A 1,148,891-nucleotide genomic window follows, 5' to 3' on the forward strand; every position below is an offset into this window, starting at 1 on the left:
TTAGAAATACCAACTGTGGGAAAAATATTGATCAGTTTAGAGGAAGCCACTGGAAAGGTGAGTTGGAATAATGATTTGGACCTCAGACATCTAGCAAAGCACAGGTATTTTTACTAAACACAATGAACTTAGTATGTTGATACCAGAAGAGAAATAGCCCCATACTGCCGAGGCAGGGTAGCCTCTGGGGTGGGATTCAGCAGGCCAGAGAGATGGCAGGGAGGGTGGAGCAGAATACCCCGGGGCTTCCGGGAGCGAAATCCCCCAGCGCCACCGGGTGGGCGCTCCAGCCCTCCCTGGGCAGGTGCTAGGGCCAACTGCGTCCAGTGTGCACAGCTTGGCCTTCAGGAAGAAGCTGCTCCTATCTGGTTGTGCCCTAGTCTTGCTGCTCCTGGGAAGAATGGGAGGGGCTTAGTGAGTGGAGGAGGGGCCCTGAGGTGGCGGCCCTGGGAAGCCTTCAGCAGTTGGCCAGCAGCTTGCTCACCACCTTGTGGTAAGATAAGGCCCTGCTTGTTCTTGCAGCTTGAGCAGCAGATGGAGGTCTAGGCAGAGCTGCTTTGGGGTAAGTGAGGTGCCAATCCCTGGGTCTGGCTGAATTATGGTGCCTGGAAAAAAATTACAGCAGAACTTGGTGAAGAGTTTCTGAGTAACTGTTGACTCATAAAAGCAAATAAGGTCAGGTTCTGGCCTAGTGAACCTCATGCGGATCCCAGAACAGATCATTAAAATGATTTGTGAGTTCTTAGGAAAGGAAGCAGAGATAACAAGTGTTATCATCTTGGGTTCTTGGAAAACAAGGCATATGAGACGTGCCTTATTAAATTCCTATAGTTACTAGCCTCGTAGGCAAGGACAGTGCCATGGGTATAATAGAGCCGTCCATCGGCGATGCCCTTGGCACAGGCCTCATGGGATTGGTGAGGACAAGGTGAATGTGAGCCAGATGACAGGGAGGCTGGGCAGGTTTTTACTTGTCACGTGACGGCACCTTGACTCACGCTGTGCTGCCAGGCTCCCTGGCTTTCTTGCAGAGAACATTTCTTTCACAGCCGGGGGCAGATTGGAGGGGTGCCATGCAAGTGGATGAGACGGTGAACACGGGGTGGCAGAGGCGGCTCAGCAGGAGAGCCTGTAGGAAGAGTTAGAGGTTTGACCGACTGTGACCACCATGTGAATCGACCGTGTGATGTGGCCACTCAAGAGCAGATGGAAGGTGTGAGACCCAAGGTAGGGCCCTTGGGGCTACTTGATGGAGTGCCTACCAGCCCCCATCTAGGTTTTGTTTCACTGCTTTATGTCTGAAGGACACCGACGGAGAACAGTGCTACAGACAGAGTGATTACAAGGTAATTTGAAATCCCATTTTGGTGAAGAACCTAAGGGCGCTTGCCCTGTAATCAGTGAGACTTTAGGGGGGCGCGTGGTCTTGGGCATTTAAAGGTTGCTCCTGTATAAGAGGTTTGTTCTATTTTGCCTTGGAAGCTTGCTGTAAAAGCGAAGAATAATAGTGAGAGTTGTCCAAAACCAGAATGGACTTTCTAGAGGGGCCAGGCGCCCCTTTCACTGGGTGTTGGTGGAGAAGGGGTGCTCAGGAAAGGAATGTCCTGGGGCTTCAGGCAGCTGATGTGGTTGGTAGACTGGACCACGTCTGAAGGCTTTTCCAGGCCTGTCCCTGGTCCGGGAAATGCAGCTGGGCTGGCAGAGCCTGAGTCCTCCTGCGTGATTCTCTCCTCTTCCCTGGGAGGCAGAATTCCTTCCTACCAGCACTATCTCTTCCTGGGGCACAGTGGTGATTGTTGCACTTCGCACAGAATGAGCGTCAACGAGTATTTGCCCAAATGACTTCACAGGTATCCAGATGCTTGAGAAGATGAATTTTCTCAGAAACCCGGCAGTCTAATTTTTGAAGCTGCATAAATTAGAAAATACTGAGGACAAAGAAATCGCTCCACTGTATCTACATAATTAGGTAGCAATAATATTTTCTTAAAGGATAAGAGGTTAGAGAACCACTCTTTTTAGGAACATTTTTCTTGCAAAAAAAAACCAGTTTTTTAACAAATATTGACTAAAACAGGTGTTGCTAGCAATAAAAAGATGATAGGGATTTAGTCTTTGAAGTGAGATTATCAGATGGTTTGAAGACCAGCTCCATCATCAGCTGGAGGATGGTCTTAGACATCTAGTTGCTTTACCTCTCTAGATGTTTCCCTGTGTTTTGCATGTGTAAAGTGGGGATGAAAATATTACCCACCACATAATAATGGAAGATTTAATGAATGAATGTATGTCAGGTCCTGAACAGTCCCTGGCATAGCATAAGTAGTCAATGAAAGTGTAGCGACTGCAAAGCTCAGAGGATGTAATCGGAAGACAGCTGCATTAGTTCTCCTGCTATGCAGAATCTGGGACAACGTCCTCCCCTGCCTTCTCACCCTGAGTACTGGCTTGCCCTTTTAACATGACCTGTATCATTTGATTGCTGGATTTCTTTATCAAGTAATTTATTTTCTAGAAGAGCTCATAGTCTGTGGCTCACATTGAATTTTACCTGCCCAGCAGCCCGCACTGCCTGCTTCCATGTAGAGTCCCGCTTTCAGGTAGAGTTCTGATTTAGTTCTCTTCTCTACCTCTCTCTCTTAAATGCAGGTAAATCCTGATTTCTCTGATATAATGGTGGTGGTCACATCTGCCAGGTGGTCTCTCTCAAGATATCTCAGAGCGAAGATGTAATGTCTAGGGCTGCTGCAGACATTTTATGTCCATGAAGGAAGTCATCCAACATGACATGTTATCCTAAGGATAACAGCTCCAAAAGATGGAAAGACCATTAAAGATTGATGATGTCAACTGAGCCACTGAAATAATCAGTGCAAAATTGTCTCGCCTCTATTCGTATTGCTAAGGGAGATTATAAACCCTCTTATTGTTTAAGCCATTGGTCATTGAGTTTTCTATTACTTGAATTTGAAAACATGCCAATTCTTTCATATTTGGGAATATTAACTTCAGTGAGTAGATATATCTCAGTTCACATTTTTTCCCCAGGAACTTTGTAAATACTGCTACTTTTTCATCTGACATTGAGCGGTGTGGTAGAGAAATCTGAGGCCAGCCAGATTCTCCCCTACCACTTCTCTCTGAAGCTCAATAACATACCAAGATATCTTTGGTGGTGTTTGTTCTATATCAGTTTTTTCTGGAACAGAGTGAGAACTTTTGATCTGCAGATTTAGCTTTTATTTCAGAAACATTTTTTTATCTTTAAAAAAATTAATATTAGAGTTCTCTTTTTCAGGAGTATCAACTAACCCTTTTCTAAATGCTTAAATGTCTCAGTCTTTTTCCCCTACATTCACTGTAATTGATTCAAGCTTTTCCTCTTAAGGCAGTAATTGAGATGAATTGTGCCCAGTCTATTTCTTGGTTTTTCTAATATGGTTTCTATATTGGACTATTTCTGAATTTCATTTGGTTTTCTTAGCTATATAATTTTTGTCCCTTCTCATTAATTTATATTCTCTCAGCTTATTCTATAAAAGTTCGTATTAACTTATTCCAGAACATAGAATACATGTAAAGAATTTTCCATTTGTCTACATTTCTTCCAGAGTGAGTTCTTCACCTGCCTCACCCACGCTATAATCCTCTCTTCCCCTTTTACTGAAGCATGGCACTTGGATAGTGGATATGCTGCTGCTTTCTACCTTATTCATATTTAATATGGACTGCTCTTTGCAATTCCTCTATTTGCTCAAATATAATGTGAACAAAATCTCCTCGATGGTTTCTCACTTTGCTGAATGAGCCTGAGAGCTGGAAGATGGCATTTTTATCTACATTTCTACAGCCTGTACATACAGGGAGGATAAGAGCTGATCTCGTGAATCTATGCAAGGTCTGGGCTCTGTCTTCTCTTCTGAGATGTTGATAAACTCTTACCACTATCCCCCACCCTTGTTAGGAGTATATCCTATTCCTGTAACAAAATGCCCTTCCACTTAGCATCTTGCCTCAATTCACTACAAAGTCCTAGAAAATGGAAGGTCCTAGTGACTTTCCCAGCTCTGGTCAGGTTTTGTGGGTGGTAAACTGGTTGCACCCACGAGAGTGTTATCTCCCTAAGATTCCCCCGGTGGGCTTGCTTACTCACCCTTTTGCCTTCCTTCTCAGGTTCGTGTCTTCTCTGTCCCAGAAAGTGTTAGTGGGAATTCTTAGTATTTTCTCTACTTGATTTCTTTCCCTAGTAGGGATTTCTGGGGAGTGGGGATGAGATTAGATGCCAGCCTCCTCTGCAGGCTTCTATTTCACTGGGAAGTTTTTGAACTTTATGACATGAAGTTGTACTTAATTTTTTTGTTTCTAACCTTTTTGTGTGTGGGAGAGGTTCTGTAATAGATTTATTCTGGCATTTTTACGTGGATATCTTCTCCATGTTCTTTGACTATTAGTTCTGAGTATATTCCTGGAGGACTGCAGATTATAAAATTTGCAAATAAATCTCAACAGTTAGTAAAAGTGAAGAAGGACAATAAAAGAAGTCAGAGCGACCTAATAACGAATGTCCACATAGCAGTTTACACTTACATCGCATTAGCGCCTTATTTCTTTTTCATTAAGCCTCAGAAGAGCGGCGTCTGCATCTGTCCTGTATCCCCAGAACCTAAGTTTGTGCCTGGCCCAGAGTAGATGCCCAGTAAAGTTTTGACTAAACGAATGGCTGTTGTCCCGTTTACAGATGGGAAGACCGAGGCTACGATCATTACGGATCTAGTCCAAGGCCACATATCTGCAGGTAGATGGACATGGGGCAGACAGGAAAGCGGCGGCCCGGAGAGCGCTGGCCAGGCGTGTCCACGGGCCGGAGTCCACAGGGTGCAGTCTGCGGCGTGGGGTCCGCTCCTCACGGCGCTTCCCTCGCAGCGGCTGCTCCCACCAGCTCGTTCACCCGCAGGGAGTCGCGTGCACGCCCCAGCGTCCCGCGCGGTTGCCACGGAAACGGACGACGGCCGCGCAGGCGCGCGGCGCGCAGAGGGGCTGGGAGCGGACCTTCCCGGGAGCGGACCGGCAGTGCGCAGGCGTCGCGTGTCCGTTGCTAGGTTCCGCCCCGCGTCTCGCCGAGGGGCCACAGCAAGGTTTCGGAGCCCCGGGTCGGGCGAGAACGTTGGAATCCCTTGCCCCGAGCCTGCGCGCCCCCCGGCTGGGGCCTTTCTCTGGCCAAGCGAGAGGATACGCAGATCGCCGCCCCCCTCCCTCCAGAAGGACCTCCCCCTGGGCGCCCCGTGCTGTCCGCACCGCTGCTGCGGCTGTCCGGGAAAGCAGCGGTAGAGCTCCCCGGCGGGCGAGGGAAAGTAGCCAGACATGTCGAACGCGTAAGTGGTGGGCTGGCAGGCCACAGCCATAGCGTGGGCGTCTCCAAGCCAAAATGCCTTGTTCTGCTTTTATTTTTTTCTTTTTACACGCGCCCCTCTCCCTTTTTACATTTTAGCCAAAAAACATACACCTGAGGACAGCGTATCAGCTTCTTGTGGACCAGGAATCTCATACACTTAGGTACCCTTCCTCCCCCGTGAAGATGCGCTCCTCCAGGCCCATTTCCCATGTCTGCTAAGCCCTTGTGGATGTATTTTTGAGGACGTAGTACCTTCAGTACATTGCCTGCTTTTTTGTTAATCTTTAACAGTATTATATGGATTGCTTTGTGAAAACACCTAGGTCCTGTATTAACTCAAGAAAGATTTTGTGAAGGTTCATTGTGCCAGTTTGCTCTGCACCAAGGAACAGCAGTCAGGTGATAGTGGTACTGAAGAGTCTTTACCTAGCGCTGTGCTGTTTACACAGCACCTGCACAGAGGTTACTTCATTTGGTCCTCATAATGATCATTTCAAATATGTATTATGGTACTGACTCTGTGGGCACTAAGTGCTTATAATAATAACTTTTAATCTTCACAACACCCCTGTAATGTAGGAGCTGTTAACATTATTATTTCCATTTTAGGCACCAAGAATCTAAGTAGTTCATATACGGCAGGTAGATGGTGTCAATACAGGCACTGGAGCTCCAGCCGGCCTTCATACTATTATTAACCCTATTTTCTAGGTGAGAAAATAAAAGCAAAGAGGTTGAGGGCTTGCTGGGATTTTGCAGGTGGGAGGAATTCAGATTTGCAGGGGTTCAGTTTTGCATGTGTTGTGTTTAAAACGCCTATTGGACATCAAGTGGAGATCGGGTAAGCAGTTGAATATTCAAGTCTTGAGTTCAGGAGAGAGGACTATGTATGAGGTATAAACTTGATCGCTGTTGGTGTAAAGGGTCTTTATGAGACATGGAAGGAGTGTAGACAAAGAGAGAAAGGGCCCAAGGACTAAGCCTTGGATTCTGCAGTGGTAAGACACGAGGAAGGAGAAACCAGCAAAGGGATCAAGGTGTGATCAGTGAGGAACAGTGATTGTAGTGGCCTGGAAGCCGGGTTAGAAACATCATAATGTTTCTGAGAGGACAGAGTGGCCGCCTCTGCCCAAGGCTGCCCAGACTAGGTAGGAGAGAACTGAGAATGGCCCATCAGTTTAGCAATGTGGAGTCCAGTGGGACCTTGGCCTTTGTGGGAGTGATGGAACAGGAAGATTGACTAGAGTGAGCGTAGGAGAGGCTAGGAAAACTTGTAGACAGTGAGCATGACTAATGTTTTAAAGTTTTGCTGTCTCTGGTGGCTGGGGAAATGGAGTCTGGAGATAGATTTTTTTTTTTTTAGTGGGCAACAATAGCATGTTTGTTTGCTAAAGGGAAGGGCCTAGTGGTAAAGGAAACAGGATGATATGGGAGGACAGAGAGGTGGAGTGATGTGCTTGCCAGTGAGGACACAGGCCCCAGTGGGCAGGTTGAGTTCTTCGCTTCAGGGAGAGGAACTGAGGTCATTTATCATAGGAAGTGAGAAGGCAGTGTATCATCTGTCAGTAGACGTTACTCAGTGAGTAGATGTCCTGAGGGGACCTGGAAGATGATTGCAGATGGCAGACATGGCAGCAGGGAGGGACGGTGGTGATGCCGTTTGATGACAAGGGGAGGCAGGAGGAACGGTCTGGAAGCGGTGATGAGCGGTAAGGACCCTGGCCCTGCTCCGCACCAGTGGCCGGAGGAGTCTGGCAGAAAGGGAGCCTCTCCTGAGAGGACTGCAGGGGAAGCTGTGCCCTCAGGGGGCGGCCATGCCACTCGTGGAGCAAGGAGGCCAAGGGAGTATCCCGGAAAGAGGATGAACTGCTAGTTAGGAATGCAAGAGTTTGAAGTTACCCTGTGTAAAATATCTAGAGGGAGAATTCCTGTTTTGCAAGATTTCTATTTTCTATCCAAGTAGATGGTATGTCTGAATATTCAAGCCTTTCCCTGCCCACCCGCCCCACGCCCGCCCGCTTACAGGAAAACTGCCAAGCCACAGAGAGGACAGTCTGGTCTTTGTCAGCTGTCACACTCAGCCTCCTCCATCCAGTCCTCCTGACTTCAAAATCTGTAGCATTTCTAGGTCATACGCCCAAGTCTGAAACCAATCAAGCACTTAAAAAAAAAATTCTACGTAGTCTCATGGATAAAATATTACCTTCTCTTTACAAGGCACATTTTAAAATTTCAAGAACACTTTCACATCTGTTACCCCATCCCAGAATAATCCTTTGGGGTGTCCAGAACAGGCCTCATTATCCCAGTGTGCCACTTGAGGAAGCAAAGGCAGAGGAGGTTAAGTGACCTGCCTGAGATCAGCTACCTCAGGAGGCAGGTTCTGATTTTAAACTTACAGCCCTTTTACCTCTAAAAACCTTACCATCCTCAAGAGATGAAAACACACTCCCACATGAAAACGTGCACAGGAATGCTCATAGCAGCAGCGTTCACAGTAGCCAAAAGGCAGAAATAACCCACATGCCCATCAGCTGATGGCTGGGTAAACGCAGTGTGGGTGTGCCTGCAATGGGACATTTGAAAAGAAACAGGGTGCTGCCACACGCTGCGGCGTGACGGACTGAAAACACTGTGCTGGGGGAAGGAGCCGGTCACCAAGGCCGCCTAGTCTGTGACTCCATTTGTGTGAAAAGCTCACAATAGGCAGATAAATTAGATGCGTGGTCGCAGGGACTGGGAGGAAGGAGAGAAGGGAGTGGCCGCTGATGGGAGTGGGCTTTCCTCTCGGAGTAATGGAAGTGCTCTGAAATTCGACAGAGGTGATAGCTGCGAACACTGAATATGCTAAAAACCACTGGTTTGTACACTTTCCAAGGGTGAATTTATGGAATGTGAATTATATCTCAATAATGCTTTTAAATTTAAAAATCCTCCCGCCAGGTCCCTTGTCTCACACTTTGTTCATAAGCACTGACTCAGAGAAGAGGCCGAGACCTCGGGGCAGCGAGGCACGGCGCTCAAGCTGGAACTGAGATGCCAGGGAATGGGGGCTCCCCGACCTGGCCTGGCCAAGGCGCAGTGCCCCTGCCAGTCCGGAGTGTGGTGGGGCTGTGGGCAGAGGACACGTGGAGGGGCAGCAGGACACTGGAAAGCACAGAAGCCTGTCTCCAGGGAAAAGGGCATCGGTGATGCGGGGTCAGCAGGCTCCCGTCCCTGTATTCCCCAGCAGCCAGCAAGCTTTGCCCAGTCTCTCGAGCAAGGGTCACCAGAAGGCAGCTGAGAAAGAACGAGGCTGCAGCCCAAACGGTGGACTTAGAAGGTGCAAGGCGCCAGGGTGGTCTTTGGCCAAAACTTCCTGTCAGCAGTCAGCCCTGCCGTGGCCCTGGTGGGATCCTGATCCTCTGACATGGATGGGTGCCACCGAGTGCGCTGAACAGGTTCAACAGGCCTCCGCCTGCTGGGTCTGTCCCTGAGCAGAGTCTGGGCCTTCCTAGATTCTGGGTGTGTTTTCCATTAATTTGGCTATTGTTTCCCCTGGGAGAAGCCTCCTCTTCCTGAGATCCCTTGCAAACGGTGGGTTTGGGTCTATGTGGGATCCAGGTCGCCCCACCTGCACCCACGGGCGCTGCCTCTGTGCGGTATTGCACAGCCTTAATGCATACTGGTGGCCAAATGCTTTGAAGTCTGATAAGGGCCCTTTATCTTTTACTATTGACTCCAGTCCCACATTTAGAAATTATGACTAGATTTATTTATAGTCTCCAGGATATTATTTCCAAATTCTTGGCAATATTAAATCTGCATGTCGGTCTCAAGAGTCTGCCTTCTTTTTATTTTATGTCTCCAGGCACGAGCAGATATTGTCTCTGCAGCTAGCATTCTAGAATTTTCTTCAGCTACACCGTGTGACTCCCACCATATTCATCTTGAATGTTTAATGTTCTTTATCAGTACTGTGAATTAGGTTTTCATTTTGCATATTTTTCTCTGCATTTAGTTTCTGTGGCTTTTATTTCTTACAACTTTGCTATACTAGTTGACTTCTTACATTTCGTTACTGATTTCCTTGAATTTTGTAAAAGTGTCACATATAAGCTGGTTTTTAAATCCTTTATGTTAATCTCCTTTCTGTCTGCTTCATCCTTTTTCACTCCTAATTTTTAGATTTACAGTGTTTCTCTACAGAAAATATTTTTGGTCTCTAGTTTTCAACATTTCAAAGAGGCCACCATCGTCTGTTCTTTGGGGTATGTGGACAGTATCCTTAATCAGGCATATGCCATAAATTAAATTTTTTGGTCATTCTCTTGGCGTCTGTGGATGTAGTTCGTGGTTTTTACTGTTCTGCTTCTGTGTTTAGTTCAGCTTGACTTTATGTCTAACTCTCCTGAATTCCTGGGTGACCCCTCCTTGGTCAGAGGGAGCAATTCTTTTGATCTGGCACTGTGTTCTGTTTGCTAAGTGGAATTTCAGGTCCAAGTTCTAAACAAAGTTGGCCTGTAATTTTCTTCTGAGATGTTGTCGTGACAGGTTTAAGCCCCAAATCCTATTTAATCCACAGAACGAACCAAGCAGTTTTTCTGTTTTATGTGAACATTCTTTGAGCCTGCTGGTATGTGCAGCCGTGACCCCATCAGGTAAGTGAGTGCCTTGGGTCTGTGGCCCCCTTTCAGATTCTAGAAGTCTGGTTTTTGGTAAACGAGGAACGTGCTCAACTTCTTGGTACGTCTGAGAATGTCCTGTTCCCCAGGCTGACATGTGGTAAGCCATGTTGGCTGCTGGAGGTAGTACCCTTGGCCCTTTCTGCTTCCTATCCCCCCTCCTGTTTTTAGGGCCTGGCAAGCGGGGTCGCCAACACATCCTGACACCTCAAACAGGGACATGTGGCTTTTGTTACTGTTCTTGTATGGGGTTGTTCTAATAAACAGTCATGGATTATGCAAGGAGAGAAATGCCCCGTTCTGAATGGAATTCTACCTAAAAGCATGCTCTTTTATAATGAAGTTGTCTAGCAGAGTGCTCTTTCACACGCAGTATTTTTAAAATATTGCTGAGTTGTGAGAAATCTGGTCCCGGCACCCAGGATGGAGTGCCAGAGGCAGTGTCCACTGTCCAGGCCGGGGGCGCTGAGGGAGAGGCCAAGTGTATGTTTAATTATAACTCCTTGTTTTCTTGGGGTGCTCATCCCATCTGTGCCACATGTTTGTCACCCCTCATCTGCTTACACCCTGATGACAGGAGGCAATAAGGTTGCGTGGTTCAGAGCATGAACTCTGGAGCCAGGCTGCAGGGGTGCAGTCCTGCCTTGAGGTCATACCACTCTGGGCAACGACTGCTCAGTGCCTCAGTTTCCTCCTCTGTAAACAGAGAAATAATGATCCCGACTTTTAGGGTTGTTGAGGATTCTGGGAGTTAATACATGTAAAGCGCTTAGAACGGTGACAGGGCTGTTGCCATCATCATCACCATCGGAACCCAAAAGACTTTTCTCACCAAGGGGGAGTTTTAGCTTTTAGCCAGAAAGGTGAAAAATCTCCCATCTCTGCTCCAATCACATAAAAATAATAGATGTATTTTTTAAGTATTTAATAAATTTTTAATTGTTTCAAAATTTTATTTTGGAAAATTTCTTTTAAATCTGTATTAGTTTATAATATTATGCTAGTATTATGTGTTCATATATTTAATAGTGTGATATTAATTATCAAATAAAAATATTTCAAGTTGAAAAATTAAAACCTTGGATTTTTAAAAATCCAACTGAAAAATCTCTGCACCAGGAGCAGAGTGGAACTCTGGGCTGTGAGCAGCCCAAACCAGGGGGCCTGGCCAGGTCCTGGGACGGCAAGAGGCCGTGTGTCCTGGGCTTGCAGCCCTGTGGGGCCTGGAGCCACACCCACCAGGAGAACAGGCTGTGGACCCCAGGTGATTCCCAGGGGGGACACTTCCCAGCTGGGACAGGGGCAGAGGGAAAGTGCCCACAGCCCACCCTGGGTCATGATGAGAAGCCAGGGAACACACAGACGCCCAGAATATACAGGGAACCCCCCACCAATTGACAGAAAAACAAAAAAACAATGCAGAACAAACAGGTTGTGTTTGAGGCAGATCCCTGCAGATGACCAGCGAGCAGGTGGGAAGGTCCCCGGGCTCACTGGCAAGCAGACGACAGGATGTTACCATGGCAAATTTCTATTTCTCATCCATCATCTTGGCAAAAACTGCTTTTGTGCATCTGGGGTTTGCCTGGGGGCGGGGCTGGTTCTCTTACTTTTGGTAGAGGTAGGGGGGATGCTGCCACGTCGGACGGTGGTCTGAGCTTAGAGTCACTAGACCTGGGTTCCAATGCCGACCTTGCGACTTAGGACTAAGCCACCTCCTTCCCTCTCGGTGGGCGTAGTAGGAGCTACGCTTCACGGGAGATTGTGAGCGTCAGAGTGTGGTGCGCACTCGGGGTTCAGTAAGCAATGTTCACGATTTTTTACTCACAGAAAGCACGGAGCATGGGTAAGGAAGGAAGGGCAGAGAGTGGACCAGATGCAGATCACCTGGGTGGGTGCCTGGTATTGACCAGAGGAAGGTCAACCAGGGACCCCCAGCTCAACAAGGGAGATGGATTGAACAAGCATATTTACCTCCACCTCCCAGGAGTCACCTCCAAAATGTCAATAAAGAATTTAAAATACTGTAAACACCCATGGGCCAAGAGACTGTTTGCACATTTGACAAGAGATACAAGAAAATATAGAGGAGGAAGGATAGCAGATGTGGATTTGAGGGGAAATGCAGGCCAGGGGAGGGGAGTGGCAGAGAGCCAGCAGCTCTGGCAGAGCCCCAGGAAGAGGAGGCGAGGTCGGGCCCTTCTGAGGGGGGCTGCATGTGGGAGGGTGGGTTGCAGACCTGCAGGAGGGGCACTCCAAGCCCAGAGAGCAGGGCTAAGCTGCTCCCATCCTGGTAGAAGAGGGACCTGCAGGCAGCCTGGCCTGGTGCTCCAGGCCCAGGTGAGCGTGGGAAGCAAGGCCCAGGCTGACAGCCAAGAGGGTGCGGGAGCCCTGGCCCCTGGCCCCGCTGCTTCTCGGGCAGAGATTGGAGCCGCCTTGGCGAGCACAGGAAAGACCTGACAGACAGACCTGACATGCACGGGCTTCCCCATATGCTGGGGAAAGGGACAGGATCCTGCCCACCCCCTGTGCCCCTGATCAGCCTCTTCCCAGACACACTGAATTTCCAGTTAGCTTTTCAGGTCTGGTTCTGGGATATATAAAAGAGCCAAAAATCACCCCCCCCCAAAAAAAATATATATTTTTCAAAATCTGCCATGAATGCATTGGCAGGAAAAGGAAGGCTACTCAGCAAGGGGCTAACAAAGGGACTTGTGACAAAGGTGTGAACGGACCCTAGGGAAACCAGCAAGAGACAGTGTGGCATCCCAGTGCAGGCAATGGCAGAACCATCACCACCTTAAGCCCTGGGCAGAAACGGACTCCAACCATTTGCAGACCCCCCGGGAAGGCAGCGGGGAGGACATGCCAACACCTCACTCTCCCTGACTCCCCAGCGCCCCCCACTCATATGCTGCAGCCCGTGGAGGTTGGCCTTCCAAGCCAGTCTGCAGCACACTCCATGTACTGCATTGTGGTTCTAAAGCTCATAGTTGTTGCTTATAGCTGTGATTCATTTTTCATGGCTATGTAATAGTCTGTGGGTGGAGATACACAGTTTATCCACTCTCTTACTCATGGGCATTTGGGTTATCCCCCCGCTTTTGTTATTTTAAAGAAATGCTACTGCAATCATTCTTGATGGAAACTTATGAGAGTTTCTCTAGGTTATAATTACTCACTCACAGGGTCTACTTATGTTCAACTTTATAGGATAATGCTGGGTTACTTTCCAAAGTGGGGGTTCTGATTTCTACTCCACCAGCTGTGTATGTGGATGAATCAGCTAGCTATTCTGGTTATCAACTTCTTCATCTTTTAAATGGTACAATAATATGGGCTTTATGATTTTAATGAGGAATCACTTTATATCATTTAAGTCAAAGGCTTTTTAAATTGTTTATTTGATGATAACAGCAGCTGTCATATCCAAAAATCACATGCATATCAAAACAGGACATGGTCTAACAAGCCTTGTAACCACATGTGGTATTCTTAGCTCCCATTTGATGATGTGTTATATTTTGTTGCACCACAAGCCCATGTGTATGGCTTACAAAGGAATTTGTACTCACTGTATCGTCTAAACTTTCTGTCTTCCCTCAGAATGTATAATAAGATGTGGCATCAAACCCAAGAAGCCCTCAATTCTTTACTTGAAGAAGAGTCTCAGAAGATGATAGAACCACAGAAAAATCAAGTTTTCATCTTCCAAATGTTAGCCACCTTCTACATAAAATATGTGCAGATCTTTAGAAACCTGGAAAACGTCTATGACCAGATTGTCCATCCTCAGAAACGAATACTGATCCGAAAAATACTGGATGGAGTGATGGGTCGCATCCTGGAGCTGAAGAATGAAATGGTTGAATTGGAATTAACCGAGTTTCATTATTTTGATGATATCTTACAAGATCTAAAATTGACTCCCGTAAGTACTCAGATTTTTTCTTACTAGTTTCTTTTTGTTATTTAAATAAGATATACAGACCAGTAACCGACATCCTCCAGGCTTTCTCGGCATATTCACTAGCGGTCCCTGTAGTAGAAGCTGAAGCACAGCCCTCAGTTGGGCCGTGCCGCGTGGGCGAGGACCATGCTCCTTCCCTCTGGGGCTCAGATGGGCGTTTGCACAGTCCGTGGGTCTGTTGGACACCGAGCATGACGTGGCCTCACTTGTCACCATGCTGTTGGCCCAGGCCTGTTGGAATGGAGCAGGCCAACCCTCTCACCAATATCCTGTGGCACAAACCCTCCCAATTTCCAGTAGCAGTGTCCCTACTTCTGTTTCCAAAGGAAATCTCCCTCTGGGCTTTGTCTCCCATCCTCTCCTGGACAAGAGCCTGCTGGTTCCTGGCAGCTCTTCCCAGGTGGATGCATCTCCGCCTTTGCTTTGGGTCCCTGATGCCTCGGGGGTTTTCAGCACGGGCCTTGGAGCTCCAGACGGGAAAGCGGGGCTCCCTCCCTGTGTCCTTAATGCCCTGCACGTCCTCCTGTGAGCCCTCTGCCCACTGCTGCCCTCTGACCTTCGCCAGACACCCTGTGTCTCTTCTGCCTCCATCTGGCCGAGCTGGCCGGGAGCCTGTGGGCACCTCCCTTCAATGTCACGGCCCTATGAGCTCAGTCCTCCTTTTGAAAGGAGCAGTTCCCTAAAATAAGAGCGAAAGGAGACAGTGTCTTAATTTTCTCCATAGTGTTTAATGTTTCTTCCTTTTGAAAATACTTGGGATTCTATAAATTCCATAAAGGTTATGTTTCTTTCTGGAATGGACCTTCCTAGCATTATTAGTGTATTTTATCGGAACAAGAATAACTGAAATGAAGGAAAATGCTGAGGATCATTCCAAAACTTGTGTTTGTTGAGTTCAGTTCTGGGAGCATATGGGTCGAAGCACCAGCTTCTTTAGGTCATGTGTACTGTGCTTACACGTGTGAAAATATCAAGAACAAGTGAGGACAAATGTGAAATAGTCATTAAATCAAACTCCTAAAATGATTAATAAAGGAAAGTTAAATGTATTAATTTAATCCCAAGAATATTAAGTAATATTCCTGAATTTTAGGAGTAAGAAGTTTATGAAATATATGATGGGCTCCTTCAGTTTTTCCCCTGCTTTTCATACTACTCTAGTCAGCCCATCTGCTTCAGCTAGTTATCTTCTTGAAGGCCATGAGTACTGAGTGGGATGGTGGAGCCACTGAGCACTGAGTGGGGTGATGGAGCCACTGGGTGTTCGGTGGGGTGATGATTGAGTGACATCATCAGAAGCCTTCGTGATAGGAGGCTATCAACTGAGTTCTCCCAGGGCTGGAGGGTGCAGATGGACAACACAGAGCTCCAGCTGACTAGAGGTCCATCCCACAGCAGCAGCATGGGCTCTAGGAACAGTGCCCTGGCCAGGGAGACCCCCGTGCACCCACCTCTAGGAACTCCCAGTTCTGCATTTCAGGGTGAAAGCTGACCAGTCAGCACCCTCTGTGCCTGGGCTTCTGTTGTCATCACCCACATAGCCCACAGCTCCTGTCTTGTTGGGCCAGCACCCAGCTACTGTACAGGATGACCCACCCCCCCTGACCACAGCTGATTGGTTCAGGGATGGGCACCTTGGGGTCTGCATTAGCCAGTCCTTCCCTGAGAGATTTTGAAACGAAGACAGAAACAGTGAGAGACCTGTTTCTATCTCGGAGTCTGAACTGTAGTCTCTCAAATTTGTGAGCCTTTATTCATCAGATGTTCACAAGAAGAGAGGAAGCTGCTCTTCAGAGAAGGAACAGAACAGACTCACCAAGAGGAGCAGAAATAAGTGGCAGCGTCCTGAAGGCATCTTTTACCCCTGACACATCCCCACTGCTGATGGACTCTCAGCTCTGTTCCTGCCCTGATCACACGAGGTCCCAAATCCTACCCGTGTCCCCTTTTGGCTGAACTAGCCAGAAGACACTTTCTGCAACCTGCCACATAAGGAGCCCTAGATCCTAATAGGTCCCTAATATAGAGAAACATCCTGGGGAGAGAGTGGGTTTCTCTGCCATGAGAAGTGTCCTTGATTCCAGCCCACAGAGAGTGGGAAGCCACGGGGTGTCTGGGTGGACCCCGGAGGTCCATGGCTGGGCACCCTGCGTCTCTTCCTCTCTTCCATTCTCAGTAGCTCCATTTCCTCAGCTTCTGAATCCTAACTCTAATTTTACGGTCCTGAATGGACCAGATGGAGCCATGTCAATAAAGTTTTGCTTTAAAAGTTAGAAAAGTATAACACCTGATGATGCTTATTAACAAATAAAATCACAGCATTAAATCAATGTATAAGCATTCTCCTCTGACTGCCCCTCATCCCCAGGCCACCCATTGGACTTTGGAAACTCACTTTCTATCCACCCCAAAATTCTGTTAGTCTAAGAAAGCTTGGGTTTTCAAAATAATTACGACCTTCCAGAAATCCTGGGGTACCATCCCACCAAGTCCTAAAAAAAGATACCCCTTTATGCTGTGATTGCATGCAGGGAGTTAGGGAGAGGGTGTGGAGGGCCACACCAGGATGGGAAAAGGGGGGCTGACCCTGAGGACCAGAACCTTAGCTTCCCTCAGTTAACCAGTTGACCAGAAGTCACCAGGATTGTTTTAAAGAGTATCTAGGACAGTGTTCCTCCGTGGGCCTGGCCAAGAGCCACCCATATCCTTGCATAACATGTCTGCACTCCTGGTTATTGAACTTGGACTAGTAAATATTCATTTGGCCTCCATTAATTTGAAATATTTGGTAATATGCACAAGTGAAGAAGAGAAGTTTATATTATATAAAACACAAGTTCCCTAATAAAGCAGATTAATTTTGCACATTTTGTAATGGCGCAGTGTAGATAAAAATCAAATTATTAGAGAACATTGTGACCATTTATATACAAATAGTTGATGGTGTTAATGATTAGTTATTAGATTAATTCAAATATCTCTACAGCTCAGTAATTTGCTATGCTGATTTGCATTATTATTTTAGGTAGGTTGAAATGCTATTTCTTTGAAGAGATGTTAGGTTATCATTGGTTAATTGTGGCCTAACCGATATGAATTACTGAAGTTTTGCTGTAACGACTAAAACAAGGATGTGGTCATGATTTTCCCTTACGACTCTATTTGTGTCTTCTCGGCGGTAATGAATTCGCTCCACTCCGCTGATCTCAGCTCTGAATGAGCAGGAGAAGTCAAGTGGACCTCTTTGCTGCATGCATCCTTACTGTTACTATAGTGAATTACTGTTATCATGAATTTCAGTCCTGGAATTGTGACAAAAGTGCTCTTTCGCTTCCTCTTTCCCTCTCTAGCAACAATTAGACATTCCGATTCCCAAGTATTTCTTGAAGGAGAAGTTGGAAGTAATAAAGGGAAGAGAGAAAATTCTTGCTCAAATATTAGCCGACACTGAACTAGATACACCTAGCAAGGTTAGTATATCATTTTAACCAACATTATTCCATTATCTATGAAACCTCCTTTTTCTGCAACTCCTAATTGAGAAACAAATTCTCTTCAGTGCGAGGAGAGCTGCACACTTGTAATTAAGTATGCAAGATGTCTGGGGTGTGTTGCTGAGGATTCATAACCATTATTTTTTCAGAACTTAGAAGTGGAGATCAAAATACATTCCTTGTTCCCCGGAAGATGACTGGTTAGCCAGAGACGGGTAAGATTCGTCAAGGGAGGAACAACCTAAGACAGGCACAGTCGCAGGGGGGCCATCAGGAGAGAAATTGGGGATCAACAGAGGGGAGGCTTAGAACCTCACCCCCCCTGTTTTGAGAGAAATCTTCTGCATCCGTGGATGTTTTGTTGCCCTTGTCTAGCTTGGATTAATACTTAGTCTATAGGCACAGACCTGATCATCTATATTTGCCCTCTTACAGCACTAAACTATGTTTTCTACCTTTATCTTGCATCTGCCTACCACTTCAGCATTTTATTAAAAAAATAATAATAATAAGGGAGAAATGTGGGATTCACATATAAATCATGTATAAAAATCAAACGAATAATCATATCTGACCTGATTGTTTATAGTTCATGATGTGTGATCAAAACTGAAAGTTTCTGTGATATGACTGCCCTTGCACCGTTTACCATGTAAGAACTTATCACTATGTAAGACCTTGTTCACCATGTAAGAACTTGTTCGTTGTGCTTCAGAAGATTGGAGACTGTTGAGAATTAGGCTTGGGGTTGATTAATGATTGTGCATTGAGTCCCCTATACAGAATTTTATTGTTGTTAACAACCATTTGATCAATAAATATGAGAGATGCCCTCTCAAAAAAAAAAAAAATATATATATATATATATATATATATTCCATGTTGGTTAAATAGGTACCACTAAGATTGAGTAGATGGCCAATTCAGTGTAATTTTTCATCTCAGATTCATGTAATGGGAAGTCAGAAGCTGAGTGTTGTTCGTGTAAGTGCTGCGATAACTTACTAGAAACTCAAAAATTGCTACACTTCCTAAAAATGTTGATTGACCTTTTATAAGTTCAAGTTACGTGACACCTGGGTCACGTCACATGGACTGGCTGTGGGGAAAGGGAGAGAAGTCCCTAAAGACCCCCCTGGGAAGCAAGAGTAGAAGCCAGCCCCAATTCTAGGCCCGTCCCTCCTTCACCCCGAGATTTGCACAGCTGCGCCTTCATCCTTCCCCGCCCACTTAGCTCCAGCCCCCAGGCTCCTGCAGTCATCTCCCATTTGACCTCCCAGTGGGCAGCAACGTTTTTCCAGTCCTTTCCACTTGGCACTGCCATATCGCCTTTCTGGAAGGGCTGCTTATGCCTTTCGGAGACCCTTGTCTCTGATTGGTCTTGGGTGCCCCAGCAGCAAGGCGGCACCTGACTGTGCAAACTGAGACGGCCAGAGGGAAAACTACGCCAGGCCTGTAGGTGTGGACATGGCACACAGCTAAGTCGGCACCCGGGGTCTGCCTACAGGTAGCCCCGCGCATATGTCCGCTTGGGTCACTGGGCTGAGGAAGAGCCCGGGTGCATCCAGAAGGGCAGTGGGGAGGGAGAAGGATGTGCCCTGTCTGCCAGCCGTAGTGAAGCACGGGCCCTGTATGAGCCAGCCCCACGCTCTCCTGTTTTGCGTAGGCTTCATGCTGCCTGGAGGGCCTGCTCTTCTCGAAGCATCCCAGCTGCCAGAACAGTGAATTAGGATTCAGCAGAGCCTGACTTGATTCAGCACTCCTCAAGAATCTGCTGACCCACCTTACTCAGGGCTGTCCCTGCACCCTATGTCTCTCCTCTGTGACCAACCCCTCTTATATATTATACATTCCTGGAAGTGCATTCCAAGGCCAGCTGGCCTGGGGGTCATCTCAGCATCCTGTCCCCTGTGTCCGTGCCTTCAGCCCAGCATCGGTCAGTGCAAAGCGCTCAGCACTTTGTTTAGTTTCCCAGAAGGAGCCCCTGGCACGAGGCCTTGATGGTTGGTGCAGAATTCACGGAAGACTTTACAGGGGAAATGGAGCAGACTACACTGTACATGCTGCAGTAAAATCCTGAAGATTCCTCTGGGCTATTTCCCCTCCCCACGCCTCTCCGTTTGTGCGGGGTCAGCAGTGGGGAAGTCTCTGTCCATTCCCTCACCTGGCATCCAGCCCTGGCTGCTCTGCCTGCTCGGTTAGGTAGAGCCCGTTTCAGAAGGGCTGAATGCCCAGCAAAGCATGGGCTTCTGGGCTGCAGCCTCGGCCTCTCTGTGACTTTCCCATGCCTGTCATGTCTCACTGGACCCCTACTCTCACTTTAAGCTGCTTATTCTTGAAGGTATATGCAGTGTGTACCCAAGAAAAATTTTGATGAGTGAATATTGTCTACTCCTACCTGAGTACTGCTTACCCTTTACTCCTGGGGCCTCCATAGATATTCAAAAATCTTTGTCATATTGAGTAGACCACTCCAACCCGTTAAAGTTTTCAGTAGGGGCTGTAATTAAGTTTAGAATGAAAGTGTGTTATCTAAAGGCGATAATCACTAACGTTTTCTGGGCACCTGCCATATGCTTAAGTTCTTTTACGTACAGCATCTGATTTAATACCAGAACAATACTAATTTTATTCTGTGTGCAAAGTACATTATTGAAAATGTGTGCTCACTGCCAATTTGAAGGGATGAGATCTCCCTGAGGACAAAAATGAGGAATGGTTATGTGAAAGGACTTGGTCAGAACGCACCTAGGCGCCCCGCTGAGGAAGGAGGGTCGGTCTCCCTCACGCGGGCTCCACCCTGATAACCCTGGGGGTGGATGTGAGTCAGTCTACTTCCTTCAGCCTCTGCCTTCCTAGATATGGGAGGTCACAGCACTGCCTGCCTCGGAGGCTGGGTTGTGAGTTTGATGAGAAACTTACGGCATCCGTAGGTCTCTGGGCATGTCCCTCCCTCCTCCCCGGTCCCTCCTGGGCAGCCCCTCACCCCACCCCATCAAACAGAAGAGTGATCGTCCTGGGAAACAGTGGCCCTGGGGACCAACCGTAGCCCCGTGTCTTGCACCATATCCTTATAGGGTGGCCATCACTGCCCTCAGGACCTGGCAAAGGATTAGGCCTGTGATTGGGTTGTTGTTTTTTTCATTCAACTGCCCTCTCCCTCTGCCTCTGTCCATGCTTGAGGCTCCACCCAAGCCAGGCCACTGCCCAGCTTCTTGGTTACAGGACGATAGGGCCTGGGGCCTGAGCGCACTTGGCCTCTGGACACCCCAGCAGCTTGCTGGTGACCCTCCCTCCCTGGGAGACGGCACAGCCCCTCCCCTGACTAACCCCTCCGCCGCCCCATATCCGTACCCACACCTGAGATCTCCGAAGACTTTCTACTGCGCGAGCCCTGATTCCTCCCAGTCTTACTGGAACCCACCACATTTGGATGTTTTAAAATGCAAACGTGTAGGAACTGGAAGACATTTCATTTGTAAAGTTAATTCTCCTAGAATGATTTTAATGTTAGTCATAATCCCTAGATCATTCTGTAATTGATTTTAAAGTCATCCTTCTACTTCATGTGTATTTAGCATTTTAAGTTCTTGTATTTGGGATGTGTTTTTGATTTATATGTTTCTACTGTTATTAAAACATTGATTCCCAGTATTTTTTATTGGTATTCCTAGTATAGTTTGCTGCCAACTGAAAATATGGTGAAACTAATTAGCATTTTATTCATAAGCATGCTTATGGGATCCTTAAACACGGGACCACAGCATAAGCATGGCATATTATCAAAGTACACATAGTTTGTGGGAAAAATTATTAGTGTTGAGTAGATATAACACTTTATCAGCAATTGGGGGACTTTTAGAAGGTTGTATTAGAAGTGAGCGTGTGATGTTTCTGTGATCAATTGATGTAATGAGCATGTTGAAGCATTGATTTATCTCAAATGTTTTTTGTAGAAATACCCTATAAAGGCCATCCCCCTGGAAGAGGCTGTTAGATTAATCCAGGTCTCTGAGAGAGCACGTCAAGGCCGCCTAAGGGCGATGTTCATGAAGCAGATCTTCCTTCAAGAATGCAGAGCAAAGCAGGCCAGGCTCCTCGGGGACAGAGGAGCAGATCCCAGCACTGCCGCCCTGTGTATCCAGAAGGTGAGGGCGTGGGCTCTCGGTGTCGGGGGACGAGGTGTCTTGGCTCAGGTCAGGGGTGAGCTCTGAAACTCGGAATTCCGAAATCCTACCTTTTGTGGAACTGGGTGAAATTCCAGAAAGACCGATTATCTTACCCAGGGGACACTTTGAACTAAGGTTTGTCATATTTTTTTCATTTTACCATAACTAAGTACAAAACATGGGGCATTTTATTCACATATCTTTAAAGATCATCGATAAGTGTTGGAAAGAATGTTGCCAAGAATTCAGTGATCATACTCTGTGCTGAATTTTTAAAAATACATTTACCCCCAGACATAGGATTACAGAAAGGAGCAGGGTTCACACCTGCTAGCTTGAAGATGCGTGTGCCATCCTCAGACCTCCCGGCAACCAGCACCCGGAGGGCCTGTCCCTTGGCGCTGCACCCTGGGGTTTCCTTCCCCATCAGAGGAGCCAAGTGCTGTTGATTTCTTCGCCACCTTTTTTCAAATGGGGACTAAGGTTGCTTACGGGGAAGTGCAGAGAGGCGAGGTGACACCAATCAGAATGTTAGAATAAGGACATAACATAGAGCTGGAAGATCAGGACACTTGTCCCTGATTTTCTGAATGGGGGAGGAGTGGGAGGGACAGACGGATAGGAGACCATTGTCTTCCAAGTCTCTGTGGGCTTAGGAAGTTTTAAACTGAGTTCAGTGCTGAGTTGTGCACTTCTTGGATGTTATTGTGTTACATTTTGCCACATTACAGTGGAAATTTTTCTTTTAAAACCATGAAGTGCCACCTCCTGCAATCTAGAACTTTCTCTTGAAGAAACCTAGGTAGGGGAATCTCACAGCAAGAATTATAGGCCATTTCTTTTTCCCCCAGCTTTATTGAGATACATTTGACATACAGCAATGTGTACTTTTAAGATGTATACCATCATGACTTGATTTACATGTATATTGCAAAGTGATTACCACGCTAAGGTTAATTACCGCATCCATCACCTCACATAATTAGTGTTTTTTCCTAAAGTGAGAACATTTAAGATGAACTCTTTGCACAGGGTCACTAACTAGTCACCATGCGATATGTTAGGTCCCCAGGACTGTTCATCTTACACCTGGGAGTTGTGCTGCCTGACCGTCTCGCCCATTTCCCTCACCCTGACCTCTGGCAACTACAAATTTGCTCCATGCTTCTATGATTTGATATTTTAGAGTCCCTGTATACACAGTGGGTAGCATTTTTGTAGCCTTCTAGCCATCAACAGATATATAGTGTTTTTCCGAGTCTTGGCTCTTACGAGTAGTGCTGCAGTGAACCTGAGGGTGCAGAAACCTCCCTGAGGTGCAGTTTCATTTTCTTCTGATATATCCCCAGAAGGGGAATTGCTGGATAACGTGGTAGGTCTATTCTTAATTTTTCGAGGAATCTCTGTGCTGTTTTCCATGGTGGCTGCACCAGTTCACATTCCCAACAGTGCCCAAGGGCTCCCTTTCTCCACATCCTCGCCAGCACTTCTTATCTTTCTCTTCTTGATACTAGCCGCTCCGACCGGCGTGAGGCTGTTGCTGGGCAGCAGTGCGGCTGTGTTGGCAGGTTCGCTTCCTGGGTCTTCAGCGACTGTGGGTCCTGCCTGGCCCCTGGGTGCCAGGCACTGCTTCCAGTACACCTTGCTCTGTAGGGTGGCTCTGGGACAGGGGGCTGCTCCAGGGGCTGCGGCTGGGTCCTCGGGCAGTGGTATAGGCCCCTTCTGTGATTTTTCTTCTTTCTAATTTCTGCCTGTTATCACAGAAGGAAAAATATTCCAGTGACACACACGTGTACAACCTTGACATAAATAATTTGCAACGTTCAGTTTCTATGGAAGGGACAGGAAGACAATGTTTTCTTTTATGTATTAAACAAGTAACCATTTGTTTGTTTTTAGGTTTGGCGAGGTTTCCATCAAAGTAAGAAAACTGAAAGAGAGAGAGAAAAGGAGATGATATTCCTGGGTATGGTAAGTTTTTTTTTTTTTTTTTTTTTAATTTTTTATTAAGGTATGATTGATAGACACTCTTATGAAGGTTTCACATGAAAAAACAATGCGGTTGCTACATTTACCCATATTATCAAGTCCCCACCCACACCCCAACACAGTCACTGTCCATCGGTGTAGTAAGATGCCACAGATCCACTTTTTGCCTTCTCTGTGATACACTGTTCTCCCCGTGATCCCCCCACACCATGTGTACTAAACATAACACCCCTCAATCCCCTTCTCTCTTGCTCCCCACCCACCTCCCCCACCCCTCTCCCACCCCTCCCCTTTGGTAACCACTAGTTCATTCTTGGAGTCTCTGAGTCTGCTGCCATTTTGTTCCTTCAGTTTTGCCTCATTGTTATACTTCACAAATGAGGGAAATCATTTGGCATTTGTCTTTCTCCACCTGGCTTATTTCACTTATGGTAAGTTTTCTTACAGACAAAATGTGTATATGATATTCTTGCAGATAGTAGAGTCTGTAAGACTTGTCTTCCTTAGGAAGTTCTTGAAGGAAGAAAGGACAGAAACATAAATGGCCAGTGACTTAACAGAGCAGAATCACCTGTGTTATGCAGAACCCTGCCCAGGGCATGTGGAGGGACCCGGGTTATGTCCATTTGCACATTTCTGGCAGGATACGTGGGCTGCTCCAGATGTGGAAACAAGCTAGGGTTGCTCACAATATGCTGTTTCTGTTGGGGGTCAGTCCCTCTATTTTATTAAATTTGTGGTCATGGGACTGGGCCGGCATGGATGGAGCTCACTTTTTGTGGGGGATCTCCATGGTGATTGCTGAATCAGAGCTGACAGCATGCGCATTAGTTATCTGTCGCTGTGTGACAACATTACCACAAACTTAGCAGCTCAAACAGCACATATCTGTTATCTCAGTTTCTGAGGGTCAGGAATCTGGGCCCAGCAGCGTCTTCTGCTCAGGGTCTCATAAGGCTGTGATTGGGGTGTGGGCCAGGGCTGGGGTCTCATCTGAGACTCCCTGGGGAACGATCCACTTCTGAGCTTGTGGTTGTCAGGATTCAGTTCCTTGTGGGCTGTCAGACTGAAGGCCCTGAGATTTTTGCCCATTGTCAGCGGGAGGCAGCCCCCAGCCCCTTGCTGTGTGGGCCTCCGCATGCAGCAACTGGCTTCATCAAAGCTAGCCAAGGAGAGGGGGGATGATTACGGCCTCGTGCAAATGACCGCAGAAGTGACATGCATCCCCTTTGCCCTCTTCAGCTCTGTCAGAAGCATGCTTGGGTTGGCCTGTGCTCTAGCAGGGGGATGACATGAGGATGTGCGCACTGGGAGGCAGGACACTCTGTGTGGAGGAGTTTTCTGTGTCATCAAGTCAAAGGCCTCTAAGGAACCTGGCTTGTCCTCTGCCTGAGCCCCTCCTGAGGGGGAACCCCTGCCTCTGCTCCCAGGGCAGCCCAGTTTGCCTCTTATGGATGCTTTTTCTTTTCATTAAACTGAAATCTGCCTCCCTACAGGCCCACAGCTTGGGGATGGTTCTGTCCACAATGAGGACTCGAATGGACCTGTCCCCCCATTCACATGACAGCCCTTCATGGTTTGAAGGCAATTCTGAGACACCCCCACACACACACAAACCAGAGAGGCTGAACATTGCTGGTGGGAACTTGTTGGTTGACCTTAGTTTTCATTAAAGGATTTTGAAAAAAAGAAAAGAAAGCCTGTGGAACCTGTTACAGCTTTGAGTTAAGGTGTGCTGGAGTGAGCTACACTGCCTAGTGCCCCACATTTAATGCCAGGGTAAGAATATCAAATCACTAACCCTCATAAATATAATGATGGGCATCTCTGAAAATACTAATCACATACAAAGCTCTGGTGAGACTACTCAGGAAAAGAAGAAATGCAAGTACACTGTATGCAGCCACAGGTACTGATGAGTAAAAAACTGTTAGAGAATATCTATGAATAACCAGGGTAGTAAATTAGAAAAGATTGAAAGTGATGATTATCTGGGGAAGTATAAATATCAAAACTGACCAAAGAGGTAAAATACTTAAGTAAACCAATCACTATACCAAATGCTGGAAAGACTTCAAAGTTCCTGTGTTAGTTCAGGTCCTGTGAGAAGCAGATGCTAAGATGGAATTAGGCATACAGGAGATTGACCAGAAAACGTGTGTAAGAAGAAAGGGAGGGTCCGCCGGGCAGGGCGAACCTTCCAGCCACGTGGCAGATCTGACAGCTGTGATGGAAGGGGGACAGGAGGGCGTAGAGGGAAGGGTCCAGGGCTGCAGTGCAGCCCCAGAAAGAAGTCAAGGCTGTTTTAAAAATGTGTACTAATGAAAGGAAAGAGGACCAATAATTGATGATGCCCCATTGGGGCCAGGACCCAGGGACAAGTATTGTCTCGGCGACTGCCAAACAGGGCTTAATTGCCCACCCAACCTTTCTGAAGCCAGTTTGTCTCGTTACAAACATTAAAAACACATACATGGCCTTTTGCCTGGTAATCCCAACTGTTGGAATTTCTTTGCTAAGAAAAAATAATAATGATGATAATGTGAGCAAAGTTTAAGCATAAAATATTCATATCAGTGTAGTTTTCTAATTACATAGGATAGAGGTGCAGCAGCAGTTAATACAGGTGCGATAACCCATTGCATATCTCTAGAAGGGATCTGTTAGCATCTCCCTGTATATTGCAAAATGTAAACTATGAACACCATGATTCTTATTCTTTTGCTTATTCTCACACCTTTCTACAATAAATATACATTTTATGTCTAAAAAATTACAAAAAAATACATGATCAAAATTGTATCAGAAGGGAGAAGGTGTGAATCATGGTTTAAGCAGTCTGTAGCTTTTTTAACTGAAACTTTAAAGTTGAATAATGTCAATTCATAATACATTTTCCCAATTCTGTGTACTGATTATCAAATGTATATCTCAGTTGGACAAAAATCAGGATTTATTATTTTTCCTTCTCTATTTGTATAGAAAATATGCTCAAAGGATAATGTAAGAAGTGAAAACATAAGTGTAATTTTTGTTTTTGTACCAATCCAGGAATGTGTTTTTCTCTATATCATTCATTTCTTTTTATGATTTAATTTCTAATCTGCATTCCTTCTTCTTACCTTAGAGGAGGGAAGTCAAGTGGTCACCAGTATGTGGTTGACAAGAGAGCAGAGAGGGAAACACTAGACCCCTTTGTTCTGTGATCAGCCACAAACATGTCCATTTAAGCCACATTTTCATTAGGTCTTCTCTTTTTTTTTTATTATGGTATCATTAAAATACAATCACATGAGCAACATTGTGGTTACTAGATTCCCCCCATTATCAAGTCCCCACCACATACCCCATTACAGTCCATCAGCGTAGTAAGATGCTATAGAGTCACTAATTGTCTTCTTTGTGTTGTACAGCCCTCCCCATGCACCCCGCCTATATTATGTGTGCTAATCACAATGTTCCTTAATCCCCTTATCCCTCCCTTCTCCCCAACCCTCCCCAGTCCCTTTCCCTTTGGTAAGTGTTAGTCCTTTCTTGGGTTCTGTGAGTCTGCTGCTGTTTTGTTCCTTCAGTTTTTGCTTTATTGTTACACTCCACAGATGAGTGAAATCATTTGAAACTTGTCTTTCTCCACCTGGCTTATTTCACTGAGCATAATACCCTCCAGCTCCATCCATGTTGTTACAAATGGTAGGATTTGTTTTCTTCTTATGGCTGAATAATATTCCATTGTGTATATGTACCACATCTTCTTTATCCATTCATCTACTGATGGACACTTAGGTTGCTTCCATGTCTTGGCTATTGTAAGCAGTGCTGCGATAAACATAGGGGTGCATATGTCTGTTTCAAACTGGGCTTCTGCATTCTTAGGGTAAATTCCTAGGAGTGGAATTCCTGGGTCAAATGGTATTTCTGTTTTTAGTGTTTTGAGGAACTTCCATACTGCTTTCCACAATGGTTGAATTAATTTACATTCCCACCAGCAGTGCAGGAGGGTTCCCCTTTCTCCACAACCTCACCAACATTGGTTGTTGTTTGTCTTTTGGATGGTGGCCATCCTTAGTGGTGTGAGGTGATATCTCATTGTGGTTTTAATTTGCATTTCTCTGGTGACTAGCGATGTGGAGCATCTTTTCATGTATCTGTTGGCCATCTGAATTTCTTCTTTGGAGAACTGTCTGTTTGGCTCCTCTAACCATTTTTTTTAATTGGGTTATTTGCTTTATGTTTGTTGAGGTGTGTGAGCTCTGTATATATTTTTGGATGTCAACCCTTTATCGGATCTGTCATTTCTGAATATATTCTCCCATACTGTAGGGTGCCTTTTTGTTCTATTGGTGGTGTCCTTTGCTGCACAGAAGCTTTTCAGCTTGATATAGTCCCATATATTCATTTTTGCTTTTGTTTCCCTTGCCCAGGGAGATATGTTCATGAAGAAGTTGCTCATGTTTATGTCCAAGAGATTTTTGCCTGTGTTTTTTTCTAAGAGTTTTATGGTTTCATGAATTATGTTTGGGTCTTTGATCCATTTCTAATTTACTTTTGTGTATGGGGTTAGACAATGAGCCAGTTTCATTCTCTTACATGTAGCTGTCCAGTTTTGCCAGCACCATCTGTTGAAGAGACTGTCATTTTCCCATTGTATGTCCATGGCTCCTTTATAATATATTAATTGACTATATATGTTTGGGTTAATATCTGGACTCTATTCTGTTCCACTGGTCTGTGGGTCTGTTCTTGTGTCAGTACCAAATTGTCTTGATTACTGTGACTTTGTAGTAGAGCTTGAAGTTGGGAAGTGAGATCCCCCCTGCTTTATTCTTCCTTTTCAGGATTGCTTTGGCTATTCAGGGTCTCTTGTGGTTCCATACGAATTTTAGAACTATTTGTTCCAGTTTGTTGAAGAATGCTGTTGGTGTTTTGATAGGCATTGCATTGAATCTGTAGATTGCTTTAGGCAGGATGGCCATTTTGACAATATTAATTCTTCCTAGCCAAGAGCATGGGATGAGTTTCCGTTTGTTAGTGTCCCCTTTAATTTCTCTTAAGAGTGTCTTGTAGTTTTCAGGGTGTAGGTCTTTCACTTCCTTGGTTAGGTTTACTCCTAGGTATTTTATTCTTTTTGATGCAATTGTGAATGGAATTGTTTTCCTGATTCTCTTTCTACTAGTTCATCATTAGTGTGTAGGAATGCAACAGATTTCTGTGTATTAATTTTGTATCCTGCAACTTTGCCAAATTCCAATATTAGTTCTAGTTGTTTTGGAGTGGAGTCTTTAGGGTTTTTTATGTACAATATCATGTCATCTGCAAATAGTGACAGTTTGACTTCTTCTTTACCAATCTGGATGCCTTTTATTTCTTTGTGTTGTCTGATTGCCATGGCTAGGACCTCCAGTACTATGTTGAATAACAGTAAGGAGAGTGGGCATCCCTGTCTAGTTCCCGATCTTAGAGGAAAAGCTTTCAGCTTCTCACTTTTAAGTATGATGTTGCCTGTGGGTTTGTCTTATATGGCCTTTATTATATTGAGGTACTTGCCCTCTATACCCATTTTGTTGAGAATTTTTTTCATGAATGGATGTTGAATTTTGTCAAATGCTTTTTCAGCATCTATGGAGATGATCATGTGGTTTTTGCCTTTCTTTTTGTTGATGTGGTGGATGATGTTGATGGATTTTCTAATGTTGTACCATCCTTGCATCCCTGGGATGAATCCCACTTGGTCATGATGTATGATCCTCTGGATGTATTTTTTAATTCGGTGTGCTAATATTTTGTTGAGTATTTTTGCACCTATGTTCATCAGGGATATTGGTCTGTAATTTTCTTTTTTGGTGGGGTCTTTGCCTGATTTTGGTATTAGAGTGATGCTGGCTTCATAGAATGAATTTGGAAGCATTCCCTCCTCTTCTATTTTTTGGAAAACTTTAAGGATAATGGGTATTATGTCTTCTCTATATGTCTGATAACATTCCGAGGTAAATCTATCTGGCATGGGGGTTTTGTTCTTGGGTAGATTTTTGATTACCGATTCAATTTCGTTGCTGGTAATTGGTCTGTTTAGATGTTCTGTTTCTTCCTTGGTCAGTCTTGGAAGGTTGTATTTTTCTAGGAAGTTGTCCATTTCTTCTAGGTTTTCCAGCTTTTTAGCATATAGATTCTCATAGTAATCTCTAATAGTTCTTTGTATTTCTGTGGGGTCTGTCGTGATTTTTCCTTTCCCATTTCTGATTCTGTTTATGTGTATAGATTCTCTTTTTCTCTTAATAAGTCTGGCTAGGGGCTTATCTATTTTGTTTATTTTCTCAAAGAACCAGCTCTTGGTTTCATTCCTTTTTTTTTCTGTTGTTTTATTCTTCTCAATTTTATTTATTTCTTCTCTGATCTTTATTATGTCCCTCCTTCTTCTGACTTTAGGCCTCATTTGTTCTTCTTTTTCCAGTTTTAATAATTGTGACTTTAGGCCATTCATTTGGGACTGTTCTTCCTTCTTTAAATAGGCCTGGATTGCTATATACTTTCCTCTTAGAACTGCCTTTGCTGTATCCCACAGAAGTTGGGGCTTTGTGCTGTTGTTTTCATTTGTCTCCATATATTGCTTGATCTCCATTTTGATTTGGTCATTGATCCACTGATTATTTAGGAGCATGGTGTTAAGCGTCCATGTGTTTGTGAGCCTTTTTGCTTTCTTTGTAGAATTTATTTCTAGTTTTATACCTTTGTGGTCTGAGAAGTTGGTTGGTAGAATTTCAATCTTTTTGAATTTACTGAGGCTCTTTTTGTGGCCTAGTATGTGGTCTATTCTGGAAAATGTTCCATGTACACTTGATAAAAATGTGTATCCTGCTGCTTTTGGGTGTAGGGTTCTGTAGATGTCTATTAGGTCCATCTGTTCTAGTGTGTTGTTCAGTGCCTTTGTGTTCTTACTTATTTTCTGTCTGGTGGATCTGTCCTTTGGAGTGAGTAGTGTGTTGAAGTCTCCTAAAACGAATGGATTGCATTCTATTTCTTCCTTTAATTCTATTAGTATTTGTTTCACATATGTTGGTACTCCTATATTGGGTGCATATATATTTATAATGGTAATATCCTCTTGTTGGACTGACCCCTTTATCATTATGTAATGTCCTCCTTTATCTCTTGTTACTTTCTTTGTTTTGAAGTCTATTTTGTCTAATACAAGTACTGCAACACATGCTTTTTTCTCCCTATTGTTTGCATGAAATATCTTTTTCCATTCCTTGATTTTTAGTCTATGTATATCTTTGGGTTTGAGGTGAGTCTCTTGTAAGCAGCATATAGATGGGTCTTGCTTTTTTATCCATTCTATTATTCTGTGTCTTTTGATTGGTGCATTCAGTCCATTTACATTTAGGGTAATTATTAAAAGATATGTACTTATTGCCATTGTAGACTTTAGATTCATGGTTACCAAAGGTTCAAGGGTAGCTTTTTTACTATTTTACCATCTAACTTAGCTCACTTATTGAGCTATTATAAACACAGTTGGATGATTCTTTATTTCTCTCCCTTCTTATTTCTCCTCCTCCATTATTTATATGTTAGGTGTTTTATTCTGTACTCTTTTCTGTTTCCTTGACTAATTTTGTGAATAGTTGATTTTATTTTTTGCCTTTAGTTAGTATTTGGTTGGTCTGCTTGCTTTGGTGTGATTTTATTTTCTCTGGTTACATCTATTTAGCCACAGGAGTGCTCCCATCTAGAGCAGTCCCTTTAAAATATCCTGTAGAGGTGGTGTGTGGGCGGCAAATTCCCTTAACTTTTGCTTGTCTGGGAATTGTTTAATCCCTCCTTCATATTTAAATGATAATCGTGCTGGATACAGTATTCTTGGTTCAAGGCCCTTCTGTTTCATTGCATTAAATACATCATGCCATTCTCTTCTGGCCTATAAGGTTTCTGTTGAGAAGTCTGATGATAGCCTGATGGGTTTTCCTTTGTAGGTGACCTTTTTTCTCTCTCTGGCTGCCTTTAATACCCTGTCCTTGTCTTTGATCTTTGCCGTTTTAATTATTATATGTCTTGGTGTTGTCCTCCTTGGGTCCCTTCTGTTGGGAGATCTGTGGGCTTCCATGGTCTAAGAGACTATTTCCTCCCCCATTTTGGGGAAGTTTTCAGCAATTATTTTTCAAAGACACTTTCTATCCCTTTTTCTCTCTCTTCTTCTTCTGGTACCCCTATAATGCAAATATTGTTCCATTTGGATTGGTCACACAGTTCTCTTAATATTCTTTCATTCCTGGAGGTCCTTTTATCTCTCTCTGCCTCAGCTTCTCTGTATTCCTGTTCTCTGATTTCTATTCCGTTAATGGCCTCTTGCACCTCATCCAGTCTGCTCTTAAGTCCTTCCAGAGATTGTTTTCTTTATTCTCCCTCCTGACTTGACCTCTTAGCTCTTACATATTTCTCTGCAGGTCCATCAGCATGGTTATGACCTTTATTTTGAATTCTTTTTCAGGAAGATTGGTTATATCTATCTCCCCAGGCCCTCTCTTGGGGGTTGTCTGCGTAATTCTGGACTGGACCAAATTCTTCTGCCTTTTCATGGCAATAGAGGTAGTTGCAGGCAGGTGGCATGTGTGTCAGCTGGGAGAACAAAGTATCTTCCTGCTTGCTGGTCACCTTGCCGTTCTCCACTGCCTGTGCTGGTTACCTGCACACTGGGAGCAGCCTCCGGGTTACTCCCATGAGCTGCCGCGGACGGGGCAGCCATCGGGGCAGCCCAGAGCCCTGCGGGGAGAGACAGGTGTGCCGCATGTGCTCTCCTGTGAGAACGGCGCCCCTTTGTGCCTTGCCCTAGCCTCCTCTGTGCCGGGCAGCTGCATGCCGGTGGCGGCCTCTGGGTCTGGCCTGGGCAGCTGCATACCAAGAGAAGACTCTGGGCAGCTGCTGTGGGCATGGCCGCTCTCTGGCTGCTCAGCCACTGTGGCAGGACCACGCCAGCCAGGGGAACAAATGGCAGGCTGCTTATCACGTGAGGGGCTTCAGGGCTGTGTTGCCACCCAGGGGCCTGGGGAACCTGAAGTTCTTCAGGATCCCCTGCCTGCTGGGCTAAGTGTGCTGGGACAATTCTGTCCATCTGTGAGGCCCCTGTCCCTTTAAGACTTTCACAAAGCACCTGCTTTTCTTTTGTCCCAGGGGCGCTGGCTGTGGGGACCCACTCACAGATTTTACCTTTCCATTTCCCTAATATCCAGCACACCATGCAATGTGTGTCTGCTCTCCCAGTGCGGTTTACTAGGGCTGGGTGTTCAGCAGTCCTGGGCTCCCTCCCCCTCCCGCTCTGACTCCTTTCCTCCCACCAGGGAGCTGGGGTTGGGGAGCGCTTGGGTCCCGCTGGGCCGTGGCTTGTATCTTACCCCCTTCACGAGGCACTGAGTTCTTGCAGATGTAGATGTAGCCTGGCTGTTGTACTGTATCCTCTGGTCTCTCTTTTAGGAGTAGTTGTATTTGTTATATTTTCAAAAATATATATGGTTTTGGGAGGAGATTTCTGCTGCTCTACTCACACCGCCATCTTGGCTCCTCTCTCATTAGGTCTTCTTATACAAAAATATTGAATTTTCTTTTTTGAGATTTTAGGATTTAAGATAATAGATCCTATCAGATATTACTAAGTATAAAAAATATAATTTAGTCTAGTCCCACATGCAGGATATTGCTATATAATTTTCATCACATTTATAATGGCACATTCTAAGGGACAAATGACATAGTAAATACATTTCATGTAGAATAGCTTGCGTTTTCCTTCAGCCCCCTCATCCTGGACTGTTCCACTTGCAGTTACAGCCTCATCAGCACAGAACTGAAAATGTGAATTATTTTGCTTGAGGAAGGAATTTAACTCCATGTTCCCTGACACGGGAAAGAGAATCATTTCCAAGTGAAGGGGTCATGATTTCACTGCATGTGTTTACAAAGTCCCTGTTGTGACATCCAGGCTTTATTGTCTTAAAAAATATGGCAAATCATAACTGAGTTACACATATGATTTAAGAAATACCTTGATTCTTATCACTTACATCTTTGATTTCCCTTTGACCTTTGAGTTTCAAAAATAAGTCAGCTTTATTTTTGAAATTGAAAGCCCCTTGGGCCCCAACCCATCTTTCCCTCTTCAGTTGTTGCTGCATGAGAGCCACATGGGTGATGGCGTGAGAGCCACACAGGTGAGCAGTTCTGCCAGTTGTCACAGATTTTAAAGATTTTTTTTTTAAACTCACTGGATGGAACATTATTCAGTCATTAAAAAGAAAAATCCTGTCATATGCTACAATGTGGACAAACTTTGAGGACATTATGCTAAGTGAAATAAACTGGTCACAAAAAGACAAAAATGGCATGAATCCATTTTTATGAGGTATCTGAAGTAATCAAACTCTCAGGGACAGAAAGCAGAGTGGTGGGTACCCAGGGCTGGGAGAGGAGGAATGGGGAGTGGTCAATAGGTATAGAGTTACAATTTTGCTAAGTGAAAGTATTCTACAGACCTGTTGTGCAACAATGTGAATATACTTAACACTGCTGATCTGTAGCCTTACAAATGGCTAAGGTGATAAATTTTTTATTATGTGTGTTTTTATCACAGTTTAAATTTTTTTTAACTCACTGGGACATTGAAATGAATACTGAAATGGCTCTATACAAATCATGACTATTCGCTTGTAATAAAAAAATTTAAAATTTAAAATTAAAAGAAATACTGTATTTCAGTGAATCTAATAAATTATTGATTGTAAGATGCATTATGATTTGTATGTGCCTCTAGAGAAAAAAAATGCTGTCAGGTAAACAAAAACATCCTTGATTATAATACACATTCATCTCTAATTTCACATGTGTTAAACTGTGAAAAATATACATCTTAGAATTGGTGAAATAGGATAAGGTGTATCTATCTGTCTTGTTAGCAAAAAAAAAAGTTCTTTCAAGTTATAATTATTGATGAGAATCCATAAGATGCTCATTCTCATACAGGATGAGTTAGATTGATTCACCTTTCTGAAAGACTGTTAGCAAGATGCAACAAGCTCATGAACATATATATCTTTTCCCCTCCAAATTCTATTTCCATCTTAAGGAAATCATCAGAAGTAGCTTTGTGCAAGGAAATTGCCTACTGTGTTCTTCTTAATAATCAAAATTGGAAATAACCAATTATAGAGTAGGGATATAGCTAAATAATTTATGGTCTGGACCTACATTGATGTCACAATATGCCACTATTATAAGTATGTTTATTACTAATTTCTGATGACATGAAATAGCTCAAAGTGAAAATTGAGGTTTTAGAATTATACATGTTTCTTCAGCTAGATGTAAACATCCATACACACACCAAAGAAAGAAAGCAAATATACCAAGTTTATTGCTCACTTTTTAATGTGGGGACTTCAGAAGATGCTTTTTGTCTATAATTGTATTTTTCAAAATATTTACATTTTACTTCATTAATTGCAACAAAGTACACATTTAAAGTAAGAGAAAGTGGGCATAGAATATTATCAATTTTTCTAAGATCTCCAAATTATTTAGTGTATATGGATAGGTAAATAGATGACACAAATTGTTTCTCTGTTCCATCCTTAAGAGGACACAAGTATAAGTAATGATAAAAACAGTGGTTGTCTCCAGTTTTTCTACCTTAAAAATCAAACTAGTGGTCAGAGGACTGAATCTCAGATAATCTCTGTTTAACATGAACTATTGTGTTAGCAGCAGTTTTAACTCAATTTCCATTTCATTTAATTCAGCCTAGCTTTCCTGAACATCTCCTGTGTGTAACACGCCAGGAACTTGTAATGGCCAAAAACTATTTTTTCATCTTGAAGTCTTAATACCTTATACTGCCGACACATAAAGATAGAATTACATGTTTTGTAGTGTAATTTTTCTATTTTACTTTGTAGTTTATATCTGCTCAGCTCAAATAAAAGAAGTCTGTATTAATTTTTCCAGCAGGTCAGAGTTTGGATAGTATAAAGAGAACAACTAGTCTGTTTTGTATTAAATGTTGCTTTCTCCAATTGGCTTTCCTTTTCCAAGTATGTCTTCTCTTGGTATTACGTGTTCTATTGAAATTGTACACCACTGAGAAATATATGGATTCAATTTTTAAAAGAATGGTATCTCCTGTTCTCTGGCTGATAACCATAAAAATCCATTTACCCCAAATCCAAGAAATGTTTTCAGTTGAATATATTTTCCACTCTATCACTAATTAAGATACTGTCTACTCATTTAAAATTTTTGCTTTTCCATTATTTCATTTTACATCATGCCAGTGTATAAAGCATTGACTTATCTGATCAAAACAGTATTTGTCCCTTTATGGAAAGCTTGGCATGTCTCCAGGGGTGGCTATTTAGTAACTGAAACCAGAATTAAGAGCCAGAGACATCATTATGCCTTCAATTCCTGACCAAATGTTTCCTTTTCCATTGTCATATAAATTATCTTTTTGGTATTGCCATTTTAAATATTTATATTCTAAAATCTACAAAGGAAAATAAATAGCATTCTAAAAATTCATGTTATTTTAATTGGCAGAGCCAATGGGGCAGATCAAGTAGAGGCAACCTTCATGAATGTGATGCATTTCATTCTGTGGATCCCTTTGAAATAATCTGTCCTACAGTCATGACCGTCGTATATCTTATGTTACCCTGAAGCCATAGATGTTTGCGTTATAATAAAGAACACTGGGGACGCTTATTAAAGAGAAAGAGCTGTCGCTTGGAAATGCATCAACTAAATCCTCAAAGCACCATAAAACCCTGCTCACTTCCAAATACTAACATGAAACAGGCTCTATTAGAGGTTATTTCTTGGTCAATAAATTAGACGTCTATCGTATTAACAAAAACCCCAAGTAGGAGCTTGGGTGCCCGCCGGGATGAGCGCTCCGCAGGCAGCTCCCTTCCCGGCCCCACGGGGGAGGGCGCTCCGGCCCTCGGGGCGCGGGGGCACGGGGCTCCCCTCCGGGAACTGCTTTCTGTCAAAGCCGAAACGAGCAAAAACACTGTGGCCACACTTGAATTTCAACCAAAAAACCACGTCGTCCAGCTTGGTCACGCAAATTCTTCATTCTATTTGGCTCCAAATGACGTTAGTTTCTAGAAATAAGTTTATTCTCAAAAAACGGTTTTGCTGTAATCTGTAGGGTTTTATTTTGCTTTAGTTTTATTTTACTTTTTAAATGTCGAAGAGCTGTTTTCCCAACTGTCCAGGGGGAGCCAGCATCTTGGAAACGAGCACGTGCCTCGCACACCAGCTTTGGAGGCCTGGCTTCGGTGCTCACACAGAACCAAGCATCGGGGTGCGCGGCAGGGGCCGTGGGCCCAGCTCCACCGTGTGGGCCACGCGGGGGCCCTGCGAGACTTGAGCCTCCCGCTGGGCCTGTTGCTTCTGAGAGGAGGTCAGTGCTGCCTTTTCGCAGAGCCGTGATGGTAGGTGAAGAGCCTAGCCAGGAGCTTGGGATAGGACAGGCCTTCAAGGAATGGGTGCTGATATTAACCATCTTGGAAAATTACAGCACATTCTTATGACAACTGAATAATTTTATACAATGGAAAACTATCAAGAAATATGTTAAGTTTTCTATGTGGCTAAAGAAAATATTTCAAAATAAGTTGTTCTGTAAAATACACAATGCCACCGATTTAAAAAACATAGAATATCTTGACGTATGTTATTTACTACACAGATTTATGAACTTGAAATTAGACTGTTGAAAGTACGATCTTGAAAAGCAGTGCAGTTGGAGGATCCCCAGACACTGAGTCTTGTCTGCAGTTACCTAATCTAGCTGCAAAGAAAACTTACCGTTTTCTTTTCAGTTAATTGGGATTTTACAGTTTAGCTACTTGAGAACCTTTAGTTGGATTTTAAGTTGTGGCTGTTATGGTTGTTACTCTGCTTTACTCTTGTCCTGGGTCTTCAGGTCATCAGAAATTAAATGATGAAAAGAATTTCCTTCCTTACCCTCCCATTTGTCACCTGATCCCAGGATTTCTTTATCCACATCCTAGGGCAGAGCATTTGCCCTTCTTTATCTCTGGTTAAGGCCCACTACACAGCCTTTTAATGCAACAGGTTGAGTGGCGAAGGCCATGGACTCTGCAGCCAGCCTGCCTGCCTTCAGATGCTGGTCCTCCCGTTTCCTGCTGTGGGAACTTGGGTGTTGACTTCCTGGTGCTGCGATTTCCATATATGCAAAATGGAGACCGAGCACCTAGCGTGTTGATTTGTGTTAAGTCCTAAATAAATGGCTGTTCGCAGAGCATTTAAAATAGCAGCTGACACATCACACACAGTAGGCACTGGGTAAGTGTCAGCAGCTGTTTGCCCTCTGTTGGCTTATAGCCCTGGCTTCGCATGCGCACATCATTCATGGCTCAAAAATGCTTAATCGGTTGCCGTATTTTACCTCCTGAAATTAGCCAAGATTGACAAGGTTAATGCTACAATATTGGCAAGGTATGGAAAAGCAGGCTCTGTCGTGCACTTCTGTGGGGAGAGTAAATCTTGCAACCTCTTTGCAAGGCAGATCAGCAGTATCTGTTAAAGTTAGAAATGCACTTTTTTTTTTAAGTATGATCTATAGCCCAAAAGAAACATTTGCAGGCAAGATATTTTAAGCCAGAAGAAACTTGTCATTGGAGAGAGAGAACAAAGCCTAAGAGGATAAGAGCGGAGATTCTGTAAAATAGATGCCTCCTGTCAAAGCCCCAGTCTGCCACTCCCTGGCTGTGTGGCCCTGGGTGAGTTTCTTGACCTCTCTGTGCTGAGGTTTCCTTATATATGAAATGAAACTAATAATGGCACCTGCCCATAAGGCTATAATGAGGAATAAATTAGTTAACATTTATAAACCACTTAAAATATTGCATCCTAAATTCTAAGTACCATCAAAGTGTCTATTTAAAAATATTTCTAAAGAAAGTAGGACACAAAAGAAGCAGATTAAGCTTCCACTACTAGTCAGTTAAAAACTCAGCCAGAGTCTGTTCTAGCCCAGCCCCTAATTCAGCAAATTATAAAACTGCTTAAAAAAAAGTTTAGAAGTTAGGCTTGACAGGCTAGAAAATCTTTTCTTCCTTAACAGTTTTACACCAACTAAAACTGTCGGATGCTTACCAAGACCGGCCGCGACCGGGCCCCGAGCAGAGGCGAAGGAAAACGCCAGCCCGGGCTCCTCGGACCGTCTCGGTCTTGTCTCCACTCCTCCTCCTGCTGGGCTCATCTTTATGAGAAGCTTTATTTGTATAAACACAGATACATAAATATAGATACAGTCCTCGGAAATGAAATGATGAAACAAAATGGCTTATTTTCATAAACTAGGAACACACACGCGTGCACACACGGTCTTGAGACGGAGTAACCGAAGCGCAGCTCACTCCGCAGCGGGAGGCGTCCCACGTGCAAAATCGGAGCGAGCAGCGTGCGGCTCGAGCCCGCCCCCGGGGCAGCCTGAGTGCTTCCTGGCGAGCACCAACCCACAGTGGCGTCGGGGGGCGCGGCGGGCTCGTTCATCTCTGCACTGAGATGACAGGAGAGATTTCGCAAGACGGTCATTTGCTTGGAATAGATGCTCTCCCTTCCCTGCGTCGCTCCGTCGTTGCCTCTGGTGACAACCGAGCACCAGGAAGGAGCAGAACCCCCCCACAAGACAACGAGCTTCTTGAGACGGTTGCCAGCACACAGGCTGATTTGCCAGTGTATTGGTGACTGATACACTGAACAGATTTTCATTTGGACAAATGTCCATTTTATCTGACTAATTTGAACAAGGATTTTTAAAGGCAAAGCCCATCAAACATTAGATAAGCATTTTAAGTTAATGGGCCGTGGAGTCCTGTTTCCTCACAAACCCAGCGAGCACCATCTTACGTCCTATTTTTACAGCAACATCAGTTATTAATATGTATATTTTTGCTGACAGAGGACCTTGCTATAAGCCTAGGTTTCGTTATCCAGTTCTGGGTCATTAACTATGGAAAGCTTGTAAATATAATGGTTTATTCACATGGGAAACCTTCATTAAGATGCATTATTCTACAGTTGATGTATTTCAATACATAGTATATTATCATGTTCTCTACTTCCTTTTAATATTCGTAAATTTATTTCTAAATGAGTTGCTATTTATGAAGTAAGTTAGCAAATTTGAATCCCTTGTGACCAAAGTTGCTAAAGAGGAATAGATGTTTTAGCCCAAAGGAAGAGCTGCTCATTAACGTAGGACCTAAATATATTATAACATCTAAATTCAAAAGCAACTAGAGAGAGAAGCTGCAAATGACCCTAAATGTATTTTTGTCAGAGAAAGTCTAATATCAAGAAACACGCATGAATACACAGATATTAATAGCACAGCATGATGTACTGGGAGAAACACAGAACGGGGGGATCAGGAAACCTTACTGCTCACTTCTTCGTTTACATAGAATGATGGGGAAAGTCATTTAGCTGTGAACCTCGGTGTCCTCATCTATTCGGTGGGATAGTCTCGTCCTCCTTTCTACCTCAAAGATGGATGGGAACGTCAGTGAAGAACCACAGTGAAGGAATGTGCAGGGCTCAAGGCCATGCCAGTGGAGTTACTAGGAAAACCCAGTGTGAGCTGAGCGATATTCCTGTTTCTCTCAGAGATCATGGAGTCTTAGGAAGTTGACAAAACACTTTATATTGAGCCGTTGACAAGCTGCAAATCAGTGTCACTGACTCATTACTTCATTTTTAGGGATAAAGGGAAAGTGAGCAGCTAAAATAAAGCTTGCATGTGTACATCTCTGATAAGAGCCTGCTGTAAATTACCGTAAGAGCATAATTGGGGTTAGAAGCAATACCATGTGATTTATTGATACAACAGAGAATCCTACCATGAATACAAGACTTCAAAACAATTTTCCACATTGATCAGAGGCAAAGAAATTTGGTCACTTGTAATAGATGTTAATGTCTTCATGAAAACAGTCAACTTTGAAATAGTCATCATAGAGATTAGATGAAAATGTGAATTATAAACTTCTGTTTCATACATTTAAAAGGTAAACAATTGGAATGAAAATGTTACCTGACAGTATTAGAATAGGATACTTTTCTAAATGATTAAATAAAGGAAATTCCTATCTCTTTATTTTGACGGAAGGTATGTAATACAAAGTCGTGCCTCTGAGCTCCTGTATAGTGAGGCAGTTTAGATCATTTGTTTTTAACTTTGTTCTTTAAAATAATTCTATAATTCTCATTCTACATTCACTTTTAAAGTAGTTTTAGGGTATTTTCTCCTATCATAAAAATTACACATTCTCATTTTACTAAGCGTAGACAATTGGCTAATTCCCTTAAGACTTCTAATGCATATTTTTATAAAGTACTGTATGTGTGATTTTCTTTTCATCTTCTTTCACTTGACTTTATGTCATTAAATGGATGCTGTATTCTAACAGCATCTCAATTATGGTTTCAAATTGAGAAATTACTCCTTGATGTTTATAGGTATTTCTTGGAGAGTGTGTGTGGTGTGTGTGTGTGTGTGTGTGTGGTGTGTGTGTGTGTGTGTGTGTGTGTGTGTGTTTGCATGTGCATACTTGTTACACTTAACTATTTGATCCATTTGGGATTTAGTTTAGTATATGACATGAATTGAGTCTTTAAGATTATCTTTTTTTTCCAAGTAATTGATTTAAATTTACAATTTTGCCGATGTCTTTTGTAAATAAGGCAAATTTGAATTTGTCACATCCTTGTTTTGCAGGTTTTGAAAAGGACCTGAATGTTTTTCTCTTATCCCTGAAATTTTCTTTACTCAGTAGCCCCCTAGCATTCCTGGGTTTCACCCATGTAGACGGGCCCCTGGTGTAAGGACAATCGCAGCGACAGGGACAGCCGTGGAGAGCATAGCATGCACCAGACACTGTGCAGCAGGCCCCTGCCGAGGCGGCCCATCCTTTCCCGTCTGATGGAGGAAACTGAGCAATGCTTTGTACAAAGTCACAGAAGGAGCATGTGGCCAAGCTTTGACTTAAACTGAGGCATGCTGTTCCGAAATCCCAGAGCGTGGCTTTGGACCAGATAAACCAGAGTGCTTCCTGCCTCTGCCATTTGCGAGCTGAGTGAATTTGGGAAAGTTAATTAGCCTCTCCGGCTCATTACCTTGTATGACAAAAATACCTGTCTGGCCAAGGCCGTAAGGGTTAAGAGATTGTTTCCGTAGAGTGAGTATGTGCAGTAGAAGCTCCGGAAGGGGTGCCTGCATCTTCTTTGGTTCCTGTTTTAAGAGGCTCCTTCCTCGCCCCCTCCCCTCCTCCTGCTCTTCCCTTGTCGCCCTCGTGTCAGCTTGTGCAGGCCATACCGTCTCCGTGCCGGCTCTGCCTCACTGTGATGTGAAAGCAAACGCAGCAGGAGGCAAGTGAATGGTCAGGGCTGTGTTCTGATCAAACCTTATTCACAAAAGCGTGCAGTCGGCCGGGTTTGACCCACAGCCTGTGCCTTACCAGAGCCTTCTCTAGAGCGGGCAGTGTTGCCGCAAACCTGGATAATTATCAGAATCACCCGAAGATTTTCCAAAGCAACTCGCTTCTTGGTTCTTCCTCAGCCCCTGATGGAACTGGGAATCTGTATTTTTTTTAATTCTCCCAAATTTTGAGGAAAGAAGAGAAACTGGAAAAAAAAAAACGACTCACTAGTATATTTGAGGATATGTTACATCTGAAAACACTTCCCCAAACAAATGCCACTAAAAACAAGAGAAGAACAAATAAAAAATAATAAAGAATTCTGGGAAAATAAAAGCATGCCCCAAAAGGCAAAACATAATCCTTAAAAATCTAAATAAATACAAATAATAAATGGACATAACTGAAAACCAAATCAGTTCTGGGAGATACTGTTAAATCTCCTGTAACAGTACAAATATATAAAGGGGTGATAGAAAATGTAAGAGAGAAGTTCTGTATTACGAAAGATCAATCTAGTAGTCTGGCATTTGTCTAGTATTTGTTACAGAGAGAAATGGGGAAAAAAAGAAATAATAGATGGAAATTTTTCACACTTGAAAACAAGTTGTTATTCTAAATGGACCCCAAATGGAGAATATGATGAATACAGTGCCCACACCTAATCACATTTTGATGAACTTTCATAACTCCAAGTGTATCTCCCCGTAAGGGATTTCAGAAGGAAAATCAGCTTATCTAGAGAGCACAGCACTCAGGTTTCCAACAAGCTAGTCACTGTTGGCCCCGCCTGTCGGAAGCCACCTCCTAGGAAACTGCCCAGAAAATAGCAAAATGGCAAAGAGAAGAATGAAGGATATGTGAAAAGAAAATTGCAGGAGTTTCAGGGAGAAAAAAAGGAAGGAAATTGTAAAGAAGCATTAACAAGAAGATTCCTTATAATGATATGGTTTTCAGATTTAAAATGATCCCTGGCTTTTAGATTGTATCCTAAATATCTTGGCTATTGGCAATAATGCTGCAATAAATACCACTTCAAGGTTGAAATTTCATTTCCAGAAGTGGAATTGCTGGATCATATGGTAGTTCTATCATTAGCTTTTTGAGGAACTTCCACAGTTTTCCCTAGAGGCTGTAACAATTTACATGCCCACCCACAGCAGAAAGGGTCCTCTTTTCTCCACATCCCAACCAATGCTTGCCTTTTGCCTTTTTGGTAGTAACCACTCTAACTGACATGAGGTGGTATCTCCGTGTGGTTTTGATTCTCATTTCTCTAATGATTAGTGATGTTGAGCACTTTTTTTAGGTTTCCAACAAGCTAGTCACTGTTGGCCCCGCCTGTCAGAAACCACCTCCTAGGAAACTGCCCAGAAAATAGCAAAATGGCCATTTGTTTGTCTTCTTTGCAAAAATGCCCATTCAGATCCTTTGCCCATTTTTTTAGTCAGATTATTGAGTTGTGTAAGTCCCTTATATATTTTGGACATCAACCCCTTATCAGAGGTATGATTTGCACATATGTTCACCTATTCTGTAGATTTCACCTGTTCCTTTTATCACACTGTATCCTTTGCTGTGCAGAAGCTTTTGATTTGGTGTAATCCCACGTGTCTGTTTTCCCTTCTGTTGCCTCTGCTCTTGGCGTCTTACCCAAAAAATCACCATCAAGATCAATGTCAGGAAGCCTTTTCTCTGTTTTTGTCTAGTAGTCTTACAGTTCCAGGTCTGACACTGAAGTCTTTAATCCATTTTGAATTGATGTTTGCACGCAGTGTGAGGTAAGGGTCTAATTTCATTCCTCTGCAGGTGCATATCCAGTTTTCCCAAAATTATTTATTGGAGAGACTAACCTTTCCCCGTTGTCCTGTTCTTGGATTGTGATGATGTGAGGCAAGTAAGGAGGCAATTATTTGAAGTTTCAGAATTATGTGGAAGTAAAACAAACACAAAAACACTACATACCCACACCCACAATGATGGAGGAATTTGAGAGTGACACAGGAACTAGCAGCGACTGAATGAGCTCCCAGTGGTCAAAACTGAGACATTTTGAACAACAAAATAGTAAATTAGTGTTGGTTTGTAACCCAAAGTAGAAAATGAATATTTGTGAATCCATGCCGACATAAATAAAAGATTGAATAAATTAATAAATATGGAAGAAGAGACAAATCTTCTATGCAGAAACATTCCAAATAATTTTAGATGCTCCACCCTTAAGGAAGGACAGCATAATTCCCCACTCCTGAAGTGGGGGCTACACGTAACGACTTCCTTCCAAAGAGGACAGTTGGCATTGGGGGGTGGCGAGAATAATCTTACAGTGAAAAGCATACAGATGTGATCAAAGCCAACATGCACCATCTCAGGGCATGTTCATAGTATGTCATCCTGATGCGATGTGACGGAAATAGCACTTCCCCTCTGCAGCCTTCCCCTCAGTAATCCACGACCCCGGCTAATCATTACCAGGTCGAGCTGTGTGTCTGTATAATTGGTTTCCTTTATAAATCTATGTATTTTATTTTTATGCACTTGAAAAGATTATTTTGCAAAGAAACCCACAGGCTTTACCAGGTGTCAGAGATGAAAGAGTGTTAGCTATTTGGAGATGACTGGAGCTGCTAATTCTTCTACCCAACTCTGGCTCATCCGGTTCCCACAGCCCACATTCTCTTTCCATTTCAGTGCCTTGGTTTATACTGTTCCCTTTTCCAGGAAGAGGAAATTCCTTCTATGCATCTGATTCAACAAAACTCCTTTGAGGTTAGCTTTGCCTACATTCTGAGGGCTCTTTGCCCATTCCGTACCATGTACCTTGTTGGGAAGGAAGGCTCACAGAAAGTGGGCAATGGGTGGAATGCAGATGACCAGTGAGTGATGGAAGGACCTTCAGGCCAACTGGGTTCTAGTTTTGGATGTACCAATGGCATGCTGGTAGTGCTTAACCATGGTTCTCTGGAAAAAATGTGTGCATAGATATTCATACCCACATTTATTATAGTTTCATTGATATGAGGGTGTGTTATTACAAATAATAAAATATACATTGTTCTTGATTACAAATTCTATATAGCCATCAATAATTACAGAATACTTTCCTTGATTTTATTGAATGCTTATATCTGTTGTCAGCCTTTGGTTGCAACTAATCAATGAATGTAGTTCTGATAAGAATGTTGACTAATATTTTAATTTGCATTAATAAGTAAGATGAATGTGAAACAACAAAATGTATGTCAGAAACACACTCATTCACCATTTTCTAAAGTTGCATACTCCTTTTTGAGTCAGATTATAGATTTTGAATACTGGAAGGTATTTCCTCAACTTTTTGTGCTATTTACAATGCAGCTGATACGGACATGACACACTTTTATGTTTTCCTGCATAATTTATAGCATTTGCTAATTCCCACGTTGTAAATAGTCCTATCATAGCCAGCTTCACACTACTAACCTGAATGAACACAAGTGGGAAGATGTGCACTGTGGCAGCCACTACACAATATTGTCACCCATACAGATACAATAGACATAATTTCAAGAGCATAGATGATAGTAACATGCAGTGAAGTAATTCAGAAGTGATGAGTTTTGTGTATTAATAATCTTGTTTTTAATATAATTTATTTAATTATACAAAGCACATAAAATTTAGCGTTTTTAAATGACTGTATTTAACAACAAACTTGCAAAACTATATCAATCAGATCTCAGGAGCCATGATGAGATAGGCTTTTGGCTGGCCCCAGCACACCACTGAATTTGCCCTCCATTTGCCAAAGGAACTGGGCTGAATCTCTGAGCTCCTTTGAGCTCAGGATCTTTATCTGTAAAGAAAAACTCTCTACTCATGGCTGTGATTCCACAAGGCACCACAAGCCCCATACGTGTTCTCCTTTCCCAAGTTCCTTTCCATTCAAACCTACAGCATGGCACCTTTGTAGATTATCTGACCCTGTTCCCCACTATCATATATTACTTTTACTTTGCCAGCTTCATTTCTTTAGAGATTCTAGAGAACAGAAATGACATCTCAAAGTGATTTTTATATTTTTTCTTACAACAACCTTCCATAGATGTTGGACCAGACTTTTGATGACTTGCTAACCAGCAGATTTTAAGGTAGAACATTACAAAAACAAGGTGTAATATTAGAGTGAATATCTAGTGTCAGCTGAGCATCTCCTTCCTGGGAGGTCTGTCACGGTAGGAAGGATGTTTTCAGATGGATTCTGATGAAGTCTTTTTTGAAATCAGAGCACTCAAGCTCTTCTCCCCAATCTTGCTTCAAATATTTTCTTATCGATCTGTTTTGCTCTCTCACTAACCAAGAGGATCTGGGAAAGCTCTACTTTCTGTAGTTTGAAAACATTTTTTAAATGTTCATTGAATATGCATTTTCCAAGCTGACCACGTCCCTACCCAGATTCTGGGAAATGGTATGGAGTGATCCCCGTCCGTCCTCCACATGGTGGGGAATCACTTCTTCAGATTTGTCCAGCCACGTCTGAATCTTTTATTTTGCATGTATTTCCTATAGGCCTTTGGTAGACACCATCAAAGATATTGACATATTTCATTAGCATCTAATATTTTTCACCAGCTCTATAACCTTTATGATCTCGAACTTTTCTTTTGCTTGTGTTTTCAGAATCCACCACCTCTGTTTAATGAAGTCAGTGCTACAATAATCCAGGCCCAAAAGGTAGCCAACATGAGGGATGAGGTGCAGATGAGGCATGAAGAGGACTACAAAGAAGCCTTGGTTACAGTCAAGGACGACCTGAAATTAATAGAAGGTCCAGACATCCAAGAGAACCTCCAGGACCAGATCCGGCATTGGTTCATCGAGTGCAGGTGAACGTGAGAGCTCAGCCATATGTCCTCAGGCCCTCCTGTCACGGTTGAGGTTCCTGCATGTTTTAAGCACAGAAGCATATTCATACAGATTCATGAAGGTTTTTTAAATTTCATTTTAAAAAAGTGAATGTCAAGGCTGAGAATTTAGGAACTGATTTTTTTAATCAAATTGCTTTTTGACCGGGTGGATTTTTAAAAAAATAAGGTCCATATAATTCTTCTATGGCCAAATGGAGTTGAACCCATGGGTGAATGATCCAGCCCTACAACTGGGGGATTTCACAGGCCAAGTATCTAAAGGCCAAGGGATCCAGCCACAAGCAGACCAGGGTGCCCGTCCTTCTGGGGTTTGGCTGGCGTCCCTATTTGTCAGAGACCTGAGATTCATAATGATTCTTCCAGACAGCTGCTGAATCCAGGACCTGACACCTGTCCCTCAAACCTCCATGAAGTAATGGGTAGGTGGCAGTCCTGGGGACAAAGCCACAGGCCTTCCTGCATTAACTATCTCCTTTAATGCTCTGAAGTGAAATGACTTAAAGCTTGTTTACAGAAGATGGTTTTTGAATGGTATTCCTCTTTTAGACATGCACACACAGTAGAACAAACATTTGTAGAACACTGGAGAAGTTTCCATATAGTAGAACACTTTGTAGATAACCTAATTAGAGCAGTTTTAAAATCTATTTTATTTCACGAGGGGAAGCAAAGAGGGCAGATTGTTGTGATCTGTCCATCCAAGGAGCCAAGCAGGCCAGACGTGGCCATCGGTGCTCCTCGATGGACATTAGCCATCTCACATTAGGCTCAGAGATTGTCAGGCCCCGTCGTTGGTTAGCTCACCAGGACCAGAGGATGTAACTGATTTGCAGTAGAAAAGTACATGAAAAGATGCAGCCTCTAGGATGACTTCCAGTGACCTCACCTCCTGTTCCTCCTAAGGCTCTCCCTTGAGCGTGCCCTAGACCTAGAAGTTCACCTCTGAAGACAGAAAAGGCAGAAAATGATGGGATGCCACCACCATCTGGCTCCACCCTCTTGCCCTTTCAATGGCTTCTCCCTCACTGTTTCTGAGAAATATCAGCTGCCATGTTCAAAACTGCCCAAAGGAGAGGCCCAAGTGGCAGGGGACAGAGAGCCTCCCTCCAACAGCCTGACAAGAACTAAATCCTGCTCACAGCCATGTGCGTGGGCTTGAGGGTGGAGTCTGCCCCGGGTGAGCCTTCAGAACAGACCACAGCCCCGGCGACACATGCAGCCTTGCGGGAGGCCGAGGCACCTTGCTGAGCCACATCTGGTTCTTTACTCACAGAAATGGCAGCATAATTAATGTTTCCATCACTAAACTCTGAAATAATTTGTTATGTGGCAATAGATTTCTAATATGTATCAATGGATACTTTTTACAATGATTTAGAAACATCTCAACTATCATAAACTTCTCCTGTATTAACTATGGATAAACCTAACAGTATTTCCTCAGTAATACTTACATTTTATAACAAAGTTTCTCTGTAAATGTGCACTATAACAAATACATTTTTTAATTAGGGAATTCTGTCCTTTTTTATGTAAATACAATTTTAAAATACGGATGGTTTTTAAAAATTCAAAACTGATTAAATTTGTGAGGTTTCCTTTTTGTATCTTATTTATCGGATATTTTAAACAAAACAGGCATTTTATTTTTTTAATTAATTTTTTTATTAAGGTATTATTGATATACACTCTTATGAAGGTTTCACATGAAGAAACAATGTGGTTACTACATTTACCCATATTATCAAGTCCCCACCCACAGCCCATTGCAGTCACTGTCCATCAGTGTAATAAGATGCCACAGATTCACTGCTTCCCTTCTCTGTGCTACACTGTTTTCCCTGTGATCCCCCACAGCATGTGTACTAAACATAATACCCCTCAATCCCCATGTCCCTCCCTCCTGACCCACCCTCCCACACCCCTCCCCTTTGGTAACCACTAGTCCCTTGGTGTCTGTGAGTCTGCTGCTGTTTTGTTCCTTCCGTTTTGCTTCACTGTTATGCTCCACAAATGAGGGAAATCATTTGGCACTTGTTTTTCTCTGCCTGGCTTATTTCACTGAGCATAATACCCTCCAGCTCCATCCATGATGTTGCAAATGGTAGGATTTGTTTCTTTCTTATGGCTGAATAGTATTCCATTGTGTGTATGTACCACATCTTCTTTATCCATTCATCTACTGATGGACACTTAGGTTGCTTCCATATCTTGGCTATTGAAAATAGTGCTGAGATAAACAGGGGTGCATTTGTCTTTTTGAATCTGAGAATATTCTTTGGGTCAATTCCAAAGGGTGGGATTCCCGGGTCAAATGGTATTTCTATTTTTAGTTTTTTGAGGAACCTCCATATTGCTTTCCACAATCGTTGAGCTAGCTTACATTCCCACCAGCAGTACAGGAGGGTTCCCCTTTCTCCGCATCCTGGCCAGCATTTGTTGTTCTTAGGCTTTTCGATGCTGGCCATCCTTACCGGTGTGAGGTGATATCTCCTTGTGGTTTTAATTTGCATTTCCCTGATTAGTGATATGGAGCATCTTTTCATGTGTCTGTTGACGATCTGAAATTCTTCTTTGGAGAAGTGTCTATTCATATCTTCTGCCTGTATTTTAATTGGATTATTTGCTTTTTGGGTGTTGAGGCATATGAATTTTTTATATATTTTGGATGTTAAAACCTTGTCAGATATGTCATTTACACATATATTCTCCCACACTGTAGGATGCCTTTTTGTTCTGTTGATGGTGTCCTTTGCTGTACAGAAGCTTTTTAGTTCGATGTAGTCCCATGTGTTCTTATTTGCTTTTGTTTCCCTTGCTTGAGGAGAAGCGTTCAGGAAAAAGTTGCCCATATTTATATTCTGGCTATTTTTGACTGTTGTCTTCTAAGAGTTTTATGATTTCATGACTTACATTCAGGTCTTTGATCCATTTCGAGTTTACTTTTATGTATGGGGTTAAACAATAATCCAGTTTCATTCTCTGGCATCTAGCTGTCCATTTTTGCCAACACCAGTTGTTGAAGAGGCTGACATTTCCCCACTGTATGTCCCCAGCTCCTTTAGCATGTATTAATTGACCATAAATGCATGGGTTTATATCAGGGCTCTCTAGTCTGTTCCACTGGTCTATGGTTCTGTTCTGTGTCAGTACCAAATTGTCTTGATTACTGTGGCTTTGTAGTAGAGCTTGAAGCTGGGGAGCATAATCCCCCCTGCTTTATTCTTCCTTCTCAGGATTTCTTTCGCTATTTGGGGTCTTTTGTGGTTCCATATGAATTTTAGAATGATTTGCTCTAGTTCATTGAAGAATGCTTTAGGTATTTTGATAGGAATTGTGTTGAAACTGTAGATTGCTTTAGTCAGGATGGCCATTTTGACAATATTAAGTCTTCTATCCATGAGCATGGGATGTGTTTCCATTTATTGGTATCTTATTTAATTTCTTTCATGAGTGTCTTGTAGTTTTCAGAGTATAGGTCTCTCACTTCCATGGTTATGTTTATTCCTAGGTATTTTTTTTATGCAATTGTGAATGGAATTGTTTTCCTGATTTATCTTTCTGCTAGTTCTTTGTTAGTGTATAGGAATGCAACAGATTTCTATGTATTAATTTTGTATCCTGCAACTTTGCTGAATTCAGATATTAGATCTAGTAGTTTTGGAGTGGATTCTTTAGGGTTTTTTATGTACAATATCATGTCATCTGCAAACAGGGACAGTTTAACTTCTTCCTTGCCAATCTGGATGCCTTTTATTTCTTTGTGTTGTCTGATTGCCATGGCTAGGACCTCCAGTACTCTGTTGAATAGAAGTGGGAGAGTGGGCATCCTTTTCTTGTTGTCGATATTAAAGGAAAAGCTGTCAGCTTCTCACTGTTAACTATGATGTTGGCTGTGGGTTTGTCATATATGGCCTTTATGTTGAGGTGCTTGCCCTCTATACCCATTTGTTGAGAGTTTTTATCAAGAATGGATGTTGAATTTTGTTGAATGTTTTTTCAGCATCTATGGAGATGATCATGTGGTTTTTGTCCTTCTTTTGGTTGATGTGGTGGATGTTGTTGATGGATTTTCAAATGTTGTACCATCCTTGCATCCCTGGAATAAATCCTACTTGATCATGATGAATGATCTTTTTGGTGTATTTTTTAATTTGGTTTGCTAATATTTTGTAGAGTATTTTTGCTTCTATGTTCATCAGGGATATTAGTCTGTAATTCTCTTTTTTTGTGATGTCTTTGCCTTGTTTGGGTATTAGAGTGATGCTGGCCTCATAAAATGAGTTTGGGAATATTCCCTCTTTTTCTACTTTTTGGAAAACTTTAAGGAGGATTGGTATTAGGTCTTCACTAAATGTTTGATAAAATTCAGTGGTGAAGCCATCTGGCCTGGTATTTTGTTCTTAGGTAGTTTTTTCATTACCAATTCAATTTCACTGCTGGTAATTGGTCTGTTCAGATTTTCTGTTTCTTTCTGGGTCAGCCTTGGAAGGTTGTATTTTTCTAGAAAGTTGTCCATTTCTTCTATGTTATCCAGTTTGTTAGCATATAATTTTTCATAGTGTTCTCTAATAATTCTTTGTATTTCCGTGGTATCGGTAGTGATTTCTCCTTTCTCATTTCTGATTCTGTTTATGTGTGTAGACTCCCCTTTTTTCTTGATAAGTCTGGCTAGGGATTTATCTATTTTGTTTATTTTCTCGAAAAACCAGCTCTTGCTTTCATTGATTCTTTCTATTGTTTTATTCTTCTCATTTTTATTCATTTCTCCTCTAATTTTTATTATGTCCCTCCTTCTACTGACTTTGGGCCTCTTTTGTTCTTTTTCTAGTTTCATTAATTGTGAGTTTAGACTGTTCATATGGGATTGTTCTTCTTTCCTGAGGTAGGCCTGTATTGCAATATACTCTCCTCTTAGCATGACCTTCACTGCATCCCACAGATTTTGCAGTGTTGAATTACTGTAGTCATTTGTCTCCATATATTGTTTAATGTCTGTTTATGTTTGGTCATTGATCCATTAGTTATTTAGGAGCATGTTGTAAAGCCTCCATATGTTTGTGGGATTTTTCATTTTCTTTGCATAATTTATTTCTAATTTCATACCTTTGTGGTCTGAGAAACTGATTGGTACAATTTCAATCTTTTTGAATTTACCAAGGCTCTTTTTGTGGCCTAGTATATGATCTATTCTTAAAAATGTTCCATGTGCACTTGAGAAGTATGTGTATTCTGCTGCTTTTGGGTGTAGAGTTCTGTAGATGTCTGTGGTCTGTCTGTTCTAATGTGTTCTTCAATGACTGTCTCCCTGCTTATTTTCTGTCTGGTTCATCTGTCCTTTGGAGTGACTGGAATGTTGAAGTCTCCTAGAATGAAAGGATTGCATTCTATTTCCCCTTTTAATTCTATTAGTATTTGTTTCACATATGAAGGTGCTCCTGTGCTGTGTGCACAGATATTTATAATGGTTAAATCTTCTTGTTGGATTGACCCCTTTATCATTATGTAATGTCTTTCTTTGTCTTCTGTGACTTTCTTTGTTTTGAAGTCTGTTTTGTCTGATACAAGTACTGCAAGTCCTGCTTTTTTCTCCCTTTTATTGTATGAAATATCTTTTTTCATCCCTTCACTTTTAGTCTGTGTATGTCTTTGGGTTTTAAGTAAGTCTCTTGTAGGCAACATATAGATGGGTCTTGTTTTTTATCCATTCAGTGACTCTATCTCTTTTGATTGGTGCATTCAGTCCATTTACATTTAGAGTGATTATCAATAGGTATATACTTATTGCCATTACAGGCTTTAGATTTGTGGTTACCAAAGGTTCAAGGGTAACTTTCTTACTATCTAAGAGTCTAACTTAACTCACTTAGTATGTGATTACAAACACAATCTAAAGGTTCTTTTTCTCTCCTTTTTCTTCCTTCTCCATTCTTTATATATTAGATATCATATTCTGTACTCTTTGTCTATCCCTTGATTGACTTTGGGGATAGTTCATTTAATTTTGCATTTGCTTAGTAATTAGCTGTTCTACTTTCTTTACTGTGCCTTTATTACCTTATGTGACAGCTATTGAACCTTAGGAACACTTCCATCTATAGCAGTCCCTCCAAAATACACTGTAGACATGGTTTTTGGGAGGTAAATTCTCTCATCTTTTGCTTACCTGGAAATTGTTTAAACCCTCCTTCAATTTTAAATGATAATCTTGCCAGATAACATAATCTTGTTTTGAGGCCCTTCTGCTTCATTGCATTAAATACATCATGCCACTCTCTTCTGGTCTGTAAGGTTTCTGCTGAGAAGTCTGATGATAGCCTGATGGGTTTTCCTTTGTATGTGATCTTATTTATCTCTCTGGCTGCTTTTAATACTCTGTCATTATCCTTGATCTTTGCCATTTTAATTATTATATGTCTTGTTGTCCTCCTTGGTTCCCTTGTGTTGAGAGACCTGTGCACCTCCACAGCCTGAGAGAATATCTCCTTCCCCAGATTGGGGAAGTTTTCAGCAATTACCTCCTCAAAGACACTTTCTATCCCTTTTTCTCTCTCTTCTTCTTCTGGTACCCCTATAATACAAATATTATTCCATTTGGATTGGTCAGTATTCTTTCAGTATTCTTTCATTCTTAGATTTCATTTCATTTTTTCTCTCTGTGCCTCAGCTTCTTTGTATTCCTCTTCCCTAATTTCTATTTCATTTATCATCTCCTTTACCATATCTAATCTGCTTTTAAAACCTTCCAGTGTATGTTTCATTTCTGATACTGTGTTCCATAATGATTGGATCTCTGACCGGAATTCATTCCTGAGTTCTTGAACATTTTTCTCTATCTCCATGAGCACATTAATGATTTTTATTTTGAAATCTCTTTGAGGAAGATTTATGAGGTCAATTTTCATTTGAATCTTTCTGTGGCATATTCATAAATTTGCTTTAAACAAGGTTCCTTTGTCATTTCATATTTGTATGTGGTGCCTTCTAGTACCCAGAAGCTCCATTCTCTGGAGCTGCTCAGCCCCTGCACCAATGACAGGGCTCTCAGGGGAGTGGTGTTGGTGCCTGAGGGGAAGAAAGAGCTGTTCCCTGCTATGCAGTTGCTATTCATGTCTCAACTGCCGGAATCAGAGGGCCGAGCACACAGGTATAAGCCTCTATGCTTTGTGTTTGTAGCAGCTGTAGGTCAGGCTTCCCTCTGGCTGGCCTATGCCAGGGTTGGGTTTGCCAGTTTGCAAGCCAGGTGGGGCTGCCCAGGAGGAAGGCACAGCAGGCTGCGTATCACAGAGGGAGCCTTGGAGCTGTGTAGCCAGCCAAGGGCTGGAGCACCTGAAGATTGTGAAAGTTCCCAACCTGCTGGGTTGAGTGCACCCAGAGAATTTTATCTTCCTGTCCTTTCTCCTGAGCATTGAGCTCTGTGTAATCCTTGCCCCTTCAGCAGCCCTCTCGCTGTTAGGAAGTCTGTCAGACTGCCTGCCTTTCTTCTGTCACAGAATAGCCGGATATGGATCCCTGGAATCTCAGTCTCTCCAGGTATTCTGCCTGTCTTAGCTTTCCAACCCCTCTAGTCACAAGAGCACCATGAAATATAGGTTTGTGCTTCCAGAGCAGATCTCCTGAGCTAGGTGTTCAGGAGTCCCAGGCCTCCACTCCCTCCCCGCTCCATTTCTCTTCCTTCCACCTGTGAGCTGGGGTGGGGGAGGGGCTTGGGTCCCACCAAGCCACAGCTTTTGTACATAACCCTGTACTGTGAGGTTTATTCTTTTCTGTAGGTGAATGCAGTCTGGTGCATCCCTCTTTCCTGTTGCTCTTTCAGGATTAGTTGTATTAATTATATTTTCATATTATATGCAGTTTTAGGAGGAGGTCTCTGTCTCACCTCTCATACCGCCATCTTTAATCCAATCCTGGGTCGAAATAGGGTTCCAAAATGGGCATTTTAAATGAAAGGGAGTTTAAAGTGAGAAGTTTGAGATTATGTTCATTCTATACTGATAATGATAATGAGATAAAGAAAAGCTTTTAACACAGGGTGGGTTATATATACACATGTAGCTCTTTCTTTTCTTTATTGGGCTTTTCTCCTTGCTTTTTATGATCATGATGGTTTCATGAGTATATGTGTGTGTGTATATATGTATATATACACATACACACATATCAGCAAAGATATCAATATTTTAGTTCTTAAAAATAGCATGCTTTTCTGTTATCCAAATACCAAAACCCTGTATTTCAATCACTAACCTTGTTCTCAGACTGCCCTCCTGAACTCCATTCACAGTATAAGAGAAACTTGAATTTGCCAATTACAGGGAACTGTCTTTCTGGTGTTGAATAGTGTCTTTCAGGCTAACTGTCCATTCTGAGTAAATCTGGGGTCAATTCAAATGCCTACCAAGAATGTTGCCCCATCTTTCTTCCCCTTATGGCATCTGATGACAGGGAAGCCAGAGCCCTGGCTGCGGGCTGGACAGGACAGCTTCTGGGTATGTGCTAGTGTCAGTACCTGGCTGGCCCCTGCAGGTGTGTACTGCAGCTCTCTGTTCCAGCCTAGCTATTGGGGGCTTTTTGCAGCAGCCTGTGGTTTCTTCCATGTGCCCCCAGTCACTGGACACCTGCAGTCCAGGCCTCTCGTTTCTGAGCTGAACCCCTCTGGTGAGCTGGTTCTCTTGGGAAGCCCATGTCCCCCAGGAGCACAGGTGGTGCCACTCTCCCAGGTCTCAGGGGACAAGCAGGCTCTCTCAGACCTTCGTCCACCAGGTCTCTCCTCCGCACTGCCATCCAAGCCCCTCACTGCACTGCATGTGGCAGGAACACAAGCCCCACCCAGAGGTTCCTCCACTGGCTCCAAGTCTGGAAATCTGGGTTCTCAACACTTACCCACCTCCTTGGCAGGGACCCTTAAGGGGTGGGACTCAGGGACTCAGGAGGTGTCTCCTGTCACCCACCTTCTCTTCCCTGCCCCCACTGCTCGGCCTCACTAACTTCTGGTTCAAGTCGAGACTCTTGGACCCCCCCTGCCCCAGTTCTTCCCTGTTTCCTCCTTGAGCTCTGACTAGCCCTGTTCTTCCTCCTGGCAGTTGGCATCCAGTAACTAAGAGCACAGGCTGCAGCCCAGCGTCCTGGGAAATAGCTGTGTAGCCTTGGGCAAGTCATGTAGCTTCCCTGTGGATCAGTTTCCTCATCTGGGATATGGGACGAGACCCATACCTACTTCATGGAGTCATGGAAATGCAAACCACTTAGACCTTTAGTGTCGGCCTTTAGTATTTCTGCTGTATTGCAAACAGCTGCTCATCCGTGTGCCCCTCTCCCAAATAAATGCTGGCTGGTTAACCAGGCCTGTGCTGAGAGGGGTGTGCATGAGTCCCTGTACAGCAGTGACCCGTGCAAGCTCACAGTGTCGCCGATTTGCCATCTTATCTGATTACATAACTGTGTCTGGAGGAAAGCTACTTCTGATGATTTTGTGCAATCATGGAAATTTAGGTAGAAAGTTATTGTTTCAAAAGAATTGAATCTTCTGATTAAATCATGTCAGTTTATAATTAAAACCTTCATTTTCATAGTTAATGAGAATGATATGGCCTGTGTTGGTGAACCTCTGTTATCAGGAACTTTCCTGATTTCAGCAAATAGGTGTCTACAAATACATTTTCTGTAAATGAAATGATTCTTTGCTTTTAGATAGATGTTTTTAAATCCAATTTAGTGTTAGATGACAAAATCCCAAGTTGAAGCCACTATGTACAATTAAAACCCCAAAGAAGTGAAATGATTAAAGTATACATATATATTCATATACATATTTAACTTACTAAGGTAAATTTCTGGAGGACACACTAGAAACTGTTAGATGGCTATCTCTGGGGACTTAGAGCCACTTTTTATTTTATATTCTGTACTATGAGAAGATTTTTTTCAAAAAGTATTATTTTTATAATAAAAGGCTGGGTTAGAAATATATTAGGAGAGAAAGACAAGCAATCAGTTTTGGATAATCCAAAATAAATATCTTAAAATTTAAAACACCCTAATTTTTAAAAAGTGGATTCATGCAATACCTACATAGCACCCTTGAAAATCATCTTAGATAAGAGAACACGGAGACATGAGGCTGGCAGTAAGTGTGGGTTCTCCCCAAACCCCCGAACTGAGGCTCAGGAGTCATAGGAGACTGGGCAGGCCCTGAGGTCATCCAGAGGGGCCCTTTCCCTAGTTTCAGGGGTGATGGGCTTCCTGTGAAGACCCAGCCCTCACTGGCCAGTCCCACAAGAGCACTTCGTCCTGATGCTGCTGACCTGTCAGTGTGGAGGCCATGTTAGGGCAGCTCCCCTGGGCGGGGTGCATATAATTCACAAAGACATAAAGATTCCTCTTTTGAAGTAATGTTAGGTCAAGGTCAAATTTATTTTCATAATTAGATTACATTTATCTAATTGACTTTGATAAAATCCCTTTCCTTGTTTTGTTAAATCAAAGACAAACAAAAAGCAAATATTGTCTTTTGAAAAATGGAACATGATCAGTCCTCAAGCTAAATTCCAATAGCACACACAATGACAACTGTAAAAAAATGACAAGAACTTACAATGTATATATACTACCACAATTTAGAATATTTATCTTCTGCTTATTTAATCAGTAGTTACAGATGCCAAAAGGGGTCACTAAGATTTGTCTTTTAACTCAGTTTTTAAATTACTTTAAAGGATATTTAAATGTTTTAAAGGAATTTTGAAGGAAGTCTTTTTTTCTAATGTTAAAACATGTTCATTGTAAAAATTTTGAAATAATTAAAATCATTTTATTTAATTAAATAATTAAAATCAAATAATTTTGAAATCATTAAAATAAGTAATTTCAGTAGAGATTACTGAAAAAATTTGTGATGAATTTCCTTCCAGCCTTTTCTCTCACATATATACTCAATTACGGTTTCATGGGTTCTTTTTCATTTAAAAAATTTTAACATTGGATTTTTCCCATGTCCTGAAAATATTTTCCAAAAGGTGTTTTTAATGATCACTTAGTGTTCTATTGCACTGATACACTAGTTAATGAATTGATTATTAACTTTTTAATCTTTTGTTAAATTGCTTAAGAAAAATGCTCTTAGTAATCTTTTAATTTGCATTTATTTTATTAACGGAAGGGGCAGGAGTTGAAACTCTTGCTTTTTTGTCAATAGCATTTCTTCTGTGAACCGCCCTGTCATTTATCTGCTTCTTTTTGTGATGTCATATTTTTAAGTGACTCCTAAAAAGCAGGAGTCCTAAAGTGAGTATTACTGCTTCTAATGCTTGTTGACATATAATTGCAATGACTTCCCAGTTATCATTTGCCTTTTATTTTTTTAAGTGGCATATGAGAATGCTAGAATGAGAAATAGGAGAGAAACAATACAGGCATTAAGAACCCACCAGCCAATTGCTACTGCTAACCTCATGCTGGCCCTGTGCCCATGGGCATCTCTGAACCTCATTCTTTTTTTTTTTTTCCTTTTGCTCAGCTTAATGTTTTCTTTTGTTTTGTTATTATCTTTACTTTTTTGGTATCATTAATATACACTTATATGAACAACATTGTGGTTACTACATTCCCCCCATTATCAGGTCCCCACCACACACCCCATTACAGTCTCTGTCCATCAGCGTAGTAAGATGCTATACATGTTTTCTCTGTGCTCTACTGCTTTCCCCGTGCCCCACCCTACATTATGTCTGCTAATCATAATGTCCCTTTTTCCCCCTTATCCCTCCCTTCCCACCCATCCTCCCCAGTCCCTTTCCCTTTGGTAAGTGTTAGTCCATCTTGGGTTCTGTGAGTCTGCTGCTGTTTTGTTCCTTAAGTTTTTTTCTTTGTTCTTATACTCCACGTATGAGTGAAATCATTTGGTACTTGTCTTTCTCTGCCTGGCTTATTTCACTGAGCATAATACCCTCTACCTCCATCCACGTTGTTGCAAATGGTAGGATTTGTTTTCTTCTTATGGCTGAATAATATTCCATTGTATATATGTACCACATCTTCTTTATCCATTCATCTACTGATGGGCACTTAGGTTGCTTCCATTTCTTGGCTATTGTAAATAGTGCTGCGATTAACATAGCGGTGCATCTGTCTTTATGGAACAGGGCTTCTGCATTCTTAGGGTAAATTCCTAGGAGTGGAATTCCTGGGTCAAATGGTATTTCTATTTTGAGCATTTTGATGAATCTCCATACTGCTTTCCACAATGGTTGAACTGATTTACATTCCCACCAGCAGTGTAGGAGGGTTCCCCTTTCTCCACAGATTCACCAACATTTGTTGTTGTTTGTCTTTTGGATGGTGGCAATCCTGACTGGTGTGAGGTGATATCTCATTGTAGTTTTAATTTGCATTTCTGTGATGACTAGTGATGTGGAGCACCTTTTCATGTGTCTGTTGGCCATCTGAATTTCTTCTTTGGAGAACTGTCTGTTCAGTTCCTCTGACCATATTTTTATTGGATTATTTGCTGTTTTTTGTTAAGGTGCATGAGCTCTTTATATATTTTGGATGTCAACCCTTTATTGGATCTTTCATTTATGAATATATTCTCCCATACTGTAGGATACCTTTTTGTTCTATTGATGGTGTCCTTTGCTGTACAGAAGCTTTTCAGCTTGATATAGTCCCGGTTGTTCATTTTTGCTTTTGTTTCCCTTGCCCAGGGAGATATGTTCATGAAGAAGTCACTCATGTTTATGTCCAAGAGATTTTTGCCTATGTTTTTTTCTAAGAGTTTTATGGTTTCATGGCTTACATTCAGGTTTTTGATCCATTTTGAATTTACTTTTGTGTATGGGGTTAGACAATGGTCCAGTTTCATTCTCTTGCATGTAGCTGTCCAGTTTTCCCAACACCAGCTGTTGAAGAGGCCGTCATTTCCCCATTGTATGTCCATGGCTCCTTTATCATATATTAATTGACCATATATGCTTGGGTTAATACCTGGACTGTCTGTTCTGTTCCACTGGTCTGTGGGTTTGTTCTTGTGCCAGTACCAAATTGTCTTGATTACTGTGGCTTTGTAGTAGAGCTTGAAGGTGGGAAGCGAGATGCCCGCTGCTTTATTCTTCCTTTCAAGGATTGTTTTGGCTATTCGGGGGTCATTTGTGGTTCCATATGAATTTTACAAATATTTGTTCCAGTTCGTTGAAGAATGTTGTTGGTGTTTTGATAGGGATTGCATTGAATCTGTAGATTGCTTTAGGCAGGATGACCGTTTTGACTATATTAATTCTTCCTAGCCAAGAGCATGGGATGAGTTTCCATTTGTTAGTGACCTCTTTAATTTCTCTTAATAGTGTCTTGTAGTTCTCAGGGTATAGGTCTTTCACTTCCTTGGTTAGGTTTATTCCTAGGTATTTTATTCTTTTTGATGCAATTGTGAATGGAATTGTTTTCCTGATTCTCTTTCTGATAGTTCATTGTTAGTGTATAGGAAAGCCACAGATTTCTGTGTATTAATTTTGTATCCTGCAGCTTTGCTGAAGTCAGATGTTAGATCTAGTAGTTTTGGAATGGATTCTTCAGGGTTTTTTATGTACAATATCATGTCATCTGCAAACAGGGGCAGTTTGACTTCTTCCTTGCCAATCTGGAGGCCTTTTATTTCTTTGTGTTTTCTGATTGTCATGGCTAGGCCCTCCAGTACTGTGTTGAATAAAAGCAGGGAGAGTGGGCATCCTTGTCTTGTTCCTGATCTTATAGGAAAAGCTTTCAGCTTCTCACTGTTAAGTATGATGTTGGCTGTGGGTTTGTCACATATGACCTTTATTATGTTGAGGTACTTGCCCTCTATACCCATTTTGTTGAGAGTTTTATCACGAATGGATGTTGAATTTTGTTGAATGCTTTTTCAGCATCTATGGAGATGATCATGTGGTTTTTGTCCTTTTTGTTGATGTGGTGGATGATGTTGATGGACTTTCGAATGCATCCTTGCATCCCTGAGATGAATCCCACTTGATTATGATGGATGATCTTTTTGGTGTATTTTTGAATTCAGTTTGCTAATATTTTGTTGTGAATTTTGCATCTATGTTCATCAGGGATATTGGTCTGTAGTTTCTTTTTGTGTGGTGTCTTTGCCTGATTTTGGTATTAGAGTGATGCTGGCTTCATAGAATGAGTTTGAAAGTATTCCCTCCTCTTCTGTTTTATGGAAAACTTGAAGGAGAATGGGTATTAAGTCTTCTCTAAACGTCTGATAAAATTCAGCAGTAAATCCATCTGGTCCGGTAGTTTTGTTCTTGGGTATTTTTTTGATTACCAATTTTATTTCATTGTAGTAATTGGTCTGTTCAGATTTTCCGTTTCTTCCTTGGTCAGTCTTTGAAGGTGGTATTTTTCTAGAAAGTTCTCCATTTCTTCTAGGTTATCCAGCTTGTTAGCATATAGATTTTCATAGTATTCTCTAATAATTCTTTGTATTTCTGTGGTGTGCATCATGATATTTCCTTTCTCATTTCTGATTCTGTTTATGTGTGTAGATTCTATTTTTTTATTAATAAGTCTGGCTAGGGGTCTATCTATTTTGTTTATTTTCTCAAAGAACCAGCTCTTCGTTTCATTGATTTTTTTCTATTGTTTTATTCTTGTCAATTTTATTTATTTCTTCTCTGATTGTTATTTTGTCCCTCCTTCTGCTGACTTTGGGCTTCATTTCTTCTTCTTTTTCCAGCTTCAATAGTTGCAAATTTAGACTATTTATTTGGGATTCTTCTTCCTTCTTTAAATAGGCCTGGATTGCTATTTACTTCCCTCTTAGAACTGCCTTCGCTGCATCCACAGAAGTTGGGGCATTGTTCTGTTGTTTTCATTTGTCTCCTGTATTGCTTGATCTCTGTTTTAATTTGGTCATTGATCCATTGATTATTTAGGAGCATGTTGCTAAGCCTCCTTGTGTTTGTGAGCCTTTTTGTTTCTTTGTACAATTTATTTCTAGTTTTATACTCTTGTGATCTGAGAAGTTGGTTGATAGAATTTCAATCTTTTTTAATTTACTGAGGCTCTTTTTTGTGGCCTAGTATGTGGTCTATTCTGGAAAATGTTCCATGTGCACTTGATAAAAATGTGTATCCTGCTTTTGGGTGGAGAGTTCTGTAATGTCTTTTAGGTCCATCTGTTCTAATGTGTTGTTCAATGCCTCTGTCTTCTTACTTATTTTCTGCCTGGTTGATCTGTCCTTTGGAGTGAGTGGAGTGTTGAAGTCTCCTTGAATGAATGCATTACCTTCTATTTTCCCTTTTAATTCTTTTAGTATTTTTTTCACATATGTAGGTGCTCCTGTGTTGGGTGCACAGATATTTATAACATATCCTCTTGTTGGATTGAACTCTTTATCATTATGTAGTGTCCTCCTTTGTCTCTTGTGACTTTCTTTGTTTTTAAGTCTATTTTATATGATACAAGCACTGCAACACCTGCTTTTTTCTCCCTATTAGTTGCGTGATATATCTTTTTCCATCCCTTCACTATTAGTCTGTGTATGTCTTTGGGTTTGAAGTGAGTCTCTTGTAGGCAGCATAGAGTTGGGTTTTGTTTTTTTATCCATTCAGTGACTCTATCTCTTTTGATTGGTGCATTCAGACCATTTCGATTTAGGATGATTATCGATAGGTATGTACTTATTGCCATTATAAGCTTTAGATTCGTGGTTACCAAAGGTTCAAGGGTAACTTCCTTACTATCTAAGAGTCTAACTTAACTCACTTAATATGCTATTACAAACTCAATCTAAAGGTTCTTTTGTTTTCACTCCTTTTCTTCCTCCTCCATTCTTTATATGTTAGGTATCATATTCTGTACTCTTTGTCTATCCTTCTTATTACCTCTGGTGACAGCTATTGAACCTTAGGAACACTTCCATCTATAGCAGTCCCTCCAAAATACACTGTAGACATGGTTTGTGGGAGGTAAATTCTCTCAGCTTTTGCTTACCTGGAAATTGTTTAATCCCTCCTTCAAATTTAAATGATAATCTTGCCAGATAAAGTAATCTTGGTTTGAGGTCCTTCTGCTTCATTGCATTAAATACACCATGCCATTCTCTTCTGGCCTGTAAGGTTTCTGCTGAGAAGTCTGATGATAGCCTGATGGGTTTTCCTTTGTATGTGATCTTATTTCTCTCTCTGGCTGCTTTTAATAGTCTGTCCTTTTCCTTGATCTTTGCCATTTTAATTATTATATGTCTTGGTGTTGTCCTCCTTGGGTGCCTTGTGTTGGGAGATCTGTGAACCTCCATGGCCTGAGAGACTATCTCCTTCCCCAGATTGGGGAAGTTTTCAGCAATTACCTCCTCAAAGACACTTTCTATCCCTTTTTCTCTCTCTTCTTCTTCTGGTACCCCTATAATACAAATATTGTTCTGTTTGGATTGGTCACACAGTCCTCTCAGTATTCTTTCATTCTTAGAAATCCTTTTCTCTCTGTGCCTCAGCTTCTTTGTATTCCTCTTCCCTAATTTCTGTTTCATTTATCATCTCCTCCACCTTATCTAGTTTGCTTTTAATATCCTCCATTGTGTTCTTCAATGATAGATCTCCATCCTAAATTCGTTCCTGAGTTCTTGAATATTTTTTTGTACCTCCATGAGCATGTTAATGATTTTTACTTTGAAATCTCTTTGAGGAAGATTCGTGAGGTCGATTTTCATTTGAATCTTTCTCTGGTGTATTCATAATTTTGCTTTGAAACAGGTTCCTTTGACATTTCATAATTTGTCTGTGGTACCCTCTCGTGCCCAGAAGCTCTACTCTCTGGAGCTGCTCAGCCCCTGCACCAATGTCGGGGGCCGCAGGGGAGCTGTGTTGGTCCTTGTGGAAAGGAAAGAACTGTTTCCTGCTTCATGGCTGCTATGCCTGTCTCCACTGCCAGAACCAGTGGGCCAAACACACAGGTGTAAGCCTCTATGATTTGTGTTTGTAGCTGCCTTAGGTGGGGCTTCCCTCTGGCTGGCCTGACATCATGGCAGGGGTTGCCGGTTTGCAAGCCTGAGCCAGGTATAGGCTAGCCAGGAGGAACACACAGCAGGCTGTGTATCATGGTGGGGACCCTTGCAGCTGCACAGCCAGCCAGGGGGATGGAGCACCTAAAAATTATTTAAGCTCCAAACCTGCTGGGCAGAGTGCACCCAGCCAATTTTCTCTACCTGTCCTTTCTCCTGAGCAGTAAGCTCTGTGCAATCCTTGCCCCTTTAGCAGCCCCCTCACTTTAGGAAATCTCTCAGACTGCCCACCCAGATCAGCCAGATATGAATCCCTGTTTTCCACAAGCAGCTGGAATCTCCATCTCTCAGATATTCCACCTGTCTTAGCTTTCCAACCGCACTAAATCACCAGAGCACCATGCAATGTAGGTTCATGCTCCCAGAGCAGACCTCCAGGCCTAGGTTTTCAGCAGTCCCAGGCCTCCACTCCCTCCCAGCTCTGTTTCTCTTCCTCCCACCAGTGAGATGGGGTGGGGGAGGGGCTTGGGCCCCACCGGGTCACAGCTTTGGTGCATTACCCTGTTCTGTGAGGTCTTCTCTTTCCTCCAGGTGTATACAGTCTGGTGCAGCCTTCTTTCCTGTTGCTCTTCCAGGATTAGTTGTATTAAATTATATTTTTGTATTATATGTGGTTTTAGGAGGAGGTCTCTGTCTCACCTCTCATGCCACCATCTTTAATCCCTGAATGTCATTCTTGTCATCTGTAAAGGCAAACACAGTACCTGCTGCTCACAGTTGAGGGGATTCAAAGAGATGGTGCAAAGGAGATCCCGTGTCCCACATGTTTCCTGTTGAGGTTATGAATTTTATATGTATTTTTAATATATAAGATTTTATATCCTATTCTAAATGAAGTTATCTCCCAAAACTATTTTCTATTACTGTTAGTTGTATACTTTTATGTAATTTGCACCATGACTTAACCAAATTCTCAAGTTAGTCCTAACAGTTTTTCAGGTGATTCTCTTGGATTTTCTTGGATATATAGTCATGGTGAAAATGTGGCTAATCCTTCCTCCTGACGCCAATGGTCACACAGTGACATCTCTTTCCCATGCAGCAGAGCAGAGGGAAGCCCCAGGCTCTCCACCAGCTTTTCCTGTATGTCCCCAGCTCCAGCATGGGTCCCTTTGCTTCTCACTTGCTCTCTTGAGGCCTAGGATCTTCTGGATAGTGTGGCCATTGTGTTTATTCCTCTTTAAAAAGGTTAATTATGTAAATAGCTTTTTTGTCAAATGTTATAATCTTGAACACAGGATTTCAGTTGGTGGGTACTTCAGCTGTTTATCAAACAAGCACCAACTTCCTCTACTTACCCTTTGGTCCTCCGCATGCCCTGGGGTCCTAACTCAAACGTGGAAGCTCATTGCCTGTAACTCACCCCTGGCCTTCCAGGTGCATTAGATGTGCATTCAGTATTAATAATAATGATAATAATAGAGACCAACGTTTTTTAAGCACTTATTCTGTACCAGGAATTCTAAGTGCTTTATACATTAGCTGACTTAACCTTTGTATTCATCTGTTATTGCCACTGTGACAGATAACCACAAACTTGGTGGCTCAAACCATCAGACATTTGTTTTCTCCTAGTTCTGGAGGCCAGAAGTCCAAAGTCAGGGTACTGGCAGGGCTGTGCTCCCTCCAGAAGCTCTGGGGGAGAGCCTGTCCCTTCCCTCTGTCCCCCTTCAGGAGGCTGCCAGCAGCCCCAGGCTTGTGTCCACATCCCTCCGTCTCTGCCCCTGTGCTCACACTGCCTTCTCCTGTATATTAGTCTAATCTCCCTCTGCTCCTCTCTCTTGAGGACATTCAGAGCCCACCCTGATAATCCAAGATAATCTCCTCATCTCAACGTCCTTTATTTAGCCACATCTACAAAGACCCTTCTTCCATATAAAATAATATTTACAGGCACCCCAGTATCTTCGGGGCCACCATTCAGCCTAGTACAACCTCAACAGCCCAGAGCTAAGCACTCCTCTCCTTTCCACTCCCTGGCAACATTCAGAACGAGGGACAAAACCACGTTTGTGTTGCTCTAGACTAGTGCTGTCCAAGGGGCTCTTCTGCAATGGTGGGAATAGCCGGGATCCTCCCTGTCCAGGGTACTGGCCACGAGTCCCACATGGCTGTCAAGCATTTGAAAGGTGGTTAAGGTGACTGAGGACCTGAATTTTCAATTAGCTTTATTTTAATTAATTTGATTTTAGATAGCCATCAGTCCCTGGTCACTACCGTATTTGAACAGTGCAGTCCTGGGGACACTTGTCTTCAGAAAATATCTTGCTGCAGTTGTATTTCTTTCGGCTTGGGACCTGTCATATCCTGTCACCTGAGTTTCAAGATCAATCAGTAAGCTTCCCTTTAAAGTGTCATGAAGGGCTCTTGGAAATGCCCATCCCACCCCTAAGGGTGATAAGGGAGAATCCTGGAACACGGTGGCTGTCTGCCCAGACGTGTCGATCATATTGTCTGTACTTTCCCACCCACTGGACTAGAGCCCTTGTCCCTGAAGACTGCAGTCTGTCCCTCATCCCCTCACGGGCGTCAGAGCCCCCAGGGCACCGTGGGCTCCGAAGCCCGGCTGGTCCTGAGCCCTCGGGTCTTTGCAGATTGTCTGCTGAGGAGCACTGCCATATCCCCGCGGGCCCGGATACTTTTCGTCACTTACCTATGCCGACACCCAGTTCATCCTTCGATCAGAGAGCAGAACTAATACCTCCAAATAGGGTGATTACTTTAGGATTGGCCCGATGGCATTTCTCCCTGGGTTTTTGCAGATTCCTTTCAATCCATGCAACCTTAAGGAATCTGAAAGTGTTGTAAATTAGGTAGCATTATCCCGTTATTCCATTTTTCAGCCAACACACAGTCAACCAGGAGTGATGGTCAAGAGGGGAGGCCCTGGGACTTGGAATGAGCTTCATCTTCGGAAGAGTGAGGCTGGCTGAGACTTAAAATGTCCCTGCCTTTAATCCTAGGAGGTGATGGCATCTGTTATGTTATCTACAATAAACAAAATACATTGTAAGTGCCACACACACACACACACACACACGAGCACAGGTCTGAGAGCCAGGCTGCCTGGGTTCACATCCCAGCTCCAGTACTTACAGGCATGTGACCCTGAACCAGTTGCTTTACCTCTCTGTTCCTCCGTTTTCCTCATCTTAGAATGGGATATTAATAGTACCTGCGTCATAGAAGGATAACACAGATTAATGCATAGAAAGCCCTTAAAACAATGTTTGGCACGTGGTATGTGCTCAGTAATTATTTTAAGCATATAGGAAAGCCTTCACATTCCCAGACTCACCATTCACCGTTTGCATTCCTGTGTCTGGGGCCTTTATAGTCACAGCCGTGAGCATCTTGTCAAAATGCTGCTTCGCTGGGCTGCAGGAGGTGAGACTGGCTGGTGGAGGGGGCGGTGTGGAGGGCTGAGGGGCTAATAACAGGGCAGGCCAACGGAAAGGAGACCGCGTGGGATGGGTGTCGTGTCCCCAGGGCAGGGCGTAGCCATGTCTACAGATCACCAGCAAACGTACATTCTTCCCAGAAGACGCCTTGGACTGCTTTGTTGCTTTTCTTTTTCATTTTTCGAATTAAGATACAATTTAAGTGCAGTAAAATTCACCCTTTTGTGTACAGTTCTGTGAGTTAAGCTTTGTCAGGTTCAGGCATGTGGTCCTGGGGGACCTGGAGATTCTGTGTGTGTTTGTGTGTGTGTGTGTGTGTGTGTGTCTGTGTGTGTGTCCCTTACACCACTCCAGGTGCTGGGCATTTACACTGGAGGAAACTCTAGAAGTGGTCTGCAGGACAGAGTGGGCACACCCGCGGCCCCACAGAGCCCAGGGCACAAGCAAAGTTTGCGGAGGTTGAGTGGTGTATCTGGGGTGCAACAGGTCAGAGTTCCCTGTCAGCCTGCAAAAGTGAGCCCTCCTCTCCACGCACTCCTCCCGGCTCCAGCCTCCCGTGGCCCCTGCTGTGTCTCCAGGCCTGCAATGCCACAGTCACGCCCCCAGAGGCTGGCCGGTGCCCCTGAGCCCTGGGCCCTCTGCTGCCCGTCCACGAGGGCCTGAGCCCCTCCTTCCCGCAGAGGCTCTTGTGGCTCACAGAGCTTCAGCGTCTTCCTTCAGGGTTCATGGCTCAAGAGGCAGGGCTGGGATTCATCCTCAGGCCTGTCGCTCCCAAAGGCCACCGGGCCCCACAACACCAAGGTGTCTCCTTGCACCGGAAGCAGAACCTCGCCCTGTGCATGGCTCCGTCGTGCAGTACATGCTCGTTGTCGTTTTGCAGGGAAGTTGGCAGCTGCCTAGGCAGTGGGCTCAGCAGGTGCCACCTGGGAACCCAGGGCTGCCCTTGTTCCCGGTCCCTCCTCTCTCCCTGTCCTGAGCATCTCCTTGTGGAGCATGGTAGTGGCTCTGTGTGGGGAGGAAGAGGGGGTCCATGGATCTGAGGGCACGGGCTTGCACCAATTATTTTACCGAAGAAAAAGGGACTCACAGAAGTCAGGCAACTTGGCTAAAACTTGGGTAGTTACTGGCAGGACTAAAGCCCGAGTGAGTAAAGACTTTCTGAAATGTGAGCATTGTAAAACCGGAATTGGGTCTCAAGGGAAGGTTCAGAATTGTTCTCACTGAGGACTTTTAAGAATATAAAAAAAGAAGCTCCTAGAATGTTCACAATAGGTATCTTCTGGGTTAGCAGATCATTGCTATATTTGTTCTTTTACTTCATAGTCCAAGTTTTCTACATGGAACAAGAATTACTTTCAGAATGAAGAAAGAAGTTTCGGGCAGGCGGTGGAGAAGGCAGGGCACACACACGGAGGGGAGTTAGGGGTCATTATTTTGAATTCCGGTGCAATTATATCTTCAGTGAGTCCTCAAAGACAGCTGCCGTCTGTAGAGGGACTGTGAACATGTGTAGTTTACTCTGCAAGCAGGCGAATCACTTTTTCCTGCCATTTCCATGGAAAATATATGAGGCTGAGTAGGGACATGAGCAGAGACGGGATGAGAATTAAGGTCTCCAGCATTATTCACGGAACCTTTAGGGACAGGTGCACACACACGTAATGTCACATGGTTTGTGGCCGTCGCCATGGTAAATCAAATTAAAAACACCAGCAGCTAGAGACTCGTGGTTTACCCAAGAGCCAAGTGACGTTGAAAGGCTCTGAGACTCTGGCAAATGTAGGAAACGGATTCCCTTTCTAGGGGCCCACGTGACTCCAGGTTACAGCCCTGGCCTCCACGCTGCCTCCTGCTGGGCTCAGTGTTGCAAGCCTGCGGGAACAGGGCGTGCTGTCTTTCCCTGGTCGCTCTGAATCTAGCATAGGGCCTGGGATTCAACAGATGCAATATGCGTGCTGAGCTGAGCTGGTGGGCAGAGAAGAGCTGAAGGTCCACCTATAGTGTAATTGAAGTTGGGCCAGACTGCAGTGCCTGTCTCAACCCGGAACATTAGTCAGAAGCCCTGGAAAGCTTATTAAAGCAAAGGCTGCTGGGCGCCACCCCCTGAAGTGCTGATTCAGTGGCTTGTGGCTGGGAACAAGGGTCTGCATTTCTTTTTTTCTTATTGATTACCTTCCACTGTCTTTATTGCTTTATTTGTGTGTGTGTGTGTGTGTGTGTGTGTGTGAGAGAGAGAGAGAGAGAGAGAGAGAGATAAGAACACCTCACATTATATCTACCCTCTTACCAAATGTTTAAGTATACAGTACAGTATTGTTAACTCTCGGCTCTATGCTGTGCAGGAGACATTTAGGATTTATTCATCTGCAACAACTGAAACTTTGTGCCCTTTGACTAATACTTTCCCTTCCCCCCATCCCCAACGGCTGGCAACCACTGTTCTTCTCTCTGTTTCTACAAGTTCGACTATTTCAGATTCTTCACAAGGGTGATATCGTGTAAGCATTTGCCCTTGCGTGCCTGGCTTATTTCACTGAGTACATTGTCCTCCACGTTCATCCATGTTGTTGCAAAGGGTCGGAGTTCCTTCTTTGTATGACTGAATAATATTCCATTGTGTGTCTATACTACATTCTCATCATCTGCATATCCATCAACGGATATTTAGGTTGTCCCGTATCTTGGCTATTTGAGTAATACCGCAGCGAGCATGGGGTGTGTGAAGGAAACCCTCCTCACCTCCTCCCGTGTGTTTCTCTCACCCGCATGCACTGTCACACTCTTGAGACTCCACTGCACTCTGACACCACGTGTGTGGGTTTTCCACACATCAAACCATTCTCCTCAACGCCTGCTGCGTGCCCTATAAGTCAACGCAGTTCTGACATTTTCCACCTGGAGGGGGCATCACATCCCACAGGTTGAGGTCTCAGTCCAGTGAGCTGCCTCCCCACTTCAGATGCCACTCACAAGTCCCAAGTTGTACCTGTATTTCTCACTGATACGCTATGAATCAGGGTTCCTCCAACTCCCACCTTGGGGTCAGTAATTTGCTGAAATGGGTCCGAGTATTCAGGGAAACACCTACCTTTACAAGTTTTGTTATGAAGGGATATGATGAGGAATACAGATAACATCCAAGTGGAAGAGACGCTCAGGGTGAGGTGGGGGGTGTGCAGGGCTTCCATGTCCCCTCCAGGTGCCACCCTCCCAGGACCTCCATGGGTTCAGCACAGAAGCTCTCTGAGCCCCGAATTTCAGATGCTTCAACACATAGGTACACTCACTCGTTCACTCAGTTCCCACCCTTTCTCCCGTTCCTGGAGGGCGGGGTGGGACCGAGAGCTCCAAGCCTCTAGCAGTGACCTGGTCTTCCTAGTGACCAGCCCCTTCCAGGAGCCCACCAAGCGTTGTTTCATTAGAACAAAAGACACTCCTATCACGCCGGAAATGCCAAGGGATTTAGGAGCTGTGTGTCAGGAACTGGGGTCAAAGACCATGTACTAGAACAAAGGGTGTTCCTGATGCTCTTATCACTTAGGAAATTACACTGGTTTTAGGAGCTCTGTGCCAGGAACTGAGGGCAGAGATCGAAGTATTTATTTTCTATTATTTCACAGTGTGTATATGACTCTGAGAGCCCCATTTCATTTCCTTTGGGAATATGCCCAAAAGTGGGATTCCTGGATATGACAGTTCCATTTTTTAATTTTTGAGGAAACTCCATACTCTTTTCCACAGTGGCTGCACCAGCTCCCATTCCCACCAACAGTGCACAAGGGTTCCCTTTCTCCACATCCTCACCACCTGTTACTTTTAATCTCTCTGATAACGTCCATCCTAAAGAATGGGACACGGAATCTCGCTGTGGTTTTTTGATGTGCATTTCCCTAATGGCTAGTGATGTTGAGCACCTTTTCATGCATGTGTGTGTCTTCTCTCGAGAAATGTCTTTTCAGTTCTTTTGCCCGTTTTTTAATTGGGTTGTTTGTTTTTGTTGTTGTTGTTGTTGTTGTTGAGTTGTAAGAGTTCCTTATGTATTTTGACTTCAGCCCCTTATCGGAACATGGTCTGCAAATGCCTCCTCCCCCCCGTGGGCTCCCTTTTCACCTCGCCGGTTGTTGCCTTTGCTGGACAGAAGCTTTTCAGTTGGACGTAGTCCCGCCTGCCTAGTTTGGCTTCTGCTGCCTGCGATCGGGAGTAGGGTTTGCATTTCTAACAAGCTCCAGGGTAATTCTGATGCCCCTGGTCCCAGGACCACACTTCCTGTAGCCCTGGGCTAGAGTAACTGCCCCCCTCAGCACAGCTAGGAGGGTGGGAAGGGAAGGGCTCACCCTGAGGAGTGGCAGAGCCCCTGGGAAAATTAGAACCAGAATATCCTGGGAATGCGAACACCCCCAAGCCTACTGACTCTGCTGAAGTCACTGTAACTGGGAAGTTGGTGACTGTGGAACCATCTCCTTAATGGCTTAATGCACGTTGATGTAGGACAGACTGTTCTTTGGATATAGAGCCTTTCAGTGTGTTTTAGCATGTTCCTGATTTCTGTGCCATATGGTGACTTGTGTCAACGTGTATGTTTCGCATCAGACAGAAATCATCACACCTTTGCAGCTCCTAAATTTGTATTTGCCACTTGATAGCACAAGATCAGAAGATCTTCAGAATTAACCTTTATGCCTCAAAGCTGCCCTTTTCTGTAATTCACTCTGTTGTTATCTATAAAAGATAATTTATTTTTTAAAGTAGCATATAAGAAATTAATTTAAAATGTGCATATTGGAATATTTTGCTGACTTACATCTCTCCTCCTATGACTACTTTGCTAAGCTTTCTGGATTCTTGTGTTAGGAAGGGGCTGACGGTCCTTTAAATGAGGAAAGGTTGATGGGTGAATGATAACGGCTGGGGTTTTGAACTATGCAAGTGTGAATGTAAACTGATGGCAGCCTATTTGAATGGGAGAATCTTTCCATTCCTTTCTAAAGTGATTTGCTTGCCTGGCAAGCAATATTTTTATTATTTTATTAATTTTTCTATACAAGTAAATATTTAAGACAGAAAGGTGAAAATAAAGTATATGTATCATTTCCTGAACAGAAGGGGTAAACAAAATCAAAATATCCCATTATATAATAAGTAATATATTGTCCCTTTTAATAAAATAAAAGTGGGCAGAGGGTTGGGCAAGGAGGTGCCTGTAGGATTCAAGCATAAGCAAAGATAATACTTTCAAATCAGGAGGGAATCTTCCATCTTGAGTGATAACTGCTAATAATATCCGACTAATAAGTAGACACATCAGTGAATAAATCAGATTTTGTAACGTGCTGCGAAGACATTGCCTTGCTTTGCACACGACTCTTCCTCCTCTCTGAGAAGTGGTGAGCCCCTGTTTCCCAAGGAGGGCCGTGGTAATTAAGTCCATGTGCAGCCAATTGCCTTTATTGAGTGTCAGTGAATTTATAGGCAGCAAGTGACACTTTTGGAGGCTTCTGTGCAGTGGCACAAGCTGCTTTCTTTAGAACACAGGAGAAATTCATGAGCCTGCTGACATTAATGGAGGTGACTGGATGACCTGGGGGGGGACCAGCCGGAAACCCCTCCATCCATATATTTTTCATACTTGATGAAACACAGATAAATCTCTGTCCTGGGAGTCTGAAATGGTGGGACCGATTGGAGCGCAGTGTCAGACCTCAGGGGGAGAATTCATCATGTTAGTAGCTCTGCTTTCTAAATCACTGCAAACTGTAGAGCCAGTCATTTTCACGTTTGTGCAAGACTTTTTGACAACATGCATAAATTTCCAATAGGCCCTAACTTTACCAAACGTTCTGGGCCTCACATTTACTAACTGAAAGATCTAAGGTATGGGTGTTTTTCACCTCAACCTTCCTCAAATAAAAGAATATAAAGGCAAATAGCTGTGCCAAATGTATTTTTATAAGTGACATTAATCACTGAATACATTCTGTAAGAAATTAACATTGCCCTTCCCCCACCACCTTGTGTCCCATATAACTCGGAGTTTCTAGAGCTGAAAGGAACTCTAAAAGCTGTCTAATAGGCACACAATACTGGTTCTTCAATAACTGAATGAATCAACCTAGGTCACCTGCACCATTTGGCAGAGAGGAAGGCGAACCAGGTCCCCACAGTGATGGGCGGGCTCAAATCGCCCAGCTAATTAGTGGCAGTGGACCCAGGTTCCTCATGTCCCTTCCAGCACTATTTTCATTATACATCTAGCCCTCCAAATGCTTCTTTATTGTGACTGAAGCCTTATTTTTGGGTTTTACTACACTGACAGCGTGCTTTCCGCGGCCATCAGCTGAGCTCCGCCGTGAGTCCCGGGTGAAGGGCCGGGCGCTGGGGTGAGCCTGCAAGTTCTAGGGCGGCTCTAAGCTCCGCTCTGCTCGGGCAAGTCACTTCTCCCTGAGCCTCGGGGCTCCCATCTGGAAAATGTCGACAACAGTAATAGTACCTACCTCAGAGGACGGTTGGGAGGGTTACGGAACAATGACACCAAGTTCCGATAACGTCAGTGCTTCATAATGAGGATGTTACTCTGGAAGGTCTTTGCAAATGATTTCAGTACACTTACAGATCAGGTTATCTGGAAATAGCACCGCTTTTCAATGACCACCGGTCGCTGCATTTATAGGAGAGCCAGCAGCCCACGTAGAGAGCGGGGCCTGTGTGCTGGGGGCCAGGGGCACAGCCTGTCCAGCTCAAAGGCGTCTGACCGGACGGAGTCCCTGCTACTTCCCTGACGTCAGCCGCTTGGTCCAGCAAACTCCAGGTCTTGAGGCTGACCTTGGTTACATCACGTAGAGGGCAGTGCAATGAGCTGGAAAGAGAGGAGAGGACCCCTGGGACAGCAAGCAGGTGGGAGAAGCCGCCTGAAGGTGGCGGTGGTGCCTCCTCTTCTCTCCCACCTCTTAATAGCTGGGCCAGGGTTTCACCTCCCTCTACTGCCTTCCCTTCTCTGTCTCCATGGCAACCTCATCCAGCACAGGACTCTCGATTCCATCTCTGTGCTAATGGCTCCCAAATGTGAACCTCTGGCTCCAGACTTGGGGAGCAAGCTACCCACTCAGCATCCCCACTCATGCATGGGGACATCAGAACTGGCTTGGCCTCTTATCCAGCCTGCCCCACACACTTCCCCATCCCAGGGATGGGGAAGTCACCCTTCCCATCTCTTAGCATCATCCCTGAGCCCTCTCCTTCTCCCAGCCTAACGTCCAGTCCGTCAGAAAATTCTATCAGCTCTACCTTCCAATGATGCCCCAAACCACCCGCTTGTCAGGTGCCATCTGGCTGCCACCTGGGTCGGGGCCAAGCCACATCAGCCCTACTGCGTCTCCTAATGCATCTCCCTACAGCTACCCTTCTCCCAGAATCTGTTTTCAGTATGACAACAGTGTGGTCACCATCTACTGCTGCATAACAGTATCACTCAGACTTATAGACGCAGTGCTTAAAACCACACCCACTGATGACCTCACCTTCTCCTGGGGTCAGGAGTCTGGGCCCCTCCACATCCTCGGCTCCGGGCCCCACACGGCCACAGTCAGGATCTCGTCTGCTCCAAGCGCTCGTGGCTGCTGGCAGCATTCTGTTGCTTGCGGCTGCCTGACTGAGGGCCTCAGCTCTGGGCTAGCTGCTGGCCAGAGATCACCCCAGCTCCTTGTTAGGTGGGCCTCCCAGAATGGCAGCTTGCTTCATCACAGCCAGCAAGGTGGGGATCACACTCAGGGGAGTGACATCTTGTCGCCTCTTTGGGCTCCAGGTTACAGGTCCTACCCACGCCCCCAGGGAAGGAAGCGCACAGTGGTGTGGACAGCAGGAGGCAGAGAGCAGAGGGGCTGCCTTAGAGTCTGTTGCCACAGAGGAAGAACCATCCTTTAAAACCTAAGCCGGGTCGTGATCCTGCAGTGGCTTCCTTGTCACTCCAGGAAGGCAGGGCCGGCTCACCGCCGTGTGGCTCCTGGCTGAGCCCTGGCACTCCCAGACACTCAGAGCAGCCCTGTCACCTCCCTCCTCGGAGCAGGAGAGGGGACCCTGGCCCACGGGCATTCTAGCTCCCAGAATTGTCCCAAAGCAGCACATGGTCCATTGTTCCTTCTAGTGGGTCCGGGAGAAAGGAAGTTAGAGGCTTGCGCTCATGTTGCTGAATCCTTATTCTGCAGGATAAAAAAATTATGTCATGATTTTTTTTTTTGGTTATTCATTTTCAACTTGTTTGTGTTTTGATTTTTCTCTCTGACTCAGTTGTTATTTCAGATAGTATTTTTAGATTTCCAAGTGGTTCAAAATTAGACCAAAAGTGTTTATTCCCAGAAACATAAATAGTTAAGTGGTAGGAAAATTCAATATTTGTACATCAATAAAAGCAATATGATCATTTGAGTTCTTGCAGAAAAATCATTTGATAGAATTACATACCACTTAAAAAAATTTTTTAAGGGTCAACTCTTAGCATAACATAAGCTGAATAAAAAGGATTTTTATATCTTCTATATACTGCTTTTTCCCAGTGCCTAGAGTAGTACTTGGCACATAGCAGACATTCAATAAATATGTTCTAAATGAGAACATGAATGAGTAAATGGGTGAATGAATGAATGAAACATCAAATGTTTTTTAAAATAAAAGAGAGCTATATATTTAATGAAGAAAACCTATAGCCCTTCCCAAAAAGAGAAAGGAAAATATGGATGGCTTTTGCCCTTAATAATAATTAGTGCCACCATATAAATTACTGTTGGTATAATGACATGAAAAAGAAATAAGGACAAATATTCTAAAGAAAGTGGCAAGAAGTATTTTTTTAAATCAGTGACAGACTAAATATGAAAGCAAAATATATGAAAATTCAAAAGGCTATACCTGTTAAAAGGAAGAAATGAAAAAAGACTGGTTCTGGCTAAATGGCAAGATGACACATCCGCTCTGGGTAATTTATGGAGACAATGCAATTGCAATTAAAATCTCAACAGGATTATTTATTGAACTTGAAAACATAATTATTAAAGTCATTAGGATTAAAATAAGAACAATAAGGGAGGACAAATGGCACTGTGTTTTCAAGTATATTATGAAGAAAAATACAGTAAATGCAGTGTGCTAACTTACAAGCATAAACATAGATCATGGAACAAAGTAGGGAGCCCAGGAACACAAACATAGATGGAAATAAAGTGTACAATAAATTAAGTAGAAAGAGAAAACAAGTAAGAATGGCAACAACATAGCTGCAGTGTTAATTGTTAAAGCCAACAAGTAGTGGAAAGCAGAAAGGAGAATTTAAATCCCTAGAGCAAGGTCGCAGTTTTCTAATGATAGAACAAAAAGTACTCTCAAAGATAATTGTTAACTAATTCCAGGATAAAAATTACAAGGATTGTGTAATAGCCAAACCCTAAAATAAGACATAAAAAGGAAACCTATGAAATATGGAATTAATTTTTGTTACAAATTACTTTGTCTCATTTAATTGCAAGTATAATTCCCATTTGCTATAGCAGGGAAAACAATACTGAAATGTATACAAAAAGAATGCTGTCCCTCCAGACCCACGCCTCTGAGCTAATCCGTGTGAACAGTGATGCGTCATCCCTCACCTGTCCCCAAGCACCTGCAGAGACACACACACGAGCCTCCCACCCCCTTCTCTTTCCATAACCCTTGTAATTCCCAGCCTGGTCTTTCTCCTTAATATTCTCATTAACGTTCCTGCTGTTCCTATAGAGCAGATCAGTCTCTGTGAGAGCTGAATTCTATTTATCCATCTAAGCATTTATTAAGTGCCAAGCAGGTGAAGTCAGGTCGAGAAGCTGAATTCCACTATGGGGCTTTACCAAAATTACATAGCCACTCTGCATTGGGTGGGTATTTGCAGCTTTTTATTATTACAGTTTTTGTTATTTACAGTTTTTGCTAGTACAGTGATCACAAAATATCCCTGCTTTCATTTTTGTAAGAATTCCTAATAACGGAATTGCTGGGACAAATGATGCATGCACGTGACAGATATCTGAAGCGAACGGGACAGCTAAAGTAGTAGGAATCCACTGTCTAAGGGCTCAGGCAGTGGCTGTAACTAGGGTCCTGGGCATCCAGGCAGAAGCCCAAGTTGAAATCCAGCTCTTCCCTCAGGACCTGTTTGCCTTTGAATAAGTTACTTAAACGCTTGCATTTTCAAATTTCTTCCTTTGCAACATGGAGAAAAATGCTTATCTCACAGAATTTCTGTAAGAATGAAATGAGAAACTACTTTATGAAAGGTGTGTGTGAAAATGCTTTGTAAACCTTCATGCAACAAACACATGAGGTCTTATCCTTTCTGTTACGTAAGTGGACCAGGAGACAAGACAGTTATATAAGTGCACGCAGCACGTAGCAAAGTGCCGACCTCAGTAGCAGCTAAAGAAATTCAAATCCAAATCAGGCTTCCATTTTATGCCAAACTGGTCCAGGACCAGAAGGGCAACAAGGTGAAGGCCTCTGAGGACGAGGCATGCTCGTGCGTCGCATGACGGTGAGCCGGGAGCCGGAACCAGGCCTCCGGAGCGTGGAGCGGCAGGAGGCAGGCCCTGACCTCCTTCCCGGCTCCCCTCCTGGGCTCTGTTGACAGCAGGTCCCCGGAGACCCGACGTGAGTCCAGGCGTATTGGATGGCCCCTGCCCAGGACTAATCTCACTGGTGAAAGTTGAGCATGAGGAAATATTCAAAAGAATATTTGTTAAAGCTCTGAGCACACAGTCCACAGCTATTTAAGGTTTAGAAAAACCACCCAAGTGTCCTCTAACAGAAACTGAGACAAAAGCTCATCAATCACATTTTTGCAACAAACAGGACTGACAAAAGATGGTTTCCATTTCCGAATGTGGGAAAATAGATGGTGGCAAGAAATCAGAAGGACGCGGCAGCTTTGTGTTCGAATTCTCCTCTCGTTAGGAAGCGGCCAGGCCTTCCCTCCGTGCCCGTCCCTCATCCTGCCCCCGCTACCCCACAGAACTAACTGGCTGCGGGCAGGGGCTGCAGTCCGACAGAATTTAACTCTTTCCATTTAAGACAGTGAGACACTCATCCCACTCGGGGCTTCAGTTTTCACGAACTGCGAGCAGGAGAGGCCTGTGAGGTGTGGACGAAGGTGGCCTGGCGTGAAGTGAGGGGCAGAGCACGGCGGCTGCGGACAGACCAGGTCAGCAGGTGCGCCCCAGCCCGGCCCCTGCTTCCAGGCTGTGGAGCTGCAGGGGGACACTTTTCAGACACAATAAGGAAATGGCAGCAGCACTGCCCGAGCCACCCCGATGCCTGAGTCCCTCCCGATGTGCGGAGTGAAATGCAGCTCACTTCCACCGCCCTGTGCAGAGGCGGGGTGGGCAGGACTGGCTGCCCGCTGGCCTCATGCCCGAGGCAAGCTGGCTTCCACGCGCCTCAAGACACGGCTTTTCTCTTGGGCTTGAGGCTCAGGGCAGATGCCATACAAAGACGGACTGAAAGCTGGGACCGTGGGCCCGGGATTTAGATGGAGGTGGGAGGAGAATCAGGTGAGAACAGGTTGGCATCAGCCGGTGGGGGGGACGGCGGGGTTTCAGAGGCACTGTTGTACATAGTGAGCCGTGCCTGGAAGCTCACGGAGGGAGGGGCTATGACAGGCGAGGCCCCGCGTAGGAGCCAAGGAGGCAGCCGCGCCACCTGACTTCCACTGCGCGGGCGGAGGGGCGCTCTCAGGGCGCAGAGCTGGCGGCGGCAGGAGCCGAGGGACGCCCGCCCCCTGCAGCCGCCCGGCCCTGGAGCAATGCCCCCCATCTCCTAGAAGATGAGTTCTCCAGCCCCGGGCCGGGACGGGGATGTGGTGGCCCCTCAGCTCTTTGCTTCTGTAATATTTCAGTATTCTGGACTTTGTGATCGGGAAGTGTCATTTATTTTCAAAAACTATTGAACAATCTCTAAAGCTTGAGAGCTAGTATCTTGCATATTGAGTGTTCATATTCAAATCTTTCTAAATACTTTTTAGGGAGAAGCTTTAGTGAATAACTTAAATTCTCTCCACTGGAAATTATACTTAATAGGAATTAGATTTTGTTCCAAAAGGCTGAACTGTTGCTTTTAAATAAACTGTGACCCCCATGAGATGTGCCGGCATTTGTTTGCAGGGGAGGTGGTGCTAACGAGTTGCTCAGAAGCGTCTGATAACCCCACTGTCTGTCACGTTCTGTAGCCACTTCTCAAGCTTTGTGTTCTTGGAACAGTTTTCACCTTCGTGTTTCTCTGTCCCCAGTTTGTTCCGTCGGTGAGTGTGGAGTGAGTGTCCTCATGTGTGCAGTTCACGTTCTGTTTCGCGCAGACTGTGACAGACACATTACTGCTGCCTCCGCTCGGCGGTCTGCGTGTCTGATTGGAGAACCTGCACCAGCCTCGCCTTTGGCAGCATTTTAAGGCACATGGAAGTCAGGTGGGGGATTCGGGAACAACATTTTGGCACATGCTGCATGTTCACTTTGTAAATCAACGAAATGAAAGTTCAAAGATAACAAATGTCTAAGTATAATTTTAAGTATAATTGAGGGGAAACTGTGATTTCATACTCGCCATGTGGCAAGGGCAGCATTTTTTTTTATCATTCAACCCAATTTTTTTTTTTGAGAGGGCATCTCTCATATTTATTGATCAAATGGTTGTTAACAACAATAAAATTCTGTATAGGGGACTCAATGCTCAATGCACAATCATTAATCCATCCCAAGCCTAATTCTCGTCAGTCTCCAATCTTCTGGAGCATAACAAGTTATTACATGGTGAACAAATTCTTACATAGTGAATAAGTTCTTACATAGTGAACAGTGCAAGGACAGTCATATCACAGAAACTTTCGGTTTTGATCACGCATTATGAACTATAAATAATTAGGTCAATTATGAATATTCATTTGATTTTTATACTTGATTTATATGTGAATCCCACATTTCTCCCTTATTTTTTTTTAAATAAAATGCTGAAGTGGTAGGTAGATGCAAGATAAAGGTAGAAAACATAATTTAGTGCTGTAAGAGGGCAAATGTAGATGATCAGGTGTGTGCCTGTAGACTATGTGTTAATCCAAGCTAGACAAGGGCAACAAAACATCCACGGATGCAGAAGATTTCTCTCAAAACAGGGGGGGTGAGGTTCTCAGCCTCACCTCTGTTGATCCCCAATTTCTCACCTGATGGCCCCCCTGCGACTGTGCCTGTCTTAGGTTGTTCCTCCCTTGAGGAATCTTACCCGTCTCTGGCTAACCAGTCATCTTCCGGGGCCATACAGGGAAATGTGAAGTTGGTAAGTGAGAGAGAAGAAATATTCTTTGAAAAGGTTAGCTTTTTACTTCTTTGCAGATTTATGAAGGGCAGCATATTTGACACTTCATAATTGTGCAGATCTTGTGTTGAAATTTAGGTAGAAAAAGTCCCCACAGCTATTAAAGTACATTGCAAACTGGAAAGCAAAACTGAGGTGATCATCCCAGAACATGGTATTACTTAAGTTTGGAAAGGATCGCTCTGGCTGCTCCATGGGGGGAATGGAAGGAAGGGAGCCGCAGCCAGGAGACATGTTCTTGGTAGTGACACACGCATGAGAGAGTGGCTGGGACCGGGGGCGGTCACGAGCGGGGGTCTGGTTCTAGATACAGGGGGAGAGCCACAGGGGTCGCTATGGGTTGAACACACGCACGAGAGAGGAACAGGAGTCACGGACGATTCTAAGTTCTTGCTCCTGGAGCAACTGGAAAGAGTTTCATTTTCTGAAATGCAGAAAGGCAGGAGGAGGAGGGGGTTCGGGGAAGGTGAAGTAAGGGCTGAGTCTGGGAGCTGGAGGTGACCGACTGCACCTCCCGAGGGACTCGCTGGGCAGGCAGCTGAAGGCATGAGTGCAGCTCAGGCAGGAGGCAGCCCGGTGGGGTGAGCGCCCAAGGGGGTGAGTGTAGAAAAGAGGAGCCCAAGGACCAAGCCCTAGGCCCCCAGAGTTTACAGAAGGAGGGTCCCCCAGGGGAGGTGGGAGCGGATGGTCGGCGGAGTAGAGGAGAAGCCAGAGGGAATCCAATAAGCGAATCATTTCAGCCAGAAGGGGTGATGGGGGGCTCGGACGCTGCTCACAGGCCACACAATATGAGCTCCTTCTATGGAAGGCAGAGGACGGGGCCTAACGAGGCAGAGGAGGGGCAAGAGAGGCCGGAGGATGCCCAGAGAGAGAACACTTCAGAAAAGAGGGCTTGACACCCAGGAGATGGAGAGAGGGCGGAGCAGTGACCATCCATGGAAGGCGGTGACGTCAGCCCCAGGGCTGGACGTGTGGTTTCTTTTCCCAGGGCTCCCCAACAAACTCTGCAACCCAGGGGCCTTCAACCACGGTGGCTCATTCTCTGTCAGCTCTGGAGGCCAGGAGGCCACAGTCACAGGGTCAGCAGGGTCAGTCCGTCTGAGGCAGTGACAGGGAATCGGGTCCAGGCCTCCCTCCGTGGCCTGCAGGCGGCCATCTGCTCCCTGTGTCCTCCATCCCCTTCCCACCGCGTGGGTCTCTCTGGGTCCAGATTTCCTTTTTCTGAAGCTCCACCCTACTCCACTGTGCCCCCATCTTAACTGAGGACATCTGCAGACACCGTATTTCCAGATGAGGTCTCATTCTGAGGTCCTGGGGGGTAGGACTTCAACCAGTGAATTTTGGGGGGCACAACTCAGCCATGACACCTTGTGGGAACTGTTTTATGGAGGCAGTGAATGTGGAGGCCTCCTCAGCAGCTGAGCTGGGAAGGAGAGCAGAGAGAGGTGTGAGCAGCAGGAGGATGATGGGTGGTCAAGGAAAGCGAGTATGTCCACATGAGAGGGCGCCAGACACATGGCAGGTTCATGGGGAGCACTGGCTTGGAGGGGGCCCTGCAGAGAAAAGGTCCCTGAGCAAAGGGTGGAGAGTCAGGGGCCTAGAGATGCAGGCCAGGCTGGCCCGAGTCGTGGGAGCCCTCCCGGTCGCCCTGCCACGCTGGCAGCTGCCCTCTCCCCTCCCAGGACACATTCAGGCATCCACGGCAGAGCCCTGAGCGGTGTCTGGGCAGGAGGAGGAGGCCTTTCCAGGCCCAGAGCCCATCATGTTGCAGTTCCAACGCTCAGACGCTGTGTCCACCCTCAGCACAGCAGGGCTGTTCCAACGGCAGCCCAGGCTGACACCGCGGCTGTGCTGACACCGTGGGTGGTGAACAGACACTGTCCTGTCTGAGTGTCAGGACAGCACCAGCCCTTGGTGATGCCAGGACTTCAGGGGAGGCGAAGACAGGAATGAATTACCCATGGAGGTCCTGGAGCCCAAGAGAAACCAGATATGCTGTTCCCACTTTTCATCTTTCCTGACACCATGTCATTTGAGGTCCTCCATTACTCCCCAGAGACCCCAGACGGGCTGTCGCCTGCCCTCGATGCTGTCAGCCCCCACCAGAAGTGCAGGGGGAGCCAGAATAACAATTCCTATTTGCTGGTCTCTGAGCATAAGCCGTCAGAACCCTGGAAGCTCACACCCTCACAGGCGCTGAGTCCAAAACGCTGAAACACTCGTTGGCACCCTGCACCCTCCTCACACTGAGCAGCAGGAGAGGAGGTCAAGTGTGTCTCAGCAATGAGCAGGCTCACTCAGAACAGGGGAGGCTCTACCTCACTTCTGTCATAGTCCACAATGGAAAATAAGGGGGTGAAAATCCAGCAGCCAAGGGAATATAAACTATACTCCAAAATCCGTTTCCTCTTAGCATGCTGTAAATGACCTAGTCACATGACGAGGCCAAGGAGAGAATGACAACCCATGAAGACCCCTGGCATCCTCAGGACATCCCCGGGCAGGGCTGCAGCTGTGTGGGAACAGCCATCTCCTCTCCACGGCACAGAGCACGTGGAGTGGCGTGAGGACAGGAAGGCATGTGTGTGTGCTCACGGGCATGCATACGTGTGCATGCATGCCTGCAAGCATACATGTGCCCATGTGACTTAAAGAGCTGTGAGGCTACACTGTTGTTCTCTAGATACAGATTTTAAGATACAGCTTTTAAATGTGTGCTTTATAACATTTTTTACATTCTTTAAGGATAAAACATTCAGTTTCAGATCATAATTATTTAAATTAATGTGGCTAAAAATTTAAGTCTGTTCATTTACTATTGAAAATAGAGTTAACATTTTTGCAAAGAGTCCTATGAAAAACATATTATTAAATCTTACTATGAAAATTAAAGTATAACATAAGTAAGAATTCCATTTTAGAAATGCATATGTAAATCCTTTTTATTTCTAGTTTATATAAGTTTCTAGGTTTGTTTTGAGTCCTCGAAAACACTCAAGCTTTAAAATGTGGAAGTAAAATTAAACAACGGAGTTCCTTGGGGAATAAGATGAGTGGGTTTGGGGAAGAAGGAGTGTTCCTTCAGTCCAGATGGATTCACGGTATTTATTCAAGACCTGTCCAGACCAAGTGACGTGCAGATCAAGACAGAATATGGTCAGGCAGTTCAACAAGGTTTGAGATCTGAGGCTTGTGGACAAACAGCACTTGAGGCCAAATATATGCATCAGCTGTGTGATTCTGGAATGTAAGCCACATGAGGGCAAAGGTCTGACATCTTTTAATCTTCAGATCACCATCTCCCATCACTGCATCCAGAATCTAGTTGACACTAAACATATGTTTGTTGATGGACTACATGAATGAATGGATGGGTGGATAGATGGACAAAGCGATGGATCAATGGATTGATGGGTCAGCAGATGGATGGGTGATGGATGGATGGATGGATGAACAGATGGGTGAGTAAGTGCAGGAGACCACCCAAATAGCGACGGTGATGATAGTTCCACTGACAAAATGGCACACATAGCGTGTGATCTTCCACCTTCCAACTGCTGGAGCACAGGTCCCCAGACCAGCCCCTCACTGCAGTGTGTTGGGTTCCTTTCAAAGCAGCGCTGAGCAGCTGAACATGTTCCTACTGAATGAGCCCATAGGAAAGGGTCAAAAGACCTGAGATGTTTAGTCCGGAAAGGAGGTAACTGTCTTCAAATGTCTGAAGAGCAATCTCATGGAAGCAATGGGTCAAAAGCGGGTGGGGGTAATAGACGGGGGGTGGGGAGCAGCTGCTGGTCCCTCAGCAAGACCAAGGCGGTGACCCCAGCTCAGAGTCGGCATGCTCCGCACCACCGCGCACCTGCCTTAGAAAAGGTTTCTTACCAACATGCTTGGACACTTGACCCTTGAGTACACAGTCTTTTAACATTCTGTGCGATGACCCGGAAGAACTTCCACCGCAGACTGAGGGCGTCGGCTGCCTGGAGGAGGAGCGCCTGCAAGGCTGTCTCGGGTCACGCTGAGCCGGCCACTTTCTATGCACCGTCATTGTTAATTAAGAAAACGGCAAACTCTGGTATTTTGGACTTGAGTTTTAGAAAGTCATTTCCTCAAAAATGTCCCAAATGAGCTTAAAGGAAAACAGATGACAGTATTTGTTGCCATTACTAAAGTCTGAGCTTCCTAGTGAACGTTAACATTTTGGAAGTCCTGTAGCCGCCTCTCTGAGTCTGAGAGCTTCCCATCACTCACGCTCTCGATCATGACCTCAGGGGAGTGGTTAGTGAATGTGATTTTGGATATGATGAGATGTGTCAACATTGGGAAGACCCACCTAACTCAGGGAACCATTGTTTTCCAAGAGACCACGACCTGATGTTACACCATCATGCACAGGTTAAAGATCCATTCAGTGCTCAGACAGACCAGTGTGGATTTTAACAAGGCAGAGAAGGAAAAGTTCACTGATAAGGTTTCAGATTCCACATCACAACCAGACTTTAGGAAGCTACCACTTGTCACGTGGTATAGTTTCAGAGCAGAGCACCCACACCTATCTAAAAAAACTACTAGAATATCCCTCCCTTTTCCAGCTACACATCTCTGTGTGGCCAAATTTTCTTTCTATGCTTCAACCAAAACAACATTTTGCAAAAGATTGAATACAGAGCAGATACGAGCATCCAGCTCACTTGCATTAAGCCAGACACTAAAGAGCCTTCAAAGGATGCAGAACAGTAACACTCTTCTCAGTAATTTTTTCTGTTTTGGAAAATAGATTACTCATTACAAATGTTATTTATGTGAACACATGGTGGTTTTATTATATGCTTTTTAGTGAATGAATTAAAAATGCATATTTTAGAAATTTCTTGATTTTAATATCTAATACAGTAGGTGTGAACACCTGTAACTCATGTAAGCAAAATCTCTTTGGTACACTCAAAAATTATCAAGAGCATAAAGGGCTCCTGTGACCATGAGCTGGAAAACCACTGTTGCAGAGGCATGTTAGGCTCAATTGTTTTTTCTAATTCTGAGATTTTGTTCTTCGGTGGATTAATGGAACTAACTTAGTAGGTAGTCTTTCCTTTCTATCTGTGGAATAAATATAACACTTGTATCCAAGTCAGTTTCTCTTAGACTATTAACTGCATATCCCTTCTGAAATTCCTCAACATTAAATTTCAATGTCTACTTTTTAAAAGGTAGAAATTACATGGTTACAGAAAAAAATTACTATTTGAAACCCATAAAATATGGGGCCTTAGGCCTACTAAAACATAAAGCATGAATGTGTATTTCATGCACTATTACTAAATTTATAATTTGAACAACTACATCCTTCTGTTTAGTTTCAAAATCCTGTGTTTATCCTAAGTTTTAAACAGGAAGTAATGATTTGTGCTTCTGTCTTCATTCTTCACTCAAGCACAGAGAATCTCAATAATTTTTTAAAAGAGGAAGAAAAGTATCATCTGTTTTAAAAAGAGGTGTGTCTGTCTCAGAGTAACCATTACCTGGAGGAAGGAAACCTGCTCCTGAACGTCACCAGGTCCCTCTGCTCCTTAGGGACCTGTGTCCGGCTGGCGATGGGCAGGGGGGCAGGGGGCCCTCCCCTAAACGCCGTCCCTCACTTACATGTCCACAGGCAGAGCCGGCCGCTGGGGAATAGGACACACAGAGCTCTACTCCTCTCTATTTAACTTGCTTGTTTTTCCTCCTCAGGAACTTAACTGGCACATTTCCTGACTATCCAAAAGTAGAAGAAGGAGGTTCAGCTATTATTTTTTCCCACAAGACCCCACAACAGGTACTACTACATTTGAGAAATAAAATGTAAATATGTCATAATCATGTTTCCTTAAAGTTTAAAGTGAATGGGTTTGTAGTATTATTAGGTCCTGGTTATTTTCTTACAGCCGTTTATGTGGAAATACTTTTGGTGTTCATCAACGTATGTACTTTAAAATTGATTTCAAAATGACTTCATCCTGTCTTACTTTTGAAAGAGATGTGACAACACGTGGCGCTCACTTGCTTGGTGAATTCCGAGCAGCTTGGTTTCAGGAGCCCTTTGTGTTCTAGTCTCTGCTTGCCTCTCAGTCTCACCTCCTGCTCCCATCTTCATGCCATTAACTCCAACAGTCCACTTGCCCATCCTCCTCAAGCGCCATGTCTCTGCACCACTAGTGCATTCATGATATCATGTTCTCCCTCATTCCAGGGTAGCCTTCTGCCTTCTTCATCTGTTCATGTCCTGCTCACTGGTCAGGACTTTGCCAAGAACATTGCCATATTAGTGTTCTTCCAGAGAAACACCATGTGACCCTCTCTGTACATGTTCCAGTGGCATTTGATGAATTTGACATCAAAAGCTGTCTTTAGAGATGCCTTAATAAACTAGAAATAGGAAAATTCTTCTTAATATCAGAGTGTTTATCATAGAAACTAAGAGAAGATTTGCATTATCCTCAACAGTGAAGCATTGAGGCATTGCCATATTAAAATGAAGCTCAAGAATATTTGCTATTCCTATTTGTATTTCCCTGCAACTTCTAACAAATGCAATAAGATAAGAAAAAGAAAAGGAGTTATAAATATTTTAAATGATAATTTTATCATTGTTTTTAGATTCTGTTATTATCTTTCTAGAAAATACAAACTTAACAAGAAATTTTATTGACATATTATACAGAATTACATTGACAAAACTTTACTGAAGAAAATGAAGAACACTTGAATCAATAGACTGATGGATTGTTTTCCTGGCTAAGAAAACTCAATAAAATACAAATATGCATTATCTTTCCATTTTATTCTATGCAGTCAATAGAATTCCAGTCAAATCAAAGCAAGGTTTTATTGACAAAATTAATATCAAGTTCATATGGAAGGATGAATGCATGAAAATATCCAAAAAGCTTTTGAAACCAAGAACTGTAATCATGGGGAACTTGTCCTACTTTGTATAAATCACATTATAAAGATAAACTAATTAAGTCATAGTATTGGGAAAATAATAGATAATAGCAATAACAAAAATAGCATGTCATCTGCATGCATGCAGCATTTATTGGAGAAATATTCTGTGCTGGGATCTATACAAAGCACTTTATGAAATTACTCATTCAATCCTTCCAATCTATGAAAGTCAATGTATTTGGCCAAATTCACAGTTAATATGCTGTGGTGCTGAGATTCCAGCCCAAGTAATCTGACTTCAGAATAGTGTGCTCAGAAATGGATCCAGGTAAAAATTGGACTTCAGTAATACAATGGTGACATTTCAAAAAAGTGGGAAAGATGGACTATTCAATAGTGTTGGGACAACTTGCTCACATTGACAAAATTAAGTAGATCCTTACCTTTCTTATTATACAAAATAAATTTCAGATGCATTAAGTATTTACATGTAAAATATTAAATTATAAATTACCAGAAGAAATTGTTTAAATATATAATAATAGTAGGGAATACTTTTATAAGCATTTCACCATAGGCAGAAATCATAAAGAGAATAAGCTTATATATAAGCTTATATATTTGACTACATAAAGTTCAAATGACAAAAAATACCATAAATGAAATTAAAGTCATATGATGAACTGGAGAAAAGATTTGCAACATATGTGACAGAAATATTTCATATGTAAAGAGTCCTTAGAAAAAAAGAAAAATTTGAACACCTCCATTGAAAAGAAGGCAAAAAATATTAAGTTGATTTAAAAAAAATTTTAATGACTGTCAAATTTAATATAAAATAATATTACTATATTTCTGTTCACCTATAGGATTGGCAAGAATTTTAAGTTATGGTAATAAGCAGTCGATGAGCATGTGTAGAGAAGTCACTCTCATGTGTCATTGTTGGATACATAAGTTAAGCATGACATTTTTTGAGGGACATGGACCAAGTCATTATCAAATGGTTAATGTTAGTACCTTTGACCCACAAATGCTATTTAAGGAGTCTATACTAAAGAAATAGTAAGACAAATTGCCATAGATTGGGGACAACAAACTTTTTCCATAAAAGGCCAAATAGTAAATATGTGAGGCCGTGGAACGTACATTCTCTGCTGCAACTACCGAACTCCACCGTTACAGTGTGGGAGTGAACACAGACAACACTAAGTGGATGGGCACGGCTGTGTTCTGATAAAACTTTATTGACAAACATGGGTAGCAGGCCAGATGTGGCCCGGGCAATGTGATTTGCTGGCTCCTGACGTACTGTAGATTCAGCAGCTACTGCCGTCAGCTTGGGCTACGGCGCTGACAGAGAACACAGGTTAGTGTTCGTTTGTAGGGAATTAGCCAAGGAGCATAAAACACGATGCGGCAGTAAAACAATGCTGTAGATCAGGGTTTCTCAAGCTCAGCACGACTGACTCCACCGTCGGCCTCCACATCCGCCTGTGCTCCCCTGCATCAGCCCTCAGGGTCAGCGAGGAGTGCCCTTCCCCCACAGCCCTATCAAAATTCACCATCAGCTCCCGAAGTCTTCTCCCCACCCTCCAGAGGACCCCATCCTTGCCTGAACTCTGTGACCACCTACTACCCACCCTATTTAGTTCAGCAATTCATCAAGCCCTGCCTTCAGTGACTGTCGTTTTGACTTGGTATTATTTCACTTTTTGACGTGCTGAGGTCTTGTCCCTTCAGCTAAATCATCAGGCGCAAGCTGTGTCTTGAAAGCCGACGGCAAGAAGCCAAACACGTTTTATGTCAGTTTAGAAAGGTAACAATTATAGGATTAAGAATGTCATGAATGGAATGTCTAAACTGTCCATGAGAAATGTTCGAAAGTAGAGTTAATGTCTACTCAAACAGCAAAACAAAAGAAAATGGAGGATGTCTGCTTAACACATCAAAATAAAACAAAGGAGGCCACAAAAACAGCCTGAGTTTAAAAGACGATTGAAGTCAGGAGAGCATCATGGTGAAGAACCGCGGCTCCCCCACCCGCCAGGTCTGCACCCGCAGGCGCGGCACTGCCCTCGCTGTGCTTGTCCTCTCATTGCAAATGGGGATTCTAGCAAAGCTCACCTCGCTGGGCTGACTAGTAATCAGTGAGGTGATACGTGAAATGTGCTTAAAGCATTACACATTGAGCTTGGCACATTGAAATCACTCAGGAAATCTCAGCAGTTGTTCATAATAGTAGGAGGAAGAGGAGGAAAGACATAGACCAAGTATAATCGTTACCACATGTACACAAATAGTCTAATTTATATTTTTTAAAAAACAAAACAGTACAAATGATTTTTATGAAGTGAGCATAATCACATTGATACCAAATCCAAAAACAAAAAGATTGAATACAAATAGAGCCACAAATCAGTCTTCCACACATGAATTAATGCAAAAATTCAAATTGAAATATTAGCACGTTAAATCATCAGCATATGAAATAAGCAAAACCCTGCAATCAAATGGCATTTATTCCAGAATGCAAGAAAGGCTGGACTTTAGGAGGTCTGTGAATATACTGCATCATAGAAAGTGAGCCAATTCAAGAGAAATTTTGAATTTTATTTTAGAAACAAAAATTTGAATATGTAGATACCTCTTTAAAATGACAAAGTATTTTTTAATTCAAGAGCCAATACAAAATTAATGAAATGCACTAGAAACATTTCCACTAATGTGATAAAAAAATACAAGGATGGCCATTATCACCATTGTCCCATTGGATCTCCTGGACACCGTTAGACAAGTGGAGGGACAGAGACACAGGAAGTGGACGGAAAAGGAGGGATGTTCACATTTTGCAGACATGCTCTAGACTTAGAAAAGCAAAATTCTAAGAATAAACTGAAAAACTACTTAAACAATATGAGAAGATAGGGAGCTACAAAACTAATATGCAGACAGCAGAGCTTTTTCATGCACAGGCAGCAGCTAGATGAAATATATAATAGCAAAGTCCATTTACAAGGGTATCAACAACACAAAAACAAAATATCCAGGAAGAAACTTGATAAATGTGTGTTCTATGTACAGAAAAGCTTAAACCATTCTGAAGGATGCAAATGGAGAAGCACTCTTAAGCAGGAATATTCAACACCTTGACTACTTCCACTCTCCCAACCATCATCTGTAAATCTATAAATGTACTATGACCCAAATAAAAATGCCAATAGCATTATGTTGGAGTGACAGGGGAGGGGGGACACAGAGGGTGACCAAACTGATTCTAAACTTTAGGTAGAAAGTAAATCACCAAGAATAACTGGTAACATTCTGAAAGGTAAGGGTGCTGAGGAGGCAGTAGCCCTACTCAGTATTCAAAATGTTAACTAAAAGCCCCTGGTACAGGCAGGTGACTAGAAAGACACATCAATGGAGAAGAACAGAAAATCAAGAAATATTCCTATATATATATATATATATATATATATGGAAATTTAGTATATAACAAAGATAGAATGTCACTTTCATGTGAAAGAAAAAAAAGGAAATTTAATAAATAGTATTAGAATATCCAGGAAGTCATCTGAAAAAGAGGAAAATTATTCTCTCTCTTTCTACTTTACCCCAGGATGATTCCAAATGGATCAAAGATTTAAATGTAAAACAAAAAACAAAAACACAAAAGAACTAGAAGCCAAGGGAGAAATATGTCATAACCTCAGTGAGGGAAAGACCTTTCTACTTCCATTGTACTACCCAGGAGTCATGAAAGAAAAAATAAATTAAGTTACACACAAAAATTTTTCTAACCTGCATGGCAAAACCAACCCCAAGTCAAGTCAAATGGCAGAGGACACGCTGGGAAAATTATTTGTAATGAGTATCACAGACAAGAGGTCATTTTTCAAATATATAAAGAGCTCCTACAGCTCTATTTAAAAAAAGATCAATAACCCAATATTTTAAAAAGCCAAAGGGTATGAACAGACAGTTCTCAGAAAAGAAAATCTAAATGGATGTGAAACATAAGAAAAGATGATCAACCACACGCATATAAGAGAGGTGCAAATTAAAACCACACTGACTAACAGACTCGGTGCACCATCAAAATCCAAAACTTTTACACTTCAAAAGACACTAAGAAAATGGAAATACGAGAACAAACTGTAAGAAGATATTTGAAAACATACTTGATAAAGAATTTAACTTCAAAATATACAGAGAACTCTTATATCTCAGTAAGGAGACAATCCGATCCAAAAATGGGCAGAAGACTTGAATAGACAGTTCACAAAGGAATGTATGTGAATAGCCAGTAGGCACCATCAGTGGCCTTAGAGAGACGACAGTCACAACTACAGTAAGATGCCACTTCATGGTCCCAAGTATGGCTATAATAAAAAAAGACAGGTGATAACTAATGTTGAAGATGCAGAGGAAAGGGAACCCTCATACACTGCTAGTGGGAAGGTGAAATGGTGCGCATACTTGGGAAAAACAGTTTGTCAGTTTCTTAAAAGTTAAATATAAATTTGCCAAATGACCCAGCAGCTCCAATCTTAGGGCTCTACCCAAGAGAAATGAAAACGTGTGTCCACATAAAAAAGCTTGTATATGAATAGTCATAGGAGCATTACTCATAACAGCCAAAAATTTGAAACAACCTAAATATCCATCAAGTGGTGAATAGGGGAAATGTGGCATAATCCGTGAGAAGGAATATTATTTGGCAATAAAAAAGGAGAGAGAAAAAAACACTTGATCCATGCCCCAACATGGATGAATCTTGAAAACATTATGCAAAGTGAAAGAAGCCAGACAGAAGAGACTACATTTTGTGGCTCCATTTATACAAAATGTCCAGGAGCAAGTCTACAGAGGGAGAGAGAAGACAGTGCCTGCGCAGAAAGGGCAGGAGCAGAGGGAAAGGGGATTGACAATGAATGGGCATGAGGGGGTCTCTTTAGGGTAATGGAAATGTTCTAAAACTGATTTACAGTGGCAGTTAAACAACTTAGTGGCTTTACTAAAAATGATTGACTTGCACATGTGGAATGGGTGAATGTATGTTATGTAAACTATATCTCAATAAAATTACGTATATATTTAAGAAACAAAATAAAACAGGTGGCAGGCCAGATTTGGACTTCAGGACTTTGTAGTTTACTACAAACATGATGACTGACTTAAAAGGCAACTTCCAACTTGGGGTGGTTTTGCTATACTCGCAGAACATGAGCAAAATAAATTCAGTATTGACATCTTAAAAAAAAACTACAATGACGTATCATTGGCAAACATAACACACTGTGTCAGTGAGCATATGGGGAAGTAAACACTTGTATACACTACCAGCAGAAGTGGAAATTGGCATAACCTGGCGGAGGCAGTTTGACAGTATTACAAACGTACATATGCTTGATCCAGCATTTCTACTTTTAGGAATTTATCCTAATTCTAAGTTATGCTCACATATCTGCGAAATGATATTTGCATTCATTTATTCACGACAGCATTGTTGGTGATAACAAAAGATTGGAAATAAACTTAAGTTTCCATTGGCAGAGGAATGGTCCAGTAAGCTATGGTACACCTATAAAGAAAGGAGGAAGTTCTTTATGTATCACGAAGGAAAGATGGCCAAGGCGTATCATTAGGAGAACAGTGTGTGCAATTTGCTAACGTTTGTACAAAATGACAAATTCGTGTTTATAGCAGATATCTGTGTGTATACATTGTACGCATTTGTGCACTTTGGAAAATTTTGCTATAGGAGAGAGCAAACAAAGCAGATTTAGAACGGATTTAAAAAGAGACGACTACAATCCTATTCCACCTTCCACAGATGTGATTGGCAAGCAACACCCAACAATCTCAGTGTGCTTTATATATATGCAGGTGGGCGTACGCTACATATTTGCATCTATCTATGCTAAATGTTTCTGGAAGCATATTGAAGGTATTGGGTTGGCTTTAGAAAGCAGATCCTGTTTTCTGGACCACAGCAAAGGGAAGAAACATTTCACAACTTAATAAATTTTTGAATTGTGGATCATGTAAATGTATTGTCTATTCAAAGAACTAAACTAATAAAGTAAGGATATAGAGGAAATAAACAATGAGGTTGATGAGACTTTAAAAGATACACTGATTATATGCTCCACAAATAAAGACTTCATCTTTCAGCTGCTCACATTTTATGTATCAGGCTATTTTTAGAACTTGTCCATACATTTCGGAAAGTTTCCCAACTTACAGGGGCAAAATGCTCATTTCTCATAAATGCTCCAGAACATAGGGTCCCGAGCAGCCAGGATTTGGCTCTGTGAGTTGAAGTGAGCCTGCTCCCCAAGGAAAACATTGCTATTCGGACAACAAGGGAATTTTAATCCCATCTAAAGACACCCTTTTTATTACCAGATAATGTACACAAGACACACGTCTCCTGCCGCCCTCCGCATCACCCCTTCTGTGAGACTCACCTCATCAAAATCTTCGCAAGAGCCTAGGGGCTGGGTGGGCCTCTGGACAGTGTGAAGTGGGGCATGACTATAGTTTTTGGGTTTTTTTAAGTCCAGATGGTGCCGGAATATCCTGCTTGGTTCATGATAAAGCTGTTCTTTACACTTTTAAAGGTATGAACTAAGCTCCTAAGAACCACATAGGGATAAATATCAAAAATATGATACTAGAAAATAAATTTCAGCATGCTAGTAAATCACTAATAAGTCAAAGCAAGTAGACTTGATCCAAGGAGGATGGTTCTAGCGCAGCACACTGGGGGGCAAGGGGGAGGTGTCTGCCCTGTTCTGAATTGCACACTGTGCTACCCAGAGACGACCACTGCACTGAGTTTGATGTTTGTCATCCCTTACATTTCTTTACACTCTGACTATATATGTATGTGTCCTAAAACTGTGTAGTATTGTTTTTATTGAACTATATGCATTTCATGCCATAGGGTAAATTTTCGTATGTCCTTCCACACCTCGCCTCTCCTTTCTATGTTATGCAATTCATCCAGCTTAATACCCATTTGAATCCCAGCTCAGCCACCTGCTACCTGTGTGTCCTTGGGCGACAGCAGCTCCCACTCGCGGGCTTTGTTTAGCAGTAAACTTCTGTCTTTGTGAGACTCTTAGAACCGTGCTGTAATGCTGGGCGTGGAAGTGTGGGCGTCATTTCAGAGCTGAGGAAACTGAGTCCCAGAGAGGTTATGCCCTCGTCTCAGACACATGTCCAAAGATGAGCAGAGCCCAAGGGTCAGACAGGAAATATGTCCCATCATCATGTCTCCCAGAATTCATAGCTCAGTGTCACAGCGAACCAGAGCTCAAGAAACATCTATTGTATTGAAAGAAATTACGTGTTTTTTACAAACCTTTACCAATTCTCCATGGTTGCTAATTCTATGTGAATCAGGTACTTTTTAACAAAAATTTTAAATTTGAGGAGAATAAATGGGCTTTTGTCACTGTAAGAAATACAAATCAAATCACAAGCGAAAGAAACCAGCTCTGAGAAAAGGTGCGTGTTCATTTCCGGAAAACTAAAGTTAATACAAGAGCAACTGTGGCCACTGGAGTCCAGGTGCCCTCGACTCGGAGTTGGGGAAGAGGTGTGGGCAGGCCTGGCACTCCGGCTGTGGCCGAGGTGTGAGCAAGCTCGGGGAGCCGGAGCGGCCCTGGGTCGCGGGGGGCAGGCTCAGAAATGTCCAGCTCCGTCTACTGCCCCCGGAGGTCCAACTGCCACCTCCTGCTGATGGATCCAGCCAGGGGCAGATGGGAGGCCTGGTGGTGTCCCCAGGAGGGCCGCCCCTGGGCGCGGAGCAGAGCGGGGAGCCTGACCAGGACAGGCCACCCTCCAAGAGGGAAAGGAGTCCCTGTGCTGACGAGGCTCCGTGCAGAGGCCATGATCACTCTCTTGGTTTCTTACCAGGTCATTGAAGATATTATTGCAAACCAGGAAGAAGAGGAAAAAGGCAAAAAAAAGAAAAAGGAGAAGAAACCCAAGAAAGCCAAAACCAGCCAGGAAAAGAAAGGAACAAAGGAAAAAAATAAGGTAAAGAATTTGGAATTTTAGAAATTTGGGGGCTTTTTTCTTTTAAGTGACTTCTTTTCCTTTGAATCAGTGGGATCAAGTCTACCAAGATTGCTGTTGTTTCCTAGGAAACCAATCTACCAAGTGTCTTCAGTTTGTTGGGTTTTTTTTTTTTTTTTTTGGTGATTGTAAACTGTTCACTATCCTATCTGTGACTTACAAATACCCACTAGGACAAAGAGGCTCTGACGACACAGATCCCCCCTGTTCATTCACATGCGTGACACCTCTGGTTCTCCTTTCCCACGACACTCCCACTGGTCCTTTCTCAAGGGCGCCAAGGAGGAAAAATGCTCGACAAGCCCAGTGACCGCTGCAAGGTCAGAACGACCGTATCTGCTGTGACCGCGGCATGTGCACTCAGACGTGTCACGTCGCACTGAGATCTTAGATCCATTTTAATGGAAGTGTTTGTTCCTTACCACCCACAGGAAGTCAGTGCTCGAACAGAGTCACTTCGGGCCCGGCCTTCCCCGGGGTGGCGGGGCGGCTCAGGGGTGGGGAGCCAGCAGCGCCTGCGAGCATGTGGGGAGGCGCCCCCCATGGGGTGGTTCTCCAGCAGAAACCCCTTCTCTGGGAAATGGAGCCTAGGCTAGAAGCTTGCATCACCCTAATATGTGAATATATCTAGGGTAGCATTTTGCACACAGATATCTTCACTGCTGACCAAACCCTGATCTGAATGAAGCAAAGGTCCTGGGCCATCCAGGACCATCCATAGGCAGAGACCCAGCTCACTCGGGGCTGCAGCCACATTCCTCCCGTCCCCAGAGACGGTTTCAGTGACAGGGAGACGGGACAGGCTGGGTTGTCAGAGCCCAGTGACAGCACCCAGGGGGCAGGAGTCGAGCAGAGGAGAGGTGGGTGATGCTGAGCAGAAATGACAATACCCAGAAGCCGCGTGAATGCAAGATGGAGGTGATGGCTACAGAGCCAACACACAGTCTAAACCCCTGAGAGTGACTGTGACCACCAGCTGGAGGTGACTGTCCCTTAGGCAGAGCTCACCCCACCCCCACCCCGAGATGAGCAGAAGCCCCTCACTACCCCGTATGTCCTTGTCCCTCTCTGGTACCATTGTTCGCCTATTCACTGCATGCACGAAAGAGCCACCGCTCGCTGTTCAGTTTGGGCACAACCCCCTCCAGTGGACGTGGAGGTTGGCCCCTCAGCCAGCCCCAGCCATCCAGAACACCTGCCAACTCCCCACAGCCCGGCCCCTCAGGAATTCTTCCAGGTCTGGGGGAGCCGCTCCGTGCACAGACGCCGTCCTCCCACCCCAGGCAGCTGATCCCAGGATAGCCATTTAAGGGGACAAAGACACAGCCCCTTGCTGGGACAGCTCAGAAGGGTTCTCCCGGCCCCTGGGCTCTATGGGGTCAGCTGCCGGCTCCCTGCTCCCTGCCTTACGGTGCTGTTCCCAGTGATCCCCCTGCTCAGTCTCCACCTGAATGGTCCCAGGGAACCCAGCCTCTGAGACCACCTATTGCCCTGCCATTCTACCTGCAATGCAAAAGGTCTAATTTGTTGCAGAATAAAACAAAAAAAAACCAGAAAGACAGCTCACTCGAAATAGTTAATTTTTTAAATCCTCCTCTTTCTGTGCAAGATAATTTTGAAGCTGTGCCTAAAAACAAGAACAATTGGAAGAATTTCAATTTTATTCTAAGCATCTCTTCCTCTAAATATGCATGAGGGAGCTTGACACTTGCAAATTAAAACTTCACTGTTAGTGAAGCTTGTTCCATAAAAATCTGAAATTATCAGCTACACAATCTGGTCTGTGTTGAGTGAAGATATTTTATTAACTAGCTATTAAAGAGTCACTTAGTGATGAGCAGTTTTGGACAAAAGGCAAAGTTTGAGTTCATCAGCATTTATGGAGCAGTTGCAATGAAGGGGAAAACCCTACAGAATTGCTTAGAAATGAATTTATTCATGAAAAGCACAGGTCTACCAAGTGACAGTGTGATTATCAAAAAAATAAATGCTTGTCTCTAATCAAAATCAATATATTTAAATTACGTTGGTACACTTCTTACAGATCAGATTATCTTTTCCATTGACTTTGAAGTCTTATTCTAGAATCAATCCCAAAGCATCTAGAAGCATTCCTGAGGCTAGCCATTCAATACAAGTGTGAGAATTAGTATTCTGACCTGTAGAAAAAAAGATATCTGCTATTAATACTGGTTGAAGGGTAAGGCAGGGGAGAGAAGAAACTAGTTTTGTTTAACTTGCATAGATACTGACCCACCCTGATCATGTTTCACAGTGGCTGAGTTAGATGATTATTCTTAAGGTTTTTTATAACAGTTCATCAATCGCCAGCCCCATATGTATAGTCAGAAACTTGGGGAAAACTGCATATAAAAGAAAACTAATAGGATTATCTGAATATTTCCACCAACCTCTGTAAGTGAAAATGACACTTCAAAATACCACACAAGTACAAGATTGAACACTTGTAAATCTGTGATAGTTACAAATGAGCATAAATAGCGAGGAAGGTTCTGTTGAGGGGGGTCTGGAGGGTGAGTGGGTCAGAAGGCTGGGCGGGGTCAAGGGGTCCTAGGCCACCTCTGAGCCAGAGAACTGGAGGACAGCTTCAGAGCACGAATGACATGAGGCCAGGAAGGGTGTCTGGTGGGTGAGGCCCAGACAGGTTAGAGCGGCAGTAAGAGGGTCACGGAAGCTGGGCGGACCTTCTGCCCCTCTGCAGAGAGAAGAGAAGACGGGGTGCCTCTGGAGAAGTGACTTGAGGAGAGCTGAGTTCTGCAGTTTGTGGCAGTGAGACAGGAAGCGGGGTCAGTGCAAGGTGAGGTCAAGATCCCAGGCAAGGACAAGTGTGTGCTGGGAGTCAGAGCCCCTCTGAAGTCTGCAGCCAACCTCATGCGGGCACATATTTAACATCAAACGTTATTCCCAAGGTCGAACAGGAAATAAGCAGGTTCTGTTCATCTTGCCGAGTCTTCCTAAGTAAGTGGAGGAGGAAGGGGTTGTCTGGCTGGTGGTGGAGGCCTGGGCTCAGCAGCGCAGCACCCCCTTGCCTGGCTCACAGAGACCCATGGCCACCCTTTCTCAGCGCTTCCACCACAGCCCCATCCTGGGGCTCCTCCACCTGTGTAAATGTGTCGGGCTGCCTGACGGCCTCACCCCTGACCCCAGAGCGGCCAGGAGAGCTCGCCTTCTGCACTCTGTTAATCAGAATTCTGAGGATGAATGAATGTCCCTGTGGTTTCTTGGGATGTTTGAACCTGGGACCACTGAAAGGCAGTTTTAGGGCGTGAAATTGTAGGTTTCAATGTCCCTGCGTAGTTCTCTAATTTGTTGTGGTGCTAGCACGGTAAAAAGGGCTGTCATGGGGGATCTCTGTAACAGGACACAACGTTTTAAAATGACAGTGACTGGCACTCTTGCATTCATTTGATCATTTCATCAAGAAACTTTGGAAACAATTTAACATTTAAAGTATGAAAGTTTTCAGTTCTTTATCTGGATCCATCAGGAGGCCCTCCACGCTGAGCTGCTAAAGGACAAGAGGAAAGAAACGGACCTGGGAATTCTCCTCCTTGGTGTAGAGCTGTGCTGGGAGAACGTAAAATACCATAAACACCTGCAGAGATCAGCTTCCAAAAATCAGTCTTTCCTCCATAGACAAAAAAAAAATTCACTTCTATCTAACTTCACACCTTATACAAAAATTAACTCAAAATGGATCATAGACTTAAACATAACTGTAGAAACTTTAGGTAAAAACACAAGAAAACTTCAGGTTCCAGGACTAGGCAAGAGATCTTAGCCTTGTCACCAAAAGCATCCATAAAAGGAAAGGTTATACGTTGGACTTCCTCAAAATAGAAAACTTCTGCTCTGTGAAGAGGATGAAAACACAAGCTATCAACTGGAAGAAAATCTTTGCAAATTATCAGCTACACAATCTGGTCTTTGTTGAGTGGAGGACTTGCATCTCGAGTATATGAAGAACTCTTAAAATTCAACAGTAAAATAGAAATTAGCCTTTCTTTTGGATGTCTAGTTTTAAAATCATTTCCAAAACTATTACAGATTGCAGATTCCCCTGTTAAGAACACCTTATAGAAGAGAATGCATTAGCATTCCAGGGCCATTCTCCGCAGACCAGCAGCCATCTCCGCAAATGTGATGTCAGCATCTAAGTCACTATGTCTGCCTCCCCACCTGCTCTAAGGACCTCACACTGGCTTTGGGAATGAAAGTACACAAAAAGAACACTATTCAACCATCCTTACAACTCTTTGCTCTTTTCTGTTTCAAGCAAATGTTAACCCATTTGGCGCTATTGTAATGGTTTTGACCTGTTGGTAACACAAGATCATGTGAATACCAGGCATCTTCTCTACATTTACTCCAGCCAGAAAATGACCCGACATAGTGCTAAATTCTTCTGGGAAGATCCTTGCACCTCTATACAGCACAATTCACTCTATTTGTTTGCCTCTGATGCAACCCCTTGGGTCAAGGACGTGCTCCAGATTGAATCATTGAGCCAACCACGTTCTTATATTATGTTAGGGTATTTTGAACTGCTTTTTGCGCTACTTCACTAAGACGGAAAAGTGAGTGTTGTGTATTTCCAGAGGGAGTTATCAGGAAGAAGGATGTCATCATGGAAGTGTATGTCCTGAGCATATTCTGTGCCCACTGATGTGCAGGAAGAGAGAAAGATGTGAGGGTGCGAGAGTCCTCTGAGCTGAAGAGGAGCTGGGAGCCCTTAACCCAGGGACCAAAGACCCTATGGATAGACCCCCTGAAGTTGTACATAAAATTCTATATGAAATTTCATACCTCCGAGAAGAAGGTGTGAGCTTTCTTATTCCTAAAAACCTCAAAACTACTGCATCCAGAAAGGACATATTGGGTTGTACAGAAGGGCCAAGGGAAGGATTGCAGATCCAGAAGAGGGTGAGGGTCTGCAAGCATTGGAGACGACAGGGGAGGCTTCCTGAGGATACAGCCTGTCAGTCAGCAGGCTTTCGGGAGTTTCTACTCATTCCCAAGTCTGCCCACAACTCCCGTCTTGGAGGACAATGGCAACAGCCTCCTCGCCCACGCCTCCACCTCCTCTCCCACCATCCTGTGATCTGCCCCCCACAGCAGCCACAGTGACCTTACAAAAATGTAACTCTGATCAGCACCCCTAACTTCACTTGGAACTCAAGAGCTGTGCAATAATTATTTCCAAATGAATGCACAGATGCTCAGATGAAGACCCTAGGGTGGGAGTAATGGATATAAGAGATCAAATAGATGCCACAGCGAGCAAGAAGGATGACTGGCCTGGCAGACTGGAGGTTTGAGGAGGGAGAAAACGGAGACCAGGAGCTCAGGTAGATTCCAGCATCTTGTCTGGAACAATGGGAAGAATGAGGGACCGGAGGACAGGAGCTGGCTTTACAACTATGGAGCTTTAATGATGGCCAGGTATCCAGGGAGAGGTGTCAAACAAAGCTGGAAGTTCAGGAAAAACTCCCAACAAGATCAAGACTAACAGTGTAGATGCAGGAGTTACCCGGTTAGGAAACCCCCTTTGAGGGCAGGAGAGTGGATGGGTTGTAGGAAAACTAGTGTGAGTGTAAATTGGAGAACTGGGGTTAATATCCATGCTTTTGGGCAAGAGGAAGAGAAGAAACCAGCAGTGGAAATGAGAGCCCCTGGGAAGCAGGCAGGAATTCAGCGCAGCGAAGTTCCTATTTAATCGGCCAGCCGAGTGGATCTCAGCAAGGACGGGAGGCAGGTCTCCTTCAGTGCCTCAGTCTACCCACATGAAAGTGAGAATCAAGAGTGTGAGGGAGACACAGTCAGGAGATTCTGTAAAGGAAGGAGCTCACTTGACAAATGCAACAGAGAAGTCAAGAATGCTTGAGGAGCAGGCGTGGTGACGCACATTCCCGGGACTCGGTGCTCTTTCAGTTAGAGTGCAGGTCAGAGGGGGCAGAAGGCAGACTGCGGGCAGGCAGGGACCCAGGCTGAGGAATGAGGGCGGCCAGTGCGGATGCCACTTCCAGGAAGCTGCAAGATGACCAATAAAGTGGAGAGAGCCCTTTGCAATGGTGTAGCCCTCGGAGGAAGCCTGTTTCCAGCCCAGGGTGAATAAACCAGTGAAACCGGTGAAGCCACAATTAGTCAAGGGGAAAAGCAAAGTGGGAGAATCCCATTTATTTGCCCACAGGAAGCCTGGCTGCACTCTTCGCTCCCCCGTAGCTGCTCTCACTCACCCATTTCTCCCCCTTCTGGGGGCTCGGCTCTCCACCTGCTCCTTCCAGGAGCAACCCTGCAGGCAGAGTCCAGGCCACCAGGCCTATTACACAGCAGAGGGGAGGACAGAAGAGCTTCCCTCCTCCCTTTGTGAACACCTATTGATATGGAAATGGGCTAAGGCCAGGCGAGAGATGCTGGAAATACTGCAGTTTTACCCACAGATGGGAGGAACCGTAAATGCAGGGGGACAAAAGGGAGAAGAGCCAGTGGCAGGAAGCCTGAACCGCTGGGCTGGAGGGGGGACCCTGGGAATGCGGGCAGGCAGGAGATGTACGCGGCAGGGGGAATAGGTTCTCTGCAGCGCAGGGCCCTGAGGAGAAGCCGGGGAAGCACGGGGCTCTAAGAAGGGAGAAGAGCGTGGCGAGGAGGAAAACCATTTCACCAAATGGCCTCTACTTCATCAGGACAATAGGAAACCGGCTGAACAACTGGTGTGACACTGCCTAGCCGGCAATGGGCCAAGCACTCCAATGGGCGACCAGGAAGAACGCCGGGTGGAGCACCCAGTTACCAGGGGCCAAGTCGGGGTTCGGTTGTTACCAGCATCCTGGTCCCCAGTTGGGTGTGGCCAGGACCGTGTTTTCTGATCTTCCACCTGCTGTGTGAAATGCGTTCTTATGTGACACAGAGGAATGCCTCCCACAGGGTGTTTTTTTTTTTTTTTTTTGAGAGGGCATCTCTCATATTTATTGATCAAATGGTTGTTAACAACAATAAAATTCTGTATAGGGGAGTCAATGCTCAATGCACAATCATTAATCCACCCCAAGCCTAGTTCTCAACAGTCTCCAATCTTCTGAAGCATAACGAACAAGTTCTTACATAGTGAATAAGTTCTTACATGGTGAACAGTGCAAGGGCAGTCATCACAGAAGCTTTCGGTTTTGCTCACGCATTATGAACTATAAACAATCAGGTCAAATATGAATATTCGTTTGATTTTTATACTTGATTTATATGTGGATCCCACATTTCTCCCTTTATTATTATTATTTTTTTTTTAATAAAATGCTGAAGTGGTAGGTAGATGCAAGATAAAGGTAGAAAACATAGTTTAGTGTTGTAAGAGAGCAAATGTAGATGATCAGGTGTGTGCCTGTAGACTATGTGTTAATCCAAGCTAGACAAGGGCAACAAAACATCCACGGATGCAGAAGATTTCTCTCAAAACAGGGCGTGAGGTTCTAAGCCTCACCTCTGTTGATCCCCAATTTCTCACCTGATGGCCCCCCTGCGACTGTGCCTGTCTTAGGTTGTTCCTCCCTTGTGGAATCTTACCCGTCTCTGGCTAACCAGTCATCTTCCGGGGCCATACAGGGAGATGTGAAGTTGGTAAGTGAGAGGGAAGCCTTATTGTTGGAAATGGTTAGCTTTTTATTTCTTTGCATATTTATGCCCTGTGGCTTCTATGCCCAGCATTTGTCTTGAGGTATCTTTACCACTTGGAAGAATTATGATACTCAGTAAATTTGATATGAGGCACGAATTCTATTTAAGGGTTGTAATTAGGAAGGAAGAAGAAAAGCTATAGAAGTAGCAGGCGGAAGAAAACATGGGAAGATTGGTTATTTCTTTGACATATCTTCTTGTAGAGTAACATAAGCATGTATAGGTTTTAAACTACTGATTAAATTGCGCACACACATTAACATAATAGGAATACAGCTACATAACAAAGCAGACCTACAATTACCAGCCATCTCCAGTGAGGCCAGGAAAACCAGTTAGGCACCCTAGGCATTTTCACGCAGGATGTTTTTAAGTGTCCTCAGGCCCTGTCAGAGAGACGCTGAGGGACGAAGAGGTGACCCTGCAGAGGACGCTTCCAGAAGATTTTTCATTGTCTAGTACTTTATCCTAGGTATTTGTCTTGGTGAAGTTAGAACGACAGAGCCAGTGTCCCCACGCCCTCCCCACACGTGAACCATGAAGGTAGCTGCCCTGCCCGGGCTGAGCGGGGACTCAGCCGAACAGGCGTCCTGTTAGCGAATGTGTGCGGACTCGGAGTCACCCAAAGAGACGCTGTCCCTCCCCGTCTCTCCCTCCCCCTCTCCCCACCCCTGTCTCCCAACAAGGGCACAGCCTTTCTGCCTCCCAGAGACCCAAAATAGGACCTTCTGCACATCAAAAAAAAGGCAATATTTAGCAGCATACTGACTAAGGAACAGTGGAGACCCAGAGTCCTCAGGGACATCAGGGGACAGGGGAGAGTGGGAGGCACAGGGAGCATCTCTGAGATCACCAATTAGAGTGTCTTAATTTTCCTTCTGTCCGGGAAGTCTCTCTTCCCTCCAAGGACACGTTTTACCCAATACTGGCCTTTTTCTCACATCTCTGGTAAGGGTGGCCATGGCGGGCCCCAGGCACTGGAGTCAGGGCTTAGCTCAGGGGCAGGGCCCGGAGGGGAAGTCAGCTGCCCCAGAGGATTTCTGGGCCTGAGCCTTCTCCTGAGTTCTGCCAGGGGCTGGCCTCCCACCCAGCCACAACAGCCACCCAGCCACCCAGCTGGGGCTCTACCTCGGTGGCGCACCCCAAGAAGTGAGAGCCGGCCACGGAGCTCCCTGGACTTCCTCCTTGGGGCTCACATCACTCCTGGGAGCTCTTGTTTCACATGTGGAAGGAGTGACACATGGGATCCAGGGCCCTGCACGGCCACCACAGTGTGTGTCCCCTACTGTCCTGGGTTGGGCCCCGGGTCCCAGAGAGGGTGGACGCATCCTGTGCACAGAGGCAAGAACTGCTCAGCAACGACAGCCACTCCTCCTTAGTTATGAGGAGAGCATTTGGAGCCTAATGTAGATGAGCATCGTTCCCTTTGCCCTTTCAGGGGCAACAGTTATCATGACATTGCCATCAGAATCCTGATTCTTTGTGCGGTATGAACGTTATTTCACAGAAATGTCAGGTGAGGGTTTACAAGGTCTGTTCTTCCTCGTTGGGAGCGGCTGGCCCAGCGGGACCTGCTGCGCCACGGGCTCCGAAGTGGCCGCACACAGAGGCGACAGCCAGAACGATGGGCCCGAGCTCGCTCTGCAGCGGGGCTCCAGAGCAGGGAGGCCGGCCAGCCCAGCCTTCAGGAGGTGATCAGGGCCCGCAGAGCCAGGTGGGGGCTCAAAGCTCACCTCCCGGCCCAGGGAGGGGACAGGCCAGCAAGAGGAAGGAGCAGTCTGGGCACTCGAACAGCCAAAAGCTGGCAAGTGGCAGAGCGTGACACAGGCGGGACCAGCATCCAGCTGGGTCACAGAACGTGGTGACCAGAGGCAGCAGGACTCAGGCTGGGAATCAGCTTTCAGAGCCAGGACGGTGCCAGCACCTCAGGCCAGGGCCAAACCCAGGGGCGGGATGCTGCAGGGACGGGACTGGGGCGGGGAGCCGATATCCCAAGGGGCGCGGCCCTGCACCTGCCTGCGGAGCTGTCTGCGAACCGTCCACACCCTGGCTGGTGGCCACAGAGCGTCCTGCTCAGACTGGCCTGCAGGGAAACTGCCCAGGCGAGAGGGCGCAGGGCTGGACCTTCACTCCATCGCCCAGGACGAGTCTGTGCTTTCGCACAGTACAGTAATCTCAGTGTGTGCACCTTTTACTGTCTCATCTCAACAGATAAACTATGCCAGTAATTAACAAAAACACGATTCCCCTTTAACAGGAAGAAGAGGAGGAGTGGAAAATGTCACCGAGTGTTTTCCTTCCTACAATGGAGGAAGAAAATAACATATACAAAGGTCAGTTTAAGACACTATGCATGGCAACTGAGTGCCACTCTGCCCACCCAGCATGATCCCAGGCCCTGGCGCCCAGCCAAGGCTGGGACAGATGAGGTGCCCGATCATGAGAGGCTGCCACCAACGAAATCATCGCCAAGATCTTCTGTCTGTCTCTATCTTAAAATTCCTCTGAGTGGCTTAAAGGTATACAATTGGTAAAAAGGCAGGACGGGAATCGGGTGAGACCACAGTCTAAACCTGTGCTCTGTTCTGAACCCCTGAGACACCCACTGAACACTCCCTTGCTGGGAAGAACAGGAAGAGAGATGGGTCCCAGGCTGTTTAAATTAAAAAGATCAATCCAGTATATGCAGTAAAATGTTCTAATCCTACTAGGCTGAGACATGTGCCCAGACTCCGACATACATTTGCTTTGTCTGTTGTTGAGCGTAATTAGCAGAGCTATAATCTGGCTAGATTTGCAAGTGCGTGAATTGGTCTTTCAGATATTTCCATTACAATTTACTGGAATGATCGCCCAACTCCATTCCACCCTGAGGATAAATCCCAACACACAGTGAGCTGCCGTGATGACCCTGGCCATTGATTGGTGCTACTTGGGAATTCCTGAAAAATGCAGTAAGGATTTAAGTAGAGAATTTCCAAACACCAGTCATGTGTGTGCCTCTTTCTCAATTCTGGTCTTACCTGGACAGGACTGGAACTATTATTTACTTACTATGTATTGTTTAAATTGTCTCACAGTTTTCACCGCAGTCAGCTGACCCTCATCCTAAGCAGCACCACCGGTGTAGTTTCAGGCTGTGAAATGTCCGGGTGCCGCCTACAGGTGTTTCACATACACTAGTGCAAGGGCCCCACTCTGCATGAGGCGCCGACCCAGGGGAAAGCCCAGGGGAAAGGATGATGGCAGGATTCGGCAGCTGCTGCAGCTGGGCAGGCGGGGAGCTGCAGCGGCACACGGGCACTGCCAGGTGCCCAAGACGGGCAAGGCTTTGTGTGTTCCATACCCATACCATTTCATGTTCACAAAAACCAGAAATAAACAAAACTGTCCCCCTATGGGCAGGTACTGACAGAAGACCTGCTGTCACTCAAATCTGAGAATTCATCAACTCTTTAAGGAGAAACAGTGCAGAGCAATCACTGCCAAAAAACATTCATTCACTTACATATTCATTCAACGAACGGGACTGTCTCCAGTGCGCCAGGTGCAGTGCCGCCCTGGATACACAGAGATGGCCCACGCCGTCCACATGCCAATGATGCACTGGGCATTGTGGTGGTGGACAGCCTGGGCACAGCGCTGTAAGCTGGGTGGCTTGTGCAAATGAGGCTGGCAGCAGCCACATCCAGTGGGTCCACGAGAAATCGCGGCAATCCACTTGCAGGGCCACGGGCCTGGCTGTGGGTGCCACCAGCACTCAGGTGCATGGCCACAATAGCTACCTTTTGTTAAGACACTGCTTTGCACAGTGTTGTCTTTTGGTCTTTACAACTGACCTCATTTGCTTCATATTCTGCACATCCATATGTGGATAATATATTCTTCATATGCTGCACAACCTTCAAGATTTCTACACCTTCAAACACATCAGCTAATCTACCAGGTCATTTTCTTCCAAAGACCCCCATCCAGGGCCCTGCCAGTGGTCCTCCTGGGCCCTCCTTCTCCTCTCCTGTCACTGCCTCATTCTCTTGTCACACCCTCATTTGGCGGAGCCCCTGAGAAGGGGCTGCCACAGGGGAGCCCCACGTGCCACAGGCGCCTAAATATTGTCCACTATTCAGTTGGGTAAAAATTTCCCTCTGGATTTGGACTGCCTGGTTCCCTTCTCCTCCAACAAAACTGTGGAGGAAATATGTGACAAAGGAGGGCGAGAGAGAACAACCCCTCACCCGCCATTGAGGAGGTCGGGCACTCGGCTCCACAACCGAGAAATCAAGGAACTATGTAAGCGTATTGTCAATGTTAGAACAGAGACGCAGCTAAGAGAGCTCATGGGACCACTTCACACCCTCCTGCAGTGGGCTCTGTGCTCTTCCTCCAATAGGCCACTCCCAACATCCCTGCCTCAGGACACTTGTACTTTCTGTTCCCCTTGCTGGGATGCTTGTTCCTGCAGGCCGACCCTGAGTCCCAAGGGTGACAACAGCCTTCCTGCCTCACCCTGCACCCATCCCTGGCCTCCATCCAACTCTGATGTGCACGCCACTGTCTGCCCAACTGTGGGACGTCAGGTCCCTGAGGGCAGGCCTCCTGCTTTCAGTACACTCTGACAGCAGTGCCTGGCCCATAATTGGGCTCAATACAGCCATAGATTAAATAGTATATGAACAGATCAGATTTATTAATAAACCTGAATTTATTCAGTGCACTTTTTAATGAATCAATGGATGTAGGAATGAATGCTATTGGGCAGTGTCACCAGAAGGCAGCCAGGTTAGATGGTTTTTGTTACAACACCGATACTCTCTGACTTAGTTTAAAACAATATGCATGTATTAATTTGACAGGCAAAAATTAATTTGGGGGAAAGGTAGTGTTCCGTGAGAAACCAAGTCTTGCAACCTGCGACCCTCCTAGGAAATCTCCTGAAACTCTCCATGCCCTTTGTGTGATATTTGTTTCCATTAAGTCTAAAAAAAAACCGAGGAGCCATCACCCCAGAGCGGGAAACATGCAGTGTCATTTTCCTAGTTGGGAGTTGTGGCATTTCATGTGTTATCTGCCAGGTTTTTGGTGACTTAAAGAAATTAAATGTCTTTGTCTTAGAATTCCTTTCTTAAAAAAATCAAAGGTTTTCCTTTTCAAATAAACCATTAGAATTTTAATCACTGAGATTAAGCCCCCTGCCTTCTCCCCACCCCCCATCCTGCCCCAATGTGTGAAACTGCCCAGCTTTTCACATTCTCAGGAGAAAAGCTCATTCTGGGCCGGGCAGTTGTTGCGCTTTGAGGCCATGAATAGCGTCCTGCATTTATAAATGTCCATGAAATTCTTGAAGGGATTGAGAAGTGGCCTGTGCAAAAATGTCATGAGAAAAGCAAAGTCTCACTGGAAAACCGAGTCCATTTCAATGGTTTGGAGGTGGAATCAGCGAAGGCTGCAGAGCACCTGCTTTATTTGCAAAAATAGTTACAACTCCGGAATGAGAACTTGTTACGAGGTGCTGTTGTTTTTACGTGAATCATCATGTCTTGGTTTCCTTTCCGCTAAATATTCTGAATTCCTTTCTTTATTAAATGCAATTGATTCCCAATTTTAATAAATCTAATGAAAAAGCCAGTAGCTTCCTTTGAATAACAAAGCTATTTTGCTTTAAAATGACTTGATGAAAGGAGTTTTGCTGTTGGAGAAGATCAGTAATCATACAAAGGGAAATTTGTTAGAAAGGAGTTGTTATTAGTAAATAGCATATCTTAACACATTTAACCTTTCCTAGTATTTTCAAGGGGGAAAGTTACACTTTTGAACACATAAAAAGACACATTATAGTATTCTTACTTTAAAGTTTCCTGCACTTTAAGCCTGTGTGCATTTCAGAAGACATACTGAAAGAGTGGATCTCTTATCTCAGGACCCTGGGAGATGGGGGTGACTGTGGGGGTGACTGTGGGGGGCACATACCTTACAGACTGACCACAGAATCCACCTGCTAAGAGAGTTCAAGGGAAAGAATAAGCCCTCAAATGTTTATGATCTAAAACCTTTCTGCCCACTGGACTGACATGGACAGTTTCTGTGATGCACATTTCCGAGCCTGGACTGTGAGAACAGGAGAAGCCTCTCTGGGCAGCACTCACACCAGGCCAGTTATCTAAAACAGTGAAAATTCAGCTCCCAGCTTTCCAGCCATTCCTCTGTGCCCATTCCTGCCCCATGTGGCCCCCGTGGGCCTTGTTCAGGTCGTCTCCCAGGTGGACTTCTGCCTCGGTTCTGGGCTGTTCACCTGTCCCATCTGGGTGATGACACCTTGGAACCTCACACCTCGCCTCTGAGGTCACCCTCAGGCAGGCGTCCGGGAGGCACGCGCCAAACCTTTCAGCCCAGCATCCCATCCCATCCCATCGTCCCTGCCCCAAAGGCTGGGCCTCCCGTCACGTGGCCACCCTGCAGGGAAGGACATGCAGGCAAATCAGCTCTATGAGAGTTGTACCATCTTTGTGCCTTAGTTCTGGTCTGTTTCTTCTATGTCCGCATCAGCCACTCTAGAAGAAACGGGTCCTTTCGTCATCATTTAAAAAGCCTCCACCACAAATCTGAGTTGCCTGTAAGTGATCATCTTCTCTCTGAGCACCCAGATGTATGTTTCCTTCTGTGACTGTGACTGTGACTGCCCCTCCCTTCTCAGTCAGCTGCATCAGGGGACACCGTCCTGGCCAGCCTCCAGATCCCCATGCTGTGCACGTCGGGGAGGCAGTGAGAGACCTCCGTCCCATTCATCCACACCACCACCTGCCATCCAGCCCTGCACGACATCCTTTTTCCCAACTCAAAGCCACTGTCAGGTGGAGGTGCCTCTGTGGGGGTGCCTCTGCCTGGGACCCCTGGCCTTCAGTGGCCTTCCCAAACCGCAGGGCATCATGGCCCAAAGGATCAGCTCCCAGTGACGTGGCTCAGCTGGGTGGGGTTACAAGTCTGGCTCCAGCAAATTTCCATCACACTCTGAACATAGGTTCCAGGAAAAGGCCTCATTTCCCAGCCTGACAAGTCCTGTCTCCCATAGGATACCCCTCAAGTCCCACAGTCAGGATCCAGTTAGCTGGACCTTGGCACACATTGGGAATTCCCCTTCTGAGAAATGAGCTTTATTTCAATTTATTCCAGTGATACAAAATTATACTTATTTTCTCTAGGGTTACATTTTTCTAACCATTCTCCTAGCTGCCAGGGATAGACAAAAAAGAAATGTAAAATATGTATGATTTTGAAAACATCCAAAAGTAATTGGGAATTATAGCCGTTGAATAGGGGGAAGTAATGGGGTGGTGTGTGTGCACAGTGTTTTAATGGGGGCTGGAATTGATCACTGGTGACTTGAACTAGCAATAAAATCTTTCATATTTTAGTGAATAATTTGAATAATGAAAGCAATAGAAAAGATATCACAAAATTGGGAGGTAGGGATTGTCAATAAGGAGAGCGAAGACTATAAGACTGCTGCCACAATTGTCTGATGCCACAATTAATATATTGGTTTTTTACACGGTTATAATTGCATAAAAGAACACTATTGGTACCATACTTTTTTATTTGATATTTTCACATCAGCAGTTTTCTTCTTTTCTTGTTAGATATTCTACAAGCACATTTCTTCCATGTGGGAAGAAGGAAAGGAGAATATATGAACCCCACCCCCTCCAGATTATTTCATTCTGATTTTTATTCCATGAAATAGGGTCAAGCATTACACTTAAGCTGTATATCGCAGTAACAGCTTTCTTATCCTCGTGTTGAAAATTTTTTCATTCTTTTTTCTTTCTCTGGAATCTAGACGTCTGGAAGAATAAAGATGAATCGTGGAATTTCCCCCAGGACTATGACCCAGAACTGATCAAACAGGAGAAACGGAGGGAACTGGAGTCAGAGATCAGAGTGCAGGTCAACCACACGTGTCTTACTAATCCTGCAATAACTCCACTTTTTTACGAATTCCTGTTAATGACCTGTCCAGATTTTAAGCTATTTGCAACTTCACAAAAAAACACAAGGCATGCAAAATCACTTAAAAGTGGCCTGTTTGTGTTCACCTAGGTTGATGAGTTGATGAGGCAGGAACTGAAAAACTTGAAATTGGCTGTGAACAGGGAAAAGGAATATCCATCCAAAACAGGAAAGAAGAAAGAAGATAAAAAGGTGCGGAGTGAATGGGCGTGGGAAGGGGTGAGGTGGATGGTGGGCTCACATCAGAAAAGGGGCCCCTGCCCTCGCAGCCCAAAGTGGTCCAGGAGCACTGCCTGGCTGACCCTGACTGTCCCCAGGCTGCCTCCCAGGGAAACATGCCTTCCTGGGGTGAGTGCACCTGTTTCACCACTCAGTCCTCAGGGTTGTGGGCTCATAAGTGGGATGAATTCAACAGTCAGAGTAACGCCCCACCAGTCCTTCATCATTGCAGATTCATCTTAGCCCAGCCCCACCGCTACGATGGGAGCTATCAGAGGAGCCAGAGCATGCTCCCCAAACGCCCACCTGTCTCTCCCTGTTGTAGATCTGTAGGGGAAGCCAGTAGCGATGAGCGAGCTCTTTGTGAGTGGGACAGTCAGGTGGAATGGATTTTAAATTGCCACCAATCCAGCTCACAGTGGTTTAGAGCAGCCAGTGGGTCCCAGTACTCAAGGTTCACTTACTGGAGCTCTGTGAGGTAATAGAAAATACACACATTGATCTCTGCCCCCAGTTCCTGATGTATAGCTCCTGAAGCCCTTGTAATTCCCTAAGGGACATGAGCACCAGGAGTACCTTTTGTTCTAAGGGGTGACTCTGGTTGGGCTCCTGCGTGGCTCCTGGGCAGGGCTGGTCACCAGGAAGGCCAAGCCATGATTAGAAGATTGGAATTTTCAGCCCCACCCCAATTCTCCAGAGAGGGGAGAGGGTCTGGAAATGGAGTTAATAACTGATCATGCCTACTGGAGGATGCCTCCATAAAATCCCAATAGTATGGGGTTCAGAGAGCTCTGGTAAACACATTCATGTACCAGGAGAGTGTGATGCACCCCAACTCCATGGAAACAGAAGCTCCTGTGCTTGAGACCTGCCCAGACCTGCCCCTGGGTATCTCTTCATCAGCCATTCATCTGCACCCTTTATCATATGCTTTAATAAACTGATAAACATACATAAGTGTTCCCCTGAGTTCTGTGAGCCACTCTAACAAGTCAATCAAGCCCAGTGAGGGGATCAGGGGAACCTCGGATCTGTAGTTGGCAGGGCAGAAGCACAGGTGACAACCTGGACTTACCTTTGGCATCTGCAAGGTGGCAGGGGTACGGGCTGGCCTGTGGGACTGAGTCCTTAACCTGTAGGATCTGATGCTGTCTCCAGATAGTGTCAGAATTGAGTTAAATTGTAGGATACCCAGCTGGGGTCACAGGTGTCTGTCTGGTGGGGAAACCCCACACATCTGGTGTAAGAAGTGTTTGAGTGTGGCAGTCATGTAACAGTAAAAAAGAAAGGAAGAAAGAACTGTTTTTTTCCTAACACAGGCGCCTGCTTCCATTTTCATACCAGAGCCCTGCCAGTTATTGTAGTTTCATGTTAATTTCCTATAAAAGGGAAGTCTACAGGGTCTGTTTCTCTTGGCCATTATATTTCTCATTATAAATTAGTCAACTTACATTACAGTCTATTCTACCTTCTCTTGTGATTTGGAAATCCAAAATAAGGTATCAGGGGACAGATCATCTTTATTAATTCTTTCATTTCATAAGTATTTACTGAGTACTATATGCGAGATGCAGTCCAAGGTGTTTAGGATACAGAAGACAGATAAAGTATCTATATTGGCCAAAGCAGCATCCAGCCGCAAGGGAGGATCAGCCCTGGGTGTGCTGTCACCCCTTGATGGCATCACTGTGTGAGGTCCTGCCACTCAGAGGCCATCTCTTTCTTGAGCATCTCTCTTGTCCTAATCACAAAAACATTAAGGACATAGGAGGTCCTGGAAAAATTAAGAAGCTCCCTGAGGGTAGAAACCTTAGCTGATTATTTTTTTTTGCATCCCCCAGAGTGCTAGCTTATCTATGGGGAGAAATGCCATATAAAAAATAAAATTAGAATCTGCTTTTAAGAGAAACAAATAAATATTCTACCACAGAAAAATGCAGTATCACAATTAAGAACTCTTCTAACTGGTTTAATAACAGCATCTACATAGCAAAAGACAGGGTTGAGCTCAAAGACAGGCCAATAGGAGATGCAAACTGAAGCACAGAAAGAACAAAGAAAATAAATAGCATAACAGAGAATAAGGATGATTTGAGGCATGGTCAAAAGTCGTACTGTATGTGTAATTAGAACCCCCCAAAAAGGAGAATAGGACAAAAGCAATGTATGAAAAAGTAATGTCTGTGAATTTTTCAAATCTGATAAAGCCATAAATTCAAGACTCTCAGCAAGTCCAAGAAGGATGAATACAAAGAAAAGCACATTTAGACACATCACGGTCAAAATGCTGAAAGGCAAAGATAAAAGGGAAAATCACCCTGGATATTTTTAAGACACATTTCCTTCAGGAAAACCAAAATGAGAATGACTACTTTCTCAACAGAAGCTGTGGAAGTCAGAAGGCAATGAACATCTTAAGAAATTGGGAAAAAACAACTGTCAACCTATAATTTTATACCCAGTAAAAATAGCCTTCAAAAAAGAAAATAAAGTAAAGAAATTACCAAACAAAATTTTAGAGGACTGATAAGCAGCAGACCCATAAAGTGAAAATACTAAAAGGAGACTCTTCAGGGTGAAGGGAAATGTTCCCAAATGAAAGAAAAGAATTACAAGAAGGAATGATCAGCTCTTGAAAATGTAAATATTTGGGTAAATATAAAAGACTAATTATTTTGAAAATACCCTGTTTTTTAAAGCAAGACTAATAATAAGTGTTATCATTTATTACATATGTATGATTAAAATATATGACAGCAGCAGAAAAGGTGGGTAGGTGTAAATGGGTATATAAGGTTATTGCATTGTTCAGGACACCATAAAGTGTTAATTAAGGTAAATTGTAGTAAGCTAAAAAGAGTTTGTAATATTTTTAAATGATACTAAAATGTATAACAAGCAATAATGAGGATAAAGTAGAAAAATAAAAAATACTTGATATATGGAAAAGAATACAGGGAAGGAAAAGAAGAAACAACAGACTAGACAACTAGAAAACAAAGATGATGATGATAGAACTAAACCCAACTAAATTGCTTGAAATATAAATGGGCTTAAAGTTCTAATTAAAAGATAAAGATTACCAAACTACAGTAAAAAACAAAACTATATGCTGTTTATAAGAAATACACTTTAAACATAGAGATTAGATAGGTTGACCATGAAGGGATGGTAAGATATAAACCATCAAAGCACTAAGCAAAAGATAGCTCATATAGCTCAATTAATATCAGAGCAAACTTTAAGTCAAAAAAGTATTTGGGGAGCTAAATATATTTTATTTAGGTATTAAATATTTCAAAATATTAAAATGTCTATTAAGAAAAACAATCCTAAATTTGTAATGCATCTATAATGGCTAGAGAATGCATGACCCTAGAAATGACACAGTGGTGAGTTCCTTGGATTTTCTTTTTTCCTTATATATTCTAGACTTAGAACTGAGGAAGCCCACAACCCATAAATGCCAAGGGGGACAGATAAATACAACCCCAAGAGAAGCCTGCTGTCTCTAGCCAAAGGACCAAGAAAGGGGAAGTCTAAAAAGACAGGAAACTTTAAACCCCTGCCCAAACCAAACACCATAGAAAAGGCTGTGGGCCCACTCCAGTGCACAACAGCACAGGCTGCATGAGGAGCCTAGACCTCTGCCCTCAGGAGGATGTAAGGAGGAACCCCAACCCCCACCACCAGAATAATGCCAAAGAAGACTAAATAAGGAACCCAGGTCAATATCAATGTCTTGGTTGTGATCTTGTAAGGTAGTTCTGCAAAACGTTACCATTGGGAGAAACCTGGTAAAGGGTACTCAGGATCCTTGTGTTATTTCTTACAACTGCATGTAAATCTACCATTATCTTAAAATTTTTTAAATTAATTTATTAAAAACTGAAAAACGTGAATGTACAATATAGCTAAGCGCAACCACAGAAGTGAATCTTGCGATTATAATATTGACTGAAAGAAGCCAGACCTAAAAGAGTTTATATTTTATGATTTCAATGCCAAGACCAGGCCATCCAAATCTGCAATGACATCAAAGCAGCCGTTACCTACAGACTGGAAAGCAGCATGAGCTCAGGGGTGATGAAAAGAGGTTCTCGGGGTTGAACTTGGTGGTGGTGACATGATTAGATGTAAAAATTAAAGGTAAAAGTTAATCACCTGTACATGGGTATCCTTTACATAAATCATACTACAATAAAAATAATGAATGAGAAGATGGACATGGAGGAGTGAAGGAGTGTGGACAGTAGGGGACGGCCCGAAGGTCTGGCCTGGGTGGCGGGGAGCACTGCCCACCAGAGGAGGCCCAAGACGGAAGACGAGCTGCGGAGAGGAAGAAGAGGCCAGGGACTTCATGTATCGTGCTGAGCAACTTCAGTTTATCCCGTGGGCATTGGGGAGACGCTGGATAGAAGGATGGATACTGGAGGCAAAAAAACAACCAGCAGTGTTTTGAAAGATCACGTTCCAAGCCCTTTCCTCAAACAGCCACAGTTACGTGAATGCAGATCCCTCTGGGAACCGGAGCTGGGCCCAGACACTAACTGACAGGTGACTGGGCGTCAGCCAGCTTGTGGCCTGTGCACGGGGCACCCCGTCCTCTGTAGGTCACTGTCCCAGAGCTCAGATCATGGAAGCCAGAATGCTCAGGGCCTGTGGGAATTAGGCCTCTTCGGGTTGACAGTGGGAACCCCACTTTCCATCTGCCCGGGGACATGTCCGCATAAGCAGCTTGGGGCTCCAGGCCAGTCCCGACCCTCCCGGCAACATCAAATCTCCATGCCCGGGGTGTCACCCTTGCACCCCCGCATTCCCACCACTGCCCAGAAGACAGCTTCCCTAGCTCAGTTCTAGAGCTAATCTGCTCACTTGTTTTTTACTAAGATGTTGGATATTTCCATTTTTTTCCAGAAAAAGAAAGAGAAGAAAGATAGAAAAGGGAAGAAGGATAAAGATCTGACGGCTGACAGGTAAGGAATGGGCTTGTTTGTTGTCATGCAGGTGGTAGGGAACAGGGACAGAGGACAGCACAGGACGCAGGCTAAGTCCTTGGCCTAGGCCTGGGAAAGGCACCCCCTCTCTGCTACACTGCACCCCTCCATTCTCGAAGAGCATCGAGGGGGTAGTGCGGGGGCCATCCCACAGTCCCGTGCAAAGGCCAGCAGCCTGGACAGCAGTGATGCACCCAAGAGAGGGGCCCAGGCAACAGACCTGGTCCCATTACCTCTGGGGTGACGGGACATTTTTGAGTTCTAGAATTTGTGGGGCTCTTACAAAATCGTTAAAGAAATAGCATTCTATCCCCGCTTTCAAGGAAATACTGAGACTCCGAGTTCCTTGAGGGCAGAGAAGGTTTTTATCCACCTCCGCGTCCTGGGCTCCCCCAACCAAGGCACTTCCTATCCGCTCACTGGGGGAAGGACAGGCTTAGCCTCTTAAGGGTCCCATAAGGGGATATTTCCATTTCCTTGAGCTTCGTTGGCTGCACTTCAATATTAATGAATAATTTTAAATGCTTTTTAAGCTGAAATGGTCTTTCAGTGCTTTAACAGTGGAAATAAGTGGGAACTAGGTTTTCAAATATTTTCAAGGAATTTAATTAAAATCCCTCATATGTAAATATCAGAAATCACTTTGAGCACATACCCTTCTCCCCATGGGCTTTGTTAAGTCTTATCCCTTAACACATTTTTGGGGTGTTCCCTAGTCACCCCCTGGATCCCAGGGATATATTCCCAAATTTTGCTTGAGAGAAAGTGATGGGAGAAGAAGGTGGCTTAGAACTGTCCGCGGGGGAAGAGGACAGCAGAGCGGCCTGGGCTCGAGCACACGCATGAGCCCTGGCGAGCGGCCTCTGAAGGGACAGCCGGAGGGCTCCTGGGCTTTGGTGCTGCAGATAAAAGGTACCCCCAGAGCGAGGGCCTGCGGGGGTCCTCACTTGAGGTCCCATTGTTGGGGGAATATTCAGGGTTAGATGCTGTGGCCGACTGCTGCCTGAGACTCACGTGCCCAATTCCCAGGGGGCCAGGCATCTCCCTGAGCCCCCACATCGATGCCTCCTGGGGGCACCAGGGCGACGCGGTCCCTTCCCTCGAGGAGAGCCCAGCCCATGCGCACACACACTGCCACAGGTGTATCGGTGGCTCGTCAAGGCCACTTTCTCCTTCATACATTAGTCCCAAAACCAAATACAACCTTTCAGGTGAAGAAGGTCATGATAAATGCCTTATCCAAAGACAAACCACAGTGAAAATCAGATCTGCCAATATGACCCAGTCACTCAGTTACGATTATTCATTCACATTTAAAATGTGCTTTACTGAATAAAATGCTGCTTTAACAATACACATCATACACGCGTGGCTCGCGGACAGTATCCGTTAGACGCTGAGTATATTCTGGATATATGCTTCCTTACAGCTGAGCTGTCATGACTAAACTGCAAGCAATTCCCTAGTAAAATGAAGAGAGGCCAGAAATATTTTATGCGCTTTTATACCCAAAAGTACAGAAATTTCTGGTTATAACATCCCTATAAAGCCTTTCTTTCTTATTTTAAAGACCCTGTGTCACTAGAGTTAGTCCTGCCAAGACAGTGCAAGACAACTTCTAGTTTTCTCATCCAGTTAGTATAAACCTTAAACCAGCAGTATTTTTATTATAGGTTATAAGGTAGTTTTAAAGTGGGAAAGAAAGGTTTTATTCCATAACAAAACTTCATTTCACTGAAAAGATCCAAATATAGGTTTGCGTTCTGAGCTTCTTAATGTATTTGTTTTGATTATTTTAGAGGATCTTCTTCAGTTTTATGTTAATATTTTATGCATGTGTTATATGTTTATATTAAATAAGCATTCATATTAAAACACTGCAGTTGATACTTTCTGGCTATAGGTCAGATGCTATTCTCCCAAATTCCATTACTACCGAAACTTTCTCAGCAGAGGGCCTGCTATTTTAAATATATTTGATAGAATAAAATTCCAGTCATCAAAGTGTGGGGTCATTGAATTAGCGTTTATCCCAATGGTATTTAGCTTGAATCTAACTGATTTCTCTTGAGTCTCTTATAATCACACTAACCAGGATAATAGAACAAAGAACTGTTTAAATATAGTTATGTTTACAGTTCTTCAGTCTAAAGAAACACTAGGACAGAGCCCAAGAATGAGGCCCCTGGAAATGGGGAGGGAAGAGCCGGCAGGTCTCAGAGGCTCACAGCGAAGGATATCCAAGCCTGACCCGCCTGAATTCCTGCGGCTAAGCCCCCGGGAATCTCACTGGGAGTCTCACTCAGTAAGTGGGATACTATCTCCATTTTTTCCTCAGTTAGTATAAATTACCAGCGTGCTGGCTATATGCCCAAGGCCCTCTTAGAGAAAGGTTTTGTCATCTGTAAACACTATGGAAAGCATAACACCCTCCTAAAAAGTCATCATACTCACTGCTTTAGACATTTGTCTCATACTAGATTTCCCTTATACGCCTTTGTCTTTTATAGATACTTCTCTTAAACTACTATGCTATTGGGTTAAAAGGAAACATCCATTTCATAAAGGATTAATGAGCTACAGCTTGCAGATGCTAACTGAATATATAATTATGGGCCCATTGCATTACTATTATTGGGTAATTTCTAATTCATATTTGTGCCATCACAAAGACTGATGAAGGGCAGGCTGCAGGAGTTATAGCTGGTCTCAGATGCCCAGAGACATAATTCTTATTAATGGGAAACATCAGATACACACATGGATGAGTGAAAGCATTGTTTTAGAAAGCCTAATTTATCCCCAAATTATAGAAACACTTCAAAAATCAATTTATTTATCTATATACAAATGTACTTTGAAACAGATCTGACTAAAGTCCTCTGCATATGGAATGATTAATAGAAATACTGCTGAGTCTATGTGTGTGCTCATGGAATACATGGTCTGCTTCACCCCCAGGACCATCGAATCTCTGTACAAGGAGCTGGTGGAAGAAGGGTTATTGATCCAGGCTCTGAAAGTCAACCTGTCTGATTACATCGGTAAAGTACACAAAGAGTGATGTATGTATGTGTCACCTTGGGTTCTGAGGTCACAACAGCCTGGAAACATGTCTCATTTGTGGTTTTGTCCAAACCAAACTTGGCCCAGAGTGGCTTGTAGTAGATGTTTCTTGCATTGCCTTGATTTGAATTCATTCCGTGCTGTGAACTAATGGGTCCAGCTCTCTCCCTAATACGGTAGAACCTACTTGCAACCTTCCTTGGGACATTCTTTCTGGCTTGAGCTGAATTGAGTAAATGAAGAATTGTTCACACTGCTACATTTAAACAACATGTCCAAGGGGCCGGCACCTGGCACTCCCGCAGCACACAGCCCTTGCAGGAGGAGCTCCACCCAGAAGGGGCCGCCACAGGGGCAGTGGGGGGGGAAGGGGGCGAGGACACTTGCTATCACCGTCTTCAGCTGATAGTTTTCACTTAATTAAAAATATATATATATGACCTGAAAACACACTTAAAGCTTAAAATTCTTCATAATCCCTCCACCCTAATCATTTCCACTTTCATACAGCTATAGTGAACAAGGACATTCGCCTAACATAACCACAAAAGGATAATCACACGCAGAAAATTTAGCACTAATTCAATACTACTACCTAATATCTAGTTAATAACCAGTTTTTCCAACATTCCTAATAATGTCATTCTCAATCCAAAATACAAGGTCATGGATGCAGTGGTCATCTTTTTAAAAGTCTTCTTTCATTCCTTTAATCTAGAACGATGTCCAGCCTTTCTCCATCTTTCACAATACTGACTTTTTAAAGAGTTTTAGCTTTAGTCTTAGCTTTACAGACAGTCCTTCCACAGAATCGGTTTCATGGTTTCGCCATGGCTCGATTCAGGTTAGCTGTTTTGGACAGGGGGCTACGTAGGTGATATTGCGTCCTTCTCAGCATTTCACATTGGAGGCACACGATGCCACTTCGTCCAGGGACAGGTGGTGGTGTGTAATCACTGGTGCAGATCTGTTCCCCAGAGTTCTCCGTTGTAAGGCTTCAGTTTCCCCTTTGAAATTGACAAGTAAGGGGGGAGAGAAGATACTTTGAGGTTCTGGAGGTTCTGTTCCCAACGGTCTTAAAGGTTTCTGCATCTACTGGTGATTTTTGCCTGCATTGATTATTGCCATGGTGGTTGTGAAGTGGAGATGTTCTATTTCTTCATCCCTTCTGCTTTTTATTAATCACCATTCTTCTAGAAGGGATGTCCCTCCCTCCCTCCTTTTAAAATTGTGTGGTTTCAGTGTGGACACATGAATACTCTTTTTTTATTGTATTATAATCCATTTCCATCTTTTAAATTCTCATGTTTATATTGACCCAGTTTTTCACCTGACAAAAGCTGGCATTTCCCTTGGATCAAAAAATGATTAATTCTCCTGAAATAAAGCCACATTTCCTTCTTGCAGACTTAAAGGTTCCTTCATATTTCCTAGTGGTGTAAGAATTTTACCAGAATATATATTGGACTATGTATGTGTTTCCATTTATTTTATGTATTTCTTGTTCAAGTACTATAGGGTCTTCTCCTGGATTCCCTTATGTTCTAATTCTGTTAATATGGAGAAAAATGGCATTTTTAACATAGCCCTACCTTTCTACTTGTGGTTGAGGTCCCTAAGTTCTCCCCTTTGTCTGCCGTCTCCTTTCACATCATGTCTTTTTTGTTCATCACTGAATTCCTAGTGTTTAGTACAATACCTGGCACATGCTAGAGTCTAAAAAAAATTTAATGGACATATTTCCCATTTCCTTATAATTTCTTAGCCATCTTGAACTTTTTCAATGATCTTTTAGTTTTCAGGCAGCATCACTAAGATGCCTAAGGTTGGGGTAAATGGGGTCAGACACTTAGAGTGACTTCAAGTGAAAATGATCCAGTCTAACAAAATTAGTCAAGTTACCACAGGGGTTGGTTCCTCTTGGTCTCATCCCTGGTCTTCCCTTCCTCAGCTTGAACGACATCCAGGGGTCATCCAAGACCCCCACATTAAAAAAAAAAACCTGTGGCAACATTTACATCAAAACTAAGTGGCAGCGTTTCCCCTCAAACCCTACAGAATAAGCCACTGCGGACACAGAGCAGAAGAACGCCAGATGACCAGCAAGCACCCATTGGAGATGCAGTGGGAAACAGCTGCAGCTGAAACTGGGAGGCGCTTCACCCACTTCAGAAAAGGCAGCTACCATGCTTTCGATATATATGAAAAGGAAGCCTCTATGAAGTTTTTTTTTTTTTTTTTTTTTTTTTTTCTCACTTTTATATGTCCTTTATATCATTGTGTAGAACTCATTAGAGGTCACCACATAGGAACTGCATTTTTTTTTTTTAATCATTAATCTACACTTACATGACGAATACTTACGAATACTTTGTTTACTAGGCTCTCCCCTATACCAGGTCCCCCCTATATACTCCTTTACAGTCACTGTCCATCAGCGTAGCAACCTGTTGTAGAATCACTACTTGTCTTCTCTGTGTTGTACAGCCCTCCCCTTTCTCCCACCCCGCTATGGATGCTAATCTTAATACCCCCCTACTTCTCCCCCCCTTATCCCTCCCTACCCACCCATCCTCCCCAGTCCCTTTCCCTTTGGTACCTGTTAGTCCATTCTTGAGTTCTGTGATTCTGCTGCTGTTTTGTTCCTTCAGTTTTTCCTTTGTTCTTATATTCCACAGATGAGTGAAATCATTTGGTATTTCTCTTTCTCTGCTTGGCTTGTTTCACTGAGCAAAATACCCTCCAGCTCCATCCATGTTGCTGCAAATGGTTGGATTTGCCCTTTTCTTATGGCTGAGTAGTATTCCATTGTGTATATGTACCACATCTTCTTTATCCATTCATCTATCGATGGACATTTATGTTGCTTCCAATTCTTGGCTATTGTAAATAGTGCTGCGATAAACATAGGGGTGCACTGATCTTTCTCATACTTGATTGCTGCATTCTTAGGGTAAATTCCTAGGAGTGCAATTCCTGGGTCAAATGGTAAGTCTGTTTTGAGCATTTTGATGTACCTCCATACTGCTTTCCACAATGGTTGAACAAGTTTACATTCCCACCAGCAGTGTAGGAGGGTTCCCCTTTCTCCACAGCCTCGCCAACATTTGTTGTTGTTTGTCTTTTGGATGGCAGCCATCCTTACTGGTGTGAGGTGATACCTCATTGTAGTTTTAATTTGCATTTCTCTGATAATTAGCGATGTGGAGCATCTTTTCATGTGTCTGTTGGCCATCTGTATTTCTTTTTTGGAGAACCGTCTGTTCAGTTCCTCTGCCCATTTTTTAATTGGGTTATTTGTTTTTTGTTTGTTGAGGCGTGTGAGCTCTTTATATATTCTGGACGTCAAGCCTTTATCGGATGTGTCATTTTCAAAGATATTCTCCCATACTGTAGGGTTTCTTTTTGTTCTATTGATGGTGTCTTTTGCTGTACAGAAGCTTTTCAGCTTAATATAGTCCCACTTGTTCATTTTTGCTGTTGTTTTCCTTGCCCGGGGAGATATGTTCAAGAAGAGGTCACTCATGTTTATGTCTAAGAGGTTTGTGCCTATGTTTTCTTCCAAGAGTTTAATGGTTTCATGACTTACATTCAGGTCTTTGATCCATTTTGAGTTTACTTTTGTATATGGGGTTAGACGATGGTCCAGTTTCATTCTCCTACATGTAGCTGTCCAGTTTTGCCAGCACCATCTGTTGAAGAGACTGTCATTTCGCCATTGTATGTCCATGGCTCCTTTATCAAATATTAATTGACCATATATGTCTGAGTTAATGTCTGGATTCTCTAGTCTGTTCCATTGGTCTGTGGCTCTGTTCTTGTGCCAGTACCAAATTGTCTTGATTACTATGGCTTTATAATAGAGCTTGAAGTTGGGGAGTGAGATCCCCCCTACTTTATTCTTCTTTCTCAGGATTGCTTTGGCTATTCGGGGTCTTTGGTGGTTCCATATGAATTTTTGAATTATTTGTTCCAGTTCATTGAAGAATGTTGCTGGTAGTTTCATAGGGATTGCATCAAATCTGTATATTGCTTTGGGCAGGATGGCCATTTTGACGATATTAATTCTTCCTAGCCATGAGCATGGGATGCGTTTCCATCTGTTAGTGTCCCCTTTAATTTCTTTTAAGAGTGACTTGTAGTTTTCAGAATATAAGTCTTTCACTTCTTTGGTTAGGTTTATTCCTAGGTATTTTGTTTTTTTTGATGCAATTGTGAATGGAGTTGTTTTCCTGATTTCTCTTTCTGTTGGTTCATTGTTGGTATATAGGAAAGCCACAGATTTCTGTGTGTTGATTTTGTATCCTGCAACTTTGCTGTATTCCGATATCAGTTCTAGTAGTTCTGGGGTGGAGTCTTTAGGGTTTTTTATGTACAGTATCATGTCATCTGCAAATAGTGACAGTTTGACTTCTTCTTTGCCAATCTGGATTCCTTGTATTTTTTTGTTTTGTCTGATTGCCGTGGCTAGGACCTCCAGTACTATGTTAAATAACAGTGGGGAGAGTGGGCATCCCTGTCTAGTTCCCGATCTCAGCGGAAATGCTTTCAGCTTCTCGCTATTCAATATAATGTTGGCTGTGGGTTTTTCATAGATGGCCTTTATTATGTTGAGGTACTTGCCCTCTATTCCCATTTTGCTGAGAGTTTTTATCATGAATGGATGTTGAACTTTGTCAAATGCTTTTTCAGCATCTATGGAGATGATCATGTGGTTTTTGTCTTTCTTTTTGTTGATGTGGTGGATGATATTGATGGACTTTCGAATGTTGTGCCATCCTTGCATCCCTGGGATGAATCCCACTTGGTCATGGTGTACGATGGTTTTGATGTATTTTTGAATTCGGTTTGCTAAAATTTTGTTGAGTATTTTTGCGTCTACGTTCATCAGGGATATTGGTCTATAGTTTTCTTTTTTGGTGGTGTCTTTGCCTGGTTTTGGTATTAGGGTGATGTTAGCTTCATAGAATGAGTTTGGGAGTATCCCCTCCTCTTCTATTTCTTGGAAAACTTTAAGGAGAATGGGTATTATGTCTTCCCTGTATGTCTGATAAAATTCCGAGGTAAATCCATCTGGCCCGGGGGTTTTGTTCTTTGGTAGTTTTTTGATTACCGCTTCAATTTCGTTGCTGGTAATTGGTCTGTTTAGATTTTCTGTTTCTTTTTGGGTCAGTCTTGGAAGGTTGTATTTTTCTAGGAAGTTGTCCATTTCTCCTAGGTTTCCCAGCTTGTTAGCATATAGGTTTTCATAGTAGTCTCTAATAATTCTTTGTATTTCTGCGGGATCTGTTGTGATTTTTCCTTTCTCATTTCTGATACTGTTGATTTGTGTTGACTCTCTTTTCCTCTTAATAAGTCTGGCTAGAGGCTTATCTATTTTGTTTATTTTCTCGAAGAACCAGCTCTTGGTTTCATTGATTTTTGCTATTGTTTTATTCTTCTCAATTTTATTTATTTCTTCTCTGATCTTTATTATGTCCCTCCTTCTGCTGACCTTAGGTCTCATTTGTTCTTCTTTTTCCAATTTTGATAGTTGTGACATTAGACCGTTCATTTGGGATTGCTCTTCCTTTTTTAAATATGCTTGGAGTGCTATATACTTTCCTCTTAAGACTGCTTTTGCTGCGTCCCACAGAAGTTGGGGCTTAGTGTTGTTGTTGTCATTTGTTTCCATATATTGCTGGATCTCCATTTTGATTTGGTCATTGATCCATTGATTATTTAGGAGCGTGTTGTTTAGCCTCCATGTGTTTGTGAGCCTTTTTGCTTTCTTTGAACAGTTTATTTCTAGTTTAATGCCTTTGTGGTCTGAAAAGTTGGTTGGTAGGATTTCAATCTTTTGGAATTTACTGAGGCTCTTTTTGTGTCCTAGTATGTGGTCTATTCTGGAGAATGTTCCATGTGCACTTGAGAAGAACGTGTATCCTGTTGCTTTTGGATGTAGAGTTCTGTAGATGTCTATTAGGTCCATCTGTTCTAGTGTGTTGTTCAGTGCCTCTGTGTCCTTACTTATTTTCTGTCTGGTGGATCTGTCCTTTGGAGTGAGTGGTGTGTTGAAGTCTCCTAGAATGAATGCGTTGCATTCTATTTCCTCCTTTAGTTCTGTTAATATTTGTTTCAGGTATGTTGGTGCTCCTGTATTGGGTGCATATATATTTATAATGGTTATATCCTCTTGATGGACTGAGCCCTTTATCATTATGTAATGTCCTTCTTTGTCTTTTGTTACTTTCTTTATTTTGAAGTCTGTTTTGTCTGATACCAGAATTGCAACACCTGCTTTCTTCTCTCTGTTGTTTGCTTGAAATATCTTTTTCCATCCCTTGACTTTAAGTCTGTGCGCGTCTTTGGGTTTGAGGTGAGTCTCTTGTAAGCAGCATATGGATGGATCTTGCTTTTTTATCCATTCTATTACTCTGTGTCTTTTGATTGGTGCATTCAGTCCATTTACATTTAGGGTGATTATTGAAAGGTATGAATTTATTGCCATTGCAGGCTTTAAGTTTGTGGTTACCAAAGGTTTAGGGTTAGCTTCTTTACTGTCTTACTGTCTAACTTAACTCGCTTGTTGAGCTATTATAAACACAATCTGATGATTCTTTATTTCTCTCCCTTCTTATTCCTCCTCCTCCCTTCTTCATATGTTGGGTGTTTTGTTGTGTGCTCTTTTTAGGAGTGCTCCCATCTAGAGCAGTCCCTGTAGGATGCCCTGTAGAGGTGGTTTGTGGGAGGCAAATTCCCTCAACTTTTGCTTGTCTGGGAATTGTTTAATCCCTCCTTCATATTTAAATGATATTCGTGCTGGATACAGTAGTCTTGGTTCGAGGCCCTTCTGTTTCATTGCATTAAGTATATCATGCCATTCTCTTCTGGCCTGTAGGGTTTCTGTTGAGAAGTCTGATGATAGCCTGATGGGTTTTCCTTTGTAGGTAACCTTTTTTTTCTCTCTGGCTGCTTGTAATACTTTGTCCTTGTCTTTGATCTTTGCCATTTTAATTATTATGTGTCTTGGTGTTGCCCTCCTTGGATCCCTTGTCATGGGAGTTCTGTGTACCTCTGTGGTCTGAGAGGCCATTTCTTCCCCTAGTTTGGGGAAATTTTCAGCAATTATTTCTTCAAAGACATTTTCTATCCCCTTTTCTCTCTCTACTTCTTCTGGAATGCCTATGATTCTTATATTATTTCTTTTATATTGATCACTCAGCTCTCTTAAAATTCTTTCATTCCTGGAGATCCTTTTATCTCTCTCTGCATCAGCTTCTCTGCGTTCCTGTTCTCTGTTTTCTAGTCCATTAATGGTCTCTTGCATCTCGTCCATTCTGTTTTGAAGTCCTTCCAGAGCTTGTTTTATTTCTGAATTCTCCTTCCTTAGTTCTTGCATATTTCTCTGCAAGTCCATCAGCATGGTTATGACTTTTGTTTTGAATTCTTTTTCAGGTAGACTGGCTAAATCTATCTCCCCAGATTCCTTCTCAGGGGAAGATGTAGCAGATGCCGAAGCTGTCTGGGTTAGTCTTGTCTGAATCATATTTTTTTGCCTTTTCATGTTGACAGGTGCTATTGACTGTCAGCTGGGAGGGCCAAAATTTTCACTTACTACTGGCCTTTCTTTACTGGGGCAACTGCGACCCCTAGTGGCTTGTGTTGGGTAATTGCGTGTAGAGTGGGTCTTTGTGTCTTGCCTGGCCGGAAGGGAGAAATTTCCCTTTCTGTGGGCGGAGTTTGTCTCAGGCTGCTTCTCTGCTTTCGCAGCGCCCGGTGGGGTGATGGATGGGGGGGCTGCTTGACTGTTTGCCTCCGTGAGGGGTCTCAGAGCTGTTGCCCAGGGGGTTAGTGCACCCGGTTTTCCCTGTAATTTCCAGCTGCTGTACTGTGACCTGGGTTGTTTCCGTCAAGCTGTTAAGTCCCTGTCCCTTTAAGACTTTCAAAAAGCCCCCGCTTTTCTTTGTCACAGGGGCATCAGCTTCAGCACCCGCTCTGAGGTCTACCCCCTGTTCTCCCAGTATCCAGGGCCCCCTGGGCATATACTGTGTCTGCGCTCTGGCCCGGATGGCTGGGGCTGGGTGCTCGGCAGTCCTGGGCTCCGTCTCCCTCCCGCTCTGCCTATTGTTCTCCCGCCGGGAGCTGGGGGGAGGGGCGCTCGCGTCCCGCAGGGCCGGGGCTTGTATCTTACCCCTTTCACCAGTCGTTGGGTTCTCGCTGGTGTAGCTGCAGTCTGGCCACTGTCCTGCGTCTTCTGGTCTCTCTTTTAGGGCTAGTTGTGTTTGTTGTATTTTCAAAAGTATATATGTTTTTGGGAGGAGATTCCCACTGTCCTACTCACGCCGCCATGTTGGCTCCGCCTCTCGCCTCTATGAAGTTTAAAAAGCTACCCCAAACCAAGCTTTCTTCTAAAAATATGGGAATATTAGCTCATATAAACTTAAGCAAAGGAAAAGTTCAAGGTTAAAGATTCTAAAGAAAAGCAAGAATAAGGAACAAATTAACATCACAAGAAAAGCCCATAAAACAGACATAACTGGAACTTACTCCTTCAAACTAAGCTAATATGCATTAAGAAAATTATAGAAAACATGTAACAATACATAAAATAGAATTAGAAAATGCAGAAATGAATTGACAAAACTCAAGGAATACTAGAAATAAAGGGGAAATTGTTTTAGAAAAAAACTAAATTACAGTGAATACAAGAATAAAGTCAACAGGTAATGCTTTAAGAGAAATAAAATTGAAAGACAGAAATTTTTAAAAATAAAACTAGAAATGAGGAATTAAACTAAAAGATTCAAATGAAAGCAACAAATACTAAAGATAGGCAAAGAAGGTCCAACATACATCTGGATACTAGAAACCCTGGAAAAGAAAACCAGAGCAAAGAAACAAAACAAATACAAAGAACTTTTACTAGTGAAATTTTCCTTAAACTGAAATGCAAACCACATAATGAAAGATCACACTGTGTACATGAGAATATCAACTCCCATTGACCAACACCAAGATATTCCAGTAAAAGTACCAGACTTTACAGGGAAAAAAATTCCATTCCGCATCTATGCAACAAGACTTACAATGGCAAGGAAATTAGAATATCATCACACTTTTCAACAGCAACACTTTATAGAAGTAAATAAAGTGATGTATTTTAAATTCTGAAGGAAAGGGAATAAGATCCAAAGATTTTGTACCCAGCCAAATTTATTTTCGGGTATACGGGACACACACTTATAAACAGGCAAGAACTCAGAATATTTTCCCCATGAGCCCTTCCTGAAGAATCTACTAAGAATGAACTATATAGACAACCAAAAATGACCAGTGAGACTTGACTGCAAGGACTGATGATGGGCATTCACTATATACACTCATACCACTTAGACTAAATGAGGCTACCAGGGAGAGCGTGTAACAGGTAATGGCTGTATGCCCTGACAATGTGAATGTAGTTCAACCCCAAAAAATGGGGCAGGAAGAATTAGCATATACAAAAAAGGTAACCATTTTCAGCTATTGTAAGTGGTATTGATAGTGTGGGTTTTATTATGAGATGTGTGTGTGTGTGTACATTGTGATGTGGGATGAAGCAAATGAAAATTATGAGATAATCTATCATCTTCTGTGTCCTTGAAGACTGATATTCTCCTTGTATGGAAGAAAGAATATAGAGATATAATATAAAAGAAATTAAGTAAAAATTTATAATACTGAGTTTGAATGGGAAATGTCAGTTTTGACTCATGAGGTCTTTTATCTCACCTGTGTGGGCCTCCATCTTCTCTCTCCCCTTTTCCTTGTTTAATGAGTATTTTTTATAAGTTGTTCTTTCATCATTCTCTTTTTTAAAAATGTGTGCGATACGGATATTGAAAGCTGATTCCTTTATTTCTCAAGTATTTTTATTATTTCTCATTATTTTTTTAACTGTACTTTATGTTTCTACCCTTAGCAGTTATTTTGCTCATCCTGTATTAGTTTGCTTGGAAGGCTGTAACCAGTATCACAACTGAAGGGCTTAAAGAGCAGATTTATTCTTTCAGTTTTGGAGGCCAAAAACCCCAGTCAAGATGTGCTCAGGGCTGGTTCCCCTACAGCCTTTGAGGGAGAATCCATTCATTTGCTGCAGTCCTGGAGGTCCTTCCAGCCCCAGCTCTCTCCAGTCCCCTAGACCCTTCCACATTCTCACCAGGATGCCCAGCTGCCTTCAAGGCCTGGGGTGGCCACAGCACTTCATCCCTCGTCTTGTCCCCTGGGAGCTTGCTGGTAGCCCCTGGTGTTTCCTTGGCTTCTGGTGCACCAGCCCATCTCTGCCTACGTCTTTGCATGGCCTTCTCCCTGGGTGGCCATCTGTGTGCAAATTTCCCCTTTTGATACAGGACACCAGTCCTACTGGATTAGGACCTCACCTTAACTAATGATACCTGTGAGGATCCTATTTCCAAATAAGGTCACATTCTGAGATGTTGGGGATGAGAACTTCACCCTAGGAACTTTAAGGGGACACAGTCCCACCCATAACACATTCCCTGTTTCTTTTCCTCCCATTGATCTAGGTTTCCTTGCCCTTCTCCATGCCTTTTACCTCAAACACCTCTTCATCCACCATTGCCTTCTTCCCTTGTGGAAGACTTGGCATCTTTGCAGGGAATCCCAAAGTTTCTAAGTTCTGATTGGCTAGACAGGAAGGGTTAACAGCTTCCACACTAGGCAACAGCAAAGCAGTAATATGCTTTCAGAATGAGTCTCCTCACTTGGCAAATGGCCCAGGCTAGTTATGTCCTTCGCTCCATCAGAACCAACACCCACTAATTCAACTTAACATAATTTGTCTAAATAAAATCTGTTCAGTTTGAGAAAATGTGGTACATCTAGATATTAATATGGATTTACTTAAGCAGGAAAATTGGGGTCACTTTCATATCACCTCTAATGTCATGTTTACAGCAATAAGCCCTGGATTTAACGGTGGCTACAGGATCCCTTCCTACTCTAGTGAAGGCGAAATTAACCACTCTTCTATTTATGACCTGCTCATTAAAAAGCGAGGGATCGGAAGCCATAATAGAAGCTTTTCATTATCTTTCATTCTCTCCACCAATATCCAGTGTCCCTGCAAGGACATCTCTTTTTTTTTTTCAGTGGAGGCTTTGAAAGGCTTCCCTCCACAGCAAAACAGTGATCATTATCTGGGTTTTAACTCTAAGCTTCTTAGCATTTTAAAATGCTCTAAAGCTTTTGATACTTTCAGTACTTCACTAACACATAAGTGTATTGTATTTGTTATGCATATATCACATCAAAAGTTCTGTAAGATCTGTATTTGTTATAGGAAAAAAGTTAGAAAAAAATGATCAAGACACTGTGATTCATTCACTGAATATTTTCCCTTCGGATTCAGGTACAAATCAAGAAAGAACCCTACGAGCCTATAAAGGTCCACCCTCATGACAAATGACGACAGGCAAACTAATTTCCTCAGTGACCTTATCTAAATTAGTTAGAAAATAGCACTTCAGATTTATGACTAGTTACAATTAAGATCTTTGATGCCTTCTAATTAAACCTGTAAAGATTTATTTCTGTAGTAGTCCTTTGATAATCCTTTGAAAATGATAAAATGTAAATGAATATTATCCTCAAAAAACGATGTTTCTATTTATCCTAAATTGGACTCATATCCTCCCTTTCAAATGACTGCATTTGAGAGTGAGATTTACACTGCTCCAATACAAATTTCACACTAATCTTAAATAATTGATTTTTAAAGCTTGTGCAAACGTTAGGCATAGCTCTTGGAATATAAATCAAATAAAACCTACTATATTTCAGTCTACTTTGTATATCCTTCATTTTAGAACTTTGTTCCACTTCACACGCTCAGTATTCAAAAGTTATTTTTTTTAATACTAGGAGGTTAGTATCATAGTCAACATAATTCCCAGTTACTGTAGCCAGTATAGCAATGCTTTCATGACTAGACAGCTTCTCTGAGAAAAGATGTGTTCTTCATAAAGACTATAACATGATCATGTTTTCCTAGAAATGTTGTTTGTATTCTGTGTTAATTTTGCAAGTGCTGAAATCATGCAGCTCAGAGCAGCACAGTTTTCCATCCATTGACCCTCTGTTTCCTTTCCTCCAGGTGAGTACAGCTACCTGGGGACCACTCTTCGCCAGGTATCCACAGAACCCATGCCTTCCCTCCTGGACGTCAGACAGCTCGTCGCCCTGTACGGCATCTTGCCACTAGGTAAAGACTCCTGTGCCCTGTGGTGCCTTTCCCAGAAGCAGAGATGCACTGCTTGCTGGCTTTGACATTCTCCCTGGTTGTCATCAACATGCACTGCAGCTTAACTCTTCCTACAGGGAGTTTTGCACAAGGACAGTTCCTTTGCAATAGCACATCCACCCCAGAGCACACAGAGAGCCTTTCCCCGGGGAGCACGGCCATGTGCCTGCTCCACATTCTGGCTGGCAGGCCTGTCGGCATTCATCTGGAGAGAGAATAGCCAAAGCAAGCACCTGCAGTTAAAATTAATCAAATTAGACAAAAGCTATGGTTAGGCTTGCCTTTTGCACACAGGCTTCTGTTACTACGTCCTTAACAGAAGTGGCCTTTCAGGAGTCCGTGCAAGTGTAACTCTGGATGTAAAGGATCAAAGCTCCGCCAGTTTCCACTGAAGTTCACTCTAACTGCTAAGTAAGATTCGAACGGCTGTTCCAACAGCTATACCAGAGTTTTAAAGTGCGCCGAAGGTGCAGGAAAGGTGGGGCCCTCATTAAACAGAGATACCTGCTGTTCTCATTCACTTTTACTTTTTTATAACTTTAATATGTACATGACCCCAGTTACCTGAGGCAGGGTAGGCTCTCCAGCCGGGCTGTGCTCCGACTGCAGTTCTGAAATAGAGCACCTTTTGTTTAATTTGCTTCAAAATGACATGGGAATAGTTTGGGTACTTACAATATCATTCCACTTTGACTTAAATAAGAAATTAAACCTATTGGCAAAAAATAGTTCATAGCTCTTTTAGCTTAATGTCATAAGTAGTCAATGGAATTTGAGGTCAACATAAATTACATATTTAGCATAAGTATATAATACTGTGGAGGTCAAAATAATTTAGGGTCAACAAAATAAATATGCAGTATTTATGGGGTCCCTGTAAGTAAAATAATTGGCCTTTGACTGTATCAGTGTGGCTGAAGGCAGTAGAGCAGAGCTCCAGGAGCCAACCAACCTCTAACAAGCGAGGGGGTGGCGTGTTTGCCCCGGGGCTCCTGGATACGAGGAGGTGATGTCATTTCCTAGCAGAAGAAGGGTGCTCAGGAAGCATTCCACTCAGATCGTGCCAGTGAGAAACGTGAAGTCCCTACAGGCTGCTGACCTCCCCAGGCCCAGGGCTAGCAGACGTTTGTTCTCATGACCGCTGTGTGTGTCTGCTGTGAACAAACAGGACAGACAGAGAAGAGCGTTCCCCGACCTGCCCTCCACCGCCTCATTTTAGTTTCAGATGTCTGGACTAGTATTTGGGTACAAAGAGCAATGTGGTTGCCGGACCTGTTGCTCAGGTTGCCACTGGCAGGACTAAGCAGCTCGGCCACCGTGCAGCGGGCACTGAGGACACACCGTGAGGCTGCTCTCTGCCCAGCCAGCAGCACACGCTCCCGCCGGCCTCCAGGGCTCGGAGCCTCAGCCAGGCCTCCCAGAACGAGGCTGGAGCTTTCTCAGCCTCCGGGCAGATCAGGCAACCCCAGGGGGCCTCTGGTCAGCATTCACCTGCCACTCTCCCAGAAGAGCAGCTGTCCCCCAGCACGTGGGAGGAGAGGAGGAAGGGAGGGGGGCGTCCTCACAGCAGAAACGGCGTGCTTGAGAATTTGATGGGCGTTGTTCCATTTCCCTGAAAAGCCCATCCAGCTGGACCTTGTCCCTGTTTCTACAGATGAGTAAGGCTTTCCAAGTGGCTGAGGACCTCCTAGTGACAAGGTGGCAGAGCCGGGTTAGGACACGGGGCACTGGCTGGCCTCCGTGGGACTCTGACCCTCTGAAAGTCGCAAAGGCTGAATGCACCGGAGCCTGGAAATGCCCTCTGTCTCTCGGTCGTTCTGTGTAACTTCTTTAAACTGCGTTGAAAGGCAAGATGGGTAGAAGAGCTGTCCCTGGACACTGTGGCAGGCACGTCCCCACCAAATCCCGGCCGCTGCCACCCTTCTGAGGGGCTGTGCAGAGGTCAGCGAGGCCCAGGGGCACAGGCCTTCCTGTGCCACCCTTCCCAACCTCTCTGAGGGATCTTGGCGACCACCCCCTCTGGAGAGTCACTTCCCTGGAGTAAGTGACACATTCTCCTGGGTCTCCCTACCCCCCTGACCCTTCCATCCTGCTGTCCCCTCCCCAGCTTCTGTCCTCAGCACTGTCCTCTTTGCCTTCTACCCTTGCAGGGCCTCTCCCCAGCCCCCGGCTTCAGCCAGGACCCTTAGCCCATCTGCAACCCCCACCCGCCCCCAGGCACCCGGCGGCTGGCACCAGGCTCCATCCCCACACCTTTGCTGTGCCTGCTCTGTCGCCAGTCAGAATTCCTGCCACTCCGTAGTGGCTGTCTGACCCCCAACTCCAGGCCTGCAGTCACTGTGTCCCTGCATGTGGGATCTTCTCACGTGTCCCCTTCACTACACATTCCAGTTCTGCCCACCGTTCAGAGGCCTGCTCACAGGCCGGCCTCTCCTGCAAGTCCGGCCCGAGCCACCCCCCCCAACTCCCAGTTGGAATTGGTTTCTTCTCGGAGCCCTCCATGGCTCTCATGGACGTCAGCATGATTTGCCTCCCATTCTAGTCACATCCACTGGGGTTTAGCTCCCCTCCTGGTTATAAACTCTTTACAGCAAATCCCAACTAACCCACATTGGAACCTGTGACAGCCCTAAGCAGGGCGATGGACTGAGCAGCCCTCAATGCCAAGGCCCTGAATGGACAGCCGATGAATGGCGTCTCTCCTAGCACAGCAAACTGTATCTCCTTTATCATGTAACAGTACCATAGTGCTCACTAACCACAAATAAAGCATGCCTACTTAAATTCATTTTAAAAAGAACTCACTCAAATCTCTTTACCAAGTTCATGTTAAGTAACCATAAAATTTTTTAAATTATTTAGTAAATTCTCTATTGCTTTTCAATTACACATTAAAAAAGAAAGAAAGAAATGCACAATAATTATAATATTGATATATTTACAGCAAACCCACAAGTGCCCCATAGGTGACCTCACAAACTTAGATGACAGTAAATGCTTCGATTGCAGCACTTTTCTGGATTTAATCCCACTCACTTTACAATCACTTAGAGCCAGTGTGCACACTGCCTGTGTTCAGGATGGTGGAAGACCCTCAAGGCCACATCCCGATCTGGGCTTGAAGGAGACAAAGTGGTTGAGAGCACGAGGCGCAGACCTCTAGGTGACCCCGTAATAATCCAGGCCTCTCTATTATCAAGTGTCAGGTTGGCTCCGTCCCCACTGACAGGCTAGAAACCAGAGCAGAAGAAAGAAGCCAGCCTACAGCCGCCTGTATCTCGGTTTTCCCCTTTGCCTTCTAAGAATCGCTAATGAACACTTCCCAGCCTCCTTTCCCATCATGTCTCCACATTCTTCCTCCCAAGCTCTCAAAGGATGTAATGCTGCTGCTGAGAGCAGAGAAATCCCCTCTCAAAAAATGCCCGAGGTAAGTTATTGCAGGAATGTTCTTTAAAATGATGAGTTTGGGGGAAATTCTAGAGTGAGGGGTAGGAGAGAAGCAAAATTTCAAACACCCAGGGAGGCTCGGGGCTCCATCTCAAGCCCTGACATGCAAACCCGAGGCGTTGCAGAGCCGGCTGAGGGGAGGCGGCCCCCGCCGGGACATGCTTCCGAAAGAGCCATTGCTGTCGTGGAAACCGGGGCCACACGGCGGAGCAACGGACGCCAGGAACCCTAGTCTAGGAACCCCTTCTTTTCCTGCCAGGGTTGTACAGCCTCTGCCTCGCCTCCTTTAGGTTCTGCAGCAGTGCATGAGAAAGCTCCTGTGGTGAAATCCCTGCTCCTGGCAGGGCCGTCAGGGGTAGGGAAGAAAATGCTGGTCCACGCCATCTGTACCGAAACGGGAGCCAACCTCTTCAACTTGTCCGCGACGAACATTGCTGGGAAATACCCTGGCAAAACCGGCCTCCAGATGATGCTGCACATGGTCTTCAAGGTATTTATTACACTTCCTGGCTCCCATTCTCCTCCCTCTCTCAAGTTACATTTTCAAATCCTGCAGTTAACTTCCTTGAGCCAACTAGCCCAGGCCCCGGCAGACAGTTTCCTCAGGCTGACAGGCACATCCCTCTTGAACTTCCCCATCGCATCCTCCTGTAAATTACTTAATTATTGCATCTGGCTAGCATCCAACAATTATGAACAGCTTCTTAGATTGCATAAAAACCCTCCTGTGCCATCCAGACCAGCCTCCTTCTGCGGCTGGAATCCTTCCTCAAATGCTCACACGTCACTGAAAATTAAATCCAGGATTTCTATTTTCATCCCTTCAATAATGACGTCAAACGTTTGCATTTTCGGGGATTCTTTCCCACATGGCGTGAATTTCCAAGGCTTGGTACCCTCTGCACTCAGCTCCTCAGCCAGGAAATAAGGAGCCTGGGTTGCTAAGCTGACCCCGGGAATATAAATGCTCAGTTATACCTCACAGCCAGAGGACACGGTGTCCTAAAATATCTGTACACTAGCCAGCTCTGTGATCTTAGATAAGCTCTTCACCACCCTAGGTCTCTGTTTTATCATCGCCAAAATGAATGAGCTAAACCAAATGATATACTGAGATCCTCTGTCAGCCCTAAAAGTAATAATTCCCTGATATAGCTTAGATGGAGATGATGACGGTAAGATGGTAGACAGGGACACAATATACATGTAAACATGCAAGGATTGCCAAGTTTTAAAGCATTTTTATACAGAATATTTATATTTAGATTTTTTTAATTTCACGGGATTTCATTTTTATTTGGTGGAGTTGTCTTTATGCTGTTCAATTCACTTTTGGTTGCTAGAATGCCAGGCAAGCCAGGCTTTACCATGTTAAAATGTACAGCCAGGCCTATCCTGTCCTTGGGGCTAGATGGCTCTGCATCTGCTTGGGGCTCTAAAGCACAGGAGGTGGCTGTGCGTGCACAGCTGTGCCTAGAAATGGCTCCTATTCCTTGTCATCCCAACAGCCCTAAGGGAGAATGCGGCGGTGGTGAGATTTCTTCTCTTAGCCACAGAGCCCCCATCTCTGCGGCGAGCTAGAACATTCCTCTCTCCTGCTCCCCCTTGCTTGTCCAGCAGGAACCCCTGGAGAGAGAATTTTGACAAGCTAGGAGGCGGGAGAAGAGGAAGGTGGGTAGGAAACTGAGAAACACCATTAAACATCAGTGGAGCACCTTATATGGGCTGGAGTCTCACATCTTTGTGTCATTACACCTATCTCCACAGCATCCCAGTGCAGTTCATTCTCGTCCCCCTTTTACAGAAAAACTGGGGATCTGAGAAGTTAGGTAATTTGCCAAGGCCACCAAGACCAAGTAGCTGAGCTGGGGTGGAAACTGAGGTGCTTCTCTTCGCCCCCCTGCCCTGTCCGTATTAAGGCAGAATCTATCATCATTGAAATGCACAGACTTAAGGATACTTAAGTGTGACCTTTGAAAACCGTGTGCATCTGTGGAGCCGCCACTTTCACATGCTCTTTGGTCCTTGTATAACTTCTCCTTTGAAATGTCTGTTCAAGTCCCGCGCCAACTTTTCCCTGGGCTGCTGGTCTTGTGATTTCTAGGAGTCCTTGGGGTATTCTGCTTACGAGCTCTTCGTCGGGCACACGGACTGCAAACGTTCTCTCCTTCCATGGCTTGCTTTTTCCTCTCCTCATGTTTGGGTTGTTCAGTTGTTTATCAGTTTCTGAAACAGGGTGCTCCACCTCCCACTCTGACTTTGGAATTCTGTATTTCTCTCAGGTTTTGTCAGTTTTTGCCCCATGTATGTTGCAGAGCTGTTATGATTTGCACCCACTTTTAGGATTGTCAGTCTTCCTGATGGGTTATTTGATCATTGCAGAATGCCATTTTGCCTCTAGTAATAGTCCTTGTCTTGAAGTCTACCTAGTCTGACATTAATAGAGCCACAGCTTTCTGTATCTTCTTCTGTTTTCAATGTCTTTATAGCTAAAGCTCATTTCTTGTGGACGGCACACGCTTGAGTCTTCACTTCTTATTCAATCTGATAACATGTGCCATTTAATTGGAGCATTTGTTCAAATTCCACTAAATGCAATTATTCCTGTGTTTGAGTCAGGCCTACCATTTTACTGTTTGTTCTCCATTTATCATTTCTTTTTTCCTTCTTCTGTTTTTCCTTTCCTGCCTTCTTTCAGTTAACGCTACTTTTTAGTATTTTATTTGAATTCCTCTATTATCTTTTTAGCACATGCCTCTTTCTTACTGTTTAGTGATTGTTCTACAGATTGCAATACTCATTTTCAGCTTATCACAATCTACATAAAGTTAATATTGTGCTGTATTTATATTACATAGAAAATAACCTTACAACAATATAATCCATTTATTATCCCTTGTCCTTTACATTTTTATCATATATTTTACATTTAGAACTGCTATAAACACCACAGTAGAGTATTATTATTTTCACATTAAATAGCCATTTGTCTTTTAAAGCAATCAAGGGGGGGAGATTTCGTGTTTTACACTTACCCACATACCTACCATTTCCAGCACTCTCACCTCTTTCTGTCAAGCCGACTTTCCCCCTGGCTTATTTCCTTCTTAGCCAAAGAAATTCTTTCAGCATTTCTTTTGGTGCAAGTCTACATGCAACATATTTTCTTAGCATGCATTTTAAATGTCTTTACATCGCCTCCATTTGAAGGCTCAGCATATATATTTTTGCTCGATATGGAATTCTGGCTTGACACGTGTTTTTCCAGCATTTTAAAGATGTCATTCCATTGTCTTCTTACCTCCATTATTTCTGATGAAAAGTTATCAGAAATTCAAATTGTTGATCCCCTGTGGGTAATGTGTCATTATTCTCTGAATGGTTATAAGATTTTTCTCATTATTTTGGTTTTCATCAGATTATGATGTGTCTAGGTGGTTTTATTTATTCTTCATACTTAAACTGCTAGAGGCTCACTGTGCCCATTGTATCTGTAAATACATGTTTTAAACCAATTTTGGAAACTTTTGGCCACCATTTTTTTGAATATTCTTTCTGCCCCATTCTCTCTACTTTCCTGAGGCTCTAATTACATATATATTTGACTGCTTAATATTGTCCCACAAGTCATGAAGGTTCTGTTCTCTCTAGTTTCCACATTGTATAAATTTTATTAATCCGTATTCAAATTTACCAACGCTTTCTTCTACCAACTCCAATCTGCTATTTAATCTACCTTGTGGATTCTTTTTATTTCTAACATTTTACTTTTCAGTTCTAGCATTTTAATTTGCTTAATTTTATAGGTTTTCACTTCTCTGCTGCAATTCTCCATCTGTTCATTCAATGTGACTATCTTTTCCTTTTAGTCCTTGAACTTAACTGTGGCTTCATAGTACTTACCTGCTAATGCCAGTCCTTGGGGTTTCTTTCTATTTGACTGTTTTTTCTGTGACTATGTGTCACATTTTCCTGTTTTTCCATAATGATCAATAAGTAATGATTTTTTATTTTATATTAGGCATTGTGGATGGGGTGTTTTGACACTTTGAGGCATGCTTTGTTATAACAGGCAGTTAAATTACAGCTCAAACTTTCAAAGGCTTCATTTCCTATTTTGTTACTGTGGGTTCATTTCATTTTGCCCTTAGCCCAAGGTAAATCCCTTAGTCCTAGAATGGCATGTTTATTTTGAGGTTTCAGTGGAAATCCTGAGGTATTTCCCAAGCTCCTCCAACTTGGCAGAAGCTATGATATGTGCTCAGTTCTTTGAGTTTTCCAGCCACTGCTTTCCACTGAGCTTCTAGAAACCCTTCCCCATGCACACACACTCCCAAGGTGAGTCAAGGATTTAAAGGCAAGTTGGAATTTAAAGCCCAGCAGCCTGACTTTTGGCCTCCATGTACTTACCCACCAAGCTCTAAGTACTAAGTCCTTCAGAGGAAAAGTAAAAGAAGCCCATCCCCTTCCCCAGAAGAACACCTAAATTCATTCATTCCGGACACCAAATTTTGTTGACACTGTCAAGTACCATACAGAAGCACTGAAATAAAAACATTGGTATTTCATAAGAATGTACATATCCTCAGCCCTATTCTATACTTCTCTCCATATGTATTAACTCATTCAATCCTTACATCAACCTTGTCAGGGAGGCACAGTCATTCTCTCCATTTTACTGATAAGAAAACTGAGGCACAACACATTTAAGTAATTTTTGACCAGTACAATGCTACAGTGTGAGCCCACACAGTCTGGGTCCACAGCCTTTGCTCAACCACCAAATGGCTCAGTCACTCTTGCTGTGAGAGCCAATGACATGATCCTGATGTTCTTGTTCACAAGGAATTGTTCTTTCCTGCTGCTCAGAGGTTTTATCTGCATATCAGATGTGCTATTTTTGCATTTATTAGAATCATAGCAAAGTGATACTGTGTGGTCTACAAAATGCTGGGTGTCAAATTATCAAAATGTCGAGCAGAACATTCATCCACCTAGGCCACTCCATGTCAGAGCATCTGACACACACCTCATTAAGCTTCACCTTTACTGTGTATATAACTGATTAATGAAAGACCCAGAGGTCCCAGGAGTGGGAGTCATTCAATTAAAAACCGTGCACAGTAAGGCCACTGTGTCCTGGCATGACTGACAGAGCAGCTATCTGCATTGCAAAGAGGTATTTGCTTTTAATTAACCAGAGGAAAGCGGGAAATTATGCCTGTGCTGCAAAATCAAGGGCGGGAAGCTATAGTACATCCCCCCATTATGTGCACTGTGGAATGGGGGCTGGGGCTTCAGAGCAGAAAAGCAAGCATCTGTGGCATTTGCTGGAGATCTGTGGAATCACAGGAGGGCCTGGTACTTACCACATCTTCGTACAAAGAATCCCTATGACTGACAATCTCTGGAGAGTAAAGAATGCAGCCATTAGGCAACTTCACAAGCTCACCTCTGCCAAGTGGCAGTTGCTTCAGCCACAACAGCCTGCACACGTGAAAACACCCCAGGGAGATGAGTTTCCGATCGTCTCACAACACAAATCCAAATCCATTTGCTACCATTATTCTCAGACGGTTCGTTTGTTGTACGCTCAGTAATTCCTAATAGACAAACAGCTCAGATGGTGGGGTTCCTTTAAGGAATGTGTTTGCTGTACAAGTAAACACTTGTTATTTAAAACCCTTGCTTCTGGTAATGCTATATGTGGAAAATACATCTACTCTGTGAGGAAATATTAGACATATATCCAACAACTAAGAAATATGATGAATGATTAATATTTAACCCATATGCTGTGGGCAGGAGCCTCCCAGACAAGGCGCCGGGCTCCTCGGGGCTTTACCACAGCCAGGCAGGGCTTGGCGGGGCACGGGGGGCCCTCATTATCTGGCCAGGTGACTGGCACGTGCTGAGGAATCTTGCACTCATCCTTCTAATTGCACCAATCCCTGAGCAGGCTGGAATTAAAGGCCTGATTTTACAGATGAGAGAACTGAGGCTCAGAGGACTTAATTTGATCAAACTTAGAAGAACTAAGGGGCTGGCATCTGGATTTAAGTCTAGCTCTTACTCCAAAGCTGTGACATGGTCCCCTCTGGCCTGTGGGGCAGGGAAGGCTCTGCTGTGCCCAGCACTGTAGGAGCTGTGCCCTTGTGGTGACCCAAGGGCAAGGCCATTCCTGGACCAAAGCGTACGCTGGGAACATTTCCGCCTGAAAATGTGCAGGAACTGGAAGCTGCTGTGTCCTTCTGGCACAATCCACAGGATGCCACTTCTTCCTGACACCCCCGCCCCAGCCTTCCCTCTGCCCTGACCCTCCAGGCCACCCATGACAAGGCCAGGGGCAGACAGCAGGGCCCAGGAGAGCAGACCAGGGCAGAGAGCTCCTGTTCCTGGGCTCTGGGTTTGGGAAGGATTCTATCCCTGCCCTGTGTCCTTGCGCCCCATCCCCAACCTCCTTCCTCTGCATTAGATCTGGCCACTGAGGGTCAGGCCACTGTGGGGGCCAGGACAGCAGGCCTAAGGGCGCCACCCAGCCAGGTCAGCTCCAGGCCACGTGGCCTGTACTGCAAGCTCATCGAGACGAAAGGAAGCCGAGATGCTGCTCGCGCCTGGGCACTGCCCACCAGGGGCTCCTCGGCGGGCTCACAGTCGACTGCCTGCGGCGGCAGGCCAAGCAGTCTTGCCCAGATGTGCTGATGCAAACAACTGGTCCAGCAGTCACGTGATAGGGAGCCCGCCCAATTATGTTTCCATAGCTCACGGAGACTTCCATTCCTGGTTAATAATTCAGACAAAAACATTGTGAGTGATTTTTTTAAAACACGCAGATGTGTAGTAAATGTAATAAATATGTTAGCCCCACCTTTACAAGGTGAAATTCAATATGGATAAAGCAAAGACCTATACCCGACCCCAAAAAACAGAGCTGCTCAAGTGAAGGGGGCGGGGAGCATGAGAGGCAGAGAAACAGAATTTAGCCACGTTGGTGCAGCCCCTGGACTGGGGACCCTAAGTCCCGGAAGGCCGTGCCATCAGAAAGCCAGGTGGCCTTCCCTGTGCTAGGAGATGGTTGCAGGCTGAGGGGTGCACAGAGGCACCAAATGCTTGGGTTTTTTTGTACAGGCTTTATTATATTTCAGAGCAGTTCCAGGTTCACAGCCAAGTTGAGTGGAAGCTACAGAGCATCCCCAGGTGCCCGCCGAGCGCTGTGAGTGGGACAGCAGAGGTGCTCTGGGGGCTGTAAATCACCATGAGTACAGTGCGTCTCCACTCTCGTTCTGTGGGGGGCAGTGGGGATGGGCTAGGACCGGGGTCAATGCCACAGGCATGAAAGAATTTTTAACTAATTTGGAAACAGAGTAGGGGTGCCTTGAGTGAGGCTAAAATGTGCCATGGGAAGTCGATTCTGGCCCTGCACAGTGGTGTTAACCCCGGTACCGCTCAAAGTCTGTGCAGTGTGGTTTGGTGTGAGCCCCGGCGTCATCAGGACTGGGCTGAGGAGGAGAAGGGGGCTGCACAGGACAGCCAGGTGGTTTGTAAGCCCGACACCTGCCACCATCCAGACCTTCCCCTTGAATACAGTTTGATCAACAGCAATAGCTCCAACATGCTCCTGTTACCAGCACTGGCCAGGTTCCCCCCACGTCACTGCCACAAGCCCGTCAGCTGTACCTGCATCCCCAGCGCCCTCTGGTCCTCTCCTCTGCTTCAGTTTACCTTCCAGCCCATGCGGGGCCAGCCCAGCCTGGCTCCTGACTCCTTAGCACACCTCTGCCCTTTTCATTATCGTTTATGGTTTGTCCAGCTGGCACCCACTGAGGACTTGGAAGCAGCCTCTGCAATCTCAAAAAGTAAAGCAAGGAAATAGAAATTTTAAATATCATCTTTACATAGTGGAAATACAAAAGAAATGTCTTCACATACTAAGTCACTTCACATAAACAGAATGCAAGTGACTACAGGTCAGGATAGTGAGCCCCCCATAAGCCACAGCTCTCCACCTCCTCCCCAGCATGGCAGCGCCTCCCTAGTGGCAGCCCGACTGTGCCTGGCACCTCCCGTTCAGACCCAGGAAGCCACACCGTGCAGCCAGGGGCCATGTCTCAGTTCCCAGACATCCCCTGCCTCCCACCACAGAGCCTGACACATCACAGGTGCTCAGCCCATAGGGGTGAGATGGAGGGATGGAGGGATGATGGGTGGGTGGATGGATGATCCTTTTCAGTTTGGTGAGCTGATGCACAACCACTGAAAATAAATAGCTGCCTTTTTCCTGGGATTCTTGATAGCAAGGAAACAGGACCTTTCAGAGAGAACTTCCAAAACTTCCAGGAGTCATTTGGTCAGATCTTAGTAACTCACACAAACAAGTTTTTATTATTAAGCCAATATATCCTAACCCGAGAGACTCTAATTCTGAACTGAATGTTTGACAGTGTTTCTTTAAAGAATGGCAAAGATCAAATCCATAAAACTCACCTGGATGGAGAAGTCTTTAATTGTTCGATAGAGCTTCCCAGAATCTGAAAAGGCACATGTTGGTGGAAATTCGTCTTTATTCCAGAGCGGATACAAAACGGAAAATCTGTAGTGATATTTGATAGGACTGAAGAGCCCTCTACTGACAGTTGAAGTGAACTGTCCTATGTAACTTCCGAAAAGTTCAATTATGAATTAATTACATTTAATTGCCCATGACCTCAAACTATCTGTGAGTAATTTAAATGAAGCCTTTTCATTGCTAAATGAAAGTTAAAAGAACAAAGGATACCATTTTTCATTAATAAATTGGCAAAGAGGTTTTTATTGTGAATACCTGTTGAGGAGAAAAGTATGGAAAAAAATCCACTTACTTCCTGCTGAAGAGAGCGTGAGCGAGGCCCTCCAGGAGCGCAGGCCGGCGGCTCAGGGCCTCCGGACCAGCACCTTCGTGTCCGGTGTGAGTCTAACGGAATGACCGGTCATGTGCCCACAGGCGCCCATCTAAGCATTGCTTGACTAGTAGAAGGTGGAAAATACCCAAATATCCAAAAAGAGAGGGTTAGATCGATAAACTGTGGGACATCATATTAAAATGATGATGGAGAAGTAAATTTCGTATTAAGAGAATGAGATATAAAGCAGTGTATGAATAACAATCTTTTTGCAAACATGGATGTTGAAAAGGGTCTGTAAAGACAGGAAGTGTTTGATGATTCATTCTCAATGGAGGGAGAAAAAAGTGTTGTTTATGTCAGCCTGCATGTGTATTCTGAAGTTTTGAATAATGATGCTACTTTTACAACAAGAAAGGACCAAATTTCCAGCAGACCCGTTTTCAGAGCTCAGCCTGCCCGAACACCCCTGTCCCGCAGGCGTGCCGCCGGGCCAGCAGCCAGCCTTCCCCTGCACGGACTCCCCGGGCCAGGAACACAGGCACCGCTCCCCTCTGCATGCCCGGCCGCCTTCCGGCTGCGTTCCATGCCATCTGCACACCTGCGCTGCCCGTCCCTCTGAAAGGACCTCCTGTCTCTCTCTCGGACCATTCATGCCTCAGTGCCCTGTCACTGGCTTCTGTCACCTCCACACCCTCCTGGCTGCCACACCCTCGGGCCAGGCCTGCCACCTTGCCCAGTCCCTTCCTGCACCTCAGGCCTCCCCTGGCTCGGGGACAGCCCGCTCTGCTGTGCCCCCATTCCTATCCGGTGCCACCTCCCTTTTCATTCCAGCTCCCAGCAGTGCCTTAGCCCCCAGCCCCCACACCGCAGCCCCCCTCCGGCCTTGTCCTCTGCCCCTTGTGCTTGGGAATTGCCCTCATCAGCCCACAGCTCTGTGGCCATCGACGGCTGCAGCTCAGAGCCAGGCCGACCCCGCCCCTCCTCCCTGCCTCCCCACGTCGGTGGTCCCACCTGGACGCCCAGCCGCCCTCGGCTCCATGGCCTACAGTGGCATCCTCACTTCACCTTGTCTCCTGTCAGACCTCATGGGCCACTGTCCTCCTGTCCTCCAGGCACCCCAGCACCCCCGTCCCTCACCCCTTACCCAGCCGCCACTGCGTCTGGCCGAGTCTACATCTCCTGCCCTGCCTGCCACTCCTCTGCTTAAGATCTCACCTCCTCTTCCTTGAAAGCCTCCCCACCTGTGTCCCTGCCTCCAGCGTCCCCTCCCACTCCACCCTCTGCGCCCTCGTCCCCACCAACTTCCCAGTTCCCCGGAGACCAGCTCCCCCCACATCAAGTTCAGGGCAATCATGGGAGGACAAGACGGTCACGGTTTTAGCATCCTCCCTGCTGGGAAGAAAGGTGGAGGAGGAGGGAACCGGTCAGGGTAACAGGACGCTTTGGCACAGGCATCCTGCCCACCACGGACATGGCAGTACAGCGCTGGCTGATGGCCTGGGCCTGGGGATGCCGGGCTGGCCCGGGGTGGACTCCAGGCCGCAGCCCTGCTCTGGTGCTGGCGGGGCACACGCCTCACCCCTCTGTGCCTCAGTGACCTCATCCGTGAAAGGGGACGAGGCGTGGGACACGTTTGACAGTTTGTGGCAGGTGACAAGAGGGTAGAAGTGGCGTCGTGGATCTCAAGGCACTTTGCAAATGATCATTCCTTGCATTGCTATCGTCAAAGACCTCGCTTGGGACATGTGTTCTGCTTCATTTGGTAACAATCGAGCCCCTCCAGCCCACGTCACCACCAAAGCCCTCCGCACAGCCGTGTGTGCCCCACAGCAGGTAAACAGTCCTGGGAGAGGAATTCCTTCACAGGTTCATGTTAAAAATACAGGAAGTGTGGAAATCCCCCACCAGCCCTGGAAGAGCAAAGGCATTCAGGGAACAATTGTGGACTTTCACATTCAATGGAACGGTGGGACTAGGGTTTCAAAACAACCTCGAGTCAGGGGCTAGCAACTGGACTGCTGGCCTCAAAATTACCCCAGGCTAGTGAGACTCCTGTTTCCAGTCCATCTATGTGGCTTAGTTAACTTTCTTAAAGGCAGAAAGAAAAAAGTAACACTGAAGTACTTGGCCCTCCCATCTGGGATTCCCATCAAGAAAAGCTGGCTTGAGAGAAGAGAGGCACACAAATAAAAGCTGTGAAAAAGCCATTGCGCGCCGAAACCACCTAGGAGAGGAGGGGCCTGCGCATCAGCAAGCTCACGATTTAGCCTAAAGACCGGAGACAGTTGCTTATGCGCAAATTGTTTTTCCATTGGTTTCGGTTCTAAACCTCAAGACTTTTGTTTAAGAGGGACTAAAAAGAATACAATTTTGCCTTTGTTACTATAAAGTATCTTTTTTCTAAGAAGCTTAAAACCTTTTACATTCAATACCTGATATTCTTATTTCTTTTGGGGGCTGAAGTAGAGAAGCTTTTGACATCAGCTCAGAACAGCTTCCAGTGGAATGAGGGCCCCTGGCCACCCGCCCCCCTCGGCCCTTTAGCAAGGTCCCTCTGACCGCAGCGGGCAGGCCACGTTGGAAACAGTGTCCTTAAAGTAAGGAGCAAAGAAATGGATGGACTGCTAGCACTGGAAGCAACTGGGAGGTGGGACATACCGGCGGTGCTATCGCTAGGTGCGGGCGTGCGAGGCCAGGGCGGGCACCAAGTGCCCAGCTTGCATATGCAAGGAGACCCGTGCAAGTGGTCCTGCTTCTAGCATAGACCTGGCAGCCACCAGCCTGGCCTCATAGCCTGCCTCTGCCACTTCCTAGCTGTGTGGCCTTGGACAGGTGGCTTAACGTCTTTGAGCCTCAGTTTCCCAATCTGTAAACAGGCTGATAGTGAGGGAACCTGCCCTGCAGGGTTACAGTGAGGACAGCAAGCTATCTCAGGTTACGTCCTCTGAGCAGAGGACCTGCTGGCCCCTGCAGGCCCATGCTGGCCCTGACCACATGTGTGAGGCCATTTGCCATGTGGGGGTCCAGGTCCAGCACAGGGCTGCTCTCTAACCGCTGGCCTGCACTGTTACTGCCCCGTGCCACCCCGCCGCAGGAATTGGGATTAATGCTTGTGATTCTGAATTCTTAAACTGTAGCTCTGGGTCTATAAAATAACACCTACCAAACAGGACTGGCTCAGACTGTTTCCTCTCTGAAGGGCCCGGCATGTGTGGGACTGTGAATGCAGCCAGCCCAGGTGTCGGACTGGCACCGGGAGTAAGTGAAACCCACTTTTGTCCTTGAATGTGCATAATCTGCTTCACTTGGTACACAATGTTGAGGGAAACACTCGGCCACAGTGTCCCTAGTGATTTTCCATCATTCATTAAATGCTTATCTTGGTTTAAAATCACTCCTGCTGCCTTAATGATGTTTTAAGAAATGTAAAAATAGGAGTGCATAGCACTGTATTCACTGTGGCTGGAGACGGCTTTTATCTGTCACAGTTTTACACAAAGCACAGATTGTTGCAAAAATACTGGAACTTTGCTATCATGAGGGTGCTTTGAAGAGACCGTTAGGTGTGCGGCAATTATTCAGGGGCCCACGGTAAGTCCCCGCGCTGTCCCCAAGCCCTGCCCGCCCTGAGGGCCTCAGAGCCACCCTCCAGGCAGAACCTCTGCCACAAAGGCACAGCCACACAGTCGAACAAACGGCCTCGTGCAGACCCTCCCTGGGCAGCTTTTCTCATGATATACACACTTGAATAAACCTGGGAGCTGCGAGTAGGCTGTGATGAGATTTCGTGGCCCACACCTCCATTCCCCTGCAGCAGAACACTGCCGGCCTATCTCAAGCCAAAGGAAGCAGAGGCCCGGAGTCCTGGAGCGCACTGTGACCCCAGCCACGGGGAAGGTGGCGGCCAGAGAGAGGCCGCCCGCAGCCCGCAGGTCCTGCCGTCCACTGGGGGTCAGGAGCGCACCCAAGAGGGAGAGGCAGGTGTAGCCAAGGCTCTTCTCGTCCTTGCAGGTGGCCCGAGAGCTCCAGCCCTCCGTGGTGTGGATCGGGGACACGGAGAAAACCTTCTACAGAAAAGTTCCTAACGCTGAAAGGATGGTGAGCGCTCCCCGAGGGGTTCTCAATTTGGTCTTTTCTTTTCTCCAGTGGGGCCCCTTATCAGGGACTGTGTCTTTTTTTTAAGGTCTGCTTTTACTGGGGAGACAGGGAATGGAGAGGCAGCCGTCTCTCTCTGCCTTAAGTACTTATCTGTATTTGAAAGGATCCAGTGGTCTGATTTTATGAGGCATAAGTTAGAAAAAAATGAAAGAAAATGTGGAAGGAGCAGGGACTGGGAGTTACAAGCCCACACATCTGATTCAGAGGTAAGAAACAAGCTAGAGAATTCTGCTCAGTAAAGGCAAATGGTGCACACAGGAGTTATTATTAGGATTTCCTATTGTTCATAATAATAAATAGCAAAAGGCCTGAAATTCATGAACAAAGCCCCTCAATGGGACTGCCAAGTGCACGCATTTGGGGTCTCCAGGGAGCCCTCTTTCAATTGCTTCCTTCCTCCTTTTCTCTCCTTTCAATGGCCCCCCTCCCCGCACATCCCCCGACAAATCACCAGCAAATTTCCCACAAGTTAAAAAAAAATGTACAGATGCACATGATTGTTATTCCACATCAATTTGCACCAAAGCAAATAGTGGTTAACTGTGAATTTCTGATTAAATTCGTAAGGATTTTAATCACTTTTGATCCTTATGCATTATACATCATTTTTAGCAGGTAGAGATGATTCAGATAAAGAATGAAAGCTCAGTCTTTTCTTCCCCAAATGAGCCTTGATTGCCCTGTCATTTTAGAAACTCTTAGGAGGATTCATCTATTTAATCCGGGAATCTGGTAGTTAGCTCCCTCTGCCGGCAAAGCCACTACATTGGGGAAAAAGTCCACATTCACGCAAACTTGGAGGGCAGGCAAGAGCGTGAACCAGCTCATGAATCGGGGGGCATTTGAGCCAAGGTGCCCACACCTGACACCATCAGAAGTCTTGTCTCGTGAGTGGGCAAGAGCTGCCCCCCCCGGGCAGCAGCCTGCAGGGTAGGAAGACGGTGGACAGCGAGAGTCTGGACACGCAGGTTCCAGGCCTGCTCTGCTGTTCACCTTGGCCAGCTGTGTGCCCTTGAGCAAGTGACTTAACCTCTCTGAGCCTCTGCTTCCATACCTGTCTAATTAAAGCGTGCCAGAGAGAACAGCCCCCTCGAATTCTCCCATGACCCCCCAGAGCTGTCAGCAATTACAGCCGTCTTCATCCACCGACCTGAGTCCGCGCAGTGTAAGAATGCAACACACTCATTGGTACGCTAGCCGGGGCCGCCCTGGGGAAGGGCTAAGGGGCTTCGACAGAGCTGATGGCGGGGAATGCAATATGGGCTGAAAAGACACCTCCCCTAAAGGGAGGGGACGTGAAGGGCCAGGCGGCTGGCCAGGAAGAAAGGACAGAGCCAGATCTCAGACCCTGCCTGACTCGGCCCTACTGTGGCTGACCCCACGATATTCTCTCAGCACCATCTCCAGTTCCCAAACGAATGGCTGCCTGGTTTTATTCCTGAACGAAATGAAGGCCTTTGATGGCAGAGTCCTTGTTGTGGACAAATAGGACATTTACTCTGCCCACCTCTGCATTACCAGAGTCCATCATCTGTCAGGGGAATTAAGAGCTAAAGACCATGGATCCGCCCTGGGGTAAATCCCAGAAGGCCTGATGAGCACCAGCAGAGGGTCCTGGCCCCTGACCGTGCGCACAGCTGGCTGGGGCCCGAGCCGCCCCAGGCAGACGGAGCTGTAGGCGGCAGTCACCCCCTGACAGCGGGACGGAGCCGTGCGGAGGGAGCCAGTGCACACGCATCCCCTGGCTCCCTGCTCACCCCACTTCCTGGGCCTGCCCCTTGGGGAGCAGGGCTGCAAGGCTCCTGCCGCCTGCCTGAACTCGGGGGCCGGGGCCAGGCCAGGTCTGCCCTCCTTCCCAGCCCCCTGGCCTCTGGTTTCTGCCCTCACCCAAGGCCCTCAGCCACCAGGGCCTGGCGGTCAGGAGTACGAGCCCTCTGTGGTCCAGAGGTGACTGCCAGAGCCGGGTCAGGAGCTGTACCCGCAGACCAAGGAGCCCAGGAGGCGTCACCCCAGCCCCTCGCTGCGTCTCTCGCCTACCTGAGAACCCAGAGGCCTTTCCTGCACCTGGCGACTGTCCCAGAGGACAAAGGCACTGAGGGGCACAGAAGAATGCCTGCCTGCCCAGAAACCAGGGGCTGCCAGCCCCGTCACCCACAGCCGCAACACGAACAGCACCCTGGGTGGCTGCCCACTGGGTCTCTGGAATTCCAGGGCGGAGCCTTGGAAAAACCTCACCCACAGGGACTGACAGGACCCTGGCTGCCTGCCCTCTGGGATCAGGCCCTCGGGTGGTAAATGCACAGGGCTTACCCAGTCACCCAGCGGGCAGCGAGAAGGCCCGGCAGGCCGTGAGGGCTCCTGGGCTTGGCTTCTCCCTAGTGCAGGGAGCCCAGGCCAGCACCAGGACTGATGGGAAGGAAGAGGAGTCCCCTGGGGCTCCACACTCATCAGGGAGCTCCCAGCAGCTCTGGGAGGGAGGCAGCCTTCCCCCAGGAAGAGGACAAAGGCCCCCTCGGAGGGAACACTTGGCTGGTCGGTGGAAGCGCTGGGACCCAGAAACGGGTCTGTCTGTCTGAATGCCGAGGCCGCACCTTCTCCCAGGTGGATGCCGCTCCCAGGTGGAGGCCACTGGCCTCCCGCCCCGCCCTCTCGCACGCTTCAGCTCCACCCGTATCCACTGGCCAGCAGGGTGGCTGGTCCTGGAGCCCAGGGCGCGCCACCCCGCATTCCCACAGCCTGGCCACAGCCCCGTCCCTCCCATTGCTCTCGGCACCCTTGAGAAGCCTCTGCACCTCACTGTCAGGAATGCCCAGGCTCTGAGTGTGCCTCCTCCCCGCCTCCTTCAAAAACGCCCCCTGGGCGGGCCGGATGCCTGGACAGAGCCCGCTGGCCACCGTCCCCGCCTCCCCACCAGCGCCGGCACAGACGCCGGTGGTCAGGTGCGTGTGAGGCGAAGGCAGTGAAGAGTGAGGCTGACAGCGCGCCGTCCGCACCACTGCCCGTGGCCGCCTCACCGTGAGGAGCCTGGCCTGCATCGTGACGGGGCCGCTGAGGGGGCGGCATGGGCTTCGTCGGAGCCACCCGCCGTGGTGGTTTTGTGGAGCTGACTGCAGAAAAGCAAACTGAAGTCACAGCGTGCACGCTAGGCACTAATCTGAAATTGTCCCCAGTAATACAGTTGTGCAGGGCTGACAGGCCCAACAGCAGGGGCGGCAGCTGTGGAGGTTGCCAGGTGACTGGGACGTCGGCTGCCATGACGGATGAGCACAAGTATGTTGTACATAATGGATGGGGCTCTGAACCGGAACAGGGTGGCCCGAGGGCAGGGCAGTGCTGATGGAAGGGACTCCCCTTTCCTTTCCGTCCCCTCCTAGTGGGACGACGCCTCCCCATCACTGAGGACGTCACTCTGGGGCGGCCCAGGATCCACATCTGTTATCCAAACAGGCTAATTAAGTTCAAGGGTCCCTGCCACTTCAGGATATGCAGGTAGCAATATCATCTGCCTCAGAATAGGGGGACAGCACCACCGTCACCGTGGCAACTAGCCTGCTGGGGATGGGTTCAGACCACCAAGCATGTCTCTGCCCCTTGCTCTCACAGAGTGGTGGTCTCCAGCCTCAACAGGGCCTCAGACCAGCCCTTCTTCCACCAGCTTTTGGGCAGCTCCCACGTGCACCCCACATGTCCCAGTCACCTCTGCTACCTGCTTTGTTCTCCACCAAGCTTCTTAAGTGCATCCTCCCCATCCCCACTCACTCCCCAACCCAACACCGTCCACATGCTGCCCTCCAACTCCGTGGACAATCCTCTCACGAAGTTCTTCTGTGATATCCATTTTACCAACGCACACTGTGTCCTTGTTCTCCCTTTTTACTAGGTTCAAGATGGTTCAAATGCATCATTTTGCGAAATGGTCTCCTCCCTTACCTTCCATAATCCTCTCCTCTCCTGGTCCCCTCATGCGGCACCAACACTTTCTTCCTTGTCTCCATGCACTTCTACGCACCCCTTAAAGACATTCTCACTCCTGGAGGTCCCATCCCAGGCCCACAGCCCTTTTCTCTCTCCTTCGCCTCCTTGGGCACCATCCCATGGCTTGAAAAATCACCCCTAAGCCAGTGACTGCCTACTCCATCTCCAGCAGAAAGCTCTCCCTGAGGCTCAGATGCAATCTCCTGCTGACCCAACTCCGCAACCGCTGCAGACTCCATCAGGGCCTGGCCTAACTCTTCTCCTCCCTCACTACCCACCACCCCAAACTACTGCTCCTGCATTTTCAAAGGGTCATTTTTTTTTAATATAACCACGTTTTACAGGAGGACTTTGGATCTACCCTAGTAAAATGAACCCCAAATATTGCCAAACTCTCCAAGCCCTGTCTAAGTGCAGTGGATTATCTCCTGGCATGAGTGTAGATATTCTTATTCCTAGGAGGGGTCTCCTTCCAGAATCTCAGCATAGGGCCCCTCATGCACAGTGGCATGAGGCCCAGAAGGCAGCTTTTCATAGCTAAGCAGTTGAAGAGTTATCATCTAATACAATGGAAACTGACAGGAGGTTTTTACAGACATTTCGAGCTCTTGTGACAAATTGCCTGTTACCTCCAAATTGCAAGGCCCCCAGTTTTTCTGACTCTCCCCTTTAAAAACTTCACTCTTCAGTAGAACAGACCGGGCAGTGATTTCCCACCAGCTCTTGTATTTCAGAATGAAACACATATTATCCCTTATTAAGCACTTTATCAGACAGACACATTAGACCATGCAATCCTCACAGCACCTGTAAAAGTTAGGCTCTATGATTATCCCCATTTCTCACATGGAGGGACTAAGAGAAGTTGAGTAACCTGCTCAAGGTCACACAGCTGTTAAGAACAGAGTCAAGACTAGGATCAAATCTGTCCAAACCACAGATCTCTTCCTTGGGCTTTTTATTTTTGCACACAGCCTGGGGAAGTTCAGTATCAAAGTGAAGGCCCAGCAAACAGCCTCCCCTCCCAGGCCAGCCCAGAGGGAAGGTCTGAGTGAGGGCAGGTGTCTGCAGAGACCCAGACTGGGGCTTGGGGAGCAGCCCCTTCATGAGCAGGCTTTCATCCGTATTGTCACAGGTGCCCACTTCTAGAACCTCAGGGAGGCTCACCCAGTCCTCCCTCTCCTGTGCTTTGCTGTCTTCTAAGCTCCTATACTCCCCGCAATCCCCACCTGGAACTTCTTGGGAGGAATCATGCCTGGCTGTTGTTTTTCCCTCTTGGAGCTAGAGAATGCTCCGGATTCCTGTGGGAGCAGGAGGAAACGACAGGAAAATGCCTGCTGGTCTGGCCTCAGGCCCAGACTGCAGGATCTATTTTGCTATAAAAATTCCATCTCATTCTCTACTGTGAGTTATCCCACAAAAACTTTCCTCTAAACTGAATCCAACAACATGGAAAAAGGATTATACACCATGACCATGTGGGATTTATCCCAGGTTTAACATCCAAACATCAATTAATGTAATATACTATATCACTGGAACAAGGGACAAAAACCACTTAATCATCTCAATAGATGCAATAAAAGCATTTGACAAAATCCAATACCCCTTCATGACAAAAACCCTCAACAAAGTAGAAAGAGAAGGGAAATACCTCAATCTGATAAAGGGCAACCACAAAAATTCCACAACTAACATCATACTTATTGATAAAAGACAAGATGCTTTTCCCTTAAGAGTACCTCTTCTATCCAACATTATATTGGAGGTTCTTGCCAGGGCAATTAGTCAAGAAAATGAAATAGAAGGCATCCACATTGGATGGATTTCTTTTTGCAGATGGCATGAACTTGTATACAGAAGATCCTAAGGAATCCGTTAAAGGAGTATTAGGACAAATGAACAAGTGCAGCAAGGTTGCAGGATACAAGCTCAATATATGAAAAATAATTTATTTCTATATACACTTGCAATGAAAAATCAAAAATGGAAATTAATAAACAACCCCATTTAATCTCAAAACAAAACAAAACAAAATGAACAAAACAGCAATAGACTCATAGACACTGAGAAGTGTCTGGTGGTTATCATGGAGGAGGGGCCAGGATGGGTCGGGAAAGTCGGTAAAGGAGATAACAAGGCCCAAAATCTCGACCATAATATAAGTCAGTCATGGAGATGAAAGTCCAGCACAGAGAACAGAGCCAATAGTTCTGTAACCTTTTCAGTGTTGACAGTAACTACGCTAGTTGGGGTGAGCATCTAATAATGTATATAACTGTCAGATCACATTCTTGTATACTTAAAACCAATAAAATATTGCATATCAACTATACTTCAATAAAAAATAATTTTTAACAATGAAAAAAGAAACAACCCCATTTATAACATCAAAAAGAATAAAATATTTAGCAATAAACAACAAAATGAGGGCAAAACTTCTACTCTGAAAACTACAAAAGTGTTTTTAACAAAAAGACCTAGATAAATGGAAAGATATATCATGTTCATATATTGCAAAACTTAATGTTGAGATGGCAAGAGTCCTCTCCTCACACTGATCTACAGATTCAACGCAATCCTCCACGAAATTCCAGCCATCTTACTTGCAGAAATTGATGAGCTAATCCTAAAATTCATATGGAAGTTCAAGGAACCCAGACCAGCCAAAACAATTTTGAAAAGGAGAATGGAATTGGAGGAATTACACCTTCCGGTTTCAAAACCTACCACAAAGCTGCGGCAATGAGCACAGTGGGGCACTAGCGTAAGGAGAGACATAGAGATCAATGGACTAGAAGTGAGAGAAGAGAAATAAACCCTTACCTTTGCAATCAGTTGATTTTTTGACAAAGGTACTAAGACAATTCAGTGAAGAAGGAATAGTCTTTTCAATAAATGGCCCTAGGACAATTGGATAGCCACCCACAAAAGAATGAAATTGGACCCCAATCTTACACAATATACAAAAATCAGCCCACAATGCACCAAAGACCTAAAAGCAACAGCTTAAAACTGTAAATCACTTCGGAGAAAAGAAAGGCATAATAAATCTTTGTGCCCGTAGTAAAGCAATGGTGTCTTCGCTATGACACCAAAAGCTCAAGCAACAGAAGAAAAATTTAATTTCACCTCATCAAAACTAAAAAATATAAAATTTGCTATAAAGAACATAATCAAGAAAGTGAAAAGAAAACCCACAGAATGGGAGAACATATTTGTAAATCATATATCTGCTAAGGGTATTTTATCAACATATAAGGAACTCTTACAACTCAATAATAAAAAGGAACCCCAATTGAAAAGCGGGCAAAGGATCTGAATATGCATTTTTCCAAAGAAGATGCACAAATGGCCAATAAGCACAAGAAAAGATGCTGAGCGTCATCAGGGAAATGCACATGAAAATCACATGAGATACCTTTTCACACCCACTAGGATGGCTAAAGAAAATCAGACAGTAACAAGTGCTGACAAGGATATGGAGAGGCTTGAACCTTTTCACTCTGCTGCTAAGATTGTAAAATGGTGCAGCCACTTTGGAAAACAGGCTGACATTGCTTCAAAAGGTTAAACATAGAAACCGTATGACCTAACAATTCAATTCTGATGTATATACCCAAGATAAATGAAAACGTGTCCACACAAAATCTTGTATGCAAATATTCATGGGTGGCATTATTCACAAGAGCAAAAAGTAGAAATAACCCAAATGTCCATCAACTGATGAATGGCTAAACACAAATGTGGCGTGTCCATACAAGGGAAGCCATTCAGCTATTAAGATGAACTATTAATACATGCCACAACATGGGGGAACCTCGAAAACATACTAAGAGGAAGAAGACACACAACACTTATTGTATGATTCTATTTACATGAAATACCCAGAATATACAAATCTGTAAAGACAGAGAGGAGATTAGTGGTTCCCTGGATCTGGAAAAAGGGTTCGGGAGAAGGTGAGTGCCACCCTGCTAAGGGGTAGTCTTTGGAGAGAGGATAATGCTCTAAAATTGACTGTGGTGCTGGTTGCACAACTCTCTGAATATATTAAAAATGACTGAATTATATGCTGTTAATAGATGAATTATATGGTATATGAATTATATCTCAATAAAGTTGATATATCAGAGTAGTAATATAAATATAACATACCAAAGTAATAATAAATATAAATATATGTTTTAAGCCTCCTTTGCAACCCTCAGTTGGGATAGGCCCCTACCCAGGAAGGGGATTTGGAGGGACAAGCAGGCCCCCCCCACACACACACACTGAGAGCCAGAGCAGGGAGCAAGTCTGACGTGTTGAAAGCCAGGGTCCCTGTTCACTGACTCTGGGACCTGAGGGCGTGTCCGAGCCTCGCTGAGCCTCAGGCCCTCGGCTCCCGGGTCAGGGCGAGGAGGGCTGGGTCACACGCAGGCAGGTCCTGAGGACCGCGAAGGTCCGCGTCAAGCCCTGAGGGAGGCACCTGGCGCACAGTGAGCCCTCGGTAGGTGCCGCTTACTAGGAGGATCCGGTTGGAAGATGTATAAGCAGCCGGGGTGTAAAAAGTGATGGGTGCAGGGGAGAGGCTGCAGGGACCGCCCCTGCCCGTCCCTGGAGCTCAGGGTGAGCCCCCAGTCTGCCTCATTAGAGCCAAGCCTCCCCCAAGTCTGCGACTCCCACCGGGCTTCCCGACGGCCCCTCAGCCCCGAATCCTGCCTTTCCCCACCCAGTCTTCTCCCTGCACCGTCAGTCAGACATGGAACTTGGCCTTTGTGCCAGTGAGAAGGAGGAGGAATGGGAACAGCTGGGACAACCAGAGATGACGCTGCTGGGCTGCAGAACCCAGTGCGGCTGCCCACCAGGGGTGCCCCAGCCCTTCCACAGGAGGACCCCCCTTAGCCTCCCTCCCAGCTCTGCAGGCACCCCTGCCCTCCCGGGGACGCACTGAGACACCGACTGCTCCGCTGGCTGCCCAGAGCAGTTTGGCCCATCCCAGCCCTGACTCCCAACTCCACAGGGCCAAACTCCAGTGGGACGGCCGCTCAAAAGCCCTGCCATGGAACAGGGTGCCACGGCACATGAGTGTCCCTGTGCCAGCGGCCCCACAAACCGTGCACAGCCGTTACCCCCACCCACCAACCCCAGCTCCAGTACCCCATTCGCTTTTTTTCCTGGGAATGGGATTTATCAAACACCCACTCCTCCCCTAGACGTCCCCGGCCCTCCTGCGTGCAGGGCTCTGTCCCCACTGGGGTTGCAGAGACACACAGGGCTAGAGAACAGGTGGCCCGGTCTCCCAGGGTGTTCACATTGCGCTCGAGCCTGCTGCAGAGAGCCAGGCAGCTTCCCTAACTCTCTGGCTCAACGTTCGGATTCTAATTCATCCCATGGCCCCTGAGCCACATGGGAGCAAAAATGGCCAAGACCACACTTGGGGCTGCGCTGTGGAGGCCGCCGCCATGGCCCCCAGCACCACCGCCCCCACCCTGGCTGCGCCTCAGAGGTTAAAGTGCAACCCAGCGTTACCGTGGCACCACGGCCCAGTCCCTCCCCTGGCTCCTGGCCCTCATCAGTGCTGAGACCAACTAAAATACAACATGAGTTCAAACTACTTCCAAACTGCCTCAGGGAGGAGTTTCACCGTCTTATGTAATGGGGTGTCTGTCGGACACGCCATCCAGGGACTCAGCCCCTCACCATCAGTCAGTAACGGAAATCTTGAATTCACCTTCAAAACAGCTCAGAGGAACATGGAGCAGCAAACTCGTCCCAGGCCCAGCCAGCCTCCTTCCGCTCGGAAATCCGCCGCGGTTTCCCGCGCTAGGGTGCTGGCGAAGGGGCTCCCACGTCCAGGCAGGTGCTTCCTTCCCCTGCCGGGCCTGAGCCCCAGGGCTCGGGGGAAGGAAGTGCCCGCCATCCAGGCCGCCCAGACTAGGACGCGCGTGTGAGACGCAGCCCAGGACACCCTTGATGAGACTGTGTTTATCAGAGCTTTGACGTCACTCTAACAAACGTATGCCACAGGATGTCTTCGGGTCTAGTTACTTTTTCTGTATGTGGGCTCATTTTTTTCCCTCTTTTTCCCAGATTGAACCTAAACGCCTGAAGAAACAGCTTCCAAAAATCCTGAAACTCCTGAAACCAGACGACAGGATTCTGATTGTGGGGACAACACAGCGGCCCTTTGATGCTGAACTTCAGCCTTTTTGCAAAGTTTACCAAAAAATTATTTTGGTTCCCAGACCAGATTACGCTTCCAGATACGGCGAGTACTTCTATCCCCTACCGTGTGCAGCACCTGAGGCTGGGCCGTCTGGTGTCGGCTTGCCGGGGTGTGAGGCCAGGAGGGGGGCCCCCGTGACCCAGGGCCACCAGGTGACAGAAGGGGAGTCTGTGCACTGGAGGGGTGTGTGCGCCTGGAAGTCAGCCAAGCTCGGTGCTGTAAACGTAAGCCACTGGGTCACAAGAGCACCGGAATCGCTGCTCTGTTGTTAACATAAATCTTTTTAGCCGAGACAAAAAAAATTGGACAAAGATTATTATTTGGCCTCTGAAGGTGACAAAGCCCTGGTGGGTATTCATTTTTCTTTGGCACCTAGGCTGGGGCCTCCCGTCTTGTGCCCGTGGTGATGTGTCTTTCTTATAGAGCACCATTTCTTTTCACCAGGTTGATTTTTCTTTAATTTTCCAGTGTCAAAGTATTAGTCCAGGAGCATGTTGACTTAAACACGAAAGAGAAGAGCTTGCTTTTCCAATTTTTTTCTTCTTGAACAGAGAGATTCAAAATCCACTTCTTTTGAAACTTATTTTTAAATGGCAACAATACTAAAACAGTGACCCCAGGAGGCAGTGCCATGAAATCGGAAAGAGCCGTGATCCGTGGGCTTTGACGAGTCCTGGTTCTGAATCCTGCTGGGCCGCCAAGTAGCTGGACGCCCTTGACAGCTCGGCTGGCCTTCTGAGCCTGCACCTCTCCCTCTGTCAAGCAGGAGGGCCGCTGAGTTCACAGGGCGCTGGGGGCTGTTCTCCGAGTGGCTAGCAGACCGCCTGGTGCCGATGGGCCCCCGGGAGAGCATGAGGAGAGGAGGGCGGCCAGGAGGCGGTGCGGGCCGGGGAGGAGTCGGTGACGGGGCGGAGGACGGCAGTGCCGGTGCTGCTGGTCGCTTCTATTACCAGTTGCCACGGAACAAACCTCCCCAGCGGCTTAAAACAAATTCCTCCGTCTCGAGGTGCTGAGGGTTCCCCGGGCCCAGCTGGCCCTCCTTGAGGCTGAGGTATGGCAGTGGGATGGCAGTTTGGACTCAGTCGTCTGACGTGCAGGGCTGCACATCAGGGTAGCTCACTCTCGTGGCTGGAGCCCAGCCCTGCCGCCCCGTGGCTTTGCACAGCACCGCAGCCGGGAGCCGCGGAAGAGCAAACGCTTCCCGAGGTTCAGGCAGAAGCTGGCAGTGCTCTTGTGACCCAGCCTCAGAAGTCAGAGTCATTTCACCATGTTCCGCTGGCCAAGGGCAAGTCACAGGGCGCCCAACTCCAAGGACAGCAGGCCCCGCGGGGAACAGACCCTGTAGGCGTGGCTCCGGGAGGCGGTGCGTCACCTCCCGCAGTGGGGGTGACCTGGCAGGTTTGGTGTAGAGATGGGGGTGGAGGGGTCAGCGCTGGAAGTGGTGGTGGCAGCATGGTGCTATGCAGACGACAGGGGTCACGGCGCAGCAGTCCAGGGGATGGTGGTGGCCGCAGCGTGGCGGCAGTGCCTGGCATGAATGACAGCAATGCAAGTGGCTAAGCCAGGCCCTGTTTCCCTGAATCCTTCTCCAGTCACAGTAGCACAACTGCAACAGGGGGGTGAAGGCCCTTGCTGGTCGGTCCTAGGCTCCTGGCCAATGTTATTGCTAAAAGAACAGCCCTCTGCCCCCAGCACACTGTGACTCCCAGCCTGTTAGCCACTCCATCTGCAGGCTGCTCTTTCTGTCTTGACAAATTATGATCCTGGCTTCATAAGTCAGTGTTACACCAAAGTAGATGACTTTGCTCTCGATTATTTCACCACTGGCCAGAAGGACTCCCACGGCCACACCAAGGCTCAATGGGGCCGGGGCGTGTGTCCAGCCCAGGAAGGAGAGAGCACGGGAGGGTGCGCACGGGAGTCTCAGCCCATGGGAGGCCGTGCAGGGTCCCTCACTCCTGGCCTGGTCAGACCTCTCCCAATCTCTCTCCTTATCTAGATCTCTCAAGCACCCTCTTTTTTTTTTCTTTGCATTATGTATATATTTAAGTTATCTTAACGGAATGAGGTGGGTGTTACTAATTTTAAGGGACTAGAGCATTATTCTTGACTTTGAACTGAACAGTTTCTGTTGTTTGACAAAACCATAGGCCCCTTAAAGATAAAGCTATTGATGTATAACAAGACAGTTGTGTTCTTCTAATAAAATGCCAGGTCTCTGCAAGCACCCAGATCCCATTACAGAGTCCCACCTGAAGCTCCTTATGGTGGCATCATAGGAGAGGAAGGAAAAAGTGTCCCCTCCCCTGTTGGCAGGCGACAGACCTGCAGACAGTGACCCTCTTGGGCGCACAGCTCTGTCCACTAAACTACATGCTTCTCACAGGCTTCCTCCTTGGTGGGTAATTCGTTAAGGCTGCCATTCTTGCCAACCTCATGAATGCTGTCCAGCATTTCCTCTAGTGACCTTGTGGTCTTCATAGCCACAGTGGCTGGGACATTCATCTTAAAGGCTGTTCCTATCTTTGTAGCCGTCAAAAATGGTCCCTTCCAGTCCACAGAGCATGGGCTGCAAACCCCTAACTTAGGCCTCTGCTTGGCCATCTGTCTGCCAGGAGCAGAGCGTCCCAGGTGGGCAGGAACATTCACTGTCCGTATTCCCCAAGGCAGCGTGGGCAGTGACAGGGCTGAGCGGCAAAGGGCCAGCCCAAGGAGACTGGGTCCTTAAGGTTTACCAAATACAATTCAATAGCTATCTCCTTTCCCCAAATCAAGCTGTTTCCTTCAAAATATCTGCAAAGAAAATCCACCTGCAAGGTTGAGTAATGCCTGTCAGGTCCCCAGAAATCCCTCTGGGCGTCCTCCCCTCCACATCCCTAATGCTTTCTCCTCTTGTCTCTCTTCCCTGGGGTTTGTTTCACTAATAGCCCAATTCATCACTGACCCCCACCCAGGACCCACTGTTTGGTCGGATAAGTCAGTCCACGTCTTCCAATTTTCCTGGAATTCTTGGCTTCAGAAGTCAGAAGGTCATCCTTATTATTCCATATGAATTTTAAAGGCTGTGGCATCTTGAGCACTAGTCAGGATGGAGTCAATTTGGAACATCAAAAGCAGAGAAGGAGTCTGAGAGCAATTCATCTACCTCCAGTCCCTGGCCTCCGGTCCTCCCTGGCCTCCAGTCCCTGGCCTCTGGTACTTCCTGGCCTCCAGTCCTCCCTGGCCTCGAGTTCCTGGCCTCCAGTCCCTGGCCTCCAGTCCTCCCTGGCCTACAGTCCCTGACCTCCAACCTCCCTGGCCTCCGGTCCTTCATGGCCTTCAGTCCCTGGCCTCTGGTCCTCCCTGGCCTACAGTCCTCCCTGGCCTCCAGTCCCTGGCTTCCAGTCCTCCCTGGCCTACAGTCCCTGGCCTCCGGTCCTCCCTGGCTTCCAGTCCCTGGCCTCTGGTCCTCCCTGGCCTCCCGTCCTCCCTGGCCTCTGGTCCTCCCTGGCCTCCAATCCTCCCTGGCCTCCGGTCCTCCCTGTTCTCCAGTCCCTGGCCTCCGGTCCTCCCTGGCCTCCAATCCTCCCTGGCCTCCAGTCCTCCCTGGCCTCCAGTCCTCCCTGCTCTCCTGTCCTCCCTGGCCTCCAGTCCCTGACCTCCAGTCCTCCCTAGCCTCTGGCCCTTCTTAGCCTCCAGTCCCTGGCCTCTGGTCCTCCCTGGCCTCCGGTACTTCCTGGCCTCCAGTCCTCCCTGGCCTACAGTCCCTGACTTCCAGTCCTCCCTGGCCTCCGGTCCTTCTTGGCCTCCAGTCCCTGGCCTCTGGTCCTCCCTGGCCTACAGTCCTCCCTGGCCTACAGTCCCTGGCCTCCAGTCCTCCCTGGCCTACAGTCCCTGGCCTCTGGTCCTCCCTGGCCTCTGGTCCTCCCTGGCCTACAGTCCCTGGCTTCCAGTCCTCCCTAGCCTACAGTCCCTGGCCTCCGGTCCTTCTTGGCCTCCAGTCCCTGGCCTCTGGTCCTCCCTGGTCTCCAGTCCCTGGCCTCCGGTCCTCCCTGGCCTCCAATCCTCCCTGGCCTCCAGTCCTCCCTGCTCTCCGGTCCTCCCTGGCCTCCAGTCCCTGACCTCCAGTCCTCCCTGGCCTCCAGTCCCTGGCCTCCAGTCATCCCTGGCCTCCGGTCCTTCTTGGCCTCCAGTCCCTGGCCTCTGGTCCTCCCTGGCCTCCAGTCCCTGGCTCCAGTCCTCCCTGGCCTCCAGGCCAGCATCTTTTATAATTGACATTTTAATGAGCACTAGGAAACTTTGGTACAAAATTGGGTGACTCATAATAATTATAATTACAATAACAACAGTAATGCAGCTACAGGAAATAAAGTGCCCACCATTTGCTAGCACAGTGGTCTTCCAAGTTCTTTATACACATTCTTGCATTTATTTCTCAGGGAAGCCTGAGCCTCTACTCCCATTTCACAGGTAAGCCTATGATGGGGTCAAGCTCAAATTAACCCACCAAGGAAGCAGCAGAGTTGACCAGGGTGGTTGAATGTTGCTTTAGGTCAATTCAGGGTCATACATGGCTGCTGATGCCTAACCTTCTACAGTTGGGAGACACCATAGGCCTTATGGTAAAATGTACCCCTTCCAGCAGCTCAGGCCCCCCCCCACAGAGCCAAGGACACCCCCCAAACCAAAGAGGACAGTGAAGGTGGATTGTCTGGATAACTCACGGCCCCAAAGCCAGGCTCTCTGCTGTGGCTCGTAGCTACATTCGGCTCCTTGACAGGAATTTGACCTTTTTCATTTTATCAAGTATTTTTGCATCAATGTATTTGGATAATCTAGTCATTTAACACACCTTACAGTGCTCAGATCATGTAGAAACATGATTTTTTTAAAACCTGTTTCATACATCATCACAGAAGGTCACAGCACTTGAGGGACACTGGCCCAGATCTCCCCAGTGCTGAGAAGGTGGCCTCGCTGAGGTCCCCGCTTTGCTCGCATCGAGGTGCAGCTGCTCAGCGCCGGGGAATCTCATGCACTTCCCTCTCTTCACAGAATGGACTAGCTCTCAAAGTCACTCTAGATATATGGGGGTCCTTTCCCTCTCTAAAGTTAAGTAGACATCAGGAATAATTTCATTACTTCTTTTCATAATATCCCCACTTTCCAAGAGGAATCTCTCTGTTACCCCCAGGTTCCCCAGCCCAGAGAACAGCTGGCACCCATCTGGGGGATTTTAGTCAACCTATGCATGTTCACAGTTTCCAAAGCAGAGAATAAGGGTCAAATTGCTCTATTTAATATGATGTGTAATATATGTCTCACACCCAGCGGGAACTGCGCCCCACAGTGACTAATGGAAATTGGAATCTGCATTGAATTCCACAGATAAAACCAATGTAAGAAAAATGCTTCATAACTAAAACCAAAAAAGTTAAACAACTGATTATACAAACAGTTGGGAAAATAATATCGTCTGATGAGCAGAGATCCCATACACACCCGATGTGAACTTCCAGTTTTGAAGGATTCCGAAAATATTGAAATTCTGAAAAGCTTTTTGAAGAAATAGGAAGATGCAATTTTAAAGACAAAGCATCATTAGAAGTACCTCCCTAAAACCATACTGACCCCGATTCAACTTTCCCGGGTCCATTCACAAGGGACTTGTGGATCTGTAGACCTCGGGACCATCAGTATGTATGTCTTACAGTTGAAATCACTTGGAGGAAAGCATTTACTTATGTGGTTTTCTGCTTATTTGAATTACAAATAAATTGGAGTAGACTCCCATGCATTCCTTTCTCGATGACACCCACCTTTGTACCGAGAACTAGATTAATATGACTTTCTCTGTGGTGACACTTGATCTCTGTCTTTTCTACCATCCTGGATACCACAGTGTTGTGGAAACAGATCATTCAACGCGACGGAGGAGTCATTACTAACGATTTGAATGTGAGTTGCCTGGCAAAGGTCACCGATGGCTTCACCCAGGGACACATAGTCCAGGTGGTTAAAAGTGTGCTCACAGAACGGAGACTCCGGCAGCAAACCTACAAACCGCTCACCGCAGTGGAGTTTATCGCCGCGCTGACCAGCATGAGTCCCGTGTACCAAGAGGAAGAAGACAGCTTTAAGGTAAGTGGAATGCCTGCACCGCCAGCTCACAGCAGCAAACACCTGTCACGTCACCTCCTCCCTGTGGCCCCCAGAGTTCGAGGAATATAAACTGTCATATACAATGACATTTTGAAACTCAAAATTTTTGGATCACAGAATCTTCCCAGTCTTAGTCGTCAAACACGAAGTAGCAGCTTCAAAACCATTGGATTCACACACGCACCTCTTGGTTCCCACTGATTTTTACTCCATATTTCACACAATAGAACAAGATTTGCATAGAGAAAACTATTCCCAAAATAGCGTATTTCAAGCCAGTGCTGCTCTGTGCCGTGTTTGCCGTGGCACACTTCATCAGTGCACTTAAATGGGAAATCACAGGAAAACTCACCGCAATTCAGTTTTCCAATTTGTGAATACATCTGGGGTGATCACAAGATTTTTCAGATCTAGAGGAACTCTGAGAATCAACTCTTCCAGATCCTCTTTTATAGGAGGAAAAGATGTCAGCCAGGGAGCATGTGCCTCACCCAAACACAAATGACATCAGGGGGTCCCTGACGCCCAGGCCAGTGGACATGCCTCAAAATCCTCTTAATCAAACTGCACTAGTTGGGGTGAGGATTTTATAATATGGGTGAACTGTTGAACCACTGTGGTATATACTTGAAACCAATATAAGATGGTATATCAACATTAAGTACATGATACCACAAGAAAGTATATATTCCACAGGGGGGAAAAAAAACAAATTAGGTATCAACTGTAAAAACTGATTTTATTAGTCTCTAGTGAAACTTTCCTAAAGAAAACTATGTATTTTCAATTAAAACTGGTACAATATTAATTCCTTGTCCTCCAATAAAATATTTGGAAAATCTAAAAAAGGAAAAGGACAACTGGGTTGTCTTCCTGGATCTGGGCCAACTGGGAAGACAAGGGGGGGGAATTATATCCATGCAATTATACCCACCACAGCTCGGGCACACAGTCAGCAAGAAGGGAACTGCAATCTTTGCTCAAGCCTCACATCTCTGGAAGCATGCTTGACATTAGGAAAATTCCCCTCTACAACGTACCATTTTTCTACCAACTCTAAATCTGTGTCTCCCTCCTGCTTTGCCACCACTGCTTCAGTGAAGGTGGAGACCAGTCACAGTACTGACCCCTGAAACAATGGCCTAGCACAGGGGTTGGTAAACTTTCCATAAAGGGCCAGATAGCAAATATTTTAGGCTTTGAGAGCTAGGCAATCTCTGTCACAAGTATTCGATTCTGTGTCATAGTGCAACCGCACCCATACACAATGTATAAATGCTTGAGCATTGCATATTCCAGTAAAACTTTTTTTGCAAAAACAGGCAACAGGCCAGATATGACCCATCTGCCATAGCTTGCTGACCCTGGCTTCTAGCCACGGTGAAAAGAATCACTTCCAACTCTAAAATGGAGTTTTTGCCAAGCACTTGAATGAATATTCCTCTTAGGTGTTTAAACCTTGCTAGAATTAATTGCAAATATTTATGCTTTTCAAGGGATATGTTCTTTTCTGAAACTCCCAATTTTTTTCTCCTTTCTAAAATAATAATTTTCCTTCTTTTCCTGAGGAGCTAGGTCTAGAGCATTAGAACTTATGCTTTGCCTCAGGGGGTTTTTAACTTTCCAAAGTGACCTCTGGTAGTCTTTCTATCTGTTATAGGTGCTTGGGGTTTGGTAACTATAATCATCATATTATTCAAGAGAAGGAAATGCTACCATTTTATAAGCTGAGAGGAGAACACATATGCTTCTCACATCTGCTAGTGGCATTTGATCACTTTATTCATTTTTTAAGGAAACCAAGTCATTTTATTACTGTCACCACTAGCCCCACCCCTGAATCATTTCTGCTTCTCATCATAGCTCTAGGGCTTGGCATAGTGCCTGGCCCGAGCTAGATGGTCAATAAATTGGTTCAGTGGCAAATTTATTGACCAGGAGGACAGATGGACTGGCACTGTCACCCGCTCCTGAATAAGGTGATACCACAGCTTTAGCTGCTTGTATTCAAACTGATCACTTTGGCCCTCAGAAATTTTATTTACCTAATTGTGCTTCTGAGAACATGTCAGATTAATTCTTCAGATACACTGTACCCTGCTCCATGGACATGATGGAGAAAATACTCCATGATAACGATGGTAATAAGCATAATAACACTAGCTAGTACTCATTGACTACTTATGCACCAGGAGCTCTATTAACTCATTTGGACCTCAAGATCCCCTACTTTACAAATGAGGAAACCAAGTTAAAGAGAGGTTAAGTAGGCAGAATAATGGCTTCCAAAAAATATCTGTATCCTAGTCCCTAGAGCCTATAAATAGATTACATGATGAAAGGGAATTAAGGTTGCAAGGGCAGTAATCAGCTGAGCTTAAGACAGATTATCCTGAACTATCCTGGTTAAGTCAGTGTAATCATAAAAAGTAGAAGAGAGAATCCAAAGAGAGAACCAGAGGGGCAGCAGCGTGAGGAGGAGGCACTGGTACCCGACACAGCCCAGCACTGCCAGCCTGATGGAGAAGGGGCCACAAGCCAGGAAAGGGGGTGGTCTCTGGAAACTGCAAAGAGCCAGGGGACAGATTCTCCTCCCAACTTCCAGAAAGGAACACAGCCTGTTGTCCCCTTGATTGTGGCCCCGTGAGATCCATTTTGGACTTTTGACTACAGACCTATAAGATAACAAATGTTTGTTTTAAGCTTCTAAGTTTGTGGTAATTTGATACGACAGAAACACACACATATACACAAGAGACAAGGTGACTTGTTCCAGGTCACACAGCTAAAAAGGAACAGAACTGACTTACTTACTTGCAAGCCTTACTCCAAAGACCATATCCTATATGTTAAATAAATTCTACACCATCTCAGCAAATTAGGAGTTCATCACCTTAAGTCACTAGGCCACCTCACCTCACATTGAAAAGAGGGCCAAAGCTAAGAGAAGGATGAAAAAATCCTGACATGCCAGAAACAAAGATAAATCTCAAACACACGAACAACCACACGCCTAGCATGCAGCAGGGAGAGAAAGATAAGGGATAGAAAATAAAAAGAGATTAGGAGTCATGGGAGATAAGATGGCAACCTCTGCTGCTTCTATGATGAGATCTTTGATATCCCAATATCACCAAGGAGCACTGACTTTAAAACGTCATTATAAGGCCTGTTTCTTAATCTGGGTTTAGAGGGCTATGTAGAAGCAGCTACAGTATTGCTTGGAAGGGAGGAATAATGGGAGAGAGAGACCAAAATAAAACCTCCCATTCAGAATGAATCTGAAAATCAAAATCCAAAACATTTCAGGAAATCTGTGTTAAGTACAATCTGACAAAAATGTTTGAATTAATAAAATACAGATGATCAAGAAAGTAAATGAAGGCATAATTTCTGCTAAAGATGTACACAGAGTTTTGAAACAAAGATGGGCAGACAGGGAATAAGAGATAAGTGTGAAAAAATCACAAAAAGAATGCTTAGAAATGAAAAATACAGAAATTAACCTAAAAAGGCAAAAAATAAAAGGTATGAACTCTGGACTAGACATGGTCAAGGAGAAAATTTAGTGGACTTGGGGATGGTTCTGGGGAGCTCCCATAGAAGGCAGCACAGAAAAACAGAAAGATAAAATCTATAAACTGCAATTAAGAGCATTTGAAGACATTGACACCCAATTTGCAGAAGCTCTAGAAGAGAACAGATGTAATATCAGAGGAACAATTACTTGACAAAATACTTGCTGAAAATTTTCCTGAATTAAAGCTGAGTTCTCGAGGTGGAGCCAAGATGGCGGCACGAGTAGAGCAGTGGAAATCTCCTCCCAAAACCAAATATATTTTTGAAAATACAACAAAGACAACTCTTCCTAAAAGAGAGACCAGAGGACACAGGACAACATCCAGACCACACCCGCACCTGCGAGAACCCAGCGCCTCGCGAAGGGGGTGAGATACAAGCCCCGCCCCGCGGGAGCCGAGCGCCCCTCCCCCCAGCTCCCGGCGGGAGGAGAGGAGTCAGAGCAGGAGGGAGACGGAGCCCAGGACTGCCGAACACCCAGCCCCCGCCATCCGGGCCAGAGCGCAGACACAGTGCATGCGTGGGGCCCTGGACACTAGGGAAACAGGGCAGCAGGAGCGGTGAGCAGGTCCCCGCAGCTGGCACCCCAGGGACAAAGAAAAGCAAGTGCTTTTTAGAAGTCTTAAAGGGACAGGGACCCCACAGCTGGATGGAAGCATCCTGGGACACCTAGTCCAGCAGCAGGGAACTCCGGGCACCCTAAACCCCTGGATAGCAGGGCAGCTCAGAGGCCCCTCACGGAGATAAACAGCCTCCTGGCCATTCCCCCTCCAACGCGACTCCACCACTTCGGAGCAGCAGCCCGAGCCAGGCCACGCCCACAGCAACAGCGGAGATTAACTCCATAGCAGCCGGGCAGGAAGCAGAAACCCTGTCTGTGCGCAGCTGCGCAGCACAAGCCACTAGAGGTCGCTGTTCTCCCAGGAGAGGAGGGCCACAAACCAACAAGAAAGGAAGTCCTTCCAGCCGTCACTCGTCCCAGTTCTGCAGACTATTCCTATCACCATGAAAAGGCAAAGCTACAGGCAGACAAAGATCACAGAGACAACGCCAGAGAAGGAGACAGACCTAACCAGTCTTCCTGAAAAAGAATTCAAAATAAGAATCATAAACATGCTGACAGAGATGCAGAGAAATACGCAAGAGAAATGGGATGAAGTCCGGAGGGAGATGACAGATGCCAGAAAGGAGATCGCAGAAATGAAACAAACTCTGGAAGGGTTTATAAGCAGAATGGATAGGATGCAAGAGGCCATTGATGGAATAGAAACCAGAGAACAGGAACACATAGAAGCTGACATGAGAGAGACAAAAGGATCTCCAGGAATGAAACAATATTAAGAGAACTGTGTGACCAATCCAAAAGGAACAATATCTGTATTATAGGGGTACCAGAAGAAGAAGAGAGAAAAAAAGGAATAGAAAGTGTCTTTGAAGAAATAATTGCTGAAAACTTCCCCAAACTGGGGGAGTAAATAATTGAACAGACCATGGAAATACACAGAACTCCCAACAGAAAAGACCCAAGGAGGACAACACCAAGACACATAATAATTAAAACGGCAAAGATCAAGGACAAGGACAGAGTTTTAAAGGCAGCTAGAGAGAAAAAGGTCACCTATAAAGGAATACCCATCAGGCTATCATCAGACTTCTCAACAGAAACCTTACAGGCCAGAAGAGAATGGCATGATATATTTAATGCAATGAAAGAGAAGGACCTTGAACCAAGGATACTGTATCCAGCACGATTATCATTTAAATATAAAGGAGGGATTAAACAATTCCCAGACAAGCAAAAGTTGAGGGAATTTGCCTCCCATAAACCACCTCTACAAGGTATTCTAGAGGGACTATTCTAGACGGGAGCACTCCTAAGACTAAACAGATGTCACCAGAGAAAATAAAATCACAGCAAAGAAAGCAGACCAACCAAATACTAACTAAAAGCAAAAAATAAAATCAACTACCCACTAAAAGCAGTTAAAGGATACACGAAAGAGCACAGAATAAAACAACCAACATATAAAGAATGGAGGAGGAGGAATAAGAAGGGAGAGAAGAAAAGAATCTCCAGACGGTGTATATAACAGCTGAATAAGCGAGCTAAGTTAGGCAGTAAGATACTAAAGAAGCTAACCTTGCACCATTGGTAACCACGAATCTAAAGCCTGCAATGGCAATAAGTACATATCTTTCAATAGTTACCCTAAATGTAAATGGACTGAATGCACCAATCAAAAGACACACAGTAATAGAATGGATAAAAAATCAAGACCCATCTATATGTTGCTTACAAGAAACTCACCTCAAACCCAAAGACATGCACAGACTAAAAGTCAAGGGATGGAAAAACATTTCAGGCAAACAACAGAGAGAAGAAAGCAGGGGTTGCAATACTAATATCAGACAAAATAGACTTCAAAACAAAGAAAGTAACAAGAGATAAAGAAGGACACTACATAATGATAAAGGGCTCAGTCCAACAACAGGATATAACCATTCTAAATATATATGCACCCAACACAGGAGCACCAGCATATGTGAAACAAATACTAACAGAACTAAAGGGGGAAATAGAATGCAATGAATTCATTTTAGGAGACTTCAACATGCCACTCACCCCAAAGGATAGATCCACTTTACAGAAAATAAGTAAGGACACAGAGGCACTGAACAACATACTAGAACAGATGGACCTAATAGACATCTATAGAACGCTACATCCAAAAGCAACAGGATACATATTCTTCTCAAGTGCACATGGAACATTCTCCAGAATAGACCACATACTAGGTCACAAAAAGAGCCTCAGTAAATTCCAAAAGATTGAAACCCTACCAACCAACTTTTCAGATCACAAAGGTATAAAACTAGAAATAAATTCTACAAAGAAAGCAAAAAGGCTCACAAACACATGGAGGCTTAACAACATGCTTCTAAATAATCAATGGATCAATGGACAAATTAAAATAGAGATCAAGGAATATATGGAAACAAATGACAACAACAACACAAAGCCCCAACTTCTGTGGGACGCAGCGAAAGCAGTCTTAAGAGGAAAGTATATAGCAATCCAGGCACACTTAAAGAGAGAAGAACAATCCCAAATGAATAGTCTAACATCACAATTATCAAAACTGGAAAAAGAAGAACAAATGAGGCCTAAAGTCAGCAGAAAGAGGGACATAATAAACATCAGAGAAGAAATAAACAAAATTGAGAAGAATAAAACAATAGAAAAAAATCAATGAAACCAAGAGCTGGTTCTTTGAGAAAATAAACAAAATAGATAAGCCTCTAGCCAAACTTATTAAGAGAAAAAGAGAATCAACACACATCAACAGAATCAGGAATGAGAATGGAAAAATCACGACAGACTCCACAGAAATACAAAGAATTATTAAAGACTACTATGAAAACCTATATGCTAACAAGCTGGAAAACCTAGAAGAAATGGACAACTTCCTAGAAAAATACAACCTTCCAAGACTGACCAAGGAAGAAACACAAAAGTTAAACAAACCAATTACAAGCAAAGAAATTGAAAAGGTAATCAAAAAACTACCCAAGAACAAAACCCCTGGGCCAGATGGATTTACCTCGGAATTTTATCAGACATACAGAAAAGACATAATACCCATTCTCCTTAAAGTTTTCCAAAAATAGAAGAAGAGGGAATATTCCCAAACTCATTCTATGAAGCCAACATCACCCTAATACCAAAACCAGGCAAAGACACCACAAAAAAAGAAAATTACAGACCAATATCCCTGATGAATGTAGATGCAAAAATATTCAATAAAAAATTAGCAAACCGAATTCAAAAATATATCAAAAGCATCATATACCATGACCAAGTGGGATTCATCCCAGGGATGCAAGGATGGTACAACATTCGAAAATCCATCAACATCATCCACCACATCAACAAAAAGAAGGACAAAAACCACATGATCATCTCCATAGATGCTGAAAAAGCATTTGACAAAATTCAACATCCATTCATGATAAAAACTCTCAGCAAAATGGGTATAGAGGGCAAGTACCTCAACATAATAAAGGCCATACATGATAAACCCACAGCCAACATCATACTGAACAGTGAGAAGCTGAAAGCTTTTCCTCTGAGATCGGGAACTAGACAGGGATGCCCACTCTCCCCACTGTTATTTAACATAGTACTGGAGGTCCTAGCCACGGCAATTAGACAAAACAAAGAAATACAAGGAATCTAGGTTGGTAAAAAAGAAGTTAAACTGTCACTATTTGCAGGTGACATGATATTGTACATTAAAAAAACCCTGAAGACTCCACCCCAAAACTACTAGAACTGATATCGGAATACAGCAAAGTTGCAGGATACAAAATTAACACACAGAAATCTGTGGCTTTCCTATACACTAACAATGAACCAATAGAAAGAGAAATCAGGAAAACAACTCCATTCACAATTGCATCAAAAAGAATAAAATACCTAGGAATAAACCTAACCAAGGAAGTGAAAGACCTATACCCTGAAAACTATAAGACACTCTTAAGAGAAATTAAAGGGGACACTAACAAATGGAAACTCATTCCATGCTCGTGGCTAGGAAGAATTAATATCATCAAAATGGCCATCCTGCCCAAAGCAATATACAGATTTGATGCAATCCCTATGAAACTACCAGCAACATTCTTCAATGAACTGGAACAAATAGTTCAAAAATTCATATGGAAACACCTAAGACCCCAAATAGCCAAAGCAATCCTGAGAAAGAAGAATAAAGTAGGGGGGATCTCACTCCCCAACTTCAAGCTTTACTACAAAGCCATAGTAATCAAGACAATTTGGTACTGGCACAAGAGCAGAGCCACAGACCAATGGAACAGACTAGAGAATCCAGACATTAACCCAGACATATATTGTCAATTAATATTTGATAAAGGAGCCATGGACATACAATGGCGAAATGACAGTCTCTTCAACAGGTGGTGCTGGCAAAACTGGACAGCTACATGTAGGAGAATGAAACTGGACCATTGTCTAACCCCATATACAAAAGTAAACTCAAAATGGATCAAAGACCTGAATGTAAGCCATGAAACCATTAAACTCTTGGAAGAAAACATAGGCAAAAACCTCTTAGACATAAACATGAGTGACCTCTTCTTGAACATATCTCCCCGGGCAAGGAAAACAACAGCAAAAATGAACAAGTGGGACTATACTAAGCTGAAAAGCTTCTGTACAGCAAAAGACACCATCAATAGAACAAAAAGGATCCCTACAGTATGGGAGAATATATTTGTAAATGACAGATCCAATGAAGGCTTGACATCCAAAATATATAAAGAGCTCACCCACCTCAACAAACAAAAAACAAATAATCCAATTAAAAAATGGGCAGAGGAACTGAACAGACAGTTCTCCAAGGAAGAAATTCAGATGGCCAACAGGCACATGAAAAGATGCTCCACATCGCTAATTATCAGAGAAATGCAGATTAAAACCACAATGAGATATCACCTCACATCAGTTAGGATGGCCACCATCCAAAAGACAAACAACAACAAATGTTGGCAAGGTTGTGGAGAAAGGGGAACCCTCCTACACTGCTGGTGGGAATGGAAATTAGTTCAACAATTGTGGAAAGCAGTATGGAGGTTCCTCAAAATGCTCAAAATAGACTTACCATTTGACCCAGGAATTCCACTCCTAGGAATTTACCCTAAGAATGCAGCACTCCAGTTTGAAAAAGACAGATGCACCCCTATGTTTATCGCAGCACTATTTACAATAGCCAAGAATTGGAAGCAACCTAAGTGTCCATCAGTAGATGAATGGATAAAGAAGATGTGGTACATATACACAATGGAATATTATTCAGCCATAAGAAGAAAACAAATCCTACCATTTGCAACAACATGGATGGAGCTAGAGGGTATTATGCTCAGTGAAATAAGCCAAGTGGAGAAAGACAAATACCAAATGATTTCACTCATATGTGGAGTATAAGAACAAAGGAAAAACTGAAGGAACAAAACATCAGCAGATTCACAGAACCCAAGAATGGATTACCAGGTACCAAAGGGAAAGCGACTGGGGAGGATGGGTGGGTAGGGAGGGATAAGCGGGGGGAGAAGAAAGGGGGTATTATGATTAGCATGCATGGGGGGGTGGGAGAAAGGGGAGGGCTGTGCAACACAGAAAAGACAAGTAGTGATTCTACAAAATTTTGCTATGCTGATGGACAGTGAGTGTAATGGGGTTTTGGGGGGGGACTTTGTGTAGGGGAGAGCCTAGTAAACATAATATTCTTCATGTAATTGTAGATTAATGATAACAAAAAAAAAGAGAAAGAAAAGGGGGATTCCTCCCTGATAGAATAAAACTATCTGCAAATCAACGAGTAATGCATGCTTTAAATATCCTTAATTTTGATCTTTTAAAGGGTGTCAGATGATCAGCTATGGAAGTACATTTTTCTGATAATATTCATTTCTCTTAAAAAATAAAAAAGCAGTTCCTGTGTGGTGATCTCCAATAGGTTCTTCACAATGGTATAAAGGTCATATCAAAGTGTGGGCAAAGGGTTTGTTTGTGTTTATACAGAGGATCAAAGCCTAATTTGGCTACCCAGAAAATGAATTAAGATACGATATGAAGAAGAACTTCCAACATCAACATCCTCTGGAAGAGTCATTCCAGAAGATGAACATCAAAAGACTTCAACAAAGATCCTGGCACTGCTGCAGTTGTAGCTGCATTCATCCCACCGGTTCCTGGACTTGCCATGGGAATGAAGAAGGAGATATCTAAGCTGGCCTGTGCATACAGCAAAACAACAAATTTGACTGGATCTGTACTGTCGGAACTCAACCAAGAATTAGGAGAAGTGCAAGTTGCAGTGCTCCAAAATCGTGCGACTCTAGACTATCTACTGTTAAAAGAACATATGGGATGTGAACAGTTCCCAGGAATGTCCTGTTTGTTTTAATTTGTCTGATTTTTCTCAAACTATTCAAATTCAGTTACACAATGTCCATCATACTATTGATAAGTTTTCACAAATGTCTAGGGCACCTAACTGGTTTTCTTGGTTTCACTGGATATGGCTGGTAATGGTAGGTCTGCTTTTGTTATGTATCTGTATTCCTATTATGTTAATGTGGGTGCACAATTTAATTAGTAGTTTGTTAAAACCTATACATGCTTATGTTACTCTACAAGAAGTTATGTCAGAGCAAAAAAAAAGATGAGTTCTCAGATTAAAAATAAACTCCAAATGATCAGAGAACACATAAAAATAAATCCACTCCTATATGCATTATTGTGAACCTGACAGCCAGTCTTAAAAGATATCAGATTGCCTACAAAGACACAACAACTAGGAAATGCTGGGCATAGACAACAACAGATGCCAGGAGACAGATCATTTTTGCAAAATGCTAAGGAAAATAACCATCAACCTAACATTTATATCCAGCTAAATTAACACCCAAGAGACAGTAGAAAATAAAGACATTTTAAGACATAGAAAAACTGAGATGGCTTCCCACTCACAACCTCTTCAGAGAGGAATTTGAAAATATCAAGTAAAATTGAAGGTGCTCATCATCTACAACCCCAGGAATTCTATTTCTCTGTACACACCTACAAAAGTTTTCTCATGTATATAAGGAAAAATGTAAAGCTGTGAATTTTAATGTTACTCATAATAACAGAAATTTGGAAATGGCCTCTATGCCCATCAATAGGAAAACTGAAGCTGGACTGGTGGGAGGCCAGAAGGCGTGAACCGTGGGAGGCCATGCAGACACTCTGAGGGAGACTGTTGGTAACACAGCAGAGATATGGGGCCAAACTACCAACAGAGCACCTAGTGCTGTCAACTGCCTCTGTGATGACAGTTCTCCCAACTGTCACCTTTTATTTAAAACTTGAAAAGTATTTTGGTTAGCCACGCGTGAATCATGGGGGCCATTCACATTACCAAGAAAATCCACACCCTCGTGATAGAGTAAGAGCCCCAGGAAGGTAGGTGGCTTAGTCGGGAGGGGCTGTTGGTTAGATGTGGGTCTCTGGAACTGTTAGCTCCCTGGCGTAGAAGTTTGTGACTATGTAGAAAGACAGATTGGAAAACCACTGAGAAAAAATTTGTATGGGACATACATTAAATGCCCAAAGTTTAATGGCTGCTTGCCCCTTCCTCCTCCGTAGCAAGTTTTTCTTTATTTTTAGGATTATTCAAGTGAATTCATGTCATTTTGATATTCTCCTAAATATCTGTTTTATTTCAGAACTGGTATGCCAAAACCCCTATGGGTAAAAAGCGCGCCTTGGCATCCACAGGAGGTAACGCAGAAAAGGACAAGGAGAAAGGAAAGAAGGAAAATAAAGGGAAGAAGGGAAAGTTCTGAGGAACCATCCTTGGGCCTCTCCGGGGGTGGAGGCGGCCCCAGCTCCAGGGGGAAGACTCCCCTCCAGCCCTGCACGCCCTCAGTTAGGTTCTCAGTGACCTGACCACCGAGTTGTTTCCAGAGCTTGCAATTGTTTCTTAATCTGTTTAAAGTTCATATATAACAAAAAGTCACCGTTCACACATGTCACAACCTTTTCAAGTTTGACACTTCATCTCATCATCAGTACCAGTTGCCAAATTTATAATTCAGTAATTAGAAAATACCCTAATTTAACAACTAGTAAGTAACTTGGGTCTGTCACCAGCACACTAGCTTTTTATTAATGCATATATTCTGCATATTATTTTGCACATATTTTAATAAATTAATTCTTTGCTCTATTAATATATTTTTTATAATGGAATAAAAACTGTTGCCCTTCAGCTGACTCAGTAACTTGGTTTCTAAAGCTAAAGAAAGATCTTTAAAATTAACTATCTTAGTCTTTTGAATTTGAAGATGGGGAACCCAAGGCCCAGGGTCACATAGCTAATAACTGGGACATTGGACAAAGTGCTGGCCTCTCCACACCCAGTCTAGTGCACTTGAGAAACACTGGAACACTGGCGAGCAATGGCTGGATGACACCTCCTACCTAAAAATAGGGTGGATGTGGACAAGAGAAACCCCCAGTGAGAAGTAAGAAATGTTAAATAAGAAAGTTTAAAGAACAGAAAAATAAGCGTCGAAAGATAAATTTAAATTTTGTATGAATATGAAACATTATTGATGGAAGATAAAACAGGTCAACCAGTCAGAAGAAGAAGGATTAAACTGAGGTGGATGAATTTAAGTTGAAATCTAAGAACGCCCTACCTGACATGTTACGCCCTAGAAAGTGGTACGGTCTGCTGCTCTAGACCAAGGTGGCTCTTCAGGTTTTCCCATGGTTCCCAGCAGGTCGGCTCTTCAATGCCCAAGACCAGTAGCCACTGCCAGGAATCTCCTGGCCACCAGCAGACACCCGTCAGCCTGACACAAATAAGGGCAAAGAGAGACAGCCACAGGCCCACACCCTCTGGACATGTTCTGCACACACCAGAATGCAGCCCCTCCGCCCCTGATCTCCCAGACTCTGCTTTCTGAGTGCCCTGCCCTGGGCTTGCCTTCTTATACCAAAGAAACCCCAATTTCTGCAGACTGGGGGCTGGCCCTCTGCTTACCTACTTCAGACTGTGTCTGGCCATGGCCCACAGCAGCCTGAGAGATGATGGCAGAACTCCCCACCCCTCTAACCTCAGAGAGCAGTTTGATCTCTGAAGGATGGTTGCACCAAGATCCTTTCTATTACATATCATGGGAAACAGACCCTTGGTTATGACCCAAAAAAGAGACCTTCAAGGTGCTAGGGTCTGATGTTTATTGAAGAACAGGATCTGGATTGGACAGAAATGAAATCATGAACACTGGAAAGAAAGAAACTTCATGAAAATGTTACAAGTAGACAATATCATTTGGTCTTAATTTAATGACAGGTGTGCTTTCTCAGAACACACAGACATGTGCTGGTTATGACATGTGCATTTGAGCAGCCCTACCAAACACAACTGCCTACAGTAACAGAAATGATGTTCTGGTCTGTGCTTCCCACGGAGCAGCCAGTTGTCACTCGTGGCTGTTAAGCACTTGACATGTGGCTGGTGTAACCGATGAACTAGATTTTTTTAATGTTAATTTACATGTAAATAGCCACATGTGGTTAGTGTGACTAGTATGATGAACGGGACAGCTTTAGAGTAACTTGAGATTCTCAACAACTGGTAAAGATGGTCTAAACATCATCCCAACATGCTCACTCACTCTCCCAGCTCAGACTGAGATGTGACGTCCACTGGTCAAACTATAACTTTCTGCCCTCCCCAGTGCTAGGTTTTCCCTCTTGTACCCTGTGGCTCCCAGCGGCCAGGGCCACTTTCTTGTCACCACACTCGGTGATGTGGCCTCCACCCCATCCCACCTGGGCGAGCTGTGCCCCGCTCACAGATGCCCTCTGCTCTGCTCTGCAGAGACCCCGGCTGTGTCACTGCAAACTCCATGCTGTAGCCTGGCACATGTGGCATTTACACCGCAGCTCCAGCTCTGTGTGTGTGGCAGGGGGTGTGTGGACACATCCACATGCACACATATATTACACTTTTTACACAAAAGGTAACATGTCAGATATTGTTCTACCCCCTTATCTTTTCACTTAACAACATATTATTTCATATCAGCACACATAGATGGCCTTCCTTTCATATTAGCGACAGAATGCCCCACTTTGTGGGGTGGCATCATTTATTTAGGCAGTCTACTCTCTGACAGACTTGAAGATTGACCTCCACTGTTTTGCTGCCCATCAGTAACACACTGATGGACATTACACATCTTCATAACCTTTATAATCTTTATACATTATTCTTTGCAGGCATGTACAGGGGAAAAAAATATGTAGGGTAAGTTCCTAGGAGGGAAGTTAACTGGGTCGATTAACCCACGCATCTTCAGTCTGCGGCTCTTGCCAGGCTGCAGGACAGGTGCTCCCCATGCCTGTCATGCAGGAGAATGCCCATGACCTGTCGGCACCCCCAGGGCAGCTTAGCAAACTGAGCCAGTCCTCAATCCATTTAAAATCCAAAGCCCCTTGGAAAGGTGAGGCAGCCATGTGCTACACCTCCCACTTTTATCTGATGTGGAGATCAAAGAAATGATGTGGGGAAAGGAAACAGCACAGAGGGTGGGGTAGGGGCTGGCAAAGCTGGTGGAAGGAAGGGAAAGGATGCTTCTTGGGAGTTCACCTGGGCTTGAGCTGTTCTTGGGCCATTGTGTGACATTCAGCTCCACTTGAGCACGTTCTTAAGTGAAGGGGACAGTAACTAATGTCATTAACCCTCATTAGGGGAGCGTTCTACAGAATGGAATCTGATTAAAGTGGAATTAAAGCCCTCAGTGGCCCAGCACTTGGCCTGCCCTGAGAGAAGAGCAGGGCGCGGGTCCAGAACCACCGCGTGAATACGCAGCCTTCCTTCAAGATGGTCCCAGGGCCATTGGGGCTCAATGAATGTCTGCCTTCACAGCGAGAAGGGTTAGAACACCCTAGGGCTAAAGAACGTGCTTTTGAGACTGCTTAACCATACACCCATGTTTAACACAAAGACAGTCATTACGGCAGGTGTCACAGGGCTATTTCACAAGAGTGACACTATTTTCCCCCACTAATGACACTTCTGATGTCCTTTAAAGTCAAGAGGTTAATTTGAGTTGTGGGGTGATGCTAACAAATGCAGAGGGACAATAAAAGAGAGTGGACCTGAAACCAAGCTACCTCGGCAGTGAGCTCTGGAAAATCAAAAGCACATTGGCCCAAAATGCAGGTCTCCAAGCACCTGACACCCCTGCCGCCAGAATCACATGTCTGTCTGTACCTGGTCCCCAAGAAAACCATTTCACTAGACCTCCCAGCCACGACATAGCAGGGCTTCCTTGTTCGTTACAAAGCGTGGTGCAGGGAATGTGCGAGGCCAGATGGGCACAGTGGGCACAGTGGGGGTGCATACCTGACAGCCTGGCCCGGCTTGGGGCTCAGCGGGCCACAGCCTGCTCATCCCTGTAGGAGCCCTTTAGGACGGAGAATCTGGGACTGCACGTGTAGGTGGCAGGTCTGATTCCTTAGCGCTTCACAAAGTCTGCCCTCAGTGCCCACATAGTTCCCTAGGGAAGCCAACTCGGCCCCTGGCCCCCGGGGCGCACTCACCAATGGTCTGCTGCCCATAGGCCCTCGGCACCGCTCCTCTCCTGCTGCGCCTTGGAGGCTAAGTGGGAACCGGGTCCAAGGCATTCTGGCCTCCCCACACTCCAGATCAGCAGTCACAGGACTGCCTCCTTGCCCAAGGCGACTGACCCAGTTCCTCCATGGCAAACGCATGCAGGGCCGTCCTCTTTTGTTCTAGGGCCAGTTCAGCCACACACATACATACACATACACGCAACACCCAACACATGCTGCTCACTACACATACACACGATGCACACAGAGCTCACCACATGTATATACACACTTAAACACACATATAGACATATAACACACATATACACACACAGACACACATGCATCATGCACATACACATGTTTGCATACATATGCATAAGCACACATACGTGCACCCCTCCCACAGCCCCCATTTCCTCAGTGGGGCTGCTGGCAGATGCCACGGCCCTGGCACCTCTGAGCCTCAGGTGTGCCTCTGGGGCCACAGCAGGGACCTGGAGCAGCAAGTAGGGGAGGTGCTCCTGGACCCAGCAAGTGGGGGTGGTGTGTTTGCTGTGTTTGCTGAGTGAGGATGCCAGGAAAACATCCGCTTCCTGCTCCTCACGGGTCGGGGGCCCCAGCTGCAGCAGGAAAGGCTGACGCAGAGCCTGGCCCCCAGCTACGCGCGGCACCGAGGCAGGAAGGGCCACCCTGGGAGCGCCGTGCGGCCACCACCCCCAGGTGCACCTCCTCCGCCAACCCAAACCACTGGCCCCACTTTCCAAGCAGGGCTCAGAGAGGTTAAAGGGGCTTCCCCAAGTCTCAGAGCTGCTCCCCAACACCGAGAACATGCATGCAACTCCGAGGAACCCCAGGGAGCCATGCTTGCTTCCTTGTCCATAAAAGACCAGGCATCAACGCCATGAAGATCCTTCCAGCTCTAAGTTCCTATTGCCAACAGGCCAAAGCATTCCAGAAACAAGGGGTCTGTAAGATTCCAGAAACAAGGGGTCTGTAAGCCCACGACAGTCATTCGTGATAGGAGGCCTGGCCAAGTTCACCATACATCCTGAACATCCGGGCTCTGGACACACCCTTGAAAAGGCACCTGAAATATCACAGGGCAAAGCCCTTTACATGCCAATGAATGTTCAGGGTACACACATGGCACCACAGGGCCAAGGTTTTTATCCGGAGAGATGCAAGACCTGGGGCTTAGGAGAAAGGCAGAGAGCTGGCGCGCGGACCTGGGCGCTCTCGCTGGGCGCGTGGGTCTCTGAGCGCCCCGGCTTCCTTTATGCCCAGGGCTGCAGCATGGGGGCTAGACCTGTCTGTCAGAGGGCGTCCGTCTCGGAGAGCAGGGTCAGTATTTGTCTGTGATGGTTGGCCTGTGACCCCACCTTTCTCAGCACCCTCAGGAGGTGCCCTGGGGGTGGCGCCTCTGCATCGGCCAAGAGGCAGCGAGCTCCTCGCACCAACCTAGCGTCCTGCTGGCACTGCTGGGACAGTCAGCTCTGTCGGCGGTGGTAGCCCCCACTCTGAGGGGCTCTTCATTTCCTATTAGCCTTTACCACCATCCAACATGGCAGAAACCTACCCACTCTCCGCCCCACCCCTCACAAGCACACACAAGCTGCGCCACGATGCACGACCCGCCCTACCAGCAGCTGAGGCCTGGACAAATCAGCGAGATGGCAAATGGCTGGGAGCTTCTATTGTGTTCAGCCCTGGAGGGTTTATTGAGGTGGGAGAGAGCAGAGAAGCCCACGGGAAGGATTTTATGGGCCAGGCCTGCAGTGGTGTATATATCAGCACAAGTACAAAAGACAGGTAAGTAAGTATTCCCTGATGACACTTTCCTTATCACCACACAGTCGCTTAGCCACCCCCAAGTGCAGGAAAGGGCGAGCAACCTAGTGCGACCGAGTGACAAAGCGGCCTGTCTGCCTCCACCCTGCATTTGTCTCCTCTGCTACCTTAACCTTTGGCCGAAAAGGAAACGGGCTCCAGCTCAGCCCTGCAGCCCTGCACACAGGCTTGCTGATCATCAAAAGGAATTTTGCTTACAGTTCAAGATTTCTGTGCATAGCTCCTTGCCCAGAGCCTGCCTCCTCTAGGATGCAGGGAAATATGCATGGAAATGGTCGCCTTGTCAAAGCGTTTTAGGGACATTGTGACCAGACCCCTGCCAGGGAGAGTCAAACCCGGGACAGCATTTCTCAGCCCTGCTCTGCCCCTCGCGGGCGCCCCTCCAGCTGCAGCCTTCAGCCCCTCCCTGGCCTGCTTCCCCTCCACCTCCCCTGCGCTCCTTGCAAACAACCCTGAGTTAAGATGGGGCTTTAGGACATAAGTCCGCCCTCTGCTCAGTCTGTGGGCTCTCTGAATAGAGTCGCTTTCCTTGCCCTAAAACCTTGTCTCTCGACTTACTGGGATGTCATGCGGTGAGTGGCTCGAGCTTGGACTCTGACACTAGGTTAGCTGTTTATCCAACCTCCACAAACAGAAACATGAAAAATATCTCCAACTTTTAGACTGTGGGTTCAAGCATACCAATTCAAGATGTTTGATATTTCCAAGCAAAAGTACAAAAGATAAGTAAGTATTCCTTGCTGACACTCCCATTAATATTTACTCTCTAGCTGCCTGAAAACTCCATGAAAGACTCAGTCTTTTGAAAGAAAACTTTCCAATAGACTTCTGTCAAAGGTCAAATGTCCATGAGAGGATGCAGACATTTATGTGTGTGCTGAGTTACGGCACAAGTACAGAAAGGGCTCATGAAGGGCAGATGCCACCAGCACCACAGAAGCCCCTCTCCCGCCCCCATTGCTGCCAGGCCAGAGGGAAGCCCTGCCCCAGCCACCAGCATCTGGGTCAGCTCCTCCTGGCCTTGGGCATTATGTCAACGACGGTAAGAGCGTGCTTTCTTCTGCGCCCAGCTTCCTTTGGTCACTGTCCTCTCCCGGGACACCTCCAGGTCCTCGTGTGCACCAGCGATCTGCTCACTCCCATGGCCTGGAGTACTCGGTGTGCCCCACCGCGAGGCTTTCTGGGCTACTGCCGACGGACAGCTTTTTCCTTCAGTCTGGGGCTGTCACGAGTGATATGGCCATGGCACCTGGGTTTGTGTCTCTTGGTGCACATGGGCACGCACTGCTGAGAAGGATCCACCCAGGAGGCAACTGCTCACCCTGGAGCGTCATCAAGTGGGAGCCAGTCCCATCTTCCCCAACTCCTAACCAAGCACGGTGTGGCCGGCGTTTGGGGGGCCCCCACTCTGGACTGGGTGTTGTGGTGTGGAACTGTGATTTTCAATCCCGCCTCCCTCCTGACTGCCGAGGTTACTCGCCTTTTCACAAGCTTAGGGGTCATTGGATCTACTCTTTGTAGAGCGCCTGTTAAGTCTCCTGCCCATTTCTCTGTTGGGCTGTCTTGTTTTTACCAGCCTTAGATTTCTTTCCATGTTCTAGATAGAAGCTGTTTGCAGGTATGTGGACGGCAAATTCTGTTTCCCACACTTCAGCCAGGGCTTTTCATTGTTTGGTGGTATCTTTTGGTGAATAGAAGTTCTTAACATTAATGTAACTTGTCAGTGGTTTTCCTTGTGGCTACCCCTATTTGTGTCCTATGTTTCAACTTCTTTTGTCCCATTTTGTGTTCTCTTGCCACAGTTTATTAATTTAGTCATTCTGATGGGTGTGCAGCAATGGATTGATTTTTTGGAGTGTTAAACCAGCTTTGCATGTTCAAATAAAAGGTTGTATTTGAGATCGATTTTCTCATAATAATTGTATTAGCTCATGTTTTGCATAGAATATTTGCATCTATGCTCTTAAATGAAACTGCTCTGCAATTTTCTTCTCTTGCAATGTTCTTGTTAGCGTTTCAATATCAAGACCTCATTAGATCAGTAGGAGGCATTGTTTCTTTTTCTATCCTCTGCGAGAATGTGTGTAAGACCAGCACTGTGTCTTGTTTAAAGTTTTGGTAGCATCCACAGGTGAACTGAGTTGTCTTTGTACAAAGGATTTTAACTTCCCATTTAATTTCTTATAGCATTATAAAGCTTTTCAGATTCTATTTCTTCTTGTGTCTGTTTGGTAAGTTGTATATTTTAAGGAATTTGTCTAAGTTACCTGGATGTTCCCATTTATTGCATAAAGTCACTCACAGTAGCCTCATTTCACCTGTAATGTCTGTAGGACCAGGAGTGGCACCCTATTTTCAATCCCTGTTGGTTATTTCTCCTGTTCTCATTTTCTTCGTCAGTCTGTTCAGGGCTTCGTCATTTTTCAAAATAAAAGGGTTGGCCTTTTCTTTTTTATTAATTTCTAATCTTGTCTTTATCGTTTTTCTCCTTGCACACTTCTGAGGCTATTCTTTTTCTAACTTTTTTGAGGACAATTAGCTCAATTTTTTAACCTTTTTCATTTAAATACAGGCATGTAGAGCTGTAGATTTCCCTCTGAAAAAGCTCTCTTGATAGTTACCAAATTGCAAATGACAGCTCCAAGTATGAAATATGATCAATACGATGCATTTGAGAGTACTCACAAATACACACGGAATTAGAAGGGCATGTATCAAAACCAGCAGCCACCTCTCGGGAGCAGGGTTACAAGAACGCTTACTTGTCATTTTCTGATTTTTCCAGGTTTTTCCCATTAAATTCATACCATATTTGCAATTAGAATACATTTTTTTAAAAACTACAAAAAGCATGTGTACATTGAAATAAATGAGATCAGTCTAAAAATGGAGGCATGGGCTGCTATCAAGCTATGTGTGGAAGCATAATAAAGAGAAAATTGCTGTAAAATCTCCAAACATTTAAAAGATGCAGTAAAGCGGTTTCTAGAGCATCTCTGCCCTGTTGTCAATTGTAATCATAATTTTGTGCTAAAACTTTATATGTCCTTAGGGAATTTACTGGGATCCCATGGTATGTTTTAAAAAGTGAATAAATACCATGTTGAACAATGAAAAATGTGAGTTTTAAGGAACGGATGAGTGATGACACATACCATGGGAAACCAGCGTGCCTTCCTCAGCTCAACAAAGGCCCGGGAAGGGCGGGGACGATACCCCTAAAACACGCACAGAGTGGAAACTCCAGAGAAGCAGCAGGAGACACAGTTTGACCCACTGGTAATGCCCCCTGCATCCCCAGTCCACAGCCACTGTCCCTCCAGGCCTGGGCTGGCATCCTGCACATTCCGAGGCCTATGACTGGGTGTCCACCCACTATGGGCCTGTCGCCGTGATGGGACTCATGAGGCAAACCCCATGCACCCCCTGTGGGCACAGTGCACCTGCTCATTTGAGCCCAGGCCCCTCGTCTCCGCTCCACTGTGGCCACCTTCCCCTGCCGCGGCAGCCCTCGGGCCTCCAGGACCCCCTTGACAGTGGGATGCTGGACGCAGAGCAGGGCCAGTTCGGGTCTGGCCTGGAGGAGTGTGGCCAGATGATGTGGGCAACAAGGAGGACAAGAAAGCGGGAAGGGAGGGCCAACAGGGAGGCTGGTACAAGGCAGGACCGCAGTCTGAGCCCTCTGCCCTGGGATGGGGGAGACCAGAGCCACAGGACACCAGGCAGTCTCTCCACCCCAGCAAGCTTACAGCTGTGGACTTGTCAAACTGTACTCTGGGTGCAAGAGGCACAGGCCACTTCCAGTGCCATCCACCCATGAGACGTGGCACTCTGCCCTGCCAGCGCAGCTCCAGTGTTTATGGGGCACAGAGGGTGGGGAGGTGTCACTGCGTGGCACTCCAGCAGGCCAGACCTGAGCAAAAGCTGGTACCAACGAGAAACTCAGGTCTCGCCATGACACATGGGCTGGGCAGGGGCCTGTGCTCAGCAGCCCAGAGCTGCTCGGGTCCTGGGGGCGCCCAATGCCCACTGATCATGAAATGTCACCCCCACAGGTGAGCTTGGTGCTCGACTCAAACAGCCACAGAAGGGGTGACATACTCCCTCTTGAAAAATAGATTCTACTCCAAGTGAAAATGAATTGATTCTGCCTCAGGAACTTTCCCAGTTTGCAAGGGTTCTACAACCAACGGATCAGCTGATAGGGAACAGTGTCTTTATATGAAACAGTTAGCCACAGACTTCAGAGTGCTGCTAAGGTAAATGTAATTCCATCCTCCCCAACAAGACATCCAAAATGCCCTTGCCTAGCTTTTGTATGTGTATTTATATTAAGCACAATGCCCATGTCCTGTGACACTAGCATTTCTCCTCACGTCATTGAAAACAAGAGTACTTGGAACCCGTTGGAGCAAATTATAATGCACCCAGCCAGGGCCTTTTGTTATGCAGCTCTTCAAAGCGGGTGCCTGCCCTGCCCTCTGGAAGCAGTGGGACCACGGGAGTTCATTCGGGAACAGTCTTCCCCCAGTTGGCCTTGCAAATTATTTCTGCCCTATGCAGAGTCTTTTTCTTTTCCTCATGGTATCAAGTGACTCTGAATCTTGCATAATACACACTCACACATACACAAGGAAAAGGATTATTGTGCTCCAGGATTAAATGACGCGCGTGATAATGAGCTGGTGGGAACTGGAATGCCTGCGGCTTTGTGTCAGTCCCTGGAGCACGGCGGTGCCATGCGCAGGGGGAGAGGAGTTCCAGGGCTGCCCCCACAGGGACCGGCCCGTGCCATCCTCCAAAGGCTCACAGTCTGGGTCTGGGCTGCACTTGGCCTTGGAGAAGCCTGGTTCTACTGTTTCCCTTCTCTCCAGGAAAGGGAGGGATGAGAGGACTTTCAGAGCTCAGCTAATGCCAAGATGCCCATGAGACCATGCAGGTTTCTACCACCACTTTGTGGACAGTGAGCTTGCTCCTGGCCAGGCTTCTGGCCAGCACCGAGAGGCACCCCGTCCCACTAGTAATGGATCAGAACGGGCTAGGCACCCCGCACAGCAGCACCAGAGAGCCTGCCACCCCTGCGGAGACTGGCACTGACACCCCTACTAGCACTGCCCCTCCAGTTGCACAGCAAAGACAAGCCAGGGCCTTGGCTCGAGGCCCCCATCCTTGATGAGGGTGGAAACATCTCTCATTTGCCAAGGAGCACCCTGAGAGTCTGATAAAGAGATGGACCAGTCGGGGCACTTGCCCCGGAGGCCAGTTGAAGGGGACACTAAAATGACGCTGGGATCACAGTGCCCCCAAGTGGAGATTTGCAAGCACTGCTCTAGGTCAAGGGGTGGAGACCTGCAGCCAACGCCTCTGCCTGCACTGGACCCCCACCCCCAGCGGTACCCCGCCTCCCCACATGCATTACCACCCGCCCGTCACAGGAGAGTGGGTGCTCTCCAGGGGCTCCTGTCATGATACACACTGAAGAGGCGAATCCTTAGCACCAAGGATCCAGGATCCAGGAACAGACGAATCCACCTAAAGTTCCCTCCTTGAGTCTGAAACAGCCTAGGGCCCAGACCGCTCCACGTGGACCGCACGTACCAGGCGGGCGGGGCCCAGACCCACCTGGGAGGACAAGCGTCTCTGATGGTCAAGAGAAGACTTGCAAGTTCACTGCCCTGTCCCTCCTAAAGATCCCACTTACTACAGGGTGTGAGCGGTAACGGTGGAGCAAATGGGCTGTGGGAACCTGTGGCGATTTACATGCAGCTAAGGCTGCAAACTCCTGATGTTTCAAGAGATGCAACTAACCAGACAGGTTTATTCAAACAGACTGGAGGAAACACAAAAGAGCAGTAAAGTGGGCGGCTGCCCCTTCCGCTTCTCTCCTTGTCAGAACTAAGGATCTGGCACACCCTTCCCAGAGCTAAAAAGTCTGTGTCTGCCCATGATTTTCATTTGTCTTGGACGATTATATTAAAATAGGACTGCTACTCTGACCCTATGAAACCATTATCACTGCCTACCCAGGTGCACGCGCACACACACATCTCAGCTGACATGCATGACCTGGAAGTGTGAAATCCTAGCAGCTCCCACTGAGTGTGGGAGGAAGAGCTAAGGCCCCTGGAATCGGGTGCATTTCCCAAAGCCTTCCTCCTGGTTGCCCTGGTGAGCCCCCGCGGAGTGCAGATTGCCCTGGTGATAAGGAGCTAAGCCAGGAGAAAAGGAGGAGATATCCGTATATTGGGGCCAATAAAGTCTTCTTGAAAGTCGGTTACTTGGAGACAAGCTGAGGACACCAGAGCGTTCACCCAGGGTGTCCTGCTGGCATTATTAGGTCAATAAACTCTCCCGAGTTTGAGGCAAACGGTCCCTCTCCTGCATGTTACCCGCGGAGCCCAGGACCTGACTTCCTTGAAGGGAGGGGTGCTGGCAGCTGAGACCATGCCGGTGTCCCCTGGCCACTTCCAGCATGCGTTAGGGCAACTGCAGGTCAATAAGATGTCAGGCCCTGCCCACCAGCCCCACGGCTGCCTGGGGTCCCTAGGATTTCAGAGGACACAGCTAGTAAGGTGGGGAGAAGCAAGCCCTCTGCACAGAACAGGCGCCTATTTACCAGGAAGCGTACATAATGGACCACAGCAGAGCTGGGAAGTGTTTACACATCAGGAAACAGACCCCAGGAAGGGGAAGGGAAGGAGGAGGGGCAGTGGGTCGTCAAGGTCACCTGAAGGGAAAAAGAATGAATGATCCAGATGGGCCTTAAAAACCCACAGTGGGGCACAGGGGGCTCCCCCAGACCCTGAGGCGGGTGTCCGCGTGGTCACCTGCAGTTCTGGCCCCCCACCAGGGCCGTGCCTCCTTGTGTTGGAAGTGCACTTGATTCCCCTGTGGATCTTGCTAATATGCAGATTCCTTATCAGAGGGTCAGGCTTGGGGCCCAAGATTCTGCACTTATGACAAGACGCAGCTAGTCCCCAAAAACGTGATTAGAAATACAGCATCTTGGGCTCCAACCCAGACCTGCTGAATCATCACCGGCAGCGTATTACACTCCCAGGGGCCTCAGACGCACACGACACTGCAGAAGTTCTGTTTCAGACACAGGAATCAGGAAGGGGGCGAATCTGAGAAAATCGTGAGCATCACTGCCACCAGGCAAAAGGCCAAATGGCCACAGGAGAGGACCACGCCCAGCAGCAGCTGCACCAAGTATGCAACCATGTGCCCTGCCTACCAAAGGGCCCTTCCGTGTCCTCCACAGCCATCTGTCTGTCTGGCAGCATCTGCTTGGTAACACTGGATGCTGAAGATAGGTTTCCCAGTTGGCAGCACCTGGGGGAATGACGCGTTCTGCTCAGGAAGAGTCTCACTTGCAAAGACAGCCTCAAAGTGCCAGGTCTCCCCCATAGTCACCACCATAGGGAATGGGGGCAGTGGGGGGGCACTGCTGCAGGCAGATGCTGTGACCAGTGACGAAGTCTTAGAGGCCACGGCCTGTGTGGGATGTAATTACAGCATGGACACTCTAGTTAAAAACACCATATTGTATATTTGGAAGTTGCTAAGAGAGTAGATCTTAAAAGTTCTCATCACAGGCAAAAGATTTCCTATGTATGGTGAGAGATATTAACAAGATGTATTGTGGTGATCATTTTGCAATATGTACAAATATAAAATCATTATGTTGCACCCCTGAAACTAACATAATATTATAGGTCACTTATATCGCAATTTTTTAAAAAAAGAAGAAATGTTACTAACGGTTCTGCTTGGCCTCCACCTCAGCATGAAAGCTGCAGGACCCACCAAAATGCTTTGTCCCTCAGCCCTGCCCTGCAGGCCCAAGCTGGGCATCCATGAGGTCAAAGATTTCAAACCACTCTATCAACTTAACTGTTGAATCTTGACAGTGAGCAGCACATTTTTTATAATCCAAAAAAGGTACACAGTCTTAACTTTTGCATATGGCTAATTGTCTTTTGGTAATAGGAAAAAATATGGAAAACTTTATAGGAAACAGGTATAATTAAGATCTTTCTTTTTATGCACTTCCCCAAAAATGATATTTTTAAGATTGAGTAATCATTATATCTGGAAAGTGTGCAAATAAAAACTTACTAGGTTGAACCCTATTAAATAGGCTGCAGTAAACCATTTTGACACACTAAAGCGCCAGAGTCATAAGACTAGACCGTAAGCCTTGAGAAGAACTTCTGTTCCTCCTTCCTCTGTCCTTACTGAAGAAGTCAAGAAAAGTATCAAGAAAAGGCCAGACTTTCATCATACCAACTAAAATATTATATAAAACAAGAAGTAACAATACACCATAAAAGGTTATTACTAGTATATTGTGGTATATAATCTGCCCAACTTTTTTATCATCTTATATGATCATTTACCTATTTATACTAATAAGCATATCTCAGGAAAGCTGTTCATAAATGAAACAATGTCATGCTTCCCCCTCCATATTTATTTTTTAAACTTTGAACTGGCATATAACACACAATGACAAAGCGTAGATTTGCATCCTCACCTACTGAAACACCCTATGTGGCATCCCCCCAAGGTAATCACTATCATGATTTCTAATGGCATCACTTATTTTTGCTTTGTTTTGAACCTTATGTAAAAATAATCACACTCTTGTGTCTGGCTCCTTCCACTCAGTCTTCTGAAAGATTCACCCATTTTGTGGCATGTGGTTGTAGATGGTTCTGCAACTGTCCTGTATTATAATATTGCTCTAGGATGGTCCATTTTGTGAACATACCACAGTTTATCTAATTATTCTACTATTGATGCATTTCTGAGTAGTTTTCAGTTTCTTCTTCACGGTGCGAAGAGCGTTCTTATACAAGATTTTGGTTAAAATGTGTACACATACAAGATGGACATATACCCAGGGGTAGGATCGCTGGGTCATGAGGACCACATGTTGTCATTGTTCGCAGACTTTACCAAACACTTTTACAAAGTGGCCATTCCTGCTCACACCTGACCAGCTAAGTGTGTGGGTTTCATGTGCACCACCCTCTCACTCACACTAGGGTTGCTGGTGTGAGTGTGTGTGTGTGAGCCGCTATAACAGAAATATCAAAAAGTGGGTAGCTTTTAAATAATAGGCATTTATTTCTCACAGTTCTGGAGGCTGGCAACTCCAAGATCAATATGCCCTCAGAGCCAGTGTCTGGAAGGGCTGCTTCCAAGTCCACAGGTCGCCCTCTTCTGGCCGTGTCCTCAGGTGGAGGAGGGGGTGAGGGCACTCTCCTGCACCCCTTTTCTAAGGGCACTGACCCCATTCATAACGGCTCCACCCTCACCGTCTAATCTCCACCTGACACCATCACATTGGGGATTAGGTTTCAAGGCGGGGATGCAAACATTCAGCCTATAAACCCCACCTGGCAGAGTATCATACTGGAGTGATCCCAAGGGTCTCCAAGATTTTCATCTCTATTCATTTAGGTCATCAAAAGGTGACATAAATGGCCATAATGGCTCTGGTCCCTCTAGAAATGGTAAATCCATGGCCCGTTTAACACTCTGCTCTTGTCACAACTGGTCAATGGAAAGTCTCCATGTTTTCCACAGAACAGCAGAGAGGAAAACACTCTTTCATATTCTTTGTCTAATCTATTCTATTTCTACCATCTGGTTTTGCTCAGGTAACTGGGAACATGGTGTAGCTTTGATGCAAATACACTTCACATTCGCTTTATTTTGAAATGGAAATACATTCAAGGTCCTACATTCCACGCTGGCAGACAGCTGTGATTTCCCTTTTCTCCCTACACATCTGGAAAGCTCCGAAAGGACTCCACTCCTGTACCACTTCTACGCGACCTGTGCGCGAACATTTCCTCACCGACTGAGTCAAACGCTGACACTGACCAGGCTTGTCCCGACTCCTCGGTGACTTTACACTTGCCGGGGGAGCAGGATGGGGGGGCCTCCCCTGGGGGAGCAAACGCACATCTTAAATGGAGTGCGAGGAGGTTGCAAACGCAGCCCATCATTTTTTTTAATGAACCTTTTTATTTTGAGATAATTGTAGATTCAAATGCAGTTGTAATAACACAGTGGGGGCCTACGTACCCTCCCCCCAGTCTCCCCCAGTGGTAACATCTCACAAAGCTAGAATACTAGATTGCAACAAGAATATTGGCAAAGATACACTCCACCAACTTATTCCCTGGGTTTATTATAACCACACCCGCCTCCCACCTGCCCTTCTCCATCCCTACACTTTGGCCACAACTAATCAACAACTAAGTTATTGCCTGAAGCAACAGTTCAGTCCTTTTTATCGCTGAGTAGCACCCCATGGCGTGGACGTGCCTCAGCTTGTAACCACTTACCCATTAAAGGGCATTTGGGTTATTCTCCGTTTAGGGCTATGACAAATAAAGCTGCCATGAATATTCACATACAGGTTTTTGTGTGAACATAAGATCTCATTTCTCTGGGATAAAAGCACGGGTGTGAAATCTCCACATCCATGAATATGGCCAAACTATTTTCCAGAGCGGCTGCCTCATTTACAATCCCACCAGTGTGGATGAGTGACCCAGTTTCTCGGCATCCCCATCGGCTCCTGGTGCTGTCACTATTTTCTATGTTAGACATTCTGATAGGTGTGCAGTGATATCACATTGCCATTTTAATTTGCATTTCCCTGATGGCTTAATGGTATTCACCATCCTTTTGTGAGTTCATTGGCCGGCTGTATCTCCTCTTTGGTGAAATGTCTGTTTGTCCTTGGCCCACCTTCCCTCCTTATAAATAAATTTAACAAAAAAAACTCAGTGCTGCTCTCAGAAGAATAGGAAGCATGCATCCCTGCCAGAAGAAAATGGTGAGAGAGGTACATCCTCAAATATGCACGGAAAGACCTGCAGAAACTGCCATAAGAATCAGGGGAACTTAGTCAACAACTATTATTAGGAAAAGCATCCAAACACATAAGCCAAAGCCTCAGTTGTTTCTGCCAGATTTCTGAAGGCCCTGGGAGAATATTTCTATACGTGCTCTTCCACGGGTCAATGTCGGTACTTACCTGAAGGGGTTTGGGCATGTGCCTAGCATGGCTAACGTGCCCCAGAGCCTCCATTAGGATGTGGTCCTAATCCTAATACTGGTGCTGACCTAGTACATGGACTACCAGCAGCCTATTAAGATTCTATTTTGGTAGAAATGGACATTAAGGAATTCCTGGCTTACAGTTTTCCAGACCAGTCATTTCTTTTTTTTTTTTTTAATTTTATTTTGGTATCATTAATCTACAATTACATGAAGGACATTATGTTTACTAGGCTCCCCCCTTCACCAAGTCCTCCCCTCATCTCCGTTCACAGTCACTGTCCATCAACATAGTAAGATGCTGTAAAATCACTACTTGTCTTCTCTGTGTTGCACAGCCCTCCCCGTGCCCCCACACACACTATACATGTTAATCGTAAGGCCCCCTTTCTTTTTTTCCCGCCCTTATCCCTCCCTTCCCACCCACCCTCCCCAGTCCCTTTCCCTTTGGTAACTGTTAGTCTATTCTTGGGTTCTATGCTTCTGCTGCTGTTCTGTTCCTTCAGTTTTCCATTGTTCTTATACTCCACAGATGAGTGAAATCATTTGGTACTTGTCTTTCTCTGCCTGGCTTATTTCACTGAGCATAATACCCTCCAGCTCCATCCATGTTGTTGCAAATGGTAGGATTTGTTTACTTGTTATGGCTGAATAATATTCCATTGTGTATATGTACCACATCTTCTTTATCCATTCATCTACTGATGGACACTTAGGTTGCTTCCAAATCTTCAGACCACAGTCATTTTTTTTCTGCTCTACTTTGCAGCATTTTGGAAGACACCTGGGTATTAGAGAAAGTTAACAGATTGGAGTTGCTTTGTTGAGAGAAATCCCAGCTCTGGGGAGAGGAATTTCTGCAGCCCCTCCAAGAAGGAGCAAGGGTCTACAGTGAAAGCAGGCTCAAGAGGGACTGCTGGTAAGTGACCACCTCTTTACACAGCATTATCCACAAGAGCTGAGAGGTGGAAGCAACCCCTGTATCCATCAGTGAATGAATGGGTAAACACAATGTGGTCTATCCATACAATGGAATATTACTCAGCCTTAAAAAGGAAAGAAATTCTGATACACGCTACACATGGATGAACTTCGAAGATATTAAATTAAGTGAAATAAGCCAGTCACAAAAAGACATGTACTGGGAAGCAACCTAAGTGTCCATCAGTAGATGAATGGATAAAGAAGATGTGGTACATATGCACAATGGAATATTATTCAGCCATAACAAGTAAACAAATCTTACCATTTGCAACAACATGGATGGAGCTAGAGGGTATTATGCTCAGTGAAATAAGCCAGACAGAGAAAGACAAGTATCAAATGATTTCACTCATATGTGGAGTATAAGAACAAAGAAAAAACTGAAGGAGCAAAACAGCACCAGAATCACAGAACCCAAGAATGGACTAACAGGTACCAAAGGGAAAGGGACTGGGGAGGATGGGTGGGAAGGGAGGGATAAGGGGAGGGGGGAAGAAAGGGGGCCTTAAGATTAGCATGTGTAATGGGGGGGCACGGAGAGGGCTGTGCAACACAGAGAAGACAAGTAGTGATTCTACATCTTACTACACTGATGGACAGTGACTGTAATGGGGTATGTGGGGGGGACTTGGTGATGGGGGGAGTCTAGTAGCCATAATATTGTTCAAGTAATTGTACATTAATGATATCAAAATAAAAATAAATAAATAGCACCTGAAAAAAAAAAGACATGTACAGGTATAAGTGCACATGTGTGAGGCCCCTAGAACAGTCAGTCATAGGGACAGGAAGTAGAAGAGTGGTGGCCGGGGCCTGGGGAGGGGAGGGTGGGCAGGTGGTGTGTTCTGGGTACAGAATTTCAGTGTGAGAAATTGAACCAAGTTCTGGAGATGAATAGCGGCAATGATCGCACAACAATATCCTAAAAACCAGTGAACCGTGTACTTTAAGATGGTTAAAATGGCAGGTTTTATATTATGTATATTTTACCATGATTTTTTTAATGAGCTATTTACTTTCAGACACTTTGGTGTGTGCTTCCCGGCTGCTGCCCAGGCCTGGTCTGAAGCAGCCTTCTTTCAATTTCCCAAACCTCCAGGAAAAAGCAAAGTATGGCAACCTGGCAAGTGGTGCCCATCGCCTTGTGAAGCAAAGGGTGTTCTCCTGCTTGCCAGCAGTTGTGTCCAGCTCCATCAGCCCCACCTGGCACCACTCCTCTGCCCTTTGAGCAGCAGGAAAAACTGGCTTTGCAGCAGAAATGTAACAGAATTTCAGGTCTTTGGGCAGAGGAGATATTTGCTGATATTTATCTTCCCTACAACTGGTGGACACCGCCTTGAGGGTGCTAAGCACTAACTCTGTTCGGACACCAAGGGCTTCCGAGCTGCATGGACCTGAGAGGTAATTTATCCCCCACCCACTCAGGGAGGCAGACCACACGTCCACACAGGAAGGGACACACCAGGCCACCAGCCTTTGTTCCGCGGCCGGCCCTGGGCCTTTGGGCTTCATCTACTACATTGTCCCTGCTCCCAGTGAGGTTATTATCACAGTCAAGGGCCCCAGGCAGAAAAATGCTCCACTCCTTTCCTGTGACCACCCAGGGATGAATCCTGAGCACAGACATGCACGTGGGCTGTCACCTGAGTAGATTCATTGTCTTCTGCAAGAATGGAGGAGGAACTCCTCTCCTCACAGACGGCCTGGCAGACCCGGGGTACACACAGGGCACTGCGTTCATGCCACACTGAACGACGGTCACAGACTCCTCCACGGAGGGGTTCCTGAGGGCTCGCCATGGGCCAGCACTAGTTCATGGATCAAGCACAAGAAAGTGCCACGTCCCCCGCCTTTTTATGAGTGACATAACAAAGGCACAGAAAAACCTGTTACCTCCCCAAAGCCTGCAGATGGTAAGATGCTACCCAGACATGCTGCAAAGGGGAGGGTGGCAGGGGTTGTGCCCTACTTCCAGTTAACTGAACTTACATCCCGGATCGCGTGCTCCCAACTCTTACCACAACCTGATTCCTCCTTCCCAGGAGGGCAGACAGCACCCTGATGCGTGTGCCCCCTCACCATCTCAGGAACCTCTCCTATCAGGCCTCAGCACAGTGCATTCTGACCGTGAGTGTGAGCCCGGGCCGTGGGGGTGAGGGGGGCCCAGGCCAGAACCCGGGGACAGCAGGCCTGACATCTGGCCGCTGCTGACCCCTGCTGGGCGGTTCTCTGAATGGCCAGCAGGTGGGGGGGTGGTCATCTGTCCACTCCTCCCCTGTCCTGCCTGGGAGTAGGTGGAGGAGCTGCGTGTGGATTCCTCAGCATCCCAGAGACGGCCTTGCCCAGCAACCCTGGTGTGGCTGGATAGGGAGCCCTGGACCTGAGCCCGCTCCTTAGGCCCAGCAAAGGTTCCAGCTGGAGTCTCCTCGTGGGCACGGAGCCGAGGCCAGTCAAAAATAGCCGAGTACCTGGGCACCACGCCCACCTTCCTGCAACTGCGTGGGACCCCGGGGGCCGAGGCCAGAGGGAGTGACTGTCCTTTCGCAGAAGTTGTCCACCTCTCTGTTTACCACAGGGAGCTTTCCAGAACAAGACTTAGGAAGCAAGTTAATCCCTGCGAGGTTTTAGATGATAAAATAAGTTGCTTGTTTCTGCATTATTTAGATCCAGCACTTCTGTGACCTCTGACTGCTACGCTGTCTTCAGTCAGCGCTGGTTTCAAGTTCCATGGCCTGTAAGCCACACAACAAAGCAGAGAACACATCACCCAGAAATAGTCTGTGGCACTGGGTCCGGGCTGGGGAAGGAGTTCTGACCCCCTGCTTGAGCGTGTTGGGCGGTGAGAACAACCTGTATCTCAGTCGTGGTGTGGCTGCCTGGCTGAATACACTTGTCCAAGCTGCATTGTACACTTAAAAGGAGGGAATTTTATTATATGTAAATCATACCTCAGTAAAGTTGAGGGTTTTTTTTAACTATCCACTTGAGGACAATATTTCTTCTGTGGTAGGATAACCGATTTGGTTTCTCCTAGTTATGCGGAAAGCTGTGCTAACAGCACCATCTTTTGCTGTTCATCCCAGTGGTGATTCGGCAACCGTCGTGGGCAGCTGTGCTCAGGGGCAGGCTTCCAGTGCTCCAAGGACTGGAACAGCAACGAGATCGAGGGACACCCCGGCCCTCCCGGCTGTCCACTGCCGGGCAGCCTCTTCTCTCTCCCGCTCTCCGTTAGCCCTGTCTGCCTATTTCCCCCCCTGGTCTTCGTGTCCAGATGCCCAGTCCTCCGCTTCCCCCCCTGTCACCGTTCTCTCCCCGGATAACAGCCCCCCAACCAAAGGTCTCAAATGTCTCCACATGCTGCTGACTCCCGAAGTCCAATCTCTTGCCTGCATCTTTCGCTCAGACTGAGGAAGGGAGTTGTGTCTCCACCTGCCAACTCAACACCTTCCTTGGACATATAAGGCACAACCCAGACTTAACAAGCTCACAGTCAGATTCCTAGTTTCCCCCCAGAACCTGTTTCTCCTCCAGTCTTCTGGGTCTCAGCACATGGAAACTCCCTCCTCTAGTGGCCGAGCCCCAAACCCTCGGATCCCCCGAGTCCTCTTCCCCTCGTTTGTGTGTCTGCTCCGTCAGGAAATCCTGACTCCTCTACCTTCAAAATGTATCCAGATTCCAGATTCCTCCCACCCGGCGCTGCGGCCCTGGCCCGAGCCCTCAACTCTCCCCAGAATCGTTCCAGCGTCTCCTGGTTCTACCCCGAAGGCAGCTCAGCAAGGAAGGCAGTGACCCACCTCTGCTCCAGACCCTCCGGTGACCTCCGTCTCCCCCAGCACCAGCGCCTGCCGGCCTCTCCATGGCCTGGCCTGCTCCTCCTCTGTCTCCTTGCCCTCGATCCAGGGGCATCTGGGAAGACCCTCAGACACACCTGGCATTTCCTTTGCACCTGCCGTTCTGTCGGCCTGGAGGGCTCTTTCCTCTGACATCTGCATGATCTCTCCCTTCCTCCCCTCCCTGTTTGCTCAAATGCCACCTCATGAGCGGAGGCCTCGCCAGCCCACATCAGCCACACTGCCCTCCAGTTCTTCCGGGGCACTTCGGGCCGCTGCCGGGTTTACTTGCTCCCAGTGCCCCCCACTGGTGGGCACACCCAGTGAGTGTGGGGACTTGCCCTCTTTCTTTCACTGCTGTCCCCTCGCCCGCCTGGAGCAGAGGACCACTGGCCGACTTGACGAAGTAACCAACATGGGCTCATCGCCCCTTCATCCTGGCCCGGCTTCTGCTCAGGTTTTCCCCACCAGCAAGCCCTCCCTCCGTCTCTCTAAACCGAGCACTACTCGAAGGCCAGGCCCAACCCCACTCCTCCAGGACACCTTCAGAATAAATCCCAAAATCATGATGGTCTTTCTTCCTGTGAACTCCTTCACCACTTACCTGTCATCTCTACCACCTTTTCTTTTGACTGCACGTTAAAGACGTTCTGTAGATTCATGACTAGTCTGGTTGTCTGGTAGCATGCTATAAAGCCTAGGAGGAGGGCTGGTGTGTTTACCATCTCTACCGCCTTAGAGTGTCAGGAACAGAGAAGGCATTGAGCACAGACTTGTTAAGTCGATAACTCCCCGTCTTGTGCTGACCTCCACGTTCGGGTGGTCCCAAACTTGGGGGGACGGGCTCACGCTCAGGGAGAATTATCCTCAGCAGTGGCACCCAGGCCATCTGGTAAGGTGCCAGGAGAATGGTCCCCTGCACACGTTCCTCCTCCACTGGTAGGACAGGCGAGGTGATAGCTTTACCACCGCCCGCACGACAGATTAGCCCATGGCCCGTCTGCCAGGGGACCCAACAGCCCTGCCAAACCACATGTTCTCAAATGCACGGGCCGCTCTTACATGGCAGCCTGAAGCCAGCATGCCCTCCTTCCTGCGTCCCTCTGCGATCCCACCCCACTTTGCCTTCACACAGTCTGAACCACCCACCTAGGCTCAGTGGAGCTGCTCATTCCTCTGCCTGTGGGCAAGGACACCCACCTCCTCCATTGTAAGGTGTCCTGAGTGACCCTGGTTGGTGCCTGGAAATTCTTCTCAGCAGTACCAGGCTTCTAATTCATCCTAGACATGGGAGCCACTGCACCCCTCCATACGGGAACATATGGGAACCCTGCCATGCCCCACTCCAGCTGCCCCTTGCAAGCTGAAGACTTGGGGAGGCCTGAGGGGACGCAGCTAAGAAACAATCACAGCCTAGGAACACAGTCCAGGTCCAGGAATGGCAACATCTCAGAGAAGGAAGGGCAGGTGGTGCCCAGAGTCTGGAAGCTGGGGTCTCTGGGCAAGGGCTGCACACCTCCCGAGCTCCTGGGTAGGAACTACAGATCATTCCGATTGTTGACTTCTGGTCGCTTCCCCTCTACCCTCCTCCCCTCTCACCACCAGCAGCGCAGAGCTTCAAGCCAGAATAAATTTGAATGACAACATAATTTATGCTTAATTAGGGTGCTGGATTTAAAATTAGAAGTTCAAATGCATAATCACATGGATTGTTTAATCTCATTGTTTTGCCACTCATTAGCCACCCTTCTCCGATGTCTGTGACACCGGAGCCTTCTCCCTGTTCCAAGGCTCCCCTTCCTGTAAATTATGCCAAACTGACCTTCCTAAAGTAAAATGCCACTCTGGTCATTTCATAAATGTCCTCTAAAACACTGAATAGCTGCCCATAATAGCCAATTCCTGGCACTTAGGTCCCTGCGTGCTGACGCCTCCATGGCATCACACACTCCAGCCCCGTCCACTCCTGCCGGCCTGGCCTGTATACCTGGTGGTCCCTCCAAAGCCCTTTGCTCACTTTCTTCCCTCCATCTGGGAGGGAACCTTCTGATCTACCAAAATTCTGCCCAATCCTTAAGGCTCAATTCAAAAGCCACCTGCTCATGAACTCCCGGGTCATTACAGCAGGAAGTCGCCTCCCACCATCACTGGTTGCCTGGGCCCATTAAGGCCCTTACTGTGTATTCTTACTGAGTCGGCCCTGAACCCGGGAACCTTGTTGTACAAGCTGTTTGTGGCCCACCGTGAGCGCTCACTAGGATGACCCTTTTGGATTAAGGGTCACTGAGAGATAGTCTCTCTCTCTCCTTAACCCCTTGGAACAGGTCAGAGAAGAGCAAGACACATGAAAGGCTCAGACCAGGAAGCTGCCCCTACTTAAAGTGCCAATAAATTTCACTGATGCTTGATGCCACCCCCCAATTCTCTCTTTGCTCCTAATCAACTACCTCTCCTGTTAACCACATGGATATTTCTGATTTCCATGGCTGTGTTCACCCTCTCTACCCGATCATCTCTCCCCCTCTCTCTACCAATGATTTTGACCTTTATTTGACCCAATGAAAAGACACCATTAGACCTTCTCCCTCACTAATCTGGACTCCTGGGGCACTTTACTTCTGTCTCTACCTCTGACTTTGGGGCAATCATCTCATCCTTTCCACCAGTGTCTGGTATGTTCCTGGCACTTGGGACTCTGTGTGCTGACCCATGCCCTTTCCTTAAGATTCAATTCAAGAGCCACCTGCCCACGAATTCTCTGGTTATTACAGCAAGAGGTCATCCCCCCATGACCACATGGCCACAGCCTGCTGCCTCCAGAGGCCAGAGCTGGTAACTCACCCTGATCACTGCCCTCTGCTCCCTCATTTATTTCCCCTCTCTGCAGTATTTTCAATATTTCTCCATAAATAAGCTTTTACTTTTTAGAACATGGGCATGCTTACAAACACGCTCACATCTCTGCTGCATCACACCATTACTGGTCCACCCCTGCAATGGTTAACTTTATGTGTCAGCTTGACTGGAGCACAGAATGCCCAGATACCTGGTTAAACATTATCTCACACACAGTCACACTCACTGAAACACACACAGTCACTCACACAGAGTCTCTAACACACACAATCACACACACCTACACACTGACACACACACCTACACACTCACACACTCACACACTCACAAACTCACACTTACACTCACACGCACCGACTGACACCCACTCACACACAGCCATTCTCACACTTGCACACTAACACACTCACACGCACTCACACACAGACTCAAACACACACAGTCATTCTTACACACATAGTCAAACACACACAATCACACACACCCTCACACACACTCACGCACACACTCACACACCCTCACACCAACCCTCACACACACACTCACACAGTCAAACACACTCACAACTCACACACACACGCTCACACACCTGCACACCCACACACTAACACACACACTAACAGCAACCCCCTTCTAACTGACTCTTGGGTGTATTGATTCATCCACTCATTTTGGAACTGAATCTTGCTGACCTGAAAACCATTCTCTCAATCTTCACATTTTTATATACACTGAATATAAAATACATCTACTGCATGCTCTCTTATCAAAGCAATGGGTGCTTATTGTAGAAAGATACATAAAATGCAATTAAGTGAATGGAACTAAATAAAATACATCCAAGTCTTTAAATAAAGGCATGTTTTTTTTCCAAACATTGGTTCACCATACGTATTGAGTTTTGAAACCAGATTTTCACTTAACAATAAACTGTAAACAAATTTCCATGCCATTCAATATTCTGCCATCGCAGCACACTGATGGCTGTGTAGAACCCCGCTGCATCAATGTACTCTCATTTATTCAGCCAATTTCCTACTATTGGAAGTCTGGGTTGCTTCCAACTTGCAGGGGTTCATCAAGCGGCCCCTCCCAGAGGAAACCCCCACTACAGAAATGGCTTGCAATCCTCCATAGGCTAGCTTTTCAGCTTCAACAATTTGAAGATCCAGTATCCACGGAGGACGATTTCTCAACCGTCTCCTCTGTCCACTGGTAATTCCCACAACTGAACCACTGTCACCATTACGGCCACTCTGCACCTTCCAGGGGCCTCTCATCTTTCACTCACTCCTCAACGTTTTCTAAACTGTTGTCATGTATGCATTCGCTTTTTTTCTTAATCGTTTTATTATAGAAAACTGAGAAAATACAGATAAAAATCTAGAATACTCATTTAGAGAATCTAGAATACTCATTTAGAGATAACCTAACATTAATATTTGGAATCTGTCCCTCCAACTCTTTCTCTAAGCACAATACCATACACACTTTACCAAAAATAAAATCATGCCATACATGCTGACCTCTGGAAGTTTTATACCCACGAGAAATGTATGTAAATGTTCCTTTCCCTATAGTCACCTAAACACGCAAACACAGGCATTTTTTAAGCTTTTTCAAAGTAATATCTTGTTTAATTTGCATCGCTCTGAATACTAGTGAAGTTTAACATGACTTTAAGAGATTTCTCAGCATTTTAATTTCTTTTTTGGGAAATGTCTATAAATGTTCTTGGCTCTTTGTGCCATTGGAGACTTGCCCGCTCTTGCACCCGCGTCACTGGTCTGTGCGGCCATGGCTTTATGGCAAGCCTTAATTTCTGTTAGAGTAAATCCTCTTGCCTTCACTTCATCAACTATGGTTTTGCTATTCCTTTTTCTTGTTTTTGCTCTTGATTCTTATTCTCTGTAAATTCTAGAATCAGCTAATCAAGTCCCATGAAAAAAGAAACCTCCCTTGGATATGGGTTGGGGATATATCAACCCTATAGATCAATCTGCAGAATGCTGGGAGATGTGTACAGATACACATATATAAATCTCCCCCAAGACATTTCTGACTGTTTTGTATAGTCAGTACGTGTGCTGCTTCCCCCAGAGGTGGCCCTTGGAGTGGCTCTGCCTCAGGCCCAGTTCCTCTCCGTTCTGCCCACCCATCTGCCTGCCCACTTAGAGAATATTTGCTTGCGTGGCCAGGTAGGTGATGGAGTGCAGGTCTCTAGTCCCATCTCTCTGTGATTCCCTTTCCTTCTGCTCAGATGCTACCAAGACAGATCCCCAAACCTCTGGACAAACAGACACCTAACCAGGGAGCAAATCTCAGTCCCTACTTCCTGCAGCCCCCCTAATCTTAGAGTGATTCTCTTGAAACCCTTCCCTTGGCACTGAGTCCCCCAACTCCTCCACCCCCCTCCTTTACAGGAGTGGAAAGGGGTAAGATTTCTCCCTGAACTCTGAGCTCCACAGAATGTCAACTTCCCCACTCCTCTGGAAGGACAAGATCTTCGGGTCAGCGGGGCAGCCCACAGCCCTGCCCTCCAGGAAGAGGCTGGGAGTTCCCAGAACTTGGGAACTGGGGCTGGCACGGTACCTTGTACTCGGCTAAGGCCTTAGGTGCATGCAGCTTCCTTTTTTAGGGTATTGTTCATTCTTTACCAACTTAATTTTACTTTCTTTTCCATCAACTGGAATAATTTTTAAGCAATTTTTCTCAGGAGATGATGTCAATGAAATATTTCCTGCATCTTTGCATGACTGAAGATCTCTTCTTGATGTCCCCACATGTGAACGTTAGATGGGCTGAGAATAGGGTTCTCGGGTTACAATAATTTCCCTTAAACCTTTGTGGATGTTTCTCTGTTGCATTGTGTCATTTCATGATAAGAAGGAACCTACTGCCTGGTCATATGGTTTTTCTGTTATAAGTTTAAAGAGTTGTTCCTTTATCCTTGAAATACCAAAATGTCATCAGAATATGTTCAGGTATATTTCTATCTTTTCAAAGAATCTCTTGAAAGATACTTTAAATTTAAAGACAAATCTTAATTTTGAAAGGTGCTTGAAGGAAGTTTAATTTGGAGAGAAGACATTCTTCAGCTCAGGGAACTTAGTCTGCTGGGGTTACCATTAAAAAATAGCAGAGACTCTGCCTTAAACAGAAGAATTTTATTTCTCAGTTATGAGACTGGAGGTCAAAGATCAAGGCTCCGGCAAAATAGGCTTCCTTCTGAGGCCTGTCCCGGTGGCTTGCTGGTGGCCTCTTTCATAAGGACACCGACTCTATGGGATCAGGTCCCCACCCTTAGGACCCAAACCTAAACCTCCTCCTGGGAAGGTCCTGTATCCAACACAGTTACACACGGGGTTAGAGCTTCAACATAAGAATCTGCAGCGACACAGAACAAAACATCTTTTGTATTATCTCTTTGTTTACTAATTATATTCTCTCTGCTCTTATTTCTTCTAAGATATAATGAATTTCCTGAATCTGTTCTTCAATGCTACTTTTCTTTATACGTACCTTTTTTTTTTGTCCCATTTTTACTCTGAGTATGACAAAATTTCTCTGATATTTTAAATCACTGATTTGATTTTCTGCAATCTCCAATCACTGTGTCATTTTAAAATTTGAAATGCTGGCTTCATCTCATCAGCTTTCTGGATTTCCTGTCATTCCCTTTCCACAGACATGACACTCATTTAGACTCCCATTAGCCATGTGAATTAGAGATTTTCTCAAATTTTCTCTTGTTTCTTGCAGCAACACTGTTACATAAAAAGACATTTGCTCTAAAGACTCCAAGTGAACTAGGCCGTTGTGGCACCGAATCAGAATTCACTGTTTGCTTATCTTTGAATGAGGAGGGAGAGGGCGAGATGGGGATGGTTGAGGCCTATGGCTTTCTTAAAACAGTAGCTCAGATGAGGCGCTAATTATATACTGAAACACTAAAAATTAACCCCAAGACCTAATGGCTTAAAAGAACAAACACTGATACTTTTTCAGTTACTGTGGATCAGGAATCCAGGCGCGGCTTCGGTGGGTGGCTCTGGTTCCAGTCTCTCACCTCTCATGGGGTCGCAGTCATCTCAAGTCGCAAACAGGGCTGAAGGTCCCGCAGCCATCACCCCCACCCCGGGGACAGGAGGCAGCCCCAGAATCCCCACTTGCAAGCTCACACACCTGGTCCCTCCCCAGGGCTGCCTCACAACAGGAAGCGAGCTTCCCCCAGGGCGGGCAGTCAAGGGGGAGACAGAGAGAGCACCCGACACAGAAGCCACAGCCTTCTGATGACCTAGTCTCCGAAGTGAGAGTCCATCACTTCTGCCATCCTGGGTGGGTTAGAAGCAAGTCACAAAGCCCACACCCAATGGAAGGCGGTTCCCCAGCATGTGCCTGTCAAGAGCTGGGGTCATCAGGCGCTGTCTCAGAGGCCGCCCACCGCAGGTGGACACATCACGGACTGTGTGTGTCTGAAACGTTTTTAGACCCAGGCTAAGAAGACAGAGCTTGACCTTACAGACATTTTACTTTTCTATAACAGAAATACAGAAATGGGAAATACTTAGCTACAGGGACGGCTGGGAGCTTCACCACTGAGGCAGTGTTTCTTTATGGTTTTTTGTTTGTTTGAAATGGATGGCGCGGTGCCCCTTTCTGAAACATGCATGACTATCCTCCTGGGAGGCCCCTGGCTTCGTGTGCGGGTCACCAGGAGCAGAGAAGGACATGAGACGCTGATACTCTGGGTGCGCTGTGGGATGCAGGGCCCCTTTCTGAACCTGATGAGGCCAGGCCTGCCCACACTCACCCAGGGCCCCTCTCTGCATCTCCTACTATGCCCACAGTGGGTGGGCAGTCCTTCTTCACTCTTACCTGCTCAGTTTCTCATAGGATTTCCTCAAAATTTTTGTCATGGGGATGCACTCTGCCCTAGTTCAACCACTGACACATATTTGCTCCATTTTTCTCCTTTTCCTTTATTTCCAATATTGTCTGAGATAGAATGAGTTACAACTCTGAACGCAGACAGATTACTGTCTCCAAGTGTTCATCTGTATCCTGGGAGTGACTTCACACAGTCTGCCTTCTGTCAGGTTGATTTTAACGTTTAGAAGGCAAACTCCCCACCTTACATCATTGTGTGCAATGCTGGGCAGCCAGTCCCAGTCGATGGCGGTGATACACGTAATTAGCTGTGTAACTCTTAAAAAGCCATGACCCTGGTGGTCCAGTCTCGACACCATGTCTTCATTAGGGGACCACCACCCAGCAACCAAAGGCTATTTTAAGACAGTTGCCTTTCTTTCTTTATCCGATTCCACACACATGACAGGGGCTCCCAGACCTTCTCTCCTGAAGGGCCCCAAACACCCTGGTCCGTGCCTTAGCCCTTGTTCCCCTCTTCTCCCTTCCCTGCCCCTCCCCACCTGCTCTCACATTACTGCACCTCAAAAAGGACCCAAAGAACAGAAAGAAGGGATGAGGAAGAAATGGACTACAGGAGCCCAGGATGGGACCCAGTGGGGCTGGACAGCTGAGAAGCAGGACCACACAGCTCTGAAGAGCAGAGAGAATGAAGGGCACAGACAGACTGCCTGAGCTCTCGGCTCAGCCAGCCACATAGCAGCTGTGTGACTTTGCTTCCTGGATTCCCCCCCCTGCCAAGCGGTGTTAATGACAGCAGCTGCCTTCCAGGACCACTGAGAGGAGAAAATGGGTTTATCTATGCAATGCCTGGTGCATATTAAGAACTATATCATCAGTATATAGTACAGTTGACCCCTGAACAACACAGGGGTGAGATGCACTGACCCCTACCCCCACACAGTTGAAAATCTGAGTATAACTTTTGATTCCCCAAAAACTACCAATAGCCTACTGTTGACAAGAAGCCTTACTGATAACATAAAGAGGCACTTAACACATATTTTGTATGTTATTATATTATATACTGCATTCTTACAATAAAGTAAGCTAGGGAAAATGTTTTCAAATTGTCACATATCTCCAAAACATTTTCCAATATTTTTATTGAAAAAAAAAAACAAACCCATGCATAGGCAGACCCACTCAGTTCGAACCCATGTTGTTCAAGCGAACACCATATACTATAGCCCCAGCACATGGAGAAGTGCCCGGCATATACAAGGGTTCAAAAGGTACTTATTGAATGAAACTCATTTGTTTGCTATTTTGTCTTTTATGGTAACATTAATGCAAAATGTCTGCATCTCCCACTGTACAATCCCATTCCCATGCCATCATACATCATGCCCTTAACAGAAAAAAACCTTGCACGAGTTTCAGTGGCTTTCCTCACACTGCCCATGCACCACTGCATTGCTTCAAGCCTTCAGAAACACAGTTTCCTCACTGCGCAGAGAGCTGCCCGTGGGGACCGCGTAACAGCGCCACTTTACAGAGCAGCTCCCCACAGACCAGGTGGCTGGAAGGCCAACCAGTCCCGCCGCACAACGGCAAGTGCATTCACACAGTTGTCCTGGTCGAAGCTCCCAAGCCTGGAAACCTATGATTCACTAAAAAAGAATTTAGAGGAATCTTCAGCCAAATTGAAACGCTTGTGACTGCAGCAAGCAGCGCGCGTGGCTGGAGCCAGGAATCGGGCGACCCGAGAGTGAGGCTGCGGGAGTGCACAGAGCAGGGAGCGGCCAGAGGCCCAAGGAAGCAGCCCCGAGTGCCAGCAAGCAGGCGGTCCTGCAGGATTCACGGGCGGGCCACATGCCAAGCGCGCTCAGGCGCCCGGTGTTGAAGGAGCGGCCGGAACCTCAGTGACCACAGGGGCATTCAGGCTCAAAGAAGAAACCAGCCTCGGAAGGGGGGTCCCTTCCACCTCCACTTCTAGGTAACCTGGACATGCCGGTGCCTGGGCCTCGCGCTCAGATCACAATGCGGCCTGAGTGTTTGGGACTGACCATGCCTCCCAGACCACGACCTTACCAGTCAGGCAACTGACCCACCCATGTTCAATCTTAACACAGCACCGAGACTAAGTTAGACCCACACTGTATCCAATTATTCACCAGGCATTGTTATTTTGCTGCAGAAAATTTCAAAACCAAAGTATTGATAGAACTAAAGTTTCGAGGCTGGCGGTCTCTGAAGGCACGCTTGTGGGCTCAGCACAGCCACACCACACTCCGCACCAGCCCGACCTCCCTGGATGCAAACCCACGGGACAGAAAAAGTTCTAGATAATGTTTATGTTTTTCTCTGAGAATCTATGTTAGTAGTCCACTTAAACATATTTGTAAACATAACTTGACGTAAGTCACATATGATCTATCAGTGAAAATATGTGAATTATGGTACCCACCGATGATTATTTAAACAGTAAAGGAGAACAATGAAGCCTCCTCTCTCTGAATCAGAGAAAGCCAGGATCTGTCTGCCCTTGATTGCTTAAATGTGTACTCTGCACCTTTCAAGGACAATTGCTGAAGGAGAAAGTCAAACATAAGATTTCCAAGAAGTGAAGGGGAAATATTGATGCTGGGTTCCATTCTCCTCAAATGATGGCTCAGACTGAGGGGCGCTGAGGCAAGGTGGGCAGTTGGAAGTCACATGAGCTAATCGAAAGGGGAAAGATAAGGATAGAGATTAGAAGATTTTACACTGAAATAAAGAAATTCATGTTGCCTTAAATATAATTTGTGTTCATTACATTTCTATTCCTAATTTATACATAGCAGGGTTGATAAAGAATTACATTATAACAAAATTAGCCACAATAATTAGCATAGTATATGTGCTACTGATTAAACACCCAGCAGATAGCTTGGTAATTAAGATCAGTGAGTGCCACATTTTGAGGCTTTGTCATCTTATTATCTGCCTAACAAGTGCTTCATCTTTACCTCCCTTCTGATTTGAAGTTTGATAGCAATCTCTAATAATTCTCAGTGTATTTCTTTAAATCACCTTACTCAAATTCGGATGATTTTCCTATGGTCACTACCGTCCCTCTCTTTGTATTTCCACAAGGGTGCTGGTGTTAAATTTCTTTCTAAATATAAGGCATTTGATGCCAAAGCATTTGTGCTTAGAAAGTCAGACTCAAAACCTCTTTCAAAACCCACAATTCTTTGGCCAAAGAAAGAACAAGAGACCAACCACACTCTCTCCAAGTTGGCCAAACATCTGAACTGAAAACTGGTCCACTGAGTTCCTATCTCTTTTCCAGGCAGAACCCATTGTCACTGACTCCAGGAATGTCTCCATCTGGGTCCACTTTCAGTCCCTGTGACACTGGAAAGCAGTCCCTCTGGTGGCCCTGGCTGCTTGCTTATTGATGGCCCTAGCTCGTGATGCCACTGGTCCTCCAGTCCGGGTTGTCTGCTCTTCTTGCCAGCTCCAGTGAGAGTTCATCATGGAAGGCAGGAGTTCAATTACCAAAGAACAGAAGGCTTGGGGGATTGACTCACATCCCTTATCATAGGCTGAGCCATTTCTGCTACATCTCTTTAGACTGAAACTAAGACATTTCCATGATTTTAAAGGCAGAGTGAGCACACTACCTATATCAACCAGGAATACTTTAAGGCTGAAAGTCACCAAAAACACACAAATAGAGCTTAGGGAATAAAGTCAAGAAGTTTGGTGGTTGACAGCTCTAAGCAGGGGGGAAAGGTTTGGCAATGCCATCAAGGAGCCATCTCTTCCCCTCTTTCTGTTCCACTCTCCTTAGTATGTTGATCCTTCATCTCGGGTCTGTCACCTCATGACTATAGTATGGCTGCCACAGCTCCACACATCACAACCATGTTCAAAGAAAGACGAAGGGGAAAGGGAGAAACCAGCCACTACTTCCCCTTTCAATCAGGAAAGCAAAAAAGCATCCCAGATACACCAGAGCAGACCACGCCTGCTCTCACTGCCCAGAACTGGGCTTCAGAGGGGGCTGGGACATTGAGTAGCTGGCAAAGGAGAATAGGACTGACTTTAACTTAAATCAACATGATCCATCACCAAGGACCAGGAACATTTTCACAGCAAAAAAAATCCAGGCTGTGTTAGATAGGAGGGAGAACAGAGGTTGGAGAGCAACTCCAGGGCTGGCTCCTCAAGTGCAGATGCCAGCCGTGTCGGGGGAGGTGTCGGTGTAGGGACTAGAACCTGTAAAATCATACACACAAGCTGAATGGAAGGGCGCGTTAGCCAGGGTTCTCCAGGGAAATGGAACCAATAGGATGTGTACACATACATGTGAGAGAGTGAGATTTATTTTAAGGAACTGACTCACACAGTGGCGGAGGTTGGCACCAAAATGTGTGGTTGGGCCAGCACAACTGGACACCCAGGAAGACGTGTGGCTGGGGTTAAAGGCAGTCTGCGCACAGAACCCCCTCTTGCTCAGGAACATCAGTCTTTGGTCTGTTAAGGGCTTTGACTGAGTGGGTCAGGCCCACCCATGTCATGGAGGGTGATCTGCTCTACTCAAAGTCCACCAACGTCAACATTAACCTTATCCAAAAATACCTCCACAGGAATGTCCACAATAATGTTTGACCGAATATCTGGGCACCATGGCCCAGCCAGGCTGACACATAAAACTAACCATCACACAGGGAGATGAGAGAACAAGACAAGGAGAAGAGGTGGCAAGACTGGGGGCCCCTCAGCTCGTCAAATGGTCACAAAATGCAGGCAAACTGCTGGGCAGCTGGGCTTTGTGCACAGTTACGCGGGGAGATCCAGGAGCCCTAGGGACTGAGGTTGGGGAACCCCCACCCCACCCCCAAGCAGAGGAATGCACAGAGAGCAGCTGGGGGCCTCGCACCTCACAGGGCATGGAATCGGGCGCTTTGAGGCAAGTTTACCAGCCTTGGGGTGGGAGAGGCTGCCATTGACATTTAGGTCCCTCGTTTTCATTTTCTTTGGTTGAGCTTTCATCTGCTTGAGCCCCCCTGCCCTGAACTGGACACCGAAGACCCGCTGCTCTCTTCCAGTCAAGGCACATCCAGCCGACGGTCATGCTGCCTCTCGTTCAGATGAAGGGCAGGGGTAGGTGCTGTAGAGTGTCACAGAGTGGTCCTTCCCGCAGAACACAGGTTCCAAGCCCTGCCTCAAGAAAAAGTTTTTCAAGTCTCTGGATAGAGACTTGCTTTGGGTAAAAGTAGACATTGTTCCACTGCATCTAGGAGAGATTTCTTTTAAAATAACATCCACTCTTCTTGCCCCACTCACAAATATGTTTACTGCTCCATCTGTAGAATAATCCTGAACTGTGGCCTTTGGGAGGATGAATTCCTGTCTCTCCTCAAAAAAGGGGACGGGGAGGGCTGTTGGCAGGTGGCCCTCCACAGTCACTGCAACTCGAGCCTCTTCTTCTATTTATAACCACGTCCACACCACTCCGAGGCTCAGCTGCAAACACTGGACTCAGTTGAGAAGGAAAGTGGTCAATACAAAAAACGACATTACAATGTCCAACTCTGACTGCCTTCCCGACTACCCGGTCACCTCAGATCTGGTGAAGAGATTAAAGTCTGCCCTGGACGCCAGCGATGAGGAAGGTGTGAGGCGCTTGATCTGCACGGAAGTTGGGCACGTGGATGCCGTCATAGAACTGGCCAACGACGACTGGATGAAAGACCCCTCAGCCCAGCTGCCCCCTGGGGTGCTAGTAGGTAACTGGAATGAATCTGCTGTGCTTGAACCTAGATTAGCCATCCTGGTGCATGTGAGGGGGGAGCCGTTGCTGAAGTGGAGAGCAGAGGGCTGGAAAAGGCAAGTGCTGGCCATCTGATTCTCACTCCCACGCACAGGCACACTGCACACATGGTGTCCAGCCGTGTGTTATGTAGGCAACAATTAGAGCTCAACACAAAAGGAAAGGGAGCCCGGCACCACCAACCTCACCCAGTGTCGGTTTCATTTCTCCATTTTCTCCCATGTGTAAATTTCCCCTATTTTTAACCAGGTGGTAGGTATAATTTTGTATTCTGCTCTGTTGAGTTAATATGTCTATAGTATCTTCCATGGTGTCACGAAATCTCCTTGATTTCAATCGTCTTTTGAGGTGATCAGTCACAAAATACTTAAACCAAATGCCTACAGGAGGGGAATATTTGTTTACATTGTTCCTACCATCAGTAACGCTGTAATTAGCATCTGTGCTAGCACTCACTGTGGCTTTTTTCTTGTTTGGGATGATAGTCTTAGGATAACTTCCTAGGAGAAGTTATTATTGGAACAAGGATAGAAAATTTTCCAAATTGTTTTCTGGAAGTATTTCGATTTCCTCTGACACTGACTGTGTGTCTCACCACACCCTCAACATCGTTGGTGACAAAGATTCGTGCTGCATAAATCACCCCTTTAATAACGTGCTGTGGGCATCCTCCTTGCCCTGCCCATCCATTCTGTCCTTGCCGTCCAGCACAAAGCCTTTGGTTTTCTTTGTAGACCTCTTCACACTTGACTGGCCTGTTTGGGTCCCTGGCTCCCATTTCTCCCCTTTTCTCTGCATCTTTTCTGTCATTTTGTAGAACCGCTTGATGTAACATAGATAGATGCTCCCTCATTCATATTTGCCAACAATATTCTCCCTGACCTAGGATTTGCTCTTAATTGTACTGTGCTGTTTTCCAGCCTCTCAGATGTTCTTTATCTTGGCCCTTAAGGAATGTTCAGGGCCCCTCTCCACCCTGAGACACACTGCCTCTCAACACACGTGTGTGCACTCATGTACACATACACATGCACACACATGCATGAACACATGTTCACACAGGCAACAAGTGCACAAAAAGAGTGTGCACGGGACATAGGTGCCAGTAGAGCTTTATTCTGATGAAGAGAGACAAAAGATCAGAACATCCCAGGGGGCGCCCACCCCTCTACTCCCTTGGGTTCGGGGGCACCCCCTGGGCTGCCTTCACTGGGGACGGAAGCAAGCTGCTTAAGGTCTTAGGGAGAAACCGTCTCCTGCTGCTTCCTTTCCTTGGTTCTCCTAATATCTGGGGCCACAGTCTGGATGGCAGCCAGAAAGCCACAAGCCCGAAGAGCAGCATGCCCCGTTCTATCTTAGCTCGGCCTAGACAGGCAGCAGGCCCCACTACACGGCACCAGGAGATCGCCTGGGGTGTGGGGAGGAAACTGGCCAATCACAACCTGCGAGTTGGCCGGGGGTCTTGAGCTACCCATTTGCACTTGCCCTCTGACCCACCCTCACCCTGCCTGCTCTGTACCCACCCGTGAGGCTGACCCTTTGAACCGCATAACCTGCCCTGTGCTCTCTGACTCCCTGTGGGTGCAGCTGATGCAGAGCTGGAAGGAGCCAGGCGGGCACGGGGTGACTCCAGGGGCCCTGCCTGCCCGAGCACTGCTGCTGCTTGGCTCGGGTCCTGGCTGGCAGCTCCCACCTCCCTGCTTGCCCCTTGGGACACAGGATGAAGGGCTCCCACCATGGCTATGACCACCCTTCGTTGGCTTCCCTGAGCCCTTCCTACCTTTGTCACACCCTGTGGTCCCACCATCTGCTTTCTGCACATCCCCTTTTACAAAAGCACCTCATCTGGTTGGGGATCTGTGGATTCGAAATGCTCAACTTAAAATATCACTTCTTCTCACATTTCTGATTGCCCTGCACCGTCCTGACTGTAATTACCACTTTTCTGAACACTTGAAACCAGTGAAGTTTGTGTTGGGAGTTACCGTCCCCACCCCCGCGGAACCCATTACATCCTAAATCACACACGTATGTACTTTCCCACCAAACGCGCAGTGCAGAAGGGCAAGAGCAGTTTGATGCTGATGACATATTTTAAGGACTCTGCACTGTCTTCATTTCAGGATGATTGCACACTCGATGATTAAGCATGTGACCCTAGGGCACATCTTGTTACCAGAGATTTTATTACAGGGAAAGCCAGCTGACCTTAAACCTGAGGACGGGGGGAGTGGCACGCTCACACTTGCATTTTGGGTATGGCCCCCTGTGACCAGTTAAAAGGTGAACACAGGATTTGAAGGAAAGAACAGATAGGAGAGTCCAGCTAGGAGGCGACTGAAGGCAGTCACCCAGGGGACAGATGACAAGGGTCCAAGCCAGGAGAGTGGGATAAACACAAAGATAAATGGCAAAGATGAGAAACACTTGGGCAGCTCCGCGGGAAGGTCTTGGCCACGAGTTGGGGTTAGTGCCAACAACAGGGACAGAAAGCAGAGGGGTCTGTGATGTGATGGGGACAGTGTGGTGAGCCTCTGCTGTGTGCCTGGCAGTATGGAGGGTGAAAGACATACACAGGAATAGTAGCCAGGACTGCCTCCCAGGAGCTCAGAGCCCAGGTATCTGGAAATCTCCAGCCTCGGAGTGAAGCTTCCAGAGGGAAGCTTGGGCTCTGCCCCCAGCGAGATGTGTGACTTCAGGGAAGTTACCTCCCCTCCCTGGCCAGTGCCTTTACTTATGAACTAGTGCATGAGATTAGACTCTTGCTTCCCTAGCAGAGGCCTGCGGAGGATGAGCTGGGAAATGTCCCCTGCCCGCCTTACTCTCGGAGGTTGGTGCAGTGGAATACGGAAGGCTCGGTGCGGTTTCGCCACAAGGGGGCCTGGGGGTTTGCAGACACCCTTAGGGAAACACTGGCTCGGATGGTCACTGAGGTCCTTTCCATCTCTGGGCCTCTCTGAGGCCACATCCCAAAGACTCGCTGACACAGCCTGAAATGGGGCACGGGCTCCGCTTTCCCCAGGGTGGGCACAGTGGCCTCTTTCTAAGGTGACTGTGAGTGGGACGTCCCTGAGGAAGAGGAGCTGCTTGGACTTAACATGCACATGGGGTCTTCAGAATGCTTGAAGCATGGTCAGAGCTGATGGCAATACCTCGCAGCGCAGCCCGTGTTGGGAATGGATGCTGGAAAGATTTAAATCCTTGGGAGGAGGGGTGGAAAGATGAAGGGATGGTCATGCTGGAGAAAATGGGGCTGCCAAGCGCTGGGCAGAGCTGGGAGCACCCACCCAGGCTGGAAGAGGCAGGGCTGGGGCCGCCTGCAGGCGCATCTGGGGAGGGGAAGGAAAAGTTTTCTACCCAAGGATAATCCTGTTCAACAGAATTCTAGGTATTGTTCAAAAGATGACAATTTGCCAAACTAAGAAGAATAAAACCAGCAGTTCTCCCTGCCTGTCAACAGGACCCGCGGGACCTCGCGTCCGTCAGTGACACCCTGTGCTCACCGCTCTGTGAGCTCACCACTCCCACCAAACAGGACAAAAAGAACACTAATGATTCCTTTCAATGTCAACATCACAACAAAAATGCTGGGAAAAAGAGGCACCAGGCAAGAAAATGGTGGGAATGGCTTTTTCTGGAGACGTCCTCTCAGGGGGACATATGTGCCCTGGATGAGGGCAAAGATCAGAGGAACTTAAAATTTAGCCTTAGCAGATAATGGGGCAAAGTGCAGGGCATCCCCTCCACGCCCAGTCCGCAGCAGACCAGAAGCTGAAGCATCGTCATCAATCAGGGTTCCCCCAAGGGAGCAACTCCCCTGTGCCCTGCAAAGCCACCCGCTCTCCTGCAAGGATGGACCTGGGACACTCTGCTCCCCACCGGGAGGAGCACAGCCGCCTCTAGGGGGCGCTCGGCCCTCCCACTCAGACTCACCAGGACCTCTGTCAGCCCTGGACAGCCCGCTGTGAGGATCCGGGGCGCTCTCAGGTGGGGCACAGCCTCTGTGTGCATGTGTGTGTGCGTGTGTGTGCGATGACAGGACAGGGCTGGTCCCCTAACGCACCGCGATCAGCAATCCCATCTGTGCTGCCCACTGCGTCCCAACAGGAACCTCCCCACCAGGGCTGCACCCAAACCCCAGAGCACGTGAGTGCCACTCTGCTCACCAACGTTCCCCTGTCCTTGCAGACTCCACGCAGGGGGTCACCTCCACTGGAAGGCCGCCCCTGCCCACCCCAGCCCCCAGACTCACCTCCTTCCTTCACAAGAGCATTAAGGACCTCAGTCTTATTTTTTTATACCCACTGTGTACTTCAAACTAAAATATGACCCCCTCACAGCAAAGAAGCTTGTCTAACACTTGTTGTATCCAGAGCCGAGCATGGGGTCTCTGCCCCGAGAGAAGCCCAAACTCTGGCTGTGCCTGGCGGGGACGGGCCAAGTACCTTTGCTAACGTGCAGCGGGGTAGGCTCAGACTGCCTTTCCACAGACACTATGAGGCTGGTCTCTCGGCACAGGAATATTTCATTCTACTTCCTGCCAAAGCCACGTCTCTGCTGTTTAACATCAGTGACGGCGGCCTCACCTGTCCTCGCCGCCCTCGTGCACCTCTCAGCTCACTGACCGCGGAGAGCACAGGGAGGGCGACGGGTGGCTGGCGGAGGGGAGGCGGACCCCTCTTGCCCCCAACCGCATCAACTGTATAATTTGGCAACTGGCGTAATCAAACTACTTAAGAAACAACTGATTACTAATTGCTATTATTAAGGATGTCAGCATTCCCATGATTTTGCTGCTGATATATTATATACAAGTCAAGATGCTACTTGAATTCCTGATTGAAATAGAAAACTAGAGGCATTATGTTGTGTTTGGGGTAATGGTATTTAAGCATCTGGAAGCAAGTTAAAGAAATACTAATTGGGTTTTTATTAAGAGATCTCACCCTGTAGCACATATAGGTGGGGAAAGAGTGTGGGTGAGCCTGGGGTGGATGTGGGGTCCGCTCGCAGAATTCAATCTCTCCTTCACCCCGTGTCCCCACAGGCTCGACACGGAGCTCGCCATGATGTTAGGGCCACCTCCACCACTCCCTCCCACCACGTGGAGGGAACACAGTGCAAGCCAAGCCAAACAGTTGACTGTCAGTTAAGGGAGCACAGCTCCTGCCTCAGTGGACTCATATTAGAACCCAAGATGAGAGCATGCAGGCTGCTGGTGGCTCTGAGACATGTGGCTTCATGGGGTGGCAGGAGAATGGATGGCGAGGCAACCGGGGTCCTGTCTTGGCTCTGCCATTACCTGTGTGCTCTTGAACCGTCGGCTCATCTCTCTGAACCTTTATTTCCTTATTTTAAAAAGATGGGATTGCTTGGGTCATGTCCCTGGGTCTTTACAAATTGGACTAACAAGGGTTCTAAGACCGACAGCTTGTGTTTACAGAGGAGATAAACAAAACCCTAACAGCCTTGCAGGTGTGGAGCATCTTAATGGGGTCCCCCACTTTCAAAGGAATGGCGGCCAGCTCCAGGCCGACTGGGCAGGGAAGGCATCGTCTGGAAGGCTGGTGGGAGACTGGTTCATGAGCTCAAGTGCACCAGATAAGGGGTAGCCAGGCCCGGGGCCAGCCGTGTTCTGATCGTTTGGAAGAACATGTCCCCAGACCAGAGCAGTTAGAATGGAACCAGCCCTACGTGAAGGCAAAGGGAATCACGTGCAGTGAGGACTTATATTCAGTGCATGTTTCCCAAGGGCTATTGTCTTTCCCACTTTCCCAGCCAAGGAAAATGAGGCCCCAGGAGGTTGAATTACATACCTGAGGTCCCAGTGTTTCATGACACCAGTAGTTTGTCCTATGGCTGCATTTTACAAACGGGGACACTGAGGTGCTCGCTTTTCCCTTACTGGTCAAGAGCCAGGTAACAGCAGCATACAAACCAGATTTGTTTCCTCACCTGTAGTCAAGGGCTCTTGATGCCGGCCCACCAACACACAGTTTGCAGGAAGACCTATGAAAAAATGTCCCACTGAAACTGTGTTCAGCCCTTTGAATTGCAGTATACACAAATGTGCACATTTGTGCATGCACACACACACACACACACACACACACACACACACACACGCAATCAATAGCATGGAGTCCCTGGCTTCAAATAACTCAAATAAGAGTATTAAGAGAAAACATGGATGGATGAGTGGGGTGCCCTGCTGCAGAGTAAAAACAGCAACGAGAAGCAGGAGGTCAGCAATGACAGGGAAGGACAGAGAGGAAAGTGCCCTGCCATCTCAGCTGTACACCCTGATCAGAGGGTGTGGGGGCAGGGAGACCCTGCTCGAAGCAAAATGAAATTAAACCTTTCTAAGTACTTATAAATCAGCACCTAATGACACTATCCCACCACCAGCCGGAGCATTGCTCTTATTACTTTGATTCACAAGCCAGGAAAAGATCCGGAATTATGCACAAATTATTGTCCCATCTTCTTAATTAACACTGATTGCAAAATTCTTGCTAAAGTCCTTGCTAACAGACTCAATTATGTGCTGCCTGAATTGATTCACCCAGATCAAGTGGAATTTATTAGAAATACACTTTCCTACAATAACATCAGATTATCTTGGAATATAGTTAAATTATTTAGGAATAAAATGGCTCCAGCAGCAGCTCATGCTGTAGATACAGAAGAATCTCCCACCACCTAAAATGAAGGTATTTCTTTGCTCTCAACCAGACACACACCCTAGGCTCTTTTTTTCCCAAGAAGCAGGTTGAATCACTGCGAACAGATGAGATGCATGCCTTAGAGCTAATGGTCCAGCTTCAAAGCATATGGGCAGGAAGAAAAATCCTACAGGGTCATGTCTCAGCTCCCCCCAGTATGAACCATCACTGCCTGTGGAACACAGTGAAATTGCAATTAGACTAAATCATGATATTTTCAGAATCAAAATTGAGAAACAGGCTAATAAGGAAATAATGTATGCTGATGACATTCTTCTATTAGCATCACTCACAAGTGCACTGAGAGTTTTGAAAGAACAAAAAGAAATGAGGATAATAGCAAAGAGGCTCTTCCAGGGTGCAATGGTCTCTGCAGCCCTTCTGCTTAGCACGAACATTCCTAAGGAACTAATCGGAATGGCAAACACATTACCTGCCTATAGCCCAGTTCTACTTCCCAGTCTCATTTCAAATTCCATTTTCTTCCAATTCCAAATTTAGCCAGTGGATACTGATCAGGGACTGGGTTTGTCCCAGTGACTGTGTCTTGGCACACAGTAGGTATATAATAAACATTAATAGACCAAATAGCCTATGGAGGACACCAAAACTCTCCTGGGCTGGCCCTTGTTAGATCATTGTGTTCTTAACAGGCTGCGGTCAAAAGGAAGGGAATCCAAGCAGAGGGAGGAAATGTGGGCCCCGCGGGGGTGTGCACCCCGTGCAGGGAAGTGGGACCTTGCTATAGGGCAAGTGAATCAGGGGACAGGGAGGGCAATCCAGGCTGGTCATCTGGGACTGTACTGCCTGAGGCCACGCGTTCCAGCCTCATCTGGAAAGGCAGTGAGGAGTCTTTCAGCAATGGAATGAGGTCATCTAACTTGCAAAAAACCAAAACCTCTTCTATACAGATAGGAAGGGTAGAGGTGGGAAGCAGGTGCCAGGAGGCACGGGTGGCCGGCTGCTCACGCCCCCTCCCCCACTCTCCCTGCTTCTTTACCACTGCAGTGTGCCCACCTCCCTTGAAGACAGAGCTTGTTCTGGTTCACAGGCTTTGCCAGCAGATTGAAGATGACAGAACAATCAGTGGATGTGAAAACAGATCAAAAGACAGCATCCAATCTGAAGACCATAACACAAAGTGATTGAAAATAAAATAAACGGGGAATATGGGACAATTTAAAAGGTCTGTTGTATTCAACTGAAGTCCAGGAAAGGGAAGAGAAGGATAAAGGAGCATAAATATATATATATATTTAAAGAAATAATCATCAAACACTTTCCAAATTTAATGAAAGACATAAATTTACAGAGTCAAGAAATTCCACAAACCTAAGGCAGGACAGACGTGAGAGCAAAGAGGCAAACACGGGCCTGGGTCCCTGAAAGCTCGTTGACTGTTAGCAAGTTGGCCTCGAGAACACAGAGCAGGTTTCACTGGAGTGAAGGGTGGGAGAGGACTGTAGAGCGGATGTGGTAAGGTTTCTGCTTTGAAGGTGCATATAGCTCTCCTAACCACAAATCTACCACGGTTCCCCACAACAAAGGTCAGCAAACTATGGCCCATGGGCAGGAGCCTGTTTTTATATAAATAAAGTTTTCCTGGAACATAGCCATGCTCTTCCATTTACAGGGTGTCAGTGGCTGCTTTCAGGCTACAATGGCAGAACTAAGTAGTTACCACAAAGACCGTACGACCTACAAAACATGAAGTATTTACTATCTGGCTCAGGACGGAAAACGTTTGGCAACCCCTGTCCAACAATGTGCAGCTCATATTTTATTTAATGTTCAAGGACCTCAAAGATGTGCTACGAGCAAGGTCACCCCACCACTCCTCCCAGCGTCCCTTCACCCAGCCTGTGCCCCAGTGACACTGATCCGTAACGGTGCTACTCAGAGCGAGGCGGGAGCCAGGTGCTGCTCTGCCAAGTGTTTGCCAAGAAAATTGACAGTAAGCATTTAAAAACATCGAGAGCAATTTGATAATTAACACAACATCCACGTGTGTGATTATTGGACTTGTAATTATATGTCTTTTTTCAATTTTCTTTTTTCCGTATTTTGAAAGAGAAGCAGTTTGTGATGAATTGGAAGAAAAAAATCATCCCTGGTCCCTCATCTCAGGTGGTTAGGAAACTCTGGTCCAAGCCACATGTCAGTGACACCACAGCCCCTTATACCCTTCTTGGCTTTGGGACAGGCCATCTTCCTGCTCCCCTGCCTTCTCCTGCACTGACACCTCATCACCTGTCCTTCCAGGTGGCCTAGGGGGCGACAGTTTGATGCTGAGTGGAGTTTGCCTTGCAGAGTATTTGCTGGGGATGCACACCTGGGACAGGTTGGGGGGCAGCCATGCCTGCAGACGGAGAGGTGATCTGTGACACAGCCCCCACGGCGTGGTGGCCAGCCTGTAGGAGAGCTTTGCAACTCAGACACCTGTCCTCAGTTTTCCCACATTGGGTCAAAGTGGTGGGACCTCTCTGATGTCCTCATCTGACCACACCTGATCAGCCACTGGATCTGGCCACCTGGGGAAGTTCCCAGGCAAGGCAGCTCTCTGTAACTGAGGGTTCACCCTGAAGGAGCTGGCATCTGGGGGGACAAGTCCTCCCTAACAATGGGATTGGGGCGGCACACCCAAAGATTAGTCCCTGCCACTCACCTCAGCTCCGATTCTTAGGGTGCTGTCTGCCGCTTGTTGCCCACCCCAGACCCCCTCTGCCTGACCCCCCATGGGATCGATGGCTGCCTGCCTTCCTGGGTGCACACCTTCCTGGAGTGCCCTTGGCCCCGTGCAACACCGCCCTGAGGCCAGTGACACTTGCCTCTCGCTTAGCCCAGAATAATAAAATACCACTGCCCCCGCCCCCACCACAGATCTGGAAGGGAACAGACCCTTGGGGGACATGGGCTACCCCTGTCTTTCAATTCCTTCCGTGCTCAGCTCAGATGCCATTTGTGGGGATGGTCTGTCCCATCCCTAACTGGGGTCATGCTCATATCTTGCTTGAGGCATCCTCCTCATCATACCTGAACCTCCATTTGGCAATGGTCTCATGCCCCTTGCTAACAAATGGCTGCCTCGTTTATCTCTCCAAGTTTAATGCTCCTTAAAGGCAAGGATTTCTACTGTTTGTCTCTGCAGCTGCTGATACTTGAAATATGCGCTGTACATGTGATCTCAGTACAAAATATTTCCAAATTGTGTAGAAATTTACCCTCCACATGCATCCTAGAGAGCATCAGTTTCACTGAACTCTTCTAACACTCGATTTTTTAAAAACTCTTTCACAATTTGAGAGGCCAAAAAAAAAAAATCTCTTGTTACTGTAACTTGCATTTTAAATTAGTAGAATTGGACATTGTGTATAAGTTGAATAGTCCTTCATATTTCTTGTGTCTTTTTCCTATCTTTCTGTCGGGAACTCAAAAGTATTCTTTTTTGCAACAGAAAAATAAAATGGGCCTTCAATCCATCAGACAAAGCTGGCCTCCCTCTGCTCTACACAGAGATGCAAAGCAGCCCAGAGGGTCCACCAGGAGCCTGCCCGCCTCAACCGCAGGATCAGAAAACTTCTCATTTCTGGAAGGAATGTAAAAAATGATAGGGCATAACCATCAGATCAGACCAACTTCAAGAGAGAAGTATTTTGCTCCCTGTGTGAGATTCATAAAAAACAATCAGTCTTAAAATGCAATTTGTCTCAAGAGGCAGGAGCTGCAATTTTATCATGTAATTAAATCCCCACGCCAGTCATAAAGAGACTCCATCACCTTTTTCAGGGAAAGCGTCTATGATATGCTCTCCAGCAACAGCCCCACAGTCTATAAATGTCCTTCCAGGGCTATTGACCGGCGGCCATACATGCCGAGGGTGTGGCCGCTCAGCCACGGAGGTCACGCAACACTCAAGGGCACCTTTGTTTCTAAGCTTCCAAAAAAGCCCTCCTGGGCTGTCAGTGAAAGCGGCTCTTGACCTTTGGAGAAGATGGCATTCAAATGAGAAGTGACTTTGTTGTTTTGCACGATCTGCTCTGGGCTGGGTACCAAGGTCAGGAAAGTAAGTTAGTGGGGTGTTTTCTCCATATTCCTCCACACAATGGGAATGAGATTTCTTAATAATGTGAAATCAGTACAGACAATTTAAGTCATTATTAATAGATACACTTGATCTGAGGAAGTAAAATGTTTTCATGTTTTGTTAAATGAGGTGTGCTGTGCTAACATTGTTATTCAGAGAGAAGGGTGAGCTATGTAACCGTTTTTATATTGATGTCTGTGTGACTAACTGGCGGATGGGTGGGTGTGTCCTGGAGCTCCTAACAGGAGAACCCTACATACCTGCCCAGATTCTTATTTTAAAAACAAGGTTTTTTTAATTTTAAAAGCTGAGGGGAGCAGGGATGAAGGAAGAGTGGCCTTTAGAAATTAAACTGATTAATGAGGACTAAAAAAGGTGTGGCAGCAAATCCACTGTAGGACCTGGGGCTGTGGCCCAGTGGTAGCGATGTTAGCATCCCAGGGTCTGATGGACTCAGCACATGGCTGTTTATAGAAACAGTTCATTCATAGAAGCAAAACTGACCAGGCTAACAATAAACACTGGCGTATTTGAGAACATGCTCAGAATCTCACGATGTCCACAGGGGGAATGACTTCTTGCCTTAGCTTGCCCATTTCCTTGGACACTTGACCCCAGAAGAAAGCCAGACATTTGCCCAACGGCCCAGGAAAGAATCCACACGTTTGTCTTTCCCCAAGAACACCAGGAAATGGCAGGACAACTTGCAGACTGGGAAACGCTATCCTGTGGCCTGAAGGCGCAGAAAGTCGCTGCCTCAGAGAAACAGCCTGACCCTTTACCCAAATCCACCTGCCCCGCATTTCAGTATGAACACAGCTCATCCTCTGATGCTTCAAGAAAGAGAAAATTGTGCATCGATTCAATGGCAGGATGCAAAGATCCCAGTATCACTTGAAAATAATAATTACCGTTCACTTAGACACTACCGTTTGTATAGCTCATTAAAATTTTGAGGTGGCTTTTCCTTTTCCATCTCATTTGATTCAGAAGCAAAAACTCCCTCTCATTAGCTACCTACACTACAAGACTCTGTATGGAGAACCAGTTTTGGGGTCTCCTGTGGACAAAACATTATGCTTATAATTGAAGTCCCAAAAATAGCTTTTGAAAAACTGTATTTAAATCCGCCTGACTACCTGGCTAGTTATCAGGGAGATTCAGCCTTTCGGCTGTCTTCCAGGTAAAAGCCGGGTATCATCTCCTGCTCTGTTCTTCCTCTTCCTGAGTACACCCCCCAGTGAGCAATAAAGGACCGGAGCAATTAAGTTTGTTTAATAGCCTAAAATGGTCCACCAATACAAAGGAAGTTCCTCCATCAAACAGGTACGATTCAGTAGTTCTTCTGAAGAACTAAAATATTAAATGTACTGATTTGGAGAAAATTATATTCATTGGAATCCCTCTCTTCTGCAAATGGCACTGTATTTGTTCGGAAGAAGGTTCTGGACCAGCCCCCTGGTTTAGGAGCTGAAACCAGTGGGGGCCGGAGAACACAGGGAACCTCAAGGGAGGGGTTTAGCCTGCAGAGAGAAGGGAAGCGGGGATGGAGGAGAGGCTGCCAGTGGCGATAGACCCCTACGTTCCTTCAGTATAGTTGCCCAACTCGCTGAGTGATGTTGTGAATGGGCTGACTGGGAAGCAATCCAACCGACTCAGAAAGATTAAATGAGCTGATTTTGTGCCTCAGTGTGGGGACAGGGCAGAGCACGCATAGTCCGAGCAAGCACAGAGGTCAAGGGAGACAGGAGGCAAAGCACAGGTGCTGCAGGGTCTTCTGGGAAAACTGCCTCCCACAGAGCCAGGAGCCCCGGCACAGAGGGACTCAAGCCGAGACCTGACTGATGCCAGCCACTCTGTACAGACAGGCTCTGAATGCTTCAACATAATGTCTAATTTGCTGCACTTATGTCACCTACATGTGGGTGCAAATAGCAACACATCCAGAGCACCACTAACCTCGGAGCTCGTAAACAAGAAAGAAAAACCTCTAGTACCAGAAATGGGCCCCTCCAGCCATATGTGGCAGTTTCAGCAACGTGATTTGTGAGGACAGCAGATTCCTGTGAGGGGCGGGGGTTAACGTTGGCTTGGGGCATTGATTGAATCAGCCCGTTGCTCTGGCCCGCTGAGATCTTGTGGAATCCTGATTGTGCCATGTTCCACCTCACCCAGCAATCTGATACCCACACTTTCACATGTTCACTCAAATCATACCTAAACATATGTCATGCTGGGTCAGGCTGAAAACAGATTCCGCTCTCCTCTCTGAGCTGCTGCTTTCAGCCTCGGCCCCTATATGCTCAAGCTGCACCAGCCCATCACCCCAGAACCTCTCAGGTTGAGATCCAGGCAGAGGTCTTTTTTTAAAGCTTCCCTGGTGATTCCATTTGACAGCCAAGATTTTAACCTCTGGTCTATAGATACATTGTGTATTATTTCTCCAGTCTGAGTTTTTAGCAAGATTTTCCTGAAGAAAGACCCATATTTTTTCCATCTTCTCTAACAGGCATTCATGAAACCTTCTATTGCAGATTGAAATATAACCTGTGCCTACATTCCCTCTACATATTAATGAAATAACCATGTCACAAAAGAAAATTGTTTTATCCCCTCTGACTTGTTCCTAGTGACCCACAGAACTCCTAGTTGTCCCTACTTCCTTTAGTAAACTTCCCAAACCATATTTTTCATAATCCATTTAGGGATCTTGCCTGCGACTGCTATCAATTCAGACTTGAAGGCATCAATTTTGTTCCTATTTGAAAACCAAACTGTTTTTGTCACAATTCCTCAAAGGTTTTGTCAATTGCTCAGCAACTTCATACACAAATTCACTCTTAGAAGAAGCAGAGTTTTCATATGGACTGAAATAGGCAGAGGAGGTAAGATTTGAGTTGTATCTTGAAGGCTCTGCATTGGCTTTGACTAAGCTGAGAAGGCTGAGGATGATGAAAATGAGATAAAAATGGCCCGACCCAAGCCAGGTGGGGACGGGGAGAATCGGTTGTAGCAGGCAAACTGGGGCCCAGCCGAGCGCTGGGTCAGGAAACAGTGTTATTCACCTGTAACCGAAGGCTCTCATGTAGCTGGCAGGGAGGCACTAAAGAACTCCTGTGCGGTGGGGTCCGCCGGCCACTGCTTTTTCCTATACAATCCCTACGGGCAGGATTATTGTATTTCTTTGTCTCTGAAGCCCCAACTAACAGCACACCCTAGAACGTATTATTCCACAAATATTTTATTAAGTGAATAGATGAATGAATGAACTGGTTTTTCTTGAATGAATGGAACAGGGGTTTTTTTGGTGGGGGGGGAGCTGTTTATTTTTCTATTGTTTTGTTTTAGTTTTTAATGTAATAACGATACATACTGCAATTCTCGTTCTTAAAAAATAAAGAGACACCTCTGCCATGGTCCTGAGGCCATCTGCATGCCCTGCTTGTGACCACAGTGCTGTCTACCATGAGCTATTTATAAAGCTCTCATGAAGAACCAAGCCTGTTTTTGGACTACTGTTCTCTGCCCCATGAAACCAAGCTCGGATGTTTAAGGAGCTGTTGACAACATAACACTCAGAAAGCTAAATTTAGCAAAGAACAGAGGGTGGAATGGCTCTTATCCCTGGACTCCACTCCAGTGTCCCACCCCTTCTAAAAATAACCAGGACAAAATATGTCAGGAACAAAAGAATTTTCCAGTTTAAAGTGAAGTACAAGCTTGGCTGGATCATACAGTCATGTATGAATAAATCCTTCAGAAATGCATCTAGTTACCAACAACCAGTCTGAGAAAAATAACCAGGCAAAATGGCTATGGTTAGAGAAATGAAATATCTGAAGAATTAATATTGCTATTGAAATGAATATATGTAAATAAAGAGGGAAGAGTACCTGACTTGTCTTGCCCTGGGTGAGGGAACGGCCTCCACTGCATCGCCGTCCAACACGGCCGGTGCGCACCTGCCTCTAAGGTCTGATGGCGGCTGCACCTTCCTTGCAAACATGGTCTGTATGCTCATCACCACTGCATTTTCCACAGCACTCAGCAGCATTTAGACACACTCCGGGCCCTTGTAAACCCTCTTTGCCATTCCACTGTGGCACTGATGCTGTCTCTGCTGTCAGACACAAGGGAGATAAACTTTAAAATATGGACAACAAAGTTTGAAAGCACCCTCACGGAGCATACACTAGGCAAGGCCTGCCTATGAAACTCAGTAAGGCAGCATTGCACGTGGGGAAAGGTGGGCTGTGCAGTGACACCCATACAGCTGAGGTAGAAGCGCATCCCCAGCACTGGAGCCCCTGGCCTTGGCCAGCCAAGAGTCCCATTCCCACCTGTTCTTCCCTAAGGGAAAAGGGAGCAGGGGGCCAAGAATAAGAGGGAGAACCACAGAGGAACTTACATGTAGTTGAGCAAATGTCAAAGACACCAACCCACTTGCTCTTTCAACTATTTGCACTGAGCAGCTGTTGTGGATGGAACACTGGATGAGGTACTAAGAAGCCCGTGGAGGGGAGAAAGCAGGAGCTCGTGGTCATCTGGGGACACAGACAGGTCAGCAGCAGGGAGCAGCAGCAAGTGGCAGTGTGGCAGGCGCCACAGACAGAGCGCAGGACAGACAGCAGGACTGGCCGTGGAGGTGAAGGGAGGCTTCAGCCGTGTGTTGAAGAATGATGGAGCCAGCCAAGTGACAAAGGGAAAGCAAGAATGCCTGGCACAGGGGACATCAGGAGGCCTGAGACACCAGGGCACCATCGGGGGCTGCAGGGACCTGTGCTAAGGTGCGTCGGGTTCAAAGACGGCAGGGAGGGGCCAGGTGGGAAGCCCATGGACTCACAGCAAGATGTTGGATGTTGACCACCTCAGGACTGAGAAGCCCTGAACACCTGGATCTCCAAGTCCCAGTTTGCTCTTCTGCAAATGGCACCAAGGGTGCCCACCCGCAGGCCCCCTGGACAGAGAGCCCCTTTCAAGGGATGCCTGGGTAACAGCAGCCTCTCCATGAAGGGAAATGCACAGCCCCGTGGCCATCAGCAGAGTAGTGACCAAGCCACCCCAACCAGGAGCCGCCTGTCCCCCGTGAGAGCCCTTCAGCTTTCGAGGCACAGTCAGGGCCGCTAATGTGCCTGCATGAAGGCATCACAGATGGCCAGACAGACAGATGGGCGGCCGCCTGCCCAAGGGGAGACAGGGGCTTTCCCATGTGTGGGAACCCCCACACATTTATGCCTTCAAATCAGGTCCAATACAGGGTAACAACATATCTTTATTAAATTACAAATGCATTCAATTCCCCGTCCACCCTTTGCCCCTTCTCAGGAGTCCAGGGCACCGGCCCCCTTGCTGTGGAGAATCTCAGTGAAAAGGCCAAGTTACATTTCAAAATAAAGGGCTGACACAGACCCTGCTGAGGCTTCCTTAGAGACGGGAGGGCGAGTCACGGGGTAGCTTTGGGGTGTGGAGGAGATTGAGAGGGAAGGACAGGGGGAAGAGGGTGCTCAGGGAGAGCAGCTGTGGCTAAGGATGCGGGGACCCCCACCCTGGGCTTCAAGCCTTTCTCTGGCTGTCTCCACGCTGTTTGCAGCCGCACAGGCCCGGGGCCTAACGCGGGCACCAGACGCAGGGTGGCAGCTCTTACCACACCTCCCTGGCGAGTCTCTGCGTGGACTCCCCCGGGCAGGGGCTCCTGCACCCCCTTCACCCACACAGGCAGCGCCTGCCTGGCCCTCCTGCCCGGCTCCAGCCTCTGGCCAGTGTGCGTTTTTTTCCTGTAACTTCCATGGACATAGTAAAGGATCCCACAGTCCAACTACTCGGGCCCATTCCAACTTCCTAGTAGGGGAAAAACAAGAGGTGGAAGAAAGATATGAGAAATGTATATTACCTCTGTTATGAGAAAAAATAACCTTATTAATTTTTAAGACAGTAAAATAAAGCCCTGCATACTAACCTGTATCAAACACAACTAGTAAGTTACTAGAAGAGCTGTTACCTTTCATTAAAACAAAACTGTGGCATTTATCATCCTCAACAAGGGATGTGCATTTTGGGATCAGTTCTTAATCACTGGATGAAACTCACAGGCCACCGGGGACCCCAGATGACTGTGGGAACCCCTGGTCTGCCAATGGAGCCTCCCCCCAGGGGCACGGTGCAGAGCCTGGCCATCTGCAACACCCAGCTAGGCCTCCCTCACGCACCCTCAGGGTGACAGCCCTCCAAACACACACCCAGCCCCACTGGTCACAGCTGCAAAGAGAGTGATGGGCCGAAAGCAAGAAGACAACCTTCAAAGCAGGAAAGAGAAATTCCACCTATTCTCGGGTGTCTGCCCTTGTATGGAGGGCTGTTAGGGGGATATACAGGTGTATCTGTCTCACGTTCACATCTATAGAATCACAGGAGGGTGGCTGACCACTCTGCTGTCTCAGAGATCAGCTGAGGCTGCTCATATCAGGTAACCATGATCACATCAGAGCCGCAGGAGTTATAAATACACCACCACTGAGCCCCCACTGGATGACAATTGGGCAATGACAATAGAAATAGCTCACACCCCGTAAGACCATCTTACCCCTTCCTGAAGTATTCTGAAATCAACAACTCTGCAATGGAGAGATGGCAAGAGCCTCTTGAAGTTAGAGAAAGTCTTCAAATCTTTCAGAAAATAGAAAAAGAGTCTCAAGGAAGAGCTGGGTCCCCGGTGCTCGAGTACCATGCAGCCTTGGTCTCGGGAGACCTGTACCGCCTAGAGCCTCTCATGGACCGGTTCTTCCAGGATGCCAACGTGGTGTTTGAGATGAAGAAGGATGAGATGGAATGGCAGGTGACATCTTCAGCCACGTTTGGACTGTCAGGTACCCCTGCTCCTTTACAGCTCACTTATCTATGTTTATCACTCCTTTGAATGTACAGCTCCAGACTGTTCACATATGTGCTGCATTTAACACACACTAGCAAAGGACATCTATCAATTAAATTCGGTTTGCATGAGTCTTGGGTGTAAGTTTTAGGTGATGGGATACAACAGATCAAATTGGAAAGGCCAAGATGCTGGTGAGAGATGCACATCTGATGCTGGAAGCATCTTTACAGTATTTAAAAAAGAGCAATGGCGTGGGTGCTGATCAGCCAGTGCCTGCATTTGAGAGAGGAGGGAGACGGAGAAGCAGGCCTCTCCTCCCAGTGCGCAGGGAGCAGGCTCTGCAGGCAGCTCCGGGTGACGTCCTTCTGTGAACCTGTGAACACCTCGACTACAGCGGGGTCGCTGGGGCACAGCCAGTATCGACGGAGAGAGGGTACTCAGCAGGTGCTCCCCCAGGAACCTAGAGGAGCCAGAGAATTTTTGGGGGGTGGAGACAAGAGGTCGTTAAGTCATAAGTCTGGGTATATTTTTGCCAGCTGAACACTACTGTGGGGGAGGCAGAAACCCCCCCAAAGTGGAGAGACCCCTCTCCCTTGCCCAGGATGACTAGATGTGCTCCCACCAGGCTGCATCTGGGGCTTTCTGGGGTGGCACTCTATATTGGGCACCCTCCCGCTTGGTGTCCAGATGCAACACATTTACCCAGAGGGTTCATGTGCCCGAATCCACAGAGCTCTGCCAGACCAAGGCGACTGGAGACTCTGTGGTCTGTGGGCCAACAGCCAGTGTCCCTGACTGCTGAGCTCTGGCAGGCCAGGAAGGCGGAAGGTCGATTTCCAGAGAACTGGCACAGTTCTGTTCCCCCCTGACATGGGGAGAATGGCATCATCCCAAAACACAGTCAGAGGGCTAAGCAGCTCATAGCACCAGCGAGATGGCAGGAGCTGCAGGGAAGGCAAATGCAGTCTGGTCTGGACTGCACAACCTCCTGCCTGAGGGAGTCCAGGGCCCCCTCCCCTTCACCTGTCCCAGGGGGAGCACACACCATCCTCCAAGCATTGTGCGGCAATGTAACCAAGAATGCCAATTGCTTGAATGTTCAATTAGTGTGTGTGTGTGTGTGTGTGTGTGTGTGTGTGTGTGTGTGTGTGTGTGTGTGTGTGTGTTTAATCACATGCCCACAGGCCTCCCAGCCCTGGACCCACTCACCCTTGCTCAATGCTGCAATTTCAAATAGATACTAATGCTAACCCCAATCTTTCCTCCTTAATCTTTCCACCCCCCATGTTCTTAAGTTTTTCTCTGGTGCACTGGTAGGACAGAAAGCTGGGGCACACTGACAGTGACGGGGTGTGCACTCTTAAGGGGAAAGGGGCAGCCCTGAGAGTGAATACTGCCCACAGCCTCCGTGTGGGCTGGGAAGAGTGGGTGGGCAGCAATCAGGGCTGCTGGATTCCATGCCCATTTGGCTCGGCCCCCTGACCTCCTCTGCAGCTAGCCCAGAAGCAGAAACTACCAAATGCTGTTTGGCAGCAGTGGCCCCACATGCCCTGCCCTCTCCTGTGAGGACCTCTGCTTGGTGGCCCACCCCAGCACCCCCAAGAACAGAGTCAAAGGGAAGAGGTAGACCTGGCAGAGCAGCCCCTCGGTGCCACAGCCCTGGTGGAACGCCGGTCCCTGCAGCTGTCCATGCAGGGAGAGCACTGGCAGGGAGAAGCTGCTGGTTAGAGGGGTGTACCGCATGGAGAAGCTACGTCCACGGTCCTCCTGGCGGCAGAGCCTGCACAGGGCATGGGAGTTAGGGGAAGCTGACTCAGCTTGCTGGCCCAGAGGACCTCCTCAGAATTCTAGTTCTCTTGAAAGCCTGTGTAAGCTCATTGCCACCGCCCAGGACCTAGGCAAGGATTCTGGCCCTAAGCTATGGCTGAGCTAAATGACCCCCACAGCCCTTTCCCATGAGTCCACGGGAAGACTTGGGAATCCAGGGTGAGTAAACAGAGCTACGGGGAGTGGGTAAACCTGGGTTGGGAATTACGCTGCCCTAGAGAATGGACAACCCCTTCCTTGCCCCAGTAAGTAGACATATCTCAGGAAAATGAGTAGAATCAAGAACCAGATCTGCCCCCTGCAGGAATGTGGGTCATCGCTATCACCAAGGACCATATCCACCCTCCCCGTTTCAAATCCAACCCAGTCTTTGCTGGGAAGGGTAGTGCAAACCCATGCAGGCCCATGGGCCCAGGGCCCCTGGCCACCACCAGGACAACAGGCCTCCACAGTCCCTCCAGAGTGTGCGACAACCTCCGGGCTGGGCCTCGGGAACACGGGCAGGCAGGTGGTAATTATGAGTGGTCTTTCGAAACTGCTCAGCATGGGTCCGAGGAAGAAGGTGGCCTATGAAAAGGGTCTCCTCTGCAGCTCATTACGGCTATGGTATCGATTCTTCCATCATTATCAGAAGGCATTCCTGCCATGTGAATTCCTGTCCCTTGAAGTGTATTCACCAGGGATTGCTTCCCCCATTTCCACGGGCGCTTGTGGCAGCTAACAACCTTCCACCAGCCTTTTGAAAGCCCAAAGTTTTCAGAGAAGTAAAATAGATAGCTCCTGCTCCATTTATTCTCAAGAAAGAGCAACTCTATACACGATACACACACACACACACACACACACACACACACACACACACACACGCACGCACGCAAAACCCTAAAAAGCGCAAAGAAACAAACCAGGGTCGCGCTGCATGCGGGCACCACATCAAAGCCCACTACTGCCGCTCAGCCACTTCCAAGGGGACTCAACTTGCTGAGTCTTTTCTTGGGCAACCTTGGAGCTGTGGGTCAGTTGGTTTTGTCTGTTGTCTTCTCTTAATGATAAAGGGACAAATTTGGGGCTCAACCGAGAGCTGGATTCCAGAAAAATCCACAGCTCACTCAAGCTGCCCCTAATTCAAGCCTGGAAAATGTGAATTCCTCCCTTACACTGTCCCGCTGTCCACCCTGTTAGGTCAGCATTTAACCCCTTGAATCTTCTGTGGTCTGCGGTCACCCCCTCATCCGTCAAAACCCTCTTGCTTCTCGCCACCGCGTTCTCCCTGGCGCAGTTCCAGCCTCACTGACCTCTTTCTTTCCCTGCTCCAAGTCCCCAAATGTCTCCCCGTGCCTGCGGGACTCCCCTGCCGCCTTCCCCACCGCACTCCTGAGGTCTCCCTGCCCCTCTGCTCTTTCACCTCCGCCTGCGTCTCGCTCTCCCGCTTCCGCGTGTCTGCCTGGATCTCCCCGGCTTCCTCTGACCCAAGTCCTCTGCTTCTTTGTACGTCTCCCTGCACGCCCACCTGGTACCTGCTTCTGAGGGATGGTTTCGCCCTATCTCGGCCCCACTGGACGCCACCCCCAAAGCCCCCCACTCACCTCACCTCCCTCACCCAGGCCTCTGGACCCTGGAGTACAAACGCGAGCTCACCACGCCCCTGTGCATCGCCGCGGCCCGCGGCCACACGGCCTGCGTGCGCCACCTGCTCGGCCGCGGCGCGGACCCCGACGCCAGCCCCGGCGGCCGCGGAGCGCTGCACGAGGCCTGCCTGGGGGCGCACACGGCCTGCGCCCAGCTGCTGCTGCGGCACGGCGCCCACCCCGACCTGCCCAGCGCCGAGGGCCTGGCGCCCCTGCACTGCTGCCGCACGGCCGCCTCGCTCGGGTAAGGACGCGGCCCCGGCCCCCACCCCAGACCCGGGCCGCGCCCCGGCCGGCCTCGCCCTCCGCCCGTCCCGCCTCCAGACCCCGCCCCTGGGCCCAGCGGGGCTCCCGCCTTTCCTCGGCCCCCAGACCCCGGACCCCGGCCCCGGAACCCAGACGCCGGCCCCCCACGCCTCGGGAGGGCCCCCTGGCCTCGAACCCCCGGCCCCCGGCCCCGGCCCCCGCCCCGGGCGGGTCTAATTAGCGCTGATTGCGAGCGGGAGGGAGGCGCCACGCCGGGGTAATGAGCGGTGATCACCGGCCTGCAGACGCCGGCGCCGGAGAATGCTAAAAGGCCACTGGTGGGGTTGGAGGCTGAAAAATTAGGGTTTTTAATGATAATTTTATGCAGAATAATTGTCACAGTGTGACAGAAATGGTTAGCTCCGCGGGCGGGGCTTCGGAGCCCCACGAGGGCGCCGAGCTGCGCGCCCACCGCCGCCAGTGGCCGGTCCCGCAGCCCCCGCTGTCCCTACACGGGGTCTGCCCGCGGGGTCCCTGGAGGGGCGGCGAAGCCACCGCGTCATTGCACAGCGTTCAGGTCCGGGGTTCTCAGTTTGCATTGTGTCATCTTGACATTTCTTTAGACAGAATGTTCTAGTCCCTGCCCTCAGGGTTATAATTGCTTGGCGCTCTCTCTCCCTCCCTCTCTCTCTGGATTAAATAAAATCACCATTTTCAGCGGGGGCAACAGACAGGGTACTGGGCTGTCAGTGACCAAAGCAGGGAACCATCCACCAATGTCCCCCGAGGTCAGGGCAGCGACTCAGAAAGGCACACAGACCCCCAAGAGGGGAGAGTGACTGAGGGAAACAGTTCAAACAAAATATTTTTTAAAAGCAGCTTTACCAAGGTGTGATTATTGACATGCAGGAAGCTGCACGTGCGGGAGGTGTACAGTTTGATGAAGCGGGACACACATACCCACTCATGGAAGCACTCCCACAATCAAGACAGTGCAGCTCCCAACCATCTAAACTACAGCCCTGCTGTGTCGGCTCGCCCAGTTCCCCACTGTCCCCATGCTTCTTGTTGGGAATTTGCTAGAATTTTATATTTTATCTGGCTTCTTTCATGCAACAGAGCTACCTTGAGATTCATGCTCTAGTTGTTATGTATCCATAATTCCCTCCTGTTCGTTGCTGAGTGGTATTCCATACCACCGCGTGATTGGTGGTATACCACGGGCATACCACCGCGTGTTTATCCATTCATATGTTGAAAGACAGTTGATTGTTTGGAGGCTATTACAGATAAAGCTGCTATGAACATTTATGTACCAGCTTTTGTATGGCCATATGCTTTCATTTCTTCTGGATAAATACCTAGAATTGGAATGGCTGGGTCACAGAATATGATTAAGAGAAACTTTTAAGACGTGGCCCCACTGGTTTCCGGAGTGGTCGTGCCATCTCACAGCCCCACCAGCAGTGTACAGGGATGCTAGCTGCTTCACACCTCCACCAGTGCAGCACACCTGATTGTACCTATTCTCATGGGTGTGCAGAAGTACATTGCTGTCATTTGATTTGCATTTCCCTCATGACAAATGAGGTTTTGAGCATCTTTTCATGTGCTTATTTGCCATCCATACATTTTCTTTCACGAAGTGCCTGTTTAAATTTTGTGCCCATTTTAAAAATTAGCTTCGTTTTCTCCTTAGATTTTGGGATTTCTATATATTTTGGATACAAGTCCTTTATCAGACATGTGCTTTATAAATATTATCTCCCAAGTCTCTCGGTCACATTTTCTTCTCTCAAAAGTCTCTTTTGTTCATAAATACAGAGAACAAATTGGTGGTTGCCAGAGAAGAGGGAGGCAGGGGGATGGGCAAAATAGGTGAAGGGGATTAAGAAACACAAGTGTCCAATTATAAAATAAGTCATGGGGATGAAAAGTACAGCATAGGATATATAGTCAATAATCTTGTAAATCTTTGTATGGTGACAGTTGGTAACTACATCTACCATGGTGAGTATTTTATAATGTATATAATTGTCGAATCACTGTGTACATGTGAAACTAATGTAATATTGTATGTCAACTGCACTTCAATTTAAAATATGACTTTCCTAAAAAGTCAATATATTTGTAAGGATTTCCATACCTGTATATTCAGATCTTTACCTTCTGAAAAAGCAAAATATGCTTTTTTGGATAAAAACTAAGGCAGAGAGGGTTACAAAATATCACTTGACCACAGGACAAGTAGATTACCAGAGAAAGTTTAGATAAGTTTTAAAAAATACTTTGAGGTAGAGAAGCCAGGAAAGTACAGGTGAGAATGAGAAGAAAGAAGAAGGGCAGGATGCCTACATGCTTCAAGGCAGGCAGATAAAAGAGAACGGATTAAGAGGGCCTTCTGCTTTTTAATCTTGCACACAGACAGAATGGCAACAGCATTTGTTACCCAATCTTTGGGAACAGATGTAAAGACCCTAACAAATGTAGCAGAATGGTTTCCATGCAAGAATTCTTTCTTGGCATTCTTAGGAAATGCATGTTTTTTTGGAATTGCATATTCTGAGGGAAATTGGTTAGGAACACGGGAAAATATAATTCTGTGAAAATTAGATTTTTAACAATCAACAGAAAGATGTCACTGATTCAAAGGAATCCACTGACAATCAAATTCAAAAGCAAGATTAAGATGTGTTGATGCATCGTCGAAGGTCAAGTTCAGCATTTCTGAGGCTCAGAGCAGGCCCGTGGAGTGGTCATGGTCCGATCAATGTGTCCTGCTTGTAGTTGTTGCCACGTTACAAGTGTTTGTTTGTGGTCTCACGTGCTGTAAAAGGTGAGCCATTTTGCAAGTTAAAGAAATACTAATATTTTGAATACTGAAGAAGATTCTTAATTTTGGTGGAATCCAGTTTATCCCAGTTTTTTCTTTTAAGGATTGTCTTGGGTTATTGTATCTAAAACATCTTTGCCTAACACAGGGTCACAAACATTTCCTCTTATGTTTTCCTCCAGAAACTTAATAATTTTACATTTTACATTGAAGTCTATGACCCATTTTGAGTTAATCTCTGGATATGGTGTGAGGTATACATTGAAGCTTTCTTTTCTTTGCATGTGGATTTCCAGTTGTTCAGCACCATGTGTCAAAAAGCCTTTCCTCTCTCTACTGAATTGCCTTTGTTCCTTTATGGAAAATCAACTGACTACATATGCATACGTTTATTTTTAGACTGTCTTGTCAGGTACACACAAGGGCAAGTTCGGACAGATTCAGTTGATAAAGATCCAAAGAGCCACTCTTAGATTCAAACCACTCATCACTTACTAAATAGTGAAAAGAACAGCCAGAGATGCCAATTCGTCATGCTCCTTGTCCTATACAACAAAAAGGATAACACCTAACAAAAAAAGGGACCAGATAATGACAATATGAGTAGTGGGTTACCCTGTTGCTGGGCAGCCAAATGTAGACTTCAGCTGAGTCTGCAGCTCTACTCTAAGAGGGAGAGGGCAGGAGGCCCCAAACCTCATCAGAAGCCACGAGGCAATGATAAACTGTGTCATGACAGCCATCCAGGGGATTTATGGAGGCAAGTAGATGATGGTCATATTATAACAGCATCCTACAAACCTCCTGTCCAGGAGATCCTCAGGGTATTCTGACAATTAGATCAGCAGTGGTTCAAACCTCTGTTTGCATGGCCCACATGAATATATGCAAGGTGGCTAGGGCTCCTCTATCTCTCTTCTGTTTCATTGATCTATTTGTCTTTTCGACAGCAATACCACATTGTATTGAACCCCAGAGGTCTGTGAAAAATACTGAAATCAGGTAGGGTAAGCTCTCAAGCATCTTTGTTCTTTTGGCTATTCTAGCTCCTTTGCATTCCCATATAAATTTTTTAATTACTTTCTCAATTTCTACATGACTGGGGTTATTATGAATCCATAGACCAGTTTGGGAGAATTGACATGATAAACACAATAAAGCTCTCCATTTATTTAGGGCTTTAATCCCTCTCAGCTATTATAGTTTTCAGTGTTCAGGGCTTGCACATATTATGTCAGATTTATCCCCATTTTGTGCTTCTTGATGCTTTGTAAATGGTAGTTTTTAATTTAAATTTTTAACTGCATAGCCATTATATAAAATTGATAATTAACTGTTTTTGCATATTGATCTTATATCCTGTGGCCTTGCTAAACTCACTAATTATTCTAGTATATTATTGTGAATTCCATAGGATTTCTATGTAGGCAGTCTGGATGCATTTTATTCCATTTTCTTGCTTTATTGCACAGGCTAGGGCCTCGAGTGCAACATTGAATAAAAATAGTGAAAGCAGACAATTTTTTGGCTTATTCTGTATAACTTTGTTGTGTTATTTTAGTAGTTGCTTTGGGGTTTATAGTATACCTCTTTACTTTATCACAGTATTCCCTCAGGTAACATTAGACCATTTTATGTATAGGATAAAACCACATGACAGTGTACTTACATTTCTCTAGTATCACACATTTTACTTCTATATGTGAGCTCCACAATACATTGTTATTGGTTTTGTTCAGTTAATTGTCTTTTAAATATATTGATAATAAGAAAAAAGTGTTTACATTTACCCGTGTAGTTCTCATGTCCAGTTTCCTTCATTCCTTTGTATAGATCAAAGGTTTCCTCTGGTATCATCTTCCTTCTGCTTGAAGGGCTTTCTTTAACATTTCTTATAGTGGTGGTCTGCTGGTGTGAATTCTTTCAGTGTGCATGTTTGAAAAAGTCTTCATTCCACCTGAGTGTTTAGAAGGTACGTTTGCTGGGTAGAGAATTCTGGTTTGATATGGGTGTTTTTCTTCCAGTGATTTAGACACATGGCTCCACTGTCTTCTAATGTAATTATTTTAAGAGAAATCTGCTGTCCTCCTCATCTTTGTTCTTCTGTATATCATATCCTTTTTCCTGGCTTTAAGATTTTCTCCTTAACAGAAGCTTTAAGCATGTTGATAATGACAGGTTTCAGTGTAGTTTTGTTCATATTTTTGTCCTTGAGATTCATTAACTTTTTTGGATCTGTGGGCTTATATTTTTCATCACATTTGGAATTTTTTTGACAACTATTTCTTAACAGTTTTTCTGTACCGTCACCCCTCTCTTTCAGAGACTCCAATTGCCTGTGTATTACACCACTTGAAGTTTCACAATGCACTGACGCTGTGTTCATTTTTTCTTCATTTTTTCTCTGTAATTTGTTTATCTTTTTTTCTGAAATACCTGGTCTGCCATTATTGTCATCCATTGTATTTTTCACCTCAGACATTATAGTTTTCAACTTCAGAGGTCCAAGCTTTGGTCTTTTATATGTCTCCCATGTTATTACTTAACATGTTCAATCTTTCCTCTAGCCTCTCAAACCTAAGGAATACAGTTATAATAACTATTTTTATGTCCCTGTCTACTAATTCTATCATCTAGGACAGTTTTAACTGACTGGGTTTTTTTCTCTTCATTTATAGCACTGAATGCTAGATATTTTTATATTTCTATCAATGTTCCTGGCCTCTGCTCTGGGATGTAAAGTTACTAGGAAACACTTTGATCTTTGTGAGTCTTGCTTTCAAGCTTTGCTAGGCAAGATCAGAGCAGTATTAAGTCTACGGTTAATTTTCTCCACACTACTGAGACAACACCCTTCTTCATACTCCAGTCCATGCCTCATTACCTATGAGGTTTTACACTGTTGTTGTTGAGAGTAGGCACTAGTCCTGAACCTGTGGAAGCTAAGGGCACAATTCCCTCTAATCCTTTCAAGTAATTTTTTTCCCCAGTCTTCAACAGTTTCTTCACACACATGCACCAATCAGGACACCACTGAATACCCCCAGGGGACCCTCTGCTAAGTTCTCTCTCTGTACCCTGCCCTGAAAACACTAGCTGCCTTGACTTCCCTAGACCGCCAGTCCCACCTTTTCACCTCCAAGGTCCCCTGGGCTCTGCCTGGGGCCTCTTCACAGTGCCCTAGTCTGGGAACCCAGAGGCCCTTTGAGAGGTCAAGAAATTCAGCATTTCCTGTTCATGTTAGAAAGTGAGCCTCAACCTTGTGGCCCATTGCTGTCCTCAGCTGCAGGCATTCTTTCTACAGGCAGGTTCTTTCCGATGATTCAACATAGAATTAATTTCTACCTTATTTTAACTTCCAAGTTTGGCTCTTGATTCTTTTGGTAAATGATTTGCTGGTGTACAAAGTTGCCATCTGGTGACAAAATTATAGAAATTCCATCTATATTGTAAGTGTACATCTCCAAGGTCAATTGATAATGACTCCATCCTGCAAGCACTCAATTACCAGTTGTTGAACTCTGTGAGGTGCAGAGGCTGTGCTGCATTAAATGTGTCTCCACCCTCAGGATGCTTGCAGTTTCAGGGAGGAGGAAGGTATGATACAGCGTTGTGCTAGACTCTGGGTCAGGAACGGGTAGAATATACTCAGAGTGTGGAAGTTGGGGGTGTAGGCTGGTAGCATTCCATGGCAACATTTCAGGGACAAAAAGAAGTATCAGCTGTATTAAACCAAGTAAGTTGCAAAAGTCTTTTTACATGGATTTCTTAAAAGCAGGCAAAATTACTAATCAATTACACATTCATTGCACTCAATTTAGAATGCATATTTATATCATACAATTTTAAGTGCTGCATTTCTTATTTTATCATGTTTGAGGCCTGCGTTGAACCCCAATTCCAACACTTACTAGCTATAACAACAAGTTAATTGATTTTTCTGTGTCTCAGAGTTTTTATCTGCCAAATAGGGATACTATGAGCCTGTGGTAGTATACAGCATAGGATGGTTATGAAAATTAAATGAGTTAATGTCGGTAAAATATTTATAAGAGTGCCTGCTATATAATAAGAATTACATAGGTGCTGACTACAATTGCTGGGTCCTCTGGTATAATCATTTTGTTTATTTTATACAAAGTGAAACCATATTTCCCTGTTTTAAATTAGCATGGGGATTTGTTATTGTTCTTTCCTTCACCTCCATATCTATTAGTCATCTATGACTTCTTTGCTGTCATATCCTCAGTAGAGAGCAAAACTCCCAGTTACAACATGTTCCCAATGGGAAATACAACCCATTTGATGATACTCCCTGTCTAGGAACATACCATGTCCCCTACCCCAAAAACCACATTGCTGTGTTTACTTTCCTCTTGTTCAGTATTAAGTTCTCTAAATACAACATGGAATCCTCGATTGGATCCCAGAACAGAACATGGACATCGGTAGGCAAATTGGAGAAATCCAAACAATATCTACAGTTCATTAATAATATTCTACCAATATTAATTTCTTAATTTTGCCAAATGTAGCAAATAATAGAAGGTGTTAACTTTAGGGGAAGCTGGGTGAAGGGTGTTTAGGAACTCTCTACTAGCTTCACTTTCTCTGAATCTAAAATAATTTAAAAATAAAAAGAGATTTAATAACCAAGTTTGCTTCACACCTTGGACTCCAGTCTCCCCCTTTACAATATTAGAAAACTATTGCCTTTTACTGAAAATCAGAGTGCAACGCCTACTAACAGCGCAAAATATTTTGATCCTGTCAATAGCTTTATTAATATAGACCAAGAAGCTTACATTTGAGTATCACAGGAGCTGAGGTATATGCAGACCGTTCGAGCTGTGCAGCTTAGACGCGTTGTGATAGAAACGAATTTCCTGCCTCTGGTTGGTTTCTCAGGAATCATACAGGTCCAGGGCATTGTCTCATAGGGGATTTTTAAATGTCTTTGTATTAAAATGGGGCTTGTAAAATCTCTTTGTCTTCCTCTTCACTCTTCTCTTTCTTTCTTCTCACTGTCTTTTCTGTCTCTATGTGATTCTTTCTCCCTGGTGATTTAATTTGACATTCTTGACTTATTTAAATCCTGATTATTGGGGAAAAGTTTAAGATAAGTGATGAACACACCAGAAGTTCAGGCAGAACTATGCAACAGCTGACTTAGAATCCCTTCGACATCAGTGATTATAACGGAAAATGCTGGCAGATTCCATTGAACGCCTCTACAGTAACACAGCCAACTACCTTGAAGGATAAAAAGTTCATAGATGTGAGAAAGGGCTTGGGGTTTCAGCCATGGCTTTTCAGCTCTAAAGAGTCCCCCTAAAGTTAGACTCTGAGGAGGTCTGGCCTCAGGTAGTATAAACATTGTCATTTTGACAAGAAAGAACTACTTTCTTCAGAGTCTTTTCATACATAGTCAATTTTAGGTCATCCTTAATTTTTTTCCCATTCAGTAGAGAGGGGGTCGTTGACCTACATACGGAGCCGTTTCGTTTTCTTACTCTTGATGACAACGGTCCCCACACCTAGGGACCCGGCTCTGCTCCAGCCCCTTTTAGTCGGCCATTCACCATGGGTGCAGGACTTCAAAACCTTTGAGTCTCCGAGTTCTTGGGATTAAAAAGGGGGAATTATCTGTGCTTCCTTCCAACCAGCAAGCTTCAGGATTCAGAATTCAACACACAAAAAGGGATATTGGAGCTTTAATCTAAGAGCCTTTTGAAGAGATTTTCCCAAAGAGAAAAGTTCCAGTAAAGTTACTCTCTTCAAGTCAGTAGCCTGCATGCCAGCCTCGCCCTATTTATTATCAGACTCCTCTCCTTGACCCTGCTTTGAACTGTGAAATAATTAAAATGAGAAAAGAATTAGTGGAGTCTTGATTCTGTTTCTCGCCTGAAGCTTTCCTGGCTTAAACAGAAGCAAGGAGGACTTGGCTCCTTCATGAGCATATTAGTGAAAGAAGGCAAGTATACTTTTTTTTTTTCCCGTTGTATGAATTCAACTGAATAAAAAAGAATTCATAAGCCAGACTTCAACCTGTGAAAGCAGCTGATGATCTTAGGGGAAGAAACTGATGGAAGAAAATCTTTGGGCAATGCTTTTCTAGTTCAGACCCAACAGGCCGCCATCTCGGCAGAGGGAAAGGAAGTTTCACTTTTCCTGAGGCAAGAAAGGCGCTCTCTGCTCAGGATTCGGGTGGGGATGACTGCTCAGAGTCCTCACACCAGCCCCAAAAGTCTGCACCTGCTAACAGGAGGCCCCCCTGCATGAGGCACCAGGTTCATGGACACTGATACGTACTCCAGAAAACATCGCTTTGCCCAGTCCCAGATAAGGAATTGATTCATGATTCAAGTAGATGGGAGAAAACATAATTTAGTTCAACAGTTTGAAGCGCGTAAGGAATATTACAGAGGGTATTGGAGAGGAGCTGCCCCCCTCGGCTATCCGATGTTTGTGGAAGAACTTCATGCACGTCAGACCACTGGTCTCCCTTCCTAGGAGCCTCCCAGCAGGCTGGCAAGGCATGGTGCATCCCAGTCCACAGACGAGGAAGCTGAGGCTTGCAAGAGCCCATCTTTTGCCAGGAAGGTGGCACATGGGGGAAATTCTCGGGGCCAGGTGCAAAAGCCAAGTATCGTAAGAGAGATGGATGCTGAAAGATCCCCTCTCCCTTGTGAATCTTTATTTTTTTTCAAAAACTGCATATATAATCAGGAAGTAGCTCTGCTCATCTCTAACTACCACCTTTCAAATATGCTTTATCACAGGTTTAGCCTGGTTTTTTTTCTGACACTTAGTGGCATCTTAGGCAATTCCTCAGATTTCTGGCCACTTGCCAAATCCCATTTGAATCCCTAAGACCCCCTGTCAGGAATTAAAAGAGGCAATCCAGACCAAATCAGACCCCCATCCTCTGAGCAAAAGCCTTGATCAGACGCTTCAGAAAAGATATATAAATAGCCAATAGGCAAATGAAAAGGTGCGTGACACCATTCGTCATCAGGGAAATACAAATCAAAACCAGAATGAAATACTCACATTTCACACCTGCTAGAATGGCTCAAGTCAAAAAGAATGACAACACAAACGTTCGCAAGGATGTGGAGCAGCTAGAACTCTCACGCATTGTTGCTGGGAGTGTACAATGACATACAGTTGGCCCTTGAACAATGCGGGCATTGGGGGCACTGATCCCCTGCATAGTCAAAAATCTGCACTTTTCATCCCCCCAAAACTTAACAATAGCCTACTGCTGACCAGAAGCCTTACCAATAACATAATCAATCAATACATAGTTTGTACTTTATATGTATGATATACTGTATCTTACAATAAAGTAAGCTAGAGAAAATAAAATTCTTTTCAAATTTTCACAAATCTCAAAAAAAATTTCCAATATACTTACTGAAAAAAAAAATCCACCTATAAGTGGACCCATGCAGTTCAAATCCACATTATTCAAAGGTCAACTGTAAATACTTTGGAAAGTGGGCAGTTTCTATTAAAAGTTAAATATACACTTATGAGCAATTCTACTTCTAGATATTTACCTAAGAGAAATGAAAACATATGTCCATAAGACTGATACAAAAATGTTCATAGCAGCATTATTCATAATAGACAAAGCCTAGAAATACCTTAACATCCATCAATATTAACAGAATTAATTTTTAAATTGTGATATATCCATACAATTAAATATGACTCATAAATTTAAACTAATGCATGCAACAATGTGGATCAATGTCAGAGACATTATGTTGAGCTAAAGAAGTCAGACACACAAAAAGTGGAAAATTCTAGAACAGAGAAAACTAAACCATGGTGAGAGAAATCAGGTGGGGGCTGCCTGTGGAGGTGATGCCTGGAGCAACACAAGGGGACTTCTTGGAGAGATGGAAAATTCTACATGTTGATTGGGATGTTGGTTACACAGGTGTATTCCTTTGTCAAAATTTATACAACTGTACTCTTAAGACCTGCGCATTTTTTGTATGCAATTTTTGCTTTACTTTAAAAATACATACATACATAAAATTTTTCTCTCACCCAGTGCTCCCCACACCTTATCCCACCCCCACCTAAGAAGGGGGTGGACCCTTTTCTTTCACTTTCCTCCTTCTCCCCATCTCACTTGGATGCTTTTGGATCCTTCCCTTCTTCCAGTATATTGGGACCAGGGGAAGAGAGAAAGATTGCCCATTTCTTGTTGAGGAAGGGACACCAATGAATCTTCCAGAAAATCAGGTACTACTTCATGGGCAAGCAGGACAAACAGTGGAGCCAGCTTCTCAAAGTTTGTTCTTTTCTCAGCTTGCCAAAATGCAAAGTTTCATTTGTAATCTGGGGGTAATTTGCCCAAAATATCATCACCACGCACAACCATGCAATAATTCAGAAAAAATTTAAATGGTGGCCATTGCTCCAAGGGAAAACATAGGTTAGACATGGCTGGCCGGTTTCTCTCTCAGTCTCCCCACCACCCTAAAGGATTTGTTCATTCACATCAGCCGTTTCAACTGCAAACCTTCATGCTTGCTAGTCTCACAGCTTAGTATCTCGGGAGTAAGGGAGAGAGGGGAAAATACAACAGAAAGGGGCGGGTGACAGAAGGTCCAGTGAAATACAGTGGAACTCCTCCTCCATCAGCATCGCGGGGTAGGGGCTCCCCCATCCTTCATTCCAAACCAGCTGGGAAGTCTGTCCACAGGAGGGAACCTTCCTGCACTGGCCTCATCAGAAAGCACGGCTGTATTTCCCTCCCAAGGTTCTCCCCTTGTCCCCTGTCCCCGCCCCCCTCCCAAAGGCTGGCACTCACCCAGCGTCCAGACAGCCTTTTCAGGCCACATGCACAGACCCAGCCTTGGGGCCCCCGCCACCCCACCCTGGGGACATGGCTCCAGCCCATCTGCTGTCACGTCAACTCTGCGAAGGAAAAGTAGCTACGACGATGATTCAACAGGACTGGTCCCTAACACCCGTTTTTCTCACGGCACATGCATCATCTGGCATGAAACCCCCCGTCTGTCCGATGGAATAGGGCAGCAGTCGTGTGAGGAGAGCGGTCAGGATTGTCCAAGGGCTCCAGTGACTTCCAGCAATAGAAACCAGGACACAGATAGCTAACATACCCAACAAAATGCTTATGAGCAGTGTCTGTTTCCCCATGGAAAAAACACGTGATCTTTTGAATCTTGAACTTAGCCTTATTTTTAATATTTTTTTTGTCATGCACACTGCTTTTCCAGTACCATCTTTTGGTGGTGGTTGAACTGTGCTATTTTCCATAGTAGCTGGGGTTCACATCCCAGGCAGGATGTGGGTAACTATCATCTCCCAGGTCCCTACCCTTAAGATCACTGCTCAAACTTCAAACACTGAATCCTCGCTTAAAACGAGGGGAATGAAAATGAAGTGTGGCCTGCAGGGTTGCCAGCAGCACTGGGTGAGAAGCAGGCTGCTGTCATGTGCCCCACAGCATGAAGCATATGGGACAGGGGACCTTCCCCGCCTTGCCCTGCCTTCCATGTCTGGTCAGTGGGTCTGTGCAGAAATGCTTGTGTCGTGCTCAGAGGAGTACTTCTCCCAGCCTTGAAAGGCTGTTGTGGTACATGTTTAATACTTACTGAATGGATGAATGAATGAGTGAATGAAAACTTCAGAAATGACTCTTGGAAAATGCCTAGTATGGTGCCTGGCTCACAGAAGGTGCTGAACAAATGATACCAATGGGAAGAGAAAGCAGGTGGGGCATGTGGCAGGACTTTGAAGGCAAACAGAGCAGTCTTTGCTTCACCACTGCCTGGTTCTATGGCTGCAGGCAAGTCACTGGGCTTCTTTTAAGCCTCAATTTCCCCACCTGTAAATTCGACCTACGATGCAGATTTGCAGCAAGAACTGAAGATAACATTTTTTCAAACAAACAAAAAGACCAAGTACTGGGGAATGCAATGACCTTCCAGCTAAGAAGCAGAGGCTGTGTAATACCACTTTCAAGGGCTTTGTGTACACAGAGAGGTGGGGAGGAGGGCAACAGATGAAGGGAAGCCATCAGCAGGTGATGTTTCATGGAATGCAGAGAGGCTGGGCAAGTGGTGCTGACCAGGGGAAGCCCAAGTGAGGCCTGCATGTGGACCTCCTGCCCCTGCGGGGTGAGCTGGGAAACCCCATGCTGGGAGGGCGAGTGAGACTGGTGTGCAAGATGCGGGTGGAGAGTCCCACCCCCACTTTACAGAGAAGTTAAAATGACATTTATTCAACAGCCCTGATGGGCTCATCTCTGTTAACTGGTGCCTTGGCTCAAGATAATTTTTCTGTGTACTGTCAACCTTGGGCCCGTGAACAGCCTGTCACCACGACCATTGTCAAAGATGGGCTGAGGGATCGGCGGGTTAGAGTTTGCCTGAACTGCTTCGTGTCAGAGGCTGTTCAGAAAACCCAGTATTGCCTTGATCCCTGCAGGACAGGTCCGGTCCTTCTGACCCCCTCACATGGGAATTGACGCTTGGTCCCTGACAGTGACTGATCTACACTGGCCCAGGCCTTCCTGACTTGTCTATCAGGACAGCAGGAAACCTGATCACAAAATCCCCACCTTGGAGGAAAGGGCCCCAAAGCTGGGTGGCCCACACGGTCCTGCAAAGTCTTGGGTGTGCTTTCCCCACTGGGCCATATCTTTTTTGACTGGAGATGCTGGCACACACAAGGTCAGATCTAGGGGGTCCCCAAGACTATCATCTCTCTGCTTATCACTGAGTCCCTGCCACCCACTCCAGTCCTCTCCTCTAGACTCACCTTCTCGTGGCACTTCACATACTTTCTGAGATCACTGCCTGTGCCTGGACAGATCAGCAGAAAATCTCAGCGCATCCTGGGAACCTGGAAAGCTAAGCTGACATCCTTAGAATCCACGAGCTGTTGCTGTGGCTGTCAGGGGATGGTTTTGTTATTAATAACCTCTCTCGTTGCTCTGCTTTCAACCTGTAGCCCTGATTCATTATGGAAATTTTGAAAATACAGGCAGGCGAAAAGGAAATAAAAGCACCCATCACCCCATCATCCAGAGGGAAACACACATTAGCCTATATATTTCTAGGCTTTCTTTCGATGCATACACATACCTTTTTTTTTTTTTCATGAGAGTGTTCAGTGCTGTTTGGTAACCTCATCTTTTCACATAACCATTGCAAACAGCGTTCCGTGTCATTAAACAGGCTCCCACACCTTCATTTTATTTTTAATGACTGCCCACTGTGTGCCAGCAGATGCACCCCAGTCAGTATACTGAGTTGGTTTTTCTCATGCCTGTGGTCTGCAACTTCCATTATTACCCACTCTAAGGAAGTGCCAAGGTTTAGCCAATTAGAAGCTTTTCATTAAAAATGAAAAGAACATGTGCGGCCCTCCAGAAGGTGGACCAGTGCCCTCACCCTTCAGAAAGATATCCTTGTTGCAAAGAGCAACCTGGCCATCAGCCAGGTAGGCTGTGGACGTGGAAAAAAGGCCCCAAGGTATTTCCCGGTGGACTTCCTTGAAGAGGCTGGGCTGCTTTAACAAAAAAAAGGTAGAAGAAAATGTTGTGTAATTGTTTGCGAGCACACACAGGCTCGGTGGCAAAATGAGATGGAACCCTTGATTTTAACCTCCCGCTGCCCTGCTCAAAATTCCCCCCCACCCGCCCCCCGAGAGACAAGGAGGAAGCAAATCTGAAGCACTCTGATTGTAAAATTTGCATCCTCTCTTAGTCGGTTATTGTCCCAAAGGACATTTCCCATCAAACTGTACTTGTTTGTAAAGATCTTTCACCCGGGACAGACCACTTTTCAAGATACTGCTGATATGGAAGCTAGAGAAATACTGAGAGAATTTAAAGTACTGTGAGTCCCTGGATGGAAATATAAGCAGATTTAAGGGCCCCCACTTCCAGCCCGGAAACCCTCAATGGATGAGCTCGTTCACAGCCCCAGTTAGATAAATAACAGGAAGAGCGGCAACACGAGGCAAAGCCAAAAGATGCTCATTAACAAAATGCATTTGTTCAACATGCTTTCAGGGAATACCAGCGGTGGGCTAGCCCTGCTGTAGGCACCAAGAAGCAGAAATAAATAAAACCCCATTTCTACACTGAGGCAGGCAAAGCTGCTAACGAACATTTGAAACATGGTGTCATAAATGCTGCGCCCAAGTGCTCGCGTACAGGGTATATGACAACACAGAGGTGTGAGTATCTCTCAGTAGCACTCTGAAGGCATCCGAGAGAAAAAGGAAGCAAAGACAGGAATGCGTCCGCCATCATATGAGGCAGGGCATCCCTGGAAGGAGCAGCACGCTAAAGGTGTGAGGCCAGGAGACTGGTCAGGTGGGATTGGAGCACCAGGAAATGAAACTGGTGAGGCCCGCAGGAGCTGAGGATGCCAAGGAGAGAGAGCGGCTGCCCTGCTGCCCAGGGGAGAAAGTTTGGTCAGGAAGGGCTGAGGGCAAGGGGCCAGGGCTCTCCTCTAGAGAGAGCAGAGATGAGGAGGGTTCCGATAGGCATGAGTAAGCTGGATGGACCGGAGGCCCTTGCCTGAGGTCGGCACACTGGAGAGACGGGCTCCGAAGGTGCAACGGCCACATTGGTGGCAATGCCCAGAGGTGTCCCGGAAGCAAGTGGCTGAAGTGGGCTGGTGTTTTGGCAGTACCCACGAAGGACAAGGGCCAGCAGAAGGGAGGGGAGCCTGGGTGGCTGGCCAGAGGCCTAACGGGGGCCTGCCTGGTCTGCAGCCTTCCATCTGTGCTTTCAAGGAGGTGTTCGGGGCTCTCCCAGCTGGGCAGCGGCTCTGAGGAAGCTGCTCTCCTGGAGAGAGTGCTCCGGGGTGAGGACAGTCAGTACATTGGCATCCAGTTGGGTGGACCTGCAGGCAGCAGACACTCACTCCTGGGGGAGACCACAATGTCCCATGACAGCCTAGGACCCCAGGAGACCATTGAGGAATTTGGGTACAGCCCAAATCCACAGTCTGTGCAAGAAGAGTCTGGTTGAAACAAAGACAGGCCCACGGCAGGCATGGGTGTGTCCCACCACGCTGCCAGCGCTGAGGGCCGCCAGTACCCACCTGTGTCAGTGCCGGGAGGGATGGAGGGATTCCCACGTGGCAGCGGGCAACCCCTGTCTCACACTGTCCCCAAAACCAAGCGGCTTATGGAAAAGGTACACGCGGGCTGAGAGAGCTCAGGAACTCCCCTTAGAACTGCCGCTCCCAGGCCCTCAGCCGCCGCCCGGGACCGAGCACAGGTGCGGCACTGCCATGCGGCCGCATTACCTCCGCAGGCACACGGCCCTCCAAAGCAGTCCCAGTGACAAAGTCCTAAATTTTAACTCTGCGTGTGGATTCGTAGACGTCCCTAGATACTTCCACCATTCGCAAGCAGTGGCCCCCCACGTCAGCTGTTGCCATAATCTCACCGTCCGTGGCCGTGTCCCGCCCCCCCACCCATCTTGAACTCAGGGCTCGGGAGAGCTGAGCCCCCGTCCGTTCCCTCGAGCCTCCCTGCTGCTGCGGGAGCCCACCCGCCCCGCGGGGCGCTGACCGGCCTCGGCCTCCCCGCAGGTGCGCGCAGGCGCTGCTGGAACACGGCGCCCCGGTGCACCGCGCGGGCGGCGCGGGCCGGGACACGCCGCTGCACGTGGCGGCGCAGCGCGGCCTGGACGAGCACGCGCGCCTCTACCTGGGCCGCGGGGCGCGCGTGGACGCGAGGAACGCCCGCGGCGAGACGGCCCTGAGCGCGGCGTGCGGAGCGGCGCGGCGGCCCGACGAGCACGCGCGCTCCCTGCGCCTGTGCGCGCTGCTGCTGCGGGGCGGGGCGGCGGCGGACGCGCGCGACGAGGACGAGCGCAGCCCGCTGCACAAGGCCTGCGGCCACGCGCGGCCCGACCTGGCGCTCCTCCTGCTGCGGCACGGCGCCGACCCGGGAGCGCTCGACTACGGCGGTGCCTCGCCACTGGCCCGCGTGCTGCAGGTGGCCGCCTGCGCGCCCGACCCCGCCCCGCAGCGCACCGCGCAGGCGCTCCTCAACCACGGCGCCCCCGCCATGTGGCCCGACGCCTTCCACAAGGTAAGCGGGGGCCTCGGGACAGCCCACCGGAGCCATGCAGTGCAGGGACCCAGCCTGTTGTTGGGTGGCATGCAATGCACCTCAAACTTTAAGGGACCCAGAACGCCCTTGTTCAAATGAAGAATTCTGATTCCCTGGGTTGGGGCTGGGCGAGTCTGCGCTGCCAACCACTTTCCAGGTGAGTAGAGGCTGCTGTTCTTGGGGCCACGCTTTGAGGGGCAAGGGCCCAGAGCCCGCTGGCCAGAGTCACCAGAAAATTAAGAGGGTGGGGTGTCACCAAGCATATGCAAGTGCGTCCTTTCGAAGCGGTCACTTAGGAATGCCAGGCTTATTCCAATGATGCCGTGACGGCCCAAAATATTTTGGCAGCTTATCTTTTGGTGTAATTAGTGAACAATGACAGCGTCTTGTCACATCTGGCATGTGATAGGAAACAAATTACTCAATGTGATCATTCACGTTATTAGTGAGATTAATGATAGCACTTCACACATTTGCAAATTTCTCTCATTCAATCCTCACCACACTCCTGTGAATTATGCCCAGGCACAGGACACTCTCCTACCTGAGCCTCAACCAGGTAAAGGGCAGCGTCCAGGGTCAAGGCTATGTTGGGACCTCAACCCCACTTTGCAGACTTGACTTTGAGCAGCTTGTCCCTTTTTCAACATGTCACATATACCCTGAAATAATAAAGATGAAGAATAAAAGATTTTTCATCAGAGAAAATGCTCGAGAGATAGAAAATGTTTCCAAAAGAAAAGTTACCAAAATATTGGTTGGAATAAGAGGCTGTCCTCTCCAAAAGACTTCTCTGAGGGGAAGTCGTTCCATTAGATGTAAAGTTGGGTGTGTTTAATTTTTAAATTATCGCTTTTACCCCAATTCACCAGTCATATGCAAGAGATATAGTTTGGCCTGAGAAGTTTTGAACAAATAGCTGAAAAGCTGTTATACAAAAAGGACCGATTTCTAGATGACCTGAAATAGCCAGATGCACACGTTTCTCTCAAACGCCAGCTTTGCACTTGCAGTGCATACACTGCAAAGGCTGTATCTCTGAAATCATAGGTGAGACTTAGAAAATCTACCCAGACAACTCGCTGCATGCTTCCTTACTGGATGAACATGTTGACAAGTTCCTCTTACTCCAACTTTCACAGTCTTTGAGTAATTCTCTCATGGCTCTCTACTAATGAAGTGATTTCAATATGATGGACCCTTGAAAGAGAAGAAATGTTAGCACTTTTATATTCTACAACACTTACCTTTCATATTCATAATTTACATTTTAATATTTCCCAATACTAGTAGTCTTAATTCATCAACTGACACAATGGAAACGAGACCCACCTTCTGCCCTCCAAGTCACACGGCGCCTACATTAAGCTGAGATACACACTTCAGCTACATAGAGAGTTAGCAAGAAACAAACAAAAGAAAGAAGACTTTACATAATGGGCCACAAGTGAAAAATACTGGGGCAAATTCTTTTAAAGAAAAGAAAAGTCAGTACAGTTCAGTAGTGACTAGTAATAAGCTTTTGTGAGCCTTGAAAGAATTCAATTTGCGTGGTCTTGGTCCAGTTTTCCAAGGCCTAGGTGCAGCCCCGCAGGTACCGTCCCTGAGGACAGGACCTCTAGCACCTGCACTCTGTCTCCAGGCAGGGAAGAAGTATCCTACCCTGACCCCGAGATGCAGGCCAAGGCACAGTGCTTCCCCTCCAGGACTCCAGAGGCACTATCCCAGGGTCCTGCATACTGTGTCAGCCACACAGGAATAGAGCATGGTTCTGCAGGGGACCCACTTGACCACGGAGTCGGATTTGGGGGCAGTTAGTTACAGCTGGGGCCAAGAGGCCATAAGAAGTACTTGGCTGCTGGAAGTGACAGTGAACCTCCCAGCAATTCCACACCACTGTGGGAGGAATTGGAGTTTACTTAAGAAATCTTAAAACTTTGAGGCTTTCACAAAATAAATATTGCAACGCTTGCCTCCCCTGCACATAGCGCTGTGTCAACACCTACAGAGTTTCAGTCAGTGTTTGGTGAATCAATAAAGGGGATCCCAGCAACTACAGGGCGCACGACCACAGCCTGTGGTCAAATCTTTGGAAATGGGGATTCGACCTCTTTGCACTGAGGTCCCCCATACCTCACCTCTAAGGGGCACCCCAGGAAAGAGTGTTGGTGAGGTCCGCTGCCAATAGAACCTGGAGCTCCTGGCCAGCAGCAAGGTTGTGGCTGGCAACACATTTACCAACCACACTGAGATTCACCCAAGCGTACGAACAGGTACCTGTGCTGTCCCAGTCTTGCCGCAGGACTACCAGGGCCCATGCCGGAAATCCGGCAGTGGCATCTCCCTCCACGCAGACCCCCTCGCTCCACCAGGGAAGGGGTCTCATCACCACGCGGGACATCAAAGGGACAGACGCCACTCGGCTCAGCAGCCCTGTGGAGCGCGCAGCAAACACACTGAATCGAGCCACAAAGATGCTCTGCAGGCAGAACTCAGCGCCATGGCGAGGCGTGCACAGAGGCACGGGGAGTGTCACAGAGCCCGCCGTCCGCGGGCAGCAGCAGTGCTTTAAATAGATGTAAAGAGACGCCCACGGAGCTCGGAATCACCGAGGCAAAGGTTTCACAGTGAGCTCATGACATAAATCACAGCTCCCCGCGCGCAAACAAAGGCACCGTCAGGGCTGCGGGCGGACTCAAGCCTCCCTCGGAGCCGCGCACACTGCTCTGCCGCGAAGATCAAAGCGGTGTCAGGGCTTGGGAAGCCAGCGTGTTGACAGTGCCAGGGCTTTGTGCCCAGATGACCGCTAGTTAACCCCAGAGTCGGTATTCGGCCCAAGGACAGGTGCAGGCGCTGTGGCAGGGGCAGCCAAGTTGAATTCTGGAAGTTGTCAGACAGGCGGGGCCTGCCTGGAGGAGAGCAGGAGAAAGGGGCAGAGAAACACACACACGTGTGGGTTCCAGACTTGTTTTGCAACTGCCGGTAGTTGACTTTGTGGGGTTGGGTGCTTGGTGTGGAATAAAGGGCTTCATTCTCCCATCTTTCTGCCCCTCAGCTGGGCAGTTGTAAATAATTAGTCAGCCCACCAGCTGACTGGTGGAAAGTGCAGGGACAACACCAGCAATGACCCATCTCCCCCAAACCACACAGGCTGTACACCCCACAGCCATCTCTTAAGCACTTCTTTATTCATTCAACAAACATTTCTAGGGAACTGCTGTGCTCAGAGCTGAAGTTAGTGTGGCACCTGAGCCTGTGTATTTCCTGCCCTCCGGGAGCTGCCAGTCTCCAGGGTGAGACAGCCTTGACTTGAGACACCTACACACACGAGTGTGAAGGTGCAGCGGCGAGAGAGAGGAGCCGTACAACCAAGACCCCCCACACCCTGAAAGTGCCAAATGGGGGCCTGGCCTGGAGGTGGGTCAGAGGCTCCCCAAACGTGTGTGAAGTGAGTCCAGATCCGAAGGCTGAAGACTTATCTAAGTGAAAGGAGGAGGAAGGACCACTCCAGGCAGGAAGGAACAGCTGAGGCAAACATCCTGGGGCAGATGAAGCACTGCCCCATGTGTGCCAGAAAGATGACCTAGTTTCCGGAGAGGAAACAGCCAGAGGGAGCAAGAGGCTGGCCTTGTCAGGAGGCTGAGCCTTTGTCTTTAGAACAGTGGAACTCTGTGACACCATTTTAAGGAGCAGAAATGACAGAATCAAATGAGTGTTTGAGGATGATCTCTCTGCTCAAGTGTAGAGAGTGTGCAGGGGGAGGGGCCACGTGGGAAACCACAGGCGGGTGTAGCAGTCGGGGGGAGGATGCACATGGCTTGAACAGGGGAATGGAGGTTGACTGCAAGAATGCCAGGTTCTGGAAACATCTGCAAACCTCTGGTCTAGCCTCCCTTCTCGGTATTGACCGTGCTGAAATACGGACCTAACAGTGTCATGTTCTCTTCTTACCCAACTACAGATGTACGTAAAGTGACTCACACTCCTCCAATTCCACAGGATTTTTAGTGGGAGAATCCTGGATAGCAATAGTCAAAAGCCAGACTCCATTTCCATCCTCACAGAGCTACGTGCGTGCCCTGCCCTGGCGGGAGGAGAGAGGCGGCTGTCACCCACCCCGCACCTCTGCTTTTCTTCCTCTTGTTTTATTCCTCCATCTACATATAAAGCAATGTGCCTGTGTGGTTTTTCCCCTTAATTTTCTTTCTGCCGCCTCATTAGCCGGAGAGAGTGCGTGTGGGCCCTAATGACATCAGCATGTCAGAGTAATGTGGCAGCCGCTTCTCCGCAGACAGCAAGGAGGCAGCGGAGATTTTTAAACTGTGTTGGCGTAAAAATAATGAAGGCAGCCAGCTGCCTGGCAAACATGAGGGGGCACAGCGCTGAGGGGTTGGGGAGGGCCGGGGAGCCCCAGAGCGGTGGAACAGAGGAGGGACAGGAAATGAATTCCCAGAGACAGGCAATAAGGCTTTGTCACAGTCTGTGACCCGGGGGGTGCGGGGTGCTGGGGGGGCTTTTGCTGAGGGGAGACAGCTCTTCCTGCAGGGACAGCCACCTTGCATGCAGGCACTGGCAACCGTTTAGCACTGTGCAAAGCCAAGTGAAAGGGCCAATGGGAGGATGGCTGCAAGGTTGAGGTGAGCCTGAGGAAGGTCCGGTGAAGCAGGCGTTGCCTAGGATGCCATAGAAACAGGACCAGACTAGACCTGGAGGGGTCCAGCGTGCACCGCGTCTTAACGGCACGGTTTTCTCCCAACACAGAGAGGAACGATTGAAATCAGAGACTGCCGTGGTACAGTAAATGGCATGTTAGTGGCAGCTTGTGTGAGCCAGAAATACCAGTGTGTCAGGGGCACACTGTGGGTGGGGGGGAGATGGGGTCTGGCCAAGATCTCGGGCAAAGACATATGCCTGTCTGGCCCTCCTCATGCAGCTCTGTCTCCTGCGTTCACTCCCTGTCTCTCTCCTTCTCTAAAGCCCATATAAGCCTGACTTTGTGACAGCAATGGATTGGGGGGAAAATTGATTTGGGGTAGTGGGGAGACAAGGATGAATAGTCTTAAAATATCAATATGATTACCCATTTTAAAGGGGCAGCTGCTCCTGTCTTTGTGAAGACATAGACAAGAGGGGGGAAGGTAGAAAGGGAGGGAAAGGAAGCCACCAAGATGGCCTCACGTCTGAGTCAGGAAGAATTCATGTGCCTCCACTGCTCTGCCAGACGTTTTCAGGCAATCAGGCAGGCAGACGTGACAAAAAATTGTTCTACCAGGCAGTAGGGATGCTTGTGGAGAAGCAGTGCAGGAAAATGCAGAGGCGGAAACCGAGAAACTGTATTGCACAGCAACCTGCTAACTCTGCTAGGACGAGGGTAGGAGGAAGAGGCCTCCTGGTGGAGCAGGTCAGCAGGCGGCTGTAGAAGCTGCACCAGCAGGACGGGCACCACCCCAGCAGCCTCCCTCCCCTTTGCCCCTGCAGTGTCTCATAAACAGGCAGAACGGGAGCTGGACTGCCCCTGCGTGTTGACAGACCTCATGTCTACATCTCACCTTAATCAAAGATCAACAGAGAAAAGAATTAATGCATTCATGAGAGGGAAAGGGGCAGAAAAAGAAATGTGGGTCAGCATCCAGAGAACAGAGAGGAAGTCCACACCTCTCTTCAAGGGGTTGAGAAGAAAATCCGAGAAATTGGGTGCCGTGTGTGCCGTCCTTCATGAAGGGTAGGAGGGCATGGCCTTTAAGTCCATACCACAGAACTGGGTAAGATGAGAAGTCAATAGGACGGCACGGAAGGGCAGCTGGGGGAGGTGAGGTTATACCACAAAGGCAAGAGCACGGTGGTAGATGAGATTACAGATTGAGGAAGTAAAAGCAGAACTGATTTGTGAAAAAAAAAATCAGATCAACGATGAGAGTGAGGGTGCTGTATGTTTGCCCAGGTGCTGTCAGATCCGTCCCTAGTGTCCCTAGTTCTGTGTCTGGAACAGATGGAAGCAGTATAGCTGCAGTCTGCAGGCTGAACTCAGAGTCCAGTGCCACCTGGCTTCTGGCTGGATTCACCAAGGGAGACACCATGGGAAGTGGAATGTGGAGAGAAGCAGCAGCCAGGGTATTTCCCCTCCTCTTTCTCTGTCTTGGGTAGCTTCCCCAGCAGTACCTGCATCTCATGGCCCCAACAGCTCCTCCTCATAGTGACAGCCACCACCTGGCAGCTCCAGACTTGGTTCCAGTTTCCCTTGTATTTCATATAACAAGAAGTGCTGAGCAAGAGCAGGCTTCAGGATTGGTTAGTTCTAGGTGTCTTGAGGATGTCACCAAAGAACCAGATGCTTTACAAACTCATTAAGTAGCTTTGTCCTCAGAATGGCTCCTCTTTTGGTCACAAGATGCTTTTCAGAACAACCGGGCCAACCAGCTTCCTTGTTCATGTCCAATTGCTTTTCTCCAGAAGCCCGGAGGAAATCTCTCCTTGTGTTTCATTGACCCTAGTTGGCTTAAACCTGCCCTTCCCCGAACCAATAAATGGCAAGGATGCAATTACCACAACTGGATTTAACTAGTCATTTGGAATATTGGAAAGTCAATCACAATGCTCACCAAAAAGGTGGACTAATGCGAAAAGCTCTTCTTAAGTGCAAAAGATAAAAACAAAACCAAGAAATTAAGAGAGAAATAATGGTCATGAAGGATAGAGTATAGAGAGCCAACCCGTAGATAAGTGATCTTATTGAAGAAGAGCCTAGAACTAATGGATTAGGAATAATAATAAAAGACATATTAGAAGAAAACCTAGCTGCACAAAAGTCTTTTAAAAGTTAAATGTGTGTTCTCTGCAAATCAAAGAGGGGAAACATTACTATGTACATTTTAGCAAATATTTTCTTAAAAAGCATGGGAAAATCTTGCAAAATATCCAAGCAGAAGACCAGTTACTCATAAAGGAATAAAAATCAGGCTAGACTCAAGATTTCTCTGCAGCAATATTATCATAAGAGAATGAAATGCCATCTACAGATTTTTAAAGGAAAATATGGGTCATTAGATTTTTAGACTTGGCCAATATAGCTTTCATTCTGATGGTAAAAGAAAAACACTTTTATATACTAAGGGCTCATAAGATATGCCTCTTCCTAGTGCATTTTTTTAAAAGAAAAAATACTTCCATGTATTTGATTATTTATTCAACAAGTATTTTTTGAGCACCAGCCATGTGCCAGCCACATACTAGGTAGTTATGATACATGAGTGAATTCATCAGACATAAAAAGTATTTCTGCCTTCATGAAGCTTACATGCTAATGGGGAAGACAGACATTAAACTATGAGCATAATAAATGGGTCAATAAATTGATAGGGGTTATAGAGAAAAGAAGTAAGATGGAAGGCAGCTGCAATTTTATAGGGTACTTAAGGTGGGTGGCTTTCAAGTAAAGACTTTAGACAGTGGAGAGCATCAGCTACGCAGATGTCTGGGGAAGGAGAATTCCAGCAGGTGAGCAGCCAGTCTGTGGCCCTAAGGCCAGAGTGGGCCTGACCTGTGTGTGAGCACCAAAGGGACCAGTGTGGCTGGAGGTGGAGAGGGCTAGTGGGACAGTAGGAGATGAGAGCAGAGATGGGAGGAGGGGCACCCATGGTGTGGGGTCTTGTAGGATGTTGTAATGACTTTGGCCACTGGAGGGGTTTGAGCAGAGAAGTGACATGACAAGACTAACATTTCATAAAGATTCTTCTGGCCTCCATGCTGAGAAAATACTTTAGTAGAAGAAGAGGACGGGAGAGACAAGTTAGGGTGCTATAATCCACGGGAAGGGTGCTGGTGGCATGGACAAGGAAGGTGGTCTGATTCTGGATATATTTTGATGGTAAAGCAAACAGATTTTCTTGACAGATTAGATGTGGGATGTGAGAGAAAGAGAGGAGTCAAAGATGAGTCCAAGGTTTCAGCTTGAGAGTCTGGAAAGACGGGTTTGCCATCAACTGAGAAAGGGAAGGTTAGGGGTGACATAAGTTTGAGTTCAGGGGAGACACGGAGTTCTGTTTTGACATGCAAAGTGGAAATAGCAAGCAAGCACCTGGATATCTGGATATTCAAGCCTGGAGTTTGAGACAGAGATTTGACTCACCTGGAGATATGCTTTGGAGAATCAGTGGCACATGGATGGTATTTAAAGCCAGAAACCTGGATGAGTTCACTGGGGAGTGAGAGCAAATAGAAGAGGAGCAAGACTGAGTGCAGGTGCATCCGAACATCAAGGAGATGGAGAGATGAGAAAGCAACCAGGAAAAGGCAGGAGCATCTGAGGAAGGGAGGGGAAGGACACGTGCGTGGCTTCCTGGAAGCCAAGGGAAGATCAAGGTGCAAGACGAGATTGTGTCAGACGTGGTGGGCACAGCACAGGTGAGGCAGAGCGTCGACCACCAGATTCAGGCAGCTCTCAGGTGCTCCTGGCAGGGCAGCCTGGGGGCAGTGGGGAGCTGAGGGCCAGGTGGGATGGAAGCACTCCGTCAGACAGAGAGGCTATGGGAGAGCCTCCCCAGAATGAGAAGCTCAATCCGCAGATGTTCTCAACTCCACCCCCAGAACGGCTCTCCAAACCTTTCCCCTCTTTCCATCCAGTCTGCCACCAGCTAAGTTTCAGCCACCACCATCTCTCCCCTAGACTGTGAAAACATCCTCTAACTGGACTCTCTGCCTCCCCTCTGGCCCCTCAAAACTCTTCTCAACACTGTAGCCATGGTGATGTTCTAAAATTAAAATCTGATCCTGTCACTCCTCCACTCATACCCCCAAGGGCGTCCCTGTGCCCTCAAGATCAAGGCCAGCCTCGCGGTGGCAGACGACACTCTCCATGATCTACCCTGCTTCCCCCACCCCCCACATCAAACTCCTGCCCCAGCCAACATTTTCCATTCCTTCTCTCCTCCCAAGTTTGCTTTTTCTCCGCCTAGAACACTCTTGTCCTCAGACTCCTACTCCACAGCCAGGTCTTGGCTTGAATGTCACCCTCTAGAATTTTCCCCTGACAACTCACCACTCATTGTAAATCCAGGTCTGAGTTAGGTGCCATCTCAGCACCTTATGATTCCCCCACCACTGGACTGTGGCACCTGTTTATTATTACTGCTTCTAGTAGTAGTGATAGTATCTGGGACTGTACCGTTTGGGGCTCTAAAATTCTGTTCAGGCAGAGTCCGCCTCTGTGTCACCCAAGCATAACAAGCCCCGGCTTCTTGGAGGAGCCCAACACATCCTGTGGGATGAACGGCTTAGCAGACAAGTGGTGAACATGCACCCCAGGTAAGATAGAGACAACTTAACTCATTATAAGGCAGGCTGTAAAACTAAGTGCAAACACCAAAAATTATTTCCGAAGGAGATGTATACCATAAAATATGATCTTGTAATAATCATCATCTGGAACCAAAATTCCAGAGGTTAGTTAAGGAAGAAGACTGGTTGAGAGAGAGATGTGAGAGAAGGGATAATGGCGCATGCAGGGCACTAAAGAGGCTATTTGGATGTTTAGAGAAACATAGTTTAATATTTGTTATTTTGAAGGTAACCACTTACAGAATTTTAAATAATATACATACTTCCAAAATATGAAAGATAAACACCAAAAAAGACAAACCTATACAACAGAAATCAGACAAAAAAGGAAACGAGGCATAAAAAAATCATAAAGAATAAAACAAGGTAGAAGACCAAATAGATTATTCATAATAATAAATATAAATTTCTTAAACTTCCCTATTACCAATACAGAGACTCTCAAATGCTTTAAAACACGTGAATTAAAAGGTTAAAATTAAAGTATTGGCAGAGGTAATTGTAACAAAAACAAGCTAAGAATAAAATGATGTATTGCTATCAATAGGCAACATAGACAAATTCCAGGGAAATACATATACTCAGGGGAAGGAAAGATTCATTTGACAGCAGTAAAGAAGTGAAGAGATAATGATCAGGAACCTAAGATTATGTTAAATGGAGAGACTGACTGAAAACTAATTCTGGGTGATTTTTAATTCATATCCCAGTCTTTTACAGACCAAGTTGTCAAAAAAAAAATACATGTTTAAAAGCTTCAAATCATAAATATGACAAGTACATGTTGAATTTTGAACCCTGCAGACTATAACTTCTAGTACTGCAAAAGCAGATGTTGTTTAAAGCCTTACAACTATACACCAGAAAATTAATAGCAAAGAATAATTTTTTTAAGTAACATCTTGGAAATTTCATAGTTCACTACCAAAGAAGTTCATCAATAATTATTGAAGGCAGACTACCTAAGAAAGATAGTGGGAACCCTATGCCTCAAAACTTATGGCTGTGACCATACCTACACCCAAAAGAAAACCCATACCATTTTAAAACTTGCTTTTATTACGACTCAAGGAAAAAAAAGTTACTAAACTGAGCAGTTGATGCAAAGAGTCAGAGAGAGAGAGAGAGGAACTAATGATAAAAGCAAAAATTAAGGGATCAGAATATTTTTAAAAGATCTGACCAATAACAGCTGGTTGAAAAAAACCAATTAGACAAAATTGCAACAAGACTAAATAAGGAAAGATATTGAAAATACAATTCCAGTGAATTTCAATTGAAAAGAGGTGTGCCTATTCCTGGATTCGGTGCAGATGACTCCCACCCTGGCTTTCCTCTCCACCTACGTGGACACGTCTGCAAGGCTTCTGGCCCTCTGCCTTCCTGGGTGCCCCCAGGGCAGCCTCCTAGCAACCGGCAGGAGGGGACGGAGAGCGAGGTCAGAGGAGGAATCCGTGTGGCCCCCCCTCTGTTTCGGGCTGGCTTGTGTTCCCAACCAAGGATCCCTGCTCCCAGTAGACAGCCCGCCGGACTGGCTATCCTATGGCCCAGAGGCGGACATAGCAGTGCTGCCAGCCCCACATTAGTGCCCAGTGCCTGCCAGTTCCCCTGTGCGCACACCTGGCTGAATAGCGCCTGTACCAACAAACCCAGAGTAATCCTGTCAGAGGGGCCATCTATTTCCTACTGGAGCCCTGACTGATATACACAATACCAAAATTCTTTAAAATAAAGATTGTTTCCCAGGAAAATAAAGATTAACAAAAATTAACAAAATTGATTCAAGAAGAAATCAAAACAAAAGATAGTGAGAACCATGAAAGAAATTGAAAACATCAAATTATTGCCTACAACCAAAGGCCAGGCTTAGACAATGTCCAGTGCAAGATCAATCATTAATAATTATCTACTTTTTAAAACCTTCCATAGTGTTAATAAAGTAGAGATTTTCTTAGTTTACTAAGTTGGCATAAAATGATAGTAACACCTGACAAAATTATCTCAAAAACTAAAACCATAAACCACATTTAGTTATTGAAAAAGATGGAGAAATCTTAGCAAACAGAATCTGGCATTATACTTGGAAAAATAGGCAAATAGTCTGTTTTATGAAGACAAAAGTGGGTCAATATTGGAAAATGTTTTTACATCAACTAGGTTAGAAAAAGGTAAAAAATATAAAATTAAACATTAAAATTTGTAATGACCTAAGAATAGAAAGATACTTCCTTAGAACAGAATTGCTATCTGAAATTAATATCCAAGAACATATTTCTGATGAAACATTTGAGACAAACTTATTAAAATTAGGAGTAAGATGCCTACTATCAATATTGTTATTTAACATTGAACTTAAAAGCTCACCCAATATAATAAGAAAATAAATAAGAAATGTTAATACTGAAGAGAAATACCATTATTTGAAAACATGACTGTCTATGTGAAAAAAAACCTGAATAAATATACTTACAAACCAATGAAAAAAATGAACATACTATAGGAAAAATGAGCAAAAACATAATTTAGCAATTCACAAAAGACAAATGGTCAACGAAAACAAAAGAAAATATTCTATATCGTACCTATCACATTTAAATAATTAATGAGATGGTTTGGATAGGGAAAAAGAGGGACTTGCATACTCAGTTCTTCAAAAAGTGTACCAACTTACATATCACAATTTGTATATTTTAAAAGTTTTAAAAAGTACATACTCTTTGACCCTACATTTCTATTTCTTGGAATTCAATGTAGGAAGGGGATAGAATTATCTTATTATCTAAATAAAAATGGTTGGGAGCAGAAAGAGATAGAATTATGTTCAAGGATGTTCATCATTTATAGTATCAAGTTGCAATAGTTAATTCATTGGATACATTATGATATATTCATAAAATAATATATGGCCACCAAATGCTCATTTATAATTCAGAATTGTTCACAATCTATTCTGAGTGGACATAAATCAAGTTTCAACATAATATGCAAAGTTTTAGCCCCTTTTGTTATACATATCAGTTTTTGTTTAAATGCATAAAATAGTATATACAAAATGTTAATAGTGGTTATCTCTGCACAAAGAAATGCAAATTTTTTATTTCATTTTTCTGTATTTCTTAAGGGGATTTTTATCTCTGAAAGAAACTGGGGAAATTGTAAATGGAGCAACCTAATTAAACACCTTCCTCTATGGGACTCTGTCCAGGCAGCCCCCGTGAGCGCAGCGCAGGCCGAGCACAGCTCTCAGCTCCGACTGTGGTCTGCTATAGATACGTGGTGCCTGGTTTTAGCAAAATTGCTTACCCTCAATTTTCTCAACCAAGAAATAAGAACAATTTTACAATGCTTAGTAATTCTTCAACCTCAAAAACAGAGAACTATGAAGTTGCTCTTCTCCTCCCCAAAATCAAACCTGAATTTGATCAAGTTTCCAAATCCAACTACTAATTTACAAAAAGCAGAGGAGAATGGCACGTTCCAAAACCCTACAGGGATACCATTAGCGAAATCCCCGCTCTGAGAGACTAGACTCTACAGGACCAATAACCCCCTTTCTTCAACAATAAATCACAAGAAACAGAAAAAGGGAGATTTAACAATATATCACCTCAACTGGTCTCACCCTTGGCCTTATTTGGATTCTTATACAAACAACTATTTTTCTAATAATGGCATTTAAGAGAAATTTGTGAAGTTAGACACTGACTGTATATTAGATGATATATAATGACCATAGTTCATTTCCCAGATGTGGTAATAATACTATCTTTATATTTCTTTTAAAGGGTCTACTGAAATATTTACAGATAAAACGATAGGACCCATTGAATTTGCTTTAAAATAACGTTAGGGGGAGGTGTTGGGGTGCAGACCGGGCAGGACTGGCCGTGGGGTATTGGTAAGGACACGATCTTTTCTCATATTGGTCAGTCTACTTGGGTGTACATTCAAATTTCTCCATAACAAAAAAGTTTATTGTTAGAAAGCAAGTAGTGTTCCTACCTTTATGATAAAGCTGATAGATCTGAATCATAAAATTTGCAAATAAGAAAACAGGAACCCTTGGCTGGTGGGGACTGTGAAAATAAAATGGAAGGGCCAAGTGGAGGAAAATCTAGCAGCAAAGCAATTCTTCTCAATTTCCTGTCACATTAGAAAACTGAGATAAGTTGCTGGGAACATCATCCCGGCCAACCTTCCTCCCAGCAGAACCTCAGTCCCAGTCTCTGCCCAGCTCTCTGGGGGCCAAGGGAGCCTGCCAGCACCCACACGCCCCTCTGGGCCTGGAAGGATAAGCACTTCCAGCCTGTTTGTGATGCTGCGCCAGGCCCCTTGCGGGGAGCTGCTTTGGCTGGTCTGAGAAGCAACACCTGTGACCCAATTGCCCTGCTAGTGTGACTTCTGTCACTCCGTGTGTGACTGAGGCACAGTGAGGTCACCCAGCCAGGAGGGGGCAGAAGTGAGATCCATGCTCCAGCCCTGTCCCCACTTGGACCCAAACCCAGGTGACATACACGTCGTCTCCCACCCCTTCCCTGCAGGTGCTGAAGGCCTGCGCGCCGGCGCCCGCGGTCATTGAGGTCCTCTCGAACTGCTACCCTCAGCTCCAAGTGGCAGAGTCCTGGAAGGCCGTGATTCCCGAAGAAGTATTTCAGGTAGGGGAGCTGCCCTTTCTTCCCCTTGAGTGCAGAATTGTCATCTGTGTCTGCTTAGCCGTGTGTGGAGTGCTGCACTCACACCCAGGCAAGTGCATAATGACGGACGGAAACGGGGGGTGTATCTCAGTGCTTCTCTTTTCCTTCTGGAGGTTCAGTAATCACTCAGCCAAGAGCCTGTCATCATAGCTGGGGCGCAAAGAGCAGAAAACAGACCCATGCTGGCTCAAGGAGTGTCAGGGCCTAAGTACCCATGCCCAGGGAAGGTGGGCACTCGTGGGCATCCGCAAGCTCTGGCCCCTGTGTGGCAGCTTCATCTTCTGATGACTCAACATGCAACCGAGACAGCTCTGGGCGTACACCTGTCCCCAACAGAGGCCATGGTGGCTACGATTAAGAGTGAGGGCATTTGTGTCCCAGAAGCCTCTAGAAGATTTCCCCTCATGTCACAGACCGCAGTCCTGTGCCCAATACTGAACAGCAAATGTGCTGTGCAAAGGGGGCACAGCAGGGCATAATCTGGGGAGATTACTTGTATTATCTGAAATCCCCCAAACAGACATCCCTCGACTCCACAGAACTGCACTTTGGAAAAGAGTGCAAACCCTCTGGGTGGAGGATGCACACTGCTTCTCCCTTTAAAGTAGTTACCGGGTGTCAGTGAGCTGTGGACAGGATGGACTGCATGCCGTGGGGTGTCAGGTGAGGAAGAGATTGCTTGTCGGTTCTCTGTGCACGGATTGACGCTCCACCTGCCTTCCTTCCAGAAGCACCAGCCTTTCTACCAGTCCTTCTTTGCCTTGGCCTGCACCCCACGCTGTCTGCAGCATCTTTGCCGCTCCGCCATTCGGAAATCATTTGGCAAGGAGTGCTTCGACCTCATACCCCTGTTACCCTTGCCCAAGTCCCTGCAACATTATCTCCTTTTGGAGCCAGAGGGGGTTTTGCACTGAAAACCAGAGTGTTTGGACTAAGGGTCTGGCTCTCACCTTCTCCCTCCCGGGGAGGCGGCATGTGGAGGAGAGCTCCTGGACGAGGGGGTAGCAGACCAGCACCAGACCTCCCGTCCCCGCCGGCCTGGCGGACGCACCACGCACAGGTTCACCTCAGAATGGAGTTGGTATAAAAGCCCTCTTTGCCTCTCAGGGTTGCTTACAACATTCAAAATTGTGAATATCTTGCTTAGTATAGCAGAAAGGACCTTGCAGAAGGTGAATAAATGGTATACATATTTTTCCAAGGTTTGTCTCCTTCCTACAATGACTTGGCATCCATTCTACCCAGCCTTCGGACCTTTGCCTCGTGTGAAACGTCCCATTCCTTCTGGAAAGGCCCTGTCCCCAGCACATGACCAGTGTATCTACTGAGAGAAGACACCTGCTTCCATGACAAGGGTGCCTTCCCAGGTGCCCATGGCTGCCTCCCGGCACGTTGCAGCCCAGAGCCCCATAGGTGGATAATGGAGGGGTGGTGTGCCAGAAGTTTTGATTCTGTGTGAGTCTTCTTACACCCTCACCAAACCCCAAATGATTCATCTCCAGTGAACGTCCAGGAATAGACTCGGGGTAATGAAGGTTGCCATCACCCAGCCTGAGTATCACCTAACAGAGCTGTTCTAAGGGTCCAGGATTGCGTTAACCATGTCTTCTATATTCTGGTACTTTGACATTTGGGGCCCTGCTGGCCATGGAGGGACTGCCCTCCCCAGATTAGTCAGCTCCTAGAGGGAGTAACAACCTGCCCCTACCCATGCTTTTCTGATGTAAACCAGAAAAGCAGCCAGTCCAGCGGTCACACCCCAACCACCTCCTTCATTAAGCTCCCACTCTGGGCCACTCTCCACCTGTCCTGATCACCCCCGGGCCAGGTGCCAGACAGGCCCAGACAGCCATTATATCCCAGAGCCTGCTGCAGTTATTCAAACTAGCGAGTCCTAAACCTGTCTGTCCTGCCTCTATCCTGTCTGTCCATCCCTTCCACGGAAACCACAATGAAGACTCTTACGCACCTCCCCTCCCTCTACCTCCTGACCACCCCTGGTGCTTCCCCACATGGCCCCATGGCATGGCGTGCCCCTTCTCTTCAAAATGGTGAGTGATAAACTGTGTTTTCAGTGGCAATCATCTCCTGATCAGTTGGCCGTACTAGACCTCAGATTTTCTAAAACTCCATATTTTTAAAACAAAGATTCTTTATGGTTATCCTCTGAGCACACCAATGGCTCTGTTTTTCCCACTTGAGCCACTGCATGGTGCTGCAGGGATGAGCCTTTAAAGAGTGAGGCACACCTTCCCATTGCTGCAGTACGGAAGAGGGGTTCACGTCCCAGAAAACAACTAGAGTGCAAGGTAGGACGTTGTGTGCACCAGTGAGGAACCCCACTGTGGAGGTGAAACTGGGCCAGGCAGGGCCCACCCCGTGAGAGGGGCATCATGAAAGGGCAGCCAGGCTGATCAGATTCCCACACCGGGGTTCTGCCAGAGGAGTGATAGGACAGCACCCCAGCACCTGCAGATGACCCTGCCACATCCCACCCTTTCCTAGACAACTCACCTGACCTAGAAAAAGGCTATAAAAACATGGCCTCGAGAACCCCGCACCCACAGCCCAGGCAGATGGCTCTCCCCAGTCCCTTCCTCAGGAGACATCCGGAAGTCCTCACTGTATCAGAAGGGAAACTTGAATGGAGGCAGCAGTGCAGGAAAGTTCAGGGCACCTGGGAGAAATGGAGATTTGTCCTCCTGGAGGGGACAGTCCAGTTACTTTGGCAAGAGGAAGGAGGCAGGGGTGGAGGGATGGGGGGCATATCAGGAGGGCCTTGGCTTCTGGACCAAAAATTCTGAACCTCACTGGACAGGCTGTGAAGGTCCTCAGGGCAGCTGAGCTGCTATAGTCACAGTGGGGCTCCAGGGAGATTGCTTTGTCCTGGAAAGGGACGCAGGGCACTGCAGGACAAGTGGGAGCCTCTGGGAGCACCCTAGAGACAGGGCTTCAGAGCCTGGCTGTCCCACTGAGCAAGAACTTAACCAAAATTTGCTCTGTGGGAATATGAATGTATCTGCACCTGTCACAGGGTTGGGAGTCAGCGAATTAATGGACGTAAGGTAAGGCGTTTGCAATGCTAAAGGGACCTTGAAATGCAGATTCTGACCTTGGAGGTCTGCGGGGAGGCCCCGTTCCTGTGGGTCTGTGAACTTGAATGTTTCTAACAGGCTTGTATTTTGTCCCACCAAGAACAGAGACTGCAGAGCCCCAGGCCCAGAGAATAAGTGATTCCTTCTATTATGATTGTTTTATTATTATTAGAAGAAGATAGCCTAACATTGGGATAAAGTCTGTAGAAAGTAGAAAAGCAAAGTCACGTCACATATCAGAACAAGTAAGAGGGGCGAGAACGGCAAGAAGCACAGCCACTGGGGGCCCCCTGTCCTCACTGCACTTTGCAAATTAGAATCTGAGTGAAGATGCTGGCTTTACAGACGGCGTCCTACAGCCACCTCTCTCCCTCCCAACCCCACTTAGAAAACAGTTTTGTTGTGTTTCTGAAATGTATTTAATTTTAAGTATGTTTTGAGGTACTGAAACAAAGCAGAACTCTTAAAACATATTGAGTTTCTATTTCTAAAATTCTGATGAATGTTGACCAATTCTAGGTTTCCCAACACATGTTTTTCCCCAAATTACAGGTTAAAAAAGACAACAGGATTCTCACATTGAGCTCCAGACATCTCCCCATTGTTACCTGAAATGCCACCATTGTGGAGGAATTCTTTCTTTTGCATTACTTTCACCCCCAGAAATCTTCGGTTAAAATTCGGATCTGCTAAAAATCAGATTCTGTTAAAAGTCAGCTCCCAGGAAGCGCTGATCCCTTAAAGTTCCTTAGGGTTACACCATTCCTCGTCAGGTCCATCATTGTTTCTCTTTTATCCAATCCTGACTGAGCCTGCTGGGGGCAGGGCCAGTGCTTCGGGCTGAGGACTGGTCACCAGCAAGGTAGGGTGCCCGGAAGCTCACAGCCAGAAAGCCACCTTGTCAGCAAGGCTGCTGGACAGGTCTGGGCACCCTGGGGGAAGAGGGGAGAGGAGGGGCTCCATTCTCAGCAACCCTCTGTCTGGTTTCGCATCTGTGTCAAATGAGGGCTGCCGACTCCCGGGGCAGACAGCAGTCTGGGCACTTTATGGCCTCCTTGTCCATCACTCTCACCACTGTGCCTTACACACAGTCACGTGACATCCATGACAAGCACCCCGCCCCACCCCACCAGCCAATACCGACACCACCAGTCCCTCACTCTGGGTCAGTACATGGTAAAGAACTGAACCCCCTAAGATGAAAGGAGTCTTTACCCTGCCCCCATGACATCGCAGCTGCACAAGAATAAGTAACAGATAAACTGGCACTAGAAATTAGTTGTGAGTTACCTGGGCTCTAGTGGCTGTCCAGTGGTGCTGAATAATGTTGCTGACTTATGGTCATGTCTGTGAGCAGCAAAACTGCTTGGTGGTGGTGTCTGGGCTCTCCTAACCATCAAATGAGATGGAGGTCATTCATAGCTTTTCAGAATGTGATTACAGATAGCAATTTGCTTTATTAACCAAAAAGTAGTATCAGAAAATTTGTTGTTTTGATGACTGTGTCTAGCTATGCTCTATGCTACATGTATCAGAAAGTTCTGAAATTAAGGGGACTTGCATAATTCCACATAGATAAGAATGAGAAGGAGGAGGAGGAGAAGAGAGGAGAGGTGAGTGGGGAAGGGAAGGAAGGGGGGGAGAGGCAGAGAAGTAAGTTAGCTGAGATAAATATCCAAGAAGACATTCTGCTTTGAAGCTAGAAGTTTCCTGGTTGACTTCTTTTCCAGTGAATAAAATATATTCTGGTTATTTCTTTTATCAAATGGTCTAAAGAAATGTTTTCCATTCTTGTATGGTTGATATTAGACCATCATTACTTTTCTCTTTGAATGATTGCATAAACTCAATTCTATAAAACTAAATTGTTTTCTTTAATTTCAATTTCAATTTTTAATGATGCATTCACATAGTTGAAAATTCAGAAGGCCTCAAAAGAGTAAAATGCTGTTTCTACTAAAAAAAAAAAAGGAATATTTTCTCTCCAATTTTTCTTGACTATCTTTGACTATACCGCTTGTCACCTAACCAAAAGAATTTTTCAAAAATATACAAGGGAGGTTTTCCACCCACAACGGGCCTGAGGTGGTTCTCCTCCCTCCACCCTGACTGTACCCTGGGCATGATGCAATGTCCATAGCACAGCAGGATGGCCAGACAGGACCCACAGTCCTCGGGCGCTCAGTACGTGGACATGGGACCATGTGACTTTATTGTGTTTAAAATTCTGAACAGAGCATTGAGCCTCTCTTTTTAGCATATTTGTGTACATTTAACTTTTAAGTTGCACGATAGCCATTAATTCAGCATGTTTTGAAGAAAATCAAAACCACAGACTCTTGAAGAAGCAGTTTGCTAATCCCAGTAACTGTAGATAATCATTACATTTCCAATCTCCAGAATAACCCTTTAAACACACGTTGACGGGGCAGGCTGTTGAACTTTTTCGAAGAACACTTAACCCTCTACAAAAATTGTGTAAAATACGGGCTTGGAGAATGAGCTGGTCTGCTCCAGTGACCGGTCCTGATATGGGGCGTCTATAATGGAGCTTAATCACTGCAACTGTGGTTGATATTAGCTTTCCAAGTGCTTTTCATGTCTTAAGGGCTGCCCAAGGACCAAGTGATAAAGCAGGAATATTGCATTGTTCATTCCATTATTTCAGGAATAAATTATTCTTTAGTCAAATTTTCTATGTGCACTCGAGATATTCAGAAGCCCTAAAGATTCAACTATTATCAATACTGTTTCTTATTTTTGGACTTTAGTATACTTTTCAAACTCCCAGGTGTGTCTTGAAATTGTCAAAATCTTTCTATTTTAAAATAAAAATGAAGGTTATTAAATTGCTAAAATAAGCCTGAGGTTAAATTTCTAGAGCCTAGTGGAGGATTGAAGTATTGAAAATCATTTTCATAGAGTCCTGCAGGTGGCGCCATAAGCAAGCGGTCTTACCCTCGTCTGCTGAGCCGTGCTCCCCACAAAGAGAAAACAAGATTTTAGCTCACATGATAAAGTACAGAAGAACTATAGAATAGTGATGCATCGTATAGAATTGTGCTGCTATAATTAAAAAATCAGTAATTAAAATATTGATTATGGAATTGTCTACTGCCTTTGTATTAAATATGTGTGCTTTATAGGAAATGGGTTTATAAATAAATATAATTTTAAGTTGACTCTTTTATGATGCCGTAATGACAGCCCGATCCTCATTTGTGTGTTAAGCGTGTTCTTTAACAAAATTATACATTCACCATTGCAATGTAACTAGCCGAGTTTCCAGCCTTCATCTAATCTTCCAGAATGGTATTTCTGCAGTCCTAACATTCTGCTTAATCACTCCAATAAAAAGAGTAGATTTCTTTGTAATGCAATTTGTAAGCAATAAACATGATTGAGAATGCCGTATTTGCTGTCGACTATGTTTAATGCAGGATTTTAATTCGGTGTGTAATTATTCATTTGGTAGGCACTTTTTCCATTCACATTTCTTTGCCCTGCTCTGAAGAAAGTTGGAAAGTTTGGGAAACATTGGGGAAACAGGGTTTCCATGTTCTTGATGCAAACCGGAGTCTGATGCAGATATTACGAAAAAAGAACATTTCTTTAAATCTACTAAAGACAGGGGGTCACATTAACTCGGGATACAGACACATAAAAATGTGATTATGGGTTCTAAACAGAACGCAGTAGGCTCCTAGTTAACACAATGAGATTTCTAGGAAGTGATGCATAAATTCTTCAAAAATGACACATTTCTCACGTTTCATTCCAATTAAATTACTGAGGCAGCTAACAGTGATGGGCACAAAGTACGGGGGTAAAATGAGGGTTTCTTCTTGTAACTGTACCTCTGTGAAAGTGTATTTTTATGAGAAGCAGTTAATATTAAGCTATTATTTTTCAGCTGTGCTGGAAGGGATATCTTGAGCCTTTGAGCTCTCCCCGCAAGAGTCGGCTGCTTTGTTTCTTGGGGCTAATAGAGAGAATTGCTCCGCTGGGTACCGCCCCCACCCGGGTTCCTGGAGTGAAAGGAGCCAGCCCACAAAGTGGTCCTGGCTGCCAGTCCCCAAGGTCGGGCCCGACCGCTGCCCAAGGCCTGCGGCAGCAGGACTCCAGAACGCCAAGTGTGCTCCTCTCCCCGCGGGTCGGGTCTGGTGGGGGGAACGTGGGGTTGCTCCCACCCGCGAACCCGCGGGACTCGTGCCGCGCGCCCGGTCCGGTCCTCCGGGTCCTGAGCGCCCCGCGGCAGCGCAGGGGCGTCGTCGTCCCAGCGGGAGGCCGGTGCTCAGCCCACCTGGGTGAGGGGCCAGCCTGCGCAGGGCGGGCATGGGGAGCGGAGGCCCAGCCCCGCTGTCAGGTCAGTGGCATCGCGGTGCTCCCCGCAAAGGAACCCCGGGGAGCGCGGGGCCGCCTGGGGAGGGGGTGTGGGGCGTCGGAAGACAAAAGGTTGTGAAGCTTTAAAATCAAAAACATGTTTTTGAAAGCCTCGTCCTGGGGCTTGCAAGGCGCCGCGAGGACAGCGGCAGAGCGGGTCCCAATCAGAAATGCGATTGGAAGTCCTAATGAATTTGATTGCGTGAACATTTATAATCCCCCATGGCCCTAAATGAAATCAGATATAATCAGAAGATACAGGGAAGGGAGTGTTTACAGCCGACGCCGGGCGGCCGCGGGACGGGGAGATGCGGCCCCGGTATTGATGTCGAAAATGATGGATAACGCGGGAATGGCAAATATACTATTTGTCTAATGGCTCGGCAATTAAATTCCCCTGTAAATGACCCATGCCTCATTTCATCCTAATCTATGGAATTTTGATTGAATTCGTCAGCTCTAATTGAAAAATACTGCACTTTAATGTCTGCATTGCAGTTTCAGGACGAGAGTGGTTTTAATGAGACAGTGCCCCCCTGACCCGGGAATATTTGAGGCTTTTATTCGGAATTTAAAGCCAGAAGATTGCTCGACTGAGCGCTGCGATGTCCTCTCCTGTGTTCACGTCCATGTATCTCCAGACGCGATTTAATGAACGCACTTGGGGAAAAATGAGCCCCGGACCCTCGCGCCCATGTGGCACCCAGGGAGCGCCCCCTCCCCGAGATAGGAGCGCGGGGGCGCAGAGGCGGGTGCCGCGGACAGGGGAGCTCAGGGAAGGTGCCCGTCCCACCCCCGGGTCTAGGTGCCCCACCAACCCTGCCAATCGTAGACCAAACCCAGGTGTCCCCGTGGAAGTGGAGGCCCAGTTGCCTGTGACCCGCGCACCGGGATATGGGGCCGGTCCCCCGACGCGCTTTATATGCAAATGATGAAGCAAAGCCATCCCTGAGAAATTAGCTACTTGCTGAAGCATATTTACTAGATTGAAATGAGTTAAAGAGAAACATTTTAAGTCGGGCAAACGAGATAATCGGGCCACATTAAAACTGGAGATGTTTGCTCCTTTCCGAAAAAATAAAAAAAGAGCCGCGTCAGCGGTGGGGGTGATCAAAGCGCCCCCATACACACGCAAAACCTGGAAACGAGGCCCCGGCTGCTCAGAGACTGGCAGTGCGCGTGACCGGCCCCCATAGAGACCCTGGCGGGGCGCCCGCAGGCTGTATTCCGGACAGTCGCCCCGGAGGGCCGATCCCGTCGGCGGCCCGCAGAGGGCGCGCTCGAGCCAGGGTACCGCGGGGTGAGCTCCGCGGAGGCGAGGCGAGTGGGGAGAACGGGTCAGCCCTTGGTCCTCGGCCAGCCCCCCGCGTCGCAACCACCGGCGTCGCGTCCGGCTTCGCAGCTTCGCCCACCCCCAGTGGTTCCGCGGCGTCAAAAAAGATGCGGGTGTGATTGGGAGGGGGCCCTGGGGAGATGGAGATCGTGGGGGGAAAGGAAGCAAGGTGCCAAAGCACCCGGGTTGCCTACCGCTTCCCCAAAAGAGGAATGTATTTGGGGTTTGGTAAGTGAACAGAGTTTACAGATCTTTTATTTTAAATGAAATCATCTAACGTGCCTCTGAGCAGGCAGTGCCTCACGCCCCTATAATGCTAAACTTGGGGAGGAGACCTCCTGCAGCGCAGGCTCCCAGGGCCCCGGGGCCGCCGCGCCCCAGTCGCGGGCGTGCAGGGGCCTGACTCCGTGCGGGCCGGGGGCGGCGCTTCGGGGCCTCGCCCTTCCTCAGGGGGGCGCGGTGTGTTGTTAAATACCATTCTGTGCCGTTGCGCTGGTGGCCTGTGGCTTGTTCTTAATGCTCGAGTCTCGTGACCAGAGGCTGCCCTCAAACTGATTGGCTCGCGCCGCGGCTGCCCGGAGTCCCCCAGCCCTCCAACGCCCGGGGCCGCGGGCGTGCTGGCACCTCGCCCGCCCTCGCGAGCATCCGCCCCGGCCAGGAGCAGCCAAAGAGTGCCACCCCACCCAGGTCAGGCCCTGCGGCGCCCCGTCCCGTAGGCGCCGTATTACTTCTAACGGTTTGAGAGAAGCAGTCAGACCGCTGGTGGGCGAGCCGGGATTCCCTCCCGTTACTCAGATGGAACCGCAGAGGCCAGGGCAAGCGCAGCGGCGCGCCCCAGGCCCCTCAGGCCCAGATGTCCGAGTGTTTCTTATCCATTCGCTTCCAGGCGCTGCTCTGGGTAAGAATCAGGAGAACATGGCTTTTAAGAGAAGCCTAGGTGGGTTATCTATTATCACATCCAAAATCTGACCGTATTTCTTGACAGCCTGTGCAATCATGGAGGTCTGATTCTTTTCCCCTCGTGACAAAGGTTTCTTAGGGGCCTATAATGAAAATAAAGGGGGAATTTTTTCTTGTGCAGTTGTAGGCATGAAAGACAGACGTCTTGGTTTTTCTTGTCCCGGAGAGCGCGAGCCGGGTAACCCGGAACCGCGGAGCCCAAATATCTAAAGCAGGTGCCATTACGTACATGGACCCTAGGGGGCGCTCTGGATCCCTGAGCGCTCTGCACACCCAGAGCGCTTTCAGAATAACACTTTTGAAATTGTGAAGCCTCACATAAAATTGTTTCCTGCCATAACCTCATTAATTCACCAAGGTACATAATACATATAGGAAATAACCTTGTTAGATTATTAAAATAAAAATGGGCAATAGAAAATCTGGCTTGCATGATTGATTATTCAGCTCATTACATTTCAAAGTATAAATTTCCAGATAACTTAACATATACTGAATGAACTGAATTCGAAGATTTTGGGTTAGAATGAAGTTGAACTTTAAGAAGTTACTCATCTAAGTTTTCCGGGGTTCTCTGGGTTGTTGTTTGTTTACAGTTTAAGTGGATCTGAGGGAAACTTGAGAACAGAGGGGAATTATGATAATCAAGGTCTATGCTAGGACCATCACAGCACAGTAACAAACAGATTCTAAAATACCCATCTTCCTCCCCATCCCCCCCCAGGACGGGACATGCTGAGGGGAGGAGGAACAGGGAACTCCGGGAACACATGAAATCAGTCACGTGATGTCCTATCACCCTGGTTTTCTCATCCGCCATGATCAATGTCTACTCCTTCCGAAGCTTCCTGTTCATTATGTCCCCGACTTCAAGGAGCAGAAGGTGTTGTCCAGGTGGAGACTAGCAGGCTTGCTTGTGGCCTTGGTTTACTTCCCAGCACAGCCTCGTTTTTCTGACATGCCCAGTAGCGGGAGAGCTGTGGGCAGCCGCCTGGCCAAGGGCCATCTCCAAGCCCTGCTGTGACCCTGCTATCGGGTCTGTCACTGTCCTTCATGGTGCTTTGCTGTGGCCTGGTCAAAACAGGCATCCAACACCCATGGGACCCCTCAGAAGCAGCCCCGGCCCTCTTCTGTACCAATGGTAATGCCACCTGAAGATAGCAACTGCCTCCTCATGGCCCACTGCAGTATATGGGTGAGAAGGAGTCACAGGCGGTGTACGACAATGACTCCCCAGCAGGAGTTGGAAAGTCATTGTGCAGAATAGATCTTTTATTTAAACGAAATCATCTAACATGCCTCTGAGCAAGCAGTGCCTTACGCCCCTATAATGCTAAACTTGGGGAGGAGAGTACTGGATAGTAGGCTATAAACAACACTTTTTCTTCAATTCTGTTCATCATTAGAAAAACAAAGAAGAGAGGGAGGAAGACACTACACACACACACACACACACACACACACACACACACACAAGGCAATATGCCTCATGAAAAATGTTCTTATTTCTTACAAAACCCAGAAGTGTTCCTTAGGAAGGTGTGGGGAGGCATTCTGAAGTTTTCTGTGTTTTTTCCCACTGCACCTCAAAAACCTTCCCTCTGCTCATTCTGTCTTGTTCCTGTGAGACTGACCCATGCTCCAGCAGGTTGGCCCCTACGTGAAAACACTTGGGGATGTTAGAATTTGCTCTCCCTGTCTCTTGGCTCTTGGTTGCTTCTTTTCCTAAAGTTTAGGGGCTTCAGGCTACACCTATAACGGAGATACAATTGTTGGCAGCAAAGTCATGCAGAACGAGTCCTCTGTCTTTTTCTCAGATGCCAAGTGCGGGAAATCCCAAGGCTCTCCTGTTTCAAAGGCCTATGAGGTCACCATTTCCAATGATTTCTGTGATCACCACCCAGGAGGGGCTGTATATTCGGGGAACCTGGAGGAGGCAGGGACAATTAAGAAACCTACCACCAAGGATGCCCTCTTCCTGTACCACTCCACCCTTCTCAGGCGGGGGCAGGGAGCAACCAGGACAGTGGCGGGCATGTATGCACTAGGGAACAGTTTTAGGTGCTCCTAGCCTGGTAAACACAGGTGCCCACCTACATTTCATTTCTCAAGCCTCACTGAAGGAAACTGGCCCACTCCTTGTGGCCCCTGACCTATATCCACCTCAGGTCAGAGAACCAAGAAACACCAGGCAGGTGAGAGTTCAAAGTGTGAAGGGAGCCAGGGAGAGAGAGTTGAGGCCTGGGGCCAGCCTCTGCTGACTGCCCTTCCCATTGGCTCTGGTTGGTGGTGGCTTTTAAGCCCCTCAAGCAAGAGTCAGAGCTTTCCACTGGGATTTTCCTGCAATGTGGAATGGGTCCACCCCCGGGGTGTGGGTGCAAGCAGGCTCCTTCTCCCTGGACCTGTGAGTTGGGTGCTCTATTGTGAGGGGCTCCTGCTTACCTTTTCCCAGGGGTCTGCCTCTATTGTCACATTAGTTTATATGTTTGTTCATAGAACAGCTGTCCCCCGCCCCTCGGCACAGTCCTCTCTGAAAAGTGTCATTTTAGATGGCCTGCCTGTGGAGCTTTCCCTACCAGCCAAAGCTGTCCCCTGGGGAAGACTCAACAGAGCTAGGCTGGTGAGTTACGGACATCCACCTGGAATCTTCCAGATGAGCTCATTGCTGAGTGAACTTCTTACAACGACCCTCCCTGGAGGGGTGGGCGGGCGTGCATCCAGGGGAGGGATTCCTTAGGATGGACAGAGGCCATTCCGTGTTCTCCTTCCCCCTGTAACCAGCCTCTCTCCGCTCTGTTCACACAGATGCCCTACCCCTGTCTGTGACATCCTTGCTGGGTCATATTTTCTATGTCCAAGGTGGCAGAAACGAGAGGAAATGTGGGCTCTGCTATGTATTTCTGGAGGAAGAACAGAGCTCTGCCTAAAGGCAAACGCTGCTTCTCATTCCGTCCCTGCAGAAGTTCAGGTGGGAGCGCAGCCCCTGACTGAGTGGATGTTGATGCGAAGACTCTCTTGCTTCCCACATGTGGTTTCTAAAGGGTTAAATGGTGGCCCTGCGTCCTCTTTAAAAGACAACACTCTTGCAGGAGGTCGGGGCTGTTGAGGGGCTGCAGCTGGGGCCCTGGCTTGAGAGGACCCAGCCCCTACACCCCACCCTGCCAAGGCTCCAGCCGCTGGAGTCCCTGGCCCGCCTCTCCCCGGACACACGGTATCCTTCCAAGAGGTGGAAGTTCGCAGGGCGCACAGCTGAGCCCAGGCCATCGGTAGCTGTCCCCACACCTCCCACGTCAGCATCCACTGGATGCTAGCTGTGTCGGGCCCAGGACCATCACGAAGCGCCCCCTGCCTTCCAGGATACGACTGCGGGATGGGACCGGGGGAAGGTAGGGGTCCCCGGCGTCCCAGGAGGGCTGCCCGTACGGCGGGCCTCAAGGCCGCGGCCCAGGCCGGCGCACCCCCTCACCCCTGCGTGCCCTCTTCCCTTCTCTCAGGCTGCCTTTTACGTGGCCCCGAGATTAACATCCCTGTGAAGTCCCGCAAACAATGCCCGCTGTGCGGGGAGATGAAAGTCGGGCCGCGGATGGTGGGGAGCGATTGAAGTCCCCGAAAGGTGGGGCCGCGGGAATCCGAGGGCAGATGGGAGGAGATAAAGCCAGGTGAGAAGTCCCGCACGGCCTGCGCCTCCGTCTGCCCCCCCAAAGCCCGCGACCCAGTACGTGGGGGTCGCAGAAGGGCGCTGCACCCTAAGTCCCCGCCGAGCCAGCCCTAGGCCGGGCGGAAGTGGCCGCTCCTCCTGCGGGACCCGCCGGCCCAGGCGCTCGCTGCCCTCCCCGCCTGCGCCCCAGGCCTCGACCCCGCAGGTGCACCCCGCGGGCCCGGGTCCCACCCCGGCCTCGACTGATGTTCTCTCTTCCCAGGCTGGGGACCTGGGACAGGCGCGCCAAGTCCCCTGCGAGGATCCTCCCAGGGAGCCGCACTGTGCGCACCGGCACTGGGCCTCCAGGGCGAAGGCGCCGGGCGATCCAGTGCCCTCGGTGGTCACGCACACCCCACTCCAACCTTCAGGGCTTTTCCGAAAAGGAACTACGGCCCTCTGACGCCTAGGCCGCAGCTCTGGAGCCGAGCCCACCCTCGATGCAGGACAACCCCGGGAGCGCGCGGTGGGCGCCTGAGCGCGCCGTCTGCGCGTCCACACCCGCGGTCCCCGGGGCTCCCGGGCGGTGCAGGAGCCCTCCCACCTCGGCCCCCAGATACCGCCGAGGGTAGGCTTGCCGGCCCAGAGGCTGTGGCTCCGCCTTTTCCTCCGCGCTGCGGTGGCGAGGGCAGCGCAGGTGTGAAGGGTCACGTCTCCCGGTCTTCAGGCCTTCAAGGAACATTTTCCAACTCCCCCAAGGAAACGGGGGGCGGGTAGTCTCCCCCCTTCTTCACGTCTCTGCTTTGCGGTTTTGTTTCTACTACTTTGAGGGTGGGGGACAAAAAGCAAAACTTTCTACATAAGAATGTCTCGGCGCACACAGTCCGGCAAAGTGTTTCTTCTCCAGGGCGCTTTAGAAAAACCCCCTGTCCTGCTTTCTGCATGGTCAAGGAGCAGAATAATGAAACCAAAGACTTTTATTTTATAAACCACTTGATCTTTGCTTGGGAAACTCTATTAATTGAATGGGTTTGCCTTTTTTGCCAGTCCCCTTTATCATTATTTATGGGCTTTAAATTGTTTAAAGTTCCCTTGACGTTCAATTTACAAGTTTGGGGACTTTTTTTGTTCTGCCTTTTGTCCTGGAGAAAGACATCGTGTTGGAAGTGCTTTGAAAAGCCAAACATGAGAGGTTGGCAATGAAAGGGAAGCGGGCGAGATCCCTTTTAATTCCGTCCTGTTGGTGAATGGCTCTTTTACATAATTGCGGGAGCTATTTCAAAGCCAGCCAAGGGCTGACTTCACTTAGAACCACATGGAGTCTATTTTGGGCTTTGAGATTTAAAAAAAAAAAAAAAAAAGCTGAATAAAATAGTTAAAAAAGATGAGGCTTCAGTGCTTTCTGCTACTTGCAAATTGGTGTGTCTGATGGGGAATTTTACACAAGCACCTCTTTGTAAGTGCGTCTTGGGCTTGGGAGGGACCGTTCTGGGTTTGCTGGGTGTGAATCCCAATTGCCCTTCCATAAATAAAACCCATCCCCAGCTATTTCCCAACTATTGCCAGGAGCAAAAGCTGCCGCAATGACCGAATGATCAGGCCACTCAAAGTCCCTATAAATTAAAAAAACTCGGTTGCCAGAGAAACGAGCCTGTTCCCTGGGTTTGGGCGGCAGGGCCGGAGCGCCCGGCCCGCTAGGCCTGCGAGTTTCTCCGCACCCACGGAAACCTGGGGCTCCCACGCTGCCCCCTCTCTACGACCACCCGCGACCTCGACCCCGGCTGCAGCCTGGACGCGGGAGGTTCGCGGTGCTTCCTCCTGCGGGCTGGACTCGGCAGGCCCACGCAACTTCTCTGTATGAATATTCATTTACTTGTGCATTTCCCATTTTACACCCAGCCTCCACACACCTGCACGCGAACGCTGACTGGAACAGCCCCGAAGCATGGAGACAACTTAATTACCATCACTTTTACTGACGTCTGAGATTTTAAGTGGCTTAATACGATCTTGACACCAGCTTGGCACCCGCAGAAACAAGTGCCCAAGGGTCTGGGCCAACTTCTTCCCCGCGGGAGGTTCCCCGGGAGAAAAAAAGTTCGCTCAAGTTGACTTGGAGTTGAAGGACCCAGATGTACCTTCGGGTGCGTCCTGCCTTTTTCCTAATCGGCGGGAGGGGTGGTCGGGGGGCGCCTCATAAAGCAAAGTTGCCAAGGTCTGTGCCGGGTAGTTTCCTCGCGCAGCCTGGGCCCAGCACCCAGCGCTCTGCTGTTCGCTGCAGTTCCGAGCTAAGCAGGCAGGACCTGAAGGATGGTGAGGCCATGTACCTGTCGCTCGCTGTCCATAAATCTCTCCGAAGAGCCGAGGAAAAACTCTAAAGGCTTTTATTATCCGCAAACCCCACGCTCTGAACGCTTTGCAGGTAGCTGAGGTGCCCCGAATGAATCTTGTTAATCACGGCGAAACACAAGGATCCTTTTATGACGCGAACAGTCGTTTTCTAAGCAGTTAAGCATTAGATGAGAAAAAATTACTGCATTGCATTCGAGAAAAAGCACACTAGTAAATAAAATTCATATTGATGAGAATTCTCTGAACTCACTAATAAAAGAAGATTAGTATTATAACCCCCGCAGTCAATACTTTCCACAGCAATTTATGGATGCAAATAATATGCCATCAAATTATTTCAAGTGTAGCTATAATTCAACGGACCTAAATCTTCTTGCTGAACTTTAAATGTAGAATTATCACCAAAATAATCAAAGGAATTTCTGTCTCGGAGGGTAATCAGGCGATGGAAGTCCCTAGAACAATATTTTTACGGCGAAATAGAAGTGGATGGCAAACCTGCCTGGGTAAAATGAGTAAGAGCTTACACAGCAGGCCAGCGTCGAGCAGCAAGGGGACCCGGCTGCAGCAACGTAAATCACGGAGGGAGTCGAGCGTTTTTTCTAGTATTCAAGAAGCAAGGTACCCATACCCGAGACTGTGTGCCTGTAACTGTCTCATAATGAGAGGGAGTATTTATTATGCTCATAAAGGAATCAGCCGTTTGTCCGAGGCTTCCTTTTTTTTTTTTTTCCTTTTCTTGTTTTTCTTCTGTTGTAGGAGTGGGGAAAGAGGGACAGAGCTTAGAGGCCCCAGCGACACCCCTTGCCCCGTGGATCCCCACGGGGTTTCATTTCCCCGCACACCGCCTAAGCCACCTCGGGGTCTGGGCGCGAAGAGAGTGGAGGCAGTACCCGAGCGCCCTAATGAATTCCTTTCAAGCCGCCTGCTGCCGGAGCCATCTATTACTGCGGCCTGGAGTGGGGGAAACGCTCCGGAGACGTCTTTGTCCGGGTGGTGGTGGGGCGGGGAGGAGGCCAGCAGGAGGAGGGAGGCTGGCGGCGGGGCCGGAGAGTTTTCCCGGCACTCCGGGGCGCCGAGGAGACACCCTCCCCTTCTCCAGCGCCCGTTGGGTGGGCAGTGGGTCCCCGGCCAGACTCGCGGGCGAAGAGGTGGTCGGGAATCAAGACGTCCCCCGGGGGGCCTTGGGGTTGGAGCGCTAGAAAGGAAGGGCGAGAAAGGAGAGCCTCAAAGAATCCGGTCGATAAATTCATAAAGATCGATTTATCTTTATCTCCCAATTAAATGTGCTTGTAAGTGATACATAACACACGTCCAACACGGACCAACTCCCCAACCACTAACTCCTCGGCGTGAGCTGATTTTTAATGACTGATGTAACAATGCCCTTCTCTCCTCTCCTCACGAGCCCGGAGCTTGTCGGTCTTCCTGGGAGAACGTCTAGACCCGAGAAGTTGGAGCCGAGGCTCTGGAGAAGCGTGGAAGCCCAGCGCACGCGGGCGCGCTGTGCACGGTCTGCCCTCGTCACGGAATGACCCGGTTTTAAACAGAACACAAGAGCTGAAAGTTTTTATGATGGAGAAGGAGATAAGAACATCCCCAGCCTGCACTCCCTTCCCGCCAATTCCCTTACTCCCAAATTCTGGGGTTTTACCATTGTCCAGACGGGGGAAATCTCCCGAGGGAATCGGCTACATCCTGCAGTAGGCAAAGGGGAACCGCGCGCCCTCGAGTCCTGGCGCTGGAAACCGGGCGGTGGCAACGGGGTGGGCGCCCCCCTCCATTCTCAATGTGCTTAATTACCGCCTATTTACAAAACGCAGCTTTTATTTGAGCAAACATCATAAAGCTTTCATCAGGATAATCTCACGTTATACAGTCTGGAGGCACAGCAACTCCCCCCCTTCCTCCCCGAGGATGGAGCAGATAAAGGACTCGCTTTATTATCATAATTATCGTGGCTGTTATTTTGGTGCGCGCAGGCAAAGTGTGTAAATAGGTGCGATGATTAAGAATGTCATGAAAAATGAGAAGGATCGCTCACGGGAGGGCCAAGCTTGGGATGGGGGAACTGGTAGCCTCCCCGCCCCGCCAGGAGCGCGGTGGGGGAGGGGCGTGGGGGTGAGCGAGCGCACCGAGCAACCCGGAGGGTTCCCCGCGGCAAGCAGGGGCGGCTGGCAGCCCAGGAGCGGATCCGGAGGGGCAGGACCTTGCCCTCAACTCCGGGAACGTCGCCGAAGCAGCACACAGCGCTAGGGTGAGCCGCTGGCAGGTTTGTTCCAGCGCATACATTATCGAAATAAAACACGCCTTAGCCCCGGAAGCTGCCCTTGGAGGCGGCTTTGAGGCTGCCGGGCCTCGGCCCTGGAGCCTTGACGGTGCCAACGGCCCCTTTTCAAGTTTGCGCGGCGCGGGTCCCGCGCGCAGGCTCCGGTTCTCCGGCCCGCGAGCTCCGCCCGTGGCGCCTACAGCCCGCTAGCGCCAGCCCGGGTGGAAGGGGGCGGAGCCCCGCTTCATCCCCGCCCCTTTTGGAGCAACCAATAGGAGGTGGCTCCAGGCCCCACGTGAGGCGAGCCCGGCCAGGCAGCATGCAAAATGTGAATGAGAAAGAGGAGCGCGATTTAAAGGTGCTGCCGGCGCCGGACGAAGACAAGTGCGCCAGCATCGCGCGCTCCCCAGGGGCCCGCGGGAGGCGACCGACTGCGGGACGGACAGACAGACGCACCGACGGCTGCGAACCGGGGCCGCGGACGCGACACGCACGGGCTCCGACGGGCAAGCTGCGGACAGCGGCTCCAGCGAGCCCGCGGGGCCCGGGAGCCCTCGCCACTCCGGGGCGCACGGCCTCAACCGGCGCATCGCCTGCACCCGCACCCGCCGGGCATGCAGCGGGCCCAGGGCTGAGGGGCAGCGGCGTCTGCTCTCGGGATCCGGCTCGGCCCCTGCCCGGCGCACCCAGCTGTGCTCACGGTACCCGGCGGGCTTCCTGGCGGCGGCGCGGGGACTTTTCGCCTCTCGCTGTCCTCTCCCGAGCGCGTCTATGAGCGCAGCGTTCCCGCCGTCGCTGATGATGATGCAGCGCCCGCTGGGGAGTAGTACCGCCTTCAGCATAGACTCGCTGATCGGCAGCCCGCCGCAGCCCAGCCCCGGCCATTTCGTCTACACCGGCTACCCCATGTTCATGCCCTACAGGCCGGTGGTACTGCCGCCGCCGCCGCCGCCGCCGCCCGCGCTGCCCCAGGCCGCGCTGCAGCCCGCGCTGCCGCCCGCGCACCCTCACCACCAGATCCCCAGCCTGCCCACCGGCTTCTGCTCCAGCTTGGCGCAGGGCATGGCGCTCACCTCCACGCTCATGGCCACGCTGCCCGGCGGCTTCTCGGCGTCTCCCCAGCACCAGGAGGCGGCGGCCGCCCGCAAGTTCGCGCCGCAGCCTCTGCCAGGCGGCGGCAACTTCGACAAGGCGGAGGCGCTGCAAGCCGACGCTGAGGACGGCAAAAGCTTCCTGGCCAAGGAGGGCTCGCTGCTTGCCTTTTCCGCGGCGGAGGCGGTGCAGGCGTCGCTAGGTGAGTCGGTCGCGCGCGCGCGCGTCCTGGGCGCGGGGGCGGGCCGGTTCTAGGTTCTCGCCGGGGCCTACGCGGCAAGGCCGAGCCCCCGAAGATCCTCGCCCCTGTCCTCCCCTTCAGAGAAGCGGGAGGATGCCGCCGAGCTGCGTCGCGAGGCCCCCGGGGGACATTTAGAGCCACGCAACAAGCGGGGGTCTCCGGGTGGGGGGAGGGGTCATTTAGCGCCCCCGGCCGGCTGATGCGCAGGACAGCATAGCTGTCTGGCGTCGAGTTTGGCTAGCCGCCCCCCAACCCCCGAGCCACGAGCTGGGGTCCCCGGGTAGGTTTTAACCTTACGGGGAGGCTGGCCGGGCTGTGTCCAGACCTATGATCCCCCTTCTCCTCCTGGGATAACTGGATCCCCGGGAGGCTGTGAATATGCTTGTGTCTGTGTTGGGGTGTCTGCTGTGAACTTCTAAAGCTACAAAACTTCCTTTTTCATTACTAATATTTATGTAACTTATTATTAACTTATCCCTCCAATTAGTAGTAATATTACTAACTTATCCCCCCAATAAGACACGGTCTAGATCCGCACTTTTACGCCGCCACTTTGGCATTGGAGGTCAGCTAAATTTTAACGGGGTGGGGGACAGGATGAATTGTGAGCTCCCCTTCAGTTCTCACCCGGCCCCTACCTCAGGGACAAAGCAGACACTTTCTCGGGCCTCACATTTCCTGTTACTTGTGCCTTGAGCTGCCAGAGGCCCTGAGGGTGCGGAGGAGGCCTGGCGGCCCCTTGAGTGATGGTTCTGGGCAAAGGGCGGTCGCCTGTACTGTCTTCTTTTCCTTGAGCTTTCTCACGCCACCCCCACCCCCTACCCCCGCCAGAGGCCAGGAAATCACAATGTGTTAATGTCACAGAAACACAATCCGCTGAGGGGGGAAATGCCCAAGTGGCAGTGGGAAGGGGAAGGCAAGGCTAGTGTGCGAAATGTAATAAAACGCCGTTTGGTTTTGCTTTCAGTCGGGGCTGTCAGAGGGCAAGGGAAAGACGAGTCAAAGGTGGAAGACGACCCGAAGGGCAAGGAGGAGAGCTTCTCACTGGAGAGCGATCTGGACTACAGCTCGGATGACAATCTGCCTGGCCAGGCGGCTCACAAGGAGGAAGACCCCGGCCACGCGCTGGAGGAGACCCCGCCGAGCGGCGGCGCGGCGGGCAGCACCACCTCCACCGGCAAGAACCGGCGGCGGCGGACTGCCTTCACCAGCGAGCAGCTGCTGGAACTGGAGAAGGAGTTCCACTGCAAAAAGTACCTCTCCCTGACCGAGCGCTCACAGATTGCCCACGCCCTCAAACTCAGCGAGGTGCAGGTGAAAATCTGGTTCCAGAACCGCAGGGCCAAGTGGAAACGGGTGAAGGCCGGCAATGCCAATTCCAAGACAGGGGAGCCCTCCCGGAACCCCAAGATTGTCGTCCCCATCCCCGTCCATGTCAGCAGGTTCGCTATTAGAAGTCAGCATCAGCAGCTGGAGCAGGCCCGACCCTGAGGGTCCAGGGAGGGCCAGGGCCTGGACCACCAGGGAGAGAGCACAGGCCGGAACCCACTACAGACTGAGCCACGTCTGAAGCAAAACTCACAAGTCACCCTCCAGCGTTGGACGTCCCAAGCAAACCGAGAGTATATTCATTAAAAAGGCTTACAAGACTGCTTTGGGAGGGGCTACGTTACAGCTAAAGACACACTAAATATTTATTGTACTGTCCTACTTTGTATATAGATATCTATATAAACTGGATCTCAGCTGCAGTATTTTGAAAGTTATAGGACCAAACTACCCAGTAATACTCTCCATTCACATTCCAGAAGAAAACAAGTCCTCCGCTGTAATCCGCCATGCATAGCAGCCACCTTTCCATACTTTTCCAAAGGTAAACATGACACGCAAGAACAAACACTGGGGTTTACACTTTTTATTTCTATTTTGGCTTTTTTAGTTGACCAAAAAGCAGACATTTTGGGGCACCCTGGAAATTTGCTTTGCTTTAGTTTTGCCTGGCTTTTTCTTCTTGGGGTTGCATATCTGCTCTGAGCCATGTTTGAAGCACGCCTCTGTTGTGTTTAATTTATTTCAATGTAGCTTATTTTCTTATAAGTTATGACATTTAAACAATCTCAGTCTTGTGAATAATAAAAAAAGGAGAGAGGAAAATAATGCAATGCCTAGGTCTCATAAGTATGTCCAGATTTGGCTGTTTGGTGGGCTCCACTAGAGTGTGGCCAGGTAGCTGGCGTGGGGCCAGTACTGGAAAAATGTCCCCTGTCCAGGCCTCCTCAGGCTGACGGGACGTGAGCCACACTGCACCTTTCCAGGTTTTAAATTGTACAGCAAGATATCTAGTTGGGTTATAAATTTAAGGAAAACTAATCTTCATCTTAGAAACCTACCGTCTCCCCAACCTTGCACGGCCTAATCAATACTAGGAGGCTGGCAAATTTCGGTCAAAAGAGGGAAAGCCAGTGCGGGTATTGGTGACTTTACAAACTCCGGAATGTCTAAATCGACCGCAGCCAGGAAGGAGACGCGTTTCCTTACAAACATCCCCGACCCGAAAAGAAGCAGTGCTCGCTCGGGGGCAGGGCCCAGCGCCCATAAATCAGGCTCCGGCGTTATCTTCCGACAGGAGCAGAAACTCAGCCGAGCTGGGCTTCCCGGCAGCTCTCAGCTGGGAGGTGGAGGCCAGCTGTGAGCGCAGCGGGCCGGGCACCTCCCTCTCCGGGCGGGGTCGGAGGGGGCGGGACCCGACTACAGCCCCACTGGAAGGGCGCCGGGGCGGTCAACTGCACAAAGCGGAAAGGGGAGAGGAACGCGCAGGCCTGCGGGCTGGGAGCCGGTTCATCCGGGTGCTGGGAGCTGGGCACCTCCCCGCCTAGGTAGGGCGGCCAAGAGGGCGCGGGAGGGGCGTGACGAGATCCTAGTCCCACTTCCCCGACCGCCGGGTACCGCGACTCAGAGCGCGGCCCATTCGGCCTACACCTCCCGAGCCCGACGCGAACTGCCAGGCCCATCGGAGGTTGCCTTGGATAGGCCAGGGGTGACCCAAGGGTGTGGAGCGGGCGAGCGAGGGTGAGCGCGGTGCCAGAGCTCTTGGACCGCCAAACCAGCAGCACGAAGAGCGAAGAGAAGCCAGGGGCTCCGCCAACCTCGGCCTTGTGAATGGAGGCTGGGGCGCGGGTTGCAAAGCGACCGGCACCCACCGCGGTTTTCAGCTCAAAGAGGAGGGGAAACGAGTCGCCGTGGGTCATACTAATACTGAGTTTATTTATATGGCTTAACACCCGGTCACTTCCTCGCGGCGGAAAGAAATGGGGACCCAAGCCTCTGTCCGAACTTCAGGAGCAAGATGAGGGACTCGCACGGCCGAGCCACCGTTTCCTGCCGCGTTCCCAAGATTTCCAATGGCAGAAAATGGCCTAGTCTTGGTTCTTGAAAACAGTAACATGGAATGGACAGTCCGAGGGCCTCAACCGACGCTGCGGGACACCGACAGCTGCGGTTCCTTGATGATCCTCACCCAGCACCATGGGGCATGCGGTGGGGGGTGAGCCCGGGCCGTTCTCCACCCCTCCGCACGGTGTGCAAGGCCCGGTAGCTCTCCCCCCGCCCCCCATTAGCACCGGCGAGCGAGCCTGGTTAGCCGGTTGGCGTCATCAGACCGGGGCAGGTCCTCACCGGCCACACGGCCTAGGAGACCAGCAGACACCTCCCCCGCCCCACCTCCCACTCCCACCCCACGTCCCGTCCCCCGGCGGGATTATGCGCCCCTGGCGAAACTAGCTGGTGGTGCGGAGTTCAGGCCCCAAGGACTGGGGCGGGGGGGGGGGGGGGGGGGGGGGAGGGAGGAGCGCCCCCACCAGGCACCCTGGTCTCGGGGAGGAAACCTGAGTATTGAGAGCGAGGCACTCCCTGAAGATCCTGGAATGCCCCCCACTTTCATATAACCTTCCACCATAACAGGTGCAATCCCTACCCATCTTCCCCGCAAGCACCTGGTAGGGATGGAAGGCACAGAGGGGCCTGGAGCCTTGGTTTACACAAACCCCGAGGGAAAGTGAAGCGCCCTAGGAAGTGGGGCCACCTTCAGGGAGCCCACTCCTGGGCCCAAGCTCCCTGGCTCTCCCTGGCTGCAAGACCCTAGCCCCTTGGACGCGAGGAGGAGAGGGCCGGGGGATGCGGCGCCGCCTAAGCCCCTCCACCCCCCTCCGACCCCGGCCCTCCCCTTCTCCCCAACCCCCGAACGCCAGGGCGCCCCCGAGAGCCCTGCGCGGAGGCCAAGGCCCGAGAGACAGGCCGAGGGGAGGAAGATAAACAAGCGGCGCTTGATGGCCGCTGTCATCATGGCCGTCATCATGGCTTCCATTTGGCTGCCTAATGAGTCACATCACAGGCAGAGAGAAAAATTGTCAATCGCCCGGGCCCTAATGAATTTTTTTGCAAATTGTAATCAAGCCAGGCCGTCTCAGCTGGCTGATTAATGAGACCCACGAGGCTCGGCCAGCACCTCAGCTTTTTATTCCATCCCGTCTTCCCTGCACTAAATTAACAGCAACTTGTCTGAGCTTCAAATTAACTCCCAATGATTAATTCTGATGGGGGGGCCTGAAGAATAGCTTGTTCTAATAGGCTCTGGCCTGAGATGCTGTTGGAAATTAATACACTTCCCCTTTGGCTGCCGGCTTTAATCCAAGGTTGGGTTTTGACATCACTATATTTGTTGTTACAATAAATCCAACTTACATCTGCAGATCAAATAATTACGCTTGGGAGCACCGTGGATCTGCGCCCCCCAGCTAAGTGCTAGGGCGCCTTGCAGCTGCCCTGCACCCCCATGTCCACTTACCCCACCGAGCTGGGGTCCAGAGAGGTTGCAGGAACAGCCAGCCAACCAGGCGACCCCCGGCCGCAGTCCCCAGGGAGCAGGGTGCCCCCCACCCTTTGGAGACCCTAGGGTACTTAAAAAACCCATAGCCAATCTCCACGTTCCAGGGGCAGGGCCCACTTCAGAGTGGTCTTGGGCCTCAAGCATCCCCCTCCCACAGATGCCCACAGTGGCTGGGGGTATACTCGGGAGCGACCTGGGCCAGCAGAGCTTGGACCTTCCCCAACCCCAACCCACTTTGGAATTTTCGAGATTTAGTGCATGCTTTCTACTCCGTTTTCACCTCCAGTGTCCAGCCCCCAACGTGGTTCTTTCACAGGTTTTTGAAGCTTAAATAGGGTGGGAGCGGGGCCTCCAGACCCTCTGGAGATGGAGTTTGTCTTGCAGGACCATCCCGATTCAACGGTTGTCTGCAGGCAGGGCGATCCCCTCTCGGTGCACCTGCATTCCAAGACATCCTTTCTCTTGGGGTCAAAGCCAGCTCCATCTTGCGTCTGTTTGTTCCAGCTTAATTGGCTTAATCATCTCAGTTGTGTCTGGCAAGCTAGCACAAGGTCTCCGCGTCTGCTCCCTCCAGCCCGGGCCTGTCCCAAGCGGAACTGGGTGCTGTCCCCTTTGGCAAGGGGTTTCGGGTGCGCGGGAAGCCAAGAAGGACACTCTAGCAGGCCTGGGGATCTCGTCATCCCCTGGCTCTCTCCTTGGGGTCTTCCCAGTTCTCTGCGGCCACCCGGAGTGGCTGGAGCGCGCATGTCCGGCGGCCCTGGCTGCAGAGTAGACCTCGATGCCCTTTCCCTTCGCCGGGACTTGCGTGACGACGGCGCCTAGTGGCCTGCCCGCGCCCAGTCACGGCCTCCCTGGGAAAGAGCCTTCTGTGCATGCGCCCCTATTTCTGTCCCGTGGGGCCCCCAGACTCTTGAAGCGAGCACAGCCAGAGCAGGCGACCCGCTTGGACCCCCTGCCGTGCCAGGTCTTCCCGGACCACCATAGCGCAGCGGGGGCTCTTTCTCCCGAAGCTTGGCGGTGGGGCTGACGGGTCTAGGGGGGTGCTGCAGATCGGGGTCTACTGGGGGCGGGCCGGGCAAAGGGAGGCGGCATTAATCTTCATTTGGGGCCCTTCTGGTGTAAACAGGAGAAATATGATCTTGGTAACCGAACATGAATGCAAATCACACCTTCGGAGTAATAAAGCACCTGAAACCCCGACACACAAAAGCAACACCATATGTATGAAGACAACCTGCATAAATTATAAATTACATCATAAAAATTGATTGCCTATTTGAACGGTTAAGAAGTGAGAGACCTAAGCGGACTTCCGCGCTCCCTGGCTTTGGGGAAAGGTCAGGGGGCACAATCCCCTCGACTGGCAGCGGACCGGGGTGACCGGGCTCAAGAGTGTCCCGCCAGCGCTGCTCACCAGCCTGGTTGCGGCAGAGGTGAGGAGTCACTTGTGAGGTCCGTGCTTCTGGGGCGAGAGGCGCCACTAGCGCCAGGGCTGCTGTGGGTCAACGCCCAGTCTGGATTCCGGGGACCCACCGGCCCCTTAGACCCAGAGAAGCCGCTCCTAGATCCCAGGCCTTCGGGTCGGCGCTAGGTGCCGCTGACCTGGAAGCGGCTCGGACCTCCAGCTCAGACCTAAAAGTCCCTGGAGCGCCTGCCTCCCCACGGAATCGGCTCTGGGACAAACAGGGCTTTGAGTGCGCGCGTACGGGCAGGCGTGTGAGAGCGTGGAGGGTAGTGTGTGTGTGGCTGTACGAGTTCCCTCTCACGTCTAACCCCGCTTGGCCGAGTTTCCCCGTTTTCCTGGATCCCGCATAGCCCAAAAGTCTGAGCGGGATGGAAAAGCCGAAAACGCCGCTGCTAGCGGAGCCAAGCTGAGCGCCCTCTGTGCGCCTGCGCCCCTGGGCTCCCTGCCTGCCGCCTGTGCCTCCAGCCCCGGACGCCCCCGGGCCCCCCTGAGCCTCTGCGCCCCGCCTGTCCCTTCCTCACCGCGCCCCCGGGGCTGGGCTTAGGCCCCCACACGCCACGCGGCAGTCCACACTGCCCTACCCGTTTGGCCTCTCAGCTCTGCCCGCGCACTCCCACCCCCTACCAGGCGGAGCCACCCACCGCGGGTCCCTGGGAGGACCACCTCCGCGGCCCGCATCTGCCCCCATCCGATCCGCGGGTCTGGGCTCTGGCGGCCCCTTCTGCCCACTCCCACATCCACCGCCACCCCCCGCGATCCAACACCAGCAAGTTTACGGGCTCCGGCCTCCCCCCGTCCGCAGCAGTGAGGCCCGCCCTGCACGCCCGGCCTGCGACATTCCTGAGACTCGGCGGGCGCGCTCCGGGGCTGCGGCACGCGTTGGGCTTGGGAGAGCAAACAGGCCGGGGCAGAGCACACCAGACGCACGGAGACCCCAGTCCTGCCCGAGCCGTCGTGCGCCCCGAGGGAGAAAGGAAGTGGAGTCGCACTGGGGACCCCGCACTGGAGCTCGAGGGAAGCAGGGAGGCCTTCGTGGGGCGCGGCCGCCCGTCCCGCGCGCAATGCCCGGCCCCTCAGGCCTTGGTAACTAATTGTCCCCGGACTAGAGACCAAAATCGGGGCCTGCGCCCAGAGCCGGAGAGTGGCCTAGGGTCGGACTTAAACCTGGCGCAGCGCAGGGCCTCGCCCGCGGACGTGACGCTAGACGCCCCCCACCCCGCCCCGCCCCCCTCCTGCATCACTAGCTTTCCCGCCACTGGGTCCCTTGCGGCCTTTGTCATGCCGGTCCGTCTCTGGTGTGGCCGCGCGTTGTCTTAAGGGGTCGGCCTCCCAGCTTGGGCCCCGTGGCCGCCAGAATGACAAAGGCTGAAATGGGATTACACCGACCTGATCCCATTGAGCACCCCTGCCCCCCTTCCCGACTGGACGTGGGCTGGCTCAGAGGTCCCTCCCGATCCCGCTCTGTCCTCCCCCAGCCCGACTCCCGCCGATGCACCTGGCTCGACTGGCCCCCCGAGCACCGGAGGGTTTGGAAGTGGCCGCCTGACCCCTGGCAGGGAGCGAGGCCCTGGCTCTGAATGACAAAAGCGAGCCCGCCGCCCTTCGGAAGGAAACCGGGGAGGGGCTGACCGCACCGGCCTGGATGGGCCTCGCTGCAGGCAGGAGCCACGCAGCCCCCTTATTGGGTGGTTCTGTGTCGCAGCTTCCGGGACACCTCTCTCACAGCGCCAGCCAGGTAGTTGGGGCCTGGGGTGCGAGTAGGAACAGGCCTGACCCTGTACCCAGAGCTTTATCTGCCCACCTGTATCTCACAGCCCCGGGGGAGGCTCACTGTCTGCAGATGTAGCAGCCAGACCTCCGGAGAGGGGCCTCGGACAGGGTGGCGTTTGTGTCATTGGACCAGTCCAAAACCTGATCTTTCTCACTCCACAAGCCTTGGGCACTGAGGCCAAAGCCATCGGCACATAGTCCAGGCCTGGGGTCAGGGCAGAGAAGGGATGGGGATGGCAGGGAGGAGGGAAATTGCAGGCCGAGCTCTGACCATGCTCCCGGGTGGATACGGGGGTGTCGGGTGAGGGCTGGGGCTGCCTCCACCCTGTTTCAAGTTTCCCTTTTTTTCTTCTCCTAGCAGAGTCCAGCATCTTTATTTGAAATTGGGTAGATCTTGGGGACAAAGACTAAACAGTGCAAAAAGCAGTTGAAGGGGAGTCACATCCTAGTAGGGACTCCCCTTCCCTAACCTTGACCAAACCATTTCACCCATCTGCACCTTGTTTTCTTCACCTGGTGACCTGGAGTAGGGGTCCGACCTGCGAGAAGGCTTGGTTTCTGGGGCGCTCAAAGGCTGTAGCAGGGAGGAAGAGCATGGTAGCATCAGGGCCACAGTGGCAGCCTGCGCAGGGCCTCGGTGCCCACCTTTGGCCTCAGTCCACCTACGTCCCATCCTTGGGTGATTAACTCTGACCTCAGTTTCCCGGTCTGCACCAGCCTGGCGGATCAGAGCTGATATGGGCAAAGGGCACCGGGTGGAGCCGAGCAAGCAGGGTGCCAGCAGTAGCTACAGCTCCCATCTTATCCGTATGGAGGCAGGCTCAGCTCAGGGCCACTCAGAGACCAGGGCCTTGCAGGCTCCGCCCCCTCAGCCATTCTTCCTGTGGGTTTGGGTCTGCTGGGAGTCCTCAGGAGAGCCCTGCCACCTGCCCCGCCCAGGTGTGCCCTGCCGCAGCTTACCGCCTTTGCTATTCAACTCCGTCCTTTTTGGAGACAGTCTGAAGTTGGCAGCACCCTCTACACTCACTTGGCAAACAGGCTTCAGGTCCTGAACCAGTGCCCTCTACCCTCCAGGAGCCCAAAGTCTGTGAGGGAAGACAGTGGGCCAGTGGCCACTGTGCCAAGAGGCACCTCAGGAGGATGGCGCCTCTCCTCTCCAGCACATGAAGACCATCTCAGCTGATACTCTGCCCGTAAAACTGATGGCCTCAGTGATGCACACGTGCTGTCTTATTGGACCTGCTGTGATATCCTAGACCCAGGATCGGTGTCCCAGGGCCAGCCTGGGGAGGGGGCAGGAGTTCTCCGCCTTGTTCCTAGTCTTTAGTGTGATGCCAGCAGGGGAGGTCTCGGTGAATGTGTAAATCATGGCTCATGACGGGAAGTCTCATTTCAGAAAGGACTTCACCCTAATATTGCACAATTTCTCCTTTGCAGACACCCATCTCCCTCCCAAGGTGTCTGGTGGGGTTACTCAGAAAGCTGGCAGGAGCCCAAGCATCATGGAAACTAGGATAAGCATTTAAATGCTGTGGTATCACTATCCTTAGTGAATCTCCAAGTTGGGAAAAGTCAGGCCAGACTAATTATCCCGTTTTCCAGTGATGTGGGGCACTATGCTGCCTGATCCCAGCATTCGACCTTCAGGTGACCACTGGGAATGTTTGTCTTATCAAAGCAGTCATTTAACATATATGTATGTGATTATTACTTTTGGATTTTAGAGTATTGATCATTTTTTAAATGTTTATCAATAGTTTGGAAGTGCATTTCCATTTTCCATGACCATGGATGGAATTTTTCTCCCCATTATTTTCGTATTTCAGCATTTTGAAAGCTATAAATTGCCAGAAAAGAATGATAATCGCCCATATTTAAATGAGAAATTGTTAATTTGGGATTTATAAAAGACTTTCCTTAATGAATAATAGTGAAGACAGATTTGTCTCCCTGCCTCATTTTGCAAAGTCACATTTGTAAAGTCAGGAGATTTCCGTTTTTCCCTCTAATTACTCTCCCCTGCAGAAGGCAGTTCTGCAGTGAGGTGGAGGCCACCCCAGGATGAGACAAGTGGACAGCACTGGTGCCCTGTGTGCCTGAGAGCACCTCTGGGGACTGCTTGCTCCGTATCCTAGTGCCACGTGTATGCAGAGGTTTTCCACCCAGGCGCTTTCACAATTCTTTGTGGTATGGGGACTGTCCCTTGAATGCCAGAGGTACAAGCCAGTCATGAGAAGGCCAAAGTGCCTTTGAGGAGAGTGGAGCTGGCCCCAGTTAAGAACGCTCCCTCTGGTACTGTGCTAGGAATGGGGGACCCAACAGGCACTGGGTGCAGTACACACCCTGGGGCACTCAGAGATCACATGTTCCTCCACGCAGATGCTGTAGTGGCTCTGGTGTTCCCGCTCCCTGGAAGCCTCACCCTGCTTTGGAAGCCACAGGAGCAGGCTCACCTGAGCTGAGCAATTGCAGCCAACCATAGTGGGGCGGCTGCTGTCGGGTCCCGGCACTCAGGGTACCTGGGCTTAGAGAGGACAGTGAAAATGGGCCAAGTCCACCTCCTGAAGGCTCTCTCTTCCCGAGACACCCCCGCTGCCTGCAGAGGTTGGGATACCGCCTCTTGACCAGCCCCATTGTCTTAACGCTCAGGTCCCAAGTGCTCTGCAGTGTGCTTGGGGCACGTGGGCCTTCACGGTGCTGTGCGCGGCAGCCCCGAGCTCTGGGGAGGGCTGTGCTGACCCTGCTCTCTGCCTGATCACTTAGGCCTTCGGAAAGCTTTCTCAAAATGAATGACTGCATAATAACAGTAAATACCAAGAAGACTAGTCATTCCACCCTGTATTACCACCCCAGCCAAGGAAATGGAGGGTTTATGGTCTAATCTGGAGACTTTAGCCAAGGCCTCGGTGAGTCCACAATTTCTGAGTAAGAGCATGTTGAGCCTGTCTCGGCCAACGTCCAGTGCTTTCACAGCTTTAGCCGCGGGAGTTTGATAAAGCTCCTGGGAGATTCTCGCACTGACATGATTTCTTCTCTGCAAGGCTGCCTTCGTGTGAATGATGATTTAGTAAGATGTGCTCCTGCCCTACTCCAGCCCTTGGCTCACACCCCCAGACTCTCCCTCCAGGTGGAGGGGTCCCAGACCTTGGCCCTGCCCCTCCCTCCCTTGTCCTTACCTCCAGGAGACCCATCAGAGGAGCCTGGAGTCAGTGGCGGAGCCACGGGGGCTGGTGAGGGCAGGACTGTAAAGACGTCAGTGCTTCCAGAATCACCCCTTTACTTCAATGCAATCCTACCTGGAATCCCAGGAGAATTATCTGAAACTTGACTGAATGGTTCTAATATACATCTGGAAGGAAAAACAGGTGAACATAGTTGGGGAGTTTTTAAAGACAAGCATGATGAGGAGGGGCACCTGCTTCAATAAGAGCAGACACCTAACGTCCACGCATGCCAGGCTTTCTTCTGAGCACTTGACATTTCTTAATTGAATCCTCACAACAACCCTATGAGGGAGGTATTATGTTTAATCACATGAAACTACTGCATTGTGAACCTTCCAAGGGGCAATTTTGTATTACTGTCATCCACATTTTGCAAATGAGAAAACCAAAGCACAGAGAGGTTAAGTATGGTCCCAAGGTCACCCAGCTCGCAACTGGTATATTCAGAATTAAAATCGAGACAGGCTGGCTACAGGGTTAGTGTTCATGAGTTTACATTATATAATCAACAGATTATATACTCAGAAATAGACTTTATAATATATGAAAAGGTAATCTCTGATAAAAAGAAAGCTTCCCAAATTAGTGGAAAATGAAGAATTACTGCATATATGTTTTTGGGGAAAACTAGTTAATTGGGGAAAAAGACAGAATAGATCTCCACCTGCCACCTTACCACAGATCAATTACAGGTGGATTAAGGAGTTCAGTGTGTAGAAGGAAACCTTCAAAACCCAGAAAAGAGGATTAGCTGAATAATTAATCTGCTGAGTGGGGAGGACACAAGGAGAGAATAGCAAAGCTGTCTACATAAAAAAGTTTCAGATCATGTTCATTAAAGAGGTCATAAACAATTAAAAAATATAAGGAACTAGGAAAAATACTTGTCAGAAACATGACAAGGTGGATTAATTTATTTCCACATAAAGAGCTAGAATAAAAGGGACAGGCAGTTGAAAAGGGCACAGCTGGACAGTTCATGGAAGGCAAACAAGTTCATTGATTCCACAAATGTTTATGGGGACACTTAGGACTTGTCAGACAGTGTTGTGGTCTTGGGATGGAGTTCGAATTCTTGGGAGTGAGACTGACATGAAACAAACCAAGAAAAGAATGCAGTGTAATGCCAAGCGTTGTGAGGACATATTGGTGATAGGAAGGAAAGTAAGGCAGAACACAGAGGTAGGGGCTGGAAGGTGCTCTTTCAGATGGGGTGGTCAGGGACAACCTTGCTGGTAAGGTGACAGTTGGGTAGCTTGCTAAAAAGAAGTAAGGGAGCAAGAAATGCACAGATCTGGGGGAAGAATCTCCCAGGCAGAGGGACCACAAGGTAGCCAGGAGCTTGATCATGGAAGGTTTTGGAGGCTCTGGGAAGAATTTTGGATTTTATTTCAAGTGATAAAGGAAGCCATTGGAGGGGTTAGAACAGAGGAATGAATATTTTTTTCCTTTATTGCCAATAAACATATAAAATTGTTGAAACTCAGAGATACAAATGAAAACCAAAATGAAGTAACACTGTAATTTTTCAAATTAGCAAAATTTTAAAAATAATATGAGAATTTTTAATATAAAAATTTTACCCCTACTGTAGTGAGGTGGACATTCATTCGTGGTTGAAGGAAATATATCCATTCAATAAATAAGGATTGAGCCAGCTACCGTGAGCCGGCTTCCAGGGGCTGGGAAGACAGGGCTGAACAAGAGAGACAAGGATCCATGATCAGGAGGTAGGCCACATTTTTTTCTTAGTTGATTTAAAATTTGTTAAAAAATAAGCAATAAGCCTTACTATAAAAAATGAATAGGAAAACCACTACTATTACTTTTATTTAGCATTATAAATAATCAGTAAGAAAAGAAAAATAAAAGGCTTAGGATAAAGAGGGGAGAAATGAAAACATGCTTATGAAAGAACATTTAAAACAATTAAAATATAAGTTACTTAAGAAAAATTATAAAACTTTCTTGAGAGATACTAAAAAACATCAGAGTACATGGAGATACCATGGTTGTGGATAGAAAGTGTCAGTATCATTAATGTATCAATTATTCCCAAACTGGTTTGTAAGATTCAGTATGATTCTACTCAAAACCCCAGGAGGATTTTTGAAGTACTTAGGTTAAGAATCGCCATGACACACATGAAGAAGGAAATCAGGTGGAGGGGTGTGTCCTGCAAGATATCAAGCCTTGTGAAGTTCAGGTAATTAAGGAAGTATAGTATTGCTATGAGAATAGATAAATCGAACAGCAAAAGCGATGAAAATCCAGGGACATAAACCCAATACATACATGAAAACTTGCTGTCATCACAGAGTTTTCAATAAATAGTGCTGAAGCATTTGGTTATCTCTCTCCAAGCAATTGATCATTTCTCTGAAAGAGATGAGACTGCGTGCTTCCCTTGTACCACACACACACAATTTAATTACTAAAAGATTAAATATATTGATGCAAAAGACACAATTTTTAAATTTGTAGAAGAAAATATAGAAGAATATTTTTTCTAAGGGGAAATGTGTCTTCAAAATCCTTAGAAAATGCCCTGTTCATCAAGTGACAGCATTAAAAAAAAGCCTAAAACTAGAAGAAAGTCTTTGTAAGGAATTGGTATAAAGAACAATGAAAGCAAAAAAGGAACAGATTAATCAGTTAAAAATAGTAAAGAAAACCATAGGAACAGGCATTTCATAAACATGATTGGTAAGTAAATTTATGAGTATATGCTCACTTTTGTAATGAGGGAAATTTAATTAAGGTCACAGTGAAATACTATTTTACATCCATCAGACTGGCAAAAATCTAAGTCTGACAATACCAAGTGGTTGCAGAAATGAGACCTGGCACTCTCATACACAACTGATGGGAATGTAAATTTGTACGACCATGTTGGAAAACAATTTGCCTGTTATATTGTGAGGTCAAATGTGTATAGCCACGTGGCAATTTTACTGTCAGGTATATATTCTAGAATAGTACTCTCAAACCGGGTGCCTACAAAGATTCTCCAAGGAGTAATGAGAAACTGATGGTTTTAAGGGGCCCTATTCAAACAAATTTCCAAATGTCCCATTTTCTACATTTTCTCTTTTCATGAGGCACCCTCTTCCACTTTCCCTTCACCATACCTAAATATTTTCTTTGCTGTGTCACCCCAGGTTGTAAAAAATATTCTAGACTGTCAGACAGAAGTACATTGAGAGATACCTGTGTCAAGGTTGAAAAGTAAATGACTGATTGTCTAATAAGATAGTTGCAAGTCAGGCAGTTTCCAATTCATTGTTTTCAATGACATGGAAAAGGAACCAATCCAGTTATCAGCTGGGACATCATTAAACGTGTTTCACAATTAGACGAATGACATCACAGATGGTTAAAATTTTAAAAAATCGTTGTATACACAATTCCATTGCAGAGACTTGTAACAGTGATCAATAACTGACCTTTCAGGATACTAATATTAGGGTAAAATTTTGGGGAGAGAGTGGAATAAAAGTATGATTTCAATTTTTAAAAAAGGGAGCAATATAAGACTTCTGAGTGTTTAAGAGTCTGTTCATGTCATTTTAAATGGAATAATGATACGTACTAAGTTGCTATGGTGCTTGTATTCCACTGGACCCATTTTTAAACGGTGTAGCTTCAAGCTGTAGGAGGTTAACTGTAAAGTGAGGTAAATGAGCGTGAACTTAGTAGCCATTAACCATCAGATTAGGTGTAAGTCCTGCTTTATATCTGTGACAAGATTCCTTACTTTTTTACATTCCTTATAAAGTAGGCATGATGTTAAGTATAGTGTATTTGGAATACAATAAAATAAAACTCTCTCAAGAAATTAGAAGATGCTGTATTTTATTTTAAAATGTTAATATTCACAATGTGCCAAAATTGCACTCTTTTCAACTCTTAAACTTATGATTAAAAATTGAGATTTCAACTTTAAAAGATGCAAGAGGATGTGTAGTTTTTTCAAATTCTTTTAGAGAGTGTGTAAGGGGAAAGTTGGAAGACCAGGGTCCTAGAGAGATTTTGAACACCTGTGCCGGAAAAGTGAATGAGAATATTCTTGGCAGCCTGGTTTATGATGGTAAAACCAGAAACTTAAATCGAGAAGAGAATGAATAAATAAATTATGGTATATTCACATTCCAGAACAGTACAAATGCATGAACTTCAGTGACACACAACAGAGATAAATCTTGGGAAGTCTGTTGAGTGGAAAAGAAGATGACTCCAGTTTTATAAAGCTCAGAAACAAGCAAAACTAATGTGGTATGCAATTAAACTATTTTTTAAAAAGCAAGGTAACAATTAGCAGAAAATTCAAGAATATTAAACATGAGATAGTAATTATAGCACTTAGAGAGGGGGGCCTCTGAGAAAAGGAAAACAACGTGTTTATTGCATAATAATCCTACATTTCATGTAGTAGTCAAATCTGTCTATTTTTTCTAAGATTTTGTCTCTACATCTTGATAAGCAAGTCTTCTCCAGGATTACAAAAAATATTCCATAGATTTCTAGTAGTTTTGTACTTTCTGATTTTTTTTTACACTTCATTTTACTGTATTTGGAGTATATTTTTGCCTGTGGTGAGGTAAGAATCTAAGTATAGTTGCCGTAAATGGATAGTTAGTTATCCCTTCCCAATTATTAAATAATTTATTTTTTCCATTGATGCAAAATACTACCTTTATTATATTGTAAATTCCCATGTATCTATGGATCATTTTCTAAAACTGAGGTATAACTTTGATCTACTTGTTACTTCCTGTTCCAACACCATAACTTTAAGTTTTGTAGTTATTTTGATAATCCAGTACGATAAACTCTTCCTTACTGTTCTTCATTTTCAGTTTTTTCTAAGCTAATGTGTCACAGTTTCTTTTCCAAAGGAATTTCAGAATTGTCTGTTCAAATTATTTTAAAAATCCATTTGGAATTTTGATGGCAAATGCACTAAATTTATAAGATATTGGAGGGAGGGATAACACCCTTTCTGCAGGATTGTGGCTTCCTCTCCTGTTATTAAGGTCTCTGCCATCTTTCCATAAAGACTTAGAATTTTATTCATAAGGTTTCATGCATACTTTACATAGGTTTATTCCTAGATATTTAAAAATACTAGTTGCCATTATCAATGGGAACTTTTTTTTACATGAAAATTTCTGTTTAATGGTAACGTTATCAGAAAGCAATTGACGCTTTAGGTGGGTTTTGCCCTTCCTTTTCCAATATTTATGCCCTCCCCCTCTTTTTTTCTTGGCTTATTGCGCTGAAATCTAATAGGCGGCGTGCTCCCTGAGACACGGATGGCGGTACACCTCCCCGTGCCCCAACATAGGTCAGTGTTTTGTGTTTTATTTCAGAAACTGTTTTTTTGTGTGTGTGTATGTGTATATGCATCAGGATACATAAACAAACAAACAGTATGGAATCATATATGGAATCATATTATCCTGTACCTTGATTTTTTCATTTAGTATACCATGGCCATTTCCCCACAATTAGAACATTTTCTAGAGCTGCGATAGAAGGGCCTGGATCTTGTGGCCATCTGCCTGCTGTGCTGTACCATGGTCTGTATTTTCTCTAACCAGTTCCCTGCTGGGGAACATTCTACGGGTGTCCAGGCCTCTCCTGGGATGGTCAGGGCTGAGGGGAGCACCTTTGTTCTCCCGAGGCGCACATTCCCAGGCCTCCCTCTGAGGACCCACGTTGAGTGGCCTGGCCCAGCCCCACCTGCTCTTCAGTGCAGCCACCTGCAGAGCGGCTGGGCACTCACTCTCGGTGTTGACATCCAGGAATGAACCCGTTGTGCCCACTCCTGAGCACTTGACACCTCCCCTCTTGCCCAAAGCCACAGACTTGCCAACACACTTGGGAAGGACAGCCAGCTGGTGCAAAGGGGACAGGGGAGGAGGTGGGGAGTCGGGACCTCTCGAGCAGGAGGGATCTTGGAGGCTGCTGGTGGCTTCGTGGAACATGGCTCTTCCCCTGGATCATTGGCCCTTGGCAGAGTGACCTGTCCTGCCTCTGCACGGCCAGCACGGCACCGTCCGCCTCATGAGTCCTTCCAAACTGGCTCCAGGCTGGCCTCTGACCATGAAACCAGGCCCAGGGAGGCCGGCCATCAGCAGTGTTCCCTCTGCGGTGGCAGACAGGGACCCTCAGTGCCCTTCGTTTGGAATGAGCTGCAAGTGTGGCCAGGATGGTGGGGAGAGGCCCTGGCTTCATGGCTGGGCTGGTCCACCACTGTCACCAGGAGGGACATGTCACTCCCTGGGGCCCAGGGCCCAGCTTTGCCCAGACCTGCCCTCCTGCGTGGCTGTTTCTGTCAGCTCTGGGGGACCCAGGTGGTCTAGACAGGCCCAGATGCCCCCGGGATACCAGCCAGGGCCCCATCCGTGAAGCCAGCTCCCTGGGGACCACCGGGGAAGAGCCCCAGAAGCCACGGAGACCGCCCCTCGGGATGCCAGCACCCCCAAGCTGCTGGGCGGGGTGGGCGATCCGGGCGGGAGGACTTCATGTGTGCACTCGCTGCCCAGGAGGGGAGGGCGGTTTGGGGAGGATGGAAGATGGGGCTGAGGAGAGGCAGGGGCAGGGCATGACCTCTCCTCCCTGGCGTGCCCACCGGGGCCTCCGCGTTCTGGTGACTGCATGAGGACTGAGGGGCCGGCCCGTGTCCTGCTCTGGACCTGGGTGCTGGGCAGTGGCACACCCAGAGCCTGGCAGCTGTCCAATAGGCAGCCTGAGCCTGGGGATGGGACTGGAACTGCCCTTCCTGATCCGATCTTCAGTAACAGGATGTTTAGCTGGGCCCGGATGGGCACTGCACCTCCCGCCTCCTTCCGACTTGGATGTGGACTCGTGGCTGTACATGTAACTGAGTCGTTCCGAGGCAGGACCTGAGAAGCCCGGGCCCGCCGTCGCCCCTTCCTCTCTTCTCCAGTTGGCAGCCTGCAGGTGTCCCCTGGGCCAAGGACAGTTTCACTCGCAATGGTGGAGTACTGGGCTCAAAGGTGGGGTCCCTGAGGACGCCAGCAGCAGAGCCGCCGTGCCGATGCGGGCCGGTAGGGCGCCCGCACTGTACCTGGTCCGAGACAGACCGGGAACCTGCCCCCTGGCATGCGGGACCCGCCCCGGCTGTTCCGCGACTTCCCGCCTCTGGAGCCCGCTGGAGGTCCGCCTAGCACAGAGCGTGTCTGGGGGCGCCCCCTGCCCCCCAGGGGGGCTGCGCAGGCCCTGGGGGCCTCTCGCTGACATACTGTGCCAGCTGGGATCTGTGGGTGGTGCCCCGGGCCTGCTGAGGACCATAAAATGGACTCTTCAGGGTTGAGAGCAGCATTTGTGTCCTTTAAAGGGACTCCCAGTGATTTCAATGGGCAGCGGCAGTTTGGAAGGAGTGGGCAGCGTAAAGAAAGGAAGAATGGAACCTATTTGCTATTGTGTCACAGGAAAAGGGCTGGATGGATCGCCGCCGAATGTGGAGGAAACATTTGGGGCTGTCAGCTCCCTGATGCACCCCAGAATCGCCTGGGGAGCTGGGGAAGTCGAAGAGCTGGTCACTGGCCAGCTAGATGACTCCATGTGAAGGGTTTCTTGCTTCCGGGCGCAGGAGGACACGCAGGCAGGGAAAGCGGGCGGGACCTTCAGACATAAGCTTCTCCTCCAACCATTCTGGAGGCCAACCTAGTTGCTGGTCACCCGGGCAACTCTGCGCGGCAAGCTCGGCGGGCGGGGTACTAGCCTAATTATGGTTAATGCATTTCCTAAGCAATGAGGAGCGCTCACATTTATTTACTCAATAAATAGATAAACACTCTAAGCAAGGTATTGTTTTAGGTTCTGGGAAATAGTGGTCAGTAAGACACAGATAGGGCCTGCCCCACTAGGACTTAGGGTCCCCTGGGGTGTGCAGCCTTCAACCGGTGACAAGGAAGGTGTGATATGATTCCAATCACGGTATGTGCCATAAAAACACATACAGTAGAATAAGGGGAGAGAGAGTAATGGACGTGGGGACTGGGGGTGATGGCTGGGGAACACTTCTCTGGGCAAGTGAGCTTTGAGACCTAGAAGGTGAGGGAAGAGGCACGGGGAAGGCAGGAGGAGGGACAGAACAGGGGAGGGAGGGGCCGGCAAGTTCAGGAATGGGAACATGAGCAATCGGCATGATGGAGAGAGGGCCGGGCCAGCGTGCCTCGGCGGGGGCGCTTGTGGAGGGGAGAGAAGCTCTCAGGGGATACTCACTGAACAAGGTGGGCAGCTTGATTTTCTTCTAGGGATGCTAGGAAGCCATCAGCATTGACGGCACAGGTGTTTCAAGAGCTTACATTTTAAAAGTTTGCTCTGGCTTCTCAGTGGGACTGAAGCACAGGGGCAGCGGAAGGCGCGGGAAGAGCAGCCCGGTGCTGCGCAGGGAGCGAGAGGCCTGGTCAGCTCCGGGAGAGAGAGCTTTGGGGACGACAACCCAGGCTGGGGACACAGAGAAGTCCGGATGACTGCTGAGCACTTGGGCGAGCACCTGGCGAGGGAGAGGCCCTGCTTTATGGGATGGGCATGTCTGGAAGGATCGTACTGGGGGAGAATAGAGAATTTCTGTTTTGGAAAAGTTGCACTTAAGGTGACTATTAAACCGGAGCCCCTATTCAGCAGTGATCCCAACACCCATTCTCAGCCTCCTTTTCCTCACCTCCACCCTCAGACAGGAGGCTGGGAAGGACAGACACCTGCTTTTCTAGTGCCTCTAAATACGACCCTATGACTAAGTTCTGGCCAAAGAAGTAGCCATAAAGGAAAATTTGCAATACGATGGAGAATCTGGTGATGTCCTTGCTTTCCTGATAAAAAGATTAGATGTGCCTAGTGCCACCCTTTCATCCCATGGACATGAATACAGTGTTCAGAGCTGCGGCCACCATATTTTAAATGCGACGTGGCTAACAATAGTGGAGCAGCTTGAAAGAACCAGAACTTTAAAAATTATTTTAAAATAACACTGCTGTCTGCCTCTAAATATTTTGTTATGTAATATAATTAAATATCTTTAATACTTAATTAAGCCTGTGTTAGAGTAGAATAATATTCTCTTATTAGCAGCCCAAAGTATTCCTAACTACACAGCATTCAAATAGCTCTTCAGCCATGGATATAAGAGTCTAGGACTCAGGGGAGGGGCAAGGCTACAGGTCATCAATTTGGAAGTCAAGGGCAAGTATTGAAAGCCCTAGATCTAGACAAGATCATTTAAGAAGGTCCTGTGGATAGAGAATATAATAGGCTGAGGACTGAATCCTGGGACGTCCAACATTTGGAAGTCAGAAGAGGAGCAGTCAGCAAAGGAGCCCAAGAGGGACAACAGAGTATGTTGTGTGTGTGTGTGTGCGCACACACACACACACACACACACACACACACAGGACTTTTGCTCTGGGGGTCACATGCCACATGTCTACACACTGATTGGCAACTTGAATTTTTTATTTAACAGCATGTCATGGACAACTTCCCATGTCAGTCCCTATAGGTCTACCTTATTCTTTGGATGGCTAATATTAGTCTATTACATGATATTCCATAACTTATGTGTCATTCATTAAAAAAAGACTTCCATCCTATTGTTTAATAAATGGAACAGGTGCTATTAGCCAACCATTTGGAGGAAATAAAATTTTCACAAATGGAAGATGAATGAAAAGTTCAAAGTAATAAAGTACCAAAAGAATAGAAGTGTACCGGAAGAGAAATTGAGTCTTGCGTGATCTTGGGTGAGCTGTAAGCATAGCACTAGGGGCAAGAACCGTAAAGACAAAGACTGATTTGAGGCAGTAAGTGTTACAATTCTGTACATTCAAAAGTCACCCAACTAAAAAGTAAATGAAACAATGAGAAAAACTGTATGCCATGTGATATGTAAAGGGTTAACATCCTCTGAGCTTACACGTCATGCAGAAAAAAGAGAAATACTAGAAAAGCGAGCAAAGATTATATAAGGGTAACAACAAAAAAATGCAAATTATCATTATACATAAAAAAAACTCAACCCAACAATGTTAATATGCAGATAAACAGGAGATTCTGTTTTTTGCCCTTCAAATTGGAAAAAAAAAATGTCAGCACCATGTTGGTGAAGTGCTGAGAACCAAGGAGCCTCGTTCCCAGCTGCTAAGTACTTAAATCATGTTAGCTTTTTTCTTTTTTCAACATGAAAAGTTGCTCATGCTCATTTAAGTTAAAGGACTAGGTTATCATGACAATTAAGGGCTCTGTGTGATTATTGATTGGATCTTGGATAAGAGGAAAATCAGCTATAAAGGACATTATTGGGACAATTGAGGAGATTTGAACATGGACTGCATATTATATCATATCAATGGTAATTGTCTGGGGAGTGATAATGGTCTTGCAGTTACGACAGAGAAAGTCCTTGTGCTTATTTATTTAAGGATGAAAAATCATGATGCTGGTGATTTACTTTCGAATGGTTCAGCATGGTGTGTGCACACATTATGCATCTAAGCTATCATCTATCTATCCGTATCTACCTATCATGTATCTATCATTTATTATCTATCATGTATCTTTCTATCTCTCTATCATCTACCTAGAGCTTGCCAATATGTTAAAATGTTAACACTTGGTGAATCTAACTGGTTAATACATATGAGGCACCTCTGAGTGTTCACTGAAATATTCTGTTCTTCAACTTTTCTGTAGGCTTGAAAAACTTCAAAGCAAACATTTGGCAGAGAAGGGTAGGAAACAAAATAGTTTGAAAAACGTTATTTTGTTTTTAAAACCTAAGTACATATATATATATTTTAGAAGGCTGAAAGAACACACACTCAAATGCTTAAAGTGCTGTCTCTGGGTGGTTGTAATTGTTCATTTCATTTTCTTTCCTTTTTAAAATATAGTTACAGAAGTGGTAAATGCTCAGATGGATTTGCTGCATGTTCTCTTGGCATGTTTCTATGCATATATACATATAGAAACAAAATACATATGAAATCTGAGTATTTTCTTCCTGCCAAAGTAGGCCTCACATATACATACTGTTGGATAACTTGCGGTTTGCACGCTCCCACCTTGCTTTGTAAACATCTTTCCGTCTCCTATAATAGCACTTACTACTTGCACAGGGATTGGGGGGGTTAATGGCATGTATGGTGTTGCTTACTTGGATGTTCCAAATTTTCTGGGATGATGGTGATGATTTTTTAAATGCTTGCTGTGAGCTCATAAGGACCAGGCACTGCGCTAAGTTCTTTTGTGTATTAGCTTCTTTAATGTGCACAGCCCTCCCAGGTGAGCGCTGTCGGTACACGCATTTTACAGATGAGCGCTCAGAGGACGCAGGAGGCCCAGACTGTCTGGGTGGCCCACACCTTAAGCCCCATTCGCAGCTTTGGCATTTTCCATACCAAACGGCTTGGGCTCTGTAGACGCTGCAGCCGCGGCTCCCTGGAGTACTTGGCTTCCAGGGCAAGGCCTTACTTTCGGGGAAGTCGTTGTTGTCTTCCTGAGTGTGGTTTGGCAGAAGTCAAGCGAGTGGAATGAAATGGAAGTGCCCGAGTCTGTGCATTTTGAGAGCCCTCACGAGGAGGGGACAGGTCCTGAGCTGCCCTATCCTCCCGGCGCCCCCAGGGCTGCCCGGTAACCCAGACGGATGGCCCAGGAACCGGCAGCCACTCGGTGCCTGACCTCCAGGAGAGCGCCCAGGGCACAGATTAACCCTCAGGCCCTCAGCCAGGAGCAGTGCCATGCTAAGTTCCTGTCAACCTGCCAGAGAGCGGGCATCTGGGTGTGTGTGTTGTGATGTTTGTCTGTGTGGCATGTGTGCGTGTATGTTGGTAGCATATCCTGTACAGTGCAGTGAGTTTCTTTTCCCTCCAGCTTTGAAAACAAACAGTCCCTGAAGGTGAGCACGGCTGCAGATTGGCCAACACCATATGCAGATAAATAAGTGCTAATTGCCCGCAGTGTCTTTGGGTGTCAGGTGCGGTTATCGGACCACATTTATGGGCCAATTAGGCGCCTTGCTGGACTAAAGTGGTGATAAATGTGGCTTAGAGGCTGCTTGGAGCGTGCTGCTACGGTGAGGACAGGGAAGGGCTGTGCTCCCCGCCCAGCTGCGCAGTGACTGCTGTGCCTGCTCCGTGTGTGGGGGCTGTCAGGCACCCCAGGGACCCTGTGGGGCGGGACTGGGGCCCTACCCACATGCCTTGGATGGCTCAGGGGTCCCAGAGGCCTGCGGGGAGTGCTAAGGCCCTGGGAGTCACCTCGGGCAGTGTTCCCGACCATGTTCCCTCCCTGCCCCGACACGTAATGAGGTGTGGGTTCATGGAAAGCAGAATGCCCCAAAGACAACTGGTGGTGCAAATGGGCAACTGCTGGGGCCTGAGCGCAGGGGCAGGCCAAGGCCCTTGAAGGGCTGGGGTTTGCTGCTTTTTCCACGAACTCACTCAAGGGATATTTGGGCTGGACGCCAGGGTCTGGGGGTGACCCAGACAGACCCAGGGCCATGGAACGTGAGCAAGGTGTGGGAGGGGTGAACTATCCCACCAAGGTGCAAGGGGAAGGTCCAGGAGGGCACCGCGCATGGGCAAGGAGGCTGGACTGACTGGGGCTGAGCGTGGGTAAAGCCTAGATGGCCAGTTCATCAGAGACCCCACAGATGAGGAGGGGCTCGCCCCAAAGAATGGGGTCTCCCTGGGGGAAGGGAAAGGTGGACAGAGGTCCAGAGCCAGGGAGAGGCCAGGATGTTGGGGCGTGGCTGGTGCTGAGTGAGGGGCAGAGTGGCGGGAGGGCAGAGCAGCCAGCTGTGGGGTCCCCCTAGGGTGGGGGACCTTCCAACCACGGGAGATGTGAAGGGGTTTCGAGCAGGGGGTAGCCAGGTCAGACCCCCAGGAGCAGTACTGCTGGCTGCGGAGAGAGGGGTTTCGAGGGGGCAAGGGCGGCAGGGCAGCCGCGGTACCCAGGCGGGGCGGGGGGGCTGGAGGAGGTGAGGACCCAGGGGGAGCACCGGTGGGGGACGCGGAGGCCCCAGCGGCCAGGCCTTCCGGGTGGCGCCGGCCCTGTGCTGGGACCTCAGGGAGGGGTCTGCTCGAGCTCTGCTCCTTCAGGGTCTGTGAAGTAGGGTTTATTCCTGACCCTGGTGCTTCCTAAGAGTTTGTTTCAGTTTATTAATCAATTAACCAACCAGTTCTCCAATTGTAGTATGAGTGGAAAATATATTAACAAAAAACCCAACCACCTTCCTCAAAGTCACTGGCAACTCATGAACTTCAAAACATACCTTAAAATAACTTTTTAAAAATACATACTTATGGAGAAAAGGTGGGCAGTAAAGTGAAGAGAAGGAAATACAAGGCACCCAGAGCGCCCACGGGAAGACGGCACTGTTACCACTTGGGGTTTTTTCCCTCTGGGTATGAAATAAGGATATAAAAATATCTTTAAGAGATCGGTCTTATATACACTTCTGTATCCTAGCTTATTTACACTGTTATCATTCCCCCCCACGTGATAAACACAATCTGAAGTGACTCATCTTCCCCTTTATAAATGGGCCGCCGTCATTTATTTAACTCTCCCCCTAGTGTTAGACTTTGAGCGGGTCCCCCTGTGGCTATTACAAACACCACGGCTGTGAACGCTGCAGTTCCCTTGGCCGGATTCCTAGGCAGTGAATTCACTCATGTGATCCGCGTATCTTCGGAGCCTCTGCTGTGGGAAGGTCTTGTCCAGCCTGGAATTCCCAGGCCAGAGGGAAGGTGCTCAGAGCCTTTGTGCACGATTCCGTATCACTTTCCAGAAATGCTGTTTTACTTTGTTTCCACCAACAGGGTGTGGGTGACAGTCCCCTGGTAGCCAGGCCAGCACTGCAATAGGAGCACTTTAAAAATCTTGGCTATGAAATCTAGACATTCAGTCTTGCTTCTGTTACCTTGCTGACCTGACAGAAGTTTTCGGGGCATTTGGCTCAAGTGCCTTGGCTTGAAAACGCGAGTGCTTCCTACCCCACCCCGTGCTGGAGAAGCTGCCGTGTCCTGGGACTGGACGTTCTGAGGTGAACTCACTGGAGGGAAGGCGGGGACAAAGTCATGGACGGGGCAGAGCAGGGCAGACGAGCCGGCACAGCCTGCCCACCGCCGGGCATCCAGGCTAGCGCTGGGCGCGCACAGAGGCTGTTTGAATGTTAGGGAACCAGAGGGTGATGAGCAGAGACCACATGCCGCCTGTTCAACACCTGCTCTTCCTTAGCACAGGTGCCTCCCACCCCCAGAGCCACCACGTTTCCCAGCCTCCCTGTAGCCCAGTCGGGCCAGTGGTGTCAGGGGGTCACACGTGGGGCTTCAGGACACCAGGAGGGCCCCGCTCAGCTGCCCCTTCCTGTGCCTCTCCTCTCTGCCCCTCCCAGCATGCAGATGCCAGGGGTGGGAGAGTCCCAGGGCAGCAGGCACCCAGAAGGATGGCTGGTCGGGTAGCTGGGAGGCTGGGCCTGGACACACCTCTGGGACCCTCCGTGCCACCCCTGGCTTGCCTACCTCCAGGTGTCTTCTCTCATTAGGAAAAACACCCTCTCAATGCGTTTAAGTGGATTGGTAAATGTCACCAAACGCACGAGATGACCCATGTGTATGGGAGCTCAGGCTCCTCAAGGCACTTTCTGTCCCTCTTCTGCCTTCATTCCTGCCAGACATTTGTAACATTTTGCATTTGGCCTGTTGTGTGCTGTGTGCCCTTGTTGCTGGGGTTCATGTGGCCGGTGGGGTGGTGCCCCCGAGTGTGGGGTCACTTCCGTAGCCACAGCTCAGGATGCGCTGCAGCGCTGGGGTTCCTCAGACGGCGGGAAAATCTCAAGAGAAAATGTAAATATTATCGTGTCATGAGGGCATGTGGCTCTATATTTATTGACATGGAAGAGCAGGCGGGGTGGTGGTGGGGAGGATACCACCACCTGTGGAGAAGCATCTGGAAGGCATTCCCCAAATCCATGACTGTAGTGACGTCTGTGGGGTGGCATTTGGGGTGAGTTTTACTTTTCTGATTTTGGAGGTAAAGAATCAAGTGTTTCGTAAGAGAAAAATTTAGCAATGTTAACAATAATAGCATTGTGTTATAACCAATGATAGTTGAAACTTAATTATATAACAAATACATGTAATATAAACGAAGTATATATAATATATATGTATATATATATATACATATATATTATATAAACTACTATAATCACTAGTAATGGTTCTGGAATGGTTTTATTTTCTAGCCATCAGCTGAGTCCCTATCACACGGGGCCTGTGCAAAGACACTTCGGAAGGATCTGGAACTTCCAATCCCTGGCCGAGGAACCCACGGCCTCTCGGGGTTTCTCGCAAATGAGTCGAAGAGCTGCTGCTCATCCTTTTCCCCGGTGACTGCGGCAGGCGCGGGCCAGCTCCCTTGCGAGGAGGCCGCCTGGGCCCAGCGCACCCCGTCCGTGAGCAGGGGCAGCCCCTTTCCTCTCGGACTCACCTTCCTGGGGACACTAACCCAGGTAGTCATGATAATTACCCCTCCCCCCCAGCCCCAAAAACCTCCATGGAAGCAGTGTGGGCGTATTTTCATTTCTTTATTAGAAAGAGGCCTCTACACTATAGCCACCTCTCTCCATTACTTTACACATTTTTCTTTTTCTTTTCTTTCCCCTTAGAATACTGTACAGCTGACACAAAAATTCCCAACGCAGGAAAATACAAACTGGCATATTAATTGGAACAAAATCATATGAAATAACAAAGTGAAATGTCTGTCAATGGTTTTAATTACAGTACAAACAATATAAATAAAGCATCGTTGAGTCATGGTGGAACATAAACTGGCTGAATGAGGTAATATAAAAACAACCCGCCCCACCAAAAAAAATCAAGCCCAACTCTGGATAAACCCCAGGCTGCTCTTCCATCTTCTGTACATGGTTATTTACAGAAACAGAAAAACGTGCTCAAGGTGGGCAAAGAGCCGGCCCTCCCTGTGCCCTCCTAGAAGTGCCCCTCCAGCTCCGCCTTTCACCTGCTCAGGCTCCACTTTCGGAAACACACCCCCTGGCCTGGTGAGACCTCACTTCAATGTCACAGACCAGAGAGCGCAGGGCTGTCTGGGGCAGGAGGTCTTGCCAGGACCCTGCATGGCTGTGCCTGGGCCGCTGTGGCCGACTGGCCCAGCCCTTCCCCAGCCACCAGCTCCTGGCCTCCGGGAGCTCCTGGGAGCGCCTTTGATCAAGGGCACTTGGGGTCCTCCCCAGCAGGTGGGGGTGCAGCCAGGCAGAGGCTGCAACATGGAGTGGTTTTCACGGTTTGGAGAAGGCCTTACTTCTAACACTAAGCTGCACGGGCTGCCATCAAGCGGTGCCTACCCACTGTGGAACAGTCCAGTCCCCCCTCATACCCACCTGTGTCCCTGAAACAGTTGTGGGCAGGGAAGTGCTGGGGCCTCTGGGGCTGGCCTGGGAGGCGTGTGGCGGGTCACCCGAGCAGTGAGTGAGCCCATGTCCCTGGGCGGGCCCCAGCTCACGGCCCACTCGGTCCATTCTGCCCTCCCACCCTGGGGAATCCGGCCAGGAGGCATGGTTCCCCCGGGCTGCTACTGGAATGCCAGTCGCAGGGCCCCACTCCGTGGCCACTGGCTGGGCTGCCACCAGGGTCTCTGCAAGAGGCCTCTCACTCAGGATTGCTACGTGCGGGTGTTACCCCGGGGGGGAAAGGCCTGGGATGAACTTCAAGACCTAACGCTCAACGTACACACAAGCAATCACCAACGGGTGGCCTCTGAGGGCTGTTGAACCTCTTCTTTACAAGGGTTTTTGAACCCGCTCAGATATTCACTCCCCACACCAGTGTGGACACCAGGGGCATCAGGGCATAATCTGATCAGGGGCAACTGCTCCCAACAGCCTGTGTGTGAAGGGGCTTGTTCCATCTGGAAGATTCCCCAAATGCTCTTGCTTCTTATTTGGTTCCTGTCCTTCACCTGCTCCTTGAGACAAAGGTGGTGTGGTTCCCACTGACAAGGGGCACAAGATGCGTCCTGACGGACTTTGACAGGTGGGTCTCTATCATACAGCTTGACCATGAACTTTGGGGGCTTTCTCTACCGATGCCACTTGCCAGGCCAAGTATAAAGCCCTGGCCAATCTCCTGAGCTCCTGAGGGCACCTCGCCTTGCCACTTGCCACATGGTTAGGAGCCCGAGATTGTCTGTCCATTTCACCAAAGCAGCTCCCACCTGCACCCCTACAGCCTTCAGAGCCATGGTGGGTTCCTGTGGGGCATCCCTGCCCCAGCCCTGCCCACCTCTGGGCACCGAACGCCCTCTGGAAGGGATGAGGGCCTCAGACAAGGTGTTTATGCCAACCAGGGGCAAGTGCCCAGACTGAATGCTGCCATTTGAGAGCAGGACAGCACCTTGTGGATGGAACGCAGTCAGGGGAGGCTGTCAGGCTGGTGGGCGCTGACCCCTCGCTTTGGGGAGGGTATTTACTCCACTGGGGACACTGAAGTATTTCTAGAACTTGGGCATTTTAAAAACCACAGATTAAAAACTGACATTTGGTTTTATAGAACCCCCTGGTGATAAAATGTCCTCTAATATCAACTCGGATCCAAACTGGAAAAAAGTGATAATCTATGTTTAAAAAGCAGGAGACATCCAAAAGTAAGCAGGGAATCTATACATACTGTTTAAAAAAATCTACTGAAGGACAGCATTTCTCCTCTAAGGGGAAGAACTCTTGTGCTTTGAAATACTAATGGCTAAGTTGTTAGATGTGAGGTGAGGGGTGTGGGTCCAACACGGGCTTGCTGGCCCTGAGTGGCATCGTCTCTTCCATCATGAGGTCACAGCACTGTTTCCACCTACTGCAAGCAACCGTCCCCTCCCCTTCTCTCTTCTGAATAACTGGTAGGGATTTGACACTTTCACTGGAAGGCAGCCTGATTTAGAAGCTTGACTAACAGGGGACCCTTCGGTGGCGTGGGGCACAGAGCTGAGCAGGGACAGCTGCCTCCTCTCAGCACGCCATGTGGGGGGCGGGACCCCTAACCCCCTACCCACCGGAGCAGTGCACCTGGGGATCCTGGCCGGGCCATCCACACCAAGGAGTCACTGGCCACAGGGCTTCCCAAGTCCGAAAGAGAAACACGTGGCTAAAAACTGCTAAAAGTGAAAAAATGCAAGTCTTAATGCCAAAGGCCCTTATTTAGCTTTTTGGTGAAGGATGAGGGTGAAAATCATTTGGAGATGGGACTTCACAGCACGGGAAACCCATGTTTGAGGCAGTTAGAAATGAATTATATTTCCCGGGAAAGGAAGATGTGTATCTTCAGCACATTTCTATTTGAATTCCTTCCCGGCTGCTTTTCAATTTCTTTGCTTGAAGGACATAAATACAATCCAGGGGAGTTCTAGAAAAGTCACGCTGACCTTGTGGGCTGCATGAGGGATGGAGCAGAGCAGGTGCTGGGGGAGGGAAGCGGCCCGGGGGCGGGGGTGGGTGATGGATTTGCTTTCTAATCCTTCGCCTTTTGAGAAGTTTTTGAGACCCAATCACACCTCCCCTTAGAGGACTGATATTGCTGCAAAGTTTCTGAACATCCCTAGGTGGGACTGTGACTTTCTCTGTCTTTCCAGAACTTTCTAAATGCAGGGAGGCAGAGTTGGGAGGGGTCCTTCCTAAACACCAGAAAGACCGGCACTGTTGGAGCCAGAGGGACGCAGGTCACCTGTGAGCGCAGCTCGGGCTGGCGGCCGGGCAGGACCCAATGGCCACTCGTGGGGGGGAGATGTGTTTACCCAGGGCAGGCACGGGCCCAGGTGAGCGCCGTCACTGAGTGTGAGGGCAGTGCCAGCGAGGGAGACAGGGCGGCTGCGGAGCCTACAGCCAGTCTGCAGGCCAGGGCGCGGGCCAGTGAGCTCGGACTCTAGAAGGAGCACTGGAAGGGGACCGATGTGTGAGTCACAGCGGCCTCCCAGCGATGGGAAGGTGGCCTCTGTGGGCAGGGAGGCCTGTCAAGCAGACAACCAGGGCGAGAGAGACAGATGGGTTGTCCTGGGCCTGAAGCAACACGAGTGAACGCCACGAGGGCGAGACTCAACCCTCTCTTGGCCTCTGCAGAATCAAACTCAGACTAAACAGTGGAGGATGGATTTCGGTCAGTGGCCGCTGGGGGCTCAGTCTCTGGGGGAGGGGGACTCTTCAGGCCAAAGACACTGTTCCCAGTGCCTGGGGCGGCACACAGGAGGGCTGGAGGCTCTGGGGAGGGGCTGGCAGAGCCACCTTCGCCTCCCCACCGGGCGCCTGCTGAGGACGTGGGGCCAGCTGGGGGGCAGCCTCCCGGGCCTGTGCTCTGGCTTCAGTCCCATCAGCATTTCTGTTCTTAATAAATGCTCCCGTTTCCTGAGCAGCCAGCCCCTGGCCGGTGGCTGGCTGGCATTTGTCACACTGGTTCCAAGCGTCATCAGGCCGTGCAGCGCCACCCTGGTTTCACAGACCAGGAAAAAGAGCCCGTGAAGCTGGACGCTTGCCCAGGGCGACAGAGGAGGGTGGGGAGCCAGGCGGGCCGGCTCTGCCTGGTCCCAGGGCTGTCCCTACTCTTTCTCACCGGAGTGTTTTCCCTAATGTACCGCAGCTCCTTTGAAGGCGTAGGGAATGACCCTGAATGCATGCGGATGCCACAACACTGGGAAGACCCGTGCCTACGGGGCATGGCGGAGCCCGGGGCCAAGCAGGCCTGGTCAGGCTGGGGGGAGCTGTGGGAGAGGCGTGGAGCTGCGAGGCTTGGGGCTGGCTGCAAGGGCCCTGGCCGGGCTCACGGCCCCACAGAGAATGTGCCGACCTAGGGGTTCTAGTCACAGGTAATTGGAAAGAGCTGCCCAGAAGCCCTGTGATCAGCAGGCACGCCACTGCCTTCACCTGCTTGCTGATAATGGCATGTAGCACGCACTGCTTGTGGGACCAAAGACCCCAGAACACATCACCCACCCTCGAGCTGCGCATCTCCCGGGGGCTACAGGAGACAGCGGGGACCACAGACCACGATAGGGGCGCCGGGCTGGGTGAAAGCCACCTGTCCACCCCAGCACTGAGGCCCACCTGTCCTGTGCACGGTCAGAGCCAAGGGCGTGTCCCTCCCACTGGGGCAGGGTTTCCACCACCACAAGAGGAGTCCAGCGAGGTCTGTGGCATGTCCCTGTCCCCTGTGGGTCACCCTCATATGTGACAGCCTGCGTGCAGGCCTTCCCCAGCAGGTGGCTCTCATTCAAGGATAATTTTAAATCTGAGTAGAAAAGGTTAGGTGATTATGCAGTGGTGGTTTCTCGTGTCATTGTCACTTCACTGAATTCACACGGGAGTAAACAATGGAAACTCGACCTCCTTCCCTGACTGGGTATTTCCGGCCCTGGCCCTTGGGTCTTGCTTCCCCAGCCCTGGTATTAGGCTTGAAGGCGGGAAAGAGCGCTGTCAGTGAGGAAAGGATTTCCAGTTTGACACTGAAATACAACCAGATTAACCGCCAGTCGCCTTTATGATGAAGGAAACCCCTTAAAACGCACTACCACCTTCCTCTGCTGCCAAAACGCAGTCTCAAGAAAGCGGGCTGTCTCCTGCAGCAGATCAACATGGCTAAAAATTGTAGAAGAGAGAAGGGTCGAGTTTTCTGAGGAGGAATCAATGCAGTCCCCGTGCCCGAGGGAGGGAAGGGGAAAGAAACCAATCTGGCATTCAGGGTGTGAAAGGCTAAGTGAAAAAGAAGTCATTCGGGAAAATATTATATTATAAACACATATAATCATATGTACACACTCATATACATCTCAAAGAGAAGCCTTACAAGGAGTTCCTTTTCTTTTCAAAAGAAGGCTTCACTGTGATAAAGCATTCCTACCGTGGGAATCAGCTACGATGAAATAATTTAAGAGTTTCGTTTGTACTGTATCTGCGTTCACTACATAAAGTCTACGCTATAGGCTGTGAGGCGGATGTGTTCAGCTGGATTAGAACAGTGGTGTGTTCTTCAAAAATAGGCAATGACTTTTTTTTCTCTATTCACATTTAAAATAACTACACAGTGAAGAAACACAGAATTCAACATAGAGTGGAGGGATTATGGACCTGAGGTCAAGGCTCTCAGACTTGTGGCTTCTGAACCCGGTGTTCCTAGAAGCCGCTGAATCCCACTTGGCTGAGTCAGGTTAGAAATGTCCATGAAACACTGACCCACATATAAATTCTGTGTAAAGCTTTATTTTATTCCCCAGTTACTTTAATTTTTTTTTTTTTTAAGTGGAAGAAGAGGAAAGACTCTTACAAAATAGAAGGATTAATATTTGAGAGCAAGGGACGTCCCTGGGGGCTGCGGGGCGAGGTGCCCGGTGTTCCTATGCCGCGTCCCTCCGTGTTGTCTCCGGAGGTGGCTGCCCTCTTCCCCCGCCATGCTGCTAAAAGGGCTCCAGGCACAGCCACCCCCTCTCATTTTAACCTAGAGCATCATGCCTGGCTTTACTGTTGGGCCACCACACTGAAGGCAGCTGAGGTCTGAAGCAGCCCCATGCCAGGTCAGGGGGTGTACTAAAATGGGGGGTCTGGCCACCGAGTCCGAGTCTTCAGGAAGCTCAGAAGCCAGTGTGAGCTGCAGACCCGTGGGCCGCTGCTCACCTCTGCCTTTGCAAACCCCCCGGGGCTGGCAAAAGTGGCATCAGATCTCAGTCACACTTTCCGCACTGTGAAATCCCACGCCCCCTTCCCCTCTTGGATATGCTTCCGTGTCTTCTTTTTCTCTCTCCATTTTAATAAGCAAATTGTACCACCATCTTATTCTGATATGTTCCTCTTTAAAAGCTGTATATCACATTAATGGAAGTGTTTACTGCTGGGAATATTTTCCATGTACAATGATCTGTAACCCCCTTATCTCAACTAGTTGCACATTATTAGTTCACATCCAGTTCAATTTATAAATTAACAGAGGTGCCATTTGTCTGTACAAAAATCAATGCATATTTATGAACTTCTTTTATTCAAATAGATTTTCACACATCTTATCTAAAGACATAATACAGAAGCCTGTGTGACTTGGGCAGCACGGCCCAGGAGTGTCTGAGACCCAACACATCCCCTTGGCAAAGGAAATAAAGGATCTCTCGTGTTTGGAGAAAACAGCCTTTTAGGCATTTACTTAGTTTACCAAATGTACTCAAAATGCTATTGTTAGCTGACATAGTGATCTCCTTTTGAATTTCCAAGTTACTCTGACTTATTTTCCCAGTTTGTTTCTGCACCAAGGAGACTGCAGTCAAATAATACTCGGCAACTGATTTCCTCTCTTTGCACTGAAAAATTAAACAGATACTAAATTATGACAGTGAATTTAGAAAGGAGGGCTCCAAGGGCTCGGGAGAACATGTCTGGGATAATATGATGCTTCTAAGAGTATTGCAATCACATCGTGGCAATCATCAGAGCGTGCTGCGTAACTACCTCCTCGGCTAATATGCTTTCTTCTCGGTGATGACTAATCATGTTCTATTAAACAGCGGTAATGCTGGAAGAACTCAACTATACAAGTGTAATGAAGCCAGTATTCTCCCTGGACAGATTAGCTACAACTGATTTGACACATACCATCATAGGGGCTTCAAACCCGACAAACTCTGCTTGCTTCTGATTTATGCCGTCAAGCTCCTCGGAGAAGAGATGAAATCCAAGTGTTCCATTTGGTAGAGGTGAAATGTACTGATGTGCTTAACTGCCAGTTAAGGAGAGTTACCCCTTCTCCTTGCTCCTCGCCTCCCCTCCCCCTCGTCCCCGTGCCTTGTGCCATGCTCTGTCTAGGGCCACCGGATGAGGGTCCCTCCCCGTGTGCTTCAGCAGTGAACCAAGGCCCGGCGGTCGCTCCCGTTTGTCGTTTAGGGGAGTGTATGAGAAGGGATCGATTCTGCGGCCTCCTGGCCTCCTCTTCGCCCCTTGAGGACTGTCAGGTTTTGTGATTTCACGTGGGGTGAGGGTGGGTGGGGGGCAGGCGACCCCCGGGAAGCGAGGGGACGCGACGGGACTCACGTGTCGTGGCTTCCGAGGGAGGGCGCGGCCGCGGCGGCGCTCAGATGATGGTCGGCACCCTCCCGCTGCTGTTGTTCCGATCGTTGTTCCTCCTGGACAGGTTGGGGGTGGCCATGAGCACGAAGCGCTCGTCGGGGCAGCCGTATTGCAGCAGGACGCCGATGCACTCCTGGCTGGGGGCCTGCCGGGCATAGGCCAGCGCCGTGTTTCCGTGGGCGTCGCGGGCCATGACGTCTACCCCATACTGTGGAGGCGACAGAGGGTTCTGTCAGCGTCGGGGGGCAGGGAGGCACAGCTGCCAGGGATGGGACAGGAGGGGACGCGGCACGCAGCTCGAGGGAGCACAGGTATGAGCCACCCACCCGGGCACGGGCTATACAGATGAGCTGCGGGGGGGAGATGGCCCGGCAGGCAGCACCAGGGCCCACAGCGCATTCTTTCAAGGAAAGAGCGTCCTTTTTGCAACTCAAAGCCCCTCCTCTGTGCGGTAGGAAAGGACCAAGGATAACTCTAGCTTCACTGTTTCTATTTTCACTTTCCAGTTGTAAAACATATGTAAACCATAATCAGTTTTTTTTTTATCTCAGGGGCAATTCATTTTTCTTACAGGAGAACATGGCTAACACATAAGCGCACAAGAAGAGTCGTCTATTGTCTCGCTATTCAGAGACAATCTTGGTTAATAGCTCAGTGTATTTTCTTCTAGTGGTTTTTCTTTGGATCTAAATGCAAATATGCATAACAGCTTTCTGCCGCCCTTTGATGGGGACCCATGTGGCTGAGATCCCAGATGTGTGTGGGCAGCCATGGCGTGGGGTGCGTGAGATAAAACACGCAAAAAAAAAATTTTTTTTTTAATGTACTGTGATCATTTTCTCCCATGATTAAGAATTATTCCAAAGCATGACATGTAACAGCCATATAGTATTCCTCTATATCAACATAATGCAGGAACTTTGATCTCAGCTGCTGTACATTTTGTTTAAAAGTCGACATTGGCACAAATAGTGCTGCGATGTACATCTCATGTCTAATCTTTCCAAGGGTCTCTGGTCGGGGGGGGGGACAGTGGGACACTAGGTAAAATCACACAGTCATTTTTAAAGCTTCTTGCTCTTGAGAAAGGGTCCCTGACTTCTGCTTCCAGCATGGTGTACGTGAGTGTCACCCCTCTCATCAGCTGGACCACTGTCTTTAACATAAGTCTTGGCCAATTTGAGAGGGAAAGATGGTAAGCAATTTGCTATGGACTGAACTGTATTCTCCCAAAACTCATACGTTGAAGTCCTAACTCCCAGGACTTAAGAATGTGACCATATTTGGAGATGGGGTCTTTAAATAGGTCATTAAGTTTAATTGAGGTCATATGGGTGGGGCTCTAAGCAATAGGTCTGGTGTTCTTAGGACAAGAGGAAGGGACTAGGGCTGCACAGGCACAGCTGAGAGGCCACCTGAGGGTCAGGTAAGAAAGCGCTGTCTGGGAGGGGGGAGGCCTCGGGAGAAACCGACCTTGACCTCACTTTGACCTTGAACTTCTAGCCTCCAGAACTGTGAGAGGAAATAGGTGTCTGTTGTTTAAGTCCTCCCAGTGTGTGGTATTTGGTGAGGGCAACTGAGCAGACTGATACACGATTATTAAAATGAAGCTGAAAATGTGAGTGTTTTGACATCTGTGCATCTAATTCTTCCACCACATCCATTACAAAAGTCAGATAAAAGCGTGCAGAAACTGGCCTTGTTCGCAGCTGTGTTGCAGTGACCTACCTCCTGCCTGGGGTGGAGACAGAGGAGCCTCTGCTGGCTCCCCAGCGGGCCAGCACCCTGCTACCGGTCAGCACACGCCTCCCTCCCCACCCAGAGGCCCTCTCAGCAGGCAGCTTTCTGCCGCCCTCTGATGGGGACCCATGTGGCTGAGATCCCAGATGTGTGTGGGAAGCCATGGCGTGGGGCGTGAGGGCCTCTCAGAAGCAGTTCCTGGTGCCATGGTGGTGTGACCTTCCAGGCTTCATGACAAATGCTTCCACAGAAACTTAAAAAATAATTGTCCCCAGCAGCAGTTAATCAGAATAGTCCAGAAGCCCTCTGACAAACTCCTACCACATCAAACCTCAACACTGTGGCCTTAGTATTTGTGTTAAGTGAATGAAAACCCCAAAGGTTTGGTAATGGGAACCACGTAGTCCATCCGGCCTTCATCCTCCCTTGCCATCCCCCCACCAAAAAGGAGGATGATGGGATTGTTCTGTAAAGGAACAAGAGGAACACCACTCGCCATGCGTGACCTGCAGGCATCATCAAAAAGATAACCTCTGCAGACACCAGCAAATGCCATGCAGAGGCCAGCTGTCCCTTCCGAGGACATTCCTGACCTCACTCCTCCCTGTTATCAGACCTTCAAGTGGGGCTGTCACCCAGGCGGGCCCAAAGGGCAGGGGTCTCCACACCTAAACCCCCAGCCTCTATTTGTACTGTTCCCATCTTCAGACGAGTAACCACTGCCCTCCACCATGAAGATGTGTGCGGAGCAGAACCAAGTGTGTGTAGGCGACCTACCCAGATCAGGAGCTGGGCCAAGACCACGTTTCCCTTCCGGCAGGCCAGGTGCAGCGCCGTGCGGCCATCGCCCTCCCCGCAGGTCTCGTTCACCTCGTCCCGGGAGCCGTGCGCCAGCAGCAGGATGACTGCCCGCAGGTCTTCGTCGGCGGTGGCTCTCAGCAGGTGCTGGCCGAGGGACAGCTCTGTGCATGGCAGCGGAGCCAGGAAGAGCTTCTGCTCGTACTTGGCCCGGATCCAACGCTCCTTCTCTTCCCTGCAAGACCCACCAGACATGTGCGGTCAGGACTGGCAGGACAGCCAAGGAGGGAACCCCCGGGCCCGGGATCCTGTGGTCTGGGGGCATCAAGAGGGAAGAGCAATAGCAGGCGACAGGGAGCCTCCTGGGGGAAAGGTTCACCTACGGTTGGCAAGGTGGGGTCCCCACTCAGCATCAGCACCAGCTGGGAGCCTGCTGGAATGTGGGTTCTCCTTCCCCAGCCCCCTAAATCAGGAAGTTTGGGGGTGTTTCAGCAAGCCCTGCGGGACCTGATGTCCTGGGGTGAGAATCTGAGATGGAGGCCCACGCCTTGAGCTGCCACATGGCCTTTTTTAGTTTTACTGCAGGACAGATGACACAGGCCTGGGGCCCTGACCCCTGTGGGCAAACAGCAGCTGTGGGTCGGGATGAAAGGACACTGGCTGGAATCTGGGGGTCGGAGGCAGGATAGCCAGTGGGCTCCCTGACCTGGGTGTGACCTTGAACTCTTAGCTCTCCCCTCATCGCCTGGTGCTTCTAAATGTTTCCAGAGAAAGTCTGACTACAGGCCCACACGGAAAGGGTGGAGACCCCCGTGGGCAGGCTTAGGAGGGGAGGCACACTAAGTCAGGACATGCGATTTTGTGACTTCTCTGGGGGCCGGGGGAAGACAGAAGCAGAGAACGTCAGGCAGTCCTTGGGTGACAAAGAGCGGCTGGGCTTCCTGAGGGGAAGTGTTGCAGGGACCCGCCTAGGTGACAAGGCAGGTGGCCCCCTCAAAGGCCTTGGAAGGTCCCAGGAACCTGGGGTGCAGGGAAGAGGATGAAGAGCGGGAGGAGGGTGGGGACCTTGGGGTTTAGAGAGTGACTGCTGGCGGCTGTGTCCCTTCCCCCAGCAGCACAACCTGCCGGAATGAGCTGGGTGGTCACGACAGAAGCCCCCACCGCTCCCCGGGGGTGGACGCTGCCTGTGACTTCTGGAAGGAGGGCTGCGGAGAGTGTGGAGGTGCAGGATGGGAAGAGGCTAAGGAGAGGCCACGCGGGGCACCCGCACCCCCAGAGGCAGGCCTGGTGGCGTGTGCCCAGGAGATGGAAAACAGCCCAGTGGCCCTCAGGGTCCTGGAGCATTGCCAGAGGGAAGACAGGTACGAAAATGCAAAACTCTGAGGTGAGATTTCACAGGTGGCTCTGGAAATGGGAGAGCCTGGGGACAGAGAATGGCGCTGCTGGGCCGGACAGATGCTTTCTGATGACTGGATGAGGAGCAAAAGCCCTGCAGAGAAGTGGCTGTAAGGACCCCAGGAGATGGGGGGACACCTGGACACACATCCTGAACCCCGGCATTTTCCCCAGGAGACAGTTGGGGGGGGCATAGCTACAGATTACACAGGGTAATCTCTGAGGGCCTCCATGACACTCCAGAAAGAAAACTCATCATCCGTGACATTGTTCTTCCTCAGTACAAAGGCCCGTGTACACCTTCCACCCGTGTTTACCTTGCTCCTAGTGACCCAGTGTCGGGTTAGCCCTAATCTGTTCTTAAATACTTAGGCAAACAGAATCTTCCAGGAGTAAATCTGGATTAGTTTTGCTTCACTTCCTGGTACATGCAAGTGACCCCAGGGTGACCTCCGACCCTTTTCATTCGGAGATCTCCAGGACAGACACTCAGCCACAGCTGAGACCCCACGCCAGCACCCACCCATGTGGCCGGGCGGCAGGCTGCACACTGTCCCCACTTGGGCTGAAATGCCAGTGAGTCTCAGAAATACTGGGGTTGGGCGAAAGACAAAACCCCCAAACTGCTGGTTTGGTGTTATTTAAAAACCTTATTTAAAATGTATTCAACATATGTTGATGCAGTTCATAAATCACCAAAGACAAAGAGCAAAATGCAAATTAAATGGAAAGGGACAATGATGAAGGTCCAGACTTTCAAGTCACAATTGGTGAGGTCTTATTTTCTGGTAGGCATTAAAATCAGAACTGTTTTATTCTGCTCCGGGTGATTTTCATCCTCACTGCCAAAGCACCCAGGGATGAACCAGAGAACTGAACATGGTACCTACTGTCCTAACACGTGAACAGCCCAGCCAGAGAGGGGGGGACAAGCCCATTGATTTGGAATCCCTTCCTGCTGTCCGTACGTCCTCACGGGGAAACGGAGGTGGCCCTCTGTCCTCCAGTCTAGTCACCCCATTCACAAGCTGGCCTGAATTCATTGAAATGGACATTCTCTGAATGACTATTGCATTTAAACTATTTTTTGCTTTTAAAAATTAGTGTTGTTTATGTATATAATAAAGGAGGGTCCAGGTTTTGCAGGGCTGAAAACGCGTATGATTTCGGGAGCCTTCTTCAAGAGAAATACTTAGTTTTATGTATGTGGAACCAGGAACAGGGCTTGCAAGAGGCTTTGGAAGGCCCCAGGCTTCGGCTTCGGCTTCCTGCCGGTCCACCCGGGACACGGCAGGACTTGGAGCGGGATGACTGTTACTCGTATGGGCTTCCGAGCCTCCACCGACTTGGATACAGACAGCAGGCCCCGCCCGGGAGCCACCCCGAGGGGCACCCCGAGCGCACCAAGTTCAGACCTTCACGTGGCCTTCTTGGTGGGCCCCGCCTCCCCCGCCCCAGTCCACACAGCAACCCCCCCAATGAGGAGACCCCGAGTCCGGCGCCACGTGGCTTTCATTCTCTGCCGGAACGGAGGCTCTTCACCTGAACTGCCCGCGCTACTGAGGAACAGCAGCTTTCGGGGCTGGCGTGGGGGCCCCGGTGGGGCTGCAGGGATTTTCTTCAGATGCCAGGAGGCAGCCAGGAAGTTGAGGGAAGCCACTGGGTTTCGTGCCTGCTGCTTCTTGCAGCTGCAACCCAGCTGGGAGGAGCGGAGGGCCCCGGAAGGGCATCCGAGTTTCTCGGGGTGCTAATTCGGCAGCCCCGTTCGCGCACTTATTCTTCAGAGTCCGTTTCCTGCGGCGTCGCCCGTCCCCGCAGGCCGGGGAAAGCTTACTTCTGGGTGCTTTCTGCGGCGGCCAAAGGGAGGGAAAGAGAATCAAAACGGAGCTAAACGAAAGGTTTCTGGCATCCGGGTTCACGTTCCTGCTTTGTTCTTAGACTTGAACTTCTGTAACTTCTTGGACTCTCCTTCCCTCACCTGCAAAATGGGCGCAGCGATGTCTACAGCAGGCACGTGGTGTTGGGACTGAGGTCACATGTTTGGAGGATGTGCTGGCCACCCATGGTGGTCTTCCTGCAAATGGCACCTGCTGGCGTCATTACACTTGAAGAGAACACCATCTCTAAAGATCTACACTTGTCTCAAGCATACAAGCTCGCCCGTTGTGGTGGTGAGTATGACAGAGGGGTGCTGGTGGCACAGGGTTGGGGGTCAAATGCCTGCTGGATGCTTTAAGGTGTCTAAATCCTGGCTGTCTATAAATAAGAGCTTCACATGGTCAATGTGCTTGGCATGGTGAGAGGGCCCAAGACCAGGGGCCTGGACAAACCCATCGGTGTCCTATAAGCCCCCACCCCAACCCTGCCAGAGGGCAGAGGGGCACAAGACATTGGGGCGAGGGGTGCTCAGCTGATGTACACGCCCCCATGGCTGTTGGGGTCTCTGGGTCCCAGTAAGGTCAGCCCCTACCTGCCGCCTGGAGATGTCTCAAGTCTTCCTGGATATTGTGAACTGAACTGTCTCTCCCCCAAACTACATGTGAAGCCCTGACCCCTGCTGTGACTGGGTTTGGAGATAAGGCCTCGAGGGAGGTGATTAAGTTGGATGAGGCCATTAGGGTGGGGCCCTAATCCATCAGGACCGGTGTCCACACAGTAAGAGGGCGAGACACCGGGAGCTCTGTGCACGCAGAGGACAGGCCGTGAGAGAGTGCAGCAGCAGGTGGCACCCGCAAGCCAGGAGCAGGCCTCACCGGAAACCAGCCCTGCCACCTTGACCTTGGACCTCGACCTCCCTCCAGAACTGTGAGAAAACAAACTTTTGTTATTTAAGCACCAGGTCTGTGGTATTTTGTCAAGGCAGCTAAGATACTGGACAACCATGTTCCCCATCATCCTTAGGTGGCTTCTGTGCCAACAGTTAACCCATGGAAGACGGACTCTGACAATGACTCCCTTTCCACGAGAATGTTCTGTCTAAAACCGTTCACCCTAAGGAACCAGGATGCCAAAGCACACATAGTGTAACTGTTACTCCGATATCCCAATCCTGCTTGTGGGATCCCCGGCTTGTCTTGGCCGCGCCCTTCATTTTCCCCAAGGAAGGCCAGTTCAAGAGCAGTGCCGCCGGCAGTAGATCACCTCACCTCATTCCAATCCCCTGGAGGCCCTCTGCTCACAGCCTCTGTTGGCTAATGAGCTAAAAAATGACTTATTGGCATGGCTGGCCGTCAGCAGAGAGGAGGAGGCCCCGCTCCTCATTTGAGCCCCGTGCTGACACACCTTTAAATAAATCAGCCACTCGGGAGAGAGAAAATGAGAGAACGGGCAACTAATCAGGAGAAAGACACTGAGCCAATCCCCCAAATAAAAGGAAATGATGCAGTTCCGGGGTGCAGCAGCAAACATTCTCTTCTCTTCCTTCCTAAAATGGAACCCTCTTTGTAGGTGGCCCCCATCCCCCCTGGGGCGCTGTCCAGGAACCACGTGGTGTGTGAGCCACAGGCCAGCCAGGGACTGAGCACAGGTTAGGGGACCACAGGCAGGTGGGCCCAGGTCACGGGAGCTGTGCATCTGCTGAATCTTACAGGGGCTGCTAGACACTGATGTGCTCCAGTGCTGCGGCCTGACGGTCAGGGCTTTGTGACCCTTGACCTTGGGGGTGGAGCCATGGAAAGGCTCCATACGCCCCCGAGACAATCCCTGGGACGTCTCCCCAGGATCTGCAACCTGCAGATTCAGTGTCTGCCAAGTGCAATCAGCTGCTGGTACCCATGACCAGCACCTGGCCCAGCTGACGAGGCGGCCTCCACGTCACAGGAGTGCCTAGACTGACACGTGGAGGGCGACGGTGGCAACGGTGACAGTAATTCCCGCTAACGCTGGGCTCTCAGGGGACCTGGAGCGCGCTATGTGTCCCTGCGAACAGGCTAGTATCAAATGCTGAGCAGAATGCACGTGTGATGGTGCAGTTGTGACTCTTTTGGGAAATCATGACAAAAAGAAAAAGCTTTGGGAAAAAAGCGGGGGCCAACTTTGTTCCAAGTTTCAGAAGTGGGGGACAAGGGTGGAGACCCTGGAATTGACAGATGCGGCTTCTCCTTTGTGGATCAGGGAGGCCGGGCTGGGAGGACACCCTGTGTCGTCCAGGCAGGACGGGCTGTGGCATCAGAGGGAGGCTCCCCGCCCAGCCCAGGCCTCCCAGACGGGCTCGGGGACCCGCTGTGGCCAGGAGCTTGGCCGGGCCACCGCTCCCCTCTCTGCGGAAGGACAGACACTGAGCTCCCTTGCGCCTGCATGGGCTCAGGGTGGGGAGAGCAGAGGCTTCCTGAGTGAGCACGTGCCGATTCGGGTCCCGTCCTGCCCGCGGGGCCTGTTGTACAAGCCAGTGACGCCCAGACACCTCACAGCTCACACAGGGATGATGACAGAAGTGAGAGTCAAGAAAATAAGGTCAGGACGGGGCAGGGACAGAAATGAGCATCTGTGTTTGCAAAAGGACCCGTGCAGGGCGTGGCTGCCGTGGAAAGGACCCCGGTGGGGCCGACCAACATGCACGAGCACGAGGCGCTGTCTTGGGTCTGGGGGTCTGATCCTGGGGTGAGGGCCACTGTGCCTGGTGCTGGCAGACTTACTGCTGGGCTCAGCTCTAGAGGCTGGGATGGAGGGGTCAGGAAGCCAAGACTGCCACCAGGGCAAGCCCAGCCACGTGCCACTGTGGCAAATCACGATGACAGACAGGGCAGACAACTGCAGGGGTTCATCTGCCCCCAAGCAACTGAAGGTGTCATGGGAAGGGATGGGATGGGTGTCACCAGCCTGCGAACTGCCGGATCCTTCTTACCCCAGTGAGTGGAAACATTGAAGCAGGCTGCTTTCTGTGTGCCAATTTAGGACACTGCCCTCAACGTTTGCTGTTGTGTAATAAACCGCAAGCCTTTCTCATTATTTCTCCCTCTTTATTTACACTTCTGCAGGATCCAGGTGATGGGCTTTTGGTGATTAATCCACAGACATGCGTTTATATGCAAGTGAAGAGTCACTGTTAAAACAGCTGGCCTGTGTTACACAGACTAGGAAGAGCTTCCCTGGTGGCAGAGTTGATATTACTAAGTGCTTATGATACGTGATACGTCAGCCATGGGCTGAGCCTTAAATTATCTGGTGTGATTCTGACGACACCTGGAGAGGGAGGTCCTGCTCTTACCCCCGTTTAGAGGGGAAGGTGAGCCGCAGAGAGGTGACGAAGGCCGTTAGAGCTGAGCAGCAGGCCCCGGAGGGCACCTCCTCTCAGCTCTCTGCCTCCAAACAGGGAAGCTTGACCCCATGGGCATGGCCACCGTCTGGGCTGTGGGGCTCCTGATCCTCCTGTCTGGCAAGAGGACTGACCTGAGTCATTTCAGAGAGACTCTGCAGTGAAGCCACCCCAAGGGCGGCACGGGCCGCACGCTGGCGTTTCAGTTCAAATTAATCAAAATAAAGCAACAAAAAGTTCAGTTCCCCGGGACACATCTCATGCGGGTCAGGTGATCAGCAGCCACATGTGGCTGGCAGCTGCTGTCTTGGGCAGTTCAGATGACCTAGAATGTTCCCCTTGTCACTGCAGGTGTAGAACTTCCCACTGTCGCAGAGAACAGCATGATCTAGACAATGCCAGCTTTCCCCTCCCAGTTTTTTCTTACCCAGAATTACAGAGGAAAAAACATAAATACAGAATGAAGGGAAATCACAAACGTGGGGAAAGGAGAGCAGTGCAGGGACCAGCACTCGAGGCAGAGGTGCAGTGACATGAGGGGCCCGGGTGCCAGGCCCCAGAGGGGACCTCGTGCCAACAGCGGCAGTGCCCATCCCTGCAGCCCTGGCAAGGGCTTGTGGTTAGTGAGGAGCAGAGTGCAGTACGCGTCTCACAGACCCTTGGGAGCATGGAGAGCCGAGCAAGACTCACACTGGACGCGGGCCGACCTCCTTCGGGAAATGCCACAGGGCCCCCTTCTCATTCCTCACACGACGGAGGCCTGCAAGGAGGGCTCGGCAGGCTGCCAAGGGGTGACGGGGTTAATGGGTTGGATTCCCAGAAAAGCCAGTTTTTCACAAATAACCCTGAAGCTTCGGGGTGGCCTTCGGCACCTTTTTGTGGTGCTCCAGGAGACGTGTCTTTAGGAGCACAGACACGGGACAGGTGACCAGACCCCCTGCAAGTCCCCGAGGGGCCCACTGTGGCAGGACTAATGGGGTTTTGGGGTGTTGGGAAGAGGAGTCCAGTGGTGGTTTTGGCCTCGGCTTCCATCTCCACAAAGGAGGTTTTCCTTGCCCATCTGTAACACCCCGAGTGGGCACGGCCCTTCCTGGAAGCCCCTCCCCTAAGTGTTCAAGGGCCACAGCTTGTTTTGGTGCCTGTTACTTGTCACACCTTTTGGAAACATCTTTTTTTGCCCCTCATGGGATGGGAGAGGATTTTTCAAACTGATTTTAAAGGAGATTCTGTAGCAAAGTGTATGGGAGAGGAGGGATACCCTCAGGGGTGAAGAGGGGGGGCCAGGGGGGCTTACCCGGGGACCAGCGGAAGAGGAAAGAAAGGGCCTGCTAGCAGCAAGGAATTTCCAGAGTGTCTTTCTGCCTCAAGCAAAACAGGAACTAGGAGGGCAGGCATGGAAGAAGGGGCTGGAACAATATGTTAGGAAAACAGAGGGGGCTCCCCCTCACCGCAGGGGAAGACCCCGGCCCGCTGCAAGCTGAGCGCGGGGCCGTGGGCTGCCCCTGGCACGCATGCCTTCTCTCCCAGCCGTGTTGCTAAGGGAGGACGGCCAACAAAGACCGAGGGATATTTATTCCTTAATTACCAGAAGCTTTTAAGAAACTGGCCACTGTAAATACCGCATGCGGAGAGCGGGAGGCAACGGACAAGGATTTATGCTCATGGGGCAAAGACAAAATAAATATCCCGCCTGACTTCTGATCAATATTATGAGTGTTTTTGCCAACCTGCAGGGTGTTTTATGAGCTCGGAGGAACAGAAGAGGATCATTATTAATTAAATAAAGTCAACTGTACTAGGCTTATTACTTCTGTGAGCCATAGTTAAATGTGCTGGGCTGTTGGCGCTGGGGGCAGGTGGGGCCGCAGGCAGCTGCCAGCCCGGGCAGCCCAGGAGGGCAAGCTCATGTCCTCACGTCCTGTGATGCCAGACCAGCGTGCTGGTCACCATGAGTGGGGCTTGGTCTCGCCCCGACACCTCTGTCTGAGGTTCATGTTGAGAACCTGGAGCCCCCGTGCTCTCATTAGCAGGCACTCGGCACCTCCCAACACCTGTCTGTTCAGAACCTGACCAGGCTGAGCAGAATATTCCAGGATACAAGCAGCAGTGCAAATACGTCATCTGTCTATTTTGAGGCGACCTATGGGGGCTTTACTGGGAAACCTCAAAGCAGGCATAAAGGAGACGTCCTGCTGGGTGACCAGCTCGTACTGGTCTGGGTGGGGGAAACATTCGGCTAGTTTATGAACAGAGCCCAGCTCAAACCTCACAACCTGTCAACTGTTCATGGCGTGCCAGGTGCTCTCCAAGCCCACGCTCACAGGGAAGAAGGGACCCATGTCTTTACGGGAGGGCCACGGCGGGCCCCGGGCCCCTGGGCAAGACACCCTCCTCTCCTGAGGCTTAGTTTCCTCTCTGGAGAGGCTGGGCGAGTTAAGGGCCTGCTGACTGTGACGTTTAAGGCACCACAGGAGAGGTGGTTGGAGAAGTGGTTGTAAATGATGGGACAGTAGGTGTTCACCATCTCCTGGGGGCTGGGTGAGCTCCACACTGTTGGGCACCTGGACCTTCCTCTCACGGGGTCTACTCAAGCCAAGGCCTCAGCCAAGCTCCCTGTTTGGACTAACAAGTCTGTAACACAGCACTGTACCCCAGGACAGCCACAGGCTTGCAGCTTTCAACCTCCTGGGACCGGGTACACCCCCACTGCCATCAACAGAGGCAGCCAAGGGGCCTCTCTGGGTCTGAGTCTTCAGGCCTACACCCGCGCCAGCTGCAGACACCATCCCGCGGCCACCAGCACCGTGACAAACAGAGGTGGAACCACTGCCCCAGCACAGGCCGTCCAAGAGCTGCCCACTGCCTGCTGAGAGCGACCTGGCCTGGTCTGCCAGGCTCCATTCACAGGGAGTTAATCCCGGAATGGAAGGATCTGCTCCTGTTTACTCTCTGGCCCCTGGAATCACATCACAGAGCCCAGAGCCCATCAGCCTCAGACCTTCCACTGCTCACTTGGGAGACGACCAGGCGACAAAGGGCAGGAGGGGAGGCAGGGCCCAGGGGAGCACTGACCAGAGTGGGTGGGGGGTGGTGAGCAGGGGCTGGCGCTGGAAAGGGGGAGCCAGGTGCAAGGGCAGCCCGAGGTGGAGGGTAGCAGAGACCGGGGGCACTGAGAGCAAGTTAGAGGAAGTCTGACTTTAAGGGAAATCACTTCGGAAAATTCATTACACCATTAGAGAAAGACAACATTCAGATCGTTCCAGAAGCAGCCGAGATATTCTTATATTCAATGTTTACCCCATCTTTTCATTGACTGTGAACCAACACGATGAAACACGGAAGCTGAACGGAAACCTCACCACGGCCCCACCGCCTCAACGCACGCTTCCTCCTGCTGGCTCTGTGCTCTCTCGCCGCTTTCTACTCGCAGACATATTTCAGCTTGTTGGAATGTTAGCATGGCACCTTTATTATTCTGCACAAAGCTAGTTTGACAAATTAAGTTTGTGAATTAATTTGCAAATCGAGTGATGTTTTTGCATAGCAATCACAGTTAAGCAACTGTAGTCACGCACATGCTGGATATTTCTGTACTTCACCGTTGGAAAAAATATGAACAACTGTTTTAAAGCATAAATCCCAATAAATCTGTGCTGAGCGAGAGGGAGCCTCAGCCAGTCAAGTGAGGCGGTCCTAGATTCCGTGTAATGTGGCATGAAACGGGATGCACCTCGGCGGCCCTTGCGGCGGCCCTGGTGGTAGGACCCCCATCACAGCGAATTAAGTTCACCATAACAGTGGCTGATGGGATCGGCTTTGGAACATATCGCATCATAAACAGATAAGGGAAGAGAAATGGCCCTTTTCCTCTGCTCGGAATACTGTAAAATGGATGTAAGCCTTCACTGTATGTGCACCAGTGCTCTTTAAACATCAGGGAGCGGAAACTCCACAGCTCTTCTTAAACGAAAAAGCAAGGGGCAAGACGGAGTGATTGCAGAGGGCCAAGCACGACCTGGTGGTGTCTCAAAGACCTGTTGACTAAGTGGTCATTAAACACGGAGAGAGAGGTGGTGCAGGCTACAGACTGGTGAGACATGTGGAGTGACACACAGCTCTGAGTAGGTTTCTAGTAAAAACTGCCAGTGGCTTTAAGAATTACAGTCCAAGGTATTATTACATTTTTTTAAAGACATAAGAGTATTGATTTTGAACAATAAACAGTCTTCTTAATGTAGTTTTGCTTTTAATTTGGGGTGTGTGTGTGCTAGAAGGGATTGGAATAGTCACATGGTTCCTCAAGGGCAAAACAAACAAAACAATACTAACAACAATGAAACAGATTTTAAAAGATGAAAAGTATTTCAGAGGGTATGCAAATGAAAGCTATTTAAAATGAATTTGCATGTTACCTTTTTTTAAAATATGAAAACAGAGAAACATGCTGAAAGACACTCACAGGAGTAACAGTCAGCTTTACTCACACGTTCTGTACACTGGGGATGCCTGCCAGCAACCACTCCCACCAGCCAAATGAATTCCACTCCAATGTACTGGTAACTGAAAACTTTTAAAGACCAGATACACCTCTTAGGGAAAACTTAACACATGAATAATAGCTGGGTTATCTTTCTCCCCTAATCTTAAATGTTAAACATATTAGACCCAGATCTACACATCCACTAGGTACTATTTTGCCCAAGTTTGGTCACGTAGTGGTGGAGCTGACTTTGAGAATGATTCATTGTGCACCTATATATGGGTTCTCTAGAGTAAGGATAGCACTGTTCTTTAACAAGCTGAAGTTAATTCTTTCATTAAAACCACCAAACACCTATCTGACTAATGGGATCAAGAGACAGAAACTTGTCTGATGTTTTATTTTCCACAACTGACACAGAGTTTAACTTGCCCATGTCATTGTATCTGATATCACATTAAAATTCTGTCCAGTTTTTTCCTGAAGAGGAAATCCTAGAACAGTGGTACAGAGAAGACCTCAGGGGTCCACCAGCAAAGGGTGGCTTCACACGGTGCAGCCTCCGAAGGGACCCATGTGGTTTAATGATCTGCTGTCACTGCCTTGAGGTTCCTGATAATTACTGACCAAAGGCCCCAGGGTTTGATCTTTCACTAGATCCCATCAGCCTCTAGCTGGTACTGGAGAGTCCAGTTGCTTTCAAGTTTTGGTTGGTGGCCAAACTACTGCTGGTCCCCTGAGAAATGGCAAAATACCAACAATGCAGAGAGGTTTTCATAAAGCTAAATTTATGGACTTGTGTCATGGTTCTTTTCCTGATGTTATCTGGATGCTAAAATGTCCTTTTTTGAAATGATGGTGACAGTAAATGATTTATTTTATGTCTTTAACTCTACAAAGGTAAGAGCCAGCTACCCGCCATCTACTCCCAAATATATTTTAAAACCTGACCTACCCGGAAGCGCCACTGACCCAGCCCCCCGCTGCGGAGGGCGCTGCCTAAGTGGCAGTGCTTGCTGCTGCAGCTGGGGGGGCCAGGGGGGCTTCTGCTCCTGAGCCCACGCTCTTGCCTCTCTGTTCTCATGCATCAGGATGCTCAGGGGCCTTTAAAACGGGCTTGTAGAGAAAACGGTTTCATCGAGACAGCCAATACTACTTAAATGTGTCCAAAATCCAGAATCTAGGAAAACGTATGGCAGTTCCTCACAAAATTAAATACAGGATTACCATACGATCCAGCAACCCACTCCTGCGTATACACCCAAAGGAACCGAGAGCAGGAAGGAGGTATTGAGAGGAGAGACGTGTGTTCATAGCAGCAGCTGAAACATGGAAGCAGCCTAAGTGTCCATCAATGGAGGAATACGTAAGCACAAGGTGGTCTGTCCATTCAACAAAACATTATGCAGCCCTGAAAAGGAATGAAATTCTGACACACGTTACAATATGGATGAGCTCTGAGGACACTGTGCTGAGTGAATAAGCCAGTTGCAAAAGGACAAACACTGTATGATTCTCAGACAAGGCACCTTGCCCTGAGTAGTCAGTTCACAGAGACAGAAGGCAGAGCGGTGGGTGCCTGGGAGGAGGGGCAGGGGAAGTGGGGACTTAGCACATAATGATAGGGTTTAGTTTGGGAAGATGAGAAAGTTCTGGTAACTGAATGGTTACCAGGTGGTAGGACAGTGTGAACACACTTAATGCCACTGAAATTTACACTTAAAATAGATTCACCTGGTAACTTTTATGTGCATACATTTTACAGTTAAAAAAACCCCAGAATCTGTGTGCTGTGTGGTTCCTTCACATAGACACCACTCTATGGTTCTCTGAAGTTGTGTGTCCAAATCTTGAAGGTCTATATTATTAAACCCAAGGAACTTAAAATATAATTCTATTGTCAATAATATGTGGTCCACATTCACTAGTCACTGAAGAATCCCGAAATACCCTTTAGAGCTGAACTTTCCCTCCAGCCCAGGAATCACTCAGTATGGACGAGCTGCACCTGGCCATCCCATCTCTTCCACAGCCCTGAATCTAACAGAGCTGCTCCTCCTTTAGCCCTTCCCAGACTCCTCCCCTCTTCTTGGTCTCTCATTATGTGGATATTTTTGAGGAGTCCAAGATATTTCTACTGCAGAATGTGCTCCAATCTTGTTTTGTCTGGTTTGATTCTGGTCACACATATTTCTGCAAGAACACAAGGCAGGTGCCACGTGCTTTCCTTACATCAGGTCGGGAGGCACGGAGTGGGGGGTGGTCCCGCCACTGGGTCTGAGCGCATGGTGAAAGCACCAGCCCCCAGACCTGTCCTCTGTCCAGAACCTTCTCCACTTGGTAGCTAATGAGTGATCTGGGGGCTGATACCCTGAGATGACGAATCTCCTGGTTCTTGAAGCTCTTTCCCCTAGCGTGGGAGCAGGGGCTGAATCAATTATCACACTCTTGGATGCGAGACGCCTCGTTCCTCCTCTGTTTATTATTTGGTATTCTCTGTAAAGAAAAGCTGCTCCCTCCCAACTTTCTGGAGTATCACCAGAGACTGTAAAAAACAAAGGGTGTCATATAACTGATGACTGACATTCTCTTTTGGAAGCTCATGTTGTTTGTGTGGCCAGAGGGGGCCCCTTCAAGCCGCCCCCTGCTCCCTCCGACACGTCACCCTTTGCCCCTGACAGTCCGGCGCTCTCTGACACGGCAGCGTCTTCCAGGCCTACCTCATACCTCCTGAGCTCTGGAATAAGCCACTTCCCTAGGGAGCCCGGATTCTTTTCATGGAAGCCACCACTTACTGCGCTTTATTTTCTTACTTAACATTTGAGGTAATTGTGGATTCACATACAGTTTAAAGAAATAATATAGAGAGAGTCCATGCACCCCTTATCTAGTTTCCCCAAGGGTGACACTGTGAACTACAGTGCAGTATAACAAGCAAGGTGTCCTGATGACACAATCCACCTATCTTGTTCAGATTTTACTTGCAGTCACTTGTATCTGAGCGTGCGTGCATCCAGTTCAGAGCAGTCTTATCACATGGAAGGTCCTGTGTCTGCCACCAGTCAAGACACAGAATGCTTCCATCCCAAGGGCTCCTCCTGTGTGTCGTGACACCCCACCCCCTGCCCAACCTCTCCATTTCTAACCCCTGGCAATCACTACTCTGGTCTCTAGCTCTATCATTTTTCATTTCAAGAATGTTCTGTCCATGGAGTCACAGAGCATGTAATATTTTGGGATAGGCTTGTTTTCACTCTACACGATCCTCTGGAGACCCGCTCAGGCTGTTGTATGTGCCACCAGCACCCTCGTTTTCAATGCTGAGCGCTGTGCCACGGTACAGGGGGCCACAGCTGGTGGAGCCGCTCACCCGTGGAAGGACCCTGGAGCTGCTTCCGTATCTGGCTGTTACAAATCAAGCTGCTATGAGCATTAGTAAAAGGATTTTTGGGTGAACTTGCATTTTTCTTCCTTGGGATAAATGCCCCCAAGTACAGGTGCTGGGTGGTATGGAATGTGCAAGTTCAGTTAAGAAACTGTTAGAATGTTTTCGAGTGGAAACTACCAACTTTTTAAAACGTTTGATAAAACCAAATTCCATTATGAGAAAGAAACTGTGAGGGCCCTTAGGATTTATACGAATGTCACATTGCCTACATTTGGAGAACACGGTGTGCCTGGTAACCTGGGGCAATGGAGACTCTGCCTTCACCCCTCCAAGATTCCCGGACAGACAGGTACAGGTGACTCCCAATCCCTTTCTGGATGTAGATGGGACAAAAATGAGTAGATATGCAAATGTGTGTGTAGAAGACCTGTGGCAGAAGAGATGGTGTACGGGGATCAGAAAGGGTGTTCGTAAATATAATCATTAAGTGAGGACTGAGTTTACCAGTTGGCCAGTAAGAATATGTAAAGTGCTGTCTCTGTTAGTTCCCAGGGAAAAAAAATGTGATGCAATCAACAAAAGTCTGAACAACTGGGAACACGTTGCAGGAAAAGGGCCTCCCACATCCCCGCCACAAGATCTTGGCCCGAACGGGGGCCTCTCGCTTGCCTGGCAAAGCCGTTTTTCTTTTCCACACCTCTCTCCCATCCCTTCCCAGTCTCTTCAGGGGCACATTTGGAAATTATTTAAAAAAGATAAAATGCCTCTAATCTGTTACCAATTAGAAGAAACATGTGAATATTATTTTCTAATTTGTGACTCCTGAGTGTGTGTCTCAAACACCAGAGAGAAGTAATTGAAGTAATTGTCGGCTCCTGAAAATTTCTATCACGTTTCGAAATAGAAGGGTGGACGTGTCCTCTGTGCCTGATACGCCCGAGGGCTGAATGTATCAGTAAGAACATCAAAGCGCTGGAGAGGAACAGGCACAGAGCTGCCTCTTCAGCCTGCCTATCGGGGGCCTGAGCAGCTCGGGGTCCGGGCTGGCACGCGGTGGGCAGGACCACGCCAGCGTGAGGCATGGCGGGGGCTTCCTGGTGAAAGCAGGCCCTTCCCTGCAACTCCACTCACCCAAACTTCCTCCTGACTAATTTGCAGCTGGAGAGCTGCTGTGCAAGGCATGAGCTTGATTTATAATGCGAACAGCCTGGTTTTTTTTTTTAAACCTAGTTACAGTGCGACTTGAGTGACTAACTCCTGAAAATTGGTAATTTCTTGGTGGTTAACAGTAGAAAGTCCACCAATGACAGGCGAGGCACACTAATAAATTTATAGGGCGTTATATGCCAATTAGGCCTCAGCAGCCATTCAAAAGGCAGGATGCCCATCAGATCATCATCCCCACGCACTCTGCACTGCCGACATTCTCGTGATTCAATCCCCCATTTATATGTTTGAAAAGCAGCATATTAATGCTGACTGTAATTTTCAGAGGATCTTTCTGGTTAAACTGCCTCCCTTTGCTTCTACGCAAGCTTTGTTCTCCAGTGGTAAACAAGGACTTGAGATGCCATGAGATCTGTTCTGATAAAGATTCACTGTAACTAGGTTTAAAAAAAAAAAAACCCAGGCTGTGTGCATTATATGACCTGATGGGTATCCTGCCTTTTGAATGGCTGCTGAGGCCTAATTGGCATCTGGGTCTCCCCCCAGACACAGGCCATCAGGGAACCTTCTGGTTTACCGGTATCGCTGTTGAGCCAGGCACCGCTGACTCTGCTGCTAGTAACCGAGGCCTCGGGTGCACTCATCTCCATCATGCAGGCTTTGGGAAGTTCCTCTGCCTGAGCAGAGCTGGTGGCCTGGCAACCTGGAGACCTCGGGGCACCGAGGTAGATTCGTGCTTTTGGGAATGGGGGGAAAAGCACAGATCTGCCCAGGGAAACCACATGGGAGTTTGTTCTTTGCCTTAAAAAGCAATAACCAGACTGACTTTAATTCTGTATGTTTTCTTTGGGGAGAAAAGCAGTCACAGAAATGCATGCTCTTTGAGAAAAAGTCAACAGCACAGAAATGTACGAAGTGGATCTGGAGCCTGGTGCTCACGTGAGTGGCTGGGCTTGCACCTTCTCTTGCCGGACATCTCCTGCTCTGCAAGCACACAGTGCGGTCCCCACCCTCTCTCCTTCCACTCCTCCAAGTGATGGACGGTGACCTCCTTTTACACTTTGGAACATAGAGTCCTTTCGTTTTTTCTCTGGTTGAAGTGATTTCTTTGGATTTGATTTGATTACCATAATATCTAACAGGCTATTAAGCATTCATTCTTTCAGGAAATACCAACTGGGCTCTCGTTGGGAGTGAGACACTGCACTGTGCTGGGCTCTGGGCTACAGGTGAAGAGAGGCAGATGGATAAATAAAAACATCACGATGGGAAAAGAGCTCCATTTGTGGTGTAAACTGCTGTAATTCACAGGAACAAAATAGTTTGTAAGTAAGTAAGTGAGACAATCCACGATCTCTGGGATTTTACTACGTAGCCAGCCTTGGATTTAGTTTACAAAATTGAAAGTACAGCTGAACCTGGATGGAAAATGAACATTATTTCCTGCAGCTGAAGACCACCGCAAGCACCTGTGAGCATTAGAGCATCAGAGCATCTACAGTTAGTAGACAGCCTGTGAATCACTGTCACAATTATTTAAGTTCACAGAAGCATCAATGTCAAGATAAACCTACCCTCCACTAAGGCAACAGTTAAGGCAACCTTTTGGAGATGCCAGCCAGCTAACATGGGTACCAGATGCATGTGACATGTCATCGTGGGGACCACAGAGTATCCACAGCAGACCCAGAGCCCACGGGTGCCTGTCGCTTAGTGGGCCATTCCCTCTCCCAGCAGCACTTGGGGTCATCTAGCCTCCCCTCAGTGCGCATGTAAAGGTCCTCACAGCACCGTGTGAGACTTCTTGTTTGATAACTGCAAAGTGAACATCCTGATGGATTCTTGATAAGCTTAATAAAGGACATCACTGTCCAATGACACCTAATTCCCTGTGTTGGAGATCAAAATATGCCACTTGGGCATAAGGATTATTTTGAGCTGAAGACATTTGAGAATCAACACATGCAGGAAGACTCTTTCTCTGATCTCCTGCTGTCTGTCAACAAATAGGTCCTCCCAGAAAGAGGACTCAGCTGTGAACACTGTCCTCCGGGGAGTTTCATCAACCTGGGAGAGGAGGGGTGTGGAGAAATCCGCACAACGCCCAGACCTTGCTGCAAGCTGTCATGCTTCCCCCCATTCTCCTAAAGGCCCGAATATTTTCCTAAAAGTCATTGCTCGCCCCTAAGTGGCCTTTCTCCTTCCACTTCCCCGGTGAAAATGGTACATAAGCTCTCGTGCTCCCCCTCCTTCGGGTACTCACCTCCCTCTGATGCCCAGTGCATGTAAAATTAAAATGCAATAAACTTGTATGCCTTTTCACCTATTAATCTGTTGTCAATTTCATCCACAGTCTCCCAAACTGATGAACCAAGGAGGGTCATGGAAAAGTGCCGTCTGCCCCTGACCCCACCGCTTAGTGGAAGGTCTCTGAGATCTGGCAGGGCTGGGACCCCAGGAGAGGGAGCATGGTGGAGGTCCTGGGGTGACCAGTGTGGGGGTTTCACAACAGACACTAGGGCAGGGTCCCGACCTTTCTGTAAATGACCGTCGTGGAGACTCAAGGACTCTTGCTCCAGAGGTATTCTTGCCAGATTAGCAAATCAACAAACGGGCCAAGCACACGCTTGGGCCAGGGGACACCGGGCACGTCTCATGCACTTTGCCTGACCCTGGACTTGGTGATGTTTAATCTGACTTACCACATCTGGCCACGACCCTTCTGAGAAGGATGACCAGCCCCCACGGTCTCTCCACACCTCTGAGCAGGTGGAGGGTCTCCCCCACAAAGGATGCTTGTTGCCCGCTCCCATGGAGATGGCTGGTCTACGGCTGCCCCTGACCCCCCAGAGCCCATTCTGGAGTCTTGGCTAATGATTAATCAATCTAGTTTAACTGAAGCCCACTTCCCCTTAATTTGGCCCTTTGTGGACACAGAAAAGGGCTACATCTCTGGCTGTCTTCTCAAAGAATGCCCTGTAACTGGCCTTAACGGGCCATCCACAGCACCATACATAGATACAAAGGCTTTTAAAAATGCTGGTGATCACGTCACACTACAGGAGGACCCCCGTGCAGAAGACCAGACCGGTCCCCGGTGGCCGTTCCAGGGTGTGCGCCTGGCAGTCCTGTCCGCTGCCTCACGGCTGTGCCAGCAGGAGCGGTGGCGCAGGGGCGCTCTTGGGAGCGTTCCTGCAGATGGCAGGCAGGATGTGCTGAAAGAACAGGTAGGTGCCGCTGAAGGATGAGTTCTCCGGGCACGAGGTGCACGCCTTTCGGCGAGCGCACAGCCCCCTCCCCCACCCGCTGCCTCTCCCCCTCGCCCCCTGAACGCCCTGAATGCCCCGTCCCCTGATGGGCTCCATAATGAGAAGCACTGTCAATCACAGCTCCATTAGCCTGGACAGACTTTCACTTCCTGAAACAATTTATTGGATTCCCAGAAGCAAATGGGCCTTCTTCCTTTTCAGCTCTGTTTTTAGGGAGCTATTCAGAGGGAGTGTGTGTCCCTTCTGTTCCTGCTGAGCGGCCTTTGTTTCCTTCATTTACTCATGAAAACAGTTTCCTGAGTTTACCTACCTCCTCCGTCCTGGGCTTCCCGAGTGTTTGCCAGAACTTTCCCCCCACTGTTCAGCGGCTACACAAAACCCACCAGCTGTTTCCAGCTACTGAACCAGGGAGGTAGCCAGGAATTTTATTTGCAGATTTTGGGGGGGGAGGCAGGGCGGGCATGGGGTGGGGGGAGCAGCACATTCTTGGAGAAATTAAATTCATGTGCAGAAATAAAGAAATGAGGCCAAGCAATGCTGGCCAACGAAGCCCCCCTTAGAAGTCCGTCGGGGTCCGCGCCTTCCCCGACTCCCTCATTCCTGACCAAGAGTTTAAGCAGCTGTACAAGAAATAAGACGCCGGAGCTAAAATTGTATCTGAGAGAGATTTTATAATTATCTAAACTGTCTTCACACTTGTAAGATCTATGTTCTCAGTTCACATATGGGGTTTTGCTGTGATAAAATTTCCTACTATTTAAAAAAAAAACATGCAACCTACAAGTAAAGTGCTACCCACAGGATCTGAAAAGGCCAGGATATCTCTTGATATCTGAATAGAAGATGATGATTCAAAATTACACGAAATAGTATTTTCTTCTTCAAAAATAACATAGTCTGCACCTGCCTGGGAGCAGTACGGTGCTAACCTGTGCGCATCAATCAGTTTAACTTGTAACCTGGAAAGCAGGCGGCGGCAGAGTTCTGACCTGCCTTCTGAGCACGTCACGTCCATAGTAAACTGGGGTCCATGTTTGTGCTCCTGAGATCCGGCCAGGGGAAAATGACGTAGTCATGTAAAAAATAGTATCTATTAGGCTAATTTAATCACCAAATACTTCACAGATGCATTAGAATTGGAATCCAGTGACTTCCAACATTCAGACTCTCAGAGCCTGTTTCTAAGCCAGGGGAGGGAAACAAAGGGAGGAAGACGAGGCCGATTCCAAGACTGTCCCGCCCCAACGCAGCAGCAAGCGAGAGAAATGACAACTGTGCTCAGGGTTTCTGCCATCCCCCCACCCCACCGGGCCAGTGAACCCAACGCCAGGACATGGGGTTTGTTCTCCCTGACGGACAGCCATTGTCCCCACCAGAGCCCTCCTCCTGGGGCTGGGATGCCCTCACAAAGGAAGCCGGCTGGGCCACATCCTGGGCCGACCCACGGAGCAGGGCAGCTCCCCGGGCCTGGAACACCACGGGGTGCCCTCAGGGGCGACCACAGGGGCCTGGCCATGCCCTAGGCCCTGCCCTGCACCCCCCACTCCTATTCAGGGTGGCATTTCTTTTTACTGACAGTAAAGGCCGTCAGGGGATGGCAGCAGAGAATGAGAAAGAAGCAGCAGTCACGAGTGAGCGTGCTGGGCCCGTGCAACCTGCTGGGCCCCTGGGATATATAGCAGCTGTCCAACCACCCCTACCCTGTGGGGGCATGCTACTTGCGGGGCAGCTGGGCCCGTCACGAGGTCAGCATTAGAGGCCTCGCAGCAAGAGCAAACCGAGCTTGGAGAGAGCTGTTCTGCCAAACAGACCTGTCCACACCGGTCGGGGGGCTGCAGGAATCGAAGAACTTCCTGACTCGTACTTTATATTGCTCTGAGTGACTGAGGACTTCCAAAAGAATCGTGGTTTCCCTCCCCTTCATTTCTACAGTTCAGAGAGTAATGGAATTGGGCAAACAAAAATTCTTACAGTGGGTATTTGAGTTCCGACTAGGAAGACAGATTAGTTTTAGAGTTTTCAATTATTTAAACCCAAAGAGAGGTTTCTTTACAAGGAAATGATTGAAAAATGAAATACTTTTTGCCCGTTTTTTAAGAATAGAAATATGCAGAAACCTTCTTCAATACAGCTGTTTTGCAATTCTCAAAATGTCCCACATTCCCAACAACAGAGTAGGAATGTTAGGGAAAAACCTCTACTTATAATTCATTCCAGACCGATCCTTACAGCGTGAAATGAATGAATGTACCGTGCATTTAAATTTTAATATGCCAGCAGGTCATGGGCTGGCCGTCAAGACTGAATACACTTGTTTAAGTTTAAGGCGGCCGCGCAGACCCCTCCTCCTCAGGAAGGCAGGACCAAAGCGAAGCACCATTGGGGCCATTACCCGGCAGGGCCTCGGCAGCCCCATGCCTGGCAGGAGGGGAATTTGGTATTTGGAGGCCGTGGGGGTTTTATGATGGGGATGCTTCCTGTCCGGCTGAACAGACAGGTCCAGCCCTCCAGACTCTGTGAGTTCTCCCGTACATCCTCCACCTGGCACACAATGCATTATTATCCCTTTAATTACTGAGCTGGACCGCCCTGCTCCCTCTCACTGGACCCTTTGTGTGATGCGCGCACGCAGTCACATTTATCTCTTTGATTCATTTAATTGAGGGCAGGGCGTTGGATAGGAGCTCAGAAGAGGCATTCCTTGTTCTAGGATGATTTATTACAGCTCTTGAAAACACCTGTTCATCAATTTATCCTTTTGTAAGAAAATCAGACTTACTATCTCGTTTCTTTAAGGTATTAAAAAAAAAATCTTCCTAGGTAATATATCAAGTTAAAAAGTCCCGCAGAATGATAAGAAAAGAAACTCTAAGAATAATCATAAGGAGGCCTCATATTTGGGTATTTCTGTATGTATGTACACACACACACACGGAATCCCAATGACGACTTCTTAGTAATGGTTATTTTCTATACAGGTATCCTCTCTGCAGAGAAGGTAAGCTGGCAGCTGCTGGAAAATAAACAGGCTTCTCAAAGCAAAGCGATGGGAGAATCACTCGAAGGATTTAGGCATCAGTTTTGATGGGTGCAGATCAAAAAAGTCGCTTCCTTATGACAAGACAAAAACGATGCCTTAATCTTTCCTCTAGGGAAAAAGCCAGCCTCCTAAGCCCTATGATGGATGTAATGAGCCCAGAAGGAGAACGTTTATGTGTAACAGACTTAGTTCTTCACAGTGGCATCTGCCTCGTTGACAGCACAGAGGCTGGTCGGAAAGCCCAGAGCTGATGGTCAGCGACTGCTCCTTCCTAAGTTCACCAGGCCGGTCTCGATGGAAGGTGAAGCCTTGTTTCTTTAACTCAGCGAGTTTCATAAACCAGTCACCACTGCAGGTAAGCTGTTTGCTCCTGATGGGCCTTTTGGGAGTCGTCTGCCTTTCTGGAGGGGATGGAGCGAGGCTTTCCCACCCCTAATCCTGCCTGCGTGCTTAGGAAATGCACTCCCTCCCTGAGAGATCCAACGGGCAGCAGCCTCCACGCAGGACCTGGTCGGTGAGCTACCGCCACACGCCTAATTAATGACCCGGCTGGTCGCAGCTGGAGGAGCTGAGCTGGGGGTGATTAATTAAATTAGCTGGCAGAGGAAATTACAGTGGAAAAGCCAAAGTTTGATTGCTCCATAATTAACCACAGTGCAAATAATATCTGCATCTATAACTTCCAGCGATGAGATCAGAAGCCAATTGAATTTGGCACTGATTGAAGCTGTAAATATCCTGTGGTGAAAAATGATAGGTTTGTTCTAGAGGGAAAACTTACAGAAATGGACATCTAGCAAATGTGATCAGGGGAACAGGGCACCAGGGGGAAACTGCAGGAAGGAAGCCTTACCTTTCAAGCTGCCTTCTGCCAACATTAAACAACTCTTTTTTCATATTTCTTTTGGATTAGTGACTAGACATGCTATCCTATATATCCTGTCTCTAAATTTCAGATTTGACTTCCCATGCATGGAACCTATGTTAGGGTTCCATTTCCCTCCCTTGCTCCAGGGATTAAAACTCAATTCTAAAATAATTTCATAGGCTGATACAAGAGGACCACTTTCATCTCCCCTAGAAGAGGAACGTCCTATTTAGACCATCAAATGTGCGAGCTATTGCTGCTTTGCTGATAATGACATCTTTTCTTCTTTGTAACAATTTTATGTTCAAAATATGGTTTCATTAGCAATAGGATTCTACTTAAAAGAAAAAAGTATTTCATATGGATAACTGCCCTACAAAAAACTGCAGAACTTTAAGCAGATGGAAACATGACATTTTCTACCATCCACATATTTCACCAGTAAATTCTCTCTGCAGAAGCTTTGACTAATGATTTGGTGGCTTTTAACCAAGAGGTGTGGCATTTGCCAGCAACTGGTCAATGTTTTACCCCAGTCGTGACACATGGAGTGGCTCTCACTCAAAACATAGTGTATGTAGTTCAGAAATGCATCCCGGTGCATTTCTCCTGTGAGCTTCACAACAATCTAGTGGGCCCCCAGGAAAGAGCAGTTAATTCCATTTTAAAAAAATAAGGAAGTGGAGGGCCTGGGCGGTGAGCGGAACGGCAGAGTCTGACCCAGCCTCCTGCCTGGTGCTCTCATGCTGGCCGAGGTCCTCCTCCTCCTGATTCTACATGGTCTTCCTTCCACCAGATGTTCGGCTGTACCCCAGACTGAGATGGGCACCCATCTGGGCAGAGACAAATGAGCAGGTAGGCCACTACTGTGGTGGGCTTGATGATGAGGGCCACCCCTCTAGAGGGGGCAGCATAATGTGGTGGATAAAGGCCCCTGAGGGTGTCCACGTCCAAAGCCCCTGAACCTGGGACTATGTTATCTCACATGGTAGTGTCTCTGGGAGGCAGAGGGTCAGAGAAGCAGAGGCCAGAGTGACACAGAGCCACAAGCCAGGGTGAGTGGCCGCCACAAACAAACAGACCCCCAGAACCTCTAGAAGGAACACAGCTGAGGTGCCCCATTTTGGACCTCTGACCTCCCCAGCTGTAAGGTCCCTTACATTGTGGTCCCAAGTGTGAGGCTGTTGTCAGAGCAGCACAGGAATCTAACGTCCACACCATTGGGAAGAGAAGGCTTGTAGAGAGTATAGCTGGCTGGCCATGCCCAGCGGGCACACAGCGGCCCACTGAGCTCGACGCCTGCCAGCATCAGTCGCTTGTGGCTGTAGGGTCTCCATGAAACCTCCTCTGCCTTTGGCCTAGGGAATCCACAGCCCCCAGACTTGTTAGGCTGCCCACTGGCCACCTTGCCTGAGCAGGGATGGCTCTGGCCCTTACAGCATCCGACCGGGGACTTGCTGAGAAAGGTGCTCTCACCCTGTCTCCTTCCCTTGGTGACTTGCATCTCTGCACATCCTTCCAGCAGAGGCTCAACTGCCCATTTCCAGCCATCTTTCTGAGAATGTGCACACAGTGAACTGCCTTGGACCAGAGGGACAGCGTCCACCTTGGAGCTGAGGCTGATGCGTTTCCTGCCCATTGTGACGGATTAGGGTTCCCTGAGCTCGGGACTCCTCCGGCACTGCAGCCCGCTGTGGGCACAGATGTGACCTGCCCCAGCCACATCACCCTATGGGAACCAGGGACTGGGAACTGACACGGGTGCTAATATTTTGGCTACTGCTATGGCTCTGAGCAAAAACTTTGCTTTGTCTCTGACCCAGGTGTTGCATGTCTTCAACCAGCTCTATGGAACTGTAGCAGCTAACCGGCTAGTTAGGAGGCATTTCAGTCGTCCCTGTCCCCGTTTGTCACTCCCAGCTAAGCCTTGCCTCAGGACTTAGCTCTCAGCAGCACTGAATGCAAGTGTGGAGGGAGATCCTCCTCCGCCTCTGCACAGGCCACTCCCCCTCTCTGGAGCTGCCCTCTCCCTGGTCTACCAGCTTCCCGCCCGTGTTCCTCTCTCCACGAAGCCTCCCCTGACCTGTCTCCCTCCTCCTGCTGCAGGGCTGGCATGTATCACATTACCAAAACACTTCCAGTGAGAGCCCTGAGGGCAGGCCTGGGGTCCCATCTGGCCTGGTCAGGAACTATCTGCCCGGTGTCTCCCCATCAGGCCCCAGGATCACCATATGCAGCCAGACCTGCTGGAAGGAAGAGCAGAGTGAGGGGGCCATGGGCGTGGCCCCTGCGTAACCACGTGGGGTGAGGAGCGTGCTGCTGGGGAGGGGGCATGGGGGTGACCCCTGCGTAACCACGTGGGGTGAGGAGCGTGCTGCTGGGGAGGGGGCATGGGCAGGGCCCTGTGTGCAGTCTGGCCCAAGTACAGGATTCTACAGTGAGAAGGGGGCCAGAGGGCAGACTGAGTCTAGACCATAAAGCACCAAGCGAAGGTGGCAGGTAGGGGCCAGAAATGTGTGAAGCCCATGTGGGGGCAGGAAATACCAGCGCATAGTTCACGATGTCACTTAGTAATAACGCTGACCCAGGGAGATCGTCCTTTAAAAGGCAAAAGGGCCCGATACAGGGCGTCCCCAGGATGGAGAGCCACAGCTTCTGCTGGGATGGAACTCTCTGGGTGGTTCCAGCCACGGCACGTGGGGCGGCCAATTTCACACCAGTGTGTCCAGGCTGTGATGTCCAGTGATGTAATCAAACACGTGTCTACATGTTGCTGTGAACAGCTGACATCACCTACAATCAGCTGCCATCAAATAAAGCAGCTCTCCCCGGACAGCGTGGGTGGGCCTCATCACGTCCATCAAAGGCTTTGAGAACAAAACCTGGGGTTCCTCCAGAAGCAGAAATTCTGCCTCAAGACTGCGGCATTCCTTCCGCCTGAGTTTCCAGCCTACCAGCCTGCTGCACATTTCAGACGTGCGAGCTCTCAGTATCCTGTGGGCCGATTGCTTGAAGTCAGTCCTTCTCTCTGTGCACACGCACACACGTGCATGCTGCTGGATGAGCCTGATGAGAGCAGGTTGTGAGTGGGGAAGTGACCCAATCAAGGTTGGAACCACGAGCCTGGAGGTGACCCACGGACGGGCTTCCAGGGCAGGGTCCCAGGTGAAGAATGGAGAGAAAGGACAGGCGCGTGTGGGGGGCTCCGCCTTTCTGGAGAGCAGTGTAATGACACGAATTCCCCAAAAAGCCCACAACCGTTGATCTTGTTAAGGAACCCACCCTTAGAAAGAATTAGCTGTGAGCCCCTCAGAGATGTACTCCCACGCGGGCCCCCCCGGCCCTGCCAGTATTCTGCTACTAGTCTCCCCAGAGTCCAGCGGTGGAGGATGACACGACGGCTCCACCCCTGGATGGATGACTGTGACGCCATCAAGAATAACGCTTTAAAATAAATATATAATAACATGGAAAGAGGTTCATATAATATAAATACTTTTCGGATTATTTTTAAAGCATTGTTTCTTTTCAAAAAGTTTGCATAGGAAGACTACATGTAACCCCCAAAGACTCAGTGGGGGTGAAACCAGACATGTACATGTGTATGTCTGGAGCTCTCCACACACACAGGGTACAGTCACGACCCCAAACGTGGCCCCTGATGCCAGCAGGTATCCCTTTGGGAAGCATTCTGTTGCCACATAAGTTTGGGCAACAGTGCCTGTGGCTCGGGCATTCGTGGCACAGGTCATACCATATGCAAGCTGCCTTCACTTTGTTTACGTCAGTTCTCAAACACACCTCTTTTTCCCAATCATCTACCACCATTTCTGGGAATTAAAATTCAAAAGTACATTATGGAAACCAGGCCTTTGACATGAAGCCCTGGTGGCTATGCTGAGAACGTCTAGATGGTTTACAACCCATGTTTAAGACGTTCAGGAAACAGATATTCCTGACTTTTTAAAAAACAGGCAATATTCTCCTGATTGTGAAAGAATCTTATTTTCATTTCCTAGACCGTACTGCGAATGTGCGCCGGAGAGGACGGCTCCTGTTGAAGGTCACTGCTGCCTCCAGCTGTGAGGCCGAGGCCGTGCGAGGCCGTGGCCACACTGCCACGGTCATCAGCCCGCCCTGCCCAGGTTTCCTCCGTCCCACGGCCCCTGCTGCGCTTTTCTTGTTGATGTTTCCTCTGAATGCTTTTCTTCTCCAAATAAATTTCAGATTCTGAGCCACATACCCTGAAAGTTTTCAAACCTAGGACCAATGGTCACATCCTCACGACACACCAAGCAGTCTGCATGACTGTCCTCATGGACAGAGGTCCCACACTAGGGGACAAGGTCCCATACTGGGGGACCCTGGGGAGGGGCCTCAGGCCATTTCCAGTACTGAAGAGGCCCCAGCACGTTCCATATGTACCTGAAAGGCTTTGAAAACCAAGGAACAGAGGTCTGGTCCCAGGCTGGAATTCCGGTCACTGTCACAACTGCAGCAGGGGACCCTTTGTGGCTTCTCCCCTATTGAGGCTGCCTCTTTTTGTCTTGTGTCCTGGGCCCCTGGGGTAGGGTGGGCGGTACTAAGACCTTTTTTTCCCTAACAGCTTTATGGAGCTATAATTTACATGCCATAAAATCCACCTGTTTTAAGCATACAATTCGATGATTTTCAGTAAATCTACAGAACCGAGCAAGCATCCCAATTTGGTGGGAGGACATTCCTATCAGCCCCCAAAGACACCTTGTGTCGCTCTGCAGTCAGGCCCCGATCCCACACCCACGCCACCACTAATCTGCTTCCTCCTGAGGATTTGCCCTTCTGGGTATCTTACAGAAACAGCATCACAGACCACGTGGACCTTTCTCATCTGACTCCTTCCACTAGGACTCGCGCCTTTATGTCCACTCTATGATCAACTGTTACGTAAGTGAAAAAAGGGACTGCAAGTAAAAAACACACCTGAGAGCTGCTTTGCATTCAAGCAATTTTTGGTCACTGTTCAACTCATTCGACGAATGGTTTGTAAATTTTGCACATGTCTATTAGGGTTCAAGTCAGTGTGGTTCAGAAATACCTAGTGTATTTAGGTGTTGAGTTTTAGGTAGGCTACCACTTAGGAAGAGCAAATGGTTTCTCTTAATGTTTAAAACAAACTCGAAAGTGCTGAGTTTAAACTTTGGAAAATTACGAGTAGCCTGTGCTGTCCAGTTAAGCACTGATCACTAACATCCTGGCGAGCATATTGTGAATTAGCAGCACACTGTCTCTTTCCACTCATCAGGTGAAGTCACCCCATTTCGAGGAGACCGTGTGGGTGATTACATGCAGAATCGGAGCCGCCCTTTCTATACGGTGTCTTCAGCTTACACTCAGTCTAACTCCACCGAAGACACAGGTAAATGCTTTACCAAGGATTATAAATGGGGAGGGAGAGAAGAGGGATCACACTTCCCAAGCAAGGGCCTCCTTGGGGGCCTTCTGTTCAACACGCCTCTGCGGGGGGCACTGCGGGGTGGGAGTTAACTGATCTGCTCTGACCGACCACCCAAACGGGCTCCCTGAAGTCCGTGCTCCTGACGCAGCAAGCTGCTGCATCTCACAGCCGGCAGGTATGGAGTACTGGTCTGGAGAGGACTTACTATCAAGGACGCTAGGACAAACCTCTAATGAAAGCTGTCATTGGATCTTTAATGAGAAGGAGGGTTGGCTACTCTAAAGAACTGTCTGGAAGTCAAAAATCACGGGCTCTCTGTGCCTGGGGAAATCCATAACCTTCTCCACTACCTCCCCCACCATCTCTGAGCGCAGCTCTGACTTACTTTGGGAAGCTGGTGGCTCTGATTTTTCTGGAAATACATGCAGTTCCTGGCCAGCACTATTTAATCAGGTCTGTGTTTGGCAAAAAGCTGGGGGTATAAAGCTGGTGATCATCGGGGCAGGCAGACCAAGGCAAGAAGGCTCTGTGGCTGCACAGGCTTTGAGTCTGGGCAGGTGGCCCCAACCTATAATGTCTCAGGACAGGCAAGTCCCATCTAAAGGTCTGTATCTGAAGGGTCCAGGGACCAGTCCAGGACTCAGGACCAGGGTATGAGGCAGGACCCCAGGTCTTGGGAAGATGATCATGGTATAAGACATTTTACCAAAACAGGGACAAGGTAGAAGTGAAGCAGAATTTGGCTGGAGCAAAGCGGTAAGGACACATACCATTTGTTGGCCAGGCACAGCAGACCCCTACGAATCCACTCGGAGGTTTCTGTTACCCCATGTCAGCTGTAGGTAAACATGTGGTCGGTACGTAAATGACCCTCCTTCTGACATATGGTCAATAGCAGCTTAATGGTACCACAGTGCCCATGTCATTCACCTGCCTCAGCCCATCACGTGGGCATTTCGCCACCTCATCATCACTGTACTCAGGGGGAGTACAGTACAGTGAGAGACCACATTTCACATAACTTTATTACAGTCTGTTGTTATCACTGTTCTATTATTAGTTATTATTAATCTCTCACTGTGCCTAATTTATAAATTAAGTTTTATCACGGGTAGGTATGTATAGGAAAAAGCAGGTATATATAGTGTTTGCTTTATCTGTGATTTCAGGCATCCACTGGGGGTCTTGGAACGTACCGCCATGGGTAAGGTGGGGCTGCTGCACTGCAGGAATGGCTTTACAAGCTCTAGAGCTCAGCCAGCCACCACGGGTCAGCACTCTCCTCTCTGGGGTGCAGGCGAGGACTCCACGGTCCTGAGAGGCTAGAGGGCTTGCCCAAAGGCGCACAGCTCCTGGAATTGGGGGACCAGCACCCGAAGCCTGGCACTCAGCAGAGGCTGACCTCTTACCACTGCCCCGGCTGCTCCAACTGATTCACCCCGGAAGAGTGGTTAAGGCTACCAGGAAACCTGAGATGATGCACGTGGCTCACATGCTCCCGGCAGGGTCGGTATAGACTGCTGGGATGAGGAGTGAGAAATCTGAGGGGAGAATGTAAGACTGTTCTTGGAGAGGAGAAACCGCTTTTTAAGCAGTGGGGAACCAAGGCTATCTGACTTTTCCCCTCCTTCGGGTACGTATTTAGTTCTCCTAGAGACGGCCAAGGACACCCGTCTGAAAGGCATCATTACGACCATTTGCACTGGCATCTGTGGACGATTCTCAGTTCTCAACAACAGCAGATTAATCCCAAAATCTGGCTTGGCTTTTGGAGTTGAGAAAAACTCCTACTCGGTGTGCCAGCCGTGGACAGCTGTGGCCCCCAACCTGCTCTGCCTACGCAGACTGCCAGGAGCTTTGAGAAGACCTGGAAAGGGGTGGGCTGCAGAAACACTCACCGCAACCTCAGGAAATACTCCCCCATCTCATCCCTTGTTACTAAAACTTCTCGTCTTTAATCAATCTCTTCCAGACTAAAAAGCCCAATGGCCTCACTAAGCTGTTAAAAGTCAGTTAGCTGCAGATGAGGGGGCCTGTGCTGGCTCATCCACGGTGCTTCACAAACTCCCGGGCCCCTGCAGACCGTCACTGTTTGCTGAGCTGGCTGCTGTGCCCCATTAGTGTCCCCTGTGTAAACAGGACACTCGAGGATGTGGATGACATGGCTCCAGCGTGGCTCCAGAATGTCTACATCCACGTGGTACATTTCCCGCAGCTGGACCACCAGACTCCCCGGGAAGCCTCGGATTGTCGGTGTGGGATTGGCCAGGACCCGGAAGGTGCTCTGCAGGGAGCCACAGCACAGACGCTGGGCTCTGACTTGGGCCGTGACAGTGCCAGACAGTTCACAAGCCCCTGCCCTGTCCCAAACCAAACCGTATGGGACACTTCAGGAATCCTGCATGCTGGCCTCGAGTGACTCTCTCATCTTCTGGATGGGGTTTTGCAGAGAGAAGGTCACTGAGGTCCAAGAATGAGCCAGCGCTGCCTTCAAGCCCGACGGCCACAGGCACCCTTGCCCTGCCCTGTCCCTGTGCGGCGCCCTGTGCTTCCTTAATGGTTACCATTTGCCTCGGAAACATGATTTTTTCTGGTTTCACTTAAACTTTGAACTGACTATCTTTTACTTTTCTCACCACTTTGCACATGTGGCGTACGCACTTTTTTCTCTTTTTCTAGCAGTTTTATCGAGATATTCACACACCATACAAGTCACTTCAAAGTGTACAATAAAGCGTTTTTAGCATTTTCACATTTTAGCATTTGCAGTTATCACCACCATCTCAGGACATTTTCCTCACCCCCCAAAAGGATCTTGTGCCTGTTAGCAGTCACTCCCCCTTTCCCAGCCCAGGGCACCACCCATCTTTCTGTCTCCATGCAGATGCCCATTCTCCATGTCTCATATAAACAGAATTGTACAGTCTGGCTTCTTTCACTTAGCACAGTGCTTTCAAAGTCATTCATGTTCTATCACAAACTAGTATTGACTCTTTTTACAGCTGAAAAACAGCCCACTGCATGGACACAGCCTGTACCTGGACTGTTTATCTCCTCACCAGCTGATGGACACTTGGCTTGTTCTGCCTCCTGGCCGTTTGGAATGATGCTATGAAGACATGTGGACACGACTTTGTGTGCACATATGTTTCCTTTCCTCCTCTGTATATACCTGGGAGTGGAACTGCTGGGTCATATGGTCACTCTTTATGTTTAACCTTTTGAGGAGCTCGTAATTTTGTACCTGTCTCTTACCTGCTGATAGCCCTTTAGAATCAGGTTGTTTAAACACAGCTCATTCTCACTGTTAATCACACAGGTGGGCAAACGTGGCATTCTAGATGTCACTTCTAACCACCTGCCCTCCCCCAAACCTAGCCTAGGGGAACAAAAAGACAACCAGACCTTGTTACAAAAGAGGCAGGTGAGGCACAGGGAGGGCATGCTTCAATGCTGTGAGGCTAAGCCCAACTATCATGCCTCCTCCAACTTTATGGCTTTTAGCACAGGGCCACCAGCGGGTGCCAGCGCTCTAGGTGTGCTGAGGAAGCAGCCCTTCAGAGCTACTGCTAGGGCACCGGAGTGTGACAATCTGTGCACACCAAGTGTGGGCATTTACAGAAGGACTCCACCCCAAGTTCCTGCCTGGCCTTTCCTGAGGCACCTTTTAAAACACCACTTTGAGCTGACCTGTGGAAAGTCAGTGGCCACCACCTCCCCCACCCCCGTAAATCACAGGTGCAGCTCTCCCCGCTGCTCCGTCTCCTGTTCACTCGTGGCCTGGCACGGAGGACTGCCTCCCCTGGGCTCACTGCACCCTCCTCCCAGGCCCTGTTTCTGGAGCCTCTAAGGAACAAATCTGCGACTCTGTGTCTTTGTGTGAGGGCGGAAACCGCGCCTTCCACCCAGCAATGCCATGGGTCCCATTCCCCAGAGCAGGCGCTCAGATGCTGAGGGACTCCCTGCCGACCCTGGGTGGGTGGCTTGTGTCTCCTCATTCAGCAGGTCACGATCTGCATGGTCTTCACTCAGTACACCGGCTCCGGGCCTCCAGCACACCAAGAGGCGTGCCCTCGGGGGCTGCCAGTCCGCCATTCTCACTTTGTGAAAAGCATGGTCACACGCGCCAGCCGCAGATGCTGGTAACATGACCCCATCCTTCTAAGGCTGCAATCTCAGAGGCTTTTTACAAACAACGTCAAAATGAACAATTTGGGGTGCATTCCAATCTGTAAGAAGCTTTTAACTTAATATACTGTGACTACCTCTCTGTGTCATTACATTTGCAGTGGCATCCTAATCTTCAAAGGTGTCAAAGTATTTCACTGTATAAACTATGTGCTATAATCACATACACACTTTATATTATGCAAACAGATGTGTTATTTAAATTCTATGCCAAATGATAACTTAATTACCTATCTTGAATTCTTGCTTTATTTAAAATTTTCAACTATTATGAACAACAATGTGATGATACCTTTGCAATGAAATCTTTTCCACAGCCTTCACTTACTAGGATAAATGTTATAGGACTGCTGGGTCCTTAAAGGCTGTTTACACACCGTGCCAAGTTCCTTCCAGGAAGGTTTGCCCAACCTTGCTGGGAGGGAGGGACCACAGGCACATTTTCATGAAACCCTGACCACTTCTGGGCATTATTATTTTAAGAAACATGTATGTGGCTGTCAAAACTGGTGGCACTGCCCACTCACGATGTGTGCAGAGCACTATGCAAATTATTCCTTGAAATAATTTTTTCAAAATTACCCCCATGTCACAAAATAATCCAACAATTATAAGAGTTCATGATTTAGCTCAACAATCTTGAAAGGATGGCTTTTGAGTGAGTCTTTGGTTGTATGTGTGACCACCATGCACTGGGAAATAAGAACTTAATGCATCAAGATAGAGACATGAGACTGACCACGGTCTGTCTCTCTGTTTGCTAAGCCTGAGAGATAAGACAAAATCACAGCGAACATGACTTCAGCCATCCATTCCCCACTGTGCTCGGATGGCATGTGGTCCCCATGCGCTGGAAATAAGACAGTGTCCCATGGGGCAGAGGGTGGGCGTGGGAGAAGGTGAGCCCCCCGCCCCAAGCTGCCCATTTTATATGGGTGGGATGAAGGGGGGACACACGCAGACATGTGGCCACTGGACTGGATCTCACTGTCATCTGGTGTCACACAAAATAACCCTCAGTCACCAATCTCATAATAGCCCAGCAGCAAAGCACCGAGCTCAGGGTGTGAGCTTTGGAGATAGGTTCCTAGGGAAAAACCGTGTCACCAAGTGCCTGCTGTGTGACCTCTGTGTCCTCAGCTACAACACAGGGACAAAAGCTGCACCTTTCAAAGGGTTCTTGGAGACTTAATAACAGGACCCGTGTAAAGTGCTCTTCATGAAGGCTGCACTGCGTGGCTGAAGGAATGCCAGGTGTGGCCAAGACTAAGGCGCTGGAGGGACCGGCCTGCCCCACCCCAGGTGCCACTGGAGACGGGCAGGCTGTGGATGACCTGGCTCGCCTGACCTTTGCTGCATGGATGCTTACAGTGTTCCCGGAGGCAGTGCTTTGCAAGTAGTACAGGGACACCAGTTCTATTCAAATTATTTAGGGAATCTTATCAATCCTGTCATAGCTCCAACTTCAGTATTGGAAAAAAAAAAAGTACTACAATCTCTCCAGTATTTATTGAGCATCACTGTGGTTCCTCTGGAACTTTACGGAATGCATGATGATTTCTCGTGCCACTGGCTGCATGAGGAAAAGCACAGGTTGGCATTCTAGAACGAGGATGCATTCATCTTCCTCAGTTTGTCCATTCTACACGCCCAGAAGAAATCTCTTAGGAAAGTTAGTGGATCCTTGCACGAGTATCTGAGGGATGCCCGCAGGCAGGGTATAGCTGATTCTGGCTCGCTCTGCAGGGGTGCCAAGCAATTCCTCCTCACCTAGCACTGCCCAGGACTTTAGCACCCCCAGATTAAGTGCCAGTCACCCTCCGGGCTCCACAGTTATTTCCCACAGTCTCCTGGGCTGAAAAACCACCGGAGGGGTGAGCAGGCTCAGCATGAGGCCCGTGGCACCTGTGGACAGATCGCCCTGCCCACGAGCCGTGCGGTCCGCTTGTCTCAGGGGCCTCTGCGTGGCCAGGCCCCGCGCTACTCAGGCCTGCTCCAAGCCTCTGGGTTCAATCACCCGCAGGTCATTGTCCCTGCGCTGTGTCCCCTTCTCCGGTTTTAAACAGATAACTCCTAATTTCATTAAGATTGTGAGGATCCATATGAAAACATATGGGACAGCCCTTGGCGGTCCTTGGGGAGAAAGTCACAGGTATGTCATCATGATTATGCATTTGTCCTCCAGGTCATTTGTATTAGATCATGCACATTAGAGATGCTTTTTATATGAGTGAGTCCCTAAGATTGAGTGATGTGTACTCCAGGTAACGTTCATCTTCCGGCCCCCAGGTTGATGAAATTTTGTATCGGATACAAATGACATTTAATTATTTGAAGCTTTAATGGTGATGCCAGTGCTGTTCCCACTCTCTGGGGCCTCCAGCAATTTCCTGGCGGAATCAGGACTCTGCAGTGGCGGGGGGCTTGCTTTGTCCTGCTGGTTTTGGTTGGAATGCCCCTGAAGCCCAGACCCCCCGCTCCAAAACCACGACTGGACACGCTGGGGGACGACATAACCACCGGTCAGAATCACTGGGCACACGCGTGTGCAACACCTACCTTTGCAAACACGAACCCACACCATCAGGATTTTACAATTGAAGCTGCCCTTTGTTTGTTCTGCTTCATTTAAAGGCCTCACCACCCCCCTAGCGGCCCACAGAAGAAAACTAAACATCCCTGTGGAGGCTAGGAGGGCTGTGTTCGGTTGGGTAAGAGGGCCGCTGGCTTTGCCCCAGGCCCCGTTGGTCTGACCTGCCTCCTAACAGGGCTGGACAGCCAGCAGGACCCAGATTGGATTCTGGCTCCTGTGTGCACAGGCTGGGTGGCTCAAGCCAGTCTCCCACCTAGCAAAGGGGAGAATGACGGGTGTTTGTCAGCAGACCTCACATGCAAAGGGACCTCACAGGCCCTCCAACCCTGGCAACGCTCATCACGGATTCAGCCTTACTCATTCCCCTGGACCTGAGGTCCTCCTCCCACCTGGTCTCACCCTCCTTTGTTCTGTCCTCCCAAATGCAGAGCATTCCTCCTGAAAGCATCAGGCTGGGCAAACTCCGTGGCGCCCCGTGCCAGATGAGGGGCAGACGTGGCGATCAGGCCCCACTCCCCACCTGCTCTGTGCTTCTGCACCTCTGCTCGGAACGTCTCTCACTGGGCAAAGTCCCGCCCCATCTGCTCTCCTTGGAAATTCCTCCTTGTCTTGCTTTTTAACTGACCTAATTCATATACCATAAATTTTATCTGTTAAGTATGCACGATTCAGTGGTTTTTAGTATATTTACAAGGTTGTGCAGACATCACCACCACAGAAACTCAGATCTTCATTATCCCCTGGACAAAGTCGCTCCCCGTAGCTCTCTGCCTGCCTCCCCCTGCCCCGGGCAAGCACCAGTCAACCTTCTGTCCCCATGGGTTTGTCTATTCTGTTCATTCCATGTAAATGGAGTCATACAACATGCGGCCTTTTCATTTAGCGTAATGTTTTCAAGGCTCTACAGGCTGTAGCAATGTCTGGGACTTAATATTCCTTTCTATGTCTGAGTAACAGCCCATTGTATGGATGTACCACACTTCGTTTCTTCTTTCTTCAGTTGATGGGCATTTGATTTCACTCCTTGGCTTTTTATGAGTAATGCTGCTGTGAACATTTGCACACCAGTCTTTGTAGGGACATGTTTTCCTGTCTTTAGGTATATACCTAGGTGACAAATTGTGGGGTCACACAGTGACACTATGTTTAACTTTTTCAGGCACTGCCAGACTGTTTTCCAAAGGGGCTGTCGTTTAATATTCCCACCAGCAGCGTATGGGAGTTCCAATTTTTCCACATTCTTGCCAACACCTGCCTTGTCCATCTTTTTGATTATAGGCATCCTAATGGGTGTGAAGTAGTATCTCAATATGGGCTTGATTTCCATTTCCCTCATAAGTAATGATGTTTGGCATCTTTTCATGTGCTTATTGGCTGTCATCTATCTTGTTTAGAGAAATGTCTATTCCAATTATTTGCACATTTTAAAATTCTTTGTCTTCTATTGTTGAGTTTGTATAAAACATTCTTTACACAATCTGGACACCAGACCCTTATTAGACATATGGTTTTAAAATATCTTCACCCATTCTGTGTGTTGTCTTTTCACTTTCTTGATACTGTCCTTGATGCACTAAAAGTTTTCTTATTTTTCTAATCTATTATTTCTTCTGTTGTTTGTGCTTTAGGTATACTGAAGACCATTGCCTAATCCAAGGTCACAAAGATTTATCCCTCTATTTTCTTCTAAAAGTTTTTTACATGTAGGTCTATGATTCACTAGGAATTAATTTTTGCATATGGCACAAGACGGGTCTAGCTTCATTCTTTTGTATGTGGATATCCAGTTGTCCCAGGACCACGTGTTCAAAAGAGAATTTTTTCCTGTTGAATTGTCTTGGCATCTTTGTTGAAAATTAATTGACTAGAGGTGACCAGGGCTTAATTCAGAACTTTCAATTGTAAACTGTCAACCTATAAGTCTGTTCTTATGCTGGCATCACCCAGTCTTGGATCACTAGTTTTGAGACTGGGATGTATGAGTCCTCCAGTTGTGTTATTCTTTTTGCCTATCTGGGGACCTCTTGCATTTCCATAGATGTAGGATCAGCTTGTCCATTTCTGCAAAAAGAAAAAGTTGAAATTTTGGAAGGGATTGTGCTCAATCTACCTTGATTTGGGGAGTATTGCTATCTTAACAACGTTAAGTCTTCCAATCCATGAACATGGATGTCTTGCCAATTGTTAAGGTCTTCTTTAATTTCTGTCAATGGGCTTTGAAGTTCTCAGTATACGGGTTAAATTTATCCCTAAGTATATTATTCTTTTTGATGCCATTGTAAATGGAATTGTGTCCTTAATTTTATTTTGGATTGTTCATTGCCAGTGTTTAGAAATATGACTGAGTTTTGCATATTGACCCCGTCACCATCAATCTTGCTGAACTCATTTATCAGTTCTAATAGTTTACCATGGATTCCTTTGGATCTTCTAAAGGAAAGACCATGTCATCTGCAAATAGAGAAGTTTTACTCCTTCTTTCCTAATCTGGATACCTTCGGATTCTTTTTCTTGCCAAACCTCATCCTGAAACTCTAGTACAGTGTTGAACAGAAGTGATAAATGGACGTTTCTGTCTTGTTCCTGATCTTAGGGCAACCACTGGTAGTACTTCACCCTTAAGTAGGACGTTAGCTGTAGGTTTTTCATAGATGCCCTTTACCAAGTTGAGGAAGTTTCCTTTCATTTATATTTGTTGAGTGTTTGTATTGAGAGAAGGTATTGAATTTTGTAAGATGAATTTCTGCATCTCTTGAGGTGATCATGTAGTTTTGCCCTCTATTTTATTAATGTGTTTTACATTCATCGATTTTTGTGTGTTGAACCAACCTTGCATTTCTGGGAAAAATGACATTTGATCACAATGTATAATCCTTTCATAGGGGTCAGCTAAGGAGATGCTCTCTGTGGGCTGCAGCACTTGCTGGGATGGCATATTGGATAAGTCAGGACAGACAAGAGTCTGGTAAAGAAAGGACAGAGACCTGGGTCTCAAGAAATGAGGAATGAATTCCAGGACCTCCAGACAGGGTTGTGGACATTTGTTTGTACTGCCTGAGGTAGGCCAGTGCTTCTCAAACTTTAATGGGCCTAAGAATCACCTGCAGAGTTAAAACATTGCTATGGTCGCCCCGGAATAGAGTGGGTCAGCTTGGGGTAGGGCCTGAGAACGGGCATTTCTAGATAATGTTACTGCTGCGAGAAGCAAAGCAGAACAGACATAGACCAGACATAGACACCACCGGAACAAATGACCCTTCGGAAAATGCTCTGCTGTTGGTACTCAAAGCAGAGGCAGTCGTTTGAGAGACTATTTGTAGGCCCATGTTTGGAACCTCTTGCACAACATGTGATTCAAGCCCCACAACATTAATCTTCACATCAGCAGCCCCTGCCCAGCACTGGAAACAAGCACCGGGCCACCTGCCTCCCTCACTGCCGGCCTGAGAGGATTCAGGTACAAAGCGGGTTGAGTTTTCCAGATAAAAAGGAGCCCAGGAAACTTTCTAAATATTGTTTTCTTTTAGCACAAAATCTACATGACTAAGTGGGTGGAAGTAATGAGTAGTTTCATCTTGCAAATGAGAAAAATGCACTGTTTTGTTTAAATCAAATCACATAAGATTCCGGTCATGGAATATAAACTACAAATCCTCCGGACTGGCTCTATATCATCATGCAGCTAATAAATGATCGTTGGGCTTTTTGAAATGCAAGCTGAATGTTTTCCACGGGCAATGCTGGGTCAGGGACATACACAGAGGGAGGTTCAGGCAGGTGAAGAAAGTGGTTTCTTCAAAAGCTGGGGCTTGAATCCCATGCCCACTTTGGCCGACCCAGATGCTTAAGGTCTCAGCACTGCTCTGCAAAAGCTCCGAGGCCTGCAGGGTGCAGGGAATTGCAAGACTTAACAATCAGATTTGCCACATGAATGCAAACTCAGATGACTGATGCTTTATTATTCTTACTTAAGCTACCAGGAATGAGCCTTCTAGATTTTAAAAGTGGAAAAATATTGTAGTTACGTGATTATACACAGTACCTTTACACTAACGGTATGTGTACACAAACACACGGTGTCCAGTAAGAGTGTGAGCTGAGGCTGAGGGGAGGAGACACTAGTATGTCCAGGTGCCACGACTGACTCGATCTGACCAAGGGATGCGGGGTGGAAAAAGGAGCAGCAGGACCGAGCGGGCTTCAGGGGTCAGACCACGGGGTCAAGCGATCTGTCCCACAGTCCTCTGTGACCCTGGACAAATGATTCAAAGACCCTAACTCTGCATTCTTCTCACCTGGAAAGTGGGGAACCCCCTATGTGGCAGGATGGCTTTGTGTTAAGGAGGAGCCCACAGCACCGTGAGGCAGAAAGGTTCCTCAGAGGAAAGTGTCTGGCGCAAAATAATCAAAACACCACCGAAAGAAATGACCCTTCAGAAAATGCTCTGCTGTTGGTACTCAAAGCAGAGGCAGCTGTTTGAGAGACGACTTGTAGGCGCATGTTTGGAACATCTTGCACGGCACGTGATTCAAGCACCGCCATGCTAATCTTCACACTGCATTCCCTTATAAGCCCTCCCACATGGACAGAGGCATCAGCGTGGCCAGGACACCCAGAACATAGCTGGTTCTTGCCAGTGACTTGGATTTTCATCTACCTGTGATAATAATAGTTCTTAAAAATAAAAACACTCCTGAACTGTCTCCATGGCTACATTACAGAGAGAAAATGAGAGGGCTTTGCAACCCAAGACGGCTCCCTGGTTGCAAAGCTGGCTCCCGGGACACACTTGATTTCCTGCAGGATCAGGTAAGTAGCTGGGGTTCATACACAGCAGCCACCGCACCCTGAGGATGCTATGCTAGTACCCATCTGCTTCAAGGGCGACCTCAGGGCCTGTGACCCTGTAAAAGGCAGATCCTGTTTTTCTTGACCTTATAGAGAATCTTCTTAAATTCACCTTTCTCGTAACTGGAGCTAGTCTGTACAGAGAGCTTAAGGGGACAGCACTGCCACTGGGTGTGAACGCCCGCCAGCCTCCCTGGCGTGCACGGTGCCTTACAGGAACGGCTGTATCTGTTGTCAACTGTAATCTATAGGTATTACTTTCGAGGCAGTGTAAACGGACTTCTCATTTGTACATTTTCCTAATTGGCTTAATATTTATAGTGGAACACGCCTGATCTGGGAGCAGAGCTCTGGTAAACTCAAGCATACTTAGCAACATGCTAATGAGGGCCATCCAGTCATGGAGGGCCGTGAAGTGAGTTACGGCCCTCACAGTCTGATAGCAGGTCGGCCCGCGACACAAAGTCGCTAAAATATCTTAAGTAAAACGCACAGTCCCCAAGCAGCTGTTGGGTTTGTAGAGCTGTGGCCGTGTAAACTTTACTGGCAGTCAATGTCACTCCTGCACGCAGAGGGCTGGCCGGCCTGCACACCCACGGCTCCTGGGCGCCTGCCTCTGTCCCCGCTCGCGTGGTCCCTGCCCGGACGGGAGGGTGGGCCTGCCCTGCGGCTGGGGCACGCCCGCTGACAGGCGCCCCGCCATGACAGAAATTCACTCTGAGTTGCAATTAGTGGCACTGTCATTTTCAGGGGCTCCTGCCAATTAATTAAGCCTGTCAAACAGAAGCAGCACAGCGCTCACATGATAATTTATATTGGAAGAGACTAGTCTCATGCAGCACGGCGGCTTCCTGCACAAACAGAATTCTCCCTCAGAGCGCTGAGATAAATAACAGAAAATAAAATAAAATAAAATAAAACAAAACAGAAGAGTGTGTGTGTGGGGTTCTCTCTGCACAGGGAAGAAGAAAGTTAAGCTGTCCTTGTTACAACTGTTAACTCCGACTGCCCGAGCAGAAGACAGGCTGATTAAAACTCCAAGCGGGCCCCCGGCTCCCTGAACCCTCTGCGTCCGTCCGGGATGATAGAATCAGAGGAGTTTATTCATACCATTAAGCCCCAGAGAACTTAATTGAAAGAAGAGCACAGCCCGGACCTTGACAAGCGGGAGGTCACAGTAATTGCTGCCGGACATATTTAACATTAAGATAATCAGGCCATTAATTACCCTTCGGATCATTAAATCAGCCAGTTGCAAAATGAAATTTCTGCCTCTATTACTCACTTGAGAGACCACAGGGGTGGCCTTTAATTTATCAGTGAGCTTGAGATACAAAGGCTGGGGCTGGGGGAGGGCAGGCGGGGAGGGGGCCGCACGGCGGCAGCGGGGGTAAGGGCATCAATCCGCCATGCTCGGTGATCGTGGCAAATTAACTAGGTAAGATAACCTCCTCGCTTCCAAAGGCAGAAGCTGGGGGTATGTAAATAGATGAGGGCAGGCAGGGAGATCTAAGTCTGCACACCACTTAGCAGGATAATAAAGGAAATCATCCTTGATTATCAGTGCTAATTTGGACACTGCCGGTAGCTTGTTATGCGTGTTCTGAGTAGCATTTAATTAATTCAATTGCTTGTTAATGAGGGAAGTGACATGTGGGGAGCAGATGCCACCCAACTGCAGATGGGTTCTGGTCATCACTGCAAAGTCCTTTTTTTCCCCCTTCTCTTTCTCCCCCTGCCCTTTCTTTCTTTTTTTTTTTTAAAGAAAGAAAATAGGAAAAGGTGTCAAGCATAGAGGAACACTCAAAAGAGACAAAACACGGACCTCAGCAGGCCAAGAACTGTTGAAAAATAATAAGATGAGATAATCCTGGGGCTGGGCGGGTGCTCATGTTCCCCGGGGCCACATTTGGAACAGCGCATCTTTATGGCAGAAATTTGAGCCCGAGATTACTATATTGTGATCTTATGATCAAACCTAACGAGACAAAGACGCGGCCAAGTGGTACTGCTTTTAATATCTCAGAGTCAACGGTGGGGATCCAATTATTTTCAGTTTGGATACATTTCTCCTTTATCAATATCTCCATGTGCATAAATAAGATGAAAGTGGTGTTCGAAAATCAAAAGGAGCCGGAACTCATGTCACTGGGCAGACTTCTCCATCTGGGAGTGTGCGGCCGGTCTCTCCCACACAGATTCCTGACATCTGGCCCCAAATCTTCTTCCCGAAGGTGACATCTTTTTATAGGTTAAACACAGAGGGGAGGGGAGGTGCGCAGGTGGACTTACAGATGATGACAAATAGAATGCTAAAAGAGGTATTAGAATGGACACTAAATCAGCAAATTCGGTTCCCCTCCAAGTGGCATCAAAGAGGGAATGGGTGACTCCAGAGGCTTTGAGCTTCTCCCAAGGGCGCTTTCATGGAACCGAGAACACAGTTCCCTGCGCGCAGGTTGCTTTGGTTTCTTGGACCTGATCGGCAGGCTCCCAAACCACTGTGTAAACAGGCCACCTGCACGGAAGGCAGGCAGCACCCGGTCCCCTCTGGGCCAGACGTCTTGACACGGAGATGCCAAGGCGGAAGATGCAGGAGGGAAAACCATGCACTGAGCAGAGCACGGCTTCCACCAGGACATGCAGGACCAGAGGGCTCTGCGCGTCCCGGTAGGACACTATTTCACTGCACTCAATCAGAAAAGCTTGAGAGCATAGAGATGAGAACAGAGAAAACGTGCCCCCCAAAAGAGCCCTGTGTGGCTGAGGGTGTGAGGCCAGAGGCTTGTGCAGCCTGGCCTCCCGGGAACGCAGAGCCCTGATCACTCACAAACACACGAGGAATTCTGGTCATCGTGGCAGCTGGCAGTGGACATGTGGATTCCCAGCTAACCCTCTTCCCTCATTCACTTGTTCATTCTTTCCATGCATTCCTTCACTCAGGAAACATGCCCCGGCTGGCTGTAATATTTTAGCCTCTGAGCTTCCATCTGAGAGGGTCACCGAGGAGCTTCGTGGCTTCTCCCAACCACTACAGCGTGTGTCCCCCCAGCCCCAGAGCCCCGCCTGGCTGCTCCGGCCCTGCGTCCATCTTCACACAGCCGTGTACTGTCTGGGAGACACACAAAGTCACACGCTAAGTGTCACCCCGTCCTACCGCCCACAGCAACTGCCTTTCCTTAAGCCCCTAAAATCGAGTTGATTCCGTCCACTGTTACTAGCTCTACCCTACTTTGGCATCCTCATTCAAAATCAATATTTTAAGTGTGTGCTTAAATGGTATCAATAGCAATTAGAGAGGGGAACTCTGATTCCACCCCAGATGTAGTTAATTGTTGCAGCATCGATCTCCTCGACCCTGCTCCTTTCTCCAAATTAAACCTCCATTACAGAGAGGAGATGAAGGGCACCCTCTCCCCTCCTGCAACAATAAATTTAATATTGAAGGCACTGGAAAAAAATGGCAGTTGTTGCAGAAGCCATCCAAAAAGGTTTTTTTTTTTTTCCCTCCCTTCCTGGGAGTAATTAAAAGATGCTTTTCTTGACTAATGATTCTCTGGTTTAGGAATGGGAAGTCAATACTGCTTCACCGCCGTCAGCTTCGATTGATCGCAATGCTGTTCAAGTTTGAACGGCAGTTCTCAGGGCAGCTGAGAATCACTGGAACCAATTATGAGCCATCCGAAGCTGCCCTAATCAGGGGCACAGAGACAACCAGCAGAAGGAAAACGAACAGCCAGCTGGTCAGAGGCGTCTATTTTCCTAAGTCACCTGCAGGTCTGGGTGGCACCAACGTGCGGTGGCTTCGGGGAACTGGTTGTATTTTTGGAGAAGGATTTGCTGTGTTCCACTTCCTCGTGGTCCTGAATCTGTGTGCATGCGTGCGTGTGTGTGTATGTACGTGTGTTTGGGGGCAGGAATGGCACATTTCTAATTATATTTCACTGTCAGAATGAATCTTCTGAAAGAGATGGAATGGACTGAGCTTCTTGAGAAAACAGCTGGGTCCTTTTTCAAAGAATCATACTGGATATATTGCACTTGGCTTTTCCTTGGATAGGAGTAAGAATTCATTAAAATATTTCTTTTTAGTATTACCTTAGGGCCACATTAAAAGAACCCTCCAGCTGTTTGTATTAACAGCTACAGGCTCTGCAGAGAGGCCAAAGGCGGGAGGGGGCATCTTTCCTTGTCTTAGAGAGGCAGGGTCCATACCAGACATCCATTCTTACAGCACAGACTCAATTCCACATGGAAATTCTAGCCCAAACTCTTCTGAGTTTTTCATTTTTTTTAATTTATTTTTTTCAACATTTAACTACATTAGTAAATGCCCACCCCAGCTAGTCTAGTTACTGTCAACACAGAAAGATGTTACAGGGCCACTGACCATGTTCTCTATGCTGTACTTGCGTCCCTGTAACTAATTTATTATGATTGAGATTTTGTGCGTCTTTCCCCTCTTCACCTCTTTCACCCACTCACCCCAATCCCTCTCCCATGGTAACCACCAGACCCTTCTCAGGGTCTGTGAGTCTATTTCTGTTATGTTTATTTGTTTCTAGATTCTACAAATAAGTGAAATCATATGGTATTTGTCTTTTTCCACCTGGCTTATTTCACTGAGCATAATACCCTCTAGGTCCACCTATGTTGTCACAAATGGCAAAGATTTCTTTCTTTTTTATGGCTGAATAATACCATTATGTGTATGTACCACATCTTTATCCATTCATCTACTGATGGACACTTTGGTTGCTTCCATATCTTGGCTACTGTAAATAACGTGGCAATAAACATAGAGGTGTACACATCTTTTTGAATAAGGGATTTTGTTTTCTTTGGATATATCCAGAAGTGGACTTGCTGGGTCATATATTTCTATTTTTAGTTTTTTAAGGAACTTCCATACTGCTTTCTATAATGGCTGCACCAATTTACATTCCCACCAACAGTGTAGGAGGGTTCCTCTTCCTCCACACCCTCACTTATTATTTCTTGTCTTTTGGATGGTGGCTGTTCTGACCGGTGTGAGGTGATGTCTCACTGTGGTTTTGATTTGCATTTCCCTGATGCTTAGTGATGTGGAGCATCTTTCCTGAGTTTTTCACTTCTGTTTGAGAAAACTGCAGGAGGTGGTAAAGGCAGTGGGTGCTGGAATTATTATACTGGTATGCTGAGGTTTTTAAAAATTTTTGACAGTGTATTGTAGGCTTTGCATATTGCCCGCCAGGCCAGCCTTCCAACTTGACCCCTGCCTCATCTCCATCCCTTCTAACCGTGCTGCTGATGGCCTTGAGGCCTCTTGGAAACACGTGGCTCACATGTATGAACACGTAAACTGACCCGGTAACTCACCCTCTGACCACCTCCAGAGTCGCTGCTATAATACACCCCTGGCTCAAAGGTTTTCCCAGGCTTTTGTGCTTGGTGTGGGCTGGCCTATCCCCACTCCTTCTCATCTAAACGAGGGTCTGGGCCCATTGGGGGGCAACTCACCGATCTCCATACTTCTCCCCTGGGCCCTCGGCTTCCTACTGGGCTTTGGCAAGGCCATGGCTGTATTCCAGCACCCCCCTACCCGCACCCACTTCCCAGGTCCGGAAATCACTCTATGTTTCAAAGTGTTGCTCAGATGCCATTTCTCCAGTGAAACTTCTGGGGAGCAGAGTAGCTGTAAGAATCCCTCCCCGCTATGAATTCTAATGGGGTCCTGGCATCCTCGGCTGGCCCCGAGAACATTCACCATCACTGCAGAGTTACAATCATCACTGACCACTTCTTTTCCAGGAGAAAGAGCTCAATGAATATCTGCAGAATTTAATTAAAAATAAAACTCTCTGGGAGGATTACTAAAGGCACAAAGAAACACTGAGTTCTCGTGTTTATGAATGGAATTTAGAAATGGAGAGAATTTAGAAATGCCAGACTTCCCTTTGGAAACCCCACATAACCACATCAGCATCACCACTGCCTCAGGGGAGTCGCGGCTCAGTACGGCTCCTTAGGAAGGTGGCCAAAGAGAAGGGCATCTTCCATGCAGCCAGTCCATTTGTGAGGAAGGGAGGTTTTGCAGTGTCTCTAAGACATTGAGATCTGATGTGTGTAATGCCAGAGAGCAGAGGAAGTTACACACTTCAAGCTCCGTTCAAATGTGCAAGTTAGAACTACGAGCTACTACACAGAGTCTCCCCTTACCAATGAAGATGAAATTAACATAAAATATTTTCCAGTTTAAAAGCTAACCTACACCTTCATTTCTAATTATCCCAAATGGTTTCTAATTATGGAAAAACAAACTTCTGATTCATGATATTGAAAATGGTGCGTGTTTACACACACATACTCCTGTTACACATTAACAGTAAAATGCATAAAAGCTAATTTTTTCCAACTTATGTCAATATTTTCTGTGTTCATACATTAAACCCAATCCAATTTCCAATCATTTTTCACTTTCAGACCTAAATATCCTTCAAGGAAACAATATCTATGAAAAAAGAGATATTAAGGTGAATTAATCTTTTAAGAACATGCCTAAGTGGATGACCCAGGTGATTTCTATGTTGGTGTTAGATCGAGATAAAACATTTCACAAGTGTGTCATTTCTCCAGTCTGTAAGAAAGTCGCCACGTGTATATCACACAGTACAACTCATACATAAAGAGCTCGCACAGCAGACCTAGACTACTTTAAACAAATACGCTTTGCACGCCTTCCTTGCCCCCCCTGCCACCTCCACACAGGGCACCTAATCTGAACAGCGGAGTTAACAGCACACCAGATTCATTCTCTCAAGTGAACCGAAGGTGGCACCACAAATTCATTTTTCAGTGTTAATGAAATAAAGTCCACTGACTGCACACTGTTACTGCGGAGGGGTGGAAGCTAATTTTTTCCCCCCACATGGGGCCCAACTGCAGACGGCTACTTGAACTTCCGTGTTGTCTGAAACCCAGCAAAACAAATCAGTGAAATTTAAAAAGTGCTAGTGCGGGGACACCTCTTCTCCCCCTCTTCGCATGCCCAAGAAGCGAAGACTGAAAGTGGACCCCACACCCCTCCTCCAGATGTGGGTGATGCCACCCGACAGCCTCCTCCACGGGCCACTACAGACGCACCACGGTCCACTCTGCCTCCGTGAAAGAGGCCTCCTCAGAAGACATGCCATTTTATCACCTCTTAGGTACATTAAATATGTATGTGTACTCAAAAACGGTTTATAATAGCTGTAAATGAAAAATGAGAGACTAAATGGCCTAAAAATAAATGCGTTTTTTACACTGGGTTAACAATTAACGATAATGAGGAGTCACCCATACATTATGCCATACTTGGTTGATTAAATGTTAGAAATGTATTTTAGAAAATAAAATACATTTTGCTCCATCAACTCACTTAGTGTGGGTGTGAGAGGAGGGGAACCAATGGAATAGATGCTTATCAAAGATATAAGAATAACAAAATTAAAGCAATCAAAACTTCATAATTAGTGTTAACAGCACAGCTTAGGCCTATTAGAAATGTATTAATTAGAGTGATATATTCATAAGGTTCGAAGCTGAACACACTTTTAAGATGGGGAGAAGAATCCCCAAGGTGTAAAAACAAACATAAAAAATTAAAGAGCTTGAATTATCCATGTCTGCTGAAAAGCAATTTTAAATATAGATGTTTCTGTGCTGGGCTGGTCAGCATATGCACACAGGTTCCCAGGGCAGCTTCAAGAGTGGCTGTCACTGAGGTCACTTATAGCTGTCTGTTGGCACAAAGCCCTGTAGCCATACACCTTCCCGTGTCCCTACCTGGTGGAGTCCAGAGACGGCTTCGTCCGCCCCCGGCTGCTCTCCTCCCAGACGCTGTTGGCCAGCTCGTTTCCAATGGATGACATCACCTTGATGAGCTCGATGGGCCAGTCGTCCAGGTCCAGGGATCGGACTCGAGAAAGGTGGGTGCCAAGGTTCCGGTGGATCCCTGAGCACTCGATGCACATGAGGGCTCCCAAGTTCAAGCTGGCCCAGTTAGGATCTGCAGGAAGAACAGGGAGCCACACACATCAGACCACCGTCACTCCCGCCAACTGCCCTCGGCGCCTCGGGGACTCATGGGCTGACCCGTTAAGACTGCACATCCACAGACCCTCCCTGGAGTCACATGGCTTGAGGACAGTCCCCGGCCAGTACTCGACACCATCTCGGCTATCTTGAAAGATCTGACCTGTTGGTGGTAACTTCCAAACACCTGGCTCCAGCCAAAGCATTGAAATTTCCCAAACAATGGACAGCTACAAGCATTGGTTTGGACGGAAAGATGCACTTTCCAACACAGGCAACGCCTGAGAGACTGGGGCTCGGTTTCAGGCCACCACAATAAAGTGAGGATCGCAATAAGGCAAGTCAAATATATTTTTTGGTTTCCCAGTGCATGCAGAAATTATGTCCACACTATACTTAGTCTATTTAGAGCGCAACAGCACTGTGTCTTAAAAAACAATGCATATACCTTAATTAGAAAATACTTTATTGCTAAAAAATGCTGACCATCACCTGAGTTTTCCATGAGTCATAATATTGATCACAGAACACCGTAACAAATATAATAACGAAAAAGCTTGAAATACTGTGAGAATTACCAAAATGTGACACAGAGACATGAATGTTGGGAGAAATGCTGGAAAAACGGCACTGGCAGACCTGTTCAATGCGGGGTCCCCATAACCCTGCGATTTGTAAAAAATGCAGTACCTGCAAAGCACATGCCTCTACTTCAACAGCAATGCTCTGAGAGGGCAGATGCACAGAACCCATGTGACCTGGAGTGACGGCTGCTGACAGAGGCCAGGGCAGGGGGCTCCAAGAGCTTCCCCGAGCTGCCATGGCCCTCGGAGCCGCCTCCAGCCAGGGGCATGTCCACATTTTCATTCATCGCATGATGGGCATGCTTGCAAATTTCAAAGATGGAAGAGAGGTGTACCATGGTGACAAAGGATGGCGTTCAGTGCTCTTACTTAAGGGTAACCACTGAAGCGACAACCAGCTCTTCATTCTTCACTGTTGGCAAGATGCGGCAGGTCCTTGGCCTAGGTTATTTGTGGCTCCACCCCGACCCCCAGAAAGAATGGCAATATCCATTAGGCTGTGTTAATGCACCAAGGACAACAGATGAGCTCCGAGAGCAGCACGGGGACCTGGGAGCTGGCTCAGTCCCTGTCTGAAACTGGCTGACATCATCCGACCACTGAGAACTCAGGCCCAGGTCTGGCATCACGCTAGAATCTACAGTTGATTTTTGAAGATGGTGCTGACCTTGACGGTCAATGGATTTCACCACCGACAGAAGCAAGTAAGGCTTAAATCCTTCAGGAATAATCAATATTTACTCCAGGTATACTTGAAGAGTCAACAGAAAAACAGGTAGCTGACATTATATTTATTTTAAATCATTCTATAAATGATAAATGACCCAGGAATAGCCTTAATGCTGATTCATCAGAAACCAGCCAGCCGTTTATTTCAAATCCAGTGCCTACTCAGGAAGGCGGTGAAGGAGACTATAGGGAGAGCCAAGAGAAGAGAGGCCTGTGGCCTCAGGGACGTTCTGGTTGGGTAGAGGAAACATGTGCCCCAAATAGTAACTACAGCAATAACAGTAAACAGAACAAGGAAATGCAGACTAACGCTGCAGAGCGCAGTCAAAAGGACAAATGCCCAGGGAAGGAAGCGCCCAGCCACAGCAGGTACAGGGGGTATGGGTGGCCTGGGCCTCGCAGGGTGGTCAGGAAGAGGGTGGCTTGGTGAGCGGTTCGCAGAAGACACCCCCTCCGCTCTGCTTTGCACTCCAGCTTCTACACTGGCCGCCTCTGCCTCTGCAGCTGCACAGTCCACAGCAACCTGGCCGCCACAGCACCTCCCTGCTGGAACGGGGCAGTCAAGGCCACCAGCCACCAGCACAGGCAAAACCCCCGAGACCCTGCCTCGCCGTCATTTCCCTGGACCTCGACACTCCTGCTCACGGCACTGCCTTCTGCTGCCCTTTGGCCAGTTCTCCCCTGGATTCCTCTGCTGCCCCATCTCAAGTGCTTTCCCAGCCTTTCCTTCTGCAGCCTTGTCTGTTCCGATTCTGTGCCTTCCAGGCAGACCTGTCCCAGCCACGGCTTTGGTTACCGCCCACAGGCTGACCCCTCACAACTCTCTGCTGCCCCGGGGGTGGGCACAGATACGTTCCTCTTGTGTCTCCGTCGTGCATTTCCACTAGGATGTTCTGCAGGTACCTCCCAACACACGGAGTCTTCTGCAAGGGTCAGTTCTATCCTAGCAATGGCACCGGTATTTGCCATTATTCAATCTGGGGTCCCGGGAATCGGCCTGATGCCCCATTGTTCCCTTCCCAAGCCCCATTGGTCACTTCCCAAGTCCTCAGTCTCCCCATGCTCAACCTCTTCCTCTGCCCCCACCACTCCCACCCTGGTCCATGCCACAGTCAAGGTGGGGGTGCGGCGGCCTCACCTCCTTCCCTGCAGTCACGCTCTGCACGTCAGCCAGGGGTCCACGCAGATGCCCTACTCAAAACCCATCTGTGGCTGCCATTTGCCATTCAGATTGAGTCTAAAATCCACCAAAAGGCCACCAAGATTGGGAGCAACTCCTTTCTGCCCTGTCTCTCAGGGGCACTGGAGCTCCCTGGCCCTGGGCACATCCCTCTGCCTAGCCAGCTCCCCAGCCTGCGGGCCTCAGCTGTGAGGCACCCCGAAGCCCCCGGTAGCTGTGGCCCCTACCCCAGGGGAGAACAACTCTTAGCAAGTGTCAGCATGTAAATGGGCTGCCCAGTGACACAGCCTAAGGCCCCCTGGGGTGCTTCGGGGCATCTCTGCACCGGGCTGTGACCCTCAGGCCTGGGGCTGAGTCCCAGCCTCCGAACACGACCCTAAGGCTCTGCATCGTCTCTATCTCCCTTGGGCTTTGGGCCCCTCCCTCTGCAGGGCAGTGACATCCTCTTCTCCCCGGGGCCCCCACACCCTCCAGGCCTGTGCACGTGCCGTCCACTATGCAAGCATGTGGCTTCCTGCTCTTGCAAGTGTCTCCCCCTCAGTTTCCTCACCTGAGAAATGAGACCGGTAATGTGCATCCTCACACGTGCCAGGAGGCACCTGGACCAGGGGCTGCACACGGCGAGTGCAATGTGAGGTGGGGGCTCTGTTGACGTTTATTCCTTCGCACTGTCAGCCACTGTTCATGGGCCAGGTTCTGGGCACATGGTGAACAAGCTAGAGAAAACGCCTGCTGACAGAAATGTCGGGCTCATACTCTGGAGGGCAGACGGGCCGTGGACAAACAACCACGTCGGATGGATCCAGCGAGTATGTGCTGTGAGAAAACCCCGCCAGGGAGCAGGAGGTGTGCGTGTGTAATTTAAAGCCAGTGGTCAGGGCTGGCTTCTCCTAGGGGACATTTGGGCAGAGACCTAAGCATAGCGGGATGATAATTATATCATTTGCAGTTTCTTTTTGTGCCTGGAGGAAAAGCGAGCAGAAGTGGTGGGAGGCTGCATGTGCTCCTACTGGGACTTCTGGTGGTGGTTCTGGTTCTTTCTGTATGTAGGCCTGGGGCCCACAAAGAGAAGACAGACGGGGTCTCTGACATCAAGCGGGACTCAGGAGAGAAAGACACTTGATACAACATGGCAGGAGGGGTCCGACCCAGTGGCTTCCATTCAGGGCTTCGGAACCACCAGGAGGGAGGCACCAGTTCCAACCATCCACCAGGAGGGCTTGGTGGACACAGGGCTTCGGAGCAGGTGAAAGGCCAGGCCGCCTCTAGCGTGTGTCCGCGGAGGACAGGGCCTGCCGGTGAGCGCCACACGGGGCCGCCAAAGGCCCCTGAGGGTGGGCTTTCCTTGACATGTTCCGAATGGAGGGCTGGCAGTAGGTGCCTCACGAAGGCTCCCACTGCCCCAGGGGACTGGACCGCTTTACACAGGTCTCCCTGCGGCAGGACTTCCCAGAAGCAGCTGGACGTCCTACGGCTGCAGCTCCCCACAGGATGGATGCTGCAGTTTCCCGAACTCATCAGATCTGACTGCCTGCACAGACAGGCACCCCAGGCCGGGGAGCCCAGAGCCTCTTCCGGGAGGCTGTTCTGGGAGGTGGCAGGTGTGCCCACGGGAGGCTCCTGGTGGTCTGGAGCATTCTCAACAGGAAGCACAGGGCATGTGGGGGCGTTTCCACAGCTCCCAACCCCATGCATCACAGAATCCCCAAGCCTCAGCCCCCAGGACAACACAGCTGAACTGGGGGTGGGGGCCGCATGTTCACGAGCCCGGGAGGCGCCTAGACCGCAGATGTGGGTCCTGGAGCCATGGCTTCTCCCGTACCACCGCTGACAGCGAAGCCAAGGGCCTGGCGCTCACGGGGAGAATGAGCCAGCGGAGGTGCCCGGCCCTCAGGGCCCCCTCCGGTCATATCTTCAAGACCCTTTGTAGCTATAAGGAACAGGCTCATTTGAAGAAATGCGGCAAGTATAGAATGAGGAAGGAACACTTTGGAACCACCACTGATTTCAATCAGTCAGCCTAATTTTTATCTGTGCATATTTATGTAGAGAGAATGTACCACAAAGTTCTTTTTTACTTTTGTCTACTTAGTATACATAAGCACTTTCTATTAAAAATAGTTTTTAATATTGTAACGCTGCACATCAGCCAGGCCCTTCACCACTGGAGGCTCAGGCTGCTGCAGTTTGACGCCTGGCAAGGTTGGGGGAGCACACGTGTGCGGCTCCCACTCCACACCCCACTTCGGAGTAGCCAGCCGCCCCCAGTTTGGTGCTGCCCTACTCTGAGATGGGGTCACAGTCCTCGCCTGTGTGCCCCTCTCTGTCCAGGGGACAAGCACTTTTTTGCTGACAGTCTGATATCAGAACTGTGCATGTCTCACTGTCATCAGCATCAGACCCCAGAGCCAGCCTGCAGTCTTGCCAGAGCTCCGGGCAGGAGAATGTGGGCATCCCTGCCACACAGGCAGCCATGACCCTGGAGGGCATCAGGCTTGGGGCCTCACCAGGGCAGGGAGAGCACTGCTGGCCATGCCAGGTTTCTGTTCCGACGGGCCGCAGCGGCAAGTGGCACGCCAGCCCCCCGCGACCATCCCCTCGGCATGGCTGTGGGCAAGCCCGGGACGGTCTCGGGATTCTGCAGGCTGAGCCATGCAGAGGGGCTTTGTGGTCCCACTGTCCCCCGAGGGGCATCCTTCCACGCTGCCACGGAGGTCCCTGGTGGCAGAGCTTGTCCTGAGGGTGCCTCATGGGGCAGACGTGGACCTTACCTTCCAGGCTGTGGTCTGATCAGCATGCTCTGGAAGTAAAGAGCCGACCCACTGAACGGCACGCTACCAGGGAGAGCTGGCAACACTATCCAGGACCCCAGAAACTTACTGTCTTGCTCTCAATTTCTTATCTTAAATAAAAGCATAGAAACAAAGCAAAACAAAAAACCCCTCAACTGATAACAATAACCAAACCCTTCACAGGCTACATACCAGTGGGGGGCCTGGGGCTTGGTTCCAGACCCACAGTGAAGGCTGTGGGGTGCCCTCTCCCAAGTTACAGCTTCCACAGCAGAGAGTGGGAGTCCAGATCCCACTGGTGATCGAAGTGCCCAGCAGGTCCACCCTCCAGGCCCATCCTTGGCCCAGGGGGGGCCCCTCCCGCCAGCCATTCCCTGGGGGCATAAGGCGCGACCTCTCAGCCCTGATGCTCAGGGGCGTAGGCAGAAGTGCCCCAGGCACTCCTCCAGAAGAAGCTGCAGAGACGCAGCTCCGGGGTGGGAGCGGGGGCGTGGGCACTGCGGAGACTCAGGCAGGGTTAGATGCCAGGGCAGAGGCCCGGCGGAGAAATCTGGGCTTGTCCTGGGCAAGCAGAAAGCGGCAACCTCTTCTTCACGGCTTCCTTTTCTTCCTCCCAACACCGGGCAACACGAGCCTTCTCTTAAATGCAAAGTTTGACTCCTGTGCATACTTGCACCCAACAAATTACAGACCACCCAAAATCAGCTTCCTAGACATCCACGCTCATAGAGAAAAATTAGGTAACCCAAGCTATCAAAGCCCCTACCATTCAGAGGTTCCCTGGGTTAACATTCTGGGGTGCATCCGTACAGATCTCCTCCTGTGAAGACACAGGATGATTCATGGGGCCCTCCTTGGCTTACTACCCTAGACCCTTTCTCATTTCACAATGCATTATAAAGTTTCTCCTTCTCAACTGATATTATTTTGTCACATAACTTTTCAAGGTTGCATGTTATTTGACTATAAGAAGAAATGACCATAAGTGGTTCCTCAGGGTTGGCACATCTGGGTTATTCTGGGCCTTGCTCTATGCGCAGCCTGGGATGCACACCTTTGAAGCTACACCTTTCCAGGCCCCTGGCTTGTCCCCATGATGGCCTTAGCTGCCAGCGACACACAGCCAGAGAGAGAGGCGTCCACTTGTTTACGGCTTCTTATGCCCTGCGGAGGTCTTCATGGTTCACTGTTAGTGTGGACAGTACACTTCCCAGTACTTTCACCAAAATGAGTATTTTGATTAAAAAAAAGAAAGCCTTTGCCATTGTGTTGCCTCCTGTGTCCTTGATCTCAGTACCGTGTTCCCACTGTCCTTGAAGAAAACACAGCAGAGGCAGGGCCCAGTCTGAATCCTGCTGCATGACTTGCTACGCTTGTGAGCGGGATATATAACTCGGCCCTGCGACTCTTCACTGTCTCCCCGGTAAGTCACAAGATTTACAAAAGACAATGCATGTGACCATTCGGCACAGGCCTGATGGGGACGAAGTGTTTAAGAGACAGAAGCTTGTCACTTCTTTTTTCTCCAGAATGACCTCTCCTTGTCCCTCTGTCCCTGTGTATCTGCTCAGCTGGCCTCGTTCTAGTCCTCGTTTGGGCCCCACAACTTCTCCTGAGCCAGCCTCTCTCCCCCCACCTGCCCTCCTGGCCCTTGGCACTCACACCCAACCCGCTCTTAGAAAGGACTCTTGACCTCCAACTGTCCACATGCCACCAGCTTGGGGGCCAGGACATCCCTATAAGAGAATCTTTAGATGTAGAAACAATCGTAGATGTTTCTCCTAATGGAGGTTCTAATATTTCTCAGATTTTATGCTTTTAAAGACCTTATTTGAAATGTGTTTTGCTAAAAACAGTTCTAATAATGATTTCTCTCTTCTAACTCCATTTCATAACAGGTTCTTTAAGGAAAATTAAACAATGCAAACAAAAGGAGACACGTTACAGAAGCAGTCAAGCTACTAGAAGAAGAGACCCCCTCTCCTCTGGGAGTGGCAGACGTGGCCTGGTGGCCCCCCTCCCTCCCGTCGATGTGCGGTGTCAGAGGCCGCTCTTCCCTCCCTTATCTGCGGCAATCCTGGGACAGCGCCATGTGTCCTGTTTCACAACCACGGCCCTCCTCCTCACACGGCCTCTGTTCCTGTCTGTCTGAAATGGTGGTGCCAGACCCCTCTCCCGTCACAGGGCTCAGAGTTCTTCGCTTCCCTGCTCTGTAACTCGAATGATGTCCCTGCTTACAAATGAAAAATAAAGGCTGGGACACTCTCCACAAGGCACCCTCACCTCCCTGGGCTCCAACAGCTCCCACCTTGGCAGCTGCGTTTCTAAATGCACCTGGGGCCCCTCAGCGGCTTGTCCTGCTACTGCCCTGATGCAGTGACTCCTTCGGCCACCTGCTCACATCCTACCCTTTCCAGAACCCCATGCGAATGCCAACTCCCACACATGGTCTGCTTGGAGTTGCCATGTGCCCCAGACAGCCCTTCTCCAAGGCACCAGGTTTTGTGGGCTTTGAGCTCTGGGATGGCCAGACCACCTCACATCTGCCTCTGGTTCCCAGGCAGCACCCCACGTGGGGCCACGCCTTTTGTCTTGTTTCAACTGGATTTCCTTCTCACAAAGCCTTAACAGTAGAAAAATGTGATTGGGAAAAGTTAACTGAATACGCCCAGCACTGCGCTGAGGTCTGGAAGGTAAAGAACGAAAAGGAAGCCCCTGACCTCAGGAAATGGGCAAGAAACGGACTTCTCAGAGGGAAGAGAGCGCTACATATTGGACAACAGGAAGCGCAAAGGAAAACTGGGTTGTACTGAGGCAGGAAGCAGTGTCAGTTCAATCAAAGGCTTTGGTGTGTCATGAATTTGGGATAAAAAAAAAAAAAGAAAATCCAGAACATATGATTGGAAAATTTAAGAAGTAAACTCCAGAGATCTCTGGGCAGGATTGACCAGTAGTAGTCTACTTTTATGGAAAAAGCAAACAGCATATGACTGCTAATTAAGCAAAAGGTGGATTCCTGGATGTGGCAAGAACCTGGGCAGGGGGCCAAACCCTTCAGAGCCGCACCCCCGGCCGACGGCCACTCACGGGGTGTGTGCAGCATAAGCAAGCCTGGGGTGCCGTCAGCGAGGCTTTTGTGTGAAGCATATGGTGTCACAATAAAATCCACCTGAAAGTATTCCCACTCCTGAAAAGTCATTAAGTCACACAGCAAACCTTATAACCAGGACATGCATGGGCTCCCTGCAGTGCAGGCTTAGCCAGACCCCCCACCCCTGCCAGGGCACACCCCCACCCCACCACTTACTCTGGGTCTCGCAGTCCACGCAGTGCGAATTGCCTCGGATGTTTCGTATCGACTGCAAGGCCATGGCCTCACTCTGGCTTGTCAGCCGGGACTGGACATATAGGAAGACATACAAATGCAAGATATAAGAACCCCCAGAAAAATTTACATATCTACGAGTAACGTCAGGGAACAATTGGACTGACGGTGAGCAGGTGCAGGGCGAGGGTGATTCTGAGCGACGACTCTTTCTCTGGTATCTTTTGGAAGAAGCTTAAATGAGGGAGAATGCATTAGGCGCCGTGAGGAAATACCGCGTTACGATTCATCAGATGAGACGGCTACTGGAGATGGGGACAGAGGTGAGTTCTGGATTGTTTATGGCTGAACATGGGACCAGCTACCATCTGGAGAACGTAACTGGCTGACACCCTTTTACTGTCGTCTGTCTGCCTGCTATGAAGATTAAACAGTGAGGAATACTCTGCTTATAAGCCGAGGGTCAGGGCTTCATCAGCGCCGTGCGATGTGACTCATGATTCCTTGTCAGGACACCGCGTCCACACCATGGTTCATGCCTTGGAGATCCTCTTATCATTTTAAGACTATCTCAGTTGCTATAGCAGCAAAGTCACTAACCAGTGTGGGGATCCAGGGGGTGTGTGTGTAGCTGGGGGTATTTGTTTTTAAACTTGAGCTCAATTATCTTCCTTAAGAAAGTTAAAAATACACAGAAGGGTGAAAAAGAACAACATAAATACTTATAAACTATGATATGATCAACCATAGTTAAGTTTCATTAACATTTTGTTACCTATTCTTCTAGCTCTTTTTAAAGCACATCTATATGCAGAGATACACTTTTAGAAAAGCCAGCAGAGTATATATGCTTTGGAATCTGACTTTTTACCCTGATGACATATTGTCATCTCTCAATGCCATCACATATGTTTTGACATCATTGTTTTAAATGGCTGCATAATATTCCACTCAGGACAACGCATTTATGATGTTTTCTTTGATGGACATTTGTTTCCATTTTCCTCTATTGTAAACAGTGCTGAAAAGGATACCCTTATAGTTAAATCTTTGCATGAATTCATGCTCATTTCCTAATGATGAATTCCTGGAACTAGAGGTGCTAGGTAAAGGATATATATTGTTTTTAAGGCTTATGATGCATACAGTTAATATAATGGTTAAAGCCAAATGAACTTCAGAGGACTCTTAGAATGAGTTTGATTTTTGTGTGTTAATTCTTCGTAAACTGAACCATCTTATGTCAAACTGTTTGATGTGAAACGATTGCTTACTACCTAATAATAAATTATAATTTATTAATTGCTACTAATTTGCATGCTATATTATTGGGGTTTCCCTTTAGCTAGATACCCAAGTATTCAAAGTAGAGTTAACAATTTATATGGGCACCTGGAGTATGTGTGTGTGGGGGTACACACACAGGGATGTGTCTATCTCTGTCCTCCTCTGTAATTTTTGTGGCATATGTATGTATATGTATGTCCATACCTGCTACCAACTTTGAATTAGCCACAACCAGCTAAAATACCATAAGCTTATTCTCATCTGAGTCTGTATTTTCCCCTCCAGCTTTTCCCTGCGGACATTATTTCCATGTTGTACACTTGCATACCTGTTCAGCAAGTGTTTCAGGTGATTCCAGATCGTCCGGAATCCCAGTGACGTGGCACGGACTCAGTCGGACTTAAGATACTGTGATTTTATACAAAATTTGGACATGTGTTTGTTCGGCCACACATGCTCTCCCCACTCCTGAAACTAAATTCCCATGCTCCCTGGGTCACATGGGTCACTGAACCCACTGACGGGGAGATCTAGAAGCTTCCTGAGTCCACTTCCAAAGCCACACCTGCAGACGTGACTCAGCGGAGCCAAGGTGCTCAGAAACACAGGGCAATGAATCAGCGATTCTCTCCACCTTGGGTGTAAAACATCTTTGAAAAAAAGAAGCAAATTACATTATAATAATAATGACTGTGGTCTGGTTTACCCTGGTTAAAGAGGGTAATAAAGTGAGACACTCCATCTTTCTGAAAGACAGACTCCCTTCTTAATGGCAAGGCTGAGCATAAATCATTGGCAGGAATTTCTTTAAATGGTTACAAAGGAAACTGCAGGTTGGCGGGCAATCTCCTTTCCTTCAGTTTCTAGTTGATCATGGTTTGCAAAATCAAAATGCTCTCCAAGACTCTAAAATGGTCTAGAGAAGGGGTGAAACATATCCAAGTATTAAAATAATGAATTTGAAGGAATCCCCTTGGGAAAAATGACATTTGCGTAAGGACTATCACTAGGCAGTAAGTTAGAAAATGCAAGTTTCTCTCTCTTTTTCTTGGCTAAACAACTGCAAAAGAATTACATCTAATTATTGAATGGGACACACACCACGCTTTTTCAGCAGTTCAGAAAAGGGACACCGTAGCTTCCCCAGCGTCTTTGCATGCTCACATGTGGGCATCTACTTTTCATTTATGCCTGTAACAAGCGTCAGTTTTCTACCTTGACATGAATTTGAATTTTGTGCTTTTATGAAAACAGGCTAGTACATCTTTTGAGCCTGCATCTCTTTTCCTGAGTGTATTCTGCCTAAAACAAAAATAAAAGTGGACACATAAGCTACAAGAGTCCAAAAGATCCCATCATCTACAGTAAAAAGGTCAATGCTTTATACCTGACATTAGTAGAGAGAATAAAGATTTAAAGTGGGATATTCTGCCATATGAACATGGTTAAGGTAGGATACTAGTATCTGATACCTACCCACACAAAGTGTTTTTTATCTTTTCAATTATTTAGCTTTTTGCTTAGAAAGAATGACTGGGTCTTGTCAATCACACACATCATATGATGCCTTCCCCTCCCTTGGGAATCACACCAGGCCTCCATTTCCCTTTAACGATGAGCAGCTCTTGATTTCGGGGGGCAGCCTGCTAAGGGTCTTACCTTATTCTTGCTGCTCTCACACGACTGTAAGCTGGCTAGGATCTGGCTCTCGATGGCTTGGACCCACGCATCTCGCTCTTCATAAGTGGTGGCTTCAAAGTGCCACGTCTGGCCAGTGAGGGACACAATGATAAACTCAAAGTTTTCTTCTTGTTCTGAAACAGAGTGGTGGGGATGAAGAGTTTAGCTTTCATGAGACCGCAGCCCCTCTGCCAGTCCTTGGTCATAAAAGTGCCTTTGGGTTCAATAGTGTCTGCATGGGGCTGGCGGCACACACAGGCCCAGCCGACTACACAGCGGAGATCTGAATCCACAGACCTCCAAACACTCCAGATTTGGTTCCTGAAGCCGGCATGGTTTATCTCGGTTTCAATTAATGCTCAGGGGATGAGGAAAAATGAAGACCTGTGTGTGATGTCGGTGTCTCTATGTTGGGCACAGATGAAGCGACTTCGGAAAACAACACTGTCACTTACTGTCAACCACTGGTATCTGTGGGATGAAAATTAAGTTAATACCACTAATCTTGGGGTGTAGTTTTGATTCCTTTATCAGGGTCGGTGTGTAGATCCATAGATACACCACAGCAAAGAGTGACGCCTGGGGGTTTCTGTTCTTCCACGGAAGAATGACTGCTGTGGAGAAGATTTTAATTCCATTATCTTCAGACCTGGAAAGCGAGAGGAATTTCAGGTGATTTGAAGGGGCCTCGTGGCTGCCATGGGATCGCCGTCCTGACTGGGAAGAGCTGGGCATGTAACCAAATCTCCTTGTGCCACCTGCCATGCTGGGGTCTTTGGATGAGATCTTGACCCCTCTGTGGCTCACCTCCTCACCCTTAAAATGGGGGAAGGGCCACCTGCTTCACAGTCTTCCTCTGGCTGAATGACGTGCTCACTCAGGCCGCTGCGAGGCCTGTGCCACGGGGGACTCTCCTCATCTACCGCCTTCCTGCCACAGAAACAAAAGGGAGCGGAGGCGCTGCACGGAAACGGCATCGCCCGAGATGAATAACCGCTAAGGAAGCCAGAGCTGGGTGTTCAGGCGCATCTCATTTGATTTGTAGTTTTCAGTGACGGGTCTGTGAACGGCCTGCGCTATGATCACCCGGTGAGCAGCCGCTACTGATGAAAGCCTACGACCCATCTAGTGACCACTCTCTAGTGGCCTGTCATCTCAGTGGCCTGACATGGTCATCCGGCCCCCACACATCTGCACAGACCCCTCATCGTCCACTCCCTTCTCCACTAGCCTTGCATTGGAGCACCTTGCATGCCCGACCTTGCACCCCTGACCTCTGCTGGGCTCAGTGCAGCCAGGTTGGCCCCACTTCTCTAGGCTGTTCCCCAAGATCCTGCGTCATCAGGAGCCCTTTGGCCTCCAGACAAGGACAATCACTCAGCTTGTCTTCAAAGTGGCTTTCACACTCTGCAGCCATCCTTTCCTCCTTCCTTTAGCGTAGCTATTGTGGCTGAGACCCATCCCCACTGACCCCAGGGATGGGATCGTCCTTAATGCACAGCTAGGTCTGGGGACCTACTTCCCTAAACAACCACCGATTACCCAGAAACAGGGCCCTGGTACTTCCGAGTGAATCCTTCACACTGATAACAACAGGATTGTGTCCTATGTAAAGTCAGCATCGTGCCTCTCCTCCTTAGAATCTAACCCCCAGGTGAGTTGCGTCTGAATCTGCAACTGGCTCTGAACAGCACCCGAAGGCAGCACAGGGGGGTACATCCATTTGCAAAACCGCTGGTGAGGGGTTTTTCTCCTATCAGTGCACCCAGCCTTAGTGTGTATGATGTTTCTCTGGCAGGAGGGTTCACGGCTTCCACCAGCTTCTCAAAGCTCTGCGACTCCCTGGAGATGCTGGAGGCGCCTGTGAAGAGGAGGCAGCGTGGGGCGGTAGAAGGGTGCTGGGGTGCAGGTGCTCAGTGAGGTCGGCCTGGCCCTGGCTGTGCTGCACCCATGGCCAAAAGGAGCTAAGCCAGGCTTCAGGTGGAGCAGATCCAGGAAAGCTCAGGCAGGGGCCCCACGGGGCTGCCTCACGAAGGGGCCGAGCGACGAGAGGCTGTCATGCAACGTGAGACACAGGAGGGCCGCTGGGCTGCAGGGCAGGTGAGCACCCCACGCTCCGGATCCCTCTGGGCCTGAGCTCTGGAGAGCTGGTGTGAAGAGCTCAGAAGCTGAGGGAGTCCTCGGAAGCTTCATCCCCATCTGCTGGGCTCTTGAGCTGGAGAACAGATGACCTGCATTCGTGAAGCGGAGGACTCCACCTGCTGTGCAGAAGGGGGGTCGGGGAGGACGGCTGGGGCACAGGCAGGCCCCTCCCCTTCCCCAGCAACTCAGGAACTTGCTGGGATTTCCATTAAAAAAATTAGCTTCCAAGCAGATTTCTCCAACACTGATCGGCAATTATTGGCCGAGACACTACACCAGTGGATTTTAAAAGGCCCAGCTTCTTGATCCACAGTTTTTTATGTCATAATACGACAGATTACAATCTTTTCTACACTGATTCTTGTAAGCTGGTGCCCCAAATCCATATATTTTCATGCAAAACAACCCTAGTGAACTGATAGGCAAGCAAGAACTATGTAAGTCACAGTCAGGCCGTTGCTAATTCATGGGTGGAATGTGACAGGTGTAGAAGAGGAGAGCTACTGGACAGGCGTACATGTATTTAAACCTGTGAAATTCAAATGCACATACAAAAGTGCCCTTTGCTCAGGATTTATTGGCTCTCTGAGTGAAAAAATCATGACCGCTAACTTCCCAGTTAAATTTCTGCACGACTGGTCTGCCATAATGCTTTCCTGCTCAAATTTCGAGCCAGCATCATGAGCTACATTCAGTGGAACTAAAGGGATGAGGCTGTTTGACACTGGCACGGGGCCATCACGGTGGCTCTCAGCCCCCTTCCCACAGGCCAGATGCTGTGCTGGGTGCAAAGGTCCAGTATGCAGGAGGCATGGCCTGTGCTCTCTGCATGTCTCTACGTGATGGGGACAGGCGCACATATGTGCTCGGATGTTTGAACACAAAGCAATGGAAACAACAATGGAGGTCTATGGCACAGGGACGTCTATACTTTTTGTCTCATTTCAGTGTAATAGCTGTTTTTATGCCTTCTCCACTGAAATACTCTCAATACAGCATGCAAAAACCAAACTTTCAAATTAAATTGCTAAAGTACAGTTGGCTTTGCCCTACCTACTATGTAAACAAAATTTACCTATGGGTGCAAAATCTACTTAAGGAAACATATATTTAAGTGTTCACAGGAAGATCAGAATTCATTTCTTGCAAATTTCCAAGTGTACTTGCCCTGTGGTATCTCTTCTATGGCTTCTCCCTCACCTTAAAAAACCAGTTCCACCACCTACCTCCTTCTACCTAGACTGCACACAAGCTTCCTTTTCTAGTTGTAGTATCCCCTGTGTCACTAAACATTCCTGTCTTTACTTTCAGTAGATTCTCTCTCCCTCAGAGGCATCCACAGATGGACCAGCCAACTTGTGGGTTCCACTCTATGGAGGGATTCAAACACTTGTTGTGTGGCCTTTCAGAGGAAACTAGAGGAATTCAGCATCTCAGAGGTGACTGTAGGGTCCCCAACGCTGGGATGCTATGAGGGCCATGCAAGATAGTTCTCGACTCCTTTGTAATTCAGCTTTGAGCAGCCGTCAGGAATTCCCTGTTGAGGGTTCCAAGGATGGCCCCAGGCTCTTGGAAAGTGGGTGCTATTGCCAGTTAGTAACGCCTGCCCTAGGGCAAGGAGGGTGCATGTGGCACATCTGCCATCTGTTTGCCAGGCTCAACTAGTTTTCTTTCTAGCTTTTGGATACCCGATTCTTCGCCTCCTCCCCAGCTCCTCTTCATGTGACCACCAGTGACAGCGTACTGCTGGTTTAGTTCGTGGTCCTCCCTGCTTCCCCATTTACTTCCAAAGCTGAGATAAGTCACTTCCAATGTGTGAGGACAATTCTTAAATCTGTATTTCGGACCGTCAAATCCAATCATTTTGGGATTTAAAAAATGCTTAAAGATGCACTTCAAATATTTTGCCCTTACATCAAATTAACATGCATAAAATAGATCTATCACCTTCAAATGATCCCCCTTGGGTTTCACTATTTACTGTGAGTCACAATGCTACTCATAGTCATAAACCTTCAAACGCACCCAGATCCCACCCTCTTCCTCTTCTCACTGCCATCTAACCAGTTGCAACATTGCTTTCCAATATCCGTACCTCTCTCTCCATTTCTATGTTCAGCCGTCGCCTGCCTGCTTCACTGGCTCTGGCTCAGCCCGGCACGTCCCTTAGTTACCTGCGCGGCAGCTTTGGGCTACTGCTTCTCTTGACGACACATGTGCATTTCTCCACTGGCCTGGGCGTGGCTTCCACGGCCACGTACGGTGTGACCCAGCCTCTTCTTTCAACCAGACTGCCTTTCCTACAAAAAGTGCCTTTTACTGCAGAATCCCCAAGCCCTAAACCTGACCTCTCTCCCTTCCCAAATCAAATCTGAGCTCAGAAACCAGAACTGCTGCTGCAAGTGCTAAACTCCTGTGAAGTGAATCTACCCTAAGGACAAACACCTTTGGTGGTACAACAGATGAGGTGAACAAGGCTGGAGAGAAACCTACATACCAGTCTGGTATCCGGCAACCCTGGAAGGAAAGGAGCGCCAGGTCTGCAGAGACTCCTTGGCTCCTGGCATCTTCTCAGGACAAGCACCAAACACATGTGAACTGAGAGCCAGACACCAAACACACAGCAAAGGACAAAAGATTTAGGGCCAGTGGACTGCAGATGCAGACTTTCAAATATCTTTGTGTGAAATGTTCAAACAATTTAAAGAAATGGAAGCTCCTAAATTTTCAAGCAAAAGGAAACCATGAAGACTGACCAGGCAGATAAGAAAAAAAGGTAGGTCATTTTGGAAATACAAATTATAATTGTAAAAAAAAAATGAAGCCTTCACGGATGGGTTGAAAGAAGACTTGCTGGAGGATTGTTGAGCGAGGTAACAGATTTGGAGGAATTGGCTAAAACACAGAGAGAGGAAAAGAGGAGTGGGCACAGCAAAGGAGAAATGATGGGGTGCGGGGAGAGGACTTGGAAGGTATAACATATGCCTAACAGCCGGAGGGGTGGCAAGAATATTACAGGATTGTTGAATCACAGGGAGCTCTGGATACTGGAAGTAAAACAATTACCAAGGATTACAACAGTGGAAGTCACACCAAAAGTTTAAGAAACCATAGCCGTTCAGACCCAAAGAGGCTTTTAAGACTATGAAGCCAAAACCAGCAGATTTCTTTAAAAAAAAAATTCCACTAACATGGATGGTGGACTTCTTTTCAAGGGCAAAACCCCAAGTTCAGGACAGAGGGATAATATCCTCAGAGTCCTGAGAGAAAATAATGTCAGTCTGGATTGGAACCCAGGAAAATCCCCTGTCAAGAAAGAGGGAATAAAGATGTTTTTATGCCAAAGTATGGAAAGAGCCTATTACCAATAGACCTTCATTAAAGGCACTAGTAAAAGATATGATTCAGAATATTCTAGAAATAAGGGTAGAGCTAGAAGGAGGTAGCAAATGAATAGATGAATACATAGAAACAGTTACATAAAAATTCTGTCACATACTACTTCCAAGAATAATGTCTGATTTGGGGAAAGTACAAATACTAGAGAAATGAAAGTGGGGTTAAAATGTTCTAGGATGTTGTACCTTTCTGCAGGTTTTGGTAAATTAGGTACACATGATAGGATACCAGGTTCAACCTCTACAAGAAGAGAAGTTGAATGTGCAACTTCCAAATCAGAAAAAGGAAAAAAATTAATAACGAAAATAAATATGACTAGTATCTTTTACCTAACTAGGACTAGGAGGGAACCCCGCTGCCCTGGACAAAGTGTACCTATTCAGACCCTATAGCATCACTAGTCTTAGTGATGAAATGTTACAAGCAGTCATTTCACATTATTAAAGGGTCCTCAAGACAAAGATACTCACTGTGACCACCTCAGTTCATCCCTGCATTAAGACAAAGCAAAGAAATAAAGGATCTAAGGATCGGAAAGATGAACACACAAAATTGTCCATCACGATTACATTACTATTTGCATAGGAACCTCTAAATAATCTACAAATTATGAAAAAAGCAGTTAGCAAATGGGCAAGATATGATACCAACACAATGAAATGTTAGTTGCGTTTTTGTATGTGAGGATCAAGCTGATATCATATTTCAATAGATCTGTTTACAGTATGTTTCTTTCCACCTGTGAGCTAGGGGAGGAAAGCTACAAAGAACTGGAAGCCAAATACCCCCAAAAGTAACACTCTAAGGGATCACCTTGATCCTGCAGACGCTCATTACGGGGGTAAAGCCAAGACCCCGCACTGTATGTCTGGGTTAGGGATTCACCAGAGCGTGAGGGCAGCCAGACAGGTCCCACGCCTTGTCTCCTGGAAGATGAAACCCTGGCTGCGTCTGCTAATTATAAGGAAATGCCAACCAGGCTCAACAGAGCAAGGAGCAGGTGGGCGCAGGGCAGCGTGTGACCCACCCCTGGTGCACAGCAGCTCCCAAGGCAAGGCACAGGCCTGGAAAGGGGAGGGCAGTGAGCTGCCCCAATGACCCTAAAGCACAATGGAATTTCATGCCCCAGTGAAGAACCAACCGTGCAAACACTCCAGATTCACCCCAGTTTTCTTTTCAGAGGGGGAGCCCCATGGGGTGACTGGTACACCCAGACACGCTCACCATCACAGAAATAATGAAAATGTGAACCAAGACCCACAGAACCAGACTTCTGTGTCATGTGCGGTGCAGCACCAAGTTTGGTAATCACTGCGACGACCTGTGTGTGCCTGTTTCTCCAGTATTTGGGGCACACACCAAGGCCCCCCGGCACAGGACAGTGTGAGCGCTGAGACCCGTGTTCAGAGCTGCTCAGCCTGGCAGGAGCTGAATATGTAGTGGAACACTGATGCGCTCTTTGGGCGATTTTTTGGTTTTAAACCCATGGCTCGGCCTACATGCAGGAGATGACCTTCTGGTCTCATCCACACAGAGTCCAGCCACTGCTGCCAAATAGAGGTGGTGGTGTTTTTGGCTCTGGGCTGGGCTGGCCTCTCCCAGGTGGGCCTTGCTGAGCTGTGAATGCAGACATGGGGCTACCTGGAGGAGGGGGTTCAGCTCCCTGTGGAGAAGACAGGGAGGAGGGCGACGGATTCCCACCATCTCAGGGCAGAGGCAACCCCACTCGGGGCGCTGCTTTGAGCCTTCTTTTGGATCGCAGGCCCTGGCCAAGATATCTTTGTAAGAAGCTGGGCAGCTGGGATGCTCTGCTTCCTGTGCATGGAGTCTAGCTTCAACCCCTCCCACCATCACCACCAAACGGAATCAGCCGGTGCTTCAGGCATCACGCTTTTCCCAGGCACTGACTTTATGTGTGGCTTTTTTCTTTGAGGGAGGCTAATGCGTTAACACGTACGGATAGAATTTCAGAACTGAATTATATCTGCCATATGACCTCTCTGCTTAAGATTAAAAAATATAGGACAAGGATGATGGTGCAATTTCACTTTTAGTCATGTTACACCTGACTTCCATGAAGGAATTATCTCCTTTGTAATGAATTTAACTGCATGGAATAGTATAAAAAGACAGAACTAGTAGGCTCCAGGTCTGTGTTGGGAAGAATGCCAGGACTTTCTAGGCATTCTCACCAAATTAATTATTTTACTTGGTGGCCAGTGGTATTCTTAAAAACAAATGAGCATTAAAAACAGAAGCTCTCTCTGGGGTGTCCAGTGGGAGCTGGAAGGGTCCCCCTTCCCAGTGACTGTTTCTGATTTTTCTTATTCCTGATGTCAGAAGAGCAAAATGGTAGGTCTTTTACAAGGAGTTTCCCCAGAAATCTCTAACTAGTTTGTCCCCAGTGAAATATTTCTTTTTAACTGGTCACGTCTAGAGACTAACGGGGGATGTGACGACAGGCCACTGGACAGCACTTGCATGCTGTCACTGCAGTTCCTGTGACAGGATGCTGTGGATGTGGCGATCCTCGGTGGGGACTTCCAGCTGCCATCATCCTAGGGGTACAGCTCCCTGGCCAAGTGACTGGTCAGCACGGGAAAGAGGGACAATCCCATCGCCACCAGGACAGTGGAGCACGTGACACTCTGCCTACTCTTCTCTCCAGTAGGGGGCGCACGAGCTGAGACGTCTCCGGGATTTCACACCCGGGACCCGTCAAGACGTGCCCCACGGGTGCAGGCGCCTCGGGCCCTCTGTGGGAAGGAAGACTCCGCACTCGAGGCCACACCTGAGGAGGGAGTGTGCCGCCGGCCAGCGAGACATGGAGCAGGGACGGGAAGGCCTCTGCCTGCAGCTCCGCCGCCTGTCCTACAGTTGGTTGGGTGAGCCTGTCCATACCATTTTTTTTTCTTTCTTTTTTGCCTAAACTCTTTAAATTGGGTTTCTGTCACTTCCAGTCTTGACCCATCCAGCGGAGACAAGACCTGGCTCTGGTGGGGGCCTCCAACCTGCTGCCTGGTCATGGCATGAGGTCCACACCTAGCAGATCTCTGCATCATAGCCCGAACGACTTACATTATGTAGTTAGATGTTTGGACCCAAATATTTTCCCTTTTTCTGTATGGACAGAAGATTAACACATTCCTCCTTATGCTCAAAGAAGAATTTCTATCAGATGATATGGCCTTGTTCAAATCACCAATGAACCAGGATTCTATCCCATCAGGAAGTGGCATGGTGATATTCAGTTATTAGCAACTAGATAAAAAATGGCAAAAAAACAGTACTGGCAATGTGAGACCAATCAGTCAGAAAGACAGACTGAGCATTACTGTCCACTGTCACCACACTGAAAATATGAAGACAGGACGCTGGGAAGGTGAGATCATATGGCTGCTGTTTCATTGCCCTAACACAAACCTACACTGAGTGACAGTCATTTAACTGCCCTCTATTTAATTCATTCTGTAAAAGCAGAGTTGAGGTGGTCAAAGTTCCTGATGACATCTATGTTCCGAGTACGTTTCTTAAGTTTTAGATGCACACATGATCAGCAAGATTCAATCCCCTGGCCCCTTGATAATGAAAAATCTAAGCAGCACGACACCCCAAGCCTGGAATGCAGAACTGTTGTTTCACAGTGTGACATTCCGGGGCTTAGCTGTTTAATAAAGTTCTGTGATTGGGCTCACAGGGATTTAAACAGTTTTCCGTGTTTAACGGTTAGCTGCAGCAAGGTCCACTATAATAGTATTTTAGCACCATGAACCTGTCGAAATCAACCTGCCCAATTATTCCAAACGACATTAATAACACCGGATATTACACTAATTGCGTCCAGTTTCTATGCAGACGAGGCCCCGTGGGGCTAATTTTGCCTCCTCAGGGGCAAGCAACTCTGCCATCAGACTGATTTCACAAGGAATCCCTCCTCATTACACAAGTCCAGGCTGTCAAACTTTTTTTTTTTTTTAAAGGTTAATGGGCCAATCAGTCATCAATTATTTTTGCAGAATCCTAGCAGGCAAAGGGTTAAAGGGCTAAAAGCAGCTGCAACTGTTTAACATTTGGGAGCTGTTTCCAACAGGAGATATCTGACAGGTATGCATTTCAGGGGAGTGGGTGGAAGGGAAGAAGAGCCCAACAGATACGTGCCCCTGTCCTCGGGTGGATTCGGGAACAGGACCATCACACTGTGCTTTTACAAAGGCCGAGAGGATCCGGAACCCTGTGCCCAACTGATGTACAACGGCTCAAACATGTCTGCGAAAGGCAGATGCAACATGAGCAACCGTGCCGGGTAGATTTGTCTCTTCTGAATTTAGAACGACTGACTGTGTCTGGAGAGGTCACTTTGAGGTCTTCATTGGCCGGATTCTCCTGGACTCCCCTGCAAACCCAGACCTGACTCCTGATGCCCAGTTCTACCCATGAGGCTAAGCGTCCTTGCTGACACATTTAATGACAAGCATATGACAAAGTGTAACTAAACTGTGCAGAGATGACAATGTCCAGCAAGGACAGATGTATCTACTTGCAGAGATGACTGAGATGACTCCAGTATCCGCAAGGCCCACAAGGCTTCCAGGTGGTCACCATTTAAAAATGATCGGACCATGAAATAGCCAAGGTTCAAAAGAAAATAGCCGTGCTCTCCACTTCTGACATCTGTTGTTACGGACTGAGGACTTCTTTTTCCGGATACACCACAGCACCCTGATTAATATGTTAATAGCAATGTGAACCCCTGGCCAAGTCCTATTTTTCTCATTAGCTAGTGAGTAGCAACTTACTCCCAGTTTCCACCTGAATTTCCATTTGTCTTTTCTTCACATCCTTCAGGTTTTGGGGCCCTCTCTCCTGAAATGTACTTCCCTCCCCTGCCCTTACTGCTCTGCCAGTCAGTAACTGGGAGCCTCCGAGTAGGTCATTCCAGCCTTTTGAGCTCAGCTTTACCTGTAAGGGAGGCACCACGTCAGACTGGGGTGACAAAGTTGTGCTATCCATCCCCTTTTTTCTCCAGGAAAGACATTCATAACAGATCCCCGAGAGCCTGATGCAGCCTCAGAATCCTTCCTAACACACTTCTTCAGGTAGCCGCTATCAAAGGTAGAAACAGACAGACTGGATTTGCCCTTTGGCTGACTCCCTGGGTCTGCCAGAATCCGCGCCCAACAAGGTCATAGCAAGTTTTGTCATACACAATGTCGAAAGCCCCAGGCTTTTCTGCTGATTTTTTGAGCCACGTATTTTATAAATACTTCAATATTTCTGCATTCAAAGCATATATTAAATAGGCATGTGGTTTGGATATTTTACTCAATTATGATAAAACCCACAAACGTCTGAGATTTCAGCCAAAACCCACCATAAGATTATAAAGCCAGTTTTCATTTATTTTCAGTATTTCTCCCATTTTGTAGGGGAAGAGAAATGTGAAGGAAAGCCTGGAGGAGATGGTCTGGGATTGTGCAGAACCAAGACCTATGCAAAAAAATTAAAAAATAAAGACAATAAAAACATAGCTCCTCCTGCTTGAGAAGTTTTAACAGAAAGAAAAAAAAATCATCATAATTATAGTCATAGTAAACACACGCAATTCATGGTTCTCAGGTAAATATTTTGCAACCTCTGAATTTGGCAAATATATTTGTTTAGCCCAGAATCGTGGCTTAATTTAGGACAAAAACAGAATTCTGTGAAGAGGCGAGTTTCCTGAGGGAGGTCACAAACTTAGGAATGTTTACTGCTAAATGTTATCACAGCAAGATGCTCACGAAACACCAGGGAGGTTTCTATTTTCCAAACACATTGGAAAGAGCTGGGAGAGCAGTCTAAGGGCCAGGCGTCAAGAAACTCCATTCTATCAGCTGTGGTTTCCAGCATTGTAGGGTGCCAGGCATTCTAAAGTTAAGAAGAGCATCGGAAAAACACCTCCTGAAAAAATAAATGATCGAATTCAAAATTGAAAACATTTCAGGATGTGTTAACATATTTCTGGGCACTCACTCATGGCCCAGGCACCCTGCCAGAACTCAAGGCCCGAACTTTGGGTTTTCAAAGACAAAGAAAAACTATAGGATCTGTTGTCATGTATCAACTTTCTAAGCAGTGCTCTGCATGCTTCCCATTTGTTATTCATTCTGACACACTCATCACTTCTCAGGGTCCTGCTCTCCTAACGACAGGAGTATGTGGGCTCTGCCATGCGGGGTGGGCCCAGAGATTCTTCCTCTGCTTGGAGTTAAGGGTTGGAATGGAGAGACTCGGATGTGCAGGCGCGTGGGCTCCCCCCACCCCATGCCTTCCCCTGCCTGCAGGTGTTCCCTCTGGCTGCTGCTTGGGGCTTGGATGATTGTCAATGTCGTCATCCTTTTAAAAGTTAAAGGCTAGAAAAAAAACAGGCAATCTTGCTTCTTTCCCCAGAAACTCAGCTCTGGAGTTATTTCCCATGAAAGTGTTTCTCAAATAAAAATTTATCTGCATGAGTTCTTAATCTGCCATCCATCACTGGCCAGCGCTTTCTTTGGCCAATTCTGCCCTGAATGGATACATTCAACAGGCCTAAAAAACGGCTCCATGGATATGCTCCCCAGACTGTGTTCTTTGAGTTACTTTTCTATTAAATAAGTCTTTATAACAACTGAACAACAACTACTGTGCCCCTCACCATGTGCCCACCTCTGCAGTAAGGGCTTCCTGGCTTTCACTTAATTTCGTCTTTCATGATCCTCTCAGGAAGGTTTTATTGTCTTCATTTTGGCCAAAGAACAGTAGGCGGGGAAGGAGAGATCCATAAGTCATCCAAACGCACACAGCCGGGAGGTGGCAGACCTGGGACCGGATCCAGGCGTGTCTGACTCCAAAGCCAAGTTTCTGTACTTGACAACTCTTACTGAGCTTGCCAGTGAAGGGCAAAGTTTTGAGGGGTAGTTTTAAGTCTGGGAAAAAGGAAGTATGGTTTTAAATTCCATCTGACACCTTCAGGGCCAACACTTCTTGTTGAATCTCTGCTCTTTGCTATGTAAACGATGCTCAAGCATTCGACTTTTCTTCGAATGGCAGAGGATCTGTGGCACTCCAGATTAGGCAAGTCTTGTGAGCGTCAGGCATGGAGGTGTGCCATGCGACTCCTCACCACAACCGCACAGTAGGCACCAACTCTCCAGTCGACAAGTGGGGAAACCGAGGCACAGGCCTGCTGATGACCCAAGGTTTGTGTTAACAAGTGGGGACTTGAGGAATTACAATGTGGTGCTGTAGAGACCACAGCCAAGACTATTTGGCTCAAGAGTCTGGGCTCAAAACCATGGTCTGCGCTGCTGCCCACAAACACGAGGTTTGTAAGATTTCTCATCAGGTATCAATGCTTGACTGATTCAGAGTGAGGAAGAACCCTGAGTGTGGAAGGCAGCCTCCAACAGGGCCTGGCAGGCACCAGGAGTCTTGGCAAGGCTGCAGGGGCCTCTGGGCGTGAGGGCTGCCTGCAGGAAGCCCTGCAGGGCAGAGCAGCCTCTGTCCTGCTCGTGGTGACAGTGGCCTGCTGAGCTCCTGACTGGTCCTGCGTCCAGGGTGTGGCTCAGGCCCAATGCTCAGCCTGGCCTCCATGTGCCACTGGGCTTCTCTGGGACACATGACTGCCCTTCTCCATGCCTCAGTTTCTCCTTTTATAAACTGTAAAAGGCTACATCCTTCTTCAGTGGTGGCTGGGGAGTCACAGGACAGGCCTGCAGCCAGTCAGGGCTCCTGTCGAGTCCGGAGGACCACGAGGCCTTTCCTGAAGCCCTGAATCTAACATACGCTTGCTGTCCAGGAAACCTCAGGGCACCCAGGGCCTCTGTAGGGTCTTCTCTGATCCCTGGCTCTGCATCGGGCTCTCTGTCCAACATCCCCTGGCCTGTCAGCCGTGCCCAGGGCCCAGCACAGAGCACCTTGGCAAGCCTGCCACTCTCTGGGGCGTGAGCATACATCTCAGAACTGAGACCTCAAACACTGAGTGGGGAAGCGTGCAGCCACCACATCAGGCCCATTTGAAAGCCCTGCCCATGTTTGCTCACGTGAACAGGGGCAGTCCTGGCTGCCAGCGGAGGAGAGGACACTGAGGCAGGCCCGAGGCATGCAGCTGCACCTGCCACGTGTGTTCCCAAAAGGAGACCGTTTCTCCATGCTTGGAATCACAGCGTCCAGGGACCTTCGAGTCCATCTGGCCCACTCTGGAAGGGAGGTGCCCAGAATAGGTCTCACGGGCCTGGGGCAAGTTCCAGATCCACAGACATGGGCCTCTGTAGACAGAGTTGACTTACAGACATGGCAACTTCAGGCTGACACTGAACCCGGCTAGTCCTTGGGTGTAAGCTTTGTCTACAGGGTGAAGTGGCTTGTTCAGCTCATCCAGGTGGGTGGGCGTGGCCTCCAAGCAAGGCCCCTCATTCCCCAATGCACTTATTTACCATTTACACTTTATTACATGAACCATAAGTGCTTTGTCTGTAAGAGCAAAGAGACTTAAACGCCCCCGAAAGCACCCACCCCCACCCACTGTGCAGGGGCGGTGACCCGGCCTGTCTCGGGCCGTGCGGGGAAGGCGGGCCTGCAGACACACGCGGATCCTGGGAAATGCTGCCTGTGCTCCTGCTGCTCTCACGGCCAACTGGCCTGCCTCCTGGCTCCCTCTTCAGTGTCCACCTCCTGCTCACTCTCTGCTCTTTCTCAGAGAAACGTTCACCTGGGAGCTGCACATCCCCAAGTCTTGCCTCAGGCCCTGGATGCAAGTGAAGATGGTTTCCCCTCGAGTTAGGAGGCAGCCGCGATGGGAGACACGCATCACGAGCACACCTTCCATCCCACCGCACAGGCGTCTCAGACGGGAAATCAGAGCTGCATTCTTGTCGAAGGAACTTAAATGTCACCAGCCTTGGGAAAGAGTTGAGTTTTCATAAAGTAATGAAGATTTAAAAATTAATGCAATAATATACAAATTAGGTTTCCATCTTGGGTTCAGAGATAATTGGCTGTAACAGAAAAAAGTAGAGTAGAACATATTTTCGTTTCTTTTCTAATCGTGTATGTGTGTTTCCTTAACTAGTTCCGTTTAGTTTGGATTTATCCACTCCTGACATCTGCCCATCAGCTCTTTCTGTGAGGATCCGGAACAGGTCCTGGAGTTGACTGGTCTGGGCACACGCTCTGCTTCCGAACGTGCCGGCTGTTCGTTTTGTGGAAAATCCCTTGACTTGGCTAAACCCCATTTTCCCGTCTGTAACGTAACAGCTACCTAGCTGGGTACCGTAAAAATTACAAAAGATAATGTAATTTATGTAATGTAGTAATGTATTTATGTAATGTAAATAATGTATCAGGGGCCGGAACAGGGTGGACACAGGAGAAATGGGGTTTTGGAGTGAGACCATCAGGTTCAAATCTCAGTCCTACCTGTGTCTCACTGACCTGAGTCCTCAGGCAAGCCCCATAATGTCTGAGGTGCACTCTTTAGATCTGGAAAGGGGGTGCAGACACCCCTCTCCCAGAACAAGCTGAGGACTGCACGGATGAGTGGACATGCTTTTGGATGGTGCCTGGCTCATGACTGGTCCCTCCCTGACTCCAAGAATTCAAGTGCTAATTACCTCCCAAGGAAACTCTGGGGTCAACTGTATTTTGGTGTTTTGTGGGTGCCTCTGAATAAAGTTTCTCCCACTTTATTTCTCCCTTTGACTGATTTTGGCTTCAAAGGTTATTCGCCCCAGGCTGGGAACATATTTCTCCCCAGGAGTTACACTTACTAACAGCCTCTTCCCTTACTAGTGCCTTCTTGGCTTTGGTATGACTTCGATAGCACATAAGGTATCACTCATTTGAAACTCAAGTGGACCACTTTAAATAATACTTTTGGGATGGGTACATTTCTTGTAACACTCAAGGCTTCAGGTTACAATCAAAGTTAGAATGTTTGGGGTATCATCAAGTATTATTGTGTAGACAGGGAATGTGTGATGATAACCACACATCAAAAGATAATTTGATAATTTATTTTACATAATTATATGAATTCAGTAATACACTGTTCAAAGCTGTATGAAATGAGGTGGTGTGTATACAGATATTAATCTTAAAAGAAACCCGAAGTAAATGAAGAATGATCACGTCACTTAATTGAAGATTCATAAATGTTACTGAACGGTGAACAGAAATGAGAGCAAATGTGAGGGAGAATTGCCTTTGTGGTCATTATTTACTCCAATAGCTCCAGGACTGCCTTTGGTAGCTGTTGGCAATCAACTGAGGGACCCCAGGCTGCAGCGCCCCTCCCCCCGGGATTTAACAGATTTCAGAGAGCAGCGCACATTACTGTCCGTTCTGACCCAGGAGTGCTGGGCGGGGCAGACACTGCAGATTACCTGAGAGGCCAGGGCCGAGACTTCCCACTTCTGCTAATCATCACACCTGTCATGTGCTGAGGCCACCACTGTCTCCAGGGATGACCCATGAGCAAGTCTTGGGGGAACTCCTTTCTGCCCCCCAACTTTGTATACAACCACATGTGAAACTGGAAGTCACATTTTTTTTTTTTAAGACTGGAAGTCAAGAAACAACTTTGTTGTGACAAATACACACACACAAAAGAAAAACATATCGATAAGGACCCAGGGAAGGGAAATGATATGCACTCCCAGTTGAAAAATTAACATTACAAAATAGTTGATGAGTATACTTAACACCCTTTAAAATACAACAAAAACTAATATTGCCTATGACTGTTTCTAAAACAATTTTTCTCTTATTTTGTCTTTCTTGAATGAATACTTTGAAAGAAGATACCTGAGGGATCAAGCTCCATTGCTACCTTAAGCGATGACAATTTCCCCTTGAGGAATGAAAAAAAAATCATGATTAAAAAATAGGTCTTTAACAAGTCATCACGAAGATGTAGTTTTGTTTCCCAGATTAATTTTTTTTTCCTGGCTGAGAGCAGGGCTTTCAGTGGTGAGACAGGAGTGATTGTGAAAGAAGGAGAAAAGGATGGTGATATAAATCAGCAAAGGTTAATGATCGGGATGTGAAGAGAGGGACTTGTTTACAGAAATAGCGTGCAATTTAAAATTTACAAGAGATTTAATGCCACTGCTTGGCAATCGCTAAAATCAACAGCCCAGAAAACAGTGACATTAAGAAAAATATTACAGTTATAATCATCCCCAAATAAGTCAATTAGTGTTAGGGCACGAGCTCGCGATTACTTGACCCATTTGGCTTGCACTTAAGTGAAAAAAAATGTCCCCCTATTATACCAAGATCACTGGATTGTGACCTGCTTTGCATCGCATGTATTGTACAGCAGCCTCCCCGAGAAGCGCTTGGGTTGACGGTGGTTTTCCTTTGCCTGGCATCAAAATAATTCTGACCCTTGACATTTGTAATCATAAAAAAAAAAAAAGGCAATTTATAATTGTGTTGTTCAAATGAAGGTGGGGGGAAAATTCAATCTGCTATTATACAAAAGCGATGACGGCTGTCTTCAGTGAAAACAGCAACGCAAGTCAATTTGTGAACTTTGGCACCAGACGACCTTTAGAAACACAACAATATACTGAATTTACAAGCAACAGCGGCCCATGCAAATGACCCGGGCCTGGCCGCCTCTGGATTAGAGCCGCAGACAGCATTATGGAGAATGCTTCCACAAAACAAATTAAGACTGTTACTTAAATGTCACGGCACACTATTGTATTTGGCTACAGATCATTACACCTGATACTAACACTTTTAAAAACTGTAATAACTTGGGAAATATTACACTGAGTGCCCACATGTATAAAGGAAAAGAAAAAAGAGGAGAAAATAGGTTTCTGAAGTAATTTAAACATCACTACTCTGCGACTGGAGGGAAAGGTCAGAATTTAAGTAAGCTGAAAGGAACATGAGTGGCAAAATAAAACACACAAACAGAAAGATGGAAAGACCACAGGACTGACTCTGCAAACACGACAAGGGTGCATGCGCTGTGGGCCAAGGCGCTGCCGGCTCTGCGGCGAGGGGCGGGCGAGGGGCGGGCGTTACCTTCTGTGTTGGCACTGCTGCTGTATATATTTCGCAGGCTACCAACACGGTTTAGTTTCCATGCCTTGCGTTTGGCTGCATCCCGAGAGCAGAAAGGGGAGAGGGGGAAGAAGAGAGAAAACAAAAAGGAAAAGAAAACAAATGAAAAGGGGAGAAAGGAAATGTCAAAGCAGCACGTGACGTCACCTCCGAGCCACCAGTTCCCAAGAGGCAGGTGGAGGTGGGCGCTGGGACCGCCCAGGGCCCGGCCTCGGCTCCAGGGCTGCTGGCGCGGTGGTGTGCAGGGAGGGCGGAAGCCAGCCAGCCGGCGTCATTAGCTTTGCACAAAATCAAACAAACGTCCAGGCAAGGAAGCCCGTGCACCCCGCGTGCCCTGCTGGGTCTGACACACGGCCGCCCAGAGCAGTGCACAGTGGCCTTTCCCATGGGCGCTCGCGGCATCTGTGGCAGGAGCTCTTATGCTCAGCCATAAACCCTTTGATTTGGCAAAACATGGAGAGCATGTCAAATCAAGACACCCTGGTGATGTTGTAGAAGGTTGGTCATGAATACCCAGAGCTGTTACAAAAGGATGGTGTTTTTCCCCTGGATATGGATGTATTTTGATCTGGACAATAACAGACAACCAGCAAAACTCTGCCACTATCTTGCTGTCCTGAAAGGATGCATCCATTCTGGTTCCCATCAGGGCTGGAGGCTCTGAATGCTGAGCAGCCCCAAGAGCACACCCATCTTTTCTCAGCTCCCTGAATTAAGCATCCAAGAGAAAAAGCTAAATACCATTATTGTTGAGGAACCCTGGCTTTAGCAGTGAAATGCAGAACCAATTTAATACAGTGAAAGTGACCAGTGGGGTTGACACGGGGCCCTGACCCCCAGACATTCTCATCCAGGGACACAGTCTCACCCCAGTGGGCCCCCACCCTCCCAACCATGGACGCAGGCCTGCAGACACCTGGGGCCAAGAGGTGGGCTCTTGCTGGCCCTTCCCAGGAGCCCTTTTGGGAAGACTTGAATAGGGAGCTGCTTGTGGGGCACATCTTCCGGTAGACATAGCCCAGGACCCAGGGACTGCATGATGGCCACCTGCCACAGAGGCACATGTGTTGGTGTAGTCAGTGATTGCCAGTCATCCACACTCCTGGAGAAGGGGCGGAACCTGCCCATCTGTCTCTAACTCCCAAGCTGGGCAGAGAAACTGTCCGACCTTCTGTTGGGCTGCTTTTGGCTAAGGGTCTGACGTAAGTCAGAAGCACTCGCCTGGAGAAGGCAGGTGTTTGCATTTCCACAGGTGTGTCTGCAGTTCATGGCGGGAAGCCAGGCTCACCTTCTGGGTCACAGACTGATCTAGAAGCAAGGCAGATACTGGCAAGTGGTCAGCTCTCTCAGCAGCCCAAAGCATTTCTGACTTAGGACAGGTTGGCTGTAGTGTTAGAGCCACAGCACGTAGCCTCAGATGGCGTGGGGTGGGCTCTGTTTATGCCAGGTTCTGGTGGCCATTAAACAATGCAGAGTGGTGGCCAGGCCTTCCCAAGGAGATCGGCTGTTGAAGCGAACCTCAGACACTTCTGTGCATGCTGGACTCTTTGGAGGGACAATATAGAACTCATAGAAGAAATGGGGACATTGAGGGAAGCAAGCACCATTCTGAAACATAGTACTGCACACCAGGACACAAATTTTATGTTAATGATGGAGTAAAGCTAGGTGTAAATTTAGTTGTCACCTGACTCAAAATGACATAAAGTCAAACTATAACTAAACATCTCAGAATTACTTTGTTGATCGAAAACCATCAAATAATTTAACAAAATGTGTAGTCTCTAAGTTTTGGTGACTGTGGTTCCTTCTCCAGGACATGGTCTGAATTTGATTTTTCATGGGTTGGAATGTTTCCCTTATATGTACATCCTCAAGGAACCTCACCTGTCAGGTGTCTGCCCCAGGTGATACCACACCTGGCAAGGGAGCTCCAGGTACACTCAACCATACAGACACCATGCACTAGAGACAAAGGAAACCCAACTGGTCACAGCTTTCAAATGTGTACTTTAGAGATGTGGCTGAGTATGCACTGCCTAGGGTCCTCCCAGCACACAGCAGGTGCTTCTGTAGAACTCAGCGTGTGCTTACTTATTTCAACAGATGAAGTTCTGGCGTCTCGGCCATGTTTTACAAGTCCCAGAAAATAGCAGCCACAGAGAGGTTGCACTCCTCTGCATAAAACTTACCTCTTTCTAAAACATTTACCTATAAATAGGCAGAATCTAGGCTGGGCACCCCTCTGGACGGGCAGAGCCTTGCGCAGGGCAGCCCTCCCTCCGCCTGTGTTGTATCTTGGATCTGTCATACTTGGGTCTCCCGTTACCGAACGGATGCCTAAGCAGGAAGGGAACTCAGTCTGTTTTTCTATTAACCTATTGATGAAATAATCAATTTTCATGTGTAAAATGTCATGCCTTTTTCTTCTTCTTAAACAAATGGACTTTTTCTGGATGATACCAAGGTTCTGACGCGTGCATCTGTCTCCTGCGGCATTAACTGCTCTCAGTCCACTTGTTTAGAAGGTTCTTAATGAGAAAATAAAATCGTATGATCATCGGCAAAAATCTCCAGTTATGAGCAATGCTGCTGCCTGGATTCCCTTCTCAAGGAAACGGAAACACCACACCAGTGACCCAGGGGCCCTCCGACCTGGAGCCACTGGCCGGCCGCCTCACTGCATCCGGCCATCACACACCACGGCCACCCTGCCAGCAGCACCCCAGACCCCAGACCCCAGACCCCAGGCCTCTGGAGTAAGTGGTGATTCTTGGGGGCTTCATGTCAACTAGCTCAAAAGACTAAACTTTCTGGGTAATCTTGATTTTAATTTGAAAATATATTTTCAAAAAATTTTCAGGAATATAGTTTCTAATTTTTAAATGTAGACTAACATTTTGATTTTGTCACTAATGTTATTTCTCACAAAACTAAAATTTTAGTATCAGAATTTCACATTATTGACAAGAAGGCAGCAGAGTGAGAGCCTCCGTGCTTTCCATCCGCTGTTTTGCTTGTTGGATAAGCAGCAGCATGCTCTGTAAACAGCTTTTCCACAATGCCTTAAGCAGCTATTTAAAGGGCAAAATGTCTCAGCACTGTCTCAAAGGTTTAAGAACACAAATACAAATCTCAAAGGGCATAAAACCCTCAACGCATAATTTGGACTGTTAGCCCGGATACAGACGGCAAGGCTGATCTCTTCTCACTTTAGCCTGCATATTAAATGGAACTTTCTGAACCCCAATCTGGATAGGCAGAAAAGTCAGCGGGCCTGGAGAAAGGAAGCCATTAGCAGGACAGCATTCACCCCACGACATTGCCAGAGAGGGAACCAGGAGCTCGGGTTGAACACTAGGCTGCTGCATGACTGTCACAGCAAGAGGAGGTGCCAGGAACCCACAGCTGATGCTGGAGAATGACAGGTCGAGAAGGATGTGAAACTCATCATTATGCTGGTTGGAATGCATTTTCCAAGGATTAAAAGGATCAAGATTTTGAAAAAGGTAGGTTAAGACAGTATCAAGACTCCCCCCATCCCCAAGTATACGAGAAAATGTTCACTGCCATGTAGTAAGAATGGTATTGTCAACCTCCCCTTAAAATTAGCAAAGAGCCCTCCTCATATGACGTGGAAGGTGGCATTAGTGGACTGAATTTATAAGGCAATTTTTGAATTACAAAGAGAAAAAGAGAGGTGATGGTATTTCTGGCACTGAAATACTAGTGCAGGTGAGGGCACTAGCCTATGTGCTCTGGGCGCCCAGGGACGCTGCTCCTCCTGGAAGTGGTCCTGCTGATGCACCCACACCCAGGGACGACGTCTGCGGTATAGCTCACCAGCTGGGCAGGAGGGGCACTGGGTCTCAGCTGCTGCCCATCCTGCACCACGTGTCTCCAGAAGAAAGGCTGTTATAAATTTCAATTCACAGAACATTCTTCAAGGTGTCCGACAGTTATAAACAACTGATTTTGTGTCCAGATGACCAAATGAGGTATGGCGTAATACCCCAACCCTCATAATGACTAACAGACAGTCACCATCTTTTCAAAGGAGACCGGGAAGAAAGGGGAAATGTGCAAATCACGGCTTTCTTCTCAGTAGCTGGAATCATTTAGCATTAACACTTCCCAGTTATTACACATCTCCTTAGTTTTGGAGTCTACAGCTATTCATATGAGTTCATGAGATGATCACAAGGGACTTAACGTCTTATTTTAAAGGGAAATTTCTGTTATGTAGTTTGTCTTAGTAAAAAAAAAAATTACCCTTATTTTTAACTACAGCATGTGAATGCCTAAGAACAAATCCCACACAGATTTCCAACATGAGGTTCTTTGGACTAGCTCTTCCTAAGTGGAACAAAAATATTCCTTAGTCTGCTGGCATGCTCAAATGAGCAGGGTTTTATCCTAAACTCTTCCTCCATCATTGTACCAGGAGACCACAGACTTATATTAATGTCACCTCTGGTCTCCTTCTGACAGCGCTCTTTTGCTGATTAGATAAATATTCCTCAGATAGCTGATTAAAAAATGATGCTGCCGTGAAGTTGTGTGTCCAGGCCTTGTCAGCCATGCTAGATGTTCAAGTGTGCATGAATCACATCCCTGGCGTGCGCTGAACAGGGCTGGCGAAATGAGGCACGCTGCAGCCCTCAGAATCAATTATGAGAACTAATAGGATCCTCTTCCTACACGAAGGAAGGGGCCAGGTTGAGCACGGTGTGCCACTCATTTCTAAGATGGTCTTGTCGCAGAACGGAATAAATAACCCTCTCCGTTCATACAAGGGAGTGTAAACGTACCTCTTTGGAAAACCGAATGATCATCCTGTCACCACTACTCTCTGTGCACATCAGACGTGTATTTATTTTTAAAGATGCCATCGGGATACATGCCGTTTGGGAAGTGAGGGGCCTCTGCTCCTCAAGGCCCTTCAGGTACCACAGGACGGCCACCTCCAGGAAGCTCCACGGGCGGAACAGATGCCACTGTGATATGGTGCCACTCCGAGTTCAGTGCGCCTGGTACCCCAGGATCTTTTGTTAATGGCGATTTCATTGTGAGGGTAGGCATTGGAGATTTCTTTTGTGCTGGCCATTTGAACGTTCATTTGCTCAACAAGACTGTGCAAATGTTCGTTTCTCTGAGAAAAAGGCAGTGGATTTTTTTTTTTTTGTAAGATGCAACCCCGAAGATTCTTACACTATGTGAACTCCCTGCTTTAGCTGTGAAGGGCTTGACATAACGGCCACCTCCTGGAGGCTGCCACACAGAGAGGGAGGCATGCTGAACCGTCCATGAGAGGTTCAAACCAAACCTGAGGCCCAGCAGACGCAGGACACACACGCAGGAAGCACAGTGACCTCGTTGTGATCAGCTTCCAGCAAGACTGGTATTAATTTGAAGCCACAGAGGGTGGAAGATAAAATTGCTAAGTAAAACTCTGAAATAAGTAACTGACCCTTATACAATTTTAATCCAATTTCCAATAACTCATCATGGCTTTCTTTACAGCACATACAATTTCCATACTGGTAGTTTTTTTAAAGCTCTTAGGAGTTGAAGATTGCCGAGAGCTTTTACATAGTGGGTTAATGTAGATGCAGACAGAAAATACCATTAACTCTGGAAAACAGTGAAAATAAAAACTAAGCAAAAATGAACTCCAGGATACACCCCAAAACTGGAAGCTCCAATTAGGCACAGAGTTGGTTTTCCTTTTGGCCTAGTTACATACTGAGTCGCAGAGCAAGGGTCCAGGTGCGCCCACAATTAATCTGGTGTTTCAGTATGACAATAAGCTATGACTTCCAGCAGGGACTTAAGTAAGCAGGCAGTTGGAGTGGAAGATGCCTCCATGGTGAATCTGTAATGTAGGTTAAATTTAGGTTTGGCACGGTTTCCAGTGGAGATGAGAAATACATCAGTCAATAATGGACTCTTCCTTCCATGTCTTCCAGGTATTCATTTGAGAGCAGAAGGCTTCTTTTTGGGGGTGGCTTATTAGGATATTGAAACTGGGGCTCCTTGGCCTCTCGGTTTTGCTCTTTCCCGGATATACGATAAGAGAATGTGAACAGAAACTAACTGTGACCTGCAGTGCAGGACCCCTAGCATCACGGAGAACACTCAGCTGTTTGCAGGCCTAGTCACTCGGTGACCAGTGTCCATGTACTCTAATCATTTCACTGGACACTTGGCATTCAAAAAAAAGAAATAAAAAGCAGACCAAATTCTCAGTTGAGAAACTGTGAGTTTCGAATCGGTTTCCCCAAGTCGAATGATGTGTGTGAAGAGCACCTTTTGTGGGACCTGTTCAGGGGTGATGGCCCAGGCACACAGAAGCAGCGTTGGGCACTGCCGGGACAGCCTCTGCCCGGCCCGGCCCGGCCCGGCCCGTGTCCCCTCTGAGGGCCGGCTCACTGCCCTGCGGAGTGGCAGGTGCAGGGCTGGCTGCAGGGCAGGAGACGCTGCTGCACCAGGACCACTTTAGGCTTCCCGAGACAGAAAGAAGTGATAATGGGAAACATCTGCCTTTTTTCTTCTTTCCCTTTTTCCTTTCTTCTTCTCGATCTCTTCCAGTAGCATCAGTGCAGCCTTTTTTAGGATTTTTTTTTTTAACAAAATCTTTCTCAACAAGTCCAGGAAAAAAACAGTTTTTTAATAAAACTTCAAATTGTGCTATCATATTTCAAAGGCGATGGCCGGCTAAAGCAGCTAATCAAAGGCAGAATTCTTGGATGGCCGCGGCCATGCACCCTACAGGGCTTTAATTGCGGGGCTGTGATCAGCGGGCCACCAGCCTCAGTGGCGGCAGTGGGCGGCGGGCACTGCATTTGATCTACAGTCTCCACAGCTGACTTCCTGCACCTGCCCGAGTGAACACATGCACTTCAGGGTCACTCAGGCACACGCCCCCTTGCATGTGGCCACCTGACTCTGAGAAGACCGGGGACAGTGTCTTCTAGAAAACATTGTTAATCTTTTGCATTTAAGAAGGACTCCATTGGAAATTTCCAACTATTCTGGTTTGCGGCGAGACACTACGGAAGCCATATACATGGTGTTTGTTTATGTAGCCAAGTACTAAGATTGGATGGGGAGACAAAAGAATTCTAAACTTCTGGTTTTTCTTGCTATTATGGAAATATGTTCTCCTTAAACACTAACAGCCCTCTTTCTGTAAAACTACTTTGACATAACTTCGCAACTTTTTAGCATGCTCCTTGGTTATTCTTGGCAATGATTAAACAAGGTCATCATGATCCTAGGAGGGTCTGGAAAAGTACTGTGGTGCTGATACAACCCAAAAAAATAACACGTCTCATTTCTTTCATTTAAAAATAATTGAAATACACCAACTTTATTCAGCTTCAAGCAAGAACACATTGAAGACTAATTTTATTGGAGAAGCGAAGTGAATTTTGTATTAGTTTAATATTAATAAACCATGACCAATCTAACTATCCTTTCCATCTCCTTTTAAAGTTCTTATCCATCTACATGCGTAACTGCCACACCTGCAAGTACAGCTCCAACAGAGACCTGTGCTACTATCGAATGTAAAGTGTTAGGTTAACACAGTTTTCAAAATTGTCCATTTTAACAAATTGTCCTTTTTAATACTTGCCTTGTGGAGTTGGCATATCATAGTTGCAGCCATTCCTTACTGTCAAACATTTAGCTATTTCTAATTTTGTGCTATTAAAAATGTTATGCTCTATGTAATTTAATATAGATATAGATGGCTATAGAGATAGAGATGCATATATACCTATGTTATTATGTGCACATATATTTCTTTTCTCTGCTATGTCTGCTGAGTGACTCAAGTAGAAATGATGCCCCAGCAGCCACCAGCATACCCAGCCTTCAATTCTTGGTTTCTAATACCATTCTCCGATAAAAAGAACCAGGGCTCCTTGGAGAAAGGGCTGGTTCTAGGACTGGGGCAGGAAATCTATAAGATGAGCCTGGAGCATCTTGCAGTGCTAGGAAGTAAGGAAGGAATCAAATGAGCAAAACCCACATTCATGGGGGTATGTCAAATGGGCACAGAAGCCCACTGAAAGAGCCCCCAATGGCTGAAGCTCAAACAATTTGAGCAAGAAAATAAGTAACATGGTATTGGATTATGCCCTAAAGTATAAAATAGACATCCATACTGACATAAATGACTAAATAATTAACAAATAGGGAGAAGAAAAATCACCAGTGCAGAAGAATTCCAAACAATTCACGGCGATAGCCCACCGCGAAGGAGGAGGAGTACAATGCCCCTACTCCTTCTGTGCGGGCTGTGCACAGAGACGTCCTCCCAGAGACGACGGTGTGGAAGTGGGGATGGGGAGGGAATAACTTCACAGTGGAGGAAGCTGACAAACACAACCTCAAGCCACACGATCGAGGTCCACACCGACAGTCATAAACCAAGTCGCTAGAATACAACCATGACACGATGTGATAAAAGTGGCACTTTACGTCTATGATCTTTCTCCCTAAAGTCCCAAACCCTAGATTAATCCTAAGAAAAACATCAGACAAATTCCAACAGAGGGGCATCCTACAATACATCTGACTAGTGCTCAAAACTGTCAGGGTCCTGAGAAACAAGCCAAGTCTTGAGAAAATGCCCGGCCAAGAGGGGCCTAAGGAGACGTGACAACTAATGTCAAGTGGTGTCCAGGGCGGGATCCTGGAACAGAGATGGGGCAGCAGATAAAAACTAAGAAAATCTGAATGAAGTACAGATTTTAGATAATGCACCAATATTGACTGGCTAACTATAAGAAATACACCATATGAATAAAAGATGTAAATAATAGGGTAAGTTGTGCATACACATGTGTGTGTGGGGGTGGGGTGGGGGAGTATATGGGAATTACCTGTACTCTCTCTTTAATTTTTCTGTAAGTCTTAAATTTGTCTAGAAAGTTAAGTTTATCAAAAATACTTTAATAAGCATCTCTGGGCAGGAATATGATTTTTTTTCCTCCTAGTCATTTAAATTGTTTCCACAGAATAAAATACCAGGAGTAACATTACCAAAGGAAAGAAATCTTTTCAAGCTTGGAATCTATGCGGAAAGGACTACTATCCCATCACAATGTATCAGTTCTTCTCAATAAACCAACTTTTACAAATTAAAGGCAATTTGAAGTGTGTGTGTGGCATTAACAGTATGTGTCACGTAGGTACTGACAATCCGAACGACTTGAATGCCTACCCCAACTGAAAGATGCTGAAAGATGTGCTATTTGTGATTGTGAAGATGGGTTTTGGAGTAGGTTTGCTAACTCATAGTCTTTAGAGGCAATAATTTACCAAGGCCAGTTCTGCAAAAGGTGATCTCTCCTTGTATTTCGTTTGAAATCAGTGGCCTTGAAATTATTATTATCTTTTGCTTTAGTGAATTACAATTCATAGTTGACCAAAATGTGCCACGTTTGAACAATTTTCCAGATAACTTTCAGGATTGGGTTTTAATAATTAGGAAATGAGCTTTGATCAATTGAGAAAATATTTGCTCTCACTTTGAATTGAGATCTCAGCTTCAAATCAGCACAGTAAAATCATCTTTTCAGTAAACGTGACCCAGTGTAACTCGATAATAAGGGTGAATGTAATAACCCCATTGTTTTTCTTGTGAAAGCTTCATAAGAGTGTTGTATATCAATGATACCTTAATAATAAAAAAATTTCAATATCAAGGAAAAAAAAGTGACACAGTGTAATAAAACTAAAGATGACAGGTGTGTGAAGTTGGCTTCATGAAATTAACTGAGACACCCCTGGGGACATTCATCTACTCTGGGAAGGGTCAAACTCAGGAATGGCATGGAGACTCCCAAGTACTATATTTAAGAGATGAAATTAGCCCCTTTTTGTAAACAGAGAGGAACAGTGATAAGGTTACATATGAAAAACGACTTTGTAGTTACCAGGGCATCCAGAAAATATTATCCAAAACAAGACCAATTTCATATATTAAAAATCCCAAGTAAATTGCAAGAAAAAGAAATAGCAGTGGACTTACTCCACGAAGTACTGTGTTCACGGCCTGATGGTTTTCAACCCTGTTTCATGAATGGATATGGAACACATGACTCTGTACCTCATATGCATTATTTGGAGTTTATTTATTTACTTCTTTTCTAATTTTTTTGCAGGGGGTGGGAGGTGATATTTTACAGTGCATGTAGGGTATGCAAACTGCTAAGAAAAATGTATCAGGACTGCAGCGAACTGTTCCCTTTGTGGAGACCTGGCTGCGAGCTCTGTGCTGGGCTTCGGGCTCCTGGGGGTCAGTGACGGAATCTGAGCAGGGTGGTGCGTGTCTCCCACGGTGCCCTCCCAGCAGGGCCGGTGCCCGGGAAGGCGAAGAGCAGGAGAGGGCCATGAAGAAGGCTGGAGGGGTGGAAAGAGCCCCACGGGGCAGTGGGAAAGGGTGGCTGTGCGGTGACGTGGGGTCATATGTACACAGATTTCATTCCGAGGAAGTGCAGTCATTTAAAAAAATAAACTTCATTTGAGAACATATTGAATTCAAAGCAAGAAATACTATGAACAGAATGAAATGGTGTCACGAAATAGATTTCTGTAACTGGTGGTAAGGTTCAGTCACTTTATGAAATCCAGCCTTTCAGGGTAGTTCTTCTGGCATGGCCCATCCCCATGTCCCTCCTTTTCAGTGTTTAAATGTCATTCGGGATGGACAGGACGAGTCCCGCCCTCAAGGGCCGAGAACCTCCAATGAAGAGAAATAGATGAAACTCCTACTTAACAAGAGCCAACGACTCCCTCCCAGCGGGCGGGTGGTGGTGATACTCAACATGTACACATAAACGGTGTCTGTCACACGTGTCTACGAGGAAGAAAGGCAGGGTGGCAGAGAGGATTTCCAAGAGCAGGGACTGAACTACTGCAAGCAAAAGGGTATAGACCAGAACCCTCGGCTGAGCGGACCGTGGACTTCTTAGGTAGCCAGAAGGCAGGTCTCCAGGAGTTACCCTGCAGACTGGCTGCCCTGGGAGCAGCCTACACGTTCTCAAAACTACTCCTCTGTAAGAAACCAGACACCATAACAAGTACCAACATATGATAAACCACGAACTATATACTGTGCACAATGGGAGGTGAGGTGCAAGCCACCATTGGGGTCCTCACAAAAATGCACAGTGAATGGAAACAGTACAGAGGAGCGATCTGAAGACAGTACGGGCATGCTTTTAAAAGTACTAGAAATATGACCCAGGATGTATCTATTCAGAAATTCCAAATGAATTTCTAGAATTATACTTTAAAAGGCCTTCATTGAAGGCAGTATGTATGTATGTACACATGGACACACACACACACACACACACACACACACACACACACACACATACACACACTCCATTCACTACTGGCCCAGCAGAGCTCTGGCAGAGTAACCCAGGAGGATCTCATGGATGTAAAAATAATCTCGGTGATTTTTTCCCCCTCTTCTACTTTTTGGTAGTGGTAGAATTATCTTTTCAGATACATTAGGCTTGGGTGAAAAGTAAAAATTAAAAAAAAAAATTGGCAAAGATCCATCTCTCTCACTGGCTCAGTTTTTAAAAAAACCTGCAGGCCCCTTCTGATGACTGTGATCCGGCCACATTCTAAAATGACCCTGCTTCCCGTCAGTCACAGCATCAGTGTACACGCACTTCTGTCTACACAGATGTACACGGGGACACGAGGCCCTCGGCATCTCCAGGGGTGTGTCACCCACAGGCTGGGAGCTGCTGCCACACCCCCTTCCCACCCTCCAGGTGTTACGGGCCTGACTGACTCCCGGGAAGCCCAGACTGGGCAGCCAGAGGGCTGGCTGGGCTCGGCTCGACCTGACGCTCCTGCTGACGCCGACGGCTCAGAGCTAGCAGGAAGAACACCGCTTTCCCTGTCCACACGGTTGGCATTTAGACTGAAGAACAAAAATGTCTGAAATTAAATGAAAAGCCTGATGGGAGGTTAAAGAAAATTGCCCAGACAACTCTAGCAGAAATTGACAGCATCAAAGCATAATGGCACCAACCTAGCAGATGCCTGGCAGACGCAGCACCCCTGACCTGCCAAAGGGCGGTGCCGCCGGAGAGATGGCAGGAAGTGCTCCAGCTCAGGTGTGTGCCAGGCAGCTGCTCGGCGGGCAGCAGCTCCGAGTTGTTAACTATGGCTGCCTACAGAGCGATGGCTGCTGCTAATCGCTTATTGAATAATGAAGCTGAAACAACTGATAAAAGGCTTCAATCTTGAGAAAAATGATTGATCGTTTTTCAGTTTACTGGCACTGCTATTTGTGTGACAAACGGTTGGAAGGCATCTAGTTAATCTCTGCACACCTCCAAGCCCGACGTGGCGGCTTCGGCTCGTGCATCCAGATAATCAGGAATAGCTAATAACACCGCTGCATGGAGGCTGAGGGCTAAGTACTGGTGGTTTATCAAGGCTGATCTCCCAATCAATTTGCACAACAGATTTTTTTTTTTTTGGTGCTGGGTGAGGGAGAGAGGAGACAAGAGTAAAGAAAGAGGCACCACAAGGGTAGATAAGCCCCAGCCAGACAGCACGGTCCTAACTCAGGGAGATGGAATCGTCAGTGGCAACAAAGCATCAGTGACTTCTGGCTGGCTCTGGGTACATTACACATTTTCTCAATGGCAAGATCTGATCAGCAGCATCAAAGTTTCCTGTCCAGGTTGTTTGTCATCCAAAAGCACAGGACTTCTGTGCATGGCGAGTCTGCCTTTCACCAGAGTATGTTTCTTCCTTAAGTAAATTTTTGTTTTTTTTCTGTGGGAGGGTGACAGTAGCATGGCTTTAAGTAACGTAAGGGTTTTATTTGTAAATAACTCAAAGCAATGCATTTACATCTAAAGCATTATATGTTGAATCTTATTCTAGTTTAGCAAAAATCAAACCGATGCTCTTTCCCCGAGAAATTCACCTAACAAGTAAACCTGCACAACTTAGCATGTGAAGTCCTCTATTCCTGCTTAATGCCTGTATTATCAGGTTGGGGGGAAAGTCAGGATTAAATCAGATAATGTACAGAGTGCAACTGGTATATAGTTTGGCAGAGAGTAAATAATAACTGTTAGCTATGATGATGGTGATGATGAGAATCTACTTCTCAACTTTCAACAGAGAGAGGAGAAAGCCTCTTTTCGTATCATGGACACATCAATCAGCCAACTCCAGAGGCAGGCTAAAAGACTTGGGGTACATGAAAAGAAATCAGTCTGAGGTGCACCTCATAAACCACGCTATCGCCTTTGACTGTTGGGGACTACTCCTAAATGTGATCAGCTTTCAGGAATGCACAAAAACACGCGAGAGGAAGAAACGCTAAATGCAGTGGATTTCCAGCAAAGACAGGCATTCTCTAAGATGACGGTGTTTATCAAAATGAGAAAATGAAACGATGCAGTCATTCATGGGGCTAAGAGGGCTGTGGGAAGTATGTTACGGGACTCCAGGGAGTTGGTAGGGCCCTTTACTCAAGCACGGACTTCTGGAGCAACTGCAGCCCGGGGTGGGGGCGCACACCTGTGGGCACTGCGGCAGCCCCGGGGTGTGGCCTCAGGGGCCGCTGCGGTCGCCCGGGCTGCCCACCCTCAGCGCGCGCACGTCTCCGGGGTGCTCCAGATGTCCGTACGGGTCCCACGCGCTCACGGGCGCCCAGAATAGAGCGAGGAGGCTGCAGGGCTCACTGCTGGATGAGCAACGAAAACGCTGCGCAGTTTGGTTGGAACATTTCCCAAAATGCTCCGGACAGAACGATGGCCCTGAGGCCTGAAACGCAGTTCAGATGTGTGGCCACGTGTGTTTGGTATCACAGAGTTGAAATATGTTTTCACAAGGATTTTTTTTTTTCCTTTAAATGGAGGGCTTCTCAGAGCCTTCAGTTTTCTCACGTGGATTTAAAACTCCACAAGGGAGAGAGGCTGGGCCAAAGCTCTTCTTTCAGAGCTTCATAGGGGTTCATGTTCCACAGTACAAACTTTTGGAAAACATTGGTTTATATCCCATAAAACCGTTCCAAAAATATGTATTTTGGAAATCTGATAGCACCTCCATGGGATGGGCCCAGGAAGTTTCCCTTCCTACTCCCCCCAGCGAGGCACCACTCCCGGGGGGACACCAGCAACTCCGAGGGGAGAAACATCGCTGTGTCCCCCTGCCCTCCCCTCAAACAGGGTCAGCCTTTCTCAGCTGGACAACTGTAAATTGTGGGTGTCCTACACAACCCGCTGGCAATGCCGAGGGGAAAGAATGCCACGTCTGAACCAGAGTCCGTACAACATACAGGCTTGGTTGAAGGCATTCTTAGGCCATACATATCAACCCATGCCTTAATATTAAGTCATTTTTCTTCACCTTTAATGATCATTTTTGCCACTGTTTTATCAGGGAACTTCCGCTGTGTGGGCAGTCTTTGCTCGGTTGGCCTCCGTGGCAGCGGGGCTCTCCCTGGAGGAGGGACACGGCCTCGGTATGGCAGCAGCTCTCGTCCGCCCCAGGAGCAATGGGGGGGGTCTGGTCTCCACTGGTGCCCACCTGTGCCCACTCAACCAGGGGTGGGGTGCATGCGAGCGGGTGGGGTGTTCTGGCTGATGAAGAATCAGCTTAAAAATTGTGGTTTATGCTGTTTAATAGATAATCTCTGATTGTTACTGTCCACAGCCGAAATGCACAATTGAACAAGTGATCCCTTCAGTCAGAACATAACGATGCCCAGGAATGAGCCTTTCTTAGGTGAGTCAGTAGAATTCCTCAATAAACTGCACGTCAGCTGGCTCCCAAGAGTAATATCTTGGTCTATACACACTGAATCCCAAGAAAGGAAGTGGGGCAGGCTCTGTCCTGTGCACTCAAGACATATGAGCTCACCGGATCCTGAACACAGTGCCCAGAGGTAGACGGTGTGATCGGCCCATTTCACAGCTGAGATCACTGGGTGCGAGGGGATGAGGAACTGCCCAGGTCATCCCACCAGTTAAGAGGCGGACCTGGAGTTCAAACCCAGGAGGCTTGGTTCCGCAGCCTGCGTTCCCGGCCACCCCGTCTCTGTCTGGTACCACCACTCTCACCCTCACGGGCCGTTCCGACGCGCTGCCCGCCTGGGCTGGCAGGCCCTGGGGAAAGCAAATGGACCGGGTGAGCAGAGTCTGATCCCTGGGGGAGAAAAGAGGAATCCGGACACTTTGCAATGCTGGCTGTTTCACTTTCATGGATGGCAAGATTCTGAGTGTTTTTTAAAAGTCTGAGTCTGTGGAGAAGCTTTACATTTTTTTCCCACTGACTTACAGTTCAAGAAGATATTATGAGAGACAATCAGAGGTAAAAGGAACATTTTCCAAAGTCGGAGAAATGACTAGAAATAAAACCCTTACAAGAAATATTTCAGCAAAAGAGAGATTTCCTCTTCTTCATTAGAATAAGGAATTGAAGAGTGAAATGCCTTAATTACCCATGAAACAAGATAACCTTATGTGAGTGCCTTCATTTTAAGAGCATAGAAAGGACAATACCCAGTATTAAAAGCTCATGTCTTTTTCCCACTGTTGGAAAATGCCCAACACCATTCACCAACCTCTGAAATAATCTTAGGCATAATAATCTCATTTTAAAACTTTTTTTTTGTATTTCATCTTCTTTACTTTAAACTGTTAAAATGATATGCATAAAATGGACCCACTTTTCTTGAGCATTCCTCTGTATTTGACAGTTTTCTGGACCACTTTTCAAAATGGTACAATTTTCTGACTTGTTGCTTGGGAAAAAAGAAATCCTATAAATTACTAGAATATAATTGTATGTGGGGAACAAGCTAGAATATATTCAAATATTTTTATACTGACTCCTACTAAATTAACGAATGGAGAAATAAGACATGTATAATTCCTTAAGAATAAAAAATTTCCCCAGTTATTTCACCAGTGAATAATTACTTCAAAATCAAGGTAAAAGTCAGCTTGTTTTAAACAATACAGAGGGACATAAATATGCACGCAGAATGCTGTGTTACGTAGGCACAAGTGTGGAGTTTAATGAGGCAACCACAACCCAGAGAGGACGTGGCTCCCTGCCAGGACACGCTGCCCCTGGGGCCACCTGGCTGCCAGCCTCCCTTTGCTTGTGGGTCTTTGCTCCAAGGTCTCCTCGGTGAGCCGTCCTGCCCCCCAGCTCCTGCCAACCACAGAAAGTGACCTTGCCCACCCCTGGTGGTCTGAGTCTGCTTTCTCTGCTTTATTTTGTTCTACTGCATTGATCACAACCTGAAGTCTTCATGTATTTACTTACTACCTGTAGCAAATTTTCCATATTTGGCAACAACAATGTTTGGGGTTCATATGTGCTTCTAGAACCTTGCCAGACTCCAGAGCAAGAGGTAGCCTAGCATCTATTGCCACTACCTGGGACTAGGTGGGCCTTTGTGACTGTGTGGACTACAGAGATGACGCCAGCCCTGACAGTGTGTGTCCTCCAAGAACAGGACACAGAAGGGAACATGGCTTCCTCCTGGCTGTGTGTCCCCCGCAATGCTTGGCTGCCATATTGGGTGGAAGCCATGGCCACGTGAAGGGGTCACGTGTGGGTGACAGTCCCAGCTAAGGTCCTGACAGGCAGGCACGTGTCTCCCCAGCTCTGTAAGCCACAAGGATGAGGGGCAGCTTCTCTCGGGGTGCTCTGCCCCAGAGATCAGATACCTGGTTTGCTGTTCTATGTATGCAGTTAACAGGGGCAGGCTGAACGTGAGGGGTGAGGGCCTCCCGAGGGGTGTAACTTGCCCTGAAAACAGCAGCTATTACTCCAATAGTAACTCTGGTATCTTTTTAACACAACAGATAAGAATATTGAGCTTTTATGTGTTTGAAATTTGATTTAAACCAATAAAATAAGTAGGAAAAATATAAAAACACTGTAATGGATGAGGGATTCTAATGGGAGAGCATTTGGAACAGTATGATGATGTAAAATGATACGAACATCTCCTGGGGGCTGCCAGGTCCTGGCCTGTGACCCACACTCTGGTGTGTCTGAACCTCAGTGACGCTGGTCCACCAGTTCTCAGCCCTGGCTACACAATCTAGTGTCCTGGTATCCAGGCACCCCGGGCCAGCTGAACCCAAATCTCAGCATTAAGTCAGTGATCTAAGAAGCCTCTAGGGAGCTGAGCGGCCCCTCCATCCTCTCCTTCTGGGCCAGAGCAAGCATGTGGCTCTCTGTCGGAGTTGTCCCCACCTGGGGCTGACGGGACCTTCCACTCCGCCAGGCCCTTCCCTCCCTGCAGGGACTGCCTATCATGCCAGAGTCCCGGTTCTCCCCAACAGGCAGCCTCCCACCCCCAGTTTCCTCCCCAGGCTTCCTCCCCTGCCGCGCCCAGAAGAGGCGCATCCTTAACTCCTAATCCTGTCCCCCTCAGCCCCCCAGCTTCTCCACATCTCCCTGGATGGCCGGCAGCTTCTTGCTCAGTGCACGTCCTCACTGCCATGCTGCCTCTGGGCACAGCCAAGTGCCCCTCTGGCTGGGCTTGTCCTCCTTGACTGCCCACATCCCCCTTAGGTGCGTCACCAGCCGGCTGCTGGCCACCCTCCCAGTGCCTTATCCGCTCTTCTGCCTCCCACCCGCTGCCCCAGCTTGGGTGTGGTTCTGGGAGTCCAGATTTCCCTCCGGACCTCCTGACTTACAAAGTCCCTGGAAGCCCCCTCTTCCTGGACTGCAAGCTCTTGCCAGGCAGGGCTGCCCCTTGCTCTCTGGTTCTTAGAGGCAGCACATGACAATGTCCTCTCAGCAGCGAATGGGCAGTGTCATCAACTTGGAGGGAACATGTCGTAGCGATGTGGTACTGCCCACATCTTGAGGTGGGCTTTTACTTCTGCTAATGATAGTAATCCCACAACCTTATCTGGAAGGTATAGGAGAGGAGGCCTTGGGGTGTAAACTCTGACAGACAGAAAACCCAAACACCCGACAGCTGGAGAAGGAAACGAGAAGACAGAGCAGTCTGATGCATTTCTTAGCCAGTCTAAACCAGCTTTGTGACAACGTAAAGGCAGAAGTGTGGGAGAACTAGGGGACCGCGCCTCCAGCCGATGTGGCCTTAAGCATGGCACCTAGCCCCAGGTATCAGAGCCCACCTCCTGGCAAATCCTCAGTGAGAACTAGGTGGTGATCGTGACACCCGACGGCAAGCGGCGTGGATGCCAAGCCACCAATTCCTGCACGAAATGGAAAAGCTCATCTTGGCCAAAGGGGGGTGGGCAGAAAACAGAAATAACCACCTCTCATCTTTAATATTCCATTTACCAACCAGGCCACTTATTACTAGAAAGTTATAGAAAAAATGCAAGTGTTTCAGCAGCGATGAGAAAAGCTGGCCTCCGCAGACACACGAGACAGTGAGCAAAGGCCGCGTGCCCGGACCGAGGGACTGGCGCTCAGGAGAGGCACATTCCCTGGCGATGCCGACCCAGTTCAGAGAGGAGTTCCTGCCCGGGAGGAGAAGGCGATGATGGCAAATGCCAGGGAGCTTCAGGCAGGTGGGTTCCTGAGGGCAGGGATCGGGGACTGAGCCTCACTCCCACACCACGGAAGGGAAGTTGTACCTGAAAATATTTAGGATTTTTAACAAAGAAAAATGGAAAAGGTTTAAATACATGTTGAAGTCATTTTTGTAATTATGAGGAAGCCAAGAAGTTGATTCACTCAATTATAGAGACTTTTCAATTGCATATTATGGATGAGGAAAATAGGGAAGTCAGACAGCAACATAAGAAAAGGGGCAGCTGGGTGGTTCTTCAAAAAGCTAAACATATTCCTAGGTACCTACTGCAGAAGACTGGAGACACAGACTCAAGCAGATGTTCGTATGCTGGTGTTCCCTGCTGTGCCGCACAAAGCCCAGCGGTGGAGACGGTCCCGGTGCCCATCAGTAGGTGAGTGGATAAACAGAACGAGGTCCACCCAGACCATGGAGTCTTAACTCAGCCATAAGAAGGAAGGCGGGACAGGCGGGCTCTCACCCGCTACAGCGTGAACCTTGAGAACCTTATATTAAGTGAAAGAAACCAGACATGAAGGGCTAAATATTCTATGATTCCATTTACATGAAGGCTCCACAATAGGTAGAGACAGAAGGTGGATGAGAGGTTACTAGGGGCTGGAGGGAGGGACGAATCGGGAGTGACTGCTTGGCGGGGACAGAGTTTCCATCTGGGGACACAAGAAAGTTCTGGAAATGGTGGGGATGATCCAGCAACACTGTGAATGTAATCAGTGTCACTGAATCATACACTGACATTGGCAAACTTTATATTTTATGTTAAATTTTTTTATTTTCCTAAAATAAAGTTCAAAAATTGGAGAAAAGGAGAGAAAAATAAGGAAATACGAGAGAAAAATAAATAGATTGAGGTGCCTGGTGGGAAAAGAGGAGGAGAAAATAAGAGAAGAGAGAAAAAAACCCAAGAAAAGTCTGGTATGGAGGAGGAAGGGGAAAGAGAGGTGAAGGGAAGCGAGAACTGGGCAATGGGGAGAGCTGGGGTGAAGCGGGGGGCCCAAGGAGGTCAGGGGGCACCTGACTCACACCCACGGGGTGACACTAGGTCCCGCCGCCCAGGCCCCGTCCCAGGCACCACCCGGCCCAGCATCCCAGAGGCCAATGCTGCCCTGGGGCAGGCTTCCTCTCCAGCTCCCCTCTGTGAAGACCACCTGCAAATGGCCCTGCTGGGTGGGCACCTTTACACGGACCTCGAGTGCTTAAGAAACATGTTGTCACATGTCACACAATGTACTTATCATCTTTACAGCATGGAGGAGTGATTCAAAAATACTTTGGGGGTTGGAAGAAAAATTACATCCAGAAGTAGATTTAGCCTCAAATTAATGGCTCTCAAATATCTTCTTCTAGCAAAGGAATTTTGGGAAAACAGCATGCCTGGTCAAACTAAGCAGAGTCGTAGAAGGTCACAAGTCACTGATGATAACAACGTATTTATCTCCAAACGTCCGAAAGGAAAGAACACCAATGACCCTTCCCCAACATTTTGGACCCACTCATGGTACGGTGGTGCGGCTCTGGGAGAGGCAGGGCAGGGTGGGGCTGAGGGAGGACTGGCTTCTCCCTCCACAAATGCACGTGGCAGGAGTGTTTCTAGGCTGTTTAGAGAGAAATAGGGCCAAACCACATCTCCATCCCTTCCTCAGTCTGGAACACAGGTTCCAGAACAGGGAGGCAGGCTGGCAACACCTGCCCCCTGTGCTCCAAGCCAAGGGCGATAGAGGTCACATTTGCTGTTAACTAGCTGTTCAAGAGAATGGTCCCAAACAGCCCACCAGAGGGGTGGCACCTGGGAGTCCAAGTGCTGAATCAAGGTCACTGTGGGCAGGTGAGTCCCTCCCTCCCTCTCCTTCTGGCCTCCTAGCTGGAAGAGACTCATCTTCTCACGATGTGAGGAATAAACTAAGGTTCTAGTGGGAAGAATTCAAGAAAGTAGCTGATCTTAAATTGCTTACATTAATTGTCCTGTTCAGGGTAATTACATGTTAATTACAAGGGATACTCTGCATTCATGGATGAAATTATACCTCCTAGTTTATTGCATCTTTCTCTTGAAATGTGAGCACTGGATTCACCTGTCCAGGTAAAACTACCAGGCTGTGAACAGATCATCATAATGGAGGCCAGATTTCTAAAATTATGGTCTTTAAAAGATGGATCATTTGCCAACTGTGGATTTGATATTTTCCTTGTCAACCTATTGAAACACAGCCATGGGTAAAATGACAAAAGTTTTTAGTGGCTTGGCTGTCAACTTATTAAAATTAAGAAATATCCTGTGGACAGCCTATTATAAAATCCCTTATTTTATACGAACTTAATCGTTAGGAAAAGTCCTAAATTAGCCAAGATCTGGAGTGAAGGAAGACCTCTGAAAAGACAGGTGACCTTCCAGCAGGGGGGGTGGTCCCTGAGGAATGCGAGTCAGAGTCACAGGGGTCTGGGAGGGCTCAGAGGGCACACCCACTATTCAAAGTGCACAACAGGCAGCAAGGGGTCAGTAACCGGCTGTAATTACCATCGCTAACACATGGTCAGCGTGGGCTGTTCTGTGACTGCTTTTCTCTTTTAAAGATTCATCACTAAAGCTAAATCTTGATAGAATATATTTTATTTTCATAAGATTGAGAAAGAAAAAAAATCCGTGTGTATGTGCATGTGGACAATGCACATGAAGTTAGGGATTCTGGAAAGTTCTCTGAGGGCTGTTTAGTAACCATGCCTACAGTATATCATGACATCTGCAGAAAGCCACTGAAGAGGAAAATTATTCCCACCTGCAGAAAGCAAAGATCCAAGTGAAAACCAAGTAAAACAAAGCTTCCTGTTTACTCCATTAAGAAGAGTCAGATCAGGTCGACGTACCCAGAGGTGAAATGCCAGCACTTCCACTGCCCGTGTCACCCTGATGACTGGAGGTCACTGAGCACCAAGCGCTTGGTGGATTCAAAGTAGATTTCTGGAAGCTTCTCCCACTGATCACTTGCTTTGGTGGGTCTATTCCTCAGTCTTGCACACAAAATGTTAGAAAGAATTCTGAAGTTTTCCTATCTTGTGAATTAAGATAATCTACATGCCAAGAATCTGAACAGTGTAACATAAGGCAGCAAAAATCTTGGTTTCTAAGTTTTCTCTTATACATATTATTTGCTCAACTGCGTTAGCTTCACCATGGACAATATCAAGTGATCATTCTAAGAGAAAAAAATCCCATCCTTTCAAATATCACTAGGTTTTAAGATCAATAATGGAAGTAAACAGCTGGATAAACTACGAGGCAACAATCTTTTGGGGCATAAGGCTGCAGAAAGAGCCATGCTGATGTCTGCTCCACAATTACTTAAGACAGCCAGCCAACTGTAGGAAGAACTCATCAGCTCTTTTCTGCAGACAAAAATATTGAGATAATTAATGCTTTTTTGCCAAGACATAAACGAAATGACAGAGATCTCCTCAAAGCCTGGAGCCCCACCTGGATTAATCTGGGAACCTGAACACGGTGGTCACCTAGTTGAACCTGTCCGTGATGCTCAACACGTGTGCTCGGTGGCAAACAAGATGACATTATCTTAAACATCATCAAACATTATATCATTAAGCAGAAATTAGATGGAAACAAGGGAAGCCTTAACTCTGACTCAGAGTTCAGATGCTCTAAATGGCTAATATGTCCATTTTTTACCTGAAGCCCTCTCCAAATGCAGTTTTGCTATTAAGCAAAACCCAAAGAAAGGTAATCAATTCCAACTAAAAAGCACTTATCCTGGGATGATGGTGTGCAAGGCACTTCAAACCCCTGGCTGCCTGCCAGAGCCCAGACAACAGCCATCAATGTTTCCGACTATCCGAGGTGCACAGGGGCCATGCATAATTGACTAGAAGATGGGCTAAAACTGTGCCCAATCAGTGTGTGATCAGAAACGCGTGGAATATTCAGCACCACTTGATTACACGGAGGCTTGTCCTTTCACTCTCCTCATGAAATCTCTTCAAGGTCCAGAGTACTGTAATAAGATCATTACTGTCAAGCGGTACGAATCGCAGGCAATGAGTCTTGGGATAGGAAGTCATACTTCACAAGCTCCCCTGGTCTCTGTCTCTCTCTCTCTTTTTTTTGTATTTTACTGCATGCAGAGGCAGCAAGGCAACGAGGTGGCAGATAATGATCACATCACTGTGTGGCAACTAGAAAGGCACTTTTAAAGAAAAAGCAGACATCAGCTTAAGAGAAACTAAAACATTCTCCCTTTGCTTTATTCCTCAAAAAAATTAAATGGAATTAAACTGTGTGCATAGTTGCTTTTCATGAACTCTGATATAATGTCACTGAATTTAACCATTTGAGAGGTTTTCGTACTGCAGCAAAGCCCATTACCCCACAGACAAATGGCCAATTTTCTCCCTGTATCGAGTACAAAGCAGCCCTCGCTGAGCTGTGTGCGCGTCAACGACGGCGTCTGCTGAAGCCGTCGCGGCACCTCCTCCCTTCACTGGTGGTGACACCCCACACTACCTGGCGCCTATTATATGTCCGAGATGAGAAACGGGTGGAGTTAAAAGGCAGGCGGGCATCAGCAAAGATGACTAAATAAACACAGAGTTCACTGCAAACTACACCAGCTCCAGAGCATTAATAACACATTTCAATGAAATGAGAGTGCGCCGTGATCAGACCTGGCAGCTGCAGTGAGGCAGGCATTTGATTAATACTGAAATCAGCAATGCAGGATTCCAGTGACTGGCAGGGAGCTTGATCTTCAAACTGCTTTACTCCCATCATCCCCCGCTCCCCCCAAAAAAAATCATCCTGAGAATGAACATAAAAACTCAGATATACTGCACTGCAGTTAAATGTCCTTAAGTTCAAAAAAGTTTCAAGAGCAATGTCCCCTTGTCACAGACAGGGAGAGTGCCTGCCCTCAACACCGTGTCTTCTAATTGTGTGCAGAGTGGCTGGAGCTGGGAGTCCCAGGTTTCATCTGAGCGGACCAGAGTGTGCATGCACACAAAGAGAAAAGAAATATTGTTTGCAAAGAAGCAACGTCACACAGGGATCCTGAGAAAAGACAGTGAGCATGACTGGAAAAGGAGTGAAGCTTCCTAGCTCTTGGAAGCGTTCGTGGGGGTGGCAGCACGGCCCTGCTGGGCAGGGCTCAGGAGAAAGAGAACCACACGGCAGGAGGGGTGGGTTGAGCCTGACCTGCAGAGGGTGCCTCCTGAGCCCACCCCAGGGGGAGCGCTCAGGTGCAAAGCAAGGCGTGCAGATTTCCAGGCCCTGTGGGGCTGATGCAGTCACCACACTCACACTCACCTGCTCATCTTGAACCCTTTCCATTTGTGAGAAAGGAGAGAATACTCCCCACCTGCCCAACACTACCAGGTTGTGCCATGAAGGGCACGTGTTTAAGAGCAGGATCTGAATGATCGTGGCTTCCTTCCTTCACACTTAATGGCGCGGCTACCCAGGGATGTAAGACCCTTGGGGGCGAGGAGTGGGCTGGGGAGAACAGACACGGTCTACAGAGCGGTTTCCGAGCTGAGTGACCAAGTCCAGGAAACATCTTATCCCTCAGTGGCCCTTGTGGGCACATTGGTTCTCACGGAGAGGAACAGGAGGTGACGAGGTTTTACGGATGAACGTCTGTGTCCTTCTACCATTCATCCGTTGAAGCCGTAACCCCAGTGCAACGGGGGTTACTCGGAGGTGGGGTCTTTGGGACGTGGCCAGGGTCAGGTAACACCGCGGTGTGGGGCCTCCACGATGCTGTTAGTGGCCTTGTAGGAAGTGGAAGAGGGCAACAGCTCCGGCTCTTCCTCTCCACGTGCACCAGAGGGAGGCCATGAGGATGCAGCGGGTGGCGGCCTCTGCCAGCCAGGAAGAGGATGCTCACCGGAACCGAACGCGCTGGTGCCCTGACCCTGGGCTTCCAGTCTCCAGAACTGTTTAAGCTGCCCTATTTTGTTACGGTGGCCCAAGCTAGGACACAAGGTGCATGCGGTTTACTATTATACTTTCCATTTATCAAGTTGTTTTTATATAGACTAAGTTTGCTCTTAGTCAACATCTTTTCTGATTTGTTTTCCTTTACATCCTTAGGAAGAGGACTGAGGCTGCTCCACAAGCCGAGGCTCTCCTGCCAGTGGGACACCTGCACACACACCGCCCAGGTGCCTTTATATCCTGGGGTCCCCGGACGTAGGTGTCTAAGGAAGGGTATATGGATGCCCGAGGCCTGAGCAAGGTGCACACACAGTTGGTTCAGACACACCACCGCATCTTTCTTCAGAACCTTAGTTTCGGTTTGCATCTTAGGCTTTTTGAGACAAAATACACACAGCAAAGGTCAAAGTCCAAAACATGCTCAAGTAGTCGGCAGGGAGGGACACAGTGTTCGGGCTGGCCCTGCCTCCCTGCCGGGGCCCTGGAGCGAGCACATCACATCACACCCAGGCCTCAACTTCATTGCTGAGTTAAGAGACAGTCAAAGACCCTGAGTGTGCTAACATTTTAAGAATGTAAAGAAAATGACTTTGAGAGATTATCTTGGAATCTCCTAAGAGTCAGGTGACCCAGAGCCTCCCGAATCAGGCAGAATTCCAATCCAGGGGCCAAGCAGGGCACATGCTGTCCTGAGCTGTGTCAACGGACATTAGAGGCCGTGAGTGGCTCATGCTGGGAGTCCTGCCGGCAGGAAAAGCATCCCTAAGCTTAGGAAAAAGAAGAGGCACTGAGCTCGGGCACGTATCTGCATTATAAGAAAGGAACCTTGAAAGAAGTTTGCATTTTTCAAAGGTGAGCCCACTCTTCTCAATGGCGGGGAATCAAGGAGGCTTGAGTTTGTCTCACCGCATCAGGAGTCCGTCTGCCCAGAACGTCCCGGCCACTTTATAATAAGATTTATCATGTATTCACCTTTCCTGGTTTTTCTTCTTTGGAACAGTGGCTGTCTCATTCTCTATGCAACAAGACATGAACGGCTCGCATCTTCTGCAAAGACCCTGCACAGGCAGTTCGGGGGGCATGACTTGCTCCCGGATCTGCCTGCTTCCACCTGACACGGGGCATCCTGAAGGCAGGGCCACCGCTGTCACTTTGACATCCAGTACCACGCACAGCTCTTGGCAGGCAGTGGGCGATCAATGTGCTTTCACGGAACTGAACCTCTTTAGCTGGCATGTACTTAAAAAAAAAAAAAAGTAGCAAAAATCTTTCTCTCGTTGTCAGTTCATCATGATGGGAATCCTCTGTTCCGGCTTCTCCTGCTGTGATCGACTCATTTTTGTTTATTTCTGACCTGCCGACTCACACAAAGGATCTAGGAGTGCTTACAGCTCGTGTGTGCGTGTGTTGGAAGGACTGTACGCTGCAGGATGGCTTTTGAGTCAACTGTGCCCCGTCTAGAATGTCAGCGTCGGGGGTAAACCCAGATCTACTCAGTTTCAGCAAGTTTGTTCTCATGGAAGCTGGAGTTACAACCTGAGGACTCTCGTGGGAAAAATGATCTGGTCGGTGGGGAACCAGCAAGCTCACCAGAAAGGGGGGCGCCTCCCGTTCGCTTCCAGCTCGAGGGCAAAGACACCCAGCTGATGTGGCTCCCTTGTCAGAGCCAAAGTCACTGCACTGTAGGAGTATCTTCCAGGAAGACGCCCCAAGTGTGGTTTCTCACGTTCACTATAACAAACTGCTCATCGCAGTGACTCATATGCACTAACCAATTAGTTCAAATACAAGGAGTTCAATTAAGAAGTCCCTGTTGATAAAAAAAAATACTGTTGATTATGCAGTTTCAGTGGAGTCAACTGCGGAGAATTCTCATTCCCTCTCCTTTTACTCAAGGTAGCTGCCAAAATTAAAACGAGTAGACACATGAAGTGCTCCTAGAATGTTCTCGAAGATGACAAGGAGGGAACTTCAAGAGGGTTGTATGAGAGTAACACCTGCACAGCTTTCATAGACCATTCCTGCCTTTGCCCTCTAGCCACCTCCAAATAATACAAAATTGAAGGAGAAAACGCCTGTACAGAGGAAACAAACCATGGAGGCAGTTCTGTGGCCTGGCTTGCCAGCCGTGTGCCAGCATGTTAACTGTGCCTCAAGTGGGAAAGATCAGGACATCATGGTGGTAAGACACTTAATGAACAAAAGAAAGAAACTGCCCTCTCAGTCATGATGTGCAAATCCCCCAAATTACTCAATGACACCCCAAACTGCACGACAGGTAACCCAATGCTCACCAACTAGCTGGGCTTCAATGCTCTTGTGAATTGCTTTCATGTGATAGTAAGTATGCAGGAAAGGAACTGTACATGTTCATGCATAATTCTTCATTTTCTTTCCAAAGTGCCTTCTAAAACATCAGCTAATGAATTTAGAAAAGTTTCCTAAGGTAAAAGGTAACTGATCAAATACAGCAACATCTGTTCCTAAGTGTATCTTAGTATCTAAGGAAAAAGACAACTCTGTTTTCCAGACTAATTTAATCACCACCACTGGTGGTGTAAACAGACAACATTTTAGGAAAACATGATGCTTGCTGCAGTGTTTTATTACAGAAGATAACCATTCTGCACTCCGTCTGCAGAATATAAGATTAAGTCCTAACACACCTTAGCTTTCCCGGACTTCACTGTCCTGCTCCTCAACTTCCCTGCCTCTTTTAAATAGTCTGCATGCAGTCCCAGGAGCACTCCTGTGTGTCTTATCTTTGCATTAAGGCTCTGAGTGCCTTGGGGAGAGAAGAACTGAGTTTTGTCTCTCACATCTCCCACAGAGCCCAAGTGCTTCCTTGTGCTGGTGGCTTGATATCTTATGAAAGAATAAAAGGACTCACAGTGTCAGATTCTCCTTTGAAAGAATGTAGGAAAATCCAGTCCCGGCTGACCTCTGCAACTTGAAGTTAATGAAATTTGTAAACAGGCCCGGGGTCTCACCTCTGATGGCTCAGTATGTGCAGCTGTGATGGGTAATATCCATTTTTCTACTCTAACGAGAGAGGCCAGTTTGTGACTTTCCCCCTATGAGATAATACTTCAGAATCCATCCTGGATCGACCATACAATGGTTCTATAAAGACCCAGAATGAACAACCAAGGGGAACGAAAGCACCATGAACCCAAGGGGAAAAAACACAGGGATCTCTGCACACCCTCGGATACGATCCGACTGGGTGATCCGGGCTGGCCCTGCTCCGTTAAAGAAAGATCTTTGACGCACAACTTCTCGATGTTATGATCCATATAAAAGCCAGTGTCTTTACATGGAATCTGAGAAATATCAAGGAAGCTACGCTGTCTGCCCCACTCCTAGATTCAAAAGCCGCTCCACATACCTCAAAGACTGGCTTTTTGCCTGGCAGAAAGAGTTTGAGACAGAGAATCAAGAGGCAGTTGTCACCTACCAGTAACCTGACCCCGGACAAGAAAGCCACTTAACCTTTCTCTCCTTCCGCTTTCACTGGGGGGAAACAGGGAAATTAACACTTGACGCAAACTTGCATGAGTGTTTTAACGCTAACGAGAGCCACCAGGTTCGGGACCACAGACGGGGCCGTGAGACTCTCATCACTGGACCCCAGACAAGAGGAAGCCCAGGGAGTACGGCGATTCAAAGACAATGCCGAAGGCCAGCGAGTCATTAAAGAGCTGCACATCCCCACTACCCAAGAGCTCTCCTCGAGCTTGGTTCTGGCCACGAATCCGGGGCCCCTGGCGCCATCATCCAGAGCTCTGTGCCCACTGCGGAGGATGGGGAACCTCTGCCTCTCAGGGCAGCCCTGGCTCTTAGAAAGTCGTCCTTATATTAAACAAATCAAAATCCATTTCCTTCAAGCTTCTGCCCACTGGTCCCGGTGAAGTCCCTCTGGGTCATCCAGGACAGGTCGGCACTGTGTGTCTATCACTGGAGCACAAGGTCCCAGGCCCTGCCCTTTGTCACGACTCTTCTCGGCACTCACTTCACAGGTCCCCTCTGCGACATGGCTTCTGTGCCCACGGCCATGCTTCTCACCCCACCTGAATTTACATTTTCTTTTCCTTGGTCTAAAATCATCACAGAGTACAGTGCCCAGGTCTGAACACACGGCGTTTTCCTAAAAAGAATGAATGATTCTGAGCAGACCGAATCCAATTTGAAATCAAGATCATCCGATGTTCCCAAAGGTCTATGAGACAGGAACACAAGTAGAGACGTGACACATGAAGTTTAAAAAAAAAAACAACTCGGTATCACCTTCACATTTTTTATGGTGCGGCTAGAGAATGCTGGTTCTAGGAGGCTCTTTCTCAAAGTTAAACTCAATGGGAACGTGTCCTATTTCTGACATTCTTAATTGACAGTCTTCTTTTCCTGGAGTTGCATGATATTTAAAAACACAGCCACCATATCTGAGAAGCTCTTACACAGTTTAGAGATTATATAGATGGAAAGAACGGATCTACGTCGGGGCAGGATGTGTGCAGGCAGCGGGGAGCCACGCGCAGGGAACGCATGCTGCTCCAACAGGTGCCGCGGCCTTTCTGTGCTTGGCTGCCCAGGTGAGCGGCCTCTGAGCTCTGCCCTGGCACAGCCGGGCAGACTTCTGCTTTGGGTGACGTACGATGTCACGATCCCAGAGAGAGAGCTCCCTGCCCTCGCCTGCACCTCATGGTCCCCCACCCAAAGGAGGGGCTGGATTCCTTTCAGACGCTGGACTCTTCTGATGGTACTAATAGTTATATGTGAGCCTGTGCCCAGCTGATCACCCAGCCTTCTTACCTGCGGCTCTTCATATATACAAGTCAATCAAGTTACCATGTTGGACCTCAAAATACTGGTAAAGATCAGGAATCCTTCAGTCTAGTTTCTGCTCCTATAATCTGTCTCTGCTGCTTGTCTCTGGCTTTCGAGCAGCAGAAATACTGATGCTCCTTTTAGCCTTCACTGTCTGAACAAGAGTGCCACAGAGGTAAGAAATGCCGCGGCCAGGTCTGCTGCAGGCGGCTGAGGGCCTAGGCTGCTGTGCGGGGGGCCCCTCTGCGCACGAGGTTGAGAAGAAGCAGTGAGGGGCACTGGGGAGGCTACGACTGCCCCCTCAGTGCGCTCAGGCCAGGCCTTGGGGAACGAGGGTGCACAGCACACACCCTTGCCCTTAAGAGGTCTACATCTTCTGGGCCATCACACCTACGAAAGGGTCAGTGGCTCCGACTCCCAGGGACTTGTAAGAGGCATGTGAAAGGCCCACCTCCTCCTTCTGTCGCTGCCCTGGAGGCAGCCCTGTGGGGCTGGTGTTAGGAGGCCTCATGCCATTCGGCTTCTGGCTGGGTTTGGTCAGGGAGATGGGCAGACCAGAGGCGGGAGGAAACTGATGTTAGGGTTCTCCTCCCCAGGGGCTCCCAGCCCTCTGGGTCCCCACAGGTCCAGCATGTCCTTCTGCCGAAAGCTACAGCTCCTGAGTGGAGGCCCTCCCGAGATAGCCCCTCTCTGGGCCCTAGAACTGTCCCCTCCTTTCCCAGTCACACCCCTGGGCTCCCTCACCATGCCTGCAACTCCTCCCACACCTGCCCTCACTTCGGTAGAGAGTCCCCCTGGAAACCCCCCATGGCCCAGCGCGGGGTGCCACGTTTTCCCCCAGGACCCTGACTGCCCCAGCTGACTTTCAGCAGAGTTTTATTTTTTCTTATACTCCAAAGAGATTTAGATCTAGTCATCTGATCCAGGGGGCTACATCAAAAGCCATACAACCCAACTGCTTGTCAGATATCTTCCATATATCTTTCTTTGTCTGCAAGCACAACTTTTCAGCACAAGGTCAGACAGTAGAGAATACACTGGTGGTAACCAGCCACAGTGCCTTGCAGGAAACAGAAATACTTTCTTGTAATTAAAATTAAAGAGCATCCTCTAAAAATAAAGCATACACAACTAGTTTTAATGTCAAGAACAGAATGCTTAATTCAGATGGTTTACACAATTTACTTTAAGGAGCTAATAGTTGTTGAGACTATTAAAACTATTGTGTATCGTTGAATCTAAAATGACCTCAATTGTGGGATGCATTCTGACTCGAAAGATGTTAAAATGTGGGATAAAGAAGTGTGCCTTCGAATAATGAAATAGAGCGTGTCTCACAAAAACGACTCATTTATAGTTAGTTGGGGATGTGACTTTCCCTAGGGAGGAACGATCCATTTTCCTTTTTTTTTTTTAGAGAACTTGTCTTATTTCTACTGAAAAGATGTCATGGCCACTGGTATTACAGAGACAATAGTTTCTCAACTAGAAAGCGAGGGCAGCTTCTTCTCTGGCCATTGGTGCTGAGCTTCTGAACACAGGTCACCTGACCACAGATGCCTGCCCCGTTGTGGTTTCTGACCCAGGTGTGTCCACGTCCCGGGTCCGTCTGCCTGTTTGCGTCAGTGCCTCGGGGGTGAGGCCTTCTTAACAAAAGGCTCCGTGGCTGCTCTCGGTTGAGGATCAGCCTTGTTATGTGCTGCTGCTTGGAGCACACGGAACAATCCCAGTAACTCAGGAAGCGGGCTGGAAACTTCTCAGGCGCCGCCCAATAAGCTCGTGGTAGCTTCTCAAATGCCCCTCAAACTCACTGCCAGCTGACTGGGACACGGGCTGGAACCAGCAGCCCAATTACATGTGCATCTGTTACTCATTTACTTTAAGGCTATATCTTCTTCACAGTTTTCACTGTCAGTAGGTGGGATAATTAGATGGGTAAAATGTGTATCATGCACTTGAGATTTGGTTTCTACCAGGAGGTGCTGTTCAAAGATGTCATCAGTTGTAAACACATGACAGACGGTAAGATGTTTATCTGTGAAATGGGTCTGAAGCCTTTCCTTTGAGCAAATCTTACTCTCCCCCACACCGCTTGGGTATATGGCACACGCCACCCACCCCGGTGAGGGCATGCTTCCTCCTGAGTTTACCCAAACCTCAGGTGGGGGTGGGACATGTGCATGGCTGGGTGCTCTTTGCCGGACACCTGTTTAGAGGAATGTCATCAACACTCAGCCTCTGTGGCTGAGTCCTTTCCATGGGGAAGGTCAGGCGTGTCTGAGTGGGCACTCTCAGAAGTAGTCAACTTTTCACCACTGCTGATATCATGGACTCGTCCTCACTTATCTAACAGGAGAAAATATGTTGGCTAAACTGGTTGGCAGGAAGCCTAAGGGAGGCAAAATGATAGGAAATGTGGTGAAGAAGGCTTTTCAGACTCTTCCTGCTCAGCTACCATGAGCCTCAGGCTCCTCATTACACGTGAGCCACCATGGCCCACACGCAGAGTTACGGTAAACAACCAGCGCACACACCATAAACTTTGTCCCCTCCTTGCTGATGTGTGTGCTGTGGGTTTACAGGCTCATGTCTGGATATTGGGAGAAATGGGTCACTTTACCTAATATTGTAAATTGCAGTTTTGAATGGCGAAACAAGCAGAACATTTAGAAAACGGTGTAGCAGAAATAGTAAAAGTTAAAGGATATAAATTATAAAGGTAGTTCAGGTGCATGTGGAACCCTTATTGAAAACAGGGCTTTTTACTACTGATGGTCTCGCAGATAACAATTCATGTCACACAACATTATGAAAATCTGGTTTTCCTTTGAAGTATTTAACTTGCTTATTCCTCTGCATTAATTTCATCTCTCATGATATGGTGTGTGTGTGTATCTCTACTTGAATCTGTGGAATAAATATAACTCCAACTGAAGGGGCCACTTTAAGATCACACCTGGCCATCACCGAGAATAAAAACGAAGTGCTCAACAAGCCAAAGGAGAATCACGACAAACAGGATATTCATACAGCCCACAATGCAAAGAGTTGAGGGACACCCAGAGAAGGGGCATTTGCCATCAGCCCCTTGCTGAGCCGGCACTGGGGCAGCTGTCTTGTAAGAATTAAGACCAGCTGATATCAGGCAGGGTCCCTAACCGACGACAGGTGATGGGTGCAGCCATGTGCCGGAGTGGTCCCTGTCCGCCCCTGCTGCCGAGCAAGGGCAAGAACAAAGGGCCTGGGCAGGCCCATGACGGGAAAACCAGCGTGGCCACCTGCCAGCCGACAACCGCCAGAAGCAGAGACGACCGATTTGGGGCCTCATCTCAAGAATCCGCCAGAAGGCGCCCCGGGCCCTCTAGCGCCCCCTCGTAAACAGGGGTGCAATGACCTGCGTGATTGTGTGTCAGTGGCTCTAAAGCATGTGATTTCACAAATTTGAGAAATACAAGTTAAATTTCAGCCACGTGGACTCTGCCCCTGCGCCCTGGGAGACCTCACCTTCAGCCGCGCTGGACAGCCCGTCGGCCTTGAAGTTGCTGGTACTTTTCTTCCTCCGGTGCTTCTTTCTGTTGGCGTGGGGAGAGGGGGGCGGGTCGAGCTTGGGGCTGGCGGCGCTGGAGACGCTTGGGCTGGAGCACACGGAGTCGCCCAGCCCCGTGTCTGCCGCCGCACCGGAAAAGGCAAAAGGACAGGACGGTTAACACTTAAAACGCGAACTTCACAAAACACTAAAGCAACGTCTCTCCTGTCCTATCAAGCCCCAGAGTGACTACCAGGGACGGCTGGGTTCGAGGCCCGGAGCACCCGGGACGGAGAGGTTTTATCTCCTTGCGCTGCCATGCCGCCTGCCATCCCAAAACAGGCGATTTTTTCCTGTATCATCTTTACACCCTGGAGAATTTAAACTTCTTACTTTTTACTTGATTTTGGACTTCCCTAATTACTGATATGATGTTAGGAAATGAAGTAAAGACACTGGACATGTCCTGTGAGGCAGGTCTGACCGTGAGCACCCAGGATACAGAGGTTCCTGCCTCTCCCACCCCACGCCCGATGTCACCTGTGACCAATGGCAGCTGATCACTAGTGAAAACCCGCACGCAGTTCCTCTCTCACCACACAGCGGACCTGCCAAGTTCTGATTCACTGAAGCTATTTGTAAGATTTTACAAAGAGGGCACAAATGTGGTAATTCACTGAAGGTGAGACTCTCAATTCATTATGTTTATCTTTGTCAAAGAGAAGACAAAGTGCTGAAAGACCAGGAATGAACCTGTAATTCAACCAGAATGAAAACGTACACTGCGAACATGATGGAGAAACACCACCCAAACACCTCCAAAGTCAAGAAGTCTTTACTTCATGATTCAGCCTCTTTGAAACGTAAAAGACCACGTTTTATTCCATATATTTCATTTGTTCAGCTACTGGTTTTTGAGTCCTTTCGGTGACCACTTTTCTAGATGCTTGGGGTCCACCACTTAGGGTCAAAAGTAGGTGATGATTCCTGACTGAGTGGCACTACCACGGTGTCTGGGCCACGGGCTGGAAGCTGTAGGTGGTGGTCAGTGGTAGAAGGAAAGGCAGCGTGTGGCGGCTTGGAAGGTGTCGAGGTGGTGGCCATTGTAAACAGGGTGGATAGGGTGGGCCTCGCTGAGAAGGTGACATGTGAAACCAGACTTGAAGACGGTCAGGGAGGAGAAAATGGATGACCTAGGGGAGGGGGAAACAGCCAGAAATCGGCTCTAAGACGGGGTCTTGCCTGGCGCATCCCAAACAGAGATAAGGCGAGGGTGGAGCCCGTTGAGGAAGGGGCGACTCTTATGAAATGGCTATGGGGAGACGAAGGGGCCACCCTGGCTTTTACTGAAGGACATGGGAAGCTGCCACAGGGTTGTGAGCAGAAAGGTGACATGATTTCAAATATACTTGAAATCAAACAATATAAAATATTTTCATTTTGTGAAATTCCAGAAGATTTTATCATATGTTGAGAAAGGCAAAAATACACAACTTAAGGTCTCTTTTTAGATACACGTATGGTTCCCCCAAGGCCTTCTGGATGTACCTTTCCAGATGTCCTAAGATCAGAGAGCCCACCTCTGCTCGGTGGAAAGCGTCCACCTTCTTTCCATGTGCCCATCCCATGCGGAGGAGGGGCCTTGGGGCCTCTCCTGGGAGAGTATGAGGAACCATCCCCAAGTTCCTGCACAGTGACCCGGGTGGCACCCGACGGCCTAAGACTCCTGGGGGCTGTGCCAATGGGGTCCACGCTTTGGGGGTGGGCACTTGCTGCCAAGATGCTGAAGTACTGTTAATCATTTTAATGGGTGCAGGACCCCAACCCTGGATGTGTCCCTGAAACTTTCACCTTCCTGCTCCTCCCAGACACCCAGCCTCCTGGGCGAGACATTTGGTAAACCTTTCCGGGCAACTCTGCCCAAAGTACAGCAAGCAGTCCTGGGTCCCCTTGGGGCTTGTTCTGTGGCTGTTGTGGTTTGGAAATACAGACTTAAATGACACACGGTGCCTGCTTCAAGAAAGCTGGGACTCTAAGATGGATCTTTATTCATGAAGTCATCATCTCTTTCTTTGCCCTGCCTCTCCAACTTGCTGCCTGCTGTCTGTTTAAGCGGCACTCAACCTGAGCTTGGCCCAGGACCTCTCCAGCCCCCAGGCCTGAACTGAGAGGCCAGCCAACTCCAGGAGGTCTCTCTCCTCTCAGATTTTTACCTGCTACATTTTCCCAGTCTTTTACCATACGAATCTTCTGAAAGTAGTGATTGTTATATATATTTTTAAAATATCAGATCCCATTGAATATCAGATGAATGCCGTAAACATCCTAGAAAAAGGCTAATTAATACTTGCACACAGTTTCAGAGGGTTCGGAAGCTGCCTAATATTGCTTAGTCCCAAGACTGTTAGCTGATCCTAAAGTAACCCTTTTACTTGTTTTTTTTTTTGGTCTTGATCAGAAGGACTTGGGCCCCCCACGAGCAAAAATATGGAACACTTCACGAATTTGCATGTCATCCTTGTGCAGGGCCATGCTAATCTTCCCTGTATCGTTCCAATTTTAGTATATGTGCTGCCGAAGCGAGCACTTACTTGTTATTTAATGTTCAAACTTGTAATGAATATTTTTGTTCATTTCAAATATATTCTGCTGAGGTTTCAAAAGTCTTCACCCTCTGACCCCATCTGAACATGAAGAGTTAAGAGCCCACTTTGTATCAGGCATGGCGACGGGCCACAGGGAGACAAGGGTCACGACCACTGTCTCTAACCCTCATCACGGAGGCGGACGAGGAAAACAGTGAAAGACAGCGCCCCCTGCTGCTGTGGGGTTGGTGTTTTATTTCACTGTGTCCCTCGGGCGTCCACTCCGTCCAGTGTACCACGTTCATTCCCAACGTGTCCTAATACTTATGTCACTGGACTGCTGTTTGCTCTCCCAGACGGCCATTTGTCATCCGCAACTCCCACCAACCTCGAGTTGGGGCTCCTGCACTCGGGCGTCGTTTACCTGGCTCTCACGGGCCTGCCTGCTTCCCAGGACAGCTAAAGGTGCCCCTTTCCCGCGTGTGAACTGTGCAGGCTGGGCACAGTGTTGCTGTATTATAACACGAACATCTCCCAGTCCCTCCCAGTAGCCAGTGGTTCTTTTGTAAGCTGTGTGCCAGCATTTCTTTTTAAAGTACTCAGGATACACACATAAGCAGTAACAGTCACAGAACAGGCTCCACACACGCGTGGTGGCCCTGTCTCTGGGCTCTCTATTCTTTTCCAATACTCTTTGCATCCGTGTTCTAACGCCCAAGGCCTCCAAGGCTATGGCTCCTAAGCCAGCTTGGCACTTCACAGGGCAGGGCGGGCCCCACACTCTGCTTCCTCCTCGGTTGTCTTGGCCCTTCTTGGCTCTTCCAAGCACACAACCCTGTACTTCCATCCAAATCAATGGAAAAGATATTGATCAGGCAAGACAGAGCCTCAGACCCTCAGATGCACTAATTTGCACCTAGAAGCATTTAAGAGTGATCACCAGGCAAGACCCAGACACATCATATTATCTTTGCATCCAGCTCACATACCTTTGAACTTGCCTATACAGCAACTATAGAACAATTTTGTCAAATACTTTGTTGAAGGTTAAATGGGCACCCAATTTACACGTTTTTGACAATTTTAAAACAATACAGGGAAATACATTTAACACTTTTGTCCTTAGTGGACTGTCCCTATCAATCAAATCACTATTTCCTTTTCTATGTATAAGTAAAGCACTCCTTTAAACATCTAATCTAGAGATCTACCTGGGACTGACCTTAGGCTCACTTGTGTATCTGAGTTCACCTTTCTAGAAACCAAAAGACGTGTGTCTGTTCTAGGGTCTCCCCTTCCTTCCAGATGCAGAAAACTTTTCCCAAAGGCAGGGACACGGCAAGCTCATTTGCAAGTTTCTGAGTATCTTGTAATATTTCTAATCTAGGAAGGAATTCCTGGAGCACTCGAGCAAGTATTAAGTGGCAATGTTAAGAAGGAAATACCTGGAAGTAATGGCACCCACCTTCCCCTAAGGGGCTGTCAGAGCCAATCCCATCGGCTCCTTTCCAGCCTTCTTCTTGGGCATCCTTCAACACCTGGGCATCTCTCCCTGTGTGGCCCGTATTTCCACTAATCTACTGGTTTGCAATTGGGAACCCTTGCCCAGGGCCCTGTGGCAAAGTCTGGAGACATTTTTGTGTGTCAGATTGAGAGGTGTGGCAGTGCTACAGGCACTGGGTGGGTCGGCCAGAGAAGCGGACAGATACCCTGCGACGCACGGGACAGGCCCGTCTGCTCCGGAACGTCAGCAGCGGGAAACCTGCAGAATCGGAATCAATCTCCCATTCTCATAACCGCTCACAGTCCTCTGGAATTACGGTCCGTTGTGCAACTCCCTCACACAGGGACCGCATCATGGACCCGGCTCTCCCCCGGGGGCGCACTGCCCCAGGACGCCACGTCACTCTTGTCCCCAAACACCGCAATGCACACGGGGGGGGGCTAGGAACCCTCCCTGCCCCCGGCTGCTGCTTGCAGACCACTCATCTCCTTCAGCTCTGGCCCCCTGGGAGCGTCTGCCCTCTCAGCGGGCTCCAGGGCCCATCCTGGGCTCCCCACCAGGCAGGCAGCAGCTCACCCCGCCCCCTCACCTCACACCTTCCCCTCTCCCCTCAAGCACCCCACACCTCAGCTCCACTGTCCCAAACCCCAAGCACCTCGTTTTTCATTTCACTAGCAACAAAAAACCAAGCAGCAGCCATCAGAGGGGAGCACCTCCTTCCTGTCCCCAATCCCCACCAACTCTGGGGCCCCAGGAACTGACGCTGCCCCATTTTGTTTATGGAGTGGCTTTGCCTCCACATTTCACACGTGCTCGCCCCAATCCACGCCCCCTTTGCCGTCCTTCCCGCCTGACAAAGCCCTCTCACACCCAGCCACCACCTGACTTCTGCTCTTTTAGAGCCCGGCTCCCTGCAGCCGGAATCCCCGCCTGGCCCCGGGTCTGGTCGCGCTGTCCCCCGGCCCCACTCCGGCCATGCTCCTGCCCCACCAGCCACTGATGTGCCCTCGTGGGGGCCACCGGCGCCCCTCGCAGCCTCAGCAGAGGATGGGTCCCATGTATCAGGCCAGGCTGGGCCACCAGCCCACACTGCTCGCTGCTCCCTCCTGCCGGGAAGCCACGGAGAGGCTCTGCGCTAGTCAGGCGGGAGGGAAACCAGGACGCTCTGGGTCCCAGAAGCCAAAGGAGAGCTGGAGAGGGCTGCCTCATTCGCAGGGTGGCACTCACCACGTGGCGGCACGACCCCGCCCACGTGTTTGTTTCCTCGCTGTGCGGACACCTGCCCTGTGGGCACAGGCTTTATGCAGGCAGGGACGTGGTCCTGCCTCTTCCCTGGCACACAGCCTGGAGCACACCTGGGGTGAATAATGGGGACCCACGTGCACTTGAGGAATTCAGTTTTATACGGAGTCGATCTCTGTGAAGGGGCTTACACGGGTGCAGGGGCTGCTCTCCGGGTACAATGAGATGGGTCACCAACTCTGCAATTGAGTTTTGAAACTAACCACAAGCAAGCGTCTGTGTCAGACTACAGTCCTGCAAGTTTACAATGGCCTGGAACCTCTTTAGGTGGCCAGCGAAGACCATGAACAACGTCTAATTATACTGCAAAAGTACTTCCTGGAAGGACATGTTATGCCCACCACACACAGCTCCGGAGTGCCGTATGCGGCAGTGGGCTCGGCACCTGGGGTACATCTAAGAACAAAGGGCCCAAATCCCCACGCCTTGGAGCAGGTTTCTAATGAGTGAAGGAATGCCTGTCCAATTTCTTGCTTGATGCCTCCATGGAAGACTATCTTTCTTGGGCCATGCTACTTGACCAGAGGATAAAGACGGGAATTATATCTATGGCGAGTGTGTCGACTGCATGGATATAAACGTACGTAAACAGAAGTGACACCTACATGCAGAGAGGAGTGCGGTGAGAGACTGCCTGCATGCCCACCTTCACCTACGGCAGCCCTGAGAAACAGAAACGTGACTCTGGGGCCCGTGCTTAGGCCACCAGGACCAGAGAATGGGAGTGACAGGGAGGCAAGGTACCCATGGAGGCCCGGGATCAGGGTTGGTGGGTGGGGAAGAGAATGAAATACCTGAGCCAGGACCTGGCCACTGCAGGGAGGGGCGAGGTGGGCTTTAAGATGACGGAGGGTTGCCTAAGGAAAACAGGAAGCAGGATCAGTATTTGTAAGCCCATAAATTCCTCCCCAGATACAGAATCCACGGAGCATTTCCGGCCCACCGCCTCATCTGCTGCTCAGAGGGCCGAGGTCCCACCGGAGAGCCACCCGTGCCCCAGTGTAGAGATGACGAGCTGGGACGGTGGCCTTCCAGGTCACCTGCAGGGGAAGGTGGAGCCCCCGGCTCTGTCGGCCCATGTCGGTGCTCCAACCTCCTCCAGCCCAGGCCCTGGGAATTTGATTCCAAGTTTCTTGCTGAAGGGAAGGCCAAGTAACAGCCCCGTAACCTTAGAGGCTGGGTGTCTGGGGGCTGGGCGAGGGGGGTAGGCACATGACCACCTGGAGAAACCGCTGTGCTGGGGCCAGTGGGGGTAGGGGGGCTTAGGAGTGTCAGGCTAGGGGAGGGCGGGCTGCTGCTGAAGGACGCACCTCTCCAGCACGAGGCAGCTCTCTGTGCGCCAGGGCCAGGCTGCCTGGCTGCGGGGAAGCCTGGTGGGGGCAGAGGGACCGTGGCCACGGCCCAGAGAGGGCTGTCAGGGAGGGGCAGGGCTGCTCAGCGAGGCCACTGCAGGCGACAGGCCTCTGGGGCGCTGTGACTGTTCTTAGGGCTGGGGGCCCGTGGAGAAAGCTGCAGCGTCTAGGCAGACAGTCCCCTGGGCTCTGAGCTCTGGGGCCAGTGTACCCGTGCCCCGGCTTCCAGATCTTGAGAGCTCCCTTTCAAGAGAAGCTGCTTAACACTGCCCTGGTTTAAAATATGAGCAATCAGAACGTACTAGGCTTCCATGCTGTGCTTCTCCATTACCAACAACTCCTCTGGCCTCACAAGGTATCCCTGAAAGGGAAGAGGCCCCAAACGCCCAGCCTCAGACACTGTAGATGAGCTCCAACTGCAGCCCAGAGACGCACTCTGCTCCTCCTGGCTGAATGCAAACAATGCGTTTTATTTTGTATCCAATACAGGGCAGATGACAACCGTCAGCAGAGTTAAATATGGGAGGGGAGAGGTGAGAGAAGAAGGCACAGCAAGTAAAAGAGCAAGTGGCTCACTGCTCCAGCCCCAAGCCGGCTGACGGGGGCCGGTGCGGCCCGGCCGTGCAGCGCAGACCCGGGATGGGCTGGTCCACTGCTGTCCCCAGTGCTGTCAGCCATTAGTTCTTCCCAATCGGGCATCAATGCATGACACACACCCCAAAAATATATAACACGAGCGATAATGATAACAATCTGCAGTCTCTCCAGGCTTCGGGATGTGAAGTATGAGTCAAAGAAGAGTTTCACTTTTCACTCGGAGAGCTGACAAGCATGACTAGAGGGAGAATAAAATAACATTCCGTTCGCATAAATATCAAGCAGCCTGCTTGAGACTGATGGGCCAGGAATGTATTCTTAGCTATCATTCCGGCAGACAGGCCCAAGGACACTCATAACTTATTTTACAATCATTTAGTTTCAGCTCAAGTGGAAAACGTGACAACTTATCTCTGCTGACAAGATGCCATATCGAACCTTACAATTAACTCTCCTCCGATTATCTGCCCAGCCGATCATTAGCTGGGCCATTTTTGATGAACTGTTGCAGAGAGCTTGCCTCAGTGATAGCCATCATTGCCAGGTGTGCGGGCAGGTTTCTGATTTCCCGGTTGATATTCAAACAGCCCCTAGCTCCTCCGGGCATGTGATTCCCATGGCCCTGCTGCTGCCGTCCCCGGGGAGGTGGCCTTCTGCAGCCCTGTGACCATTAACACCGCAACTACTGCGGTTACTGCTGCCATGGCCTTCCCAGTGCACGTCCCCAGTCCCCGCCGAGGTCGGAGGTCAGGCCCTCCCCAGGCTCTGGAGTCTATAGTTCAGGGAGCAGCGGACCTTCTGGAAGGCCGCCTCCCCACTATTCTTTGCTAGCGGGCTGGATTTGGAGAGGGGACACCAATGAGTGGCTGCAGGGAGCCGTCCACACTACCTGGAGTTGTTGCTAATGCCCTGAGGGCTGGCTGACTGGTGATTTCCTATGTGTCGATGAAAGACACGAAATGCTTTAAAATGCATGTTCATAAGAAACATGTGTCTCTACAAAAAGAAAGGGAGAGAGGTAAAGTCAGGTGTACCATGTTGGCCCTCCTTTTTCTCATTTTCTCACTTTCACATATACCTGAGCTTACTCATGGGGCAGTAGTAGGAACAACATGTAACTAACAATCTTTATTTCTTTTTTTGATATTGAATTCAAAATGATCAAAGACAGGGCTATTTGCCAGTGTGGGGTGGGGCAATCTGTGGAGGCCTTCTACAAACTCAAAATGAAGTTCATTGCAGGAGCCGGGGAATTAAACCACAGTTCCTTCGAAACAAGGCCAACAATATAAAGCTAATTTGGATCTTTAATAAGGACTCTGTTCTTTCTGAAGCTCAGAGAGATGTGCAGGCTGGTAAATAAAGAACAGGCCACCTGTGCCATCTAAGGAAATCACAACACTGAGCCTCTGTTGAAAGGTGAGTGTGAAGTGCAGTTCAAACCCTCGCCCTTCTCACCGTGCCTTTGACAGGAGCTCTCAACAGGAGGAGGTTTACTTGAATCCCAATCTCTGAAGATGTTTCAGAGGCCGGGATATTGTCCGGTTCCCTTTGCCGCTCACGGCGCTCACACAGAGGTACACGGTGTCAGAGGAAGGGGCAGTGGGGACGCAACGGGGGGTCAGGAAGATGACAGGTGCGGGGGAAAGGAAGAGATGACACGGTGTTCGACTGAGTTATAAAAGTGGGGAGGAAAGGGACACAAAGGGAGGGGCAAGGACAAGACGAAATGTGGGGGAGAACTATTCATTTCCTACCTGGGCCATGTTCAGTTACAGCAAGATGTCTCTGTAAACCAAGCTGGAAAAATTGGAATTGACCTTCATTTACATGAAGCCCTTACTCCAATTTGTTTATATGATTTTTTTAAAAAAGCACGAATTCTGATCACTAAGAAAAAAAAGCACAGGCTTCCTTTCTGAGGAGATGGAAATGTTCTAAAATTGACTTAGTGATGGTTGCACGTATCTGTGAGTATGTTTAAGCTACTGAATGGTACACTTTAAGTGGGTGAAGCGTATGTCAGGGAAGTTTTAGCTCAATGAAGCTATTTAAAAAAGTGGGGGACGTGGTGGTATTAAAAGCTACAAGGCAACCAAATAAGTAAGAAAAAGTCAACTGGACAGCCCAGCAAGATGGAGGGATGGTGTCAGAGCTGGGGATCAGCACGGGGGGCTGGGGGACACTCAGAAATGGACGCTGAAGGCCATTCACAGGACTTGGGCCACAAAGCGGAGTGGTGGGTGGGGACTCCAGCCACCTGCCAGGACCTGGCTTTGTCCTCTGAGGGTGCTATGCCAGTGCCCTCCTTGTCCCCTGGTGTAGAGCACATGCCCATGGGTGGCCCCACCTTTTGCCCTCAAGTTTATGTCCTCTTCCTCCTGGAGGCCCACTCGACTCTCCAACCCCTCGGTACACACGGTCCTCTCTGTGCCTACTGCCATCATCTGTCCCTCTTCCCTGGTTCACAGGCTTTGCAAAGTGAACTGTTCCTCCAGCCCCTTTAGTGTTTCCACACGCCAGTGGCCCGTCTGCACTCAATACTAACAGCTGACTTGGGGGATCAACGGGAGAACATACAACAGTCACGTGAGGCCGAGAGTCTGAGGCAGTCGGTGTGGAATCACTCCACGAAGGAACGTAGCAGGGAAGGCAGGTCAGGCTTTTATATTTAGGGGTCAAAAACAAACTGCTCTCCAGTTTATTTTTAGCTGAACGCAAGCTGCCCCAAGTTTAAACTGATCCAGTGTACTCTGAAAAATGTACAGGTGTTCTGAGCAGTACTGTTAGGTGGAAATGAAGTCGTTTCAAGAGATTCCTGTTTCTCTCAAGCCTTATCTCTTTTTACATAATCGGCCACAACCATTTCTCGAGTTTGGTGCTTAGGGCTGCTAAATTACAGAGAGATTCTGCTTCATGTGGGAGGCTCCACGGCAGAGCCGGCTGGGGAAAAGCTGAGCAAGTCCAGAAGAAAACTCAATTAAATGGAGAAGTTAATTAAGTGTATGGTTCCTCTTTGATAATGTAAATTTCCTGCCTTTAGAAACTTAGCTGTTTCTATTAAAAGTCTCAGGGAGTCAAATTACCAACTGCTGGAGAAGAATGTGTCCTCTCTGGGGCTGGGGGCTCGCGTTAGTTAGGCAGCCCACGGAGGGCTTTGTCCAGGGTCCTGAACACGTTCAGCTGGTTCAATGTTCAAGATACAGAAGTACATGAAAACAAGGCTACTTCGTCACGACATATCCCTGCTCTTAATCTGCTGACATCATGTGGTTTCAAAAAGTACAGCGATGGTGCCCCAGCTCTAAGGAAACCTACTGTACAGAAGCCCACACTAAAAAAGGAGGTAATTTGGTTGTGACATATTCCATTGCTCCAGGGTCAAATGTCAAAAAGGTAAATAACTGGATTCATTTCTATAGAAAACATTACAAAGAGCAGAGTGAGCCTTAGCTTAATTATTTCCCTACTGCTTAGATGGATTTCAAAATTTTTAACCATATAGCCAGACTTTTGCACATATTTTTAATACCTGTAATTATTACATTAGGGCAGATTTCAAGGTGTTGGTAAGAAAATGATGGGTACTTGTGGGGCTCTGGATACAGGCTGCCTAGCCCTTCCAAAGGTCCATGCTCCATCCAAACCAAGTCCTTAAAGCTTGGATACTCTGTGGGCTGGTTCCCATCTCAGCTCCTACACTGCCCACCTCCTGATAAGGTCCATGGTCATCAGGATGCATGGCCAGTGTCAAGTGGCTGAGAGAGGAGGAGACTGAGGGCAGAGGGGGAACCATGCGGTGGGTCCCATGCCAGCAGCACAGCTGTGGAATCAGAAGGGCGGCTCAAAAGCCTGGCACCTTGCTATGTGACTGTGGATAATTCGTATCTTTAACCTTAATTTCTTCACATGTAAATGGGCAAAACAGCCCTTGCGAATGCCTGCCCTCGGCCTGCCATGCCCTACCTTCTCCTCGCCTCCCAACCCCCCACCCCTGGCTGTGCTGCACAGGCCGCCAGCTCTGGGCCACCTACTCGGCCCTTCCTCACCCACCTCACACCAGTCCAAGAGGATGCATGGCCATACGGGCTCCAGCTGTGCGCTGGGCATGCCCAAGACCCACTGCCAGGCACACCACTCACCAGGGCGGGGCTCTCTAGAGTTCTAACAACAGAAATAAAACAGAGCTCCCATCCTCAACGGCTTCCATGCCAGTGGGAGTAGTATCAACACACATACACAAAGACACACACTCCCACACATGAGAGGGATGGTGGTCAAGTGCTATGGATGAAAACAAAGCATCTCGGCGGGAGTCACTGGCGTGCTTTTAGCCTCCCTTAATCCTGAAAACCTGGTACCCACAGCCACAAAGGGCAATCAGGCTCTTTAAAACAATCGTCTGACAAATGGAAACTGAGGACCCTCAACAGAGAGAACTGCGACACAGAAAACACATCACCAAAGCCAGAGGAAGATGGTACACATTTAGGGAGCAATGTTTGGTGACCACGAGAGAGGCGCTTGGGGGACTTCTGTTCAGCATGTCACGGTTAAGCTGGGCAGGTCCCAGGGCCAATGGCAGGCAGCTACCAGACCCTGCAGATGACCCTCCCCGGCGCCCAGAGTGCAGGCAGCCCCTCACAGCACTGCTCCCCTCTCCTTCGTGCTGGGCGCGGTGATTTGCTCTGTGTGTGCTTCCCTCAGGTGGCACTGTGCCTCTGATTTTTAACTTCTTTGTGTGTCCAGTAGTCAGTGGGCTGTGAACACCAGAAATAGGTACCCGTGAAAGGGTCTTTTAAAACGAGCACGTCAAGACACAGATTGCAGGGCAAAGAGAAAGACAGCGAGTCTGACCAGTCTCTGAATGCCAGAGGGAACGAAAATCCAGCCTATCTATCACTGTATATTCAAGATCTAGAAGTTTTAAATATTATTTACATCTAGCTCAAAACTCTGTACTAAGACTTCCAATTGTAAAATAAATAAGCAACCGGGATGTAATGTATAGCATAAGGAATATAGTCAAAATATTGTAACAACTTGGTATGGTGATAGCTGGTACTTAGAATTATCATGTATATAAATGTTGAATCACTGTGTTGTACACCTGAAACTAATGTAATGTAATACTGTGTGTCAACTACCCTTCAATAAAAAATAATTATCTAAAAAAAACAAAAACAAAACAAAACAAAAACTCTGTACTAAACATCCTTACAGTTTTGAGTACTATGAAGAATAAAATTACCATATGAAGATGATAAATGTTATCATGTTATCATGTTATCATCTTTTAAGAAAGATTTGCATTTCCCTTGGGCATCACACATAACATTCTGTTGCTTGAAGTCAATGGTGGTTTTTGTTTTTAGGGGGGGTATGAAATCAAACAGTAATTTGTACAAAGTCACAGAAATAATATGTTGTCAGTACTTAAAACAATACTTGAAAAACTTCCTGTTCTGTGTAATTTCACTCCTCTCGCCTACACCCTGGGACAGGAGGCTTGATTATGAAAAGGGACCCTCGTGGTTCCCAAGTCTTTACTGACGGTGGGTGGCACGCCGCAGTCTAGAGGTGAGTGACAGCCCCGTGGTATCAGGTGCCTCAAACGGAAGGCCCAGCCACTTGAAAGAGAGGCCCCCAAGTCTCAGAAAGCCCATTCCTTTCCGCCACACCTGGGCCCTGAACAATAGCCCCAGTCACTGGGCTTGAGGTTTCTCAGCAGGACTCCCTTCTTGTACCCCTCGGGCCCTCGGGAAGCTCTGAAGGGTTGGGTCCCACTGGCAATCCACCCACAGTGGGTCTCGCACAGAAAGGCCTGGAGCTGAAGGAGGGCACCCAGCAACCACTCAGGACCACAGGGGACGACGCTCATCACTTAGAAAAGCACGACCGTGACTCTCTACTCAGGACAGTGTGCATGTGTGTGTGCAAAGATGGGGTATTTACTGACTCTACAAAACGCTATCCAGCGCCTGCTCTGCAGGGCGTTGGGGGTGGGGGTGGCACTGTTTCAGATGCTGGGGAAATAGTGGAGACATAGTAAGTCACTAGGGGTTTGAAGGACATACAAGTCACATGGCAAAGTCATAGCAGACTAATCTAATTGTAATTCTATACTGCTACACATGGATGTGTGGGCGCAAGGGGTACTCAAACACATTTAATTTTGCCACATGAGCAGTTCTGGGTGCCTGTTTATACCTGTAGAACCTTTTAACAAAATAAACGTTTTTGATAGAAATATAGGCAGGAAAAGTCCCCATATTTACATGTGAGGATTTGTCCTAGGAGTATTTTCTTTTAAGTGTGAGATGACCTAAACAGGCACTGAAAAGAGTATTTCGCTTTCCTGCTGTTTAAGGATTTTGCTGATTTGCTGCATATGACTAATGACTGTGCTGTGTACTTTATGCAGATTCCAAGGCTGGGGTTAACCTCTACCGAGCCCCCTCTGTCTGAGAACTCGGTATCACCAAGCCGCCCAGGTCTCTAACTAGCGGCAGGTGAATGATGCTACAGAACATCGTTTGAAAGAAGAAATCAGGCATTGGGTCATCTGTACACCAAACAGTGGAATACATCTGGTGTGGTGTCAATGAGAAGACGAGGCTAATGACCTTCCATTTTTGAGTGCGCTACTAGAGAACTGTATTTAAAATATTTACCAGGTCACAAATACGTAGCAGGTAGGATGACAGAGGGTCCCCCACAACAGATGGCAAATGAATAAAGGAGCACTATTTTGCTTTCCACCCAAAATCTGTAGTTAAGATTTCTCCCTGCAGAGGAGCCTGACAGTTTCCTACAACTGGCAGGTTCTAAGTTCTGATTGGTGTAAAAACTGTCCAGTCCACGAACGGACTGGCTGTGTGGTGTTACGTGAGCATCTGAAGCCCAAGATTCTGGCCATATAGGATCTGAGGATGTCCTTGACTCTGTACTGGCACCAAAACGAGTAATTCCCATGGGTGGTACCCACGTGGAAGAAAGGCCGAGCCACCTTAACTAGGGTGACTTCCACCCCGCTGTGCCTGGGACAATCCCAGTTGAAACGTGTTTCCCAGCACAGCTGTTAACATAGGTGATCATTTCCAAAAATGACCAAAAAGAAAAGTTCCAAGGAAATCTAATAATCATGATTATGAAGCTTTGGGCAAGTAAGAGGTTTCATGGGAATGGAAAAGCCCCTCTGAAAGCCTGCCCTAAAGTTTTGTGTTCTATGCTTTAATCTCATGACTATCTCAAATCAAAAACCAAGCCTGGCACTGGTAAACACAGGAAAAGTTTGCAACATGACAGCTAATTTTAACTTGACTGAAAATCTAACAAATATACTTGGGATAACTGTCTCCACCAGTCACCCCACAGAGGAAGACACCATGAATCATATCTTCATTCAAAATTGCGGACCAAAGGTCATTTCATTTTTGAAATTTTTAAAGCATAGCCCTTTTCAATAGTTTAGGAATATTGGCCCAATGTAGTAGCTCTTTTTTTGTCTTTCCATGAAAATGAAAAATAAGAGTGTAATCTCTGAAATTAATGGCAGAGTTTAAGCCCTACGATTAAGCTTAATTCAGATAAAAAGTACTTAATTCCACATTAATTCTAGAACATTCCTTTTTGAAAAATAACTGACTCCAGCACCACAATACTTCTATCATATTACCTCCACCCCTGTCTTGGAATTTTGGCTCTGGCCTGGTAAAACTAAAATGCAATGCAATACAATACAATAAAACACAGTGTTTGGAGATCCTGAGTTGGATTTGCTTGGAATTGAAAGCATTTCATCATGGCTAAAATGTTGTCAATATAGTTCAGAAACTATGGCTGATCTTTGGGGAAATTGCTGTAAAATAAAATGAAAGATAAGACTGTGTGCCCAAACATAATAACTGACATTTTTCTCTTTTTCCTTAAGCAGAAGCCTGGCCCCCTGTGGCTACTGGAAGGGTCAGCAGAGGGTGCCAGGCCCCAGTGTGGGAAGTGGAATCGCTGCTCGCTATTCATCAAAGAACTGCTCATTCCTATGCTGCCCTACTGCTGCCTTTACCCCCTGGGAGGACGTTCAAAGGCTTGACTACCCAGCGGCCGCCCGAGCCAGGATGTGGGCCTCTGCCCTGCCTCCCCGCTCTGCCAGCCCCATTCCACAGGAATCGTTCTTCCCTCTTTCCTCCCCACTCCTGCCCAGGGACCTGACTGCTCATCATGTTCTCCTGAATTTGCTCTTGCCAGTCCCCCTGCCCGCCCACCCTGAGACATCCTCCGGTTCAGCCCTGGCCGGCTGTCCCTGCACGCCTTTGGGATTCCGTCGCTTGCTGGGTGGAGGAAACTGCCACTGGCAGGAAGGAGGGCTTTCCAGGCACTCTGGTGAGATGGAGGAGGCCTCCCACTCCAGGTCTGCACAGGCCCCCTGGGGCTAGATGCTCACACTCATTGCCACGGTCTCAAACTCCAGTGCAGGTGTGTCCTGAGCCAGACCGGCTTTTACTGGAAACGTCACTGTCTCCCAGCGGGGAAGGACTTGCGGGAGCAGCTTCCGTGCTATTGAATGTCCTCTCCGATGCCCTGGCTCTGAACATGGCAAAGGAAGAGATGGGTGTGTGCATTTTCCTCCATGAAGTTCAAGGGAGTTTTGTAATTCTAGGTCTCAGGACAGTGAAGGTGTCTCCACCTTTTCTAACAGAGCTTTTCCTTCTGCACGAACCAAGACCCTGACTTTGAGAACCGTTGTCTGAGGGACAAGCACGTCCCAAGGGAGATGCAGTGTGGCTGGGGCTGACTCTGCTCTCCCACACTGTCTATGCAGCTGGGGCAACTAAGTGTGTTTTGTACTTATTTTATGAATATGAGTAGAAAATGGAAAAAAGATGATGATACTAGTGACAGAGCATGGTGCTTATAAGCTTAATGCAAAATGGAAGCAAAAATGGAATTCGTTAGGCACGCTCAAAGCAGCAGATCTAGGTGGCTGTGGACACTCGGGGTATTTAGGCACATCTGTTCATTTGTGAAGAAAGGGAACAACATGACGATACAGAGGCAGAGGGTAGGAAAGGCCGAGATGAGGCATGATTACAGATTTGCTGGCCTTTGGGAAAGCACGGCCAAAAAACCACCCTCTTTAGAAGTGTTATAGCTCCAATTCTTACAAATTCAACTTTAATACATGTTTCCAGGAAAAAATAAAAAATGAAATTCTGTATGAAAGTACAGGCCTGCCTATATCTGACTTCACATATGGCACTTCTCAAAAACAAGCCTATTTGTTCAAGATGGGCTTCCATGGGCAAGAGGGGCTGGGCAAACCCCGGAGCCGGAGCCTTACTCCTGGTCTGGGCCGGTGCGAATGCTCACTGACTGCCCGACACTGTGATCCACTCGGAGCTGTGATTCATCCTCCTGAAGCCACCCCGTGTTTGTGAGTAATTCCACTTACTTTTGGAATCATGTCTGATCTACAGCAGACACCTGGGCACTGCAGAGCTCCACCGTGGTTCGCCTGGGTGCTCAGCATTCAGTGATTGCTCGGTGTGGCAGGTGGCAGCGTGGGAGCAGGGACCCTGACGCTCTGCCTGTCGTTTGACACTGGCCCATTTGCCCTCCCAGGTCCTGGCTCTCCCGCGGCTGCCCCTGCCCCAGCCCTCACATGCCACCGGCCTTTGCTCTTCTCGGCTCTTCTCAGCTCTGTCCTCACCAGTCAAGGATGGTTCCTATCAGCCCACAGGAAGAGTCACTGCTCTTGGTTTGATAGTTTCAAATTGAATATATCTACTGATAAAGCGTGAGTAAAAATTCTCAAATGTTCACCTTCTTAATTTGTGTTTTTTCTAATTACAGAATTCATATTTGAAATAACTTTATTTAAAACACTGTTAGATAAACAGTATGTCTTCACTACTGAAAGCTGAAAAGAAAACGAGGAAAAGACAGTCAAAACCCCACGTACTCCCCACCCTCTTTTCATTCAGGCACCCTTACACACACAGCCAGCCCACCGCACGGCTCTGGCTGTACCTACATATCACATACATGATCCTTGCCAGCCGTGTGACCATGGGCCGGTTATTTAAATTCCCTAAGACTCAGTTTTCTCATTTAAAAATGAGGACAATGGTTCTACCTCGAAGAGTTGTACAGTGCACTCGGTGAGCAACACACCTGAAGTGCTAAGGCAAGGCCTCCCCGTGGGAAACGAACATTCCACCGTTCATACCTTGACCTGAACTTGAGGGATGGTTCACTGGCAGGAGCTGACTGAGGCTGACCCTGTTCCAGGCCTTGGAAACAGAGAGGTGAGCTAGATGGAGTCCTGGTCCTCGTATGGGGAGGGTCTCCCCAGCACAGCAGGTGAAAAGGTCCTGGGCGGGAATGACATCCCGCATGCGGGGTACTCAGGTCCCTTCACAAGACAACGACACCTAGTCTTCATACCGACATCTTTCCAAGTTCTTCTGTAGGGAGCAGCATTTTCATAGCTGTAGGGTATCCCCTTGTAGGGGTTTACCACAATATATTTAACTAATTCCCTACCGCTGGTCACAGACAGTTTCCAATCTCTGAGTGTTTTCAGATAGAGTGGGAACTTAACATATTTATACATAAAACCAGTTACGATATAATCCAAGTTTTGGAAATAAAAAGGAACACAGACACAGTGGAAATGTATACATCCCCACAACTAAAAGCTTAGTGTAGGAGTTTTTGAGGTTTTTTTTTTAAGCAAAAAATTTCTCTGCACTTCAAATTTTTTCTAAAATGGGATGTTTTATAATTAGGGAAAAATGCAAAGTATTATTGCAAAAATTAATGAAGGGAAATGGTTATAAAATCGTGAGGAGTCAGAAGGCAGGCTTACTAAAATGGGCCGCAGCGCGTACGACCAGCCCCGAGACGGCACTGCCCTAGCTGCACGCGGGCACCACACCCACTGGCTGGCCCACGCCCACACCGGTGCATCGATCACCCACAAATCTAGACATCAAAGAATTTAAAAACTGAGAAACAGAGCCAATTAGCACTATTTTAAGGAAAAAAATGGAATACTGTATAAAAGGACAAATAATAGCTTTAAAAAAAATTAATTGCCCAGGAACTTGTATTACTGTGATCTGGTGGCTAACACTTGAGCTGACAGCCTCGCCAGCACCCACGGAGGTCATGTACAAAAACCAGGTGCTGGCTCAGGTAATAACCCAAACCCTGACCGCTTCAGATGGTATCACGTGTGCTCATTTCTCCAGAACATGTGGCCGGGATGGATGCTGCCGAACGAATCTCATTTGGGGGCCTGACCCGTGGGTCTTGCTGGGCATGCCGCTGCCTTCTGATTGATGGGGCCTGACGTGGCTCCAGACTTCGATTTCCCTCCACACCCCCACCATAAAGGCATCATCCCACACGGAGATGGTGAGGTGGCATTTGTGGAGACAGGCTTTCCTGGACAACTTGATGTCAAAGGAAAGCAGCAGAGAGGGAGATGCTAATTTTACTTTTTGCATTTAGTGCAAAGCTTGATCTGAAATGAACAAGAGTCAACGGCTGGTTGAAAGCTGAGTTTCCGATCTTGGAAAATGAAGCTTAAAATTTTGAAGTACAGAAAGTAATTCTGTTTTCTAATTATACATAGAAAGTATTTCTAAAGTAGTAATGTTTATCTCAGTTATAATTTCAGAGTGCAGCTAAAGGGACTGTTTATTAACAAACTCTATGAAAAATAGAGTGCCCTTCTAGAAATATAACTGGGAAGGTTGTGAACCTGGCTAAACGTGGTGGAGAGCGACTCCCATGTGAGAGCTAAACTCCTGAACTACAGCCACCTGGGAGGGTCAGGTGTGGGAACCGCAAACGGGTTTATCAACGATATTAATCTCCCCCAAACTGTGTTGTGAATATAACCATAATTATTTTCCTGTAAATAAGTACACATTTTAAGAGACTCTGGAACATACATAGAAACATTTCCCTGCAAATGTAGTAAGATTTTAAAAACCCCACTGCAGAAATAATGTAGCAATTAAAATAGCATTTATAACTAAATATGTTTAAAATGTTTCTCCATATAAGAGAGTAAAATTTTAAGTCATTTAAAATAACCATCTGTTTCCTCGTGATATAAAATTTTTAGTATCATTGTATAATTAATATTAATATCACTTTCTGTTAATAATCTTATCTGTCAGATAATAAAGCAAAGATGTAATGAAAGATATATTCATTGAAACAAGTTTAAGAATGCAAAACCAAAGTATAATACAAACACTAAAGGAGGAAATACACAGAGGGGTTGTGGGTGACCCTGATCAACCACTACAGAGCTGTCAAGTCTGTCTCTCTACTTGACTACCTACCTACCTATCCTATCCTACCCATCCATCCGTCTGTTCATCCTTCTGTCCATCCACCCACCCACCCACCTTCTCTCTCTCCCTCTAACCATCTCACAGTTACCTGCCCTTTATAACCACACCTCCTCACCCTTACTTACACTCCTTTTTCTTCCTGGAGCCTTAAAATTTTTAAGGCTCGTATTTATAAATCCTATATAATAGGAAGCAAGGGAGGGATTGAAAAAGATTCAACTAAATTTTATTCTAATAAATGACAGACACCAGGGAGAGAGTGTGATTGAAGTTTCTTATGCAACTGGATTCCTAGGCTGACATCTGAGCACAGAATGCAAAGTGAGTATTTGTCTGGCCCAAGAGGGGTATAAAACCATGAGAAAAAGTCCTACATTGCATAGAACTATACAATGGTATAAAACCAGATGTTTTACTGTTGCAAATACAAAAGATCACTTATAAAGTATTCTTTCTAGCTGGAGAAACAACATATATATTGGACAAATCTTTTTATAGTAATCTGTGTATATGTGATTGGATGCTGGGGTAGTAAATGATGCTATCTTAAAAAACAAGCAAACAAAACTCTACCCTAAAATTGAAAGAGGGCAGCTACAACTGCTGGGACCAAAAAATTAATAAAATAGAAATAATTTTATAATATTTTAGACTTCTATATTTTTAGGAAGCTTTAAAAATTTACGTTAGTAGCACATTTGTTGCACTGAGGCTACTGAGAAATGGTGTCACTAACAATACTGAGAGGATGAGAAATGCAAGTTTCAGTGCCAGCCCCCACCCCGGAGATGACTGGCCCTCCTGTACAGTCCTGGGGGCCTGGGTGTGCACCCCTCCACTCTGCCCTAACCCATCTGTGCCTCGTCTCTCCGTACGTGATGATAGCCCACGCCACCTCAGGAGTCCCCTAGCACAGTCACACCACCTTCCTCTCCGAAAACCGCAGGGGCGCTCAGCTGCCCAGGCCCACACCCAGACCATTTAAGGATGCTTTTTCTTCCTTCATGGCCTGGCTTTGACCCTCCTTCCTACCTGCTGTCTCCCTGCCAGCTTGTTGGCCACCCAGACTCCCCAGACGCATCCTGCCTTCCTCAGCCTTTGTACATCCGTCCCTCTGCATGGCAGGCCTATGTGCCCCCCCAGAGTCCTAATCCTTACCAGCATTTCCAGCCCAATCAACCAGTCTGTCTCCTCTAGGCCACTTTCAAATACACTCGGGGGCACCACTGTGCATGGCAAAGTGCTGTGTTATTTGTTGAAATGAATGAATGGCTTTTACACCCTCGGTAGGAAAAATACTTAGCAATTCACACATTTACGCAAGACTCAACTTCAGAATACAGACGTGTATGTCTCAGCCACACCTTATCCTCATTTACTTCTCATGACTTGACAAAATATATTTCCATTTGTTTACTTATTGGTTATCTGTCTCTTTTCCTTTCCCCTCCCACGGACCCAGGAATTCTGTTCTAATCCCTGCTCCATAGTCAGTGGTCATTAAATATCTGAGGCATAAATGAAGTTAAATATGAAATTTAAGAACAGCTATGAAATGCACCTAATCTAGAATATTGCTACTTAATTTAGCACTGAATTTACTTATGATTCTGAAATGAGTTGAGGTAACTGAAGGTAGGAGACCCAGTTTTGCCATGGACTATATAGTCATGATCAGCGTGCTCTAAGAAAGGGGTGCCAAGTTAGGAAACCATTTCTGGAGCACCATGCAAAGCATTTGGTTTTTCAAAAATCTTAAAAATTCAGGGACTTTTACCACCTAAAACTGGCAGAGGCCTTGGAGCTCCTTTTGCAAGCCCACTGTGCTATGTCCCCACACAGCCCATCCCTCTTTGAGGACGTTCTAGTGACTATCCATCCAGGTGTGCTCATTCGCTGACTTATGAGCAAAATCAGCAGGTTTCCTGGGCCGCGGCAAGCACTGTGACGACGTGCGGGGTGTGGCTGCAGGTGCTCGAGGGATGGAGACAAGACCCTCGAGCCTGTCTGCTCACGGACTCCACGTTCTTGCAGGAGAAGACAAGGGAGAAAATGAGCAGGGATAATTCCAAGCCATACAGCACAGCGAGGGAACAGAAAGGGGAAGGGGCAAGAGACAGACAGACACGCAGGTACAGTGGGAGCTGGGTCCCGTCAGGTCATGAAGAGAGGGAAGTCTGGGAAGGCTTAAGGGGGAGCGGAGGGGCCATCTCGGGCGACGTGCATGGGCAGGAGCTGAGCCCTGAGCGGCACGGGTGACTCACCCGGGTCTGAGCACAGCAGAGGGCTGCAGCCCCGGTGACGGAGACCAGAGGGGCGGGTGGGAGGCCGGACACAGAAGCAACAGGGGCCAGACTGGCTGGGGCCTTGCCAGCCAGGAATGCCCTCCAAGGGCCTGGGAGCCAGTACAGTGCTGGGGCGGGGAGAGTGGCAATCTGAGGTTTTATTTGTTTTTAATTTGAAGGTGACTCTGGCAACTTTAGGGAAGCAAAAAAAAGGCAGGAGGTGACCCAGGACTGATGGGGCAGGGCCCTGGCTGGGCCCAGTGGGCACAGAGGAGAGGCAGGTCAGAGGGCAGGCAGCAGGCGTTCTGGGCAGCCAGGTGGAGAGACCCAGCCTCGGGAACTGCTTCATGGGGGTGAGGCTGAGCCGTGCCAGTGGGTGCGCATGCGGCCTGAGCTGCAGGGCCAGCCGTCAGGAGGACACCCGGAGTTCTGCTGTGAGGACGCTGAGTGGGAGCCCTTCTTTCTCACAGGTAGTTGAGTGCACGTGTTCAGTGGAACAGAGGTCAAGCGGGGCACATGAACCTGGACGTCTTCCGTGTGTAGACAGATGGCTGGCCCCACTGAGGCAGGGAGTGCAGCCAGGGGGCTGGGCTGGGTCCCGAGCAACATCAGTGACCTGGACTGTCAGGTGGAGGACGCCTCAGACGGACAGCAGAGAACGGCAGGAGAGCCCAGAGGGTGTCATCCGAGGAGCCAACAGAAGAAAGTTTCAAGCAAGAGAAACAGCCAACCAGGCTCAGCACTGCTGCTAAGTTTATTAAGTAGCTTACAAAGGGAACCAGGCTCGGCACCGCTGGGGAGGTCACGAAGGGAACCAAGCACAGCCCGGGACAGCAAGGCCTGTGGTCTGGGCCCAGGCGAGGGCGGAGCAGGGTGGGTCACAGGCCAAGTGGCTGGTGAGGAAGGGGAGACGGCGGGACGGACAGCTGTCCTGGGAGGGGGCTGGGGAAGGGAGGGGGGCTGCAGGCCACGGAGTTGGGCGACAGCCATCAGGCAGGCCTGACAGAGGACAGAGGGGAACTGCAGAAGCAGTTGTAGAAAGGAGGCGACGGGTCCAGGGGTGGAAGCGCAGCATTAGGCAAGGGCAGGCCCCGCAGCCCCGAAGCTCTGGGCGCAGGGAGAGGAGCAGGTCCGGGCACGGGGAGAGGAGCGGGCGCCCGTCTCACTGGAGAAGAAGAGGGCTGTCGGGTGAAGGCAAAAGGTGTGGGAGGGAGAAGCCGAAAATAGCTGCTTCCAAGTTTCACGCTGCATCACGTTCCTTCAGGCTACCTTACGCCAAGATTGCCCCAATTCCCTCCTGCAACTCTGACCCACTGCCCCGGCGCCATTTCCCTAGACGGACTAAGGCTCAGCGTTCTTATTGTGGTCACTGCCCACCGCATCACCAGGCTCTCCTGGAGGAGGGGATTCCGACCCCCGCTGCACCCGAGAACCACCCAGGGGGCACCCAGGGCTCACGCCCAAGGAAGACGTTTTCAGGCCTCGGCCCCAAGGACTAGTGTTTTAAAAAAGTATCTCAAGAGGAAGATGCGCAGCCATGTCTGAGACCCCAGCCCCAGAGGCCCCCCTTTCCTCCTCCCCCACAACTCCCCACTCCCTCTCTGGCCCATGTGGGTTCCACTGCTTTGGACGCTTCCCAAAATGCCATGTCCTTCTGGAAACACGTCCCCACAGAGGAACCCAGCAGGCTGGTGAGGTTCGGGCAGAACCGAGCACGTCGGGTGGGCTCATTCTCAGGGCAGAGGAGGCCGGGAGAGTGTTGGTGCAGAGGGGCCACGCCCAGGTCTGCCTCACCGGGGCTCGGCACCCCATTCTGTATCTGCGCCGATTGGCTTGCTGAACCTAAACTCAGGACTTTGATGCTTCAGTTTCACTTTGTTAGCTTAACCCACCTCGTGGCCTCTACGTCTAGAGGGCGCCAAGATTACGCCTGTCGGTGTATGCTGCCCACACCCTCACACAGGCAGCAGACACACACCCAGTAGCCAAGGCCTGGTGTCCCTCACACAGCGCTCTCGGCGGTGGTCGAGTGTGGCGGTTAAGACACAGCCTGAGATGGTTCCAGCCTTGGCTATCGGCCTGCTGAGTAAGCATGACTGTCCTTGTCTCCTTATCTGAGACGGGGGTCAGAGTGGTCGTCACCTTGCAGGGCCCTGTACCTGGCCAGCAGAGAGGACATAATCACTTAGAGCAGCAGCTGTGCCGTGGAAGGGGCTGCACCCCATGCCATCTGCCTCGGGGCAGGGGGGTCTGAGAAGCTGAGCTAGAAGCCCTGCGATAGACAAGACACTGCCTTGTGCTGGCTGCAGTAACTATGAAAGGAAGCAGGCTTCCTCCTCTTTGGGAAGGATTACTGAATTCACGGTGGGACATAGCAATGGTGGTTGGAAGGGACCCCGGGGGTGAGGGCCTCATTGTCCAGATCAGGGTCTGCTGACCTTGGCACTCCTGACATCCTGGGCAGGATCGTCTTTGCGTGGGGGGCTGTCCTGTGTGTTCTGTTTAGCGGCATCGGAGCCTCTACCCTCTAGGCTCCAGGAGCACCTCTAGCCCCCTAGGGTGTACGACCCGAAATGTCTCCAGTCATTTTGCCAAATGTCCTGGGGGAGCGGAGGTGGAGGTGGTACAAAATCACCGCTGGTTGGGAAACGCTGGTCTAGATGAAGACACTGAGGGCCAGAGAGGCTACGGGACTTGGTCAAGGAACTGCAGCAATTGGCAACAGTATCCTTTCCTACCGTCTAGGTTTACGATGATTTCTAGACTTCTGCCAGGCAAAATGAGAATTACTGGCCTTCAGGTACAAAGCCCACTGCTCGCTGTTCTGATAGCGGGGGCAACATTTCCTGGTCAGCGTCTGCTGCTAGAAATAGCTGACAGGAAGGAACTGAGCAGACAAAGTACAAAGTAGCAACACTCTTATTGGGAGAAAAAAAAATACACCTTTACCCCTTGTGGCCAGTTACCCTAGGAAGCTTCTGCTTTCTCCTTGGCCACATGCAGGGAAAGGAAGGAGGGCTCTGAGCAGAGGGAACACCAGGGTCATCCTTTTAATTAGGCCGACTAGCCTGGTGAGGGGAACAGACCGCGCGGCAGAGGCAGGGAGTGTCCAGCTTTGAGAGATGAGAGCCCACGGGCCCTTTAACACTGAGTGAAACCGAAGGTTGATGACAAACCCCAGGGAATGGTTTTTAGTGCCAGTCAAGATTTGGGAGGAATTGATGATAAAAGAAAAGTTCAGGATGACTAAGAGAAGGGAAAATGTCTATCTGTATTATATTTCCTTAGAAAGTAAGTTTTATAAAAGGATAACAATTTTAATGGCACAATGTTTTAATATTAAGCATTTCTTCCTCCTTTAGAAACAATAGTAGAGGGGAAAACTATAGGCTTGGGAACTGGGAAGACCTGGGTTTTAATTGTGGCTAATTATTAAGAGTATGGTCTTAAGGTTTTTAGCCTCTTTGAACATCAGTTGTCAAATAGGGATAATGATCCCCAGGAAATGAGTGTCAGATGTCAAGCTCCTGGCAGAGAGGCAGTTCACAACAAAGGCAGTCTACATGGGGAGTTTAGTTGTCCTTCCCTTCCTCATGAAAATCCTACTAGTCAAAGTGGTCATGTCACATTACCACCACCTGCTGGTCACATGCTAAAATTGTCAGAATAATCCAAGGAGGTAAAAAAAAGTGCTCAAACTGTAAAAATTAAAATTGATGAGCTGACTGTAAACTTTGCGAGGACCCACATGCTGGCTGCTATCTCAAATTGCAGACAATTATCAAAGCTGAGACTTGTGTTTCCAACCTCAATCATTAAAATAAGCATGCAAAACATGTTCATAATGGGAAAAATATTTTAAAATTAACAAAAACTCAAATGCATTAGATTCAGGATCAGATAATCATTCGAGAGTCGGTAGGAAGATGTGAGTAAATGGTTAGAAGGAAATGTGCATGTATGTATGCACACACACACACACACACACACACACACACACACACACACCCTTCCATGTAGAAGAGTGAAAGATGGCTAGGGTTTTTATACTTGATGCTGACAAGGCTGTACGGTGGCCTGGTGGAAGGCAGGCTGAAGTGGGGCTGAAGAGAAATGCTCAAGAGTCATTTCAAGCAATGCAATACTGACAGTGACGGCCAGCCAGTATGGCAGAAGATTAACTGTTGGAATGAAGCAATCAGGGATGGGGTGGAGCCATCAAGACAATCTGACAGTAAAGAGGATGGGGGTGGGGGGTGGCAGGAAGGAAGCATGGCTGCCACATCAACAGCAACAGTTGGGGCTATCAGCCCAAGGCTGGCACTCGCAGGGGACCATGTGGCGGGCCCACCTGGCTTGCCGAGATGCTCAGGAACTCAGGCTGACAAATGCACAGGGCCCGTGACACAGGTGTGATGCATCTAAAAACACATTTTGCCTTGGAGCAAGATGACTAAGTATGCTACAGATGACCCCCCAGGGCCCCTGGTGCCCACAGGAACATAAACCTTGGCTAACACTTCTTGAGAAAATCATCTAGAGAGAAAATGATTAATCCAAAAAAAAAAAAAATTACAGGCTCCCAATGAGATTCAAGAAAACCTTCAGCCAATAGTTGTTGCAGAGATAATTGTTCTGAATCTATCAATAAAGCTAAGCTGCCCCTTCATTGACCGCAAACACCAATTTCTTTCAGCCAGGATTATAAGTTGGTGTTCACAGGCTTACTACCGCCATTACGGTGATAAACAGTTCAAACCACAACAGGGTCTGACATGTAGATCAATTCCGGCTCCATAAAGAATCTACACAAGAGGTTCCAGGACAGGAATTTACAGCCACCAGTTTTTATTCTCTCTTGCTGCAAAAATTACTTCTGTCAAACACTTAGGAGAGTGAGAAAAAATGTAAAAAAATTAATTTTTCATGTACTGCTGGAACAGCCTTTTTCAATGCAGAAGCTCAAGATGAATATGTTTCTGCACTTAAAAAATTACGCCGAGCAGCATGTGGTGCTTAGTGGAAGAGGGGTCCAATCCTCCTCTGCTCGCAAGCCAGCAGACAGCAATTTGCAATCCTGAACTGAGCTGTCTGCGTTTCCTCTAAGGGCAGATGCGGGTCTCATGTTAGCAACGCCAAATTATATTAGACATTTAATTTTAAACCTCAGGTACTTAAATGTAAAACCTTACAACAGTAATAGTCATAAAGCAGTGGGGCATTCCATTTCACAGAATGGATTCTTCTTTTCTCTGCCCTTAATTTAACCAGAACCTCCTGTTTTGTACTTTTGCACACTACAAAGTAATCTATCTAATTAGGAGTTGCTTGCAGCTGCTTAAAAGACAGAAACCCCCAGGGCACCTGCATGTATAGAGGGTAAGACTTTGAAAAGTTCTCTGGATCCAAAGTCTTAATTTAGGGTGGACAGGGGGGCACAGAAACACTGAATTCCAGTGTCATCATTACTATGACGGTTTAAGATAAGTGTGTGTGACAACTGGAAGGCATATTCACCAACACATGGGCATTTGGATTCAAAAGCTGCTTAGCTTCTCCTGTCCCTGCTGCTAGCACAGCGTATGCTTTTCATGACTGACATCCAAACCAGACTCTAGGGAAAAAGATACAATGATTAAAAAAAAAGAAAGGAGGGTGGGGTTTGTATCAACTGCAACTTAAAAAGACAAGGCATGGCAGAAAGCTCTTAATCATGTTTGTTTCTTTTGTGATTATTTTCTGAGCACGGCAGGGAATGCTGATGCCTAAGCTGAGGTCTGGAAACCCACTCACAAATGCGTTTTCCTGAGGTTGCTGTCTGATCCTGGGCCTGATGTTCATTAAAAACTGCTTTGGGTCTGGCTGCTGGCTGAACCGCTAAGGGCAAGGATGGTGCTTACCAGAAGGGGGCTGCGATGTTGCCCTCACCTCAGGCTAATGGGGCTGCTCAACATCCAGGCGCATCTGCATCACCCAGGGAGCTTGGCAACATGCAGCTTGGATCTGGGAAGTCTCGGTGGAGCCTGGAACTCTGCATTTCTAGCCAACTCCCAGGGGCTGTCAGATGCCTCTTGGTCCACGGACCACACTTTTAGAAGCAAGGGTTTAGCGTGGTGGTTTTCAAACTTCAAAATGCAACATAATTCTGAGAGGGCTTGTTAACACACAGGGTGCTGGGCCCCACCCCTGAGCTTCTGAGTCGGTGTGTCTGGGATGGACTCTAAGGGTTTGCATTTCTAACCAGTCCCTGGGGACAGGGGGGCTGCTGCTGGTCGGGAAGCACATCTTGAGAAGCGCCATCACGGAGCCAAGGCTTGGAATCAAGCCACCTGAGTTTGCAACCTGGCCCTTACCAGGGGGGGGTCTCTGCATAAGCAGGATCTAACCCTTCTGCGTCAGTCTCCCCATCATAAACAGATAACAACTGTACCTACTTCCTGAGCATCAAATGAGATCATCCACAGGAAGCCCCGATAAACATCAGTTCTTCTTCTTCTTAATACTATTCATCCATATCTTGGGGGAACATATCCATCAACTTTTAAGAAAACATAGGCAGGAAGTATATATATATCGTGCCTGTATTTTCGTGTCTGTCCCTATACATCTGAGGAGTCCTGCTCCTGTACGGAATTCTGTTGTTTTTCTGGATCTTTGCTATTGAAAATGTCAGTTCTAAGTCCTAAAATAAGATGATGATTAATTTCGCAATTTTGACCTCTTAATGCTCGTCTCTTCTCGTCTCCCCTCATTTTGCTGCACGCCCACTGACACCTTTCATTTCACTGCAGCCCCCTCGGCTGGTCCATTTTCCCTTTCACTCTTCTCTGTGTCTTTGTCCAAATTGCCTCAATGCTTATAATAACTTCCTCCTGTGGTTTTGCACAGAAAAAAAAAAAAAGTCCATCTGGTTCTTTTAGCACTGCTCAAGTTTCATTCTCTTTGGGAAATTTTCCTTGATTAACTATCAGCCTTTAAAGTACCTGCACAATGTCAGCCCACACTGTTCCAAGTTCTCCACCCACATCCCCCAGCAGGCTCATGCCAGGGCACAGACTCGTGTTTCCTACCGCCTGCATTCAGGGTTCAAACTCTGGGGTGTCAGGGATCCTAACTAGTTTTTAACAAACATGCTATATAATGAAGAATGAATGGATTCCTGAGGCATTAATATTTGAGAAATCTCTTTGTAAATTTAAAAGCCACATTCACATGCCGGTGACCTCAGTCTCTCAGAGGGACTATAAACATGCGTGTAAGTGACCAACGCAATCTGCTTCTCTGGAAAGACACTTCCAACCAAACCAAGGCTCTGAAAATAACAGAGCCTCATGACCTGGCAGTTTGGAAGCACCCACTGTGTCTGCACAACCAGCACAGAGTTACAAAGCAGGAGAAAGTTAACTAATGAGTCTTTATCAAAGAGTTAACTGTGCAGAAAGAAAATCTGTCTAGAAAGGATTTTAGATTAATATGCTGCTTCCAGTGCCTCTTCTATAAAAATATTCTGAGTGTAGGGGAGGCAAAGACTCCGGTGATGGTCTCTCTCAGGCACTTGTTCTTCTAATCCCCCCTCCCAAATATAAGTCCCATAGCCCTAAGGCATAGCACTAAAAACTGTTGCTCTAATCAGGCTGTGTCGGTGACTCAACAACTCTTACTCAAAGGAGGAAAGCTTCGGAAGGTTGCAGCTCGACAAGGCGGGGCTGAGGTCGTGTGTATGCAGCAGGCTCTGCAAAGGCCCAGCTTGGGGCACCCCGACCCCCAGACATGGGGGCTCCACAGAATAAACCCAGCCTGCTGGTAATACCAACTGAAAAAATCAATCCATTTCAATGTATTTGATGATAATTATGTGAACTGCTTGTGCCTCCTAAAAAGAGTAACTGTGATAACAACAGCAGATACGCGGTTACAGAAGCCACGGTCCAGGTGTTGCACTTTACACCTAACGACCAGGAAGGGAGGAAAGAGTGCATCCAAGCATCAGGAAAGGACAGAGGGGCTCACGGAGGTCAGGTGGCCTGCCCACAGCCACCTGGCGGGCGGGTGGTGGCTGTGAAGGCTTGGATGCCCCATTCCAAGGGGAGAAACTCTAGGTGGTCAATTTACAGTGGCTCAGACCCCCCTTCCCTGGGGTTCTCAATGCATCCTTGTGATTTCCGAGGACAGGCAGACCGCCTGAAGGGGTCCCGCGAGAGGCTGCAGGCAGATGTTTGCTACCCAGCACAGCGTTTTCCTCTGAATGTGGAAGGAGCCCTGGCTGTGTATACGCGGTGCCACGAGCTTTTCTAGACGCGTGTTGCTGCGGCCCCTCTGGAGCTGCCTCGATGGACTGAATTTCCCCCTCTCACTTGGTTTGGGGATGTCTTTCTTTAAGGCCTCTGCTTGGCAGCACTTGCCAAAAGAACGTGGAGTAACTAGAAATAAGGATGATATTTACCCAAATCTAACGTCCTGCTGCAGCAGCTGGCGGGCCTACAGGGAAGACCTGATGCTGAATCTTTTAATTAGAACAAATTATGCTAAAATTACTCTAACGCCCTGTCTGATAGATGACATACAACAGTGGGAATTCCTTTAAATACCGGTGAACAGGCCACAGACAAAATGCCACAGGCAAAGCATGTTGCAGGCAGACAGCGCAGCCTCCGTGTTCCAACTCACGGTAGGAGTTGCCTACATGCACGCTTACTTCGCGAGAAGCTGTTCTCACTTAAAAAAATAAAAGCGAGAAGGGAGCACTCCATAATTTAGAGGGTATACCAGGAATCCTGGAACGCTGCTAAGGAGAATGAATCATGTTTTCCTTTGATGAAAAAAAAAAAGAAACCCTTACGATATAAAATGAGCATTAAAGGTGGCAGTAAAGGCCAGGCCGTGCGGAAGTGTGATCAGAGGCATAAATTCTGACATTATTTCTCTGTCCCCTCCCTGTCCTGTGACCCTGGGGAAGCCACTTGCTCCACCTGCAGCCTCAGTTTGTGCATCTGTCAAGTGGGGATGAACATCTACTCCTCCCTGCACCAAGAGGCACCAGAGAGATGTTATGGGCAGACAGCCTAACAAGGACAAATGCGCCAGAGGAAAGGCCAGGCATGTACCACTGACACTGCCACCCTGCAGGTGCCACACTTCAAGTGGGGTGCAGAGAGCTTGGGGTGGTGCGTCCAACCTGGGCTTATGACCAAGGTCTGCAAGGCGGCCGTGGGTCTGTGGGGCCGCACCCTCTCTTACCGCTGCTGATGGCCGAGTTTGCAATGACCGTAGCCTCACTCCACTGGTCAGCACTGGAGACGGAGCAGGAACGCTGCTGCATGCCGTCCGGTCGGCTGCCGAAGGGGCCCAGGCCGATGCCGCTTGCCATCTGAGACCCAGACGCACTAGTGATATTCCCTAGGAATAAACAAGTCAGGTGAACACCACCTCGGACTGCAGACCCCAGAAGCCAGCACTGGATAGTCTACGGGGCCGAAGCGCTTGCACAGCGGGCCCAGGCACAGAGGTCGTCCTGCCCACGTGGAGAATGGAAGCATCACACACAACGACACCGGAGAGCACAAGAGAGGAGCGGGTGGGAGGGTGCATGGGGAAGCTGTGCCAACGAGCCTGCACACAACAGTCCTCAACAAAGACACGGCCGCAAGCAGCACCTCGCCAGCGAGCAGAGGTGAAGGCCCACTTTTGGGGAAAGCAACACTCCTGGCAGGCCCGGCAGGAGCCCTGTTGCATCCACAGATCCATGGACGTGAAAATGATCGCCAACTGGGACTCAACCGATTGGTGCCAGAGGATTATTTTCATGGTGAAGCTGCACTTTATGATCAACACAAATCAAAGTTCCTACAAGAGACATCAGAGGAAATGCAGGCTCTGAAGCCAGTAAGTTTACTCTTAACCTTGAAAAGACTAAAATAACCATAGCAACTTGGTAGTGCACATGGATGGAGATGAAAAATGATTCCACTGTATACTTAATGATTTGAATCAGTTGCTCAGCATCAAAATGAATGATTATCTGGTCACACCAGTTTTAGACTCAAAAACATAATTAAGTGTCTTTCTCTAAAGCTCAGCCAATCATACCTTGGTGCTAGTGAATTAGTTTGTTAGGTCTACATGCAGATCTTCAAAGGTATTAGGTTTCTTTTTCTTTCTTTTTTTTTTACTTTAGAACCAATTAAGCTCTCGATTGTTTTAATAGAAGACTTTCATAGTATAAGATTTTTAATATATAGACTGTATTCATAGTTCCCAAATAGAGCCAATTACTAGAACTACCTGTGGAGCTTTTTAAAAATAAAGGTTTCAAAAAATTCAAATTTTGATTCAGAAGGCCTGGGACTGGGGTTTGAAAGAATACACACGTTTTCAAAAGCACTCCGGTGATTCTGGTGAGCAGACAGAGGTAGGAATCCAGAGCTCTACTACCAACAACTGACCCTGCTGTAATCCTGTGGGGCCCTGGAAAGTTACAGAACCATCTACTGAACTGAAATGCATACGGGAGCAATATAACAAACAGCCGATTAATGAAGAAGAAGGGTTTTGCTTTAAAAAATACATTTCTATGTAAAAAGCAATACTGATTTTGTGCTGTTATCTGAACTGGGTACATTTTAAATATCATAAGGGAAACGATTCACAGGCAGGTCGACCCAATTCTGGAGGAAAGCTGGGGGCAGCATCCTAGGAAGGGCCACCGTCTTCCTAAGTGTGGTCCTCAGACCAACAGCAGCAGTGCCTGGCAGCGAGAAATGCAGGCCTCCAGGCCGCACCCCCGGGCCTGCTTTAGTAAGATCTGCAGGTAATTCCTGCACAGGGGAACGTTTGAGCGGACCTGCTAGAGGGCGTGGATAACCGGAAATAACCACGACCCCTAAACGATGATGGTTGAAGCTCCTTACCCCCACGGATCACTGATGGCAAAGATGCTGGAGGGAGGCTCTTCCGGCTGGAGCCCATCCCGGCTCCCCTGCCCAGCGGCAGGGGCTGTGCCAGTTTACCACCTTCCTTGAGGTCCTGATGTTCCGACTGTGGGGCTGGAGCTACGGCACAAACCTGGGAGCACGCACAGCCTGAATGACGGCACCGGCTTGTGCTCCTGCGCCTGCTCAGGGACTGATCCTCCCAGCAGCCCGGGAAGGAGGGCCAGGTGCATGGCACCTCACGGGCACAAAGGAGCTGCCCCAGGGCCAGCGAGGTGGCACTAAGGGACAACCACACGCTCCTCCCATTCTCCACTCTTAGCTGCCCTCTGAGTCACCTCTTCTCAGTCAGATCCCAGCAGTAACAAGGCATTCAGAACCCACAGCAGGAGGGTGTCTGAGAAGATGGCACCCTCCCAGCCGGCAGCCCGGCTTGGCTCGGGTCTCCTGCACTGCGTCCATCACCTTCCCACCACTCTCCATCCTGCTCCCCTCTGAGGAGGGCACTCCCTGGGGCTGCATCCACGGGCTCCAGGACCTCTGGCTTCCCACTGGGCTCAACCAATGGGGAGCAGGAGTGTAAGGTGATGGCACATGCTCCTGGAGTGTGTTCCTGGGCTCCCCCAGAGGGTCGCCTTGGGGTGGCTGTGCCTCGGTGGTCCCAGTGCCACTCCTGCCAACCCTGGCCCCACACTACACTATCCCCTGGCCTCTCTCTGCCCACGTCTTTGTCCCTCTGTAAAGAAGGGCTTCTCTTCCCCACGGGGACCCCGATCCCGTGTACCCACCACTCAGGATGCACTTGGAAGGAGGCGCCTACCCAGAACCCCCTGGGGCTCCAAGGTCCTCTCTGCTTTCACTGTGTGAATGCCCAAAGACAAAGGCTCCAGGGCACTGGTGGGTGGAAGGGGAAAGGAAAGATGGAGGGGGGGGAACAGCATGAGGATGCAGGTGAGCTGTGACCTCTCCGCACGGCGGCCACGCCAGGGCCCCAACCTTTCCTGCCAGTAGGGACACCTGCCACTCGGTGAACATGGCAAGCACATGATTCTTTCCCCACTAGTGTGCCCGCTTGTCCCCTGATGAGTCATCAGGGTGTGGGGATACACGAAACCTCATTTTATACCCGCTTTAGGCACACGAAGCCAAAACACCTGAAAACCAAACTAAATGCCTGTCCGCCCATCGTCTCTGGGCTGATGATCCAGCACAACCGCCACGTGTGCTGTGCCGTTTCCGGTGTGCATTCTCCCTGGAGAGTGGCTCCCTGGGGAAGACTGGTCTAAAAACCCTGATACACCTCCTTCAACAGGCAAATCGCGCCTGTCCCTGCCCACGTGAGACAAAGCTCCAGGAACAGTCACCCCCACACAGGACAGCCAAGTCAATCTGAACTTTGGACACGGAGCACGTGGAAGTTCAAATGGAGAGAGATCTGACAAAGAGCTCTTCTTAGGCTGACAAATTATTTGACTCAGGGCAACACATCCACTGCAGGAAAAGGGGAGAGCAGATTCTGAAAACACACGTACTCATGTAAAACTGCAATGAAGCTGATCATAGTTTTGAGGCTGGTCCACTGGTTTTCAAACTTCTAGCTGTTTGTCCAATGAAATTTCAAGCATAAACCGAATGCACTAAGCTGCTGGTGGGGAGGCTCTGGGCTTCGGCTCCGGAGGGCATCCCCAAGGAATGGAATGGGGCCTCTGGGGTCAAGAGCCTTCCAGCAGACCACGTGCTCCTGGCAACTGATGGCAGAATCTGTACAAGACCCGAAAACAGCTCTGCAGAGTCCTTCAGAAGGAGAACCTTGGCACCCCCCAGCCTGTGAAGGCCTCCCCCCAGCCACGCCACCCCAATTACTGGAGTAAAGGGAAACTACAGCATGGAATTTTGGCCAAATGAATGTGTCTGTGTGGACACACAAACAAGTAAAATGTTAAAACAGATCCACAGACTGGCTGAGGTCATGGGTGCATTTTCACTTAGTGGGACATGATTCATTTTTTAAAGCAGAATTAATTCAGGAGATTTCATCTAAAAATCTGGGATTTCTGGTGTGGTTTGAAAAATGAAACTACCTGGCAGCTGTGAACCTGTGTTTGTGCTCAGAAACAGTTAGCTGACTACGTCTCTGAATCTGTATTCCCAGAATCCACACTTCAGCGGCCAAGGCTCACACCTGCCCTCCACCCGGCCCCCTTCACCTGATTACCTGCCCACCCAGTTCCTGATCTTGGGTAACTGTGAGTTACAAAATCTTCCACAGATGTGCACAGGAGCAGTCTCTTTTGCAGAAGCAAAACATTCATGATTTCTTTCAAGAGGGCAAATCTCTTTTCTGCTTATACTCATTCACTTTATTTTAACTTCAGTTAAAAGTCTTCTGAAAATCAAATAATAAAAGCAAACTGTGACATATGGAAACGAAGCATTTTCTGTGATGACAGTAGAAATACATTTGAACTGAAAACAAAACAAGTGTCCCAAAGGGTAAGAAGTACTGTTTTTGCCCTAAACGTATAGTTTGGAGGTCCACGAACAGGAGGTACTTGCCTCTACGTGTAAATACATGGAGACAGGTGTTGTAACTTGGAGGCAGACCAGCGGTCCAGACTCGGTCCTGACACCACGGCAACAGCCTTGCGGGCTTACTGTGGCCAGGGAAGCAGTTCACCCGAGCACGAGCAGCCCTGGGCCAGGGGTCACACTCGGGGGCTCGTCAATGTACTTTGAGTCAATCAATCTATCAAAGAAACCAACTACTCCCAAATGTTCCATGAATATGATAAGTAACTATACAGTATTATAATCTAATTATAGTATTTTTTGCCAATTTCTCATGCTTATTTTTACCCCCCTCCCCCCTTCCACAGAAAGGCTTATGTGTAATTTCATTTCTGTTCTTGAATAAATACCACTAATGAACCGGTCAAGCAATACTGTCCCTGCTTCTAGTTTTTTATAGGTACACATTTAGCAACATCTGCCCTAAGTCTTACCACACGGAGTTTTCACCACTTTGGAAACTACCTCTAAAGCATATATAAGGCAGAGGCTACATTTAAAATCATTTATTTTCTCTCAAAGTACTGTAGGGCTGCATCCTTTGTCAAATGGCAATTCATTTCACATTAGTAAGTTACTAACAAAGGCTGAGGACCTGAAGCTCTCCCTTCTGGAGGAAGCCGTGACTCACCTGACTCCCAGAGAGCTGAGGACCCTGAGGTCAGGATCCGTGGGCCCTCATGGTGGGCAGGCAGGCAGTCAGCCTGAGGTGGCAGGTCGGCGAGACGGGCCTCCTGGCCGTCGGGCTAAACGGCTGGGGTCGAGAGCCGAAAAGGCTGCCAACAGTCACTGAAGACACCTCACTCTGGGGCTGCTGCAACGTTGATTAATGAAATCAGATTTTTACACCTATACCTGATTTGCTAAACGGGTGTGTTTAAGACCAGACCTGCCCTCTTACTTACCCAGCCATTAGAGTCTCAAGTGCAAGGCGGCCGGCAGAACTGGAGTTACAGGCACAGACACCAGCAGGACTACAGGTGTGAGTGCCCTGGGCCGATGCGACCACACCTCAGGGGCACGTGACAGCGAGCCCCACCGCGACCCACGGCCCTGGTGATGAGGGACAGACGCCTGCTTCCTCCCAGCAGGTGAACACCTAAACATATACCTGCAGAATTTCACTAGTGAGGCTGAGAAATAAGATCCAATGCTGGGATCTAAGAGATGAGGAGGCTCAGCCCATGGCAGGAAACCAGTCTCTGCAGGCATGTCTGTCTCTGCCTAGAGAGAAGAGAGTCTAAAAGCCAGACTGGAACGTCCCCTTTGTCAGAGTGAGGAGGAAGGTCCACCGATCGGTTCTGACCTGTTACAGGAAGCTCTGAGCCAGGGAAACGGACATGAGGCCTTGTGAGGAAGCCAGCGGACACCCTGCCTTCCCCAGGGATGAGTGCCAGAGCTGTGACCTCCTTGAGAGGGGAGGGGGTGCTCTCCATTCTCCCTGGGCCCCCGGCACACCCCACCCCACCACTGGCAGACTGCTCCACGCACTTCATGTTTCTCCACGTCTTGTGCCACAGGAACGGGGACCCATTGTTATGGATTATCTTTCAGGGATGCCTGTATGGTGACAGATGTGGATGACAAAGATAATATCTTCCTCCAGAGGACAGATTTCTGTGCTGTCTGGGAGAGTAATACTGCCTTCCAGGGTAAGGGTTGGGTGGGCTTGCTTGCATCCCATTGCAAAAGGTTGGGGTTTCCTGAACTGGGGGGATTCCTCTCCTGTAACACAACCCACCGTGTTTGTGGGTGTCACCTGTCCCTAAGGGGGACGGCACACCACACTCATACTCTGGCCACTGGTGCAGCTGTTGAGCAACCAGCTGTCGAGCAACCAGCTGTCCTGTCCTGATCCTGGCGTCACTAGCCAGGAAACGGGCAGGCCAGCCTGCTAGTGAGCAGGGAGGGAAAAGTCAGACCCCGCACGGAGCTTTCCACCAGTCCTAACACCCACCTCCGAGACCGCTGTCTCCGCACTGAACCCCTATTGTGCTGGGCAGTGAAGGGAACAGAGTCGCGCCCTCAGGGAAGCTCCAGGCTATTCCAGGGGAAGGTATCCGACAAGCCTGCATGTGGCCGAAATGCAAGACTGAGGAACACAGGAGCCACGAGATGGTACAAGAGGCTGGGAGACCACACCTGCTGGAAGGTTCGGGATGGACTTCCTACCACACTGAAGATTTAGTTTAGGCTTTGGAACCACAGCCATTTCTATGAAGGCCAGTGTGGAAAGAGGGTTCCTTACACCACCCCAGGGCTGACTGCTCTTCTGACTGACCCTCCTGTGTGAAACTCTCCTAGAACAGTCCATTACGTTTTCTCTCTTCCCAGATTCCTTTTTCTTTCACATCCCTCCAGACTAAAATCCTACAGACATGCATAGACATGTTGACCAGAAAACACGTACAAGACGTTGACAGCAGCATTATTCAGAAGAGCCCCCAACTGGAAATGGCTGAAATGTCCACACACGGTGGGTGCCCCATGGCAGAGCCATCCACGTGATGGAATATTACAATGCCAGTAAGAATGAACGAACCGCTGACACAACAGGATGGACATCACAAATACGAGACTGCCAGCTGTTAGGATCCCATCCATCTGCTCAAAATAAACAGGCAAACTGCTGTATGGGTGTGCAATGACACGTCTGTTACCCCTGTGAGTGTGTGCGTGTATGTGGGGCCAATCACAGGGTGGGGCCCTTAAGGGCTTCCAGGTCTGTTGGCCACCTGCTGCTTCTTGATCTGCATGCTGGTCACATGTGCAGTTAGCTGTAACTTGGGATTCTGCACTTTCTATTTGTGTATCAATAAAATTCACCTGCGGCCCTCAAGAATACTAAAGTCACTTGAATGGTCTGAGAATGCACAGGTCGGGTCAGGAGGTATGCAAGAGAGGGCCGAGTCGGGCAAGGAGACAGCCTCTTCAGCCTTAAGTCTCAGAGTGGCCTGGTCCTGCACAGTTATCAGAAGCTGGCTTCTGCAGGAAGGGGGTCACAAAAGGACCTATTGGGTATTTGTCTCAGCATTTTTTTCTCCAAACATTATCTGCACTACCATGAAATACTCAGTCGACTACCTGGCCCATTCTGAACTCGGAAACAGTGGTTCCTCAAACCCCCCCCCTCCGGATCAGCTGGCTGCTGGCTCTGATTAGCAGGGGGCGGCTCCATTACCATGCTAATCCACGGGCCCTCAGCCCCATCGCCTTGATATGGATATGCGCCCGCTTACTGGGCCGCCCTGATTAGCGCAAGCTTCCATGTGTCAAAAGCGCCGGATTCTTCCCAAAGAATAATTCTAGCTTTACTTACATCCCTAAAGTGTAAGAGTTGATTTGAAAAGGTACTTAACTCCACCATATGCTATTTTTCTTTAAACAATTTGCATTTCAAAGTGAATATGGCATTTATATCTGAATGAATATCAGTATGTTGCCTGAACTGATCTCAAACGAGCACGAAAACGATGCTGGTTTTCTATTGAAGAAGAATGTTTTCATCCGCCAAATGACATCAAAGAGAGAGCGCCTCTTTTAAGCTACAGGCTTATTACATAAAAAATAGCCTGCTCTGATTTTTGAAAATATACTCTGAAATAAGTCTTTTCACAGCATTCAAAGATTCATCAACAATCGTTTCTTTTGAAATACAAAATTTTGCTCACTGCACTTTCCAATTTTGGTCCATCGTCACAAACAAGACCTGACCTTACCAAAGGCTTGAACTTGGGAAAGAAGACTTGGCGTTTGACTTTTTGGTCAGAGAGCTTGAAAAAAAAACAGCAACTCTTGGTGATATTCATCCTAGAGTTTCATGTTGATTGAGATGGCAGGAAAAATGCAGAGAGGATCCCATGAGCCCATGAATATAAAATGGACATTTATTTCCACTGTGGAATTTTAAACCTCCTTAAAAAAATCATGATCACAGGATATGATGGACAGCAACTCACGCTTCCTCTGAGAGGGCGCACCCTTGGAAACACACAGAGATGCTCTTTCAAGTCTATTCTCCTTCCTATGTGGCTTCAAATGCTACAAAAGCTCCAGGTGGGGGGGCTGCCTTGCAAACCTGCAGCTACACCAGCCTCTCTCTGAGCGTGGTGGGAAAACCAGGCTTGCTGGGCTCAGGACTGGACGGCAGAGGCTATTCTAACGGCCACATCACTTCAAACTAGGCCTTCACCATCTGTTCCATCCTCTAATTATAAGCCCAAAAAGAATATAATTCACAACACTACCATAAAAAGTGAGATACAAATGATTTAAGTGCCTGTGAGCAGGGCCCATTCGCTTCACTATTTGCAATGGAAATCTGCCCTCCTTTTGGGCAACCAGGATTTCAGGCTAAGAGGGTTTTTTCCCAAGGACATACTCAGGATCTTAAAGATGCAGCCACCCTGGGCTCTGCGTTAAGTGATCCTTGTTTTGTTAAGGAGTGCAATTCAACACATCTAACTGGACACAGGAATCTTGTGTTTCTCGGACTACTACATGTTGTTTTGGTATATATTTTCTGCAGTATGCTGACCAGAGAAGAAAGAATGCACAGAGTCCAGACCCAGTTATAACAGAAAATTAATCACTACTAAATACAACATCATGGCCATGCTCCAAACAAAAAATCCTGGAATTAGACAGTTCATGGTGATTTCCTAAAATGTGGAAATAGCTCATTTTACTCTCATTTCTCCCTGTTCTGATGGTGATGCCCAGGGAGGAAAAAATGGGAGTTTACTTTGTTGCACACATTTCTTAAAACTTATCTTGCAAAATTATACAGATATACAAATAACATACAAATAATGTAAATTAGATGTCTAGCAAAATCTCATGTACTAGATCAACTCATTATTGAACATAAACTTACATTTTCTTTCCTTATAAACACAGAGATGGGACTTCATATGGTTTCCTAGCCATTTCCTCATGTTATTCCATAATCTCCATAGTAATTTTATGTATGAATTATTTTATATATGATTATTCATATAATAATTGTACTGACTTGATGTAGACAATTTATACTGAGATAGTCCTACTTCTGGATAGTTTTGGTTGTTTTTGACTTCTCATTATTATAAACAACACCACAAAGGACATCATTTACTCTAGATTTTTCCTTAGGACAAAATCCCAGAAGAGTTACTACAGGATCAAACAGCATTAACATCTTTTTGACTCATGATATGTGGGCTAGAAGAAGATGGAACCTGGGTATCTTGAGACAGTTCAGTTCAGAATTTTTAAAATGGATCTGATAATAATGACGAAGATGCTGATGAAGAAATGGTGATACTAATGGTGATGCTGATAAGATGCCCCATGTGGTCAATATTAAGGGTCAAAGTAAAGCACTTTCTAACTGGGAAGCTTCTGAAGATACTTGTTATTAATTTCACCAATAACGAGTTTTCCTTTTCTCTACAGTTTATTTTTTAGCCAAAATCGAAATGTTGATATTGCTGATTTTGTTTGTCTTTAAAAAACTAAAAGGTCTGAACGTTTCTCTTATGTTTCTCTCGTGGAGGTGTCTCTGCATGTGTAAACCACTCATGCCATTTGCCTCGTATCTGTGTTTTGGTGGTGTGCTCACCATCACTTTGCATGAGTCTACACACTCACTCAATTGATGGTATTTCTTGACCAGCTACTACACTGATCGGTAGAGTGCTTAGCTTTGGGACAGCTCAGTGACAACTCCTACCACACTCAGCCTTCCAAAATGCCAACGCTGTTATGGTTATGCCAAAGCTGTCCAAGGTACAGTTTATAGAAGGAATGAAATAAATAAATCATGTACCTGGGACAGGATGCAAAAGATGGATAAATGACACAACCTGCTAGTAAGGAAAGGTGCACCAGAGAACCTGTGACCTGCTTACAATCCCATTGCTGGGTTACTGCTCCACCTGGGAGATGGGCATAATTTGGTCTGGGCACAATTTGAGAAGAAAATATTAAGCACATCAAAAGATATGGTCTCATTTAAGTGACTATATTTAGAAATATGCTTAAATTTTCCAAAGACAGACTGCTTTTTCCAGCTATTTGGCACACTGATCACTACAAGTATGATACCTGCAAAACTCATCCTGCACATTCTTATCTGCCTAGGGAACACTTGCTACTCCAGATTCTGCCGAGTTCATGGACAGCACCTTCATACTGCTCACTTATGCCTCATCTCCGCAGTGTTTATATAGTGCTTGCTTAGCTACGATATGGGTATGGCTTATATGACAATACAGTGATAATGAGGTATGGCAACACTGCACAAAAAGAAAGTAAGACAAAGGATTTCCTTGTAAGCAATGTAGTAAGATGATAGCATCCATGTACTGATGTTTTATAAAATATAAAGTCCAAGGTGTCCACATACCATTCTCCAGTTCCCATTTGGAATTACACTTCAGGTATGGCTTTCAACTATTTTATTTTCCCTTTTCCCATGCATAATAGTCCCATCTTTAAAAAGCCTTTTTCCTTGGCAGCACGGTTGGGAGGGCAGATCTCTCTGGCTGCCACCAAACTCTAATCCCTGGCAGGAGGAAGCCAGTTTACCCTCGGAAGTGCTCACCTGACTTCTTTCTCTCCATCTCAGTCCTCATTAAATCATCTTTTGTCTCAACAGAGAAGGCGGGCTGCTTGATTGAGGGTCAGGACGTCTTGAGGTCTTGCCCTCACTAGGAATATTCCAGAAAGATGAATGTTCTCTGCATGAGTGTTAACTACAAAACATTGGGCCACAGAGTTCGGAAATAGCAAGTATCACGACTACTTTGGAAAGTTCTACTCTGCCAACATGGGAACAGAAATGTAGCAAGTTGGCCAATCATGGGCTGGGCTAGGTCACAGAATGGCCCTTTCCCAGGACTCAGGTTCCAGGCAAAGCCCAGGCCAGCAGGCAGCTGGCTTCCTGAAGGCCATGGGGACAATTTACCGAGGTACCTTCTCGGCATCCTATTCTTTCCTACAGCTCTTCCCACTCTGGCTATTTTCCTGGTCTTGAACATGTCATGTCAACAGCTGGACACTATTTTTCACACTTGTGACAGGGGAAAAGCAAGTTTCTAAACCAACTTTTATTTACTTACAGGGATATCTGTTGCCATAGAGATGGACAGCTCAGTGCCTCTAACATCCCTCTTATATTTTCAATTGAAATCATCACGGATCGAGGAGCTTTTGTCAGTTCTTACAGAAAAGAACACTCCACATAGACTGCAAATAATTGAAGATTTCCTTAAAATGGAAAGTATGATTTGGATTTATATTTGAACTGAACCCCAGTGATCTTGACCACAGAATGCTAAAAGGGAGGAGCTGTGATCTGAAAGAAACCAAACAATACTTATCCTCAATATTTACCACATACATTTTACATGATGGGCAATACTCAGTAGTGTTCAGTTAATGAAAAAAATAATTGCTAGGTCACGAAAGCAGGAGTAGATAACAAAGAAAGAGAAATAATGGTCTATGCCTCAAGGAGCTTACAGTTTAATGATGGAAACACGATAGCACACATTTGCCTAAATCTCAGTGGGAGGAATGTATAGATACAGAAACTTCCAACAGTAAGAATGCATTTCCCATAATAGCTAAAAATGCCCCAGCTCTTCTAAGAATAAAATAATAATTTTAGTGTCCTTTTAATTTCGGATGTAGCTAACTTCCAGAAATTTTAGTCTTAGAGAAACCCCACACAGTATTTATGTTTTTTCCCTAAAAATAATGAATTGTTAAATAGCCATCCAAACCTACTCCAATCAAACCCGCTTTATGGAAGTAGATGTCACATGATACTGATTTTTGGATTATTATTTAGCAAAATAATTCTCAACCAGGAAGGTTATTGTTTCCAAGTGTTCTACCAAGTCGCGACAAGGGTGTTTAGCAAAAGCACTCAATGTACCTATCAGAGGACCAGTGACCCACAAAGTCCAAAGTGTGGGGTATTAATGGGAGACCAAGGCCCTGAGGTTCCAGGGGGCCCGTGTCCTGAGACCCGGGAGCAGACAGACACATGCATCGGGTGCAGCTCACTCAGTACTCAGAACACATGCTGGAGTTATTCAAATGTTTTCTAGACCATTTGAAACTAAACAAAGAAAACTTTGCTTCTAGGAGACAACAACGGATCTAGTTTTGATGTGGCGTTATTTTTTTTTTTTAATAGCTATTACCACTGTAACAGCAGCTCAGCAGCTCGGCGTCTGCAGTGTGAGCAGTTTTGATAAACAGCCTCTGCGGGCCACACAACGGGGATAATGTATCCTTAAGTACCGCCAATGAGCTGCCATTCTGCACAGCCAATTACTTCTGTGCGTCTGTCACTCAAAGGAAAAATGACTGAGCCCATTAGATCAAACCTTTGTCACGGCTCCTAATGCACTCTTAGGCCTCATTAATCTCCCGGAGCAGCGGCAGAGCCGCCGGTGTCTCATCGCCTCCCCCGAACAGGCCCACGCGAAGCCTCTCGTCTCCCCCCCAAGTGCACCGCGTTAATCAAGCTCTCCTTATTACCCCAGTCCTGTCACGGCGGAGCGCGCTCCCTCTTAAATGCTCTCATTATGACCCATCTTTAGAGCCGGCTAAGTGGAAAAAAAAAAGAGAGAGAGGGAGAGAGAGAGAGAAAGGATGGGAGAAAGAGGAGAGGAGAAAGCAAGTCCGATCGCATTAATATTCATGACAATAATTAGTATTCTAGGTCACTGAATATTCATGCTATTAGTTTGGTTTTTTATGGGTTTGCTGCATGTCCTGATTACTGAAGTGTGGAGGAAAACAGCATGGTCGGGACTTCAGACGGCAGCGGCGGTTCGATCCTCAAAACGCACTGAGATCCCTGCCCCCCACCCCAGAAAACCGGCCTCCACCCCCCGACGGCTTTCACGTCGCGAAGCCGCGGGGGGCCCGACGTCGGGGGGCGGGGAGTGGAGAAGGGGGAGGGCTTCCCCTTACAAAGGTCCGAGCATCAATCCGGCAGGGACGGAAACATATTCAGGGCTCCAAATACCCAACAAAGACACCTCTTAGGGAAACAAGCTATCTGTCATCTCAGACAAAACATCGTCATCATGAGATACGGACAACATGGGAATAAAGAGATGGGGGGACCCCGAACTGGAGCGGCGCACCCTACGGAGATCGCAAGGTCCCGAGGAGCTCTTCTCCTGCCAGCAGGGATGCTGTCCACAGCGGGCGTGACTTTCTTAAGTCTAACCATTGTGTCTACTCAAAGGCTCTATAAACAAACACTTTATGGCATTTAACAAATGAATTAAAAAACAACTTCTCTCCCCTCTTTCTTCTTTTTCTTCACCAGTGATAAGCACAATCATTCTGATGGATTCTTGATACAATTCCGGAGTCTCCTGAGCCAAGCTCTGGAAAGGCAGTGTGTGTTATCCTCACAAGAATGGTGGTACCGACTCTCCCCATCTTACAGAGGAAGCTGAGGTCTGGAGAGATACCTGCTCAAGGTCCTAGGATGGAAGAGATGGGATTCGATTTAGTGCTTCTGACTCCAAAGCCCCAACCGCTAGCCATTACGTTTTACTGTTCTCTACTTAAATGTCAAAGTAACTGTCAGAGTTGATACAACTCTGCACTCAGTCATATGTGGATATAATTCTTCCAAACGAGCTTGGCCAAACACTCACGTCAGAAAATATTTTTGACCACCTTCCAGGGAAATGTATTTGAAATTACAGTTGGGTAGGGTCTCTAAAATGTGCTTTTGGTGGTTTTCCATTAGAATGACAACGCAGATTCTATGCCAAAGGAGCAGGAATGGAAGGCACTGCCATGGGGATGCGGAGTGTGTGACCTTGGAGGATGGGGAAGATGTAATGGCGAAGGGAATTTAACCAGTCCTGAATAGATAAATAGCTTTTGGATTCTTTTACTTTTTGCTGGGGTAGATGCTTAAGTAACTTTTTCAAAAAACCATTGAGAAAGAAATGTTCTATATCCCTGTATGTCATCTAACAATGTCTTTTATTCTACCTTCATACTTGAGATAATAGTTTGGCTCTGCATAGGCTTTTAACTTCAAAGTTATTTGTCCTTAGAAGGGGATTCTCCCATTGTCTTCTAGTATGTGGTGTTGCTCTTGAGAGAAGTTTATAGTCCATGAGAGTTCTCTTCCCTGGTAGATAATCTCACTCTTCTATCTTGGATTCTTTTTTTGTGGGGGTGGGGGGGATTTTGTTTATGTGTATAATAGCTTCCTCTCTCATCCAACTTGATACTTATCGCTTCAGATGGGAAGACACTGGCATGTCCTTCATCACCTCTAGTATATTTTCTTCTGTTATATCTTTGATTACCAAGTTAGCCATATTGTTTATAGTATTTAACCAATCTATTGGATTTTTAATTTTTGAAAACTTTTAAATTTCCAAGAACTCTCTCCCCAGGTTTTTCTCATAATCTTTTGTTTCCTTTTATGGATACAATAATCTCTTAAATCTTTTTGATGATAACAGTTAGCTTTCCTCTTAAATTATTTTACTGCAAATTACCTTTCTCTAGGATCAGCTGTCCTTTGATTTATCACAGACCTTCACATTTTTACTGTTGGTTTTCACAAACATCTTGGGTGTCCATTCACACTTATGAATAAGAGCATGTGGATTGGCAGGCAGGTGCAGGGGCTTTCTCTGCAGACTGAGCAGGTGTGTGGCACATGCTGAGCAGGCAGGCACACTTCAGACATGTCCCTCATGGGCAGCGCTGCCTTTCCTTGCCATTTATTTATGCTTCCCTGTGACTGTGCAGAATCTGAGCATCCCAATCTGAGTTTCCTTTTCTTTCATGCATCAGCATCTACATCAGGAGCTGTGCCCTCTCCAGCTGCTTCTCTCTGGGTGGTGTTGGTAGCAAGGATACCACTGGCCAGCTCTTCTTGAATGTGTCCTTCAGCCCCCTCTGCCTACACACCACAGCTGCCCAATGGAGCACAGAGCCACCCACTGTCACTGCAGCTCTTCTGCTCTGGTTAACTTGCAAGCCCCCAAATGAGACTAGGTCATTTATCAGTACACAAGATAGCTACTTTGGCAATGTGTCCTTCCCCCTTTTCTGTAAGTCCATGGCAAAACTGGACATTAAGATCATCACATTTCCAGCATTTTATGTGTGAAATGCAACCAACATTCCAGGGCTGGCAAACCGCTCCCCAATACTAGGAATAACTTAAGACTCCACCCCACCACCAGCAATTTTCTATCCAATTGCTGCTTTTGTTCCATTAGCATTGAATACCAGCTCCAGTGGTCTTGTTTGTGTGTTTGCTTAATCTTCTGCCTCCTCCACCCCATGGAAGGAGGGTCTTGCACTGTCTCCCCAAATCTCCAGAGCACTCACCAGAGCTGGGCACGCAGCAGACTCAACAGTGATGGTAAGTGAACGGAACAGGAAGCAAAGCAATAAGGCAGCCAAGTCATTAAACCGGTTGGTAGAAACTAAACGTCAATGTGACATACAGTGAGGCATTTTAAAATTTGAAATATGCAATGTATTATGCCTATATACTAGAAAATCAAGAAAAAATATCCAGTTATTCCAACTACCAAGAGTTCAATAAGATGATAGATATGAAAAATATGAAAATTAGGAGTCTCTTATTTCTTACCAATGAGATGATGTAATAGATACACCACCCTCCCCCCATATAAACAAACAGAATGGATTAAAAAGACACATTCAGGATCTAAATGAAGGAAAGTGTTTATGGAAAGATACATATTAAGTTTGAATAAATAGGGAAAAAATTATTTACCATGATCAGAAACTCAATATAGTAGAGATGTCAGTTCCTCCACAATTAATTGACAGGTTAAAAGCAATGCCAATTAGACTCACTGTGGGATTATTTTTAAGGGGAAGGGGAAGGTTTCAAGTTATCTTAAGTTTATTGAAAAAAAAATAAATGGGTAGTACTAGCCAAGAAAAACTATAAAATAAAACATAACTATTAAACTGTGTTATGCTTCCAGATATAAACTGTATCATAAATCTAAGACAATGTGGTAAATCCACATAAGGTAAGACAATGTGGTGGAAACAGGTCAATACAACAGATTCACGAGTCCAGAAACATAGCTAATTTGACTAAATGAGTTAATGGTACAACAAATAGAATAAACAGGGAAAAGAAACAGTCCAACAAAGAGAGAAAGGACAACTATCTGAGTAAAAAGTTTAATTAGATATTTTGCATATAAAAGACCCAAACAAATTAAAGATAGATTAGACATTAAGTATAAAAAAAAAGGGAAAAAGAACAATAAAACTGCAAAACTCAGAGAGACACACACACACATATATATATGAATTGTGGTCTGATTCAGGATTATTAAAGGCTTTCTAAATATCTAAAGTAGAAACTGCAGAGATGAAGACTTATGACTTGATTATATGTTATAAAAGGGGAAACCTCTATATGTAAATAAGACCATAAAATTTAAAAAGTAATTAACTGGGGTAACATACACAAAATAAATTATAAAGTGTTAATAACCTTAATATACAAAGAGTTCTTACCTATCAATAAGAAAAAAGCAAGCACCCAGTGCAAAAATGGACAAAGGATACATCTAAACAATTACAACATAAGAAATAGGTATGACCAATAAATATGAAAGGCTCAACCTAATTACTAATTAAAGAAATCCAAATAAATAAAGCATGAAATATTTTTATTGCTTATCAGATTAGCATAGATTCTAAAAATGATTATAGCAGTGTTAGCAAGTGTATGGGGTTGAAATCCACTCACTTCATTGAAGGAGGAGTATTTTATATAAAACCTTTCTAGAAATTACCTTAGAAATATGTATCAAGAATCTTACATATGTCTACATCCACTGACTGAGTCACTTCACTTATGGACACTTACTCTTAGACAATACTAAGTGTTACGCACAAAGATTTAGGTACATGCATGTATCAGGTCTATATAAATGGTAAAGTTACCAGAAAGGAAGGCACAAAACCTTACCTACTTCAATAAATTGAGATAAGAATATGAATAAAAAAGAAAAGGAATAAAAAGAAACAAACATTTCTAGTTTATGCAGTGCTCCAAAACAAAATTTTGAGCAGAGTTCAAATAAGTCAAGAATGAAGAGTAAGGTTAATGGCACATTAACTTCTTTGGTGAAGAGCTCCAAAATTATACTGATTTTACAAGTCCATCACTGGCTTTACTGCACATGAAATCTGCTGTGCTGGAATGCTTCACGTGAGCGAGCACTCCATGGCCAACGGACTAGAGGGTCACTCTTCCCAGACACCAGCTGATGACAGCACCTGCCCGCTTGGACGAGGCTGCCACACCCGAGTGCTGCTGTGACCATGAGGCACTTCCTTCCCTAAAAGTGGTCCTGTGCTCCTGCGGATGTCACAGCCCCACTTACACACCCCTACTTGTGATCCAAAGAAGAGGGAAAACCGACCCGGCTGCCTTCAAGGGGGATCAACATGGCACAGGGTTGAAAGGATGTGCTGTTATCACCTGAGGGGGTGACCATGGAAAAGGGATTTCAGTTGTGCCCCAAATCCTCCCAGTGGGCCAACAGCAAGGGTCTGAGAGAGAAAGACACTGGGCACTAAACACTCATTCCCTTCGCCGAGGCCCAAGACATAACCTGCTCCGTAGGATGTGACTGGGTTTACTGTCATTTTGTATTTTCTATTTATCCAACACTGCATTTTCTTTGGGATAACAAGTGGCGGTTGAGCTCCAAGGAAAACAAGTCTCAAGATCAAGAAATTAAACCTCCAAGCCTTACGTATCCAACACCTGTCCGAATCATCAGGGCTGCTCCCTCATTCTATGTGCCTGGCAAATTCCCATCCTTTCTTCACACCCCACACAGGCCTGTCCCAAGCCCTGGCACACGGCCCAACTCCTGGGGAAGAAACTGATCGCATGACCGCTGGGCCTTCACGCCCCCTTACGCACCCCTGTGCCAGCCAGCTCCACTGCGCTGCATCTACTGGTCTACCAGAGGGTGAGATTCCTGAGGGTGGGGATTATGTCTTGATCTTCCGTGTCCCCAGGGCCCAGGACCATGCCTGGTACACATTAGAAATTCCATCAGTCTGCTGCCTTGAATAAACAAATGGACAGAAGTGACGTGATGGCCTAGAACAGGAACCAGGAAATGATCTGGTGCCAAGATGACTGCCTTGTATAAAAGCTCTGGAGGTCAGGGACTCCATAGCCACAGCACACACAATTCTTGGCACAGAAAAAGTGTCAAATACATATTTTTAAAAATAAATGCATAAACACAAAGTAATAAAGACATGAGCTTTTCATTTATTATAGAAATTTTCTTTTCCTTTGTCACTTCTTTTCTCCCTTCCTATCCCATAGAATTAGCACACCATCCTGAAAAGGGAATTTCATGTATGTCTTGGAAGGAAGGTCAGCAGGTCACAAGAGACCTTGTCACTTTTCTAAAGTGAATTGTCTCTGTTAGCAGAGAGCCTGGTTTCCTTCTGATCAATGTAACAGCTGATGCTTGTATTATACTTTATGAGTTTCCCAGCACATTGTTAGATTTTGTCTCACCTGCCACCACACCTTGGTGACATGCGCAGGCCAGAAAAGCTCAGCCTAACGTGGTGGAAAAAGCACAGTTGAGTTCCCTGCCCGATACCACTTGGCATCGTGCAGAAGAACCCAGGACCCCAAATTCTGGCTTCTTTTTATCACTCTGTGATAAAACCAGTGTCACTTATGCCACAGAACTGAGGGGTGGGCACCTTCCCTCTTTAAAAGCACTTAACATTTCAGAAAGGGGAAAATGCAGCATCTTTAAGAAGCAGAGATTATATGCTAGAAATGACTGAAGAACAGAATTTTATTTTGCAGACTGTAAATAGGTCAGAAAGAAGAAAGGGACACTTTGCTGGAGAAGACAACTGAAGGCATCCCCGATACTGAGGAGTTTGCTTGCGTTAGTAGGACTCAAGCAGTTCTTAAAGCCTTTTCTCTGACAAGCAACCACGGGAAGGTTAAAGCCAGAGTGTGATCATCCGCAAAGGCTCCCAGGCAACAATGAACCATGACATTTTGAATGTCCTGCAAAATGCACACAAAGGCCAGGAATTCTACACACATCTACCTGAGACAACATTAGCTTTCTCTGATCCTGAATTAAAAAGCAAATTCTTCTATCAAAAAGATGACTAAAGTTGTGTTAAAGAATGACATAATAGTTACAATATAAAACAGAGAGAATTTACATTTTATGTAAGTCCAGGGGTTTCCTTTAAATCTTGCTCCGAATGGGGTTTCCACTTCTATATGCTTGGTCACTACGACTTTGTTAATATGAATCCTTAATGCTTTAACAATGAATTCATGTTGTTCAACATGTCCTTACGTTCAGCCTTAAATCCTTGATCATGTGTAAAATCCTACTGTCAACTACCCAGCTCTGGGCAAACCTAGGGGTTCAGTTTGGGCCACCATCTGCATACTGGCAGCCACAGAACCCACGGGTGTGGAGGCAACTCTTATCCACAGGAGAGAGGCGGTTTCCAGGCCTTGATTTACAACGTGATGGTGACTGTCTACACTAAACCTAAAAAGCTCGACACTGCTCCTCAGCCAGCGCCATCCGTCCTCGTCCCTGCACATCTGCTGTAAGCTTACCTGAATTTGGCGAGATGTGTAAACTGCTCATGTCCTTGGAGAGGCCATTGGTTTTAGGGCTGGAGATGGGTGCGCAGGCCGACGTGGCTCGGGGTGGCCTCTTCCCTGGGACTTTCACAGTGGTTCGCAGAAGATCAATCTCTTTACCGTGAACATTCTGCATGTAATCCTGTTCAAAATGTTAAACATCCAAGAGAGATTAAAAAGGAGACCTTTTACCATCTAGGACACAAGGTTCTATTAGACATGAGCTGTAACCCTATGACCCTTCCAGTGGGGCAGGCACTTTAAAAACAATGGTTTTTTTTGATCTGTGTGTCCTGGTGGCACCAGCATCGTGTGTGTTGCAGTCAGAGCCCTGCCTGTGTCCTGAACTAACCCAGGCCCTGGAAACAGAAGGGGACAGAGTAAATGCTTCCATCAAGGGGGATTAGAAACGACCTGGAGAAAATACATATACACACGAAATCATACTTTAGGAATTGTTGCTTATCAGATGGCACATTAGGAGCCCCGGCTCTTCCTCTAAAGGTTTAGGTGAAATCCCGTGCAGTAGGGAACTATTTTGTAACAAACTTTCTATCTCAGATGGCAAAATCGTTACCATCTAGGTGAAAAAGGAGCTGTTTGGTGGGAACTCTGGTGGAAACTCTAAAAGGTGAAGCATTTTATTAAAGACCAGGAAAATGAGACATCAGTGGTATGGTGCTGGTAAAACACGGAGCTCATGGATGGATGTGTAACAGTTGGGTGTTACTAAAGAAAGAGTATCATTCGCACTTAAGTACCATGTTTCTCCCAGTGGCTTCCTGTGCCCAGTAAAGCATCGCTGTCCTCACAGTGGAACTGAATGGCTGGCAGTCATCAGAGAAGCACAAGGAGGCCTGGGTGCTCTCAGCACAGGTCACCTGATAACCCAGCAGCTCACCATGGAGTAAGCGATGCCGAGGGATTGGCTGGTGGGTGGGGAAAGGGGAGAAAGCACCCGACAGCCCGGGTGAGGGGCCTGTTGGTGAAGCAGGAATTACTGACCCTCTAATGCATTTTTTGGACAATAAGCCCCCTAGTCTTTGTAGACATATTAAACTGACCTCCTACATTAGGAGAGGATGTATTATAAATCACTCTTGGGTAAATAACATTTTGAGTGTTTTAAGACTAATCAGGAAATGGAATGAACAGCTTTCCTCCTTGGCAGAATCTTGGTGGATTCCTTTTAGAATATAAAGGGAATAAAACCAATAAGCCTGTTAGTTTAAGCAGTGAAGTTCTGGTCAGAGTATTTTAGAAGAAATGACAAACCAGTTTGTGGGCTGCAAGGACCCAGGGGGATTCAGGAAGCGAGCTATTTGCTTTTAACTACCAACCACCAAAGTCAACCGATAGGCAGAGGGAACTAAACAGCTCTAGGGGCAAAGCGCTGAGTTCCCCAGCCTGCGGGATGAGCACAGTCAGCCCAGGGGTACAGAGAGTGGCATGGAAGCCAAGAGAAATAGGCCTCCTGGGCTTCTGGAAATAGGCTGTGGATCTTTTTACTGCAGGACAACATCCACATTCCAGCAGGTGAAGGTGCTGAGCAGCAGCCGGTGGTTACCAAGGAGCAGGTATTTTGCTGACAGAAAGAATGACACAAAAAGGGACCTGAAGTACGAGATTCCCACGCGGGGGAAGGAACCCAAATGTGGGCCCTTGGGACAGAGGGAGAAGAGCTGCCCTCTCTGCCATCTGCAGGAGGGAGGGCCAGCCTCGAGTGTCAAAAGCAGAGACCTCGCCCTGAAACCTAAGCAGTCGGAGGTGGGGCTGCACGGGAGCCCACCCAGACTCGGGGAGAGGGTGGAGGAATTCTCTCCGAAGAAGGGCAGAAGAGAGACTCGGTGACGCGAGGCCACGGCCGCGCTGGGGAGACGTTCTCAAGGAGAAACACAGGAGCCCGGAAGGTCCGCCAAGCACCAGCCCAGGAGGGAAGGATGCCTCAGTCTCCAGTTACTTTCTAAGGACAAAACTCAGACGGCCAATTCTTGGTGCAGAAAAGCAGCTCAAAAAGCCGAGCCAGACCCAAGTGGAATGGGGTCTGAAGACAAATGTTGGAAGGATCAGATGCTGCTTCACTGACCAGCCCTGCAGGGGAGGGAGGCCGGGCTTTCATCGGGAGTCGATGAGCCACCCAGAAAAATGTGGGCACCTGCATGTCTGCTTGTCAGCCCCGGGAGGCAGGAGAGGAGCAGAGGCGCTGACACGTGTTGGGCACTTAACCTCCAGGGCTCAGGGACGCCTGATGCCTCAGGCAGGCTGGCTGGGTTGGCCACAGCCATCTTGGAGGAGAGTCGGCCTGGGTTTGGAGAAGGCAGGGGGTGTACCCAGCTGGGAACAGACAGAAGACTCCAGACAGAAGTCAAGATGCTTGAAAAACTCCCTAAAACATAATCAGCCATGGAAAAATCTGTGATTTTGAAAAGATGTAGACCAAAGATGGAAAGGAAGTTATGACCTTTATTTGGACGGAAGGGTAGAGCTGATTTTAAGAAATTAGGAAGTCTCACGTCAAGCTCAGTGTGTTAAGGATGGTGAAGGCAAAGCACATCTAAGAGGGAACTGATCTTTGGTTCGGGTAGAGCTAAGGGTCAAGGTCATTAAAAATAAAAAGATTGTTATTAAGTATCTTTAATTTACTTCCATTAACATCCACTGAAAATATACAAACCCAAATTTCAAAATCAAAATTAAGCCTTGTAAATAATGAACTCCTTCTGGCACGGCTGCTTCCTTCAGAAATGGCAACTTGCTAAAACTTTCTTCTTTAATGCCAATTCTTAACAAATTAAAATACAATAACAGGAGTGTAATTGAGCATTTATTGCTTATGGGCTCTAAAATGAGGCTAATCAGATAGTGACTAAGCCTCAGCATGGGCTCTTTTTAATAGGCATGTTTTACCATACAATAACCAGGATATTTTATTTAAAATTATTACAGAAATGTACCAAGTGTCTGCTCTTTGGATTTGAGCACGGCAAAGGGACACGTTTATCTTCGGCTCAGCATGTAACAGGGGAATCTGTTTCCCTCCTGACTTAGACACTGAAACTTCAGAACTAGTTCTAAAAAAATCAGAACATAACACTTGGCAATTCCTACAACTCAAGACGTAAATTTTTACAAACTTTACGAAATGCATTCCTGATCCATGAAGGCCCTTTGACGTGGTGCTTCAGAAACAGGTGGAATGTAACACACCCTGCTCTGTGGCTTCTGGTTTCTCCCAGGAGAAACAGACACTGAGTTTTCTGTTTTTGAAAGAAGTCATCCTTTTCATCTCTCCCCAGCGTGGTGCTTGAGGAATTAAAGCGAGAACTGCTAAACAATGTCGCCTCCTCAGAAGTGGGATCTGCCGCCTGATGAGGAAGGGACCTTGCAGAGTAAACTAAAGACAGGGAGCTTGATTTTGATATGCAAATGCTACAGATACTACCCTTGTCCCTGTTCCTTGTAGAAAATGCTGATCGATGATAAAAGGGGAAAAAACCCTTTAACAAGGCATGAGGGTAATTCAAAGCCAAGTACTTTTAACAGCACTTAACAAGTCCCTGGGGCCCACTCAAGAGCCAGGGCCCCCAGAGGTGCCGTCTCCTGCCCCTCAACAGCTTGGAAAAGTAGTAATTGCAAAGCTATTTGCATTTTTCTTCTCAAGTTGTCCGTGCTCATCCTGCGCATTATTTTCTTCCAGGCAGGCGCAGGAGCAAAGGGACCCGCTCCCAAAGTGTGGATAGCGCCGGAGCTGTGCACCCTGTCCCCCTGCAACCCGCTCCTGCACCTTTGCCTTCCCTTGTTTTTTACATTTCGCTCCTAATTATGTTGCATCTATTGCCGTACACTTAATTAGCTGCATTAATGTGATTTCTTTTCACATAGTCAAGCAATTAAGAGCTATGATTGAGTTTCATTCAATTAGCCTCAACAAACATGCTAATTGATGTCCCAGATGCAAATGAAGTGCAATGAGAGAAACCTGCTAGCAATTGAGAGCCGTGTCAGAGACCCACAGCTTTCAGCTTGCTGACAGAAGCACAGCTTAACGTGGCTCCTACCTTCTGTGGGGCTGCCTTCGGAGAGGGCCACGGAGTCATTAGTGCCTCCTCCTTGTACCAGATCCCTCCTGAAAGGGGGAATTAATTGATTCGCTGCTGTACAATGTTGCCCCCAAATTTCTTAGTTATGGGATACCAGGACAAGCAGGTCATCAGCTGGGTAACGTTGCTCTGCAAGGAGAGGGGTGTCCAGTCCTCATGAGAATGCTGCAGAAGCTACTAACAAACACAGGCAGCCTCCCCAGAACTGCAGGGAAAGATGTGCATGGCGTCTCGTCTTGGCGATCCCAGAGCCCTGGGTGCACACAATGGCCTATACAGTTCTCAGTAAATGGTGAGTTCATCTTAGTCAGCTCTGGGGCATTTAGCACTTGAAGTTAAGCTCAAAATACAGCAATCCATCAATAGTCCCTAAAAATACTCACTATATTGATTCTTACTGCCTCCCATCTGGACATGACCTTTGGCTGTCTGGTGAAAGATGGTTTACTTGATATGTTCAAAGGGGTACCAAAAACAGTTAACACAATCTGAAAGCTAAACTGAAATGCATAAACGATACGACTGGCATCTCAACATCAGATCATTAGAATAAAACAGATGGCTTTGAAACTCTACTGTCTTCAAGTACAGATTTAAAAAATGCAATAAACATCACTCCAATTTCACACATACTTTTTAAAAGTATACTGACTCTTCATTTCCATAATTAAATGATGGGAAAAAATAGAGATCTATTTTACAATTAGGTTTTCCAATAAATTCTGGTGTCTAACTGTACATAAATGTCCAGAAATTTATTATTTTATAGTTGTAATATTATGTCTAAGTTAGATAAATGTTAGGACAAACTGATAATTGCTTTGTCTCTTTGCCATAACCAACTTAATGAGGCTTTTCCTCTTTGCATAATCTAGCTTAGTCATCTTCAAAGTGTGGTCCTTCACACCATATCAGGGGGTTTACACATTTGATACTATTTTCAACATGATTTCAAGACATTGTTTGCCTTTTTCTCTGTGTTGAAATTTGCTTTGATGGTGCAGAAGTGATGGTGGGTAAAACTGCTGGCTCAGTAATAAGAACTAAGCCAGTGGCACTGAATTGTGCTAGTAGTCATTATTCATTGCCATGCTCTCTAAATAAAAACAAAAAGAATTTCATTGAAGAATGTTCTAATAAACCAAACCAAAACAATAACAACAACAACAAAAACCCAACTACTGATTTTTTAAGATTTCAACTCTTGAGCACATGTCTTTTTCATTTTCCAGGGGATGACATGGAAAGTATCCGTACAGCATTTCTGCTGCATGCTGAAAGTGGATGGTTCTGTTGCAGAAAAGCACTTTTGCAAATGTTTGAGTTGCAAGCTAAACTAGCCCCCTTTTTCGGTGGGACACATTTTTACTTGAAAGAATGATTATGTCAGACATGAACTATGATCATTCAGTCTTCGGTAATTGGCAGATAGTTTCTTGAAACTGAGTAAAGTGAGCATTACCAGAAAAATAGCTGACAGTATTTGCGGCCAACCATAAAATCTGAGCTTTCCAGCAACAATCAGTATTTTGAAAAGTTGTATCTCTTACCATGAGCTTGACTGACAAGGTTGGTGGTGACACAGATGAATGTGATTTTTGGACACTATATGATAAAGGGGCACCAAATAGTACTACGGTTACAGTAGGTAGCCAGACATGAGCGAGAAAGGGGGCGGGGACTTTGGTTGGTGTTTACATTTGGCTAGATGCTTGCTTATATTCTACAAACTCCATGTAAGCTTTTCCTGTGGGATGTGGACTGAGATTAGAGAAGACAGACTGGCCCAAATCGGCTAGTTCCAACACGGAGGAGAAAATGACCCAAACTTCACCCCCAAATCCATTACCACAGTAAAAACCACTCCCCCCCATTATTAGCATAGTAAAAGTCACACCTCCCCAGGCCATGACTGCTCTGATGGGGACCAAATACAGTAAAAAATCCCTCTGCAGGGTGGGAGGGTGCAGCAAGCTGGAACCCCAGGAAGATTCCACCTGTCCCTCTGAAATCTCCTTTAGTGAATATTCACCTCCCTTCATATAAAAAAGGCTCCCTATTGTTCTCTGCACGACTCCTTCCAGGTCTGCTCATGCCCCAGCTCTCGGACTGTGCAGTCTGTCCTTTCTTTTCAACTCTAACTCTCCAAATAAACTCTTAATGCTCAACAGCTTTTCTGCATCCATTCTTGGATTCTTTCTTGCAACCAGTAGCAAAAGTAGTACATTTGCCTACCTTAGTTAAACAATATTTTTGAAATGACCAATGCAGGATATGTCACATGTATAGGTAAAAGATCAAAGTACAAGACAGTTCACAGGGTTTTAACGTAGCAGAGAAGGGAAAATTTACTGGTTTCGTTTCAGATTCCACACTATGTTTCTAAGTTTTAAGAAACCGTCACATGTCACGTTTTGGTGTAGTATCTGTCCAAGAACATCCACAATGAACTGAAATGCCTCCCTCTTCTAACTAAATACCTATATAAAGCAAGAGTTTCTTCACGTACTTAAATCGAAATAACAGACTGACACAGATTCAAGGCAGAAATAGGACAATCAAACTCTCTTTTTTATTAAGCCAAACATCAAAGAGCTGTGGAAAAAATAAACCAATGCTATTTTGTCACAATTTTACCTTGGAAAGTGTATTTTTCATAAAAATGTTATTCATGTAATAGTATTACTTAATAGGTTATTATTATAAGTGAGTTATATGAATATTTTCAAATTTTGTTTTAATTTCTAAGATGATAAATATCGATAGATATAATCCACAGAAACAAAGCTCTTTTGGGTTCCTCAAAAAATTTTAAGAAGGTAAAGGGGTCCTGAGGCCAGAAGGTTTGAGAACCAATATTCCATCTTAACAGCCACAAAAGAGCCAAGGGCTTACGTGTAGGATTCCACGCGCACACCTGGGGGAGTGCACAGGGCTCCATCTGTACAGAGATATTAGATGGTCTTCAGGCATGTCTCCTCTTGGAGGAAAGGAATGACTCATTATTCCCCATTTTCACTGCACTTCCTCCATATGCAGGTTCAAAGAGGAACAGTAGTTTGTGAAAGTTCTATTTTTAAAAGCCCTTCCTTCTGGGCTCAAATAAAAGTACGTAAGAGAAGCCATTGTTAGACATGCTGCTATTCCCAAACTCCATTTAATACTACTTTCAAAGGAAACTAATCTATAAAGATACAGAATACCATCTATTCAAAGACACCAAGCAAATGTTCACGTCCGACATTTATGAATAATAAACAATAGCCTCATATATAGTCATAGGCACAGAGGAAAGCGACACCCTAAAAATACTGTGAAAATATCATGAAACTATGAAAAATCCTCTGGCCATGTCCTTTCAGGTCACATAACTCAAAGACGACAGCTTCTCCTCCTCGCCAAAGGATCTCAGTCACAATAGCAAGGTAGGAGGCGGCTTCAAGGCAAAAAACCTAGGAGAAAACATTTTATTTCCCAAGACAGTCAAGAGAATTGCAGGGCTTCGTGTTCAGAGCTACCGTCGTAAAGACCACTTGTCTAACTAACGCTTCTAAGACCACAGCGGCGTGGTGTGTGGCGCTCACTCCAGGAAGACGGTACCGGGCAGGCTGGACGTCTACCAGTGACAGAGGCAAAGCCCCGGTCATGACACCTGATTCTTTAATTAATAAATGCCTTTCTGGGCCTGGGCAATTACATAAGGCATGGCAAGAGAGAAGGCTGGGGGGTCAGCGGGGACTTGCTTCACGTACAATAGGGCGCCCTGACGCTACAGCGAGGGCAGAGGCCCCAGCCTGGGTGCTGCAGTGGCTAGCAGCCAACATGCGTGGGCTAAGGTCCAACAGTCCCAGGGGGATAGGTTATTATAATATAAATCTAAATAGCAGAGAAATCCCAAATTGAATTATGAATATACCTTCTTGCTTGTTGATTGCATCCATTTTGATTGACCCAGTATACTGAGCTTTACACTGCAAGAAAGATTATTCTCATTTTAGGTTAAATTGAATATTCCCCTGGTTGTAACCCATCCATGTTCTGACTTAGACTGTACAAAATGAATGTGTCGGATGTGAAAATGGCTTCATGTCTTCTCACTGCAGGCCTCTTCTAAAGGCATGCACTTCAAGAAGCTGGTGCCATTCCTTGGCTATACAAGTATTTTAGTAATTAAATATGTGTTAAAACAACTGGACCAGTAGTTAGATCTTGGAAACTTTGAGCTACATAGGAACATTTGCCATAATGACATCTGAAACATGACAGCTATCCGAAACTCTAGACATCTCAGGATAAATTTGCTAGTTTATGTATGCAGCACCTAAGAAACAAGATTTTTAAGACTGAAGAGCGTCCACATCTGTCCTCTGTGGTCACTAGTGATTGCAATGCTTCTCCTTCTGCCATTTGCCCCGATGTAGGACAGATAAACTCCCACTTCAGTTTTTGCCCATCACAGAATTTAAAAACTTCTCATTTTAAAACTTCCTCCAGGCCCGTGTGAAGTCTCCCTGCCTACTGTCTCAACGCACCACTTCCACTGGAGTTATTCTGGCTTCCGAAGGTGCCTGCCAAGGTGGTGTAATGTGATCAGTTCATTTCAAACGAATGGCAGGCAATTTACTGAACGCCACAATTTTCTGGTTTCCGAACCTAAGGAGGTCCGCAGAGAACCATGCCTGCTTCCTTCTGGGCAGAGGACTTGCTGTGAGCACCCCAGGCAACCTCTGACTCCCAGGAGTGCGTGCTTGGGGCATGCTGCCTTCATCATTCCAGGTCCCCCGTTTCCTCAGCTTTAAAAATAGGGATGTTAACAGCTACTGCCTCCTGGGACTGTTGTGACGATTAACCGAGGTAATACATGAAGTGCTTGAAAGAGCGCCAAAGCCCTCAACGGGTGACAGCTGTTCCCACTCCTGTCTAGCAAAAATACGGAAATACGTGCCCTTGCGGTGGGTGTGGGCATTTCCTGGGCTGAAGGTGGTGCTCCCACCTGGGGTAGCTCGTGCCCTGGCAGTGGGTGTGGGCGTTTCCTGGGCTGAAGGTGCTGCTCCCACCTGGGGTAGCTCGTGCCCTGGCAGTGGGTGTGGGCGTTTCCTGGGCTGAAGGTGGTGCTCCCACCTGGGGTAGCTCGTGCCCTGGCAGTGGGTGTGGGCGTTTCCTGGGCTGAAGGTGCTGCTCCCACCTGGGGTAGCTCATCTGACGTGATCAGCCGTTAGGAACAACCTGCAAAGCTATTTTTCACTTCCCAGCCAAAAAAAAAAAAAAAGAAGACCTCTGCAAATACACTGCATTTTCTACGTTTTCTCCCCCTCCTCCTCTTTTTGTTTCTTCCTCTTCTTTTTTTTTTTTTGGTGGGGGAGGCAAGGATGTGGCAGTCAGACATTTTTATTGCAAAATGCCGTCTGGAAAAGATGCAAAACGGAATTGCTAAAATGCAAGGGAGAAAAATAAGGGGGAAAAACAAAAGGCCCCCTTCCCTTTGCTTATTGAGTTCAAAGGCATAACACGCAGCCCCCCGCAGCAAATGGGAAGCTACACTAATTTTAAAGCCATAAAACGCTATCAAGTGCCCTGCGGGGCAGGGCTACGCGGAAGCTAGTGGCACCTAAATAAGACATGGTTCATTTACTTCGCAGCTTAGCCTAATGTAATCATCAGCGGATTTTTAGCCTAGAGTTGTAACAGGCAAATAGCCGCTGCCGCAGAGGTGGTGCTCCCAGCCATTGAGGGGGCTGCGGCTAGATTGCTGTTGATTAGAAAATTTTTCAGTTTTGACAAGCACTTAATGAACATAAATCGCACCTCGATTGGTTTCCATTTGGGGCCACAGGCACACCTGAGAAGAAGCAGGCCTTTCCACCTCCACCGCTCCCTTCCCAGCAAGACCTCGGCAACAAGCCGGCAATCAGGTTATGAGCCATGGAGGAAAATATTTATAAAATATAATAATGAAATTCAGTTTCTCAGTAGAAGTGAAAGAACATTTGCTCACGACCCCCCATGTCTGTCCTCTCCCACAGAGAGTTCTTGGGAGCAACTCGCTGTCGGTGAGGAAAATGTACGGTTTTGATTTATTTACCTTTTGTAAGAATTTCTGGTCACAAAGAGTAACATCAAAAAGGCCAAAAATGGAAAACAAAACGATACCAATTGGGTACCAAGGATGGAGTATCACACCTCATAGTGATCAGTGTCCCATCCACTCTTCCTAGAAGCTTAAAGCCTCAAACCACAAGCTTCATGGCTGAATCTGTGTATGTACAGAAACACACATAGATTTTTTTTTTTAATTTAGAAAAGCAAGAATTTTTTCAGTATAGAAAAAAAATAGGTTAGGGAGGATCTAACCTTAGATCTGGTGGTTTGACCGTGACAGAGCAATGAAGACCGGACTTTGGTCTCAGCCCACCTGCCATTCGTCCTGTTCTAGCAACATCAGGGTAACTGGTAGCACTGTGAGCATGCATTTTGACCATTTTATTTGTGAATCTAAACACTTTCCAGACCCGGAGGGTGTATAACATAAGCCAGCAACTCCTTATGCAAAAAGACTCTGATAAAGAACTGAATCCTTGTGTATATGCAATAGGGGTAAATTCAGTAGTTACTTTTTTCTAACAAAAGTTGTAGGTATTCCCTGAAAATATTTATACTGCCATGGCAGTATCATGCTACAGGTCTGAAAACACCAATATATGGGAGAAATAGTTTATTACACAAGCTCAAACTGGTTGGATAAATGCCAAAAGTATTTCCCAGGCCACCCAAAGCACAGGAAGGGACGGCCGTGCCCACCTCAGACAGCACTAGGTGAACCCGGGGGAGCCGTGCGAACAGCCCTGGGTGGTGGTTTTCATAGCACACGGTTCCAGGACACCGGTTGGGCCATGAGCCTCAAAAGTCACTGTGTTCATAACGGGGCCCAGCCAGTTCCCCAGTGGGCCCTGATTCAGGTCGGACATCTTTAACATTCAGCCATCCTCTTCAGCTCTCCTGTGTTGTGGATTTTACATTGAAACCTTAAGCTCTGAAGAGATATTGCACACCCATCATTATGCACAATAGCTGAGGGGAGGCGGCAGCCGAATGCCCGTCCGCAGATGAATGATAAATGAGGTGTGGTCCGGCTACACAATGGAATCTCCCCAGCCTGCAAAAGGGAGGAGAGAGTGACACAGGCTACAACCTGGCTGAGCGCTGAGGGCATCATGCCGACTTACCAAGGCACTCGCAAAATGACGCACGCCGTAGGATTCTACTCGCAGACGTGCTTAGAGTCGCCAAATTCACAGACACAGAAAGTAGAAAGATGGATTCCAGGGTCCAGGGCACCACTGCTGGCTGGACAGAGCAGACCCGTAGATCTGAAAGGTCAGGGGAGGGAGGGCCTGGGAAATCACCGCTGTGAGTGTGACTTCTGACACCTTCCTGGATGGTTCCAGGGAGGAGCGAGGCGGAGACCAAGACTACAGCGGAGAAGAAAAGCTGGCAGAGCAACCAGAGAAACGGACCTTGGAGGGATAAGGGACCCCACCTGCTGCCCAGTCCAGCACTCATAGAGCAGCCACCATGGTACGGGCGGGGCCATCCACACCGGCAGCCGCTGCTGCAGGCTCCCAGCCCCCAGCCCCTTCCACCTGCACACTGGAAGGAACAGACTGAGACGGGGGCTGACCCAACACCTCGGAGATCCGAACCCTGACGGGAAAGAACCCTAAGACGCACGGAAGTAATGCACAGAGATCCAGCACACCTTGATTTCCTTCTCTCTACAAAACAGGTATTACGTTCTGCCTGTAGCTGCGTGGGTCCATGTAGCTGTGCGTGCACACACAGGCCTACATGCTTTCCTAGCTACACAGGGGGTGTCCGTACTCCTGCGTCAGCTCTCCATTGCCAGCTGCCTCAGAGCCTTTCTCGGATACAGGCAGAGCATTAAAGTGCGACATAAAGCAGACAAAATCTACGCACCAAGCTCCTTGTGCCACTGGCCTGAAAAGCCAGGTCTGTCCATGCACCTGATCTGTTTGGATAACCTGACAGTGGCTGTTTCTGGGCAGGCAGAGAGCATCACAGACTGCAGGACACAAGCTTCCGTCCCACCCCAGACGAAGTGCCACCACACAGAGCTTAGGGCTTCAGTCCCCCTAAGCAGACACACTCGGGAGCCTTTCCCAGAGCTGAGGCCTGTGTCCTGGAGACCCTCACAGAAATGCCAGCAGTGGTCTGACACATCACGAACCCCTCCCCACCTGCCTCAAACAGGCAGTGACTGGAACAGAAACGTAGTAGTCATAGGGTTCTGGATCTTTGCACCTCGATAACTATATATTTTCCTAATCTACCTTTAAATGGACTTTCACAAAAAGTTTCAGCAGTGTTTTAGGATTTTCTGGCATTTGTATAATGCCATACAGGTGTGTGCTCCACTCGAACCCGAGTTAAGCAATCTACCTTAGGGAGGTCTACTTGCACAACGTGGGTAGTTCCCTTGACCCCAATCCCACCAGGATTTTTAAAGCAGATCCAGGATCCCCACCAGTGAGGTTCCCAGTCTGGGAGCGTAGAGCAAAGACACTGCGGGAGCCACAGGACTCACTTTCCACGTGCCCCACAAGCACTGGCCTGTGTGCCAACCACACACAAGCCCTGGGCACAACGGGGAGCAGGGCACAGTCCCTGCCCATGAGCTGCACTCCATGAGGCAGTATGAATGCAGGAAGGCACCCGGAGACCAGCTGGTCCGCCGTGGAATCCAGGGGAACGTCTTGTGGAGGAAGGACACCAAGGTCTGCCTGCACGAGGGACAGCAAACAGGAAACACAAGAAGCCGGGCTGGGGAGGAACACGCGCCTGGGGCCAGCTAGCGGCGCCAGGGCTCGTGTGGGAGGCACGGTCACGTGACCGTTTGTAGACTGACTTATGCCATTGCAGCGGGCACAGACCCAACAGGCCTGACGCTGTTCTTGATAAGAAACGGAGGCTGTCAGTCATTCCAGGCGCCATAAGGATCTACGTCTGCAAATCTGGGCTTTGAACTTGTCTGGTCGTCTAGACTTGAGCTAAGTCTGAGTTCTGCACGGTTCTGGGGTAATTGAGGAAGGGTTTCCCCGTGTGTAACTCACTGCTCACCACCTCACAGAATCTGAGGTCTGCCTTAGCAGGTGTGCACAGCTGGCTGAAAGGCTGATCACAGATTCTCAGCGAATCCTCCGTCTTCAAGAAGAAGGTCCTTATTTCACACGACTGGGTTACCAACAGTGGGTACAGGCAGGAGCTGCTGTTCTTGCAACGCATCCCCTTTTCCTTGAATCATTTCTCCTCAGAAGAATATACCCGTGAAGAAAATCGTTCACAACTTCTTGTTACTTTTGATCACTAATGGGGTGAATTTTCTGTCTTCTTTTGGAAGAGAAACTTACTGATATTAGCATCCTGCTGACAATTTGGAGAGTCTTGAGTTTGAATCTTTCACCGCAGAAAAAAACAAACAAATAAATGCCAACAACAAGAAGAATCAAAGGCGTGAAGCAGGAGAATCAGAGCCCCTTGGTCCAGATGTGCCTGGGGACGAGTGTCCCATGAGAAAGAGAGGTCCAGTTCTGTACACCAGGGAGAAAGGACAGAACCATTGCCCTTTCCAACTCAGGCAACACACAGAATGGGGAAGAAATCTGAGAAGGAGATTTTAAAAAATGTGAGCAGCTAAAGTATTTGTGGGCCGGGTGGGTGGCTGCCATCCCCCGCCCGTCCTCTAAGGCAGTGGAGCCTTCCCGGGCAGGGCCCCAGAAGTCCTTGGCTTGGCCACATGGCCATGCGCAAACTCCTACAGGGCCACTCAGGGGTCCCACCTCGCACACCTCTGTTCACAGGAATTTCAGCTGCGCCCTCGACGGCTGCTTTCTCGACACAGAAGATAAATAGGTGGTGACGCTGAACTGTGAAGCCCCGAGGTCCAAGTTCTTTCTCATTATCCCCTCCATTTTTCTATCAAGGTGCTCCCTAAGGCTCATACCGAAGTCCACAGAACAGGCTGCCCTTCGCCCACACCGACTGTGGTCTGGCGCAGTGTCATAAAACCATGAGGCACTCATACGTACCTCCCCCCAGGAAGTTAAGCAGCTGGGGCTTTTTAAAGGTCTTGTCGATGTACAATTTTTCAGAGAAACAAAAGTATAGGTCATGGAACAGCGTCCGAAGCCTTGCTTTGTACTATCTGCATCTTATTTAAATGCTTGGGGTTGTCTTTGCAAAATGCCGAGTGGAGAGGTAGAAGCAGGTGAGCCGGTCGGTCCTGTAGCGGGGTGACCAGCGTGTCCCAGGGTGCCTGGACCTCCCTGGTTTTAGCAGCACATGCCCCACGTCCTGGGCAAACCGTGAGCTCGCTCACTCCGCTTGGGACCAGCTACAAAACCAAAGCAGCTTCATTACTTGGTTTGAGCTTTCGGTCTATTACCAAAGCCGGTCATAGGTTTAATTTAGTAATAGCACCTTGAGGAAGGCGAATCTGCGCCCTGGGTTGTTCCGGGCACCGGTCTTCACCCCACCACGTAACCATCGCCCCCAGCAGCTCCAAGCTTGGGATGGGCTTTCCTCAGATGTCCACCTGGCTCCAGTTTGCTGAGACTCGTGAAAATTTCAGAGTCACAAACCCTTAAAGAGTCTGAAGTGACTGTAGAGACAATATCATCAAACCTCCCTGCCCAGTCAAGGATTCCTTCTCCAGATTTCCAGAGAAGATGCCATGCTGCCAGTTTCTCAGTGTCCATCTAGACGGATCAGGGCCTGACTGTATGTAGGCAGAAGGGTTCACACGGGCATGTTGGAACTTCCAGACAGGAGGGGCAGCCTGGGTCCACTGCAGCCCAGCGGCTGACACGCTCAGTGTGGAGACGATGCCAGGGGTGTAAGTCCCTTCCACCCTCTCCGCTCTGGCCGGAGGCTCTCCTCAGAGCCCCTGGAGTGCTCAGCCATCCTGTGACCACCACCGCGCCCGTGACGATCGCGGGCACCCAGCGTGGGAACCACGGACCCCTGGGAGCATGGAATCTACCATCACTTCTTTCTCCTGTGCCTGCTTCTCCTGCTCTCTGCCTATAGTGCAGAAGGCAGGACACATCCGCCCAGGGCTGACACTGCTGCCGGCTGCCGAGCCTTTGGGCAAGGCTAGGGAGTGTGGCAGTGGACAGCGGGCAGAGTGAAGACTTCACGGAGCACAGAACAAGCGAATCGGGGGTCTGGAGGTATCACTAATACCAACTTTCAGGGAACTTCCCAGTCTGGCCTGGAGCAATGCTTTTTCTATTTCCCCTGATTTCCAGAGAGACCATCACTTCCTATGATCCGGCCAAGCACAGGTAACAGGTAACACTCTGCTACCTACTGGCAGGTGCCCTCCTCCTAAGAACACCACTTAGGGTTTTCACAGCAGGAAATGTGCCCAAGTCAGAGGCCTCCTTCCATGACTTCTGTGGAGGTGCAGGGGACATACCAGCCTAGGCTCAGTAAGTGGCAGAGTGAAGCCACACTGTGTGTCAGAGCGACAAGGACGGGCTTCTAAGCAGCCGGTGCAGGAGCTGAGCTTGGGGGTTTGGGCTGCAAAACGGAAAGACCCTTCTGTGGACACTGCCTCCAGGGGCGGCCGTGGGTGCTGGGGTAGAGGATGCAGCTCCGGAAGAGGACATGAAGCCACAGAGCCCAGCAGGAGGTCCCTTGCCAATGACCTTGTGCATGTAGAAGCCTGCCTGAGCTCCCAGACAGGCAGGTAGTCCAGAGACCAGCCTTAGGGAGCTTCCTGGCCACTGGCACTTCCAAGTGCACGGCGAGCCCGTCATACCAGCCCAGGTGCCCGCTGCAGAGCCAGATGCCCCCGACTCATGACCTGCAGCCTGTTGCTGAAGCCCCCGTTTCAAAGAGCACGTCATTCTGCTGGGATTCCACAGGCCCAGCACACAGCTGGGACCACACCCCGACCATTTGTGCTGTCAAGGTGCCAGGTTTGTTTTCTGACACACTGATACGTGCAAAACATCTGCTTGGGACTGAAACGTGTGGTGTGTCCAAATGATGATCTTTTACATAAACACTTGCACAGACACCTGTGTCATAAGGAACTCTCTCTCTTTCCCTAAGGATTATGACTGACCTCTTCTGGGTGATCTTTTTTTTAAGGGAATCCAATGAAGATACTTAAAAATACTTGTTCAGAGTTTAGGAAGTGGTCAGTCCCCTGCTCCCTCGGTGTCTGAAGTAAGCTAAAGCTACAACCCCCTGTTGCTGGGAGCATTTTCTGAGCAAACGACTGGGGAAAGGGGGCCTTGCCGGGGGTGGCTCGGGGGAGCAGAGGCTGCGACGGAGCGAGACCAGGGCCAGCAGAGGCTTGCAGGGCAGCTTACTCTGGTACCAACTCAATGAGCCCTGGGCCCTGGCCCGCCTGTCTGCCTGTCCAGGGCACTGGCTGGGGCACTCATCTGGGAATCTGATTTGGCTAACGAAGCGGGAGCCATCCAGACCAGTCCAAGGAGGGGAACCCAGCCTTACAGACAGAGAGACCAAGCTGTCTGACAGGCAACACCTGACCGTGGGAAATGCTCCCACTCTGGGCTGCTGGTGAAGGGGCTGTACTCCAACCATGCAGGGCCCTCACCATGGGGCCCATTTCCATGCAAGCCTGATTCAACCCTGTACTCTCCCCTCCCATCTTCCCTGGGTGCCAGACCCTGCCCAGCTCCCTGGGTTTCACACGATCACCAAGCTGAAGGTCATGAGTGATGAGGTCAGGGTCCAGCCCAATGGGGACCGTGAGCAGCGCACACATGCACAGGACATATGTCTGTGTCAGCGCAGAGAGCCACACTGCAGCAAGTAAATGCTGGTCTGGACGGGGCTGCTGCACGGCCCTGCCTACTACCTGTCGGAACTGTACAGGTTTGATGCACCCAAGCCTGCTGCTCGCGAACACCCCCCGACCCCACTGTAGAAGCATTACCGTATTAGAGCTCCAGCCCCCCAAAAAGCGGGCCAGTTTTCTTTTTGGTAAATTGCCTAAGCATGGAGAGTTAGGTATGTACCAGGAGCTCCACTACTGAGAAACACTTCATCTTTGTAGAAAGCTTACCTAAAAATACTAAGTTCTTTAGGCAGGTCCTGTTCCACGGCTGCCTGAAGAGGAATGAATGGGGTGCAGGCTATGCCACTTGAGGTCGCTGTAGACCCCTCCTCTGTGGCCAGTGACAAGGCAAGTCCAACAGTGATGAAACCAAAAGTCACCAATCTGGGCAGATTTCCCCAATATTTAACCATCTCTGCCATCACCACACGTGGCCAACGAGCCCACCTTAGTGGTCTTTCTGCGACAATAAATCCTGGAGAAAACCTAGAGAGTGGATGTTACAGTGCGACTGGTGTTTGAGATCATTTGATTCTATCAACTTTTGGAATTTTCGAGACCAAAATAATTGGTCTGTTTTTCATGGTGCAGAATTTTGGGGCTTGGGTTTGTAACACATCTGCATGCTCCCAAATTTCTCATTAAAACAAGTTTGGACTCTGCCCACGGGCATGCCCTTGAATACCTTTTCCCATTTGGCACCACAGAGTGCCCCACTATCTCAGCAGCTCGAGATCGAAGTTAACCAACAAGTTAGAACAGAACAGACTCCCTCTAGGCACCCGCCAGAGAATACACCTGGAACTCCCCGCTTCTCCAAGCTTTCATCCAAAGCTTCGTTATGAAAACAAAATCGACGAAGGATTACAATGAAGGTCATGCCATCTCTCCATGCTCCAGTCATTCAAATTCATTCCTAGATTAAGCCACTCCCTTAGGGGACCGTGTGCCTGCATCAATGATTTCAGTTCCCAGGAGACTGGCATTAACGGAACTGCACTTTAAAATGACATTGGCTCGGGCCTGCCATATAATTACACAGCAAAGCCCTGCTGTGCGCCTCTTCTGTATTCCAACAACACCCGTGTGTGTGTGTGTGTCTGTGTGTGGGTGTGTGTAAAGTGGAACTGGCAACCGCTGAGGGACAGCACAAATAGAAGCCTGTGTAGAATTTTTGAAGAACTGACTGTGATCACGTAATCAAGACGCTAGGATGACAAGTAAGTGGATATTAGCCCTCCTACAGGAATTTTCTGGTAAATACTGTTGTTACACTTTTCACCCTTGGCAAGAAACAGCAAACATCCCTCCGACCAAGCCTAGGCTTAGCTGGTGCGTGTAAGGTGACTTGAAATGCAGCAGCAATGAAATCTTACTTTTTACTGGTTAGTGGGTCCTGCAAGAACATTTTGATTGCATCTCTCTCTTGAGTAACATAAAGCAACCGGTCCATAATTAGAACTCTGCTCTCTGACAGCATCTCAGGAAGAGCAGAGCCAGCGAGAGGGCAGCCTCCCTGCTGATGGCTCTGCGCAGCCCTCGCTCCGCTGTGGCGTCTGACGGACGGGGGCAGGGTGTGTGGCTGCAGAGCCAGAGGGCCTGGATGCAGCAGGACTGGCCCCGGGCAGGCTTTCTGGCTGGTGTGAAGTCTCTGGTTTGGGAGGCTATCTAGAAAAGCAACCTGACTCTATTCCCCAAATTACCCAAAACAAATCAAGCGCAAAGGAATTTCCTTAGTACAATAAAGGATTTATATCTCAAACGTCTACCTCATGGTGAAGCACAGGTGCTGCTCCCATCAACATCACAGGCAAGTCAGAGATGCCTAATGAGACACCTGTGTTTGGACATGGTTCTGAAAGGTAAAGCCACTGCCGTAAGAGAGGGGAAAAAGGGTGACTCATCCCAGCAGGGACACCAACCTGTTACCTATCATACTGGGAAATTATGTATTATTATGTAATACCTAATATAAAGATACACAGATGTGTGTGTGTGTGTGTGTGTGTGTGTGTGTGTGTGTGTGTGTGTGTGTGTGTGTGTGTGTGTGTGTGTGTGTGTAAGTGTTCATGAACACAGAGAAACAGCCCTCTAGGATGCTGTCAGAGGCAGAGAAACAGACACACTCTTCCCAGGAATCTGGCAACATATACTCAAAGCCATGAAAGCACACATACTCTTCAGTGTAAGAAGCTGGGGGGAAAGGAGAAGGGCACAGAGGTGTAAACAGAGGACACCGATCAGAGTTACTTGTAACATTAAAGATAATTCAAAGTGAATTTATTTGCCAAATGCTCATTTTGGGGATACTGTTAAATCAGTCAGGTCACCTCTGCACGATGAACGTCACCCATGAGAAACGGCAGGCAGACAGTGGGCTGGCAGCGCACACAGGTGGCCCTGTGCTTGTGAGAGGAAAAAGCATGCGTGTAGAAATGTGGGGTAGCACCCCCCCCAAAATGCTACCCATCATGTTCTTCAGGTGGTGATTTGGGAGGGACTTTCATCTTCTTCAATATCCTTATTGCTAACTTCTTTTCAATAACTTGTGCAGTTTTAAGAGCATTTAAATTTCTTCTAAATTAAAAGCTTAATACAGTGATATAACCAAATGACCAGCTAACACTATACATCGCAATCTATACACTTACCTACATCAAGACAGCTAAACGACATGCCAGATTTGTGGAATGTGCTATTAGGGAGCTATCATTATCACCCCATCTTCAGACTTAAAGACTTTCTCAAAGAAATCGCCGTGGGTAGAAGGTCTGCTTCTTTCCCTGACAATAAAATTAATTCTGCCTTTTAACCTATCTTATATAAATGACCAGTATAATGTATTTTATGAATGCATAGACAAAAGCTTCTCTTGCCTTATGAACTGATGTGTGTTTTTATCGGACAACAGAAACGGAATTAAGAATTGCATTAACTTATTGTTTTTGTCCTCAGCTGCTCAGAGCCGATTCCTGGGTTCCCATGTGATTGTTGTAATTCTAGGATTTCTGGTAGATGCTATCTTCTCCTTTCTCTTTACCACTTGCTCCTCTTTACTCTCATTTAAAATTTTCCTTCATCTGGGCCTTTTATTGTATTTCTTTGCAGAATCAGAGATCCCTAGATCTACTGCTTGTGGGGGGAAGAGACAGAGAGACATGGTCTGATGGAGTGTTGGGGGTCTGATAGGTCTCAGGCTGGAGCAGGAGAATCACTACTACTTCACCTTCCGAGGGGAGAGGCTGGGTGCCGCTAGGACCCACTCCCACCCCTGCACACACACACAGTGTGCGTGCTCAGATCTGCGCCTGGCGCCTGCTACCTGCACCATGGGGGCGATACTCACATGCAGACTTGGATGATAGGTCAGCACGCCATTGTCACACAGGGTGACGTATTTCTTTTTCCACTCTTTGTTCAATGATTTGCCGCTTCGCTTTAGCAGCATGCCCTATGAGGAAAAAAAGAGCCAAATACAAACTAATTAATATAAATTATAAAGTCTTGTGTACATTTTAGGAAGGCACGTAAGTACTTTTAAAATTTTTGAACTTTCACTGTCCCTGTCATCTTGAAATGGAAATTATGCCTATTTTTTGTTTGGTAATTTTTCTTTCTTTTATATACAACACATATATTTAACCGATTTCCTTTTTTGTGTATGTGTGTAGAGCTTTTGTGATACTGAGTGCTAAAAGATGTGAGATTATACATAAAAGATACAACTTTCTTATAACTACATTGTAAGCACATAAGGAGCTCACAAAGTTATAATGCTTTAAAAATGGAAACCTCAATTGCCTTTCCTAAAAATAACATATTAACTCTATTCTTATGTTATTTGCAAATAAAAACATTTTACAGTTTTTTCATTTCAGATTCTCAATTTATTAAAAATGAAATTCCATTTGCAGACTTAGTAAGAGCATTTAGTAGATGGACTGTGTATAAGTTACTTTAATCCAGTTTTAATGAAATTCTATTAGGGCTTCTTGGAGACCAAACTTTAAAGCCAACACACTTTCAAGTGTGTTTACTCCAGGCTTCTGTGATGGTAGATGAGAACTTACTCTAGTTTTAACTACCAATTCCAGCAAACATTCTGGAGAGACCCTGGGCCTCCCTGGGTGCCAGCACTGGGCTCCTCAGGCCCCAGACCCTGACTTTACGCTCTCCTTCCGGGTGGGGCTAAAGGCCTTCCGAGGTCTCTCTTTCAACCTGAGCTTCCATATCTGGATCCAAGCAACTCCTGTTCACGTGAAACAGGGACAATGCAAGAATCTCTTTCCTTGCTCTTCTCTTACTATCCATTTATAGACTCACATGATCATAATTATGACTGAGAAGGCCAAAGAATGCTTGTTATTCACCCAGACTGAGACAGAAGGAAAGCTGTAAATGTGAACCAGAACTCAACACCTTAGAGAAGCAGAGGTGCCAGTCTCCCCGGGAACCCTCAGCAGACCGCACCACGCTCCTAACTCTGCCGGGCCTCAGGATCCACGCGGTGCGAGAAATTAAACAAGCATTTTGATGCAATAGTTAAGCTCAAGTTTTGGTCAATTACCAATATTGGGACAACACTGTTTTTTACACCAAATCCCAGGTATATAACGGATTAGGAGCCAGCCTGGGACTCTGACCACTGTTTAAACATTGTTTCTGGAGGTAAACATGTCAACATTTAAAGCAACTCACAAGTGAACCTTTGGAAGATTATTTCTTCACAAGTTCTTAATATTTAAAGAAAACACACAGCATAACTCAACATACCTTGATTTCTTAGAATCTAAACTAATATACCCAAATATGGCACCAAGACAGAGTGGAGCAGGCCCAGAGGGAAGTGTGGCTTACCAGGCAGTACCAGGTTCACAGCACAGGGGGAACTAGTGGGTGAGTGGCAGTCATATTCGTGACACAATAGTAAATAAGCTATTGCTTAAAACCATTAAATTTCCCTCCCAGTGGATTTCTAAGATTTCTAGACTTGGCATGACAGACCTCACAGAAGTCCTCCTGGGGGCTCACCGTCTCCCACCCTCCATTCCAGATGGAATTCCACCAATAGCAGGGCGGGGGCCCTTCAGGGTCACTGATGGCGGAGAAGACCCCGGCCGCGGCTCACAGCCCTGCGGTCCACGCAGATGGACAGGCGCAGCCCGCTCGGCTAGCCTGTGGGCCCTTCCATGAGCAAATCCGCACTCACAGTCCCCTTCTCCCCCATGAGGCTGCAAGGACTTACTCCCATTGTCCAACCGAAGTGACGTAAAGAGACGACATCGGGGAACAAAATTAGACTGCCTCATTTTGGTGTTAGGAAAACTTAATGTCTTGGTGAAGGAAAACCCAGATCCTGACAATCTTGAATTCTATGGTTCACCCTGGAAGGGACCTCTGACACCTGCCCACACGACGCAGTGACCAGCAGGACCTGAAGGGCACCCCGGCGTCCCAGGAGCCCTCTCTCTGCCGTCCGGCCTGGCCCCAGAAAGTTTCTGGGAGGCTAAGCCGCTCGGCTGCCTTCCTCCCCGCCTCGCAGCTGTACCAGAGTCACGTCAGTCTGCAAACCTTTAAAATAGCTTATCCAAAACAGTAGGAGAAATGAGCAAACTGGATACTGTTTCTCTATCACTAATGAAAGGGGCCCATCCTGAGAAACATGATGAGACGTGTGCTCTCTGATGATTTCTTGATCGGGATGAATTTTTGTAATCAGAGATTCAATCGGACTACAAATGAGAAGACTCCGCAAACAGCCTCTGTGGGTTAAAAATGTGGTGTTTTTTTTTCCTTTCTTCCTTTTTTTTCCTGCTGAAATTAATTCTGAACACTGATTTTTTAAGAGGATTTGTATCAAGTGAGAATTAGAATTTCAGAAATCTAAAGAAACCCCAGGAGTTAAAGCATTCAGTCCTGAATCCTGCTTGGACTCCTCTTTGTGTGGTCCATGCCTGGGGTCACCCAGTCAAACCTGAGCATCCCTGGAGCCTGTGGCCCAGGAGGCGAAGCAGGGGTGCCTTACCCTCCGAGGGTGGGGGGCTGGTTACTAACTCTGGAGCTGCACTGGGAGACTGCAGCCTCTCCCCAACATGTCCTTGCTTCCAAGGACCAAGAAGATCCACCACAAAGCCCCCTGAGATGTCTCACTGCAAGGCCACATACACAGGGCTCCTTCCTAGTGCCAGACCGTCCTAAACAAAAGGTTCCAGTTGCTCCGGCACTATGGGACTCTCCTTCGAACGCAGTCAGATCCCCAAAGTGCCTGAGGAAAAGCATGCATGCATGGTGTCCCTTTGGGCCGAATTTGTACCGATGCAACAAGGCCCCTAACGTCCTGGCAGCCAGTCGCTGCATCAGGCTGAGCCCCTGGACTTCATTTATTCCCTGTGTTTCTGTCATCCTAAATGCTCACACTTACTACCTACATGCCAGGAAAATGGAAGATGCTAAGAACAGTTCATTTTAAATTTCTAGAGGACATTATGTCCTGCTCCGACTAGCCAGAAGGTGACAGAGGCCGGAAGGCTCTCTGCCAGAGGTGCGGTGGATGGCAGCAGCCTCAGCCAGTGCCAATGGCCCTTGTGATTCTAGGTCTGTTTGAGTCCATGTAACTGGGGCAAAGCCGCATGAATGTCAACACTCATCCTTGCTCCATCTTTCAGATGCCACTTTTGTCCATGTAAAAACAATCTCTTGCTTAGGATTATTTCTTGCTGACCAGCTATCACAGTGTAGACAGCAATTACAGGTTTATCTGACTCTCATGTGGCTTATGCAACTGTTTTTAAAATTTTTTATTTCAAAACAATATGAGGCACACTGTGAGCCAGGTGCTACTCTAAGAGCCTTACGAGCATTAACCCAGAGAAATTCATGATACCCAATGGGAGTTACTATGACTGTCCCCATTTTGCAGATGAGGCCACCGAGGTGCAGGGAGGTTATGTGACCAACCAGCATGGTGGCTGGTCCCCAAAGACTGCTCCAACGTCCCCTACTTGTCAGTATTTGTGCCCCTGTGTGAACCACCCCAAGCTGACACAGGGTGCCTGGGACTCTCTCTAACCTTACAGGATCAACACGAGTGACACTATCTACCCTGGGCTTAAATCTTAAGAAATCCTGGCAGCTTCTGCTCTGGGAGGCCTGGCAGAGAAGCCATGCTGTGCTTGGTAGTTCTGAACCACTGAATAATGAGAAATAATGACTTTTCTCAAATCATTAAGTTTTGGGGGTAGATTCTTATGTAACAATAGGTAAGAAAAACAATTTGCAGCCGGGGCTGCTGTAACAGAAATCCAAACTGCGTGGCACTGGCTTGAGGCCAGGAAGTGGCTGAGGCTGGCGGGACGGGGAGGAAAACCCCCCCTGAGGTGGAAGGAAGGGGGCCCAGCAGTGCCCTGGCAGGAAGGCCAGCAGACCCGCTGCCTGTAGGAACACGCAGTGTGGTGAGGGCACCCACGCAGGGACCTGGCTGCGGAGGCTGCTGAGCAGAGAGCTCCTTGTGCCACTGGCTCTGACTAAGCCAGGAGAAGTAAGGAGCTCAAGGCAGTCTTCAAGCAGAATGAGAAAATATTTCCAATGTAAAAACCTTGCTCGACTAGAACATGAGAAAAATGGTTTCTCATTCCCAGCTTCTCCTGCTAGTAGAAAACTCAGAGTAAGGGCCTCAGAATGAAGATCAAATCCAGGTGACGCCGGCAGACAGGATCTCAGAATGAACATCCGGGGTGTGGCCTTATCTTGAGAACTCAAAGATTTGAGGCAGGGCCTCTTAGAGCCTAACAGTTAGAGAAGATGTGTGCATCAGAGCTAGGGATCTGTGGTCTGGCTTCTGTGTAATGAATGGGTTATGATTCGACACAAAGGACACCCACCTTAATTATACCTTAACTCCATATAAACGGAAAAAAATTCAAAATGAAAAGAGCCTCTGGATGGTCACCCTAAGTACAGCAGGAAACAGGCTGGGGATGCAGGCCATTTCTTGTGGATCAGGAAGGTTCACTCAGACAGCAAAGCCCAGGGCCAAGGAGAATGCCCCAGGGAGCAGAACTGCACGCCATGTGCCAAGAGCAGGTGGATTAGCAGCATGCGCCTGGCAGGGCTCACAGCTGGCCCGCACCAGTGCCTGTGCCAGACTGTCTGTCCCTCCCCTCCGTCCTGGAATGAGGCTGTCTGCTGTGGACACCTGACCCCTGACCTGACTCAGCACTGGGTGTGTTTGCATGTGTAAGACACCCTGTCTTGAGTACCCTGGTCCTTCAGATGTGAAGGATCATATCCGAGGCCCCTCATCCACCAGGGCACCTGACATAGGTGACAATCCTGCACTGAGCCAGATTCCATGATGGGATGGGGTGAGGGTACTTTGCATGTGGGAGAGCAGATTGAAGTAGCTAATCTCCAAAGGTGACCCTCAAAAGCCAGCTCTCTGTGTGGCCCCCAGGCACTCTGACTCAATTTAACCAAGAATGTGGTGGAAATTATGCTGGGCCTATTCTTCTGAGGCTTTAAGAAAGCTGACAGATTCTGTTTTTATATCCTTGGGATCCCGGAGCAGACTTGTAATAAGTTGGTCTAACTGAGGACACTGAGTAGAGGGAGAGACCCTGAGACTACGTGGAGGAGAACAAGGTCTCAGATACATGACTGTTGACCCAGGGTGTCAACCCCCAGCCATCAGAGCTACATCTACTCAGGTACCAGATGCACGAGGGAAGAAATGGTCTCAGATGATCCCACCCAAGAAGGCATCTTGTGGAGCAGAGATGAGGTGTCCCCCAAAAGCCTGGCCCCAATTCCTGACCCACAGAATCATGTGAAATGATAAAAAGATTATGGTTTTGAAGCACTATGGTTCAGGTTAATTACAAGCGACAACAGTCAAGACAGAAGAGCCAGGAGCAACGGTCTGTACCCACGAACCCCTACGCTATGCTGTCTCCCCTCCAGACCAATTCCAAAGCATTAACATCTTTTGCTTGTGTGCACAGTTAAGAAATTTAAGGGCTTTGTGACACCTTACTATTTCTCTTACTTGGAAATGGCAAATGCTGATCTAATTGCTACCATCTAGTTAATTTATTGATGCATCAGAAAGACGGTGATTTTAATGAAGTACAACCAAAAAAATATCAGGATTCCAGGCAGGCACTTCTTGTTTTTTTTTTTTTTTTTTTGTTCAGGGAACTTTTTCAACTGTGGAGCAAAGAGAATTGTCTTTTGGATTCAATTTCTTTATTAGTCATGTGTATTCTTTGCCTAGTCCCACGAGGTCATTGAAAGCCAAAAGCAATGTTAAGTGTACAAGCTTTAAATAACTTACAAAGCTAATGTAATGAATGTAGGTGCTATCTGAAATCCATCACTCAGTGCCTGCTGCAGCCCCAAGCTGTGATAAAACACCACTCATAAATTTATATTAAAACCCTGCTCGATAGCAATTATTTACCAACAAAGATTTACTGACTGCATCAGAGACTGGGGGTCCTAACCAGGCAAATCAGTCTTTGTTTTGAGTGTGAGGGACCAAGTGGCATTGGTGTCTGCTCGCACAGAGATCACCACGACGCAGGGGAAAATACAATGGCCAGGGTCCAATGTGGCAATGGAGCAACAGCCGGCTGCAGGCTGCTCCATGGAAAGATGAGATCAACAGTCATGTCCATGAAGCACGGATCTTTCCTCTTGAGGCAGCATTTCTCATCTGTTTCAACAGCCACTTGAGGCCATGCATGCATTTGGCTGAAAGTAAAGGCGAGTAAATGTGTGATTTAGCAGTGATATAAATTGAATTATCTGGCTGCACTTGAGGGTGTGCCAATTGCTTCCTAATTACCAAGTTTAAAAAGAGAATAGTTTTCCATGGTTTATAAACATCCACACAAGTTCAGAAATGTTTAATGTTTCTGGTTAAAAAAAAAAGTGGTGTGTGAGTACTTCGATTCTATAACAAGCACCTGCTAATGTTCCTTGGTTTTATGATTTGCATTGTTAATACTTTTGAAGGTTCTCATTGTAACAGTTAAAGGTTTCCATGAACTTCTAAAGTACGTCAGAGAAAAGCTGCATCTTTAAGTTGAAGCCAAGAGTACAGACACTAGATGATTTCACATTTGTGTTCATTTTATTCTCATCAAGGTCTTTCCTGTAATATGCATTAAGTAAGTGGTTGACTTATGCTTAAATGACTTAAAAAAACCACCTAGAGAAGCACACTTGGGCAGGTGGCAGGTGAATGGAATATTGTCATTAGAAGGTGGGGAAGTGCAGGGGTTTCCCGACGAGGGAAGACTTACCCATCTGACCCTTGCAGATAACGAATACACATTTAACCAAGAACACGCATGAACCCTAAGGAGTGGAAAGTCACGCACTGAACCATGGGTGGTGGGGCTGCAGTCTGCACAGGCCTCATCTTGGCTTCCTCCGTCCCCAGCCCTGGGGACTGACGCTGACGTCACAGCTGCGCACCGTGAACATCAGGTGCCTGACTGATCACTGTGCCCACCCCTGCTGAACAGCTCTCAGGGCCAGTGTGCTGGGCACTCAGTGCTGGGAACCCTACGGACTGTAGCTGGCAGTCTGGCCAGTGGGCCAGATCGAATCTGCTGCCTCTTTTGTAAACAGCATCTGATGGGAACACAGCCATGCTCATTTGCGGGTGTGGTGGCTATCACCCTCACTGGCAGAGCTCAGGGGTCACAGGAAAGGTCACACGATTTGCAAAACCTAAAATACTTGCTATTTGGCCCTTTAGAGATAAAAGCTGCGAAGCCATCCTGTAAGACATGGAAGTAGGCAGAAGCAATCACAGCCACTGATTTTATTTAAAATCAGCAAATTCGATTTTTTCTCCCCAAAATGCCCTCCTTGTACCCTGCCCTTACTCCCCACCATCCTGGTGAACACCACCTTACTCTTTAGCTCTGAGCTGTGGGGTCACAGTCTCTGGGCTGCCACAACCTCTGTTGAAACAATACCACCTGGACCGTTAAGACACTGGCTGTTACGGGCTGAACTGCTCCTCCCCAGATGCACCTGAAGCCCTGGCCCCGAGCACCTTGGAACACTAGTATATCTGGATAGGTCTTTAAAGAGGTAATCAAGGTTAAATGAAGCCATTAGGATGGGCCCCAATTCAAAAAGACTGGTGTCCTTATAAAAGGAGATTAGGATGCACACGCACAGAGGGAAGGCCATCTTCTGTGAGGACAGAGAACACAGTGTCTTCAAGCCAGGAGAGGCCTCAGGAGACATGGCCCCGAGGACACCATGACCTTGGGCTTTGGGTCTGCAGAACCAGAGAGAAGAAATGTCTGTTGTTGAAGCACCCGGTGTGCAGTCCTTCGTTAGGGCAGCCGGAGCGGACGATACAACGGTGCGGAAACAGGCTGCGTGCACACTGTGGGACCCAGCCTGGGGCTCACCTGCCAGTGCAGGGATGGGGCGGTGCTGGGAGTGTCCCTTGTCACACCTGTATCTTCAGCTCTCAGTGCCCCATTCACTTCAATCTCGCTTCTCATTCTTGATGGGATGTCCTTCAGGTACTCGGCACCTCAAAACCAGAGGACCCCAAATGGACACATGGTCCTCTCCCACCGTGTCCTGGGAATTTGGGGCCAGGAGTGAGGTGGACCATCAGAGCCAACTGGCTCCCAGATTCCCCCGTCAGTACCTGGTGCGTGGTTAGGCCTGACGATCACCTGATTTACAGCCATTCTTAGTTCTAAAATGTCTCCAAAAAATCTCCAAATACAAAAGCATTCCATCGAAAACCTAAAACCAAATAAAAACATGGAGAGGGAGTAACACGCTAACACGCTGCCACTTAATTAAAACACCACATCTGGATGAGTGACCCCCCCCCAATATAGGGTGCAGGGTTTAACAGAAAAGGACAAGTGTGACAAAATGGCAAGACTGCAGGGACCCCAGAACCCGTGAGCTGAAGGGAGCACATCGATGACATGACCATTCACTGTGTGCAAGGAAACCATCCCGATTAACTGGTGTCTGCAGATCCTTCTCAAACAGAGAACTTCTAGCAAATTCTCACACACATGATGCCCTGATGTAAGTTTCGGGAAAAGGAGATGACGGACCAGATCCTCCAGCGAGGCCCACGGGTGCGACCATGACCACTGCACTGTAACTTTCTTCCTAGTTTGACATGTTTCCATAGAAACAACAGGAAGCTCCCTTAACTGGATTCTTTTTTTTAAATAGTAATATTTGCCTCCCAAGGCCCTGCTCCAGTGGATCCTTTATGGCAGAGGCTCCTCTCCCAGCCTGTTTGGTCCCGGGGAGGGGCTGCAGTGTGGGTGGAGGGCCAAGGGACGACGAGATGATTGTGGCTCTCTAACCAGCTCCCTGGCGACCCCTCCCCTTTCTGGGTGGTAATGTTTCTGTCATTCCACCAGGTTGTAAGGTACAAAGGGTTACACTCTAATTGAGCCGTCAGCAGCTCCCACAATCCTATAAAGCCCCGATTATGCACGGCAGGGTTAGTGACACACTTGTTATTGTCGATGCCCTATTTGCGAAACCCAAACCCGCGCCACACACAGGTCATCTCGCCCCGTGACCTTCCTGTCATTAGCCGCGTCTATTCCTACCTCACTGCTGAGAAAATCACACGGCCCAGGCTTCAAAGTGCTGGCCGGGACTGGATTCGACCAGGAGCTAATCACCCACAAATCCAGCTCAAATGGCAATAATTGGCTAAACCGTTCCCCTCTCCAGAGCTCAGCAGTAATTTGGGATAATAAAGAATTGTTCAGCTAACTGCCCAGAAATGTAGGCTTTGTGACCGACACACTTCACATTTTAATAATGATGGACATGGAATCCAATTTAACTCCGTGTCCACTGAGTAACAAGACCAAGAACAATGATGGGTGAAGGAAAAGTTTGCCAGATTTGCCCCCTTTTAAAACCACGTAGAGGCCAAGGAACGCCGAAGAGATTGATACTTCCCGTCGGGTCTGCCTGGAATGATTAAGTCCCAGCAGGAACCAAGTGATTCCAAGCACAGGCGGCAAAGAACGACGAAGCTGCCCTACGTGAAGCCCCTGACTGCCATCACCTCCCTCGCCCGAGGGAAAGGGAATGACCCACAGGTTTTCCTCTGGGACTGACATCCCTTCCTGAGTTTTCTAAGTGATCCCGCTCTCTGTCACCTGCTCTCCTTCCCTCCCCCTTCCGCCTGCCTCTTTCCATCACTAGCGGCAGGGGTGACAGTATATCCCAGGTACCAGCTGGGCTGCCGGGAGACACATCCGGGAGCCTCCATGCCCGCTGTGCGCCAGGGCCTCTGGGAGCCACGCAGCCAAGCAGAGCCACTCCATCACCTCCAGACCCGGCCTCTCCTCTCCCGCCAGCTCCGTCCCCCATGCCCGACCACGACGTGACAGCGACAAACAAGGCGGAAAGGTGCTGCCCGGCCTGGAGATGGACTCCGCTCACAGTCAGGAAGAAACTGAATTCGGTGGCCTGCCCAGGAGGCCAGCGCACCCAGGCGTCCAGGCAGTCAGGGGCGAGCCAGGGACGGGGCGGGTTTGCGGGTGGGGGTGGGGGGATCCCTTCATGTGATGGCCGGCACCTTAGAAAATACAATTTGTGCATCTGCATGGTGACGTGAGAATACGGCAAAGAGGAATTCATATAAAAGCAACAAAAACCCGTAGCTGCTTTATTCAAGGAAACAAGTCGAGCCCCGCCGTCTCCTCCAGACACTATACATGCCTCGGCAACACGTGAGTGGCATGCCTGTGCCTAGTAAGGGTCCAAAGTGCACGCATCAGGTACAAAAACGACCCCTTAGTCTCCTGCAGGGGAGACTCCCCGCTCCTCCTGACCAGCACTGTAAGTATGTTCTCCCTGCCGCCCACTCGCCCTCGCTTCCCTCCAGCTTCTCTCTTGCATTTCTGCCAATCGTTCACCCACATGACTGTTAAATGCTGCCACTGCTCAGAGCCCTTTCTTCCCAAGTGACACTCTTCCCCTAGGAAATCCCATCCACAACTGTGCAGGCTACCCGGTGCCCCCAGTAGCCATGCTCAACCGGTCCAGAGAGCTGCAGCTAACCGTGGTGCTCGCCCAGGTGCCTCCCACCTCACCTGCTCCCACCTCAGCTTAGGCCCTGCTGCCTAGGAGGGCCTGGACCTGCTGTCTTGTAGGGCCACCACAAGCCCCAGGTGACAACAGAGGACACTACGTGTGGTCAGTTCTGAGATGTGCTGCTAGTATGAATGAAAAAACTGAGAAAAGATAACGTTTTAATATCAATTACACGAAGAAGCAATTACCTTTGATATGTTTGATCAAATAAAACATACTAAAATTAATTTCATTAAAAAAAACCTTCCCAATGTGGCTACCAAAAGAAAATCGAAACTGTATGTGGTTCACGTCCTGTTTCTGTCCACACGTATCAGCAACCTCCCTGGCTCCTTAGCTTCTGCAACACTAGCTTAACAATGTGGAGGCTGTTCTCATTTTGCCCGTTTTTGTTTCCTACGACCTAGCAAGTAACGGATGTTCAAAAAGTGCTTGTTGGGTGAATGAATGAATGAACAACTAACTGGGCAGTTTTAACTATTACCATGACCAGTGACACACTCCATGGAGATTATTCAACTGTGCAAAGTAATATGTACAATAAAACTGAGTAGCAAAACTCAAATTTGAACCCATGCTGCCCATAGGGCTCCAATCCTATTATTGTGACCCTATTCACACGCCTTTCTCCTTACAGAAGGAAAAGGCCATCCTTAGAATCACCCCCTTGGTGAGCAGGAACCAGTGTACCTACCAGCCCACACCAGCTGTCCACATGGGACCCCAGTGGGTCTTCTGACAACTATCAGCTCATCTGTCTGAACAAGCCTGGAATCGAGGAAAGGGAGGCAGCCATCAGCATGCACAGCCCCAAGTCACAGGCAGAGGCCACCCTGCGGAACACAGGCAACACATGGGGGTGAGAGACGCGATGGTGACCACAGGACAGCCGGGATGTGCTGCCTTTCCTACCAAACACCGTCTCTGAGCGTCTTCTCCACGCCAAGTTCGAGTCTATAACACAGAGAGACTGCTGCTGTTGTCAGTGAGAAATGCCTTCCCTCATTATGCAGTAAGATCGAATGGTGTCTGGGATGCCTTATAACACAGAAGACTCAGATGCAATTCTCAGCGGCAGTCAGAACCGCGCTTAGGGAAGTGACCACGCAAAAAAGACTATCCCTTACTTCACTCCAAAGTCCTCAAATGACAGAATTTTTAAAATAAAAGAGGATGAAGTGGTGTTCGGCAAATTCTCTGATTCATCACATTAAAAAAATTTACTCCTGTGGTGCCACTATAGAAGCTGATTGTTAATCAGGACAATTTAATGATGAAACACTGCAAATATTGTGTCAGCAAGTTAAAAATGGCCTTGTTGTTTCAATATAAGAATCACTTAGTATATACTATATATAAAGTATTGCATTTCATGCCCCATTTCCTGTAACATATTAGTGGGTTCAGTCATCAAGGAACAATTGTTTCCTTGCGGGGCTCAGATACTGGAGGGGGAGGTCTGCGGCGGGAGCACAGCCCTCGGGGATTCAGCCGGGTGTTCCATGTACAGAGATTCGGTGCTGCTCGTTTTACGGGCCCACCAACAATACGAAATAATCGCACATGCACATTTTAGCAAAAATACAGTTCGAGTGAATACTTAATTTTTTTTGAACACAACTAACTGAAACACTATTGGATGTGTTGTTCTTCATTTCGTTATTTAAGATGACTCCAGAAGGATGGACAACGGAAACGTCTTACAGGTGTTTGATTGATTTACTTCACTATTAAAGTGTCAGAAATACTAGAAAAAAAACAGACAGCAACAATCAGCTCTCTGCACAGCAAAATGCTGTGCCACCTTTAATTATGGGCTGTTTGGAATCTCAGCCACTTCTTCCATTAAAAAAAAAATCTAAAATTGAGCACCAGACAGGTTTTTCACCTGTCGGGCCCTATTTGACACTGCCTAGATACCATCAATGTTTATCTAGGCTGTTAGAAGAGAGGGTCCGGGGAAAGTGGTATCTTAGACAGAGCTAACTCTTACATTTCACAAAAATAATAAAAGCTGCAATCCACGGTCAAGTCAGTTAAGACAAAGTTAAAGAAATGCAGAAAGCTTGTGCGCAATGACTTTCAGCAGAGCTCAGAGCTGTGTCTCCTCTCTGCCCTGAGCACTGGGATGCTCAGAGATAAGTTGTGTTCTCCAGGGTCTAAGTTTTCTGGTAAAATGCCTTTTCCCTTCATTGCCTGGCACTTAACTTTGTATTGTTTTATGAGTTACCTGGGTTTCTTTCAGTGCAAGATACAAGTTGAAGAAAAAAGGAGGAGAAAAAAAAAAAAACAGTTGAGGCGAATATTTAGCTCCCAAATTTCACATTTCTCAGGACCTAAGCAAGCAATTACGAGACGGGGTGGGAGGGGCAGTAACCCGCGTGGTTAGTGATCCCGCCCAGGTGTTCCTTGGGCGCTGCCCACAGCCGCCAGGCCGCACACCCGCCCTGTGCCCCTGAGCTGTCGTCTGGCGCCCTGCTCAGCCAAGTTACTTCTCGGCTCCAGGGTGGAGGCCTTCCAGGCTTTTGAACGGCTTCGGGTGCAGAGAAGACAGGCAACCGCTCTTCAGACAAAGTTCAAAACTTGTTCAGCAAAGCTCACTTTTTTTCCTTCCAAGGTTGAAATTGTTCTACAGATACAAGTAATGCCTTCTGGGAAAATAACTTTAAGGCATTCCTTAACATTCAGCCAAACGCAGGTCTCTCCAAGCCTCAAGCTACAATTGTGTCAAGGAACTGTCAGCTGTGGAAATACAGTCAGACCCGGAAGGCCAGAACATTAAAAAGGAAAAAACTGAAAAGGCAATTAATTAGAATCGGCCTGATGCTAATTAGTTGTTCCTATCTGAAAGCTGGCAGACCCAAAAAAGTTTGTATTTTTTTTAGAGAGCTAATATGCTCCCAATTCAGTAAGGAGAGAGGACAAAAAAGAGAGGTTTGTAGATATTAGGATGCAGCCTCTGAACAAGTAACCACCATTCTTCGCAAAGAACAGAGCATGGTTCTCTGGCCTTGGCAAATAATTCCTCCCATTTAACTTCTTTTAAAACTTCTTGTGGGTGGAGAGGGAGTTAATAAAAGAAACAGTATGTATAAGAAAATGCAAGGTGCCCAGAGTACAGCTAATGGAATTTGATGCTGGCTTTAATTTTAATGAAGAAAGTTGCCAGTAGCAACAAAACTGTCAGCAGCCACCGAGCACCATTAATAAAGATGGAGACGACATTAGTGCCCGGCATCAGTACAAAAGGTTCCCCACGCTTCACGCTGTGCTAAATTGGCTGCCCAATTTTTCTTAAGTGTCCATTCTATTTAGAAGACAATTTATTAATTTTTGCCATTCATTGTCCGCTGACAGGCCATCATTTTGTAGCCCGAATTTTAGATGAAACTAATTGAAAAGACTGGCAGTATTTATGAGGGGTATTATTTGTCAATTACAGCGGCAAATACTCCTCGCTGCCACCAGCTCTGATGGCCCTGTTCTCTGGGTGTGAGGACTGGCATTAAAATATGAGGAAGTCCCTCTCAGCTCATCCATTTCATAGGCGTGGAAGGAAACCACCTTTCATGTTACATGGACCTTTCATGGTAGATGGATACGGGGTAACTTTTGACAAAGGGGAAGTGCACATCATGTTAGGAGTACATATAGTTGTTCACACAAATGTAAGTCACTGTGAAAGAATTCATATTCATTATTTTGTGTCATCTCTGGATAAGAGTCTTTAAGAACTACTTAAAAGATGTGCTTTCTACATTTTGTAGTTTTAAAATAACTTCCTCACAAATTACTGTATCTTAAATAAATTCAAGTAGATGTGTATGTTCTGAGTATCAGTTTGCCAACTTAAAGGCTAAAGGTCTTTCAAAAAAAAAAGCATGAACTTTTATAAGGAAAAATGCTTTTCATTGATAAAAAAGCCCTTTAGAACGTTGCAGCTAAAAAAGCTTAATATGTTTCTCTAAAAATGCTATGTTCATATTCTATAGCAGTATCTTTTCATTTTTTAACAAATACTACTAAAACCTAGGATAAAATGTGTCAGAACAATGAATAGTAATTTGCTTACCAACTAAAGAGAATTAAATGAATGACAATTTTATATGCCCCACTTAAGTTTTCTTTGTATAGTACTGCTGATGGAATGTGTTGAAGATGACTATTTAGCCTTAATTATGTTCAATTTGAATTTATACAAAGTTAAAGGTTTGAACAGTTAAGATTTACATTTCCCAAAAATGGCAATACTAACTGAAATGCTTGTACAACCATGTTATCTTGCTAATTCTCCAACCCTCTGGCCAAACAATGAAAATTAGCCGTGATCAACTACGCAGCAGCTCCAAATGCAGCTACGCTCACCTAATACATTAAAACAGTCTGGCAAAAAAAAGCAAGATCAAAAGACGTATTTTAGGATGAACTTTTTTGGGGTTCTGGGTTCTTCAGTGCTTTTAACTGGAAAACCTTTCTTTATACCCAATCAATTCCCAGATGACATCTGCGCTGTATTCTCGGAAATTAGTTACAGGCACACATGGAAAATCTTTCCCTGTTAGTTTTGCCTTATCGCTAACTGACCATGTATTTGCTACTGTCCAAACGTGGTTGGCCAACCAAGGAAGTATACTTCTGTGTCACTCACGTGTGATGCACATGTAGAGAAACAGCAATGTATGTGTGATATGCAACAGTCAGGTTTACATGTGGATTCACTTTTGTTGTTTCTGTTTTAAATGTAATGGTTGAAAGAAGGGTGTCATGCTCCTTGACGGTTGTGCTTTGAGCAACCTAGGAGGGTCAGGGACAGGGACAGGGACAGGGAGGGAGCCAGGTCTGAGGACTCCTGGCGGTGCTCAGGGAAGGCTCCGAAGAGCAGCATTCTGGGAAGGTGCTGCCTCCCGCTGGGCTGACTGCTGATTCAGAATCCGGGTGCATTCCAAAGTGGGTGCCCCCCAAGGAATGCCTGGCTCCCCACATAAACGAGTATGGGCCCATGAAGGATGGTGGAATTGGGCTTGCTTGCCTTTCTGCTCTGTGATATCCTCTCAGGCACGGCTATCACCTTGATGCTGCCTGACCGGACTTCTCAGACACCAGAGCTCATGGCCCGGGCTGGCCCTTACTTGTAAGGGGTTTTCAGGGACCTGTCAAGTGGGCAGCACTATCTGAAGTTTTGAAATTGAATGAAAACTCTGGGTAGGGGACATTTATTGGTGGCTGCCCTGCGCCACACCCCTATTCTCACGGTCCCAGGTGTTGGATTCTGCAGGGGAAGTGGGCCTTTTCCCTCCTGGCCTGCGTGCTGGGTCGACACGTGGCCTAGGTCAAGTCACTGCCTTGCTATTGCACATTTCATCCTGAAGTCACAGGGACAGACTCAGTTTTGGACTGAAAGGCGGTCCAAGTGGGGCTGCTCGCAACTAGCGGGAACCACTTCTGGGACTTCGGTTTGAGTCGACTGCTGCCTTAGATGTGAAAAGGACATGAACTTCAAGGGCTTAGTTCTGCACAAGGAGCACAAAGAATGCACAGGGCCTGAACCCAAAGAGATCAGAGCTAAGAGGTGCCTGCCGATGCCACTGTCTGGGGTCACCCCTCCGCTTCGGTGAGCCAACACCCCCTTCCCTGGTGACACCAGGTGCGGTGCGCTCCCTCATACACACACCCAGGTGATCTGGGTGAGCCACCGGAGATCTGAACAAACCTAGGACACAGAGCTACAGCCTCAGTGGTGCTCCATTAAGATGGAAACTTCAAATACTTCCGGTGCCTCTGAGACAAGACTAACCTTCTGGGGAAGGAAGCAGCCCCTGCGGCCTGAAGACCAGATGTGTGCTCCCCACCCGACGCCTGATCGCCCATTTACCAGCATCCTGTCCCTAATTCAACAGGATGTCCGCGGACCCAAATTAAGTGGAATTGCTCAGGCTTCCTGGTTTTTCCAGCATTGTGGAAGTAAGAGAACCAGGAATGAATAGATAAGTACTTATAAGATAAAAATCAAAGGTCCTGGGCAGTGACTCTAAAGAAAAGGAAGCCTTAAACTCTATATAATTTTAACATGAAATCATCCTATTTTTAATTTAGTATAATTCAACTTCTTGAACTTCAATGACACAATCCAAGGTACAATAAGCTTGGAATTAATTAAATCTGTAATTGATTCATAACTATGTGTAAAAAATAATGATCATCTTTAAATAAAGAATGGCAAAGGGCATTTAGAATTTCAGGTGACACTTACTTTTGAATATATTAATGACGGAGTTTGGAATGCCTGCCACACCACCGGACTCCCTGATAGAGCCAAGTGACCGTCGTCCAGGTAGACTTCAGCTACCTGGCATCTGGCTGATCAGCCCTTACCTGCCACTTTCTCACGCCTCCCCAAAGAGCTGTAGTACCTGGCGTCAGCAACGCCATGTTTCTACGTGACTGAGGAGTACCTTCATTTTTTCTTCTTTTAAACCTTTTCTGCTTTGCTTTTCCTTCACAAAATTGTTAAGGGGCCATTAGTCATCCTAGTTTAACATAACTGGTGCTGAGATTTCAGAAGTGACAACTATAAAACAGAAAGGTAAGCCCTCCTGTGAAGCATGCCATCCTGTTGAACGTGTCACAGAGAGACCTGGCCAGGGTCCTGGGTGGTGGCCGTGGAAGGGATCTAAACCTTCAGGGATGTTTTACAGAAGACTGGCTCCCAAAAAAAGGATGACTAAAGAAGTGCTTCTACTAAGTTGCTCCATTAACTTCATTATGAGGAAAAAATGCTGAGAAAGTAAAGCCGGGCGGACACCAGCCATTTCTGAGGCCCCACCAGGGGACTACCCGTCATTCCACCAACCGAGCAGAAGAACCCGCAGCTTGACAGGTGACACGAGTAAGGCTCAGACAGGTCACATGCTTCCCAGCAGGACCAGACACCAGTGGCCCCAATTCAAAACGTGTTCTCTCCACATCTCTGGGCCGTGCGCTGACTTCCACGGGGAGCGCCTATGCCTGCAGCCGGGTGTAAATGGCTGCTGTGGGGGGGCTGTGACTGCAGCTACAGGAGCGGCTCAAGGAGGAGAGAGGAGTCCGTCGGCCCCACCTCTGAGGGGCAGGACAGAATAACCAGCTGGGACATCAAAGTGACAGGAGCGGCCCGCCTGCCACCACTCAGAGGAGGGACCTCCCGTCCCTCCCGGGGGGACGGGAGGCAGGGAAAGAGGACTCGCTTGCTCTGCTTGCGCCATGAGGCTGGTGTGCCTATGGGGCGGCCGAGGAGGGACGTGGCCTCCTGAGCGGCACCCTGTGTTGACTGTGACCAAGGAGTGGGGCCCGAGCTGACAAGGCGTGGGTGCTGGTGTCCATACTGGGCTGGTAGGAGGGGACCCAAGGGTCCTGGCAGACAGGGCAGCCCTGCTTCCTCCAGCTGAACAGTCTGCGTTCCACATCTTCGTTTCTGTCGCTCTGAGCCTAGGCACCTAATTCCTATTTCTTCCCCAAATAAAGCCCAGAACTGGCGTATTTACTGTATTTGTTTCAATTAAAAACTGGAATCATCAGGTACGACTCAGTTACAACATCTAGGATTTCTATGCTGGAAGCTGATGGAGAGAGTCTGTGTTTACTAGGAATTTTTGCTAATAATGGTATATCCCAATGCAATTCTGACAACAGTCTATATTTCTAACCAAACCCCAAACAAACCACCATTCCTTCCCTATCAAAATACATCAAGTGGGTTTTTCACCTTACTCCCCACAAATTGACCTCGTTTGTTCCCTAAATTCCAGCATTTTCAATGTACATCATACTTTACTCTCTAAACGAGACTGAATATATTATTCATTAACATTCAAAAGCATTATTCAGTCATATTGTCTGGTAAAACATTCTGGCTTTTGAGCCCCCAGATAATTACCATAGGATCTCAAAAAGTCATACGTGGTCTTGCTAACAAAGAAAAACAAACTTGTCACCCAAACCATCTGAAACAGGCCACAACGGCCAGTGGAAAGAAGGGTCATATCCTCTTACTCGCCACATCCCTAGGGGACTGAGAGCTTTAGCTGTACCTGCCTGGGGGTTAATTAGAAAGAAACAGCTAAAATCACAAGTAAGGTGGCATTACAAGTCCAGAAACTGCCTAATTCAGTGTCCTAAGCAGTAAGAAAGTCACAACCTTATTCCTTAAAAAAAATTCCTCACCTAACTTGCCTAGATCACAAGATTTCTAATTTTTAAACAGAGAAGGGGGAAGGATTTTTCCCCAGTCTGTAACATGCAGTGAGGACGGATTCCTTCACACAATGTTTGATTTTAATGCCTCACGTCTGTACCATTGCTTGGACCCTAAACATGCAGAGCTCTGATAAATGGATTAAAAAAGAAGGTTCCTCCAAGAAGAGAGTATAAACTCTCATTGATTTCCTTCCTTTCTGAACTGAATTGCCAGGCTATAGAAATTAAGGGGTCTTTTGTAAGTTGCCCAACTTTCCGGAGGAGCACTCCATTTTTCCACCTCTACCTTCTTTAACCTCTTTGTTGGGAGGTGTCAAAGGTCTATCAGAGATGCGCCGGGGTCGGGACAGACAGCGGCAGCCGGCGAGCTATCGGCCGATCTGGAGCCCACCTCTGTGTTAACTCCCACCGCTAATTCATCATTGCCAGGACAGCTGGGCTGATTGCGGGCCTCCCGGCACAAAGCGGGGCTGGCTGACCACCGCTCAGCACTGGCCGGGGGTGGGCTGACGGCGCGGGCTCCAGCCGCCCGAGATAAGTGCTGGCTGTCAGCGCAAGGACAAAGAAGGGCAGGCCTGGGGAGAGAAAGGAGATAAAAAAAATTCCTCACAACTGCTTTATCTGATGAGGGTTATGGCTAATTAATTATAAACTCAATTACCTAACCCTTACTTCCGCAGTCTCTATTCATTAAGAGATAAAACTTGACTGACGGCTAACTTTCTCTTACACATATACACACACAGCAGGCTGGCTTCGATTTATACTTGCTAACACCCAATTTCCTAAAAAGATCTCCAAAGGCACCCGTACCTGTCAGGCGCTCGTCAAAGCTGGCCCGGTTGGGTCCCCGCTTGCAGCCAGGCCCCTTCTGCCGCACGCCAGGAGGGCCCTGCTCCCACGTGGGGCCCGGGCATTGAAAAGCAACCCCCGGGCACCAGACAATAGACATTATACACACACGTCCCTTTCCAGGGCGGTGCATTTTAAGTGGATCTTCTAACGTGGGTGCTAAAACTGAGTAAGGGGCGCAGTGTGGTGCTTCCCGTTCCCAAGTAAATCTCCCCTAACCAGAAGAAGGGCCCACCCCAGCCCACAGCCGTTTGGTATTTTAAATATGAATTCCCATTTCCCCTCCAGGCTCTGGACAGGCCTGACCTCCTTCCCTAGCGCCTCACACCTGTTTCAGCGCCAGCCGCGGCGCTCAGGCCCGGCTCATCAATGGGCTCTATTCAGCAGAGGCTGTTAATCTCTTTCACCCTCTCCGCTTTGCCCACTTTAATGTATTTTCATGTCTATAAGTTCTTTTAATAAGCTGGGAGGGTCCGGGAGAGAAATACTTCAGGTTTCCTTACTGCTCATCGCCAAAATTACCTCTGGCACACTGCAGATGAGACATACTGGTGTGCGTCCAAACACGCGGTGCCTTCTTCCTGTACAGGAGGCCCCCGGCATCCCTCCACCCCTTATTTCTGCTGAGGGCAGTCAGGAGCGCTTCCCTTCCCCTCGTCCCTTGTCCCTTTTACGAATCCTGCGTGTGCACGACCACCTCCCGGGAACTCCCGGATGGGCACTGGGGCTGCCAGGGGTTCAGAGCCCCACGCACACAGACAGTCCAGTGCACACTGCCCCCAACACCCTGGCACCGGATGCAAATGCTCGAAGATGGGAGGCCAAGGGACACTGTTAGCAAGGCCACAGCCAGCAGACAGCACACCTTGAATTAAATATCCCCAAAACCCGCACCTCACTGGTGCCGGGTAGGGGCAAAGCTTAAGGGAAGGGGCTTGATGGTGGGGAATGAGGCCTGGAAGCTTCTGCCCTGCCCAGGCTGAGCCCCACAGCGCACAAGGACACCTTCCCCTCCTGGCTGTGAAGAGCAGCTGGGGCACCCAGCAGATGCTTGCACAGATGCTCAGCACCCATGGGCTGAGGATGCGTCTGAGTACCCCTGGCTCCCAGGGTCCCACGCCATGCCATGGGCTCAGAGATCCTGGAAAGTTTGGCTGCCAGGCCCAGGCCACCAGCTGCGACGCCACCCAGGGACCGGGTGCCCTGGACATGGGAGAGTCCCGTGAATGCCAACCCTTCAGAGGGTGTGTGTGAAGAGGACACGGTCCACAGTTAGGCTGTGTGCAGTCAAGACCCTGAGTGAGGGCCCAGCCCTGCCAAGGACTTGCCTACCATCCCTGGGCAGGCGGTCACCCCTGCCCACAGATGCCCTAGAAAGGACCTCTCATGTGCGGGCGAGGGCCAGGGTGGCTTCTGCTCGCGTGAAATGTCCGTGACGCCTAACACCCACCGTGTGGGGCAGCCTGAAGACTACGAATGGCCATGAACATGAATATTCTCTGCAAAGCAGCTACTTTCTCAAGAATAGGCAGCAGCTATCCCAAGCTGTCTGGAGGGTTTCTCTACAGAGCCCCCCTCAGGTAAAGGGCCTCACTGCCATCTTCAAATGTGGCCTCTGAAGTCAAAGCTGCCTAGAATGACCTCACTGCCATCGCACACACGAGCCGGCTTGTGACACAGAGAGTTCTGTGTGGCACCCACACACACACACATGTGTTGGGCCTGAGGAAGCCAGGCGGAGGGCCCCGGGCAGGTGGTTACTGTCAGAACATGAGAAACGTCACCTAAAGTAACATTAGGAAGAGAGGGAGCAGTTAACTGTGGCAACTGATGTTTCTCCACCCTTAAATATAACAGAGAATGTCTCGGCACAGTGTCTGAATTGCTTCCCCCCGGGGTGAGAATGTGCGGCCCTACCTTCATGAGCTGCCATGCCTTGGCACCCGTGCAGCCATCTGGGTTTGCTTCACGGTCACGTCAGGACCCATGGCATGCTTGTTATCCTGCATCGTACGAGGGTGCAGCCGAGGATGGCAGCAGCTCAGGGGGCCACCGTGGCAGGCAGGAGCGGAGACATGTGCGTGGCACCGAACCCGGGCCCTCCCTGAATATGTGTGTGGCTTTCTGCCCTTTCCTCTTCCTCCTCTGAAGGGGAGAAGCCAGCAAAGGTGATCGACTTGGGAATCGAAGGCAGGAGTGGAAAAGGTGTGCAGGCACAGGCAGAGCACAAGGAATAAAGAGGGCCTGGCATTTGGGTGCCAAGAACACGCCTTCTTCGCCCCCGTGGCAGGGAGGAGGTGGAGAGGGAAGCAGGGAAAGACTGAGCATCCTAGAGGAGCGCAGGTGAGTGGTCAGGTGAGGCAGAGACTCTGGGCCTGACAGGTAATGATGCGGGCTGGGCGGTCTCCCCACAGGCCACAGGTAGAGGCTGAGCCTGGAGGGGCAGGGCAGGACAAGGGGGTGGTACTGGGTGCTCAGCAATTCGGGGGCCGTCACACACTGAACACCTGCTACCTGGTGGTGATGTACACAAACCTACTTCGTGGACCACGGCGCGGAAGCCCTGAGGGAAACGGCAATGTCAGCCTGTTTACATCACCACCACCACTCCTGCAGACAGATCAGTTTTAAATTTGACTGGAAATGATGAATACTTGGAGAGATATTCAGAGAAAAGCCAGTTAATTATAGTCATATGTGTGGTCATGATTGGCCCTTGTTGGCCAATAGAAGGAAGGCATTTACAACTTTTCCCAGGAAATTATATTCTGAATCCTTCACGAGGTGGACCTCGTCCTTTTTCTGAGAAAACTTGATGGCGGTCTTTAGTATTCACTGGCATAATTAGGACTGCAGTTAATTTCATTAAATTCTCTTGCTGCTAAATGAAGCAGATTATGAGACATCTTTTATTGCAAGGCGTGAAATTACAGCCTGTCAGCTGCCAATGGTGGAGTGAAACTAATGAATTACAGGGTAAATAACACCAGAATTAACTAGCCAATTTAACATAGCGCCATGGAACAAAGTCATTTTCACTTAGAGCTTTAAGGAACACCATGGCCAGGAGACCTCCAAAGCACACGTACGAACAGGGGGCTCAGTCCACAAAGACCCCAAACGCTGGGGGAGGCGAGAGATGAGGAGAAATTAGTCCCGGATACGACTCTTAAGACCCTCTCCAATACTGGAAAACCATTAAGAGTCCCAAGGAGAGAAACTCCGCCAAGCAGTTACAGGCTGAGAAAAAAAAGTTAAAGAAATAAATTATTAAGATGCAACTGTGTGTTCTCGCTCATTCTGTTTCTTAAGGGGACTAGGGAGACTTTATCTGTGTGCTATGTGCAACCGTACACTCGGACACACATAAGTAGGATCCGGAAAATATAAAAGAACCTTGCAACGAGCACCTTAAAGTGAGCTATATTACTGGTATTATTCTCGTGAGTAATGATCTCATCATGGCCAGCCCAATCAGTGGACACTTCCATTGTGAATTATTTCTTTTTGCTAAATCCAGATCCTTGTTGAGACAATAATCATTGTCCTCCTTCTCTAAGCACACTCTGCTATAGCACAGGAGGGTAAGAGCTACAGCTACTGGAACGATGCTCTCTGCCTAAGACTGTGACTTCATCCGTTACTCACGGTAAGGTGCAGACTGTCCCGGGCGCTGTGCTGGGAGGCGTGATGGCACGGCTGCCCCCTGATGAGGCCCCGTGCCAGCGAGCAGTTCTGGCAGGACCAAGCAGGCACCGTTTCATGCTGAAGGTTTTAACACCCCTTTTCCCACCCACCCACCACTGTACTGGCCCTACTGTGAAACTGTGCGACCTTGTGATCCCAGAGTGGGGATGAACTTTAAAGGCCACTTGGCAAACTTGAGTTTCTCACAGGGATGATGCAAAATGTATGCTGGGAACAAGGTGATCTCGTGGGGATTCTGCCCTGTGTGGGAGAACAAACAGGGGAGCTCTAGGGTCGCTTGGCTCGGGCTGCCCCTTGGGCGACACACAACAGGTCCGGCGTAGCGTGTGAGTCACCGGCTCTACAAGCCAAGCAGAAGGGTGCACGTCAGGGTCTAGGAGAACAACTGGGGGCCCAGAAAGGATCCCTTTAGTACAGGGAGCTGTATACTTGAGTCATGAGCATTCACAAATATTGAGAATATTCTTTATTTGATAAAATGACAGATTCAATTACCATGGTTAGCAGAGTTTTAGGATAAATTTGATTCATTTTAACCCTGTCATATCTTCTCAAAGGTGTAATTTTCCATAGAGAATGGACTTCAAACTAAATGATTTATGAGGAGGCCCACGTCACTTATGAATTCACTAATGAGTGTGTACACCGTGCAACACCATTTCTGTGGTGAATCACTTTCCTTTGGACAAAACTGGAAGCAAGAGTCGTGTGAATGGGAACAGGGTTCCGAGCTTGGGATCGTGAACAGCCAGAACGGCCACACTCAGAACAGAAACGATCACCCAGCGGTTTTCAGCTCCAAATTCCGTTTCGAAGTAAGGACTTTTCTGCAGGAATTCGTCTTTTCCCTTAACTCAGACAAAAGGCTGAGAGGCAGCCTGAACCATCTTTCCTTCCTCGGCTTCCGTTCCTGCTAACAGACCTCTGGCCCTCACAGGTACCCATTCTCAAGACCTGAGCACCCATGAGGTGCCCCTCCTTCCGACCCCAGACGCAAAACGTCCCTGAGTCCCAGGTGGCCTCTGCGAGAGCCTCCTATTGTTTTGCTGAACATGTTCAACCCAGGGAACATCAACCTACCCATGGTTCTTACCTGCCGGGGGTGGGCAGGGAGGGCACAGCCCCTGGAGAACTGCAGAACCTCTCCTGAGAAGATGGGCACACCCACTCTATGCCCTGTCTGGGCTGCGGGGGGTCTATGAACTCCAGGGTAAGAACTTATAAATGGCTTTCTTTAAAAATCTCTTTCTCCACTGAGACTAGGTCCAAATTTCCAACCATTCAGTAAAGTGTTTAAGAGGATGCCGTAGCCTGTCACCGCGTGAGGACGCAGAGCACAGTCAAAGGGGAGGGCACACAGGGGGAGTCCCAGGGGGACCAGGCACGTGCTTCCAGAAGTCCTCTCCCTGTGCAGTCACATGGGACACGCTTAACTTCTCCCCTGGCAAGCTGGGACAACACGTGTGGGATGTGGCCCACCAGGGACACTCACCGGGCCTCGCACCCAGGGCTTGTCCTGGGGGCTGGTCACACAGGCACCCTCCGCCTGGCACGAACCCAAATCCCAGACTCCCGGGGGGAAGCTGGGGTTCAGCATAAACCTTGCTGTTTGCACAAACAGTGTGGACATAGTAAGCTGCTCTTATCAGCTCAGGGGATGCTGGGAGCCCTCCCCCCAATCCAAGTTCCCAGATGCCAGCCACGGATCACCTGGCAGGCTGCGTCAGTCCTGCCCGAGGTGTTAACTCCCTTCAGTATTGCTGACCGGTGCTCATCTCAGGTGTGCCCAGGAGCACCAGGGTGGGGCGAGTGCCACAGAGCAGGCCTTCTGCAGAGGGTGTGGACTGGACAGGCTTTAGGACAGAAAGTGGGCAGGGAATGGGTGGGGAAGGTCAATATACAAGACGAGGTGTTGTCCCAGGTTCCTGGCTTGGATGACTTCATGAAAGTTGCTGAGAGAGCTGCAAAGACAAGCAGACTCAGGGGCTCAGGAGGGCTGGGAAGTGAGCCTGAGACTGGGGACAGGGCGTCCCCAAGAAGCTCCGGCTGAGGGTCTGCCCAACTTGCGGGGCATCAGCACAAGCCATTAGCTGCTGCGTGTCGGGGGACAGCACGCTTTCCTGCATCCATGTCTGCAAGTACCTGCGTTCACAGAGCAGGCATGGAGTCTGCCTTGGCTCTGGGTGAACACATCATGTGATCCGAGCTGGACTGACCACAGAATCAGCCTCAGGATGTGGCTAAGGCTCTGCCGGTCACCCCTGCACTCCCTGCTGGCCCCTCTCCTGAGATCCTGGGACAGCCAAGGTGGCTGGTGGCCCGAGGTTCCCAACATGCCTGGCTCTTGAGAATAAGCCCGAGCCTGGTACACATTTCTATTCCTGCTCAGTAAGCTGCCTGGTGTAACAAAGGCCCCATAACTTGGAGGCCACCTTGTTGACTGTTTGACAACAGAGCCCAGGTGCCAGGCTAGGTCCCAACTAGGCCCTGACACCCCAAACACTTAAGATCTAACTGCCACCCAAACAGAAAGCACAGCCTAGAGCGGGAGGCCGAGAAGACGATAAACCATCACTGCCCACTGTGACAAGTGCCACGGTGTCTGTATGCAGAAGGCCACTCCGGGCATTCAGGCCTGGGGCACAGAAGAGAGGAACGCCAGGAAGGCTTCTAGGGGGAGACAGCACCTTGGACCAGTAGGGTGAGCTGCATGGAGGAGTGGTGGGTGATAAACAGCTGGTGCAGAGACACAGCGACTGCGCAGCTCTGATGCCCAGAGACACGGTGGGGCATGGTTGGGACAGAAGCCGGGGCAGGACGGAGACAGGGAAGCCGGGCCTGGAACGCTGAGACGTGTGAGACCCCTGGGAAGGCGGGCAGGGGCCTGGAGCTGAGATCCCATCCTGGCGGCAGGCCCTTCTGTGTAGCAGTGTTTACATCGGCCCCTCTGAGTTCTTGACATTCTGCTATTCTTTGCAATCAGCTTCAACATTTAAAAATGACAAGATCTGATATGCTAACCCAGATTTCTGGCTTCCTTTAAAACCCAGGACCACTTGGGAACAAGGGCCACAGAGTAAGGGGAGTGTGGAAAGGAGTGACAGAGGCTCCTAAGTGGAAAAGCTGCCCAGTTGGTGGACCAAACCCTGACCCCACAACGCACTCATCAAAAGCGCCTGGGTGGCCCCCTTAAGGCTCTGTGCCTGCAACTCCGGCATTAAAGTTTTTATTCATTAGGCCACAAGCAACCCAAGTCCACACCATCCACACGGGGAACTGTGCCAGTGAGATCAAGATCTCAAAGGCTAAGGGTCTGGGGGAGTAGGTGGGCTTAAAAACTGAGACCTTGATTCAGAGCAGAGAGACACCAAGAGCTGGCAGCACAGAGATGATGGAGTGCGTGCTGGTGAGAAAGGAGCAGGCGCTGCCAGCCAAGACGAGGCTCTGCAGGATGCCCAGGGAAGAGCTTCACCAGCGTCACCTGCCAGAGAGATGCCAAGCTGCAAGAGGAAGAAGGGGGTATTGCTTTCTTGGAAACAGGAATGTCACTCATGGGCTCCAAAAGCACAGGTGCCCTGGGGAGCAGGGCTGGTCCCCGCTGAGTCGCAAGGAAGGGGAGGATGCCGAAGCGGCGGCGGGGATGCAAGCAGCTCTGAAATGTCCTCAAGGAAACGACAGGCAGGAAGAGCAGACAGACAGAGGAGGAAACGGAGAGAGGCAGCCCAGGGGCAAGAGCAAAGACAAGAGGACGGTGAGACAGGGGCTGGAGGTGACGGGGCGAGAGCTGGGGTGTCCCCCAGGCTGCTCTCGTCCCGAAGGTGCTGGTCGAGCAGGTGGGAGGCTGGGGGCATCAGCAGTGGCTAGGCTCACTTGGCCTTGAAGGACCCACAGGGAGTAACGGAGAAGGGGGATGACAACGAGGCTCCACCAAATACCTCCACTCAGTTCTGAGGACCTGGGTCCCTAATTTCACATTAAACTTTATATAGGAGATGAAAACGTTTTCGGCTTACAGCACCGACAGGCTGGGAAAGCACAACCCGCGGGGAGGTGGGCCACGGGTGGGTCGCCTTTGCTGCTTCCCAAAGGATCCCTTCTAAGAACGGTGTCTTTAAGTTGGTAGGAATACAAAAGAACCAACTAAACTGAAATACAGCAACCAAACTAGAAACACCTGCGGTAGACAGAGTGAGCAACATGCCAGTGGGGACTTGCTGCAGACCGAATACCTGCCCTACGTCCAAGCAGTGAGAGTGTAAGCAACCTGAGCGGTGACCTGTGACAACTGCCACGTGAAGGCAAACACCCTGGATTTCTGGGGGTGACAGTCCCAGACCCTGGGATGGCCGCTGTGGGCTGCTGCCTATACTCCGACTTGATGGGAATGCTGTTTCAGCCGAGGTGAGTAGAAACGTAGATGAACTCCCCCCCCCCGCCCCCCCCCCCCCCGCATTCTCGGGTCTCTGAACTCTGCGTACGGAGCCCTCGGTCTGGTCTGTGCTCTGCCCGGAGGGAAGCACCCTGAGCCAGCTTCGAGCTGCAGCGGCTGTGGGCTGGCCTGGCTGGCACACCCGTGGACAGCTAGTCTTCGCTCCTGAGCCATGAGACAGAGAAGGGCCGACCGTGGGGTGAGCTCCTGCCAGGGAGCGGGTACCCTGGGGAAGCGGGTTTGTAGTGTCCAGGCACCATTGTGGAGTCGTAAAAAGATTTCTTTTAGCCATGGAGATGCTTCTTAACTCAGTGCTCAAAGTTCTTTAACCCCCTGATGAGTGTGCAAGTGGCACTACACAAGTTAGAATGGAAGGAAGCGGCACCCGGAGCTTGTGAGGAAGGAAGAGAGTGGTGGGCACGCGGGTGAGGAACCAGGAAATCGTGAGGGAATGACCGGGATGAGTCCGAGAAGGGACGTATGCTGGAAATTCATTTTCTCAGCAGCACAGAAGATGAGAAATTCAGAGCTGTCGAAGGCTCCGGCCTGTGGTAGGAAGTCACAGCATCCCATTCACAATGCCCAGCGGCGGGAAGTGCTTGGTAAACAACGGTATTTACTTACAGATTGATAAATCATAAGCAAGGAGCTATTCTAAACATAAATGCACGTCTATTCAAGGGTTTCTTAATGAATGAGACTATTGGTAACTTCCTACCAAACAGGAACTGACAACGGTTTGTCGCAGCCCTATTTAGTGTCACGTGTTAATCAGTGACTGCAGCCCTGCCTTTCTCTCCCCACAGCCAGGCCCCCTGTGAGTGGGGTCTGCATTCACTGTCCCCATCTTCCCAGCCTGCTCGTTACCCAACGGCCTGTATTCTAGCTTCTCTCCACCGCTTCACTGATACCAGTAACCTTGCTGTCCCTGAACGAGTGGACCCTTTAGTCCTTTTCCTATTCTATCTCCCTCTTTTAAAAGCCAAGGTGTTTCCCCTATGAGGACACAGTCTCAGCTTTCCTCTTGCTTCTCTGGTCCTGTTGCTCAGTCTTCTCCAAGCGCTCCTCGCCATTTGCCCATCCTCGTAACCCTCGTGTCCCCATACGCCATCCCAGCACCCCCCCTTCCCATTCTGTGCAAGTCCTTGATCTTGTGTACTCTGATGTCATCAATCACCATGTCTACATTAATGATCCTCAATCGGCCCAGACTTCCCTCATCTATAAATACACCCACCAACTGGCTTGCTTTGGCTATTCCACAAGGGTAGGGGGTCTCGAACCACACTCGATGCTTTTTCCGTGCTTCCATCCCCCGTTCTGCTCCTCATCCTTTGACTGGACCACCTCTGTGAAGTTACCAAGCCAGACATCTCAGCACTGTCCCTTCTTCCTTTCTCCTTCATCCTCCTATCCAACCAACCCACTGGTCCTGTCCATTCTACTTACGTAAAATCTCCCAGGTATGTCCTCTTCCCTCCCTCCTGCGGCCAAGACCTGCCCACCAGACACTTGATAACTTGGATAACAGCTCTGACTACTTCCTCCTAACTGGGCATCTGGTCCCTCTGGCCCAGCCTTCATCCTGCAGCCAGAATGGCAATGCTGAAGCAGATCATGTCTGAATACTTCTAGCAAATCCCAGGCCGGGGACTGCTGAGTTTTGGCCCATCAGGCTGCAAAGCTTCCGAAGAGGGGAATTAGAAAAGGAGATGAGAAAGAGGCCAGAAGAGAGAGGGGATGCTTTCAACTCCTTCTGGGCAAAGGAGAGAATATGGCAGAGGAACAGTAGTTATCCCCTCTCTCCCTCCACAACTGTCACTGTGCCAGGTCTCTGAGCCCCTTCTCGACTCACGCGATGATCGCAATCGCTGAAGCCATCAGAATGACACAGATGTGTCAGCCCTGGGGAATCTGCCTGATGCTCACCTCACTGTACGTCCAGGAGGAGAAGAGCTAAACCCCCAGGCTGCAGGCAGACAGCGAGCTCCCCAAGGAGCACAGTGCGATCTGATTACAAACATTCCTCTCAGATGTTTTGAGTAAACAGCTAATATACTCTTAGCTGGAAGATTATTTTGCTCATAAATTATTTCAGATTTTAATTTTCCCCTTTTCTGGTTATGCTGCCTCCCTTCATTGACTTTCTCATTTTAAAAAGAAGTTCATAATTCTTTATAAGTTTCTCTCATCCTGTGTTGGTGACATCTATTTCTGAGTGGAAATCAAGCTACAAAAATGTCTTCAAATGATGATAATCTGCAAATAAGGAATCATTTCATGTGTGAAAGCACAAATACCCAGACTCTTATCTGACTGCCAGACAGGAGGCAACCAGCAGCCTCCGTTACCTTTGCAGAAGCTTCCCCTGAGTACAGGCATGCCCTAGAGGAGCGCGGGTTCCGTTGCAGACCACCCAGATAAAGTAAACACTGCAATAAAGTGAGTCGAATGAAGTTTTTGCCTTCCCAGTGCATTCGGAGGTTATGTTTACACTATACTGCAGTCTATTAGTGAGCAACAGCTTTATGTCTAAAAAACAATGGGCAAACCTTAATTTAAAAATACTTTACTGCTAAAAACTGCTAACCATTATCGAGTTTTCAGTGAGTCAAACATAATAATAATGAAAACATTTGAAATATTTTGAATATTACCAAAATGTGACATAGAGACACAAAGTGAGCAAATGCTTTTGGGAAAATGGAATGAGTGGACTTGCTCAATGTAGGGTTACCACAGACCTTCAATCTGTAAAACATGCAGTATCTGTGAAGTGTAATAAAGCCAGGTGCAATAAAATGAGGTGTGCCCAAAGTGGTGCTGAAAGGGGTGGGATGAGAACCACTGGAAAACTGATTTGAAACAAACCTCCCCTCCCACGAGAGCTGATTCACAAGCCTGGGGTCCGGCTCCCCCGGCACTGTTTGGGCTTTAGAAGCTGTCCAGGGGACCCTGCTGAACTATCTTTGGCTGACAAGAACCTAGAGAATCGGTAACCAGACTCAACTCAGAGCAAACGAATCTTAACCTCCACAAAGTGTATGTGTGTCTCTGTATGTGTGCACACAGACACACACGGACGTCCCTCCATGATTGAAAGCCACTAGTACAAAGGCTTTTTGGAGTCTCTCTTGCAATATTTAAATGGAAAAGAGCTGCCTTGTGTTCTCAGATTCTTTATTTCAAGCTCACCCTATTGTTTATTAAGCTTTTTAAACAAAGACCGCCTCATACTCAATGCAAAGTCCCCAGGGAAAGAAATACCATGTGCATGTCTTCTGACATCTAGACCTCTGTCACATTAAATATCCAACATAATTTGCTAAATACCAAAACACCAACAACTTATCTCTTGAATAACTCTCTGTTCACTAGAGATAGCTTAAAGAATGACTTTATATCTCACACTTAAATTATTGAGAAGCAAAATTGAACCAGAGCCTTAGAAATTCAATTTTCACTTAAGTCCAAAAAATTGTGTTCGCTTCTAATTTATGTTTTTTTTAAAGAAAGTTTTTAATCACTTAGGCTCCAAGAGAAAAGGCTGCTGTTCATGAAATGTCATCTGCGGCAAACACTCAAAAGCTGAGGACGGAGCAGGTGAACTGCAGACCCAGACTGAATGCTCCCACCTGGTTCCCCTGCTCCTTCCTGTTGCAGCACCTGGCTGAGTCTGATACCTACTTTAGTTACTGAGATAGCCTGGCTTTCTCGCTAGCTTGTGAGTTTCTAGACTGTATCTCCTACAAATCAGTCTCTTTTGTAACTAGTGATAGTGGCTAACACACATGGTCAGCAAATGGCACCTGAAATTATTTGTAGTTAATTTAATCATCTCACAGTATTTTGAAACTATTTAAAAGTTTTCTGAACATGGAGAAAACTTATGCATGGGAAAAATTGTAAGAAAGAATGACTATTTCAGAAAGTATGACTCTGATTCTTCCTAATCCCACTGCATGAAATGCTACAGCCCACAGTATCTTTTTCACTTTTTAACAAAATTATTTTGAAGGCAAATAGTTACCAATGGCTTTCTGCCTTGATCGAGAGTACCATTTAACGGCATTCATCAGATGTCTCAGCTGTCAGTTAAACATTTAAACATCACAGCTTTGTGAAATGGCTTTGCCACCACCACGTAAGGTCCCCCGCTGGTAGAGGGTCTCACTCCAAACCTCAGGTTTTGGCTTCCGGACACTGCTCCCGAATGTCAGTGTCAAGCCTCGTGCCGGCACTGTGTGTTTTGATCCTTTAAATGTTCCAGCTCACTAAACACTAGTCCGTCTGTCTTTCTGTCCTGCCTTCCATCCTTCCTTCTAATGTAATGCTGTTATCATATTTAACCTGAGCCATTCTCCAAACCCTTGAACTAACTCTCCAGTTCATGACCTCCAGTTTTAGAGGTAACCATGAAAATACATGTTCATTGGTACATCTCTTCCCTTCTCTCTGTGCTCACATCTCTCTTGCCTGGCTTCTATTTCTCTGTCCTTGGCTCTAGCCAAGGAGGCAGCTTTGGAGAAAACCCTAAAGGACCTGATTCTTCTGGAGCTGTTAGGATGCAAACAGCCATCTTATCAGGGAGGCAGGGGGCTGCCTTCATCATCTCCCTGCAAAGGCGATGAGCCTTGAACTTCTGGAATCACCCGTCTAAACTGGTTAATTTTAAACGTCTGCTCTTAAAAACAGGATGTGCACCAGCATAGTTTGAAATCTCAGAATTTGAAAGAAGAGAAAAATGTGGTATGATGGACAAATTTCCAATTGCGGGCCGAGCACCTTGCTGCAAGCTGGCTGGAACATTCACTTTGCTGTTATAACGTGAAGCATCATTCTGGCGTGATCCCAGGAGCCCCACAGGGGCCTGCACACCCGTCCCACGGGGCTGTTCCTTGGCCGACTCCTCGGGCCACCGTCACCAGGGCTCCGGGCCGCCTGCGACAGACCTCTCTTTTGACTATTACTCAATCAGTATTGCTTTGATCACTGTACCTTCACCATAGAATTAAGGTAACAGGAAATTTATGACAGTATTTATAGCATCAAAAGTTTGCTTCATTCAGAAACCGGCTAAAGGGCTTTAGATGCTTGCTGTTCAGTTTACTCTTTTGATTGCTTTGCCACTATGTAAATCAATTTGTTAATGTTCCTTACAAAATGCATGAGCCAGTTATACTGACAAACACACAAAGCTCATTCGTAATTAGCAGTTAATTAGTAAGAAGGAACAGATGCTGTTAGAGTTTCAGCAGGCGAACAGGTTCTGTAAACAATGCTTATAAATCTAAATGAATTTATTAACCACAATACAACTGTCAACATTTTGTTGGCAACCATACAAAATATGGTGGAATCCCCCAAACGTCTTTACAATGTATTAATAATCATGGTGACAGCCAGGGCCTCTCCAGCCACTGCCTGTCTTCCCGAGACGCGCCAGTTGTTCGGCCCCTCCTTCCACCTCCACCTTCCCCGTGCACTCGCTGTGTGAAGGACTGTGGATAAAATGAGAGTTCCTGTGGCCAGGATTCTCACCTGGCCCTGGCTGACTAGCTCACTGCACACCTGTGGGCACTACATGGCTGTTGACTATAAAAAGAGCTCCGCCCAGTGCTCTGGGCACGACACGGTGGCAGGGCTGCAAGAGAGCAGAGAGGCTGGGGTGGTGGCAGTGCCGAGGACAGAGGCCCAGAGGATGGCTGTGTGGGATGGCTGTGCAGACAGAGGGGCCCAGAGGACAGCTGTGCAGACAGAGGGGCCCAGAGGCAAAGACTGGCTTGCTGCCTGCAGACTCGCTCTGAGTGAATGGGATTCTAGTGACTGACCTGCCAACTGGAAATAAAGTTGGGTATAACCCTTTCACCCCAAGAACGTTTTGCTGTCAATTTCTTTGGTCACCCTGAATCCATAGTGAATTTGCCCAGGGCTGAAATCCATTGGCAAGACAAGGCCGATGCAAACTTCCCTCAACTCAAACATGACTGCATTTCAGCATGTCAGCAGGGCCAGGAGCCGAGGCGCCAGAGTCCTCTGGGGGCTCACTGACCCTCAGAGGTGCAGACACGCACTGCCGCGGAGGTGAGGTGCTCAGAGAGCCATGCTGTGGGTGAGTGGGGGTATCCTCAGATAAAGATGGAAAGGCCGCAGGAGGGGGCCTCTCTGGGCACACCCCACGGAGGGGACGCTGAGCACGCAGAGAAGGCCGGTGGAGGGGACACACTGCAGGCTGAGGAACCGCTCTGTGGACAGTGGGGAGGTGCCAGGAACAGTGTTCGGAAACCAGACACTGTGGGAACCACTGGGTGGTGGAAGAGGGGACCTACCCTGCCCAGGGCTTTGGACATCTTGGCACGGGCAGCAGGAGCCATGAAGATTCTAAGCTAAGTGGTGACAGAATAAAACTGGCATTTTCTGAAAGCAACCATTAGCCTCAGGGGGAGAGAAGCAGAAGGGGGGCTGTCCTGTGATCGGGAGCAGTGGGAACGAGGAGAAGGGGGGCAGGTGGGCGGGGGGGTGACACCAAGGTCTTAGGGGGGGTCCCTTCCAAATCCAGCTTCTGAATGTTCCACTGTGATTAAGGAATCGAACGCTCCCACGGGATTCCACACGGCACTGTGGAAGTGTTAGGACCTGCAGCCTGTCCTGCTCTCGGAGCGATTCCTGGGGCTCCCCATGGAGAAGCCATGCGCCCTGTCCCTGCGGCAGAACTCAGCTGCCTGCCTGAGACCCGAGCGCAGAACCCCCATGCCAGCCCTGGTCTGCCTCCAGAGCCTCCCTTCTGGGGTGACCTTTTATTTAAATGGCATTTTCCTATCCTCTCGCAGGGAACTCGTCCAGAAGAGTCGGCAAAGTGAGGAATTGCTGAAGATTAAGGCCAACTCCGGAGGATGGCGCCCCCCAAAACTGACATTCCAGATAAAATATCTTCTCAAGGCAGGCACAGAGTGTGTGAATTAAGAGCCGTAATGGGTTCGGCCTTGGAGAAATGTGGGAACTCTGCCCTCCCGGTGCTCGCGGACCTGGCTCTGCTCAGCTAGGTTCACTGGCTCTGCAAGCTGTGCACGGCTGTTCCAACTGGGCCGAACAAGAAGCCCACGTGAGGGTGGGCCGGACACGGAGCACCCCACTGCACCTGCCCGGGCCGGTTGTACTGAGAGGGCTGACCTGGATGAGAGTCCATATCAAACGCCGGCCCGAGAGCCACAGCTATTTGGGAGTGCTTGTCAAAATTCTATCCTGCCACCTGTGCCATGGAATACCTCTGGGGGTGGCAACCAGCACATAAACAAACCAAAAGGTAGAAGGGAAGAGACTGGGCTGCAACGCACCGAGGAACTATCTCACAGCACGTCATTCCCGTCACACGGATGTGTGCACAGAGCACGGGCTGCGTCCCAACCTAAGACCTGTTTCTTACTCCATGTTGTGGTCAACAGTCTGAAACATGTCAACAGAGCAGGAGAAAGGGTCACAGTGTCAGAGCTACGGCTGTGGTGACACCCGTAACCATCACAACATAGAAACATGGCCAAAGGGAGCTTACATCGTTACCTGCTCTAATTATATTCTGGGATGTTGAATGCACATAAAAAGTGAGAATCAAGCGGCTCATGTCTCTGACAGGGAACTCGGTTGAAAAAGCAAAGGGACATGTTTAAAACCCAGCTTTTCCTGAATTTTCAGTGGGGCCTCCTTGCCCTGGACCCACTGAACCTGCCCTGCCTCAGGACACCGGCGTCAGCCGGCGTCCCACGCACAACCACTGAGAGGGACGTGCAGACGCCGCCCTCGGGTGCTAGTCCCATGGGCTCCTGGGACCAGGCAGCTCTCCCTCGGGGCTGGGGCCTTCCTGCCTGGGCCCGAGGTGGGGGCTTCCTAGGACCTTGGGGCACAGGCAGCTGCCTCCCGACACAGGCCACCTCCCCTCTACTGGGACACCCCCGAGCTCGGCCACCAGACTCCTAGAGACCAGGTTTCTGGGGCCTCTGCACAAACATGAGCACTTTGGCCAAGTTGTGGAGACACCAGAAGGCAGAGACCCCAGGAACTGGTCCTGGCCACGATCCCGGGTGGCCTGGAAGACCCCGTTGCCAGGTGATCCCTGTCATCTTGGCCACCTCCCGCAGAGGAGCTCACGGTGCTGGTCCCAGATACCCCGGGTTCTCCCCACTCAGGACTCTGCAGGGACCACACGACCCTGTAAGCTGGCAACGGCCCTGACCTCCAGCAACCTCTCCATGACCACTGGCTTCAGTGTTATTTTTCTTGTCTTACATTCTTGACGGAACGTTCTCTTCATTTCACCCTGTAGAAAACTGACAGCCTCCCCTGATAACTGGCACCTCCCATTCCTGAGGGACAGGAAGAAGGGGCAGGCTGCATCGGCTCACTCCCCGTGGTCACCTGAGAGCCCCTCGTCCCAGGACCTCTCCTGCCAGGTTTTGAAATTCAGTCCAAACCCTGCAGAAGTAACCCGATGGGGTGTGACATGGATCCCATCAACTACAAAGAAGAGGACAGAGAGGCGCGTGGAGACGCTGGGAGGTTATGGAACAGGAGGCAGCGGCATTCACATCAGTGGGGAGAGGTAAACGTTGGGACAAAGGGTTAACTACCTGGAAGAGCCAAATAGCTGGACAGCCAAAGGATGAACTTACCGATGGGAGGCCTCCAGGCCAAGTAACCAAGGAGGAAACACAAGATCCCAAATTTTTGGAAAACTCAATGTCAAAACCTACTGCAAGTAAAACTGAAGTCAACAGGGAAATGAGGAAAATGTGTGATATAAATATGTGGCTAACATGCTTGGTAAGTAGTGAGTTAATAAGCCAATGACAACATCAACAGATAATCACATGTAACAGGTGCTTCACCAAAAATACAAGGAGCCAGGAAAAGTATTTTTAAAAATTGATCATGAATAAGGTAATAAAGGCAGTTTATGCTTCTGAAACAATAGGATGTGATTCTACAATTCACTAAAACCTAAAAAACACATAAAATATGCAAACATACAGTTGAACCTCAGATAATACAGGGTTAGGGATGCTGACCCCCTGTACAAAAATCTACATGTAACTACCGACTCCCCAAAAGCTTCACTACTAAAGCCTACTGCTGACTGGAAGCCTTACCAATACCGTAAAGTCAATTAACGCATATTTTGTGTGCTATATTTTTACATACCATGTGTGGGGAAGTTGGGGTTCCTACGGCCAGGATCCTCACTGAATTTAAACCACCTGATGATGTAACTGGCCTGTTGCTGGGCTGCCACTTCCACACCTTCAGGCAATAAGCTATTATTGTGCTATGCAGACAGCTTGGCCCAGCGCTCCGGGCGGAGGCAGAGACGCTAATGCTCGACCTGTCGCTGGGAGAATAAGCCGGGTAATAAACCCTTTCACCCCAAAGAACATTTTGCTGTCAATTTCTTTGGTCACACTGAATCCATAGTGAACTTGCCTGGGGCTGAAACCCATTGGCAAGACACCATGGGAAAAAGTGTAAAGAGAATCATAAGGAAGAGAAAATACATTTACAGAACTGTACTGTATTTATTGAGAAAAATTCACATATAAGTGCATCTGTACAGTTCAAACCTGTGTTGTTTAAGGTTCAACTGTATATAGAAATATCACCTGTAAACAAGTGAATTTGTATTTTTTCCCCTTAGAGAACAATTTAGAAATATGTATCTACAGCCTTAAAATTCCTATGCCCTTTGACTAAAAAGCAGATCTGTTAGAAACTTAGCCCAGGGAAACTGGGAGGAGTAAGCATAAAATAGAGCTGGCTCCCTGAGTGTCACTGTGACCCTCTGCCCCCCAATAACAGGAGCCGGGGGTTCAAACAGATCTATGTAGGAGACACCTTAAAGAGGTCTCTGAGGCCTGAAGGCTGTAAATCAGAAGCAGGTTCCAAATGGCCTCTACAGATGGTCTCATTTTATAAATACAAAGACACACCAGTTACTGTTCCATTCATTCATTCAAGAAACATTTACTGAGCACCTACTGTGACTTTAACTGTAACCAAGAGTCAAGATTCCTTCCCTCATGGAACCCAGGGCAGGTGGGCCCAACCAGGGTGACCTGGGCACTCTGAGGGCCCACGGTGACAGGAGGGAGTCCGTATGGGCACAGGGGATGGGGAGCCTGGGGAGCTTGGGAAGCAGCTGGATGGGTTAGAAAAGGTTCCGAGATAGTGACCTTGAATAGGCGTAGGAAGTGTGGCAACTACTGTGAGAGTAATGGCATCACGGATGCCTCTTTTTCTTTTTGCCCATGTACGTTTTCTGATTTGCTACGAGCATGTATTACTTTGGGGTTTTTTGTAGTTTACAAAATAATTCTATCTGGCCCCCCTCCCCATGCCAGCCAGCTGGGGCTCCTCCCCATGCTCAGCGCTGCCTACCTTCCCCCCGACAGGCACCCCTCCATCTTCTTTGATGCAACAAGTCTGGCCAGGCAACCCCCATGCCAGCCCACACCCTGACCTCTCCACTGGCTCCTGCGGGCACCCTCAGCCTGGCTGCAGGCTGGGGGCCCCCTGAGCTCCATCCCACAGGGAAGCCCTGCGCCCGGCAGCCTGCCTGCTGACTGCCCTCGGGTCCCGTGGCAATCCTTCCATACCCCCTCCGAAGACACCTGCACTCAGCCTGCACGTCCGCTCTGCTCCATTCCTCAGCCCATCGGTACCCCAGCCTCACTGTCTTGTGACGAAGTCTGTGACTCAGGAGAAAGAGGACATATGGTCTCAGAGCCAAAGGAGGTCCTGGGATGGGGAGAGGGTCGGCTTCCCACGCTATGCCCGTGGAAGAGCGGGGAAAGCCCACCTCCCCCTGGCGACCAATCCACACTGTATGCTGGCTGCCCACCTGCCTACTTACCCAGGGGATGGATGCCCTCCCCAAGGCCCAGTGGGACTCGCTGTGCACACGGTTACTCCAGCCACTGAACACAGACGCGAACAGGCGGCTGGGCATTCCCCCAGCTGTGAATTACAGATGTTGGTACTGATGAGGGACAGGGAGAATGATTATTCATGAAAACTTTTACATTCCTGAATGCTTATTAATTATAATTAAGTTTACAATGTCTACAATAGATAACTTATAAAGTGGTTTCACCCACGTACTATGTAATCGAGTTGATGATTTGGAGGATGCACTTACATAGTGTACAATGGTTGAAATATATGCAAGAATTCTACTGAACCATAAAGAAAATACTAAGGAAACATTAAAGGCAAACAAGCTAAAGATGACCATGCAAGGTCACATGGATGACGACGGCAGGGACACCTCCAGGACAGTCAGCCATCAGGAGTGGAAGCGATGGAGAGAATGAAAGGCAAGCCACAGACAGAAAACACTTACAAAAGACGCGTGTGATAATGGAAGGTTTTCCAAAACATACAAATAACTCTTAAAATAAAAAATAAGGGAACTGTTGACTGAAAAATGAGAAGATCTGAACAGAAACCTCATCAAAGAAGATACATAGATGGCAAGTGAGTGTATGAAAAATGCTCAGCACCACAGATTAAGGAACTGCACATAAAGCAAGATGCCACCCACACACCTCGGAGAATGGCCCAAATCTGAAACACTGACATCACCAAACGCTGGTGAGGAGGTGGAAGCACAGGACTGCTCATTCACCACTGGCGGGGATGCAAAATGGGGCAGCCACTTCAGAAGGCAGTCTGGCAGTTTCTCATGAAACTAAAAATATTCTTACCATGCCATCTAGCATTCACATTCCTTCGTATTTACACAAGTGAGCTGAAAACTCAGGTCTACACCAAAATCCGCACACAAATGTTTATAGCAGCTTTATTCAAAATGCCAAAACTTGGAAGCAGTCAAGATGTCTTTTAGTAGCTGAATGACTAAACAAACTGCAGTCCATTCAGACAATGCAGTATGACTCAGCACTAAAAAGAAATGAGCTATCAAGCCATGAAAAGACACTGAGGAGCCTTAAATGCATATGACTAAGTGCATGAAGCCAATCTGAAAAGGCCAGATACTATATGATTCCAATTATATGACCTTCTGAGGCAAAAGTATAGTCACAATAAAAGTATCGGTGGTTTCCAGGGGTGGCGGGGCAGAAGGGACGACCAGGTGGAGCACGGATCACAGAGCCCGTTCTCAGGGCAGCAAACTGTCTGGGGTGACACTAGTGGTGGGTCCATGTCATTATGCCTTTGTCCAAGCCCATGGATGCACCCCCAGGAGTAAACCGAATGGAAACCATGGACTCTGGGCAATGAAAAGCACCACTGCAGGCTTATCCACCACAACAAATGTTCCCGTGGCTCCGGATGTGGGTGTTGGAGGAGACCATGCATGTGCAGGAGAGGGTCATGCTGGAACTTTCTGCACTTTCTCCTTGATTTTGCTGTGAACCTAAAACTGCTCCAAAAAATAAAATCTCTTTTACTGGAAAAAAGTTGATACACAATATTATATTGGTTTCAAATATACAATATGGCTCGATACCTATATACATTACTAGGTGCTTACTGTGTGGTAAGTGAAGTTCCCAGTTACCATGCCAATTACAACGTCACTGGTTCTGTTCTCTATGATGCACTTGCATTCTTATGACCAACTTATTTTGCAAACGATTCCACCCATTCTCCCACCCCCTTCCCCATGGTAACTAACAGTCTGTTGTCCATATTAATGGGTCTATTAATTTTTTTGTTTGTTTTGCTTTTAGATTCCCCATGTTAGTGCAATTATATGGTATTTGTCTTTCTCTGCCTGGCTTAGTTCACTTAGTATAATGCCCTCTAGTTCCCTCTATGTTGTTGCAAACGGCAAGACTTCCTTCTTTTTAATGCCCGAGTAATATTTCAGTGTGTGCACATGCATGTGCACACACACACATCTTCTTTATCCATTCATCTATCGATGGGCATCATTTGGGTCACTTCCACATCTTGGCTATTATAAATAATGCTGCAATGAACACAGGTGTGCATGTATCTTTTTGAATTACTAATTTTGTTTTTAAAAATGAAATCTTATTAATGAAGAAGAAGGGGGGGAGGAGAAGAAAAGTTAAAATGCTCAGGACCAACTGAATTAAAGCCCAGGTGTGCATCACCTCAAGGAGCATCTAGGAGCTGCGGGACATGCCAGGTGCGGAGGCCAGGCTCACAACAAGCTTCAGACTCACCCCCTGAAGATTCACAGCTGAGGACACAAACCCTGGGGGCATCTCATTGAGCAGCCCCACCCTATTCAGCTCTGGACACCTAACAACTGACCTTCTGGACCTGACTGCTGGACTTGCCGAGGGGCACCTGGTCAGGGAGTGGCCCTAACAGCACCAGTGCAAGGTAAGCAATGGCAGCAGTCTAAGGAAGAGATGATCCCTAAACACCACTTCCAACACCACTTGCACACTTAAGCGGTCCAGCAGCTCCTGTCAATGCCGTGGAGCTGCAGGCTGGGGGCCAGCAGAGCCTCCGGGCTCTCCTCCTTACAGCACACTGCCCTCCAAAACTGAGGCCTGAGTCCCCTTGACCTCCAGATTATCTTACAAAGAACTCTGAGTGTGCAATGGCTTCTTACCTGTAAACTTCCTCAATTTAGTTACATTAGCTTGAGGATAGGATACCCTTTATCAGCGGCTTTCTGAATTACAGAATGTTGAGAAATAGAGATACTTTGAGAGGAAAACGACGGGTGGGTCTGACTCCTCCCGTGCCCCTACCATCGGAAACCTCACCGGGCTTGCTTTGAGGAAAAACAATGCTCCCTGGTGACGGACAGCATATATTTCCTCAAGGAGTTTACCAAAGTGCAAAGAAAAATTCAGCCTACTAAATAATTAAGTAACCTTGTGAACTATGACTCATTTATTGAGCAGACCAATCTGCCACGGCCACCAAAACCGCCAGCTCCAATGCCAACCACCTGACGTCATTCAGAAATTCTAACAGAGCTGAGTTCCTCCCGCCCTTGGGCTGCACGGGCCTCTCCAGTCCATTCCCACCACTCTTTCCCGGTCCGGTCGTAACGGCCTTTCTTTGAAACCACTGCCTCTGTCTTCATACATGGGGAGCAAGCCCTCGTGAAAAAACAAGGTGTGCACAGATCTAACTTTGCTGCCCACACATAACAGCACTGGAGACTACAACCAAATATTAGTAAGTGATATTCCAGAAAACATCATAGCAGAACTCTGCCATAGATTCTGACAGGACTGAGTTGTCCTAAAGATTGGCTAATACAGACTTCAATCTTTAAGGCATTTCTACAACATACCCGAAAAATGATCATCAGCTTGTACTTTTATGTTTTCACTGAGAAGGAAACTGCCAACTCGAAAGTAGGCTTATTTACTTTTAGAAAGCTCTAATTGTTAGAAACCATGAAAATAAATCAGAATCTAAAAAAATTCTTAAATTAAAAAAAAAAAAATGAAGTCCTCTTCCTGCCCTCTGCATTACATAGTCCCAACCTCTCCAGAACTTTCTTCCTACGTTCCCAGGGAAAGTATCCAGGTATGTCTTTCACTATAAACTGCTTATCCTCCTGAAGCCTGTCTGCCTCCCCCGACGTGCATCCTGCCCGTGGCCTGCTGTTCCTGCCGCCCTCTCCCCTTCCTGCAGGGAGCACGGTCACCTCCCTGCTCCTGGGAGAGCGTGTCCCAGCTCCCTACCACACGCCCCAAACACGCGGGTCTCCTGATACCACCCTGCAAGCTCCTCGGGGCCCAAGGGAGCCTCTTGCCCATCTGCATCTACTGCACAGCCCACACAAGGTGGCTGCCCAACAACGTGAGGACAGCTGTCACCACGCCAGGACAACCCACATGTAGTTGCAATGATTCCCCACAAAGATGCACAAATTATCTATGTCCTTGAAAAAAAGCATTTATCACCAACATTAAAAAAATCCTGTATCATATATAAGCTAACATTGATTCGTCTCAGAAGTGGCTCCACCTGGAATGTTCATGAACACTCTGGGAGCAGTCAGCTGCCTATGAGGACATTAACTTGGGGTTCCACTCGTGGCCCTTTCTTGCTCAGAGTTCTTATTAAAGTTGGAACTTGGTTCACACAAGCACAGTATGTCCATCCTGAAAAGACTCCACCTTTGGGGGTCAAGGTGACAGGCTGCCAGTGCTACCTCTGTGATATAAAGGACCGAAGAAAATTCATCCTTGACCAACAAAATGGAATTCTGACAAAGGTCGTGGGTGGTCCAGCTCTCCCTGTCCAGGAAATAAAATGCACTGTCAGTAACAGTCAGGCCAGGAGCAGGGGGCTGTAGGTGGTCCCCCGGAGGCCCTGTGGACCAAGGATGGCCAGGCTCTGCTTCATGCCACATGGAAACCCGGGCACCTCTGAAACCTAGCTTGCAGAGGAAGTCCTGGGGCCACCCTCTCAGCCACCCACGGTCCCAGATGTTGAAAGACTACAGGAATGAAGGAGACACAGTGTCTTAGACCCGCCTCGTCACCCTCATCCCTGTCTCTGCAGTCTACAGTGATGGCATCTGGTCTCCAAACTGAGGGTCGGGACTCTGTGGAGTCATAGTGTCCTGACATGTTTTACAAATGAGGACACGTGCTCTGTCCTTCCCTGGAGGCTCCAGTGCACAGAAGAGTGAGGTGCCAAGTCCTGTGGAAAGACCCTCATGATCCCCGTGTGGCCCTCAACTTGCCGCCCAGCAACACGCAGGAATAACACGTGGGCACCACAGTCTCAGAATGTACCTTGGGAATTCCCCCTCGGTCTTCCACGCTTGGGCAACACACTCTCAAAGTGAACTTGTGCCCAAGTTCTGCTCTGGACGACTCCAACTCCAGAAGTTTGTCATCTGCGGCACACACTCACCTGGGCAATTTCTTGTGTGACTTCCCCGGGTTCCTCCAGAACAAACATAACTCTTGGGGGGTCCCACATAAGGCTTAAGTCTCAGCATTACCATTCCCGAGCTGTGCGACACTGAGCAAGTGGCTTAACTTCTCTGAGTGTTCATTCTGTCCATAAAATGGATTAGATGATTATCTTCAAGAGATGGTTGTGAGGATTGAGATTTTTTAACCAATATTGATGGAGAGCCTATGGCTCTAGGGGACTCAGATACACCAGTGGCCAAAAAGATTAAAAACAAAAAAATTCCTCCCTTTGCGGCGTTGAGTCTAGGAGGCTGACACACAAGGTGATCAGCCCCAGGGCCTGAGACACTGTGACAGTCAGCTTAGGTTAGTGTGTACCTCATTGTTCTCAAACTGTTTCCTCTTCTATCAAATCTTGTGCCCAAGAAGGCACCTGAGTTATGCCCATTATTTCCCAGCAACCTGAGAGTAAAATCAGAAACACTTCTTTCCAGAAAAGAGTTGGGATGGTGACCCACACTAACTTTTTGCAATTCTAGTCATCTTTCTGCCCAAACACACCACCTTCCTGTATAAATACGCCTGGTCATCAGGAGCCATAGGCGCCCAGGGAATCGTTGAGTCCTGGGAGGCTTCCCGCACCCAGCAGGGTCCTGCCAAGCCTGCTTGCTCCAAGTCTCTGGCACTTTGAATCCTCGAAGCTTCTCTTTCTGGCCTCTCCTCCCAGACATACCAGCAATTTCCCAGCTGGCCCTCTGCACCCTCGCACGGGGGACAGGCACTGCCGAACAGCACCCTTCCTCCTGTGAGGCATATGCTTCTCAGGTGCTCTGACAGGTCTTTCAGGCAGGCAAACGATCCTTACGGGAAATCCTCCATGACAGACCTTGGACATGTAATCTAATGCCTCTGACATCATGTCGTGCTGGACCCTAGTCTGGGTGCTGGCAGCTGACATGACACCCACTATTTACAGCACACAGAGAGCAGGGGGGCCATGCCACCTCCCCCTTTCTTTGGGGGCTGTAGCAAAGTACCCTGGCAGACTAGAGAACTTTTAAAAGTCATTGATAAGGCTCATTAATGTATCAAAATGTCAATGTGAACCATTAACAATTATTAGTACAAGTGTCAGCAGAAATAGTCATTAAAATGCAGAAATATTATGAGAAGTATCAGGGAGAAATATTCATCACCTTGGAGTTTCACTGCCAGCCCTCACTTCCTGCTCCAAACCCCTGTGCCTGGGGTGACGGGATGCGTCTGGTGGTCTAAACCCAGGTTTCACCAAGTGTGCACACGTACCCCAAATCAGAGCACCAGCAAGGTGAGCACTGAAGAACCATTTCACTCAAACATTTGGAAACAAACAGCAATTTAACTGATAAGTAAAACATATTCAAACACAAGGTATGTGTATGGAGAAGAAAAAAGTCAGGCATATTTTTAAAATGAAAATTTATAACCCCGTCGTACTAATCCCTCAAGGGGATTATTTCCTCTTCTCTGCAATTTGGGGAGAAGAATAATTCAAGACTGCAGAACAGCCCCGGTTGTAACACTCCCTGCTCCCCACCCCGAGGCCCAGTGATGGGGTCCGCTGTGCGTTCCTTGGACCAGGGCACGGCCATCCATGTCCTCGCAAAAATGGAGCAGGTTGGCCCTGCACGATCAGGGTTAATGGCCCTGGGGGAGGGGACTATGAAACCACTACCTCTGGGGTTGTGAGGAGGAATTTCGTTCTTTCTGAAACACTCAGTGGAGGAAAGTGATGGAGAGAGGTCCTCCATAGGAACTGCGGTGAGGTGACTTCCAGGATAGCTGGTTCTGTGAGAGAACATTTAAAGATAGGTATGGGGCATGGAGCGATGGGGATGGAACCGGAAATGAAAATGAAACCCAAGTGCATGAGGCGGCGGCTAGCGATGCAGCTTTCTTCTATCCAGCATCTCCCAGCAGACACACCGGGCCTGCTGGGCCCTCCTAAGCCACATTACAGAGGAAAATGCCAGCAGCCCCGCCGTGGGTGGCTGGGAGGGGCCTATGTGGGGCATACGGCATGCTGAGTATTCCTTCCCCACTGGCAACGCCGCCCAGGCACGCGGCTCTTCCGTCAAGGGCAGGGCCCTGTGCCAGTGGAAGACGGCAGACTGCCTCTGCGCCCGGGCACAGCTGAGGCTGGACGGCTTTCACATGTCAGGCTAAACATTACTTGTCACTGTTTATACCGACCAACATGCCAACGTAATTTAGTAAGTAAGTGAATAACTGTCAAATTTAGAAAGACTTAGTTCTGGCCACAACTTTATACTTTTTAATAAAGATAATGCTAAGTGCTAACATTTTCTGCTTTCCCTAGTTGAATGTAAAATATTACTTTTAAGAGAAGACACTGAAATAAATATCAATTGCCTTAAATTTAGCAAAAGCACAATGATATCTATATACTTGTGTGAGTACAGGGGAGGGCAAAAGAAAAAAAAAACAGTCTGGCCCAAAATTAATGTTAATGATGGTTTTCCAAAATGTCTTTTATGTCGCTTTTTGGGCCACAAGAACAGCCAACAAGATATTAAAAATGTGTTCTTTGCAGTGAAGTCGAGGCCACCATACTGTCAGCTGTCCAAAGGCTAGTAGGTTCTTCCTTCAAAAATTCAAAAGGACAACAGTTTCTGCCTCCTTCACATAAGCAGTAAAGATGTGCCAGTGTCACCTCTTATCTGTCAGCACGCGGAAAGGCAAGAGGCTGTCAGGGTGCAGGACGCCGCCCCCAGAGGCTCCCTCCGCCAGCCTCTGGTTCACTGTGCTCTTCTCTGATCCACACTCAATTTCAGGAGAAACAGGTCTCACTGCCTTCCAATATCATTTCTAGGAGCAATCTGCACTTTTCTACAAATGGTCTTTTGCATGGTTATTCTTGCTGAATTGCAAACAATAAAGACAGACATAAATCTAGTCTGCTCCTCCACTGTTGATAATAAAGGAGGGTTTCCATGAGGGGAAAAAAAATATCAGAGAACCCTCCCTCAAACACAAGACATAAAAACATGCTTCTCTTTTGCTGAAAATACCCAGTCCCAGAAAGGAACCGGTAACCTTGACGAGCATACATCAAACAACAATACGCCTGCTGTATTTAAGGCAAATATTTTTTGGTTCTGCAAATATGAATGTGGGCAGTCTGATGGAAGGACATACCTAATCTAAGTGTGAAAAATATTTTTATTGCTGTGGGAACAGTCACTGCTAACTTAATGCAACAACAAAAAGGGGGGAAAAAGAGCACGCAGCCCCGAGGGGATTACCAAATCAATTAGCAAGTAATTCAGGAACTAATTTCTATATTGCCTCTTAGCACAAAATTGTATCTTTAATTTCTCCTGCAATAAGCATCTCTGTGATGGTCCTAACACACACTGCCGCTGTAAATGAGTTTACAAGGATCTCTTTTTGATTGGCTATACAACATTATTTCTTCACAGTTCAATGCTACTGTAGCCAAGTGCTCTGAAATATTTAATTATACTGGTAGCTACCAGTTACCAATTTGCAAGACCCACAGTGAGTACAGTACATTTTAAAGAACTAGTAATCAACTAATTAAAACCACAGTGAATTCCAGATACTCCAATTACCAACAACTGCTGTGGAATACTTAGAGCATTTCTGCATTGGGGGAAGGCGATCTTGCAGGAGGTCTGGCTGTACCGTGGAGCGTGGATGCCACCAACCGAAGAGACCTCAGCGCTGGTGCTATTTAGGAAACTCGTCCGCAGCCATCCCACCCCAGATGTCGTCCTGTGCTTGAATTTTTAACATAACTGATGAAGTTATGTAGGAGACGAGGCTACTGGAAGCTTAGTAGAAGACAAGGCCACTCGGTCTTGAAGACCATGGGGTTAGGAAAGCAGCAGGCTTGGGGTTGAACCTCGTCTCTGCCTCTCACTGGCTTTATGACACCACGCAGGCTGAGCCTCTTCCCCATCTGTCAAATGTAAAGAGTAGCAGCACAGGCTTCCCGAGAGCCTGCTGGGTAAATAGATGCACCCAAACTGGCCCGCTCACCCTTAGGAACCAGATCCTTTCCGTGCAGCGCTTTTCACTGATTCTGTTGCTTATTCAAAAACAGAGCAAACAGTATAAAGCTTGAAGATTCAACTTAGAAAAAAAAATGGCTGGTCAAAATATAATTGAAATATCTGCAAACATTATTTACTATTTCTATTTGTTAAGGAAGCTCAAGGAAGAAGGGAATGCCTGAAATGTTGATGTTAGCAGTGGAAAGAGCATTTGAAAAGATGAGTCCTGGATCCGGCCACATAATAAGTGTGCAGGTTGTTTAACCTTCCCGGACTCAGTTTCCCTCTGTGTAAAATGAGGATCGCTTCCGGCTTTAAAACCAGCATGTTTGTTGTTTAATTCTAGTACAGACACAGGGGAACATTTGGTTATTTGTGCAAAAATGGGGCAACCACAGGGAAAAATAACTTTTACAGTTAACCCATAGAATTAGTCTATGTTAATATAGTGCATAAGTACAGATGTGTATAAATACATATAAATATATACACATGTTCTTCATTCTCTGAGATGTTAATTTCAATTTTCATGTACAAAGTGATCTGAGACCAAACCCAAAGGGACTGCAGGTTGTAGCAGCGCCTTTGCAAAGCTCCCCTCCTACTGGACAGCCACCCCGCATGGCACCCAGGTCATAGCAGTGCTCAGGGCATAGCTTGTTTGATAACAGGATTGATAAGCTTTTTAATGAAAGAAATTGGTAGCTGTTGATTCCCCTAAACCCTTGAACTACACCTTACCTCCAGGCTCCCCCAGCTCCTCCCCAAAGACCCAGAACTTTCAAAATTGCCCCTTCCCTCCAACACAGGAGGGGCTAAACAAGCAACTAACTGGATCCTCTCAGATGGCAAATCAATGGAAGATATAAAAAAAGAGAAGAAAAAGTAACACTAGGACACCTAGGTGTCCTTTCTTTCAAGCTATGAAATTGAACTGCATATTTTACTGTCTTAGCAGAGGCATTCCATGGCAGCTAGACTCTAATTCACCCAGTTACAAAGGAAAACAAGCTTTGCTCTACTTAACCCAGACAAGCGTACACTTCAGGGCATTTTATTCAAGACAATAGCACATTTATCAAAGAAGGAAATTGTCTTCATTTTTAAAACCCCACTTATTATTGAATACAATTTATATCATTAAAGATGTTTTTCACTTTAGTGTAAAATATCAGCATACAAAGGATCTCTCTCTCCCCTCCAAGATATTCATCAACATCCTCACCAAAGGGAAAAATAACTTCTAATGGAGAAACCCAGCAGACCCACCATTACCAAATGGGAAGGTTAATGCCACCCGTAGGGTCCATGGACATCACACACCCCCTTCTGAGGGCAGGGAGGACGACTCCGGCCTAATATGGACAACCTCAACGCGGTCAAAGGAGTTATCAGACGGTGCAGATTGAGAGACATTCTACAACACGGCAGATCAGTATCCTAAAATAGTGTGAAGGCCATAAAAGTAAGAAAGGCTGAGAAACCATCTCTGAGTGGTGGTGACGAGGTAGATGAAGCCACCAGACGCAAGCAGGGGCACTGGATGGCCCCTGAGATGGTTTGTGTGTCAGCTCACAGTGTCTGCACCACCGTCGGTGTCCTGGCCTTGCTAAATGTCACGGTCCCCTGAACTGCTAACATTAGGGGGAGCCAGGTGCAGGGTATATGGGATCTTGCTGGACTATTATTGCAACTTTTCCTCAAGTCTAAAATTACTTCACAGCAAAAGTTAAAAACTTTTAAACTATTTAATCTCATCCCAATTTATTCATTTGTGTTCCTCTCCATCTAATTTTAAATGAAATGCATGTATTTTCATGTCCTAATTACTATACATACTTAGTTTTATGCTTAGCCTTATTATTTTTCACACTTTCCACACCTCTAAAGAGTCTTCAGATTGACCGTGCTGGACGCTGTATATTCTCGTACTGTTGAGTTGACAACCACTAATTTAATACCTTGCTGGGTGGACATTTGTAGTTCCCAGGGTCTTAATATTATAATTACTCCTCTATGAATATTTTGTACACTTATGATTTTTTTCCTTTTCTCCTAGTGAATTATTCTCTTGAGAAAAATTAGGAGAGAGAATATTAGGACAAAGTGAATAAAAATTTTTATGTCCCTTACGTACTGCTAGGTTGCCCTCCAAGGGGACCGGGACAACTTTTGGTAACACAGCAATGCATTCCTAAAACTCTTTTTTCTCCTTAGAGTAGGATTTTATTGTGTTTTGATATATATAAGCCTAAGTATATAATGATTTCTCATTGTTTTAAATTTCCAATACTTCAGATATGAACAATGAAAGGCCAAATACCTATCCATAAACATCGTTTGCTTCATTTCCAACTCATCCCTTGTATGTTACACACGTCCCCATTAGGATGTTTACATAGCTGCTATTTTATGTATTTCCATAAAATTAATTTTTATGCATATTAATAGCAGTGTAAGTTATTTTTCTACAGAAGAACTTCTTGACAATAAACATATACTTGCTTTTTGCACTAACAATCATGAAGGCTGTGGCTGCAGACTCAATAATGGGATACATACTTGGCAATTATAAAAACAGTCCAGTGTTACTGAAATTTGCAGGTGTGACGTAAGACAATTCTTATAAACAAAATTACATGATGAAGACATTTAGATGGAATTTATTCTGAATGACTGCCTGAGTATTAGAGAACTTTTAGAAGAAATGAGTTTTCTGAAATGATTTTGTTTATTGACAATGGTTTTACTCTCTGAAGATTAAAGGATGTACCTCTGTGTTTCACCGAAGTATAGTATTCTATGTCCGTGAAAGTTAAATTTAGAGAATGGTGAATTAAAATTTATTCTCCATCTTAAAATATAACAATGCAGAGTACAACTTCTCCAACATAGCACACATAAAATTTAGGAGAAGAGAAACATTTCACACTACTGACCGAGTCGATCGACTACTTCCACTTGAGTACCCACTCAGCTGCGCTGCAGACAGTACAGGGAGGAGTCGGGTCAGGGTGCCACCCTCTCGGGGCCCGTCGGCGGGAGGGTGTGAAGGGTGCCTGCGTGCACCTGGCAGGAAGACCGCAACGAGATCCCAACACCTGCTGAGGCATCAGGAAGGAGGGAGGAGACATCACATCTCCTCGGGGACAAGGTTAAGTTTTCCTGGAACAAGAGGCATTTGACATGGGCCACGAGGACAGGAAGGCTGTGACAAGGACAGATTACAGGGACCAGTACCAGCCAAGGCTGGGAGCCCTAAGTGTGTGAGAAGGGAAGGGAAAGAGCCCCAACTGACCCTGTGCCCAGAAAGGGGTTGAAATCTTTCACGAGCCAGCCCTGACCTACTGGCCAACCCCTGAGCCTGCAGGTGACCCTGATATAGGCTGCAAGCCCAGGGCCACAGCAGGTCCAGGTGCCACACTGCACACGCTCTCGAGGACAGCCCCCACTAAAATGTCGTGTCCTGCTGGAACCCCAAGAGGATGTGCACCACTTACTTATGACCTGGTTTGGAAAAGATGGTCACTGTAAGTACAGATTAAATCGGGGGTGAGTGAGACAGGGAAAACGTCTGGAAACGTCTCATACTGTGGAGGACTCCTGGATTTGAATCCCAGCTCTGCCACATACTAGCTCTGGAACCTTGGCTATGGAATTAACCTCCTTAAGCCTGTCCTTAAGTAAGTCGTGTCTTAGGCTTGGCAGAGAATTAAATAAGGTCATATAATGACAGCATCTCCCACAGTAACTGACATACAATAGCAGTCAGGAAGGAACTGCTAGCATTCTCATTATAAATCTAACACAATAACCAGGTTAATTGTGACGGCTTTTTAAGCAGATGGAAATGTTAGTGAGTAAATACAGTAGGGTGTAGGTCTGAATGAATTGGGGCACAGGGCACAAGAGACTGGGGTAGCCCTAAGATGTCACTATTTTTTTAGTGTTTCTATTTCACCAGTCTATAAACATGCCTAGGTACTTTATAGAAAATGTCTAACTATGAATATGTTTTCCAAACTAACAAGCCTGTCCATGGCTATTTCAGCAAATGTCTACATATTTAATTAAGGGGCTTAAAAAACTGGCCACCAGTTAATTAGTAAAAAAGTAAGTTCCCTTAGTAAGATGCAGGAGAGGAAAATGTATGTTTTTGCTACTCAAAACCATGTAATACAAATGTGGCCACCTGACAACTTTCCTAAGGGACTGGGAAGGCTTTTTAAGGTGTCGCCTTCTTTAGAACTCCTGGGCAAAGGCCCTGGAGCGGGCCCCGAGTGAAACCACATTAAGAAATGGGGCACGAGTGGGGCCCCCAGAGCCCCCAGCGCCCCTGGAGCTTTGGTTTGCTGAGATGGGGGTCCTTGGCCATTTTTGGGAAAGTGGTTCAGTCTGGCGGCCCAATACCCCAGGGAGCGCCACTGCTGATGTTTTTGCACAAAACATGAAACTGTGACTGCCGGTGTGATTCTTCCCACCAGGCGAGGTGCTCACTTGTGTTTCAAACTTGCTGTTCACAAGGAACAAAACCCAGCTTGGGGTTCGTCCTCATCTGCATCCGATGTTCTTACATGAACAGAAACGGAGCCTGCTGTCCAGAACCGTGTACTAATGCAGTCATGAAATCAGACTTCCTCAGGTCCGGGCAGGCATGCCAGGGACTACTGGCAAACGTGCAAAGCCTGCGGGTAAGCGTTTACAGCTATTCCTCACCTGCCGGGATTGGACCTTCACAGTGAGGCAAGTAGCTTCACCATCGCTGCGGCTGCCCTACCTGCCCCTCGGTGATGAGATATGCATTTCCCTGGGCATGATCTCTTACACCTAGGATAAACTAGCAAAAACACATACCATACAGCCATTATCAGAGTGACAACTTTGATAACTTGGGACACGATTAGTTTCCTTGGAAGACCAGAGAGGCAGCTACGTTAAGATAAACCCCGGAACCGCAGGCTCCTGCCAAGCAAACTAATTCCACTGGCCACCCCCACTACAGGCCTGACATGGCCCACGGTGCTGAAAAAGCCACCTCTGCACGGGAAAGGATCCAACGAAATCACTTTGATTATCGGAGCTGTTTATCTTTCCAAAACCAATCTGAAGGGTCCCCACTGCCTTAATGGTTATAAAATGCACTGTATAGAGTGGGAGCTGCATGCTTTGGGGAAGGGTGCTTTTCTATGAGTCTTATTTCAAATGATAACAGCTTACTGCAACCTAGGAGGATTTAAGTCAAAACCCTCAAATCAGAATATTTTGAATACTGTATGTTTCCTATCCAGTACAGAGCCTCATAAAACAGGTTCTTTGTATTTGCAAACATATCAACAGGAAAACAGGGACCTTGCCTTGTGACACTAGGAAGGACTACTGTAGGTTACAGATGGCCTGTGGGGTCATACTGACGAGAGTTCCCCTCCCAGCTCTGCAATCAACCAGCCGTGTATTATGGGCTGAACTGTATCCCCTCCCAAAATCCACATGTTGCAGTATAACCCCCAAAGTGACCTTACATTAAGAGAGGGCACATAAAGAGGTCATTCAGTGGACTAACAGGTACCAAAGGGAAAGGGACTGGGGAGGATGGGTGGGTAGGGAGGGATAAGGGGGGTGGAGACGAAGGGGAGTATTAAGATTAACATGCATAATGGGGGGGTGGGAGAAAGGGGAGGGCTGTACAATACAGAGAAGACAAGTAGTGAGTCTACAGCATTTTGCTATGCTGATGGACAGTGACTGTAAAGAGGTTTATAGGGGGGACCTGGTATAGGGGAGAGCCTAGTAAACATAATATTCGTCATGTAAGTGTAGATTAATGATAACAAAAAAAAAAAAGGGGGATTACTCCCTGATAGGATAAAACTAACTGTAAATTAACGATGAATGCATGCTTTAAATATCCTTAATTTTGATCATTTAAAGGGTGTCAGATGATCAGCTATGGAAGTACACTTTTCTGATAATATTCCTTTCTCTTAAAAAAAAAAAAAAAGCAGTTCCTGTGTGGTGACCTCCAATAAGTTCTTCACAATGGTATAAAGGGCATATCAAAGTGTGGGCAAAGGGTCTGTTTGTGTTTATACAGAGGATCAAAGCCCAATTTGGCTACCCAGAAAACGAAATAAGATATGATATGAAGAAGTTCCAACATCAACATACTCTGGAAGAGTCATTCCAGAAGATGATCATTAAAAAACATCAACAAAGATCCTGACGCTGTTGCAGTTGTAGCTGCACTCATCCCACCGGTTCCTGGACTTGCCACTGGAATGAAGAAGGAGATATCTAAGCTGGCCTGTGCGTATAGTAAAACAAAAAATTTGACTGGATCTATACTGTTGGAACTCAATCAAGAATTAGGAGAAGTGCAAGTTGCAGTGCTCCAAAATCTTGAGACTACAGACTATCTACTGTTAAAAGAACATATGGGATGTGAACAGTTCCCAGGAATGTGTTGTTTTAAATTGTCTGATTTTTCTCAAACTATTCAAATTCAGTTAGACAATATCCATCATATCATAGATAAATTTTCACAAATGCTTAGGGTGCCTAACTGGTTTTCTTGGTTTCACTGGAGATGGCTGGTAATTGTAGGTCTGCTTTGGTTATGTAACTGTATTCCTATTATGTTAATGTGTGTGTGCAATGTAATTAGTAGTTTAAAACCTATACATGCTGAAGTTACTCTACAAGAAGATATGTCAAAGAAATAACCAATCTTCCCATGTTTTCTTCCGTCTGCTACTTCTATAGCTTTTCTTCTTCCTTTCTAATTACAACCCTTAAGTAGAATTCGTGCCTCATATCGAATTTACCGAGTATCATAATTCTTCCAAGTGGTAAAGACACCTCAAGACAAATGCTGGGCATAGAAGCCACAGGGCATAAATCTGCAAAGAAGTAAAAAGCTAACCTTTTCAAACAATAAGGCTTCTCTCTCACTTACCAACTTTACATTTCCCTGTATGGCCCCGGAAGATGACTGGTTAGCCAGAGATGGGTAAGATTCCTCAAGGGAGGAACAACCTAAGACAGGCACAGTCGCAGGGGGGCCATCAGGTGAGAAATTGGGGATCAACAGAGGTGAGGCTTAGAACCTCACCCCCCGTTTTGAGAGAAATCTTCTGCATCCGTGGATGTTTTGTTGCCCTTGTCTAGCTTGGATTAACACTTAGTCTACAGGCACACACCTGACATCTACATGTGCTCTCTTACAACACTAAACTATGTTTTCTACCTTTATCTTGCATCTGCCTACCATTTCAGCATTTTATTAAAAAAATAATAATAATAATAATAAGGGAGAAATGTAGGATTCACATATAAATCAAGTATAAAAATCAAATGAATATTCATATCTGACCTGATTGTTTATAGTTCATAATGCGTGATCAAAACCGAAAGTTTCTGTGATGACTGCCCTTGCACTGTTCACCATGTAAGAACTTATTCACTATGTAAGAACTTGTTCTCCATGTAAGAACTTGTTCGTTATGCTTCAGAAGATTGGAGACTGTTGAGAATTAGGCTTGGGGTGGATTAATGATTGTGCATTGAGTCCCCTATACAGAATTTTGTTGTTGTTAACAACCATTTGATCAATAAATATGAGATGCCCTCTCAAAAAAAAAAAAGAGGTCATTCAGGTTAACTGAGGTCATAAGGGGGGGCCCTACTCCAGTCTGAGTGGTGGCCTTGTAAGACGAGGAAGAGGTACGGAGTGCGTGCTCAGGGGAGAGGCCGTGCGGGGACGGGCAAGGAGGGGTCTGCACGCCAGGGGGAGGCACCCTGCCCCTGGCCTTCCCGCCTCCAGAGCTGTGAGCGATACATGAGTGCTGTTCGGGCTGCCCAGGCGTGTGGCCCCCGAGAGGGCAGCAGGGGCGGGCTGATACACCGTGCGACCCCGGGCAAGTTCTCCTCCCCTGCCTTACTCCTCTCATCTGTGAGACGGGGCGGCCACCTCTACTACCTCGCAGTGAAAGGGGCAGTGTTAGGTGCTGGCACCGCTGCTGGCCCTCGGCAGAGTCCTGTAATTCTCTGGCAGATCGCGGTTACCCACCACCATAAATTGCATGAGGATAAGCAGCGAGGGGGAGGAGACCCCCGACCAGGAAGCAGGGGAGCAACAGGCTCTGAAAAGAGACGCTGCGTGGTCGGCCCTCGGGGATCCTGCGGCGGGCGCCCTCCCGGGGGGAGCCCTGAGTCCCCGGCCGCCCGACTCTCACACCCACGTGGCCCCTTTGTGGGACGCGTCATGACTCCACAGCCCACGCAGAGCCATCAGCACCCGCTAACACCCCTCACAGGGCTGCAGGGCCCTTCCAGGTTCCGCTCTCCCAGCCCCTTCCACCACATCCCTTCCCGGACGCTGGGCTCATTTCCCCCCCATCCTGCCTCTGGCGGCTGCGTGCCTCTAAGTCCGGCGGGCCTGCCCCCACCTCCATTCCCCCTCGCGCTCACCTTCCCAGCTTGGAGCCCCCACCATGCCTCGTCTCCTGGGGCTCCCAGGCCTTTGAACAGCCTCCACTGCCCCACCCACCCACCAGCAGTATTGGAGGCCAGGGGCTGGGTCTTCCCTGCAGGTCTGAGCCCAGCCTGGGTCTGGGACCTGGTTTCCCTGCACAGGGTATGCGGCGTGTCCACACAGGGTGAGCGGAAGACCTTTACGAACTGGTCAAATCAGATGAGAAACAATGCCTGTCCTGCCAATGGGTTTCACCTCCAGGCAGGTTCACTATGGATGCAGTGAGACCAAGGAATGACAAGGGGACGTCCTTGGGGTGAGAGGGTTATACCCAACTTTATTCCCACGGTGGCAGGTCAGTCACTAGAATCCCGTCCACTCAGAGCGAGTCTGCAGGCAGCAAACCAGCCTCTGCCTCTGGGCCCCTCTGCCCCGCAGCCGTCTCAGGCTCCGTCCTCAGCACTCCCACCCCTCCAGCCTCTGCTCTCCTGCAGCCCTGCAGCCCTGCCACTGTGTCACCCAGAGCACCGGGCAGAGATCTTTGTAGAGTCAATAATGATGCACTGCCCACAGGTGTGCCGTGAGCTAGCCGACCAGGGCCAGGGGAGAGTCCCGGCCACAGGAACCTTCACTTTATCCACATCCCGCCCCTCCAGGACTCTCGCTTCTCAATCTGTGTGCCCTTAATCCTCTGCAAGGTCCCTGTTTGAGGAAGCTGGAATACTGTAACCAAATTCCGTAATAACATGATAACAACAAAGGCTATGACAATATACAAATAACAAAACTAAGACAAATTATAATAACCCCCCAGCCTGAGGAGATCCACTGCCACCAAGCGGTCATCCTGGCTGTATCCACCCAGATGAGTTAGCCAAGGGCCACGCCGGGCCCTCTAGTTCCCACCTCCTCCAGCCTCCCCAGCAGAAGGTCTTGCAGACACACAGGCCTGTCCTGTTGCTTTGTCCCCGACTTCTGCTTCATCCTCAGCGGGTGGAACCACTGCTCCGGTCTCAGTTGTTGCCGCAGCTCCAGTAGAGTCTGTCTGACTTTCCATCCAATTCCTCTCTGTCTGCTCCTACCTTGATCACATCAACCCACTCCTGGGTCCTCGTGACCTTCATGGGGCCCTTTAAATTCTTCTCCGAGTAGCAGATTGTATTTGCTCTTGTGCCCTCACTGCTTGAGCCTGAGGATCGGAGCAGAGCACGGAGCGCTCCACGGCCTGGGCAGGGGGCTGCGCCCCTCCTGGAGGAACCGCGGTTGCCAAGTCTTTATTTTCCTTTGGGCTCTCCACCAGCTTTCAACCAGGTGGGGTTTCAACCAAGGAGGGATGCCTCTGGCCCGGGCAGGGCCTCCACCCCTACCTGTTGGTCAGACCTCCGCCCCTCCATCCCCGGGGCTGACAGCCCCACTGCACCCCCACCTGCCCCACGGCACCTGGCGGCCTGCGCTCTCGTGCTGCTGCTTCTCCTTTACTGTTTCCACAGCACCTCATAGTGACACCATTTCAGTCACGAACAAATTGTTTACGTCGTCAATGGCACCTCGCAGCTCACGTTCTTGTGCTGCCTCTCTTCTCATGCTTCCTGCAGGAGGACGTCTTTCTCCCTCCTTTAAATTCTTCCTCCGAGTAGCAGATTGTATTTGAGAAGAAAACTCCCCACCGTTCCCGCCACCTCACGGGCCCTCTGTTTCTCAAAGGACATACTTATTATACCAAGGTACCACCCCTACTGCCTGAGGTGTAGCCTCCACCCCTTCCCAGTCCTGGGGTGGGGCCCAGTCCTCTAGGAGGCAAGCCACATCAGACCACACGTCCACTGGGGGACACTCAAATGTCTCCCTGTCCATAGGTGCAGCCCACTGAGACACCTCTCCCACGAGGGCAGCCTGTTCTTCCCCTTGGTCAACAATGAATCCTGCTGACTGTCACCAATTGTCTTGTCAATGGGTTCCAGCCCTGGGCAAGTTCACTATGGATTCAATGAGACCAAGGAATGACAATGGAATGTTCTTGGGGTGACAGAGTTACATCCAACTTTATTTCCATGGTGGCAGGTCCATCACTAGAATCCCATCCACTCAATGCAAGTCTGCAGGCAGCAAGCTGTCTGGGCCTCGGCCTCTGGGCCTCTCCACCCCCACAGCCATCTCAGTCTCTGTCCTCGGCGCTGCCCCCACTACCGGTCTCTGCTCTCCTGCAGCCATACAGCAGCCGTGCAGCCATGCCATCGTGTCACTCAGAGCACTGGGCAGGTCTTTGTATAGTCAACAGCAACGTATTGCCCTCACATGTGTAGTGAGCTAGCCGACCAGGGCCGGGCGAGAATCAGGGCCACAGGCACCTTCACTTTATCCACAATGCCAAAGACAGGTATCTTACTGATTCAGCAAGACAAAAATAAATTCGAGCAATACGTATCATCATTAGCTTTGTGAAACTTTCCTTTATTTATACTGTGTTTATATTTCTGAGCTCATAAAGAATTGGGTTTGACCACTGTTGATGAACTTTAAGGAAAATTAACAACATTTTAACTCAGTGAGATATTATCCCAGCTCCTTGATTACAGATGCAAAGAGGACATGACATGCTGAATCTTCAAATCAAGTCCCACTCTTGGAAACATTACTTTTGCAGGGCACTTTATACAGCTCTTGGCCTGTGTTACTTGGCATTGCCACCCCCACTGCCCTCCCCACCAAGGGAAGTATTATTTTAAATTGCTTCACAGATTTATATGTAGATGATAGATTTTGTACTTTGGTTAATGCAATCTCCTTAAGCATTTCGTAAAGCCCCTATTGCCATCCACATTGCCAAAGGCTCGGGGGAGGGCAAGGGCGTGCCCTATTAATTCAAGGATAGACAACGGTAAATTCCTATGTAGGAGCCCGCATACTCTCCGCTGCTTTGCCAATGATGGCATGATAGTTGAGGAGTCAGATTAAACGCATGTGATGTACCCACCTGACCCATTAAATTAATAGTCGTAATTGGCTGAGTCTGCTGCAAACCAGGTTGGCTGCAGCACCCTCGGGGAGCTGTTCACCCAAGGGAGGGGAATTAGCTTTCAGGGCACCAGAGTCCATGTCAGTAAATTACCTGCTTCTGAGGAACTAAACGGGCCCCTGATGCCCGGGAAGAGCTGATTTGCCACATGGGTGAACAGCGTATTCTCGGGGCGCCTTCTGCTCACCTTGGTTCCTCTGTGGTCAGGCTTGATAACCAGGGGCCGCCACCACAATGCCTTGTGGGCGCAGCACAGGGTGGCATGGACCTGCAGAATAGACTCTGCCAGTGAACCCTCCTGTCTTCACCCTCTCATCTCTTTCAAGTTTCCGTCTGCTTTGGCATCTTGTTCCCTCCGGGAAAGCGCACCGTGGCTGAGCATTTAACCGCCGGCTCTGCATGGTGTCATACTTCCAGGGGACTGTGAAACAAGCATCGTTGAGTGGCTTTTATTCTGTCCACGCCGCATGAGCCACCCCCTCGTGCTGACCCCAGGTAACAGACGACGTAGGTCAGCAGCCTGCGGCAGGCTGGCCAAGAGGATTGACTCCAGAGGTTCCCTTTGTTAATTGACAACTGTTTCTTTCTGCTCAACTGAGAATTGAAACTGCATGGCTTCAAAACGGTTCACAGGCCAATAGCAGAGTCCCACGGGGGGAGCCCCACTCAGGCCGCTGGCCCTCTGCCGGCTGGACAGGGTCCTCCTGCGGCTTCAGGTGGCTCCTGAAAAGCCCCCCACTGCTCTCACTGACTGCCAACTAGAGGTGGCCATGACATCTGGGTTCAAGGTCAAAAGTAAAACTTAAAAAAAATTTTATGAAGACACCCCTGTGTATCCATGGAGCACCCCCCAATTTAAGCATGCTGACCTGCCCAGGCCCGAGCATGAGGGAGTGTGCTGGGCTGGATCCACACAGTAAGAGCCAGATGGGGTGGCGATTCCCTGTCGCCCCGGCTCATGTCCCCTGAACGCACCTCTCTGCCTGCATTTCCTCCAGCGTCAAAGGAGATTATTGCTTCTCTCCAAATATCAACCAGTTCACGAAATAAACAAAAACTTCCAAAAGCAGTAAGGGATGCAGCCCATGAAACCCTGAAAGCTCACTGTGAGTCCTGCTAGCATTAAATCTTTGTAAAACAAATGATCAGCAAGAGATACCCAGCCATGAATGAGACAGGCCTGCAGGAGCCTCTGGGGGGCTGCGGCACAGTGAGGGGTGTTGGCTGCAGCCTGACACGGTGGGGCCCTCGCACACTTCCGTACCTGCACTGAGCCTGGGAATGCACCCACCACGACCCACCATGAACACGGGGAGGCACCAGGGGCTGGAGAAACAAGGCCGGCCTGTGTCTGGAAGGGGAAGAACAGATCCCAAATAGAAGCATAATAAAGCAGACAGTATTTTTTTTTTTTACTCCTTTTCACTCTGACATGAACCTTAAAAGATTTAGTGAGGACTCTTCTTATCCCAACCAAAAAAAAAAATGTATTTTTTTCAATTCTCTAAGCATGGCAAAGATAAACTGGTCAAGATTTTTAAAATTCAAATATACACCAGTACATGATACCACGTCTGAGGCCAGGGGCTGTTTCTGCAGTGAGGGACCGTCGGGGGCAGGAGGCGGCGGCCCGGCCAGGGGCCTGCTGGGAAGCGGGGAGAGGCCAGTGCCGAGGCTGTGTATCTGCACCATAATATAGAGATTAAAAATGCCAAAGGGAGAGAAAGAAAGGAGAGCACACAGCTGCCGTCCCCCAAACAGACCTCCCATCTGCCACCCGCGATTTGCATGTCACCTTCTCCGGGCTCATTTGTACTTCATTAACTGCCATTGACTTAACAAGATTTATGCAAATGACACCATAGGCGCTCCCTAACTCCCACTGCAATCAAGTGATTATGTATGTACAACTCTCCACAGCAATGAAAAATTAATACGTGACAAGCCCACTCGCTGCTGAGCCGGGCCTCTGGCTTTTTATTTTTCTTGCTTTGCTTCTTAATTTTTATTCGAATAGGCTGTATCTTATTAGTAAAAAAAAAAAAAAAAAAGTAGGGGTAGAAGAAGGAGAAATGGAACTCTGAACCAAATCTCCTCTGAGAACCTAGGGAGGACAAAAAAGGGAAGGTGGACCCAGGTCCTCAAGAAATGATGGTATTCTGCAGAGAATTCAAAGTCGTGTTTTTGATGAGAAATCTTGAACTGGGGAAAAAGGGGAGAGAGGAAATCATTGCCTATCATGATCCGGCTAGCTCCTCCACTTGGGAAACAAGCTGTAAAATGTGAGCGAGAGACACGGTTAAAATAATTCCCCAGAACTGTTTTACAGTCTGTAAAACAGGAGTCAGGTCACAGAGCGTGTTGCAGACAGCCTCGCCTGTGCCCTACACCATCCGTTACAAGATTCCTGCAGGGAGGGGAAAAAAAGAGTCTGTAATGATCAAAAATACTGGCCAGTCTGAAAATCACCGCCACTCCTGCCCCGTGAAGGTGGCGGAGGTCCCATGGAGGTTCTCTGCTGTTAGGCACAGGGCCCAGGAGCCAGGGTGCGGTGCCCCAACATGCACACCAGGCCTTGAACACAGGTGAGCCTTAAGACAAAGTGCTCTGTGCTGGTGAGAAGGGCCTGAAATGTGTGTGCAAACAAGATGGGACGAAGCGACCCTCACCCTCCAGGACAGACAGTGCAGCGCATGACCTCTGGAGGAGCACCTTGCTGTAGGCATGTTCTTACAAGTTAATTCTACACGAGCATAAGGTATCTTTTTCCATGGTCAGGGTTCACATAATAAATTTAAAACATACAACTTTGTTTTCTAAGCTTTCTGAAGGCTTTCTATCCACAGGCAGTGGCGAGAACATGGGCACAGGGACCTGGGTCCCAATCCTGGCCCATGGCTTCCTGAGTTGCCTGGTCCAGAATGCGCACCAGATCTGGGTTCACTCTGAGACGAGAACAACACAGCTACGTCAACAGGGAACAATGCTGGGATGCTGTAAGAAAGGCACTCAATGATCAGCATTCATTTACTTGTTCATTTACTCACCAAATAGGGCTGTCGAGCGTCTAGAACATGCTAGGCAGACGCTGCCCCACTGGACTCCTTCCTCTGCCATCCTCGCCTTTTATTTCTACTAGCCGAAGTCATCACGCTGGGAGGGGTAGGAATCCAGACTATGGCTAACGATCTCGGCTCCTTTACAAACACGGGCATGCACAGGCAAGCAAGATGAATCCCTACAACCGACTGCAAACCCACATCAATCTGTGTGATCCACAGGAAGGCTCTCACAAAGGGACCCTGAGCACGACCAATTTGAAAATCCACTTTTACTGGAATTTAAAAATTCTCTCTAGAATCTCCACATATCAGTACTTCAAGGGACTCAGCTATCATCCAGTGCCCCATTTTACAGATGGGTCTGATGCCTGGATCATCCTGCCACAGGGGGACTGACCCACCAGGTGTGGGCTTCTGGGAAGGAGTTTGTCTGGCTGCACGTGGGGGCAGTTACACGTGACAAGGACCTCCATGTGCCATGATTCAATGAAAAATCAGACCAAGATTTAGATTTCATCAAGATTATTTTGAACATTCACAACTGAAGGGCTTCCAAGGACTAGGTAATACTCATTTTACGCTTGATGGTCAACTCCGATCTGCACACATATTGAAAACCTCACTTGTCAAGTGAACCCCTCTGCAGAAGAGCAGGGTACAAATTGAGTGAAAGTTCCAATTACATTGGGGGCCTGCCCTGCTCGCGTGGAGGTAAGCACTTCTACTCTAATCAACGGTAGACATGAATTAAGGAAAACAGTCTAATATTTTTAATATTCCCAAAAGGAAATGTCCTAGGATCAGTTTTTAAAATGAGAAGAGTTCAATGACTTTCATAATTTTAGTTGAAACAGCATCAATAGCATAAAAAGCACACATGAAAATGACCTAATGTAGACAGTTAGGTTTGTAAATAAATGTAAATGCACAAAGAATAAGCACCTATGTGCATGTGCTTCCAGAATAAAGAACCTGTGTTTGAGCAAAGACATCACCCACCAGCAAAGAGGAAGGAAAAGGTTTCTCTTTAGGGGCCCTGCACTAGTCCACACATTCATCACATGTCTGAATGTGTCTTGTAAAAAAAACCCCACGGACTCCCTGCTCTGGTCTCACCCCAGGTGCCAGAGCCCTATCTCACTTTCCCCCCCACCCCACCCCAAACTGCCTGGCCCCTAAAGCTGCATCCCTACTTGTTTCAAGTGAGCGAAAACTGTATTTGTGGGAAGATGCCAGCCCTTTTGAAGGCCAGCACTAACATGAATTCCTAAAGGATTTGTAAAAGTGTCTGGGTGCCCACGGTAGCCGGCAGCAGGGGGGATCGCCGGAGGGACACAGCAGTCACGGCGATGCCCATCTGAGGCAGAGCTCCTGCCCTGCCCACAGGTTTTTCTCTCTCACTCAGGCAGAATGCACTTGAAATCCACTGGTCCTCTTTAGCAAAATCAAAAGATGTTATCTCTAGAAGCCACAATACCAGGCCAAACTCTTTATTTTTATTTTCCTTGGAAATGTAACAGCAAAACATGTCATGTGAATTCCTGTTTTACTTGAGACCTAAAGTAATTTGGTGCCCGGTTTCTGGGCTAATGAAAACCTATTCCAGGCTAGCAACCTAGGCCAAAACAAATGCTTGAATTCAAGTCCTGTTGTGTAATGAGGAAGTTTAATTAACGCCCCACATTACAGCTGTAAATGTTCCCTTATATAATAAGGTCTAAATGAAACTGAACCTAATCAAAGTTACAATTCCTTCATTAGCAAATTACAAACAAGAGCGCACAGCTGACACACCGGCTATGATTATCACAACTAATTGCCTCGTTGTTACAAACCAGCCTGAAACAGTGTTCAGATGTCCGTCTGCGAGAGCAAATTAGGGCCACATCGGGCTATTCCTGTGATCACAAGGGGCTCTTGTATGGCGATCTGATTTACCCCTGTCGACTGGCGGCCAGCGGCCCAATCAAAGCTGAGCTACAAAGGCAGCCTTTGAAGCCAGCTCGGCCTCGAAACACACTCCATATGCAGGCGGGCAGACTGCACTTCATTAGATCTGTTGTCACATTTTCCCTCTTCTTATTCTAATGATCCTATTTTAATACACACAGGAACCTCTTCTAATTGATGTCAAGTGAGGGACTTCTACATTCATCAACAGAACACATCAAACAAGCCTTGGCGACCGAGCCAGCTTCGTAGCACGGAGAGACCTGAGGTGTGTCTCCAGTTACAGGGCAGGGAAAAGGGGGAGCAGCGCACCTGTTTAATGGGGATGGCTCGGCCGCTCCCAATGCTGTCTGCTCGGCTCTCCAGGCCTTTCTTCTCTTTGTCTGGGTCACTTCCTTTCCGAGACTGCAAAGCAAAAACAAAGTTAGCATTTGGTCAGGGACTATGGTTCACAGATTGCCTAAGTTCTGCCCCCATTGCACAGTGTCTGGAAATACTTATTTAGAGGATGTGGATGAACTGTGCATGTACAGGCATCCGCGTCCGCATGCACATCCCAGAAGCAGGCTGTCAACGTAGCTCACATCCACTGATCCATCACGTTACTGAGATTTTTCTAAACTTTCCCCCTGACTTTTCCACTGCAAAATTACCTGTTAATTCTATTTTAAAGAGTTCAAAATTCAATTACTAGAAACCAGTGGACCATATAGAAAAGTAACGCCCAACAGGAAAACACATTCTGAGGCTGCAGTTGATCCAGCCGAAGAGGAACCTGCTCGTCGCTGCTCGTCTGGGGAACCTACTACATAAACGCATATATTCAATTAACGTCTGAAGGATTTAAAAAATTCTATTAACAACTCAGCTGTGCAATTTAATGGTACACCCTTCATTCCTATCAAGGTGCTGTGAACGTTCCTTTTTATTGCTTCTGGATGGTTAGAAAACATCAAATTCAAAGTCAAACTAGTGTACACCACCATGAAGAATAACACAGGGGGGAAAAGTTGAAAATACCGTTTCCCTGACTACAAAACAGCAGTCAGGGAAAAACGAGCAGCTTCATTTGCCGAGTTCCTGGAGCAGTTTTCCTGGCCATGTTGTTGACATTCCGTGAACGGCCTGGGAGCTGGCGATCGGCGGGGAAGGTGGCGACGGTCAGCCCAGGGAGGCCACCGCCTAAAGCCTGTCGTGACTTGGGGAAACGGAAGGAGACCGACGGCTGAGCCTCCATCTCTAGATGGCATGAGAAAGTGTGAGCACAACGGTTTTCTGACAGATTTATTTTATTATGAGAGAAAGATCTGAGACTCGTCCTCCTTAATAACTGTGCTGACAAGTGACAACTTCACTCCATTACTTTTCAATGGGAACATTACTCACGCAATATTGGAAATGGAGAAACGTTTTCATGTGCTTTTCAAATCTGAGATGATATATGAAATGGAAAGACTTTGTGGTGTCCCGTGCTGCAATGAAAAGCTAATGAAATCCAGTTTCAAAGGGGTATGAGACGGAGCAGCTGATTTCTAAAATCTTTTTAAATCTTAAAAGGAGCAAGGTCATAGGACGTAATGGAGATACGTCCCCATGACATAAACGCAGATGCAGCACTTCAGTGGCACACGTGCTCGTCAGAAAACATGCTACGATAAGTGTGAGAACTGACATTATTGGCCACCTGTTATGTGCCAGGTACTCTGCGCTTGTTTTCTTTAGGATGGTGGAGGCCTGGAGTGACCTAACAGGAAATAATCCAAGCAACAAATAGAAGGTTGCATTAGAAAATGAAACATAAGGCTTCATCCCTTTGGGCTAGGAGGGAAGAAGAGATATTTACCAATACCTTGTCATGAACTTTAGCCTGGGGCTAGGGGGCTCACTTTTCTCCTTAGTTAAATATTTAATAATTAATGAATAGTTAAGAGCTATGAAATGGCCCTAAATTCTCTTTTCCCCATATCTCAACTCATGGGAAAGTTGGAACTTGAGGTTATCTTTTTGTAAAATGAGATTTAAAGCTACAGTGATGACCTTTCAGCAAATTTAAATTAGCAGAGATCACTGATGGCACACAGATCACAAATTTTATGAAATTTGAAAATTCATCTTCATTATTCTCTATTACACAGAACAACGAACACAACAAAAATAAAAAAATATCTTCCTCAAGGCAGCACGTCTGTCCCCCATGGCCACTATTCCTGGGGCAGAATTTCCTTACTCCATAGGAAGCAGAGTTAGGAAGATCTAAGTTCCACATTTGACCACATAGCCTTAGATGAATGAGACTGACACTTAAGAAAGACTTCAGTGCCCAAATAAAATACAAATTTCCTGACTACACTAACATTTTTAGGAAGAGTCCTAAAACTAGGATTTCGAGGAGGCAGCACTGGCATGCTGTTGGGCAGAAGGGTTTGCAGTATCTCCATCCCACAGTTACTTTTTCTACAACCAGCCCCGTAGTGTACATCCATAAACCTGAAATCCAACAACTCAAACTCATACAAACCCAGTAGACATAAAACACCGCAGCACGTAAACGCCCCGTAAGCTCTCCTGATATTCCTGCCGACTCTGGGACGCCGTCTCCAACAGCACCTACTGCATTACTGTGGAAATGACTCCGAGAAGCCGCCAGACACAAAGCAGAGCTCGGTTCTGTGCTGCCACCAGCCTGACATGCACAACTGCAAAGCTAACAAGAGCTTATCACACCCCTCCCTGTAGGTCGGCAGCAAACCAGAAGGGTGCACGGTCTCCACGAACACTGAATACAGAGGAGAGAAAGGTTAAGATATTCTAATTTTCACCTCCTTCTTCATAGAAATGTTCAACTTTTCTCCCTGTGATGAAAAAGCCATGAAGGGACATCCCATCAGCTACTTGCTTACAGGGACAAGAAGCATCGCTCCGAAGCACCCTCGCCATCAAACGGAACCTGCTCCTCCCCTGTTAGCAATCCACAGGCTAAGGGGGCTGGACCCATGCTCTCCTCTAAGAAAGACAAAATTCCGTTTATACTGCCATATTTTGCTGCCTTATTTTTACAGCAAGTTTCTATGAGTTAGAAACATCTCTTCAGAGCCTTTGGTTATTGGGTTCATTTGGCTCTGTTTAATGGTATCGGTGTTATACGGTAAGCTTTTAAAAAATATGTAAATGACATGTGATAAGGCTTGAGCAAAGGCAGAGCAATGCCATGCACAGTTATGGACACATACAAGAGTAACTTTAAAACATGGACACAGATATAAGTGCCACATTCAAGTTCAAGCTGAGCCCTGGACAGGGAGGCCGGGGAATGCATCTGGGAGGCAGACCTGGAGGGCTTCAACTAGTGCCTCAGATTTGTCTATTTCTTGAAAGAGCAGCAGCCAAATGCTTGTATTTGATGAGCTGCATGGTGGGTATATGCATGTGATTATTTCTATATGTATGAAAACATTTTCTAATAAAAAGACACTTCAACCACATGCAAATTAGGGCTACTAAAGTAATTGTCCTGAAAGCCCATCTTGAATGAATAGATTGAATGGAGATGACCTTTTAATATTTGCTTTTAAAACACAATAACATTTTTCAAAGAAATAAGCAAAATAAGACAATTAGCTTTTGATTAGTGAAGCACAAGTCCTACTGCAAAGATAACACTTAATTTGTATCTGCAGGAGAGATTTTTAAGTTTATAGTCTGTAACAAAAGTTCACGTGATTTTTGTTTAAAAACATGTACAAGTGCAAACAGAAACATCTGGGGCTGCAAAGCCTTCATCCAGAGGGGTGCATTATAGGTTGACTTTATAAAATTTATAAGCATGTATTTGAAAGATGATGTGTGCACAACTTAATTAACTCTGGCCTCTTTATGAGGGCCTAATAAAGTGGACGGTGCCCCTTCAACTGGGTCTTACAGTCCCAGTCTGCATAGATTTTATTCACTAAGATTGCCTGACATATGGCATCTGTCCTCCTACTGTATGCTTTTAAATAAACGCATTTAAATAAATGCACTTTTTGCCAGTTTAACTCAATAATTACCAACAATTGCCAGGGATGAGGAGTCTATGAAATTCTCCATATTTAAAGATAGGTGCAAACTAGTAACAATGAGAATTTAATTTCTTAATTGCTACAATGTCAAAATTAATTTGCCTCTTTTCATTGCTTGCATGACACTGACATCTAGTGGAGTTAATATTTCTAAGATCTTCGACTTAAAAATGCCCACATGTCACCATCACCACCACTACCATTTTGTTCAATGTCAAATCTAGTAACGGCCAACCTATCACGTCTTGCCCAGGATTTCAGCTGTCTTTCCCTTCAACGTCTTGATGCAAAACCACTGTAGTATTAGCTTCGTTCACGACCCCAAATTTCGATTCCCCCGATAACAGGAGCGCAGCTGGATTCCATTTCTCAAATAGACTGTTTTCAAACTGTTTTCTAGCATGTAAAGAGAGGAACCACCACTGATAGCACACAGGTCACAGGCAGGTCGTTGTACATTAGGTACGTGAATTACGTACAGTTGATGGGGATTTTTAGTAACCATAGGGACGAGCTTTTACTGGACATCTGGGGGCCGGTCTCTTCCTGGATGCCCAACCGTGGCACGCACACGTGTGTGTGGCTTGAATAAGCAGAGAGAGGGCCCCTTACCTCTAGGTCTCTGCTCACCTCTTGCCCTGACCCCCTTCTCTCTAAACCACTTTCTCTGGAGTGTGGGTGGCCTCTGGCAGCAAGTACCCCTGACAGAGGAAACCAGGACTGCAGACAGCACAGTCAGGAGGTATTATTACCTCAGTTATTATTTTTATTCTCCTGCCTTAAAGTTTCCTCCTTTGTAAGCCATCGGGGTGGTCACGGTTACCCAGGGGGCAGGGCCTGGGACACTATTTTCCAACACATTCCCATTCCAGAGCTGCCCTTATAAAGGGCGGGGAAGGGGACAGGCTGGACTCTCCTGACCAACAGCCCCATTTTAAAGCTACTTCCTAGCTTCTCAACTCCTCCCTTGCAGCAGAACCAAGCCAATGAGCAGTAAGGGCAGCCCCAGAAGGGCCGCTAAGCCTGGCAGTCCCCTCTCGGAATGCCCTGACCAGCATGGCGAAGGTCGGAGGCACTGTGCACGTACAGAACCTGCACTCCTCCCACTACGCGGGCGTCCCGCTCACCGCCAACCCTCGGTATCTTCGGCAACTGGTTTCTCAAGTTCACCGAGACATGAACGAGCACGTAGCCTGTTCTGGGAGTGACACCTTCTCAACCTAAAGACCCTGACAGGTGTAGGCGGAGCTGTGCGTGTCACACAAAGCCAGGAGTGCTATTTAGGTGCCTGCTCCTCTTCTCAGTGGGTCTAAAGAAATTTCACAATGAGACATCTTACTCGGGTGTAACTTTAAGTTCATCAAATACTAACCTGTGATTTTCAGTACAAACCCAGCCACCCCCGCCCAACCTCTCACAGCTGTGCCTGCTTCTGAGTATCAGCACTATCAGAGATCGTTCTGGTGACAGCCGTGGCGGTGGGGCACACATGGAAGCCAGGACACTCTGCCCTGCAGGAATGTGTCCCAGCCACCCTGCTGCAGGACTGTTACTGTTTCCAGCTCAGAGGTAAAGCAAAGCAACTTGCCGAGGTCACACAGCCGCAGCAGTGGGGGCCGGGGCCGAGGCTGGTCTGTGCGGTGCTCACTCTGCCCCCGGCCAAGCGTCTGCCAGAGCCGATGTGGCACAGGGGTATGTGCTGGTGGCACCAGACCCTGGCATCTGTGACTGTCCACAGGGAAAACCACCTCAACACGGTGGGAAAGGGAAGGATGGGGCTCTACGGTCAGTGGCAGCTGCGTATGACATCAACCGCTCCCACTTCTAAATGAGGGTGGCTGGTCAGACGAGCCCCCCACCAAGCCTGTAGAGCCCTCCTTTAGCTGAGACAGGAAGTACCCAGCTTCCCTGAACCCAAGTCGGCAGTGAGCGACTGGAAGTGAATGGTGTGAAAAGGGCACCTGTGCCGCCAGGGGTTGGGCTGTTCTGCTGTGGGGCCGACCTGGGCACTGTAGGGGCTTGGCAGCCACCCCAGCTGCTAACCATGATTAGATGCTGGCAGTACCGGACCCACCCTGCCCCCTGTTGTGACAACTCAAAGTTTCTCCAGAAACACCCAAATGTTCCCCAGGGGGCAAAAGCATCCCGGTTGAGAATCACAGGTTTAAAAACATGTCCTTGTAATGCACAGACCTGTTTTGAGATGGAAAAGATTCTTCTCAAGTCAAATGACCCCTGTCATATGACGGTGGCTCTGGAGTTCTGGGCTCAACTGCACAGCCTTCATTCTGTAATGTCTGCTGCACGCAAAGGACTGTCCAGGGCAGCGGCGATCTGGCCTCCTCTGTGGTTCTCCCCACCCCAGTGGCCCAAGGTGCTTTTAAAAACTACTCATGCCTGGACCCCACACACAAACCGTGTTCCTATATCTAAGTTCACACAGCTGATCTGGTTTTAAAATGCTCTACGGACGACTGAAGAAAAGTCCAGGTGGAGAGCCTTACATCAAGGAGCCTCTGAACACACCTAAGTATCTGCTGCAGAAAGGCTCCCCGTGCGCTAAGTCTCCAGGCACTGCCAGCCTGAGGATGGAGAAGGTCTAGGGGTGGAAATGGCTCATGCACCTCGACGGAAAGCTCGGATGCACACGTCTGCGAGTCTGAGCATCTGTGCCATCTCCTCACATCTGATGTGACAAGCCTTTAGCTACAGACCAAAAAAGACACAGGTAACAAATATCTTCATACCAACCCCTTGCTCTTCATTTGTGAGACACGTACCCGAGCTCCGTGCACACCGAGAAATTCCCACTTTGCTCCATACCCACACCTTTGCTTCTCATGATTTTCTTAGACTCCCAGGGAAATGAGTGCTATTCTCACTAATTTACTTTTGATTCTACAAATATCATTGAACCAGTGGGGAACCAGATTAATACTAACTGCATTCTCCAGATTCACACCCAAATTTCCTTCCAGGGCGGACACTCACGGTGAACAGGTTGGACCGGCGCTTGGACTGCTTCCGGACAGGTGTGGGCGTGTTGGCGGCAGGGACATCGATCCGCAGTTCCTTCTGGCTGGTGCTCGGCGTCGACGGGACGGACGAGGAGTAGTCGCTTAAACTCCCACCTCCATTGCTCGTCTGTAACAGTTAAAAGCCAAGGTTCTATTAATGACACTCTCCAGGCACCTACTGCCGCCACCTCTGTGGGGTCACAACCAGTCACACTGAAGGCAAGTCCTTCAAAACACGACAGGTCAGGCAGTCATTCTGACCTCGCTGTCGAACCTGCATCAAGCACACGCAGCCTCGTTCTAGAACACAGATTATCGCACACTGTTGCTTTGTCTCAGAATAATGACTAAAGAAAGAGAAGTCTGCCATTTAATTAAAAAAATGTAAATTAAAATTAAAAAAAGAAAAAATGTAATTATTTTCTATTTTCTCTAAAAAAATGAAGGGGTTGGTTGAACTAAACGGGATCTATGGTTCCTTCACTGTTTCAGATTAGACAGAGAAAGAGCACTGTTTTGCTTAACTGAACCCCAATTCACACTTTGAAAGTGACTTCTGGAAAACACGAATGCTTTTGGAAGATATTTCAAGAGTCACTGAAAATTAAAGATGCCTTTGGTGGAGACATTAACATCCTTGGCTCTACCTTTACAGGTCCTCATGGTAAACGCAATTACTAACTTCCCAAGAAAGCCAAAAGAAGATACCAAACCTCCTTACTGCATCCTTTTACACGCTGCCAGTGTAACGCCTGTGCACGAAATGCTCATCAGAGGCACACGTGAAGACAGGACCAAGTCAACAGCTTCCTCAACAGGCTCAAGTTAGGTTCTTCAAAGTGACAATTATTTTGTTTGCTTCCAAGTGAATAATTTAGCAAAATGTTACTATGGAAAGACAGTAGTTTCCATTGGGCCTAAGGGAGATGGCAATTATAATTGAGGGCTGCCACCAAATTTAAGCATACAGTGGGATTAGCCACTGAGATTTACTCACACAGTTCAACCTATAAGCAGACGAGAACCAGGACCGATGCAGGGCGATCTAAATCAACAGCAAAGACAGCGATGCACACCTCACCCCTGCTCAAGCCAGCATGCCTCATAACACAGGCAGCATGAAGACAGAAAACATTAAAGAATGATTCCCATAAAACCACTTGGCCACAGCAGCTTCTGAAGGAAATGTTAAGTCAATTACCAACATGCTGTTATTTATAAAGTTGAAAAGAAAAATGAATGCACACTGGAACTGGCTGAGGATATTCTTTGGACAGGTATACCTTCCCGTGCCATGCCTGTCAGCCCAACTTCCTGGGCACCCAATGTACCTGGCTTATATGCACAGCAGACACCTGTGCAGAACAGACAGACGAGTGGCTTGGAGAGTTGGGTAGCGACTTGCAAGGCCCTATGGACAGCTGCTGCTTCTTCCTTGTGGCAACAATCTTCTGGGCAACTAGTGGGCAGGGAGACAAAAGAAACCAACGTAAGTCATGTTTACAAATCCAGGAACGTGGCAGAGGATGGCAGTTGCCCCTGTAATCTGTGGGAATCGAATTCCTGGTGTCTGGTTGGGCACTCAGCTCCCAGCATCAGTGCGGCACTCCCCAGACCTGCCTCTGGTTCGTCCCCCTGCACCCTAGCTAAGTATGGCCACGCAAGCAAACTGGCCAATGGCTGGCAGAAGGATCACGTGGGGCTTCCAGCGATCTTCCTCATAAGAGCTGCCCTGGGCCCATGCCTTCCTTTTGTCTTTTTCCTTGTTGCTGCTTAAAATGCAATATATTAGCTGTAGTCCCAGCAGACACCGTGGGGACAGAAGCCACACACGGTGGACACCTGGAAGAAGGGCCGGCCCTCCGACTCCACGGAAGGCTTCAGCAAGCCCTGCATAGACCACCTCAGAAGCTCTGAGTATAAACCAAACAAAAAGTACAAACCTGTCTTGTTTAAAGTATTCTAATGTGATTTTTCTTCCACTTACAGTTAACTTGCAGCAAAAATAATCCCAAATATAATAGGGCAATTTAACCAATCCCTCTTGAAAAAAATCAAAACTCTTTTCTTTTATCCTTACACAGCCTAAAGAATTACTCTTAACTTTGTAAGCTGCTGCATAGAATTATATCCAAGGACAAGTAATTATATCAAAGACTTTATTTAAATATATTACTACACACATTGGAAGTTTATCTTAATCAATACAAATCTAAATTCAACCAGCCATAACTACTTTTGGCAAATAGGCTCACTGATAAAGCATATTGGATTTAATTGGAAAGGAAGTCAACGATTAGAAAACTCTTCCTACACCAAGAGGTGTCACTACAGGAGAATAACTACAGCTTTTATTTGAATAGATGTGTGTCTTTGGGGACGAGCTGCAATTAAGTTCAATGATATTCAATCCTTGTCTTTGCCCAGATTGTTGCTATTTTTAAAGATAGTCGTGCAAAAGACCACGTCATTGTCCCCAGCAATAGGTTCTAATACAGAAGGAGCACACAGTGTCCACAGATAATTTCTTTTCTAAATGAATAAAATTTTAATAAGGAACTGGTTTGTCCACAGCTTATGGCTTTCATGTAAATGAATGATAGTATAAATATGATTAAGTGAAAATGCAATGTATAAAAGATGGCTCACAGAGATGAAGAAGCAGCTTCATTAGTTACATCCCACCTCCAAGAGCCTCTTATCATCCTGAAAGGATGATATCAATTAATTTATCTCCCCGTAGTGTATTGATCATAACCTTCATCAGCTAATCATGTTTAAATTACAGAGGAATATCGCCGCACTCTGTCATTTCACAACCATTGGCGTATTGATCTGGGGTCTTTGAAGATGTATATTAGAACATTTTAAAAATCATTATGTGAACTCAAAGACAAAATCTACGATCAGATTCCAACAGCTGCAAAAAGTGTCACAGAGGGCATCTGAAGTTCCAGCGACCAAAGGGGACCTTAATTCACAATTACCTTAAAATCATGATTATTTGGTTGATTGCAAATTTACTTCTTCTTTGGGGGAGAGCAGAGGGGGCTTTTGATTATCAGCTCTAATGCATTTTCATTTCACTCCAGTCTCAGAGTTGCTCTTCAGCTGGATGGCCGCAGTGACAGATCTTAAAGCTCACAGAAAATGAACAAGTATCCTGACTAAACCGGGCTAGGTTGTCTAAAGAGCTTTGTGGGCATTTTCTAGAAATGTTTTCTATGCTAAGGGGAGACTTGAGGAACTTTCTGGGACAAATCAAAGATGTTATTAAAATCCTCATTTCATGAAAATCCAAATGCAAATGAACATCCCATCCTTCGTACTTAGAGGCTAGAAAGAGTGAATGAGTTCTTGAGCAAAGAGCACTTCTACAACAAAGCTTCTCACAGAACGACGGGGTTGTACAAAGCATGAGCCACATGTTCAACTAAAATTCTTATTGTCCATTAATTGTTCTACCATTTTCATTATCAAAAAAGTGAAGTTCTCAGTGACTGTAATGGGGTTTGTGGGGGGGGACTTGGTGATGGGGGGAGTCTAGTAAACATAATGTTCCTCATGGAATTGTAGATTAATGATACCAAAAAAAAAAAAAGTGAAGTTCTCACTTCTAATACCTGCTGGCATTGTTTTTTTACTTTACTAGAACTTTTACTTATATTTATTTCTATTTATTTCTATTACCATAACTTTCATGTTTTTCCTAACCATATATACAAATGGAGGAAATGATTCATAAATCTGTTCTAAAATACAGACTGCTTTAGAACCATAGGATAACTCATGAAAACGTGAGAACTTAATGAAGAACACTGAACGCATCCAACCTGAGGAAGAGAACAGCCAGGGGAGAGGAGAATGTACAGTGGCTGTTGTAAGGTCTGGGCACCCTCTCTGCCATATGGAAATGGGCTCGATACAAGGCAGGTCTGGGTGCCTCATCTTAACACATTCCTAAACGAAATCACTGGGGTGTGCAAAAGCCAGATTGACCATCGCCATCAAAGACAGGGCCACGGTCCAACCCTCAAAGGACACTGCAAACGTCAGGGTGAATTCACAAAAGCCCTCCTACAGGAGTGCCAGGATGGTCTGCGCAAGTGGATGAGCCCCCTCCCCAAACACAACTCAAAGGAAATGGAACGCCAGGGGGAGGGAGGCACTGTCTCTGGCACCTATAGTCATTAGTTACTCATGATGTTTAGAACATTTAAATGTTAACACATAAAACACATGAATATTATCCAGATTATACTGGCTGGGCTATTTATATAACTGTTCAGTCTCTGTCTACATTTGATCATTCAACAAATGAGTATGTACATATTTTAAATAAATGTATACATGCATGAATGGATGAAAGAATGTATAAATAAAACACACACAATCACTTGAGTGTACTGAAAAGGATCTGGAATCTTTATCATTAAGATGTGATAGTTTCTCAATCTTGGTGTCACACTTAACCAATTTTGGTGACATGAACTTTGCCTAAATCTTAAATGGTGCCATTACTACATACTGAAAATGTTTGCTCTTTCACTAGACACTAATCAATTTCATTAACCTCCTGGTATTTCAGTACTAGTGCTCAGGGTGGTTTTAAAAGTCACTTCCTCCACAATTTTGAAAATTTGGATAACAGACGAAAGATTTCCTTTAATTAGCCCCTTCAGCCATATCTACAATTAGGACACGAGGGGCTTCTAGGGCTGGTAGCCCTCCTGGTTGACCTGGGCGATGACTGTGACATCACTTGGTAAGTCACACCCTTAAGTATACTTTCGTACATGGTCTTCATGTTATTCTTCAATTTAAAAAGTTTATTTAAGAACTAGCAATAAGAAAAGTGAGCTGCATAGTCACTCCCTCCATAAATTCAAAACTATCAGATAGACGTTGAATGGCACCTGTCAGTTCCTGCTAAAACCAAGACTCTCGGAGAGCTCCCAAATAAGACTTCGCTGAAAAAGCGCCGTGGCCGCCTCTCACTATTGTGACTCCAGGGCGCCCTCCTCCTGGCCTCTGCTGCCCGGACCCGAGCGCGGAGCCAGGCAGACCCGCGCAACGACTCACTCAATCCCCGCGGTTCTCCACTTCACAGGTGAGGCGCGGGCAACAAACAGAAGCCAAGTGCAGGCGGAAGGTGGGTCCAGGCGCAGGCGGGCCGGCTCTGCAGCTGCTGGCACCGACCACCATGAGGTGAGGGGGCATCCCCCCCACCCCCACCCCAGGCTGCCGCCTCCAGGACGGGGACCACGTACTCTTGCTCTGCACCCCCACTTCCTCCACCATCGTAGGGTTCACTTGGATATCAGATAAGAGAGACCCAGCTTGGCGCCTGGCACCCAGGAGACACCCAGCCAGTGTGGGTTCAGCTGAGCCACCGGCCAAGCTTCATTTCCAGCCAGTCCTCCTGACAGCAGGCAAGGGCTCCCTGTATCATCTGTTCGACCCCTGCAGCCTGGCTTCCCTCGCTGCCCCTGGGGCTGAACCTGTCATTGCCAAGGTCACTGGTGACCAAGTGGAGGCCAGGATGCACCGCGGTTCACCTCCGGGAAGCATCTGGCACCGCCGATGGCTCCCTCCTCACCTCCTTACGTAACACTGATTTTCCGGTTCTCCTCCCTGGGCTGGAACTTCTCTTCCTCAGCCTCCTTCCGCAGCCCTTTAAATGTGTGTGCTTCCAGGCCTCCTTCCTTGGCCCCCTTGTGTCTTCATGCACCTCCCCTGGGCGATCCTCCCCACATTTACCCGTCAACCACCAGCTCAGTACCAGCAGCTCCCTGGTCTGTGTAAGGAACCATGCTCTGTGCCCCACCTGCACCTTCTCCCCTTGGGTGCACCTCAATGTCCGCATGGCCCATGCTGAGCGTCAGCCCTTCTCCCACCAAACCCGCTTCTCCTTGATTTTATCCCTACCACGCCGCCCAGGTGCGGAGAGAGGAGACTACTGACTCTACCAGCAGAATTTCCCTTAGGTTTGTCTTTACTGCCACCGCCTTCCTTCCCACAATCACCCTCCCAGGGCTGATGGCCGAAATGCCATCCAGAACCATCCCTTGGCTGCAGGCCACTGGAGCACGGTGGCCTTTTTAAAGGCAAACCTGACCACAGCACTGTTCTGCTTACAGCCTCCATCATGCAGACATTAGAACCGAAACTCCTCAGCACAGGTGCACCCCTACCATGTGTGTGAGAGGTGGGTTCGCCGCTCCAGGTATTTCCACCCACTGCCAGCGCACGCCCAGCCTCTACGAGTCCCCTGTGAATGGGCCTGCTCCCGCTGTGGGCAAGGGGCTGATAGGACTGGTGCCAGCTTCCCCTCTCAACCCCTCCAATCCGGGGACTGGTGCCACTCGCACTGCCGGGAACCAGTCAGGCAAACCTGTTTGATTCTGGTCTCCACAGAAGGAAGCCAGGTAAGCTTCATCTTCCAGTACAGCTTTGCCAATAAAAAGTAATAATTTGATCTTCCAGGCGCTTGAGGCTTTGGTCCTATTTCTTCATTGGTTCAGAAGCCCCAGGGAGGACACGTCTGCTTGCCCAGCAGCCAACCTAGAGGTCTCACCCTCGCTGTCACAAGGCACTTGTTCTCTGAGGCTGTGATGCAAGTAGCCACCACCACTGCCCAGAACATGGCTCCCCACCTCCTTGAGGCCGATTCCTTCTCAGAATGCACATGGGGAGCCCTCCCTACCCATCCAGATTCCTCATCAGAGGCCCCATTTCCCCGTACGCTTGGGTGCTAACGTGGCTAGCTCTGGATTTCGCCCATGCCTTGATTAAGCATCGCTGTATGTGCACGAGCACACAGGCACATACACATACTCACATGCAGAGCCATGGCCGTGACAGACGCCACTTCTCACTCCTGACCCCTAGCACCTGGCACATAGGGACCACTCAACAAACTGTGCACTAATCACAGACCAGACACGTGGTAATTCACAGTCAGTTGAGGGCCTGCTTCTCTCTACTCACAGGAAGAGCCCAGCGGCCACGGGCTGCCCCTGGGATCCCTCTTGCAGGGCACCACCTGCCATCGGCAACATCCACAATTAAGCACCTACAGTAAGCGTTTTTATTTCATTAACTATTTTGACATTTTCGGCTTAGTCCAATACATGTTAGTAAATTCAATCAGCAAAATACCTTCTCTGGTTGAAGAGACTTATTTGAATTAATTACCGAGAACTTCTGAAGTGCCACCTATGGGCCAGCAGAGGTAGGGATAGAGGCACGAGAACAGAAGCGTGACCTGGTTTCTGACCAAAATGAGCTTCCAATTCAGGAGCAAATTCTCTTCATCTGACAGAAAAGCTCTAGTTTCATCATCAGAGCCCAGGCCACTGAGGCAACTGCTAAAATGCTTCCCTGGAGGGCCCCTCGTCCCCAGTGCTTTCTTCACCCATTATTTGCTCAGATCCTGCGCCCCAGCCTGCCCCCATCCAGGTCCTGAGTGGCCAGAGGCATCCTGTCCAGGCTGCAAGCTGGCTGTCCTTGCACCTCCCACGACCCGATCCCCTGGAGCATGGGAGAGATTTAACTAGTCAACCAACTCTGTAACAATTTGCTTTAGTATTCTTACATTATTACGCCCTTGACAGTATCAACTTCCGTACGTTAGCCCTACTGCGTAAGCACCCCAGTCGCTTCAGCGGGCAGGGTTCTCAGGAGAGTTCCACATACTCAGACTGAGTTGGGGTGCAGACCCGTCAAGAGTGGGGAGAAGTGGGGGCCATGGAGCGGGATGGCACTGGGGAGGCATGGAGATCCGACTGACATTCGAGAGCCGGTTAGAGGCCAGGTGGAGACCTGGTATAAGCCAAGCCAAACCTGAGGAAGACGGCGATTCTTCTGCTACTGGGAGAAGCTGGAGGGAGCACACTGAGGCCAGTAACAGGTAAGGGGGAGGGGCCCAGGGGACCCAAAGGCAATTCTGGGTAAGCAGTGCTGGATAGGAATTTAAGCATGAATGATAAATCTATTAATTTAAAATGTTTATGATAGACACACAAAAAATGAACTATCATGAGATTCTAATTTTACTCCACAAATATATATTAAAAGCACAATTTGAGATGGGGGGTGGGTCATGGCATGTTTTATCTTGATCTCTGGTACCACCACCCCAAGGTAATGCCTACTACACCATTCACTGAATGGCTCTTCCTTTGCCACCATGGGGGGCTCACCCAGAGAACTCCCATAAATAATGAAAACCACCAGGGATTGTAAATCTTCTAGCAACAAATAAAAGATCCCCTAATGTCTCAACTCAGTTTTAAATTACAGTTGAGTGATCATTAAACTATCTTATTAATTAAGAAGAAATTAATTACCAAATTATCTATGCAGTTCTGAATTTGTGACTTAGGAGTAAAAAGAAATCTGAAGTGGAATTTTTCTCACCATGAAAATCTAAGTTAATGACTATGACAGGGGGTGTAATGTGTGTTGCTGCTGACCCTGCAGCCAGCTCCTTGATTTGCTTGCGTATTACCTCAGTTTTGAATATAGAGTAAGCTCCGCCAGAAAACAAGTAAAATGAAGAAGAGAGGGACGGAGGGAAGCCAGGAGGGGGACAGGGGCAAGTGAAGGTCCCTTGGGAGGGTTGATGCTTAACAATAACAAGCGATCTGCAGCCAGGCCCAGCACCTCCACACCTGTTGAGAGCCTGCCCGTTCGAAAATATAGCAGCTCATGTTCTAGTGAATGGGCCAACTTCATGAACCTCTGACTATTCTGGAATGCTAGCCACCATGCTTTACTAACCCTCCTGGGGCCAACGTGCACCTGATACTCATGAGCCTTCCCAGCTGGTCAAATGAATAGCCAGGGGAGGGGAGCCCACAGTGGGGATAATGAGGATGTTATGAGAAGGTGGGGTGAGAAGGAGCCCCAAAGGGCAACTGGAAACATATCCCTAAGGATCTCATATGCAAAGAAGAGTGACAAGTGTGGACTTCATTATTCAGGCAGTAAAGGGCCAACCAAACTGTTCAAGGACAAGAGACAAGATACATGTTCTGGAAGGACACCTGATGTGGTTTGGAAAACGTGGGTCACCTCTACCCAGACACTGGAGAAAGCAGGCATGGAGTGTGGGTGGAGATGGGCTGTGACCCATGATCTGGACTCTGAAGCCCGGTTCCTGCGGCTTACAGAAGCACACAGATATCTTGTTTTGAGACTTTCTTATCTAAAATTGCTGTTACTCCACCCTTAAACTTACTAATGTTTTGGCACAGTAAAGAATTCTAGGCCAACTGTGCATCATTTGATGATTCAAAGCTACCAAAAGGCATTATTCTAGGGGTGATAAAAGCTCATCATGCACTTTTAGCTAAACCCCCCGCAGTTGAAAAATTTTCCAAGCCAATTTGGACATTTAACCTATTCTAAGTTATGGTTCCCAAAACCTGAGTATGCCGATCTTAACACAGACAGCCTGTGCTTTGACGTATGTTAGACCTTCCCGCGGGCATGGTGACCCACGGGAGAGACCAGCCATCCGTGTCCCGAGCAAGGCTTCCGTCTTTTTTGCCGCTCCCTTTAAAATCACCCAGCTGTTCTCTCTGAAGCCAGCGTGTCCCACTCCAAACTGTCCTTCACATTTGCTGTTCTAAAAACAGGTCTGGCCTCATCACTGTTTCAACAAAACAAACTATAAACCATCAGAATAGTTTCCTATAACAAAAAATAATCAGCAACTGAACAGGTGGTAACCTAAGTTAAAGGCATGTAAAAAGGAAATGCTCTTGCAGATGTATACTTTTTAGTTCTTTATCAATGAAAACCTAATGACAGGCTTGGTCCAGGGGTCAACTGCCCACGGGTCTCTGTGCCTCTAGCAAGTCACTAGGAGAAAAGGTTTGGTGGTACGAAATCCTTTGATGAATTACTTTGTGTACCTACGCACAAAATAGAACAATGTATCTATTCTATAAAAAACAAAACAAAACAAAACAAAAAAAACCACTCAAATCCAAGACAGTCTATGGTTAAAAAGCCAAACTTACTTTAATTTCTTCGAGGAAAGCTTCAAGTTTTCCATGAAGTAATGAAGTCTGAATTCTTAATCTGAGATTCAGTTCTTGTCTGTATTCTTTTTTATCTCATTGTATTAAAACAAATTTATCTTCATTTATGTCACAATTACCTATTAGGGTTGTTAATTTGCTGGAAATGAAGCTATTGTTTAATTGCTCCTATTAATCGGGGGATTTAAATGCCGACTGTAATAAACAGTTACCTTCAGGACGGAGCAAAGTCATGGCTGCTGACATTAATTTCAGAATTTTAGAATGAGGGAAAATTTCTACCATGTCCAGGGCAGCTGGATTCCCCTTTTCCTTCAGAGAGAGTGAAAGAACATAAAATTTTAAAACATTCACATTGAAACAAATATGGTCTATCTGACATTTTCTAATACATGTATCTAATTCTGACATACAGTTCTAATTTGTGGCCAGCGGGACATCACGTCATCCTGCAGGAAGCCCACGCCCTCTCTCACCTCTTCACGTCACACCTGCCCCTCAACACTGAGCCCCAGGGAGAAGCTGCTGCCGGGAATCTCGGAGCCCCACAGCTGCTCCTGACACGGGGCTGGCGGGCAGTGGGAGCCACGACGCTGAGCCCCTGCTGGGGTCCCAGGCCTCTGAAGGACACAGAGCTGGCTCACCAGCACCCCCGCCTGAGCCCGTCCCCACGCCCCTCCTCCTGCACGGCGCAGACCCCTGGCGGGCTGTCCTCTACGCACTTCCCCAGTTTAAAACCCTCGGCTCCTCCAGGTCTCTGCTATGCTCAGGGATAAGTTCACTCATCCAAATCGATCTCCGGCCGGATGGGATTATTCTTTGTCTGTGGCCGGCCATGCAGGGTGAGGTCTGGGAAGGATACCACCATACCCAGCATCTGGCATGAATCCGACGCTCAGTGAGTGGCCGGAGGAGGCGGCACCAGGCTGGGACAGGCTGTGTGCCTGTCTAGTCCTGCTGTCCGGGGCACACCTGTGCCAGCCCCGGCTACCTGGAGCACCAAGGCCTCCGGGGCCCCCAAACAGGAATGGGCACCTAAGTGCCAGAGCAGTGACTCTCAGGATGGACAAGGGGGAGGAGAGAGGCACCCCAGATCTGCCCCTTCACCTCCCTCAGCCACCCCTCCAACAAATCACTCACATGGGGGGTGAGTCGCACCCCCAGGCACAGGTGGGGCTGGGACGATACCTGAGAGGCATGCGTGACCCGGGACGCGCTCTTGGTCATGCCCAGTGCCGCCCATTCTGTCTTCTGTGTGGATCGGCTGCTCTCCCTTTCGTGTGTCAGGGGAGGCAGCTTTGCTGTGCCTCATGGCCTCCCTTCCTCCCTCACTGTCTATTCCATAAGTCCTGGAGCAACTGGTATGTGCCGGGCAGCCTGAGATGCGGACAGCGTGGGAACCTGCCGGCTACCGAGAAACGGCGGCCGGGCGGCACAACACTAATGTCCCCCGACCAGGGCACCCTCTGGAGGACTCAGGAGACATCTCACATGCCTTCCGTACCTCGCAGGGCCTCCGAGCAGCGTGTTTCAGCTGTGGCCCAGGACCCCCAAGGCTCTTACCCCTCTCTTCCTGGTTTTGAGACTGAGCACCTCACTCTGGGCCCTGGCTCCATCCCCACTCAGGTGACACCTGTGTGACAAGCTATGGGGACACAACCAGCACCATCAAGCACATGTTTATGACAGAAACAAAGCTGGGATAATTTTCAACAGGGAAACTGAAAAATTATGAATTTTGTACAGATGCCGAAGAATCATTACAAGCGGGAAAAACCTAGAGGGGTGACTAGTGAGGCAGGGGACACGTGAGAAGCCTTGTGCCTGTGGGGTGGGCGACAGTCAGCACATGGCGAGGTCTAGTCCCAATGAAATGCAAACCAGTGGCGGGGCCAGGCGGGCGGCATCAGCGAGCCAGCGTGTCCCGTTAGCTCAACCGGGAGCCAGCAGGAGGTGAAGAGTTTGGGGACTTAGAAGCCAGGAGTGACAGGGCTCTACTGGCCACCGGTCAAAAGGCTGTGGCCACGGGGCCCAGGGAGCTCGACTCCGAACACCACCCAAGTGAGATTCCAGGTGGCAGGGGCTGGTATGCCTGCCGAGACCCTGACCGTTAAACTCAATGCTCCACCTGGATTCATCACAATGCCACCTAATTGGATACATGAGCATTAACATAATACATAACCATCAAGTCTATGTAGCTTAGGTTAATCTGAAATGTACAAAGATAGGCAAAAACCATACATTAAAAACCTCTCAAAAAGAGCAGCTTTCTGGGCTAGGATGCTATCATATTCGTACCAAGATCCAGGTTAACATGGAATGGAATAAAAACTCTGATTAGAAAATATTCCAATGCTACAATTAAGCCCCGTGCAAATCTCTTCAAAAGGCCAAGAGATGATTAACTTTCTCTCTGTTATTCTCAAGTTGGATGCAAATCAGCATCTTTCAAGACGAGGCAAGCGAATATCCCAATGAATTGGCAATACAATTTAGATGGCAGGCAAGGATCCAAAAGATAAATGGCTTAAACAAAGAGGGGAAAAATGAGCCTGTCACTTCTTCTCAACTCATCAAGCTGTCTTGCCGAGAGAGTTGATGATTCTGGAGCAGAAATGTTTCTGACACCCCCTGAAGGTGGAAGGTGCACCCTGTAATTCTTTAATCTGCACAGCGAGGCACCTCGCCATTCTTTCTGTGCCAGCAGAGGCCGCAGGACTTGCCTTTTAGATGCACTATTTTTTAAAAGGCCAAATTACAGGTCGCAAAATGCACTGACACAGTTTATGAGTGAAGAGGAAGAGCTGGAGAAATGCAAATCGACACGGTGATACCAGAGAAATCCGACATCCTCAGAGACAGAACTGACAGAGATAAAAGTGACTGTCACACCGATCGTAAGATGTGAAGAGAAGATACCACAAAAAATGGCAGAAGCACAAAACTGATGATGCTAAATTATTTGAGCTAAAGAAAATGCACAAAAATTTAAAGAAAGACAAGGAGAGTAAGTTCCACAAAGAACATATGAACAGGGCACAAAACAAGAGACTCTGTGAGACATAAAGGCTGTCCGCAGATGTTGAAATCAGGAAACTTGAGACAAATACGGTTAAGTACAATAATTGGTTTTCTTTTTAAATAATTCATAGAGTTTGATTAATACTGGCTTAGGCAAATCTATCGGGTCTAATTTGCCTCCTAGTTTAAGATACATATGCATAAAGGAACATGGAGACTAGAAAGGGCTCATCTCCCCGTGTGTCACGAGTGCATTCTCTTTCAGATTTACCTTTCAAGAAAAATGGACTTATCTGTCACAACTGAAGCTGTTTTCCTATTTCCAGAAATAATTGTCCTTACAACAATCTCCATAAAAAAGACATTTTCTTCTTAAAGTGGGAGAGAAGATGTCTTGGTTGGAACCTGAGAAAATTATTCCTCTCCTCCCTGGCGCTGTTAATAATGAGCCAGCAGCGGTGGCCCCTTGCACGAGAGGCCTTCGAGGAAGTGACAGTGACACACAGGTTGAATTATACAATGTATTGTGATGCAATTAGGAAGAAGGATGAGATGACAAAACAGATTTCCCCTTGGTCTTCAGCAGGGCTTCGCGCATTAAGTCATTGTGATGGTCTCCCCGCCACCCATCAATTATTATTACTTAACGCACACCTACCACCCAGAAACCTACCTTTTCAAACACATGAAATGCCTTTGGGCAAGTTTTGCCTCTTGTGATATTATAAGATGATTAGGCATTTAAGTTATATGAATTTGAGGGCCCAAATAACTGATATGTGATGCTCTATAACTAATATAGGATTCTAGATAATTCTTTTCCATAGCTCATGGTTATTGGAGAATTAGACAGTGCACAGAAACTTCTTGCAAGTCTTCTTTCTTCTTTACCAAGAAATTCAGTTAATCAATTGCCACTGTAATTACTCCCAGCGCCACAGGTAATTAAGAGGGATCTAAATCTCACTTTATTTACATTTAGACTACCTGAGGTCTTCCCCAATCAAGATTTCACCTTTGTGACTAGTAATGCTTCCCTGCTAATTAGAGTTCAGCAGAGAACGCTGGTTGATTTTGAATTTTTGTAATCTGCTGATTTAGTAACGGTGAGGAACGCAACTATCCCTATGAATTATTGAAATTCTGAAAAGAATCGTGCACGTATATTAATTCTGGAAAAGCCTCATTAAAAAAAAATTAGAGCTTATAATACTGCATGCCTCTACCTGTGAGGGACAAAGTACTTCACATTAATCTCAGTTTATCTGGATCCATAGTGATGTAAAATACCTACAATGATACTTAAAACTGGTAACAACTGTGATTTCCCCCTAAATTTTTATAATGCAAATTTTCAAACATGCACAAAAAGTGGAAAGAATTTGAGCGAACAGCCTATTTACACACCACCTAGATTTTGTAAGTGTAACATGTCGCTACACTTGCTTTATTACACATCCATCCATCTCATTTTCTGATGTACTTCAAATACAGTTACAGGCATAACTTCACCTCACGCTTGCAAATTCCAGCATGCGCATAACTGAATCTCAGTCATTAACTGTTTACAAGTTCCTTTCGTGAGATTAAATGTACATACCAGGAAATGCTAAATCTCTGCTGTATCAATCCATGAGTTTTGACAAATGTCCTGCAACTCAAAAAACTGAAGATTTTGCACATTTCCACCCCTTAAGGAGGTTCCCTTGTGCCCCCAACCCAACCTACCATTCCCTCATCTCACGTCTGGAAACCACTCTTGTTTCTTTTTTCCCACCACAGATTAGCTCTGCCTATTGTAGAAATTCATACGAATATAATGATCCATTTTGAACTCTTCTGTATGTTCAACTCTTCTCAATGTCGTGTCTTGTAAACATCCATAGTAACCAATTCTCAAACTACCTTCAGCACTGGCATGGGGGATACTCGAATCACAGAAGGAGAGGGACCCTAGGAGGTCTCTCTTCCCCTGAAACACGATATTCCTCCCCTGCCTTCTCAACAGGGCCCTACGAGAAGATTACGGCCTCCTGACACAAAGAAAATAACACCCAGTTGTCACCAACTTCTCTGGTTCTGCCAAAGCCCCCCATTTTAGAGCATGGTATTTCTAAATGTATTTGACCTGGGGTGTATGTGATCGCTGTAGGTAAAAGGTTATAATGATGCTTTAGACCATACTGTCAACACCCTTTCTTTACCCACAAGTTTTGCTTTAACCCACCCTATGAAAATATCCTTCATTAACCAAAACCCAAGGAATGCAGCCCTTGGTGACATCATGGCCGAAATGGAGAAAACTGACATTAAAAAGATCCCCAGTAGATGCTCTGTAAACAGGTCTGCACCGTCAGGCTAGATTCTCACTGCAACCTACACGCACACCCTAGCAGGTCACAAAAAGTTATCACTTGTATCCCAACAGGTTAAAAACCATCCCCCCACACCCTGCCTCCAAAAAAAACCCAAAACCCACACCATTTGCTGCACTTCCAGCTGAAGGCAGCCACCTCCTTCCGGATGCCAAGGCTGCTGCTGAGAGCAGGCGAAGACTGGCCTCAACTTCTACACACCCGTCACTGTATATTAATGGTACAAACTGAGAATTTAACACACAATACTGCTACTTTAACACCATTCAAGGGTTGATACTTCAAGAGAAGGAAGGAAGTGACAGCGACTTTTATTAAAAGTTATTCAAAAGGGCAGACTTTCCTTCTGGGGTCTGCAGTTCTTCACTGGGGCGGCCACACACCACATTGATGTGCTCACAGCATGTATTCCTACGAACAGGTTTTACCAGTGAAGCTTTTGGGAACTCGTTTTGAGGAGGAGGGGAACTCAACATGGATAGATAAAAAGAACTGATATCTGTGCCAGGTAATCACCCCAATCCCCAAATTGTTAGCCTTTATCACAAGAATTCAAGAAAGTAATTTGAAAGGAACACTCTTTCCTCACCGCAGACACTCAGAATACATCTGTGGATGAGACATCTAAGTAAAAGGCAAATTAGAGCCCAGGAAATTTAATACACTAAATGATGACACTGTCAAAGTTTAGGAAATCTGGGTATGTAGGTTCCTCTCTCCAAAAAAATGTGACATGAGTGAGCAAAGATGACAAGGTATTATTGCCTTTGTCCTTACGGCAGATATCTCCTTTGACGGGCAGAAATTTTATAAATGGGTGGGGGGTGGAATATAAAGTGTATAGTAGCCAAAGCTATCCTTTAAATGTATTAAAAAATCCACCCAACAATGGCTTCAAGTCAAATTCCCAGAAAGCTGCTGTCAGCACTCTGTCCTTCAACTGCAGCCTCACGCAAGGGCCAGTCCTGCTGTCCAGCCACAGGCCTTCAAACAATAAATCCACAAGCAACAGCCAAACAGTACAGAGCCAAAGGAATCACCCGTGTCACAGTCTAGACGGTGAGGAGAGGATCCAGAGGCTATGACTCATGGGCTCTATGAAAGGAATGCCGGAATTCCTTAGAAACTAGTGGCATTCCATTAGACAAGATGACCTCGGGTGAGGTTAACTTACATCCCCCGAAAGCAAACTGGTGATGGCAACAGCCACCTGCTATTTGGGTGTTTTCCAGAGCGGCTTCAGTTGGCTGTGCAGTGGCTATAAGGGACCACCAGATACCACCTGCTGGTTGCAGCTTCCAGGCACCTACTAGACTGCTTGACGGTGCCCATGGAAGACGTCTGCATTCGGAAAGCATGATTTAGTCTCCAATAAAGACTCAACTCCTCATTTGTGCCTTTCTGGCCTTTACAAGCATTTAACTGTCATAACATCTATAATTCAGCATAGAAAAGGCATCATAGAGCGTTTATTATAAATCTTACCAAACATATAAGGCCCCTTTGCACTTTAATCATTTGCTAACAGTTACAATAAGATTGTATTAAAAATTTAAACTGCTCTACTTAAGCAATTTACCTTCAAACGTCCATTTCCAGGGAATGAATCCAAGGGATATGAATGTCGAACCCTTGGTCAGATTTATTGCACCAAAGAATATTTCTCCTGATACAGCTCTGATGAGTGAAGTCTAATGACTTTAGTTTTATTACTTTTTAAGCACTTAATGGGAAAATTTAGACATTTTCACAAGACTGAGCTCCAAGAAGAATGGTACATTTAAAAAATGACAGGTAGGGAGAGGTCTCTGAGATCACTTTAGACATGCCCAAGCTGAGCAGGATCACTGGGAGTTTTGAGGCAGTGACTGATATCACGGGCTTGCCCCTACCATTATTAGTCTGGCTTTTTCTCCCCTAACATCTTAAATAGTCCAGAGACTATTTAGCAAAGAGTAGCCATAGAGAATTTTATTATTATACATGTAAAATTTTAAAGCCATTTAAAAAACTCCACAGTATTTAATTTTTTGTGTGTGTGCACTTAGAACCACCTACCATGGGGAGGTCACAAAGCAAAGACTATGATTATCTCCGTGTAATTACCCAAGCCCTGGGAAGGAGCAACTGTCTCTACCACCGACCAGACTGTCAGCAGGAAAATTATCTCCAAAATGTTCAGAAGCATTTCTCAAAGTTTTCCCTGACTTGAAGTCGTTTTTCCCCCTAACTTAAGCCCACAGCTGTGATCCCTCAGATTTCAATTAATGCTGAGGCAGTAATCCTATCAATCGCCAAGGACTATAAATTTCTTATCTTTCTCATTAGCCACACTGTTGCACAGCTTAAATATAAACATACCTTGCCACGGGATTGTAAATTATTCAGCATGAGTGACTCTACCCACCGTCAGAAAGGGCAGGAATGATTTGAGCAAATCCGTGGTGTGCTCGCTACACTAAAGCTGATTTACACTTCTCAAAAAAAATGAAACGCCGTCGACATTCACACTGACAGCAGATCTCTTTGAGTTTGCTTATTTGGCTTAAAACTGGTAATGACCTGTCTTTATTAATACTATGAAGTTTTATGTGCAAAATCCAATTTTCTGTGGAAATATATTTTTGCTGCATCTGCCAATAATATCTTTTGCAGTTACCTGTAGCTATTTATTTTTTTAGACCTAAATTCTTCACCTTATTTTTTAAAGTTGTAAAAAAAACAAACAATCTTCTTGAAATAAAATTGGGCACGACGCTATCACGGAACCGCAGAGCTGGGGGCTGGGAGGGCCAGCCCCTCCAGAGGAACTTGTTACCTACTCTTCCAGATAACTTTTTAGGCTAACATGTCGACACCCTTATTCTGAGCCTCACATGAACAGTTTCTCAAATTTTCTCTAATGAGGCTGTGCGGGCCGGGCCAGTCCTTTAACGAAATACAGACTACTTATTTTTTCTGCAAGGTGGCAATTTGACAAGCCGCCCACTCAGAGCAGAGCTGGGGAGAATTTCGCCTGTGTGTGTCACAAGGCAGAGCACCGGATCGGAACTCCGGGCCGTGCTGTTCCAACAGCTGACCGTGCTCCTGCCATGAGGTTCCACTTTTCTATCACATCCACTTTATGCCTAATTTAATTAATCGTATCTTTCAAATTAAAATTGATGTGGCACATTAACTTACCACCTTCAGCCTGCAAAGCTCAGGGTCGATTGTCTCACCTGAAGCGAGCCTCTGGCTGGGAGGGCGCTGTGGCCATGGCGGGGCTGCCATCTAGTGGCCCCGCGGCGACGGGCCCGCCCGTCCCCAGCAGCTCGGGCTCTGGGCCTGGCCCTTCGGAGCAGCACCACCAGCCGCTATTCTAGGCAGTCAGATAAGCTATTCAACGAGTTTTGGCAGAATAAGCTGTGATGAGAACTATTTACTTCGTATGGCACAAAAAGTAAATGATATTAATCACGACTTCTTTTCAGATCACAAAAAAAAACTCAACAGAAGTTGGGGCAAAAAGCCAAGCTAAGCCCAAATCTCAGAATCAAACATAATTAAATAGGTAACCCTGAGGATAACACGAATCGTCAGGACAGCTGTGATTTACCAAAAGAACCCTCACCACATCACTGTTTCTATAGGATTTCCTTTCCAAGTCCCCTGGTGACAACTTCTCAAGTTCTACAGTCTCCGCGTCTTTGCTGATGGCTCCATTTAGATTTCTGGTAAATACTTACCGATGACCCAACAAAGGCAGTAAGTTCAATAGGCAAGAGCCTGGGCGCCGAGGCCAGGCTGCCTGGGCTCCCACCTCAGGCGGCAAGAGGCCCAGCCGTCCTGAGCCTCAGCTTCCCTCCCTGGGCCTGCCTCACGGGGTGGGGGTGGGGGTAAATAAGGACTAAGTCAATCGATAGACGCAAAGCACGGGAAACAGGCCACTGAGGGCAGAAGAACCTCCATGGTGCCGGTGAAGAAAACGTGCCGGACACCGATTTGAGTCTGGACGCAGTCCCTGCTCTCAGAGGGGCCTGCGGACACGGACAGATCAGCACTGCTGAGCTTGCTGAGCCCTTACTCTTGGTCAGGGCCTGCCGCAAGCATTCTCCGCTTCCTCCACTTACCCGGAGCCTGGCCCCTGAGCCAGGGCCCCCGGCGGTGCAGCAGGCAGTGGGCGGGCCAGCCTGGGTTCAGGGCTCCCGTCCAAGAACTGAACTTGGGAGGACAGGGGAGAAACACTACCTGAGACAGTGGCCCTGGAGCTGGGACCCCAAGGATGCAAAGAAAGTGAGGAGCCCGGGGAAAGAGGCAGGGGCACGGGGCGGAGAGGAGGGCACAGACCGGGACTGAAAGGCAGCCGGGCAGGAGGCAGAGGCACGGGAGCACGGTGCAGGCTCAGGACCGGCAGCCAGGCGTCTCCGCACCCGCGCAGCAGGGCGTCTGGAAGAGACATCGGGAGGTGCTGTGTGACTGGACTTCAATTTTAAAAGCTCCTCTGAAAGTGCTCGTTAGACTGGGCAACACCTACAAACAGGACAGTGCAGAAAGGAACCCCCCTGGGGTGCAGATGGTGGGGGTCACACAGGACACAGCTAGATGGACAGGATGTGGTGACCGGCAGACATGCAGAGGAAGGCAGAGCCCCAGCTGCCTGAATGATGGAATTGGGGTGCTGGGACCCCAGGACGGCAGGGGCATCTCTGAATGCCCAAGGGGAGAGGTCAAGGGGGCACTGATGGCCGCCTCAAACTGGGAGAACCCTCTCAGCGGGCACAGACACAGACACCTCGGTTAGACCTCGGGTGGCACTACCTGGGTCTGGGCAGAGCGAGGAGGGAAGTGAGCCCAGGACAGGGCCAGGGGTGGGGTGGGGTCACATAAGGTCCCCCCAAAACGAACTCCACTTTTATTACGAATGTTTTCAAGCATATGGAGAATCTTAACAGCACAGTGAACATCTATAAACGCACCACCTACATCCAACAAATGCAAATATTTCACCCTTAGTTCGGTATTTGTTAACCGAGCCAACAACATCTCAGGCGTCATTCACTCAAGCCCGAAACAGCTCATGGACCTCCTGGAAAGGACATTTTCCTTCATGCCACCAAGCCACTGGCAGCACTCAAGGAAGGGATCACGTGCTCTGCCTGCGTGTGGGGGCTCGCCGAGGTGACAGGCAGGAGAACTACCAACAACGCTGGGCTCTGGGGGACTCCGCCTTAACAGGGGGCTCCGGGGAGCTGGAGGCAGAGGGCGCTTCTGGGCGATCTGTCCCCAGAGATGGAAGCCAGCACGGCAGAGACAGGGAGCGAGGCACGAGCTTGGATCTGGAAGGCGGGATGCTCTGCAGGGTCTGGGCCAAGAGCGGGTGAGGCAGCAGGGAGGCTGGTGGCCTGGGTGCAAAACCATCACAGTACGAGGTTCCCAGACCAGCCCCACCTGCCTCCTTTGTCATTTCCCTTGGTCACTGGATCACATTTACGGAGAATCCACCACATGCCAGATGCTGGGGTCAAAACTTTCAAGCAGATCCAACTGCTGCTCTTTCGGGCTTATTAAAGTAGGATAATTTCAAAAGTGGGGGCCTCACATCTACTACGTGTTCAAAACAACAAAATGAAACACAATCTCCTCAGTCCATCACTCACACTTCTACAAAACTGAGAAATTATTGTAGGAGAACCAGTTACAGACAGGGGTGAACAGACGCAGCAATCCCAGGCTCTGGGAAACGTAGAAGCTTAAAATAAATGAACATGATGTCTTCAGATGAAATCGTACTGGCAACACCGTGTGACTGCACCTCCTTGAAAGAATTATGGCCCAAACTCCCCAATTTCCAACATTTTTCTGTCTTTGAAATATTTCCAGGAGACTAATTCCTTGATTCCATGGACATAGAATTTAAGACAAAACATAAGGCTATTCCAACCCCGCAAACCCTCAGAGAAAACCCAACAGCAAAGGCCGGACAGCAAGCAGGGGAGGGAGGGTCTGCTGGTGCAGCAATTGAGCCTCCAGGAGGAGGAAGGACTGGGACACTGACGCTTCTCAGTGTCCCAGTCGGTGGGCATCCACCTCGTGACGGAGGGAGAAATGCAGGCATGACCACAGGAGAGTGCGGTCTTCCTAAGCTTTGGGTGGTGACTCACCCTGTTCTGCAACAAGATCCTGAAAAAGTCACTTTTCTTGTTTCTGTGAAAGAATGTCATTATATCCACGGTTTCAGAAACAGTTTTTATTCTTTCCCTAGTAAAATTTTATCTTTGCTGGTTTAAAATGCTCTCATGACAAGTTATTTCAGGCATCAGGGAACCCAATGAAGGTGACATCGATGTATATGTCCTCCCCCTGTGGGTGACCCACCCGTGACTCTACCCAGCAGTGGACAATGGCAGTTTGGAATGGGGAGTGTTTAGCTCAGACACCTGGCGAGACCTGTGGGCTCCCAAACCCTGCTTTGGACGCCCCTCTTTTGTGCCACGAGGTGGCTGGCACCCTAGCCAGCCCCCCCAACCACCTCCAGAACTAATATCCTACCCAGCCCAACTGCTTTATCCTAACTTCCCCTCGACCTTTCCTAGTATTTGCATGAAGGGAATCCTTCCCACAAAAAACAAACTCGACCCTCGGAAGTTCTAGCATCTTTCCAGACTGACACTGTTACACGTAAATGGTGGCCTTGTTTTTGTGGCCCAATGACCAGCCCAGAGACACAGGGAAAGGGATACACACGGGACTGTCCAATCACCCAGATCAGCTCACTGGCGTTTTTCTCCCACCGCACATGTATCTCTCTCATCTTAATTTTCTTCCACAGAATGAAAAACGGTCAGTAATTACTTTAGAACTACATCTGGTTTCTACTCTGAGACTTCACTGGAAATACCCAAATAAGTTCATTTGCAAGCTCTGATTGGAATCAAAGCACCGCCATAAAGATAAAGGCGGCCTGCTGTAGCAAAGGTAATTGGGAGCAGCCGAACAACTATTTTAATTACTGCATTTAAACCGGCTCTACATCAGAGCCCTGGCGTTATTTCCATTTTAAACGCTTCATTTCTCAATCCTTGATCGCTTTGCTATCAGCAATTTTTAGGCTATTCACTCGGAGGTTCTGATTTTTGATTCTTTTCCCACAAGCCCGCTTGTCATGCCCAAGTCCACCTGGATCTGGGGAGGAAGCGCCCGGTAGACACTGGCCTTTTTAACAACTTCAAAGGTCAGCTCCCATCTCGGCAGCACCATTTATGTTTTAGTCACAGGGCCCTCCTGTTCCTGTCTTCTCACCCAGAGAATGGAGCTGACACCACAAAGGACTCTTGAAATGCCTGTGATGATGACAGTAGTGTTCAGACTTTCCAGTCATGGGATCTTAACTAGATGAACGCCATATTCCGAGAGGAGCATGTACTTATCCAGAGAGAAGGTATCTATTACCGGAATTTTCTTTTCAAAATTTAGAATTTAATCTAAGTAAGCTCACAGGCCAGGATATTTATTTGCAGGAGGGTTTATCAATGTGAGCAAGACTAAAGAATTCCGCTTGTGCTGAAGTACTGACTAGTAACTACTACCCATGGGTGCTCTTTATTTTTGCTAAGGATCCTAGAAAAAGAGATGGGTGGAATTAATCAGCAGGTGAAATAGAGATATTCATCACCAAATAGGGGGAAAGAAAAGTCCATGGTATCATTTGGTGTCTTGTTATTTTTAGGAAGGACTTAATTTGTTTAGGTGTGAGAATAAGAAAGGAGCCCAGGGGCACTCGGTAGTTCCTGGGCAGGCTGTGGTCGCCCAGAGAGAAGGGCCCAGCCGCCCCAGGGAGCTCTAACACGGCACACACGGTCAACCACTCACTGCACTTCACAGGTCCTTGAGAGCCGTTTTTAATGAATATGCCATGGCTGTCACTGAAAAGGCTTAGACTTCATAGTGAGGTAATCTGCTCCCAAAAGACAGAGAGAAAAAGCCGGTCACAAAGACTTAAGTGTTTTATGTCCTACTTCAGGAGGGAAACTGATGGAGCTACTTCAACACCTTTACTGGGCAGGGGAGGCCAGAACGTGTCCGTGGCCTCCCCACAGGCGCAGCCAGACCAGCTTCCTGAGGGCGGCCCATCTTCAGTCCATGTCCAGCGGATGAGTCTGGTCAAGAACGCCCTGCTTCTGGTTCGGTTTCACACTGCCTTCCAAATTTTCCCACTTACAACAGGTAGTATCTTTCTTCAAAGTCCTCCCAACAAGCTACATATGAATTTCAGATGTATTATAATGTCTTGTCAATGGGTTTCAGCCCCGGGCAAGTTCACTATGGATTCAATGTGACCAAAGAAAGGACAGTCTTTATTTCCATGGTGGCAGGTCAATCACTAAAATACCATCCGCTCAGAGCGAGTCTGCAGGCCGCAAGCTGGTCTCTGCCTGCACAGCCGTCTCAGGCCCTGTCCTCTGCTCTGCTCTCCTGTAGCCTTGCAGCCCTGCCACCGTGTCACCCAGAGCACTGGGCAGAGCTCTTTATATAGAGTCAGTAATGATGCATTGCCCACACAAGTGTAGTGAGCTAGCCAACCAGGGCCAGGTGAGAATCCTGGCCACAGGAACCTTCACTTTATTCACATACGAACATCCCTAGGAGGGAATAAAAGGTACGCCATTTTATTATGAGGATGCAGGCTATTGAATCATGCTTATGATAAGTTAACGATGGAGACCAACACTGCCAACCAATGCAGCCAATGTATCCACGGGCCATCCGGGAGGTAAGGTTGTTTGGTAAGTAACTCAGCAACATCTAAGATTACAATTTGATACCTACTGAATTCACATGCCTACTGGCAAGCAGCTATTCAATAACAGCTGTCTTTACAGAATTAAACAGGAAGTTCATCAAGAGAAATTAAAGTTTCTCAGTGTGTCGTGCCATTAGCCACGGCTGGGCTTGTCCTGGCATTAGCAAACTTGTTAGAAACATCTGGCTTTGGGAGTGCCATTTACCTCAACTATCTTCTAAACAGATTAGTCAAATAATTCCACCTGAGTTTTGTAGTTTGTTTTCGAAACCTTGGGTGAATGTTTCAATTCCCACCACACTTACTTTGAAACAGGTAGAAAGGCTGAATGATCAAATACAAAACATGTAATAAAACTGAAGTGAATGTTCTGACTCCCAGACTCACAGATATTTTTCTAATGATCCATAAAACGTCCCCTATCAGCTGCACCACCGTAACCATGTTTTCTTCCTGTTCTGAAAAGGCTAGTCGGGCAGATACCCAGCTGCAGGCACTGTTCAGGCTGAACGTGGGGCTTATGGCCAGTGTCCACCCTCACTGGTCAGTCATATGGAGAAAGACTTGGGCGCCCCTGGGCTGTGGACAGGAATTCAGTATCATGCAGTGAGCACGCTGATGTACACATGTGGTGTTCAGTAAATACCTGCTGGGGGATGGTCAACACGTGGCAAGGTCAAAGGTCTGGCCACTCCGGTCCCCATAGCTGCAAGGCAGAGGCACGTAACAGTTTCTTTACATAAAATATATCTGCTGAGTCAATGAAACGGGTCTGTGTTCAGTCTGTGATTATTGCACAAGGAGACGTGGTGGCCTAGGACCAGGGTGGGCAGAGGAGAAAGCGCAGCTGCACCAGGTTTACAAAAACATATGGGGGCTCAGGTGTCACAGAAGGGGTTCGGCTTGCGGACAAGATGAGGCCTCAGGGAGGCCACTGGGTTTGGAAGGCGAGGATGGTGAGATGGGAGGTGGGGGCCGGAGGAGTACATGGGGGTACAGGAGCTGAGATGCCCCTTGCCCAGCCAGAGCGACTGGGCCAGGATCACTCCTGTGGGAGGGCAGGGCCGCCCAGATCAGAGCCCTTCTCCCGCGCCGGCGAGCACAGGGCCCACGCACTGCACGGCCCTGCCCCCCCACCCCGCCCGTCAAGCACTCCTGTGGTCCTCGCTCTTGCCGCGCCTGGGCTCCTCCTGGCTGTGGCCCTGTGGTGGTCTGCGGGCTCCTGGTGGCCCTCCTGGAGCCAGCTGTCATGAGCCTGGCCTCCTGCAGCTGCTCCTCAGATCCGCTGAGACTCTCAGCTTCCCCGGGCACATCCAGAGCCACCGGGCCTCCCCACTCCTGGAGTGGCTTCCCAGGGCTGCTCTAACAAGTTCCCACAAAACTGCAGCCTTGAAAGAGTAGGTGCTTCTCCTCTCACCATTCTGAGGCCACAGGTCCCAGACCCCTATCACTGGGCTGGAATCACGGTACTGGTGGGCGGTGCTCCCTCTACGAGGCGCTGCTTGCTTCTCCCAGCCTGGGGGCTGCTGGCCTTTCATGGCTCAGGGCCACATCACACAGCTCTTCAAATCTCTCATATCACCCTCTCGTGTGTGGCCTAATCTCTGCCTCCCTCTTACAAGGATGCATGGAATTGCATTCAAGTCCCAACCAGATCAGCCGGCATCATCTCCCACAGAAGGTCCTTGACTTACTCTCATCTGCAGATGCTTTGCTTGCTACATAAGGTACTATTCACAGCTTCCAGGGTTTGAGGGCCCGCTGTCCAGCCCGCCAGCCCATTTCAGGCCACGGCTCAGATCTACCTGAGCTCTGCAACCCAACACTTTGAGGCTAATTATCCCAGCATTGTGATGACCCACCAAAGGCATTTTTTCCCCCCAAATCCACCAGCTTTCCTATGTAACTTAAATAAAATTCTGAAATTACTGAATGTTCTAAGACTTGTCCTTCAATATAAGCTCCTGTTTAAATCTTTTATTTTAGAGGAGTTTACATTTGGGTAAACTGATGCACAAGATTGAGGAATGAACCTTTATAAAAATCTGGCCTAGTTTTGGTAATTTGCCAGAAAAAAAAGGGTCTAAAATGAGCCTATCTGGCCCTTTGTAACTCTTGCTTAATGAGCGTATTTAATATTAATTCTCTTATTTCTCCTAAGAAATCCACACAAGACGACACACACTCTGTCTTCTGGTGGCTGACTTCTCTCTTCCTGTGGCAAAATCTACCTGGAAGCATTTTGTAACCACACAGTTCAAGACGAGGCAGGGGAGGCAGGGGGCAGGTGGCCCTGACCGGCTGACGTCCTGGGCACACGCAGTGGGACAGGCAGGTCCTCCCAGGAACTCTTCTAAGGGGGAACCTCCCCCACGCCCCAAGGGCTCTGCACAGGCCCACGATCTTCAGGGCTGCCCACATCTGGTGTGAATGGCGAACCTAACATGCTGTGAGCAGGTCGCGGGCTCTTCTGCCACCCAGCGGCACAAAGTGGTATTTACAGGTGGATCTGGTGAGAGCATCTCAAGACCAGCCTTCTGTCTCCAGGGTGGGAATCCATGCTGGTTTACGCCAGTTCAGAAACGAATGCTGAGAAGTCATAAAAACACAGGCTTTCAAGGAAACTAATAACATAATCACTCTCCTCAGATCTTTTTAAAGCAGGTCATTAAAAAATGATATAGAATAAAGTCCCTGCTTTGTTTTAAATGTATGGAAAATTGACTAAATGGGCTGTTTATTACCGGGAGATAGGATCTGAGGTGATTTTAATTGGTTATATAGTTTTCTGTATTTTTAACAATTATTCTAATCAGAAGCACTTAAATATATGTAAATAGATAGTATATGAAATACGCATAAATGTCTATTTTAACAGAAGTGGATGTGAACCAAAACTGCGAACAGCAAAAATCCACGCAAAGGAGGTGATAATGTCCAAGGCTAAAGCAGCCGAGGGCGATGTCCCCCTGCCCCCAAATCCCGTGCAGGACGCACTCAAGCACGAACCAAGCAGCCCCCACTTTACACATCCCTTGCTAGTGAAACTACACAGTGAAGCACTAGCGACGATGTCTGCTAGCCTTTCCCCACCATGACCTGACCAGGTGAGCTGTGGCACATGGAGCTGCCCTTTATTCATTTGACTGGCTTTTTCGACCCTCTCCTGATACGTTAGCCATCATATTTTATAGCTATTAATTCTGTACTATGTTGAAAGATTTCCTCTGTACATCATTTAATTTTGTCAAGGCTTTTCTAATTATTTTCATATTACACAACAGCATGAGCTGAAACAGGGAACGGTTTGCGTTTAACAACCAACTGGGGAAAGAGCCTGCCAAGGGGAAAGGACAGAAGACAAAGGAAGGTGTGGTGCTGTCAGAATCACCCCTGGGTTGGCGGGAACCAGAGAGATGTGTGCAGGGGGCCCAGAGGAAGGAAATACCCGGAAAGCAAACACCCAGATAAAGACCCAAAACTATCAATTTCTAATCTGATTTTAAGGGAATTTTCACTCCCATTTACTTTGAATTACTTGATTCATTTAGGATATTCACTAAACTCTATAATCAGGGACATATTTTTGAGATCAATGTTGTTTAAACTATTTTAGCAGCAGGCTTTTCTTCGTTCGTAAAAATCTCACCATGCAACTCCCATAAATAAAGGCTCGTCCTCAGCCCCAGGGCAGAGCCCTGGCTCATTTGCTGCAGGTCCTGCAGAGGCACCTCAGTATCTTGTGACTGGCTTAATGCGGTGTTCACTGAAGTTAACTAAAATACCAAAGACTTGCACCTCTGCTTCACACTCCCTCCAACATTCTCGCATTCAGGAGCCGGTAAAACCTTCTTCTTTGGCACTAGAAGACCAGACGGTGGCAGCTGCCCTCCTGTGGCGGAGCTCCTCTGCATTCCAATGAAATTGCCTCACTTTTACCAAACTTCTCTTCCTGTTCACAACATACTGCAGCGTCTCCACTATCCTGAGCGCTGAAAACTGTGGGACTCCCCACATTGTATTTGCTTCCTTATAAATTCTGAACAGTCTGTGAGGAATCTGATAAAAGAAACTTCATTTGTATAGAAGAGCCTGTGATTTGGTATTTCTCATTGGAGGCACCAAAGTGTAATTAGTCCCATTTTCCACAGAAAGAAATAAAAAATTTTGTGATGTGAAATGCCACAATTTCGGATGCAATTTATGAAATGGGAGAAAATAAAGGGCAAAAGCAGAAAATGAATGGAAAATGGTAGGGAAATGCCCTCAATCTTAGGGGGAAAAGGAGAGAGAGAAAAAAAAATCCTCATGAAACTAGAGTCTTCTCTGGACCAGGTTCCCAGCCCCCTGCTGAGCTCACAGAGAAGGCAGCAGGTGCGGACTCTCTGGAAGGGTCCTCGACTCCTCAGGTGATTACGAACCACTCAGTACCTTAGCATGTTCAGAAATGCTGCTCACTCTATGCAGAAAAAAAAAAATCTACATTTCCAAAAGCCGATCAATGCCTGCCCTTCTGCCAGGGAGTATCAGTCTGACTGCTGAGTGTCTCATCTCCACCTACAGGCTCCACCGAGAAGAGTCCACGGGGCCCCCGCACGGGGAAAGGAGGGTGCTGGGCACTGAGATGGTGGCAATGGAGGCCACCTGGTGCAGCCCAGGCACTGGGGAGAGGCCGGTATTCCACCTGTTTGCAGGTCAAAGCTGCAGACCCTAAAACGAGACACCTGGGCAGTCGCTCCGGCCAACCGAACTCTCGATGGACTCCGCTAATAACAAAGAGCATGACCGCCTACATAGTGAATCCATTTACTTAATAAAAATAAGCATATCTTCTGTCAAATCTTGATTCTTCTCTAAAGTTACATGCAAGGCAAAAAAAGGAAGAGGGGATTTGGGTCCCTTTAAGCACAGACTACATCATTTCATCATTCTCATTTGGTTCATCTCCCTATTCCTGTGAATGAAACTTTGTTACTTTGGCATTCCTGTACTGCTGATCCAGTAACTTCACACACTTTATGGAGTGTGTCTTATTATAGGTCTAAATGGTCTCTTAAACCAGTGTGTTAGTTTTATTATGTCTGTATTCTCTGTAGGGACAGCAAAAGGAAAAATATGCCACTGAGAATAATCCTTGCGAGCTCTCAATGCCCCCTAGTGGCAAATTGCTAAATTACAAGTCAAGTACTTGAAAGCAAACACCTGCCTTATGCCATTTTTTCATTGTATCTCAGAGACCTTGTCACATTCTACCACACGAAGAAGACAGTCTGTGCAGTGAGCTTTTATTACATAGCTCATCGAAAATAACTCATATGTTGATTACAGGATCGCATTTAACGCCAATACCCTCAGTGGTGAAATGGCTTCATTTTACTAAAAGTGATTTATCATTGAAAGGAGCATTTTTGTTCACTACCAGGTTTTCAAATGTGATCAATGTCCGTTAAATATGACATTTACAGAACAAAGGTACAACTGTGCAGCCAAGAGACACAGACCTAATTTCTAGCTTCTGCTTTTCTACTAGTCACACTCTGATGGGACTGGCCTCACAGGGCCTGCCTGCTCATCTGTAAAGCCAGGGGTCGAGCTAGACAGGGTCTCAGGTCTTTCCAGACGTGAAATTCTACAAGTCTGTAGGTCAGGCTAGAAATGAACTTAAATGCAGAAGACACCTTGGTATTTCATTTAAGTAACAAAATCTCAGTGCAGGGATGGGAGTATTTATTTCCTAGTATACCTGATGACAGCATTGGCGTTCAGTATTCTTTCTTACAGTTTACACACAGAGTTAAATGCGAGGGAGTTTCCTGAAATTTCAAAAATCACATACACAAAAAATTCTTGAACTACGACCGCACCTGGAGTACAGCTGGCGGGAGAACCACAGCGCCCCCTGCAGACAGCCACGTACAAGTGAAAGACCCGCCCAGCACCTCTAGGGGCACAATCTCCCCACTGCGGAGGGAAGCCCGTGGTGCCATCGGTTCAGCTTTGCTCCTGGCACCACGCCTGACAAGCAAGAGCAAGACAATCCCCCAAATGAGTACTTTTCAGGGTCTCCTTTCCTTACAGCACCTGCTGCTTATTCATGCGACCAGGGAAGGGGCCAGGCCCTCATGCCAGCAAACGACCGTGGCTGAGCATGGCGGCCAGCAACGGGGCCTGCAGAGCTGGGACCTAAGGGGCCACCGCACACACTCCAGCTGCCACACCTTCCGGGGTAGGTATGCTGTCCCAGAAGGCCACCCAGGACATGACAGAATGCATGCTTATGTTTTAGTTCTTTAATTTTCATGGTAGGTGGCTTGTGTGGGTTTCCCAAACTTTGGTATTTCAAAAACAAAATCATGAAATAAGACTTTCCTGTTCACCAGAATGGGGGATGTGCTTTGTGTATTTGGGAAACGGATCTAGACGGAGTCCCAGGACCCCAGTCCAGAGGGACTCAGCCACCAATGACCTGTTCCATGACAGGGCTGGCACTGCCCTTCTCTGGAACTTGGTTTCTAAGTGTGGAAGTGAGGGGTGAGTTCAGAGGGTTCCCCCAGCCCTTTGGAGTGCCACCATCACCCAAAATCAGGGAGGTCCAAAGTCAGGATACTCGGGGCTGTCTCCTCTGCTCCCTCCGAGTACTGCACTCCACTGCTCGCCTCTGAATGGGCACGAGGCAGTGTGCTGATGACACCACGAGGGGCTGATGACAGCTCAAGCACGCCACTTCCCACCAAGGGCACGGCTATACCCGGAACTGGGGACCAGGCCCTGGACCGCCTGCCCTCTGGGGACCTGGGGGCTCCGGCCTCAGAGAGCCCGCCTGACACACCCGAGCAGGCGCACCTGCAGGAGCAAGGAGACGGCCCGCTCCCCACGCCACCCCCGATGCGCTGGGCCTCTGCCCACCCCCAAGACTGGCTGCTGTCTTGACAAAACATGACTGCAGGAGGTGAGATGACTTTCAAATTAAGGGGCAGACTTACTGAAAAGAATATTTGAAACAAACTAGAAGTTATGATTTTCTGTCTATAAATGATAAAAAAAATTTTAAGTGAAAATATCCAGTATGGCCAGGGTGCAGAAAAGGACACCTGCTGGAGTAACCTGAATGGGCACAGACCCCCATAAGGTGCTGAATGATGGGGGCCCATGGCTGCAAAGCTGTGCAAGTCACTGACTTCACAGTCTCACCTCTACAGAGGTCTGCTAAAGACAGGGCTGAGGACAGAGACAAAGACGTAAGTAAGAGCAACTCCCTGGAGCACTGATCCTAAACAAATAAATGGAGGAAAAAAACCCAAATTGCCTAATAGGGGATTGGGCTAAAAAAGCTGTTACATTCATTCAATGGAACACAATGCCAAAATTATAGAAATTATGTTGTTGAAAATTCTATGTGAAAAAGCAGTCTGTAGAATGTTACAATGCCTGATAATCTGTTCTTTTCAAACACATGGGTGCAAGCACATGTATACATACACACACACACACACACACACACGGCCTGGACGATGACAGCCACTGGATGGTCATGTTATGGGTGGTTTGTATTTCCATAGTACATATCCTTTAAAGATCATCTCTCTCTTTTCCTTGGCAAATCTCACAAAAGCCAACTTCTTCATCAAAGTTTGTATAGTCTGTTTTTATTTTAGACAAACAAGCTTGCAAGCCAGTCTCCACAGTTTACTCTCTCCTAAATCAGGGAAGACTGATAAGGCTGCTGGGTGTTATCACTCTATTCTTCACAAACTTTCCGATGGCCCTACACTAAAAACTTGAACCAACCCTGAATTCTAGAGCCTGGCCTCTGGGGACGCCCACTGTTGGCTCCCAGCCTGACTCCCCCCATGTGCTCTGGGAGCCAGTGCTTGGCCAGGCTCACCCCGTAAGTAGCATGCAAAAAATATCAAAGTCCACAGGGTACAGTTACCCTTTCTTGTATCAAAGAATTTCACAGCTTAAAAAGTCAGCCTCCTTTGAGGGTTTCTCTTCCATCCCTTTCATGAACTGAACATACCTAGTGCTGTTAACCCAGCAGTTAGTGGATAGTTGCTCAGTGAGTGAAGGTTACTCAAAATCTGGCTAGGTCCATATTCTGTAGGAAAAAAAATGTTATAGAATAAACAGAAGACTTCAAAAGAACTTGGAAACATCAGCTATAGATTGTAACAACTTCTGACTATCCTACTTAAGTAGTATTTTCATTCTTTTGATTAGAGACTCTGTGGCAGGTTAAATAGGTCAAAAAGTACATCACTGCTTAATCATTTTAAAAACATTAGAAAGAGCTGAATGCCGTGGTATTATGAACAGATTATGAACAAAAATAAAAGCCATTTGTATGCATTAATGATACATCAAGCTAATTCAAGCTGGCTAAGGTCATTAGGAGGAATCCTGGGGCAAATCACAGCTATAATGCCACAGTGCAGAAAGTATTAAAATAATCATTTTCTATGTCATTGATAAAATTAATTCTACGAGTTAAAAAAAAAAAGAGTCCTAACAAGAACATCAAAATAGAGTATTTGCTAATGGTGTTTAATGATCTCATCTGGCACTGTGAGAGTTAATTCAGGTATTTCTGTGCACGCTGGTGAGTACGAGTGCCCACTCCCTGTCTTTCCAGTAAGGGAACCGCAGTATGAAAAACTCCAGACTTAGGGTAAAAAACTGCCAGCACAGATCAAAATGTTATTTACACAACATTCCACAATACTGTGAAATACTGTCTCTTATTGTTTGTAAAACATTAATCTTCATATCAACATTTTAAGAGGACTTCTTTTGTTATTTTTGGAAGAATCAAAGTGCTTTCCTTGTAATGGTTCCTTCTACTGCATGATGAACTAGTTTAAGAACCACCACGTTTCACCCGATTCCACGCCGTTACACTCTGCAGCTGTGGTCTGCGGCTGGTGGGCCGCCGGATAATCTAGCTATTCCCCTGCCTAAGTATGTCCACTTGGAGTAGGGGGTCTGAAGTAACTCGACTGCTATTCCGAGGTACTTCCTTCACAAGTCCGGTCTCCGGGAACCCTGAGCAGGTCAACGGATGAGAGACAAACTCTTATAAAGGGCCACTTCAGAGACTCCTGAAGAAACCAGAAACAAGACAATTTCATACTTATGACCAACTAATATTTTCAAATAGTCCTGGAAATGTTTGGAGTAGCCCAGCTGCTGGCTCCTTAACACCTTCCCTGTTGAGTGTCTAAAAGACCTGGTTGCAAATTATATGCCAGATGCCTGGCTCATTTATAACACGTGCATTCACAGCGTCCCAACTCTAAGAATTTTTTAACTCAAGGTAATTTTTTTTTTTTCCTAAAAAATATGAATCCAAAGTTGTCTTTCTTTTGCTGTTTTTTTTAACCTCTGAAAATATGGTTTACTATCCCAAATGTTGACATTTTAGTTTTGGTATTAATCTATATTCCAATTTGTGATTTTAACCCGGTTATAGAGAAGGCTGCTTTGGTTAAGAAGTTAACTACACTTGAAAATGCATAGACAAGGGGTAATGACAATGTCGTGTTTTATAAAAATGATCACTGTAAACCATTTACACACTTTCCAATCCAAACAACCAGGCTATGGCAGAGAAAGCCCCCCCACCCCCCCCTCCACACATCCTTCCTGAGTATACAGCCCCTGCCCCCCAACAGGCTCAATCAAGAGTCTACTTAACGCTAACCAGGTAGGCTCTTCTGGTTAAGAGGCCAATTGCAGATTTTCATTCCCATGGGGCTGGACCACGTCAGAAGCCCCCAGGCAGCCACAGCCACTGCCGCTTGAGGTTAATGATGGCAGGGCAGCTGCCAACCCAGGGTCACAGCTGTCTTGTAAGACTTAACCAGTAAACGGTGGAAGAATGGGATCCCCCCCCACTTTAACCACACTGCACTACTCAAGCCTTATGTAGCTAACTTTTTTCATGTCATCCTTGTTCTCAGAAAGTTTTAAACTATTAAACCCTTTTAATAAAGTTTAAGTGCCGAACCTTTTTGCTCCATCATAATAAAACTAACCACCCATCTGCCCAGAAAGTCTTGCATACACAGCTTTTCAACGAACGCATGGCAATCAGCACCCGCGTGTGTATGCATGGTGACAGAGATGGGCACAGATGTACTGTTAAAACTGCAGGTACAGAAAGGACACACTGACCTGACCCCAGCTGTGTGATGTGACTTTAGGAAGCAAACATCTCAGAGAACGTGGCTCCCAGCTGTAAATTGGGCCTGATAAGATCTACTGTCTTACATCAGAAGCCCATAAACCATGATGTAAATATTAGTCATTATTATAAATAACAAAAATAAGACACTTAATGACTCATTAGTTCACCTTTTTGAGGTACATTAAACGCCAAATGTACACATATACATGGCTTGCTTTTAAATGTGAAAAATCTTATTTTTGAAAGCACTCCTTTAGAAACAGAAATACATAAACATAAAAATAAACTGGCCCCAAGCTAATCTCTTACCACAATTAAGAAGAAAAACAGCAACAGAAACAAATAATAAAACAGACCACCCCAACAATGAAATTAAGCTGGTTCCAGAAAAGAATGGAATGGGCCTAATTGACATGTCCTTTAACAGCACAAACAAAAGACTGCGGTGTCAGCAAAACAAAACGGTACAAGATGATGCAGCACTAAGGAGAAAAGCCCCAGAAGATTGCCTGCACTTAATGATGCTCTAACACATGCAATTACGTTGTACAAACTGGGCTCATTAGCACATATACTCTGGTTCTGGACACTTCCCTAATTAGGACCAAGCAGCTGCAGACGTTTGATGGAAAATGGGTTTTTTTTTGTACAACAGGATTTCGATCTTTGGGAGAAAAGGGTGGGGAGCAAATTGAAGGTTCCCTGAATTACCAAAAATCCTAGGGCAAGTTATGCAACCCCTCCTGGCTCAGCCCTTCGTATGGGGCATCCACGCCCTGGCAGCGGTGAAACCCCAGGGGAATGGCTTCCGTGAAAGTGCTTTCCCTCACATTAACTGCAGCACAAGCAGAAAGGGCTAGTGGGCAAGTTTGAAAGACTGCTGTGAATCTTCCCTGAATGGGACGACTGTCAGCTGAAGGCCCAGCCACCAGGACAGCACGGAAGCCTGCACTCCCAGGAGAGCTGCCACGTGCTATGGCTGTGGTTTCACAAGCACCTGGTACACAGAACCTCTGACGCTGTCGCCTGGCCTCTCCACCCACATGCACCTAAAGCCGAACTGTTTAGTGTGAACAGTGCAGAGGACAGATCTATCCTGGAACAAAGGTCTCCCGTATGAGATCACTGAACTATCCTGTGATCCTTGACAAACCGCGCAGTACAAAAACCAGCAGTCTTGGGGGGGAGTTATGCAGACAGACGGCAATTTGTAATTTATTTAGATCTTGGTTCATATGGACCTTGACCTGGTCTAACAATTATTGTCACAGCAAAATTTTGCACGTAGGTGTTCCTCCTATTGTATGAATACAAGCTTAAGAAGGTAAAAAGTTAAAGCTTTAATGAGGAGTATGCCTTAATACGTATAATAATAAGGTGCTTTGAATCGGGATTTAACTAGTCACATCAATTCTAGAATATATGCGCAAGAATGTTAAATTCTGTATGCAAAACAGCTGACGTTGGATACACACCAGAACCCACATATAAAACAATGCTGTTTACAATCCAGATCAACCTACATCAGCTCATTCTGAGAGCAAGCAGGAAACCAAGTGAAGGAGGGAAGGAGAGGGCATAAAGCAACTGAAATAAGGAAAGTTAAAACCATTTTTTGGTACCACTATCTGTTTCTACTCCCCATTTTGTATAAAAGGGAAACTACTTTTAAGTTATCAGGGATCTTTAATATCACATCCAAGTCAGTTACTCTAATGTAAAGATTATAAAATACACCCCCCAAAACTTATGGGGTGTATTTTCAAAATCTAACCAACTGCAGAGAAATGATGTCTGCAGAGAATCAACTTTTCTGTAATCGGGTATTTTCATATACTCAGGCCTTAAGAGAACAAATAACCAGGGAATTTAAAAATATTTAATGTCCAACAGAGATCACCATATGTTGCAAGTACAGAGGCCTGCAGTGACCTCCCAGACACAGCAACCGGCAAACACAACCGCCGAGGATCAGGTGGACTGAGAGATGCAAGAGGCGGGACCTGCGAGGCCCAAGACCCTGCCCGGCCTGTGGGGGCCACCCAACGCCCTGCTGGGCTCTTCAGCGGCGAAACCCGATGCCAAGTCAGCGTCAGCTGCCCAGATCAGGTGGGAAGCGTGAGTATATGAATTCTTATTTACAGGAACTCCCCTGCCCTGTAGCACACACACAAAAGAACACAGTGAACAACACCAAGGCTGGACGCATACTGCTGGGAATGAACGGGCTAGAGAGAGCAGCCCAGTCCGTCACACTTAGGCAAGGGGCATGCTGGTGCTTCCGGGTGCTGGGCTTTCACTTCACCAAGGCAGGAACCTGTGGCTCCCTTTCCTCCAGCCCCACCCAGAAGCAGTGTGTGGAAGGCTGGCCCTCCAACGAGGGAATGAATCAATGAATCAATCAATCTACTTCCCCGTGTCCTGCGACCCCTGTGCTAACAAAGACCCTCCCTCCTGAGGTACTTTCCAGCAGTCTCGGACAACGACACAAGCGAGAGAAAAGAAAACACATAGTTTCCCCCACTGATTTCACAATTTATCTTCTGTTTCAGGATAATAAGAAGTCAGAAGTTGAAGAGGCAAAGACTAAGTCCTTGGTCTCTAAAAAAATAAACCTGGGTCACCAGCCAACTAAGGGCTTGACCTGCAGAGGCAGGTGGTATAACATGCGCACCTGTTTTCCTGATAAGCTAAGGATTACATAGAAATTATATGCTTGTTCCTTATTTTTTTACAATGCAGAGATATAAAAAAATACATAAATAAAAGTAAGCCCTAAGGCATAAAGGAAGCCAGCAAGTCAAAGGAGAAATCCAGATAACCCAGGTCCATGAATGGGCAGTGAACCCACATACTGGATGTATCCTCGGCCCAGCGTCCCCCCAGGAGAGTGAACAAGGCCTAGAAGGTCTAATCCAGGCTGAGCACCTTTGGTCAAGTTACGTAAGTTACATAACTTTTCTGAGCTTTGGTTTAACTCCATCTAAACAAGTTTTTTTTCCCATAAGGATTAGAATAGATTGTCACCATTAATGTTTCTAACAACTTAGTCCTCACTTGGTTAACAACTACTTTTACTACTAACAGTTAAATGCTTTATGATTTAACAAAAGTATGTACCATATAGTTACCCTATGAAATGTGCAGGGTAATCCCAATTGTATTTTTAAAACTTATCTTCATATAAACAAAAATATTTCAAGGACAAAATCCTAACAGTAGCAGAAATTGCAGTATCATGGCTATTTCTTCCTTTTCAAACTCTTCAAAGTCTAAATATTTAATGGGAATGTATTATTTCTAAAATAAGAAATAAAATGTCTTGAAAACCTAAGTCCGTAAAAATTCACACTAAGAGTATGTGCTTCACCACATTACATTCAAACACATAAGCACATCACCTCCAATCACAGCCCTGCTTGAAGAGGCACCACGTGGGCTATTACAGCAATGGGAACATGTTAATATTTTAAAATGACACTTGGAACAATCCTTCCTGTTGTTTCTGGCTTAGTGCTCCAACTACTGAGGGCAGAGAAGTGTCAGCACACGGGCTACTGACCGCCCAAGGGCTCACATTCTGGATGCTGGGCGGGGACACGCCATGACGTTGGCATCCTCATGTTAATCAATCCTTAAGATGATTATTCATGGGTTCATTTGTACAGGAAGTTCATGCTGGCAATAAATGTACACATGAAGCAATCATCGTGGAGAATAAACTCATCCACATAACTCAACTCCAATCACCCACACCGGGACCTGTAAACTTTCTGTAAAATGGCGGAGAGTCAGGCTGTGCCTGCCACAGCTCTGCTGCAAAGACTCTGTGGTCATGGCGAAGAGGAGCCCAGCCTGCACCCTCTGCAGCTGGCATGAACAGCACAGCTAGGTTCCCAAAAACCGTCTATTTACAAACACAGGCACATCTAGCCCATGGGCCACTCATCTGGAGTCCTTTAACTTCCACGGAAGTCTCAGCTATTCAAGGGCAAACACTGCCCTGCCCTGTTAGAAGCCACCTCCGGGAGAGCTCCAAGGGGCTTCCTGGCTAACGCCTCCTGTTCTTGGTAATGCCCAGCTGCTGCCAGTGCCAGCCCTGTGCAAGCCTGCCACAGCTCGTAAGTGGGGTGGCCCCAGGAGGCCAGGTAAATGTGAGGAGAGCGGAGACGGGGCCACTGAGCCCGGGGGCTGGGCACTGCTCCTCAGGGGACTCCTGAGCGTCCTCAAAGGGGCACTGGAAAAGGCAGTGGCACACATGCCACACAAAGGACCAGACAGGACAGACGTGCTGAATACCAGCAGGCTGGCAGTCATTTGTGAGGCAGAGGAGAGAGACGGCAGGCTCAGGAAGGGACCTGGCTGCTGAGAAAAAGGGAAGAAAGGGCCAGGCTTGAAGTGCAAGGACGCGGTGGAAGTGTGAACTACTGCGATTCCATCTGGAAACTAACCCGGACACGTAAAAGCAAGGCGCACAGCGCTCCACTCGGGGGCGGCACTGCGCGCAGCCCTGTCACCGGCACCCCTGCAGACTGACGCGGGCTCGTCAGGGCCCGGACGGCCGTGGAGCAGCCTGGCCAGTCTCCACAGAGGGCATGCCGGCGCCTGGTTCGGCCACCAACAGCTCCAAGGCACCGGAGCTGGCACTGCGAGGGCGGACACAGCACTGCGGACCGAAGTCAGAAGGGCTGGGGACGAGCATTTACTTCCCATGACCCCCATCAGAAACAGGACCTCGGCCAGGAGCTTTCTCCCCCCACACGTCTTCTAGGCTGAAAGAGCCGCTTGTCCCTGGACCTTCCTGACCCCTGCAGAGCAGAGGCCACCCTTCCCGCCCACCAGCTCCATACACCTTCACCCTCTCTGCCTGCAGCCTGCCATTGGGCATTTTAGCCGTGTATGTGAATGTGGACCCTTACGCCCATCCAGGATACTGCCCTGCCGGGTGTGTGGCTGCCCCTGGGGACAGGTGACCGATGATGAATGCAGTAAGACCGTCCCTGAGTTCTGGAGTGGGCTGTCAGCCAGGAGTCCTAATGTGTGATGATGATGATGATGACTTTTCGTTCAAACCTTTCTCTCAGTTTATCCTCCTCAAAGCCTAACAGGAAATAGTCAAACCTAATTTTAAAGATGGGCTTGCATTAAGAATGAGCAACTGCAGGGAAGAAAGAAGGTGCAGGTGTAAGTTTGAACATTATGTGCATAGAGTTCGAGAAATTTCTTATTTGTGCATGAAAAGGTCTTATACTGTGACACACCAAACTTGCTGCAGGACTGCTTGAGTAGTTTTGCTGTGTCTTCTGAACATCCCCTTTTAAAGGGCACAGACTTGAGAATCTGGAACACGGTGCTCAGTCACACTAATGTCCGCACGTCATGGGACAAGCTTTTTCCATCGTGGGAGAGAGTGACCTGCTGCGTGGGGGAGAGATGCTGTGTGCGCAGCAGCACTCACCGTCCTGGAAGACCCTCTCCACGTTCAGCCCGTACGTGGCACACGTCTCGTAGTATGTGCACCTCTTGAGGTCACTGGACAGCTTCCTTGCTCGGGCGTCGTCGATGACCCGCGGGTTAGTGGAGCTTATGGCATCTGGAACAGACGACAGCAGGACAACACGGTGACCATGAGCAGCTCGGATGATGTCCCACGACCGAGTCCCCAAGGAGCCTAAAACCTACACCTTACGTGTACCGATGAGATTCTGTGGGAATTTTTTTTAAACCTGGAATTTTTTTAAAACCGTGGTTTACCCCCAACACAATCATCTCAAACACTAGAATAGTCATCATTAGTAGAAATATGTGTCAGAGGGTCCTGTTTCCGAAACTGAAATGAAAGAATGCCCCGGAGAGCCAGGAGAAAGCAGTAGGAGTCAAATGTGGCTCCAGAGACGGACGCTTTCAGAGGAGGAAGCCCCGCCCGCCCACATTCACTATGTGCAAGTGAACCTTGAAGCACCGGGCACCCCGCCAAACCCATTTCTGAATTAGTCTCATTCCTCCAGCAGCCATTCACCCACTCAATTCTTGCCACGAGCCCCCTGAGGTGTCTGCTCCTGTCCTGGGTACGGGGACGCCCCAGCGACCACCACAAAAACCGTGCTCTCGAGGAGCGGCGTTAGGTCGGCTGGGGAGGGCGGCAGGCGATGGGCAGGACCGGAATGGAGAACGGCTGCGCAGGCAGGATGGCGACGAGAGCCAGGCTGGGAAGTTGCTGGGAGGCCGGTCCGGTGCACAGGTGTGACCTCAGCGCAGCCTCACCTGCGGCAGGGATGGGAGGGCACCTGGTGTGTCTGCGGCAGACCAGGCAGTGGGTGGGTCCCTGGAGGCCGTAAGCACTAGTGTGCGAGCCAGCTGGGACACAGCCTGGGAGGAGGAAGGGGTCTCCTCCCCACCTCCTGCAGGATCTGTGCACAGGTGGGGACATCTGGGCCGCAGAACACAGATGTCGGGCACCAGCCACTCATTTCCCAAAAGGAAGTTCTGCCCTCTTCAGCCCCGTGTCCCAGACGCCCCCAGCGTGCTCACCCCGTCCCTGCTGATACTGAGCACCAGCCAGGGGCCCGGCACACCTGGGCCGGGATGGTAACGGGCACCGAGCGGCATGTGAGACACCAGGCACTCTTCTGGGGCTTTTCCCAACGTGGAATTTCCTGAGGCTCTAATGCTCCAGAAAACGCTCAGCGAGTGCTCTGAACAAAACCCACCAACGGGAGTTTCTTGACTAAAGGAACAGCAGCATTAGTACAAGTCGTAAGACAGCAACAGCCTTTTACATTGTTTTTGCACAGAAAGTGCATCTGGCATTTAATGTTTTGAAATATAAAAAAGGAAGTGGCTTCTTGAGGAAATGGTTTATTCACTTTTTCTGTCTTTCTCTTCTTTCCTATTTTACTTCTAAACCCTAAGGAATACATCTGAGCTGACAGTCTTCATTGCTGTAAGGGAACCTAACTCCAATTTAGATGCCTTAATAGATGTTCCAGGACACTTCACAGCAAGGCCTGTGATGGATTTCTTCAAAGAACATCTTGCCCTGTCTGTCTTGTACACTGATACATCTGACTTGAATTTCACAATACTTAAGGAAAAGAAATATGTTTTAAACGTATAAACATATTTTAAGAAAACAGAAAAAAGCTAGAAATCCATAAATTTTCAATGCTCTAGTATAATTTGGAAAAATACAGACCACAGCGTCAGTCCAGCTGACAGTCTATCCCGACCTGGGTCCCCAGCACCTGCACAGCCCCCCTTGCTCAGCGGGATGCCCACCTCATGTTTATCCCATCTCATCCTCCAGGAGGCGCTGTCCCTTCACAGAAAGGACCCGGTCAACCTGCAATCTACGCTCTAGTCTGGGTGGACAACCATTTTTCATTCCACCTGCAACTCCACATCTTTTTACAGTTCATGCTTCTCCCTCAAATCAATTTCATCTGCAAGCCTTTAACACAGAACCTGTTTAACAAAAGTCACGTAAGCACCTCATTCAGGAATGCCTCGTTACCATCCCATAACCTTCTACGAGAGGCCACTAGTCCCAGACACCCCGGTGGGAGGCAGTTCAGATTCCCTTACCCAAACCTGACCTGCCTTGTATCTCTGGCAAAAGCATGACCAACAGCAGGCTTCCCAGAAAAGTCTGCCAGCAGTTGACAAATACGAAAGAGTGGAACCTTCCAGAAGCCTATACCCATTCCACCTTCTCATTTGGGGCTTCTAGGTGCTCTGGGAATTAGAAGTCTGGTTGAGGACCAGGAGGATTCCTCGGGTGCGGAATGTTCCTGGCTGATAATGCTCTTCTGTTCCTTTGGGACGTGGCTAAGCTGAAGTCTGGACACTGCCTCACAGATGACTGCGAGGAGGCGGCAAACGTGTTCTCCTCCACCTGTGCTCCCTGTTCACACTCACCTGCAGCCTTTCAGACATGCAGCCCTCAATCACAGACACTCATCACATGAGAGAACAGACAGGGTAGGTTCCTCCACGCGGGACCACAGGACGGCTTCTGCAGAGCCTCTGTGGCACTGTCCACAGGCCGCTACGGGCAGCGGCCATCCCGGCGGGGGGCGTGGCCCGGCCCCCTTCAGCAGGGACAGAACACAGCCATGCTGGGCTCCAAGGAGGCGGGGGGGTGAAGACAGGCTCCTGCACCCCAGCCAGGACTTGAGCAAAGCTGGCCTTATATTAGAATATAGCAAAGATAACTTATCTGATGCTTATGTGCCAACTGAGGCTCCAAGTGCCTTACAGGAATTCCTCCATTTCACCCCTACCAGAGCCCTGAGAGGCAGCGGTCAAGGTCCCGCAGCCAGGAGGCAGTGACGTCCCGGCCCCAGGCCTCCACTCCTCTACTATCAGAACACTGGCGTGTAAGACAGACCGCCAACGGGTCAACTATGACCTCTGGCCTAGAATGAAAACGCACCCAGTCCTTACCACGGGGGATCCACAGCAAAAACACATTCTAAGTCTTAAATACAAAGCCTGGAACCTGGGCAGCCTGTACGGAGATGCCTACACGCAGGCTCTGGGACTTTGTTCATGGACACCCTGGGCTGGACCTGGGGGAAGAGGCGCTTACTGGAAAGGCATCGCTTCAAGGCAGCTTTACCTAGGACCTGCTTCAGGTAAGCTACCCACTATAAAACACTACTTGTTAGGAATTCTCAGTAAGCCAACTTAAATATACCGATTTCAGGACTAGAGCGAGATCCAAAGACTTTTCACTGGCGCGCCCGTTCCCGGGTGACCACTAGGGGGCGCGCTGGGCACACAGACCCTGTCCGCGTGCTATTAGGCTCCATCTCCACCTGCTCTGAAGGTTGCAGTTGTGAGACCACTGGCCTTACGTGCACGCTGAAAATCTGGCGGGGGCCATGCCCCCCATGAAAACCTAACTCCCAGCACTTTCTATTCAGCATACTGAGAAAAGGCTTCCAGCTTATCCCGTGTACTTTATTTCTCCTAACACAAACCCACCCCACGCTCCAGGCTTATCTAAGCAGATTCCCAAGGCAGCTTGCTACTGTGCTGGGCTGGCTCCCAGTTACACCAGACCTGGTACCACGCACACAGCCCCTGTGACTCTGTCCAACACAGCTAGTTTCGGAAAGGCACACCAGATGTGCTAATTCTGAAGGAATTAACAAAACACAGTGTATGAACAGAAAAATGAAGGCAGAGTCCAATTTTTCTTGACATGATTATTTTTAAGACACTCATAGTTCTGACCAAGCGGTTTTAAAGTTAACCTTGATCTGATTTTTAAGAACACTCTATGTGACCTCTCAGTTAAGACCCACAAGGTAGACAGACGCCAGTACCTTAGGGAATCTGTGATCAAGAACAAGGACATTTTAAGTGGTGTCAGTTTGCTAAGAGACCATGTTTAAAGTGATGTGTAAGAAAACAAGAAATGTGCTCCTGTGGCTATGATTTTATATTCCCTGAGGGACCTGCTAAATTAAAAATAAGATACAGATCGTAAGACGTTAACAAACAGAACAGAGAAAACAAAGATCAGATATATGTCAGGTATCAGTATTATTTTAAAGGCACACTTAAAATAATCTTTGAGATTACTTATAAATTGTTTTATATAACAGAGAGTTAAGATATCCTAGTACATAATTGAACACAAAATAGATTCATTTTTTTCTAAAACACAAAGGGTGTGTGTGTGTTTTGTTTTTGGGGCGCTAAGTGGTTTCTCCATAGAATCGAATCAGGTATTGTGACAAATTCAGTGACATGGATTCTCACTGCAAAATGTGAGCCTTCTGTGAAATTACATCTTCTTTGAACAATTTTCAAATTCTGACACACTGAAAATATAGACCCTGAATCCACTTACTGCTCAGCTGTTGGAAGCCTCGAGCCACCACCTGTACGCACAGATCACTCACCCTGGGTTCCCACCAGAACCAGAGGGATCTCGCTCGTGTTCCGGTAGTTGGCCATCCGACTGTAGTAGTGGTAAACGGTCTGGAAACTTATTTCATCCTCTAAGCTGAAGACAAATATAACGGCGTCCACCCACATGGCAAACTAGGGAGAAAATAAGGGAGGAGGACAGAGGAATTGAGTGTGGTGGCTCTAGGGAGAAAGGTCTGGAACAATGTGTCTTCCTGAGGACGGGGCGCATGGCAGGCAGACCACCTCAGCCAGGCCACATCAGATGCCTGACTCCGGCTGTCACAAGCTGGGGTGGTGCCACCAACATCCTTCTCATCATATAATAACGCAGCTGAAGTGGGACCCTCATCCCCTTCCCACCCAGGCCACTCCAGTCTCCAGAGAACGCAAACTATACATTCTTCCCCACACGAACGTCTGCCCTCTGGCCCAGCTCAACCAGCTTCAGTCCTGCAAACAGAAGGCAAACCCACCTCACACCAGAGCCTCTCAAAAATCTGAGAACAGGTTCAAGAATGACCCTGAAGCTTTCTGTTTCCCACTCAACTCCCCTCCAGAAGCCCTGATGGACCCCTCTGAGATGGGGGCTGCCCTCTGGGGCTCACAGGCCGCTCCGAAATCCTGCTCCAACGCTGATGGCCTAGTCGTCTGTCACCAGACGTCTCTGTAAAGATCAGCTGCTGCTGAACTCTTATCGCACGTGCAGAATATTAGTACTGTTAGAAAAATCAACAAAACTAAAGTTCACAAAAATTGGGAAAAATTAAAACCCTACAACAGCCTGATTCTTGCCATTTTATTCTTGTTTACCTGCATCCAGATGAGCCTACATCAAATCCTCTTTTCGACAAATAACCATACTGTCAGGCATGCATCATCTCCTTTAATACTCAAAACCATCTTGTAAGGCTGAGATTAATGAACAGTCTCTGAAGCTTCCAGCAGCTTCTCAGAGTCACACACAGTTGCAACCCCAGAATGGAAAGCAGGTCAGGCTGGCACCAAAGACCCTTGTCCATCCCCACTTTCCAAGTGAAAATGAAAAAAATAAAAAATCCTGTTTGCTTTTTAAAAATGAGCTACAGTTCTTAGGTAAGTTTTTATGCCCAATGTATCAACTCTAATGCACTTGGGGAAATTTTTTTGTGGGTTAAGCTCTGACTTCAACATGTAACTGAAAAGTCTATTCAGTTACATGTAAAAATTTTATGGGATGAAATTTATTAAAATAAACCTTAAGTTCAAATAACAAATATAAAATTAAACAAGAATAACTTAGAATGAATCCTGGGACAGGCCTGAGAAAACCTGATGCCCCTATAGAGAGCCCCAGGACCCAGGCTGGCAGAGGGCATCTCCTTTTCCCTTTGTCTACCTTGAGGTTAAGTCTTTCTCTTCCAAGAGTCAGGGAAGAGACAGCTTCCCCACACACACCAGCACCTGAAGAGCACCTGTCGTCCCCCAAAGCCACACTTCATCTCCCAAGACCAAAGCTGACAACCGTCTGCACCTCCTCCATGCAGGGGAAATGCCAACCCGATTCCAGTCTCTCAAGGGTGCATTCTGACTGCCCCAGCACCCAGGTGGTGAGCCCTCAATAAACACTTTCCTACCCACCCCAAGGGCTCCCCTGACCAACTGCCCAAAAAAAGCAAAAGCCAGTTAATTGGCAGTTCTTAAGACTACCACAGGATGACACTAGTAGCCCCAAAATGTCCTAAAATTCCACTCATGAAGGCATTATTTTTGGGTAGACTGCATGAAATAATCTGAAATAATGAAAACTTAAGATCGTATTTACACATGCCTAGGAATGGGAACTTGAAAATGTTTTTTCCTTGAATATTCAAATACACTGTGCCTAATATTATACGAAATCCTGTCCATCATTTTGAAATGCTCCATCTTGATATTCAGTAATGTAGAGATTTTTAACTAGGGTAAGCTTCTAGGCTTATAAATAACTCCTCTGAAGGAAGCATGCTAGAATAAAGGGCTGATCCCTGGGGAAACCAAGTGAACACTTTCTCATGGTCAAAGGCCAAGATGGATTCTCCAGGGGTCCTGGTCCTACCCTGATCCTGAGCACTGGTGCCATTAGCAGGCAGACCAGCTGGGTCTGTGTCCATCACCACATCCAACCGTGGGCAAGACCTCACTCCTGTCCGTGAAGACGGGACTCCTCAGGGCGCCGTCTCGCCAGTCGTCTGAAGGACTAAGTGAGGCGACCCAGGCATTTTTTTACTAGATTCAGCTCACAACATGTGTTTGGCTAGAAAATTAGTATGTAAGTGAAATAATAATCTGGAGACTAAGTAAACAAAAAAAGAGAGTCTACACTCATGCTTTTTTATTTCCAGAATGCCCAGCTTTCAAGGGAGTTTCAAAGAAATCCGTCGTGCGGTACACCAGCTTTCAGCGGAGACCCGCTCGGCCTAGAAGCCCAGCGAGGCGCACGGCAGCACCCCAGGAATGACCCTCCCGCTCTAGAGGTCAGACCCCTGACGGGGTGGGGAGGGTGGGCAGCGGGGTATAACTACAGAAATTTCCAGATGTCAAACCAACTGAGTTGGCAAACGAGTGGCGATTCTGCTTTTCCTTCCTTCTCAAAAACACAAAATGAAAAGAAAACCAGCCACACAGACCTAACTTCCCCCTAGGATTTTATCTGAAGGAAACGGAATGTGGGGCACATTGTCATGGGGCCTCTGCGCCACCCTTTCTCCAGGGCCCTCGCTGATTCCTGGAACCCCCTGCAGGACCAGAACGTGAAGGACACAGGTGGGGGCGGGCCTCCGGTTCGCGCGCGGTACTCACCTGCGCCTCGGGGGGGCCCCCTTCATCTCTGATCAGCAGCAGGTAGCTTTGCCCGTCAACAACAATCTCTTTCTTGAATCTGCCACCTGCCACACATAAAGAGCCTTGTTATGCAGGAAAGACAGAGCGTGAGGAGGGCAAACAGACGTGGGCTTCGCTTGTGGAAAAATACACCCTAGGCTGTGGCCCTGGACGCGGCTCTGCGCATTTAGGACCAGTGACCACTGGATTTTAAAAGAACTACTGAACTCAGATTTAAATACTTGTCTTAAAGAACCCACGTTCATTTCTAGTTAGAATACACAGCCTCCCCTGCGACGCCACATCAGCCATGGCTGAGGAGGGTAGAATTTTAATGCAGGCTTTGTGCGTAAATCCAGGAATGCTCTCACTGGGAACGCTGCATACCGAGTTCAGAAGCAGAGAACGCTGAGACTGTCATTCTCTCGTTGGGTTCACAAAGCTGGAAAGAATTTTTCACGCTTAACAGCAGCCTAATCTGTAACGTGTTCATAAATTCCAGGGCTGAGAACCTGTATTCTCCTCAAGAGAAACCCAGTTTTTGAAAGGAAAACACAGAACATCACGGGAATGGCGTTTCCGTATTCACAGGTCACGAGAAGGGGGATGCTGACTACCACACACAGGTTAGACAGAAACTACGATGGCATCTCCGCACAGGTGGAGACAGAGCGGTGAGCTGGTGACCAAGAGGCGTTAGAGGTCATGTCAGGTTAGCGAGAAGCCAGCAGGGACCCTGCCGGGACACTGTGGGGCGAGGGGCACAGAGGGCGGGGTCGGCCATGGGACGGCAGCAAGGGCTGCCCCTGGTGCTCCTGGCCCCTCACCCGCCCAGGTGGCGAGGGCGTGCAACTGCCACGCGCACCTCCCCGCGGTGTCCTGACCAGCCCGCCAGGCTTCTCCTGGACAGCGGGAAGTATGTCCACTTCTGGGTGCCTCTGCTACCTCGAAAGACAATCTGGGTGCCGAGTCCACTCTAGTGAACCCCACTGGGCCTCTTTTTGAGGGGAACACCTGCTCATTCTCAGCTCCTTGGCAGACGCCTTCTAGAAACAGCATCTAAACCCCAAATGACTGGGCTTTGGAGAGCCACATCTGCTGGCAGGCTTCCCCACCAGCCCAGAGCAGCCACATCTGCCCTTAGCCACAGTGGCCCTCCCTGACGGTGGGGACCCTCCATCCAGAGTCCTGCATCTGGGCCATCCTGAGAAGCAGAAACCAGAGTCTTCGCCCCCGCCCCCCACCTCTAGAAGCGCTCGGGGCCTCCCAGTGGGCTGCAGGCAGGGCGCGGAACGCAGCTTTCTAAGTGAGCGTGCATACCCCGCCGGCCCCACTCTCGCTCCTTCCTGGGCACTGCTGTGATGGGAAAACGCACTTGCTTCTTCTGGTTTTCGGTTTGCTCAACATTAAAACCAAAGAAAACTTGCCAACAGTAAAATGAAACAAATCTCATTCTGGCCCCTGCCCTGGCCACCACTGAAAGGAGAGGGCAGTGTCTGCAGAGAACACCAGATGGAGCCCCATCCCACGGGAGACGGAACAGAGACCGACTGCGTACCGGATGGACGCAAACTGTGGCTCCAGCCTGCACATCCTCGTAGGAGGATGTGCATGTCTCAGATTCCCCGCAGGCAGAAGGGGACAGCACAGTGCGCAGGGGTGCCGTCATGATGACTAAACAAGCTAGGAGGACACGCGGGGCACAGAACAGAAGCACCCCCACCTGCGTGGCAGATGCTGGACCAGCTCTGTGTGGATCCTGGGGCTGCCACACAGCAGCAGTGACTTCACCTTCTCTGTTCACCTCTCTGCCTCAGTGTCCCTGGCTGTAAAATGGGACAACCATGCCCTGGGGGACAGTCCCAGCCCCAGGGAGCAATGAAGTCAGCATTATTCAAAATTCCTGCCAAGGTTATCACTCCCTTTCATAGAAGGTACATTTCACATTGAATATACCTACTTGCAATAGAAAAATTTACAGAAATTATAATAGTAATCAGTTGCTGTTTTTTTAACTTTTTAAAAAAGAGATGTTGGAAACCTATTTCTTGGTAAGATGAGCAAGATTAACTTCTATAAAAGCGACTTCTGAAAGGGACCCTAGTCATCCTTATTTGGGGGAAAGCTTTTCCTTCACACCTTTTTGCTTCACACTTAGAGGAAAAAGAGGAGGGCGACAGGAATTTGTACAGAAGTTTACACATATTTCCCACAATTCCCAGTGTCTCAATCTAGATGTTTTCCCATTTTCATGGGCCCCTGAGTGACAGCCCAGGAAACAACACACTTTCGATCATGTGTGTTGACCATTAGATCTAATACAGATTTTCAAAGCACTCAAGTCACAGGAAAATATTTGTGCGCAGAGTTAAGCGGTTTCAAGGTGGTAGGTAAATCCACAGTTCCTCCAGGGCAACACTTTGCAAATAGCTTTTGCAACAGACTCTTGCCTGTGCTTGTGAGAACCTGAGGGAAGCAGAGTTTCTTGGTGGGCACAGGGCGGAGCTCCGGGGGCCCTACACAATGGCCTGGGGTCCTGGGTGAGCCAGCGGGTATTTTGAAAACCCCAGCAATCATTGAACACCCCCCAAGTCCCAGTGGTACACAAATTGTCAAGTTACAAATTATCATAACCTAAAAGAGCAATAATAATTTCATGCAAGTCCCCCATCACCTCTGTTATGGGTAGAACTGCAGCCCCCCCCACCCCAAATTCATATGTTGAAGTCCTAACACCCACTAGCTCAGAACGGGCTTACTTGCTAGTAAATTACAGATGTACTGAGTTAAGCTGACCACATACCAGAGTTTGATGGGCCCCTAATCCAATGACTGGTGTCCTTACAAAAGGAGGATTTTTGTTGAAGATGAAAGCAGAGCTTTATAAGCCAAGGGACACCAAAGATTGCCAGCACGTCCTCAGTGGCAGGGGAAGCTGGAACGGACCCTCCCTCACAGCTTCAGAAGGAATCCGTGACCTCGGACTTCTGGCCTCCAGAACCCGGAGACATTGAGATGCTGTTGTTTTACCCCCTCCCTCCCCCGTTTGTGGTCCTTTGCTACAGCAGCCTTGGCAAACTAGTACAGCCTCTGATGTTCTCTCAGAGTCTCTGTTCTCTCTGCATTCACCCAGAATGAGCGTGCACACGCACACGCGCTCTCCCCCCTTTTCGCTTACCTCTGGAACATGTAAAATCTCCCTTAGTCTCTTTCCCAGCGGACTATATTCATTCAAATCATCTATGGTCCTCAGCTAAGCTTTTACACAGGTTTCCCACCTGACCACCCAGCCCCCACCCCCTCAGCGCACTCCACAACCAGAGGGATTTTGCCACAGGGCCACAGTTCTGACCCTGAGCCCACACACTCGTCTTCACCCCAGGACCCTGAACCCTGAGCAGTTCCCCAAACACGCCTATGTGTCAGCATCTGAGTGCACGTGGGGGCCTGTCCCAGCTCCATAAACTCAGGTTCAACCTCACCAGGCTTCACTGGCTTGCCCTGGGCATGCTGGGTGGTCACTAAGCAGGAAGGGGGGCAGCTCTGAGATACCAGGGTCCCTCCACTGCCCAGCCCTCTGGGGAACAAGAGCCCAGTGGGCGTGACACCCAGCTCTACCCTGTGACAGCTGGTGACCTGCCTCCTCTCGCAGTCTGTGTGCAGTAAGCACTTACTGGACGCATTCTTGGGTTATGCTTCTAGATGGCTGAGTCACCCCACTGAAGCCCAGAAAGGTTTGCACCAAGCTCTACTTCTATAGTTTCTATGTAACCTGGAGCACAGGGCTGCACAGGAGTTTGGCTCTTTCCTCCACCTGTAAGGCCTCTTACAATCTAAAATCTCTTTATACTCCCTGCAAAGGTATATAACTGTACATCTTCAATATTTTACAACTGTAAATATTAAACACTTGCAATTGGCTCGCATAGTTTTTCTCATATTATGTGTATATCAAGAAACAAAGATTAAATACTCATATGCACTGGCCGTGAACCCAAAGGTTTAATAATTAGATAAAATTCAGCCAAGTGCTTAAGTGCCCAGGTCGTGATAAAATAAGAATGTGACAAATAAAAGTTATATATAAGAAATAAAGTCCTACTACTGATTGTCAGCAGGCTCACTGGCACATGACCTTGGGGAACTAGAAAGACGTAGCCTAGCAGGTAAGTCAAATGAGACTTTAAAATTTGTTTTCTACAGTTTACTTTAGAAAAACGAAAAGAGGAGCTTTAGGCTCAAGTGTGCATGGCAGGCACCAAGCTGCTGGCACATTCGGGGGGGACCACCACTCTGATCATTTTAAATTCAAACCCACCATTTCATCCCAACCATGAATGTCTTCTCCTACCGAAATTCTGGAGGACATGAACTACAAACAATTTCATTTTTAGTGTAGATTTTTAAAATGTCTATTTATAATCTAATTTCCAATTATTTCCCTGCAGGTTGGCTTTTACTCAACTTTGTATTCTTAGCACTTAGTGCAGGACCTTGCCTCATTGTAAATTTGTTACATGCATGATGCTCAACCTTCTCTGACAGATATTATTATGTACCATTAAATTACTTCAGGGTAATTTTACTCTTAGAAAGTGTCCCCAGACCTGCCCTCTGTATTGGGAGCTACTGACATGTGCTTGGCTCAGCACACCTGCACGCAGGTGAGGGACTGCTGCAGAGCCCCATGCCCGGCCACCGGCCCACCGACTCTCTGGTGGCACCGAGACTCTGTACCTGTAATGACATCTCGATGAGAAGGGACAACTGAGGTCCCTCCTTCACTTAAATGTACTCTTTCCAAAGATGTGGTGAGGTCACCTGAGGCCACCAGCTCCACCTTAGGCATTCGGCAAATGGATAGAGAAGTGTGTGCTGAACAGAAGTCAGTTTCGTTTCTGGGCTTGATTTTCTTGAGTTTCACTGGACAGCAGAGCGCGTGCCGTCATGTCGCCTGAGCACTCAGAGGTGACGCTCTTTTTGTCTGAATGCAATCTCACCTGCAATTTTTAAATCTCTGGCTCATCCACAGGGTTCCCAGAAAACTTCCCTGTTACCTCTGTTTGCCCTTGAGCTTGCATACTTAAGGAAATTGGTCTTAATTTCCTCCCCAAATGGGTGAAGTGGACCTGAATATACCCGCCAAGAACAGGAAAGCTGCCGACGGTTCTGTGGTGAAGGGCACAGCAGGAAGAATATAGTTTTGTTTCTTAAACATCTTTTTAAAAGACTTAAGGTCCGGGACCCTTTATGATCCATCTGTAACCAATTACTCTACAGGTTTCAAGGTTACTCTCCTGAGCCCTGGTCTCCTGCCATAGGAAACAGTCTTAAACTTGGGATGCCAGAGCAAGCTAACAGCTGGGTTCCTTCTACTATTTAAACTCACACTTGCTCGGACTGATCTACAATGGAGGCCTCTTAAATGCAAGGGCAGGCTACCCAGAGAGAGGAATAAATGTCTCATCTGTGTTGTCATTTCTGCTTTATGGGAAGAAAAAAAAGAGCAAACTGGATTTTCCAGTTCTAAAAAAAAAAAAGCTTTGGTGGGATTAAGCACTGCCACAGATGTTTGACGTTTCTGTTTCTATCGTTCTGGCTAATTGTACTGAAAGCTATTAATGCATCACTAGCAGTTCTCCTAGCAACAGAAAGTGATGCTAATAACAGAGAGACTCGTAAGACTTGATCATTTACGAAGTATTTTCCTTCCCACATCATCTCCATTATCCTCACAGCTAGTGATGCGAATACCGTTACCGACCCGCACATCTCCTGGAAAGGGATGGAGTGCAGGCACTGATCAGACCCACAACCAGCCTGCAGCAGAAAGACGACCCCAATCCAGACGCCCTGCCCCTCCCTGGCCCCTCTTCTGTGGGGGTTTCTGCTCAGACAAGTGCTGTCCGTGACGTGCACATGGCCTCCCTGTCACCTTCTAGTACCCGCAGGCCAACAGGGAGAACACGGAGGGGGCCTGTCTTTTTCCTACTCACTGCTCCAGAAGGCAGCATCTTCAGCTCCAAAAATTACCCCTATACTTCGGAAAGTAAAAGAAAAAAACCTGCCTAGCACTGTTTCTTTTCATTTTTTGTTACTGTCAGTTTTCATGTTTTTCATGCTTAGGCGAATGATGAAAATTATTCTTGAGTTTAAAATCACATTTGTAGTGCACACTCTGTTTTCCATAAGAAGGGAGAGGCATGACTCTAACATCTGAGCAGGACCTCCTGCTGCAAGTGAGAGCTGGCCGCACGTGTCGTCGGCGACCCCAGAGCGACAGCCCGGGCGTCAGGAGACGGGCCTGCTCTGGGGCGCCTACGGTCACAGGTTAGACAGTCTCATCATGAAAACACTTGGAACATTTGCCTAAAATTTCCTTCTTCATTGCTTAGCCCTATGATAAAATAGAAAATATATCTGCACATTTTATTGTTTCCCAATCATCTAAAGCAAGCAGAACACCAGGATACATTAAAAAGGACTTTGAGTCTTATTTCTCCCTAGGAGAATATTAAAATATTTTAAGCATGAGTGTGCCAGAACTTTAAAATTTATTTTGCTCTAAAAATACTGAAGTCAGTAACTTATTAATGTTGAGGTTTTGGAGAAGTTTTGTATTGTGACATTTAAAAGGAATTTTGGACCACATGTTATTTTTATACTGGGAAAAAAGCTTTATTAGTAACATTTGTTTACAAAGTTTAACTGAATTAGATTTCATTTTCTCTGCCAATTGTTTTAGAAAACTTAACATAGTTTAAAAAAACACAAAAAGTCCCAACAATAAAAATCACTGACAGTATGGATCTGACACCCAGTGGCATCTAAGCACTTCCATGGCTGAACATTGTGGGTCACGATTTGGGGTAAAATGGTTTTCCAGCCATTTCCTCCATCAGGCCATGATCGCTAATGACCTCACTTGGATTTAAGATAAGAAAGGAAGATGGCAAAGGAGCCAAAGTCCCCAGCCAAGAAGGCAGGTTTGAACTTGACTGTAATTGAATTTCCTTTCCTCCATTCCTAAGAAAATAAGTGGGGAAAAGGTAAAAACCAGAAGGAAGAAAAGTCACAGCCACTAAAAAAAGGGGCACAGCTCCATGTAACAACCCTCACAAAGGGCCGCCTGGAGAACAAAAAGAAAGGCTAGACCTGGAAGTCCGGCTGCACCACTCCCCGCGGGCAACAGCCTGGCGGGGGCCAAGGGAGGGAGCAGCCGCCCCAGCCATCCGGGGACACCGGGGCAGCAGCGCCCGAGCAGCAACGCAAGTGATGGCCCTACGGCCCTGGGGAGGCAAAGAAAAAGCTACCCAGACTGCAGGGGGTCCCGCAGGGAATGACACTAGATCCTCCGCAATACACTCCTGCCACCCCTGTGGGTGAAGGGACCCTGGCACAGGACATTCAGCGAATGCCTAGGAAGAGCAGTCACCTTCGTTTGAAGGCGACTCCTCAGAGCACAGAAAGATGGAAAGGGCATGGCGGACCCACTTTATGATTGTTGGGAAAAAAATATCCAGCCTCAGGTCCTGCAGCCCAAGCGAAAGGGTTCCTGCAGAGCATCCGGTGCAGAACTGAGGTCTGATCATCAGTGTGGACCATCCCTCTGGTCCTGAGCACTCCAGATTAGGGGGGTCCCCTCCGCTCCTTTCTCCTACCACAGGGAATGAGAGGGCACGGAGCTCCCGACATGTCACATCTGATTTGCAGCGATGACAGAAACCTTCCCAGTGGCTGCCACCAAGATCTGTGTGTGGCCGCGGCCATGTGCCATGCAGGCCTCCCAGAGCAGAGTCAGGACAGCACTGGTCTCAGCAGAGAAGGTCTGGGCAGATGCTCAAGGGGTAGAGAGCCGGAGAGATGGGAGGTCATGGTGCAAAGATACTCTGGGAGGCAAGGGGCCACAAGGGCCAGGAAGCACACAAACTCAGAGAGCTGAAGTAAAACCCTTCCAATTGCTTCCTTCTCTGACGCACCTATAGACACCCTTCCCAAAAAACAAGCACTTAAGGGATGAGAACACGAAACAATGTGAGATGAAATGGAACTCTCTAGGACCAAACCACATTTTGGAACCAATGGATAAAATTTGGAAAAATAATAGGAACAGAAGAGATGTTGCTCAAAGCTGAGTTTCTGGAAAAGAGGAAGGGCCTGAAGTAAACACAAAGAGATTAAAGACATGGAGATAAACTATTTAGGGAGAAGTTAATCGACAGGAAGGCAGACAAATGCCCCTAACGAAGGGAGAAATGGTATCTCAGAAAACAGAGCCCCAGCGCGAGAACTAAAGGGCTACTCAGAGATAAATACAAAGCGATTTTCCTGAAATGTGGGGAGATCTGAATCTGCAGATTAAAGAGCACAGGATGTTCCAGGAAAAAGTGACACTGACTACCCACAGCACTTTCAAGATGAGAAAACAGGCCGGGGGTGGAACACCGAGCGTGCGGCCAGGGTGGGGTGGCTCGCCTACAGGGGGTTCCCCGTGCACCCCACAGAGTGCTCCTCCAGAGGCCGCAGGGGCTTCACGAACGGCTTAGCGCTTTTTAAACACGTGTAACTGGTTTGTAAGACTGTACCGACCAAACTGCACTGTTGCACACCAAGCGAGAGGCCGAGCCCCCTGGACTGCGCAGCCAGGTGAAGGCCCCGGCGAACGCGGGACGCCGGCATGGCTGCAGCCTCACGCTGGCCTTTTAAAACCTGTCTTGAGTTTCTCTGTACCTGAAATTTGTGCAGACAAGCAACCGGCTACAGGACATGTCCCACCTTCTCACGAGTGCCAAGCTGGGCACACCTGCTTCAGCCAGGCATTCAGTGCTTACTCAGGGTGCTCCCACCTGAGGGCGTGGGAGGCATGGCAGCTGCTGCTTCTATAGATTCAACTTGGAATTTTAAAGGTCCCACTGCTCCTGCTACTTTATTTTGGGATCTACTTAATGCAAGAGCACCTCAAAATAGCAAATGGGTTGACCTTTTTTTTTAAGTGTCACTGACGTGGTGCAGCTTGTTTTCTTGACATCAAGCACATAAAACCAAAATTAACTGGGTGAAAAGGCAGATGTAAAACAAACTGGAGAACCTAAGGCTGTGTTTGTGTTCATAAAAACAGATGTGTTGTTGTCCCTGGTGAGCAATGAGTCAAAAATGTGTAAACTAGAACCTGTAGCATTTTATTAATGGAACACCATGATGTGCCAGGGATCTGCTTGAAATGTTTGGTAAAAACATGATACTCCTACTCAAAAGGAAGTTGGAGAACTAATGTTTGAAGAAGTGGTTTTTTGGCCAACAGCTAAATCCAATTTCCTTACAGCTTAGCTTCCAAGGTCTTTGAGGAAAATGTAAATTTAAAATATAAAACCTATTAAGAGTTCTCTCCTGAAATAATGTCTTTTTAAGACAAACATGAAAACTCCGGGTGGGTGCAGAGGTCGATTTACCTGGGCCAGTCTCCAGTTGTCAATATCCAGCCACAGACCCAATCTCACCGTCATTAGGTTTACTAGTTTTCCCCTTAAAAATATCATCTAAAATTGCTGGAAAATAGCATTATCCCAAGACAACGTTCTCTGTAGTACGAGCGGCAGAATCTCAGATACTGCAAAGCACAATGCACACCCTGCACTACCAACCCCAGAAGGCGGGCAGGCCACAGAGCCCAAAGCAGCTTTTCTCTTGTGAAGGTGCCCATGGGCTCTGCTGTGGGCCAAGGCGACACCCTACGGAAAGGGCCCCGCGTGTGACTGATGCCCACCTGCTGTCCTCGGCTCCGGCTCCAGGTGTGAGCTGCCTGCTGGGCCCTTTGCCTTGGGTCCTGCCTCTGTTCCCGGCTCTGGGGTTATGAGCCATGGCTTCCTCCAGGACTTACTGGCCCTGGACTCAAAGCCCCCAGACCCACCCAGGCTGCCCTGATGCCGCACACCAGGACTTCACACAAAGCCGCTTTTGTAAGCTAGAACCAGAGAACTCAGTACTTTTCCCAAAGCAGCAGCAGCTGTGCCAAGCGCCGGGCATCCTGCAGTAGACGGCCAGGCCCCCAGACTCAGTACACCTGTGACCCGAGGGCCTTCCTGAAACCACTGCTGATCTGTAAAGTGGGTTGTAGGGCTTCCCGCGCCCTCTGGGGCCTTGATCTCCTTATCTGAAAACTCAGGCAGTAACAGTGCCCACCTGAGGCAGCCATGGAGCGAGAGGCATGAACTAGTCCGTATCAGCTGCCAGGATGCTTAGATGTTGTGAGTGCCTCACAGAGATCAACTACTAACCGATATTTTACACTGACTTTGTGACTTTTAAACTCACACTTTGAAGGAGTTTCAAAATGCAAATTCAAAGAACAGGAAGAATTAGGACGGCAGTAGCCAGGGGAGAGAAGGTATGTGTCTTACACTCCCATTTCCGAGTCCCTAACACTCTGGCACAATTCCACATGTTCTCAAAGATCCAGGATAATACTTCTTCCCAAGTCAAAACAGCTCAAGAAATAGCAATTCTTAGACAGTGTTTCTCGAACGGCTCCACGGAGAAGATTCTGGACATCTCCAGTACAGTGTAGAGTCTCAGTATTTATCCAAATGTGTTTCTAATCTCACACCAGGGCTCCCACTAAGAGCTGGTAACCAGCCAAGGAGAACAGGGCTCGTTTATACACGACCGACGGCCCGGTTTGGTTCTTAGGAGCGTTTGGCAAGGGTATTCTTACCTGCACTCCTTTTCTCCAACTACCCGGAGGGCTCCATTGCCAATTTCTCCTTATTTCTTCTCTGCGTTGGGTCAATAAAAGCTCAGTCTTTTGACCCACCACTCAAGTATTCAGCAAGCCCTGCATGTGCCCAGCATGGCAGGGAATAGAGCAAACGAGAATCTCTGCCCTACTGGAGCTTGCGGTCAAGGGCGGCAGGAGAAAGAAGAAATGGACAAGGAGGGCCAGGCAGGCATGGCAGGGGTAGGCAGGGGGACTGGGGCACCATGAGCAGATGTGGCCCGTGCCCCCGCAACCCACTGAGCACATGGGGCAGGGGTGGGGGGACGCTGGTTTTGAATTACACTCAGGAGGAGGAAACAGTCCCGTAACGGTGGGCCCCCCTCCGATAAAACCTCATTTATAACCAAATCAATAAACTGCTTATTGGAAATGTTCTGATGCCCCCACTGGGGTTGTATTTGGGCATTCCAGCACCTACTACTGTTTCTGAAATAACCTGTGTGTAAACTTGATGAAATATATTTAGCCAAGCATATTTGTTTCTTTGGGGAAAAGGTACTTTGGGTTATTTTTAATAATTTTCTGCACATTCAAGCATAAAAAAAGAGACTTACAAAGGGCAATGAAGATTTGGGCAAAAGAGCCTAGCTCCTCAAACCCGGTGTATTTAAACAAGGCCTCCAAGTGCCACACTGGTCTGAGATGTGTGTCCACGGTGGGAGTATCAGAAACGTGAGTGTGGGCGAGTCGGCGAACACCAGAGCCCGGTTGGTGGGTTATTCGGCTCCCGACCCACAAGCAAGCTGTCTCTTAGTCCTTTAGATTTTACTGTTCACAACTAGTGTTTCCCACATGAAAATAACTTCTAATTAAAAACAAAAATCGTGAGGAGCTCCTTTCTACTTGCTAGATGGGAACTACCCAATTCGTGAATTGTTGAATAAAGCCAGTTAGATCTTCGAATTTAAAAATTGTGCCATGTAGTTTTGAATATGCAATTCTAGAACCGAATATGTCAATGTAATGGCTTTATGAGTTGTTCACACGTAATTCTCTGGATATCAATTAGGTATCTGTTTCAAGAAACTAAGAAAGGGTGGCTGCTGTCAGATTTGATCATATAGAAAAACTAAGAAATCCAGGCATTTTAACTACTTGATACTGTTTTTATACACCGTGGAGTAGGGGTGGGCAAACTGAGCCTGTAAAGGGCCAGCCAGTAAATACTTTAGGCTGGAGTATATCCCTACTTGTTTCTGTTGGGTTTTTATCTTTATAAACCTACAAAAATGCAACTCTTTTTAGCTCATGGCAGTAATAGTACCGGCGGGACGAGCACTGTCGGGGGGTCAGGCTCAGCTGCGTCACTTCTCCTGCAGATGTCTGCGCAGTATTGTTTGGACGGCTGTTTTCCACTTTCTCTCTGGGGACTCTGTATGCAAACAGTGCACAAGGGACCCAGCAGGCGTTGTCTCCAGGCCTCTGCCCCTAGAGGGGGCTTTGGTCCCCAAGAGCACTGGAGAAGGCCCAGCAACCTCTGAGCTGGACAGCGCTGAGACCTGGGGCAGAGCCTGCTGTCGGGTGCAGCCTGTGGGGCATCCTCATGGGCCAGGGTGGGGGTGCGGTGGTGCCACGGCCTCTCAGGCCAAACCTAACCCTGCAAAGGCCCAGGAGGCTCCTGCAGCTGCAACATCCCGGAACAAGCCTAGCGTGCATCTGCCACTGGTACAGAGCCAGGCTCCTGCCCAGGGAGGAGGCACGTGGCCCTGACAGCATGAACACACCCCATCTCAGCATTCCTTCGTGTGCCCAGCGTTCCCAGCGTGTCCCTCTCCCAAGCCAGCGCTTGTTAATGACCTGGGAAGAACCCACGGGACTGCCTCCCTGGCCCCTTCAGAACCTTCTGTTAGCCATTCCCCCGGAGGGCTCCTGCTGTCCCCAGGCTGCCACGGAGGACGTACACGCCTGCCAGCCTCGTGACTCCCGGTCACATGGTCACGCCACACGTGGGCTCCACCGGTTCCTCCAGACCTCCCTCCTTCCCTCAACCTAAATCCGCACCCTCCTCCTCACGGGCGGACGCAGGGGCGCACCGTGGGCGGCTCTGTTACCAAGACCCCATTCTTCTACATGCATGCTCTCTGCTCAGCATACTCAAGTGCCCTCAGAGCAGGAGCTGTTCTGTCTTCTTTGTGGTGTTATTTTAAAAAATTAAGCAAATGGTAAAAAATGGGGCTTAGAAGAGGATAGCAAATGCTGGCCAAACTTGCTACCCCACAGAGTGATGTGAACAGAACAGGAGCAGACCCCAGGCAGGTGTCATCAGCCACCACACCTAGAATTCTTCCTGAACCTAGATTCTGCCTCCGAATCCTTCTTCAAACACTACATCCAGGATGGACAGAAGACTACACTGGGAGCTGAATCTGGGTCACGTTCCTGGCCTGAAATTAATTCATCAATGAATTCATTAGGTCAAACTATTTGAACCATACCGAACTGCCATCGTCTGCAGCCATATGTGGCAAACACGCCCCCCCCCCCCAGTCTGGCTCAATCTTTCCCAGAATCCTGGCAGGTCCCCATGGAGGCCCCAGCCTCCCGCTGGGGGCGCCGACTCCCGGGTGACCATGCGGAATGCAGGGAAGTTTCAGGCCCTCTCGTCACACAACAGGTCCACCTGCCGCCCTCCTTCCCGGCCCTTGGCCTGTCCTGCCGCTGGCTTCCTAACTCGGCCCTCATCTCCGTGTCCTGGCCCTTGGGAGTCTGCCATGACCCCAGAGTGGAGTCCACACTTCGCGTTCTAACGTCAAGCAAGCGCAGTCTTACGGGATGTAATGTTTTCTTCAGACAACTTGGCAATTCTTTCACCAGTCACAACTGGAATGTGCGGAATTGGAATCGATACTCCGCCTCCTCTGGCTCATCAATCTCTCTACCTTGACCCACAGCCATGCAGCTTAGAGACCAGCCCCCACCCCCTCTCCCCAACTAGACACGGACCCCCCTCAACCCTTCTTCTTTCCTCTGCCCACCCTGCAGCTGGCCTCAGCCCCAAATTTCTTCTACTACCTTCCACAGAAAACCTCTCAACCCTGCCTTGGTTAAGGGAAGGTCATGTGTACCTGACCTCTCCTCTCTCTCAGGACTAGTAACATGGAGTGAGGGGTTAGGAGAGGTAGGGAGTAAAGACAACGGTGGGGAGGGGGAAGCAGAAAAACGATCCTGTGAGCTGACACTTTAATAGCAAAGAGTGCATAACATTCCCAAGAGTCAGTTTTCTGCTCTTGAAGATCAGAAAGGAAAAAAAATGCCTGAAAAAGACTGAGGTCCACTCAGTGAAATGAAAAAAGAGATTTGCCAGAAGCAGCCTCGGAGTGAGTTCAGATAGGACTGGCACACTCCTCCCGGGGCCACGGGCTCTCCTGGTGCACACAGAGCGCCACAGGTCTGCTCACTGGGGACGGGATCTGCATCACAAAGCCCCCGCTGGCCGAGAGGCGGAGCAAGTCACCCCACCTGCACCAGAGCCAGCCCGACCATGGCTTCGCGGAGCCTTCTGCTAGAGCTGCTGAGAAAAGGACTCGGCTCTTCCTCTCCTCTGCCGGGAGCCCCGAGGACCACATCCCCAACAAACTGCTTGTCACCAAATAGGGAGACCTAGCTGAGCACGAAGCCCATCAGAGGCAAGAAATGGGGGACAGGTTCTTCATGAACTTGAACGGATCTGTGGATTAGGGTGTTTCTAAAGCTAAATCCACCCCCTTGGCTGCTCCCAGTACACGAATTAATAAACCTCCCCTTTCCTATTTAAGTTGGTCACCTATCCTTTCCCACCAAGAGTCTAGACTAATCCAGTGAACACAGGCCCTGTGGCCGCCAGATCAGGGCAGGCAGCTGCCTGGGCCAGTGTGGGCTGCGTACTGCTCTGCCGCCACTCGGCTTCCTGGGACTGGAGCTGTGACGTGGCAAAGTTAAGGCCCACAGATGGGGCAGGTGCAGCCAGGGATCACAGTGAAAGCGCTCACGGTAGCTCCCGGCTATATCCTAATTTGCAATAAAAAGGCCATGCATTTAAAGCTCTAGAAAACACCTTTGGAGTTAAAATTTCTCTAGAAAAAATGATTTGTAATTACAAAGGTCAAACATTCTAGACCCTCGTCTCCTTTTCCCTACTAAAGGAATGGTCTGGCTGTCATGCAAGCAACGGCACTTCAACAGCAGGCGCTCTGCTATTCTGGGGCTTGGGGAGTCCGGTGGCAGCAGTGAGCCTTTGCGGGCTGCCCCGGGAGCCCAGGAGACTCTGCCCCGTAGAACCACGCGCCCTCTGCAGCGCGCTCGCAGACGCTCACGGCCAGGTGTAAGTCGCTACCTTGAATTACAGTTATTTATCCAGAACCTGCTCTCCTCTCTGGAAAGCACACCCCGACCACAGGCCCAGTGCCCAGATTTCTCTCAGTAGGCCCTCAGTGTCTCTCAAATCATTAATTATAACAGTATGGGACGGTGTGTTCTGAGTTCCAAACAACCGTCTCAAAAACACATTTTGTCCTGCCAAGTTTGTCAATGCCAAAAACATGACAACCTCCTTATTCTAATTTTATAGCTTTCTTTTCCTTGTTCAAAATAAAGTAGAACATGCTTCTCGTTTATTATTTCTTTAAAGGTCTAGTACTAATTGTAGTATCCTTTACCTGACCTTGGGCCACCACCTAACCCTCAATGTGTCTTACATGGGAGGAGCACAGAGCCGGTAGACTGTTACACAGGTGAAGAGAATGACGATTTTCTCTACAATATCCCCATGGTTAGACAGACTGGGTTAATCTCTCAAATAATCAGGTTGAACTGATTTCTGCCTCATCTATTAAACCAACCTACAAATAGGCTCATAATCTTAAGGTTTACAGATAGATCCTCATAAAAAATTATCATGTACTTATAATCACTTGGTTGCAAGTAACACGGCAAAATTATGTTGAAAATTTTTAATGGCTAGATTTCAAAACAGCTCAAATTTTATTAGGGTTTACAGATTTTTTAAATTGGAACATTAAACAGCACCCAAGAATGTGTTCAGAAATAAGTCCTAACATCTGTTGAGCAGTGGTAGCTGTCAAATTTTTTTTTAAGTTTATTTGATTTGGAAAGGGTTTTGGGGGATGACAGCTAAAATGCATTTTATGTATCCCAGAAAATAAGCCTGGGTGTTTACCACATGGTTTGTTTCTAAGAAACTAAGTAAACATTCATTAAAATATATTAAGATGCATGTGCTCCTGGGAACACATACTACTTGGACAGACACGACTGCAGGGAAGCCATTCCAGGCAGAGTCCTGGTGGGAAACGGCAAAGCTAATGGAGGGAGGCTGGCTTGCAGTGGCGACTGGAACCCTCCATCAGCGTGGGACATCAGCAGCCTGCACTGGGCCGCTCAAGTCCACAGTGCGGGGGTGACCCCAGGGCCATCCCATCTTGGTGGAGTGTCGGAGCCAGGACACTGGAAATGAGAGGACAAGGATGCCTGCAACTCCTCCTGTCACCATCACCATGCCCTGAGCCCACGTCCACCGAGACCCTCCTGACTCCACACCAGGGTCTGTGCAGCGCCCCACCTGTGCTGGGTTCGAACTCAGCCCAACTAGAACCAGAGAGGCGTGCTCAGCCCACATGAAATTCTGTTTCCTCTACTTTCCAAATTACATGATTAGGTCCCAGGCACCATGAGCAGGGTTCTATTTTCAATGGCCCGAGCCTGAACTGTCAGGACCACAGCAGTGGGAAGGGAAGGCAGCTCCTGGAGCACATGATGCCCTGGACTGGGCGTGACAAGGAATACCTGACCATCAGCAGAGGGGCGTGGCCAGGACACGAGGCTCTCAAGGCACACCCTGGGGACCGGCTGGAGCAGGGCTGACCACCTGGGCAGGAACACGCAGGAGCCAGGGGCAGGGAGGCTCTCACACTGAAAGGGTATCAGTCACTGAGCTCTTGCTTTTCACCAGGGACTGAAAGCAGGGTCTTCTACATATATTTACACTCTTACTTAGTCTTTACAACAACTGTGAAGCAGAGAAGCCTAGGTCAAAATTCAGGAGGATGACCTTACCAAAGGTCACACAGATATTATGTCCCTGAGACAGGCTGGGAACCCAAGTTTCAAGGCCAAAGGTAAGTGTGGGGCTGATAGGGAGGCTCAAGAGCTTCTAGAAATTAGTCCAGCCACTGTCCCTGAGGACCCTCAATAGTCCCAGCAGGACAGGATCTGGACAGCACTGTGGAGGAGGAGACCCGGCCCCTCCAGCCCTGAGCTCCTGTACCCCAGGATGCTCCTGAGCCTCTTAGCAAGATGCTCCATCTCGGAGTACCACCTTGCTCCAGTCCTGAAATCGCTGAACCCTTCCACAACATGTTTTAGCCCTCGATCATTAAGGATGATGCTACACACATCGATAGGCTCCCCCAGAATATGAACCAGCTCACTCCTTCCTGTGAAACCTCCAGTCTTTATCAAGCTCCATGTATCTGATGTAAACCAAATAAAACAGATAAGCTGCAGGCTCTGCTCAGAGATTCAGGAGATAGGACACACCCTGCGCACTTTCCAGCTGCCTAGGCACAAAACAAAAGCACATCTGAAGTTCTCATGACTTAGGTTCAAACAGTCCGATTTGCTACCCCGAGTTCCACGAACCCTCCACCTTACCACCTCCGCCACTGCCTTCGACACACACGAGTTCTCCTCACTCAGTGTTCCAGCCACTCTTAGGAGCTGACATTTTCTTCTAAAACTTTTCCTCATCAGCAGGATATGCAGGCTCCTTCAGACTCCCTTATCTGTTCCAGACTCACCTCTTCAAATGGGAGAAATTCCCCAAAACTTTCCCATTTGGGAAGGACGCTGGCTTCCCCGCTTCTCCTAGAGGGCATCCGCCTTCAGTGCTTTGCCTAGACTCTCCTGACTATGTGACTCAGGATCTCCTTGTAAAATGGATGGTGCAGGGCCACAATTCCTTTCATAAGTCACTGTTTTCTGTTTTCGGGAGAAAGGCTGGGGGCCCCTGCTGCAGGGAGCTCTGGGCTGCGGCCACCCGTGTGCAGTCACGGCGGGGAAGAACCACGACACGGACACAGGGTGCACACGTCACACTGAGAGGAAGGCACCACCGTCCTTGGAGGTGAGAGGCGGTGCCATCAGCCTGCCCTCTGGCACATCCCCATTCCAGGCTCTTGGCCAGGAACCTGCTGGCTGCCGGCCTGGACAGCATGAGCTTGTGACAGCCTTGGGGCTTCTTGCCCAAAAATGTGAGTCGGTTAAGAGCCTATAAGCAGCTGAAGATTCTTTCACAGAAGGAATGAGGCTCTGATGAATGCAGCTCATGGGGACCTGGGAACGACGATGGGTAGGGAAAGTGCAAGTTCCCCGGCCAGCATTCTCACCTGACCCTGGTCTGCTTGCCCACCGTGCATGTGCAGTGCTCGCAGGCACAGGCGCGCACACGAGTTGGCAGTGGGCTGTTACTGACTTTATAAAGAGCTCTGCCCAGGGCTCTGGGGCTGTGAAGAGGCAGAGAGGCCTGGAGACAGAGACCAGCGTGCTGCATGCAGACTTGCCCTGAGGCGGATGGGATTCTAGCGCTTGACGTGCCACCACCAGATAAAGCTGGGTATAAACCCATTAGCCCCCAACTGTTCTGCTGTCATTTTTTGGTCTCACCGAATCCACAGTGAACTTGCCTGGGGCTGAAACCTTCAGGCGAGACACAGGGCAAGCTGCTCCTCGGTCAGACCTGGCTGAGGACTCCCTCAGCAAAGCCCTCCAGGTGGCTGCAGCAGGCCATGACCCCCACTGGTCCTCGCTCCCTGGGCTTTGGGCCCCTGCCCTCATTCGACTGCCTTCACACTTGGATGAGGTTTACTCCAGATTCCAGGGAAAGTTCTTGCAGCATGACTTCATTCTGACACCTTTCACATCACTTAGTAGCTTGTAGTTCCTTGAAAAACAGCTAAAAGCAGTCAATTTTATAATCACAGGAAGTTAGTTCTATGGCTGTTCTTGTCTCTACCAACCCGAAAGCCTTCCACTCAACCCACTAGACAGTTCAGTCTCACCTTGGAGGACTAGGGGCCCCGCCCCTTCCCCACCACCAGGAAGGCAGCCCTGGAAAGAGCTTTCCTGGTTCCAGGTCCTTCTGCAGGAGCTGCTCTGCACCGCTCTGCATGGCCCACAGCGTGAGAGAGAAGAGGAACAACACAGAAAGATGCCGCAGGGATGAAGTCTTGGAGCAATGACTCAGTTCTGGAGCTCAGGACTCTCTTGGGGACACCAATCTCCTGGGCCGCATGGTAAAAGGGGTTCAGGGCAGGGCCATGCTTTCTATCAAATCCCCTACCTAACACTGGATTGCCTGGCTTCTTTCCTTTTTTTTATCTTGAAGGGTGAGAATTAAAAAACTGAGTCAGTCACATGGGGTCTGCGGCAGGGAAGGTGGCATGCACAGTGAATATTAAGCACAAACACATTAGCTAGAAGCTCAAATTACATGCCCAAAATGCCATTCACAATTCTAATTAGCAGCCATTAATAGGGCACTAATGGCGAAGGAGTGATTTTCATCTGAGTCTCTATACTGAAAGTGAATGACAGCTGTGAAATTCCCATCAGGGGTGTGAAGGTCACATGGAAGCCAATCTAACCTCTGTGAAGTTCTAGGGTACCAGTGTGAGCGCCTCTGGTCAGGCCTGGGGCAGCTCCTCCTGTCACCAAGTGGCGGGGCAACTTCAAGTGCCAGGCAGCTGGAGTTTAAACATCATGTGTGTATAATACACGTACTGCTGTGGGTCGGATTCTGCCCCATAAGAGACATTCAAGTCCCAAGCCCCAATATCTGTGATGTGAGCTAATTTGGAAATAGGGTGTTTGCAGATGATAGCGAGGTGGGGTCACACTAGTGTGGGGTAGGCCCTGAATCCTGTGACTAGTGTCGCTGGAGCAGAGGCATGAAAGAGATTCTCCCCACTTGGAGTCTTAGGAAGGAACCAACCTGGCCAGCACCTTGATCTCAGACTTCCACCCTCCAGAGCTGGAGAATAAACTTCAGCGGTCTTAAGCCACCCAAGTCCATGGAGATTTGTTGTGTCCACAGGACTCAGACGCACACACATTTGTCACACACACGCTCACAGCTGGAAGGGGATTTGCCTGCACAAAAACCTGACTCTTAAATTACTTTCATGGACTCACAGGCTCCCTACTGAGTTACCCACTTTTACATTAATCCACTAAAAACCACACACAATACTTAAACCCATCCCTCATTTAAACAACCTCTGAAATTATCTAAATCATGTGAATCAGCTCTTTGCTGCTATAATAAACTATCAACCAAAACGTATTACACAATTAAAACACAAAAGATGCTATCCTACCAGATTCAGCCACAATCCACCTGATGAGAAGCATGCTCCACTGGGAACATGGAGGTCACCCTGCAGTTTTCTAAAAAGTGGGAATTCTTCCAAAAACAGAAGGCCCTTACCACCTTCAACCACAGCAACAAAGAGCTCCCACCAAGGTCAGAGTAGCTAATGGATAGTCACGTGTTAATTAAATCAAAAGAGCAACCAGGTGCAGGCAGAGAAGAGCAGTGGACGCCAACGGGCTACGGGGACAGGCGGACCCCTGCCACACCAGCAGCAATGTGCCTCCACTTCAAGTCACTGCCCACGTGTGGCCGGAAGGCAGCTCATCACTCGAGCAGTTGTAAGTGGACAGGAGGAAAAATTAGAAGATAATAACTACATCAAAAGAGTGGAGAGGCCCCGCACTCCCCCTCAGCTGGGGCCAACGACTCCATAGCTGTGCACTAACCTGACCCCTTCAGTAACAACTGACGCCCCTTCCAGCTACAGGCCCCCTGAGCATGAGTGAGAACTTCCGTGTGGACAGACAGCAAGAAATCAAGTTGCATTTGATTTCTCATTCATTTCCTTCCTTCCAGAAATAACGAATTATGGTTCACTCTTGATGCCATGTGAGACTGGCCTGGCACGCAGGTGGGAAATGGGAGTCAGTCTCATTGAGAGGTCAGCATGTGGCCACCTGCCTGGTTCCTGGAAGGCATGGGTGCTGGCCCCTGGGAAACAATTCTTTCAGGACTAGGAGGCCCTGAGGCACCTCTGCTGGGTGCAGCTGGGGTGGGGTCGCTCTAAGCTCCTGGCGCCCCGCGGAACAGTCTCACTGACCTGGGGTCTGGAGCTGAGAGGACAGGCAGGCAGGGCAAGCTCCTGAGAGAAGGACCTGGGACAACCTTTCCCTGACCCAGGAGCCCTTGGGCACAGGTCCCACCCCAGGGAGGAGACAGTTCTACTCTGCCAATGAAGGGGCAGCCTTTCATGTACTCACACACGATTCTACCCTTTAAAATGACATTTTAAAAATCATATGCGATGCCATGAATTTTCAGGAAAGTAAAATGTGTTACTTGAAAAATCGATTAAGTGGTGCTACTAGAGACCACAGGTTGGGTAACACCCCGACCCCCAGCTACAATTTTCACTTTTGAAGTATGAACATTCAAGAGAAACGCCTTCATTCCAGTCAAAACATATGGGCCCCTTGTGAAGAAATCGCAGTCGGGCCCAGATGTGATGGAACAGACCGTGCACGCCCGAAGGGAAGACAGAGTGTCAGCCCCAAAACCAGGGGCCTGGCCCACATGGCCTCCCCCACCCACAACTAGCACACGAGGGGAGAGCAGGCAGACTTACTGAAGAGGCGATCACTCCACACGGGGTGGGCCTGACCAGTCCCTCAGCGGCTGGTGTCATTGACCTAGACACCTGCTAGCCCCAAGGAGTAAGCAGAAAACCCCAGAAGAAAGCTCTCTCCAGGTGTCATTGGAATGCCTGAGCTAAAACCCAGACTCAAACCCAGACTCAGACACCGAGAGGCAAACGCAGCCCCACACAGCCCGGGGACGGAGCCCAGGAGAGACGTCAGAAAATCTCTGAACTTTCTCCCCTGCCTCGCCTCTCTAAATCACGCCGTCTTTAGCATCTATTGTTTCATCAGAGAGCCACGCTTTTTCTCACTGGGGCTCCCACATTTGAGCCTCCGCCTCTAATCTTTCCAAATTGTCACCTCATTATGAATAATGGAAAAAGTAGCCTTTCCTGGTGTGACCACCAGTGAGGCTTTTATGGCAGCACTAAAAATTCTGCAAAACAGTGGCAGAGCCCCAAGCAAGGACATCCACAGAATCCCACCCTTTCCCCCTTTTCTGGAAGGTTCCATGGTCCCAGGACAGGAGTTAAGCACTAGAACAGGTTGTTAGGGGTGAAGCTACTGAGGACTACTGCTAAAAACACGTCTAAGGGACAAAACAGGGTGAAATGTTTAACTTAAAAAAGAAGGATCAAATGAAACCAAATAGGATGACACACAGGAGGGGGAAGGGAACACTACGGTACAGAGTCGTGCCTCCTCTCTCTTCAAACAAGACAAGGCTGCCATGAAGGAAATGTATAGTTACCTGCGTCCATATCTGCAAAGAATGGAACAGCCAGTAAGAAAAAGAAGGAACCAGAAATTCAGTGTCTCAGAGTTGGATTTTACAAGGTTATATGGAGAGAAAAAATAATATAAGAACACTGCTTGGGACCTACACCTTGATTAGGGGACACAAGAGTCAAATGGTTTCCTATCACTGCTATCATAATTTCATTTAAAGCAAAAAAGAAAATATGAATATGTTAACTGAAGTAAAAGCCTAATGGCAAAAGAAATACCTTGTTCTGGTGCAAAATGATTATTTAATGTTTATAATACAATACAAGGGGGGAAACATACTCAGATATATGGGTATGGCAATCTGAAAGGCTACGAGACTAAGTAACAGTGCCTACAAATTGTGGATAGACTCAATATTCAGATCAGAGTAATGTCCAAGCAATATTTAAAGGAGTAACACTGGATTAACATTCAAAATGACAGAACTATTAGGAAAGAAATAATAAATTCAATAGAATTTCAGGGTTCTCCTCTATTGCTCCAAACGCCAAAGGGAATATAACTGGTTAGCTAAAAATACTACAAAAGACACAATATACTTAAGGATTTTTACCACTTGGTAGTCTATTACTTTTTTTGACATGTGATGCATCAAAGTAATGATTCAGAATATGCTACAGAAAAATTTTAAAAACTAAACTCTCTTAAAGTCGAGATGGTATAGCCAACTGCATACCTTCGGGAGATTCCTCCTGCACGTACGTGCCGGTCAGGTACCGGTGCACCAGGGCCGACTTGCCGCTGGCCAAGTTACCCACAATTCCCTGAAACAAAGAATCAGACAACCGTTCAGTATCACTCCTTCACTGCATTCGGCAATACGCAAATACAGAGAGATTATAATGCACAATAAGTCTAACCAAGCATACTCATAACTAAGCTCTGGCTGGAAGGCCAAAAGCTGGCTCGTTAAATCATTCTGCTGCAGGAAATGGGGTTCTAACACCCTCGACTACCCCCCACATTTGCATCAGCCTAAGAGCGTCCATGCTGTCCGAGGAGCACACCAGTCAAGCTCCTCCAGACAGTGTGCTGTGGTCCTCCAGGACAGTGAGTCAGCCCCTCGGCACCCACGTGCTAAATGGGACTCGGAAGTGGTGAGAATGACGTGGGGATAAGAAGAATCCTCTGGTGCCTTCCATCCCAACTTCTGGGTGGGCTCTGGGGCCGGGTGAGAAGGGCCACATCCAGACAGAACGGTGTGGGGATGGGCTGGGAGGCTGGGGGCTCGCACCAAGGCAGGAGGTCAAGGGCAAGCCCGCTCCTCTGGAACATGGGGGCTGCACGGCTGAGACAACAGAGGCCGTGGTCAGGCGGTAAGGCTGTTCACACGGTGAGGATGGCCGTCGAGAGTCAGGGTGACACGAGGGCCACCACTACAGCGAGTGAGAGAGCACGGGCTGAAGCAGATGAGTAAAACCCCAGTAAGGTGGCAAGCAATGGTCGGCCTGGTGGGGGGGAGGGGGGTGGCACAATAGCTGGGCTTGCGGTGTGCGTGGGGGGTGCTGACCCCTTGGGAAGCCTGCCCCCTGTCAGCACTCAGGACCTCATTCCCCTCCTCTACCCTCTCTCCCAAGCTGCTGATCAAGAGCTTCCTCCTTTTTTAATATTTTTCTCCCCACTAGAACCTTGCTATCTGCATGTAGGCATGAGCCAATCAATTCATTAGGAAAAACAGAACAGAGCCCACCCCTGGTCAGAGGCCCCCAGGACCAGCCCCTCCTGCCTCCATCCGCACCATCTGCGGCCCTGATCCTTCTGCTGCAGGGATGATGCCCAACGTCCCCCGTCACTTTGTTTTTGAAACGACCAGCATCCCTCCCGCTCCGGGCACAGCCCCGCCACCAGAAGCTGCGGACCAGACTCTCTTCAACCTTCCACCTGGGCTCCTTCCCTGCGTGTCCTGGATTCTCCCAGATCCTTGATTCTGCCACCCCCAAGTGTGCCTGACCAAGTCCTGCTTCCTCTCAGCAAGCCACTGATCCCCAACCTCCTCCTGCACCCCCGCCTGCACCAGGAGGTCCAACTCCACCAGCAGGACCAGCCAGCGCCTCACACCCACCCGCACAGCCAAACCCTGCCACTGTCCCCCAGTGTGCTCGCCAGTTCTCCCACCACACCCCCACCCGGCCTCTCAAACCAGGAACGTGGAAGCTGTCCTGGGAGCCGCCCTTACGGGCACCTTCGCCGGCACCCCGGGCAGGCTGCGCTGTCTGCCGGAGCAGGCACAGCCTTCAGCGGGCTCCGCCTGCAAACGCCCCGCTTCACCCTGTGAATATCTGAGAGGGTCTGTGAAACTGCCGCTTGGAAATGCCACTTCCTCAGTTCTCAACCCTTGGAAAGATGCCCAAGTGCCTGCAGGCCAAAGGCCAACTATTTCACAAACAGCAACGGCCTCCCTCCAAGCCCACACACAGGCCTGCGGACTTGACCATCCCCACCTCCCTCCTCCTTCGCCTGGGCTCCCTCCGCCTCAGCTGAACGGAGCGTGTGGTTTCCCTGCTTCTCCTCTGCACCCCTGCAAGGCCCTGCCCTGTGCCTGGCAGGGTTCCTGGCTCTCCCCCCAGTGCTCAGGCCCCTGAAGACCAGGAACTATGTCTCTGGACAGCAGCAAGGACACCCACTCTCAATCCCTACACTTCACAGCTTCCGGCCCAACAAGGTGGCTGGGGAATAGGGGGCGGGTGGGTGGAGAGGAGCTTGGTTGGGGGGACAAATGCACAATGACCTCAACAACTGGAACAAACGTAAGAGAGGACAAAGTTGCCATGAAGTTGTGGAAAATGAGTTACAAGCTGACGCTTAACCCAGCCTGCCTCCCTCTCTCCAGCCACGGCCTGTCAGCCTCTCAGCTTCCCTCCCAGCCTGGTTAGTCTTCTCCACACCCGCTCCCAAGCCACACCCCAGCAGGCCCTCCAACCCCCGACACCCTGCCCTTCCCACGTCGGTCACTGCCCACAACACTTTCCCCCTCAGTGGTCAGCAATCAGTTCGTATGCCACCTCCTCTGAGAAGCCTTCCTAATGCCACAGCCTCAGCCAGGCTCCCCTCCTCAAGCTCCCTAGTGACCTCCTCCTGAGCTGTCCTATGACTTACTCCGATTGCCCATGTTGGTCGCTGGGTCTGTCTGCTTCCCTAAGGGCAGGGCTGGTGTCTTAATTTTCCCTGGGTCTCTGTATCCCAGGGCGGCACTGAGCCCAAGACAGACTCTCAATGACACTGTTTAAAAAAGGAATGAATGAACAAATGATTCTAAGGCAGTGTGGGTGTGTATCAGGGAGATGCTATGTGGACGGACCCTAAATCAAGCTGTTTCCCTTCCTCTTTGACTTATGACTCCTTTTTACCTTGGGCCTTTATAATCTGAGAATTTCTACCTATTAATTATTCTTTTTCCCAAGGGCATCTGCTGTTTGTCAGCTTCATGCTGAGAAAATCCAAAACAGTATGCCACAGAACTAAATTTTTAATTAACATTAGAGTCTCTCTTTCCCGAGGAGGAAAATGCTCAAAATCAAACACTGTTCAGTCTGTGCTTCCCATGTGGGGCAATATTCCTTCCTTCCTTAACATGTCAATAAATAATTTGCAAAGACTTAGCTTATACTTTAGGAGGATAAAATCAATCCATCTTGGGAGTGGAGCGGGAAGGTGTTTTATTTGGTTTGAACAGTCATCTTACATTGTTGCTCACCATGGGCATTATTTTAACTTGAAACACTGGCAGAAACTAACAGCTGACTATGAAGGGGGAGTAAAATATGGGCTGAAAATGCTCTTTGAACTGCACAGCTGCACATGGATCCCTGAACTGCTACTGGACGCAAACACGAGAGAACACAACCAGTTCATTCCACGTCCAGAGGCTTCAGGGGGAGAAACAAAGGAGTGAAGGCACCCTGAAATTGCAGAACTACCTAGTTTAGGTGACAACAGGTCGCCACTATCAGCCCTGCATCCTCTGACAGAGCCACGCACTGCTACGGCCCCGTAATCCACATCTTCAGATTACAAGAGGGAGAGGAGCATGGTTTCTTTCTAACTGCTTGCTCCATCATCCCACACTTTACCACTTACCTGCTAACCGTGTGGTTTGCTAAAAAGGAATCAAAGCTTTTAGTAAAAATCCCAGTTGGGAATTCCATGAGAACACACAAATAGGATGTGACAGGTTGCTGACTAACACCCCCACTACAGGCACCGTGTCTGGGGTGTATTTACTCTCTGCCCAGATACAAGCACTGAGCACACACTGCCTGCCCGCGTCTGCACAACCAGTGTCGGCACCACGAGCGTCAGTCATTATGCAACCGTAACACAACTTCGGAAAACATAAGGCATGGCATGACCACTCTTGAAAAGAAAGCAAACATTGAAAATTTTTCTCTGAGATGGATTCCAGAAGATTCATTGCAAGATATTACATAAAGAGTCCACTTGAGGCTTGCGATTATGTCATTTAATTGCAGCATTTGTGAAACAGAGTCAGGGGGCCCAAAGGCGCTGACCTAAGGGGCCACCTGGCCGGGGGGTGGTGTGCGGAGCAGGGAAACAATCGCAGCCCTGTGGACACGTGGAGGCAGCCTCTCAACAAAGGAGAGTGTTCTCCAAAGCACAGAAGGGCCCTGCTGAGGACGAGCTGCTGGCAGCCTCCACTTCGGGAGGGCCCTCGGGGTCAGCAGAGCCGGCCACCCTGCCGAGGTCCTGTCTGTCCACACACAGGTCAGGGGGTGGGACAGAAAGGACTTCCTCCCAAAGAACAGCAGAATCATTTGTGTCCTTACCCGGAGATGTGGTCAAGCCCTTGGGCAGAGCCAAGCAACCTTTTAACATTTGGTCAAGTTTTAGGAATGCGAATCTATGCTGCCTTTTAATGCAATCTCCTCTTAACACCTCTGGGCATTTCTTAAAGAAAAGAATGCACTTTTGAAATGTATATTTTTGGTAGTGAGCATCCTGAATAATGGCCATGTGGGTTCTGGCAGGGCCTCTTAACTACCAAAGCTGGGTCTAAATCAGAAGGTCCGATACTCGGTGACCCTTCAGACTGTAATGCTGTCAAAGGCCTCTGGCCTCACGTGGCTACCTCAACTTAAACAAATAAAATTTAAAATTCAACTCCTAACCACACTTCAACTGCTCCATGGCCACTCAGGGCCAGCGACTACCACCCTGAACAGCAAAGATGAGCAATGTGCCCACCGGTGCAGAAAGTTCTAGTGGCGGTGCAACACAGAGGCCCAGACTCCAGGGGAAAATCTCAGCTCCACTGTTCACGACTGTGGCTCGCCGGGCAAGCTCTTCATCTCTCTGAGGCTCAGCTTCCTCCTCTGTGAAATGGGGTAAGAACAGCGCCCAGCTCAAGGGGCAGCTGCCAGGATAAATGAGCCAATTACATAAAGCGCTTTAACAGTGTAGTCAGCGTCATCCAAACACCACGCCTGTTGTTTTGTCCTGATGGTAGAACTGAAATGGCTCTTCAGTTGTTGGCCCAGGGAGTATCTAAAACTGGCAAATCTTTCTGAAAACTCCCAGTAACAATGCTGGCAACTTTGTAGCATTCACTCCATGGGTGTTTCCTGCAGGTGTCCTGTAGCTGCATTGTGCCAGGTATAGGGGGTCACAAAACATGGACGACCAAAGAGGTGGCTGAGTTAAGGCCAGTCTTCTCAACAGGCCCAGGAACTGCTACACACCAGCAAAGGAACCCACGGGCGCTGCTGCAGAGGATGGTCAGAGCTGTGAGGAACGGGGGCAACCGGAAGGAGATGGGTCCAGACGACACCCCCCAGCGGTGAGGCGGGCTCGGTGACCACACACCCCGACTTCAGGGTGCTTCCCCACAAGGCATCCTTTACTTCTAGGTTTCAAAATGTGTTTTTCCTGGTGACAACCCAGAAGTTCTCACTTCTCAGAAGTGAGAAACCTGGAGGGCCCCATGCCCGGCCCCTCAGCACTCACAGGGCACCACTGCGTATGGGGCCAGTGGGGAGGTGGCCCAGGCCTCAGGTGGGGGACGGGGCATCACTGAGCGGACAGGCTGGGGCCACTAACAGAAACGTGGGCCTCGGGAGAGAGGACACAAAGGGGAAAGAAATCCCCAGTGAGTGGCCGGGTTAAAGAGCAGGTCTGACACAGCCCAGCCAGGCTTCCCCACCTAGCAGGGCATGGAGGGGAAGAGCTTGGCACATACATTTTATAGTCCAAATCCATCACCTGAGAAGTTATGAAACAAACACACGTACACACAGACACATCCCCCAAATGCCACCCACCTCATGACAAAGACCGCGGGTATTTACACGTTGTTTGTCCCTTCCTTCCTCCCTAAGGTCGGGCGTACAGTGGGGAAGTGCTCAAAACGTGTGACTGCCACAGACTCAAGTCATTTTTTACATAAGCTAATTTTAAGCTTTAAACTATCCCACTGGAAGAGTATTTAAAGTTTGTAATGAAAACAAAATACTTTTAATTTTTTGCCACTATTTTATAATAAACAGCTAGTCACTTTCTTTTTAATGATGAATTGCAAAGCTTGGTGGCTCACTGCAGAAACCTTCCATGACGTCTTGCCAAGGGTACATAAAGCCACGGCGAGTGTGTGTGTGAGAGAGAGAGGCAGAGACACAGAAGCACACACACCGGGCACACACAGGACCGCTCCGACGTGGCTGTCACACACATCCTCAGGGGCCCTGCCCCACACTCCCAGCTACAGCCGGCCCCTCCCCGGGATACACACAGAGGCAGGCCCCACAAGCGGGCCCCGGGAGATGACCAGGCTCCCTCGGGATACCGGTCAGGGTGGGCTCACAGGTCACATCCCCCACCTCGTACCCAGCCCCCATTCCCGCACGTGAGGAATGACGGCGCCCCAAGGCCAAGGGAACCACTTACCACTTTGAGCTCCGGGACAGACCGACTCAGTGTCCATTCCTGGCTGTTCACAAAGGCATCTATAAAACAAGAGGGAAAGCAAAGTTAGATGCCACAACTCACTTAAGTACAAGGTCAAATACTCCAACGGGCCACCTTTCAAACCAGGACACTTTAGATGCACAGACTGACCCCACACGTCACTCCCACCCCAGACAAGCTGCGATTCGCTGGTTCACGTGGCTGATTTATTTGAGTCTGTCTGTCTCCTAACCCACTGGGCACCCACTCCCAAGGGCCTCTGCAACTTCCAGCCCTTCCCCATCTCAAGTGCTCGTGCCCCAGCCCTGTAGGCCCCATACTGCCCAGGGGGAGTGGGAAGACCCTCTGATCCCACACATAGGCAAGTGTGAAGATTAAGGAAGCTCCTTAATTCTTTCTGGCCACTGACCCTCTAGCCAGTTAGTCAACTTTTGGTCTTTTATGTTTTTTTTACTACAATTTTTCTGAAATCCCACCAACCAAGTAATATAGGTGATGACCGAGCTTTGAAAATCCAAATGTTCACAGTACAACACTTTACCTTAGAACACTATGTGCTAGACCTCTGATCCACAGAAACACACACATCCAAGATCCACTCAGGACTTCAGGATGCGTCAGAAAGACGAGGGGTCCCACCCAGCGCAGAGCGGTCCGCAGACCCCAGCCCCACCTGGGTCAGCACAGTCCAGTGGCCTCCCCTAGCCAGCCGGCCCCGCCTCTCACCTCACATGCACAGGTCATGGCGGACCCACCCAATACAGACGGCCTGGCCTGGCTTCCTACGCCCGTTTGCCACTCCTTACCAATGAGTCCCCAACACCACCCCTACCAGATACCTATGAACAGACGGACGGAGGCAAACATACTCCTTCTAAATGGGGTTCACTTTCTATACATTCTATACATTCATACTCAGAAATGGTATCTCCCTCTACATTATGCCCTAGAAGAAATAAAATGACTCACAAAATGCCTAAAAGTCAAGAAATGCCACCAGTTACAAATACATGATACTCGGATCACAGGGAAATGGGAACAGAGCAAAGGGCCTAACAGCACAGCTCCACTGGGGACCCAGGTGGGAGACAACTGTGTGGGACCAACCACGTGCCAAGGAAGAGAGTACAATCCACGGCAACACGAAAATGGGGAGGGCAGCCGCGCAGCAAATCAGACGCCACTGGCCCTGCAAAGACAGAGGCGGAGCCTACAGGCACTGCTCCGAGGAGCACGCGCTGGGGGAAAGGAGGCCCGGGGACTAGAGGATACAGCAGCCTCAAGCCGGAGAAGACACAGGCTGATAAAGACACCAAAAGGAGCCCCGAACCCTTTCAAAATCTGAAAGGACTGGCATTCAACACCAGAGATGCTGGACTCTGGGGACCCGCAGGCCCAGCCAGCTGGCAGGGTGGGTGGGCAGAGGTGCGGCAGCAGGAGCTCAGAAGGAAAGATGTTTGCAGCAGGGAAGGTCTAGAGCCACTTCCGGGGTGGCGTGAGGCAGGCACGACAGGGGCTAAACATCGGGGTGCACACCGCGTACTGCCCCCAAACACCCACTCCGTGGTCAGGAGGCACCATGCCCCACACGCCACAGAAGCGACCCCACCTACACAGACAGCATGATGGCGTCAATGGCCGAGCCAGGCAGGCACTGGGCAAATGATAACTGGCACTGTCACCAGTGAGCAACATTACTAAGTCACGATACACTTTTCTGTCATCAACTGCTCTCTTGGGAAAATAGGAATGTGGCCTTATAGGATCTGCAGAGTGAACCCAGTGGCCCAGGGAAGTAAATGACAGAGACTTTCCTAACACGAACTGGCACCAGGGGTGTCCCAGCAGGGTGCCCCGCTGCTGTACTATGACAAGCCCTACACTGGTTAAATGAATCTGGAGATACCCATACAGTGGGGTACTAGGCAGGCTGTGAAGTCCTGAAGCGCCAACATACCACAGGGCCACTATCCCCAAGCTACAGGAACTACGGGTGTGTGTGTGTGTGTGTGTGTGTGTGTGTGTGTGTGTGTGTGTGTGTGTGTGTGTGTGTGTGTGTGTGTGTGTGTGTGTGTGTGTGTGTGTGTGTGTGTGTGTGTGTGTGTGTGTGTGTGTGTGTGTGTGTGTGTGTGTGTGTGTGTACGAGCTACAGGAACTACGGGTGTGTGTGTGTGTGTGTGTGTGTGTGTGTGTGTGTGTGTGTGTGTGTGTGTGTGTGTGTGTGTGTGTGTGTGTGTGTGTACGAGCTACAGGAACTACGGGTGTGTGTGTGTGCGCGAGCTTTTCCAGGCAGATAATATTTCTGGTTAACAGCTACTGATTTAGACTTGGGAACCAGGTGGCATAGGGAAAAGGGCAGTGAGGAGACTTCCATCTAGTATTTCAATACTATGTAGTTTTTAATATGAACCTTAATAAAACAAAGGATCAAATGGTAGTTAAAATGAGCTCCTTCATTAATGCACTAATTTTTAAACACAAACCACCATAAGAATGTTTATTACAACAAATATTAAATACTCATTATAAATTAAGCAGGGCTCCATTAAACAAAGATTCATGATTATATAAACACTGGATCACATGTATGGCACCTTTTTACTTGCAAAGACCTCATTTGAATGGAATATGATGATCTTCATGGCAAGTAGATTAATAAAATAAATGTTTAACTTAACTGACTGAAAAAGACTCATCTTCCATTAAAAAAACATCTATTTAAAACCTTCCACCATTGCCTAGTCAGAAAACCACACTACCTCAGATGAGATGAAGTGAAAAACAACAGAAGATTTAACAAAAGGTGTACAAATCAGGATACCCCTTTAACTCCTTTATCCAATTCCTCTGTAGGGATCCTTCTGAGGGCTGGTGCAGCCCCTGCCCGGAGGGGTTCTCTGCAGGGTGACTGGAGCAGGGGTGGGGTGGGGGACGAGACCAGGCAGGCTGCCCTATTTCATTTTAAGTCTCATAGTGCAAGAACACCTGAAGGATACACGTGCATCTGGGGCACAGCCCTGGGAGCATGTGCATGCAAGTATGGGAATATACATGCGTGTACAGGAACGCACGTGTGCCTGTGCTCTCAGACCAGTTACAATCAAAAGCCACAGAAGATTTGTTTCATTTTCACAAAAGGCCATTCTGTGCCCACTCAATTCCCCCATCAGTAGAATATTAAGAGAATGCATTCCCATGCACTGGCTTGATGCTACTGCATTTGATTTAAAGTATCACGGAGATGGTCCCCACAGATGGACTGCTTTCGGGCTGTCAGCAGCACCAAGGCTCCGTTAGCTGGGTCACTGTGGGCCAGCAGGGCTCCAGGCAGTGGGACGCCCTGAGGAATCCCTAATGTAGTTTAGGAAAAGAAGACATTTAATCATTTCTTACCATTTAACACAGCACCACTTCAAATTACATTATTTAAATTAAAATCATAATAATAAAAAGAAACTCTCAGAGAACTCCAAGATTGAGGAATATGAAGTAGTAAATAACTTTTATCAGGAATAAAAAACCCAAACTACTATCTTCTTTGGAAGAGAAATCTGAAGGTGGTGAGAGAAAGGAACACAGCCTAGCAGGCGATGGTTCAAAAAGATACACAGGCCGGGGGCTCCTCCCTCCGGGTTACAAGCTGCTTCTTTGAACCACTAGAGAAAAGCAAAGGGGTGGTGAGGCCGTCTTTCCACGACCTTTCCTTCCAGGGCCACGTGCAGCCCCACAACTGGCCACTTCTTGGTGAGGATGACTCTGGACCCCAAGGGACACAGATCCTCACTGACGCCGACAGAAAACACGCAGCTGCAGAAAAGCAAAGCCAGGAACGGAGCTATCTGGTTGGTTTTGTTTTTACTTCAGGGCGAAGTGTTTTGTTTCCTTTGCCCAGATTTTCTTAAAATGTGTCCTGACTGCAAATTCCCTTCATTCTCTTCTTACTAATAACACTAACTGAGGGATTCAGCCTTAGGCCTTTTTTCAAAAATAGTCATAGAACCATAAATTTAAGGCCCTCATTATGCTACACACAAAATATGCACTGTAACTTGAAAGCCAAAAGCGGCACTTAAAAAAAAACACAAAAATCCCTTGGACCAAAAAGCAAATGCATTCACTATGGGGGGGCGAGAGTAGTAAGAGAACACGTATGTCTGATTCCCAACTGCTTAGCTCCTTGCTGCCCATCAGGGATCACAGATTAACCACCTAACTCCTAAACACTCAGATCACAGGTGAAGAAATGATCCAGCAAACAGACAAAATCATAGACATTCTACAGCCAGTCTGTTTTTCCTCTGTGCTGTTGTATGATTTTGTATTATTACAGCACCAACTCTTCTTCTACTCTCTTGACTTGATGTATCCAGAGCCAAAAATTCAAGTCTTGAAACTGATAGGATTTTGCAACATAGCTGAAAAATGATAATCATGTCCTTCAGCATCTTCCTCCAGTATCTGAGTTTATTTTATTGCAGGGCATACGATGGCTACAGACACGTTTATTTTCGGTTCCAGCAATAACCAGGAACGCTGGGGTTAAGATCCATCAGTGAAATTACCCCATCATCACGTCCCATTTCTGCTAAGCTTGGACCAAGTGGTTACACTTTGACGTTCAGGAATGTACATCTTCCCTCTTGCCCACTTCACTGTATATGAATAAACATAGGACTCTCTGGCATAATAGTAAATTTCAATTAAAATAATTAAGACAGGGAGGGGGCGGAAGATGGCGGCGTGAGTAGAGCAGCGGAAATCTCCTCCCAAAACAACATATATCTATGAAAATATAACAAAGACAACCCTTCCTAGAATAAAGACCAGAGGACACAGGACAATATCCAGACCACATCCGCACCTGAGAGAACCCAACGCCTCGCGAAGTGGGTGAGATACAAGCCCCGGCCCCGCGGGAGCCGAGCGCCCCTCCCCCCAGTTCCCGGCGGGAGAGGAGCGGGCAGAGCGGGAGGGAGACGGAGCCCAGGGCTGCCGAACACCCAGCCCCAGCCATCCGGGCCAGAGTGCAGGGCCCTCGATACTGGGAAAACAGGGCAGCAAGAACAGTGAGCAGGCACTGGAGGCTGGGCGACAGAGGACATAAGAAAAGCGCGCGACCATTTTTTTTTTTTTTTGCTTTTTTGCTGCTTTGTTTTGGCGAGCGCTTTTTGGAAGTCTTAAAGGGACAGGGACCCCAATATTAGGGAAACAGGGCAGAAAGACCGGTGAGCAGAGGCCTGAGGCTGGCACCGGAGAATAAAGAAAAACGAACGACCACCTTTTTTTTTTAATTAAAAAAAATTTTTTTTCTTGTTTTTTTTTGTGGTCGTTGTTTTGTTTTGGCGGGTGCTTTTTGGAAGTCTTAAAGGGGCAGGGCGGGCCACTTAATCCAGAGGTAGGGAACCCGGGATCTCAGGGCACCCTAACCCCTGGGCTGCAGGGAGCAGGGAGGCCCCTTACGGAGATAAATAGCCTCCCAGCAGCTCCTGCTCCAACGCGACTCCACCATTTTGGAGTAGCTGCCCGAGCCAGGCCACGCCCACAGCAACAGCGGAGATTAACTCCATAGCAGCCGGGCAGGAAGCAGAAACCCTGTCTGCGCGCAGCTGCGCAGCACAAGCCACTAGAGGCCGCTGTTCTCCCAGGAGAGGAGGGCCACAAACCAACAAGAAAGGAAGTCCTTCCAGCCGTCACTCGTCCCAGTTCTGCAGACTATTCCTATCACCATGAAAAGGCAAAGCTACAGGCAGACAAAGATCACAGAGACAACACCAGAGAAGGAGACAGACCTAACCAGTCTTCCTGACAAAGAATTCAAAATAAGAATCATAAACATGCTGACAGAGATGCAGAGAAATACGCAAGAAAAATGGGATGAAGTCCGGAAAGAGATCACAGATGCCAGAAAGGAGATCGCAGAAATGAAACAAACTCTGGAAGGGTTTATAAGCAGAATGGATAGAATGCAAGAGGCCATTGATGGAATTGAAATCAGAGAACAGGAACGCATAGAAGCTGACATAGAGAGAGACAAAAGGATCTCCAGGAATGAAACAATATTAAGAGAACTGTGTGACCAATCTAAAAGGAGCAATATCCGTATTATAGGGGTCCCAGAAGAAGAAGAGAGAGGCAAAGAGATGGAAAGTATCTTAGAAGAAATAATTGCTGAAAACTTCCCCACACTGGGGGAGGAAGTAATCGAACAGACCACGGAAATACACAGAACCCCCAACAGAAAGGATCCAAGAAGGGCAACACCAAGACACATAATAATTAAAATGGCAAAGATCAAGGACAAGGAAAGAGTGTTAAAGGCAGCTAGAGAGAAAAAGGTCACCTATAAAGGGAAACCCATCAGGCTAACGTCAGATTTCTCAACAGAAACCCTACAGGCCAGAAGAGAATGGCATGATATATTTAATACAATGAAACAGAAGGGCCTTGAACCAAGGATACTGTATCCAGCACGACTATCATTCAAATATGACGGTGGGATTAAACAATTCCCAGACAAACAAAAGCTGAGGGAATTTGCTTTCCACAAACCACCTCTACAGAACATCTTACAGGGACTGCTCTAGATGGGAGCACTCCTAGAAAGAGCACAGCACAAAACACCCAACATATGAAGAATCGAGGAGGAGGAACAAGAAGGGAGAGAAGAAAAGAATCTCCAGACAGTGTATATAACAGCTCAACAAGCGAGCTAAGTTAGGCAGTAAGATACTAAAGAGGCTAACCTTGAACCTTTGGTAACCACGAATTTAAAGCCTGCAATGGCAATAAGTACATATCTTTCAATAGTCACCCTAAATGTTAATGGGTTGAATGCACCAATCAAAAGACACAGAGTAACAGAATGGATAAAAAAGCAAGACCCATCTATATGCTGCTTACAAGAAACTCACCTCAAACCCAAAGACATGTACAGACTAAAAGTCAAGGGATGGAAAAACATATTTCAAGCAAACAACAGTGAGAAGAAAGCAGGGGTTGCAGTACTAATATCAGACAAAATAGACTTCAAAACAAAGAAAGTAACAAGAGATAAAGAAGGACACTACATAATGATAAAGGGCTCAGTCAAACAAGAGGATATAACCATTCTAAATATATATGCACCCAACACAGGAGCACCAGCATATGTGAAACAAATACTAACAGAACTAAAGGGGGATATAGACTGCAATGCATTCATTCTAGGAGACTTCAACACACCACTCACCCCAAAGGATAGATCCACTGGGCAGAAAATAAGTAAGGACACGGAAGCACTGAACAACACAGTAGAGCAGATGGACCTAATAGACATCTATAGAACTCTACATCCAAAAGCAGCGGGATATACATTCTTCTCAAGTGCACATGGAACATTCTCCAGAATAGACCACATACTAGGCCACAAAAAGAGCCTCAGAAAATTCCAAAAGATTGAAATCCTACCAACCAACTTTTCAGACCACAAAGGCATAAAACTAGAAATAAACTGTACAAAGAAAGCAAAGAGGCTCACAAACACATGGAGGCTTAACAACACGCTCCTAAATAATCAATGGATCAATGACCAAATCAAAATGGAGATCCAGCAATATATGGAAACAAATGACAACAACAACACTAAGCCCCAACTTCTGTGGGACACAGCAAAAGCAGTCTTAAGAGGAAAGTATATAGCAATCCAAGCATATTTAAAAAAGGAAGAGCAATCCCAAATGAATGGTCTAATGTCACAATTATCGAAATTGGAAAAAGAAGAACAGATGAGGCCTAAGGTCAGCAGAAGGAGGGACATAATAAAGATCAGAGAAGAAATAAATAAAATTGAGAAGAATAAAACAATAGCAAAAATCAATGAAACCAAGAGCTGGTTCTTCGAGAAAATAAACAAAATAGATAAGCCTCTAGCCAGACTTATTAAGAAGAAAAGAGAGTCAACACAAATCAACAGTATCAGAAACGAGAAAGGAAAAATCACGACGGACCCCACGGAAATGCAAAGAATTATTGGAGAATACTATGAAAACCTATATGCTAACAAGCTGGGAAACCTAGGAGAAATGGACAACTTCCTAGAAAAATATAACCTTCCAAGATTGACCCAGGAAGAAACAGAAAATCTAAACAGACCAATTACCAGCAACGAAATTGAAGAGGTAATCAAAAAACTACCAAAGAACAAAACCCCCGGGCCAGATGGATTTACCTCGGAATTTTATCAGACATACAGGGAAGACATAATACCCATTCTCCTTAAAGTTTTCCAAAAAATAGAGGAGGAGGGGATACTCCCAAACTCATTCTATGAAGCTAACATCACCCTAATACCAAAACCAGGCAAAGACCCCACCAAAAAAGAAAACTACAGACCAATATCCCTGATGAACGTAGATGCAAAAATACTCAACAAAATATTAGCAAACCGAATTCAAAAATACATCAAAAGGATCATACACCATGACCAAGTGGGATTCATTCCAGGGATGCAAGGATGGTACAACATTCGAAAGTCCATCAACATCATCCACCACATCAACAAAAAGAAAGACAAAAACCACATGATCATCTCCATAGATGCTGAAAAAGCATTTGACAAAGTTCAACATCCATTCATGTTAAAAACTCTCAGCAAAATGGGAATAGAGGGCAAGTACCTCAACATAATAAAGGCCATCTATGATAAACCCACAGCCAACATTATATTGAACAGTGAGAAGCTGAAAGCATTTCCTCTGAGATCGGGAACTAGACAGGGATGCCCACTCTCTCCACTGTTATTTAACATAGTACTGGAGGTCCTAGCCACGGCAATCAGACAAAATAAAGAAATACAAGGAATCCAGATTGGTAAAGAAGAAGTTAAACTGTCACTATTTGCAGATGACATGATACTGTACATAAAAAACCCTAAAGACTCCACCCCAAAACTACTAGAACTGATATCGGAATACAGCAAAGTTGCAGGATACAAAATCAACACACAGAAATCTGTGGCTTTCCTATATACTAACAATGAACCAACAGAGAGAGAAATCAGGAAAACAACTCCATTCACAATTGCATCAAAAAAAATAAAATACCTAGGAATAAACCTAACCAAAGAAGTGAAAGACTTATACTCTGAAAACTACAAGTCACTCTTAAGAGAAATTAAAGGGGACACTAACAGATGGAAACTCATCCCATGCTCGTGGCTAGGAAGAATTAATATCGTTAAAATGGCCATCCTGCCCAAAGCAATATACAGATTTGATGCAATCCCTATGAAACTACCAGCAACATTCTTCAATGAACTGGAACAAATAATTCAAAAATTCATATGGAAACACCAAAGACCCCGAATAGCCAAAGCAATCCTGAGAAAGAAGAATAAAGTAGGGGGGATCTCACTCCCCAACTTCAAGCTCTACTATAAAGCCATAGTAATCAAGACAATTTGGTACTGGCACAAGAGCAGAGCCACAGATCAATGGAACAGACTAGAGAATCCAGACATTAACCCAGACATATATGGTCAATTAATATTTGATAAAGGAGCCATGGACATACAATGGCGAAATGACAGTCTCTTCAACAGGTGGTGCTGGCAAAACTGGACAGCTACATGTAGGAGAATGAAACTGGACCATTGTCTAACCCCATATACAAAAGTAAACTCAAAATGGATCAAAGACCTGAATGTAAGCCATGAAACCATTAAACTCTTGGAAGAAAACATAGGCGAAAACCTCTTAGACATAAACATGAGTGACCTCTTCTTGAACATATCTCCCCGGGCAAGGAAAACAACAGCAAAAATGAGTAAGTGGGACTATATTAAGCTGAAAAGCTTCTGTACAGCAAAAGACACCATCAATAGAACAAGAAGGATCCCTACAGTATGGGAGAATATATTTGAAAATGACACATCCGATAAAGGCTTGACGTCCAGAATATATAAGGAGCTCTCACGCCTCAACAAACAAAAAACAAATAACCCAATTAAAAAATGGGCAGAGGAACTGAACAGACAGTTCTCCAAAAAAGAAATACAGATGGCCAACAGACACATGAAAAGATGCTCCACATCGCTAATTATCAGAGAAATGCAAATTAAAACTACAATGAGGTATCACCTCACACCAGTAAGGATGGCTGCCATCCAAAAGACAAACAACAACAAATGTTGGCGAGGCTGTGGAGAAAGGGGAACCCTCCTACACTGCTGGTGGGAATGTAAGTTAGTTCAACCATTGTGGAAAGCAGTATGGAGGTACATCAAAATGCTCAAAACAGACTTACCATTTGACCCAGGAATTGCACTCCTAGGAATTTACCCTAAGAATGCAGCAATCAAGTTTGAGAAAGACAGATGCACCCCTATGTTTATCGCAGCACTATTTACAATAGCCAAGAATTGGAAGCAACCTAAATGTCCATCAATAGATGAATGGATAAAGAAGATGTGGTACATATACACAATGGAATACTACTCAGCTATAAGAAAAGGGCAAATCCAATCATTTGCAGCAACATGGATGGAGCTGGAGGGTATTATGCTCAGTGAAACAAGCCAAGCGGAGAAAGAGAAATACCAAATGATTTCACTTATCTGTGGAATATAAGAACAAAGGAAAAACTGAAGGAACAAAACAGCAGCAGAATCACAGAACTCAAGAATGGACTAACAGGTACCAAAGGGAAAGGGACTGGGGAGGATGGGTGGGTAGGGAGGGATAAGGGGGGGAGAAGTAGGGGGGTATTAAGATTAACATGCATGGGGGGGTAGGAGAAAAGGGAGGGCTGTACAACACAGAGAAGGCAAGTAGTGATTCTACAACATTTTGCTATGCTGATGGACAGTGACTGTAAAGGGGTTTATAGGGGAGACCTGGTATAGGGGAGAGCCTAGTAAACATAATATTCGTCATGTAAGTGTAGATTAGTGATAGCAAAAAAAAAAAAAAAAAAGGGCAGTTCCTGTGTGGTAACCTCCAACGAGTTCTACACAAGGGTATAAAGGGCATATAAAAGTGTAGGCAAAGGGTCTGTTTGTGTTTATACAGAGGATCAAAGCCTAATTGGGCTACCCCGAAAATGAACTAAGATACGATATGAAAAAGAACTTCCAACATCTGCACTCTCTGGAAGACTCATGCCAGAAGATGATCATCAAAAAACCGCAACAAAGATCCACGCACTGCTACAGCTGTAGATGCACTCATCCCACCAGTTCCTGGACTTGCCATGGGAATGAGGAAGGAGATATCTAAGCTGGCCTGTGCATACAGTAAAACAACAAAATTGGACTGGATCTATACTGTTGGAACTCAACCAAGAATTTGGAGAAGTACAAATTGTAGCGCTCCAAAGTCTTACAACTACAAACTATTTACTGTTAAAAGAACATATGGCATGTGAACAGTCCCCAGGAATGGGTTGTTTTAATTTGTCTGATTTCTCTCAGACTGTTCTAGTTCAGTTGGACAATATCCACCATATCATAGATAAGTTTTCACAAATGCCTAAGGTGCCTAACTGGTTTTCTTGGTTTCACTGCAGATGGCTGGTAATTACAGATATGCTTTGGTTATGTAACTATACTCCTATTATGTTAATGTGTGTGTGCAATTTAAGTAGTAGCTTAAAACCTATACATGCTGAAGTTACTCTACAAGAAGATATATCAAAGAAATAATCAATCTTCCCATGTTTTCTTCCGCCTGCTACTTCTATAGCTTTTCTTCTTCCTTCCTAATTACAACCCTTAAATAGAATTCGTGCCTCATATCAAATTTACCGAGTATCATAATTCTTCCAAGTGGTAAAGATACCTCAAGACAAATGCTGGGCATAGAAGCCACAGGGCATAAATATGCAAAGAAGTAAAAAGCTAACTTTTTCAAACAATAAGGCTTCTCTCTCACTTACCAACTTCACATGTCCCTGTATGGCCCCGGAAGATGACTGGTTAGCCAGAGACGGGTAAGATTCCTCAAGGGAGGAACAACCTAAGACAGGCACAGTCGCAGGGGGGCCATCAGGTGAGAAATTGGGGATCAACAGAGGTGAGGCTTAGAACCTCACCCCCCCGTTCTGAGAGAAATCTTTGCATACGTGGATGTTTTATTGCCCTGGTCTAGCTTGGATTAACACATAGTCTACAGGCACACACCTGATCATCTACATGTGCTCTCTTACAACACTAAACTATGTTTTCTACCTTTATCTTGTATCTACCTACCACTTCAGCATTTTATTAAAAATAATAATAATAAAGAGAGAAATGTGGTATCCACATATAAATCAAGTATAAAAACCAAATGAGTATTCATATTTGAACTGACTGTTTATAGTTCATAATGCATGAGCAAAACCGAAAGTTTCTGTGATGACTGCCCTTGTACTGTTCACTATGTAACTTATTCATTATGTAAGAATTTGTTCTACATGTAAGAACTTGTTTGTTATGCCTCAGAAGATTGGAGACTGACAAAAATTAGGCTTGGGGTGGAATAATGATTGTGCATTGAGAATTGACTCCCCTATACAGAATTTTATTGTCGTTAACAACCATTTGATCAATAAATATGAGAGATGCCCTCACAAAAAAAAAAAAAAAAAAAAAAAAGGACAGACTTCCAATGGTAAAATAAATAAGTAACCGGGATGTAATGTATAGCATAAGGAATATAGTCAAGATATTGTAACAGCCTGGTAGGGTGATAGCTGGAACCTAGAATTATGTATATAAATGTTCTACCACTGTGTTGTACACTTGAAACTCATGTAATGTAATACTGTGTGTCAACTACCCTTCAATAAAAAAAAAAAAAAAAAAAAAAAAAATAATTAAGACAATCTTATTAGCACAGCTGATAGGGGGACTAAAATAACAATTAAAAGGGGATGTTGTTAGTCCTCCTGTTCTCTGCCCTGCCACAGACAGATCCCCCTCTTTCCCCAGACAAGAGCATAAAAGACTTTCCAGGAGCATAGCGATTATGATGGGTGAAAAAAAGCATGTGTCTTCTTTACACAATGCACTCAAGTCTCTCTGTAGTGCAGGCATCAAAACTAACTTAGAGACAAATGATTTAAGTCACAATTTTTAAAAAGTCCACAGAAGGAAAACTGCCCACATGTGAATTTACCACTCTCTACGTAACAAGGAATGACAACCCCGGATGTACCGATGGAATGCAGAGAAAACAAAACACAGCATTTCCTTGTGTTCTGGTTGATCTTCTGATACTGACAACCATCTCCGAGCCAGGGGCAGATTCTAAACCCCTCTTTACCTGCCGTGCTCCCCAAGCACGCTCCCTGCACCACCTCGCCTCAGCCTCACCTGAGAGACTTGGCAACACTGGGAACAGGTGAACATCAGCAGACCCGCCCATCAGCACTTCAAATCTGCATTGTTAACAAGCTCCCCTTTGGATTTTTTGAAAAGCTGAAGAAGTCAGTGAGTAAATGTGGAAAAAAAAGTCAGATGTGCAAATGTGAAAATCCAACATAAGCAATCCAGACCAGGGATGATGGAGCCGGGCTTCTCCCACCAGGCCCCACCCAGCCCCATGACCAGGGCGCCCGCGGCAGAGGGACACCCAGAGGTGGCAGAAGGAACTCGTGCGAGGGGCCTGGGCAGACGGTGAGGTTAGGTGACCTCACCTTGCAGCATCTTCCCGTCTCTCTGACACTCAGTTTCCTCGTAGGTAAAAGAAGTACTTCCCTCCCAGGGATGCTGTGAGGACTGAGATGATGCAGCCCCACACCTGGCGAAGGGCTGGCTACCCACGGTGGAAGCCCTCCTATCGCCTCGGGAGGGTGATTAGAGACCCAGGCTTCCGGCACCCCGTTTCTTGCGTGGCGAGGACACATGCTGGGTTCACTGCCTGTTTTGGGGCCAGAAGTGACAGTGGACCACAGGTGAGCCTGAAGTACCATGTGGCTAGAAAGGCCCTGGCCACGCAGGCACACCACACCTACCCGGTTCACAGCAGCCCATTCAGTCTAAAGTGAACAAAACCAGCCAAAAGGTATTGCTGGTTACTTCCAACCCCAACCCAATTTACATTACACTGAACCAGGCTGCCACTTTGGTAGGTCAAAGTGGTCAAATAATGGCAATTTTATATGGCTCAGTCTATGTAGCACCTGAGAATGCAGAGAAAAACCTGTATCCAGGTGGCATGATTACTAACGTGCACCAGATACTCTGCAGAGCTCCAAGATCACCCTGAAAATACCTCCATTCATCCTATGCTAGCAGAGAGCCGTCGAATCAAGGCAACAGAGTGTGGGGCTGTGCTCAAGCAAGAGGTCTTTCAGTGGACTTGAACTGAGAAGGTAAAGCTCCTCAGTGAGGATCCCTGCACCCCCCGTCCTTCCCCGCCTGCAGGAACCTGCTGGGGCCAGAGTGGGGAGGCAGATACACAGCTCCATCGCTCCCCAGGCCTCCACTCCTCAGCCGGCACTGCATCAGATAGAGGCTGGCCAGCGCTCCTCATTCAGCAAGGGCGCTGAAACCTCGCCACACGATATTAAACCAGCCATGTTTAGGCCGGTGGGCCAACCCCCCAACAGAGCCAGGAACGTGTGTTTTTTCTTCTAAATCATCCAACAGGAGCATGTGGCCACAATTAGACCGACTTTATGGTCTCTCCTCCCCGCTTCAACCCCGCTTGGCTCCAGTGACCTCAAATCCAGGTTCCAAGCCAAACTTGTGAAATCATACACAAGGACAAAAAAGAACCTAAAATTGCAGGTGAAATTTCAAAAACAATGTGTTATCTCAGAGACTGAGAAATTTACTTGAAAAACATAAATTTCACAAGGATTAAAAAAAAAAACTATTCATTTTAGCAACAGAAACGTGAGGGAGCATTTTAAAGCATTCACTATCCCAAGTATATGCCGAAACCCGCACAGAAAAGAGCAGGGGCCTCCACACAGACCAGGAGCACCGGCGAGACTGCGGCTCCCGACGCGGCATCCCTTCTGGGCTGAGGAAGGAAACGCTCGCCCTTAATAACATCATCCATTTCAATGCAGCGGGAAAGAGCCCCACAGCGAACTGGTTAATAGATAATACATGAATGACTCGTAAATGGAGGGCTCAACAGACAGATACTGGCACAGTTTTCCATGGTATGACATAATTTATTTCAAAATCCTTGAGTCTCTCTACAAAATGAAATAAAGCATAAACCCTTGAGATACGATACCAGATCACATTCAGGTTTCCCTGGAAGTTCAGGTTGCTTTTCAGTGGCTTCCAAGATTCAGATAAGACCATTTCCCACCCACAAATTCCCCGTAGCAAACCCTTACCCTGACACAAACTCATAAGGCCCTCCCAATGCGGGGGGACAGGCCAGGCCCTCTAGATGCCCCATCTGACCAGTGCGGACATGGCCAGGCCACGGCCTACAATCTCAAGTATCCACTCCCCCACCCCAAGCCCCAGTGTGACCCAGAATCCTTTAGCCACTGCCAAACGGAGCACCTTTTCACCCCTAATGGGCCCCCGCTCCTGTCCCCAGGGCAAAAAATGCTGCCAACCTGATGAGCTCTAGGGAACTTGGCAGGTTTTTAACTTCGCTGAGTTATGACAATTCCCTTCCCTACATCCGCCTCAACACCATTCCTAAGGGTGTCATGATGCACCTCGTTCCAGGACCAGCACCACCGCTGTCGTAGCTGGTGTGTAAAGGACAGCTTACGAGATCCATGTCTGAGAAAAGCGGAGGTGTGGGGATCTGAGGAGAACAGGGGGGAAGAAAAGTTTCCTTTCCTTCTTCAAACATGAAAATACACGCCTGCCTCCAGCCTTGAGCGGTGCAGGGAACCACCCACAAAGGACTCTCCCTGTAGCTCCGATGGCTTCCCGTTCTGTATTTCCTTCAGAATGACAAGCATTTCAGTAACTGTTGCTGCGGCTGAATATTCTATTCATTAACGATAAAAATCCTAAGCCCTGTGACCGCATTCCATCTAATTTCTGTTTCAGTGTATAAACCAGGGACTTAACAGGTCTTGCGGCAAACACCTTCTTGGGGTAGCTCTGAGTCCCCAGGCAGGAGAACCCTACCTGCTGGCCTTGTTAACCTAAGAGACAGAACACAAGCAGTCACGGACACAGGTAACACACCTGTCTTGGAGCTCAAAGCAGGGGCTTCTCTCCACATGGACGCCTCTAGAAGAGCCACCTGCGGGCAGGCCTCCCAGTGCCCTCTCCCTCTCCATTGGCACTTCTGGCAAAACACCACCCCCTTGCCGGTTCCTAATTTCACCAGGGGTCTCACCTCCAGTTCTAACTCCCAAACCTCAACAGTACAGGGTGAGCCTAGACACCAGCACAAGCTGCTCGAGGAAATGCAGTCCCACAAAGCTCTGTGCTGACAGGAGTCCGTGGGGAAGGAAGAGCATACTTTCCGTGTGGTCACAGCACCATCAATAAAACAAAAACTGCTTCCAAATTTGGGTTTCGAATCATGTTAACATTATGGTAGCAGAATGCAATGTGGATCTAGTTGTTCACTTTTTTGGCAGAGTAGTTCATGGCTCTACAGTAAGCTTTGGCCACAAAATGCTCCAGGGTTTTTAGAAAGAGGGAAAAACTAATCCCATTTAACCAGTGGGGACCCAAAGAGGCTGCAATAACTTTGCGGGGAGGTAGGGGTGGGGGAGTACATTCAACTCTATATATTAGGGTTACGAGCTACAATGGTATGAAAACTCAGCCCCAATTTCCCCAGCTATCAACCACTGCCACCTGAAATCTTATTCTGATTTCAGGCTTTCCATCCCCAGACACCCCCAAAGACACTGCTTGAGTCTGCAGGTCTCCCCAGAGCTGGGGCCCAAACAGCCTGGCTCAGCCTGCCCTTTGTTCCCACCCCCTGGCAGTAACACCCCCCCTCCTCCCACACCAAATTAAGGAAAGATGGGGTGGCAGAAAAGGCTCCGGCCCCGTCTGGGGTCCTGGGGACGTCCTGCATAACCGGAGTCCTTTCCTTATTTCAGTCCCACACAAGCTGGGGATCGGGGCCTGTCAGAGGCCCACAGACCAGGCACGCAGACAGGCTTCCCACCCGCTCGCCCCTGTTCTGCAGAGACCTGCCAACGCAGCTTGTTACCCACTACAAGGTCTAAGCATAGAGTGGACGTCAACCTGCACTTGGTGAGGACTGACGGCTGGGCCTTGGCTGACAACTTCTAAAAATGAAATATTAATCACGCACAGTAATGCCCCCTATTGCACAGCACTTCTAAGATGAGGCATCCCAGGGACAGCAGCCCCAGGGGCACACGGAGCTGCCGTGGCCAGGGACGCAGTCTCCTGCCAGTGGCTCTGGGCACTTCTAAGCAGCAGCAGAACATTCATCTCAGACCAGAGTCGGGACCCTAAATTTTCTGACTTAAATTCGTAAACAGACTTTGAGGATTCTTTAAAACATTTTAACACCTTAGAATGAAATTACAGTATCCTTGAAAATGAAAATATGGAAATGTGAATATTTTGTGGAAAGGTAGGAATCAGAAATTATACGAGAAAACAAAAACAGGCTAAATTCAGGGCCATTTCTCTGAGATAGGTTACAACCATCTTTCTTATAGAAGCTGGAGAGGATGCATATATTAAGGTAATTTCTACTATGCAGTTTAGATGCTGGTGATGGACAACCACCACTTTATCTGTGGAAAACAAAGCTGAAATAAGCACAATTTTCCCTGGTGAAATAAGTACCAAAGAAAATAGGAGAGAAGGCTTAGATCTTTATAATTCATATATTGAATTTCTGCCAGTCCTATGCTGGATATTACTGGACCTGAGAGTTTTAATTCCATGAAGAATTCTAAATGATCGTAATATTTTTAAATTCATGATGCAATCAATGTGTATAGTAAGATTCACATAATGGCTTGAGAAAAGATGACAGTGAATCCAGAGGAGCCATCTGACTAACCCGTCCCTACAGTCTGGGCCAGGGTGGCACGGGCAGCATGGCCTCGGGGCCCAAACCAGGGGGAAAGGCACAGCCAGCCTACGCTGCGCTTCCGAGAAACCCCACTCCGCCTGGGACTGCAAGGGGGGGTGGGGTGGAGAGGAGGCCGCTGCGGCCAAGCCAGCCGCTTCCGAAGGTGCTTCCCGGGGGCTACCTGAATGGGAGGCCTGAGGAAGCATTCTCCAGCGGGGCGTGGGAATGCTTGCTTCAAGTCCATGCTCTGCACGCAGCACCTGGCAACTTCTGGCATGCTGTTTGGCCTCTTTGGGCCTCAATTCCCTCATCTGTGAAACGAGAGGGCTGCATCTGGTTCCTTCTGGCTCTTGCATCCTGTACTCTTCTCTTCCAGGAACACCCTTCCATGCAGACCCACAGGCGCAGCTAGAGCTTGGGGCAGTCCCGGCTTCTCAATTCATGGGCCCATGCTGAACAAAAGGGAGCTTTTCAGAGACCCTGAGTCCTGTGAATGGCCTCTGCTAAGTACCCTGGACAATGCAGATAAAAGCAAATCAGAACAACAACAAAAAATTGGAATGTTCTCTTACAGGATGTGGACAGGGCACATCTAAGGTCAGTTTGCATAAATTCCCCCCCATAAATAGGTCTGCAGCCCATGCACAGGAAATGAACAGTGATTTCACGGTGCCACTACCAATTTTGTGGCTGCATTACATGATTAAAATAAATACTGCCCATTAGCTTGTAATGCTCAGGAAATCTAATAACGGTCCTGGTAGCAGGTCTGCTGAGCCCACTGACAAACACGGATCCATCTTTCCTCTCTGTGGGCTTGGTCCTGGCCTCACGTCCGAGAGACTACAGGGCAGGCTGCACAGTGCAGCAAAGGGCCTGTCCCAGTCATTATTAAATGTCCCCCCACATGACTCCCAGACACCCCCCGACACACACACACTCCTGAAACTGAAATCCAGGGTTAGTACGGGTCATCAGCAATGGATTGTACACTGGGAAAACAAGCTTGCCAACTCCCTCCACACTGGTCAGGGCAGTGTCCATCACCGCATGGCCAGTCCTGCCCGCCCCCCCCAACCCTCATGCCTGCACCTTTCTCAGCCCTCCTCGGTCCTCAGAGCAGAATTTCCAATGTTTACCCAGAAGAGATTAAAACAGGTCCACCACAGATGGACCAGGAATGGCCACAAACACCCCTGGCACCTCGTCTGACCCCAACGTGGGGAGTATGAAGGAACCCACCTCGGTCCACTCCCGAAGCTCCTTGGAAAGGCCAGTGGCCTCCCTGCTCATCTCCTTTGTTCCCCAGGCTTGGAGCCTATGCAAAAGGTATGCTCGGGGCCACCTGCCTGACTTAGGACCCACCTCTTATCTCCTTCCAACAAGATGCCGCAGTGCACCTGACCCTATGCCCCAATCAGCTCCAGTTGACACAGAGCAGACACTGCTGTTAACGGCATGCAGGCGTGCCTGGATACCTCGCCCCCACAAAACGCTACACCCCGAACAAAATCTGGCTGTGCATGGAAAAGTCCAACGACAAAGTATAATACACCAAGCATTAAAAAGTGGGTTACAGCACATATCACCTGAGTGCACAGCTGCACACAGGTGAGCAGGCAGACAGCATGGAAACAACTGCAAACAAGAGCATCTAGGACTCTCCCCAACTAATCTCCCAGTGGTGGACATGTCTGAGGGGTAGGATGCAGGGGGATTTTCTTTCTCTTTACTGATTTCTGTCCTGTTTTAATTCTTGACCACAGGATGTATTCTATTTTTGGAATTAGAAAGGCAATAGTGGGCTGTCTCAGAGGGGAGTAGTTCCTTTTTATGCATCAAGAACTGGAGTAGTGAGAGATGGCAATCAGCCCGGCGATCGAGGCGGTGAACCAGGCAGGCTGTCAAGGTCCGCCTCAATGTCTGAGCCCCGAAAAGCACAATTAGGGAGGAAACACAAAGAGAAGGCCCCCATTATGTCTGTACCTCTCAGTCCTCAGACTATGACTGCCAGAAATTCTTACTTGGTTCTGAAGTTACAAGGCACACTTACTAATAAAATACTAGACAGGAGTTTTATAAAGACTTCCCAATTGTAGGGAGCCGCTCGCCTTCATCTACCCACCAGAGGCTCTCTGCCCATCAGACAGCTCAAGGCCACTGTGGGAGCTGCATGGGGGAGGCCCTGTGGGGCATCCCAGTCAACACCATGCAGGTCACGCTGGGAAGAAGAGACTGGTGTCCCCATGTGTCCTGGTGTCTGTTTACTCCTGGTTATCTGTTCTCTAAGTCTGGGAGGTGTTTGCTTTCTCATTCTACACTTCTCAGGAAGGAAATGGCAGAGTCCCTCGGGTGCACAAGCAAGCGGAGGTGGGGACAGCAGGCCGTGTCCCCAAATGCCCACAGGAGATGCCTGAGATAAAGAGGAACAAACAGCCCTAGCAACAAAGGCGCTGCCCAGCAAGGAGTCTCCTGATCGTTCGTTTCTTATTCTTTATGGCTCTAAACCTCAGGCTACGTGGGCCGTTACCTGTGCCACCAGATGATTTGTTGCTTTTTATAAAATGTTCATATTTTGCAAATTTAGCAGCTATCCAAACTGCCATGTTGTCCAAATGGAAGAGCCATTATCTACCACTTATCAGAGAGCAAGTGACAGGACTTTTTACTTCAGAGGAACTAAGAATGTTCTGGCAGATAGATGATTTTCCACACATGAGTAAGAGCTACTTAAAATCAATTCTCAATGACCTCTTCTATTTAATTCCTGCATGCTCCTATCGGACTGGCAAGGACGGCTCCTAATGCTCCTGTAAGGAGGGTGTCTGGCACTGTCACCTGACCCTGCACCCTGTCCCCCCACGGGCCCCCAGAGCCTGGCCGTGGGGAGTGCTGGAGGCTGGCCACTCTAGGCCGAGCCCCCTCCCAGTGACCGCCCGGAGTGAACAGCAGCAAGGCCCATGGACACGACCCCTGGCAGGCAGATCCCCCCAAGCACCCTTCAGTGATGTGCACAAAGACCCAGCCCTTAGCTGACTCAGGACCCCTGCCCTGCCCACCTCCTCAGGGGGCCTGACCCCCCCCAGAGACTGTGCTGCAGCCAGAGCTACCTCCTCTGGGTGCTGGCGCCTGGGGTGCCCTGGGTGGGGAGTCCCAGAGCACGCCACGAGAAATGTCCCACGAGCTACTGTCCTCACAGCAGGCAGACCCCGAGGAGCTGAGCCCCAGGCCCCACCCTGTGGAAACTGCTGCCCTGCAGTTACCAAGCCCCCACCAGGAAGGCTCACACACCCCGAAGCCAGACCTGGTGAGCACCTGAACCTGCCCCCGACCCCGTCACCCACCCGGGATCCTGGAGCCGGGCACCACCCCAGAACAGTGAGATCACCCGACCAGGCCCAGCTGACCCATCCTGGAAGCCTCAGTCTCGAGCAGGGGACCCGCAAGCCCCCAGAGATGTGCGAGGACAGACCTGTGAAGGCTAAGCGGGGTGGTGCAGGTCAGGATCCCTGAGGCGCTGGTGTTGGAACACGAGGAGGGCAGGCAGGCAGAGGGCGGTGCCCAGGCCCTGAGGCTCCGAGGCCCACCCGGGAGGGCAGGGTGTGGGGGTCGGAGCGCAGTTTGGGTTCCATCCTAAGGGCAGTGGATGTCTCCCGGGAGCTTCTGCGGCGAGAAGATGACATGACTTGCCAGCTGGTGCATGGGACGAGGCTGTGCTGTGGAGACCAGGCGGGAACGTCCCTCCTGCTCTCGGTGGCCCCAGGTGGCAGGAGCATGGAAGGGGGGAAGCAGACTGGAGAGGAGGGAAGGGGGAGGACTGGGGGGAAGAGAAGGGTTGGAGGAGGGGGAAGAGGCCGCATCCCAGAATCCCTGAGGGACCGGGTGCGGGAGAAGGCCTGGTGTCCAGCTGACAGGACAAACGGAAGATGGGCAAGATCCAGCAGGGCGGGGAGCCAGACGTGCGGGAGGCCTCGTGGGTGGGAGCGGCCTGCATATCTACACCGACCCATAACAATTACTGGGTGTGCAGGGGCTGGTTCCCACGGGGTGCCTGCAAGGGAGACCCCCTTAACCTCTGGCTTAGGATACACATAACATCTTCTACAAAAGCTCCTTTGATGGATATTCAAATCAAATTCACCATGGACACTTGGTGCATGGGACTATTACATTGGTTTCCTCTGAAGAAAGCTTTATGATTTTTGATAATTTAATCTCTCTCACAACTGGGTAACCATCTAACCAGCTATCATGACGGTGCAACTGTTTCTTTGAAAAGCTTCACACTGCATGTTTGTTTCTACTACAAAATTTTGCATCCCTGCCTTGCCTCTGAGTTGCCTGGATGTCATCAGCCAGAGTCCCCAAGCTCCATCAGCCGTCCGCCACAGGGGGGAAATGGGGGCCGGGCCGGGGCACCTCTGGAGGCCACATGGAGGACGGAGAGTGAAGGGACAGGAGCTGCAGTCCCCAGAGCAGGAGGCCCTTGGCTCTCCCCGTCTGGGGCCTCTGCAGATGCGAACCCACAGCAACAGGTAACTTACAGGTAACAGGTTGTTCCTTGGCGTCCAACCTGCATTTGCCAAGAGGTGGTCTTGCTTGTGTCACACCCACAACCAACCATGGTCACCTGATCATTTTAGACCCAGTGCTGCTGTGGGCGGTGGGGTGGGTAGAGAGGGGTGCATCAAAGTCAGTCAGACTCCTCGGTGCCCCAAACAGATGCTGGGACATCACAAATGATTATCTTTAGCCTGAGGTCGTAAACAGATTCCGAGGATGTGTCAATCTGCTTACTGCAATGGGAATGCATAACGACTGCCACCTGTGCGAGTATGGGGCTGGCAAGCACAGCCTTTCAGCAGGCCCCCGCTTTCCTGGCCCTGGATGAACACTGCAGTATTTACCTGCAGAGACACTGGCCTTTCCCACTGGGCAGCCCCAGGGCCAGGCACATGGCCCCAGCTGCACGTGCCACAGGGAAGAAGGCACCCAGCATCTAGTGCCCCAGAGTCAGGGTCCCTCCGGAAGGGGCAGACTCCCCAGGGCCCTGCCTGGGCTAGAGAATAGGATCTGGGGTGTAGCGATAGGGTCTTCTGGTACACACCACCTACCCCAGCATGCTGGTGCTCTAAGCACTCTGTGACCCCAAGTTCACAGACTAATCAGAGAAAAAATGGCAGCAAGTGACATCCAAGAAGGCTTCTGGCATATTTAAAATAGCAACCATGACTCCATGCCAAACCCTCAGGCCCAGACTCAAAGTGTTTACATGGCTCGATTTAGAACTGAAAATAAAACCATTCGTTTGGACTTCTCAAAACCAACAGGGACTGGACTGCCCGGGAAGAATCATGCGCAAAGGAAAAACACGACCACCTCACCCAGCACCAGGACAACTAAAATGCAAGAGCAGTGCACCCACCCCCAGCAGACCTGGGCCCCCGCGGAGAAAGCCCGTGTCCCTCCCAGATGGGCTCTGGCGCGTGGCTGCCGGGACACGCACAACCCCTGGGCCGGCAGAGCTGTGGGACAACCAGGAGCCTTGCAGTCTGCGCGCCTGCTGAGGCTGTGCCGTTCACACTGCATGTCCTCCTGGTCAAGGGGCTACGAGGAAACCATACTTGGCTTCTTGGTTACCGCTTTTAAACTAAGACCTGTGCCTAAATGTTCCAAATGTACAATATCAAGTGCTCCAATTTGGGCTCCGCCTCTGGAACAAAATGCAACATTCTAAGAGCCAGGCCTTCGGGCCAAGAGGGAGGGAGGCGCGCACGCAGGGATGGGCCCCTCCTGCACCTGCCCGCAGCCCGGAAGCTCCAGGGGCCCACCCGCTGCTGCTCGCACCTTCAACAGGGGAGGGGGCGGGGGACAAGTCCCTTGTAGCTCTAACTGTCCAGGGTCCTTTGTCTTAAAAACATATCAAGTCCTCTGAGCAGCCAACAGGAAGCTGCTGAGCTGGCCCCAAGCATGGCTCAGGCAGTAACACCTGTCCTCACCCAAGAAAGAGGTTAGAATCACCAGAACACCGGAGGGCGGCGAGAGCCAGGGCCTTCGGGCCGCCTGTGCTTTCTCTGTGACACCATTTTCATCAAACATGTGCAACCATGAGATAAATTTACCAGCAGATAAAAGTAGTCCAAGGTAAATAAATACAAACAGCATTTTTTAAAACATTACAAGTGCTACTAAATGTCCTTTCATACTCAATACAGTCCAGAAAGCTAAGTTTCCAGCCTGACTCCTCGGTGGAGGGGGCAAAACTGAGCTCACTGCCCGCCTGCTGGGCCAGGCCCGTCCGTCTCCAGAGGTGCACCCCAACACCACAGGAGCTCAGGGCAGCAGACATCCTGCCACCCTCCTAGCCACGACTGGGCTGACACGACACCTGAGACAGTACAGACGCTGTTCATCTTTCGCTACCTGGGTTGGAGGCAGGTGAAGGAAGAGTCTACCACAGCCAGTCAATTTCAGGTCCGTCAGAAATTATCTGACTGAAATAACAATGAACGCAGGGAGGGCAGAGAAACAGAGCTGAGATGCTTGGAACCTGTTCAGCACAAGACTGTTGCCCCTTGCCAGACCTCCTGTGGCTTACAAAAATACCGTTTTCCTGCACAAGCTACTTTGCCTGCCTCTCTCTTTGGGGACCAAAAAGATGACATCATGGGGTTGTAAGGATACATATTGCAGCCCACTGATCTGTACCCATTAATGAAGGCAACCTCATGACTGTGTCAGAGGGCTGAAGAGCCCAGAAGGGCAGCAAGCTCACGGGGTACATCCGACAGCTGTGCACACAGCGACAGGCGGACAAAGCAACCTCAGTGTGCCCACCCTCACTGCAGATCCCAAGTGCTCGGGACTGTCTCAGTGTGACAGGGAGTGAACAGGAGTGTTTTGGGGCTTAAGCAGGTTGTCTTCGGCAGGCAGCGCAATGGGCTGAGTGGGAGCCTGAGAGCTCCCGACCGATGAGGCAGCCTTGGTCTCACTTGTTCACCTTCCATCCGTCTACCTACCTAGAGATGTCTCTGTGCAGCGCCCTCCACAGTAACCCATTAAGCCTACTGATCTATGGGACAGTAATCTACCTCGGAGGGCTCTTGCTGGAATCAGTGAACCAACCTATGTAAAACGCCTCCAACAGGACCCAGCCTGGCAAATGTTACAGAGATGTGGCTGCTGCCATTATTGTGCAGTGACTGCCTTATCATGACACAGCGACAAAACCAGACTAAAAACAGCAACAATCAGTCCTGTTCTTTGAACAGCAGAGTTTGGTGGCGGGAACACCAGGCAGTGGGGCAGGGGACCTGGGCCTGGCACTGCCATGCGCGAAGCTCACTCCCAACACGGCAGAACGCTGTACCTTGCTGCCACGCACTATGGACGACCACATCTGCTGAAATACGAGTTATTTCAGTGACAGCAACTCCACTGGGCTACTCACAATGGGCACCAGCCGTCGTTACCCACATGGTCCGTGCAAAAACTCAACCCGAGGGAAAAATTCCAATGCCCACTTCCACATGCACCTGAAAGCAGAACCGCTCAACGCACAGGTCCCAGCAGGACCTGAGCGCGACGGGGTGGGATGTGAGCCTGCTGAGAGCAGCCTGCCCTGCAGGGCACACTGAGCACCAGCAAAGGCATGATGTTCCAGACTGTGTTGGAAGCACAGGGGCTGGCACGGTGGGGGCAAGGAGCTGCAGGACCCTGTCTCCTGGGAGAACGAAGGGTCCCGGCGGGGACGTGAGTGCTCACGAAGGCACGCACGGGACCCCCAAACTTCACCCCTCTAGTGAAGATGCCTCAACCATCTGTGGAGCCGGAAGGTAAGACAGCTTGGACCCAACTACAGGAGGACGGAGGCTAGAGGGGAACCTGGGAAACCCTTCCCGACAGCCTCAAGCTGGGCGTGGGTGCTTCCCCTCTAAAGGGATGCCCGATGACGTCCCGCCAGTCTGCCAACACCCCAAACACACCTCTGGCCATGTCCTGTGGATGAAAAGGACATTCCTGTTTACTCTGGAAACAGACAAGCTGAAAAGCTGACAGAGCAGCTGAACAATCTGCATTTCAAATGCTGGTCACACATACATACATGTAAACGCAGATTCATCTGCACGTTTTATCAAATCACGAGTGAGACGCATCAAGTACATCTAACTTTGGAAATGAACCTGAACTGGGCATTAGACTGGTATCCGTGATGAATGACCATTCTAGCATTACCAGGCATTATACACACAAATCTTATCACCCCCAAAGGCACATCTACTATAAGCCAGAGTCAGGTTTCAAAGCTGCAGAGGGAGGAAATTCTTGCGTATCCGGCAATGGTCAACACTTGCCACCCAGGAACGCTAAGTCGAAACTGTTACCTGATGGAACCTGAGAATTTAATCTCCTTCCAAGGGATCAGTGTCTATTTTAAGACTTTAAAGAAAAGAGAAATGCCACAAAACTCTCCTGCAGTATGGGAGAGTAACTGGCTTGGAAATGCGAATTTGTTTGCTAGCAAATGCCCAGATTCCTCTGTGGAGAATACTGCTCACTTTTGGAGCTGGGGGTCATCCCTCCGATGGTCACACAAGGACATCGAGGCCAAGAGAGATGCTTCACAAGCCCTCATCCACTTGATCTTCAACCTGCAGGTCAAAGGAATCACTGCATCCAAATGCCATCAGAGCTCCTCGGGATCTAGCGGGGTGAGGCGGAAAAGGATGAGGAAGACAGTGATGCGCCCTGCCTTGCTCTGGGCCGGACCATGGACATGGCACCGGAAGGTAGCATGAGTGGTTGTCCCCGCACCCCCTGCAAGCGCTGTGAGCGTGGGAGTCCCTAAGCATCCTTCCCCCAGGGACTCACGGCGGGCTCGGAGCCTCCGTGAGAGCAGCTTTCAATCCGGAGCTTCTCTGCCTACCTCATAGGGTACTCATGAAACTTAAAATTTTAAATTAAACGATAAGAACACTAAATGGTACCGTTTTGTAACATAAGTTTTTAATGTAATTGTTAAAGAAAAATACCGTTTTAATAAAATTTATATTACATGAAAAAGAAGAGGAAAGTACAGTTAAAAAAAAATCATTGGAACCCAAAATAGCCACTTCTTTCCAAGGGATCATTATTTTCACCCCTCCACCTTAAGGGGAAGATACTGTTACTCATTTTTCAGGAGAATAAGATACCTCCCACCATGCTTTCCACGCTGGCCGGGGCGGCCATACTTCCCCCCAGAACATTCCTGTTGCTGGAGGTGGGTGGCAGGAGTCAACACTAGGCAGGCAGGTAATGGGGACAGAACACTGACCTCATGCCCTCTGCCACCCTAAGACACAGACACACAAATGCGTGCACACGCTCACACATGTCCTCGATCCCCTCACCACTAGGCCCAGGAGGTCAAGTGTTAGTGCCAATCCCCACATTTCAGCTGGGGAAACTGAGGCACAAAGAGGTTAAAGGTTTTCTGGACGTGCTCAAGGACACATGTCCAGAAAACGACAAAACCAGGGGTCTCGCACCAAGGCCACCTCCTCAGCCAACAAGCTGCACAGGCTCCACGACCAGCTTGAAAAGACTTCCCAATACGTTTATCGCAAATCATACATGAAAACAAGCACAGCACAGCCGAGCAGTATCAGAGTATAAAACGTGCCAACTAAATTAGACCCTCTAGGACACAGCTTGATGCACACATCTGTACAGAATAAACTTCACTAATACTCTTCATTCTGGAATTAACTCTATTAATAATCTACTCTTAAACTCAATAACCCACCAGCATCACTGGGTGTGATATTTCGTAAATGCTGGTCAATGCTAACAGATGCAAAAAATTATAATTATGCTATACTTTTAGGTTCTATTGTATTTGATATTTACTCACCTGTCATAAACTTGAGATCTTAGCTTAACAATAAGTGGGCAAAGCCTTCAAACTTTAGCAGATCTTTGAAAAGACAAACTACTTCCTAAGTGGCTCTGTATGCGTCTGTGTCCCACTGCCTTGGGGGAAGGGGATGGACAAGGCAGTTACCTCAAGTGCGGTGGAAATGAACTTAGGACAAAAACACTAGGCTTGAAGCCCTCTCTTCCTGTGCGCGCTGCCTAACTGCAGGGGAGGCGAGGAGAGGGGTCATGGGGGTGTAAACGGAGGACGGCTCCCAGAGGCCACAGAAGGAGCTGCGGAAGGAGGAGAGAAGAGCGGAGCCGGCTGCACCCGGAAGTGCTGCCGTGGGCACAGGGCATCTCGTCTGGTGCCCAAGGACCCCGAGTCAGCCCCAGGGTCCAGACGGGACATATGCCTAGGGTGACCCAGTAAGTGGCGGGTTAGGATTCTGAGCAGGGCTCTAAGACCTGCCGCCACCCTTCCAACTAGGCCACATGCTTTTCCTACTGAGACTTGAAGGTGACAATATGCACAGAACCAACAGAACAGATGTGCCCCATGAGGTGAAGCACAGACAACAGAGCCACGAGCCCGGGTGCCACCTGAGGGTGCCCTGCATTCCGCAGTACCAGCCACTGGCTCCTGTGCAAAGACAGGGTCCCAGGGAGCTCAGACTGCTGCCCTCAGTGCCTCCCTCCATGACTTCAAGAAGCCACTTGGGTCCCTTTCCCTGGACAGGCAAGGGGGCATCCCACATCCAGTTATCCTAGACTGGTCCAAATGGACAGGCCCGGGGGGCACTTCTCAACGTGAAGCTTCTAGAGGGGAGTCCTGGGCCTTGGCCCCCACTGGACAGCAGCATGCATGGTCAGACCCCTACCCCAGCCCACCCCCACTGGGCTCAGGCCCACCACTTCTCCCACAGACAGACCACAGCCTCAAATCCTACTCACTGCCCAGTTTCTTACTATTTAAGTCCCTTCCCATTGACAAAACGGATTTTCTCCACATTGTGTGAGTATATGCCTAATTACCACCTTCAGTCTCAGGGCCAGGGTCCCGCGAGGAAGCCCAGCCACAGGCCCAGCTCTCTGCGTGCTGACCTCTTTCATGTGAGCCTCAAGTGCCTCTCACGTTCTGTGACATTACAGGAAACAGTTAAGTCAGAGTGCTTTTATCCAAAGCAGCAGCACTTCATATAAAAATAGTCAAAATGTCGGCTTGAGGGCAGTGCAAGTTCAGTGACACTCTGTGTATCATTAGAAAACCTAAATATGCAAAGGTAATGTGCAATGGGCCCTATGATCTCCACCACGCATCAGTGAGCAAACCTGATAAACATATATCAGCACTTAATACTCCAAGGGCTGCACGCCATCGCCAAGAGGAACCTCAATCACTATTCGCTAAGCAGGAAGACAGCTTCTTTCAGGAACGCGCACCACTCTGTTCTTCAGGCCGTATGCTTGCTATCATCGCTCCAGAAAGCAAGCACACGTAGGCATTATGAAGGGCAGAGTTAGGACACAGCACTCAATAGCTTTTTTGGGGTGTGGGGGGAGGCGGAATAACAAAAACTCCACATACTTGGCTTGTATTAGGAATGCAATGAATCCATATGCTACAAAGTTAATAGTCTGTCTTCTACTTACAGGATTAAAGACCAGCAGTAGGTGGGAGAGATTAAGCCAGAGAAAAAAGGTAACTGTTTTCCCAGCTTCTACTTCTAAGGTACAGTGGTAACTGAAATAGTGAAATTGAAGATCATGAGAAAATACAGTACTTAAAAAAATATACCGTTCATTTATACTTATAGCTTCAGGAAGGCATCTGCCCCATGTGGGCAGATATCCACCTCAGAGCAAGTATAAATCTGAGCATATGGTCACATTTGGTATTTTCTCTTTGGGTCTTTCGCAAAACGTATGAGAGGCAATTGCTGCAAAGCAGACCGTGCTGTGGCCCTACACAGTCTGGCGTCTGCTTTCACATCCGCTGCTGGCCTTCCTGAGAGGCGCTGGTGCAGAGGAATGAGCCAGATGGGGCTCAGGGAAGTGCAGTGACTTGTGAGGTGCCCTCCTGGCCTAAGTGTTGCAGCCAGCACTGAACCTAACCAACCCCATTAACTCTAGACACTCTGCTGTGTCCATGTGGCAACTCAGAAGCCCCCACAATAGAACATTCTTTCCTGCCACCATCATCCTATCACTTACATTTCTGAGTTACAGCACCAAGAGAAAGCAAGAAAGAAGCAGGTTAAGGTAACGCTCAGACATCAGCCACCACCTTGGTGCCAAGGGGACAAATGGCATCAGGACAGTGGGAGGCTCGATGGCCGCACAGCAGCCCCAGAAGCCCCACCACGGGGGTGGGAGCCGCCGGCGCGGGCTGGCAGGCAGAGGACTCACCGAGCCTCAGATTCCCCAGCAGAATGCAGCAGGGGCTGCAGCAGGGCCCGCAAGACAACAGGCCAAAGAAATGATAGACAGACCGCTCCCTTTTTTAAGCTTGGGAGAACCTGCTTCCTGAGAGAACACAGGTACAGAAATCACCAACATCCTAGACCCTAAGGGACTCTTGACCTTAAAACGTAGGACTGGACTTTACATCAATTCTAAACGCCTAGACGACAAACAGCACCCCTTCTGACACCCCCTGACCAGCCTCAGCTTGGAACCCTCTGCTGCAGAGGCACCCAATGCCCACCTGGGAGGGAGAAGTGGCTTCCTAATTCTGAGCAAAATCCCTTCCCTATGGTTTCACCATGGATGCTTAATGACTGGGTCCTTAAGTCTGCTTCTCACAAACCCGACAAGTCCTCATCCATGCCCCCAGGCTTCTCTTTCAAATTAAAAACCTCTATTGTCCTCAGTTAGTCTGTCTTCCAGATTATCCCGTGAACCAGGCCAGGAAAGCACAGTAGGCATCTACTCCTATATGCAAGAGAGATCAGACTCTCCAGAGGCTGGGATTCTAGTTGGGGAACCAAAATAAAGCAAAGAATAAGATGCAAGTATCTTACAACTACTGATGAGCTGTGTGACAAAGCAGACAGAACCAGCCTCGCTCAGTCCCAGGCCACCATGTGCCCGCATCTTAAGGCAGCAGGACTTCAGTTGCTGGAAAGCAAGTTGTAAGTATGCACCCAAAGTCCAAAATCCTGTTTAACATATTTCACAGACCTACTGGTTTTGTGTGTTTCAAAGCCCTTGCTAACTGGAACAGGAATGTGCAAACTGGTTCAATACCCACCACCGTTACCCATCATCATCAAGTGAGGGGACATCTGAGTGATTCTGATCTAGTGAAAGAACCAGAGAGAGCAGGGGCTGCATCAGAAAGGCAGGGGAGTCCATTTATGGAGCCAATTCTCAAGCAGGATAGCTAAAAAACCCCTTGCGATGACAGGCACAGAGGTGAAGCGAACACAAGATTCCCTTTGACAACCAGCTCAAGCAAAAGAACATCCACTCAAATGAGTTTACATCCTGCTGGTACCCAAGGACAGGCTACGGACTAAAGGGAGTGGTCCTGCGTGTTGACCAAAACAACTGGCACACCACATCGTGCTAAACTCTGCACCTAATGTTCACACTAGAAATAGATTCAACACTTGGTACTATCCCCAACGAAGGACTGTACAAGGAAGTGACTCTCATTTCCCCTTTCACTCCCACAAACTAAACGTGCCTCTTAAAATTATCTTCATTTGTTAGATAAGGGAAGCTAAACACCCTTCCACAAGCCTCTCACTGGTACACCGCGGTACTCATCAGTGAGCAGAGATGCCCATCCTCCCACCCGGGAAGCCTATTTTTAATAAGCTTTCTGAGTCTTTAGCTCCATTAGTGATGCTGGAATTGAAAACCAGCTACTAAAACAAAAATAGCAAGAGATTATAGGAAAACCAAGGTCCAAGCCTCATCATTGAATTAAAACCAGCCAAATGAATAGACACGCACCAACATTTTCTTAATTATGGGAGCATCTACATTAACACCTTTGGTGAATTAACAGGAGAAAAGAGAAATGCAAATGCCTATATCCAATCAAATATATAATGAGAAACAATTTCCAATTTACCTACAGAAAAGTAAACATCAACACCACAGCAGACTCTAATTTGGGCTTTACAAAATCTTTACCACAGCGAAGCTGGGCAGATGGTACTTCTCTCAAAATGATGCAGGGACAACAATCTCCCTTCTTTTTGCTAATCTGTTGACCTTAAAATACCAATTCTGTTCATCACCTGTACCTGTACATACTTGATCTCAATCACTGCCCTCAAAAGCTTTACTTTGTTTCATTATTTTATTCATTGTAGTATCATTTTAAATGAATGATTGTTTTAAATCATCACAGAAAAAATACAAAACAGCAGCTACCTAAAGATTTCTTGTCAAAAACAAAAACCTTGTGCCAAAAAATAAAAATAAAAATAAAAAAGCTCACTGCAGAAACCATAACACCCCTTTAGTGCTTTATGTTGGTATCAGCCATATAGATCTGGGAACTGTCCTGCTGTCTTGCCAGTGGGTTTCAGTCCCAGACAAGTTCACTATGGACTCAATGAGACCATGGAATAATAATGGAACATTCTTGGGGTGAGAGGGTTTAAACCCAACTTTATTCCCACGGTGGCAGGTCCATCACTAGAATCCTGTCCACTCAGAGCGAGGCTACAGGCAACAAGCCGGTCTCTGCCTCTGGGCCTCTCCACCCTGCAGCCGTCTCAGTCTCTGTCCTCGGCACTGCCACCACTCCAGCCTCTGCGCTCCTGCAGCCATGCAGCCCTGTGGCCATGCCACCGTGTCGCCCAGAGCACTGGGCCAACTTGCCGGTAGAGAAGTACTTCCCGTTTTCCAGCTAGTAAACCACAGATCCTGCAAGAAGACTCCAATCATTTTAGCCCTCTGAGGCCTTCCTCATCTCCTTCCCCTCTCAGGGACATGTGCTCCCGTTAGCCCCCACATCCTCTCATTAACCCCTCCCACAAACACTTCATAAAAGTCTAAATGCCAAGCATGGTGCTCTTAACCCCACAGTACAGAGAGGAATGATGCAGGCTTCACATCCAGAAGGGACCATTAGAACTGGCAGACATGCAACCAGGTTATTATTATGCACTGGGATCTCAGAGGGATGCTACGCAGGCAAACACAGTCACACTTTCTCCTAAGTATCCCATGCACTTGTGATTCACTGCAACTTCCATCTCCCAACAGGCTACTGGCCTCAGACCACAGGAACTGTGGGGTGGTTAGCTCTAGCTCCCTGCTCCTGCAGAACATACCACGGAAACTGTTAACACAACAGAAAAATCAGACAACTAAAGAAGGTAAGTCATGCCAGTGCTTTATAGCCAGGTCTCGTACTTCCAAACAAAAGTTCTGCGTTAACTGTACAACCAACCAGACGGTTACAATAGGTCTATGTTAACACCGAGGGACCTCTTTGGCAGACACACCTTGGAACATTCCATTGGTGGCAAGATATTCCAAGCCCGGCCTGACATAAAGAAAGATGCTAACAGGTGACTGGGCTGAAACATGGGCTCTGGGATGACAAAAAGAACTGCAGCACAATGCGGCCCAAGTCTCTGCCTATATCCCAAGTGGGCTGCTCTGTCTCCAGGAAAGCAATTCAACCTTATAACAAACAATGTGTTTTTTCTTAATTCCTGCCTGGAGTTTTATAAAAAGCAAGGGAATTCTAAAACACTGAGTATGTAATCAGTTCACAATGTTTCAAATGGGAGGCTGAGTTACACTGCTTCTTTAAAACCATCTATGTCCTTTTCGGGACAAATCTAGTTAAAAAATAAACACATATCAAGTTATTTCAGTAAATTTTCATCACATATTGCTGCTTCTCTCCATTGAAAGGCTTTTTTTAAAACTGTTAAGACAGCCTATCACACTATACAAATTGACACAAATCAAGGGGATAAGAAATTAAAGAACAAAGCCACTCATAATATGTGCTGTCAAAAATCAGCTGTAAATTACTAATTTAAAAAGCTAACCTCAGTCACGACTATCAATGAATCACTTTATTGCTGTAATCAATCCTCCCGGACGCAACAGAACACCCTGACATGTGCGGCCCTGCGCACGCACTGCCTGCGGCTGCTTCCTAGGACTATTAGCAAGCTGGCTGGGATGCAGGGAGTGTGCAACAAAGTGACACCCTGGTGTAATCAATCATTTATTATTTGATCTTTCTTTGCATTAAATTATACTTATGTCAACAGACTCTACCCTAATACATGTGTATCAGGTAACGGGAAACTGCCCTTGATCTGACATGGGGCCTCTCTGAAATGTTCCAACACTCCTGACAGTTTTGAATCTTGGAGCGCGAGCTGCCATGGGTCTCTGGAGGGGGCTGTTGCACACCAGAGGGAGAAAGGGCCTGAACAAACCAAAATCATCCTGCAAAGGCAGGTGCTCCTAATGCCGTATGAATACAGGAAAACCATAGCTACCCGATATGGGAGCCTTGGTATTTTAAAACAGAATACTAACCATCTTTCTGCCCTATTATTAGCATAGGGTTCTTGTCTAAGACCAAGCATAAACTTCTTAAGCCAAGAAAATCATTTAACGTAATAGTTTTTTAAAGTGAGCTTCCTATTGTCAATCCAAAAATTTAATAGCTGAAAGTCTAACTAAAGGAAAACCTGCCCCAAAGACAAGCTTCCTCTAATTTCTGTTATACTTCAACTTCTCATTTTAATACACTGTGGCCAAGATTTAAAGAAAGCTAGTGAGGCTCCTTCTGACGTACATCACACCAGAGGTCCCCAGTGGCCCATCTGCAATTCTGAAATCCCAGGAAGGCCTGAAAAGGAAGCTTAATTCACAAACGTATAACAGACTCCTGATGGCAAACATATTTATCATACTGAGTGTAAGTATCTCAGGCTTTGTTGCACATTATTGTCTGATCACAAGGTCCTGTCTAACCACACAGGCAGCGTTCTGTAACATGCATCACTTTACCTTCCTAAAATCCAAATTTTTTAAGTCCTGCAAATGCACCTAGCCCTGTGGACTGGGGCAAGGCTTCATGGAACTTTTCCCTCTGGACATTTACAGGGAAGCTGAGCCTGGTTCCACAGCATCTGAACGTTACTGTAGAAAAATTTACTGTAAATTCAGAACTTCATTTAAATAGCACGTAAGTTCTAAATAACCTATGTCAGAGGAAGCAGATATATAAAAAACAGAAAAATATAGTAAAACGAAAAGACCTGAAAGCTGTAGAGGCTGCACCTTTTACTTGTGATAGATACTAGCTTCAAGAAAATCTTGAGAACACTGACCTTTCAGGCAGTTTAGTCAAAGGAAGGTGAGAGAGGTAGGTTTATTTTGTTTGTGATTACCTGGAACTTCAGAATGAGGTACTGTACCAAACTTCTGACTGTGTGTGCTGTAACCTAGTTCATTAACATTCTGTTTTTCTACACAATCCACAACACTAGTGTGGTCTCAGACCGAAGTAATTCCACCCACAGAGAAGGGCTGGCCACAAGGGAAAACCAAACCAAGCATTGTTATAATCATTACTACTTTTATATGGCCCTGGAGGGAAAAAATTTCAACACACTTCACACCTTTACTATTTTAAATCTACTATCAATCCATCTGACCAGAGAGGAAATAGCCACACCCCAGCTGCTTTTAACTTGCATCAGTAGGTCCTTAGCCATTTAACAAATTTATACTGTATCCTAATAAAATACTCAGATTTTAACGGTAATGCAAATGCAACTGCTTGGTTTCAAATACTCTCTACCACAGTCTGAGGATCATTAGAAGCATATTAGAACATGACATCATTTAAGTTTACCATAAATATATTTCAGCAAGGTCAGTGGTATCTTTGCACTGGCTGGTCTTAATATTGTACCCTCAGCAGTCAATTACCCTGTGACGGTCCACTTGGGAGGAATCCTCTCTTCAGGGGTGGTGAGTAAGCGTCAAAGAATAGTTAAAAGCCCACACTGTGCTGAGAGCCTCAGCTACCTTTATCTCCATCAGCAGCAGAGCTTGGGTAATTAGCACCAGGGATATTACTGATGGTTCTTGGTGAAAGTCAAGGAACAGTATCTTCAGGCGCACTCCCAACTCCACCATGAGTAGGGTGTAACATTCAAGGTCCACCACCCGACCCCAGACTCTTCCCTTTAGGGTGATGACCCCACAAAAGAAAGATCAGAGTCTGTTTGGAGAGGATTCTAACCTCCAAACAATACAGAAGGACACCTGATTTTTGCAAGAAAGTATCCCATCTGCTTCCCGAACCTTCCCTGCAAGGTCCCTAACTTGGGGGCTTAAGGGAACAGTGAAAGGAAATTTCAGAACAGGTTCTGGAGCTGATTTTCCTGCCTATATGCTAAAACGCATTACTAGGAAACAGAACCCAGTCCCAGACTTGCTGTCCTTGTAAGGTACCAGTTGGCGGGGAGGCTGTGGAGAGAGAGGCCGGTATCCTTGACCACTGGGTGAACTGTCTTTACCAGAAGCCCCAAAGGCGGGTGCAGCCGAATCAGCCCTGCAACATCACAGCGCTCACAGATGGCAGCCGCCTACAGGGAGACTAGGCATCGGGGTGGAGAAGAAATTAGCCCAGACGAACGTGCTTCTCCTGGCCAGCCAGCACCACCTGTGCAGGGGCGAAGGGCCAAGCCCCGGCTCCGAGGCAGCCCACAGGTGCCACAGCCCTCAAGCACTCCGCGCAGCAACGAACTCGCGGGCCTGCTTACAGAGAATCACCTGCGCGGGCACCTGCGGGGAAAGGGCACCACCCGGCAAGGTGATCGCCCCAGACAGGCTCACGGTGGCTGCGGCGGCGACCCTGAAAGGCGCCACCACACAGCTGGGAGCAGGGGCAGCCAAGAACTTCCAGACCGCCACAGTATTACTGGGTTAAAAACCTCAGTACCCGAGTTCAAATTCGGCGGGGCCGCTTGCCGGCTGGTGACCTGGGAGGACAGGTCCCGTAGCTGCTCCCGAGCCCCAGCTCGCTCTGCCAAGCCGAGCCGGTCCCCCCACCGCCCTCCCCGCCGCCCACCTCTGCGCGGGGACCCGTCGATGCTCTCGCCGCTGGACGAGTGCGCGTCGGCCGGGGCCCGCCGCAGGCTGCTGAAGTAGCCGCGCGCCCGCGAGGCGCCGCTCCGAGGAGAGGGGCCGCCGCAGGGCGCGCCGTCCCTGCGCGCGAAGATGCCGCTGAAGAAGCGCAGCAGCCGGTGCTCCGAGGCCGAGCCGGGGCCGGCGGCCGCGGCCCGCGCGCGCTCCAGCCGCTGCAGGTCGCTGTTGTCCAGCGTGCGGTTCTTGCTCTTGCTGCGCTCCCAGCGCTCCAGGTCCGACAGCGTGTCGTTTTTGCTGAGCACCTCGCCCACGTCCAGGGTGTTGCGCTTCTCCGGGGCAGGCTGGGCGACGGCCGCGGGCTCCGGGGCGGTCCCCGGGCCGGCCTCGGCCTCGCCACCCGGCGCCCAGGCCAGACTCCCGGAGCTGCTGTGGCGCCTCCCGCGGCCCCGCGGCGTCTCGGGCCCGCTCCAGTGCCTGAAGCTGAGGCTCCGCCGCAGGGGCGCGCCCCCGGTCTCGTCCAAGTCCGGGCTGCCCGGCGCAGGCGAGCCGGGCCCCTCCTCCGCGGACGGGGGGCTGCCCGCCAGGGCCGCGCGCTCCGGGCCGCGTGCGCACGGCCGGAGCCGCCCGAGCTCCAGCTGCCCGGTGCTGCGGGTGCGGAAGGTGCGGAAGACCCCGGCGCTCGGAGGGCGGCTCGCGGGGTCCTCGGCGCCCGCCGCCTCCTCGGCCTCCTCCACGAGCCGCCCGGGCGCGTCCGGAGAGCGCGCGGCCCGGGGCCTCCGGGCCGGGCGCGGGTTGGGGCCGCCGGGGCCCGGCGCGGCCAGCCGCTCCTTCTTGACCATGGTCACGGAGATGCGGTAGACGGTCTTCCTGGGGGGCGTCCCGCGAGGCATGACGTCCGCGGGCGGAGGCGCAGGCTCGCCGCTGCCGTCCAGCAGGTACATGTCGCCCGGGGCCGCGGCTGCCGCGCCGCCCGCCAGAGCCCCGCCGCATCCAGCGCGCCGCGGGCCGGAACGCGCGGTCAGGGCGGTCGCCGGGCGAGGCGGGGAGAGAGGGCGCGCCCGGGGGAGGGGGGGCCCACGCCCGCCGCGAGGGCCACGCTCACGCCGCGGGGACGGCGCCCCTGGCGCCCGCCAGCCCGTGCGCCGCGCGGCCCGAGTGCGGGGGTCTGGGCGCGGGCCGCTGGGCCATGGGCGGAGGGGGCGGGCGGGCGGGCGCTCAAGCGCGCGGACGGTTTCGCCGGCAGGTGCGGCCGCGGCGCGCAGGGCCCGCGGCGGGCGGCGAAGCCCGCGGCTTCATTGTCTACGGCGCAGGGCCCGCTCGCATCTTCGGGCCTTTTTTGCACGGCTCGGCGGCTCCGCAGTCTCGCCACTCCGGGGCCGGGCTGCGCGGGCAGCTGGGCCGGCCGCGGCCGAGGAGCGGGCGGGCGGCGGTTTAAAATGGAAATGCGCGCCGGGGCGGGGCGGGGGCCGACGTGCAGCGACCGCGGGCCGCGCGCCCAGCCCGGCGGCCGATCCCGGGAGCGCGGCTGCGGGAGCGCGACCCGGCGGCTGGCCCAAGTGCCGGGGTGGATCGTGCCGCGCGGACCGGAGCCTCCGGGGCAGGCCTGGCGTGCAGTCGAACCCCAAGCCCACACCGGCACTCCCGGGCTGGGCTTGCGAAAGCAACAAAACACGGCACATGCCTCACCAGCTGCGGGTTTATGTGAAGCATCTCCTAACCGAGCTCTGGAGACGATTAGACTCAAATAACTTCCTATAAAAAACAAGGTATCTCAGGAGTGTTTTCCCAGTGTGTGGGGTAAGGCTCCTGACAGATCACTGTGGGATGCCCGGGGTAACGGGAAAAAGGCAGTTAGGGGCAGGAAGAAAGATTTGCCTCTTTACGCCAGGCTTGTCCACTTCCTACCTTGTCAGTTTTTACACCTGTAAACTGGGGTCGAAGAAAACAGTACCCAAACCCTGAGTGAGCATCCTTGTGAGGGTTACATCAGCCCCAGCACCGTGTGCCGGGCATCCTATGTGAGCACTGAATATTGACTGCTAATATTGGATGCTGAGTTTCTCTTCCATCAAACTTCCCTTTGCTATGACTCTTGGTTCTACACATGCTGGTTCTCGTTATCTGATACAACACAATATTCGTATGTAGTTGATCAACACATTAGTTCTTCATGATATCCTGAACACAGATGTTTTGGTTTCCTTAAGAATTTCAGAAGGAAAATGTCAATGGAACCGGATGCTTACACAGGCTTCTCCAGGCCTAGGAAGGCCCACAATTCATGAGAGACTGTTTCTAGGGCAAGTGCCCGTGACAAGGCATTATATTTGCAAGGACCAGTTTCCCCTTCTTTCTTCCTTGAACAAATAATTATGGGGTGTATATTGTGTTCACGGCAATGAAAGGGATATAAGGATGAATCACAGGGTCTCTTACGAAGGAGGTTATAGCCTAGGAAATCTGGAGTTTACCAGAAATTAAATATTTGTATTTAATGAGGTAAAACAGAAAGACTGCTAGTTGATTTCATTTATTTTTTAAAAGATACTTAAGAGCAGAGAATTTCCAGGACGGGGAAGATACTCTAATGATACTATTGTGGTGAATGTGTCATTACACATTTGTCCAACACAGAATGTATGGACTATGGTTGGTAATGACGTGTCCGTGTAACAATTCATCAAGTGTAACAAATATCCCGCCCCCTGGATGCTGACAGTGAGGGAGTCTGTGCACGTGTGGGGGGCAAGGGGTAGATGGGAATTCTCTGGTACCTTCTGCTCAATATTGCTGTGAACCTAAAACTGCTCTGAAAAATAAAGTCTATAAAAAAATACCTTAAAACTGACCATCCTCAATGGCTCTACCAGATAACATGACTGCTACCATCATAGGGTCACAATAAGCTGTCTACCTGCTCCTGGCACTCCAGGGTTAAAGAAAGGTAACTCTAATGTGTCTTCACTGCAAAGGTGGGGGGACCCCAGGACAGATTAGTCTTACCTTCTGAGTTTCAATAAAAAGCCCACTTTGATTAAGACCTGGAGAACCACCAACTTCTCGAGTGGAAGCCAGACAGTAATCCATCCATCAGAATGTGGTTTCTGGAGCCCATTAGGTTAGGGGGATGTGGAGGCTCAGAGGAGCTGGGCCCTTGCCCCAAGGCTACACAGCTCATGGCTGAAGAGCAAACCTGGGGTCTCAGAGTCACACTGCTTGTGCCCACTGTCATTTCTTTTGTCTTAATAAGCAACAGCATTTGCTTTGTTGACAACAAGGAGAGAAATACATGGCTATTATTAAACCTGACGCTAATCAAACATAAATGATATCAATATCTCAGCTTGTTCTCATTTATTCATCTACCTGTTTACTTAATCCTCAAATACATTAAACACACCTACTGCAACACTACACACAGAGAAGGCTGCGGCAGGGTCTCTTCCTCGAAGAACTCACAAACTGGTGAAAAAAATGCAGTTTTCAAGGCTACGTGAAAAATGCAGGGAGTTAAAGGATGAGGGAGTTACAAAGCTGCGCCCAGCACTCTAAGAGATGCGCACCGCTAAGGTTTGGCTAAAGTCTACAATTTGACAGCAGTTGTAGAGACTTAAAGGTCAAAGAGGCTCATAAGCAGAGAAACTGAAGCTTAGCAATGAGGAGTGGCAAGCTACTGCGATGCCACGTGGGACCAGGACCAAGGGCTCCAAACTTAGCCTGGGGGTCCTTTCTCACTATTAAGATGAATTTTAATTTGAAATTAGTTGTCCCATTTAAGATGTAGATCTTTCTTGTTACCTGAGGCATTCAAAGCCGGAGGTAACAAAACAGTTTTCTTTTAGAGCTCAAATACTGAACTGCTAGTGTCTTCCAACTGTTACATGGTTGCCTGAAATCCAGCCCAGGTTTTGCACTTTGCAGTACAAGGATGCAGGCTGCGGAGTAGAAGATTCCATTTGATCCACCTTAGATGACACTGAATCTTAGAAGACACTGCATGAGAAACCTTTCACCCACAGCCGAATGTTCACCATCTTTCAGCACTTTCTGCCTCCAGAGGAAGCATTTAATTTCCACACCAATCACAACCATTCCATTTTGGGCTGGACTGTTTAGGTGGAAAGACCTGGGACACTTGCCTCTCCCCACTACCCTGGATACATGGGCTCTTCCAATGCTCAGAATCAGAGGCTCAGACAGAACCTGCCACTCCAAAATCCAAATCCTTTACACAACCAGATCTGCCTTCTAAAAATAAAATTATACGATATGTGTTTCAGGTAGCATTTTGCTTTATTTTCCCGTTGCTTTTTAAACTGACCCCTCTAGACCATCATTTCTTGAATTTTTCTCTATCTTAGAAATATATCACCCTTTTGCCTTTAAAAAAAAAAAAGAGGCTGTAGTTGATCTCACTGCTACATCAAAACCAAACAGCAGGCAGGCAGGCAGGCAAGCAGGCAAAGCCTCAGCTCAGCAGGGACTCCAGTGCCTGACAGGGAAGGGCTGCAGAGGGGGTCCAGGGAAGGGGGACAGCCCTACCTTGCCCCCATTCATCACCCTCTGCAGCTGGCTTTGCTCTCTGAGTTCCAAGTTTATGAGATCCTTTGGCCATACTCCCATGACTTTCCTGTCCTGGGCCATTTCTAGCTGCCAATAAATTAAAGATCTTCCATGAGAATTATTTTGCAAGTGTTATTAAATAAGCCTTATTTAAAGGAAACCTCTCGTAGTCACCAGAGCCATCTGCTGCACAAGCTAACTTTCCAAATAACAGAACTTGCCAGCTAGTAATCACATTTACAGTATCTTAGCAGAGCCACGTCTGTGGGGGCAACAGAAACCGGCCAACTGCTGACCCTGGCCTGGCGTCTGCGAGCTCACCACAGGAGCCAAGAAAGAACCCCTCCCCCGGTTCATGAGGCTATTTTCTGGCAGCAGGGCGACTGAGAGATACATACTGAGGTACAAAGATACAAAAAAGAAAGGCATTTATGCTCTACTAACAATTTCATGACGTACCTTTTTGGCATGAGATTCAAGTAGATCACTGTGGGGGGAGTGGTTTCTGATCTAAGACCTACCTTGATGCCCAGCTTCTGATAACTCGGCAATCAACCTATCTGGGTTGACCTCCTTAAGGACCCTGTTTCTCTCATTTTACAAGTGGAAGGTTAAAAGTGGAACCAAAAATTGACAAGTCCGCAGAAGGACATAATGACTGGTCCCTGGGGCAAGGACATTCAGATCCATCAGGAAAAAGACCACGGGAGGCCCCCTGAGCACCTACATCCTGCCAGTGATTGTGCTTGAGGACCAACATCAGTACCAGCACTGCCAACCCAGCCACAGGCCAACCAGCTTGTCTCGACACAGACACAAGGCATCACCGATGCCCCACACTCTTCAGCTTCCACAGGAGCCCCCGGTGGCATCTCAAAGACAGCACCACCAAGCTCCAGAAAGAGTGGGGAGAACAGGCCAGGGACTACTTATCACGACCAAACTGGGTTTGACCTTCGAAGAAAGAAAGAGCTTTTTCAGTCCACTTCCTGTCTGAAGGCATCCTGGGATCTTAGCATCAGGTGGTTTTGTAAAAAGAAACCAGGGAGTGGGATGCCTCTGCATGAGGGGCAGGAGGAAGGGGCGATCTGCTCCTGAGGGGGCCTCAAGCCCTGTGCAGCACCCCACCAGCAAAGGGTTGGTTTCTCTGGGCAGCCCTCCCCCAGTTCCCAGATGACAGTGAACTAGACTACACGATGCTGATGCTCAGCGCACACACCTGTGTGGGCAGCAGTGCGGGCACTGGCTCACGCTTTGCTGGCAGAGGATTTCATCTGCGAGGCGGGTCAGTAACACTCAGTGGACAGTCGGTGCACCTCCACTGTTAGAGCAAGAGGCCCACCTGCTCTTAGTCATCTGCTGGCCAGCAGGTTGACGGCAGTGTGAAGCCCCGAGCACTCTGCTCAGCAATGGGGCAACTGGGGACGGGGACGGAGGGGGCGGGATTGACAAGTGTCATAAAGAACCAACACCTAGAAGAAACCGCTACATGGGATAAAAGGGAAGCAAAAAGTGATTATTTCTAGCAAAAAGGGAGTTGGTATTTGGCCTTCATCCAGAGCAGGGTGTCTTAACCTCAGAGCTCCGGTCACTCGGGCCGGGTCCTACTTTGGGGCGTGGCTGTCCAGTGCATGTGGGGCGATGAGCAGGACTCCTGGTTGCCACCCACTAGATACCAGCAGTACCCTCCCCACCCCAGTCAGACAAACACTATGTGCAGAGATTGCCAAGTGTCTCCGCAGGTGCAAAGAGCCGCCAGTGGAGAATCGCTGCTGCAAAGGGACAGGGAAGCAAGCTGCTCTCACGTGGAAGGGGGTGAGGGGTTCCTGTGACTTCCTGGCTTTTCACTTTACTTTTTTCAATTCAACCATTCCTTCCTGCCTCTGTATATAATAATTAAAAGCTCTAGATGCTCCTCTGTAAAAAGAGAAGCATTTATTACCATTAATCCTTCCCCAAACAGGGAGAACAGCAATCAAGATGAGGCCACTATGAGTCCTCATTCTGTGATAGATAAGACATCAATTCCAATCAGTTTAAATGAATAAGTATCATGGACATGATTAAAATGCTAAAGAAGAAAAAATTAAGTTTTGCCAACGTTAATCATTTAAAATCCAAAGCAACACTGTATTATTTTTAATCAGAAAATATCCGAAGCAAGACACATAAAGGCTTTGACCCATGAGTCCCTTGTGGAGGAGACAGACAGACAGCACAAGGTCTTGACAGAGCACCTGAGAATACACGCAATCTCATCTCAGCTAAGCTCACTGGCCTGCTCTGCAGGGACCTGGGTGCAAGGCTGGGCAGGCCAATGGCCTCAGGACTGGGACTGCCCGGTCACACTGTCCCCTCCCTCATTACACCAGGACAGGGTGACATGTTCACACACAGACTTCATCCTCTGAGAAGGGAACAACCATTTACATCACAGCAAGCTAGAGCTGGAAGTGGCCTTAATCCAGCCCAGGTTACGGATACAGAAGCTGACTCCATGGGGAGCCACCTGCCTCAGGGCAGGGGGAAGAGGGGACAGGTTCCTGCCCGGTGCCCATTCCTCCACAAATCCCGGTACCCAGAGCCAGGGGGAAGCATCTAAAATCAGGTTGAAATTCCATGTACATTTCAGTGTGCCGAGGCGAGTAAGTCTTGATTTTTTAAATATGCCAATTAGTCAGTTATGAGTAGCTTCTCACTCCCAAAGAAAAAATGTCTGAGATTTCTTGTTGGTCTTCTTGCTAAGTACCAGATAAACGTGACTTAAAATTAAAACCAATCTATTAAGCATCACTTTATGGAAACACATACAAATACCACTTGGGGCAACAACCACAGTCTCTCCCACTAATGGCCACTTGCCCCTCAGTTCCCCCTTTTCTCTTCTGGCTTTCAGTGGAGATTCAGCTGAGGATAACAAGGATTTAATCAAGAATAACACACAACTCTGCACCTGTCCCTTGGACAGCTGCACAGAAGCTCTGGAATTTGTGGAGAAAAAACAAGAAATTCTTAATGATTACTTAATCTTCTCGGTCGTCAAGGACCAGGGCTTTCTGGGAACATTCTCCCTTGCAGGACCCACCAGAAGGGGTTCCTCTAATAACAGCATCTGCACGTCTTCCTGCAGACACTGCAATCAAAACTCAGGGAGGACCCTCCTGATAGCCTCCCAGAGTGGAAATAAATACCATGAGCTGTCAAAGAACAGCACCTGAGGAAGTCTGACAACTTCTAGATGCTTCCAAGATTGCCTTTAGAGCCACTGACCCCAAAGATGTGTAAAGTCCAGGACCTCTATGAAAACAAAAATCGAAGCAACGAGTAATGCCCTGGGAATTTTTCATCAGTACAGTTGACAAAGCTCACCATCAGGTAAGCCTTTTTTTTTTACAGAATTATCACTTCTGGGATTTGGCTGCAGAGATATCTGGGAATGTTTTATCTGTGCTCAGGGGACTTGAAGGTTTGATATATTTTTCGCTAAATGTCGGAAACAACTTGACTAAGGTGCCTGTTCAAAGCCCAAACACACCCCCGCCAGTCAGCAGTGGGAGACACGTGACCGCCTCCTGCCTCTATTAGCCCACGTGTCACCAGCTCAATGTTCCCCAGGCTCGGAGGAGAGACACACCACACGCAGCCAGAGGCAGCAGCCACCCCCTTGGTAGTTACAATTTGCATTCGCACTCTTGGGAAAGAAGAGAAGTAGGTCACAGGGTAGTTCTGACACAATAAGATGGAATAAACATCCGTGTCCTCTCATCTGCTTGCCATGCATGGCTCATCAGCAACCAGAAAAGCAGGAGTAAGATTCCCGCAGCAGGAAGACGTTGCGGGGGACGCCAGCTGGGGCAGCTCGTGCGCTTCCTTACTTAGTGAGGATGTTGTGCTATGCTTGCTCCTGTAAAAGATCACCACCAACTCCAGAATCTTCCAGGAAGGAAGCAGGGGAATGATAAATAAAACTGCCTTTTCACGGTGCCTAATTCACCCAGCTCTGGTCACTACTGTCTGTGGATCAAAGGCAGCCTGAAAAGTCTCTACCCACGAAGTCCTGTAACCATCTAAGGTACTACTAGTCGGCTCGGCTGGGCAGAGAGTGGATGCCCATGCCACCACATCGCCCCTGACCTTCCTTCCTGTCACTCCCCCCAGCCACCCCAAAGGAGGCCCCTAGGGGAGCTCAGGTCGTGTGGAGAACCGGGTCACAGCTGCTTCTCCACCCCCCGCCCCTACCTTGTTCCCTTCCTTTGCTCTGCTGGTGTGCCCTCCCCCCACGGCCAGCCTTCAACCTCCCCAAAACTAATGCCGCCCTACAATCTTGGCTCCAGCAGCCACTCTTTGCCCACAACCCTTCATGCTGGCCTCCGTTCTTTCAGGAACTTCCAGCCATTGGGAGGCTTGCTTTAACACATCCAGTCCTCCCAACCCTGCAGACTCTTCTCTGGGGCCAGCGAAGGCCAAGAGGTATCACTTTCTTTAATCTACTCACTACTCTGCTTGCCCACCTAAGACCTCCCCTGGGAAGGTGGGTCCACCCAAACTTCAGCCGGCTAGACGAGCAGCATCCGCTCCGCCTGGGAACGCGGCCCTGCCCTGCCCTCCACATCGCTGGGAGAACCTTGTGCACACTCAAGCGTGGGAGGGCCGGGCCCGCGCCACCAGGCCGGCTGAGGGCTGGGCGCCAGCACCCTGCTCGCCCTCCCTGCAGCCTGGCCCCTACTTTTCCATCGCAGGTCTCGGAGCTTGCTGCCCTCCCTGAACACATCACGGCACCGTGCCCTCTTAGGAAGGCCTGAGGCCACCAGTCCAGAGCTGCCTTGCTCTCGGGACTCCCAGCCACACCCATCTCTCCTGCTCAGGGTCGGCAAAGGGGCCCCGGGCCGGCAGTCACAATCATCTCCTCGTCGCAGGCCAGCACGTGCAATACTCTGTCCTCCCCGTTCAGTGAAAAATGGGAGCAGCGGCCCCTCCTCCCCAGAGCCCTCCAGCCCTCCACCAAGGCCCTCCCAGCTCCTGGAGTCCCTCTCCCTCCTCCCTTTCTTTCCCACCCTCTTTGTCTGGCACTGGGTTCCTGGGGCAAGTGGTCCTGGTGCCTCCCACTCAGGAAACCATCCTTTTTCCTTCAATCAGTTTTAGGTTAGGGCACCATTCTGCTCAGACCCCCAGAGGGCCCTGTCCCCTGCGGAATAAAATGCACACTCCTTAACCAGCACTCCAGGCCCCTGACAGCCCCCAGCCGCCCCTGCTGCATAGAGCGGCGAAGGGGCTCGGCTACAAAGCCAGAATGAGGCAATCCCAGTGTCTTCAGGAGAGTGACCTTGAGTCTCCCCTGCAGTTCCCTCTGCAGTCAGGCAGACAGCGGGGAAGAGGGAACGACCAACTATGACGTATGCGAAGCATTTGCCCCGGCGCTTAGAACAAACTGAGTTTTCTGCTGTATCCCAAGATTTTTCGTTTCGACACAGAGAACCACTTCTAATCCTGACCAGCCACAGTCTCCTGCTGGGGCAGCAGGACCAGCTAAACCCTACTCACCCCTGGGGCCTGGGCTCAGGACTCCTGTCCCCTCCCCAACACCTGTGTACACCTGGGCCACCCCTTCTCAGGACCAAGCTCCCTGCTTGGCAGGACACTTGCCATTTACATAACCACCTCCCCCAGAAAAGAGGGTCCCCGACACAGGGCCTGCAACTTCGTCTTGAAACCCAGCCCCTACCAGTGAGCTACTTAATAAATGCCACCTGATAGTTAACTTTACCAATCTGGGTAGTTGGTTCAAGATTAATTCTGGGAGGGAGAAGCAGTGCCTGGGTCATGTTACAACAAACAGGGGAGGTCAGCTGACCACCCCCCAGCCCCCGTTTACCTGCTACACCACACAGAGGTCCCCACCCCCTAAGTTTATCTGTGAAGTCTCCAGCTGCTAGGAAAAGACAGAAAAGGGTGATTCACCTCTTCCCTGGCCACACAAATCCTCAGCTGCAGCTGATCTTGGGTGGCTGCCCCGTGAGACGGTGTGCCCTTCCCTCGGGGGACAACAGGAACACATGCCTGGGGGTGGGGGCTTCCCAGTGTGTGACAGCCCAGGGGGAGCCCATCCGCAGCAACTCAGCATTTCAGAGAACCGGTGCTGGTCAGAGGGAAGGGCTCTGCTGCCTCAAGAAAGCCCCCCAGGGAGGGATTCGCCTGGAGTGCCCTCCTCCCTGGCACACCCCAGCCCCGGCCACCCACACATGCAAAAAGAGGCAGGGTGCATCCCAGCATGGGGGGTGGTCAGCTGGTTCACCAAGACTGAGCCTGCAAGGGCAACCCGCAGAACACTGGGCCTTTCCTGAGAGAGAAGGAAACATGCCCTGCGGATCCAGGGGCTCAATACCATTCAGAAACAGAACCCTCGCAGTAACTTAGAACCGTTTAAAGGAAGGATACTAGTGGGACCTACCCCAAGTTAACGCAAGGGTCTAATGGCCCTTGGCACCTGGCACTTCAGTTCTCAAAATAATGGTTATCATCTTTCAAATAGCATGTTCAGGGAGTGGAGAGGAGCTGCAACCAGACCCTGTGCAGGGCTCTGCAGTCTACGAAGTCAACCCTCTAGGGGTGCAAACACCACCCACTGTACCCTGACCATCAAAGATGTCCAGAGAAGCAACAGCTGTCGTTGGAAATTTCTGGGCATGAAGAAGGCGACAATGGGCAATGATGTTCGTGCAAAGGGCTTTTCCTCCGAGGGGCTGCTCCAGGGAATTAAGAGCTACACCCACCGAAGTCTAACCCAAGTGAAGGCCAGCCAGGAAAGCAAGCTATGGAGACTCCCACAGTCGCACACCAACTCCTCTGGAACCTTCCAGGATGTCATCAAGCGCTCAAATGCCAGGCAAGGTGATAAACATGGGGCCTCCAGCCTGCGCCCACCACACAGGCCTGCCTCAGCCCCCACTCCTGCCCGCTGGGCCAGAGGCGGGCCTGACGTGTGACAGTGGGCGCCTAGCAGTGGTAGACCATGCTCTGTGAGCCACTGTGCAGCACGCCCTCGGTTCACCCAATTGCTTACAGACAAGATATAAAGAGGTACTTGACACTGACTGGAGACTCCTGTGGCCAAAAAAGCCTCCTTTTGTGGGGTGACCAGAGCTCCAGCCCTGCTTAACGAGTGCCAGGCCATCAGCAGGGGCACCCCCAGCCCAGCCCCTCGCCATTCCACCCAGACACCCAAGTTGCGGCCACCCTTGACCCTCCCTCTGCAGCCCAGCACCCCCGCACTGGGCCTCCAGGCTCAGCCAGACTGCCGTGGGCTCCCCTCCCCAAGGTGGCCATGGCTTAAGGCCCAGGTGAGTCAACAGCAGGCTCAGTGGGGGGCACTTCAGATCATAATTCGGTTACTCCATGTTCTTCCCCAGATGATCCTAGGAGGTACGCGGTATTATTATTATCCCTATTTTACAGATATAGAAAGTAAACTGTGGGGGTTGAAAAGGTGCCCATTAAGGGCAGAGCTGGATTGGAGCCCAGCCAGTCAGGCACGCCCTGCTCCCCACTCTCAGAAAAGCACCGACTCTACCCAAGGGGTGCGGAAGACCCACATGAGGATGCCTTCTAGGCAGAGCCCTTCAGGGTCCCTGGTATGCAGGGGGAGGCTGCAGGGAGTTAGGACAAAGAGACAATTCTAGGCTTGGCAAGATTAAGTGAGAGTGCTTCCTTTGCCTGCCGGCTGGAGGGGAAGGGAGCCAGGTGGAGGAGACTTTGGGAGTGGGTGGGCAGAGATGGTGGTTCAAACATACACACAGAAAGCCCCTCAAGTTCCAAGGGACGGGGTGCTGAAAGTTCCAGGAAGACTAGGGTAAAACAGGCTCCCCTTTTATTTGAATCTCAAGGGACAAAGAACCAGTCCTGAATTAGGATCATCCCCAAATCCTACCCTCAAGACTTCCCTTGCTTCTAGAGCTCCTAGGAAGGCTGAGCCAACCCTCTGCTCCCTTCCCTCCCCCCCTCCAGTCCCAGCACTGGCTTCAAGCTGGCTTCTGCCTCCACCAGAGGCTCCAGGGCAGCCCTTTCAGAAAAACCAGTGTGGCCCCAAATCGCCAGATCTACCACCCAGTCTGTCTGCAGAGCTGCCTCCTCCTGAGAGCCCTGGGTAGCCAACCTCCCCCCCCCACTGCTCACCTGTCCTGCCGTTTCACCCCTCCTCCTGCTGCCCTTGACCTCAGCCCTGGAGGCAGCAGGAAAGTCTGTCAACTGTAGGCTTCCCTTCCCTGAAGCAGAAATGCTCACTTATAAGGCCATAAATTATTACCGTCAGACACATTCCGGATATAATCAGATCACAATGGCCTGGGCACCCGGAAAATGGCACCTTTCTGCAGAAAGCATCAGACCTGTTGCACAGCCTCACGCTCAGTCCCTCCAAGAGCGATGTTAGCTGCCTCATTTCTAGAAGACATTCTGCTCATAGAAAAAGGTATGCACACACAAGCAGAAACGCTTTACCAGAAGGGTAGAAAACTGTAAAGGAAATAGTCTATAAATATTTCATTGGTGACCAAGGTTGTAATGACTTTGACTATCAAGACAAACATTTTAAGTTCATACAGTGTTTGCACCCACCGCTGGATTTGTGTCCTTAGGCCGCCAAAACAGAGCATGGCAGGCTGGGGGCGGGGCGGGGGTTTTAAACAAACGTATGTCCCCACAGTGCCAGATGTTAAAAGTCTGAAGTCAAAGTGTCTCCTTGTGCAAAGACACCATCTTCTCCCTGTGTCCTAATCTCCTCTTATAAAACACCAGCCATACTGGAATAGAGTCCATCCTCGCGACCTTAACTAAATGACCTCTTTAAAGACGCTGTCTCCAAATACAGTGACATTCTGAGATGCTAGGGCATTAGGACTTCAACATATGACCTCTGGAGGACACAATTCAGCTCACCGCAGTTGCCATCACAGGAGCAATTCTTAAAGGGGGAGTTTCTGCGTGTAATACATCTGGATTTACGGAAGGCATTTTTCTCAGTAAAACTTTAAAGCAACCCCAACATCAACAAGGCCCTGCAGTGCACAGTTCAGACCCAAATGGAGTTAACATTAGTAGTTGCTGGTAAGAAACTCGGACTGAGAGAGACCGGCTCACCCTTTGATGGTGCAGTTCAACCACTTCCAACTGGAGAAGCCACTTCCCTCACCTCTCCACCTCATGGCCACACCCCAGGAAAAATGAGAACTTAACCGTACCCATGTGGGTGGGATCAAGTTTGAACTCTCATTTCTATTTTCCAGTGGAATATGTTCCTGGATTCATTTAAAACCAGGCGAGTCTTACTCATATATAAAAGCCTGATCCCTGTGTATGCTCAGCATCTCCACCAAAGGCCCCCCACCCAGCTCAGCACAATGCTTAGTGCAGTCCCTCCCTCTCCCTTGGTGGCTGTCATGTTGAGACTGCATTGTTAACCTATACGTAAATCAAGCTATTAGACATGAGAGTCTATTGTTTCTTGTTCTTTTCTTTTTTAACATAGCTCTAAAATCAAGGATATCATGGCCGTCCTTCAAAAGAGATGTGTGTCTTCTTCAAAACCCAGTTATCTGTCTCCACAGTGGCAATAAGGTACTGAGATAAATGAAAGCAATATTCTCTCCTGGTGGTTTCCTCATTAGCAATCAGCAGGAGCACCCCCCCAGGCCAGTGGGAATGGGGGCCGCAGTCCTGGGGTAAAGGACAACTCATGTATCCTGCTGTGGACTGCCTGCCCTGGACATGACGCTTTCTTCACTGGCCTGGCAGTTTGCACAGCCCTGCTAGTTACCTGTTGGAGATATCAAAGCGCCAACTGCCTTGCTCGCTCTGCGTGGCCCTTCCCTCTCCTATAAATCCCCAGATCAAAAGGCAGAACTTTATTCCAGCAGACATTTAGTGAGAGAACGCAAGACAGAGCCTCACGGGGGGTGGGGGAGGTCTTGGAAATCTCTGCAGAACAAATCTCCGCTAAAGCGTCAGTCAGTCGTAGGTACTTTCTGAAATGTACCACAAGTACATATATGGCGCTGGGCACTACTTCTCCACGAAGTAAGCGATCCCACTCCAAGGTGACTGGTAGAGCAACACAGGAAACATCTCTCTGCTCAAATGTCACCGCTCTTCTTGGGCCCCCCTGTGGCCTGAGAAACACCTCCTTGTTGTTAACTGAGCAGATGAGAGCGCGCAGGACTAGTCTGTTATCCCTAGCAGCTTCCGCTTTGGAATACATCTTGGGGGTAAAATACTGGGCAAATAAAGGAAAAAGGACCAAAAGCGTCAGAGCTCTGAGGCCAGGAAGGGCTGGGAGATGGAAGTGTGGGCATGGCGCTGTGGCTCCGAAAGCAATCCCTGGGCATCCTCACTACTAAAGCTCCTAGAAACAAATTCAAGCCACACCCCTTTCCAGCTTTGTATCTACTTCGGTTTCCACCTGCTTGTTTTATTAATAAACAGCATGACAAATGCATATACCCTGTCAGCAAACTGTGATCTCCCAATGGAACAAAGTGCTTTAAAGAACAAAACAGGAGGCAATGACCCCTCTATCTTCCAGCTTCTGTACACTTAATTAATTCTATGCTCTCGATTCCATCATGAATAAATTTTCAAAGTGTCCCTCTTTTAAATCCATGTTGACCTTGTGTGGAATGCACAAATGTTTCTGTTCACACACAACTCAAAAAAAAAAAAAAAAAAAGAAAACTGGGGATCACTCTGGGAACGGTAATTAATAGTCATTATCCATAAAAGAGCTTTGTTTGAAATTACATGATTCAATCAGAAATTCATTTTCTTTCCAAGTTTGCTGGGCTTCCTTTATGAATGCAAATCATAGTGACAAAGACACAATGTAAGGATAGAAAATACACTGCTTACTCCTTATAAATGTTTAAATTTTGTCCAGATAGAGCTGTAAGAAGCAATTCGGAGACTCTCATAGAATATTTGGGGGTATTTTTATTCTAATTCTTCCTCCATGAGAATAAAGCAGAGATCCATGACCGAGGCCTTTCAGATGAAAGTACCATCAAGTACTATCATGTGTAGACCAGAAAAGGTCTTTACAAAGCCCTCGAGTTAGGATTGGAGCGTGTCAACTTTAGGACTGGCCAACAGGCACTACTGGCCACCACTCGGGTTTATCTCATTTGAAATGTGTTACTGTCCTGAGCCACTTCAATTCATTACACCCACACACGGTGCTGAGAATGACCTTTGACTGGGTGGACCCCTCTTTATTCTGGTCTCCGTGTGCGGACACTGATGTACCTACTAAAATTTTCCTGATGTACCTATTAAAATTTTCTGTCATCATTCTATCAGCAGTGAGGTAGGATACTGTGCCCTTTTTCATCCAGCATGTATTAAAATACTCAACTGGAAAAAAATCTGTTTCCTTCATCTTGCTATTGTAGTCACACAGTTAAGCAACCCCAGCTGTCCAGGAAATACCACCACAATGAACACATTATTCGGCAGAGAAGAATCAATTGGGGTTCCTGTCGACCATTTCATATTTTACAAAGAGGCCAGGAAAAAGAAAAGGCCCACATTACATTAAATATATGGTTACGAATAAAATCCCCCCACTGCCTTTTATCAGCACCTCACATCCAGATTGAAATAAGCAGCTAGAGAACACTTATTATAAGCTTCTATCAGGAACTGTAAGGTCTTTCTTCTGGTTCTTTATCTGATTTTCTAAAATTGACAATTTTAGACAATATTAAAATCGTTTATCTTAAAATTGATTGCTTTAAATAAGATAGGTTATGTCTAATTTTTAAACTTGAACTTAGGCTGGCTTTTCAACAATTTTGGTTCTGTTCTGAGCAAATTATTTTGATTTTTGAAATGTATCTTTCCATCTATCTCTGGTGGGCTCAAGCTAGCCATTTTTAAGTCCTTCTTGGAAAGTTTCCCCTTTGCTACTTAACCCACCCAGTAATAAACAAAGGTGGGAAGAATCAGGTAGAAGACACCCATGAATCTACACCCCTTTCCTTAAGTAGCAAAGCAAGAGAATGACCCCCCCAGCAGCTGGGTATTCCTCCCTTCTTTATGGAGGTCAAGTGACTTGCCCAAGGCCAGAGAGCTAGTAAGTGGCTGATGAGGGGCTGGGAGCCAGGCCGCTGACATCAAAGCCAACCCTCTTTCCTTCTCAGGGCTGCGCGCCTTCCCACACTTGTTGACCAGCTGAAGACAGATACTGGTAACTTTATACTTTGGTTCATCTCCAGCACTGAGCCCTCTTCCCTGAGGTTTACGTTCACAATGTCTATGAAACAACGTTTGGGGATCTGCGTTCACAGACACACTGCTCCCCACCTCCGAGTAGAACAGTTTTCTTAAGGTGTAATCAATGTTGTCACCCACAGACATGTGACTGGGGAACTTGCTCAGGGCAGCTCCTCAAGGCCGAGTGAACCAACCAGGAGAGTATCGGAGACAGGCAATCTTGGGGACATAGGACGAGGGGAGGGCCTCAACTGGGTGGCTGACAGGGGCTGCAGGGTGACCAAATGGCCTGGGTGGGGTCCCCTGATAAAATTTTAATATGGAAGCCAAGGCTCCCAGGAGTCAGGTGGTTACTCCCAAAGGGACAAGCTTCTAGCATGTCAATCAAGGGGCTCACACAGGTCCTGTCCTCAGCCACCTGGAACCTGGCTGGGCATCACCAGCCCAGTTCAGGTATGTCATAAATGTAGGTAAGCCTATGCTTAGCATCATCATTCTGTATTTCTCTCTCAATTAAATAACCATTAAAAAATTGAGCTCAAAAAACAAAAAAGGTGCCCCAAACTCCAGACCATACCATAAGACACTGTGTAATGTAAGGCTAATTATCATTAAGAGAAGACATTTTCAGAGATGATACCTTGTCTTGACATACCCATCGGTCCTTGCAGGCTATATTATATCCTTTTTGGAAAAAGGCAGGGTAGAAATATAAATCAATCCATCTATCTTTGTGAAAATCTCTCCTTCTTTAGCTTAGATTCCTAGAAGCGTAATTCCTGGGTCCAAGGGTTCAAATCTGTTATCTGTTCACATTGCCAAACTGCTTTCTAGAAAGAGTAAGTGATCTTGACCCCTCCATCATTATTTGGGGAGGTTCAATGTTGACCACCCCTCCCTACCCCCCAACACAGGCTTCTTCTGCCATCAGTCCACTCCATTCCATCCCCGCAATATGACCGTAGGCATGGACACTGCTGACATTTTCATCAATGGTTTTAATCTTTGCTTATATGGCTCAAATATCAGCATCTCAGATTAACTGGTTTTTGGCCATTTATGGGACTCTTCATGTTTTTGTGATCTACTTGGGTGAGCTCTTTAAATATCAGGAATATCCATTTGTCTGTCTGTAACATTCATTGTAAATATGTTTTCCTTACCTTACCAAAATGGGGATCAGAGTACACCAAAAACAAATAATTTTAAGAATATGCTGGCATAGATATTCAGAGCACAGTATTCTCAATGGTAGCAGATCGTCCTCTAGGCTGGCATTACCCACTGATTGTTTCCCATCTGGTCCACGTGAAATAGATGTCTCTGTCCTGGCCTTCTCTTATGCTGCCAACAGTTACAGAGGCTAACCTTCTCCTGGAGACACATGCTAGCTCTTTCCACAAAACATTCCTAGTCTAGTCTTTCTAGACTTTTAACTGCAAGTTGAAGCTAAGCTCATAGGTTTGTAATCTGTAGAATCCACACTTGTTTCTTCCCTGAAAAAATTGGTTCTTTTTTTCATGTTGAGTTTTCTGTGCCCTATTTGCCAGGTAACCTTTGGAGCAGCAAGGTGGAGGGGAAGAGGACAAGGTCATTGGCAAGACCCTCAGGACCTCAGAAGGCACATGTCATAGCGTAAGCGTGCAGAGTTGTACACTCTTTCTTCTCTGCTGTATCCCCAGTGCCTAGAACTGCAGTGGAGAACATCTAACACATAATGGGCAGTGGGGATGGATGGACGGCTAGTTGGCTGACTGGGGGGGTGAAGGGAACGAGCCAGGGATAAACAGATAGGGAAGGGAGGGCGGGTGAATGAACCAAATACCCGCCCAGTCCTGGAGGGACTCCCTCACAATCTCTGTACTCCCACTGGGTCTGACCAAGACTTACTTTCTTCCAAAGATCACTCTCCAATGAAAAAGACATTTTTCTGATTGCCCACTGGTGTGGTCATCCAGTTTGATTTACTGAATTCTGTTCCATTGGTAACACCATAAATTAACGCAAGCTAGCTATTAAAAAGCCACTGCTTTGACGTAAAAGGCACTCAAGAGTAAATAATAAGAGAAGCCAGCCAATGACGTAATGGAAGAGCTGAAGTTTTTCTAATTGATTTCATTTCCAGCAACCTACAGAGAGCAGAGATCCTAAAATTAGTGACACTTGATACACTGTATTGGGCACGGTCCCCTTTAACATCATGGAGGTGCTGGGGCAGTGCTCTTTGGCCAGTGGTCCCTGGACCAGCAGCACCTGCAGAGAATATGGCAGAGGTGTGGGAAATGCAGAACTTCAGGCCCATCCTAGTCCCGGGGATTCAGAATCCTTGGGTGGGAGGCCTGGGAATCTGTCTCCAGGAGCCTCTCTCTCTCTCTACAAGTGGGCACAGCTCTGCTCCAGGGCACAGTGTTGATATCCTCTCTAACATTTCAGATGTAACTGATACGCTTGAGATAAACACTTTACTCAACTGTCTTAAAATGACTGATTTAGTAAAAAGCCAAATGCTCTCTTTTTCCCCACTCTACTTCATTTTGGAATCATAGCACATCATTTAAAGGATGATTAAAATAACACATTTTTAAAGGATGTATACAAGTGTGAGAGGTTCTTAAAATATGACAATGATGGAATAATGGAAAATTTAAATCTCCTGGAAGTAGAAACAGAACTGCACCCAAAATGTCACTAGAACTTATTTCATAACAGAGAAATAAACATGTCCTCTAACTCACTCCTTAACTAAGGGAAAACTCATGTTCCTCTCCACCCAACAAAGCCCTCCAGGCCCTGGAGCTCTCTGCCCAGTGACTGCAGCCACCCCCTCTGGGAGCCAGCCTCCTCCAGGGAGCCCGCCGCCCATCCCTAAACAGCAATACAAGTCCATTCCAACGCATGTCATGTTCAGGAGTTTTATAAAATGTGTAACTATCCTCTTTTGGAACCATCACAAAAGTCACACTGTCTTGTGTCCTTCGAGATCCAGTAAAGGAGCCGCTGTACTGACCTACTAGCTCAGGACCAAGAGTCACCCAAACCAAGGTAACACCACGGGACTCAGCAAGCTACAGGCACCAGAGGCATTAGCCCCCGAGAACTTTCGGCAGTGGGATCCACTATCCCTTTCCTCTTTGCAAACAAAGGGCCAGAGGTTTAGAGGGCACCCCTCAGCTCTGCAGTGGACAGAGGCCGAAGAAATCCGAATCCAGGTCAAACTTACTCCAAAAGCCCTGGTTCTGACTCAAGGGATAGAAAAATGGGAGGAAGGGGGCGGGAAGTCTGAGGTATGGCCTCACACAGACCAACACGGTCCCTTCCAGCTTCTGCTCCGGCACAGGCGCGGGGCAGGGCGCCCTGCTCCCCTTGTCCTGGGCCCTCAGCGGATGCCCCACAGCACCGGGCGGGAGCGGTCCTTGCTCGTCTCATGCGGCTTTGGCTTCACACTATCACAATTATGAGACAGCATCATCCTGATGAGAAGTGCTTCTCCGGCTGTGACTGAGTTACAGGTGGGGACGGAAAACCCTCTTTCCCAGGGAAGATCCAGAGGCGCTGACCTCTCGGAAGCTCTGGCTTAAGGTACTTTAAGCAAGTTTGAAATGATCTGCAGATGCTTCATGGACCCTTATTACGCACTCCCCCGTGTAAAGAGGGACTGGGCTGGCCCCTATGCAGGGCCGGGTGCCCCCGACAGATTCAGAACTGCTCTAAGAGGCAACAGGAAAGAAAAGAAACCAAAGACCACTGCCCTGGAGGGCAGAGATGGTGGAGGGTCAGGTGGCCAGGGGTGAGCAGGAAGGTACAAGATGACAAAGAAATAAACACGGCATTGTGCAGGTGTACCCAGAGCCTTCTCAGCACAAGCCCATAATAGGGGGTAGGTTTCTAAGAATAATGTGGGGGGGGGGTGTTCCTCAAGATAAGAAGTCACCTGTGTTAATCTTGGTCACCCCCATAGTCCTGACCTTTTCTGCCTGGGTTGGTGTCTTGCCAATGGGTTTCAGCCCCAGGCAAGTTCACTATGGTGAACTATAAGTGACCAAAGAAATGACAGCAGAATGTGCTTGGGGTGAAAGGGTTATACCCAACTTTATTTCCACGGTGGCAGGTCAATCACTAAAATCCCATCCACTCAGAGGGAGTCTGCAGGCAGCAAGCCGGTCTCTGTCCCTGGGCCTCTGTCCTTGGCACTGCCACCACTCCAGCCTCTGCTCTGCTCTCCTGAAGCCTTGCAGCCCTGCCACCATGTCATGCCCAGAGCACTGAGCAGGGCTCCTTATATAGTCAGTAATGACGCATTGCCCACCCGTGTGTAGTGAGCTAGCCAACCTGGGCCAGGTGAGAATCCTGGCCACAGGAGCCTTCACTTTATTCAGTTGGGGGGGGCGGTGTACATTAAGGATTGAGATCTTCTGACACGGCAACAATCCACTCTAACCAGCCTGATGGGAAAAGTGGGTACCTGTGTGGTTCACGTGGGGACAAGGGGGCGCCCCAGGCTCCCACCTGGGCCCCCTTGCACTCGATAGCAAAGAACGTGGACAATAAAATGATGACGAGATTAGACTGAAACAGTCTCGGAAGTTCATTCCAGATGTAAAATGCTATGTTAATACTAGAATTTCTTTTGTATCCTACTGAAATATGATTCCTCATTTAAAACTTGTAAAGCAAGTTCAAAGGCCTCATCAGATCTGAGAGGTTCTCATTAAGGACATGCCTGCAGGTAAATATTTTCTTCCTGCTCAGCAAACCATTTAAATACTTACATGGCAGGTAGACTGTGATCAGTTGTCAAGATGATCATTACAAAGCTCACATGCAATAGCTGTAACCAAACATTTAACCAGCACCTTTAAAAGCAAACAAAAAGCTGCCCTTCAGGGTTACTGGGCAACATTGTCAGGACACAAGGTGACCTTTGATGCGAATGAACTTGCTCCCCTCACTTCTTTTACACTGGCTGAATCTATCTTTGTGAGCAACCAAGAAACAGTTATGTCAGCCCACCTTTTATTTTATGTACAATTAACTATTTTTCTACTTTACTTTGCTTGCCTTGTGGGGGTATTTAGAGCCTTACACCTTGTAATCAGGTGTTGCCCCATTACACTTGAATATGTTCATGAAAGATACTGATAGATAGAAAAGCTGAAATACAATAAAAAATATTTCTATGTAAGTCAGGATATCAAAAATTGGGGATCCTGAGCAGATCACGGCATACCAAGGATGCACCAACCCCAGAGCACCGTTAGCCAATTTCTTGCAGACCGACTCATGGTCTGAGTGCCTGTCCCAGCTCTGCCTCAAGCTTATACAACACGGGCGTCTGCATGATCCCCTCCAAGTGGAGAGGCTATAGCTGAACGTCAACTCGGAGGATTAAGATCGTGCAAGTGAACTGTTTATTCCAGAGCTGAGAATGTGGACGAGCTGGCCCTCCTCTGGGGTTTCAGGGTGTAGATTCCTTGGCAATGCCTGTGTGAGCACCAGCATGTACAAGAGATAAACATCAACAAGGAGGTCTCAGAGGAAGCCGCCACGGACACACACGTCACAGATTGGTGAACACGCCACACGGTGCAAGGGAAAGAGCACGCTGGCGGTGTGCTCTATTCCCTCCTTCCCAGTCCTCCTCGGCATTATCTAATCAGGAAGAAATCTAACTGTTCTTCCAGACTTTCTTCTCCCGTCCTCTCCTCTTGCCTCCAAGGATTGCATCCAGGACGTCCCCACCACCTGCAGTGGAAACAGCCCCAGTGACCCTGCGACATCTGCAAGGCTGCCTCTCCCCACCTCCAGAACATGAAAGCGGCTCTGCAATACAGCACCCCCACTTTGTGGAGCAGGGAGCCACCTTCCTGCTCATCCCAGACCCCCTCTACGACTGGCAGAAAACAAGGGCAGAGTCACCATGGGGCTCTGTCAGCTGGTTCCTCTGATTAGATCATCAGTTCTCAGAGGATGACCACAGGATGCAGAAGTGCCAGGGCCCCTACCATGTAAGAGAGCACGATGGGAAAGATAAGCGGCGCTTTACCAAGTCTGTGTCGCTGTTTCAGCAACATGCTTCTCAATTTGGGGCTTCCTATCCAAAGGAAGGGGAAGACGATTGTGCTGAGATTGGTAACACAGGACAGCACCATCTCCCAGGCCCTGCAGGCGAAGGGATATCCCTAGACTTCCCCAGGGGAGATGTTTTGGCTCTTATGCAGCGACACTGAACAGGTAGATATTCCTTATGTCAAACAGAGTTCTCTAGTTGCTTCCATTTCCTCCATGTCAGTGTGGTCACTGTACCACAGCAAACACGGTTCAGAGATAAATCAGGCAAAGTTGTCAATGGCCTTCAGCCTCCAGGAAGCCCCATGCTCACAGGCATTGCTCCCTGGGCCTGAGCCCCCTCCCCTGTAGCAGGAAAGACAGAAGCAACCCTCTCCACTCCGGCCCAGCTCTGTGTCTTGCCCAGTCCTCCAGAGGGAGTCTGCTGAGAGGCACAAAGTGATCCCCGAGTCACAGTTTCTTCCACTGTCTGAGCTTCCTCATGGGCAGCCCTGCACAGAGGGGTGACTTCCTACAGCAGAAGGAGCCCAGCTGCCAGGGCACCCCCGATTCACTGCCCAGAGAGCTGGCTGTGTGGACGCCCGGGACCCCACCCTCCCAGGTGGTCTGTCTGTGGAAGCTGGCCCCTGAGGTCACCTCTGCTGGCAGCAGACACAAGGCAGGGAGGACAAGTCCAGGCGTGACTGTCCGCTGCATCCTGGCAAAGCCAAGACTGAGTCGCTGTCCAGAGGTCTTGGCCACGGGAAGGCTCTCCCGGCCTGCTGGGACAGTCCCTCCAGAGAAATGCAGAAAGCTCCTCAAGATCTGGAGGCTGAGCTTTCCTTGCCGTGAAAAGTCTCTTCCAGTCACAGCCAGTGGTAGTACATAGTCCAAAGCCCTGGGAGGGTGGACACAAAGACCCCAGCCACGTGTTTCTTTCTAAATCCTTGGCACTGGACGCCCCAAACCTCACGGAAGAAGGAAATGCACCCTTGAAAAGGAAATCCCACTGCCTGTGCAACGAGCTGGCAGGACGTAGGGGGTGAGTGCCAGGCGCTAGGATGGCTGAGCTGGGGGGGAGATGGGACCGTGCGTGGGGACCGCTCTGGGACGCCCCTCTGGGATTTAGCATGCAGGCACAGGAGCGGGCATTGCCTCGGATCCAGCAATTCACTCAGTCACTCTACGCAGAGGAAAACTCAAGGTGCGAGAGGATGAATGGAGAAATGCCAATCAACAGGGACCAACCTAACTGCTCACAAAAGGGAATGAAGACAGATACACACACAGACAGAGGTCTGGTTGGGGTGGGGGGGATCTTGTGCTACTATTAAGATGATCATCATGTGGACTAAGTAGTGCTGCCGAAAATGCTGATGATCATTTCTAAGAGGCAGTAAATTAAAGTCATCTCTGCCCAAAGAACAAGGTTGGAGGAGGACATGGGAAAATGAACACAGACTGGGCAGAAGAGACTGGGAGGAGTCATTCTGTAAGGACCATTTCCTATGGGCAGTAACATAGGGCAATAACATTGTGAAATTATTAAAACATGTATTTTTTACATTTAAAAGACAATGTCACTGAATGCATGAGGGAGAAAAAGTAAAGCCTTTGGACAAAGAGTAGAAGCAGGTTTCTGAGTGAGCCTAGCCGGCCCCCACGTGGAAGAAGAGGAGCTCCACGACACGCCCAGGGTACCGGGGCCGCAGCCAGCTCAGTGTCTCCAACTCCCTGACATTTACCGAAGCACTGCTTGAACGGCGGCCTCGGAACGCAGCGGCAAGCATTCTACACACACATGCAGAAAAGGCATTTCTCACCAAATTACAAGTTTCCCTAAAACACAACCAGGACGTATTTTTAAAAAGAAAGAAAGAAAGAAAGAATTGCACATTTGGGGAATGTTACACATACTTCTGTATGGTTTCATTTGCCTGAGTTCTATCTGCAAAATTACAGAGTATGTTTCTAAAGCTCAAAACTCCCATTATGCATTGTTTCGGATAATGTGTAGGTCCGCCTGACTGTATTTCTGTAATTGACTGCTGGGCCAATGATTTATGGGAAATACCCTCGAATCATAATGTGAATTATACTCCCAGAAGAAAAAAGGACCATCGTAGGCACAGACCTCAGAACCGGTCATTACAAAAAGGCCAAACTGGAGACGTTGTTATTAGTCAAGAAAACACACAGCAGACAGAATGGCTTCGTGACCTGCCTTAATCCAGCCGCGTGGGTCAGGACTTCCTTGTCCAATCTTTTCCGATCCAGCAAACTTCTGACAGTTCTCCCTTAAGTGGGAAGGAACGGCTCCGCCTCCCTGCCTCACTCTATCAGGCAGATGTACCAAAGTGAAGTTCAAACGGTTGGCCACGTTCTTTAGAACTTGCTTCCCAGACACTCTGAAGAGACGACAAGGGAATGAAAAGGGTGGCAGGTAACAGAGCACCAGCAAATGGGTTACAGATGCCAGCGCACTCATGGCGTTCGCTGCAGTCATTCCCAATTAGCTTAATTACAGACCCGGGCTGTTTGTGGGCTGGATCAGCCAGTGACCAACCCGGAAACACGGCCCCTTTCTGGTCTCTAAGCCGAGCCTGTCGGTCCACCAGTGGAGAAGTGGTACTAGGGAGTTTCAGGATTTCTTTGTTTCTGAGTTCTGAGATGGAGACTTACGATTTGGGAGGAAAGGCACAGTTCATTCCTTTTCTGGAAGACAATCCTTCTGCCCTGCATAGGGCTGGCCTCTCCCAACCCCCAAACTTTTCACGGAGGGGTGGAGTAGCACCTTCCCTTTGGCCTGGGGCCATCATGGCCATTAGGAATCATTTTTCTTTTTTAACTGCACAATAAACCATCCAGAATCTTGGGAGATGGGCCAGCTTGAATCAAACAGAGGGCAGGAAATATTATTGTAACTTAGGCTTAAACAGCACAAGTCTGTGTCCATCTGGGAACCTAGCGGAAGGCAGAAAGCCGCTCCCTGACTCTCCGCAGCCGGCCGCCTCTGCCGGGGACTGACCCTGCCGGAGGGAGGTGTCGGCGCACCTCAGGAGGGAAGAGCTCAGTGGCTGTGGACAGAGAAAGGGAACAAGGTGGCCCTGCAGGCAGACAACCATCTCCTAAGGGGACACCAAAAACCAGTGGAGGTCATGTCAAGAAAACACAAGTGCTTCTGAGCAACTGTGGGCCTCTGAACCCCAAACAGGCGAGTTGGGACCATAAAGATGCCAGTTTCCCAAGAGGGAACCTGTCTATTCTTGATGACATTACTGATCTCTGAACCTCTCAAAACTTCACAAAATAATCCAAAAAGAAAGTCCTAGAACAGAATTATTTCCCCTTACAGTGTTTTTCACAGCTCTGAGGAGCAGAAATAGTTGGCCCAGCAACGTGGAGCAAACACACTGCCTTGGGACAGGTGGAGATGTACAAGCCCAGCTCCACTGTTTTCTAAGAGCGAGAGATGTCCTGTGATTATTCCTCAAACAAATTGCACCTCCCGTACGCCCAGACTGCAGCAGGCATGTCCAACCAAGGCAGGGGAGACCGTGTGAGGGACAGGAAAGCCCCCACATCAGCCCCCACGTTCCCACACCTGCCCGTGAGCTCAGCCGCCCCACCCGGCAGCTGCAGAGCAGCAGCTCTGGCTGATGTAGGAAATCCCCCATGCCGCCTCCTCTGCCCTGCGCGCCCCGGAAATTCTGGTTCTCCAAGGCTCTGTCCCAGGCTGACTTCCCACCCACACAATCACTGCATGGGTTTGTCCACTCCCAGGGCTCACTTCCAGCTCTGGAGGACCTTCAAATGGATGCCCCAGCTCAGAGCTTAGCTTCTGAGCCCAACAGCCTTCCGCACAACTCCACTCAGCCCTTCACAGAACTTCACACTCAACGAGGGCATGGCCGCAGCAGGATGCATCCCAGTCCTTCCCCGACCAGAGAGCCCCCCGTGTCCACCCAAATCCCAGCCTCGCTCCCACCCTCAGGCCTGCCTCCGCCAAAGCCAATCAACCATCAGGTTCCACAGAAGCTGCCCCTTCATATCCAGAGCCCACCCCTTCTCTCCATCTCCACTGCCATCATCCTGGGACAGTGGCTCAGGAAAGGCCGTGTGCCCACAGGGCCCAGCAGGTCTGGATCGGCTGGAGGCGTTTCTGGTTATCACAGCTGAAGAGGGGTTCCTCCTGGCAGCTAGTGGGTGAAGAAGTCAGAGCTGCTAACCACCCCACAGTGCGCAGGACAGCCCCTCAGACAGAAGATTTATCTCACTCGACATGCTGAAGTTGAGAAACCCTACACCATCCCTCCCTTGGATTATTACAAGCTTCCCAACTGGTGTTTCCTCTTCCCGTCTCTGCTTTCCCGACCTGTTCTCTACAGGCCAGCCAGAAAAGTCACCTACTCCAGGACAGAGATGACCACAAAGCTGTTCTTCCCCCTACCCAGGGAAGGAAGCTACGGCTTGCAGTCTCCCGGCTCATTGGCTCACTGACAGCTACTGTTAATAGTGTTTTCCTTACCCGTCTTCTACCCAGGCATATACAGAGAGATTTTGTTACTCTTTAATGTTTTGAACAAAACTGAGATAATATCCAACCTAGTATCTTTTGTAACTTATTTCAATTTAATGAAGTGAAATGAACATTTTCCCACACCATTTTAATGTTTATCTTTAGACGATTCAGAACATTTTGTTGGCGCACAGTTCTCTTCACTGAGTCAGTGTTTGTGGAACACCTCCTATGCACCAGACAAGACGAAGACAAGACACTTCCAGGGAATCCTGGTCCCAGAGCTGCACCCGACAGCCACGCTCTCCTCTCATGGCCATAAGGTCTTGGGGCTGAATGTGGTCATCTGGTCCAACTTCCTGTTTTACAGCTAAGGACACTGTGGCCCACAGAGACAGGAGGGCCATACCCAGATCATAAGGCTGGTGTGTAATCTAACCAATGAGCACCTATTGCTCCTGGCCACACCTGTAACATGTACTTCCTCTTCACATCTGGAAAAGTCTGAAACTTCCTGCCCTCTGGCCCAGAGCTTCTATTCTCACGTTCTTCCTAAAAATCATTACATTTTTGAGATCCCACAAGGTGCTGGGCAGGCAGGTACCTCACAACTCCATAGGGTATGTCTTATGTTCATTTTACAGATAACGAAACTGAGGTCAAGGGCAACTGCCACATACAACATGCTGGATCAGCGAGAGATTCAGGCGTTATCTCAGTTTGCTGTGCTGCTGTGTGTGAGCCTTAGACGCGGCGGCCTAAGCTACAGAAATGCAAGGTCCCACCGTCCTGGAGACTAGAAGTCCAATCAAGGTGTGGGCAGGGTGGTTCCTTCTGAAGCTGAGAGGGAATCTCTCGGGGCCTCTCTCCCTGCTTCTGGTGGTGGGCTGGCCATCGCTGGTGTCTTTGCCGTGCAGCTCTCTGCTGTCATCTCTGCGCCATGCTCTCCCTGGGTAAGTGTTTCTGTCTAAATGTCTCACTGGACACCAGACTAGTTAGGGCCACTCTACTCCAGTAGGAATTCTTCTTAACTAATTACATCTGCAACCATGCCATGTCCAAACAAGACCACATTCTGAGGGACTGGGGCTTAGGAGTTCAACATACAGATTTTGGGGGGACACAGTTCAACGCATAACAAGTAGTGACACAAAGACTGAGTCTGGCTGACTTACCTCCAAGCCAAGTGGGGTTCTGGAAAACTGATGGGAAGGCTCCACAGGCTAGCGGCATGGGCTCCCAGACCTCCCTCCACACGGGGCAGGCTTGATCCATCTCTTGGTTCTGGACAAACCCTCTTCCGTCCCCAACCTTTCCCAGAGGACTGGTGACTGGACATGCACTTCCCTGTCCACAGCCGTGACCACTTCCCAGTTGCAAGCCTTCCTCTGATTCCTTCTCTGACACCAGGGCTCCCACAGAAACTCAGGCAGGTGTGTTTATTTTTGAATACAGTCACCCCCAAAAGCACAGTGCACAGGATGCTATGATGTCCTTATTCACTGACCAAAGCCCTAGAAAGGGAAAGGTTTCCCAAGGAAAAAAGCTCCCAGCACTTACTGAAGGAAAGAAAGGACACCACAGCTGAGGTGGATGAAAATTTCCTCTTTAGAATCCTTTTCTCCATAAGATGGGGTCTTAAGCACTGAAAGGCAAACTTCTGTCCTGCCCAGAAGAGCACTCTTCCGCCCGCCCCAGTGCACGCCTGCAACGCTGGGGACAGGCTTTGGAGACGGCGGTGGGAGGGCCCTGGAAAGGCCCCCTCGGGGACACCAATACCTACACTGGAAACGTCACTGATCTAGATGTTTTTCCAAAATAACACCAAAGTGCTTTCTTTCCTCCATCTGTCTTTATTTCTCAGAGAGTTAAGCCCCTGGGGCCAGACCATTTTAAATAATCTCAGAGACTGGAATTTTCGGAAGAGTTAACCCATTCTGCATACCTAAAGACTATGAGATATTCAGACCAACTGTTTTCTCAGGCATGCCTATTACCAAGCAAGATGCAAGTCAAATTCTATTAGGCAGAGACAAGGAGAAATGAAAGAAAAAGGCTACAATCCTGGGAGCTTGGTGGAGAGCGGCTTTGTCTGTGGAAGAGCATCAAGCCCTTCCTCAAGCGATCCTGGGTAGGCAGGTATTCTCACTCCCGCCTGCAAAGAGGTGGAGGCTTAGACAGGTCAGGGCTTACAGCTGCCCCAACAGCCAGCACATCCGGTTAGGACCCCACCTCCAGTCACCTGTGTTCACAGCACAGGAGCCTCTTGGCCACCAGCTCCTCGGGCCAGGAGTTTGTACAAGATTCAAACTGCAGAGGGAAGTGGGTTCCAGGGCTGAGAAGGGCTGCAGAAAACCCACACGGACCTGACAACAGCTCACCGCCATCGCCGACGATTCTGGTAATGACAACACTGTGAAAAAGATAACTTAATTTTGGCCAAATTAAAACCCAAAATTCTCAGTTTCAATTGCTCAATAGGGTGGAAACATGGAGAAATCTGACGAGGAGACCACCACACTCTGAATGGGAATGCTGACATTTTGTTAATAAATTGACATCATGACACTATACCAGAAAGATTTCCCGAATACCCCGGAAGGTTCAGCCTTTCCCGTCTTGGACGCAGCTGGACCACGGCACAAGGTGGGGGAATTGATGATTACAGATGATTAGGGTTTCGATCGCAGCCTGAGACACAAGAAGTAACTTTCTGATGGACAATTTCTCGGCTCCAGTTCCCGTGAGAAGTTGTAAATGAGCTGTTTCTGATATAACAGAGTCTGTCTCAAGGATGCCCTAGGGGACCTTCCAAAGTCTGAGCCCTCTTTTGTTTTCAACAGAACCCCACACAGGTGTATAATTATTTCAGTGGCATTGCTGCAGCTTGTGTTTGAGACTCCTAAGCACATGTAGATGAAAAGTAAGCACATGTAATTGAGTACTTGTTTATCCACAGAGCTCTCAAACACAGAACTTTCATCAAACAATGCTCCAATGCAAACTCTAGCAGGTATTTCAAAACACATACAACAAACTATTGCCTGAACTTAAAGGAAAAACTCCAGAGAGACATGATAATGGGGAAATCCCGTGAAAAGGCCCACAATTTGTCTTAAAGCCACAGATGCTTCTTTTCAGTCCCAGTGTTCAGCCCGTGCGCATGTGTCTGCTCACCCAAGGCTTCAAAGGATCAGGGCACAGGCTGCATATTTTGTAGGAACTCAGACGCCCACCATGCTCACCCAGAGTAAGGGGCTAAGACTAAGCCCTGGGCTTCTGAATTTAAGGGAACAGGCCCTCCTGCACAGGGGGGGCCAGCCAGGTCTTCCGACAGGCTTCTTCCACTTTTCCACATATAAGACACTGCATGCTCCCCTAAAACAATTACGTCAATTTAACAGGAAAATCAAAGCGACAGGGCATGTTTTATAAACCATACAGCAACATGCCACCAGGCACCAGAGTGGGGAGACCAGGCAGATGAGCTGGTCAGCATTCACGTCTCCTGATTAAACTGGCTGGTGCCTTTTCACTGGAGAAACACGACCACCTGAACAGCAAGGAGAGACGGCAGAGCCTCGAGCCGCAGAAAGAAGCCAGGTGGGACTAGAAAACAGAAGCATCCAAAGGTTTCCGTTTGCAGCCAAGACCTGGGTAGACCCGCCCAGGCCTAGCTCAGGAAACAAACTGTATAGACTTGGACATCAGCAGATGGTCACTGGAGAGCCCCAGGTGTGTTTCAGACAGGCCAGCTCACCAAAGCCCGCACCGTGTGCACGGTCACCGGTGCTGCTCCATTTGTCATGAAGATGGCTAAGCAGGGGCTCCACAGAGGACAGCCGGACAGAGGCAAGCAGGGGCTCCCAAGGGCCCCGCGTGTCTGCCCGAACAATCTCCCCTCGGGGTGGCTGGGCAGCAGCTGGGCACTTTCCTAGGAGTGCTACTCAAGGGGTGAGATCTCAAGTCAGAAAACCCATTTGTCAATTAACCGGAGGACAGTTAACTGCCAGGGTGGCCAGCCTCTCTGGGTCTTGCAGATAATACATTCTCACCTTGGGTATTAATTTGGATGGTTTGACCACACTTGACCAAACCCCCCAAGTAACACTGACTTAAACAAGACAGAAAGGCATTTCTCTTTCCCTTTAACAGAATCTCCAGGGAGGCTGGCCCACAGCACTGGCTCCATAAGCACAGACCCCTTCCAATTCCAACGTGGCCATCACTGTCCGGGTCAAATGCAGGTGCACCAAAGCAGGAGAGGGGGAAGGGGCAGAGGGATCCCCACTATTTTGTAGTAAGGCCTCCAGAAGCTTCCAGTAGAATCCTAGGGGAGTTGGTCACACCTAACAGCAAGAGGTGCTGAAAAGGTCTTTATTCTGGGCAATCCAGTTGAGGAACAGTACTAACAACAACCTGAACTTAATTAATATCTCCCATCTGCCACATACATTTCTAAGCATTTTTCCAAGCATCTCTCACCAAATTCTCACTATGACCACGTTTCACAGATGTTATTATGTCCCTTTTCCAGCTGAGGACAGCAGGGCACATGGAGGTTAAGTTGCTTGCCCAGGCTTACACAGCAGCCAGCCCAGGGAGGCTGCCTCCCGAAGCCTTGCTGGGATCGCTGCCCTTCCTGGGAGGAAGCAGGAGAGGGAGACACGTCCCCCATGGACCATGGGCGGGCAGGGCAGAGCAGCCGTGGCCTGCCCAACAGGGACCGCACGGTTTGGTCCTCGGGCACAGGCCCCTCCCTCCCAGCTCCAGCTCCACCCAGCATCTCCTTGGCTGTTTCCCACAGCCTGGCGGGTCAGGGTTGGCCTATCTATGCATGGATTTTTCCGTTTAACTCTCCTAAGGAGCCTTTCAAGTCTTGGGGCCTCCTTTCATTGCCTGCAAGATCTGACAGCATTAGAATCACCAAGTTGGCTATCTACCCATTGGAATGAAAACACTCGGATGTTTCCAGAGCTTGTATTTGCAGGGGTGATGAACCCTGACGTCGGCCGCCCCTTCCGTAGATTTTTCCTTGAGTGTCGCCCTGGCATCTAGGCATTGCCAACACATTTGCATATCAAAAGCTAGACTGTAGGCCCTGTCAAAATATTTTCTGACAAGCCAGAGATGCGTTTTATGACACGACTCGCGGTTAGCAGACAATGTGTTCACAATATGCTTCCACAATCTGCCCATCTCTCAGAGGCAGGCCCTTTGTTTTGATCAGGGTTTGGCCGGCTGTCACCCAGCTTCATACATTATGCAGACCCGGCAGCAAGCGGGGGCCAGTGAGCAGGCCGCAGTTCCAATAATTAGGGGGGGGGAGGAAGGAGAATGGAGGCTGAGCGTTGCCATGGCGGCAGCAAGGGAAGGTGGCCGCGTCTGGTGAAGGACAAATGTGCCGCCACCCAAGCCGGTGATAGGCCCAACGGCATCAACGCAGAAGAAGAAGCAACCACTTAACGTGAAATCTGAAGCTGATGCAACCCCCTACTCCCCCAACCTGCCCCCCAGCTCTCTGTCAGAATCCCAGGACGTATAACATGGGTATTATAAAGTGATACGGAAAATGCTTATGCTGTGGCCACAAAACCCCATCTCGAAAACCTTTTAAAAAATTATGTACAGAAAAATGCTTAGCAGAAATTTCACCAAAATATTAACAAGGATGTGTGACAGGCCTCTGGGTTTCCAAAAAATAACTCTTCTTTCAGTATGTGCTTTATTTGGTGCAAAACCTTTCCACAATGATCTGTTCTTGAAGTTTTATATTCACGTATTACTAATGGAAAAAAACAAGTGCAATGAAATATTCCATATAAAGTGATGAAATGGCTATTATCTGCTTCAGAAGATGATATTTTTGATTAATAAGGTGTGAGTACAATCCCCCAGTGGTCATTTCCTGCCTTCCATGAAGTCTATTCCCATCAATCAGCAACGATGCGGTCCCCCCCGCGGGACACTCTGTCCCGTGCTTCTCCCGGCTCCCTGATTCTCATCAGGCCGCACCTCACATCAGACACTCACAGTGGCCCATTTGCCTTCCCAGCACATCCTGCCTCCATCTTTCCTCAAAGGCTCTCTGTAAGGCCTCTGGGCACTTCACCTGGCGGCCCCTTTGCCCAGACCACACCACCAGGCCTCCCTTCCACCAAGCCCATGTGCGCAAAGAGCTTCTCCTTTCAGCCCCACCCCATCCCCGGGGGCTCCCCGCCCAGTGTCCCCAAACACTCCTTAGGGGACGCCAGGCGTGAGCTTATGGCAGTGGTCTGGCTCCATGTCCTCTGCTCCACAGCTGCTCTGCAGCAGGAGCAGAGCCCCGTGAAGGGCCCTTGCCCACTCCTCTTGGCAGGGATGGGTGGTGGCGCCATGGCGGTGGCCGTGTGGCTGGTCACTTCCTCTCCATCTGCCCGAATGAACTCCCACCTGGCAGTCTGCGCACCTGCCTCCCCTCTGCTCCCACCAGACACAGACCCTCCTTGTGCTGCAGAGGACCTGCCCAGGGTGAGTGGTGCTGGGCTGCAGTGGAGGACACAAGGCGTCCGCTGGGCTCGTCCCCTCCAGTCTTTCCCAGTAAGCGTGTCTTTCCTTCCCTAAGTTCACACTACGAGTGACCCACTTCTCCCTCCGGTCAAGTAGATTCTGGGACATATTTTTCTAATCCTGACCTCAACCTCAATTCCCTTTGGCTGGAACTCAAAAATAACTCAAACCACTGAGAAAAATTGCAAAGAAAAAAAAATTCCCATATCAACAATGAACGTAAACCTGAGTATGACACCATCTTGAATGGGAATATGGCAATACATGGCTAAAGGCTCACTCAGGGACAGAGCATCTTCAGTGACTACCCTAGAACTATCAGTGCGTGCTGCGACCCCAAAAAGGAAAGAACCCTAAAATGGCAGAACTAGTTGTGGTACTGTGATGGCCCACTCCTGAGACTACAGACATCAGACCACCCAGGACCCCCAAACAGCCCCATGGCTGGGGTACATATCAGAGGATACACTCTGCTCCCCTTATGAGAAAGACTGAGTATTTTATTTAAAATAAGGATTCCATGGCACCAAATTATATAACAACCCGCATGATTTCTTTTCAACTTACACAGTCTAGCTTGAAATTTTGCTTTATGAGAATAATGGAAATAAACCCAATATACCTGCATGGTAGTTTGACCCAGTATTACAGGATTTCAAATATTAAATCTATGAGAACCGATTAGAATATGTGTCAACAAGCTATGGCCCATGGGCCAAATCCAGCCCGCCACATGCCTTTGTGCATGAAGTCTCACTGAAACACAGCCATGCCCATTTGCTGATGTATGTCGTGTTGCAACAGCAGTTGAGAGGTTGTGTGTGGTAAGGCTGTACAGCCCGAGAAGCTGAAACATTCATCGCCTAGCCCTTTCCGCAAAGGGTTTGCTGACCTCTGCACGGGGACTTTGTGCTTCAACTTTATTATGCCCCCTAGAAAAGAAACTTTTAATATCACTCAGGTTACTTCTTTTCAAATAAGAAAGAAATTAAAGGGGAAAAAAAAATGACCCATAAAAGTCCCATCACTACCATTAACATTCTGGTGTATGTCCTTCTAGATTTCTATTTACACACATACTTTTAAAAATGACGGCATTAACCTATGCACCACGCCAAGAACAAATACTACACTGAGGGCCTTACCTGGGTCTTACCTTACCTGGGTCTCCCAATCAATCTACCAAAAGAACTCAGAGGGAATGCATGCATGCCATATTCAGTTAATTCTACTCACTGCACAATAAACAAACTTGGATGTTTACATTTTTCCAGTTTTTCACTCTTACTAAATGCAGCCTACAAATACCCATGCATTCTCTTTACAAATATCTCTGCTAATATTCTGCTTTGCCATAATATCATTCTCCACGTGGAATTTCTAGATCAAGTGCCTGAACATTTTTACGGCTTTGGTTCTAAGTTGTCAGTAAGCTGCCTTCCAGATGGACTGGCCAGTATATGCCCACCAATAGTGTGCAACAAAGTCCTAAATTATTTTAACCTCTGTTAGAAACCTCATTAAACCATAACTATAATGAAAAGTCCCAGCAGGAATGAAAAACAAGCCATTTTATCTCTAGCATAAAATATCAGAGCACATTTTATCTCTAGCATATCTTCCAGTCAACTACATCTTTGAAAAGTTATGCAAAGACTTCCCATACATACACATGCCCTGATTTTTTATGTCATCTCTTAATTCCCTTTCAAGTTTATAGAATTAATATTTGGTGCCTTGTGATTGCAAAAATTACTGTTTTGTTGTATTCTTAAGTGTTCTTTTTCAAAGCACACACACGTCACAGCACACACCTACAGCAGAAACATATTTTAAAATACTTAAAATTTTTAATTGCCTCAAGAAATATGTCTACATTTACCTATGAAACAATTAAAGTTCTTAATGGAATATTCAATAGCAGGTAAAATGAAAAGAGCCAGAACAACATGCAGGAACAATATACTTTTTTCTATTCAAACCATATTAGGGTGTCTTTGGTATGTAACCATACTCAGTATGTTCCTGCCTCTCATCCTGGTGAGCTACATATGGTCGGTGGAATACTACATACAGTCTAAGGACATGCTCAAGTCACAGCCTAAGGAGACGTGGATGGGAAAAAAGCCAGCCATCTGCAACAGCACAGAGGAGGCGGTGACAGGCTTCCGCTGTGCCTGCAACCTTTTCTTTAAACGCCCAACACACTACATACAGAAGGAGCGGATATGGTTGAATTTTATATCTGGGGGACTCATAATGATATCCATCATGGTCTTCTCTCTGGACTTGAGTATTTGAATCATTTAACATTTTCAACAATTAAGACACAAGGTTTTCTCAAGGGTTAACAAGTTTCCTTTCAGCAACTTGTCCTTCAGGACGGCGGCTGCAGATACTTGGCCACTAGCCCCGGAGCAGGCGGGCTTTGTTCTGGTGCTCCTGCCAGTGGTTAGTGGTGGGAGAGTCCCCGCAGCCCAGCGCATGGACACACTCAGTGTGACCTAACTCACCCATGAGGCCGCTTGCACTGGAACCATCTCTAAAACGGAAACGAAGCTTTCCTCTTGGGTACTATACCCTATTAAATATGACCTTTTGTCACATTACAAATACTAAATGTTTCCCAAATACTGAAAAACATTACAGTACTAAAACAAAAACCTGGCGTAGAAAGTAATGACTTACAGTGGTAGAAAACAGAGGTGTGTCATTCATTCATGGAAAATGTCTCAAGTGAAGGGAGGGGGTGAAGAGCCAAAAGTCAAGAAAAAACCCCAAATGTGTTGCTGGCAGGCTTCCAGAAGTACAAGTTCATCACAGGCCTACAACACAACATTCTAACCTTCCCTTCATGCCCAGACTTGCCGGAAAGCCTATGGCACCTGCAGTTGCCCTATAAGGACAAGAACAGAAAAGGCCCTGAGCAAAGGGCCAAGACCCACATCCTGACCCCAGATGGCCCATGTCACCCTGAAACCTTGAAGCAGCAACTCTTAAAACCATCTCATGCAGAACAAGTGAAGTCTAATCAACCACCATTTCCACATTCACTGTTTCTCTGTCTCCAGAGCATGTTTTGCTATTGTTTACATGAGCTGGCACGAGACAAAGCCAATCTGGATACTACGCAGGCTGCCACCCATTGATCTCCGTGTTGTGCACAGCATCCTACATCAATAAGCAGAGGTCAGCCCGCAGAACATGCATAAGCCCCCAAAGCAGGCCATCAGTTCAGATGCATTGTTTCTGCAGAAACAAAAGGAAAGGCCCATTTGTGTAAAAATATTGTAGTTGTGGCAGTCTGGAGAACATTGGGCAATCTACAGAAAAATGAGCTCAACTCTACAATATATCGAATTCCAGCTGATGGGAATTGCCATGGACTCTCCAGTCCCCCACCAGCCCGCCAGGTGCAGGTGGGGTGGGCCAGGAGCATGGTTCCCAGCATAGTCCTACATCCATCCCCTCCCTTGACGCAATGCTAACTGGCAGAAGACTCTAGAAACATCACAACAGGTTCCTACAATGACTCCCCAGTGTCACTGTATATTCCACACTGTGTATGTGGAAGATGCAACAGATGCACATTGCTCCAAGTCTCACCATATAACAGAGCTTGAGCTAAATGAGTTAGCACTAAGATAAACATTAACTATTACTCTCCAAATGACCCATAAAGACCTATGCGAGTGGCTCCGGTACTGCCTGCTTCTGGCTTGGCCAGGGCTCCCAGTTTTACTGGTTTTCACAACCAGCACTGCAAGAGGTCAAAGTTGAGAGGCAACTGGACGAGCAGCATCCGAGAAAGCACAGCAAAGGCCAGCCCTGTCCTCTCCAGCACCTGTCTGCGATCACACCTACCCAGCTTTGCAGAACGAGCCCAGAAGCAGAACGGGTTTCCCCTCACCACTGAGGGCGCATTCAGGCACACACTGCCCGCCTGCCAGGAAGCTAAGGGAGCTGAGAGGATGAGGAGGCTGTAGCCCAGAAACCCTCTCGAGAGCGTGAGAGATGATAATGAGCTTGTTCCAGAAACTGCTATGCTCTACGAAAGCCAGCAGGAGAGCCAGGGGCCACCAACAGTGACCCCTCTGGGAGGTTCCCTCCTGAAAGCTGGGAAGAGACTGAAGGGAACACCCACTTTTCATCTGAGCTTTTACTAACCCTTATTTTGTGTAGCAAAAAAATAAAATGAACCCAGAACATTTAATCATTTTGGACGGCTTTCTGTCTCCATGCAACTTCTTGGCCAGAGCAAGGAAAGGCTATAGGTGATCTGATGTGGTGCATGGGATGTCACGCTGCAGGAGGCCAAGCTGACCCCTAGGAGCTGTGTGTTCTAAATCCCCCTCATGCTGCAAGAAGGGCCCAGCATGCGGGAGGCAATGGGAAGCGTGCTCAGAGCCCACTGCCGGCACCCCGCCTAATCACATGGACCCACCCCAGGGGTCCCAGCCATTGTGCTCCCTCCCCTACTCTGGGAGCATCTCAAAAGTAAGAGCACAGCTCTTCCACTTTCAAAACCCCATGGCAAAGAGCAGGCAATCTGACAGCCAACACAGGAACTAGCAGTGGACACAGGGAGTGACCCACCCGCATGTCAGGGAGCTCCCAGGCACAAAGGGCAGGGCGCCATCAGGGTCCCGGACATGAAACGCCCTGGGTCCCCTGACACAGACACGTAGGAATATGGGGTGCAGACCAATGGCGAGCAGGACGGCTACAGCAGTGGCTCTTACCTCGTTTAATCCTCCTGCCCACCCAGGGCAGGAGGGATGATAACATGCCCACTTTACCTATACAAATGAGGAAACGGAGGCACGAAGAAATTAAGCAACTGCCTGAGGTCACCAGCCAAGCAGGGGGTACAGCCAAGTTTCAGATGGAGCCCCTTGGCTCCAGAACCCACCACTAACCTGTCCACAGGGAGTGGGACATGCATGTCAACCAGTGAAAGTCTAAGAGCTACAGTGCCCTGGCCGAGAGGAACTAGAGCACATCGAAGACTCGTTCCCCTGCATAAAACGGAGGAAGCGCCTCCAGAGGGCTGGAACCCCTGGGCGCTGGAGGCACAGAGCGAACAGGTCTCACACTCACAGGCCTTACGCTCCACCCCGTGGACAAGAGAGCCGAACAGCAGGGTGTAAGTTCTCTGGGGAAACTGCAGCGAGGGAAGGGAGAGGGGCTCTGGTGGGCGTGGCTGTCACCAAGGCCTCTCTGGTGACACCTGAGGGGAGGCTGACAGTAGGTGAGGGCTGAGCCCCAGGGACATGGGGGGTAAGGCTGTCAGGGAGAGGGACAGGGCAGAGCCCCCACAGGCAGCAATGCCTCTGCCATGTTTTGAAGGATCAGCAGGATAACCAGCAAGGATAGAGCAGGAGAGGTGAGGGCTGGGGGAGCGAGAGGACTGCATGGCGTCTGGAAAGCAGGGGGAGGTTCTGGCCCGGGGAGACTCGGTTTTGAGGGCTCCCCTTGGTTGCTATGCAAAGTCAGCCATCAGGGAGGACAGGAGCATTGGCCAGAAGATCGCAGCAATGCCGCACCGGGCAGACCAGGCTCCCAGGGCCAGGGTGCCCACAGCTGATTCCCGGGAGGTGAGGAATCTCGGCATGGAGGGCTTCTGATGTGACAAGGAAGGTCTCCAGGGAGCCGCGGGCAGGCGCCGCAGAGGCCCAGGAAGGCAGCACCCCCACGAGGGGCAAGCAGTACAACACGGTTCCCCCAGAGACGCATCACCAGAGGCAACTAGCCCGTATCAGAAGGGCCCAACAGGACGCCGAGTCCGGCACAGACTCAGGCCACACAGCCTGGCCAAGAAAGACCCCACAGAGTAAGACAGAGCAGCGTCCTCCCCCAGTGCAGAATCAGTCACCCGCACATCTGAGCACTGAGAGGGAAGGGACGCATGGCTCACAGGACCGTGAGCGAGATGTCCCAGCTACGAGGCCCCCGTATGGGCTTCTCACTGCTGCTGTAATAAAGTACCACAAACTTAGTGGCTTCAAACAACACAGATTTCACTTCTTACACCTCAGATCAGTTTTGGCTGAACAAGGGGTCTGCACGGCTGCGCTCCTCTCCTTCCGGGGCAGAATCTGCCTTCTCCCCTTCTCCAGCTCCCGGGGACCGCCCCACATCTCCTTCTCGGGCCCGCCCGTCTCCCTCCCACGAACACCGCTGGTGCTGCCGCTGGGCCCACCTGGGTAATCCAGAATAACCTGCCAGGAGGTTCTTCATCTAATTACGTCTGCAAAACCCTTTTTACCCCATAAAGTCATATAGTCACAGGATTCAAGGATTAGGACAGAGACATCTTTAGGGGCCATTATTCTATCTGCCATATCCCAGCTTTTTTGTTTTTATTTTTGTTTTGGCGAGGATTAAATGAAGGTTATACATTCCACTCAACCAGGGCTTTCTAAAATTTAAGTATTACTATCAAGAGTTTATTTTTAATAATGATTAACAGACACTTAAAATTTAAAGTCTTCTAACATTATTTCATGGGACATTGTCTAGATACAAATTTAATGATGGATCTTACCAATAAAAAAGAAAAATATAGTAATTAAAGCATGTAAGTCCTTATCTTGAAGCTTGTTAATTTGTGCCTGGACCATGCTGAAAATTTCTGCATCACTGTCAGATGGGTCTGCAGGAGGGTAAAAGTTACACAAGGAAACAAACCGCAGGGAGCCAATTACGCCTGGCAAACTGGGGCTTAAATTGCAACAGACCAGGTGCCCAACTGCAGCATTTATCAGCTCCGCAGAGGAGCCACTGCTCCCGAAATTCACCCACAAAAACGTATGAGGATTTTTCAGCCTGTGTGGTTCAGTAACACTGAGACAAATTATTAGCATCCCATGGATCTGGAGCTCTGGGTCACGGAAGAAAATAGTCAAAAGTTAGAGTTACTATGCATATAATGGGTTAAAAATCACACCTTCAGTAATGGTAAGAAGGGGGCAAGAACTGTGTACATCAAAAAGACTGAAGTTATACAACCCTACTATAAGAAAATAGTAATTTATCCTCCATTTTCCCATGGTCCCAAGCACATAAGGTGGTGAGAATTATGCCTGGGCTTGCCTGGGGCTTGCTGGGCTTACCCCGCCTTATTTCTAAACATCCCGACTCTCCCCCAAGGCAACAGTCGGATCCGCCACAATATAAATGCACCACTCTCTGCACCACGTGGCTGCTCCCTCCCTCTCTCTCTCTCTCTCCCCCCACCCCACCTCTGGGGGCAGCCACTCACTCTTTTAGATAATAAAGTCTCTTGCGTGGGCCCGTATCTCCTGAGTCGTTCTGGGTAAGGAGGGTCGCGGCGAGATACCCTTTGACCTACAAAATGTGGATGTGTGATCAAATAAAGACCTGAACCTTCCAAACACTGATTTTCTCAAAATTAGGCAAGTCACACACCTTGGGTTGATGTTCCATGAATGTTAGTTGCTAAATGTTAGTCACTTAACTTCCCTCACTCTCCCCGCCCCCAGACCACACCGCAGGAGACTCGGGTTCCCACATCACTGTGTCAGCATTTAATTCAAAGCTGAGTTCATGCGTATCCTCACACTAGCCATGGTATTACTTAATAAAAGAAACCTGATTTCAGAGTTAAAAAAAAATAAAACCTCACGTGGATAAACTATGTTTCTATGCAAACCTTTACCAGGTCACAGACTAGAGGTTAAAACTCTTACGAAGAGCCACCGCGGTGACCAGCAGCAGCAGCACAACGCAGATTCAGGGCTTAATTATTTCAACCATGTCCTACCTTCCTCTTCAACTCTAGCATTTCAAAAACGTTTGTCCAAAGAGTAACTTGATGCTTTGGACATAACAAAATCTGATTCTCAGAACACTTTAACCCACTTTTTTAAAAGTATTACTTTAACTGCTGTTCCTCATCGATTCATACATATTTGTTCATTTTTTTCCCCCCCTACATTACAATTAATCCTTAAAATTAAAGTTACAATCCTTTGGTAAGGCCACTTCAGCATTTGCCAAAAATGAAAGCAAATGTTTCCCTTCTTTAGTGCAAAATCACAAAATGCGAGCCCTGCCCAACCTCTGGAGAACTGGTGTGACTTTGACTTTTAAAAGCATTCAGCATTAAAAAAAAAAAAAAAAAATTATAGATTCACATTTGTTCATTTTGTAAGCATCTCCAGGGACACTAATAATAACATTTTAAAATTACATAATATGTCCCCCCTCACTTGAAAGATGGAACAAAATGTGAATCTTTCCCAAGCTTTTGTTACACTGCAAAGAGGTTTTTTACATTTATATGTTCCGTTTTGTTTTGTTTTGTTTTTACTCTTAATTTTTAAAAATCTGTTCAAAGCAAAAACAGTTATTACATTCTTTTTTCGTTATTAAATTTATTTATTTACTTTATTTATGCAGATTTTTTTATTAAGGTATCATTGATATACACTCTTACAAAGGTTTCACATGAAAAACATTGTAGTTACTACATTCACCCATATTATCAAGTCCCCCCCAATAACCCACTGAAGTCACTGTCCGTCAGTGTAGTAAGATGCCAGAGTCACTACTTGTCTTCTCTGTGCTACACTGTCTTCCCAGTGACCCACCCACACACCATGTGTACTAATCATAATGCCCCTCAATCCCCTTCTCCCTCCCTCCCCACCCACCCTTCCCCTTTGGTAACCCGCTAGTCCCTTCTTGGAGTCTGTGAGTCTGCTGCTGTTTTGTTCCTTCAGTTTTGCTTCATTGTTACACTCCACAAAAGAGGGAACTCATTTGGTACTTGTCTTTCTCCACCTGGCTTATTTCACTGAGCATAATGCCCTCTAGCTCCATCCATGTTGTTGCAAATGGTAGGATTTGTTTCTTTCTTATGGCTGAATAGTATTCCATTTTGTATATGTACCACCTCTTCTTTATCCATTCATCTACTGATGGACACTTAGGTTGCTTCCAAAGCTTGGCTATTGTAAACAGTAATGCAATAAACATAGGGGTGCATATGTCTTTTTGAATCTGAGAACTTGTTTTCTTTGGGTAAATTCCTAGGAGTGGAATTCCTGAGTCAAATGGTATCTCTATTTTTAGTTTTCTGAGGAACCGCCATACTGCTTTCCACAATGGTTGAACTAATTTACATTTCCACCAGCAGTGTAGGAGGGTTCTCCTTTCTCTGCATCCTCACCAGCATTTGTTGTTCCTAGTCTTTTCAATGTTGGCCACTGGTGTGAGGTGATATCTCATTGAAAAACACTTATTATATTTTTTCAATTAATTTTTTTCCCCAGAAGGGCTATCCCAATTTGCATTCCTTTCACTAATGTAAAAGAGGAATGGTATGGTCTGAATATGTCCCCTCAGAATTCATAGACTGAAATCTAATACCCAAGGTGATATACAGGGAGGTGAGTAGGTCATGAGACCACTGCCCTCCTGAGGAGGATTAATGTCCTTAAAAGAGGTCCAAGTCGGCTCCCTTGCCCCCTTCCACCATGTGAGGACAGAAGAATTCTGTGACCCAGAAGAGGGTCTTCACCTGACCGTGCTGGCACCCTGATCTCAGACTTCCAGCCTCCGTAACTGTGAGATAAGTTTCTATTGTTTGTAAGCCACCCAGTTGCTGGGTTCTGTTATAGCAGCCAGAAGGTACAAGACAGAGACCCATACCCATATGCCTTTGCCAACACAGAGTCTTTATTAATGTACTCAACCAGGTTTAAAAAAAAACAAAGTTGTTCTTAATTCATGAAGCTAATTATATTTGCATATTATTTGCCCTTTCTCTTTTATGAATTTGTGCCCATTCTTTTTGTTAGGGAATTACTTTTTCTTATTGTTTTATAATAACTCTTTACATATAAAAGACAATCCTTTGCTTTATGTTGCAAATGTTTTCCCTGTTTTTATTTGCCTGTTAATTTTGCTTAAAGTGTATGATGTTCAAAAGTCATTCAGTTGTTCAGATGTTGTCAAGGTAAATTTCTTTCTTTTATTTTCTGCCTTTGAGGGCCCTCCCAAGAATATGACTTTTAAGATCAGTTTTTACAGAACAGATTCTGTCTTAGGAATGGCTATCGGCATAAAGAGAAAAACAATAATTTGACCTAGTTTCACAATAACTCAGCTCCCCAAGAGAGGAAGAACACATAGTTGTCCTGTGAGGTCAGGAGACAAGCACAGCTGACCCCACTGCCTCAAAATACTTTCTCTTGGCATAAAAAATAGGTTACAATGGCTCAGAGATGAGAGTAATGCCAAATGTACGTTTGATCCATGTTTTTGGATAAATTTAGGCAAACTGTAATAAATTCTCTGCCTAGAGACACTAGAGAGATAACACTTTGAAAAAATATCTCAGTCTGTGAGTAAAGAATGGGATCGTTCCTATTTTAGGTCATTTTAGATCGTTCCAATTTTAACAATACTGGCAAGCTCCTCAGCGGGGTCAGTTAAAAGACAGTATGAGGCAGAGCAGAAAGAGGATGGATGCTGTGGTCAGACGCCCTGTGAAGTCTGGTCCTCTATGACTCCCAGTCATGTGACCCTGGATGACCAAACTAAACACAGCATGTTGCTCCCCACAGCTGGAGAGTGGAAGCGAGAAGGCTACCTCTGACCAAGGCAGCAGAAGCCACGGTCACTCTCTCATCCTTACCTACAGGACCATGCCAGGAACTTTGCATCTTTCGAGTAGAAACACACTCCGAGAGAGAAACCACTCACCTCGCATAGAATTCTTTATCTGGGCTCACTACCTACAGGCAGAAGTCCTCTGGGCTTTGGTTATTTGGAAGCTGGCCCTAGGAATACTGAGGCCAAGTGAACTGAATTTGTCGTAAGACTATCACATATGGCATGTGCTCTAAGGAGACGAAACGTCTGACCCAAACAATCGAACCTACTCCTAAGACAAGAAGAAAATGGAAAAAGTGCCGCATGGCACCCATCGTTTTGTTGGACTTATGATGAATACTGAGGAGGCTGACGCCCACGTGACACATCCCCACCCCCACCGAGACCCAAAGGGAGAGCAGCAGCTCCAGGTAACCTGATCCCGCCCCTGGCACATGTGTCCAGCACCAGCCACCTCCCCTCCAAGCAGGATTGATCACACTGCTAACTTTGTGGTCAGCTGGATGACTCTGGCCAGTGTCACCTCCCCTTCTGCACCCCAAGTACCCCAAGGCCCTTGACTGCTCTTGCTCACCAGAACCAACAGGGTGGCCGGCACTCTTGCAGATGTTCAATAAATATTTGATGAATGAATAAATGAACAGACACCAATGCTGAAAATTTAGGGGTTTCCATAATCCTTTGGGCAGAACATATGTGTGTGTGTGTGTGTGTGTGTGTGTGTGTGTGCGCTTTAAAGAAGAAAATCATACCAAAGCTTTGGACTCATCCATGCATTCCTAAATGACAAAGAACACCTTACAGGCCAGGTGTTGCCTGAGTTCCCTACACAGCAGATGGGCAAGGACACCCGTGGACAAACAGGGCACAATATTCTAATTCACTGTTAATTACAGCATCTCAGAACTGCAGGGGAAGCGGTGGTCCACGGAGAGGGCTGGGCCAATTAGGCATAGTCACAAAGGAATATTTTTAAGTGATTACCAGTTTATTTTAAATACTTTTTAATTTATCAATAGATCACCTGGAGTAATAAGCAATCAAGTTGCCTCTATTTACCTGTGATATGTTTTCCTCTTTTCTCCTTTTCCTTACAGTTTCTAGTAGTTTTTAAAGGACAGCAGAAGAAAAGGAAACATCTGTGGGCAAGAATGCTTTCATGTTGGCCTAAAAATTCTTTATCTCACCTTCATCTCTTTCAGGGGAATAGGGTGTTCAGTTCGTTTCTGAATCCACAGTTTCTTTTCAAACAGATATAATGCTTCTCATTAAAGAATGTGGAAAGGTTTGGGGGACAGAGCTCCCCACATGTGCATTAGATGTAAACAAGTTCAGATTACAAAGCAAAGCCCATTTTCTTATGAAGTAAGTTGCCAAATTAGTAAGATAGTTATATCCCTAAGACTGCTTGCCTCAAAAATCTCATAAAGAGCATTGAATGCAAAACTATTTCAATACAACTTATATTTATTTGCTCACCTCACCTTGGGAAACAGAGGAGAAAATCCATGTAACTGCCCATCAGTAATAACACTCCTAGCCCTGATGATAGAAGCACAGCATTTCAAAGATGAAAGGGCCCAGACGGCCTCGCTAAGTGTCTCCCAAGGAGGCAGAAATGAGAACCTAGAGACACTGGCCTATGCGTCGGCCGGACCCCAGGGCCGCTGGCAGGATGAGCCCAAGGCGCTGCCATAGGGCACATTAGGGGAGAGTCCCTGAGCAGGGCTCTGTGGCCATCCCTGCAGAACAGCCACCACATCCCATGTGCCCGGAATGCGCTGGTGGAGAACTCCTGAATTCTGTCCATCTGAACCACGACACTTCTCACCCTAATTTCACGCATCTGCAGATTCTCAAGACCCAGAGGGAAACCCACACATAGTCCTGCTAGTTTTCCCTTAGCACCCGAATGCGATTAGTAGTAAGTGTGTATCTATCAGTTTGAATGAGCACAAAGGCAAAGACCAATTCCTAGATCATCTGGAGGGGTTTGGGCACTCGAGGCACTGCCCCTGAGATCTCATTACCAGCGGCAAGAGCCCCAGCTGACATGAATTATTGACTGCAAGCCTGGTCCTCTGATTATGCACACGCATTATATGCGGCAGAGGTGCATCTGAGCCCCACTTTAAACAGGCTGCGGTCCAGGGCACGAGCCCTGAGCCAAGTGAAAGGTGCAATCAATTAACAAGCGCTCTGAAGTCCCACTGAGATGAGAGGAAATAAATGCTGGGATTAAATCTGAACAACCCTCCCTCTCTGGCCCAGCAAATCCACCCCACACACACTCAGGCGGCGGACTGCCGCTTCACTGAGAAAGGGAACATAGGAAACAATGAGCAATTTGGAAAACAAAATCCTGAATTTGTGCTCCGATTATGATTACAATTAGAAAATAAAGCATGTTTGATTGTTCTCCAGCGAGACCACAGGCTGCAGCCCAGAATAACTTTACATAATTACCAACATCCACATTGACTGAGGACTTTCTGCAAGGGAGGCCTGCTGTGTCTGGGTTTCTGACCAGTGGCCTAAGATGTGGCTTCTGCCTGATGGACACGCCCACAAACATGTTACAGAACAGCGATCATGTTCTAAAGCTGGGGCAGAAGAAGGAAGGAGCTAATATTTAAACATACCGATGTGAAAACTCCCACAAGGCATGAAATTCAAATCATAACTGATGAATGCTCTTTAAAAACTGATGCATTTGTACCAAAATCTAGGTTTTCACAGCAACTTGAGATTGTATATTTTACTCTAATGAATATACGGCCGCTTTTTTTATTGATGTATAGTTGACAGAAAATATCAGTTTCTCGTATACAACACAGTGGTTCACCAGTTACCCACATTAAATCCTCCCCCCACTAGTGCAGTTACTTACTATCTGTCAACACAGAAAGATGTTACAGAATCACTGGCTATATTCTCCAGGCTGCACTACCATCCCTGTGCCCAACTTATATTATGACTGAGATTTTTGTGCCTCTTTATCCCCCTCACCCTCCCCACCATCTCCCCCAGGGTAACCACTACTCACTTCTCAGTGTCTATGAGTCGACTGCTGTTTTGTTCATTCTGTTTTGCTTTGTTTTGAGATTCCACAGTAAGTGAAATTATATGGTATTTGTTGTTCTCCACCTGGCTTATTTCACTGAGCATAATACCCTCTAGGTCCACCCAAGTTGTCGCAAATGGCAGGATTTCTTTCTATTTTATGGTGGAATAATATTCCATTGTGTATATGTACCACGTCTTCTTTACCCATTCATCTGCTGATGGACACTTAGGCTGCTTCCATATCTTGGCTATTATAAGTAATGCAGCAATAAACATAGCGATGAATACATCTTTTTTATTTTGTTTACTTCAGGTAAATTCCTAGAAGTGAATTACTGGGTTGGTTGGTATTTCTATTTTTAATTCTTTGAGGAACCTCCATAGTGCTTTCCACAGTGGCTGCACCAGTTTACACTCCCACCAGCAGTGTAGGAGGGTTCCCACTTCTCCACATCCTCACCGACACTTGTTATTTCTTATCTTTTGGATAGTGGCCATTCTTACTGGTCTGAAGTGGTATTTCATTGTGGGTTTGATTTGCATTTCCCTGATGATTAGCAATGTGGAGCATCTTTTCATGTGCCTGTTGGCCATCTGTATGTCTTTTTGGAAAAATGTCTCTTCAGGTCCTCTGCCCATTTTTAATCAGGTTGTTTTCTGGCATTGAGGCACATAAGTTAAGTATTCTGGATATGAACCCCTTTCCAGATTAATCATTTATGATATATTCTCCCACACTGTATGGTGCCTTTTTGTTCTGTTGATGGTGTCCTTTACTGAACAGAAGACTTCTAATGTGATGTAGTCCCACTTGCTCATTTTTTATTTTGTTTCCCTTGCCCAGGGAGATGTGTCCAGAAAAAAATTGCTCATGCTTATGTTCAAGAGATTTTTGCCCATCTTTTCTTCTTAGAGTTTTATGGTTTTATGTCTTACATTTAGGTCTTTGATTCATTTCAAGTTTTCTTCTGTGTTAGACAGTAATCCAGTTTCATTCTCTTGCATGTAGTCATCCAATCTTCCCAACACCAACTGTTGAAGAGACTGTTTTTTCCCATTGTATAGTCATGGCTCCTTTATCATGTATCAGTTGACCATATATGCATGGGTTTATATATGGGCTCTTTATTCTGTTCCATTGGTCTATTCTTGTGCCAGTACTATACTGTTCTGATTACACTAGCTTTGTAGTAGAGCTTGAAGTCAGGGAGCTTTGTTCTTTCTCAGGACGGCTTTGGCTATTCAGGGTCTATTGGTTCCATATGAACTTTAGGATTATTTGCTCTAGTTCATTGAAAAATGTCATTGGTATTTGAATAGGGATTGCATTGAATCTGTAAACTGCTTTGGGCAGGATGGCCATTTTGACAATATTAATTCTTCCTATCCATGAGCATGGGATAGATTTCCATTTACTTGCATCTCCCTCAATTTCTCTCTCAGTGTCTTATTGTTTTCAGAGTACAGGTCTCTCACCTTCTTGGTTACATATGGCTGTTCTTCACAATGGGCGAAATCTCCTGCTTATTGCTGAGGAGACCCTACCAGCCCTGGACCCCCATTCAGAGAACAGACACAGAGAGGTGTTCTCTGATTATACCAGAGTCCATATTTGAGGCCTGGGTCCCCTGCTTATCTACACAGGCATGGTAAACCACCTCCAAGACACCCCCACCCGCCGCAGGGTCAGCACCCATGTCCACAGCCTGGGGCAAACCACTTCTTTCAAGATGGGCTCCCCAAAGACGCTCATGCGATAATGAAAAAAATGCAAGGCTATAATGAGAGGGCCAGGGCTTTGAAATAGTGACACAGTTTCTGTCTTTCAATATGTTGCAGGTCCTGCCCTCAAAGGGCTTGTACTCTGAAAGGACACATTTGCCTCCAAAGTGACACACGGTCATGAGGGAACCAAACCAAGGTGACCTTCCTGCTGCTAGAAAAGGTGCTCTGGAGACAGCCTGGAAGAGGTGGTCCCTCGACCGGGCAGTGGGAAGACTTCAGTTGCCAAGTGAATCAAGAGGCGGGGCTCAAATAAGGCAGGGTCCTCCTCTGGGAGCGGTGGAAGGTCAGCACACCAGCCCAGTGGGGGCTCAGCAGGCACAGAGCTGATGTGGCTCCGGGGCCAGAGGGGGTGGCCTGCAGGCTGAGGAGGGTGATGCTGGCTTTAGAATCCAGAAGGCAGTGCCTTGGGAAGCAGCTCAAGCTCAAGTCAGTCAACCACAGGACCAAGTGGTCCTCAGAGGAGCTGGGAAAGAAAGGATTTCAGACGGGAGATGGACCAAAAGAAATGGGGCATCAGGACAAGAATGAGAAGGAGGCTGGGTAAGACAGGAGGGGGGCCTGCAGAAATTTTCTGAACCGGAGGACACCTGCAGACCCACTTCCAAGCATCAGTAGGCAACCTGGGGAGTACAGTGGGAGGGCAAGGGGAATGCTGAGGACCGAATTGTGCCCCCAGAATTTGTGTATTGGAGCCCTAAGCCCCAGTGGAATATTTGGAGATGGGGCCTTTGGGAGGTGATTAGGCTTAGACGGGGTCCTGAGGATGGAGCCCCACGATGGGATCAGTGTGCTGACAAGAAGACACTGAAGCGTTTGCTTCCCCCGCCCCTATATGAGGACAGGGAGAAGACCATCGCCCACTGACCAGGAAGACAAGCCTCACCAGACTCTGACCACGCCGGCTCCCTGACCTTGGACTCCCAACCGTGAGGTCAGTGTCTGTGTTAGCCCCCTACTGTCTCTGGCACTTTAAGTGGCAGGCCATGCTGAGACCTGGTGGACTCAAGGCAACGGGCATCAGATCAGTGTGGCGGACCCCACTTGAACAGCAGGGAAGCTTGGGCTATGTTTGGTGGATGGGGAACACTGCCAATTCGAGAAGGGTGCAAAGGATGACTGTGGTTCATCAGCAAGTTGTAGCAAGACAGATCAGGAGCCGGAAGTGGGGCCGGAGCCTATTCCAATGGTGGGGACAAGCTCGTCGCCCTATGACCATGAGCTCTGGGGTGCTGGCCCCCTATGGGGTCCGGTGCTCTGGTGAACAGGGTGGGCACTGCTGCAGCTAAGACTTTTACAATTATTCTACTCCAGTAAATGCAGGTACGTGTGTGTGTTTGTAAGTTTGTTTTAATTCTGATTATACAGTATTTTGTAACAGGGAACACTTGGCTTTTTATGTTCTTTAAAAAGAAGCACATGCCATTGGTTAGATAGAGAAAACCGTGTGGCTTAGAAATAGAAGGGTAAGCCCAGCAGGCATTAGGAACAACCTCGCACAGCAGAGACACGCCTGAGCTCAGGCTTGAGGCCTACCCAGGGCCAGAGCCAGGAGAGGAGCACACTCGGGATGGAGGTGCAGACTCAGGCCCCCCTGGGTCAGGGACCCAGGGCCACACCTCCTGAATGCCCCCCATACAGACACAATTCAGTGTCCACAATCACCTTTAAATGAAAAGCAACTTTCTGCACAATCCCAAAGCAGGCTACACTAACATTTCTAAACTAGTGAGTGGTTTTTAAACACAGATTGTCATAGGTCAATGTTTGCATTCCAGAGGCTTTTCCTGCAGCTCTCAAGCTCCCAGAATAGCAGCCTGGTTGGAGACCAAAGGGGACAGACAGGACGCCAGGCCACTCCCAGCTCATGGGGGACGGTGAACAGCGGGGCTCAGAGACCTGCTTTCTGCAACGGGAGCAACATGACTCTTGGGCATCTTTTCTTCTTCTTTTATCTTTTTCTTTTCTAAAACACAAGAGGGTGTGAGACCTCGGGCTTGCTTTCCCAGCCCTGCTGACCCAAGCCAGTTACAGAGATGCCTTATAAAGAACCTTCCTGCTGAGAACTCAAACGGCTCTTCAGTTTATCCTGCCAATCTCTTTCCCAACCTCTGGGACCTGGACCACCCCCATTTCCCCTTGACAGGACGTGGGGCAGAGAGGCAGACAATGCAACACGCACAGGTCACACAGCACAGTGGGGTCATTTAAGGCTAACGGGAAACCAGACCAGTGGCCCCATGGGGGACCTGGCAGGGTCCAGGCCACACCTGCATTTCCTCACCCTGATACACGGAACCCGCATGAGAACCACAGACCCAGCAAGCTCCACTGTGGGCTATAAGCCTTATGGCTAAGGAACAAAGCAGGGACCCAGTGAGCACGCACAGACACGCGGTATTACACTGAGCTAAAAGTGCTGTTTCCTCCTCCACCTCCTGGTCCACCCTGTGCAACAGGTCCATCTATGTACACTGTCTGAGAGCCACGCCTGGGGGCCTGGTGCTCTTGCATCCTCAGGGTCCAGCACAACGCAAGCAGGTGCTCAAATGTTGGGTGAATGAGTGGATGACCAGAGAGCATTACTCCAGCCAACGATCCCAGAATGCTAGGACCAAGGAAGGCAGACCAGCACGTACAAGAAGGAGCACCACACACACAGGAGACACATGCCCACCATTTGTGCTCATGATCCGAAATAATACTATGTCCAACGAAGACGTGCTAGCTTACTCTGAAGCACATGAGGTGACAGTGGGCGGTGACACCATCAGCCATCTCCAAGCTGAATGCTGCTAGTAGTACCATGACAAACCTGAAGAGCTGACAGTCCAGACCGGAGTCTGAGGCCCATGAGAGTCTCCAGGCATTTTGAAAATCCTTAGATTAATGATATGTTATACAACCCTCCTTACGGTGCCAAAACTATCCCCGAGGAAGAAGACACCCTGCTACCCTAGATGGTCAGCCAACGAGTTCCTCTCCCCAGCCCAGGACCTGACCTCATGCAACCAGCCGGCAAGCCCCCACTTCCCACCCCTTCAGTCGTGCAGCAGCCCTGGTGGCCACCCCCACCCCCACCCCCCCACTGCACTTACAGGCCAGCACAGCCTGGCCCACCCTCACTGACACCCCCGTCATGCTGCTCCTCCACTGTCCCAGCCAGCCCCCAGCCTCTATTTATTTTTATTTCTCTAAATCTTAAATCATGCTACCCCAGTCGGCCCTTAGGGGCTTTCCCTCGTCCCCCCGCTCTCCCTCCCCACGGCATCCTCCTCCGGGCACCACTGCTCCGCTCCTCTCTTCCTTCCTTCGCCCCGTAGCTTGTTTTATCATCAGTGATCAAGAAAGGGGGCTTCCAGAGCTGCCTCCTTAGGGCCTGACCACAAGCTCTCCCCACACATCAGAAAAGAAAACTGCCAAAAGAAGGCAAGAAGGAAAGGAAAACTCCAAGCGCCCAGTAATAAGCACCCTTGAAAAAGGCGAAGCTCCGTGCAGAAGCGTCTCTGCGCACAACTTGACCACTGCCTCCTCTCTCTGTGCTCTCTTAACTTCTTAACTTTGCTCTCCATTTTTACTATTAAGTTATTATATTTATTACTGCCACCCACTGCTACCGTGACTAGGATTGCCTGCGTCGTTCGGGGGGTTACCTGGAAATAGAGGGGAAGTCAAAGGTTGAATGGCCCAGCGTATGTTATGTCAGATCAAAGCCTCCCTTCCGTTAACACCACTTCATCTGTGCCCTCTGCTTCCCCCAGGCCTCCGACAGACTGACTTCAAGGTCTTCCATCAGTTGCATGTCATGGAAAATTGCTCCTCTCAATCCCACTAACGATAAATAAGTAAAAGGACAATTTTTGCTTGGCTGTCGGGCAGCAGGACCCCTTCCTGTCCCAGCTCATCATTTCTGGACCTGTGGCCTAGGAAAGGCCGTCTTAACCACGAAACCTCTGTGAGCACGGCGGCTCCCGACACCCGAGCCTCCCACCCAGATGACGGGCGGCCACACAGGAGGGGCAGCACGAGGCCTCGCCCTGCACCAGGCAGGCAAGCGAGCCTGGTCGCCCCCTCCCCAAGCAGCCCTGGGGCTGGCGCTGCTGCACTTGCAGGGGCCACACCCAGCAAAGCCCCTGCCAAGCCCTCTCAGCTGGGAATTCCAATCAGCAAGTCTCTTTCCAGAGTCAGATTACACAGGGGAAAAAACACCCACACACAGAAATTTACAGAACACAGCCGGCCGGTGGACTCTGACAGCCTGCAGCACTGCTGGCCAGCTCTTTCCCTGGGAGAGTGCGCACCAAGCGGAGCGGTGACGCGGACCCTCAAGGAGGGGATGCTCCGGAGAAGTCAGCTGTGAAGCCAGAACACCGCTAGCAAAGCTAAGCGCTACACCGTCTCCGTGCAGCAGACAGAGTCTAAGGCCTCACTCCCACCTGCCTGCCCTCCAAAGCAGGGCATCCTACAAAGCATAGGGCGAGCTCTTCACCAGCTACCCTGTGTCTGGCACCCAGTGGGCACTCAGCGCATTTCTAAGTCAGGCTGGGAAGATCTGGGTGCGTTTTTTCATCTAACATATTTTCAGAAGAACAATATTTGTTTTGGTGGGACACACCATCTAGATATTACCATCCTTAAAAAATTCGAAAGTGCTAATAAAACTTTAAAAAATGTTCCCACCACAGTGTCTCAGGGCCTGGGAATCCAACCCCCCAGCAAGCAGGGGTCTCCTTTCCCTGCTGATCCCCTGGGCCTCCTGAAGCTCCAGGTGAGACTCACCCCACCTCGCCCTGCCCCGTTTGCCAGCTTAAAGGGGCCTTAAGAGGCCCGCAGCTCAACCCCTTCAGGTGACAGGCCGGGCAAAGGCTGGGCGAGGGGCCCCGGCCATCCTCCCCGCCAGGTGCTGTGTGTCTCATTCCCACGGGAGCCCCACAGGAGCCCCACAGGAGACCAATACAAGTCCGTATAACAGCAGCTGGAGGTCCACGTGACTTGCTGGATTTCCCAAAGAAGGCAAAGGTGATTCAAGCACGGGTTTTCAGAATATAGCGGGGTAAGGCATGCACTGGGCTTTGCCCAGTCTTCCACTTCCCACCCAGGACCCTCCCCTGCAGCCTGGGGTCAGGGAGAGTGGCAGCACTCCCTTCGGTCCCAGCTCTGCTACCTGGGACCCTGGGGATAGTTCCTCACCCACCTGACCCTGTTTTCTCATCCACAGGATGTAAATAAAAATTTAATACCCATCCCTCCCACCTGCCAGCCTCACTTGGCAAATGAAATAATATGTGTGAAATTAGTTTGTAAACAACATAATTCATGGTAAAAAGTGCTCCTTGATTTAAAACTCCATGGCACCAACAATTACATCCACTGTTACCCTACTAGGACTGGTCTGTGATTCTCTGGGTGATATGTGGGGTTCACTGTGACACCCAATTATCTCTTTCGGAAAAAGGCTCATTCTCGATGCAATACCAGCCTTTCAGAACAGAAGCCTGCTGATGGTTTACTAGAAGCAGGGCTTGGTCTCTGGACTGTTGAAAGCTCTCCCCCATCAGTAATGCTGTTCTACCACCAACCCCAAGCCCCTTAGAGGCTGGATGGCTAGAAGGTAAATTACGTTCATCTTGCACAAGCCAGTTTTGCTTTCATTAAAAGCCAGCATGTTATCAGCCCCTAGCCTCCAGAGTGCACTGCAGTGGAGAACAGGGGTCCTGGCCTCTCCCTCCCACCTCTTGAACCAGATTTGCCAAGAGGTCAAAAAAGACCACTGGTCAGGCGGCTACAAACACACCTGAACAGTAATGCCAAGCATCACGGATACAGGTAAGCAACTGGCCACAGCAGAAGCCTCACTCACTTTACACCTTCGAGAGGTGTGGAAAGTGACCCATCTTGGTCATCAATGGTCAGTATTCACTAGTGTTCAAAGAATTCTTACCTGCCAGACGTATAAGCAAATTTGTTTATTGTTTTCATTATAAAATGCATGCTTGTTAGAGAAATCTAGAAAATCCTTAAAAGCAGAGAGAATTCCAGCAAGCAAACTACAGTGTTCAAGCGACTGGAGTCCTAGGACCAGCCAAACTGAAGCTGTGGGGGGGAGGTGGGGGGGTGGTGGGGAGGGAGGTGGGGGGCAGGTGAGGGAGAGGTGGGGGGGAGGCGGCGTGCCTGCATCACCACGGTAACGCGGGGCAAGGGCTGTGCAGCTTCCTCTGGGCTCTCCAGAGCTGTGGCTGAGATTCTAGTCATCAACTAATTGCTGGTTGAGAAGAAATGTTACACAACAAAAATCTGCTGACCAGGCGGAGTTGGCAATTTTTAGAAAGCAGCCTCTTCAGAGACTCCCAGTTTCTGATGCAAAGTCTAAAATTTTTTAATTTTTGTAAATGTGTTTACATTTCTTATGTGCTCCCTGAGGATGTCTTCTGTGCTTCACCTGTTACCTACCACATTTCACTTGGCAATGCGGCAGGGAGAAAACAGCAGCAATAACCACCATACGGTGGCAAATGATAAGCAGAAAAGGTTAAGAACAGATGCTAGGCCCAGGCTGCAAACTCATCTTCATCAGGCATTAGCTGCACAACCTTGGGACAGTTATAAACCCCTGAACTTTCCTCATCTGTAAAATGGGCATAATAATAATATTTATGAAGATGACATGTGAAATGCCCAGCATGGATCATGGAAAGCACTCAATGTTAGCACCACTTATTAACTTACTACTATTATTAAATATTATTTGTCGGAGGAAATATGGATATGCAACCTGAAACAAACAGAAGAATGTCATAAAGAGAGAAATGGCCAGCAACAGTCCTCTTACACATACCAACTGGAGAAGGAATGAGTCTGAACTAAAGTTCTTTTAAAATTCTATTTCTAAAGCAAAGTTATATAGCTGGCAGTTGACTCAATTCTGCGGACAGTGCTTGTATTTACCCTAAAAGAACAAACGAACAAATTGCATGGCTATAGAGGTTTTAAGCAGATCCACCCCCTATGCAAACATTTTTCCATCCAAATTCTTAGATAAGGAAATCGACCAATAGTAATAAGCTTTCCAAAGGCAACAGAAAAATCAACACAAAGAACCAGAGTAACCGGAGGGTGGTGTTCAAATGGACATGTGCACTGAGGCCGCACATAGCCACTGGGCCTCAGAGGTGGGACAGTGACTCAGCATGTCCCCTTCTGACAGAATGGAATAAATCTAAGTGAATTCACTAACCATCAAGAATTCTAGTGCTCAGATTCCCCATGAAATACTTCACCACCAGAACTTAATAAGCAGGGCTTTGCAAAGACAGACAGACAGACAGACAGACAGACACACACACACACACACACACACACACACACACGGAGAAACACCAGCTGTGAAGAGAAAAAGATACATTTTTACTTCTTAAAAAAAAATCACTGCAAGTTTCATACAGAATCTAACATGTCTTTTCTGTACAAGAGAGCAGGCATCTAACACAAACTGCCTTCTTTGGTACACACACCAAAGATAGTTTTCTGAGCTTTCACTCTGACTTCTATACCTCCCCCAGGCACCTAAACAGTGCACAGTATTTACTCTACGTGAAATCATTCAACAAATACAGATTGAGCACTATGAAGCCGCGTTTGGTATATGGCAGGGTCCACAGAGACGAAGACCCTGCCCTCAGGAGCTGACGTCCAGAAGCAGTGGGCAGGCAAGGAGCAAATGCAGCAAGACACGCATTTGATGCTGATCGCTGCTCTGGCAAACACAGAAAGAACAGGGGGTGGGGGCCACATCACATCGTGTTGAACAGGGCGGCCTCGGGAGGCAGGGCACTCCAGGCAGAGGGCACAGCTAGAGGAAAAGCCCAGAGGCTGGCATGTGGGAGAAGGGCGGCAGTGTGGCTGGAGCGGAGGGAGCGAGGCGGGCAGGCAGGTCGGGGAGAAAGGAGGCCGGAGCAGCGGCGGGCCACCTGCTGTCGAGGGCCAGGGAACCAAAGGCTCAGGTTCCGTGAGCCAAGACACGTGATGGGAAATGACATAGGTCTCTGTCACACCCACGCCACTCTGCACATGTCGCCTGAAGGGGCACGGACATGTGAACGGGTGTGGCTGTGATCCCCGACACTGTTATTTATAGATGCTGAAATCTGAATTTCATGTAACTCTGCAGGTCACACCCCCAACACCCCCCACCATTTAAAACCATAAAAAACATTCTTAGCCCAAAAACGATGTGAAAGAGGCAGCGGGAAGGATCTGGCCCCAGGACTGTGGCCTGCTAACCTCTGCTCCTGGGTCTTGAGGGTCACTGTAAGGCCTTTGGTGGTAATTCTCAGCACCATGGGGTACCACAGAAGTAACATGACAGAGTCACCTAGAAGCCTTCTGAGAATGGACCACTGGAGATGGGGGTGAAAGTGAGGAGACCGGCTAATAACCCCAGGAGGCTGCCTGGAGGAGGTGACAGATTGCAGGATTCCTCACATGCTAAGGGTGGGGCCTAGGGGGCCTAGCCTGACTGGACTCTGGGGCACTGAGCAAAAGGTGCCAGGGTTGACTCTGGGGTTTGGGGCCTGAGCAACTACCTGGAAAAAGGCAGTGACGACCACCTGGAATGGGGGCGGGGGGCTGCTGCAGGGGCTCAGAGGTCCCAGCTTCAGGCTGGGGCACCTGAGACCAAGCTGCTCCTGAACCCCAAGGGTTCTGGAAGAATATCCCCTGAGACTGGAGGAGAGTAACCAGCGCCCCTCCCTCAGGGGCAACTGCAAATCAGGCGCAAAGCTCTGCAGGGAAACATGTCAGTGCTCACAGCAAGGGGGTAAACAGAGGCCATAAATGGCTCGTGTTAGGTCATCAGGGCCTGCTTCACTGCCAAACACGGCATTACAGAGTATTTCCATTCTCACAGCTTTTGGATGTGGGATAAGGCGCTTGGGCCTGTATTTGCTGGGTGAGTAACAGAGTGACTATAAAGCTGTGGGGCTGGGGTGGCGGGAGGGGGAAGGCTTCCTGGAGGCAGTTTATATTCCTGAGGTTCACTGTGGCTGCAATTTGCACACATTCCCTATACATCCTTAAAGTTATCTGGAAGAATTACACATTTTCAAAGGATAGTGTAACCTCCACCCAGAAATGAGGGGCTTCCTCAAGTCGATAATAAAGGCCAATTTTCCTCCTTTCCGGCCCACCGTGGCCTCTGCCACCTCCATGTCCTGGCACAGAGAAATTCCTCGCCCAGAAGGTCCCGACTCATCCTCTGGGCCCGGGCTTGGGCAGTGTGCATGCAAAGGCTTGGCCAGCCACACCATGTGCCCTCTCTCCGGAACACTCCCAGGAGGTGACAGTGTTCTTCGAAGGGAGAGCTCGGTATCGCTCTGAGCCAAGCGCAACAAGTGAGGTCTACCAGTTCAGCTTGCAGGACTCACGTCCACAGGCGGCCCTCGGGGTTTCTCCTTTTTTTCTAGCTCCACAAGAGATAAAATCGACGTGTTAACATATGAAAGTACATGACGATCTGACACACATATACACTGCAAACTGATCACAATGGGGTTTGTTAACACTTCTATCCCCTCACATGATCACCTTTTGTTTCACAATAAGAACATTTGAGACCAACCCTCCTTTCAAGTAAATAATAGTGTTAATTATATGCAGTACATTAGATCCCCAGAACTTAATCATCCAATAACTGAAAATCTATTACTTTGACTGACACCTCCCCATTTCCCCCTGGCGATCACTAATCTGTTCTGTTTCCACAAGTTCAGCTTTTTTTGATTCCGCATACAAGTGAGATGAGTATTGGCTTGCTCCGTCTGACTCATTCCACCTGACACAAGGGCCTCAAGTTCTACCCATGTTTTCTTACAAGTCAGGATTTCCTCCCTTTTTATGGTTATGTGATATTCCACTGGTGTCTAAGCCAGACTTTCTTTATCCATTCATCCATCCATAGGCATGTGGGTCGTTTCCACATCTTGGTTGTTGTGAACGCTGATGCCGTGATAAAACTGGAGGGTGCAGACATCTCCTCTAGACACTGTTCTCATTTCCTTTGGATAGAACCCAGAACTGGGATTGCTAGGTCATATGGTAATTCTATTTAAAATTTTTGAGGAACCTTCATACTAATTTCCATAGCAGCTGTACCAATTGCAAAACTGGACAGGAAGAAAACACACCCACCCACCACACAGAGTACTTACTCCAGGCCACATGCCTGTGGTGGCTAAAAATATATACCTACATATATAATCTGCTGGCTCTGTTAGCCTATAAGGACAGGATCAGCCATGGTTAATTGGGGTACCCTCTAGAAGCAGCTAGAAGTTTCCATTTCGCCTTCAAGTAAGTTCTCCACAAGTAAAAAGAGGCAACATTTCAAACTGACTTAGCACAAGCACCTGAAGTCATCAAGTCCATGAACTTTCACCTGCCCCAGGAGAACCCTGAGCCCATCTGTGTGTACTACTGCAGAGAACACATCAATAAGACAGACTCCCCACTCACTGCACCGGCCAAGTATTTGAAGCCCCGGAGCCCATCCACAGCCACAAATATTTAGATCAGTGAGTGAAAATTTCATTTTTTGCAGTTTCTATATAAAAGCATGAGTCTGGTGCACACAACAAGTAAGAGGAAAAGGAGCCCTGGCTCATCTCTCTCCCTATAAATGAGAACTAGCGTAATCGCCTCCTCTCTCCCGGGGATCTGGGGCTCACAAGGGGAGAACACTCTCTAGGGTCAATGGGGATCCTCTCTCCCATCCGCCCTGGCCACCAGACCGTCCTGCCCTAAGCATCACGTAATGATCGAGCTCTGTGCTCCCTGCTGTGAAGCAGAGGGCTCCTGACCTCACACCTGCAATGCTAACACCCTCCCGAGGCTCCCACCAGCTGCCTGGGCCTCTGACATCATTAGTCCAGGGCTTCAGCTGCCTAACAATCTGTCAAATGCAAGGTTTCTGCCTGCAAATCCCGGTTTCGTCTAACTGTACTCTTTAAACTTGGTGCCTTGATCTCAATGGCAATGCATCAAAGTGAAGGCTGGGTGGGAAGCACCCGAGCAGGCTTTCCCAAAGGGCCAGCAGGGGACTCAGTGTCAGCAACCTCCAGGGGTTACGTGCATGCTCATTTCAACTAAACTCTAAAAAATGATTACCTTTAAAAACTAAAGACTTTGCTGTGAGCCCTGTAGAGGTAGCCAGGGAACTACGAGGCCCACCAGCCCGGGTAGGCAGACGCCCCGAATACCTGATCCCGGTGACATTTGAGCAATAGGCACCCCAGACGGGTGCTCAGGCAGAGCGAAAGCACAGCACCTGTTACGTTTAAAATGACGTGGCTCCTCTCATGTCACTGCATGTAGTTCAGTGACTTCGAATTTACAGTTGGCGTATCCAAGAGCAATGAATGTAAGCAGGTACAACCCAGCTACTAGTTCATTAAGTAACCATAAAATCATACCATGGGCCAGTGCTGGGCAAGGAGCACTGGGGTGTTCCCTTGGGGAGCTGTGCATCTGTGACTCAGAGCTGAGGCACCGACTGCTCCACACCACAAGTGGCCTGGGGTTCAGAGCTCTCCTGCCAGCAGATCAGAGTGACACCCCCTAAGGAGAGGAGAGGGCAGCAAACAAGGGGGCCCAGTGGGCGGTTGGGGTGCATGGCCCAGAGGCTTCCTGTGTGTAGACTATTCATGAGGGGCAGTGCCAGGGGTTAAGACCCTGGGCAAAGTGCCCCACAGGCCCAAGGAGGAATCGAGCCCTGCCCTCATCTCTGGGACCTACACCCGAAGAGCGCAGGCAGGCCCAGGCCACACAGCTCACTCCCAGGCCTGCTGCATTCCACCCCAGCCCTGGGCTTGCAGCTGGCGGCGGGAGGCGTGACCAGGAGGCAGCCTCTGGCCTTGAAGAACGTGTTGGGAGGAGCATCGTTCCACAAAGACGACCTCCAGACCTGAGTCTGGGGCTCTGACTCTTCCCACTCCCCACCCCCTTCACTGCCTCTGGGCTGCCATCACAAAACCCCACAGACAGGGTGGCCTAGGCAGCAGAAATGCATTTCACACAGTCCTGGAGGCTGGAAGTTCAAGATCAAGGTACTGCCAATTCTGTTCCTTGGGAGAGTGTGTATCTGGTTTGCAGATGGCTGCCTTCACTCTGTGTCCTCAAGCAGAGGAGAGAGAGAGAGAGCTCTCTTGTATCTCTTCCTGGAAGGGCACTAATCCCATCACAATCCCCCTAGTGTGAACTTTGGTGGCACACAATTAAACCACAGCACCGGCCTTGGGAAACATCACTGTTTTTTTTGTCTCTAGGACTGGAGTGGGGGTGAGGGGAGTCAAGAGTTGATCTCCAAGGTCTAAAATTCCATGATCCTAAAAGCCAATTTAACAATTACCAGCTACTTAGACAATCCCATCAATAGGAGCCATATGCCAGGTCCCTGGGTCCCAGTCAGAGACACAGACCCTCTCCTGGGCCTGATAAAAGAGTCTGCTTCAGGATTCCACAGCCCATCCTTGGCCATTTGCACACTCTACCACCCCCAGTGCAGAAGAGTGAATAAACATTCTAAAAGCAGTTTTCTCTGACTTCCTGTCCAATCCCCTTATTTAGAGTTAGAGTGTTTACAGTGTTCATGGATAGCTGCACCACTATTACTTGATTTGAGAGTTAGAGTGAAGGTTGTGCTCATGGGTAATTTCCACGGAGACAGGGCATCACTCTCCTTCCAAGAACAAGCAGGCCACCTGGGCAAACCACTGTATCTACACAACCACTTCTCGTAAGCCAGGGAAACGTCTGACACCCCACGTCTACAAGGCAGCACGCCACTGTTTCCTTCTGAAAGGAAAACACTTTGACCTTGCAGTTCTCCATAATATTTAATAACCCACCCCACCCATCAGCTTATGTTGCTTCATTCTTAAGTGGTTCTCAGCAAAGCACATCAATGTATGCGTTTTTCTTAATTTTCAAGGACAACACCACACTCTAAAACAGACCTTGCCATTTCACAATCAGCACTATCAGCCACTAGTTCTTGTTACTCTCGTGTAAATCATCAGCGGTAAACATCTCAAGGGCACCTGCAGGTGACGGATGGATCTGCCAAGCTAGCTGAGCGAAGGGCTTTCACCAACACCAAGCGGCGGACAATCAGCCCTGCCTGCACGCCTCACTCCCTCCATCTTCTGGTGGCTGCTGCAAATGACTCCCAAAACAGTCCAGGCTTACATTTTATTAAAAGAATTGGCTGACAAATCTATGTAGCATTCATTGCTTTACTTAGCTATGAAACAACAGCATAATTGAAAGTGCTATTCTTATTCAACAAAATTGAAACCATATGACCAGGCAAATTAAGGCAATGGTGGGCCAGTGAGTAAGAGTAAGCTGAATTCCAGCCTTCAGTGACGTCGACATTCTGAGAAAGTATTTCAGTGTTTACACTGGATATAGGGGGCTGTGGGTTAATACCACCATTTCTGGCCCTCCAAAGGGCATGTTCCCTGGAAGCCTGCTTTTCTAAGTATATGCTGGCTCTAAGAATTAATGATGAGCCTGGCAGTTGTTTTTAAGACAAGGTAACTGTGCTTTCCCAGCCACTTCTCCTGGGTGCTGGCTGGGCTGTCCTTTCCTTCCTCTTCTGGGGCACTTATTCAAGGCTGCTCCACTCTCTGAAACCCCTTTTCTGGGGAAATCCAGGTGAGTTCTTCAGGCCTGAAATAGACTCCTCTGGGTTCCACACCTGTCTCACCTGGTCCACCAAACCCCACATTCTAGGAATAATCAAAAACTGCCTTTAAAAATTATCTTGATGCTCTTTTAATTGTGCTTATATCATAAATAATAATAATCTGGAAAACCCAATATCATATTCCCAGTTCTTTAAAATAAGAAAATTGCTAAATCTCATGAAATGCTGATCACGGTGCCATCACGGAGAGGTAGTCCGTACATCAGTTGAAGGAAGGATAGAAGAAGAATGTAAGCTAAGAGGAAAACACTATCATTTTAAAAGTCAGAACAAGTAGAGAAAACAGAAAGTTACTCTTGTGTTTTATGGAGTAAGAGGGGGCCAGAGGAAGAAGAGAGACACTGCTGATGCCAGTTTTCTTTTTCAGGCTTAATAATAAAAAATATATTTAAAGAGGAAAAAAACCAGAATGTAATTCCGCTACTAAGAACAGATAGTATTAGCTACGTCTGATCACCAGAAGGGGGCAGCATTGAAAAGCGAGTACTTGCTACTGTTTTTTGAGTTAAGCTCAAATACTAAAAAAAAGCACATTCCAGACTAAAAATATACCAGATTCCACTCAAATATCTCAACCTTCCTTTGTAACACTTAAAAGTATTTTCATTGCATGTGAATCTAAATTAACATAAAATTTTAATTAGAGAGACATATGATATATTATAAATTAACCTAGATATTGGTTCCTTTTCACAGATGTAGTGCTTGCTTTATTTGAACACACATTTTTTGAAAATCTCAAAACCAAAACACCTGGTATACATTAAATATGTGTCTACATACAGAAAAATACACTCAGCAGACCTATTTGCTTAAACATAGCAAAAATCTCCAAAATACTCTTTAGCAAAGTTCATCAGAAACATTTAAAATGTAAATCAAGCAAGAAAAATGTGCCCTGAAACAGTTAAGAATAAATTCTTCTCCTGCCCCAGTGGAAGTTTATAAATTTCACTGTAATTCATTCTAAAACTAATTTTAAACTGTGTTGCTTTGGAAATCAAGCTGCTTTTGATGGTGATCATCAGTCACATCAGGGCCTCTTCCTCTGGAGGAACTTACGGGGGTACCATCCATCCATGCACAAGGGGGGCCCATGTTCACCACTAAATCATTCCCATCAGCTGCAGAACAGAATCTTCTGGAAAGCTCTGTAAAAGCAGCTGGCATGGATCCCGGTCGGGAGCCACAGGTAATCCCAACTTACCCCACAGGTTGGGGCAGCTGATGTCAATACAGAACTACAGACTCACAGCCTGCATCCCACCATTCCCAGCCACGGCACACCTGGCCCGGTGAAGAGGGGCCCTGAGCAGGGCTGGACCACCTAAGCTTGTTCTGGAAGCTCAGCAGCCCCCCAGACCACACTCCCTGCCACAGCCCCCAAATCCGTTCATCTGATCATCCTTGACTGGAGTGCTCAGACAGCTGCTCCTTACACTGAGTCAGAAGGTGCCTCCCGGGAACGCTAGTGTCACTGGGAGCTGTACAGGGAAGTCACCCCCTCCCCATCTTCTATTTCCCCATAGGCCCTTTCTTCCAGGAAAATGCCCCACCTGTTATCTTCAGCATGACAGGATATGGCTTCTGTCCATTACCTCCCTTGAGCAAGTTCAGCCAAATTCAGGCTTCTTGACTGACACCCCACCCAGTTCCATGTGGGCTCCCCACTGAAGAGAGGATGACCCAGGCCCTTATCTCCCTCGTCCTGCCTCTGACAGGGCCACTGGGGCGATGTCTCCCAGGCATGCTACCCGGAAACCGGAGAGGCTGCCTGGAATCACGGAGCACACCCGAGGGGGCAGCGGGCCCGCAGACAGGTTCCTCCCAGAGAACGCCGGGCCGCGTCCGCACCAACAGCCACCCACCCACCTCGCTCCTGGTTCTGCAGCCGTCGGCCTTAGCCTGGCCTCCAAAATCAGTGGCAACAGGTCTTCTCCAAAGTGAGGGCGCCCTCGCTCTGGCATGACTCCAGCGCCCCTCCAGCACCGCACTCACCCCACAGCTACGGTTCGTATCTGTGCCCTTCTGGAGGACGCTATGGGATTAGACGCCGCATCCCAGCGGGCTGAGCTGTGGAGGACAAACACCCCCTTTGCTCCAGGGAGCAGACCGCAAGCACAGCCCCCGGCCGACCCTCCCCGGGCACAGCCGCTCTCTGTCCTGCTGGGCCTGGACCCCTCAGAATCTGAGCTGCTTCCGTTTAGTCCCACCTCAGACCTGCGGGAAACATCTTTGGCACAGCAAATGGGGCACGACCGCACTTGCGGACTACATCCCACTAAGAAAAAGAGGACGGGCTCTCGGAACCCACACCCACCAGCCTCTGTGACATGTTCTGCCAAGGGCTGCTGGGTTCTAGACCCACGGCCACGGTGCCACACTGGTTCCCACTCAATTCCATTGCACTGAGTCGATTCTTTCCTGTCGCTATTTATGGAATTTTTTTAAACTGTGTCTGACCCTATCAGAAGGTGTGGCCTACCAGGCAGGTGTCGTTATCTCTAGACTGGATGGACCGGCTATGGCTAAGAGGCTTTGCTGGGGAACCTCAAGAGAAGCCCTATGTCTGGCTTGCTCACTGTCTTCAACATTGCCTTCCAGTGAGCCACAGGGGAGGCGGAAGTCCTGGGGGTGGGGGACAGGGGAGGACCCCGTGGCCACTCTATCACCTCTGGAAGTCCACACAGGGCATCTGTTCCTTTCCTTGCATCTTATCCCCAAAATAACAGATAGAGTCCTCTCCAAAATCAATTTTAGCTCCTTGGCCAGACTCGACTTCCCTGACACTCTTCCCCCAGCTCGTTACTGGTGTTTCTCCACCACCAGCCTTGCGCCCCATCCTGCCCACGGTTGTTTATCACCGGTTTCCAGACCCAGCCTGGACTCCGGGGAGCCGGGGCCGCCTCCTCATCACTGGGATGTGCAAACGCCATGGAGCACCCCAGAGGAGGGACGCCGCCTCCGGGAAAGTGAAAGGATGAGCACCGAAGGGTTAATCATATTTATCTTTGGGTAGACACATTTATATTCTCATAACACAATTATAATAACTAGTTCTAAAAATGCAAACCTGAAGAATTTTGCCCTTGAGTAAAAACTGGAGGAGGATGGTAACTGAGAGAAAAAGAGAGAGAAGGTATTTCCTAGCTCCAACCCGGCCTTTTCCTAACAGGTCACACATCCTCCTATCTCTGGACTCTCTGGAATTTGTGTCCCTTCCCTGGGAGCGTGCCCTGCCCAGGCCCTTCTCCTTCCGGCAATGTGCGGCGACACAAAGGCTAAGCTGACCATTACTTCCTCTGACCATCTTCATCTAGGGCAATGTGAACCATGAGAGCAGCTTTCCCAAAGGGGGGCAGGACATGCCGCCACCTGGCACGGGCTCCTCCCTGTGCTGGAACCAGCGGTTAATTGAAAAATAAGGTTGGAGTGAAAATTTAAAAATTATCCACTGAAAGATCAAGCAACCTTCCATAGGCCTCAAGGGCTGCACCCAAGAAGGGCCAGGGAAGGGCATTTCCCAGGCCTCCCAAGAAAGGAACCCTTGGAAAATCCAGCAGCGGTATCGCCGCAGACCGAACGGGCATCCCGGCAAAGCTCCTATGCTGAAACCAACGCCCAAGGCAACGGTGCATTGGGAGGCAATCAGGCCACGAGGGAGGAGCCCTCCTGAATGGGAGCGCGGCCCCGCCCCCCGCCCCATGTGAGGACAGTGAGAGGGGGGCCGTCTACAGCCCAGGAAGCCGGTCCTCTCCAGACACAGAATCTGCTGGCGCCTCCATCTGGGGCTTCGGGCCTCGGAACCATCGGAAATCCGTCGGCGGTCTGAGCCCCCAGTCTGTGGGGCTCGCGCTACAGCACCCAAAAGGAGCGAGACCAGCACCCACGGTCAGGCAACGCAGCCGTGCTGCAATATGGCACAAGTAAGCGCGAGATCAAAGACGAGCAGGAACCCACTGCTGGCAACCCGGGCTGGCTCTTTAAAAGGCCCCATCAAAAATGACGGTCCCCAGCGTACTCTGGAAAGGGGGTCCAGCTGCATTCACGGGGCCGGTTAGTAAACGTGGCTTGGTCGTGGCGTTTGTGTTTGATCTGTAATTTACACTGAAGATCTCCAAGGACAAGATGGACTGACTGAAAAGGGACAGAAAATGACTACTTAGGTAACTCTGTGAATGTAAGAAAATCCAGAAGTTTTCCCCAAAAAGGAATTTAGGAATTGGAGTAAACAGTTAACTTTTTAATAACTCGGCTGCTGAAGGACGGTTAACAGCTCAGCCAAAAGCCAATGATTACGGTTAGCAGGACTTCACTGTGTGGAGGGCTCAGGGGCGGGGCCCAGGCAGGACCAGGTGTGTGGGCAGCAGTGAGGCACCCCAAAGAGGTGGGCACCTCTCGGCATCAAGGACTGGGGAGGTGCGGAGTGAGGGGTGGGACTGGAATGAAATGGGCTGGAGGCAGGAGGGGGTTAGGTGTGGAGAAGTGGCCCTCGGATAAGAAACCCTAGGTCTTCCCTTCATTCTATATTTTATCCATCATGAAATCTGAGAATGACCGTTCCCGTAACGATTTCCATCTAACAGTGGTAGAACACAGTCCTTCTAGCAAAATGAAAGTTTCTGACACCACCCAGCACATGGCTGAACCTCCACCCTGGGACCTGGCCTTTACTGGCACCCGGCCGCAGTGGCCTGAGGCAGGTTCAGACTACCTGTGAGCTGCCAGCAGAACAGGGAGACAGAGGAAACGAGCCTTCCATTCCTTCAAAGACTGTCAGGGTCCCGGTGGGCTCAGAACCTCAACTCACACCCACGGTTATTCCAAGAGGCAGAACTACAGAAAGCTGCTGTCTCTGATTTTCTTTCCCTCTCCAGCTGTTTGTAGCTGGTCCTCATCCAACTGGGAACTGTTTCTACTTTTCCACCTGCCGGTACCTAGAAGGCTCTGCACACACTGAGGAGTTAAGAGGTGTTTGTTAGGTTAACAAGTGGGAAAAAAGTGGTTCTATTATTATGACCATATTTGTATTTGGGTAGGACCTTCTTCCTCTGCCTTCAAAGAGTTCAAAAATTATTCTCTTCCAGCCATTAACTCCAGGATTAGGATTTCGTGAGCATTTCCTCATTAAACTGCACACAAATTAACTAATAAACAGAGTAAGTCTGTCTGTTTCCATAGGACTAAAATCCCAACCCTGGCCAGTTATACATGAGTTTGCTTCCTGGGAATTCTTGTGGTTGCACAGGGAAGAGCTGGGCACGCAGGGGAATGCCACTCTGATGAAATGTGTGCCCTAGGACACTGGGCACCAGCTTCCCTAGCCAGCCTCCTCTCCCTTTCAGCTGAGGATGGGAAGGGCATGGACTGCTCCCAAGCCACGTTTTCTCGGAAGGAACAAGTTTATCGCACCTCCTGGGAGTGTTTTATTCATGTATGAAATCTGTAGAAGTGGAAAAGGGCATGTGTGGGTCCCTCACAACCTCCCACTGAGGACATAACCCCAAAAGGCTCTGAGGCAGGGGCCCTGGGACAGTCACACCGTGTCCCAGCACACAGCCAGTCCTGCCTCCTTGCCAGTGCCACACCCCAGGGCATGCCAGCCCTTGCCTGGGTGTGTGCAGGGTATGGGCAGCCCAGCCAGTGGTGAGCGCAGTGGGCTTCTCTGTCTCACTTCCAGATGATATGCCCTTGAAGGTGGCCTGAGGACTCACCCTACTCCTATCTGAGTGTGTGTGTATATGTGCACACGGTGCTCAGCCCCCCACACCATAATGTTGACCCTTCCTGAGCCTAACGCCCACTAAAATCCTTACATCTACTGTTTTCCTTGGAGGGGTTTCTTTTCAGCCACCACTTCCACAAACCTGTATTTGACTAGCTGATTAGCTAAGCTTACAAACCTCCTTGCTCCAGCCCCACATCTAATCTGTCCTCAGAATCTGTCTAACCACCCCTGTGCCCGCCCCCAGTGCCAGCTGCAGTCCGGTGAACTTAAAATTCAGCAGGTCTCTCCATACATTTTTGGTCTGCACTGACCCGCACCACACGCAGCTGCAGCGTTTTTACCACTGAGCTTGCAATCTCAAGATACCCTCTGATTAAACAGAAACTACAAGATAGGCTTTATTTTGGGGTCTGTACAAAACAATGAGCTGATCCCACAGCAGAAATTCAGACAATGGTGGACGCCAATGGGCAAAGACTTATATGATAGATTTAAAATGACTGTTGCGCTTAACTTGAAGTTTTTATGATGGGAAACTGTACTTAGTAAAAACAGACTTGTATTTCTGTGGAATATTTAGGAGGCCCTACCCTTCAGCTACCTATTACCCGCAGCCTCCACGGGACGTCTGACGACCCTCGTTCTTTGCACACACAGCAAGTCAGGAGGACGCTCCGCTCTGCCCTCTCCCCAGCCAGTAACCGCCAGACTGAAGTAAGGCCGCAGCAGCCCAAACGTGCTTCTCCGCGACACGAGACGCCATGCTTTGAGAATGGTGAGGCTCGGGACAAAACGTCTGACCCCAGGGCTGGGGAGGCGCACCTGGAGGTGCCCCAGTGCCCCTGGGTCTGGCCCTTCACCTCTGTGAGTCAGGGACAAATGAGGATTGTTTTGGAAAATGTACAAGTGGGCCTGGAGATGACCCATTTACCAGAGAATCATTTCAACTTCAAAATATAGGGGCACCTGGCAGGTTCAGAGCCAAATCCTGCCAATAATTTCAAATGAATGCAAAGCTCTTTTCAATGTTTCCCCAATTCCAGGAACACACATCATCAAAAAAAGTTCAGTTCTTGCCAAAGCTGTTGCCTGGGGTCATTTAGTATTAAAAAGCAAATTCAGACCCAGAACAGAATGCTGTAATTCTGGGAAGCTGTGGGGCAAAAGACACGGCCTCCAGACCCTTGATAATTAACAGGCGAGACTCAAGCCAAGGATCACGGATCGTCTCTCAGGGACTCATCCGGGGCTCTGTCAGGCCATCAACCGACAGACAGCTCCACCCCTGAAACATGTTCCATGCTTTTGTAATCAATCACATTTGAGAAACATGCATACATTCTGAAAGGAGCTTTCCCTTCTATTCAGGAAGCCCAAATTTTGGTGTCCCGTTGACTGCAAGGTTTCCAGTTGAAACATATTAAGCACAAGCCCATGACGCAGCTTCTCAGAGTCACGAGCTGCTGTGATGTCAAAGGAGACACCTGTGTCTCACTGGGCCCTCCCGGCATTTGGGACAAGACAACCCTGTGCTGTGCGGGCCTCCCCAGCACGCTGGGAGCACACAGCAGTCCTGGCCTCGGGACACTGAAGGCCATCATGGTACAAGCCGAACTGCCAGCACACACTCCCCACCGCCTCTGACAGCACTGCCCAGCCGAGTGGGGCACACAGCGCACGCGCCAACCCGCCAAAGGTCAGGCCCCAGGTGGGGCCAGGATGGGCTGGAACCAAACCAGGAGCCTGGGTTGGGGACCCTGGTCTGGGGGTCCGGCCCTCTCCTACTACCGGCTGACCCTCCATGGCCTCACCTCTTCCTCCTCAAGCTCCAGCCCAGGGTCACACTTTTCACAGTCGGCTGCCTTGGACGGGACGAGCACTTCACACCTCCTAAAGGCTCTTGAGGTTTCTGGAGGACGTCAACACCCGGGCCTGAAATAAAACCTTCCTGTGTGTTTGAAACAATCACATCCCACCGTGTTCTTACAGTTTTCACATGCTGCCAACAATTATCATGCTTCAGGGTGACTGACAGTAGGATATCCATGGCAACCTTACTAGTGTTTTTTTTCTTAAGTGGCTGCCATTAATATATCTCGGTCAGTTTCACCTTCAATCCATTACAAACAGAACACAGACCATCACTGCGCTTTGTGATCAAATTCTGTGTACATCCGGGGTCACAGCCCAACTGTGCAGCTCCAAGTCCCAATCTCACTGAGCATCAGCTTCTTGATAAGAAAAGTTCACTCCATACTTCACAGGGCCTTCAGGAGGATCAGACGGTGACCACGTCCTGCCAATGGGTTTCAACCCCGGGAAAGTTCACTATGGATTCAATGTGACCAAAGAAAATGACAGCAAAACGTTCTTGGGGTGAAAGGGTTATACCCAACTTTATTTCCAGGTGTCAGGTCAGTCACTAAAATCCCGTTCACTCAGAGCAAGTCTGTATACAGCAAGCCGGTGTCTGCCTCTGGGCCCCTCTGTCCACACAGCTGTCCTCTGGGCCTCTGTCCTCGGCGCTGCCACCACCCCAGCCTCTGCCCTGCTCTCCTGCAGCCATGCAGCCCTGCCACCATGTCGCGCCCAGAACACTGGGCAGAGCTCTTTTTATAGAGTCAACAGCCATGTAGTGCCCACCGGTGTGCAGTGAGCTAGTCAGCCAGGGCCAGGTGAGAATCCTGGCCACAGGAACTCTCATTTTATCCACAGACCATATATGTAAAAACACCATGGACAGGCATGCCGGACACACAGCAGTTAGTAGCTGTTATTCACCCCAATCACAGTGGGGCTATATTCCTCTGTAAGATATGGACAAAAATCCCACTGCTCAGAAATAAAGAAATCACCTCTCCCATGGAGGCCATTTCAAAAGTTCTCTGTTTTTCCCCTTCTACCCTGTAGGTGAGCTGTGTGGTTTTACTCACTTTCGCCACTGTTGGCAATTATGAAGTACTACTGTCAAAATATTAGAGGTATTAGAAGCCAAAGTAAAAAAGAAGTAAACACAAAAAAATAGCAATTCTCAATTAACACAGCAATCCTAGATGAACAACTTCCCAAAATGAGTCTTGTACTCAAGGATGGCCATAAAGACAGGCACACAGGGGCCTCTTCTTTTTAAAACAGGTGCCATTTGTTCTAAGAGTGGAAGCACCTTGGAGTCACTTATGCTGGCTCAAGAAGACACCCGGGGTGGGGGGGTGCCCTGCCCGACCGCCCACCATCTCGATCAGCGCCTCCAGAGAAGCCGTTGCCCCTGCGACAGAGAAGAAAATGAGAGAGCAGGGCGACCCTGCAACGGGCTAGCAGCCACGTGTCCACTTTCTCACCATTCATACAAAACAATGGGAGAAAGTATGGTGGTTCCTCAAAACTCTAATACAGAATCACATTATGGCCAGCAATTCAGCTCCTAAGTATATCCCCAAAGAACTGAAACCTGGTAATTCAAGCAACCACATACACACACTTGCATACAGAGCAGCACTATTCACAACAGCCAGAAGGTGGAGAAAACCCAAATGCCTACCTACGGATCAGTGGAGAAATAAACCACGGTACAGTCGTACAATGGAATATTAGCCATAAAAAGGAACAACGTACCGACACCTGCTGCAACATGGATGAACCTCAGAACCATGCTGCTAAGTGGAAAGTCAATGGCAAAGCCCACACATGGTATGACCCCGTTAATAGGAAATGCCCAGGACAGGGAAATCCACAGAGACGGACAGCAGACTGGCGGCTGCCAGGCGCTGGGAGGAGGGGGAGAGGGCAGTGGCTGTAATGGGTACACGGTTTCCTTGGCAGGGATGATAGTGCTTTGGAACTAGACAGAGGTGGTGGCCGCACAACACTGTGAATGTACTACATGCCGCTAAAGTGTTCACCTTCAAATGGTTAATTTTATGTTTGTGATTTTATCTCAATAATTTTTTTTTAATGGCAACAACAGAAGGGTTGCTTCGCAGGCAAGAGCCTGACCTAAAGCTGGACTGAGTCCCCCGGGACGCTCCCCGAGGGAGAAGTCTTTCAGAAGGAAAGGTGTGTGACCATGGGGTCATCTTACTAGGAAGGACCAACCAGTAGACAGGTACTTGCTGAACCAGTGAGCTTCAGGGAAGTGGCCCGATGGCCCCAAACGCTCCTTCCTACTTCCCAGCAAGGCCCTCAGGAGCTTCCACGCCGCCTCCTGCAAGAACACAGAGCCGGAGGCGCCTGGAGCCAGCCATTCCCGCGAGAAGACCCCTTGGCTTCTGGGGTCCTCTGGGCAGACTGACACGGGGCCCTCCACGGAAAAGCCGCGTCATCGCAGACAAACTGCGAAAGTAAGCGCACCACTCACAGGCTGAGGAAGGCGGTTTCATGATGATTTTGTTTCCTGATTTTCTTTCCAAGATTATTTAGCCGGGTATCTTTCAACTTTAGCCAGTGATAACAAAGACAGACTAACAGAGGAAAGGAAACAAATAATTTAAATTATCTATCTCCATCTAGATAAAGATGCATAATTGAAATTCTCTGCACAACAGATATAAATATACCATAGATGTATAATTTTGATCCTAAACACTGAAAAGCTTTAACACAAATATCTATTTAAATAGAATACATTTTAATATATATAAAAATATATATAACATAAGATGTACCACTCTAACACTTTTTAAGTGTACAGATGGGAGCAGTAAGTACCTTCACACAGTCTGTGCTTACTATCATTTGGAAGGTCTCAGTCACATCACTGACTTCTCAGAGGGGACCGGGCCCTGCTGTCCCTGGTTACAGGACGTCCGTACAAAGCAGAGGTGGCACCTGGGGTGTCCCAGGACCAAGACATCCTGCAGAGCTCCTTCCTCACCTGTCACACTCAGGCCCCAGGGCTCCAGACACCAGGGCTGACATGCTCCTCACGAGGTGCAGTCCTGACTGAAGTCACCACTACGGCAGGTGCCCAGGACAGCCTCAGGTGCAGGCCAGACGCCCGGCGAATGCTGCCCCCTCCTGCTACATAGCAGCCTCCCCAGACAGTCCTGGTCACACCAGGCCTGGGTTTTGGGTTTTTCAATCAGTACAAAGGCCATCTATCAGGTCCCAAGCCCAGAGACATGAGGCTTTTGTGCAGAGCTGAGAGAGGGATTACATTTCAGGAATTGCCAACCCACTCTCCCCGCCCCGGAGGAGGCAGCAGACACGTCTGCTGAATACACTTTTGTTCTCAGCTCCATTAGCCTAACCATGGCAGGGTGACGGCACACACTCCCTGCCTGGTGAGCTAACTGGCCACCCAAAAATAACCGGGGGTCAGGGACAGGGGCAGCAAATCGTCTACCTGTCCACCAGCCACACAACCACCTCTGGGCGGCAAGGTCCTGGGGCCACCACCGACCCTGGCAAGTGACCGTGACAGTTTCAGACAACTTCCGAACACCGGAGTCCGCTCCCAGCAGGCATTTAGCAAGGCAGAGGCAGCATCTCTTCTGCAAAGGCTCTGGGCAGAGGGTCAAGAGAGCCAGGATTAAATCAAAACTCCGTGGCCGCACTGTCCATGGCGGAGGTCACCAAGCCACAGGTGGTTTCAAGACCCTCGACACGGGGCCGGGCCGACGGTGACATGCTGCAAGCAAACCACAGCGTCGCGATCCAAAGACTCCCCATGAGGGTCAATGCCTCCGCGCTGAACCCCACAGGCTCGCACATCAGAAAGCTGCTCCGCGTGAACTGGACTAAGCAGAACGCACAAGTAAAATTAATTTTACTCTTCTCTTTTTACTTCATGTGGCTACGAGAGAATTTTAAGACTCATATAGCTCACATTCCCCTGTCCCTGGACTGAGATGCTACAGGGACCTCAATAAAGTCCCAGATATCATGGAATATAGATTCTTTCCTTGGGGATGATGCCAGGGTGGAGTTTGGCATGAATGGCAGATGGAGAACAGTGGAAGGGAGGCAGGAACCAGACTGATCACAGGGAGAAACTTGGAGGCCCAGTGACAGCATGGTGAGCCCCACTGGGAGCCATGGAGCACGTGCAGGCTGTTGGTATCATCCAGGATGGGTGGGCACGGCTGGACCTTTGTGCCTGAGCAGTGCATGTGTGCGGCGGAGTGGGCTAGCCTAGAGCCCCTTAGCTATGGAGGCCTGTGCATTGAAAAGAGCATCAGAGAAATGGAGTAAACTCAGGTTTCCCCCTCTTCCTGCAAATGGAAAAACTCCACCTCTTCCCTTCTAGGGCCTTCTTCCCTGTGCATCTACCTCTTCACCTTCGCGGGGACACATCACTTCCAACACTTCTGGTCACCAAAGGCATGGAGGTTTTCCTCACCAACCAATTCTGTGACCCCAGCTGGGTGTCCTACAGTTTAACTCAGTTCTGACACCATCTACCTGGAGACAGTGTCAGATCCCACAGGTTAAGGGCTCAGTCCCAAGACTGTCCCCGCCCCATTTCAGATGCCAGTCACAAGTCCAGGCTGTCACCTGTGCTTCTGACTAGAGATTGGAGGTTCTCACAACCCTCTCCTCAGGTTCCATCCATTTGCTTGAGGGGCTCACAGAACTCAGGGAAACACTTACACACGTTTACCAGTTTATTCAAGGATGTGATGGAGGGCAGTGCTCTATGGCATCATGCCCTGTGTGGCGAGCTGTATGCCCCATGCCCCTCAGAGAGGTCACTTTTCTGGGCCTAAGCGCATGCCTCCCAGAGGCCTTGGGACAGTCAAGGGTGTGCTACTAGCCCTCCAAACAGCACGCAGCAGGACCCAGACAGTGGTTTGGCCTCCTTTAACCTTTCCCTGTTTTGCCAGCCTCTGCCAGTTTTCCCACAAGTTCTGCTTTATACAATCCTTGCCTTAAACCATTCTGCATCTAAGCACTCAGCAGCACTCCAACACAACAGGCAACGCAGCCCACAGCGCCGGCCCGGCTCACGGCCACACTCACATTCCCCAGGCCACCTCTTCTGGATCCCTGTTTGGTCCTGAGGACTGTGCCCGCCTGACCACCTCCCCTGCAGCCTCCCTGTACCAGGTGTACACCCATCAGTGACGGCCACAGCCAAGCAGGGCAGCAGTCAGAAGCCCCACTGTGACCAGCCTCTGGAGCGCAGACCCCACCTGCACTGCAGGGCTTGTCGCAGACGGGCAATACCAACCAGGGCGGGCAGATCCCTCGGACAAAGGACAGACACCCAAGCAGCCATGTGAGGGCCCAGCTTCCTTTGGAAAAATGCCACTCCTCCACATCTTCTCTTTTGAAAGGAGAACAAAAAGAAGGGAATGATTTATCTGATGTCAATAGGACATCATTCCAAAGAGACAGGCTTCCCTGGCAGTCTTAGAAAGACTAGGAAAGAGGTAGTTGTATTACAGAAAGAAAAGAGATACCACGAAGAGAAGACAGTTAAGATACACCTACATGTGAAAAGGAAAAGCTGAGAAGAACCTTTTCAATAAAGAAAGCTTCTATACTGTTAAGTAGGTGAATCTGGCATTTATGCTTTCCCCTGGGGCAGCTCTTTCTCCCAGGTTACAGGATCAGAGCCAAGGCATGGGGTGTGCATGTCAGACACCAGGGCCCAGGGCGGAGAACGCGCTGTTCACTGAACCGGAGAAGGGACCGGGGGCTTTAGGACAAGGTGGATGCTCACGGGTATTTTCTTCAAAAGCTTACAGTCAAACTGGTCCTTAGAAGGTTCGGCCTTCATGACACTTCTTTGGATCTGCTTGCCATACCTCAAACATCACACCCCAGGTTCAACATCTCCAAGGACGACCTATGCTAGCACTTCCTCTTTCAGCTTTAAATCCGCACATCTTAGATTTATCCTAAGTAATATTATTACTTATGGACTCAAGCTTTTGATTTCTAATACACACTGAAATATAAATAATTGGCCAACAACGCAGGTAACGCCACTTGTAGGGAGCACTCCGTCACACCAGGCTACATTTTGTTCCACTACTGAACAGCTGGGAAAACAACCCTGAATCCAACCTCTTCATTCTCTAAGTTGTTTATCCAAAGTTCAGATTCTAAACCAAATCTCTCAGAAAACATTCCAAGTTAGTCATTTGGTCTCATTTGATTTCATTTCCTTTCTTCTCATTCTTTCCTTCCTGGTTTACTTGGCCTGCTACTGCTCTTGATAGAGTCTCTCCAGAGAGCGAAGGCCTTCACCTCTCCAAGCCACATGCACAGGCTATTCGGTAACTGTCACACCAAAATGGACCTGAAAGCCTGGTTCTTCACTTTCTAAATAGGCCAATGAAAACTTTCAAATCAAGGAAACCAAAGACTTCAGTGGTGCAAAGTGTTTAAAGAGATTTAAAGGTATAATCTGATCATTACTATAAAACCCAGAAACTATAATGCCATAAAAGGCTATTTATGGGTGGCTGTAATTTATTTTCTCTACCAGATAATACATCTTAACTAATTACATTTTGTTAAACAGTTTATGTGTTTAGCAAAGCAAAAAAAAAAAAATTGTGTAACATACAATTAAATCAACCCATTTATGTCTTTCCATTAAGATAAAAGAAAATGTTTAGCTTTTCTGTTCAGAAGATTTTAATGCCTGCTACAGAAAATGGAGACTTGGTAGGTGTTTTTAGAATTACTATCCAAATGATAAATCCATCGGTCATATCTATCTTCGGGTTTCAGAATGCATTTACACACAGACTGAACACCCAGCTTGAATGGCAGCAACTTTAAGGTGATGTCCCTGCAGACCTCAGACCGCTGAGGCTGGGCCCTGTTCTGTGTGCTGTAGGGTGAACAGGGCCCCAGGGTGCACGCAGGCCAACAGTGAAGGTCTGGCAAAGCCAGAGGGCTCCTGGCCAACTTGGAGAGGGTCAGGCTAAATGGGGAGACTGTGCCAGGAGTAGGGAAAGCTGAACCGAATGCCAACTGCCAGATGATCCTGCCTGGAGATGGCTTCAGCCGCATGAACGCACAGGCCTCCAGCCCCCGAGCTGGCTGCCCCCAGTGATGAAGCAAGGGCAGAATGTGGATATTAGAGACGCATATTCCGTATGGTAACATCTATCCTGACCAAGCACCCCCACACCTGACTCTTCAAATTAACAGGGGCCCTCTGCCCCTCCTAGAACACACCTGCCAAGCCCACCCACACTGAGGACTGGTGGCTGGGCTCACCATTTGCTTGGGCGTCAGCAGGAGAGACCTTGGTGCTCTTGTTTCCAACCTGCTGTTTCCAAACCTCCCTGGGCCCACTGTACATGTAACTGTAATTACATCACTTAATTAGGTATTACACAGATCGATTAAATGAGTTTTAATAGGAGTAAGTGTAATTACATCATTTGATTAAACAGGAATTTAAAAATAGGATTTCTTCCTATGGAAATTCTATGGAAGCTGAACGGGGCAGGCTCAGTGGAGACAAGTTGCTTTTTAAAAAAAAGTAAATAAATATATGCAAAATAACTTTACAGACGAGGAGGGGGGGAGCAACTCCAACAGGTGCCATCACGCTGTTTCTTATTTATCTTTTTCATTCGTGTTCCAGAAAGAGGATAAGGCAGAACCTCTGCTCGCTGCCCCAGCCCGTGTCTGTAGGGCCAGGCTTTGGTCTTCTGTGGTTCTGAGGCCTTGGCCTCTAGTTCATCCCCAGCACATAGTAGGTCTTCAGCATGGCTGACGTCAGCTAAGTGACACTCACAGCAGCTGGACCCGAGGGAGCTCAGGAAGGCAGCTGCAGGACCATTTCACAGGCTGAGGTGATGGGGAAAGGAAGTTGCTATTTCCCCAGAGATGAACTCAGGCCGGGCCAGGTGCAGAGAAGCGGCAGGAGGCACCTAGGGATGGGGCCCCAGAGCTTGTGGGGAGATGCAGTACAAAGTAGAGAAGATGCAGGAAGTCTGGGATGCAGGGGAACTCTAGCTGGGGCAGGAAGGAGCTGTCCAGTGGTGGAACCTGGCTGACAGACATCACCTCAGTTGCCTGGAGAACTACCCCGAGCTGCATGCAGCAAATAGGGTTCACACGCCACACAGGTGGCCCTGCTGATGGAGGCTTGTACACCTGCAGAGAGGCCTCCAGCCCATGGTCCACGCAGGAGTGCCAGGACAGCACCTAGTCATGCTAAGCCAATGAGGACTTGTTCGTGATGCCCCAAATGCCACTCCTGGGATTACGTGACTATGAGAGGCTGAGTCACCCAGCACACGCAGGTGCAGCAGCTGTTGTGAAGGACGGGCTGACAGAGGGAGGACACGGCAGAATGGGGTCCCTCAGAGGCAGTGGAGATGCCAAGGGGGCGCGGTCAGCATTCTCCCCCACCCTCGGTGGCTCTCGGCAATGCCGTGCAGTCAACGCCTTTTCACGGCAGTCATCAAGCCAAGCGCAGTGAGGCTCAGACCCGAGCAGAGGGCGGACCACGGACCTCGAGGTGTCCAGGATGGGGCGTGGGGAGTGGGAGGGCGTTCTCTCGTACTGAGCGCTGACTCTACCACAGGGCCCCGCTGGTCTCTTTCCTTCAAGCCAATCTGTCCTTCTGTCTTCTAGAAGAACTATCTTTAAAACAGAGATTCACAATTTCCCTAGAGTACAAAAGAGTTTTCCAAGTAAAAGAAATATTGGGAAAGAGCCCAGGAAACTGGTTTCTTTACGAACGAAGTACGGGTGGCTAATCTTGTGACCTTAGCTAGACCAGCACTGGCCAGTGGAACTACGCAGGGATAGAAACGCCCGCGATCTGCTTATCCGGTGTGGCTGCCCCCAGCAAGATACGGCCACCAGATCTTAAAAATGTGGCGTGACTGAGGAACAGAATTTCTCATTTAGTTTAAATGTGAAGAGCCTCATATGGCAGGGGCCACCAAACTGGAGGAGGCAGAGCCAGATAAGGTACACTGGCACCATACTGAAAATATCTTATCATGAATAGTAAGACACATAAGATTTCCTGAGTAGGACTACTGGCCAGGCACTATGCTAATAACCTGTGTACATCATCACTCTTAACCCTGATAAAAATGTTATCAGAGGATTGAGTTATCCCCACTGTACAGATGAAGAAACCGAAGCTCCGTGAAGCTGGAAATCTAAATAATCTTTAGACTCCAAATAATCGCGGGTCACCAAAACAAAATTAATTTTAAAAACTAGTGTTTAATGGCCAAAGATCAGCACTTAAAGTTAAGTGGCCATAAAACCACCACAAAAAGTCACCCAAAAAGGAATCACAAGACTTTTCAGTTAAGGAGTCACTTCTTTCTCAAAGTCTTTGCAAAGCTAGTAGGAAAGAGAGGGTGTGCTTACATATATAATGAGCTTTCCGCATTAAATGGGGGTCAAGTTTATTTGTGGGGTAAGCCTTCACCTCTTTTTTACGCAGAGACTTTCTCATACATTGTAAGATGAAGATCTGGCCCTGGCACCCTTTTGGCCAGCAAGAGGGAAAAACCCGGCTGCTCTTGCCTTGGCAGGGGTGCCCCGTCCCCACTCAGGGCCCAGACACGCGCGGCTTCCAGTGGGCGGGGGCCTGCTGGAGGCAGACGGCCTGGTCCACCAGGGCAGCCGCACAGATCAGCGCGCTGGGACCAACACACACATCACCGTCCCTTCTGATCAGGCTCAAACCAGCAAGTGAAACCTAGGCTGGACGGAAGGGAAGTCTGGAGGCTCTTTCTGGACAAAATGAAAAGTAGCTCCCCGTTGGCTTTCTCATCAAGATGCAAAACAATTCACAGAAACAGAAGGAAGGAAGGAAACAGACAAAGCACTAAGAGCAGCGAGGCGGGCTGTCCACGTGTGCTTGGTCAGGACTGGCCACACCGCATCCCTCAGGGTGTATGCTTCTGGTTTTAATGTTTAACTCTATAAGCGTCTTAAATTTACATTTTTTTTTTATTAAGGAGGTAAAGAGAGCACCAATCTGAAAAACAATCGTGTCCATCTTCAGGTACTGATAAGCAATGGGATTCTGGACCCAGGCGGCCTGAGTAATAAATACAGCATATGGGTCAGTCTCTGAACCAGACGGCTCCAGGGGGAGACCGCCCTTTCCCGTGACCCTGAAGCTGCGCAGGGCCTCGCTAAGGCGATGCTGAGAGCCACACTCACCTGAGCACAGCACACGCCTGCGACACAGGCACAACCCCCCACCCCCTTCTTCTAATCCCCTGTGCACAGGGTTTGCTCACATGGGGCAGGAGTGGGCACAGAACTCTGGGTTCAGAAGCATGAGACGCCAGGTCCTCTTTCCATTTAGCCCTTCACTGCATGCAATGCTTCAACAGTGAGTCTGTTTCCCCATCTGTAAAACCGAATAACAAAGCCCACTTTGAAAGGTTGCTGTGATGATTAAATGAGAATATACATAAGGGATGCGTGGCCCAAGCAGGCATCCAAAAGTGGTCACGTTATTGCTAAGATCCTTTCTTACACTGCGAGGGGGACTAAATAATGGGCCACCAAACACGCTCACTTCTTAGACCTCTGAACCTGTGGATGTGTCGCCTCACAGGGCAGAAAGGACTTTGCAGGTGTGATTAAGTACCTTGAACGTGGCCTGGATTATCGAGCTGGGCCCAGTGCGATGACAAGGGCCCTTACATGAGGGAAGCAGTGGAGTCAGCACAGACCCAGGGCCATGTGACGGTCAGAGGGGCAAGGAGGGAGGCTGGAGGATGCTACGTGGTCGCTCTGAAGACGGAGGAAGGCGCCAGGAGACAAGGAATGCGGGTGGCCTCGAGAAGCATGCACGTGGCCACATTAAGGACTTGTGGCCTCCAGAACTAAAGAGAATTAAACGCGTGCCATCATTTGTTATGGCAGCTGACAGGAGGCGCAGGTACAAGAGCTCCCCCCTCAGTCTGCTAGTGACGGGAGCCGCATCCTCTGTTAGAAAAGCACAAACCTAAATGGGATTTATTCCCACCAGGAGGTTTAAATGTTTTAACAGTAAGGTATTGACAAAGGGCCACCTGGTGAAATACACACCAGAAAGTTGCTCAGCCTTGGGTGGGGGCTGGGGGGTGGGGATTGATAAGGAACAGGCTATGCCTATTGGGGAAAAGAAAGAAGTTTTAAACCAGCCAATAGAATTGTGACAAACGTAAAGAAAGTCTAATATTGGTACAACTTCCTAGGCAACATCCAGGAAAGAATGTGAATCGGGCAGTACTCAGCCAGTGAGGAATCAGGGAAGGACTCACGTGCTAGGGAATAAATGACTTGCTCCAACGTGCAATTCAAAGAATTGGATCTTCCAAGACCGCCATTAAAGCCTCGCTCCGCTGTCTCTTTGTGTCCGCGTCCACCTACCGAGTCTGGACCAGCGAGTGTATTTCTCACATCTCCCCCAGGGAACACGAGGAATTCCTCCTGTGTCTGAGCCGTGGCTCTGCCACTCTGAACCAGCATTCCCCCAACACACAGGTCCTGCATGCCCAGAACAAGCTGGCACCCGTGGCTTGTGGACATGCCTTCACCTTGTCAATGAGCCTCAGTTTCCCTCTGGGCAAAACAGGGCAAACTCTGTTTCAATAGGTTGTTGTGTCAAGTAAACAAGAGCAAGGGTGTAAATGCCAAGCCAAGTACTGGCACAGGGTGCACAACCAAGGCACAGAAGCTCTGGTTCTACAAACGTGGAACTGGTGTCCATCTGCAACCACTCTTTGCCCTCAAACTAGCTGGTGGAACTTCACAAAGACCCAGTCAGGGGCCAGTTCCTAATGGGCCTCTCTCTGCCAGCTTGCTGCCTTCAGGTTCCCCGGACAGGATGCCATCTAGGGGTGCTGATGGCAGGAAAACCATCACAGGTCAACCTGAAAATCCCCACTGCACCACAGCACCAGAGGCAGTGCTGGCAATGCCATCAACACGGTGCCCCACACACCCTGGGATGGCTCCCAGAGGGCATCCACCCCACATTTCTTGAATACCAGCCACTGTGTCGGTTCCAAGGCTACCTTCTGGAAATTTCTCAGCTCTGGCTTACAGCTCCCTTCTCCCCACCCTAGCCTAGCTCTGTGGGTGAGAATTTAGATAGTTTAACAGTCCTGCAAACGGTGTGGGCTGGGAAGCAGGCCGCGGACATAGCTTTGCAAGCACGGTGTTGAGAGCTCCCGAGGTGCCCCTGGCAGAAGCTCGCCGACCTGCAGACACATGGCACAGGGCACTGCGAGCAGGTCCTCAGTGAGAGGCCCAGGCAAACGTGGAACTGGTGTCTGTCTGCAACCATCCATTTAGTAGCTGGTGGAACTTCACAAAGACCCAGTGCAGGAGGGAAGCAGGAGGGCCCAGCAAAAGGCTCAGATGTGGGGGGAGCATGGGACCCCCTCACAGGGACGGGCGACCAGAGGGAGAGGGTGCTTGGAGAGAGACATGAGGGCCTCAGAGGCAGGTGCCCAAACTGACTCAGCCACAGCCCACCCCCCGGGGGCTCGAGAAGGGGAACAACCTGGTGGAGGGGGGCCAGGGACAGGCTTCTCCAGGGACAGACGGGACCCTGGCAAGCAGGCCTCTCCCATAGGAGACTGTTTCTCCACCTTTCCCAGGATCTCCATTTCTACATATGCTTCCGGCTGGACTGCGACAGAAAGAAGACAAGCAAAGACTCCAGCCCATGCGTGTGAGGTCCATGCACATCCTCTATCCGCAGCACCCAATGGCCTGGGGGTGGGGGTGGGGGGCACCCTGGCAAGGGCTCCCTTTTAGGGGACAGAACCCAAGCTTAGGCCTGTACTGGGCTGAGCAGTGTCTCCCCAAAATTCACCTCCACCCAAAAGAAACACACAGGGAAAAAGGCCACGTGGTGAGGGAGGCTGAGGCTGGAGTGGTGCGGTTACAAGCCAAGGAACAGCAGGGGCTGCCAGCAAACACCGGAGGCCGGAAGAGGCAGGAAGCACCTCCCCTAGGGCCTTGGAGGGAGCATGGCCCTACAGGCCCCTTGACTCAGACTGCTGGCCCCCAGAGTAATGAGAGAATAGATTTCAGTTGTTTCAAGCCACCCAGCTGCCACCGGGTTTGCGCAACCCCAGGGCACTAACACAGGCCCTTCAGGTGGGAATCCTCGGTCTGCTCACATTTGACCCAAACTACTTCCTGCCTGGAGCCACATGTACGCTCGCCCTCCTCCAGCAACTCCCCAGGGGCCAGCCGGGTCCAGCTGGACAGCAATGTGAATGCGAGCCACAGAGCCGAGGTACCTTCTCCCACAACACGGATGACCTGGCCCCCTACTTCATGCAATAAAAAGGTTATCAAAACTCATCCAGTCGCACACTTGCGATCTGTGCATTTCATTTTTTATAAGTGCTTCTCTCCTAAAAAAAAAAACAACTGGAAACCAATATTGAGCTCAAGTTACTAACAGATAATACACAGGCCACAGGGTAAGTATGTATTCATGCCTGCAACTGACTTGAAATGCATCAAAAAATAAAACGATCAGGGATGAACAGATACATGATAAGCAGAAACAGTTCCATGCTAACAGTAGAATCCAGGTAGTGGGCATACAAGAACTTTCCTGTGTGCTTGAAAATTTCATAGTAAAACACTGTATAATAAATAATTCAGGGACAAAACATCCTTTGAAAGTGTTTAAATATAAGCAACACAAGAAGCAGAAAGGCCCTCAATGTATCAGATGGATAAATGATGCCAAAACCCATACTTCTACAGCATTTGCAGAAAACCGGGCTCAGATATTTGGCCTCAGCAATTGGATTAAAATCCTTCCCCTGTTTCAGGCACCAGGAGGACTCCTTGGCCTACTATATGTCAGACAAGATCAATTTTTGTGGAAAATAATGTTCAGTAATGGCAACAGTATTCCTCCCCTTCTTCCCCCCACCAAGTCTGGCTACTCAAAAGCAAGGCTCAAGGCTATAATTTAAACCCAGTTCACTGGTCCAAGGAAAACATCATATGATGTCACATCTTGGTCATTAGCAGCTGGCCCACTTTAAGATTCAATGGATACAGGCCAGGGTCAGGATCATTAATATATTTTGAAAGGTTGTGTGGGCTGGAGAAAGCGTGCAGGATGAAAGGTAACTGCCAGCAGGAAGACCTCCTGACCCCCAGGACCACTCCCCCAAGCGGAGAGCCATGCACCAGCAGGGCGCACACTCTCCCCACGAAGAGGCTTTCCAGGGGCCCTTCCCAAGCCTTAGCAAAGTGAATCAGAATCCAGAGAATATGACAAATTCCTAGAATTTACCCAGAATTAAAAAAAATATATCACCCTACCAAGAATAGGGTAATTTTGTCATAACAATCCAAGTCCAAGGGTTATAATGTACACAGAGAGAGTTCTAAAACTACAACTTCCTGTGCAGTTATAAAAATAGAACAGTGTCGGTCAAAGATCCTGGATCCAATTAATGCACTCATTTCCTCCACAGAAGGAGCCATGCACCTTAGGTGGTACCCAAGCAGAGGAAATCGGGCTGTTGAGCAGGGTGCAGAGCTTTGTAGGGGCCCCTCAGTCAGCTGGGCAATGAGCAAAGCAGGTGCAGACTGCAGCCAAGGCCCGAAGAGGCAGGCACAGGGCGGACTGCACGGGGCGGGAGGGGTCAGGCTGCAACAGACCCAGATGCAGAACAAAGGGCCGGACAGGAGGAGCCTCCATCCTGTGGTGCTAGAGCCTGGAGCACAGCCATAGCCGGGTGCCATCTCAGGCCGCAGCCTAGGGCATGCAGGCACCCCATGTGCAGCAAAGAAACTGCGCTTCCGACGTGGCAGGCACCACACATGGGCTCGCCCGTGGCATCTCCACACAACCCCTGGAAGACAGTAAAGCGCAGTGCTGCACCTCCTCTTCCCAGACGAGGCAGCAAAGCGCCCTGACCTGCCCAAGGTCACTGGCTGGACAGCAGCAGGTCCCAGACCGGAGGCCCAGCAGTCCAGCTCCAAAGGCCTTGCTCTCACTGAGGCGTGAGGGTTTCTGCTAAAGAAGCTACAGGCGAGGGCAGTTTCAAGAAAAAAGGACTGACTGACAGCCCCTGGGTCTGGCGATTAGAAGGCTACCTAAGCTCCAGGCACGGGGAGAGAGGTTGGTCGGCTAGGAGAAGAGGAATGACTCGGCGGCTCGGGGCAGCTGGGTGCCAAGATGACGGGGAGACAAGTACATGCCCGCACACTGGCAGTGGGAGGGTCCAGGGATCCTTGCCATTCGAGATCAGCAGCACTGCTCCAGAATGCACAAAGGGGTGACATCAACCGCCCCCCTCCCGTGGCTCCTGATGGGCAGCGCTAAGAGGGCCCAGCCTCATGCCCCCAACCACAGCAGCACAAAGTACACTCGCGCACTCTAATCACCTGACTACAGCCATGAGATATTATGATTTGACTACGCTGTTGCTTATTATGGTATGAGGACATAAAAGATTGGTTTCAAGTGTGCCTAATGTAACAGATGAATACAGGAATCTCTTTCAAGCACAGTGAACAGCCTTGAAGTTAATTAAACTCCGATTTCCTTTAAGATCACTTGAGAGCATCTTTTACGTGCAAAAATGTAATACAATCATACCCCAATCTCTAAGCGCACATACTTTGACATCATTTTTGAGAGTTCCGTATCCCGCTCATTTTGAGAATGTCACGGTGTTAGCTAATTTGTTTGGAGAAACACGTCAAGTTAGACGACAGAAAGGCCATAAATATGAGTTAAAATGCAATGCCTGTGTTTTATAAAATACGACAAAAGTGGAACTTGGGCGGGCATGAAGGAAGTTATGTTTCAACCTGACCGGGAGGCAGTGGCTTTCCTCTGCAAACAGGAGCCGCTTAGGCTACAATCTGTCAGCAGTTTTTAAATCAAAGGCCTTAGTTTCTGCCTTAAACACTAAGTCAATTACAGTTCTAATCCGAAAAAGGTATTTAATGGGCCTTTAAGTTCACAGATATCTTTCCCCAATACTGAATTAGCTATTTAATCCTCCGCCAACCTCCCAAGACAGACAAATAAAAGCAGCCTTGACAGCACCTGTCGGGGCCTGTGCACCAGAGGGGGGCCTGGCCCCGCAAATCCCCTGAGGCCGCAGCCAGAGGAAGCAAGAGATACAGGCGGCTCCTGGCCATACACCCAAACCAACTGGTCGGAATTCAGGGAAATCCAACATGTCAGGGAAACCCTCTAGATACCCCCCCATACCCCTCCCCGAAGTCAGTCCCCTCCCATCCCCCACCCCTACACCCGACCCACAGGGTTTCTTAAGGCCACGTGTTTGTTAGTGGTTTAGCATTCAGGACCCAGAGAAGTAACACTGGAGATGGTGGCAAGGTCCCCAGCCAGCCCACTGAGGCCTCCGAGACCCACAATGAAGTCAAAACGTGGTCCACACAGGGAAAGGAGGTGGCGAGCGGCTGTCAGGGCTGCCGCGGCAGAACACCCCCTAAGGGCCAAGGCCGCCTGCAGCGCCACCTCAGGACCCGGGGAGCGGGGCTCGCCTCCTCTCCTTCCGCAGGCCTTCTCCACACGGACCGAACATCAAGGAACAGTGCACACCTCCAGGGAACTCCAGTCCTTTGTTTGCACTGACAGTCGGGTCAACGTGTCTTTACGACTCGTCAGCAAACCATTAGGAACCCTGACAGTGGGGAGAGTGTGTAGCTGTGACCTGAGGCTCCCGGACCATCACTGGGTCTAGTACAGAACGTAGTGCCTTAAGTTTAAAACACCTGGAAAGGTGGGTGGATTTCTTTCCTATTCTGCTATAAGTGCCACAAACTTCACTTAAAACAACATCAGTTTACTACCTTACAGTTCTGGAGGTCAGCGGTCCAACCTGGGTCTTGTGGAGCTTAAGTCAGGGTGTCGGCAAGCTGGGTCCCCTTCTGAAGGCTCCAGGGGACAATCCACGCCCTGCCTTTTCCAGAAGCGTTTGGAGGTCACCACGCTGTGCGGCTGGCAGTGTTGCCCACCATCAAAGCCCAGGAAGCTGCACCTACCCGGCCATTCTCCCCAAGTCACACCTCCCTCTCTGACTCTCTCTTTCGCCTCCCTCCTCCACTTTGAAGTCCCCTCGTGACTGTATTAGGCCCACGATGGAATCCAGGATCATTTCCCCATCTCAAAATTCTTAATCTTAATCACACCTAAAAAGTCTCTTTTGCCCTATAAGGTAACAAAACCGCAGCTTCTGAGGAGCAGGGCACGGCCGTCTTTGGGGGACGTTTCTGTGCCTACCACAGCACAGCATGAGGCGGCACATCAACCCTTAAGCTTAAAAATGCTCTTCAGCATAATATGCTCAGAACGTGCCCAGCGGCACTGCTCATAACAGCGAAGCGGCAGGAGACCAAGTAGCACCGAGCAGAACGTAGGTTCCGTAAAAAAGACAGACATTCGAGCAGCTGGGTGGAGAGATGTCCAACATATCGTGAAGGGGAACAGTTGCAGAACGGTATTTATAGGATTCTGTTTTCCTTTTAAAAAGGGAAGAATTACCCTTACCTCACACCACTGACAAAAGTTAACTCAAAACAGATCAAAGGCCTAAATATCAGAGGCTGAGCCACAAAACTCTGAGAACATAGGAATAAATCTTTATGACCTTAGATGAGGCACTGTCTTCTTAAACACGACGCCAAAGCCTACATGACCAGAGGAAAAAAACAGGTGAACGACTTCATGTAAGACACTGTGTATCAAAGGGCACTGTCATTAAAAGACAACCCACAGAATGACAGAATGGGAGACCATACCTGCAATCCTTAATCTGATAAGAGTCTGGTATCCAGCATATTAGACAAACTCTTACAATTCAATAAAAAGACAAATAACCCAATTAGTATATGCGCAAAAGATCTGAACAGGTATTTCCCCCAGAATATATACAAATGGCCAAGAAGCACATGGTGATGCTTGCCACCACCAAGTCATTAGGAAAACACAAATCAAAACCACGATGAGATACCATTCATATCCACGAAGATGGCCACAACCAAAAAGGCAGATAATGAAAGTATTGGCAAGGATGTGGAGAAACTGGAACCCTTACACAATGCTGAAGGAAACCATTCACAAGAAAAACGCGGAAGCAATCCAAGTGCCCATTCGTGAATGAATGGATCGACAAAATATGAGATCTCTCTCTCTCGATAGGCAGATAGGTTAAACAGATACACATATCAAGAAATAGATGAATCAGTCTTAAAGAGGGACTGACACATGCTACTACTACATGTCTATGCTAAGTAAAAGAAGCCAGTTGCAAAAGACCTCGTTTTCCACAATTCTATTTATATGAAATGTCTAGAGTCAAATCCATAGAGACAGAGGTTAAATTAAGGGTCACCAGGGTCTGGGAGGAGACAAACTGAAGTAAGTGTCTACTAACTGGCACAGGTTTCTTTCTGGGAGTGACAAACACTGGAAATCAGACTGTGGCGACAGTCACACCACTCAGAACCACTCAACGGTGAACTTTAAAGGCCTGAATTTTATGGTATGTAAACTTTATTTCAATAAAGCTGTTATTTTTTGAAAAGTAAAAAATTACATATTGGATTCCATGAGCACACAGAATTTCTGGAAGGATTTCCAAGAAACAGTGGTTATTACCTCTGGGGATTTGGATGAGAGAGATCCTTTACCTTTGAATCTTCTGCGCTACCTAATTTTTTTCTACAGTGTATACACATTACTCACACGATGAAAGAGTGATTTAAAATCTTAGAGATAAACTCACAATAAGAGACACTCGTACCACCAGAGTCGACCACCCAGCATGCAGCACGCACACGCCCACCAGATGAAGCACAGGGGCTGCAAAAGCCTCCCCACCCTGCACAGAGAAGGACATCAAGACACAAAATAAGACATCGGCCCTCACCTCGCCGGACAACTTTGAAACAGTTTCATGACACACACATCACCCCCATCACGTTCTCATAAATTGCAGGCTGGCAAACAATTTTTTTGAAAACTTCAATGAAACATGTGATAAGCTGCTTTGCTCTGATTACAAGCAGACCTGTGTGAGGCCATGGTAGCGATTTCACAGAACTCGGTTTGTATGTGCTCTATTGCTACTCACAGCACTCTGGTCTCTTCATGAAATCAATTTGTACAGAGTATTTATGGCCGTGAGTGTACCTTTATTATTATAAATTATAGCAGTTGACAGCGTTTGCATCTTTCTAATCAAACCTTTTGAGGCTGCATCCTTTGTGAGGAATGAGGCCCCCAATCCCATCACAATACTGTTCCTCTGGGAAAACCAGATGAGGCTTCCTGGAACTCAGTGTGAGGGCAAGTGGGCTGGACCCTCTGGGGTCTTTTTATTTCTCCCAAAGGCTACAACTGAAGGTCAGCTGAGTTAAAGCAGAGAGATAAAGGAAGTGATGGAGACGTGAGAACATTCTGGAAGGGCTCTGAGTATCTTCAAGGGCTTGAGAGGTCAGATTTCAGCACATGTGGTTTTCCTGGTCATACTTTTTACTCTTAGAATCCATTGCGTGCGTTGGAGGTACCGAGAGAGACAGAGAGGAAATCTGAGGCTGGGAGAGACACACAGAGAAGCCTGTCAGAGACGGACAAACAGCAGGTAAGTTTTCATGGGTAAGAAGGGAGAGTCAATGAAAAGGATTTTCAGGAGAGGAAAGTCATTTAAAATAAGGTCATTTGATGTAAATAGGCAATGAGGACAACACAGAATTCAATAAGAAATAAATCATGAAATAAATGGGGAACAAGGTAACCTGAGTCTTAGAAAAGCCCTGTGTAGAAAAGCTCAGCGCTTCCTCCTAGGAGGCAACCAGATGGAGCAGCAGCCCTGAGCCACTTCCTTAGGACACCACGCCACACACCACACACCACACACCACACACCACACACACACACACACACACACACACACACACACACACACACACACCACACACACACACACACACACACACACACACACGCCCCATAGCCTCCAAGGCCTGAAGAATCACTACTAATGTACGCATTTTCTGTGTGCCTTCCATGTACAGAGCTACACCCCTTCCACGCAGGGAAGGCCTCAGCCACCACAAGGCAGCCCTTGTCGGCACCTGATTTCTCCCACTTAGAGACCAGACTGGGGGAGGGGCAGTGCACCTGAGGCTCAGGGAGGCCGACCATGGGAGCTCAAGGTCAGACAGAGGGGTGAGGCTGGGACTCAGCCCCATCACTCTGCCTCTACAGCCCTGCTAGTCCACACCAGTCCCCTTGCAAGCATGTGAACCCACCTGCCCAGGACCAGAGCCTCGAGCATGAGGAGGGGCTCAAGGAGGCACCCACGTGGACCCCAGCAGTCACCCGGGCCTCAGGAGCTACCTGCAAATCAAACACCTTTGGAAATCAGCTCAGGTGGCCATTTTCACGAGGCGCTGCTCGGCCGGCACTCAGGGTCCTCTTGTCTCCCCTCTCTGCCATGGCCCGTGGCAAGCCTGAGCAGCCTCTGTGCCTCAGTTTCCCCACCAGGCCAGCAGAGGAAGTTCTAGGATGGCTGGCAGCGGGGTGGCCCCTGCATGTCTAGCACTTGCAGGCTCCCGGCACAGAAAAGGGCAGTAACTGGTCACCAACGTGACCCTCGACGCCATTCCTCGGTTTTCATTTTTCATGAGTTCTCAACAGCCAGAATCTCTGCCAGGAGCTCAAACTCCACGCCTGCTGCCAAGCCGAGGCGGCCGCAGCCTGGCCCACAGGCGGCCTCTGTGCCATTTGCCCCGCTGTAGACAGGACAGCTTCACTGCCCGCAAAGGATGGCCACACCACGAATGACAGCTTCCAAGAGGAAAAGATGCGTGTGATTCACAGAGGGGGAGTGAAGGCCAGGAGGGTCTGGGCAGCCCTGGGGCGGGCCGCCTGTCGCTCTGGTCCTGGGGTAGGCACACCTCAGTGCCTCCCTGCTCAGGCCCCCAGCTCCGTGACACAAATGTGTGGACACCGCGTCACATGGGCTCCGCTCTGAAAGCAAGCAGGAGAAAGACCTGGCTGGCAAAGCAACGAGACCCACCCCTCAGCCCAGGGTCCTTCCCAGCCAGGACACACCTCACAGCCCCCAGGTCCCTCCCTTCTTCCTTCTGCCTCCGCCCCAGGCCAACAGTGGTGCCTGCTAACTGCTTGCTGTCACTGGAAAATGATCAACCCGGGACCCAAATACACCGCTCCATTCAAATTCTACATGCCCGATACAAGCAAAAGACCACACAGTGTCAGGGGCTCAGCCAAAACAAACCCAGAAACACACTGACACGGGCCTTCCACTCCTGGGCCGCGCTGCTGCTCAGCTACACAACCAGTCGGTTGCTGGGCTCATCCTTGTGGCCTGGCAGAGAAAGCGTCTTCACCCTACTGTGCTTATTCTAAGGTGACTGGCTAAATTAATGTATGCTGGTTTGCAGTGATTTATGTTAGTTCGATCAAGTACACACACACGGGGCAGGCGGAGCAGCACTGAAAACAAAGCCCCTTCCCACTGAACTCTGCAGGGGGCGCTAAACCCCTCCCTGCCAGGCAGTGGCCACTCACGGGCCCAGGCACCCAGGGGCAACAGCAAGAAAAGGGTGAGGGTTTGGCACTTGCCGCCTCTCTTCAAAGCCCTCCTCGGGGCGGTGTCCCCGCCAGACTCCCATGTGGCTGATTCCCAGGAGCCCTGGAATGGGCAGCCTGGTGTGTGGCTTCAGCTGTGTGGCCGTGGCCGTCCTGTCCTGTCTGTGGCCAGCGGGGCAGCAGCTGAGTCCGAGAATGCAGAAGGCAGGCGAGGGATGAAGGGCCCCAGGAGGGCTCCTGGAGCGGGGGACCAGCGGGTGGTATGAGGCAGAACGAACTGCCCGTGATGCCAACCTCCCCGGGGGGGGGCTGAGGAATGAGGGCCCCTCTGGGTCAGCAGCAGCTGAGAGGCACTGCTCCAAGGTGGCCCCACCCACCAGGCCAGGCCCCCTTCATCTCAGTCTACCTGTCCCACTGCCAGAGCCGTTCTCCCTCCCAGCTCCTCCGAGAGCGGCCCCCGCCCGCCCCCAGGCAGAGGCCGAGGCCAGGGAGCTTTGCTCGTCCTGGGCGGTCCTGCGCCACCACGCTACAGCGCAGAGGGGGTGCCCAAACACCCAGCAACTGATAGATCAGTCATCCAACCGATATAACTCTTGGTCAAACCTGCAGGGGCACTGGCCACTGACCACAGCCTCAGACAAAGGGCATGCCACCCACCACCCACAGATACTCAGACTCGGGCTACGGTCCCCAGCCCTCTTCGCCCAAGTGCTTCAGCCAAAGGTGGCTTCAGGTATGAAGCCCAGAGAGAGGCCGCCAAGATCCACCAGCTCCAGCTGTGCCTCGTCAACTTCCTTCGGTCTCGCCCAAGTAATCTGATGCAGGGGAGTGAGCACCATGTGCCCCGCAGCCTCTCACCTGCCTACATCTTCCTGCTGCACAACCTCTGGGGGCCAGGGGGTGCACTGCAAACACGTCCTCCCCGTGCAGTGGCGAGCCCTCTGGCCCCCTTTCAGCCCCGGATGTGCCTGTAGAGTGTGCCGCCCTGACGTGTGCACCCCGCTGACGGACGAAGGCTATCACCCTGTGCGTGCAACCAGGCCTCAGACACCAGACTCCTCGCTGACCCAGAGTCCTAAGGAAATGATCCATCTGGTGTAAAGAAGCCCAGGGGGCAGCTCCGCCCAGGGGCACCAGGGGCCGCGGGCCACTCCACCCCCCTGCCCTGCCCCGGGCTTTCCCTGGGCTCCAGCATGATGAGAAGCCAACTTGCTCACCCCCCGACCTCCTACAGTACTGCTGGCTGGAGAGTGAGTTTGTTTGGCAAACTGAAAACATAGCTCCAAATGGTATCAGGGCCTTTCCAAGGCCTTGGCACCTCCAGCCACAGGCATGTGAATGGACCACTCTCTCCTCCCCCCGAAAGCATGGAGGTGCCCTGGGTGGTCTCCTGAGAGGCACCGGGCAGCCCGTCCAGGGGTAGTGAGGGCTTCCGGTTACAGGGCCCCCATGGGCAGCTCGGTCCTGGTTCTCTCTCCTTGCCAGGAAAGCTCTGAGGGCTCCCAGGGTGCCCTAGGGGTGCTGTAAGAAACCCAATTAAATCATGAGGAGAGCTAAGCAGGCCATGCTCTGCTTCCACATAAACACCACCAGGCAGGCCCGCGCTAATTAGAACGAGATGCTCTGCTCAAGATCAGGGCCCTCAATTACCTGCCAAATGAATGTGCTGTCTCCCAGGCCCCACGCCCTTCTCCCCAAAGCCTCCCTCCAATAAACCTTTCTATTTTTGAAGATGGCTTTCCCTTGGAGCCCTTCTGCAGGTCTCCTGCCATGATGTAACTTTAGTTACAAATAAGCTTCCCTGAATTTCAGGCCAGAGGTGACCCAGCGGAGAGAAGCCTAGGTCCACCCAGTAACAGGCACAGGGCATCTGACCCTGGTTCGGGGCCCCACCAGTTGGGGTGGGAGGGGGAACTGAGAGCTGCTCTCTGCTAGCTTTCATGCATCAAACCAGTGTCACCTAAGCCATTTCAGGAGTAAATGCCCTTCTTTTTGTTGAGCACAGGGAGCCCCACTTCCTGAAAGCCACTTGTGCTTACAGGAGCCCTGACAGGCCCCTCCCACTGCAGTCCCCCAACCCACACCTACTAGAGGTCCTGCCCTTTGCTGACCCCAAGTCCAAAGCCCTGGGTGGTGACCACCCACCCAGCTGTCTTGCTGTGGCTCCGGATATAATCTGTCACCCAGTGTGCAGGGACCAGGGTCCACGTCATAAACAGACCCCATGGCCACCAAATGCCAACCAGCAGGGCAGGGAGGCATGCTAAGACCCCAAGACTCCACCTGCCCTTCTAGGAGTAATGACAGCGACAGTACGGCAGGAACAAGCACCAAGTACTTACCTGCGCCAGCATCCCGGAACATGCTTTCCCTAACTAGACCTAAGGCTACAAGGCAGGGAGTAATGCTACCTGCAGACAAAATAAAACCGAGGCTCAGAGGAACTCTGCAGCTCGGGGGCCATCAATGATCACCCCCGTATGAACTCTGAGTGTGCGTGTGTGTCAGCGTGGGCTAGCACACACACACGTGCTCAGGACCCCAGTGGACCCTGCCTCTCTGTGCTGAGCCCACAGCAAGGCCCCCACTGCTCTGAGGAGCTGGGACCTGGCTCAGGTGGGAGGCACATGGCCCATCGCCCTCACTTACAGGCACTGCGTGCTGCAGCCAAGTCCCTGAACCTTGCCTCTGGATGACAGACCCTGCGCTCTGTTGGTGCTCCCCCACCTCTCCGAACCCTCCTTGTCTGCTCTGTACCTGCTCCGCAGGTGAGTTAATAGCCATTCAGATAAGGGTCGGAGCCTCTCTGTGCCCACCAGCCACACCTGGCTCCTGCCGGCACCTGCCCATCAGCCCTGCAGGTGGAGGAGCGGCGAGCACCCCCATATCCCTGCTGCCTGGACAAAGGAGCTGCTCCTCTGACACTTCTGGTGAGTGAGTGACCGACTGACTGACAGAGCGATGGGAGAGTTCCATGCTTTCCCCAAAGTCCATTCCCCAGGCTCTGCAGGAACGGTTCTAGTTGACAAGTGCCACTGTTGGTCCTCCTGGCCTCTGACAGTGTAAGCACGAAACACACAGTGAAACCCCACTTGCATGAGAAGCACACTAGGGAAGCATTCCAAACCTGGTTTCTTTAACTAGTCCCAGTTTTAAAATGTCCCTTGGTAGAATTTCTTGGCACCAGCTTCCCTCTCCTCCCTGCAGTAACTGTATTTCCCGATGCCAGCAACACGCAGAACTGAAAGTGGGTCTAAGGAGACCCACCCACATGAGTGTGGCCAGAGGGTGAGTTAACAGCCATTTGGATAATGGTGTTCAAGTGGGTGGCAGAGGCCAGACCCAACCGTTGGTGCCTTGACTCCGCACGTGCTTCAAGAAGCTTTGCAAACGTCCTGCATCTGTTTAAAGGAGGGTAGAATAAACCAGGAAAAACAGAGCCGAGTGCCCCACCCCTCCCAGGCCTCCTCCTCCTCCTCAGAGCACTCAGCCAAAGCAGGGCAGCTGCCCCATCATGGTGCCACCCCAACTGCTGGGGGCACAATGCTCTCCAAGGCCCTGCCCAGAGGGCCCACTTTTTCGTCCTCTGGATGGACCAGTCCGGGGAAGAGCAAAAGCGAGCCTCTTGCACACCCAAGAGAAAATTCCTCGGAGTTTGTCCCTCTCTAAGAGCCCCATCACAAGCCTTGGCAAACGCACCCCAGAAAAAAACATTTGACTGTGTCTCACCCAGCGGACTGAGCACCTGTCCAGTCCTCCTCTTTCTTCACTGGCTCAAAAATCAACTTGGGAGACACGGAGGCAGCAGGTAAACAAGGAGCAGACAGCCCCCAGGAGGCCGACGCCAGGACAGGGCCCCGCCTTCCAAGTGGTCTCACCTGCACACAGGTGAGGTGCTTCCCATTCTGGGATGGGGCACCAGCTGCCATATCCAGTCCCGCTGAGCCTGCCACTTCTTTCCTCGAATACAAACTCACTTCTAAGAAATACTATTTAATCAGCAGACTCAAAGAGCTCTCTCTTCCGGCCCAGGAAGGATCACGGCTCACGCTCATGTTCAGCGCTGTGCCTGGGGGGGCCCCACATCTCAGGTGGACAGAAAGCGCTCCCGCTGAAGTCTGCACCACGGAGGCCCACACAACCGCCTGCAGCACTTCCTCGGCCGGCCGGCGGGGGTGGTGGCCTGCACTCCCGAGAGCGCCCGTGGGATGCGGCGTCACCGCGGTCCACGGCGTCGGCGGAGGAGGCAGAGCCGAACCACGCACCGAGGAACACCCTCCATGACTCTGGCTGGCCTCCCTGGGACAAGCGGCTGGCGAGGCGCCATCAGCAGCAGAGGGCCTCGATTTTACCAAAGGTTCAAAGGCTACGGCGGGGAGAGCACCAGGGTGACGACTGCGGCTGTGCGCTTGAGCAGGGCTGCCTGGAACACCACAGGATGTCGAGCCCTGGGCTACCCAGGCACGCGGCAGCAGTCCGCTCGCCAAGTGGGCCAGGGGCACAGGCTGGGAGTGTGCGGTCCCTCGGGGCCCTGCCAGGCCTGCCCACTCTCAGCCCAGTTCTCAGAGAACCAAGTTCTATTCCTGGATGTGGACAGGCACCAGCTCCCTCTAAAGCACCAACCCTGGCAAGTCCCCCTGAACAGTCACTCAGCGTGGTGGCGAATCCGCCATCTCCCATGGATCACGGGAGAGCGAGTGGAGTACCCGGGAGCTGAGGGCCTATCCCCACCAGCTCCTGCATCACTGAGGCCCAAACGCCTCGCCCACGGTCACCAGAGAAACCCAGAGCCTCTCGCTGCCGTTCAGGCAGGATCCCTCCATGCACTCTGGCAGCTCTATCCACGCTTGCCTCTGAGGTGGCAAGTGGGAGCTATGGAAGTTGTCGGTCCAGCCTACCGGAGGAAGGCCCACGCAAGCACTGCCCGCAGCCCGAGCCTGAAGGCTGGGTAATGAGAGGCTGCACTGCGATCCCACCGGGTCAAGCAGACTTCCGACCACTGAACCCATCACAATGTACCGCGTTAGCTGCTTGCGGAGCGCTCTGCACAAAGGCTGCAGTGAGTGGCTCCAGCACAAGCCTGGGTCTGACACAGGCTTCCGAGAGGGTGACAGTCCCTTTGGCTGGCGGCTCTCCAGCGTGCGGTGAGGAATCCCTGCGATGAGGCCCGGCACTGCCCCCAGTTTGTGGAGAAGGAACTGCCCATTCCTGGGCCCAAATGTGCCCCCTCGAACAGGCCTAGCACATGGCCCTACCTTGCCTGACACAGGTGACCACACCTGTGGGCTGACTGTACCGTGGGCCACAGAGCACAGTGGGACCACTACTGCTTACGTACTCCCTCCACACGGGCAAGCCACGTACAGAAGGTAAGGATGAGGGATTAATGGTGCAGCCCAGAGCTTCTCAAACCACTGTGCGTCCATCAATCATGTGGGACCCAACTGCAATTACAACTCAGGCTACATCCTGCATTTATGACCTTCGGGGACACTGGTCTTCCAATCACACTGAGAGCTGCAAGCAGTATACGGTCCTTATTTCCTACCTTGTTTTTTGATTTAACAGTATGAGTGGTTTAAATGGTTCTCCTATACAGAGCAAGACTACTAAAGCAGCTCATAAAATAGACTCATATGAGTGCTCAGAAATATCAAAGCTATTAGTGCTATTCACCAGGCACTAAAATGTAATCAGTATTAAGCTCATTTTAAAAAATGTGTGCAAAGGGGCTTTAAAAAGAAAAACTAATCCAAAGCAACAAAAGCTGCCCACAAGGCATGCAGAATATTCACCAGGCGAATGCAAGTCGTACAAGGAACGCTAGGACAGGCCAGCAGGGCTAAAAACAGGCTGGATGTGGGTGCTCCAAGCTGGCTGGCCAATACCCCCATCTCCTCCAAACCTCCAAACGTGCTCTCCAAACATGTGGCTGGGGTGTCCTGGGGGTCCTCAGAGAGCTGGGGGCTTATGCAGTCTGCAGACCTGGACACTGCCCTTCCACAGCGAGGCTGATGGGACCTCGACCGCTGGGACACCCCTCCCCTGGGCTGCACTGACTCTCCCCATGTCTTGTCCTCCCCTCCCCTCCCCTCCCCATGTGTTTGTCTCCAGGGCCTCATCTAGTCCACTGCCCTTATACACTAAAGGTCTGGAGAACCCTACTTATAAACAGACCTTCTTGCAAGAACTGTGAGTTACACAATCCGAGAAGAGAAGGAAGCCTTGAAATGTTTAGTCAACTGTGTGAGCCCCAAGTACCTAGAGGCTGTTTCTCTACAGGCAGAGCGAGTTACCCCTGCTGCACAAGCCCCTGCACATGGCACTCTCCACCCAAACTGGACCACTGTGCCAGCAGCGGTTTCTCCTCAGGGCAGTGACTGGGGCACTTTGTGCAGAAGGCCAGATGTAAAAGCAGCCAGAGGCAATGTGCAGACAGAAGGCTGTGGCTGTTCCAATATAACTTGATTTACAAAAACAGAGGACAGAGGGCTGGATTTAGCCCACAGGGTGTCATTTGCTGACCCCAGCTCTAGAGCGCTCCTTAATCAAACGTGTGCATAACTTGGTAGTAAAATGTATGCACCTTCACAAGCATGCACACAGAGACCATGAACAGCCTCCCTGCTGGACAGCTCAGGCTCTCCGCAATGGATGCAAACATAGGCGCTTCTGGATTCCTGGATTCCCGAAGACAGGCTATGGGCCTTTATACACCCCAGTGTTGCTTCTGCAAGTGAGCTGGACATAGGTGACCAAAATCTTACAGTGGAGAAGACAGACACAAAGAGGAGAAAATGAGCCCAGGAAGCACTATCTTTCAGTTGTTTACTGTATGATCAAGCTACTGGAATATGGGGTGGATGCAGGGAAGATGGTGTCTCCCGGGGCACAGGGCAGCCAGGGGAGGGTTTCCACCACCACTAGGTACTCGGCTGGCTGAGCATGAATTAGCTCCCAAAGCACTGGGCTTTGCTCTCTGCTCCAAGACTAACAGGAGCCTTAGAGCATTCACTCTGTGTTCTTGCTCTATCTACATGGACATAACTATTTCTCGGGACGTTTGGGCGGAAATGGCAGCTAGAGGCCTCCCCATAGCCTGACTAAAGATAATTACCTTGCCTGTTACCAACAGATATGCATTTTCATAAAATGACTTCAAGAACAGGCTGCTACACACAGACCAGCATTTGTACTGGGCTCTCTTCTTTCTGATGCACAGACACCAGAGCATCTGCCTGTCACCTCCTGTCCCAAATTCACCCCCACTCCCACAAAGTCAGCTTCTCACAGGAGCAAGGTGAAATGAGGCCATCCCACAGTTGAAAGGACTCATGCAAACTTGGACGGGGTCTTCTGGGAGGTCAGCATCATAGGAATCTCTTCCAAAAGCCCTATGTTGAATCTTGGGCACAACAGACACACTTTGCGAAGAAGGCTGGGGTGGGGGCACATATAAACCATGTTAATGCAAAGGGAACACCAGTAGACGGGAATGTAGAAGACCCGCCCCCTTCAATCAGATGTTTGCATGGGGTTCACTCATCTTTGTGATAACAGATTTCTGGGCACCCACCGGTTTTTCCTGTGCCAGGCTGAAAATTTGGCCTCACATGCCTTGTGGTCTCATTCATCTCTGTTTAGTTTTCCTACTAAACAGAGGCTAATGGAAAATTCTGGAGCAATGCGACTTGTTATTACATTATAGATGCTCTGAGCAGTAAAGCAATGCTCATATAACCAGGACCAGGAGGCTAGAAGGGAGCCCAGGCTCACCCTCCTAAGCCACAGGCTTTGAGAGCCCATTCAAAAAGTGAATAAAAGCAGCATATTACTTCCTGGGGTTTCATTCAAGTGTCGGGAGAAAAAGAAAAAAGATATGTGGCCAAGATTGGCCAGAAGATTTCTTAAAGCCTCCTAGAATCACAAGAGGACCTATGTACTGTGGCAGTGGTACCAAGCAGCTAAGCCTCTCCCTGGGGCTGATGAACAGGGTATGCTTCCAAGTCCACTGCCCGCGTCACTTCCCTGCCCTCTGCTGGAGGGCAGAGCACATGTGACACCACAATACTAAAAACGTGTTTTCTGTTTGATAGTCAAAGTTCCCAGCTATCTGCGGCGAAGCGTCTTTTTTCCTTACATGCTCCCCTCTGCACAGCTGTGGGGCTGACACAGCAGGTCCACGTGGACCACAAGCCAAGTACTACAGGTGGCCTGACTTCTCCCTCTTCTTCCACAAACGGCTTGGTTTCCTTTAACCTGCTGGATTTTCTTTAATCTTTTCACTGCTTCAGATTCACAGCAGCATCTAAATAAAATCTTTTCACTCTGTCAAAAAGGAAACTGAAGACCACAGGATGAAGCAACTTGCTAGGCAGGAAGGAGGTACCATGGGGTCCCAGACCAGCAGTTCCCTGTCCTGGCCCGCATGAAGGCCTCCCGTGGGCTGGACTCAAGGACTGGTATGAAATGCCAAGCCATCACTGTAACCCCCGATTCTCCCACAAGCTCCCACCCCAGCTCCATCAGCTGCCAAATCACCTGAATCTTGGATGGAAACCAGAGCCACCTCGGACGGACCCCAGCCCTGTTTCCCAGCAAAGACCCAGGACATGCGTGGAGGCTGAACAAGGTTCTGGGGCCATAATTCCTTCCCTTGAGAGGCTGCCAGGAACCACCGGGAGTTCCACCTGGCTACCTTAAAACTAGGCTATATCCAGACTAAGGCCTCCATTTTTCCTATTCTCCCTGCCCCCGAAAAAGATTTTTAAGCCACCTATTTTCTTTTCACAGGATAACCAAGGCCCTGAGAAGCAGGATGGTCCCCAGCAGGGGTGACAGAGGGCCTGCTGCAAGCTCAGCCCTGGGGTTCCTCGCCGATCCACCCCTGTCTCAAATGAGCCATGTTCACACATGATAGCGAGAAACCAACTGGGCTGTAAGATCAGTGGACCTGGATCTGTGTGGCCTGTTCTGGTGACAGCTGTTCCCATGTCCTCGAATGTCTGCCCTCTGACCTCCTGTCACAGACAGACCATTACAGCCCTATGTGCAAATCACTGCCTACGGAAAGTGAAGCCAGAGCCAAATCTTGAAGAATGAGTGAGATCTGGCCAAGACCTTGGGGGAAGGGCAGGCATCCAGGCAAGGGGCCCCACTGACGAGAGCCTGGCAGGCAGAATCACGGCTGCTGCAAAGTAGCACTTCTCAGCCTGTTTCATTATTACTGGTCCTAAAGCTATCTCAGAACTGTTTCCTAATGGCTCTCCCACATGAAATTTTAATAGCAGAGATATACTGTACATCTGTTCACGTCCTGTGGTCCTCTGCAAGGCCACAAACCACGGTAATCTCTAGGATTTTTTTTCACCTCCCAAGAAACTATTTTCACCCCTGTTTAAATGCAGGGTGTAAAGGGACTCCAAGCAGCTTGAGGGGCTGAAGCAGCAAGCACTGGGTGAGCTCTGCCAACAGGTGGACGGATGCCTGCCATCTGTGGCCCACCCTGTCCTCCAGCGTCAGGGGGCTTCGCCTTCTGGGCCCTGCCTGCCCCGCCTGTACCAGCACCCCTACCTCTTTTATGCTGTTTCCAACAAGTACTCACCAAGTGCCCACCAGTGCTTGGCACTTTGGCAGATAACAGGGTGTGTGAAGGGCGGTCATGGGCCTCAAGTGCTCTCAGGACCAGAAGAGCCAGAACAGAGCCCAGCTCTGCCCATCATAAACAGCACCCAACAGGGCCTGAATAAGAGAGTGTCACTGCAGGAGAGAGTGGAGCCCTGGAGCCGATAAACGCTGACTTCCGTGCTAGAATCAGCAGGGGCCGCGGCAGGGGGGAGTTCCACCTAAGGACACTGATACACAACCCCGCCACGACCTAGCAGCCCCAAGTGTGCCGGAAGTAAATGGCTTCAGGAAACAGTTATTGAGTCTGACTAAATCCAACCACGTGTTAGGAGCAGAAAACCCCATCTACTATTTCTCTTGCTTCTTTATGTGCAGTTGGCAAGAGACCCAGACAGGTTACAGCTCCGTCTCAAATGTCCTCTAAATAAACCCCTAAGATTCCAAACACTGACCCTGCAGAACAGTAGCTGGGAAGGGTGCACTGCTTTCTCCTGAGCCTCAGAGCATTGCAATAACCCTCCCTTCCTTTCAAAGGCAAAATGCTCACACTTGATTCTACAGCTGAATGAGCTGTATTTCACTGATACTATTCTTTTTTTCTTTTCTTTCTTTTTTTTTCTTTATCAGCACAAATTACATTTTTATTACAACATTACTCGGCAAGAGAAAAGGCCCACCTAAAAGATTCATTCTTGTTAGGGCATCTTTATAGGACAAAAAATTATTAGACAGAAAAAGAAAGAAAAGAAAACCTGGTTAAAGTCACTGTGTTCTAGTTTGACAGTCAGCTAGGTGGGAACATAAACAGTTTCTCCATTATTTCCAGAACAAATCTTATTCTCAAAAAAGTTCTTCAAAGCATTATTTATTTTCCTATTTTTGTTTTAGAATTAAAATTGAAAAATTGTAAAATATTTATTTGTTACTTCATTTTAAAATAATAATAATAAATCCATTAGATGTTAACACAAATATTTTTGTCAGAAAGAAGACTATTTTCCAAAAAAAAATTAGTGAGAAGAGTGATACTGTTTCATATCTTTGCAAATCTCTTCACTGGTAACTGTTCTTGAACACTATTTTTGACATGAGAAGGAAGTGAGAGCCAAAATTATTTTTACCAACAGCACAGTTATTAACAAGCCCTCTGAACCCAGGCGGGTCGTTGGAATCGGCTCTGGGGGTGCCCACACCACTGAGAGCACAGGAGTCAGGTTTCAACTAACAGACTGTGATCTAAACCACGAAACAGTGATAACCAGGGGGAGAGAGAGAAGGTGGAGGAAGTAGTCCAATTCTATCTACTACACGGGGTGTAAAAGACAAAGCTGTATGTTGAAATGACTGTCCACCTTATTAAAATATTGTTTCACTCAAGCCAAAATTCAAAACTAAGCTATTAAAAACTCCCATCCACAGAATACAAGAGCACAGAGAAGGGGCGTGGCCCTGGCTGGACCAGTCTTAACCAGGAAGAAACAAAGCGATTCTGAAACCTGAGACAAAAGGTTCCCTAAAGTCAACATTCCAGTAGGAAGACAGATTTTCCTGGTTCATCAACTGGAAATTCGGGTTTGACAGTTAGAGCATGGGAGGGCCCTGAGCAAAGGGCTCCAGGTGGCAAGGAGCGGGTATGAGTTTAGGCATCCACACTGGGTGCTCAGCAGGCCCTCCCCCTCGCCCGGCCAGGCACACGCTGTCTCACCCTCTTAATCAGTAGGGGAAGGGGCTCACATGGTCAACCTCCATCCACACTTTGAGAACTTCTGGCAAACAAAGCCTTTTTCCTACCACAGTGACTGTGAGACGGATCCTATTTCTACCCCAAGGAGGATGGTCAAGCCCCAAAGAGCAACCTTTCCTTCGAAAGCTTACATAACAGAAACTAAACACAGACCCATCTTGAGGGGACAGTGAGTCCCTGTGGAACTCAAGACCAGGTAAGCAATGGTGGTGGTAAATCCCTAGTGGTTCTTGCATTTTTCACAAAAGCAAACTGCAGCTCCCCGTGTCTCTCTGCTGGCTTCATTCTGTCCTGCCACAATGCCTATGGGCTGCTGTTGGGGCCACTGCACTGCAGACCTCTGCCACTCACTTCTACCAAGTCCCTGACACCAGTGGAACCCATATCTGAGTAACCAGTCATCACTCATAAAGCTTAAAGATGGCATTCCCAAGGTAAGTGTTCATGAGGCATCTCAGTACATTCAAAATTAGCCTCACAAAAGTCACTCTGGTTTCAAACAGGCTTCCTTGAATGAGCGAGAGGAGAGTGACAGCACACGAGGAAGGGGGCAGGACCAGAGCCAGCCTAATTTAAGCCACAAGAGTGCCACGGGTGTTGGTGACAGATGTATGAATTGTCACATCTGTGGCAGCAGAGAAAACTGTGGCCAAGCCCTTGGTAGGATGTCATCTTAGATACATCCTTTGATTTCCTCCTGAGCCTGTGCTTTAGAGCCACATGTCTCCAAGGGCCACCCCAAAGCACAGCTGCTAGGACAGGTGAGGGCTCAGGGTGGTTCCTGCTCCGCATGACCCAGCTCCCCCGTGGTTCCCACAAATACATGATACCTGAGCTCATTACAGGGGCTCTCAGCTGGGGTCATACACACAATTATTCTGCCAGGCATGCAGGAAAATGCATTAACGGTAGTCGCAAATGGCCCTGGAGGAGCCAAATAGGATTGTTCAGAAAAATGCTTCCTGCCATCACAGGTAGAGTCAATGGATGCTTCCACAAGGAGAGTTCTTTCCTTCCCAGCAGCACCTATCCTGATAAAACGTGCTCAAGAAACTTCCAGAAAAAGGTAACTGGTGTTGCTATCTTCTTCTGCTCTATTTGGAAACATAAATGCTAAATGGTACCAACTGACCCGACCCAGGAGCAAGCAGTGTCCTGAGGAGCGGGGGGACCTCCACGAGGGGGGACGGCAGGAATGGGAGTTCAGGGCTCACACCCAGACCCCCATCCCAGGGCTGGCCCTGTCTTCCTCCTGAGTGGACAAGCTCTGGGCCCTTATCTGTTGGAACACAGGCTGTACCCTCGGAGATACTTGGTAGTTAACGGATACACTTTGCTTCTAAAGCAGGAAAAATGACCTTTCCAAGGGAAGCAAAGTCGGGGAAGCACTACAGCCTTGGAAGAGGGAAAGGTTAGAGGAGCCAAGGGGCTGCAAAGGGAAAGCAACAGGGCAGCCCCGGGCCTGGTGGGCGGGATGGTGAGCCCTTCACCCCAGCCTCCCAGCCTGCAGGGCAGAGCTCCCAAAGGCACGAAGACCCCAAGGGAGGCGGTGCTCCAGCCTTCCTGCTGCCAGGCAACCTGGGCCCAGCTCCAGGCCTGGTGACCCCCCAAAAACACTCCCCCAGGCAGCTGCAGCCCCTGCCCTGGAGCACAGCTCAACATCCTTCCTCCAGCTTCTCACCTGGTATCTGACAGGCCCATCACCTGGGAAAAGTGCAAAGCCAGTAATTCTTCCCACACATAGCGACAGGGAATGTGGCCGGAATCCAGACTCTGCGGGGTTGGAAACTTAATAGCAACAAAAGTAGGTACCTTGTATCCTCAAGAATGGCTACGTTGTAACTGGAGGTGCCTCTTACTGATGCTTGAGCACATGGGTGCCCTGGCACTCAGAAGCTGCAGGGGACACAGGTCCTTCAGCTGTACTGACAGCCAGCCCTCCTCCTCTTGGCCCAGCCTGCCCCGGGGAGCCACCACAGGCCACCCCACGCACAGGAAGGGGTTCTGGTGTGGCATGCGCCGGGGAGGGGCCAGGAGTACCCAGGGAATGACAGGACCTCAACATGCCGACATGGAGCCCTCTGCCAACAGGCGAACAGGAACGGCCCATCAGGACACCCCGGATTCTGAAAATGAAATACAAGATCCCAGCTGCAAACCCGTCTGCCGGCGCAGCTCTCATGGGTCAAAGTAAAGCTTGTAGGCTTTCAAAAAGCCAACAGGGCCATTACTGGGACAACCGGGGCCAGCACAGTAGAGAGTGGTAGTGATTTAACATTTTGTGGCCAGGAGTCTGGAGGAGAATGATCTCGTTTTTCAGGAGATACATGTGGCAGTACGGGGTAAAGTCTCATGGGGCCCGCAAGGCATCCTCAAATGGTTCAGTGAGAAAAATACACATACATTTACATTTAAAGATTTGGGGTTTTCCTGGTATTGTCTGACTTTTTTGTTTGCTTGTTTTTAACACTGAACAGGGTATTATCGAAAAGAAGATGAGGTTTCACTCTTCAGTGTGGAGGCAGGGAGCTGCTGAGCTCTTCTGACCTGCTAGACAGGAGCTCACTGCTGGGAGCAGCAGAAGAAAGGTCTGCATAGCCAGGGGGTCACTCCCGCTCCACGAACAGCCCGTGGACGGCTCCCTGGGGGCCAGAGCCCCACCCCAGCCCCGTGCTTAGGACGGGTCCCTGTTGTGTGTGGCTCAAACACCGGACCCCAGGCTCCCTGACATCCCGGCACCATGACCCACTGTTAGAACTACACACGGTTCCCTGGGGCCTGCTCTACAGACTGGTTACAATAACGGAAAATGAAAGATACAAAGCATTCAACAGTCCCACCCTTTCAAGCAAACACCCTGCTTGGCCAAGAGCATCAGCCTCACTCCGGAACACACTGTTTGGGCCCTCCTCCATTTCAAATGTCAGATGATATCCAGCACAGGCAGGAAACAAAATGATGCAGCCATTAGGAAGATCAAGACAGAACCACAGGAGCAGGCGGACCCTGTGCTTTGGGAAACAAAACACTTCACAGCAGCAAAAATGAAGCAATCGTCACTACATGCACCATCACGACTCAGTAACAAAAATACTGTCCAGCCAAAGAGCACATCTTAGAACCACACACAGGTAAATTACATTCAGGTAAAGCTTACAAAAACAGGCAAAAAAAAAAAACCCCACAAAGCAGTATTTCTTTTAGGGACACAGAGTTAAATAGTAAAACTATAAATGAAAGAAAGGGAATAATGAACAGATAGTTTAGGACAGCAGTTACCTGGGTGCGGGAGGAAGGAGAACCTAGGGAAGGGGAGGCACGTGGGAGACTCCAAAGATTCCAGTGTGTTTCTTCCTTGGGTGGAGAATGTGGGCATTCGTTTTATTATCCCTTAATCTTACGTATTCATGTGTTCATTCCTGTGTGTCTGAGGTCAGTGTAGGCGTCTTCATGCGGGACACAGTCCAACAGTGTTCAACAGAACAACCGTGTTTAACTGTTCTAGAGTAAAAGGTACATGCTTATATATAAATACAACATTTCTGGAATTGTTCAAAGAAAATCATAATTATTTTGGTACTTACATCCTTTGCTTTAAATCATGAGCAAGAATTACTTTTATTTAAAAATAATACATTCTCTTCAAATCCATGTAGACTTTCCCAAGCAACTGAATGGCCAAAGAACTGTGCTGGACAAACAACAGCTACAAACACCCCTCCAACCCTGCAGCTTTTTTATTTTATAGCCCTAAAATTGTCTATTTCTCCCTGAAGTTTCTGTGCCAGACCCGACTTTGCTCTGCCCCAGTGATGGGGCGTGAGGTGAACAAACAGCCTTTGTGGATGACTCCATATTCCTCCATACCCCTCTCCCGTCATGTGGTCTCTTCATCCCATTTTAATTCATCAAATATTTGCTCATCCTCTACTGTCTCAGATGCTGTAAGAAGATTTTGTGGAGGCTGACTCTGGTCTCCTCTTCCCCTCTGAAGACACCACCCCAGGAGAGGAAACAGATGCTTTAAAAACATCGTTTCCTTTGCTTTTCTGATAACCAGTCTCTTTCCTCTTTTCGATCTTATTTTTTTTAGATGTTCTCTCCTCCACAGGAATAGAGAAAAGGACTGAGCCAGAGGACAATGAGAAAAGACATGTCCCCACCTGCTTCCATCCACCCCCCTGCTGCCCCTCCTGCCGGGAGGCTGGGGAGGAGCAAGGTGGACGCCCACCTGTGGCACTCGGGGCTTCCCTGCCCTGGACTAAAAAATGGCTTGACTTCATGTGCCCACAACCCTCGCAGAAAGGAAATCCACACGTCCCTACTTGTTCTTCATTTTCATCCACAGCCCCCATATCGATAACCCCACAGGCACCAGAACTAACGTACCCCACATGGAGGCCCACAGCACCCCTCACGGAAGCATCTGTGATCTAAGCGTCTCTTCTCAGAGACAAACGGCTCAGGGAGAGCTGAAGATAAGGTGCATTTCCACGACCTCTGCCCCCGCACAGACCCTCTGGGAGCCACTGTGGTGACCGGCGCCACTTCACACCCCAGTCTCATCCCTCCCACCTGATAGGGGAAGACGGGAGGAGGGTGAAGAGAAATGTTACAAAAGCAGGTGCAACAAGAAGAATAACTGCTGAACACGAAGTAGGAGGCATCATCCTTAGAAGGGCTGAGCACTGGGGCCAGGAGATCAGCGCCCTTCACTGTCACTGGGCCAGAAGCCGCTTTCCAGGGGGCCCTGGTCAGGGACAAGATCCAGCTTCCATCCCCATGCCTCAAGAGTGAGTGTGGGATTAAACTGGACAAATTCCTAAGAGATCAGCTACCTGGTACATTTTAAGATCCCCAAGCACTGTTCTTGGGTAATGCTCTTAATGTTTCCTCTTGTGCAGAGACAATCTAATGCACCATAAAATTTCAGCTATAGAAGGTGACATTCCTCAAACATATTCCTAGGAGAAACTGTGCAAAGAAGCTGCACAGGGTCCTCCTGGCCATGCAGGGCCAGCACTTTCAGTTAGGAAAAGGCAGGTGTGTGTGCTGCTTTGCTGTGTTTTCTCACGTCTGAAAGTCTGTAGATTAAGATGTACTTGCTGTTTTGCTATGAGCAATAAATGAACTATTTAACACTCACAACTTAGAAGTGGTCAATGAGACATGACCAAATTTTTTCTGCCTCCCACCAGGAAAAAATGGTTTAAGATGCTATGACAGAGTTACAGCAATAATTTGCCACTTATTTTTTCATACAGTGTTAAAACACCATAATAAAAATAACAGTAAATTTTAAAAATACGTTTCCTCTTATGTTTTTCCTTATGGTAATCCGACTGTCCCTCACTGGTATTCCACATCTTGCGCTGGGAAGACTAAATCCTATTTTTGGACAGTACACTTCAAAACTGTCCTCAACAAGGAAAAGGCAGCCAGTGAAGGAAACCGTTTAATGAGAAGGTGGGAAAGAAGCCTTCTGAGGAGGAGGAATGGCCTGAGAGCATTAGGGCTGGACCAGAGGCGGCCTGTGGCCCCTGAGGTGGGAGGGGCTGCCGGCTGATAGTAGGCTGGAGGCATCACCAGGGAGACAGCAAGGGGTACAGCTACCTGGGCAGAGAGGGCTTTCCAGGAAATGCGGCCCCTGGGCTTCGCAGGGAGCCCTCCTCCTCTGTGCAGAGGGCGTGCGAACGTGCACACTCACAATGGCTGCGGCTCTTCCATATAAGCCCAGCATACCCTTGAAAATCTGAAGATAATCCAATGGATTCTGGGATCAAATAATGCCAATCACATGAAAAGATGATGTTCCTTTTTCTTCACTAGCACAACTATATAATATACACAATGTTCCTCAGCCAAATCCTGATCTGGTCCCTGCCCTGAGGAATTCAGATTTTGCATTATAAATCTCTAATCCTCTGTACAACCATAAACACTCAAAAGCTCTAAATAGGACTATAACCCTATTTTCTTTTCAACATCACCATAATATGGATTAGACCTTATAGTTTTCTCTGAATTTATCCTGGGAGAACAGGGCATAAACTGAGATTTAGCTTTTATCTTAAATGTGCAGCAATGATGACAGTGTCGGGCACAGCAGCAGCCAGAGACGGTATGAACCAAGAGCTAACATGAAGTCACTTAGTGTGTCTGGTACAAAACAGTAGAAAAAGTCTTCAAGCCTACTATTTAGGGGAGGCATGCCAGATTTTCTGATGACAGAGGCATAAAATCTTAAATGTACCCAGCTGACTTAATGTGGTGCAGAAAAAGAGGAGGACAGGGGAAAAAAAAAAACACCCACAAGCAACTTCCAGCAATAGGTTCCCTGAGACCACTCAGTGACTTTGGCTTTAAAACACCCATGACCTGCAGCCAGTGGTATCTCAACTGTTGAGGTGATTATTGGACTGGATTCAGAGTTCAATAATTTGAACTCAAAAACTCCTACAGGTTCAGCAACGTTAGTACTAGGAATGATAATTAGAATCAGAGAGTTTTCATACGGAGAGCTGCACACTGTCCTAAGATTTCTCCTATTTTGCATGTGCCCGGCAGCATGGGAGCTGAGATGTGAGCCCAGGCTGGGCTGTAACTGCAGAACCATCCTCTCCTGCTAAGGCCACGCGGTCCATCCACTCCCCGCTGCGCCCTGGGCCTCCACAGACCCTCCCTGTCTGGCCCACGGTGCTTCTCTGAGCTTACTTCAGCTATCTGCCCCCAGCTCCTTCCCAATTACTAAAAAGCCTCAGGGCCCTTCCCAGCTCAGGGCTCTGCCTGGAAGTCCCAACCGCCCGCCTGGACCCCTCTGTCCTCCCGCACTCCCTTCCCCAGGCTGCGGCCTGACCCTCTTCCCAGCCAGGCCCTCCATCGCCCCACCATGTCTACACCCCCCCACACACACACACTCACCCCTTCCCTGCCATGTGCTGCTCCTCACGCTCCCTGGCTATCGCACTGAACCTTTTATTGAATTCTGCTTCTTCTCTGTACCTTCCAGTGACCCCAAAAATACTAGCTCCAGGAAGGCAAGTCTGTGCCTGTTTTGTTACTGTTGAATCCCCAACTCCTGGCATGAGGTCTGGAACATGGAAGCCACTCTACATGGACTTGAACTATGAGTGAAGGAGTCAATGAATGAGCGAGCGAGTGAGCAAGTGAACAGGGAGGGCTGGCTCCGCGGTGGTGGGAGATGGTGCGGGAAGTGGAGGAGGGCAGAGAGCAGCAGAACGAAGGAGTCGTCCTGGGGAGCTAGGAAATGTGCGGCTCAAACCATACCAACTGGCCACAGTTAGAAACGTGTCTGTGAGAAACTGGAGCCAAAGCCCCCTAGGGGGAGCCTGGCCCACGCTGTTCTCTGCACACACATTTCCCAGGCGCTGCACTTAACAAGCACCAAGGTGCACAGTGCATGGGGGACAAGGAGGACCAGATGAAGCCCAGAGCCCGAGGGACGCATACACCCACACTGTGCACTCACATCCACTTCTGCGCACACTTGGGTGCACTCTCACCCAAGCCCACATCTGTGCAGTCAGGTGCATGCTCACACGTCTGTGCACACTCACCCCCATATCCGTTCACACTCGGACACACAGTCACACCCAAATCTGTGCACACTCAGGCACATGCTCACACACCTGCACCTGTGCACTCAGGTGCACACACGCATGCCCATATCTGCACACTCAGGCACACACATCCACAGCTGTGCACACTCAGGCACACATGCTCACATCCATGTCTGTGCACATCAAGATGCACATACACCCATGCCCACATCTGTACACAAACACAGCCATGCATACAAATGCATGCCCCTGTGTACATATCGGCACACATTCACACACATACACATGCCCATACCGGTGTACGCACTCACACAAGTGTGAGCACACATGCACAAACACACACACACAGCTCTATGTTATCTGCTGAAAGATAATGAAAAAGAGCTATAAAGATGGCAGATGCACCCCCACACTCGTAGGGACCTGAAGGGAGATGGTTTTCATGGAAACTTGGACATCTGATCTGTCCTTGAAAGATTAGGGTTTTCACTAATGGACATGGAAATTTATTCTTGATGGGAAAACATGGAATAAGCCAGGGGAAATGCAGAAGGACTTGGCCTGGATTCAGACTAGATTCACCTTCAAAGGTGAGGCACGCTGGGAGACAAGCAACCGGACAGAAGCAGAGGACTACATCCCACAGAACAAGCAGGAAAAGGCCTGCGGCCAGACCAGCCAGGGTCCTGGGCTCCAAACACAGTACCCCCACTTGAAGATTCTGGAAAGTGGGTGGCTGTGGGTGGGGTAGAGAGAGACAGGTCCCCACCAAGCTGGCCTCGACATTCACCTGCAAGCTCAGTGTGTACACACGCTCACCTAATAGGCAGGAAAACACAAGTTGTGTTAAAGGCAGCAAAAAGCCTTTTCTGTAGAAATGAAAGTCCAGCCTTGAACAGCCAAAAGCTAAAGGCTAGGGCTCCGAGCTGAGGTGCCAGGGGGCAACCTGGCATGGCCCGGCCGGTCCCGGGCTCTTTGAGGAAACCTTTCACCACCACACCGTGCCTTACATCCACCGTGCAGAACAGTGAGAGGGAGGATAAAGAGGAGGCAGCCGTTCAAGCGGTGCTTCAATCCAGATGCTCTCACGAGATCAATGCACAGGCACGTCGCCAGGGGAAAGGGGCAGTCAAGTTCCCGTTCCATCTGGCACTGACTGCCATAATGAGGGTCAGGCACCGGCGACCCCCACACCCTCTTCAATAAACCTGGCAGCATATGCAGTCCTGCCTCTTCTTGGACTCAGTTCTACCTGGAAGTTGGCGCACATGTGCATACGCAGGAAAGCCGCCGGCAGCCCCTGTCCCACACTCCTGCAAGAACCCAGGATCACCAGTGGCAGGGGTGTGGTCCTGGCTCCTCCTGAAAACCCTGGGCCAGGGGCGGGCAGCTACTCACCTGCCAGGGTTGATCCTTCTCCATTCCAGACACACAAGCCTGGACTCCAGAGGAGGAGGACCGGGCCAGGGACACAAGGCATTTGCAGGACAAAAGCATGCCCGGGTTGCAATCAAAGCTGGCACTTGCTTCCCATTGTTACTTGCTTGGGTTTCACGGCAGTATTTTGCAGAAAAGTCAATGCTACTACAAATGGTAAGTCATTCAAGGAACCCCAAACAAGGTAAAAACAGGTTGAAACAAAATGCCCTGACCATGTGAGAGAGAGACAGAGAGAGAGAGAGAGAGACAGAGACAGAGACAGAGACAGAGAGAGAGAGAGAGATGGGCCTTATGTGTGCAGGGGGCTCTGTGAACACTTTCACGCACTATCGTACTTGAATTTGCCAACCCTGCTCCGAGGAGGTCACCCCGACCTGGTGCTGCTGGGTAAGGGCTCTGAGGCACAGGGCACCTGAGGAAACAGGGTGCAGTGGGATATTATGATCAAACCGAGTAACATAATTTATATGTGAATATGTGTGTATATGTACATTTCTAATTTGATTATGTTTCAAGCATTTATTTAAAAAGATAAACAGCCTTGAAGCTAACATGGGTTATGGAGACAACAATGAGGAGCTGAGCCGTGGCCAAGGGGAAAGGTGTGGTCAGGCAGATCTCAGTGTGTATGTGAGAAAGTCCCACATGCGAGAAAATCCCAGTGACGATCTCATGCTAGCCTCTCAATGCCACTTTCTGAGATTCCTTTCATTATGGAAAGACACAAAAGAACAAAGAACAAAGAAATGCAATAAAGACTGGCTGATGACTTTAAAAACAGGAGTAGGATGCTTGCCATGTGTTTACTGTCAGACAGAGTGTAATTTTGCTCAACATCCCAAGCAAAATCTGTGTTCTGATCCTTAGCACAAAATGCACCCAATTTCTAACTATCTGACATGCTTCTTCTACACTATGGTAATTATCATAAAGTAAATTAATGAGTAATGGAGGTCCACATTTCCCTAAGATTGTTCTCCACTTGTCTGATCCAGGAAAATTAGTCATTAAGCTTTCTTACATAATTTCCTATTAAAATCTGCTTGATTTCCTGCTTGCCATAAACATCTGAATCTTCATTAACTCTAAAAAGAAAGTCAAAACCTCTTTCAGCAGAACATGGCTAACTGTGGTTTTTAATGAACTTGACAATTTTTTATTTTTAATGGACTATTAGTAGATTGAAAAAGATAACTCTTTTTGTACAAAAACATCCTAAGTAGGGCTACAACACCACACATCTCTGATGCTCACGAACCTGGTCACGATCTGTTCTCCAGGACAAGTAATCTCACCATATTGGCACCACACTTGGTTTTTTTCTCCCTTTCTAAGATCAGTAACATTCTATGCCTCCTTTTCCTCTTCTTTAAACATCACAATGACTAGTCGGAAGGAAGCACTGATGACACAGCAAACCAAGAAGAGAGAAAAACCCACGTTTGCCACCTTCCAAAAGAGGTATTGGGTCGCAGGGAGACCAAAGCAAACTGCCCCAGCCCCAGCCACCATTCACCAGCTCCAGGAGGAGGCAGCCCACACTCGGAGCTGTGCTGGGCGTGGGTAGGACAAGGTGTAAACTGAGGCAGGGGCTCTTGGTTTTCTTTTCATCTGCTTTAAACCATTAATTTTGATCATTTCTTTATTTGAAACAAAAAGTTTTAAAAATAATTTAGTTAGGGATGAGTCAATTCCAATACATCCATATGATTAAATATCATGCAGCCATAAAAAAGACTGTTGATGAAGAGATGAGGACACAGGAAAATGTCCCTATAACAAGGACTAAGCAGAGAAAAACTGGACACACCATTGGCATGTGACACATACCAACCTTCATAAAACACAGAGTGGGAAAAAATAAAACCTCCCAAAAGTAACAGTAGTTGCTTCCAGATGAAATAACTATGGGTGACTTTTCTTCTTTATAGTTTCCCGTATTTTCTATATTGAGCATGTAACATGTTAATAATCAGAAAAGGAGCTGAATTCATTCCCTGCAAATTCTACTTTTTGTGACCAAATCTGACTTTTCTCCTGTTTTCTTTATTCCATTTAAAAGTCTAAAACCTAGACAAACATCTGCAAGGGCCCAGACCAGTAGAGGCAACCACTTCTCAGCACTGGGCTCCTGCTCTCAGTTCAGAAGCAAATTTGGGCAGAGAATCAAGGTCTCCCCATAACCTTGACCCTTCACGGATGCTACATGAACAAGGACACATATGCCAATCATGACCACACTTTAAGGCACAAAGAGGCAGGTGACACAGGAGAGGGTCAGTCACTGCTATGGTGCAGCCCTGCTATGGGACTTGAAGGAGAAGAGGCTACAAGGATGACAGTGCTCCCACGGGGTGGGGGGAATGGTGGGGGACAGCGGCAGTCGGCCACGGGAACAGCCGTGGAGGGGGAAGCGGGACCTGTGCAGTGCGATATGCAGTGGGGCGCAGCCGTCTGCAAAGGGGGGCCCCAGGGGTGCAGTACAGCACAGAGGCAGCAGTCTGGACCTTGAGGATAAGCCGGGACTCCAAACCCAGCCTCTCTGGGTGGCTCTGTGGTCCACGTGCCTTAGCAGGCCTGTGCCGCCTGCCCCCTCCACCACCCAGCTACTCACGTGCTAGCTGGGCTTCCTGAACTGCGGTGAAGTTGGCGGAGAGCGCCAGGCAGCCTGAGAGTCAGCAGCTCTCCCGGCCCCTGCCCTGCGCGGACCGACTGTGCCCCCATGATGACAGGTACGCCCCGCCTGCAGGAACGTCGGTCCTCGGGAGAAGCGCAGAGTAACGGGACTACTGAGGTGGGCAGAAAAATGGTCCCCAAAAGAAATGTGGGATTCACATATAAATTAAGTATAAAAATCAAATGAATAATCATATCTGACTTGATTGTTTATAGTTCATGATGCGCGTGGTCAAAACCGAAAGTTTCTGTGATATGACTGCCCTTGCACTGTTCACCATGTGAGAACTTGTTCACCGTGTTAAGAACTTGTTCGTTATGCTTCAGAAGACTGGAGACTGTTGAGAATTAGGCTTGGCGTTGATTAATGATTGTGCATTGACTCCCCTATACAGAATTTTATTGTTGTTAACAACCATTTGATCAATAAATATGAGAGATGCCCTCTCAAAAAAAAAAAAAAAAAAATGGTCCCCAAAGATGCCCACGACCTCATCCCCAGATTGGGTGTGATTAAGCTAAGGGTCTTTTAATGGGTGGGTGGGGGGCTCTGGGTTATCCAGATGGGCCCAACATGACCTTACAATGTGAAAGGGGGAAGCAGGAGAGAAGGTGAGGAGGCACTGGGAGCCCAGTCAGACACTGGCTGAGGCCGCTCTGGGGGCACTGAGGACAGGAGGGGCCGGGAGCCAAGGAAGGCAGGTGGCCTCCCGAAGCTGGGAGCGGCCGGGAATGGGCTCTCCATAGAGCCTCCAGAAGGGTGCAGCCCTGCCAACTCCTGAATTTGGGGACCTCTGACCTCCAGACCCATAGGAGAATAAATCTGCACCCTTGTGTTCAGGTCACGTGTCACAGCAGCCACAGGAAACCACCACCCAGGTCACTAGGGCCCCCAGGAAAGCCTTGTGATACCAGCTATGTGACGTCCAGCCCAGTTTAATGGGCTGTACACTGGGCACGTGCGGACCACAATGCACGGAAATCCTCGGTAATAAATTCTGATGCGCCAGGGCCTGGAACTGACAGCGTTCACCCTGGGCAGCTCAGCAGCCTGGCAATAATTTGAGCTGTTATTTTATATAACAGCATCTTCCGGACCCCCCTGTAGCACTGTGGTGGGGTATACTGTCACAGGTACTTTATCACCCACCTTTTCTCCAACACAAACTCCCAGACTGCCCCACTGGCAGCTTCAGGAAGCTGCTGACCAGTGTCTTGACACAGACGAGAGGCACGGGAGGCCGGCTGCCCTGGGCCTCCTCCTCTCGGTGCTTGGGTGCTGACTCCTGCCTCGGCAACCCTGCCGGACCCCAAAACCACACTGAGGCTTAGGACTGAAAGACCGCAACACGTCTTACTTTATCCTCCCACACCCCAGAGGCCTGGGATTCTCAAACGCCACCCCCATCACCTAGGCACACGCAGTCTTTGTCCAGCCGATCCCGTCACCGCAGCAGCCCCACGCCCTCCGCCAACCACTTGAGTGTTGCAGGCAGGCCCAGGACTGGATTTTCACCTGCCCAGCTCCTCTTCTTTCGTCGGCTACTCAGCCTCTACTTCTAATGATCAAACTCACAGGCCAGGCCAACAGGATGAAATGCACAACAGGCCCAAAGACTCATGTGCAAATGTGCTCCTCACACACAGGATCACCCAGTTGCAGACACAGTAATACAGGAATGAAGACAACCTGCACATAGATGTTCACTGTTCCAGCTCTCGGACTCTGTGGTGTGGGCACTGAACTCTCGGCCTGAGCGCTCAGGCATTCTGTACTAACTCCCTGGAGCTGACCTGCTGATGCACTTTGACCCCTGTCTCAAGTACACTGGACATGCTCATACCCCCTGCAGCTCCTGACAGTTCATCCTCCACCCAAAGGCTCTGGGGTCGGGCATGTCTGGACAGCAAACCTTGTTTCTCCAATTTGCCACCTGTAGACCCTCACGTGAGGTTCACAGTCTCTGAGTCTCTGAACCCCACAATGACATGATGATATGGACTGTGTTGACTGTTATAAGAGGTAGTTAACATACACAGGATTCTTGGCACCCAGTGGATGCCCTTTAAAGTATAGCCACTACAACCACCAGCCCAGAACAAACTCCCGCACACCCTACAGAAATACTAGTCCCAAGGAGGGCTTGCAGCAATCACATGCCACAATATAAAAGGGTCAGTGTTCTATGACAAGGCAACACACAGGCTTTCTCATGGTGCAGCTAGATATCTTGTGGTTCGGAGCCACTCCCCATGCAGACTTAGATTCCCGGCAGGGGAACAAGTCTGTTGTGTGTCCCTCGGAAACAATTGGCCCTGCAAATGAGGAAGGAATGGGAAAAACACACAGTACAACCATCAGGTAACCAACAGACACGCAGTATCAAAAACATTAACCACACACAAGGATGTCTGCACACACCAAAACTCACAAGGGAAGGACGGAGAGGTGCATTCCTTGAAAGGCCCTGCAAGCAGCAGGCTGGGCAAATGTCATTTGTTGAGAAGCCATTCTCGCTGACCACAGGAAAATGACCGTCCCAGCCAGCTCTGCCTAGGCGGCTCCCACACTGCTTCTACTGTCCTCACTTCTCCACACCACTCTCTAACTCCAGACCTGAAATCAGCCCAAAGCCCATGAGCAATATTTGCATGAAGTCTGAGGAATAAAACCACTGATGGAAGGGGCAGGTAGCCAGGGGAGGGCACCTGAGAGCGCGGGTGGTGACCTGCCCTCGGGTTCCTTCTGCAGCCCCGCTGGGAAAGGCTGGGCCACTCCACCACCCCTCTCTCTAATGCAATGCCCCTAAGTGGGGCGATGGGGAAGTGGTGTGCACAGGGGTCCGTGCTCCTCTCATCAGTGTAAACTGTTACAAACCTTCTGGAGTCAAGGCAACAATACATTATTTTTATTGAAGAAAACTGACAGAACAATTACCCATCTAAGACAACATGGCAAACAAGCGCTCAGTGCGGTTATGAAAACACCCTTAATTGCACTGTTTAGAAGACTGAAAACTCAGAAGCAACTTGAACGTTCACCAAAGTGTGGCTAATTACCAGACAGCCCTTCACTGTCAGGCTGGCACAGATGAACGTTGGGGGCAATGCCCGAGCTGCGCTGCTAGGTGTGAAAGCCCATGGGCACACAAGGCTTGCTGCATCCTAAGTGCCTCTGAGAGGTGAATGGAAGCAAGCAAAGGACATCTGAAATGCCACACAAAAACCTAAAGGTTATGGGCTTTCTTTTCCATTTCTATTTGAATAACCCTACAAGTAACACAAATCACAGATGTTTAATAGTGGATTTAAAGAAAAGAGGATGGCTATTTTTCAGGCATTTTCCCCACTTACTAGTTACTTCTTGCTTTAGGTCAATTTAAAGATGTGAAAGCCACGCCTGCACGCTGCACGTGCTGCCTGGCCAATGGCCTGCTTGGCGACCTGAGTCCTCCTGGCATCACGCACCACTCGCCGCCTTGGGGATTTCGCAGTCTCCCATCCCGGACCCACTCCTACTGATCACTGTCGCCATGAGCAAAACTCTATGTCAGAAGAATGACTTCCACAGTCACCTGATACAGTTTTGTGGAATACTTCAAGTCTGGCAATATTTCCATTTTAGAAGAAACACGGGACTGGACCACCGCCACCCCAAAAGTTTGCACAAAAATGCTCCCCTGACCAACCACTGCATCAGTCCCACTGCTTCATTCAACACCAGGAGTGCGCCTGTATACGTTTTGGACCAACACTACCAGGATTCACCCACATTTACTTACAATTTAAGAGAACAACAGTGTTCCTTTAACTTTCAGGTTTATTAGGCAACATAACTATTCACAACCTAAAGCAGCAGCAAATGCCTCAAATCTGAGCCCTCAGGATGCTGTCGGCCTTTCACACATTTATCATCATTGTTCGCTTCTCATCTGCATCTCCTGATTTTAATTTATGCACAACAATCCTGCATTGCTTGTATGTTTTTCTTAATTTTTATTTTTAGGGTTCTTTTCTTCTCCAAATAACCAATTCCTAGTTACCCTAATTTATTCACAAGACACTTTTTGAATGTAAATCTTTTTATGTAACAGGATTACAATAGGGAAATACTCCTTTTTCTAATGATTTTCTTGCCGCAAAAATAAAAATCTAATTCACCGTCCACGTAAACAGAGATGAATTACAAGCAAAGGCAACAGCCAAACCCAAGCCTTCCCCAGGAGGAGACCAGCGAGGACATCCGTGTGACACCCAAGCCCTGATCACAGCTGTCCACAGGTTTGCACCAACTGAGAGAACCCAGACACGCCTCTGGATTCATTTAGCTGAGTGGCCTTGACTTTGAAAAATGGCCATCTGGTTACAGCTCCCACTCAGGCTATACACTTTATAAATCAGTCCCCTCTCTCGTAATGGAGATGTTTGCTGAAGATCACATCAATATCTCAAGTTTCAAAGGAGGTGTTGACATAAAATACAAATTTACCATTAAACAGTCACCACCCAAAAGACGGGAAAGTAAATGGAAGTCATCAATCTCAATTGTTTTTGCTAAATTTCGTGCCTGCATTGTCTACTCACCCTAAGAAATTTGACCCTGACATCATAAGGTGATACTCGGATTCTGCAGACTAAGGAGGAATATAGGATACAATTAAAGGTTTTCTTTTTATGAAAATTCCTACTTTGCAACTGAGACATTTTGCATAGAATGAGTACACAAATTAGTTTATCTAGAAGGTAATACCTAATTAACCAGCAACAGATAAAAATGGACCCGAGGAAATGCCCCAGCCCTAAAGAGTTCCTCCCTCCCATTTGCTGGGTCCCAGACAAGCAGATGAGGCCACTTAATGGAAATGACATGTGGCCAGCTGTCCTTTTAACCTGGATGCTTAGGAGCAGGACCAGGTTCGGCACTCTCTCCAGTCACGACCTTCTGTTTCCTTACTTGGTTTGCCAAGAAAGGGAAAGGCGAGATGCGTATTGCCAGCTCCACATTTGGGAGAGGGCCTCTGGGAACACTGTGGGGGCAGGTTATACCTCCGCGTGTGCACCAGTTAGATCCATGGGGACACCGTCTTCTAGTCCCCACCACTGTTCAACCACATCCTCTCCTCTCTCAAGATTCTTAGCTCAAAGGCTCAGAGATTTCCACCATGACACAATGTGTACTTTTACTCCCACAGCCCTGCAGTTTCCTAACCACCCTGTACTTTTACTGACAAACCCACCAGCCAGGCAGGTCACGTTCTGGTCCTGTACCCCTCTCCCTCTGTCATGGGTTCTGGGCCAGCTACACAAGCTGCACGGACCCAAGTTCAGCCAGACATCATATGACAATGGTGCCCCATGCCAGCTGTGGGAATGCTAACCAGAAACTGATGAAGCAGCCCCTACACTGTGGCAGGCCCTGTGCTCAGAGCCTGCATGACTCACCACACAACTCAGAGGAAATGGGTGGCATTCCCACCGGGCAGGGGAGGACCAGGGCATGGCCCCACAACCTGCTGAGGCCACAAGGCAGGCAGCGGGGCACTCACACCAAGGCTGTCTGACCACTGACCGCCGCCTCCCCATCCACACCCACAGAGGTTCCTTCCCTGCAGACTCCTTGCCTGGCCTGCTCTGCAGGTGGAAGGGCACTTGCTGTTTCCTCCTTGTGTGGCAGAAAAACACTTCTCAAAGTTGGCTTATCATGCTGAGATGACCACAGCCTGGGACGGGGCTCAGCAGACAGCCCCCATCCTCAAGTGAGAACTGGGACACTCTCCCAGGTGCCGGTTGGCAGTGGGTGCTACCCACCCAACTCTGGATCTTGCCTTGGGCACAGAGCATTCCTGCTTGGAGGAGCCAAAATGCTCCAGCAGTCAGGATGGCCCAGAGGTGGGCAAAGACTAGAGCCACACAAAGAAATGCTTTCTTCCCAGGAGCTTCCCAAAAGTCCAAAGGAATGAAGAGAATTACAAAATCACCATTTTGCAACCTCTAAGCTCAAATGGACCCAGACCGTGATCATCAGCTGCTGCTGACATTAACAGAGAGACAGCCAAAAGGTGTGGTCCCCCCAGTGAAGCCCAGCCACCACCCAGGAAGTAGTCCAGCCAACCAAAAGGAGAACTGGAATCGAAACAAGCCTCCCCAAGCCACCAACTTATAGGAAAACACAGAAGGCAGAGAAGCATGTTAAATAATTCCAAGTGGATGCAGCTAAAAAAAAAACAAACCCGACTGAGGAAACACTAAAAGATACATTATGCAGCTTTGTTAACCAATCTATTACATGGGAAGAAAAAAAAGACAGCCGTAACCCTCCATGCTGAAAGAGGCGTGCAGGTCAACCACTTGTACTGTGCAGACATTGTCTGGATCCTGATTCAAACAAACTTAAGAGAAGACGTTACGGTATTTCTGAGACATCTGGAAATTTGGACATGAAATGGGGTATTTGATGATGACGAAGGAATTGTTCTAAGTGGGTAATGGTAATGTGGCCACTTGTGCTTTTTTAAGTTCTCATCTTTAGAAATAGATACTGAGCTTGTTTATGGATGAAATAATAAAGTGTCTTGGACTTGCTTCAAAATAATATTGGTCAGTGGCAGGGTATATAGAGGAAATACCACTGGCCACAGGTTGACAATTATCCAAGCTGGCTGATGGGAGGCCATCACACTATTCCATGTCGCTTGTATGCCTTTGAGGTTTTTTTGGTAAGTTAAGAATACCTTAAAAAGTTCAGGCTTGAACTGTTTCTTCTATCTTCACTCACATATAACATACACACACATGACTACACACATATACACACACACGTAATTCTTAATTTTCTATGCACAATACTAGACCTCTTTGAGGGGGGAAATGAATTGTTTGTCATTGAATACTCTCACTCTTGTGTTTCTACATCTGTAAATTGAGAATTATATCTATCAGTTGCTGTGAGGATGAAACCAATTAATATAAACTGATTAAGATGATTCATGTCACATTATCTGCAAATTGCTATGATTAACAGCACAAGTTTCAAACATGTCAAGGTATTTTCTGCTCTGACAATTGCATGTCCCTAACAGTGTGGGCCACCTGCATAGCCTCCTACTGCGACGGCTTCGACAAGTTCTGGGGCAGGGGACCCTTCAGCTGCGGGAGCAGCAGGCATTTAAGAAATGATATCAGAGTCACCAGCTTGGAAACACAGTTCCCCTAAGGATTAGGTCACTGATGGCATACCACCTTCCCTCTGATTTAAGATATAGAGAAAGAAGTAATTATTTTGAAGATTTACAAAGTAGTCATTTTTTTCCTAGGTTTGTTTACATATTAAAACATTCAAAACTTGACATGCTCCTCTTTATCTTTGTACTAGAGCAGGAAACGGCAGCTGACAAGACCATGTGGCGCCACAGCACCAGCCTGAAGCCTGGCGGTGGGAACAGCTGACACAGGCTGGCCCACAACTGCCCGCGCGACTCCCATGTCAAGCGAGAGAGCAAAGGCGGCACAGGGGCGGGGGGCGATCACAGTGTCTTCCAGGACACACTCTAAGCAGTATGCATCTGCGCTGATAGCCAATTTTATTTGTCACCTTTTCAATTCTTTATTGAAACCCTTTCTATAAAGCAATCAAAGACCACTGCCAGTGGATGAAACAAGAGTCAATCGTCAGACCCGGCAAAGCTGGGTTTGGAGACTGGTGACGTGACTCAATCAAGCAATCCATCGATCAACTGGCATGAACACTTCGATTGTTCTTACCTGGATTACATATCACAGCTACAGAAAGAGCTTCACGTGGTACCGGAATGAGGCAGGACCGTGCGTCTTGGCAAGGGGAAGATGGCCAGACCTTCCCTCTTTTTCTGTCTGAGCCAGGTTCCCACGGGCTGCTGGGCCAGATGCCTGCCCCGCGCCCAGGAGCCGAGGCCTGGCTGCGCTCGCCGCCCATCTGCCGGCTGGAGCGCTGGCCCTCCGGGCGAGACCTGCGGGGGCGGCCTGGGCTGGAGCCTCGTGTGAACGGCTGTTGCCACTTGCCATGAGGCTTCTCCCTTGAACCAAGGTTTCTGTTTTTTTCAGCATCTATATTTTGAAAACACATTGCTTTGATCTAAACACGCATTCTTTAAAAATTTTTATAACATAGTAACCTCATGGCTACTATTTTTTCTCAGTAAAAATTAGCCTCTGCAACATCAGTTAAAATAAGGATACAACAATGTAGACATTAAGAGATAAATGTAATTAAACATATTACATATAAAGATATTCTAAGACTAAATTATAGCAAAGATAGAAAATAAATGGTTCTGTCCAGATTCAGAAGCCACTGTGCCCTGACTCCACTCACTGTGCAAGTCAGCAGCTGGCCTGCCCGCCCACCGCATCTGACAGGTGCTGTCACGGCCCCGATCTGACTGAATAATAAATCAACTGATGCTGCATCTACAAGTCGTCAGAAATCAGACAGGTGACACGGGGGAGGCAGGAACAGGGAAGGACATGGTCATGGACTGAACTGAGTCCCTTCAAAATTCCTGTGTTGAAGCCTGAAGCCCCGGTGTGCTGTATTTGCAAAGAAGGCCTTTACGGTGGTAATTACAGTTAAATGAGGCTATAACAGTGGACCTCTAATGCTTATAAAAAGGGAGAGGCACCAGGGATGTGCCTCTCACATCCCTGGTGACACATAAAGAAGGCCACGTGTGAGGACAAGGGGAGAAGGTGTGTCCACAAGCCAAGGAGGGAAGACTCAGAGGAAGCCGATCCTGCTGACTCCTCCATCTCAGCCCTCCAGCCTTCGGAAGCGTGAGACAATAAATGCCTGCTGTGCAGGCCTCGGTCCCTAACAGTTTGTTAGGACAGCCCTGCAGACTGATAGAGACACCAAAATCTTCCAACGGCAATACCCCACAGCGTCCCCAGCCAATCAGACCTTACCCTGCGGCCCTTATGACCAAGGATGCTTCTGCCTGCCACTGTCCATCAACTGCATTTGCACAGTTGGCTTCTGCATCAGCCACACTGTGAAGGATGAGTCCCACTGCGGCCACCCCACTGGTGGAGGACAGCCCCACGCAGTGTTCTCGTGCAAGCTAAGTGTCCTCACTGCTGACCCCCAGAATATGGAGAAGATCTGCAGCCTCCTATGGGAGCCAAATGGACACACATCCACTGGACAGACATCTGTCCAAATGTCTCCAAGCATGGTGGGAGGCCAGGTGGAAGAAGGTCAGCAGCAGCAGTGATGGTGTCCTGGGCCTCAGGTGCCAGGCGCTCACACTCATTTCCTCCAAGCAAAGTAGGGGGAAACTGGGACTCAGAATTCAAATGACTTCCCCAAAGGCACACAGTTAGAAAGAAGCATCAGACTTCATTCAACAACTCTCCTTAAACTCTACATACTGCACCTTAACCAATGCTCAATCAACGACGGAGCAGTAGCAGAAATCACCATAAAGGTTAAAAAAATACGTTCCTGGGTACAAGAGACATTCGTTTTGGTTATTTCCAGGTCTGGGGAGCAGAAAGGTGCATCTTCCACAGCTTTCATGGGGCACTAATCACTGCCAGGTGAGCACATAAATGGGGTGTCATGTGCCCCAGAGGGGCAGGGAGGTTGGAGGCCACCACCATCTAGTGTGGGAGAGCGAAGAGCCTGGGCAAATGCAGGGCAGGAGCGAGAACCCAAGCCCGTGCGGTGGCCCAGCCACCTGTCATAATCCACAGGATGGTACAGCCCAACACCCCCCCACACACAGCAGGCCCTCAAGACACCATGCCACTCTGATATCCCCACTCTGAAGAGTACCTTACTTTCATTAAGCCTTAAAAGGTAACACTGTCCTGGCATTTTCCCAGCTCCCTGTAGGTTTAATTTCCATGCTTTATATTTGCAAGGAAGGTTCAAAATGTCTAAAGCTGCTTATTAGCTTGCACGAGATGTTTGCGCATCTTAAAGATGAGCATCTGTGTCGAAAGTCACCAATGAACCCACAACAATGAACTCCTTAAATGCTGCAAAATGTCCAGCTTGACAGAAAGCAGATTTTTTCGTGCAGAATGACCAAGAAGCAGTAGACTTAGTAGACATGTGAGATCACGTGTATGAACAAGAGGAGCGCCTCGCCGCAGACAGGGCAGCCCGGGCCGGTGCTACGGTGTGTGGCGCTGGCACTAACAGCTCAACAGAGATGCCCCTGGCCTCCGGAGACAGCTTCTCATTCAGCCTTTCAGGACCTGCCCATCTTTTCTCTGCTGCCATCCTGGTGGGGTTGTCAATCAAGGTGGCCAAGAGGTGGCTCATACTCTCTGGGGACAAGAAGCCCAACTGTTGGCTAAGGAGAGAGGTGGTGTCCCAAAGTGCACTAACTGCCTGCTCCCTGGGCCCCACTAGTGGCCCTGACCCAGCCACCCCCACTCTGGTTCTCAGATGGCATCCCAAGTTCAGAGTCACCCCCACATCCTTCTGGTAAACTCCACATTTGTTTGAATTAGCTAGAATGGGATTCTGCTGTTTTCAACCCAGGACCCAAACAGACTGATTTACCCTGCACCCCAGCATAGGGTGAGCAAATTCTGTCTGTTCTAAAGGAAAGACCACCTGCTCAGGGCTTACTTTGCCCAAATTCAGGGATTTTTTTTAGTGCCCTAAATTCTGAAGGCAGTTTCTTCCCAAATGGCAGCCACGGCAACCTCACAGTCCTGGATACACAGCCTCTCCCACTGGTTACTATGGCCGCAGGCCCCTTCTTTGGGATGTGTGGGTCCTACAACATGTCTATTACACATTGCACGTTCCTGTCGCTACACAAGGACTCATTCAAGGGAAGACGCCTTCAAAGCTAGAACTTGGTCCTTCTGCTCCTCAAGGGGTGGAGCTCCACGGGGCTCTCACCACATGCGGGTCCTGCATGAGATACTGGGGGCTAGCCCCAGGACCACAGTCCCTGAACATTCTGAGCCCAAGCTGGGGCGAGGCGGGTAAGCCCACAACTGGGCAAAGTGCATAGGCTGCACACCTGGCGTTTAGTTAGGAGCCCTCTGAATGGCCTCCAGGAAGCAGGGACACTTGAGCTGAGTAGGGCAGGTGTCAGTCTGGTTAAGAAAAGAGAGGCATGCCTGGAGTCAGTTCCCAGAGCACCAGGAGCCCAAGGTACACAAGTTAGTCCCTCAGAGAACTGCCTGTGGCTAAGGTGCCTGCAGGGCGAGGCGAGACGAGACCAGGCAGGCCCCCAGCAAAGGGCCCTGGGTGCTAAGCTAAGCAGCTCCATTTTCTTTACTTACCCCATGACTTGTTCTACAGAGGCTTAGGGGTGAGGCCAGGGAATTTTGACTTCATTCCGAAAGTCTGATGAGCCATTAAAGGCTTTTAAGAAGGGCAAAGCCTGGCCAGATTTGTTTTGGAATCTATTTACGGGTTAGCCAAGCTGTCAAACACGGATTACCACATCAACGTCCTCAGACATCTGAGCCCAGAAGCACAGGCATGCTGGCACACACACGGAGCAAGCCTCGTTTGGCTCACCTGTGCTTAAGCACGTAAATACAAACACGTTTATCACACACGCAGCAAAGCAGCAGGGGAAGCACACGGCTTGTGAAAGGGATCCCAGACCGTCTCCACAGAATCCCAGCAGCTATCACAGTTAACACCTGGAAAGCTATAAAATCTTTACTTAGTTGGAAGAGCTCAACAACCCTCAAGAGGGTTGGTTGTGTGTTGTTGGGCCTTTCGGTTTAACTAGAAAGGCCTGAACAATGGTCCAAACTCACAGGCGTCGCACAGGTGCACAAGGAGGGGAAGGCCAAGCCCGCTGTGGATAAAATGAGAGTTCCTGTGGCCAGGATTCTCACCTGGCCCTGGCTGACTAGCTCACTGCACACCTGTGGCCAATACAGGGCCGTTGACTCTATATAAAGAGCTCCGCCCAGTGCTTTGGGTGTGACACGGTGGCAGGGCTGCAAGGCTGTGGGAGAGCAGAGGCTGGAGTGGTGGCAGCGCCGAGGACAGAGGCCCAGAGGACAGCTGTGCAGGGCAACTGTGCAGAGAGGCCCAGAGGACGGCTGTGTGGGACGACTGTGCAGGCAGAGGGGCCCAGAGGCAAGGGGAGAGACCGGCTTGCTGCATGCAGACTCGCTCTGAGTGAATGGGATTCTAGTGACTGACCTGCCACCTGGAAATAAAGTTGGGTATAACCCTTTCACCCCGATAACGTTTTGCTGTCAATTTCTTTGGTCACACTGAATCCACAGCAAACTTGCCTGAGGCTGAAACCCATTGACAAGACACCTGCCAACCAAAAGCAGGCATAGGCAGGCCTTGTGAAGGCCACGGTGGGAACCTGGGGGATGAGGAGCAAACCGTACACTGTACATTTTCAAATTTCTCAAACCTTTAAGATAGTTTGATACCAAGAAAAAGCTAGTGAAGCCACATTTGAACGAGACAGGTATAAATGGACCAAATAAAACCGCCAACTACATTTGAAGACAAGTGACTCTTGTGCCTAATTCTGACAGGCCACGACCTGAGGAGGGACCCTGAGCAGAACCAGGTGCGCCCGGCTTTGAGCAGCCCCTGCCGACAAGTATCTCACACCTCAGCAGAGGGTCCCAGACCAGCCAGGATGCTTGCTCGTCTTCACCAGCACAGCACATTTTCTTGGTAACATCCAAAGCACTTACAAAATTAGTATTTCACTCATGTATCTTAATTTCCTGGAGAGGGAGGCAAAGGGTAGGTTCTCTGGCTGGCCCTCGAGGGACATGGGAGCTGCTAAGCAGTGGCAGGACCCCATGAGGTCCAGACCCCCTTACAGGTCCGAGGTCTACCCAACAGGCTGCACCTCAGCACATCCGAACAAGGCAAGCAACGTGGGAACGGGGAAGGAAGCCCCTGCGTTATTTTCCTATTTCTAAGTCAACAAAACCAGCATTTCCCATCCTCGGCATTCTCTCCCAAAAGCAAAAAAACTGGCACCCTAAGCTTCCACTCAAGATAAAAGTCGGCTCTCCAGCACTTTGCTGATGCAGCATCAGGGCAGGAAGTGGACACCGACTATCCCTGCCCCGCCCCACACGCTGAACCCCACCAAGAGCAGGCCTACAAAAAGCTCTGTAGGGGCAAAGCCCACAATTTGAGGAACTGCATGGGGTTTTCTCTCCACCCTATAAGGAAAACAATGGAGTTGTCAGAAAGATTTACATACAAACGTTTACAGGTGGTTTTTCTCTTGGCTAGAGAGCAAGTGAGTAATTTCCCTGAGCCAAGCAAAGGTTAATAATCAAAGAAGTTATCTCAGGCTGCCAGGCAGTTAGTCATCAAGAGCTGGGTGGACTCTGCCTGCTCAAGCAACTGGAGGAGCACGGGAGAGTCACATGTCCCCCAGGGCACCAGTCCCCTAGACACTTCGGGGAGAGGGAGCTGAGGCTCGCGTAGCCCCTTGCCTTGCTCCAGTCTAACCTGGGCACACGGCCTGCCCTCCTCATGCAGGCACCCACCCCTCCTAGGTAATACCACCAGTTCCTGCCTGAAAAGGCAAGAGGGTGCCAGGGGAACCCCCGGTCAGCACCAAGCTCTGCACTACAGATCAGAGTTGGGGAGGGGCCGCCGAGGGGAAGCTGGCGGCAGCGCCAACATCCTGGGCCACCCTGGGCACTGCACGCAGTTCAGAAGCATCCCTGGTCCCCACCCACCGGATGACTCCTCCCCAGAGTGTGACGACCAAAACTTCCCCCAGACATTGCCAAAGGTCCTCTGGCAGGCAGCACTGCCCCTCCCCCGGCCAAGCACCTGGATTTACAGACAGGGAAACTGAGGTAGGGGCCACAAGGTGATGTGGAGAAACCTCGCCCCAGAGCCCACCGCTTGTGCCTGCTGCTGAGGAACTCCAAATTGGCTGACTTCACCTAAAGGGGTTAAATTTTTAAACTCTTTATAAGAACCAAATAGGTCTGATTCTTCTGCTCTTTCCTACTGGCCTCCACCTATAGCCTCCGTGGCCCTGTTAGTGTCAGACCCCTCCCAGCCTCGGGGACACGGACGGCAGGTCGTCTTTCTGAAGGTCAGGTGCTTTCCCCAGTCACTGCCAGCAGCCGGCTGAACTGAAGCCCCAAGAGGAGACTCCCGCCCTGCTGGCAGGAGTATGAGACCAACAACTGACCTGGAAAAGAGTTTGGCAGCTTTTTAAAAAGTTAAACATATACCCACCACATTCCCAGCCACTTCACTCCTCAGTATTTACTCAGGAGAAATGAAGCCCGTGCCCGTTTGAAGAATGGTACGCAGATGTTCACGGCAGCCTGATTTGAAAAAGCCAAATGCTGGAAACAATACAGTGAGTTCCCCCACAGGATAAACTGTGGTAAATCCACACAATGGAGCACTACTTAGCAATAAAAAAGAACAAGCTATTAATATATACAACTTGGATGAATCTCAAAATCATCACAGTGAATGAAGCCAGACCAAGAAAGGATCTTATTTCTATTCAATTCTAGAAAATGCAAACTAATCCCATCACAGAAAACCAACCGGGTCAAGCAGCTGGGGGCAGGTGGAGGGATGGGTCACAAAGCGGCAGGAGAAATGTGGGGGAGAGCATGTTCAGTAGCTTGATTGTGGTTTACGGGAGCATGCATCTGTGAAGACTCTTCAAATTGTAAGCTTACAATATGTGCAGTTTCTCTTAAATCATAACTCTCCACAGTTGTAGAATAAAATAAATTGAGTGTGGGAAAGGCACCGCTGCTGTAAAATGAACAATGATTCTGACAGTAACTGCCAGCAGCTGTCCCTGCACACGAGGTACATACGACCCTACAGGTGGGTCCTGCCTGAGTGTGTGGGGACACACTCCCCACCCTGCAATGCTTCCCAGTCACCCAGGGATGAGGCCCCATCTCCCTCACCTAGCCCGTGTTCATGGGCAGAGTGCCGTGGTCAGTCCCCACACAGCTGGAGAACCACGACTAGCCCCCACCTGAGAGTCTAGCCTGGAGCAGAGTACGAATCCCCACCGTCAGCAAACGCCCTGGAAGGAATACCAGGGATGCTGCCAGCGGAGCACTGGATGGGTATCAGAACCGCTCTTCTCTTCTCCTGGCAGTCGACCCCTGGGCAGCCCTGGCTGAGCCACACCTTTCCCCCCATCCCAGGTGTCCCCATATGGTAGAGAGATGGTGCCATCTGACCCATCTAGTCCACACCTGGGGTGGGCAGTGAATCATGTGCCAAGCTCCCAAAATGGAAACCTGGCCCTGCTCCCCACCACGAGCAGCCTCAGGGACCTGCACTGGACTCTGCACTTCCCACTCCACCACCTTGCTTTGCATGACCTCGGGCAGATCACTCTGATTCTCAGGGCATCGATTTCTCCCTATTATGCTAATTATAGCTCAGAGGAAAAGTAACTTCTATTTATACCTGTTAAAAATTAACTGCTCACTGGCATCTCCATTATTAAAATGTTACATAATTCACGTGGCTTAAATTTAAAAGCAATAGTTTCAGCCAACCCAGATGAAAGGTGTTGCAGTTTCTAAACTTGGGTGAATTGTCAAAGCACACTTTTCGGGAAATTCTCCCTCCTCCCAGACCGCGAAACTGAAATCGCAGGAGGCCAGCTTCTCACTGCGTCTCTTCCTCATGCTATCAAGCCGGCCAGTCAGCATCCCAGCACCACCAAACCTCAGCAGTAGGGTCAAGAGGAAACCAGGGGCTCTTTTCTTCTTTATAACCTCAGCAAGTAAGAGACAGAGTATGAATGTGAGTTTCAAATCAAACTGTAATCTGCAGGACGGGTGTAGACAACGGACAGTGCTCAGCGCCTCTGCGGACCTTGTCTGATCTGGGCAGTTTCCCTTCTGCTTTATTAAAACGTAACTGTGGGATGCTGATGTCAGTGGGTCAGTCCTGAGTTCAAATCCTCACTCAGCCACCTCTAGGTGTGCGTGTATTTGGACAAGGCTTTAAACTCTAGATCTGGGGCTCCGGACCAGTAAAATGGGGGTTCTCTCTGTCCCGGAGTAAAATAACCAGGATAAAATAATGTAAGAGCACGTTAAGCCTATAGCATGGGGGCCCCACAGATGGCCACACTCGATAAACAGTTGGTGCTTCAGTGGATTTTATTAAGTGAGGGAAAGGAAAAAAACCAGGAGGGTGTTCATGAAATGTTTCTTAGAAATTTCTGGAATCTGGAGCAGGAGCAGCTGTCAGAGATGCCTCCAGGCAATGGTGTTATTTACAAGGCAAACCCGCGGCCGCCCGGCTGCTGGAGCAGAGCTGTGCCAGGTCCTCGGGGGTGACCAGACTCTGCCCGAGCCCCACCCATCACCAACGGCTCGGGACAGCCTCTCCAGATGTCCCCGCAGTACAGTAGCTGTTTATGTCCTCTTCCTAAAAACAAATTCACCGCCACCCACGGTCATTGGCGCCCCCTGGTCAGTTGACAGTGGGCACTGGGCCTGGCACTGGAGCACTCGGTAACCAGCCATGAACAGGCTGACTCCCAATAGCTGCTTCAATCGGGGCTTACCAGTGAAAGAGCAGGAAGATCTTGGGAAAGGCTCAGCCCCAAAGAGTCAGCCCAGCACAGTGTGCAACCTGGCTGCCCAGGGGCTTCAGGGAGAAAGAATCAAGCGGCTGTTCCTGCTCTGGCTTCCCTCAAGCTCAGAAAAAAAGGCTGGCTCCCAGGTCACAATGCATGCAGAGGAAACAACAAGAAACATTCTCTCACAAAGTCTGTGAGCAGACGGCTAGGGTCTCGATCCAATGCGCTGCGTCCATTCAGCGATGTGTCCTCTGCCAGTCCTCATTCCTTCCCATCTCGTGCCGTGTGGACAGAGGAAGGACCATCAGCATGGACTTGAGTCAAGGAAAATGAGTAAGTGCTGGGCTTTTGTTACAGGCTTTGTCTCAGTGGCCCTGCTCATATGGACGTAGTTTCTGACAGCTCCTAATCAGGAATATTCTCAGGAACATCGTATTTTCACACCAACAGTGAAACTCTTGGTCAAATAAATTCAAGTTTCTGATTAAAGATCCTGCTTTCATGTCCAGAAAGCCCAGAAAAGGCAACACTGTAGTCATCATAGTTTAAATCAGGTTGTTTAAAATACTGGAAACCCAGCTTTAAAAACCCCAGTATCTGAACCCAACAGGAGTTACGTAGCAAGAGCCAATGAAACAGGAACCACAGAAACACAAGTTTCTGGAAAAGTCCACTGTTGTTCGCTAAGCCCAGTATCTTCCTACAGAATTCTTAGATACTACGTGGTTTGGCTTCAGCAGGATGGAGAAATCTGTTCTCTAGCACTAGGCGGTATAAGGCCCTTGATAAGCAACTGCCAGGCTCTCTATGGATGAAACAGAGATGCCGGCCACGTGGTCCTGCCCTCCTGGGGAGACACATCCCAGCGCATGAACACCTGCGCAAAGAGATGCACACACACACTAGGTGGGGTGGCCAAGGGAGACTTCTGGGTCCCTGAGAAGTGGTATTTAAGATAAGGCCTCAGGAACAATAGGCCTTTTAATACCTGGAGAGAGCCACGCTGTCAGGAGAATTTTAGTTGCTACAGCTGAAATCATCCGACGAAGTGGACAGTCAAGTCATCTATAAGCACCTTCTCCCGTCCTTCACGGGCCAGGCCGGAGCATTGTTTTCTAAACTGAACTCTTAAGAACTAAAGGCCCCCTGTCCCAGCAGCAGATGACATGTCCAAAATGTAAGCTTTGGCGGGAAATGCAGTAACAGTGAGTAAGTGAGAGTGGGGAGAGATGGAAGGACATGCAGAGCCACCAGCCTTTCTTTAGACACCCACCACTGGTTGAGAGACAATTAAAGAGGTGACAACAGAAATATATTTTGTCATAAATTCCCTCCAACTGAAAGCCTGGATTCCGAAGAGAAGATCATGACAAAATGGAAATTGAAAGCCTCCCTCTGTCAGACGCACAGGCAGGCTCACTAGAATGGAAAGGTGGTGTGGAGACAAAAGCAGGGCTGAGGGCGAGGCATGGCACAGAGCAACCCATGGACCAGTATAACCTGGGTGCGCCCGGAGGGGCACTCCAGGACACGAGGACGGTGGTACAGAGCTGCGGTGGAGGTTTTGAGAGACGACAGGGGAGGAATCTGCTGATTCAGAACCCCAAAAGGCCCTGTGGTCCCAGGCCAGCTCTGGGCAGGAAGTGGGGAGAGCTGCAGGGGGTCAAATGAGGAGGCAGCTGGCGACTATTAGCATATTGTGAGGTCACTGCCGGCTGAAGGACAGCCCAGCAGACATGCCCCCTTTGGGCACACTCCAGGGAACATGAATTTGGCCTAATCGGTCCTGTAACTAATAATGTATTAACACTGCAGAGACAAGAATTACTCTGTAATTCAGTTCCCAGTTGAACTTGAAGACGACTCCTATTTTGAAGGCTGCTCCCTAAAACTCATGAACTGGGGAGCTGACTAAGAGCTGAATTAGACTCCCAGGATCTGCCTTAAATTAAAGCCAGCCATACGGCCATACATGCGACACTCATTCACCACAGCTGCAGCACTGGGACGTGCTGGTCACAGTGACAGACCACAGGGCCACAGACAGCTGCACATCTGTAGTCCAGTCTGCGGCTAAGTTTAAGGGACCAGGGTATTGTAGAAATACTGGAGATTATTATGGACAAGTTTTCTTCCACACACCCCTGTACACACTCAGGTGTGAGAATGAAGCCTTCAACATGTGTGCATGTTACACAAAGCACACAAGCACTAGATCATCCCTGTACTACCCAGACTGTGCACACACACACACAACAGCTTTCTTTCCCTTTTCTGGATATTACTCTACTGAGTAAATTTTCACTCCCTGAGTCTATTGGGGGTTGGGGTGGGGACACAGAGGGAAGCCTATGGATGAAACAATTCAACACAATACCGAGGCAATCTGACCTCATCTGACCATCTCCACCTCCACCAGACCAGGTCAGTTTGGGGACTGAGGAGCAATGGATGGGGTCCTGGTAGTCACTTTAGAGACAGGAGGAACCTTGAGATCAAAGTTCAACTCCATGGATTCTAAACTCTGAAACAGAGGCCTAAAGGGATACATGCATTCCTAAGGGTTCCACGGCAAATCACTGAAGTAAGCGCCTGTCTTGTATCCCCAGGCTGGGGTTGTCTGTCCCCTATAGGCCACAAAGACTTATCAAGACTATAATCCTCCATGACATCATTCTGCTTCCAGGAAGTAGTCATGGTGTAACTTGTTCCAACAAGAAAGCGCCTGTGTTCCGTATCAATACATCAGTTACTCCTAAAACCAAAGTCCAGGGACCCACAGGACTCTGTACCATGCCACCCCTAATACCACCCAGGCCCAAAGAGGGACTGCCCTCCCAAACACACACACACTCAGCCACAGAATTCAAGTCTGCATTCAATTCAAAGTTTCCCTTTGGGTTTAAGTGTGAACAGTTTCCCTTTGGGTTTTCAGTTCAATTGTTCAAGTTGAACTGGATTCAGCAAAAGAGCTGTCCTTCCAAATCCAAAGTGAAACCAACTTCCCCTGCAGAGTGAGACACCCTCACTCTGGATCTGTGCTTACTAAGCACTCTGCCCCACAGTGCCACCGGCGCACCTGGCATCTGACCACATGACACCCTGACTGGCACCGTTTGCAGAATTCCTTTGGATTCCAAGCCAAAATCAGAACAGCCTTGGAAAACTGCATCCTATAAAAATGCTAGCTAAATTTGCCTCTGGACAGATGGAGAGATACACAGAACAGAGAATTAAGATAATGGGTATATAAGAGTTCACTGTAAACATTCTTTCCTCTCCTGTGTGTTTGAAATTTTTCATCACAAAATGTTGAGAAGAGTTCATCCTCGAGTTGTGGCTAATCAGCTAATTTCATCTCTTGGTTGTAAAAGACACTACTTACACAAGTTGAACTCTTGTTCACAGAAATCCCTGACCCTAGACTAGTGGCATGCCCCTTCCCCGGGGAGAGCCAGAGGAGGTGCCTGCGGTCCACACGGCGGGTGAGGGCTCCAGTGATGCAGGCGAGCAGCTGGCTCTTACCACACTCCGCTGCACACACAGTGCCCGTGTTCGCATCAAGAGCAGAGCAGTGTCCACCTTCCCGGGCCAGTACGATCACACCACTCTCCGATCCTGTGATCCCCAAACAGGCCACCCGCAAAATGAAAAATCTGAGTGTGCCGCTTCACCCTGCATTCCATCAGAAGTCAGGATTCTAGAGGAAACAGAGGCGGTGATGTCTAAGTCTGGAATTCTGAACCACTTTCAGGACAAGCGGCACTCGCCATCTAGGCGGGGCCTCAAAGGCTACAAGCCCAAAACCCAAGGGCTCCTCATCAGAGCATTACTCTCAAAGATTCTCCTGGCAAGCTGGGAGTTTAGGGAAAGAGTACAGGGCTTGGGACTTGGAGAGGAAGAAACCCCTCTAGAAGCAGGCTATGGGCAGCAATATGTAATCTTTTTTTCCCCCACATATGAAGACCAGAAAGGCATGCACAGATTGAGAAACCCAGGTAAAACCAGTTTTTAAGGGAAACTGACAGAGTGATGGCAGTGTGATCTCTCTGGGCAGAGGTGACAGTGTTCCAGGGCCTCCTGCTGAGAGGAGATGGCATGGAGCCCTGTCAATGCCCCCACCCCCCGTACTAATGTCATCAGCTTCCCATCTTCTGGGACTCCAAAGGTCTTCCTCCAGGAGCCCCAGGGCCTCTTCGTGGCACACCTTGCAGCTCTCCTGGCCCACTACACACCCAGCCCAAAGCATTCACCTGCCTGTCCTTGCACAACAAATGGCCCGTTCCCCTCTGTGGTCCTGGCACCTGGCTCTACAAGCCTACAGATAAAAGCCATTAAGTGAAAAAATATACACACCTAACAGGAAGCAAATAGAGATACAGTCAGACATAGACATGGACAGATCCATCAGTCAAGCACCACGTGGCACATGCTCCGCATCGCCCTGAAAAGGGCAGATGGCCAGACTACCTGGCTAGGTGAGCAGGACCTGAGGGGCCACCACAGCCCAGGGTCTGTGAACAGAGACTTAATCATGTATGTTACCCCTGTGGACCTGCTCAGTTCCCAGAGAGACTGATGCACACCCATTTAAGAATTGCAGAGGAGATAGCTGCAATACCTTCCAGATGCCTGCCTCCTGGCCTCTGCGACAGCCGAGATGAATCTATACATCCAAGCCCATCCCCCAAGGATGGGGCCCTCCTGTACAAATCCTGGTAACAGTCCTGTGGGGCCCAGATCTCACTGCAACTAAAGATAAAAATCCCCTAAACACGTCCCACTCCTGTGCTCCCAGGAGCAAACCCAGGCCCTTTTGTGCTCCCTCCATCGCAGACTCACAGGCAACATCAGGCTGCACCTGTGACTGCACCTCTTAGGGCCCGGCTCTGTCCCCCAACTCCCTGCCCAGGCTCCCATCTTCCCTCACGACAGCACTAACGTAAGTCTCAGTTTTGAACCCTCCCTGCCAGTCCCCTCCGCCACCATCACCAGCTCTATCCTGCATGACATCAGCTAAGCATCTCGGTGCTCCCTCCCCACAGGGAAACCCACCACTCACGGGTTCCTGCTGCCCAACAGAAGAATAAAAGGGACCCCAACCTGCTCTCAGAGGCCCACTGGGCTCTCCTCCCTCATCCTGGCCTTCCCGGGCCCTGCAGGCTGAGAGATTCAGTCTGCAGGTCCCAGGACTATTCTCCACCATCCAGGAAAGCCCCCCGCAACCCAACTCCCACCCAGCTTCCAAGTCTGGCATCCCATTCCCTCCCAGGCCACACTGCCGGTGGGACTGCTGCCCCTGTTCATGTCTGGGACTCCCCAGCAGACCCAAACACTGCACGTGGCCCACGGCAGGTGCTCGGCAGAATCCTGCTGTAGGTTCTCACACAGTCCACGTCCCCTGATGGACACTGAGACAAGCGTGCCCCTCCCCAGCCTGGCCCTCAAAACAACATTTGTGTTCGGAAGCCCCTGGAGAAGCTCACACACACACACCCCTCCATGCTAGGCATCTGCCCCTCTGAGCAACCCGGTGTGGCCTCATCGGCCTCTGCCCGGCCTCCAGAGGGGGATGGGCAGCTCCAGGACACAGAAGGAACAAAGACAAAAACCCTTGAGAATAACGGAGTCGGTGACACTTCGCTTTCCTTTTTCTCTTTTGTGTCTTCCACGTAACTGCTACAAACAAGAGAAATTGAGAAAGTGCTGATATGTAACTATACAGCCACAGAACAATGTAAGCCAAGAGTCGAAAATAAGTTTCCTTTCCAATACCAAACAGATCTGAGGGTTACCCAAAACCCAGGACGGAGGTGGTGGGGCTGGTCGGGGCTGGTCGGGGCTGAGCCAGGGGGAGAGCCCTGGCGGAGGCTGATCTGCAAGAGGCCACGGCTGAAGGAAAGCACCTTCTGGGGAAGGACTTCACTCACACAGCTCCATTTATAAAGCAGCAATTACTCAACAAACAAGGAAGTAACAGTCTATAGAAAATCCTGAATTTAAAAAACCCAAGGTCTAAGACAGTACTTCAGCACTTGTTCAGGAAGAAGCAACTAGAATGACTGAATACCAAAGGAAGAAACAGCAGCTTTCCTGCCATCAGCATGTCATGAAAAGGTCCCTCAGGAAGGGCACCCCCAGCCCAGTGCCCACCCACCCACGGGGCAGCTTCACGATCTGCTGCGTCCCACCAGGGTAAAGGCAGCCTGCCACTCCCAGGCACACACCCGACAGCAGCAGGGACATGTGGCCCCAAAGACACGCACACTATTCATACCAGCCAAAAATAGCAAACTACCCAAATGCCCATCAACAGTAGGACAGATAAATAAACAAAGGCAACACAGAGGAATCTCTCCCTGGGCAGCCACCTTCTGCTTCTCGAGTTGGATGGTTACACACATGGGGTCAGTTTGAGAAAACTTCCTCCCTTACGACTTGGCATCTTTATGTATTTACTGTCTGTGTTAAAAAAAAAGTTCAAAAAATTAGGGAGTTTGAAGTGGTCTCAGTCCCATCAATCCCAAACCCCAAATTCTAACACATGGAGAATCAGAGACCCAGGCTTGATTGTCAGAACAGAAATGGAAACAATGCCCTTGTTTGTTTGTTTGAAATTGAGTGCACCAGCCTGAACTAACAGGGGCGGTGTGTGAGCGGCACCCCAGACCTCTGGAAACAACGAAGGGCGGGGGGACCGGGGTGGGGCACTGCCCTCCCTGGAAAATACGCCGATTCTCCCCTCACAGAAAAGGATGACTGGAAACACAAACAGCAGAATTTCAGGACAATCAGCCCTCTCCAAATTCAACTTCTCTGTCATTACAAAAGCTGACAGGTAAGGAGCTTGCCTACAGGACTGCATCTTGCTGACGGCCGCCACGTGCCCTCACACAGACAGCATGCTTCTGGGCTTGTGTGGAGAAGTAAAACGCCTTTCTGGAAACGAAGGAGGGGATGTTTTATTGTAGGCATTCACAAAATAATTTTTTTCTAACTCCTCCCTTTCAAGTGTCCTCAATACTGTTGGTATGTCCCTGTCAACCAAAACTCATGGGAATGAAAGAAAATTCACTTCCTCCAGACATGTTCTCCCCGTAAGTCTATCTGAGAGAACGGGAACAGTAGCTTCAGTGAGGCCGCGTCCTAAGCTGGAAATCAACGTGGTTGTGTGTGTGAGAGCCTGCTGAATGCTGACGTTTCTAAGACCAGACATAAATCATTTGTGAACATGGCCAGCAAGTATTTGGAATTCTTCTCCCAGAACCATGAAAAGTGTTTCCCACCCTTAAAAAAAAGTAGGAAATAAAAAGCTGCTTCTAACCGTGATGCTAATGACAACCAGACGGCATGAGCAGTTTTAAAGATCAGACAGTTGCTTGTGTAGAAACACTGCACAAAAACGCCAACACTATAGCCCAAAAAAGACAATTCCATCAAACAGCGGGAGAAGTGCGAGATCTGCAAATGAGCCCCTGATTAAACAAAAACACCCATCTGTTCCCGGAGCTCAGGGTGGCCACCTGTTCGGGCTGGTGGCAAGTCTGATCACCAGTGGAAGAAACAATCTCTGAGGGATGACAGTCCCCTCCTGGACCCTGGTCCCCACCCTTGAGCCTATATTTAGTCTGCTTTTTATGGAAAATGTCCTGACCTCACACAGAGGCAAGCTATTTGGCTGGTTATTCAAAGGGTCCATTAACCACCTCTTCTGGTGGGGGTGGTATTTGCCCTCCTTCCCTCCCCAGCCACAACCAAGACACCCCCTCTGGCCTCGGTCAGCTGTGAGCAGGGAGGTGGGCGGTGGGGGGGGGAGGGTTGGACCCAGACTACAATGCCACCCCTGCCCTGGATGGGACATCACTGCACCTCGGGCAAATCCCCACCCTGGGTGCAGACTTCCCACACCATAAACGGGAACCAAAAATCCCTCTCAGCTCCTCAGAAGCCGAGCTCCTGGAAGGAGGTCCCCGCAGCACATACAAAGGCTTGCACTCACACCCTGTGGAAAAATAACAGATGCTGCGGAGATTAGAGATTAACATCTGTGAAGTGCATTTGGCCTCTCAGAGAAAAGTACTTAAAAAAGGGAAGGAATTATGTAGCTAAGCACCAGATCAGAACCCCGAACCCTGGATTTTAAAAGTAACTAAGCCTGATCCGCTTTGCCAAACTCAATCACTTAAGAGAAGGACTCAAACTGCAGTGCTTGGCCAAGGGTGGGGGAGGAGGGCACGAGTTTGACCGCTGGGAAAAGTGAGACAAGACTGAATGGGTAGTTAAAACAAGCCAGAGTGAGACTCACAAACTATAAACACCTGCAGGGCACTGAAGAAAAAAGGAGGATGCAAAGTAAGGGATTTTAGTCTTAACCAAATAAAAAGCCTGGTTTGGACAAAAAACAGAGGTGGTAGCACAAGGCTGCAGGTTTTGTTCGGAGGTTTCTGCAGCTGCAGTAGTGTTTTCTCCCTGTGAGTCACTTCCTTCAGCACCCCCGCCCCACAAGGCCCTTCCAGGCTGCTAATAACATATAGTGCTCCTCTTCCACAGAAATGCTTCGTAGCTCCAAAGCAGCGGTAACAAAATGCACCACCTGCCAAATCATCTAAACATACAGGAGCTCACCTCAAAATCACCCGTCTCCAAAAGACAGGAAACAAAGTCCACAGAATCACAGACCGGAACTTGGAAGAAAGTGAAACATCAGCTGGTCCAACCTCCCTGCGGGGCTGCCTTGCCATTGTCCACCCCCTCCTGACCACTTCCCAGAGGGGCGATCACTCAGCATCACACAGGTGGAGCAAACATGGATTTGATTCCACGTGGTCCTTGGTTTAAACCCTCCTCCACCGTGTTTAAGCTGTGTGACCCTAAGCAACGCCCCTGAGTGCTGACTGTCACTGCAACCCACAGGGAGGACGAGGAAGCCCTGCCCACCACCTGACAGCACTGCTTGGACCACACATCAGCGTGCTGGCCCACAGCAGATGCCCCGTTTCACCAGCGCGCCTACCGTCCACAGCAGTGCTTCTCCAAGTGCAGTCTCCAGACCAGCAGCACCAGAACCCTCTGAAAACTTGTTAGAAAAGGACACTCCTGCGCCTTGCTCCAGACCTACAGAACTAGAAACCCTGGAGGTGGGGGCCAGCTGTCTGCTTTTTCCCAAGCCCTCCAAGAGATCTGACTGCACGCTCAACTTTTAGAGCCACGGCTCTCAGTGTGACACTGAAGATACGACGTTATGTCAGCCACCTGGTCTGTCACTCATCGGTGCTTGTCAATGATACCAATTCTTTGTCTGAAATCCAATTACACCCACCATAAAGAAACACTGACCTTTTGCAGAGAGCTGGCTTGACAAAGTTGCCAGGATTCAGCCAGCAGGTCTTTTTCTTCTCCTACACACAGGAAAGAAAATCTCACATCCACCCCAAACAGCACATGGCATTTAGTTTCTACCCAAGCTAACCCACCAGATCCAAAAGGTGCCCGTCCGAACGTCACTGCTATCGTGACAAGTTTCAAACACCTGCACTTCTGCCAGGGGATAAACACTGTTTGTATTATCGATAAGGACCAAAAAAAGGACCCAAACCCCAGGGGAAATGTTAACCCTCTGGCAAGTCAACAAGCAACTCCTAGGCATCCTCCGGGGCCCAGTCACAACACACCAATCACTGAACAGATAAAGATGAGCACGGCCTGGTTTCGGCCCTCAGGAACACCCAGCCCTTCAGGCTGAGGTGGGTAAGACGAGCCAAACGGGCCTGGGGGGCACAGAGCAGGCAAACCCTAACTGGGGCTGGGAGAAGGGGCGGGAAGGGCCACCGCGACTGTGGAGGCGTCAGATAAAGCATGCTATTTAACCTGGAAACAACACAAGCCAACGGAGAATTCTGTTTGAGGACGAGATTGTGATGTGCATATCAGTAACGAAAAGGCTCCATGCCTGCAACCTTTGATTAAACTTTAAATATTTCAAATATAGTGAGTATCGGCAAATAAAAATTATGTTCATCCATGGCAGCAAGGAGATATTTGTTCCCAAAACATGATTAAATAAAGCAGAGTAAATAAACTTCTGTGTGAAAACACTCTTAAATAGTTTGCCATGGTAAGCAACTTTGCAGAAAGCGTAATACTTTCAGTGACGTGTAGCATTCTCAAACTCTTCTTGTCCTGCATAGAGGGAACCCATGTCCGGGATGGTTTGCACATACAGCCTTTGGGACCCGTGAATAACCAAGAACTCCACTTCTATCACGTAAGCAGCTAGAGGGCCAGCGCTTATCTCCCCCAGGCAAGCTTCCTACCCTTCCTGGGCCTCGGAGGGGGCATCTCTGTCAGGCATCCCCACAGGATGCATTAATGTCATACAGGGTAAGCACTTAGAACTCTACTGGACACAGATGCTCAGCAAAGCAGCGTATGGTGGGATGAAGTGGGGCACCCCAGCCCGCCTTTCTAGGTCCCCCAAATGTCAGGGCTCAGCCCTGAGTCCCCCTGTGAGAGTGCCCTTACCAGGGGCACCAGGCAGAGTTCTCCCGCCAAGGACTGGGCCCTTGTGATCTCTCCAGAGTCCTTGGAGGAACCACACAAGCCACCTGCGGGGCCAGTGAGGAGCCTGGTCCCCTGGTCCACTCCTGGTGAGGGCGGAGCACAGAAGCCGGCTGGAGGCTCCCCGGCTACCCTGGCTGATCAGGCAGGTGGGTGGGTTATCATGGCATCAGACTTCTGCTGTTGGCAGGGTGAATTACAATATGCAACTGCTAATAGAAGAAGCTGTATTCCAAAAAGAACAAGCTTTATTTAACGAGAAAGGCAGTTGACTCATTCACCTCAACCTCATCAACCCCATATGGACTTTTTTAAAGAAGGAAAAACCCAGACACGCTGTTCACACTGGAGGCATTTCTGGGCTCGGAGTTTGCGTGCTGTGGGGCTACAGCTGTGGGAAATCTTGAGCAGGGAAAAAACAGCCCTGCGTCCTTAAACTCCAGAGCTTTGGGAGAAAAGAAATCTAAGTCTGAAATAAAGACTTGAAAAAACACTTCCTTGGGCAAGGTAATGTTTTAAGACAACACTGAGAACAAAACCCCTTTTGCCATGCCCCCAAACTGGGGTCACAGTCCCATTCTTATTTGGGAATCTTGGTGAGCTCTTTCAACTAACATATATACAGTTCAGTTCATCACAGAGATTTTCCCAATCCAGACCCACTTGGAATTTCTCTGAGATGAACATTAGCCAAAACATCTTCCCTCACTCCCACAGCAGAAACTCCTGAAAACACCAAAAAACAGGGAAATTTTACATAAATTAGGACACAGCCAAATGCTCAAATATTATGCCAACATAAGAAATCGTATTCTCAAACATTTCTCTTAATATTAAAAAGTGCTCACACTATGCTAATCAAGCAGTTTTGTTAAGTATGTCTCCAGTTCCACACTTGTACACAGAGGCGGTAGGGGGAGGCTGGCTGGATATCCTTTAAAATGCAGTTTTCCCTGTTTGGTAGGACAAATGATTCTTAAACTATTTGCTATGATATGCATATACTTCCCCGAATGGAAAGGGTTATATTTTAAAATTCAGAAAGATCTTAACATTTCACCACTGTAGCATCTTAATCCTCGAGGTGCACAAGCGGGGGCAGACTGGGTAGGTTTCTCACAGTTACAGTGATGCTGGGATTGTGGCGGTGGAGTGGGGGACGGGTGCAGGTTCAGTTACCACACTGGGCTCCTCCAAATGCACCTGCAGTCCCCATGCCCCATGGCAACACTCAGGCTCAGCACAAGTGAATAACCTACAGCCTACACAACTGCACAAAATTGTTTCTGCATAGTTCTCTTCTCACCATAAAACTGTTGTCCTGCCACAACTGAGCAATCCTCTCAACTTCCAAAAACACCAACAATATAGCCATAAACCACAACCATATCTTAAAATTGGCACAGAACGGGACAATACCTCATTACACCAAATGAACCTGTATTTCATTAGAAGAAGCAATGTTAAGTGCTTTGGAGGCAGACCTGGGCTCTCTATTAAAATGATCCTTTGGTTCAGACCAGACTTTGAATGACCTCAGTGTGGGCCATCAGCTGCCTTCCAGAATGAACCTCCGTCCTCTACGACAGTTAAGGAAGCTAGCCCACATCCTCTAACAGGGTGGGTACCACCACACAATGAGATTGAGAATGCAAGAGTATTTGCTAAAGTTCTATACAAATGAGAGGTGGTAGCACTGTCGATAATAAGGCAAAGAACAGAAGCATATCTGAATGGCTCTCAAAGCTCATTAAATTTAACAGCTCTGACACAACACAGTCAGTCATTCCTTTTTCTAACAGAAAAATAATGGCATCATCAAAGCCCCAAACAGGATACTTTCACTGATTCTGAGTCTTACTAAAAATGACAAGGATTCCAGCCAAGAAGGGCCTAATGTCTATCATAAACATAGATATCAAACTATCAAAACCATCATCTAGGAACCACACAACACTTTTTTTAAAAAGAAAAGAAAAATGAAACCACATCCTTTTGCTAGAAAGTCGAATTGCTTTGCTGGAAGTGCTGGAGACCCCGAAGTTCAGCTTCAAGAATGGGAAATGAAAACGAGGCATCATGAATCACGCTCAGCTAGAGGTCTTTGCACAGTGGCACGGCACTCTCAGCCAGGTGTGTTCAATGCACGGCACCGGCTTTCAGACTGTTTCATCATACTTCTGTGAAGGCAGCCAGAGAGCTGCAAAGAGACAAGTGAAAGAAGTAGAGTGCCCCCACTTTGCCTGAAACAGGAATGAGTTCAGGCTCTACAGGAACATTTCTGCGACATCGCCCAGCCATCAGCACACGTGTGCAGGTCCCCTGGCCCCACCGCAAGTCTTGTCAGGGTACACTGGAGCCTCTGCTTCTCAAGGAATCTGAAGCATCTTAAGTTGCCAACAGCGAGGCCAGGGGCTCTGATAGCCAGGTCCCACATAAGGCTGGAGCACTGCTCACTCAGATCCTCCCTGCGAAGTAGCAACTCCCTTGTGTATACAGTCGGCCAATCAGCGGCCTGGCCAGGACACTGCTGGAGTCCACGGGGCTGCCAAATGCCAGGAGAATCAGCGCACATCCCCCTTTTCTATCTATGGCTGAGTGTCAAACCAAGTCACCTGGCTAGCAGGGCAGAGTCTGCACACTGCCAAGGCAAAGCCCTCCTGTGGCCCATGCCCTGTACACAAAGAGGAGGGGAACTGGGGAACTGCCTGCAGCCAGGCTTCAGGACACACTCCTGGCAGGCCCTGGAACGTTCTCAATGTTCCTCAACAGCGGCCCTACCGACATTTGGTTAGAACAGTTCTGTACTATGAACAAGCCACTCCGCAGGCTTTGACCATCACTGGCCAACAGAGCAAAAAGACTTCTGATTGACTGTGGCTGAGGTACAACTCCACATTCCACATTTACGTGCCACCTGGTCTCCCAGGTGAATCTTGGCAGGACCAAACAGACAAAGCGAGGAGCCAATCCTGAAGCCTAGCAGCATGAAAAATAGAAGCCACTGCTAATCCCAAGAGAACACAAGCCCAGAGGAGGTAGAACTCTGCCAGACATCTGGCAGGGTCACAAGCCTTGCCCGGCATGCAGGGAAGGTGGGTTTCCTCCAGGCAAGTGAGAGTTGAGACCCTCAGGCTGGGGGACCCCCTGCCCTCCTGGTAGGTTTGTTGCTCTCGTTTGGCCCAGGATTTCCGGCAGAAAACATTCCGTGGAGATCAGCCTTTGTACAGGGCCAGGTGGACCTGAACCAGGACACGAAGCTGCCTGCAGCCGGGCTGGCTCTGCGTGGGCTCGGTTCAAAGGCCCCCACTGTGCCCCGAATTGGGCAAAGACACTAAGGGGGATGGCCACCCCACCTAAACGCACTGGCCAGAGCAGCAATATTTCTCAAGTCACGTCTTCAACACGGTCCTGCAAGACGCTTGGCCTTGGCCTGGTGACCTGTCACGGTTCGGTGACGCCGACCTCTCCACCTGCCCGCAGGCATTTGCTGGGCCGGGTCGCTCGGGTGGCCCAGTACTCGCCGCACGGAGCCACTTTGGCACGGGAGACTCTACTGCCCATGATCAAATCGACGCTGAGGTCCCTCTTCTCTGGCAGGGCTCGCGGCGCGCTCGCCCGGCCCTCGGCCTCCCGCTCGGCTCTCGCCCGACCTTACAGGGTGAGAAGCACCGCAGTGCTCCCTCAGCGGGGCAGCCGCGTGCCACGGCCCGGCGCGTGTGTACACACTCACGCACCCCCGCGCGCACACCCTCGCCGCGCCGGGGGCGCCACTCCCCCGCGCCTTTCAGAAGCCCCGCGGCGGCCCGGCCCTCACCTTCGATGGCGATGACGTGCTCCCGGATCTGGTTCTGCAGCACAGGCTCCTCCACGCGCTCCAGCAGCTCGTAGATGGAATAGATGTTGGGGTGGACGGACTCGAAGCGCTGGATCTCGGCCCGGATGGCAGCCGAGTTGGCCAGCTGCTGCTGGTAGTTCATGGTGCAGCGCCGCGCCCGAAGCCGCGCGCCCCCCGCCGCCGCCGCCCCGCGTCCCGGCGCCCGCCGAGCCCGGGGCGCCGCAGCCCCCGAGAGCCGGGCCCGCCGCCGGCGGGCAGAGGAGGCGCGAGAAGAAAGGAGCGGGCGGAGCAGGCGCGGGGCGGCCCGCGCGGACTCAGTTCATGGCCGGGACGCGCGGCCGGCGTGCGAGCGGGGCCCGGCGCCCCGGGTCAGCGGGCCCCCATGGAGCGCGCCGCGGCGGGCGCGGCCAGCCCCGGAGGAGGCTCGCTCGGGCGCCTTCCTGCGCCGCAGCCGCTCCCACCCCTAGGCGCTGCCCTGCCGAGCAGCCATTAAAGCGCAGGCAGCCGCCGCGCTCCGAGCGCCGGGGCGGAGGGCCGACCCCGGGCAGTGGCCGCGCCGCTCGGGCGCCCGGCCGTGGCGTGGGTCCACGCGCTGCGTGCTGCGCCGCCTGGCGCGCTGGGGCCCCAGAGCCGAGCCCGCCGTGCGCAGCCCGCTGAGCCGGGACCGAGCCGCCGGCGCCGTGCAAGCCGCGGCGCCTGCTCCGAGCGCCGCCCGCCGCCTGCCCGGCCGGCCCCCTCCCTGGCACGCAGGGCTCCGGCCCACGTCGGCCCCGCCCCCGCCCGCCCGCGCGCTCACCGCCCTCCGGCCGCCGCTGCTGCGTCGTCCGCGGCGCTTCCCAGCGCGCCGGATCCCGGGGAATTGCGCCAGGCCCCGCCCCGCGCTGCCTCTGGGCTTCCTGGGACTTGTAGTCCGCGTGCGTTGGCGTCGGCGCCTGCGGGGACCGTGGGACGCGTGCAGCCGGCCGGGGGACTAGGCGAGGGACCAACGGCCCCTCCGACTCCTGCGCGGCCAACCCCGCTCGGCCTCTCTGCTGGCCCCGGCCCGCCCCGCTCTCCCCGTGCCTCGGGACCCGGGAGGCGGCGCGCGACCTCGCCCGCGTTTTGTTTGCTTCCAAGCGTCTGGCTTCTAGGAGGCTCTGCCACTCGCCGTGCCCCGCCACCGACTTTGCTGGCACCCCCACACGCCCCATTTTTTTAACTTTCTGCCTCTTTTTCTGAAAGTGACATGCGTGCTTCCCTTAGGAGACTAAATTTCTTCCCGAAGGCGAACAGCCTCCTCCGCGGCGGGGGCGTGGGTGTTCACACTCCACGAGTGAACTGAAGTTCAGACGCGGACGTGAGGTTTCATGAAATACCGCCGAGGCCCCCTAGGCATCCTTTTCCTTTTAAAAAAGGAAGAAAGAAAATAAGATACGGCTCTTAAGCTGCAGCCTTTTGAGCGCCGCTGCCTGCTCCACGTGGGTTTTCCCCCCACCCCAATCCCCGAGTAAGATCAGCCCCAGGTACCCGCGGAGGGGACCGCGCTGCAGCGGCGGCCCCAGCGCACAGAGGGCCCCGTCCCTCAAGTTGGGAGCAAATGGGATTGTTGACGAGGTGCCGAGCATCGGGGCCAATTGGCGGCCCCACAGGGCCTGGTTTGTGCGCACCGGACGGGTGTCTGCCCTCACCCACCAGAGCGGCCTTTTGGAATCAGAAGTCCGCCGCCCTGGCCTCGCTGACCAAAGCCCCGTGAGCCGTCGCCAGGTTCATATGCATGGATGATGCACCCAGGTATATCCAGCGTCGTTCGGTCACTCTCTGGGCTCACAATTCCCCACATGTACCGACCATCATCGGGCCTTTGCTCATGTCCGTCCCATCCCAGAGTCCCAGCAGGGTCCCTGACACACTTAGGCAGAGCTCGCTGCCCCATCTGTGATTGCCTCTGACTTTACCAAAGCTGAGATAACAGCCATGGCCTCATTTTACTTCACCTCTCATTTGTCATTGATCACTGCCTCTCCTTGAAGCCCCCTGCTTCTGGCTTCTGAGGTAACAAGCTCACCAGGCTTTCCTACTTCCTGGCTTCTCAGTCCCTTTCCTGATACCTTCTTACTTCCCTAGCCTCTAAAATACTAAACCGGGAGGCTCAGCACTAGGCCTCTGCGCTTTTTCATATGCACTGATCTCTGTCTTGTGGCTTTGAATACATAGACATGTTAGTGAATTTCACATCTCCAGCCCAGCCTCACCCATGAATAACAAATCCATATCCAATTTCCTCAACATTCTCTTGGATGCCCACTGGCTGTTTAACTCCACTGCCCAGCTGAACTCCTGCCAGCCCCTTCCCCGGCTCCTCCGGAAATCTGATTCCCAGTTAAGGGCAACTTGCAGACCTCCCTTTGCTCAGGCCAGCGACTTGGTGCTCCTCCTTTTTTCACACCCAGAACAGTGTCAGCTGCACTTCCAAAACATGCAAAATCCCACCATTCTTACCACTCCTTAGCACTGCTGCTCAGGTGGAGATCATCTTGCCTCTGGCTTACTGCTAAGTGATTGAGCTAGCAATTGATCTCCCTGCTTCTTTGTGCCCTTTCAGTCCGCTCTCAATAGGGCAGCCCTGGTGAACCTTATAAAACCGAAATTAGGCCATGTCACGTCTCTGCTCAAAACCCTCCCATGGCTCAGGGTGACATCCACCTCCTTCCTCGGGCCTCCAATAAGCCCTATAGGCATTAGCGCCTATCAAAAGCTCTGCAGGGTCCGAGCTATCCCCCCACTTGTAAGCTAACAAGTTGGCCTGCCAGAAGTTCGTGGATGCTGGCAGAAGACACCCGACTCCTGGGTCAGAAACACAAAACTTTATCATTTATAGCAGCAGCAGTAGCTAGACGACTCGCATTTTCATGGGCTGGCTCACTGATCCCCAGTTTCCAGAGGGCCCTGAGGGAGGGCAGATGCACATATAGTGGGTCTGAGCTTGGAGAACCCCAGTCTTCTGCATGGACAGTAAGCATATCTGCCCTCAATGGTGACAGGAGGCACTTTCTCTATTGCCCGAGGCCGTTGCTCTACAAACATGCTTGAGAAGATAGTTCAAAACAAAGGCAGGCCGTGCCTCTGGCCCCAGATGTGAAGTGGGAGAGTCCAGTGAGGGACTGTAGCCTACATCTCCTTGGCATCTCTCCACTGCAGCATCTCTGCTTCGGCCCCTTCTCTCCTCTTCAGCCAATCTCTCTGGTCTCCATGATGCTCCTTAAGTACACCAGGCACACTCCCCACTCAGGGATATGCACCTGGTGCTTCCTGTCAGGAATGCCCCTCCCCCAACATCACCAGGTCCCTGGTTTCCTCCACATACTCACTTCAAAGCCACCTTCTCAGGGAGGCCTTCTCTAACACCCTATCTAGAATGGCATCTCTCTGCACCAGTGCTTCGTGGCTTGCCTCCTTGCTATGGCAGGAAGAATAATGGCCCTCAAAGGTACCCACATCCTAATTCCTTAAACCTATAAATCTGGCGTCTTACATAGCAAAGGGGCTTTGCACATGTGATTAAGTTAAGGGTGTTGAGATGGGAGATTATCCTGGATTGTTTGGGTGAATCCCATGTAATCACTAGGGTCCTTATAAGAGGGAAACAGCAGGGTCAGGGCGAGAGAAGGATATTTGAGAACAGATGCAGAAAGAGAGGCAGAGGGAAATTAGAAGCTGCTACACTTCTGGCTTTGAACGTGGAGGAGGGGGCCATGAGCCAAGGAACATAGGTGGCCTCTAGAAGCTGGAAAAGAGAGTGGATTCTCTCCCAGAGGTTCCAGAAGGAACACAGCCCTATGCACCTATTTTTGACTTGTGACCTCTAGAGCTATAAGATAATAAATACACTTGATTTATTTTTTCTTAACATTTATCTCTAATACAGTACAAACTTATTTATCTTGGGTATGGTCTGTATCCCCTACTAGAATATGAACCCCACGAGGGCTATGATTTTTGTCTGTTTTGTTCCCTCGTCTATCCTGAGTACCTATTGAAAGAAGGAAGGGAAACAGAGCGAGACCCAGGAGGCTCTCAGGATCTCGGCATTGGCCCAGAATGAGCTGCTTCCCAGGCTGCAAAAGAGCCCCTGCTCTCGGCTCCTGCTCCCGGGATTCGGCACCAGATGAAAGAAAAAGGACGCGAACTCCATAGTCCGAGCAGGTTTATTGCTAAACCTCAGAGGGACCCATCTGTTCTGGCAAGTAAAACAAAGGAAAAAAAGGGTCTCTAACTGGCCAGCAGGCCTTTTTGGCCAGAGTTTTTGACAGGCTCTTTGAGAGAAGAGGTCAAGGGAAAGGTGGGCTTGTGGCCTGCTGACAGGTCCTCTGGAGAATGCTTGTAGCCTGGGTAAAATGACACCCAGGTCTCTCTGAGATGGTGGTTGGGCTTATTCAAAAAGGTGGTACTCCTGTCTGGTTCTGTCACCTGTAAGAAATGCCTGACATGTAGTAGGTGTTCTCTGACATGCTTGTCAAATGAAGGGCTTCCCTGTTAAATTGTAATTTTCATGAAAACAAGGACCTTCTCTCTTCTACACAGTGCCTGGTCATTGTAGGGGCAATAACTATTAAATGAGTCAACAAATAAACAAATATCTCTCCTACCATAAGGTTCCCCTCTCATGCCAGGCACATAGTAGGTGTTCAATAAATATTAGCTTAACTGAAATCCAAGTTTTTCTAGTAACATGAGACCCAGTGATATTCACCAGGAGATTACTTCAGATTCATCTTATGTGACCACCACCAGGCATTCTGGCCATTTTTTATATGACAGCCCTTCTAGGGACTTTAATCTGTGAGTGAAGACCTCACTAGGAGAGCACTAGGAGAGCAAGCTGGCTCTCCAAGTAGTGAATTTCACTACAAGTAGCAAAAAAAGGCCTGGTGATCATCCCATTCATTCATTCATTCTCTCATATATTCATTCAACAAATCTTTTTTTCATCACCAGCTATGTCCTGGGCAAGGTGCTACTTCTAGAAACACAAAGATGAAAAAGATAATACCTGCCTTTAGTAAGCTTACATTCCAGGGGACTATCTGTAGAAGAGGCATTGCTTTTAAGGTTCAATATCCAAATCCGACTCAGACTGTGAGCAGAGAGTAAATAAGAATAGCTATGGAAGCCATAAAGAGCCGCCCTCCCCCACCCACACACAAATATCCAGTGGCTAAATTAGAGATGGATGAATAATTACAGTAATATCTAATTAAAAGTGTGAATTAAGGGCAAGTGTATTAGTGACTAGCCTTAGACATATATGTTATCCTGAAGCACAGCAGTGTGAGTTGTATCCTCCATAAGAATCATTTTACAGCCATAACTTTAAGCATAAAATGCTCCCCATCCTCAAACCCACATAGCTACCCTTATACATAGCTACATAGCTATTCCACCTACCTTATCTCTAAGAAGTGTTTTAGGAAATTCATGAAACATTCCATCTCTAGATTTTGGTGAGCTTTATCCATTTGCCTGAGCTTGAATGGATTTCATTAGATTACTTCGCACACTTGGTGGAGGAGCTCTGAGGTTTTTGACGTGTGTAGCCTATAATACTTGACTCATCGCAGGGGTCATCTGCAGAGAGCTGTGGGAGCTTTGGAGAACACATGTCTCATAAAACCTTTGGGCTCCTTGTGGAGGTGAGGAGGGGTCATACTGGGGCAGGAGAGGAGAGTGAGAACCAGGAGCAGGCGGGATTCAGAAAGTGCAGAGACAAATTGCCTTATCCTGCATTTGCCCCTGGGCAGATTTTCCACTCTGGAGAAATGACTCTGGGGTAAGGCCAGAACACACACCAATACCTTTGCAGTTTTGCAGACCCGGCTGATGGCATCTGGCTCTCCTGGCGGTTCACCTGTATATCATGTAGCCCTCCCTTTCCTCCCAGCGAAGCTGCCATGCTAGACCAGGCATAGATAAACTAAACCAAATGTGTCTCTTACTGATGCTGGAAGTTCCAGAGAACAAGTCCCAGTGAGCAGGCACATTTCAAGCCTCTGTCAGTCTTCACGTCTTCACGTCTGCCAGCACGCCCGGGGCTAATGCAAATCACAAGACAGCCCAGAGTCAGAGGACGGCAGCACTCCCAAACCAAAGTGGGAGCGCCCTGCCAAGTTACCTGGCAAAGGTGTGCACCTGTAATCTTATTGTGGGAGGTGGCACACAGCTGGCTGTTCGGCCACCTACCAACTGCACCACCCCTGGGCCATACAAGTGAGGCGTGGAGTGTTCCTTGCTCAGTAGTTTGGCCCAGGTAAAACGCTCTGACATCTCAAAGGTGGTTGTGAACACCCCATGAGAAGTTGTGCAAATGCTGTGTCAGCTGGAGGTATTAGCAGTGCTTTAAGACTCAGTTTCTTATCTGTAAAAGGTGATTTATAACACCTAAAACATTGGATTATTACTGCTAAACCAGCTATAGTCAACTATGCCAAGTTCACATAGCTATAATAGGTGACTGAATCCAGATCTGTTTTACTCCACTTCTGCAGGGGAAGCACTAGACAGGCGGTGTGCACACTGTCTAGACACAGAACTTCCCCAGGCACCAAATGCAGCAGAAGCAACGATGCAGCATTTTCGAGGGTGGGTCATATAAAGCAACACAGCTGCAACCTGTCTTCCTTTCCTCTTCCATGCCCCCCTCTCCTTCCACTTGTCTTTGGCCACCATGTTGTGAGGAAGCACGAGCCGCACGGAGAGGCCACATGTGAAAAAGATCCTGAAGATGATTCCAGCTCCCAGCTTTAAGTCTCCAGCTGAGACATGATGGAGATGCTGCCCCTTTTGGAATTCCTGACTCATAGGAACTCTGAAAGACAGTACAAATGATTGTTGTTGTCTTAAGCCACTCTATTTTGGACTAATTTATTCTACAGTAATAGATACTAATAGAGACGGGGTCCTTGAACCCTGTGAAGACATACAAGAGTCGGGGGTGTATGTGAGAGTACCTATGTGTGACCTTTTTGTCTCTTGATTCATCACTTATAAAGCATTTACCCTGAACAAGGGACCCCTTAAGAGGGAGTTCAGTCCACTGGTGCTGCTTGCCATCTTCAGGCATCCCTTGACTGACAGCCATAACTTATCTTCTGAAAGCAGATTCTTAGTTTTCTGTTGCTGCTGCAGACTTAGAGGCTTCAATAATGCAAATGCACTAGCCTCTACCTGTAGGTCAGAAAACTGGCACGGGTCTCACCAGGCTAAATTCAAGGCATCAGTGGCCGCATTCTTTTCTGTAGGCTCTTTGTAGGATCTGTTTCCTGGCCTTCTCCAGCACCTTCAGCTGCCTGCACCCCTTGACCTGTGGCCTCTTCCTCCATCTATTTCACAGCCAGCAAAGATGAGCTGAGTTTTTCTCCTATCACATTGCTCTGACCACCTCCTTGGCCTCCTTCTCCCACTTTCCAGAACCCTTGTGATTGTATTGATCCCACCTTATAATCTAGGGTAATTTCCCCCTTTCAAGGCCATCTGATTAGTAACCTTAATTGCATCTGCAGCCTTAATTTGCCGTGGAAGGTAACATATCCTCAGGTTCCAGGTCATAGGACATGGACGTCTTAGACGATTATTCTGTCTGTAACACATGAATAAACTCTGCCACTGTCCAATACGCATTTGCTGTTTACTCTTCGAGGTTGTCAAGTGTAATAGTGTTGCATTTGAACCTACACTTCTGTGTAACTGGAAGAGTTTTCAAAAGAAATACTGGGTTGCCAGAATCAGCCTTGGACCATCCACCCCACTCAGTGCCAGGTAGCCATTCAGAACTCATGAAATTTGTGTAACCTGATGAGTCACCTCCCACTCACATGCTCGGAATCCCACCACAAGCCCCCCCTCCGGTCCCAGACCCAAAGTGATGGGAGAACAGAAATGCAGGTGAACATAGTTCTTAACGGCTTCATGCCTTCATTCCTTTCACATTGACATTTTTAGGTCAGCTAGTGCTTATCTGTAGTGTTCAAAGGATATCTTCCTAATATGTAAAGTAAACCAAATGAGCAGAGTACCATTTAGCTTAAGGTCATTTTAAAAAGATTGTCACATGTATTAGATATATTTTAAATTCCTTAAGAGTAATTTAAAGGAGGATATGTGGCTTTTATCAAGACTTTCAAAATCCCACTGAAAATGCAAACGATTCCTATGTGAAATCCAAGCTCAGTTCCTCCACATGTCACCCAACTGGGGATTGTTCAAAAGGACTCTTAGAAAGCTTCAGGGGTGATAGGGAGTGAAATGGGGCCAGTCAGAGTCCAGGATAGATGGGGCAAATTAAAACTGAGCACCGGGCATTACCTTCCTCAAAGTCCGCAGGTCCTGGCCTTCTGAATCCCTCACTCCAGATCCTTCCCCCGGGAACCCTCCTGCCCCTTTCTTTACAGTCTCCACCATCCTGAATTGCCAGAAAGGAATTTGCCCCAAACCGTGATGCTGGGTGATATACTCACCCTTCCTCTTCGGATGAAAGGCCCAGGAGGCCAAAAACATATCCACTACCATATTTTCCTAAATTAAGCGGTAATTGTTACTCAGAGATGGTGTCAGTGTGTCATAATTCTTTAATAGAATGAAAAATCAATTTTATCTGTATATAATAATAGAACAGAATAGAAATGTCAGTGCATCACAGGTCATGGGGTGAGTGCTGTTTAAAGTGAGAGTTGTTCAGTGACATCTTGTTGTTGAGTGAAGGCAGAATATAAGCAGCTGATCAGAGGACCAGCTTATAAGCAAGAGCCCCACCCTGCCTCTATGTGGGGGGCCTGGCTGAGCATGACCGCTCTGGAGCGTCCAGGTTGTATCAGCTCCCTACGGCTGCTATAACAAATTACCACAAACTTGGTGGCTTAAAACACCATGTATGTATTATCTTACAGATCTGGGGTGGGGCGGAAATCTTCACTGGGCCTCACTGGGCTGAAAGCCAATTGCTGGCCAGGCTCTATCCCCTCTGGAGGCTCCAGGAGGGAATCTGTTCCCTTACTTTTCCAGCATCCAGAGGCTGCCCACATTCCTCGGCTTGTGGCTGCCTCCTGCTTCCTCATTTCCTGGGGACATATGCACCTTTGGAGGCCTTTACTCTGCTTACCTGATGCCGACATTACAACGGAAACAGGCACGGGCTTTGCGTATTTCACTGACGCACACCAGGGATGTCCCTTTATATACCCACATTGACACGTATTTAGTGACAGTCTACTAAAGAATCAGCCTCTTTGTGGAAAATTCAAGCACTGTGGACTTTCCTCATTTTCATCTAAAATGTAATATTTTTCCATTAATTCAATAAAATACATAGGATTATGAAGGAAACCAGCTGTATTGAAATAATTATCAAAATATTTAACAGTTTATGGTATAGGAATATATGTGCTTCCTTATTAACACATTAATTAACAAGATACAGTAGCCAGTCTACTAACTATGATGACTTTGAATTACTGATATACCTAAATTATATTTTAAGATATTAGTAATATCTGAAATGTGATAGGGGAATATCTGATTTCTCTTGGTGACAGAGTCTCAGATACTGCTAATACTTCTGTGATTTGTCAATTACATTCATCATGGAAGGAAATACTACATTTCAGTTAGCGCATAGTGAAATTTAAGATATAAATGTCTTCCCTTCCAGATTCACAGACCCCTCCACCCAGCATGAAGGACAGGTCCTAGCTGACAAGACAGATGTCTGGCCCAGGAGGAGGATTAGGTCTTCCAAGGCAAGTCCTTTTCTCTTTTAATTGTGGCAGAAAACATAACATAAAATTATTACCTCAACTATTATTTTTAAGTGTACATTCAGTAGTGTTAAGTACATCCACATTGTTGTGCAATCAATATCCAGAACTCTTTCATCTTGCAAAACTAAAACAATATACCCATTACACAGCAGTTCCCATTCCTCCTCCCTGACACCCCTGGCAGCCACCAGTGTACTACCGTCTGTCTCTGTGAATTTGGCCGCTGTAACTGGGATCACGCAGTGTTAGCCTTTCTGTGACTGGCTTATTTCACTTGGCAGAATGTCTTCAAGGTTTATCCATGTTGCAGCTTGTGTCAGAATCTGCTTCCTTTCTAAGGCTGAATAATACTCCATTTTATATAGTTAATGATAGATAGATAGATAGATAGATAGATAGATAGATAGATAGATAGATAGAAGAAATATATATACCTCATTGTGTTTATCCATGGATGGACACTTGTGTTGCTTCCATCTTCTGGCTACTATGAATAATGGTGCTATGAACACGGGTGTGCAAATATCTCCTGCAGACCCTGCTTTCAGTCTTCTTGGATATATTCCCAGAAATGGGATTGCCGGACAAGGTAAGTCCCTTTAACGGTGTGAGAAAGTGAGGCTCAGCTCCACCTAGTCAGTCTGCTTTCAGGCCAGGGGTGGCTCCTGAGATTGGTGCTAAAGAGAAGTCATTAGAAGGCTGCAGTCTCAGACTGTCACAGAATCGCTGCTATGACAGGGACCCACCAGTGAAGTCACTTCCCCCAGCCGGTGCCACTCGTTAGAAAGAGGCCCAGGAGCAGCCCTGAGCCTGGGAAGGCAACCGGGTTCTGAAGCCACACAGGGTGGATATCAGCACTCCTGCAGAACCAATGGGTTTGTGGGGTCAGGGAGCCCTTTGTGCAGGTGGTGCCAGCCCCAGGGCCCGAAGAGCACCTGCCCCTCACCCAGTAGGAACACAGCCACACGACAGCTGCAGCTCTGGGGGGTTTCCGTGGAGCCAGCAGCTATTACTTTGTCTCTTTTCCAAGTGAAGGTAAAAGGCAAAGAAGCCTCCTTCTCCTAGCAACGTCCTCAAGCCATGGGCCGCATGCGCCGTGAAAACACTGGTCTGTGTGTGCAGGTCAGTGATGGGCGTGTGGAAATGCAGGCATGATTTGCACGCCCACCTTGGATTTGCAGCAGTTTTTTTTTTTTTTTTTTTTTTTTAGATAATTATTTTTTATTGAAGGGTAGTTGACACACAGTATTACATTACATTAGTTTCAGGTGTACAACACAGTGATTCAACATTTATATACATGATAATTCTAAGTACCAGCTATCACCATACCAAGTTGTTACAATATTTTGACTATATTCCTTATGCTATACATTACATCCCGGTTGCTTGTTTATTTTACAATTGGAAGTGTGTACTTTTTCTTGGTTGTTGTTGTTAGGGCATCTCTCATATTTATTGATCATGCAGCAGTTTTTAAAGTGAGTGTTTTTAGAGACACGTGCTAATACAGTTGTGTAAATCATTTCCTCTGTGTACCAAGTACCAAATGCATGATAATTCTTAGTATATGGATTTTTCCATCATAAAATGGAAGATTAATTTGCTTTTACACATTCTGTGAGCTGATTAAAAATCTGGTTGTATACACATAGCTCTGGCTGATGAACAAATTAGACACTGAGAAATCAGATGCAAATGAGTAGTTTACAGACTCTTTTGAAATTATATAATCATCTCCAGCTCATGTGAAAACCAAGTAATGATTCAGAATGGATCTACTGAGGTAGCTAAAAGGAAGGTGACTATAATGTTTATCAACTTTATCTTTTCTCATCACATTTGTCACATATTTTTTAAAGCATCTTTGCACTTGAGCTGTTTGTTTGTCTTGTAGATTATCTACTACAATATCTTTGAGGGTTTTCTTAAACTTTAGGATTTAATACACTCGGTATTTTGCTCCTTTTGATGTGCCCTTTGCATGCACACAGGACGATGTCAGCCGAAAAGGACGGCTTTTCTGTTCTTCAGTTTCCACTCAGTTTGCAAATACAGATTCAGTTTAAATATTTATGGATTGGCCACTAAGTACTTGGCTAGGCACCTCTCAACATTATCTCGTTTAGCCTTCTCAGACCTTGCTGGGCAGGGTCAGGGAGGTGGTGACCTGTCCAAGGCTACAGCCAGAAGTGACTCACCCGGAATTTAAAGCTCCATTTTCTATCTTCTGAGGGTGAGCATATGTGCCTCCCATTCAAACCACACTGTCTCTCCTCATTTTGGAAACACAAGTAAATATTTCATCAGGGTGATCAGAGACATTTTCTGTGTTGGAAGCTCAGCCCATCACAAAACGTCTAAACAGTACGCATGGTTATTGCACCATCTCCCATATAATTGAGCATTTTTCCTGTCCTGTCTTTGCCTCCCATTTCCCCAGGCACTGGTTTTTTTGTTTTTTGTTTTTACTGTAAGCTGATGCTTTGCTAAACTGTGACCCACCAGCTCAACTGCTGACTGACAGCGCCTTCCCAGGGGCGCCCTCAGCCACACTGCCTGGAGGGAGAGCACGCTGCCGAGGGGACACCGGCGTGGGCTGGCTGCAATGCAGAGCACACTGGGTATACAGCGTGCTGGCCAACTTCTTGTATATATGCCAAGCACATAAGGCTGCCTTTGGCAAAGAAGCAGCAGCCGTTTGTTTGAACTTGCCTCCTCCTTTTCTTAGAACAGTGGTTGTCAAACTGTGTCCCCTAGAGCTGCCCATGGAAGCCTGCTTGAAGCAGAGGTCAGGCCAGACTACGCTGGGTTCCCCTGCCTGTCTGTCTCCCTAATCCCAGCTCCTTTTACATAAAAGCTCCCCTTGTATCTTCATATATGAGGTTCCCCATTAGATTCATTTTGGGGAGAGTTAAGAAGCATGAATCACCAGTATAAGGCATCAAAATACTTTCTAAGTATTTAAATATTTTCTAGGCCTATGACACTTTATTATTGTCTGTGGGCATCGCCCACTTGGGGCACTTTTGCTCTGCGTATCATGGAAGGAGATGGAGCAAAGGGATGATGTGGGCAGAGGGAGACTTGGTGAAGGAGACTCCTCTTTGCTTTCCTTTATGACACCTCCCTTGATTCTATTTTCCTCCCCTCCACCGACAGTGGAGAGTGCCTAACAGAACATAGATAGGGGTTTGGCATACTGTAGCCTGCAGCCCTGTTTCTCTAAGGCCTGTCAGGTAAGAATCATTTTTATATTTTAAATAGTCTTTAAAAAGTCAGAAGAAGACTCTTTCATACTTTGTGAAGTTATATGAAGTTCAAATTTCGGTGTCTAATGTTTTATTAGATCCCCTCCACTACGATCGGTTTGCACATCATCTATGGCTGCTTTCACACCGTTGGGTTGAATAGTTATGGCAGCGACCTTATGTTCTCTAAAGCCTAAAATATTTGTTGTTGAGCCCTCTGCAGAAAGAGTTTGCTGACCCATGCACTAGTTTCAGAGGGTTCTGCCTGGTTTTAGAAGGGTCTCCAGAAGATGTTGCCTTAACAGCAAACTTCTAATGGTAACAGAGCACAGGAAATCAGGGAAAGGATCTGGAATGAATGTTCCTTAATTTGGACTTGTAGCAACAGCTATCCCCGTGGGGTACCTATGAATACATTACAAGGAACAGCAAAGTATATTTAGAACCTTTATTTTGATGTCCGTGAAACTGAGTACATAGCAGTTTTATGGATATGCTGACGATAGACACCAACCATTGGTGACTCACTTCTGAATTTCATTGGCTACATTGTACCAACAGACTTTGAAGCAGTTATGTCACCAAGAAACAGCTTATTGGGCATCACACAAAGCTGGATAGTGGGTGCAGGGAAGGAGAGAATAATTTGGTACCCAGCCAAGCCAGTGTTCACTAAATATTTAACATATGCAGATGTAAAGCTGAGCTTGGGAGGGTAAAGAAAAAGGTGACTTGGGGATCTCTGGAGCCTGTCCACATCTCTGTTCTCCATGACAATTCAGCTCTGCCCCAAACCTACCTCATTGGTCACCAAGAGTAAAATTTAGAAGGCACTGGAAACCACATGGCTTAGAATGCTGTATGTGGGCTTCTCACCCAGTCCAGGTGGAGTCCTTCAGAAGCAAACTTTGAGACAAGGATCTGAGTGCAAGAGGATGATGTAGGAGGTGATCCCAGGAAGCTCCGGAAGGAGTGCCAGGAAGTGAGACAGAGAGAGGGAAGAAGCCAGTTAGGGGGGCGTTCCTGAGAAGGATGCGGCTGTGGGCTCCTGGCCTCTGTCCCCTAGGGTCCTCTAAGAGACTGCACAGGGGCCACCCCAAGGGCGAGGAAACCCAGATATTCATCCACCAAATCATTGACTAAGAGCTGTACTATGAGCATCAGGGACATTTCAAACTTAGCACACTCCTGTGATCAAAGAAATCCCTCAGGTTCCAATAGGGAAATCCATCTGTGCATTTGGAAGGGGAGCCTAGAGTGTGGGGAAAGCACCAGCTCCACATCCAGTTCCAGCACCCCGTGAGGATTCTGGGAAGTCTGCATTCTCCATCTCTGTTCGTTTGCAGAAGTGTTTTGTGTGTCCCTTGCAGCCTGCTGCTCTAGAAGGCCACCCAGCTGCTCCGTCCTTCATCCATCTCTGGGGCTACAGGAAGGGGAGGAGTCTTACAACTGGGAGGAGGTGCTGGGGCAGAGGAGAGTGTAAGGATCATGCCTCAGCCAGGGCTGGGGGGCTGGGGGGTCCCCGGCACAGCCACCAACTTCCTGTCACCTGAAGCAAATGACTTTCTCTCTGGGCTTCTGTTTCCCAACTTGAAAATTGTCAGATGCGCCAGAGGACCTGTGGGTCAGCATTCTCAAGCTTGAGTGTGCACACAGATCACTTGGTATCTTATTAAAAATGCACGTTCTGCTTCAGTAGGACTCAGGTAAGGCCTGAGATTCTGTACTTCCAACAAGTTCCAGGTGAAGCCATTGGTCTTGTCTGCCGATCTCACATTGAAGAGCCAGGCTAGAGTACCTGTCCACCAAAATTCTCTGGTTAGCCAGGATGGTATGGAAATGGATGTTATGGGAGTGGAACCTTACAACTTATGCAACTGTGAGTGGAGGCATTTTTGTTGTTGCTATTCTTATCCTTGCTATTAAATTTCTCTCTAAAGTGCTTTAGACCATAGCACTGTTTTAGGAAAAACATTTGTAAAAACCAAAGTGGTTTTTCTAGAAGTTTCTTATAAATGAATGCAATTCCTGTGTCGTTTCCTCAAAAGGCATTTCCCTGGGACTCCAAAGATCCTGCCTGGGCCTTATCCCACACCGACTGCCTGGTTGTTCAGAGCACAAAATCACTCCCAGGTTTATAGGGTAAAATGTCCTAACTGGAGTAAGGGGGTTTCTAGCCAATTATTTTTGCCCAGACCTGGATAGAACTTGTGGTCTTTGACTTTTGGCAGCAGTTCTGGCCCTGGGTAGGTTACCTGCCTCTACCAGCAGACTGGACGTGGCCTGGCTCATTCTCAGCCAAGCCGCTCTTCCTGGAAGTGATGATTGGCCCAGCCAGTCTTGTGCTTGTGACATCAGCTCCCCAGACCTGTGCTCGGCACCTCCAGATGGCTCTTGTTTATGGATGAGAAAACAGAGGCTTAAAGCTAGCTTTAAGGTATGCAGAGGTCACAGATAGAGGTAGCAGCAAGACAAAGTGTCTGGTCCAGTGCCATCTCTGGGGAACCACTGGAGCTAACCAGAAACAGAACCTTGCATATGCCAGTCCACTTGATTCCAATTCTGGCTCTGCCACTGCTGGCTCTATGGCTTGGGTGAACCCATGATCACCCGCAGGCCTTGGTTTCCTCCTCTGTGAAATGGAGCCACTGAAATGCTTACACGTATGCACTGTCATTAGGATTCTGTGAATCGTCCTTACCTGCAATCTTAGTAGTAACATCTCTTACTAATTGAATTTACACACATGCAATTATAATGTTTGATGGCCTTTTACATTTGTTCTCAAACTCAAAGTATGTCAAACTACATTTAGACATAAATATGCCTTGTGCAATCTTATTTTGGTTTTTAAGATACATACATTCATAGGCTAGGTTGGGGTAGCACAAAAATGGGGCCAAGCACAGTCAACAAATGTTTATTGAGCACTTCCTCTGAGGTAGTGTGCTAGAGATTTGGGACACCATGGTGAATGAAATGGTCAGTTTCTTCTCAGAGCCATCAGGGTAGATGAGGGTAAGTAAATACTTTCTCATGACTAATTAACTCACTCAAGTGTGTGCTCTGGTGGACTTGAGGTAAGTGACATTTTATGTTGGCTTCAGTGTCTTTGACTTAAGGGTCTGGGTCAGATTTTCATTTACCTTTCTGCCATGTTCATGTGTTTATTACACTGTAGCATCTGAATTTCCTTTTGACCTTGACCTTCATGGGCAAGATAAACTGAAGCTTCTGGGACAGACTGGAGGAGGGGTATCTAACCAAATTTTGGCAAATGACATGGTTGTTTGTTTTGAAGAGAGGGGATATATGTTTGCAGAATAGAGTTGAAAAGAGCCTCAGATGATAAAAGGTGATTTTTCGAGACTCTGTGGGAAGAGATGGGGAAAGGGAGAGGTGGTCTGGCCTGAATCCCAGAGAGGGAAACAAATGACAAATGGGGAAGTTTCATTAAATTTTTCTATATTACATGTTATTAAAAGATATATACATATATATATATATATATATATATATATATATATATGTACATGGCATTCTTTCCTTTGCATGGAAAACCAGTAAAGTCTACATTACCTACTCATGTGTTAGACCCAGATATGGACTTTTTATTTTGGAGAGAAAGAGCCCCGAGACTGGGTGGGAGAGCGAGCAGCAGGACTCAAGCGTTCTGCCCCAGGTACAGGTGGGCAGTGGGGTCAGAGAGGGGTTCCTGTTCCTGGTCTTTCTCCTGCAGCCTCGCCCACCAGTTCTGGTCTTGGAAGCACCACATGTCCTTTCAAGAGGAAGCCCAATGGCCAACATCTCGATGCACACAGGGCTGACTGGCCAGGGCATATGGGAGGGCTTGCAGGGGACAACATATGGCAGGGGGCACACCTGTAGGCACACTGTGCCGTCTTGCCCTGCTGTTTGGGATATTTCATCATGGGGGTGGGAGGGGGCGGGGATGGAACTGGGTGGAGTTTGGGACAGGTGATGCCGTGTGAGCTCATCTTTATGAAGCCTACTTGCTGGAGCTCAGCCTGAACTTATGCGCCACCTGCGTCCAAGCTGCTGGAGCTGTCAGGAGGCCAAAGGTGTGTTTAGATATCCTCTACAGCACGTAACTTTGCTTCCATGACACTACCCTGGCATCCCAGGGACACTGGGAAGGTGCTGGTGGTGGCATCAGATCAGCTAAGGTCCAGAAAGAGTGGACGTGGGGGAACCTCAGAGCAGACTGTGACCTCTAGAATGTAACAGCCTTGTTCCCAATTTACTGTAGCGCAATTCGTAGTCAATGATGGTCAATGATTGTAAACGAACTAGGCTGGAAGCAGTTCCAGGTCTCCATATGGAAATCTGGCCTCCCTACCCCTCTGTTTGTTGATTTCCCCCCAAACATGTACAGAGCTCATGCTCCTTTCCACTCATGTTCCTTTGCACTCACGTTCCTTTCCTCCAGAGAAGGGGCTGGGTATGCTCATGTATCCTTGGAAGGAGCTGAGTTGGGGTGGCCCGGCAGCTTCCCTAGTGGGCAAGGCTGCAGCTCTGCACTGAACTGTGTCCCCCTCCCAAGTTCATATGTTGATGCTGTAACTCCAGTGTCACCGTATTTGGAGATAGGGCTTTTAGGAGGTGTGTAAGGCTGAGGTACTAAGGATGGGTCCTAATCTGGAAGGGTTGGTGGCTTTTATTAATTTTAATTTTTTGCTATCATTAATGTACAATTACATGAACAACATTATGGTTACTAGACTCCCCCCATCATCAAGTCCCCACCACACACCCCGTTGCAGTCATGTCCATCAGTGTAGTAAGATGCTATAGAATCACTACTTGTCTTCTCTGTGTTATACTGCCAGGTTGGTGGCTCTGTATGAACAGGGAGAGAGTTTCTCTCTCTCTTTCTCTCTCTCTCAGAGAAGGTGGTCCTCCATGAACCAGAAAGTTCTTACAAGAACCTGCCACGCTAATCTGAGGTCTCCAGCCTCCACTTGTGTAGGTCTTCCCGCCTAGGGCATTTGCTGTTGCAGCCCAGCCAACTGGCCAGCCACTGTGTCCCTGGCTCCATGGTCCCACCCTTGTCCCATCCATTCCTCTCAGCGGTTCCTAGGCACTGAATACTACTATAACCCATCTGGAAGGCCATGTGGCACCTTGTTGCAAAAACGTTGTACTTTCAGTCCTGAGTATTTTTAGGAGGTAATTTAACAGATGGGAGAAAACTGTATACCTCGACCATGCTCTTGGGAGTCATACCGTTTAGGTGACCAAGTCAGAAATCAGAAGCTGGGACAATGTGGACCTACCCAACAGCAGGAGCATGTACTAAACACGGTAGGTGAAACTCTACGCAGCAGGTTTCTGCAGAGACGTGGAAAACACGTGGTTGAAAAAGGCAAAATACTACATGTTATGCATATTTTAATAAGAAATGTGCAAAATATGTATCCATGTGAGAGAAGATAGGAAGAGAATATGACATTTATGATGAGTTAATTCAGAGAAGTGGGATGTTACGGAATGTGAAAAATGTAAACATGTTCCCCTATCACTGAAGTTCCGTTGTTTCGACGGAGAACAAACAAGGCTTATACCGTCCGCTCACGACCTCGGCAGCACCCTCTCCAGCCGTCTCCCCCAGGCAGGGTTGCAGCCCCACGTGAGGCCCCCAGTGCCTCAGCCCCAGGGCTCTGTTTCACAATGGGACGTCCACTTGTCCCAGGAGCAGCCTCCCCCACAGCAGAGCAAGTGTCACAGAGCCCCCGACAACCTGCTCTGCACCTTTCTCATGGCCTTCCACCCGAGCACCTCTGGTGAATAGAAAAACCTCCTTGAAATCCAGACCCAGGATCAACGTCTGTTTTCCACGGCTTTACGCTGGCTGCTGTTTTGCTCACTGGCTGTCACGTGATTTGCTCTGGATGACAAGATTCCCAGGAAGCAGATCCTTCTCGGAGTCGGAGCTGGATCCGCCCGCGGAGAAACCGGCAGCTGGAGGGAGATGACACCTGGCTTGGCGTTCTGACATTGAGACCGCAGGAACGGGAGCTCTCGGGGCCTCCCAGCCCGTGCTAGTCCCTCTGTCTGCATTACTCAGGTGAATCCCATCCTTTTGAAATTAAATTTAGGTAGGAAGTGATGACTGCTTTCCATTTCTGCAGCACCTTTATCGATTCTTCCCAATGATTTCCTTTCTAATATAAACAAATAAATGCATATGGTAAAAAAAATAAAAAAAACATAAAAATGTCTAACGAGTCAAATAAAACCATGTCCCCTCTCCCCCCAGGTCTACTCATTGGGAGTAATCATAAGCAGATTCTTGTGTACTCTTGTGTCTAAGCTTATTTGCATATATGCAGAATCTATTTTTGTATTCTGTATATCTTAAAACAAAACGAAGTTAGCATCATATCATGCATTATTCTAGCTTTATATTTTCACTTATATATCTTGGGGATCTTTCCTTATCAGCCCAAATATTCTTAATAGGTATATGGTATCTCATATATGACTGTAGCATGATTTATTTAAATAGACCACTTGACAGACATCCAAGTTTTTGGCTGTTTTGCTGCAACAAAAAATGCTGCAAGTCACCATTTTGTGCATATAACTTTGTGTACCTTTCCAAGTCAATCTGTAGGCTAAATTCTTAATGACAGGCATACTGGGTCAAAGGCAACAGGCATTTTAAATTCAGGTTTCTGCTGCCAAACTGCCTCCAGAAAGTCGCTTTAGTTTATTCCTCTACTGACAGTGAGTGCACCAACCAGATCCCCCACACTGTAGCTCATGATACACACAAACTTAAAAATGTTTTTCCAGTTTTATTGAGATGTAACTGATATAATCACTATACAAATTAACGTGTACAGCCTAGTGGCTTACATATATTGTGAAATTATTACTTCCATGAGTTTACTTAATATCCATCTCATGTAGATACAATAAAAAGAAAGCAAAAAAAAAAAGAGAGAGAGAGAGAAAGAAAAAGATTCATTTTCTCTGCCTGCTGAGGACTGTGAGGACCAACTCTCTGACCTTTCCTATATATCACACGGCAGTATTAACGAGAGTCATCATGCACTTTTACTGCTGAAAGTTTGTATCTTTTGACTGTCTTCCTTCCTCCAATTCCTCTTCCTACCTTTTACTTCTGATAACCACAAATCTGATCTTTTTCTGTGAGTTTATTTGTTTTTCTAGATACCACATCTGAGTGAGATCATAAAGTATTTGTCTTTGTCTGACCTAGTTCACTTAGTATGATGTCCTCAAGGCCCATCCATGTCACCAATGGCAGGATTTCCTCGTTTCTTGTGGATGAGTAATGTCACAGCTTTATCCATTCATCCACTGATGGACAGTTAGGTTGTTTCTATACCTTGGCTACTGTGAAGACTGCTGCTATGGACATGGGGGTGCAGATATCTTTCTGAGCTAGTGTTTTCATTTTCTTTGGATATAGTCCAGAAGTGAGATTGCTGGAACATATTGGCAGTTCTTCTTTTTCATTTTTGAGGCCCCTTCATACTATTTTCCATAGTAACTGTACCAGTTTACAAACCCCCCACCTGTGCGCAGTGTTCTCTTTTCTCCACATCCTCACCAGCTTTTGCTGTCTCTTGTCTTTTTCATCATGGCCGTTCTAACAGGTGTGAGGTGATAGCTCATTGTGTTTTTGATTCGGCATGCTATCTTTTTTTTTTTTTTTTAAGTAATTATTTTTTATTGAAGGGTAGTTGACACACAGTATTACATTACATTAGTTTCAAGTGTACAACACAGTGGTAGAACATTTATATACATAATTCTAGGTTCCAGCTATCACCCTACCAAGCTGTTACAATATCTTGACTATATTCCTTATGCTATACATTACATCCCGGTTACTTATTTATTTTACCATTGGAAGTCTGTCCTTTCTTTCTTTCTTTTTTTTTTTTTTTTTTGTGAGGGCATCTCTCATATTTATTGATCAAATGGTTGCTAACGACAACAAAATTCTGTATAGGGGAGTCAATGCTCAATGCACAATCATTAATCCACCCCAAGCCCAATTTTCGTCAGTCTCCACTCTTCTGAGGCATAACAAACAAGTTCTTACATGTAGAACAAATTCTTACATAATGAATAAGTTACATAGTGAACAGTACAAGGGCAGTCATCACAGAAACTTTCGGTTTTGCTCATGCATTATGAACTATAAACAGTCAGTTCAAATATGAATACTCATTTGGTTTTTATACTTGATTTATATGTGGATACCACATTTCTCTCTTTATTATTATTATTTTTAATAAAATGCTGAAGTGGTAGGCAGATACAAGATAAAGGTAGAAAACATAGTTTAGTGTTGTAAGAGAGCAAATGTAGATGATCAGGTGTGTGCCTGTAGACTATGTGTTAATCCAAGCCAGACCAGGGCAACAAAACATCCACGTATGCAGAAGATTTCTCTCAGAACAGGGGGGGTGAGGTTCTAAGCCTCACCTCTGTTGATCCCCAATTTCTCACCTGATGGCCCCCCTGCGACTGTGCCTGTCTTAGGTTGTTCCTCCCTTGAGGAATCTTACCCGTCTCTGGCTAACCAGTCATCTTCCGGGGCCATACAGGGAGATGTGAAGTTGGTAAGTGAGAGGGAAGCCTTATTGTTTGAAAAGGTTAGCTTTTTACTTCTTTGCCTATTTATGCCCTGTGGCTTCTATGCCCAGCATTTGTCTTGAGGTATCTTTACCACTTGGAAGAATTATGATACTCGGTAAATTTGATATGAGGCACGAATTCTATTTAAGGGTTGTAATTAGGAAGGAAGAAGAAAAGCTATAGAAGTAGCAGACGGAAGAAAACATGGGAAGATTGATTATTTCTTTGACATATCTTCTTGTAGAGTAACTTCAGCATATATAGGTTTTAAGCTACTACTTAAATTGTGCACACACATTAACATAATAGGAGTATAGTTACATAACCAAAGCATATCTGTAATTACCAGCCATCTCCATTGAAACCAAGAAAACCATTAAGGCACCTTAGGCATTTGTGAAAACTTATCTATGATATGGTGGATATTGTCCAACTGAACTTGAACAGTCTGAGAGAAATCAGACAAATTAAAACAACCCATTCCTGGGGACTGTTCACATGCCATATGTTCTTTTAACAGTAAATAGTCTGTAGTTGTAAGAGTTTGGAGTGCTACAATTTGCACTTCTCCAAATTCTTGGTTGAGTTCCAACAGTATAGATCCAGTCAGGCATGCTATCTTTTTAATTTTTATCAACAATAATTGAAAAGTGGTCTCTCCCATTATTTCACAATAGCATCATCATCACTTAATTTGTATTTCCTTAATTGTGAGTGAGGTTAAACATCTTTTTGTATGTTTGTTGGCCATTTATACCTTTAGTTCTGTGGAATACCTGGCCCCTGGCACATTTTCTGTTGGGTATTTGTCTTTCTCTTATTAAGGAAATTAGCTTTTTATCTGCTTTGGGTTATACATTTTCCCTTGACTTTTCACTGTGTGAAACTTTGGTTATGAGATTATTTTTTTATACTGAGAAATTTTTAAGCTTTCACTTAGTGAGCTGAACAAATTTTCACTGGTATCTAGGTTTTGGAGTTGTTTTTAGATCCTTCTCTATTCCAGTGTTTTAAAAATTGTGTAAGTTTTAACATTTACACATCTGAACTCCCTAGTGCTGCCTTGTTCAATAGAAGGTTCTGTGATGATGGTCTGTTCTGTATTGTCCAACACATTAGTCACTGGCCCCATGTGGTTCTTGAGCACTTGATAGATGGCAAATATAATAGAATAAGGAGTTACTTTTACTTACTTTTAATTAATTTAGATTTAAATAGCCACACATGGCTAGTGGCTACCGTATTGTGAAGGACACATTCTGGAATTTATTTTGGTGTTAAGATTGCAGTAAGTCTCACTTCCTGTCTCCCTGACCAATTGTCCCAGTATCATCTACTGTACCTATTTTTTCCCCTTGATTTGAAATGTCACCATTTTCATCTGCTCAGTGCCTGTGTGGATTTGAGTCTCTTCTTGGACACTTTGCTTGGCTGTATTGATTATAGGAAACCTTTATATCTGCAAAAAACTCTTAAGAGAGCCTCTCTAGTTACAGTGTCTCAGAGCACTAAGGTTGCTTAACAGAAGCATCTATTTGTTAGCCTTAGTGTAGAAGATGGCAATTCATTCCTTGCTATTTCCTACATTTTCTATCCCATTTCTATTTTTGACCTTAATATTTAACATTTAACATCTAAACAAATAATGGTGGCAGAAAAGATAAAAAAACAGTTGAAGGATTGACATGTGATTTTAAGAACTAGAGTGCACAGGCGCGTGAGCACACACACACTGATATTCCCAAGTTTTCCTGGGAAGCTGGCTCAGGGCAAATGAGGTGGGATGAGGCTCAGCTTCAGCGCTGCCAGCTTCCCATTTCTCAGCCCTCCCATCCCAAATGGCAGTTATCCCTCACCCATCCTGAGCCTCTCTCAAAGCTCTTGGTCACAACAGGTGTCCAAATGCTGGCTCTTTTGGGGCACTTACGGTATCTGCTCTGTAGCGGGCCAGTCCGCTGGCTGACTTCCTGCAGCTCTCCTAGGTTCCTGCCCCAGGGCTCCACCCTCCGGCCTCTTACAGCTGAGGCCCCCGTGCCATCGAAGGCTGCCCACTTGGTGGGTTCCCATAAAGTCACTTTTTAGGCTATGTTTTCAGCATCCACATGTCCCAGAGAAAACCGATACATTCAGACCACACCAAATGTGGGGGCCTGGGCCATGTATGGCGGTGCTGTCTCCTTGCCCTGCCATTATGGAGTCCCAGTCAGGTCCCACTGTCAGGGCCCTCCCACGGGAGCAGATCAGGTTCTCCCAAGCCCTCTCATCTAAGCTCCAGCTCCATGCAGCAGGCTGGCTATGAGTTCCTGCAGCTCAGCCACTGTTGGGTTGGGAGTAAGACGCAGGCACCAGCAATCTCTAAGGAGAGCTCATAGGAGCCTCTTGGGGTTGGAGGTGGTGCCCTAGAGACACCCTAGCACCTGCCCCACCCTCGCAGTTCAGCTCTTCCGTGTCCCCACCAGCGATCTCCGTAAGCTCTGAGCTCTGCCTGCACAGCCTGCTTACGGTCATGGGTTTGGGGACTAGAGAGCCTATGTGGTCAACTCGAGCAAGTCCCTTGGGGATGTGTGTGTATAAAATGAGAGTTCCTGTGGCCAGGATTCTCACCTGGCCCTGGTTGACTAGCTCACTGCACACCTGTGGGCAGTACATGGCTGTTGACTCTATAAAAAGAGCTCTGCCCAGTGTTCTGTGCGCGACATGGTGGCAGGGCTGCACGGCTGCAGGAGAGCAGAGCAGAGGCTGGAGTGGTGGCAGCGCTGAGGACAGAGGCCCAGAAGACGGCTGTGTGGACAGAGGGGCCCAGAGGCAGAGACTGGCTTGCTACCTGCAGACTCACTCTGAGTGAACGGGATTCTAGTGACTGACCTGCCACCTGGAAATAAAGTTGGGTATAACCCTTTCACTCCAAAGAGTGTTTTGCTGTTATTTTCTTTGGTCACACTGAATCCATAGTGATCTTGCCCGGGGCTGAAACCCATTGGCGAGACAATGTGTCCTGAAGTTCTGCATTAGAACCTGGACTGACTTATTTCTTATTGCCCTCAGGAAAGGGACCTTCCCTGAAATTCTAAGACAACAGAGAAAAACAGTCACGTACGAATGGCATGGAGCCCCTCCCCGCACGGCTTCCTTCTCTTCCCTTCTCCCTCTGGTCCCTTTGATGTATCTGAGTTGTTTTCTCAGAGCTACTAAGATTATTTTAGAACAAAGTACAAGGACAGCAGTTAGTAAAACAAAGAGAAATTTTAAAAGCTGGCAGGTGCCACTTTGAAGTCTTCACAGCTTCGGTGCCACGGGAAGGCCTTTTCCCTCTCTGGCGCCATCCCTGTGCGCAGGGCACCTGGCAGCAGGGGGCCTACCTGGCTGGAGCTGCAGCTGCCTGGGAGCCAGGCCGTGGGCGCCAGGTACAGGTGGCAGCGACGGCCCACAATGCGTCGTGCAGCCACAGGGTCCCCCTGTGGGGACAGCTAGAAATTATGGGGCATTCAGATAAGAGGTATCTAATTAATAAGACATTTAAGGGAGACCAATGTGTGCTCCACACTACACAAATTCCACAGACCCATGGCTACTTAGGGACTACACAGCCATAATGGGCCTAATTGTCCTTTATTGAAAAACAGTAGTGTACAGCTGGGAGCCAGAAAGGGACTCGGAAATAGGTATCATCTGGTCCCACATTTGTTTTCTTCAGTAGCTTGTGACCAGAGAAATTTTCCTCACAAATGAAAAACAAAGGCTTGTCTTCCTCTGCGCCAGTACTGAGTTCTGAAAATCGGGCTGGAGGGCTTGTAGTCTTGTACTCAAGGACCAGTGATGCGAACCCATCGCCAGAGCCAGCCCGGTCACCCGGTCGATGCTGGGACGTGGGAGGCCGGCTCCATTCACATGGCGCTAGATCTGCGGGTTTCAGCATCTTCTCTGCAGGGAGCCGTTGCTGTGTTTGCCCAGCGCCCTCGAGGAGGGTAGCTGGCGACCAGCGGCAGGTGGAGGGAAGCGGTTTGGGAGGTCTGGGCTCCAATCCCGGTTCTGGGTGCACCTCATCCGCATCAGCTTGGTTCCTCGGGCTGCGGGAACAAAGGACCACAAACCAGGCTGCTTAAAACCACAGAAACCCATTCTTCCACTGCTCTGGAGGCGAAGTCCAGAAAGCAGACGTGTCAGCAGGGCTGGCTCCTGCCGAGGCTCAGAGGCCAAATCGGCCCCAGGCGTCTCTCCTAGCCCTGCCAGCCCTCTGCAGCGTCCCTTGGTTTGTGGATGTATCACTCCCGCCTCCACCTCTGTGGACACATGGCCTTCTTTCTCCCTGGGTGTGTCTGTGTCTCCTGCCCCCTTCTTGGGAGGGCACCAGTCATACTGGATAAAGGTCTATCTTACTCCAGTACCACCTCAATTTAACATACATCTTAATCACACCTGCAAAGACCCTATTCCCAAATAAAGTCACATTCACAGGGACCAGGGGTGAGGACTTCACCCTATCAATTCAACCCACAGCACCCTCTAACCCGGGCTTTGGCCATTTGAACACCTACCCTGAGGAGGATCTCTGAGTGGCTCAGCCAGCTTTCCTGGTGACCTGGTGACATCTCGCTGGCCCAGGCATACCTCCACCTTCCCCAGGGCTCCTGAAGAACATTCCTAGGCTACCAATGGCAGACCAATGATTGTAATTGGTGTGCTTCATTTGGTCACAAAAAACCGAAACTGATTTATAAAAAGCAAATGCAGAGGCCATAATTAGTCACTGAACTAGTAAGCTCTTTTTAATCTCTTATCCACAACTCTAAAATTCTTTCTAACCACTAGCCTTGGGTCTGAGTTATGGTTGCTTCCTAGGTATATCATTTTCCTTCTGAGATCTGCAATAAATTTCCCTGGGACAGCACACATGTGTCACGTTTGTTATGAAATTTTGGTGCTTCGTCAGCAACGCCCAAACTGTTTCCTGCACTAACAGACCCCCGGCTTTGCTCTTATCTCTGCTCTCCGGCAGCATGACTCTGCGCTGTGTCCCCAGATATGGCGTAACTTCCCCCAGTGTTTATGGAACATTCCCTCTATCCTGTCTCCTCTATCGAATCCTGACCGTGTTCAGTTCGGGAACTTCACACTGGCCGATGCTGGTAGTCAGGGCGGCCGACGTGTCCCAAGAGCCACGCACAGCCCCGAAGCCTTCCCTCCAGGCTCACCTGTTCATTCCTTTTGCAAAACTGGGTCCCAGTCTTCCTACCTTGTCAGTCTCCTCCAGTGGCTGGGCACTAGCTCGAGTCCCTGATGTCGACATCCTCAGACCTTTTCTGGAGGAGATGCCGCCAGCATCTCAGCTTATGCCCAGGAGCTGCTAGAGGGAAGACACCAGGGCCTCAGCACCCAGAATGCAAACACACACTTGGCCTCCCTGTCTTCAGTCAGGGCCCTCACTGGGTGAGGCCTGGGGCCCCCGGTCAGAGGTCATTTGCTCTCCTTTCTCCAGGGGGTCTGCTTCCAGGCTTTGCAGGGTGAGGAAGCTGCATTTCCTCACCAGGTCCTCCTTGGATTAGCACTGTTCCACTCCCAGCTCACCCCAATTCCTGGTGCCCCCAATTCCTAGACCTTTTTGGGCTCTGCACCTTGGTCCCTCGCATTCTCGTTGCTGCTCGGGGTTTCTCAGCTGTGCTAGTCGTTACCACTCATTGGCCTGCTTCCCAAATTCCAAATCTCACCGCTGTTGTTCAGGCTTCCATTTGTCTTATTTGTATGCCTTTAAAAAATCCTTTTACTATTGTATGACTTGATTGCATTCTATTTAATTAATCAACTATTATTTTGGATATTCAAATTGTTTCCATTTTATGTTACTGTAACGAAGCTGCATTGAACAGCCTTACACACGTGCTTATGCAGCTGTTTGACTATTTCTTAGAATGAATTCTTGTAAGAGAAATTACTGGATACACACACACACACACACACTTACGTTTGTGATAGATGGTCTATATGTGTCAAAAGACTTATGGGTGTATATATTCTCATAAACTCATACGAGTAGATATTTCATACCCGTATGTGAGATATGTGTGTGTGTGTGTGTGTGTGTGTGTGTGTGTGTATACGTATATATATATATATATATTGCCAAAAATGTTTTTGGTGCTGTCCAGATAGTTTTTCATTTGGAGAATGACTACTTGGGTTCAAATGTTAACTCCTCTGCTCCCTGTAATGTCCTGGTAGGGAGCCGGCCCCAGGGCCAGCCCTAGGGAGGGTCAGCAGTGCCTGCTTTCAGGCTCAATAAATGGCCCTCCCCTTCCTCCTTATTTCTGAATAACGGTAAACTCAGACAAAACACCCAGCAGACAGAGACCTTGACGTCACCTTTACCACTGACAAGGCCAGGCTCAAGATGGGGTCTGCAAGCTCCCTGCCTGCAGTGGGGACTTGGCCCAGGCTGTGGAGGGCGAGAGTGAGTCTGTACCCAGCTGACACACTTGATTCTGTGCCGACTTGCACTGATCTGTGCTGGGGGAGAAGGGAGAAGACAGACTCTCAGGGGCATAGACTTTTGAGAGGTCACTGCACCACAGCAGCGAGGGCTGGTACCCTGGGCCGCAGAGAGCTTGTTCTCCTGCTGGGGGTGAGGCAGGGCCTGGAGAGTTCTGGCAAGATCCCTCCCCAAGAGGCCGGGGTGGGGCTTCCATGCTCCCAGCTTATTCTTTACTGGCAGGCTTACTTGTTGGGCCAACGGTCCACCGAGGGGAAGCCGCACATCTCAGATGAGGGGCCCTGTGGTTTGCCAGGCAGGCCTGCTCCCACCTTCACGCGATGCTGCTGCCCCCAGATCAGGCTCGGGTCATTTATGAATTCTCTTAGGAACCTGGAGTGCAGTACAGGAACCTGTTTCCAAGGAGCTCAGAAATCAATTGGAACACTGCAGGAGTTCGATCAACTCAAGGTCACATTTTCCCCAAGGCCACACACACTCATTCCACTGTCTATTTCCCCTCTCAAATTATATCTAGACATGGCCTGTGAGAAGTTCTGCAATGTGATCAAATGACATCCAAAAAATTCTCCAAAAATGAAGAGGCAATAATAAGTTGCCTCATATTTGATTACAAACGCTCTCTTCATTAAGAAGTTCCTGGGGATTAAATAAAACTAGAAGATTAGGTCCCCTTGCAAGTTAAACTTCAAAGAAGTAGTAGTCCAAAGGAATTGAAGTTGGAATTAACATTTTTTTGCCCTTGTGAGTTAAGAGTCAAGGAATGAAGGACCGAAAACGAAGCTCCCTAGTTTCTAACTCCTCTTTGGCTCAGTCAGATACACTCTTGGTGGGCAGACCGAGGGGCCTTCACTCAGGGGGGCTATATTGCATCAGAAAGGGCCGAGATTGCCAATGTGGCCACACAGGGTGGGTAATGGGTGTGTTAGGGCCTGGGGCTGCCTTAACAAAACCCAGACACGGAGGGGCTGAAAACAGCAGGAATCTACTCTCCCACAGCTGCGGAGGCTGGAAGTTCCGAATCGGGATGTCATCAGGGTCGGGTCCTCGCGCAGAATGGAGGGAGGAAGCCTCCCATGCCTTCTCCTAGCAGCTGGTGGTCCCTGGAGACCCTCGGGGTCCCTTGGCCTGTGGACTCATCCCTCCAGTCTCCGCCTGTCTTCACATTGACCTCTTCTCCGTGTCTCTGTGTGTCCTTTCCTGCCACTCGCTTTGGATTTAGGTACGCTGATGCAGGGCACTCTCAGTGTGGTCTTCAACTGAGGACATCTGCAAAGAACCTATTTCCGAATAAGGTTGCGTTCTGTGGTTCTGGGTGGATGTGAACTTTTTCCCCACTATACCTGGAGACTGTGCACGACTCCCAAGACCCAGCCCACACCCTGCGTCTGCAAGTTCAGGATCTCTGGGGTGAGACCCAGGCATCAATATGCTTTCGAGTCTCCGCGGGTGATTCCCGTGTGTGGCCACGGGTGACAAACTGCCCAGACCTCAGCAGGTGGAGTGAACCTCTCTTGTGAGCCTCTTTTAAAGAGTCCAAGAGTTACGGGGACAGGAATAACAGAGCCCCCACAGCATACCCACTGCCTCTGTGGGACAGGCCGGTGTCCAGCCTTGCAGTGACAGAGGGTGGGGATGGGGAGAACCCGGCCTCCAGCCCCCTGGGTGCCCACCAGTCTGTGGTGGTGGCTCACGTCCTTGATCTCAGAGTTGAACTCACTTGGGAAAAATAAGCCCTTGCGACCTGACCGTGGCGCTGTGTTCAGCTCATGCGGGGCAGCCCCCAGGCACACGCCACCTGCTGCCTTCTTGAGGAGCTTCGGCGCTTGTGCTCCGAGGCCCTCTGGGGCTTGACCGAGGTCTCATCCCCGCTCTGCCCAAGGAAGCCCTGGCTGTGGGACGCTGGTCCCTTGGGGCCCCCTTGCAGGGGCCCGACCTGCACGTGCGGTGGCGGGGCTCTGCCTCTGCTGTCCTGCTCCTCGGAGGGCCTGAGGCTCCAGCAGGTTGAACCACTTTCTGAATGGCTCCCTCTCCGTCTCACGCATGTTGGCTGGAGTGCCTTATCTCCTTTTATCGCCTTGAGGCTTTAGTTTTCCAAAATGATTCGTCTCTGTCCTCTGCCTTGTGAGAAAAAGGAAATAAAAACATTGTAGGTCTGTGACAGCCAAGCACTGCTCCTCTCCTTACAATTCCCTTCCTCTGTCTGATCGCTGGACCGGGGAACATTGTCCCATCACACGAGAGCATTCCAGGCCTGGACCTGATCTATCACTGTCCTCCCCGCTCGGGGCATCTGGGCTCTGCCTTCTCAGAGTCCTTGCTCCCGAGGCTTGTTCTCGTGGGGCATACTGGGACCACCTGGACTGTGTCCTCCTGAGATGTGCCAGAGGAGCCTGCTTTGAGTGTTGCACGCTGGTCTGGGTGGCCAGCTCCTGAATCTGTTCAGATTTTCTGCAACCACTTGGAATAGCAGCCAACCTTCGGTGGTGTTCCTAGTTGCTCTTAACATAGACTCTGATGCTCTCAGGGACCCTCCTCACCCCCTCCAGGAGGTCCTCCCAGCATTGTTCCTGAGAGGTTAGATCTGTCCGATTTCATCTGACTCCATCACTTTCTGATCTGTGAACACCCAAGGTCACATTGACAAGATCTTCCCTATTTTTAAGAGCAGTTAGCCCTGGCTGCAACTTCTTTCCTGATTATAATGGTCTTTCCTGGCCCTTAGATCTCAGTTCCTCCTTCAATGCTATTTTGGATGTCTGCTAAAATCCTACCCTTTCTCCTGCCTCTTAAAGAAATCTCTCTCTGTCTCTCCAGTTTAATCCTTCTAGTCTGCCTTATTTTAATCATTTCTCCAGGGATACTCTTCTGACTATAAGCCTAAAGATTTTTTTTTTTTTAATGTCACTCTGATGTCTCCTCGATTTTCTGAGCAAACATGATTCTTAGAGGCACAGGTGTTTCTAGCTTTTGGGTCTGCAATAATTTCACTGAGCTTTTTCTCAACCTTAACCCAAAAATGACAGCATTTGTTTCATAAGAAATTCCTGTTTCTTTTTATTTGTTTATGATTAAAAATTCACCATCTCCTGCAAGTGAATTAGTTCAGGTCCTTAAAGTCCGAAGCCAGGATCAGAGCTTTTGTGATGAATGTACCTAGAGCCAGCGTGGGACCCTGTGGGGAACGCACGATGAAAGCTTGGTTTCTCCAGCGTCCTCGTTAGCCGTGCGTGCGAACGGGATTGGACAGCCAAACTATCGCTGCCCGTCTTCCCAGGCTTGGCACCCACATTTTAAAGCTAGCAAGTCTGCAGCAAATGTAGACTCAGCTGCCTCCCAGTTAAAAAAAAGAAAAAAATGTTCTACCCACCATGGTCAAGGTCAAGGAAGGCCTCTTCCAACCTTAACCTCACCTGCAATACTGGTGTGCATGTTTAAATGTCAGCTGTGTCTGCATAGCTCAAGGTCAAGCTGCGGCAGCTGGAATGCATGGCCTCCCACACAGCTCATGTTTGGTTCACACGCCTGCTTGGTCCCAGTGGCACACGCCTTCACTATGGCCAGGGCTCTGTGGCCTCCTGCCACCCGCCGGAGTTTGCTGAGGCTGTCACAGCCTTGGAGCATTTGCTAAGGTGTGTGGGTAGCCTGTACTCGGTCAAGGTCAGGGCCCTGCTGCCCTTCCTTTTGAAAACAAAAGCTTTTCAAAGCTGCAGGGACTTGCCAAGGTCCAATCTCATTTGGACTGTCTTAAATCTGCCCAAAGCTATAATATCCAAAATCTTCAAGGCCTGTCCTCAATAATGCCTCAACTGATTTGTCATTTGCAATCCAAAAAGTACTCCTGGACCGGATCATGGCTTGGGATGTGTAGCAGCACCAGGCTTAGAACTAGACCTACCCGAGCAAACACAGGCGAGGGCAGGAGCAGCAACCCTCTGTCCACATGTGTGATACGGGGCTGGAAAGTGTGGGGCTGGGAGGAGCAGACCAGCATGTCTGCCCTTTGCTGGCAGGAGGGGGTGAGCTGGCTGCAGATGCCTGTTCCCTTTCCCTGACTTCACAGTCAGGGCACTGACCCCAATTCCCCTGGGAAAAGTAGTTCGTACAAGGTGTTTAGGGAAAATTCCTCTCATGGAAGCCAGTGTATGTAGCAAGGGACCAGCTTCTAAGTGCTTGTATGATTATATTCTTAAGGAGAAGGCATTGACTGCCTCTTGGAGTATTGGCACTATTTGGGGTCATATGTCTTTTGTTAGCCTGCCAGCGTGGTATAAACATCACATTATATGGGCATCAAAATCCTGGGATTTCAGTCACCTTTTTGAAGGGTAAACTCAAATTATATGCAGCTCTTTCACCTGAAATGCAGTTACTTGCTGTGTACTAGAGCTCCAATGTCAGCACAGTATAATTTTAGCTATAAAATTCAGTACAATACAGCATCTTAATTTATCTCAATCACTGCCAGTCATCACGTTTGGAGAACTGACAATTGTGATCATTTTAATTTTATTTTGTGTCCTCGGCTTTATGACCGAAACACAGGACAAAGGTGATTTACTTATTCCCAGTGTTGTCGCCAGAGGAGGAGCCCAGAGGTCGCCTGCATCTGAGGAGTGTCCCCAAGGCCCAGGGCTGCAGGATGGGTGGGACGTTTCCAGAGGACGGGCTTTGCTGCCCTTCCCAAGACACTGGTAGGCTCTCTCATGTTTTTACCTAGAGAAGGTTACAATGAACCTGTAGTGTTGAGTTGGGATTAGAGGTATTAGTATAAACTCATGATTTTATAGCGATAGATAGATATAGATATATAAATACTTATATACATATGTATCTATTTGTCTATCTATCTATCTATCTATCTATCTATCTATCTATCTATGTATCTATCTACCTATCTATCTATCTAAGTTCATACTGGTGTAAATAAAAATTTGAGTAAATATGTAAATAAATTGAGGGGAAAAACAGCTGTTCCTCAAAATATAATTTCAATTACTAACTAGAGACAAAATGAAGGAAATAAGGAATAGCTACTAAGCAGTTGCCTCAGTAATAATTATTGTAGGCAAGACCCACTGATGCTAAAATTAGTGGGAGAAAGTTGGAGGGGAAGTATCTTCAGGATCTTCTCACTCCAATACCAAGAAGAGGAAACCCGGCAGAGACCAGCTTATCCAGGTGACCAAGTGAATGTCAGTTAATAACACATACTGGCATCATGAACGCCTTGATAAGATGCATGGTAAAGATGTACCATCACTTTGATGTGTTCTTGCCCAAAATGTACTACCTTGCTTCAAACATGAGGAGACACTGACCAAACCCTAACTGAGGAGTGTTCTCCAAGATAACTGGGCAGTGTCCCCTCAAAGTGCTGAGGTCACGAAGGGTGGGGAGAGACTGAGGGACTGTTTGGACTGGGGGAACTGATGGGAACCGGCAGCTGAGGGCAGTAGGAGCTCCCGGATAGGGTCTTTCTACAGACAAAGGACGGTAGAGGAAAACTGGGGGAGCCTGTCCTGGGGACTGCAGGGTAGTGAGTATCGCAGCAATGGGAACCCCCTGTTCTTATCTAAACTACGGTCGTGTTCACAGGAGCTAGAAGTAGGGGATACGACTTTACAACTTTGGTTTTATGTCTAAAATTAACTTAAAGGAGACTTGTAGGAAAACATTTTCTCTCCCCATAATTTTATGCTGGGGCAGATCCAGGTTTTGTGGAGCCTGAAGCTTATACAATTTTGAAGAGCTTCATTAAGGAGAACATAAAATTATGAATATAAAATTAGGCACAAAAATGAGTGTTTATTTATAAAGAGTAAGGAAAGTGCAATAGACTTTTGATTACACATAATTTTGTAATTGAGTTGTTTTCATAGTACAAACACTGACTTAGAGAAAAACATGTTTTGCATGAGAACCTTATTTGCTTAGGCCATTCTGCTCTGTGGATGGCAATTTTGCAAGCCATTTCATCTAGAACCATCAGACTTTGTAAGGACATGATGTGTCAGACATGCGAAAACAGGACCCAAAAGTTTGGGTGCATAAACTATGCATGCATTTTTATGCACAAATGTACCTACTGTGTATATTATTCCTGCATGGTAATGCAACTTACAAAGAAATCCTGATATTCAATTTACACAATTCCCATGGGAAGAAAAAAAATATCTGTATATAGTATGTGCAGTATTGTGGATACATTCCTGATGGCAGAGAACATCCATGGTACTAGGTATCTATGAGAACTGAATTCTCAGTTTATAATTTTACACATGTAATGACTGAAAGGATTTTCTGCAGTCTAACTACTGGCTTCTTACTTTAAACTCATTTTTGCTCCTCTACACACATACTTGTGATGCTGGGAACCAGAGACCTTGGTGTCACAAAGTGGCCTGAGGGTCAGTACATCTGCGCAGCCATGTTGCTGGTGCTGGATTATTCCTGGCAGCCATTCCTATACTGAGCTGCCTAGAATTACCATAACTATGGGCGAAAGTAGCCACACACCAGATAATGTGCCCATTAAATCCTAACTAAATGTATCACCTAGGCAACTTCCTCAGTCAGGTCCCCAGACTACCGACTCCACTGTCCGGCCACAGACACGGGGAGAGGGTGGCAGAGAGGAAGGCGATGGAGAGAGAGTGGTTGTAACCGTTAAGACATCTTACTTTTGCAAAACTTTCAAAAACTCATGTGACCATGTCAACACAGTTTCGGCCCCTGACAGAGTCTTGGAAGGCGCCCCGCAAGTGAACGGTCCTGAAGACGCGACCTCGTTGGCTTTGCGCCGAGTTGGCCTCTGGCTGTCCCCTCTAGGGAACACTGACCTTCCCTGGAGCTGTGGCTTTCTCCCACATCCGGTTCCTAATTTTCCAAACTAGCCCTTTACAGACGTTCGGCCAGGAGGCCCCTCTGTGTCCGTTCCCCGTCTTCCTCATTTCTAGCCCTGCGTGATGGGGCTCGCCTTTGACTCTTTGGCTTCCTCTGTTTTCTTCAAGACACTGGAAACCAGGCTCCTCCCCGAGGGAAGCTAGAGAGAGGGCAGCACCTCGACGTGATCCTGCCCTGGGGCTGCTTGTTTCTGCTCTACGGCAATGGTCTCATTTCCCCAGAACCACGATTCCTTACTGACTGTCAGCTGGTATGAGGTGCCGGTGATGCCTGTGAGTTATCTCATCACATATTCTCATGACTCCAGGATGCAGGCAAGGGTGATACTCACCTCATTCAAGCGTGGGAGGGCATGAGCCATGATAGATCCAGCCAGGCTTGGCCACCGTGATAAAGGGGTCCCCAAGGCCTGCTGACATGCCCAGCGTAAACCCTTGAGTTGTGGGAGGATGAGGGGAGGCCCTAGGGGAGGGGCTGGAAGATCCGATACGAGGATCTCAGGCAGAGATGAGGATGGTGGCCATTCCCCAGCAGGAGTGTTTCAGCAGTTCGTGGCCCTCCTGGTGCCAAGAGCCCCGTATCAGCCCTGGAGATGGGGACTGATGTCGTCCTCATCTAACCGTGGATAGAAGGAGGGTGACAGAGGTTAGGCAAGCTGCTAGGTTAAGGTAACCCAGGGGTAGTGGGTCCATGCCTGTCTCTTAACCGCTGGCCTCAGGGCTTCTGAAGGAAGGGCCGCCGCTGCCTGCTGCTGGCATTTACTCCATCCCCCCACTCGGCTGTCCTACCCCATAGGCAGCTGGGCTGGAAAATCCATGACTTAAAGGAGCTGCAACACGGTGAGTGCCTCTCTCGGAACCTTCTGGGCCAGAAGCGGGCTGTGGCACCCGGAGGGGCTTTCTCACCGGAAGGACCTATGACTACCCATGACCCCTCAACCTTGGGATCAGTGGACGCCAAACTAGACTTTGCAATGTTATTAAAAAATACATAAACCCAAACTGTAGATATGCCAAGAATAGCCTGACAAAATTTGCAAGAGAGCCTGAAGCACGATGCCACGTCGCCTGAGGACTGCCTCCTCGCAAACACCGCCGTCTCCTGGCTGCGCACCCATGGGTGATCAGGTCGGTGCGAGGAGGAACGGCATTGCTGATCGGACTCCAGTTTGTTTACGGGTGACCCAACGCTTTCAGATGACTAGGAGACAACTTGACTACGTTTGTCAAAACTCTAAATGTCTGTGCTCTTTTACACATGAATTTTACTTACCCAGACATAGTGTTTATTCTTGCAAAAGATCACAAAGATTTATAATTATAGATTTACATTAATGTTTATTAACCAAGATTTTTAATAATAATATTCAATAATTACTGAGTGTTTACAGCAGGCCTGTTCCAGGTGCCATTCTAAGTGCTCTACATTAAATCTCATTTTTTCCTCATATCAGCCTACTAGGAGGTATTATTTTTATTCCCACTATACAGATGAGAATATTGAGGTAGAAGTTGATTTTGCCTACAAGACATGGAGCTAATTTATTGCAGCAGTAGATAGTTGCAATATCTAGAAATAACATAGCTATCAATTAGGGAACTGGCTGGATACATCTTAGATGAGCCACTTGATGGTGACCTGAACAGGTGTTTGGAAGGATAATGTAGGTATTTATTTACTGATAAGGAAAGATGTCTGACAAGATATATATATTGTAAAGAAATCAAGTTGCAAAATAGCATCAACCCACATAGACAGAAAAAAGTACATATTCAGGCTCTTAGGGTGCAGGAAGGTGGAAAGACCAGTGTTCCCTGCTAACTACTAGCCTGAAATCTAGGGAACCATGCGAGGCTCCAGGAAGAGACTGTAGCCACAGGAGATGGGGCCCCCATCCCTGCAGCAAGAAGTTCGTAAGAGTATTCATGTATGGGTCTGCTTCTGTGCGTACAAACATTACCCGGAAGGACATATATGCAACCCGTAAGATAAATAACCTACTAGTGGTTACCTATGGAGAATAAGTGTTGGGAGGGAGAAGGGGAACCTCCTTGTCACTTTATACATTTCTATAGAGTTTGACCTTAAAAAACCAAATTGATGAATATATATTAATTTGGGAATTAAAAACAACAGAATTATGTTTTGGATGGATGTGGTGGTCTCTATTTCAGAGTGCTATTTTAAGAATTAAATGGGATGGCAATGAATGTGCCCAACTTAAGGCTAAGTGTCAATGGATGTTAATTTTAAATCTAGTACAATGCCTGGCACAAGATCACACAGTATAATCATTATTGATTCAAGAGGGGGCTGGGTCAAGAGCCACTCTTAAACTGAAAGCCTCTGTTCTATTCTGTGAGAGCAAGGACCCTAGTTACTTGAAATCTGTTTCTTTTTAATTAAAATAACATTAGAAAAATAGCATCTGGCTTGTATAATTCAGGATTGTTACAAGGATAAGCTTATTATAGAGAACATAACCATAGATTTGGGCCTGAGAGCTGGAATAACATTTAGCTCTGCCACTTACACGTGTGTGACTGGGGAGATGTATGTGTGTCTCAGGTTGCTGTAAAGATCAATGAGACGATGCACTCAAGGGAAAGCCCTGCCCTTCATAAATTGTGACACACTACACATAAATTCGGAATTTTTTGCTTGATGTATATAAACATATCATACAAAACAAACCAGTCAGTCCCCAAATGTTGTTACAGACGTCAAAAACAAAACAAAACAAAGTCTGAGGAGCTCATAGAAATGTACTACATTTAATCCTTTTAACAGCTTTCTATTCATTTTAGCAAAAGGTGGGGGCCTTCCAGGTTCTTAGGGTGCAGGAAGGTGGAAAGACCAGTGTTCCCTGCTAACTACTAGCCTGAAATCTAGGGAACCATGCGTGGCTCCAGGAAGAGACTGTAGCCACGGGAGGTCGGGACCCACATCCCTGCAGCAAGAAGATTGCAGCCTAGGTCTGACTCGCTGCCAGAGGCTGGTGTGGGCTCTTCCGAGAGCACTGACTCCAGGGCCCTGCAGACACTAGTGGCACCCATTCGTGGTTCCCCACAGACCTCCCTGATGGCTCCCGGGGAAGACTGGCCGGGGAGGGGGATGAAGGAGGAAACCCCAAGCGGTGCGAGCCTGGGACAGGCACAGCTGCCTCTGTGGGAACCCCCGGACCTCCCCACGCAGGACACAGGAGCTGTAAGCTGTGGGAAGAGCAGTGAACCCTGTTGCCCCGTAGGGATCAGAGCACGATCATGTTCTCTGGAGGAAGGGAACAGATTAAGAAGAGAGCCTCTACTCTTGGCAGGAGGGTCCCGAAACCATCCTGGACCCAGAACATAGGAAATCTCCTCCAAGGGGAAATGGGCAGGACCCAGAAAGCCCCCCTTCTTCAGGCCTGCCTGAGACTGAGGACAAGCCAGGACAACAGGGACCAAAGCCACCGCCTCCCAGGCAACGAAGCACCCCTGACAGGTGACAGCTGCCTCCCGGGGGCGCGCAGGACAGAGGAGAGCCCCTCCAAGAGCCTGGTCACAGCTCAGCCTATCTCTGAGGGTCCAACAGGACACAGAAACATGCGCTGGCCAACCTGGGGTTTGGAGTCCGGGAGGAGGGGTGGGAAGGGGCCCGGTCTCCTCCCTTGCCTGGTGCTGTCGTGCCCAGCCCCAGCGGCCTTGCGCACACAGCGGAGTGCCGACTCGCAGGGCTGGGAGTGTTGGGGGTTGTTTGGCAGCAGGCCTCTCGCTGCTTGGGTCTCAGCCTCCTGATTGTCCTCTTCCAACTCAAAGTCCACCATGGCCAGACACTGTACGGCCTCTTGCTGTGAGGCCTCCATGCCAGGCAGGCAGCCGTCTTGGGAGGGGCCCAGCTGCCAGTCTGCCCAGTGGTAGGAAAGGCAGGATGCACAGGGTGAGGGATGGCTACTCCGAGACTTTCCCTCTGAGACCCCCTTCCCCTGATGAGTCAGCCGGGCAGGAACAGTCAGTCAGCCTCTTACGCAGCTGTCTGAATGGGGAATGACCTAAGTCCTTCTTTCGGGTACCTCCGGTTCCCATGGGGGTGCTTTTGAGAATCCTCCTCATGACCTGCTGCCCTTCAGGTTGATGACTCATAACGCCCATGTCACTCCAGTCCGCTGCTTATGGAGACGGGAGGGCTGCAGGCCTGTCCCGCTGCCTCTAGGATGGGACTGGCTGCTCCTGCTCAGTGGGCAGGCAGCGGCACCACTTGCTGGCTTTGGGGTCTGGCTGGAAATTGGATGTGCGGGAGCTTCCCATTCTTTGGTAGAGATGACGTGGGTGGGTGGGGGGCGCCTGCATTATGTCTTCTTATGCCAGGGAAAACTCTCCACTAATGAGCCCAGAGGCCAAAGCCAGGGATGCCTGAGAGAAATCTTATCACATTCTAGTAATGATTCTATTTCTTTGGACTCACATAATTAGGTCAATTTCCCCTCGCTTATTAGGCAACTGAGGAATGAAAATCATGTTACTCAACATGTTATTTAAAAAATATTTTATTCTCATGGAAATGTTCGTACCTCCTAATTTTTAATAAAACTTGTTTTCCTTTCTCCCTAAATGCAAAAACAATCTGTGCACATTGTCAAAAATGTGGAAAGTCTGCAAAGGAGATGGAAGGAAAAATTGCAGAATTAGGCTCCTTGGCCTCATAGCTGACGTCTAATCATTCGGATGCAGCCCGCATTTCCTACCTTCTCAGGGCTGCCCTCTGCACGCGGGCCACGGCGCTGCCCGCTGGGTCAAGCACACCTGTGTCTTTGCTTACGGTGGAGCTCCCGCCACCAGCGGGCTTTAGATTCGCCACCACAAGACGAAAAGCATTTTGGTTTACATTTTCCCCAAACTTCGAAGTCTCTCTCTGTCTACATATATACGCTTATGTAACTTGAATGCACTATTTTGATTAAAGCTCTTGGTAGAAAAACTCAGCTGTCTCCCTTTCCCAACAGGAATAGAGGTGACAGACTTTGGTATTTGAAACCCCGCAGGGAAGAAACAGGGTGGTGGTGCTCGCGTTATGCCACATTCTGCAAGCCACACAGCTTTCTGAAAACACTCTTTCTTCACGGAAATTTGAAAGGATGTCCAAAGATGTTGAACCTTAGTGTTATTTTTTAAATGACAAGTTGGAAGGGGAAAAAATGTTTTGCAGGCTTTTCTTCATTTTTTGCCTTTTTGCCACAATTTTCTAACTCCTGGCTTGGCCACCTACGCCACGGGGCCACATGGTATTGGAGGGGACTTTGGTGGGCTCGGTGGGCTGGCGCTCACAGGTTTGAAGCACAACCCCAGCCACTGGGCATGAAGCTCATTCTCTGCCTTAGCCTGAGAAAGGAGAGAGGGAGAGAGAGACCCCCTGCCGCCAGGGACGTGCTGCACCCCCAGGGAGACAGATGTCCTTCTCCCTCCTGCCTGTTTGTACCTGGGGTCAGACTTTCTTTACTTTCTCCCTTTTTTCCTTACCTTGATATCCACAGACTTTACAAAGTTTACTGTTTTTATTAATTAAAAAATAATGTTGGGTCCTTCCTAACAGACTCAGAGGGCATGCCCAGCCCTTCTAGATCTTATTCTTTTGCACCTCAGTTCTTTTGCAAACAGAAAAGTTAACACAGAGTTTTCCACTTAGGAAGGCCACAAGGGAAAAAGGTGTCAGTGCTAATTTCTAACCTATGAATTGAAACATTTCCCAAACACTGTCCCGTGGAATGCTGGGAGGTGTCCATGGCTATTCCATGGGCAGAGCATTCTGTGCTTCCAAAAAAAAATGGAAAGGAAACATTTGTGAATATTAATAATTCATTTAGAATGAATCTTAGCATTTTAAAGGCATCTATAAGTTTTGCCATAAAGAAGTCTGTTTAACATAGTTAAATGCAGAGTTTTCCAAACTTACTTGACTCTAGGAAGATTTTTAAGAATTTCTTTTCATTTGGAAAAACTCTGAATTATGTTGAATAAATAAAAATAAATAAAAACAAACTGGGTCTACTCCTTTACAAGAAGTCAAGATGTAAGCTTGAGTTCCTGCCACAAGAAGAAATTCTGAGCCTCTAATCAAAGTCTTCCCAATGGCTCCCCCTCTTTTAACGTGTCATTTGCCCTTTGGGTCCTACAAGATTTGTTCCTTGGTTCATTCATTCAATCATTCATCAATGTGCTGAGTACTTAAGGAATCCAAAATATTTTTCAAAGAGTCTCTGTCTCAAAGTTATAAAGTCACTGTGGTATTTTGGATGTTAGTTTGAAGTTGAAAAATAATAAAAAATGAAGCATATTAAGTGCTGAAGTATTCTTATAAATAAGTACAAGCACGGTTCTCCACACAGAGCAAAAACTTAAAAAAATATGAGGCATATAAGGTTCTCTAGTGACTTAGAACACCTGGAAGATTCCAGAAGCAAGGAGCTAAAATGATAACGTGAAGTTAACTCAGTGAGTGCTACAGCCTCAGGAGAGGTCTTTACCATATGGTATGTGGGTTGTTTGGAAAACAACTTTAAAAAATTAACTTCTGCTTTAAAGCTGATAAAGCATTTACAAAGAGAAACAGCTTTTCTTTCTTTTTTTCACAACTGCAATGGAGTACTCCAAGAGTTTTGCCAAGAAGTAAATGATAAGCTGTAATCTAGAGGGGAAGGACATGACAAATGGCTCTACCTCAGGGCAGAATAATATGAATAAAATTGGTTAACCAATTAATTAACCTAATAATCCAGTAAACAATTATTGAGTGTCTACCAGGTGCATCCAACAAACAAATGGGGGGTATGGGGGAGACATCAGTGAACAATTAAAAACCTCCTCAGGGGACTAGCTGTCTATTTGGGGAGATGGGCAGAAAGTGAATACACAAGCCAAACACGGGTTTGCTGGGTGATAAGTGTTATGGATGAAAGTAAAGAGGAGGGGTCAGGGAGTGGCAGGTTAGGAGGGTACGAGGTTTGGGGTGGCAGAAAAGGTTTCACTAAGAGGCGACATTTGCTCAAAGAGGCAGAGGTGAGGAAGGAGTTCTTTGCTCTCCTGGAGAGGAGCCTTCCAGGAAAAGGAGAGAGCTAGTGCCATTTCTTTTCATTGGTTAGAGTTCTGTCTCTGAGGCAGCCCTGAAAGTAATCAAAGGAAGTTATTTTGTCCTTCCCTTTTTCTTACAAGTTCCCACAATCATTTTCCATTTAAACAAGCTCTCACCCATCACAGATAGCACTTTCCTTATCAGACACTCCTGGTCTCTTTCAGTGTCTCCTTTTAAACATTTTTCCTAGAACTGGCCCAATGGGATGGATATGACCACATCAAACACCATTACCTGCCTGGATATGGACCCGGTACCCCAGCCATTACAGCTCAACATGATATTTAGACATCTTGCAGCTCTGTCTTGAACTTGTGGTTAACTTCTACAACATGAATTGCCAGTAAGTCGTGTCCATCCATCTATTACTCATGGAGATGATTTTAAAACTTGAGATTGCACATTGATGACACAGGTCTGAGAAGGATACACAGTGAGTGAGTAGAGATTCAAAATTATCCCAATACACTGGAACAATGGATGAAACTAACAAAATGTCTCATAGATAAACCTAAGAGTAAAATCCAATGTTTAAGGTGAAAGCAGATCTTCTGGACCCTGATTAAAACACTGTTTTAAGGAGTCAATTTATTGTATTTCTGCTTTTTGAATCTTCTCTTCCCAATTCCTTGAGCAGCCTGGAAAAAATGCCATAGCACTAGATCTTTGTTTAAGTAGTGTTGCCTTTCCTACCATGACAAAGAGAATGGTTTGCAGAGAGTTTGTACATGTATTTGTGTGTGTGTGTGTAGACAAAGGTGATCTTTCATAATGGCTTTTCTATTCCTGATTTTCCAACAGAAGGACAATAACTTCACCAGCTGTTACCACCTCATTTTGGCCAGGAATGTGTATTAGCTATTTTTTACTGCATAACAAATTACCATAAATTAGTGGCTTAAAACAGCCCATCTTTCTTACCTCACAGTTTCTGTGGATCAGGGATTCTGGCATGACTTAGTGGAATCCTCTGCTGGGTCTTCAGAAGGCTGCAATCCAAGTTGTCAGCTGGGCTGTGTTCTCGTCTGAAGGCTTGACTTGTGAAGAATCCATTTCCAAGCTTGTTCAGGTAGTTGGCAGAATTCATTTTCTTTTGGCTGTAGGACCAAGGGCCCTGGCATTTTGCTGACTGTCATCTGGAGACTGTGCTCACCTCCTCCAGGCCATGAAGTTCTCTGCAAGGTGGCTTTCCCAGGGTAGCCACTGAATTCATCAACTCCCAGTGTGGTGAGAGCCTCTACCTCTGGTCTGCTTAGACGGAGTCTTATATAACGTGGCGTTATCACACAGTGACCTCCCATCACCTTTGCCATATTCTGTTGAAGCAAGTCACAGGTCCTGTCCATGCTTGAGCAGAAGAAACTACACACACAGCAACAGCCAGAGGCTGAGATCATGGGTGCCTTCTCAGAGCCCGTCTACCACAGTGCACACCCCCTGGAGGCCAGCTCTCATGGCATGTGCTCATGTCTCTGACAGCAGTCCACCAAAATATATGGGAAATTTATCTCTCCTGTAGACTTATTGAGAGCAGGGACCCTTGCCCTATAAGTACCTGTATCTTCAGGTTCTAATTCAGCACCAGACACATACTTGGCACTCAATGAAACATTTGTGAAAATGAATTATTCAGAAGGAAGTTGAGTTGCATGACCCAGTGTTGAAATAACTGGCAAAGGTGAACTGTTCTGGCAAACACTGGTGGTGATGGAAGTGAGGTATGCGCCTGAAAACTAGAGGGTACAAAGTGCAAACATTTGAAATAGAAAGAGACACTACATATAATCATATGACTATAAAAAATTTAGTACTTTTCCTGCAAAACTTAAGCTCTTACTATTTAAGAGTCGTTTGTGAGACAGTCATTAGGAACCAGCAAGTGTTCACTTCAAGCAGGCTATGCTGTTCACACAACAAGCCTTTTTCTGGTAGGGTGCTTGGGGGAGCAGAGGAGTAGAACATGGAATCCCAGGGACCTCCCCAGGAGGTCCCTAAAATCCTCACGATATCATTGGGGTGAAGAGCTGAAGGTGTCCTGGCTTATGATTCATATAACCATGTTTAGCTGTTGAGAAATTATACCCACAGAATGTTGATTAATTGGCCAATGTCAACATAAAGGATGGTTTCCTATAATGCTTCACTTGTCCTAGTCAACATTACAAAAATCTGAAGCCCCTACTCACTTGTAGTGCTATACCCCTCTTTGGGGGCTTTTGTCCTAGCCTCAGCTCCTTAGCTTAGATCAGCCACAGACCTGGCTTGGCACAAATCCCCTTCTTGGCTACTACCTTGAACACCAGGATGGTCTGTCTCCCAAGTTCCATCTTGTCCCCCAAGTTCCATCTTGTCCCAATACTCATTCCCTCTTCCTTATTGCTCAGCCTGTTATTAGCCGTGTCACTTCTTCTTATAGCTTTGGCTACCTTCTTAGCAGTGAACTTGTTAGTAAAATTAGCTAAGACATTTTCAGAGGCTGTGCTTTTAGGCAAGTGAGACATCCAGGGGACACCAAGCTCTTCATATATTTCACAGCACATTTGGTTTTCATAACAGATTTTTTGATGTAGGATGATCTATGACTAGGATGGAGAGGCCCCCAGTCCTTCCCTCCCCTTAGGACATCTGCCCGTACACCAGAGGTGTTTCTGCTGCCCGAATCCATCTCCCAACACCACCTCTTCCTCGGTTAGTTTCTACTCTTTACAGGCACATCCATGGGATCCAAATCTTGCCTATCATAGCCAAGCTAGAACAGCTGCCAGTGGGGTGGAAAATGAAAATTCTTCTTCATTACATGATGGTGTAATATTTAGGGCTGAAGGTAAACCTTTTTTGACAATTACAAAATGACTCCCGCCATAAACGTTTGAACCTGAGAAAAAGGTCATGTACAGGATAGATAAGGAAGCACTTCAAAGTCATACTGGAGATTATTCATGAGACTTTTCAATTGGGAGTAGGAAACATAGTTGAAGTAATGTCCTTTCTAACGTTGGAAGTTATTTTTATAAGTTCCAGGAAAGTCTTAGTGGGGCCAGGGCAGGTTGTGCTTTTCTGAGTTGTGTTCCCCACCAGGGGAGACGGCCTGCCTCCTTGGCCTGGGAAGCCGGGGTGGGGTGAGTGTTGTTCTTGGCAAAGGGCCAGCCCTTAACCACTGTGGTCTTTCCCTTGGGCCCCTTCCAACAGGATGCTGTGGGCAATGGGTGCCAAATGACCCAGAAATAGGCAGCGAGCGGAGCACAGAGTGCAAAGCCACCTTATACGCCGACATCCACCCCAACAGCTCCCCTGAAGAATAGCACAGGAAGAAAACGGGCTTATGTTCACTGCATGGAACAGTATGAGTTCATTCTCACAGTTGAATTTTCTATATTTAGGCATTTCCTCCACCAAGGGAAGCACCTGCAGGTCACTCATGCCCTCTTTCAAGGTGCCGATCACTTTTGTCCTTCCAGAAATCAACATGTCTAGGGGTTGACATACTATAATGATGCAAAAATGGCCCAATGCTTACAGTCACTAAAATCGGTTATAGAGGCATCATGCTTGAGAGTGGGCACATGATTCTCACATTATTTCTTAGTAAATAAAATTTCATTTAGAAATTTCACATTTCTTTATTATATTAGTAGTATATGTTTAATGCTGAATTATCAGAAGATACACATAAACCAGGAGAAAAAGTGGGGAAAATACTTGTAATCCCAGAGGTGACCTCATTTAAAGATTTGGCGTACACCCTTTCAGAAGGTTCTCTAGGTTACGTATGAATCAATCATACACACTTTTTTATAATCTGCTTTTTGACTTTTTAATTGTGAATAACTTTGCATATTGATTAATCTATTTCTGCAACTATGGTTGACTCCAGTTCCCAAGTGATTATTTTTTCTCCACATATCCAAGCAGTTGTCCGGTACCAGCTGGGTTTCCTATAGTTTATCTCAATTGTTACACCATCTACCTGGAGATAGTGTCAGATCTCATAGGTTAAGAGCTCAGTCCTATGAGGCTGGCCCCCAGCTGCCTTCCAATGCCAGTCAGAAATCCCCGTTGTGACCTGTGTTTCTGACAAACTGGCTGTAGAAGAGAGGGTCAATTAATGTGCTTAAGCAGCTCACAGAACTCAGGGGAGCATTTTGGTTACTAGATTACTGGTTTATTATAAAAGGATATAATCCGGGGAGAGGCAGATGCAAGAGATGCCTAGGGCAAGCTTTATGGGAAGGGGCATGGCACGTCCTTGCTGTCTGAACAGGCCACCCTCCCTGAATCTCCGCATGTTCGCCAACCAGGAAGCGCTCGGAGCCCTGTCCATTTGGGTTTTACGGAGGCTTCGTTACACAGACACGATTGATTACATCATTGGCTATAGGTGACTGAACCATCTCAAGCCCCTCTCCGCTCCTCCCGGGAGGTTAGAGGCGTGGAACTGAGAATTCCAACCTCTAAACACAAGGTTGGTTCCCCTGGCAACCAGCCTCCATCCTCAGGTGCTTTCCAAAAGTCAGCTCATTAATATGACAAAACACACTTTTATGGCTGTCCTTAGAAGGAATTCCAAGGGTGTTACCTGCTTTGTGCCAGAACAGGACAAAGGCCAAATATCTCTCTCTCATTATACGTCACAATATCACACTGCAGTGTAATTCTTAATGGCTGTATATTATTTCATGATATGGATGTAATATAATATGATTGGATGTTCTTGGATATTTGAATTCTTGAGTAGCTAAGTAGCTTCCAGTCTTTGACAGCTCTTCCTGTAACAGTGGTTGTGTTATGCTCAATATTTTTTCATTTGTTTTCTATCTTAGGTGCACAGAATTGAATTTTGCATTAGTTCCAGCTCAGGGCACTCTATCTTCTAATACTTAAGACAATTTCCCACTTTTTCTTTTCTTCTTCACCCACCCCAAATCTCATTCCACTGCTCCCTCCTAGATCCTACTTTGAGTAAGTTATGTGTGTCCTTCTGATCTATTTTCTAGACCTTCATTTACAAATACATGTAATTTGGTGAGACATACATATTCTCTTATATGTTCCAAACTTTGCATTTCTTAATCTTCATTCAGCATTATGTATTGAGTTCTTCCCTCGCTGATGTATGTAGCTTCTGTCCCTACATCGCACGTCTGGGGAGTATTCAGTCATGTGGGTGCACCAATGTTAAGTATCTTCATCCCTGGTGCTGGACTTCTGGATTATTCCCAACTATATGCCGTCATAACAAACACCACAAGGAACATCTTCATGTATATCTCTTCATGGCCCAGTGTGAACATTTCTCTCATGATATATATTCTGGAATTTCTGGGGTCATATTATATGTTGTCACTAAATGTTTGCAACTTATTCTTCCAAAGAGCTTTGCCAGTTTATGCTCCCACTAACAGTGCATTAGGATTCCTGCTCCTTATCTCATTTTAAAATTTGAACCAGGCGGATAGGTACAAAGTGACAATTTTTGTTGATTGGATTTATGCTTATTAATGAGGCTATTTCCTTATATATTTTTTAGCTGTTTGGTTTTTTCTCAGTCTGTGAATAAGTTATTCATAGCCTTTCCCACCTTCTATTTTTTCCTTATATATTCTAGATTTTGCTTTACTTTGATCATAAGTATGCTAAAGTATCATCTTTAAGGCATTTAGCTATTAAATTTATCTCTGAATTGAAATCTTTGCCTTCAGTGGATTTAAACCATTATTTTTCCCCTGTATGGTTTTGCCTTTCAGAGTCTTGTGTAAGAAATCATTTCTCACAGCAATATAACTAAGTCCCTTCTTAATTAACTATTTCCTTAGGGTATATTACTTAGAAATGATATTTCTGGGACAATGAACATATGTCAGAACTCTTTGGTTATATGTGAAAGATTTCAGCTCAAACCAGCACAATGCAGAGAGGGAAACCTATTGGCTCGCTTAACTGAGGGGTCAAAGTGTGAAGCTGATTTCAGGAATAGCTGAATCTAGGGTTTCATAAAATGTAAGCAGGGTAGCCGCTGTGGCTCTTCCTATCATTGCTCTGCTTTTCTCTGTCTGGGCTTGGTTTTCAAGTGGCAATTCTCTAAGTGGTGTCAAAAAGTTTAGCTTATAATGTGTAATTGTGTCTTTCCCTGGGAAACCTCCTGAGGGAATCTTTGCATAGTGGTTTGAGTCTCACACCGCCCTGCAGAGTGGCGAGAAATGGCTCCTTGATTTGAAACCCCATGAAACTCCCCAACAGAAGGAGGATGGTGGTTTCGCAGAAGAGGATGTGCTGGACAGATACATGTATGTCCATATTTTTTATTTTTATTTTTGATACACTGATTCCACAGTGAACCCATTTGCATTCTCAGAAATAGTCACGGGTGTCTATTTCTTTGCACCGGTCCCAACAGGAAGTATTATCATTTTAAAGAACTTACAAGTTTAATAGATAAAAAGGTGACCTCATTGTTCATTTAACTTGAATTTCGGCCATTACTGCAGGGGCTGAGTGTATTTTTGTATGTTTGCAGGTCCTCTGCTTTGGGAGAATGAAGCATGGTAGAAACAGTTCCCTGTCCTTCCCAGGCATTGCACCCGGAGGGCAGGGAGGGAGTTGGCTGTGGTCCGCCTGGGACACCTAAGTCTGAGCCTGCGGCGGAAACTAGGGCCAGTCTGTACCTTCATGGACCACAGCTGGGGCCTCAGGATGCTTTTCCTAATCTATTTCACTTGCCTGATAACTAGTCTCAGTTCTTCCCAATGCTGGCAATTGCTCCTACGGTCATTTGGAAGCTCCTCTGAGTTTCTATTTCTGCATTTTTATGGAGCCTGGGGGCTGTTGTCCAGGCACCATTTGAGCTAGAACCTGGATGCATTCAGGTTTCAGAATCCCGTGAGCTTTCCCCCATGCTGAGACCCATCTGGCGACAAGAGCCCAGATGAGGCCTCCCGGCAGCAGGCACACTTTGGCTTGGAGGCCTCCTACCCTTGGCTGCCCTTGGACGCCTTCTCACTGCTTTCCTGTCCACAGACTCTTGGAATAGCTGCTTCCTGCAAGCACTCATCTCTTCTGTCCCTCGCTAGCCACCTGCTGGCTGCTTCCTCTCTGGCCATGAGGGGGCCATGCCAGCGAGGCCCAGCTGGGTGCGTGCCAGCCGGCTCCTTCCCCTCGCTGCCCAGGGACAGGTGGGGTCCCTGCGTCAGAGGGCCCTGCAGGAACGGCCAGCCTCTCTGCAGTTACCTGGGAAACGCATAGCTTTCAAATGCATTGAAATCGCAATTTCCATTAAAGTCTTTCAGAGCTTAGTTTTTTCTTTTTGAGGAAGCTCCTTCACACTAATATTTAAAGCAACAGGTAGAACCTACTCGACAATAGCAAAGAATAGAAACCATTGTTTTACTTACGTCCTTGTGACAATTACTCTCAGACTGACGAAGAAGCACCAGCAACGGTCCCCTCGCTCGGGGAGCACACGCCTCTGACGGCGAGACGCAGAGGCGACGCGTGAACCGGCAAGCCGGTGTGCGTCAGGGGCCAGGGGCACGGCTCCGGAGGCAGCACCGAGCCGTGGGCTGGCCCTCTCCGCTGCTCCTTCCCCACCTGCCTCGGGGAGGCTGCACAGCCGGAGACTCACTCCTGGCAGCTCTGCAAGTGCCTGTGGGCCAGGCTCAGCTGGCATGGACCGCCCCAGTCCCCTGGTGCCACTCTGAGCGCCTGCTCTGGTTCTCTGTAAGTGGCAGTGGTGCCTACCCAGTGGGCGCGGGCCCGCTGCAGAGGACAGAGCCTGCAGCCGGCATAGGCATGCATCCCCCCTCTGCAGGCTTCCTTCCTCTGGGGACAGTCCTCAGTCCTGGGCTCGGGGGCCACCAGGGCTGGTCTTCTCTTTTTCTCTCCTGTGCCGACAGCTTCTCCCATCCGCACATTCCTGCTCCCCCACATCAGAGAGAGTGAAGTTGCTTTTGTCCCATTTGGCTTACTGATCACCCAAAGTGGGTGTTAAAATGGACTCCCCTGTGCCTATGCTCTCCCCCGACCCGACTGCCAGGAATTCCAGAGTTGGGGCAGGAGGGCACCTGCTGTCCCAGGTCCTGAGGGAGCGGACCGGGTCATTCATCACTTGGAAGTCCAGGGCGGGCCCAGCTGACCCGCGCTTTGACTTAGGGCTGGTTTAGCTTCTGGGTCACAAGGCTGACCCTGGCAGAGTAAGCTGAAGGTTCTGGGGAACAGGGGATGAGGCCAATCTGTAAATGCAGCTCAATGTATAACTTCCAAGTGTTTCGACCCATGGTCTGAGGCCCCTCATGTCTACTGTGTGCCCAGAAATGTAGGGGGGAGCCTAGCTACAGGAGATCCTGGCTTCCCACATTCCTCCTAACTCCCCATCTTTGTCTGGGCTGTACAGAGTTGGGACACCACTCCAGCCTTCACTGTGGCCCATGGGTGTCACCTGCATAGAGAGAAACCCAAAAGGGGTCTGCCTGTGGTTGTCTGATGGTGGGGGCTGCACCTTCCTGGTGCAGTAATAGGAGGGCAGAGACTTCCCGGAGCAAATGTCCACTGGAGAGCTGGTCCCTTGTCATCCTCCCCCACGGGCAGAGCATACAGTCTTCAGGTAAGACAGAAAGTGAACACCTGCCAGGTTTTATAAATGGAGGTCACAAGCTGGGAAATGGCATCTGGTGATTACAGCCCAGGTGGAGGTGGGATGCGTGAGGCGATCTCACAGCAAACCATTTGCTGGCTCGGCTGCGTGGGTCAGGGAGGCACTGAGAGAGCGCGGGCTTGTCACAACCAGACAGCTGAGGGGCCCGGAAGGCCATCTCTGTGTTCCTGCTGGGGGAGGACGCCTGGGGACTGCAGCAATTCTCAAACGAGCTTTGCAAACCATGGATGTCGAGAAGGTCCTACTGGTGGTCGGCCTCAGGTGCACAAATCCAAGGATTTGCATTTTTATTTGTGACCAAGCGCTCTGGGTTATCAATAGGTTCTAAAATGGATATTCATAAACTAAACCTGACATGTTACTAGCATGTGCTGAGATCTATTTAGTTGGCTTCCAGGAAACTGGCTGCCATGGGGCATTAGAAATTTCTACCAGACCTGTGTACCTGTGGATTATCAACATTCTTATTTTGGGACAGGTTGTTTGTTTGATTTTTCTTTTTTCTTTTCAGTACATTTATCCATGTTATCCTCAGTTGAGGATGGTGATTCATATTAGCTATTTTTAACTAAGTCAAATTTAACTTAATTAATTTTTAACAGTTAAATAGTAAATTTTAATTTTTAACTGTAAAGTAAAAGTTAACTTTGTGAATTTTACTAAGGTCTAATTTTTATACAGCCAAATGCATCCATTTCTGGTGTACAATTTGGTGAATTCTGATAAGTCTATGATCCATGTAACCGCCAGCCCAATCAAAACTTAAGAGTATTTCCAACACTCCAGAAAGCTCCTGTACCCCTTTGCTGTAATCTCCACCCCAGCACCACATCCCTCCAGGTAACCACTGATCTGGTTTCTATCACCAGTTAGTTTTAGCTGCTCCAGATCTCACCTAAATGGAGCTATGCAGAATGTGCTCCATGCGTGCAACTGCTGCTCAGCGTGACTCTTGTGCTGCGCAAGCAGGGTGTTGTGCTTCTCAGGGGTTTATTCTTTCTCATTGCAGTGCAGCTCTTCTCACTTTTTAATTACACATTGCAGTTGCTTGAGCTTTCTTCTCATGCATTGAGAAAGTTGTGGGCTATTTAGTTATCCTCTCTGTGTGTGGAATGTATTTACTTTACCATTCTTTTTAGCCTGGAAATTTTCCTGTAATTGTGAACGTGCATGCATCACAGTAATTGTGAATTATCCCTACCCGGTTGCTAAGCCAGATACATTAATATTCTGCAAGCACTCATGAGTTTGTGATATTTAAATGATTTGCAACACACAAGGTGAGCATACTAAAATTTCTTGGTTGTATTTAGTTCATTGGCTATTATTTTATAACAGAAAGTCATGTGGAAGAGTGCACCTTCTTCTCCTGTTTGTTTATAATAATGATTAAGCTTCCTCTCAGTTTATGTACAGGTGGAAACCCTGGTTCATAGGAAGATACTGTCACCCGTGGTTTTAGAATTGCACTCTGCCAGAGCCATCAAAAGCCTACACATGGTAAAGTCCCCACCCAGGCCCACATTCCGCCCCCCACCACTGCCACCTCCACCTGGCTTCCAGACATAATGCTCTCCTACCTGAAAGGCACCTGAGATGCAGACCTGTGTTTTTCGTATTATGGGTCATGACCCTCTAGGGTGTCATGAAATCAGTTTGGAGGATTATGATCTGCATTAAAAAAAAAATGAAATAGTATAGAGAAAATATCTGAGTACCGGTACTAAGGATAACTAATGCTTTGTGAGACTTTTGTTTCCCTTGTGTATATTGTGTTTGCGTGTATATGCTGTGTGTGTGTATGAATGTATATGTGTAATGGGTCCCCATGCAAAATGTGTTTTCTGTCATGGGTCATGGACAAAAATAATGCTGGAGAAACTCTGGTCTGGAAGATCCTGAGAACTTCTCCTTCCTCCGTGCAAGGTCTCCAGCTGTCCCAGGAGAGTCCCCACCCTTGGGTGTTCTGTCTGCACCCCCTCCTCCTCAGGACAGGTGCAGCTGGCTGGCACCTGTCATGCTCTGGTTGGGTCCAGTCCATTGTAACGCTGCAGCACCCCACTTTGGTCCAGTCCCCCCTGCCCTTCGCCCAGGGACACAGCCATGTCTGCTCTTCCAAAGCCCTGCGGTCCCCACTCCAGTTGGCAGCCGCCACTTCTCGTGCTCAGCACCAGCTGGCCACTCTGGGCTGCTGTGGTTCTTCCTGGCTGAATCCAGGTGACCATCTTTAGAGGCTGGGGACCCCAGGGGCCTGGACCAGACTGAGTGAGAGCTACACAGCGGTGGCACAGGTGGTACCTCTGTGCCAGGAGTGAGATCCTGGAGAGGCAGGAGGAGGGCACAGACAGGGAGACGAGTCTCCAGGTCAACGTCAGGAGGGTCGGGGTAAGTTAGGTGCGTTCCGCGGTCAGCTCAGGAGGGGCAAAGATGGAGTCTAGGAGTGGAAGGGAGGCATAGAGGCCTGTGTCACCATGGCCCTGGGCACCCTGGGGAGCAGACTGGTGGCTGGAAAGAGCCCTGCGGCCAGGGAAGCTGGCAGGGCCCTGGGCTGCCTTCTGGTTTCCTGCCTCCCTGCCCCCCTGACTCTGCCTCCGCTCAGAGGGAGCACCCTTCTTTCCAGAAGTGGCCTGCCCAGGCCTTGCTGTGAAGGGTCCATGTCCTCCTCCTGGTTGTTTAGACTTGGAGTGTTATTACTTAAATGCAGGTGATCTAACCTCAGCGCCAAATCCTTCTTAAAGGCCCTCTCAATGGAATTTAGGGCTTCCTATGCAAACAGGGCTTCAGGACATCTGAACCCAAAGGCAAGCCCCAAGTTGTACCAAAACCATAGTTGAGCGTTTGGTGAGGGGCGCTGTGCATGGCCAGCACTGGCACATGGATTCTGCAGGTCCCAGGAACTTGGGGCCTGTCCTGATCTCTGCGGACACGGAACTCCGTCCTGCAGATAGACCTGAGCTGTGCCACTGGACTTGCATGAGAATACTTCCTACCCTCCATTAATAAAAACACTTTATTTAGATATCTGTTTTCTTCCTCTTCAAAATTACATGCTCTTCTGAAGTCAGAGATAGTATATCTTCATCTTTTATATCCCGTCACAGCCAGGGATTTATACACAGTAGGTGCTAAGTGAGTATTTGTCTGATGGAACTGAAATGCCTAAGTGATACTCACATTTCCCAGGCTGGACTGTTCTTCTCTTTCAAAACGAGGGTCTGCATTTCACAGCACGGGTCCATGGGAGGTCCTGCTCTTCTGATGCAGCAAAGCTTTTTTTTTTTGATAGCTAATACACTTCCTGTTCTGAAACTTGCCTTCTTACTGGGAAAACAGCTCAAATTTGTACATTAATTCCTTGCGGGAGAGGTGGGTGTTGGGTGTTGGGTGGGGCAGGGGAAGGGAGGACACTAAGGAAACAAAATGCATTGAAATAATTGAAGGGCAAGGCTGCTGTGTCTTCCCATTTAATTAAGCCACTAACAGTTATTGCCTAAGTGGAGTTTCAAGCCGCACGTGCCCCCGCTGGGCCGAGAAGAGGCTGATGTAAGTCACCCCGAGCTGCTCAGGGTGGGGAAGGTCAGTAGCCTGGAAGCCAGGGCCCCAGGAGGCAGCCCTAGCTCGGCCTCTCACTCTCTGGATGACCTTGAGACTTCAATCTCTGCAAATTAACATCCTCATCTATAACGGGGTTGGATGGATGACTCCAGAGGAACCTTTCTTCACTGACATTTTGAGTCTGTGATTTCCTCTGGGTTCTAAACACAGTAGGTGCTAAGTGAGTATTTGTCTGATGGAACTGAAATGCCTAAGTGATACTCACATTTCCCAGGATGGACTGTTCTTCTCTTTCAAAATGAGGGTCTACATTTCATAGCACAGGTCCATGCGAGGTCCTTCCCTGATTAGGAGGCAGGACAGTGAGGGAACAAGACACAGATTCTCAAGGTGGCATGGTTGGTGGGCACAGGATGCAGTTCAGGAAAGACAGGCATTAGTGAAACAGTCTTGGCCCAACACGTTGTTGCCAATGAGGGTCACACCTGTCCCTTAGCACCCTAAAGTTCTCAAGCCATCAGGGTGGCTAACTATAATTTTTTCCAGTTTTTCAGTGATATAGCTACTGAGGACATTTATGAGAATCTTATAACGTGCAAGCAATTAGACCAAACACTTTTCTTTTGAGGTTCAGTATTGTGCATTTCACAGGCAAGAATAGCTCTTCTAAAAGCAACTGTGCCTTGGAAAAGCGTACTGGCCATGGTCTGATAAAACAGCTTCTATCAAAATGGAGCGAAATAAGGTATGTTCGATGTAGGCTTTAAATAATATTGCTCCCGTGGAACTAATGCACAGTGACTGTGGGGAAATATTTTGCATCAGTAGCTTCAAAGAGGACACTTTGTTCTACCGCCCACTTTCCCACCTGATGTTCACATTTCCCCCAGGGGGCAACTAAGCTGGCCTCCAGCTCAACATTTCTTGGACCTGCTGGGCAGCAAATGGACTCACTGGGTAAACATTTTTAAAGACACTCAAAAAAAAATTATGCTATTTGGAAAAATGCCTCAAGTTATAAAGTCACTATGGTATTTTGGATGTTAGTTTGAAGTTGGAAAATAATAAAAACGAAGCATATTAAGTGCTGAAGCATTCTTATAAATAAGTACAAGCACAGTACTTCACACAGAGCAAAAGCTTAAAAAAATATGAGGCACACAAGGTTCTCTAGTGAGTTAGAAGACCTGGAAGATTCCAGAAGCAAGGAGCTAAACTGGTAATGTAAAATTAACTCGGTGAATGCTATAGCCTCAGGAGAGGTCTTTACCATATGGTATGTGGGTTGTTTGGAAAACAACTTAAAAAAATTAACTGTTGCTTTAAGCTGATAAAGCATTTATAAAGAGAAACAGGTTTTTTTTTTCTTTTTTCACAACTGCAATGGAGTACTTCAAGAGTTTTGCCAAGAAGTAAATGTTTTTGTATATTTTATTGTCTTAGCTTGGGCTGCCGTAGCAGAATACTGTATCCTGGGGGGCTTTACACAACTGAAATTTAGTTCTTGGCTGGAAGTCCAAGATCATGGTGCCAGCAAGATAGGTTTCATTCTGCAGCCTCATCTCCTGGCTTCTGGGAGGCCACCACCTCACTGTGTGATCTCTTTGTGTGAAAATGGGGGGAACTCTGGTGTCTGCAATAACTCCTGGGGGCCCCACCCTCACGACCTCACCCAACCTGCTTGTATCCCAAAGCCACAACTCCAAATATCATCCTGTTTGATTAGGGCTTCAACATTTGAATTTGGGAGGGAGCCATACATTTTATGTGTGTGTTTATATATAATATATGGACTTGTGTATATGTATTTACTCAAAAGGTATGCATCTTCTAACCTGGTGTCTTGAAGACCACAGCCTGGATAGTCTGGGGCCCCCAGCTATGCTGGGGGCTGCCAGAGGGGAGACAAGCGTGACAGAAGGATGCAGACCCCGTCAGGGAGCCTGTCCTGGCTTGGGGATGGAGATCGGCAGGCACTGGCTCCAGGACCAGCCCTGTGGGGACTCTGCCCCATCCCCAGCCCTGCGCGGTGCACCCGGGATGGGGATGGGGGCCCGTGGTATTGGCAGACAATCCTCTTTCCTTCTGTCCATGGATTGACCATGGGCGAGAAAAGTCACCAATCACTGCGAATGCTGGTGGCTGCCCTCTAGGAGGTCTCTCACAGTCACATTTAATCAAAGCCACAGATGGTAGAATAGCAGGCAGTTGGAAAGGCCGTTTCTTACCACTAGATTTCCTGCTCGGTTCCAAGTGTGAATTCTGCCCAACCCAAGGTTTACTCACTTCCCCTGATCCCCTAGACTCGGCAAGCCTGCGCCTGGCTCATGTATCAATTTCTCTTTATGCCCCTCCTCTTTAACCATCAATTCTTCCTCCTCTTCCTCCTCTGAGCTCAGAGACCAACTTGCCCACCACCTTCCCAGAATTTCCACCTTCCACAGATCACTGAGCCCTCAGCAAGTTTCCTTGGTCCATTTGGACCATCTCACCGATTCCTTGTGCTGTCAACACTGACATCCTGGGCTCCATAAGGTTCTTCTCTGAGCTTGCCTAGCTGTGCAGAACTAGGCGAGGAGGCGGTGAGGAGTGTTTGTGGATGGCATCAGGCCTTTACCAAACAACTAAGCCAAGTGCCGTTGGAGATTCCTTCCTAGGCCCAGGCGCATTTTGCTATTGCTATGAAACAGCAGTAACGAAGTTCACCACAGTGTGCTACTGTGAGACAGGCCCCAGTCAAGTATTAGGGGAAAGAGAAGGGAACCAAAATTTATTAAGTGACCACCAAGTGACAGGTTCTTTTAATATATTATTTAATTTAATTTTCACAATAGACCTGCAAAGTAGGTATTTATTTGTTTTTTCATATTACAGATGAGGAACCTGAGCCTCATGGAGATTATGTAACTTGCCATACAATTAACAAGTGACAGAATTAGGGAATAAAGGTTAGATTTTGTCTGATTTCTGAGTCTATACTGTTTTCATATATTAAAAAGCCTTTCAACACATTGTGCACATACATATAAGGATATTTAGTCATTGTAAATTTCAGACTAAAACATCCTCTTTAATGCTGGGAATGAAATACATTCATGGGTTCTCAGAGCCTCCCCTCTTCATTGTGCATTGGGTCTTTCCCGGCCCCACAGCTGTGACAATGCCCCTGTCCTTTCTGTGTCTGGCAAGACTTTGCCTAGCCAATCGGAAGCAACGTCCTTCAGCTCCTTATGTCACTTCTGAAGTCAGGAAGTCATGCATTTCTTGAGTTGAAGGAAGAACTTTAGAAAAGAAAGATCCCATGGAAAGATGTTCAGTAGCCTAAGGCATCAGGGAAATACAAACAAAACCTTTTGCAATATCATTTCATACCCTTTAGGATGGCTATATGCAAAAAGACAGGAAATAATGAGTTAGCAAATATCTGGAGATATTGTAACCCTCCTACACTGCTGGCAGGAAGATAAAATAGTGTATCTATTTTGCAAAGCAGTCTGGCCGCTCCTCCCAATGTTAAAGAGGGAGTTACCATGTGACCCAACATTTCTACTCCCTGAGTGTATATGGCCAGGAGAAACAAGAACATGGACATATGTTCACACAGAGACTTTATGTGAAAGTTCACAGAAATATTATTCATAATAGCCAAAAATGAAAATAACACAAATGTCCAAAGGATGGATGGACAAAAAAACAGGTCTATCCACATAATGGAATATTACTTGATGGTAAAAAGGAATGAAGTACTGATTGGTGCTACAACATGGATGAACTTTGAAAACATGGTGCTGAGTGAAACAAGATAGTCACAGAAGATCACATAGTATATGACCCACATTCATATGAAAGGTCCAAAATAGGCAAATCTATAGAAACAGAAAGTAGATTCGTGGTTTCCAGGGGCTGGGAGGAAAGGGAGGGACTGCTAATGAGTGTAGAATTTCTATTTGGGGTGATGAAATATTTTCAAATTAGGTAGTGGAGATAGTTACATAACATTGTGGACATACAAGAAACCATTGAGTTGTACACTTAACTAGGTGAATTGTATGCTATGTGAATTTTATCTCAATAATGTTATTAAAAAACAACATTAAAAAAAAGGAGGGCGGGCGGGAAGGATGAAAGGCATTTCTACCTCATGTACTTGCAGGGCATGGTGGGGTGGGGTGCTGGTTCATTCAGAGAACGGGTCTACCAGCGGTTTCTCAAGCACTAAGCCAAACACCTTCTCAATACCATGCCTCTATTCATCCTTCTCTCCTTCCCATTCCTGGCTGCTTGGCAGACCTCCTAGTCTACCGTCAGGGCCCTATTACCCCACCCCCACACTACTCTGGTTTTCCCAGAGCCACCTGGCAGGTTGCCTTACTCCCTAGTCTGTGTACCCAAAGACCATCTCCCTTTTGGGTCTGTCGCACAACATCATGGTTCCTGGCTGACTGTCTATCTTCCTGATGGCTCTGTGAGCTCCTGGAGGGCTGAGACTCTGTTGCATTTATCCTGAGTATCCTGCAGCTGGCATAGGGCCTGGCAGACAGCAGGGGTGTGGTAGGTGGGTGTAGAGTGGCAGTGCACATGCCCACACAGATACCTTCCATAAACACACAACCCTGGGGAAAAGCCAAGCAGAACTCACTGAATTTATTTCAGCCAATTTCCTCCTTCCTGTTAAATTTTGGACAAGTGATCAGGCATACATGTTCCTATTGTGGTTAAAAAGAAAACAACAACAAAAAACCCAGGTTTGAAATTCAGGCAACTGGAGACTCAGCTACGCAGGACAGGGGAAGACTGGCAGATTCTGCTAGAAATTCAGAATATCAAGGAGTCAAAGGCGATTACTTAACCTTGTGCTACCAATGCATTTTACCTCGTGTCCAATAAACAAAGCTGATTTAATTTAATAAGTCATTTGCTATTTCTGAGAAAGCTTGATTAGAATAGTATTTCAAGGAAAATAAATATTTGCTGCTTGGCCGCCAAATTAATATAGTCACAATTTAGTGCATTCTATAAAGCTTCTTGAGAGTATAGACAGGAAATTCTCATTGCAAATTGATCAGTGCTGGTCTTTCTCAATTGCACCTTGGGTTACTTAGGAATTTTGGTTGCAAAATCCAGAAAGTCATGTGAACCGTGTGAGCCGGAAGGGGAGTTTATTTTAGAGGCAAAGGGGCCTTGATGAACCCAAGGCCCGGAGGCTGCTGAGTTTCAGGGTAGAATCAGGTCAGGCCCCGGAGTCAATGGGACTCCCAAAGAGATCCCCCGCAAGGGCTCTGATTTCTCCTCCTCTCGGTTTCCTCATCAGCCTTTCCTCCACGGCAGCAGGACTGTCTCTGCATCCTACTCAAAAGGGCTCAAAATGGTGCCTCCAGCAGCTCCCGTGCTGGCCTCAGCTCTGCTCAAGACAGGAGTCAGGCTAATGTCGAAAGGCTGTCTTCCAAATTACGTGTATAGTAGACCAACCCGTGGTAAGTTTCTGATTAAAAGCATTGACTTTAGTTCCGGGGCTGAAGCCCACGAATGGGTTCTCAGGGTCTCCCTCCCACAGGGAGAGCTCTTCAGCCCCGCTTGGGTCAGCGTCCCAGTGCTGTGGTGTGTGGACCTGGACATCCACCTGGGGGCCATGCAGATCACAGGGTCGGCAGGTGGGGGACGATTCATCCCAGCAGAGGAAGGGGCTGCTGGGCAGACGGCAGTGGGGTCCTCTACAGGGAGGCAGGTACCTTAGCTCCTCAGCTAAGCTGACATCACCTTCCCACAACCACACTGGGGTTTTCCTGAAGTCTTTTCCACTCAGCTGTTTCCCTAAAAAGGATGCCTTGCTTGCCTAGCAATCTATAAATCACTGCATTACAATATGGGCTACTTTATAGGCAACACTCAGAAAAGCCGAGTTTCCACGGAGACACTGTGGAGGTGCGGGGCTGCAGCTGGTGGCAGGGTATAGTGGGCAGGGGCCAGGAACAAAGAAGGGGCGTTAAGGCCTCAGCCTTCCTGACAGCATCCAAAGTTGGTCTGCATGCCCCACAGTGGGTTGACCTGGGAATCGGGAGTTGGGTGGGATGGGAGACATCTGACTGCTCCCTCCCGCGTCTAGGCTGGTTCCCTGGAACCCCGGGCTTAGGTGGTTTTGAGAGATAGACCACATTCCCGAGGGATCGTGAACCCTGATCTCCTTTGGGGCTGAGTCTGAGGCAGATAAGACTTTGGTACCTGGAGCTGGAGGCGGGGGGTACTGCTGGGCCAGGGAGTCCAGCGGCCTGGCCTTCAGCCTGTCGGACATGACAGTCTGGCAGGGGCTGTGGGGAGGGGATGAAGGGGAGAAGTGGCCCGGCAGGCCTTCATAGGCTTTGAGGCCAGATGGGGTTCAGAGACGGGCCCAGAACCCAGCGAGGAGCTTGAACTTGCATCAGGAAACCAGAGTGAGCTCCTGCTTGGCCGCGGCTGAAGAGGGAAGGAGCGGACACCACGCACCATGCTGGCCCCCCGACTGTGGGGCTGGGGCTCCGCTCCTCCCTGTCAGGACGGGATCGGAATGAAGGCCGCAGGTCGGGCAGCCCTCTTATTGCCGTGGCTTCCAAGGTCCTTACGGCAGCGGAAGAGAGAACTGGGAATCAGGAGGGAGCCGGCAGTCCCAAGCTGGCTGGGAGAAGAGGGCTGGCCACTTGGGGTGGGAGGCAGATGACACTCAGGCCCGGGGTCTGAAGACCTGGGCTCCCCTGGAACTCTTTCCTCGGCAGTCGTGGATCTGGAGGAATAATGGTGCAACAGACATCTGTGTATGCACTTTTGCACATTTAGGGGAGTTTAACGGCAGGATACATTTCTGCAAGGAGAATATCTGAGTCAAAGGGTATGTGCTTTACAAATGCTGAGAGATTTGTGAAACTGCATTTATAAAATGTGGTACCAGTTTATACTTCCAAGAAGGGTCTATCGGTGTAGTTTATTAATATATGCATGCATGCATCTAATCAATCAATTAATTAATATTCATTTCAGTCAACAAAATATTTATGGAGTTGCCTTTCATATGTCAGCTGGTCTGTGGCTACCATGCTGAGGGGAACAGGCAATTCCTGTCCTGATGGGGGTGACAGTATCGTGGGGAGATAGATGTAAATCATTTTATTTACTTTGGTGAATGTGATAAGACGAAGTGTGGGGGCCCATGAAAGCAGACAGTGGCCTGTAACATCTACTTTGGGAGTGCTGAGTTAGTATCGCTTGCAAGAACAACCATCTGGCACCCGATATTTAGATCTTTCAGAAGCTAACAAGAAAACTCTCTGTGGTCTGTCCCTGTTCTTTTGTTGTTGTTGTTGTTCTGTTTTATTTTGTTGTGGTTCATATTTATTCCCTCTGTTCTTTATCACTAGGCATGATTTAGCCTTTCATTTCTCTACATTTCCTGATCTTTATTAAATAGGACCAACTGTTAATAACTTGTTTTCCCTTTTGTTGTAAATCACTGTGCCTTATCTTTTTGTGATGTCTGGCCTTTGACTTCTTTTTCCAAATATCATCGCTTAAAATTTTGTAATTGGAGTAAGATATGCATAACATCATAGCTGCCGTCTTGTCCGTGTGTGAGTGCACACACATTCAGTAGTGTTAAGGACGCTCACATTGCCGTGCACCCAATCTCCAGAACTCTTCATCTTCCCAAACGGAAACCCTGTCCCCATTGAATGACAGAACGCCGTTCCCTCCTCCCCCAGCTGCTGGTTCTCACCCGACCAACTTCCTGTCTCTATGGATTTGATGACTCTAGAGACAGTATTTGTGTTTTTGTGACTGGCCTCTTCCACTTAGATGTCCTCAAGCTTCATCGATGCTGTGGCATGTGAGAGGACTTTCTTTGTTTTCAAGGCTGAGTAGTATTCCATTGTGTGGATGGACCACATTGTGTTTACCCATTCTTCGTCACTCACATTTGGGTTGCTTCTACCTTTTGGCTGCTGTGCACATGGGGGCACAGATATTTTGTGGAGACCCTGCTTTCAATTCCTTTGGGTGTATACTCAGACGTGGGATTGCTGGATCACATAGTAAACCTATGTTTAATTTTTTGAAGAAGCACCATACCGTTTCCCACGGTGGCTGCACCATTTTACTTTCCCACCAACAGAGCACAAGGCTTCCAATTTCTCCACATCCTCACCAGCATTTGTTATTTGCTGTTTTTCTTTGTTAGGAGCCATCCTGGTGGGTGTGAGCTGGTGTCCCACTGTGGTTTTGATTTGCATTTCCCTAATGATTGGTGATTGTCAACATCTTTTCATGTGCTTATTGGCCATTGGTGTATTTTCTTTTTGTTTTTTTTCATTGGTGTATTTTCTTTGGAGGAATGTCTATTCAAGACTTTTGCCCATGTTTAAAGAAAGTTTTTTGTTTTTCTTCCTTTTTTAAGATAAGAATATGTAGAAGCTAGTAGGGTGAATTTTGCAAGATGCCATTGAAGCTTTTATTCTGAAATGATAGTGTCAACTCCTGGCCTGGGGCAACATTCTCAAACCAGAGAAGAGTCATTTCTCCTACTCAAAGTTCAAGGCATTCCACACCCACAACTGTTGATTTCAGAGCATCGGCCTTAGGTCAGAAGGGCATTCTGTTCCTCCAAGGACTTCACAGACGGTGCCTCTGGCAGGGACTCTTCCTGGTTGGGAGGCCGCAAGGAGACCATTCAGCCTGGCCCACTGGGCTGAAGAGTGTATAGTCAGGGAAAGGGACTCCTGACAAAGTGCCCCTCCCATCTTTGGTCTCGTGAGGTCGTCCCCCCAGCCCTGCTCCCCAGTGCCACCTGGACATCTCCCCCCTTCCTTCCTTAGAGAGTCCTTCAGAGCAGTTTCCTGGAGGACTTCAGTGCACCAAGCAGCGCTGCCCCAGGCCTCCGGTCTGGGACACCTGTGCAGGGATTTGGAGTCTGGAGGCTCTGGGGAGCAGTTTGGGAATTGTTCCCTGAGTGTCAAACAGAGCAGTCAGGCTTCTCCGTTTTCACCCATAACCCCTCGGTTATGACCTCAATCTGGAAAGGCATGGAGATTTAATTCATTGCCAGAAAGAAAATCCACTGCTCACTTATCACGAGCTCACATGCAGGGAAGAGGAGAGTGGAAACATGGGCGTCAGTGGCTACCAACCCAGAGGCAGCCTCCGAAGGACCTTGACATCCCCTCCTCTCTCTGCTCCTCTGCAAGTTCCTCCCCTCCGCCCTCGCCACAGAGGTCTTCGGGCCTTCAGGTCTCGGGTCTCTGGAGGAGATGTCAGTCAGGTCCTTTAGAATCTATAAGACCGAAATATTTCCAAGGCAAATAACCCTTTTTCTTACAAATAGTGGCCAACTCTCAGAGCATGACTCCTAGTCAATGGATTAGACCAAGAAAAATTCTATTCTTAAGAATGAGATCTTCCCAGAAAGGAGGACTGGGAAGGAAGAAGGTATAAGGGGCTTCCACATAAGATTTCAATTAAAGGAAGTGCTTTTTGTTTAGAAGGAGGGAAGGAAGGGAGAGAGAGAGGAGGAGGCAGGCAGGGAGAGAGGAAGCATGATAGGAAATGAAAAAGCAGTGTTTGGAAAACGACCACTCTTGGTCAGTATTAGGGGGCCCAGCTAGTTGAATGGGGGCTTGGGACCACATTGTGGGGATTCTGGTATTTGCTCCATTTGGGAGCACTGTTTTTTCCTTCTGGAGGCTGGGATAACATATTTGTGCAAGGTTCCAAGTCTCCTAACCAGGACGTATGTTCTTATTTGGGAGTGATGACCTCTGCGTATTTAGGAAGTCAAATGTTGGTTTCCATGCAATTTCAGCATAAACACACATGCGTGTTTAGGGCCCAAGGAGGACACCAGCTTCCCCAGCTCTGCTTCTCAGAGAACAGTGAGTCACCAGCCCTTCCTGTCACTGTCATCTGAATCCTCACATCCCTGTTGAGGGCTGTGGCTGAGATCCCATCCATCTCACCCTGCGGTGACTTAAAGGCAACAACACCCAGAGAGATTGTATGAGGTCGCGTAATTTCATGTACAAATTGCACAGCCTCTGGAACATGAGGATAGACAAAGAAGGCCTTTCAGCAGTCCACGGTCCCTCAAATAAGGAATCCCACATGTCACTTTCACAACTTGAACAATTTTTAGAGTTCAGTCAACATCTGATTATGGGCCATAATATAAATTTGGGGTGGGTATGGGATAAGAACTGGAAAATATTTCTCTTTTTGGTTAGTGTTTATCTATATTCTACCCTATCTGAAATTTCTATAATAAGCATATACAGGGTATTTCTTTTTAAACATAAAACCACATGCGAATAAAGCCTTTTTATTCAGGTATTATGAGGATTGTTTTCTTCTAGAGAAGGAATCTGCAGTTTCAGAACTGTCATGCAGGTTGGAACAGTGCAACTGCATTTTCTAAGTCATGGAGCTGATTTGGCATTCTGACTGCAGCAGGCAGGTTCAGAGTAAACAAAGTTTCCTCTGTGCTCTTCTCATAAAAATGCATTATATTTAAATTGTGCTTTCAGACTCATGGTACTTCGCATTCTTCATACTGACCCTCTGACTTTGGGATGTGCAGATTATTTTTCTCATTTTACAGTTAAGGAAACTGAGGTCTGAAGAGATTAAGTGACTGGCCCCAGCTAGGATTTTGAGATAAAAATCCTATTTGTTCTCATCCATACCAGGGCTTTACAAACTCTTCCACCTGCTTCTACAGGAGCAGGCCAGTTTTCCATGCTCTTTGTATTTGAATGGGTCCTAGAAGATTTTTTTCTAAACATTTGTCTCAGGCCCCGTGTCAGTTACTGGCCTCTGCTCTGGTCCCTTGAGGCCTTTCATAGTATTGAATTTTTATAAGGCTAGAGGCCTTTGCACAGAGGAGGGTTTGAAGACAGTGTGGGTGTTCCCGGTAGGGCTCCAGACCTTTGGTTTCCTGGAGAGTCTGTCACACTGCCGTCACATGGTTCTGTCATTACAGACACTCACTCATCCTGTTCACGTGTCTTTTGAGGGCTGACTGTTGGTTGAATGCATAACAAGGCTCCAGTCCACCTCTAGTCAGGTAATTGATGCAAGTAGATTTTAAGAACAGACATGCAGGGTGGAAATTCCAGTGCTGTTCACATCCTGATAGTGCCTTGAATTTCTCAAAGCTGCATTGCCTTTACATGGGCTTGTTGGGTTGACCAGCTGTCCCAGTTGGCCTGGTGTGTGTGAGCTTCCTGGCACACAGGACTAGAAAGTCCTGGGCAGATGGGGATGGCTGGTCACTCTCTGGCAGAAAGAAGGCTCTGGTTGAGAGGCTCCCTCTCTTTTCAGACCCTGTTTTCAGAGTATAGGTTCCTTCCAAGAATTAGTTGGCTTTAAATTGATCATGATTGTTCTTTTCTCTGGAAGTATTTAGTGTGTGAGAATTTTTTGAAATTAAACAACCAGTCAATCAAAGAGGGATCTCAAGTTTACTTGACTAGAAAGGCAATTTAAAACAAATGCTCCTTTCTGAACAGTTACAAATTGTACTGGGCCAAATAGTGGTCTTCACAATTAATGTTCACTGGAATCTACAAATGTGACCTTATTTGGGAATACGGTCTTTGCAGAGGTAACTAAACTGAGGTGAGATTACACTAGATTAGGATGGGCCCTAAATCCAAAATGACTGTAGTCCTTGGAAGAAGAGGGGAATTTGGACACAGAGGCCCGCAGGGGAGACTGGAGTGACAGCTCTACAAGCCAAGGAATGCCAGGATTGCCAGCAGCCGTTGGAAACTGGAAGAGGCAAGGAAGGCTTTCTAAGAGCTTTTGGAGGCAGCATGGCCCTGCTGACACCCTGGTTGTGGACTGCCAGCCTCTAGAACTGCGTGAGAATAAATTACTGCTGTTTTAAGTCACTTAGCTTGTGGAAATTTGTTGCAGCACACTTAGGGAACTAATATGTGAAGCAAGTCTTTTTCTTTTTAAGTGAAAAATTGCAAAGTGGGTAATTTGAGGAGGAACTTGTAGCCATTCCTAATGAGAAAACTTTTCCTAGACGTGTTTGAGGCTTTTACCTTCTTTTAGTATATGCTGCTTCTTAGTATATACCCAGTGCCCTTGCAAACGCTCTCAGTGACTGTAACATGCATTGTGTGGTATGATGATTTGTTTATCTCTTCTTAATCTTGAAATTTTCAAAGTCTATCAAAGAGTCTGATCAAGAATTTCTTCCTTTCTTTCTTTTTTACAGGATCTAGGCTTTATGAACATATTCTTTTCATGTTTCTCAGCGACAGATTTGATATAAGAATTTATTCTTAATAATATTTCTTGAATGAATGAATGACTATAAGAATGTAGGTCTTTTTCTTTCTTTGAAGAAATCTGTTGCTAACTTAAGGATTATTTCAATCTTGTATATTTCACATAGAATAAATGGCCTTCCTTTAGCATACTGGCTTATTTTAGATATGAAGAATTGGAGTTAAGATGCTAAGCCTTCCTAAAGACAGAGGCCAGATCCCAATATATCACACAAATTTCCTCTTTGCCAGTCAATAAGAAAATCTGCTAGCTTAGACTTCCCATATTTAGAAAAAGAACAATGTTGGTCTGTTTTAGGATGTATGTGAAGTTAACTTACTTTTCCTTTCAATTTTAATTGCATAAGGTTAGACCCTCATTCAGGTTTAAAAAGAGGTTGCTTATTTTCAGGTACAGAAAATTCCAGTTCATCATATTGGTGTGACTGCTGCTGAGTAACCACATGATCTTTGTCCTTCACATTAATTTATTTCAGTCTTTTCCCCCCCATACCAAAACATAATTTATTGGTTGGGCAAGTTTACTCAAAGTTTTTCAACCTAGTTTATGCTCTGACTGGTCTCATTCAGATCTATTTCTCATTAAATGAAGTTTCTGGTAGATAGAAAGTTGAAATTCAGGATAAAGGGAACATTTATTGCTAGAAAAGAAAGGAAAACAACAGAACAGTCCAGAATTCAGGCATTCTGGTAATAACTTTCTAAAAAGAAATGGAAGTCATTTTCTATTTTTGACCCCTAGAAATAGTTTTGTTGCTTATTGCCCATGAAAGAAACTTAAAGTCTATTAAGAATAACAACTGCAAAAGATTTTCCTTGAGGAGGTGGAGGGCAGGAGGGGAGCGAATCCGCCAAGATTTGTTGCTTTCATATCTGTATATTGCTTGATTTTTCTAAAGCGAGTTTGTGTTTCTTATGTGATCAGGAAAAGCAATAAAGAGAAATTATTTCCTTGAGGGTAAAAATGTTGGGAAGGAATGAGTCTTTTTAGAAAACAATTTCTGGAAAGCTATATGAAATTTCAGGTAAACTTGTTGCTAGGGTGTTGCTATAACATGTCAAGTTTCTAATAGAAATCTCCTGAGCAATGATGGATGGGTGGGGGGAAATGTCATACTCCTTCAGTGGGCAGGAGAACATTCTTCCCTTCTGATTGGAAGTGATTCCAGCCAAGTTCATGGTTACCATTCCAGGCAAGAATGTCTACTTTGCCTTTTGGAAAGCCAGGGGAGGGGCTAGCGCCAGAGGGGGTGAAACATAAATCAGAAACCACCTGGAAACACATGTGGCCCAGAGCTTGGTGCAAAGCAGATACTCACAATACGTTAAGTCTCATCCCCAAAATGGGAAATCATTGGGGAAGCCCTCTGATAAAAATGACAAAGGAGAGCAGTTGCAGAAATGAACCGGATATCCATTCTCAGCCAGCACTAGCTTTTTGTTATCAATCAGTTCCGATGCCACGGAGCCAGGTTTAGCCTGAGAGCATTGGATTCAAGAAAGGATTAACTGTTATACAGTAAAGAGATACATTTTAATCTAGGTCTCTACATAATAGGGGTGGGTGGAATTAGTTCATGACACTTTAGAAATACTGATAAATGTACCAAATTAAAATGAGACATTTTTGTAATTTCAATCATTGTTAGAGAAGGAGCAAAGGAGTGGACTGTTTTGAATTTGGGGGGATTTTTCTCCATTACTTCTGATGCTTTCAGGGACTACGGTTGTGGTCAAAGGGTGTGGGTCAAAGCCCACCCGTTACTCCATTTCATGGGAGGGCAAAGTTGCCTGACTGGGGTGCCAATCAAGTGTTTGAGGATAGGGAACTATATTGGAGAAGCAGGGAGGTTCTCACTCAAGGCAACCCTGGGGAAAGCCGAGATCCAGATGATGGGACAGTTAAGGACTTGAACTGCTAGCATCAATGTTGAGTGACCTTACTGATATCGGGATTGCCGTGTCAAGAATACAGGAGTTCAACATGAGATCAGGGTCATAATAAGCCCAGAAAGTCAGGGTGAGCGTCAGGATCGTTTGAGGACGCCCCAGCTCTCCTCTGGTGGCTGGGGCCTATGTCCTGCTGACCCGAGCAGATGCAATGTGAGAACGTAAGGGAAGTGTAACTCCAGCGGTTCTCCATCTGGCCTCTTGGACTGGCTTCATGGAGAGGTTCACGGCAAACTCCTAAGTTTGCAATAATTTGTGTATCAGCATGCACGTCATCGCTCCCTGTCTGCTCTGGCCCCACCTGCTGGTTCCCGCTCCCGTGAGAGGTCATGGATGGTCCTCATCACGGTAAGAGACAGACCCTGGCCAAGGCTGCCACCTCCAGATGTTCCCGAAGCTGATGGGTCTCTGTGTGCCAAGAGTGGACCTCGGTTTACAGCAAAGGTAGAGAGAAGGGCCTCTCCCACAGCTCAGCACCACACCAGTCACGTGGCCCCATGGTGTCCAGGGGCTCACGGAGTTCTTTCCTAAGAGCGGTTCCACCAGCTGCAGCCCTCACCCTCAAACCAAGTTCCAGAGCTGGGGCAGGAGCTGGAGTTGGGGGACCCCTGGAAAAGAGACGGGAGTCAGGATGTTGGAAGGGGAATGAAACACAGAGAGGGCAGTGGAGCCTGAGGCTACAGACCAAGAGGAGCTCAGAGCAGGATCATCACGGGCTTGGGGCAGATGGAAAGGCCTGGACACCAAAAGGAATCTCCCCGGGGGCATTTCATGGGAAGCTTCAATGGGAAGAGCCGGCAGGGGTCCCGCTGTCCTCTCCTGCAGGAGAGGCGTCCCTTCTGTTCAGCTAACGGATCGCAGGGCCTTCGCCCCGTCTGGGTGGCACCAGCTATGGCCGGCAGCCGAGCCTGCCGAGGTGCCTCCAGCCGTAACGTCAGTGCATTTGGAGACGGCCCTTCTTGGGTGCTTTATAGCCTCTGACTTGATTTACTTAGATTCTGAGTTCTAAGTAAACTCACTCATCCTACCTTCACCAGGGGTGTGCAATAGGAGCAAGCACACCACAAACTCCCTGCACACCATTCTGCACAAGTGCCTTCTCACCGAAAATCTGAGGACCAGAGCTTGTGGAGTGCTTGAGTATTTTAGGTGAAAGCTTTTCATGCAAAACTAATACACATGCATGTCAAAAATGTAGACAGAACTAAAGGCTACATAACGAAGAAAAAATTCTCCCTTCTACCCAAGGACCTTCACAGGGGAACTCCTGTTCTTTTCCGGGGGAAACACTGTTGCCTGTGTGTCATTCCAGAAATCTCTGTGCATGAATCATTGGCCTTTGAACAGCACGGGTTTCAGCTGTGCAGGTCCACTTACATGTTGGATTTTTTTTCAATAAAGACATTGAAATTTTTTTTGAAATTTGAGACAATTTAGGAAAACATTTTCTTTTCTCTAGCTTATTTTATTGTAAGAATATATTATAGAATAGTGATAACATACGAAACATGTTAGTTGACTGATTATGTTATCAGTGAGGCTTCTGGTCAACAGAAGGCTATTAGTGAAGATTTGGGGAGTCAAAGCTTAAATGCAGACTTTTGACTGCATTGGGGGTTGGTACCCCTAAGCTCTGTGGTTTTCAAGGGTCAACTGTATTCATTTTGAACTAACAACTGGCCCCTTTCCATCAGTTGTTATTATTTTTCTCTAGTTACTCTATCTCAACACCTGGCCATGGCGCCAGGACAGGATCGATCTTGCTGCCTTCTCAGCAGCACAAGTCTGGAAGATGACTTCTGCCAAGGGCAGCAGCTCTGAGCTAAGGGCAGGGGGCTCTCCACCGATGGTGTCATCAAACACTGGAAAGCTGGCTTCTGTTATGCTCTCTGAATGTGTCGCAGTAGTTTTATGTGCTGCCCGACGGCTGTCTCTTTCTGTTCACAGGTATTATTAGTCTATCAACCAGATTGTAATAGTGTTGCCCTAGCGACTGTCAGATTCCGCTGCCATATCCAGGACATGAGCTGAAAGGCTTCATTTTCTTCCCTTTTCCCCAGGGGAGGCACAAGCTACTGATGTGGCCCTTGCTCTTTGCAAAACTCTTCCTTGTGTGCATGTTGTTGACTGTCTTGTTGATGAATTTATAACGTGTAAGGGGAGAAGGCTGATGTTGGAGTGTAGTTTGCACCACATGCTTCATTATTTTCATGACAGTTGTCCGTATAAAGAATAACATCCCAGGAAGTTTGAGGCAGTCACACCTCCTCTACTCTGCACCCTCCAAAGAAGTAAGGCCGGTCCGAACACTAGAAGATGCTCTTCTGTGTTGATTTTCCTCTTAATTCTGTGGAAGCCCGCTTTGAATTATGTGTGCTGAGGGAAATTCAGTTGATATATTTATACATCGGGGTGCCTAGAAATCCACCTCTTCGCAATATTTCATATGTTTACAGGAAACAAACATATGGCTTGGTGGCATGTTGAATATACATGCTGTATCTATGTGTTCCAGTATTTATATCTATATCTCAAACCATAGATTTTTAAAGTCAAAATAGATGTGGAGGTCATCCTTTAATGTGTAGATTTCAGCTCTCTGTTCATTTTTAGAAGAGGAAAACAAAAACCTAGAGAGAGTGAATGACTGGCCCCAGGAAGCCAAGTCACCAGGTGACAGCCAGAAGGCGAGGAGGCTGGTCCTCCCTGGTGCCCCACCCCCAGCCCAGCAGGATCTGTTCTCTGCCATCTCTGCCCCCAGAGACTAACCTTCATAGCTGCGTCTCCTGAGCACCCTTCCTGTGGCTCCTGGGTGGGTCCCATCAGTGGGGCAGGAGGAGAGAGAGGCTGTGGCATTTCTTCCCACCATGTGCTGGTTGGCCATCGTGTCTCTGACGGCTCCTCCGCTAGGGTTCCAGTGCTCACCTGTGTTCCCTCATCCCCCTTGGCCCCAGGAATGGTGACACCACCCACTGAGGCAAGTGTCTGGGCTCCTCACCCTCTCTTTTGTGGTGCCCTCTTCCTGCCCACACACCGGGCAGGGCAAGAAATCCATTCACTAGTCTCTTCATTAGAGCTGTGTTTCCTGCGGGGTCTCTGGATGAGACACCTTGGGCCCTGAATCCTCAACCAGTTTTTTCTTACTTCCCCATTGGCTTGTAGACATCTATGCAGTCTAGCACACGGCTTGGTACACAAATGTCAGCAACCATTGTGACATTGTGAACTAATGTGAACCATTGTGACCATTGTGAACTAATGAATGTGCACACACTCTAATCAATGCCTGCAGTAAAAGCTAGAAATTCTGAAAAATGGAATATTGTTGAATATTTGAGCAAAATATACTCATTTTGAAGTTTTCCTAAAATTGGAAAATTATGTGATGAGCAAAGGTGTTCACCCAGAGGTGTTCTGAGAAAGTACGAAGACCACACAAAGCACACACGTGACCCGACAGGTGTGACCTCATCTGTGCTCCAAGCTAGTGAAGCATGGCTGGCAGGTGACATGAACACAGGAAGCAAACCGGAAATTGCACTTCTGAGCATGGCTAACCACAAGCCCAGGCGGGAGGAGTCTGTGGGGGGCTCAGAGATCTTCCTATTCTACTTTTCTATTTCATAGAAAAGGTCTGTGGTGTAGAAGAGTAAAGGGAACTTGGCAGGCTGAATAATGGCCCCCAGAGAATCCCGTGCCTTAACCCTGGGAACCCGTGCATATAGCACCTTGCTTGGCAAAAGGGGCTTGGCAGATGTGATTGAGTTAGGACCTTGCCATGGGAATATTACCCTGGATGACGTACATGGGTGCCATGTCATCACACAGTCCTTATACGAGGGGGGCAGGGGGTTGGGGAGGAGTAGGAGATGTGGTGACTGGAGAATGGGAGGCTGGAGCAGTGCCAGGAAGGGGCCAGAGTCAGGGCGCGAGGTGGCCCCTGGAGGCTGGGAGAGGCCAGGACGCGGATCCCCCCGCCCCAGAGGCCCCTGCAGGAATGCAGCCCTGCCAGAGCCTTGATTGTGGACTTTGGCCCCCACCACACTGTGAGGTAGGGGGCTAGTGGTGCTTTAAGCCACCAAGTCTGTCACAGCAGCACTAGGACAGCATGTCCTCCCAAATCCACATGTGGGAGCCTCAAAGCCCAACCGACTGTGTGGAGATGAAATCTTTAGAAGGTAATTTAGGTAGAGTGAGGTCATTAGGCCGGGGCCCTGAGCCCATGGGACGTGTCCTTACAACCGCAGACACCGGAGCCCGTTTTCCCTCCCTCCCTCCCTCCCTCCCTCCTTCTCTCTCCGTCTCTTTCTTTCTTTTCAGAGGAAAGGCCATGTGAGGACGAAGCAGCTGTCTGTAAGCCAGGAAGAGGGTTTTTACCACAAACCAAACTCTGCTCATTGTAACTCTGCTCATAATCGCCAATAAGTGGAAACAACCCAAATGCCCATCAACTGATGGATAAACAAAATGTGGTATATCCATACAAGAGAATATTACTCAGCAGTCAAGAACGGAGTCCTGCTACTTCCTACAACACAAATGGGCCTTGAGAAGATCATACTAAGTGAAAGAAGCCAGACACAAAAGACCCCATGTTGTGTGACTCCATTTATATGAAACATCTAGAATGGGCACATCTACTGGGCCAGAAAGGACATCAGTGATTGCTTAGGGGTGGGTGTGCTGGGGGGTGGGTACTGAAGAGTAGCTGCTAATGGATCTGTGGCTTCTCTGGGGGGTGATGGAAGTGTTATTAAAACTGACTGTGGCGATGGTTGCACACCTCTGTGAGTACACTACAAGCCACTGAATTGTACGCTGTAAGTGGGTGAATTGTCAGGATGTGGTTTATATCTCAATTAAATTATTAAAGAAAAGAACACCCTTGAGAATAGACTGGTGGTGCCAGAGGTAGAGGGTGGCGAGTGGGCAAAATGGGTGAAGGGGGTCAAATGGTAGCCTTTCAGTTATAAGATAGATCAGTCCTGGGGATGTAATATACAGCATGGTGATCATAGTTAAAATACTGTGTCATACATTTGGAAATTGCTAAGAGAGATATTAAAAGTCCTCATCATAAGAAAAAAAATTTTTCTGTAACTATGTCTGGTGATGGATGTTAACTAGACTTACTGTGGTGACCATTTCACCATATGTACGAGTATCAAATCATCCTGTTGTACACCTGAGTTGAATTCATTAAATCTCAATAAAAATTTGAAAAATTTGAAAAATAAAAATAAACATGTAGTTTAGAACATACACCCTAAAGTTAGTAAAAATATGTAAAAGAGAGAAAAAATTGTAATGTCTAAAACTGATAAGGCAGTCATATTAGAATACATAAGGAAATACTGTAAATCAACAAGAGAAAGATATGAATTGACAATTTACAGAAAACTCCAAGAATAGCAATCATATGAAGAGATGCTATCACTCCTTTGTAAAAAGAGAAAAATTAAAACCACACTGAGACCTCCCTTTAACCCTATTTAATGGGCAAACATTGGAAAAACAAAAGCTGGCTACTGTTGATGCTGGCAGGGGTGTGGGATGCGGGACCCCTGTGTGTTGGTGGGGTAGAGGTGGGTGTGTCCCCTGGGCGGAGGCTGGCAGGGTCCAGTTGATGAACTCCAGGCTCATCGTCATTCTAGGTTCATTAACTGATGAGCTAAGGTCATTCCTACGTCATTCTGCTTTTGGGCACACACACACAGACAGACACACACAGACAGACACACACACACAGACACACACACACACACACAGACACACACACACACAGACACACACACACACACAGACACACACACACAGACACACACACACACACAGACACACACACACAGACACAGACACACACACACACAGACACACACACACACACACAGACACACACACACACACACACCACTGCCTTGAATATGCCCATATGGACAGGTGGGGGATTGTTGGCCATGTGTGCACGTGTGTGGAGGTGGTCGTGGTGGTGAGATGAAGCCACGCGGACCACCCATCCCTTGGGAGTGGAAAGGCACACACCATGGAGCTCTGAGTGGTACCTGAACCGATGGAGGAGATGCCCACATGTCTTGGAAACACCCAAAGTACATGAAACCCTTAAGAACCAGCTGTGCAAGGCAACCCAGTTCATGGAAGTCAAACATGTGGCCATGCAACAAGAAATACTCCCTCCTGGAGTGCTTTTTCTAATGCAGGGTCCTGGGCCAGGGCCTTGGGGCTCCTTGTTCGATTGGTTTGGGGAGGGAGCCGGCATTCTGAATCAGCAGGCTCACTTTATGACCCTGACAGAGGTGCCCTTGGTCCACTTGGGGCACAGCACCACGGCCTCCTGCTCTGGGCCCGGTGCTTCTTCTCTGGGACAGCTGCCGCGGGCTTTGGTGCGCGCTGCAATTCCCAGTCACGCTTGCCCCTCTGGGCTCTCCCCTGCTCTCTGCTCGTTGACAACTGGCCCGGCCCTGACTCTGCCTCTGCCTGGGGCATATGGCATTGGCCTAGACGATTTGCCTCACTGGTTTCATTCCGGCCACCACTGCACTTAGTGCTCCCAGCTGTGGTGGCCTCTTCCCAGGTTCCAACACAGGGTGATGTCTCTGGTGTTCACTGCAGGTGACAGCATGTCCTCGGGGCCTGGAGCCAGAGCCGCTGTGGGCCCAGACAGCCTCCAGGAGCCCCTCCGCGCACAGTGGATGCCCTGCTGCCCCGAGGTTTGCACGGTCTGGTGGGGAGTGCAAATCAGGCCTCTTGCTGCAGGGTGGCACACACCATTCTGGCAATAAAGCAAAGGCTTATCATGTGGTCATAGATGTGCAGAGCCGATCAGAGGACATAAAGGAGCTCACAGAGAAGAAATGAAATGTCCCCTCTCTGAGCTGCTGGACCGGACAACATGCCCCTAACAGTTACCACTTTATTTCTGAGCATCAGGGCTGCATGACGCCCATCCCGGAATCGAGCCCCATCACCCTTACAAACAGAGGCCTTTTCTTTTGCAGGCTGGTGACTTCATTATACATTCCAAGACTGCGGGAAGCATAAGCGAAGCCTCTCTTCCGCCAGGCCTCAGACAATGGCTGGGAAAGCAGAGAAAGGAGCATGAGGAGGCCCTGGACAAGATCAGGCAGAGAATTAGGTGGGAGAGTGTGAGCGGCCCGTTCAGAGCTCCGATTGCCACGCTGGTCATGTCCGGGCTCTGTTGTGCATGCTCTGTGCACAGAAGCACCCTCTGTGTGCAGAACCCACTAGGGTGGGGGCTGGTTTCCTTTCACACCTCCCCGAAGGAGAGGTTGAGACGGGAAAGCATCAGGCAAAGCAGATCCCGATAGCGGGGTGTGAGAGCAGCGGAGAGGCCCAGGGTTCCATCAGCCCTGGCAGAGCCCTGGTGAGGACTCGGCTTCACAGGAGCGGGTCCCCAAAGCCTTGAGTCTTCCCCTGGGCAGCGGACCACAGCGTCCACCCTATAGTATGGCTGTGGGGTAATTACATCAAGCATACAGTAACCCTCGCTAAAAGTTAGGAATCAACAGACTCTTCCCAAACACTCTACTGGGCTCCATTGGACCTCAGCATCGGCGGATACAATGTAACAATAGTTTACAAAACGAATGACCTGATCACATTCTGACAGCTTCCAGGGCGGATAGGTGCCATTAACCCATTTTGCAGGTGGAGACATGGATGTCCAGAGAGTTCAGGCAATGTGCTCACCAAGCTGCTGCAGTTGGCAGATCTCGTTCCTCCAAGTCTGATGATTCTCCACCTGCATCAAAACGTCCCTTCTCTGCTCTACGTCCTGTCTACCCAGCTGGAAATTTCCTTTCTGAAGAATTCCATGGGCCCTGGCCCCAGCGCCACAGCAAGTCCCTCTCAGCTCAGCGTCTGTCCTGGCCTCCCTCCCCCTCCCTCCCCAGGGCAGACGGTCACCTTGCTTCCCAGCTGCGGCTGCTCTTTGCTGTCCGTTGCTCCTCTGTGGCCTGAATTGAAGTGGTTTGGGTCTCCTCTGCTGTCCCTCGGGCATCAGCCAGCCCACGTCAGGCAGGTGTCCAACCCCAGCCACGGAGTGCGGAGTGTTCGTGCAGCTGGCAGCCTCAGAGGGCGAATGCTGGCATCTCCCCACCCTGTGGGCTCCTGGCTGACTTTTCTTAGCATGCGGCAGGATGGGGGTCACAGTACAATGACTCTGAACTGCTTTCCTCTGGGCTTTACCAGGACATACCTTGTAGGAATCCATGTGATGGAATTCTAGTGCCTCATCATCAAAACTTGGGGTCTGTTTCTTTTCTAGTTCAATAGCCAAGTGCAGAATGAGCACTGTGAAACCGCGGTGACCGACTGGCTGAAGGACACCGCAGAGAACATGGGAATGAGGGTCTGCACGAGGCAGGGGAAGCTGGTACAGGCTATCCAGAGCCCCAGGGCTGCACACCGGCCCGTGCACTTGGCTGGCCCACCCAGGAGGCACAAGGGTCCCCCCAGGCATGGGGAGCTGCTCAGCATCTCAAGCCCATGAGGCCGTCCCTCTCCATATGCGGGGCTACATTTTGCCGTTAAGGAAATTTACATTCTCTCACTAGGTCTGTTGGTGTCTTTAGGTGATCATTCCCAGTGATCATCTTTCATCCATTATTCAATTATTAGCCAGAGCAAAGTAAACGTGCAATAAGGGGGTGACAGCAGCAGGATGCGAACAGACATTGAGGTGGAAGTCCATGGCCTCTCAGAGATCTGGTCTTGGATCCTGGGCCCACGACAACCTGTGTGAGCTTTGTCAAGTTCACGTTGCTTCTCTAGACCACAGTCTCTTTTCTGTAAAATGAGTGTATTCATTTCCTATTGCTCCTTGTAGCAGTCAAAGTTCTCCATGGAAACAGAACCAATAGCATGTGTGTGTGTGTATGTGTGTGTGTATCTCCCTTACATTTATTTATCATACAAAATTGGCTTATGTACTTACGGAAGCTGACAAGTCCCGAGATCTGTGACTGGCACACTGGGGCCCCTGGAGAGCCAGTGGTGAAGTTTCATCCCAAGTCTGCAGGTCTGAGAAGCAGGCGAGCCCGTGGCGTGGCTCCAGGCCACAGGCTGACAGGCGTGGCACCAGGAAAGTCCCACACCTCAGTTTGAGTCCAAAGGCAGGGTGAAAACTGATGTCCAGACTGGCAGGCAGTCTGGCAGGAGGAGCTCCTCCTCGCTCTCGGAGGGCCAGCATCTTTGCTCTGCTCAGGCCCTCCAGCTACTGGACGGGGTCCACCCACAGCAGGGAGGGCAACTGCTTCACTCAGTCTACTGATTCGGATTTCAGTCTCATCCAGAAACACGCTCACAGACACACTCAGAATGTCTGACCAAAGGTCTGGGCACCAGTTAACCACCGCAGTGTTTTTGCCTAAGAAGTATTCTTTATACTTCAGTTACACTCATCTTCTTTCTAGCAAGTGATGAGGAATGTCACTCAAGAACCAAAGACTGAAGCACTAGGCTTATGCTTTGGTTCTAAAATAACTCAGGACAGGTTTCTGGAACAGATGGATTTGAGGAAAAGACTTAACCCAGAGCACGCCTTCTGTGTTAACCATCCAAGACCTCATTACTGTCCATTGAAAATCCCAAATGCCTCATGGAGAGCAGGAACCAAATGAGCAGAAATTCTGGCCATAGTTTTGAGAAAACAACACACTAGTCAAACAAAAACACACCAACCAACCAACCACTAACCAACTGTCAACTACCAACTAACCAACTAACCACACACCCATCAATTAACTACCAAGCAACCACTGACTTACTAACCACCCACCTACCATTAACCAACTACCAATCAACCACTAATCAAACAACCAACAACCAACCAACTAACCAACTGTCAACCACCAACTAACCACCCACCTGCCCACCCACCAATTAACTACCAAGCAACTAAGCAACCAACGACTAACCACCCACCCACCATTAACCGACGACCGACCAACCATCAACCAAACCGAACCCATCAGCCGGCTCTGCACAGCCAACGCTGTTGTTCAGTGGGAAGTGCTGACCCCCAGCTGGTAATCTTTCCCATTCCTTCTCTAGCTGCGCCCCACAGACTTCACTGATTCCGACGCATTTGGGGGAAGGTGGCTAACAAGGGAACGCCAAGCCCAGCCTCAGTCCTGTTGAATCGTGATGCAGAGCGTGGTGCCCAGGAATCTGAATTTTTAGTAAGTTTCCCAGGTGATGCTGATGAATGCCCCTTGAGAACTACTGCCTAGGGCGTGCTGAGTATACCTAGAGCTTCGGTTTAGGGCCGGTGCGAGAAGAGGGCTTTGGATCTTGACCTTCCTGTTGCAATAAGTAGATTCATTTTTACATCACCAAAAAATAGCATCCCCTTCCAACTTCATTATTCACTGACTCAAACAGGAAGTCAGGACTGAAGGAGATGCATCTGAGTGGCTGGCCTGATGGCTCCCCGAAACATGTTGGCTGGTGGAAAATTACAGAGAAAGTGGACCCCACATAGGGGCTGTGTCTTGGGTGAATTTGGATGCAGTCCATGTCTGTGTGTGGCTCTTTCTGGACTCTTCAGTATCCAGTTACATTTTATGCCTTAGAATCAAGTTGCTGTCAAGGTGTTGATTAATTTTTTTCTAGGGGCCTGGGCTTTATTCCTTCTTGTCAAGGAACATCTCACCCCTACCCTCGGTGGTATAGGAATATTATGGAAATACTTCCCCTTTTATGTATTTTTAAATCTTCGCATTTATTTTTTAAAATTGAAATGTTTAGAAATCAGCACTCATTTTTGTACCACTTAGAATTAACAACTGTTAATATTTTGACATTTTTAATTAAAAAATTTAAACAGTACAGATAAAGGTAATGTCTGTGCACCTATGGGATTTACCCACTCTCTGCTTTATTTCCATATCCTTTCCTCATTTTCCCCAAAGTCAACTGCTCTCATGAGCTGGGCATATACTCTTCTGTTCCGTTTAAAAATAATTAAAAAACTATGCTTATATAAATAGTATATAGTGTTGTTTTTAAAAACTTTACACAGAAATGCATGAAGTTCTTCTTCTGTATCTTGTCTTTCTCCCTCTACCTTAACTTTTTGGATGTATGCATATTGCCACAAATAGATCTAGTGCATCTCTTTTTAACAGCTGAACCTTGCAGATGAGCATTTATTTTATTTGCCCATTCCTACACAGGTAGATATACTTCCAGTTTCTTCTGTTGCAGATAAAGCTATAATGAACACCCTGGTCTAGTTCTCTTTTTTTGCATAGAGTTCCTCTAGGACACAGAACTAAAAATTGAATTGCTGCTTTGCAGAGCATGTGCATTTTCCATTGTAATAGATATTGCAAAATATGGCCCCAAATGGCTGAACTAATTAATTTTCCCATGAGCAGTATATGAGGCCAACCCCTCCCATTCCCTTTTTGCTAATGCTTACCTCATTTTGTCAGTCTGATTGATGGAAATGATACCCTGCTGTTTTAATTTCCAGGCTGCACTAATAATTGTTGAGACTTGGCGTGTTTTACAGATAGATTTTCATAACACTTTTTGATGAGTAACTCGAAGCACAGTCCTATAGATTAGAAAGAATTTATAGGAGATGATTAGAGTCTTTAAAATAATATTTCAGTATAAAATCATGGGTGCTCACTGTTAAGAAGATTTATACTCTGCAGATTGGGATAAAATAAAAAAGTATACTCCTTCATTCCCCTCAATTTGTTCCTATAGTTTGGTGACCATGTATGGGACATATGGATTTATGAAATACATTCACAATATGTGCCATATGGATTTATCAACCATAAGAAGATACTCTGAGAGGAAAGTATTGCCTCTCAGGACACGGGGTAGGAGCGAAGACTGGCCCGGGCAGTGGGCACTGTGAATAGGGTGTGGGGTGTTGGCACCTCCCCAGACCTCTTCTGTGTGGAGCCCATAAATGTATTCTGAAAGTTAATAAGCCATTAGGGACATCTTTCCATGACAGCTGATAATGACTTATGTAATTTTACTTCACTTTTTATTCTGAAAAATTTCAAGCATACAGAAAAAGTATGAAAAGAATTCAAGTCATTTCTATAATCCCATTACCTGGTTTCACCAATTGTTAACATTTGTTAACCATTGTAACAATTGGTAACCATTTGTAATGGTTGTTATTATTGCAGAGACATTTGGGGATGAGTTGGGGACATCACCATCTCTTACCACTAACTACTGTGGTGTGTGTTTCCAGAGAACAAGGACATTCCCTTACACACATAAGGTACAAATCACTTGCAGGGAGTTTAACATCCATATGATACCACTGCTTACTACGCAGTCCATACTCAAATTCCACCATAATGTCTTTGTTGAAATTATGCCTGTAATTCAGGACCCAGTCCAGGTGCATTCATTTCATTTGGTGGTCCAACCTCTCCCAACTCTTTAATCAGGAGCGGTTGCTCATCCGCTCTCCATGTTTCATGACATTCACATCTTTTGAGGCGTACAGGCTGGCTGGTTTGTAGAATGTCCCTCCATGTGAGTTCGTCCGGCTGTTTCCTCATTACCAGGGTCAGGCAAGTCATTTTTGGCAGGACGCCGTGTAAATGATGCTGCCTTCTCGGTTCACCACACCAGGAAGCTGCTGATGTCAGTTTCTTTCAACCTCATTCCTTTTAATGACTGCATGATAATTACGTTCCATCCTGTGGATGTAATATAATTACTCCAAACCTGCTTCGGTGGCTGGGCTTGGAGGTGTGGCTCCCAGTGTTTGGCTAATGAAAGCAATGGTGCCATGAAAGGGACAAAGAGTATTTTAAATGTTAGAATAATTAGAGTGAATGTGATCAAAGAAACAAGAGAGAGAAGAAAGAACAATGGGGGAAGAGCTTTAGTTTAAGCCCACCTGAATGTGAAGCTTGAAGGAAGGATGGTTGGCTAATGTGGGAAGTGGGAGGTGTTGGTCAAAGATTATCGCTTTGGCTGCAGTAGAGAAGATGGGTTGGAGAGGCAAGCAGGTCACTTCAAAGGTTGTTCAAACAGCCCAGGGATGACGGAAGAAAGCCCTGAAGTCAAGCGGTGGTGGTAGGGATGGAAAGAAGGGGAACAATTAACAAAATCTTGAATGAACCTCAAAAGCATCGTGCTAAGTGGAAGGAGCCAGACACAAAAGACCACAGGTTGCATGATGCTTTTTATATGATACGTTCAGAAACAGACAAATCCATGGAGACAGAAAGCTGATCAGTGGTTACCAGGGGATGGGAGGAGGGGGAATGGGGAGCGACTACTTAATGGGTACAGAGCGTTTTTCTGGTGTAACGAAAAATTTGGAAGCTAGAGAGAGATGGTGGTTGTACTGCATCAGGAATGCACTAAATGTCACTGAATTGTACTCTTCAAAGTGGTTACATGAATGTCCCCTCGCTAAGAAATATTTAGGAGGTATGAACCATGAGAACATCGGATTTGATGCATTCTGTGAAGTGGGAAGAGCAGAGAGGCTAGGCTGTCTTCCAGCTTTGTGGTTTAAGTACCCCCCCCACCCCCCTGGTAGAAGGTGGTGCCATTAACTGAAATAAGACTTTGAAGAAAAGAAACAGCTCACAATGGGAGAAGAAAATGGTGTGCTCAGATGTTTAAAAAGCTTTTATACGGTAAAATGTCAAATATATAAAAAAGTATTTTGAGTATGGTAATACGCACCTGTGGGCCTGTTACCCCATTTCAACAATGACCAGTCATGGGCAATATGGCTTCTTTCATACTCCCCCCGCCTCCCACTTCCATATTGTTTTGAAATATAAAATTATTTATTTTATAAATAAATGACATCATGTCCCAGCATCCATGAATAGTTCAGGATGTCTCTCTAGAAGAAGAGGAATTAAGAAAAACATTCAAAGTACTACTTTTACAACAAAAAATTCACAGTGATTCCTTAATATGATCAGACAGCCAGACACTGATCAAATTTCTCATTGTCTCATGATTTTCTCTTATGGTTTCTTTGAGTCAGAATCCACATGAGATCCATATATTGTTACTGAAAACCCTGTCTCAATCTGTTTTTATATATAGATATTCCCTACATCTCTCTTTTTTATAATTCATGTGTTGGAAAATTAGATTATTCATCACACAGAGTCTCCTAGGGTCTGAATTTGCCTGCTGCCTTCCTATGGTATCTTTTACATGTTCTGTCTTCTGTATTTCCCATAAATTAATTGGTAGTTGGGTCAAATCTTGATAAAATCCGAGTACAATTTTTTAATAAGACGCCTGCATAGGTGATGGTGAGTTCTTCCAACAAGAGATAGTCACTGCCCAGCTGTCTTGTGTGTTTGTGTGGTGTGTGGGTGTGTGTGTGATGTCAATAGCTATTGATGATCAATGTCTAGTTAACACAGACAACCTGTTCCCAAATTCCTAACCCTCAGAGACAGTGAGAAACTAAATGTTTATTCTTATTTTAAGCTATTAATTTTGGGATGATTTGATATGCAGCAATAGATAACTAATATAATAAGGTTAAACCAATCTTAGGAAACCATTGATATAATCCATCACACTAATAGAGATAAAGATAAAAATTTAAAAATCATCTCCAAAATGTAAAAAAACAAAACAAAACCATTTGACAAAAGGCAATACCCACTCAATAAAATAGGACTTGATGGATACTTTCTTAATATGAGAGAAAACATCTCAGCCCCCAAACTAGCATTTCACTTAATTAGAAAACACTTAAGGATTTCCCATTAAGGGGGACAAAAGCACAAGTGTGCCCACTATTTTCACTGTTATTTAACAACCTGTTGGAATTATTCATGCATTTAAAAGAGAAAGCAATAAAAGGCATTAGTACTGGAAGGAGAAGCTAAAGCTATCTTTATTTGTAAATGACATGCTTATGTATCTCCAAAACAAAATAGTTGGTGAAAAAGCTATAAGAAAGAGAACTTAGTGAAGTGGCCACTTACGGAATTAATGTATAAATATCAATCCCTTTCTACATACAGACAAAACAAGACAAAAGATATAATGGGAGAGAAGGCCCAAATTATGACAGTGAGGAAGATAATACAGTAGCTAGAATTAAGAAATGCCTAAAGCCTGCCTGAAGAAAGCTATAAAACCCTCCTGAAAAACACAGTGGAATGTCAATGAATGGAAAGACACGTGTGCTTGAAAAGAAAATTCAACAACTTAAACATGAAGGTCCTATACATTAATTTATACATGTAATAATCCCAATAAAAATACTATTAGTTATTTTTCTCCCCCCAGAGTTAAACTAGTTTATTATAAAGTTCACTGGGAAGAACAAACAAGCAACAGTTAGGAAAGCCCTGAAAGTGATTATTTTCACCTGAGTGTTGTTTTTGCTAAGTGCCTGTGAATTTGAGGTGGAAATGTGAGGCCAGGAAAGCCAGGTGCAAGGCCGCAGCCTGGAAGCCCCAGATGCCTCGGGGCAGGTGGAGGGAAGCCAGGAGGGAGCCTGGCCTTTCCCTGCTGAGTGGGGGGGGCTTTCTGGGAAGAGCATACGGAGTAGGGAGGCCCAGGAAAGGCCCAGGAAAGGCTTGGTGTGAGGCTGGTGTAGGTGAGTGAGTAGGTGGGGAGGGCGGGGAGGCGGAGGGAGAGTGAGACAGAGGAGGAAACAGCACAGGGAAGGAAGAGACCAAGAAAGAAAAATGCCCCAGAAAACTGGGGCTGCAGTTGCCAACGGGAGGCAACCAGACTCAACAGCTGCAATTCTGGAAGCGGCAACGAGCGTTTCATCTGGGTCTGGCAGGTAGGGACTCACTGGTGACCAGAGGCACGGTGGAGGGAGAGACGCGTCTGCACGCGGTGGGGCTGTGCGTGAGGTCAGGAGGGGTAACGACTTCAGGTGCTCCGGCCACTTTCCTCCTGGTCCTGCTCTGTGGCTGTGTGCGTGTGGCAGCTGGGCACCTACGCTGCAAATAAAGCCCATCACGCTAAGCACAGTGGTCTTCTCTACAATCTGCTTTTCCACTCAGCAACAGACTGACGCTCATGAGGTCATGGCTTAGTCATCTTCCAAGCCTGACTTAACACAATAGAAACGTGGTGGAAGAGGACTGAATTAGATGGGTTCTTTCGTTCATCTATTTGATGAGTGCCTCTCTTATGTCAAGCATTATTCTGGATGCTTGGGGTAAGCAGGGAAAAACAGTCAAAGATCCTTATGGAGCTTCCATTCCAGGCACACAGTAAACAGTAAGCATAATGAATAGATGAATACGTAGAAAGTGGTAAGTGCTCTGGGGGAAAAAAGGATCGGCAGGGGAAGAGGGGTTGGGAGAGGGGGTAGGTGGGTGGCAGCCTGCAGTTTTAGGGACAGTGATGGGCAGGGCCCATGAGAAGGAGAGGTCTGAGCAAACCCTGGGAGGCAGTGAGAAGCCCAGTGGAGCTGGACAAGGGCACAGCTAATGATGGGGGTGGGTGGGCCGGGAAGCTCTAGGGATAAGATGATGATAGTGTTTTGCCAGGTGGAGTCAGGTGCCTGTTATCAGAAAAGGAGACGTCCTGTGGGTAGTTTGCTTTGTGGGTCTACAGCTCACATGTTTGGCCTGGAGAAAGTGGTTTGGAAATGTTGATGAGATCATGTAGAACCATGATTTCCGGGCTTTAGCATCCATGGCTCCAGCCCCCAGAATGTCTGATTCTGTAGGTTTGGAGTGACGCCTGAGAATTGGCCTTTTCTAGCAAGCTCCCAGTTGATGCTGCTGGTCCAGGGACCACACTTTGAGAAGGAATGCCATTGAGCAAAGGAAGCTGATTTTGGAATTCTTAGAAGAAAGGGATATGGCTGCAGGGGGCCTTTAAAGAGGGGTAGCAGGGGCAGAGGGTAGGCCAGCCAGAGCAGGTCCTGAAAGCTGCAAGCTGAGTGGGGAGAACCTCAAGGAAATGGGAGTGGGTCACAGAGTTAAATGCTCCTAAAGAGGGGACAGAGGGGCGGACCTGCTGGACCTGGTCATTGGGGACCTTCGTGCAAACTGTTTTAGTGGCTTGGGAATTGAGAGTGGGAAGAAAGAAGTTTTTTTTAAGAAGAGGAGAGGCTGCTCTGATGACGGGGCAGGAGGTTAGCTGGAAAACAAGGACTTTTGATATTTCAAGATATTTTCTGGATTGCTTCCTACTTTGAACTGAATGGGGACAGAGCTCTTGCAAGACATCATTGTAGGAGGAAAAAAAGATTCATCTGCTGGAGTAACTGGGTTAAACGTGTTCTTTAACGATCATTGTCACAGCTAATAAAAGGGACATTTGATTTGAACCTATCTTCAAGACAGGAGCAAGTTCCTCATATCTGTTGGCTAATTGATTCCTGTGAGCCAGTGACAAAAACATCGATGCATGAAAAAAAGCCCTTCAAGCGTAGATTCAATCAGTATTTAATTACAATGTATACCGATAGGACATAAAATATAGGACATCATAGCAGAAGCTATTAAACACACAGCAGTTAAAAATAGGAATTAAGCAATGAGGTATTGCTAACCAAAGCTGAAATCATAATGCAAAATATTTGTAGGTTTTCCTATGCAAAAGAAGACTTCAATATTCTAAAACATGTCTTATTCAAAAATAAAAGGCAAATGGCTTATTTTAAATATTTATATATTACATATATGTAACAAAGGGTCAATAGCTTTATAAGATTAAGAACATTCTTTGAAATCAGTAAAAGACAAACCCTGAAACAAATGATCAAAAGTCAAGAATAATTCTCAAATGAAGATTTGAAAATTGCCGATATTTTTCAAAGTACCTCCTTATTAATATTCTGAGGAATAGAAATTAAAGTAATAATCAAATTTTCACCTTTCAAATGTGCATAGATAAAGAAAAAAAAGTGAAAATGCAGTATTCTGACTGGGCAGTTGTACACTGTGGAATTTTCCTAAGGGAAATAAATATTATTTTTAATTCTGCAAGACTGCAATATGTTTAGAATAGGAAACCACTGGAAGCAACCTAGGCATGCAATAATATGAGATGGATTTTATAAATTATGGGTCAGCCTTAAAATGGTTGCCCTTGTAACCACAAAACCTGATGCTGTAGAAGAAAACGAGTTGGTATGGTGAGCACCCCTCTCTATCTCATCTCGTTAGTCAGTCCTTCGAGATGCAGTGATGGCAGCCGCCTCTGGCCACCGGGTAGGATGAGCGTCTCCTTTGCTGAGCTCTAATGGGACTTCGGTAATCCTCTCCATGGTGTGTGGCAATGATTTCTCTTATTTTCAGTGGACAATGAGCTTTTTGTTACAGAGATGGTGTCTTTAAATTTCTCGTAAATTCCCTCCTCTGTTGTCTCTGCACCTAGCCTGGTGCCTGGCCCATGGAAAGTACTCAGAATGTGTGTTGTAGACATGAAAATGGAGGCCACAGCACAGTTTCATAGCAATGCCACAGGGCACAGAACAAGGAAGCCAGGAGCCACATGATGGTCAGTTTGCAGACTCACCACAAGGTCAGAATCAGCTAGCAGGTTTCTGAAAAAAATGATTTCCAGGCTTCAACTCATACAACTGTGGGCCTGGAAACCTGCAGTTTAAACTCCCTCTGCAAGTGGAAACAATGCTGCCAAACCAGTTCAGGTTCAAGGGTGGCCCCTGGGGGCCCTGGGCAGAGCAGGTACAGGGTTGAGCTGGCTGGAGATGGAGGAGGCCAGAGGGAGCTTCAGCAGCAGGGGTCCAGGGGAGCTTCTGGTAACTTCTGACCTGGGGCTGTTTTATCCTGCCCTGTGACTTCAGGAAGAGGGTTCCCAATGAGGCAGGACTGGGAAGCCAGATCGGATTTCTGCTAGAATGAGGGGTTGGTGGGGGATCCACCCATCCCCATGGAGAAATAGCAGTGGGACAAGGGCAAACCGGTCTGCCTACAAGGTTGGAGCAGCAGGGCCCAGAGTCGGGCAACAGCCGGAGCAGCACCCAGAGTGTCTGCCTGGTGGTGCTTAAATCACACATCACATGTCACACATCACAGCTGAGCCCCCTGTGCCCACCCTGGCATGCTCTAGGACTGCTCTTTACCTTTGGGTTTCATTGAAGTGACAAGTATAAGTATAGCAGTCAGAGCACTTACTGCAATGGCAACGTGATCTCTGAATTATCATCTTGACTTCACTGGGGTATTTGTGTCCAGTACCATAGGCTGGTCAAGTGCGGTCTAGGAGCTGCTGTCACTTATGGTAATATCTGTTCCTGGGGCTGTGCACAGTCTGGTGTCCTGGGACATTAGGAGGGGCACAGGATGCCCTGGCTGGGGGGCCACACTTTATGTGGATGTTCCTGGGGAGAGGGAGGACCCATAACTTTCATTCGAGTCTGACACTTAGATATAAAAAGGTCAGAGGGTTTGGTGAACTCTTGGAATGTGATGCCTTTCTAGCCTTGGGAGGAGAGAGCTCCATTTCTGCCCAGTTTGGGTCTTGCCAAAGAAACAGCTCTATGCCCCTGAGCTGGAGTCAGGGTGAGCCCAGAAGTGTGCTAGGGACACCCCTGCCAGAAGGTGGGGTGTTGTGGGGTCTCTGGGTGTCCTTCCCTGGGAAGAGCAGCTCTGTGATGCTCAGATAATAACCCTCAAGAGGACAAGGCCTTTCGACTCTGAATCAAGTTCAAATTCCATAGCGTGCCATTCAAGGCCTTCTCTGCTCTGGCCCGGCCTGGGTCTAGGTCTCCTCCTCCTCAGAGCTCCTTCGCTCTGCTCCTCACGCTACCAGCGGCCCGCCAACCACTGCTCCCTAAGTACCATCCCCCCTCGCCTTCCCACATGCTGGCCTGGCGCCTTGGGGGCCCTCCTGTCTCCTGCAGCCACAATCCTTCCCAGGCGACCCAAATGTCACTCTGTCAAGTCACCTTCCTGCATCCCAGTGGCTGAACGGAGCCATCCCTTCCTCACCCCCCAGCAGTGGCTGGTGCACATCCCCTGGGGCACCAGGGCCTCTGGAGATGCCGGACCCGATGGGAAGAGGAACACGGTGTGTAAGGCGACAGCGCGGGCCCAGGAGGAGGCTGGCGGAGGTGTGGGCTTGGGAGAGACTGGCTCTCTAAAGGAAGGTTTGGAAAGCCTTGCTAACTTTTACTGGCTCACCATGAGACTTGGTCTGCAGGTCTCTCTGCCCTGGAGCGCTGCCGTGTGTGAAAGGGCACAGCTCGATTTTGTTTCCATTTTTTACTTACAAACATTTGAGCAGAGAGGCAAATTATTCATTCTCAGCTATTCACACTTCTATCAGCCTCCTGTGCTCCCCGTCCTCAAAGCGTGATCGTTTGCTCTGCTTGCAGCCCACGTGTTGAGCTCGGCAGGTGTTTAAAGGGAGATTTTGGAGTTCTTCTTGGTATCATTCTGCAGGAAATGAGCAAGGACCTACGTCCACGTAATTGGTTCTCTTGCTTTGATGCGAATTTTACAGATTGAATTTGCTGCTTCTTTTCCTTTCAAAACTAAAGCCTACAAGCGATGATGCAGCCTTAAAAATGCAGCTATGACAGAGTTACAAAAATTAAGCAGTATTTTCTGGTTTAGCCACAGGGGATCGACAGATGCTGTTGGTTGTGGTGTCATCTAGATTTCCCGAGGTGTTTCCTCTGACATGTAATAAAGCATGTTTCCCTTAGTCACTTCCGTTATTCTGAGTCACTTTGTAGATGGTAAATGCATAAGGATTCCAGCCCAGTATCAACACATCAGCTCTCCAGGCATGACTCGCTTTCCAGTAGACGTACAAAGAAGAGACCGCTTCTCCAGTGGACCTGCTCATCTCCTCTCTTCCTGAGACACCGTGGTGGCTTTTGTAACGACGGGCACCCATGCGTCACCACGCTTGCTGTGGTCCTGTGGTCGGCACCGCAGGCCGAGACCTAGAAATCTAGAGGTCCTCCCGCAACCCCCTCCTCTGCCTGCTTTCCCCAGCACTTCCGGAGGCACGGACGCTGGCATGGAGTGCTAAGCTTGGCTCTGCAGGGCCGACGTAACCAAAGCCTTTATAGATGGGGAGGCTGCAACCGGATGCTTTTGAGCACGGAAGGAACAGGATCTAATTTAAGTTGAAAATAGATCGTGGGGGACAGTCCGTTTTGGAGGTGTTCCTCACCTAGGGGAGGTGGGGGCGCTTCGGCGTGCCTGCGGCAGGGGTAGGAAGGGGCTGCCGCGTGGGCTGGTGGACTGGGTGAGGAGAGGAAGAAGGTCACAGCTCTGCTCGTTCAGCCCGGGGGGTGCGCTCGCCTCTCGCGGCTTGGGCTGTGCTGGCGGGGGCTGGGGGGGTTGGCGGTCTTCGGACAGGAGAGTCAGGGACGCCTGTGAGCCATGCACGCAGAGGTGAGGAGGGGGCCACTGGGTAGGTGCAGAAGGTATCCCGGGGCGAGCGACGCTCTAGGAGTCAACCGGCCATTGGACTTGTGGTGGGAGGTCGTCGGTGACCTCGCCGCCGGCTTTGTGGCGGCCGGAGGACCTCAGCGGGATGGGGGGTAGAGCGTGGCTGGAGGGCACGTACCCGGAGACCCGTGTATGGACAACTGTCCTCAAGAGCTCTGCCACACAGAACAGGAAAACGGCGCAGGGGTGGATGTGGGCCAGGAGGTCATGTGGTGTGTGCGGATGCTGTCTAAGACCTTGGCTGGGGCCCCTGGCCTGCCTGCCGCTTGCGTCCTCCGGTGACCCGTAACGGCACCTGCCCACGGAACCCAGGACAGGTGCTAGTGCCCATCCTTGGACTCCAGGGAGGCACCTCAGTGAAGCAGGCACCGCCTGCTGTAAAGAGGCCTCGTGCCACAATTCAAAACCCCCTGGCTAAATATAACACCAAGAACCCTTACCCAGAGTTTTGACGGCTAATTAGCTCCTCTGTGCCCCGTAATGGCTTGATTTATGTGTGCCTCCCTCAGGGAGGCGATGCTGAGATCCAGATAACGTGCAGAGGGCAGACAGGTGCAGACAGGTACCTGCGCTCGCCCAGTCCCCCACCCCCAGCTCGCTGATGACCCCTCAGGGAAGCTGTCGTCACTGTGGGGGCAGGGAAGGGTTGGGGGGATGAGCAGGTGCCTCGGTGTGCCGAGAGCACAGTGGGGAAGCTGGGGCCTGGCTCCTGCTTGGAGCAGATGGGGACCCCCCCAACCCCGGAGTGGGGGGGCGGGGCGGTGGCAGGCCAACGGCAGGGGAGTGACCGCATCTGCTCCAGCCTCCCCCGGCCCTCCCCATTCCCACCCCAGCCCTCACTTTCTCATAAGAACAAAGAGTGAGCTGCGGGCTGGTTTTAAACATTCATTTATTCTGTTGCTTCTCCACCTTTTCTAAACCAAGGGGTCCTCAAGGAAGCTTTGGGTGGCTTCCCCAGTGTTGGGGCTGTGAAGGGCGAGGTGCGGCTGGCCTGCCTGCCCCGTGGAGCATGTGGGATGTGAGTGTGGTCTGAAGTGCTTGGCACAACCCTCTGTTGAGCAGCCTGGCCAGCAGGGCCCCCCGGGCCTTGGTCGTTACCCAGCAGCTCGGGCCGCAGGGACGGGTCCCAGAGGAGAACACTGCTGCTTCCTGTAGCCAAGGGCTGCCCGCTCTCGCGCGACGGTCAGCGGCCAAGGGCAGCAAGGGAAGAGACATCAGGGGAAGAAAGGGGACACTGTTCTGGCCTTCCAGAAGAATGCGCCCCTGCATAAGGGGAACGTCCTGTATTAGTATCTGCACAGGTGCATCATTCATGGCAAATAATTACAGTCCTGCTTGCCTCAAAGAGAAAGTGGAGAAATCCTCCTATTGCAAGGGAAAGGTTGCCCACAAGTCCTGGGGCTTCCTTTGCTGAGGGAAGCTGGGGGATCTCAGTTCTCAGCAGGCGTCCCGTTTTGGCTGCCAGGGCTGTTGCCTTCCTGTGTGGCTGGAGGAAGTGGGCTTGCCTCCTAGGGCGGGTCTGGCCCTGCTGCAAGGGTTGTGCTTGGGTGTCCCAGGTCCCGCTTGCTTTATTTTACACTCCCGCGGTCTCCCCCTGGGGCTGGGGTGGGGGCATGCCCAGTGTCAGGTGTTCCTAGCAGGTGGCCCTTCCCTCACAAGGTGGCCTGTGTGCCCACAGCGCCTTCCCCACAGTGACTCCCCACTGGGCCACGGGAACCTTTTCCTGCTGGTGAGCCTCAGGTGGAGTCAGGGAGACCCTTAGGAGAGGCCTGGAGCAGACGAGTTCACCGTGTAACGGCACAGAGGAGACCAACAGATCAGGGACATTGTTCGTAAGCAAGTAATGTCAGGCTTGCCACACTTTTTCAGATTACATGCTGCAGATCCTGAGCTCAAATGAGTATGTCCCAGAAATCAAGTGCTTCATGCAGGAAAATTTATTTCACATCCTGCTTCTCCTCCTCCCTCCCTCCCTTTCTCCCTCTAGAGAAAACAAGGGTTCCTGTGGCCAGGATTCTCCCCTGGCCCTGGTCAGCTGGCTCCCTGCCCACGTGTGGGCAATGCTTCATTACTGACCCTATATAAAGAGCTCCGCCCAGGGCCCTGGGCTGCACGGCTGCAGGAGAGCAGAGGCTGGAGTGGGGGCAGCGCCGAGGACAGAGGCTGGGGGGACGGCTGCAGGGACGGAGGGACCCAGGGGCCCAGGAGCAGAGGCCGGCTTGCTGCCTGCAGACTCGCTCCGAGTGGACGGGATTCTAGTGGTTGACCTGCCACTGTGGGAATAAAGCTGGGTGTAAACCCTTTCACCCCAAGAATGTTCCTTTGTCATTTTTCGGTCTCACTGAATCAAGAGTGAACTTACCAGGAGCTGAAACCCATGGGTGAGACACCCTTCCTCCCTGTCCCTCCCTGTCTCCCTTCCTCCTCCCTTCTTTCCTCATATATGGATGTCTCCATGGATGCATTATGAAGAAACGTACCTGATTTTAGTGAGACAGTCCTTTCTGGACATCATGGATCCCAAGGGGGAGAAAGGAAATTAAAGTTGGCCTTGTAGTGTCCGTTCCAGGGTGTGGATAGGAAGCTTCAGAAGCCCCCACTCCCATCCCATGCACTAGGGGGAACCCTGAGGAGCTCCAGGTGGATGAAAGGTGAGGCCCCGGACCCCCATTCTCAGGCACTGAGTGTCAGCCTCTGTGCCTCCCGGGGTACTCTGAGGCTCTGGCTCCTCCCGGAGTGGAAGGCCCCCCACCTTCAGGCAGAGCTGATGATAGGGCAGCTTCTGGACAGACCATGAAGTTGTACTTGATGGGGTTTGGCGGGCAGAGAAAATCCTTTAATGACTTTGGTCCACGATGTTGAGAAAGGTCTGTCTCACTGGAATTGCCATCAGTGTGACAGGGGTCCCTGGGAGGAGGCTGCCCCTGGTGGGGCTGATCGAACGCGTCAGCTGTGTCAGGAAGAAGCCCAGTCTCAGGACTTTTCAGGACACCAAAGAGGGTCCAGCGGCCCCTTCCCCAAGGCCAGGGCTAGTTAGTGGCATAGGAGAGGCCACTCAAATGATTCTTCCCAGGACGAAGAAGCCACTCCGGGTCAGAGAAGCAGCTGGTGGTGTGAATGGCAGTCCTCTTGCCGATCATTTTCAAGCCCCCTCCACCTACTGGGACCTCCCCCCACAGAGACAGCAGAGAGGAATGCCGCTAACTTTCCCACAGTGAACTGAGGGTCTGACGGAGCCCAACCATTCAAATCACAGATCCCTGGCCTCCCAAAGCAAATGGTATTTCGCTGAATGAGTGGGAACAGTCACAGCCGTAAGCCCTGTAACCACACAGGTGGGTGTTTTAAATCACACAGCATGGAGCATTTAACGCTTTAATTCTTGCTCCCTCCCAAAGTAACTTTCTTGCCTGGGAAAGCAGGCTGTGAGCAAGACACTAAGATGAGTTAGTTGGTGGCTGATGAGACTGGGCGTCTGTCTTTCTGGCACTGATCCTCCACAGACACTAATTCTGATCCTGGGAGTTAGTGACCAGAACGGGGACTTCTCGCTCCCCTTCGCTGCTTTCCCATGGAGCCTCTTAAATTCTGCACGTGGCTTTCATGCTGTGTCGTCCGCATCTCTTGCTGCTGAGGGCTGAGTTCCCCACGGTGTGTGTTGGCAACGCATTTTCAAAGTATGTCCTGTGCAACACTGGTTCTTGTAGGATATTCAAGGGCAGAATGGAGGAATGCAATTAACCGGCACATGCTGGATTAAGCAGGTCATTACATGACTTCTCAGGGTCTTTAACTATGTGTAGATGTGTGTCTTTGGAGGCAGGAGGAAATATATGGCACTTCTTAGACTTATCTGGCTTAAGGAGATCTTTTGGTGGAGAACAATCCCCTGGGACTCATATTCTCAGGTACACATTTTGGAAAATGCTGTTTGAAAGGAATGATTGACTCTTAGCTGTCTTCCAGGCCAGCCCTGTCCAATAGCAAAGTAATAGGAGCCACATTTAAAATTTTCATTTCTCAGCCACATTAAAAATTAAAACTGAACAGGTGAAATTAATTTAATGTATAATATAAAATTGGGTTATATGTGTTATATATAAGCTATTATGTATAAATATGTAATATGCAATTATATATGACACATATAACTCATTATATCCAGGCTATTATTTCAAAATGTAATCAATACAAAAGTATTAATATTTGCCTTTTTTTCATCCTGCCAAGGCAGTAAAATCTGGAATGTATTTTACCCTCGCAGCACGTCTTGAACTAGCCCCCCTCAAAGGCCACACGTTGAACAGAACAACTCTAGGGCACTCCTCGCCCCGTCCAGGCTCCCCACCCCGTGCAACACCCAGGCAGACTTGGAGACCCTTCTGGAGGCACAGTGATGGGGCCTCCTTGCCAGTTGGGGTTTATACTGTGTTGGTCTTTTGCACACCCCTCACCCGTCTGCCTAATGCCCCACTAGAATCTGGGAAATCTGCCACGAGCTTGCTGGAACCAAATACATTTGTGTGTGTGTGTTTTAGCGTAGGTTTCTGCCCAGCATTTGATCTGTGTTGCTGGGGAAGGCTAGCATACAAGCCAGAAGGACAGCCTCAGTGTAAATGCCCCTTGACTTTGGGGTCAGGAGCCTGGAGCTTCCGGCTGCTGGTGACTGCCCTTTCCTCCTTCCGGAGACAAAGGCCCCCGCGTGGCCTCAGCCCTCCCCTCCACAGCCCCACTTCACAGGGAAGTCGGGGGGGCAAGAGAAGGGGAAGGGTCCTCGTGTCCCATCCCCTTTAACTCTCCGGGGAGGCCGGGGCCTGGCTCTGTGATTCTGATTGTGTGCCGCCCTCTGACCTCCCCTGAACCTTCCATTTCTTCTGTATCTGCTTTGATGCCCTTGATGTCAGACAAGCCTCTCTGAGAGGTTGGAACAGACTTGGGGTCACAGTGTGAAACCCATAGGTCCCCTCCTTCTATCTATGTACATTTCAGTTCTTACTGGCCCCTAGTTGTGTCTTTGTATATAGCTGCCTATTCACCTGTCTTACCCACTGGGCAGTATGCTAAGCGCCCACCAGGAGTGATTTCACTTTGTCTACAACAAAGGTGTGCGATAAATACTGCTATTGCTCTCAGGTTGCAGATAAAGTCACTGAGACTGAAAGAAAGGCCCAGGCCATGGCTGGGGCCCAGTGGGAAGCGGGACTGGAGGTGAGCTTCCTGTTGTCTGACTGGTGCCAGGAGGAAACCCCTCTTGCCTCTGACTGCTCCCTGTCACCTTCTCATCCTTGGGGACACACCGGCCAGGACGAAGGCCTCTTGCCAAAGACAAGCCTCGAGTGTTTGAAACCTGCTCTCTGGCCTTCCCCACATTTCGTCTTGGGCACCGTGGTTTTCATCTCTTAATTTGGAGGGAGGAAAATGACACAAAAGACAGATGGCTGGCAACCAATGTCCCTTGATCATCATTTCTTTAAACCTGACAACTTCACCCCTGTCAGGAGCTGAGGTCCACACAGTGACTGTTGCACAGAGTGGGACCTTCTTGCGCTCCTGGTCCAAAGGCAGCTATGGGGTCATCTAGGCAGGATGCTGATTCTCTGCTCATGATGACTGAGGACACGATGCTCTCAAAAGCGTGTGTGTCCTGCTACAGAAACAGCCATCTTGTCTCCATAAAAAAGAATCTCGTTCTGGGACTGGACTTGTCACAGTAACTCATGTGCCGGTCAAGACAGCCATGGGCACTGGGCTGGGGTCCCATGCATTCTCAGCGGGGGTGCAGGCACAGGGCATTTGCACCAGCAGAGCTGTTGATCCGACCTCTTTGTCCAAGCAGCGGAGACTTTGAGAGACTCGGAGCCTCAACTCATTTAGAAATGACAGCTGATGGCCTGGCTTTGCGGAATCGCTTTTCCTCCCTCACTGCCTTGGACGTTGCTGTGTCTGGCCCTGGACCAGCAGCTTCAGCATCAGCCGGGGGCCTGACGCATATTCATGTTCTCAGGCCCCGCCCCAGACGCCCTCTGCCTTTGCTGAAGTGGCAGCGAGAGGAAAGAGGAGCAATCATTTTCATAATCAAAGTCTCACTTAACATTTTCCTACATTATTAAGAGTTTGGGGAGGCAGGAGTTTTCACAGCTGCCCTTTGAACATGTGAGGCAATTTTAACGTAAACATCGACTCTGACTTTATATCAATTGTAATTTAGAACTCCATTTGTTACAGAATCATAAATCACTCAACAAAAATCAAGCTTGACATCTGATTAAAACGTCCAACCAATCTGTTTACCCATGACTCCATGTCAAATGTGAGTTTATATTTTTAATCCTTCAAAGAATTTCACTGGCCAGCTTTCATTAGCTTTTTCCTTTTAATAGCCTCGAGGTACCCATCTCGGGAAGTGTTTACGTTCCGGGAGCAGAATCACTTGTGCTTCCAGCATGGGGTCGGATGGTATGGAAGCTGATGAGGCAGAAGGTCTGTATAAAAATTTAGTGCCATTGTGTGGCTTAGAAAAATCTGCCTAAGGTTTGCCAGCCCCTCACCCTAACCTCTGCCTGCCAGTGTCCTCGCGTCAAGGAAGGAAAGGGATAATACACAAGAAGTGGTGCTGCTGGCTGCACCATCAGGAAAGACAGCGCTTGTTTGAATTTCCCCCCAGAAAGGGCGGATTGCCTTATCTCTCCACATTATCCAGCTTTATCTCTGTGGACCAAAGTTGCTCACGTTCGGTGCTGCTGACCTTGTGGGCTGAGTCCCTCTTTGTCGTGGGGGCTGTCCTGTGCACTAGCGGCTTTAGCGGCATCCCTGGCCTCTGCCCACTAGGCGCGCCCAGAGTAACCCCTCCCCAGCACCTGCTGCGATGAGCACCAGTGTGTCCAGATGTCACCAAGTGTCCCTGGCTGGGGGAAAGGCAACCCGGGCCACTGCTCTGGGCTGTAATGCTGTGCCTTCCTCTTGAGGGGGCGCCCTTCCTTATTGTCCCCCCAGAGAAAGGCTCCAAGGCCCGCAGGGCCCCATCCAACCGTTCCCTTCTTGCAGGATTTACCTGGGTGGTGAGGGGGGAGCAAGGCCCAAGGACAGAAGGAGGGTGCATACAATTCCCCTGCCTCCTTTCCCCCGGTCGGAAGGTACTACGGGATCCGCAGGGCTCTTCTCTGGAAGCTGCTGTTGATCTTCTGCAGCCAAAAGATCAGAGCGGAGCTGGGAGTGGGGCATGCGTGGGGAAGGGAGAACAACGGCCATTCTTTATTTCCCGTCTGTAACGCTGCAGTTTCTGGCACATGGTGGGTGCTCAGACATTGCTTCATCTACTGAGTGTGAGTGGAATTTGTGCAGATTCCATCTACAATGCCAGAACCCTCTCTATGCGGCGGGGGTGGCATTCCTCCTGACCTCTCCATCCTCCTCATAAGCAGAAGGATCGTCATTTCTGTGGCTCCCTGGTACATCCCGGCCCCCAGCACGGGGTCTGGTACGCAGCAGGTGCTCAATAAGGACTTGTCACCTGAATGTGCCTGAAGGGATTAATCTCTCATTTCTTCTCTCTCAGTTCCCATCTTATCTTTTTCTTCATAGTTCTGGAAGCATTTTCCCATCTGTTCTGTTAGGTTCCTGCTTGCTTTTTGCAAAATACCATTTCCCCTTTACGGCCGCTTGGAAGTGAAAATGCCCAGTCGTCTTGTGTCTCATGGGGGTCTCTTTGATTTGAGGTTGCTCTTTTTTCAAGATAGCTTGCTTTGATCTTAAGGATGTAAAAGGCTTTCAAATCATTCTGAGAATACAGGGGAGTTAAAACAAATTTGTTCTACTCACAGGAATCCTTTTACTGTGCTTAAGTTTGATTGACTTCATCTTCCCTTTGGAACTGGCAAATCTTTCAATATGCTCGGTAACCATTTTCTCTCTGTTGACACTTGTTCGGGATCCGTGGCTGAGATGGGCTGCATCGGAGACTGTTTCGGTCACTCTTTGTCATCTTTCAGTCAACAGGGGAAGGGAAGTGTTTCGATGGACTGTATTTCGCCTTGATGTTTAAGCAGGCACTCTTCCTTCTGAGAAGGGGCAGAGCTGCAGGAGACAGAGGCGGCCCAGGTGCCAGTGCCTGCCCTCCGGCGGCTCTCTCCTGAGGGGCACTCCTGCCTCCTGCAGTGTTTCCAAGCTCTCAGCTGAGCTGTGGGGCTGGAGCTTGGGCCCTTCACATGGCCGTCCTTTTACCCTCACTGTAAATTGTGCGTTGTGCATTGCAGGGTAGCAAAAATCACATGCGGTCTCCACTCTGACGGAGACCGTGATCTGGCTGGTGTAGAAAATACATCTACAGAGGGAAGCCAGCAGCCCGTGCTCAGCCTCCAGCCCCTCAGCTCCTTCGCAGCACTTCACTGTTTCCTGCCCCTTCTCTTGTGTCCTCCCTTCCATTTGTCGCAGCTCCCGTGACAATGTGCAATCCTGTCCTTTCCAACTTCTTGGACTCCTCTTCTGTCTCCGGTTTCCCAAGTGACTGTGTCCCATTGTCCCATCCTCAGCTCTCTCTTTGCTCCCTTCCTGGACCTCACATCTATCTTTATGATCTTACCATCATGGGAGTGCACGTCTAGGTGGAACTGGTTTTCTACTTTCTTATTCTACAATTCCCTCTGCCTGTGGCCTCTCCACCTCAAATGTGTAAGACCAGATTGTGGTGATGCTCCTCCTCTGCCAACATGCTCAGCTCATCCCCCTTTGCACCCCTCCCATTTCCCTTTAGTCCTGTGTCCTCTCAAACCCTTTCCAGCAGTATGGAGCTTTTCCCTGCCTTTCTAGGCTCCATGCTATGGCTGTGGTTTAGATCCGTAGTTGTCTTTCCTGGGCAGGCTTTTACCTGTTCTACCTGCCTTGGCCTCCCTCTAATCTACTTGCGCACTAAACTTCAGTTTCATCTCTCTAAATCACAGCTTAGAGCATGTCAGTTCCTCTGCTCAAAAGTCTCTTGCCATTGAAATGAAATTCACATTTCCTAGCTCAGTAGGGATCCAATGAGAGTTTGCTCCTTCCAAGTCCATGCAGGGTGTCTCGCTCCACGTAAGCTGCGTCCCACCAGACCAGGAGCATGGAGGTTCCTGGACATGCCTGCGCACCTCCGGAATTGCTCAGGATCCCTTCTGTCTGGGAGGCCTGGTACCCTAACTCTGCATGTCTCCAGCCTGTCTCCTCTATTCCCATTCCCTGACCACCCAGCTGCTGTGGTCCCTCCTGCTTCTCAATTCACCTGGACTTCTTAACCTACATACTATCACATACTACTTTTGACCAGGTATTTATGCACATGCTTTTTGCCTCAAAGACCACTTCTTAACTTGTATTTATGCACATAACACATTGCATAGTACAAGGCTTAAAGAAAGCATTGTCAAATGAATTGTGATCAAAGAACGGCTATTGGCACACTTGACATTTGTGGGGATTGTGTCTCAAGACCTTTGAATAGTTAAGAGCTGTAGTTAAGAGCATGAGTTTTAGACTCAGCACAAGTTAGACTTGTCTTAGGTACCAGCTATGTCACTAGCTATGTGATCTTGCAAGAATTACTTAACTTCTCTGAGCATCAGCTCCCTAAAAATAGTAACTGTCTCATAGAGTTTTTGTGAGATGAGGCACTTGGGGCCCTGGGACAGTATCTGGCATGCAGCAAACGGCAAGTACTAATGTTGCAATCTTTTCCTTCCATTTGAACACAGAAACCGTAAAAGATAAGTGACTCCTCAGAGCTGCATCCAGTGATAACAGAGGGTGAAGTGGGGACGCTGGGCAGGCAGCCAGGTCTCCTTGCTGACTGTGTGACCTTCCCACACAGGCTTTTTGGCGTGCCCAGTCCTTGCCTGCATGACCACTTATTCACCTGCCCTGGGCCTCAGGAACCCCTTAAGTGTATCTGAAGTTGAGAACAGTAAACCAGGGCCCAGCTAGTCACAGAGAGATGCCCCTCACTGGGGAACAGACCGAGCCACCATCCCCTCTGAGCTCCCCCAGAGCCCCGCCAGCCTGGAGCCACTCACTGCCATGATGTGACCCCGAGCTCATGTCTCTCATCTGTTTAGTGGCCTCCTGGTGACATATACCAGATTGCCAGGGGCCGAGCCTGGCTCTGCCGACTTCTCTATCTTCTATATGTATCTGTAGTACAACATTCCCTTCCTAGGTGTCACCATCTACAGAAAAGGAGAAAAACTGCTTTGTGAGGGCAAGACATTGTTTATCAATTCTATCATAGCAAATCATTGCAGGTTCCCTGTGTGGCAATACAGCAAGAAACCGTTGTTCTTTCATCTTATTTTTAGATGTTCTTAAAGGCAGCACCATCCCTAGTAAAAATAAAAGCATTTACTTGAAACAAAATTCATGACTGCCTAGAATTGATAAAATGCTAGTAGCCGAAAGGACCAGTCGCTATCTCAAACTCTCATGTGTGTCTCATTTCCTGTCCCTGAACAAGCCTTTTGATATTGTCTAGAATCCATTGATGAGACAGTTTCACCTTCTTTGTACTCCATGTGGTGTCTTAGCCGGTCCTTTTGAAGCTGTATGACAATGCTTTTCAAGCTTCTAGGGAACTTCTGAGTCACAGAACTGTACAGGGTTGAAGGGGTGGCGACTCATCTCCCTCAAGAGCACAGCTTGGTCATGTCTCCTAAAGAATAAGCAGAAAAGTGAGAATTCATCAGAGAGAGGCTGAGAAGCTCGGTGATCAAGTGCAGGGCTTGGGAGTCTGCTGGACGGTTGGGAGCTGACCTTCAGAGAGAGGACATTTGGGTGCAGGCTGGTGTGTGTAGGCTGGGGCGGGGCCTGCTTCTGAAGCGTGGACACGAGGCCGTTGGGAGGCTGCAGTGGCGATCTGGAAGTACTCTGCTCCTGTCCCAGCTGGGAGGCTCTAGGAGAGGGGGCGCACCTGCAGAGGGTCCCTGGCAAAGCAGTGTCCTTGGTGGGGGGCCAGGAGGCAGTGGGAGCATTCTGTGAGGGTTTGGTGATGTGGGGTATATGCTTTCAAAGGAACGAAGGTTCCAGAAGGCAGAGCAGGAAGTCCTGATGGAGGGGGAAGGACAGAGCCGACAGGGCACGGGGTGGAGGTGGCTGGAGGTGCTGGCGTGGGGTGAAAGGTGTGCTGTGGCCAGCTGCTCGGGGGGTCCTGGGGGTGCAGGCATGGATTCGTTCACCGAGCCTGCTTTCCCTGAAGCTTGGGTGAAACGGGAATTCAGACGTGGAGAGACGATGGGGTGTTCACATGACCTGAGCGCGTCAGCGGGGTCCTGACCGCTGGTTGGTGGATGGTGCCTGCAGGCTGGGCCATTTGAGAGAGTTTGACAAGGAGCTGCATACACAGCTGTGAGAAGGATGTCGGGGAAGTGCCCGGGGGCAGCGCACCAAAGCAGGGCTGGTGCCAGTCGGGGTGCTGTTACCCCTCCTCGGCCTGACGGACAGAGGACGGGAGTGGGACCGGACCCCTTCCATCACCTCAGCTCTTGGGGCACCAGAGGAGGAGGGCAGCGTGCCAGTGGCAGCTCCATCCGGGGAGGCCGGCTACCCCGGCCTCACTCTGTTCTCCCCCCCGCCTGCCTGGGCTCCTACTGGCCAAGCCACCAGAACGCAGAGTCAATGGTGCCTTGAGGAGTCGTGCTGGCCAGCCGCCTGGGTCAGAGCGCTGGGTGAGGGAGGGCGGGGAATGGGCCTGGCGAGCAAAGTGGGGCCCAGGTGGTGGCGTTCCATGGGCTGTTTGGGGCTGGCCATCACCAACTGTCCTGGGCCACCTCCTTGGATATCTTGCCCAGGGACGGCTCTGCTTCTGCTCCCTCGGAAGAGCCCAGAGGAACAGACTGGTGTCCACCCGGCTTACACGCCCGCCACTGCTCTGCCCTGAGGGGAGTGTGTGAAGGGCCACACGGAGGCCAAGGGCAGGAGGCCCCATCGTCCCGGGGCGCGCTGCCATCCTCTGCTGTCGGCCGTCAGGGGGGCAGCAAGGCCTGCGCGACACCAGGCGCGTCCACTCCTCTTCTCCGGCTTTGGGCTTTCCCTTCTGCACGTGGGCTTCGGGAGTCACCCCGGACAGGAAAACCAAAGCTTGTTCCGGAGAAGTAAAACCCCGCGTGGCTCTCACCTGCCGGAAGGTCCGTGGGAAGAGTGTCCGGTGCTCACAGCAGGCCTCGATGTGGCCCAGTTACGGCCTTCCTCTCCGGGAAAGGAAATGGCCTTTCACTGGGAAAGGAGCTGTTCTGACATTTCAAAATCTAATGTGTTCCTAGAAATGGATAGGAAATTTTGAACTTTAATCTGTCCTAAATTGCATGTTGCTCAGAAGTGTATTGATTGGATAATTTCTATTTCCAGAGAAGAAATTCACTTCTGAGTTAGGCCCATGCAGGGAAAATGATATTCAGGAAGAAAACTTGAAAAACACTGGAAAACCTAGAAAATAGGGCGTTAGGGAGAAATTTCCTTCTCAGTCACTGCACTGCTTCTCTGGACATTGTCCTCATGTCACAATCACACACGCACAAACCATAGTGCCCCCCCCACCTCATACCACACACACTGAGCATACACACCAATACACACACAGTGACACACACACAGCGACAAACCTGTCACACATCCCACACACACCCCAGAACGTCCCACAACACACTCCCACGCCACCCCCATGCCACGCTCATGCACACTGCACCACGTACATACGTACCATACACACACACCAAACACGTACATGCCTGTCACACACATGCAGTGCACACCACACCACATCCAACGGCCACCGCTCCCTGCCTCCCCTCCATACTGCCTGACAGGAAGTTAGATTTTCACTATAGAGTCAAATGATTTTCTCTGCTAGAGAAAAGACGGTCACAGAGGAAGCTGGATGAGCTGGCCCCAGGCCCAGCTCTCGTGGTCGCTGGGCGCCTAACTAGGCGATCCACTGTGACGGAACAAAAATATGAGTTCATACTGTATTTGCTGAAGCGAGGGTGGCTCGACCTTGACTTTTTCCTCAGGTTCTGCAGCTCTGTGTGTGTGTGTGTGTGTGTGTGTGCAAGTAAAAGCGTGCATGAGAGCATGTGTGGGTGTTTGTGTGTGGGTGTGTGGCCCGATGACAGGGGTGAGGAGAGACAGTCATCCCATGTGTGGGAACAGAGCTGAGTACAGTCAGCTTCGTAAATGATTTAGCCCAAGTCTGGTTTCTAGGAATACGCTTGAGTGTTCCCTCTATCCACGTTCCCCTTGAAAATCTGGGTTTGAAAGCTCAGAAGAATGACATGCAATTTCCAGATTTGGAAACTTCTTGTGCCCTCCAGCCCCAGACAAGGTCTTTCCTGCCCAGAGCCTCCGTTGCTGTATTCTGTGTGTGGGGGCCCCAGAGCCCCAGCTACAAATGATCCTTGTGGACACGGGCATCTGGCAGCTACAGAGACTTCCGGTCACTGCTGCTGGGAGTTTTCTGTGGGAAGAGCAGAGGGGTCGCTGCCACTCCCCCACGGTTCTTTCTTCCCCTGCCTGGTGTGACGGCCTGAAGGGCTGCCTCCTCCAGGCACCCTGGCATGGAGGCGCAGGGCGGTGCCCGGGAGAAAGGGAAGGTGGAGAGGGCGGTGCAGCAGCCCTTCCCAAACCGGGGGAGCGTCAGCACCTCCTGGAAGCCTACTGACAGGGCACGTTGCCTCCGCCATTTCCAAGACGTGCTAACTCAGACTTTCCGAAAGTGGGCCCCAGCGTGGGTATTTCCAATCAGGTCCCCAAGGGAGAGCGAGACAAACACTGATCTGTCTTGAGGTTTCTCTGTGGTTTAACCCAGCTCAGCAGGGGAGGAAAGCAGGGATTTGGGGCAGGAACTCCCTCTTCAAAGACGGACTTTTGCTGGTACAATTGGTCCTGTTACAGAGCTCCTGGTAGGAAATGCCTCCTTCCACGCTTTGCTTTGTCACTGCCAACCATTCTTTAGGTCTCATTTTATGCCTCGCCACCTTCTCTTCCCCTGTAATCTGGGCCAGGCGTGTCTTCTGTTTGGTTCTGTAGCACCTGGTATTTTCCTATCATAGACCCTAACCCACTGAATTGTTATTTCTTGCTGATTTAACCCTCATAAGAATCCTACAGAGTAGGTACAAGGTGTGTTATTAGACAATAAAAGGGCAAGGATAATGTTTTGTTTGCATTATATTCCTAGAACCTGGCCGGGAGGTACTCAGTGAAGATTTATTTCCTGGGGTGGGGGAAACCCCAAAGGCAGAGCATGAGGAAGGAAGTGGCTGCATGGGAACATGCAGCACAGGAAACACGACTGTCGTCTGAAAGGCTTCTCGTTTCCAGGCTTTGACCCACAAAAACATCACACAACATGTATCAGTCAGCTGTTTCCATAATCGTGCTGTGTAATAAACCACCCCAGAACCTAACAATTTAAAACAATGATCGTTTCCTGTTACATGCGTCGGTTCACTGCAGTGCAACTGGGCTTCAGACTGCAAACCGAGCTCAGATTGCTCCTCCCACATCTGGTTTTCTGTCTGGCTCCCAGGCTGAGCGCGTAATGGCCACCTGGGGCGTGTTCTGCAGGCAGAGATCAGAAGCCTCCAGAAACCAAGACAGATTATGAAAGAATGCTTAAAACTTCTGTTTATGTCCCATTCACTAAAGTCCTCCTGGACTAAGGAAGCCACATTGCCAAGCTCAGTCTCAGTGAGGCAGGGCCCTGTGTCTCATCGACAGTGTGAAGGTAAAGAATGAGCACTTCCTGCATAGCAATTCAAACTAAAAAATAACTTAATTCTATTACCTTAAGATTTTGATCATTTCCTCTTAAGGAGGGATAACAATAACAATATGTAACATTTGCTGAATCCTTCTGAAATCTCAAACATGATTTTTTGGACTCTACATGTGGACATTTTCTCATTTAATCATCATAAGAATCCTAGAGAGTAGGTGCAAGGTGTGTGCAGCTTGCTTGCGTCACACAGCTGAAAGAAGCACGATGTGAATCCAGATACTTCTGATCTCTAAGCCCAACTCATAACACTGCTCAACAGTCTTCTCTACTTCCTTTTTCAAGCCTGAGGTGGTGTGAAGGTTTAATTTATTTCCAGTGCTTTAGCCTTGGTGTAAATAATGAGAGAGGTCCTGGTGGGAAAGAGGGAGAAAGAAGTTCTTAGTGTAGACCAGGTGAGTCACCGAATCACAGACAAAGCTCAGAGGCAAAGACAAGCTCTCCTGTTTCATCACCTGGTCTTGGGCTAACCCAGAAAGAACATGTATTTTTCCAAAATAACTAATGGACAGTTGCCAAGAATGGGATGTGATAGATGGCAGGTGCCAGGATGCTTGGTCCACCTTCTCATTTTGCAGATGAGGAATTGGAGCCCAAGCAAGGGGCAACTCTTGCCCAGGACGTATGGCTCATTAATGGCAGACCTAGATGAGAACTAGATTTGTAATTCCAAATGTAGTGCTTTGTGTTTTATTTTGCTTGCTTGAAGGTGAGTCTTGAAGGTGGTGTTGGGTACTAATGGCCTGGGAGGGTTTTCTGGTTAATTGATCCTGACAGAACATTAAACTGATTCTACAGAAGAAATCAAAGCATTTGCATAGTTAGGTTTCACAAAGCAAACAGGCTGAAGTTTTCAATTTACAGCTGCTTTCTTGGCATCCTGTAGGCACTGCCTTGATGAGTTTTGCTTAACATGCAGCCACCTGGCATTTGTGCATTCCCACAAATTATTTTGTGATGGTGATGTAAATATTAACTGTCAGTTGATCTGTTTTATGTAGCAGTGAAGAACTGTAACACCAGTTGAATGATAGATAGGTTTAGAGACAAGATTGCATAGAAATGGGGTTTATTGCTAATATATTTACATATTTAGTATTTTTTATTTTCCCTAGGTACTATGTATTATGAAGAGTGAGATTGTTAGGTTGTGTTTAATTGTGGTCTTAAGGGCAAAGGGGGTATGGGGAAAATAAAGGGAGGAAGAAGGCCAAGTTTTACACACTTGCACAGGTGGCAAGAAGAAGGCTGCAGAAGAACAGGCAATTAGGAAAGAAGTGATAAAAATGGCCTTGAATGCATATTAAAAAATGACTCACTTCTAGCACAAATCAAGTTCATTAGATCCATAAAAACTTGTTCTGGAAAGTAGCGGTTCTGCTTACTCACTGGTTCCAGCTGTTCTGGAAACATGCTGCAGCATCTTGATGTTCTGGTCTAGAGGCTTGAACATACCTCCTGTTCACCACTGCATCCTAAGCAATGGACATTAGATCTGGTACATAACAATTTGTCAAATGGGTGTTTTGTCTTCAGGTTAGGATGCAGAGATCACAACAGACCGTTGTCTGTACCATAAAAACTAGAAAACTTAAATGAAGTAAACAAATAGCATATTTTAAAAAACCATCTAAAGGCTGTGATGCAAAGGAAGTCCGAAGGAACCAAATTCCAGACAAGGACAAGTAGTTCCCAGAGGAAGAGGGCCCAGCAGACACCACTTTTGTCTCCGGCAATTGCCAAGTCTGAGTGAGAGCAGACAGAAAAAATGTTCTGGGATAAGAAGAAGCCAGGCATTTTAATGGCCACGTAGATCAATCATATGAGTAGAAATCAGGAGGAGACCCAAATGCAGGTTAAGTCTCCTTGCCCGCTTATTCTCTGCCATGGATTGTCAGGTGCATGGAGTTCAGGAGGCTGAGGGATGGGCTGGAAAGTGGGGGTGGAGGTGGGGGGAGTGGTGAGGAGGGGCAAGGGGAGGTGGGTGGGATAATTTTGAAAAAATAATTGATTAACCCAAAAGAATGCAGGAAAGGAGAAAGAAAAGGATAGAGTAGTTGGGCCAAATGGGAAACAAGTAACAAGACGATAGAGTTAAACCCAATCATATCCATAACACTAAATAGATATAAGCTAAATAATCCAAATAAAAGACAGAGATTGTCATATTAGAAGAAAATCGAGATCCATTTATGTGCTTTTTAAAAAGAAAAAACCCCAAGATACAGATACACACTTTAGATTTGGACACAGATACATTGAAAAAAATAAAAAGATGTGCTATGCAGTCACTAAACACGAGAAAGCTAGGGTGACTGTATTTATGCCAGACAAAGTCAATTTCCAGGCAAGTAGCACCAAAAGTAAAGGACACTACATAATGATAAAAAAGTCAGTTTATCCAAGAGACATGCTAATAAAAATGTATAGACATTTAAAGCTACAAAATATATAAAACAAAAAAATTGACCAAACTTTAAGGAAAAATAGATAAATCTTCAATTATGATTATAGTTAAAGATGTTAAAACAGCACTCTCAGTAACTGATCAAAGAAACAGCAAAAAGGTTATTATGGATAGAAAAGATTTAGCAACACTATTAGCCAATTTGACCGGCTTGACATTTATAGGAGACCTTATTCAACAACTACAGGATATACATTCTTTTCAGCTACAGATAGAACACTCACCAAAATAAACCATATGCTTAGTCACAAAGCATGTCTCCATAAATATTTAGGGATTGAAGAAGAATAGAATATGTTCTCTAATAAAAATGAAATTTAACTAGTTATTAATAATAGAAATTAAAATTTCCTAAATATTTGAAAATTAATCACACACTATGATATCCCATGGGTTACAAAAGAAATTATCATGGAAATTAAAAATACAAATTTATTTTGAAAGGAGTAATAACAAAAGTACAATGCATCAAAATTTGTGAGATCCAACTGAAGGAGGGTCAGAGGGAAATTTATAACTTTGAATATAAGTAAAACAGAAAGTTTAAAAGTCAATTGTCTAAGTGTTCATCTCCAGAGAGGAGAAATGTAAGAGCAATCAAAACCAAAGAAATAAAAAGAATAAATGAAATAAAATGAGCAACCAATGAAATAGAAGAGACTTACAGTTGAGAAAACAAGTCAAATGCTGGATCTTTGGAAATATTCATAAATTGATCTCCTTGTGGTAAGACTGAGCATGAAAGAAGAAAAAACACCATTACCAGGATTAGGAATAGAAAAAGGGAAATTACTACAGACCCTGACACTTAAGTATACAATAAGATTTTATGGTACCATATTTTTATGCATTTTTTATAAATAATAAATTCAACAGCTTTAGATGAAATAGAAACATTACTGAAAAAGACTACTTATGAAACCTGACATGGAAAAAATATAGAAAACACTTGTTGAATGAATAGACATTCTATATTACGCAGATAGGAGCTGCTTCTAGAGTTGTGACCCAGCCCATATTGTGGTGGTGGTGGTGGTGGTGGTTTTTGAATTTCCCTTGTGTTGTTTTTATGTATCTCATCAAAAGGCTTATTTAACGTTCAGGCACTTCGAGTAATAGTTGTGGACCTTCAGGCTACGTGTTTTACAGCCCGGTCTTCTGTCCACACATTGAGCAGTTGAGCCTCAGCCCTCCATGTTTCTGCACTACTCTGTAGATACGACCAGGTGGCTTATGAGCTAAGGCAGGGAGACTTCCTGGGGTTCTGTACTGTTCTTAGACCTCTGGCTTAAAATATTTCATTATTTTTGAAAAATGCTCAGCTACTTTTTCTTCATATATTGCTTTTTCCTTGTTTTCTCTCTTTTACCCTCTGGGGTTGCAATTATATATATATGAGGCCATTTGGTATTGTCCCACAATTCGTCAATGCTCTGCTTTTTTTATTTTCTCACTTTTTTTGTGTGTGTCTGTTGGGTAGTTTCTATTGGCCTGTCTTCAACTTTACTGACTCTTTCCTTAGCCTAATTCTTAATAAGGTCTTAGTAGACCTTAGCCACAGTAGGTCTACTGATGAGCTTGATGAAGGCATTCTTCATTTCTGTTTCCATGGTTTTTCTTTGTTACTCTTGTTCTTATTTCTAGCATTTTCATTGGGCTTTTATAGTTTACATACTTCTTGAAATTCTTCGTTTGTTCACACATGTCCACATTTTCTGCTAGAGCTTTGACTTAGTGATCATATTTATTTTAAGTGTCCTGTCTGATAGTAGCAATATCTGGGGCATCTTTGAGTCTGGTTTTGTTGATTATTTTTGTCTCTTGGAAGATTGCTTCTTTTTGCTTTGCTATGTCTCATAATTATTATGTTACTCCTGGTCATATGCACAACAGTAAAGACTGAGTTAAAGAGGGTTATCTGCCCTTGGAGTGGGCACACCTTTTGTCCTAGGCTGTTAGTGTGAGGTTGAGTCACTCTTGTCAGGATCTGAGCTGGCTTTGGGTTTTTTGTGGCTATGGCTGTGCTCACTGCACCCCCATCTCTCCGAATTCCCCTAGTGTTACCTTATACTTATGGAGGGGCCTGGGGTGCTGGAGGTTTTTCCTGCTCCATGTCCAGCTTTAGGTTTTCTCTGTGCGCCTCTGTTTCAGTGGTGTTCTCTCTCTCCAGGCCTTGTTTCTCACCCAGTGGTAGGCTCTTGTTTTCATTTCTTGGTACCTGTAGCCTGTGATTGAGATGGTTGGGCTCTCTGCTGGCTGGTGATGCCATGGGATTAGGCAGGCCTGTGTGCCAGTGTCTTGAGCCTGGTGCTTTCTAAGTGGTGCTGTCCCTCCCCCACTGTGGTGGCCATACTCTGCCTTGTGTCTTTAGTGGGACTTTTGTGCCTTCAATAGTGTTTATATAGGACCCTGGGCCCAGCACTGTTCAAATCCCCATTCCAGGAATAGAAGGTTTTTATTTCTACCCTCTCCCCCAGTGCGTCTTCTTTTGTGCCCCGTAAGAGCTGGGGTTGCTGTCTCTCTCCCAGAGGCTAGGGACTTCTGTTCCCAGGTGAGTAGGGTCCAGGTGGGGCTACATGTCTTTCCTGCACCCACAGTGCTCCCTCCCTCCAGGCCTGCACCACTGAGGAAGCTGTCTTCAGTCTCTTCCCAAACCCCTGACTATTTGTGTAAGAATTTGCTGGAAGTCCGCGGAGAAGAGCCTACAGCGGGGCACAAACTCTTTGTGTCTGCCGAGGGTCTGTACTTTCATGCAAACTCATATTCACCCTTCCGTGGTTTCTTAGAGTTGTATAGCTGAATTCTTCTGGCCTGCTTCTGTGGTCTCACATCTCCCCTCATGTGCTGCAGATGAGCATGTGCTTGCACTCTACCTTGAAGCCACGTTCATTTCTTTGGCTTTTGGAACACTTGGTTACACTGCAACCAAGATCTCTGAAAGGCCAACACATGTTATGCTTCTGTAATTTACCTTCTTTCTGTCATCATTAGGGCAGGAATGATGCATTTTCCCGCTGTCTATGTCCCAGATGGAAGTGGAGCACCACTTCCTGTTTCTCTACTCAACTTTAGTCTTCCTTTGGGATTTTCCTCCAAGTATTTCTGAAATAATCTTGATTTCTTCCCAAACTTGATCCTGGGACTAACTTTAGTTATGCAGGCCTTTTGGGTCTGTGTGCTAAAGAGGGCTCCAATGATTGAGTTTAATTTTAATTTTCAAATTTGTAGCACATTTACCCTTCTAATTATAAGTCTTAGGATGACCCTACATTTCTTTGAAGCCCACAGGCATGACCTATTTTATCGCATCATTGTGACAAGATCTGATTAACAAATATCTGAAATTGTCCTCCTTCCTGCCATTCCCCATATCATACAAAATAGTCCTACTTCTCTTTTCTAAATATGTCCTGGAAATATAGATATTCGGGGAAACCTAGGCCAAAATGAACTGCCCAGAAATCACGATCCGGTGAGGCCTCATTGACTTGACTTAGCTTTTCTGGAATTCCAGAGCGATAGTTCCTGTTCTTTAAGAGGAGATTGTTTCTCCTTGCAATGTTCTCTGTGCGATGTTTTCTCGGTTGTTAGACCCCAGGTCCTCCACCGCATCTTCACGCTGGGTGGTCAGGAGGGGGGCCCTGCCCGGCTGCTCTCGGGCGCTGGTGGCCGTCTCAGGCCCTTTGATCCTCCCAAAAACACAGCCGCAGCGACGTCTAAATTTAATGGCCACTGGAGCCATTTCCAGAGCCGACGATTTAGGCTGGCAGTTAATTTATGGTTAATTAACTTTGGTGTTAAAGCTTCCTCTTGGCAATGAGGCTTGAAGTTTAAAAAGGGGAAAAAAGGGAAGAGAGGGAGGGCTTATCCAGGCCGGTGGCAAGAACACAGCCAAAGACCCACACAGGCAATGAGGGATTCAAGCAGGGTTACTTTACATCACTATCTCTGTGTGAGGATGCTTCATTTCGATTAATGCTCAGAGTTAAGTGGCAAAACAAGGCTCCCTTGTTTTCGTAAGGGTATTGGCTTTAATTAGCAGTATTTGTAAGAGCCAAGTAGGGCTCTTCGTTAGGCAGTGAGTGATGACACCTGTCATTGTTCCAGGCTTTTCTCTGCGAGGGGACGGACTTCGTGGAGCCCAAAGAACTGCCGAGGTGACAGCGAGGCTGCTCAAGACTCAAAGTTTCCGAGACTGAGATGTCCCTTTACTCCCTCATCTGCTGTTGGTGGTACATGAGGAGTCCCACGGGAATGAATGCTTCAGGTGGGGGCTGGAAAACTAACGCCAGGGGCCCAAATCTGCCCTGCTACCAGATTTTATAAATAAAGTCTTATTGGAACACAGCTGTGGCCATTTGCTTTGTTAGCGTTGTTTGTGGCTCCTTTCACCCTGCAATGGCAGTTGAGTTATTGTGCCAGGGATTGTATGGCCCACAAAGAAAGTCTGCCAGTTCCTGTCCTGGCTCATTGAAGCACGGAAGCATCGTGGTGCTTTGGGGAGGAAATCCATCCAGAAGGCACGGTACCTGCTGTCTTTGTCTTTAAGCTGAGAGTACATGGACAATAATTTGAATTTCAAGAAAAAAGGCATCCACTCCAATCAGGGGACAAGCATCCCCCTGCTCGGAGTCCTGAGGGCTTCATCGAGTGCTGTGTTTCCAGTGATAATTGTAAGCTGTTGAAGAATCATTTTGCCTTTTTTTTTTGCCTGTTTTAATGTTTTTCTTTTACTGTCAGGCTATTAGCATTGATTCTTGTAGCTGTCACACCTGCCTCCAAATTTAACCCTTCTGGTCAGGTGGCTAATTTGATGTCTCCATCCACAGCCATCTAAGAAAAAGAAAATAATCCTGTGAGAATGGTGTCTAAAGAAAGCATGACGCGACTGCTTCCATTAATTTGTTGGCCCGCAGGGAGGCGGATGTGTCGATTCTCTCATTTGGCCAGTATTGATGGAGGGAGACTGCTTTTTGTCCCTGTTCTGCATTGTGGGGGAGCTGGCCATTTGCCTGTCACCCGGATGAGTGTCTGAATGGCTCCAACGATGGAGCAAACGTTCTACCTGACCTGGAAACTCAGGGAGTTGACCTCCCCTGGAGCCTCCTGCAGGGGAGGACGACCTGTCCCCTGGGGGAGGGGAGGTGGCCATGCGGGTAGGGCTCTGCTGGACTGGAGGCCACATGGCTGGGTCTTCAGGGGGAGCAGTGAGGCCAGGTGGGGGCCGCATCAGGGCCGGATGCTGTAGGGCCCTTCGACCATGCAGGGGAGGTGACAGCCCTTCAGTGCTTTTGGGGTGAATCTCAACAGGGACAGTAGGCAGCGAGATTGATAGGATTCAATCTGCATTTTGCCAGGGAGGGCCAGAGAGAGGCAGGAGCCCAGACAGGGCCGACGTCTCCTAGAGGACCTTGAATTCTTTGAAGGCTCTGAGACCGGGCCCTGTGCTGGGGGTGGTGCCTCCCTGGTCACATGACTTTTCTTGTCAACCCCTAGAGGCCAAGAGACACCAGTGGGAAGGTATGGAACCTGCCTTCTGGTCTCAAATGTGCCACTGACCCATCGTGTAAAACAAAGAGCTACGAACGTCTGAGACTCCCTGCATGCCCATCCCCAGTGCTCTTGTGACCAGGAGACTCTCATGCTGGGCCAGTCCTAGGCAGGTCTCCGTAGGGCCCAGGTGTCAAGACTGACCCAGTCCTCCTGGTCCACGTATCACAGTCCCTCTCTCAGCTTTCTTTAGGCCTGACTGAATTTTTAAATCATTACATCTTTCCACTTTTGCAAAGCAAACTAACAAAATCTCTGGACTGTGGTACTGTGGTTGAACTTCCAAGAGCACAGCTGATGAGACAGCAGACTATTGAGCACCACCGTTTGGCTATCTGGACAGCCCCACAGATGGCATCATCTTGGCTCATTCACTCATGTCCCGGGTCTGGCTTTCAGCGTTGCATTTGCAGAAACTATTTCTCCAGTGCCCCGAGGCTGAGGTTTCTGTCAGCCGCAGATCCGCCTGTTTTCCCAAGGCTGGTGCACATGTCTGCCTATAGTTACAGTCTCGGGGCACAGAGGCCTGTAGGTGTGCACGCTAATATATATGTGTACACGAGGCATGTTCACAAATCATCGGGTGGCCTGCGCACTTTCAGGAGAAATGCGCCCATGCGGTGAATGCTTGAGACAGCCCGAGATCCACGGGAGCCATGGGTCAGGGGGTTTCTGGGAATGCGGCGTCAGCACAAAGGAGGCGGCCCGAGTCACTGCCACGCGGGGGGAGGCCTTGCCAGACAGGGTGTTACGTTCTGAGCTAGTGCAAGCTCCCTGCTTGCTGGTAGTGTGCTGCTCAGGCTGCAGTAAGAAAGGACTGTAGAGCCGGGCCTGAGATGGGAACTTACTTCCTCACCATCCCGGAGGCTGGAAGTCTGAGGTCAGGATGTCGGCGGGGCTTGTCCTGAGGCCTCTCTGCTCGCCTGCCGGTGGGTGTCCCCGCTGCATCCTCACAGGCTGCCCCTCTGTGCGTGTCTGTGACCTGATCTCATCTTCTTAATAAGGACACCAGTCTTTTGGATTAGGTCCCACCCTAGGGACTGTATTTTAATCTAATTACCTCCTTAAAGACCCTATCTTCACATACCATCACGTTCTGAGATACTGGGGGTTAGGGTCTCAACATACTAATTTTGAGGGGACACAATTTAGCCCATAATATGGTCAAATCTGGGGCACCAATCACATTTGCTCCTAAGAATCTCTGTTTTTGGTTTTGTTTGCTTTTTAATATTGCCATTGCTGACCCACCCCTCTTGATATAAACAGGATATGATAAAAATTAGTATATTTATGCTCATGACGTGTCAGTCCCAGTGCAATCCTGCCTTTCTGCGGCTTCTCTGGGTTGGTCTTTTGGACGTCAAAACTTCTGCCGTCCGTCAGCAGCCTCTCCGATGGCTCCTACAGCTGGCTCATCACACCCATTACATGAGTCTCACCCTGGAGCTTCCAGAGAGACTTTATATACAGGTTTGTTATGGCTGCTCTTCTGTCTTCTTGCTCAACCACCTTCCACAAATTGCCAACAGGTATGACTGTATTTCCAATAACTAAGACAAGGAATATAGAGAATTACTGGATTAGGACCTTGGAAATTACAGACAAAAAAATCAGAATAAAGAAAACATCTACTTCTGTGGATGACACAATGTTGGGAGAAATCCAAAAATATCTTGACAGCCCGGAGCAGTGGACTGACTCTAACAGGATGAAGTCTGATTGGGGATAATTGTGCAGTCTGGCACTTGCATTAAGATGATTCAGATGTAAAACAAAACAGAGGAGATGTGGCTTCACAGCAGGGAAAGGGGTAGAGACCTTGGTTGACAGTGAGTTTGCTGAGAGTCCACACGTGCCTCAGCTCCCAAGAGCCAGTGCAGCCTTGGCCCCTGCACTGATAGTGTTTGGACTAAATAAGGGAGGGAGGAATCTCACTTTTATTGGGATAGATCAGATTACTCTAGACTAAGTTTCTCAGATGTGGGTACCGTACTTTAAAGGGGCAAAAGCAAAATGGAGTAATGATCCTTGAAACTATGTCCTGGGGGGAAGGGTTGGGAACAGAGGGTGTTACAGAGAGGACTTGGAAAGCGTGCTGGGCATATTAGAGTGTTTGCCCTGCTGCCAGGCTGGAGGTTGATGGGACTCAGTCTATGTGCCTACAACACAAAGATGACTGGGTGGAAATTAAGGGGAGTTTTGTTATTTAGCAATATGGCATCTAACAGATACATCAGAGGTTGGAGAAATTTAAGCAGGAACTGAGCTTGGGGAGAAACTTGGAAGAGATGTCGCAGAGGTGATCCAATTACTGAGAATAAAAGAAAAAGCATTGCTCTTAAAAAATATAGAAAACAATATGGAAGAAATAAGTCCAAAAAATATCAATGATTGTAACAAACATAAATATGTGAGTGCAGCCATTAAAAGATGCACAATAACAAAAGTAAAGCATGACACAAAAATATTGAAATTAAAGAGGTAGAACAAGATACACCAGATAAATATTAACAGAAAGAAGCCAGTTGCTTATAGCTAGACTGTAGTGCCATATATATATATATATATAACAAGGTTGCATTTATTTCTCTGTTTTACCCCCCTGTATGCCCTTATCATTATCTGATATCTTCTCTCTGCTTTGACTCCAGTGTAGACTACAAATTCCATGAGAAGAGGGACCCTGTTCATTTTGTTCATTGCTGAATTTTGAGTGCCTTGAACATTTCTTGGACCACAGAAAATACTCAATAGATGTTTGTTGAAGTAATGACTCCTAAGACTCTTTTGAGATTGTAGGATGGAAGGCATGCAAACTAGTTCTGGTTACCCACTGCTGATGGCACCACTTAGTGACTTACAACACCAGCTCATTATTATCTGCTGTGGTTCCGTGGGCTGCCTGGGCTCAGCTGGGAGGGTCTCATATAGGCTCTTTCATGCAGTTACAGTCTGTGTGGCTGGAGCTGGAATCCTTTAGAGGCCCAACTATACTTGATGTCCAAGATGGCGCCCTCACGTGGCTGGCATTTGATGCTGGCTGTCAGGTGGTAGCTCCTTTGAGGCTGTTGACCTGGGCATCCATATATGGCCCGGGCTTCTCACAGCCAGGTGGCTGGAATCCAGTAGCAAGTGTGTAAGAGACAGGAAGCTGACAGTCCCTTAAGGGCTGGGCCCAGAAAATGGCACAGTGGTACTTGTGTCACAGTCTACCACAGACCATTCCCAGACCGCCACCTACATTCAGGGAGGGGACATAGATCTCCTTGATCCTCTTCTCAGTGGGAGGAGTGTCAAAGGTTTTGTGGTCATCTGTAATCTACCAGAGACCTCCCAGCGAGAGCGATTCGGTTTTCGTGTGCACACGGCAGTTCTTGACAGGCAGGGGTTGCTGAGTCAGAGGCATAGTTCTTCCCAGGGAAGGAAAATCCCGCTGTGGAAGGAGTGCTGCTCTAGGATCCCTGCGGGATGTGGGCTGGACAAGATGCCCCCCCAGGGCCCTTTCCCAGTGCTGACATTCTTGGATGGAAACTTCAGTGAAGAGACCAAGGAGGAAGTCACAGTAGTGATTCACTCAAACCGCAGGAGGTTGTGGAAGATACTGAGGCCTGCCTCTAGGAACTACACCCTCCCTCCACACCAGTGTGGTGCTTTTGTCTAGAGCTGCCCACCTGGAATCCGATGCCAAGAATAGTGTTCAAAGCAGCACAACCCCTTGGGGACTGTAATACCTCCAAGAGGGGCAAAGTATCTGGTGGGAATGCTGATGCTCACCTGGTGCCCTGTGAGGTGGAGTTGTACCTGTGGCTCAGGGCACTTTTCCTCTCAAAAAAGCAACGGTGGGCTTTCCAATGCTTTGGTTATGGTTCTTTTTAAGATGTTGGACCCGTTTTGGAAATTGCTAATTAATTCCTCTTGCTTTCTTACCTCCTCTCAGAATCACTAGCAATGTGTCCTTAGGCAAGTTACTTGACATCTCTGTGCCTTATTCTCTCATCTGAAAAGAAAGGAATGATACTAGTGCATCCCTCACAGGTTGTTTTAGGGATTAAATGAGCTGATACAACATGCTAGGTACTTCTTTAAGGACTTTATAAGGCAGTGCTGAATAAATTTAAGCTATTATAATTTTTCTTCTAACACAAATTTTAGTGACTGCATAATAATCCACAGCCTGAGTGTTCTATGAATTATCATACCCATCTGTGAATTTTGTGTTTCCATCTCTTTGCCACTCTAAAAATGATATAAGCAATATGTTTAGAGGTAAATCTTTGTGCCTATCATGTAGAAAATATCCCTATAAGTGGAATTTTGGGAACACATATTTTTATTGCATAATGCAGTTCAGATAAAGTTCAAAATAGTCAAGTGAGTGGTAGTTGAGTTTGACAGGACTGGTACCTCAAGGTTCTGGGAAAATGTATTCACTATTAACCAACCAGAACTGTACTGTGCTTCCCCAGCGATGCTCGGCTGTCTTCTTCCCCCACACGTGGGCCCCTCTCCTCAGGCCGAGGCGTACTTGGGATTCAGGCTCCATGTGGCGGGCCTCCTGGCGGCCTGGACCCCTTCGGGCACTTCCGTGTTCCTCTGGCCCTCCTCACGCACCTATTCAGCAAGATCCTTTCCTGGACTTCCTAGGGAGGGGCTCCACCCAGCACCCCTGCACGCACCTCTCAAGGCTCTTGTGGTTTTGTCCTCTGCTCATATCAGGTCCTCCACCCTAGGCGTCCCACAGACCCTCTGACTCTCTCACTTTAGGCTTTCTCACTTCCTATTTTCCAATTAATGTACTGATCAATCAACCAGACACACAGTCAGTGTTTTGAAATGGTCTTGCTATGTAACAACTTTATTCCTGTAGGAAGGATGAGTTGTATGTAATTCAATATAAGTTATGAATGGAAGAAAATCCTATCTCCTTGCAGAATCAATCCTTTCCATGTCTCAGATATTCAGTGTATTCAAGAGCTCACACAGTTGCCCTCAGTTTCACGGCGATCGAGCTTCTGGCATCCGCCCCAAGCCCTCTTCCCCCTGAGGAAGTACCACTTGCCCCTTCCTCGTCTGCAGAGGTCTCTTCTGTACCCGGCGAGCTCGCCTCCCTCCTGGCCTTTTCAGTCGCTGTTTCCTCTGCCTGCAACTCGGTTCCCTTGTCACTCTATGTCCGGCTCCCTCTCACCCTTCCAGATTCAGCCGGAATGTCACCCCCCCAGGCAGGCCTTCCTGACCACCCACTAAAGCAGCCCTCCAGCCCCAGTCCCTGTGGGAGTCCCTCTGCTTGCACGTAGGAAATCATCTGAACTATCTTGCTGTAGTTGGTGGCTCCTAGTGCACTGCCAGCTCAGGATGGCGGGGGTGCGCCTGTCTTTGCTTGGCAGTCTCCCATGAGAATAAGCATTCATGGAGGGGGCAGAGGAGTACAGGCGACAGCCGTGGTGCGGCGTGTCATAAAGATGACGTAGACTCCGCCGGCGGCTGTAACAAATCACAGCAGAGGTAGTGGCTTCAGCCGCATCCATGACTCGACAGAGCTGGAGATAAGAATCAGAAACTGGGTCTTAGGGCAGAGCTGAGCGTCTGCCTGGGGCCGGACGGGGGGACTCCGCGGTGGCAGCACTGGACCTCTGCTGCCATTGTTATCCTTACAGTAAGTCCCACAGCACAGTTAGTTCTCTCCCTCCTTTCTGTATCTGGACCCCAGATCTGCCTGTCCCCGGTGTAGGGGTGGGGAGGGGCCGGGTGATTGTGCAGGATTCCAGTGGGCTCTGTGAAGTACCTGCCCTCCCCAGGGGCTTATTCTGTGCCACTCCCTGGTTCCCCATGGTGCCACATGCATTTTTCCCCGGAAGCCAGCTAGTTGTGGGTTTTGCTCGCTGGAGATCCAGGGGCCTGCTCAGCTGGGGAGCAACATCTGGGCTTTCAATCAATTTTCAGGCTGTGTTGATGCCAGTGATTGCCTGGGTTGTTGATCCACGGGGAGCCAGGAGAGGCTCCCCACCTCGGGACTGTCTCTGTATGTATAATTTAAACAGCAACAAGAAAGATGACCATATGTGTACTTTATTGTTTACATCAGAAATGACAAAATGTATCATCGATAGCCTTAAGGACATGAAGCCCAACAAGAAAAGCTGAAGAAAAATGTATGCTTCTTTCAGGAAATTTATAATCAGAAAGAGTAGGCACTGGCTGCCTTTGCCAGTAAGTAGAGTAGGATGAAAGGCATCTATTCCTTTTCTCCATAGCACCTACCACTTCCAACATACAATGTAATTTACTTATTAATACATTATCATAAATGCAAGCTCCCTGAAGCAAGAGTCCCCCCACCATGGATTGATCCCAAGCACTTAGAAAAGTAGATGGTATAGGTAGATACTCGGTAAATGTGAGTGGAGTGGATAAATACTGGTGGGTGGGTTTCTCAAAAGCCACCAAATAACAGTGATTCACAGGCAATGAAGCCCTTACCACCTGCCTGATCCCATAAAGGCACGTCTTGCTCCAGAAAGAAGTGGGACAAGAATCCAAGGAAATAACTGGAGAGGAATCCTCATTAAGAAATTACAGCAAATGCAACTTTAGTTAGTCGGTCTATTGCACAGACTAACTGGTCCACCCGCCTGCAGAGGACACCTACTGTGCCGTGGGCAGTATGCAATTTGTAGTTCCTCAAATTTGGCCTTTGGGCTCATTTCTCCATAGTTGTCATTGGCCCCCTCAGGAAAGTACCCTCTAGAGGCTATAATACTATTTCAGTGATGAAATCAGATGGCATTTAACCCAGACTTGTTATAACTGTATCAGAAGTAAAACTCTTCTGTGGGATCTAATCTATTTTTTGAACTCTTCTATGGAGTTTTGGTTTTAAGGTATAATATTTTAAAGCTGTAGTAGTTCACATCCTTTTGCAAACCTGTCCTCCTTTATTCAGAGTCTTGCTCTGGTGACTGATTCTTGCTATTGTAGTCTCTGTTCTCTGATGGGGGATATGCACAGCTCCTCTGCTCTGTTCCCCTCATGGTCGATTGCTTTCTTATTTTGTAGATTTTAAGCTCATTTTCAGCATTATTTCCCCCCTGGTGAACCCATGAGGTTTTCAGTGTAATTGTACTGGTGCCTGAACTGTGTTACTGCCATTGTACAATATTTCTTGCTTTTTGCCCACTAATGTCATGGTTTGGAGATTCCTACAGCTATGAAGTCAACTGGCAGACCAGCAGAAGGCAAAGGGAGACATTTCTCCCCTGCCCAGTCTAGTGAGGAGTCATTCGCTCCCTGTCCTTTCCTTGGGTGGGCTGGCAAGGTTTTCCTAGCCCTGACTGAGGAGCCCTGACTTTCTGCCAGGATCTCGGATTGCCAGTTTACTCTTGCAAAGATTCCCCCAGCTTGTCCTCTGCTTCCGGGCTGGTGTTAGCCCCCACCACTGCCCCGGGGCCGTGCAGGGCAGTGCACACCATGGTGTGCAGAGCCGACCGCATGGCTCCTGGCCTAGCTATGCATTATCATCTTTCACTTTAGTTATGTTTTTCCTGTGCTCCTAGTGGGAGTGTTTTCATATTAGTTTTGTCAGCCACCTCAGAAACAAAAGTGCCTTAGTTTGCTTCCCACCATCAGCTCTCTCTGCCTGCATTAACCGAGGAAGGGGTGGTGTGGGGCTTAGTGGCCCCAGTTTTCTTTTTGGTGGTGGTGTGTGGCTGAAGCCTTGACCTTGTCATCTTGCTGTGGTCACATCATCTTGCCTATAGTAGTGGCTCTCAGCTGGGAGTGATTTGGTCGCCCAGGGGACAACTGGCAATGCCTGGAGACCGTTTCGGTGCCATGACTGGGGGCTGCTACTGGCATCCAGCAGGTAGAGCCCAGGGGTGCAGGCAAACACCCTGTGCCGCCCAGGACAATCTCTGCAGCAGAGTGCTCCATCCCAGATGTTGGCAGTGCCGCCCTTGGGCACCTCTATCCTCCAGGGATGGCCCTTGCTGACCTAGGTAGCAGGGCTCGCTGTGTGGCATTCTCTGCCCCAGCCCTCCCTGTGCGTTCTGCACCTTTCTCCTACAGTCTGCACTCTCTGCCTCCCCCGCCGGCTGGCTTCCTGCTGGCCTTGGCGCTTGGGAGGAGTAGCTCCAGTTGGAGCAGAGAGGGATCTGGGCATTTTTTTGCTGCCCCTTCCCTACTCGGGGCTGCCTCCGCCGGCAGGGGCCGTATCCCTGTGTGAGGCCTCTGGGCAGCCCTGTCTCCGTGGCTTCCATCCTCACTGGCTGCTTGCTGGGCTCTTTCCTCTCCCGTCCCTTTGCCCTGGTGTGGCTGTGGCAAGCACAGTGTGATGCCCACTGCTGCTGGGCTCCTGCTGCCTTGGCGGCCTCTGTGTGTCTGCTCGCCCCGCCCACAGCTCTGCAAACTGGCTCTTCGTTCACGGCTCTCGAGGCCTCTGAGCTGCACTGTGTATCCTGCCAGGACTCTGACCGATACAGTCACTGTGTTTCATTAAGTGTAGGGCATGGTGACCTCATTTAATGCACCAGATTGGCTTTCACTCTGTCCTGTGTCCCAGCTACACTAGTCCATCCCCCATAAGGTGGCCTCAGTCTCCTTACAATATTGTGACAGTGGCATCTGTGCTTTTGTCTTTTGTGTATGATCGAAAATTTCTATAACAAACAGACACGGTCTCTACTCAGTCGTCAGGTCCCTATAGATCATTGGTTAAAGGCTCTGGAATGGGGCGGAGCCCTAGTTGGATTTCATCTCAAGCAACATGATGTAACACGTTTCCCCTCTAGGCTCAGCTGCAGGGAGAACCGCTCTGGCTGGAATCCGCAGTCACTCTCTCTCCGCACAGGTCCGGTTCCTTTATGAGGCCAGGGTTCACTCATGATCAGGTGTGGGGCGAGCAAAGTTTCTGTGAAAGAGATGACACTCTAGGCCTGGATCCAGGCTCTGGCGGGGGGCAAGGATCAGCCCCACGGGTTTACTTGGGAGGTAGTCCAAGGAAACGCTAGTGAGAAACAGAGACCTGAGATGGGGAGGGAGGAAGCCCAATACCGGCGTGTTACTGGGTCGGTCACCGTGTGTGACACCGGGCCTAACGCTGCTGAGGAGCTCTGGGTGCCGACAGGCGGCTCGCCCTGGGCGCCGGGGTGCGGTCTCCCAGTGAGAGTGGCCACCTGCGGGCTTTAATTCTGCAGCAGGAGGTCCTCCGGCACAGGGATGCACCCACTGGACTGGAGAGGGAGCAGCCTGCGCTGTGATGGGGGCGCTCAGGGCAGTGGGGGCATCTCAGAGTCCGTTCAGCGGAGTGTCCACCACACAGCGTATTTACTTTCAATTCATTTTCACCATTGTTCGGGCCCGCAGGTAACCCTGGATGTTGTGACAAAATTCTCCTGGAAAGGCACCTCTTTCCCAGGGACGGGATACAGAGTGGTCTTTTTAGGCACTTATTCAACCTCACCTTTTCTTTCAAGGTCATCCCACAAATTCCCAGAGCAGCAATATTGAAACTGAATGATAAGTAAGATGCAGTCTTTCGTGCTCTTCCAGACATCTATTATGCAATTTGCTCAGTAAAAGGCAACAGAAGTGACTCATGTTTTCAAGGCTAAATGGAGGAATATCTCTGACATAACCTCTGGCTTCAACCACACTTTGTTCTGGGAAACCTGATCGCCTGCAGCACTGTCTTCTCAGGCCTTCCAGCAGCCTGAGAAAGCAATTAGGGACTGTGTGTCTGGTCTCCTGGCAGCCAGGAGATGAGCCAGTCCCCAAGCATGCTCAGACATACTTAACAACTGGCTCTGCAGGAAAAAAACCCAAAGCCTGGTTTTTTAACATTGGCCTATTTCCTTGGTATAAATATTCCCACCATGGCTGATTTCAAACTAGCAATGGTGTAACAACTGGCTTGCAAAATTCCTGAAAATTTACTAATGGCTCCTGTGAGCTGTTCTAAGCTGGCTCCCACATATCACGGCTGCTCCTCTCCCAGGCTTCTGTGGTGCAAAGCCAGCCTCTGCAAATCCTGCTTGCAGCTTCAATGGCACCAACAGTGGCAGACCTGTAGGGACCAGAGGAAGGCAGTGGCTGACCCCACACCCTCTGCAAGGAGAGCCAGGCCCTCACATCAGCCCTGTATGGGCCCTGGCCAGCTCTGAAACCAAAGGAGGGGGAAGAAGACAGTTTGAAAAGAGCTGTCACTGACCAGCAAAGGCAATGATAAGGAAACAAAACAGAAGTTCACGGCTGCAGGGAGAGCCCTCGTGAGGCTAAAAGGGAATTTTTCATGTAGGTGGTTCTGCATTTACCCCTGAGGTTTACAGAGTCCTGGTGTCTTGGTTTAGCACCCTTGGTGGGAGTCAACAAGCTTCAGGGACCTTACTTCACCTGACTTTGCTAATCACGCATTCACTCTACGAATCACTCTCTGCTTTTGTTAACAGAAGCCAAGTTAAGTTGTAAGTATTGCCCAGAGCCCAGTGTTTGGGGGGACAGCTAATGGGATTAAAGGGAGGTATCTGTTTACAGGTGAGAATGGCTTTGTACCCAAAAAGACAGGGAATTCAAACTCTGGAAAATATCACCTCCAACGTAATTTAATGATAAGGTTATCATTAAATTAGTTGACTAATTATGTTCAAATTGGTTGACTAATTTTCTAAACTGTTTCACTACAACTCCAGAAAACTGCAGATTGAGGGGGGAAAACTGGGTAAGGAGATGTTTTTAAAATGCCTACATTTAGGATAACTTGAGAAATTATTTTTGGACACTAACTATAGAAATTTTATAATTAAAGAGCATGGCATTTCATTTGAGCCTGAGGTTCTGAGGTAGCTAACATATTTGCACTGTAAAACAGTATTTATCCATCATGTTAATGTTAAACTGACAGGTCACAGTAGCCTGTGTTTCTTTTGAATGCTTAAGAGCTTCGCAAGAGCCATACAATCTTTTAAAGCCCATAGTTCCGTCTGGACGGCCTTGGCTAATAAGGCTGACTTTTCCTTCCGTAGCTGTCTACCGCAGAGCTGGGAGATTACTGTTTTATTAGCAGGTTTCCATGCTAGGAACGAGCCAGTAGTTTTGCTCTTTTTTTTTTTTTTTTACCTCCGATGTAATATCTCAGTGCTTCAGACTGTAGCAAAACAATACAAGTACAAAGGAAGGAAAGACATCCTCTTCATTTATCCTATAAAATTTCTGGAGATAGCAGGCTGTTGATATCAAATGACACATAGACAATGGATAGCATATGTAAACAGCCTGGGGAATCTTACTTACACTGATCGATTTTTAAGTTGATTTTAAATGCATAAAACATCTTATAAAAACACTGTTCCTCTTGCATATGCATTATCAATTAGTGCTTCAAATGGAACCTGCCATAAGTGATTAAAAACAATCCTCTTAAAAGCTCTCCAATTTGCCCTCAAAGATACGTATACTGGTTTCACCAGACTATTAAGGCGGAGCCGGAGATGGAAGATGAGAGAGACTGAGATGCACTGAAGGCTTGGGAAGGACAAGTGCCCTGTGGGGTCATCTTCTCGGAAAAGGCCTTGGTGGAGCGCGTGGCAGCGGGCAGGGAGCCTGGCGTGCTGGGGCCGGCTTCCTTGAAACCGGATTCCCTGCGTTCTCGTCTTCCTTCCTGCCCCCCTCCCTCCCCAACCGTGTGTGTGTGTGTGTGTGTGTGTGTGTGTGTGTGTGTGTGTGTGTGTGTAGCAGGCTGGCAGGTGTGTGTGTGTGTGTGTGTGTGTGTGTATAGCAGGCTGGCAGGTGTGTGTGTGTGTGCAGCAGGCTGGCAGGTGTGTGTGTGTGTGTAGCAGGCTGGCAGGTGTGTGTGTGTGTGTAGCAGGCTGGCAGGTGTGTGTGTGTGTGTAGCAGGCTGGCAGGTATGTGTGTGTGTGTGTGTGTGTGTGTGTGTGTGTGTGTGTGTATAGCAGGCTGGCAGGTGGGGAGAGTGCCCGGCGGCCGCCTGTGGCCCAGCCTGTACCCCATCTGCCTCCCTGGCCCATTCCAAGCATTCCCACGCCGCAGCCGGAGTGCACCCGACAGAGAAGTTCACCCTGGTCGCCGCCCTTCCCGCGGCTTTCCCGCTGCGCCTGGACAGGCCCCGGGGGTCCCCTCCTGCTCCCTGCTTCACCCCAGGACGCCTGCCCTGTAGTCGCGGGGGCCCTTCCTCAGTTACTCCAAGGTGCCGCCTTCTTCCTGCCCCTCGGCGGGTCCGTGCTGTTTCCTCTGGGTCGTTCCTCGCTCTGCCCTGGCGGGGTCTGCTTCTCCCACATCCTTCAGGCCCCACGCCAGTCCCTCGGAGGCCTCCGGACCAGGCCTCCTGGAGGGGTGCTTCTCCCATGACCCAAGCGGAGCCCACAGCCGTCCACCCACAGCCACGACCACCCGCGCCGGCCCCTGGGGTCCTTCCGAGCATGTCACCCCGGTCCGTTACCTCACCTGTGCTCTGCTCACCCGTGTTTGGCCTTTGCCCTGCCTGACGACCGAGGCACTGCCAGGCCCAGGCCGTGGGCAGTCTGACACCTGACGTGGGCCTGGCACGGAGCAGACACTCGGGGACGGTTTTTAGGATGAACTAATGAAGAAAGACAGGGTTTTTTGTTTTTTGTTTTTTTACAAATAAGGATATTGAGTGGAGTCTAGTTTGCAGGGGAATAGACTGGTTTCAATTCTGAACGAAGCACCGGGCTTGTCTTTGATGCCCACACAGGCGGCAGGGGTGGCACCCTCACCCCGTGGCTGCAGAACGGGGCAGAGGCCCAGAAAGGCTGCCACGCTCTTAGTCCCTGAGCGGCACAGTCGGGCCTCCTGCCCGGCTCCTCACCAAGGCTCGTGGCGTTTCCCGCTGTCCCCAGATCCCCCCAGCTTGAGGGGGTTCCTGACGGCCCCCCTGCGAAGGCAGGTCAGGCGGTGCGGCGGGTGGGACCTGGCTTCCGCCCAGCCATCTGCAAGCTGTGCTTGAGGCTGCGGCGCCGATGAGAACACCGGGGAGTCAGGACGAGGGCGGGAGAAGGTTCCAGACTCTCCTGGGCTCTGGGTGCGCGGGATCCGGGCGGGCCCTTGCCTCCTTCAGGGGCCTGTCCCCACGGCCTGTGCTCTCAGGCCCCCGTCTCTGGCGCTGGTTTGCAGAATGAAGTGCCAGGGGCTGGAGTGAAATCTGAAGAAGGCCGGTGTAGGGCAGGGTTCAGCTCTTTCCAGAAAATGGCCCTTTGAAATCCCCCTCAGTTTCCGGATCACTTTGCAAGAGTCCCATGGAAGCTAAGCACCCCGCAGAGACACACACACGTCCACGCGTGAGTCGGCAGCGTCGTGATCCCCCTGGCCGCCGCCCGGATGTCTCCAGAGGGCCGGAGACGCCAGCCTGAGAGCGACGGGCTGGGGCGCCTTTCCTGCAAGACGGGAGAAGGCTTCCCGCGGGGACCCTCTCGATCAGAGTTCCCGCGGGTGTCCCAAAGAGAAACCGCGGGTGGCCCCGAGCTTGGGCAACCTCATTTTCTAGAGGGGAGGTCAGAGGGGCATTGAACGCATTGCCATTTCTAGGAGAATGCCATGGGGCCGCCCACCTGGAGACGGTGCCCGCACTCAGGTGCAGAGCGGACGTCGGCGCACACGTGCCTCGCTGCAGCGCCTGGGACAGCGCGGACCGCGTGGTCCGCCCGGCGGGACGCGGGGCCAAGAACGCCCGTCCGGGCCAGTCTCTGAGGGCACCTTCGGAAGCTGTTCCTGTCACCGACTTTGTGAGTTCCTTCCTTGCATCATTCATGACCTTCGCCAAACTTCTGCTTCCGGTGGGAGCGGTGAGCTGGGGGAGGGGAACGGGCCCAGGCGGCAGAGCCCGAACCGGGGCCGTCGGGTCGTCCTCACAGGCAAAGGTTTTATTTTCAAGAGGCATGTGAACCTCGACTTCCCAGGTTTGCTTATTACATAGTCTATGTAGGGATGCGCTCAAGAGAGAAGTTTGCGGGGAGCGAAGCCTCTTTTAAAATAGTCCTGTGAGTACAACCGTCTATGGATGCAGGGTTGGAGGAGCTCGGACTGGGTACAGGGCCTGAGGAGGAGGAGGAGAGAGGAGCGCCCTGCGCCCAGCACAGGCGCCGCCCAGCTTGGGAGCTTCGCCCATCTGTCTTCCATTCCGTTTCTGGCTCCGGACTTGCAGCCCGGACACCGCTGCACGACCCCACCAGCCGCCGCAGGGGTCGGGATCCTCAGTGGACCCCTGACTCAGGTGGGCGGCGGTGCGCTGCAGGCTTTGGGACTTGGAACTGAGAAAGGGAGGTCAGCCTCCTTCAGGTGCCAAGGTTTGGACATGTGGCTTGGGTTTCTGCCGTGGGGACAGAAGAAGTGACGGATGCTGGGGCTGGGTGGGGGTCCGAGAGACTCCCGAGGCTGCAGTGTTGCCGGGTTCACCGGCTCCTGAGTGTACATGGGTTCTTGCTATTGAGCTCTGGACGCGCCTCAGGATCTTTAAAATGCACACCCCTCGATGCTTATCCTAGTTTGACTTGTGTTTCTGTTATTTGCAACCCAAAGAATTCTCTGTTGATGTTGCGCCCCGTTTCCTTGAGTCCCCCGTGCGGAGCCGCAGTCACCAGCCTCAGTCGCGAGATGTAAGAGCAAAACAGGTCTTTATTGCTAGTTCGAACTAGGGTCCCAGCAGCCAGTCAAAACACAGGACTCCGTCTGAGACCCTGAACAAAGTTCCCTTTTTGCTTTTATACTGTAGCAAAAAACAGGCAGGGGCTTTCCAAGTGGGGTGGTTTATTGTGCCTCAGCTGATTGGCTGAGGAGGGTTGCTGGGCAAGGTTTCCGTGGGAATGGGCGTGGCTTGAGCAGGAAACTCAAAACGGGGGACACAAAACAAAATGGAGGGGCATAGTTATTCAAAATGGAAGACACAAAATGGAGGCAGGGGTCATGTAGGGGACACAGCTATTCAAGATGGGGGACACAAAATGGAGGCAGGAGTCCCACAGTTGAAACCTCAAGAGATTCAGGATCAGGCTTGTCCAGGGCTTAACCCCCAGCCCAGTGGTGGGGAACATGCTCAGTCAGCGCCCGGGGCTCAGAGGCAGGTCTCTGAATCGTTGAGGCAGAGACAGGAAAGTTGGAGAGGGGATGTCCCGCAGAGGGCGCAGAAGGCCAGCGACGGGTGGGCCATCCTGCCTAGACAGGAGGTTAGCAGAGCCCATCTCAGGAGAGCACAGCCTCCAGACGCCTGTGTTTCTGTTTTGGTACCAGAGTGATTAGACACGTTCCCTTTGCGGTTCAAGGTGTCCTTGTGTGACCTACATAAAAGGAGTCCCATTGCTATACATAAAGAAGGGATGTAAACAATGGGCTGAAATTTCTAAAATTTCTCCAGTGAGCGCCTTTTGGAGTCATGATGTTAGTTAATGACTCAGTAATAGAACCAGGGTTGGTGATCCTGAGAAAGCCTTAGATACGAAGATTGAAGTGATAAGAATGTTATGTGGGTGTGAGTTATAGGAGGCAAATTCAAACTCCCATCAGGAAAAAAGGAAAAACAATTTCAAAGCATGGAAATATTTGTGGTCTCGGGAAAAAATGTAAACTATGCCCAGCATCTGGCCCATAACCAATGGGCTTTTTCCTATAGACATGTACCACTTCTTTTCCCACAAGTTAATTTAATGGAGACCCAGGAGAGGTAAGACAAAGGCAGCCTGCTCTTTGGGGAAGCTGGCAGCTTTGTGCATTTCCATTTCTTTCTCTCTTCCAAAGAGGCACCTTCATCTTGGAAACATAAAATGTAACTGCTCAGAGAGACCTGAGAGGTCATCTGGGCTTCTTCAGCAAGGACCCTGGAGCGGGTTTCCCTTGTTCCACAAACTCCCTGAAACTGCACAGAAATGTGTATATCTTCTTGGGAGCCAGTCCTTAGCTTTCATGGTAATCCCAGGACTTTTGATCCCAAACTGGTTAAGATCCAATATCCAGCCCACCTGTCACGGATGAAGAGGCTGAGGCCCAGGGAGAGAAGCATTTTGGCGATGGTCCTGTGGGCAGGTGACAGTAAAGCCCGGATGAGGAGTGGAATCTCCAAAGCCCCAGACTGTTCTTCACCCATTACTGGACTTTGTGAAGAACTCACCATAGGTTCCTAAGGGAAGTTAATTTGCTCCAAAGAAATATGACAGCTGTAAGCCATGCTTTCCTTAACTGGAAATTAATGGGTATGAATAAGAGCTCTTCAGCTTCCAGAATGGAAGAGGTTATTATCATGCTTAAGAAAATACTTCTCACCAATATTCTCGAATTTCTGTGTAAATGTTAACTCATTAGGCTTCATACTGACCCCACAGGAATTTTTTCTTTTTTACTTCAGAATTATACTTCCATTTCCATTAGATTTAAGGCATCTTAAGAGTTACAACGCATAAAGCAAAACAAAATACCTAGAAATAAATCAAAGAATCTGTTTAACAGGAGGAAAAGGATTTGAGATGAATCATTTTCTACAACTGAATTTGGCATTAAAATTCCTGGTCACCAAGGCAAAAAGGAAACACAGCTTTCATTTTTCATTCACATACCTGAGACAAACTAGTGTTATTTCCATTTTGCCAAACAAGAAACATGGGAGCTTATGTGACACGTGTTCTCAAGCAAATACCTGGGCATTTCTCTCTTGATTTACCTGTTTATAGAACCAGTGTGCTACGGCGATGCCCCCTTCATAGGGAAGTTGGACGGTAGGGGATGAGAATTTAAGAGGCTTCGGCAGCCCGATGCCGTGCAGATAAGCCCTCCCGAGAGGTGAGGAGAAATGGGAAAATTTGGCTCCATGGTAATAATGATTTTTCAGCAGCTCATATTGTTTCCATCTTTTCAGAGTTTCCTGCAGAATTTGGCCCTCACCTAACCTCAGCTCCTCATGAACTCAGCCCCACTTGGGTGCCTACTCTCAGCTTTGTCTCTTGTCATGTTAGGTGACTCCTCACTCCCTTCCCAGTCTCCCCCTGTTCTGATGCCGGAGCACCGTGACCCCACGCTGCGCACTCAGTGTTGTCAGTCATGACGCTGGAACATACTGCAGTGTTCCAGGGTGATCTCAGGTCGTCGCAGAAACTCTATAGGGAGGTAATTTAATAGCCATGTTACTGATCGGGGGATTGATACCCAACTGCACCCTTCCTTCCTTTAGTCTGCCTTCCGTTCCTGTACTGCTGCCTTTTCCAAGGTTAGCAGCAGCAACGAGGGATAGTGAGAAAAGTGCCAAGCTGATCAATTAATTTTTATGGAATACATTTTTTTGTGAATATAAAGGTAACAGGTCTTGGAAAACACGTGAAAAATATCAAAAGAATATGGATAATTATGAAAACACTTGTAATTGCACCAGAGATGTAGCAGTTCTCGAGGTGTGTTGGTTTAATCTTCCTTCAGGAGAGACCTTGCCATCCAGCTACCCGAAGCAGTGGGCTGCCGGCCTCCAGTGGCCTCCCGTACCCCCAGGACCTGCCTCAGCATGGAAGAAAAGGCCATACTTCTCTCGGGTGACCAGCTGCCGATGACAGAGCAGGGTCACAATACTAGAACCTGGTAATTCCAGCCCAATATGGGGCTCTTCCAATGGACAGTCTTTGCTCCAGAATTCGCGTTGGATTGGCAGAGACAAGAAGACTTTTCTAGAGTATTACGTTCTATGTTGCATAGGAAGGCCTGGGACACGACTCACAAAGGCCGTCAGGAATGTGCCGATGAGAGGGGCACCAGCATCTCTGAGACATGTGGGGGAGGCTCTTCCACTCCAGCACACCCACTCTCCTGGGCCTTTTAATTCCTGCCGCCACCATCTGCCATGACAATTCAGGCGTGCCCACTTTGTTCCATGTTGGCCATTGGTTTCTCCCTGGAGCCACCCTGGCCAGGGCTGATGGTAGGAGAGGCTTGGCTCATTGGTAATGATTTTTAGGGACACTGGAGTCCTGAAGCAATACAGGCAGGAGCCAGCGCTGAGGTGCCAGAAGCTAGGGGGTGGCAGCAAGGGGCATGACCTCCAAAGAACTGTGAAGGTACTTAAAAAAACATGGTATCTCAGAGGAGAAACAGACGGGCCTCCAACAACGGTGTGTTTCATACCTAGAATCACAGGAAAGAGAATGGATGAGCAGAAAGCTGAGGGCTTCAGCCCCAGGACAGATCAAACTCTTGCCCAGGTCCTGGACGGGAGCTGGGTTTCCGACCTGTAGCCCACTGAGTGACGTGCTCCCCGGGCTCCCAGAAGTGAATGCCCACTAACGCTATCACAGCTATTTGCTGGAACAATTTCCTCAGCCTCTCCCCAAAGGGACGATGGCCACTGGCTCAAGTGCCTAGACGCCGTGGGAAGGAGAATACCAGGACTTTCTGAGTACTAGCAGTAAAAGTATCTGTGTTGACATTGTTACTCAGAGACCCAAAGTGTCATCACAGTCCCCGCTGGAGGGAGGGGGTTTGGGGACCAGGTGATGAACGGCATCCTGGTCAAAGTTCACTTTAGAGGGTGTCACGTGGTTTGGTGAATCCATCTGGTGGTCGTTTCTTTAGTTCCCCATTATAATTGGGATTGATAGAGTCCGTTGTTGGAAGAATGCCCATATTGGTTCATGAAATGAGAGCTAGCATAGTCAAGTGGAAGCCCCTGAAACTACCTCCTCTCCTCTGACCAGGATTATCAATAAAAAATATCACAGCCTATTAGAACCTCTCCCCCCTCTGTTTTGAGAGAAATCTTCTGCATCCGTGGATGTTTTGTTGCCCGTGTCTAGCTTGGATTAATACTTAGTCTATAGGCACACACCTGATCATCTACATTTGCCCTCTTACAGCACTAAATGATGTTTTCTACCTTTATCTTGCATCTACCTACCACTTCAGCATTTTATCAAAAAAATAATAACAATAATAATAAGGGAGAAATGTGGGATTCACATATAAATCAAGTATAAAAATCAAACGAATAATCATATCTGACTTGATTGTTTATAGTTCATGATGCGTGATCAAAACTGAAAGTTTCTGTGATATGACTGCCCTTGCACCGTTCACCATGTAAGAACTTATTCACTATGTAAGAATTTGTTCACCATGTAAGAACTTGTTCGTTAAGCTTCAGAAGATTGGAGACTGTTGAGAAATAGGCTTGGGGTTGATTAATGGCTGTGCATTGAGTCCCCTATACAGAATTTTAATGTTGTTAACAACCATTTGATCAATAAATATGAGAGATGCCCTCTCAAAAAAAAAAAAATATCACAGCCTATGGCTGGGGAGAAGTGGGGGACATTAGGGCATTAGCACAGACCTGAAATGTAGGGGTGGTGGTCTCCCAATCATAATCCCATTTGGCTTGCCAGCCTGGCTCCTGCAGAAACTAGATGGATCTGGGAATAACTGCAGTACTACAATTTCAACCAAGTAACGGCCCACTGTAGCTGTGGCAGTGGGTGTAGTTTTGTCGCTAGAGTAGATTAACAGAGCCTCAGCACACACCATACAACCCCTAATTTGGTAAATGTGTTTTCCATCTCAGGAAAGAGAATCCAAAACCATTCATATTCACCTGTTATAGACAGCAACATACATTCACTGTTTCCTCAGGATCTGTATTAACCCTTCTGACCTCTATCATAATATGGGGCAAGGAGCTTTGGGTCCATCTGGACATCATGTAGAACATCCCATTAATCCATTGCATCAGTGACGTCATGTCATGATGAGCAGGAGGTAGCTGGTATGTTGGAGGACTTGGGGTGCCACAGGGGGTGGCAGGTGGGCACTAGGAAGATTCAAGGACCTGTTACTTCAGCATAGTTCTTAGGGGCTTAGCTGTCTGGAGAACATTCAGAATTCCCTCTAAAGTAGAAGGCAAATCGCTACATCTTGCATCCTTTCTCAAAAAGAAGAAAGGATGATGCCTGGTAAGCATCTTCTCGTTCTGGAGGCAACATGTTCCACACCAAAAACCATTGATTTGGTCTGTATCCTGGGTGACATGGAAGACTGCCAGCTTTGAGGGGCCTCAGCGCTGTACAGGGATCTTCCACTATGTCCAGGACCTCCACTACCTGGGAGCTTTAGAAGTGCCTGATCCACAAGCATGGAAGTGCACCCAACAGTGTATTCCTCTGGGAAGTGGAAGGAAGGGTGGGCTGGGCCCCTGAGAATGAGGTCTGCTGTGTGTTCCAATCACCCCCTCCAGAAACCACCAGACTGGAGAGTGCTGTGGCGGCCTGCCGAGGACAACAGAGGCACCAGCTCCCAACGGATACAGAGGCGCTACGCAGAGGCGCCTGAATCAGACTGTGCCCCTATTGTAAGAAGGCTGCCCTGGACCCAAGGGTGGGGTAGGAGTGCCCTGCCTACCCCGGCTCCCAGTGGCCACTGGGAATTGGTGATTCCTGTCCCTGTGATCCTGGGCTCTGCAGGATAAGATGTGCTGACCCTGAGGTGGGGTGAGTTCTTGCCAGGGGACACAACAAGACCCCCTTGGAAAACAAGCTGTGCCGATGGCTGTATGTCCAGTGGTCAGCAAGGAAGGGCAGTCTTTATCCCGGCAGGAGCTGACATGCAGGCAGAGGTGGGTGGCTGCTACACAGCAGGGCAGGGAGTGACACGTGTGGAGTCCAGGTGATTCACCTGGAAACTCACCTTTCACCACAGTAACTTCTACGTGGATTAAAGAGTTAAAAAAAAATATATATATATATATGGTAAAAGAAATTAAAATTGACCACTATAGAGGTAGAATGACTTACTAAACTTAAAAGTGATATGAGAAATCAACATATCTGCTATAAATAAAAATGGAAAATTGAGAACTTCAAAAGAAATGCAAAAAAAAAAAAAAAAGCAAGCAACAGGCTGGGGCAAAATTGTTCTAACAAACACCAAACATTTGTGATTTCTGATGTTGGGACTATAGATAATATTTCCTATTTCCCATGTTTTCTCCAATGTGGTTATGTAACCCTTCCAAGAAGTGTATATATTTCTTTTAAAAAAGAAAGGAAGAGAGACACAGCATTTTTATTACTTTTTCTGAATAAATGAAACTTGTAAACCTGTCAGTTTAATGAACTTTTGTGATAAAGGAACTCATATCATTAAATAAATGAAAATCTGTTTGGATGCTGCCTCTACACTATGTCAATATTAAAATAAAACAAATGATAAGTTTTGAATGGTTTTATTTCCTGTCGTCCAGAAAGCAAGCACTACTGTCACATACATGGCCTATGGTTTCCCTTCCCCTCCAAAAATCGTGCAAAGAAAACTCTAGACGGGGAAGCAGGTACAAAGACCAAACATGGCACTGGGATCTTCAGAACCCGTTAGCTAAGCAGATGGTAATCAGCGAAGGGACCAGAAAGTGGAAATTTTGATTTGACAACCGAATCAAAACAGAACGCAGGGCTGTTGTTTATAGGACCCAGAGGGGGTTGAATGGAAACCTTCCCATTTCCCTTTGCTGCGAATCTGTTTTCCCAGTTGCAACGACTGAGTGAGCTGTTCTGCAACGGTGGCTCATTAAGCGAATTCCCTGCTAGGCTGATTCCAGGAACTGGGAAGCTCAGAGCTCGGATTAGCAGCAGGGGTGCTGACGGTTATGTGATTAAAATGATCGAGTCAGATCTGGGAGAATGTCATTATTCTCCTTAGTGTTACCCAAAGACAGGGAGGTTAGCCATCTAGTGCCCACCCCAGGACTGTCTCGATATGTTTCGTTTGAACAGTGACAAGGAGCTTCCAATGCAATAAAAATGCTGCGGTTCACAGGAGACCCTCTGCGTGCAGGGACGTGAAGCCTGGACGTTGAGAATGATGGTTGTGTGCTCTCTGAAGAGGCAAGGCTGCTGGAGCGCATGAGCCCCGCCATCCCCAAGGCAGGGGAGCAGCCTCGGACAGCTTTAGCATCGCCCACCTGCCGGCTGGCAGGACCCACCCTCCTCCGAGTCAACCTGCTGTGGAGGCCGGGGCAGCCAAGCCGTTCTACTAGGTCGGTGGCTCCCAGGCAAGCAACGTCCCTGCACCTCTCAGACGTCCTTTTTGGGGTGGCGAGCACTGATAAGGCTGAAGGGGAACAGAGTGGCCCCAGGGAACAAACAGAAATCTCTTGTTTCGATCACCTCAACCTGAGTCCTGTTCTGGTTCTCACGGCGGACGTGCCTTCTTGGTCTGGAAGCTGCTCTCTGAGGCGTCTTCTCTCGTCATTCAGTGAGGAGGGTTCCGTGCCAATGCTACAATGATGAACGGTTGTCAGGCCACCGTATATAGCCTATATAACAGAAAGGCAACAGCAAATTGGACGTTGATACATCAGAGCTGAACCGTATATGCATACTATTCAGACATAGAGCATAACCATAAGAAACCCCAGACCCCCACACCCAGAGTCAGTATTTATTGTGGTGGTCGCCCAAGAGTGGATTTTCTGATTTCATGGTTCGTCTACACATATTAGTTGGCATTTTACCAAAAGGAGGGGATGTTTTTCTTCTCCCTTTGTTTTTTTTTTTTTGTGTGTGTGTGTCTGTCAATATTTTATCATGATGAGTTGATGCTCAAATTGTCTCATTTCTGGCCAGCAGGAGTGCCTTCAAGATGGGCCCATGTCCTTCTGACATATTCCCGTCATTCTTAGAGCAATCTTCATCTTCAGACACGACAACATGTTCCATGTTCTTTTCCAAGATGCTTTCCATCTTCACACCAGAAACCAGCCATTTCTCTGAGAAACCCTGATTCTTTTTATTGGGGAATGATTTCTGGAAACCAGGATCTGGGTGTTAGGTCTGCTCATCACCACCTGGTATCATTACTTCTTGGCCCCCTCAGCAGACAGAGCAAAAGTAGTATGTCAGTATTTATTTACCCACCCATCATCTATCTGCTTATCCATCAATCATCTCTCTTTCTATATCTATCATCTATCAACCACCTATCTATGTCTATTGATTATTTTCTATCAATCACTATTTTTATCTACCTATTATCATTTACCTGCACTTGTGTCTATGTATCCATCCATCTCTATCTAATCTATCATCTACCTTTCTATCTACCTACCTATCTTTGAAGCCAGGTCTTCCTGCTAATATCTCCAAAAATCACTTCAGAGTTCACTCTGACCTTCCTTCTTCCATATTTTTAGTTGCCTTTTCAGATATTGAGACATCTGGCCCTCATGATCCAGCATATATTTGCTTATTTCCTTGAGGCTAGCCTATATAGAGTAGTTTCAGAAATGCTAACTCATACTATTGAGAAAAGCAAGCCTTCTGTCTAGAGTGTGATATGTATTGTTCTTTCTGTCTCCAGCTTAAGGATCTAGAGTCAAATATTGTGTCGGGATGTTATTTGGGTTTGTTCTCCCTCCTCACAGCTCCAGCATGGTTGTTACTCACTTGAAATCATGTGACAGTTAATTTGTAAGTTATGTTCTGTTTGTACTTCATTGCTAGTTTTATTTTTCTCATTCTTATTCATTTTAAGTGTATGAAACATTGGTGTGGTTCCAAAAGTCAGTACGCAACTCACAGGCCCACTCCCTGCCCCGTCCTTTCGCCTCATTCCCTGCAGGCAGCCAGTGCCATTAGTTTCTGGTTTATCTTTCCTGTGTCTCTTTTTGCACAAGTGAGCAGAACACATATATTTTCTTTTTCTTCCTTTTTTCCCACACAGAAGGTTTCAAGCCTATGTCCTCTAGTCCATTTTATCTTTTTTAAAAACCATCATGTCATATCATATCATGGAGATATTGTCATTCTTTTATACAGCTGTGCACTACTTTACAACATGGATGCGCCATAGGATGTCTAGATTGTTTCCAGTTATAAGCAATGCTACAATGAATAACCTTGTCTTCATGTTGGTTTGCTAGATCACAAGGTAAACACATATGTTGTTCTGTTAGATGTTGCCAAATGCCCCTCCATAAGGGTTGTATTAATTTTCATTCTTACCAGCAACATAGGAGAAAGCCTATTTCTTCATAGCTTCACCAGTGGAATGTGTTGTCATACTTTTGAATTTCTGTCAATCTGATAGGTGAGAAGTGGAACCTGAGTGTAGTTTTACTTTGCATTTCTTTTATTGTGAGCAAGTCTGAAGATATTTTCATGGTTGTTGGCCCTTTTTATATCTCTTTATGAATTGTCCAGTCATGTCTTTTGCCCATTTTTCTGTCAGGGTTTTGGTCATTTTCTTCTCAATTTTTAAGAATTCTCTATATTAGAGATATTAGCCTTTCTCCTTGATAAATGTGGTAAAAATATCCCCCAGCTGTTAATTCTTTCTTAGCTTTATTTGTGATGATTTTTCTCTGTATAAAAGATTTTTAAAAATATTTATGGAGTCAAATGCTCTTTACTTTTATTGCTTTTCCATTTTGTGTCATAGCTGCGAAGCATTTCCCAACACTTACTTACAGGGAATTCGCCCGTGTTTACATATAGTATGTACATGGCTTCATGTTTTTACATTTAGATCTATGGTCCATGTGTAATTTATTCTTGCATGGTGTGAAGTGTGGATCTAATTTTATCTTTTCCCAATGGTTACCTAGCTGTCCTAGCCCCATTTATTAAAAAGTTTGTCTTTCCCCTGGTGATTTGAAATACTACCTTTACCATGTACTACGTTTCCACAGGTACTGGGGTCTCCTTCTGAACTGTTAGTTCTATTCTGTCTGTCTATCTATTCAGGACCCACTGCTACACTGTTGGATTCACAGAGACTTATATAATGTTTTCCTACCTGGAAGAGCTGGACCCATCACAGATTTTTTTTTCCTTCCCTATGTTTTCCCACCTCTTCTTGTATGTTTAATTTTTCCACATGAACATCAGTGTCAACTTTTCTACCTTCCTAAAACTACTTCTTGATATTTTTATTGGCATTTTGATGACTTTATAAATAAACGTGGGGAGAACTGAGATATTTACTGTATTGAATCATCCTATTCAAATCCCATCTGACTGCCTGCTCTCTCACATGCTCTTGGTATCACTGTGTTAATTGGGTCCTTGGGAAGCAGACATTGCAGCAGAATTAGGGGTGGAAAAGGTGTACTGGGGGCCAGTGTTTGTGAAAATGATTAAAAATAGTGATATGACTCTATTAGATGCAGGGAAGTTGGTGTAATAAGATACATCATAACAGAAAGTCAACAGCAAATTGAACATTGATACATCAGAGCAGAACGGTATATGCATACTATTCAGACATAGGGCATTACCATAAGAAAAAATAAAGTTAAATGATACTGCCTTCGGAGCAAGGGCTGGAGAGCAAGGTGAAAGGGAGGAATTTGGTGCCTCTCACTAAAACTCTTCTTGAAAATTTTTGATTTGTTTAAACCATGAACAGGTTTTATTTTGTTAAACAACAAACCAATTAAAGGCATAAATTTCTGAACAGATTCATAATGGATATAGAAAACCTTAATAGTTAAGGCCTAAGTAATAGCACTGCTATAGCTAGTGTCTAAAAATGCAGGAAAAAGCAAACACTGAATAATCAGGCAATAAAGGAAATAGCTAATTCGGAAGCCGGTTTAAATGCCAAGAATGAAATTTATTCCATGCATCAGTGTTCTAAGATGGGGAGGGATTTGTCAGCCCACATCAGCTGGCTTCTTAATTACATCCTTGCCTATCCAAGGCCCGTGTGGAGGCGTCAGTCACCCATAGCCATGAAGTCATTCCCAGCACAAAAAATCCATTATTTAACTAGCATCCTTTATTAGCGAAGGCCCTTTCAAGAGCTGTCAGTGGACAAAGCAACCAGTTAAAGGATTAAAAAAAAAACTCCAAAAAACCACAGTTGTTCAAACAGCTGTTTTATTTATAATTGTTTTGCGTATTATTTCTTGAGGCTGCTGGGTTATTTTGATGTCAGGTAGCTACGGTCTCAGAATCCCTAAATGACTTGAAGTCAAGCAGTGTCAGTGGAGCTCTGCAGCTGCAGCTGGCGTGGCGGGAATCAGATGCTCCCAGTTGGGATGGTAACAACCAAGCCGGCTCAGATGTAGCCCAGAAGGACCCTGTGCAGGCCACAAGGGCCATCTAATAACTATCTTCTTTCCCGGTAGCATCAATCTTAACAGTTTACTCCTGGGAGAGTGAACTTCTGAAAGTTCATCCTGAGCAGAGGGTGCTGATTAGTTGAACACACGCATCTCTATAGTCCAAATACGTCTGGTAGATTTATTTCAAGTGCTGGCAGTAATTAACCTGCGGTAATCTGCCGTGCTGTGTGGAAAGGATTTGGCTTCACTTCCTCCAGGTGGCTGCACATGCCACGACTTCCTTTTACTTTATGTTTTTAATAAAAATTGTGTATGCTTAAAGTGTACAACATGATGATCTGTTATACAATGCGTACTGAAATTATTTCTAGAGTCAAGCTAATTCGCACACCATCTCAGAGTTACCGTTTTGTGCATGTGTGAAGGGAGCATCAGAAATCCACTCTCTTAGCGCTTGCCCAGTGTTCAATATGGTGTTACTAATGCCATTGGGCTGCACATTTGATCTCTAGACTTATGCATTATTTATTCCTACAACTTTGAACCTTAACCAAGGATTTCCTTCTTTTTTTAAGTCTGAGCAATCCTCTACTGTAGAAGGAGATTTCTATAGTAAAAGAAAGGTACAATAGTCCAAAAGCATTTGTCATATAAACATTTATTTATTAAGAAGTCTTGATTTCAAGTCTGGGTTGGGGTGAAAAAGTTTACTTTTACCAGTGGAATTAAGAAAAGAGGTCAAGTCAGACATCTGAGACACTTGGTCTGTAAGCCCTGGTTTGGATTAGCGCTGAGAAGCCAGGTGTATCTGTAACCCTACTTCTCTAGCAGCCAAACAGTCCTTTCTGGGGCATGGCTAGCATGTAGCAAGGACAAACATCCTTCCAGCATGTGGCCAGAGATAAATATGAGAAAGAGAATGAGTTCCATCATTAAGCCCGGAGAGCTATTAGGCCAATGACAGATGATGCCATTGTAACCAGTATGTCCAGTTTGCACAAGTTTGGGATACAAAGTCACCCTTAGACCGAAACCCCAAATTCCATGCCACACCTCTGCTGTCGCTGATGTGGCTAATAAAGGGACCTTTCATCCTGAGGTCAGGTCTAGTGCTCTGGGACTTCCATCAGTGGGACAGGAATTTAGGTGGGTCCTTCGGCCAGAGACGTCCTGACTGCTGGCCAGGATCCCAGCCATTCCACACTGGCCTTGTATCTCTCCAAGCCCACTGAAGGTTATGTACTTGATGACGGGTGACCCTGGTATGGAGCCACTGGGCCTGGGACAGAGAGAAGTCTGTGGTTAGTAGAGGAGGAGGTGGCTTCGTATGGAGCTATCTGGTTAAGGCTGTGCTGACAGTGGGGCTCAAGAGCCTGGAAAGGGGCTGAAGTAAGATTGCTCTGACACCTAAACGTGTTGTAGCCCCGTGGCAAAGCACTGCCCTTCCCACCTTGGCTGGCCAGGAAGGGTCCAGAGAACCCCATGGAGAGGAAGTTCTGCTCTTACTCTGTCCTGCTTGCTGTGGTCAATGAAGGCAAAGTCCAGGAGCCCCTTCCTGCAGAAATTTGGGATGTTAGCAGAGATACCACCGGGCTGTGGCCACTGCTGCCATAATGGGACCCTGTGGATTTCCATAGATGCAGGGAATCTTCCAGATGAGGTGGGTAGGAAAATTTCTCTTCTCTCAGCGCAGATAAGACTGGATCAAGCGCCACATGTTCTGGTCCCTAAGAGAACCTTTTGTCTTTGTCTCTCAAATCCTTGCATTAGATGGGGGTCCTCCAAAAGGCCAGTGCCAGGGTGGGATTAGACATGGATTCATTGTGGGAAACCCCAAAGAAGGATAAAGGGGGAGAGTCCGGAGACCACACTGAAGATCAGACACCCACGGAAGGACGGGGGAAGCAAGGGCGGGGCAGGGAGGGTCTCTGCCTCAGCACCCTTCCGAGGGTGGTTTGGCGGTGCTGCCAGGGAGTCCTTCAGCCAAGGGACGGCTGCAAGCGCTGTTTATCAGGCTGGAACAGGCCTTGTACTGGTGCCCTCCCCACCCCCAGTGCTCAGGCCTTGACTGGGAGCAGCTTGTGGGAAGTGGGGCCCCCCGGGAGTGTGGCAGTGGATCCAGAGAGGCGGCATCTGGGCTGTCAGTCAGCCATGTCCCTTTGGCAAGAGATTTCAGTGGCTCGTCCACATGGCTGCCACAGCTCTTGTTGCTGTTCCTCGCATCCTGGCCTTGGACAGAGCCATCCTAGTCCAACGGGCAAGTTTTAAGAGTTTGAGCCTTACTGATTCTCTGTAAATGACTAAGACTTTAGAGGGTGTGATTCAGACAACCTGTGATGATCCCCACTTCGTAGTCACTCCCTTGTGTAATCTCTTCCCTTGAGTGTGGGCTGGACCTAGTGACTCACAAATAGCCAATAAAAATGGCTAAAATGATGGGGTGTCACTTTTGTGACTGGGTTACAAGAGATCATACTTTTGTCTTGCCAACGGGGTTGCTCTCTCTCCCTTCCTTTAATGTGGCTTTGATGAGGAGCCATGTAGACACACCTCCGTGGCAAGGATCTCAGGGCTGCCTCTAGGGAGGTTGTCGGCTCCCTTCCACCTTACAAGTGTGAGGCCCAGCTCTGATTCTAAAGGCACTTTTTATTAGACAACGTAGAGTTAATCATTGGCTATGCAAATAAGTATGCAAAGCAGATATCGTTGTCATCACACTGGAGTTCTAGGAGCAACTGCAGAATAGGATCCGGAATAAATCCTGCTAAGATTCTGTGAATCAGTCATGTCTGGCGTGTGTCCAGCTAAGGAAGAAAGCCTGCCCACAGGGTGAGTGAGCCAGGAAGCAACGGTCAGCGTTAGCCAGTAAAGCTGAAGAAATCAAGCAGGCTACCCACACTCCTGAAGATCCCTGGGCACGGGCAAGAGCTTTGCCTCGTCTAGACAATTGTTTGCCATAGTTTCACCCCAAGTGTACCTTTGCCTAGAAACTGGCTTATCCCTTTTCTGAAATGTACATATTCCTCAGAAACGGGTAGCTTCCCAAAGATATTTCAGAGAGGAAAATACTGCAATTGTCATCTCAGATAAAAAAAAAATCTGTAACCCAATTCCTAAAAATAACTTGATATCAACATCAGAACTGTCATCTCAAAAGTTTTCATTCTTAGCAGGAATTGAAAATGATAAAAGGTGAGTTAAGAACACCAAATTTTGGTTCTAGAAAAAGGTGTCCATGATGTAGGTGGTAAGATTTACGCACAGGTGTTGTGTATACATGAGTGTTATGTAAGGTGTTGGCACTTCAGAGTAGAAACATTCACAAAAAACTACATTTTCTTTACTAAAGAATTATTTAAGTGGCTCCGAACCTCTTTCCTGCATACAGAAAAAGGCCCAGAAATAACTCTGATCCTTTCTGGGCTTCCACTGAATGCTCTTGCTCACACATGCAGCTTGTCCTTCTGGAATACGGGCTGTGAGTAAGGAATGGGACTGTCTGTCTGCAAGCCCAAGAATGAAGCAGAGGTAGACGTGGGGGTGCTAAGAGCCCCTGTGAAAACCTGAAGGGAGCTACAGACACTCTCTGTGGACAAAGGGACACTCATGGCAAACACATGTTTTGCAATGATTTTTTAACGTGTCCTGGGTCTCAATGCACTTCAGAGGCTGTGGATCTCAGGGAAGGAAAGCCCCGGTTTAGAGAACGTCTTCCTCCTGGTTCATGCCCACTTTCTAGGGTGCACCTTTAGGCTCTTCGCCTTATCACAGAGGTCTATTAAGACCCCAGGAACATGCACCGCTTCATTTCACTAGGCTTTATTTCATGGAGTAGCTTCTGGGCTGAACACCCAGACTGCCCTGGGCGTGACTTGTCAAGACTGAAGCAAGATGAGGGTCTCCATGGTTTCCCAGGTGCCAAGCCTGCTGCCCTTCCTCTCTCCAGCCCTTCCTTCCTATTCCAATTCATTTATTATGCAGGTCTGCCTAGAAAGAAAAAAAAATGCTCCTCATATTTATCTTGTGATTCATTAAACCAGTCAATTTAAAAACTATTCATCATTGTAACAGATGCTATTTGTAATAGGTAAATAGACCCATTTGTCTATTCTTTCACTAACACCACACCGTCTTGATTACTGTAGCTTTATCGTAAATTTGGGGTCAGGAAATATCAGTCCTCCAACTTTGTTCTTCAGTATTGTGTAATGAATCAATACTGACACTTATTATAAACAGAGGTATATACCTTATTCAGATTTCCTTAGCTTGTACATGACATCCTTCTTCTCATCTAGGACCTCATCTGCGATGCCATATTACATTTACTTATATGTCTCCTTAGGGTCCTCTTGGCTGTGACCTTGGTTTTGAGAAGTATTGGTCAGGTATTTTATGGAATGTCCCTCAACTGGTATTTTTCTGATGTTTTTCTCCTGGTTATACTGGGGTTATGAGGTTTTTTCCGAGGAATCTATAGAGGTAAAGTACCATTTTCTCCACATTAAATCAAAGTACATGCCATCAACGTACCTTAGCATGGATGATGTTAACCTTGATCACCTGGCTTGAAGCAGTGTTTGTCAGCCTTCTTCATTGTAAAATTACTCTTTTCCCCTTTTCATTCTGTCCTTCTTAGAAGGAAGTCACCATGCGTGGCCTCCACAAGGAGGGTGTGTCATGTGCCCCCCGCCTTGAGAGCAGAACATTTACAAAATTATTTGGAATTCATCTTCATGGGAGATTTGTCCATTCTCCCCCATTTATATATTATTTGGATCATTTATTTATACTAGCATGCACTCATGACTATTTATTTTATATTAGGTTATAATCCAATGCTACTATATTTTTTGCACAAATTATTTCAGCTTTGGTCATTGGGAGTTCTCTGAGTGGCTCCTCTGTTCTTTGGACATATCCTCAACACTGTGTGTTTTTTTTAAAGCAGTTCATTGCTTTCTGGCACTGTAAGATGTATCAGGCTTATCTTGTATGTTTCATGCCCTAGTCCTAGAATCAGCCATTTCTTCAAGGAGCCTTGGTTCATTTTATTGGAGAACGGTATTAGAAACCGAGTTCTGGGAGATAACTGTGCTCATTGCTACTGGAGTGTCATTGCTTCTAGGCTTTCTCAGTTAACAGAGCAAGGAAATATATGCATGTACCTCATTTTTTTTATAGCTACATAGTATTCCATTGTATGTATGTGCCAGAGTTTACTGAGCTAATTTACTTTGGGCATTTGGTAGTTTCCAATATCTTGCAGTTATCAGAAATGCTTAAATGAATACAGCCTTGTGCATTTGTATTTTCCATATGGTTGGAGGTAAATCTGGGTAAATTCCTATTATCCTTAGGGTTAATTTCTAGAGATTTCTAGCTGTAAGGGCAAATGGGCAGGATAAAATATAGGTCATGCTTTTGGATATTACCAAATTCCTTTTCATAGTGGTTACACGATGTTTGCATTCCCACCAGCAGTTTATGAGAATGTCTGTTTCCTACAACCTACCAGCAGAGTGTATTGTCAAAGTTGTGATGGGTGAGAAATGGGGTCACACAATTCTCATGGGAGTATTTAGTTTTTCTAAACTAACGAGCTGATGGCAATGAGCTAAGACAAAGGAATCTGAAGGCTTAGGAATGAAGTAAGGAAAATCTGATGGGCTCCATTCCTCTAGAATTTTAAGAAAAATGAATAAACAGATAATCTCACTTCATACCTACTCAAAGGAGAACAGAGATTTTGGACAATGATTCCTGGGCCCAAAGAAAATCTGCTTCTTAGTGGAACTATCACAACTGTGTGGTGACTTATATAGCAAGTTCTTTGTCGTAGCCTGTAACCAAAATCTCACTTCCTCCGAGATTATGCTTCTGCGGCTGGCCACTGAGGTTGTGGTGGTGCCACAGCCACCGACATTGTCTTTTTTTGTAATCTCTCTGGCATGCCAGGTTGTGGTACAATACCTGTTGAAATCAATACTCATGGGTCAATCCCCATTCCTCCCTTCACCCAGGATTTTTAACATGAAACAAAGAATTCAGTAGCATCCAGGAGGAAAATTTCCTAATAAGTATGCAGTTGTACCAAAGTTATGAAAAAAAAAATCACCTTACGTAGCTTTCAGTTGACACAAAAGAGGAAAATGCTAGTAGAATAATGCTAGTCCCTTGTGGGTAGTGTGATTTTACTTGTTCAGACCCTCCCCACAATCTCATCTGAGGCCCTTCCTCGCCATTTCTAGTGAGGTAGGTGGCGTGGAAGGCATTCTTTTCTCATTGTGAGGATGAGGGAAGAGTTGATACAGACGGAGTAGGAGTCTCTCCCAGGTATCACCCTTGGGAAGAAGGCCAGGTTTGCATGTTCCGGCCAGCACTGTTCCACCGTGCAAGGCAGTTCAGAAGGAAATGGAGTGGTTCACAAAGAAAACCAGGGTCAGAAACAGTCTTGCTGTAATGGGGTATCAGCCAAGTCATATGACCTCTTTGGGTCTCAACTTCTTCAGTTTTTAAAGGGGGAGAAGATACAGACCGTGTAGGATTCTGTAGTGGAGGCCCCAGGTGGACATACATAGAGTAATGTCACCATTCTTATCCTGGACTCTTCACCTGTTCACTTAATGCATTCTGGCTATTAAACTGTGGTGTAAGTCTCGGCGTGCAGTCGCGTAGCCCCAGGCTGAAAGTTCTGAAGGCATTAGCTTTGTGCCAGTGGCACTAGATAAACTACCTACGATCTCAGAAGTAGTCCCGTCCTCCAAATTCCACTTAAGCTGCAGACCCAGAACTATTCAAGTCCTGGATAAAACTCCCAGTGGCCTATCTTTCAGTTCTCTGGTTTGCCTCCCTGGATTTGACCAGCTCTAGGAAGAGATTTTCATTTCCAGGCTGAGTTTTTCCATTTTTAGATTCATACTCTTTTCCCACTTTCTCTGAAGGAGTAGCCGGGTGCTGTGTGCCTTAAAAAGTTGATGATATTTGACCATGAAAGCAGAATGGGTCACTGATGGACTCCATGGCAAAGGGAGACTGGTTTATCTGGCGAATGGAGCATTTTGTGGACTGCTAGAACTCTTGATATTGAAAAGGGCCTCTGATACTATAGAGCAAAGTCCCACTTGGTGTGTGAATCACCATCGCCTTTTATCACGCCTTACTGGCAAGTCCTTTGTGAGTGCCACTGAGAGCAGGCGGGTCATTTAGCAAATGCATCCATTTAGCAATTACCAAATTGGATTCGCGTATGCAAGAACAAGAAGGTGGCAGCCCTTCAGGTGGGACGTTTAAAAAGAAATGTATCGAACTAAGCAAGCTCTTATAAGCCCAGTCAGAGTGCATTTATTAAAAGGAGTCAGTAAGGTTGAATACATCAAATGGAGTAGTAAGACTCTCAGAAGCACACAAACCTCTATATAGCCACTCACTGGTTAAGGGTACAAGGGAAGCTGTGTTATTTGTGTATGATATTTAGATTTTTCTCCAAGTCCTCTGTCCATTGAAAGTCAGCTGAAAACAAAGCAGGAGGATGGAGAAAATTGTGTAAAAATGAAAACAAATTTTGGTTGAGATGAAGTCTCAAAGTCATGTTTAACCAATTGAAAAAAAATCTCATTTCTCAGTTTATAAAAGCAGAAGAGGAGATGGACATAAATGATGATAAAAATAGATCTGCTAAGTGAAAATGTGTTAATTATGGGAATATATTTAGTTATGAGGAGAATAAAAAACTGCAAATATAGAAAAGTCACCTTAAAAATAGTAGCTGAGAAATGTAAAAGCAATAAAGCAAACAAACTCCAACTGACTAGAAGGTATCTCTGGGGCCCTTCAGTGACTTCTGAGTAGACAGCAAGTTTTAGTAGCAAGCATTTGGTAAAAAGATATTAAATTAACCCCTGCATTTTCCTCTTGAGACCCAGAATGTGTATTTGGTTTCCCACCACAGTGAAGCATAGTGACTTCCCTCAGCCTCCGCCGCCCTGGACCAGAAACTTCAGTGGAGCTGACGGGGTCATGCCATCACGGGGACCCGGAGCTCTCAGGGAGAGTGTGTGCCACAGCCTGTCCTTGTCCTGACAATGAACACTCCTCCTTGTGACAGTTCAAGGCAGGCGTCTTGTCTGCAGGTACGGAGAAGGGGAGGAGAAGGCTTGGAGAAAGTCAGAGGGAAGGGAACTCACAGGACCTGAGCCCCTACTGTGTGCCTCTCACCACTGTGTCCACATTACCTCATTTGATCCTTCTCTGTGCCCTGAGGGACAGAGATCATTACCTACCCCTTTGGAAGATGTGGGGCTTGAGGTTCCAGGGAGACTGAGATTTGCCCATGGATGTGCAATTTCAAAGTGGCACAACCAGCATTTGAAGCCATGGTAGAGAATGACAGCGTGTCTGTGAGGGGCCAGACTGTGTCCTCTCAAATTCTTATGTTGGACCCTTAAATCCCAGCACCTCACAATGTGACTGTATTTGGAGATAAGGTCTTTGAGGGGGTAATTAAGTTAAAATGAGGCTGTTAGAGTGGGCCCTGATCCAGTTTGACTGGTGTCTTTATAAGAAGACTATATTCAGAAACACAGAGGGACACCAGGGATGCATATGCACAGAAGAGGCCACGTGAGGCCGCAGCAAGGAGGCGGCCTTCTGCCAGCCAGGGAGAGAGGCTCAGGAGAAACCAGCCCTGCCAGCACGCTGATCTTGGACCTCAGCCTCCAGATCTGTGAGAAATAAATGTGTGCTGTTTAAGCCACCCCATATTTTATTACGGCAGCCTGAGGAAACTGATTCAGTATCTGATATAAGGTAAGTTATCACTAGAGAGTTGTTCAGGGTCCGATTCCTGCTGGTTGAAAGTGACTGGCTTGTCAGTATTGTGTTACACGGCACTGCAGGAAGCTCACACAAGATCTGAAGAGATCAGGGACTGTCTCAAGGGCAGCCAGACATGTCACAATGTCCCCCTCCCCAACCCCACCCCATCCTATTTCCAGCCTCAACTCCCTCTTAAATACACAGGTGATACAACGAGGAGAGAAACGTGCTGTGTTAAGTAAGCTCGGTTACGTTAAAGTTCTGAGGTTTGGACTGTGTGCATACAAAGCTGGGATGATTTTTAATGTTAAATTCTGTTGGCTGACATACAATATGTTGAGTCTGTAGAATAAGACAAATCTACCTGGATTACCAAACCCATACCTTCAACATGATGCTTGGATATGTGGTGATGATGGAAAGCTCTCGTTGTGAGGGGGAGGGGGAGCCTTGGGTGCTGATGGGGGGAGTCCCTGTGAGGACAGTGGTGGGAGCACAGAGCTGGGAGGGAAAGCAGGGAGCAGGGAGCCTTCTGTGGGGGTGCTTTGCTGTGATGCCTGCCAGCCATTGCTTTCCGGCCAATGGGTGGAACCAGCATGGGTGGTGGTGGGAGGGGTGGGAGGGGTGTGGAGGGAGGGAACCCAGGCCCAGAAAAGCGTGGAGCTGCAGGGAACATGGGCAGCCTCAACAGCTTGCTCTGTCCTTGCCACTGGTCAAGAGGGAGCGAGGGTGGGGCATCTGCAGGTGGGATGTGGTCATTCGAAGCTGGATTCCGTTTTGGAGCATTACACCAACGGGTCAAAGCAGCGAAGAATGATGCATTTTGTGAATTTTAGGTTTCTGTTTGTAAAAGGCCGTGTACCCTGATTTAAAAAGAGATTAAGTAAGACTGTCAGAGCCCATGAGTCCATGAGAAATGGGAGCTGCTATCACTGACCCCAGTGGGACTGAGCCACAGGACACCGGATCTGCCTGACCCTGCCCTGGAGGGGGTGTGGCTGATAGTCTGTCACCGGTCCAGATGGGCTTAGGGTATTTTTAAAAAATAATTGTGGCCAGTTACACTGATCTATCTTGAAGCATCCATTCACTAACTAAGCAAACAGGAATTGATCATCTGCTGGGTGAGGCATTGGGGCAGGTGGTGGGATTCAGCAGGAGCAGGTGAACAAAGGCAGACAGCAGCACGGAATGAGAAGGGCGCTTCCAAGGTGAAATCTTTCTGGAGTATGACGAGTAAGGTGACCCGCAAGGATGCGGAATTCCTCCTGGAGCAGATGCTCTTGTTTAGGCCAAGAATCAAAATGACCAGGAAAAGTGCCCATCTTCTGTTCAGCTTCAATGTGAGGGATTTAGATCAGAAAAGGTGAAAATAATCTGCATTCTGCGAAACTGGGCTCATAGGCAGGAGAAGTGGCTTTAGGACAGAAAAGGAATGGGGAAGGAGAGGGTCACCCCAATAATACAGCAGGGCGTGGACATGGAAAATGTCCGCTGGTGAGGAAGGATGGATTTCTTGCCCCTTTGGGGTCTGACACCCCACTAACGATTTCCCGCCTGCCTCCAACATCAATAGCACCTCTGAGCCTTGTGTTGGTGGAGATCTGGGGGCACAGAGCTGGGGGTGGTGGAGAGCAGGAGAATTCCAGGGGATGCCCAGCAGTGAGATGGACTCCGGAGAGCATGAGGGGGCCTCCTGCTCTGCCCAGACACCCTACAGCCAGGTGACCCTCCCAGGGTCCTTCGGGATGGGCTGGGGACTTGAGCTGCTTTGGACATCCCAGGAACAGGTGGGCCTTAGAAGGCGGGAGGACCCGAGGGTCGGCAGAGCAGACAGTCGGGCGTCACGCTGTCCTGATGGAGCGGGACCCAGGGCCAGGGGAACCTGGCCTGGGAAGAGGGGGCGGCGGCATCACAGTGCGCCCGCGCCAGCGAGGAAGGGTGAGGAGCAGCTCAGACGGAGGGACAGCGCTCCTGGGAGCCCCGGGGGAGGGGGGCGAGGACTCGGCGAGCGCAGGGGGCGCTGAATGGGGAGCGCAGGAGGGGACGCCACCTGGGGGGCGCCCGGCAGGCCTGGAGGACACGCTAACCGACGGGCGGGGACGGTATGGGGACCTCCCTCCCCACCGGCACCCCACCCGGAGCAGGGGTGAACTACGGGGAGCCCTCCGCAGCCCTATCCTTGGGGGAAGGGGTAACGCACAGGGTGAATCCTGCACAGTGGCCGCCCGAGCCCCTAGAGGCTGCAGCCGCCGGGACAGGCGCCCCCTGGAGACCCCCCGCCCTAGTTCCCTCCCCCTGCAGCTCCTCCAGTCCCTGGGTCGCCTACCGTGGCCCCCTCCTGCCTGGCGCCGCACTCCACCCCATGGGGTTCCTTAGCTTACTCCCCGCTGGGCGCCGTGGCCCCCATCCTCCCCACCCTTCCCGTGTCCTCTGCCCTCAGCCGGCCTCCCCAGTCCTCAGCCTCCCACCGGCGCGTTCTCAGCAGCGCGCCCCCTACCGGGCAGTCCTCTCGGCGCCCTGCAGCCCCGCCAAGCGGTGGTGGGGAGGGGCTGAGAAACCCCTGCCTCTGGCCACCTCTTTGCCAGGCAACCACTGAGCTGACCCTGTCAACACTGCTCATCTCACAGATGAGGAAGAGGAGGCCAGAGCAGTAAGGGAACCCGCGAAGGGTACGCAGCGGGCCGCAGCTGAGACCTGGGTCTGCCGGCTGCAAAGCGTGCTCTGCCCGCCCCCTCCTTCTCCACGAGTCCGCTGCCCCGCCCCCTCCCGGGCCCTGCACAGGGGTCTCGGGTGGCCCTGAAGTTCATGCTTTTGGTGTCTTGGTTTGCATTTGCCTGGTTTCTCTCCCAGCTGTTCAGCTTGAGTTCACCCCTACGTAAAACCTGCCCTCCATTCTATGCTCTGCATTTATTGGGGTGGGTGGGGGGGGTTGGGGACGGGGGAGAGGACTGGTCGGTACATTCACAAGAGACCGGGAAGGAGGGCATAGTGAACAAGCTTACAAGCTGCGTGCAGAGTTCAGAGTTCAGGGAAAGCAACCGGGTCTGATGGAGCTCCCGGAGCTGGGGGAGGGTTTGGTCCTGAGAACTGGCTGTGGCTCTAGGAGCAGCCATCCGGCAGGAGCTGTGGTCTTGGCAAGGGGGTCACAGCCACACCAGCCCCCAGCACGGCACGGCAAGGCCAGAGAGCATCGACGCCCTGGCCCGTCCCTCTTGCCAGTGACTCGTGTTGGGTAAGCTGCCAGCCCAGGGAGGCCAAGCCCTCTGTGCCTGCTGCAGCACCGTGCACGGTGGGGACGCCCCATCTGAGAGGACCGGTGCATGCCCCACGGCCACACCATCCATCCCATTACTCCACAGCTTTAATTAGGTTCCTGAGTTAATCATGCATTTCATCCTAGCTTGGTGCAGATTCTTAATCACAGCCTTATAAGCATTATACATTTAGCACTCCGACTGGGTATTTAAGGATTTCATAAAAGCATCTATTCAATCCTGAAAGTTCCTCCTGAAGTTTTCTCTTCCTGCGGCATGTAACCCCCTAAGTCTTGGAAGGTTCTGGTGGTAGTTGTACTAACTTGCTTCAGTGTGTTTATCTGTCTAACCCAGCCTGTTCAATAGAAATGGAATTCAAGCCTCAAACAGGAGACATGTCTGAGATTAAAGTTTATTGGTAGCCACATTAAAACTATCACAAAAACAGGTGGATTTCATCTTAAAACATGTTTTATTTCACCCACTATATCCAACATATTTTCATTTCAAAAATAGACAATATGAGGGCATTATCGATGGGATATTTTACATTCTTGTTTTCATACCCATCCTTTGAAACCTGGTGTGGATGTTACCCTAACAGCGCAGCTCGCCTTGGCCTCGCCGCATGTCCAGGGCTCTGCAGCCCCGTGCTGGCAGCCCAGGTGTGCACTCTGTTCCTGCTAACCTGTTTCCAGTGCCCGCCTTTCCCTCCTGATCTTCTCTCTGCTTAGGTTACCCTCAAAGCAGGCCTCCCTGCTCCCCCATCCCTGCCTGCTGCACTAAATAAAAACAAAACAGACCTCTTAGTGCACGTGAACATGCAGCTCTGGTTTCTCTGAAACGATGATGCTAGCAGCTGAGCTAAGGCAAACACAGGGCAACCGGGCTTAGGGAGTCTCTCTCTTTAAGGGAAAATTGCAATTTGGAGATTAATTCTTTGCATCTCTAGAAGAATTCTCCACCCCTATCCCTCAAAGCAAAGCAGTTGCTCTCCCTGAACTCCCTGGCACACCCACCGAGGGGGGCAGTTATAACCTTGTATGCTCTGGAGTTGGACAGGGCTGGGTTCCAATCCTGGCTCTGTCATCTCTGAGCGGTGCGATCCTAAGCAAATCACTTAACCTCTCTGAGTTTCAGTGTCTTGTCTGTAAAGTATGAAAAACATACCCACTGTTTATGGGTTTTGTGGTGATTAAATTAATATATCGAAAATGCCTCACACATAGATTGAACTCAGCAAGTGGGAGCTACTGTTCTATGCAGTGAGAAGTAGCAGGTCAGAGCAGGACAAAGAAAGAGTGTAGATGAGACCTACTGAGTGCATCTTCTGAGAAGCACAGATCTTCCTGGTCAAAAAGATGATGTCAAAAGGCCTTCATGGATGAGAAAAAGTCCTTGGTGTAAAAATGATGGAGCAACTTGAGAGAGATGGCTTTCCACTTGGAGATCACAAGTCTCACGACAGCTCTGGGGGAGTGTGGAAACAGGGCTGCCAAGCTCTGTGCGCTGCATCTGGCAGCTTCTGTCTCAGAAAGACAAGCCTGGGGGACACCGCAGCGGAAACCAGGAGTGCAAGCGCAGGGAGTATGAGTCAGAAGTGAACCCGGGCGAGCAGCCGTCTGCTCCTGCAGGAACGTGTAAGCCCTGAAATCACGGCTCCTGTGAGGTGACTCCCTGAGTAAGCCCTAACCACACTTGAGAGGCATGTCATTGTTTTTCTTTGTCAATCACTTGGGTAGGTATGTGCCATATGCTTGTTGAAGAGTTAAAGGATAGTCACCCTTGGGAGGAAGATGCCGTCGTCATTGCAAGCAGAAATCAGTTCATATGATTTTGATGACAGAGGTAAAGATATCATTTATCCTTCAGCTTTTCAAAAGAAGAAAAATGGACCTGAGACTTGGTTGAAAAAAACATGACAAACAATGAATTAAATTCTGCAGCCCTTTGTCTTGAACTGGTGAAGGAAACGAGCAGGATTAGGGGGTGGGGGGAAGGGAAGATACCAAAATAAAAAGAGAAAGAATCATAAAGACCACCTAATCCAGTGAATTACAACTTGCTCAGCCTCTGAATGCAAATAAGGGTGTTTGGTTTTTTTCCCAAGTGGCAGAAGTCCATCTCCAATGTATTTAAGTAAAGAAACCTATTTTTTTAAATGCATTTGCTGGGGAGTCTAACGGACCTCAGCCCAGTCCGGTCAGAAGCTGGGCCCTGCTATCAGGCTGGGCTGGTTTCCTCTCCCTCTCTACTTCTCCCGTCTCTTGGCTCCGTTTTCCGAGGCGATGGCGTCATTCCCAGGTGGGAGATGGCAGGTAGCGACCCGAGGCTCACAATGTCCCTGCTGCCTGCCCAGACAAAACAGAGAGGCCTTCCTTCCCAAGATCCTTCCCCGTGCACTGGAGGACTCTGTCCTGTTTACAGTTGTTTCTGCCCCTCTGTGCTGATTCACTGAGGCAGGGGAGGGAGGCCAGGTCCTCAGGTGAGCCCCAGTGGGTCAGAGGCCCACCTCCAGGCTGGCGTGTGTCCTGCAAATCTACATTCCATGGAAACACGCAGCTGGAGTAATGGAGAGACAGTTCTGCTGTTAAAGAAGGGATTGCGGCAGGGAGAAAGGGGAGAAGTGGGCGGCACAGACCTCTCTGCTCCCAGCTCCGAGGCCCTCTGCCCCAACCCCAGGGTCCCCAGAGCACAATCTGCAAACTGTCTTACACCTCCCCAGCTATCTTCTCACCCAACATATTTTGCAAATAAAGAGACTGAGATCAAAAAGGTGAGAAATAAGAGACATCTCATCCTTGTTACTTGAGGTTTCCTTAACTGCGAATTTGCCTACCCATTAAAATGTATTTGTAACCCCACATCAAGTCTCCTGGTGCTTCCGGGGTCACTTCTAGGCATGGGCAGAGCCTTGGAACACTTGAGTCACCGGCTGCCACGTTCCCAGCTGAGGCAGAGCAGGGTGGCTCTCTGCTTCTGCTTTTCTCTTTCTGCTTTCATCCTGTGCAGTATCCTTGTCATGGTCTGTTTTGTGCCACGTTTTTCACATTTTTGTGGGTGATTTTAAAGTTTAAAACAATGGCTCCTATTTGTAGTGCTGAAATGCCGTCTAGTCTTCTTCACCTCAAGAAGGCTGTGATGCGCCTTACGAAGAAAGTCCATGTTAGCTTAGCTTCGTTCAGAAATAAGTTACAGTGCCACGAGCCGCGAGTTCAGTGTTAATGATACCACCGTATATATCACATAATGCGTCTTAAACAGAAACACACAGAAAGAAGGTCATGCATGCACTGATCGGGTGGCAAAAATGTGGTGACCAGAGGCTCGCAGGAACTTACCCCTGTATTCTTCCCGGGAGCGATGGTTCAGTATTCATTCGTTATGTGTTTGCAGCGACCTCACAGACGGTCACTACTGACAGTAACAGGAACTGACTATAATCCCTCCAGGCCCTAGAGAGTCCGCAAGTGCTTTCTCCTTCCACCATGTGCAATGTGGAGGCAGAGATACAGAGGACGGAGAGGAGGGGAGCGGTGACGGAGATAAGGAAAGAAAAACACGGCAAAAAACGGTGAGAGAGACTGAGGGGAAGGGAGGGGGAAGCAGACGTGGACCGAGCCGAGAAGTGAATGTCTAAGCTGTGAGGGTGTAGCTTCCGGGGCTCTGCATGGGGATGCCCGGCGGTCCCACCACGCGGCCCCAAGGCTTTGGATGTGAGCATGAGATTCGCGTGTGGGACTAGACTCAGATCAGGCCCCACAACTGTAACTGAGCTTTGTCTAAAAGTTGTGTTTCAACAGAAATTAATGAGAAGCTCCCCTTGCTATATTTACACAAGTGCTTTCGAGAATGTGAAAAAAACTCTGATTAGCAACATTCCCTGGTTTAGGAAACAAGAGAAGTGAGGCTGCCTCTGGTTTCCAGACAGCTGCTCTTCTCTGGAGAGTGTACTTTCGCTCTGTTTAATAGACTCCCGCTGCCTAAAACTGTTCTTAAAAAATAATAATAAAAAAAAAAAGAAAAGAAGAGAGATGAAAAAATGTAAATATAAGCCATAAAATGTAAATTAAATATGTACTTGTTTATCTTTAACATTTTTTTTGAGTTTTTTCTGAAACTCAGGAACTTTGCGGTATTTAGGGGTTTGCATTAATAATTATATTCAGGAGAGCTGATTTTTAAATGCAAGTCTCTGTAGGAATATTCTAGAAGGTGCACTTGCTAGCATGCTCGATGTGGAGAACTGCATTTATTAACTTCCAGTTGTAAATTCTGTGTGTCATGGGAGAGTGGATTTGCTCACCAAGCTGTGGCATGATTAAATCATTGACTTTACACTGCTAATTCTGTCACATTTAATTCACCAATACATCGAATCTCATAGGGAAACCCTCTCCTTGTGACAGCTATTTTGACAGGTAAATAAGTGAGTGATACTATCATATTAATATTGAAATACAACTTACATTTTCAAAGCACTTTTTTCATGCATATTTCATTTGATTCTCTGCTCTTTGAAACTATGATTCCAAATTCAAATCTCAGTGTCTTAGAAACTATCCTCTTTTTACTCTAGGAAAATTGTCTGCTCTTATTTTCAAACTTCAGAATTTACCTTTTCAATAAACTTTTGTTTATTACACTTTCTCAAGGAGTAATGAAAGATTTGAATATGTATAAATGGAAAATTTAGCGTTTTAAAAGGTCTTCACCTTAGCATTACCTAGTAATTTAGTGGGTGTCTTTGCAATTCCTTATTTGCATCCATAGAATGTCCACTGGCCTTTGTTGTGTTCATTTTGGGATGTCACTCCTACCTCAGTTGCAGGTTATATCTGGAATTAGTGTCCAGCTTAATTCATCAGCCTTTTTTTTTCCTAAACAAGTCTTGGTTTCTTCATATGTTGCTCTTAGAATGGCAGCATTTGGAAAAATGCTTAGGTTGCTGTTTTAAGTGTTTAAAAGCAGGTTATGAAATAGCCTCCAGGAGCGCCTGGGTGAGCGTGTGTGCGGGCATGAGCCCAGAGGGAGCGTTCTTCCCAGCACTGTCTGCTGCTGACTCGGGTGGTGGTTTTTTCCTTCATTTATTTTTTTCTGTGTTGTCAAACTTCTATAAAATGTGCAGGAAGTTATTTTGGACATAGTGAATGAACATGCTTTGGCTTCTCTTCAGACTCCGTCCCAGGAATGTCAGTGACTCCCGCCTCTCCTGCTGGCTTCTGCGTGGGCACCTGTCTGCACAGCCTTTGGAGCCCTGGCTCGCTGGTGGAGCTCCCCCTCCTTGGGGCTGGCACCCTGCCACCAGCAGGCTCACCTCTGCCTCATTATGGAGCATCACCCACCTGCTTCCCAGGGACGCCACGCCCCCACGGGGGCGCCCGCTGTGTTGGCCAGGATCACCCCTCAGAACACTCTAGAACGCTCAGGACACTGGCCTCGGCCTCCCTAACTGACCATTCTCTGCCCAAAGGATGAGCACAGTGTGAGATGAGAGACCCTATGAGGACCCACCTTGCCTGCAGTCAGGGACGGTGTTTCTGAGGGAGCAGCCCAGAAGTTCTGGCTTCCTCATTAAGTCATTGTTTTTTTTTTTTTAAACATCTTATTCTAGACTTTTTAAAAAAATGCATAATAACATGGTGACTAGAGTTGATAGCACTGTATTGTATGATTGACATTTGCTAAGAGAGTAGGACTTAAATGTTCTTACCAAAAAAGGGGTGAATAAGTGAGCTGATGGGTGTGTTATTTAACTCCTTGTGAGGGAAGCCCTTCCCCGGATGTATACATTTATCTAACCACCATGTCTACACTTCAACTAGCTTACAATTTTATTTGTCAGTTACACCTCAGTAAAGCTGGAAAAAGACACAAATATAAAGAGAACAATGTAATCACCACCATGCACCCCTCATCTAACTTCCACAATCCATAGTTTGTCAAACTTGTTTCAACACAATTTAGGTAGTTATGCATGTGATCTTCCCCCTGGAACTCCAGCGCCTCTCCCAGGAGGAGGACTCCGAATGCCTTGTCTTGATCACTTTTGCACCCATGTGCAATCCTGCTCTTGCGGGGTGTTCTCAGACTTCCTCCCCTGCAGGCCTGGCAGGTGCTCCCTTGCTCACCTTACTAGAGGGGGTTTCTAAGGATAAGTCTCCAGCATTCCCTCACTGCTTGTCTAATCCTGAAGTTCCCTGATAGGAAAACAAGCAACGCGGGTCCCAGCAGTGTAGCAGTAAGGTCCCAGTTGACCTTATGAATGGGACTGCTTTAACTGCATCTTTAATTTGCAGCGTTCTTTATAAAATTCGAAGACCAAGTTATTGATCAGTGTTCAGATTCTGTCCTAGGAGCATGAACTAGTCATTAAAGAAGAAACACTGAAGAAATTCAATTGCAAAAACTGAAAAGAAATTCAGTGATTCGCAGCCATGCCTGTCATCCAAATCATTAGCTAAGGATTGCTGTCCAAATTGGCAGAGGAGCTCTCTGCTGCTGGCTGGTTCTTTCTAGTTTCAGTTTGAGTATCAGTTTGGGGGCAGAATTAAACAAATAGAACAATGGAATTTACTAACGTGCTAGCTATATAAAATAAAATCAATTTACCTTTGTATTAGTTACCAATTAACACATTCACGCCGTATAGCAGTAGCCTCCCCACCCCCAAAATCTCAAAGGCATACAACAAAAGCACCTTTTTCTCAACGTGCCGGGTCAATTTGGGGTCTGCAAGGTGGATCTGGTGATCTTAGTCACATCCATGCAAAGTTCTGGGAGTGGGCTGGCTGCCGATGACCCAGGCTGGCTGTGGTTGGAAGACTATGGCCATTTGGCTCTACCCCACGCTCTCTCTCACCCTCTGGCAGGGTCTCCCCGACAGGCTCCCATGGCAGTAGCACCAAGGCAAGAGAACACGTGGGGTATGTACGCATCTTCAGGCCAGTCTGAGATGAGATCCTGCTCTGTCCATCTTATTTCACTGGCCAAGACAAATCACGTGCCCAAGACCTAAGTCAGGTCAGGCTGGTCACCCCGTTTCTGGTGGGAGGGAGGAGACCACAAAGCTACCTGCAAAAGGCAGAGTGGGTGAAGAATTGGGACCATGAGTGCAATCAATTTACCATGATTTCATGACTTTTAAAGTCAGTTTTGAACTTGAAAACTGCCTTTCGTGCCTGGGAAAAGCGCTGGGGGCTTTCTCTTAGTGCTGGACAGAGGACATCAACTTTGAAGTTCAACAGCCTGAGTTTGGGTGGATCAGGAGTGGTTCCTGGGGACAGGCTGAAGCTCTCCTTTACCAGAGGCTTGGAACCCCCTGGTGGGAGTGGCAGCTGCCTCACGTAGTTGAGACAGGGCTCCAGCCCTTCTTGTGGGGCTCAGGGAGGGCCTTGAACCCCCACTGCGCTGCCTCCAAAGCCGGCATATGTCCTTTAGGCTGTGGGTGGTGGCTTCATGCAATTTGGTCAGTTAAATCCTAACTTCTGTTCATTATCTAATTACACTTGTTATAAAACCACTCATTCCCAGGTGGAGCGATGAACAGAAACAATGACTTGCATAGGCACCATGTACGTCAGTTTACCAAACCCCTTCCCACCCTCCAGCCAGGACCTGAGGGCCCCCCAAGGGTTCACTACGTGTTGGATGAATTAATGAGTGGGAGTCATTACCTTATACTGGGCCGGCAGCATCCCTATGAGGTGTCCTCGTGTTGTAGGGAAAGGCATATACACGCCGTATCACCCAGTTCTCCAGGGAAACAGGCCCAACGGAATGTGTGTGTACACGTGTTATAAGGAATTGGCTCATGTGGTTACGGAGGCTGAGAAGTCCCAGGATCTGCTCGCTGGAGACCCAGGAGAGCCAGTGGGGGTAGTGCCAGCCTGAAGGCAGGGAAGAACCAAGGCCCCAGCTCAAGGCCGTCAGGCAGGAGGGTTTCCTCTTCCTGGGGGAGGGTTTTTGTCCTGTTCAGACCTTCACTGGATGGGAGGAGAGGCCCAATCACATGGGGTAGGGTGGGGGGCGCTCTGCTTTGCTCTGTCCATGGAGTCAAACCACACCCAGAAGCAGGTTCACAGACACACCCAGAATAATGTTTGACCACATGTCTGTCATTGGATGGCCCAGTCAAGTTGGCATGTAAATTAAACCCTTACACATGGGTTTCATAAATGCATACATTGGCCTATATTTACTTTCTGTTCCAATAGAGTTAATTTCTTTGATCTTTTTTGGTGTAGTTCCCTTTAGCTTTGTTAGTACCAAGAAAGGAGTTTCAGGAAGCAAATACACAAAAATGCAAAAGAAAAATTTGCACAAGATTTACTCTAAATATATCCATTCAGTTAACTGATGCCGCCCTCAAATGCCCTCCGGGAGCCAGGAGGCGTGTAATGGCACGCTGCACGCTTTCTGCTACAGAGCAAAAGACCAGGTGGCCGACCCGAATTCAGTCTAGACCAGGGTTTTAGCATCGAAATGGACCTTGTGGGCCTGTTTTCCCTGATGCTTCACTAGTGTTTCATTGAAGACTCTGCAGCCCTGCTGTTGAGTCAGCCTTGACCTCGTTCTTGAGCTGTGTCGGGCTCCTGAGAGCTCACAGTCACACTGAGCATGACCACAGAATGGGCTGTATGACCCACACAGTCGTACGGATCACGGTTCCCCTCAGGACTGTGCCCAGGGGCATTCCTCTAACAGGGCACCTGGCCGTGCCCATGCGGTGTTCAGGCAACCTCAGGTGAATGCGGATGATGGGACAGCTGTCTTAGGTTTTGCTTGTTTGTACTCCAAAATAGGTGGCGCAGGTGGGGGCTAGAGTAAAGACTTTAAAATAAATTTTTAAAAGGGGAAATTTGAATAACCACCATTCAAGAAGGTTCAGAACAGGGTAGCTTCTTGATCTCAGCAAAGAGTTTGTGACACTCCATTCTAGTGTTGTATTCCACCACTGACAAACACAATTTCTTTCCATGTGTCTTTTTTCTGCCCTGCTGTCTACTGTTTCCTTTCTCTGCATATCGTTTCTAATCCTGAGAAACAGAATCTGATACAGTCTGTCCCTTGACCAGCCCTCCTAGATCATGTGTGTTCAATTGGATCCAACCAGCTCTGGCGCCAGGGGGTCCCATGTAGCAGGGCTGGGGACAGGACCAGTTCCTTTAGGTGGCACCATGGAGAGGGCTGACCCACCAACACGTGTCTTGTTCAATTGCTTAATCCAGTGGCATCCCAGAACTGTCTCGTATTGGCTCGTGACAATCAACTGTTAACTTTCCAGGATTTTATGAGCCAGTTGTTAAACAGCGCCATGATTAAAAATTAAATTACATAAATTTACAAAAAAGCAAATTATGTTAAAAACAAAGGTAATAAACACTCAGAACTCACCATCCTAATTATTTTACATTTTGTTATTATCTAATAGCTATCGTCTGTCATAGAATGCTGTCTAATGCTGTGTCACCATGATCTCGTCCCAGCTGCATATTTGGTGACATCAGATGGCCATGGGCAGGGTATTTACACTGGAAATTGTCGAATGCTACAAACTGGGGCTTGGTTTACTGTTGTGTTAATTGTCTAGACTTAAGAAATTGATGGAGAAATGTTAATAATGTAAATTAGATTTGAAAGTGGGCATGTCTACAGACACTATATTCTGAATAGCACAAACAAATTGTGGAAATTGCCTTTAAGTGTTAAAGACTATTCAATTCAGCAAAAAAGATGCTCATGCCATTAAAGATGCTCATGCTCATTCAACACACAGCTTCACTGCTTTATTTTTGTCTTATTTTTTAACATAAAGGAAAATATCAAACCACATTTGTCTCTGAACTACACTTGCTTGTCAACTGTAAGCAAAGGTTGGCTGTGGATATACGAGTTCACCAACAAGCAAGAAGGCATTTTGTCAGAGTCACTTGGCTACATATATGTTACAATAAAGAGTGTCCTGTATGCCATTGTTTATAAACTTGTGTTACACATTCTTCATGTCAGCACAGTTTATAATAGCCATATGTGTGTATATATACATACTCTGTTTTGTGGGGAGACCCATTGTTACACATTTCCTGGCACCCCAGTAGACTTGCCCCACTCAACAGGCAGCTCATGGGGAGAGGGGAGCCCCAGGAGAGGCTGTAGGGTAGGTATTTGGGGAGAGTGGAGGAGGCTGAGCAGGAGCTGGCTCTCCTGTAGGAGGGGACGATATAGCAGGGAGGTCATGAGTCCCCTGAGATTGTAGGATTCACATCCTGCCCCTTGGAGGGCATTGACAGCAGCTGTGACAGCCAACTGAGAGGGGACGTCAGCTGAGCAGCTGGGCACAGACTCCGTCTTCCTCCTCCACACACCAGCACCTTGGAGCGGGCAGGCGGTGTCTCAGATCCAAACAGACAGTACCTGGACTCAAACATTTGCTCAGGGGCGGGGAGGAGATGCAAATTACACAGAGACTGAGTGAACTCAGTTGAGTTTTAAAACCCAAAGGTGGCTGGAAGGATCTGGATGCTGTTTAAGATAGGATTAAGGAATGAGAAGGAAAATTCAACCATATTACAGTTCAAGGTGGTGATGATTAAAAGAAGTCCTTATTTCCGTGTCACGGGGCTGCTGCTGGTTCCTGAGACCCTGGCTGGACTTGCCCTCGTGACTGCATGTTGTCTGTGCAGGTGTTGTGACATAGCCTCTTTTCTTCGCTAAAAGCTCAGGGCCAAATCAGGGACCTCCTTTGCCAACTCGCTAGGAAATTATGGTATTTTTGATGCAGTAATCTGTTTCATCTTTCTTTACATATTTTCCAAATGTGCTAACTTCCTCAAATATTTATTCTTATCTTTTCTATCATATGTCATTTGTAAATTACCTCAATTCATTTTTAGGAAGAGGAGAACTGGGAATAAGTGAAAAGTTGCACAACTAGAATAAGATACGGCTGCGATTGGGAATCGTGAAGGAACATAAAAGGTACTGGGCTGGGACTCGGTCCCGGGGAAGATCTACAGCTGGCTGCTGTGGGTACTGTGAGGGCTTTGGCCTGTCATCTCTTTCTGCTTGGTGACCTCAGGGTGAGAGGATTGAGTTGCTGACACGTCTCAGTTCAGGACACATTTTTGCTCTTGATCCATGCAGGATGCCTTCTCTCTACCAGTTCTGAGATTCCCTTTTCTATTCTCCCACGGGGAATCATTTTGATGTATTTAACGTCTCTCTTCTTATTCATAGGCGTGGTAGTTCGCTAGGGCTGTCAAAACAAAGTACCACATTCTGGAGGTTCAGACATAGGAATGTGCTTTCTCACACTTCTGGAGGCTGGGAGTCTGAGATCAAGGTGTTGGCAGGGCTTGTGTCTTCGAAGGCCTCCCTCCTGGGCTTGTAGGTGGCCGTCTCCTCACTCTGTCTTCCTGTGGCCTTCCTTCTGTGCCTATGTGTGTTCTTATCTCCTCTCACGAAGGCACCAGTCAGGCTGGGTTTGGGCCCACTCTAATGACTTCATTTTTAACCGAATTACCTCCCTAAAGACCCATCTCCAAATACAGTCACATTTTGAGGTACTGAGGTTTAGGGCTTCACCATATGGATTTGGGGCAGACACAATTCAACCTAGAACAAATGAATTCCTGAAAAATATATATTTTTGTTTTGGGTACTTCTTTATTTCAGTGAAGTTGGACATCTGTTTTTAGAGTATTGTATGTTATTACACTTTCTCTCCTGTGAAATATGTTTCTATCTTTATTCCTTTTTGCTCTTGAGTTGTTGATCTTTCAAATTGATTTATTGGAGCTATTTAAAATATGCATTCCAGATATTACTCCATTGTTTGCATGTGGACTGTAACTATCTTTTGCAAGCCAATTGCTGCAAATCTCCCAAGTATGTAGCTGAACGAATTTTTCCCCATCTTTACTGAGGTACAATTGACAAATAAAATTGTATATATTTAAAGTGTACAACTTGATGGTTTGATATAGGTATACATTGTGACATGATCCCATAATCAGCTCATTAACATATCCATCACCTACACAGTTTCCAAGTGTGTATGTGTGTGTGTGTGTGGTGGTGGTGTAAACACTTCACATCTATTCCTTAGCAAATTGCAAGGATACATTACTAATGACCACTGTTACCTTGCTGCACATTAGATGCGTATTTCGCCCAACCCCCCCAGCTCCTGACAACTACCATTCTACTCTCTGCCTCTGTGAATTTGACAATTTTACATTCCACATATAATTGAGATCATGTTGATGCATTTCCATTTATAAGCACCATAAGCACCACGTCATGAGGATAACATTTCCTGGGCCCAGGGCCCCTCTGTGAACTCCCTCAGTTGCTGTCCCCTTCTCAGTCCCCAGTGGTAACTGCTATTCCAGTTTCCAATACCATGAGGTTAGTTTGCATGTTTTTGCACTTCCCATCATGAGATCATAAATATGCATTCTTCTGGTCAGTCATATTTTTCTGAGAGTCATTCATCTCGGTGCACATAGATGAGTTTGCTTTCAATGCTGTATACTGTTTCATCGTATGGTTATACCTCCTGCTTTTGAAGGACATTTGGATTGCTAAGAGTGTGTGATCAGAACAAATAATGCTGCTATGGAGATTCTTGAACATGCATGTTTATGCCCATACATATACATTTTCCTGGGTATAGATCTAGAAGTGGAAAAGTGCTGGATAAGTTTAGTATTGCTAAGATACATCCAAGTGGATTTGCAAAAAGGTTGTGGAATTTGTATTTCTTGACGGCAGTATACAAGACTTCCTATAGTGTCCCATCTTGCCGTCTTTTAAGCTTTACCCATTTTGATGGGAGTCCAGTGATACCTCATTGTGGTTTTAATAGCATTTCCCTGATGGCTAATGAGAATGAAAACTTACTTGTGTTTATTGGTCATTTGAATGATTCCTTTTGTGAAGTGCCTGTTGAAATTCTTTTTCTTTTGGTTTTCTGTCTTTTTTTCTTATGAATTGGTAGTAATACTTTATATTTTCTGGGTACAAACGCTTTGTCAATTATGTCTTATGCATATTTTATTTCACTCTGTTGCTGTCTTTTTAAATCTCATCGTGAAGTCATCTGTTGAAGAGAAGTTTGTGGACTTCTGTTTCTCTACATAATTTTTAGTAAGTTACTGGGTTTCTAAAAAAATTGGACTGAGTTTTGATGGGGCTGTATTGAATGAATGATAGTTTGTTGGTAATTGACTTCTTCATGACATTATGTCCTCTCTCCCCAGAATATTCAGCATCTCCATTTATCAGACCACCCTCTCAGTCCTTTGGCATAGCTTTGAAGAAATCTAGTGGCTAAGCTAGTTTTAAATCCTAAAGAATGCACTGTTCCTGTGAAAGGGTTATTACTTTTATGACACTATTTGTTGTCATTACTGAAGTAGAGACATGCTTTAGAAGGTTGATCTTGTAACCAAAAACTTGCTGAATAATAGTTTCTAGCTTTACTACTTTATCTGTGGAGCCCATTAGTTTTCTAGGTAAATTATTGTTCGATCTGTAAATGATGATGGTTTCCTCTTCCTCTCAATTGTTATATTCTTTATTCATTTTCTGTCCTTATTACTGTTGACCAGGACCTCTGACAGCATCTCTAATAGTACCAGTAATAATGGGCATCCTTGTCCTGTGAACCAATATTAAAAGGAATGTGTCGAAAGTTTCACCATGAGGAATACAAAACTGGCTGCAAGAATTTGGTGTAAAACTTTATCATGTTATGGAAGTTCATTTCTCCCAGTTTGCTAAGAACTTCTTTTCATTAACAGCTATTGAGCATTACTAAATACTTTCTCTATATCAGTTGAGTTCCTCTCAAGCTTTTTTCTTCTTTAATCTATTATTGTTCAGTGTTACTCTCTGAAGCTAATTCTGCAACTATGATGAATCGCTGAGTATGGCAGCATTCCTTCTTCAATAAAGATGTAAGCATGCCATTTGGTGAACTGAGCTAAACTGTTCTTATTTTATTTCCTCCACAGTTTCAACACTAAACGTGGGCTCAGAGGGAGCTCATTAAGATGATTTTCTAGCCCAACATGAATGAAATGCTCTTGAAATTCTCTTAACTATTGTCATCTTTAAGAAGCTGCATCATTATCTCTATATCCCAGCATGTTTAACAATTATATTGACTGTTGATATGAAAAAGGGGTGCAGGAAAAAGAAGAATGTGAGAAAGATTTAGGAGTGTCCCGTGCAAACTGTCAGCTCAGTTTCCAAATGTCATGCTGGTGTTTCCAAAACGTGGTTCTCGGAGTCAATCTTTTGTCTCTTTTTAGTTTATCTGAGCTCATTTTACAAGCCAATTCCTCAAAACGTCCTTTGGGTCTCCTATGGGCCATTGTAATCAGGTCAGAAACTGAGCCCATCAGCTGGGAGAAGCCGGGGCTGCTCAGCCCCAAGGCCTGTTGTAATGTGGGTTCCGCTCTTTGCTGCAGCTGAAAGCACGGCTGGGGTGCTGGCTGGGACCACTTGGCCCCCACGGAAACCAAGCCCGTAGGAGCCCCAAGGTCGTGCATGGCTTCTGAGATAGTTTAAGTCTTCCACAAGACTAAATTTAACCCAAAGGGTAATAATAAGAAAAACCAAACTCTGTTTCATTTTTAGGAAATAAATGCCTTTCCTCGTTGTCATTTGTCAATTGTCAAGCTCAGCATGTAGCTTTTGGGAATGCCAGTATATTTGAGTGTGTTTCCACTTTTAATCACCCTTTGTTGCAAAGTCTCCTCAATACTGCGTTGCATTATTACATAAACTGAAGGCTGACAAGGCACCCTGTTTGTCTCTTGGAGAATGAGCGTGTTTGGTGACCGTGGGAACAGCCTGTTCCCCAGAGGCATCTTTCCCTTCCGTGGGGGCGGGGGGGATCTGTCTCTGTCTCAGTTATAAACGGACGGCTCTCATCTCCCCCTTCCCACGACTGGCAGGAAGCCTTCTTCTGTCACATTCGTTCCTGCTGCGGTTTTTGTGGTTTTCAGAGAAAGCAGCAATGTTCAGCCATCCTGGTTTCCTCTTCTTCTGAAAACCCACTATTATCTCCTCATGGACAGGCGTTTTGTGAAATTTGCCTTTGAAAGGCATTCTGTGCTGTGAAATGCTTACGTACGTGTCTGGAAATGACTGCCTGTAACTTACGCTGTCAGGCACCAGGGAGAGCCGCTGCTCTTTCCAGTGGCATGGTTTCTTCTCGCGTCTTATCGCCAGTGGGCATGCAGGCAGCCCCTGTGGTTGGCTGAGGAGCTTCCACCCCAGGTCTGGGCTCTGAGCCCACGAGCAGCCCGGGGCATGGGACGAGAGGGGACGGGAGCGGGCGCCAGCTGCTGTGCGTCCTCTCACTAGCTGAGGGCCTGGACTGATGATTTCATCTGTCGGGCCCTCGCCTCCTTCCCTAACAGGAGACCAGAGTAGATGATCTCCGAGGCTCCTTCCAGCTCTCAGACTTTCATTCCGTTTCCTTCTCGCCGCCGTTGCTTGTGCGTTCTGTGGAGTGCACTGATTTGCAGAGGAAGCACATCTCTTGACTGAGTGCCTGCCTCAGTGCATCATGTCACTTCCAGAGGGAGACCTGAAGGCTTTGGGAAACAGGGTCTAGGCCATAGGAGCATGACCCGTTTGAATGCTGCTTCTCTTCTAGAGGGCACGTGGATAAGATCTCACACGCTCCTTAAGAGCCTTCTTCAGCGTGGCCCTGGACTGTGTGTGATACAAATTGCGGGTTTCCTCCTCTGTATTTATTTAGTCCCTTGCCTGGTCAAGGGGCAGGGGCTCCTGCAGCCTGTTTCCAAACTTGGCAGTTATGGAAATTGAGGGTAGGCTCTCTAAGGATGGGAAAGGACACCATGTGCCTTAGGGGAAATGCAGAGAGAGGACTGTCCAGGCCAGAGGCCAGTCCAAGCCCTGGGAGAGGGAGCCTCTGCCCTGGGGCTTGCGGCCCGGGCCCTGCCCGTGACCCTGCCGGCTGACTCTAGAGGGCGGTGGTAGGGGGCACTGGCATAAGGGTGCCAGCTAGTGCTTGGCAGGGAAGACACTGCAGGCGTGGGGCTGTTACTGGACATAACGAGGACCTCACCTTGGTGCTGCGGTCCCCCCACCCCCCTTTGCATGGCCCCAGTGCTGTTAATTTGCAGGAAATGAAGTGGTTGCTCCTGCTTGTGCGGTCAGCAATCTGTCCCTCTACAGCAATGTCCAACGGCCTGGAAGGTCAACACACGTTTATTTTAGCAAGTGCCATAGAACCTCCTGAGGCCAGTAAGTGCAGACACAGGCTGGGGAGTGTGTGAGCCACAGGCCCTGCAGGAAGGGCAGAGCATGGGGACCAGGGGGGAGGAAGCTGATGCTCAGAAAGGCAGGCAGGAGGGGATACAGTGTGGCTGTAAAAGGTGACTGTCAGGACAGGCAGAACCTGGAAGTGCCGTGGCGGGAGGCTGGGCTACCTGCAGAGTAGTTCCTGTAAGTTCCCAGCTCCCCCGCCAGCCCCCCCGGCAGCCTAGAAGAAACCCTCAGTAGCAGGACCTAGGAGAAGAGGGCCAGGCGAGCCGCAAAGGTGGATCTGCAGTGACTCCACCTCTAAGGTGGACAGAGAAACTTGTAATCCCCTCAGCCTTGTGGGCTGGAGGCGGAGACTTGCTTCTGACCAATAGGATGCGGCAAAGGTGCTGGGTGTCTTCATGACTAGCTTCCATCAAACCATGACTTACATCCCGCCGGCAGACCCTCCGTCGCCTTTTCAGCTTATGTAGGTTGATGAAGCACAGTGCCGTGTTGGCAAGGCCTGATGGGGACTGAGGGTCACCCCAAGAGCGGCCAGCGAGGACCCAAATCCTCCCAGCAACCACACGCACTTGGAAGCCAGTCCTTCCAGGCTACTGTTAGTGGCTAACACCTCGCTGGCATCTTGACTTCAGCCTGTTAGGTACCCTGAGCAGAGGATGCAGCAAAGCTGTGCTCAGATTTCTGACCCACAGAAACCATGCAACGTGAGAAGTTTTCATTTTCTAAGATTTGGGGTAAATTGTTCTGCAGCCATAGATGGCTCATGCACACTCCTGAGATCCTATTGATTTTCCTCTGAATGTGTTTTAGACTGGTTGTTCTTTCCTAAAACTGTGGGGTTCTATTTCTCTGATTTACACCAATGTGTCACTCTCATTTAGGAGACTGCATGGATCTCAGAATTCTCTCTCCTCTCCTGGATACTTCTCCATCTCAGCTAGTTTAAAAAAGCCAAAACTCTAGCCATGTATGATTTATGTCAGAAAAATAATATTTGTGTTAACGCTTGTCACAGGTTGAATTGTGTCTCCCATAAAGATGTCTCAAGCAAGACACAGTGGTGTCCTCTGTGAAGAAGGCACTGAGGTTCAGAATTCATAGAGGAAGCACGCAATATTAGAATTTAAGAGAATTACAGCTCCTCCAGGCCCATCTCATCATTATCTGAAGAGATGAAAACAGGGAAAACAGGCTTTTCCTGCCCAAGTGAGCTAGTGGCAGTTCTGGTGTAAAATGTCAGGTTTCTGGATTCTGGTCCAGTCTACTTTTAGTTGCTAAGTAGAATAGAAGCCTCTGTAGGGCAAGGCCCAGATTCAGGGCTCAGGCAGGGGCTGCAACCCGGAGGGTGGCTGGAGGTAGAGATCTCGTCCTGGGATGGGATTAGTTAACATGATGTCAGATCAAGGTGCCTTTAACAACTGTATCAAAGAATGGCCCATCGCACGCATCCGCACTTCCTAGACAGGCTGCTTATTCGAGGGAATTCAGCCCATAAAATAGCAATCAACCACCCAAACCTCCTCACTGCAAGGGGCAGCATTCGTCCATCCCTGGTATCTGCAGCTTCGTTTGTTTCGTAGCTTTTACTGAACGTTCCTGAAGTTTGCTGCAAAAATCAACTCTCCGGTGTCCCACGGATTTTGTTTACTTTTCCCAACATGTTATACAGATGGATTCTTAGTGAGAAGTAAAAGAAAGGGCCAGATGCAGGTGACCTAAGTCTCTGCTTTATATAGGATGCTAATATTAAAACTGAATATTAAATAGTGTGTGAGGGAGGGTGTAAATTACCTGTGTGTTCCTGGTCTTAGAGAGAGTTTCAGTTAAAGCCTGGGTCAGCTTGCTTGCAGTTTTTGACTGGAGAGATCAGAGTGGCTCTGAGCAGCTGCCGTATTGCTGAAAGCATCCTGAGATGTGTCAGCTTCGTCAGCCTGTGAAGCCAGTTCATGTCATTCTCACTCTATTGCCAGAATTATAATGACTTTGGGCCCCCACTTGCCCATTCATTCACTTGTTCATTCAAACAATATGTATTAAGTGGAGGAGATAGATGCAGCAATGCACACAATCGGACAAGTGTTCTGGTCCCATGAACTTATGGTTGAGTTGGGCAGACAGACATTAATCAAAAAATCAAACCACACCGCTATGCTGCACACATGGCCCAGGTGCTGCAGGGAGGCTCCAGCCGGGGGCAGTGCCTGGACCAGACTCGGAAGGGTGAGGGGGTAGGCAGGCAGAATGTGCAGGGACGAGTAGAGTATTCCTGGCAGAGGGAAGAGCATATGCAAAGAGCCTCCGGCAGGGAGACCAGAGTAAGTGATGGAATAGGAGAGCCGCCTGTTTTTCCGGAGGGTGAGGGGATTGTGTCCTGGTGAAGGAGGACCCTGGCAGGCAAGCAATCACCTAACAGTGAGGACTGACCCCTACACTGACCTCACGCCTACAGAGCCCTCTACACACAGAGCTTCCAGTGCACTTCCTAGAGCCTGGCTCTTGAGTGTAAATGGCTGAGGTTTATCAAACAGTCCTGGGTAACAGCTGTTTGGCATGTGAGACGCTTTAAACAAAGGCAGTGCCTGGCACCACCCCTAGAGAGTAGACAGACATTAATTGTCCTGGGGTGGGGTCTAGACAATGTTTTTTATTTGTGTCTTTGTGCTTTTTGTTTTTGTTGTTGATGAGTTGCTTTTTAATTATTCAAGCAACTCAATGTTAAGGGGGTTTGAGATGAGCTAGCAGCATCCCTTGGAAGAGTATGGAGTTAGGGAGTCAGAACGTCCAGATTTGAGCCCTCATCCCACCATTTAACATCCATGTATCTATGTATATGTCCACATATATGTGTGTGCATGCATGTGCATGCGTGTACATGTGTATATTCACGTGAGGATGAGCGCATCAGAATCACCCCAGGGCTTGCAGAAATGCGGATTGCTGGGCTCCGCCTCCAGAGATTGAGACGCAAAAGTGAGGGGGGCTGTGAGAGCCTGCATCTCTGACACATTCCCCAGTGATGCTGACGTGTCGGTCCCGGGAACTGCTTGAAGACCTGCTGGCTAAGTGTGCCGGTTACGGTTCAGACTCAGAACTGCGGAGCTCAAGCCATGACTCTTCCATCTGCCAGCTGTGCGATCTTAGGAATATTATTTAAGTTCCCTCATCTTCATTTCCTGTCTCTATAAAACCGATAGCCTAATGCACACGTCGCCTCAAGACGCAATTCTGAGATGACAGGAGAGGGTGTCCTCGGGAGGCTCTGTGCTGTCATTGTGCAAATAGCTCCAGCTTTTAGCTTCATTTGAGCCCAAGTCAAAAGTGGGGAACACAGCCCCGGAAACCTCACAGAGGGGGCACAGAAACTGGGCTGACACGAGACAGTGCTTTGAAAATGGCCAAGAGCCACACAAGGGTGAGCTACCCCTGATTCAGTTACTACACCGCAACGCTGGAGCCATCTCAGGATTGCACTTAATTCACTGGTAAATGTTTTTCCTGGATGTCCTTCAATACATCCCCGAGGTGGACATTTTCAGCTGGTTTCTCTGGCAAATTCTGTCACCTGCAATAGCACCTCCACCTTGCATGCGTGAAATGGGATAAATGAAAACCTTAGTTCCTGGGGCCTTTTTAAAGTCACTCAAATTCTCATCAAAGTGTTTTACACTGAAATTTGCTTTTTAGAAAAATGTGCAAGTTTTTAAAGTATTGTTATTACTTTTATTAAGGTATTGTTATTACCAATGGGGCCCTTGGAATTAAAAATCAAAAATTAATTTTCTGAATCTCAGTTTAATAAGCATATGCTGTCATTCCCTTTCAGTATGAAATATTACCTAGCAATCTTCCCATTTATGCTGCTCTGGATGCCCACCTTACAATATGAAATTCTAGGTTAAAGTTTACGCTATTCTCAGAAGGAAATTTGCATTTTCTGATGAGTGTCATGAAGCTATTAGAACTTCATCTGCAGTGCTGAGATATGCAATCACTTCAATAAGTGCATCCAGGCCAGGCTCTGTGGGGGGAGCTGGGCTAATGCAGAAGACGTGGCTACACCCTTGCCGATCTGCTGGGGGCGGCAAGAAGAATGGTTCCAGCCTCGAGAAGTGGGAGGTGCAGGCTGCCATGCAGACACAGAGGACAGCCAGAGGTCGGGCATGGGCAGGGTGGAGGGCATTCCACCCCAGGAGGTGAGGAGGCAGGCAGCCCAGAAGGGGTGGGAAGGCAGGAATTGTGTGCCCCGGGCTGTCCCTTCAAGGGGAACATGCAGAGTTCCTGAGCACTGTTAACCTTTCGTCCCCAACCCCTCCTCTCATTTGACATTATATGGGAACAATGTATAGCCATGCCAACTGTTTCCACCTTCCATACATCCTTCCCATCCAAGTCTATATGCTCTCATGTTCTACTCCATTGCAACATAGCGTACACGCAACTTAATGTTCTTTATGCTTAACATCATATCTTTCAACTTGCTCAAAGGTGGTGTGATTACAAATTAATGACAGTACAAAAGTTCTTCAGTTGGTGTAATTTATTTTGGAACTCCCACATCGTTGGTTATTTCTATGTTTTGATGACTATGAATCACTGCTGCATCTATGTCTTCATGCCCACATACCTTCTGCTTCCTGGACCTTGGTGACAGAGTCCAGTGACCGACGGAGAATGCACTCTGGGCTTGAACCCTGGCTTTGCTATTTCCTGGCTGGGTGACTGTGGATCAGTCATTTTGCCTCACTGTGATTCATTTCTCCATCTATAAAATGGGAGTAACATCATCTCCCTTACAGGGCTCCTGTGAATTTGAAAGGAGTTAGTACATCAGTGCTTAGAACAATGTTCAGCACATAGGAAGAATATACTGGTAGTTAATGAATTTCCATCTATTATACACAAGCTAATAGTGAAGTAGGTTCTATGTGGGTTGAAATCCTTTGTTCATTTACCTGTTGGGTCTTTAATTTTTTCTCATCAATTTCTGTCAGCTCTTTATGGAGTCTTGATATTTTCTGGGGCTATTTTATCTCAGCCTGCCCTCATTTATATATTTTATTTATTTGTTTGTTTGTTTGTTTGTTTAGGAGAGCAAGGCAGAGGCTTTTATTTAGAGAGAAAGCAGAGGACAGAGCTCCTGGCTCAAGCCAGGAGGGGACAAGAGAGTTCCCTCATTTATATATTTTAAACATTTTTTTATTACTCTATCTTTTGAATGTCTTTTGTGATTTTTTTATGACATCAGAGCTCATAAATTAATCCTGCATCCAAAATCTAAAATTGAATTACATGTTTTAGGCATGTTTTGATTTATTATTATAATTATTTTCAATATCTAGCTTTATTTTACAAATCAAATCCTATTAAATTTTTTATTTCATTTGTTATAAGCATCTTTCAGGAGGGCACTTGGAGATTTAAACTAGATAAACTGCCCCAAATATAAATGACTAATATTAGATATTATATTGGGGTCATAAATATGGACTGCAAGATTTCCACCTTAAAATTTATTGAGAATTTATTTGACCTTGGAAAAAAATATAATCACGTCCCATAAATTTTATTTTGCTTCTTGCAAATAGCTAACACCATTAGGCTTTATTTTACAGTTTACAAAGTCTTTTTGTATATCATGGGGTCTCCTGACAACCATTTGAGCTGCTATTGTCTGAATTTGGACAATAGTGAGTTACAGTCTCATACAACAATTGTATTTCTGTCCACTTCTCTTGTATGTGTAATAAATTTTCGTTTGCATATTTTGTTGCAACGCTGCTCAGCACATGAAATGAAAAGGAAATTTATTGAACAGCTACTTAGATGTGTTGCCACGTGAGTGCTTTCATAGGCAGCTCATCTAATTCCACAGCAAGTTTGTGAGGTTGCTAGTGCTTTTTCTGCTGTTAGGGACAAAGAAAATGATGCAGAAAGATGCCAAATGCTATCCCCAGTTTCTCTGGCCAACAGCAGGTCAGTGGCAGAGAGCCTGAAGACGTCCTTTCCTTTTAGTGAGTGAATTCTGTAATTCACTCATTAGAAAGGACAAGACTTCTTGCAATGCACTTTCTTAATGGATTTCAGCTTTGTCTGGTATCAATGTTGGGTGGCTGCTTTCTCTATGCTTCCGCCCCAGCTCTTTTCCATCCGCTGTGGTCATTTTGTTGTGAGTCTTTAATATTTTGCTCTTTAGTATAATCTTATTAGAACATTTTCCTTTCTAATACTGGAATCCAGGCCATTTTGTTTCATTACTATACACATCCATTTTTATTCTGATACATAGATGTGCTCTAGGGCAGAGAGTAGAATAGTGGTTGCTAGGATTTGAGGTGGGATCATGGGCAGATGCGGACCAAAGGGCACAAACGTCCAGTCAGAAGATGAGTAAGTTCTGGGATCTAGTATACCACACGGTGACATAGTTAGCAATACTGTCATCTATATTTGTTGTTTCTGTGAGAGCAGATTGTAAGTATTCTTACCTCAAAAAACGTAATAGTAGTTACATGAGGTGATAGATGTATTAACTAACCTCATGTTGTAATTATTTAAAAATATGTGTATCAAATAATCACACTGTACACCTTAAATTTGTACATGTTATATATCAAATATATCTCAGTAAAGCTGGGGAAAATACATTAAAATAAGTAAATAAAATGTGCACTAAAGAATTTTGTGGATTCTTTTACAAAATCTCATTGTACAGATTTTGGGAAACATTATAAATCACCAATGATCCCTCAAGCCAGATAGAATCATTTGTAGCATATTTTGTTTCAGTATGCATAATTGACATACTGACTATAGTTTCATGTCTTTTTTTACTTAACCGTTACCTCATGAGCAATTTCTCATACCATTGAAAACATGGATTTTAGGCTGTGTAAAAGGAATGCATTATCATTTTTCAGTCATTTCCATCCTTTAAATTATTTAGATTGTTTCCAATTTCTGCTTTTATAGATAAAGCTGAAAGAAACAGCCCTGAATTGAGAGCTTTTGTGGTGTCTCTGAGTCCCCTTGGCAGATTCCTGGAAACAGAACTAGACAAAGATTGTGACTATCCTCAAGGCTCTTGTAGCGTATTCCCTTGTCACTTTTCATAAACAACACACCTGCTCATGATCCCATTCTCCGTGCATGAGAAAGTACCCTTCCTTAGAATTGTCCCCCTGCTCACCAACTCCCACACAAAGTGTCTGAAAATGTCCTAATTGTTTGCTGCCATCAACAAAGTGGCCCAGACTTCCAAACCAGGGAGGCCCCGATTCGGGATCAACTCTGGCTCTGCTGCTTAAAACTTGCAAGTCACCCAGCTTCTTGGAGCTTGAGTCTCGTGATAGGAGCATTTAACCATCACGTGAACAGTGCTGTTTCTCTCCCTGGAGAAGGACGGATGGAGGGGAGGTTTAAGCCAAGTCCAGTTGTAGTTAGTTTACCCGGATCTGGTTAACTCCTTGCGGCATCCCACAGACACCTGGAGAACATGAGCAGACTTTTGGGCATCCCTGACCTTGTTGCAAAATCTTGAAAATTGCCACTTTAAAAATTACTTTGTGTTACAGGATAAAAATATTGATTCTCAATGTAGGGAATACAGTCAAAAATATTGTAATGACTTGGTATCAAGACAAATGGTAACTAGACATATCATGGTGAGCATTTTGTAATGTATTTAATTGTCAGGTCACTGTGTAGTACACCTGAAATGAATATAACATTTTATATCAAATATACTTCAATAAAAAAAGTAAAAGAAAAAATTTTGATTGTCCCCAAACAACGTTAGATGGTTGAAAGGTACCATGCAGAGGAAAACAGTAACCGCAGGGACATTCTAGGGACGGGCGTGGCCGCTGAGCCTCACATGCATGTCTTCCTTGCACAGTGATGCTGTGAGCACTGGGGCTATGGTTCCCCACTAAACAGACCTGGGCGGTGAGGCGCAGAGCACTGAGAGTGGTCCTACTGCCTACAGTTTGCTCAGGATGTGGTGGGGCCACGATTGGGGACCAGCAGCCTGACTCCAGAGACAGCTCTGCCCACCCCCGATATGCAGACCGTGTTCCACTGAGTGAGGATGAAGAGCACATTCCCGTCCTGATTCTCCTTCGCTGTGCCAGTGACCCCATATTGTTCTGTGTGTGGCGAGGTGCTCGCCATGCAGGCACCAAAACCCTTCTGCAGGCCTGGAGTCCAGGCAGATGGCAACAGGTCTGGCTGATTTAGCAGGAAAAGTTCATAGAATCAGGAGGTGGGGCTGCACTGGCGCCGTAGCCATCAGCATGCAAGCAGGCTGGTGAGGCCCCCATTCCAAGGGTCAGCCTCCCTGCCTCCAGTATCAAAGGATAAGGGGACATCTGAAGGGTGCAGCCTGGTCACATAGCCTAACTGCAAAGGATGCTGAGAAAGTCAGGGTCTGGCATTTCTAGCTCTGCTTCTACTGAGATTCAGAGTGAGGTTGGGAAGTCTTAAAAGTAGACATGAGTTTTGGATTCTGGAGAACTGAAAACAAATGGCAAATATTCACTTCCCTAACAAAACTGAGGAACACTTTATGATTGTCTGCCCTTAAAGTACACCACACAGTGTGATCTGAAATATTTAGGGGGACATAAAACCTTCATTCAATGGCCCAGAAATGAGAAGAGAGAGATGGGCTGTGACAGTAAGAAGTGTGCATCCCTTTCTGACGGTGCATTCAGTGGGGTCAGGCTGCCTGCCTGACATCAGCTGTGGCAGGAGTATTACACCACAGAAATGGGCAAACACATTTTCTTCATGCAGCTGGTTTGTTACACGTTTTCCAGCTCTTCACTGAAAAGGCCCTTCCTCGCTGCCCCTCCACGCTGCCAAAACTGCCCCCAAGTCAAGTCCCCTGACACCCCCTCAGCTGGCTCCTTGCCTGTCCCTTCCACCTCAGCTGGGTTGCCCTCAAGTCCAAAAATGACAGACTTCTCTGCCCTTTAAGAATCTAGACCAGTGAGGGTTTGGTTTGTAGGAGTTCTGTCCACATTGTCTTTGAAACAGACTCCAGTTTCCTAAAAAATGGGCTCTCGTTTTAGGTGAAAACTCAGATTCCCCCAAATGCCATACTACCATTTTACAAAGAGCATCGCTTCAGGGGTTAAAAATTATAATGGAGCTAAAGCTTTTCATGTCTTAGAAAGCTGGCGATGGAGAAAGCAGTTCACAGTGAAAGGGTTTTGTAGTTTCCACCATCCTCAGAGCCCAGACAGCAGATCTGTAAGCAAAGAGGTGGGGTTATGGGAAGTGTAAAAACAGGGGAGACAGTAATACTCAGATCTTTGGGTTTAGGGACCATTTCATTGCTCGTTCATGCTAGTTGTGGTTTCTAGCCTGAATTGCTTCGTATTTAGAGCAGAAAGAAGGACAGTTCTGAATGGGACTATCCAGGGAGACTCTTGGATGAGGCCCCGTCCCCACCTAGCCTCCTACAAAATGCCTCCTTTTGTCCCTGTAGGCTGCGTTGGCCCATGGGAGCTGACGGCACAACACGGAGTATTTTCCTGAATGTGTCTTAGAACATTTTGTAAAATAGCCTCTAGCTGGGTGTTTGACGGACAGTGGCTGTTTCTTTGGGGAATTAGAGTGTCCAGTGGCTTTGACAGTATCCTCGCCATCTTTGTAAAAGGTGCAAACAGCCATGGGAATAGAAGTCGTTCTGGACCTTGGGAAACACACGGTCTTTACATTGAACGGTGGTGGCAGCTGACTGGCCATGGATTTCCCCTTCGTTACTATTGAAGCATAATTGCTCTACAATTAAAACGTAATTATATTGTCAAAGAATAACTCCACAGTTACTCTAGCATAGTGATTTACGAAACTGACATCGTATTTTTAAAAGAATTCTTGAAGTTCCTTTCCACGTGGCATTGCTAAATCCTTTAATAACTGGTGCCTTTCCAGGCATCTCTCCAAGAACTTCTTAGCTGTCACATTTTTAAGATCAATTACAAATATTATTAGCTCATCACCTACCTAGGGCTGCTGAAAACATGGTATTAGTTATCAGGAGTGATCTAATTATTGCTTTGTTTGGAAAATAGATAATAAATTCTTTGTGCTTCCGAGATACTGCATATTCCAAGAGCTGTGAACCTTGTTGTAATTTCTTAAGGATGAAGAAATACCAGCGACCCCTTGAGGCTCTGAAGAAGGAAAAATTGAAAGAGGAAGGAGAGAAGGAGAGAGGAAGAGAGTGGAGGGAGGGAGGCAGGAAAGAAGGAAGGGGGCGGGAATCAGCTTTCCTCTCAGGCTCCAGGCAGGGCTGGCGGGCCCAGCTCCTCCCAGTGAGGCACGCCGCTGCCCTGGGTCGCCTCCTGTCCTCCTGGCCGCCCTTGCTCCCCGTTCTGTCTTCGGGCTCCCTGCATTTTTCCTGTGCGTTTCTTTCTTCCATCCTTGCCTCCTATTAACCCTGATGGAGAAGGGGAGATGTTGGGCTGGATCGGCGGCTGCCTCATGTTTCAGGGCGCCCAGTAACACTGCTGAGCACCGACTGCGACTGCTCATTCGTCTCCCCTGGCCTGCACTGACCCATCCTGAGAGGCTGACGTCAGGAGAAAAGGTCACCTCCACCGTGGACAGTAGCATACAGAGCCTGCTGTGCTGGCCTCAGGGGGCCCTCCGAGAGGGGAGGCTTGCTCCCCTCCCCTGGGGCCCTGGCGCAGGGTGTGGATGGCAAGAACAGCCGTGGAACGGGGCAGTGATGGCATTTCCGTGGTCCGGTTTCATTGTTGTTCTAAAACAAATTGCACTTCCCAGAAAATTAAAGAACAATAATAATGACTTAGATGATAATTAAAACAAAATGTACCTTCCTGTGTTCTTGTTTGTGCATTTGGGACAAGTCAGGAACAGCCAAAAGTTAAGCAAGCCAAAGAAAAGGTTCTGCAGGCCCGCGGGTTCTCCACGTCCTGCAGGGGTGGCACCTGGCATGCTGGCGCCCGGCCCTTCCTCCGGCCCAGCTTCAGTCTCTGCTGTAGGGAACGGGCAGTCAATTCTAGGGCACTCAATGCTGTATGTTTAGTTGTGTGCAGTTGAAACTTTGCTTCACTCACAGGACAAAGCCGGGCTTTTGGGTTTGGGTTTCTTGCATACACCAGGAGCAGGGCCAGACAGCGTCCATTGTTCTTTCATAATCATCGTTTCTCAAGTGTCAGGTATCTGCATTTCTGTGCTTTAGGGAAGAGAGACTGGTTACCTGTGTAATTCGTTGCTGTGATAGATTCTTTGTGGTGCTGGAATTTGCTAAGGCCAACATATTTGTTGCAACCTCCAATATTCTTATCACCAAGTGCCATTGGCTATCTTGAAATTGGAACATGCAACTCCTGTGCGACTGACAGATTGTCTTTGTTAAGATTCTTAAATTATAAGCAACAGAAATAAAATTTAGACAGATTAGGGGGAAAGTGTAGCCTTCTTAAGCTATAAGCACCAGAATAAAATTTAGATGGATTAAGAAAAAAGAGGAGCTGTATTCTGTGGGATCTGGAGTTTTCTCCTGGAGCCAAGAGCCAGAGCAAGGTGAGTGCCAGACAGGTGGCTGCACGGGCTGCCTGTGCCACTCTGCCCTGCGCCTCTCTCTGTGCCCCTGCCTTTCTCCCTGCAGACAGCTCTCCTTTGCCCCCATGACCCGCCTGGGTGCAACACAGATGCCTGCTCTCAACAACGCACATTGGCAGCCACTCGTTCACAGACCACCTGAGCTTCACTTCCAATTCCTGGGGTGAAAATCTGGCCCAGGTTGGGTCAAGTACCCACCTTGGAGCCACCTGGGGATGGCAGAGGGTAGACTCAGCACAGAGGCGGTGTGCATGCCGCACCTGCCTTTGCAGGGAAGGAGGAATCCTGGAGACTGAGGGCGCCAGCTTCACTAGAGTCAGCCTCCGTGTCACTCCGAGAGCGCCCTGGTGCAGCGCGCTGGTGTGGAAATGGCCTCAGCCTCGGCCTCGGCCTTCCCTCCCAGCCGCATGGCCCTCCACAAGGCTCTGCCCCCTTCATTTCCTTGTGCATCACTGAGATCCAAACGGCTCCATTTACTTCAGAGAGACTAGAAGGAAATTGCACATGTAAAGCTCTAAAACAAATGGGTGGCGGCGGCTTTGTTTTCTTAATCTGTAAGCGCTGCTGTGCTTCCCTTGGGAGGACAATGCTTGTCTTCTGTAGCTGGTGTGTGGTGGGGCAAGAGGGGAGAGTGGGGCTGGCCATCCCGTTCATGTGGCCAGGAACCAGTGGAATCCGCTGCCATCACAGTGAACACGCAGGCCCAGAAACGAGCCTACGGCCAACGAGAGGGTTAACACTGAATGGTCACATTGGGGTAATCACTTTGAACTTCTCAGAGAGAGGAAACCAACTCCACGGAGGCCAGGGTGTAATGCCTTTTTAAAACCTGATTTTTAAAATCTGTCTGAACCATATAAAAAGAAAGATGCTCTAAATATAAATGTTTTGTATCTTTTTTCAAAGTCATAATAACATTATTTAATAATCTCAGCTCTATGTGCCAAATACTAAGCTACATGCTTTTCACATATTGTTTTGAATTTCCTTCTCAAAACAAACCTGGGATGTAATAAATGCCATCTTTATTTTTCAGTCAAGGAAACTGAAATTCAAGAAGGCGGCGTGATTCCTGGAAGCTCTCCCGGGAACCGCGGTTACGGGGATAAGCAGGTGAAAACTCCCGCTTGAGACTCGCTGCTGGACATAATGCAGCAGCCGCCCGGGGGCCCACGAGCAGGAATGAGGGCCGCCCTGTGGTGGCCAGTCTGTGCTGTGAAGTGGACAGTATTGTCTTCAAACGATCCGACCTGTAATAGGCAAGAGAGGGCTAAAGCCCTTAACAAATATTCTGACTTGGGGAGAAAACTGTTGCTATAAAGTGGGAGCTGAAATCATCCCTGATTTACTGAGTTTGCAAGAAAAAACAGAAAGGACACCAGAGTTGAGCGGGCGTCTCTAGAGGGACGGCTTTGCCAGTGCTGAAAACCAGAGATTCGCATGGAGATGGGACACATGGGTGCTTCCTGGCCTGCACCAGGCTGGGACGAGGCTTCAGTGAGACCCCTCCTCCCGGGTGCAAGAAACCCCTGGGCTGGGCTGGTCAGCGTCCTTCCAGGGATGGCTGGAGGACTCGCTGGTTACTGGAGGCCACGGTGCACCTGAGTGCCTGAGGACAGGGCTGTTTAATTGGGTTGGCCAATGAGGTTATTAAGTCTGGGGCCACAGACCTGAGCTCTGTCCCCGGGGGCATTTTGGATGACCAAGGAGAAAGCATCTGAGGCTTTGAAGGCACAGCAGAGCCTAGTGGATGAACCCAAAGGCGGGAGAGCCCAGTGTACAGTGACTGGGGTGCTGAGACCCCTCTTTGCTGCCTCCTTGCTCCCGCCGCTGCCTGCCTTGAATCCTCTCCTCACCGCTCCTCCTCACCATCTCCTTTCACCTGTCTGACTCCTTCTGACCCTTGACACTTCAGGTTATGTTCTTTAGGAAGCCTTTGCAACCCCTCAGGGCAGCCTCCACACATGCACTGGTACCTAACTGTAGTTAGAATGCATTGATCTTAAAATACTGTTTTTTCAAATTTGCATAATTTAAATTCACAAGCAGTGTTATAATTGGATTTTAAACAAAACACAGAGGTGGACCAAGAGCCTATGATAACTAGAGTGGGAGATTATTGGGCCAACAGAGGCCCCTTCCCACTGAAGACCAGGCCGTGTGGCCCAGACACCGCTCTGGAACAAAGATGCCCCCCGGCCCAGGCAGGATGCTAGGCTAGACTCACTCTGCGGCTCTGTGATGTCGCTAACTTCCTGGTCTTGGCTTTTATAACTGGCTCAGGTAGTTTGCTCCGAGAACACCAATGTCCACTTGCCAAAGAGATGTAGTAGTTCTAAAAAAGGAATGCTGCATTTATGCTGCAGCAGTGAGGCAGGACACCATGTAGGCTTTCGCTTTTCCCTGGCCCCCATCAAAGCAGTTCGGCAGGCTGGCGGCCACCACAGATGGTCAATCACACGACACAGATCCTCTAGTCAACCGCAGTCTCTGGAGGGAAATTCGCAGTGAGGCCTCTGGGATTGCGATCAGAGCTCTCCAGGGCCTGTGGCAAATACCCCGTGGGAGGCACACCTGCCTCGGGACTCAGTCCCACCCACAGAACTGTTCTCTGGTTTCTCAGACACAAACCAAACCAAACCAAAATAACATTTTCCCCCTATGATTGAACAGAGATATTCTTGAAAACTGAAAGTCCATAAATTTGAGGAGCCTGGAGTTTAAACCAAGTTGGCACTAGATTAGGATTTTAGGGGTCGTTTGGCGTTTCAAGGCAGTCGGTGATGCTGGGCCACAGGGAGGTTGGGTGCGCTGCAGGACGCCATGGGAGCAGCTGCAGTGGCCAGTCTGGTGGCAGCCTGGTCCCGCAGCCTGGGCGGGATTGAGGGCCTCGGAACCTGATCCTGGGCTTTAGGTCTGTCTATCTTCACGTGGCCTCTGAGTTCCATTCTTGTCCCCTGTAAAATGAAACTAACAATACCAATCTATGTTGCTGTGTCTTTTCATATGGAGGAATGACTGGTAAGAAAAACTCCACTGGGTCATACAAGAGAGAGGATGGAATATGGAATGCCTAAACAGTCTAATCACTCTGACAGAAGATTTATATCCCTACACACAACTCTTAAAGATAAGAAAAATACAAATAACCCAGCTGAAAAATGGGCAGTGAATATGAACAAGCAATTAACAGAATACAAGTGGTCTTAAAATTTAGGAAAATGTTGTACATCATGACGACCATAGTTAACAACACTGTTTTGTGTGTATTTGAAAGTTGCTAAGAAAGCATATTATCTTAAGTTCTCCTCACAAGGAAAAAGAAGTTGTACCTACATGAGCAGATGAATGTTAACTGATTTTATTGTGATGATCATTTTGTAATATATACCTATATCATATCATTATTTTTGTACATGTTAAACTTACATAATGTTATACGTCAATTGTATCTCAATAAAATTGGGGGGGGAAGGAGAAATTGAAAACTTTCTAGCAATAAAAGGAATGCACATTAAAGGGTTGATGTATTATTTTTCCTGCAGATTGAAAACACAGGAGACTGAAGATATCTGGTGCAGTGAGGGTGTGAGGAGATGGCACAGATACACATCAGGTAAAATGACTGTGAGGACTTGCATAAGCTTTTCAAAGAGCGATTTCAAATTACATCTCAACATTTTAAGTTTATCATCCTTTGGTATGAGAAATTCATTTCCAGGAGTTTAGGGTTAAAGAGTGTTAGCATGAGTGCAAAAAGGTTTATATAAAGATATTTAAAAGATTTTGCCAAGAAGGTGCTGTCAAGAGGAGAAAAAAAACCTCTTTTGTTACTTCTCCAAATTCCATGAAATATCAACCCCCAAATATAGATGCATATGAACTCAGGACTTGGTAAACGTGTTTAAATTTCTTCCCTATTGCACGAGAGGGTAAACTCAATTTAGCAAGGCAGAATGTGAATTATAGCTTAACTTGACATTACTTTGAAAATACCCCCGTTGTGGTTGAGTTTTTAATCTTCACAGTAAATTTTTTTGGGATGAAATAGAGCAAGTCTTGCCAAGAGCAGAAACTCATGTCTGAGTACAAATTAGACCCTGCTCACTTTGCGATGGCAATCCCATCATTTAAGAAATTGTAAACGAATACCTTGGAAGAGTTAGAGTTAATGAGCTCTACAAAACGCCTGGATTACATTCAGGGAAAAGATACTGACTGAGTTTCTGAGAGCATCAGTGAAATTACTGTGCAAACTGATTTCTGTGCACTAAGTGTGGTTTGACCAAATTTGGTCATTAAATACTTTACACGGGAGGCAGGAAATGGTTCTATAGTCTGCTCTGTAAATAAGGGAGAGTTAATACGGCTCTCTTGTGCTTATTTTCATACTTCATGAAAATGCTCTGGGGCATGTACAGTCATGAATGTGTTGCATGCACAAAGAGCAATAACACTGAAATACACAGAAGTGCAAACCATTAGAACTGCTAGGATGAATGATCAGAACATAGTAATAAAGGAAGACATTGTGTATCAACTCAGAATTTACAAGATGGAGAAAATAAATAAATAAGGAAAGAAAAGGGTGTGTACATTGCAATTAACATATTTATTTAATAGACACATACTGAATTTTGTACTTTACAAATAGAGATGAGACTTTGGTTTTTTTCTTTTTTCAAATAACCATGGAATATCTACAAAATCTGGTTATAGGTAGGCTAAAGGGGAATTTGATCAGATACTGCAAAGCTGAAATTACACAGATAACCAAAATGTATTCAAATCTGGAAACAGACCACAAATGAATAATTAAAAAATATATATTTTACATACTGGGACATTTTGAAAACACTTTTCCAAATTCTTTTGAGTCAAAGAACACATCGACCATTCATCAAAATAGATTTACAAATGACTTAGAAATTAATAATAGTGATAAAATATAAATCAAATTTGTAGTATGTTGTTAATTCAAATTCACAGCTTTAAAGACCTCTATCATGAGAGAATGATTTTGAAGAATTAACTAAGAATTCAACTCAAGAAGTTACATAAAAATAAAAGCAAGGAAAAAAAGATATTAATCATGGTAAAAGACCATGATGAATTAGAAATGAAGTGTGTAGGAATGATAATGTCAAGATCTGGCTCTTTGAAAAAATTAATACAGTAGAGATACTTTTAGGAAGTATGATCAAGGGGAAAAAAGAAAGAAATGAAAACCTATAGCATTTGGATTTAGAAAGAGAATATAACCACAGAGATAAAACAAACTCCGACTTTTAAGATAAACAAAATAGGATTTTCCCCCAAAGAAGGAGTGTTGTTGATAGTGACAAATTAGTAAATGTTCATCAACAGGATATATCAAATGTGGTATACCCGCTCCGTGGGATACAGTGTGCTGCCATGAGGGAGAGGGTCCAGTTCTTGCTGTACAACGTGGGCACGTCAGAGCTGTGTCTACAGAGTGCCTTAGTTTGTGTAAGGGGTTGAATACGTTCTTTGTCTTTTCTTCCATGTACATTAAGAGGCTCTGGATCAACGCACCAGAGGTTGATGACTCTGGCTACATGCTGGGGGGTCCTGTACAGTGGGAACTAACAGACAGGAGCTGAGGAAGGCTAGAGATTTTTATTGTGCACACTTTTACACTTTTTTCTCTACTACCTATTTAGCAAATTAAAAAATAAGGTAATACTGTGAACATAATTGTGCTAAGTTTAGGAATCTGGATGTCATTATGTCTTCTCATTATAAATTGTCAAAATTGATCAAATAAGAGGTCTCAAACCTAAATAGGCAAGTATCTCGGGCTTGCCTAGTTGCATGCATTTCTCACCCACTGCATCTGTTTGCAGATGATGTATGCAAATTCCCTCTTGGAAGACTTTTTTTTTAAAGCCATCCTTCATTTTGACCTCCTGCCACCGCTCTGGACTGTGTGGTGGGACTCCCGCCAGGTGTCCCACCTCATAAGCTTGCCCTGGTCACTGGCATAACTGCGAAGCCCACTGGCTTCAGCTGCGAGAGGTGGGAGTTGCCATCTGGCTGCCGAGTTAATACTACTTTTCATGACATAAAGTTTCCGCCTCTTCTTTCAATAACAGTATCCACTTAATAGAATTATAAATTTAACAGTCAATACATTTTCCCCATGTGATTCTAATAAATGAACCACCCATGTCCTTTAAGTGCCCAGTTATGATGGGGGTGGGGAGGGCATATGTTTTCTTTTACACAGTGTTTTGATTTTTAAAAAATCTGAAATAAATAAAAACTCCTTCATATGCATATTGGTAAATACATTCACTGGTCACTCTGCAGAGGTCAAGGGGAAGTGTGGGAATCACAGCCGGACAATGCGAAGGGCACTCAGATTACCGGCGTGGGAACACACAGGGCAGGCAAGGCTCTGGGAGAAGATGGCATCAATACGGTATGAACGCAGCAATCAATCTGAACTCTGGGGCAAGGAGTTAGCTGCATGACTTATGTGTTTCCTTCCATCAGATAGCTTTACAAAGACCTGTGAACTCAAAGGACAGTGAGAAAAGAGTGAGACGTAATGGCGTCAGCCCTCAGCGCCACCCTCCTCGGCTCTAATGCTTCTGGAACCCCAGCGTCCTCGCCCGAGACTAGAAGATTCGCTAACACCATTTCTAAGCAAGACGATGGCATCTGAAATGTACTTGGTGGAAGGCTGAGTTCGAAGCATTGGACTTGGAAACTGGGTCTTAAATATCATGTAGTCCAAGCCCTGAGACTGTAGGTGTGGGGACCAAAGACCAGAGAAAGGGAGGGATTCTCTAGCTAGTTTCTGGAAGAGTATGTCTCAGTACCCACGTCTCCAAGTGCCTGAGATTTCCATTGCTCACCGCCTCATCAGTGAGGCGTCTGATCATGGCTATAATAGCTAACCTTTACTGACTACTTATCCTGCGTGCTTTTCATTCATTATCCTACTTAATCCCACCAACAACCCTCTAACCCTTTTCATAGATGAGGAAACCTAGGCTCAGAGAGTCTGGAAACTTGGCCAAGCTTCTGCAGCTAGCGAACGGTGCTGCGGGACAGGGACAGGCAGCAGCCGCTGGTTCGCCCTCATCCGTTACCCAGCCGGGCCTCCGCCTGCAAGACTCTGTACCTCCGCCCAGCCCTCAGCACTGATGGGAATTTTATTTCATTCTCCGAACAAGTAACACTTGTCATAGTTGGAGTTCATGCATATAAATAAGAACGACCGTATTATGCCTCCAAATAACACATTTAAAAAAATGAATGAAACTAAACTGCATATTTTTCAAATGTGTTTCTCTTTTATATTGGTATTTTCCTAGTTTTATGCCCCAGAAAACAGAAGAAGTAAAGAGGATGCACACACACATACCTACACACATACATATCCCTTCCTTATTCTTTTAAAAACATCTAACTTGTTCCTTCCTCAAAACATTTATGCTTTCATTGAAGTGGCCTTCGGTGAAGCTAATTTTCATGGGAGATCACTCCTCTCATCTCCAGCTATAGGTGGTTGCTATAGTTACACCTGTATCAAGCAAGATACGTGATATAATAACTGTGCGATACAGAAATTCTCCCCGAAATGTGAACACATCTCCCCATTTGTGGGTAAGTTGTAGGGCTTTTCAGGATTCCCTCTCCCAAATGAGCTTCAAGGAAAGTTGAAGATTTTAATAAACATAAGGAAAGTTGTGTGGGGGGGCTGTCAGAGGGAAAGTAGATCATTATCGTGGGCCTGCACTTCTGTGCTGTTACGGTATCTTTTGTGAAGATGTTGAATCTAAAAAATCCTGTGAATAAATCACTTAATTAGCAACAACAAAAATTTCTGCTGAGGTTGAAGTAGGAGGGTCTTTCCCACTGCTTTGACCTGGAAGACATGTTTATAATTTATACTTATTTAATGATCTCACATGAGAACAAAAACTCAAATAGGTTTTAATGGAGGGAGCCTGTCAGAAGAACAACCACAAAATGCACGTGGCATTTGCTTCTTTGTCTAAAAAAATAATTTCTTGTTGACCTTGTTTAGCAGGACAGAAAACAATTACATAGAGAATGTTGGGAAACAAATATCAAATGTTTAAGTACAAACATCAAAAAGGATTTCTTGGGCATTGAGAAATATTAATCACAAATAAGAATCAAAGATAGGGCTGTTTTTCTTTTATGCATAGTGCATATTTGCATTACTTAATAACAGCCAATAATAGACATATTTAGAATATGTGTGTTTTAGATTCCTATTCTAAATATGTCTTGGGACAGTCTCAGAGATTTTTTTCCCCAAAGTTATAGAGACTGTGAGTCTGGTTTTTCTACTGTCCTTCCCCCGTAGCTTTTCCTTTCCATGCAGAAATGGGAAGGAAGAAGAGACTGGCATTTAAGGGGCCCCATGGGCCCCAGCTTCTGTTGGAACATCCTCAGGACACCCTGCAAGGCAGGCTTCGTGCCCTGGGCTGGAGACTAGGAGGCCAGGCTTCCCGGAGGCAGCAATGGGCGCGGAAGCTCGGTGCCAGGATTCAACCCTGGAGGGCTGGCCGGCCAAGCCCACCTCCAGTCTGGGTGTGTGTGTGCCCTTCTTACAGAGCATGAAGGTGACTTAGAGGTCACCTTGGTGCTGCTCATCCTGTTGTCATAGTAATGCAAACATGCAAGCACTGTAGGAGAGAAAAGAAGAATGCTGAGTCTATGACACCTGATTCAGCTTATCACTTTTAAATTTGTGTTTCCTTTATTTTTGCAGCATTTTCCCTTTTGTATTGCTCCATTTACCTAATTCTTATATGATACTCCATTCCTGTCTCTCAATTGAATGGTTAAGATAGTGTTATTATTACTATTATTATTATTATTAATTACAGATTGTTTTGAATGTATTTAAGCTCTTCTGTCCATCAAGCTGAGGCTACACGCTTGTGAGGCCTCTGTCACCTTGAATTGGAAATTGATGGTAAGGAGCCTGGATCCCCTCATTAGACCCTGATCATGTGTTTTTCTCTCTTCTCTACTGGTGTACACAGGTGGACAATGACTAATCTTATTAACAGAACATAAATTCTACTTCTTGATTTGTTACTTCTGTCTGAACCAAAGCCAACCTTTCTAGGGAGCAAAGATGCATCTGTGTTCTTGAATTGTCAACCCACATGCAGGGCTATGCTCCCCAAAGCCCCTGCAGTCCTTGCTTGGTCAGCAGCCTGGGGGGGCTCTCTGGGATAAACCCACTCTCCTTGTGCCTCTCGGGTCCTGTGTCATGGCTACAGACTGAAGATCCTTTGGACAACTTCTACAATAGTTTTACACAAACAGCAGTGACGTTCTCAAACAGACTTGGGGTGGTTTTCAATTCCTTCATGTGTTGCCAAGGGCATTTGCAACAAAATCGGGAGAGGCCACGTGTGTCTTGTGGCCTGCTTGCCTCTCCATCTGTTCAAGATCCCCAGTCACCAGGGCTGTCAGGCCCACCTTCCAGACCCGATCAACCCGTCCATCTCCTGCCCAGGGGAGCACAGACGCAGTGAAAGCCCCCTGACTGGGATTCACACACCAAGGAATTAAAGTGCTCACAGTAGTAGGCAGAAGAAAGAGCAGCGACCCTCTGCTCCTCTGTGGGGAGATTTACAGCCTTACCCAAGAGCCTCTCTTCAATGGGGTCTGTGAAAACAACACTTTTGAAGAAGGTCAATGAGGATGGGCTGCTATATGACCTTTCCTCTAACATCTGGCTGCATCTTGCCAGCTCCTGGCACGCTTCTGAGTGAGGGCGGTTCTAGAACAATTGTGCCGGGACGTTGGGTGGAAGCAGGGCGGTGGAGGAGGAGGAGGGTCCTGAACCCGGGCTGTCTGGCATCAGCACTGGTGCCCCTGACAGTCCAGTTCCTTCCACTGTCCACTCTGCTTTCATCACTGCAGTGCCAGGAGGACAGGGTCAGGCCCTGGGCACGGAGCCGGGACACGTGGGGATGCCCTGGGCCGAGCCCCCTGAGTCGCTCAGGCACCTGCGGGGTGTTGGAGGCCCACTGTAGACCGAAAAGGCCATGTGCTCACAGGCCGTGAAGGGCCGTGCCCTGGAAGAGATTCCGAAGCGTGACCATAGCAAAGTCTCCCGGGGCGACCTGCACCGCCATGTAGGATTTGGCCACATTCTTGGAAGAGGGTCTTGAAGGGGAAGAAGTCTTAAGGGGACAAACTGGACGTGAAAGCTCAGAGGACGTGGGGGATCCGGCTGCTAGAGGGCCGCTCTAAACCCGTATCACTGTCCAAAGCACATTCATGTGGATATCAGATCAAAGATAACCAAGCCTTCGGAAACCAGCATCACCACGGTGGAGTCTGAGGCTAGGGCCGCCGGTGCGCCAGTGGGGTGACCAGCAGCCCAGCGCTGGGAGTGCGGATCAGCAGCCGCGGGTCGGAGCCCTGAGGTTTAGCCTCTATTTGGCAGAAGACTGACTACACCTCAGAAGCCGATGGACGAAGAGCCTGCTTTGGATGAGGGAGGGAAGAAGCCGCCGCTAACGACCTCGGCTGACGGAGAACTTGCCCTGAGATCATTGCACTGAGTCAGTTCTCTTCCCTCCTACATTCGACACGGAGCAAAACAAAAGGAATGGTTCTGTTCCTTCTGCTCTTGAGCTTTTATTCACCAAATTTATTGTGGTGTCTAATCACTAGGTAATTTACTTCCTGCGCTTGCCACAATCTTTGTAAAACATATCACCAGGTTTGCCTGTCCATTTGGTAAATTTAAAAAAGGAAAGAAAGTAATTTAAAACCTATACATGCTGAAGTTACTCTACAAGAAGATATGTCAAAGAAATAATCAATCTTCCCATGTTTTCTTCCGCCTGCTACTTCTATAGCTTTTCTTCTTCCTTCCTAATTACAACCCCTAAGTAGAATTCGTGCCTCATATCAAATTTACCGAGTATCATAATTCTTCCAAGTGGTAAAGATACCTCAAGACAAATGCTGGGCATAGAAGCCACAGGGCATAAATCTGCAAAGAAGTAAAAAGCTAACCTTTTCAAACAATAAGGCTTCTCTCTCACTTACCAACTTCACATTTCCCTGTATGGCCCCGGAAGATGACTGGTTAGCCAGAGACGGGTAAGATTCCTCAAGGGAGGAACAACCTAAGACAGGCACAGTCGCAGGGGGGCCATCAGGTGAGAAACTGGGGATCAACAGAGGTGAGGCTTAGAACCTCACCCCCCCTGTTCTGACAGAAATCTTCTGCATCCGTGGATGTTTTGTTGCCCTGGTCTAGCTTGGATTAACACATAGTCTACAGGCACACACCTGATCATCTACATTTGCCCTCTTACAACACTAAACTATGTTTTCTACCTTTATCTTGCATCTACCTACCACCTCAGCATTTTATTAAAAATAATAATAATAATAATAAGGGAGAAATGTGGGATTCACGTATAAATCAAGTATAAAAATCAAACGAATAATCATAATTGACCTGACTGTTTATAGTTCATGATGCGTGATCAAAACCGAAAGTTTCTGTGATGACTGCCCTTGTACTGTTCACCATGTAACTTATTCACTATGTAAGAACTTGTTCACCATGTAAGAACTTGTTCGTTATGCTTCAGAAGATTGGAGACTGTTGAGAATTAGGCTTGGGGTGGATTAATGATTGTGCATTGAGTCCCCTATACAGAATTTTATTGTTGTTAACAACCATTTGATCAATAAATATGAGAGATGCCCTCTCAAAAAATAAAAATAAAGGAAAGAAAGAAGAAGCCAGGATCAGAGCTTGGCCTGCGGCCTCTGAGAGGGCTGTTGAAGCCGCCCTGCCCCACAGGTTGGGCAGGTGTTACCGGCTAAAGGAAGCAGGGGTTAGCAGGGCCCCCTGGAGCCCCTCGGAGCCAGCATAATGCATACTAGGGAAGTGGGCCACCTACACCTTGAGAGTCACCCCCGCCTCTTGCCCCAACCTTTTGGAACCAGCTCTGTCACCCGGAGCCCGTGGCCCCCAGGGCTCTCCCCTCAAATGCAAGGGTATCCACGGGCAAGAACTGAGCGCTCCCTACCTACAGGGTCTTCAATTACAAAGAAGACAGGGAGGGAGAGAAGCTTTTGAAGGAAGCAGTAGATGTTGAAATGTCATGGGACTTTGGAACAAGTGCCAGACCCCTGGCCTTGGGCTCCTGTGGCAGGGGACAGCAGATGGGAGGGGGGCTCTGGGAGGCAGTTCTGCTCCTGCTTCAGGTGGATGTGCTCTCCAGGGGCATGCCAACGGGGGCAAGGAAATGAGGCATTGGGGTCCAGTAATGAGTGCATGGGAACTGCCTCCTGAACAAGGCTAGGAACTCTGCAGTGCAGAGTTCTGGATAGCGGCCTGCAGGGACAGCCAGGGCACAAGGCAGAGAGTAGGGCCAGCCTTGCCCCTGAAGCTTCTTCTGGGGCAGATACACAGCAGCCTCTGCCCATGTGCCCTTAGTCACCACGGCCATGTGGCCCAGTCCAGCTCAGTGGGAGGGCACACTGCCCCCAGGGGAAGCTGGCAGGGAGGGCGGCGAAGAAGAGCTGTGGGGTGGACACAGCCTTTGAGAGGCAGCCGCCTGCTGCCCTCCCGCGTGGTCTGCAGGCCCAGACAGGACCAAGAGGAGACAGTTCTTACCGATGGGACCTGCTGTCCTATGAGCAGGGCAAGGCCCCGAGCAGGGTCTGAGGCAGAGGGGCTTTGACACCTCCCATCAGGTGGGGCGGGCATGGTCAAAGGCCCCGGTTCTTCCAGACGGGTAAGATGGGCTGAGGTGCACATTGAGAGGCCGCTCCAGGGAATCCAGGTGGCCCAGCTTTCCATGTTAGGGAACCACAGTGCTGATAAACCACAGGGCACCTGTGAGGAAGTTAAGTCATTTGTGAAGCTGTTTGTAGAATGAGAAAGAGCTGTGGACACTACGGGCCAAAGAAAGAGAACACACCTGGCCTTAGAGTTCTTCAAGGACCCGCAGTGTATCATTCAACCCCCAGAACAGTCTTCAGGTAGGGACTGTTATCCCCAGTGTTCAGCAAAGGATGCTGGGGCCTGGAGAGATCCTATGACTTGCCCAAGAAATGCTTGTTCTCCCTCCATCCCGTTGGATCTGCCCAAATTAGGCAGAGAGGCAGGAAAAGAGAGTGAAGCATTGTGGATAAAATGAGAGTTGCTGTGGCCGGGATTCTCACCTGGCCCTGGTTGACTAGCTCACTGCACACCTGTGCGCAGTACATGGCTGTTGACTCTATAAAAAGAGCTCCGCCCAGTGCTCTGGGCAGAGGCAGAGATGTTAGTGCTCGATCTACCGCCGGAGAACAAGCCGGGTAATAAACCCTCTCACCCCAAGAACGTTTTGCTGTCGATTCCTGTGGTCACACTGAATCCCTAGCAAACTTGCCCGGGACTGAAACCCATTGGCAAGACAAGCATCTAACTAAGTCAGGATGAAGACTCATTTTTTCCCCTTGAAGTATTGTCATGGCAAAATGGTTCGTATGTTTTGCAGATACGAGGACATCATACCTGCTCCATGACAAACAGAAGCACAAATGGGAAATAGAGTCACAGAGAGCAAATCCACAGAAAGAATTCAAGGGGCATGGTCCAGACCAAAGCGGGGGAGGGGCTGAGCCTAGAGCAGACCTGAGGCCTCACCCCACAGTCTGCAAATCGGGTTCCGCTGGAGTGAGTTCTCAGCTGTCAGGTCTGACCGGGAGCCTCGCCCTCTGCTCCTGGAAAGCTGGAAGGCCCCGCCGTCTCTCAGACTGGCCTGGGTGCTCCTCCGCAGGTAGTGAGGCTGTTTTGCTGTCAGTGTGTCTTCAAAGGGCTTCAGTGGGTTCCAAGAGAGAACCCTTTTCTACTTGTATGGACAGTCAGCCCAGAGCCAGGGTATGTCAGCTGCATCTCAGCCTCCTCTGTAAACAAGACTTCTGTGACCTCCAGGGAAAATACTGAGTCCGGGGCTCCAATTTATATCATCTGCCCTTTGATCTTCTGAACTGTATTCTCTTCAGGAATTGGCCCCTATGCCTAGATTCTTTACTCTTAAGCTCTTGCAAAACCAAACTGTACTCCCAGCTTCAGAAACTTCTTGTAGACTTGAAAAGAAAAGCCATCCATTCTCATCTCCAACCTATGGCTTGCCACACGGGTTTTGCTGGGCTGATTGGCAGCTGTGAAAGAAAGGCTTAATGGAAGTGCAGAATAAATGAAGACACTAAATCAAATTTTCCTCTTAAACTGTCCATAAGTGCTATTCTTCCAGGGTCTGCAATTTACTCAGCATGAAGAGGGATGGGAAAGCTGATTTAGCTGGAATTTCAGGAGGGTGGGGGGAGAGGGGAGGTCCCTCCATTTCATTTCTTTTCTGACTCTAGGTCAGAGCCCACTGACCTAGGCTGCTGGGAATAGATTTTTAAAGTAAACCCTTTCAAATCACCTGTATAACTCATTTTTTAAGCAATTAAGGACATTTCAACATGAAATGAGTATTGGATGATATCAAGGAATTATTATTAATTATGTTAGATGTTAAAACCATTATGATTATGTAAGAAAAATGCCCAGATTTTAAAAGAAATGTATGGTAAGAGGGTAAAGGAGTAATGATCTGATATCCACAATTTGCTTTAAAATATTTCAGAAAGAGAGGAGGGAAGGAAAAGAAAGGAAGGAAGGCAAGGAGGAAAGCAGATAAATAATGTGGCAATTTTTGCATAATAGAATCTGGGAGATGGGTATATCATTGCAGAGTTTTGTGTTGTTTGATATTTTCATTATAAAGACAAGCAGGCCTTTAATATTCCTTAACTACAGCAATAAAAGAAAACATCACTTTTAAGAATGAGACAGGCAGTGAAAAAACAGAAGCAGAGAACTAGAATAAACATTTAAAACATAAAAGAGCATTGTTATAACAACCAAGAGGAAAATCTTTGCCCTGAAATACATGAATCTCATTGAACAAAGGAAATTTTATAAGAGTGGTTTTCTACTGTTAAAGAGATTAAAATAAAGATACATCATCTTTTAAACAAAACTATGATGGTGGAAAGGGAGAATAAGGCATGTAATAAACCAAATACTATCCTTTTTGCAAGAAATTTTTTAAAAGGCAATGGCATTTCAGAGTTAATCTACAAACATTGAAAATACAAATTGAGAAAAATCTTCAAATAGTGTATTTGTGAAGAAATAAGAATGCGAATAAGAAAAAGAAAACATTTTTCTCATCAGATTTAATACTTTGAGTCTGACCACTGGGATATAAGAAATAAGCACACTAATTTGGGGCCTACCCATTGGAAAAATACTTTTAAAGGGCAGTTTAACTATCTGCTACATTTGAAATGCACATGCCCTTTGACCCTGCAATTCTACTGCTAGGAAAATATCCTATGGAAATACATGCATGTACAAGAAATGTACAGTGAAAATCTGGCTGAAAGTGCAAAAAACTAGGAAGGAATCACTGAAATGTCTATCTATTGGAAAATGATTGAATGAATTATAAAACATGCATTTAAAGACTGCTACTATAGTCATGAAAAAGATTGTCGAAAATATGTTAGTACTGACAGAAGAGAGTTTCCCTTTTATATATCCTTCTATATTGCTCGACTTCTAGCCACAAGCATGTGTAAATGCTTGTGTAAATGTAAATCTGTCACTTATATATAATTTTGTAAAAAGCAATACAAAAATGTAAAAGAAATGAGTAGACATGGAAAATAGGGCCTGGAAATACAGCCTTCTGTAATGGGATCAGAAATAGTCATTAAAGGTAAAATGCAGTTTAGTAAGACAAGAAATGAAGCACCCCATCATGTTCATGGCAAAATAAGCAGAAATTGTCTCACGATATTCTGATAAAATGATTAAACTTTAAAGTGGGAAAGATAACCTATCCTTAGCAGAAATAAAATCAGGTTACTTGAATTTATTAAAAAAATTTTGGACCACCCTCTTCATAAAGTATTCATTGATCTAGATAGTGCAAATTAACAAGAGGGAGAAAGACAGTAAACAGGAAATAAATAAGCAAGAGAAAACATCAGGTGCGTGATACACAGGACTAAAGTATGACACCGTCACAGCAAAGAATAGCCTTCTCTACAGTAATTACTAAAACAATGTTTTTGGTCTAAAAACATTCAGAGAAGAATTTGAGAATAAGAAAGTTGTGGTTGAGAAGAATTATGGATAAACATCTAACACAAATACATGCACTAATGACACAGAAAAACTTGTGGAAAATGCCAAATAAAAAATTTAAGCTTTGGAAAAATAATTTTTCCTTCCTAAAAGGCAGATAACTCAATAGGAAAATGGCCAAAAGGCTTGAATAAGCACTTTACAAAAGAGGAAATCCAAATGGTCAATAAGCACATACAAAGGTGTTTGGCTTCCTTAGTCACAAGGCCATTTGTCCTTCTCCCCAGTTTATGTTCTCTGGTCTGAGTGATGGGACAGGATAGGAAGATACAGTAACGTTTCCTACAGCTCTTTTTACTTTTTTGTTGTTGTTTTCCATTGGTCTTGGGGTCAAACGATCTATTACATGGAATCTTCTGGACTTCTAATAGACATAACCTTTTAGAAATACTTCTCTGTGTTTCCTTATTGGCATGGAATGTCCATATAGCTGCAGCCAGTCAGGGCCTCAGGAGTGTCCTGGGAGAGAAACAGATGCCCCAGAAGCTCCCGAAGCCCGGATGCCCCATCTGCTTGGCATCCCCTTCTGCTGGATTTCCAGCACCCCTGTGGCCTTTGGGAGCACAGTCTGAGGGGCACATTGTGTATCCTGTGCACTGACACTGGTTTTCTGAAACTGTCCTGGGACAGAGGCCCCAGGGTGTGTTTAGTGGGGTCCCTGCTCATGGCCCCCACAAATGTGCTCCCCATCAGCTGAGCCCACCGAGGGGCAGGTTGTTCATTTGCTCTCCTCCCTGATGCCACCAGATGCTGCTTGTCCCCACTGATCATCCCCTGGGTGATGCATCCCACCTGGGTTGACAAGGCAGCAACGTGCTCAGACCAGCTGTGCTCCTGTCTACACGCAACGGGAAAAACGCTCTTCACCCTCATGCCCACCCTACATTCAGAGAGTCTGTGTGACTCCCCTTTAATGTTTTAAAAAGAGAAACAATGTTGTTCCTTTGTCTCCTTCTCACAGAAACAAAATTTGTCCCATTTTGGATTTGCTGTTTGCATGGTTGGAGAGGTCCCATGCACAAGCAGGGCACCTCAAAGAAGTTCCCAATACAGGGGGAAATACTGTAAGCTTTTTCTTTTTTTCCTGGAACCTGATTGGTTCATACACTCTCATAATTAGAACAGAGGACATTTCAGTGGAAGTATCTTTGAAGACGGCCGGATTGAGGACAGATTGATATGAACCGTGGCCAATACCTCTGATCAGAAATATGTTTCTTGTTAGAGTCCCATTTAAGAAGTTACACATTTTAGTGGACTGTGGGGCTTAGTTCACACGGGCGGGGGAACGCCTGAGCTGATCGCTATCTGCAAACCAATCTGCAGGGCACTGGATTATGGACTGAAAAGTGAGACCCAGAATATCAAACTATTCCTGATACATAAAAACCTGTGATGGGTGGTTCCCACGCAGTGGGGAGATAGCTCTATTTATTATTACCTAAAATGGGAAAATAAAGGGTGATAGGGAAATATCAAGCTATTCAAGCCCACCAGAATGGCTAAAATAGAATAGATAAGACCAAACCTTCGGGGGTAGGTGGGGTGTGGAGCTGTTGAATCTCTCGTACACGGCTGATGGGGGTGTACATGGACACAACCATTTTGGAAGGTGAATATCCACATAGCCTGTTATGCCTGGTTACCCAGACATTTCATCCTCAGGGAACCGTCCCGCAGAAGAGCATATGAATGTTCAAAGACATACACACAAGGATGTTGATAGGAGTGGCATTAATAACAGTCAAAAATCAGAACCGGCCCAAAAGTCCATCAGAAAGAAGGGATGAATCCAGTGAGAGCTCAAACAGCAATGGAAATGGACAAATCAAAACTACCCACAACCTAAAGGAAGCTCACAGATATGATGTTAAACGATAGAAACCAGGCATCAAAGACATAAAGCATATGGTTCTATTTATGGGAGGTTCAAGAACAGGCAAAACAAATCTATTCATGTCCAAAGTGAGAATAGTGGGAAGAGGGGCTAATTAATGAAAGTGGACGTGCGGGAGTGGGCGTGCCCTGTGTCCTGATCAAGGTGATGTTCTGGTGATCAACATGTTAGCTGCATGTGTGTGTTTATCGAAATTCATTCATCTTTTCACTTATTCACATTGTGCATCTTTCTGCATGTGTATTTTACTGTAATGAAAAGTTTACTACAAAATGAAAAAAACATAAGAATGAAGAGGGGTTTGTTGGGCTTCAGGGCACTAATTAGTCATAAGCCCTAAATCCCCTGCTGAGAAATAAGACACAGGAGCCATAGAGATTGCGTTTTAAATCAACAAAAAAGGTGCTGTTTCTTTGACAGGTACACACTTATATCGAAGAATTCAATCTGAATTTATGGCCCCAGCTGGGCTTCCTGTCGGCTTCCCCCCTGGAACAACCTCAGGCCGACTCACAGGAAGAGAGTTGGGGTCTGCGGAGCGGCAAGAGTCAGAACGCCTGCGCACCACACTGGGTGCCACGCCTGGGGACAGACAGGCGGGAGTCCTGACCTGCAGCTGACCCGCATGTGCTCACTGCAGCACAGGGACGCTGCAGACGCCCTCTGGTCAGCCCCGGTGGCCTGTGCCTCTCTGTCTCACCAGTCAGAGGTGTCTTCGGGGGATGCGAGTGAACCGGGATGAGGAAGAGGGCCAGTGGAGTTTCTTCCAGACATTCCCTTCCTGGAGAGAGAATAGGGGGCTCCTTCCCGCAGTGGTCAGTGGGCTATCCCCAGCGTTCTGGTCCTCCCCCCCTCTTCTGTGCATGTGGTAAGACAGCACTTCCCCACATTCAAGGTTAACGTGGTCTAAGTGACTGTTAAGTCTCCCACATCATCCTGTGTCCCTGAATAAAGGAAGGTGGGGAGGAGCCGCCAGCAACCTGTGATGGTCATGTAGGCACAAGTCTTTGCTGGCTTAAGCCCCTGAGATTTTGTATTTGTTACTGCAGCATAATCCAGCTCACACTGGCCAGCATCTGTCCTCAAGAAAATGTGAGTGTGCAGGATAAACATTCACCCAGGATTCTGCACTCTCAGCCCTGGACTTAACCATCAGGCTAATGGTCCACCAGGGGTTTGTGGCCGCCCTTTCAGGAAAGGACGCTATCTGTCAGAGCCCTCCCCCCGTCTTCATGAGGCCCCTCCCTCATTCTAGCCCCTGCTCCTCTGTGTGTCCTCCAGGGACCCGGGGAGGCTGGGGGCAGATCAGCCCCTTCACCAGGGTGGTTCTGAAATGTGCAGAACAGAACAGTAATCAAATCTGCCTCGTGACGTATTGTGCCTGAGGCTGAATAATTGGGTTAAATGATGTCCAGCTACGTGTGCTGTACAGCTCACCAGAGGCTTAGCAATGTGATCAGAAGACTGCACCACAGCTGCACTAATATACTTCAAAAATGCAAAGCCAGCAGCGTTTCCAAGGCCACTGCGAGGTGTGTGCATCTGAAGGGAAGGAGCGAGCAGAGGGAATGTGAAAGAAAGCTCTTGTGGATTTTACTCTTGCCAGCATCGTTTGCATTATGCATCTGTAACCAGAACTAACAGCTCGAGAGTCCTTGGAGCACATCTCCCATCAGGAAAGTGGTGAACTGGGTCATGGGTGCCAGGCCTTTACCCCTCCCTGGTGTGGATTATACATCCAGACTTTTCCCCACGAGGCTGTGCAGTGCCTCACAGTGGAACATACGGAGACAATCTATACCTCCAGCTGATTCAGAGCCTTGTCTCAGGGCTCGCTTTTGCTGGCCTGCAGAATGTTAGCGAGCGAGATACTAAGAGAGGCCCCCTGAGCGCCACCACCACCTCTTGCTGTGGAATTGCCCCAGTCAGTACAACTGAACTCCTAGAGGTTAATTTCTCTCTCCTCCTCAGCATTTATTCACTAGGAGAATCACCTTCAGCAGACTCCTGACTAGCAGCTGCCGGTGATGATTTTGAAGCATCCCAGCAGCCTGGTGGGACCAGCGCAGCTGCTCTCCCCCCAAACCTACCTCGGCCCGGGGCTGGCCTCTGCAGACCTGAGGCCCGGGGCAGGAGCAGGCTGGGTCCGGGCCTGCCTCTGCTTGAGAATGGTTCCACCGCTCCTGGTGCTTCCGGAGCCGCCACCCTGGGTCCTGGCATGGCCTGTGCTTTGGAAAACGTCCAGTCTTTTCCTCTTTGTGTGTCCCCTTTACTTTCACCCAGAACACGTTGCTTCTGGTACTAGTCGTCATCAAATGTGTAGGGTTTTTTCCCCTCACTTCAGATGCCAATCACAAATATGAGGTCCCCAGGTTACCCACACTTCGGCCCAACTTGGCTACAAATTGAAGGTTCCCATGACCTCCTCCCCCTTGGGTTAGATTATTTGTTAGCTCACAGAACTCAGGGAAACACTCACCTTTCCCACTTTATTAAAGGCTATGATAAGGGTACAGATGAATAGCTAGAAGAACGGATGCATGGAGTGAGGTGTGGGCGGGTGTCCAGTGCCGGAGGTTCTGTCCCCATGGAGTTGGGGTGCATCACACTCTGCCTGGTATGTGGCATGTGTTTGCCACCCTGGAAGCTCTCTGAACCCCATACTATTGGGATTTTACAGAGGCTTCCTCCTGTAGGCACGATCAGTTATTCACTCCATTTCCAGCCTCTCTCCCCTCTCTGGAAGATGAAGGAGAGGGCTGAAAATTCCGAGCTTCTAATCAGGAGTTGGTCTTTCTGTGACCAGCCCCACCCAGGAGCCATGTGGAAGCCCACCCAGACTCACCTCTTAGAACAAAAGATGTTCCTATTGCCCAGGAAATTATAAGGTTTTTAGGAGCTCCGTGTCAGGAACCAGGATCAAAAACCAAATATTAGAACACAAGATGCTCCTAGGGCTCTTATCACTGAGGAAATGACAAGGGCTTTAGGGGCTCCGTGCCGGGAATGGGGGGCAGAGACCAGGTGTATTTCCTATGGTCTTCAGTCTGTGTCACCCCTTCCCACACTCTGATGTTCCTGATACAAGTCTCACGTAAGGAATAGTTTGTGCTTTAGACTGTGTTCACGTCACTCAGCTCGGCTTGCGTTGCCCTCTCCTACATGATGCTCACACGGCTGCTTTGTTTGTTAAGATCTACTGTGTCTGTGGGTACAGGCATGTCTGATTTCCAAAATGCAGAATCATAGTGATCACATTTCTGGATCTCAAGCGAACGTGGAGAGGCCACGGAACTACCGGGTACGTCTGCCTTGACCTGGGGTGCAGTTCAGCCAAGATGAAGAGGAAAATACAGAACTGTGCCTGAGTGTTAACACCAGGCTGGCTACGAAACTGGAGAAAACCAATTAAAGAACCCCTTGGCCCACCTGAGCAGCCCACGCCCGGCAGCTCTGCCCGGCTGGGGCTGCGGGACCCTCTAGAGGGCTCTCCAGTCCCTGCTGTGGCCCTGCGGGCAGGGGGGTCCGGTCAAGGTAACGGCAGAGACCCGGCAGGCGGCTCACGCGCTTCCCCTCCGGTTACTGCCAGCGCTGCCCCACCACACACCGAGCTCCTAAGGCAGGCCCGCCAACCGGCTGCCTGTGACAGCTGCAAGTGTCCCTCTCCACGCATGAACTCTGGCCCCCAAAGGCCAATCTTTCCCAGCCACCTCTTTTATTATCTCACTCCCAATTCCCAGACCAGTGGAAAGTCAGACACAGGACTCAGAGAAATCGGCTTTGGTGCTGGGAAAGCTGGACTGGAGGCCTGAGCCGGGCTATGGGCTGCAGTCTGTCCTCCACCCCCTCGGCCTGACCAGCTGCTCAGGATAACGCAAGAGGAAGGTGGGTCTGTGAGCAGGCCGGTTCACCCAGGACCCCAGGGCACAGGCTGGGGCCTGAGCACACGTGCTGGGCACAGGGAAACGGAGGACAAAGCAGAAGGCAACTCTACAGGCACGGAGAGGGGCGCACAGGTGCCTGGAGGGCGGGGCCACCTGCGCAGGCCCCATCCCTCCTCTCATCTCACCTGGAGAGAGGACCGAGCAGCTGTTGTCACTGTGGGTGGCCTCGCTGCAGTAGGCGGGCCCTAACCCAGGGCAGCTAGTGTCCTGGGAAGGAGGGAGGGGGTAACTTTGTGAAGACAGAGGCAGATGGGAGGGGGGAATGCCAGGGATTTCGGGCACCACCAAAGCTAAGAGAAGCTGAGAACAGAGTCTCCCCAGAGCCTTCAGAGAGAGCATGGTCCTGCCCACATCCTGACCTCAGACTTCTGGCCCCCAGATTTGTGAGGGAGTAGACTGCTGTTGTTTGCAACCACCCACCTTTGGATACACTGTTACGGTGCTTGGAAACTGAGACACTTACCTCAACATGTCAGTGGTTTAAACCCATCCAGCTGGAGTCTGTTCATTCCCACCGAAGGCAGACATAGCGAAAGGAGGAGGAGGGAAGGTGATTGCCTAGTCACTAGGAGAAGGACAGATGTCAGTCTCTCCTAGGCAGAGAGAGCAACGCAACAGGATGGAGAGCTCACGACACACCTGTGCATATAGATGCTGAAGGTGCAGTGGGAGTCATGTCCAGGCTGGGCTCTGGGACACGGCTGGCCTGGTGGGATCTCTGCTGTCATCACTTGCTGGCTCGATGCGTTTGCAAGTCCGTCAACCCCTGGAAACTTCAGATTCCTCTTCTATAGGCCAGTGTAATACAAATATCTATAATGAAAGTTGGTTGTGTGGATTAAATGAGATACTCAGACCAAGTTTTAGCACAATGTCCAGTGCACAATAAGTATATAGTTCATGTAACTATTACTGCTGAGTTATTATCAGATATTAGTTGTGGTGTTGGGAAAATAGCATTCAAGTTATATCAAAGAAACATATAAAAATATAATATTTGTTATAAGTGGCATTTTGAATCAACAAATAAGGGAAGGATTACTCATAAAACTGTTGGGGGAAAACTAGCTAGTGATTTGGAATTTTAAAACAATTTCTACTTCAAACTGTATGTTAAAATAAATTCCAGAATGATTCAAAAGCTAAATATAAAAATTCAAACAAAGTAAGCTTGTTTCTCAAGATTATAGTATAATAAAAGGAAGAAAAAAGATACATTTGACTACAATAAAAAATACATATAAAAACTGCAAGAATATCCTAAATTGAGAAACATGTATGTTAGACATTACTATAGCAAATAGCTGGTGATTACATTAAAGCTTCACGTAGGTCAGTTAAATAACACCATGATAGCTACAGGGAGAAGAATTCCGTGGTGGCCATGGGAATGTATCTCCAACCTCGCAGAGGCTAATGACCAACCATGGGCCTCCTGGCCCTGAATTCTCTCACCACACCCACACTGAAGCCATACTTCCTGCCCGCTGCTCCCACCTGGCACTGAGGGCAGCAGGGCCTCCAAGGCTGGACATTCCTGGGGCACCAGGAGCTGCTCTGATGGGCAGTGCTGGCCCAAGGAGTCCCCCAGATGGCACTGCAGTGGACATCGCCTGGAACCTTCCTTCCTTCCCTCTCTCCTGCACGTGACAGCAAACCTCCCTCACGCTCTTCCATCGCCTGCCTCTTCTAGTTTTTCTCAGAGGGCAGCATCCTACTGGGTCTTGGGCAAGGCTAATCCTATCTTGGCATCCATCTCTTAGAAGACACAGATTAACAAATTCCTAAAAGCTACTGCTGGCTTAACCACATTTAGAAAAAAACGTCCAACTTCTACAATATTCAAAAATCCCATTCAAGTTGCAATAAATAAATAAATTTCATGATGAAAGGTTTTCTTTTCTTCTTTTAACGAGACTGCCCTAAACTAGCCTTTTTCAAGGAGCTAAGCAGGGTCTTATATTGCTGGGTGAAGCATGAAATGATTCAGATGTTGTGAAAAAATGAGTGCTTTGTAACCAAGAATCTTAAAAATGATCGTCATTTTGACCCTGGAATTTCATTTTGAGGAAATGCTGTTCAGCACTATAAATATTTGTAAATAGGAGCTAAAAATATTCAACATTGTTTCCCTTATCATAAAAAAAAATAAGCAGTCATTTTACTTAATGTTGGCAATAAAAGGGAAAACTGATTACATAATAATGCGTAGCCTGGTGGTGGTGGTACGCGTGTGTGTGTGTTCACTGCTTAAGTCTCCTGTCTGGAAAGAACATGCCTTCAACTCAAGGATGCAGTGAACTGGCAGCTTCTGGCCCTTGGCAACTTCCTGGTCAGCCTAGCTTTGGAGCGGTGCCCAGGCCCTGCCTGGGCACGGGGGACCTGGGTGCATCTGCCCACGGAGTGCGCCTGCAGCAGGCAGTCCTTGCTGTGGGGCTGCCCATGGGGCTACCCGAGCCTCCATCAGGCCTGCAGTGCCCACTGAGTCCGTCCTGCCTGACCCAGGCCCCTGCCCTCCTTTCAGAGGGGTCACTGTGCCATCACAGCCTGAAGGCTTTTCTAACCCCGCTCTGCTGCCTCCCCTTTTTACCTCCCCGGATGCTTCCAAATGGGTGACTTTAGTTCAAGTACTTGCCATGAGGTTGCTCAGACCTCTTTTGGAATCATGCTGCTGTCCGAGGTCCTCCTTGTTCCCACGTGTCCCTCACAGGTGTGGGGCCTGCACCTGCCCAAGGCTCACCCTGCACCTGCTCCTCGAGCCCCTTCGTCCCCACGGTGCCTCCCCCGGGCCTCTCTTCTGCGCCTGATCCCACCTTGGCATCGGCCCCTCTGAGGAGCCCCACTGGCACACCACCCTTCCAGAGGTTGCTGGGAGACTGCTACTCCCCTTCCCTGCAAGCTGGAGCCCTTCAGGGTTTCTGGCTTCTGAAGGGGGTGCTGTACTGTGGAGGGAGGCAGCCAGGGCTGCGAGAAGCAGAGGGCCAGCTCCAGCCGCATCCCCGCTCTGTGGGCTCCGCGCCCAGGCATCGGCTGGTGAAAGAGGAGTCCCTCTGAGCCAGGGGTGACTGGCTCCGGCCATTGAGAGGGGGGGCTGCTTCCGCAGTCAGGGAGGGGCAGTCCATGGGGAAGGCAGGTGATGCCCTTCAAGCATCTGGTGCCCCGTGGTCCTGTGAATGGACCCTCAGCCGGAATAGAGGATGCTAAGCAGGGGCTCAGCCTGCTGGAGGAGGAGTCTGGGTCATACCACCAGGCGGCTGAGGGCGGGGGAACTTGCGGTGGAAGAGGGTCTCCACTGCAGCCTCCCTCGGGAGGGGGGCCCAGGAAGCCCGGCAGCGTAGCCCCCGGAGACGCACGGAGGGCCGGAGGCCCAGGCAGCACGGGGCGGACTGTGGTGGCCCCAGGAGAGCAGTGCAGGCTGTCTGTGCGGGAGGACTTGCTGATGGCCAGGGTGCAGGGGCCACTACCCCCAGCCCACGGCACCTTCAGACTCCACCTCAGCTTCAGGGGGAGCCACATTCCCTCGGGGCTAGCCCAGGCCGGGACTGAGCACCGTGCTCCTGGGCCTGGGCATTTCTGCCTGGAGGAGGGACCCGTCAGCGCTGGGTCCTGGCCCGGGGGCTCTTCCCCCCCTGCTGTGCTTCCACCCCCCCCCCTCCTTCTGCCGCAGTGCTAACGCCCAGAGACCCTCCTGTAGCCCCACCCCCACCTCAGCCTCCACCTGGGGGACCCATGCGGACTACTCAGTAAAGCAGAGGAAGGACTGATTGGATGCGTGGATGACATCAGCAAGCCAGAGGCAACGCGCCAAAATGGTCATTAATCGCAGCTGTCTCCGAGAGCACCTTTCAAAGGAACGAGATATTTATCAAATTTTCCGAGATGGAGAAACAAATAGTAAACTTTTTAGAAAAGAGTAATAGCTGACATTGATTGCATAGCCACTACGCAGCAGGCCTTATGCTTTATATGTATTGTCCCAATCAGTCGTCACATCTTCCTAGCAATGCAGGTACTATTATTATTTATTATTATTCCCATTTTATAGGTTGGAAAACAAAGGTTTAGAAGGTTAAATAACTCTACGGTCCTGAAAGCCGTAGGGATTTGGGCCCGGTGCCCCCGACTTCTGACCTGACTGTCTTGAGCACGGGGGTTCCTGAACACCCATCTCCATGCCCGCTCCGTCACTGCCACCACCTCGGTTGCCTTCCTGTGATTATTTCGTCCACGAGCTGGCTGACCAGGGCCAGGAGGTAAGCATTTTAGTCTTTGTGGGCCACATGGGGTCTCTGCCACCTGTTCTTATAACAAACATTCTTAGCTTGTGGGCTATACAAAAACAGGCTGAATTTGAGCCATGATCCATAGTTTGCTACCCTCTGATTTGGCTTATTTCCTCTATAAATAGACTTTATAAATGAATTTTTTAAATTCATTTTCTTCCTTATTTAGCCACAGCCTAAGCTGTATTATCTGTGAAGCCTCGGTTGGACGGGCTGGTTGTGTGCACCCAGACAGAGCACGCCTGTCAGTGTGAAGGCGCTCGGGACCGCCTGGGAAGGCCCTCCGCCCGCTGTCGCCCCTGTTTTGGATGGCCATCTTTTTGACCCGTCTGCTGTCTAACTGCTGTGAGTGGCCATCCTGCCTGGTGACCTGGAACTAGGAAAAGCCTTTATTAGGTGAAAGAAGTTTTGTAATTGATACAGATCTTGGCTAAAAATGTAAACCTTTCAGAGAGGCATACAGTTCTGCCCCTGACTGGTGTGTGGAAGTTTGGTGACAGGCAAAGTCAAACTTCTAAATGTTGACTGGCAGATTGACTGGCAAAAAGGTGTCTTGGTACCATTGAATACTCATCACTGCTCTGGCCACCAGGAGTCCATCCTTCGGCCACCAAGTATCTGTGGCATGCTTACCATGTCCCAGACATTTGCTTGGTGCTGGGGACACAATGGTGAGACAACAGGTGTGACTGCGGCTCTGACTCCAGGAAGCAGGTGGCCCATCGGGGAGAGATACTAATAACTAATCTGTAAGTAAATGTAAAATGGCCACAGTTTCACTACTCAGTGGGACAGACATGGGGCCACATTCCAGGATGAGATGCAGACAGACTTAGGGAGGTGGGTAAACTTTTGGGGGGCAGTGGCAGCTATCCTGCAATCTAGGGAGTGAGCAGGACTTAGCTGAGGAAAGAGGGAGAGAAGGAGGTCCAGGCAGGAGGCGGGGTGTGTGTGCAAAGATCCTGTGGTGGGAAAGCACAAGGCAGCAGCAGAGGAAGTGCAGCAGAATGATAGATAGGCCCAGGCGGCCCGTGGGTCAGACTGTGTGGAGCCCGAGGCCATGCCCAAGGTGTGTGTTTTTAGCCTAAAGGTGGAGTGCTGCAGAAGGGATTCAAGCAGAGAGGTCGCAGGAACATAGTTGGATTTCCCAAGGATCCCTCAGATTTTAGGGGGTACAGGGGGATTATATTGGGTTCGGCAGGATAGAGGGCCAGAGGAGGAGATGGTGCAATGTCCTCATTGTCCGTGAAGGACCTGACGGAGGATGGCAGAGAACTGGGCCCGTGGAGGTAGAAAGCAGCAGGCTGGAGAGATACGGCAAGTATGTAAAATTGGAGAACTGGCTGAGAATGACACAGGGCTGGAGGGCGGGAGGAAAAGGTCACTGATAATCCTCAGACATTCAATGGTGGCTTCACTGAGGAGGGAACAGATGGAAAGAAAAGTTAAAAATTAAATGTTAAGTTTTCTTAATGCAGAGAGCCGAGGATCAAATATCCCAGCTTGGCCCTCAGAGAAATGGGTTCACGTTTACCAGGCTCCCCAACTAAAACTGCAGCGTGGGGGAGGGTGGATTTCACAAACTGCCAGTGTCTCTAGGAGGGAAGGTATCCTACATGCTGGGGGTGCAAGCAGGTATTAACAGGGACTTGCTGTCAAGAATGGGGTAATCTCTGCCATAGTCCTGACTAGTCAAACCATCAGCATATACCCAGCAGCATGGTGGGAGCAGGCATACAAGCCTTCTAATTGGTAGCAACTTAACACACACACACAGGCTGTTGTGTGTAGTAACCTATGTGACAACCAGTCACAGCAGGTCCATTTGCCCAGGATGACGGCAAGAGGCCAGAAAGCAAGGCTTTCATCCCGGATCCCTGGTGTCTGTGTTAGAGGCTTTCCTCCCATCAGGGTATGATGCCAGAGCCTTACTCATCTTCACAAGTGATCTAGGTGTCCTTGCACATACAAGATGGGACACTGGTACGTGGTAACGGAATGTTAGTTTCAAAGAGGAGGGACTGGATGGTGGATGCTTGCTTATCTTACCATAAATCCTTCAAAGGTGGGCTCTTCATCTTATGAGGTTTCCTAGCCTCGTGGGCCACCAGAAAAGCATTTTGATGCCAGAAAGAGCATGTGTTTTTGATTCAGATACACCTGCGCCAGTACCCCTTGGCCTGGTGGCCTTGAGCAAGTTCCTCATTGTCTCTGAGAGTCAGCATCCTCATCCGTCAAGTGGGTCCCATGCCACCTGATTTATAGTGTGTTGTAAGCATTAGAAATTAGTGGCAGACACTATTCCATTTCCAGCAGTCTCATGGGTTTGTGGGTCAGGGACAATCTTGGCAGAACCGAAGAAGAAATTGGAAGACAGTTTGTATGTGTGCATGTGTGCCTGTGTGCCTGGCTGTGTGTATCATCATGAGTCTTGTGTTAGAGACATATTAGGGTATCAAGAATATAAGTTCTTCAGAAATGGATGTTTGTTTTTGGTATAAGCATTTCAGGGTAAGTTCAAATATTTTAATAAAAAGCAACTCAGTTGATTTTAGTAGCTCTTCGGAGAGGGAGAGAAATGAAGTTGTAGAAGGCCATTCCTACCCTACACCTGATCTTTGGATGCTGATTTTCCCCAAAAGACCACACTTGGCTTGGCTGAGGTACAGGCACTCAGTGACTCACTCTCCTGTCCTCACAGCACACTTCCCTCCTTCTGTCACACACATTTCCAGTGACCCGCGTGGGATGCTTTCCAAAAAGGCAAAAAGTGAAGTGAGAGCAGCAGCTGGTGACACGTCCCCGGATGCCTCGCTTTGTAACCATGTTATTCTCTCATCATTGCTTCAAATAGAGAAGATGCCAAGTGGCACCTTGAAAGTGAGTGAATCTGGAACAAATTAGAATGATGTAGCAAATCGTTAAAACAAACAATGTCCACATCAACAGACTGGACTTTTGAAGATCAAAGTGCACAGGGCAGCTTGGAAATGAAAACCTGGGAAGAATGAACACAGCTGTGTCCAATCCGCAGGCTTAACTTTGAAAAGAGATGGTGTTTATAAAATAGCGTGACCCTCTTGGGCTGCCTCGGTTCAGCATGAGTGTCTGTTGGCTGGGGCTTGCCACGGGGTCCCTTCCAGGGCAGCTGGGCAGGATGGAGGATCCCAGCCCCAAGGGGGATTGGAAATGCATCCCATGACACAGAGGGCTTGCTGGGATGGGGAGGGGACTCCCAGGGATCAGAGGGGCTGCCTCGAGTAGGGGCTGCTTGGGGCACCAAGAGCCCTTCTTTCATTTCTTGATTTCCCCTTGAAAAAGATTGAAATGAGTAACACTAACATTCTCATGCTGCTGGGGTGACAGTGGGAATACTGATTTATTTTTTAAACAGCTTTTTTGAGATATAATTTGCATGCCATACAATCCATCCATTTAAAGTGTACAATTCAATGGCTTTGGGTATATTACATTATTAATTCAAAAACATTGTTGGTGATTTTATAGATATATATGTAAACATATAGTATATATGTATATACATATATATACAGTAAGGCTGCGGTTTTAACCATTTTTGTACAGTTTAGTGGCATTGGGTACGTTCACAGTGTTATGCATCCATCATCACTATTTCCAAAACTTTTTCATCATCCAAAGCAGAAACTCTATACCCACTAAGCAATGACCCCCATTCCCTCCTCCCCCAGTCCTTGGGAACCTCTAATGTACTTTCTGTCCCATTGATTGGCCCATCCTAGGTATTTCATGTAAATGGAATCATGCAGTAGGTGGTCCTCTGTGACTGGCTTTCCCTTAGCATCACGTCTTCAAGGTTCATCCATGTGGTAGCACCAATCAGTCCTTCATTCCTTTTTATGGGTGAATAATATTTCATCATGTGTGTATGCCCCATTTTGTTCATTGATTCATCTGCTGGTGGAAGGAATGTTTGTTTCAAAGATACTCTGAAAGACTACTCTTTTAATCAGTGAATTTGATGAGCTAAACTGAGTGATTCTGTTCTCCACCTCTTTCTGTGTTTCAGAGACAGGAAATCAGTTTGCTTGTTTGCCCACTCATAGATCATTTAGAGGCAACACCATTAAACAAAAGAGAGAGCTCAATGCATGCATAATATTACAAATAAAGGGGGATGTTGCCAAGAGTCCTTGAGCAGTAAATCCTGAAAATGACTCTTAAATGCTGGGCACCTAAGCAGGGGTTCAGTTATCGACAGACCATCAGATCAATGGAGTCAGAAATGTGAGTGTCAGACACACCACCCAGGGCCAGCAGGTGACCAAGTGGCCAGGGGGCATCCTACCCCCAGCCAGAAGGGTCAGACATGGGATGGGGAGGGGCAGGAATCTGACAAAGGTAGTCGGGAGGTTCTGTGACAGTTAATTTTGTGTCAACTCGGCTCAGCTGTGGGGCCCACTTGTTTGGTCAAATACTAAGTTAGATGTTGCTGTAAAGGCATTTTGTGGATGTGATTAACATTTGCAATCAGTAGACTAGGTGAAGAAGATCACCCTCCTTGGTGTGGGTGAGCCTTCTCCAAGCAGTCGAAGACCTTAGCATAAAAACTGAGGTTCCAGGAGAAGAAGGAATTCTGCCCCAAGGCTGTGGCACAGAAACACTGCCAGAGCACCCAGCCTGTCTCCCTGCTCTGTGAGTTTCGGACTTGCCAGCCTGGTGACTGTGAGCCAACTCCTTCAAATAGGCCTCTCAATATACATCCTGTTGCTCTGTTCCTCTGGAGAACCCAGATGGGAAAACCTTCCCTGAGACCAGGTCAGGAGGCTCAGGCCAGGGAGCAGGGCCATGAATGCACCTGGGAAAATGGGAAGAAGACGGTCCTGGGAACAAACTGGAAGCACAAGATGACCTGACCCAGAGCGCCTTTCTCCCCTGGGCCGGGGGCCGGGCGGCCACAGAGAGACCCACCTGCGCTGCGGCCTGAGCAGATGCAAGGAGGGCTTGCACTTAGTCTCAGACACGCCACCCAGCGCCGGGCTTGGGGGCATGCACGCCGGTGAAGCCCGGCCCGCGACCCTCCTTGCCCCAGGAAATCGGGCAGTCTGGATCTCGGACAGGCTCTGCCACTTGCCTTAGCCCTCAGCTAACTGCTGAAGGCTTGGTCTTCCCTCTGGTCGTCTCTGAAAGAGAGACAAGAAGCCCATGCCTCCTGGTCCACTTCACAGGGTTCTTAAGAGACACAGATAAAAGCATGGAAGGTGAAAGTGCCTCAGAGGAAACAAACTAGCCACCAATCTGTTTGGAGTGAGAGGGTGAACAATTCTATCACTAGGATTTGGGGGGTGGAGAGGGCTGACTGTCCTGGGGAGAGCGGAGAAGCCGGGCACCAGGTGGGCCCCAAGCCAGCCAGGGGCACAGAGCTCATGGGTGGGGAGGGGAGCGTGCCGTCCACTGACGGAGCCCTTCCCCAGGACACCTGCAGCCCAGAGGGAAGTCCCTACGTGCTGGGACACCTGGCTCCAGATGGCCACAGGCAGGCCCAGGAGGACGTGGCACAGAAGCACAACAGAGCAAGGACACAGAGTCAGGGATTCACGGACAGCTTTTGGCTGTCCCTGCCCTGGGAGAGGGCCAGACCCAAAGACAAGCGGTGGGGACCCAGGGGACAACTGGGCTGGTTCACCCAGATGCTGGTAAGGGTGCTGTGCCACTCACAGCCTCACCCAGAGCCTCACACAGATGGGTGTTCAATCCGTATCAATGTATTGGCAGGAGGAGGGCATGACCCCAGGCTTAAATCAATGCACAGGATCAGCACAGTCCGACACTGACAGAAGAACAGGTGGAAAGTGTCATCTGGCAGGGCTTCTGCTCAGCCCCCAATTAGCCATGTGACCTTAGTAAGATCCTTCAGCCTCGTTGGGTCTTTGGATCTAACTTGTCAAATCTGAGACAAGATTACCTGACCCCTGAGGCCCCTTCACTTATATGAGGGATTCCACAATCCTATGAACTGACATTTCAGCACATGTGAGATCCCAGCAAATTTATGACAAAGATTTTTAAGGATGACTGGTTACCGAGGGAGTTGGTGGAATTTTATTCCCGAAGGAGCTTAGGAATGAAGGGATAGCTCTCCCTCTAGACACCTGCCTTGCAGTCTCACCTGAAGGGACAGGGCTGAACCACCTGGCTCCTGGGTTCCTGAACAGCTTCATCATTGGCAATTCTGTAACTCCACCTTTTGTGGATGGTTGATGGCAACAGTTAGGAATTCCAGTGCATTCTTTTCTTTGACAACATTAGGTCACAGGTGCCAGGGATACATGCCTCCAAGGGAGACATGGACCCTGTCCTGCAAAACCACAGGATCTGATACGGGATGTTTTCTAGGAAGCGGGCATCCCTTCTCCACGTGATGTTTGAGGGCAGCCGACTGGCCTTGCATGGGAGAAACTGTTCATAGAACTTGTGGTGATATTAAAGGTGTATGTTTCGATAGCATTTCTGTGTTTCTTAAAAGTTACTATGCAAACACTTAAGTCTTCCTAATAATTTAAGTATGAATCAAGTTTTAATAAATGGAATTATTTTAATTATAATAGTTGAGTTTACTGTTTTGGGGGAACCCTGCAAAATATTCTTAGTGCAAAGGTATTAACTTTTAGGTTTTATAAGGTTGGGTGTTGGTGTATTTATCTGCTGTTTAAGAAAAAAAAAAACAAAAGAAAACATAGATACAGATTTGAGTATTTAAATTTTTACATGGCAAATCCTTTCTTACATAGAAAACATTCACTGACTAGAAAGGGGTACCGGTGAGGTAGAGATCAGAGGGAAAATGCAGAAAGAATGCATATGAGTTACCATACCTGTCCCTTGTGATTCACTGCATTCAGCCACCACGTGCTGGGCCTGCATTTCGGACTCTCCTTGTGGAGCCGGGCTCTGCCATAGGCAGGAGAGGACTGCTGGGTCCAGGGGCCCAAGTGACTGCACTCAGGGAGCCCCCAACACCGTTCACAATTCCACTGTGAGACCGCAAAGTTTAGGGCTGGATTCGTTTATGAACACTGGTGAATCTGCACATTTTCAGGAAATCTCAACTTCCATTTCCCGTGAGCCTCCTAACTACACTGTCAGAGGACATTCTCTGTCACTACAAAGCCAGACCCTTCTAGAGACTCCAGCCCCTCCCTGCAAGTACCACCAGAGACCCTCCCAGTACTGGTCTAAAGTCAGCAGTATAGAGCTCATTCAGAAGAGGAAATACCAACTCAGTATGCCCAGCAGAAGATGCCCGTGTGCAGGAGAACCCACTCATCACCAGTCTTCACCTGGGCCACCTTCTGGGGGCAGCAGGAGATAGATGGACATGTGATGTTGTGATCAACCTGGAGCATGGGGTTTTAGAAACTAATATTTCATTTACACAAATGATGAGGCATATGCCAGTGTCTCCAAGTACCCACCAGAGGAACCACCCTGTGGTCAAAACCAGGAGAGCCAGAAAGACCCAAACATGGCCTGAAATGGTGCAGGAATTGTTCAAAAGATATGCACCCCCGTCAATGTGGAATTCCCCAAAACACAGACTAATGCCAGGCTTGGGTCTCTCATAAACAGAATAAGAGTGTTTTTGATATAAATTTGATATGGCAAGGGTCTGAGCAGCAGGAGCCCTCCTGCATTGCTGGTGGGAATCAAATGGCAGAGCCACGCTGGAAAACAGGTTGGCAGTTCCTCACAAAGCTAAATACAGCCTTGCCACACAACCCAGCAATCGTGCTCCTGGGATTTATCCAAATGAATTGAAGACTTATATCCACACAAAAACCTGTCCATTGATGTGTATTCATAACTACCAAAATTTGTAAGCAGTCAAGATATCCTTCAATAGGTGAATGGATAAACACCAGGAGCTACCCCAAGTCAACGGAAATTCAGTGGAAACAGAAATGAGCTATCAAGCCATGAAAAGTCATGGAGGAAACTTAAGTGGAACTTATTGCTAAGGGGAAGAAACCAGTCTAAAAAGGCTACATTTTGTGGGATTCCACCTATTTGACATCCTGGAAAAGGCAGAACTATGGAAACAGGAAAAAGTTCAGTGGTTGCCAGGGCTTTGAATGGGGAGACGGATGTAAAGGCAGAGGGCAGAGGGTGTTTAGGGCTGTGATTCCCGAAGATATTCTCCTGGTGGGTAGATATCATCCACAGAATGTACCCACAGAACGTACAACATCAAGAGTGACCCCTAAAGTACAGACTTTAGTCAATAGTAATGCACCACTGTTCGTTCATCAATCACAACAAATGCACCTCACGGAGGCAAAATAATAGGAAAGGGGGAAATCATCTACGTGAGGGAGTGAGGGGTAGGCAGGCACACTGTACTTTCTGCTCAATTTTTCTATCAACCTGAAACTTTGCTAAAAAAAAACTATATTAAATTTAAAATTAGAAAGGAAATCTCATTTCAGCAGTGATTATTGGAAAAAAAATAAGAACCTTGGGGGATTTCCTTATACTTAATATATCTTACTTTCAATTTTGTGGTTTAATTTCATTTGGAAGGGGTGGGAGGGGGGGCATCCTGGCTGTGTTTTGTGTTAAGGACCTCCAAAAGTTAATAAACATAATCTATCTCCAGCCCAGGAGAAACCAAATGGTTGTTCTTTGCACGTGATAATGCTGCGAGCTCTCGAGTGTTGCAGCCAGGACTGTTCTGAAGTGCGATGTGTTATTGTTGGAACACAGCACCAGCAGGATGCATCTCTCCCTCCGAGCAGTGAAAGCCCTCATTCTCCAGCCACTGCAAAGGGCGAGGAGGAGGAGGTGAAGGAAGGGGTCCCCGGCTCTCGGGCCCCAATCCACGATGTCCCCATGCTTCAGCCTCCTCGGGAGAGGAGCTGCGGCGCACAGCTGTCTTGGTTACACATCTGCCCCATGGGCCAAGGGCCCCACATGCCAGTCTGTGTGACCACTTTTCTTTGAGAAGCATTTTCATCTACATGATAAACAGGTGAATGACCCTCAGCACAGTCACCATAATGCAGCTCCCAGATTTCAGGAGGGTCACAAACCCACAAGTGAGGAGAGGGTTTCTGCCTGGAGAAGGGGAGACTGGCCATGGCCCCTGGAAGCAAGGACACCCCTTTTCCTGCATCTTCCACTTCTGAGTTGCCAGCATCTGCCTCTCTCACCCACTTTTTAAAAATTGTGGTAAAGCAAACATGACATAAAATTTACCATCTTCACGGTTTTTAAGCATATAGCTCAGTGGCACTCAGCACATTCATGCTGCCATGTGGTGCGATCAGCCCCACCCAGCCACAGACCTTTCTCGTCTTGCAGAGCTGAACCTCTGTCTCCATTAAACAGATGCATTAATGTTGAACATGAAGTCCCACCCCCTCTTTCTTCCCCCAGTTACTGACCACCCCCTTCCCACCTTCTGTCCCCAGGAATTCGACTGCTCTGAGGACCTCACGTACGTGGAGGGGTGTCTTATTTCCCTCCACACGATGTCCTCCAGTCTCACCCAGGTTGTGGCATCTCAGAATTTCTTTCCCTTGGAGGCTGGAGAATAGTCCATTGTACGTACATGTCACATTTTGTTTATCCACTCATCCACTTTGGGCCTGTTGTGAACAATGCTGGTAGGAACATGGCTGGGCAGATAGCCCTTCAAGTTCCTGCCTTCCGTTCTTGAGGACCTACCCGGAAGTAGAATTGCTGGATCATGTGGTAATCCTATTTTTAATTTTCTGAGAGACTCCAGCAACTGCCCCATTTTACAGTCCCACCACTGTTGCCCAAGGGTTCCAATTTCTCCACATCTTCACCAATACTTATTACAAGAATATAGTAATTTTAATAGATTTTTATAATTTATCTTACATAATTTATTATAGATAATATTAATCATTTAACTAGAACATAGTTATCTTCTGGTTTTTCTGACAGCAGCCATTCTGATGGGTGTGAGGTGGCGGCCCAGAGGGTCTCCAGAAGCTCCCTCTGTGCCCCCGATGCTGCTGGGCGTCAGGCCTGGCCTGCGCTTCCCTTGGCATCTTGCTCTTCCTTGTGGGAGGACTGCTTCTCAGCTCCCAGCATCCATGCAGCTGTCCACCTTCCGCAGTAGACTGGAACCTGTGTGAGGGAGTGTTTCTCCAGCCCCTTGAATAGCACCTGGTCAGCACCTGCCAACAGCTATTTGTAGATGAGTCAGCTTGGGCTGGGCCAACACCCTTCAGCCCTACAGTCACAGTGTCACACTGAAGGTACACTCCCAGTTGCAGGAAAGTGCACCTACCCATAGGCCTAGAAGCTGCATTTTTCTGCTTCTCTACTCCTGCAATTATACCCAATACTCTCCAGTTCAGCTGACTGTCTCCACTCTGTATTTTTCAGCCTAGGATGTTCTGAGCCCGTAATGCTAGAAGAAACACTTCGCTTTGTGTCTCCTTTGAGGATCCTGGGGCCTTCTTGCACCTTTTGTCCACACAGCATGTTCACCCAAACCTGCCCCGTCTCTTCCTCGCCGGGGAGTCTCTCTTCTGATTCCAGACCAGTAGTCTGAGAAAAGCCATGGGAAGACAGAGCTAATCTCCTCCCAGGAGCACCAGTTAGCAAGGTGGGGTCTGGCAGCTAAGGTAATCTGAGGAATGCACCCCTTCTTTATTTTTCACTGTGTGCTCTTCTCTCTGTGTTTTTCTTCCCAGAGAATGAATGTCTGCTGACCAGTCACTCCCCCACTACAATATGTACCCAAGTATGTATGTGTTTAATACTCAAATCTGGATTTAAGGCCACTAATTTTGGAATGCAAATTCATATTCCATTCTTGTTCTTTTTATGGTGTTCAAGAATCACAGTCCGAGCTACTTTGTATGCATAGGAAATGTCTCCTAAGCTCTAAACCCTTAGAAACATCTCTTAGACAAGCTGTAAACTACCTTCACTTAAAAAAATCAATGGGACCAATGCCCGCCTTGCAGGGTCATTGTAAGGATTATAGTAAATCATGAGCTTAGAGTGTCTGGCAAGTTAGCACCTCGATAGACACTTTTTATGCAAATCGGATTTTATTTGATACTCTGAAGATAACAATCCCTAAAATTGAATTAATATATTACAGTTTAATGGGGGCTTTCTTGAGCTTTCCCTCACTTAACACCCATGGCAACCCCAGAAGACAACAACTATATCACTAGGAAGAACGCTTTGCAATCTCCTTGAGGTTTGAGGTATTTCTGTGTTGAGCAGGGTCTATTGGTAAATGGACTTTTCCCAGAGATCTTGAGTGGTCAGCCTGAATGAGCCTTTCACACTTACGGTCAAAGACGTCCCACCCTGTCTATCATCATCCATTATCCATCCACATCCTAGAAGAGCTGGTTCCTGTGTGTTTGGGATTTTATTTTGCGTCGCCTGCCCTTCTCCTCCTCCTTCTCTTAGCAGTAATGATGTGTGCTTGAAGCCCTCTCTCTCCACATACATCATCTTCTGGGGACATGGAGGAGAACTCGACCTAGGGCAAGAATTTAGCAGCTCATTTTCTCTTGAAAGGGAATGGGAGCGTCTACAGCATCACATGACATTCATTCCCAGTTTGGGTCCCTGGGAGAATATTTTTGGACATAGGAGGAAGATTCACCTTTACATCAAGAGTCTGCAATGGATACACATGCCACTAGAAAAGTACAAGATGCTTTGGTCGAGCCGCTGCTCTAGAAGATTAGACCGGAAGTGGATGAACTTGCCAGTCCCGGAGAGAGCACGGTCCGCCCTGGAGGCAGGTGACCAGGCCTCGCCGCGGCTTCTGCAGGAGGAAGCGTGCAAACCCGGGAGAACGCTTCTGATGGTTTCCTTGCTCAGCAAACCTCACATTACATTGTGGATGTATAGTCCTTTGTTTCCCAGAACAGGCAAGGAAGTAATGCAGGGCTTGTTGGAGGGGACCTCACTGCCTTGTGAATGGAGGAAATAATCCAACATGAATCCAAGTCACACATCCGGGAATCCTTTGACAGAATGCGAAGCTCAACTAGCAAAGGGCCCTGATGGGAGCTCTGAGCCCACGGTTTACAGATGCGTGTTGCACTCATGGATTTCTGCTCACTGGCCTCAAAACCAAGCCCCAAATGTCAGAGACCATTTCACAGTTTTAGCTTCTTGAAGACCAGTGGCTGCAGCCTACCCCCTGAGAGTCCCTCCTGGGCAGGTATGTGTTCACTGCCAGCCCCAAGGCAGACGTTTGTGTGTCTGGCTTTGTTATTGCTGCTGCCGTGGTTGCTTTTAAAGCTAACCAAGTACACATGGAGTCCAGAAAGGCTGCAACTCCGTCGTTCACCTTATGCATGAGCTGCTTTCCCACCTCCTGCGCGGTGCACAGCTGGGTCAGGCTCCTGACTCTCCTTGCCCTGCTCCCAGTGGACCCCAGCTCTCTGCAGGCTCCACAGAGCCCGTCGTTTGGGGCTTAGAAGGAAGATAATCTTCCTGTTGGATTTTTGCTCCTCTCCCCTGCCCTCCACCCTGAGCTCTCGCCCTCATCTTAGCTCCCCTCTTCTAAAATGTTCTTATTCTTCCTTTTCCCTGAAGTTACAACATGTCACAACTTGTTAAACTTGTTCAAACTGCCAGATATCCTATAGCAGCTGATGGCAGTCTCTCCTTAAAAAAATATCAGCTAAACACAGCTAAGCCACATTTCTTTAAAGCATCTTGCAATTCTTTTGGGGGGGCTCAGCTTGGCACCAGACATTGTGGACAATAGCCTTGGTGTTCTTGGAGGGGGATGGACCACTTACACCACAAGTTTCCTAAATTTGGACCTGGACTCTTTCACATCCATTGTACACACACATCCTGAGAAGCTTGAGTGAAACCAGGACAAGGAGGGTGACTTGCCACTCCAACCATCATGTGATCAATGAGTTATGAACCACGAATCTAAGGCCTTTGCAAAGATACTTTCTGTCTTTTCACTCAGGGGTACCCCATCTTGGGATTCACTTTTTCAAAGGAGAAGTGGGCACAGCCAGAGCTCCAGGACCCTTCAGTGATTTTCAGGTGTTAAATCAACCGTGCATGCCCGAGTTCCAGCTCACTCGGTCATAGTGAATAATCCTTTTTACATATTACTGAATTGGGTTTGCTCGTATTTTGTTGTTCATAAGGAATATTGGACTCTAGTTATCCTTTCTTGTGATGTTTTGTCTGGTTTTGGTATTAGGGTACTTCTACCCTTATAGACTAAGTTGGGGTCTGCTTTGACTCTTACTCCCCACAAACAATTTAATATTCAATAGCTAGAGCAATGTTTTGAATGTCAATCAAGTCATATCATGTCTTGACCCTTATCTCCAATGGCTGCCCATCGCAGTTACCACTCAGAACACTTACAGAGCCTCTAATGCCTAGATCCCTGCCTGCTCCATGAACTTTATCTCCGCTACCTTCTCCTTTGCTTCCTTTACTGCACCCACAGCTCTTTTCAGAGTTCTTCCAACCCACCCTGCCACTTTCCTCCTCAGACCCTCTGTCCATCCTATGTCCTCTGCCTGGTATGTGACAGAGGGCTACTGCCTATCATGCAGGTCTCTAGCCAAATATCACTTTCCCCACAGGCATGGTCACTCCCTGCTCCATTATTCTGCTTAATTTTTTAAAACGTACTCTGACCTGAAACTACATTATTTATTCACTGATATATGGCCTATTTCCCCTACTACCATGTAAATTGCTTGAAGGTGAGGATTTTCTCCTGTTCTCTGTGGACCATCAGCAACCTAAGGCTGTAAGGGATGCTCGGTAGCTCAGGAAATGTCTGTTGGACAAATGAATAAAGTGGACAAATATTTCTGTATAAAGGTATTCATTACAGTGTTATTTATAACGTAACACATTTTAAATAACACAGACGCCCAATACTAGAGAAACAGTCAAATAAAGTATAATGTGTCCAAAGGATGGAAAACTTACAGTGGTCTTTAAAAATTTGTGATGACATGGAATAATGTGCATGGTGTAATGTTACACGGAAAATTCAAGTTACACCATTAATTTAGCTTATAATAGCTTAGTCTAATTATATTTCATGTTATAAACATATACTTTAAAAATATTTATTATTTAAATACTTTTTGTAATAATATTATATAATGATTTTATAATACTAAATATAATCATGAAAACAATTACTATATTTATTTTAAGAATACAAAAGTAAAGGGTAAAACCAAAAATCTTAACAGTGAGAGTCTCTGTTTATGGGCAATTTCAGTGTTTCCTTTATACTATTTGATGTGTTCCACTTTTTCTCTGACGTGCATGCATTATTTTGACAATAAAATATTTTTAAGATTATCACTGTTATAGAATCAAATATAATGTATCCAATAGATAATCATTTTAGAGAATGTAAGTTTTCAAGTGGAAGACATACTATCGCTCCTAAGCTGCAATGTTCCCTTTTGTAATCTTTTAAATAGAAGCTTCAAAAGTTGTTCTAATCTATGGTGGTTTCCTGTGGGCCTCCTTTCTCCCTGCTTTATTGATGAGGAGGTCTGGGATGTGGCGGTTTGGTTTATTCTTTTTACAAATGCTCACTAATTCTCAGTGCCCACTGCCCATGTAGCCCTTCTCGCCTTCAGACTCTGACCCCTGGAGATAAGACCTTGTACCACGCATCTCTCTGTCCCCTGAGAATGTACGTCGCACTTCACGCTCACCTTGCACTGTTGATGCTGGCGACACAGAGCACAAACCTGCCGCTCACCGGCCTTGCTCTGGGGTTTCAGATGCTCAGAGCAGAGACGGCAAGTGGCGTTCCCAGCAGACCTCCAGCCCCAGGAGCCCTGCAACACATGGTCCTGCGCTCCACCCAAAGGGAAATCTCCTTTACGGCTCGAGAGCCTTCTAATGACCCTACCTGTTCTCAGCAAAGGGAGGGATGCCTCTCATACAGGGCTGGGATGAAAGAACAGCTGGAAAGGCCCTGTCACCTGTGCTCACCCTTCCCCTTCCCTCCCCTCCCTGATGTGGGCGAAGAACCTTTCCAGCTCAGCCTAGCTCTTTCTCTCAACGCGCCCAGTGCCAATGGATGCCCTGGAACAGCCGTCCCCGTGGCCAGGGAGGCTGCTGGGGCCTCTGCTCTGCGGAGTGACTCGTGTCTCCAGGAAGACTTCGCTGCCTCCCGTGGAAAGTCTCCTTCACGGGGTGAGCCCGCTACCTGGGATGATCTGACGCCTGAAGGTCATCGCTGTGCTGTGGAGAAGGGCAAGCTTTCCACACTGCTTTGAAGGCATGAAAACAGTCGAAGATTTCTGCTAAGAACCAGGCCGAACCTGAATCCCTCCTTCTGGGCTGTGGATGTAACAGAAACCAGAGTCCAATGAAATCTCGCAGGCTGTGTGCACGCTCCTTTCACCTCCCCAGAATGCTCTCTTGCAGCACTGCTTGGTCAGCCCCTGGAATTCTTCAAGAGTTAGAAGAACTCCAGGAAGCAGCCAAATGATGGAGATGCAGAACAAACTCCAGATCAGCAACTTCAGAAAGGACAAGAGATCTGCTTCGACGGCATTCAACCCCCAGCATTGGGGTGGAAGAGGGGATTTTTTATGTTTTCTTCTCAGGCTCTCCTAGTTTAACTGTAAAATTAAATTAGCCAAGACATTTCCTCTTAAATGAATAAAATGGGCTTATGTTAATAACAAGCACTAATATTAAGCACTTTATACACAAGACATTGTGCTAGATACTTCATGCCCCGTCTCGCTCAGGGTAAGATCCGAGCCTTCTGACGTGACTGCCCTCAGCCCCATGCCCCCAGTCCTCCTCCCCTGACCTGGCCCCACCTGTTCCCTTCAGCCCCTGGGGTCTCTGGCCTCAGGAGCTGGCTGCTCCCCCTCAGGGCTTTTGCACTGGGCTTGCCCTGCCTGGATGGCTCCTGCCCCGCTTCTCCCTGCACAGAGACGGACACCTACTGGACACCCACTCCCTACGGTGTCTTGCTTTGCAAAACCTCCTCCTGTCCCAGCATTATCTTTGTCACCCACCCTACCTGGCAGTTCTCCAAGCACTTGTCATCACCCAAGACACTGTCATGGTTTTAGTCTTTGTTTTGGCCCAGTAGAATGTATGCTCGGAGAAGGCGAGTATTCATTTTGTTTATGCTGCATCCTATGCTTAAAACGCCTGCTGTCCAAAGGTGATATACAAATGGCCAACAGGTACATGAAAAGATGCTCACCATCACTAGTCATCAGGAAAATGTGCATCAAAACCGCAATGAGATATCACTCCACATCCATGAGGATGGCTACCATCAAAAACAAAAATGCCAAGTGCTGGAGGGGATGTGGGGAAACCAGAACACTGTGCCCTCTTGGGAATGTAAAAAGGTACAAAACAGTGGAAAGCAATTTGAAGGTTCTTCCAAAAATTAAAGACAGATGTGCCATGTCCCAGCGTCCTACTTCTGGGTATATATTCAAAGAAATTGAAAGAAGGATCTCAAAGAGATTTTTGCACAATTTTATCCCTAACAGCATTTATTCACAATAGCCAAGAGGTGGAAGTGACCCAAATATCCATCACTGAATGAATGGATAAACACAGTGTGTTCTATCCATACAGTGAAATAGCATTCATTCCGCCTTAAAAAGGAGGGAAATCCTCTCACATGCCACAACAGAGATGAACCCTGAGGACATTATGCTGAGTCGCAGAGAGGCAAATACTATATAATAGCACTTCTCTGGGATTCTGATTGTCCTAGATTCTCAGTATGATGCAGAGACCGCCTGGGTCCACCCCGACTCCCGGATCTGGGTGTGGCCTCTGGCAGCCGCGATTGGCATCTCCTGGTGTTCCTCATGGCACTGTGAGGGGGAGTGGACCAGTGTCCATCTGCCTGCTCAGGGAGGACCTCGGCCCCACAGGAAGCCCTGCCCCATGGAGCTGGCCAGTCACCACAGTGCATGAGCACGTCCTCCAATCTGGATTGTTCTAGAGTGTAAAAAAAAAGTGCTGCAGAGGGCCTAGCAGTGCCAGGTGGGAAGGGCTCCGGAGAGCGCAGAGGTGCTGGCCAGTAGACTAGATCAGTCACTCGATGCCTCTTAGAGCTGCTTCCAGAGGCGTCCAAGGAGAGCAGTCAGAATGTAGTGGCTCCAGCTAGCTCATGAGGAACCACGGAGGATGCCCCAGGCCCTCCCTGAGCAGGGCTGCAAACGATCTGCCGGGAGAGCAGCAGAGGCCCCAGCTGCATGACCTCCCTGGGCCTTCTTCAGAGTCTCTAGAGGACCGGAGCCTCAAGAGGTCCAACGGCTCCCCGAATGTTTGCGGCTCTGTAATGAGATCAGGCACCTTCCCCAGGGCACCTGCAGGTGCCTGGGGAAGCTCCTGCTAATTGACCCACAAAGTCTGGCTTCTCCTGCCTCTTGGAGGGAGCCTAGATCAGGTGTCCACGGTGTGGTCTTTCTGAAAGCATTCTGGGAGCAGAAGCTCAGGACCTCCTGGGAGTGCTTGGAGAGGCCCTACTGGGGACCCTTTGAGGCAGCCAGGGCTGGGGACTGTGTCCCAAATCATTTCGCATACTGTGTTGGTCCTTGTAGCCCCCAGGCCGACCCCATGAGGTGCATGTGTTAGGCCCTAAGTGTGTGGGCCCCTAGCAAACAGCTGGCAAGCAGTGGCAGCAAGAGTCCGAGCAGGCCCACCGGGTGTCACGTTCTGCATCAGCATCACTGGAACTGCACAGAAATGCAAATTCTCAGGCCCCACTCTAGATGGGCAGAGCCAGAAGCTCTCAGGGGGCGGCCCCGAGGCCTGTGTTTTATGTATCAAGTCCCCTAGGGACTTGTTAACAAGTGAGAGAGCCGCTGCCCAGTTTGTCTGGGACCCTGGTGGATTCTAGGATGTGGAATCACACCATCAGATGGGTCTTGTGCAAGCTCACTGGAGGGGAACATGCTGGGGGCTGCACAGCCTTGCCTCCAAGGGGAGAGAAGCCCCAGGCAGCAGCGCCCGTTCCCCCTCGCACCTCCCAGAGTTCACAGCTCAGCTTGGCCTTTCCCTGCAGGTCATTCTGGCCTCTCACTCCTTTCCTCAAGGAGGTGCTGCAGGCCATAGTCCCTGGCATTGCCCACATGGCCTGAACCATGCTTGAGAACTTGCCAGAAGCCAGGGTGGGGATGGGCAAAGGTTGACCCCCAAATATTTAGAAGCAGGAAGGGAAGTAACGGTGGTGCACACCTGCTGTGGTGGGCACTGTGCTGGGCACTTAGTACATAGCATCTGTGCAACCCTCCCAAGTGCCCCATGCGGGAGAGACATTTATTACCCACCATCCGTCTCAGCCTTGGGTGCATGTGGGAATCTCCAAGAGAGCGTTAAAAATCCTGAGGCCCAGGTTCCACCTCACATCCACATTTAACTGATCAAGAGCAATCCCAGCATCAGAATTATTAAGGCTGCATCCCCTCGGCCCCCATGATTCTGACGAACATCCAGAGGTACCAACCACTGCTTCACAGCCCCAAGTCTAGGGTTTTGCTTTTCCGGGTCTGGACCGGCAGCACCCGCCACACCTGGGAACTTGGAAGGGCAGCTCTCCAGCCGCAGCCCCAGCCCGCCGAATGTGAAGCTCCATCTCAGGTGACCCATGCGCACAGTAAGGCCCGGGCATCACCAGCGTGCTGGCTGTGAGCCTTGGCTGCATTTTGGAATCAACTGGGCGCTGGAAGCGCAGCCTGACGCAGGGCCAGGGCCAGACAAGGAGGCCGCAGCTGCAGGGTGCGCTTCAGCAAAATGTGTAGTTTAAAAATTCTCCAGTTGTTGCTAATGTGCGACAACTTTGAGGGCCTCTGGTGTAAGGACCCTTTTTCCCAAGCTCAGGGCATGGTTAGCTACGTCATTTGTGGGCCCCCGTGATCAGGGAGAAAAGTGCCGTTAAAGGTACTAAGGGATAAACTGTTTTCCTTTCTTCTGCAGTCTCTCTCTTGACCTGTCTTGGTGCATCTCATTTGGCATTTCGTCACACTCCCATTGGCGAAGGGAGACTGGCAGGATGAGGGCTGACCACCCATGGGTGCCCTGAGCCTCCCCCATCCAAGGTCAGTGTGGTTCTGGTGCCTACCTGCTGCCGGCCTCCCCTCCGGCCAGCCCCCCACAGACACACCAAGACAGGAGCTCCCAGCCAGGAGCAAGGAGCCAACCTCCCTTCCCACAGTGGACAGGCGACCCCCAGGGAATGGCAGCTTCCACGGTCGGAGTGCACTGGGTACCTGGAACAGGGGTCTCCACCTGGCACCCCACCTACTGAGATGTCAACTGCCAGTTGGTGGGAGAAACTGCCACTGTCATGCTGTGTCCTGAGACAGTGCCAACCCTGACCCTCTGTGTCCATGCCCAGGCCTCCACCAAGGGTGGATGGTGATAGCCGAACAAAGGCCTTCCCCCACCCATGCAGCCCAGCTCCTATCCCAGGCAGAGGCCTGCAGTGGCCTTGGGCAGGGAGGAGGGCTGGCTGGGGCTTGGGGCAGCCAAGGGCAGTGGGCTAAGGGCCAAGAACCTGTCCTGGGGAGGCAGGGAAATAGTGGGACGCTGCTCCATTATCCCATCGGACAGCACTTCCAACACACAAATTCCAAGAGACAGTGATTTAGGAGTTTAAGACAGTGACCCCTGAGTACAACCCCCCAAGCAGGAGGCCCTTCTGACTGGGGTCCTGCAGTGACTGCCCTGGTCCCACACCCGTGAAGCCAGGCCTGCGTGGGGGAGCCTCAGAATCTCTGAACGCTTGCTAAGCGTTTGGATTTTTCTGACCACCTGGCCTTAACAGACTCTCCGTGGCTGAGGCCTGGGCTTGCGTGCTGATCTTTAGGACAGGGTGCATGTGGGAAGCACGGCCCACGCACCTGCTTCCTTGCTGCGAGTGTAGCACGGAATACCTTCTGTGCTTACATCGTGGCTACCTAACCACAGTCTGGTTAGACCAGGAACAGGCCAGAGGCCCAGGGCCAGGGAAGCTGTAATCTGACCTCCCCTTTACAAAGTAGCTTCACACAGAAAGTACCAAACAGGGAAAATGGTGGTTTTCCAATCCAGTCAGAATGCCTCTTTCCAGGAATGCAAGCTGGGCAGAGAAAGACACAGAGAGGAATTAGCTGAATCATGTTAATGCAGTGGGGTGGGGTGGGCGCACACACGCTTGTGAGGGAAGTCCCCCCAGAGCCCTTGGGGATCGGCAGTTCATCTGTGGGACCCTTAGCGCCATCGCTCAGAGCCTAACACAATTCGATCTGTTGGCAAAACAGCACATGTTCACAACCCTTGCATTTCTTATTTCCAAGGGTCTCCTTCAGACTTTGGGGTAACCTAAATGAGTCTCTGTTCTTGCAGCCAGAAGAGGATCATTCCCATCTGATGGCTGAACCCAGGTTCCGATTGGCCGGTGCCTAGATAGGCTGATGCCGAAGCTCAGAGGGGGCTGCTGCCCTGAAGACAGCACCTCCTTGGGGGGGGGGGGGGGACGTCGGGGAAGGGTGCCGAGGAGAGGCTAAGTGGGGGACAGGCTCCAGAAGTCCCCGGGGAGTAGAGTTCTGGACCTGAGCTGGAGGCCGTCCAAGTCCCAAGTCCACCGCAGCCGCCATCGGCCTCCGCCCCCAGCCTGGAGGGTCCTAGAGGGGCTGTGTAAGTCCCCTCAGGCATCGGCAGCTGTCGCCCTGCTGAAACTGCTCCGAAGGACTTTGCTTGTTCTTTCTCTAGTGATAAAGAGGGGAAGGCAGCCCCCAGGCTGAGACTGTAAGTGGGGGCCCAGGTACTGGCACCCTCAAACAGGCAGAGGAAAAGGGCTGACATTTCATACGGGTCCACGTTCTGACCCCCAGTTGCCCACACTGCAGCTTTAGTGGCTGTTTGTGGTTAATGTACACAGATGCCAGAATCTTTCCAGAATTATTCATTCCCTGTAACTCTGCCCCTGGGGTTTGGCAAGAATTGCTTGGTTTGACTTTTAATAACATTCTTTGCAGTAAGTGCTGTTGACCAAGCTTTGGCTACACATGGGGTGGCAAGTGATGAGTGGGGTTGCTACATGGAGCCCTGGGGACGGTCCTCAGAGAGGGCTGAGTACCCTGCCCCAGGTGGGAGCCAGCTCAGACGGCAGGGTAACCTTCCCCCTTGCCATCTGTCACCCCACAAGGTGTTCGTTTGCCCTAACAGCTCACCCCGGGCAGCAGGCATTTATTTCTAATTCTTCTCCTTGATTGGACAGGTCTTAGAAAACAGATTATGTGGAATACTGCAGAAGTTCACTTTTGTTCCAATAAACCAAAAATATTCAGTCTACAAGTGATAACCTTTAAAAGAGCCAATGCCCTTGGGAAAATACAGTTGCTGAATAAGGCTCTGAGGCCTTGAGAACTTGCCTTTGGGGATTGAGTGACAGCATTTTTTTTTTGTCGTAAGTCTCAGATGTCTAGGACAGAGGTAAAGGGATACGACTAAGACGGAGGACTGCTCACCGCTTTCTTAATTTGCAGGAATGAACATAGCATTCCCATTTCGCTCGGCCAAATGGATTTCCCCACGGAGGAGCACACCATGAATTGTTGCATGGGGCAGCGGGAGGCAGACTGACCCAGCCTTGCCCACCAGGGTAGAGAGCCTTTGGTGCCTGCCCCTTGCACCCATCGAGTCAAGGACTTCCTTCAGAAGCACAAGGGCCAAGTGGCCAGGTGATGCCAAGCTGGCCGCCACTCTTCATTCAAGGGCCAGGCACACGTCCCCATAAAAAAAGGCAGAAGGTCTGAGCAGCAGGGCCTCTGTGCTCCGAGGGACACAAAAATCCAGGGAATAGAGACGCCCTTTCCACATTTGCCAGCCAGTTTCCTGGTCTCAGGTCTGGGGCCTGGAAGTCCAAGATGAAGGTCTTGCCAGGGCCGGTTCCTTCCGAGGGCTGTGAGGGGGGGTGTGCTGCAGGCCTCCCTCCTCTGCCTGCAGATTCTGTCTTCTCCCTGTTTTTCTTTAGATTGACTTTCCTCTCTGCATGTCTGTCTCTGGGTCCAATTTCCACCTTTTGTGAGGACATTAGCAGTATTGGGTCAGAGGCCACCCTACTCCAGTGGGACCTCCTCTTGACTCATTACCTGTGAACGACCCTCTCTCCAGATAAGGTCATATTTGGAGGTGGGGCTTTCAGGAGGTGATTAGGTCCTGAGCCTTCAAGTAGGGATTGGTGCTTTAATAAAGCAACTCCAGACAATGGGAAGTTCTCAGAACATAATCTCACTCCATCCCATGCTCTGCAGCTCCCCCAAATCCCAGGGTGTAGGGGTTAGCCCTACACTCAGTGCAGATCCGGTGAACATGGGATGCCAAGTGACCCTGGCTTGAAGAGATGGCAAGGGAATCTGTCCTATACCAAGAAAATGTTTAGCACACTTCCCTCGGCACGTCTGCGTTTTCCTGCTCTCAGCTGCCTGCGAGGCCGCTGCCATTCATTCCTGCTCTCGCTCTAATGAATCCCCTCCTTACCTACACTCTTCTGACCTGCTCGAAAACTATTTCTCCTTCAGAGTCAAGAACCCTTCCCCGTCCAGGCTGAGGTTTCACCTGGTGCCCAGGGAGAGACCCCCCCAGACGCAGCTGCCTGGCAACAGTTTCTAATGGACTGTCTGGTGCAGCCTGACTTTGAGAACCTCTGGTATAGAGCCTCAGAGGTGAGCAGAAGCTTACAGCAAGGTTGGCAAGAGCTCGTCTGCCGGCAGAGGCCGTGAAGGCCGGGGCCTGCGGTAGGACTGCAGAGACGTAGGCCCTGAGGAGGGCACTATAATTTCTCATCTTGGAGGCCCCACACCAGGCCTGGAGTCTAAAGTGGGACATTCTACAATGAGCTCGAGACCCTCCCCGCTAAGAGGCCTGCAGGCGGTGGTTGGGTCCTGAGCCTTCAAGTAGGGATTGGTGCTTTAATAAAGTGACTCCAGACAGTGGGGTATCATACAGTCATAAAAGAAGAAGGAAATTCAAGGGAGGCATTGCCAAACTCACTGGCTTTGCCAATTACCAAAACGTGGCATCTCTTCCTGATTGAGTGCGTTGCTTTAACACAGCTGGTGTGTGGCTACATGATCTTGTGATTTATAGCAGGAAATATACCTGTTTCGTCTTTGTCCCTGTTTCTGGCACAGGGCTCTTAAGACCCTTGGAATTTCCTAAACTAAGAGAGAATACAGGTGTCTTTTTTATGTTAATAGGGTGACTTTTAGAAAGCACCTAAGGATGGAGGCTGGTTGCCAGGGGAATCAACCATGTGACTAGGGGACTGGCAACTTCAGTCCCACCCCTGACCTCTAGGAAGGTAGAGGAGCTGGAGGGTGGATCAACTGCCAGTGGCTAATGATTTGATCAATCAGTCCCATGGTATCGAAACAAAGGAGGGGTCATGGGAACCTCTGCTTATAGCCTGTCAGTCAGAAGCCCAGGTAACAACCTGGACTTACAACTGATGGGTGTGTGGGAACCTCTGACCTGTAGCCAGTAGGTCAGAAGCACAGATTCCAGCCTGGGCTCCAGACTGGTCTCTGAAGTGGGCAGGAGCACAGGGAAGGGCACTGTTGTGAGACTGAGCCTCAACCTGTGGAGTGTGATGCTGTGCCCAGGTACACAGTACCAGAATTGAGTTGAATTAAGCTGACTTCTTGGATACCCTGCTGGTGTCTGAGAATTGCTTGGGGGTGGGGGGCTGGGGTGGGGGGCTTCCCCGTCCACCCTTGGAACTGGGTCCAGGACTCCACAGAGCTAAGTATGCACAGAGCCCTCCCCTCTTCACAGCAGACGAAGGTGAGGATGCGCTGCACGTCACCCGAGGGACGGATGTCCCTGCCCTCTGAGGCAGGAGTGGGGAGCAGTGAGCAGCCCCTGGGGCTGCAGGAGGTTCCTGCTGCGGCTGCCGAGGCAGCAGCGCCGAAGCCCTCGGGGAGCCAAGTCTCTCTGTTACTCTTCCCAAGACTCCCTGGACTGTGACGGCCGGCAAACCGCAGCCTGACGCTGCAGGACCGACTCTGATGGCCAGACGGGAGGCCTCTCCTGGGAACACGACCTATGTTCTCCTCATGCACGCGTGTCCGAATAAAGCCTAAAACAAGCTGCCTTAACAACAAGCGGTACGTATAGTTTGGCTCAATATATGCAATAGACACTTAGTAATAATTAGAACATAAGATAAAGTGAAAACTCGAAATAGCGTGGGAACCAGCTTTTTGCTATGTGCAAAACATCCTCCAATAATGCTTTTGTGTCTTCAAAATAATGTGAATAACAAAATTTTTGTAGAAAAATAAAAATACAGGTAAGCACAAAGAGGGGTCAGGGCCCCCCCAGGGCAGCTTGTCCTGAAGGCCTGGCCCCAGGGGCTGAGTGCCGCCCCGGCCCCTGGCCCTGCCAGGAGCCTGTGTCTGCTGCCAACCCCTCCTGCTTCTCAAGACCGCCCCTGCCCGTCGCACCTGTGTGCCCTTGATGTGACTGCGACCCCAGAACGGTCGGACGGGCCGGACTTCAGTTTTGCGTGGACCTTGGTGCCGGGAACATATCTCTCTTGTGTGTTTTTAATTCATCCTGATCTCCCAGGGGTACAGTTTCTCTTGGCCACCCTCCCTGTGTACCGTCCAGGGGACACCAGCCTCTGTGGGTGCTCCCAGCCTGGCCCCGACCTGGCCCACTTCGCTGCCCTTAGGGCTTCATGCAAGAAACCTGCCGAGTCCCTGCCAAGGTGGAGATGCGGGGTTTGGTGAGCTCCTGGGGGGAGTCCGATCTAGAATTCTCTATCTTCCCTTGCATACATTCTAGCAATTAGATATGTGTTTGGAAAGGCATAGCCACTCCCTTTTATGTGGCTAATGTGCCCTGATGGGTCACAGGGCCAGGGGCTCTAGTGAGCTACTGTACTCCAATGCCCACAGGCCAGCGGGGCTCAGGGAAGCAGTCCTGAAGCTCAGGGAAGAGGGGATGGTTTGAAAACACAGAGGGCAGTTCAAGGACACTGGCACCTCTGCATCCAGAGATAGAGGGTGACAGGGCAGGGAGGGCCAGGGACGCAGCAGTCACCACTCTGCTTGGGGCTGTGCCTGCACCTTCCCGTGTCTGCACCTTCCCACGGCTGTGAGTCTTAGCTCGTCAGTGCTTGAAAATCCCAAGACGGGTATGGAATATTAACCCGCCCAGGCCCCCGTCTTCCATCTCCTCTCCCATTCCCACATCCTGGGAGGGAAGCCCTCCCTTCCTACAAAGGGCTGTGCAGAGAACGTGGGAGCAACACAGAGAAACAGAGGCTGGCCTGAGCTCTGGCCCTCCCGCCCCCACGGTCCCCTCCGTCCTTGCGGGTCCAGTTCAGGGTCTGAGGGTTTTCTTCTGTGGAGAGCTCAGTTGTGGGCCCATGCGTGGTCTCCTGGGTCCCTTTCCCCACATTTCTGTAGCTGTGGTTGAATTTGCCAATATCTGTATTAGGCAACTAAACAGCTGGGGGCGGGGGGGAAAGAAATGTCCATCTCATCGTGTCTTTGGAATTCAGACTTCGAATCCGCACAGGTTACTGGGCACTCCCCCTGCGTCTGACACGCTCTGTCTGTCTCCCTCCCTCCCCTTCCCTCTGTCTCCCGACCTGTGGACAGCCCTTCTGTGCGCAGCCCCGGCTAGAAGCCACTCCCAGGCTGCATGCTGTCCACAAAGAAGGAAGTTCTTTCACGTGCTCCCCGTTGCCAAGGCAACCACTTCCTTAGGATCCAAAACATTAATTTCTCTCTCCCTTGCTTCTGTTTTCTGGTTGAGATTTTTTCCTGCAGTGACATCTAGTGACCACAAGGAAAAAAACAGTGATTTATGCCTGGTCTTGAAGATAATTTAAAGTAGGACAGTGCAGGTGACCCTCCAGCCGCTGTCACCCCGGGTCCCCCAGCCTCTGACCTCCCCCCCAGGGCTCCTCCATTCCCTGCAGCCCTGAGCTCCCCGCTCTCCTATGAAGGGTCTGCCCTTAGACCTTTTGCTCAGCCTTCAGGACCTGCTCTAGTCCATTGCTTCTCATCCCAGCAGCATTTTTAAAGGTGATTCTGCGTTTTTTAGTTTGTGCCCAGTAAGCTTTGCAGTGCCTGTGCAGATATTTTTATTCTGTGACTCATTCCAGATCTGAGGTTGAGCAGATTTTTTCTGACACCCAGCAGGAATCTGGACTTCCTCTTCCAGCTGTCAATCACTGTCACCAGGGGGGATGCAGACAGACCTGAACCTCGAGCTGAGGAATGGTCACATGATGCCTAACAAATGATGGTGATGTAACCCTTTGTTAATCAGACCCCTGCAGTGACCTTGAGCAGGGACACTCGGGGACCCTGTGCAGATAGAACCTTCTCCACAGGCCAGGCACCTCCTATCCCAGGAGGAACAGCCCGATCATTCCTCGTGGGCACCCTGGAGGCACAGATGGCCATCCCAGAACAAATGCAGCACTTTGAAGGGCTTTATGGTTCTAGGGAGATCAGGGGCCCCATATTCAGCCTGCTTCCCCCATGGTCCACCATGTGGGAGACCCCACCAGTGGCCACAGTTCTGCATGCCTCCTGGTGTTCTCACCCTTTGCAAGATGACGCTGCAACTCCTCCTAGCAAGGGGTGGGGTCACTAGCTGTCTACTGCTCATCACTGGGTAATCAAGACTAAATGAGAAATATGGAGATTTGGGGAAAAATCATCCCAGGCATAGGGGATGCCAATGAGGAGGGTGATGGTGGGAAGGGGCTAGTACAGAAATGTGCTGAGCCAGGACAAGAGGCAATTGAAAGGTGTAGATGGATTTTAAGTGAAGCAGGGATGTGATCCAACCCAGGTTTGTAAAATATCCCTTGGGAAACTTGTACAGGGTGGTTAGAGAGCAGAGACAGGAGTGGGGGCAGGAGGTGTTCAGGAGGTCATTGCTGTGGGCCTTGGGCTAGACTGGTATCAGCAGAGGTGGGGGGACCAGCACGTGGGGGATGCAGTAATGAACCAGAGACAGGATCCACAGGGTCATGGCATCCAGTGGCCTGGCGTGTGAGCGCTGCTGTTGAGATATGTAGGTGACAGGGGATATGAGCTGACTTTCCAGCCTGGGTGAAGAGCTCTTCGGGGCTATTTGCTGGGAAGTGGGAAGGCAAGGGAAGGAGCAGGGGAGGAGAAGAGTTGGATTTTTCCACAGAGAGCCTGAGATGTCTGCAAAACAGAATGACGGTGGAAATACCCAAATGGAGGCATCACACCGTCCATCGGAGATGCATCTTGGAACTCACAGGAAAGGGATGGACTGGAGATGTGAATTTGGGAGTTGATAGCACATCGATCATTTTGAAAGCAGTGTGCAAATTATCACATTAACTTATTCAAACGGTCTGAATTTGTACTCTTTCATATATCGTGACCCAGGTTGTCTCAGTCCAGTCCTGGCAGGAGGAGACAGCGTGCGTAAATTAAGGAAATTTGAGGAAGTTTTTATGAATGTGGCAGGCTGAGTAATGGCCCCCAAAGACGTCACATCCTGGTCCCTGGGGCCTGCAAATGTTACCCTATATGGCAAAGACTTAGCAGATGTGATTAAGGGTCTTGAGTTGGGGAGCTTACCCTAGACTGTCCTGGTGGGTCCGGAATGCCATCACAAGTGTCCTTGTGAGACAGGTAGACGGAGATCTGACTACAGAGAGGAGAAGGCCGGTGAGCCTGGGGGCAGAGACGGAGCCCTGCAGCCATGCACCAAGGAGAACTGGCTGCCACCAGAAGCTGCAGGAGGCAAGGGACGGACTCTTCCCTAGAGCCGCAGGAGGGCGAGCGGTCCTGGCAGCTCCTTGACGCAGCCCAGTGACGCTGCCTCCGGACTCATGCCCTCTGGAACTTGAAAGACTAAATAGTTGTTTCAAACTACTAAGTCTGTGGTCATTTTTTACTGCAGTAATAGGAAACTAACACCATGGAGGAACTATTTGCAAAGACTTGGGCCCAGGATAGGGAGACCAGCTCAGAGCGGTGCCCGGGGCTAGCGACGGCATCTCTAGGTCCTGCGGGAAGAGGGGAGGCAGCTGCCACCAGAATCTGGAAGAAGAGGGACAAATTGAGGCCACTGCCCTGAGGGCAGCAGGGGCAGCCAGCCCAGGGGACCTGAAGGGAGAGCTCAGAGCGGTAAATACCCCAACCTCACCCCCTCCAACATCCTGCTGGGGCACCTCCTTGGCTAAGCCTCCAGGCCAGAGGGCCAGGCCCATGCAGTGGTCTGGGTGGCCTCCCAGGCCCTGGGGGGGTGGGGGGGTGCAGATGGGAGCCATCCGGCTCCAGCCACCCTTTGGGTTGGGGCCACAGGGGCTCTGTGATGCCTGGTAGCCTGTCTGAGCCCCTGAGACCTCCTCTCTCAGAAGGATAAGTGCAATCACTGACTTTGAAGCGTTCTTGCAGTAAATAGGTCAATGTGTGCGATGCCCCTGATGTATAGCCAGTGCTCAGAAATTGTCAAATAATAAAGCAACTGAAGCCCTAGACCATAAGTCCTGTGAGCACACGTGCACGTCGATAGAGCACAAGGAGTGGCAATTGGCTGGTACGGGATCAATGCCATGAGAAGCAACCTTTCTTGAAATTTGAAGCATTTATTTGAAGTGGGTGATTTTAGTTTGAAGTTATTGGAAAATATCAGTCCAGTTTGTTGTTAGGGAAGCTCGTTATTTGTGTTTAGGAAATTTAACCAACTTAACAAATGCCACCAAGAGACACAAGAAACAGTGAGGCTGCCGCTCATTCCTGAGTCCCCGTGTCACCTTGTTACCTCGTGGCTCTCCCAGCTTCCCCTTAGCAGTGGCTTCCACATGCAGCCCCCCAGGTGAGTGCAGCCTGCAGGTGCGTGTCCCCTCCCCAGGTCACACCATCACTTCAGCAGCTGGTGGGCTTAGTGACCGCACTGAAGGCCCAGGGATTGTGGGGGGCTCCACGTGACGTGCCCCACGGCCTTCTGCCATCTGGCTGGCCTCTCTCCCCTTGCCACCCACCCTCTACTTGGTTGCAATATTGTGATTTATAATAAGAACTATGTATTTGGTCTTCATCCTGTTTTGGGCACAGAGCTCCTAAAACCCTTTGAATTTCCTAAGTGAGGAGAGTGATAAGGGGGTCTTCGTCACATTAGCGAGGTGACTTTGGGACTGCACCTGAGGAGGGGGCTGGCTGCCGGTAGCACCGACCATGTGGCTAAAGGGCTGGAATTTTCAGTCCTCGCCCCTGGGAGAAGAGGGCCTAGAGGTTGAACCAATCAATGGCCCATGATTTAATTAAATGTGCCTATAAAATGAAGCCCCAACAAAACCCCAAACAGACAAGGTTCAGAGAGCTAATAGGTTGGGGAACACATGGAAATGTAGGGAGAGTGGCATGCTCAGACACCATGGACACCTCACATCCCTTCCTATACCCTGCCCTGTGTATCTCTTCCATCTGGCTGTTTCTGACTTATATTCTTTTATAATAAACCAGTAATCTAGGAAGTAAAATGTTTCTCTGAGTTCTGAGAGCTGCTCTAACAAATTAATCGAACCCTTGATGGGAGTTGGAACCTCTAATCTGTAGCCAATTAGTCAGAAGCATAGGTGACAACCTCGACTTACAATTGTCCCCTGAAGTGGGGACCTTCACAAGAGATACTCAGAACAAGTACTGCCCCCAGAATCTTTCTAGAAAATTCTAGAGGGCTCCCCCAAAAATGACCCCCAAAATCAGCAGTCTACCTGGGAAGAGTGGAGAATTAAGATTTGAGTGTCAGGCATCATGGCCAAGCAAGGATTTGCCACTCAGCCCCCAGGGACCGCACAGGAAAAGGGGAACTGTTCACAGAAATGTTAAAGAAAATGCCAGAATCTCAGGCCTTTGCTTCTCTCTGAGAGCCATTTAGTAGGGTACAAGCCATCAGGGGCTTATAGCAGCTCACGAGAGCTAATTGCTCAAGTTTCAGAAATTTTATGAGCCAGTTATAAAATACAGCCATTATTAAAAATCCAAGTATAGAAACCTGGAAATAAATTATATTTTAAAATCAATGATAAGTACTTAAAACACATTACTTCAGATGTCTTTTACTGTTCTCAGTGGTTTGAGGCTTTCTACATCTCTTGCATCTGCATGGTGGAAGTCTTACAGAACGGTGGTGGTTACTGGGCATTTTCCGCAACTCCAGATTCAGTCACGTCATGTTGGTAGCTTAAAACTGGCCGTGGGGGCAATGTTCACACTCTGGAACTCAGTGAATGCTGGTCAGGGCTCTGTTCCTCCAGGTGCTGGTTGGTTAACATCCAGCAGTGCACTGGGGCTCATAGCCTCACTCCACAGGTGAGAAAATGGACAGAATGTCATGATCCATGCAGCCCAGGCAGGAGACAGAGGAAGAAGAGAAAACACACACACACACACACACACACACACACACACACGCAGACACACACACACACACGTGCATGTGCACATGTCCATGTACTCCTTCCTCTGGCTGGAGGAAGCCCTTTGAAATAGACGGCTTGCACTAAGCTTGCATTTCTCACGTGTACACATGCACTGGGCGACCTCCGTGCCTGGGCGACCTCAGTGTCCTGCCTTCCCGCTGCAGCAGAAGAGTCGTTACCATGCGCACACTGGGCCCAGAGCCTGGCATCGTGGGGAGTAGCCAGCACAAGTCCTTTTCCCAGAATTCCAAGCCCTCCATCTGCTGCGAGCTCAGCCTGGCAGGTGCTCCACCTGGCAGTGGGGACCTAGGATGGCAGAAACAGGCGCCAACAAGGTGGTGTGCACTGCAGTACGGAGGCAGGTGGCCCTGCCTGTCTGTGCCCAAGGCAGGGGCGCTGCAAGTGAGACCTGGGCCTGGAAAGAAGTGTGCATGCTGAGCCCAGGACTGTTTTCAGCTGTGAACAGACTCATCAGACTGCGAAGAAGGCGGTGGCAGAGGCAAGTCTCTGCGGGGAAATGGGTTGGAGCTTTGGGATTGGTAGGAATCTGCCTTCCAATCCTGACATTTAAAGAGCACGGGGTGGGGCAGAAACGCAGGACAGAATGCAAGTGGAGGAGCCAGCAGGCACCTGGCGGTGACGGGCCCTTGGGCCTGCAGGGTGATTTAGGACGGAGTCGGCAAGGGAGATGCCTGACGTGCTAAGGCAGAAAAGAGCAGGAGCTGGGTGTGGCATTTGGCACTATCCACCCGATCTGAAAGTTGAGCTGTTCTTTGACACAGCAACTTCTCACACAGATGTTTGCAGTGTGAAAAATAGCTACAACCTAAATGGTCCTCAGTTAGGACCCAGCATATCCATACAAAGGAAGACTCTGAAAGTGTGGAAAGAACATCTCAGATTTGTCACTGTAAACTCGGGGAGATGTCTACAATATGGTTTTAGGAGGCTAGAGGAAGAGAAGGCAGTGAGCGGGAAAGCAGGCTTGTATGCACAGATGTCTGGAGTGAAAAACAGCCCGCTGGTAATGGCGGCTACCGTAGGGATATAAGACTGCGAAGACAGACCTTTGTTCTCCTGTCTACATTCTTGTACTGCACATGCATTGCCTTTAACCTTAAAGAGCAAGAGATGGCAGCTGGCGGTCATTCCCTCACTTGGCAGTCCCCTGTGCACCTGGCCAGGCAGGGTGCGGTGAGCTGCACCGGGACCCCCGGGCCTTTGCCGTGGTTCTCACACAGCTCCTGGTCTCTGAGCAGGCAACCCCCAGGGGCAGGCAAACCCCCAGGGCAATGGTGCAGAGGAAGACCCCTCCCCCCTGGCTGAGCTCTCTCCCTCTTAAATCCACCTTTCCTCTGGGAAGTTTAAAACTAATTTAAGGAAAAACAATAGGCCAGTGGCCCAACTGACAAGCTTGAGGAGACGCAAGGGCTGGAGATGGGTGGAAAGACGTTTTGCCCTCCCGCAGTGCAAGCAGATGCGCGGCTCTGCATGGGGCTGCTGCTGTGGGCAGACCCGGTGCTGGCCCAGGAGGGCAGGGCTGTCTGGAGGGGCCTGAACTTCCAGGGTTTGTGTCCAAGTCAGCGCACCCTGGGGCAGCGTGCTGGCGCATCTTGTCCTGAAAAGCTCTGTCCCCTGTTGCTGACATAACAAACTCAGACGCTTAAAATAACACATTTCTTATCCCCCAGTTTCCATGGGTCGGGGGTCCAGCAGGCCGCTGGTCTCACACAGCTGTGATCCAGGTGCCGGCAGGCTGCGTGTTTTTAGGGAGGCCTCCGGGAAGGCCTGCTCCCAGGCTCTCTCTGGTTGGGGCAGAATCTAGTCCTCTTGCCCTTGTGAGGACCCACCTCCTGCTTCCTGGATTCCATTGCACACATCTGGATAATTTCCCATTTTCACTTAATCACATGTGCAAAGTCTCTTTTGTTACGTAAGGTAACGTATTCAGAGGTCCCAGGGACTGGGGTGTGGACATGCTGGGTGTCAGTACTGGGGTGACCACCCGGGGTGGCCCTCTCACCGTGAGGGCACCTGACAGTCCAGGAGATGGATGGCCGGGGAGTGAGGAAGCCAGGACTGGCTGACCTGCCGGCTCTGTCACCAGGACTCCAGGTCCTAAGAAATGAAGCCCAGTTTGGTGTAGGTCCGCTCTCGGTGGCTTCCACACCTGCAGTCGGACTGGAAGGAGTGGGGGAAACAGAAACCGGAGATGGCTAACAATGAACTGCTGTCTCACAATTGCGCCTGGTTTGGGTTTGCTCAGGGATCAAAGATTTTTAGGAATGCAGTTTTCTAACCTAGAAATTATATATAAATTTAATTTTAAATTAAAACAGGTCAGCGAGAACAGTCCAGCCTCAAATATTATTTATTCGGTATCGCTAAGTTAACCATCCAGGTGACCAGATAAGAAACATAAACAGCCAAACAGTAGAATTGTTATTCTCCATAAGCATGGAGGCAAATGGGTTGATCTCTGACTCATCTATGCAATTGCAACATACTTTAATGTAGAGGAATAAAATTCAAACAGCAGGAAATGAGCACCTAGAAAACGTTCAACATCCCTAGTAATTAAAGGGATGCCAATTACAATAACAATGTGAGCTGCACCCCTGGGCTGTGTGTGCGTCCCACTCTCTCCCAGTCAAGGGCCCTGCTCCACTGACCGTCACGCCTCTCCTTCCTCAGGGCTTCTGTTTTCTTTGCTCTCTCAAGTTTCTCTGGATCGCTTGAGTCAGTGTGTCAGCCGGCTTTTTACCAGAACTACTGGTCAGCCGCCCGGGTGCTGAGGACGGATGGGGCTCGCTCCTGCTTCTCCGGCTTGGCCATTCTTGCCCAAGATTTTGGAACTGGTTTTGGTGACAAGACCGTGCAAAACCTGTGCAAGTGAAAGGAATGCAAAGATGAGCTTTGTGGAACTGAAAGAGCCACCATCATGCACTCCATTTACAGCGTCAAAGACACGTTCAGCTACACTGGGGAGTAGTGACCCGCACCCACAGATCGGGGTCCGTGGCACATTCCTCGGTCAGTGAGGTGCTCTTCTGCTGTCTCAGCCTGCCCGGTAGCCATTTCTCTTTCTTCCGACCTTGGCATGTCCATTGCTACTTGGGAAAGCCGCCTCCCCATGCTAGGTCCCCAGGGCTTGAGCCCGGTGATTCGAAGGCTCACCAGACCAATCAGCGTTCGCCACGCCTCCAGCCCCGCCCAGGCCTGTGGCGAGAGCCCCCCCCCATGAGAACGAACTCCCACGTGCTGCCTGAGCTCTTGGGAAGACCAGCCCTGCTTCCACCGGATGTCTGGCCGCTACACTGATGAAAACCTGAGCTCCTCAGGGGCACGCCGCCCGAAGTGGTGGGACCTCAACCGAGAACGAAGGTAAAACAGGGGAAAGCTGGGCTCAGAGACAGAGACAGAGACAGGAAGAGAGACTGGTTGATACCAGGGACCACTGGGGTTTTCCATCACAAGATGTGCAGCTCCTTTGAGTGGGATCCCCGTCACATGCAACCCAGAGTATCCTCACTGATAGATGCAGAGACAATTTTCCAAGGTTTTCCTTCTCCTTGGTTAACCGCATTATAAAGAACTTCCTAATAATTCCAGCTCCTGCCTGGGCCGCACTGCCCCCACCCAGCCCTGCAAGGCAAAGACAGCGCCCAGGAAGACCAGGTTAAAGGGATTATGTGTTTTTTTTAATTGAGCACATACCGTGTGCCGGGTAGAACCTCATGATACTTTATGTACATTATGTACATTACATACATTATAGTATTTAATCCTTCCAATAATTCTATGAGATGGACACTATTTTCTCTTCTAGCAGATGAAGATATCAAGAATCTGGGAGGCTAAGTAATGGGCCAAGGAACACACACTGGAGATGGGGAAACCTTTGCTGTGAATCCCCATTCTTCATTTCCACATCCATCTTTCACATATATGGAAGAGCATTAACTCTCAAGAAAGTCAACAGAGTTGATCTCCACCATATAAATCACTAGCCTCTAGAAATTTCTACAAACATGTCCTAGACCTGTGATAGTTGCACAGATGGAAGAATACGCAGATACAAGAAAAGTACCCAGAACCTAAGGACTGGAGGCAGGGACTAAATGCAAGATAAAGTTTCACCTATAAATGAACAAAAACCTGTCCTTCCATGGAGCAGCCCTGTTAATGGCCTCACTTGTGTTTTCAAGATTGAAAGGTTTGTGGGATTTACAAAGGAGGTTATGCTTTGTCATATACATTTGTTCCCCACTGTTGTATGTGCTCAGCTTGTTTGTGGATGAATTTGTGAAATGAAGTTGTATGTGTTACCGGGGTGAAACTTTCTAGAAAACACAGGACAGCTAGAAGAACTCTGTGGGAATGCTGAGAATGGAAACTCACAAATTCAGATGATGTTTGATTTAAGACTACAAGGGGATCACCTGCTCTAGATGTCAGATTGAATGCTTGGCTAACCCCTCTTCCTCCCCAGATTTCATTTAAATGATAGAAGCAATACTTAAAATAACAGAATCATTTAAAATTTAGTGATGAGGGGATTGGAGCCAAGATGGCGGCCTGAGTAGAGCAGCGGAAATCTCCTCCCAAAACCACATATATCTATGAAAATATAACAAAGACAACCCTTCCTAGAATAAAGACCAGAGGACACAGGACAATATCCAGACCACATCCGCACCTGAGAGAACCCAGCGCCTCGCGAAGGGGGTGAGATACAAGCCCCGGCCCCGCGGGAGCCGAGCGCCCCTCCCCCCAGCTCCCGGCGGGAGAAGAGCAGGCAGAGCGGGAGGGAGACGGAGCCCAGGACTGCCGAGCACCCAGCCCCCGCCATCCGGGCCAGAGCGCAGACACAGTGCGTGCGCGGGGGGGGGGGGGGGGGGGGCGCCTGGTTACTAGGGAAACGGCAGCAAGAACAGTGAGCGGGCAAGTGAGCGGCCATTTTTTTTTTTTTTTTTTTTGCTGCTTTGTTTTGGCGAGCGCTTTTTGAAAGTCTTAAAGGAATAGGGACCCCAATAGTAGGGAAACAGGGCAGCAAGACCGGTGAGCAGATGCCTGAGGCTGGCGCCGGAGAATAAAGAAAAATGAGCGGCCATTTATTTTTTTTTTTTAATTTTTTTTAATTTTACAAATTTTTTATTTTTTATTTTTGTGGTCGTTGTTTTGTTTTGGCGGGTGCTTTTTGGAAGTCTTAAAGAGACAGGGTGGGTCACTTAATCCAGAGGTAGGGAATCCGGGATCTCTGGGCACCCTAACCCCTGGGCTGCAGGGAGCAGGGAGGCCCCTTACGGAGATAAATAGCCTCCCAGCAGCTCCTGCTCCAACGCGACTCCACCATTTTGGAGTAGCTGCCCGAGCCAGGCCACGCCCACAGCAACAGCGGAGATAAACTCCATAGCAGCCGGGCAGGAAGCAGAAGCCCTGTCTGCGCGCAGCTGCGCAGCACAAGCCACTAGAGGCCGCTGTTCTCCCAGGAGAGGAGGGCCACAAACCAACAAGAAAGGAAGTCCTTCCAGCCGTCACTCGTCCCAGCTCTGCAGACTATTCCTATCACCATGAAAAGGCAAAGCTACAGGCAGACAAAGATCACAGAGACACCACCAGAGAAGGAGACAGACCTAACCAGTCTTCCTGACAAAGAATTCAAAATAAAAATCATAAACATGCTGACAGAGATGCAGAGAAATACGCAAGAGAAATGGGATGAAGTCCGGAGGGAGATCACAGATGCCAGAAAGGAGATCGCAGAAATGAAACAAACTCTGGAAGGGTTTATAAGCAGAATGGATAGGATGCAAGAGGCCATTGATGGAATTGAAATCAGAGACCAGGAACACATAGAAGCTGACAGAGAGAAAAAAGGATCTCCAGGAATGAAACAATATTAAGAGAACTGTGTGACCAATCCAAAAGGAACAATATCTGTATTATAGGGGTAAAGAAGAAGAGAGAGGAGAAGGGTTAAAATTTAGTGATGAGCATGCAGGGGTTATCATACTTTATTTTCTCTACTTTTGGGTATGTGAAGAAATTACCATATTAAATGTGTTGAAGTAGGAGGAAAAGGAGGGAGAGAGATGCACAGTGATGCTGGACAGCAGGGAGTGGGACCAGGAACAGACAAGACATGCTTACAGACCTGGGAATAATATGCAGCCTATAGGGTGGAAGTGGTAAAGGCTCAGAAAGCAAACAGCTCAGCCCTACATAGGCTGCAGGGAAGTAAACAGATGGTTTTTTCAGGAACCTTCCAAACTCAGGGACAGGCTGGGGCTGGGAGTCTGCAGCCAGGTTAGCCCTAGGCCTGTCTGTAGGTCTGTCTGTGGTCCTCATGACAGCATCAAGGGCACAGAGTGAGGCCCTGTGCCAGGCAGCTTCTGGTTGTCACATCAACATGTAGGGGTAAAATCTAGGAGTCTTCGCACCACAGTGAGATCTCCTAATTCAGTGTTTCTTAAAATGTCATACATGGACCACCAGCATCAGTGTCCACTGGGGATCTGCTAGAAATGCAAATTCTCAGGCCCTACCCCAAACATTTGAATCAGAGAATTAGCAGGTGGGGACCAGCAGCCTGTGTTTTAATACATCTTCCAAATGATTTTGATGTACACCCACATATTCTACTCCCAGGGGAGCTTCTCTCTCTCTCTCTCTCTCTCTCTCTCTCTCTATCCATTGACCAAAGTGCATCTCTAGTCATGAGCCATTTTTCCATCCACACAAACTACAGAGAACCTCCCCTCCTACTGGCCTCACAGCCAAGGACAAGCCCATCCCTGAAACATACCGTCAAGCATTGCACTCTAGAAATACACATGACCAGATACTTGAAACAGTGACCTTCATATCTGTTCACAACAGCTATCAATGCTGATAGATCTAGGTTGTCACTGACAAATACAAACTTAACATACACGGATCATAAGACACTGGAGGAAAACCAAGTGCCTGAAAGTGGCAAGACAGCAAAAGACTTGCAAGGAAATACAGTTAATACAAGAAAAAGAAATAAGTCCTTTAAAAGCCTAATTAATATCCTCAGAGAGTTTTGGGAATCAATACTACATCCATTAAACAAGAACAGGCTGCTATGAACATGATCAGTTAGATGGTAACAAACAGTTCTTGGAAATTAAAAACAATAAACAACAAAAAATAATACTAAACAAGAACCTCAGGGGAAGAATTGGATAGTAAAATGTATGTAGCTGAGAAGCAAATTAGTATTTTAGATCACAGAACATAAAGCAAAATTACAGAGACTATGTTATGAGAAATGATCTGGAAGAAACTCGCACTCCTGTCATCACCAATTAGAAAGGAGGCAGGGCTGTCATCTTGGCTTTAGACACTTCCTGATTTTTAAACAAATTAAAAATATTGCTAAATTGTTATTTGGTCTACAATGAACATGTGATATTGTATAACTTTAGAAAAGCCATAGGCATAGATCTGAATCATAGAAGCCCATTTATGAAAGCTGTGTGTGTGTTCGTGCACAGTGCCATGTTTAAAGGATGTCCCCCAAAATGTTAATGGCTCTTTTCTCTAAGTGGTGGGATTGAATAGTCTGCATCCACTTCAGTAAAAAGGTGTCAGCATTCCTACAGTAAGTGCTAATTCATCCAGTGCAGATTATCCGGTGTGCAGATGACTGGCTACATAACCTCAGAGCTGAGAGACTGCTTGCTGTGGTGGTGGGGCTTGTCCAGGGGCACTGACGGCTGGCTTTTGAGTTGGGAGTTGGTTGAGCCGAGGAATCTAGAAGAGGTGTCCCAGTGGAATTTTGACTTGGACGCTTTGAGTCTCTGGCCAACTGGGAAGAGAACTTTTTGCAGGGCTTTGCTTCATTATAACCACAGCACATGCACAACGTTGGGTGTCATTTGGATTTTATTATGTTTTTTGTCATCTGTAATCTCTTTGCCCTCAGTAACTCTCAGTCTCTATGAAGTTACCAGTTACCTTCTTACTGTGTAACAAACCACCCCAAAACTTAGTGGCTTAAAATAAGCAATTATGTATCACTTCTTACAAACCTGGAGTTTGCATGTCCAGGCTCAGCTGGGCTTGGGCGTACGTCTGCATGCTGGCTGGAAGCTGGCTGGTCTCAGATAAGAAGACATAGCTCCACTCCATAAGGTCTTTCATCCTCCATCTGGTTAGCCTGGGCTCGTCCTCACAGTGGAGGCAGGGGTCTGAATGAAAGAACAGAAGTGCACAGAGAGCATAGGTTCAGATGTTCCCACCACATTCATTGGCTGAAGCAAGTCAGAGGCCAGTCTGCATTCAAGGAATGTGGAAATACACTCCAACTCTTGATGAGAAAGGTGCAAAGTCACATTGCAAAAGGCATGAAGATGGGAAGGGGTAGAAAACTGGGGCCATTTTTGCAATCAACCTACTGAAGGTCAGTTATGCTTCCCTGCTAGTTTGCCCAGTCTCTGCAAGGACATGTGGCAACAGAGCATAAATACCAACACTCAGGCCATCTTGGGACCTGAACTTTGCCATCTGGGAAGCTTTTGGTGTGCACAGAGTTAAATCTTGATGGATGTCCAAGTGTCCACTCTCTGTCCAGTCTAATGTCCCTCCCTTTTCCTATCCCATCTGTCTTCTCTCCCACCTCTCCCCAGGGAGCCTCCCTCACAAGGTTGTGACGATTTCAGCTCGCCGACCCGTCCCAGGAGGGCAGCCCCAAGAACAGGAGCTGCCATGGGGCTTCTTCATGCAGAGTTTTGGCAAACGTACACAGTTCGCCTCGCCAACACTGGCTACTGCTCATAAGGTAATTTGATTGCTTTATTGCCCTCAATGACTTTTTCCACCAAAGGAAAAAGACAATGGAATGAAGGAGGCGGGCGGGAAAAAAACCATTCCACCAGACTTAACACACACACACAAAACTGAGAGCTCTTTATCCGGGTATGAAAACAAAGCAGATGACAGGCATGGGAGCCTCTTTGGGAATGTGTAGTCACTTCTACAAAGCCATTCCAGCAAGTTCTCCCGATGTTAAGAGTCCAGTTACGGTGATTGGTGGTCAGTGCCGCTCTCTTCTTGCTGGTAAAGGAGGGGTGAGTGCGGCTTCCCGCCCACCACCCTGTTGAGGGAACAATGGTCTCTTTGGTTTCGCCGGCTCTGCTCTGAGCCGGATGGTGGCGTCACTGAGGCATCTGATTCTCCCTCCACATACAAGAAGATTAATGGCTAAGACCACAAGAAACACTATTGTTTTGCCAGCTTTGTTCAAATGGTGGCTAAAATACTTCTTTTCACAAAAGGCAACATTGCCCAGAGGTAACAAAACCCCTTTTTCTAGGATGTGTCTTCCCCGCGCCGAGAAAGACCACACACGAGGGGCTGAGCCGTGCCCACAGTCAATACCCCTCATTGTCCTGAGCCCCCATTTCCCACCACCAGCCCCAGCTGCCAGGAAATCAGAACCTCAGATGGAGAAGCCAAGGTGAAACAAACCCACCTGGGAATGGTCAGAAAAAATTTCTATTTGTCAAATCAAAGGGTCTTTAAATATGCGGGAACTTGAAACTCTCTGTCAAGGCAGGTGACCTGCACTTTATCAGTTGGGCTCCCTGCCTTTTTAAAAGGAGTGATGGATGAAGAGACCATCTGAGAAGCAACATATAAAGCTGCTTCTGAGACTGTGATTTCAACCGGTTTATTTTGTTACCTGTCATGGAGACTCCCAGCTTTGAGCAGAGTTCCTTGTCCATACTAAGGGGTGCTGGGATCTCGCGGCCGTTTACAGGGATTTGCTGCGTCTGGGGGAGCAGTGGGTCGCTCTGGGTGGCTTCTCCACCTAAACGGCCAGCCGCTCCAGCAGGGATAGCTTCTCCGAGCTGTGGGACTCTCTGGTCCTTGCGCTGCCCCAAGCATCGATTCTGTGAAGCAAATACAAGACGGGTTGGTTCCATATGTGAGTAGATTTGGCAAGGACATTCCTGTTTATGTGAATAAGTGAGAAGGGCTACCTATGCCTTTAAAGAATCTCTTGTCCAAATCAGTGAATAAGTTTCTACCTGAAACTCAAGATTTTAAGTTCTATGCCAGTGCTGTCTGGCGGAACTTTCTGAAATGATGGAAATATTCTCTATCTGCACCATCCCATGGAGTGTCCACAAGTCACAGGTGGTTACTGAGCATGTGCAATGTGACTTTTAAGTTTTATCCTATTCTGGTTAGTTTAGATGTGGATAGCCACGTTGTCATCTGTACAACCTTTAAACAGTCAGGCAGTTCTTATGAGGCTTAATAGACACTTCCCATGTGACCCAGCAATTCCACTCCTAGGTGTTTATCAATAAGAGAAATGAGATCATGAACACAGAGAACAGTGTTCAAATGTTTGTGGCAGCCGTATCCATAATAACCAGAAATTGGAAACTTAAATATCTGTCAACTGATGAGCGGAAAACGAACTGAGGTGTATCTACTCAGTGGACTCCCACCCAGAGATACTAAGGATGGATTGTATACTTCTGATGAAAGAACACAGACTATATAATTTTACACTTCCATTATCTAGGAAAGGCAAACTACAGTGACAGAAAGGAGGTCAGTGGTTCCTGAAGGTGAACGAGGGGAGAAATGGGGAGACCAAGGATTTTCAGGGGTGGAATATTCTTTATTTTGAATGTAGATGCAGTTACATGACCATATACAGTTGGCACAAAACGTATTGAACTGTACTGTAAAATTGGTGAGTTTCATTTTATAAAAATTGTGTGTTCACAAAGCTAGTTTTAAAAAAATCAGTATTTTTTTAAAGTATAAGTTAGGGAATTTATGTCCTACAATTTCCTTGCTTACTTCTCTATTTACTAACTTAGGACATTGCAGAAAACAGTACGAGGCAAGTTGTCAGTGGCTGTTTCAAGCCAGCTGGTGAGTTTAAGGCCTCCCGGCTCTCTCAAGCCCATCATGTGAAATATAAGCAATTTTCCAAAAAATAACTCATGAGATTGGAATTGCAGCTCCATGAACATGACAATGAAATCAAACCACACCAGGCACAATGCTTTCCCGAGCTGCCTCGGTGCTCTCTGAATCGGAACATTTCATGGTCAGTGTAGCCCCCAAACCAGAGGCCTTGTGGGCCTCCACCCCTGGTCTGCATGGCGGGGCAGAGACAGGCCCTCCTCGCCAGCGCCCAGAGGTCCTGCTTCTCCATGGCAGACAGCAAGCTGCTCTGCGTTTAGTGCTCAGAGCACCCAGCATCCTGAAGTCGGAGAGGGACTTGCATTAACAGGAAGAATCTCACTTTGAGGGGTGGGGTTGAGCACACCAGTCCCCTGGGGAGGCACATTCTCAGCAGGGTGCGCAATAAAGGCTGATGTTAGCTGCGGAGCTTGCGGGAACCCTGCGCACCCAGGAGCAGCCCTGCAAGCCGCCCACCAGGCAGCACGTCGGGATAGTTCCTGGGCACAAGAGGTGCCTTTACCCCAGACCCCAACAGCCAGCGTGCAGGCAGGCTAAGTCCTCATGCCCAGACCCGCTTCCTAACCTGAAGTCCCCTCCTGCCAGGCAGGGTCCTTTCAGAAGTCGCCCTCCATGTGGAAGCTGGGACACAAGGGTCACACATTATGGGGGACTCTCCTTTACTTAGAGTCACCTGGTTGTCGGTGATGTTAACCTTCACTCACATGACGGAACACAAAGTGCCTTCACAGCAATGCCTTTGTTAGTGTTTAGTTAGATAACTGGGTATACAACCTGGCCAGGTCGTCATAAATAACTCGCAGTCACAGCTGGGAACTACATTTACAAATGTATACTAATGCGATGCTGACTATCGATCTCCTCACCCCACAACACCCCGCTAGGAAGGTGGGGGCAGGACACGGCACACGTGTGTTGTGGAGTCAAATGTGAGAAACAGACTGACATTCTCAGCCACTCTAGAGGCAAGTCACTAGCTACCATGGGGTCCAGTGATCCGAGGATGAGGTGTGATTTCAGACATGGCGGCGGATACTGAAGAACTGGCTGACACGGGTGCAGGTGCCTGCCCCTGGGAAACAGGAGATGGGGGGGGCAGGGAAGGGGCCACTGCTGTCTGAAATACTTGTAGGCCTGTTTGACTTTTCAATCTATGGGCGTGAGAGACTTTGATAATGCAACAAAAATTACACAACTCTAAAGGCAGTGACCCAGGTCTGGCCCGTTCCTCTGGATGCCAGTGTTAATGAACTCTCTCTGGTTTTCTACTGCTGGGAGTGATTCCCAGGTATGGCAGCCCCAAATGTCCCTTGTATGTTAGAGGTCAGCAGGCACTGCCCACTAGGTCCCCAGGCCCCTATCTCCATGCTGAGCCAGGCCTTGGCTATTCCTATCTGTTAGGGGGGAAGGGGGACTCTGTGGCCAGACACAGTGGCCTTTTAGGCACTCCCCTGTGGTGTTTATTTCAAGGCCTCTCCAGGAGGTCCCACTTTGGTAAGAAGGGAAGGGCTTCCTTGACTAGGATGGGGCCCTACCGAAGTGGGTTTCTCCTTTTATTTCCCAGTCTCTCAGGCTGTGACCACTGGGGTCCAGGCACTCCCCCGTCCGGTGGGTGGTCAGGGGACCACCACCACGAGGGACCTTGGATGCCACCATGCCTGTGTGCTTGGCAAGCCGAGGATGCTCAGAAGGACAGTGATGCCCTTGGAGAAACTGCAGAGTGGGTTGTCTCTGAACTCACTGTGAGCTATGTCAGGGTCCCCTTCGGGCCAACCGTGGGTCCTGGAGACTTTTTTACATAAAAAATCATGGAGACATTGTGTTTGGCTGACACCTTTATTTCTGGAAACCTTCTATTAGAATTGGGTTTAAGACATTACTGTAAATACATGCTGTCCTATTACAGATATTCTAATGCATATTTAAGGGCGTCCTCATCATCTCGGTGGCCCCAGAACTGGGTGCAGTGCCTGACATATAATAGGTTCTCTAGAAACGTTTTTGAATGAATGCATGAACACCACAAAGCAGATCATTTCCCATTATCTCCTTTCAAGGGAGGTGAAATCTGAAAGAAATATGATTTTCAGTTGTGATGACAGTAGTCTGAGATTTATTAGCAAAATGTGTTCAGTCCTAGGAACAGAGAGAAATAAAGCGCATTTATGATCCAGTATGTGTATACCACCCCTGCCTGTGGCCTCCAGAGACGCGAAGGCAAGCCAGTCAGAGAAAGAATTGAGGAGGTGCAGTCCAGGCGAGGGTGAGGAGGTGCGGAGGCCTGGCTGTAAGGGGTGTTTGTTCATCACGCTGGACTGGGGATCGGGGGCCGGGGGAGGCTGGCGAGGAGGCGGGGGAAGGAACAGTCCTGGGAGGATGGCCGAGGGGCCGGCAGGGGAGGAAGGAGGGCCAGGCAAGGTGGGCTTCTCTGGCTGTGGCTGACGTGTGCGCTGACCCAGGCATGAGGGCCCGAGGGCACACCAGAGGGGAATCTGGGCCACGGCACCTAGATGTACAGACGCCTCCTAGAATCCAGGCGTGGGCATAGGTTTCCTTTCCAAACACACACACATTTCGTTTGTCAGACCGCACGGCCAGGAAACATGATGGGTTCATCTTTTAGCCCAAATTGCAGTGAACCAGCAGCCAGCCCACCTTGAAGCCTGTCTAGAGTTGTGATCTGAAGGTGCCTGGTAAAACCTGCTTGTCTCGTCAATTGAGTCTTATTTTGGTTTGAATTTTGTTTATTCTATGTTAAGTTTATAAACTGCCTCAAGTTGTGTTGAAAAACCTATATAAATAAAAATAACAAACCAAATTATTTTTAGCCTAAATAAAACCCAAATGAAAACAGCAAATTGATGCACCACCACCTTTTAGTTCAATGAGTAAGTATAGCCAAATCCCATACGGTAAATTAGCCTAATGAGTAATTATCAGCTGTGTATTGAATCTCTTCAGGATTTAAGCTAAACCTAAAATGGAACAAATTGTTCTAATTCAGGAGACGGAGAAATGAACAGACCAGGCTAATTTTTTTAATGATTTTTCAAAATGGCAAGCGAGTCCTGTAACAGGCAGAGTCCCAACTCCCCCACCACTGAATTGTCCACAGTCTAATCCCCGAAACTTAATCTCTGATTATTTTAAGGAACTAGGGATAGCAAGATTACCTGGATGGGCCCCCTGTAATCACGGGGGGTTTATGAGGCAGGAGGTCAGAGGTAGAGGGATGATAGGTGCTCTGAAGATGGAGATGGGTCCACGAGCCAGGTGGGGGCATGTGGCCTCCCAGAGCTGGAAAGGCCGAGCGTGGCTCTCCACCAGCTCCGGGACGCGGCCCTGCCGACACCCTGCCCTCGGCTCCGTGAGGCCCACGTCAGACCTCTGGGCTCTGCAGGCGTAAGATGACACGTCTGCGTGGTTTTAAGCCACTATGTTTGTGGTGATTTGTTACAGCAGCCACAGCAAACTGATGGTGAGCACACGTCTTTACAAAATATTAAATCTGAAAAGTTAAGAGGCTTTGAACCGATCTTGAACTCAGACAAGGCAGAACAAGTTTCTTCTCGCGCCTCAGTCACTGGTGCAGTTTGCAGACTGCATTAGGATGCCCCATGCCCTTGAGACTGGACACAGCTCCCAGGAAGAGATGGTGGCTGGAAGGCAAGGCCTTCGGTCCAGCCCATTTGCTGTGCTGCAAGGTGGGAAGGACCCAGAGCCTCTGAGGACCCACCCGTGCCTGAGGCCAGAGCCTGGCCGTGTCTGTGGGCGCCGCAGCCCTGCTCGCTGCACACGCCCCGGAGCTCCTGGCATGGGTGCGTCCTCCTGCCCCCAGCCCGCCCTTCGCATATTCACGGGTTCTGGGGACTAGGATGTGGGCACCTTTGGGGAGCAATCACTCTGTTTACCACAGGACTCCAGTGACAGTTTTTAATAACTTTGATTCACTAAAAAAATGTTCAATCTAGACTGTTTATTTTCCTGTGTCCCAAATTAGAACAATTTATTTCATTTTATGTTCCACTTTAGCCCCAAAGAAATTTAATATGCGATTAATGATTACTAGTTATTAGGCTAATTTTCCATCTGAGATGTAGGGGAATTAGAGGGACTCTGCAGAGGCGTGGGCGAGAGCTGGGCTTGGGGCGGGCGTGGATGCCCACCCAGCCTGGGGTTTGCAGGAGGGAGAAGCAGGCCCTTCAGGCACAGGAGACCTGGGCTCTGCAGACATGGGAGCAGCTGTGCAGGGAGCTCACATCCCGGCAGTCCTGGGCCTTTGCGGAAGCTTCTCACCAGGGGCTCCTCGTGCCCACGCCCCTGGGGGTGCGGGAGCCCTGGGTGTACGTGAACAAGCACTGCGGGGCTGCGGCCTGTGGTGTCATGCGTGGAAGGTCCGGGACGGGCTTCCCCTCCTCCGCCCACTGGATCCTGCTGATGTGCGTCTATGGCGGGAGGCACATTCCCCGGGCAGTGCGAGAGTCGGCCGAGATCCCAACAGGCAGGGCTGGGCATGGTCCAAAGAACCTTGGAAAGAATAATAAAATGGACGAAAAGTTAGCTGCTTTTTGTTACCATGTGCCAGCAATTCTAAACAAAGTCAGTTGTAAAACTACTCCTATGTGGCAAGGAATGTCGTTGGGTCTGAGTTGCGACAACCGCCCTGGTCACCGTCTCAGTAATATACATGTAAGCTCCAAATTGGCACGTTATGACTGCTTATACCTTACTGAACAGTGTATTCTACAGGGCAGTTAATGCGGAGAACTCTGGTTATGTGGGCAGAATTTTACAAGCTCACTTTGGGTACGGTTTGGGCCCCCAGCTCCGGGGCTACCTTTCTGCCTTTAGCAGGAGCTCTGAGCCGCCCAGGCAGCAGCTGGAGGCCAGAGCCACACTCGGATTACTGCACCTCTTCGTGCTTGTTTTAGTTCAAGACCAACAATTTACTGAACTGGAATAACATTTTGAAAATGACATGTATTCTCTTGTCATTGTTAGTCATTTTAAAGCTGAAGGATAAATAAAAAAAATACAAAAACGGTAAGATTTAGCACTTGCTTGATTGTGCCTCCTGTAGATGTTTCAGTTTTATTAAAATCCATTATTGGTTACTGGACAATTATTTACATAAAATATTGTATCCGACTGTAAGAAATATCTATTGCTAAGAGAGTATATCCTAAAAGTTTCTATCACAAGACAAATAATTGTAACCACGTGAGGTGATGGACACTAACTAAATTTATTGTAATCATTTCGCACAATATACCGCTACCAAATCGTTGTCGTATGTGGCATTATATGTCGTATGTGGCATTATATGTCAATTACATCTCAATAGATCTGGAAAAAATTAAAAGGTGAAAAGTAAGTATTATACAGACTGTAACTAAAGGATCAAAGTTTAAAACCACTATGTAGATTTTAAAACCGTTGTAAAGTAGAAGCATACTTATTTCTTCTTTTGTACTGTAATATTTATTTTATTTTTATTCATTTTTATTGGGAGGATTATATCTATGAAATTTGGAAAAAGAAAATCCTCACTGGTCACATTTCTTTTCTGGCCATTATTATGGTTTGTTTCATTTCATAATTATCATGAAAAATAATTTTGGCATGTACAGAGGGCCATGAGTTGAAACATGAGCCACTCTAAGGATCAAACACTCCGGGTCCAGTGCCCCCCAGAAAGCTCACACACCCTGTTGTTTCCTGGCAATCCCACTCTCAGGTATGCCTCTCGAAGTGATTCTCACACAGGTCCATGTGGGAACATGTAGGGGATGATCCTCATAATATTTGGTGGGCAGCTAACCTAGCTGTTCATCACTAGGGGAACAGATAAGCAAAGAGGCTGGTGCAGACTAAAGAAACTGCCAGTTAGAAACTGCATGTATTCATGCAGTAACTTACAGAGTCCTTAAAAATATAATGAAAAGGTAAGAAAGCATTTAATTTTAAGCAAGAAACCATATCATTCCTTCTGCCCCCTAACCCCCAATCTTATTTCACAAGGACACATTGAGCCCTTTAGAGCAGCTGCCTCTAAGGAAAGGAGAAGAGCACAAGACTGGATGACAGAGAAGGAAGAATGAAGGAATGTGTGCCTAGGAGTCCAGGGAGCCTTGCACAGCCCACGTGAAGGTACGCCCTGACCCGAGGAGGGCCGGTTTCAACCCCTCCCCCTCAAATCCAAAAAAGGAAAGTAAAACTTATCAGTATATTTCTATTTTAGTAAATTTTATTTTATCAAGAGGTATTTTGCTTCAAACAAAACATTCTGTATCTGATTTTTACCCTTTATTGTGATTAAATGTTAACAGAATTCCTAATATTGAACATCTTTAAGTTCTGCAGTTAATTACACTTAGAGACAAAGTCATATTGCCTTAATATGCTGCTATGATGTTGAAATACCTGCTTGCTTGCTTTTTCAATACATGTTTGGGAAAAGATTTCCAGATGGTTAGTATATTGGATTCAAACCTGAATGAATTTCCAGATTGACTGAATGGGGGTCACAGAATCGAGTCTGCACAATGACTGCTTTTTGAATTGAAGTCTTTTGCTCTATCATGTGCGTGGTCCAAGAGAGCTGCGGAACAAGAATCCATTCCTACGTCCTGGGCTGAAGGTATGGTTATGATTTATTGTTTAATGACTTCTTCATTGGCTCCCAACATGAACTGGGCAAAGTATGGAAGTGGAAAGTTTACAATAGCTCAGTGAAATGTCACAGAGCACACGTTCATGTAAGCAGAGCCCAGGTCAGGCAGCAAAACCTCACCAGCCCTCCCAGAAGCCCCCAGGTTCTTGCTTCGATGTGCTACCCTCTCCTCCTCTCACATAAGCACTGTTAAAACACTACAGGTAACTTTTTGAATTTTATATCAATGGAATCATAAGTATGTGTCCTTTTGTGTCAAGCTTCTTGTGCTCATGATTATGTTAGTGAGATTCCCCCACCTTGTTCATTTTCATTTCTTTATTGTTTTCCACTACTGTAATTTACACATCCACTCTACTCTTAAAGGACATTTGCATTGTTTCATTTTTAGCTTTATGTCTAATGCAGCACCTGGGCATGGACCATAGGATAGGGGTATATTTACTCTTAATAGATAAGACTAAACATGTTTCTAAATGTTTATAACAATTTCTTTACCCTTCCACCACTGGGACATGTGACTTTGTTATTCCATATCTTGGCTCACACTTAGGGTAGCCTTTTAACTTAGCTATCTAAAATGCATGAATCTAAGGATGTAGCTAGTAAGATATTAGTGTGTCTAATTTGAATTTCCCTGAAAACTAATGAGGCTGAATCTCTTCTTAGTCTCTTTTGGAAAATTCCTCAATAAATCTCTTGCACATTTTTCTTTGTTTATCTTGGATATAAGCCTTTGGTCAGTTACTTGTTTTACAAATACAAACATGTATTTGTACATACTACATTTTTATTATTTTAAAGGTATATTTTGATGAACAGAAACACTTAACTTTAATACCAACTATTCCAAATATTTGTTATTTAGTGTCTTTTTTGCCCTGTTCCAGCAATCTGTCCTTACACCAAACTCAGAAAGATACTCTCTTATGTTGCATTCTACAACTGCATTACATGTTATGGTAGCCACTAGCAACATGTGGCTATTAAATATAAATTAAAGTTAAGCAAATAAAACGTCCAGTTCCTCCATCACATTAGCCACATTTCGCCATATTGGACAGCTCAGTTGCTGGGCATTAGGGCAGAAATTCTCAGGATTGTGCTGGTTGAGAGCTTTTTTGCTGCCTTTTTCATATAGGTCGATAATCCATCCACTGTTTATTTGATTTTTTGGTGTATAGTGTAAGGGAGGGATCACTATGCCTTATTTCTCATATGGATATGAAATTGACCAAGCTCCAATAAAAACAAAAATTGTGTCATTTAGCCACTGCTGGATCATGACACTGTATCATAACTGAAGTGTCCAAATATGTGTGGATCTGTTATCCGGCCATGTTGTTACTTTGGTCCATTTTAGCTGGTTTTGGTCTGTTTTCTAATTTTATACTATGACACAGTCTTAACTCCTGCAATTTACAGTAAGTATTAATAATGAGTAGTGTATATTTTTCTACTTTGTTTTTCTTCTTTAAGATAATCAGAACTATTTTTGGCTGTTTGCATTTCCATAAAACTTATAGAGCCAGCTTCTCAATGTCCACACAAGGACCTGCTGTTATGTTGATTAGAATTGCGTTGAATGTATAGATTAATTTTGGTAAAACTAACATCTTTCTAATACTGGATCTTCCAATCCATGAACATGTTTTGTAGTTCTATGTGTAGACACCTTGCAACCTTTTGGTAGATAGAGTTCCATGTTGTTAAAAAACAAAGTTCAGCGCGCTCCTTCGGGCGCCAGGACAATGCAACCTCCTTTATCCTCTCCAGGACCGGGCTCTGCTGCTGGAGCAACAGACGTCCCCTCTCCGGCCAGAGCGGCCACTACCGCTACCACCAGCTTCGTCCCCCCTTCTTCCGCTGCTATTGCATCTGCGGCAGCTGCGGGTCCAGGTCCCGCGTCCACTCCTGGGCCAGGGCCGGTTCCCGCCGCCGCCATCACTGCAGCCTCTCAGACTTCTCGCGAGAATACTATCTCTGACCCGCACTTGGAGATGGGGTTTAAGATGGCGGCGTGAGAGGAGAGACAGAGGCTTCCTCCTAAAACTGGATACAATTAGAAAATTTAATTGGCGCAACTAATCCTGAGAGAGCAACAGGAAAGAGGACGGTGTCGGACTGCACACACCTGGAGAAAAGAGCAGACCTCATGGAACGGGGTAACATACCAGAGCTGTGGCTCCGCGGGACCCGAGCCCCTCCCCCACCCCAGCTCCCCGGCGGGAGGGAGAGAAACGGAGCAGGGAGGGAGTGGAAGGCCTGGGACTGCTGAATACCTGGCTCCGGAGATCTGCGCTGGGAGCACAAACCTACATCTCATGGTGCTTTCATGAGACTCGCATGACTACCGGGCTGGAAAGTTAATACAGGCAGAGTTCCTGGGGAGACTGGGATTCCGGCTGCTTGTGGAAAGCAGGGATCCATATCCGGCTTCTCTGGGACAAAAACGTGTACTGGTGTGACCGGCCCACTGGCTCAGGCAGTGGAGACAGGCACAGCAGCCGGGAGGCAGGGAACAGCTCTTTCCTCCCTCCAGGCACCAGTACCGCTCCCCTGCGACCCCCGACATTGCTTCAGGGGCTGAGCAGCTCCACATTAGAGCTTCTGGACACTAGAGGGCGCCATATACAAACATGAAACGCCAAAGGAACCTGGTCCAGAGTAAAATTATTAATACAACTCCTGAGAAAGATTTAAATGATATGGACCTCGTGACTCTTCCTGAAAGGGAGTTCAAAATAAAAATCATCAACATTCTCATGGAGGTTCGGAAAGACATCCAAGAACTCAGGAATGAATTCAGGTCAGAGATCCAATCGTTGAAGAGCACGATGGAGGGTATTAAAAGCAGGTTGGATACGGTGGAGGAGACAATAAATGAAATAGAAACTAGAGAAGAGGAACACAAAGAAGCTGAGGCACAGAGAGAAAAAAGGATCTCTAAAAATGAAAGAATATTGAGAGGACTGTGTGACCAATCCAAGCGGAACAATATTTGCATTATAGGGATACCAGAAGAAGAAGAGAGAGAAAGGGATAGAAAGTGTCTTTGACGAGGTAGTTGCTGAAAACTTCCCCAATCTGGGGAAGGACATAGTCTCTCAGGCCATGAAGATCCACAGATCCCCCAACACAAGGGACCCAAGAAAGACAACACCAAGACACATAGTAATCAAAATGGGAAAGATCAAGGATAAGGACAGACTGTTAAAGCAGCCAGAGGCAGAAATAAGATCACATACAAAGGAAAGCCCATCAGGCTAACATCAGACTTCTCAGCAGAAACCTTACAGGCCAGAAGGGAGTGGCATGATGTACTTAATGCCATGAAGCAGAAGGGCCTGGAACCAGGATTACTTTATCCAGCAAGATTATCATTTAAATTTGAAGGAGGGATTAAACAATATCCAGATAAGCAAAAGCTGAGAGAGTTTACCTCCCACAAACCATCTCTGCAGTCTATTTTGGAGGGACTGCTATAGATGGAAGTGTTCCTAGGGGTGGATAGTTGTCACCAGAGGTAGTAAAACCATGGTAGGGAGGGTGGAGCAGCCGATTGTGAGGCAAATGCAAAACTAAATTGACTTTCCCCAAAGTCAATCAAGGGATAGACAAAAAGTACAGAATTTGATACCTAATATATAAAGAATGAAGGAGGAAGAAAAAGGAGAAGAAATAGAAAAGAACCTTTAGATTGTGTTTATAACAGCATACTAAGTGAGTTAAGTTAGACTCTTAGATAGTAAGGAAAGTAACCTGGAACCTTTGGTAACGATGAATCTAAAGCCTGAAATGGCAATAAGTACATACCTATCGATAATCACTCTAAATGTAAATGGACTGAATGCACCAGTCAAAAGACATAGAGTCACTGAATGGATAAAAAAACAAGACCCATCTATATGCTGCTTACAAGAAACTCACCTCAAACCCAAAGACAGGCACAGACTAAAAGTCAAGGGATGGAAAAACATATTTCAGGCAAACAACAGAGAGAAGAAAGCAGGGGTTGCAGTACTAATATCAGAAAAAACAGACTTCAAAACAAAGAAAGTAACAAGAGATAAAGAAGGACATTACATAATGATAAAGGGCTCAGTCCAACAAGAGGATATAACCATTCTAAATATATATGCACCCAACACAGGAGCACCAGCGTATGTGAAACAAATACTAACAGAACTAAAGGAGGAAATAGAATGCAATGCATTCGTTTTAGGAGACTTCAAAACACCACTCACCCCAAAGAATAGATCCACTGGGCAGAAAATAAGTAAGGACAGGGAGGCACTGAACAACACACTAGAACAGATGGACCTAATAGACATCTATAGAACTCTACATCCCAAAGCAACAGGATACACATTCTTCTCAAGTGCACATGAACATTCTCCAGAATAGACCACATACTAGGCCACAAAAAGAGCCTAAGTAAATTCAAAAAGATTGAAATCCTACCAACCAACTTTTCAGACCACAAAGGTATAAAACTAGAAATAAATTGTACCAAGAAAGCAAAAAGACTCACAAACACATGGAGGCTTAACAACATGCTTCTAAATAGTCAATGGAACAACGACCAAATTAAAATGGAAATAAATGACAACAACAACACAAAGCCCCAACTTCTGTGGGACGCAGCGAAAGCAGTCTTAAGAGGAAAGTATATAGCAATCTAGGCATATTTAAGAAGGAAGAACAAACCCAAATGAATAGTCTAACATTCCAATTATCAAAATTGGAAAAAGAAGAACAAATGAGGCCTAAAGTCAGCAGAAGGAGGGACATAATAAAGATCAGAGAAGAAATTTAAAAAACTGAGAAGAATAAAACAATAGAAAAAAAATCAATGAAACCAAGAGCTGGTTCTTTCAGAAAATAAACAAAATAGATAAGCCTCTAGCCAGACTTATTAAGAGAAAAAGAGAATCAACACACATCAACAGAATCAGAAACGAGAAAGTAAACATCATGATGGACCCAACAGAAATACAAAGAATTATTAGAGACTACTATGAAAACCTATATGCTAAGAAGCTGGAAAACCTAGAAGAAATGGACAACTTCCTAGAAAAATACAACCTTCTAAGACTGGCCAAGGAAGAAACACAACATCTAAACAAACCAATTACCAGCAAAGAAATTGAAGCGATAATCAAAAAACTACCCAAGAAAAAATCCCCGGGCCAGATGGATTTACCTCGGAATTTTATCAAACATACAGAGAAGATATAATACCCATTCTCCTTAAAGTTTTCCAAAAAATAGAAGAGGAGGGAATACTCCCAAACTCATTCTATGAAGCCAACATCACCCTAATACCAAAACCAGGCAAAGACCCCACCAAAAAAGAAAATTACAGACCAATATCCCTGGTGAATGCAGATGCAAAAATACTCAATAAAATATTAGCCAACCGAATTCAAAAATATATCAAAAGGATCATACACCACGACCAAGTGGGATTCATCCCAGGGATGCAAGGATGGTACAACATTTGAAAATCCATCAACATCATCCATCACATCAACAAAAAGAAAGACAAAAACCACACGATCATCTCCATAGACACTGAAAGAGCATTTGACAAAATTCAACATCCATTCATGATAAAAACTCTCAGCAAAATGGGTATAGAGGGCAAGTACCTCAACATAATAAAGGCCATCTATGATAAACCCACAGCCAACATCATACTGAACAGCGAGAAGCTGAAAGCTTTTCCTCTGAGATCGGGAACTAGACAGGGATGCCCACTCTCCCCACTGTTATTTAACATAGTACTGGAGGTCCTAGCCATGGCAATCAGACAAAGCAAAGAAATACAAGGAATCCGGATTGGTAAAGAAGAAGTTAAACTGTCACTATTTGCAGATGACATGATATTGTACATAAAAAACCCTAAAGACTCCACTCCAAAACTACTAGAACTGATGTCAGAATACAGCAAAGTTGCAGGATACAAAATCAACACACAGAAATCTGTGGCTTTCCTATACACTAACAATGAACTAATTGAAAGAGAAATCAGGAAAACAATTCCATTCACAATTACATCAAAAAGAATAAAATACTTAGGAATAAACCTTACCAAGGAAGTGAAAGACCTATACCCTGAAAACTATAAGACACTCTTAAGAGAAATTAAAGGGAACACTAACAAATGGAAACTCGTCCCATGCTCTTGGCTAGGAAGAATTAATATAGTCAAAGTGGCCATCCTGCCCAAAGCAATATACAGATTTGATGCAATCCCTATCAAATTACCAATAACATTCTTCAACGAACTGAAACAAATAGTTCAAAAATTCATATGGAAACACCAAAGCCCCCGAACAGCCAAAGCAATCCTGAGAAAGAAGAATAAAGTGGGGGGGATCTCACTCCTCAACTTCAAGCTCTACTACAAAGCCATAGTAATCAAGACAATTTGGTACTGGCACAAGAACAGAGCCACAGACCAATGGAACAGACTAGAGAATCCAGACATTAACCCAGACATATAAGGTCAATTAATATTCAATAAAGGAGCCATGGGCATACAATGGGGAAATGACAGTCTCTTCAACAGATGGTGCTGGCAAAACTGGACAGCTATATGTAAGAGAATGAAACTGGATCACTGTCTAACCCCATACACAAAAGTAAATTCAAAATGGATCAAAGACGAATGTAAGTCATGAAACCATAAAACTCTTAGAAAAAAACGTAGGCAAAAATCTCTTGGACATAAACATTAGCGACTTCTTCATGAACATATCTCCCCGGGCAAGGAAAACAAAAGCAAAAATGAACAAGTGTGACTGTATCAAGCTGAAAAGCTTGTGTACAGCAAAGGACACCATCAATAGAACAGAAAGGTACCCTACAGTATGGGAGAATATATTCATAAATGACAGATCCGATAAAGGCTTGACATCCAAAATATATAAAGAGCTCACACACCTCAACAAACAAAAAGCAAATAATCCAATTTAAAAATGGGCAGAGGAGCTGAACAGACAGTTCTCCAAAGAAGAAATCCAGATGGTCAACAGACACATGAAAAGATGCTCCACATCGCTAGTTATCAGAGAAATGCAAATTAAAACCACAATGAGATATCACCTCACACCAGTAAGGATGGCTACCATCCAAAAGACAAACAACAACAAGTGTTGGCAAGGTTGTGGAGAAAGGGGAACCCTCCTACACTGCTGGTGGGAATGTGAATTAGTTCAACCATAGGGGAAAGCAGTATGGAGGTTCCTCAGAATGCTCAAAATAGAAATACCATTTGACCCAGGAATTCCACTTCTAGGAATTTACCCTAAGAATGCAGCACTCCAGTTTGGAAAAGACAGATGCACCCCTATGTTTATCGCAGCACTATTTACAATAGCCAAGAAATGGAAGCAACCTAAGTGTCCATCAGTAGATGAATGGATAAAGAAGATGTGGTACATATACACAATGGAATATTACTCAGCCATAAGAAGAAAACAAATCCTACCATTTGCAACAACGTGGATGGAGCTATTATGCTCAGTGAAATAAGCCAGGCAGAGAAAGACAAATACCAAATGATTTCACTCATCTGTGGAGCATAAGAACAAAGAAAAACTGAAGGAACAAAACAGCAGCAGAATCACAGAACCCAAGAATGGACTAACAGTTACCAAAGGGAAAGAGACTGGGGAAAAATGGGAGGATAGGGAGGGATAAGGGGGGGAAGAAGAAAGGGGGTATTACGATTAGCATGTATAATGTGGGTGGTGCAGGAAAGGGGAGGGCTGTGCAACACAGAGAACACAACTAGTGATTCTACAACATCTTACTATGCTGATGGACAGTGACTGTAATGGGGTTTGTAGGGGGGACTTGGTATAGGGGAGAGCCTAGTAAACATAATGTTCTTCATGAAATTGTAGATTAATGATAACAAAAATAAATTAAAAAATAAAAACATAAAAAAAAAAAACCAAGTAGGAAAGACAGACAAACTGCAATTACCAGTTGGTGCTCTGATAGGGTTGCAGGAGGAAAGCATGTAACCTAAAGTTGACTGGCAGTTAGGCTTTGCAGAAGAAATAATATTTACCTGGAACTTAGAGGATGGAAACAGCATAGTCAGTAGTCTGGAGGAAAAGTATAACTTGAAATATAGTAAAAATCCAGAAATAGGATCACAGTAGCTGAGAGATGAGGCTTTGGACGTAAAAAGAGACCTACCTGTTCACAGCTTGTAAATAAAGACAATGAAGTTATTAAATTATAAAAAAAAAAAAAAAGACGACATACATCTCACTGATCACCAGAGTCACCTCTCATCTGGCCACCCTGGCTGAGAGGCTGAACCACTGAGTAATTTAGCATTCTAGTCTCTTTAGGAGAAGGCGGCAAGGCAGAAGGGGTTGTAAATGGCTTATGAGTAGCAAGTCTGCAATATCTGCACCCATGTGTTTACCTGTAAGGCCAAGTTCAAAGTACTGTGAATAAATTGATACTGAGGTAGAGCAGGGACATGGCACAGACATCATGATGAATTGTATTTTCTATATCGGTAGGTCCTCATTTTGTGTACACATATATGTATTCATTTTGGAATTAGGGTCCCTCATTTCTCCCCTTCCAGTCCCATCCTCCTCACTACCACTCCCAAAGGCTACATGTGAACTAAGTGGGATGAAGTTATTTTAACTGTTGTTTCTAGAAAGTCATCACAGATTCCCACGGAATTTCCCTGTTAGGTCTTGGTTAGTAAATTAGATATCCTGGCTGTATCTGTTGAATCTCATTGACAAATAGCTCATCACTTTTGGGTGGAAAATTACTTGTAGAAGCTGGAGAAACAGTTAAAGATGCAAAAATAGGCTATTTTAGTTTTTCTTTATGACCGATTCACTTGAATGGAATGAATAGCCTAAAAGTACAATGACTTACATAAATAGATTGGCACTGTGGATTTAGGTGTAACTGCTTTGGCTGGCAAAGTTAAATGTCAAAACTCAAATATTTCTCTTAAAATGCAGGTTCATTGTAGTTTCTCAAGGCTGACGACTGTTTGCCAAGTAAACAGCTGAAGCTCTTTTCTGTTTCTGTCCTTCTGGAGAACAATATTTCAGAGGGTATACATTTGGGCCTTGTTGAGTCAGAGCAGTTTGAATGAACTGTTGATATATTGGTTATCTGAGGAGCTCTGGAATTATACCACCGTTGGGAGTTCAGTTCAAAACTCATCTCCTCAGTGGTATTCTAAGGGTCAACCAATTTGGCTTCCATCACTCAAGTTCTTCTACAGGGCTCTGGCACATTATGACTGTTAACTACTTTTTATTTAAATCTATGGCCTTTTAGATGAAATGCCAGTGACCTATCTTTAGAAATAAGAAATTGCAATTCAAACAGTCACTGAATTTATGACTCTAACAAACCGTATGGATTATAGAATTCCTCTAACAAGTAGATTTTAGCAATAAACAGAACAAATCACCTAACTCACTTAAAATTCAACATTCCCTGCTTGCTTTCCCCCTAAAGACAAAGTAGGAGGTTGGCTTTATCTACCAACTGCTCAAAAACATAGACTGCAGAGAAGAGGGATTTATATTAGCAAACTTGTACTCTGTGGAACTCTTTTTCTTTACTGACTACCCTGGCACAATTTGGCTGGGAGGAGAAACCCTGATAACCTCAAGGGTAGTACTCACCCCTCACCTGCTCCCATCCCATTGCACCCCATCCTGCCAGTTAGAAGCAGAAGTCCTTTTCAGAGGTTTTGAGGAAGACATTCTGCCCTGGTTTATTCTGTTCCAGTGAGTTAGCTGAACACACCCTCGACTTGGGACACACAGGCAAAGTTCAAACCAAGTCTATGCTGTCAGGCCACTTGTCTCTCTTTTCTGAAAGACTCCTGACTGTGCAGTCTCTGATTAAACATTGTAGATGAGGGAAGTGTTCCCACGCAAGGTGGCCAAAGTGTGGGAGAGTGACTGACCTTTGACTCTGGCAATCTCGTGAACTGCATACAGGGCCAGGCCTGGGTGGGAACGTCGGATAAGTCTTTTGGGAACCCCGTGAGGGAGGAAGTAGGGAGCATCAGTTTCCATGAGGATTCTCTCCAATGGGATCTCTTTCAGAGCTTCTCGGAGCTCCTCAGCAGAAACCTAAGTCAGGACTCCTGTGAAACCCACAGACAAGTTGGGAAAATACTTCAGAAAGGGCTTGATGGTTGCATAACTGCCAATGAAACAATGCCAATGAATCTTGTAGTCAGGGGGCACGTACTTTTTCAGGAAGTACAGCACATCTTTGTCAGCTTCTCGGCAGTAAATCAACAAGGGCTTCTTTCGACATACAGCCAGCTGCAGCTGTCTCGCAAATACCCTGTGCTGCTGTGGGGCAGATGTGGTGCACCTGTGAGAATAATCCAAGCCCATTTTTCCAAACGCTACAGTCTTGGGGGTGACATAAGGTTTCCAAAATATGTCTTTCTAGGATGTGGTTGTAGTGACGTGCAGAATTGGGGCAGCAGCCAAAGGTCCCCCAAACCATATCGTCTTTCAAGAGCTCTTCCCATAGGCCACTGCTTAGCAAGTGAGGATCACAGAAATTAGAGATGCAGCCCTGAAATTCTTTAGGGAAGGAGCTGCTATAAATTTCTCTGAGTTTGCTAAAGGACCCTTTGAAAGACAACTTGGAATAGAGCACGTCCAAGTGACAGTGGCTGTCAGTGAAACCCTCCTGTGAGCTTTGTGCCCAGGGAACCCGTGGCAGGGAAAGGGATGCATGTTGTCTCCAAGGATATGGTATCTCTTGGAACGGCATTCTCTTCTCCTCCATCTCTGGTCCCAAACTTCGGAGGTAAAGTGAATGAGAACTCTCGGATTGGCCTTCCTGTGGTGTCTCCAGAGGTCTGGGCCAGCTGTGGGAGTACAGGGTAGACTCGGAGCTATGATAGCTTAGGCAGCTCTGGTCACTATTCCTAGCCAGGAATCCCATGGAGGGATAGAGAGAAGGCATGGGATCGCTGGTCCAGGAGCAGGCATAGCCATGGCAAAGACCACTGTAAAACTGAGACTGGTAGGCGACCTGGTTAGTGGTGAAGGATGGAGGCTTTGAAACTGACAAGAGACTGTGAGACTGGCTTAGCCTGAGAGAATCTGACTGCGGCCCCCTCATCCACAGCAGACCGGCCCCTTCCTGAGTAGGGGTACTCGGTCACCAGGTTCCTTTCTTTACGCTTTTGTGCTCTGTCCAGCAAAGCTGCGGGTTGATCGCGGCAAAACACTGAGACCGAATTACTCAAGCACTTTTTATTAAGCACAATAAGCGAAATAGAAAAACTGCTTCAGAGAAAGCCTAAGCTTTGTGGGTGAAATGAGAGAACAAAAAACACAGACAACACAGACAGACAATGGCTGCAGCCCCGATGTGGCGCAGCACCTTTATTTTTATACTGCCTTTCTCGGACCTCAGCCAAGTGATATACTCATCTTTCCCTCTCAGGGGGGACAGGCAAGAAGCAGGGGCAGTGTTTTCACACATCCTCAAGGTCTCCCCATTTTCAGAGTGAGGAGTCTTGGCTCGTCTTCGAGGACAAGATATGTTTTTGTGGGCAGATAACTTCCAAGGACCGCACCGGTCATTCTCAAGCCTGTGCTTTCCCATGCTGCGTTCAGACCTGGGGGAAGGTGCCTTCCCACTCTGCCTACAAACATGTGGGAAGACAAAGGCCGTCCCCAACATCTCCCCATTTTTTCTTTAATAAAACAACCAGCCCAACTCAGACTGGGTCTAGGTATGTGCCTGTCTTAGGTTGTGTGGTTGAAGTAAATCCTTACCCATCATGGGGCTATAGTCCTCTGTTGACCACTCCCTGTCTTAGGTTGGTATTTACAATTCAACCATATCTTACCCGTCATTGGCTACCATACTTGACTTTAGAACTTATGATTTACAAGTGGGGGGCAGGGGGGCCGTCTGCAATTTCCAAAGACGCAGGTCTCTTAAGGCTTGTTGGATGAGTTTCCACCTGCTGCGGAGGACACAAGGCCCTGGTAACAGCAATAGAAGACATAAAATGCTTAGGGTTAAGAGAGGTGTGACAGCGTGCCAGAGACTATTTAGGGGTTCTTTGCACATGTCTTTTATCTGATTTAATATATCAGATGCAGTTTTGGCTGCAAATAAGATATGATTTAAATGGTTCTGTGGTGACCAGGGATATAACTCCCCCTTTTTTGTTTTTTCTAATTGAGCTTTAAGGATGCCATGGGCACGTTCTACAATGCTTTGGCTTTGTGGATTATATGGTATCCCAGTTTTGTGGGAAATATGCATTACATGGCTGAGATCGAACATGTTGAAAGACAAACATAACTTGAATATATATATAGGTTTTAACAAACTACTAGTTAAATTGCATACACACATTAACAGAATAGGAATACAGATACATAGCAAAGGCTGACTTACAATTACTAGTTATATCTAATGAAATTAAGAAAACTAGTTAGATAGCTCAGGCATTTGTAAAAACTTATTGACAATATGATGGATATCATCTAATTGATTTTGGGTAGTTTGAGAAAAATCAGGCAAATTGAAATAGCACACTCTTGGAAACTGTTCACATCTTACGCTCTTTTAACAGCAGACAGTCCACAGCAGCGCGATTCTGAAGCACTACAGCTCACAATTCTCTCAGTTCTTGGTTGAGTTCAGATAATACAGAAGCAGTCAAATTTGTTGTTTTGCTATATGCACAGGCCAGCTTGGATATCTCTTTCTGCATTCTTACGACAAGTCCAGGAACCAGCAGGAGGAACGCAGTTGCAACTGCAACAGCGGCAGGATCTCTAAGTTTCAAGTTTTCATCACAATCAGACGGCAGAGCTCAGAGACGTCTCTTACGCTTATATCCAGATGGTCTATTAGATCAGGAAGAATGCGTCCTTCTCCACAAACACTTCAATAGTGTGAAGAAAGGGCTTGATATGTTTTGTCATTACACAAAAATACCTAACTATTTGGAAGTCTATATCTAGAAGACTATTTTACAATGATTGCACAATTGTAGTAAGAGGCTACATGAGTACAGTCAATACATACACAATCAGTAATTATACTGATTATAGTAGTGCTAACAGGTAAATTTAATTGGGCATCAGGAGCAAGCACTTTAGGGGGAAGTGATGTTTGTGCCGGAGATATTAGTAAACACCGTAAGAGAAAGTCTTGTGCTTATTAAATTCTTTTTTAACAGTTCACTGATAGAGGAATTTCTTGCTACACAAAAAGATGACTTGTGCAACTTTTGGCTCACGAGTTGTTGTAACTATAAGTTAGGTGAGGAAAAATTATTTTCTGGAATGAGTGATATATTTAAATACACATAATTACTCTTATACAATATGACAGGAGTTCTTTTTTGAAACTTTTCACAGGTATAACTGCTAATATCTTCTTGGAACAAAACTGCTTTATAAATATCACAACGATCACCATCTCTAACAGACTAATCAGCAATATCATTCTGTCTAAGTTTTCTTCCATCATTTGTCTATATATTTCCTCTGTAGTATGTTCATACATAAGTGCCATTATTGGAAATAATAATTTTAAAAAAGATACTATTATTTAGTGGGCTTCAGTTTTCTGTGTCTGACGTGCAGACTTTTGTTGAGGTTTTTTGATGGTCACCTTCTGGAATGATTCTTCTAGAGGATGTTGATGTTGGAAGTTCTCTTTCATATTGTATCTGAATTCATTTTCTGGGTAGCTAGATCAAGCATTGATCTTCTATAACAGCATAAGCAAACTCTTTGCTCTACACCTTGATATGATTTTTATGCCATAGTGAAGAACTTATTGGAGACTACCACACAGGAACTTTTGTTGTTTCAGAAAAGGAAATACTATCAGAAAAATGTATTTCCACTGCTGATCGTCTATCACTTTTTAGAAGATCAAAATTAAGGATATGTAAAGCATGCATTGATCGTCAATTTTCAATTAATTTTATCATATCGGGGAGTAATCCTCCCTCTTTGTATTAATAAATAATGTTTAAGAATAAGATGACAATATTCAATGAGAGCTTGGCCTGTATGTATGAAATGCCTGTTTTATGAGTGATGTTATATATGTAACACAGAGGAGAGGTAAACTGGAGCGTTGTCAGTCAGCTTAAGAGATAAAGCTTAAAACATTTTATCAGCAACACTTGAAACAAGAAGCTACAAAAAAATTTTTCTTTAGTTTACTTAATTTTAAGTAACTAGTATTCATTTTGCTGAAATCTAGTTCTTTACTAGTTTAGTAGTAATTAAACAGTGATTATAAACAAGAAAAGATTTACAAATGACAATGGTTAAAGATTTGATGAGAACTTACTGTAAGATAGTTGATATATGGAAATTTGGATATTTCTGTAACATAAAACACTTGGTAATAAAATTTAGCATTATTCCTTTTGACAGCACTTTTTAGGTAAGTATATATCAGGTAAATAAGCCAAATTAGTTAAACATTTTCTTTGATGAGGAGAAGAAATTCTACTGATATGTTCCAGGGGCCCTCTGGAAAATATCAGAGTTAATTGAGAGGTAAAAATACCTTTTTAAATTTTGGTTTTGGGAAGCTGTCAAAAGCTTTTAAGGCACTTGCCTAAATAGAATTATAGTTATTAAATAACACTTACTATTTAAGCAGAATGATAATAAGAAAGTTTAAAAGCAAATGCAGAAGTTTATATAGTTGTTAACACTTAGCTTAGTCTTTTTAATATTAAGATCTTATTTTCTTACTCAGACAATTCATTGAGACTTTAAGCATAAGAAACTGTTTTAATAAACAATCAGAAAACTTTCTACAATTTTTCAACATTAAAGGTAGAGCAATAAACTATTGTTCTTTTAACAAGCAAACATTCTAGTCTTGCTGTGTACTTGATATCAAGATCCATTTGCTTTCAATTTCGCAGTTAGACCATATCAATCCTTCACAAACTTCCCACAACTTTCCTCCTAACACTCAGCGTTTTCTTTCCTTGAACAAACAGCTGTACTTTTGAATAGTTATCTTCTTTTACTTTCAACACAATGCATTTTTATTCCTTATACCTTCTCATTAAAACATACATTTTTAACATACTAAAATATTTTCTTTATTATATTAAGTAGTTTTCATTAGGACTTAAAACCATTTGATACTTTAACCTTCGGTGAACACTGAAAAATAGCCTCTGTAAACTGTTACACCAGCATTCTTCAGATTGATACATTTATGAACATATTTTATCATTTGTGGAAATGTGCCTTACAGCACAATTTCTCATTAAGCACAAAATATGTCTATATAACTTAGCAAACTTGAAGAATTTTGGTTACCACAAAAATTCTCAGGCTGTTTGAAGATATATACACTGTTACACATTAATACAGTATTACTATTAAGATGTTTATTTGCTACACTTGTTTACTTATTTTTAGCAACATGCCAGATTACTTATAAAACTTTTACCAAACATCAAAGTCTAGCTTTTCTTTAAGCATCTTCTTGAAATATTTAACAGGTAACATCAACTTAAATGACTTTAAGTAAACTTTGGCAGCTGTTAACTATAAGGACATGTCCACTTCAGTTAAGCTTAAATTAGCATTAATGCATAATATTTTTAATTAGATTTTCTGGAAGTTGTAGAATGCCCAATTTTCACAAGTGCTTGTCTTTAAATCAATTTTATTAATACCCTCTGGAAGTAGAAAATATTTTTTATTTACACACTTAGACACACAAACATACAGACTGAGACATAATGACTACAGTTAGCAACACTTTTCATATAAAAACATATACACAGACAAACTGACATAAAGATTTGAGTTACTAATATTTAATTGTCTTCTTTCTTCTTAGTTTATTTGATTAAAAGTACTTCAGTTTTCAAGAATACACTCTAAGGGCAAGCAGTTTACATTACTGGGTTAAGGTTTAGACAGCCCCAGTCCAGGGGGCTGGAAATAAAATGCATGTACAATTCTAGCACGAGTTATTTAAAGCCAGGCTGTATTGCGAAATATAAATTTCTTCTATCTCTGGGACTCTAGTTTAGAACTTCCCAATTTTCAAAGATAATGATGAATAGATTTTCACTGAAAGAATTTGGAAAACTAGTTCCATATTGTAGTAGTTCACGGGACTTTTGACTACTTTCTTTGTGGCAAATATATTTAGCTGCATAACATTATATTGCATATCTCTTTCAGGGGCTAAGCCTCTCTAATCAGGGAGTTTGTATTGAGGCCAGGTTTGTGTGCAGAAGATAAGATACTTCTTAGAGTTTAGGGATTGAATTACTCTCAGTTTTCCTAGTTTTTTCTGCCTGAGCTTTAGTCATTTCTTGAGAGCCGCTTGCCTGTCTGGTAAGTGTAGGGACTGTGTGACTTCTCACTGCTAGAGCCTTGATTCGGGTTACAAGCTTGTTTCACTTCCTTGGGGCTGCAGACAAGGAAATGCCTAGCTCTAGGACAACTGCCTCTAAGGAAAGGAGTTAATAGAATAGAGCTATTTACATGTTGCTTTGAGGGTGTAGCTTGATTATTTTGCAGGTTCTGTTTACATCGTGTTAGCTGCAGGACTACCTCCTAAGCTGCGTAAAACAGCATCTTTTAAATGAGATACCTTCTTCGGAGAACCAAGGACATACTTGTTCTATAAATTCTAAAAATTTTGTTAGTTGTTGTTCTACTTTTGAGCCGCGTGTCCACAGCATATACTTAAGTATCTGTGCAAATAGGACTCAGCTGTTTCCGGCTCCCATGTTACTCTCAACCCTTTTCCGAGCAGATTAGTGAGTTGCCAGATCTGCTCCTGGGAGGCAATGACTTGAGCTTTTAAGGACTCAATTAAATCCTCTCGCGGATCAAAGGGCGGCGCAGAGGGCAAAATCTGAGGTGATTATCTGATTTTGAGAAATTGTCAACTGTTTTCTTAAAGACTCAATTATTTCTTCCTTTGTATCTATAGGAGGAGCTGAGGGTAAAACTACAGAGGAATATCTCGGAAGAGGGGGATAGATCTTTTTTACTCATCTCTTTCCTTGGTGTACTGTCGTCTCTTCTAAGTTTTTGTCTCTCCTGATCATCTCTTTCACTCTTCTCATTTTCTGAATTTTCTGAGTCTGAGCTTGAGGCATTTCTCAATTTTTCCTTTTTCTCTCTGGTTTTATATTATCTACTCCCTCTTTTTCTTGCATTGTCTCCAGTCAACTCTCAGCACAGTCATCTCCTGTCTGTGACTCTTTCTCTTGAATCTCACCTAATGTTTTTATGCAGTCCTGAATATGTTCTTGAATCACAACTTTTGGGGAGGAGAGGCAGTCTTTCACTAGAGCCCAAAGAGAGAGTATATTGGGAGAAACTGAGTCTTCTCCATTCTCTCTCATGTACCTTGCAGTGTCTACCCTGTGCTTCTCCCAGTCTTCTCTACCGAAACTTCCTCCTGTTAGCAGCCAGGGACTTACATCTCCTACAGCGTTAATGTAGGTCTTTGCTGTCTTATCCTTTATTCTAGTCCCTGCTGCCTTGAGCAGTTGTTTCAAGCTGCTCTTAGCCTGATGTTTAGACAGATCTGATCTCATCTTGTAGCTATGAGAAATAGAAAGCAGCTTAGCAAAAATACATGCCAAGGACAATTAGCAGAACAATAAGGCAAAGAAAGCCGGCTAGGATGAAAATCCTCTCAGAGCTTGCACAGATATACTTGAGAAATTGTCTGCGCACTGCCTCTTCTGTGGGCGATTTTCCCCAACAGCCCATGAATTTTATAAGGCTCCCTGCACTTGAATGCCTTAACTCTAAAATTTTAGCTCTGTTTTTTGCTTCTGCAGGACAGTAAAGCGAAGGAAAATCGTTAGGAGGAGGATCCTTCTCGAGGCTGGCACAGAGATATCTTAAAACTCTGCTCTCATTAGTTTCTACAGCCCATGGGACCTCTATTTTTTCATTCTTGTGATCTCTCTTTAGGAGATCTGCTCACTTTTGCAGTGGCTGAAATCCCAACTGTCTGTGAGCCTGAGCTCAATTCCCGCTTACCTTGTCACGCCAGCAGATGCTTTTCTTCTGGGAATTCCTCGGGGGGTCCTTTCTCTTGACCTGGGGTCCTCAGTCGCTTTTGCCGTCTGCTTCTGGTACGGGGGGACGTCAGTGCCCCGTACGGGCCACCACTTGCTCTGTCCAGCAGAGCTGCGGGTTGATTGCGGCAAAACACTGAGACCAAATTACTCAAGCACTTTTTATTAAGCACAATAAGCGAAATAGAAAAACTGCTTCAGAGAAAGCCTAAGCTTAGTGGGTGAAATGAGAGAACAAAAAACACAGACAACACAGACAGACAGACAATGGCTGCAGCCCCGATGTGGCGCAGCACCTTTATTTTTATACTGCCTTTCTTGGACCTCAGCCAAGTGCTATACTCATCTTTCCCCTCTCAGGGGGGGCAGGCCAGAAGCAGGGGCGGTGTTTTCACACATCCTCAAGGTCTCCCTATTCTCAGAGTGAGGAGTCTTGGCTCGTCTTCGAGCCAGATAACTTCCAAGGACGGCACCAGTTGCTCTCAAGCTTGTGCTTAACCGTGCTGCGTTCAGACCTGGGGGAAGGTGCCTTCCCACTCTGCCTACAAACATGTGAGAAGATAAAGGCCTTCCCCAACACTTTTGAATTTCTGCAGTAAAGTCATGTTACTCTAAAAAATTTTGGACTAGAGAGGGTTCAAAAAAGACATCTCTTTGATTACTTTGTGGCTGTTCACGATGATGTCCCATCACTTCCTGGTGACCAGGCTTCCTGAGCTCTATCACTAGCTTTTCCGTCTCTGCTCCGACAATTGTTATTCTTGAATGGTGGATTTATAAAGATTGCTTCTTACTCTTCTCTATATTTTCCAAACGTTTGACAGGGCTTATGTGTTGTTCAAGTCAGAAGTAAATAAAGGCTTAAAAAAAAAAGGGTAAAAAAACCCCAAAAAAACCCACAAAGTTCAACTGAGTAAATTTAAAGACCTAATTGGCTTCATTCAACGATTTATGATCATCCATGTAGCATCCCGTCCGGCAAATGGAGGGTCGTTCTGAGGAGCTGTACACAATGGGAGGATTTTATAGGCAGAAAAAGGTGAACAAGGGGAAAGAAAGGATTGTTTCAGGCAATCCCCCCTTAGGGGAAGGAGCAGGGGTTTTCGCGAGTGGATTACCTCATCTTCTGGGAGCTGGAGAGGGCCTGTGTGACAGATTACTTCACTGGTGCTGACCAGAAAATCCCTGACTGACCAGCTAAGACCACGTGTTTCAGGGGGGTCGAAGCTGCAATCAGGTTAGGTATTAAACCCTAATTCGGTGACTTGGCCCAGCACAGTGACTCCATCTGGGGCCTGTGGTTTTCTTTTTAACAATGTATATTATATATATATATATTTTTTAGTTGTACACTTTTTTCATTTAGATAAATAATATAATCAAATTTTCTTGTATTATAGGAAATAACATTCAATTTAGGATTTAGGGTAATTCCTGTTTCTGGGCATGCAAATGTGACTTTCTTGGTTATGACTGAAAGGGTATCTTGCCGCGACCTTCCTTACCCAGAACGACTCAGGAGACACCGGCACACGCAAGAGACCTTATTATCTGAAAGAGAGAGTGGCTGCTCCAGAGGGGGAGGGGGGAGAGCAGAGAGGAGAGACAGAGAGAGGGAGCAGGGGGACAGAGAGACAGAGAGACAGAGACAAAGAGAGAGGGCAGCAGCGTGGTGCAGAGCGTTGTGCCTTTTATTGTGGCGGATCCGCTGGGCCTGTTGCCTTGGGGGAGGGTTGGGATGTTTAGAGAGAAGGCGGGGTAAACCCAGGCAAGCCCCAGGCATAATTTTCACCGGCTTATGTGCTTGGGACCATGGGGCAAATGGAGGATAAATTACTATTTTCTTACATTCCTCCCTTTTCTGTTTTATAAGTGGTAGAGGATGTGGGAAGGGGTGCAGGTCAGTCTTCAGTAACTGTTTCCTGCTGCTTAGGGGCGATGAAGTTCATTTTTGTATTGATGGGGGGCGGTCCTCAGATGAGCCCTTGGTCTGCAGTGGCGATGGCATTTTCCAGGTTCAATAAGGATCATCGTCTTTGGAGAGGGGTTGGTAATCCTGTAATATAAGCTGGTTAAAGGTTTGGTTAGAAATTTTTTGCTTTTGGGCTGATTGCTATGTTTACATAGGGTGGCTGAATTCATAGCATTTTTTGGGACATATGTGTAGGCAGCAAAGCAACCTGTAGGGCAAAGGGAATCCTTGATGGCGCAATCTTTTGGACAGAGAAGAATTCTTTCAGAAGCCAATCTTCTGAAAGAGAAGAAAGGGCTGGTGTTGGGAAGATAGGTCTGGTGAGAGAGTAAGCGTTGAGACCAGGGTTAACAGTCCTGAGGCATGACCATGGCGGTTGTAAGGGAGGTCTTAGGACTCCGTGCTGGCAGGAACTTCTTCAGTGATGGGTGAAAGCAGACATGAGCAGCGCGAAATGCGGAGAGTAAGAGGTCCCATCAGGGTGGAGGAGTAGGAACCTGTGGGAGATTTGGGGGGAGGGGAATAAGGGGAGACAAACGGCTTAAGGTGGGAGTTGTGTATCCGCTGGGGAAGACCCTGGGGTTTAACTGCAGTTGGCGTGGAAAGGATTACTGTGTGTGGTCCTTGCCATTTGGGAGTTAGGGATGGTGTTGCTTGGTGTTTGGAACGGGCATGGTTTGGAGAAGTTTTTTCCTGTCTATGGTAATGGCCTTGTAGCGCGGGGAGAGCTGAACTCCCAGGTATGTGACCTGAGCGGCAGACAGCTGAGCTTTGGAGGGTGAGACCGGATAGCTGCGTTCTGAGAGAAAGTTTAAAAGGAGAATAGTATCCTGTTGAGAGGTTTGTAGGGAGGGACTGCAGGGGAGAAGATCATCTACATATTGAAGGAGGGTGGAGCTAGAGAGAGTAAGGGATTTGGGGGTCTTGTGTTAGAGCCTGTCCAAAAAAGGTGGGGACTATCCCTAAAGCCTTGGGGAAGGACTTGTTAAGTGGTCTCTGAATATTAAAAATTAACTTAACATTAAGGAATCTCCTGCCTTGATTTTTCTCTGGGATACCGGCGTCTTGGTCTGGGAGCATATCAAAAGGCTGCCTGCTCAGCTCCCAAGGTGGGCTGAGGTATTGTCTATTTGCTAAAGAATCCTGCCTTTTACTATGCCGTCTACAGCTGGGTCTGCAGGCTAAGTCAATTGCTCAGCTTGCAAAATTACCTCCTCAGATCTGAAGGAGGAAAGACAGCACATAGGCCTGGGCCTTTTAGCATGCTAAAGTGAACCTTATACACGATTACAAATGATTGGCATAATAAAACATGTGCTACTCTTCTTTATCTGGGGAACATTAACTGATCTCGCTGAAGAATGATTTTAGAGCTTAATGTTCAACATAGTTTTAGTGGCGGGGGGTTCCTAGCATGTAGTTTTACATTGCTGACTGCAAATATCCTGCCTTGCTTTCACCAGAGGCTCTCACCTTATTCTAAGCCTATGGTCCCGTATATTATATTTTGATGCTATTACAAGTGATACTATTTTTGATATTTCATATCAAACAAATTTGTTAGTCTTTTCAAAGAGCTGATTTTTGCCTGTTGAGTATTTTTGTTGGCTATTTTCTTTCTGCTCTTTATTATTTCCTGTCTTCAAGTTATTTTTCTAACTTACTGAGACAGATACAAACATCACTGAGTCCTCACTTTTTTCTTTCCTAATGAATGTATTTCAGGTTATAAAATTCCCTTAACACATGGCTTTATTTGCAGTTCACAAGTTTTATATGTAATTTCTTCTTTATATCTTAATTCAAATAACTTCCTAGTTCTTCTCCTTTGACCCATGTGTTATATAGAAAAAGATTGCTCAAGTTTTAAAAATTGGGATTTTCTATGTATCTTTTTAGTTGCAATTTTTGGCTGAAATCCACTGTACAGAATGCCCCCCATGTAATTTGGTCTTTGACGTGAGCTGAGATGTGCTTTGTGGCTCAGATTGTGGTCTATTCGGATACATGTTCCTTTGCACTTGAGAAAAATGAATATTCTGCAGGATGGATGGAGTGATAGACAGACAAACAAACCTAATTTATTGATTTTCATACATATTAGGTCATTTGTAATTGCATTATTCACATCCTCTATATCCTTAATGAATTTTAATCTGTCTTTCCTACTAGTTTTTTTTTTTTAATTAGAAGAGGTAGGGAAAGCCTCTGACTATTATTGTGAATTTATTCATTTCTACTCTTAATCTGGTCTAACTTTGCTTCTTGTGGATCAAGGCTATGGTGACACACAGGTGTGTGAGCACTTAACATCATTTCATCTTTTTGGAGAATTAACGCTTTTGTCATGATGAAATGTTCCTCTTTTTCTCTAATAATGCTTCTTGCCTTAAATGTTCTATGTTTAAAATTAATATAGCTAATATAAATGTTTGGTTTCTGTTTGGCTTATGTGTGGTTTTTGGTTTATGCTTATTTTGCTTAATGTTTGTCATATATATGTAAAATTATCTTCTACAAGTAAAAACATTATTAATTAATATTTGAAATCTGGAGTGATAAAATATTTTTCCAGAGATATATCTTTTCATTTGTATAATATACTACAAAACAATTTAAATTGCAAGACCCTATACAACATTACAAATGGGGGAAAAAAATAAAAAACAGCACATTTCAAACACGGGACCAATAGAGGTGAAGTGATTAGTTGGGGGTGAAAAGTCTGGCATAAACACACTGTTTTCTTTCTGAGCCCTTTCATAATATGCAATAGTGGATTCAGGAAAAGAATGGTTACAATTGCTATAGCCTGTGTATTTCCACCAGGGGGAAATATAGCACTGCAAATAAAGTGAAATAATTTAACAAGGTAAGGAAATAGCTCTGGCTCAAGATGTTGTTTTGCTGGTTTGCTAAGAAAATGTAGGCAAAGAATAATTCTAAGACCAAGTGGATGGATGCTTTATGCTCAATTATGATATCCCATGATAAGGATTAGAGAAATCCCTGTGGAGAGATGCAATAAAATTTGTTCCACTTCTTCAAAAAACAAGACGTACTGTAATTTCAAAACAATACAATATGTATTGCTATAAACCTCACCTTTGATTTACTTCTTTCTAAGATATATGTCATTTTCAACTAGCATCAATTGCAACTTTCATCAAGGCTGATATGAGTTGAATGGTAATAATTATGGATTTTACAAATTAATGTGAACAGTTTAGAATTTACTAAGCACCGGTCCTTCTGGGGGGACACAACCAAGGGCTGCTGCCCAGGAGGCATCAACGATTACCGGCCGCGACGGTTAGTGCTCCAAGATGGTACAGAATTCCCTCTGCTCGCCAGTTTTGGAGTTCCAGTATGCAATTCCAGTGTTTTATTTTATTTTGTTTTTAATATGGGGAGAATTCATCTCATTTGGAGTGAGATTTTATTCATCTTTCCTTTCTGTTTCATATAACCCAAAAGCCTAAAAGACTCTGTGTGGATGGCTTTTCCTTTGCAGCATGAAGGGGGTGGTTGACGCAAGTGAGCAGGTGCTGATAAAGCCTAAAGCAGTCTGTGATCCTATCCCAACATGGCCACACAGGGGGCGCTGGGCAGAGTGTGGGCTCTGCCCCATGGCACAGAGTGAAGGAAACAAGAAAAGGGTGAGCAGGGTGCGCTGAGAGCCAAAGGCAGCATCCTTGCCTCCTGCCACCTCCCGTGCCTGCAGGGCAGCCCGCAGACGGGCCAGGAGGGTGCTGGGGCCTCCCCTCCAGCAGAGGTACGCTGGCTCCACCGCGGGTCGCCTTGTCAGCGGTGGACCTCTAGGGGGGTGTCAGCATTTAACCTGGGGTCGCTGCCTTCTCACTGAGCCTGGATCCTCTGGAATCACCGCCTTCACGATAGAGGGAGGCATAGAGATAAACTGAGCAAGCTTGAGGACTGTGAGGGCCAAGGCCCCCTCACTCACGTACAGTCTCACCAGCCCCGAGTCTGAGAGGGAGCATTGTACCCCCCTCTGGCACCCCTGGCAATAGGGGAGCCCACCTTGCCTGGGGCACCATCATCTCCCCGAGGAAGTGGCTTCTGAGGTGACAAGTAGAGGGATCAAGTTGGAGGCAGGCTTAGGGATGGGAGCCACCTTCCAGTGGGGAAACAACGCATTGATGTGAATGAAGGGACAGAGAAATTGACTGAGACTGAGAGAGGCTTACTTCCAGGGATTGGCTCACGCGATCATGGGGGCTAGAAAGTCTGAAATTCTCAGGACAGGCAGGCAGGCTGGAAAGTCTGGCAAGAGTAGAAATTGCAGCTCAAATCCAAAGGCCGTCTGGAGGCAGAATTCATTTCCTTCTTCTCAAGTCCTCCAATGACTGGACTAGGTGCATTCACATGGAGCGTCATCGGCTTTGCTCGGAGCCTCCTGACTTAAATGATAATCACATCTACAAGGTACTTTCACAGCATCATCTAGAGTGGTGTTTAGGCGAACATCTGGGCACCACAGCTGAGCCAGGCTGACACATAAAATTAGCCATCATTTCAAGCAAGTCACTTTTTGATACTTTTTAATTTAATGAGTCACCAATTATCTGTCTGAATTTTCACAATTTTCGAATTTTGGGGGAAATAAGTAAAGGGTTTTGGAAAGGACTGGAAGGTTGGTGCACTTTAAGAGGAGCTAGCTCCCAGCTGTGGCCTGCTGATACGTTTCTCAGATTTCTATTTCAAGAGAATGTAAAGGCTCTATTTGCATTTTTATCCAGCACACCATTAAACCTCTGCACACCTCCAGGGAATAAAAGGCCAGTCTTGGTTTTATTAGGATCACAAATCTATGCTGGCAGCCTAGGCTGAAAGGCAACCTCATCCTGAAATATCTTTCTATTAAGAAGCTGAGAATATGACTTCTGGGAGTAAGGCTACCCTGTAATGAACATAAGGAGTTTCAGCCTCTGAGCACTCACTCCGGGGCTTTGTGCCCAAGAGAGCCATGGCCTGCCAGGCCTGGGATATCATTTTACCTTTGTCTCACTCCTGCTGGCTAGAATTTTTCCCCCAGAAATCTGAGGACCTTGTTTTACTGGACATTCGGCTGGATGACACTTATTTCTCCACTGACAAATATATCAACCACAACCTAGGAGGGAAGGCTTTATGAAAAAATACACACCTATCAGAGTGGCCAAACTCTGGGACACAGACCACACCAAATGCTGACAAGGATGTGGAGTTATAGGAACTCTCATTCATTGCTGGTGTGAATGCAAAATGGTGCAGCCACTTGGGAAGACAGTTTGGTATTTTCTTACCAAGCGATACATACTTTTACCATATAATTCAACAAACAAACTCCTTGGATTTCCTCAAAGGAGTTGAACACTTATCTCCATACAAATGCCTGCACACTGATGTTTATAGCAGCTTTATTCATAATTGGTAAAACTTGGAAGCAACCAAGATGCCCTTCAGGAGGTGGTAGACAAATGAACTATGGTCCATCCTGTCAATGAACTGTTATATTATTCATCACTAAAAATGAACAAACAATCAAGCCATGAAAAGACATGGGGGAAACTTAAATGCATATAGCTTAGTGAAAAACGCCAACCTCTAAAGGCTACATACTGTATGATTCCAAGTATATGATGCTCGGGAAAAGGCCAAACCATGGAGAAGGTAAGGAGATGAGTGGATTCAGAGACCACACTCTCTCCTCGTCAGTGTTCAATGCCCAACGCCCTTGCTGGGCTTTGTAAAAAGCAGCTTTTGAGAATGAATGTATGACATGTGTAAATTAGTAGCAAGTTGGGTGTTTTTAATTGTGGTAAAATACATAAAGTGTAGGACTCAGCAACTTCACCATTTTTAAGTGTAAAATTCAGTGGCACTGAGCACATTCACATTGTCGTGTAACCAATACTGCTGCCCTCCTAAACTCTTCATCTTGTGAAACTGAAACTCTTTACCCAGCCCCTGTGACCTCCATTCTACTTTCTGTCTCTATGAATTTGACTACTCGAGGCCCCTCAGAGAAGGGTATTGGTCTTCTGTGACAGGCTCATTTCACTTAGCATAACATCTTCAAGGTTCATCCACATTATGGCCATGTTAGAATTTCCTTCTTTTTCAAGGCCACGTAATATTCCATTGCATGGATCTGTCACACTTGGGTGACTTCTACTGGCAACCACTGTGAATAATGCTGCCGTGGACATGGGTACACAAACGTTTATTCAAGACCTTGCTTTCAATTCTTTCAGATTTGTGCCCTGAAGTGAAATTGCTGCATCATACATATTATAATTCTAGTTTTAATGTTTTGAGGAACTGCCATACTGTTCCTAGCAAGTGGTTTTGAGCTAAAATTGTCACATGAATGGGTGCTCCTCTGTAAAGCTAGACCCTAGGAGTCCTTCAGGGCTAGGACCTAGCCTCCACCTTTTGTGCCCTTGCAGTGTGAAGCATGACAAATGTCATGGTTTCTATGTTTCTGTAAATAAAAAAAGAGAAAGCCTTCCAAAAGCTGACTTGGGAATTCCTGGACTCAGTAAGGCACCGACAGCATAGCTCACTTCACCTCCTTGTGACAGCAAACAGGACCCTTCTCCAGGACACCTCACTGACTGAACTTCCTTCCTCTTGAAGTTCTTGGCCATGTTGAAGTCTTGTCAGCTTCTCTGACCTCCTAAGCAATATATGTAAAGCTCTGGTTTGAAACGACTGAAAGTTGAAATGTCTAAGACATCTGAGTGTTATTGTGTATGTCTGATGTTACTGATATATTGAGTAACAACTCACATAGTTCATAAATTACATATCATCCACAAATGTTTATCTTTTCATTTCAGCAAAACACACTAATTATGTTGTTATAATCAATAGTTTCATAATTTGCATGTTATTGATAGTAATGATATATTAGGCAAACTGTCTTGCGTCATTAGGGTTCTCAGATCACTTTTTATTCATTTCATTTTAAAGAAAGTTTGGTCTGTTAAAGCTGTAGCAACTGGAATTGTCAATAAAAGTCTTAATGTAATACTTCAGATTCAGAAGTACCAATAATTTACATGTAATCAACATTGATAATAGTGCAATATTGATAATAATCAAACATTGTAATAGTGCTGAATAAAATAGATTATCATTGTAGCATAAAATAATGCAAAATGTTTTTTTTAATTGTGTCATATAAATTATAACCACTCATATTATTTTCACCACCTCTTAAAGTAATATCAAGACTTACAGATAAATACAAAGAATTGGTTTCAACTTCACACATGTTACACCTATGCCTACATGTGAGCAACTGAAAAGTGCAATAAGGTTTAATACTGAAAAATGCTTTTCTGCCACCATGTGCCAGTACTCAGAGCATTCTGCTCATCCAGGAAGATTTCTGGCATCAGTAACAGGAATGCACAGATAAGAAAGGGGTGCTCAGCATGGCTGGTAATGATCCCTGGAGTGCACAAGTCCATTGCATCCATGCTCTTTGCAAGCAAGTATTTGACAAGTGAATTATTTTGTATTTGCTCTTCTAAATGTTCAAAATGCTCTGTAATCTCATCATCCCTGGTAGCTTAGCTGCACACCTACACAACTTCACAGCTTGAGGAGAAAGTGAGCCTTTGGTTTTGAGGCCAAAGACCCACAGAGAAACATTTCCCTGGGGCCTGGATGGTGTTATTCATGAGATAGGAGGTTTAGGGTCGTCTCAAGAGCCAGCATCAAGAGCCGGAGCCTGAACAAAAGTAGCCCATGTATTGTTTAATGTATTTATGGGGGTGTGTATAAACTGTGGCCCTCCAAAGCTTGGGCCCGAGGACACGGCTCCCCTTGCTTAGATCAAAGGTAGAATCAAGCAGCAACTTTGCACAGAGAATTACGTGGGTGGGATTTTGGTACATGACCCTAGGCTGAGACTGAAAAAGGTGGGCTTCTGGGGCCAGCAGGTAGCACCCGCTGCTCAGCCCAGAAATGAAACACACCGGTGGGGGGGAGCATTCTTAGTGGTGATGGGGCTGGGGAGGCACCATCCAAATTATTAACTAGTTTGAACCCCTGCTGGACTTCTCTGCCAAGAGGCTGCCCAACCCACCCATAAGATCCCAGCAGCAGAGCATAAGAAGGGCCCCTTCAGATGCTATTCCACTTCTGTGCCTGAGATGGGGTCCAGTAGTAAATTATCAGCCAGTGGTTCATTAAGAGAAATGTCTTTGGAAAAACAATTACTAAAGAGGAAGAGAGGGAGAAAGAAGAGCCACCATATTTGACTGTGATAAATCCAGGACTGAAATCCTAAAAGCTCAGTGTGGCTCCTCTGTACAATGTCCTTTGAAGTCGGCATGGTGTTGGGTGACGGGTCGGTCGGGGAGCAATCCTCTGCGGTTTGCCAGCATCCTATGGCCCAGGATCCTAACAGCAGCCTGGGAAAGCCATGCACACAGGCTGTTCCCTCCGAAGTGAGTCTTCCTTCTGCACTGATATGTGTTGGCCTCAGCTATGTCCCCGTCCCTTAAATAGAAACCCGGATCAGCAAACCCCAAACTTCAGCCAATGTTGGCTGACACAAGCTCTTCCGTCGCTGAGGACCAGAGAAACAGCTGAAACTAGGTCCCATATTTATGTGATTCTTTTTAAAATAACTTGAAATGCCCTGATTAGATCTTCTCCCCTTTGTCAGTCTGGTGTAGGACAAAATAAAGGAAAAGCCAAAAGAAAAGTACCTAGAGAAGCCTGGCTTGAGGCAATTCTCTGGCGCAGTAACTTCTGTTCCACAGAAATGGCTGCCTGGAAATTGCCAGATGAAGCATCACGTTAGCAGACAGAAGGGTTCAGCCCCGATGCCCCCCGGGTTACATGAATTCAGGTGACAGCGCCTCTGAGGACAGAAACAGAGTCCGCCCTGCTCAGGGAAGGCACCCTTGTCAGAACACAGTCTCCCCGACAGAAGGTCTAAGGCCCTTGAGTCATGCTGGCATTTGTCTCTATGACCCTCAGTCTCTTCCTCATCAGAAGGGGTGGGAGGGCAGGGTGGCAGGAGTTTTCAAAGTAAGTCCCCTCCTTTCCTTGGCAGACTCTAGTAGCTGCAGAAATTGGGTTTAAGAGCCCAGAGAGCAGCTTTCGCCCCGTGCTGGTAGGTCTGCCTGTATCTCCTGTGGGGTGTTACTCCTGAAGGTGAACTCAGGTGTCCTGGGGTTCTGGGAATTCAGTCCCTCGCTGCAGAGCCTTTGTTCCGTCAGTAGCACTTACGGACACTCGGCCTCCGCTGAGTACGGGCTGTAAGCCTGCCGTGCTGGAGGGGAGAGGAACGCAGCGCCAACGTTAGACAGGGAAGGGCCTGGCTGGTGCCGCAGGGGCCTCAGAGATGCCAGCTCCCCCGTCCGTTTCTCTACCAAGGATCCTCCCACCACGGGCCTCCATTAAAAAAAAGCCTCCACTGGAAAACCATTCTTACTAAGTGACAATTACTTGTCCATTTTAATTACTCAGCTACGTAGCTGAAGAGCATTGTAAAATAATCCATGTTAGGATGGAGCTGATATGATTCCAGCCCCAAACAACAAAACTGCCATGTTTAAACCAGGCAGTCTTTGCTTCTGCCATGAGCACTGTCAGGTCACCCCTCCCCAGGGAAACACGCCCAGCCTCACAGACGTGCTCACGGAGTCTCCCCTTTCCTTCCTGCTCTGAGGCCGTCACGGCCCTTCCCTCCCGGGGGAGCACACCACCCCTACCTCTAGGGTTGGCTTCCCACCCTTCAGCTGTGCAACTGGACATGTACGACCACAGTGGCCCCTCTTCCAGAGCCTGAGCCACTCTGTCTAGGAAAAGACCTGGCATCTTGCTGCTACAGAACATTCCAGAGTCACATCCCTGCAAGGGCTTCCCAAAGATCCCCCCCGTCTGCCTCTGGCTTCTTTGTGTTCTTTGGGATGGGAACACACATTCACACACATAACCACACACATGCACATCCCCCGCAGATACACACATCACACATACACACACACACATGCACTCATACCCCCCACACATTCACAATACATACACCCACGCACACACTTATCCAGATATGCACACACCCACATGCTTAGACACCTGCACACACGCGCGCACACACACACACACACCCCTCAGAAGGGCAGTAACTCAGAGAGAGCACAAGCTAAAGTCCCTGTTAAGGAAGAGGAATGTTTCTCTAAGGCCACATGAACTACAGGCTCCTGTCCCCACAGAGGACGTGGCAGCCCGCAGTGTGTGTGGCTCCTCGGTTTTCATCTGCCTCCTCGTGCCCCTGCCTCAGCCCACGCAGCACGTGGGGTTTGCCTTCCTGACAGCGGCCCCTTTACCCACTGGCTGCCCCCTCCACTAGACAAAGCCCAGGAGAAGCTCTGAGAGGGTAGCCGCTGCTGTCCTGGGCTCAGTCAAGCACGTGGCACTGGCAATAGCTGCCTACAGCATTGATAGTAGGTCTCCATCCTACATTATTTTGTTTGCAGATCCCTATAGTCCAAGTCCCCAGGTTGGAAATTGCTGACTGAATCCAACTCCTTCCTGTACAAATCATAGAGAGGAGGCCAGAGACAAGTGACTTTCTCAGAGTTGCCCAGCAAGCCAGGGGCAACGATGATAGCTTTATCAATACTGGGTCAGGACGGGCTGCCCCTGAACTGCATCAGGATGTAGCAAAGCTCTCTGATGCCCTTTGAAGAGCAACAACTTAACACCTCTCAACAGAGCGAGCTGCTCCTGGGCTTCTTTCCTCCTCGGGGACCTGCACCTGCCCCGGGCCAGTCCCCCAGGGCGCAGGCCTCCCGGCTTCACGCTGCTCAGCACAGAGCCACAGGGGCTGCTGGCCGACTCCACCCCAGCCTCCCGATGCCCCAGCACACCCAGGCCTGTGTCCTCGGGGCCGTATCTGCCCGGAAGCCCTCACCCAGGCATCTATCTGCACGGCTGCAGCCCCAGTTCATTCAGGCCTTGTGGCCATTTCGTCTTATCACAGAGGCCCTCTTGGACTGCTCTTTACAGAACATAAGCCCTGGAGGTGGAGATTTTGCTGAGATTGTTCCTTGCTGAACACCAGTGCTTAATGAGTGAGTGGCACAGCGTAGGTGCTTAATAATTGCTTGCCGAATGGACAGTCCCACAAGGGAGATGAGACAGTACTATCGTTCACATCTCACAGACGAAAGAAGGGAGACACAAAATGGTTAGGTAGCTTGTGCAAGGCAACTAACTTGTAATGAGCCTGGGCCAGTGTGCAAAGGTGCACACGCTCCTGTGAGGAAGGGGGCCCGGCAAGGCTGCTGGCTTCGCCGGACTGTGAGGTGAGACGGGGGACAAAGGACAAGGTGGGAACACTGACGAGGGCAGGAATTTGGACTTGTAAAGTCAATCAGGGAAGCCACCTGCCACGGGGTTTTAAGCAGGTAAATGAATGTTCTTATTAATAGGAAACAGTGAGAGTCAGACCTGGGAATTATCAATGGAGTGTTTTAAAACTGGAGAAAACTCAGGGAGCAGTTTTGCTGCAATTCCTCACTTCCTGAGGTCTAAGATGGCCCCGGAGGGGTGAAGTTACTTGTCCGAGTTAGCGCGCAGGGCCGCCATCAGGTTTGTCTCATCGCATTGCTCCGTCTTAGAAGGGATGCAGTGAGGTTTCCCTAGTTTGAGTCCAATGCCAGCAATCTCCATTCCATGCTAGACACGTGCAAACAACTCTTACTCTGGTAAGTTATTTGATTTTCTGACGATCTGTGTTAGTTTCTACTGTAGTGCAACAAATCATCATGAACTCAATGGCTTAAAGGGGCACACGTTTCTTATCTCGCAGTTTCTGTGGGTCAGGAGGCCCTGGGCCAGTCCACTGGGCTCTCTGCTCCAGGTCTCAGCAGGCTGAACTTGGGGCTGCAGAGGTAGCAGTTCTCACCAAAGGCACAGAGCCCTCTCCTAGCGTCACCTGGCTGTGGCAGAACCTAGTGCAAGGTGGCTGGAGCCTTGGGGCCCTGTCATCCTGCTGGCGGTCAGCTGGGGGTCACTGTTAGCTTCTGGAGGCCTCCCTCGGGTCTTAGCCACGTGGCCCTCTGTGGGTAAAATTATAATATTTCCAGAATATCTCACCTGGCTTTAGTACATCTGCATATCAATAGGTGTTCAGAGGTGGAAAGAAGTATGGCTTTAGGGCATTTGCATCATTCCTCAGGGGTGGAGAGAAGGTCATCTCCATATCAACGGGTAGTTACCTGGGCACGGAGGGCTTATCTGTGCCCGAGAGGGGAGGGGAGGGCCAGTTTTGCTGCTGCTGGAGCAGGAGAGAGAGAGATGTGCGGGACTGCAGGTTTGTAAGCAATAAACAAGTTTTAAACTTTATTTCTCTCTTTGACTGATTTCGGTTTTTGAGAGGTATTTTGCACCAGGATATCCTCTCCCCAGACTTACATCTGGCCCAGTCGGTAGGATTCCTCTGAACCCAAAATCTGTTATAATGGATATGACCTTTGGGAGGGCCACCCCAAGAAATGATGGGAGAAGAGGCGCTTGTGCCGAGGGACATGTGTCCACACTCGTGTGGTTGTGGAGGCGCCACCACCGCTGCTGGCCGTGCTGACCCCGGCCCGTGGCCCGAGCCTAAGGCTACTGCTTCCGCCACTGCTGCTGCTCCTGCTGCCGCTGGAGCCTGGTCACAACTACGGAAAGGAGCCGAGGTCTGGTCCATCTTAATAGAGAAGCAACCGGCTGCTGTGTACCGCGCCTTGCTGGCTACGGGGCTCATTGCCGGAACAGCTCCAACCAAGGTAATAACCACCTACCCACTGATGCCGGGGTTCTTGTTCACGATGCCCAAGAATGAGCCTCACAAACACTCAAGGTAGGAGAGCAAGTTACAGGCTTTTATTTAGAAACAGTGAGAGAGTAGAGATCCTGGAGCCAGGAGGGGACAAGAGAGCCTGTAGTGGTGTGTTGTCTGGGGGTTTTATAGGCAGTTGAGGATTTTTCGAGAACATGAAAAAAACTTAGGGGTGTGTGGACTTGTTAAGTGGTCCCTGAATATTTAGAATTAAATTAACACAAGCACCTTCCTGCTCTGATGATTTCTCCCTGAGATATCAGCATCTTGGTCTGGGGGCATGTGAAACAAGGTCACCTGCTCAGCCCCCAAGGTAGGCTGCGGTATTGATTGCTAAAGACTAAGTTCATGGTTTTCTTGGTTTCACTGGAGATGGCTGGTAATTACAGGTATGCTTTGGTTCTGTAGCTGTATTCCTATTATGTTAATGTGTGTACGCAATTTAATTAGTAGTTTAAAACCTATACATGCTGAAGTTACTCTACAAGAAGATAGGTCAAAGAAGTAATCAATCTTCCCATGTTTTCTTCCGCCTGCTACTTCTATAGCTTTTCTTCTTCCTTCCTAATTACAACCCTTTAGTAGAATTCATGCCTCATATCGAAAATTACCGAGTATCATAATTCTTCCAAGTGGTAAAGATACCTCAAGACAAATGCTGGGCACAGAAGCCACAGGGCATAAATCTGCAAAGAAGTAAAAAGCTAACCTTTTCAAACAATAAGGCTTCTCTCTCACTTACCAACTTCACATTTCCCTGTATGGCCCCGGAAGATGACTGGTTAGCCAGAGACGGGTAAGATTCCTCAAGGGAGGAACAACCTAAGACAGGCACAGTCGCAGGGGGGCCATCAGGTGAGAAATTGGGGATCAACAGAGGTGAGGCTTAGAACCTCACCCCCCTGTTTTGAGAGAAATCTTCTGCATACATGGATGTTTTGTTGCCCTTGTCTAGCTTGGATTAATACTTAGTCTACAGGCACACACCTGATCATCTACATTTGCCCTCTTGCGGCACTAAACTATGTTTTCTACCTTTATCTTGCATCTACTTACCACTTCAGCATTTTATTAAAAATAATAATAATAATAAGGGAGAAATGTGGGATTCACATATAAATCAAGTATAAAAATCAAACGAATAATCATATTTTACCTGATTGTTTATAGTTCATGATGCGTGATCAAAACCGAAAGTTTCTGTGATGACTGCCCTTGCACTGTTCACCATGTAAGAACTTGTTCACCATGTAAGAACTTGTTTGTTATGCTTCAGAAGATTGGAGACTGTTGAGAATTAGGCTTGGGGTTGATTAATGATTGTGCATTGAGTCCCCTATACAGAATTTTATTGTTGTTAACAATCATTTGATCAATAAATATGAGAGATGCCCTCTCAAAAAAAAAAAAAGAGTAAGTTCAGAATTACTAACATCTTAACTTCTTGGGTATTAAAATGCAATCTTATCTTTAAGGTAGAATCCTTCTTGCTGTTTACTGTGTTGTTTATGCCTGGGCTTACTTGCTAAATTAGTTGCCCAGTTGGCAAAATCACATCATCAGATCTGAAGGAGGAAAGATAGCACATAGGCCTGGGCCATTTAGTATGATAAGGTGAATCTTACACATGATTATAAATGGTTAGCATTATAAAACATTGCTACTCTTCTTTATCTGGGGAACATTAACTGATTTAACTGAAGAATGATTCTAGAGCTTAATGTTTAACATAGAGTTTTAGCAAGGGGGGTTTCCTTGCATGTAGTTACATTGCTCTGACTGCAAATATTCCGCCCTGATTTTCCCGGAGGCCCTCACCCTACTCTGACTACATCCACGTTCCCTGTCTCACCATCGCAAGGTGGGTAAGAGACTGGACCCAAAGGCCATGGAGTGGTGTGGCACAGACACCTACAGTATCTCACGTGACCAGCCTTTTGCCTTTGGCATCCCCAGGGAACGATGAAGCACACGCCCAGGTGCCCTGGCTAGAAGGAAAGCCTGCCTCTGATGTGGCCCAATGGCTACAACAGTGTTTGTTGCATGTGGGGCAAAAGACAATGTGGGCTATAGCCCATTGGTGGGACTTGCCATTGGCCTTTGAAGAAGTCAGCTGATCCCAGAAGGAGTGCCCTGCACATTGTGCCGATCAGCAAACCACCAAGAAGGGCCTAGAGCATCTCTTTGCAGCCTATAGCTGGTCACTGGTGACTGAGAGTGATCAAGACACCCACTTTATTGGACATGCATTGCAAGGATGGATGCAGCAATTAGGAATAAAATGGACATGACCTTGGACATTTCAACACATGAATCTGCGATGGCTGGGTCTTCTGGCACCGTGGGGAAAAGGCTTGGAAACTGACCTCCTGTGAATTCCTGGAATAACAGAAAAGTGGCTCCCCACAATCACAGTTATTTGTTTCTACAGTCCTTGTGTCCTGGGTGTGCCTCCTGGAATGCACGAGTTTTGGACTTAATCTGCATGGGACTTTGAACCTAGCTGAATCCTCTGGCTTGAGAATTATCATGATTGTGTTGTTGTTGTCAAGAAAAAAATGCTTAAAGAGAGGCTTCACTTTGTCTAATGTTTGGTAAAAGTTTTGTGAGCAATCTAGCGTGGTTGTAAGGAATGAGTAAACAAGTGTAGAAATATTTTGTGCTTAGTGAGAGAGTGTGCTGTAAAGTACATTTACTTAATCTGCATAGGCTGAATCCTCTGGCTTGAGGATTATCAAGATTTTATTGCTGTTGCTGTTGTAGGTTATTGATTGGTCAGAAGAGGGGGAAAGAGTAAATTGTAAGGCGAGATTTCTGGAGGGGTGGCCTGTGGGTAAAATGGTAGTATGTCCAGAATATCTCGCCTGGCTTTAGTACATCTGCATATCAATAGGTGTTCAGAGGTGGAAAGAAGTATGGCTTCAGGGCATTTGCATCATTCCTTTGGGGTGGAGAGAAGGTAAAAGAGCATCTCTTTGTAGCCTATGTGCACAGTGTAGGTGCTTAATAATTGCTTGCTGAATGGTGTTCAGAGGTGGAAAGAAGTATGGCTCTCCATACCAACAGGTAGTTACCTGGGCAGGGAGGGCTTATCTGTACCCGAGAGGTGAGGGGAGGGCCGGTTTTGCTGCTGCTGGAGCAGGAGAGAGAATGTGCTGGACTGCAGTTTTGTAAGTAATAAATGAGTTTTAAACTTTATTTCTCCCTTTGACTGATTTCGGTTTTTAGAGGTATTTTGCCCCGGGATTTCCTCTCCCTGGACTTACACCCTCTTACGGCAGACATGCAGCTCACCTCAACAGCCGTCCGATTCTTCAAGGCCAGTCGGCTGTGACAGAGCCGAGGAGCCTTAGCGAATGTCACAAAATCACAGAGTGGTTGTCCCATCACCTTGTCACATGATGTCACCTCATCTTAAGAGTGAATGGCGCATCCTCTTCACAGTCCTCGGACCCTCACCAGGAAGGCATTACACCCAGTGCCTACGCCAGGGGCTGGAATCTGGAATCGGGACCGCTCGGCTTCTGCTCCCACACAGCCTGTTGTACACACTCCCTTCTCCATGGCATCGCATTGGGATTCTTTCTAGTTTAATTCGTACATGGTTTCTGAGAAAAAAATTCTGCTAGCAGATTTGTGAAGACCCGCAAGTGGACCTTTAGATCATTCCCAGTTGATATTTCATGCAGATGTTACACAGACCCCTCTTTGAACCTGGTCTTACTGAATATATTTACTCTCCGTCAGCAGCAGTATGTCTGGAATGTGATTTCGTTTCGTATCATCCCCACCCCAACTGGCAGCCCCAGCAGATGCAGCTCACGGTGCTGCTGCTCAGAGCTCCTCTTTTCAAAAGCCCCTTTGCTACCACTGTGTCAGGAAGCTCCTGTCTCCCTGCTTTGAGGGGGCCCTATCCCCCTCACACCCCCACCCCGAGGTTGACCTTTAGCCTCCCTCTCTGGTGGATGCCTGGAGGCGGAGGAAGATGAGTAGAATCAAAGAGCTCCTGAGAACTTCCTGGTCCGCTTTGATGTTTTGTGCAGCCCATGATTACAGAATACAGAGTTCTTTTGTTTCTAGAGCACTTAATTAATGAAGAATCACCAGGGGGTACAACAGTGGGATTAAGTCAACAAATCCCAAATCCAGGAAGCAAACACAGGAGAGACCTGGGCATGTGTGGTGGTTGTGACTGGGCTCCATTCGCATGCTTACAGCACAGGAAATCCTTCTCAGGGCGATTTTCATACAAGAGAAGCACAGAAAAGTCTGCACTCCTGCTGGGGGCTTCACAGTGCTGTCTGGACCTTACACCTGACCCACTGTTCTCTCTGCCCCTCACGTCCATGCCAGCTGACCTTGAGGGGTGACCCAACCAGATGATCCAAATGGCAGTGAACTTCCAGAGGGTAACTCAGGCTCTAAGTGACTACACGTTGCTTGTGTTTGTGTCTGTCTCTGGGAAGAAATGGTATTTCTCCATTAGAGAAAAATGACCTTGTGCTAAAAGGTGATTCTCCTGGAGATAAACTGTCTCCACATAAATTATTTTATCAGGATAAATCTAAAGTAATGATTTTAGAAAGTTTAAGGGATTGTGGGGGAGCAACTACTATAAATCCTTAAGAAAAGATTTTTACTTGCATACATCAGGATTTATAATAGAATAAAACTCTGATTCTCGAATGCTTGGGGAGTTGATTCTCCGGTTTGACACCTTCTCAAGGTCTTCATCCACTCACTGTGGGGCTCCCCTAAGTTTACTGTCTCAGTGCTGGTGATGTCCAGTGTGAGGATTTTACCAGCTGGACTCCCAAGGAAACCATGTCTAGTGCAGCAAGTCCTGGCCCTGGATTGACACACCAGATTTCTTTAGACATTGGCAAAGACTTTCTGAAATGAAAATGCAAGACTTTGGAGGGAGAGAGCTGGGTTTTTATCACAGTCCTTTTTCTTCTTTTTTTGCTGCCACATGTGGACCCCTAGTGATTCATCCAAATGCCTCCTTCCAAAGCAGCAATTCATCAGCAGGAAGAGTTGATACGTAGGCTGTGAGAGAGCAAGGATGGGGTCGAGAAAAAGACCGAAGGGCCTGCCTGCTCTGGAGGTGCTGCTATGTTACCTGGAGACACATTTCCTTGTTTACCTCAAGTCATTCTGGCGCCAGGCAGCTGAAGAATGTCTGCAATTACCTCCAAATCCTAGTGGGGTGGTGCCTACGAAGGCTTCAAACGGCAAGGGAGCTCATGTAATTCACGGGCTCTCTGCTAGGGGCAGGCAGGCATTTGCTCCAGCCTGGCTGCAGAGAAGGAAGCAGTTTCAAATGCTCCTCCACAGTGTATTATTTCATCGAGTGTCCATGGTCACCTCAAAGGGCAGACAATGGTGTCCACTCCATGTGAGAAAGCACGGCACCAGTGACTAAATACAGATTTGCCCAGGACCACTCTGGAGCTGAGGGTCTCTGCCTGGGCCCACACTCTTTGTGGTGTCCTAGTGAAGTCTCCCCATGTCCTCCATTTGTCTGACCTTAACAAGCAGGACAAGGGCAGTAGCAAATGTGACCTGCTAGTGTCCAAGGTCTCGTTGGTGGAGAAACACTCAGTGGTACCGCCTCTGTGTGCGGGGCAGAAAGGAATGTCTTGTGTGTGGACAGGAGCTGGGGACAGGGTGGGCGTTTGTGGACAGCATATATTGAGATTCTGTCCTGTTCTGCCAGCACAGAGTCCTAAGAAAACTTAAAAAATAGGCCTAAAGATTGTCTACCAAGAATTCTCAGGGCACCACCTCCGCACCCTCATCCTGGGCACATGGCTGGGCTTGGAGATTGTGCCATTGCTCTCCTCCTTGAGAGGAGAGCTCCGGGTGAGCTAGAGCCTCCGATTTGCTGAGAGGCTCTCCAGAGGCGCCCCCGCAGCCCCACCCGTTCCACGCATTCTTGGGTGGGCTTCTTTGCCACGTGGCTCCCCTGGTGCGTGTGTGGTGGCTGCCACCTGCTCTGGGGCCGCCTACCGGGAATGTCTCTGTTCCAGAGTCATTATTTAACACCAGCCTGGTCACCGACCCCACCATATGCTTGAGTTGGAGGGTCGGGAAATGATTTTGAAAAATAATCATTCTACAGTTGGTGGTTAGGTTTGAGGCATTATGTATCAAAGCAAAATTCCCACTTTCAGACTCTCTCAGGATGAGAAAAGTCTGAGTTTGCACTTTGTGAGCCTCCTCATTCTCACCCGCGCGCCCCTCACCCCTGCCCAGTCTTCCAGCCCAGCGTGCATCCTGTGGGCCAGCCCTACACCTTGCCCCTGCACAGCTCTACTGTGCAGACAGACAGCACATGTGGAGGTGATCAGGGGGCTCCGGGAGGTGGGAGAGGCAGGTGAGGCCAAGAAGCTTCTCTCAGTTCCGGGGGCCATACACCTCTGCCCTTTCTCAGCCCACCCGAGGGGAGGGTGCCCTCCAGCTGCACGTCTGAACCACAGAGCAAGCACCTCCTCTGTGACGTGTAGGAAGCCGAATCTGGGATAAGAAAGGTACCACAGTGTTCAAACTTTTCCCAAATTTTTGCATTGAAAATCTTCAAACTTATAGCAACATTGAAAGAACAATCTGCACACTGATTCATCAACTCACATTTTGCCTCATTTGTTAGCTTATTTGTATGGGCGTGTATATCCCACATCTGTATTGTACCGTATATATTGCACATCTATATATGCACACGTATGTATGTACGTAATGTGTATCTCTCTGTATCTGTATCATCTCCCCTGAACTATTTGACTATTTGGAAGTTGCAGGTACACTGTCACTACACTTTTAAAAGCTGAGAATAATGATGTTGTCTTGTACAACCATCTTTATCATTATCACACCCAAGAAATTTAACTTTAATATCATATCTAATATTTGATCCGTATTCAAATTCCTCCAACTACCCCAATTATTTCCCTCATAGACTTTGCTTTAAAATCCAATATTCAACCAAGAACCAAGAATTGTGTTCGGTGTCCAAGGCCTTTTTGTCTTCTCCATTCTAGAACAGTCCACCCTTCTGCTGTCTTTCACGACCGGTGTTCTGGAAGCGTCTGGACCAGGCTCTGGCTCTCTTTTTCTTAATGTCGCATAATTTGGATCGGATTTGTCTCATTGTTTCTCATGACAGATTTGAGGACAGAATTTTGTAGACACACGTGACAAACGGGCATTTGTCCCACTGTTGGTGACATCACCACTTTTATTCTTTGGTGAACAATCTGTGGAGTGGCCTTGTGAGACCACGTGACTGTCCTGCTCTCAAAGCCGCCCACATAGTGGGTGGGTCAGGCCTCTGCCTGGAGAGACCACTACATCCATGGCTACACAACTGTGATTGTTCGAATCTATTGTTTCTTCTCCATTTATTAACTAGCATTATTCTGTAAAGAAGACCTGTCCCCTCACCACTTGATCAAAGTATTATTTTGGATTCATGAATGTTTTCCTAAAAATTCAATGTGTAATTATTTAAATTTTTTGATACTCAAATCATTCCAATTTGGGTCAGCTATTTCTACATGCCCCCGTTAGTCTCTGGGCACTTCCTTCTTCCTGACACTAAGTATTCCAGACTGACCTTGTCCATTCCCGGCTCCAGGCCTAGAGTCAGTCATTTTTTCCCTTTGGTGGAGAAAAGTATTTAAAAACCAAGATCTGGATACTGGATGTGCTCCCTGCTGCTGAACGGCACTGTTTCTGTATCTTTTCAGTGGAGAGAGATTCTAAATACACTTTAAAAAGAAAATCATGTGTTCATGCTGATGATTTCTTTATCTCCCGTCCAGAACCAGTGGGTTCCTCCTCACATTCCTGCACCTCGTACTAGTTTATCTCCTCCCACAGCAAGAATCCTTGTTTTCAGCATTTACATACTGACTCATTTGCCCAGTTCTAGAATAAACCTGAGGCAGTTTTGTAATTACCACACCAATATCACTACTGAAAACAAACCTATTAAGTAAATATCAACATTTCTTTGAGACTTAAAAGATACTTCACTGGAGGGTATATAGTCAGGGTAAACTTTTCAAAGATTGTTGAATAACAAAAGTTAGTTGAATAAATTGTTGTTTTCCTTTGTGGTTATGACATCAATTTGATATATAATTAGATTCATCCATTTCTGCTGGTAGTCAGTTTTATTTGATCCCAGTAACAAAAGCGGAGGAAAATAGAGGAGAATCACTTTTTATAAACCGTGTATATAGCACCATGGCAATGAAACATGACTCAATAAATTAAAATGCAAAGTTTAATTTCAGTTAAACAGAAGATAGACTTCAAGGGACATAGGGTACCTGGACTTGCAGGATGCTGGCACTTTGCTTTGCCATCGCTGTTTTTTTGAGTTGTCTTCAGAGAGCTGAGGAGACATCCTTAATATTCACACAATGCACAAGAAAAAAGATGAGTTTGCGATGCAGGAGTGGGTCTCAAAGATGATCACGGACCCAGAAAAGTAAAATAGTGCCTGGGGAAGGAATGCAAAGGGATCTCAACGGATGGCATGAAATAAATGAACAAATACAAACCAATATCCACCGGCGAATCAGACTTGCCCAACATTGTTTGGCTGGTAAACAGGGTGGGAGGGGCTGGCAAGACTGACTCGCAGCAGGCACAGTCTGGGTTTGGGTCATTTTTCACTGAGCTCATTTGTTATCACCCCGTTTCTTCTGGGGAAACAGCTGCCATATGATTTACAAACTGTTCTAACCAAAATTTGGCAGCTGGGTTGCTACCATCGATCTTTGTTTTCCTGAAGTTGTAATACATAATATTAACTGAAATCTCAATTCTCATGTGATTCCCAAATTCCATAATTGTTTACCTCTGTCTAATTTCTTAACTTGGCGATCCAAATAATATTGCTGACTTCCCCAAGGAGCGGCCGAACCTAAGACCAAACTGGCAATTAGGCGAAGATGTCCGGGTGAGTGAAATATGCTTTTCTTTCTTAATTGAGCAGCGGAACACTTGCCTATTGTGAGCTCAGACACATTCCCCTGAGCCTCCTCTTCAAGTTACCTGGCAAGGCCTGATTCTCCACCCTGGGTATCCCTGGAAACCATTGATAAGACTTCAAAACACTTCAAAATAACATAAGCATTCTCTCGAGATGTTTCCTCCGTTGCTGAGGAAACCCGTCTCATTTTGTCTGGGGAGTGGGAGGCATGGAGATTCCCGTGCCAGCAGCAAGCCAGTATCTGAAAATCCTTCACAGGAGCATCGGCCCTGAGTCTGATGGTCCTCAGATGTTTCCTGCCCTCCCCGCCTGGGCTTAGTGGCCCGACCCCCCACTAGGGGCCACACACTCAGGTCCCCTTCCCCACTGTCCTCGGGCACAGCTGGAGAAGGAAACTTGGAAAACGTGTAGGCAGTGCAGCGTGTTTTACTGTGGGTCCCTGTTTGGGTTTCTTGCTGCCACCCAGATAGTTAAGAGAAAGCAGGCGTGCACAGCCAGGCCCCACCCTCTCCTGTTTCAGGCCCCTTTCTGGTTGTGGGAAAGGGTCTGGTTGTGGGAAAGGCAGTCCTTAGGGCCCCAGGGAGGAAAGGAAAGCTGGACATAGGAGAAATCAGAGCCCCTCAGAAGCCCCCACCCCACCCCACCAGGGCTGGGCTTCTGCCCAGCTCCTCAGCCAGCAGAGGGAGAAACACCCAGGTCAGCCTCCGCCCCTGTCTGGTCAGATGGTGCAGGGGCTGCAGGGGCCCGGGTGGGGAGGCACGTGTACCACGGGGACTGGACAAGGGGGCAGGTGGGGAAGCGTGTGCAGGCCGCCTGGCAGTGTGCAGCCTGGAGCGGGCATGCCTGGGCACTGCGCGGGGGCGGGGTAAGGCCTCAGGTGCAGGAGTTCCGCCCCCCTGGCAGGAGGGTCCTTGGGGAGGAGGTGCTGAACGGGGCTTTCCCGGGATGAGCCTGGGAGGGAGGCTCCAGACGGAGCTGGAGGTGTGCTTCCGGCCACAGCGTGAAGGGCCTCCTCACACACAGAGCAGCCCACTTTTTAGAGACAGTACAGTGATTTTCAGGAAAGTAAAAGTGTCACTCAGGCTCAATTTTGACTGACGAGTTTGATCCGGGTTCGGCAGGATTCCTGGCACCCGCACCCCCTCTGCACGTCCTAATGGCATGACTTTCCCTGTATTCAGATCCATCTTCCCCGTCCTTCTGTCTCATGACAGGCCGTGGTCAACAAGGGCCAGCGCAGCAAATGGCTGGTGGGGGGCCTCCGCCCGCCTGCCCTGCCTGTGCCCCCGGGGGTCTCCAGGTCGGCGTACTCCTGTCCATCTGTGCATTGTATTTACTGTTAATAAGCTATTGAAAGGTGCTCCCTGGCTTCTCTGGAAGGCATCGGCAGAGTTCAGGGTTTCTCCAGACATAGCAGGTGCCAGATGAAAGAGAGGGGGACATAAAGGAGCCTGTGAAGGGGGAGGACTTTCCACGCACAACCAAGGAGCACAGCCGCGGAGGTGCGCCCTCCCTGCTGGGTGCCACAAAATGAAACCCTCGCAATGTCGAGGTGAAGACAACAGGCACCCTATTGTGCTCATGGATTTTGGGGGTCGGAGTCTCAGGGGGGCACAGTTGGAATGGCTTGTCTCTGTTCCACAGTGTGGAAGACTTGAGTGAATGGAATCTCCCAGAAGCTCCTTCACTCACCTGTCTGGTACCTGGGCCACAGTGACTCGGAGACTGGGCTCAGCTGGGACTGTTGATCGTGTGGCCTGGACTTTTGTAGAGCATGGCGGCCTCAGAGTAATGGGACTCCTGACGCGGCAGGCAGGACTCCAAGAGAAGATCTTCCAGAAGCTGGGTGGCCTCTTCTCTTCTGGCTGCACACGTCATGTGGCGTCACCTTTGCTGCTCTCTTTGTTAGAAGCAGTCAGTCTTTGCTCGGGGGGAGGGTTCAGAGAACGCACATCTGGATGTGAGCAGTGACTGAGTGCCACTTGAACTACAGATGGCAAGGGAAGGGATCTGGGTCTGAAAGGAAGGTTTTCTGGGAGTCCTGGGAGGTATGGAGGTGGGGACACTGGTAGCCTCACCTCGGGAGCTGTGAAGGCTTGTCACCTGTTCTCCCAGAACATGAGAGCTGAGAGGCGGCCTGGCTCCCTTAATCCAGCCACATACGGAGAAGAGCTGATGTCCAGACACAAAACTGCTCAGCACACTCTTCAAATGTCCCCACCAATTGTCATTTGGGCTCGACAGTCCCTCCCTGCATAACATAAAATGAGGTGGGGTTCAACTGGAATAAATCCATTCTAATGAGAAAGAAGAGAGCGCGTGTTTGCCATCTCTAGTGAGATAAAAATGGGATCCACTGGCTTTTTAGCTGGAGAAAGGAAAGAGCCTGAGGAGCTGGCAGAGAGTGGATCAGACCAGGGGAGGGGGCGCCCAGCGGCCTTGGTGAAGCTGTGGGGCCAGGGGCCCCGTGGGGACTGGCGGCTTCTTCGTTTGGCAAGTGGGAGTGAATGCCTCTGCAGAACTACCCAAAGATGAAGTGAAATGTTATGTGAATGATGTGTCAAAGAGTCCTAAGTTCTTCATTTTGCTGGTTTTTAAGGTGTGAATATTTTCCTCTTTTTGCTAGAGGCAGCTGGACCCCGTGCTGGTGCTGGGGATGAAATTCTGCCTTGATAACCCTGGATCTCATCATTACGGCCCACCGTGGTCCTTGAGTGCTTACAGGTCACTGCTACCCTGGTCATGGCAGCTCCCTCGGGTCCTCCCGGCTCCCCTCACCGTTCTAACGGTTACAGAACTGGAATTCTTAGATCAGTGGATGAGAAAAACTGGTTAAAAAAAAAACAAAACACCTAACTTGAAATGCATCCTTGATCAGGCCCTGTAGCAAGAGGGAATTTCTCATGGGAGGCAAAGGAAATGATTGCCTTGCACCCGTCCTGCACCATCCCCAGAAGGGCTGGCCAGGCCGCAATCACAACTACTTCTCAAGTCTTTTATTTCCTGCAGAATTCCTAAGGGGATGTCAACATTTTTCAAAAAGATGCCTGGATTACTAAAAAGATATTTTACATTGTTTTCTTTAAAAAAAAACAACCTCCTTTGGAGAAGCATTCATTTGGCAGCACATTGCACATCTCTGAAGGTACCCACCCCACTTCCCGATGTTCTGTCAGGGAGAGGCTCCCACAGGCTACACTAACCTGGGTTCATCCTAGAATTCAGCCAGTTCTGGGCATGCCTTCTGGGATGACCCCACCAGCGATACATTTGCTGAGAGCCCTTGGAATTTCCTGGGAAATAACTCATCTTAGAGGCAGAAGAGCACAGAGTGGCCCAGAGCCAGTGACCTAACTTGGGAAGGGAGGGACCCCTTTGATGCAGGACAGTGTCTGTCCCACAAACTGTCCCGTGGTCCAGCCACGCTTGGGTCTTAGGAAGAAGATCCAGCATGAAAATGTGAGTACGAATGAACAGACTTACTGCTTCACTGTACGTCCCCTGCTCTGCAGTGTTGATCACAGTAGGGAAAGGATGTGGAATTAGTGGCTGCATCCTGTCCACGGAGGTGTCGTGGTGACCTCAGCAGCTCTCTTGCAGCACCGGTGGCTTCAAAGACATCGTGGACAGTTGACTTGTGTAAAAGATGTCCCAACAGGGAGCTGGAATCAGGGCCTCACATCTCGTGCCTACCTGTGGCCTGGAATATGGAGACAGTTTGTAGGAGCTGAGCATGGAATGATGTCTGCATCAAGCAGTCCAAAGGGCTTGACGAGAGAGGGCAGGACAAGTAGATGGGAGATGTTCAAGACCCAGTGAAGAGACCTGGAAGGAGGTAAAGAGAGGAATCGTGGAGGAATTCCCTGAGTTGAAAAACAGATACCATATCAACACAGACCAAGTAAACAGGTCCAGTTCCTCAGCTATTCAGTAGGCAAAGACATTTTAAAATTATAATTCCAAGGGAGAGCTCAAACCATTAGATGAAAAGTTGATGAAGAACTTTGAATGGATGGATCAGGCTGACAACAGATGTGCCTTAATGTCCCCAAAGGTGGGTCAGCCAGACATCATGTGCCTCCTGAAGCTTGGCAATAGAAGTTCACAGAGACAGCTGCAAAGTATCATTGCCTATAAACTGAACCTGAACTGAATCAAGTCTCGACATCTAACTACCCGCTCACAGGAAACATAAGATTTAGAAGGAATTCAAAGGATGCCTCAGAAGATCCAGCCAGCCAAATGCAGAAGCGAAACATTCAGTCAGGCAAATGGCCTGGAGAGTGATCAGACTGTTTCCAGTATGTAACGGATATGGAACAACAAGAGGAGGAGGTGAAACTGTTAGGATTACAAGAGAATTAGGACATGTATCAACTGAAAGCATTGGATAGTGCAAGTGAATCATCAAGGCCAATTTCAATTTCCTGAGAAAATCAGGAAATGTCGAAGATAGATTGGTGATTAGGTCATATGAAAGAATTATTGCTATCTCTTGGGGGTGATAATGGTATTGTGTGGACATCTACGCTTTGATCACTTATTCGTTAGAGATAAATATGGGGTTATTTATGAGCAAAAGGATAGAATATCTGGGATTTGTTACAATTGCTCCAGAAAAAAAAAAAAGATATTTTGGGAGAACAGAGGAAACACAAGGAGCAGAACAAGGATAATTGTTGCAATGGATGATGGGTACTGGGAATTCATTATACTCTTCTCTATACTTTTGTGTGTGTTTGAATTTTTTTAATATTAAAAGATAAAAGACAACAACAGCAATTGTTCCCCTGGATTGACAAAGGTATGAAAGGAATTTTTTATCTCAGATGTTATCTTATCCAGCTTAGCAGTTTCCTTTGGTTCTATCTTCTATTTCTCTCTTCCTTATGTTCTTGCTTTCCTTAAAATTCTTGAGCATTTTTATGTAACTGTTTTAAAGTCCTCTGCTGAGTCCATCATCTGTATCATTTCTGGAGCTGTGTCTATGACTGATTTTATCCTGCCTGTGTGTCCCATTCCCTCCCACCTTCACATGTCTAGTGAACTTTGATTGGATAGTGGACATTGCGAATGTTACGCTGAGTGTCCAGATTTTGTTGTTTTCCTTTAAGTAGTATGGTATGTTTTTTTGGCAGGCAGTTAAACTACTTCCGAATCACACTGATCTTTTTGAGTGCTGTTTTTAGCTTTTTTTTGTGATACATTTAGAGTAACATTTACTCTGGGGCTACTTCTGTCCATGACTAACGCATGGCTTTGTGAGTTCTTTCCTGAATGTTCTGTGTATTCCACGAGGTCTCTGCACTTGCTGGTTGGAGCTGTGTGAGCTCTGGCAACTGTCGGCTTACAATTCTCCATAGTTGTTTACTTGCTTATGGCTTTACTGGAGACATAGCTACTTGTTATCACTTTGTTGGGGATATTTCTAGGGAGAAGCAAATGGGAGTCTGAAGGCACAGATTACAAAAGGGTCCTGGGTGAGAACCTACAGTTGTCCTTTCCCTGGAAGTTGTATTTTCAACTTGGAGAGTTGGTCCTATGTGTGCACCGTACAATCTTACGCAAAAACTCAAGGTGCTGAAGGAGAGCTCTTGAAGAGCCATTTTTCTGTAGCTCATTGCATGCCAGTACTCTGCTCCACAAATCCAGCCCCCTTGGCCTTCCTGAGCTCCAGTTCCTGATGCTCGGCTCCGTGAGGATCTGCTTGGACCCTCTCCCTCTGCTGCAGCTCAGACAGGTCCTGCAGGTGGAAACCTGGCCCAGTGGTGGAGGTTACCTTGTTTGTTTTTCTTCTCCCGAAATCCTGTACTGACTTTGGCCCAGTGTGTGAAAACTTCTGTTCCCTGCGTTTTGTCCAGTTTTCTAGTTGTTTATGGTAGGTGGGCAAGTCCTGTGCTGGTTACACCTCATGGTTAGAAGAATCCAACTTCACCATTTCTTAAAAATAATACATCATTTAACCAATGAACCAGGGCAGAAATGAGGTCTAAACAAAAATATGGTCAGTGTTCCATGGCCAGTATGAGAGCCACCTCAGGGAAGAACGGACTGTGACTCATTAAATTGTCTTATTCCTTCCTTTGTTATCTTTGAAGGAAGATAAAAATGGACAAGTAGAAAAAAGCAAAACAACAACAAACCAGACAGACTAGGAAAGGAACCAGTTCCTATAGCCCTGAAAGACTTTCAAAGGGAATTCAATCCTTAGAATGAATAATGAACAAGGGCAAGGAATCCTTAGGAGTCAAGAACAGGACAAAGACAGAGCGGAGAGGTGGGAGAATCCCCACGCGTTTTCCCTTTAGGAAACTGCCCGACTGCTCTCTCAGGCCCGCAGGCCAGGGTGCAGCAGTGCTCCATGTGCCTGGGGAGCGGCTGGCTTGGTCGAGATCACATCTGATCTTCCAGCGTGTTAGGGGGGTCCCAGAGTGCAGGACTGGTCAGGAAGCTGCTAGCCAGCCGCAGCCCCTCACATTCACAGAGGCAACTGCATCTCCGATATTCTGAGACGGCTTCTTCACTGAGTTCAACTTGCAACACAAAGAACCAAATATTTCCCCTTATTTGAGGCTCAGGTTGACTTGGTGGAGGTTAGACATTCCTGTGTCTTTCTTCATTTAACTCTGGATATGTACATATAACTCAGGAAGAAAAAGCAGCAATAGAAAAATACTTCTTGCAAAGCAAAGGTAATAAGTGCAGTTAAAAGTCACAAATTTTTACAGAAAACTAAAAGAGAATTTCAACTGAGTTCTTGTTGGTCTATGTCAGTGTTTCCTTTTGACAAAGTTCAGCTATAAAGCCGCAGGGAATGATGGGTGAACCAGACGCCTTGGAGACGATCTTCAGACACCTTCCATACATTAGGATTTCTGGGTATGAAATGGTTTCATAAAATATGATGGCAGTTTCTTTCCTTTAAGCAACTCTAAGTGCAATAGAGGATGCTGCATTAAGAACAGTGAATGATTAGCAAGGAGGTTGGCTGAGCCTGCCACATGGAGGAAATTCTCCCTGTTTGCATGTGGATATAATCGAAGTTACCCAGCAAAATAAACACTGTGCTCAGCTCCAATTCTGAGCCCTGTAGGGTTGTCAGCCCAGACCATCAATGGGACAGTTTGGGTGACTTGGGAATATGACCCTCCCCCAACTACCTCCTCCGCCCTCCCAACTGCTCCCCTTCCTACCACAGGTGTTTATTGTGTCGCCCTGAGGCTGGGCACCAGGGATATAATAGTGAGCAGAGCCAGATAAAGCACCAGCCTGGAGTCTCAGGGGGAAGGCAGACGTCAGGGAAATGATCACATTACAGATGGCATACTTACGAGGTGAGATAAATTCTCCAAAGGAAAGGGTTACGGGATGTACACACGAGTGGTTACTGAAGGAACCTGACCAAGGCCGGGGATTGGAGGGCATCTCTAGGGAAGTGCTGGAGAAATATTTACCCAGGGAAGAGGCAGATGGGTGCTATGGAGACCTCCATCTCCAAAGAGGGGACCCCACTTGTGCCAAGTTGGGGTCAGAGAACTAAGAGCAGCTCCAGATGTGGTTTTTCAGGTCTCAAACGTGATCCTCCCATTCATCTTGCCCTCAAAGGGTTCTCTGCTGAAGCACAGTCTCACCCCAGCTGCCAGGATGTTATTTTGGTCCTCCAAGTCCACCCAGATAAGAGAATCCTGGCTGCTCTTATCAGCAGGAGCAGAGGGCCTGGAGGAGGAACCATGCCAGACATGCAGCACATGTTTGCTAGCTGCCTCCAACCTCAGTGCTCCCAACCCCCTCTGTTTTCTACTGGGTATCTCTTTAATTTTTTATCCACCTCCCACTGGGACATTTAAAAAATTCACAAGCTGTCATAGAATGCTTCCAGCACTCTAAAGATTCAGACTACATGAAGTCTACCTCTTTAAAATATTTTGGAGCTGTGATAAACAACATTTTTGTGAAAGAAACTTGGGATTTAAATTCATCCTTAGGAACTAAAATTAAATGAAACTAAATGAAAGGACTGATATGTCCCAAAACTATAGCTTTTGAATCACCTTATAGTTTATTTCTCTGGGTGTGCAGAAAACATGAATCAAAGGTACTGTGGATGATTTTTAAAACTACCATCATGTGTAACCAGGAAAGAGAAACTCAGATCTGATCATTTTCTAATAGTTTCTCTAAAAGGCTGAGCAAGTATCCATGTATTATGAGTTTTCTCTTTTGGAAAGAAAAATCTTACTCTTTTTCTTACACTGTGGGTATTTCTCCAAGGATATACCTCAGTAATTTTTCCCTCAGGTATTACATTCTGATTCCAACAAGTCCAGCATGTTTCGGACAACCATACATTGTAACAAACGTTGGGGTGGAGGTGGGGGGGAATTTGAAGACTATACTTTCTACTAGCATCTCTTTAAAATACAAGGTTTCAAATTAAAACTTTGGAGTTACTACAAAGAAAATGGAAGACTTCCAAGGGAAAGAATGCCTTTGAGTTTCTAATCATACTTAGTTACCGGCAGTTCGTGGGTTCTTGGCCTTTGGAGAAAAATAGCACATGACATACATGTCTTAGCAAAACGTTTCCCAAGCATTCTCCAGAGGAAAGGCCGGTCTGTCAGGAAGTTCTCAGGCAGGGTGTTGGGTGCTGTTTGCACGTGGCTGTTTGGGTGGTTGTGGTAAGTAACCCCAGAAGGCTGGCTGTCATCCTATGTGGAGAATGCTTCCAGTTAGCATCCAAGACAGCACCATACTGAGTGGTAATCAGCATCACTTTGTGAGACTCAAATTCTATGTAAGCGGGAATCCATTGCATCTATGGACAGTCACTCTGTACCTTTAATGACCTGTCTGGATCATTTTTTTGGTTCAAGATTCTGCATCTTATCACTTGTGGCTCCCACGTCCTTCTATCAATCAGTTCCCTGGTCAGCAGGCTCAGTCCCTGCCCCAGCCTGGGCCTCGTGTCCTCAGCCCGGAGGAGCTCTGGTTCCTGGTGGTGTCTAGGAAAAGGGCTCAGATAAAAGGCATCCTTGCTTGTTTGTTTTTTTACCAGTGAAGAATGTGAGCAAATCTGCTTTTGGGTGAGGCTGGTGGAATTCTTTGCTGATAACAGAGGTGCGCTGAGAGTCTTGCTCAGAATGGAAATTTTGGCCATGTCTCCAAGTGAGTCATTTATTCTGTTGGTGATTTCATTTATTTGTTTCTGGTATGTTGGTTTTATTAAAATGCTTTTTACATTAAACCTGTAAACTTAACTCATTAAACTCATAAGCCTTAAACTTACACAGTGCTGGAAGTCCGTTATACCTCGATAAATTGAAAAACCTTGCGTGTTGCTTTCATTTGGAATCCTTTACCATGTCCCAGCCGTGTAATGTACTCTGACAGGAATTACACTTCAGTAGTTAAAAATCACAGTTACCTTCATCTTTGATCCCAGTGGCACTGATCAATGCAGGCCTGTGAGTTACAGCCCCCTGCTCACCATGAGGGTATTAGACCAGTTTTTAGGCCAACTGATCAACCAAGCCACACTTGCCAGCTCATGGTGGAAAAACAGGTCCACACACACATTTCCTGCCTCTGTGGGGACTCCTTCTGGGGTCCGCATGGCCTCCACTGGCCCCTATCCTCCACTTCCTCCATCCTAACAGGAGTTCTAGTTGCTTTACGGTTGCACTGCACCCAACTAGGGAACATAATGCTCCCCAGCCCCAGGTTCCTCACAGCCAGGGGGCAGCTGTGCAACCATGTTCTGGCTAATGAAAAGGAATTCTACTGCCGACACTTACCTGGCCTGGAAAGTTCTTGTTTCCCTTGTAAGAAGACACAGGCTTAGCTGGCAGACCCCATGCCCTTTGCCCTCTCCCCTTCGTGCTGCATGGAAAGTGGACCTGGCGCCCAGAGATGCCGCAGACATCCTGACTGCAGGACAGCAAACCCTAAGGATGGCTGTGCAGGCAGACAAAGGGGGCTGGTTCCCAGAGTGTGTGCTTCAGCCTGGACTGCTCACCCACCCTGGACAACGTGGCAGGTGAGAAAAACCAACCCCTTCCTCAACACAGCTGCTCCTGGTCAGGTTTCTGATGCATTCAGCCAAATGCAGTCTTGGCGGGCTGGTAGAATCGTGCATGTCATATATGCTGGAAACACCTGGGCAGGCTGCAGCCTGGGCACAGGCAGGTGGCATTTGACCAGGGCCGGTGTGCTGGCCTCTCCCACCTTCTGTGTGTGTAGCTCGATGCAGCAGGATCCCTCTCTGTGCTCAGTAAAACTCTGAATAATATAGTCGTTTACATGGACTTCGTTTTTCAGCCTCTAGGGTAGGGTTGCTCAGCTTCTGTGGATCATGAATCTGTGAGAATCTGTTAAAAACTCCAACTCTCCTCCTCAGAAGATGTACAGAGCAAAATAAACCAAACATTACAGCACCATTTGAGTTTCACGGACTTCTCACAAAAACTATCCCGGGGCCTTGGCTGAAAACGTCCTGTTCTAGGCATATAAATAAATATTGATTATTTGCTTATATATGCCCACTTTGCTGATTAACAATATGCAAACTAGGTATATGTTTGATTTTTAAGTTTGCAAATTGGGGTATTTGTTCTATTCCTTGGATCCTTGCAGCCAATACTAAATGACTCCAATTTCATAAATTATCAACAGCAAAAACTATATAGAATTTTGAAAATATCACTGATACAGAGTGAGAAATCAAATGGCACAAAAAGATACACAACAGAAATCCCCCAGGGGATCTCCAGGCCCCAGCGACCCCACGACCAAGTTTCTGGAGTGTCATTCTGGGAATACTGTGGATGTGGGCCAGCTTTTTTTTTCTTTTAACATAAATGGTAGATTTTATACTCACTGTTTTTTTTTTTTTTTTTTTTGTCCACTTACTATATCCTGGAGATCTTTTCACACCAATAATTAAAGATCTGCCTATTCTTTTGATGGCTGAACAGCATTCCATGGTATAAATACACTGCAGTTTATTTAACTACCCCATGATTGATGGACATTTATGCTGTGGCAAGTTTTCAAATCTCTTGTTTCAGCAGGCATTTTATACCGTCTCCATGCCAGCCACTGAAGCAGGCAGAGAGAATATGAACTAATTGTATCTGCTTGACCAAAGGAAATTAAAAAAGAAAAGCTTATTGCAAACCCTTTTCTCCTATTCATCCTCTCCACATAAATTATTCCCAGGTCAGAAATAAAATTTTTGCAATTTACCACTTTCATTTATGCAAGTCACCATTTCTTTCTCTTGCTGGAGATTTTGACTCATGGAAAACTTCACCTGGGTGTGGCAGGAATGGGGTTCAGCAGGGCCCTTGGAGCTAGGCTGCCTGGATTAGAATGTTAGCACCATACTTCGTAGCTCTGTGACCTTGGGACAGTTACTTAACCACTCTGTGCCTCACTTTCTCATCTGTATCTGTAAAACGTGGATGATAATTGTACCTATCTCACAGGGATGTTGCGAGGTTCAAATGAGTTAAAGTCTGTAAAGTTCGTAGGCCTGTGACAGGCACAGAGAGAGTGCGAAGTGCTGCTGTTATTGGTCTAGGTGGCCTCGGAATAAAACTGAGTGGCTAGTGGCTTCTGCAGTAGTGGTGTGGCTAAAGAAAGGAATAGCGAGTGACCTGTCTCAGAACCCTCCCTGGCCTCTGGTGCACACACACACATCATGCACACACATAAGAACACTCTACACACACCCCTCTGTAAATCCCAGACCCCAAACACGGATGGTTGGGTAAGCCTCCACCTGCCTGGCCTGTGGAGCTCAGCAGGGGACAGGAATCCCTACCTCTGACCAACAGGAAGCCTGAGGAGGCCCAGGGCAGGCAAAGGAAGCCTGTGGCTAAGTGCCAGCCAGCCCATTTATCCCTTTTGGTGGGGACAGCCCAAGTACCAGTGCCACAGTTTGTAGTAGAGATGATCCCCTGAAAACACCCCCTGGACTTTAATGAAAGTTCAGCAGAAGGTAACAAAGCAGGACAACGAGTGCAAGCCGAGGAGCCTGGGCGGGGAGTCTGCAGCTGGGGCCGCTCAAATATTTAGAAATCACAAAACAGAATGCGCACCTACAGCCCCTCCTGCCATTATGGTTCTTTTCTGTCTAGTGTTCTATTGTAAAACCGAAAATTGAGCTTGTTCTCACACTTTAGAGGACCTGAGAATCAGAAGGAAAGTCTGGAAAATGCAGATTCCAGGGCCCCCCACAAGCATCTTGGAATCTGCATTTTTAATATGCTTCCTCCTGTTGAGTCTAGGTGGTCCATGGATTACACTTAGAAAAATCAAGGGTCTGCCATGGCAGTTATGTTTCCAAAAAAGATCTTAAATAGTTGAGTTATTTCATTTTCTCAAGATTACTAGGCTGGTACCACTTCACTTCCTCCCAGAGGTGTGGGAAGAAGAAAATATATGGGAACCCGAAGTAATAATATTTCAACCAGAGCCCTGTTGTCATATGATTGACTTGCAAAATATCCAAATAAGAGTGAATATCATGAACATTTGACCAATGCAAAGTAAAGTATTATGTCTTGAGACATTTTGAAAATAATACTACTAATAACCTGCCTTGTTTGCAGTGACATGAGCACCAAGTAAAGCTTTCCTTTTAGGGAGACAATGCCACCTGACTATATCACACATATCACTCAATGATATTTTAAGCAGAGTTTTGGAGTATGTTACATGTCACAACAGAAAATGGAGTTGCTTTAATTTGGGTACGAATTTCTGAATGCAAAACAAATGTATTCTTGTTTTGATAGCTTCAGAATACCCTATGCATGGCAATATGACACCAACCATTAGATCTCTCTGTATTTTGCACAAACCTAATATTTAAAAAATGATAGCTCTTTCCCAGGTCCTGGGAGAAGTACTCAAATCTCCATGTCTGTGCAAATTCTTTCTAAGTAGGTCAAGTGTCCCATGTCACTCTGAATGCATTCACCAGCTTTTCCACCTTTGATTTCTCAACTCATCTATCACATGGAAAGTGTGACAATTAGGAATACATAAAGGTGTTTTTGCAAAGTGCCTTGGAGAACTGGAATCTGATTTTCTGAAGAGATTTTTAACACATGGTTGTATTTTTGTGACTTCACTAGTTACCTCAAGAACAGGCCTTCATAGAGCACTTCTATACACACACAGGGTTGCATTTGCATGTTTCAACGTGACAAGTTAAGCTGCCTTGTCAGTGTGGGTTTTACTATAAAGTCTTCATTCTATAGATGTTGATTCAAATCAGGCTTAACAGTCAAAAATGAAAGTGGCTCAATTCTCCAGCTCTCTTCTCTTCAAGACAAGAAGGACGGCCCTGTGACTTCAGGAGTTGCCAGGCAACCGCCTGCCTGCCTCTCCTCCGGTCTCCTCCCCGGCTCAGGTGTCAGGAGACTGTCCAGGGAGGCCTGTGACACCAAGACAGCTCACCTGAGGCTATAGATATTTACCAGGTGCACCCACGTCTGCTAGTCTCACCTAGGTGTGATCAGTCACACCTTGGGCGTGAAATGATTTTGCATTTGGTGTGTAGAAAAATATGTGGTTGGGTGAAAAATAAAGCAAAGACTTGTTATTCCGAAGTGTGAGGTTCAGCTGAGCTAAACCTCTATATAATATTAGAGTGGGAAGACCAGTGAACTAAAATGAGTAGCGAGAGAACTTTCTAGAAAAAAATCCAGAATGGACTCCCCACAAAACTTGTATTTGCTGGATTTAAAAAAACCCCACAATTACACACAAAGCTATTCAGGCACTGGTACTTAGCCTCCGTTCCCATAAACACACTGGTCTGCCATGTCACTGGGAAGTTGTTCATTCAATCAGCCATTCATCCAAGAGTTTACTGAGTGTAAGTTTGAATGTACTGAGTGTGAACTGGGCACTGTGGCATCTTCCTGGGGCATAGTTTACATGTCCCCTCAGAATTGCCTTCACCACATATATATCCTCAGTCTGAACTCACCTGTGGTGGTCTGCAACCAGAGGTCCTGCACGACATCTATCCCCCAGATATATTCGGGGATGGGAGAGATATACACAGTATACTCCTTTGGGAGTAGATGCCCCATTGCCAACGGGATTCAGGCTTGTTTCACTCTGACAGCCTTACCCCTGTATCCATCTGTAACAGCAGAGGTCCCGGAAAACTGCTCAGGGTCGCCATGCCTGGCCATAGGAACTTTCATTTTCCCTACACTCCACCCCTCCAGGATTCTTGCCTCACAGTCTATGTGCCCTCAATCTTCCGCGATGGTCCCCGGGCGAGAAATCTGGAGCATTGTAACCAGATTCCACGACAGCAACAGAGGATCCAGCACAACCAGCAAGGGCACAGCTCTCACACCGGGAGTTTGAGATGTATCTGTGGTAAGGGCAGAGGGCTGCAGGGAAATAAAGGGGCAGCCTTCAGCCCAGATGGTGCATCTGAGAAGATTCTCAGGTGAGTCTGATGATCAGAGCAGAATCCTGAAGGAAAAACATGGTCAGAAGTCAAGGTTCTCATATGTGCAAGCAACAGAAATTGGCAAGGGCTGATGATTCTGAAAAGAGGCTTCTTAAAGGGTGACTGGGTAATTCCCCAGAGGGTCGGGACAGCTGAAGCACCATGCTCGGTGCCGAGTCTCCAGAATGGGCCTGATGAGGAATGAGCCGCTGCACTGGGCCCCCAGCCATGAGCACTGCCACGGCCGTGCAGCCCACTGACGCCACGGCTGAGCCGGGATCTCGCCCGGGGACCCTCTGCTCTGAACGCCGGGTGCTCCCACCAGCGCCCTTGCCTCCTTCTGCAGGTCGCTGGTCTCCGAATCAGAGGGCTGCGGGGTGGGGCTGGTCACACCCCTGCCCTCAGCTGCACCAGAAGTGTGAGTTTGCGTTTTCTGGGTTCCAAATACAGCAAGAGTGTTCTCAAGATGCTGAGCTCCCGAAACACACACCAAAGCCACCATCACCGTGAGGAGCGGGGGTCTAGGTGGAAGAGGCCACAGATGTAAAGATCTGGGAACAGACACTTTCGACTTGTATCCCCCTTTTTTGTCCAACAATCTAAGTCTTGGAAGATGCATGGATGTTTGTCAGGGGCCAGCATCGTACTTTGCCTAGAGAAGCATTAAAGTAACAGCTGCCCGATTTGCTATCCTCATCAGTTACCAAAATAAAGACATTATCACACCAAACAGGATGAAGAGCTTGCTCGCAGCATCAGGAACAGTGATTCGGTTTGCATGGATCTGGTTTAGTGAAAACCCGCAGTGCCGCGTCCTTATTCCTCTGATTTGGTGTGTGGAGGCCGAAGCCTCCTTGGGGCTGCCGGGGACCTGTGAGCGGGCACTGGGGGGCATCTTCCCACCTGCTCTAAACACAGGGACGTGAAAGGCAGAGGGGCAGTTGGGGGACGCGGCTGGAGCTGCAGGCACAGGGCAGCGGCCGTGGTGGCCGGACTAAAGTAGCAGCATGAAGGGGGAGAGGAGATGAAGGGAGGCGGCACCGGAAACCTGAACGGCCCCTCCGGGAAGCGGGTGTGTGAGGGGGACCCCGTGGATGCTGCCAGGCCCTACAGTGGGTTCTACCTCTCCTCACTGGCTTTCCCGGTCTGAAATCTTTCGGCTACGCCTTAAGTCTTTCTAGGTGGAGCCGGAGTCCCAGAACTGCTTACCCCGCCACGTTCTCCCTCCCACACTTACGCGGGGCTCAGCCTCACCTCCTCAGCCCGGCTTTAACCACCCTCTCCCCACTTCCCAGTAAAGCCACTCAGGACACCTGGGACGCTGCCAGTCCTGACCCAGCCTGGCCCGCTCTGTTGAGGCGCTTCAGTCCCCCCTGAGCCTCAGGTATTGCTCCCGGGACTGGGTCTTCCCTACCGGAATACATCCTTCAGCAGGGCCAGGAACTGACTCTACTCTCCCTCGAAGGGTCTCCTTCCACCCTGTGTGCCCAAGACTGGCATCCGCACAGCACACAGCGGACGGCCCTTCTGCCGGGTGGCCCACATCTCCTTGAGGCTCGGCTGTCAGTGGGCTCTGGTGTTTTCTGCTGCCCCCAAAGTGAAAATTACATACAAATGACATACATATACATGTGACATGGATATACAGATACTCTTTTGAAAAGTAAACCAATTGAAATGGAGAATAAGAAAAATGATGTTGGATACGGAAAAAGCCATGGACGTGGCCAAGGAATTTCTTCAAGTTTTTCTTCCCCCTGCTTAGGTAGAACATGGGCTCAGGGAAGCAAGCCTTAGAAACACTGTGCTTGCTAACCTGGAGCAGGAAACAGCAACACAAGCAGTTCAAAACAGGACCTGGGGCGACTTCAGTTCCCTGAGGATGAGCTCTTTTGTTTTTTAAATAAAACTATTACATCCTTATTTTCATTAACCTCTAACCGAACATCAGCATCTCCTTCAAGTGTGCATTGCACATAGTCAAGGACCCTCACAATATAAGAAAGCCCTCATTTTGTTTACATCTAAATCTCAGGTATTTTTATCCATTAATGTTTTTGCAGCAGCTACTACACTGCTCATCACCATTCTGAGCTCACTGATTGCTAGTAGGTTGCCATTTGGAGCATGAGAAGACACAATTTAAAAAACATATTTTGGAAACAATGTATAATGGCTTTGGGACCCCAGGCTTAATTATGCATTCACATAATTCTGAGGAGTCTACAGGCTTCATCAAACTGACAGTGGGGTCCGTGACACAGGAAGAATTCAAAGCCTTGAATTTCACTCCACCCCTCACTTCACTCCCTGCTTTCTATAACCAGATGGGTGGGGGGGTGTCAGGGAAGAGGGCTGTGACATGCTACCCCACTTCACTTAAAAAAAACCTACAGTAACAAAATTGACCACCTTGACCATTTTTAAGTGGTTTCCTACAGTTCAATAGTCAGGGACATTCATGATGTGCAAAGCCACCTGGGATGAGCTCTTTGATGGGAATGACAGGGTCATGGTTTTAGGGAAATGGGCACAAAATAGTAATGTGTTATCTGCACATACCCGTGCCAGCAGACATCAGTGACAGTGGTGGAGGGACACCCCTTGCCTGCCTCCCTCCCACGCCCCCAGGCTCTGGGCAGTGGATTCTCAGGCAATGGATTTCATGCCTTTTTATTTCTAACGCTCTGATGTGGCTCGAGGTCATGGCTGGGTGGATGGCGTTCAGGACTGGCCACCGCACCAGCTGGGCCTGTTTGCCCTCCCTCAGCCTGTTCCTCATCTTTGAAATCACGGTCATCATGAAGATTAAACAGGACGAACCCTTCATGTAACACAGGTGGGAAGCAAAGGCTGGGCACTTGGTGGCACCCTCACTGCCTCCCAAAGTCAGGTTGTCTGCTTAGGATGAAAACATTTCAGTTTATTTTATGCAAACCTGAATTTTATCACAGCATAAATCATAGCCCAAACTGACAGTGTTTACTTCATGCTAAAAAATGAGCTCTTAGGAAATTGAGGTACACCTCACTGAGTTTCACCCCTGCCATGAGTTCCCCTTTGAACTCTTAAAATCTAAGCTGGGTTTGAACTCACTGATGGACACATTTTCATGTGCATTTTCCGTTGGTTTAAATCCAGCATGAAGCCCATTCTGACGGCTCCAGTAGCCAACACCACCCACATTCTGAGATGCACTTCTGCCTCCCAGATACGGTCAATGCCCTCCCACAACAGTTACTGCACCAGGCTCGGGATTTGGGACAAGTCTAGACAGTCGGTGCCCTCAAGATGCTCAGGGTGGCTAATGGAGGAAAAGGTGTTTCAGCTCTGGGAACAGCCTACAGGCCGGGTGGTTTCACAAGGGGAGATGGGCCCGGGGTTCAGAGCTGTTAAAGTGTGAGGGAGTGGAGAGCCCAGAGCTGGCCAGACAGCAGGAAGCACGGGGGTCTCAGGGTCTTAGTCTTGCATCCCAGGGATGGGCGGAGGTAGGTAGTGGGTAGGTGGACCAGGTGGGACAGTGTTGTAGTAGTTTTGCTAAAACAGGAGTGAGAGTAAAGGGAGAAAGCAGTCTGGTCATGGCAGTGGGAATGGCTGGGAGACCTATGGGTGCTGGTGTCCGGCGACTGCCGGGGGCAGAAGGTCCCAGGACCAAGCCTGGGCTTGGCCACTGCTGCCAGGAAATGAGACTCCTCGGAGGGGTGGGGGCTGGGTGATCATAACAGGTCTGGCTCATGCCTGTTTGCTAGGACTGCAAGAGAGCCAGGAATAGGGGACTTATCATGCGCAAAACCCGTCCTTTCCTTGGGAAATTGGAGCAGTTTTTCCACTAAATCTTCTTCCTGAATATTTGGTCACCCAAAACCCTGACAAGTATGGAAACTTTATACTCAAACTATTATCATTTTCAATGTCAAAATCAGTATCAACAAAGGACTGGAGATTTTAACTGAACCTTCTTGTTGAACTGGCCTGGAGAATATTCGGTAAAAGTATAAATAAAAGCCATTCATATTCAGACTAGTACTTATTCTGGAGGCGCGCAGGCCAGGAAAAAGAAGTGAGGAAGTTCTAAACTTTACCAGACATAATCCACATGTGGAAGGGATGTTTCCCTTTTAAGCACAAAGCCCTCTCCGCTCCAGCTTTTCTGTGGCAGTGGCGGTGATCTGGCCGCACTGTCCCTAAGGTTCAAGTCATGCGCGCTGCCTTAACAAAAACCTTCACAGCCTCCGTGGCCTGACGTAACCGGGCCGAAAGCCGCCGGGGGTCCACGCAGGAACCTGGGATCCTGCTGCCATGACTCTTCACCTTTACACCCTCCGGGTTCTTTTTGTTCACTCAGGACTGGAGAAAATATGTGGACGATTCCGTAGGTTTAATGGCCATTTCTGGCACACTAGCCTCCCCTGGCCGGAATCACGGGGTCCCATGGCCACACCCACAAAGGCTGATGGGAAAGTCCAGCTGTTTGCTCAAGAACCAGGTTTTGGTGAACACAGCAGGTGCCATCAGAAATGTTTTCCCCTTTTAAAGAATTACCTCCCACACCTGTGCAGGGCACCGGGCAAGAGCAAACCAACCTCTTAGCCATCCTCCCAAGCAAGCCGCATCCAAAGGCCGTGGTGTTAGAGGCAGTGTTGGGGGCTGTACTTGCCCATGAGTCCCAACCTCCCCACCTCCCATCTGCAGATTTGGAAAGAGGGTCCTCACAGATGTACTTCAAGCTACGAGGAGTTCATCCTCAATTCAGGTGGGCCCCCCTCCAAAGATTGCTGTCCTCTTCAGGGGAGGGGTTTGGAGACAGACACAGACACAGAGGGAGACGGTCACTTCAGACCTCTGGCCTTGGGAGTGAGAGGGTAACTTCCCGGCTGTGGCACTTTGTGGCAGCCTTGATTAAAATGCTCACCTTTGCAAACTGTGTGTGCAGGACCCAAACACGCGCCGGTTCCTCAAATGTCACAGAGTCCGAGGTCACAGCTCACATGTGCAGGCAGGGCTGGCAGGAGGCAGAGCAGCCCCAGAGGCCCGTGCCCGCCGGAGCCAGCCCGCCAAGGGCTGCCTCTGTGGTCTCAGCCCCGCTGCACATGCCGTTCCTCAGGTCTCGCCTGGCCTCCGCCTTCCCAGTTTGGATCAGTCGCCTCTCAAGGAGGCTCCCTTAGCCCCACCCCTCCCCTTCCTCCATTCAGCTCTGGTCCCATCCCTGTTCTCTTCCCTGACAACACAGTATTCCCAGGGC

At 47.8% G+C, this 1,148,891-nt stretch overlaps 4 protein-coding genes, 1 long non-coding RNA gene and 1 other non-coding gene across 25 annotated transcripts; 3 read left to right on the forward strand and 3 right to left on the reverse strand.

The window, feature by feature from the left end:
- The first annotated feature begins 1,091 nt into the window (after positions 1–1,091).
- Positions 1,092–177,524, forward strand: IQCA1 (IQ motif containing with AAA domain 1). 4 transcript variants are annotated; one of them, XM_057503392.1, is made up of 19 exons: positions 1,092–1,346; positions 13,663–13,987; positions 17,377–17,496; positions 21,477–21,668; positions 23,589–23,660; positions 46,832–47,037; positions 86,623–86,707; positions 95,752–95,874; positions 105,860–105,935; positions 111,437–111,543; positions 111,697–111,798; positions 116,743–116,801; positions 119,784–119,866; positions 132,025–132,132; positions 135,909–136,108; positions 148,512–148,598; positions 158,712–158,889; positions 164,729–164,967; positions 176,854–177,524. In XM_057503392.1, the coding sequence occupies exons 2-19, from the start codon at positions 13,664–13,666 to the stop codon at positions 176,971–176,973; spliced, it is 2,481 nt and encodes an 826-aa protein (XP_057359375.1). In that variant the 5' UTR covers positions 1,092–1,346; position 13,663; the 3' UTR covers positions 176,974–177,524. The 4 variants fall into 4 exon arrangements, with proteins under 4 accessions (XP_057359375.1, XP_057359376.1, XP_036756968.2 ...); XM_036901073.2 differs by lacking the exon at positions 1,092–1,346 and adding an exon at positions 5,118–5,372; XM_057503393.1 differs by lacking the exons at positions 1,092–1,346; positions 148,512–148,598 and adding an exon at positions 5,117–5,372.
- A 33,127-nt stretch (positions 177,525–210,651) lies between these two features.
- ASB18 (ankyrin repeat and SOCS box containing 18) lies at positions 210,652–270,934 on the forward strand. Of its 6 annotated transcripts, none has more exons than XM_036901066.2 (6): positions 210,652–212,018; positions 229,542–229,734; positions 233,174–233,441; positions 249,881–250,385; positions 264,281–264,482; positions 265,162–270,934. In XM_036901066.2, the coding sequence occupies exons 2-6, from the start codon at positions 229,638–229,640 to the stop codon at positions 265,518–265,520; spliced, it is 1,431 nt and encodes a 476-aa protein (XP_036756961.2). In that variant the 5' UTR covers positions 210,652–212,018; positions 229,542–229,637; the 3' UTR covers positions 265,521–270,934. The 6 variants fall into 6 exon arrangements, 5 of the variants coding, with proteins under 5 accessions (XP_036756961.2, XP_057359378.1, XP_036756966.2 ...); XM_036901071.2 differs by having other exon boundaries at positions 210,657–212,018; positions 229,600–229,734; positions 264,281–264,394; positions 265,162–265,493; XM_057503395.1 differs by lacking the exons at positions 229,542–229,734; positions 265,162–270,934 and adding an exon at positions 264,547–265,154 and having other exon boundaries at positions 210,653–212,018; positions 264,281–264,394.
- On the reverse strand, positions 218,017–218,940 carry LOC130684027 (uncharacterized). Its single transcript, XR_008998125.1, has 2 exons — positions 218,806–218,940; positions 218,017–218,071 (listed from the first exon to the last, which is right to left on the reverse strand). It is a non-coding gene; the product is annotated as an uncharacterized LOC130684027 (long non-coding RNA).
- Positions 270,935–282,799: 11,865 nt separating the features above from the next.
- On the forward strand, positions 282,800–285,929 carry GBX2 (gastrulation brain homeobox 2). Its single transcript, XM_036901064.2, has 2 exons — positions 282,800–283,756; positions 284,763–285,929. The coding sequence occupies exons 1-2, from the start codon at positions 283,234–283,236 to the stop codon at positions 285,284–285,286; spliced, it is 1,047 nt and encodes a 348-aa protein (XP_036756959.1). The 5' UTR covers positions 282,800–283,233; the 3' UTR covers positions 285,287–285,929.
- Positions 285,930–310,742: 24,813 nt separating this feature from the next.
- AGAP1 (ArfGAP with GTPase domain, ankyrin repeat and PH domain 1) lies at positions 310,743–834,532 on the reverse strand. Of its 12 annotated transcripts, none has more exons than XM_036901059.2 (20): positions 833,785–834,532; positions 650,362–650,420; positions 644,141–644,228; positions 643,427–643,438; positions 621,156–621,241; positions 618,329–618,470; positions 613,873–614,007; positions 575,327–575,454; positions 573,970–574,122; positions 567,233–567,325; positions 502,461–502,565; positions 482,096–482,264; positions 462,149–462,307; positions 430,891–431,052; positions 397,979–398,053; positions 380,357–380,511; positions 377,393–377,483; positions 368,552–368,774; positions 320,797–321,052; positions 310,743–318,487 (listed from the first exon to the last, which is right to left on the reverse strand). In XM_036901059.2, the coding sequence occupies exons 1-20, from the start codon at positions 833,945–833,947 to the stop codon at positions 318,284–318,286; spliced, it is 2,658 nt and encodes an 885-aa protein (XP_036756954.1). In that variant the 5' UTR covers positions 833,948–834,532; the 3' UTR covers positions 310,743–318,283. The 12 variants fall into 12 exon arrangements, with proteins under 12 accessions (XP_036756954.1, XP_036756947.1, XP_057359382.1 ...); XM_036901052.2 differs by lacking the exon at positions 833,785–834,532 and adding an exon at positions 687,328–688,796; XM_057503399.1 differs by lacking the exon at positions 833,785–834,532 and adding an exon at positions 686,104–686,155.
- On the reverse strand, positions 433,394–433,499 carry LOC118920986 (U6 spliceosomal RNA). The gene has a single exon (XR_005028144.1). It is a non-coding gene; the product is annotated as a U6 spliceosomal RNA (small nuclear RNA).
- Positions 834,533–1,148,891: the final 314,359 nt, after the last annotated feature.

The sequence above is a fragment of the Manis pentadactyla genome, chromosome 6 (genome assembly GCF_030020395.1).
Source record: "Manis pentadactyla isolate mManPen7 chromosome 6, mManPen7.hap1, whole genome shotgun sequence".
Classification (NCBI taxonomy): Eukaryota; Metazoa; Chordata; class Mammalia; order Pholidota; family Manidae; genus Manis; species Manis pentadactyla.

Coding starts and splice junctions, on each gene's coding strand:
- IQCA1 (XM_036901073.2), top strand. Junction 47,038..86,622: donor CATTGGTTCATCGAGTGCAG/GTGAACGTGAGA, acceptor TTTCCTCCTCAG/GAACTTAACTGGCACATTTC. Junction 116,802..119,783: donor AAAGATCTGACGGCTGACAG/GTAAGGAATGGG, acceptor CTTCACCCCCAG/GACCATCGAATCTCTGTACA.
- ASB18 (XM_036901065.2), top strand. CDS start 211,631: ATGAATTCCTGTCTCTCCTCAAAAAAGGGGACGGGGAGGGCTGTTGGC. Junction 212,019..233,173: donor GCCCCCTGGGGTGCTAGTAG/GTAACTGGAATG, acceptor TCCCTCACCCAG/GCCTCTGGACCCTGGAGTAC. Junction 264,483..265,161: donor AGTGCTGCACTCACACCCAG/GCAAGTGCATAA, acceptor CCTTCCTTCCAG/AAGCACCAGCCTTTCTACCA.
- GBX2 (XM_036901064.2), top strand. CDS start 283,234: ATGAGCGCAGCGTTCCCGCCGTCGCTGATGATGATGCAGCGCCCGCTG. Junction 283,757..284,762: donor GGCGGTGCAGGCGTCGCTAG/GTGAGTCGGTCG, acceptor TTTTGCTTTCAG/TCGGGGCTGTCAGAGGGCAA.
- AGAP1 (XM_036901052.2), bottom strand. CDS start 688,285: ATGTACCTGCTGGACGGCAGCGGCGAGCCTGCGCCTCCGCCCGCGGAC. Junction 575,455..613,872: donor GGAGAGGGTCTTCCAGGACG/GTGAGTGCTGCT, acceptor CCTGCCCACTAG/TTGCCCAGAAGATTGTTGCC. Junction 482,265..502,460: donor CCTATCATCCAAGTCTGCAT/GTGAGTATCGCC, acceptor CATTTTGAACAG/GATTACATGCAGAATGTTCA.